At 49.1% G+C, this 967,468-nt stretch overlaps 248 protein-coding genes and 7 non-coding genes across 255 annotated transcripts; 131 read left to right on the top strand and 124 right to left on the bottom strand.

Moving 5' to 3' along the window:
- Nucleotides 1-50,925: 50,925 nt before the first annotated feature.
- F5J12DRAFT_779416 (uncharacterized protein) lies at nt 50,926-51,658 on the top strand (the record flags this gene model as incomplete). The annotated part of the gene is made up of 3 exons (XM_051742379.1): nt 50,926-51,085; nt 51,171-51,286; nt 51,347-51,658. 3 exons carry the CDS (start codon nt 50,926-50,928, stop codon nt 51,656-51,658), a joined length of 588 nt encoding a protein of 195 aa, XP_051605073.1.
- An 8,149-nt stretch (nt 51,659-59,807) lies between these two features.
- Nucleotides 59,808-62,073, bottom strand: F5J12DRAFT_887993 (uncharacterized protein; the record flags this gene model as incomplete). The annotated part of the gene is made up of 3 exons (XM_051747224.1): nt 59,808-60,126; nt 61,587-61,812; nt 61,869-62,073. 3 exons carry the CDS (start codon nt 62,071-62,073, stop codon nt 59,808-59,810), a joined length of 750 nt encoding a protein of 249 aa, XP_051605072.1.
- Nucleotides 62,074-73,533: 11,460 nt separating this feature from the next.
- Nucleotides 73,534-73,848, top strand: F5J12DRAFT_946520 (uncharacterized protein; the record flags this gene model as incomplete). Its single annotated transcript, XM_051749751.1, has 2 exons — nt 73,534-73,721; nt 73,771-73,848. The coding sequence occupies exons 1-2, from the start codon at nt 73,557-73,559 to the stop codon at nt 73,846-73,848; spliced, it is 243 nt and encodes an 80-aa protein (XP_051605071.1). The 5' UTR covers nt 73,534-73,556.
- A 257-nt stretch (nt 73,849-74,105) lies between these two features.
- Nucleotides 74,106-74,502, top strand: F5J12DRAFT_887987 (uncharacterized protein; the record flags this gene model as incomplete). Its single annotated transcript, XM_051747223.1, has 3 exons — nt 74,106-74,267; nt 74,330-74,371; nt 74,437-74,502. The coding sequence occupies 3 exons, from the start codon at nt 74,106-74,108 to the stop codon at nt 74,500-74,502; spliced, it is 270 nt and encodes an 89-aa protein (XP_051605070.1).
- A 22,073-nt stretch (nt 74,503-96,575) lies between these two features.
- On the top strand, nt 96,576-97,124 carry F5J12DRAFT_712931 (uncharacterized protein; the record flags this gene model as incomplete). Its single annotated transcript, XM_051740798.1, has 2 exons — nt 96,576-96,760; nt 96,842-97,124. Coding segments are annotated over 2 exons (468 nt in total), but the record flags the coding sequence as incomplete, so codon positions are not given.
- Nucleotides 97,125-98,177: 1,053 nt separating this feature from the next.
- F5J12DRAFT_946518 (Spo11/DNA topoisomerase VI subunit A) lies at nt 98,178-99,766 on the bottom strand. The gene is made up of 11 exons (XM_051749750.1): nt 99,699-99,766; nt 99,589-99,643; nt 99,486-99,539; nt 99,348-99,434; nt 99,209-99,292; nt 99,082-99,156; nt 98,969-99,036; nt 98,770-98,922; nt 98,648-98,702; nt 98,542-98,591; nt 98,178-98,486 (listed from the first exon to the last, which is right to left on the bottom strand). Exons 1-11 carry the CDS (start codon nt 99,746-99,748, stop codon nt 98,327-98,329), a joined length of 891 nt encoding a protein of 296 aa, XP_051605068.1. The 5' UTR covers nt 99,749-99,766; the 3' UTR covers nt 98,178-98,326.
- A 31,289-nt stretch (nt 99,767-131,055) lies between these two features.
- F5J12DRAFT_779410 (uncharacterized protein) lies at nt 131,056-132,018 on the top strand (the record flags this gene model as incomplete). The annotated part of the gene is made up of 6 exons (XM_051742378.1): nt 131,056-131,201; nt 131,242-131,416; nt 131,437-131,579; nt 131,669-131,747; nt 131,833-131,843; nt 131,883-132,018. 6 exons carry the CDS (start codon nt 131,056-131,058, stop codon nt 132,016-132,018), a joined length of 690 nt encoding a protein of 229 aa, XP_051605067.1.
- A 933-nt stretch (nt 132,019-132,951) lies between these two features.
- Nucleotides 132,952-133,814, top strand: F5J12DRAFT_712770 (uncharacterized protein; the record flags this gene model as incomplete). Its single annotated transcript, XM_051740784.1, has 2 exons — nt 132,952-133,129; nt 133,171-133,814. Coding segments are annotated over 2 exons (822 nt in total), but the record flags the coding sequence as incomplete, so codon positions are not given.
- Nucleotides 133,815-149,173: 15,359 nt separating this feature from the next.
- Nucleotides 149,174-149,434, bottom strand: F5J12DRAFT_712181 (uncharacterized protein; the record flags this gene model as incomplete). The annotated part of the gene is made up of 1 exon (XM_051740748.1): nt 149,174-149,434. A coding segment is annotated over one exon (261 nt), but the record flags the coding sequence as incomplete, so codon positions are not given.
- A 13,128-nt stretch (nt 149,435-162,562) lies between these two features.
- Nucleotides 162,563-164,756, top strand: F5J12DRAFT_196859 (uncharacterized protein). The gene is made up of 12 exons (XM_051738359.1): nt 162,563-162,642; nt 162,698-162,901; nt 162,953-162,977; nt 163,034-163,087; nt 163,137-163,327; nt 163,379-163,476; nt 163,529-163,699; nt 163,753-163,915; nt 163,973-163,986; nt 164,044-164,159; nt 164,216-164,322; nt 164,381-164,756. The coding sequence occupies exons 2-12, from the start codon at nt 162,777-162,779 to the stop codon at nt 164,472-164,474; spliced, it is 1,158 nt and encodes a 385-aa protein (XP_051605064.1). The 5' UTR covers nt 162,563-162,642; nt 162,698-162,776; the 3' UTR covers nt 164,475-164,756.
- A 1,287-nt stretch (nt 164,757-166,043) lies between these two features.
- F5J12DRAFT_779408 (uncharacterized protein) lies at nt 166,044-167,946 on the bottom strand (the record flags this gene model as incomplete). The annotated part of the gene is made up of 7 exons (XM_051742377.1): nt 166,044-166,142; nt 166,206-166,300; nt 166,365-166,504; nt 166,588-166,715; nt 167,010-167,230; nt 167,266-167,609; nt 167,879-167,946. The coding sequence occupies 7 exons, from the start codon at nt 167,944-167,946 to the stop codon at nt 166,044-166,046; spliced, it is 1,095 nt and encodes a 364-aa protein (XP_051605063.1).
- A 6,945-nt stretch (nt 167,947-174,891) lies between these two features.
- F5J12DRAFT_798517 (uncharacterized protein) lies at nt 174,892-175,394 on the bottom strand. Its single transcript, XM_051744220.1, has one exon. The coding sequence runs from the start codon at nt 175,244-175,246 to the stop codon at nt 174,962-174,964; it is 285 nt and encodes a 94-aa protein (XP_051605062.1). The 5' UTR covers nt 175,247-175,394; the 3' UTR covers nt 174,892-174,961.
- Nucleotides 175,395-183,736: 8,342 nt separating this feature from the next.
- On the bottom strand, nt 183,737-185,095 carry F5J12DRAFT_779407 (uncharacterized protein; the record flags this gene model as incomplete). Its single annotated transcript, XM_051742376.1, has 6 exons — nt 183,737-183,810; nt 183,864-184,154; nt 184,208-184,257; nt 184,419-184,600; nt 184,759-184,839; nt 185,072-185,095. The coding sequence occupies 6 exons, from the start codon at nt 185,093-185,095 to the stop codon at nt 183,737-183,739; spliced, it is 702 nt and encodes a 233-aa protein (XP_051605061.1).
- A 3,593-nt stretch (nt 185,096-188,688) lies between these two features.
- On the bottom strand, nt 188,689-188,761 carry F5J12DRAFT_t19. The gene has a single exon. It is a non-coding gene; the product is annotated as a tRNA-Phe (tRNA).
- Nucleotides 188,762-220,281: 31,520 nt separating this feature from the next.
- On the bottom strand, nt 220,282-220,354 carry F5J12DRAFT_t18. The gene has a single exon. It is a non-coding gene; the product is annotated as a tRNA-Phe (tRNA).
- A 27,594-nt stretch (nt 220,355-247,948) lies between these two features.
- On the top strand, nt 247,949-248,179 carry F5J12DRAFT_680715 (uncharacterized protein; the record flags this gene model as incomplete). The annotated part of the gene is made up of 1 exon (XM_051740243.1): nt 247,949-248,179. A coding segment is annotated over one exon (231 nt), but the record flags the coding sequence as incomplete, so codon positions are not given.
- Nucleotides 248,180-266,957: 18,778 nt separating this feature from the next.
- F5J12DRAFT_798498 (uncharacterized protein) lies at nt 266,958-269,348 on the top strand. Its single transcript, XM_051744219.1, has 13 exons — nt 266,958-267,258; nt 267,314-267,375; nt 267,429-267,517; nt 267,569-267,593; nt 267,650-267,703; nt 267,753-267,943; nt 267,995-268,092; nt 268,145-268,315; nt 268,369-268,531; nt 268,589-268,602; nt 268,660-268,775; nt 268,832-268,938; nt 268,997-269,348. The coding sequence occupies exons 3-13, from the start codon at nt 267,435-267,437 to the stop codon at nt 269,088-269,090; spliced, it is 1,116 nt and encodes a 371-aa protein (XP_051605059.1). The 5' UTR covers nt 266,958-267,258; nt 267,314-267,375; nt 267,429-267,434; the 3' UTR covers nt 269,091-269,348.
- A 1,312-nt stretch (nt 269,349-270,660) lies between these two features.
- On the bottom strand, nt 270,661-272,563 carry F5J12DRAFT_779405 (uncharacterized protein; the record flags this gene model as incomplete). Its single annotated transcript, XM_051742375.1, has 7 exons — nt 270,661-270,759; nt 270,823-270,917; nt 270,982-271,121; nt 271,205-271,332; nt 271,627-271,847; nt 271,883-272,226; nt 272,496-272,563. 7 exons carry the CDS (start codon nt 272,561-272,563, stop codon nt 270,661-270,663), a joined length of 1,095 nt encoding a protein of 364 aa, XP_051605058.1.
- Nucleotides 272,564-282,054: 9,491 nt separating this feature from the next.
- Nucleotides 282,055-283,297, top strand: F5J12DRAFT_887942 (uncharacterized protein; the record flags this gene model as incomplete). Its single annotated transcript, XM_051747222.1, has 2 exons — nt 282,055-282,320; nt 282,958-283,297. The coding sequence occupies 2 exons, from the start codon at nt 282,055-282,057 to the stop codon at nt 283,295-283,297; spliced, it is 606 nt and encodes a 201-aa protein (XP_051605057.1).
- Nucleotides 283,298-304,346: 21,049 nt separating this feature from the next.
- F5J12DRAFT_887936 (uncharacterized protein) lies at nt 304,347-305,627 on the top strand (the record flags this gene model as incomplete). Its single annotated transcript, XM_051747221.1, has 4 exons — nt 304,347-304,376; nt 304,436-304,724; nt 304,791-304,915; nt 305,325-305,627. 4 exons carry the CDS (start codon nt 304,347-304,349, stop codon nt 305,625-305,627), a joined length of 747 nt encoding a protein of 248 aa, XP_051605056.1.
- A 56,904-nt stretch (nt 305,628-362,531) lies between these two features.
- On the bottom strand, nt 362,532-362,604 carry F5J12DRAFT_t17. Its single transcript has one exon. It is a non-coding gene; the product is annotated as a tRNA-OTHER (tRNA).
- A 450-nt stretch (nt 362,605-363,054) lies between these two features.
- F5J12DRAFT_798474 (Spc98 family-domain-containing protein) lies at nt 363,055-366,619 on the bottom strand. The gene is made up of 10 exons (XM_051744218.1): nt 366,216-366,619; nt 366,053-366,162; nt 365,814-366,005; nt 365,694-365,768; nt 365,444-365,642; nt 364,147-365,395; nt 364,087-364,093; nt 363,922-364,040; nt 363,400-363,872; nt 363,055-363,348 (listed from the first exon to the last, which is right to left on the bottom strand). Exons 1-10 carry the CDS (start codon nt 366,504-366,506, stop codon nt 363,178-363,180), a joined length of 2,886 nt encoding a protein of 961 aa, XP_051605055.1. The 5' UTR covers nt 366,507-366,619; the 3' UTR covers nt 363,055-363,177.
- A 96-nt stretch (nt 366,620-366,715) lies between these two features.
- On the top strand, nt 366,716-368,733 carry F5J12DRAFT_712214 (Dfp1/Him1, central region-domain-containing protein; the record flags this gene model as incomplete). The annotated part of the gene is made up of 4 exons (XM_051740750.1): nt 366,716-367,105; nt 367,158-367,327; nt 367,371-368,421; nt 368,470-368,733. 4 exons carry the CDS (start codon nt 366,716-366,718, stop codon nt 368,731-368,733), a joined length of 1,875 nt encoding a protein of 624 aa, XP_051605054.1.
- F5J12DRAFT_798461 (uncharacterized protein) lies at nt 368,669-370,011 on the bottom strand. Its single transcript, XM_051744217.1, has 7 exons — nt 369,831-370,011; nt 369,705-369,781; nt 369,494-369,652; nt 369,378-369,428; nt 369,313-369,328; nt 368,746-369,254; nt 368,669-368,698 (listed from the first exon to the last, which is right to left on the bottom strand). The coding sequence occupies exons 1-6, from the start codon at nt 369,984-369,986 to the stop codon at nt 368,949-368,951; spliced, it is 765 nt and encodes a 254-aa protein (XP_051605053.1). The 5' UTR covers nt 369,987-370,011; the 3' UTR covers nt 368,669-368,698; nt 368,746-368,948.
- Nucleotides 370,012-370,940: 929 nt separating this feature from the next.
- F5J12DRAFT_735341 (uncharacterized protein) lies at nt 370,941-373,029 on the top strand. Its single transcript, XM_051741988.1, has 5 exons — nt 370,941-371,163; nt 371,248-371,485; nt 371,537-371,668; nt 371,716-372,753; nt 372,804-373,029. The coding sequence occupies exons 2-5, from the start codon at nt 371,303-371,305 to the stop codon at nt 372,909-372,911; spliced, it is 1,461 nt and encodes a 486-aa protein (XP_051605052.1). The 5' UTR covers nt 370,941-371,163; nt 371,248-371,302; the 3' UTR covers nt 372,912-373,029.
- Nucleotides 373,030-373,115: 86 nt separating this feature from the next.
- On the bottom strand, nt 373,116-374,590 carry F5J12DRAFT_712915 (phosphatase 2C-like domain-containing protein; the record flags this gene model as incomplete). Its single annotated transcript, XM_051740797.1, has 4 exons — nt 373,116-373,567; nt 373,627-373,785; nt 373,845-374,210; nt 374,281-374,590. 4 exons carry the CDS (start codon nt 374,588-374,590, stop codon nt 373,116-373,118), a joined length of 1,287 nt encoding a protein of 428 aa, XP_051605051.1.
- A 637-nt stretch (nt 374,591-375,227) lies between these two features.
- On the bottom strand, nt 375,228-376,532 carry F5J12DRAFT_712703 (S-adenosylmethionine decarboxylase; the record flags this gene model as incomplete). Its single annotated transcript, XM_051740778.1, has 2 exons — nt 375,228-376,233; nt 376,315-376,532. The coding sequence occupies 2 exons, from the start codon at nt 376,530-376,532 to the stop codon at nt 375,228-375,230; spliced, it is 1,224 nt and encodes a 407-aa protein (XP_051605050.1).
- Nucleotides 376,533-376,717: 185 nt separating this feature from the next.
- F5J12DRAFT_712568 (uncharacterized protein) lies at nt 376,718-377,338 on the top strand (the record flags this gene model as incomplete). Its single annotated transcript, XM_051740772.1, has 1 exon — nt 376,718-377,338. One exon carries the CDS (start codon nt 376,718-376,720, stop codon nt 377,336-377,338), a length of 621 nt encoding a protein of 206 aa, XP_051605049.1.
- A 333-nt stretch (nt 377,339-377,671) lies between these two features.
- Nucleotides 377,672-378,780, top strand: F5J12DRAFT_196288 (uncharacterized protein). Its single transcript, XM_051738357.1, has 3 exons — nt 377,672-378,257; nt 378,308-378,557; nt 378,620-378,780. The coding sequence occupies exons 1-3, from the start codon at nt 378,140-378,142 to the stop codon at nt 378,690-378,692; spliced, it is 441 nt and encodes a 146-aa protein (XP_051605048.1). The 5' UTR covers nt 377,672-378,139; the 3' UTR covers nt 378,693-378,780.
- Nucleotides 378,781-379,105: 325 nt separating this feature from the next.
- On the top strand, nt 379,106-383,568 carry F5J12DRAFT_712461 (cortical protein marker for cell polarity-domain-containing protein; the record flags this gene model as incomplete). The annotated part of the gene is made up of 7 exons (XM_051740763.1): nt 379,106-379,944; nt 379,999-382,234; nt 382,287-382,474; nt 382,523-382,584; nt 382,650-382,916; nt 382,968-383,448; nt 383,502-383,568. The coding sequence occupies 7 exons, from the start codon at nt 379,106-379,108 to the stop codon at nt 383,566-383,568; spliced, it is 4,140 nt and encodes a 1,379-aa protein (XP_051605047.1).
- Nucleotides 383,569-383,608: 40 nt separating this feature from the next.
- Nucleotides 383,609-385,147, bottom strand: F5J12DRAFT_712473 (C2H2 type zinc-finger-domain-containing protein; the record flags this gene model as incomplete). Its single annotated transcript, XM_051740765.1, has 3 exons — nt 383,609-384,794; nt 384,857-385,016; nt 385,069-385,147. The coding sequence occupies 3 exons, from the start codon at nt 385,145-385,147 to the stop codon at nt 383,609-383,611; spliced, it is 1,425 nt and encodes a 474-aa protein (XP_051605046.1).
- A 95-nt stretch (nt 385,148-385,242) lies between these two features.
- F5J12DRAFT_761701 (kinase-like protein) lies at nt 385,243-387,173 on the top strand. Its single transcript, XM_051742128.1, has 7 exons — nt 385,243-385,646; nt 385,695-385,799; nt 385,853-386,309; nt 386,366-386,426; nt 386,475-386,636; nt 386,699-387,036; nt 387,151-387,173. The coding sequence occupies exons 1-6, from the start codon at nt 385,383-385,385 to the stop codon at nt 386,988-386,990; spliced, it is 1,341 nt and encodes a 446-aa protein (XP_051605045.1). The 5' UTR covers nt 385,243-385,382; the 3' UTR covers nt 386,991-387,036; nt 387,151-387,173.
- A 313-nt stretch (nt 387,174-387,486) lies between these two features.
- F5J12DRAFT_798400 (mitochondrial carrier domain-containing protein) lies at nt 387,487-388,933 on the top strand. The gene is made up of 6 exons (XM_051744216.1): nt 387,487-387,757; nt 387,813-387,984; nt 388,040-388,121; nt 388,172-388,537; nt 388,595-388,771; nt 388,829-388,933. The coding sequence occupies exons 1-6, from the start codon at nt 387,630-387,632 to the stop codon at nt 388,900-388,902; spliced, it is 999 nt and encodes a 332-aa protein (XP_051605044.1). The 5' UTR covers nt 387,487-387,629; the 3' UTR covers nt 388,903-388,933.
- A 72-nt stretch (nt 388,934-389,005) lies between these two features.
- On the top strand, nt 389,006-393,356 carry F5J12DRAFT_909841 (uncharacterized protein). The gene is made up of 5 exons (XM_051749012.1): nt 389,006-389,161; nt 389,234-391,271; nt 391,327-391,379; nt 391,449-391,535; nt 391,588-393,356. The coding sequence occupies exons 2-5, from the start codon at nt 389,380-389,382 to the stop codon at nt 393,099-393,101; spliced, it is 3,546 nt and encodes a 1,181-aa protein (XP_051605043.1). The 5' UTR covers nt 389,006-389,161; nt 389,234-389,379; the 3' UTR covers nt 393,102-393,356.
- Nucleotides 393,357-393,406: 50 nt separating this feature from the next.
- F5J12DRAFT_798391 (Six-hairpin glycosidase-like protein) lies at nt 393,407-397,631 on the top strand. The gene is given in 18 exon segments (XM_051744215.1): nt 393,407-393,772; nt 393,843-394,265; nt 394,319-394,948; nt 394,968-395,156; nt 395,203-395,249; nt 395,301-395,486; nt 395,534-395,635; nt 395,685-395,846; nt 395,901-395,970; nt 396,025-396,304; nt 396,352-396,466; nt 396,518-396,648; nt 396,697-396,767; nt 396,816-396,992; nt 397,040-397,092; nt 397,140-397,207; nt 397,263-397,294; nt 397,348-397,631. The coding sequence occupies 18 exon segments, from the start codon at nt 393,443-393,445 to the stop codon at nt 397,459-397,461; spliced, it is 3,180 nt and encodes a 1,059-aa protein (XP_051605042.1). The 5' UTR covers nt 393,407-393,442; the 3' UTR covers nt 397,462-397,631.
- F5J12DRAFT_761692 (uncharacterized protein) lies at nt 397,632-401,443 on the bottom strand. Its single transcript, XM_051742127.1, has 7 exons — nt 400,899-401,443; nt 400,616-400,843; nt 400,396-400,569; nt 400,237-400,323; nt 400,037-400,129; nt 399,505-399,982; nt 397,632-399,455 (listed from the first exon to the last, which is right to left on the bottom strand). Exons 1-7 carry the CDS (start codon nt 401,355-401,357, stop codon nt 398,044-398,046), a joined length of 2,931 nt encoding a protein of 976 aa, XP_051605041.1. The 5' UTR covers nt 401,358-401,443; the 3' UTR covers nt 397,632-398,043.
- Nucleotides 401,444-404,482: 3,039 nt separating this feature from the next.
- On the top strand, nt 404,483-406,042 carry F5J12DRAFT_711953 (phytanoyl-CoA dioxygenase; the record flags this gene model as incomplete). The annotated part of the gene is made up of 11 exons (XM_051740736.1): nt 404,483-404,530; nt 404,591-404,604; nt 404,665-404,767; nt 404,847-405,000; nt 405,073-405,171; nt 405,246-405,293; nt 405,353-405,371; nt 405,443-405,452; nt 405,506-405,691; nt 405,731-405,779; nt 405,834-406,042. The coding sequence occupies 11 exons, from the start codon at nt 404,483-404,485 to the stop codon at nt 406,040-406,042; spliced, it is 939 nt and encodes a 312-aa protein (XP_051605040.1).
- A 66-nt stretch (nt 406,043-406,108) lies between these two features.
- Nucleotides 406,109-408,136, bottom strand: F5J12DRAFT_712979 (Hydroxyethylthiazole kinase family-domain-containing protein; the record flags this gene model as incomplete). The annotated part of the gene is made up of 9 exons (XM_051740802.1): nt 406,109-406,259; nt 406,318-406,540; nt 406,596-406,677; nt 406,740-407,072; nt 407,120-407,394; nt 407,473-407,830; nt 407,888-407,947; nt 408,004-408,027; nt 408,077-408,136. 9 exons carry the CDS (start codon nt 408,134-408,136, stop codon nt 406,109-406,111), a joined length of 1,566 nt encoding a protein of 521 aa, XP_051605039.1.
- Nucleotides 408,137-408,197: 61 nt separating this feature from the next.
- Nucleotides 408,198-409,732, bottom strand: F5J12DRAFT_195757 (uncharacterized protein). Its single transcript, XM_051738356.1, has 4 exons — nt 409,438-409,732; nt 408,938-409,378; nt 408,754-408,880; nt 408,198-408,693 (listed from the first exon to the last, which is right to left on the bottom strand). Exons 1-4 carry the CDS (start codon nt 409,617-409,619, stop codon nt 408,403-408,405), a joined length of 1,041 nt encoding a protein of 346 aa, XP_051605038.1. The 5' UTR covers nt 409,620-409,732; the 3' UTR covers nt 408,198-408,402.
- A 1,853-nt stretch (nt 409,733-411,585) lies between these two features.
- On the bottom strand, nt 411,586-412,467 carry F5J12DRAFT_195323 (uncharacterized protein). Its single transcript, XM_051738354.1, has 2 exons — nt 412,253-412,467; nt 411,586-412,195 (listed from the first exon to the last, which is right to left on the bottom strand). Exons 1-2 carry the CDS (start codon nt 412,316-412,318, stop codon nt 411,713-411,715), a joined length of 549 nt encoding a protein of 182 aa, XP_051605037.1. The 5' UTR covers nt 412,319-412,467; the 3' UTR covers nt 411,586-411,712.
- A 566-nt stretch (nt 412,468-413,033) lies between these two features.
- Nucleotides 413,034-414,498, top strand: F5J12DRAFT_195513 (uncharacterized protein). The gene is made up of 3 exons (XM_051738355.1): nt 413,034-413,368; nt 413,424-413,749; nt 413,812-414,498. Exons 1-3 carry the CDS (start codon nt 413,340-413,342, stop codon nt 414,438-414,440), a joined length of 984 nt encoding a protein of 327 aa, XP_051605036.1. The 5' UTR covers nt 413,034-413,339; the 3' UTR covers nt 414,441-414,498.
- A 57-nt stretch (nt 414,499-414,555) lies between these two features.
- On the bottom strand, nt 414,556-416,790 carry F5J12DRAFT_902746 (DUF747-domain-containing protein; the record flags this gene model as incomplete). The annotated part of the gene is made up of 9 exons (XM_051748326.1): nt 414,556-414,847; nt 414,907-415,124; nt 415,177-415,319; nt 415,383-415,558; nt 415,584-415,713; nt 415,763-415,913; nt 415,975-416,253; nt 416,305-416,598; nt 416,644-416,790. The coding sequence occupies 9 exons, from the start codon at nt 416,788-416,790 to the stop codon at nt 414,556-414,558; spliced, it is 1,830 nt and encodes a 609-aa protein (XP_051605035.1).
- Nucleotides 416,791-416,867: 77 nt separating this feature from the next.
- Nucleotides 416,868-418,231, top strand: F5J12DRAFT_887897 (uncharacterized protein; the record flags this gene model as incomplete). Its single annotated transcript, XM_051747220.1, has 5 exons — nt 416,868-417,006; nt 417,064-417,248; nt 417,312-417,346; nt 417,424-417,847; nt 417,896-418,231. 5 exons carry the CDS (start codon nt 416,868-416,870, stop codon nt 418,229-418,231), a joined length of 1,119 nt encoding a protein of 372 aa, XP_051605034.1.
- A 351-nt stretch (nt 418,232-418,582) lies between these two features.
- On the top strand, nt 418,583-420,310 carry F5J12DRAFT_887896 (S-adenosyl-L-methionine-dependent methyltransferase; the record flags this gene model as incomplete). Its single annotated transcript, XM_051747219.1, has 9 exons — nt 418,583-418,867; nt 418,932-419,004; nt 419,053-419,153; nt 419,203-419,326; nt 419,382-419,536; nt 419,585-419,785; nt 419,838-419,926; nt 419,990-420,155; nt 420,269-420,310. The coding sequence occupies 9 exons, from the start codon at nt 418,583-418,585 to the stop codon at nt 420,308-420,310; spliced, it is 1,236 nt and encodes a 411-aa protein (XP_051605033.1).
- Nucleotides 419,989-422,370, bottom strand: F5J12DRAFT_946398 (DNA glycosylase; the record flags this gene model as incomplete). Its single annotated transcript, XM_051749749.1, has 9 exons — nt 419,989-420,515; nt 420,569-420,636; nt 420,699-421,056; nt 421,124-421,301; nt 421,396-421,508; nt 421,599-421,705; nt 421,779-421,874; nt 421,933-421,953; nt 422,018-422,370. 9 exons carry the CDS (start codon nt 422,368-422,370, stop codon nt 420,478-420,480), a joined length of 1,332 nt encoding a protein of 443 aa, XP_051605032.1. The 3' UTR covers nt 419,989-420,477.
- Nucleotides 422,371-423,156: 786 nt separating this feature from the next.
- Nucleotides 423,157-424,432, bottom strand: F5J12DRAFT_798313 (uncharacterized protein). The gene is made up of 4 exons (XM_051744214.1): nt 424,318-424,432; nt 424,131-424,262; nt 423,739-424,074; nt 423,157-423,688 (listed from the first exon to the last, which is right to left on the bottom strand). Exons 1-4 carry the CDS (start codon nt 424,388-424,390, stop codon nt 423,255-423,257), a joined length of 975 nt encoding a protein of 324 aa, XP_051605031.1. The 5' UTR covers nt 424,391-424,432; the 3' UTR covers nt 423,157-423,254.
- On the bottom strand, nt 424,433-427,784 carry F5J12DRAFT_798309 (phosphatidylinositol 3 and 4-kinase-domain-containing protein). Its single transcript, XM_051744213.1, has 14 exons — nt 427,537-427,784; nt 427,360-427,486; nt 427,254-427,303; nt 427,076-427,195; nt 426,980-427,028; nt 426,853-426,926; nt 426,713-426,803; nt 426,557-426,656; nt 426,291-426,503; nt 425,633-426,123; nt 425,524-425,583; nt 425,260-425,391; nt 424,707-425,198; nt 424,433-424,655 (listed from the first exon to the last, which is right to left on the bottom strand). Exons 1-14 carry the CDS (start codon nt 427,692-427,694, stop codon nt 424,611-424,613), a joined length of 2,202 nt encoding a protein of 733 aa, XP_051605030.1. The 5' UTR covers nt 427,695-427,784; the 3' UTR covers nt 424,433-424,610.
- A 355-nt stretch (nt 427,785-428,139) lies between these two features.
- Nucleotides 428,140-429,598, bottom strand: F5J12DRAFT_195109 (voltage-dependent anion channel). The gene is made up of 3 exons (XM_051738353.1): nt 429,114-429,598; nt 428,515-429,058; nt 428,140-428,455 (listed from the first exon to the last, which is right to left on the bottom strand). Exons 1-3 carry the CDS (start codon nt 429,383-429,385, stop codon nt 428,219-428,221), a joined length of 1,053 nt encoding a protein of 350 aa, XP_051605029.1. The 5' UTR covers nt 429,386-429,598; the 3' UTR covers nt 428,140-428,218.
- A 1,091-nt stretch (nt 429,599-430,689) lies between these two features.
- Nucleotides 430,690-431,894, bottom strand: F5J12DRAFT_887892 (Mnd1 family-domain-containing protein; the record flags this gene model as incomplete). The annotated part of the gene is made up of 10 exons (XM_051747218.1): nt 430,690-430,796; nt 430,854-431,013; nt 431,076-431,183; nt 431,232-431,266; nt 431,323-431,403; nt 431,459-431,501; nt 431,558-431,572; nt 431,625-431,687; nt 431,741-431,830; nt 431,889-431,894. The coding sequence occupies 10 exons, from the start codon at nt 431,892-431,894 to the stop codon at nt 430,690-430,692; spliced, it is 708 nt and encodes a 235-aa protein (XP_051605028.1).
- F5J12DRAFT_798263 (uncharacterized protein) lies at nt 431,772-435,505 on the bottom strand. The gene is made up of 4 exons (XM_051744212.1): nt 435,374-435,505; nt 434,258-435,316; nt 433,492-434,207; nt 431,772-433,436 (listed from the first exon to the last, which is right to left on the bottom strand). The coding sequence occupies exons 2-4, from the start codon at nt 435,233-435,235 to the stop codon at nt 432,155-432,157; spliced, it is 2,976 nt and encodes a 991-aa protein (XP_051605027.1). The 5' UTR covers nt 435,236-435,316; nt 435,374-435,505; the 3' UTR covers nt 431,772-432,154.
- A 104-nt stretch (nt 435,506-435,609) lies between these two features.
- F5J12DRAFT_798256 (NADH-ubiquinone oxidoreductase 20 kDa subunit) lies at nt 435,610-436,693 on the bottom strand. The gene is made up of 6 exons (XM_051744211.1): nt 436,632-436,693; nt 436,529-436,579; nt 436,336-436,476; nt 435,955-436,287; nt 435,790-435,904; nt 435,610-435,736 (listed from the first exon to the last, which is right to left on the bottom strand). The coding sequence occupies exons 1-6, from the start codon at nt 436,657-436,659 to the stop codon at nt 435,724-435,726; spliced, it is 681 nt and encodes a 226-aa protein (XP_051605026.1). The 5' UTR covers nt 436,660-436,693; the 3' UTR covers nt 435,610-435,723.
- A 304-nt stretch (nt 436,694-436,997) lies between these two features.
- F5J12DRAFT_798252 (uncharacterized protein) lies at nt 436,998-439,448 on the top strand. The gene is given in 5 exon segments (XM_051744210.1): nt 436,998-437,811; nt 437,831-438,216; nt 438,254-438,397; nt 438,458-438,686; nt 438,738-439,448. 5 exon segments carry the CDS (start codon nt 437,237-437,239, stop codon nt 439,129-439,131), a joined length of 1,728 nt encoding a protein of 575 aa, XP_051605025.1. The 5' UTR covers nt 436,998-437,236; the 3' UTR covers nt 439,132-439,448.
- A 31-nt stretch (nt 439,449-439,479) lies between these two features.
- On the bottom strand, nt 439,480-441,058 carry F5J12DRAFT_798250 (uncharacterized protein). Its single transcript, XM_051744209.1, has 6 exons — nt 440,822-441,058; nt 440,713-440,775; nt 440,171-440,658; nt 439,895-440,119; nt 439,780-439,843; nt 439,480-439,727 (listed from the first exon to the last, which is right to left on the bottom strand). The coding sequence occupies exons 1-6, from the start codon at nt 440,996-440,998 to the stop codon at nt 439,557-439,559; spliced, it is 1,188 nt and encodes a 395-aa protein (XP_051605024.1). The 5' UTR covers nt 440,999-441,058; the 3' UTR covers nt 439,480-439,556.
- Nucleotides 441,059-441,722: 664 nt separating this feature from the next.
- On the bottom strand, nt 441,723-442,519 carry F5J12DRAFT_798247 (NUZM, NADH-ubiquinone oxidoreductase 21.3 kDa subunit). The gene is made up of 4 exons (XM_051744208.1): nt 442,408-442,519; nt 442,237-442,350; nt 442,067-442,187; nt 441,723-442,012 (listed from the first exon to the last, which is right to left on the bottom strand). Exons 1-4 carry the CDS (start codon nt 442,475-442,477, stop codon nt 441,778-441,780), a joined length of 540 nt encoding a protein of 179 aa, XP_051605023.1. The 5' UTR covers nt 442,478-442,519; the 3' UTR covers nt 441,723-441,777.
- A 349-nt stretch (nt 442,520-442,868) lies between these two features.
- F5J12DRAFT_194660 (uncharacterized protein) lies at nt 442,869-444,248 on the top strand. The gene is made up of 3 exons (XM_051738351.1): nt 442,869-443,475; nt 443,529-443,581; nt 443,635-444,248. The coding sequence occupies exons 1-3, from the start codon at nt 443,037-443,039 to the stop codon at nt 443,875-443,877; spliced, it is 735 nt and encodes a 244-aa protein (XP_051605022.1). The 5' UTR covers nt 442,869-443,036; the 3' UTR covers nt 443,878-444,248.
- Nucleotides 444,070-445,561, bottom strand: F5J12DRAFT_887885 (uncharacterized protein; the record flags this gene model as incomplete). Its single annotated transcript, XM_051747217.1, has 3 exons — nt 444,070-444,630; nt 444,696-445,196; nt 445,259-445,561. The coding sequence occupies 3 exons, from the start codon at nt 445,559-445,561 to the stop codon at nt 444,070-444,072; spliced, it is 1,365 nt and encodes a 454-aa protein (XP_051605021.1).
- A 131-nt stretch (nt 445,562-445,692) lies between these two features.
- On the top strand, nt 445,693-448,654 carry F5J12DRAFT_798236 (gamma-glutamyltranspeptidase). Its single transcript, XM_051744207.1, has 12 exons — nt 445,693-446,257; nt 446,309-446,615; nt 446,664-446,816; nt 446,870-447,125; nt 447,179-447,194; nt 447,245-447,347; nt 447,396-447,458; nt 447,514-447,630; nt 447,678-447,735; nt 447,794-448,078; nt 448,141-448,206; nt 448,269-448,654. The coding sequence occupies exons 1-12, from the start codon at nt 445,887-445,889 to the stop codon at nt 448,310-448,312; spliced, it is 1,839 nt and encodes a 612-aa protein (XP_051605020.1). The 5' UTR covers nt 445,693-445,886; the 3' UTR covers nt 448,313-448,654.
- F5J12DRAFT_194683 (signal peptide peptidase-domain-containing protein) lies at nt 448,277-450,580 on the top strand. The gene is made up of 7 exons (XM_051738352.1): nt 448,277-448,764; nt 448,829-448,945; nt 449,020-449,136; nt 449,222-449,312; nt 449,362-449,603; nt 449,677-449,966; nt 450,126-450,580. The coding sequence occupies exons 1-7, from the start codon at nt 448,669-448,671 to the stop codon at nt 450,436-450,438; spliced, it is 1,266 nt and encodes a 421-aa protein (XP_051605019.1). The 5' UTR covers nt 448,277-448,668; the 3' UTR covers nt 450,439-450,580.
- A 3,146-nt stretch (nt 450,581-453,726) lies between these two features.
- Nucleotides 453,727-461,914, top strand: F5J12DRAFT_712114 (uncharacterized protein; the record flags this gene model as incomplete). Its single annotated transcript, XM_051740742.1, has 16 exons — nt 453,727-454,433; nt 454,489-454,646; nt 454,686-456,071; nt 456,128-456,150; nt 456,205-456,260; nt 456,321-456,463; nt 457,072-457,862; nt 457,973-458,053; nt 458,114-458,606; nt 459,172-459,361; nt 459,415-459,495; nt 459,545-459,660; nt 459,713-460,159; nt 460,555-460,892; nt 460,949-461,518; nt 461,573-461,914. The coding sequence occupies 16 exons, from the start codon at nt 453,727-453,729 to the stop codon at nt 461,912-461,914; spliced, it is 5,922 nt and encodes a 1,973-aa protein (XP_051605018.1).
- A 127-nt stretch (nt 461,915-462,041) lies between these two features.
- On the bottom strand, nt 462,042-465,112 carry F5J12DRAFT_712941 (beta-lactamase-like protein; the record flags this gene model as incomplete). The annotated part of the gene is made up of 11 exons (XM_051740799.1): nt 462,042-462,317; nt 462,375-462,628; nt 462,710-462,851; nt 462,921-463,175; nt 463,231-463,380; nt 463,442-463,588; nt 463,752-463,941; nt 464,005-464,583; nt 464,636-464,727; nt 464,804-464,849; nt 464,916-465,112. The coding sequence occupies 11 exons, from the start codon at nt 465,110-465,112 to the stop codon at nt 462,042-462,044; spliced, it is 2,328 nt and encodes a 775-aa protein (XP_051605017.1).
- Nucleotides 465,113-465,912: 800 nt separating this feature from the next.
- F5J12DRAFT_887880 (uncharacterized protein) lies at nt 465,913-469,452 on the bottom strand (the record flags this gene model as incomplete). The annotated part of the gene is made up of 10 exons (XM_051747216.1): nt 465,913-466,209; nt 466,265-466,334; nt 466,381-467,510; nt 467,564-467,644; nt 467,699-468,559; nt 468,612-468,839; nt 468,903-469,037; nt 469,091-469,266; nt 469,321-469,358; nt 469,385-469,452. 10 exons carry the CDS (start codon nt 469,450-469,452, stop codon nt 465,913-465,915), a joined length of 3,084 nt encoding a protein of 1,027 aa, XP_051605016.1.
- A 219-nt stretch (nt 469,453-469,671) lies between these two features.
- F5J12DRAFT_946264 (uncharacterized protein) lies at nt 469,672-470,934 on the top strand (the record flags this gene model as incomplete). The annotated part of the gene is made up of 2 exons (XM_051749746.1): nt 469,672-470,462; nt 470,514-470,934. Coding segments are annotated over 2 exons (927 nt in total), but the record flags the coding sequence as incomplete, so codon positions are not given.
- A 1,327-nt stretch (nt 470,935-472,261) lies between these two features.
- F5J12DRAFT_712373 (TPR-like protein) lies at nt 472,262-473,980 on the top strand (the record flags this gene model as incomplete). Its single annotated transcript, XM_051740760.1, has 1 exon — nt 472,262-473,980. A coding segment is annotated over one exon (1,719 nt), but the record flags the coding sequence as incomplete, so codon positions are not given.
- Nucleotides 473,981-474,895: 915 nt separating this feature from the next.
- Nucleotides 474,896-475,576, top strand: F5J12DRAFT_698020 (uncharacterized protein; the record flags this gene model as incomplete). Its single annotated transcript, XM_051740461.1, has 1 exon — nt 474,896-475,576. A coding segment is annotated over one exon (681 nt), but the record flags the coding sequence as incomplete, so codon positions are not given.
- On the top strand, nt 475,464-476,279 carry F5J12DRAFT_798163 (uncharacterized protein). Its single transcript, XM_051744206.1, has 2 exons — nt 475,464-475,901; nt 475,924-476,279. Exons 1-2 carry the CDS (start codon nt 475,634-475,636, stop codon nt 476,184-476,186), a joined length of 531 nt encoding a protein of 176 aa, XP_051605012.1. The 5' UTR covers nt 475,464-475,633; the 3' UTR covers nt 476,187-476,279.
- On the bottom strand, nt 476,280-477,168 carry F5J12DRAFT_798162 (uncharacterized protein). The gene has a single exon (XM_051744205.1). It carries the CDS (start codon nt 476,881-476,883, stop codon nt 476,707-476,709), a length of 177 nt encoding a protein of 58 aa, XP_051605011.1. The 5' UTR covers nt 476,884-477,168; the 3' UTR covers nt 476,280-476,706.
- Nucleotides 477,169-477,203: 35 nt separating this feature from the next.
- F5J12DRAFT_194420 (uncharacterized protein) lies at nt 477,204-479,788 on the top strand. The gene is made up of 3 exons (XM_051738350.1): nt 477,204-478,025; nt 478,100-478,169; nt 478,226-479,788. The coding sequence occupies exons 1-3, from the start codon at nt 477,523-477,525 to the stop codon at nt 479,663-479,665; spliced, it is 2,013 nt and encodes a 670-aa protein (XP_051605010.1). The 5' UTR covers nt 477,204-477,522; the 3' UTR covers nt 479,666-479,788.
- Nucleotides 479,789-479,982: 194 nt separating this feature from the next.
- On the top strand, nt 479,983-480,704 carry F5J12DRAFT_699184 (P-loop containing nucleoside triphosphate hydrolase protein; the record flags this gene model as incomplete). The annotated part of the gene is made up of 2 exons (XM_051740478.1): nt 479,983-480,009; nt 480,078-480,704. Coding segments are annotated over 2 exons (654 nt in total), but the record flags the coding sequence as incomplete, so codon positions are not given.
- A 110-nt stretch (nt 480,705-480,814) lies between these two features.
- On the top strand, nt 480,815-481,482 carry F5J12DRAFT_712308 (copper transporter; the record flags this gene model as incomplete). Its single annotated transcript, XM_051740753.1, has 3 exons — nt 480,815-481,152; nt 481,213-481,312; nt 481,375-481,482. 3 exons carry the CDS (start codon nt 480,815-480,817, stop codon nt 481,480-481,482), a joined length of 546 nt encoding a protein of 181 aa, XP_051605008.1.
- A 100-nt stretch (nt 481,483-481,582) lies between these two features.
- F5J12DRAFT_194331 (N-terminal nucleophile aminohydrolase) lies at nt 481,583-482,970 on the bottom strand. Its single transcript, XM_051738349.1, has 8 exons — nt 482,893-482,970; nt 482,825-482,840; nt 482,743-482,769; nt 482,675-482,689; nt 482,450-482,624; nt 482,209-482,375; nt 481,895-482,146; nt 481,583-481,823 (listed from the first exon to the last, which is right to left on the bottom strand). Exons 1-8 carry the CDS (start codon nt 482,893-482,895, stop codon nt 481,687-481,689), a joined length of 792 nt encoding a protein of 263 aa, XP_051605007.1. The 5' UTR covers nt 482,896-482,970; the 3' UTR covers nt 481,583-481,686.
- A 26-nt stretch (nt 482,971-482,996) lies between these two features.
- Nucleotides 482,997-485,955, top strand: F5J12DRAFT_798135 (beta-lactamase-like protein). Its single transcript, XM_051744204.1, has 11 exons — nt 482,997-483,268; nt 483,322-483,367; nt 483,422-483,513; nt 483,576-484,151; nt 484,204-484,393; nt 484,526-484,672; nt 484,734-484,883; nt 484,937-485,191; nt 485,247-485,388; nt 485,444-485,640; nt 485,691-485,955. The coding sequence occupies exons 1-11, from the start codon at nt 483,075-483,077 to the stop codon at nt 485,811-485,813; spliced, it is 2,112 nt and encodes a 703-aa protein (XP_051605006.1). The 5' UTR covers nt 482,997-483,074; the 3' UTR covers nt 485,814-485,955.
- Nucleotides 485,956-486,847: 892 nt separating this feature from the next.
- F5J12DRAFT_946248 (uncharacterized protein) lies at nt 486,848-490,412 on the top strand (the record flags this gene model as incomplete). The annotated part of the gene is made up of 17 exons (XM_051749745.1): nt 486,848-487,102; nt 487,207-487,301; nt 487,356-487,386; nt 487,440-487,597; nt 487,648-487,678; nt 487,730-487,899; nt 487,948-488,011; nt 488,067-488,107; nt 488,158-488,390; nt 488,449-488,601; nt 488,650-488,695; nt 488,748-488,887; nt 488,939-489,058; nt 489,106-489,304; nt 489,357-489,521; nt 489,577-489,817; nt 489,880-490,412. The coding sequence occupies 17 exons, from the start codon at nt 486,848-486,850 to the stop codon at nt 489,988-489,990; spliced, it is 2,253 nt and encodes a 750-aa protein (XP_051605005.1). The 3' UTR covers nt 489,991-490,412.
- On the bottom strand, nt 490,190-492,039 carry F5J12DRAFT_194174 (uncharacterized protein). Its single transcript, XM_051738348.1, has 8 exons — nt 491,908-492,039; nt 491,578-491,857; nt 491,348-491,529; nt 491,020-491,297; nt 490,815-490,961; nt 490,636-490,761; nt 490,466-490,579; nt 490,190-490,406 (listed from the first exon to the last, which is right to left on the bottom strand). Exons 1-8 carry the CDS (start codon nt 492,005-492,007, stop codon nt 490,368-490,370), a joined length of 1,266 nt encoding a protein of 421 aa, XP_051605004.1. The 5' UTR covers nt 492,008-492,039; the 3' UTR covers nt 490,190-490,367.
- Nucleotides 492,040-492,395: 356 nt separating this feature from the next.
- On the top strand, nt 492,396-493,774 carry F5J12DRAFT_902721 (phosphatase 2C-like domain-containing protein; the record flags this gene model as incomplete). Its single annotated transcript, XM_051748324.1, is given in 6 exon segments — nt 492,396-492,482; nt 492,537-492,734; nt 492,814-493,123; nt 493,176-493,498; nt 493,518-493,541; nt 493,601-493,774. 6 exon segments carry the CDS (start codon nt 492,396-492,398, stop codon nt 493,772-493,774), a joined length of 1,116 nt encoding a protein of 371 aa, XP_051605003.1.
- A 1,963-nt stretch (nt 493,775-495,737) lies between these two features.
- F5J12DRAFT_194068 (uncharacterized protein) lies at nt 495,738-496,811 on the top strand. Its single transcript, XM_051738347.1, has 4 exons — nt 495,738-495,804; nt 495,863-495,953; nt 496,061-496,230; nt 496,318-496,811. Exons 1-4 carry the CDS (start codon nt 495,802-495,804, stop codon nt 496,582-496,584), a joined length of 531 nt encoding a protein of 176 aa, XP_051605002.1. The 5' UTR covers nt 495,738-495,801; the 3' UTR covers nt 496,585-496,811.
- Nucleotides 496,812-496,933: 122 nt separating this feature from the next.
- On the bottom strand, nt 496,934-501,247 carry F5J12DRAFT_946238 (uncharacterized protein; the record flags this gene model as incomplete). Its single annotated transcript, XM_051749744.1, has 19 exons — nt 501,164-501,247; nt 500,995-501,115; nt 500,784-500,938; nt 500,617-500,728; nt 500,453-500,559; nt 500,320-500,399; nt 500,090-500,261; nt 499,641-500,023; nt 499,514-499,585; nt 499,404-499,456; nt 499,342-499,351; nt 498,898-499,266; nt 498,705-498,823; nt 498,471-498,650; nt 498,312-498,415; nt 497,627-498,261; nt 497,430-497,573; nt 497,010-497,370; nt 496,934-496,943 (listed from the first exon to the last, which is right to left on the bottom strand). Exons 1-19 carry the CDS (start codon nt 501,235-501,237, stop codon nt 496,934-496,936), a joined length of 3,261 nt encoding a protein of 1,086 aa, XP_051605001.1. The 5' UTR covers nt 501,238-501,247.
- A 170-nt stretch (nt 501,248-501,417) lies between these two features.
- On the top strand, nt 501,418-503,176 carry F5J12DRAFT_946234 (uncharacterized protein; the record flags this gene model as incomplete). The annotated part of the gene is made up of 3 exons (XM_051749743.1): nt 501,418-501,691; nt 501,743-502,408; nt 502,461-503,176. 3 exons carry the CDS (start codon nt 501,418-501,420, stop codon nt 503,174-503,176), a joined length of 1,656 nt encoding a protein of 551 aa, XP_051605000.1.
- Nucleotides 503,177-506,100: 2,924 nt separating this feature from the next.
- Nucleotides 506,101-507,465, top strand: F5J12DRAFT_902718 (transcription initiation factor TFIID subunit A-domain-containing protein; the record flags this gene model as incomplete). The annotated part of the gene is made up of 6 exons (XM_051748323.1): nt 506,101-506,361; nt 506,432-506,530; nt 506,588-506,795; nt 506,872-507,038; nt 507,092-507,206; nt 507,275-507,465. The coding sequence occupies 6 exons, from the start codon at nt 506,101-506,103 to the stop codon at nt 507,463-507,465; spliced, it is 1,041 nt and encodes a 346-aa protein (XP_051604999.1).
- Nucleotides 507,466-508,300: 835 nt separating this feature from the next.
- F5J12DRAFT_798038 (hemolysin-III related-domain-containing protein) lies at nt 508,301-510,379 on the bottom strand. The gene is made up of 6 exons (XM_051744203.1): nt 509,545-510,379; nt 509,426-509,490; nt 509,161-509,377; nt 508,955-509,105; nt 508,801-508,903; nt 508,301-508,748 (listed from the first exon to the last, which is right to left on the bottom strand). The coding sequence occupies exons 1-6, from the start codon at nt 510,339-510,341 to the stop codon at nt 508,528-508,530; spliced, it is 1,554 nt and encodes a 517-aa protein (XP_051604998.1). The 5' UTR covers nt 510,342-510,379; the 3' UTR covers nt 508,301-508,527.
- Nucleotides 510,380-510,588: 209 nt separating this feature from the next.
- F5J12DRAFT_902730 (uncharacterized protein) lies at nt 510,589-513,435 on the top strand (the record flags this gene model as incomplete). The annotated part of the gene is made up of 8 exons (XM_051748325.1): nt 510,589-510,611; nt 511,533-511,632; nt 511,669-511,958; nt 512,011-512,074; nt 512,129-512,210; nt 512,256-512,848; nt 512,904-513,295; nt 513,321-513,435. The coding sequence occupies 8 exons, from the start codon at nt 510,589-510,591 to the stop codon at nt 513,433-513,435; spliced, it is 1,659 nt and encodes a 552-aa protein (XP_051604997.1).
- Nucleotides 513,436-513,760: 325 nt separating this feature from the next.
- F5J12DRAFT_698716 (uncharacterized protein) lies at nt 513,761-514,073 on the top strand (the record flags this gene model as incomplete). Its single annotated transcript, XM_051740470.1, has 2 exons — nt 513,761-513,842; nt 513,907-514,073. Coding segments are annotated over 2 exons (249 nt in total), but the record flags the coding sequence as incomplete, so codon positions are not given.
- Nucleotides 514,074-516,722: 2,649 nt separating this feature from the next.
- F5J12DRAFT_712252 (glyoxal oxidase) lies at nt 516,723-519,279 on the top strand (the record flags this gene model as incomplete). The annotated part of the gene is made up of 12 exons (XM_051740751.1): nt 516,723-516,896; nt 516,955-517,045; nt 517,099-517,160; nt 517,214-517,341; nt 517,431-517,529; nt 517,583-517,613; nt 517,663-518,018; nt 518,077-518,252; nt 518,310-518,489; nt 518,536-518,798; nt 518,850-518,970; nt 519,020-519,279. 12 exons carry the CDS (start codon nt 516,723-516,725, stop codon nt 519,277-519,279), a joined length of 1,941 nt encoding a protein of 646 aa, XP_051604995.1.
- Nucleotides 519,280-519,789: 510 nt separating this feature from the next.
- F5J12DRAFT_712354 (kinase-like domain-containing protein) lies at nt 519,790-520,977 on the top strand (the record flags this gene model as incomplete). The annotated part of the gene is made up of 2 exons (XM_051740757.1): nt 519,790-519,838; nt 519,908-520,977. 2 exons carry the CDS (start codon nt 519,790-519,792, stop codon nt 520,975-520,977), a joined length of 1,119 nt encoding a protein of 372 aa, XP_051604994.1.
- A 314-nt stretch (nt 520,978-521,291) lies between these two features.
- F5J12DRAFT_712116 (ras-induced vulval development antagonist-domain-containing protein) lies at nt 521,292-522,875 on the top strand (the record flags this gene model as incomplete). The annotated part of the gene is made up of 4 exons (XM_051740744.1): nt 521,292-521,385; nt 521,482-521,818; nt 521,876-521,947; nt 522,005-522,875. The coding sequence occupies 4 exons, from the start codon at nt 521,292-521,294 to the stop codon at nt 522,873-522,875; spliced, it is 1,374 nt and encodes a 457-aa protein (XP_051604993.1).
- An 11-nt stretch (nt 522,876-522,886) lies between these two features.
- Nucleotides 522,887-523,631, bottom strand: F5J12DRAFT_798002 (uncharacterized protein). Its single transcript, XM_051744202.1, has 5 exons — nt 523,461-523,631; nt 523,369-523,409; nt 523,281-523,312; nt 523,118-523,216; nt 522,887-523,069 (listed from the first exon to the last, which is right to left on the bottom strand). The coding sequence occupies exons 1-5, from the start codon at nt 523,611-523,613 to the stop codon at nt 522,972-522,974; spliced, it is 423 nt and encodes a 140-aa protein (XP_051604992.1). The 5' UTR covers nt 523,614-523,631; the 3' UTR covers nt 522,887-522,971.
- An 80-nt stretch (nt 523,632-523,711) lies between these two features.
- F5J12DRAFT_797999 (ribosomal L39 protein-domain-containing protein) lies at nt 523,712-524,423 on the top strand. The gene is made up of 4 exons (XM_051744201.1): nt 523,712-523,801; nt 523,868-523,907; nt 523,968-524,013; nt 524,073-524,423. The coding sequence occupies exons 1-4, from the start codon at nt 523,786-523,788 to the stop codon at nt 524,118-524,120; spliced, it is 150 nt and encodes a 49-aa protein (XP_051604991.1). The 5' UTR covers nt 523,712-523,785; the 3' UTR covers nt 524,121-524,423.
- A 58-nt stretch (nt 524,424-524,481) lies between these two features.
- F5J12DRAFT_797997 (CHD5-like protein-domain-containing protein) lies at nt 524,482-525,581 on the top strand. The gene is made up of 5 exons (XM_051744200.1): nt 524,482-524,652; nt 524,700-524,880; nt 524,979-525,161; nt 525,230-525,310; nt 525,361-525,581. Exons 1-5 carry the CDS (start codon nt 524,569-524,571, stop codon nt 525,432-525,434), a joined length of 603 nt encoding a protein of 200 aa, XP_051604990.1. The 5' UTR covers nt 524,482-524,568; the 3' UTR covers nt 525,435-525,581.
- Nucleotides 525,582-525,895: 314 nt separating this feature from the next.
- F5J12DRAFT_797994 (malate synthase) lies at nt 525,896-527,976 on the top strand. Its single transcript, XM_051744199.1, has 7 exons — nt 525,896-526,263; nt 526,314-526,449; nt 526,501-526,830; nt 526,882-527,016; nt 527,068-527,272; nt 527,322-527,820; nt 527,874-527,976. The coding sequence occupies exons 1-6, from the start codon at nt 525,918-525,920 to the stop codon at nt 527,790-527,792; spliced, it is 1,623 nt and encodes a 540-aa protein (XP_051604989.1). The 5' UTR covers nt 525,896-525,917; the 3' UTR covers nt 527,793-527,820; nt 527,874-527,976.
- F5J12DRAFT_797988 (OsmC-like protein) lies at nt 527,977-528,776 on the bottom strand. Its single transcript, XM_051744198.1, has 4 exons — nt 528,614-528,776; nt 528,404-528,560; nt 528,159-528,343; nt 527,977-528,094 (listed from the first exon to the last, which is right to left on the bottom strand). The coding sequence occupies exons 1-4, from the start codon at nt 528,734-528,736 to the stop codon at nt 528,035-528,037; spliced, it is 525 nt and encodes a 174-aa protein (XP_051604988.1). The 5' UTR covers nt 528,737-528,776; the 3' UTR covers nt 527,977-528,034.
- On the bottom strand, nt 528,766-533,248 carry F5J12DRAFT_797984 (CPSF A subunit region-domain-containing protein). The gene is made up of 12 exons (XM_051744197.1): nt 532,949-533,248; nt 532,499-532,890; nt 532,159-532,446; nt 531,929-532,107; nt 531,511-531,872; nt 531,043-531,455; nt 530,750-530,991; nt 530,478-530,690; nt 530,138-530,306; nt 529,961-530,080; nt 529,578-529,910; nt 528,766-529,531 (listed from the first exon to the last, which is right to left on the bottom strand). The coding sequence occupies exons 1-12, from the start codon at nt 533,172-533,174 to the stop codon at nt 528,827-528,829; spliced, it is 3,642 nt and encodes a 1,213-aa protein (XP_051604987.1). The 5' UTR covers nt 533,175-533,248; the 3' UTR covers nt 528,766-528,826.
- A 101-nt stretch (nt 533,249-533,349) lies between these two features.
- Nucleotides 533,350-535,986, bottom strand: F5J12DRAFT_735208 (major facilitator superfamily domain-containing protein). The gene is made up of 16 exons (XM_051741987.1): nt 535,549-535,986; nt 535,467-535,483; nt 535,326-535,405; nt 535,249-535,277; nt 535,160-535,197; nt 535,033-535,108; nt 534,840-534,970; nt 534,769-534,790; nt 534,694-534,717; nt 534,615-534,645; nt 534,540-534,558; nt 534,446-534,489; nt 534,234-534,394; nt 533,786-534,169; nt 533,653-533,733; nt 533,350-533,593 (listed from the first exon to the last, which is right to left on the bottom strand). The coding sequence occupies exons 1-16, from the start codon at nt 535,704-535,706 to the stop codon at nt 533,443-533,445; spliced, it is 1,446 nt and encodes a 481-aa protein (XP_051604986.1). The 5' UTR covers nt 535,707-535,986; the 3' UTR covers nt 533,350-533,442.
- A 1,817-nt stretch (nt 535,987-537,803) lies between these two features.
- F5J12DRAFT_193500 (prokaryotic type I DNA topoisomerase) lies at nt 537,804-540,405 on the bottom strand. The gene is made up of 10 exons (XM_051738344.1): nt 540,222-540,405; nt 539,802-540,166; nt 539,573-539,745; nt 539,271-539,523; nt 539,135-539,216; nt 538,951-539,087; nt 538,683-538,903; nt 538,414-538,605; nt 538,175-538,357; nt 537,804-538,103 (listed from the first exon to the last, which is right to left on the bottom strand). Exons 1-10 carry the CDS (start codon nt 540,300-540,302, stop codon nt 537,958-537,960), a joined length of 1,833 nt encoding a protein of 610 aa, XP_051604985.1. The 5' UTR covers nt 540,303-540,405; the 3' UTR covers nt 537,804-537,957.
- Nucleotides 540,406-540,463: 58 nt separating this feature from the next.
- Nucleotides 540,464-543,249, top strand: F5J12DRAFT_797966 (DUF1253-domain-containing protein). The gene is made up of 12 exons (XM_051744196.1): nt 540,464-540,801; nt 540,848-541,032; nt 541,082-541,136; nt 541,183-541,318; nt 541,375-541,809; nt 541,860-541,944; nt 542,006-542,091; nt 542,140-542,290; nt 542,349-542,420; nt 542,469-542,602; nt 542,659-542,757; nt 542,811-543,249. The coding sequence occupies exons 1-12, from the start codon at nt 540,537-540,539 to the stop codon at nt 543,022-543,024; spliced, it is 1,917 nt and encodes a 638-aa protein (XP_051604984.1). The 5' UTR covers nt 540,464-540,536; the 3' UTR covers nt 543,025-543,249.
- F5J12DRAFT_t16 lies at nt 543,195-543,268 on the bottom strand. The gene has a single exon. It is a non-coding gene; the product is annotated as a tRNA-Val (tRNA).
- A 1,144-nt stretch (nt 543,269-544,412) lies between these two features.
- F5J12DRAFT_902704 (RHD3/Sey1) lies at nt 544,413-547,535 on the top strand (the record flags this gene model as incomplete). The annotated part of the gene is made up of 13 exons (XM_051748322.1): nt 544,413-544,489; nt 544,603-544,700; nt 544,768-544,842; nt 544,901-545,150; nt 545,207-545,543; nt 545,612-545,810; nt 545,871-546,253; nt 546,317-546,455; nt 546,508-546,734; nt 546,788-547,128; nt 547,196-547,262; nt 547,321-547,397; nt 547,439-547,535. 13 exons carry the CDS (start codon nt 544,413-544,415, stop codon nt 547,533-547,535), a joined length of 2,367 nt encoding a protein of 788 aa, XP_051604983.1.
- Nucleotides 547,536-549,035: 1,500 nt separating this feature from the next.
- F5J12DRAFT_193290 (uncharacterized protein) lies at nt 549,036-554,407 on the bottom strand. Its single transcript, XM_051738342.1, has 12 exons — nt 554,152-554,407; nt 553,634-554,001; nt 553,423-553,577; nt 553,064-553,373; nt 552,798-553,017; nt 552,654-552,745; nt 551,513-552,604; nt 550,347-551,463; nt 549,918-550,275; nt 549,624-549,867; nt 549,388-549,569; nt 549,036-549,337 (listed from the first exon to the last, which is right to left on the bottom strand). The coding sequence occupies exons 1-12, from the start codon at nt 554,204-554,206 to the stop codon at nt 549,151-549,153; spliced, it is 4,380 nt and encodes a 1,459-aa protein (XP_051604982.1). The 5' UTR covers nt 554,207-554,407; the 3' UTR covers nt 549,036-549,150.
- On the bottom strand, nt 554,396-555,747 carry F5J12DRAFT_193324 (uncharacterized protein). Its single transcript, XM_051738343.1, has 2 exons — nt 554,674-555,747; nt 554,396-554,618 (listed from the first exon to the last, which is right to left on the bottom strand). The coding sequence occupies exons 1-2, from the start codon at nt 555,646-555,648 to the stop codon at nt 554,610-554,612; spliced, it is 984 nt and encodes a 327-aa protein (XP_051604981.1). The 5' UTR covers nt 555,649-555,747; the 3' UTR covers nt 554,396-554,609.
- Nucleotides 555,748-555,844: 97 nt separating this feature from the next.
- On the bottom strand, nt 555,845-557,632 carry F5J12DRAFT_797939 (kinase-like domain-containing protein). The gene is made up of 8 exons (XM_051744195.1): nt 557,374-557,632; nt 557,241-557,317; nt 556,916-557,185; nt 556,773-556,856; nt 556,558-556,722; nt 556,346-556,494; nt 556,136-556,290; nt 555,845-556,079 (listed from the first exon to the last, which is right to left on the bottom strand). Exons 1-8 carry the CDS (start codon nt 557,429-557,431, stop codon nt 556,000-556,002), a joined length of 1,038 nt encoding a protein of 345 aa, XP_051604980.1. The 5' UTR covers nt 557,432-557,632; the 3' UTR covers nt 555,845-555,999.
- Nucleotides 557,633-557,931: 299 nt separating this feature from the next.
- On the bottom strand, nt 557,932-563,024 carry F5J12DRAFT_887845 (uncharacterized protein; the record flags this gene model as incomplete). The annotated part of the gene is made up of 2 exons (XM_051747215.1): nt 557,932-561,443; nt 561,497-563,024. 2 exons carry the CDS (start codon nt 563,022-563,024, stop codon nt 557,932-557,934), a joined length of 5,040 nt encoding a protein of 1,679 aa, XP_051604979.1.
- A 1,698-nt stretch (nt 563,025-564,722) lies between these two features.
- F5J12DRAFT_797924 (alcohol dehydrogenase IV) lies at nt 564,723-566,467 on the top strand. The gene is made up of 8 exons (XM_051744194.1): nt 564,723-564,986; nt 565,052-565,321; nt 565,370-565,488; nt 565,550-565,587; nt 565,642-565,819; nt 565,878-565,950; nt 566,001-566,152; nt 566,207-566,467. Exons 1-8 carry the CDS (start codon nt 564,831-564,833, stop codon nt 566,355-566,357), a joined length of 1,137 nt encoding a protein of 378 aa, XP_051604978.1. The 5' UTR covers nt 564,723-564,830; the 3' UTR covers nt 566,358-566,467.
- A 157-nt stretch (nt 566,468-566,624) lies between these two features.
- Nucleotides 566,625-568,394, top strand: F5J12DRAFT_192907 (CDF-like metal transporter). Its single transcript, XM_051738340.1, has 4 exons — nt 566,625-567,060; nt 567,115-567,243; nt 567,296-567,808; nt 567,864-568,394. The coding sequence occupies exons 1-4, from the start codon at nt 566,892-566,894 to the stop codon at nt 568,232-568,234; spliced, it is 1,182 nt and encodes a 393-aa protein (XP_051604977.1). The 5' UTR covers nt 566,625-566,891; the 3' UTR covers nt 568,235-568,394.
- Nucleotides 568,225-569,913, top strand: F5J12DRAFT_192944 (sister chromatid cohesion protein Dcc1). The gene is made up of 6 exons (XM_051738341.1): nt 568,225-568,470; nt 568,525-568,777; nt 568,825-568,930; nt 568,981-569,240; nt 569,296-569,388; nt 569,443-569,913. The coding sequence occupies exons 1-6, from the start codon at nt 568,337-568,339 to the stop codon at nt 569,704-569,706; spliced, it is 1,110 nt and encodes a 369-aa protein (XP_051604976.1). The 5' UTR covers nt 568,225-568,336; the 3' UTR covers nt 569,707-569,913.
- F5J12DRAFT_192898 (uncharacterized protein) lies at nt 569,443-571,450 on the bottom strand. Its single transcript, XM_051738339.1, has 7 exons — nt 571,245-571,450; nt 571,148-571,195; nt 570,923-571,095; nt 570,855-570,861; nt 570,675-570,794; nt 570,138-570,620; nt 569,443-570,088 (listed from the first exon to the last, which is right to left on the bottom strand). Exons 1-7 carry the CDS (start codon nt 571,399-571,401, stop codon nt 569,739-569,741), a joined length of 1,338 nt encoding a protein of 445 aa, XP_051604975.1. The 5' UTR covers nt 571,402-571,450; the 3' UTR covers nt 569,443-569,738.
- A 180-nt stretch (nt 571,451-571,630) lies between these two features.
- On the bottom strand, nt 571,631-573,409 carry F5J12DRAFT_712787 (uncharacterized protein; the record flags this gene model as incomplete). The annotated part of the gene is made up of 7 exons (XM_051740787.1): nt 571,631-571,796; nt 571,828-572,067; nt 572,123-572,314; nt 572,371-572,813; nt 572,860-572,954; nt 573,019-573,151; nt 573,206-573,409. 7 exons carry the CDS (start codon nt 573,407-573,409, stop codon nt 571,631-571,633), a joined length of 1,473 nt encoding a protein of 490 aa, XP_051604974.1.
- Nucleotides 573,203-575,630, top strand: F5J12DRAFT_192656 (uncharacterized protein). The gene is made up of 2 exons (XM_051738337.1): nt 573,203-574,141; nt 574,197-575,630. The coding sequence occupies exons 1-2, from the start codon at nt 573,578-573,580 to the stop codon at nt 575,577-575,579; spliced, it is 1,947 nt and encodes a 648-aa protein (XP_051604973.1). The 5' UTR covers nt 573,203-573,577; the 3' UTR covers nt 575,580-575,630.
- A 975-nt stretch (nt 575,631-576,605) lies between these two features.
- On the top strand, nt 576,606-579,126 carry F5J12DRAFT_192855 (Cation/H+ exchanger). The gene is made up of 10 exons (XM_051738338.1): nt 576,606-576,961; nt 577,013-577,265; nt 577,320-577,421; nt 577,471-577,638; nt 577,698-577,736; nt 577,791-578,282; nt 578,338-578,342; nt 578,407-578,551; nt 578,606-578,856; nt 578,909-579,126. Exons 1-10 carry the CDS (start codon nt 576,935-576,937, stop codon nt 578,933-578,935), a joined length of 1,509 nt encoding a protein of 502 aa, XP_051604972.1. The 5' UTR covers nt 576,606-576,934; the 3' UTR covers nt 578,936-579,126.
- F5J12DRAFT_797855 (uncharacterized protein) lies at nt 579,121-580,590 on the bottom strand. Its single transcript, XM_051744193.1, has 3 exons — nt 580,103-580,590; nt 579,368-580,015; nt 579,121-579,316 (listed from the first exon to the last, which is right to left on the bottom strand). Exons 1-3 carry the CDS (start codon nt 580,388-580,390, stop codon nt 579,290-579,292), a joined length of 963 nt encoding a protein of 320 aa, XP_051604971.1. The 5' UTR covers nt 580,391-580,590; the 3' UTR covers nt 579,121-579,289.
- Nucleotides 580,591-582,094, bottom strand: F5J12DRAFT_918467 (ribonucleotide reductase small subunit). Its single transcript, XM_051749225.1, has 7 exons — nt 582,062-582,094; nt 581,814-582,009; nt 581,693-581,757; nt 581,370-581,643; nt 581,060-581,329; nt 580,766-581,012; nt 580,591-580,713 (listed from the first exon to the last, which is right to left on the bottom strand). Exons 1-7 carry the CDS (start codon nt 582,086-582,088, stop codon nt 580,692-580,694), a joined length of 1,101 nt encoding a protein of 366 aa, XP_051604970.1. The 5' UTR covers nt 582,089-582,094; the 3' UTR covers nt 580,591-580,691.
- Nucleotides 582,095-583,708, bottom strand: F5J12DRAFT_797846 (uncharacterized protein). Its single transcript, XM_051744192.1, has 7 exons — nt 583,306-583,708; nt 583,130-583,226; nt 582,978-583,073; nt 582,829-582,921; nt 582,665-582,774; nt 582,521-582,612; nt 582,095-582,464 (listed from the first exon to the last, which is right to left on the bottom strand). Exons 1-7 carry the CDS (start codon nt 583,634-583,636, stop codon nt 582,255-582,257), a joined length of 1,029 nt encoding a protein of 342 aa, XP_051604969.1. The 5' UTR covers nt 583,637-583,708; the 3' UTR covers nt 582,095-582,254.
- A 31-nt stretch (nt 583,709-583,739) lies between these two features.
- On the bottom strand, nt 583,740-585,439 carry F5J12DRAFT_797842 (Ssl1-like-domain-containing protein). The gene is made up of 7 exons (XM_051744191.1): nt 585,295-585,439; nt 585,118-585,233; nt 584,839-585,068; nt 584,686-584,791; nt 584,460-584,638; nt 584,053-584,401; nt 583,740-583,999 (listed from the first exon to the last, which is right to left on the bottom strand). The coding sequence occupies exons 1-7, from the start codon at nt 585,418-585,420 to the stop codon at nt 583,792-583,794; spliced, it is 1,314 nt and encodes a 437-aa protein (XP_051604968.1). The 5' UTR covers nt 585,421-585,439; the 3' UTR covers nt 583,740-583,791.
- F5J12DRAFT_797826 (Sodium/hydrogen exchanger family-domain-containing protein) lies at nt 585,425-588,205 on the bottom strand. Its single transcript, XM_051744190.1, has 12 exons — nt 587,934-588,205; nt 587,632-587,884; nt 587,475-587,576; nt 587,245-587,415; nt 587,152-587,190; nt 586,948-587,100; nt 586,616-586,897; nt 586,559-586,563; nt 586,361-586,505; nt 585,955-586,313; nt 585,534-585,898; nt 585,425-585,441 (listed from the first exon to the last, which is right to left on the bottom strand). The coding sequence occupies exons 1-11, from the start codon at nt 587,958-587,960 to the stop codon at nt 585,806-585,808; spliced, it is 1,629 nt and encodes a 542-aa protein (XP_051604967.1). The 5' UTR covers nt 587,961-588,205; the 3' UTR covers nt 585,425-585,441; nt 585,534-585,805.
- A 335-nt stretch (nt 588,206-588,540) lies between these two features.
- Nucleotides 588,541-590,217, top strand: F5J12DRAFT_192510 (uncharacterized protein). Its single transcript, XM_051738336.1, has 6 exons — nt 588,541-588,800; nt 588,855-589,327; nt 589,384-589,615; nt 589,670-589,723; nt 589,779-589,912; nt 589,972-590,217. The coding sequence occupies exons 1-6, from the start codon at nt 588,638-588,640 to the stop codon at nt 590,092-590,094; spliced, it is 1,179 nt and encodes a 392-aa protein (XP_051604966.1). The 5' UTR covers nt 588,541-588,637; the 3' UTR covers nt 590,095-590,217.
- Nucleotides 590,218-590,521: 304 nt separating this feature from the next.
- F5J12DRAFT_946016 (peptidase C1B bleomycin hydrolase) lies at nt 590,522-592,599 on the top strand (the record flags this gene model as incomplete). The annotated part of the gene is made up of 9 exons (XM_051749742.1): nt 590,522-590,953; nt 591,017-591,178; nt 591,243-591,596; nt 591,656-591,758; nt 591,809-591,852; nt 591,906-592,010; nt 592,064-592,266; nt 592,322-592,424; nt 592,482-592,599. The coding sequence occupies 9 exons, from the start codon at nt 590,522-590,524 to the stop codon at nt 592,494-592,496; spliced, it is 1,521 nt and encodes a 506-aa protein (XP_051604965.1). The 3' UTR covers nt 592,497-592,599.
- Nucleotides 592,600-593,144: 545 nt separating this feature from the next.
- F5J12DRAFT_797784 (t-SNARE) lies at nt 593,145-595,040 on the bottom strand. The gene is made up of 7 exons (XM_051744189.1): nt 594,643-595,040; nt 594,527-594,579; nt 594,367-594,470; nt 594,135-594,315; nt 593,950-594,059; nt 593,666-593,886; nt 593,145-593,607 (listed from the first exon to the last, which is right to left on the bottom strand). The coding sequence occupies exons 1-7, from the start codon at nt 594,849-594,851 to the stop codon at nt 593,421-593,423; spliced, it is 1,065 nt and encodes a 354-aa protein (XP_051604964.1). The 5' UTR covers nt 594,852-595,040; the 3' UTR covers nt 593,145-593,420.
- Nucleotides 595,037-596,061, top strand: F5J12DRAFT_797776 (uncharacterized protein). Its single transcript, XM_051744188.1, has 5 exons — nt 595,037-595,379; nt 595,441-595,465; nt 595,524-595,535; nt 595,594-595,686; nt 595,742-596,061. The coding sequence occupies exons 1-5, from the start codon at nt 595,363-595,365 to the stop codon at nt 595,844-595,846; spliced, it is 252 nt and encodes an 83-aa protein (XP_051604963.1). The 5' UTR covers nt 595,037-595,362; the 3' UTR covers nt 595,847-596,061.
- F5J12DRAFT_797771 (iron hydrogenase) lies at nt 596,062-598,168 on the bottom strand. The gene is made up of 5 exons (XM_051744187.1): nt 598,073-598,168; nt 597,914-598,018; nt 597,729-597,862; nt 597,184-597,672; nt 596,062-597,129 (listed from the first exon to the last, which is right to left on the bottom strand). The coding sequence occupies exons 1-5, from the start codon at nt 598,091-598,093 to the stop codon at nt 596,100-596,102; spliced, it is 1,779 nt and encodes a 592-aa protein (XP_051604962.1). The 5' UTR covers nt 598,094-598,168; the 3' UTR covers nt 596,062-596,099.
- Nucleotides 598,169-598,239: 71 nt separating this feature from the next.
- F5J12DRAFT_712339 (polysaccharide lyase family 14 protein) lies at nt 598,240-599,526 on the bottom strand (the record flags this gene model as incomplete). Its single annotated transcript, XM_051740756.1, is given in 7 exon segments — nt 598,240-598,430; nt 598,483-598,496; nt 598,549-598,632; nt 598,667-598,677; nt 598,691-598,754; nt 598,813-598,924; nt 598,980-599,526. Coding segments are annotated over 7 exon segments (1,023 nt in total), but the record flags the coding sequence as incomplete, so codon positions are not given.
- Nucleotides 599,431-602,243, top strand: F5J12DRAFT_192041 (amino acid transporter). The gene is made up of 10 exons (XM_051738333.1): nt 599,431-599,714; nt 599,770-600,086; nt 600,138-600,443; nt 600,494-600,502; nt 600,561-600,770; nt 600,826-600,852; nt 600,914-601,413; nt 601,472-601,558; nt 601,607-601,697; nt 601,755-602,243. Exons 1-10 carry the CDS (start codon nt 599,707-599,709, stop codon nt 602,003-602,005), a joined length of 1,806 nt encoding a protein of 601 aa, XP_051604960.1. The 5' UTR covers nt 599,431-599,706; the 3' UTR covers nt 602,006-602,243.
- F5J12DRAFT_797758 (ribosomal protein S5 domain 2-type protein) lies at nt 601,678-603,883 on the bottom strand. The gene is made up of 7 exons (XM_051744186.1): nt 603,627-603,883; nt 603,426-603,573; nt 603,008-603,373; nt 602,756-602,954; nt 602,490-602,704; nt 602,316-602,442; nt 601,678-602,265 (listed from the first exon to the last, which is right to left on the bottom strand). The coding sequence occupies exons 1-7, from the start codon at nt 603,875-603,877 to the stop codon at nt 602,027-602,029; spliced, it is 1,545 nt and encodes a 514-aa protein (XP_051604959.1). The 5' UTR covers nt 603,878-603,883; the 3' UTR covers nt 601,678-602,026.
- Nucleotides 603,884-605,631, bottom strand: F5J12DRAFT_797753 (ferrochelatase). Its single transcript, XM_051744185.1, has 6 exons — nt 605,614-605,631; nt 605,363-605,567; nt 605,220-605,314; nt 604,704-605,162; nt 604,279-604,647; nt 603,884-604,215 (listed from the first exon to the last, which is right to left on the bottom strand). Exons 3-6 carry the CDS (start codon nt 605,244-605,246, stop codon nt 604,009-604,011), a joined length of 1,062 nt encoding a protein of 353 aa, XP_051604958.1. The 5' UTR covers nt 605,247-605,314; nt 605,363-605,567; nt 605,614-605,631; the 3' UTR covers nt 603,884-604,008.
- On the bottom strand, nt 605,497-607,040 carry F5J12DRAFT_192196 (uncharacterized protein). Its single transcript, XM_051738335.1, has 4 exons — nt 606,434-607,040; nt 606,235-606,378; nt 605,614-606,177; nt 605,497-605,567 (listed from the first exon to the last, which is right to left on the bottom strand). Exons 1-3 carry the CDS (start codon nt 606,575-606,577, stop codon nt 605,737-605,739), a joined length of 729 nt encoding a protein of 242 aa, XP_051604957.1. The 5' UTR covers nt 606,578-607,040; the 3' UTR covers nt 605,497-605,567; nt 605,614-605,736.
- Nucleotides 607,041-607,225: 185 nt separating this feature from the next.
- On the bottom strand, nt 607,226-609,513 carry F5J12DRAFT_192092 (uncharacterized protein). The gene is made up of 7 exons (XM_051738334.1): nt 609,184-609,513; nt 608,935-609,127; nt 608,706-608,884; nt 608,475-608,657; nt 608,221-608,422; nt 607,546-608,172; nt 607,226-607,497 (listed from the first exon to the last, which is right to left on the bottom strand). The coding sequence occupies exons 1-7, from the start codon at nt 609,363-609,365 to the stop codon at nt 607,381-607,383; spliced, it is 1,683 nt and encodes a 560-aa protein (XP_051604956.1). The 5' UTR covers nt 609,366-609,513; the 3' UTR covers nt 607,226-607,380.
- A 148-nt stretch (nt 609,514-609,661) lies between these two features.
- Nucleotides 609,662-610,739, top strand: F5J12DRAFT_902681 (HAD hydrolase subfamily IA REG-2-like protein; the record flags this gene model as incomplete). Its single annotated transcript, XM_051748321.1, has 6 exons — nt 609,662-609,803; nt 609,848-609,961; nt 610,038-610,133; nt 610,210-610,272; nt 610,331-610,505; nt 610,553-610,739. The coding sequence occupies 6 exons, from the start codon at nt 609,662-609,664 to the stop codon at nt 610,737-610,739; spliced, it is 777 nt and encodes a 258-aa protein (XP_051604955.1).
- Nucleotides 610,740-610,841: 102 nt separating this feature from the next.
- F5J12DRAFT_712809 (ribosomal protein S6) lies at nt 610,842-611,365 on the bottom strand (the record flags this gene model as incomplete). The annotated part of the gene is made up of 3 exons (XM_051740788.1): nt 610,842-611,055; nt 611,118-611,257; nt 611,318-611,365. 3 exons carry the CDS (start codon nt 611,363-611,365, stop codon nt 610,842-610,844), a joined length of 402 nt encoding a protein of 133 aa, XP_051604954.1.
- Nucleotides 611,366-611,961: 596 nt separating this feature from the next.
- F5J12DRAFT_797702 (RNA recognition motif 2-domain-containing protein) lies at nt 611,962-615,718 on the top strand. Its single transcript, XM_051744184.1, has 10 exons — nt 611,962-611,984; nt 612,076-612,259; nt 612,317-612,611; nt 612,662-613,021; nt 613,073-613,291; nt 613,482-613,954; nt 614,009-614,694; nt 614,758-614,842; nt 614,926-614,976; nt 615,029-615,718. The coding sequence occupies exons 2-10, from the start codon at nt 612,177-612,179 to the stop codon at nt 615,354-615,356; spliced, it is 2,580 nt and encodes an 859-aa protein (XP_051604953.1). The 5' UTR covers nt 611,962-611,984; nt 612,076-612,176; the 3' UTR covers nt 615,357-615,718.
- A 250-nt stretch (nt 615,719-615,968) lies between these two features.
- On the bottom strand, nt 615,969-616,846 carry F5J12DRAFT_797701 (ATPase, F0 complex, subunit J). Its single transcript, XM_051744183.1, has 4 exons — nt 616,712-616,846; nt 616,597-616,656; nt 616,416-616,500; nt 615,969-616,360 (listed from the first exon to the last, which is right to left on the bottom strand). Exons 2-4 carry the CDS (start codon nt 616,630-616,632, stop codon nt 616,293-616,295), a joined length of 189 nt encoding a protein of 62 aa, XP_051604952.1. The 5' UTR covers nt 616,633-616,656; nt 616,712-616,846; the 3' UTR covers nt 615,969-616,292.
- A 187-nt stretch (nt 616,847-617,033) lies between these two features.
- F5J12DRAFT_797698 (uncharacterized protein) lies at nt 617,034-617,739 on the bottom strand. Its single transcript, XM_051744182.1, has one exon. The coding sequence runs from the start codon at nt 617,572-617,574 to the stop codon at nt 617,221-617,223; it is 354 nt and encodes a 117-aa protein (XP_051604951.1). The 5' UTR covers nt 617,575-617,739; the 3' UTR covers nt 617,034-617,220.
- Nucleotides 617,740-617,797: 58 nt separating this feature from the next.
- Nucleotides 617,798-622,517, top strand: F5J12DRAFT_797697 (ARM repeat-containing protein). The gene is made up of 19 exons (XM_051744181.1): nt 617,798-617,944; nt 617,996-618,201; nt 618,264-618,524; nt 618,572-618,844; nt 618,917-619,044; nt 619,099-619,482; nt 619,544-619,742; nt 619,797-619,907; nt 619,964-620,035; nt 620,085-620,270; nt 620,323-620,403; nt 620,450-620,891; nt 620,941-621,098; nt 621,157-621,222; nt 621,270-621,363; nt 621,412-621,524; nt 621,573-621,875; nt 621,929-622,070; nt 622,120-622,517. Exons 1-19 carry the CDS (start codon nt 617,848-617,850, stop codon nt 622,170-622,172), a joined length of 3,369 nt encoding a protein of 1,122 aa, XP_051604950.1. The 5' UTR covers nt 617,798-617,847; the 3' UTR covers nt 622,173-622,517.
- F5J12DRAFT_797692 (uncharacterized protein) lies at nt 622,518-624,371 on the top strand. Its single transcript, XM_051744180.1, has 2 exons — nt 622,518-622,679; nt 622,729-624,371. The coding sequence occupies exons 1-2, from the start codon at nt 622,596-622,598 to the stop codon at nt 624,316-624,318; spliced, it is 1,674 nt and encodes a 557-aa protein (XP_051604949.1). The 5' UTR covers nt 622,518-622,595; the 3' UTR covers nt 624,319-624,371.
- Nucleotides 624,372-626,264: 1,893 nt separating this feature from the next.
- F5J12DRAFT_761500 (uncharacterized protein) lies at nt 626,265-629,818 on the top strand. Its single transcript, XM_051742126.1, has 11 exons — nt 626,265-627,014; nt 627,080-627,226; nt 627,281-627,412; nt 627,460-628,065; nt 628,117-628,356; nt 628,409-628,677; nt 628,729-628,838; nt 628,889-629,031; nt 629,082-629,260; nt 629,311-629,522; nt 629,570-629,818. Exons 1-11 carry the CDS (start codon nt 626,424-626,426, stop codon nt 629,710-629,712), a joined length of 2,772 nt encoding a protein of 923 aa, XP_051604948.1. The 5' UTR covers nt 626,265-626,423; the 3' UTR covers nt 629,713-629,818.
- A 557-nt stretch (nt 629,819-630,375) lies between these two features.
- On the top strand, nt 630,376-633,424 carry F5J12DRAFT_761496 (uncharacterized protein; the record flags this gene model as incomplete). Its single annotated transcript, XM_051742125.1, has 5 exons — nt 630,376-631,300; nt 631,923-632,268; nt 632,317-632,651; nt 632,704-632,910; nt 632,971-633,424. The coding sequence occupies 5 exons, from the start codon at nt 630,376-630,378 to the stop codon at nt 633,168-633,170; spliced, it is 2,013 nt and encodes a 670-aa protein (XP_051604947.1). The 3' UTR covers nt 633,171-633,424.
- Nucleotides 633,425-634,464: 1,040 nt separating this feature from the next.
- On the top strand, nt 634,465-637,137 carry F5J12DRAFT_797650 (uncharacterized protein). Its single transcript, XM_051744179.1, has 8 exons — nt 634,465-634,679; nt 634,743-634,770; nt 634,853-635,645; nt 635,697-635,903; nt 635,956-636,092; nt 636,157-636,385; nt 636,459-636,730; nt 636,788-637,137. The coding sequence occupies exons 1-8, from the start codon at nt 634,627-634,629 to the stop codon at nt 637,046-637,048; spliced, it is 1,980 nt and encodes a 659-aa protein (XP_051604946.1). The 5' UTR covers nt 634,465-634,626; the 3' UTR covers nt 637,049-637,137.
- A 22-nt stretch (nt 637,138-637,159) lies between these two features.
- Nucleotides 637,160-638,998, bottom strand: F5J12DRAFT_797641 (metallo-beta-lactamase protein). Its single transcript, XM_051744178.1, has 8 exons — nt 638,809-638,998; nt 638,636-638,754; nt 638,549-638,574; nt 638,011-638,493; nt 637,897-637,961; nt 637,766-637,835; nt 637,334-637,710; nt 637,160-637,254 (listed from the first exon to the last, which is right to left on the bottom strand). Exons 1-7 carry the CDS (start codon nt 638,901-638,903, stop codon nt 637,459-637,461), a joined length of 1,110 nt encoding a protein of 369 aa, XP_051604945.1. The 5' UTR covers nt 638,904-638,998; the 3' UTR covers nt 637,160-637,254; nt 637,334-637,458.
- A 25-nt stretch (nt 638,999-639,023) lies between these two features.
- Nucleotides 639,024-640,051, bottom strand: F5J12DRAFT_797631 (uncharacterized protein). The gene is made up of 4 exons (XM_051744177.1): nt 639,743-640,051; nt 639,510-639,684; nt 639,273-639,446; nt 639,024-639,219 (listed from the first exon to the last, which is right to left on the bottom strand). The coding sequence occupies exons 1-4, from the start codon at nt 639,907-639,909 to the stop codon at nt 639,163-639,165; spliced, it is 573 nt and encodes a 190-aa protein (XP_051604944.1). The 5' UTR covers nt 639,910-640,051; the 3' UTR covers nt 639,024-639,162.
- A 14-nt stretch (nt 640,052-640,065) lies between these two features.
- On the bottom strand, nt 640,066-645,477 carry F5J12DRAFT_797627 (uncharacterized protein). Its single transcript, XM_051744176.1, has 18 exons — nt 644,422-645,477; nt 644,135-644,373; nt 643,942-644,086; nt 643,759-643,893; nt 643,641-643,707; nt 643,269-643,592; nt 643,055-643,212; nt 642,438-642,998; nt 642,218-642,377; nt 642,050-642,167; nt 641,782-641,996; nt 641,509-641,720; nt 641,177-641,457; nt 641,056-641,128; nt 640,952-641,000; nt 640,750-640,900; nt 640,529-640,692; nt 640,066-640,475 (listed from the first exon to the last, which is right to left on the bottom strand). Exons 1-18 carry the CDS (start codon nt 645,457-645,459, stop codon nt 640,189-640,191), a joined length of 4,377 nt encoding a protein of 1,458 aa, XP_051604943.1. The 5' UTR covers nt 645,460-645,477; the 3' UTR covers nt 640,066-640,188.
- A 68-nt stretch (nt 645,478-645,545) lies between these two features.
- F5J12DRAFT_797622 (snare region anchored in the vesicle membrane C-terminus-domain-containing protein) lies at nt 645,546-646,627 on the bottom strand. Its single transcript, XM_051744175.1, has 5 exons — nt 646,469-646,627; nt 646,313-646,415; nt 646,194-646,260; nt 645,764-646,143; nt 645,546-645,704 (listed from the first exon to the last, which is right to left on the bottom strand). The coding sequence occupies exons 1-5, from the start codon at nt 646,563-646,565 to the stop codon at nt 645,623-645,625; spliced, it is 729 nt and encodes a 242-aa protein (XP_051604942.1). The 5' UTR covers nt 646,566-646,627; the 3' UTR covers nt 645,546-645,622.
- Nucleotides 646,628-647,625, bottom strand: F5J12DRAFT_797621 (nucleolar protein 12-domain-containing protein). Its single transcript, XM_051744174.1, has 4 exons — nt 647,429-647,625; nt 647,274-647,379; nt 647,153-647,225; nt 646,628-647,098 (listed from the first exon to the last, which is right to left on the bottom strand). The coding sequence occupies exons 1-4, from the start codon at nt 647,542-647,544 to the stop codon at nt 646,710-646,712; spliced, it is 684 nt and encodes a 227-aa protein (XP_051604941.1). The 5' UTR covers nt 647,545-647,625; the 3' UTR covers nt 646,628-646,709.
- A 35-nt stretch (nt 647,626-647,660) lies between these two features.
- On the top strand, nt 647,661-649,374 carry F5J12DRAFT_797619 (FAM72 protein-domain-containing protein). Its single transcript, XM_051744173.1, has 3 exons — nt 647,661-648,094; nt 648,161-648,364; nt 648,416-649,374. The coding sequence occupies exons 1-3, from the start codon at nt 647,759-647,761 to the stop codon at nt 648,983-648,985; spliced, it is 1,110 nt and encodes a 369-aa protein (XP_051604940.1). The 5' UTR covers nt 647,661-647,758; the 3' UTR covers nt 648,986-649,374.
- A 54-nt stretch (nt 649,375-649,428) lies between these two features.
- On the top strand, nt 649,429-650,361 carry F5J12DRAFT_191500 (vesicle transport protein). The gene is made up of 5 exons (XM_051738332.1): nt 649,429-649,624; nt 649,679-649,770; nt 649,843-650,021; nt 650,088-650,169; nt 650,225-650,361. Exons 1-5 carry the CDS (start codon nt 649,603-649,605, stop codon nt 650,264-650,266), a joined length of 417 nt encoding a protein of 138 aa, XP_051604939.1. The 5' UTR covers nt 649,429-649,602; the 3' UTR covers nt 650,267-650,361.
- Nucleotides 650,362-650,455: 94 nt separating this feature from the next.
- Nucleotides 650,456-652,487, bottom strand: F5J12DRAFT_887809 (major facilitator superfamily domain-containing protein; the record flags this gene model as incomplete). The annotated part of the gene is made up of 14 exons (XM_051747214.1): nt 650,456-650,603; nt 650,651-650,769; nt 650,820-651,051; nt 651,121-651,243; nt 651,298-651,425; nt 651,463-651,517; nt 651,569-651,758; nt 651,815-651,923; nt 651,976-651,996; nt 652,046-652,084; nt 652,138-652,221; nt 652,268-652,284; nt 652,335-652,400; nt 652,463-652,487. 14 exons carry the CDS (start codon nt 652,485-652,487, stop codon nt 650,456-650,458), a joined length of 1,356 nt encoding a protein of 451 aa, XP_051604938.1.
- A 534-nt stretch (nt 652,488-653,021) lies between these two features.
- On the top strand, nt 653,022-653,970 carry F5J12DRAFT_712121 (uncharacterized protein; the record flags this gene model as incomplete). The annotated part of the gene is made up of 3 exons (XM_051740745.1): nt 653,022-653,126; nt 653,187-653,761; nt 653,814-653,970. Coding segments are annotated over 3 exons (837 nt in total), but the record flags the coding sequence as incomplete, so codon positions are not given.
- Nucleotides 653,971-654,110: 140 nt separating this feature from the next.
- F5J12DRAFT_902669 (WD40-repeat-containing domain protein) lies at nt 654,111-655,276 on the bottom strand (the record flags this gene model as incomplete). The annotated part of the gene is made up of 5 exons (XM_051748320.1): nt 654,111-654,264; nt 654,317-654,582; nt 654,637-654,712; nt 654,768-655,107; nt 655,168-655,276. 5 exons carry the CDS (start codon nt 655,274-655,276, stop codon nt 654,111-654,113), a joined length of 945 nt encoding a protein of 314 aa, XP_051604936.1.
- A 429-nt stretch (nt 655,277-655,705) lies between these two features.
- Nucleotides 655,706-657,587, top strand: F5J12DRAFT_797573 (nucleoside hydrolase). Its single transcript, XM_051744172.1, has 8 exons — nt 655,706-655,751; nt 655,804-655,840; nt 655,894-655,949; nt 656,003-656,027; nt 656,087-656,254; nt 656,314-656,609; nt 656,666-657,068; nt 657,116-657,587. Exons 1-8 carry the CDS (start codon nt 655,724-655,726, stop codon nt 657,402-657,404), a joined length of 1,302 nt encoding a protein of 433 aa, XP_051604935.1. The 5' UTR covers nt 655,706-655,723; the 3' UTR covers nt 657,405-657,587.
- Nucleotides 657,588-658,020: 433 nt separating this feature from the next.
- Nucleotides 658,021-659,470, bottom strand: F5J12DRAFT_797563 (TBC-domain-containing protein). Its single transcript, XM_051744171.1, has 7 exons — nt 659,278-659,470; nt 659,089-659,219; nt 658,948-659,036; nt 658,708-658,889; nt 658,553-658,643; nt 658,351-658,498; nt 658,021-658,294 (listed from the first exon to the last, which is right to left on the bottom strand). The coding sequence occupies exons 1-7, from the start codon at nt 659,428-659,430 to the stop codon at nt 658,156-658,158; spliced, it is 933 nt and encodes a 310-aa protein (XP_051604934.1). The 5' UTR covers nt 659,431-659,470; the 3' UTR covers nt 658,021-658,155.
- A 6-nt stretch (nt 659,471-659,476) lies between these two features.
- F5J12DRAFT_797538 (armadillo-type protein) lies at nt 659,477-663,224 on the top strand. The gene is made up of 16 exons (XM_051744170.1): nt 659,477-659,784; nt 659,843-659,984; nt 660,033-660,106; nt 660,165-660,286; nt 660,342-660,483; nt 660,535-660,647; nt 660,701-660,768; nt 660,814-661,088; nt 661,142-661,421; nt 661,469-661,654; nt 661,704-661,828; nt 661,875-661,952; nt 662,002-662,355; nt 662,406-662,453; nt 662,513-662,726; nt 662,779-663,224. Exons 1-16 carry the CDS (start codon nt 659,626-659,628, stop codon nt 662,928-662,930), a joined length of 2,532 nt encoding a protein of 843 aa, XP_051604933.1. The 5' UTR covers nt 659,477-659,625; the 3' UTR covers nt 662,931-663,224.
- Nucleotides 663,225-666,244: 3,020 nt separating this feature from the next.
- Nucleotides 666,245-667,513, top strand: F5J12DRAFT_712838 (ferritin-like domain-containing protein; the record flags this gene model as incomplete). The annotated part of the gene is made up of 7 exons (XM_051740790.1): nt 666,245-666,271; nt 666,324-666,498; nt 666,551-666,624; nt 666,676-666,945; nt 666,999-667,163; nt 667,219-667,358; nt 667,411-667,513. 7 exons carry the CDS (start codon nt 666,245-666,247, stop codon nt 667,511-667,513), a joined length of 954 nt encoding a protein of 317 aa, XP_051604932.1.
- A 141-nt stretch (nt 667,514-667,654) lies between these two features.
- Nucleotides 667,655-669,201, bottom strand: F5J12DRAFT_797521 (uncharacterized protein). Its single transcript, XM_051744169.1, has 2 exons — nt 669,013-669,201; nt 667,655-668,949 (listed from the first exon to the last, which is right to left on the bottom strand). Exons 1-2 carry the CDS (start codon nt 669,175-669,177, stop codon nt 667,816-667,818), a joined length of 1,299 nt encoding a protein of 432 aa, XP_051604931.1. The 5' UTR covers nt 669,178-669,201; the 3' UTR covers nt 667,655-667,815.
- Nucleotides 669,202-669,221: 20 nt separating this feature from the next.
- Nucleotides 669,222-671,933, top strand: F5J12DRAFT_797517 (U3 small nucleolar RNA-associated protein 6-domain-containing protein). The gene is made up of 9 exons (XM_051744168.1): nt 669,222-669,284; nt 669,351-669,414; nt 669,467-669,514; nt 669,576-669,720; nt 669,776-669,947; nt 670,002-670,429; nt 670,480-670,853; nt 670,902-671,243; nt 671,299-671,933. The coding sequence occupies exons 2-9, from the start codon at nt 669,385-669,387 to the stop codon at nt 671,794-671,796; spliced, it is 2,037 nt and encodes a 678-aa protein (XP_051604930.1). The 5' UTR covers nt 669,222-669,284; nt 669,351-669,384; the 3' UTR covers nt 671,797-671,933.
- On the top strand, nt 671,919-673,518 carry F5J12DRAFT_761461 (nucleophile aminohydrolase; the record flags this gene model as incomplete). Its single annotated transcript, XM_051742124.1, has 10 exons — nt 671,919-672,022; nt 672,075-672,181; nt 672,233-672,331; nt 672,388-672,469; nt 672,523-672,762; nt 672,819-672,858; nt 672,907-672,982; nt 673,034-673,162; nt 673,224-673,301; nt 673,358-673,518. The coding sequence occupies exons 1-10, from the start codon at nt 671,931-671,933 to the stop codon at nt 673,516-673,518; spliced, it is 1,104 nt and encodes a 367-aa protein (XP_051604929.1). The 5' UTR covers nt 671,919-671,930.
- Nucleotides 673,519-673,667: 149 nt separating this feature from the next.
- Nucleotides 673,668-675,032, bottom strand: F5J12DRAFT_712115 (transcription factor Tfb4; the record flags this gene model as incomplete). Its single annotated transcript, XM_051740743.1, has 8 exons — nt 673,668-673,815; nt 673,866-673,902; nt 673,949-674,084; nt 674,142-674,267; nt 674,326-674,480; nt 674,528-674,569; nt 674,620-674,765; nt 674,827-675,032. 8 exons carry the CDS (start codon nt 675,030-675,032, stop codon nt 673,668-673,670), a joined length of 996 nt encoding a protein of 331 aa, XP_051604928.1.
- A 1,321-nt stretch (nt 675,033-676,353) lies between these two features.
- F5J12DRAFT_945877 (SNF2 family N-terminal domain-containing protein) lies at nt 676,354-681,699 on the top strand (the record flags this gene model as incomplete). The annotated part of the gene is made up of 17 exons (XM_051749741.1): nt 676,354-676,587; nt 676,646-676,660; nt 676,717-676,864; nt 676,916-677,208; nt 677,265-677,852; nt 677,905-678,210; nt 678,268-678,376; nt 678,438-678,476; nt 678,528-678,727; nt 678,774-679,226; nt 679,273-679,429; nt 679,486-679,615; nt 679,666-680,149; nt 680,200-680,972; nt 681,022-681,079; nt 681,132-681,289; nt 681,345-681,699. The coding sequence occupies 17 exons, from the start codon at nt 676,354-676,356 to the stop codon at nt 681,544-681,546; spliced, it is 4,347 nt and encodes a 1,448-aa protein (XP_051604927.1). The 3' UTR covers nt 681,547-681,699.
- F5J12DRAFT_797474 (uncharacterized protein) lies at nt 681,692-682,850 on the bottom strand. The gene is made up of 2 exons (XM_051744167.1): nt 682,207-682,850; nt 681,692-682,147 (listed from the first exon to the last, which is right to left on the bottom strand). The coding sequence occupies exons 1-2, from the start codon at nt 682,802-682,804 to the stop codon at nt 681,918-681,920; spliced, it is 828 nt and encodes a 275-aa protein (XP_051604926.1). The 5' UTR covers nt 682,805-682,850; the 3' UTR covers nt 681,692-681,917.
- A 197-nt stretch (nt 682,851-683,047) lies between these two features.
- Nucleotides 683,048-685,142, bottom strand: F5J12DRAFT_797464 (Pre-mRNA splicing Prp18-interacting factor-domain-containing protein). The gene is made up of 6 exons (XM_051744166.1): nt 685,086-685,142; nt 684,911-685,033; nt 684,159-684,862; nt 683,758-684,106; nt 683,296-683,700; nt 683,048-683,242 (listed from the first exon to the last, which is right to left on the bottom strand). The coding sequence occupies exons 1-6, from the start codon at nt 685,099-685,101 to the stop codon at nt 683,169-683,171; spliced, it is 1,671 nt and encodes a 556-aa protein (XP_051604925.1). The 5' UTR covers nt 685,102-685,142; the 3' UTR covers nt 683,048-683,168.
- An 84-nt stretch (nt 685,143-685,226) lies between these two features.
- On the bottom strand, nt 685,227-685,313 carry F5J12DRAFT_t15. Its single transcript has one exon. It is a non-coding gene; the product is annotated as a tRNA-Tyr (tRNA).
- Nucleotides 685,314-685,735: 422 nt separating this feature from the next.
- F5J12DRAFT_797456 (ribonuclease H2, subunit B) lies at nt 685,736-687,313 on the top strand. The gene is made up of 8 exons (XM_051744165.1): nt 685,736-685,803; nt 685,854-685,943; nt 686,000-686,143; nt 686,193-686,266; nt 686,316-686,505; nt 686,558-686,731; nt 686,783-686,864; nt 686,919-687,313. Exons 1-8 carry the CDS (start codon nt 685,773-685,775, stop codon nt 687,151-687,153), a joined length of 1,020 nt encoding a protein of 339 aa, XP_051604924.1. The 5' UTR covers nt 685,736-685,772; the 3' UTR covers nt 687,154-687,313.
- A 669-nt stretch (nt 687,314-687,982) lies between these two features.
- F5J12DRAFT_190822 (uncharacterized protein) lies at nt 687,983-690,299 on the top strand. Its single transcript, XM_051738330.1, has 7 exons — nt 687,983-688,080; nt 688,140-688,220; nt 688,275-688,357; nt 688,409-688,740; nt 688,790-689,399; nt 689,451-690,001; nt 690,055-690,299. Exons 1-7 carry the CDS (start codon nt 688,048-688,050, stop codon nt 690,090-690,092), a joined length of 1,728 nt encoding a protein of 575 aa, XP_051604923.1. The 5' UTR covers nt 687,983-688,047; the 3' UTR covers nt 690,093-690,299.
- Nucleotides 690,300-692,465, top strand: F5J12DRAFT_190823 (2-methylcitrate dehydratase). The gene is made up of 7 exons (XM_051738331.1): nt 690,300-690,729; nt 690,783-690,893; nt 690,949-691,165; nt 691,223-691,451; nt 691,507-691,751; nt 691,815-692,153; nt 692,215-692,465. Exons 1-7 carry the CDS (start codon nt 690,507-690,509, stop codon nt 692,294-692,296), a joined length of 1,446 nt encoding a protein of 481 aa, XP_051604922.1. The 5' UTR covers nt 690,300-690,506; the 3' UTR covers nt 692,297-692,465.
- Nucleotides 692,466-692,689: 224 nt separating this feature from the next.
- Nucleotides 692,690-695,006, bottom strand: F5J12DRAFT_190801 (uncharacterized protein). Its single transcript, XM_051738328.1, has 5 exons — nt 694,385-695,006; nt 694,237-694,321; nt 693,059-694,190; nt 692,824-692,972; nt 692,690-692,757 (listed from the first exon to the last, which is right to left on the bottom strand). Exons 1-4 carry the CDS (start codon nt 694,938-694,940, stop codon nt 692,844-692,846), a joined length of 1,902 nt encoding a protein of 633 aa, XP_051604921.1. The 5' UTR covers nt 694,941-695,006; the 3' UTR covers nt 692,690-692,757; nt 692,824-692,843.
- A 41-nt stretch (nt 695,007-695,047) lies between these two features.
- Nucleotides 695,048-696,578, top strand: F5J12DRAFT_712484 (snRNA-activating protein of 50kDa MW C terminal-domain-containing protein; the record flags this gene model as incomplete). Its single annotated transcript, XM_051740767.1, has 5 exons — nt 695,048-695,238; nt 695,298-695,528; nt 695,579-696,016; nt 696,075-696,248; nt 696,317-696,578. 5 exons carry the CDS (start codon nt 695,048-695,050, stop codon nt 696,576-696,578), a joined length of 1,296 nt encoding a protein of 431 aa, XP_051604920.1.
- Nucleotides 696,568-698,849, bottom strand: F5J12DRAFT_797428 (uncharacterized protein). Its single transcript, XM_051744164.1, has 7 exons — nt 698,466-698,849; nt 698,213-698,412; nt 697,724-698,150; nt 697,567-697,664; nt 697,435-697,515; nt 696,753-697,383; nt 696,568-696,695 (listed from the first exon to the last, which is right to left on the bottom strand). Exons 1-6 carry the CDS (start codon nt 698,745-698,747, stop codon nt 696,942-696,944), a joined length of 1,530 nt encoding a protein of 509 aa, XP_051604919.1. The 5' UTR covers nt 698,748-698,849; the 3' UTR covers nt 696,568-696,695; nt 696,753-696,941.
- Nucleotides 698,850-698,978: 129 nt separating this feature from the next.
- F5J12DRAFT_797423 (uncharacterized protein) lies at nt 698,979-701,730 on the bottom strand. The gene is made up of 12 exons (XM_051744163.1): nt 701,453-701,730; nt 701,283-701,399; nt 701,148-701,231; nt 701,027-701,092; nt 700,915-700,978; nt 700,607-700,861; nt 700,494-700,558; nt 700,156-700,443; nt 699,949-700,103; nt 699,721-699,898; nt 699,278-699,669; nt 698,979-699,229 (listed from the first exon to the last, which is right to left on the bottom strand). The coding sequence occupies exons 1-11, from the start codon at nt 701,672-701,674 to the stop codon at nt 699,442-699,444; spliced, it is 1,722 nt and encodes a 573-aa protein (XP_051604918.1). The 5' UTR covers nt 701,675-701,730; the 3' UTR covers nt 698,979-699,229; nt 699,278-699,441.
- Nucleotides 701,731-701,939: 209 nt separating this feature from the next.
- F5J12DRAFT_797418 (uncharacterized protein) lies at nt 701,940-706,404 on the top strand. The gene is made up of 12 exons (XM_051744162.1): nt 701,940-702,102; nt 702,160-702,606; nt 702,657-702,714; nt 702,763-703,708; nt 703,764-704,027; nt 704,076-704,247; nt 704,300-704,479; nt 704,530-704,595; nt 704,644-705,260; nt 705,310-705,658; nt 705,710-706,214; nt 706,267-706,404. The coding sequence occupies exons 1-12, from the start codon at nt 702,073-702,075 to the stop codon at nt 706,341-706,343; spliced, it is 3,711 nt and encodes a 1,236-aa protein (XP_051604917.1). The 5' UTR covers nt 701,940-702,072; the 3' UTR covers nt 706,344-706,404.
- F5J12DRAFT_797411 (uncharacterized protein) lies at nt 706,405-709,290 on the bottom strand. Its single transcript, XM_051744161.1, has 12 exons — nt 709,184-709,290; nt 708,816-709,118; nt 708,690-708,763; nt 708,604-708,641; nt 708,523-708,552; nt 708,430-708,473; nt 708,294-708,383; nt 708,016-708,238; nt 707,557-707,963; nt 707,432-707,503; nt 707,197-707,382; nt 706,405-707,145 (listed from the first exon to the last, which is right to left on the bottom strand). Exons 1-12 carry the CDS (start codon nt 709,247-709,249, stop codon nt 706,468-706,470), a joined length of 2,211 nt encoding a protein of 736 aa, XP_051604916.1. The 5' UTR covers nt 709,250-709,290; the 3' UTR covers nt 706,405-706,467.
- F5J12DRAFT_797406 (phosphoprotein phosphatase) lies at nt 709,270-711,934 on the bottom strand. Its single transcript, XM_051744160.1, has 16 exons — nt 711,703-711,934; nt 711,518-711,652; nt 711,395-711,440; nt 711,196-711,343; nt 711,079-711,139; nt 710,783-711,028; nt 710,591-710,728; nt 710,429-710,544; nt 710,342-710,366; nt 710,092-710,283; nt 710,032-710,036; nt 709,929-709,979; nt 709,782-709,875; nt 709,678-709,715; nt 709,578-709,628; nt 709,270-709,525 (listed from the first exon to the last, which is right to left on the bottom strand). Exons 1-16 carry the CDS (start codon nt 711,845-711,847, stop codon nt 709,412-709,414), a joined length of 1,605 nt encoding a protein of 534 aa, XP_051604915.1. The 5' UTR covers nt 711,848-711,934; the 3' UTR covers nt 709,270-709,411.
- Nucleotides 711,935-712,571: 637 nt separating this feature from the next.
- F5J12DRAFT_190492 (uncharacterized protein) lies at nt 712,572-713,385 on the top strand. Its single transcript, XM_051738327.1, has 3 exons — nt 712,572-712,645; nt 712,709-712,841; nt 712,885-713,385. Exons 2-3 carry the CDS (start codon nt 712,806-712,808, stop codon nt 713,218-713,220), a joined length of 372 nt encoding a protein of 123 aa, XP_051604914.1. The 5' UTR covers nt 712,572-712,645; nt 712,709-712,805; the 3' UTR covers nt 713,221-713,385.
- Nucleotides 713,386-713,609: 224 nt separating this feature from the next.
- On the top strand, nt 713,610-715,990 carry F5J12DRAFT_797385 (uncharacterized protein). The gene is made up of 2 exons (XM_051744159.1): nt 713,610-714,263; nt 714,321-715,990. Exons 1-2 carry the CDS (start codon nt 713,996-713,998, stop codon nt 715,736-715,738), a joined length of 1,686 nt encoding a protein of 561 aa, XP_051604913.1. The 5' UTR covers nt 713,610-713,995; the 3' UTR covers nt 715,739-715,990.
- Nucleotides 715,991-717,202, bottom strand: F5J12DRAFT_797380 (uncharacterized protein). The gene is made up of 4 exons (XM_051744158.1): nt 717,142-717,202; nt 716,777-717,083; nt 716,663-716,684; nt 715,991-716,606 (listed from the first exon to the last, which is right to left on the bottom strand). The coding sequence occupies exons 1-4, from the start codon at nt 717,143-717,145 to the stop codon at nt 716,481-716,483; spliced, it is 459 nt and encodes a 152-aa protein (XP_051604912.1). The 5' UTR covers nt 717,146-717,202; the 3' UTR covers nt 715,991-716,480.
- Nucleotides 717,203-718,059: 857 nt separating this feature from the next.
- On the bottom strand, nt 718,060-719,634 carry F5J12DRAFT_797378 (uncharacterized protein). Its single transcript, XM_051744157.1, has 7 exons — nt 719,435-719,634; nt 719,208-719,376; nt 719,103-719,153; nt 718,877-719,052; nt 718,773-718,826; nt 718,434-718,719; nt 718,060-718,388 (listed from the first exon to the last, which is right to left on the bottom strand). Exons 1-7 carry the CDS (start codon nt 719,497-719,499, stop codon nt 718,320-718,322), a joined length of 870 nt encoding a protein of 289 aa, XP_051604911.1. The 5' UTR covers nt 719,500-719,634; the 3' UTR covers nt 718,060-718,319.
- Nucleotides 719,635-723,140: 3,506 nt separating this feature from the next.
- On the bottom strand, nt 723,141-724,829 carry F5J12DRAFT_711809 (kinase-like domain-containing protein; the record flags this gene model as incomplete). The annotated part of the gene is made up of 6 exons (XM_051740729.1): nt 723,141-723,189; nt 723,266-723,415; nt 723,468-723,535; nt 723,586-723,732; nt 723,786-723,959; nt 724,014-724,829. The coding sequence occupies 6 exons, from the start codon at nt 724,827-724,829 to the stop codon at nt 723,141-723,143; spliced, it is 1,404 nt and encodes a 467-aa protein (XP_051604910.1).
- A 103-nt stretch (nt 724,830-724,932) lies between these two features.
- Nucleotides 724,933-725,025, top strand: F5J12DRAFT_t27. The gene has a single exon. It is a non-coding gene; the product is annotated as a tRNA-Leu (tRNA).
- Nucleotides 725,026-725,029: 4 nt separating this feature from the next.
- F5J12DRAFT_797319 (uncharacterized protein) lies at nt 725,030-726,113 on the top strand. Its single transcript, XM_051744156.1, has 2 exons — nt 725,030-725,291; nt 725,345-726,113. Exons 1-2 carry the CDS (start codon nt 725,074-725,076, stop codon nt 725,697-725,699), a joined length of 573 nt encoding a protein of 190 aa, XP_051604909.1. The 5' UTR covers nt 725,030-725,073; the 3' UTR covers nt 725,700-726,113.
- Nucleotides 726,114-726,718: 605 nt separating this feature from the next.
- F5J12DRAFT_713177 (acyl-CoA N-acyltransferase) lies at nt 726,719-727,317 on the top strand (the record flags this gene model as incomplete). Its single annotated transcript, XM_051740814.1, has 3 exons — nt 726,719-726,884; nt 726,935-727,020; nt 727,075-727,317. 3 exons carry the CDS (start codon nt 726,719-726,721, stop codon nt 727,315-727,317), a joined length of 495 nt encoding a protein of 164 aa, XP_051604908.1.
- A 199-nt stretch (nt 727,318-727,516) lies between these two features.
- On the bottom strand, nt 727,517-728,584 carry F5J12DRAFT_190305 (uncharacterized protein). Its single transcript, XM_051738326.1, has 3 exons — nt 728,530-728,584; nt 727,696-728,469; nt 727,517-727,638 (listed from the first exon to the last, which is right to left on the bottom strand). Exons 2-3 carry the CDS (start codon nt 728,317-728,319, stop codon nt 727,603-727,605), a joined length of 660 nt encoding a protein of 219 aa, XP_051604907.1. The 5' UTR covers nt 728,320-728,469; nt 728,530-728,584; the 3' UTR covers nt 727,517-727,602.
- Nucleotides 728,585-730,875: 2,291 nt separating this feature from the next.
- On the bottom strand, nt 730,876-732,484 carry F5J12DRAFT_887782 (uncharacterized protein; the record flags this gene model as incomplete). The annotated part of the gene is made up of 3 exons (XM_051747213.1): nt 730,876-731,442; nt 731,494-732,277; nt 732,336-732,484. The coding sequence occupies 3 exons, from the start codon at nt 732,482-732,484 to the stop codon at nt 730,876-730,878; spliced, it is 1,500 nt and encodes a 499-aa protein (XP_051604906.1).
- A 479-nt stretch (nt 732,485-732,963) lies between these two features.
- Nucleotides 732,964-734,172, top strand: F5J12DRAFT_797282 (bola-like protein). The gene is made up of 5 exons (XM_051744155.1): nt 732,964-733,321; nt 733,376-733,474; nt 733,528-733,633; nt 733,706-733,746; nt 733,803-734,172. Exons 2-5 carry the CDS (start codon nt 733,418-733,420, stop codon nt 733,932-733,934), a joined length of 336 nt encoding a protein of 111 aa, XP_051604905.1. The 5' UTR covers nt 732,964-733,321; nt 733,376-733,417; the 3' UTR covers nt 733,935-734,172.
- A 25-nt stretch (nt 734,173-734,197) lies between these two features.
- On the top strand, nt 734,198-736,109 carry F5J12DRAFT_797280 (uncharacterized protein). The gene is made up of 6 exons (XM_051744154.1): nt 734,198-734,306; nt 734,369-734,762; nt 734,820-734,938; nt 734,992-735,441; nt 735,494-735,524; nt 735,585-736,109. The coding sequence occupies exons 2-6, from the start codon at nt 734,693-734,695 to the stop codon at nt 735,734-735,736; spliced, it is 822 nt and encodes a 273-aa protein (XP_051604904.1). The 5' UTR covers nt 734,198-734,306; nt 734,369-734,692; the 3' UTR covers nt 735,737-736,109.
- A 204-nt stretch (nt 736,110-736,313) lies between these two features.
- On the bottom strand, nt 736,314-740,349 carry F5J12DRAFT_918420 (kinase-like domain-containing protein). The gene is made up of 17 exons (XM_051749224.1): nt 739,678-740,349; nt 739,545-739,627; nt 738,887-739,495; nt 738,761-738,825; nt 738,549-738,704; nt 738,367-738,459; nt 738,252-738,314; nt 738,128-738,180; nt 738,034-738,065; nt 737,806-737,984; nt 737,719-737,732; nt 737,636-737,655; nt 737,498-737,585; nt 737,417-737,441; nt 737,122-737,361; nt 736,951-737,070; nt 736,314-736,893 (listed from the first exon to the last, which is right to left on the bottom strand). Exons 1-17 carry the CDS (start codon nt 740,070-740,072, stop codon nt 736,624-736,626), a joined length of 2,505 nt encoding a protein of 834 aa, XP_051604903.1. The 5' UTR covers nt 740,073-740,349; the 3' UTR covers nt 736,314-736,623.
- A 773-nt stretch (nt 740,350-741,122) lies between these two features.
- Nucleotides 741,123-743,115, top strand: F5J12DRAFT_797234 (uncharacterized protein). The gene is made up of 4 exons (XM_051744153.1): nt 741,123-741,444; nt 741,565-741,666; nt 741,725-742,367; nt 742,415-743,115. The coding sequence occupies exons 1-4, from the start codon at nt 741,339-741,341 to the stop codon at nt 742,683-742,685; spliced, it is 1,122 nt and encodes a 373-aa protein (XP_051604902.1). The 5' UTR covers nt 741,123-741,338; the 3' UTR covers nt 742,686-743,115.
- A 2,276-nt stretch (nt 743,116-745,391) lies between these two features.
- F5J12DRAFT_887778 (glycoside hydrolase family 18 protein) lies at nt 745,392-747,119 on the bottom strand (the record flags this gene model as incomplete). The annotated part of the gene is made up of 6 exons (XM_051747212.1): nt 745,392-745,963; nt 746,016-746,112; nt 746,154-746,595; nt 746,643-746,696; nt 746,750-746,761; nt 746,815-747,119. The coding sequence occupies 6 exons, from the start codon at nt 747,117-747,119 to the stop codon at nt 745,392-745,394; spliced, it is 1,482 nt and encodes a 493-aa protein (XP_051604901.1).
- Nucleotides 747,120-747,995: 876 nt separating this feature from the next.
- F5J12DRAFT_945751 (P-loop containing nucleoside triphosphate hydrolase protein) lies at nt 747,996-750,674 on the bottom strand (the record flags this gene model as incomplete). Its single annotated transcript, XM_051749739.1, has 17 exons — nt 747,996-748,083; nt 748,141-748,293; nt 748,349-748,366; nt 748,416-748,446; nt 748,492-748,528; nt 748,582-748,700; nt 748,754-748,911; nt 748,960-749,034; nt 749,083-749,134; nt 749,187-749,255; nt 749,305-749,381; nt 749,428-749,600; nt 749,654-749,789; nt 749,839-749,933; nt 749,978-750,134; nt 750,188-750,421; nt 750,477-750,674. The coding sequence occupies 17 exons, from the start codon at nt 750,672-750,674 to the stop codon at nt 748,051-748,053; spliced, it is 1,815 nt and encodes a 604-aa protein (XP_051604900.1). The 3' UTR covers nt 747,996-748,050.
- A 222-nt stretch (nt 750,675-750,896) lies between these two features.
- On the top strand, nt 750,897-753,196 carry F5J12DRAFT_189729 (uncharacterized protein). Its single transcript, XM_051738323.1, has 4 exons — nt 750,897-751,274; nt 751,339-751,859; nt 751,916-752,161; nt 752,219-753,196. The coding sequence occupies exons 1-4, from the start codon at nt 750,928-750,930 to the stop codon at nt 753,007-753,009; spliced, it is 1,905 nt and encodes a 634-aa protein (XP_051604899.1). The 5' UTR covers nt 750,897-750,927; the 3' UTR covers nt 753,010-753,196.
- Nucleotides 753,197-754,703: 1,507 nt separating this feature from the next.
- On the top strand, nt 754,704-756,528 carry F5J12DRAFT_189732 (putative formate/nitrite transporter). Its single transcript, XM_051738324.1, has 11 exons — nt 754,704-755,038; nt 755,086-755,128; nt 755,177-755,243; nt 755,297-755,350; nt 755,403-755,457; nt 755,511-755,592; nt 755,642-755,701; nt 755,764-755,791; nt 755,842-755,891; nt 755,943-755,968; nt 756,019-756,528. The coding sequence occupies exons 1-11, from the start codon at nt 754,797-754,799 to the stop codon at nt 756,185-756,187; spliced, it is 876 nt and encodes a 291-aa protein (XP_051604898.1). The 5' UTR covers nt 754,704-754,796; the 3' UTR covers nt 756,188-756,528.
- Nucleotides 756,529-756,850: 322 nt separating this feature from the next.
- On the bottom strand, nt 756,851-757,318 carry F5J12DRAFT_699971 (uncharacterized protein; the record flags this gene model as incomplete). The annotated part of the gene is made up of 3 exons (XM_051740486.1): nt 756,851-756,887; nt 756,945-757,146; nt 757,198-757,318. Coding segments are annotated over 3 exons (360 nt in total), but the record flags the coding sequence as incomplete, so codon positions are not given.
- Nucleotides 757,319-757,397: 79 nt separating this feature from the next.
- Nucleotides 757,398-760,743, top strand: F5J12DRAFT_797163 (MCM-domain-containing protein). The gene is made up of 10 exons (XM_051744152.1): nt 757,398-757,447; nt 757,495-757,730; nt 757,782-758,097; nt 758,151-758,322; nt 758,372-758,799; nt 758,852-758,986; nt 759,034-759,915; nt 759,968-760,276; nt 760,332-760,487; nt 760,537-760,743. Exons 1-10 carry the CDS (start codon nt 757,445-757,447, stop codon nt 760,645-760,647), a joined length of 2,748 nt encoding a protein of 915 aa, XP_051604896.1. The 5' UTR covers nt 757,398-757,444; the 3' UTR covers nt 760,648-760,743.
- F5J12DRAFT_797161 (uncharacterized protein) lies at nt 760,744-761,650 on the bottom strand. Its single transcript, XM_051744151.1, has 3 exons — nt 761,424-761,650; nt 760,975-761,370; nt 760,744-760,923 (listed from the first exon to the last, which is right to left on the bottom strand). Exons 1-3 carry the CDS (start codon nt 761,620-761,622, stop codon nt 760,796-760,798), a joined length of 723 nt encoding a protein of 240 aa, XP_051604895.1. The 5' UTR covers nt 761,623-761,650; the 3' UTR covers nt 760,744-760,795.
- Nucleotides 761,651-763,201: 1,551 nt separating this feature from the next.
- F5J12DRAFT_902637 (glycoside hydrolase superfamily) lies at nt 763,202-764,365 on the top strand (the record flags this gene model as incomplete). Its single annotated transcript, XM_051748319.1, has 6 exons — nt 763,202-763,295; nt 763,346-763,448; nt 763,495-763,552; nt 763,607-764,011; nt 764,068-764,145; nt 764,198-764,365. 6 exons carry the CDS (start codon nt 763,202-763,204, stop codon nt 764,363-764,365), a joined length of 906 nt encoding a protein of 301 aa, XP_051604894.1.
- Nucleotides 764,366-764,499: 134 nt separating this feature from the next.
- On the bottom strand, nt 764,500-765,988 carry F5J12DRAFT_189571 (Nse4 C-terminal-domain-containing protein). Its single transcript, XM_051738322.1, has 7 exons — nt 765,820-765,988; nt 765,692-765,769; nt 765,338-765,614; nt 765,132-765,282; nt 764,914-765,076; nt 764,772-764,860; nt 764,500-764,723 (listed from the first exon to the last, which is right to left on the bottom strand). The coding sequence occupies exons 1-7, from the start codon at nt 765,938-765,940 to the stop codon at nt 764,634-764,636; spliced, it is 969 nt and encodes a 322-aa protein (XP_051604893.1). The 5' UTR covers nt 765,941-765,988; the 3' UTR covers nt 764,500-764,633.
- Nucleotides 765,989-766,065: 77 nt separating this feature from the next.
- On the top strand, nt 766,066-771,121 carry F5J12DRAFT_902635 (SNF2 family N-terminal domain-containing protein; the record flags this gene model as incomplete). Its single annotated transcript, XM_051748318.1, has 28 exons — nt 766,066-766,086; nt 766,139-766,269; nt 766,335-766,412; nt 766,483-766,814; nt 766,848-766,905; nt 766,995-767,125; nt 767,176-767,203; nt 767,260-767,695; nt 767,752-767,856; nt 767,995-768,063; nt 768,113-768,194; nt 768,247-768,455; nt 768,559-768,669; nt 768,714-768,728; nt 768,779-768,901; nt 768,953-768,991; nt 769,045-769,086; nt 769,136-769,180; nt 769,279-769,628; nt 769,676-769,715; nt 769,760-769,969; nt 770,019-770,044; nt 770,100-770,462; nt 770,637-770,684; nt 770,736-770,799; nt 770,854-770,895; nt 770,963-771,023; nt 771,084-771,121. 28 exons carry the CDS (start codon nt 766,066-766,068, stop codon nt 771,119-771,121), a joined length of 3,297 nt encoding a protein of 1,098 aa, XP_051604892.1.
- Nucleotides 771,122-771,980: 859 nt separating this feature from the next.
- Nucleotides 771,981-774,227, bottom strand: F5J12DRAFT_189493 (uncharacterized protein). Its single transcript, XM_051738321.1, has 4 exons — nt 774,086-774,227; nt 773,987-774,023; nt 773,182-773,930; nt 771,981-773,109 (listed from the first exon to the last, which is right to left on the bottom strand). The coding sequence occupies exons 1-4, from the start codon at nt 774,151-774,153 to the stop codon at nt 772,260-772,262; spliced, it is 1,704 nt and encodes a 567-aa protein (XP_051604891.1). The 5' UTR covers nt 774,154-774,227; the 3' UTR covers nt 771,981-772,259.
- Nucleotides 774,228-775,850: 1,623 nt separating this feature from the next.
- F5J12DRAFT_797088 (Golgi transport complex subunit 5-domain-containing protein) lies at nt 775,851-779,549 on the bottom strand. The gene is made up of 15 exons (XM_051744150.1): nt 779,468-779,549; nt 779,118-779,398; nt 778,947-779,059; nt 778,592-778,887; nt 778,333-778,535; nt 778,113-778,272; nt 777,882-778,024; nt 777,748-777,825; nt 777,607-777,688; nt 777,432-777,552; nt 777,115-777,379; nt 776,890-777,057; nt 776,604-776,830; nt 776,337-776,549; nt 775,851-776,288 (listed from the first exon to the last, which is right to left on the bottom strand). The coding sequence occupies exons 1-15, from the start codon at nt 779,472-779,474 to the stop codon at nt 776,000-776,002; spliced, it is 2,646 nt and encodes an 881-aa protein (XP_051604890.1). The 5' UTR covers nt 779,475-779,549; the 3' UTR covers nt 775,851-775,999.
- Nucleotides 779,550-779,892: 343 nt separating this feature from the next.
- On the top strand, nt 779,893-781,147 carry F5J12DRAFT_189172 (uncharacterized protein). Its single transcript, XM_051738317.1, has 4 exons — nt 779,893-780,123; nt 780,174-780,494; nt 780,549-780,796; nt 780,851-781,147. The coding sequence occupies exons 1-4, from the start codon at nt 780,068-780,070 to the stop codon at nt 781,006-781,008; spliced, it is 783 nt and encodes a 260-aa protein (XP_051604889.1). The 5' UTR covers nt 779,893-780,067; the 3' UTR covers nt 781,009-781,147.
- F5J12DRAFT_189203 (uncharacterized protein) lies at nt 781,143-785,957 on the top strand. Its single transcript, XM_051738318.1, has 11 exons — nt 781,143-781,539; nt 781,612-783,206; nt 783,407-784,151; nt 784,203-784,525; nt 784,578-784,649; nt 784,705-784,794; nt 784,853-785,164; nt 785,218-785,364; nt 785,421-785,543; nt 785,595-785,654; nt 785,704-785,957. Exons 1-11 carry the CDS (start codon nt 781,287-781,289, stop codon nt 785,791-785,793), a joined length of 3,810 nt encoding a protein of 1,269 aa, XP_051604888.1. The 5' UTR covers nt 781,143-781,286; the 3' UTR covers nt 785,794-785,957.
- Nucleotides 785,958-786,224: 267 nt separating this feature from the next.
- Nucleotides 786,225-787,895, bottom strand: F5J12DRAFT_189140 (uncharacterized protein). The gene is made up of 11 exons (XM_051738315.1): nt 787,580-787,895; nt 787,496-787,527; nt 787,354-787,442; nt 787,205-787,306; nt 787,075-787,154; nt 786,928-787,028; nt 786,842-786,877; nt 786,770-786,788; nt 786,533-786,717; nt 786,449-786,481; nt 786,225-786,397 (listed from the first exon to the last, which is right to left on the bottom strand). The coding sequence occupies exons 1-11, from the start codon at nt 787,756-787,758 to the stop codon at nt 786,309-786,311; spliced, it is 945 nt and encodes a 314-aa protein (XP_051604887.1). The 5' UTR covers nt 787,759-787,895; the 3' UTR covers nt 786,225-786,308.
- Nucleotides 787,896-789,100, bottom strand: F5J12DRAFT_189133 (uncharacterized protein). The gene is made up of 2 exons (XM_051738314.1): nt 788,764-789,100; nt 787,896-788,714 (listed from the first exon to the last, which is right to left on the bottom strand). Exons 1-2 carry the CDS (start codon nt 788,806-788,808, stop codon nt 788,034-788,036), a joined length of 726 nt encoding a protein of 241 aa, XP_051604886.1. The 5' UTR covers nt 788,809-789,100; the 3' UTR covers nt 787,896-788,033.
- Nucleotides 789,094-791,353, top strand: F5J12DRAFT_189145 (chaperonin Cpn60/TCP-1 family). Its single transcript, XM_051738316.1, has 9 exons — nt 789,094-789,227; nt 789,282-789,333; nt 789,388-789,668; nt 789,724-789,886; nt 789,938-790,133; nt 790,182-790,442; nt 790,495-790,930; nt 790,981-791,099; nt 791,150-791,353. The coding sequence occupies exons 1-9, from the start codon at nt 789,162-789,164 to the stop codon at nt 791,232-791,234; spliced, it is 1,659 nt and encodes a 552-aa protein (XP_051604885.1). The 5' UTR covers nt 789,094-789,161; the 3' UTR covers nt 791,235-791,353.
- A 63-nt stretch (nt 791,354-791,416) lies between these two features.
- Nucleotides 791,417-793,494, bottom strand: F5J12DRAFT_189313 (uncharacterized protein). Its single transcript, XM_051738319.1, has 3 exons — nt 793,280-793,494; nt 791,894-793,226; nt 791,417-791,842 (listed from the first exon to the last, which is right to left on the bottom strand). Exons 2-3 carry the CDS (start codon nt 793,220-793,222, stop codon nt 791,501-791,503), a joined length of 1,671 nt encoding a protein of 556 aa, XP_051604884.1. The 5' UTR covers nt 793,223-793,226; nt 793,280-793,494; the 3' UTR covers nt 791,417-791,500.
- A 465-nt stretch (nt 793,495-793,959) lies between these two features.
- On the bottom strand, nt 793,960-795,362 carry F5J12DRAFT_189326 (uncharacterized protein). The gene is made up of 7 exons (XM_051738320.1): nt 795,210-795,362; nt 795,016-795,150; nt 794,863-794,924; nt 794,745-794,807; nt 794,391-794,691; nt 794,213-794,327; nt 793,960-794,154 (listed from the first exon to the last, which is right to left on the bottom strand). Coding segments are annotated over exons 2-7 (606 nt in total). The 5' UTR covers nt 795,079-795,150; nt 795,210-795,362; the 3' UTR covers nt 793,960-794,152.
- Nucleotides 795,363-797,286: 1,924 nt separating this feature from the next.
- On the top strand, nt 797,287-798,078 carry F5J12DRAFT_797055 (uncharacterized protein). The gene is made up of 4 exons (XM_051744149.1): nt 797,287-797,489; nt 797,547-797,643; nt 797,694-797,715; nt 797,775-798,078. The coding sequence occupies exons 1-4, from the start codon at nt 797,393-797,395 to the stop codon at nt 797,832-797,834; spliced, it is 276 nt and encodes a 91-aa protein (XP_051604882.1). The 5' UTR covers nt 797,287-797,392; the 3' UTR covers nt 797,835-798,078.
- A 293-nt stretch (nt 798,079-798,371) lies between these two features.
- On the top strand, nt 798,372-799,908 carry F5J12DRAFT_188343 (Metallo-dependent phosphatase-like protein). Its single transcript, XM_051738313.1, has 6 exons — nt 798,372-798,416; nt 798,466-798,661; nt 798,710-798,752; nt 798,813-798,905; nt 798,973-799,383; nt 799,433-799,908. Exons 2-6 carry the CDS (start codon nt 798,586-798,588, stop codon nt 799,779-799,781), a joined length of 972 nt encoding a protein of 323 aa, XP_051604881.1. The 5' UTR covers nt 798,372-798,416; nt 798,466-798,585; the 3' UTR covers nt 799,782-799,908.
- Nucleotides 799,909-800,809: 901 nt separating this feature from the next.
- On the top strand, nt 800,810-803,968 carry F5J12DRAFT_797040 (UTP-glucose-1-phosphate uridylyltransferase). Its single transcript, XM_051744148.1, has 11 exons — nt 800,810-800,866; nt 800,925-801,888; nt 801,939-802,039; nt 802,069-802,202; nt 802,253-802,652; nt 802,696-802,880; nt 802,938-802,988; nt 803,039-803,127; nt 803,181-803,511; nt 803,566-803,651; nt 803,705-803,968. Exons 2-11 carry the CDS (start codon nt 801,250-801,252, stop codon nt 803,711-803,713), a joined length of 2,025 nt encoding a protein of 674 aa, XP_051604880.1. The 5' UTR covers nt 800,810-800,866; nt 800,925-801,249; the 3' UTR covers nt 803,714-803,968.
- F5J12DRAFT_797038 (uncharacterized protein) lies at nt 803,969-808,018 on the top strand. Its single transcript, XM_051744147.1, has 13 exons — nt 803,969-804,090; nt 804,233-804,291; nt 804,383-804,474; nt 804,533-804,598; nt 804,657-805,133; nt 805,190-805,255; nt 805,305-805,377; nt 805,428-805,463; nt 805,512-805,565; nt 805,616-805,675; nt 805,726-805,773; nt 805,827-807,792; nt 807,824-808,018. Exons 1-13 carry the CDS (start codon nt 804,020-804,022, stop codon nt 807,876-807,878), a joined length of 3,123 nt encoding a protein of 1,040 aa, XP_051604879.1. The 5' UTR covers nt 803,969-804,019; the 3' UTR covers nt 807,879-808,018.
- A 1,543-nt stretch (nt 808,019-809,561) lies between these two features.
- Nucleotides 809,562-811,153, top strand: F5J12DRAFT_902624 (glycoside hydrolase family 16 protein; the record flags this gene model as incomplete). The annotated part of the gene is made up of 9 exons (XM_051748317.1): nt 809,562-809,713; nt 809,765-809,929; nt 809,982-810,027; nt 810,283-810,352; nt 810,513-810,600; nt 810,651-810,765; nt 810,816-810,903; nt 810,960-811,022; nt 811,080-811,153. The coding sequence occupies 9 exons, from the start codon at nt 809,562-809,564 to the stop codon at nt 811,151-811,153; spliced, it is 861 nt and encodes a 286-aa protein (XP_051604878.1).
- Nucleotides 811,154-811,469: 316 nt separating this feature from the next.
- Nucleotides 811,470-813,110, top strand: F5J12DRAFT_797025 (carbamoyl phosphate synthase small subunit; the record flags this gene model as incomplete). Its single annotated transcript, XM_051744146.1, is given in 5 exon segments — nt 811,470-811,835; nt 811,895-812,007; nt 812,027-812,703; nt 812,761-812,941; nt 812,991-813,110. 5 exon segments carry the CDS (start codon nt 811,655-811,657, stop codon nt 813,108-813,110), a joined length of 1,272 nt encoding a protein of 423 aa, XP_051604877.1. The 5' UTR covers nt 811,470-811,654.
- Nucleotides 813,111-813,169: 59 nt separating this feature from the next.
- F5J12DRAFT_761361 (uncharacterized protein) lies at nt 813,170-814,972 on the top strand. The gene is made up of 4 exons (XM_051742123.1): nt 813,170-813,391; nt 813,445-814,369; nt 814,423-814,521; nt 814,573-814,972. Exons 1-4 carry the CDS (start codon nt 813,248-813,250, stop codon nt 814,869-814,871), a joined length of 1,467 nt encoding a protein of 488 aa, XP_051604876.1. The 5' UTR covers nt 813,170-813,247; the 3' UTR covers nt 814,872-814,972.
- A 157-nt stretch (nt 814,973-815,129) lies between these two features.
- F5J12DRAFT_945679 (tRNA synthetases class I-domain-containing protein) lies at nt 815,130-819,149 on the top strand (the record flags this gene model as incomplete). Its single annotated transcript, XM_051749738.1, has 12 exons — nt 815,130-815,151; nt 815,208-815,389; nt 815,453-816,164; nt 816,227-816,435; nt 816,491-816,582; nt 816,642-816,740; nt 816,787-816,913; nt 816,978-817,144; nt 817,203-817,478; nt 817,528-817,960; nt 818,013-818,234; nt 818,285-819,149. 12 exons carry the CDS (start codon nt 815,130-815,132, stop codon nt 818,972-818,974), a joined length of 3,231 nt encoding a protein of 1,076 aa, XP_051604875.1. The 3' UTR covers nt 818,975-819,149.
- Nucleotides 819,111-819,879, bottom strand: F5J12DRAFT_909700 (uncharacterized protein; the record flags this gene model as incomplete). The annotated part of the gene is made up of 3 exons (XM_051749011.1): nt 819,111-819,406; nt 819,453-819,674; nt 819,729-819,879. 3 exons carry the CDS (start codon nt 819,877-819,879, stop codon nt 819,111-819,113), a joined length of 669 nt encoding a protein of 222 aa, XP_051604874.1.
- An 82-nt stretch (nt 819,880-819,961) lies between these two features.
- Nucleotides 819,962-821,913, top strand: F5J12DRAFT_796992 (EXS family-domain-containing protein). Its single transcript, XM_051744145.1, has 6 exons — nt 819,962-820,465; nt 820,517-820,717; nt 820,777-820,998; nt 821,054-821,146; nt 821,181-821,603; nt 821,662-821,913. Exons 1-6 carry the CDS (start codon nt 820,041-820,043, stop codon nt 821,756-821,758), a joined length of 1,461 nt encoding a protein of 486 aa, XP_051604873.1. The 5' UTR covers nt 819,962-820,040; the 3' UTR covers nt 821,759-821,913.
- F5J12DRAFT_796984 (uncharacterized protein) lies at nt 821,914-823,791 on the top strand. The gene is made up of 10 exons (XM_051744144.1): nt 821,914-822,097; nt 822,148-822,220; nt 822,273-822,319; nt 822,369-822,422; nt 822,474-822,536; nt 822,588-822,767; nt 822,820-822,994; nt 823,056-823,283; nt 823,333-823,569; nt 823,622-823,791. The coding sequence occupies exons 1-10, from the start codon at nt 822,092-822,094 to the stop codon at nt 823,633-823,635; spliced, it is 1,077 nt and encodes a 358-aa protein (XP_051604872.1). The 5' UTR covers nt 821,914-822,091; the 3' UTR covers nt 823,636-823,791.
- A 402-nt stretch (nt 823,792-824,193) lies between these two features.
- On the top strand, nt 824,194-824,894 carry F5J12DRAFT_796980 (uncharacterized protein). The gene has a single exon (XM_051744143.1). The coding sequence runs from the start codon at nt 824,342-824,344 to the stop codon at nt 824,639-824,641; it is 300 nt and encodes a 99-aa protein (XP_051604871.1). The 5' UTR covers nt 824,194-824,341; the 3' UTR covers nt 824,642-824,894.
- Nucleotides 824,895-825,700: 806 nt separating this feature from the next.
- On the bottom strand, nt 825,701-827,211 carry F5J12DRAFT_712871 (Bromodomain-containing protein; the record flags this gene model as incomplete). The annotated part of the gene is made up of 6 exons (XM_051740794.1): nt 825,701-825,894; nt 825,948-826,096; nt 826,152-826,185; nt 826,240-826,621; nt 826,671-826,982; nt 827,032-827,211. The coding sequence occupies 6 exons, from the start codon at nt 827,209-827,211 to the stop codon at nt 825,701-825,703; spliced, it is 1,251 nt and encodes a 416-aa protein (XP_051604870.1).
- Nucleotides 827,212-827,322: 111 nt separating this feature from the next.
- F5J12DRAFT_712821 (uncharacterized protein) lies at nt 827,323-827,972 on the bottom strand (the record flags this gene model as incomplete). Its single annotated transcript, XM_051740789.1, has 2 exons — nt 827,323-827,577; nt 827,670-827,972. Coding segments are annotated over 2 exons (558 nt in total), but the record flags the coding sequence as incomplete, so codon positions are not given.
- A 180-nt stretch (nt 827,973-828,152) lies between these two features.
- F5J12DRAFT_712384 (RlpA-like double-psi beta-barrel-protein domain-containing protein-containing protein) lies at nt 828,153-829,336 on the top strand (the record flags this gene model as incomplete). The annotated part of the gene is made up of 5 exons (XM_051740761.1): nt 828,153-828,559; nt 828,619-828,704; nt 828,757-828,764; nt 828,820-828,948; nt 829,004-829,336. The coding sequence occupies 5 exons, from the start codon at nt 828,153-828,155 to the stop codon at nt 829,334-829,336; spliced, it is 963 nt and encodes a 320-aa protein (XP_051604868.1).
- A 140-nt stretch (nt 829,337-829,476) lies between these two features.
- F5J12DRAFT_678951 (RNAse P, Rpr2/Rpp21 subunit) lies at nt 829,477-829,984 on the bottom strand (the record flags this gene model as incomplete). The annotated part of the gene is made up of 3 exons (XM_051740222.1): nt 829,477-829,553; nt 829,603-829,685; nt 829,755-829,984. Coding segments are annotated over 3 exons (390 nt in total), but the record flags the coding sequence as incomplete, so codon positions are not given.
- Nucleotides 829,985-830,104: 120 nt separating this feature from the next.
- F5J12DRAFT_t28 lies at nt 830,105-830,191 on the top strand. The gene has a single exon. It is a non-coding gene; the product is annotated as a tRNA-Tyr (tRNA).
- Nucleotides 830,192-830,194: 3 nt separating this feature from the next.
- F5J12DRAFT_188030 (uncharacterized protein) lies at nt 830,195-831,698 on the bottom strand. The gene is made up of 6 exons (XM_051738312.1): nt 831,583-831,698; nt 831,278-831,524; nt 830,865-831,229; nt 830,725-830,812; nt 830,456-830,672; nt 830,195-830,402 (listed from the first exon to the last, which is right to left on the bottom strand). The coding sequence occupies exons 1-6, from the start codon at nt 831,591-831,593 to the stop codon at nt 830,344-830,346; spliced, it is 987 nt and encodes a 328-aa protein (XP_051604866.1). The 5' UTR covers nt 831,594-831,698; the 3' UTR covers nt 830,195-830,343.
- A 2,200-nt stretch (nt 831,699-833,898) lies between these two features.
- F5J12DRAFT_796945 (uncharacterized protein) lies at nt 833,899-838,105 on the top strand. Its single transcript, XM_051744142.1, has 7 exons — nt 833,899-835,120; nt 835,173-836,535; nt 836,586-836,925; nt 836,983-837,223; nt 837,278-837,519; nt 837,576-837,626; nt 837,703-838,105. Exons 1-7 carry the CDS (start codon nt 834,050-834,052, stop codon nt 837,998-838,000), a joined length of 3,606 nt encoding a protein of 1,201 aa, XP_051604865.1. The 5' UTR covers nt 833,899-834,049; the 3' UTR covers nt 838,001-838,105.
- A 145-nt stretch (nt 838,106-838,250) lies between these two features.
- F5J12DRAFT_796937 (homeobox domain-containing protein) lies at nt 838,251-840,253 on the top strand. Its single transcript, XM_051744141.1, has 6 exons — nt 838,251-838,325; nt 838,392-838,554; nt 838,624-838,640; nt 838,689-839,261; nt 839,383-840,122; nt 840,179-840,253. Exons 1-5 carry the CDS (start codon nt 838,297-838,299, stop codon nt 839,861-839,863), a joined length of 1,263 nt encoding a protein of 420 aa, XP_051604864.1. The 5' UTR covers nt 838,251-838,296; the 3' UTR covers nt 839,864-840,122; nt 840,179-840,253.
- F5J12DRAFT_187999 (uncharacterized protein) lies at nt 839,632-840,843 on the top strand. The gene is made up of 2 exons (XM_051738311.1): nt 839,632-840,122; nt 840,179-840,843. The coding sequence occupies exons 1-2, from the start codon at nt 839,934-839,936 to the stop codon at nt 840,710-840,712; spliced, it is 723 nt and encodes a 240-aa protein (XP_051604863.1). The 5' UTR covers nt 839,632-839,933; the 3' UTR covers nt 840,713-840,843.
- Nucleotides 840,844-842,385: 1,542 nt separating this feature from the next.
- F5J12DRAFT_187921 (uncharacterized protein) lies at nt 842,386-844,599 on the bottom strand. The gene is made up of 6 exons (XM_051738310.1): nt 844,338-844,599; nt 844,270-844,286; nt 844,054-844,210; nt 843,748-843,990; nt 842,830-843,687; nt 842,386-842,703 (listed from the first exon to the last, which is right to left on the bottom strand). Exons 1-6 carry the CDS (start codon nt 844,377-844,379, stop codon nt 842,530-842,532), a joined length of 1,491 nt encoding a protein of 496 aa, XP_051604862.1. The 5' UTR covers nt 844,380-844,599; the 3' UTR covers nt 842,386-842,529.
- Nucleotides 844,476-845,436, bottom strand: F5J12DRAFT_187866 (uncharacterized protein). The gene is made up of 7 exons (XM_051738309.1): nt 845,395-845,436; nt 845,263-845,343; nt 845,167-845,204; nt 844,909-845,116; nt 844,777-844,856; nt 844,633-844,723; nt 844,476-844,583 (listed from the first exon to the last, which is right to left on the bottom strand). Exons 1-7 carry the CDS (start codon nt 845,395-845,397, stop codon nt 844,572-844,574), a joined length of 513 nt encoding a protein of 170 aa, XP_051604861.1. The 5' UTR covers nt 845,398-845,436; the 3' UTR covers nt 844,476-844,571.
- Nucleotides 845,437-845,533: 97 nt separating this feature from the next.
- Nucleotides 845,534-847,297, top strand: F5J12DRAFT_796899 (cyclophilin-like domain-containing protein). Its single transcript, XM_051744140.1, has 12 exons — nt 845,534-845,700; nt 845,753-845,775; nt 845,832-845,950; nt 845,999-846,018; nt 846,075-846,100; nt 846,160-846,194; nt 846,245-846,306; nt 846,360-846,370; nt 846,421-846,462; nt 846,513-846,561; nt 846,625-846,689; nt 846,738-847,297. The coding sequence occupies exons 1-12, from the start codon at nt 845,556-845,558 to the stop codon at nt 846,798-846,800; spliced, it is 660 nt and encodes a 219-aa protein (XP_051604860.1). The 5' UTR covers nt 845,534-845,555; the 3' UTR covers nt 846,801-847,297.
- F5J12DRAFT_796894 (Metallo-dependent phosphatase) lies at nt 847,298-849,404 on the top strand. Its single transcript, XM_051744139.1, has 5 exons — nt 847,298-847,498; nt 847,565-847,776; nt 847,841-847,930; nt 847,977-848,390; nt 848,444-849,404. Exons 1-5 carry the CDS (start codon nt 847,328-847,330, stop codon nt 849,330-849,332), a joined length of 1,776 nt encoding a protein of 591 aa, XP_051604859.1. The 5' UTR covers nt 847,298-847,327; the 3' UTR covers nt 849,333-849,404.
- F5J12DRAFT_796892 (inositol phospholipid synthesis and fat-storage-inducing TM-domain-containing protein) lies at nt 849,405-850,419 on the bottom strand. Its single transcript, XM_051744138.1, has 3 exons — nt 849,832-850,419; nt 849,620-849,722; nt 849,405-849,570 (listed from the first exon to the last, which is right to left on the bottom strand). The coding sequence occupies exons 1-3, from the start codon at nt 850,372-850,374 to the stop codon at nt 849,530-849,532; spliced, it is 687 nt and encodes a 228-aa protein (XP_051604858.1). The 5' UTR covers nt 850,375-850,419; the 3' UTR covers nt 849,405-849,529.
- A 121-nt stretch (nt 850,420-850,540) lies between these two features.
- Nucleotides 850,541-851,244, bottom strand: F5J12DRAFT_711799 (uncharacterized protein; the record flags this gene model as incomplete). The annotated part of the gene is made up of 2 exons (XM_051740728.1): nt 850,541-851,028; nt 851,079-851,244. The coding sequence occupies 2 exons, from the start codon at nt 851,242-851,244 to the stop codon at nt 850,541-850,543; spliced, it is 654 nt and encodes a 217-aa protein (XP_051604857.1).
- Nucleotides 851,245-852,865: 1,621 nt separating this feature from the next.
- Nucleotides 852,866-856,276, bottom strand: F5J12DRAFT_187687 (P-loop containing nucleoside triphosphate hydrolase protein). Its single transcript, XM_051738308.1, has 12 exons — nt 856,112-856,276; nt 855,975-856,023; nt 855,665-855,928; nt 855,369-855,607; nt 855,177-855,309; nt 854,702-855,121; nt 854,108-854,637; nt 853,962-854,051; nt 853,753-853,908; nt 853,551-853,697; nt 853,417-853,503; nt 852,866-853,359 (listed from the first exon to the last, which is right to left on the bottom strand). The coding sequence occupies exons 1-12, from the start codon at nt 856,268-856,270 to the stop codon at nt 853,246-853,248; spliced, it is 2,388 nt and encodes a 795-aa protein (XP_051604856.1). The 5' UTR covers nt 856,271-856,276; the 3' UTR covers nt 852,866-853,245.
- A 55-nt stretch (nt 856,277-856,331) lies between these two features.
- On the top strand, nt 856,332-857,644 carry F5J12DRAFT_796877 (Bicoid-interacting protein 3-domain-containing protein). The gene is made up of 5 exons (XM_051744137.1): nt 856,332-856,465; nt 856,521-856,642; nt 856,696-857,044; nt 857,096-857,361; nt 857,412-857,644. The coding sequence occupies exons 1-5, from the start codon at nt 856,419-856,421 to the stop codon at nt 857,447-857,449; spliced, it is 822 nt and encodes a 273-aa protein (XP_051604855.1). The 5' UTR covers nt 856,332-856,418; the 3' UTR covers nt 857,450-857,644.
- Nucleotides 857,645-857,703: 59 nt separating this feature from the next.
- Nucleotides 857,704-860,459, top strand: F5J12DRAFT_187541 (P-loop containing nucleoside triphosphate hydrolase protein). The gene is made up of 3 exons (XM_051738307.1): nt 857,704-857,804; nt 857,854-859,810; nt 859,860-860,459. Exons 1-3 carry the CDS (start codon nt 857,710-857,712, stop codon nt 860,280-860,282), a joined length of 2,475 nt encoding a protein of 824 aa, XP_051604854.1. The 5' UTR covers nt 857,704-857,709; the 3' UTR covers nt 860,283-860,459.
- A 795-nt stretch (nt 860,460-861,254) lies between these two features.
- Nucleotides 861,255-863,269, bottom strand: F5J12DRAFT_887741 (kinase-like protein; the record flags this gene model as incomplete). The annotated part of the gene is made up of 7 exons (XM_051747211.1): nt 861,255-861,374; nt 861,426-861,663; nt 861,717-861,832; nt 861,894-862,361; nt 862,422-862,611; nt 862,666-863,000; nt 863,054-863,269. 7 exons carry the CDS (start codon nt 863,267-863,269, stop codon nt 861,255-861,257), a joined length of 1,683 nt encoding a protein of 560 aa, XP_051604853.1.
- Nucleotides 863,270-863,460: 191 nt separating this feature from the next.
- Nucleotides 863,461-865,546, top strand: F5J12DRAFT_187500 (histone acetyltransferase, MYST superfamily). The gene is made up of 5 exons (XM_051738305.1): nt 863,461-863,688; nt 863,740-864,743; nt 864,794-864,839; nt 864,898-865,229; nt 865,284-865,546. Exons 1-5 carry the CDS (start codon nt 863,611-863,613, stop codon nt 865,456-865,458), a joined length of 1,635 nt encoding a protein of 544 aa, XP_051604852.1. The 5' UTR covers nt 863,461-863,610; the 3' UTR covers nt 865,459-865,546.
- On the bottom strand, nt 865,518-866,886 carry F5J12DRAFT_187520 (uncharacterized protein). The gene is made up of 3 exons (XM_051738306.1): nt 866,353-866,886; nt 865,611-866,144; nt 865,518-865,553 (listed from the first exon to the last, which is right to left on the bottom strand). Exons 1-2 carry the CDS (start codon nt 866,530-866,532, stop codon nt 865,635-865,637), a joined length of 690 nt encoding a protein of 229 aa, XP_051604851.1. The 5' UTR covers nt 866,533-866,886; the 3' UTR covers nt 865,518-865,553; nt 865,611-865,634.
- Nucleotides 866,887-867,535: 649 nt separating this feature from the next.
- On the bottom strand, nt 867,536-870,600 carry F5J12DRAFT_711873 (LAG1-DNAbind-domain-containing protein; the record flags this gene model as incomplete). Its single annotated transcript, XM_051740733.1, has 4 exons — nt 867,536-867,951; nt 868,008-869,033; nt 869,099-869,613; nt 869,684-870,600. 4 exons carry the CDS (start codon nt 870,598-870,600, stop codon nt 867,536-867,538), a joined length of 2,874 nt encoding a protein of 957 aa, XP_051604850.1.
- A 3,149-nt stretch (nt 870,601-873,749) lies between these two features.
- F5J12DRAFT_796834 (uncharacterized protein) lies at nt 873,750-875,842 on the top strand. The gene is given in 5 exon segments (XM_051744136.1): nt 873,750-874,326; nt 874,401-874,820; nt 874,936-874,978; nt 875,042-875,170; nt 875,190-875,842. 5 exon segments carry the CDS (start codon nt 873,989-873,991, stop codon nt 875,685-875,687), a joined length of 1,428 nt encoding a protein of 475 aa, XP_051604849.1. The 5' UTR covers nt 873,750-873,988; the 3' UTR covers nt 875,688-875,842.
- A 3,153-nt stretch (nt 875,843-878,995) lies between these two features.
- Nucleotides 878,996-879,830, bottom strand: F5J12DRAFT_187317 (uncharacterized protein). The gene has a single exon (XM_051738304.1). The coding sequence runs from the start codon at nt 879,674-879,676 to the stop codon at nt 879,179-879,181; it is 498 nt and encodes a 165-aa protein (XP_051604848.1). The 5' UTR covers nt 879,677-879,830; the 3' UTR covers nt 878,996-879,178.
- Nucleotides 879,831-880,257: 427 nt separating this feature from the next.
- F5J12DRAFT_945620 (uncharacterized protein) lies at nt 880,258-880,732 on the top strand (the record flags this gene model as incomplete). The annotated part of the gene is made up of 1 exon (XM_051749737.1): nt 880,258-880,732. A coding segment is annotated over exon 1 (381 nt), but the record flags the coding sequence as incomplete, so codon positions are not given.
- Nucleotides 880,733-894,983: 14,251 nt separating this feature from the next.
- On the top strand, nt 894,984-895,133 carry F5J12DRAFT_699555 (uncharacterized protein; the record flags this gene model as incomplete). The annotated part of the gene is made up of 1 exon (XM_051740479.1): nt 894,984-895,133. A coding segment is annotated over one exon (150 nt), but the record flags the coding sequence as incomplete, so codon positions are not given.
- A 21,365-nt stretch (nt 895,134-916,498) lies between these two features.
- Nucleotides 916,499-917,097, top strand: F5J12DRAFT_918380 (uncharacterized protein). Its single transcript, XM_051749223.1, has 3 exons — nt 916,499-916,724; nt 916,791-916,863; nt 916,921-917,097. The coding sequence occupies exons 1-3, from the start codon at nt 916,515-916,517 to the stop codon at nt 917,064-917,066; spliced, it is 429 nt and encodes a 142-aa protein (XP_051604845.1). The 5' UTR covers nt 916,499-916,514; the 3' UTR covers nt 917,067-917,097.
- Nucleotides 917,098-917,344: 247 nt separating this feature from the next.
- On the top strand, nt 917,345-918,280 carry F5J12DRAFT_710106 (uncharacterized protein; the record flags this gene model as incomplete). The annotated part of the gene is made up of 1 exon (XM_051740624.1): nt 917,345-918,280. A coding segment is annotated over one exon (936 nt), but the record flags the coding sequence as incomplete, so codon positions are not given.
- Nucleotides 918,281-918,406: 126 nt separating this feature from the next.
- F5J12DRAFT_902597 (kinase-like domain-containing protein) lies at nt 918,407-921,578 on the top strand (the record flags this gene model as incomplete). Its single annotated transcript, XM_051748316.1, has 9 exons — nt 918,407-918,541; nt 918,597-918,793; nt 918,848-919,004; nt 919,055-919,314; nt 919,389-919,617; nt 919,743-919,890; nt 920,032-920,165; nt 920,262-921,331; nt 921,398-921,578. The coding sequence occupies 9 exons, from the start codon at nt 918,407-918,409 to the stop codon at nt 921,576-921,578; spliced, it is 2,511 nt and encodes an 836-aa protein (XP_051604843.1).
- A 364-nt stretch (nt 921,579-921,942) lies between these two features.
- On the bottom strand, nt 921,943-923,079 carry F5J12DRAFT_902596 (phosphatase phospho-type; the record flags this gene model as incomplete). Its single annotated transcript, XM_051748315.1, is given in 8 exon segments — nt 921,943-922,084; nt 922,161-922,266; nt 922,322-922,387; nt 922,407-922,470; nt 922,524-922,634; nt 922,684-922,762; nt 922,866-922,973; nt 923,033-923,079. The coding sequence occupies 8 exon segments, from the start codon at nt 923,077-923,079 to the stop codon at nt 921,943-921,945; spliced, it is 723 nt and encodes a 240-aa protein (XP_051604842.1).
- F5J12DRAFT_187009 (uncharacterized protein) lies at nt 923,033-925,866 on the top strand. Its single transcript, XM_051738303.1, has 11 exons — nt 923,033-923,343; nt 923,412-923,887; nt 923,957-924,145; nt 924,203-924,344; nt 924,410-924,489; nt 924,554-924,660; nt 924,719-924,767; nt 924,838-925,050; nt 925,131-925,218; nt 925,277-925,521; nt 925,573-925,866. The coding sequence occupies exons 1-11, from the start codon at nt 923,205-923,207 to the stop codon at nt 925,663-925,665; spliced, it is 1,821 nt and encodes a 606-aa protein (XP_051604841.1). The 5' UTR covers nt 923,033-923,204; the 3' UTR covers nt 925,666-925,866.
- F5J12DRAFT_186995 (CASP C terminal-domain-containing protein) lies at nt 925,768-928,861 on the bottom strand. Its single transcript, XM_051738302.1, has 14 exons — nt 928,783-928,861; nt 928,611-928,721; nt 928,439-928,495; nt 928,266-928,387; nt 928,041-928,199; nt 927,893-927,981; nt 927,720-927,829; nt 927,538-927,632; nt 927,421-927,476; nt 927,125-927,371; nt 926,871-927,059; nt 926,457-926,813; nt 926,109-926,366; nt 925,768-926,055 (listed from the first exon to the last, which is right to left on the bottom strand). Exons 1-14 carry the CDS (start codon nt 928,829-928,831, stop codon nt 925,864-925,866), a joined length of 2,091 nt encoding a protein of 696 aa, XP_051604840.1. The 5' UTR covers nt 928,832-928,861; the 3' UTR covers nt 925,768-925,863.
- Nucleotides 928,862-928,899: 38 nt separating this feature from the next.
- Nucleotides 928,900-930,253, top strand: F5J12DRAFT_186941 (SSU ribosomal protein S9P). The gene is made up of 3 exons (XM_051738298.1): nt 928,900-930,003; nt 930,059-930,129; nt 930,192-930,253. The coding sequence occupies exons 1-3, from the start codon at nt 928,965-928,967 to the stop codon at nt 930,210-930,212; spliced, it is 1,131 nt and encodes a 376-aa protein (XP_051604839.1). The 5' UTR covers nt 928,900-928,964; the 3' UTR covers nt 930,213-930,253.
- A 427-nt stretch (nt 930,254-930,680) lies between these two features.
- F5J12DRAFT_186954 (uncharacterized protein) lies at nt 930,681-931,935 on the bottom strand. The gene is made up of 6 exons (XM_051738299.1): nt 931,760-931,935; nt 931,565-931,710; nt 931,378-931,509; nt 931,141-931,326; nt 931,013-931,079; nt 930,681-930,964 (listed from the first exon to the last, which is right to left on the bottom strand). The coding sequence occupies exons 2-6, from the start codon at nt 931,679-931,681 to the stop codon at nt 930,855-930,857; spliced, it is 612 nt and encodes a 203-aa protein (XP_051604838.1). The 5' UTR covers nt 931,682-931,710; nt 931,760-931,935; the 3' UTR covers nt 930,681-930,854.
- Nucleotides 931,884-934,076, bottom strand: F5J12DRAFT_186958 (uncharacterized protein). Its single transcript, XM_051738300.1, has 9 exons — nt 933,805-934,076; nt 933,603-933,746; nt 933,482-933,548; nt 933,269-933,429; nt 932,990-933,220; nt 932,794-932,940; nt 932,562-932,735; nt 932,191-932,516; nt 931,884-932,152 (listed from the first exon to the last, which is right to left on the bottom strand). The coding sequence occupies exons 1-9, from the start codon at nt 933,946-933,948 to the stop codon at nt 932,125-932,127; spliced, it is 1,422 nt and encodes a 473-aa protein (XP_051604837.1). The 5' UTR covers nt 933,949-934,076; the 3' UTR covers nt 931,884-932,124.
- A 23-nt stretch (nt 934,077-934,099) lies between these two features.
- On the bottom strand, nt 934,100-936,847 carry F5J12DRAFT_796752 (galactose-binding domain-like protein). The gene is made up of 12 exons (XM_051744135.1): nt 936,641-936,847; nt 936,336-936,590; nt 936,188-936,273; nt 936,048-936,136; nt 935,931-935,998; nt 935,802-935,878; nt 935,636-935,752; nt 935,427-935,580; nt 935,288-935,363; nt 934,415-935,238; nt 934,337-934,362; nt 934,100-934,276 (listed from the first exon to the last, which is right to left on the bottom strand). Exons 2-12 carry the CDS (start codon nt 936,391-936,393, stop codon nt 934,169-934,171), a joined length of 1,683 nt encoding a protein of 560 aa, XP_051604836.1. The 5' UTR covers nt 936,394-936,590; nt 936,641-936,847; the 3' UTR covers nt 934,100-934,168.
- Nucleotides 936,848-937,329: 482 nt separating this feature from the next.
- On the top strand, nt 937,330-937,873 carry F5J12DRAFT_779256 (uncharacterized protein; the record flags this gene model as incomplete). The annotated part of the gene is made up of 2 exons (XM_051742374.1): nt 937,330-937,336; nt 937,419-937,873. The coding sequence occupies 2 exons, from the start codon at nt 937,330-937,332 to the stop codon at nt 937,871-937,873; spliced, it is 462 nt and encodes a 153-aa protein (XP_051604835.1).
- Nucleotides 937,841-939,324, bottom strand: F5J12DRAFT_186862 (S-adenosyl-L-methionine-dependent methyltransferase). Its single transcript, XM_051738297.1, has 3 exons — nt 939,003-939,324; nt 938,149-938,956; nt 937,841-938,085 (listed from the first exon to the last, which is right to left on the bottom strand). The coding sequence occupies exons 1-2, from the start codon at nt 939,277-939,279 to the stop codon at nt 938,259-938,261; spliced, it is 975 nt and encodes a 324-aa protein (XP_051604834.1). The 5' UTR covers nt 939,280-939,324; the 3' UTR covers nt 937,841-938,085; nt 938,149-938,258.
- Nucleotides 939,325-939,730: 406 nt separating this feature from the next.
- F5J12DRAFT_713135 (uncharacterized protein) lies at nt 939,731-941,793 on the top strand (the record flags this gene model as incomplete). The annotated part of the gene is made up of 9 exons (XM_051740811.1): nt 939,731-939,977; nt 940,033-940,131; nt 940,190-940,252; nt 940,300-940,895; nt 940,947-941,017; nt 941,115-941,247; nt 941,310-941,456; nt 941,514-941,694; nt 941,771-941,793. The coding sequence occupies 9 exons, from the start codon at nt 939,731-939,733 to the stop codon at nt 941,791-941,793; spliced, it is 1,560 nt and encodes a 519-aa protein (XP_051604833.1).
- Nucleotides 941,794-942,654: 861 nt separating this feature from the next.
- On the bottom strand, nt 942,655-943,854 carry F5J12DRAFT_186580 (prenylated rab acceptor PRA1). Its single transcript, XM_051738294.1, has 5 exons — nt 943,627-943,854; nt 943,430-943,519; nt 943,278-943,351; nt 943,144-943,214; nt 942,655-943,080 (listed from the first exon to the last, which is right to left on the bottom strand). Exons 1-5 carry the CDS (start codon nt 943,669-943,671, stop codon nt 942,866-942,868), a joined length of 495 nt encoding a protein of 164 aa, XP_051604832.1. The 5' UTR covers nt 943,672-943,854; the 3' UTR covers nt 942,655-942,865.
- A 77-nt stretch (nt 943,855-943,931) lies between these two features.
- F5J12DRAFT_712755 (uncharacterized protein) lies at nt 943,932-944,267 on the top strand (the record flags this gene model as incomplete). Its single annotated transcript, XM_051740783.1, has 1 exon — nt 943,932-944,267. One exon carries the CDS (start codon nt 943,932-943,934, stop codon nt 944,265-944,267), a length of 336 nt encoding a protein of 111 aa, XP_051604831.1.
- A 74-nt stretch (nt 944,268-944,341) lies between these two features.
- On the bottom strand, nt 944,342-947,329 carry F5J12DRAFT_186651 (uncharacterized protein). The gene is made up of 11 exons (XM_051738296.1): nt 947,148-947,329; nt 947,046-947,078; nt 946,597-946,993; nt 946,446-946,544; nt 945,637-946,394; nt 945,137-945,559; nt 945,028-945,081; nt 944,862-944,977; nt 944,777-944,810; nt 944,518-944,716; nt 944,342-944,448 (listed from the first exon to the last, which is right to left on the bottom strand). The coding sequence occupies exons 1-11, from the start codon at nt 947,244-947,246 to the stop codon at nt 944,417-944,419; spliced, it is 2,244 nt and encodes a 747-aa protein (XP_051604830.1). The 5' UTR covers nt 947,247-947,329; the 3' UTR covers nt 944,342-944,416.
- Nucleotides 947,230-948,422, bottom strand: F5J12DRAFT_186618 (dihydrofolate reductase-like domain-containing protein). The gene is made up of 2 exons (XM_051738295.1): nt 947,862-948,422; nt 947,230-947,809 (listed from the first exon to the last, which is right to left on the bottom strand). The coding sequence occupies exons 1-2, from the start codon at nt 948,101-948,103 to the stop codon at nt 947,413-947,415; spliced, it is 639 nt and encodes a 212-aa protein (XP_051604829.1). The 5' UTR covers nt 948,104-948,422; the 3' UTR covers nt 947,230-947,412.
- Nucleotides 948,423-948,679: 257 nt separating this feature from the next.
- Nucleotides 948,680-949,653, bottom strand: F5J12DRAFT_700142 (uncharacterized protein; the record flags this gene model as incomplete). Its single annotated transcript, XM_051740491.1, has 4 exons — nt 948,680-948,723; nt 948,864-948,955; nt 949,278-949,365; nt 949,497-949,653. Coding segments are annotated over 4 exons (381 nt in total), but the record flags the coding sequence as incomplete, so codon positions are not given.
- A 730-nt stretch (nt 949,654-950,383) lies between these two features.
- On the bottom strand, nt 950,384-953,905 carry F5J12DRAFT_796681 (Alpha/Beta hydrolase protein; the record flags this gene model as incomplete). Its single annotated transcript, XM_051744134.1, has 12 exons — nt 950,384-951,377; nt 951,500-951,819; nt 951,845-952,341; nt 952,399-952,519; nt 952,590-952,863; nt 952,927-952,998; nt 953,054-953,209; nt 953,292-953,314; nt 953,382-953,468; nt 953,557-953,653; nt 953,722-953,765; nt 953,899-953,905. The coding sequence occupies 12 exons, from the start codon at nt 953,903-953,905 to the stop codon at nt 950,439-950,441; spliced, it is 2,637 nt and encodes an 878-aa protein (XP_051604827.1). The 3' UTR covers nt 950,384-950,438.
- Nucleotides 953,906-954,015: 110 nt separating this feature from the next.
- Nucleotides 954,016-956,064, top strand: F5J12DRAFT_796667 (uncharacterized protein). Its single transcript, XM_051744133.1, has 7 exons — nt 954,016-954,194; nt 954,263-954,679; nt 954,784-954,884; nt 954,984-955,084; nt 955,144-955,190; nt 955,358-955,461; nt 955,525-956,064. Exons 1-7 carry the CDS (start codon nt 954,066-954,068, stop codon nt 955,784-955,786), a joined length of 1,161 nt encoding a protein of 386 aa, XP_051604826.1. The 5' UTR covers nt 954,016-954,065; the 3' UTR covers nt 955,787-956,064.
- The last annotated feature ends 11,404 nt before the right edge of the window (nt 956,065-967,468 follow it).

Below are 967,468 nucleotides of genomic sequence, written 5' to 3'. Positions count from 1 at the left end.
CCACTCGCTTTCATTGTCTTTTGTGTTGGTTTTGGTTGGTTTTCACCACTGAACCACACTTTGACTCACACCAGTCTTCCATGTCTCACAACTGGAAGCTGCAGCAGCTAACCCTTTCCCAAACTGACAACAACCTCCACCTCCACCAGTAGATGTCAATGGCAACCTTGAGTACAAAGTGTCAGAGATACTTGACTCTAAGGTGGACCACCATTGCTGCCACTGTCAACTCTTGTATCTAGTCTGCTGGGCTGGTTATGAGAACACTGATGAGGAAACCTCTTGGTTGCTTGCAACTGAGCTGGACCACACTTCTGACATAGTCTCTGCTTTCCATGAATGCTGTCCACACAAACCTGGCCTGTATCAACCTCCACCATAGTACTCTGCCCACATAACCCTCCTCCATTGGCTGGCTCTGCCCCTTATTGAACTACCTTAAGTACTTTAGAATTTTCTCCACTTATCCATTTCACTTCTCAGAATCATGAACAAGGTCACAGGTCTATTTCATAGTAGTACAAAATATACAAAAAAGAAAAAAAAGAAAAAAAGAAGAAAAAAAAAAAGAAGTCTACTCTACTCTTCCATTGCTTGCTCTCCACCACCCTCCTGTCCTTCTCCGCCTTCTGGCTCTCTTCTGACATCTTCCTCTTCCTCATTTTCCCCCTCTGCACCTTCATCCCTGTCCTCTGGTGCCTCCAACTGAGGCCTCTTCCATCCTCCTCCTGCACACTTGAACTCGGCCATCTTGGCCTCACACATGTCCTCCCTCCTCCTCATCTCCACCCATTCTGCCCACTCACAGTACAGCCCCCACTCATTGGCTGTCCCCTCCATGGCCTCTGCCATCCGCTCTGCTGCTCTTGCCATCCTCTCAAAGGCTGTTGCAGCCTTCTTATGCACCTCCATGTACCTCTCTGCAGCCTGCAGCAGCTACTCCCACTCCCACTCTGCCCACCAGGAAGTGGCCCCTGCTCCTGAGGGTCCCTTGTGTGGTGTCTCTGGCTCCTCCTCATCCACACTGCCTACCTCCTGTTCATCATCTGCTTCCTCTGTCTCTGTTGCTCTCTCCTTCCCCTTCCCTCACGACCTCTTCTTCTCCCCTCAGGAACTTCCTGTCCCCACCCTCTTCTGTGAGGGCTCTGCCACCATGTCCTCTTTCGTCCAACTACACACCTTTTTCTTGTTTTGGCAGGGCATGCAGGCCCTGGTCTTGCCTTGTCCCAGCTCACACTGCCCTGCTGTCAGACTCACTACACAGCGAGTACAGGGGGGCTGCCTGGTCGCAGTGACCACCACAGAGGTCCCAGGGACCCTCTGGGTGGTGTTGATGTCGTACACCATGCCACATAGTCTAACAAAGGTAGAGCTGCAAGTCAGCTCCACCTGACTCATAGTGCTCTGCCACTCACCTTTGTGCAGCCTCATCCTGTCTGGCCTGGGCCCTCTCCTCAGAGGCCCTCTGCCTCTGCTTTTCTGCCTCCTTCTCTGCCTCCTTCTTCCTTCAGGCCTCCTCTTCCTCCTCCACCTTCCACCTTTTGGCCTCCTCACACTTGGCCTTGCACTCTGCCTTGTGCTCTCTCTCTCTCTCCACTCAGTCTCCTCTCATAAGCATGCCTTCTCTGTGGACTTCTCCTGCTCAGTGTCAGTGGAGTCATTGGTAAGGATGACCAGTTCATTGTCCACAACTTGGGAGTAGTCACAGACATGACTGGGGGTTGGCTGGGGGGTTTTGCTCTGGTGCTGGGAGGACATGATGATGGGGAGAAAGGACAAAGGTTTGGTACCCTAACACATGTTTTTAAGCAGTTCTTCAGACTCTGACAGAGCTCCACTGTGGCTAAAGCCATTATCCTCAAGGTGTCAAAATGGTTTCAAATGATCGACTCATGTGGATCTCATCTTGTACATGTGGCCTTCAGGGGTTCAGGCCCTAGGGGGGGGGGGGGAGGGCACTGTCATGGTCATGTGTTCATCCTATGTCCTCACTCACTCCACACCCCTTTCCACCGGTCATTCACTCACTCTGCACCAACTCCACCCAACTTCTGTCAGTTACAAGCCATCTCTGCTCCAGCTGCTGTTGGACTTGTACTGCTCTCCTACTGGACTGAATGGACTGTTCTCTGAGGAGTCATGTGACTACCTTTGGACTCCTCCCTGACAGCTCACAGTCAGGTACTCTGCAGTGCACACACCACATGGTCCAGTGCCTGGACTGTTTCCTTTTCTGGATGTTCTATGTTACCTGTTCATATGTCCTCCATCTACCCTTCATTTGTCATCTAGGAAGTTTTACTTGAAAATTGCTGGGTCTCCATATGTCAGTTCTGATTCCAGTTACTGTACCTCTGTGGTAGTATAAAAGCATGTATCATACTCCATCATTCCTCAGTACAAATATTGACTTAGTTCCTAGTCCCTCTGTCTCTGTCTTCTGCCTGTTGGAGTCACCTCCAACTGTCTGTCTGTACTCCCCCTCTGAAATATGAGGGGAGTCAAGTAGGTCAGAGATGAGTGGCAGTGGATAGTGATCTTTTTTCATGATTTTATTGAGTCCTTGATAGTCTACACAGAGGCAGAGTGAACCATCCTTCTTCTTGATGAAGAGGACAGGGGCACCATGAGTGGAGGTGGATTGCTTGATGAAACTGTAGCCAAGGTGCTCATCAATGAAGGTGCAGAGAGCTTCAAGCTCTGGCAGAGACAGAGAGTAGATCATGCCAATGGGTGGAGAAGCTCCTTCCTTGAGGTTGATCTTGAGATTGAACGAGTGGTGTGGCAGAAGTTCAGTAGCCTTGTCTTTACTAAAGATGTCAGCAAACTTGTGATACTCAGGAGGGACCAAGGAGAGGTCAGGAGGCAGAGAGGAAGCAGAGGACACACAAAGCTTTACATCATCAGCAGAGAGCTGCAAGTGGAACTGTCTAGAGCCAGGGAGAGCACAGGCTCTGACATACACAGCAGCATTGATGAGTGAGATGAGCAGAGCAGAGAGTGGCAAGTCTGTCAGAGGTGCAGACAGAACTGCAGATGGAGTGGGGGGTGTCAGATCCAGAGTGGAGGTCATGGCAGAAGGTGACAAAGGCACCTGGGGTGTTGGCATTCCCTGTAATGATGGTTTGAACAATATACTGCCCAGTACCCAGTCAATTGACAGATTGAAGTGGGTGAGCCAGTTGTGTCCTGATACCAGTGAACATGAAGAATCCAATGGAGTAACATAAAATAAAACAGAGTTGACATTGCCAGAAGGAAAGTGGAGGGAAAGATCTACTTCTTGGGAAATGACAGCATTTGTACTACCATCAAACAAGTGGAGCAGAATTGGCAGAGAGATGGAGGAAACAGGAACAGCATATTTTTTGATTATGGATGGGTCTACAAAACAATGAGAAGAGCCAGCGTCAATCAATGCAGAAACAGTATCAACAGAGTGATCAAGAAGAGTTACAGATGGAAGTAATGAATTGGGACTAGAGAGAGCGGACACATTGAGTCAGATGTCTGGTCATGCACAGTTGGGATCAATGCTTCCTCCAGGCTGTGCAAGCTCCCTGGAGGAGTGGACTAATTTTTTGGCTCTGCCTTCTCCACAGGCAGAGGAGGCGGAGTTCCATCCATAGCTGCATGGGCTTTGGCTGCATGAGAGGTAGACTTGGGACAGTCCTTAGTGGAGTGGCCAGCCTCACCACAGAAGAGGCAGAGGTTGTTCTTCATCCTACACTGGCGTTCAGTGGAGGTGAGTTTGCCATCCTTGCCCAGAAGATGGGCAATATCAGACTTGGACATGTCAGACTTGGGTGGATCTTTCTGCTTGCCCTTGCCCTTGGCATTGGACCTCGGAGCAGAGGCAGAGGATGACAATTTAGACTTGTTGTTGGAGCTGGAAGGCTGCAACTTGTCAGTGGTGGACTTGGTGGTGCATGAGATCTCTGCTTTATGCTCCCAGTAGCATGCATCAATGGTCTGAGTGAGTTTGTGGAGTTGTGCAAGGGTAGAAGGTTTTCCTATGTGAGTGATCTCATCCTTGATGTGGTCTGGAAGTCCACTATAAAAGCAGTGGCAGAGTGCACTGACACTGTAGTCCTTGACCTGTGAAGCCCAGCAATTGAACTCCATGACATATTTGGTAATTCGAGAGCCATCCTTCATAGTAAGGTTCTTGAGTTGCTGGATGGCATCCACTATGGCATCATGTGGACCAAAATTAGTTGTGAGCTCTTGTAAGAACTCATGATAGTTGTCCATCCAGAGCAGGCAGTCATAATTGTCAGGGTTTAGTAGGTCTGGCTTGAACCAAGCCAGGGCCATACCCTTAAGATAAGACTGAGCGAAGGTAACCTTTGCTCTGTCGGAGCAGAATGCATGGGGGTGGTCCTGGAAGTTCAGCTCACATTGTACAAGGAACTCATGGAGTTTCTTAGGGTCAGAGCCATCAAAAGTGTCAGGCTCACAGACTTTGGTTTTCAGAGTGGAGTCCCCAGTGCATGAACTAGACCATGCAAGTGCATGGACAGCTCTAGCAAGAGCCACAAGGGGATCCTCCAGTGGCTCAGCCAGGTCTTCAGGGATATCCCTGTCACTGCTGCCCCCACCATTGGGATCACCATCAGGGTCATCAGGGTTGGGTCCATCATCTTGGTTTTGAGGAGATGGAGTATGGAAAGTGGTTGGGTGGAGGTCGGAGCAACCAGCTTGCAAAGCACTTTCACCTTCAGTGTGAGAACAGCGTCAAGTGGAGAATGATTGGAACTGTTCAATGACAGAAGGGAGTCAATGCAGATTAGCTAGTGCAACAGTGAGGTTCTCAGCAACCTCTCTTTGGGATTGAGCTTGAGTTCTCATAATGGTGTAAGTTTTTTGGAAGACAGAAAACAAGATCATACAAGTGCAAGTACAAATATACTGTCAAGTCTGGGCCTACTCCGACCAACTCCAACACTGGATGAGGTCTGGGGAGAGGTTCAGAAGCAAGTCCAATGGAAAGAGCAGAACTCCAACTGGTGGAGCATTGGCAGGAACAAAATCTGCTGAGGTAAGGGCAGAGCAAAGTGAGGGCATCAGGTTTAGCTTGTGTGCTACCCCCTTGCACAATCTCAGCCCTCATATTTCAGAGGGGGAGTACAGATGGACAGTCAGAGGTAACTCTGACAGGCAGAAGATGGAGACAGAGGGAGTAGGAACTAAGTCAATATTTGTACTGAGGAACGATGGAGTATGATACATGCTTTTATACTACCACAGAGGTACAGTAACTGGAATCAGAACTGACATATGGAGACCCAGCAGTTTTCAAGTAAAACTTCCTAGATGACAAATGAAGGGTAGATGGAGGACATATGAATGGGTAACATAGAACATCCAGAAAAGGAAACAGTCCAGGTGCTGGACCATGTGGTGTGTGCACTGCAGAGTACCTGACTGCAAGCTGTCAGGGAGGAGTCCAAAGGTAGTCACATGACTCCTCAGAGAATGGTCTGTTCAGTCTGGTAGGAGAGCAGTACAAGTCTGATGGCAGCTGGAGTGGAGATGGCTCATAACCAACAGAAGTTGGGCAGAGTTAGTGCAGAGTGAGTGAATGACTGGTGGAAAGGGGTGTGGAGTGAGTGAGGACTTAGGATGAATGCACAACCATGACAGGACTCAACAAAATCATGAAAAAAGATTGCTATCTGCTGCTGCTCATCTCCAACCTACTTGACTCTCCAAGCTGCACTAAAGTCTACACCAAGATCAACCTCTGCCATGCCCCCTGTATCTTTGACCCTCCTCCTGATCCTGACCCCTTGGCCTCACACCCTCTTCAGTCTCCAGTCCAGCCTCAACCTGGACACCACAAACTTGACAGTATTTCAGACTTGCCACTTGTGTGGGTCTAGCATATCATGGCAGCTAAGACTCATTTCCAACCTCCTTGTGGTCATTCTGCCACCAACCCCAACTCTGCCTCAGCCAGTGGAACCCACCAAAAGACAGCACTAGCTGCCTTGGGCACCACTAGGCACTCTCCAGATCCTGTTCATCCTTTCAGGGGCTTTTCAGCCCAAACATCTAATACCCCTACCCCTCATTATCCCACTGCTCCCATCCCTGAGGATGACCCCAGCAATGATGGGCTGGGTGATGATGATGACAACAATCCTGATGACAATGACCCTGGCAACAGTCCCAGTGATGATGGGCCCAGTGATGATAATCCAGATGAAAATGATCTGGAGGATGAACCAGACTTCCCAGACCCAGTGTTACACTTCCGTCAGGGGTCTTTCCTTTTTCGACTTCTCGCAGTCATGTGCATCACGTGCCTCATTGTGTCCCTCGTAATTGTCGCTATCCTAGGGGCTTGAATGCTCCAGGGAATGTTCAGATCTCCTGCTGTCAAGGTATTTCCAATACCTGTTGAGACTGCATTGCCACTGTGATCCGGTATTCCACTGCCCTCTCTGATGGACAACTTGTTTACTTTGTGGCTTTGTGACTCATTTATGTTGCTTACATGTTGTACTATAGCTCCAGTGTCAGGCCCCTTGCTGCGCATTGATTGCACCAGCTGGTATAGCCTTTGTTGCCTCCCTACCCCCATCTTTGACACTGTATGACTCTTGTTTATTTCATTGATGAGATTGTTGACTACTGTGGATACACATCGCGACTGCTACAGTACTCATACTTAGGGGTATATAATCCTACATACCTTGTCCTGTATCTGCAGTTTTTCGATAGCTTGCAACTGAGCCACATCCCTTTGCTTTATCCTTGATTCTCTCTCCACATGAACAACCTTAGGGACTCACCAGTAGACAGAACCTCTGTCAGATCATTGCAATAACTCAGCCATAGGGGTTATGACAAGTTCGGCCTGTAGACTCCCACCTTGCATGTTTCATGCCTATTCCATTTGAAGAAGTCACCACACTTGAGCATAACAAGATCAAAAAACTCTATGCAGCTTTCAGGACTCATCAACCTCTTTGCGAAAGTCTACTCATCCCTGGTTACTGAACTTCAACAAACCACTACCCTCTACTCAAAGCGATAACAAAATTGAGAAGCATCCAATTCACCACTCTACAGGCAGCCACTAGGCTTTAATAGATTGCCTCCCTAGAGTTTCTTTCGAGAAATAAATCCTCCCTTGGCCTTCATTATCACTTCCCATTAAAGTGTCTCACCCTCAGAAATCGAGACCCCCAGTCCCTCCTCGACCAAATCCCCTTGGGCTTGGTAGAAATCCTCCTCCACTGCCCATCCTGTTAGGAAGACTAGGACCCTTGGTTACTGCCACCAATCCTTGCCTATCTTATCTATCCCAGTTCAGGGATTCGGAAGTCATGCTTAGTTCGGAAGAAGAAGACAATCAGAAGTCTGATACTTCGCTCAGATCAGTCCTCAAAGAAGAACAAGAAGCATGCAAGTCACCCAATATGTCCATGACACTTGGTCATGGAGAGTCAGCCCCTGAGATGCCTACAAGGACCATCTCTGAAGAGGAGCTGAGAACTAGGTTGGAAGAACAAAGATTCGCTATGGCAGAAGAAATTCACAAGGCGATGCATGCCCAGAATAGCAACCCATTTCCAACAGGAACGCCTATGGACTTGGCACTATGCAAATGGTATGCCAGGAACTTTGGAAAGGTAATTCCCCCAGAGGTCCCCATCAGAGGGTCCAGTAAGGGTAAGGCCCCAGCCAATCCTGATGACCAGTATGAGTACTGCCCACCCAATGGAGGTTGGGAGTTTAATGTTGGGCATCCCGGAGAATATGATGGAAGCCACAATGGCCTCCAGACCTGGATTATGCAGGTTGAAGGTTACTTGAACCTGAACAAGCATGTGTACAATTTGGAGTCGCTCAAGATTTTGTTTGCCCTCACCTACATGATGAAGGGTGCGGTTGTCTCGTTCGCCAAAAACTATCAAAATGAAAACAAGCTTCTCAACAGAACAATTTACTATACCGAGACTTTCCAGTGGTTCATCGAGCATCTCAAAGCTACATTCAAATCTGGCGATCAGACCACTCTTGCAATACTTCATCTTTCAGATATCACCCAAGGCAAATGAGAGTTAGAGGCTTACATAGCCAAATTTATGGGGCTTGACTACAACGCAGGAGTCATAGCATGCATCGATTCAGGAGCTGAAGTCTCCTTGATATCAGAAAGGATAGTTCAACAAATTGGTATTATGACATACTGAGTCAAAAACAAGTTCAAAACGACCTCATTTACTGGAAAGGATGTGGAATGGGTCACCTGCAGGGTAACCATCTGGATAATCATCAAGAACCAGGTAGTTCGGGTCAAGTGTTATGTAGGACCGTTGGTTGGGAAAGAACACATCCTTCTAGGGATGCCATTCCTGAAAGAATTCAAACCACACATGAACTGGGAAACTGGAAGAATTTCATGCTGGGATGACAGGTACATACCAATGGAAGGAACTGATGCTTACATCAAGGAAATTGTCCCTTCATACGAAGGACAGGCAACTAAGCCTCCGATAGGAGGGTTAGAAAAAGAAGTCACAGGTCAAAGGCCTGTGGAAGTTAACAAAACTACTCTCTCAATGGAACTAGAAGCAGCCCTTGTTGCGAACAAGGAAGAAGTCAAGCTCCCAGAAGTATACAAGGAGTTCGCAAGGGTATTTTCGGAAGAGGATATCCTGCTACCAGTTCATCGTCCCGGTCTAGATCACAAGATTCAACTATGTGATGACTTCAAGCCCAAGAAGGCTGTGGTGTATCCAATGTCTCCTGAAGAATTAAAGGTGCTGGACAAGTTCCTAGAAGAGAATTTAAAATGCAAGAAGATTCGACCATCAACTTCGCCTCAAGTGGCACTGGTGTTCTTCATAGCAAAGAAGGATGGAAAGAAGCAGCTTATTCAAGATTACTGCTACCTCAATTCGTTTACCATCCCAGATGCACACCCATTGCCTAATGCTCAGGCCCTGTTTGATGAACTGGTTGAGTCTCATTACTATGCCAAGTTTGACATCCATTGGGGTTTTACTAACCTCAGGGTAAGAGAAGGAGATGAATGGAAAGGGGTGTTTATCACGCTGGGAGGATTGTTCGAACCCATGGTAATGTTCTTCGGACAATGCAATTCACCTCCTTCCTTCCAGAGATATATGGACTGAGCCTTCGAATCTCAACGAGGAAAACAGGTAGGATATATGGATGATGTAGCAATCCATGGGAAGACAAAAGAAGAACTTTGGGATTGAGTGCATGAGTTCCTGGAGATCTGCAAAAAGGAAGGGTTGCACCTCAAGATCAGCAAGTGTGTTTTTGAGGCTGAAGAAATTGAGTTCCTCGGTATGATTATAGGAAAAGGGTGTATGGAGACTTCGCCGATGAAGACTGATGCCATCAGTACCTGGGAAGCCCCTGACAATCTTACAGGACTTCACCGGTTCCTTGGGTTCTGCAATTTCTACCACAAGTTTATCCCTTCTTTCTCAAGTGTTGCTTGTCCCCTCCATGACCTTACTAAGAAAGGGGTGTCCTACCAATGGACTCCAGAACGTGATGCTGCATTCGAAAAGCTCAAGTCTTTGTTATGCTCTGCTCTAGTCCTCACTACCCTGACTTTTCCAAACTGTTTGCACTCTTTACAGACACCTCGAAACTTGGGACTGGTGTGGTCCTTGCCCAGAAGGGGGCTGATGACAAATGGCACCCCTGTTCCTACCTCTCCCAGTCCCTCATTGGTGCTGAACAGTGATACCAGGTCTACAACTTGGAGATGCTTGCTGTCATTTGAGCCCTGAAGGCCTTTCAGCTGTACCTCTTGTCACCTGTCGAACCAACTGTGGTCTTCATGGATCACAAAAACTTGGAATACTATCAGGAGCCTCAACAGCTTACCCCTCACCAAGCTCACTGGGCTGCTACAGTCCAGTCCTACCCCATTCATTTTTCCTGGCAGGCCAGTCACCTCCAGGTTCCTGCCAACACTCTTTTGTGCAAGAGTGAAACTGCAGAACCCACCCTGGTGGCCATGGTCCTTCCCCTGGACCTTTGGCTTTCAGAGGGGGTGGGTTCCCAAATTTGCCTCGTTTCACCCTCCTTTTCCATTACAAAATTACAAAAACAGTTAAAGATAAACCATCTCTGCTGGATAGGATGTCTCCCAGCCTGAATTTCATGTTCCAAGACCAGATCCAAACCATATGCTCGCCTGTCTGAGGAGCAGTCAAAGGGGAAAAGGTTTCTGAAAGCTTGCCTGTCTGAGGAGCCAGTCAAAGGAGCTAAAGGGGTCTATGTGATATTGGCCAACTTGTATGAGTGCGTCAAGAATGATGTGTCAAAAAGCTCAACAGGCCCAGAACCTGGAGAGAACATCACTATTGCCGATGACAGAACAAAACGATATGGAACGACCCAGTTATATATTCCCCCTGACCACTGCCAACACTGCATGCACTCATATCACGACCATGAGTCTGCCGGACATCCTGGGCAAAAAGCCATGTTTGCAAAAATGAGAAAGGAAGTCTGGTGGGAAGGTATGGGAAAAGATATCAAGGCTTATGTTGCAGGATGCCCGGCATGCCAAACAATGAAGGTGATTACACATCCACCTACCCCTCTGGTAGTCCCACACGAAACCCCCAAAACCATGTTCCCATTTCAGCAAATCACAATGGACCTTATCATGGATCTTCCCATCTCAGGAGACCAAAAATACGACTCTATTCTCACAGTTGTCAATCAGGGTCTGACAAAGGCCGCCCTGTTTGTTCTGTGCCACAAAACTATTGACTCTGTTGGACTTGCTTGGCTCTTTCACTGGTTCATTTATTCCAGATACAGAATCCCAGAGTCAGTCATCTCAGATTGTGGACCCCAGTTTGTGTCATCATTTACAAAAGAGTTGTACAAAGCTATAGGGGTCAAAACCAAACTCTTGTTGGGTTACCATCCCCAAACTAATGGAGAAAGCGAGCAAGTCAATCAAGAAGTCAAGGGTTATCTACGACTTTATTGTTTGGAGTTCCCCAACTCATGGTCTGTCAAACTCCCAACAGCCGAGTTTGCCCATAATTCCTGGGTACACTCTGTTCATCAAATGACACCATTCTCATTACTCCTTGGATACGACCTGTCCCCCTACCCTGAAGTATGGCTCACCCCTGTCCCATCAGTGGATGAAAGATTAGAAAGATTGGCCTCAAGTCGAGATGTGGCTATACTCACACACAAGAAAGCACAGGACCTGATGTGTTCATGCTCAAAAGGGTCTTATGTTGCACCCAAGGTTGGAGATCAAGTCCTCCTGGATACTGGGCATCTTCAAATCAAAAACCAGTGCAACAAAATTGCCCGCCAATGTCTCAGACCTTTCACAGTGACTCAGGTTGTGTCACCAGTCACCTTCTGATTGGACCTTCCACCAACATGGAAGGTACATCCTGTGTTCCATGTGTCCCGGATCTTTCCCTTTGTCGAAAATGACACTTATGGAGCTGCACCTGTAGCACCATTACCCAAGTTAGTGGATGATGAAATTGAATGGGAGGTCAAGTCAGTTCTAAATCACAAGATTGATGGTTGCAGAGGTAAGTGACGGTATCTGGTTAAGTGGAGGGGTTTCCCCCATTCATCAAATACATGGGAACCCGAAGAACACATAAAGGACCACGCTTCGGAAATCCTCAACCAGTACAAGCTTGCTCATCATCTCAAAAGTTAGATGGATTCCCCTTGCTCTGTCAACACCGAGAATGACTATGCCAACCTCCCCCTCACTGCAGGATCTGTTTACAACACCTATGATGACAGAGTCATTCCCCCAGTCGCTGTCTATGCCCTGACCTCTCCTCCAACATCCCCTGCTGGCTTCTCCTCACCTGTCTCTCAACCCCATTTGCCATCACCCCCTGTCCCCAGACCTTGTGGGGCACGTCCACTCATGGGGATCTTGATCAAATGCATACCAGTCCCCAAGGCCAGAGTCCCCAGTGGTGGGGACAGTAACTGAAAGGGAAAGGATAAAGCGCACTCTGACAATGACCCCGATAGTCCAGCAGCCCCCTCCAGTAGCACCAATGCTGCCAAACTTATCAACCTTTGCTCTGCCTTCACCACCTACTCCAACAGCACTCAACATGCAGCCCTCAACCTCCTCGCAACTGCCACCACTGCCTGGCTTGACCAGCAATGATTACCAGTCTCAGCAAGTGATTACCTGGACATTGTTAGGGTGCTTGACATCTTCCACGATGGGGATGACATTGACGGGTGCTCACCAGAACAGGTTGAGTATTTTGGGCTGTTGTCTCAAATCTACAGAGTGTCAGATGTGATCAATGGACTGGTGTCCCGAATTTGTACCCAAAAGTTAAATGGGACCATGCCCCTATCAGAGGTAATCATGATTGACATGCTGGAAAGAGCTTCCTCAGATCTTACCAAGGCTGTGACTGGTGGAGCATATCACCATTTACAAAATCAACAAATTGGTGAGTTCTTAGTGCTGCATCAAACTGAAGCAAGAGGAACCATTGGCTTTGAAATTAAAAGAAGATGTCTCCCTCTGGTGGGAGATGGACTTTCCCCTCACTAGACCTTGATGAGGTCCAGAGGCTTGGTGTGGTGGCTGCCCCACTGCCTAAGAAGTGAGTTATATGGGCGAAATTCCCATCAGGTGTTCAAAGTGAAACTAGTCCACCCCCTCCATCTGAAGGATGGGTGTCAAGCTTCCCTGAGCTGACACTAAAAACAATCAGTGAAAACTTAGAGGTATGCATGGCTGGGGGTACAACCCCAGGGCACTAGAGGGAGTTGTTTGGTCTAGGCCCTGCTGCAGGAGGTTTCTGTTGGCATAGATATTCAGCTGGCCACCTTGCTTAATCCTGACACCTTCATATACAAATCAGAGGTAATCCCCCAAAGAGGGTGGCAAAGGCGCACCAGGAAGTGTGGCATACAGCTGTTTTGACCCCTCTGGATTGGCTCCCTGTGCAGTCAGCAGTCCCCTTGTCAGGGTCTGTGTTATTGACTGGGAGGTTTTTAGTCAGTCGGGCCCCTTTGATGCCTTGAGCGCAATGCTGTTTTCCTAGCATGGGTAGCCCAACCTGACATCACCGGAGTTGACAATTGGTACCCACTTATGAGTTTTCCTCCTACCTAAAAAAGAAAAAAAAAAAAGAAAAAAAAAAAAAAGAAGATGTCTCAGATCAGGAGAAGGAGAAGGCATGGCGTGCCATGGAGTTAGGGTTTGCCGACTCAAGTGAGTTGTTTAAAGAGGTTGGTGCCCAACTGGGAATGGGGACTAATAACTCCTCCTGGGAGGTTTTGCTACAGGATGCTTTGTGGGCCAGTATGCACAAACAATATCATAACACCGTCCAGTCCACCGATCCTCTCCCTTCAACTCCCTTCATCCCTGTCCCTTCTGATCAACTTTGGTTCTATCTTGGAGGCCAGTCTCCCATCCCACCTGACCATGTCCTTTATCAACATGCCTGCTACCAATGCCATTACCTGGGACATTGGTCATGCCACAACGGATGTGGCTCCCATTTTACTCCAGCCCTTGAGGAACCACCATCTCCATTGCCACTCAGATGCGCTCCTGCATCTATACTACTCACTGACCCCTATCCACCCATCCCACTAACACGACTTCTGGCCCATCCTCAAGGGTCTGAGGACCTTAGAGGGGGGGTGGTGTTATGCTTCCGTCAGGGGTCTTTCCTTTTTTGACTTCTCACGGTCACATGTGTCACATGCCTCATTGCATCCCTCATAATTGTCACTATCCTAGGGGCTTGAATGCTCCAGGGAACATTCGGATCTCCTGCTGTCAAGGTATTTCCAATACCTGTCAAGATTGCATTGCCACTGTGATCCGGTGTGAGTCAAAGTGTGGTTCAGTGGTGAAAACCAACCAAAACCAACACAAAAGACAATGAAAGTGAGTGGTGGTGTGCCTATGTGGTACCTAGATGGTAGAACCTGTTCTTTGGGAGGGTTTTTGCAAGCTACAACACTCAAAGATGAGTGCTGAGGGTTGGGGGTGCTCCTGACGAAGAGGGAGCAAGAATGTGATAGAAATGCGATAGGGTAGACTGCTGTCAGCCTACAGAAGGATGGATGGTGACTTAACTCAATGTCCTAAGCTGCACTGAGCTCAGGGAGGGCTTGGAGCAAAGTATATGGATGATAGATGATGATAAGCGAAGTAGATGATAGCTAGACCCTTAATAAAGTCTCAACTATTGAAGCTGATGAATGATTTACTGAGAGATGATAAATTGCGAGCAAGAGGGGCTCTCTGATGTCTTTTTTTTTTTGCTACCTAAGTACAGTGACTTATATACAGTACAGGGGCAGTTGCCTATGGAAAACAAGGTGCAAACACTTGGTAAGTGATTGGTAACTGATGAGTAACGAATGTAAGCGATGGGTAATTGTCTTGGAAAGCATTGGTAAGCATTGGTAAGGATAAGTAAGCCAAAAAGTGAAGAATCAGTAAGCAAAGTCAAAAGATTGGTAAGTATTGGCAATAGGTAAGTCAAAGACAGTCAGAATGTCACAGTATGAGTCAAGCAATGTCAGGAACTGGGAAAGTGCACTGGAATCACATCAGGGGGAGGCTGTGCATGTCACATCTCGAAGAGATCGCTTCTAGGCCAAAGTGGGATGACAGAGAGGCAGCGCTGATCTGATGCCGATATAGTACATCCAAAAGCAGACAGGGTGAGTCAGATGTCAACAGGGGTCAAGCTTTGGGGGTCTGTGGGGTGACAGGAGCATAGGGGATCACAACTTTCCCCCCCAAACCATCTTCTCAGTGAAGCAAATAAAAACTTCATGAATGAGGCTCTGTTGGAAGAGAGGATGAAGGGGGAGTGTCTTCTGCTGTATCTTGCAACAAGGAGGCAAGATGTGCATCATACTTGTCATGGATGTGATCAGGGAGAGTGGAGAACAGTAGATTATACTGTAGCTGTCGCAATTTTGGAAGAATGATGAACAAGACTGGTATGAAGACATTGCAAGGGGCAGGGAGGAAGGATCCATATGCTTCTTGGACCAGAGAGACTGAAACAACCACATAAGACCTTTCCAAGTGAATGACAGACCTGAGGCAACCAAAGAACGTCCTCCTAGAGGTCATACTGACAAAAAGAACATGCTGTCCAAGCAGAATGAGCTGAGAGGGGGCAGATGAGGGTGGGATGTACCAGGACACTTCAGGATGGAAGCTGGTAGGAACTCCTAGTAGATATATGTAGCCATGGTCCCTAGCAAAGGGGACAAGCAAAATGACTGATGTGGAGGCAGCCATATCAGAAGAATTAGCAAAATGAGCATCTTTTGGAGGGAGTGCTGTAGAAACATGTGGAGTGCACAAATCCTTTCCAATCCTGGAAGGTAGGATCGTGTGGCTGAGCACTACAAGCGAGTGTGGGAATGGTTTCGGTGTCTGCAGAATTGGTGGAGATATGTCAAAAACCAGAATGCCATACATGGGCACTTAAGAATTTTATTGGCACTTAACTTGCCTCCTCCTTTTTCTTTGGCATTGACAACCTGTTCTTGTGTGAGGGATGACTGCCGACATTGCTGGCTGTCCTTCTTTGCATGAGGGCTATGGTCTTCACCTCCATTTATCAGCTACATCCATGTCCACCTCACCAAACACCTTTGGTGTGTGACACCAGTATTCCACCAGCCTCTCTGATGGACGACTTGTTTACTTCGTGGCTTTGTGACTCATTTATGTTGCTTACATGTTGTACTATAGCTCTGGTGTCAGGCCCCTCACTGCACATTGATTGTGCCAGCCAGTATAGCCTTCATTGCCTCCCTACCCCCATCTTTGACACTGTATGACTCTTGTTTATTTTGTTGATGAGATTGTTGACTACTGCAGATACATGTTGCGACTGCTATGGTACTCATACTTAGGGGTATATAATCCTACATACCTCATCCTGTATCTGCAGTTTTTCGATAGCTTGCAACTGAGCTACATCCCTTTGCTTTATCCTTGATTCTCTCTCCGTGCGAACAACCTTAGGGACTTGCCAGTAGACAGAACCTCTGTTGGATCATTGCAATAACTCAGCCATAGGGGTTACAACAAGTTTGGCTCATAGACTCCCACCTCACGTGTTTCATGCCTATTCCATTTGAAGAAGTCACCATGCTCAAGCATAACACCCAGACACTGAACCTGTGGTTGCAGTCTTCAACAGTCTTGCAAAGGCCATCAAACTATTGGCTTGCAATACCCACACTAGCCCTGAGTCCTCAAGCTGGACTAAGCTGTGCAAGCCCAATATGTTTGATGGCACTGACCCCAAGAAACTTTGTGCCTTCTTCATTCAGTGCAAGCTGAATTTCCAAGACCATCCTCAGGCTTTCAGGACTGACCATGCCAAGGTCATCTTCACACAATCTTACCTCAAGGGCATGGCTCTTGAATGGTTTGAGCCAGACTTGCTTGGACTCAATGACCCCGATGGCTGACCTCTCTGGATGGACTCCTGGAGGGAGTTCATCCTAGAGTTACAAACTACCTTCAGCCCCCATGACCTGGTTGTGGATGCTGAGAGCCAGCTTGACCATTTACACATGAAGGATGGTCAGCACATCAATAAATACATAGTGGACTTCAATCAGCTTGCTTCACAAGTCCAAGGCTATGGGGATGGTGTGCTACACCATCACTTCTATTCTGGGCTCCCAGACCAGATTAAGGACAAGGTCTGTCGAGTTGGAAAACCCCAGACTCTTCACAAGCTCTGCCACCTCGCCCAAGAGATAGATGCATGCTATTGGGAGCACAAGGAAGAAGTCCAATGGGCAAGTAAGCACCAGGGCTCGTCCTCCTCCAATAACAATAAGTCCAGAGGCTCTGGCAACAACAGTCAAGCCAGGACTGGCCAAGATAGTTCCAAACCCAGTAATAACAACAACAACACCAGCCCCCCATCCAAGCCAGCTTCGTCAAAGCCAGGCAACAGCTCTAGCAACTCATCCAAGCCCAGGTCTAGCAAACTTGGTAAGGATGGGAAGTGCACCCCAGAAGAACACAAGCATTACATAGATGGAAACTTCTGCATGTTCTGCAGAGGGTCTGGTCATTTCACTGATAAATGCCCCAAGAAAGCCAGAGGAGCCAAGGCTTGTGCTGCAGCCACCACCAAAGCCACACCAGCCTCAGGCTCAGGTCCTACCCCCAAGACATAAAAAATAGGTAGCAGCTCCCAGGACTCTGCACAATCTGGGAGCTGCATTGACTCCAGTTGTGCAAACTTGGAGGCTCATCTCAATGTGTCCACTCTTTCCAGTCTGAATTCTTTAACCCCCTATGTCACATTAGAAAACCCAGAATTACCTTGGCTTTGTACTTTAGTGGACTCTGGTTCCACCCATTGTTTTATAGATAATCAATTTGTTAATCAACACTTGTTTACCCCATACTTGGTCTCCCCAATCTGACTCTGGCTCGTCAATGGAATGTCCACCTTTACTATAACCCAAGCAGTAGATGTCAATATCTGCTTCATGTCCAGTGATGTCACCCTGGTAACCCTGTTTTTAGCCCCATTGGATTCTGAGTGTAGGATGGTTCTCAGACATGACTGGCTCACCCACTACAATCCATTGATTGATTGGGTATTGGGCAGTCTAACATTCTGGACTCCTGCACAAGGAATGCCAACCCCATTGACACCCCCTGTAAGCCCAGTTTCCACTGGCCTCCCTGACTCCAGTCCTAGTGACCAACCCAGCCTTGTGCCATCTGTACCGGCCTCCAACTCCCTGGCTCACACCCCCCTGAAGGCCCTTCTTGTTTCCCTAATCAATGCAGCTGCCTTTGTGCACACCTGCAAACTTGAAGGGTCTGTCCAGATCCAACTTCAGCTCCACCCCTCAGACTCAGCTCAAGCCTGATCAGCCTCGGCTTCCTCTCCTCCAGCCTTACCCAATGTCCTGGAAGAGTACCACAACTTTGCTGATGTATTTAGCAAGGCCAAGGCCTCAACACTCCCACCTCACTGGGAGTATGACCTGAAAATAGAGCTTGAAGAAGGAACAACCCTGCCTCTCAGCACCATCTACTCACTGTCTCCAGTCAAGCTGCAAGCTCTCTGGACTTTCATCAATGAAAACCTCACCACTGGTTTCATTTGCCTGACCTCTTCCCCATATGCTGTGCCAGTCCTCTTCGTTAGGAAGAAGGATGGATCCCTTCAGCTCTGCATAGACTTCCGCAGCCTGTACAAAATCACTAAGAAAAACCAATACCCACTACCACTCATCTCCAACTTCTTAGACTCACCAAGCCAAGCCAAGATCTATACCAAGATTGATCTCTGGCATGCCTACCATCTTGTCCAGGTTGCCCCAGGCAATGAATGGAAGACCATATTCCAGACTCGGTATGGTTCCTATGAATGGTTAGTGATGCCCTTTGGCCTCACCAATGCCCTGGCCACCTTCAAATGCTTCATGAACACCATCTTTGCAGACATGTTGGATGTCTGCATAGTCGTCTACCTAGATGACATCCTAATCTACTCTGGAGATAAGGAGTCCCATAAGCAGCATGTCCAAGAGGTACTCTGCTGGCTTTGGCTTCATGGCCTTTATGTGAAGCTGGAGAAATGTGAATTCCACTTGGACTCAGTCAAGTACCTTGATTTCCACCTCTCCCCTGCCGGCCTCATGATGTCAAAGGAAGAGGTCCAGACCATCTGCAACTGGTCTGGGCCTTGCAAGGTCAAGGACATACAATCTTTCCAGCTTTGCCAACTTTTACCACCACTTTATATTCAACTACTTGGACATCATCATACCACTGACTTGGCTTACCCACAAAGGTGCTCCTTGGAACTTCTCTGAGGAGTGCCACTGGTCATTCAACAACCTCAAGGCTGCCTTTACTACTGTGCCAATCTTAACTCACTTCATCCCCAGGGTCCCCATTACCATGGAGACTGATGCATTGGACTATGCTATTGCCAGCATTCTGTCCATCACCTGCAGTGATGGCCAGATACATCCAGTCAACTTCTACTCCTGAACTCTAACTGCCTCAGAGCTGAACTATGATACCCATGATAAGGAATTGCTTGCCATCTTTGAAGCATTCTGGACCTGGTGTCACTACCTTGAGGGTTCAGCCTCACCAGTCAACATTGTCACCAACCATAAGAACCTTGAGTACTTCTCTACCTCCAAAGTACTCACCCACCACCAAGCTCGCTGGTTGGAGTTCCTCTCTCAGTTCAATATGGTCATTAGATTCAGACCTGGTAAGCTTGGGGCTAAGCCCAATGCCCTAACTAGATGATGGGACATCTACCCCAAAGAGGGGGATAGTGGCTATGCCTGAGTGAACCCACAGAACCTGAGACTGGTCTCCACCCAGGAGCAACTAGTGGTCTCCCTCCATGCTACTTATCTCAAGTACCTGGTCTTATGAGCAGTCGCACTGATGGATGTAGAGAAACTACACAATGATATCCTGACTGCACTGCCAGATGACCCAGTCTCACAAGTCCACATGTCTGACATGTCTGATCCCCAGTGGTCAGTAGATGACACTGGCTTCCTTTGGCTTGATGGAAGGATCTACATGCCAGACTCAAATGACCTCTGCCTTAGGGTCTTGCAGCTTAAGCATGACCACCCTCTGTCCAGCCACTTTGGCCAAAACCAAACTCTAGAGCTCATCCAGTGTGAGTATACCTGGCCTGGCCTCAGGACCTTTGTCAAAGACTACATCCAGTCTTGCATGGCCTGCACTCAGGCTAAGGCCCCCACCATTGGCCTTACGGCCTCCTCAAACAACTCCTGGTGCCAGAGAAGCCATGGAATTCCATCTCGATGGATTTTATTGAGCAACTCCTGGCCTCATCTGGCTTCACAGCCATCCTTGCAGTAGTTGACTGGCTTTCCAAGCAGGCCATCTTCATCCCCACCCACAACACCATCACAGCCCCAGAGCTTGCCAAACTCTTCTTACTCCATGTCTTTTCAAAGCATGGAGTACTGGCCCATGTAACCTCAGACCAAGGCTCAGAGTTTGTCTCACACTTCTTCCAGTCACTTGGCAGGGCCCTAGACATGAAGCCACACTTCACCTCAGGCTACCACCCTGAGGGTGATGGCCAGACCAAAAGGACCAACCAGACACTGGAACAGTATCTCCAAGTCTATTGTAACTATCAACAGGGCAACTGGGCCGACCTCTTACCTTTGGCCAAGTTTGCTTACAACAATGCCCCTAGCACCACTACTGGTGTCTCTCCTTTCTTCACTAATAAGGGCTACCATCCCAACATCTTGGTATACCCAGAGTGCAACCTTACCTCTGCTCAGGCTCATGATTATGCAGTTGACCTGGATTCACTGCACCAGTACCTACATGAGGAGATGACCCTTGCACAACAGCACTATCAAGGACCAGCCGATGCTAAATGCATGCTGGCACCAGACTTTAAGGTCAGTGACCAGGTGTATGTCAAAGCTAAATACTTCCAGTCAACCTGGCCTTCCAAGAAACTCTCAGAGAAGAACCTTGGGCCATACCCGCTCATAGCTCAGGCCAGTACCCACTTGTTCACCCTGCACCTGCTGGACTCAATGTGCACAGTACACCCAGTCTTCCATGTTTCCCAACTTGAGCCGGCCTTCCCTAATACCATCCCGAACTGGACTCAACCACCACCCCCACCAGTTGAAGTCGATGGTGAACTAGAGTTCAAGGTAGCAGAAATCCTCGACTCCAAGGTAGACCAGCATTGCTGGTGCTGGCTTCAGTATCTAGTCCAGTGGACCAGCTATGAGGGGACTGATGAAGAAACTACATGGGTACTCACCATGGAACTAGACCATGCCTCTGAACTCATACAAGAGTTCCACTCCTGCTACCCCAGCAAACCCAGCCCATACCAATAAGGACCAGTCTCAACCAGCCTCAACTTCTTTTTCTGTGTTTCCTATTGGTATCTAGTCTTCTCCTGATCTCTTACTTACATTGTTTTCTTCCTCTTGTTTTCTCTTACTTCACTGTATAACACCATACACTGGACACCAGACACACCACATTCGCAGAGAGGGGTAACAAAGGTGCTATGTTATGAACACTACTTGGCCATACCCTTGTCTTCCCCTTTGGCCACCTCCTCCTCATCTTCACTGTGGTGCTTCAACCAGTCAGCTTCCTCATGCAACTCATTGGAGTCAAGCTCAGATGAGCCTGAGTCCAAGGGGGAGACTGCCATGCTGAAGACATAGGACTCATCGAGTATTGACTCCAGGGTGTCAGTGATTCAGCCCAGGTTTTTGACTGTGGTCTTGTGAAGTTTGAAGAGGCTGGCCAGGTTGTTGGCAATCAGCCCTGTGGCCTCAATCAGTCGCTTGAGCTTGTCTTCCAAGCCCGAGTACCTATCTGCACCAGCCTCCCTCAGCCTGCTCCTGCCAGCCTTGGGCTCATCAATGTCCAGCACCTTGACTGGCTTCAATTTCACCCACTTCTTCTTGCTGGGCCTGGGCTTGGGCAACTCTTCATTGGCTTTCCACTTCTTCCCCTTGTTGACCTTGGTAGTGGTCTTGGGACTGACCTTGGTATCCTTCCCATCCCTGGGCCAGCAACACTTGCCCTTTGATAGATTGCATTGCACACAGGCAATGCGTTTCTTGTTACTGTCTATGACAAATTTGCAGATGACTTTGGCCTGGGCACAATGGGTACAACTAAAGCATTGTCAGGAGAGATATGCACAAGGTTTGGAAAGTACTCACCCAGGGTCCATAACCACTTTCTTGACCTTGCTGGTCTCACTACCATCAGCCCTGGCCTCACTGCCCTTCCCAGTCTCAGCCTTGCATTTTTGCTCAGCCTCCCTTTCCTCCTCAACCTTGCGTCTCTCTTCATCCTCACATGCCCTTCTCTCCTCGGCCTCCTGCTCTGCCTTCTCTGCCTTCTCCCTCTCTGCTCTCTTGGCCTCAAGCCAAGCCTGCTCCTCCCACTGGGCTTGTTCAGCCACCTTTTTTCTCTCCATCTCCTTCACCTTCACCCTCATCACCTTCTCTTCATCATTGGTGTCATACCTGATGTCATCATCAGGGACTTGGGCCCAGTTGATGATGACTCAGCCTTCATTGTTGTTGTCAGTGGTGATGATTGGTCTTGAGTCAGACATGATGGAAAGGATGTGAATGAAAGATGCAAAGAGCTTAGTGGGCCACATGTATCAACTTTTCAAACTCAGCCCACCACTCTCACAGGGGTCTCATGGGTTTGACCCCTAAGAGGGGGATACTGTCATAGCTGTGCCTTGACCCTGGCTGGACTTGGCCTTGTGTTCATTCAGTTCAGCCTTGGCTTGCCAACCCCATGTCTCCAGTTAGTCTAGCACAGTGAACACTGCTTTGCAGTGTGTGTCACTTTGGTTAAGTTCTGCCCAGTCTTGTCCCCAGTCTGCCCTGTCCCAGTCTCTGTTACCTTAGTCATACATTACTAATACTTGTCTTACCAATCATCTTAGCAATCTTTGCAAGACCAGCATTACCAGTCTCTGTACTATAGTTGTCTCTAGCATATAAACTTGTAGATACTCAGCCTGTACCCCTCAGTCTGAAATCAAATAAGTTACTCTGATAATCTTGCCTTGGCCTCAGACTCAGACTGAGACCCATGCAAGGGAATAGTGCTGTAGCCTCAGTTGCTAAGTCCAACCAGTCCACCCCCCTGTATCTTTGACCCTCCTCCTGATCCTGACCCCTTGGCCTTGTGCCCTCTTCAGTCTCCAGTCTGGACTCAACCCAGGCACCATGAACTTGACAGTATTTTAGACTTGCCACTTGTGTGGGTCTAGCACATCATGGCAATCAAGACTTGTTTCCAACCTCCCTGTGGCCACTCTGCCACCAACCCCAACTCCACCTCAGCCAGTGGAACCCATTGTGAGACAGCACTAGATACCTTAGGGACCACTAGGCACTCTCCAGATCCTGTTAGTCCTTTCAGGGGCTTTTCCACCTGAACATCCAATACTCCCACCCTATGTTGCCCCACTGCTCCCATCCCTGAGAATGACCCTGGTGATGATGGGCTGGGTGACAATGATAATAACAACCCTGATGATGATGACCCTGGCAATGGCTCCAGTGATGATGGGCCTGGTGATGATAATCCAGATGAGAATGATCCAGAGGATGAACTGGACTTCCCAGACCCGGACACTGAACCCACAGTCGCAGTCTTTCACAGCCTCACAAAGGCCATCAAGCTACTGGCCCACAACACTTGCACTAGTCCTGAGTCCTTGAGCAGGACCAAGTTGCATGAGCCCAATACCTTTGATGGCACTGACCCCAAGAAGCTTCACACCTTCTTTATCCAGTGCAAGCTTAATTTCCAAGACCAACTGCACCAAAGTCATCTTTGTGCAGTCTTACCTCAAGGGCATGGCTCTTGAGTGGTTTGAGCCAGACTTGCTTGGACTTGATGACCCCAATGGCTGACCTCTCTGGATGGACTCCTGGAGGGAGTTCATCCTAGAGTTACAAACTACCTTCAGCCCCCATGACCTGGTCACTGATGCTGAGAGCCAGCTTGACCACTTACATATGAAAGATAACCAGCACATCAACAGGTACATAGTCGACTTCAATTGGCTTGCCTCACAAGTCCAAGGCTATGGTGATGGTGCACTGCACCACCACTTCTACTCCAGGCTCCCAGACTGGATCAAGGACAAAGCCTGTCAGGTTGGCAAACCATGGACACTACATGAGCTATGCCATCTTGCCCAGGAAATAGATGTGTGCTATTGGGAGTGCAAAGAAGAAGTCCAACAGGTGAGTAAGCATCAAGGCTTGCCCACCTCCAGCAACAATAAGTCTGGAGGCTCCAGCAAAATAATCAAGCCAAGACCAGTCAAGAGAAAGCCAAGATCAGCAACAATAACAACTCTGGACCTTCCCCCAAGCTGGCTTCATCGAAGCTGGGCAACAATAATAACAGCAACTTGTCCAAGCCCAAGCCTAGCAAACTCAGGAAGGACAGGAAGCTCACCCCAGAAGAACCCAAGCATTGCATCAATGGCAACCTCTGCATGTTCTGTGGAGGCCCTGGCCACTTCACTGAGAAGTGCCCCAAGAAAGCCAGAAGAACCAAGGCTTGTGCTGTGGCCACCACTGAGGCCACACTGGCCTCAGGCTTGGGTTCTACCCCTGAGACAAAAAAATAGGTAGCAGCTCCCAGGACTCTGCACAATCTGGGAGCTGCATTGACTCTGGTTGTGCAAACTTGGAGGCTAGACTCAATGCATCTGCTCTTTCCAGTCCAAATTCATTAACCCCCTATGTCACATTAGAAAATCATGATTTACCTTGGCTTCATACTTTAGTGGACTCTGGCTCCACTCATTGTTTTATAGATGATCAATTTGCTAATCAACACTCTTTTATCCCATACTCACTGTCACACACCAAAGGTGTTTGGTGAGGTGGACATGGATACAGCTGATGAATGGAGATGAAGACCATAGCCCTCATGCAAAGAAGGACAGCCAGGAATGTTGGCAGTCATCCCTTGCACAAGAACAAGTCATCAGTGCCAGAGAAAAAGAAAGGGAGTGAGTTAAGTGCTGGCTAAAATTCTTAAGCACCCATGTACAGCATTCTGGTTTTCAGCATATCTCTGCCATTTCTGCAGATACAGAGACCATTCCCACACTCGCTTGTAGTGCTCAGCCACACAATCTTACCTTCCAAAATTGGAAAGGATTTGCACACTCCACATGTTTCTACAGCACTCCATCCAAAAGACACTCATTTCACTAAATTCTTCTGATATGACCACCTCTACATCAATCATTTTGCTTGTCCCCTTTGCTAGGGACCATGGCTATGTATATCTACCAGGAGTTCCTACCAGCTTCCATCCTGAAGCATCCTGGTACATCCCACCCTCATCTGTGCCCTCTCAGCCCATCCAGCTTGGACAGCATGTTCTTTTTGTCAGTATGACCTCTAGGAGGATGTTCTTTGGTCACCTCAGGTCTGTCATTTGCTTGGAAAGGTCTTATGTGGTCATTTCAGTCTCTCCAGTCCAAGAAGCATATGGATCCTTCCTCCCTGCTCCCTGCAATGTCTTCATACCAGTCTCATCCATCATTCTTCCAAGATTGCAACAGCTACAGTATAATCTACTGTTCTCCACTCTCCCTGATCACATCCATGATGAGTATGATGCACATCTTGTCTCCTTGTTGCAAGATACAGCAGAAGACACTCCCCCTTCATCCTCTCTTCCAACAGAGCCTCATTCATGAAGTCTTTATTTGCTTCCCTGAGAGGATGGTTTGGGGGGGAAAGTTGCAATCCCCTATGCTCCTGTCACCCCACAGACCCCCAAAGCTTGACCCCTGTTGACATCTGACTCACCCTGTCCATTTTTGGATGTACTATATTGGCATCAGATCAGCACTGCCTCTCTGTCATCCCACCTTGGCCTAGAAGCAATCTCTTCGAGATGTGACATGCACAGCCTCCCCCTAATGTGATTCCAGTGTGCTTTCCCAGTTCCTGACATTACTTGACTCATACTTTGACATTCTGACTGTCTTTGACTCACCTATTGCCAATACTTACCAATCTTTTGACTTTGCTTACTGATTCTTCACTTTTTGGCTTGCTAATCCTTACCAATGCTTACCAATGCTTTCCAAGATGATTACCCATCGCTTACATTTGTTACTCATCAGTTACCAATCACTTACCAAGCGTTTGCACCTTGTTTTCCAAGGGCAACACCCCTGTACTGTATATAAATCACTGTACTTAGATAGCAAAAAAAAAAAAAAGAAGACATCAGAGAGCCCCTCTTGCTTGCATTTTATCATCACTCAGTAAGTCATTCAGCAGCTTCAATAGTTGAGACTTTATTAAAGGTCTAACTATCGTCTACTTCACTTATCCTTGTCTATCATCAATATACTTTGCTCCAAGCCCTCCCTGAGCTCAGTGCAGCTTAGGACATTGAATTAAGTCATCATCCATCCTTCTGTAGGCTGACAGCAGTCTACCCTATCGCATTCTCTCACATTCCTGCTTCTTCTTCATCAGGAGCACCCCCAACCCTCAGCACTCATCTTTGAGTGTTGTAGCTTGCAAAAACCCTCCCAAAGAACAGGTTCTACCATCTAGGTACTGCATAGGCACACCACCACTCACTCTTTTTGTCTTTTGTGTTGGTTTTGGTTGGTTTTCACCACTGAACCACACTTTGACTCACATCACTCTCACCAATCCAACTCTGGCTCTTTGATGGAACATCCACCTTTACAATAACCCAAGCAGTAGATGTCAATATCCACTTTGCATCCAGCAATGTCACACCAGTAACCCTGTATCTAGCCCTGTTGGATTCTGAGTGTAAGATAGTCCTTGGACATGACTGGCTCACCCACTACAATCCATTGATTGATTGGGTATTGGGCAGTCTAACATTCCAGACTCCTGCACAAGGAATGCCAACCCCATCAACACCCCCTGTAAGCCCAGTTTCCACTGGCCTCCCTGACTCCAGTCCTAGTGACCAACCTGGCCTTGCACCATCTGTACTGGTCTCTGACTCCCCAGCTCACACCCCCCTGAAGACCCCTCTTGTTTCCCTAATCAATGCAGCCACCATTGTGCATGCCTGCAAACTAGAAGGGTCTGTCCAGATCCAACTTCAGCTCCACCCCTCAGACTCAGCTCAAGCCTGATCAGCCTCAGCTTCCTCTCCTCCAGCCTTACCCAATGTCCTGGAAGAGTACCACAACTTTGCTGATGTATTTAGCAAGGCCAAGGCCTTGCTGTCTCCAGTCAAGCTGCAAGCTCTCTGGACTTTCATCAATGAAAACCTCACCACTGGCTTCATTTGCCCAACCTCTTCCCCCTATGCTGTGCCAGTCCTCTTCATTAAGAAGAAGGATGGATCCCTTTGGCTCTGCATAGACTTCCACAGCCTGAACAAAATCACTAAGAAAGACCAATACCCACTACCACTCATCTCTGACCTCTTAGACTCACCAAGCTGAGCCAAGATCTATACCAAGATTGATCTCTGGCATGCCTACCATCTCGTCTGGATTGCCCTGGGCAATGAATGGAAGACTGCATTCCAGACTCAGTATGGTTCCTACAAGTGGTTAGTGATGCCCTTTGGCCTCACCAATGCCCCAGCTGCCTTCCAACACTTTGTGAATACCATTTTTGCAGACATGTTGGATGTCTGTGTAGTTGTCTACCTAGATGACATCCTGATCTACTCCAGAGATAAGGAGTCCCACAAGCAGCATGTCCAAGAAGTTCTCTGCCAGCTTTGGCTTCACAGCCTCTATGCAAAGCCAGAGAAATGTGAGTTCCACTCAGACTTGGTCAAATACCTTGGTTTCCACCTCTCCCCTGCTGGCCTCATGATGTTGAAGGAAAAAGTCCAGACCATCTGTGATTGGCCCAAGCCTTGCAAGGTCAAGGACATCCAATCCTTCCTTGGCTTCACAAACTTCTATTGCCATTTTATTTTCAACTACTCAGACATCATCATATCACTGACTTGGCTTACCCACAAGGGGGCTCCTTGGAGCTTCTCCAAGGAGTGCTGCCAGTCATTCAACAACCTCAAGGCTGCCTTTACTACTGCACTGGTCTTAACTCACTTCATCCCCAGGGTCCCCATTACCATGGAGACCAATGCATCAGACTATGCCATTTCTGGCATTCTGTCTATCACCTGTGGTGATGGCCAGATACATCCAGTCACCTTCTACTCCCGAACTCGAACTGCCCTGGAGTTGAACTATGATACCCATGATAAGGAATTGCTTGCCATCTTTGAAGCATTCTGGACCTGGCATTACTACCTTGAGGGTTTGGCCTCACTGGTCAATGTTGTCACTGACCATAAGAACCTAGAGTACTTCTCTACCTCTAAAGTGCTCACCTGCCACCAAGCTTGCTGGTCTGAATTCCTCTCTCAGTTCAATATGGTTATTAGATTCAGACCTGGTAAGCTTGGGGCTAAGCCCAATGCCCTAACTAGATGATGGAATGTCTACCCCAAAGAGAGGGATAGTGGCTATGCCCAAGTGAACCTGCAAAACTTGAGACTGGTCTTCACCCAGGAGCAACAAGTGGTCTCCCTCTGTGCAACCTATCTCAAGCACCCAGTCTTACAAGCAGTCATGCTAATGGACATTGAGAAACTACACAATGATATCCTGACTGCACTGCTGGATGACCTGGTCTCACAAATCCACCTGTCAGACATGTCTGATCCCCAGTGGTCAGTAGATGACACCAGTTTCCTTTGGCTTGATGGAAGGATCTATGTGCCAGACTCAAATGATCTCTGACTTAGGATCTTGCAGCTTAAGCATGACCACCTTTTTCACCCCAGCAGCCTTACTACTACTGGCCCCAGCTTCATCATCCTTCATGGCCTTGGCCTTGCATTTATGCTCAGCCTCTCATCTCTCTTCCTCCTCATGCACTCTTTTCTCCTTGGCCTCCTGTGCTGCCTTCTCAGCCTCAGCCTTCTCCCTCTCTGCTCTCCTGGCCTCAAGGCAAGCCTGCTCCTCCTGCCAGGCTTGCTCAGCTGCCTTGCACCACTTCCCCTCTTTGGCCTTGGCCCTCATTGCCTCCTCATCATCATCAGTGTCATACTTGATGGTGTCATCCAACACCTGGGTCCAATCAATCATGGTCCAGCCTTCACTGTTGTCATCAGTTGTGATGATTTGTCTCGAGGTGGACATGATGGTTGAGATATAAAGACAAGATGCAAAAGGCTTAGCAGGCCACAAGTATCACTTTTTCAAACTCAGCCAAGGTTCAGACTCAGCCTACCTCTTCCATAGGGGTCTCATGGGTTTGACCCCTAAGAGGGGGATACTGTCATAGTTGTGTCTCGACCCTGGCTGGACTTGGCCTCACCAATTTCTCCAGATGGCCTAGCACAAAGAACACTGCTTTTCAGTGTGTGTCACTTCAGTTAAGCTCTGCCTGGTCTTGTCCCTGGTTTTCCCTGTCCCAGTCTCTGTTACCTTAGTCATACCTTACTAATATTTGTCTTACCAATCACCTTAGCAATCTTTGCAAGACCAGCATTACTGGTCTCTGCACTATAGCTACTTCTAGTATATAAACCCATAGATATTCAGCCTGTATCCCCTCAGTCTGAAATCAAATAAGTTCTATCTGTCATCCTTGGCCTTGGACTTGGACTGAGACCCACACAAGGGAATAGTGCTGTAACCTCAGTCACTAAGTCCAACTGGTCCACCCCTCTGTACCTTTGCCTCTCCTCCTGACTCTGACTCCTTAGCCTCATGCCTGCTTTGGTCTCCAGTCTGGACTCAACCTGGGCACCACAAACTTGACAATGGTCTACTGAAGCAACTCCCCATCCCAGAGAGACCTTGGAACTCCATCTCCATGGACTTCATTGAACACCTCCCCAACTCCAATGGCTACTCTGCCATCCTCATGGTAGTGGACTGCCTCTCAAAACAAGCTGTGTTCATCCCCACCCATGACTCCATCACCTCTGCTGAACTTGCTAAGCTCTTCCTTACCCATGTCTTCTCCAAGCACAGAGTGCCAGCTAATGTCACCTCTGACAGAGGTCCTGAGTTTGTCTCACACTTCTTCCACTCTCTAGGAAAGGCCCTGGATATGCATCTTCACTTCACTTCAGGTTACCACCCAGAAGGCAATTGCCAGACCAAGCAAATGAACCAGACCCTTGAGCAGACCTTCATGTCTACTGTAACTACCAACAAGACAATTGGGCCAAGTTGTTACCTCTAGTGGAGTTCACTTTCAACAATGCACCAAGTGTGACAACTGGAGTTTCTCCCTTCTTTGCTAACAAGGGATATCATCCAAACCTGTCTGTGGTCCCTGACCAGAACTTCACCTCTCCAAGGGCTCATGACTATATTGTTGAGCTCTCCACCCTTCATGGCTTCCTCTGCTCTGAAATGTCTGCTGCTCAGCAGCACTACCAGGGTCCAGCAGATGCCAAATGCATACCTCTGCCTGAGTTCAAGGTCAGAGAACAGGCCTATGTCAAAGCCAAGTACTTCTGCTCCACTCATCCTTTGGAAAAACTCCAAAATGTACTTAGGTCCATTCACCATCTTGGCCAGGCCAGGTATGCACTCTGTCACCCTTAAGCTCCCTGACTCTATGTGCTCAGTACATCCAGTCTTCCATGTCTCACAACTGGAAGCTGCAGCAGCTAACCCTTTCCCAACTCAACAACAGCCTCTGCCTCTGCCAGTAGATGTTGATGGTGACCTTGAGTACAAAGTGTCAGAGATACTCAACTCTAAGGTGGACTGCTGTCACCACTACTGTCAACTCTTGTATCTAGTCCACTGGGCTGGTTATGAGAACACTGACAAAGAAACCTCTTAGTTGCTTGCAACTGAGCTAGATCACACTTCCAACATAGTCTCTGCTTTCCATGAACACTATCTGCCTCTGCCTCTGCCTTTCTGCCTCCTCCTCTGCTGCCTTCTTCCTTTGGGCCTCCTCTTCCTCCTCTGCTCTCTTCCCTCTGCTCTGCCTCCAACCTCTCCTCCTCTGCCTTCCACCTTTTGGCCTCCTTGCACTTGGCCTTGCACTGTAGGAAAAGAGAATTAAATGGGGAGAGTGAGGGGAAGGGTGAAATCTGATGGGAGAGAGTAGGCCAAAAGGGGCTTCTATAGCCTGGGACTGGATTCTGGTAGTCATCTGAAGGCTTCTATGGCTGTCTTGGTGCAGGGAATGACCTGCTTAGCTCATCTCTCATCTGTGGTAACTTGTCTATTGTTTCTAAAGGAAAAAACCATACACAAGTAGCACTACTCCTAATCAATGCAGCTGCCTTCATGCATGCCTGCAAACTTGAAGGGTCTGTCCAATTCCAACATCAGCTCTGCCCCTCAGACTCAGCTCAAGCCTGATTGGCCTCAGCTTCCCCTCCTCCAGCCTTACCCAATGTACTGGAAGAGTATCATGATTTTGCTGATGTGTTTAGCAAGGCCAAGGCCTCAGCACTCCTGCCTCACTGGGAGTATGACTTGAAGATAGAGCTTGAAGAAGGAACAACCCTGCCTCTAGGCACCATCTATTCACTGTCTCCAGTTGAACTTCAAGCTCTCCAGACTTTCATTGATGAAAACCTCACCACTGGATTCATTTGGCTGACTTCCTCCCCATATGCTGCACCAGTCCTCTTTGTCAAGAAGAAGGATGGCTCCCTCCAGCTTTGTGTAGATTTCTGCAGCCTAAACAAAATCACTAAGAAAGACCAATACCCACTACCACTCATCTCCATCCTCCTGGACCCACCAAGCTGAGCCAAAATATATACCAAGATTGATCTCTGGCATGCCTACCATCTTGTCCAGATTGCCCCAGGTGATGAATGGAAGACTGCCTTCTGGACTCAGTATTGGTCCTATGAGTGGTTAGTGATGCCCTTTGGCCTCACCAATGCCCCAGCCACCTTCCAATGCTTTGTGAATACCCTCTTCATGGACATGTTGGATGTTTGCATGGTTGTCTACCTAGATGACATTCTAATCTACTCCAGAGATAGGGAGTCCCATAAGCAGCATGTCCAAGAGGTGCTCTGCTGGCTTCAGCTTCATGCCCTTTATGCAAAGCTGGAGAAATGTGAGTTCCACTCAGACTCAGTCAAGTACCTCAGCTTCCACCTTTCCCCTGCCAGCCTCACAATGTTGAAGGAAAAAGTCCAGACCATCTGTGATTGGCCTGAGCATTGCAAGGTCAAGGACATACAATCCTTCCTTGGCTTTGCCAACTTTTACTGCCACTTCATCTTCAACTACTTGGACATCATTGTACTGTTAACCTGGCTTGCCTGCAAGGGTGCTCCTTGGAACTTCTCTGAGGAGTGCTGCCAGTCATTCAACAACCTCAAGGCCACCCTCACTACTGCACTAGTCTTAACTCACTTCATCCCTGGGGTCCCCATCACCATCAAGACCAAGGCATCAGACTATGCCATTGCCAGCATTCTATCTATTGCCTGCAGTGACAGCCAGATACATATGGTCACCTTCTACTCCTGGACTCTGATGGCCCTGGAGTTGAACTACAATACTCATGATAAGGAATTGCTTGCAATTTTTGAAGCATTCTGGACCTGGCACCACTACCTTGAAGGCTTGGCCTCACCAGTCGATGTTGTAACTGATCATAAAAATCTGGAGTACTTTTCTACCTCTAAGGTACTCACTTGCTGGTCTGAATTCCTCTTGCAGTTCAATATGATTATCAGGTTCAGGCCCAGTAAGCTCAGGGCTAAGCTTGACACCCTAACTAGACAATGGGATGTCTACCCCAAAGAGGGGGATAGCAGCTATGCCTGAGTGAACCCACAAAACCTGAGACCAGTCTTCACCCAGGAACAACTAGTGGTCTCCCTCTGCACTACATACCTTGAGTACCTGGTTTTATGAGCAGTCACACTAATGGACATAGAAAAACTCCATAATGATATCCTGACCGCACTGCTGGATGACCCGGTCTCACAAATCTGCCTGTCCAACATGTCTGATCCCCAGTGGTCAGTAGATGACACCAGTTTCCTTTGGCTTGATGGGAGGATCTATGTGCTGGACTCAAATGACCCCTGCCTTAGGGTCTTGCAGCTTAAGCACAATCACCCCCTGTCTGGCCACTTTGCCAAAACTGCACCTTAGAGCTCATACAGTGTGAGTATACCTGGCCTGGCCTCAGAACCTTCGTCAAGGACTACATCCAGTCTTGCATGGCCTGTGCTTGGGCCAAGGTTCCCTGCCACCAGCCTTATGGCCTCCTCAAGCAACTTCTGGTGCTGGAGAGACCATGGAATTCCATCTCTATGGGTTTCATTGAGCAACTCCCAGCCTCATCTGGCTTCACAGCTGTCCTCATCATAGTTGACCAGCTCTCCAAGCAGGCCATCTTCATCCCCACCCATGACACCATCATGGCCCCAGAACTCACCAAACTTTTCCTACTCCATGTCTTTTCAAAGCATGGAGTGCCAGCCTATGTAACCTCAGACTGAGTCTTGGAGTTCATGTCTCACTTCTTCTGGTCACTTGGTAAGGCCTTAGATATGCACTTACACTTCACCTTGGGCTACCACCCAAAGGTGATGGCCAGACTGAGAGGACCAACCAGACTCTGGAACAATACCTCTGAGTGTACTGCAACTACCAGCAGGACAATTGGGCTGACCTCTTACCTTTGGCCAAGTTTGCTTACAACAATGCCCCTAGCACTACTACTGGTGTTTCACCATTCTTTGCTAATAAGGGATACCACCCCAACATCTTGGTATACCCAGAGTCCAAGTCATATACAATGAATACTGACCAAGGGAATAATAAATATGTGATCACAGCAAGGAAATCAGTACATAGACCTTGTGCCCAATGCTCTGATCTTGAAGTTCAGCATAATTCTGAGGGTATGAAGGTATGATACCCACTATGGTACATGATGCCATATATTCAGAAGAATGCATAGATCAAGTATGTCATGACTGTGGTACCAACTTGAGTAGGTTTAGATAGACACATGGCAAGATGCACTTGACTCACAGTGCACCTTGTGGTTTGGTGCCTAGAATGTTTCCTTTTTGGTTTGTTATATGTTACCCATCATACATATGTTCTCTGTCTTCCCTTCATTTGTTGTCCAGGAAGTTTTTACTTGCAAATTTACAAGTCTCTGTATGTCAGTTCCAATTCCAGTTACTGTTCCTCTGTAGTAGTATAAAAGCATGTACAGTACTCCACTGTTCTTCAGTATGAATATCACCTAAGTTCCTACTCCTTCTCTCTCCATCTTCTGTCTGGTCTCTAACCCTGAAATATGAGGGCTGAGATCATGCAAGGGGGTAGCACATGAGTTAAACCTGATGCCCTCTCTCTGTTCCACTTCTGCCTCAGTGGACTTCATCCCTGCCAATCCTCTGCTAGTTGGAGCTCTGTTCATCTGTGTCAGACTTGCTTCTGCACCTCTCCCCAGACCTTGTCTAGCATCAGAGTTGGTCAGAGTAGGCCTGGACTTGACACTCTGTTGGTGTTTGAAAGACTGCTTAAAAGCATGTGTTAGGGTAATGAACCCTTGTACAGTCCCCCATCATCATGTCATTCCAACACCAGAGCAAAACCCCCCAGCCAACTCCAGGTCATGTCTGCAACTATTCCCCACATAAATCTATAAAGATAACTAGGTGTGGAAATAAGTACAGTAAGCGAAGGGTAAAATGCATTCATGCTCACCTCACTCATACATAGGTAGTGACAACATCTGAGGTGGCAAGTCTACAATGTGAGACTAAATACTGCTAAGTATGATAATGCCAAGACACTTGGGGGTTGAACCCAGAGTTACATGACAAGGGCAGTCTCATTGTGAGATGTGCTACAGCCTTTGTAAGTAACAAGAAAGTGCACATTGGTATGAGACAGTAGAAACACAATAAACACAAGGTCATGAAGGGTTGCCCAAGCAACAATAATGTTAGGGTGTGAAGATGAGAACAGAAGGTGGTTCTCATGGCCTGGAATGCACATGTTGAGATTGAAAGATGGACTACACATGATTTGCTAAATCTAACACTCCCCCTCAAGTTGGACATAGACTGACTTCAATGGTGAAGTGTTTCACTTTGGGCAGCAGTGAGGCTTTTATCAGGGTATTGGTAATCATATGTATCAATGTTGGGGCAATAGATTAGGCAAATCTTGCCATTTTCAACAACCCAGTGGATGAAGTGGAACTGGATATTAATGTGTTTGGTGCATGCATGATACTGATGGTCTAAGCATGATAGCTGATTGATTATCAGAGAACAGCATGGTCAGTTTGATGAGTAGCCCAAAAAGCTCTCTGATGAGCAACTGAAGCCATAAGGCTTCCTTTGCCACATGGGTGGCTGCCATTGTTAACTCCAGCTTGTCCCTGGTCACAAGCCAGTCTGGAGTCCAATTGTGGGTTGAAAGGGTCAGATTACCAGAGGGTTGAACTATTGGACTTAGCAACTGGGTGGGCAGTGCTATTCCCTTGCATGGCTGTAGTCTGGTTAGGAGACAAGGAACAGAGGGAGCTGGGTTTTGAGATGAAACTGAGGGCTAAACAGAAGTTCCTATGGCTTAAATACTGGAGGTAAACTAAGTGTAATGTAGCACTGGAGACCAGTTACACTGGTACAGCAGTGATTGGTAGACATATTGGTAAGTATGATGTTACAAGGAATATTATCAAGCAAAAAGTGAGGACAAGGATTACCAGGAACCAGGGTGAGACTAGTGGCAGGCCAGGAGGTCATGCCAGCCTGGCCCTGGGCACTGCTTTGCAGTGCCTCACAAGCTAATATGTTTTTGGGTTGAGGTGTCAAGGCTGGGACCAGGCTAGGGGCAGGAAATGAGGCCAGTCAAGACCAGGTTAGGACTAGTCTAGGGAAGTCTAGGCATGGTTGTGATGGTATCCCCCTCTTGGAGCCAAGCCCATGAGGCTCCAAGAAGGACAATGCTGGGAATGAAAATGGGTGTCTGACCTTGAAAACCAGTGAACTTAAGACCAGTCCAATTCCAGGTTGGCCCCCCACTTTGAAAACTTCTAACATGTCTATTCACTAGTCCAGAATGCCATATGACCAGGACCTCATGCCCAACCTGACCTGGGTGACAAGTGCTGAGCTGCAGGATAGCAGTGACAACAATGCACAGGCCATCCAGGGCAAGCTGGCTGAGCACAAGAGGTATAAGGCAAAGGCCAAAGAGGATTCCCAGCTCACTGAGCAAGCCTGGTTGGAGGTTGAGAGGTGGGAGCAAGCCTGGGTTGAGGAGGAGAAGGTACAACAAGAGGCCAAGGCAAGGACATCAGGAAATTAACAAAATACTATCCTGACTTATTTGGACTTTTTTGACTTATCTGACTTATCTGACTTATCTGACTTATGCACTGGCAAAGAGAAGTTTTGTCATAACCATGCCTCAACCCTGGCTGGCCTTGGCCTTGCATTCATCCAGTCCAGCCTCAGCCTTGCCAAATATCTACCCCCAGTTAGTCTAGCATGGTACTGACAGCAGGTTTTTTAAGGGACTGATGGTTCTGAGAGCATGTTATACTGATGGCACTGTGGTGGCCACCAGTATTTGATAAGAATTCCTTGAGAAAATGACCATGTGAGCTAGAGACATGATTTCATGAGTTGTGGTAAAAGAGGGAGGGTTAATGGTACAAATCCAATGTTTGTCATTGTTTACATGCTGACAAATCATCTGGAAGATCATGTGGTTTATTATGTAATCATATTTTCCCATCCTTCATGCCCTTAATCCCATCAAAAGGTCACTTTTCACTATTTCACCACTCAGGGACAAAAGCATTGCAATGCACTTTTCAGAAAGAATAGGGTGTATCTCAGCATGTAAGGCTTTGTTTGTACTGAACCTTAGTGCTCTAGAAAGCTTAGAGTCACCCCTTTCCAATGGTATAGGTATCATGATTATCTGTGCAGAATAGCCCAAGCTACATTGGCAGCAAGTCACACCTCACAAACATTGCAATGCTTTTGTCCCTCATGTATAGTACAGAGACTGGTAATGCCAGTCTTGCAAAGATTGCTAAGACAATTGGTAAGAACAGTATTAGTAATGTATGACTAAGATGACCAAAGACCAGGACAGAGATGAGGGCAGTCCAGGGACAAGGCTGGGTCAGGCTCAACTGAGATGACACTTCATACCAGCACTGCAAAGCAGTGCTAACCATGCTAGACTAACTGGGGGTAGATATTTGGCAAGGCTGAGGCTGGACTGGATGAATGCAAGGCCAAGGCCAGCCAGGGTTGAGGCATGGTTATGACAAAACTTCTCTTTGCCAGTGCATAAGTCAGATAAGTCAGATAAGTCAAATAAGTCCAAATAAGTCAGGATAGTATTTTGTTAATTTCCTGATGTCCTTGCCTTGGCCTCTTGTTGCACCTTCTCCTCCTCAAGCCAGGCTTGCTCCCACCTCTCAACCTCCAACCAGGCTTCCTCAGTGAGCTGGGAATCCTCTTGGGCCTTTGCCTTATACCTCTTGTGCTCAGCCAGCTTGCCCTGGATTTACTTCTAGTATATAAACATGTAGATACCCAGCCTGCACTTCTTCAGTCTGAAATCAAATAAGTCTACTCTGATATCCTCACCTTGGCCTTGGACTTGGACTGCAACCCATGCAAGGGAATAGTACTGCATCTCCAGTTGCTAAGTCCAATCAGTCCACCTCTGTATCCCTGTTCTCCATCTGATCCTGACCCTTCAGTCTCTGGTCCAGTCTTGAACCTGGACACCCCAGACTTGACAGTATTTCAGACTTGCCACTCATGTGGGTCTAATAGATCATGGCAACAAAGACTCATTTTCAACCTCCTTGTGGCTGTGCTGCCACCAACCTTGAACCCACCTCAGCCAGTGGGACTTGCCACAAGACAGCACTAGCTGCCTTAGGCACCATTAGGCACTCTCCCAACCCTGTTAGTCCTTTCAGGGGCATTTCAGCCCAGACTTCCAATACTCCCACCCCACATTGTCCCATTGCTCCCATCCCTGATGATGATGACCCCAACAACAGCCCAAGTGATGATGGGTCTGGTGATGACAATCTGGATGAAAACAATCTGGAGGACACACCAGACTTCCCAGACCCAGATGCCAAACCTGCAGTCACAGTCTTCAACAGTCTCACAAAGACCATCAAGCTACAGGCCCACAACACCCCCTCCAGTCCTGAGTCCTCAAGCAGGACCAAGTTGTGTGAGCCAGACACCTTTGATGGTACTGATCCTAAGAAGCTCCACACTTTCCTCATTCAGTGCAAGCTCAACTTCCAAGACTGGCCTCAGGCCTTCAAGACCAACCACACTAAGGTCATATTCACACAGTCTTACCTCAAGGGCATGGCCCTTAAATGGTTTGAGCCAGACTTGCTTGGGGTCAAGAACCCTGATGATCAGCCACTCTGGATGGACTCCTGGAGGGAGTTTGTCTTAGAGTTACAAACCACCTTCTGCCCCCACAACCTAGTCACTGATGCTGAGAGTCAGCTTGACCACTTGCACATGAAGGATAATCAATGCATCAATAAGTATGTAGTTGACTTCAACCAGCTTGCTTTGCAAGTCTGGGGCTATGGAGATGGTGTGCTGCACCATCAATTCTATACTGGACTCCCAGACCAGATCAAGGATGAAGTCTGTCAAGTTGGTAAACCCTGGACTCTCCATGAGCTCTGCCACCTCACCCAGGAGATAGATGTGTGCTACTGGGAGTGCAAGGAAGAGATCCAATGGGCAAGTAAGCACCAGGGTTCATCTTCTACCAACAACAAGTCTGCCAGTCCCAGCAACAACAGCCAGAGCAAGACCAGTCAGGAGAAGCCCAAGACCAGCAGTAACAACACTGGCTCTACCCAGTCCAAGCCAGGCAATAATAACAACAATTCACCTAAGCCTGAGCCTAGCAAACTTGGGAAGGATGGAAAGCTCACCCCAGAGGAATGCAAGTGTTGTATAGACAGAAACCTCTGCATGTTCTGTGGAGGGTCTGGTCATTTTGCTGACAAATGCCCCAAGAAAGCTGGTAAGGCCAAGGCTCATGCCATGGCCACCACCAAGGCCACACCAACCTTGGGCTCAGGTTCTACCCCTGAGACAAAAAAATAGGTAGCAGCTCCTGGGACTCTGCACAATCCAGGAGTTGTATTGACTCCAGTTGTGCAAACTTGGAGGCTCAACTCAATGCATCCACTCTTTCCAGTCCTAATTCCCTCACTCCATATATCACTATAGAAAATCATGAATTACCTTGGCTTCATACTCTAGTGGACTCTGGCTCCACTCATTGTTTCATAGATAATAAATTTGCTAATCAACATTCTTTTACCCTATACTCAGTCTCCCCAATCCAACTCCAGCTCTTTGATGGAATGTTCATGTTCACCATTACCCAAGCAATAGACATCTCAATCCACTTTGCATCCAGTAATGTCACCCCAGTAACCCTGTATCTAGCCATGTTGGATTCTGAATGTAAAGTAGTTCTTGGGCATAACTGGCTCACCCAATACAATCCATTGATTGACTGGGTATTGAGCAGTATTACTTTCCAGACTCATACACAAGGAATGCCAACCCCATCAACACCCCCCATAAGCCCAGTCTCCACTGGTCTTCCTGACCCTGGTCCTAGTGACCAACCCAGCCCTGCACCATCTGTACTTGTCTCCATCTCCCTGGATCACACTCCCCTGAAGGCCCCTTACATATCCTTAATCAATGCAGCTGCCTTTGTACATGCTTGCAGGCTTGAAGGGTCTGTTCAATTCCAACTTGAGCTCTGCCCCTCAGACTCAGCTCAAGCCTGATCAGCCTTGGCTTCCCCTCCTCTGGCCTTACCCAATGTCCCAGAGGAGTACCATGATTTTGCTGATGTTTTCAGCAAGGCCAAGGCCTCAGCACTCCTGCCACACCAGGAGTACAACCTGAAGATAGAGCTTGAAGAAGGAAACAACCCCACCACTTGGCACTATCTATTCACTGTCTCTGGTCAAGCTGCAAGCTCTCTGGACTTTCATCAATGAGAACCTCACCACCAGATTCATTCATCCAACCTCTTCCCCCTATGTTGCACCAGTCCTCTTTGTCAAAAAGAAGGATGGCTCCCTCTGGCTTTGTGTAGACTTCCAGGGCTTAAACAGGATAACTAAGAAAGACCACTATCCACTACTGCTCATCTCCAACCTCTTGGACTCACTGAGCCATGCCAAGATCTATACAAATTGATCTCCAGCATGCCTACCACCTTGTCCAGATTGCCCTGGGCAATGAATGGAAGACTGCATTCAGGACTCAGTATGGGTCCTATGAGTGGTTAGTGATGCCCTTCAGCCTCACCAACACCCTGGCCACTTTCCAGCATTTCATCAATAATATCTTCACAGATACATTAGACATATGTGTAGTAGTCTACTCGGATGGCATTCTAATCTACTCTGGAGATAAGGAGTCTCACAAGCAGCATGTCTGAGAGGTACTCTGCCAGCTTCAGCTTCACAGCCTTTATGTGAAGCTGGAGAAATGTGAGTTCCACTCAGACTCAGTAGAGTACCTTGGCTTCCATCTCTCCCCAACCAGCCTCACTATGTTGAAGGAAAAGGTCCAGACCATCTGTGATTGGCCCAAGCCTTGCAAGGTCAAGGACATACAGTCTTTCCTTGGCTTTGCTAACTTTTACCACTGGTTTATTTTCAACTACTCAGACATTGTTGTACCACTGACCTGGCTTACCTGCAAGGGTGCCCCTTGGAACTTTTCCAAGGAATGCCATTGGTCATTCAACAACCTCAAGGCTGCCTTCATGACTGCACCAGTCCTAACCCACTTCATCCCTGGGGTACCCATCACCATCAAGACTGATGCATCAGATTATGCCATCACCAGTGGCAACAGCCAGATTCATCCAGTTGCTTCCTACTCCCAGACTCTGACCACCCTGGAGTTGAATTATGATACTCATGACAAGGAATTGCTCACTATCTTCAAAGCATTTGGGACTTGGCACAACTACCTTGAGGGCTCAGCCTTGCTGGTCTATGTCATCACTGATCACAAGAACTTAGAGTACTTCTCTACCTCTAAGGTCCTTACCTGCCACCAAGCTTGCTGGTCAGAATTCCTATCCCAGTTTAATATGATCATCCATTTCAGGCCTAGTAAGCTTGGGGCTAAGCCTGATGACCTAACTAGACAATGGGATGTCTACCCCAAAGAGGGGGATAGTGGCTATGCCCAAGTGAACCTGCAAAATCTGAGACCAGTCTTCACCCAGGAGCAGCTAGTGGTCTCCCTTTGTGCCACTTATCTCAAGTACCTGATCTTATGAGCAGTAGTGCTAATGGACATAGAGAAACTCCATAATGATATCCTGACCACACTGCCAGATGACCCAGTCTCACAAGTCCATCATCTGACATGTCAGATCCCTGGTGGTCCATAGATGACACTGGCTTCCTTCACCTCAATGGAAGGATCTACATGCCAGACTCAAATGATCTCCACCTTAGGGTCTTGCTGCTTAAGCACAACCACCCCCTGTCCAGCCACTTCAGCCAAAATTGAACCCTAGAGCTCATCTGGCATGAGTATAGCTGGCCTGGCCTCAGGACATTTGTCAAGGACTATGTCCAGTCCTGCATGGCCTGTGCTTGGGCTAAGGTCCCCTGTCACCAGCCTTATGGCCTCCTCAAGCAACTTCCAGTGCCAGGGAAGCCATGGAATTCCATATCAATGGATTTCATGGAACAACTCCTGGCCTTATCAGGCTTCACAGCCATCCTCATCCCCACCCATGACACCATCATGGCCCCAGAACTTGCCCAACTATTCCTAATCTATGTTTTCTCCAAGCATGGAGTGCCAGCCCATGTAACCTCAGACTGAGGCTTGGAGTTCATCTCACACTTCTTCTGGTCACTTGGTAAGGCCCTGGATATGTGCTTACACTTCACCTCAGGCTACCACCCCAAGGGCAATGGCCAGACTGAGAGGACTAACCAAACCCTAGAACAGTATCTCTGAGTGCACTGCAACTACCAGCAGGACAACTGGGCCAACCTCTCACCCTTGGCCAAGTTTGCATACAATAATGCCCCTAGTGCTACTACTGGTGTCTCATTATTTGCTAATAAGGGCTACCACCCTAATATCTTGGTATAGCTGGAGTGCAACCTTACCTCTGCCTGGGCTTGTGACTATGCAGTCAACCTGGACTCACTGCACCAGTACCTCTGCAAGGAGATGACCCTTGCACAACAGTGCTACAAGGACTGGCTGATGCTAAATGCATGCTGGCTCCAGACTTCAAGGTCAGTGACCAGGTATACATCAAAGCCAAAGACTTCTGGTCAACCCAGCCTTCCAAGAAGCTCTTGGAGAAAAACCTTGGACTGTATCCAGTCATAGCTCAGGCCAGTACCCACTCATTCACTCTGCATCTGCTGGACTCAATGCATGCAGTTCACCTGGTCTTCCATGTCTCTCAACCTGAGCCAGCCATCCCTAATACCATCCTGAACCAGACTCAACCACCACCCCCACCAGTCAAAGTTGACAGTGAACTAGAGTTCAAGGTGGCTGAAATCCTCGACTCCAAGGTCAACTGGTGTTGCTGGTGTTGGTTGCAGTACTTGGTCTGGTGGACTGGCTACAAAGGGACTGATGAAGAGACCACCTGGGTACTTGCTACAGAACTAGACAACATGTCTGAACTTGTACAGGAGTTCCTGTCATATCCATGACTCTTGGACTCAATCCTGGTCCAGTCCAGACCCCTAGCCCCTATCTCCAGTCAAGTCCAGTCCAAGTCCAGCCTAGAAAACCTAACTCCAGCCCTAAGAAACCCAACTCCAGCCTAAATAACTCAAGTCTGGTCTTTTACCCCTATCTCTGGTCCACTCCAGCCTCCTGGCCTTGCACTGCTCCACCCTAGTCCTCCCAGGTCCATGTCTGGGTCACCCAGACATAACTCCAGTCTGTTTTCCTTTGTTTGTACCATATTTAGCTTGGTCCTCTTGTCTAACTCTGCTTACTGTACAAATCCTGTGTCTGACTCCAGTTATGCCAGTCACCCAGACTTTAACTATTAGTCTTTTCACAGCCTCTATGGCTGTCCTCTCTTGCTAATCACCTTTCTAATAGCTTATTAACAAGTCCAGCTCTACATTCATTACCCTGGACCAGCCTTGTGTATTTAACCCCTGTACATACTTTGTAGCAACCCAGTCAGAATATCAACTTAGTATTACCCTCAAGTCTACTCAATAGCTAAGGCTGAGCCTTAAGCTATCCCCAGCCCCTGTCCCAGACCTCTCCCCAGCTTGTGTCAGGGTACAGCACATAAGCTGAGACCAAGGGAGGTACAGTGGCTCAAAAAACTGTCCACATGTTTGTATGTTTTACATTATTTATGACTAAATGCAATAACCCCTAACCCTAGCCCTAAACCAGGTTAAAAGGTGTTTTGTTTGTTCATCATTTCCTGATGTGCTGGATTGACCTCCATGGCATTTCCAGCATTCTCAGTACTGATTAGTTGCAGAACATGTCAGGTATGGGTGGGGGAAACAGCACAGGGATGACTGAAAGCAGAATTTTTAAGGGTTTGATTGTGTTGGACATATACCCTGATGACATTACTGTAGTGGGCACCAATATTTATGGGGATTACTCTGAGAAAATGGCCCAGATGGACCAGGAAGATGGTTTCATGAGTTGGGGTAGAAGGGGAGCCTTGATGGTCCCAATTCATTGTTTGGCATTGTTTGTATGATGACAAATCATCAAATAGACCATGTGATATACCATGTAAGCATTAGTAAGCACCTCACAGCATTTTAAACTTTGTTAAACTCAAAACTATGTAATCAAAACTTAAAGTCATAAAACTGTCTGCATGACATGTCATTTTCAAATGGCTGCTATTCTATCAATTCCTATCCAAATCACTTGATTCATGGACCAATAGAAAGCCAAGATTAAGTACTGTATTTCATACACTCATGGGTTAGGGCTAGGGTTAGGGGTTATTGCATTTAGTCATAACTAATGTAAAACATACAAACATGTGGAGAGTTTTTTGAGCCACTGTAGATCCAACCATGGACTGGCTTCCCCCTGTGTGCATGCTCCAAGACTGGTCAGTTTCCCATGCTACTGGCCTTATTCCCACACTCCCAGCCTTAACTCTGGTCCAATCAGACTTGGCCCCTGACCTCTGGCCTTGACTCTAGTCAACCAGACTTAGCCCCTGTCACCCAGTCTTGAAGCCCAGTCACCCAAGGGTAAAGCTGTACTTCACAGTTCCACTCCCACTACCCTGGTGAACCTGGCCCTTTCCGATGAGGACTGGTTTTTGACCAGCCTCAGCTTTTTTCCCCCTGTTCTCTACTGGTATCTAGTTTCCTCTGATCTCTTACTTACCTTGTTTTTCTTCTTCTTGTTTCTCTTACTTTACTACATGAGACCAAGACTGGACACCAGATGCATGACATTTGCAGGAAAAGGCTATCAAGGCACTACACTACAATGACTACTCAGCCTCAGCCATGTTTTCATCCTCCCCCTCAGCCTCCTCTTCCTCTTCACAGTCAGCCTTCAGTGCTGAGCTTGGATGAACCTGAGTCTGAGGGGGTGAATGGCACCCCATACCTGTAGGAATTGTTGAGGATTACCTCTAAGGCATCAACAATCCAGCTGGATGTCAAGTCTGGGCCTGCTCCAACCAACTCCAATGCTGGATGAGGTCTGGGGAGAGGTTCAGAAGCAAGTCCAATGGAAAGAGCAGAACTCCAACTGGCAGAGTGTTGGCAGGAATGAAATCTGCTGAGGTAAGGGTGGAGCAAAGTGAGGGTGTCGAGTTTAGCTCATGTGCTACCCCCTTGCATGATCTCAGCCCTCATATTTTGGAGGGGGAGTACAGATGGACAGTTGGAGGTAACTCCAACAGGCAGAAGACAGAGACAGAGGGAGTAGGAACTAAGTTGATATTTGTACTGAGGAATGGCAGAGTATGATACATGCTTTTATACTACTATGGAGGTACAGTAACCGGAACCAGAACTGACATATGGAGACCCAGAAATTTTCAAGTAAAACTTGCTAGATGATGAATGAAGGGTAGATGGAGGACATACAAATGGGTAACATAGAACATCCAGAAAAGGAGACAGTCCAGGCACTGGACCATGCAGTGCATGCACTGTGGAGTACCTGACTGCAAGCTGTCAGGGAGGAGTCCAAAGGTAGTCACATGACCCCTCAGAGAATGGTCCATTTGGTCCAGTAGGAGAACAGTACAAGTCCAACAGCAGTCAGAGTGGAGATGACTTGTAAACATCAGGGGTTGGGTGGAGTTGGTGCAGAGTGAGCAAATGACCAGCAGAAAGGGGTGCAGAGTGAGTGAGGACTTAGGATGAATGCACAATCATGACACTGGAGTTGGCTATGGCAGTCTCTTGCAAGTCATAAAGACTGGCCAGATCATTGGCAATCATCCCTGCTGTCTCAATCAGCTGCCTGAGCTTTTCTTCCAGGCCCAAGTCACCTCCCATTGTAGCCTCCTTTGGTCTTCTGCCACCAGACTTGGGTTTGTTGAGGTCCAGGACCTCAATCAACCTTGCCTATTTTTGTCTTACTAGGCCCAGCCTCAGGTGCATCATTGTCAACTTTCCTCTTCTTGCCCTTGTTGACCTTCCCACTGGCTTTGGGACTGGCCTTGATGTCCTTCCCATCCCTGGGCCAGTGACACTTGCCTTTTGACTGATTGCAGCACATGCAGGCAATGCATTCTTGTTGCCATCTATGAGGAATTTGCAGATGGCCTTAGCCCAGGTGCAGTGAGTACAACTATAATAAAAAGGAAGTTAAGAGAAAAGTGCATGAGGTTTAAAGGTACCTAGGGATCCATGACCACCTTTTCCACCTCACCAGCCTCACTACCACTGGCCCCAGCCTCACCATCTTTTCCAACCTTGGTCCTGCACCTCTCCTCCTCCTCATGCACTGTGAGGAAATATATTAGTGAGTATTGAGGATGGAGTAGTAGAATCTGAAAGGGAGAGTAAGTACAAAGGGGCTCCTTTAGCCTGAGCAGAGAGTATAGGGGGATAGGAGACTGTCTAGGGCAGTCTGGGGCAGTTTTATAACTTGTTCTCATCTTTGGGGGTAACTTGTCTATTGGTAAAAAAACTCACAGTACAAACAAACTGTAAGTTAGTGCTGACTAAGCACACAAAAAGCGAACTATACTACTCAAGTATAGTACCCACAACAGTAAGTAAAGAAACAATAAAACAAATAAAATAGAAATTATTACCCAATCTCATAGTAAGGAGATCTCTCTCCTTACAGCACCTTCTTTTCCTCAGCCTCCTGCTGCACCTGCTTGGCCATATTCTCTCCCTCTCCTGTCTCTCAGCCTCCAGCTATGCCTGCTCTTCTTGCCAGGCTTGCTTGACCACCTTTCATCTCTCTCTCTCCTTCACCTTTGCCCTCATTGTCTCCTCTTCATCATTGGTGTCATATTTGATGGTGTCATCTGACACCTGGGTCCAGTTGATAGGGATCTGGCCTTCATTGCTGTCAGTCATGATTGTCAGCCTTGAGTCAGACATGATGTGATAGAATGCAGAAGAAAGATGCAGAGGGCTTAGCAAGTCACAAGTATCAAGTTTTTAAATTCAGCTGAGTTTTAAGACTCAGCCAACTGCTCTTGCAGGGGTCTCATGGGTTCAACCCCTAAGGGGGGGATACTGTCATCACCATGCCTCAACCCCAGCCAGCCTCAGCCTCACCAAATATCTACCCCCAGTTAGTCTAGCATGGTTAGCACTGCTTTGCAGTGCTGGTATGAAGTGTCATCTCAGTTGAGCCTGACCCAGCCTTGTCCCCAGACCACCCTCATCTCTGTCCTGGTCTTTGGTCATCTTAGTCATACAGTGGCTCAAAAAACTGTCTGCATGTTTGTATGTTTTACATTAGTTATGACTAAACACAATAGCCCCTAACCCTAGCCCTAAACTATGAGTGTATGAAAGCAGGTACTTACTCTTGGCTTTCTATAGGTCCATGAATCAAGTGATTTGGATAGGAATTGATAGAATAGCAGCCATTTGAAAATGACATGTCATGCAGACAGTTTTTTGACTTAAAGTTTTGATTATATATATTGACCCTGACATGCAGTTATATTGTTACATACATCCATCAAGGGTTCTATTATGTTACCTTTATGTAATGAGTATGATCCAACATATATAAACCCCACCACCCTCTGCTCATTTTCTCCTCATCACCATGAAGTCCATTTCCACCTCTCCAAGACAAAACATCATCTCTCTTGCCTCTCTTGGCCTGTCCACTAGGAAGATTGCCTCACAGACTGGTCTAGGGAAGTCTACAGTATCCCAGGTTCTTCAGGAAATCCAACCAGAGAGGTCTAGGCTTCATGGTGGTCACCCTTCCAAGCTTTCCTCTACCAACAAGAGAGCTATTGTTCAGCAAGTCCTTACTGGCAAGGCCAAAATTGCTGTTCAAGCCACTCACTTCATCAACTCTATTGCAATATTGATAGTCCTGTTTCTTCTCAGACAGTGAGAAATACCCTCAAAGAAGCCTCATTGAAGGCTGTGGTGAAGAAGAAAAAGCCATTGCTTTCTACTGGTCACATGAAGAAGAGGTTAGCCTTTGCTCTTAAGTATCAGAATTGGACTGTGGAGGACTGGAAGAGAGTTATATGGTCAGATGAACCAAAATCAACAGGATTGGGTCAGATGGACAAGAGTATGTGTGGAAAAGGAAGGGTGAAGGGCTTATTTCCAGAGAGGTCAAAGGTACAGTCAAGTTGGGAGGAGGTTCACTCATGGTTTGGGGATGTATAGGGTGGAGAATGGTGTTGGGGTCTTGAGTGAGGTTGAGGGAAGGATGGATGCTGAACAGTATGTGGCCATTTTGCAGGAAGGGTTGCTTCAAAGCATGGAGGAATCTGGAATTGCAGAAGATGACATTATCTTTCAACAAGATAATGACACCAAGCATACCTCTAGATTTAGGGCTAGGGTCAGGGGTTATTGTGTTGAGTCATAACTAGTGTAAAACATGCAAACATGTGGACAGTTTTTTGAGCCACTGTATTAGGGTGGTAGCCCTTATTAGCAAAGAATGGTGAAACACCAGTAGTTGCACTAGGGGCATTGTTATAAGTGAACTTGGCCAGAGGTAGTAAGTCAGCCCAGTTGTCCTGTTGGTAGTTGCAATAGACTTGGAGATACTGTTCCAGTGTCTGGTTAGTCCACTCAGTTTGGCCATTGCCTTTGGGGTGGTAGCCTGAGGTGAAGTGAAGGCACATATATAAGGCCTTCCTGAGTGACTGGAAGAAGTGCAAGATGAACTCCAAGCCTTGGTCTGAGGTTACATGGGCTGGCACTCCATGCTTGGAGAAGACATGGAGTAGGAATAGTTTGGCAAGTTCTGGGGCTGTGATAGTGTCATGGGTGGGGATGAAGATGGCCTGCTTGGAAAGCTGGTCAACTACAATGAGGATGGCCATGAAGCTGGAGGAGGCTGGAAGCTGCTCAATGAAGTCCATGGATATGGAGTTCCATGGCTTCTCTGGCACTGGGAGTTGTTTGAGGAGGCTGTAAGGCTGGTGGCAGGGAACCTTAGCCCAAGTGCAGGCCATGAAAGACCAGACATAGTCCTTGATGAAAGTCCTGAGGCCAGGCTAGGTATACTCATGCTGTATGAGTTCTAAGGTGTGGTTTTGGCCAAAGTGGCCAGACAGGGGATGGTCATGCTTAAGCCACAAGACCCTAAGGCAGAGATCATTTGAGCCTGGCATGTAGATTCTTCCATTGAGAAAGAGGAAGCCAGTGTCATCTACAGACCACCAGGGATCAGACATATCAGACAAACAGATTTGTGAGACCAGGTTGTCCAGCAGTGCAGTTAGGATATCATTATGGAGTTTTTCTATATCCATTAGTGTGACTGCTTGTAAGACCTGGTACTCCACTATCACAGCCCCAGAACTTGCCAAACTATTCCTACTCCATGTCTTCTCCAAGCATGGAGTGCCAGCCCATGTAACCTCAGACCAAGGCTTGGAGTTCATCTTGCACTTCTTCCAGTCACTCAGGAAGGCCTTAGATATGTGCCTACACTTCACCTCAGGCTACCACCCCAAAGGCAATGGCCAAACTGAGTGGACTAACCAGACACTGGAACAGTATCTCCAAGTCTATTGCAACTACCAACAGGACAACTGGGCTGACTTACTACCTCTGGCCAAGTTCACTTATAACAATGCCCCTAGTGCAACTACTGGTGTTTCACCATTCTTTGCTAATAAGGGCTACCACCCTAATACATATGTATGTACAGATATGAACATAGAGCCAGACTTGTTGGTAAGCTATTAGCAAGATGATTAGCAAAAGAGGACAGCCACAGAGGCTGTGCCAAGACTAATGGTCAAAGTCTGGGCAACTGGCATAACTGGAACTGGACACAGGTTTTGTACAGTAAGCAAATATCAGACAAAAGGACTAGACTAAATATAGCACAAACAAAGGGTAAAAGACCAGAGTTATGTCCAGGTGACCTGGACATGGACCTGGGAGGACTGGGGTGGAGCAGTGCAAGGCTGAGAGACCAGAGTGGACTGGAGATAGGGGTAAAATCTCGGACTTGAGTTATCTAGACCAGAGTTGGGCTACTTAGGGCTGGAGTTGAGTTTTCTAGGCTGGAGCTTGACCAGAGATAGGGGCTAGGGGGTCTGGACTGGACTGGGCTTGAGTCTGAGAGTCACATATGTGACACTGATATTCTTATGACCTGAGAAAATCTGATATCAGAAATTCCCAGAAATTCTTAGATTTTTTCAGATTGAAATAAAATCAGAGCTTTAGAATTTCAGATATCAGGTTTGTCAGAACACCAGAGTGTCAGAAGTGAAAACCAAAGCTTTAGAAATGAAATCAGAACTTCAGAAATTTTGTCAAGTTGCTGATGGATGTCTTGACACCCATAAATATGTCACTAAGTCAAGAAAATGTAGTCTGTAATCTATTAGTTCCACCTGTTTATGAATTGCTCTTCATGCTCTTGACTGTCAATGAGATCATAGAGGTCATCCCTTGAATGCTGCTGATCCCATTCTCTAGACCCAGGATACAAGTGCATGACAGCCACCATAAACTCAGGCCAGCTCAGGTGATCCTCTACAAACTCATGCCAAGCATCAGAACTTTCGCCACCTACATACCAGCAAGCCCATTTGGCCCATTCTTGATTGTTGAAGCATTCTGCAGGTTCACAAAGATTTTGGACCATTTCAAGATACCTAAAAAGGTCAGATGCATGCCCCAAGAACCATGGTGCATTAGTTGAATGCCTAGATGGCATTTCCTTGAGCCATTTCAGTGCATTTTCATGGCTTCTTCACAAAACCTTGACTATTAATTTGCCTTCAGACTTGTGTCTTGACTCATGGGGTCTTCATGAATGTCACTCACCTGTCATTTTTTGCTCAAAAAATAATTCTGAAAATTCCGAAATTCTGATTGTAGACAGCAACTAGGATTAAGACTCTGCATACTTAGCTTGTTTGAACCTAATCCAGAAAAAACAGTTCCCTTTCCCTAGAGTGCTTTGACTCTTGCTCAACTGCCTTAAACCATTCACAACAACCCCAGCTCAAGCTCCCCCACTGTATATACACCCTGAATAACCATGTACCTCCTGTAAAGTATAGTTAGCTAGTAAACAAACAAAAAAAAAAAACTGAAAACCTGTTGGTAGGGCCCCTCTCCTACAGTTGCAGACAAGCAAACTTGACTAGTTTTCATGGTTATCTTTCTGGCTTCAACAAACATTAGACAGATAATGTACATTCCAATCTTGACATCTGCACAAGCCAATTTTTCAAAACTGACAGCTGGCCCTTGATCATGTCAAAAATTTCGCACCACCCTTAAAAATGAGGCTAAAAATACAAAAAAATTGTGGAATAGACTGTATTTGTCAAGCTGGTTGTGTTTCTAGTGGCTCAGAGGTCAGAATACCAGTGGCTGTGATGAAAAAAAGTGGCACACCAGAGGTTTGAACAGTTTCTGTGACCATGGCTGGAGGCCATCCAAGAAAAGTCAAAGATTGTATTGGGTCTCTGCAATCAACACCAGCAGCAGCCCTTGAACATTAATCACCAGCCAGCTGACTTACCTAATGCAGAAGATGTCAGTGATGACTCTGAAACCAGCCACTGGCAGATGGAAGTCTATGGGATGAAACCACAAGGGTATGGAAGTGAGTTTGATGGGGATGAGTCAGACATCAGTGAGGAAGATACAGGGGAGGGTATGGATGATGAGGAGTTCTGCAGGAGATTGGCTGAGATGGCTGAGATGGCTGAGCAGGACAACAAGGACTGTGATTGGATTCCATAACAGTTGCAAGAGTGCAAAGGTAAGTGCATGTCCAAAGAATCCACTGCTTGGGATTACCACTTTGTTAGCACCAGCAGCATGGCTGAACAAATATAAGAAAGGCCCAGACGAAGCAATACAAGAAACAGTGGAGGAGCCAGACTTGCCTGGATCATTTGGCTTTGCTAATGACATGATTCTGGTTGTGTGTTGGGTTTCAGTTTTTGACTCTAAGTTCACAGTGACATTGATATTTTGCCCACAGTCTGCAATGAAAGCCAAAAGTGAATCCACATGTGTGACAGGGGAGGTACAGCCACAGTCACCAGTGAGGGTTACCATCCCAAGAGTGTGCAGTGCTTCAATTCTTTCTGCAGGGTCAAGTTCTTGGAGCACAGATCATGAGGACTATGCCTGTGTGGACATGGCACCTGTTGCTGCTGAGCCAGAAGGAGTAGTTGAACATGAGTTTGAATGCTTATCAGATGTGGAGGCCTGGGAGGAAGAACTTAAGATGACAACAAATGGTGGCAGTGATGGGATAAGGGACTGGGTGGATCTGCATAACCTGATCTGAGCTGATCTGAAGAGAAAGGGAAGAGCACAGTCATTGAATTAAATCAATCAGCTACTCATCTTATTGAATTTTGCCACTCTTTGACTGTGGGGAGTCTCACAAACAGAAGCAAGCCTCCAAATTGCCAAACAGTGGGGGGATGGAGATGCCACATACTTTGCTCATCATATCCATATACTTGCATGCTATTACAAGGTGTTTGAACAATTGCCACAGGAGAAACAAGGTGGTGCTTAGAATACATGGTTGTTGCTCAATGACAAAGCCATTCAGAGCCACTGTTGGTCATGACTCTCCAATCTACCTACTGGGAAGGTCACACCATGCACCCTGCAGCAGGCCATGCATACAGTTATCCTCCCTGAGCTTGGGATCATGCCCAAGCATCCCATTAGTGAGTGGACTGCCCATCAATGGCTCATCAGACTTGGTTTGAGATGCACAATCCTGTCTACATGGATGGTCACAAATGTGAGAATGTTTTCAAGTATTGAATGGAAGTTTTCTTGCCTGCAATGAAAAAGTTCAAGAAGCATATGGTCCAGTTTGAAGGGCCAGACCTTCACCAGGTTGAACCTAACCTGACAGCAGGCAAGTGAAAGGTTAAGGCATATTTTCATGAAAAGTGCTGCTTCCATGCAAATAACAATGCACATTCTGCATGGTAAGTCTTTGTTAGCTATTAGATGCTAAAAACTTACTTGTGGCATGCCACATGATGCCAGGCTTCACCCAAATGAGCAGATATTGTGAAAGGAAGGTCAAGGGCATCATATCTCTGAGGATGGGCAGCTGGTTCTGCAAGACAAAAGTGGCAATGTTGAAGATGCAAGGAGAATAATCTATCCTGGGGTGAATGGAGATGGTTGGTGGACACACAAAAACTTGAGGGAACAAATCAAATCAGCAATAACAATACATGAGAAGATGAATGGGCAGGAGTGTCAAGCACTCTTTCTCTTCAATAACTCATCAGCACACACATCATTGCCTCCTGATGTGTTGTGGGCATTTGACATGAGAAAAGGTGACAGTGGCAAGCAATGCAAACAGTGTGACACAATCATACCACAGTCAAATCCTGACTCCCCAAAGCATGGGCATGTCTGTCTTGGAGGAGCAGGGTTTTGACATGCATGGCTTACAGGCAAAATGTGCCTCTGTCTGCCAATTTGAAACCACTGGATGCTGCATGGCTTGGCTCCTAAGTCAACAAGATGACTTCTGCAATCAAATTTCAATGCTTGAACAGCTGACCAAAGATTCTGGCCATGAATGCATATTGCTTCCCAAATTCCACTGTGAACTTAATCCTATAGAAATGGTGTGTAATTTGTTCTGCAGTTTGTGGATCATGCTCATTGAAGTTCACTGGCACCAGTATTGGGGCTGGTGCAAATACCACTACTGGCAAGCAACAAAAGTCAACTTTGCTGCAGCAAAGGAAGCTGTACTGGCTGTTCTTGATTCATGCCCCCTAAAGGTGATCTGCTGGTTTATCAATTGCTCTTATTGGTTCATGAGTGCCTATCAGTTGGGCCTCTCAGGACATGCAGCAGAGTGGGCAGTTGTCATAGTCATGTCTCAACCCTGGCTGGACTCAGCCTCACATTCATTTAGTCTGGCCTTGGCCTCACCAACCACTTACCCCAGTTAGTCTAGCACAGTTAACACTGCTTTGCAGTGCATGTCACTTCAGTTGAACTTTGCCCAGTCTTGTCCCCAGTCTGCCCTGTCCCAATCTCCATCACCTTAGTCATACATTACTAATACTAGTCTTACCAATCACCTCAGCAATCTTTGTGAGACTGGCATTACCAGTCTCCATACTATAGTTACTTCCAGTATATAAACCCATAGATACTCAGCCTGTATCCCCTCAGTCTGAAATTGACTAAGTTACCCTGATAACCCTGCCTTGGCCTTGGACTCAGACTGAAACCCCTGCAAGGGAATAGTGCTGCCTTCCCAGTCGCTAAGTCCAACCAGTCCACCTTTGTTCCCCTGCTCCCCACCTGTTCCTGACCCTTTGGTCTCCAGTCTGGTCTCAACCTGGACATCTCAAACTTGACAGTATTTCAGACTTGCTACTTGTGTGGGTCTAACACACCATGGCAACAAAGACTTGTTTCCAACCTCCCTGTGGCTGCTCTGCCACCAACCCTGACTCTGCCTCAGCCAGTGGAACCTGCTGTGAGACAGCACTAGCTGCCTTGGGCACCACTAGGCACTCTCCAGACCCCATTAGTCCTTTCAGGGGCTTTTCAGCCCAAACATCCAATACTCCCACCACATGTTGTCCCACTGCTCCCATCCCCAAGGATAACCCTGGTGATGATGGGCTGGGTGATGATGATAACAACAATCCTGATGATGATGACCCCAGTAACAGTCCCAGTGATGATTGGCCTGGTGATGATAATCCAGATGAGAATGATCTGGAGGATGAACTGGACTTCCCAGACCCAGACACCAAACCCATGGTTGCAGTCTTTGACAGTCTCACAAAGCCCATCAAGCTACTGGCCCACAACACCCACACTAGTCCTGAGTCCTCAAGCAAGACCAAGTTGTGTGAGCCTGATACCTTCAATGGTACCAACCCTAAGAAGCTTTGTGCCTTTTTTATTCAGTGTGAGCTGAATTTCCAAGACCAGCCTTGGGCTTTCAGGACTGACCATGCAAAGGTCATCTTCATGCAGTCCTACCTTAAGGGCATGGCCCTAGAGTGGTTCAAGCTGTACTTGCTCAGGGTTGAGGACCCCAATGACTGGCCCCTCTGGATGGACCCCTGGAGGGAGTTTGTCCTAGAACTACAAACCACCTTCAGCCCTCATGACCCAGTTGCTGACACTGAAAGCCAACTTGACCACCTACACATGAAAGATAGTCAGTGCATTAACAAATATGTAGTGGACTTCAACTGGCTTGCTTTGCAAGTTGAGGGCTACAGAGATGGTGTGCTGCACCATCACTTCTTCTCTGGGCTCCCAGACTGGATCAAAGATGAAGTTTGTCAGGTTGGCAAGCCCTGGACTCTTCATGAGCTCTGCCACCTCACCCAGGAAATAGATGTGCACTATTGGGAGCACAAGGAAAAAATACAACAAGCAAGTATGCATCAAGGTTTGTCCACCTCCAACAACAATAAGTCCAGAGGCTCCAGTAAAAACAATCAGCCCAAGACCAGTCAGGAGAAAGCCAAGAATGGCAGTAACAACAATACTGGTTCTACCCAGTCCAAGCCAGCTTCATCAAAGACAGGCAACAACAATAACAGCAATTTGTCCAAGCCCAAGTCTAGCAAACTCAGCAAGGATGGAAAGCTCACCCCTGAGGAATGCAAGCATCACATGGACAGGAACCTCTGCATGTTCTGTGGAGGGTCCAGTCACTTTGCTGACAAATGCCCCAAGAAAGCCAGAAAGGCCAAGGCTTGCACTGTGGCCACCACCAAGGCTGCACCAGCCTCAGGCTCAGGTTCTACCCTGAGACAAAGAAATAGGTAGCAGCTCCTGGGACTCTGCACAAACTGGGAGCTGTGTTGACTCCAGTTGTGCAAACTTGGAGGCTCAACTCAATGCATCCACTCTCTCCAGCCTGAATTCATTAACTCTGTACATCACTATAGAAAACACAGGATTACCTTGGCTTTGTACCTTAGTGGACTCTGGTTCCATGCACTGTTTTATAGAAAATCAATTTGCTAATCAACACTCTTTTACCCCATACTTGGTCTCACTAATCTGACTCCAGCTCTTTGATGGAACATCCACCTTTACCATAACCCAAGCAGTAGATGTCAATATTCACTTCATGTCTGGCAATGTCACCCCAGTAACCCTGTATCTTGCCCTGTTGGATTCCAAGTGTAAAGTAGTTCTTGGGCATAACTGGCTCACCCAATACAATCTGTTGATTGACTGGGTATTGAGCAGTATTACTTTCCAGACTCATACACAAGGAATGCCAACCCTGTTGACACCCCCTGTAAGTCTGGTTTCCACTGGTCTTCCTGACCCTGGTCCTAGTGACCAACCTGGCCCTGTGCCATCTCTACTGGTCTCCAACTCCCTGACTCACTCTCCCCTCCTCTGGCCTTACCCAATGTCCTGGAGGAGTATCACAACTTTGCTGATGTATTCAGCAAGGCCAAGGCCTCAACACTCCTACCACACTGGGAGTATGACCTGAAGATAGAGCTTGAAGAAGGAACAACCCTGCCTCTCAGCACCATCTACTCACTGTCCCTGGTCAAGCTGCAAGCTCTCTGGACCTTCATCAATGAAAACCTCACTACTGGATTCATTTGGCCAACTTCCTCCCTGTATGCTGCACCAGTCCTTTTCATCAAGAAGAAGGACAGCTCCCTCCAGCATTGTGTAGACTTCTGCAGCCTGAACAAAATCACCAAGAAAGACTGCTACCCACTCCCACTCATCTCTGATCTCTTGGACTCACCAAGCTGAGCCAAAACCTATACCAAGATTGATCTCCAGCATGCCTACCATCTCATCCAGATTGCCCCAGGTGATGAATGGAAGACCACCTTCCAGACTCAGTTATGGGTCCTATGAGTGGTTAGTGATGCCCTTTGGCCTCACCAATGCCCCAGCCACTTTCCAGCACTTCATCAACACTATCTTTGTGGATATGCTGGACATATGCATGGTTGTCTACCTTGATGACATTTTGATCTACTCCAGAGATAAGGAGTCCCACAAGCAGCATGTCCAAGAAGTACTCTGCCAGCTTTGGCTTCACAACCTTTATGCAAAGCCAGAGAAATGTGAGTTCCACTTGGACTTAGTCAAATACCTCAGTTTCCACCTCTCCCCTGCTGGCCTCACAATGTCAAAGGAAAAAGTCCAGACCATCTGTGATTGGCCCAAGCCTTGCAAGGTCAAGGACATACAATCTTTCCTCAGCTTTGCAAATTTCTATTGCCAGTTTATCTTTAACTACTTGGACATCATCATACCATTAACCCAGCTTACTCGCAAAGGTGCCCCTTGGAACTTCTCCAAGGAGTGCTGCCAGTCATTCAACAACCTCAAGGCCACCTTCATGACCATGCCAGTCTTAACTCACTTCATCCCCAGGGTCCCCATTACTGTGGAGACTGATGCATCAGACTATGCCATCACCAGCATTCTATCTATCACCTGCAGCAACAGCCAGATACATTGGGTCACCTTCTACTCCTGGACTCTGACTGCCCTGGAGTTGAATTATGATACCCATGATAAGGAATTGCTTGCTATTTTCAAAGCATTCTGGACCTGGTGCCACTACCTTGAGGGCTCAGCCTCACTGGTCAACATTGTCACTGACCACAAGAACCTAGAGTACTTTTCTACCTCTAAGGTACTCACTTGCTGTCAAGCTCACTGGTCAGAATTCCTGTCCCAGTTCAATATGATCATTAGATTCAGGCCCAGTAAGCTCAGGGCTAAGCCCAATGCCCTAACTAGACAATGGGATGTCTACCCCAAAGAGGGGGATAGTGGCTATGCCTGAGTGAACCCACAAAACCTGAGACTGGTCTTCACCTAGGAACAACTAGTGGTCTCCCTTCACACAACCTACCTTGAGTACCCAGTCTTATGAGCAGTCACACTAATGGATATAGAGAAACTCCATAATGACATCCTGACTGCACTGCCAGATGACCTGGTCTCACAGGTCCACTTGTCTGACATGTCTGATCCCTGGTGGTCTGTAGATGACACCAGCTTCCTTCATCTTGATGGAAGGATCTACATGCCAGACTCAAATGATCTCCACCTTAGGGTCTTGTGGCTTAAGCATGACCACCCCCTGTCTGGCCACTTTGGCCAAAACTGAACCCTAGAATTCATACAGTGTGAGTATACCTGGCCCAGCCTCAGCACATTTGTCAAAGACTATGTCCAGTCCTGCATGGCCTGTGCTTGGGCTAAGGTTCCCTGCCACCAGCCTTACAGCCTCCTCAAACAACTTCTGGTGCCAGAAAAACCATGGAATTCCATATCTATGGATTTCATTGAGCAGCTCCCAGCCTCATCTGGCTTCATGGCCATCCTTGTAGTAGTTGACCAGCTCTCTAAGCAGGCCATCTTCATCCCCACTCATGACACTATCACAGCCCCAGAACTCACCAAAATCTTCCTACTCCATGTCTTTTCTAAGCATGGAGTGCTGGCCCATGTAACCTCAGACCAAGGTTTGGAGTTTGTCTTGCACTTTTCTGGTCACTCAGTAAGGCCCTGGACATGTGCTTACACTTCACCTTGGGCTATCACCCAAAAGGTGATGGCCAGACTGAGAGGACCAACCAGACTCTCAAACAGTATCTCTGAGTGTACTGCAACTACCAGCAGGACAACTGGGCCAACCTACTACCCCTGGCCAAGTTTGCATACAATAATGCCCCTAGTGCCACTACCAGTGTCTCTCCTTTCTTTGCTAATAAGGGATACCATTCTAATATCTTGGTGTACCTGGAGCACAATCTTACCTCCACTTGGGCTTGTGATTATGCAGTAGACCTGGACTCACTGCACCAGTACCTATGTGAGAAGATGACCCTTTCACAACAACATTACCAAGGCCTGGCCAATGCCAAATGCATGTTGGCCCCAGACTTCAAGGTTGGTGACCAAGTATATGTCAAAGCCGAGTACTTCCAGTCAACCTGGCCTTCCAAGAAGCTCTCAGAGAAGAACCTTGGACCATATCTGGTCATAGCTCAGGCTGGTACCCATTCGTTCACACTGCACCTGCTGGACTCAATGTGTGCAGTCCATCTGGTCTTCCATGTCTCCCAACTTGAGCTGGCCATCCCTAACACTATCCTGAACCAGACTCAGCCACCACCCCCACCAGTCAAAGTTGACAGTGAACTAGAGTTCAAGGTGGCTGAAATCCTCAACTCCAAGGTTGACTGGCATCACCAGTGTTGGCTTCAGTACCTGGTCTGGTGGACCAGTTATGAAGGGACCAATGAAGAAACCACTTGGGTACTTGCTACTGAGCTTGACAATGCCTCTGAACATGTACATGAGTTCCACTTCTGCTACCCCACTAAACCCAGCCCTTTACAATGAGGACCAGCTTCAACCAGCCTCAGCTTCTTCTTCTGTTTTCTATCAGTGCCTAGTTTCTCCTGATCTCTTACTTACCTTGTTTTCCCCTTCTTGTTTCTCTTATTTTACTGTATAACACCAGACACCAGACACTGGACACATCACATTCACAGAGAAGGATAACAAAGGCACTACACTATAAACACTACTCAGCCATACCTTCATCCTCCCCTTCAGCCTCCTCCTTCCTTGTCTTCACCATGGTTCTTCAACCAGTGGGCCTCCTTGCACAACTCATTGGAGTTGAGCTCAGATGAGCCCAAGTCCAAGGGGGAGACTGCCATGCCAAAGCCATAAGACTCATCAAGTAGTGACTAGAGCATGTTGGCAATGCAGCCCAAGCTTTCAACTGCAGTCTCACGAAGTTTGAATAGGCTGGCCAGGTTGTTGGCAATCAGCCCTGCTGTATCAATCAAGCACTCAAGCTTTTCTTCTAAGCCTGAGTAGTGCTCAGTGGCAGTCTCCCACAACCTACTCCCACCAGCCTCAGGTTCATCAAGGTCCAAGACCTTGACTGGCCTTGCACCTGTCCTTGCCCACTTTTGTTTGCTGGGCCCAGCCTCAGCATTCTCCTCATTGACCTTCCTCTTCTTCCCCTTGTCACCTTGGGACTGGCCTCAGTGTCTTTCCCATCCTCAGGCCAACAACACTTGCCTTTTGACTGGTTGCATTGCACACAGGCAATGCACTTCTTGTTACCATCTATGACAAATTCACAGACAGTTTTGGCCCAGGCACAGTGGGTACAACTAAAAGCATTGTTAAGAGGGATACACACAAGGTTGGAAAGGTACTCACCTGGGGTCCATAACCACCTTTTTGACCTCTTCTGAAGGGGTGTTTCTGAGTAGTGACAGACTAACAAGAGAAGATACTAAATAGCTTCAGTAAGATAGCTGTAACTCATAATAAAGGAACCTCACCTCAGGCTTCTATTGGGAGAAGACTGAGGTGCATGAATGAAAAACAATGTGCTGAAATGACTGTGCTTATGTAAGATATTACTGGTGTAAGAAATATAATTAATGTGCATCAACAACCTTGCCAGCCTCACTACCACTGGCCCTGGCTTCATCACCCTTCATGGCCTCAGCCTTGTGTTTATGCTTGGCCTCTTGCCTCTCTTCCTCCTTGCACACCCTTTCCTCTTCTGCCTCCTGCACTGCCTTCTTGGCCTTGGCCCTCTCCCTCTCTGCCCTCTCTGCCTTGGCCTTCTCTCTCTCCACTCTCTCAGCCTCAAGCTGAGCCTGTTCTTCCTGCCAGGCTTGCTCAGCTGCCTTCCATTGCTTTCTCTCCTTTGCCTTCACCCTCATCACCTCCTCTTCATCATTGGTGTCATATCTAATGTCATTGTCAGGGACTTGGGCCCAGTTGATGACAACTCAGCCTTCATTGTTGTTGTCAGCAGTGACAATTGGTCTTGAGTCGGACATAATGAGATGGAATGCAGAAGAGAGATGCAAGGGGCTTAGTGGGCCACAAGTATCAGTTTTTTCAAACTCAGCCTACCACTCTCACAGGGGTCTCATGGGTTTGACCCCTAAGAGGGGGATACTGTCATAGTCATGTCTCGACCCCAGCTGGACTCAGCCTCACATTCATTTAGTCTGGCCTCAGCCTTGCCAACCACTTACCCCAGTTATTCTAGTGTGGTTAACACTGCTTTGCAGTGTGTGTCACTTTGGTTGAACTCTGCCTGGTCTTGTCCCCAGTCTGCCCTGTCCCGGTCTCTGTCACCTTAGTCATACATTACTAATACTAGTCTTACCAATCACCTTAGCAATCTTTGCAAGACCAGCATTACTGGTCTCTGTACTATAGTTACTTCCAGTATATAAACCTGTAGATACTTGGCCTGTATCCCCTTAGTCTGAAATCAACTAAGTTACCCTGATAACCCCACCTTGGCCTCAGCCTCAGACTGAAACCCATGCAAGGGAATAGCACTGCCTTCCCAGTCACTAAGTCCAACCAGTCCACCTTTGTTCCCCTGCTCCCCACCTGTTCCCAACCCTTCAGCCTCATGCCCACTTCAGTTTCTGGTCCAGTCTCGACCTGGACACCTCAAACTTGACAGCAGTGCACAAACAGAAACAACACTGACAAGTTTCACAGCATGCAATGATGTCAATTGAAGCTGTGCTTGATAATTGATGTAAAATATACCAAATTGGCCACTATCTCCCCTGAAAAGGTTATTTATCTACCAAAAAAAATTGACACACCAAAAACCTTATGGGAGAAACTTCAGAGCTGTGTATTTGGACATATTTTACCTTGCTGAATCCATATCTGGAGTTAGTTTGCCCCCAAAACTCTGTGTGATGCTAGACCAAACTTGTCAAGTTTTCTTGTCCACAACTGTACACTGGACATGGACCTAGGAGGACCAGAGTGGAGCAGCACAAGGCTGAGAGGCCAGAGTGGACTGGAGATAGGAGTGAAGCATCAGACATGAGATATCTGTGCTGGAGCTGAGTTATTTAGGACTGGAGTTGAGTTAGCTGGGCTGGAGTAGGGCCATACTTGACTGGAGTTAGGGGCTATGGGTCCAGTCCAGATCAGGTTTGAGTCTGAGAGTCATGCATGTGACACCCTGTTTAATCTGCATGCATGCATCACAAGTCTTCCTGACCATTCCTTTGCAGGGAATCTTCTTCACAGTGCTCTGCATGCATGGATCATTGTGTGTAATCATTGCAGGAGAGATTTGAATCTCCTTGCTATCCAACAAGGTTTGTTGAGATCACTGTGCAAAACAGGTGTTAACAGAGCAACCTACTATGAAAATCATGACAAACCTTGCATGCTCCATGTGCAACATCCATACCACCACTGTTGAGCCAGGCTCTGTCATGGGCTCCTCCCCCATCTGGATGTCCTGTTCAGCTTTCATGGGTGCATTGGCCTCTTCTGTAGTCCATTGCTTGTACATGTCATCAGCTTTGGTCAGTACTGGTGCATCCACAGCATCAGCCCTCATAACTATGCTGAGCTCTTTCCCCAGCTCAATGATTGGCACAAGTGCTGCCTGGACAGTGACAATCAGTCCTGTGCAGCTAAGACATCAATAAAGATGGTACCTTCCATCTTCTCCTCCCACCACTGCAACCACATCAGCTTCTCCCCCCTCAGCTCCCTCTTATCATCAGGCACACTTGCCTCAGCAACAAGGGCTTCCAACACAACCATTAGTTGTTCCTTGATAGTGGCCTTCTCAACTTCAGCCAGGTCCAGGGTAACAGGGTGCACAAGTTGTGAGAGATGGGGGAGGTGATTGGCAGACATGGTAAGAGTAAAGATAAAAGTGGTGAAAGGGATGGAGGGGAAGAATCAAAAACAATATGAAGGTTTGAGCCATGCACTAGCAAATATATATGCAGTAGCCATGAGGCACTTGTGTCATCTGTCCAGACTTGTCTACATGTCATTCAACAGTGTTCTCTAATTCCTCAGCACCATGCTTCCATCACTACCATGTGGCATTATTATTTATGCCCTCTGCACCTCATGGCTGACCAGGGATAGTCAGCATCTGAGTCCCCCACAGGTGTGAGGAATCCACATTCCACAGATGCATAAGACCCTGTAATCAACCTTTCCACAACTACTATTATGTGCTGTAACTGCTTGCTGCCATTACTATCCACATGCTACATTCCTGCACCAACCACTATGCTCCCATGAACTCACTCCCTTCTGTGCACTGCTATACCCATGGCTTCTGTGTTCCAGTTGTTTTCCCTTTCCTTGGACTCTTTCATTTACCCCACAGTCTCTTTCAGCATCACTTGTATACCCTTGGCTCCTGTTCCAGCCTTTCTGGTATGTATGCACTGTTACTGTCCTTTGTTTTACTTAGGTACAGAATGATACCTTTTTGCACTTGGAAGGTCACTATGAGTTTCTTTTCACTTCATCAACTATGCCTGCCTCACAAATTGCTGCTTATGGACTACATATACTGCTCATATAGCCAATACTACAACATGGAACATGCCATGGATGCTATGAAACACTACCACTGCACAGTGCTGAGTCCTGCCTTCTAGTTTCAACAGTCCAGAATCCCTTGGGACAAGCAATTTGTTCCCTTCACTTAATTGTTGTTATTTAAACCAGCTAGTCTGTGCTACACAGCTACTTGGGTTTTCCTTACAACATGCTCTAAACCATCTGAGGGACAGACCTTGACAAGCCTGAGACCAGGTTGAGTTGATATGAGGCCAAGTCCAGACTGGGGTCAATCATGACATAAATGCACTTTTAGTGTTTCCTCCAATCCCAGGTTTTATTAACTTGCTGTTCCCATTTCACTCTGATGATGACCCCAAGGCCTGCCACTTGGGCAAATTTTCTCATTCACCTTGGATTGGAACCCAGAAAGAATAACTTTGAGGCTCTACTGAAGTCACATGAGTCACCCAGCAATTATATCATCACCTTGTTTACACAGTCACTGCACCCCAAAATTTGTCATGCATTTTTTGGCAACCATGATCCTCCCAAAAACAAAGTCTGATTCAAATCATGGTGGCAATGATGTAATTATGTAGGATTGTAGGCTTAGCCCATCGAAGCTCAATGCCAATGCACTGCCATGCTGTGTACTTGTGAATGAGCATGGGGACTCGGAGACACTGTGGAGACAGGAGTTGACAACAGAGCAGTGAGCGGTACACAATCTTTAGATGTCGAAATCTGAGACTTCACTGAAGCAAGGGATGCAGGCTATCATCTCAGTATTATCTGTACAGGTGGCAGTGAATTCTACCTGTCTGTATCATTACCTGTAATCGACCTAACTGCCTGCATCCCTCCACATGCATTATTCACCTGGGACAGACATTTCTTGCAACCTGGTCAATGTCTTACTCTCCTCATATCCGGATTTCAAGGCTTCTGTCCAGTTCTCAGCCATGATGGTTCTGTGATTCCCGACATTGCATTTGCAAGTGTCACACTCAGATTCAAATTAGGACTCTCATCGAACTATAAACCTCCTTTAGACCAAGTTAGATCTGCCTTCTGTCAATACATTCATGTCATAGAATCGGAAAGTGGCATTGCTGATGGATCTGCACAGTTGTTCAAAGAAAGGTTACAACATGAAGTAGCAGGTTGTAAGGTTTGGACTGAGGCTGTCAGCCACATGTCACTTGTTCAATATTCTTTTGGCATTTCTTCTACATATCTCATTTGTGATTGATCTAGTTCTTATTCACACCCATTCTTACTGATATTGCATGCCTGTTCTCTCTACTATAAAAAGGGCCATGTATCTTAATGTACAGGGAGAATTTTCCTACATACTGGAAATACAGACCTTGGCGTCTCGGAACTTCGAGGTAACCACAGGAAAGCTCCTCATGTAGTGTCATCACAAGTGCCTCACTTCACTGTCGCCACTACATATTTTTTTCCAGCCTATACAGTCTAACCCCAAACCCTAAACAATATCCCCACCAATACCTTCTCCACCATCTGCAGAACTGATCCCCTGCAGAGACAAAAGGGTACGTATCCAAATACTTAATAAAAAGATGGTTAACACCCAAGTGTCCATTCACTGAGCAACAAAAGCTTGAGCATCATCCTTACCTCCTAGCCCAACAACTCAGCCTGGCGCTGAAGTCATCAATAGGTCCCTGCTTCCGAAGCTGACTCCATTAGGAAGTCAGTATTCCACCCCAGTTGGTAAGCCCATTGAGGGTAGTGTCCAGAGCTACAGCAATGTGGTTAAAAATGGCTCTAGGAGCCCCAGTCTGGTGTACCATGGTGTGGCTGTAGACACTCCTGGTTCGAGCCCTAGTTTGCCAGTGTATCCCAGTGATGACATTGTCCCAGAGACCTCACAAGCTAGATCTGTTAGAGTTCAGGTACCAACTCACAGAGATAGTGATGCCTTACCCAATGATGTCCAATGCAAATCCATGTCCATATTCCCAGTGAGCGAGACAGAGGTGGAGTGCACTGAATGGATGAAAGTGGTGTGCAGATGATTGCACAATCATCATGCCCAAAGCAAAGTAAGACCAGATGTCAGAGATGCCATCAGACAGGCAGAATGACAAATGACCCCAGATGAAAGAGCACAAATCCAGAGGAGGTCTTTGTCAGTGGCAAGAAGTGGCACTGATGAGTCTACATCTGAGAGTGATCAATTGCCTGAAAACAAAGATCCTAAAGGGAAAGGCCCTGACCCTAAGAACTGGGGAGGTTTAAATTTTGATGATGCAGAAGTAGATCCTGATGCACAGCATGCAGCCCTTGCATCATGGAATATGGTGAATGTGCTCACCAAGGACAGTGGACTAGAACACCAACCTGGTGTGCTTGAGGGAAGCCACTCAAAGAATGCAGACCTGCATAATAAAGATGGAGGCCTGACCACTGATAGCAAGAATGTGGAATGTAGGTTTAAGAAAGAAAAGTCTAAGCACAAAAGGAAGACTAAAAAGAAAATGACTAAGCCTGTGAAGGTGCTCCTGAATCCTGTAAAAGATATGGTGGATAAAGCTGTGCACCCAGATCACAAATGGTGAGAACATCAAAAGATGCCTAAGGCCATGGAACCTATAAAACAGATCAACCTGAAGAGCTTCATAGGACTCACATTCAAATGGATAGAGAAGGACAAGAAATGCTCAAAGAAAAATAAGAGAAAGGTGAGATGAAAGTTGGACTCTTCCAGCAATGAGGACTCCAGTTCATCTGAGCCCAAAGACTCGTCCAGTGAGAGCTCTAGTGATGATGGCTCACCTTCTTCTAGCTTGAGTAGTGATACATTGAGTGATGATGACTTGTCCTCAATGAGCAGCGACTCCTCATCTGACATGAGTGAATCATCTACAAGCTCGCAAAGACAACAAGGAAGGTCCTGATGCTGTAAAGGGCAAGGCAAAGGACACCATAAGTCTAAGAAGCATTCCAAATCCCAAAGAAAGACCATGCTCAAGCCTATCCCACTGGACAAGTATGATGGATCTGATGACATCCACGCTTTCCAGCAATTTGTTACTGAAGGTGCAGCCTACATCACAGATGGCCAAGTCAAGCCTAAGAAGTGCACTTTTATTCTATCACACTACTTGACTGGAAAGGCACATGAGTTCTATGTGCGAGAAGTGTCTGGAGACCCTTACAAGTGGAGACTTTCAGACTTTTTCACACAACTCTTCAACTATTGCTTCCCTATCAATTTCCAAATGCGACAAAGGGAAAAGCTGCAATCCTGTTATCAGAATTCTAAAACAGTTAAGAACTACCTGTATGAGCTCAACGAGCTGTGGAATATGATTGGGGAAACAGACAAATGTACCAAAGTCCACAAGTTCTGGGCTGGCCTTCAAAAGGAACTGTGGAGAGATCTGTGGAAGGAGAAGTTGAATCTGGAGGTCTTGTTGTTAAAGAAAATCACCACATTGGCTGAGATACTTGAAATTGCACAGACAGTCACTGGTGATTATACCTGCAAATCTAGAAGACAGAGAAGTAAGCAAAGGATGCTGGAAAGCACCACTGCCTCACTAGAGAGCCCCAAATGGTGGAAATCTGGATACAAACAAAGGCGTGATTGCAAATGAAAGGCCAGGGGTGAAACCTACCAGAGGGACAACAATCCTGCAGAATCCTCTAACCAGGGAGGAAGGTGGGGAAAATGCCCAAAAAAACACAAGCATGATACTCCAAAGTTGAGTAAAGAGGAACAGGAACAGCACAAGACAGAGGGACTTTGCTTCAATTGCCACAAGTTGGGACATTTCTCCAGGAACTGCCCAAGTCAGCACACCATATCCTTGTCGAGCAAACCTCCAGGGTTATCTAGCTTTGGTGTGGATGTCAATTTTGGTGATGTGGAGAATCAATGCCAATTGTCCAAATCATCCAAGAATGAACCTGGACTGTCATTGAACTTCATACCTGTCCAGAGATACACAATCCAGGATGAGGATGATGACCTCCCTGACCTGGAGAGTGTATGGAGTGAAGACGAATATGATGGTCATGACAATGAAGTCACCACTGACTATGAGGATCCTAACACAGGGATGCAAGTGTATGTCTATAATAGTAGACAATTCTGCAGGCCTCACAAGGGGTACTATGGGATCAGACACCCTTTAGAGGATTGGGCTATGAACCTGTTATTGGGAATCTGTTATCCAGGCGATGACCCAGAATCACTCTGCACCTACATGGATTCACAGTTCCTTGTATATGACCTGGGGAACAGGAGACACATGATTGTTGAAAGTGAGTGTGATGTGCTTGGACCTGAGGATGGGATTACTGTCAAGACAGACTTGTTGAGCAACCCATCATTCCAACTCGACAGTTGGTATTGGTTCTGAAAGGGAGAGCATGCTGGGATTCTGAAGCCAGAGTTGCGATGTCAAGAAAGGGCACAGACTTGGAGATCAAAACCCATAGGGCATCCCATTGAAGACTGAGTTGCTGCCAATCTTGAGGAATATAGCCTACAGATCCTGGAAGGGGGAAACTGAGACAGGTTCATGTGTGTTAGGGAAGATAACTCAACCATACACATACTTGACCATCACATGGAGGTTTGCCTAGCTCTCCTGCTGGATAAGGTAACCATACCAGAGTTCAATGTCATACACTGGTATGCAAGGGAATTGGTTTGTGCACTTATGGAGCACTTATGGAGCGATCCCTTGGAGGATGATGACTTGGGAATTCAACTCCTGTTCGAAAGTGAGGAGATTAGTGCAAGTGATGAGAGATCAGACTCAGAAGAAAACATACTATGCGGAATGGCCCAACTGAAGAGTGCCAAAGCCCGCACCAAGGACAAAACTGTTCTACAACAAAACTCCTCAATCACAAAAGACTTCATGTGCAGGATACCCAAGCCACTGGTAGTCATTGTGCACATAAATGGCCATCCAGCACATGCACTGATCGATACTGGGTCACTGGCTGATTTCATGTCAGTAACCCTTGCAGAACAACTAAAGGTCAAGCAGATCCTGCTCGAGAAGCCACTTACCATACAGCTCGCCATTCAGGGCTCAAGATCTAAAGTGAATTTTGGCATGAAGGCCCAGCTCCAGTACCAGGGGATTGACTGTGAATGATATTTTGATGTCATGAACCTACAAAACTACAATCTTATTCTGGGAACACCATTCCTTTATCAGCACAAAGTAATGGTGGGGTTACACTCACCTAGAGTCATTGTTGGAAGCGTATTGCCCATGGAGATGAAAGGAGTGCAGGTTTCCACTCTGGAATCATGTGTGACAGAAGTTTACCATGACAATCTTGAAAAGGCAAGAATGTACTTACAAGAGCTCACCAAGCCACTGTGCTCTCAAGCTGGCACTACAGCACTGCCCCCATTCTGAGCGATCAACCATGAAATACCCCTGATCAATGAAAAGAAAGTCTATCATTGGAGACCATTGAAGTGTCCTGATGCCATGCATCACTTATGGACAGAAAAGAAGAATGCCTACCTTAAGACTGGTCATTGGGAGTTGACAGCTGCATGCAATATGTGCCCAATGATGCTGATCCCAAAGGCAGGGAACCCACCTCAGCTTCAAGTGGTGGTCAACCTGCGAGAATGAAATAAGAACACTTGTAAGCTGTCCTCACCTATGCCAGATATGGATGGAATTTTGAGATGAGTGGCCAAAAAGCCTTATTGATCAATCATCGATGGTGCCAATGCCTACAAGCAGATATGGGTGGTACCAGAGTATGTTGAATGAACAGCAGTAACAATGCCTGACAGAAACATGGTCAGTCTCGTCGTCCAGCAAGGAGATTGTAATGCACCAGCCACTTATCAAGCCCTGATGAATCACATTTTTGGGGAGTATATTGGCTCCTTCATGGACATATACCTTGACAACATTATCATCTATTTGGACACATTAGAAGAGCACATCCAACATGTCAAGACTGTGTTGGAAATACTCACCTGAGAAAAGCTATACCTGAGCAAAAAGAAGCTCAAGTTTCTGAGTGACAAGGTAAAAATCCTGGGCCATGTGGTCACCAATGATGGGATAAAGATGGATCCTGATAAAGTTGACCGCATCCTCAACTGGAAGGTTTCAACAAATCATACACTGTGTAAAGGATTCATCGGGTCAGTTGGTTACCTCACAGATGATATCTACAAAGTCCATGTACCTCTAGGGGTGCTCACCAAAGCAAGCACAGAGACTTGCCCCTTTCAATGGACGTTCACTGAGCAATGGGCCTTTGAAACTGTAAAGCAATATGTTGCCACTTGTGCACAACACTGTCATGTACCCCTCAATTATGGACCAGACTGCAATCCTGTCTGGGTAATGACTGATGCTTGTGGGAATGGCATTGGCAGTGTTGTAGCACAAGGAGTGGATTGGAAGTTGGCCAAAGTCACCGCATTCTACTCTGCAAAGATGTCTTCAGCTCAGCACAACTACCCAGTCCACAAACAGGAACTCCTCACAGGAGTGGAAACAATGTTGCAGCACTGGGACATCCTCCAAGGTGTACATTTCACTTGGGTAACCAACCACAAAAGCCTGACATATCTGTTGGATCAGAAAGACTTGTCTGGGCAACAGGCACAATGGTTGGAGAAGTTAGCTGAATTTGACTTTTGGAATCAGGTATGTACCAGGAGAGGAGAATGTTCTTCTGGATGCTCTTTCCCAAATGTACAAGTTTGATGCTCCCAGGACAATCCATGCACATAGTGAATACCTGCATCATGACCTGGACATCGAGGAGACAGTACCACCAAAGGAGAAGCAGCAGATAATAAGCTCACCTTTGTATGTAGGCATTGAGGCACTCGCAATGTCTACCAGGGCTTGTGCACAAACTGATGCCCCTGTTGGGCCTTTGCCAATGGAGCAACCATCAGCTCACCAATGGAAGCTGGTGCTAAAACCTCCAAGGAGACCTCCCACACTGGCGATCGGGAAGCAACATTCCATGCCAACAATAGACCCAAATCTGCCTGAGGATGAGGGTGGTAAGATAAAAGTTCCTGCTAAGGATCAGCCAGAGGGAACAGGAAAGGGACCCACACAGTGACACCATGCTCTTATACCCCCAGCTGAGACTGGTTGACTGGAGACCAGAATTGAGTTTGCACAATGAATGAAGGATCATTTCATTCTTCTTGGACCAGGTGAACGAAAGAAGGGGTGAAAGTGTAGTGGACCACCCCCTGAACATGCTACAGACACATTGCCAGACACACAGAGCTCATTGCCGAGTGCATGGGAACTAGATGATACAAGCGATACAAGCATGGCAGGTAATACAGAAATGAATCTTGTGCCCCTCATTGTGTACCCAGGAAATGAAGGTGTACTTAGGGAAGCACAGAACAGATATGGTGAAGACCCATTCTTTAAACAGATACTGGATGCCCTGAAGGCATTCAAGAACTTTGAAATCACACCAGATGGTTTTATTCAATTAAGATTGCAAGACCATGTTGTATTCTGTGTCCCAGACATTGCAGTAAACAATAAATGACTAAGGGAAATGGTCATTGATCAAGCTCATTCCCTACTCATGCATCTAGGTGCTAGAAAAGTGGTATCCTACATACAAGAGTTCTTATGGTGGGACTCTATGGTAAAGGACATCACCATGTACTGCACATCATGTCAGACATGCCAACAAAGCAAACTGCTGACTCATAAACCCTTCAGACTGCTGAACCCACTCACTGTACCATCCAGGCCTTGGGAAGCAATTGGAGTAGATTTCGTGGGACCACTCCCCAAATCCAAAGATTGCAATGGTGAATATGACTTGATAACAGTGATCATTGACTTGTTAACATCCATGGTACACATTGTGCCAAGTCAAATGACATACACTGCCCATGAAGTAGCAGAATTAATGTTTGCTGAAGTGTATAAACATCACAGCTTACCTCGAGCAATTGTTAGTGATCATGATGTTTTATTCACAAGTACATTCTGGAAATGCCTTAACAAACTAATTGGGATTAAGCAGAAGATGTTGAGTGCATACCATCCAGAAACAGATGGCGCTACTGAATGCACCAATCAAACCATTGCCCAGATGCTGAGATGCTGCATTGGGCCAAATCAGAAAGATTGGGTGTCATGCCTACCTGCCATTGAGTTCATGATCAATAAATGCGATGTCAGAGTCAATAGGCTATGCACCATTCTTCCTGAATACCAGATGGATGCCCTGATGGATGATATGGGACACTCCAACGAGAGATGAGTACCCAAGCATATGAGCATTTGCCAATAAAATGAAACTCACCTTGTTGGATGCTCACAATGCAATTCTGAAGGTGCAATTGAAACAGATGGTTGGCACTAATAAAAAGTGCCGAGTGTGTCCCTTTGTTACAGGTGACCTTGTATATGTCTCCATGAAGAATATTAGCTTGTCAAAGGGGACATCACAAAAACTCGTACTGAAGTTTATTGGGCCATACTGCATTTTGGATGACTTTGGGAATAATTCTTATCATGTCAAACTACCTGATAACCTGAAACAAAGAGGCATTCATGATGTGTTTCATTTGTCATTTCTATGAGTGCACATACCAAATGACAATCAAAAGTTCCCTGGGCAGAAGGATGATCAAATCCCTGAGCTTGGAGGAACAAGCTGAGAATGGGCTGTCAACCAGATAATAAGTCATCATGGCAGCCACTCAGAGGCAACATTTGAGGTGCAATGGACAGCCAGAGACCGAACATGGTTACCATTTGATGAGGTCACTCATCTAAAGGTGCTAGCTGATTATTTCGAGGCCTTGGGGATAGATGGGATAAATGAGTTGCGAGATAAGGGTGATGGGGGATCATCCGAGGATGACCCCCAGGTGTTCCTTGGACACTTGGTACCTCACCCCAGTGGAACCTATAACAACCACCTGCACAACAATAGAAATCTGTCTGCTCACCAGGTCCCCAGGTCAGTCAGACAAACCCCCAATTGAAATTGCTGTACCCATCCCCAACAATGCATGCCTCCACCTCATACTGCCTACCCTTGTCACATGCCCCAGCCTCATCATTCCTGCTCACCTCCTTGCCATCATAGTCATCAGCCACATCAACATCATCACTACTCTCCATCCACACAAGGGAGAGCCAGAGCCCACACACAGCCTAGATCACCTGCTGTCAGCTCATGTAGGAATTGAGGGTGGTTTGGTGAATGTACCAATCATAGACCTCCTTGCATGTTGCAACCAAAGTTTGCTAATCATAAACCCCCTGCACACTTGGCCAAAGCCATTGCTCACATATATTGTCCAGCATGCTCCTGTGGTAGTCATAAATCAACCTCCTACCTGAAAAGAAAGTCAAAGGGTTGCTCACCCCAGTCACTGCTTGACACTCAACCCACATGTCCACAAGACTTAGATCCTGATGCCTCAGAGACACTCCGATGCACACTAGCAGACATCATTAGCAACTTGCTCAGCCTGGACATAGACAAACCACCTACTGCTGATCACCACTCACCTGACATGACAACCCCCACCTGCTTCTTATCTGTAGAGCAAATCAGCCCAGACTTCTTTGCTGTGTGGGCTCCCACTGGTCTTGGGGAGGCAGAACAGTGCATGCTGGTCCATTATGAGCAGATGAAAGCTTACTTTACCTATGATAGGGTGTTGTGAGGAAATAATGGTGACCCACTTGATGTACCTGTGGGGTATCATCAGTTCCAAGAGGTGTACAACCAGTCCACTACCTCGAAGTCATGTTTCACTTACCATGAACCCAGCCCAAATGCCTGCACTGTGATCATGGGCCCAGCACCTGCTAGGGAAGAGGTTCTTGGAACCAACATGGATCTGCGAAGTAAAGAGGAGATTGAGGGTGGACAAGTACTTAATGGTGCAGAGGCAGTTACACTGCATAGTTTGCTATGGGAGGCTGCCGACAAGGTTGGGTGTCAACACAAATGCACCATGCATGGCTTCCTAGAGCAACAAGAGAAAAGAGGCAAGGGCTGTTTTGAAAGAGGACCTTTTGGTGGACATCCTGGCGCATCCCCCTTTGGTGATTGACACTCAGATAAAGCAAAAATGGGGAAGTCTTCCAAGCCCCTCTCTCAGTCAGCCCAGCACCATGAGCAATCTAAAGCCCATAATCACCAGGCAACACCTGCTGTGAGCATATCATCTGCTGCCACAAGCACCAATCCTTTCTTCTAAAACTTCGCCAACTTACCTGTCACAGGCCCTAGCCATCTCACCATAGATCTGCTCAATGTTGATGCCTGCGATGTCAAGGGTTTTGGTGATACTTTCGATGAGAGCATGACTCAGCCAGGTAAAGCTGTCACAGGTGCTGAGGAAGATGCTGCAGTGGCTGGCTTGGGGACTGCTGACAAAGCTGTCACTGGAAACACTGCCTGAGGACTCCTGCTACAAAGGAAGGGTACTTTGTACCCTGGAGGGGGGGTTGTAAGGTTTGGACCAATGCTGTCAGCTGCATGTCACTTGTTCAATATTCTTTTGACATTTCTTCTACATATCTCATTTGTGATTGATCTAGTTCTTATTCACACCCATTCTTACTGATATTGCATGCCTGTTCTCTCTACTATAAAAAGGGCCATGTATCTTAACATACGGGGGGAATTTTCCTACATACCAGAAATACAGACCTTGGTGTCTTGGAACTTCGAGGTAACCACAGGAAAGCTCCTTGTGTAGTGTTGTTGCAAGTGCCTCACTTTGCTGTTGCCACTACACAGGTCCAGGTGCTTTCAGGAAAATGGGCTTGAGTGATTCACTAGAGGACTTATTGGACAGGTATCTACTTTGCTTGATCTGGCTGAGGAGGAGGATCGAGTTGAGTTGGGCTGCTGCAGAAGAGTTGCTGTGGCAGTCTGAAGCTGCACTAGATGATCCCGAGAATGTTTTTTCTAGGAAAGAGGAGGTGTGCACGGTTTCTCTGGTTAACTTTTGAACGACTTGATGGGTTGTAGATGTTATCTAATGCAGACGAGGCTGAGAGGAAATTATCTGCTTCATACCAGCTGCCTGCTGATCCCATGGAGGCATAACTTACCTGATACCTTCTCAACTTTAGTCCAGCTCTGCAGCTGGAATTGTGTCATATGTCACAAATGATTCGAAAACGAGAAATACGAAATTCTGAAACCATACATGTATAGCTCGAATCTCTGCATATTCCAGTACTAGGCACTGAATTTTGGTCCTTCCTTGGAGGTATGTACATCACCTGTGCAGCGCCACTTGATGTTTCTTATCCCTTACCCTCCGTGCTCTGCAGTACGAAGTCGCCACCAACACAGAGACCATGGATTTATTGGTCTCTCTAGCATATGTTGCGGCAGCGGAGGGCGCTCTTGAGGAGCCCTTCCCGTGTGGAATGGGCCTACATGTCCCAGTTCCCCAAGGTAGCACTGTCATAGTCGATGACAACGGGTTGTGCAACTTTGATGCTCTACCTGATCAGGAGGTAAATCTTCAGCTGTTATTTTGTGGCTGGCAGTCATTGACGGTGATTGTACACTTGTACAGATGTGTAAGATGATAATAACGCTTCTGGAGAGGCTTCCTCCGGTGTGTATACTTGTTTCGTGTGTCTTGATAACGTGGGACACCGGACTGATGACTTTGGCCCCTAGATCGCTGCGATGAAGCAGTTTTTATTAAAGAACCCAACAGCGAGATCGCAGGATATGGATTCTTAGACTCCCCCAGCTGCTTGGTCCCTTTTGAAGTGGTGAGTTCATGGAGTATCTATGGCTTGCATCGAGGAAGCTCATGGCTTCGTGCAGGTGCTTCGCATCATGCACAGCCCACATCTGGGAACTGAAGAACAGAAAAGACTTGCTTGGGAACATCAGTTAGTCAGTTGCATCTTGCAATGTCTATGCCTGTATTTGTGCATTGAATGCCACTACTTGTATCCAGGTGATTCCTATCATCAGTTTCATATTGACCCCATGTAGTCCATTTAGTCACAACATATAGGTAGCCTGCATGCCAAAATGCCAACACTTATATAGACCCTGTGATGGGCCCATCTAAATAGATTAGCCATGACACATGGACAGGCCTGAGGGCCTATAGTGAGAGCAACATACATACAGGCCTGTAAATGCAATTCCACAACATATGGGAGGGCCTGTGGAGGGTAAGGATGCTGCAACATATAGATGGGCCCATGACCAAGTAAGTATGCTAAGCTACTGTAAGACATGGACGGGCCCACCTATTGTATCATGAAGAAGGTCGCAACATATGGACGGGCCTGCCTGTCATATGCTTTATAGGGTCACAACATAAAGAGGGGCCCATCTATGACAGATTACAGAGTTGGCAACATATGGAAGGGCCCATCTTTGGGATAATATACCCCTGTCACAACATATAGATGGGCCCATCCATAGCAAGATGTGCACCTGTCACAACATAAGGATGGGCCTGTCAGTAATATCATTGACAGCGTCACAACACATAGATGGGCCCATCAGTAATGTCATTTATAGCATCACAACATATGGATGGGCCCTTCTGTAATACCATTTATACCATCACAACACATGGGTGGGCCTATCCATAGTAAGATGTACCTGTCACAACATAAAGACAGGCCCTTCAATATATATCATTTACAGGGTCACAACACATGGACAGGCCCATCTAGTAAGATGCACCCACATCACAACATAAAGACAGGCCTTTCAGCAATATCAATTACATTGTCACAACAGATGGATGGGCCTGTCTAGTAAGATATGCCCCTGTTGCAACATGAGATGGGCCCATCAGTAATATCATTTACAGTGTCACAACACATAGACAGGCCCATCTAGTAAGATGCACCCCTGTCACAACATAAAGATGGGCCCATCAGTAATATCATTTATAGCATCACAACATATGGAAGGGCCCTTCAGCAGTATCATTTATGTGGTCACAACATAAGGATGGGCCCTTCAGCAGTATTATTTATATGGTCATAATGTATGGACAGGCCCTTCAGTAATATCTTTTATATCACCATAAAACAAGGACAGGTCCATCTAGTAAGATCCACCCCTGTTGCAACATAAGACAGGCCCAACACCAATAGCACATATAGCATCACAACATATTGATTGGATCACAGCAAAATATTGAGGCAAGCATCCTGACATGCCATAATTTTCCAACAAGCTGCAAGTGGCTTGCCCACTATACAACTCCAACCTCATCCACCCCAAACATGAATACTATGCAAGACACATCTAAAACCCCCCATGGATGGCAAATGGAACTAACAGACTGCATTGCATCATACATGAAAGCCAGATTTCAAGAGGAGGTATTCAGCAGACCTTGCACCCTTCCAGATATATCAATTCTGTTTCTGGTGTTATGTGAAGTGGATCACATATTGTCAGTAATCTCACAGGCCTACCATCATCCAAGTAAGTCCATCATAATGGTGTGATGGAAGTTTTCATCTTTCTGCAGTCAACATTGTGAGTAATTGGGGTGGAAAAACCTGCAATGCGGAAGCTGCTGAGAGATACACAGAAGTGACTGAGCCGTCCATTCTGGTGACTGACTCAAACACTATCTGCATTTGGTATTTGCCAGACACTCTCAGCCCAAAAAGAAGAGTAAGGGAATGCAGAATCTCATATTCTACTGACTTAATGCAATGGCAGGCCAACATATGGAACTGCCTTCATCTTCTGAGGGAACCACTGTGGGAGAGCATAAAGGCTTCCCCACAGGCATGGTGGATGGACAAGTCATATTTCTGTGATGATGCTGAGTTGAAAGGCGCCATCAACCTGTCACCTGCATGGTTTCAACAGGGTCATGGGGTGGGTGATCATTTCTTTCCTTGTGAATAAAGTGCTCATCTGTCTTGAAGCCCCAAAATGGCTTCCTGGAAGCCTCACAGCTGCTCAAATCCAGGATGGAAAACACTTCTACAAGGGAATGGGTCAACCAAATGTCTGACACCAATGCCCTGTTATCTGCGATCCTGCATGTCATCCATCCATGAATGTATGCAGATGGCAGGGAAGCATTGATCCACCTTGGCAAACAGGTGGAACAGTGGGTGGATTCAGATATGAGCTCCATACTGTCAATATGGAGCTCCACATATAGCAGCATGTCTGTGATGGTGAATCAGGCAACTTGTTACCACAGGGATATCAATGGATGGGATCCATGGTATGACATGCTGGTAACCGTGGGCAACTACCCACCCTTGGACTTTGTCATTCCAACATTGAATCTGTGGCTGTGCTACAACCCAGGGATGATCATTGCATTTTCAGGTTCAGCACTGGAGCATGGGGTGGGAGCTGTAGACAGTGACAGAGCATGCCTAGTGTACTACATGCATGCCAATGTACATCAGTTGGTGCACATTCCCATGTGTCAATCACCACAGATGGATGACCTACTACCCAGACCAGTTGCAACTGGACAACTGTTGATTTGAAGCTGCAAAATTTAATGTAAGCTTTAGTAGGCAATGCAGATCTCATATTTTATTAGGATATGCTGGCTCTTGAACTTTGGATGGGTGGTGTTGCCAAGATTTTGCAAATGGGTGGGTGCTTTGACATCATAGATTGGGCAGGTACTCAGAGCTAAAGGGTGCATCATAAACTGCAGAAAAAATAAACAAGGTATGCTGCTTATTCTCATTGCTCCAAATAGTTGATGATGGCCCAGGGCTTATGGCCATTGCCTGAGGCACCAATCACAGACTGTCTTGATGGCCATATTGAGGAGCAGGTAAACTACTGCATTGAAAATATTTGGAAATATGCCAATGTTGTCAATGGTTGGGGTTGACAAATTGACCATTTCTACACTAGGTGGTGGGCATGCCACTTCAATAGTTTACATGTTTTTGACTGTGGAGTTGGTTGAATATACATTGCTGTAAATGTTGATCATTTATAAGATCATTTATGAGATGCCACCCATTCACATGATGTCTGAACCCCTGCCCATCTGCATGATGGCCTGAGTAGGGGCCTCCTCACTGACAGGGTTTTTTGTTCTCTGCCATTTCACCACTCAGGAAGTTCCCAGTATGTACAAGGCACAGGATGCACTGAAGTGTCATGCATGAGCCATTGGTGACAATCACAGTACTAGTGGACCTGCATCAACCCACATCTTACAGTCACATGATGTACCATACCCACCAACAGGCTGCTGATTGGGATGGTGAACTTTGGTTGCAATGTTGGGGAAACAGTACTAAATCTGCCCGTTCCCCGATCAGGGATGCATGTGCATGTGTAAAATGCATCCACCCTGTTAGATTCATGTCTGTATAGTCCACAGCTTGAGAGGCAATGAGCCCACCAATAATAGTTTTACTCTTCTCAATGCAAAACTAATTTGTGTAAGTATGTACTTGTCAGACCTGTGTTTTGAAATGATCAATCTAATTACTATGCCTCCACATCATCCAAGGATGTGAATGGGTGGCATCTCATAAATGATCAACATTTACAGCAATGTATATTCAACCAACTCCACAGTCAAAAACATGTATATTATTGAAGTGGCATGCCCAACAATCCACACAATGCCCACCACCTAGTGTAGAAATGGTCAATTTGTTGACCCCAACCATTGACAACATTGGCATATTTCCAAATATTTTCAATGCAGTAGTTTACCTGCTCCTCAATATGGCCATCAAGATGGTCTGTGATTGGTGCCTCAGGCAATGGCCATAAGCCCTGGGCCATCATCAACTATTTGGAGCAACTGAGAATAAGCAGCATACCTTAAAAAAATCCCAGGCCACAGAAAACAATCCCTTGCCTTGCAATCTTTGGGAATCTGCTGCATATTCCTTGGAATGGTATAGCCACCAAGGGAATGCAAAGCCAGAATTGGGATCAGCTGTGTGTGGGTCCAATGCAGGATGATGGCACTGATATTGTCGATTATGCTAAATGTGCTAAGGGGAATTAGCTGCATTTGATCACAGAAGCTAACCTCATCATCTTGGTGTCTGAGGTATGCATGGTAGCATGCCTGGGAGGGGAGGAGTATAACTGGCATGCAACACTGTCACCAGAATCAAGCTATTAAGCTGATTCTAAAGGAATTATGTATCAGTCCCACATTGTGAAAAATTGATGTAAAACCTACCAAGTCCATGGCTAGGTTGGCAAACCAATGTGCAGGCCATCCCGCAATATTGGCAGTCTGCTTCAGATGTACAGAGGCCACCTCAATCTGGCATGCCAAGTAGAGGATACCCATCTCTACCACAGACTGGTGAGATGGGTGTGATTGGCTGGTGATGAATGGCTTGGGACAATTTTCAAAGGCAGAATGCAGATAATGAATGACTTCCATCAAATCAAGCATATTGACAAGTCAAAGGCCCTGAGAGGCTGCATCATATTGGTCCCTTGCAGCTGTGGCCAATTCTCTTGCAATGGAATTTGCAGCCTGCACAAGGTGCCTATCAAGGGTGAGATCAAATGGCATGTCACTGGGAGTGGTGTTTCTGCAATAGCAAGATACCACAGCATGTAAGGCACACAGGACTAAAATTATCAATGTCAAAGGTGTATCAGATTAAGCTCATGCCCATACCTTGATCGCATCATGGAACAGGTGCCAATCCCCATTGTTCCATTTGAAGAGATTGCTGTGCAGATGGAAGTTCACCTACATAATCGATGGATATCACTGATCACATGAATAGAACCAAATAAATGCTCACCATTGCATATTCCCTCAAACAGATCCCTCATCTCTGATTGTTCAGGCATGCCAAAAGTCAAATGGTTTGCACCATTGTCCTCATCCAATGCCAAGTCAAAAGATTCAACGGGTACATTTGAAATGAGTGGGGGAGGCATTGGTTCCCTCATATCCTGCAATTGAGCAAGCAGGTTAGTCAGAGAATCAGGTTGAGGAGATTGGTCCCTCAGATTTGATGATTTGTGGGTGATGGGCAGAGGAGATGGTTCCCACACATTCTGCAAGTCTGCCAGAAAATCAACCTGCATAGTAATGTCTTGTGCAGGTGTTGAAGACCCATCCATCCGGTTTAATTTCTCATGTGTGACTGGCAGTGCTGATGGTTCCTGCACATTCAGCAATTGCTTGAGTAGATCCATGTTCATACCATCTGCTGGGGGAGCAGTTGGTTCCTGTTCATTCAGGAACCAATTCATCAAGTTGTTGTGTGGATCTATTACTAGAAAATTAGTTTGTTTGTTAGCTTGAAGGGCAATTGTGCCAACTCACTGGCCATGATTCTGCCCTCTGCCAGAGCAGTTGGCTCCCTTTCCTGCAGGAACTGATCCACCAAGCTTTCACATGAATCTATAGCAAAAGAATGTTTGTTGTTTAGCTTGGAGAGAAATCATGTTCACTCACTGGCCATGATATCCATGTTCAACCCCACCATATCTGCCCTTCCACTTGAGACAATTGGTGGAGGGGTTGGCTCTCGCAACTCATGCAGTTGTACTAGCATCTCCTCCAGATTTTTGGACTGCTTCATGCAGGAGCTAGATTGCCTTGGCTCAATTGGTCTTACATTAGCTGTGGATGGCTTAGGTCGCTGGATCCAACAATGAAGACAACCTCACCTTGATGATGGAAATGAACTTGGTGGGACTGTTCGGTGGACATATTTGATGATGATGGGTTCACTGATAGGTCAATGATCAATCAAGATTTAAACTTGTAGGAACAATGGCGAGAATATCATTCACACCATGGGAAGCAAGGTTGGACAATGGCAGACAGAGCCAAATTTTGGGTAACAGCAATACATGGGAGATGAGCAGAAATATCTCCCTACATAGATAGCTACCAGTCACTTCCACATGGCCAATACATAGACCTGTCCCACTCAGCTCTCTGCTCAACTGTCATGCTCAACTGTCCTGCTTAACTATCCCTCTCTCTGATATCAAAGATGCCTCTCACAACCACCATGGTGTCATGAGCTACTGTACATGCCATACACTTGTATTCTAATGTGTCACACTAGGCTAAGCCCTCTATAGACCATACATGAGTTCCAAAAAAGGTTTCTGCTCTGACTGTTTGAGGGATGTGACAACTACTTCCACTTCTGATTGCTGCCTGTTTGCTTGCACAATCTCTTTGCATCAGGAGATGGAATATCTGCATCTGGCATTGCAGGGGCCTTTCTGACACAAGGTGACTTCCAGGTGCTCCCAGGGATGCCCTGTTTCACATTCATGGATGCTGCATTGGTGGTCACAGATCCATTATGGTTGGACTTGGACAAGTATTTGGCCCCAGGTTGACATCAATTCATGTCTGGCTCACTAGATTCTGACAGAGCCTGCTTAATATACAGCGCAAACTTGTTAGCCATAACAGCTGATTCAACATGACTGAACTTGCCTGGTGTGTGCACTTCAGGGTGGATTTCAGCTTTCCACCTTTTTTTCTGATTGTTGACCCCTCCTCAGTTGGGTGGTCAGTGAAAGGAATGCTCTCCAATCCATCTTCATCTGCATATTCTGAGTGGTCCTGTAGTTCAGTTGTGTACTCATTCCCTGAGTGCAGATCAGGGTTTGCTGCGAATACAAGTTACAGTGGGAAGCTCACTATTCAGGGATGTTGCCGTTTTCTTTGAATTGGATAGGGTGGGCAAATAAGTGTCTTCATCAGCTTCATCATCAGAATCATGGCCATTGCTTTCCTGCCCATTATAGTCAGTTAGTGCTTTATTTTGCAGATGATGCACCAGGGTCTTTGCATGGGCTGGAGGTGCAGAGAGCTGCTCACTATGGGAACCATCAGCTGGTGGGGGATTTGAGTGGGAACAAGAAGGGAATGGTGTCTTGGCATGGTTTTGCCTCCTGCCAGATACCTGAAGACCAGAATTGCATTAGCACTGATCTGTCATGCATGAAAATCACACATGGTGCACCTTTTTAGTGGAGGGACCATCTGTTCCAACATTGCTTGCCTCAGCCTTGCTGTGATCATCCAAACTGTCATCTATGCTGTCATCCACACTATCATCCATGCTATCATCTGCCACTCCCTCTTCCTGTGCTTTACCCTTGCCCTTGACATTTTTCCTTCTGGGATTCTTTTTGCATTTGGGGGCAGGTGTCTTTCAGTATTTGTATTTCTGCTGCCTCACAACCTGGAGGGGTGCCAAAGTTCCATCCACTGGTGGCTGCAGCTCACCAGATCGATTGATCCATTTCTGAAATCCAAACACATCATTTGGATGGGATTCCTGTTGCTTGCACCAAAAGGACAGCAGCTGGGTAGCTGTTGTCATCCACATGTGACTTGGGTCACAGTTGAAGGTAAATCCTTCAGGAAGATGGTGGGCTGCTATCATTTCTGCTTGATGATGACCAAAATTCTTGAATGGCACTGCTGATGAGGGATTTCTGCATGCTAATCCTGATAGCACTCATCAGAGATTGAGGACATAAATACTCTGGCCACTCATGGTAGTGAGCAGTCACAAATCTGCGAACCATTTTTTGTAGTTGGTCCCAGCTAAGGCCCATGATTTCTCCTATCCAAATCTCTCCATCAGCATTTTTCACCAATTTCACAGAGTCAACCTTGCTGGTCCTCATTGCTTTGGCTGCCGTCTTTTTCTGAGCATGTTTGGGACTTGACTTGCCATCATGCTCAGGTGGTGTTCCTGGTTCCTCAAATGTTTCCCCAAGGTACTCTTGCCAGCTTCCTTCCAGTGTATGGACATCATTGAAGGGGATTCCATCTGCGATTTCATTATTGAAGTCCATACTGTCATTGCATGAGTCTTACCTAGGCCTAGAGGAGAATATGGTGGACTCACGTGCATGCCTGTATAGTTCCCTCCTCATTTTTCCACCCAGCCATACACACTATGCACATTCCACAATACCTCCACATCTCCATTGCAAAGTTTTGGACATACTTGTACCCATACTTGGCTGCATTCCTGGGAACCAGGATAAATTGAAGACTGGGAAGTTGACCTCATACAACTGCACCTTGCTTTTGTCTCTGGCATGGGGCCTTCCTGCCCATTCCACCTTTCTGCTATATCTTCAGCTGCAGCCAATTGTTCCTCCATCAGGTTGTCCTGAATAAAAGCCATCAATGCATTCTGATACTGTTGGCTCTGCTTGCTTCCATGGGTATCACCTTCTTCTACTTTTATTTTTGCAAGCTTCTCCTGTATTTGCTCTTGATACAATTCGCAGACCACTGCCCACACAGAGTATTTGTAACTGGATTTAAGGGTAATGCAGGGCTTCTTTGACTGGAGGGGCTTTTTCAACCAATCTTGTATTAGCTACAAGGGTTCTTTGAATTGTGAGCATCTGAATCAGAACTTTTAGAGCATACCTTGCACTTGGTCTGGACTTTGCTCCCTCTCAACTCCTTGTTCCTGTCCAATCACTGCATCTCCTCCCATATGGATAGCAGAACTGCAGGCTTCTTCTTCTTCCCTGCTTGCCTCCATTCCTGGTGTTGGCGACCAAGGATCTCCAACTCTTCCACTTCAAACCTTTCTTCCTCCCTTTCCCCCACATCTGATGGTTCTATGTCTTGCTCACCATCAGCATCATCTCTTTCCATCTGATCCCAGGCATCTGATTCATACTGGGACTCCATGGAGTATGATGTGGTATGATGTATAATGGTGTATAATAGATGGTTGGCTACTAAGTTTTTTTGTGCCCTTGTTTGGTCTCAATGCATTTCAGTACTAGTGCAGTCATGCCAAGGAATTTGTTTGGACCTCTGTGAAGCAACTGAAATATCCAATCAGGCTGATCTCTTTGATGGGATCCTGCCCAAAGGCAGATTAGCTCCCAGTTTGCATCTGGGCTGTCAGTTGGCTCGCTGTCACACACCAAAGGTGTTTGGTGAGGTGGACATGGATGTAGCTGATGAATGGAGGTGAAGACCATAGCCCTCATGTGAAGAAGGACAGCCAGCAATGTCAGCAGTCATCCCTCACACAAGAACAGGTTGTCAATGCCAAAGAAAAAGGAGAAGGTGAGTTAAGTGCCAATAAAATTCTTAAGCGCCCGTGTACGGCATTCTGGTTTTCGACGTATCTCCACCAATTCTGCAGACACCGAAACCATTCCCACACTCGCTTGTAGTGCTCAGCCACGTGATCCTACCTTCCAAGATTGGAAAGGATTTGCATACTCCACACATTTCTACAGCACTCCCTCCAAAAGACGCTCATTTCACTAATTCTTCTGATATGGCTGCCTCCACATCAGTCATTTTGCTTGTCCCCTTTGCTAGGGACCATGGCTACATATATCTACCAGGAGTTCCTACCAGCTTCTGTCCTGAAGCATCCTGGTACATCCCACCCTCATCTGCCCCCTCTCAGCCCATCCAGCTTGGACAGCATGTTCTTTTTGTCAGTATGACCTCCAGGAGGACATTCTTTGGTCACCTCAGGTCTGTCATTCACTTGGAAAGGTCTTATGTGGTCATTTCAGTCTCTCCAGTCCAAGAAGCATATGGATCCTTCCTCCCTGCCCCCTGCAACATCTTCATACCAGTCTTGTCCATCATTCTTCCAAAATTGTGACAGCTACAGTATAATCTACTGTTCTCCACTCTCCCTGATTGCATCCATGACAAGTATGATGCACATCTTGCCTCCTTGTTGCAAGATACAGCAGAAGATGCTCCCCCTTCATCCTCTCTTCCAACAGAGCCTCATTCATGAAGTTTTTATTTGCTTCACTGAGAGGATGGTTTGGGGGGGAAAGTTGCAATCCCCTATGCTCCTGTCACCCCACAGACCCCCAAAGCTTGACCCCTGTTGACATCTGACTCACCCCGTCCACTTTTGGATGTACTATATCGGCATCAGATCAGCGCTGCCTCTCTGTCATCCCACTTTGGCCTAGAAGCGATCTCTTCAAGATGTGACATGCACAGCCTCCCCCTGATGTGATTCCAGTGCGCTTTCTTGGTTCCTGACATTGCTTGACTCATACTTTGACATTCTGACTGTCTTTGACTCACCTATTGCCAATACTTACCAATCTTTTGACTTTGCTTACTGATTCTTCGCTTTTTGGCTTACTTATCCTTACCAATGCTTACCAATGCTTTCCAAGATGATTACCCATTGCTTACATTCCTTACTCATCAGTTACCAATTGCTTACCAAGTGTTTACACCTTGTTTTCCATAGGCAATGCCCCTGTACTGTATATAAGTCACTGTACTTAGGTAGCAAAAAAAGACATCAGAGAGCCCCTCTTGCTCACAATTTATCATCTCTCAGCAAATCATTCATCAGCTTCAATAGTTGAGGCTTTATTAAGGGTCTAGCTATCATCTACTTCGCTTATCATCATCTATCATCCATATACTTCACTCCAAGCCCTCCCTGAGCTCAGTACAGCTTAGGACATCGAATTGAGTCACCATCCATCCTTCTGTAGGCTGACAGCAGTCTACCCTATCGCTTTCCATCACATTCTTGCTCCCTCTTCGTCAGGAGCACCCCCAACCCTCAGCACTCATCTTTGAGTGTTGTAGCTTGCAAAAAAACCTCCCAAAGAACAGGTTCTACCATCTAGGTACCGCATAGGGACACCACCACTCGCTTTCATTGTCTTTTGTGTTGGTTTTGGTTGGTTTTCACCACTGAACCTCACTTTGACTCACATCGCCCAATCATATCCATACTTATATTGATACCAAACATCTCATTTCACCTTCATCAGCTAATATAGCATCCAAATTCACCATCATAATCCAGGCAAAGCACCCAGGTAATGTTGCAGCAGGAAGGGAATGTGTGGGCAGGGATTGAGCAGTAATAAGAAGGCAGCACCATGCATTGTGCAAGGCCAGTGTAGTTGCATTTGTATTTATGCCCTGACATGTGTTAAGGTACCAACATCAATAGAGCTAAATGATAAAGTGACTTGCACTAGCAGTAGCATTTCTAACAACTGACCTCATACTGTGAAATCAGCAACCTCCAGATGGCCAAGGGAAGCACTCAAAAGGATATGAGAAGGATTGGTCCTACCCAAGGCCATTGGGTGAAGCAGCTGGAAGTCAAGACTCAGAGAACTGGAGGTAGATATAGATCACAATTGGTAGAAGTCACAATCAAACAGCCAGATCCAACAACCCCTGTCCATTCTCCCCAATCCTCACCATCCAAGCATTCAAGGTCTTGCTCCCACAAGTACTTTGATGCATGGGTGGATTCAGCCTTTGATGGACATTAAAGCATGAGCCCACTGGTCCAGCAACTGATGTTACTGCAGAAAAAGGTATGCAGCAGTTCACCAACCTGAAAGTGGACTTCACATGGTGTGTCAGACACAGAACAATTACATCCATGAATGGGTTCCACAGAAGGGGGAATTCTTGAAGATGCTCCTGGAGCTGGAAGCCTCCCCAGAGCCAAGGAACTGCACCTGGTGTGGCAATGATGGGGTATACAGATGTCCAGATTGCTTGCATCAGCCCCTATTCTGCACAGAATGTTGCCAGAGGAGTCATGAGAGCCTGCCTTTCCACAGGATCCAACAGTGGACAGGGGACTTCTATGAGGAATCTGCCCTCCACATGGTGAGAGATCAGTTGGTTGCCCAGAATTACATTCACATCAAGACCTGCAGACTGGTGTTCAGATGCACCTAGGACATGGCAGAGCACCCTGTCCCCATGTGATCACACAAGCCCAGCAAGCAGCAGGTGAACCTCTGCCCATGGATGATCAAGAATGGGAAGATGTGGAAGATATTGAAGAAAACCCAAAGCACCTCTGTCCTCCAGCAGGGTCAAGATATCTCACTGTTGTGGATGTCACAGGTGTTCATTTCATTGTAGTGAATTGGTGTGAATGTGAGACTGCAGAAACCCAATACATACAGTTACTCAGAGCCAAACTATCTCCCTCAACATTCAAGAAGCCAAGCACCACATTCACATTCACAGTTCTGGATGACTTCCTGAGGGACAACCTGGAATGTGGAATGTCCAGTATGAACTATTACAGCAAGTTGTGTTGGATCACATCCAGTGTATTTCCACACCTCATTCCAGTAAGATTTGGTATTTTGGTTCCAAGTGTTGGAATGTCTGAAGGGTCAGTCAGGATAGATACCATGAGCTTCTATGGGTTGCATGGAAATGGCAATACCTCAAGCTACTTAAATGGAATGGATTCTGTGGGACAACCTGGTCAGCAGAGAAAGGTGGATTGGCATTATTTTGTGCAGCATGCCCCCAGCCTGGAATAAATGTTGATACTAATGAGGATTTGGACCAGAAAGTGGCTCCAATAATGCAATCCTCATATGCTGACCTTCTCCAGCTGGTGGTTCACCTGCACAGTAGTAATGGATGGAAACTTTAAAGCAGAACACATGCATGAGCAGAAATCCAAAGATCAGGTGTGGTTGATGGATGGACTAGGTTATATGGTGACCAATCCACACTATGTGGACTATTTGAAGGCCACTCCACATATCACGGAGGTATGAATTCATTCAACCTGTGCAAAACATGATCTGAGCTCAGGCACAGAAATCCACCTGCAACAACCACAGAGCTATCAGTCAGGCAAACACAGCCTGGGGAAAGCTTCATGTGACTGGAATTGGGGAGACTGCATGTGCATGGCACAGATGCTTTTATCTGCATTGTGTTGTTGACTTCCAAAAAGGAGAAAGGTATGAGGTTGGATTGTCAATTTTGACACCTGCTGATGGCACTGCAGACAGTTGAACATGGACTACTCTTTGGCAAATGTGTTGGGATACAATATGGAAGGGATCAAACAAGTGGTTTGCTTCTATGACATTAACTGCTCCTACATGACAAATCTGTGGAAGTGTGTGGGTTGAAGTGAGATGATTGATATCCCATCATCACTTCAGATTATCCCTGGAATTGGCATATGGCATGTGCATGGGCACAAGAAGGAATGTTATGCATGGTATGCCCTGCTGTTCATCAAGGGGGCTGGATGGGTAGGTGGAGAAATCATTGAAATGTTGTGGTCCATCCTTAACATGGCATCCACATCTGCACATGGGATGACCTCACCACACTGCCAAGAACTGCTGGATTTCCAGATGAATGATTCCAACTTCATGAAGATGATTCGGATTGGTTAGTCTGAGGATCCACTTGCAGCACACTCTCTGACATCCAAGATTAAGTGGATAGCCTATCATGGAAGCTCAAAGTGGCTCAAGCAGCAGTGCCATTGGCAAGGCAGGCATATATAAAGCTAGATGAAGCCTTGACTGCAGAGCAGTGAAACAGCTGGTGAATGCAAGAGATTCATGCACTGCATGATCGTGTTGACGACCCATCTGTCATGGACATCTTTGAAGTTCAATTAAGGGCAGGTATGGCATCCACCTTTTTGGATAAATGCAAAATACTGACAAATCACAAGAAGCACCAACAGTGCATGCCATCAAACTAGCATTATTGGAGGAACCAAGACCCAGTGGAAGCCTACATGGAGCAGCTAGTTGGCTAGCACACGGTTTACACTTAGAAGAGGCCATAACCTCACTTCACATGGACAGAAAGGATGTTGGGGAATGGGCATCAGAATTGAAAAAATTGGCTATGGCACACTGTGAGTCAAAGTGTGGTTCAGTGGTGAAAACCAACCAAAACCAACACAAAAGACAAAAAGAGCAAGTGGTGGTGTGCCTATGTGGTACCTAGATGGTAAAACCTGTTCTTTGGGAGGGTTTTTGTGAGCTACAACACTCAAAGATGAGTGCTGAGGGTTGGGGGTGCTCCTGATGAAGAAGAAGCAGCAATGCAAGAGAATGCGATAGGGTAGACTGCTGAGAAGGATGGATGATGACTTAATTCAATGTCCTAAGCTGCACTGAGCTCAGGGAGGGCTTGGAGCAAAGTATATTGATGATAGACAAGGATAAGCGAAGTAGACAATAGTTAGACCCTTAATAAAGTCTCAACTATCAAAGCTGCTGAATGAATTACTGAGTGATGATAAAATGTGAGCAAGAGGGGCTCTCTGACATCTTCTTCTTTGCTATCTAAGTACAGTGATTTATATACAGTACAGGGGTGTTGCCCTTGGAAAACAAGGTGCAAACACTTGGTAAGTGATTGATAACTGATGAGTAAGGAATGTAAGTGATGGGTAATCATCTTGGAAAGCACTGGTAAGCATTGGTAAGGATTAGCAAGCCAAAAAGCAAAGAATCAGTAAGCAAAGTCAAAAGATTGGTAAGTATTAGCAACAGGTGAGCCAAAGACAGTCAGAATGTCAAAGTATGAGTCAAGTAACATCAGGAACTGGGAAAGCACACTGAAATCACATTAGGGGGAGGCCATGCATGTCACATCTCAAAGAGATCACTTCTAGGCCAAGGTGGGATGACAGAGAGGCAGCACTGATCTGATGCCGATATAGTACATCCAAAAGTGGACAGGGTGAGTCAGATGTCAACAGGGGTCAAGCTTTGGGGGTCTGTGGGGTGACAGGGAGCATAGGGGATTGCAACTTTCCCCCCCAAACCATCCTCTCAGTGAAGCAAATACAAACTTCATGAATGAGGCTCTGTTGGAAGAGAGGATGAAGGGGGAGTGTCTTCTGCTGTATCTTGCAACAAGGAGGCAAGATGTGCATCATACTCATCATGGATGCAATCAGGGAGAGTGGAGAACAGTAGATTATACTGTAGCTGTTGCAATCTTGGAAGAATGATGGATGAGACCAGTATGCAGACCTTGCAGGGAGCAGGGAGGAAGAATCCATATGCTTCTTGGACTGGAGAGACTGAAACGACCACATAAGACCTTTCCAAGCAAATGACAGACCTGAGGCGACCAAAGAACGTCCTCCTGGAGGTCATACTGACAAAAAGAACATGCTGTCCAAGCTGGATGGGCTGAGAGGGCACAGACAAGGGTGGGATGTACCAGGATGCTTCAGGACAGAAGCTGGTAGGAACTCCTGGTAGATATATGTAGCCATGGTCCCTAGCAAAGGGGACAAGTGAAATGATTGATGTAGAGGTGGCCATATCAGAAGAATTTAGCAAAATGAGTGTCTTTTTGAGGGAGTGCTGTAGAAATGTGTGGAGTGCACAAATCCTTTCCAATTTTGGAAGGTAAGATCAGCATGGCTGAGCACTACAAGCAAGTGTGAGAATGGTCTTGGTATCTGCAGAAATGGCAGGAGAAATGTTGAAAACTGGAATGCCATACATGGGCGCTTAAGAATTTTAGCCAGTGCTTAACTCACTCCCTTTCTTTTTCTCTGGCACTGATGACTTGTTCTTGTGCAAGGGATGACTGCCAACATTCCTGGCTGTCCTTCTTCACATGAGGGCTATGGTCTTCATCTCCATTCATCAGCTGTATCCATGTCCACCTCACCAAACACCTTTGGTGTGTAACAATGCCATGCTGATCACATTGCATCTGAACAATTGGGTTTTATTGCAGATGCTGTGATTTACTTGAAGCTGCACCTTGAAGCAGGCTCCAACACTTCCACCAGCAAATCTGTACAGAAGACCACATTTCTTGATGCAAATTCAGAGCAGGATTATGCTTTGGATGATGGTTGGCTGGACAATGTGGGGGATGAGTTGCCTGCTTCAGATGGAACCCTGGCAGGACTGCAGGACAAATTGCCACTTCCATCCACTCTTGGCATTGACACATGTCGAGCTCAAGGGCTTCAAAATCTTGCAGAAATGGAGCTGAAGCTTCACACAGGTCAAGCTAATGATGTGCTACATGGGCTCCATCTTACATTGGCAGACAAGGCAGCTGTCTTTTTGGGGGTGGTGCGCACAGCTAAGAGCTATTCTGTGAAAACTCAGGCCTGGGATATGATCCATGCTATTAGTGTCTCAGTAAAACAACAGGCCATGATTTATAATTGATGCAGAGATGCCATGGTTGTACTTGGTGTGGGTGCAGATATCTTAGGATGTTATCAAGAGCTTCATAAAGAAGACCTGGCTGTGCAGACAGCAGCCTTCTCCCAAAATGCACAGGAGCACCATGGAACCCATCTTCCATGGTTTTGGTTGATCAACATCCCACAGGACACAGAATCAAAGAGTTGGATGTCTGAATGTATGTTGACCTTACTGTTCAACAGTGCTTTAAGGCTGATGAACTTTCTTCAATTAGTTTATTGCATTCATTGGCTGTGAGCAAAATCTGTCAAAGATCATTGGGAAGAAGAGGAAGAGCTCATAATATCAGAATTTCAATGGGCTATAAGTTTCTTCAGATTTTGAGCAAAAGAATGGCATAAGATACAGATGGGAAGCAGCGCTATTGGAGCTCCTGGGGTGTGGTGTTATGCAGCAAGGCAGAGGATGATGTATTTGAGGTTGGCTGAGCATGCCAAATGCAAATGGCAGGCCATGAATGTGACTGATATTCAGTTTGTTCTGGAGAAAGATTTGTAGTTAAATGTTAGCTTAATGTGAACCTGCAGTTTCTGTTCCCTGCCCTTGCATTCCACCCTGTAGCTGATGGGCAGGTCAGCAGGTACTTTGCAGGAGATGTCCAGTGGCAAGCTAACCCATTCATTCACCTTTTGCATGTTTTATTTCCATTGTGGATATGTCTGGTATGACATGAGTATGTATGTCATTTGTCTTGAAAGGCTCATGCATCTGTGGGCTGAGATGAATGGCAACAAACCATTGTTGGGAAACAGAATACTCATTTCTCACTACAGAGGGTGAATTGGTCACTAGTGACTGGCTGAATGCCCTTGGTTGTATTTCCATCTGCAGAGAAATATTTATCTGCTCATTTGCCAAGCTTCTGCCTATCAAAATACATTGGCTCCTGCAATAGCAGAATGCAATGTTTTCCCTGAATTGAACCTTGTGAATTGCACAATCTGCTTGTTTGCACATGTCCCACCTGTGGGCATACCTTGGATCCTATGTTGGCACAATGAGAATATTGCTTTGCATTTGCATCTGATGACCGATTGCTCTCAGCCTTGCATCTCACACAGTCTGCTCATTTTGAAGGGTTCTGTCTATCAGGATCCATTGAATGCCATGTTAGCAGGTTGAGACAGTCCATATCAACCTTGCATATTGCACAGGCCACTCATTTGGAAGGGTTCTGTCTATCAGGATCCACAGAATGCTGTTTTTGCAGGCTGACATCTTTCTTTGCATTGTTATCCTATTATTAGCCATTATCTTGTTTTGTAACTCTCAAGTGAACACTGTAAATAGCATAGCCTGCTCATTTGCCAGGTGTCCATCTATTTGGATTCATCAGCAGCCATATTAGCAGACTGAGACCATCCTGCTATCTCATTTTTTGAGTTTCAAGTTAACTATTCTATGTCAAAAAGCCATGCATTCACTAAGCTTCCACCTATCACGATACATTAGCAGTTGTTTTAGTAGAATGAGATTATCCTTTGCAATTCTGTTGGCTGTCTAGCCATTATTGTCTTTTTCTCACTCTTAAATAAAGGTTGAATATGCAATGCAGCATGAGTGGTCAATTAAAATGGAAATACAAAATGACATTGTATGTACTGTGGAGGAGTAAAATGATAGATGGCCTCATTCACCCTGCTGTCCTATCTGCCCTTGTCTAATCTGCCAGAGGCCCTAAGAGATTGATGAGATCATCACCCAATGCTTGTCCATATACCCAAATATGCAGAGCCTCTAGTTCACAAGCCATCCTGTCCAGCATCTGCATGGTTTCATCCTGTTGTATTTGGAAATCACACATTTGATCCTTGTAGTATTGGCAGTGGGCCTCAGCATCATGGAGTTGACATTCCAAATCTTTGATTTGCTCTTCAATTATTTTGGACATTTGTGACACCTTGGTGATTGGGGCACAGATGGGTGATGGTGCACTGGGAGTTGCAGCGGTTGTGAGTTGGACAGGTGCCGCTGTTGTCAATGGGTGGGTGTCTGCTTTGAATACAAGGGTTAACTGTGATAATTAGCATAAATGTAGATTGATTAAACATACCTGCTGCCATAGATTCCTCTACCTCCTGCACAACAGATGGGCCAGCCTTGACGATTGAATCCACTCATACAGTGGCTGGGATTGGGTGGGAATCCCTGTGTTTGAATGCAGGAATATGAATCTCTAAATAAAATTTGAGTCAGCATAAATACATGAAATTGTGAACATACTGAGTGAAGATCCCTCAGGGATTGTCTCTCCCTGGTTGGAGGGCCCAACCCTGGCATTGATGGCTTTGGAAGCCATCAAAACATGTCACTTTGGGGGATGTTCCTTTGGACTTTGGGATTCTTGGGCCTCCACCATTGGGGACAGACTTCAAGCTTGCTTTTTTCCCCTGGCTCATGATGGATTCTGTTGAGTTGGAGCAGCAATCCTGCCTTTGGCATGGCTACATCAAATTTTGCAACTGTCACACAGGAAGCAGGACTTCCTGGGGTTCTTGTAGCATCAGACCTTGCATCTGCAGCACAAGTTGCAGGAATGGGGGTCAGGGGAAGGCATCCTTCTGGCAGCTATGGCAGTGCAACCATATAGTCCATCCAATGGTGGACAAGGCTTGCATTTCAATTGGCCTTGAGCAGGAATGTCTTCATCATTGTTGGTTTCTGCTGTTGCCTTCCTAGAGCAGGATCGATGTCTGGATTGATGGGACGTCATTTTCATGGCAGCTTTGTGCTTCTGCCTGCCTCACACTGGTTCTTCCTCATCGTCCTCCTTCTCTGGCACCTCATCTTCACCCTCATCATCCACCTCCATCCTGTGTGAGCTATCTGCTATCATTTGCTCCACCTCTGCCTTGGTCACTTTCCATTTTCCTTTGTTGCTCATAGGCATTTTGGTCTCTTGAGCAGGTGGTGTTGGTGTTGGCACAATGTGGGGCATAGGGAGGCCCAACCAGTGGTAGTCATATTGATGCTCGATGATGTCAAGCCACTTGTGGTTGGCGATGTCAGTTTTGGAAGGGGATAGGGCAGTCTTCCACTCAGGCCACAGGTGCTCAATTGAGCCAAGGTCTTCATGCCACTTTAAGAATGTGTTAACACTGATGAGGTCATGTACAGCATCCTGAATGCATCAGTTAGTGAAAAAAATGTGATGATGCTATGACACACTAGTTCATCGTTTATCACCTTGATGGCACCTCTCCACTTTGCAATCTTGTCTGCCTTTCCCAGCTTGCTGCTTTCCATGATATCCTTGAAGTAAATTTGAAGGATGCAGTTGGCCACAGCATTGAGCTCAGGCAATTTCTTGAAGAGCTTGTGAGACAATGACAATGACATGTTTCTGATGATGAGACGATGGAGTAGTTTGATGGTGAGTGTGGTGATGGTGATTGGAGAGTGGAAGAGTCAGAGGTTAAGATGGATGACAAGATATGTGGATGTTGCATTTTTTATCCTGCCTATGAATGATTCCCACAGCATGATGGCAATACCAGCACAAGTCAATAATCCTGAATGCATATATGAAGCAGAAGCTCAGATAAAAATATGATGTGTTGTTCTGGAATAGCATTGCTGTTTGTTTTGCCCATCTGCTCCAATGGCAGAGCCTGGCTCACAGCTACATAGACCAGCACCTGAGATTCCAACTAAATAGGCAAATTGTCCAACATGAAACACAATTTATAGTGGGAAATTCAGATACTCTATAGTGCAAGAGGTTCCACTTTCTTCATTTCTTGTCTTCCTGGGCCCATCTTATGCAGTGCCAAGGGTTTGTAATCCTGTGATGGATGGATTGGCCTGTCTTATGTTGTAACACTGGTTTTTGTTTTCCCTTATCTGCTGCCTGAGAATACCATGGATGGGCCTGTCCTTATGTAGATCCCTTTGATCTCCCTTTCTGCTGCCTGAGAATGCCTTACACAGACCATCCTTATGTAGATAGCTTGGATCTCCCTTTCTGCTGCCTAAGAATACCATACACAAACTCATCCTTATGTTGCAACAGGGGTGCATCTTGCTAGATGGGCCCATCCATTTGTTGTGATGATATACATGATACTACTGAAGGGCCTGTCCTTATGTTGTGATGCTATTAGATGATATTACTGATGGGCTCATCCATATGTTGTGACAATAGAAACAATACTACTGAAGGGCCTGTCCTTATGTTGTGATGCTATTAAACAGCATTACTGATGGGCCTGTCTTTATGTTTCGACAGGGTACATCTTACTGGGGCTGGGCCTGCCCATATGTTGTGACAATATAAATAATACTACTGAAGGGCCCATCCATATGTTGCAACTCTATTAAGTGATATTAGTGATGGGCCTGTCTTTATGTTTTGACAGGGCATGTCTTACTGAGGCCAGGCCCACCCATATGTTGCAATGATATAAATAATACTACTGAAGGGCCTGTCTCTATGTTGTGACAATATAAATAATATTACTGAAGGGCCCATCCATATGTTGCAACTCTATTAAATGATATTAGTGATGGGCCTGTCTTTATGTTTTGACAAGGTACATCTTACTGGGGCTGGGCCCACCCATATGTTGTGACAATATAAATAATACTACTGAAGGGCCTGTCCATATGTTGCAACTCTATTAAATGATATTAGTGATGGGCCCATCTTTATGTTTCGACAGAGTACATCTTACTGGGGCCAGGCCCACCCATATGTTGTGACAATATAAATAATACTACTGAAGGGCCTGCCCATATGTTGTGATGCTATACATGAGATTACTGATGGGCCTGTCTTTATGTCTCATCAGAGGCACATCTTACTGTGGACGGGCCTGTCCATATGTTGCATAATACTACCAACAGGCCTGACCTTATGTTGTGACTCTATTAAATGATACTAGTGATGGGCCTGTCTTTATGTTTCAACAGTGGTACATCTTACTGTCGACAGGCCCATCTATATGTTGTGACATTATGAAATGACATTACTGACAGGCCCATCTTTATGTTGCAACAGGAGTATGGCTTATTATGAACAGGCCTGTCTAGATGTTGTGACACCATAAATGATATTACTCCTGGGCCTGTCCATATGTTGCCAGCTTTGTATTCTAATCATAGACAGGCCTGTCCTTATGTTGTGACCCTCTCCATGTTATGATAGGCAGGCCCACCTTGATGTTGCAACAGGGGGGTAACCTACCAGGACAGGCCTGTCCATGTCTTACAGCAACTCAGTATACTTAATTGGTCATGGGCCCATCTAAATGTTTCAACATCCTTACCCACCACAGGCACTCCCATATGTTGTGGTAATGCACTTACAGGCCTGTACATATGTTGCTCTCACTTTAGTCCCTCAGACCTGTCCATGTGTACTGGCTAATCTATTTAGGCAGGCCCATCTCAGGGTCTATATGAGTGTTGGTGTTTTGGCACACAGGCTGCCCATGTGTTGTGACTAAATGTGACTACACTATGTGTCATATTATGACAGGTGCACCTGACAAAGCAGCCAAGTTCAACACTGCACTGGAACAGGAGTCTCATATTACACCATCAAGGCATCCACTATATTTGTAGGCTTCTTTCTCCCAAAATCACATGGCAATGGCTCCTCTTTTGTGCAGGCTTTCCATGGTTCTCCAATGAAGAATTGGCACTCAGTATGCATAGTTCTTCTATGAACTTGTCCTTTTCTGATTCTCTTGGTTTAAGATCATCTGTCACGGACTACATTACAAACACATTTCCAACGGACGAAGCCATGGAAATAGTTAGCCCTGACTCTTCCCTTCCCGCCGACTTCTAGACATGTTAATACTGCTACATATCCAAGGATCTACTTCGCAGCAGATGGCTCAGTGTCAGTGTCGATGTATGCCAGCCCAAATTACTCAAGATGGGGAGGCAGCAACCTCAAGCCCAATAAATGCCTTGTACTTGCAGAGATCGTGAACGTTCCGTCGAGATTCGTGTGCAGGTTTCCGTATTATGTCGTAAATAATACAGATCGGATCATGTGGTATGTCTCCATGTGCCATCCTCAACTGCCGTATGTGAGCGCATACCTGATCGCCTTCCCTTTTTCTCTGGCCTTCTTTAGTTGGTATTTGTTGGTCGACTGTGGAGATCATGAACCCACACAAGAAGTTATCCATCCCAACAGTCCAAGAGGTGTATTCCTAGAACAAGATCCACAATATGAAGCTAGGGTCCAAAATGTACCGATCGACACACCGAAACCATCGCATCACCTTGACAAGATCCTAGAAGAGTACCGTCGAGCACAATTATCAGTAGAGTATGACCAAGATGACATGTCAATCTTCGGGGCAGTGGACGAGGTGCAACAAACTGTCACGCTAGCCTTAGTTCCCCAGCTATGACTGCGGATGTGGCGGTGACAACCAATACCCCCCTCAAACGATTCCCAGACCATGAATGGACAGAGAAGAATGTTCTAGACTTGCTTCCACCCCCTATCGAGTCCTCCAAGGTAGCTACCATGGCTCTGGCCCAACATCATTGACACAATTGACCATGGGATATTGACGCAATGATCCGTCTTTCTTTCTTTTCTTACCTGCAGACCGTACACTGCCAAGGAGGCCTTGAACGGATACACTTGCGCGGCAGCTTTGCATGGGTGGAAGGTTTATTCACTTTGCTTGTGTCAATGGTTCCATTTACATGCCTCACATCTGCTCAGGTATTGAACACAGCAGAGATCAAGATGCTCGTGACCAGCCATCAAAAGGAGATTATATTGTAGAGGGTCTTTCATTTTTGCATGTATTCGACCACAACGGGCAACATAATCGTCGCTCTCTTGACACGGAGCTTAGAGTAAGATCAGTTAAATGGCACATGTACTTACACTAGTTAGGGAAGGTTTTCGCAGATGTTCTGGGACAATGGATCCTCGTATCAATATTCACTAGCATTGTTAAGTCACTCCCATTGTGACTGTTCCATCATGCCGATTCTAAGGACCTCTCGCAAGCTGTTCGCTCACACAGCGAATTTTCCACTGAATAGTACCCTGTTATATGTAGTACAATATGTCAATCTCACACTTATAGTGGAAAACTCGCTGTGTCACTTGATCGTAATACTCTGAAAACGACGAGTACCGACCACAGCAAGATCACCTGGTTTACAAGGTCAACTGCACCCCGAAATTCATCACACATTTTTTGGCAACTGTGATCCTCCTGAAAACAAAGTACGATTCAAATCATGGTGGCAATGAATTGTAGGCATGTAATTTTGTAGGATTGTAGGCTTAGCCCATCCAAGTTCAATGCCAATGCACTGCCATGCTGTGTACTTGCAAACAAAGATGGGGAGACGCTGTGGAGACAGAGTTGACAGCGGAGCAATGAACAGTATATGACCTTTAGACATTGAAATCTCGCATGTAACTTATGGGGATCTATGTCGGCATCCGTAAACAAGGTGCCTGCCGTCCCCGACGGCCCTATCTTCTGGTGTGTTTATATTTGTCAAATCAATACACCATAATAACCATTTATTGCCGACACTTGTGATGACAGTTTTCCAGGTGAGTGAAATACGGTAGGTACTTCTAGGACTCCCTAGAAATAGAGCATGAAATCTTTTTGCACAAATAATGTACCAAGGGTGGCGGATGGCGGTGCTCGTTTTCGGGTCCAATCGTCCTGACGCTCGAAAAGATCTCTATTTCGGCTTTGCGCCTCATCTTCAAAACACGCGTGAGAGCGTTCCTGTGCATTGGTCAAGATGAGTTGTGCAACTCCAAAATAGGTTGATATGAGACACCTCCACTCTGCTGGCATGTTTTCCGGGGGCCGACAAAGCATCTTGCGAGCCTACATACCGTACCAAGATTGAGGGACGATCATGAGGCATTTACGAAATTGTGAACCTTTCTTTCGTCATGCGTTGTTAAGGGAATCAGCGTGTTGAGATCGGTCCTGAATCTGGAGCAAAAAAAAAGTTCCATGTGTGACATACCAGTACATCTAGCGCAAGGAAATTTAAGCTCACTCAGGTAGCTCAGAAATTTTGATACCTAACCACTCCACACGACAAGCAGCGAGACTTTCGTTCTCGTGTCGTAAGCCGTGGCTACCGTACTTATACACCGAGAGTATGTCGAGACCATATGGGTCTGCGTCCACTAGAGCAACGATGGGGATACTGAAACATGTCAGCAGTATAAAGAAAGATCTAGGAGGCAACTGACCATTGGGGAAGGTTGTCGGAGAGCATCTTGACTAGATGACGGGTTGCGACGTCCGGATAACCCTTCCCCTACAACGGTCGGCTAGTATCAGTGAGATTAGCAAGTTCACTAACCGTTACAATTAAACCTGGACCCGGAAGGCCTGGGTACTTTGAGAAATTCAATTGGCAGAGTGTCTGAAAAATTGCCTTCGAAGGAGTGATGTTTCAGGGCGGGCAGCTTCAGATATACGATGATTACCTCCTTTTCGACGATTAGAACCCATGCCACACGACTCTCAAACTCAAATTGGCCAATGTCTTCTCCTGCGGGGATTAGTGTGCCCTATATTTCAGTGTTAGCATATATACAACCAACCTAGCCCACATATAACTTCCACCTGGTGATCATTCAAACGCAAACTCGCTCCCCCAATTAAACGTATAACCAGGCAACTTCCGCAGATCAGTCCCTTCGACGTAGCTCGCTGTAGCAATTTAAATCAGTTATTGAACCAAGCGGTCCGGTTATTGCCCACAATATTCAGATCGGCTCGGTCCCATTGTAGAGTGGCCGCTAAATCGTCGATAAACTACAAATTTATTAGGTTAAGTTCTCACACAAGAGGGGCCGGCAGATACCCGATCGACAATCTTTTGGGATTTGAAGAGGGCGACATCTTTGTAGTAAATGCCGCTGAGGTGGCCTGTATGCGCAGGTCAAGAGCAAAAAAATTAAAAAGTCATCCTACCGCTTAGTTAATGAGAAGCCTTGTTCAAGGGCTCGGTGAGCATAACTCATAATTTTTAGTAGTTGGGCTTGAGCAATTTGAGATCCTCAATACAACATCGTATTTCGTAGTACCTATATGCTTGGAGCTTGCGCAACTTCCTCGAACTGGATAACGAAGTACGCGTCGGCTCCAACAAATATACATCATTGTGTTTCGGGTACCGAAATATAATGAACGTACTTACTCATCTAGTCCTCCCTTACTGCGGTCTGAGACGGTCACCTCCAGCCTTCCGTACCTCGCAAACTTGAAAGGGGCAAGGCCGTGAGCATTGGTAGTGTACGGTGTAAGGTTGTTTGGCCTTATGATCGATGTAACCATTTGCTGGACGATATCCAGGGCAAGTCCCTCTAGGCACTCCATTACCTTGCTTGGGTTGTACCGGTGGTCAAAACTAATATTAAAGTCAGAAGTATTGTAACTTACAGACACCGATCGTCACTTCCAGCCTCTTTGTCTGACTTGTGTTGGGCACCTGTAGTTAGTATGGGGTTAGGTTTCTGCATGACTGAAAAACCTGGGTGTAACGATGAGCCAAGTACAGATAACCTGGAAGGAGGTGGTGGTAGCATGGAAAGCCAGACCATCTGCTCACGCCACATAAATTTCAAGCTCAGCCCCGTTCGCCCGACGACTTCCTATTTTAGGTTCGGCGAGACCAAGCTGCATCTGCAAAACTACCCAAGGGAATACCAGTCCACTGTTGGAAATACATAGTCACACTATAGCAATAGGCTATACTGGGTATGACTCTTTTTAGGAACATAGTGTGTGGAGTGGCTGAGCTGACATTCTTTTAAGCAGGAATGTGAGACTGGGCAAGTGTATTGTCACTTGAGGGCAATGTGATCAGCTGAGTCTTCAGGGCAACAAGCCAACATTCTCATCTCATAGGGCACCCTATGCTGTACTTTTGAAGCTTCACTCTCAACCCTGTTGAGAAATAGTGCAACTGTGATTGTGGCTGCTTGTCAAAAGCTGAGACTGAAGCTTCACATGATGTAATTATGTAGCCACACCTCTTGCAAAGTGCCACCTCCCCATGCCTGCCTGCCATAGATAACTGCATAGCCACTGACAAGTTAAAAATACCACTAACAAGTTAAAAATACCACTGGCCTGCTGCTACTCCCAATTCACATCTGCATTTGGTATATATAGAAATTTCCTGCCCTACTGCCCTGTGGTCCCCTGGGTCAGCTCTCTTGCCATACTGGGCTCTATGCTTTGCTGGCAGGCATAATATATGATCATTAACATGCAGTACAGCCTATGGGGATGCAGGATTGAGCACACTGCAAATAGTTTGGAAAGTGTCAGGAGAGGAAAGGGCTACCATTATTATATGGGTGGCCTGGACAGCACTTTCAGCTCTTCCAGAGGTCACACTAGAGCATATTCTCCTTCTGCCAGTAGAAGAAAACTGGCAAGGATGTCCCAGTTTGAGGTTTTCCTTAATCTAGCTGGAACATTTTGATGACCCTGGTCACAGTAGAGCTCCCAGACCAGGTTTAGAGGAGATTTGATGAGCAGAAAGGCCAGATTCAGAAAAAAGGTGGATATTTGCACTAGCAGAGGCAAAAATGCATTTCATGGTGAAGTAGGGTTAGCTGAGTGGGACCCAAGCCATTTTTATGGCCCAGGATTATGTACATTACATAATCAGGCAAGATTGAAGCACAACATCCTGCAGAAGTTTTCAAATTCCCATGTTATTTACTACATAACAACCAACAACATCATGCTCAAAAAAGTGTCCCAATGACATATCATTTTAAAATGGTGATATCTTGGTGCCATGACAACCAAATTACATAAGAATACCCTTGTTGTTCAGGCAATGGCTAGTGCTATTGTTAGTCATGCAGGTGTTTAAACTAATTCCTATTGGTTGTCTCATAAATCCCAAATCTTTCCAAAACCACCCAACATTGGGACACTTTTTTGAGCCACTATAGTTGAGTATATCAGTGGCCCTGAATACCTTGAAAATGCGATAGGGGTAAAAAGCAAAAAAGTGGACACTTTTTTGATACATTGGACATATCTATTTGGTTTTCATGTTTCCTTCAAGGGAATATGTATGCCTAGAACATATCCAAACTTCATAGCCCTGGGGTGCTTTACATGTGGAGACACAATCACCTCCTTCCTGTATATCACCATAGAAGGATTTTTCTGGGCCTTTTTGTGCTGGTACTGTAACATAACATGGTATGGTAGTTACACTTAGTGTATTGGTGCATAATTGAACCACACATCAGGTGTCTAAGAGGCTCTGAATAGCTAGAAAGGATTTCAGGGGTTACAGGCAAAGAAGTATTCGCAATTTTGCAACATTTGATATATGCATTTGAGAAGGACATTCCCTTGGGCCCTCTGTACCCATATATTATCACAAGCTCATTGAATGAGGTGCAGTTCCTGATGTGTTGTGCCATGGTCTTCCCCTGATGGTATATAGAGACTCCATCAACTTCCAGTCAGTATATCACTATTCTAACTATCTAGGGATCTACAGAATACTCAGTCACAGTCAAATAATCAATGCCAAGTCCACACCTGAAGGGGGGAGAGCAGGGGAAGGGAAACAATCACCCAGAGAGTGTGGGAAAATGCACAAAAAGTTGCTGAGACTTTCAAAACACATCAAAAAGATGGAATGACACATCACACACAGGGCTGTGACTGAGTATTCTGTAGATGCCTCAATAGTCAGAATATACTGCTGAAGCCCCTAAATACCAGGAGGGGAGGACCATGGCACAACACCTCAGGAACTCCACCCCATTCAATGAGCTTTTGATAACATATACAGTAGGTTGCTCTAATATACATATACTGCATGTTAATGATCATATATGATGCTTGCCAGCAGAGGATAGAGCCCAGTAGGGCAGGGGAGCTGACCAGGGGACTACAGGGCAGTAGGGTGGGAAATTTCAATATATACCAAATGCAGATGTGAATTGGGAGTAGTGGCAGGCCAGTGGTATTTTTAACTTGTCAGTGGCTATGCAATTATCTATGGCAAGTACACTGCAGGCAAAAGCATGGCAACCTCGCCACTAATCTGAGCTTCAAATTCACTTGCAACAAAAAAATTTGGGAGTGCTGAACAAGTGCCTTGAAGCACCCTGAAATTTGTTGATAGTATGTAACTTTCTAGCTTCATATCTTCTGAGATTGCTACAAGTACAAACAAATGTAAATAGGCTCTGACAGAATACATGAATTTTAAGAGTGAGTCACAAAAGTTAGCCCTCTGACGAGGCATCTTTGTTGAAGATATCAGTCTGATGTCATAGGTTCCCAAATCAGGCAACAACTCATCATCATCATCACAAAAAATGACCTCTGATGACCCCCATACTTCAAATCTGCCAATACATCACAGGCCCCCTCATAATTGTACTGCATTTGAACTGAAAATGACAATGTAAGACTCCTTTTTGAAAGACTCTGGGCAAAGTTCATGGTGAGATTCTTGCCATAAAACCTTGATTCCATACATGACATCAGGGCAAGGCATTGAGCTGCTTGACTTTTGTTGGATGGTGACAAGCTACTTTCTACTGGACTATGTCCAATGCTACCTAGTGAACCTGAAGCCAGAGCAATGCTTATGAGGCTTCTATACACCATCATCTGTTTCTCTTTGTATAGGTGCCTGTTGCCATGCTTTACTTGTGCATTTTTTGCAGCATGCCACTGATGGCTGATCTGGTTCCACTGCAGTGCCTGTAACTCCACTGCTGATTGCTGCTTGCCTGAGTGAAATCCCACTGACTGCAAGCCAGTTATGGTTTAGAGTTTGACTGTTGCCTGGCCTATTAAATCACTCATTTACCAAGTACTAGATGAAAGCCATGGTTCATAATGTTACTATTTGGACATTGTTCTGACAGTACCAGTTACAGTGAGGGACAAAAGCATTGCAATGTTTGTGAGGTGTGACTTGCTGCCAATGTAGCTTGGACTATTCTGCACAGATAATTGTGATACCTATACCATTGGAAAGGGGTGACTCTAAGCTTTCCAGAGCACTAAGGATCAGTCCAAAAAAAGCAACACATGCTGAGATACACCCTATTCTTTCCAAAAAGTGCATTGCAATGCTTTTGTCCCTGACTGGTGAAATAGTGAAAAGTGACCTTTTGATGGGATTGATGGCATGAAGGATGGGAAAATATGATTACATAATAAACCACATGGTCTTCCAGATGATTTGTCAGCATGTAAACAATGACAAACATTGGATTTGTACCATTAACCCTCCCTCTTTTACCACAATTCATGAAATCATGTCTCTAGCTCACATGGTCATTTCCTCAAGGAATTCTTATCAAATACTGGTGGCCACCACAGTGCCATCAGTATAGCATGCTCTCAGAACCATCAGTCCCTTAAAAAACCTGCTGTCAGTCATTCCCTGGACTGTTTCCCCCCCCAATGCCTAATGTGTTTTGGGACTAATCAGTACTTGGAAGGCTGAGAATGTTTTGGAGGTCAATCTGGCACTTCAGAACATGATGGACAAACTAGCCCCCTCTCAACCAATGGATTTCTGGCACAGGAACACTGGTATGGAAGTTAGGGCAAGACAAAATCCTCTTTACCCCTGGGTGTCATCAGAAGGATATGCTACTGAACTGCCATGGAGCAGAATCCTGTGCTTCCATCTGGCCCTGAACATTGCCTTTGGTCACATATGACCAAATAATCCCTCCCCAGTCATCTACAGTTCAGATCAGAGCACAAGGAGGTTGTGTCTCACCCCAACTTCCATACCAGTGTTCCTGTGCCAGAAATCCATTGGTTGAGAGGGGGCTAGTTTGTTCATCATGTTCTGAAGTGCCAGATTGACCTCCAAAACATTCTCAGCCTTCCAAGTACTGATTAGTCCCAAAACACATTAGGCATTGGGGGGGGGAAACAGTCCAGGGAATGACTGACAGCAGGTTTTTTAAGGGACTGATGGTTCTGAGAGCATGCTATACTGATGGCACTGTGGTGGCCACCAGTATTTGATAAGAATTCCTTGAGGAAATGACCATGTGAGCTAGAGACATGATTTCATGAATTGTGGTAAAAGAGGGAGGGTTAATGGTACAAATCCAATGTTTGTCATTGTTTACATGCTGACAAATCATCTGGAAGATCATGTGGTTTATTATGTAATCATATTTTCCCATCCTTCATGCCATCAATCCCATCAAAAGGTCACTTTTCACTATTTCACCAGTCAGGGACAAAAGCATTGCAATGCACTTTTTGGAAAGAATAGGGTGTATCTCAGCATGTGTTGCTTTTTTTGGACTGATCCTTAGTGCTCTGGAAAGCTTAGAGTCACCCCTTTCCAATGGTATAGGTATCACAATTATCTGTGCAGAATAGTCCAAGCTACATTGGCAGCAAGTCACACCTCACAAACATTGCAATGCTTTTGTCCCTCACTGTATAGTCTAATGTTCAATGCCTGTCACAACCATGTGTTTATCCTAAGTCCTCACTCACTCTGCACCCTTCCCCACTGGTCATTCACTCACTCTGCACCAACTATGCCCATCCTCTGTCATTTAAAAACATTCTCCACTCCAACTGCTGTTGGACTTGTATTGGTCTACCATTGGACCACACAGACCATTCTCTGAGGGGTCATGTGATCTCCCTTTGGACTTCTCCCTGACAGCATGCAGTTAGGTGCTCTGCAGCTTGTGCACCACATGGTCCAGTGACTGGACTGTCTCCTTTTTGGTTTGTTCTATGTTACCTATCATATGTTTTCCATCTTCCCTTCATTCATTCTCCAGGAAGTTTTTACTTGAAAATTTATGAGTCTCCATATGTCAGTTCCAATTCTGGTTACTGTACTGCTGTAGTAGTATAAAAGCATGTACCATACTCTGCTGTTCTTCAGTATGAATATCAACTAAGTTCCTACTCCTTCTCTCTCCATCTTCTGTCTGTTGGAGTTACCTCTGACTGTCCATCTGGTCTCTACCTCTGAAAAACAAGGGCTGAGATCATGCAAGGGGGTAGTGCATGAGCTAAACCTGATGCCCTCACTCCATTCTGCCTCTGTCTTGGCAGACTTTGTTCCTGCTGACACTCTGCTAGTCAGAGTTGCTTCCCTCTGTGTTGGACTTGCTTCCAAACCTCTCCCCAGACCTTGTCTAGCATTGGAGTTGGTTGGAGTAGGCCCAGACTGTTGAGATAACCACAAACTGAGGCCACTGGTGCCCAGTGTAAGAGACTGAAGAAAATTTCACTGGGCACAGAGCAGTAAGTGCACAAAAATGATAAACAAATGTAAACAATAAACAAATGCAAACCAAGGACACTTAGAGTGAAGCTAAGGGTCCACTACATGTCTGTAGGGTTAGATAGAAATAAAACAAAGGAAAAATGTGGTCTGAGGTGCACAGGCACCTAATATGAACACTCCCCCCTGATGCACCAAGTCCTAGCATCTTGCAGAAACTGATGACCTTGGTGCGATGTAGCGGTTTGGTGAGAAGATCTGCAGCCTGGTCAACTGTAGGGACAAAAATAGGCAAAATCAGGTTCTGCTGAACTGCATCTCTTAGCCAGTAGTAGCAGAGGTCAAGTTGCTTCATCCTCCCATGATGTTCTGGGTTCTTGGCCACAGAGATTGCAGATTGGTTGTCAATGTGAAGGGTAGAAGCATCTGGGAGAGGGAGGCCAATTTCCTGCAACAGATTTCACATCCATTTGATCTCCTTGCCTGCCTGGACTGCAAAAATATACTCTGCTTCAGTGGTGGACAAAGAGACCACTCCCTGCAGCTTGGAGGACCAGGAAACTGCACCAGTACCCATCTTGACCACATATCCACCAGTGGAGAAACCAGTGTCCTTGCAACCACCATGATCAGCATCAGAGAAGGTTGTAAATGGCTCAGAGGTCAAAGGATCAGGAGCATAAGTGATGGAATAGTCCAGAGTGCCCTTCAGATAGCACATCAGGTGCTTTACAGCTTGCCAGTGAGCCCAGCCAGGGTTAGAGTTGAATCTGGCCAGAACTCTGACAGTATAGGCTATATCTGGTCGAGTTGTGGTGGCCAAGTACATCAGAGCACCCACAGCAGATAGATAGGGCACCTGGCACATTTGTTTGACTTCCTGAGGGTTCTGAGGTGATTGCTGGTGAGATAGGTGAAGATTGGGTTCCATAGGTGTGGAAATGGGCTTACAGTCTGCCATTCCAAACCTGGTCAAGACATCCAGGCAGTATTGTTGCTGGGAGATGGATATGGAGCAATTGGGGCGGTCTCTGTCAATTTTGATCCCCAGGAGTTGAGTTGTAGGGCCCAGATCATGGATTTTGAAGTGCTGGCTCAGTTGTGAGACAAAGGAGTCGATGGCAGTCTCAGATTTTGAAGCTAGAGTCATATCATCCACAAACACAGGCAGGATGATGGTTACTCCATCCTTGGAGTAGATATAGATGCTGGCATCAGAATAAGTTTGTCTGAAGGCCATGGACTCGAGTACTGAGCACATCTTCTTGTTCCAGTGATTTCCACCCTGTTTGCTGCCATAGATCACTTTCTGGAGCAGACACACCTGGGATTTTGGGTCTCCCTCCACAAATCCTTCTGGTTGGGTCATGTAGACCTTACAGTCCATCTCCCCATTGAGATAGGCATGAGAGACATCCACAGAGTGAAGATGAAGGTCCTGGAGAGCTGCAAGAGCCAGGATGACTCTAATCAATGAAAGGCAAGCTGTTGGAGTGAAAACCTTGAGATAATCAAATCCAGGGTGCTGGTTATACCCTTTGGTGACCAATCATGCTTTGTAGCAATCTATGGAGCCATCTGCATTCCTCTTCACCTTAAATACCCATTTGGAGCCTATCACCTTGCTCCCAGCAGGTCTAGGGATGAGTTTCCAAGTCCCATTGCTCTGGTGAGCAGCTAACTCCTCCAGGGCTGCCTCTCTCCACTTATCTGCATCAGGGTGATGCATTGCCTCTGCAAGTGAGAGTGGCTCATCAGGGAGGGATGCAGACATGGCCAGTTCATCATCACTATCATCAGGGTCATCCACATCTTCTAATTGCGCAGGAGAGAGCTTCCACCAGTCTCTGGGCTTCTGTCTGTGCCTAGCAGGCAGTCTGGCACCAATTCCAATGGGACTGGCAGGTCTAGGAGGAGGTGGAGGCGAGGGAGTGCAAGGAGGAGGAGGTATGATCTCTGGAATTGTGACAGGAGGCTGTATGGGGTCTGGATCAGCTGCCACAGGCTCAATCTCTCCCCCCTGATCCAGATCATCATCAGTTTTGCTATCAGTGTCCAGATCTGTGCTTGGATGGTAGTATTGCGCTGTAGGGGGTGGAATGGAGGGTATAGGAGCTACTGGCGCATTTTGGGTAGGTTTGGAAGCAAGAGGCGCAGGTAGGGAAGGTGAGGAAGGGCAAGTGGACAAAGGGAAGTACCTTTTGTCGAAATCAGCCCTTTCTGAGATTATTGTGTGCTTTGTAGTGGGATTGTAGAATTTCCAGCCTTTGTAGCCTTCAGGGTACCCTATAAAGACACATTTTTCCATGTGGGACTCCAGGGGTCGCCTTTTGTCCTTCTGGATGTGCACATAGGCAGTACACCCCCAAACTCAAAGGTGGGAGACATCTGGCTTTCTCCCATGCCATAGTTCATAGGGGGTTGCATTTTGGACTGCTTCAGTGGGGCATCTGTTCCAAACATGGACCAAGGAGGCTAGGCACTCACCCCAGAAGGCCTTAGAAAGGCCAGACTCATCCAGCATCGCAGTAAGCTGCTCAGAGAGTAGTCTATTGGCTTGCTCTGCCACTCCATTTTGCTGTGGTCAATTTCTGACTGTGTGCTGGCACAGGATTCCACATTTGGTGGTAAAATTGATGAAGGAGTTGCTCATATACTCCCCTCCCTTGTCATCCTGCAAAATCTTGATTTTTTGTTTGCTCTGGTTCTCAACAAAGGCCTTGAAGGTCTTGAAAGCCTCAAAGACCTCAGATTTCACTTTCAGAGGCAAAACAAAGCGATAGCAAGTGAAATCATCAATGAATGTGACCCAATACTTGTAGCCTGAGAAGGTGGCATGGCCTACATGGTGTACATTGCTCTGGATGAGTTCCAGAGGCCTAGAAGCATGCCAGGAAGCAGTGGGGAAGGGGTTTGCATGCATCTTTCCAGCCAGGCATGGTTCACAGATGGGGTCAGGGGAGGATTTGCAATCTAGGGTCATCCCAGTGACCAGATTTCGCTCCAGCAGCGATTTGACACCAATCAGGTGGTGGTGAGCAAGTCTCCTGTGCCATAGGTCAAAATCCAGAGGCACAGTGCTTGCTGCAGAGGCATACTCAGTGAGGGGAACAGTCTCCCTCTCAAGGAAGGCTGAATTGTTGTCTGAAATTCGTGCAATGAAGAGGGAATGTTGGGAGTGCAGCCTAAAGGCCATCTGTGAAGAATTGATGGTCACAGTAAAGCCCTTGTTGCGACAGAGATATAACACAGATAATAGATTATTTTGAAGGTCTGGCACATGCAGGACATTGCTAAACTCCACAGGGCAACACTTTCTACCTCCCACCACAGGCTCAAATACTACAGACCCAACCCCAGCTGAGTAGATCAACTTATTGTCTGGCAGCTTGATAGGGATGTGTTTTTGGTTGTAATTTCACAGCCAATGGCAATGGGGCATCATATGAGCAGTGGCCCCTGAGTCTGCAATCCAAAGGATGTCAGCATCAAGCTGCAGAGGGCAGAGGAGGGAAAGGGGTCAGGGAAGCAAAGACTTGCATTTCCTGTGAATTCCACAGCTTGGGAAGTGCTCTGATTTTGCAAGGAGGTAGAGGGCAATGAGCCAGAGGCCTGGGGCGAAGGGGACGAAGTAGATGCTTGATTTGCAGTTTTTGAAGTCCTCTCTTCCTTCCTGTTCTTCTGAGAGCGATAGTAGGCTTTAGGTTTCGCAATGTTAGGGCATTTGTGGATGCAGTGGCCTGAATATTCACAGAACGAGCAAACTGATGAAGCTAGGCACTTGCAATCGCCAGAGAAGGTTAAAAATGCAGTCTCTGATGTACTGGCATCAGGGCGACACCTGCACTGCAATTCTTCAGCCAGGAAGGCTTCTTTAAGTTTCTCTTTGTCCAGGGAGTGGAATAGGAGTAAAGAGGATGCAAAATGAGCATATTCTTCACCTAGAGAGCAAATCATAGCCATGCAGACCAGCTCATTGTCCAAGTCCTTGATGGAGTAGGGGGTAGAGGGATCCCTGGGGTGCAATTCCTGGATTTTGGACATGGAATCTTCAATTCTAGCAATTAGGGAGGACAGGGACTCATCTGGGGTCTTCCTGATGGAAAAGAAGAAGTAATCCCAGGCATTAAAACAAGCTCCAGGGTGCTGTTGGAGGTGGATGGAAGCTAGGGTGTTCCAGATCTTTACAGGATCATCCTGCACAGCATCTACATGTGTCCTCTGCTCACTAGAAAGCGCCAGGTAGAGCTCTCCAGTTGCCCTGTCTGCTCCAAGGTCCCATTTGGCCTGAGCTTCAACTTTGGAGTCATCAGGGTGCTTTTCCAGACCACTAACAATGGTCCAGAGCCCTTTTGTGTGCAGGAAAGCCTTCATTTCACCTTTCCAGGTTGAGTAGTTGGAGGCAGTGAGTTTAGCAATGGAGGGTGATGAGTTGGCATGGTCCTCAGCCATGGTGGCGAATTTCGAGTCGAAGGGAGAAGGATGGGGTGGATGGGGTGAGTCTGGAAGCTGGGAGCTCAAAGATTGAGCTGTAGCGAGTGAGTGTGTGGTTCTTTTGGGTTGAGGTTTTGTGCAGAGGTGGATTATGTGGCAACCAATGAGTGCTGAGAATCCTAGAGCACAGGGCTCATAACCTGTTGAGATAACCACAAACTGAGGCCACTGGTGCCCAGTGTAAGAGACTGATATTGAGTAAAATCATACAGGACTGTACCTGGTGCCCAGTGTAAGAGACTGAAGAAAATTTCGCTGGGCACAGAGCAGTAAGTGTGCAAAAATGATAAACAAATGTAAACAATAAACAAATGCAAACCAAGGACACTTAGAGTGAAGCTAAGGGTCCACTACATGTCTGTAGGGTTAGATAGAAATAAAACAAAGGAAAAATGTGGTCTGAGGTGCACAGGCACCTAATATGAACACAGACTTGACAATGCCCACTGATCACTGCTAGCCCAAGCAATATCCTGCTGATTGCAAGTGAGCACTGGCAACCAACATTTAGGACTGCTTGTGAGCAAGCCCAGAAGTTGCCAATGTCACAGTGGATGAACAGATTGTTTTTCTTGTCATCAACAAATCTTACATATGTGTGCCTGTAGTACAAGGAAAATGCATGTCATAGGTAGATTATGTCTGGAATTGGCTCCTCCTCAATGAGACCACTGCCCAACCTACTAAAAAACCACATTTGCTGTCAATGTAGCACATTGTCTAGATGAAAATCTTGCTCAGTCTGCTTCAGGATCTTTCTGTTGGCTGCAGAACCTCCCTTTATAGGTTGACCTTGTTTTCTTTGTTACTCAGGCTCTGTGCCATTGGCAACAAAGAGGCAATAGTCTGGCAGCATTGGGTGATGATGGGCATCCACTACATCAGCTATCCAATGATTCCCTTCCCTCAAGCAGATCTGGACCTTTTTATTACCATAGTGGTGGATGTAGAGGTCTCTGTGCATTACACAGGGACAAGGTGAGGGGTGCTACAAGGGAAGTTAGTGGTATGTTATATATTGTCCCATCATGACTTCTGGATTACTTGCTTTTTTGGTCATAGACTCTGCTTGATGAGCCCATATAGTTGACCCATTGTTCATGAAATTTTGTGCAGCCATTGTCAAGATATGACTGTGTTTGTGCTCAGAGGACTGTGAGACAACTTTGTAAATATCTCAGGAACAGGTAAATGGATTTGCTTCATTCTTTTTGTGCTGCATTCTTTGTGTCCCTCTCTACCCTCTCCTCCTCTGGTGTCATGTTATTTTGAGGTCTCATTGTCATTTAGCAACTGCTCTTCCACCCTGTGCTGGCATCTAATGACATCTTGTGCTGTATCTCATCCATTTCATGGCTGGGGCTCTCAATTTTCAGAGATGTGGTACTACTAAATAAGAGCTTTCTAATGGTGCATTTTACATCATGGTTTCAGCTGTGGGTGCAGATATATTCACCATTTTGTCATTGGAGACTTGCATGTGGAGTACCATAGTTGCTGACTAATCAAAAATGTGAACTCTGGCACACCCACAAAAACCATGATAACTGTGACTCTGCCTCTCCACCTCTTGATCCCAAATACCACCATCACCATCATCCATTGCCTGCACCTGCATCCTTCATATATACCTCTTCCTATTGAATATTGGCAGCTATTTCCAATATCATTGCACTGTCAACACTTACCAGTGTGTTCTCATTTTCCCATGCATATATACTGTCCATGTACATCAATGCTTCATGAGTAATGAAAGGAAGGTGCACATGCTGGCACACAGATTCAGTGGGTAGGAAGTGAGAGAGAAGTGAGATGAAGGCCAAAGGGGAATGGGTGAAAACCCAAAGGGTTTTCTGGCCCAGAGGAGATGCTGGATCTGGAGTTTCATCTCCACTCCCTCTGAGTCCACTCCACCTCTGAAATATGAGGGCTGAGCTTGTGCAAGGGGGCAGCACACTAGCTGAACCCAATGCCCTCTCATCCAACCTCCAAACCCTGACTCCAAACTCTGTCTCTGAAACCTTCCTCCATATCCCTCTGCTCACTGTTCATTGAATATCTCACCACCCATTGGTCAGATTTACTTCAGACTTTGACTGTTGTACTCTGCAGCCCAACCTGCTCCTACTTCACCCTAAGAGGAAGTCAGGGGTGTTGTGTGATCTTGACACAGACCATGCAACAGGTTCCAGGCTTGCAGGCCTGCTGTGAAGTTTGCCAGTGCTGATCCAGAGTAGGAGCCTGTGCAACTTGACAAGAAGGCAAGTAGGGTATTGGCTGACATGGGGGTGCAATGTGGATCCAGGATTTTGTGTGTCACAGTATATGTGGTAAGCTAGGAGGCCTGCTCCATAGGCTTCTTTGGTTTTCTCTGCCCAAGAAGCACCAATGACCTTGAGGATGCAGTTGTTCCTCAGATATGGGGTGCACACTCCCTTGCTCTGCTTCTGCTATTACTCATGCATTTGTGGTGGATGGGAGCCACAGCCTGAGGCACTCCCTGGCTAGGCAGTGGGGTCTCAGTGGGGAGGGGAGTGGGGTTAGGCCAGGCTTGTATGGACATGGTTTTGTAGCTGAAAATTGTTGGGCATTTCCATCATTTGTGAGTAGGGCATTGAAACATTGGCATTGCTCATTGTTGGGAGGGGAAGAGTGCTTGCTGTATGAGGTAGTCTTTGTTGATAGCTGATGCATGTCTGTTCTCTGCCACTTTGAGGAGATTGCAAGCACAGTCAATGAGTTTGGCTGCAGGGGGTGGGTATGCTCCTTCTCTTCTAAGTCTGAGCTCAGTAGGGGTGGGGGGAGCTGATGTGTCCATGATGAACTGGTGCAGATGTTCTGGGATTGAGATCAGAGGGAGGATAAGGTCAGGGGGGCTGTAAAGACCTCTTGATGGGCCATCAGTAGGATTGGTTCTGCTGGGGATGTATCTGGCATGGATTTTCTCAATGCGAGGGAATTCAGTGATGATGGAATGAACTTGCTTGAATACTTCATTGACCTCTGCATTGCAGTGACAGCCGTTTTGCCAGCCTTCAATGACTCCTGAGTTGTCTCTGAAAACCACAAAAGCTGTTTCCACTGTGCTGATGCAATCAATTGTGCAGACCAAGAACTCAAATGTGATGGCTTCAGCCCAGCCAATGTCTCTTGTGCCACCCTGGGATGAGTTTCCATGCTCTCCACTTTTCTCTGATTGTGATGCCAATGCCAATGCCAGAGCTAGCATCTGAATACACACTTATGTCCATGTAGTGGCTGGGAGGAAGGATGGGGTGATGGACTTCATTGGCTTGTAACCTGTCAGTCCACCAGTCTAAGTCATTTGTGACTCTTTTGTCTGCTCGATGGGGGAGAAGTGTTATATCCATGACTCTTGGACTGAATCCCAGTCCAGTCCTGACCCCTAGCCCCTATCTCTGGTCAAGCCCAGTCCTGGTCTAGCCTAGAAAACCAAACTCCAGCCCTAGATAACCCAACTCTGGCCTGAACAACTCAAGTCTGGTGTTTTACCCTTATCTCTGGTCCATTCTGGCCTCCTGGCCTTGTGCTGCTCCACCCTGGTCCTCCCAGGTCCATGTCTGGGTCACCTGGACATAACTCCAGTCTGTTTTCCATTATTTGTACTATATTTAGTCTAGTTGTCAAGTCCAGGCCTACTCTGACCAACTCCAACACTAGACAAGGTCTGGGGAGAGGTTCAGAAGTAAGTCTGACAGGAAGAACTGAACTCCAACTGGCAGAGTGTTGGCAGGAATGAAGTCTGCCAAGACAGAGGTGGAGCAGAGTGTGTCAGGTTTAGCTCATGCACTACCCCCTTGCATGATCTCAGCCCTTGTATTTCAGAGGGAGAGTACAGATGGAAAGTCAGAGGTAACTCTGACAGACAGAAGATGGAGGCAGAGGGAGTAGGAACTAAGTCAATATTTGTACTGAAGAACAGCAGAGTATGATACATGCTTTTATACTACTATGGAGGCACAGTAATCAGAATTGGAACTGACATATGGAGACTCATAAAATTTCAAGTAAAACTTCCTAGACAATGAATGAAGGGTAGACAGAGGACATATGAATGGGTAACATAGAACATCCCAAAAAGGGAACAGTCCAGGTGCTGGACCATGTGGTGTGTGCACTGCAGAGTACCTGACTGTGTGCTGTCAGGGAGAAGTCCAAAGGGTGGTCACATGACTCCTCAGAGAACAGTCTGCACAGTCTGGTAGGAGAGCAGAACAAGTTCAACAGCAGTTGGAGTGGAGAGGGTTCATAAATGATAGAAGGTGGGCAGAGTTGGTGCAGAGTGAGTGAATGACTGGCAGAAGAGGGTGCAGTGTAGGAATAGGTAAAAGATGTTACCTAGAATTAGTAATTGTCAGTGATGGGTGAGATTTGTGCTCAACCCAAAAGGGGGGTTCTCACTGGAGAAAAGAAGTGTAGTAAAAAGGTGAAAAATACAAACTGAAAAGAATACTTAGCTCTGTTTGTCCAATGCCTCTTGCCAGTCCTCCTGGCCCTTTGGGTACTCCCCAAAGTAATAATTCTAACTTCAAAAACTTGCCAAAATGCAAGACAAAATCACCCTACTACTGAGGGCCTCTGAGATGTTTTTTTTTGTAAACTGAACTCACACAAATGCAGCATGCATGCTTAGTGAGCAATGCAGCCGCTCACTGTAGGAAAAGTCCAAGTAGCTGTATAATATGAGCTAGATGGCTTAGATAACAACAATAAAAAAAATGAAGGGAACAAATTGCTCGTCCCAAGGGATTCTGGACTGTTGAGAGTAGAAGGTGAGACCTGGTGCTTTGTAGTGGTAGTGGTTCATGACGTGTGTGGCATGGTCCATGGAATAGTACTGGCGATGCGAGTGGTGCGAGCAGTATATGTAGTTCATGCACAGTGTCACACACCAAAGGTGTTTGGTGAGGTGGACATGGATGTAGCTGATAAATGGAGGTGAAGACCATAGCCCTCATGTGAAGAAGGACAGCCAGCAATGTTGGCAGTCATCCCTCGCACAAGAACAGGTTGTCAATGCCAAAGAAAAAGGAGGAGGCAAGTTAAGTGCCAATAAAATTCTTAAGTGCCCGTGTATGGCATTCCAGTTTTCGATGTATCTCCACCAATTCTGCAGACACCGAAACCATTCCCACACTTGCTTGTAGTGCTCAGCCACGCGATCCTACCTTCCAGGATTGGAAAGGATTTGCACACTCCACACATTTCTACAGCACTCCCTCCAAAAAACACTCATTTCGCTAATTCTTCTGATATGGCTGCCTCCACATCAGTCATTTCGCTTGTCCCCTTTGCTAGGGACCATGGCTACATATATCTACCAGGAGTTCCTACCAGCTTCCGTCCTGAAGCATCCTGGTACATCCCACCCTCATCTGCCCCCTCTCAGCCCATCCAGCTTGGACAGCATGTTCTTTTTGTCAGTATGACTTCCAGGAGGACGTTCTTTGGTCACCTCAGGTCTGTCATTCACTTGGAAAGGTCTTATGTGGTCATTTCAGTCTCTCCAGTCCAAGAAGCATATGGATCCTTCCTCCCTGCCCCCTGCAACATCTTCATACCAGTCTTGTCCATCATTCTTCCAAAATTGCAACAGCTACAGTATAATCTACTGTTCTCCACTCTCCCTGATCACATCCATGATGAGTATGATGCACATCTTGCCTCCTTGTTGCAAGATACAGTGGAAGATGCTCCCCCTTCATCCTCTCTTCCAACAGAGCCTCATTCATGAAGTTTTTATTTGCTTCACTGAGAGGATGGTTTGGGGGGGAAAGTTGTGATCCCCTATGCTCCTGTCACCCCACAGACCCCCAAAGCTTGACCCCTGTTGACATCTGACTCACCCTGTCTGCTTTTGGATGTACTATATTGGCATCAGATCAGCACTGCCTCTCTGTCATCCCACTTTGGCCTAGAAGTGATCTCTTCGAGATGTGACATGCACAGCCTCCCCCTAATGTGATTCCAGTGCACTTTCCCAGTTCCTGACATTGCTTGACTCATACTGTGACATTCTGACTGTCTTTGACTCACCTATTGTCAATACTTACCAATCTTTTGACTTTGCTTACTGATTCTTCGCTTTTTAGCTTACTTATCCTTACCAATGCTTACCAATGCTTTCCAAGATGATTACCCATTGCTTACATTCCTTACTCATCAGTTACCAATCACTTACCAAGTGTTTGCACCTTGTTTTCCATAGGCAACACCCCTGGACTGTATATAAGTCACTGTACTTAGGTAGCAAAAAAAAAAAGACATCAGAGAGCCCCTCTTGCTCGCAATTTATCATCTCTCAGTAAATCATTCATCAGCTTCGATAGTTGAGACTTTATTAAGGGTCTAGCTATCATCTACTTCACTTATCATCATCTATCATCCATATACTTCGCTCCAAGCCCTCCCTGAGCTCAGTGCAGCTTAGGACATTGAGTTAAGTCACCATCCATCCTTCTGTAGGCTGACAGCAGTCTACCCTATCGCTTTCTATCACATTCTTGCTCCCTCTTTGTCAGGAGCACCCCCAACCCTCAGCACTCATCTTTGAGTGTTGTAGCTTGCAAAAACCCTCCCAAAGAACAGGTTCTACCATCTAGGTACTGCATAGGCACACCACCACTTGCTTTCATTGTCTTTTGTGTTGGTTTTGGTTGGTTTTCACCACTGAACCACACTTTGACTCACAATGGCAGAATGTGAGACATGCAGTATAGACAAAGTGTAAAGGAAACTCATGGTGACCTTCCAAGTGCCAAAAGGTATCATTCTGTACCTAAGTACAGGGCTTTATAGTCTGGACAAACCTGGAACCTAAGTAAGACAGGGTACAGTAAGGGAAAGCTGCACGACAGTGCATACACAGAAGACAGGCCAAAACAGAGGCCAAGGGTATACTACAAGCACTAAAGGAATAGAGACTGTGATAAGAGAAAGAGTCCGAGGAAAAACAACAACTGGAGCACAGCAGCCACGGGTATAGCATCGCGCAAGAGGGAGCAAGGGTGTGGGAAGGTAGTGCATGAACAACAGTGAATGCGAGAGGGGAGCAGACATAACAGTAGTCATGGAACAGTTAATGATAGGGGCTTACACATCCAGGGAATGTGGATTCCTCACATTGCCACTAAGTCCAGTGGTACAAACATGAAAACAAAAGCAAGAAATAACACACAAGTCCCCCAACCCCTATTTTCTTCTGACCAAGACAAATTCTCCTAGGGAACTTGAACTCATTCCCTACATCTGAGGGGTGGTTTAGAACTCGACCATCCTCAGTCGCTCTTCTCCTTGCACAAATGCCCTTGCTCCTCACATCTACCTCCCTTGACCTCACCCCATTTCCTCACCCTTGAACTCTTTGACTTCACCATATACCCTTTGTCCTCAAACTCCCTTGACCTCACAGAATGATCCTTTCAACCCTCAAAACTCCTTGCCCTTGAATACAGCTCCTTCCACCCAGAATCACCACCTGGCCTCTTGAACATGCATCCTGCTTCTCAAACTCCTTGTCCTCCTCACAGACAACCCCTTTGACCCTCAATCACTCCACAACCCCCAAGTTCCTCGAACTGAATGACCACAGAGGTAACCCTGAGCATGCAAACAAGTGAGTAATAAATCAAGTGCAGAATAGAGCAGTGGCTGCTCTTTGAGGCACAGTCTTCAGCCCTCTATGAAGCATCTCGAATACATATATGTACCTAAAGAGAAGACTCCTGATCAGTCATATATTTACTATCCTCATACACATGTGGCCTTGACTCCTTTTCATCCTGAGGACTAGTGTGACTCAGTTGAGCAATGTTGCTTGAAGCAAAACTCATTTTAAAGAAAACTATATATCAACATGCTCACCAGGACCTTCTCTATACTGTCCTCCTCATTCTCATACCCTCAACTCTCTGCATGTGTGTGCACTTGATATCTTGTACCTTGTCTGGTACTTCATCTGGTGGCCAAAGCCCTTGTGCTAAGTGTTGCTGAGCAACTTTGAGTCATCCATCTTCATTTGCTACCTTTTCAACCCTAGACACAAAGGATACTGACATAGTATATGTTTGAACCAAAATAAAACCTGTCACCTTCAGTCTGTAGATTCTCAAGCCTGCTTCGAAGATAGGTCTTCAACTCCAACAGGTGCTGGCACTAACTTCACTCGATCTTGGTTGTCAGCCTTTGACCTCACAGTCAGGCAGACAAAGTCTTGATGCTAAGTACTGATGAACAGCTTCAAGCCATCCATCCCCATTGATTGCCTTTTCCTTTGCACCGGGGTACCTGTTCCTCACAGTAGATAATGTTTGAATTAAAACTGGAAAGGGCACCTGTGAACATGTGCCACCTTCTTTTCCTTCAGATATCAGTGGCTGCACTTTGATTTTGTCGAGTACCTTAGTCTCAGGCTTGGTGTGTGAATCCATGTCACTTCGAACACATAGTATGCAACCTCATCAACCTGGTAGGTGATCATCCACTATGAATACTGACATTTGCTCCTTCTGTAGCTCTTCAGATAATCTAGAATAGTCTAGCTGTAAGTAGGACACTTCGAAACAAAAACAAAACCTCAGGCTGCTGAGCCCACTCAGTGCATCTCAAAAGTCACTTGCACATCTTGCTTGGCCTTGGCTCATCAAAGGTACCCACTGTAGTTCAATTCTTCTAGAATAATGGGGTTGTAAGTAAGGTAGTTCATAATAACAGAAACTTCTCGAGCCATCATGCACAGCAACCAAGATCCTATGGCCACCTCCTGGATGAGTGACCTTCCTGGCTTCGAGATGCCTTCTGTTGATGTCAAAATCCAGCACTGCCATACTTAGATCTCTCTGGTGTCATTGTGTACACTGCTTGACTACTTGAATCCCATTGTTGAATGCCTTTTCACTTTGTCCTGCTTGCTTGCCCCATTCATAATAGCACCATTGGATCACATTGTGTTGCTTTGACTCTTTGACTTGTCATTTCTCTTTGTATACTGCTGTAGCATTCCATACCACAGGTGTTCTGTACCTGGTAGCCCCACTGATACCTCCTAAAACTTCATATGCCCTAAAACAATGTCATTGTAAGTAAAATGCATCAAGGAAAGAAACAAAAGTTGGGCTGTCAAGCCCATCCAGTCTGGCCACTATATGTCTCATGCATTGTGCATCTTCTTCTACCACTAAAGACTGTTGCCATAGTTTGAATGGTGTTCATTGTACTCGCTTTACTATACATCCTCGTGTCCTTTGCTCAAAGTCAGTTGTAGAGTCTTGTATGGTAATCACTGTTCATTGTAGATAACTGTTCTTCCTATAACAATGAAGATGTGAGTATGGCATCCTAAAACTGAAATGAAAACTAGAGCCGTTGAGCCCAGTGCATGAGTCTCCTATGGTCTCCTCCATTGAATGATTTCTGTTGCCTCAAACAACCATCAACTGGTGGTGTACCATGACACCATCATTCATACTCCCATCAACTCCCATGCTCATTAGTACATACTCCATACCCCCAAACTCAATAGACCTCGCCCATACTCACCACACAGTCCTGCAATGTCCCAGAAATAAAATGCTCCTCCATCTGTGATGAAGAATGCTTGTCTGTCACTTCAAGAATGGACAATGGGGTCCACAAGCCCACATGGGTCAAATGGGGTGCTGAATGTGGATAGGATGGATTCAGTGTTGGGTGTGGGTGTGATATAGGGACTGAGTGCCCATGTGGAGCTGTGCAGCATGTGGTGATATTCAGATGTGGCACATATGGGAGGGAGAGCACAGTGTAGAGATTCATTGAGCTATGCTGTCACACCCTCAGGGTCTAGTCTAGGTTCACTCAATGTGGTAGAAGAGTAAGAGGTAGGAGGGATGAGTTTGTCCCCTGCAAGTAGGTGCATGCATGCAATGTTTCCAATGTAGGTATAATCAAACAGAAAATTGTTGTCACTGATTACTTGGCCATCTCTGGGCCCAAATGCCTCCTGGGCATCATTATATGCATCAAATGGTTTCTCCAGATAAGGTACTCATCTGTCAATAATCACAACACAAGTGCCATTAAATATGACACTTGCAGAACTCATGCAGATGAGTCTTGCCCTCAATGTTGGCCTTGATGTAGATGGAGGGGTCTTTCGTGCCTTGCTGTAGTAAGGTATTCTGTATGATATATGTAATGCCCAATCTCTTCAATATATCCAACACATTCTGTGTGTCTGTGATCCTGGCTCCACAGAACAAAACACCACCATGTCTCTGCATGGTATCCAACATGGAGACAGCATCTCCCTTCACTGACTGTTCAACAACATGTTGACCTACAAAGCAGCTTCGACCAATGACAAGGTAGGTGTTTTCAACTTGAAGGGGGACAGTCATTGGTCTTGATGCAAGCCTTCATACTGAAGGCAATTTGCTGCTCAATGGTCTGTTGATGCCTTGTGAGAACTCATGTTCCCTGAGATGACATAGCCTTAAGTAAAGTGCCTCAAAGAAACTACCAGGACCTGGGCCTTCGAGCCCACCTGGCATGTTCTTGATGCTCTCTGCCAAATGTGCTAGTCTTGCCATACATCTGTGCAACATCTGCTCATAACTTGGTGTAAATCCTTGAATTGCAATTGCTGTTTGTCATAGATAGCCAGCTTCCCTAGAACAGTGAAGATGTAAGTAAAATATCCTAGAATCAAAGCAGAACCCCAAGCATTTGAGCTCAGTGGTCTCCATTGTGCTTGGTTTCCTTTGGATGGCCATTCTTGTCTTGTGCAGCCTTCGATCTGCATTAAGTGCTGCCATCATCACCAGCAACCACTTTAGCTTTTGTATGATATCCTGTAGAATGTTGTATCCCTTAAAACATGGCAACTGTAAGTATAAAGTCACACAACCAAAATAAAAACTTGGGCCACTGCATTCAGCACCCATGCTTGTTGAACATCATATCCTCGATGATCACTGTTGTAGTTTGAACTGTAGTCATTGTACTTGTCTCGCAGCATGTCTGAGTGTCTTTCATTCACAGTCCTTCATAGATTCTCATGCCATGACTGCACTTCATTGTAGGTATCTCTCTGCCCTAGAATAATGAAGATGTAAGTATAGTGTCCTAAAACCAAAACTAAACCTTGAGCTATCAAGCTTGGCTCCTGCATCCATTGTGCTTTGTCTCTAATGAATGGCCACTGCAGCCTCAGATGGCTGTCCATCTGCATCAAGCCATATCATCATCATTGTTGCTGCTGCTTGTGTTGTTATTGCTCTTGTGGCTGTTGCAGTTGTTGCTCATTCATAGTATGCTGTAGGTTCTTGAACTGCAATTGCACAGATGTAGGTCATACTTCATCTTGTATATCCATTTTCCCTAGAGTAGGATAGCTGTAAGCATAGTGCTATGAAATCAAAGCAAAACCTTGAGCTATAGTGCTCAGTATCTGTGCTTGTTGCACCTTGTCTCCATTGAACAGCTGATCCAATATCACATGGCCTTTGATCTGTGTCAAGCATCATCATCATCATCATTCTTTGCACTGCAGCTGCCTGGATGTTGCTCACATGACATTGTATACAGTTGCTTTCCCTAGGGTAGAGTAGATGTAAGTAATGCATTCCAGAATCAAAACAGACCCTTGGGCCATCAAGCCCAACATCTGTGCTCATTGAGCCTTGTCTCCACTGAATGGCAATTCTAGCGATGCACAGCCATTGCTCCATGTAAAGCATTGTTGTCATCATCTCTTGTACTGCACTTGTCTGTATGTCACTTGCTCTTTGTGGCATAACCCAGTTTTCCCTATTCCCTAGCATAGAATAGATGTAAGTAAAATGTTCCAAAATCAAAATGAACCTTTGAGCTGTCAGGCTCATTATCTGTGCTCCTCATGCCCCAATCCTGTCAAACAGCACATCCAACCTTGCCAGGCCATTGGTCTGCACCAAGTCTGATTGTCATTGTTGTCACTATCTTGCTATTCACTGCTGTTATTACTCTTGTTGGTGTCACTGTCACTTGTAGTCATGGTAGCTTCCATATGGTACCTTGTTCACCCCATTCTTCATATCCTTCAATTGCCACAATCTTGCATAGTTGGCCTGTAATACTAGATGTGCCAGTATGAAGTACTTGAGTGTGCATGGCCATGATGTGCAGAGAGGTCATGTGACTCCACTTAGTCAACATTGCAGGACTTTCTGTGTGAGTCCCAATACCGAGTGTGCATGTTCATACTCTCAATGAATTTCTGAATAAAATATATATTGCTGGCACCATACAATTGCAGAACACTTCAAGTGTGAGGTTGTCCACCCTTGCCATGTGCTTCAACATTTCTACCTGCAAAACTTCTTCTGGTGGTTTCCTTTGTGTGACAAGCCTTGATGGCTCCTTGATCCCAATTCTTCTTGCAATAACCTTCAACTCGGTATGATTCATGCATTGTGGCACCCTGTGTGAGTCAGTGATCTCCTCATATGCCAACCTTTTTGCCTTGAGACTGCCTGTGAGTGTCTCGAGATCTTCGACTTTGACTCTTGTGGGCTTCACCTGTTCTTCGAGCCTTTCTGCATCAAATTTGAGTGGAATCTTTGATATGAATAGGTTGTTGGTTAACTGATGTGTATCTTTGCTGACTGCTGGAACTCTGAGGCCACTTCTTTTGTTGCCTTGACCTCCTAGACAGGACTCCTGTAGCAACACACCAGTAGCCATCAGAGAAACTTGATGTGAACAAGATAAAAACCTCAATGAGTGCTGTCATTTGCCTCAAATTCAATTGGGACCTTTGTTATGAGCGGTTCTTCCACCAGCACTGGTTCAACTTGCTTGAGCTTTGGCACTTCCTGTAACTTGGTAGTCAGTAGTTCACTTGTACTCGAAGAAAACTCATTCATCTCAAAACAGGCTGCTGCTGCTGCTGCTTCGACAAGCCTGCCAGGACTTCGGTGTTCATTATTTGCCTTCTCAGATGGACTGCATGGCTGTGCACAACTTGTTGAAGCTACTTTTGACACTTTCTCATGTTCTATGTATCCTGATAATTCTGTAGATCCCTGCACATTGGTTGTCAGTGAGTCATGTGTAGCTGTAGGCAGAAAACACTTTGTAGGTAGTTGTTGCTTGTCCAAACTAGACCTCTGGTTGCTTTGGGGCTCATAGTAGTCTCCCATGCTTGTTTTCACTCACTCCAAATGAAACATTTTGTGCAGTAGTCTTGTGGCTGCATATGATACCTGTTGCATGAGCCATGGATCATCTGAATGTTGTTGTTGATCGTCACATCGCATTTTCCGAATGATTTCACACTGGAATTCCTTGTCAAAGCTGTGTAAGTATAGGTCTTCAACCTTGTCAGCCTCAAGCTGTCTTGAGACCTGTAGATATGTTGCCAAGTTGAGGAAATGTAACCTGTAAATTGTTAGCTCCTCCTGTGAATGAACTTTTCTCCTTGCAAGATTGTTAATGAGATTGTAAATATCATCCCTTGAATACCATTGATCCCATTCCCTAGACCCTGGATATAAGTGTGCAATGGCCACTGCAAACTTGGGGCAACTCAGCTGATCTTCAACAAATTCATACCATGAGTCTGAGACTTTGCCACCTGCATACCAGCCAGCCCATTTTGCCCATTCTTGGTCATTGAAGCAATTCTTGTGCTCACAAAGACTTCAAACCTCTTTGAAATACCTAAAAAGGTCAGATGCATGCCCTGAGAACCATGGTGTGTCCCTCAAATGCCTTGGTGGAATTCCCTCGAGTTCTTCTGGCGCATTCTCATGGCTTCTTCGCAGAAAATTGACTATTAATTTGCCTTTGGATTTGTTTCTCAACTTGAGGGATCTTTGACTTAGATGCTTGCTCAACATTTGCTGTTTGGAAAAATAGTTCTGAAAATTTCAGAGTTCCTGAGTGTAGACTGTAACTAGAATTGAGATTCTGAGTACTTAGCTTGTCCAAATTAATCCAGCAAAAATTTTGTGCAGTGATAAAGAGGTGGCTTCTTTCCCCAAAACAAACAGAACCCCCCTCACAGTGGGCTCCAGATGTAGGAATAGGTAATAGATGTTACCTAGAATTAGTAATTGTCAGTGATGGGTGAGAATTGTGCTCAACCCAAAAGGGAGGTTCCTGCTGGAGAAAAGAAGTGTAGTAAAAAAGTGTAAAAATGCAAAAAAAAAAAAGAACAGAATACTTAGCTCTGCTTGCTGCCTGCTATACTAGACCTATTGCCAGTCCTCCTGGCACTTTGGGTACTCCCCAAAGTAATAAATCTAACCTCGAAAACTCACTGAAATGCAAGACTATATCACCCTACTACTGAGGGCCTGTGACATGAACTGCTTCCATGGTAAACTGAACTCACAAAAACACAGCACACATGCTCAGTCAGCAATGTGGCTGCTTGCCACTAAGTCCAGTGGTACAAGCACAAAAACAAAAGCAAGAAATAAAACACAAGTCCCCCAACCCCTATTTTCTTCTGACCAAGACAAATTCTCCTAGGGAACTTGAACTCATTCCCTACAGTGGAGTAAGTGAGGACCCAGGATGAATGCACAGTCATGACACTAGTCCCCTTTGCTGATCTTTGCTTACTGTACAAACCTGTGTCCAACTCCAGTTATGCTGGTCACCTGGACTTTAACTATTAGTCTTGGCACAGCCTCCATGACTGTCCACACCTTGCTAATCATCTCAGTAATAGCTTATTAACAAGTCCAGCTCTATGTTCATTACCCCAGACCAGCCTCATGTCTTTAACCCATGTACATACTTTGTGGTACCCCAGTCAGAATATCAACTAAGTATTACCCTCAACTCCATATTACCCCTTGAGTCCACTCTATAGCTAAGGCTGAGCCTTAAGCTATCCCCAGTGCCTGTCCCAGACCTCTCCCTGGCTTGCATAAGGGTACAGCACATAAGCTGAGACCAAGGGAGGTAGATCCAACCCCAGACTGGCTTCCCCCTGTGCACACTCCAAGACCAGTTGGTTTCCCATGCTATTGGCCTTGTTCCTGTGCTCCTGGTCTTAAGTCCAGTCCTCTGGACTTAGCCCCTGGCCTCTGGCCTTAACTCTGGTCCAACTGGACTTGGCCCCTGTCTCCTGGCCTTGACTTTGGTCAGCTGGACTTAGCCCTGTCACCTGGTCTTGAAGCCTGGTCACCCAAGTGTAAACCCATACTTAACAAGAAGCAGCTTTAGTGTGCCTGTTTTGAGCATAACTTCTAGACCAGTTAGGTATGCTCTGCCATGAGGTAAAACTGTGCTCACATGAAGCAACTTGCCATAGAGTTCTTTTACATCTTGTAGTACATGCACTGGGCATTTTCTCCATTTGTGGATCACTTCAAGGTACTTGATTGTCTTGCTTGGGCTGAGGGTGACTATGTAGTCTTTTAGATCCCATTGGAAGCCAATGTAGGTAGTGGAACTGCTGAATGGTTGATCCTTGGATTGCTCCCAGGGGATGCCAAGTGAGTCCAACAGTGCATCTATGTCTTTGAAGCTGTAGGAGAAAAGGGCATCATGTGCTGATCTGGGTGAGGTATGTGATAGGTCATGGAGATCTTGTGAGCAGTCTTCATTGAATTCTTCTGGTATGCCATCATTGTCAGTTTTCCCTTGGTACCAGATGCAGGCCCCTGCATGTTGGGGGTTGGTTGGAACTGCAGTGATTTCCATGCTCCAAGCCCTTGTTAACTTGTTGTATTGGGCTAGGTATTCTCTCTGTTAAGTCTGGGTCTTTACCAGTTCAAAGCCAGTCTGGAGTCTGGTCAGGGGTCAGAGGATAATACAAGATACTAAGGGGGTTGGACTGTTGGACTTAGCAACTGAAGGTGCAGCACTATTCCCTTGCATGGGCCATAGTCCAGTTGAGAGGCAGGAGACAGAGAACAGAGAACAGAGAACAGAGGGGACTGGGTTATGACAAGACTAAGTTGATTTCAGACTGAGGCTAAACAGATTATCCTATGGCTTAAATACTAGAAGTAACCTAAGTGTAATGTAGCACCAGAGACTGGTTTGTGCCAGTACAGCGATGATTGGTAAACTGATTGGTAAGTAATGTTACAAAGAATATTATCAAGCAAGACTATGAACAAAGGATTACTGGGAACCAGGGAAGGGCTTGTGGCTGGGCTGGGTATTACACTGGACTGGTACCAACTGAGTGAACAACTTGACTGGGCACTGCCTTGCAGTGCCTCATGAGCTAACATGTTTCTGGGTTGAAGGGTTAAGGCCAGGACTGGGGCAAGGGTTGGATGAGACTGGTCAGGACTGGGGTAGAGCCAGTCTAGGGTGGTCTGGGAACAGTCATGACAGTATCCCCCTCTTGGAGCCAAGCCCATGAGGCTCCAATGAGGACAATGCTGAGAATGAAAATTTTGTGTCTGACCTTGAAAACCAGTGGACTTAAGACTGGACCCCCTTAGGTTTGGTTCTTCACTTCATCATGTCTATTCACCAGTCCCAAATTCCATATGACCAAGACCTCTTGCCTGACCTGACCTGGGCAACAAGTGTCAAGCTGCAGGTAGGCAGTGACAATGACAAGCAGGCCATCCAGGGAAAACTGGCTGAATGCAAGAGGCACAAGGCAAAGGTGCAAGAGGAAGCCTGGTTGGAGGCTGAGAGGCAGGAGCAAGCCTGGCTCAAAGAGGAGAGGGCATGCACAGAGGCAGAGGCACAGAGAGTAGAGGCCACATGCAAGGCTGAAGAAGCCTGGAAAGCAGAGCAGAGCTGGCAGGCAGATGCCCTAGTGGGTAGTTTGACCAGAGCTGGTTATAACATTGGGGTGATGAACCCTCAGTAAGTCTTATTATGGTCATCACTGGTGCTCTTTGACTAACACTCTACCAGCTGCCTTTGATGTGCCCAGACCAACACGACCTGTGTGCACAGCACCAACAGCAAGAAAAAGCACATGGCTTGTAACTGGTGCAATGAACTCAAGGAGCACTGCTGGTGGCTGGTTGAGGGTGAGACCAGTCAGGGAGCCAGCCCAGGTGTTGACAAGGGTAAGAGGAAGGCTGACATGATGTCCCCTCATGCCAGTGAGAAGAAGAAGAGGTCATGGTGCCCATCTGCTAAGGTACTCAAGGGTGCAGGTGATGAAGAGGACAATGTGGAGGAGGGGCCTTCGATGAAGAAGACCAGTGCTGAGGCCAGGGCCAGTCCTGTCACCCATGACCAGATGGAGCACTGTAGGGAACAAGTTCAAATTCCCTACAAGAAGTCATCTTGGTCAGAAGAGAATAGGGGTTGGGGGACTTGTGTTTTGTTTCTTGCTTTTGTTTTCATGTTTGTACCACTGGACTTAGTGGCAAGCAGCCATTTTGCTGACTAAGCATGCATGCTGTGTTCATGCAAGTTCAGTTTACCATGGAAGCAATTCATGTCAGAGGCCCTCAGTAGTAGGGTGATGTTGTCTCACATTTCAGCAAGTTTTTGAAGTTAGAATTATTACTTTGGGGAGTACCCAAAGGGCCAGGAGGACTGTCAAGAGGTATTGGACAAACAGAGCTAAGTATTCTTTTCAGTTCGCATTTTTCACCTTTTTACTACACTTCTTTTCTCCAGTGAGACCTCCCTTTTGGGTTGAGCACAAATCTTGCCCATCTCTGACAATTACTAATTCTAGGTAACATCTATTACCTATTCCTACATCTGGAGCCCACCACAAGGGGGGTCTGTTCATTTGGAGAAAGAAGTCACCACCTTATCACCACAAGTGCTTGGAACAATTAGCTAAGTCTTTTGGAATTTTTAGTTTCACTGCAATCTGCACTCAGAATTTAGGAAATTTTCAGGTCTTCTACTTGAGCAGAAATTGACAGGTGAGCAATGTTCATGAGAGTCACATGAGTCAAGAGCAAATTCTGAAGGTAAATTGATTGTGGAAATTTTATGAAGCAGCTGCGAGAATGTGCCAAAGTGGATCGAGGGAATGCCACCAAGACATTCAAGTGATGCACCACAATTCTTGGGATGCACAACAGACCTTTTTAGGTATCTTGCAAATGTCTGAAGACTTTGCAAACATGCAGAGTGTTTTGATGATCAAGAATGGGCCAAATGGGCATGCTGGTATGCAGGCAGTGCAAGTTCTGATGCCTGGTATGAGTTTGTTGAGGAGCATTTGAGCTGGCCTGAGTTCATGGTGGCTGTTGCATGCTTATATCCAGGGTCTAGGGAATGGGATTGACAGTATTTGAGAGACAATATTTACAATCTCATTGACAGGCTTGCAAAGAGAAAAGTTCATTCACAGGAGCAGCTAACAATTTACAGGCTACATTTCCTTGACTTGGTGACATATCTATGGGTCTTGAGACAGCTTGAGGCTGATGAAGTTGAAGATCTCTATTTACACAGCTTTGACAAAGGATTCCAGCATGAAATTGTTCAGAAAATGCGATGTGATGATCAACAGCGACACTCAGATGACCCATGGCCCATGGAACAAGTAACAGCTGTGGCTGCAAAATTGCTAAAGAAAGGATTTCACTTGGAGCGACCTCAGAGAGGCACAGAACAGTACATTCAGTCACAAAGCAACCAGGAATTGAGTTCAGACAAGCAACATCTACCTATGAAGTGTTTTTCATCTACAGCCACACATGACTCACTGACAACCAATATGCAGGAAAGTACCAGAAGTAGCTTTGACAAGTCATGCACAGCCACACAGTCCATCTGAGAAGGGAAAGAGTGAAGACCGAAGTCCCAGCAGGCTTGTTGAAGCAGCAGCAGCAGCCCATTTCCAGACAAAAGAGTTTTCTTTGAGTACAAATGAACTGCTAACTACTGAGTTACAGGAAGAAGTAGAGCTCGAGCAAGTCAAACCAGCACTGGTGGAAGAACCACTCATTGTGAAGGTCCCAATCAAATCTGAGGCGAGCAAGTGCACTTGAAGGGGTTCCTTGTTTTGCTTTCACCAAAGTCCTCAATTAGCTACTGATACTGTTGGTATAAGGTATCAAAGTCTTAAAGAAGGCCCCATCTAAGCTCCTGCAGTCAGCTTGGAAGCACATCAGTTAACTGATGACATGTTTGTGTCAAAGATTCCATTCAAATTTGAAGCAGAAAGGCTTGAAGAGCACACAAAGCACACAAGAGTTGAAATTGAAGAGCTTGAAAAGCTCACAGACAGTCTTGAAGCAAAAAGGTTGGCAGATGAAGGGATCATAGACTCACACAGAATGCTGGAATGCACAAATTGTACTGAGTCAAAGGTTATTGCAAGAAGGATTGAGATCGAGAGACCATTGAAGCTGGTCACATGAAGGAAGCTGCCAGAAGAAATTCTGCAAGTCGAAGTGTTGAAGCATGCAGCAAGGGTGGATGACCTTGCACTTAAAATGTTCTGCAGCTGTGCAGTGTCAGCAATATATATTTTATTCAGGAGTTCAGTTCATCAAGAGTATTGATGTGCACACTCAGTATTAGGACTTCTGCAGAAAGTCCTGCAATGTTGACTAAGTGGAGTCATGTGACCGCTCTGTGCATCGTGGCTGTGCACACTCAAGTACTACATACTGATGCATCTAGTATTACAGGCCAACTGCACAAGATTGCAGCAATCAAAGGATATGAAGAATGGCATGGACAAGGTACTGTATGGAAGCTACCATGACTACAAGTGACAGTGACAACAACAAGAGTGACAAAGGCAGCAAGTAGCAAGATAGTGATGTAGGAACATGGGATTTAAATGAGGAGAGAGGTTTAGTAGGGATATCTGAGGGGAATATGTAGGCCAAAAGGGGCTTCTATAGCCTGGGACTGGATCCTGGTAGTTGTCTGAAGGCTTCTATGGCTGTCTTGGTGCAAGGAATGACCTGCTTGAGCTTGTCTCTCATCTTAGGGTAACTTGTCTCTTTTTTTTAAAGGAAAAAACCATACACAAGTAGCATTACTGCTGACTAAGCAACCAACAATGCGAAATCTAAGTGCAACTCATAGAAAAAAGTATCTAGGAATGAAAACCAAGTAAAACAAGGAAAATAAACCAATTCCCCTGATAGGGAAATTACATTCCCTACAGCGATGACAACAATGATGACCTTACCTAGTGCAGATAAATGACCATACAAGATAGGAAGTGCTGTGCTATGGAAACAGGGCACAACAAGCATGGATACTGAGCCTGAGGGCTCAAGGGTTTGTTTCAGTGTTAGATGATTTTACTTACATCTATTCTACACCAGGGAAAATGACTATGTACAATGAAGAGCAACTGAGATCCAGAAGATTGCAATACAAGGAATGATGATGACAGTCAGACTTAGTGCAGATCGATCACCAAGCAATGTCAGATGTGCTGTTTGATGGGATTGGGGCACAAAGAGTGCAGATATGGAGCTCTATGGCTCAACAGTTCATTTTGATTTCGAGATGCCTTACTCACATATATGTTATTCTAGGGATAGCAGTTGGTTGCGATGAAGTGCAACCAACATTCTGGTGATCACAATTCAAGATTCTAAGACAAGCTACAAACAAAGCTCACCCAGAAGTACAACAAGAGCAACCATGACAACCATGGTGACAACTATGGTGACAACAATGACAACAACATTACTTGGAGCAGATCAACAGCTGTACAAGATAGGAGATGCCATTCAGTGGAAATGGGGTGCGATGAGCATGGGTACTGGGCTCAATGGCCCAAGGGTTTTGTTTTGATTCCATGTCTTACTTACAACTACTCTATTCTAGGAAAAATGGATGTGCAAGACAATGCTCAAGCTACATCCAAGCAGCCATGATACGATGGACTGCAATGACCTATGAGGAAAGTCAGTGGACCATCAAAGAAAAACTATGCAAAGCGATCCAACAAAGCTACTATGAATGGGGCAAGCAGTCAGAGCAAGCTGAAGGCTCAAAGGTGGTATTATTCTTTTTGTCTAGTACAGAAGCTATGAGATATACAGTGCAACAACTATGGCAACCACAAAGTGCCTGAAGAGAGACATTCAAAGGGATTTTGTGGACTTACACCTGAGGACAGCTACCAAGGGTAGCATGACAGCAAGTATCAGAATTGCAGCAAGGTGCACGACATGCAAACAGTGTTGAAGCCACACTGGTTGGGCTTGATGGCCCAGAGTTTAGTCTTTTAGTTGAAGTGTTTTACTTACAGTTACCACATTTTAGGGAATACAAAGTTCTACAGGATGGAAGGTCATGCAAGGCTGGAAGAGCCATTCAATGGAGATGAGGTGTGATGAGCACAGATGTTTGGCCCAATGGCCCAAGGGTCTGTTTTGATTCTGGAATGCATTACTTACATCTACTTTATTTTAGGGAAAGCAACTGTATATGATGACATGCAAGTGACATCCAGGGGGCCACAGTGCAAAGAATGATGATGATGATGATGCTTGGCACAAACCAAAGGCTGTGCAACACAAGAATAGCCATCCCATGGACATGGAGTGTGATGGGGGCTACCAAGCTCAAACACTTGAGCAAGTATCTATGACAAACTAAGAATGAAGATCATGCAGAGGTTTGGCAAGGACAATGGCAGCGACTGGAGCAACAGCGACAGTGATGCTTGGCACAGACCAAAGACTGCATGATGCTGGAACAGCTGTTCAATGGACACAAGGTGTGACAAATGCAGATACTGAGCACTACAGCTCAAGGTTTCATTTTGATTCCAGAGCATTTTACTTACAGCATTTCTACTCTAAGGAAAATGGGTAGAGGTGACAAAGCATGACCTACATCCTAGCTATCACTATTCAAGAATCTACAAAGAACTACAAACTGAGGTCCCACAGGAGTACAGAAAGACAAGCGTGACAAATGCAGTTTGATCTACAACAGTGAATTTCGAAGTCACAGCAAGATGTGCAACATGTGAAGAGTATAGAGACCACACCAAGTGGGCTCCAAGGCCCAAGTGTTAGTTTTGCCTTTAAGCCATTTTACTTACACCTACACTATTTTAGGGAGTATGACTTTTTACAAGGTATCAATGAAGCTACAACAAACCATGAACAAAGTACAGTGAAGCAACTGTGAAGACTACAGTTTGATCTATGGCAGCAATCACTGAGGATACAAGATTCAACAGACATGGACACTGAGCATGACAGCCCAAGTTTTTATTTTAGTTGTATGGCTTTTTACTCACAGTTAGGTTATATTAGGGTGGACGATGACATCAGGGAAGGGATGTGTCTATATACAGCACAACAGTGGATTTCTGAGTTGCAACTCCACACACAACACATAAGGTGTATCAAGACCATGCTGAATGGGCTCAAAGGCCCAAGTTCTATGTTTCTCTTTCAAGTGTTTCACTTACAGCTACATTGTTTTAGGGAACACAAGTTTTTACAAAGTGTCAATGAACCTTTGAGCAACAGCATGCCTACAGTATGAAGGCCTGGAACAAGATGACCAACCAAATCTATAGGTCAACATATCATCAAACAACTAGTGATGGGAGACACCATCCCCATGTTGGATATTGTGCAGAGACATCATGATGTCCCATTTTATTCAGGGAAAATGTCAAAGACAAATGGGACATGTTGGATATATCGAAGGAATTGGGCATTGCATATGTCATATGGACAGTTTTACTGCAGTGAGGCATGAAAGACCCACCCATCTACATCAAGGCCTGAGCCATCATCAATGCAGCTGATGTCTGCGGGCTTGTCTACACAAGTTCTGCAGGTGTCATATTTATTGGCACTGACATCATGAATGTCAACAAGCAAGTACCCTTTCCAGAGAAGTCATTCAATGCACATAATGATGCCCAGGAGATGTTCAGACCTGGAGACCATCAAGTGGAGGGTGGCTCATATCGAGTGTGTTGCCACAGCCAAACCCATGTCCAGACTGGTGACAACAATAATCTGTTCAATTGTACATTCATTGAGAACATCATGCATGCACACAGACTCACAGGGAACAAGCTCATTCCTCCTCCCTCTTACTCTTCCACCACACCAAGTGAACTCAGGCTAGACCCTGAGAGCACAACAGCAAAGCTCAACAAATCTCTACACTGCACTCTCCCTCTCATATGTGCCACAACTGAATATCACTGCAGGTTGCACAGCTCCACATGCACACTCAGCCCCTATGTCACATCCATGCCCAACACTGAATCCATCCTATCCACATTCAGCACCCCATTCAACTCACATGAACTCGAGTGCCTCACTGTCCATTCTCGAGTCCAAGGACAAGTGCTCTTCATCACAAATGGAGAGCAAGTTCATTGCTGGGACTTTACAGGAGTACATGACAAGTACAAATGAATGCTATCAAGTTTAGAGGTACAAAATACATACAAGCAACTAGGAGAGGCAACAAGAGTATGAGGGATGGTGATGCAGTTCACTGGTGATTGATGGTTGTTTGAAGCAATAGAAGTCATTCAATGGAAGAGAGATGAAGGAGATTCATGCACTGAGCTTGACAGCTCATTATTTCTCTTTCATTTTGTGTCATTTCACTTACAGCACCATTACTATAGGGAAACCTGGTCTCTATGAAGGAGTACAGTGACATATGAGACTGGACAGTGGAGTGTCCATGCCAGGTTATGCAGTGTGGTACAATGGTTCTACTATGAACTGCTCAATGATGGAGGCCAGGAGGCTGCATGGTGGATACTTGCAACAACAATGAGACTTAGCATGGATCAATGGCCACAAGAGATTGAAAGTGCCAGGCAACAGAGGCAAAGCATGATGGGTGCAGAGCCTGAGCTTGACAGCTCGAGTTTTTGCCTTGGTTTTGGAATGTCTTGCTTACATTGTTGTTATTATAGGAGACACAGATGTCTACAATGAGTTGCAACCACTGTACAAGAGTTTACAATGGACTTCAAGCAAAGGACTCATGGACATACAGTTAAGCGACCACAATGAATGCAGCTTGAACTATGACAACAATCTTCAGCAGTGGAAGAAGTAGCACAACATGCAAGAGACATTGGGACCATACCAGATGAACCTGGCAGCTTGAAGTTTTGTTTTTTCTTCATAAAGTTTTACTTATGGCTAGGTTGTTCTAGGTCATGTGAAGAGCTATGGAGTATGGGCAAAGACTCCAGTGACCTTAATGCAGTGGTACCAGCCTCTGGTGTAGAGGAGTGCACATCAGTATTTGTAGTGAAAGAGTGCCTACCAGGTTGACAAGGTTGCACACTACATGTTTGAGGCAACAAGGATTCACACACCAAGCCTGAGTGCTCATTTTTGTCTTCTGTTTTTATGATGCTCTACTCATGAATCTACAGGACTAAGGTACTCACCAAAGTCGAAGTGCAGCTGCTGATATCCGAAGGAAAAGAAGATGGTGCGGGTTTGTGAGTAGAGCATGAAGAGCTAATGACAAAACTCAAGAAGGGGAAATTCAAAGCCAAGGTGCTCTTTTTGATTTTGATTCAAGCATATTCTACTGTGAAGTACAGAGTCCCTAGTGCAAAGGCAAAAAGGATCAACAGGGACAGACAGTTCAAAGCTGTTCATTGGCACTTAGTATCAAGACTCTGTCCACCCAGCTGCAAGGTGGAAGGCCGAAATTTGAGGTTGAAGCAAATTAGTGCCTATACCTGCCAGGGTCGAAGACCTATCATCAAAGAGGGTTTGAGGATCTACAGACCTAAGGTGACAGCTTTTATTATAGTTTGAACATGTGCTACTTCGAGATGTTTTGTTTCTAGCAGTGAACAAGTAGTAGATGAAGGCAGGCAACTTGAAGTCACTCTGCGACATTTAGCACGAGGGCTTCAGCCACCAGATGGGAGTTACCTCTGTGGTTGTTTGGTTCGAGGAGTTTGGGGGCTGTGGAGTGATTGAGGGTCAAAGGGGTCATCTGTGAGGAGGGTGAGGAGTTCGAGAAGCAGGGTGCATGTTTGAGAGGCCAGGTGGTGGCTCTGGGTGGAAGGAGCTGTGTTCGAAGGCAAGGAGTTTTAAGGGATGAGAAGGTTGTTCTGTGAGGTTAGGGAGCAAGGGATATGTGGTGAGGTTGAGGGGAGCAAGTGCAAGGACAAGGGTGTCTGTGCAAGGAGGAGAGTGACAAGGGACAGTTGAGTTCTAAACCACCCCTTGGATGTAGGGAACAAGTTTGAATTCCCTACCAGAAGTTGTCTTGGTCAGAAGAGAATAGGGGTTGGGGGACTTGTGTTTTGTTTCTTGCTTTTGTTTTCATGTTTGTACCACTGGACTTAGTGGCAATGTGAGTCAAAGTGTGGTTCAGTGGTGAAAACCAACCAAAACCAACACAAAAGACAAAAAGAGCGAGTGGTGGTGTGCCTATGTGGTACCTAGATGGTAGAACCTGTTCTTTGGGAGGGTTTTTGTGAGCTACAACACTCAAAGATGAGTGCTGAGGGTTGGGGGTGCTCCTGATGAAGAAGAAGCAGCAATGCAAGAGAATGTGATAGGGTAGACTGCTGTCAGCCTACAGAAGGATGGATGATGACTTAATTTGATGTCCTAAGCTGCACTGAGCTCAGGGAGGGCTTGGAGTGAAGTATATGGATGATAGACAAGGATAAGCAAAGTAGACAATAGTTAGACCCTTAATAAAGTCTCAACTATTGAAGCTGCTGAATGAATTACTGAGTGATGATAAAATGTGGGCAAGAGGGGCTCTCTCTGATGTCTTCTTTTTTTTGCTATCTAAGTACAGTAATTTATATACAGTACAGGGGTGTTGCCCTTGGAAAACAAGGTGCAAACACTTGGTAAGTGATTGGTAACTGATGAGTAAGGAATGTAAGTGATGGGTAATCGTCTTGGAAAGCATTGGTAAGCATTGGTAAGGATTAGCAAGCCAAAAAGTGAAGAATCAGTAAGCAAAGTCAAAAGATTGGTAAGTATTGGCAATAGGTGAGTCAAAGACAGTCAGAATGTCAAAGTATGAGTCAAGTAATGTCAGGAACTGGGAAAGCGCACTGGAATCGCATTAGGGGGAGGCTGTGCATGTCACATCTCAAAGAGATCGCTTCTAGGCCAAGGTGGGATGACAGGAGGCAGCACCAATCTGATGCTGATATAGTACATCCAAAAGTGGACAGGGTGAGTCAGATGTCAACAGGGGTCAAGCTTTGGGGGTTTGTGGGGTGACAGGAGCATAGGGTATCACAACCTTCCCCCCCAAACCATCCTCTCAGTGAAGCAAATATACTGTAGCTGTCGCAATCTTGGAAGAATGATGGATGAGACTGGTATGAAGACCTTGCAGGGAGCAGGGAGGAAGGATCCATATGCTTCTTGGACTGGGGAGACTGAAACGACCACATAAGACCTTTCCAAGTGAATGACAGACCTGAGGTGACCAAAGAATGTCCTCCTAGAGGTCATACTGACAAAAAGAACATGCTGTCCAAGCTGGATGGGCTGAGAGGGCACAGACGAGGGTGGGATGTACCAGGATGCTTCAGGACAGAAGCTGGTAGGAACTCCTGGTAGATATATGTAGCCACAGTCCCTAGCAAAGGGGACAAGTGAAATGATTGATGTAGAGGCAGCCATATCAGAAGAATTTAACGAAATGAGTGTCTTTTGGAGGGAGTGCTGTAGAAATGTGTGGAGTGCAGCAAATCCCTTCCAATTTTGGAAGGTAAGATCACGTGGCTGAGCACTACAAGCAAGTGTGAGAATGGTCTTGGTATCTGCAGAAATGGTGGAGATATGTTGAAAACCAGAATGCCATACACAGGTGCTTAAGAATTTTAGCCAGCGCTTAACTTGCTCCCTTTCTTTTTCTCTGGCAATGATGACTTTGACAAGCTGCCATTGTCTCCTCATGGGCAAACAGCTTGCATTGTATGGTAAGTTGGTGTTTGTGATTGGCTGAGAGAGCAGTGGCCTTCTGGTGGGTCCTCCAGTATCCATACTCAAGCTGGTGACACTTGACCTCTGACCTATCCTGCTGTGCCTGTTGAAATTGCTTAACAAAAGTTAATGAAGCACACAAGGTCCAAAGAAAGCTTGTCAGCAGGGGTTTCCCATGCACACTTACAGAATGACTTTGATGACAGCTTTGAATTGCTGTCATCTGAGAGAGCAGTGACACTGGGGGGGGAAGATGATGAGTGTCAAGTTTGAGATGTCTGGGTTGAGACTGGACCAGAGACTGAAGCAGGCATGAGGCCAAAGGGTTGGGAACAGGTGGGGAGCAGGGGAACAGAGGTGGACTGGTTGGACTTAGTGACTGGGAAGGCAGTGCTATTCCCTTGCATGGGTTTCAGTCCAAGTCTGAGGCTGAGGCAGGATTATCAGGGTAACTTCGTTGGTTTCAGACTGAGGGGATACAGGCCAAGTATCTATGGGTTTATATACTGGAAGTAACTATAGTACAGAGACTGGTAAAGCCAGTCTTGCAAAGATTGCTAAGGTGATTGGTAAGACTAGTATTAGTAATGTATGACTAAGGTGACAGAGACTGGGACAGGGTGGGCTGGGGACAAGACCGGGCAGAGTTCAACTGAAGTGACATGTACTGCAAAGCAGTGTTAACCATGCTAGACTAACTGGGGTAAGTGGTTGGTGAGGCTGAGGCTGGACTAAATGAATGTGAGGCTGAGTCTGGCCAGGGTCAAGACATGACTATGACAGGGGTTGTCATTCAAGCTGATGGAATTTGCCCTGTTAAACATAGAGGGGGGAGGAGACATGACAGCAGATGACTTGGAAAAATTGAAGGATGGTGGGGGGGCAAGTGAAAACTGCTCAGAATTAGCAGGGAGGGACAACAGCAACAACTGTTTAGAAAAAAGGGGGGGACATGATGGGTTGGCCAATGTTGACTGCCACCTGGTGGAGGATGGAGAGGGCAATGGAACAACAGTGGGCAGCAGCAGCTCTTGCTCAGGGAAGAGTGGGGAGGGGGATGGTATGGGAAATGATGGCATCTCAGCACATGACATGGGGGGGGTCATTGTCAACACTCATCAGTTCAGAATTGTCTGCAAAAAAGTTGTCAGTAGTATGAAAATTGTCACCACCCTCCTCTATTTTTCCCTCTTCCAGCTGAGATGAATTTGGCAGGCCTGCAGCAGGATCAACAGATTCTCCAGATGGTGGGTTTGGCTGCAGCTTGAAGGGTTCAACTGCATGCCCAGCAAATCCTGCCCACTGTCAGCAGCACTCCAGGTGCTGTTGTATGCAGGATTTGTGTGCTACCACCCATGCAGTTCTCCCCACCAGGAAAACTCCTTCTCAATTGTTGCTGATAACAGTCAGTAAACTAATGTGTTTAGGAATGAGGTAGCATTTTTTGTGCTGTTGCTGCTTGTGAGATCCTTGTAGGTGTGCCCAGCACCCATCTGCCCAAGTAGCACATTCTGCTTTTGGTACTTCATTTTTAAACTGTGATAGTTGAGCAGTGAATTCTTGTTTAAAAGAGATTCATGTACACATCAAGCTGACTATTGTTACACCTCACATCCTCACAACTCTCAGGTTCCAGGTCATCACCATCATCATTGTCACCATATGGGCCATGGTCTGGGTCATCCACCATCTGTGGAAGGAGTTGGTTGTGGTCTAGAACCTCTGCAGCATTGTTGCTGTGCCTTGATTGTTCTTTTGTATGTTTCCTTTGTTTTGTTCTGCATCTACCCCTGTATAGTATGTTTGATATGTCTTGTTACCACCATCTGTCCTGCCCCCTCACTGTGCTTGATTGTGCTGCTGGTTTGGGCTTCATTTCCTTCACTACAGAGTCATACCAACTCATTACTATTTTATTGCTTACTGTCCACAGTGGACTGCTACTTACAGAGATATTGTGCACCCTCCTCAGGGAGGTATATAGTTAGAAGTACAGTACTCTGTAACTCTAGTTTTTTGCTACCTTGCAAATCCCCTCAAATATATGCTTTCTTCCTGATCCTCTTGCATCAGGCACCATCCTGACAGAAGGAACCTATTGAAGTCAGGGTCAGTATTGGATCCATAGGGGTTACAACAAGTTTGGCCTGCAGTGTGTCCCTCCTTTGCTACATGTCTAGTCCATTTGACAAAGCCACCATCTTGGAGCATAACAAAAGCAAAAAAACTCTTGCAGATTTTACAGAGCTTAACAGTCTCAAGACTTTTTGCTCTCATGGTTCCTTTGCACTATCAAACACAGAACTGCACCCTTCTTATCTCAATCAAATCAATCAGTCTACAGATAGCCACTAGGCTATAAAATCCTCCCTAGACCACCCCTACACTGACAGGTTACCTTTGGGTTGTAATTCCTCCCTCAGCCTCCATTCACACTTTTTGTCAAAGTGACTTCACCCTCTCATAAACCCCCCTGTACTATCTCCTCACCCCAGAGGATTGTCTGGAAGAGGTCTCAGAGTGAGGCTGCCTCTACCCCCACACTCTACTGCAGCTTTTCTGTCCTGATATCATGAGACAGAGGTCATCCCAAGTTCCAAACAAGAAGACAACATATTGGTCTCCATGGATCTCAGATCAGCCTTAAATGACAAACAGGAACTGGAAATGTCCAGAATGGAATTAGGTCATGCAGAGTTGGCCTCTGAAATGCCAGCAGCCTCTGGTCAGACCTTTATGGAAGCAGAAGTTGCTTCTATCATCAGATCTGCACAGGAAGATGTCACAAAAAGGACTGTGGCTAGTGATCCATTTGCAGGAACTACCCCCAGTGCCAAGATGCTAACTCAGTGGTATGCCCACAAGTTTGGAAAGTCCCCAGAGCTAACCATTGGTGGGAACAGTGAGGGCAAGGGCATCAAGGGAATCAAAGGAAGCAAACATGTGCCATCCCTTCCTAACAGAGGAAGGGAGTTCAACATCAATTGCCCCCAAGAATATGATGGAAGTCATCAGACCCTGCAAAGTTGGGTTACTCAAGTGTGTGGCTATCTTGCACTTAACTCTCATGTCAACAAAACCAATCACCAAAGGATCATGTTCACCCTTACATTTATGACTAAGGGAGCTGCTGCCTCATTCACTGAAAACTACCAAAATGAAAACAATGTCAGTGGACATCTTATCTTTTTTGAAACCTTTGAACAATTTGTTGAAAGGTTAAGAGCCACCTTCAAGTCTGGCAATCAGACTGCCCTCACTATATTCAAGCTCTCATCTGTCTCTCAAGGAAAGCAAGAACTCAAGTTGTACATTGTGGAGTTCATGGGACTTGTTAACAAGGCCAGCTTATGTGAAGACTCCCATGGAGGAGTATATTTTTCAGAAAAGGGCTCACCCCTGACTATCATAACTTGATCCTCAACACTGGAAGGACCACTAGTACAGTAAAAGAATGGATAGTGGCTGTGGGAGAAGCATGTATGGCTATTGCTACATGTCAGATCTTAGAAGGAAAGGATTCTGATCATGATTGCCACCAATTCATCTCATACCATGCCCTGCATCATGACCCTGATGCTATGGATGTTGATCAACAATGAAAGACCTCCATGCATCATGCAGATATTAAGTGTTTTAATTGTAATGAAACCAGTCACATCAAGTGTGACTGCAAGAAGCCAATGAAGACTCCTGAGAACTGGACAAAGTCTAGCTTCTCAATCAAAGTGGTCTGCAAAGATGGCAAGGAAGTTAAGCCAGAAATGGAACAGTGGATCATGGAGATCATAGAAGCAGAGATGAAGAAAGGGGATTTTTGAATTGGGCTACTGAACTGCTTGCTGCAGTCAGTCTGTCATACATATTGTCTGCTAAATGTACTTCTATAGATGAGGAATCCAATATGTGAGTCATTTCTCCCCTTGGAAGAGTACAACCAGAAGACTACAATGCCATTAAGTACAGGTTTACCCTTGGGTGACTGGGCTTCAAGACTGGGTGACAGGGGCTAAGTCTGGGTGACCAAAGTCAAGGCCAGGAGACAGGGGCCAAGTCCAGCTGGACCAGAGTTAAGTCTGGGAGTGCAGGAATAAGACCAGGACCATGGGAAACCAGCTGGTCTTGGAGTGTGCACAGGGGGAAGCCAGTCTGGGTTGGATCTACCTCCCTTGGTCTCAGCTTATGTGCTGTACCCTTATGCAAGCCAGGGAGAGGTCCAGGACAGGGGCTGGGGATAGCTTGAGGCTCAGCCTTAGCTATAGAGTAGACTTGGAGAGTAGTACAGAGTTGAGGGTAATACTAAATTGATATTCTGACTGAGGTGCTATGAAGTATGTACAGGGGTTAAATACATGAGGCTGGTCTGGAGTAATGAACATGAAGCCAGACTTGTGAATAAGCTATTAGCAAGATGATTAGCAAGAGAGAACAGCCACAGAGGCTGTGCTGAGACTAATAGTCAAAGTCTGGGTGACTGGCATAACTGGAGTTGGACACAGGTTTGTACAGTAAGCAAGATCAGCAAAGGGGACTAGACTAAATATAGTACAAACAAAGGGAAACAGACTGGAGCTATGTCCAGGTGACCCAGACATGGACCTGGGAGGACTGGGGTGGAGCAGTGCAAGGCTGGGAGGCCAGAGTGGACCAGAGATAGGGGTAAAAGACTGGACTTGAGTTATTTAGGCTGGAGTTAGGTTTCTTAGGGCTGGAGTTAGGTTTTCTAGGCTGGACCAGGACTGGGCTTGACCAGAGTTAGGGGCTAGGGGTCTGGACTGGACCAGGATTGAGTCCAAGAGTCATGGATATGACAAATGCAAGCATTGTTGCCTGCATTGACTCCAATGCAGAGGTCAACCTTATATCAAAAAATGAATGGTTGACAAGCTCAAGACCATCGCTTATTGTGTTGATGAACCCTTCCCAACAATGTCCTTTACTCAGAAAGATTGGGAGATGCTTGAGTATAAATGCACACTTCACACAGTCATCAAAGGGCACCAACTCAAGATCAAGGTTTTCATCAGTCCCCTGAAAGGAAAAGAAGACATCCTACTTGGCATGCCATTCCTGAAGGAGTATAGACCCCATTGTGAGTCAATGTGTGGAAAGCTGGTGTGAACCAACCAAAAACCAACACAAAAGACAAATAAAAGTGAGTGGTGGTTTGCCTCTGCAGTACCTAGAGGGCAGAAAAATCTATAGTGGGAAAATTGCAGGTGCTCCTGGTGCAAGTCATCAACAAGTTATGCAGGAGCAGATGAACAGATGGTGACTGGATAGGGTATGCTGGATAGAACAAAGGTATTCAGCCAAAAGGACTCCTGGCACAAGCAGTTGACAAGTTATGCAGGAATGAAGGGATGACTAAGCAAATTTGCTGACTAAGTGTGGGGAGGACTGCAGATGATGAATGATGGTAGATAGACCCTTCTGAATGAGCCTCAACTACCAAGGATGATGAATGGTGACAGATAGACCCTGCCAAATGAGCCTCAACTGTCAATGATGAGTTACTTCAGAGATGAACTGAACTGACTGCTGACTTCTGATTGCTTGGATTGTAGCTAAGTACAGGGGGGGGGTTATATACTGTGGGGGGAGCACAGCCTATGACAAATGAGGCACAAATGCTTGGTAAGTAATGAGTAAGGACTGTAAGCAATGAGTAATCATGATGAGTAAGTGAGAAATGAAAAGTAAGTGAGCAAAGAGGATTGGTAAGTATTGGCAACAAATGAGTCAAGGACAGTCAAAATATCACAGTATGAGTCAAATAGTGTCAGAATCTGAGTAAGCACACTGGTATCACATTGGGGGGTTGCAATGCAAGTCAGATCTCAGTTGAGACATCACTAGATCAAAAGATTGGATGACAGATGGGCAGTGTTTCTAGATGGGGAAGTATTACAGCTGTTTGCAAAACAATGCGGAAAATCTGTTCGACAATCAGACTGTTCAGATATAGCCAGGATAGGACCCCAGAAGTACCTTAGTGGGTAGCTACTGTCTGTTACCGTAGTACACTAAGAATTGAACATACTGCCTGCATGCCCTCTTGCATGGTATCCATCGACCTCAAGTCTCGTATTCCTGTCCTTCACCAAAATGGCTATAGCATCAAGCAAATCTGTAGTATTCTAGGCATCAAGAAAACACTCATTTACAAAACTCTCAGACTTCACACCAAGTACGGTGTCATGTACAACCCAAACACTTATTCCCATACCATCAGTCGTCGTTGCATTCTCAGCCTCAAAGACATCGTGTTTATCCTTGCCATCATTCAACATCGCAGCACAATCTACCTAGACAAGCTTCGAGAGGAGCTCTGGCTCAAGTGTCAAGTTCGTATCACTCCATCTACACTTTCTCAAACTCTTCAGGGCCTCCACATCACTCAGAAGGTCATCTCCACATCTGCCTCTGAGAGGAACAAGGAGTCATGCATGCTCTACATGAATTGCATCGCAGCAGAAGTGCCAGACCCGAATATGCTCATCTTCATTGATGAAGCTTCCAAGGACAAGCATACCTCCACTTGCCTGCCCACATGGGCAAACAGTCAGAGGTCTATGTTGCCAAGTCAGGAGGTACTTCATATGTGGAATGCACTACTCTATTCTCCCTGCCATCATGCTTGATGGCATCATCACATACGATATCATCGAGGGCGCTGTTGATGGAGAGTGATTTCTGCGATTTCTGAAGGAGCATGTTGTAAGTGAATCATCTTCAAGCTGGTACATGCTAATCTATCCAACAGATGCCTTTTACCAACCCATGTCCTGGCCCCCACAGCATTATTATTATGGACAACTGCCACATTCACCATGGTGAGGAAATTCGCAAGTTAGTTGAAGATATGCATCATACATGACTATCCATCAATTGATATTTCTTTCGCTGATGTCTCACAGTCTGCAAGTTGATCTATCTCCTGCCATACTCACCAGACTACAACCCCATCGAGCAAGCATTTTCTACAATCAAGGCATACTTGCATCACCACTCGGATGACTTATTGATGATGGCAATTGTTCACGCATGTCAAAGTATTATGCCTGAAAAGGCTGAGGGTTATTTCTGCACATCTGGGTACATAGTGTAGTGACTGTATCACTGTGTCTAAGTAGATTCCCCCTTCAATTACCAGTCGATTTTGCGTGCAGGTTCAATGTAGTATGAATGTGAAAAATGGCCTCTAGGCTGACATTGCAATTGATACAATACCTATGTATGTGACATAGGCATTACATGAAGCAAGGTATGTAGGCATTATGTAGAAAAAATGTTGTCCTCTGATTCCTCCCCAGTCTCATCAACGATGAAACCCCAGGGCACAGGTAACCACTGATCTTGACTCTCACAGTGATAATAAAGGTCGTAGTCAAGCAGGGCTGGCTTGCTACCATTGTCATCTTTGTTGATTGTCATCAGAGATGCTGTGAAACAACACCCACCACCATCCTTGAATCACTTCTCATACACGATCTTCTTCGATGGCCTGGTGGGTGGGGATGAGGCTTGGCCCACTTGCTCATTGCCTGATGATGCCCCAGTGTCGCTATGCTTCCTCTTCGCATCAGGACCATTCCACCAAAGTAAACTTCCCTTCTTGAGATGAATGATGTCACCAGTGGCAATACCAGCCCTAGCAAGTGTCTGGTCATCGATATCCATGAGGATGTCAGGCCCAATCGACTGCAGTTCAAGTTCCCATTCATAGAGGGTGGCATTGCAAACACCGAGGTTCAATTCAGCATAGCAAAGAAAGTGGGAGAGATGAGATGGAGATGGGATGGGTGGTGAAATGGGAGGATCCTGTGGCATGCGTGTGGGTGTCGCAGGAGGTGGAACTGGAGAAGTGCAGGCACTAGATACACTGGGTGACAAGAGGCCGGAATTTGCAAGTGTCTGAAGAAGGAGAACACCAGTAATAGAGTTGATATCAATATTTTGTGATGCCTGGGCTTGCACTTTGTGGGCTGGATGCAAAAACGGCGCTTTGTTGCTCCAATTGAAAGACTCGAGGTTTGGGGGAACTGACAACATAGCTTGCCCTTCATCCTACAGATAGTTTAGGGATAGAATGTTCATGAGTAGTGAAAGACTTGCCAATGCATGGCACCAGTCCAGTACCATCGCAGGTGAAAGGGGGATTGGCCCTGCTGGCCTGACATAAGTCATTCCCTCATCGTTCTCATTCTTGTACCAGCTCAGGAGTTTCATGCACCACTGGGCAAGGTGCATATCAAGGTCTGAATGTTTCTGCTTTCCACTAACCTCACCAGACAAGTTGCTCTTGTCTCCAGAGCCATCGATAGTTGGAAGTTTCTCCACATGTTTCATATCAACGTAGATCTTCATTGGGCCAGGGTGAATGCTATGAATCCTCTTGACCATATCCTTGTAGTCGACTTCATTATCGACATCGATCACATTACTGATGGCTTGGCTAAGGTAAAGCATGGTTAGCACAGATTTGCAGAGTGAGAAATGACTTACCTCTGTGCTTTGGGTGGTACAAACTTGAAGGGAAAATGTTTACTGCTTGAGACCCTATATTGTCCTTGACCATGCTTGTCCAGTACATGCTGTAGAAAATTGAGGTAGTTAGTATCGTTGACAGCAAAAGTAAGCTCTTTTGTCTTCATGGTCGCTTTTGGTGCAGTCTTTCCCTTCTCCTTTTTCTTGGGTCCATGGACAGAAAGCGAAATCATGAAAGAATGTAATTTTTCTGCGATGGGAGTGGGGGATTGCAACAGCAATGACATGTTGAAAAACAAGTCTGCCATAGGGATGAAGTCTAAGTATGTGCTTACACTACACAATGTTACCATAGAGGTGGTTTTGGGGTCCTATCCCGGCTATATCCAAACAGACTAATTGTCAAACAGATTTTCTGCATCGTTTTGCAAACAGCTGTAATTCCAGAAATGGATGGCATGAGTCAGGCATCAAAGGGCTTGGGCATTGGGGGTCTGTGGGGTAATGGGAGCATAGGCAATCATGTCTCCCACCCATTTGTCCTCTCAGTGAAGTTAATAAAAGCTTCATGAACAGGGCTCTGATGGAGGAGAGGGAGAAGGGGGGACATCTTCTGCTGGGTCTTGCAGTAAAAAGGCAAGATGTGCATCATACTCATCATGGATGCAATCAGAGAAGCTGGAGAACAGTAGATTATACTGCAGCTGTTGCAATGTGGGGAGAGTGATGGATGAGATTGGAATAAAGATGGTGCAGGGAGCAGGAAGGAAGGATCCATATGCTTCATCAAGTGGGGAGACCAAAACAACCACATAAGACCTCTGTAACTGAGTGACAGACCTGAGGTGACCAAAGAACATCCTTCTGGAAGTCATTGTCATGACCATGACACTGACATAAGCCCCTAACATTTACTCTGCCCTCTTCCACACCCTGGGAACCTTTCTCCACCCTCTTCCAACATGTTCCCATGCTCCTCTGACCCTTCTGACACATCTCTGCACTTCCCTGAGGTCCCCTGTCCATATTCCAACCAACTCTGCCCACCTCCACTCTCAGGCCAGTCATGTGAAGGCCAGACCTTTGCCTGCACCTCCTCCAAGACCTTGGTCAGTTTGTCAGGATGTTGGACTTGCAGCCCTGCATCCCAGATAGGGTTCTGCCCTTGTGTCAGTTTTTTCTCCATTCTTCCACTCCTTTGGTATTTACCCTCTCTCTCTCATTGTAGTAGTTTCCTTGTCTCAGTTAAGGTCCCCATCATCCCAACCCTCTATCCCCTGTGTCAGAGGGACTGCTAACCTGTTATATGCTTATTGGTTTGCATTTTAAACTGCACTGCCCTTGACCTATGTTGTATATAAGGCCACATAGTACTCTGATGTAATCAGTATGAATATTGAATAAAGGCCCCACCTTTGACTCCCTCTCAGTTCCCTCTGGAGTTTTGTCTCCACTCCCTCTGAGTCTGCTCCACCTCTGAAATACAAGGGCTGAGCTCACACAAGGGGGCAGTGCACTAGCTGAACCCAACACCCTCTCATCCAACCTCTGACCTCTGACTCTGACCTCTGCCTCTGAAACTTTCCTCCATACCCCTCCACTCACTGATTGTTGAATATCTTGCCACCCAGTGGTCAGATTTGCTTTGGACTTTGACTGCTGTACTCTGCAGCCCAACCTGCTCCTACTCCACCCTAAGAGGAAGTCAGGGGTGTTGTGCAATTCTGACAGTCATACTGACAAGGAGAACACACTGACCAAGCTGCATGGGATGAGATGGGGCTGATGATAATGGGATGAACCAGGGGGCTTCAGGATGGAAGCTGGTGGGAACACCTGGCAGATATACATAGCCACTGTCTCTGGCAAAAGAGACAAGCAAGATGATTAATGAAGAGACAGCCATATCTGATGGACTTAGCAAAATGAGCATCTGATGGATGGAGTGCTGTAGAAATGCATAGGGTGTGAGGATCCTTTCCAAACTCAGAAGGCAGGATGGTGTGGCTGCACACTTTAAGCAAGTGTGAGAATGGAGTTGATATCTTTGGAAATGGTGTAGATACAACAAAAACCAGAATGCCATACACAGGCACTAAGAACTTTTGATGTGTGCTCAACTTGCTTCCTCTTTTTTCTTTAGCACTGATGACTCATCCTTGTGCAAAGGATGACTGCTCACATCCAGCAATCCTTCTGTGCATGAGGGCTTTAGTCTTCATCTGCATGGCATGGTGTGCAACTTGTCAACAAGGTAGGCAGAATCAGCTGTAACCATGTCCACAACACCTTTGGTGTATGACACTGTGTCAATTGGGTGACTGGTAAAGTCAACTGCCAGGATGATCAAATGGAAAGGGTTCCCCCATTCATCCAATACCTGGGAACCCAAGGGAAATGTAAAGGAGCATGTGGAAGACATGCTTGACAAGTACAAACTTGCTTGTCACCTCAAGTTTTAATGGACTCCCCTCACTCTGTCAACACCAGAAATGACTTTGTTGACAATATCAGATCCTTTTATGATGCCTCCTGTGAACATGATGTCCCCACTTTGTTCCCCTACTCCTGTAATATGGTCTGCTCAGTCTCCCCACCCTCATCACAGGCAGGGGGATGTTCCAATCACTCTGAGGTTGAGACCCCCAACTACTCTCCTGCCTTCTCCTTGTTCTCAGTCTGTTATATCCCATTGTGCAGAGTCCCCCCTGGAAGGGACAGTAACACCTTGGGAGTGTGAGAGAATAAAGGAAAGGTTAAGGATGATGCTGATAACTGAGCAGCCTCATCCTGTGTCTCCAATGAAGCCACCTCTGGCAGTAGTCAACCCCAAGGACAACCCCCTTCCCCCTTCCCCTTGCTTAACCCAGCCAATCATGCAGCCTATCAGCTACTTGCTGCTGCCACAAGCACATGGTCTCATGAGAAAGGACTATCAATCTCAGCAGGTGACTTCCTCAACATTGTTTGGTTGCTTATGAACTTTGATGAGGGGGACAAGCTTGACAGGTGGTCATCAGAACAAAATGACTATCTATGGATGCTGTCTTTGCTCTACCAATGTGGGGAGCAGGAATCTGCTACCTAGCATGAGAATGTGGGCTCCAGCCTAGGGATAGGCAACCTGAGGGGGTGATTTTAACCCAAGGGGAGTCAATCTAGCTGTAGGAGGGTGGTAGGGAGTGGACTTGACTGAGTTGCACAAGTCAATTGACCTGTAAATGAAATGCATGATGGATTAAGGGGTAGAGAAGCCTTGAGCTGGCCTAGAAACTGTCACAACTATGCCTGTGACTCAGCACTAGGCAGGGGAGAGGGAAGGGGTCATGTCAACATCATTATTTCTGCTTTCTCTCTGTGTCTCTAACTTGGGGCTTCAAAATTGTTATTTTTCCTATGGATGGGAGATGGTTGACATAATAAATGTGGCCAAGCAATCCTTGGTAGCATAGTGAAGGTACTCCATACTTCATCTGAAGTGTGCTATCAAGATCTTTGAGGTTCCTAATGGAAGGGATATGATCAATGCTGAGGACCATAAGTCCCCACAGGATAATCTGTAGTTGCATATCAGAGAATAATGAGTAGGGGAGATGCTGTAGAATGTCAAGGATGCATGTCTATCCATTCATGCATCAGTGAAGTTGACACATTTGGAAAGAACAGAAAGGTGAACCTGTTTGTTGGGCTATGGAAACCATGGTAAGTTTGGGGTGGTCTCACCACATTGGGTTGGATGTGATGCACCAGGCTGGAGAGGTTCTGTCATTGTTCATCAGTGAGAGGTAGCATAAACTGTGCTGGGGGAGTGTCAAATCCATCTTCATCAGATGAATGGAGATCATCACCATAGGCCAACCAGGTGGCCAAGCTGCTAGCAGAAGCAAAGTTGATCAGTAGGGACAGGCAGGAATGGTTTGCAAGGAAGTGGTGCAGTGGTTCTGATAGCATTAAAGTAGGCCTGGTCACAACCTACCTAGGTGGCATTGTGGAGAAAGGCCTCCCAGTCACTTTGATGATCATGGGTAGTGGTGATGCCATCAAGAAGAGACACAGTTTGTTTAAAAAGTTCACCCTTGTTGAGCCTATTGACTGGTACCTCAGGTTTCCATGCCTCTTCTTCTTCTTTTGGAAAGTCCCACATGATTGTCATGCCAGGCTTCCTCAAGCGATCATGGATCTGGAACATAGGTGAGGCTGCAAAGGCCTGGTTCTGCCAAGTCATAAACAGGTGATAGGTGGCATGAGTTATGGCACCTTGGACATCGTGAACAAGAAGACAATGAAAGCAACAGTAAATTGCATACATAACCAACAGTGCAGACCTGAAGAGCACAAGTGAGTGAGTACAGGCAACTGGACCCCTGTCACAAGTGTTGGACCTTTGTCACAATGGCCAGGGGGAGTGTTGAGAGGTGATGCAACAACAGAGGAAGTGAGTCAACAGAGGAGGACAGAGTATTGGGTGGCTATCATCAGCCCCATCTCATCCCATGCAGCTTGGTCAGTGTGTTCTCCTTGTCAGTATGACTGTCAGAATTGCACAACACCCCTGACTTCCTCTTAGGGTGGAGTAGGAGCAGGTTGGGCTGCAGAGTACAGCAGTCAAAGTCCAAAGCAAATCTGACCACTGGGTGGCAAGATATTCAACAATCAGTGAGTGGAGGGGTATGGAGGAAAGTTTCAGAGGCAGAGGTCAGAGTCAGAGGTCAGAGGTTGGATGAGAGGGTGTTGGGTTCAGCTAGTGCACTGCCCCCTTGTGTGAGCTCAGCCCTTGTATTTCAGAGGTGGAGCAGACTCAGAGGGAGTGGAGACAAAACTCCAGAGGGAACTGAGAGGGAGTCAAAGGTGGGGCCTTTATTCAATATTCATACTGATTACATCAGAGTACTATGTGGCCTTATATACAACATAGGTCAAGGGCAGTGCAGTTTAAAATGCAAACCAATAAGCATATAACAGGTTAGCAGTCCCTCTGACACAGGGGATAGAGGGTTGGGATGATGGGGACCTTAACTGAGACAAGGAAACTACTACAATGAGAGAGAGAGGGTAAATACCAAAGGAGTGGAAGAATGGAGAAAAAACTGACACAAGGGCAGAACCCTATCTGGGATGCAGGGCTGCAAGTCCAACATCCTGACAAACTGACCAAGGTCTTGGAGGAGGTGCAGGCAAAGGTCTGGCCTTCACATGACTGGCCTGAGAGTGGAGGTGGGCAGAGTTGGTTGGAATATGGACAGGGGACCTCAGGGAAGTGCAGAGATGTGTCAGAAGGGTCAGAGGAGCATGGGAACATGTTGGAAGAGGGTGGAGAAAGGTTCCCAGGGTGTGGAAGAGGGCAGAGTAAATGTTAGGGGCTTATGTCAGTGTCATGGTCATGACAATGACTTCCAGAAGGATGTTCTTTGGTCACCTCAGGTCTGTCACTCAGTTACAGAGGTCTTATGTGGTTGTTTTGGTCTCCCCACTTGATGAAGCATATGGATCCTTCCTTCCTGCTCCCTGCACCATCTTTATTCCAATCTCATCCATCACTCTCCCCACATTGCAACAGCTGCAGTATAATCTACTGTTCTCCAGCTTCTCTGATTGCATCCATGATGAGTATGATGCACATCTTGCCTTTTTACTGCAAGACCCAGCAGAAGATGTCCCCCCTTCTCCCTCTCCTCCATCAGAGCCCTGTTCATGAAGCTTTTATTAACTTCACTGAGAGGACAAATGGGTGGGAGACATGATTGCCTATGCTCCCATTACCCCACAGACCCCCAATGCCCAAGCCCTTTGATGCCTGACTCATGCCATCCATTTCTGGAATTACAGCTGTTTGCAAAACGATGCAGAAAATCTGTTTGACAATTAGTCTGTTTGGATATAGCCGGGATAGGACCCCAAAACCACCTCTATGGTAACATTGTGTAGTGTAAGCACATACTTAGACTTCATCCCTATGGCAGACTTGTTTTTCAACATGTCATTGCTGTTGCAATCCCCCACTCCCATCGCAGAAAAATTACATTCTTTCATGATTTCGCTTTCTGTCCATGGACCCAAGAAAAAGGAGAAGGGAAAGACTGCACCAAAAGCGACCATGAAGACAAAAGAGCTTACTTTTGCTGTCAACGATACTAACTACCTCAATTTTCTACAGCATGTACTGGACAAGCATGGTCAAGGACAATATAGGGTCTCAAGCAGTAAACATTTTCCCTTCAAGTTTGTACCACCCAAAGCACAGAGGTAAGTCATTTCTCACTCTGCAAATCTGTGCTAACCATGCTTTACCTTAGCCAAGCCATCAGTAATGTGATCGATGTCGATAATGAAGTCGACTACAAGGATATGGTCAAGAGGATTCATAGCATTCACCCTGGCCCAATGAAGATCTACGTTGATATGAAACATGTGGAGAAACTTCCAACTATCGATGGCTCTGGAGACAAGAGCAACTTGTCTGGTGAGGTTAGTGGAAAGCAGAAACATTCAGACCTTGATATGCACCTTGCCCAGTGGTGCATGAAACTCCTGAGCTGGTACAAGAATGAGAACGATGAGGGAATGACTTATGTCAGGCCAGCAGGGCCAATCCCCCTTTCACCTGCGATGGTACTGGACTGGTGCCATGCATTGGCAAGTCTTTCACTACTCATGAACATTCTATCCCTAAACTATCTGTAGGATGAAGGGCAAGCTATGTTGTCAGTTCCCCCAAACCTCGAGTCTTTCAATTGGAGCAACAAAGCGCCGTTTTTGCATCCAGCCCACAAAGTGCAAGCCCAGGCATCACAAAATATTGATATCAACTCTATTACTGGTGTTCTCCTTCTTCAGACACTTGCAAATTCCGGCCTCTTGTCACCCAGTGTATCTAGTGCCTGCACTTCTCCAGTTCCACCTCCTGCGACACCCACACGCATGCCACAGGATCCTCCCATTTCACCACCCATCCCATCTCCATCTCATCTCTCCCACTTTCTTTGCTATGCTGAATTGAACCTCGGTGTTTGCAATGCCACCCTCTATGAATGGGAACTTGAACTGCAGTCGATTGGGCCTGACATCCTCATGGATATCGATGACCAGACACTTGCTAGGGCTGGTATTGCCACTGGTGACATCATTCATCTCAAGAAGGGAAGTTTACTTTGGTGGAATGGTCCTGATGCGAAGAGGAAGCATAGCGACACTGGGGCATCATCAGGCAATGAGCAAGTGGGCCAAGCCTCATCCCCACCCACCAGGCCATCGAAGAAGATCGTGTATGAGAAGTGATTCAAGGATGGTGGTGGGTGTTGTTTCACAGCATCTCTGATGACAATCAACAAAGATGACAATGGTAGCAAGCCAGCCCTGCTTGACTACGACCTTTATTATCACTGTGAGAGTCAAGATCAGTGGTTACCTGTGCCCTGGGGTTTCATCGTTGATGAGACTGGGGAGGAATCAGAGGACAACATTTTTTCTACATAATGCCTACATACCTTGCTTCATGTAATGCCTATGTCACATACATAGGTATTGTATCAATTGCAATGTCAGCCTAGAGGCCATTTTTCACATTCATACTACATTGAACCTGCATGCAAAATCGACTGGTAATTGAAGGGGGAATCTACTTAGACACAGTGATACAGTCACTACACTATGTACCCAGATGTGCAGAAATAACCCTCAGCCTTTTCAGGCATAATACTTTGACATGCGTGAACAATTGCCATCATCAATAAGTCATCCGAGTGGTGATGCAAGTATGCCTTGATTGTAGAAAATGCTTGCTCGATGGGGTTGTAGTCTGGTGAGTATGGCAGGAGATAGATCAACTTGCAGACTGTGAGACATCAGCGAAAGAAATATCAATTGATGGATAGTCATGTATGATGCATATCTTCAACTAACTTGCGAATTTCCTCACCATGGTGAATGTGGCAGTTGTCCATAATAATAATGCTGTGGGGGCCAGGACATGGGTTGGTAAAAGGCATCTGTTGGATAGATTAGCATGTACCAGCTTGAAGATGATTCACTTACAACATGCTCCTTCAGAAATCGCAGAAATCACTCTCCATCAACAGCGCCCTCGATGATATCGTATGTGATGATGCCATCAAGCATGATGGCAGGGAGAATAGAGTAGTGCATTCCACATATGAAGTACCTCCTGACTTGGCAACATAGACCTCTGACTGTTTGCCCATGTGGGCAGGCAAGTGGAGGTATGCTTGTCCTTGGAAGCTTCATCAATGAAGATGAGCATATTCGGGTCTGGCACTTCTGCTGCGATGCAATTCATGTAGAGCATGCATGACTCCTTGTTCCTCTCAGAGGCAGATGTGGAGATGACCTTCTGAGTGATGTGGAGGCCCTGAAGAGTTTGAGAAAGTGTAGATGGAGTGATACGAACTTGACACTTGAGCCAGAGCTCCTCTCGAAGCTTGTCTAGGTAGATTGTGCTGCGATGTTGAATGATGGCAAGGATAAACACGATGTCTTTGAGGCTGAGAATGCAACGACGACTGATGGTATGGGAATAAGTGTTTGGGTTGTACATGACACCGTACTTGGTGTGAAGTCTGAGAGTTTTGTAAATGAGTGTTTTCTTGATGCCTAGAATACTACAGATTTGCTTGATGCTATAGCCATTTTGGTGAAGGACAGGAATACGAGACTTGAGGTCGATGGATACCATGCAAGAGGGCATGCAGGCAGTATGTTCAATTCTTAGTGTACTACGGTAACAGACAGTAGCTACCCACTAAGGTACTTCTGGGGTCCTATCCTGGCTATATCTGAACAGTCTGATTGTCGAACAGATTTTCCGCATTGTTTTGCAAACAGCTGTAATACTTCCCCATCTAGAAACACTGCCCATCTGTCATCCAATCTTTTGATCTAGTGATGTCTCAACTGAGATCTGACTTGCATTGCAACCCCCCAATGTGATACCAGTGTGCTTACTCAGATTCTGACACTATTTGACTCATACTGTGATATTTTGACTGTCCTTGACTCATTTGTTGCCAATACTTACCAATCCTCTTTGCTCACTTACTTTTCATTTCTCACTTACTCATCATGATTACTCATTGCTTACAGTCCTTACTCATTACTTACCAAGCATTTGTGCCTCATTTGTCATAGGCTGTGCTCCCCCCACAGTATATAACCCCCCCCCTGTACTTAGCTACAATCCAAGCAATCAGAAGTCAGCAGTCAGTTCAGTTCATCTCTGAAGTAACTCATCATTGACAGTTGAGGCTCATTTGGCAGGGTCTATCTGTCACCATTCATCATCCTTGGTAGTTGAGGCTCATTCAGAAGGGTCTATCTACCATCATTCATCATCTGCAGTCCTCCCCACACTTAGTCAGCAAATTTGCTTAGTCATCCCTTCATTCCTGCATAACTTGTCAACTGCTTGTGCCAGGAGTCCTTTTGGCTGAATACCTTTGTTCTATCCAGCATACCCTATCCAGTCACCATCTGTTCATCTGCTCCTGCATAACTTGTTGATGACTTGCACCAGGAGCACCTGCAATTTTCCCACTATAGATTTTTCTGCCCTCTAGGTACTGCAGAGGCAAACCACCACTCACTTTTATTTGTCTTTTGTGTTGGTTTTTGGTTGGTTCACACCAGCTTTCCACACATTGACTCACAATGGGGTCTATACTCCTTCAGGAATGGCATGCCAAGTAGGATGTCTTCTTTTCCTTTCAGGGGACTGATGAAAACCTTGATCTTGAGTTGGTGCCCTTTGATGACTGTGTGAAGTGTGCATTTATACTCAAGCATCTCCCAATCTTTCTGAGTAAAGGACATTGTTGGGAAGGGTTCATCAACACAATAAGCGATGGTCTTGAGCTTGTCAACCATTCATTTTTTGATATAAGGTTGACCTCTGCACTGGAGTCAATGCAGGCAACAATGCTTGCATTTGTCATATCCATGACTCTTGGACTCAATCCTGGTCCAGTCCAGACCCCTAGCCCCTAACTCTGGTCAAGCCCAGTCCTGGTCCAGCCTAGAAAACCTAACTCCAGCCCTAAGAAACCTAACTCCAGCCTAAATAACTCAAGTCCAGTCTTTTACCCCTATCTCTGGTCCACTCTGGCCTCCCAGCCTTGCACTGCTCCACCCCAGTCCTCCCAGGTCCATGTCTGGGTCACCTGGACATAGCTCCAGTCTGTTTCCCTTTGTTTGTACTATATTTAGTCTAGTCCCCTTTGCTGATCTTGCTTACTGTACAAACCTGTGTCCAACTCCAGTTATGCCAGTCACCCAGACTTTGACTATTAGTCTCAGCACAGCCTCTGTGGCTGTTCTCTCTTGCTAATCATCTTGCTAATAGCTTATTCACAAGTCTGGCTTCATGTTCATTACTCCAGACCAGCCTCATGTATTTAACCCCTGTACATACTTCATAGCACCTCAGTCAGAATATCAATTTAGTATTACCCTCAACTCTGTACTACTCTCCAAGTCTACTCTATAGCTAAGGCTGAGCCTCAAGCTATCCCCAGCCCCTGTCCTGGACCTCTCCCTGGCTTGCATAAGGGTACAGCACATAAGCTGAGACCAAGGGAGGTAGATCCAACCCAGACTGGCTTCCCCCTGTGCACACTCCAAGACCAGCTGGTTTCCCATGGTCCTGGTCTTATTCCTGCACTCCCAGACTTAACTCTGGTCCAGCTGGACTTGGCCCCTGTCTCCTGGCCTTGACTTTGGTCACCCAGACTTAGCCCCTGTCACCCAGTCTTGAAGCCCAGTCACCCAAGGGTAAACCTGTACTTAATGGCATTGTAGTCTTCTGGTTGTACTCTTCCAAGGGGAGAAATGACTCACATATTGGATTCCTCATCTATAGAAGTACATTTAGCAGACAATATGTATGACAGACTGACTGCAGCAAGCAGTTCAGTAGCCCAATTCAAAAATCCCCTTTCTTCATCTCTGCTTCTATGATCTCCATGATCCACTGTTCCATTTCTGGCTTAACTTCCTTGCCATCTTTGCAGACCACTTTGATTGAGAAGCTAGACTTTGTCCAGTTCTCAGGAGTCTTCATTGGCTTCTTGCAGTCACACTTGATGTGACTGGTTTCATTACAATTAAAACACTTAATATCTGCATGATGCATGGAGGTCTTTCATTGTTGATCAACATCCATAGCATCAGGGTCATGATGCAGGGCATGGTATGAGATGAATTGGTGGCAATCATGATCAGAATCCTTTCCTTCTAAGATCTGACATGTAGCAATAGCCATACATGCTTCTCCCACAGCCACTATCCATTCTTTTACTGTACTAGTGGTCCTTCCAGTGTTGAGGATCAAGTTATGATAGTCAGGGGTGAGCCCTTTTCTGAAAAATATACTCCTCCATGGGAGTCTTCACATAAGCTGGCCTTGTTAACAAGTCCCATGAACTCCACAATGTACAACTTGAGTTCTTGCTTTCCTTGAGAGACAGATGAGAGCTTGAATATAGTGAGGGCAGTCTGATTGCCAGACTTGAAGGTGGCTCTTAACCTTTCAACAAATTGTTCAAAGGTTTCAAAAAAGATAAGATGTCCACTGACATTGTTTTCATTTTGGTAGTTTTCAGTGAATGAGGCAGCAGCTCCCTTAGTCATAAATGTAAGGGTGAACATGATCCTTTGGTGATTGGTTTTGTTGACATGAGAGTTAAGTGCAAGATAGCCACACACTTGAGTAACCCAACTTTGCAGGGTCTGATGACTTCCATCATATTCTTGGGGGCAATTGATGTTGAACTCCCTTCCTCTGTTAGGAAGGGATGGCACATGTTTGCTTCCTTTGATTCCCTTGATGCCCTTGCCCTCACTGTTCCCACCAATGGTTAGCTCTGGGGACTTTCCAAACTTGTGGGCATACCACTGAGTTAGCATCTTGGCACTGGGGGTAGTTCCTGCAAATGGATCACTAGCCACAGTCCTTTTTGTGACATCTTCCTGTGCAGATCTGATGATAGAAGCAACTTCTGCTTCCATAAAGGTCTGACCAGAGGCTGCTGGCATTTCAGAGGCCAACTCTGCATGACCTAATTCCATTCTGGACATTTCCAGTTCCTGTTTGTCATTTAAGGCTGATCTGAGATCCATGGAGACCAATATGTTGTCTTCTTGTTTGGAACTTGGGATGACCTCTGTCTCATGATATCAGGACAGAAAAGCTGCAGTAGAGTGTGGGGGTAGAGGCAGCCTCACTCTGAGACCTCTTCCAGACAATCCTCTGGGGTGAGGAGATAGTACAGGGGGGTTTATGAGAGGGTGAAGTCACTTTGACAAAAAGTGTGAATGGAGGCTGAGGGAGGAATTACAACCCAAAGGTAACCTGTCAGTGTAGGGGTGGTCTAGGGAGGATTTTATAGCCTAGTGGCTATCTGTAGACTGATTGATTTGATTGAGATAAGAAGGGTGCAGTTCTGTGTTTGATAGTGCAAAGGAACCATGAGAGCAAAAAGTCTTGAGACTGTTAAGCTCTGTAAAATCTGCAAGAGTTTTTTTGCTTTTGTTATGCTCCAAGATGGTGGCTTTGTCAAATGGACTAGACATGTAGCAAAGGAGGGACACACTGCAGGCCAAACTTGTTGTAACCCCTATGGATCCAATACTGACCCTGACTTCAATAGGTTCCTTCTGTCAGGATGGTGCCTGATGCAAGAGGATCAGGAAGAAAGCATATATTTGAGGGGATTTGCAAGGTAGCAAAAAACTAGAGTTACAGAGTACTGTACTTCTAACTATATACCTCCCTGAGGAGGGTGCACAATATCTCTGTAAGTAGCAGTCCACTGTGGACAGTAAGCAATAAAATAGTAATGAGTTGGTATGACTCTGTAGTGAAGGAAATGAAGCCCAAACCAGCAGCACAATCAAGCACAGTGAGGGGGCAGGACAGATGGTGGTAACAAGACATATCAAACATACTATACAGGGGTAGATGCAGAACAAAACAAAGGAAACATACAAAAGAACAATCAAGGCACAGCAACAATGCTGCAGAGGTTCTAGACCACAACCAACTCCTTCCACAGATGGTGGATGACCCAGACCATGGCCCATATGGTGACAATGATGATGGTGATGACCTGGAACCTGAGAGTTGTGAGGATGTGAGGTGTAACAATAGTCAGCTTGATGTGTACATGAATCTCTTTTAAACAAGAATTCACTGCTCAACTATCACAGTTTAAAAATGAAGTACCAAAAGCAGAATGTGCTACTTGGGCAGATGGGTGCTGGGCACACCTACAAGGATCTCACAAGCAGCAACAGCACAAAAAATGCTACCTCATTCCTAAACACATTAGTTTACTGACTGTTATCAGCAACAATTGAGAAGGAGTTTTCCTGGTGGGGAGAACTGCATGGGTGGTAGCACACAAATCCTGCATACAACAGCACCTGGAGTGCTGCTGACAGTGGGCAGGATTTGCTGGGCATGCAGTTGAACCCTTCAAGCTGCAGCCAAACCCACCATCTGGAGAATCTGTTGATCCTGCTGCAGGCCTGCCAAATTCATCTCAGCTGGAAGAGGGAAAAATAGAGGAGGGTGGTGACAATTTTCATACTACTGACAACTTTTTTGCAGACAATTCTGAACTGATGAGTGTTGACAATGACCCCCCCCATGTCATGTGCTGAGATGCCATCATTTCCCATACCATCCCCCTCCCCACTCTTCCCTGAGCAAGAGCTGCTGCTGCCCACTGTTGTTCCATTGCCCTCTCCATCCTCCACCAGGTGGCAGTCAACATTGGCCAACCCATCATGTCCCCCCCTTTTTTCTAAACAGTTGTTGCTGTTGTCCCTCCCTGCTAATTCTGAGCAGTTTTCACTTGCCCCCCCACCATCCTTCAATTTTTCCAAGTCATCTGCTGTCATGTCTCCTCCCCCCTCTATGTTTAACAGGGCAAATTCCATCAGCTTGAATGACAACCCCTGTCATAGTCATGTCTTGACCCTGGCCAGACTCAGCCTCACATTCATTTAGTCCAGCCTCAGCCTCACCAACCACTTACCCCAGTTAGTCTAGCATGGTTAACACTGCTTTGCAGTACATGTCACTTCAGTTGAACTCTGCCCGGTCTTGTCCCCAGCCCACCCTGTCCCAGTCTCTGTCACCTTAGTCATACATTACTAATACTAGTCTTACCAATCACCTTAGCAATCTTTGCAAGACTGGCTTTACCAGTCTCTGTACTATAGTTACTTCCAGTATATAAACCCATAGATACTTGGCCTGTATCCCCTCAGTCTGAAACCAACGAAGTTACCCTGATAATCCTGCCTCAGCCTCAGACTTGGACTGAAACCCATGCAAGGGAATAGCACTGCCTTCCCAGTCACTAAGTCCAACCAGTCCACCTCTGTTCCCCTGCTCCCCACCTGTTCCCAACCCTTTGGCCTCATGCCTGCTTCAGTCTCTGGTCCAGTCTCAACCCAGACATCTCAAACTTGACACTCATCATCTTCCCCCCCCAGTGTCACTGCTCTCTCAGATGACAGCAATTCAAAGCTGTCATCAAAGTCATTCTGTAAGTGTGCATGGGAAACCCCTGCTGACAAGCTTTCTTTGGACCTTGTGTGCTTCATTAACTTTTGTTAAGCAATTTCAACAGGCACAGCAGGATAGGTCAGAGGTCAAGTGTCACCAGCTTGAGTATGGATACTGGAGGACCCACCAGAAGGCCACTGCTCTCTCAGCCAATCACAAACACCAACTTACCATACAATGCAAGCTGTTTGCCCATGAGGAGACAATGGCAGCTTGTCAAAGTCACACAACACCCCTGACTTCCTCTTAGGGTGGAGTAGGAGTGGGTTGGGCTGCAGAGTACAGTGGTCAATGTCTGAAGTGAATCCAACCACTGGGTGGTGAGATATGCAGCAAACAAGGAGTGGAGGAGCATGGAGGAAAGTTTTGGGGACAGAGGTTGGAGTCAGAGGTCAGAAGTCAGATGGGAGGGCATTGGGTTCAGCTAGTGCACTGCCCCCCTGCATGAGCTCAGCCCTCATATTTCAGAGGTAGAGTGGTCTCAGAGGAGTGGAGGCAAAACTCCAGAGGGAACTCAGAGGGAGTTGGAAGTGGGGACTTTATTGTCAATATTTGTACTGATTACATCAGAGTACTATGCAGCCTTATATACAACATAGGTCAAGGGCAGGGCAGTGTAGAATGCAAGCCAATAAACATATAACAGGTTAGCAGTACCTCTGACACAAGGGATAGAGGACAGGGACAACAGGGACCTTAACTGAGACAAGGGAACTACTACAATGAAGGAGAGAGGGTAAATACTGAAGAAGTGGAAGAATGGAAAAAAACTGACACAAGGGCAGAACCCTATCTAGAATGCAGGGTTGCAAGTCTGACATTCTGCTGAGCTGACCAAGGCCTCAGAGGAGGCACAGGTGAGCAGAGGCAGCTGGAATGTGGACTGGGGACCTCAGAGAGGTGTGGAGATGTGTTTGGAGGGTTGGAGGAGCATGGGAACACATTGGAAGAGGGTGGAGAAGCACAGGAACATGTTAGAAGAGGTGGAGAAGTGTGGGAACATGTTGGAAGAGGGCAGAGTAAGTGTTAGGGGCTTATGCTGGTGTCATGGTCATGACACAGCTCAAGAGCTGGAGAAAATGAAGCTCACCATCAAGTTGGAGGAATGGAACTTTGTGCTTGGAACCTTGCCTTGCAAAAAGGTGTAGCTGGCAGTGAGGATCAAGGCCCTTTATCTAGTAATCAAGATGTTTATCTGCTTTGATAACACTGTATGACAGAATACTCATCATCATTTAGTATGCATTCCCACTCCCCCCCTAGTTGTATTCCTGTCCTGCCCCCCTCCCCCCATATATACATCTGTGTCTGTTTTCACACTACAATAGTATGTAGTAGTATATGTGAATATGGATGTTTGTTTTGTTTGTTATCAGTTCATTTTCATTTGCTAGATCTCTCTATTGATAAGCATGCATGCTTTTTGGCAAAGTTTTAATTTTAAATCAGAGTGTTAATAGCATTATCTACACACCTACTGTTTCCGGGTCACGCGCTTCTTCTGCGGAGTTTGAATCTCCAGTCGGAGATTTAATATTCGCCCACAAACTCACAACTCAACCGCACTTGAGTTTGCTCGCGTGTTTTTTCCTGAGCGGCCCTAATTAATTATAATAGCCAAGATCCATAGGAATCAAAGAGAGGTTTTTTGAAATAGAGCTTCAATCTGAGTCCGAAATTATATATGCTCTAATGAACTTTCTTAGTTTGTGAAAGTTTTGCTCTTCAAAGCGCTGCTGCAGCAATTCCCGTTTCCGAACTGGCTGTAGACTGCTTCCTGTGACCATCTACCACCAGGCAACTTTAACCCTGTACCTATTAACCTCCAACGATGTCCGTGGCTCGGCCTCTGCGAATCTCATGTACGACGTTCAAGATTTCGATTCCCCAAGATCCTGAAGTGACTGACACCGATGAGGCAGATATTGAGCTGCAGAATGCGGAGGATAATATTGAACTTATCGAGTTAATCCTCCCCGGTCGTCGACTCAGAATTCGATCACAGAGTAAAAACTTCTTTCGGGAAGAATTCCCTCAGCCTCTGTAAGAGTGTCTGTTTGACATGCTTGCCGCTCCTGAAGTTCTTCGTACCCAAAAGTACCGTTGAGGGCGAAGCACTCTCATTTGTCGTTTATAGGAAAAAGTGGTATTCTAAAGTCATTCCGGTCGCTAAGTTCGTCCGAGTCAAAGTCGATGATGTACTGTCTAATTCGCTGGAGCAGAGTAAGTCAGAAGATGAACTAGCCCCTTCTTCTGTGTTTCATTCAAATGCTTGTAGAGTTTCAGCTAGTACACAACAATTTGGCCATCACCATTGGACTCTCACCAAGCAGCACTCAGGTCGTACGTGCAAATGGATGGAGTCCCGAAGGGTTCTGATGGAACATCTACAGAATGTAATGCCCGTTCACGATGATTCCGCGCCTCTGAACACTGGTGTCCTGCGTCCTACTACTGAAGACCTCCTGAAGGAGTGCCCTCGGTGAGTACGTCCAACCTCCCACTGCGCAAATATCTGACATTTCTATGCTAGTTTTCGGGTATTGGTAATCGGGCAGGTAGTGAGCGCTGGCCGGCATCACAGAGCTAATTTTTAACGACGATATCATTCCAGTCCGGTGTTGGGAAATCTACACTGATTAGCCAAACCTTTGGAGTCAAGCAGGCAGTTGAGTAACCGAGAACATGTCCATGTTCTTTGCTCATGAAATGCCCAGGTCGCTGAAGATGACGAGCCCGGAGAAGCTGATATTGGGAAAGAACTCATCTCGCTGCAGAACGACCGGTTTGTCTTACATGACAGCAAGGGTTTTGAACCTGCGGAACACAACAATTATAGCAGTGTGAAGACGTTCGTAGAGAATCGTAAACATCAGCCAAACATCAAAGATCAATTGCATGCAGTCTGGTAAGTCAATCCAAGATTCTCATAAGATTCTCATGAACGGTTATGCCATAGGCTGTGCTTCCGAACACCCCTCGTATCTCACGGGGAATGCCTTATGGAACGAAGCGCGGAGAGGTTCTTGCGGGAAGATATAGGTGTCATTGGGGACAGTAAGTACATCAGCACTTTTGTCGCATCTTCCAAGCTCTTGACTGCCGTTAGTTCCGACCATAGTGGTATTCACGAAATACGATAGGCTTCTGGTCAGCTTGCAACTTCAGAGAGTTTCCAACCCTGGCTCAGCTGCAGAAGAGTACTTGGAAAAGCATTGCATCAAGCCTATCCAAGAGTTCACCGGAAACCCAGGTCTAACACATCTCACAGTTAGCTGTGGTGGGTTTAATCCACTTTCACTCCGTTCCACGGTTCAACCGTTATGTTGTTAGAGGACGGCGAGCATAGACAAGGGCTTGAAAAATTGATTGAGCTCACCTATGAGAAAGTCAATGCGGCTTTTGGGTCTCAGCTGGGCATACCATCCCCAGTTTCGGTCGTGACCCAAATGGCACAGAGAGTCTCGCCAAGGTTGAAGGTCGAGGGATCGATAGCGTGAGTTGTGCTCACCCGTTTCCATATCACGACCTGAAGTGTCATTTTCTCATATAGTGTTGGCAAGCAGAGTAAGCAATCGTGTATGGCTGGCAGCTATGTGAAACATTGATACCCATGTTTTGAAGGATATTGGAGGGCATTGACTTCTGGTGCTAATTTTTGGGATCATACGATTCTTGAATGCCTCTCCGTTATTCATACTGACATCGTGTCTGTCTGGAATTTCAATGACCCATCTCAAGTGAGTGTGACTCAATTACCGCTGTAATGATCTACTAAGCGACGTCTGTCCCATAGTATCTCTATAGCACTGAATTTCGAGAACTGATGATGAACCTGGTGGGGACCATTGACTCGTCGGCGCCCCGTCTCCCTCGTACTGACGGTACCAGCAAAATATGCGAGTAAGTACTATTGTGCAGGCCGTCATTACATTACACTTATGAGGTGTCACACGACAAGGTCAGGGGCTTCCTTGCTTACTCTGCCGTTTAAAGCGGGACTGGGCCTCGTACAATGGGTTCATGAAGCATATCGGCGACTGTGGGTGACATGATTTCAGCATTTCCTGCGAGTAACTCTCCTTAGACCGGACGTGCATCGTAAGTTCATGGCTTACGTTGTCGATCTGGTGCACGTCTTGGAGATATTGCTCGCACTCACCGCAAACAACAACGAAAAGAAGCTTTCCCGTGGAGCCATTAGTTTGGCTTTCAATGCATACTATCCGTCGGCAATACAGTGCGACGCTCACCAGAAGATCAAGAGTCGAAACTATATAATCCCGGGTCGCGACGCCGTTCTCGACGAGATAGTTTCTTTAGTTTGGATGAGTGCGATTGACGACAGAGGCATTATAAAGGACCTTGCCAATATTCCACCTGTGGATCTGGAGCGAGACGATGAGTGGTTTATGGTTGCTGACAATTCGCACTCGTTCAATCTTTGAGCTATTCTTCACTGAACAAGAGGTTCTCTTCTCTATCACTGCTACCGCCGCGTTTTGTAATCGTACTACGACATACCTGCAGTACATACGATTTAGCAGATACACCCAGCCCTTTGTCCCTGACAGCAAGGTCACGAGTTGATGTTGAGTGCTCCAGACCGTATTTGGGTATGAATAAAGTACCCAATGGTCTTATCTCGGCTTCAGATCAAACGATCGACTCGCGTCTCATTGTGCAGGATGAGTATAGGCGACCCAATCAACGGACCACCCTGCGCGCTGTGGTCCAGGACCTGAACAGGGTTTCCCGTTGGTGGAAGTGCATCCGCCTCCATCATCTGCAGCATAATTGGCGTGGAGTATTGTACTTACATTTCCACTGGGACCTGGCTGCTCTGGTCGACTTCGTAAACAATATAGCACTGGCCATCGGCATCCTGGAACCAGCTAGGTCAATGGTCCCACCACCCACCACCCGGCGAGCAAGGAGTTGCGCTTGTTGTGTGTAGGGACCCACAGGGATTGTTGAAGTCGCAGGACCAACGCAGTGCCTGTTCTGCGAGGGAGACTCGGCAGCACAGTCTGCACAAAAGTATGTGGGCATCTGGTGTAACGACGGGAAATGGTGGCTGGTACATGTGACAGAGGTGCAGTTTCCTCAGTCGACAACGTCGGGCGCCCTTGAAGAACTGACAGTTGGCGACGGACCAACGTCTGGAAGCGCATCCATGCCATATAGCAGTGTTCACATCGGAGTTAGTTGCATGCGCGTATGTTATTGGGGCATAAACAGTTGCGCGTTGGTTGCTGGTTTATAGCGATTCCCGTTGCACTGCAATAGGATAATTCAAGATTTAGAACGGCATAACTCCCATCCGACACCGCGGATTGATGGAGTACTTACATGTCAGCACGTGTCCTAGCTAAATATTAGACACAGGCGTTGGAAGAATGGCTGAAAACTCAGTTGCAACTCGCAATGCTGTGTTTGGCCTACATTTGTCAAGCTGAATCCTGGAAGATAGATTGGAAGGATGTGTTCTATACCGCTTACTGTGCGCCTGCTCGATCCAACTGAGATGTTTTGTAGCGAGCCTTTGATCTTCATCAGAAGGACATGGAATGATAGAATCACGGTCACGACCAGTCGGTGACAGGTTTAAACCATTTATTCGCTTACTGATGTTGCCCTATCTCGAAGCTATGCCCAGAAACACGTTGATAGATCTCCAGCGCTCCACGAGTATCAACAGGCTCTACCGACCGCTTGCGCCACTACAGTGTTGTCCTTCAATGCTTAGCCTTCGCCTCAGTCACTGGTGTGTGTGTGTAGCGTACATGCTCGATCAGATTGGTAGAGGAAAGCCTCCTCCATATGGGCCTAGCAAACAGTGGGAAGAGACCAGTACTAGCCCATTGTATACTCCGGGCTTCTAGTATGTCGGTGTATTGGCTTGAGTACGTCCATCCATTGCTGCATGCTGGTTTAAGTGGTACCTTTGACATTTGTCGATGTAATGGCCAACACTCTGCTTCTTTGGAGAGGATCCTTCGGCACGGGATCATTGGAAAAAGAATTCCGCCTTGGTAGACAATAGCCCCTTCCGTTTCTCTGTCTCTCCGCTGGTAGTTCTATCCTGAGATATTGCGGAATAGGATAGCAGAGAAGAGGAAGAGAGATCAAATCCTTGTAGAGGCGTGGTGAAATCAGAACACTTACAAAGTGCAAGCCAAGTGCACGTCTGGTAGATACGTATAACATAGCATGGCATATTGCATCTGTGTGTGACCACGAGTGTGTTCAGCATGTAAGCTTTCATCGACCGGCACCTCAACACCGCCCCAATACTTGCAAATTCATCCGTGTCCTCATCGTCGTTTTCATCAAAGGAGAACGACGGAACTCGTCGCAACAACATCGTTCGTTCAGGGTGAGGTGGCCATATTCATCTACTTCGATCGCGATGTTCTCCGCTATTTGTCTTCATCATCCAAAGCCCCTTCCTCGGTCCTACCCAAGCCTTCGTCCAGCGGTAGGCTTGTCGTTCAATATAGATATCTCCTGTGGTGTCCGCGCAGCATGCTCTGCACATTCTAGTCGCTTTCGTATATGATAAGGATGCTCCTGCATACGATGCGTACTTCCGCTTCGACAAGTGCTGCGCAGAGAAGTTCAAGTGCGTCGAGCAGGCGCGTGAGCAGAATAAATAGGGAGGGTTGCGTTCCGGTGTGGTTATGGCATTGCCTGACGTGGGTGTGTTTGACACCTCCAAGAGGGATGGGGGCACGGAGGTGGAGAAGGGAAAGAGCCCCGCGGTCTCGTCTGGACTTGGGTGATCGTTTGCATACACCTAGACCAGTTCCTGAGCATCAACAGAGCCATCGACAGGGGGTATACCTGACAGCCCGTAAAATATATGCCAGTACTGAGGAATGGTCGTGTTTGCAGCGGTGCGAATCATCTGCTCTTTCTCTGGCGGGTAGTAGTACGATCTCCTGTTGACGTCGAGAATGCATGATATGTGGAATCCACACACGATATTCTCCAGGACGGTCGTGGTGGTTGTTCCATTAGCTGGTGTGAAGGCGGGTATACCATTTATCAGGTGGTTTCCGAGCCACAACACCCCTAGGAACTCTGGGATCCATGGAAGTGGCAGTTTTGATCCTGATGCAGCCAACGTAGCGGCGTCGATGTCTGTCAATATGCCACCGCGAATGTGCTGGTAGAATGCTAGTTCTCTAGGGAGAGTTGGTTAAGGAGTAACGAGCCGTCCTCTGTTGTTTGCACCCCTGCGTACCCACCGACCTGTGAGGAGGGCAGCGTGACAAACCAAGAAGCCTAAGAAGCCTGAAATCGAAGCTGTCAACTTCGATCCTCGTGGCCACCTGGTGAATAGCTGGACTGACGTCGAGCGTCCTCAGTGCTGGCGTTGCTGGTAATAGCGAAACGAAGTCCCTGCCCGTAGTCTCAATTTAATTCTGCTTTGCAGTCTGCCAAAGCAGCCTACACTTTGTCATTGAATCGGTGCGCAACCGAAGCAGTGGGCAAGCTCGTCAAAAAGTGGAATTCGTGCATTGTGAAATGCCTACATGAGCCAACCCTGAGCTACGCTTGGGTCCTCAAATGCTGAACTGAACTTGATCGATGATCGGCGCCTTCGTCCACAAGTTATGAAACTGGACAATCTGATTCTGCAAAGTACTGCGGCACCCACTGCATAGCAAAAGCGTTCGTAGACTTGCCATCAATGTTCTCTTCAACGCGAGCACGAAAGAGTCGAATTTCTTATCATAAGCATTCGATATGACAGACGGTCACTAGCGTGGCTGCATATGTACCTGGCCTGTGCTCCAGGCCCAGCGTGGCAGGATTACCTACATGATTGCTGGCTAATGTACTGTACACACAGAGCATGGCACCTGCAACGTGTCCACAGCATATTGGCGCTTAACTTCAAACCTGTCTGAAACTGTCTGATTTATACACCCCAACCTCGAATCCAAGCTGCAAACCCAATGGCTCATAAGCAGTCGAAGAAGCATCCCGGCTCGACCGCATCCAACCTTCCCTCGGTACGCGTTTTATACCTTGCACGCCATGGTATATATTGATCTCCGCCCAAACAGACACAAGGAACGTCTCACCCCTCTGCCGACGCCTCCTTGATCGCTGGAACATCGGCGAATGCCCTTCGAAAGTTGTTGTCTAGGATGGGACGCCTCTCCCTTCGGCCGAACCAGGTTCAATCAGAGCTTCGCTCTACAGAGGCAACCGACACCAGACTTGGCAGCCAAATCAATGTCGCACAACAGGCAATGGTCGACATTAAGCCCATGTCCCGGGTGTTGCAAACAGTAGTTGGTCTTGTTGGACAGGCCGATACCGCGATGACGAATGTTCAAAATATCGAGGAGATTCTCCAGCCTCTTAAATTGTTCAATTCCTTTGTTACCACTCTATCCAGTGTAGGCGCTTTAACCTTCCGATGTCTGCATGTTCTAATGTAAGCGCACAGGTCCACCCTTATGTCCAGTTTTCGCTGGGGATTCTCACCGCTGCTTCTCAAGTACTTCTCTCTTCCCTCTCATGGATCCCTCGCTCATAAAGTCCCCATTAGTTGCTCATTAACCAAGCAAACCTAGACAATCAAGTGGTACTCCTCCTAACTACCGTAAAGGATGTCTACAAATTTCTTATGGAAGACGATACAATTGAGAATATGGATGGCATGAAAGAGACATTACGGAAGATTTCACAGGAGATGAGTGCTGCAGCGCTGTTCATCGTAAAATATTCCAAAAAGAAGAACATCTGTAGGTCCTACGTTCGGTCCCCTGATCTGCTTTGGTATGCTAATGGGATACATTGTCAGTGGTAAGAATCGGCGACAGCCTTGTTTCCGACCTGCAGACCGTCGTCCGTGGCCACGTCAAGAATCTGGGTGACCTGATGCAACAATATCGAGACCGCACGATACGGGACATCCGGATCAACATGTACCATGTACTTGAAGACCTGAACCTCGAAGGCATGGCTTACGCAGAAGGTGCGGGCCTGGATACAACCAAGATATGCCTCGACGGTACCAGGACAGAAATTCTGAAGGATATCACCAACTGGATTACCACATGTGACGTCAATGCCCCTCGCATCTTGTGGCTCCACGGCCGGGCCGGAACAGGAAAGTCTGCCATTGCCCATACAGTTGCGTCGTGGATCGAGGATGTGGGAGCACCCGGCACCTGTTTCTGCTTTGCTCGCGACAGGCAGGCTGAACGACTGGAGGAAAAGATTCTGACTACTATCGCCCGTGATCTGGCGGATCGTGACTCGTCGTTTCGACGAGCTTTGTCGAATGTGGTGTCAAATAACCGCTCTCTCAAGACCACTTGTGATGCTCTGCAGCAGTGGAAGCGATTCATCTTGGAGCCGCTATCGGAGATTAAAGGAGAGATAGTTGGGAATGTGGTTGTGGTAATCGATGCCTTGGATGAAAGTGGGCCGGAGAGATCGAGGAAGGGTATCCTGAGTCTTCTGAAATCGTCAGAAGCTGCCCGTCTGCCAGCCAATTTCCGGATCCTTTTGACGTCCAGACCATTGCCGGATATTGAACGTGTCATGAGGGATGTTCCACATGTGAAGGCAACCTCATTGGACGACATCCATTGGGAGTTGGTGAAACGTGATATACAGCTATATGTTTCCAAGGAACTTGACTGTCTTCCCAGCATTGGAGCAACGGAAGTCCAAAATGTTGTCGACAAATCTGATGGTCTGTTCGAGTGGGCTCGTCTGGCTTGTGAGTTCATCAGGTCAGGTAGAGCTAGAGAAACTTCGAAAGAACGCTACAACGATCTGATGGCTCTCGAGTCGGACGAAGGAAGAACGCTCCTGGATACGACTTACTTGGCAATCCTAGAGGGGGGCATACCTCAATCTGGGAAAGACCTGGAACGATATCGCTCCGTGATGCAGCAAGTCCTGATGACGCTAGAACCTCTTCCTTTGGCAGCCTTGAAGTTGATGCGCGAAAAATTCCCAAACGAGTGGGACCGCTATGATATTGTTCCCATCCTCGAGTTCTTGTCTCCAGTTCTGGGTGGTATTGTGGACCGCGTCTCCCCTGTGCGGCCCCTTCATGGATCTTTCTACGACTTCCTGATGGATAAAGAACGAAGTGGTGTCTATTTCATTGACACAGTCAACACACAGCATGCACGGGACATGGCTTTTGCTGCATTGCAGATTCTTCATGATGGCCTCCAATTCAATATCTGTGCATTGGAAAGCTCATACCTGGCCAATGCTGATGTTTCTGATCTATCAGAGAGAATCAAAGAGAAAATTCCACACCATCTCTCCTACTCCAGTCAATTCTGGGCCCAGCACCTGTGGAAAACAGCATTTGACTTGGAACTTGCATTGCTGGTGAAGGATGTTGTTGGAAGTGAAAAAATTCTGTTCTGGCTGGAGATAATGAGCCTTCTTGGGGTGGTTGGAAAGGGTGTGGATGCACTTGACACTATTGCAACATGGCTAAAGGTAAGTACTCCATGTGCAGTATGTGATAACATCTGACACAATGATGAAGGGACAAGATAGCTTCAAGGATGCATTGACATTGGTAGAAGATGGAATCAAGTTGATCCAGAACTTTGGCAGTGTGATATTGCACAGCACCCCACACCTTTATGTTTCTGCATTGCCATTCATTCCTCCCAATGCATTGTTATCAACAATGCTCTTGCCAAAATTCACAGGTCTTGCTGTAGTGGCTGAAGGAGGTTTGAAAGGTTGGCCAGTTGCACAGCTTCTTCTGCATGGCCATACTTCTTTGGTCAATTCAGTGGCATTCTCACCTGATGGGAAGAAGATTGTCTCAGGTTCAAGGGACAGGACTGTGAGAGTCTGGGATGTTGAGGGAGGTGTGCAGATTGGCAACCCCCTGGAGGGTCATAAAGATGCAGTCAATTCAGTTGCATTCTCCCCTGATGGGAGGAGGATTGTCTCAGGCTCTTGGGACAAGACTGTGAGGGTCTGGGATGTTGAGGGAGGTGTGCAGATTGGCAGCCCCCTGGAGGGCCATACAGATGCAGTCAATTCAGTTGCATTCTCCCCTGATGGTAAGAAGATTGTCTCAGGATCTTGGGACAAGACTGTGAGGGTCTGGGATGTTGAGGGAGGTGTGCAGATTGGCAGCTCTCTTGAGGGCCATACATCTGTAGTCAAGTCAGTTGCATTCTCTCCTGATGGGAAGAGGATTGTCTCAGGGTCACAGGACAACATTGTGAGGGTCTGGGATGTTGAGGGAGGTATGCAGATTGGCAGCCCTCTTGAGGGCCATACAGATTGTGTCAATTCAGTGGCATTCTCCCCTGATGGGAAGTGGATTGTCTCAGGCTCACAGGACAGGACTGTGAGGGTCTGGGATGTTGAGGCTGGTGTGCAAATTGGCAGCCCTCTTGAGGGACATACTTCTGGAGTCTTTTCAGTTGCATTCTCCCCTGATGGGAAAAGGATTGTCTCAGGCTCTTGGGACAAGACTGTGAGGGTGTGGGATTTTGAGGCAGGAGTGCAGATTGGCAACCCTCTTGAGGACCATACAGATGGAGTCAATTCAGTTGCATTCTCCCCTGATGGGAAGAGGATTGTCTCAGGGTCTTGGGACAAGAGTGTGAGAGTCTGGGATGTTGAGGGAGGTATGCAGATTGGCAGTCCCCTTGGGGGCCATACAGATTTTGTCAATTCAGTAGCATTCTCCCCTGATGGGAAGAGGATTGTCTCGGGTTCACAGGACAGGACTGTGATAGTCTGGGATGTTGAAGGAGGTGTGGAGATTGGGAGCTATTTTGAGGGCCATGCAGATGCAGTCAAATCAGTTGCATTCTCCCCTGATGGGAAGTGGATTGTCTCAGGCTCACAAGACAGGACTGTGAGGGTCTGGGATGTTGAGGCTGGTGTGCAAATTGGCAGCCCTCTTGAGGGACATACTTCTGGAGTCTTTTCAGTTGCATTCTCCCCTGATGGGAAGTGGATTGCCTCAGGCTCACAAGACAAGACTGTAAGGGTCTGGGATGTTGAGAGAGGTGTGCAGGTTGGCTGCCCTCTTGAGGGACATACATCTGGAGTCTTTTCTGTTGCATTCTCTGCTGATGGGAAGAGGATTGTCTCAGGCTCTCAGGACAAGACTGTGAGAGTCTGGGATGTTAAGGCAGGTATGCAGATTGGCAGCCACTTTGAGGGCCACACTTCTGGAGTCTATTCAGTTGCATTCTCTCCTGATGGGAAGAGGATTGTCTCAAGCTCCTGGGACAAGACTATGAAGGTCTGGGATGTTGAGGGATGTGTGCAGATTGGCAGCCACTTTGAGGGTCACACTTCTGGAGTCTATTCAGTTACATTCTCCCCTGATGGGAAGAGGATTGTCTCAGGCTCTCAGGACAAGACTGTGAGAATCTGGGATGTTGAGGGAGGTGTGCAGATTGGGAGCCATTTTGATGGCCATACAGATGCAGTCAAATCAGTTGCATTCTCCCCTGATGGGAAGAGGATTGTCTCAGGCTCACAGGACAGGACTGTGAGGGTCTGGGATGTTGAGAGAGGTGTGCATATTGGTAGCCCTCTTGGGGGTCATACTTCTTCAGTCAAATCAATCATATTCTCTCCTGATGGGAAAAGGATTGTCTCAGGCTCACAGGACAACACTGTAAGGGTCTGGGATGTTGAGACAGGAGTCCAGATTGGCAGCCCTCTTGAGGGTCATACTTTGGGAGTCAACTCAGTTGCATTCTCCCCTGATGGGAAGAGGATTGTCTCAGGGTCTTGGGACAAGACTGTGAGAGTCTGGAATGTTGAGGGAGGGATGCAGATTGGCAGCCCTCTTGAGGGCCATACAAATTGTGTCAATTCAGTGGCATTCTCCCCTGATGGGAAGTGGATTGTCTCAGGCTCAGAGGACAAGACTGTGAGAGTCTGGGATGTTGAAGAAAGTGTGCAGGTTGGTAGCCCTCTTGAGGGCCATACTTCTGCAGTCAGCTCAGTTGCATTCTCCCCTGATGGGAAGAGGATTGTCTCAGGCTCACAGGATAACACTGTGAAGGTCTGGGAGGCTGATCACTATCCTGGAATGACCAGTGTCCATGAGAAGTTGACAATAGTGGTATCCAACCCCTCCAGTGTACTCCCCCCTGCAGATGGTATGTATCTCCACCCTTTATGCATTCTCATTTCACTCAACCAGAAATGCAGGTATCAAAGAAAATCCCATTTGCTTTTCATTTGACCCCTTACATGCACTGCATGACAGTACTCCACTCATTGATGAGTCCATGCAAAAGGATGCTATGCTGGGCCAACCAGTCAAGTTGAAGGATGATGGTTGGATCAGAGGTCCAAAGGAACAGCTACTCCTTTGGACCCCCCCAGCACTTAGAAGGCCATTTTATTCAATGTGGACCTCAGTAATCCTTCCTAGAGGCTGTTGCCCAGAGTTGGATTTAAGCCAGATGGCCCATGGCAAGCAATGGCAGAAATGTTTCCATGCCACACAGTGAAATGACTCAGGGTACACTGATTTAGGGTTATCCATGAAACTTGATACTTACATGCCTGTTGATGTATTGCCAGTTGACACACTATCTCCAACCATCACTATACCCTACCAATTGTATATCTGCCATCCAGTATTACATACTGCATGTTGTCACCACTTACTTTGCCTCCCACTTTGTGATATCCTGGCCAAAGTACATATATCACACATGTCATACAGTATGTACTTACATTTAGACAAAATACAATTTTGATGCCCAACATATAGAGAGTGGTAGGCTGAGTCTGAACCTCAGCTGAGTTTGAAAAATTTGATACTAGTGGCTCACTAAGCCCTTTTCTCTATCTCATTCACATTCTGTTCATCATGTCCAACTTGAGACTGATTGCCACACCTGACAACAAAAATAAAGGCTGGGTCATCATTGACTGGACCCAGGTGCCAGATGAGGCCATCAAGTATGACACCAATGACAAGGAGGAGGTGATGAAGGCCAAGTTGAAGGAAAGGAAAAGGCAGAAGGTGGTGTAGGTCAGGCAGAAAAGCAAAGTATGGGAGTTCAGGAGACTCCCAAGGGTAGATAGAAGTGGGTCCAGTTCAACCCAGAGGAGCTCCATGCTTGGAATGGTGAAGAGATGAAGTAGGAGATTGGAATTGGATAAAATGAATGGAGTGGTGAGATGAGCAAGTAATGGTGTCTGGAGGTTGAGGGCTTGTCACTATCTTTTAATTGCAGTCTTCAATACTTGCTGTCTTGCTGTATGGTTTCACTGCCTCTTTTTATTGTGTACTGTAGACCAAGAGGTGTGTGATGTTAAAGTCTTGTACACTAACTGCAGAAGTCAAGGGGGGGGCCCCACCCCCCATGACAGTCACAAAATTACTATGTTTAGGTCATCATGTGCACTTTAGAATAACAGAATTATTTTCAAATGGCAGGGACCCTGTTCACCACAATACAAGGAGAGCTACAAATGACAAGTTGGATTTTGCATCAGATGTGAACACAATGTGACAACAAAAGTACTTGAAATGATTCTAAAGCATCACATGAATGACAGTACAGTTTTTTTGAGCATCAAGTGAGTGTAATGGCAGTGGGGAAAAAAGAGAGACAAAACTATGTGTGAGCTCATTGGCCTCCAGACAAACAGCTACCCCCAGTGGTGACTGCCCTTGTGCTGCTGCCCTTCCTCTTCTGCCCAGTGGAAACTGCTGAATCCCTGTAGTTCTCCTTCTCAGCAATGAGTGTAAAAGCAGGGTGAGCAGGAACACCAGCTTTCTTCTCCTCAGTGGGTGTGATGTATAAGATGTCAAAGACATGGCAGGGTAAATGGTGACCCATCACCTTTCCAGGATGAGTGTACTCTGGATGGAAGAAACTGAGGTGCTGCTTCATGTCATAGTGCCAAACTGCATCTCTGAACTTGGTATCACACCCATGGTGGACACATAATGGACAGATGACAGGGACATTGTGGCATGGGTGGGCAGTGGATCCTCACTCCCCAAATCCATATTTGAAGGGGATTTGGTAAACACAGCATGTATTGATCTCTTTCATGCATTTGGTTGACTTCAACTTGACTGTGCAATCAGGATGACCTGAATGTCCACAGAAACCACATGGAAACAACTGACCAACAGTGGAATACAAATCAGTCTCTCCTACCCCTCGTGATGCATGAAGGATGTGTGTGCCCATATGAGAATGTAAGTCTGCAGTTGGTTTTCGACAGAGAGAACAGTTCACTTCTACACCATTCCCACTACCAGCACACAACATGACTCTTGCTTCTTTGCAAGACAACACTGGACCACCTGAAAGTATTTTAGTACAAGGTATATAGTAGTCTTGGATAATCTTACCATTCATTGAGTACAGAAAGCTTGAATTTGAGCTCTGCATCAGTGTGATACTCAAGACAGTGAGTTTTGAATCCACAATCTGCTTCCACAACATGTTAACAGCTACCACAAGGGCTGTAAACTGACCACTATGCTTAAGAGTGATGCTGCTAGAAATGCCTGTTTTGACAGGGAGGGAGCAGCTAGGGCATTCAAGAATGTGAAAGCCATTATCTGGTATTAAAACTGTGAGGGCATCATGAGTGTACAGAATGAAAAATGCCCAAGGAGTCCCCATGTTGAGGAGTTTGTCTATTTGATTGTGAGAAAGCTGTGCTTGAGATGCAGAACTTGGATGTGGAAGGTGAGAAGATGTGGAAGGAGAAGCAAGAGATGTGGTGGTTATGCGAAAAGTGGGCTCAAGCCCATTAGGTGATTTGAAAGGTGATAATGCAGCTGGTGCAGATAGGCTACAATAATCAGAATACAGTTTGGGGCCTGTGTGCGATTGGTGCCATGATAGGGTAGTATTAGTTGCTGGGTATAACCAGGTTTGAGAATTCTGGGACTTGACCAAGCTCTGAGTGGGATTATCTAGGTTTGGTATGGAATTGGGTAACATTCTAATGTGTCAGAGCAATGTCAGGGATAAATGGCAAGCACATCCATGCAATAGCAATATCCTTGGTGGAGGAATGAAGGAATGAGTTGAGAAAGAGAGCAGACAAGGAGTGAATGTATGCATTGACTGTATCAGGGGCTATTTCCATCCTGATTTGGACATATCATACAGATCATTGAATTCCTCATATCTCAATAATAACTGCAATTGAAAAGAAACTAAGTGTATAGAATGATAGAGTATATAGTATATTTGGTCCCTTTACTGAGGTGCAGAGCAGATAAATGCTAAATTGAATGTGCTAGGATGAAGTCAAGTGAAATTGCTGCAGTAGCCTCAATTTCGCCCAAAAGGGAATAAAAACAAGACCCCAGACACCAGTTAGCAGGATGCCTGAAGTGGGGTTGGTGTTCAGAATTCTCCGAATGCACACCTCTTGCTGTAGACCTACACTAGTCTGCAAAAATTGCTGACTAATCTACCAAAAATGCGCCACAAAGGTAGGTTGAGTATCACTAATGTAAATCAAAGCAAATACACAGTAGAAAAGATAAAATAATTAAAACTCCTTAGTAGGGAGGACTTGAGAACCTCACTGTCCTCAGTCAACAAAAAAGGGGGTTCAAACTGAAGGAACAGGTATCACATCGAAGACAAGTCTAGAAAACAAAAGGCATCAAGCTTTGAAACAGAAACAAGAAGACCATTAAAAAAAGCCAAAAGTCCACATGACTCACTTCACCAACTCACAAGGGACATGACCAGAATCAAGAAGTGAGCTGGCACAGGCACATTGCTGGGGAGAAGGTTCAGCCAGAGGGGAGCTACAAACTTGAATTGAAGGCAGAGGAGACAAACAAGGTTGTTTGATGTCAGTTCATTGAACTTGAAGCCAGGAGGAGGGGTTGAAGTCGAAATGACTGAGCTCTTGGGGCCCTAGGGCATGAGGAAACATGGCCAGCAGAGGTTGAGGAGTGCTCAACAAACCTCAAGCTTGAATCAGTCACTTTAACTTGGGCACCTTGACTTTGAGCTGAATTTGGGGGCTCAGCATGAACATGACAAGGGAGGGAGAGTCCTGGAGAGGACAGAGGTGAAGCAGGGGAAGGTACCTGTGAACTTGAACTACCATGACCATGAGCCAGGGCCCAGAAGTTGAGCTGCTCCCTGAGAATTTGCCTGAGAGCCTTTTGAAGGATTCCTGACCTGTAGGTAGTACAACTCAGCCATGAATGACCCTACACCTGCCTGACACTAGATATGAAGTGCACACAGTGCACTGAGCTCAAACATGACCTTCTTGGCCACAGAAGTAGCAGAAACTGAACCTCTCAAAGGCAGAAGGTTGCTTCAAGGCTCCCTGATGAGCAGGGGAGTCATTTGAGTGACAGTTGAGTCAAGGGGTACTCATCAAAGTCAAACTGAGCTGTGGGGAGGGCTTACTTGAGGCTGGATGAGAATTCAAGTCATTCAAAACCAACTCAAAGCAAAGTCAGATGTGACTCGGAGCCCCTTGAAGAGGCATGGGGACACTCAGGCTCAAAACTGGATGAAGGGGACTGTTTGAAGGCAACTCAAAGCAGGGAGGGGGTTTACTTGAAGTCAGAGGTCACTTTGAAGAGGATGCTGGCTATTTGAAGCTGAAGCAGGTTTGACTTGATGAGGGGGGTCCAAACTCCACCATTTCCCTGTGCCATCACCAACCAGCTGGTTCAACAACACATACCTATTGTGATGAACAATATCAACAAAGTGCCAGGAGAGATCTGAGGCATGCTGAGGGAACCAGAAAAGGAGGCTGGTCACCACCTTCTTTGCAAGCTGAAATGAAAGGCCTCAAATGAAGAGCCTTGACTGTGCCTTGATGTCCAAAATACCCTGCTTCACAAGCACTTCAGTCAACCCCCTTTGAAGACCTATTAGGTCTACATATTTCTACAGATGTATATACCTATTGTCATATCCATGACTCTCAGACTCAATCCCAGCCCAGTCTGGACCCCTAGCCCCTAACTCCAGTCAAGTCCAGTCCTAGTCCAGCCTAGATAACCCAACTCCAGCCACAAGAAACCCAACTCTGGCCTAAACCACTCAAGTCCAGTGTTTTACCCCTATCTCTGGTTCATCCCAGCCTCCTGGCCTTGTGCTGTCACACACCAAAGGTGTTGTGGACATGGTTACAGCTGACTCTGCCTAACTTGTTGACAAGTTGTGCACAATGCCCATGAATGCAGATGAAGACTAAAGGCCTCATGTGAAGAAAGACTGCTGGATGTGAGCAGTCATCCTTTGCACAAGAATGAGTCATCAGTGCTAAAGAGAAAAGAGGAAGCAAGTTAAGTGCACATTAAAGGTTTTTAGCACCCATGTATGGCATTCTGGTTTTCATTGTATCTCCACCATTTCCAAAGATATCAGCTCTGTTCTCACACTTGCTTAAAGTGCTCAGCCATGTGATTCTGCCTTCTGAATTTAGAGAAGATCCTTGCACCCTATGCATTTCTACAGCACTCCATCATCAGACACTCATTTCACTAAGTCCATCAATAATGGCCCCCTCTTCATTGATCATCTCACATGTCTCATTTTCCAGAGACAGTGGCTATGTATATCTGCCAGGTGTTCCCACCAGCTTCTGTCCTGAAGCCCCCTGGTTTGTTCTGTTGTTGTCAGCCCCATCTCATCCCATGCAGCTTGGTCAGCATGTTCTCCTTGTCAGTATGACTTCCAGAAGGATGTTCTTTGGTTACCTCAGGTCTGTTACTCAGTTAGAAAGGTCTTATGTGGTTGTTTCAGTCTCCCCAGTTGATGAAGCATATGGATTGTTCCTCTCTGCTCCCTGCACTGTCTTTATTCCAATCTTGTCCATCATTCTCCCCACATTGTGACAGCTGCAGCATAGTCTACTGTTCTCCAGCCTCCCTGATCACATCCATGATGAGTATGACATGCATCTTGCCTTCTTACTGCAAGATCCAGCAGAGGACATCCCCCCTTCTCCTCCTCCATCAGAGCCCTGTCCATGAAGCTTTTGTTAACTTTGCTGAGAGGATGAAAGGGTGGGAGACATGATTGCATATGCTCCTGTTGCCCAACAGACCCCCAATGCCTTAGCCCCTTTGATGCCTGACTCATGCCCTTCAATTCTGGAATTAATACTTCCCTATCTGGAAACACTGTCCATCTGTCATGCCATCTTTGGATCTAGTGATGTCTCTGCTGAGATCTGACTTGCATTGCCCCCCCCTAATGTGATATCAGTGTGCTTACTCAGTTTCTGACATTATTTGACTCATTCTGTGATATTTTGACTATCCTTGACTTGTTTATTGCCAATACTTACCAATCTTCTTTGCTTGCTTACTTTTCATTCCTCACTTACTCATCATGATTACTCAGTCCTTACTCATTACTTACCAAGCATTTGTGCCTTGTTTGTTATAAGCTGTGTTCCCCCCACAGTATATAAATCCCCATGTGCTTAGCTACAACCCAAGCAATCCAGAAGTCACTCAGCAGTCAGTTCAGTTCTTCTGAGCATAACTTGTCATCAACAGTTGAGGCTCCATGAAGGGGTCTATCTGTCATTATTTGTATACTTGGTAGTTGGGGCTCATTTAGAAGAGTCTATCTACCATCCTTCATCATCTGCAGTCCACCCCATGCTTAGTCGGCAGTTTTTGCTTAGCCATCCCACTACTCCTGTGTAACTCAACATTGACTTGTGCTAGGAGCCCTTTAGGCTGAACACCCTTGCTCCATTCAGCACCCCCTTCTCAATCAGCATTTGTTCATCTTCTCCTGCATAACTTGTCAATGACTTGCACCAGGAGCACTCTACTTGAAGTCCCCCCCCACATCAGGTTTTTCTGCCCTCCAGGTTCCATGGAGGCAAACCACCACTTGCTCTTATTTGTCTTTTGTGTTGGATTTGGTTGGTTTTCACCACCTTTCCTCACTTTGACTCACAGCACTGCTCCACCCAGTCCTCCCAGGTCCATGTCTGAGTTGCCCAGACATAACTCCAGTCTGTTTTCCTTTGTTTGTACTATATTTAGTCTAGTCCCCTTTGCTGATCTTGCTTACTGTACAAACCTGTGTCTGACTCCAGTTATGCTGGTCACCTGGACTTTGATTATTAGTCTTGGCACAGCCTCTGTGGCTGTCCTCTTGCTAATCATCTTTCTAATAGCTTATCAACAAGTCTGGCTCTATGTTCATTACCCTAGACCAGCCTCATGTATTTAACCCATGTACATACTTTGTAGCACCTCAGTCAGAATATCAACTTAGTATTACCCTCAACTCTGTACTACCCTCAGTCCTACTCTATAGCTAAGGCTGAGCCTTAAGCTATCCCTGGCCCCTGTCCTGGACCTCTCCCTGGCTTGCATAAGGGTAAAGCACATAAGCTGAGACCAAGGGAGGTAGATCCAACCCCAGACTGGCTTCCCCCTGTGCACACTCCAAGACTGGCTGGTTTCCCACAATCCCAGTCTTGTTCCCATGCTCCCAGTCTCAAGTCCAGTCCTCCAGACTTAACCCCTGACCTCTGGCCTTAACTCTGGTCCAACCAGACTTAGCCCCTGTCTCCTGGCCTTGACTCTGGCCACCTGGACTTAGCCCCTGTCACCTGGTCTCGAAGCCCAGTCAGCTGAGGGTAAACCAGTACTTAACACCTATGAGGTCTCAATGGGTCAGGTATCCCCAGCCACTGGTGGGGAAAATCATTTCTCCAGCACCATGTTTGGGGATTCTCCACACCTGCCATTTTATAGAGGTGGGAGAAAAGGATTTTGCCAAAATTAATATACATTATCCTGAATATGTCAGGGTGACTGGGGTCCAGATAGGCCTTTCTCCAGCTGAAATGGGGCCTCAATGGGACATTCTCCATGCTAAAACGTACCCAAATGAAGCTTCCCCCAGTCAAAATAGGGCCTCAATGGGACATTCTCCATGCCAAAAAAAGACCCAAATGAAGCTTTCTCCAGATGAAATTGGACCTCAATGGGACATTCTCCATGCTAAAAAGGACCCAAATGAAGCTTTCTCCAGGTGAAATAGGGCCACAGTGGGACATTCTCCATGCTAAAAAGGATGCAAATGCAACTTGCTCCAGGTGAAATGGTGCTTCAACAGGTAGCAATGATGGATTTTAGCAACCCAGTTGATATGGATTAAGTGTAGTGACTTTTTGGAGAAGAGTCCATAAATCTGACTGTGAGAGAACAATCACTCCATGGAGGTGTGAGGAATCCCCCAGGTTATTCTGGAGATATGTGAACCAGCCAAGGCCATTGCTGGTATCCATTATGGTGTAGAGAATGTTCCTACATTGGTAGTATAGGTCAGCTTGTCAGCTCCATTGGTTCCACTGCTCACCCAACTATCGTGGGGAGTGGGGAAATCCCCCAAGAATGGGTGGGGAATCTACTTTGGAGATTCTTGGATATAACTCCAAGCAGGTGTGGAGAATCTCCAAATTAGTATGGGAATCTCCAAGTGAGTATGGGGAATCTCCAAGTAAGTATGGGGAATCTCCAAATGGGTTGAGGGAATCTCCAGGTTAGTATGGGGAATCTCCGAGTGCATTGGGAGAATCTCCAAGTAGGTGTGGAGAACCTCCTAGTGGATTAAGAGATTCCCAAGTGGGTTGGGAGAATCTCCATGTGGGTGTGGAGAATCTCCCAATTTACTATGGGGAATCTCCATGTGGGTCAGGGGAATCTCCATGTGGGTGTGGAGAATCTCCAAGTCAGTCAGGGGAATCTCCAAGCATGTGTGGAGATTCTTGAAGTTAGTATGGGGAATCTCCAAGTGGGTTGGCAGAATCTTCAAGCATGTGTATAGATTCTCCATGTGAGTATGGGGGAATCTCCAAGCAGGCATGGAGAATCTCCAGGCAGGTGTGGAGAATCTCCAGGCAGGTGTGGAGAATCTCCAGGCAGGTGTGGAGAATCTCCAGGCAGGTGTGGAGAATCTCCAAATTAGTATGGGGAATCTCCAAGCAGGTGTGGATAATCTCCATGTGGGTTGGGGGAAGCTCCATGTGGGTTGGGAGAATCTCCATGTGTGTGTGGAGAATCTCCAGGTGAGCATGGGGAATCTCCAAGTGCATATGGGTCTGGAACCCCTAACATCTGAACAAGTGCATGTGTTCCATATTTGTTCCTTTAGATTCACATTGATATCACATAAATCACTGTCATTCATAGCTAAGGACAAATAGGTATCCAACAATGTGCACACAGGTAGTACCTAGTCCATAAAGCAGTCCAAGAGGATATAATACCAGTCTATAAAGTTAGCTAGTTTGTGGAAGTGAGTAATAATGGAAATGAAAGTGCCCAGTGGGTAAGTCTGATGACATCCAATCATTAATTGAGAATGACCAAATGATAGGTGACTAACATGTGGCAGGGTATAACACTGGTCCAGAAATGCAGCCAGTGATGGGGGACCACAGTGAGAAATGGCAAGGGCAAAAGATGGAGTTGCAAGGAATGCCAGAAAAATAATTGCATAGGTGGGGAATGATGGTATAAGACTATGAGGGGCAATCATCCAAACATAAGATTCACACAAGACAATGAGTGAAACATGATCTACCTGCTTAGTGTGCATACCACACCACATGGTGATCTTCATTGTTGGAATCATGGTGATGACACCTCTCATGTGGAGGCTCCTGATAGATGTACTGGACAACACTAGTAATTGTTAGTCACAAAATGCAGAACACAACAATGTGGATACCTGTGCTGGGTTCTCTGTTGCAAGTGTGGCAAATCATCATCACTTGAATTCACCTGATATTCCCTATGATGCTTGTGAGATGCCTGCTGGGAGTGGTGTCAAGGACACAGAGTCTGAGAGCAACTGTGGGAGTGCCTAGTACTATAGGATGTAGATGGGCAGGATGCTGCTTGATTGGCATGATGTGTGTGCCAACCACCTCACACAGGCAGCTGCTGTGATTCTTCATCTGGAGTTGTGGAATGGCAAAGAGAATGCCAGCCTACTGGAGAGGGACAGTGCACATGGTGTGACTCTTCATCTGGGGTTGTGGAGAAGTGAAGGGAATGCCAGCCCACTGGAGAGGGATGATGCACATGGAACACCCCCAGCACATTGGTCATGGGTGAGGAGGGGGTAGTGGAATGATCATAGTCTGCAGATGGATTCACTCCCATGCTACCATGTACAAGTGACTGCATTGAATCTTCAACAGGGGGTGATAATGGAGGAAGTGGCAAGGGTGTCCTTTCTGAGTCAGAGGGACCCATGCTTTTTGGGATTGCTTTAATGAAGGCTTGCAAATCTGAAAGAATACAAAGGGGTCAGTTGAATGTATTTACTAGCAGTGGGATTTCAAACATCTCTGGGCTAACCATCTTAACTAGCTCCTTCTGCTCTGGATTATTCAAGTCAGAGTCCATATAATTATGTAGAATTTTTTGAACTCACTGGGTGTCCACTCCCTGAGATCACATGATGCAGTGGGTACTAGCACCAAGGAATCATCACCATCATCATCTGCATGGACCTCAGAATGGAACTCAGCACCCATTTGTTCCTTCAGAAAAGGGACAGCTAAAGCATGGAGCTCATCAGCACTGAGGCCCTTGATGTTGAAATCTGGGCTGACAGTGGGGACAGCAGCAGGCCAATTAACAATGGTGTGCTGGTGCATGTAGGGAAGGTTCAGTAAAGACTTCCATGGGACATTCCTCTGTGCACTTGTGATACCCACTTCATCTGTGAGGAAGATCTGGTAGCAGCTCAGTCATGGATACGTGGCCAGCACTTACATAGTTTGTGCAAGAAGACTTGAGGCAGAACTTGGCAATTATGATCATGCCTGGATTCTTGGGATTTCAACATGAAAACTGGGTCACATGTTGTTCATGATAGAGCCCCAAAGTCAGGTAAGGCAACTGAAACACCAGGATTAAGGATTTTATATCTAGAGTAACATGAGACATGGCAAGGACAATTGTAGCCACAATAAATTGTACTTACTTCACAATTGTGGCCAGGTAATCTAGCAGCCTTATGACACTTGGCTGCCTCTTGCTTGCTTGCTCCATACATATTGGAGAGCTGGCAAAGATGCCCTGAGCCTGGCAGGCAGCTTTGTCATTGCCACCATAGATTACACATCCAAATACATGGATGTCCTTGACATTACACCACATATGTGCCTGCATAAGGATTTAATCCATGAATAAATGACAGCAACAGGGGATACTTACAGCTTGTGTGAACAAATCCCTACAGGTCATCACATGCCCTACCATTGCCTTGGAGCTCATATCCTTTGTCCCACTTATGCTCTCCTTCCATTACTTGCAAATCTCACCCCAAAGTTCCAGATATTCTTCATCATCTTTGTGAGCACCATAATGTAGCATGTGGCAGCTGAAGTAACTCTGCATGTCCTCTGTAATTAAGTTAGCATCTCACAGAAGTCAATGACAAGCAAGTCACCAACCTTCTGATGTTTTCAGATTGGTATATGCATACCATGCTTGGTACATATTCCAAACTGACTTGACCCTTGTTACCTTGGTAGTAGTGTCATGTCATGTGACTTTGCTGGCAGCACATTTGGAGCACTTGGGGTCACATGACCCTTACAGCATTGATCCTGTGACTTTTGCACTCTGACTCACACTACACTTTTCATAGTCAGTCATGGTCAAAAATGCATGCTACAAAGTGTAGCATAGCCTACACTATGCAGTACTACCAACTACTACAACTAGCACTAGTAGGTGTTAATACCCCAGCAAGTGATAATGGAGTAATGTCATCATAATGAATGTTGTAGCTCCTGATTTTGAAATCATGATGGTATGCTTATCTTATCAGAAAGTGGAAAATTGCATGAGAAAAACACAACACACCTGTGATCAGTGCCATGCCAGGAGAAATCAATGACTGCCCTGGAGCCCCCAGGCAGGGTACTGGAGAAGAAACTTTCCATGGCAGCAGCTGGGTATACCCAACCTGTTTGGACCTCATAAATATACTGTATAAACCTATAGAAATATATAGACTTAATGGGTCTCCAAAGGGGATTGACTGAAGTGCCTGCAGCCTCCAAAGATATCATGGGACTTCCCATTGGTCTCCAGAGAGGGGAGTTGGATGTCCCACAGTAGCCTCTGAAGCTATCATGGGACATCCCATCATGGCCTCTGAAGCTATCATGGGACATCCAACTGGCCTTCAGAGAGGAGGGCTGAGATGCATTTAGTATGATCTTATTAAGGAGTGCTGTTGCAGTAAAAAAAGGAACTTACATACATAGTGTCAAGTATGGGTTTACCCTCAGGCAACCAGGCTTCAAGTCTGAGTGACAGGGGCTAAGTCCAGTTGACCAGAGTCAAGGCCAGAAGTCAGGGGCCAAGTCTGGAGGTCCAGAGTCAAGGCTGGGAGTGTGGGAATAAGACCAAGACCATGGGAAACTGACTGGTCTCAGAGTGCATGCATCAGGAAGCTGGTCCAGGGTTGGATCTACCTCCCTGGTCTCAGCTTATGTGCTGCACCCATATGCAAGCTGGGGAGAGGTCCAGGACAGGGGCCAGGGATAGCTTAAGGCTCAGCCTTAGCTATGGAGTAGACTTGGAGGGTAGTACAGAGTTGAGGGTAATACTAAGTTGATATTCTGACTGAGGTGCTACAAAGTATGTACAGGGGTTAAATACATGAGGCTGGTCTGGAGTAATGAACATAGAGCCAGACTTGTTGATAAGCTATTAGAAAGATGATTAGCAAGGGGTGGACAGCCACAGAGGCTGTGCCAAGACTAACAGCCAAAGTCTGGGTGACCAGCATAACTGGAGTCAGACACAGGATTTGTACAGTAAGCAGAGATCAGGCAAGAGGATTAAAACTAAGTATAGCACAAATACCAGAAAACAGACCAGAGTTATGTCTGGGTGACCTGGACATGGACCTGGGAAGACCAGGGTGGAGCAGTGCAAGGCTGAGAGGCCAGAGTGGACCAGAGATAGGGGTAAAACATCGGACTTGAGTTATCTAGGCTGGAGTGGGGTTACTTGGAGCCAGTTCAGAAACAAAGTCCCACCAAGAATCCAACTAAAAAAGACCCAGAAAAAAGTCCCAGGCTTCATCACATAAGCATCCAATATTCAAGTGGAGCTTGAATTTGAGAGGAGATGCTTGGTGGACAGCCAAGATGCCATGCTAGGTGCAGGGGTTATGAGCCTGACATTCCACAGTCCATTGATCTTTCTTCATCCTTCCATTGTCATGTGCCCCCATAAAACAGCAAAATCACCCTCCAAGGGTAAATCACATACTTTGCAGTCCACAGAAGGCAAGCCAGTGTTGTGGTCAGATAATGATGTCAAGGCCCTTCTTAATTTCATTGCTTCCCACAAGGCAACTGCTGGTGATGGTTTAAATTTTAAGGATGCATTTTGGAATGTGGCTGCTGAAGCCCTTCCTGAGCCTGTCAAAGGGGGTATCAAGACCCCTAAAGCATGTAAACAGAAATGGAAAAGACTGTGTGGCTTATCAGTCAAATGACAGAATAACCAGCTGATATCATGCAGCTATGAACTACATATGCAGCTGTTGATCATCTCTGCTGTGTGTCTGGGTTCACATATTCCCTAAAGGCAGGGGCCAATATTGGTGTTGCAAGCAAGGATACATGGAACAACTATCTGAAGGTATGGGTATGATTCAATTAGCATGGAATTTCCTGTGCTAATGGTGACATCAACAGATCCACAAGGATGCAGGCCCTTATAAAAACAAGGGTTGGGTGCACTACAAACAGATGAGAGACCTCATGCCCTCCAAGGGCAAGCGCTTGAATCACTTTTCAGTGTTGACCATCAACAATTCTGCTGGAGGCCTGTCAAATGCTGGGTTGGGTCCTTCCAACAGTGAGAGTGAGAGCATGGGGGGAAGTACACCATCCCAGGACCATGCTCCACCAGCATTGCCATCTCTGAACCACACCACATTCTACTCACTGGTAGGTGGAAACCCAGCTCCCCCTGTACCAACAGTTTCCCAATACCCAGCACCCTCCACCATCACTTCCCCCATCTGCCCCAACTTCATTAAATGGTTCATCTATCAGCTCTGTCAAGCCATCCTCCAGCATCTCAGCTCATATGGAGTGCTCTCAAAAGTGGAAGGCAGATGATGATGATGGCCTGTCTGTTGTATCAGGTGCCCTGTCATCCACTGCAGCTTCATCCACCTCATTGGCTTGAAAGCAACATGGAGTAGATGTGACACTTGAGTGCATAGGGGAGGATTTAGGAGAATTCCACAGTTTGATGCATAACCAGATGAACACCATCACTGATGCAATCACAACAATGGCAGGCTCACCTGCACCTTATCGAACCACATCCCAGTCCAAGCCCAACTTCTTGCAAGATCCAGTTCATCTGCTGGTCCACAAGGCAACAGAGACACTTCTTGCAATAGATGTAGATAAGTTCTCACCAATCAATATTGCCTGGATCACAGACCAGTTCCAGGCAAATGCCACATATGCTAGCTTATACTTATCATTCACAAGTGATCCTGATTGTTTTGCTGCAGCTCAATGTGCTTGGCTCGAGAAGAGGCTCAATGAGATCAGGGCATGTATGCAGTGATTGTATCATATGTCATACTCATACCTTGTAGTTTTAAATCCATCTTTACATCAGCTTGCAATACATCTCTCTCTGATTTGAACACTGCACTCATCAACTTGCATTTGAAAAAATGATGTCTAAGAATTGAGGGAAAACAAATGATATATGTAGCTAGTTGGTAACTGGATCCCCCCTTTTCCCTTGTTCTGCAACATAACTAGCCCATATGCTTTGTGCAATCACACCCCACTTCTCTGTCATCTGTAGGCAGTCTGTGTCAGTTGGAACAGCATTGGCAATTGAGCCAACTGCATGTGCTGATCCATCTGGTGGCAGAGGCAATACAAAGCCTTTGATATCTTCTAATTCCAGCAGATCATACTTGTGAATGATATTGTGGATGCAGCAAAGTGCTGGTGGGATATGGGATTGAATGTTCATATCAAATTCTGGGGGTATGACAAGAATTTGGAAGTGCCACCTGATGACACTGATTATGTACTCGACCACATTGCAAAGCTGAGCATGGCGGAGGTTATAACACTCCTCAGCATTTACTGGCCTAGAAATCCATGTGAATCAGAGAAAAAGACAGTGGTGAAAATCACCTACCATAATTGCATGCAGCCCCATTCCACTAAGTGTTGCAATAAATGCGACCAGACAGGGGATTGAACCCTGGACCTCCCAGGTTTCGACCGGGTGCTCTAACCACTGAGCTATTTGGTCAAGGTATCTAGGCTTACTTGGTGTGGTTTAACCACCAAGTGCTAGTAGGGACTAGCGTTGCTGAGTGCTGGAGTACTACACCTGCAACACTAAGTGATACCACTGTCCTCAGAAGGGAATCAAATGCTATGGGCAGTTTGGGAACCCTGCATCAGCAAGGTAGTACTTGCCATCCAGAATGGCTAAATCACTCAGCTAAGCATCATGGTAGATCAATGCATCAGCCACAGATCCCTCCCACCTGCTAAGCATGTATGTGAAGCACATTTCAAAGTCACAGCAAACAAGACAGTTCTGGGATGTAAAGTCTTTGCAGTTTTGCATGGTGTCCCTTTCTTCCATGCTCAGAGTGCATGTAATGTGCATGCTGTCAATTGCACCAATTGCATCCACAAAAAATGGGTCAAACTTGGGGTTATTGAAAATTGTGGGGTGGACAGGGTCATCACTGCATGGTAATTGTACAAACTTGCTGTATATATCATGAGATGAAAATGCAAACAAAATTCTTTTGAAGTACCTACAACAGTGATCAGTATATTGGAAGGAATGTGAATCAGAAATGCACTTGGAAACTGTACTATTTGACCTCTGGAAATGCTCCCCTACATGTCTGACTGACAAGCCAGTTACAGAGGTGTAGAGGAAGATTGCAAGTTGTTCTTCAAGTGTGATGTGCTTGGAATGGGTGTAGCCATGTTCTTGAAGCAGCAGTATCAGTATCTTGAAGACATGCTTATGAACTGCAAGTTCTGTGCAAATCCTCTTGGGGTGGCCATTCAAAAGTTTGGTAACTCACCCTGCCCCAGTTAGAGCAGAAGTATGGTATGGGATTGGCTCAGCATGCTGTGTCACTTCAGTGATTGTGGCTAGAGTGTTTGTCAATAGAGCAACTGTGGAAAACAGTTGAAGTTGATAATAGAATAGAAGAAGAATGATAATTTGGCAGCATCAATGGTAGTCCTTGTTGATATCCTCGTCATTGGTTTCTTTGTCTACAGGTCAGCCCACATCAACAGAGGACGACTCATCAGCAATATCAGCCATGTGTTGTGTTGCAATATCACATATGTCACACCAAGCATACTCCTCCTGAATTCAAGCTCCACTTGAATGTTGGATGCTTACATGATGAAGCCTGGGACTTTTTTCTGGGTTTTTTTTAGTTGGATTCTTGGTGGGACTTTGTTTCTGAACTGGCTCTTAGTGTTCATATTAGGTGCCTGTGCACCTCAGGACTGCATTTATCCTCTGTGTTATTTCTATCTAACCCTACAGACATGTAGTGGACACTTAGCTTCGCTCTAAGTGTCCTTGGTTTGCTTTTGTTTATTGTTTACCTTTGTTTATCATTTTTGCGCACTTACTGTTGTGTGCCCAGTGAAATTTTCTTCAGTCTCTTACACTGGGCACAAGGTATGTCTTATGTAGTATTCCCTTGAATACAAGTCTCTTACACTGGGCACAAGTGGCCTCAGTTTGTGGTTATATCAACACTTAGGGCCAGAGTTGAGTCTTCTAGGTCAGACTAGGTCCAGAGTTGACCAGAGATAGGGGCCAGGGTCTGGACTGGACCAGGCTCAAGTCTGAGAGTCATGGATGTGACACATAGGCACTCACAGAAGAGGTCTGAATCCATTAATTTTCATTACAGTAATGCAACGCTCACCACCATTGTCATGACTGTGCATTCATCCTAGGTCTTCACTCACTCTGGTCCCCCTTCTACTGGTCATTCACCCACTCCACACCAACTCTGCCCACCCCCTGACATTTATGAGTCATCTCCACTCTGACTACTGTCAGACTTGTACTGCTCTCCTACTGGACCACATGGACTGTCCTCTGAGGAGTCATGTGACTACCCTTTGGACTTCTCCCTGACAGGCATGCAGTCAGGTACTCCACAGCACATGCACTGCATGGTCCAGCACCTAGACTGTTCCCTTTTTGGGATGTTCTATGTTACCCATTCATATGTCCTCCATCTACCCTTCATTCGTCATCTAGGAAGTTTTACTTGAAAATTTATGAGTCTCTGTATGTCAGTTCCAATTCTGGTTACTGTACCTCTGTGGTAGTATAAAAGCATGTGCTGTACTCCAATGTTCTTCAGTACAAATATCAACTTAGTTCCTACTCCCTCTGTCTCTGTCTTCTGCCTGTCAGAGTTACCTCTGACTTTCTGTCTGTACTCTCCCTCTGAAATATGAGGGCTGAGATCATGCAAGGGGGTAGCACATGAGCTAAACCCAACACCCTCACTCTGCCAGTCAGAGTTCAGTTCTTCCTGTTGGACTTGCTTCTGAACCTCTCCCCAGATTTCATCTAGCATTGGAGTTGGTTGGAGTAGGCCTGGACTTGACAACCATAAGCATTGTATGAGTCTGGAGATGACACCACACAAGAACACACTGATTGCTCAGATCTGTGTACAATAAGTTGTATTACATGGTTTTGGGATGGCAGTGACTCTCACATATTTGCCTACTTCAACAGGTATGCTCATCATCCTGGATAATTATGTAGCTATGTATGTATGTGTTTCTGATCAGAAGTGGCATTTCAATGTGAATATGAGCTGCACTTTTTTCAGCTGAGGACCCCTGACACCTAAGGCAGTCATGGGACTGCCCACAATATATTACCAAAGGGCTGGAATTATGGGACATCCCAGGTCCTGCAAACTGTAAATAGCCCTGGGACATGGCCAGATGTCCCTGGGATGACCTGGTCTGAGTGGCCTTTAGCTTGGATGATTTGGAGAAAAGCTTTGGCCTAAATGCTTATGAAAATGGGTTACCTGAAGTGCTGTTCTTCAGTATGAATATCACCCAAGTTCCTACTCCATATCTCTCTGTCTTCTGTCTGTCAGAGTTATCTCCAAACATCTGTCTGGTCTCTACCTCTGAGATATGAGGGCTGAGATTGGGGTAGCACATCAGCTAAACCTGATGCCCTCACTCTGCCCACTTCCACCTCAGTGGACTTTGTCCCTGCTGATCCTCCACTAGTCAGAGTTCCATTCATCTGTCAGATGCATTTCTGCACCTCCCCCCAGACCTTGTTAAGTGTTGGAGTTGGTCAGAGTAGGCCTGGACTTGACACCAGCCCCACAGGAGATGCCCCCATGAACTTGGCAAGGTGATGATCCCAGGGATGATGAGCTGGGTGACAATGTTCATATTAGGTGCCTGTGCACCTCAGGACTGCATTTCTCCTCTGTGTTATTTCTATCTAACCCTACAGACATGTAGTGGACACTTACCTTCGCTCTAAGTGTCCTTGGTTTGCTTTTGTTTATTGTTTACCTTTGTTTATCAGTTTTGCGCACTTACTGTTGTGTGCCCAGTGAAATTTTCTTCAGTCTCTTACACTGGGCACAAGGTATGTCTTATGTAGTATTGCCTTGAATTTAAGTCTCTTACACTGGGCACAAGTGGCCTCAGTTTGTGGTTATCTAAACAGACAATGATAACAATGACCCTGATGATGATGACCCTGGCAATGGCCCTGGTGATGATGGGGCTGGCCTGGTGACAACAATCCAGATGAGAATGATCCAGAGGATGAACCAGACTTCCCAGACCTGGACACCAAATCCATGGTTGCAGTCTTTGACAGTCTCACAAAGGCCATCAAGCTACTGCATTAACAAATATGTAGTTGATTTTAATTGGCTTGGTTTGCAAGTCTGAGGCTACAGTGACAGTGTGCTGCACCATTATTTTTACAGTGGGCTCCCAGACTGGATTAAGGACAAGGTCTGTCAGGTTGGAAAACCCTGGACCCTCCATGAACTCTGCCATCTGGCACAGGAGATAGATGCACACTATTGGGAGTGCAAGGAGGAAGTCCAGAGGGCTAGCAAACACCAGGCCTTGTCATCCAGCAACAAGTCCACCAACCCTGGTAGTGGTGGTCAGCCCAAGACTGGTCAGGACAGGTCCAAGCCCAGCAGCAGCAACAACAACTCCAGCTCCTCTTCCAAGCTGGGCAACAGCAACTTGTCCAATCCTGAGCCTAGCAAACTCAGTAAGGACAGGAAGCTGACCCCAGAAGAATGCAAGCATTGTATTGAGGGCAACCTTTGCATGTTCTGCAGAGGCCCCAGCCACTTTTCCGAGAAGTGCCCCAAGAAGACCAGAAAGGCCAAGGCTCATGCCACACCCACTACTGAGGCTGCACTGGCCCTTGGGCTCAGGTTCTACCCCCAAGACAAAAAAATAGGTAGCAGCTCCTGGGACTCTGCACAATCTGGGAGCTGCATTGACTCTGGTTGTGCAAACTTGGAGGCTTGACTCAATGTGTCTGCTCTTTCCAGTCCTAATTCCCTCACTCTGTATATCACTATAGAAAATCATGATTTACCTCAGCTTCATACTCTAGTGGACTCCAGCTCAACTCATTGTTTTATAGATAATCAATTTGCTAATCAACATTCATTTATCCCTTACTCAGTCTCACCAATCCAACTCCAGCTCTTTGATGGAATGTCTGTGTTCACCATCACCCAAGCAATAGATGTCTCAATCTGTTTTGCATCTGGAGATGTCACACTGGTAACCCTGTACCTAGCCCCATAGGATTCTGAGTGTAAAATAATTCTCAGGCATAACTGGCTCACCCAATACAATCCATTGATTGACTGGGTATTGAGCAGTATTACTTTCCAGACTCATACACAAGGAATGCCAACCCCATTGACACCCCCTGAAAGCCTGGTCTCCACTGGCCTCCCTGACCCCAGTCCTAGTGACCAACCTGGCCCTGTGCCATCTGTACCAGTCACTGACTCCCCAACTTGCACCCCCCTGAAGGCCCCTCATATCTCCCTAATCAATGCAGCTGCCTTTGTACATGCCTGCAAACTTAAAGGGTCTACCCAATTCCAACTTCAGTTCTACCCCTCAGACTCAGCTCAAGCCTGATCAGCCTCAGCCTCCCCTCCTCTGGCCTTACCCAGTGTCCCAGAGGAGTATCATGATTTTGCTGATGTGTTCAGCAAGGCCCTCCTGCCTCACTGGGAGCTTGAAGAAGGAACAACCCTGCCTCTCAGCACCATCTATTCACTGTCCCCAGTCGAGCTCCAAGCTCTCTGGACTTTCATCAATGAGAACCTGACCACCAGCTTCATTCATCCAACTTCCTCCCCCTATGCTGCACTGTTGAGATAACCACAGACTGAGGCCACTTGTGCCCAGTGTAAGAGACTAATATTCAAGGGAATACTACATAAGACATACCTTGTGCCCAGTGTAAGAGACTGAAGAAAATTTCACTGGGCACACAACAGTAAGTGCGCAAAAATGATAAACAAAGGTAAACAATAAACAAAAGCAAACCAAGGACACTTAGAGCGAAGCTAAGTGTCCACTACATGTCTGTAGGGTTAGATAGAAATAACACAGAGGATAAATGCAGTCCTGAGGTGCACAGGCACCTAATATGAACACTCCCCCCTGAATGTGCACCTCTGCACTCAACTGCTCCCCCCTGAGGCGCCAAGTCCTAGCATCTTGCAGAAACCAATGACCTTGGTGCGATGTAGCGGTTTGGTGAGAAGATCTGCAGCCTGGTCGACTGTAGGGACGAAAATAGGCGAAATCAGATTCTGCTGAACTGCATCTCTTAGCCAGTAGTAGCAGAGGTCAAGTTGCTTCATCCTCCCATGATGTTCTGGGTTCTTGGCCACAGAGATCGCAGATTGGTTGTCAATGCGAAGGGTAGAAGCATCTGGGAGAGGTAAGCCAATTTCCTGCAACAGATTTTGCATCCACTTGATCTCCTTGCCAGCCTGGACTGCAGAAATATACTCTGCTTCAGTGGTGGACAAAGCGACCACTCCCTGTAGCTTGGAGGACCAGGAAACTGCACCAGTACCCATCTTGACCACATATCCACCAGTGGAGCGACCAGAATCCTTGCAACCACCATGATCAGCATCAGAGAAGGTTGTAAATGGCTCAGAAGTCGAAGGAGCAGGAGCATAAGTGATGGAATAGTCCAGAGTGCCCTTCAGGTAGCGCATCAGGTGTTTTACAGCTTGCCAGTGAGCCCAGCCAGGGTTAGAGTTGAATCTGGCCAGTACTCCGACGGTATAGGCTATATCTGGTCGAGTTGTGGTGGCCAAGTACATCAGGGCACCCACAGCAGATAGATAGGGCACCTGGCGCATTTGTTCGACTTCCTGAGGGTTCTGAGGCGATTGCTGGCGAGATAGGCAAAGGTTGGGTTCCATAGGTGTGGAAATGGGCTTACAGTCTGCCATTCCAAACCTGCTCAAGACATCCAGGCAGTATTGTCGCTGGGAGATGGATATGGAGCGATTGGGGCGATCTCTGTCGATTTTGATCCCCAGGAGTTGAGTTGTAGGGCCCAGATCACGGATTTTGAAGTGCTGGCTCAGTTGGGAGACAAAGGAGTCGATGGCAGTCTCAGATTTCGAGGCTAGAGTCATATCATCCACAAAGACAGGCAGAATGATGGTTACTCCATCCTTGGAGTAGATATAGATGCTAGCATCAGAATAAGTCTGTCTGAAGCCAAGGGACTCGAGCACAGAGCGCATCTTCTTGTTCCAGCGATTTCCGCCCTGTTTGCTGCCATAGATCGCTTTCTGCAGCAGACACACCTGAGATTTTGGGTCTCCCTCCACAAATCCTTCTGGTTGGGTCATGTAGACCTCACAGTCCATCTCCCCATTGAGATAGGCATGAGAGACATCCACAGAGCAAAGATGAAGGTCCTGGAGAGCTGCAAGAGCCAGGATGACTCTAATTGATGAAAGGCGAGCTGTTGGAGCGAAAACCTCGAGATAATCGAATCCAGGGCGCTGGTTATACCCTTTGGCAACCAATCTCGCTTTGTAGCGATCTATGGAGCCATCTGCATTCCTCTTCACCTTGAATACCCATTTGGAGCCTATCACCTTGCTCCCAGCAGGTCTAGGGATGAGTTTCCAAGTCCCATTGCTCTGGTGAGCAGCCAACTCCTCCAGGGCTGCCTCTCTCCACTTATCTGCATCAGGGCGACGCATAGCCTCTGCAAATGTGAGTGGCTCATCAGGGATGGATGCAGACATGGCCAGTTCATCATCACTGTCATCAGGGTCATCCACATCCTCTAATTGCGCAGGAGACAGCTTCCACCAGTCCCTGGGCTTCTGTCTGCGCCTAGCAGGCAGTCTGGCACCAATTCCAATGGGACTGGCAGGTCTAGGAGGTGCTGGAGGCGAGGGAGTGCGAGGAGGAGGAGGTATGATCTCTGGAATTGCGACAGGATGCTGTATGGGGTCTGGATCAGCTGCCACAGGCTCAATCACTCCTCCCCCTTGATCCAGATCATCATCAGTGTCACTATCTGTGTCCAGATCTGTGCTTGGATGGTAGTATTGCGCTGTAGGGGGTGGAATGGAGGGCATAGGAGCTACTGGCGCATTTTGGGTAGGATTGGAAGCCAGAGGCACAGGTAGGGAAGGTGAGGAAGGGCGAGTGGACAGAGGGAAGTACCTCTCATCAAAATCAGCCCTTTCTGAGATGATTGTGCGATTTGTGGTGGGATTGTAGAATTTCCAGCCTTTGTAGCCTTCAGGGTACCCTATAAAGACACATTTCTCCATGTGGGACTCCAGGGGTCGCCTCTTGTCCTTCTGGATGTGCACATAGGCAGTACACCCCCAAACTCGAAGGTGGGAGACATCTGGCTTTCTCCCATGCCATAGTTCATAGGGGGTCGCATTTTGGACTGCTTCAGTGGGGCATCTGTTCCAAACATGGACCAAGGAGGCTAGACACTTGCCCCAGAAGGCCTTAGGAAGGCCAGACTCGTCCAGCATTGCAGTAAGCCGCTCAGAGAGCAGTCTGTTGGCTCACTCTGCCACTCCATTTTGCTGGGGTTGATTTCTGACTGTGTGCTGGTGCAGGATTCCGCATTTGGTGGTAAAATCGATGAAGGAGTTGCTCATATACTCCCCTCCCTTGTCATCTCGCAAAATCTTGATTTTTCGTTCGCTCTGGTTCTCAGCAAAGGCCTTGAAGGTCTTGAAAGCCTCAAAGACCTCTGATTTCGCTTTCACAGGCAAAACAAAGCAATAGCGAGTGAAATCATCGATGAATGTGACCCAATACTTGTAGCCTGAGAAGGAGGCATGTCCTACATGGTGTACATCGCTGTGGACGAGTTCCAGAGGCCTAGAAGCACGCCAGGAAGCAGTGGGGAAGGGGTTTGCATGCATCTTTCCAGCCAGGCATGGTTCACAGATGGGGTCAGGGGAGGATTTGGAGTCTAGGGTCATCCCAGTGACCAGATTTCGCTCCAGCAGCGATTTGACACCAATCAGGTTGTGGTGAGCAAGTCTCCTGTGCCATAGGTCGAAATCCAGAGGCAGAGTGCTTGCTGCAGAGGCATACTCAGTGAGGGGAACAGTCTCCCCCTCAAGGAAGGCCGAGTTGTTGTCTGAAATTCGTGCAACGAAGAGGGAATGTTGGGAGCGAAGCCTAAATGCCATCTGCGAAGAATTGATGGTCACAGTAATGCCCTTGTTGCGACAGAGATATAAGACAGATAATAGATTATTTCGCAGGTCTGGCACATGCAGGACATTGCTAAACTCCACAGGGCGACGCTTTCTACCTCCCACCACAGGCTCAAACACTACAGACCCAACCCCAGCTGAGTAGATCAACTTATTGTCTGCCAGCTTGATAGGAACGCGTTTTTGGCTGTAATTTCGCAGCCAATGGCGATGGGGCGTCATATGAGCAGTGGCCCCCGAGTCTGCGATCCAAAGGATGTCAGCATCGAGCTGCAGAGGGCAGAGGAGGGAAGAGGGGTCAGGGAAGCAAAGACTTGCATTTCCTGCGAATTCCACAGCTTGGGAAGCGCTCTGATTTTGCCAGGAGGTAGAGGGCGATGAGCCAGAGGCCTGGGGCGAAGGGGACGAAGCAGATGCTTGATTTGCGGATTTTGGAGTCTTCTTTTCCTTCCTGTTCTTCTGAGAGCGATAGTAGGCAGGATGATGGTTACTCCATTCTTGGAGTAGATATAGATGCTAGCATCAGAATAGGTCTGTTTGAAGCCAAGGGACTCAAGTACAGAGCGCATCTTCTTGTTCCAGCGATTTCCGCCCTGTTTGCTGCCATAGATCGCTTTCTGCAGCAGACACACCTGAGATTTTGGGTCTCCCTCCACAAATCCTTCTGGTTGGGTCATGTAGACCTCACAGTCCATCTCCCCATTGAGATAGGCATGAGAGACATCCACAGAGCAAAGATGAAGGTCCTGGAGAGCTGCAAGAGCCAGGATGACTCTAATTGATGAAAGGCGAGCTGTTGGGGCAAAAACCTCGAGATAATCAAATCCAGGGCGCTGGTTATACCCTTTAGCAACCAATCTCGCTTTGTAGCGATCTATAGAGCCATCTGCATTCCTTTTGACCTTAAATACCCATTTGGAGCCTATCACCTTGCTCCCAGCAGGTCTAGGGACAAGTTTCCAAGTCCCATTGCTCTGGTGAGCAGCCAACTCCTCCAGGGCTGCCTCTCTCCACGTATCTGCATCAGGGCGACGCATAGCCTCTGCAAATGTGAGTGGCTCATCAGGGATGGATGCAGACATGGCCAGTTCATCATCACTGTCATCAGGGTCATCCACATCCTCTAATTGCGCAGGAGACAGCTTCCACCAGTCCCTGGGCTTCTGTCTGCGCCTAGCAGGCAGTCTGGCACCAATTCCAATGGGACTGGCAGGTCTAGGAGGTGCTGGGGGCGAGGGAGTGCAAGGAGGAGGAGGTATGACCTTTGGAATTGCGACAGGAGGCTGTATGGGGTCTGGATCAGCTGCCACACGCTCATTCACTCCCCCTTGATCCAGATCATCATCAGTGTCACTATCTGTGTCCAGATCTGTGCTTGGATGGTAGTATTGCGCTGTAGGGGGTGGAATGGAGGGTATAGGAGGTACTGGCGCATTGTGGGTAGGTTTTGGAGGGAGAGGCGTAGGTAGGGAAGGTGTGGAAGGGCGAGTGGACAAAGGGAAGTACCTCTCATCAAAATCAGCCCTTTCTGAGATGATTGTGCGCTTTGTGGTGGGATTGTAGAATTTCCAGCCTTTGTAGCCTTCAGGGTACCCTATAAACACACATTTCTCCATGTGGGACTCCAGGGGTTGCCTCCTGTCCTTCTGGATGTGCACATAGGCAGTACACCCCCAAACTCGAAGGTGGGAGACATCTGGCTTTCTCCCATGCCATAGTTCATAGGGGGTCGCATTTTGGACTGCTTCAGTGGGGCATCTGTTCCAAACATGGACCAAGGAGGCTAGGCACTCGCCCCAGAAGGCCTTAGGAACGCCAGACTCATCCAGCATTGCAGTAAGCCACTCAGAGAGTAGTCTATTGGCTTGCTCTGCCACTCCATTTTGCTGTGGTTGATTTCTGACTGTGTGCTTGTTGTTGTTAGTGCCTGTGCACCTCAGACTAATTGCCAGGTTCCCCACCTTCCATATTAATGATGTGTGCACTTATTTTCTTCAGTTGTTCTTTGTTTGTTCAGTGTTCGCATTTTTACTGTGCACAGAGTATCTTGTTCTTTAGTTACTGACTCTGTGCACATAGGTGTGTAAAACTACATAGACAACAATTAAGTTACTGACTCTGTGCACATAGTGCTGAGCATTGGGATATCTTAACAGGTTATGAGCCCCGCGCCTTAGGACTCTCTGGACACGTCATTTGCCACGTCATCCACCTCTGCGCAACTTTCCATACTTCCTGGACCTATCCCTCACTCTCTAGCCCTATATTTGTCACCAGCATCCCCAGAACTCACCCATTGTGTCTATCCCTTGCCAACATGAGTGAAGACATCACCACTGCTGCCCTCTCCATTACCCAGCTCACTGCCTCCAACTATGCTGCCTGGAACAGCGAAATGAAGGCCTTCCTGCGCTCTAAAGGACTGTGGACCATTGTCAGTGGTACTGAAAAGCGCCCTCCTGTCTCTGAAAGCGATCTGTGCCTCCAATGGGACCTCAGAGCGAACCAAGCAGCTGGAGCACTGTATCTAGCCATCTCTGGTCGCTTCAGAACCCTCATTGAACCTGTTGAGGATCACCCAGACCTCATTTGGTCAACCCTGGCTACTATGCATCTCCAGGAGCCTCCCAGTGCTACAAGTCAAGCCCCCATACCTTCCAATTCGCTCCAACAGCCCATATCTATGCATAGGCAATGTATACCCAGCCAAAACTTGCCCCCAATTGCTGAGTTTGCTGGAAATGCAAGTTTTCGCTCCACAGATCCCTCCTCGCCTCTCTACCCTCTCCAACTTGATGCAGATGTCCACTGGAATGCAGATACTGGTGCCACTGCACACATGACCCCTCATCGCCACTGGCTGCGCAATTACACCCCCAAATGTGTCCCTGTGAGACTGGCAGACAACAAATTGGTATACTCTGCTGGAGTTGGGTCTGTGGTGTTTGTGCCTGTAGTCAGAGGCCAGAAGCGTCGCCCTGTGGAGATCACCAATGTCCTGCATGTCCCTGACCTGCACAACAACCTGCTCTCTGTCTTATATCTCTGTCGCAACAGGGGCTTCTCTGCCAGCATCAATTCTGCACAGATATCCTTTAGACGCCCCCCCTGGGCCTGTCCTCTTCATTGCAAGAATTACGGACAACAATAGCGCTTTCCTGGAGGGGGAGACACTCCCCATCACTGAATATGCCTCTGCTGCAACCACCTGCCCTCTAGACCTGGACCTCTGGCACAGAAGGCTTGCCCACCACCATGTGGCTGGTGTTAAATCCCTTCTAGAGCGAAATTTGGTCACTGGCATGACCCTAGACTCAAAGTCCTCCCCTGATCCCATCTGTGAACCATGTCTGGCTGGCAAGATGCATGCAAATCCCTTTCCTAGCTCAACTTGGCGTGCAACCAGGCCTCTGGAACTCGTCCACAGCGATGTGCATGATGTAGGCCATCTCTCCTTCTCAGGATATCGATATTGGGTCACTTTCATCGATGACTACTTCGCGTTTTCGCTTTATCCTGCCTCTCAAGGCCAAATCTGAAGTCTTTGATGCCTTCCAGAGGTTCAAGGCATTTGCAGAGAACCAATCTGAGCGAAAAATCAAGATTTTGCGCGATGACAAAGGAGGGGAGTATATGAGCAAGGCCTTTGAAGATTTCACATCAAAATGCGGCATTTTGCGCCAACACACTGTCAGGAATCGCCCCCAGCAGAATGGAGTTGCAGAGAGAGCAAATAGGGTGCTATCTGAGCGCATCACTGCGATGCTGGACGAGTCTGGGCTCTCCAAGACATTCTGGGGTGAGTGCCTAGCTGCCCTGGTCCATGTCTGGAACAGGTGCCCCACTGAATCTCTCCAAAATGCGACCCCATATGAGCTATGGCATGGAAGGAAGCCAGATGTCTCCCATCTTCGAGTGTGGGGCTGTACTGCCTATGTACATGTCCAGAAAGACAAGAGGCGCCCTCTGGAGTCCCACACAGAGAAATGTGTCTTTATTGGCTATCCAGAAGGGTACAAGGGCTGGAAATTCTACAATCCCACCTCCAAGCGCACCATAATCTCAGAAAGGGCTGACTTTGATGAAAGGTACTTCCCCCTGTCCAAGCACCCTTCCTTACCTTCTCTGGACGCTTCAAACCCACCCAATCAACCTCCACCTGCACCACCAGCTTCCAAGCCATCTTACTACCACCCTCACCCAGATCCTGACTCAGAAAGCGACTCTGGAGATTCCCTGGATCATGGGGGGGAGATAGAGCCTCTGGAGGCTCCAGCAGCTGATCCAGTGCCTATCCAGCCTATCCCTGCTCACCCAGCTCATGATGCGCCACCTCCTCACACTCCATCGCCTGCACCACCCCCAAGGGCACCTAGTCCTATTGGCATAGGTGCCAGACTGCCCAGAAGGCGAAGACAGAAGCCCAGAGAGTGGTGGAAGCTCTCCCCTGCTCAATTGGAGGACTCTGGTGATGAAGAAGACTCTGATGATGAGTTGGCCATGTCTGCAGCCCTGCCAGATGAACCTCTTACATTTGCAGAAGCCATGAGTCGCCCTGATGCGGAAAAATGGCGCAAAGCAGCCCTGGAGGAGTTGGCAGCTCACCAGACAAATGGGACTTGGAAACTTGTCCCTAGACCCCCTGGATGCAAAGTCATTGGCTCCAAGTGGGTATTCAAGGTCAAGAGGAATGCTGATGGCTCCATAGATCGCTACAAGGCCAGACTGGTCGCAAAAGGCTATAATCAGCGCCCTGGCTTTGATTATCTCGAGGTTTTTGCTCCTACAGTGCGCCTTGCCTCTGTCAGAGTGGTTCTAGCTCTTGCAGCGCTCCAGGACCTCCATCTGCGCTCTGTGGACATCTCCCATGCCTACCTGAATGGGGAAATGGACTGTGAAGTCTATATGGCACAACCTGAAGGATTTGTGGAAGGAAACTCGAAATCTCATGTCTGCCTGCTCCAGAAAGCCATCTATGGCAGCAAACAAGGTGGCAATCGCTGGAACAAGAAAATGCGCTCTGTATTGGAGTCCCTGCACTTCAAACAAACCTATTCAGATGCCAGCATCTATATCTACTCCAAGGATGGTGTCTCCATCATCTTGCCTGTTTTTGTGGATGATATGACTCTTGCTTCGTCTTCTGAAGCTGCCATAGACTCCTTCATCTGCCAACTCAGCCAGCACTTCAAACTGCGAGATCTAGGACCTACCACCCAACTTCTGGGCATCAAAATTGACAGAGATCGCCCCAATCGCTCCATTTCGCTCTCCCAGCGCCAATACTGCCTGGATTTACTGGAAAGGTTTGGCATGGCTGACTGCAAGCCACTATCTACACCCATGGAGCCAAATCTTCGCCTCTCTCGCTCCCAGTCTCCCCAGGATGCCTCAGAAATCGAAAGAATGCGCCAAGTACCCTATCTCTCTGCTGTAGGTGCTCTGATGTACCTTGCCACCACTACCCGCCCAGACATTGCCTATACTGTTGGAGTTCTGGCCAGATTCAACTCCAATCCTGGCTGGGTTCATTGGCAGGCTGTGAAGCACCTAATGCGCTATATCAAGGGTACTCTGGACTATTCCCTGACCTATTCTCCTGATCCTTCAACCTCTGAGCCCTTCACCACCTTCTCTGATGCAGATCATGGTGGCTGCAAGGATACTGGTCGCTCTACAGGTGGATATGTTGTCAAGATGGGTACTGGAGCAATCTCCTGGTGTTCCAAGCTTCAAAATGTCGTTGCTCTATCTACCACTGAGGCAGAATACATAGCAGCTGTCCAGGCAGGCAAGGAGATCAAGTGGCTTCGAAATTTACTCTCTGAAATCGCTTCTCCACTGTCTTCTCCCTCTGTGCTGCACATGGACAACCAATCTGCCATCTCTGTGGCCAAGAATCCTGAACACCATGGCAGAATGAAGCATCTTGATCTCTGCTTCTACTGGCTTAGAGATGCAGTCCAGGACAACCTCATTGCGCCCACTTTTGTCCCCACTGATGCCCAGGCTGCTGACCTGATGACCAAACCACTGTCCAAGGCCAAGGTGATGAACTTCTGTCAGATGCTAGGACTAGGTGCATCAAGTGGGAGTTCTTAATGTGCAGAGGTGCACAATCAGGGGGGAGTGTTGTTGTTAGTGCCTGTGCACCTCAGACTAATTCCCAGGTTCCCCACCTTCCATGTTAATGATGTGTGCACTTATTTTCTTCAGTTGTTCTTTGTTTGTTCAGTGTTCACATTTTTACTGTGCACAGAGTATCTTGTTCTTTAGTTACTGACTCTGTGCACATAGGTGTGTAAAACTACATAGACAACAATTAAGTTACTGACTCTGTGCACATAGTGCTGAGCATTGGGATATCTTAACATTCCATATCTATGGATTTCATCAAGCAACTGTTCATATTAGGTGCCTGTGCACCTCAGGACTGCATTTCTCCTCTGTGTTATTTCTACCTAACCCTACAGACATGTAGTGGACACTTAGATTCGCTCTAAGTGTCCTTGGTTTGCTTTTGTTTATTGTTTACCTTTGTTTATCATTTTTGCGCACTTACTGTTGTGTGCCCAGTGAAATTTTCTTCAGTCTCTTACACTGGGCACAAGGTATGTCTTATGTAGTATTCCCTTGAATACAGTCTCTTACACTGGGCACAAGTGGCCTCAGTTTGTGGATATCTTAACACCAATGAGGCTAGGCACTCTCCCCAGAAGGCCTTAGGAAGGCCAGACTCATCTAGCATTGCAGTGAGTCGCTCAGAGAGCAGTCTATTGGCTCGCTCTGCCACTCCATTTTGCTGTGGTCGATTTCTGACTGTGTGCTGGCGCAGAATTCCGCATTTGGTGGTGAAATCGATGAAGGCATTGCTCATATACTCCCCTCCCTTGTCATCCCGCAAAATCTTGATTTTTCGTTCGCTCTGGTTCTCAGCAAAGGCCTTGAAGGTCTTGAAGGCCTCAAAGACCTCAGATTTCGCTTTCAGAGGCAAAACAAAGCGATAGCGAGTGAAATCATCAATGAATGTGACCCAATACTTGTAGCCAGTGAAGGAGGCATGCCCTACATGGTGTACATCGCTGTGGACGAGTTCCAGAGGCCTAGAAGCACGCCAGGAAGCGGTGGGGAAGGGATTTGCATGCATCTTGCCAGCCAGGCAAGGTTCACAGATAGGATCAGGCACTGTGTTCGAGTCTAGTGTCATCCCAGTGACTAGATTTCGCTCCAGGAGGGACTTTACACCAGCCAGGTGGTGATGGGCGAGTCTCCTGTGCCATAGGTCGAAATCCAGGTGCAAAGTGGTTGCTGCAGAGGCATATTCACTGAGGGGAACAGTCTCACCCTCCAGGAATGCGGAGTTGTTGTCCAAAATTCTTGCAATGAAGAGGGTAGGGCCAGGGCGCTGCCTGAAGGACATCTGCGAAGAATCGATGCTGACAGTGGAGCCCTTGTTGCGACAGAGATATATCACAGATAGTAGATTATTTCACAGGTCAGGGACATGTAGGACATTGGTAAATTCGACAGGACGACGCTTCTGACCCCCCACTACAGGCTCAAACACTACTGACCCCACCCCAGCTGAGTAGACAACTTTGTTGTCTGCTAGGCGCACTGGAACACATTTTTGGCTGTAATTTCGCAGCCAGTGTCGATGAGGTGTCATATGAGAAGTGGCACCTGTATCTGCGTTCCAATGCACATCAGCATCGAGCTGGAGGGGGCAGAGAGGAGAGGAGGGGTCAAGGGAACGAAAACTTGCATTTCCAGCGAATTCTACCGCTTGGGAAGCGCTCTGGTTCGATGAGGAGGCTGTTGGTGCTGTCCCAGTTGCTGGGGAGGAAGCAGATGAGGTAGAGGCTTGATTTGCGGTATTGGCACCCTTCCTGTCCTTCTTATTCTTCCTAGAGCGATAATAAGCCTTTGATCTTTCCAGGTTTGGACACTTGTGGACACAGTGGCCTGAATAATCGCAGAACTCGCAAGGCGACGAAGGTGAGCACTTGCAAATTGCGGAGGAGCTCACTAGTGCGGTCGCCGATGTCCCTGCATCAGGGCGGCGCTTGCGCTGCGATTCTTCCGCCAGAAATGCTTCTTTGAGTTTGTCCTTGTCCAGAGATTGGAAGAGAAGGAGAGAAGAAGCAAAATGAGAGTAATCTTCGCCTAGAGAGCGCACCATAGCCATACAGACAAGTTCATTGTCCATATCCTTGATGGAGTATGGAGTAGTAGAGTCCTTGGGGCGCAATTCTTGAATTCTGGACATGGAATCTTCGATTCTAGCGATTAAGGATGACAGGGACTCATCTGGGGCCTTCCTGATCAAAAAGAAGTCATCCCAGGCATTAAAACGAGCTCCAGGGCGCTGCTGGAGGTGGATGGAGGCTAGAGTCGACCAGATTTGGACAGGGTCATCCTGTACAGCGTCTACATAGGTCCTCTGCTCACTAGAAAGCGCCAGATAGAGCTCTCCAGCTGCCCTGTCCGCTCTAAGGTCCCATTTGGCCTGAGCTTCGACTTTGGAGTCATCAGGGCGCTTTTCCAGACCACTAACAATGGTCCAGAGCCCTTTTGTGCGCAGGAAGGCCTTCATTTCACCTTTCCAGGTCGAGTAGTTGGAGGCAGTGAGTTTTGCGACAGCAGGCGACGAGTTGGCATGCTCCTCAGCCATGGTGGCGAATTTCGAGTCAAAAGGAGAAGGATGGGGTGGATGGGGTGAGTCTGGAAGCTGGGAGCTCGAAGAGTGAGCTGTAGCGAGCGAGTGTGTGGTTCGTTTGGGTCGAGGTTTTGCGCAGAGGTGGATTATGATACATTTACCCAGCCTTAAGGCCTTGTGCCCAGTGTCAGAGACTAATTCAACAGCTAAGTAGTGACATTACCTTGTGCCCAGTGTCAGAGACTGAAGAGAAAATACACTGGGCACATACAACTGCTAAGTGCGCAAAAATGGTAAACAAGGGAAAACAAACAGTCACAACATATCACAACACTGTATAGTGTAGGAATGCGAAGTTAGACCATATTAGTGTAGCATATAACAGTAGAATAAATGAACATGCGAACAGAGGTGCAGAGGCACCACTGTAACACTCCCCCCTGAATGTGCACCTCTGGAGAGTCAAGTACTCCCCTTTGATGCGCCAAGTCCCAGCATCTTGCAGAAATCCATGACTTTGGTGCGGTGTAGCGGTTTGGTGAGGAGATCAGCAGCCTGGTTAGTTGTAGGGACGAAAACAGGTGAGATGAGGTTGCCTTGGACTGCATCTCTGAGCCAGAAGTAGCAGAGGTCCAGCTGCTTCATCCTCCCATGATGTTCTGGGTTTTTCGCCACAGAAATCGCCGATTGGTTGTCCATGTGCAAGGTAGAAGGGTTAGGGAGCGAAAAACCGATTTCTTGAAGGAGATTTCGCATCCACTTCATCTCCTTGCCAGCCTGGACAGCTGCCATGTACTCTGCCTCAGTAGTGGACAATGCGACAACTCCCTGCAGCTTGGAGGACCAGGAAACAGCACCAGTACCCATTTTGATCACATAACCCCCTGTGGAGCGACCAGTGTCCTTGCATCCACCATGATCTGCATCAGAGAAGGTGGTGAAAGGCTCAGAACTCAAGTGATCAGGTGCATAGGTGATGGAGTAGTCCAGAGTACCCTTTAGATAGCGCATGAGGTGCTTCACAGCAAGCCAGTGAGCCCAGCCTGGGTTGGAGTTAAATCTGGCCAGAACTCCAACAGTGTAGGCAATATCTGGGCGAGTTGTGGTGGCTAGGTACATTAGAGCACCCACAGCAGAGAGATAGGGAATTGTGCGCATAGTTTCGATTTCCTCAGGTGTTTGTGGGCATTGCTGGCGAGATAGGCGCAGATTGGGCTCCATAGGAGTAGAAATGGGCTTACAGTCAGCCATTCCAAATCGCTCCAGGATATCTAGACAGTAGTGGCGCTGGGATAGCGAAATCGAGCGATTGGGGCGGTTCCTGTCAATTTTGATGCCTAGAAGCTGAGTGGTAGGTCCCAGGTCACGGATTTTGAAGTGCTGGCTCAATTGTGAGACGAAGGAGTCAATGGCTTCAGCAGAGTGCGAGGCAAGAGTCATATCATCAACAAAGACAGGTAGAATGATGGTGACATTGTCATGGGAGTAGATGTAGATGCTGGCATCAGAATAGGTCTGTTTGAAGTTCAGGGACTCAAGCACAGAGCGCATCTTCTTATTCCACCGGTTTCCACCCTGTTTGCTGCCATAAATTGCCTTTTGGAGCAGGCACACCTGGGATCTGGAGTCTCCCTCAATGAAACCTTCTGGTTGCGCCATATACACCTCGCAGTCCATCTCTCCATTCAGATATGCATGGGAAACATCAATAGAGCGAAGGTGAAGGTCCTGGAGAGCTGCCAGGGCCAGAATGACTCTGATTGAAGAAAGGCGAGCTGTAGGAGCGAATACTTCGAGGTAATCAAAGCCAGGGCGCTGGTTATATCCCTTGGCGACCAATCGAGCCTTGTAGCGCTCTATGGAGCCATCAGCATTGCGCTTCACCTTGAATACCCATTTGGATCCAATGACTTTGCTTCCAGGAGGCCTAGGGACAAGTTTCCATGTCCCATTGCTCTGGTGAGCAGCCAACTCCTCAAGGGCTGCTGCCCTCCACTTGTCAGCATCAGGGCGACGCATAGCCTCTGCAAATGTGAGTGGCTCATCAGGGAGTGATGCAGACATGGCCAATTCATCATCGCTCTCTTCCATGTCCTCCACATCATCCAGTTGTGCAGGAGAGAGTTTCCACCAGTCTCTAGGCTTTTGTCTGCGCCTCCTAGGCAGTCTAGCACCGATTCCAATAGGACTGGGAGCTCTTGGGGGTGGTACAGGTGATGGGGTGCGAGGGGGAGGTGCAGGGGGTTCTGGGAGAGGCACTGGAGGCTGAATGGGGTCTGGATCAGCACCTACAGGTTCAACATCTCCCCCTTGATCCAGTCCACCATCAGATTCACTGTCAGAGTCCAGGTCTGGAGTAGGATGGTAGTACTCATGATTAGGAGTTGATGAGGGCGATGAAAGGGGTGTTGGCAAAGGTTTGGGTGAATTTGGAAGTCCAGGAACGTTTGGAGGGGGACTAGTAGGGCGAGAGGACATGGGGAAGTACCTTTCGTCGAAATCAGCCCTTTCTGATATGACTGTGCGCTTTGTAGTGGGATTGTAGAACTTCCAGCCTTTGTAGCCCTCAGGGTAGCCAATAAATACACATTTCTCCATGTGGGGGTCTAGGGGTCGCCTCTTGTCCTTCTGGATGTGTACATAGGCAGTACAGCCCCAAACTCGAAGGTGAGACACATCTGGTTTTCTCCCATGCCAGAGCTCATAAGGGGTCGCATTCTGGACCGCTTCAGTAGGGCATCTGTTCCAAACATGGACCAGGGAGGCAAGGCACTCGCCCCAGAAGGCCTTGGGAAGGCCAGACTCATCCAACATGGCTGTGATTCGCTCTGAAAGCAGTCTGTTGGCTCGCTCTGCAACTCCATTCTGCTGGGGTCGATTTCTGACTGTGTGTTGGCGCAGGATACCGCACTGGGTGGTAAAATCATCAAATGCCTTGCTCATGTACTCCCCTCCTTTGTCATCGCGCAAAATCTTGATTTTTCGCTCTGTCTGGTTCTCAGCAAAGGCTTTGAAGGTCTTGAAGGCCTCAAAGACATCAGACTTCGCTTTTAGAGGCAAAACAAAGCGAAATCGAGAGAAATCATCGATGAAGGTGACCCAATACTTGTAGCCAGAGAAGGTTTGGTGGCCCACATGGTGTACATCGCTGTGGACAAGTTCTAGAGGCCGTGAAGCGCGCCAGGATGAGGTAGGGAAGGGATTGGCATGCATCTTGCCAGCCAGGCAAGGTTCACAGACAGGGTCAGGTGTAGACTTTGAGCCTATGGCCATTCCAGTCACCAGTTTTTGCTGTAGGAGCGATTTAACACCAGCTAGATGGTGGTGGGCAAGTCTCCTGTGCCATAGGTCAAGGTCCAGAGGTAGGGTAGTTGCTGCTGAGGCATACTCAGTGAGGGGAACAGTGTCACCCTCCAGGAGTGCAGAGTTGTTGTCCGAAATTCGTGCAATGAAGAGAGGGTGTCGAGTGCGCAGCCTAAAGGCCATCTGCGAAGAGTTGATGCTCACAGTGAAGCCCCTGGTGCGGCAGAGAAATAAAACAGATAATAGATTATTGCGAAGAGCAGGGACATGCAGAACATTGCTAAACTCGACAGCACGACGCTTTTGACCTCCCACCACAGGCTCAAATAGCACAGACCCAATCCCAGCTGAATAGACGATTTTATTGTCTGCTAGCTTGATAGGAACGCATTTTGGGCTGTAATTTCGCAGCCAATGGCGATGGGGCGTCATATGAGCAGTGGCGCCCGAGTCTGCGATCCAATGGATGTCAGCATCGAGTTGTAGAGGGCACAGAAGGGAGGAGGGGTCAGGGAAGCGAAGACTTGCATTTCCAGCGAATTCTACCCCTTGGGACGCGCTCTGGTTCGATGAGGGAGTTGTTGGTGCTGTCCCAGTTGCCTGGGAAGAAGCAGAAGGTGAGGATGCTTGATTTGCGGTGTTGGCAGGTTTCTTGTCCTTCTTATTCTTCCTAGAGCGGTAGAAAGCCTTAGATCTTTCCATCCTTTCGCACTTATGGATGCAGTGCCCTTGATAATCACAGAACGAGCAAGGGGATGAATTTGGGCACTTGCAATTAGCGGAGTAGGTGAATAACGCGTGGTCTGATCCCCCTGCATCAGGGCGCCGCTTCCTCTGCGATTCTTCGGCCAGAAAAGCTTCCTTTAGCTTATCCTTGTCCAGGGAGTGGAAGAGCAGTAGTGATGACGCAAAATGGGCATATTCCTCACCCAGAGAGCGCACCATAGCCATACACACAAGCTCATTATCCAGATCCTTGATGGAATAGGGATTAGAGCTGTCCCTAGGGCGAAGTTCTTGGATCCTGGACATAGAATCTTCGATTCTAGCGATGAGGGAGCTCAGGGACTCATCTGGCTGCTTCCTGATTGAAAGGAAGTCGTCCCAAGCATTAAAACGAGCTCCAGGACGTTGTTGAAGGTGGGTGGAAGCTAGGGTGGACCAGATTTGTACAGGATCATCCTGTACAGCGTCTACATGGGTCCTTTGTTCATTAGAAAGCGCCAGATAGAGTTCTCCAGCTGCCTTGTCTGCTCTGAGGTCCCATTTGGTCTGAGCTTCGAGTTTAGAGTCATCAGGGCGCTTCTCAGTGCCACTGACAATGGTCCAGAGGCCCTTGGTGCGAAGGAAAGCTTTCATCTCGCCCTTCCAGGTGTTATAGTTGGTGGAGGTGAGTTTTGACACAGTGGTCGATGGGTGGGGGTGTTCTTCGGCCATTAGGGCGAGTTTCGAGCAGACAGGGAGAGCAGGGAATGGATGGGGTGAGTCTCGAAGTTTGGGTGCGAGGAAAATGCAGTAGAGGCTGAGGGAGTGGGTGTAGCGGGTCGAAATTTCGCGCAGAGACTGATGACGTGTCGTATGACGTGTCCAGAAAGTCCTAGAGCGCGGGGCTCATAACCTGATACATTTACCCAGCCTTAAGGCCTTGTGCCCAGTGTCAGAGACTAATTCAACAGCTAAGTAGTGACATTACCTTGTGCCCAGTGTCAGAGACTGAAGAGAAAATACACTGGGCACATACAACTGCTAAGTGCGCAAAAATGGTAAACAAGGGAAAACAAACAGTCACAACATATCACAACACTGTATAGTGTAGGAATGCGAAGTTAGACCATATTAGTGTAGCATATAACAGTAGAATAAATGAACATGCGAACAGAGGTGCAGAGGCACCACTGTAACAGATTACATGGCGACCAAAGAGTGCTGAGAATCCTAGAGCGCGGGGCTCATAACCTGTTGAGATAACCACAGACTGAGGCCACTGGTGCCCAGTGTAAGAGACTATTATTGAGTAAAGTAATACAGGACTGTACCTGGTGCCCAGTGTAAGAGACTGAAGAAAATTTCACTGGGCACACAACAGTAAGTGCGCAAAAATGATAAACAACTGTAAATAATAAATAAACGCAAACCAAGGACACTTAGAGCGAAGCTAAGTGTCCACTACATGTCTGTAGGGTTAGACAGAGATAAAACAAAGGGCAAATGCGGTCTGAGGTGCACAGGCACCTAATATGAACACAAACATGTTGAAACCAACAAGAGGACTTACTGAGGGTTCATCACCTCAATGTTTGACCTGGCCCCAGTCAACCTACCTACCAGGGCCTCTGCCCACCAGCTCTCCTCTGCCTTTCTGGCCTCTTCAGCCCTGTGCATGGCCTCTACCCTCTGCACCTCAGCCTCTGCATGTGCCTTTTCTTCCTTGAGCCAGGCCTGTTCCTGCCACTCCACCTCCAACTGGGCCTCCTCAGTGAGCTGGGTTTCCTCTTGAGCCTTTGCCTTGTGCCTCTTGTGCTTGGCCAACTTCCCCTGGATTGCCTGGTTGTCATTATTGCTGCCCACCTGCAGCTCTTCACTTGTCACCTGGGTCAAGTCAGCCAGAAGGTCTTGATCATAGGTGGTTCTGGACTGGTGAATAGACATGTTGAAGTGGGGAACCAAAACTGAGGTGGACCAGCCTTAAGTCCACTGGTTTTCAAGGTCAGACACAAAAATTTCATTCTCAGGATTGTCTTCATTGGAGCCTTGTGGGCTTGGCTCCAAGAGGGGGATTGTTCATATTAGGTGCCTGTGCACCTCAGGACTGCATTTCTCCTCTGTGTTATTTCTATCTAACCCTACAGACATGTAGTGGACACTTAGCTTCGCTCTAAGTGTCCTTGGTTTGCTTTTGTTTATTGTTTACCTTTGTTTATCATTTTTGCGCACTTACTGTTGTGTGCCCAGTGAAATTTTCTTCAGTCTCTTACACTGGGCACAAGGTATGTCTTATGTAGTATTCCCTTGAATACAAGTCTCTTACACTGGGCACAAGTGGCCTCAGTTTGTGGTTATCTCAACAGGGATACTGTCACAACCATTTCTAGACCACCCTAGACTGGCTCTACCCCAGTCTTGACCAGTCTTGTCAATCCCTTGCCATGGTCCTGGCCTTAACCCTTTGACCTAGAAACATGTTAGCTCATGAGGCACTGCAAGGCAGTGCCCAATTGAGTTGTCCACTCAGTTGGTACTGGACTGGTGTAATACCCAGCCCAGCCACAAGTCCTGCCCCAGTTCCTGGTAAATCCTTTGTTCATAGTTTTTCTTGATAATATTCTTTGTAACATCCTACTTACCAATTGTTTACCAATCACTGCTGTATTGGTGCTATGTTACACTTACTTTACCTTTAGTATTTAAGCTGTAGGATAAACTGTTTAGCCTCAGTCTGAAATCAACTTAGTCTCATCTTAACCTAGTCCCCTCCATCCTTTGTCTTCTGCCTCTTGACCAGACTATGGCCCATGCAAGGGAATAGCACTGCACCTTCAGTCACTAAGTCCAACAGTCCAAACCTCTAGTACCTTGTCTACCCCCTGACCTTCAACTGGACTCTGGACTGGCCTTGGACTGGTGACAAACTGGACTTAACAGGTAGCCTGAGGTGAAGTGTAAGCACATATCTAAGGCCTTACTGAGTGATTGGAAGAAGTGAGACACAAACTCCAAGCCTCAGTCTGAGGTTGCATGGGCTGGCACTCTGTGCTTGGAGAAAACATGGAGTAGGAATAACTGGGCGAGCTCTGGGGCCATGATGGCATTGTGGATGGGGATGAAGATGGCCTGCTTGAAGAGCTGGTCAACTACTATGAGGATGGCCATGAAGCCAGATGAGGCTGGGAGTTGCTTGATGAAATCCATAGATATGGAATGTTAAGATATCCCAATGCTCAGCACTATGTGCACAGAGTCAGTAACTTAATTGTTGTCTATGTAGTTTTACACACCTATGTGCACAGAGTCAGTAACTAAAGAACAAGATACTCTGTGCACAGTAAAAATGCAAACACTGAACAAACAAAGAACAACTGAAGACAATAAGTGCACACATCATTAATATGGAAGGTGGGGAACCTGGGAATTAGTCTGAGGTGCACAGGCACTAATAACAACAGTGGTGGGATTGTAGAATTTCCAGCCTTTGTAGCCTTCAGGGTACCCTATAAACACACATTTCTCCATGTGGGACTCCAGAGGGCACCTCTTGTCCTTCTGGATATGCACATAGGCAGTACACCCCCAAACTCGAAGGTGGGAGACATCTGGCTTTCTCCCATGCCACAGTTGAAAGGGAGTCACATTTTGGACCGCTTCAGTAGGGCATCTGTTCGAAACATGGACCAAGGAGGCTAGGCACTCTCCCCAGAAGGCCTTAGGAAGGCCAGACTCATCTAGCATTGCAGTGAGTGGCTCAGAGAGCAGTCTATTGGCTCGCTCTGCCACTCCATTTTGCTGTGGTCGATTTCTGACTCTGTGCTGGCACAGAATTCCGCATTTGGTGGTGAAATCAATGAAGGCATTGCTCATATACTCCCCTCCCTTGTCATCCCGCAAAATCTTGATTTTTCGTTCGCTCTGGTTCTCAGCAAAGGCCTTGAAGGTCTTGAAAGCCTCAAAGACCTCAGATTTCGCTTTCAGAGGCAAAACAAAGCGAAAGCGAGAGAAATCATCGATGAAGGTGACCCAATACTTGTAGCCAGCGAAGGAGGGGTGGCCTACATAGTGCACATCGCTGTGGACGAGTTCTAGGGGCCGAGAAGCATGCCAGGAAGATCTGGGAAAGGGATTTGCATGCATCTTGCCAGCCAGGCAAGGTTCACAGATAGGATCAGGCACTGTGTTCGAGTCTAGTGTCATCCCAGTGACTAGATTTCGCTCCAGGAGGGACTTTACACCAGCCAGGTGGTGATGGGCGAGTCTCCTGTGCCATAGGTCGAAATCCAGGTGCAAAGTGGTTGCTGCAGAGGCATATTCACTGAGGGGAACAGTCTCACCCTCCAGGAATGTGGAGTTGTTGTCCAAAATTCTTGCAATGATGAGGGTAGGGCCAGGGCACTGCCTGAAGGACATCTGCGAAGAATCGATGCTGACAGTGAAGCCCTTGTTGCGACAGAGATATATCACAGATAGGAGATTATTTCGTAGGTCAGGGACATGTAGGACATTGGTAAATTCGAAAGGACGACGCTTCTGACCCCCCACTACAGGCTCAAACACTACTGACCCCACCCCAGCTGAGTAGACAATTTTGTTGTCTGCTAGGCGCACTGGAACACGTTTTTGGCTGTAATTTCGCAGCCAGTGTTGATGAGGTGTCATATGAGAAGTGGCACCTGTATCTGTGTTCCAATGCACATCAGCATCGAGCTGGATGTTCATATTAGGTGCCTGTGCACCTCAGGACTGCATTTATCCTCTGTGTTATTTCTATCTAACCCTACAGACATGTAGTGGACACTTAGCTTCGCTCTAAGTGTCCTTGGTTTGCATTTGTTTATTGTTTACCTTTGTTTATCATTTTTGCGCACTTACTGTTGTGTGCCCAGTGAAATTTTCTTCAGTCTCTTACACTGGGCACAAGGTATGTCTTATGTAGTATTCCCTTGAATATTAGTCTCTTACACTGGGCACAAGTGGCCTCAGTCTGTGGTTATCTCAACAGGTTATGAGCCCCGCGCTCTAGGATTCTCAGCACTCGTTGGTCGCCACGTAATCCACCTCTGCGCAAAACCTCGACCCAAACGAACCACACACTCGCTCGCTGCAGCTCAATCTTCGAGCTCCCAGCTTCCAGACTCACCCCATCCACCCTGTCCTTCTCCTCTCAACTCGAAATTCGCCACCATGGCTGAGGACCATGCCAACTCGTCGCCCTCCGTTGCTAAACTCACTGCCTCCAACTACTCGACCTGGAAAGGTGAAATGAAGGCTTTCCTGCGCACAAAAGGGCTCTGCACCATTGTTAGTGGTCTGGAAAAGCGCCCTGATGACTCCAAAGTCGAAGCTCAGGCCAAATGGGACCTTAGAGCGGACAGGGCAGCTGGAGAACTCTACCTGGCGCTTTCTAGTGAGCAGAGGACCCATGTAGACGCTGTGCAGGATGATCCTGTACAGATGTGGAACACCCTGGCCTCCATCCACCTCCAGCAGCGCCCTGGAGCTCGTTTTAATGCCTGGGATGACTTCTTTTTGATCAGGAAGGCCCCAGATGAGTCCCTGTCCTCCCTAATTGCTAGAATTGAAGATTCCATGTCCAAAATCCAGGAATTGCGGCCTAGGGATCCCTCTACCCCCTACTGCATCAAGTCCTTGGGGCGCAATTCTTGAATTCTGGACATGGAATCTTCGACTCTAGCGATTAAGGAAGACAGGGACTCATCTGGGGCCTTCCTGATTGAAAAGAAGTCATCCCAAGCATTAAAACGAGCTCCAGGGCGCTGCTGGAGGTGGATGGAGGCTACAGTTGACCAGATTTGGACAGGGTGATCCTGTACAGCATCTACATGGGTCCTCTGCTCACTAGAAAGCGCCAGGTAGAGTTCTCCAGCTGCCCTGTCCGCTCTAAGGTCCCATTTGGCCTGAGCTTCGACTTTGGAGTCATCAGGGCGCTTTTCCAGACCACTAACAATGGTCCAGAGCCCTTTTGTGCGCAGGAAAGCCTTCATTTTGCCTTTCCAGGTCGAGTAGTTGGAGGCAGTGAGTTTTGCGACAGAGGGCGATGAGTTGGCATGGTTCTCAGGCATGGTGGCGAATTTCGAGTCGAAAGGAGAAGGATGGGGTGGATGGGGTGAGTCTGGAAGCTGGGAGCTCAAAGAGTGAGCTGTAGCGAGCGAGTGTGTGGTTCTTTTGGGTCGAGGTTTTGCGCAGAGGTGGATTACGTGGCGACCAACGAGTGCTGAGAATCCTAGAGCGCGGGGCTCATAACCTGTTAAGATAACCACAGACTGAGGCCACTGGTGCCCAGTGTAAGAGACTGAAGAACATTTCACTGGGCACAGAGCAGTAAGTGCGCAAAAATGATAAACAACTGTAAATAATAAATAAAAGCAAACCAAGGACACTTAGAGCGAAGCTAAGTGTCCACTACATGTCTGTAGGGTTAGACAGAGATAAAATAAAGAGAAAATGCGGTCTGAGGTGCACAGGCACCTAATATGAACATAGTCTTTGACAAATGTCCTTAGGCCAGGCCAGGTGTACTCACACTGGATGAGTTCTAAGGTTCTATTATTGACTGAAGTGGCTGGACAAGGGGTGACCTCAGAGTGAACCAAGCAGCTGGAGCACTGTATCTAGCCATCTATGGTCGCTTCAGAACCCTCATTGAACCTGTTGAGGATCACGCAGATCTCATTTGGTCAACCCTGGCCACTATCCATCTCCAGGAGCCTCCCAGTGCTACATACCAAGCCCCCACACCTTCCAATTTGCTCCAACAGCCCATGACTATGCATAGGCAATGTATACCCAGCCAAAACCTGCCCCCAATTGCTGAGTTTGCTAGAAATGCAAGTTGTTACTCCACAGATCCCTCCTCACCTCTCTACCCTCTCCAACTCGATGCAGATGTCCACTGGAATGCAGATACTGGTGCCACTGCACACATGACCCCTCATCACCACTGGCTGCGCAATTACTGTTCATATTAGGTGCCTGTGCACCTCAGACCGCATTTTCCCTTTGTTTTACCTCTGTCTAACCCTACAGACATGTAGTGGACACTTAGCTTCGCTCTAAGTGTCCTTGGTTTGCTTTTGTTTATTGTTTACCTTTGTTTATTATTTTTGTGCACTTACTGTTGTGTGCCCAGTGAAATTTTCTTCAGTCTCCTACACTGGGCACAAGGTATGTCTTATGTAGTATTCCCTTGAATATTAGTCTCTTACACTGGGCACAAGTGGCCTCAGTTTGTGGTTATCTCAACACTAGGTTTCTGTCTTTGCCTTGGAGGCAATCTAGCACCAATTCCTATGGGACTGGGAAGTCTGGGAGGTGGTACAGGTGATGGAGTGTGAGGAGGTGGTGGGATGAGCTCTGGGATAGTTGCTGAAGGTTGAATGGGGTCTGGATCACCTGCTGCAAGGTTTTCATCTCCCCCCTGATCCAGGCCATCATCAGATTCGCTTTCTGAGTCCACATCTGGTTGGGAATGGTAGTAATCAGGAGCAGATGGTGACCTATTGCTGGTCAGAGGTATGGGTGAGAGTGTGGGCGAGTTGGGAGCAACTGGTGCAGGAAGGGAAGGTTTGGAAGGGTGAGCAGCTAGAGGGAAATACCTCTCATCAAAATCAGCCCTTTCTGAGATGATGGCGCGCTTGGAGGTGGGATTAAAGAATTTCCACCCTTTGTAGCCTTCAGGATATCCAATAAACACGCATTTCTCCACACGAGACTCCAGGGGGCACCTTGTGTCTTTCTGGACATGCACATAGGCAGTGCAGCCCCAGACTTGAAGGTGGGAGAGGTCTGGCTTGTGTCCATGCCATAGCTCATATGGGGTCGCATTTGGGACAGCCTCCGTGGGGCACCTGTTCCATACATGGACCAGGGAGGCAAGGCACTCACCCCAGAAGGCTTTGGGGAGCCCAGACTCATCCAGCATTGCAGTAATTTGCTCTGAAAGCACCCTATTAGCTCGTTCAGCAACTCCATTCTGCTGAGGGCGATTCCTGACAGTGTGCTGGTGCAAGATACCACACTGGGTGGTGAAGTCAATGAAGGACGTGCTCACATACTCCCCTCCTTTATCATCACGCAAAATCTTGATTTTTCATTCGCTCTGGTTCTCTGCAAAGGCCTTGAAGGTCTTAAAGGCTTCGAAGACCTCTGATTTAGCTTTGATAGGCAAAACGAAGCCATAGCGTGAATACTCATTGATGAATGTGACCCAGTATTTGAATCCAGAGAAGGAGGGATGCCCTACAGAGTGTACATCAGTGTGGATGAGTTTTAGGGGTCTGGAGGTGCAATTGGAGGAGCTGGGGAAAGGATTGGCATGCATCTTGTGTTCATATTAGGTGCCTGTGCACCTCAGGACTGCATTTCTCCTCTGTGTTATTTCTATCTAACCCTACAGACATGTAGTGGACACTTAGCTTCGCTCTAAGTGTCCTTGGTTTGCATTTGTTTATTGTTTACCTTTGTTTATCATTTTTGCGCACTTACTGTTGTGTGCCCAGTGAAGTTTTCTTCAGTCTCTTACACTGGGCACAAGGTATGTCTCATGTAGTATTCCCTTGAATACAAGTCTCTTACACTGGGCACAAGTGGCCTCAGTTTGTGGTTATCTCAACAGCTAGAGAGCGAGGGATAGGTCCAGGAAGTATGGAAAGTTGCGCAGAGATGGATGACATGGCAAATGATGTGTCCAGAGAGTCCTAAGGTGCGGGGCTCATAACCTGTTCAGATATCCCAATGCTCAGCACTCTATGTGCACAGAGTCAGTAACTAAATTGTTGTCTATGTAGTTTTACACACCTATGTGCACAGAGTCAGTAACTAAAGAACAAGATACTCTGTGCACAGTAAAAATGCAAACACTGAACAAACAAAGAACAACTGATGAAAATAAGTGCACACATCATTAATATGGAAGGTGGTCAACCTGGGAATTAGTCTGAGGTGCACAGGCACTAATAGCAACAAGTGGACACTTAGCTTTGCTCTAAGTGTCCTTGGTTTGCTTTTGTTTATTGTTTACATTTGTTTATCATTTTTGCACACTTACTGTTGTGTGCCCAGTGAAATTTTCTTCAGTCTCCTACACTGGGCACAAGGCATGTCTTATGTAGTATTCCCTTGAATATCAGTCTCTTACACTGGGCACAAGTGGCCTCAGTCTGTGGTTATCTCAACAAAATCTTGAGTTTTTGTTTGCTCTGGTTCTCTGCAAAGGCCTTAAAGGTCTGAAAGCCTTCAAACACCTCTGATTTAGCTTTGATAGGCAAAATGAAGCAATAGCACGAATAATCATTGATGAAAGTGACCCAGTATTTCAATTCAGAGAAGGAGGGATGCCCTACAGAGTGTACATCAGTGTGGATGAGTTCTAGGGCTCTGGAGGTGTGATTGGAGGAGCTGGGGAAAGGATTGGCATGCATCTTGCCAGCCAGGCATGGTACACAGATGGGATCAGGGGTAGATTTCAACTCAATGACCATCCCAGTGTTAAGATATCCACAGACTGAGGCCACTTGTGCCCAGTGTAAGAGACTAATATTCAAGGGAATACTACATAAGACATACCTTGTGCCCAGTGTAAGGGACTGAAGAAAATTTCACTGGGCACACAACAGTAAGTGCACAAAAATGATAAACAAAGGTAAACAATAAACAAAAGCAAACCAAGGACACTTAGAGCGAAGCTAAGTGTCCACTACATGTCTGTAGGGTTAGATAGAAATAACACAGAGGAGAAATGCAGTCCTGAGGTGCACAGGCACCTAATATGAACACCCAGTGGCCAGATTTCAGCTTAACAGCAATTTAATGCCTGCCAGGTGATGGTGAGTGAGCCTTCTGTGCCAGAGGTCAAGATCCAGTGGTAGAGTGGTTGCTGCAGAGGCATATTGAGTGATGGGGGTGGTCTCCCCCTCCAGGAAGGCCGGGTTTTGCTCTGAAATTCGCGCAATGAAGAACACATGGCGAGGCTGCTGCCTAAATGTGATCTGCGAAGAATTGATGCTCACAAAGCGCTTATTGTGATAGAGATATAAAACAGATAGTAGATTATTGCGCAGGTCAGGCACATGCAGGACATTTGTAAACTCAACAGGATGACACTTCTCACCCCCCACTACAGGATGGAAGACTACTGACCCAACTCCAGCTGAATAGACAATTTTATCCTCTGCTAACTTCACAGGAACACATTTTTGGTGTTAAGATAACCACAGACTGAGGCCACTGGTGCCCAGTGTAAGAGACTCATATTGAGTAAAGCAATACAGGACTGTACCTGTGTTGCAATAAATGCAACCAGACAGGGGATTGAACCCTGGACCTCCCAGGTTTTGACTGGGTGCTCTAACCACTGAGCTATTTGGTCAAGGTATCTAGGCTTACTTGGTGTGGTTTAACCACCAAGTGCTAGTAGGGAATAGCATTGCTGAGTGCTGGAGTACTACACTTGCAACATGGTCCAGAGGCCTTTAGTGCACAGGAAGGCCTTCATTTCACCTTTCCAGGTGGTGTAGTTGGAAGAGGTGAGTTTTGTGACTGAGAACGACAAGTGGGAGTGTTCTTCAGTCATGGTAGCAAATATAGGGCAAAGGGAACAATTGGGAGGTGGATGGGGTGAGTCTGGAGGGTGAGAGGGCAAAGAAAACTTGATAAAGGGTGAGAATGTGGTCTGAGGTGGTCAAGATTTTGCGCAGAGGTGGATGATGTGGCGAATGGCGCATTGGGAAAGGCCTAGAGTGCAGGGCTCATAACCTGTTCAGATAACCACAGCTTCAGGCCACTGGTGCCCAGTGTAAGAGACTGAAGGAAAACTTCACTGGGCACACAGTAGTAAGTATGCAAAAATGATAAACAAAGATAAACAATAAACAGAAACAAACCAAGGACACTTAGAGCAAAGCCAAGTGTCCAATGCTAGTTGTAGGGTTAATAGGAAACATAACAGAGTAAGAAATGCGAACTCTGAGGTGCACAGGCACCTAATGTGAACACACTGGTGCCCAGTGTAAGAGACTAATATTGAGTAAAATAATACAGGACTGTACCTGGTGACCAGTGTAAGAGACTGAAGAAAGTTTCACTGGGCACACAAGCAGTAAGTGTGCAAAAATGATAAACAATAAATAAAAGCAAACCAAGGACACTTGGAGCAAAGCTAAGTGTCCACTACATGTCTGTAGGGTTAGATAGGAATAAAGGAAAGGACAAATGTGGTCTGAGGTGCACAGGCACCTAATATGAACAGATTGTTAGTTCCTCCTCTGTGCAAATCTTTCTGCTTGCTCAGCTGTCAATGAGGCTGTAAAGATCATTTCTTGAATGCTGTTGATCCAATTTCCAGGACCCAGGATACAAATGCACAATGGCCACCATGAATTTGGGCCAATTCAGCTGATCCTCAACAAAATCATACCATGATTCAGAGACTTCACTGCCTCCATACCAGCAAGCCCATTTGGCCCACTCTTGGTCATTGAAGCATTTCTCACACTTGCAAAGACTTTGAACCTCTTCAAAATACCTAAGAAGGTCAGATGTGCACCCCAAGAACCATGGTGTATCCCTTGAATGCCTCAGTGGCATTCCCTCAAGTTCTTCTGGTGCATTCTCATGGCTTCTTCGCAAAAACTCAACTATTAATTTGCCTTCAGACCTCTTTCTTGACTCAAGGGATCTTCAGCTTAGATGCTTGCTCAACATTTGATGCTCAAAAATTAGCTCTGAAAATTTCCTAAATTCCTGAGTGTAGACTGTAACTAGAATCAAAATTCTGAATACTTAGCTTGTCCAACCTAATCTAGAAAAATTTTTTGTGCAGTGATAATGAGGTAGCTTCTTTCCCCAAAATGAACAAAACCCCCCTTGCAGTGGGCTCCAGATGTAGGAACAGGTAATAGATAATTACCTAGAATTAGTAATTGTCAGTGATGGGCAGGATTTGTGCTCAACCCAAAGGGGAGGTTCTTGCTGGAGAAAAGAAGTGTAGTAAAAAGGTGAAAAATGCGAACTGAAAAGAATACTTAGCTCTGTTTGTCCAATACCTCTTGCCAGTCCTCCTGGCCCTTTGGGTACTCCCCAAAGTAATAATTCTAACTTCAAAAACTTGCTGAAATGCAAGACGAAATCACCCTACTACTGAGGGCCTCTGAGATGAACTGCTTCTTTTTTTGGTAAACTGAACTTGGGTGAACACAGTGCATGTGCTTAGTCGGCAACACAGCTGCTCACCACTAAGTCCAGTGGTACAAACACAAGTCCCCCAACCCCTATTTTCTTCTGACCAAGATGACTTCTCATAGGGAATTTGAACTCATTCCCTACACCAGTAACCCTTTTTTTAGCCCCATTGGATTCTGAGTGTAAGATAGTCCTTGGACATGACTGGCTCACCCATTACAATCCATTGATTGACTGAGTATTGAGCAGTATTACATTCTGGACTCATACATAAGGAAGGCCAACCCAGTCAACACCCCCTGTAAGTCTGGTTTCCACTGGCCTTCCTGACCCCAGTCCTAGTGACCAACCAGGCCCTGTGCTATCTGTACTGGTCTCTGACTCCCAGGCTTGCACCCCCCCAAAGGCCCCTCTTGTCTCCCTAATCAATGCAGCCACCTTTGTGCATGCTGTCAAGTATGGGTTTACCCTTGGGTGACTGGGCTTCAAGACCAGGTGACAGGGGCTAAGTCTTGTTGGACCAGAATTAAGGCTTGGACATCATCATACCTCTAACCTGGCTTACTCACAAAGGTGCCCCTTGGAACTTCTCTGAGGAGTGCCACCAGTCATTCAATAACCTCAAGGTCACCTTCACAACTGCACTGGTCTTAACCCACTTCATTCCCAGGGTCCCCATTACTGTAGAGACCAATGCATCAGACTATGCCATCACTGGCATCCTTTCCATTACTTGCAGTGATGGCCAGATACATCCAGTTGCCTTCTACTCCCATACTCTGACAGCCCCAGAGTTAAATTATGATACTCATGATAAGGAATTGCTTGCTATTTTCGAAGCATTCTAGACCTGGTGCCATTACCTTGAGGGCTTGGCCTCACTGGTCAATCTTGTCACCAACCACAAGAACCTTGAGTACTTCTCTACCTCTAAAGTGCTCACCTGCTGCCAAGCTCACTGGTCTGAATTCCTGTCTCAATTCAATATGGTCATTAGATTCAGACCCAGTAAGCTTGGGGCTAAGCCCAACACCCTAACTAGATGATGGGACATCTACCTTAAAGAGGGGGATAGCGGCTATGCCTGAGTGAACCTGCAGAACCTGAGACTGGTCTTCACCCAGGAGCAACTAGCAGTCTCCCTTTGTGCCACTTACCTTGAGTACCTGGTCTTATGGGCAGTTGCACTAATGGATATAGAAAAGCTCCATAATGATATCCTGACCACACTACTAGACAACCTGGTCTCACAAATCCACCTGTCTGACATGTCTGATCTGCAGTGGTCAGTAGATGACACTGATTTCCTTTGTCTCAATGGAAGGATCTATGTGCCAGACTCAAATGACCTCTGCCTTAGGGTCTTGCAGCTTAAGCATGACCACCCCCTGTCCAGCCACTTTGGCCAGAACTGCACACTAGAACTCATACGGCATGAGTACACCTGGCCCAGCCTCAGGACTTTTATCAAGGACTATGTCTGGTCCTGCATGGCCTGTGCTCAGGCTAAGGTTCTGCACCATCAGCCTTATGGCCTTCTCAAACAACTTCCAGTGCTGGAGAAGCCATGGAATTCCATCTCTTGGATTTCATTGAGCAACTCCTGGCCTCATCTGGCTTCACAGCCATCCTTGTAGTAGTTGACTGGCTTTCCAAGCAGGCCATCTTCATCCCCACACATGACACCATCATGGCCCCAGAACTCACCAAACTCTTTCTACTCCATGTCTTTTCAAAGCACAGAGTGCCAGCCCATGTAACCTCAGACTGAGGCTTGGAGTTTGTGTCTCATTTCTTCTGGTCACTTAGTAAGGCCTTAGATATGTGCTTACACTTCACCTTGGGCTACCACCCCAAAGGTGATGGCCAGACCAAAAGGACCAACCAGACTCTTGAATGATACCTCCAAGTGTACTGCAACTACCAGCAGGACAATTGGGCCAACCTCTTAACTTTGGCTGAGTTTGCTTACAACAATGCCCCTGGCACTACTACCAGTGTCTCACCATTCTTTGCTAATAAGGGCTACCACGCTAACATCTCAGTATACCCAGAGCACAATCTCACCTCTGCTTGGGCTCATGATTATGCAGTTGACCTGGACTCACTGCACCAGTACCTATGTGAGGAGATGACCCTTGCACAACAGTGCTATCAAGGACTGGCTGATGCCAAATGCATGCCAACCCCAGACTTCAAGGTTGGTGACCAAGTATATGTCAAAGCCAAGTACTTCTGGTCAACCTGGCCCTCCAAGAAGCTCTCAGAGAAGAACCTTGGACCATATCCAGTCATAGCTCAGTCTGGTACCCACTCATTCACACTGTGCCTGCCAGACTCAATGTGCACAGTACATCCAGTCTTTCATGTTTCTCAACTCAAGCTGGCCACCCCTAGTACCATCCTGAACCAGACTCAACCACCACCCCCACCAGTCAAGGTTGACAGTGAATTAGAGTTTGAGGTGGTTGAAATCTTCAACTCCAAGGTTGACTGACATTGGTGGTGTTGGTTACAATACTTAGTCCAGTGGACTGGCTATGAAGGGACTGATGAAGAAACTACTTGGGTACTAGCTATGGAACTAGACAATGCTTCTGAACTTGTGCAAGAGTTCCATGCCTGCTACCCCACTAAACCCAGCCCTTTCTAGTGAGGTCCAGCTCTGACCAGCCTCAGCTTCTTTTCAGTTTTCTATCAGTACCTAGTTTCCTTGATCTCTTAATTACCTTGTTTTTTCTTCTTCTTGTTTCCTTACTGTACTACATGAAACTGAGACTGGACACCAGATGCTTGACATTCACAGGAAAAGGCTAATGAGGTACTACACTACTGTGGCTCCTTGGCCTCATCCTCCCCCTCAGTCTCCTCCTCTTCATCCTCACTGTGGGTTTTCAGCCATTTGGCCTCCTTGCACAACTCATTGAGGTTGAGCTCAGATGAGCCTGAATCCAAGGGTGAGACTGCCATACTAAAGCCATATGACTTGTTGAGCAAGGCCTTGAGTGCATTGGTGATTCAGCACAAGTTCTTGACTGTAGTCTCATGGAGTTTGAAGATGTTGTTGTTAGTGCCTGTGCACCTCAAACTAATTTCTCAGGTTCCCCACCTTCCATATTAATGATGTGTTCACTTATTTTCCTCAGTTGTTCTTTGTTTGTCCAGTGTTTGCATTTTTACTGTGCACAGAGTCTCTTGTTCTTTAGTTACTGACTCTGTGCACATAGGTGTGTAAAGCTACATAGACAACAATTAAGTTACTGACTCTGTGCACATAGAGTGCTGAGTATTGGGATATCTTAACAGAAGAGGCTGTCCAGGTTGTTGGCAATCAGCCCCACCACATCAATAAGATGCTTGAGCTTGTCTTCCAAGCCTGAGAACCCCCCTGTGACAGCCTCCCTCACCCCACTCCCACTGGCCTTGGGCTTGTCAATGTCCAGCACCTTGACTGACTTTGATTTTGCCTGCTTCTTCTTGCTGGGCCTGGCCTCAAGCACCTCCTCATCAGCCTTCCTCTTCTTCCCCTTGTTGACCTTCCCTATGGTCTTGGGACTGGCCTCAGCATCCTTCCCATCCCCAGGCCACTGGCATTTCCCCTTGGACAGGTAGTAGTGGACACAGGCAACCCATTTCTTGTTGCCATCCATGAGGAACTTGTGGACAACTTTAGCCTGGGAGCAGTGAGTACATCTAAAAAGGAGGTTAAAAAAAACATGCACCAGGTCATAAAGATACTCACCTGGGGTCCATCACCACCTGTTTCACTTCACCCCCAGTGTCACCACCACTGGCCCCAGCCTTGGCCTTGCACTTACACTACCCTCTTCTCCTCAGCCTCCTGTGCTGCCTTCTTGGCCTTGGCCCTCTCCCTCTCTGCCCTCTCAGCCTTGGCCTTCTCCCTCTCTGCTCCCTCAGCCTCAAGCCAAGCCTGCTCCTCCTGCCAGGCATGTTCAGCTGCTTTTCATCTCTTCCTTTCCTTTGCCTTTGCCCTCATCACCTCCTCTTCATCGTTGGTGTCATATCTAATGTCATCATCAGGGACTTGGGCCCAATCAATGATGACTCGGCCTTCATTGCTGTTATCAGCCATGGTGGTTGGTCTTGAGTCAGACATGATGGATAAGATGTGAGAGAAAGATGCAAAGGGCTTAGCAAGCCACAAGTACCAGCTTTTCAAACTCAGCCAGGTTTCAGACTCAGCTGGTAGTACCACTCTCACAAGGGTCTCATGGGTTTGACCCCTAAGAGGGGGATACTGTCATAACTGTGCCTTGACCCCAGCCAGACTTGGCCTCACACTAATCCAGTCCAGCCTTGGTCTCATCAAACACCTACCTCCAAATGGTCTAGCATGGTTAACACTGCTTTGCAGTGCATGTCACTTCAGTTAAGCCCTGCCTGGTCTTGTCCCCAGTCTGCCCTGTCCTGGTCTCCATCACCTTAGTCATACCTTACTAATACTTGTCTTACCAATTGTCTTAGCGATCTTTGTGAGACCAGCATTACTGGTTTCTGTACTATAGTCTGTCTCTGGTATATAAACCCATAGTTACTTGACTTGTACTCTCCAGTCTGGAATCAACTAAGTTACTGTGATAACCCCACCTTGGCCTCAGACTTGGACTGAGACCCATGCAAGGGAATAGTGCCATGTCCTCAGTTGCTAAGTCCAATCAGTCCACCCCTTTGTATCTTTGTCTTTCCTCCTGATCCCAACCCCTCAGCCTCACACCTGCTTCAGTCTCCAGTCTGGCCTTAACCTGGACAACATGAACTTGACATTTCCTGTGCATGTGTGCCTGTGAATGTTACTGCCCAGTTCTGGTTCTAAGGTATGAAAGAAAACAAATAAAAGAAAAGTAAGGGAAATAAGACATGATAGCTATGAGACAGGTGAAACAGATAAGGAGAAAAAATGTGAGACTGGTTCTTGATTATTTCCTGAAAGGACCAGGTTTGTCCAGGTACCAGTCATGGTATTCTTGGATGAGTTCTGAGGTGTTATCTAGCTCCATTGCTAGTACCCAGGTAGTCTCTTCATCAGTTGCCTCATAACTGGTCCACTGGACCAGGTACTGCAACCAACACTTCCTGCACTGGTCAACCTTCAAATTGAGTATCTCTGCTACTTCAAATTCTAATTTGCCATTGACATCTACTGGTGGGGGTGGGGGTTGAGTCTGGTTGGGTATTGTGTTTGGGATGGCCAGCTTGAGTTGGGATACATGGAAGATCAGGTGTACAGCATGCATGGAGTCTGGTAAACACAGGGTGAATGAGTGAGAACTGGCCTGGGCTATTATGGGGTATGGCCCATGGTTCTTCTCACTCAGTTTCTTTGAGGGCTGGTGTGAGTCAAAGTGTGGTTCAGTGGTGAAAACCAACCAAAACCAACACAAAAGACAATAAGAGCGAGTGGTGGTGTGCCTATGTGGTACCTAGATGGTGGAACCTTTTATTTGGGAGGGTTTTTGTGAGCTACAACACTCAAAGATGAGTGCTGAGGTTGGGGGTGCTCCTGACAAAGAGGGAGCAAGAATGCAAGAGGATTGTGAAGGGTTAGACTGCTGTCAGCCTACAGAAGGATGGATGATGGCTTAATTTGATGTCCCAAGCTAATCTGAGCCCAGGAAGGTCTGGATGCAAAGATACTTGATGATAGACATCAATAGGCAAGGTAGATGATAGTTAGACCCTTAGTAAAGTCTCAACTAATGAAGCTGATGAATGAATTTACTGAGAGACAATGAATTGTGAGCAAGAGGGGCTCTCTGATGTCTTTTTTTTTTGCTATCTAAGTACAGTGATTTATATATAGTACAGGGGTGTTGCCTATGGAAAACAAGAGGTAAACACTTGGTAAGTGATTGGTAACTGATAAGTAAGGAATGTAAGTGGTGGGTAATCATCTTAGAAAGCATTGATGAGCATTGGTAAGGATAAGTAAGCCAAAAAGTGAAGAATCAGTAAGCACAGTCAAAAGATTGGTAAGTATTGGCAATAGGTGAGTCAAGGACAGTCAGAATTTCAAAATATGAGTCAATCAATGTCAGAAACTGGGAAAGCACACTGGAATTGCATTAGGGGGAGGCTGTGCATGTCACATCTTGAAGAGATCACTTCTAGGCCAAGGTGGGATGACAGAGAGGTAGCACTGATCTGATGCCAATATAATACATCCAAAAGCAGACAGGGTGAGTCAGGTGTCAGAAAGGGGTCAAGCTTTGGGGGTCTGTGGGGTGACAGGAGCATAGGGGATCACAACTTTCCCCACCAACTGTCCTCTCAGTGAAGCAAATAAAAACTTCATGAATGAGGCTCAGTTGGAAGAGAGGATGAAGGGGGAGTGTCTTCTGCTGTATCTTGCAACAGGGAGGCAAGATGTGCATCATACTCATCATGGATGTGATCAGGGAGAGTGGAGAATGGTAGATTATACTGTAGCTGTCGCAATCTTGGAAGAATGATGGATGAGATTGGTATGAAGACATTGCAGGGAGCAGGGAGGAAGGATCCATATGCTTCTTGGAGCAGGGAGACTGAAATGACCACAACCTGAGGCAACCAAAGAACATCCTCCTAGAGGTCATACTGACAAAAAGAATGTGCTGTCCTGGCTGGATGGGCTGAGAGGGGGCAGACAAGGATGGGATGTACCAGGATGCTTCAGGATGGAAGCTAGTAGGAACTCCTGGAGATATATATAGTCATGGTCCCTAGTGAAGGGGACATGCAAAATGATTGATGTGGAGGCAGCCATATCAGAAGAATTAGTGAAATGAGTGTCTGTTGGAGGGAGTGCTGTAGAAACATGTGGAGTGTGGGAATGGTGTCAGTATCTGCAGAAATGGTGTAGATACATCAAAAACTGGAATGCCATACATGGGCACTTAAGAACTTTTATTGGCACTTAACTCACTTCCTTCTTTTTCTCTTTGGCACTGATGACTCATTCTTGTGCAAGGGATGACTGCCAATGTCCTGGCTGTCCTTCTTCACATGAGGGCTCTGGTCTTCATCTCCATTCATCAGCTATGTCCATGTCCATGTCACCAAACACCTTTGGTGTGTGACACTGGGTTGACCAGAAATACTTGGCTTTTACATAGACATTATCACCCACTTTGAAGTCTGGGGCCAGCATGCACTTAGCATCTGCTGGTCCTTGGTAGTGTTGCTGGGTGAGAGCCATTTCTTCACAAAGGTATTGGTGCAGTGAATCTAAGTCAACTGCATAATCACAAGCCCAGTTGGAAGTGAGATCAAGACTGAGATATTAGGGTGATAACCCTTGTTAGCAAAGAAGGGTGATACCCCATTCATAGCACTGGGTGCATTGTTGTAGGCAAACTCAGCTATTGGTAGTAACTCAGCCCAGTTATCCTGTTGGTAATTGCATTAGACCCAGAGATACTGTTTGAGGGTCTGGTTGGTGCACTCTGTCTGCCCATCCCCCTCTGGGTGATACCCAGAGGTGAAGTGTAGATGCATGTCTAGAGCCTTACCAAGAGACCAGAAGAAATGGGATATGAACTCTGATCCCTGGTCTGAGGTTACATGGGCCAGTACACTGTGTTTGGAGAACACATGGATCAGGAAGAGCTTAGCCAGCTCAGGGGCTGTGATGGTATTGTGAGTAGGTATGAAGATGGCTTGCTTTGAAAGCTGGTTGACCACAATGAGGATGGCAGTAAAGCCAATTGAGGCTGGGAGTTGCTCTATGAAATCCATTGAAATGGAGTTCCATGGCTTCTCTGGCATGGGAGCTACTTGAGTAGGCTGTAAGGCCAGTGGTGGGGTACCTTGGCCTGGGCACAGGCAGTACAGGACCAGACATAGTCTTTGACAAATGTCCTTAGGCTGGGCCAAGTGTATTTGTGCCAGATGAGCTCTAAGGTTCTATTTTGGCTGAAGTGGCCAGATAAGGGATGGTCATGCTTGAACCTCAAGACATGAAGATGAAGGTCATTTGAGTCTAGTACATAGACTCTTCCATTTAGGCAGAGGAAGCCAGTGTCATCAACTGACCACCAGGAATCTGATGTATCTGAGAACCAGATTTGGGTGACTGGGTCTGAGGGTAAAGCAGAGAGGATATCATTGTGTAATTTCTCCACATCCATTAGTGTGACTGCATATAGGACCAGGTACTCAAGGTAGGTGGTGTGCAGGGAAGTGGCTAGTTGTTCCTGTGTGAAGACCAGTCTGAGGTTCTGTGGGTTGACCTGGGCATAGTCACTATCCCCCTCTTTGGGGTAGATGTCCCATTGTCTAATTAGGGTGTCATGCTTAGTGCCAAGCTTACTGGGTCTGAACTGGATAATCATATTGAACTGTGATAGAAACTAAGACCAGCATGCCTGGCACTGGGTCAGTACCTTCAAGGTGGAGAAGTACTCCAGGTTGTGATTGGTGATGATGTCAACCAGTACAGCAGAGCCTTCCAAATAATGCCACCATGTCCAGAATGCCTTGAAGATTGCAAGCAATTCCTTATCACGGGTGTCATAGTTTAGCTCTGGAGTTGTCAGGGTGTGAGAGTAGAACATGACTGGCCAGATTTGACCATCACCACTGGTGATGGATAAAATACCAGCAATGGCATAGTCAGACACATCAGTCTTGACAGTTATGGGAGCATCTGGAGAAAAGTGGGTGAGGACTGGGGCAGTGGTAAAGGCCTGCTTGAGTTTATCAAAAGACCAGTGGCACTCCTCAGAGAAATTCCAGGGAGCACCTTTGTGTGTCAACTGGGTTAAAGGCACCACTATGTCCAAGTAATTAAAAATGAACCAGTAATAAAAGCTGGCAAAACCCAGGAAGTGTCATAACCATGTGTTCACTCTAGGTCCTTACTCACTCCACACCCTCTTCTGCTGGTCATTCACTCACTCTGCACCAACTCCACCCAACTTCTGTCGGTTACAAACCATCTCCGCTCTGACTGCTGTCAGACTTGTGCTGCTCTCCTACTGGACTGAACAGACTGTTCTCTGAGGAGTCATGTGACTACCTTTGGACTCCTCCCTGACAGCTCACAGTCAGGTACTCTGCAGTGCATGCACTGCATGGTCCAGCACCTGGACTGTTTCCTTTTCTGGATGTTCTATGTTACCCATTCATATGTCCTCCATCTACCCTTCATTCGTCATCTAGGAAGTTTTACTTGAAGTTTTATGAGTCTCCATATGTCAGTGCCGATTCCGATTACTGTACCTCTGTAGTAGTATAAAAGCATGTACCATACTCCACTGTTCTTCAGTATGAATATTGACTTAGTTCCTACTCCCTCTGTCTCCATCTTCTGCCTGTCAGAGTTACCTCTGACTGTCCATCTGTACTCCCCCTCTGAAATACGAGGGCTGAGATTGTGCAAGGGGGTAGCACACAAGCTAAACCTGATGCCCTCACTTTGCTCCACCCTTGCCTCAGCAGATTTCATTCCTGCCGACACTCTGCCAGTCAGAGTTCTGCTCTTTCCATCAGACTTGCTTCTGAACCTCTCCCCAGACCTCATCCAGCATCGGAGTTGGTCGGAGTAGGCCTGGACTTGACAGGAAGGACTGAATGTCCTTTACCTTCTGGGGCTCAGGCCAGTCACAGATGGCTTTGACTTTCTCTGAAGACATAGTAAGGCTGGTCAGGGACAAGTGGTAGCCCAAATATTCTGCTGAGTCTGAGTGGAACTCACACTTCTCTGGTTTGGCATATAGGCCATGCAACCAGAGCCAGTGAAGAACCTCCCAGACATGCTGCTTGTGAGAAGACTCATCTCCAGAATAGATTAAGATGTCATAAAGATAGATGACAACACAGACATCTAACATATCTGCAAAGATTGAATTGACAAACTGCTGGAAGGCAGCTGGGGCATTGGTAAGACCAAAAGGCATCACCAACCACTCATATGATGCATAGCACATTCTGAAGGCTGTTTTCCACTCATCACTGGGGGCAATCTGGGTAAGGTGGTATGCATGCCTTAGGTTAATTTCAGTGTATATCTTGGCACAACTAGGGGAGTCAAGGAGGTCTGAGATTAGTGGTAGGGGATACTGGTCTTTCTTTGTGAGCTTGTTAAAGCACCAGAAGTCAACATGCAACTGGAGTGAACTGTCCTTCTTCTTTATGAAGAGGACCAGTGCAGCATAGGGGGAAGAAGTGGGCCAGATGAAACTGGTAGTCATGTTTTCATCAATGAAGGCCTGGAGAAGTTGCAGCTTGACTGGGGATAGCAAGTAGATGGTTCCTACAGGGGATGTAGTTCCTTCTTCCAGTTCAATCTTAAGGTCATACTCCCAGTGTGGAGGGAGAGTAGATACCTTGGCTTTGCTAAAGACATCAGCAAAGTTGTGGTATTCCTTTGGTACACCAGCCAAGTCCAGTGGAGGGCCAGTAGAGGCAGACCAGGCTAGGGCTGGGTCCAGTGGGTGTAGATGAAGCTGGAACTGGGTAGATCCCTCTAGCTTACAGGTGTGTACATATGCAGCTGCATTGATCAGGGTGATAGGGGGAGCTTTCAGGGGGGTGTGAACTGGTGAGTCAACAGATGGTACAGATGGTGCAGGGCTGGAGTTGGGTTGGTCAAGTTGACTGGGATTGGGAAGACTGGTTGGGACCAGGGTTGCAGGGGTTGTTGACAGGGTTGGAATTCCTCCTGTAGATGTCCAGAAAGTTAGACTGCTCAATACCCAATCAATTGACAGATTGTAGTGGGTGAGCCAGTCATGTCCAAGGACTATCTTACATTCAGAATCCAATGGGGCTAGAAACAGGGTGACTGGAGTGACATTGCCAGTTGCAAACAGAACTGAAAGATCTACTGCTCAGGTAATAATGAAACTTGATGACCCATCAAAGAGCCAGAGTTAGATAGAGGGCATGGAGTAAGGGGCAAAAGAGTGTTGATTGGCAAATTCTTTATCTATGAAGCTATGTGTGGAACTGTATCAGTAGACCACTTTGTGAGCTGGTAGTCCTAGGGAATCTGTCCAGTGCTGGACAGCTCTGGACAGCTCTGGCCAGCAAAAGTGATTTACTGATGAGGAGTCCACTAGTGTATGGAGCTGGGGCAAATTGTGACTGACAACAGAAACATAGGGAGTTAATGAATTAGGATTGGAAAGAGTGGACACATTGAGATGAGTCTCCATGGGTGCACAGCCAGAGTCAATGCAGCTCTCAGTCTGTATGGAATCCTGAGAGCTGCTACCTATTTTTTTGCCTCAGGGGGCAGAGCCCAAGGATTGAGGCCAGTGCTGCCTCAGAGGTGGCTGCAGCATGAGCTTTGGCCTTCCCAGCTTTCTTGGGGCACTTATCTGTGAAATGCCTGGTGCCCCCACAGAACATGCAGAGGTGTTGTCTCTGTGGCACTTATGCTCCTCTAGTGTCAGCTTGTTGTCCTTGCCCAGCTTGCTCAAGTCTGGCTTGGATGAGTTAGAGCTTGTCTGACTGGTTGAGGTGGGTTTGGACTGAGTTTGGCTCCCAGAGTTTCCATTTCTGGAATTATTAACTGGACTTGGACTGAGAGTTGTGGCCAGGGTTGGGAGGTGACTTGTTACCAGCAGATGACCCCTGGTGTTTACTGGACTGCTGAACCTCTTCCTTGCATTCCCAGTAGCATGCATCAATCTCCTGGGCTAGGTGGCAAAGTTTGTGCAAGGTTCTGGGTTTGCCAACCTGGCAGACCTCATCTTTGATACAATCAGGAAGACCAGTGTAGAAAAAGTGGTGCAGAGCACCATCACTGTATCCCCAGACATGTGAGGCTAACTGGTTGAACTCATCTACATATTTGTTGACCTGGTGATTCTCTTTCATCTGGAGGTGGTCTAACTGGCTTCTCGCATCAGCTACTGGGTTGTGGAGTCCAAAGGTGGTTTGGAGCTCTGTGATGAACTCTTTCAATGAGTCTATCCGGTAGGGACAGTCCTCCAGGTCTTCAGTCCTAAGCAGGTCTGGTTTGAACCACCCAAAAGCCATCCCTTTCAGGAATGATCATGCAAAAGTGACCTTGGCTTGATCACTTCAAAAGGCCCAGGGCTGGCACCAGAAGTTGAGCTCACATTGGATAAGAAATGCACACAGCTTCTGTCCCATCAAAGGTATCTGGTTTGCACAGTTTGGTCCTAGAGGATGACTCAGAGCCAGTGTGGGCATTATGTGCAAGGAGTTCTATAGCTTTCGCAAGGTTATCAAGCATGGTTACCCCAGGCTCAACATTGTCTTCTGGGAGAGGGTCTTCTTCATCATTATCTGGGTCATCTCCTGGCCCATCATCACCAGGATCATTGTCATCTGGATAGTTGGTGGGTGCAGGAGGTCGACTAGGAGTGGGTGTGGTAGAATTGTGGGCCAAGAAGCCCCTGAAGTCATTGACTTCACCAGGAAACCTTCTGGCTGTCCCTAAGGACACCAGGGCAGCAGTGTGGTGCAAGTCAATAGCTGAGGCAGAATCTGGATTTGTGGTAGCACATTCCTGTGCTGCTTGGGTACAAGTCTAGGTAGGCATGCTGAGGGTGTATTGCTGAGGTTTAGACCAAAGGGTAGTGACCCACACAAGTGTGAGTCTGGAATACTGTTAAGTCTGGTTCATTGCTGGTCCAAAGCTGGTCTGGAGTCCAGTTGGGGGTCAGAGGGGATATGAGATACTGGAGGGTTGGACTAATTGGACTTAGCAACTGAGGAGCAGTGCTATTCCCTTGCATGGGCCATAGTCCAGTCAAGAGGCACAAGTCAGAGGGAGATTGGGTTTGATGAGACTAGATTGATTTCAGACTAAGGCTAAACAATTGTTCCTACAACTTAAATACTAAAGGTAAAATAAGTGTAATGTAGCACCAGTACAGCAGTGATTGATAAACAGATTGGCAAGTACAATGTTACAAAGAATGTTATCAAGCAGAGTAGAACAAAGGTTGACTGTCATGACCATGTCTAGACTACCCTAGACTGACTCTACCCTGGTCTTGACTGGTCTCATCCAACCCCTGCGCTGGTCCTGGCCTTGACACTTCAACCCAGAAATGTGCTAGCTTGTGAGGCACTGCAAGGCAGAGCCCAATCAAGTTGTTCACTCAGTCAAGACCAGACTGGCATAATACCTGGCCCCATCACTAGTCCTGCCCCAGTTCCCAGTAATCCTTTGTTCTACTTTGCTTGATAATATTCTTTGTAACATCTTAACTTACCAATCTGTTTACCAATCATTGCTGTACTGGTGCTATGTTACATTTAGTTTACCTCTAGTATTTAAGCCATAGGAACAATTGTTTAGCCTCAGTCTCATCTAACCTGGTCCCCTCTGTCCTCTCTCTCTTGACCCCTGGACTGTTCCCCCCCCCCCCCATGCCTGATGTGTTCTAGGACTAATCAGTACTTGGAAGGCTGAGAATGTTTTGGAGGTCAAACTGGCACTTCAGAACATGATGGACAAACTGGTCCCCTCTCAACCAATGCATTTCTGGCACAGGAACACTGGTATGGAAGTTAGGGAAAGACAAAGTCCTCTTTACCCCTGGGTGTCATCAGAAGGATATCCTACTGAACTGCCATGGAGCAGAATCCTGTGCTTCTGTCTGGCCCTGAATATTGCCTTAGGTCACATATGACCAAATAATCCTTCCTCAGTCATCTACAGTTCAGATCAGAGCAAGATCTTGTGAACCCTCTTAAGGTGCTCAGAGCACAAGGAGGTTTTGTCTTACCCTAACTTCCATACCAGTTTTCCTGTGTCAGAAATGCATTGGTTGAGAGGGGACCAGTTTGTCCATCATGTTCTGAAGTGCCAGTTTGACCTCCAAAACATTCTCAGCCTTCCAAGTACTGATTAGTCCCAGAACACATCAGGCATGGGGGGGAAACAGTCCAGGGAATGACTGACATCAGGTTTTTTAAGGGACTGATGGTTCTGAGAGCATGTTATACTGATGCACTGTGGTGGCCACCAGTATTTGATAAGAATTCCTTGAGAAAATGACCATGTGAGCTAGAGAGATGATTTCATGAGCTGTGGTAAAAGAGGGCATTGCAACACTTTTGTCCCTCACTGTACTTACCTTGTTTTCTTTTTTTTTCTCCTTCTCTTCCCTTGATTTTCTTACCTTACTACCTGAGACCCACACCAAACACTGAACACTGGACATGACATTCACAAGAAAGGCTAACAAGTCACTACACTACTATGGCTACTCAGCCTTGGCCATGGTTTCATCCTCCCCCTCAGTCTCCTCCTTGTCCTCACCATGGGCCTTCAACCATTCAGCCTCTTCATGCAACTCATCAGAGTTGAACTTGGATGAGTCCATGTCCAGGGGTGTGGCTGACATCCCATACCCATAGGACTCATCAAGCAGCAACTTGAGAGTGTTAGCAATCCAGCCCAAGTTCTTGACTGTGGTTTCATGAAGCTCAAAAAGGCTGGCCAAGTTATTGGCAATCAGCCCTGCCACATCAATAAGGCACTCAAGCTTGTCTTCCAAGCCTGAGTACCTATCTGCACTGACCTCCCTCAGCCTGTTCCCACCAGCCTTGGGCTCATCAAGGTCCAGGACCTCAGTCAGCCTCACATTCATCTTTGCCCACTTCTGTTTGCTGGGCCCAGCTTCAGCATTTTCCTCATTGGCCTTCTGCTTCTTGCCTTTATTGACCTTGGTGGTGGCCTTGGGACTGGCCTCAGTGTCCTTCCCATCTCCAGGCCACTGGCACTTGCCCTTTGACTGGTTGCACTGCATGCAGGTGACCTGCATCTTGTTACCATCCATGAGGAAATTGCAGATGGTCTTCACCTGGGTGCAGTGGATACAGCTAAAAGTGGGCTTCAGATGAAGAATGCAGGAGTAGAGAAGGTACTCACCCTGGGTCCATGACCACCTTCTTCACCTCAGCAGCCTCACTACTACTGGCCCCAGCTTCATCACCCTTCTTGGCCTCTCATCTCATCTCCTCCCCCTCACATGCCCTCCTCTCCTTGGCCTCCCTCTCTGCCCTCTCAGCCTTGGCTTTCTCCCTCACCACCCTCTTGGCCTCAACCTGCTCCTCTCTCCACTCTTTCAGCCTCCAGCCATGCCTGCTCCTCCCACTGGGCTTGCTCAGCTGCCTTACACTGCTTCCTCTCTTTAGCCTTGGCCCTCATCATCTCCTCTTTGTCATCAGTGTTGTACTTGATGGTGTCATCCAACACCTGGGTCCAGTCAATAGGGACCTGGCCTTCATCACTGTTGGTCATGATGGTCAGCTTTGAGTTGGACATGATGAGATGGAATGCAGAAGAAAGATGCAAAGGGTTTAGCAAGCCACAAGTACCACTTTCTTGAACTCAGACCTAAGTTCGGACTCAGCCTACCACTCTTGCAGGGGTCTCATGGATTTAACCCCTGAGAGGGACATACTGTCATAGTCATGCCTTGACCCTGGTCAGACTCAGTCTCACACTTGTTCAGTCTGGCCTTGGCCTCACCAATCCCTTATCCCCAGATAGTCTAGCACAGTAAACACTGCTTTGCAGTGCATGTCACTTTGGTTGAACCCTGCCTGGTCATGTCCCTGGTCTGCCCTGTCCTGGTCTCTGTTACCTTAGTCATACCTTACTAATACTTGTCTTACCAATTGTCTTAGCAATCTTTGCAAGACCAGCATTACCAGTCTCCATACTATAGTCTGTCTCTGGTATATAAACCCATAGTTACTCAACTTGTACTCTCCAGTCTGAAATCAATTAAGTTCTACCTGAAACCCCTGCCTCAGCCTCAGACTCAGACTGCAACCCACACAAGGGAATAGCACTGTGTCATCAGTCACGAAGTCTAATCAGTCCTCCCCTCTGTAACCCTGCTCCCCTTTTGACCCTGACCCCTTGCCTCACACCTGCTTTGGTCTCTGGTCCAGACTCAACCCAGACATCATGAGCTTGACAATGCCCCCATAACTGTCAAAACTGATGCATCTGACTATGCCATAGCCAGTATTTTGACCATCACCAGTGGTGATGGTCAAATCCAGCTGGTCACATTCTACTCTCATGGCCTGACTGTTGGAGTGAAACAACCCCTATCCTTACTTGGACTTAGGCACATGATTGTGTTGCTTACATAAGCTGTTAGAGCGCACCCATAGGCTAGTAAAATTTACCTAGTCCCTCAGTAGCTTGACAGACTACTGAGGGTGAGTACACTTCTACATAGATGGGATACCCTTACTAACTTGTATAGTTCCCTACAGGTACTATACTCAATATTAGTAGCTTGATAGACTACTGAGGGTGAGTACACTTCTACATAGATAGAATACCCTTACTAACTTGTATAGTTCCCTACAGGTACTATACTCAATATTAGTAGCTTGACAGACTACTGAGGTTCCCTACAGATTCCTCTCTGGGTTTCCCCTCTGCAACCCCACAAACTTCTTCACTGACAGCCCTGGAGCTAAATTATGACACACATGATAAGGAATTACTTGTGATCTTTGAGGCATTCTGGACATGGTGGCATTACCTGGAAGGATCTGCTGTACTGGTTGACATTGTTACTGATCACAAGAACCTGGAGTACTTCTCCACCTCAAAGGTATTGACCCAGTGCCAGGCACACTGGTCTGAGTTTCTATCACAGTTCAATATGATTATCCAGGCCAGACCCAGTAAACTTGGTGCTAAGCCTGATGCCCTAACTAGATGATGGGACATCTACCCCAAAGAGGGGGATAGCAACTACACCCAGGTCAACCCACAGAATCTCAGACCAGTCTTCATGCAGGAACAGCTAGCCACCCCCCTGCATGCCACCTACCATGAGCACCCAGTCCTATGTGCTGTTGCACTGATGGCTGTGGAGAAACTTCAAAATGATATCCTCTTGGCTCTACCCTCAGACCTGGTCACTCAAGTCTGGTTCTCAGATACATCAGATTCCCAGTGGTCAGTTGATGATACTAGCTTCCTCCACCTGGATGGAAGAATCTATGTACTGGACTCAAATGACCTTTGTCTTTGCATCTTGAGGTTCAAGCATCACCATCCCTTGTCTGGCCACTTCAGCCAAAATAGAACTCTAGAGCTCACCTGGCATGAATACACTTGACCCAGCCTAAGGACATTTGTCAAGGACCATGTCCAGTCCTGTACTACCTGTGCCCAGGCCAAGGTACCCTGCTGCTGGCCTTATGGCCTGCTCAAGCAGCTCCCTGTACCAGAGATGCCATGGAATTCCACTTTGATGGATTTCATAGCACAACTCCCAGCCTCAACCAGCTTTACCACCATCCTCATCATAGTCAACTGGCTTTCAAAGAAAGCCATTTTCATACCTACTCATGACACCATCACAGCCCCTGAGCTCACCAAGCTCTTCCTGATGCACATGTTCTCCAAGCATGGTGTACTGCCCCATGTAACCTCAGACTGGGGATCAGAATTCATATCCCACTTCTTCTGGTCTCTTGGTAAGGCTCTAGACATGCATCTACACTTCACCCCTGGGTATCACCCAGAGGGGGTGGTCAGGCAGGGCACACCAACCAGGCCCTCAAACAGTATCTCCAGGTCTACTGTAACTACCAACAGGATAACTGGGCCAAGCTACTACCATTAGCTGAGTTTGCCTACAACAACACACCCAGCACTATGACTGGGGTATCACCCTTCTTTGCTAATAAGGGTTACCACCCTAATATCTCAGTCTTGATCTCACTTCCAACCAGGCTCATGATTATGCAGTTGACTTAGACTCACTGCACCAATACCTTTGTGAAGAAATGGCTCTCACCCAGCAATGCTACCAAGGACCAGCAGATGCCAAGCACATGCTGGCCCTGGACTTCAAAGTGGGTGATAATGTCTATGTAAAAGCCAAGTATTTCTGGTCAACCCAGCCCTCCAAGAAATTGAGTGAGAAGAACCTCAGGCCATACCCCATAATAGCCCTGGCCAGTTCCCACTCATTCACCCTGTGTTTACCAGACTCCACATGTGCTGTACACCTGGTCTTCCACATATCCCAGGTCAAACTGGCCATCCTAAATACCATACCCAACTGGACTCAACCTCCACCGCCACCAGTAGATGTTGACAGCAACTTAGAATTCAAAGTAGCAGAGATACTCAATTTGAAGGTTGACTGGCACAGAAAGTGTTGGTAGCAGTACCTGGTCTGGTGGACCAGTTATGAGGGAACTGATGAAGAAACCACCTGGGTACTAGCAATGGAATTGGATCACACCTCAGAACTGGTCCAGGAATATCCATGACCAGTACCTGGACAAACCCAGTCCTTTCAAGAAATAACCATGAACCAGTCTCAAGTTTCTTTTCACCTTATCTGTTTCACTTGTCTCATAGTTATCATGTCTTGTTTTCCTTACTCTTCTTTTATTTGTCCTTTCACTATTTTAGAACCAGAACCAGGAAATGGCATTGGCAGGCATATGCATACAAGAAAAACACTATGCTACATGCACAACTTCAGTCTTGGGACCCCTCAGAACTGGCACTGGCCTGGTCACCTGACTCAGACTGGGACCAGCCTTCCTCCTCCTCCCTCAGCCCTTCCAGCTCCTTGTTGAGCCCCTCAGCACCCTCATCCTCCTCATTGGTGGTGTCCTGGTCTGATGGCACATCCAGCACTAGGAACTTGAATCACTCCTCAATGTAGGTCTCATACAACTGGGCAAACCAGTAGAAGTTTCAGGAGACCTCTTTTTGTGCCATCACCAGACCAGCCACATTGTCTGCAATGCACTTGACTGCCTTAATCAAGCACTCCATCTGAGTGCCAGTGACCAGACTGGTCTTGACCCCTTCACCAGTCACCTTCATCACACCAGTCTTCAACATCAACAGTCCCTCTCCTACATCATCCTCCTCATCACCTGCACCCTCAAGTACCTTTGCAGATGGACATCTTGACCTCTTTTTCTTCTCACCAGCATGGGGAGAGGTCACATCAGCCTTCCTCCTTACCCTTGTCAGCAGCCAGACCAGTCCCTTGACCAGTCTCACCCTTGACTGGCCACAAGTCTCCCAACCCCTATTTTCTTCTGACCAAGATGACTTCTCATAGGGAATTCAAACTTGTTCCCTACATCCAAGGGGTGGTTTAGAACTTGACCATCCTCAGTCACTCTCCTCCTTGCACAGATGCCCTTGTCCTTGCACTTGCCTCCCTTGACTTCGCCCCATATCCTCCTTCACTCTCTACCCTCATGCCCTTTGAACATGGCTCTTCACCCCTCTATCCTTGTGCTACTTGAACACACACCCCCTTCTTCCCCAAGATCTGCTCCTGACCTCACAGAACAACCCTCTCAACCCTCAAAACTCCTTGCCTCTGAACACAGCTCCTTCCACCCAGAACCACCACCTGGCCTCTCAAACACACACCCTGCTTCTCAAACTCCTCACCCTCCTCACAGATGACCCCTTCGACCCTCAATCACTCCACAGCCCCCAAGTTCCTTGAACTGAATGACCAGAGGTAACTCTGGGCATGTGAAGAAGTGAGTAATAAATTGAGTGCAGAATAGAGCAGCAGCTGCTCTTTGAGGTGCAGTCTTCAGCCCTCTATGAACTCCTGATCAGTTGTGTATTTACTATCCTTGTCCACACATGGCTCTGGGTACCAGTCATGATACTCTTGAACAGGTTCTGAGGCATTGTCCAGCTCTGTTGCTAGTACCCAGGTGGTTTCTTTGTCAGTTCCCTCATAACCGGTCCACCAGACCAGGTACTGCTACCAACACTTTCTGTGCCAGTCAACCTTCAAATTGAGTATCTCTGCTACTTCAAATTCTAAGTCACTGTCAACATCTACTGGTGGGGGTGGGGGTTGAGTCCAGTTGGGTATGGTATTTGGGATGGCTGGTTCAAGTTGGGATATGTGGAAGACCAGGTGAACAGTGCACATAGAGTCTGGTAAGCATGGGGTGAATGAGTGAGAACTGGCCTGGGCTATTATGGGATAGGGCCCAAGGTTCTTCTCACTCAGCTTCTTGGAGGGCTGGGTTGACTGGAAATATTTGGCTTTTACATAGATGTTGTCACCCACTTTGAAGTCTGGGGCCAGCATGCACTTAGCATCTGCCAGTCCTTGGTAGCATTGCTGGGTGAGAGCCATTTCTTCATGAAGGTATTGGTGCAGTGAGTCTAAGTCAACTGCATAATCACAAGCCCAGTTGGATGTGAGATCACACTCAGGAAAGACCAAGATATTAGGTGATACCCTGGTTGTAGTGCTGGGTGCATTGTTGTAAGCAAATTCAGCCAATGGTAGTAACTCAGCCCAGTTATCCTGTTGGTAGTTACAGTAGACCCAGAGATATTGTTTGAGGGTCTGGTTGGTGTGCTCTGTCTAACCATCCCCCTCTGGGTGATACCTGGAGGTGAAGTGTAGATGCATGTCCAGAGCTTTACCAAGAAACCAGAAGAAGTGGGATATGAACTCTGATCCCAGGTCTGAGGTTACATGGGCCAGTACACTGTGCTTGGAAAATACATGCATCAGGAAGAGCTTGGTGAGCTCAGGGGCTGTGATGGTGTCATGAGTAGGTATGAAGATGGCTTGCTTTGAAAGCCAGTTGACCATGATGAGGATGGTGGTAAAGCCAGTTGAGGCCAGGAGTTGCTCTATGAAATCCATCAAGATGGAATTCCATGGCTTCTCTGGCACTGGGAGTTGTTTGAGTAGGTCATAAGGCCAGTGACAGGGTACCTTGGCCCAGGCACAGGTAGTACAGAACCAGACATAGTCTTTGACAAATATCCTTAGGCCAGGCCAGGTGTATTCATGCTGGATGAGTTCTAGAGTTCTGTTTTGGCTGAGGTGGCCAGACAAGGGGTGGTCATGTTTGAACCTCAAGACATGAAGGTGAAGGTCATTAGAGTCCAGTACATAGATTCTTCCATCTAGGCAGAGGAAGCCAGTGTCATCAACTGACCACTGGGAATCTGATGTATCTGAGAACCAGACTTGGGTGACTGGGTCTGAGGGTAGAGCTGAGAGGATATCATTGCATAACTTCTCCATGTCCATCAGTGCAACAACACATAGGACCAGGTATTCAAGGTAGGTGGCACACAGGGAGGTGGCTAGTTGTTCCTGTGTGAAGACTGGTCTGAGATTCTGTGGGTTGACCCAGGCATAGTCGCTATCCCCCTCTTTGGGGTAGACATCCCATTGTCTAGTTAGGGTGTCAGGCTTAGCACCGAGTTTACTGGGTCTGAAGCAGATAACCATATTGAACTGTGACAAAAATTCAGACCAGCATGCCTGGCACCAGGTTAATACCTTTGAGGTGGAGAAGTACTCTGGGTTCTTGTGATTGGTGACAACATCAACTGGTACTGCAGATCCTTCTAAGTAATGCCACCACATCCAGAATGCCTCAAAGATCATGAGTAGTTCCATATCATGGGTGTCATAATTTAACTCCAGAGCTGTTAAGGTGTGAGAGTAGAATGCAACCAGCCAGATTTGACCATCACCACCAGTGATGGCCAAAATACCAGCTATGGCATAGTCAGATGTATCAATCTTGACAGTAATAGGAGCATCTGGGGAAAAATGAGTTAGGACTGGGGCAGTGGTGAAGGCCTGCTTGAGTTTGTTGAAAGACCAGCAGCACTCCTCAGAAATGTTCCAGGGAGCACCTTTGCATGTCAACCAGGTGAGAGGTACCACTAAGTCCAAGTAGTTGAAAATGAACCAGTGATAGAAATTGGTGAAGCCCAGGAGGGACTGAATGTCCTTTACCTTCTGGGGCTCAGGCCAGTTGCAGATAGCTTTGACTTTTGCTGAAGACATGGTAAGGCTGGTTGGGGACAAGTGGTAGCCCAAATATTCCACAGAGTCTGAGTGGAATTCACACTTCTCTGGTTTGGCATACAGACCATGTAACCAGAGCCAGCAAAGAACCTCCTGGATGTGCTGCTTGTGAGAAGACTCATCTCCAGAATAGATTAAGATGTCATCAAGGTAGACAATGATGCAGACTTCTAGCATATCTGCAAAGATTGAATTGATGAACCACTGGAAGGTGGCTGGGGCATTGGTAAGACCAAAAGGCATCACCAACCATTCATAAGACCCATAGCATGTTCTAAAGGCTGTTTTCCACTCATCACCAGGTGTGATCTGGACAAGGTGGTATGCATGCCTCAAGTCGATTTTAGTGTGGATTTTGGCATGACTAGGGGAGTCTAGTAGGTCAGATATTAGTGGTAGGGGGTACTGGTCTTTCTTGGTGAGTTTGTTAAGGCCCTGGAAGTCAACACATAACTGGAGTGAACCATCCTTCTTCTTTTATGAAGAGGACTGATGCAGTGTAGGGGGAAGAAGTGGGCCAGATGAAACTGGTAGTCAGGTTTTTGTCAATGAAGGCCCAGAGAGCTTGCAGCTTGACTGGGGATAGTGAGTAGATGGTTCCAACAGGTGGTGTAGTACCCTATTCCAGTTTGATCTTAAGGTCATACTCCTGGTGTGGGGGGAGAGTAGATGCCTTGGCTTTGCTAAAGACATCAGCGAAGTCATGGTAGTCCTTTGGTACACCAGCCAGGTCTGGTGGAGGACTGGTAGAAGTAGACTGGGCCAGGACTGGGTCCAGTGGGCATAGATGAAGTTGGAATTGGGTAGATCCCTCTAGCTTGCAAGCACATACATATGCAGCCACATTGATCAGGGTGATAGGGGGAGCCTTCAGGGGGGTGTGAACTGGTGAGTTGACAGATGGTACAGATGGCACAGGGCCAGGGTTGGGTTGGTCAGGTAGACTGGGTTTGGGAAGACTGGTCAAGACTGGTGTGGCAGGGGGTGTCAATGGGGTTGGCATTCCTCCTGTAGATGTCCAGAAAGTTAGACTGCTCAATACCCAATCAATCAATGGATTGTAGTGGGTGAGCCAGTCATGTCCAAGGACTATCTTACATTCAGAATTCAATGGGGCTAGAAACAGGGTTACTGGGGTGACATTGCTGGTCACAAACTGAACCAAAAGATCTACTGCTTGAGTGATAACAAAACTTGACAACCCATCAAAGAGCTGGAGTTGGATAGGGGACACAGGGTGAGGGGCAAAAGAGTGTTGATTAACAAATTCTTTATCTATGAAGCTATGTATGGAACTGGAGTCCACTAGTGTATGAAACCAGGGCAAATTGTGACTGACAATAGAAACATGGGGAGTCAATGAATTTGGATTGGACAGAGCAGTTGTGTTGAGACAAGCCTCTATGAGTGCACAGCTGGAGTCAATGCAGCTCTCAGTCTGTGTGGAGTCCTGAGAGCTGCTACCTGTTTTTTTGCCTTGGGGGCAGAGCCCAAGGTTGAGGCTGGTGTTGCCTCGGAGGTGGCCACAGCACGAGCTTTGGCTTTCCTGGCTTTCTTGGGACACTTATCTGCAAAATGTCTTGTGCCCCCACAGAACATGCAAAGGTTGTTGTCTCTGCAATGCTTGTGCTCCTCTGGTGTCAGCTTGCTGTCTTTGCCCAACTTGCTTGAGTCCAGCTTTGGTGTGTTAGAGCCAGTCTGACCAGTTGAGGCAGTCTTGGCCAAGGGCTGGCTACTGGAGTTGCTATTTCCAGAGTTATTGCCAGTCTTGGGTTTCTCTTGACCAGGCTTAGACTGGTTGTTGTGACCAGGGTTGGGAGTTGACTTGTTACCAGAGGATGACCCCTGATGCTTACTGGACCACTGAATATCCTCTTTGTGCTCCCAGTAATGCATGTCAATCTCCTGAGCTAGGTGGAAAAGCTCATGCAGGGTTCTTGGTTTGCCAACCCAGCAGACCTCATCTTTGATGCAGTCAGGAAGACTGGTGTAGAAGAAGTGGTGCAGGGAACCATCACCATATCCCTGGACCTGGGAGGCCAACTGGTTGAACCTGACCATGTACTTGTTGACCCAGTGATTGTCTTTCATCTGAAGGTGGTCTAGCTGGCTTTCAGCATTGGCCACCAGGTTGTGAGGTCCAAAGGTGGTTTGAAGTTTTATGACAAACTCTTTCCAAGAGTCCATCCAATAAGGCTGGTCCTCTGGGTCTTCAGTCCCAAGTAGGTCCAGTTCAAACCACTTGAGAGCCATCCCTTTCAGGAATGACTGCATGAAGGTGACCTTGGCTTGGTCACTTTGAAAGGCCCAGGGCCAGTCCCAGAAGTTGAGTTCACACTGGATAAGAAAAGTGCACAGCTTGTTTGGGTCTGTCCCATTGAAGGTGTCCAGTTTGCACAACTTGGTTCTAGAAGAGGACTCAGAGCTGGTGCAAGCATTGTGTGTGAGAAGCTCAATGGCTTTGGTGAGGTTGTCAAGCATGGTTACACCAGGCTCAACATCATCTTCTTGGAGGGGATCTTCATCATCATTGTCCAGTTCATCTCCCAGCCCATCATTGCCAGGGCCATCATCACCAGGGTCATCACCACTGGGATTGAAGTCATCTGGTTTGTCCAGGTCCAGTTCATCATCTGGATCATTAGTGGGTGCAGGAGGTCAATTAGAAGTGGGAGTAGTGGATTTATGGGCTGAGAAACCCCTGAAGTTGTTGACTTCACTGGGCAATGCTGTCCCTAAGGACACCAGGGCAGTGGCATGGCACAAGTCAACTGCTGATGCAGAATCTGGATTGGTGGTAGTACATGCCTGTGCTGCTTGAGTTCTGGTTTGGGTAGGCATGCTGAGGGTGTGATACTGAGGTTTGGACAGAAGGGTAGTGACCCACACAAGTGTGAGTCTGAAATACTGTTAAGTCCAGGTCTTCACCAGTCCAAAGCCAGTCCAGAGTCCAGTTGGGGGTCAGAAGGTAGATGAGGAACTAGAAGGTTGGACTGTTGGACTTAGTGACTGAAGGTGCAGTGCTATTCCCTTGCATGGGCCATAGTCCAGCTGAGAGGCAGAAGTCAGAGATCAGAGAGACCAGGTTAGAAGAGACTAGATTGATTTCAGACTGAGGCTAAAACAGATTATCCTATGGCTTAAATACTAGAGGTAACCTAAGTGTAATGTAGCACTGGAGACTGGTCTGTGCAAGTACAATGGATTGGTAAGTAATGTTACAAAGAATATTATCAAGCAAAAGTATGAACAAAGGGATTACCAGGAACTGGGGCAGGACTTGTGGCTGGGCTGGGTGTTACACCAGCCCAGTACCAACTGAGCAGACAACTTGATTGGGCACTGCCTTGCAGTGCCTCATGAGCTAACATATTTCTAGGTTGAAGGGTTAAGGCTGGGACCAGGGCAAGGGTTGGGTGAGACCAGTTGAGACCAGGGTAGGGCCTGTCTAGAGTAGTCTGGACATGGTCATGACACAGAAACATGATAGCTCATGAGGCACTGCAAGGCAGTGCCCAGTTGAGGCTGGACCAGCATGGTACCTGGCCTGTCACTAGTCCTGCCCCAGTTCCTGGTAAACCTTTGTTATTACTTTGCTTGATAATATTCTATGTAACATTGTACTTACTGTACCAATCAGCTTACCAATCACTGCTGTACTTGTGCAACCAGTCTCCAGTGCAATGTTACACTTAGTTTACCTTTAGTATTTAAGCCATAGGAAGAATTGTTTAGCCTCAGTCTGAAATCAATCTACTCTCATCTAACCTGGTCTCCCTCTGACTTCTGCCTCTTGACTGGACTACAGCCCACACAAGGGAATAGTGCTGCCCCTCAGTTGCTAAGTCCAATTAGTCCAACCACCTCATATCTTGTACCCCTCTGACCCCTGACCAGACTCCAGACCAGTGATGAACCAGACTTAACAGACAACATATATATACAATATGTTTGGAGTTAGATGGTCAGAACTGTTGCACCTGCCTTATTGGGATCCCACATGCTTCATAGTTGTCAAGGCAATGCACCACTTCTTCCTCAGAGATCTCCAACACCTCTGTCATAAAGTGTTTTGTATGAATGCTGATACACAATCTGCTGGCAAAACTCATGTCAAACCCCACACTCCTAAGGAACAATGGCAAGAACTCAAGGCCAGAATTAAAGCCATCAAGAAGCACTCCTTGACAGCACTAACAAAGTTGAGGAGGGACTATATTGTTGCCCTTGCCCAAGTGAATAATGTCCTACCAGGAGTGGGTGTCAGTGGTGACTGCTTGGTGAGACCAAAGAAAGAAGAACAGACATTTGGAAAGGCAATTTATGCCCAAGCACTTATTGGCTGGGTGAGCTTATTAGCCTGTCATGAAACCATTTGATTACCCTCTTTCTCACATATACAGCTCAGTGATCCAGAAATATGCTGCCTGCACATCTTTCCTTGCCCTGTAGTGGACCTATCCTCAGCATGGTCAAATCCCATGTCAACAACTATCCTTGATCATTTGGTGTTATCAGAAGTATGGAAAGACATGGCCAGAACTACCTTACTGTCATGGGTTGTTCATGTGCCCCACAACATTGTAATCTGGGCCAGAGAAAACTCAAGGCTGACCAGTGGCACACAGCCTGTCTAGTTAATCTGGTCATCACATTATGGGGTAGCAACAATGCAAGTGAAAGGGATCCCACACTATTGTGCAACTACCTATCACTTGTGACAGCTGTCTGCTGGGCAACTACCTGCTCAACTTCTAACCAGCATGCCAAAATTGTTGAAAAGTATCTGGTATATTATGTACACAGCACTTTGCAGATATTTGGTTCTTGAGCACTAGTCTATAATAACCATGCATCTCTCCATGTGCCTGAATGCCTTTGTGCATTCAATCTGGCCCATGGTATTCTGCAGCACTTCAACATGAATTCTAGGATTGGTGAGACTTTGTCATTTATGCTGGGGGGTCAGCACTCTCAGCTAACAGGTGAGATGGAACTCACCTTGTTGAAGGCAATTTGCTGAACAAGCAACTTGAGGGCATTACTCAGCAAGACTGATGTGTTGGACTCCCTTAATGGTCTCCAAGAAATCTTTGCACAATTTTTTGTGCCCATGTCACCAAACTTTCAGAGTGATATTGAAGGCTTTGACACACATGGGAATGATGTACTGAACATTACAGAGAGCCCCAACAGGTTGCCAATGTTTTCCAATGAAACATGTATGTCTCCTCAGCTGCCTCAATGAAAGTGTTGTCCCTGAGTACTACATGTCTTATCACAATGATCCCCAACCTAGTACCTGGGTTGTCCAGTCTTGTGCACAGGAGTGGGACTTGGTCAAGGTTCAGGGGGTAACCTTCACTCACTCCTTGAAGCACATTGGAAAGAGTTGCATGCTGTTTCACCTTGCAGGTGAATCATTCCAGTTTTCAGGGGAAATTCAATGCATTTTCATACATCCACAGCACAGACAAACACCATCAAGCAACATCATGAATAAAATATTCTTTGTTGTGCACAATTTCAAGAACTTACTAGTGAGCAAGCTGTGCATGACCCATACCAACAATTCCCACTCCTCTGTATGCATCCATGTCGTAATGAGTTTTGGGGAAGAACAGGTCACATGGTCTCACCATATCATTGGTTATATTGCTGGCTGCCCATATGAGACCAAGGAACTACCAGGGAAACTCCTCATGGTATTGTCATTGAGCAAGGTCCATCTGTTGGTTCCAGGGTCTAGCAAGGATAAATGTTTATTTTTACTTTTCCACATAGGACTGAGGCAATTCAGATTTACTTGACTCATTTCAGGAATTGGCATCACCAAAATTGCAACACAACAAGATACCAATATATACAGGGATATCCAATGTAGACAGTGATGACACTGTAGAAAAAGCATGGGTATATAGTAAAATCTATGAAAACACTCTTTTACAGCAGAATGCATGTTAACACTGCCATCAAATCTGTGACATGACCTAACAACAGGGTTTGTTGTAGGCTTGCACCAAGAACCAAAAGAGGAAGAAGAGAGAAGAGGAGAGGAGATGGCCTAGATGCAGGTGGCTTTAGATCTCATAGACCCAAATGAACTAGCTTGGAGCTAGTCTGGGGATTGAGGAATGGTACTTATACTATAGTACATGTGGCAATGGTGAGGCATACATGAGGTCTGTGACATCACAGTGGAGTGGAGCATACTAGAAGGAAGACACATGGTAGCAGTGAGGCAAGGTCTAGACCAGAGTCTGGACCAAGTCTGAGGGAACAGGATAAGAAAAGAGATTAGATAAGATGAAAAGGAAAAGAGATAAAGAAGAAAAGTGTACATATTGTAACACTATCCCCTCCTTAGAAATCAACTTCCAGGTGATTGAAGGTTGGGACAGTGTCAGTGAAGTTTTCAAGGGGGCAGAAGAGGGAGTCAAAAAGAGAGGAGTCCATCCCACACAGTTTTCAAGGGGCAGAGGGGTGATGACAGTAGAAGTCCTTGATGGCAGTGGGGGCAGACTTCAGAGCAGACTCAGGTTCCCAAGTATGGTCTTCCTCATGGTAACCATTCCAATGTACCAGGAACTCAAGCCAGTTTCTTTTGAGGTGAGCGTCAGTGACATAGTCAACCTCAAACTCCTCATTGCCTTCATGCCCCACCACTGGTCCAGGGCAAGTAATGGTCTGGCCCTCAAGTGGTCCCCTGTATGGCTTAACCCATGAAACATTCACCACTGGATGGATTTTATGGGTTTTTGGGAGTTTCAACTCAACTGCATTTGGTTTGAGTGAAATGACTTTATAGCAACCAATCCATTGTTCAGTGAGTTTCCAAGAGGAACAACCAGAGAGTGAGATTCAGGAAGTTTCCAGCCAGACCATATCTCCAACAGAGTAAGTAGGTGCCTCTGAGGCTCAATGCCCATGTGAGGAGAGTAAGAATGAGTGACTGAAAAGGGAGTTTTGCCAGTAGACTCTTGGCACTTGTTGTCGTAGGACAACTGCACCACCTTTAGCCAGGATGGCCAAGTATTCTGTCTATCATTGACAAAGAGTCTTAAGGTACTGCTGAAGGTCTTGGTTGAGTCATTCAGTCTGGCCATCAATCTGGGGGTGAAAAGTGGTAGAAAGCTTAGGTTTGACTCTGAGCATCCAGCAGAGCTCTGTAGTGAAGGTACTCACAAACTGGGGTCCATGATCAGAGATGATGGAGGAAGGGAGACCATGCTGTGTCCACACATGATCACAAAAGAGTTCTGCAGTCTGAAGGGAGGAGACCTCCTTCATGGTTGGGGCAAACACCACCTCCTTAGAGAACCTCTCAATCACCACCATGACATTGTTGAAGCCTTGCACCTCTGGTAACTCCATGAAGTCAACTGAAATATCTGACCAAGGTCATTCCAGAACAGGGTTAGGGAGATGCTTCCCTGCAGGGGGAGTCCTCAAGCTTTTTGCCATCTGGCAGCAGTGGCATGCAGCCATGTATTCTTTCACAGAAGCAGTCATTCCTGGCCAGACATAGTTGTGGGAGACAAGCTCCAAAGTCTGTTTCCAGCCAGGATGCCCTGCAACAGGGGTATCATGATGCTTTTGTTCATATTAGGTGCCTGTGCACCTCAGACTGCATTTTGCCTTTGTGTTATTTCTATCTAACCCTACAGACATGTAGTGGACACTTAGCTTCACTCTAAGTGTCCTTGGTTTGCGTTTGTTTATTGTTTACATGTGTTTGTCATTTTTGCACACTTACTGCTGTGTGCCCAGTGAAATTTTCTTCAGTCTCTTACACTGGGCAAAGGTATGTTTTATGTAGTATTCTCTTGAATATCAGTCTCTTACACTGGGCACAATTGGCCTCAGATTGTGGTTATCTTAACAGCTTTTCCATGCAATGGATATGAATGGCAGGGGGAACATAGACCTTTCCTGAACAGACATAGAGGCCTTCCTGAAGGGTGGAGTTCTCTGGCTGAGGGGTGATGGAAGAGGCAGATTTCAGGGAGAGCACTAGATCTGTGTCCTCTCCTATGATTAAGGTGGACACAACCCTTGAGGAATCAAGGGGGGTGGCTCCCTGGTTGTCAGTTTTTGCTCCTTGTTTATGATCCTCCCTGTGAGACAAGGCATTGGCCTTGGCCATGGACAAGCCAGGCTTATACACCAGCTTGTAATTGAACCTGGAGAGGTATTTGGCCCATCATGCCTGGTGGCAGTCTAAGTTCTGTGCCTTCATGAAATACTGGAGGTTGGAATGATCTGTCCAGATTTCAAACTGGTAAGGAGTGGCCTCTAGACAGTGACACTGCATCTCCAAGGCACAGATGATAGTGAGCATTCCATTGTCAAAGACCTGGTAGTTGCATTTGGGGGGTGACATGGAGTGGGAGTAGTAGGTGACCAGTCACCAGAGATTATTTTCACACTTTACAGAGAGAACAGCCCCAGTGGCAAAGTCTGAGGCATCTGTTTCCAACCTGAACTCTCTATCCTGTTTGGGGAAGGTGAGGACAGGAGCAGTTGTAAATGCAAGCTTCAAGGCATCAAAGGCCTGTTGCTCCCTGGGGGCCCAAGTCCACAACTAATCCTTCCATGTAAGGTCATTAAGGGGATGGGCCATCCAAGTGAAATCTTTGATGAAACAGAAGTAAAAGTTTGCCAAGCCTAGGAAGGCTCATACTGAATGGACCTTGGTTGGTACTGGCCATTCTGTTATGGCTTTGACCTTGCTCTCATCCATTTTGACCCCATTGGTCCCCACCACCATGCCTAAGAACTTGACCTGCTTTTGTTTGAAGAAACACTTTTCTGGTTTGACAAACAGGTCATTCTCCTCCAATCTCCTTAGAACCTCCAGCACAATTCTGTCATGCTTGGCTTTGTCATCTGTCCTGGTGAAGATCATAAGATTGTCAATGTAGATGACCAGGATGTCCTCCATATCTCCAAAGATGTTGTTCACCATGTTCTGGAACATGGAGGGAGAGTTGCAAAGACTGAAGTACATGACCAGAGAGGTTCATAGGCTCCCTTATGAGTAATGAATGCAACATTCCACTCATCTCCCTCTTTAATGCAAACATTGTTATAACCCCAGTGGAGGTCCATTTTGGTGAAGAGCTTACAGCCCCTGAGTTTGTCAATGAGCTGGGATATGAGAGGGAGCAGGTGTTAACTTCACCCAGCCTTAAGGCCTTGTGCCCAGTGTCAGAGACTATATTCAACAACTAAGTAGTGACATTACCTTGTGCCCAGTGTCAGAGACTGAAGAGAAAATACACTGGGCACACAGAACTGCTAAGTGCACAAAAATGGTAAGCAAAGGAAAACAAACAGTCACCACATACCACAACACTGTATAGTGTAGGAATGTGAAGTTAGACCATATTAGTGTACCATATAACAGTAGAATAAATGAAAATGCAAACAGAGGTGCAGAGGCACCACTGTAACAGCAGGTACACATTCTTGACTGTGTGCTCATTGAGATAACAGTAGTCCTGTACCATACATTTCTTCCCATCTTCCTTGGGGACAAAGAACACTGGAGAGGTCTGAGGGGACTTGGAGGGATGGATATAGCCCTTTTGTAACTGATCCTCAAGGAAGTCTGAGACCTCTTTCTGTACCTTGGTAGAGAGGGGAATGAGATGGCCTCATTTAGGGGTGAAGGTTTCTTTTAGATCAATAGCATGGTCCCACAGTTTCCAAAGGGGCATCCTTTCTGACTCCTCTTTGGAGAACACCTTGAGGTACTTGTGGTACTCTTTAGGGACAAGTTCCTCTGTAGTTCCAGCTCTGACCCTGGTGGAATGGAGTTTCAGGTAAAGGTACTCCATATCCTGAGCCTCCTGTTCTTCAGCCAACCTTTCCTTCCTTGTTCTTGGGGCCAGGTCATGACACTCACAAGGGCATCATGACAGCTTTACCTCCTTGGTTTCCCAGCATACCTCTGGGTTGTGCTTCTGTAGCCAAGTATATCCAAGGATGAGGGGGTGAGTGCTGAGTGTAGTGACTTGAGCCCAAACAGACTCTCAATGACCTTGGTAGTTCATGATGAGGGAGGTGACATGTGTAACATTACCAGCAACATTGGGAGTACCATTGACATTCAAGACAGAGACAGGTCATCTGAGTTTGATGAGAGGATCATCATTTTCATTGGCCCACCTTTTGTCCAAGAATGTATTGTTTGCACTGGAATCCACCAACACTTTCACCTCCCATGTCCTTTCTCTTCTATCTAGTACCACTTCTAGCTCCAACTCTGCCTTTGGATCTGCAGTCCTTATCTTTGGGGATTCTTTTGTGAACTGGGTAGGCATGACTTTGTTTTTATTGCAAGAGGAATTAAGCACTGAAAATTTTACATCCACAGCTGCACCCACTGGGGTCACCTCTTCAGATGGTACAGTAGTCTCCAAGTTAAATACATCCTGCTTGGTAGAGAAATTGTCAATGCCTAAGACAGAAAACTTATTGTAAACATAGCTGGTGGAGACCCAATCTGTTCATATTAGGTGCCTGTGCACCTCAGACTGCATTTTTCCTTTGTTTAATTTCTATCTAACCCTACAGACATGTAGTGGGCACTTAGCTTTGCTCTAAGTGTCCTTGGTTTGCTGTTGTTTATTGTTTACATTGTTTATCATTTTTGTGCACTTACTGCTGTGTGCCCAGTGAAATTTTCTTCAGTCTCTTACACTGGGCACCAGTGGCCTCAGATTGTGGGTATCTCAACACAATCCTCTACTGGCCAAACTCTTTTCCCTGGGTCTTCATTTTGTTGATCTGTTTGTCATAGAAAAAGGCCTGCATTTCTTCAAATGACATTTGACAGAGAGCAGTCTCCTGCACATCCTGTGTCACCTCCTGTATGCTAGCATGACCCTTGCCCTTGGTGCAAGGACAGTCTCACTTGTAGTGGTTGCCTTGACAATCAAAGCACTTGATGTGCACAGGGGTGGGGTGAGGAGGGAACTGAGTGACACCTATCTCCATGGGGGCACCATGGCTGGGTTGAGTTCCAGTGGGAGTGAAGCAGGGAGAGGAGGAAGGGTGGTGGTAGGGGGAGCAGGAAGTGGGATTGTCAGGGTAATGACTGTAAAGAAGCTTGAAGCAGTCTCAGGCTAGCACTGCCTCCCAGAAGGCAGCAGTCATTTGTAGATAGTTGCCCTGGGTGTATCCCCTCCTTAGGGCCTCCTTAACAATAGCAGGATGAACTGCATTCTCCAGCAAGAAACCAGCTGTTTTGTCAGTGACTCTTCCCTGCACCTTCAGGGACTCAAACTTGGCATAGAACTCCTTGTAGCAGGAGTTGCCCTGGCACATCATGCACATTTGTGCTTTAGCCCACTTGATGTCAGTCTGAGGGGCAAAGAATTGATCAATGTCTTCTATCATCTCCAGGGTGTCCAGCTGTACTCTGGTAATGATGGTGAGGGAGAACTTGGCTTGGGCAAACCTTCCAGCCACAGGTCCAGTCATGTGAGACCACATCATGGTGCACTTGTCTTGGGGAGTTGGTAGCATGGTCTGATTCTGTGCAACCCATACCTTCATCTTCACCCACCACTTGGAGAACTTTGCATGAATTCCAGCATACTGACCTGGGTCAGCCATGACCTCTATCCTTCTGTGGATCACATCTGCAGGTAGGGCATTCCATTGATTATGCTGGCCCTCAATTGTTGTGATGGTTTCTTGTGTGGCTCTTAGGCTGTCATTTAGCCTGTAGTTTTCATCTCTTAATGTGTCAAGTGCCTGCTGCAACTCAGTAATCTGGTCCTGAATTCCATCCATAGCATTCAGTGTCATGACCATACCTTGACCCTGGCCAGACTCAGCCTTGCATTCATCCAGTCCAGCCTTGGCCTTGCCAATCCCCTATCTCCAGATGGTCTAGTGTGCTTAACACTGCTTTGCAGTGCATGTCACTTTGGTTGAGCTCTGCCCTGTCACAGTCTCTGTTACCTTAGTCATACCTTACTAATATCATTCTTACCAATTGTCTTAGCAATCCTTGTGAGACTGGCATTACCAGTCTCTGTACTATAGTTTGTCTCTAGTATGTATATAAACCCATAGATACTCAGCTTGTACTCTTCAGTCTGAAATCAACTAAGTTACTCTGACAATCCCACCTCAGCCTCAGACTCAGACTGAAACCCATGCAAGGGAATAGTGCTGCATCATCAGTTGCTAAGTCCAATCAGTCCTTGCCTCTGTACCCCTGCTCCCTTCTGACCTCAAACCCTTGGCCTCATGCCTGCTTCAATCTCCAGTCTGGACTCAACCCAGACATCACAAACTTGACAATTCAGGATGTTTCAATGTTTGTTGGGGTCAGAGGTTGTAACAGGGTTGCTGGGGCTCAGCAGGGAGTGAGTAGAGGTAGATGGATTTGATAGAGAAAGGGTAAGAAGGGAGCAGGGGAAGAGGGTAGAGGGAGTGGTTGAAGAGTGGGGTGAGCAGGTGATGCTCAGGTATGAAGGGTACAAAAATATTCAGGTCGGGTTTGGAGGCTGGGGGACTTGGGGAGTACACCCACAAGCCTTCTCAGAAGAGGTGAGGAATGGTGATGAGTGGGTGTGAGGATACAATGATGAGAAGCTAGTTCAAGTGTGACAAGACCTAACAACAGGGTTTGTTGTAGGCTTGCACCAAGAACCAAAAGAGGAAGAAGAGAGAAGAGAAGAGGAGATGGCCTAGAAGCAGGCAGTTTTAGATCTTGTAGACCCAAATGAACTAGCTTGGAGCTAGTCTGGGGATTGAGGAATGGTACTTATATACTATAGTACATGTGGCAACAGTGAGGCATACATGAGGTCCATGACATCACAGTGGAGCAGAATGTACTAGAAGGAAGACACACAGTAGCAGTGAGGTGAGGTCTAGACCAGAGTCTGGACCAAGTCTGAGGGACAGGATAAGATAAGAGATTAGATAAGATGAAAAGGAAAAGGAAAAGAGAAAAAGAAGAAAAGTGTACATATCATAACGAAATTGATTGTCAAACATTCAGAATTGTTATCAATATTCACAAGTACCTACCAGCTACCACAAAGCATGACTGAATGCATCCCACTCACTAACACCCCCCCCCCCTCTCCACCAAACTGGCATCATGTCCATTGACCACACCACTCTTCAGCATCACATCTGCTGATCACACCACACACACTGGCATCATGTCTGTTGATCATCCCCCACCATCCCCTCCACATTCTCACACAACTGTCTGGCATGTTGTCTGCAAACTCACACTCCCCCCACTCTTTCCTCTATGCCCACACACATGCCAGGTCAATGAGTGTTTCTCAGCCATCACAGGCCAACCACCCCATTTAGTGAGCCACCACAGAACCCCCAGCAGACACAAGTGCCCCCTCTCCCCTTCCCACCCCAGTGCTGCACACAACCACTCAGACTACAAAAGGCAGAGATCTTTTTGCAACAGCAGTTTCCCAGACTCCCAACCCCTCCTGGCCTGTGCCATATGTCTTGACTGCCACCATCACCTCATCATCGAGTGCAGAGCCATGCACACATGGGATAAGAAGCATGAAACATATGCAGAAAGGATATACAAAGCACTTTTTGCCAAAGATCTGTGCAAAGTGGCAGTGGGAAGAAGGCTGTGCAGAGCAACATGATGCCAAGCATTTCTGCTTGGGCTGCGGAGCATCCACTCATGGAGCTCAGAAATGCCCTCACATGCAAGCACTCTCAGCTGGTAACCCCCTATAAAGCAGAGGCCTGGGTGTGAGAACTTCAACATTTTAACTTAATCCATCGCTTTAGTAGAATCCCAGAGGGCCTTCACCAGGGTTTCATTGTAGATATTCCTGTGATCAAACATACCCAGTCCCCACCAAACAGAGAATCCATTTCCATCTACAAAAGTGAGTTTAATAAGTTCATCCATAAGGAAATTAGCAGAGATTGTTATTTAGGTCCATATCCACTAGAAGTCATCAAATCCCTAATAGGCACATTCCAATCTTCGCCCCTGTCCATAATACCCAAACCTGGCCACCTGGGAAAATTTAGGCTAACCCAAAATTTTTCCTTCCCACTCACTACCAATCCAGCCACACCAAACCCATCAATCAACTTCCACATAAATGTGCATGATTTCCCAACCACATGGGGAAAATTCATTATCTTCACACTAATTGCATGCCTCCCCCCAGGATCAGAGATCACAACACACAACACAGCTGAAGCATACTGCATGATCCCCCTCAACCCCTCACAATGGCCAGTGAGTGTAATATGGGTGTCAGACATGCATGGCTGCATTGACACATGCATCACTTTCAGAGCCACCCCTTCAGCAGGCATCTACAGGTATTTAGCTGATGCAGACACAGAAATTCTAAGACATCATGACATTGGCCCTTTAGATAAATGGGTAGATGACCATTACTTTGTTCGAATCAGGAGAGTGTCATGACTGTGCCCAGACCACCCTAGACCAGCTCTACCCCAGTCCTGGCCTTAACCCTTCAACCCAGAAACATGTTAGCTTGTGAGGCACTGCATGGCAGTGCCCAGTCAAGTTGTTCACTCAGTTGGTACCAGTCCAGTGTAATACCCAGCCCAGCCACAAGCCCTGCCCTGGTTCCCAGTAATCCTTTGTTCATAGTCTTGCTTGATAATATTCTTTGTAACATTACTTACCAATCAGTTTACCAACCATTGCTGTACTGGCACAAACCAGTCTCTGGTGCTACATTACACTTAGGTTACTTCTAGTATTTAAGCCATAGGATAATCTGTTTAGCCTCAGTCTGAAATCAACTTAGTCTTGTCATAACCCAGTCCCCTCTGTTCTCTGTTCCCTGTCTCCTGCCTCTCAACCGGACTATGGCCCATGCAAGGGAATAGTGCTGTGCCTTCAGTTGCTAAGTCCAACAGTTCAACCCCCTTAGTATCTCATATTATCCTCTGACCCCCAACTGGACTCCAGACCAGCTTTGGACTGGTAAAGACCTGGACTTAACAGTATTTCAGACTCACACTTGTGTGGGTCACTACCCTTCTGTCCAAGACTCAGCAATACTTTCTCAGCATGCCTACCCAAACCAGAACTCAAGCAGCATGGGCACATGCTACCACCAATCCAGATTCTGCCTCAGCAGTTGACTTGTGCCATTCTGCTGCCCTGGTGTCCTTAGGGACAGCCAGAAGGTTGCCTGGTGAAGTCAACAACTTCAGGGGTTTCTCAGCCTGTAAATCCACTACTCCCACTTCTAATTGACCTCCTGCACCCACTAATGATCCAGATGATGAACCAGACCCAGACAAACCAGATGACTTCATTCCCAGTGGTGATGACCCTGGTGATGATGGACCTGGTGACAACAGGCCAGGAGATGACCCAGATAATGACAGTGAAGAACCCCTCCCAGAGGATGATGTTGAGCCTGGGGTAACTGTGCTGGACAACCTTGCTAAAGCCATTGAGCTTCTCACATGTAATGCTCACACTGGCTCTGAGTCCTCCTCTAGAACCAAGTTTCATGAACTGGACACCTTTGATGGGACAGACTCAAAGAAGCTGCACACTTTTCTTATCCAGTGTGAACTCAACTTCTGGGACTGTCCCTGGGCCTTTTGAAGTGACCAAGCCAAAGTCACTTTTGCACAGTCATTCCTGAAAGGGATGGCCCTCAAGTGGTTCAAACTAGACCTACTTGGGACTGAAGACCCAGAGGACTGGCCTTATTGGATGGACTCTTAGAAAGAGTGTGTCATCAAACTTCAAACCACCTTTGGACCTCATGACCCAGTGGCTGATGCTGAAAGCCAGCTAGACCACCTTCAGATGAAAGTCAATCACTGGGTCAACAAATACATGGTCAAGTTTAACTGGTTGGCCTCCCAGGTCCAGGGATATGGTGATGGTTCCCTGCACCACTTCTTCTACACCAGTCTTCCTGACTGCATCAAAGATGAGGTCTGCTGGGTTGGCAAACCAAGAACCCTGCATGAGCTTTGCCACCTAGCTCAGGAGATTGACACATGTTACTGGGAGCACAAAGAGGAGATTCAGCAATCCACATCAGAGAAACGGGGAATGACAGAATCATGGTCATGACCAGTCAGTGACAGGTTTAAACAGGTTTAAACCATTTTTTCGCTTCCTGATGCAGTTAAGCACCAGGGGTCATCCTCTGGTAACAAGTCAACTCTCAACCCTGGTCACAACAACCAGTCCAAGCCTGGTCAAGAGAAACCCAAGACTCACAATAATTCCAGAAATGGCAACTCCAGTAGCCAGCCCTCATCCAAACCTGCCTCAACCAGTCAGACTGGCTCTAACACACCAAAGCTGGACTCAAGCAAGTTGGGCAAAGATGGCAAGCTGACACCAGAGGAGCACAAGCATTGCAGAGACAACAACCTTTGCATGTTCTGTGGAGGCACCAGACATTTTGCAGATAAGTGCCCCAAGAAAGCCAGGAAAGCCAAAGCTCATGCTGTGGTCACCTCTGAGGCAACACCAGCCTCAACCTTGGGCTCTGCCCCTGAGGCAAAAAAATAGGTAGCAGCTCTCAGGACTCCACACAGACTGAGAGCTGTGTTGACTCCAGCTGTGCACTCATGGAGGCTCATCTAAATGCATCTGCTCTTTCTAATCTAAATTCATTGACTCCCCATGTTTCTATTGTCAGTCACAATTTGCCCTGGTTTTGTACATTGGTGGATTCTGGTTCCACACATAGCTTCATAGATAAATAATTTGTTAATCAACACTCTTTTGCCCCTTACCCCATGTCCCCCTATCCAACTCTGGCTCCTTGATGGGTCATCAAGTTTCATCATCACTCAAGCAGTAGATCTTTTGGTTCAGTTTGCAACTGGCAATGTCACCCTGGTAACCCTGTTTCTAGCCCTATTGGATTCTGAATGTAAGATAGTCCTTGGACATGACTGGCTCACCCACTACAATCCATTGATTGATTGGGTATTGAGCAGTCTAACTTTCTGGACATCTACAGGAGGAATGCCAACCCCATCGACACCACCTGCCACACCAGTCTTAACCAGTCTTCCCAAACCCAGTCTACCTGACCAACCCAACCCTGGCCCCATGCCATCTGTACCATCTGTTGACTCACCAGTTCACACCCTGCTGAAGGCTCACCCTATCACCCTGATCAATGCAGCTGCATATGTACATGCTTGCAAGCTAGAGGGGTCCACCCAATTCCAGCTTCACCTATGCCCACTGGACCCAGTCCTGGCCCAGTCTACCTCTACTGGCCCTCCATCAGACTTGGCCAGTGTACCAGAGGACTACCATGACTTTGCTGACATCTTTGGCAAAGCAAAAGTGTCTACTCTCCCCCCACACCAGGAGTACAACCTTAAGATCAAACTGGAATAGGGTACTACCCCACCTGTTGGAACCATCTACTCACTGTCCCCAGTCAAGCTGCAAGCTCTCCAGGCCTTCATTGACAAAAATCTGACTACCAGTTTCATCTGGCCCACTTCTTCCCCCTACACTGCACCAGTCCTCTTCATAAAGAAGAAGGACAGTTCACTCCAGTTATGTGTTGACTTCCAGGGGCTTAACAAACTCACCAAGAAAGACTGGTACCCCCTACCACTAATATCTGACCTACTAGACTCCCCTAGTCACACCAAAATCTACACTAACATTGACTTGTGGCACACATACCACCTTGTCCAGATCACACCCAGCAATGAGTGGAAAACAGCCTTTAGAATGTGCTATGGGTCCTATGAGTGGTTGGTGATGCCTTTCAGTCTTACCAATGCCCTGGCCACCTTCCAGTGGTTCATCAATTCAATCTTTGCAGATATGCTAGAAGTCTGCATCATTGTCTACCTCAACATCTTAATCTATTCTGGAGATGAGTCTTCACACAAGCAGCATGTCTGGGAGGTTCTTCACTGGCTCCAGATACATGGCCTGTATGCCAAACTGGAGTCACTTGGACTCTGTGGAATATTTGGGCTACCACTTGTCCCTGGCCAGTGTAAAGTATGGGTTTACCCTCGGGTGACTGGGCTTCAAGACTGGGTGACAGGGGCTAAGTCTGGGTGGCCAAATTCAAGGCTGGGAGACAGGGGCCAAGTCTGGTTGGACTGGAGTTGGGGCCAGAGGTCAGGGGTTAAGTCCAGGGGACCAGACTTGAGGCTGGGAGTGCAGGAATAAGACTGGTAGCATGGGAAACTGACCAGTCTTGGGGTGTGCACAGGGGGAAGCCAGTCTGGGGGGTTGGATCTACCTCCCTTGGTCTCAGCTTATGTGCTGTACCCTTATGCAAGCCAGGGAGAGGTCTGGGACAGGGGCTGGGGATAGCTTAAGGCTCAGCCTTAGCTATAGAGTAGACTTGGGGTGTAGTATGGAGTTGAGGGTAATACTAAATTGATATTCTGACTGAGGGTGCTACAAAATATGTACAGGGGTTAAATACATGAGGCCAGTCTGGGATAATGAACATAGAGCTGGACTTGTTAATAAGCTATTAGCAAGAAGATTAGCAAGAGTGTGGACAGCCATAGGGGCTGTGCTGAGGCTAATAGTCAAAGTCCAGGTGACTGGCATAACTGGGGTTGGACACAGGATTTGTACAGTAAGCAGAGTCAGATGAAAGGAGACTAGATTAAATATAGTACAAACAAAGGAAAACAGACTGGAGTTATGTCTGGGTGACCTGGCCATGGACCTGGGAGGACCAGGGTGGAGCAGTGCAAGGCCAGGAGGCTGGAATGGACTGGAGGGGTAAAAGACCAGACTTGAGTTATTCAGGCTGGAGTTGGGTTATCTAGGGCCAGAGTTGGGTTTTCTAGGCCAGACTAGGACCAGGCTTGACTGGAGATAGGAGCTAGGGGTTGAGACTGGACCAGGATTGAGTCTGAGAGTCATGGATATGACAGCCAGCCTTACCATGTCTTCAGAGAAAGTCAAAGCTATCTGTGACTGGCCTGAGCCCCAGAAGGTAAAGGACATTCAGTCCTTCCTGGGCTTCACCAATTTCTACTGCTGGTTCATTTTCAACTACTTGGATATAGTGGTACCTCTAACCTGGTTGACATGCAAAGGTGCTCCCTGGAACTTTTCTAAGGAATGCCACTGGTCTTTCAATAAACTCAAGCAGGCCTTCACTACTGCCCTGGTCCTAACTCACTTTTCCCTGGACACTCCTATTACTGTTGAGACTGATGCATCTGACTATGCCATAGCTGGTATTTTGACCATCACCAGTGGTGATGGTCAAATCTGGCTGGTCACATTCTATTCTCACACCTTAACAGCCCCAGAGCTAAATTATGACACTCATGATAAGGAATTGCTCACAATCTTCAAGGCATTCCAGACATGGCAGCACTACTTAGAAGGATCTGCAGTACCAGTTGATGTTGTCACTGATCACAAGAACCTAGAGTATTTCTCCACCTTGAAGGTATTAACCTGGTGCCAGGCATGCTGTTCTGAGTTTTTGTCACAGTTCAATATGGTTATCCAGTTCAGACCCAGTAAACTTGGTGCTAAGTGTGACACCCTAACTAGACAATGGGATGTCTACCCCAAAGAGGGGGATAGCAACTACACATGGGTCAACCCACAGAATCTCAGACTGGTCTTCATGCAGGAACAGCTAGCCACCTCCCTGCATGCCACCTACCTTGAATACCCAGTCCTACATGCTGTTGCACCAATGGATGTGGAGAAGTTACACAATGATATCCTCACAGCCCTACCCTCAGACCCAGTTGCCCAAGTCCAGTTCTCAGATACATCAGATTCCCAGTGGTCAGTTGATGACACTGGCTTCCTCTGCCTAGATGGAAGAATCTATGTACTGGACTCTAATGACCTTCACCTTCATGTCTTGAGGTTCAAACATGACCACCCCTTGTCTGGCCACCTCAGCCAAAACAGAACTCTAGAACTCATCCAGCATGAATACACCTGGCCTGGCCTAAGGATATTTGTCAAAGACTATGTCTGGTTCTGTACTACCTGTGCCTGGGCCAAGGTACCCTGTCACTGGCCTTATGACCTACTCAAACAACTCCCAGTGCCAGAGAAGCCATGGAATTCCATCTTGATGGATTTCATAGAGCAACTCCTGGCCTCAACTGGCTTTACCACCATCCTCATCATGGTCAACTGGCTTTCAAAGCAAGCCATCTTCATACCTACTCATGACACCATCACAGCCCCTGAGCTCACCAAGCTCTTCCTGATGCATGTATTTTCCAAGCACAGTGTACTGGCCCATGTAACCTTAGACCAGGGATCAGAATTCATATCCCACTTCTTCTGGTCTCTTGGTAAAGCTCTAGACATGCATCTACACTTCACCTCCAGTTATCACCCAGAGGGGGATGGTCAGACAGAGTGCACCAACCAGACCCTTGAACAATATCTCCAGGTCTACTGTAACTACCAACAGGATAACTGGGCCAAGTTACTACCATTGGCTGAGTTGGCTTACAACAATGCACCTAGCACTACAACTGGGGTATCACCCTAATATCTTGGTCTTCCCTGAGTGTGACCTCATGTCCAACCAGGCTCATGATTATGCAGTCAACTTATGTAGATTCACTGCACCAATACCTTTGTGAGGAAATGGCTCTTGCCCAGCAACATTACCATGGACCAGCAGATGCTAAGTGTATGCTGGCCCTGGACTTCAAAGTGGGTGACAGTGTCTATGTAAACACCAGGTGTTTCTGGTTGACCCAGCCCTCCAAGAAGTTGGGACCATGTTGTCAGCCACATGCTCCACCACCTTAATCAGGCACTGTAGGAATAGGTAATAGATGTTACCTAGAATTAGTAATTGTCAGAGATGGGCAAGATTTGTGCTCAACCCAAAAGGGAGGTTCTCGCTGGAGAAAAGAAGTGTAGTAAAAAGGTGAAAAATGCAAACTGAAAAGAATACTTAGCTCTGTTTGTCCAATACCTCTTGCCAGTCCTCCTGGCCCTTTGGGTACTCCCCAAAGTAATAATTCTAATGTCAAAAACTTGCTGAAATGTGAGACAAAATCACCCCACTACTGAGTGCCTCTTACATGAATTGCTTCCATGGTAAACTGAACTCATGCGAACACAGCATGCATGCTTAGTCAGCAACATGGCTGCTCACTGTCACACACCAAAGGTGTTTGGTGAGGTGGACATGGATACAGCTGATGAATGGAGATGAAGACCATAGCCCTCATGCGAAGAAGGACAGCCAGGAATGTTGGCAGCCATCCCTCGCACAAGAACAAGTCACACAACACCCCTGACTTCCTCTTAGGGTGGAGTAGGAGTGGGTTGGGCTGCAGAGTACAGTGGTCAATGTCTGAAGTGAATCCAACCACTGGGTGGTGAGATATGCAGCAAACAAGGAGTGGAGGAGCATGGAGGAAAGTTTTGGGGACAGAGGTTGGAGTCAGAGGTCAGAAGTCAGATGGGAGGGCATTGGGTTCAGCTAGTGCACTGCCCCCCTGCATGAGCTCAGCCCTCATATTTCAGAGGTAGAGTGGTCTCAGAGGAGTGGAGGCAAAACTCCAGAGGGAACTCAGAGGGAGTTGGAAGTGGGGACTTTATTGTCAATATTTGTACTGATTACATCAGAGTACTATGCAGCCTTATATACAACATAGGTCAAGGGCAGGGCAGTGTAGAATGCAAGCCAATAAACATATAACAGGTTAGCAGTACCTCTGACACAAGGGATAGAGGACAGGGACAACAGGGACCTTAACTGAGACAAGGGAACTACTACAATGAAGGAGAGAGGGTAAATACTGAAGAAGTGGAAGAATGGAAAAAAACTGACACAAGGGCAGAACCCTATCTAGAATGCAGGGTTGCAAGTCTGACATTCTGCTGAGCTGACCAAGGCCTCAGAGGAGGCACAGGTGAGCAGAGGCAGCTAGAATGTGGACTGGGGACCTCAGAGAGGTGTGGAGATGTGTTTGGAGGGTTGGAGGAGCATGGGAACACATTGGAAGAGGGTGGAGAAGCACAGGAACATGTTAGAAGAGGTGGAGAAGTGTGGGAACATGTTGGAAGAGGGCAGAGTAAGTGTTAGGGGCTTATGCTGGTGTCATGGTCATGACACAGCTCAAGAGCTGGAGAAAATGAAGCTCACCATCAAGTTGGAGGAATGGAACTTTGTGCTTGGAACCTTGCCTTGCAAAAAGGTGTAGCTGGCAGTGAGGATCAAGGCCCTTTATCTAGTAATCAAGATGTTTATCTGCTTTGATAACACTGTATGACAGAATACTCATCATCATTTAGTATGCATTCCCACTCCCCCCCTAGTTGTATTCCTGTCCTGCCCCCCTCCCCCCATATATACATCTGTGTCTGTTTTCACACTACAATAGTATGTAGTAGTATATGTGAATATGGATGTTTGTTTTGTTTGTTATCAGTTCATTTTCATTTGCTAGATCTCTCTATTGATAAGCATGCATGCTTTTTGGCAAAGTTTTAATTTTAAATCAGAGTGTTAATAGCATTATCTACACACCTACTGTTTCCGGGTCACGCGCTTCTTCTGCGGAGTTTGAATCTCCAGTCGGAGATTTAATATTCGCCCACAAACTCACAACTCAACCGCACTTGAGTTTGCTCGCGTGTTTTTTCCTGAGCGGCCCTAATTAATTATAATAGCCAAGATCCATAGGAATCAAAGAGAGGTTTTTTGAAATAGAGCTTCAATCTGAGTCCGAAATTATATATGCTCTAATGAACTTTCTTAGTTTGTGAAAGTTTTGCTCTTCAAAGCGCTGCTGCAGCAATTCCCATTTCCGAACTGGCTGTAGACTGCTTCCTGTGACCATCTACCACCAGGCAACTTTAACCCTGTACCTATTAACCTCCAACGATGTCCGTGGCTCGGCCTCTGCGAATCTCATGTACGACGTTCAAGATTTCGATTCCCCAAGATCCTGAAGTGACTGACACCGATGAGGCAGATATTGAGCTGCAGAATGCGGAGGATAATATTGAACTTATCGAGTTAATCCTCCCCGGTCGTCGACTCAGAATTCGATCACAGAGTAAAAACTTCTTTCGGGAAGAATTCCCTCAGCCTCTGTAAGAGTGTCTCTTTGACATGCTTGCCGCTCCTGAAGTTCTTCGTACCCAAAAGTACCGTTGAGGGCGAAGCACTCTCATTTGTCGTTTATAGGAAAAAGTGGTATTCTAAAGTCATTCCGGTCGCTAAGTTCGTCCGAGTCAAAGTCGATGATGTACTGTCTAATTCGCTGGAGCAGAGTAAGTCAGAAGATGAACTAGCCCCTTCTTCTGTGTTTCATTCAAATGCTTGTAGAGTTTCAGCTAGTACACAACAATTTGGCCATCACCATTGGACTCTCACCAAGCAGCACTCAGGTCGTACGTGCAAATGGATGGAGTCCCGAAGGGTTCTGATGGAACATCTACAGAATGTAATGCCCGTTCACGATGATTCCGCGCCTCTGAACACTGGTGTCCTGCGTCCTACTACTGAAGACCTCCTGAAGGAGTGCCCTCGGTGAGTACGTCCAACCTCCCACTGCGCAAATATCTGACATTTCTATGCTAGTTTTCGGGTATTGGTAATCGGGCAGGTAGTGAGCGCTGGCCGGCATCACAGAGCTAATTTTTAACGACGATATCATTCCAGTCCGGTGTTGGGAAATCTACACTGATTAGCCAAACCTTTGGAGTCAAGCAGGCAGTTGAGTAACCGAGAACATGTCCATGTTCTTTGCTCATGAAATGCCCAGGTCGCTGAAGATGACGAGCCCGGAGAAGCTGATATTGGGAAAGAACTCATCTTGCTGCAGAACGACCGGTTTGTCTTACATGACAGCAAGGGTTTTGAACCTGCGGAACACAACAATTATAGCAGTGTGAAGACGTTCGTAGAGAATCGTAAACATCAGCCAAACATCAAAGATCAATTGCATGCAGTCTGGTAAGTCAATCCAAGATTCTCATAAGATTCTCATGAACGGTTATGCCATAGGCTGTGCTTCCGAACACCCCTCGTATCTCACGGGGAATGCCTTATGGAACGAAGCGCGGAGAGGTTCTTGCGGGAAGATATAGGTGTCATTGGGGACAGTAAGTACATCAGCACTTTTGTCGCATCTTCCAAGCTCTTGACTGCCGTTAGTTCCGACCATAGTGGTATTCACGAAATACGATAGGCTTCTGGTCAGCTTGCAACTTCAGAGAGTTTCCAACCCTGGCTCAGCTGCAGAAGAGTACTTGGAAAAGCATTGCATCAAGCCTATCCAAGAGTTCACCGGAAACCCAGGTCTAACACATCTCACAGTTAGCTGTGGTGGGTTTAATCCACTTTCACTCCGTTCCACGGTTCAACCGTTATGTTGTTAGAGGACGGCGAGCATAGACAAGGGCTTGAAAAATTGATTGAGCTCACCTATGAGAAAGTCAATGCGGCTTTTGGGTCTCAGCTGGGCATACCATCCCCAGTTTCGGTCGTGACCCAAATGGCACAGAGAGTCTCGCCAAGGTTGAAGGTCGAGGGATCGATAGCGTGAGTTGTGCTCACCCGTTTCCATATCACGACCTGAAGTGTCATTTTCTCATATAGTGTTGGCAAGCAGAGTAAGCAATCGTGTATGGCTGGCAGCTATGTGAAACATTGATACCCATGTTTTGAAGGATATTGGAGGGCATTGACTTCTGGTGCTAATTTTTGGGATCATACGATTCTTGAATGCCTCTCCGTTATTCATACTGACATCGTGTCTGTCTGGAATTTCAATGACCCATCTCAAGTGAGTGTGACTCAATTACCGCTGTAATGATCTACTAAGTGACGTCTGTCCCATAGTATCTCTATAGCACTGAATTTCGAGAACTGATGATGAACCTGGTGGGGACCATTGACTCGTCGGCGCCCCGTCTCCCTCGTACTGACGGTACCAGCAAAATATGCGAGTAAGTACTATTGTGCAGGCCGTCATTACATTACACTTATGAGGTGTCACACGACAAGGTCAGGGGCTTCCTTGCTTACTCTGCCGTTTAAAGCGGGACTGGGCCTCGTACAATGGGTTCATGAAGCATATCGGCGACTGTGGGTGACATGATTTCAGCATTTCCTGCGAGTAACTCTCCTTAGACCGGACGTGCATCGTAAGTTCATGGCTTACTGTTGTCGATCTGGTGCACGTCTTGGAGATATTGCTCGCACTCACCGCAAACAACAACGAAAAGAAGCTTTCCCGTGGAGCCATTAGTTTGGCTTTCAATGCATACTATCCGTCGGCAATACAGTGCGACGCTCACCAGAAGATCAAGAGTCGAAACTATATAATCCCGGGTCGCGACGCCGTTCTCGACGAGATAGTTTCTTTAGTTTGGATGAGTGCGATTGACGACAGAGGCATTATAAAGGACCTTGCCAATATTCCACCTGTGGATCTGGAGCGAGACGATGAGTGGTTTATGGTTGCTGACAATTCGCACTCGTTCAATCTTTGAGCTATTCTTCACTGAACAAGAGGTTCTCTTCTCTATCACTGCTACCGCCGCGTTTTGTAATCGTACTACGACATACCTGCAGTACATACGATTTAGCAGATACACCCAGCCCTTTGTCCCTGACAGCAAGGTCACGAGTTGATGTTGAGTGCTCCAGACCGTATTTGGGTATGAATAAAGTACCCAATGGTCTTATCTCGGCTTCAGATCAAACGATCAACTCGCGTCTCATTGTGCAGGATGAGTATAGGCGACCCAATCAACGGACCACCCTGCGCGCTGTGGTCCAGGACCTGAACAGGGTTTCCCGTTGGTGGAAGTGCATCCGCCTCCATCATCTGCAGCATAATTGGCGTGGAGTATTGTACTTACATTTCCACTGGGACCTGGCTGCTCTGGTCGACTTCATAAACAATATAGCACTGGCCATCGGCATCCTGGAACCAGCTAGGTCAATGGTCCCACCACCCACCACCCGGCGAGCAAGGAGTTGCGCTTGTTGTGTGTAGGGACCCACAGGGATTGTTGAAGTCGCAGGACCAACGCAGTGCCTGTTCTGCGAGGGAGACTCAGCAGCACAGTCTGCACAAAAGTATGTGGGCATCTGGTGTAACGACGGGAAATGGTGGCTGGTACATGTGACAGAGGTGCAGTTTCCTCAGTCGACAACGTCGGGCGCCCTTGAAGAACTGACAGTTGGCGACGGACCAACGTCTGGAAGCGCATCCATGCCATATAGCAGTGTTCACATCGGAGTTAGTTGCATGCGCGTATGTTATTGGGGCATAAACAGTTGCGCGTTGGTTGCTGGTTTATAGCGATTCCCGTTGCACTGCAATAGGATAATTCAAGATTTAGAACGGCATAACTCCCATCCGACACCGCGGATTGATGGAGTACTTACATGTCAGCACGTGTCCTAGCTAAATATTAGACACAGGCGTTGGAAGAATGGCTGAAAACTCAGTTGCAACTCGCAATGCTGTGTTTGGCCTACATTTGTCAAGCTGAATCCTGGAAGATAGATTGGAAGGATGTGTTCTATACCGCTTACTGTGCGCCTGCTCGATCCAACTGAGATGTTTTGTAGCGAGCCTTTGATCTTCATCAGAAGGACATGGAATGATAGAATCACGGTCACGACCAGTCGGTGACAGGTTTAAACCATTTATTCGCTTACTGATGTTGCCCTATCTCGAAGCTATGCCCAGAAACACGTTGATAGATCTCCAGCGCTCCACGAGTATCAACAGGCTCTACCGACCGCTTGCGCCACTACAGTGTTGTCCTTCAATGCTTAGCCTTCGCCTCAGTCACTGGTGTGTGTGTGTAGCGTACATGCTCGATCAGATTGGTAGAGGAAAGCCTCCTCCATATGGGCCTAGCAAACAGTGGGAAGAGACCAGTACTAGCCCATTGTATACTCCGGGCTTCTAGTATGTCGGTGTATTGGCTTGAGTACGTCCATCCATTGCTGCATGCTGGTTTAAGTGGTACCTTTGACATTTGTCGATGTAATGGCCAACACTCTGCTTCTTTGGAGAGGATCCTTCGGCACGGGATCATTGGAAAAAGAATTCCGCCTTGGTAGACAATAGCCCCTTCCGTTTCTCTGTCTCTCCGCTGGTAGTTCTATCCTGAGATATTGCGGAATAGGATAGCAGAGAAGAGGAAGAGAGATCAAATCCTTGTAGAGGCGTGGTGAAATCAGAACACTTACAAAGTGCAAGCCAAGTGCACGTCTGGTAGATACGTATAACATAGCATGGCATATTGCATCTGTGTGTGACCACGAGTGTGTTCAGCATGTAAGCTTTCATCGACCGGCACCTCAACACCGCCCCAATACTTGCAAATTCATCCGTGTCCTCATCGTCGTTTTCATCAAAGGAGAACGACGGAACTCGTCGCAACAACATCGTTCGTTCAGGGTGAGGTGGCCATATTCATCTACTTCGATCGCGATGTTCTCCGCTATTTGTCTTCATCATCCAAAGCCCCTTCCTCGGTCCTACCCAAGCCTTCGTCCAGCGGTAGGCTTGTCGTTCAATATAGATATCTCCTGTGGTGTCCGCGCAGCATGCTCTGCACATTCTAGTCGCTTTCGTATATGATAAGGATGCTCCTGCATACGATGCGTACTTCCGCTTCGACAAGTGCTGCGCAGAGAAGTTCAAGTGCGTCGAGCAGGCGCGTGAGCAGAATAAATAGGGAGGGTTGCGTTCCGGTGTGGTTATGGCATTGCCTGACGTGGGTGTGTTTGACACCTCCAAGAGGGATGGGGGCACGGAGGTGGAGAAGGGAAAGAGCCCCGCGGTCTCGTCTGGACTTGGGTGATCGTTTGCATACACCTAGACCAGTTCCTGAGCATCAACAGAGCCATCGACAGGGGGTATACCTGACAGCCCGTAAAATATATGCCAGTACTGAGGAATGGTCGTGTTTGCAGCGGTGCGAATCATCTGCTCTTTCTCTGGCGGGTAGTAGTACGATCTCCTGTTGACGTCGAGAATGCATGATATGTGGAATCCACACACGATATTCTCCAGGACGGTCGTGGTGGTTGTTCCATTAGCTGGTGTGAAGGCGGGTATACCATTTATCAGGTGGTTTCCGAGCCACAACACCCCTAGGAACTCTGGGATCCATGGAAGTGGCAGTTTTGATCCTGATGCAGCCAACGTAGCGGCGTCGATGTCTGTCAATATGCCACCGCGAATGTGCTGGTAGAATGCTAGTTCTCTAGGGAGAGTTGGTTAAGGAGTAACGAGCCGTCCTCTGTTGTTTGCACCCCTGCGTACCCACCGACCTGTGAGGAGGGCAGCGTGACAAACCAAGAAGCCTAAGAAGCCTGAAATCGAAGCTGTCAACTTCGATCCTCGTGGCCACCTGGTGAATAGCTGGACTGACGTCGAGCGTCCTCAGTGCTGGCGTTGCTGGTAATAGCGAAACGAAGTCCCTGCCCGTAGTCTCAATTTAATTCTGCTTTGCAGTCTGCCAAAGCAGCCTACACTTTGTCATTGAATCGGTGCGCAACCGAAGCAGTGGGCAAGCTCGTCAAAAAGTGGAATTCGTGCATTGTGAAATGCCTACATGAGCCAACCCTGAGCTACGCTTGGGTCCTCAAATGCTGAACTGAACTTGATCGATGATCGGCGCCTTCGTCCACAAGTTATGAAACTGGACAATCTGATTCTGCAAAGTACTGCGGCACCCACTGCATAGCAAAAGCGTTCGTAGACTTGCCATCAATGTTCTCTTCAACGCGAGCACTGAAAGAGTCGAATTTCTTATCATAAGCATTCGATATGACAGACGGTCACTAGCGTGGCTGCATATGTACCTGGCCTGTGCTCCAGGCCCAGCGTGGCAGGATTACCTACATGATTGCTGGCTAATGTACTGTACACACAGAGCATGGCACCTGCAACGTGTCCACAGCATATTGGCGCTTAACTTCAAACCTGTCTGAAACTGTCTGATTTATACACCCCAACCTCGAATCCAAGCTGCAAACCCAATGGCTCATAAGCAGTCGAAGAAGCATCCCGGCTCGACCGCATCCAACCTTCCCTCGGTACGCGTTTTATACCTTGCACGCCATGGTATATATTGATCTCCGCCCAAACAGACACAAGGAACGTCTCACCCCTCTGCCGACGCCTCCTTGATCGCTGGAACATCGGCGAATGCCCTTCGAAAGTTGTTGTCTAGGATGGGACGCCTCTCCCTTCGGCCGAACCAGGTTCAATCAGAGCTTCGCTCTACAGAGGCAACCGACACCAGACTTGGCAGCCAAATCAATGTCGCACAACAGGCAATGGTCGACATTAAGCCCATGTCCCGGGTGTTGCAAACAGTAGTTGGTCTTGTTGGACAGGCCGATACCGCGATGACGAATGTTCAAAATATCGAGGAGATTCTCCAGCCTCTTAAATTGTTCAATTCCTTTGTTACCACTCTATCCAGTGTAGGCGCTTTAACCTTCCGATGTCTGCATGTTCTAATGTAAGCGCACAGGTCCACCCTTATGTCCAGTTTTCGCTGGGGATTCTCACCGCTGCTTCTCAAGTACTTCTCTCTTCCCTCTCATGGATCCCTCGCTCATAAAGTCCCCATTAGTTGCTCATTAACCAAGCAAACCTAGACAATGAAGTGGTACTCCTCCTAACTACCGTAAAGGATGTCTACAAATTTCTTATGGAAGACGATACAATTGAGAATATGGATGGCATGAAAGAGACATTACGGAAGATTTCACAGGAGATGAGTGCTGCAGCGCTGTTCATCGTAAAATATTCCAAAAAGAAGAACATCTGTAGGTCCTACGTTCGGTCCCCTGATCTGCTTTGGTATGCTAATGGGATACATTGTCAGTGGTAAGAATCGGCGACAGCCTTGTTTCCGACCTGCAGACCGTCGTCCGTGGCCACGTCAAGAATCTGGGTGACCTGATGCAACAATATCGAGACCGCACGATACGGGACATCCGGATCAACATGTACCATGTACTTGAAGACCTGAACCTCGAAGGCATGGCTTACGCAGAAGGTGCGGGCCTGGATACAACCAAGATATGCCTCGACGGTACCAGGACAGAAATTCTGAAGGATATCACCAACTGGATTACCACATGTGACGTCAATGCCCCTCGCATCTTGTGGCTCCACGGCCGGGCCGGAACAGGAAAGTCTGCCATTGCCCATACAGTTGCGTCGTGGATCGAGGATGTGGGAGCACCCGGCACCTGTTTCTGCTTTGCTCGCGACAGGCAGGCTGAACGACTGGAGGAAAAGATTCTGACTACTATCGCCCGTGATCTGGCGGATCGTGACTCGTCGTTTCGACGAGCTTTGTCGAATGTGGTGTCAAATAACCGCTCTCTCAAGACCACTTGTGATGCTCTGCAGCAGTGGAAGCGATTCATCTTGGAGCCGCTATCGGAGATTAAAGGAGAGATAGTTGGGAATGTGGTTGTGGTAATCGATGCCTTGGATGAAAGTGGGCCGGAGAGATCGAGGAAGGGTATCCTGAGTCTTCTGAAATCGTCAGAAGCTGCCCGTCTGCCAGCCAATTTCCGGATCCTTTTGACGTCCAGACCATTGCCGGATATTGAACGTGTCATGAGGGATGTTCCACATGTGAAGGCAACCTCATTGGACGACATCCATTGGGAGTTGGTGAAACGTGATATACAGCTATATGTTTCCAAGGAACTTGACTGTCTTCCCAGCATTGGAGCAACGGAAGTCCAAAATGTTGTCGACAAATCTGATGGTCTGTTCGAGTGGGCTCGTCTGGCTTGTGAGTTCATCAGGTCAGGTAGAGCTAGAGAAACTTCGAAAGAACGCTACAACGATCTGATGGCTCTCGAGTCGGACGAAGGAAGAACGCTCCTGGATACGACTTACTTGGCAATCCTAGAGGGGGGCATACCTCAATCTGGGAAAGACCTGGAACGATATCGCTCCGTGATGCAGCAAGTCCTGATGACGCTAGAACCTCTTCCTTTGGCAGCCTTGAAGTTGATGCGCGAAAAATTCCCAAACGAGTGGGACCGCTATGATATTGTTCCCATCCTCGAGTTCTTGTCTCCAGTTCTGGGTGGTATTGTGGACCGCGTCTCCCCTGTGCGGCCCCTTCATGGATCTTTCTACGACTTCCTGATGGATAAAGAACGAAGTGGTGTCTATTTCATTGACACAGTCAACACACAGCATGCACGGGACATGGCTTTTGCTGCATTGCAGATTCTTCATGATGGCCTCCAATTCAATATCTGTGCATTGGAAAGCTCATACCTGGCCAATGCTGATGTTTCTGATCTATCAGAGAGAATCAAAGAGAAAATTCCACACCATCTCTCCTACTCCAGTCAATTCTGGGCCCAGCACCTGTGGAAAACAGCATTTGACTTGGAACTTGCATTGCTGGTGAAGGATGTTGTTGGAAGTGAAAAAATTCTGTTCTGGCTGGAGATAATGAGCCTTCTTGGGGTGGTTGGAAAGGGTGTGGATGCACTTGACACTATTGCAACATGGCTAAAGGTAAGTACTCCATGTGCAGTATGTGATAACATCTGACACAATGATGAAGGGACAAGATAGCTTCAAGGATGCATTGACATTGGTAGAAGATGGAATCAAGTTGATCCAGAACTTTGGCAGTGTGATATTGCACAGCACCCCACACCTTTATGTTTCTGCATTGCCATTCATTCCTCCCAATGCATTGTTATCAACAATGCTCTTGCCAAAATTCACAGGTCTTGCTGTAGTGGCTGAAGGAGGTTTGAAAGGTTGGCCAGTTGCACAGCTTCTTCTGCATGGCCATACTTCTTTGGTCAATTCAGTGGCATTCTCACCTGATGGGAAGAAGATTGTCTCAGGTTCAAGGGACAGGACTGTGAGAGTCTGGGATGTTGAGGGAGGTGTGCAGATTGGCAACCCCCTGGAGGGTCATAAAGATGCAGTCAATTCAGTTGCATTCTCCCCTGATGGGAGGAGGATTGTCTCAGGCTCTTGGGACAAGACTGTGAGGGTCTGGGATGTTGAGGGAGGTGTGCAGATTGGCAGCCCCCTGGAGGGCCATACAGATGCAGTCAATTCAGTTGCATTCTCCCCTGATGGTAAGAAGATTGTCTCAGGATCTTGGGACAAGACTGTGAGGGTCTGGGATGTTGAGGGAGGTGTGCAGATTGGCAGCTCTCTTGAGGGCCATACATCTGTAGTCAAGTCAGTTGCATTCTCTCCTGATGGGAAGAGGATTGTCTCAGGGTCACAGGACAACATTGTGAGGGTCTGGGATGTTGAGGGAGGTATGCAGATTGGCAGCCCTCTTGAGGGCCATACAGATTGTGTCAATTCAGTGGCATTCTCCCCTGATGGGAAGTGGATTGTCTCAGGCTCACAGGACAGGACTGTGAGGGTCTGGGATGTTGAGGCTGGTGTGCAAATTGGCAGCCCTCTTGAGGGACATACTTCTGGAGTCTTTTCAGTTGCATTCTCCCCTGATGGGAAAAGGATTGTCTCAGGCTCTTGGGACAAGACTGTGAGGGTGTGGGATTTTGAGGCAGGAGTGCAGATTGGCAACCCTCTTGAGGACCATACAGATGGAGTCAATTCAGTTGCATTCTCCCCTGATGGGAAGAGGATTGTCTCAGGGTCTTGGGACAAGAGTGTGAGAGTCTGGGATGTTGAGGGAGGTATGCAGATTGGCAGTCCCCTTGGGGGCCATACAGATTTTGTCAATTCAGTAGCATTCTCCCCTGATGGGAAGAGGATTGTCTCGGGTTCACAGGACAGGACTGTGATAGTCTGGGATGTTGAAGGAGGTGTGGAGATTGGGAGCTATTTTGAGGGCCATGCAGATGCAGTCAAATCAGTTGCATTCTCCCCTGATGGGAAGTGGATTGTCTCAGGCTCACAAGACAGGACTGTGAGGGTCTGGGATGTTGAGGCTGGTGTGCAAATTGGCAGCCCTCTTGAGGGACATACTTCTGGAGTCTTTTCAGTTGCATTCTCCCCTGATGGGAAGTGGATTGCCTCAGGCTCACAAGACAAGACTGTAAGGGTCTGGGATGTTGAGAGAGGTGTGCAGGTTGGCTGCCCTCTTGAGGGACATACATCTGGAGTCTTTTCTGTTGCATTCTCTGCTGATGGGAAGAGGATTGTCTCAGGCTCTCAGGACAAGACTGTGAGAGTCTGGGATGTTAAGGCAGGTATGCAGATTGGCAGCCACTTTGAGGGCCACACTTCTGGAGTCTATTCAGTTGCATTCTCTCCTGATGGGAAGAGGATTGTCTCAAGCTCCTGGGACAAGACTATGAAGGTCTGGGATGTTGAGGGATGTGTGCAGATTGGCAGCCACTTTGAGGGTCACACTTCTGGAGTCTATTCAGTTACATTCTCCCCTGATGGGAAGAGGATTGTCTCAGGCTCTCAGGACAAGACTGTGAGAATCTGGGATGTTGAGGGAGGTGTGCAGATTGGGAGCCATTTTGATGGCCATACAGATGCAGTCAAATCAGTTGCATTCTCCCCTGATGGGAAGAGGATTGTCTCAGGCTCACAGGACAGGACTGTGAGGGTCTGGGATGTTGAGAGAGGTGTGCATATTGGTAGCCCTCTTGGGGGTCATACTTCTTCAGTCAAATCAATCATATTCTCTCCTGATGGGAAAAGGATTGTCTCAGGCTCACAGGACAACACTGTAAGGGTCTGGGATGTTGAGACAGGAGTCCAGATTGGCAGCCCTCTTGAGGGTCATACTTTGGGAGTCAACTCAGTTGCATTCTCCCCTGATGGGAAGAGGATTGTCTCAGGGTCTTGGGACAAGACTGTGAGAGTCTGGAATGTTGAGGGAGGGATGCAGATTGGCAGCCCTCTTGAGGGCCATACAAATTGTGTCAATTCAGTGGCATTCTCCCCTGATGGGAAGTGGATTGTCTCAGGCTCAGAGGACAAGACTGTGAGAGTCTGGGATGTTGAAGAAAGTGTGCAGGTTGGTAGCCCTCTTGAGGGCCATACTTCTGCAGTCAGCTCAGTTGCATTCTCCCCTGATGGGAAGAGGATTGTCTCAGGCTCACAGGATAACACTGTGAAGGTCTGGGAGGCTGATCACTATCCTGGAATGACCAGTGTCCATGAGAAGTTGACAATAGTGGTATCCAACCCCTCCAGTGTACTCCCCCCTGCAGATGGTATGTATCTCCACCCTTTATGCATTCTCATTTCACTCAACCAGAAATGCAGGTATCAAAGAAAATCCCATTTGCTTTTCATTTGACCCCTTACATGCACTGCATGACAGTACTCCACTCATTGATGAGTCCATGCAAAAGGATGCTATGCTGGGCCAACCAGTCAAGTTGAAGGATGATGGTTGGATCAGAGGTCCAAAGGAACAGCTACTCCTTTGGACCCCCCCAGCACTTAGAAGGCCATTTTATTCAATGTGGACCTCAGTAATCCTTCCTAGAGGCTGTTGCCCAGAGTTGGATTTAAGCCAGATGGCCCATGGCAAGCAATGGCAGAAATGTTTCCATGCCACACAGTGAAATGACTCAGGGTACACTGATTTAGGGTTATCCATGAAACTTGATACTTACATGCCTGTTGATGTATTGCCAGTTGACACACTATCTCCAACCATCACTATACCCTACCAATTGTATATCTGCCATCCAGTATTACATACTGCATGTTGTCACCACTTACTTTGCCTCCCACTTTGTGATATCCTGGCCAAAGTACGTATATCACACATGTCATACAGTATGTACTTACATTTAGACAAAATACAATTTTGATGCCAAACATATATCATTTTCCCATCCCCCTCTTTGGCAACTCCTCATACTATGCTGGCACCCCATACATGGCTCATTTCCTCATTTCTCTTACAATCTCTTCCTTGTCCTGTTTCCAAATGTCCTCATTTGGCCATGTCATTTCCTGTCATTGCTGGCAGATCAGAATGTGAATGTTGTAGCGGTTTGTAATGCTGAAGGCACAGGCTAAACATAACAAAACTCATAGATATCATAGATAAAATATATACACAACAAATTCTCACCCAATTTGTGATGGATCTAGTTGTCCTGGAAAAGTGAAGGAGGTGTAATATGGTTCACAAAAGGAGTTTTTGACTATGCATTTATCCTAAGGTCTGCACCCTTCTCTGCCAGTATTTCACTCACTCCACACCAACTCCACCCACCCTCTGTTGCTTATGAGCCTTTTCTGACCTGACTGCTGTTGGACTTGGGGCCAGCCACTGTCAGACTGCATGGACCATCTTCTAAGAGGTCATGTGACCCCCCTTTGGACTTCTCCTCGACAGCATGTGGTCAGGTACTCTGCAGCACATGCACTGCATGGTCCAGCACCTAGACTGTTTCCTTTTTGGTTTGCTCTTTGTTACCTGTCATATGTTCTCTGTCTTCCCTTCATTCATTGTCTAGGAAATTTTGCTTGAAAATTTATGAGTCACCATATGTCAGTTCTGATTCTGATTACTGTACTGCTGTAGTGGTATAAAAGCTTGTACCATACTCTGCTGTTCTTCAGTATGAATATCAACTTAGTTCCTACTCCTTCTGTCTCTGTCTTCTGTCTGTCAGAGTTACCTCCAACTGTCTGTCTGGTCTCTACCTCTGAAATATGAGGGCTGAGATTGTGCAAGGGGGTAGTGCACAAGCTAAACCTGATGCCCTCACTCTGCTCCATCTTTTCCTCAGTGGACTTCATTCCTGCCAACACTCTGCCAGTTGGAGTTCATTTCTTCTGTGTCAGACTTGCTTCTGAACCTCTCCCCAGACCTTGTCTAGCATCAGAGTTGGTTGGAGTAGGCCTGGACTTGACAATCATGTCACCTTGTCAAAAGAAATACAAAGGTCCTGGCAATCAGTTCCCCCATTTCCATGTCTTCCAGAAACTGACAACCTTCCCCTCAGAGTTGGAGCTGAGTGTCAAGTCCAGGTTGACTGGGGTCAAGACTGGGCTGGAGACTGGTGAGGTTGGAAGGCCAAGGGTCAGGAAACAGGGGGGAGTAGAGGTCAGAGGGTGGACTGATTGGACTTAGTGACTGGTGACACAGTGCTATTCCCTTGTGTGGGTTGCAGTCTGAGTCCAAGGCCAAGGCAGGGAATTCAGATAAGACTTAGTTGATTTCAGACTGAGGAAATACAGCCTGAGTATCTATGAGCTTATATACTAGGGGTAACTATAGTACAGAGACTAGTAATGCCAGTATCACAGGGATTGGTTGGTAACATGATTGGTAAGAATAGTATTAGTAAGGTATGACATAGGTAACCAGAGACTGGGACAGAGACAAGGGTGGACTGGGTATGAGGCCAGGGTGAGCTCAACTGAAATGATACTTCATAGTAGCACTGCAAAGCAGTGCTATCCATGCTAGACCAACTGGAGATAGAGGTTTGGCAAGGCCAAGGCCAGTGTCAAGTCTGGGCCTACTCTGACCAACTCTGGCACTAGACAAGGTTGGGGGAGAGGAGTGGATGCAAGTCCAACATTGGCAAACAGAACTCCAACTAGCAGAGGAGCAGCAGGGACAAAGTCTGCCAAGGCAGAAGTGGAAAAGAGAGAGGGTGTTGGGTTTAGTTCATGTGCTACCCCCTTGCATGATCTTAGCCCTTGTATTTCAGAGGTAGAGACCAGATGGAAGATTGGAGATAACTCTGACAGGCAGAAGGCAGAGAGATATGGAGTAGGAACTTTGGTGATATTTGTACTAAAGAACAGCAGAGTACTGTACATGCTTTTATACTAATATGGAGGTACAGTAACTGGAATCAGAAATGACATATGGAGACTCATAAATTTTTGAGTAAAAACTTCCTGGACAATGAATGGGGGGAAGATGGAGAAACATATGATGGGTAACATAGAGCAAATCAAAAAGGAAACAGTCTAGGTGCTGGACCATGAGGTGCACATGCTGTGGAGTACCTGACTGCACACTGTCAAGGAGAAGTCCAAAGGGAGGTCACATGACCTCTTAGAGGATGGTCTGCATGGTCTGATGGTGGGCTGGTACCAAGTCTGACAGTAGTCAGGTCAGAGAAGGTTTGTAGATGACAGAGGGTAGGCACAGTGTGAGTGAAATGATGGGTGGAGTAGGGTGCAGAGCAAGTGGGGACTTAGGATAAACACATGGTTGTGACAGTGCCCCCCCCTTAGGGCCTGAACCCCTGAAGGCTGCATGTATGGAATGAGATCAACATGAGTTGATCATTTGAAATTGTTTTGATGCCTCAAGGACAATAGGTTTAGCTGCACAGAGTTTGAAGAGTCCACTTAAAACACATGTTAGGGCACTGAACCTTCATATCTTTTCCCCTCATCATGTCCTCCCAGCACCAAAGTAGAACCCCCTAACCCACCCCTGGGCACTCCCACAACTACACCCAGGTCACAGATGATGAGTTGGTCATCCTTAGCAACAACTCAAATGACACCAAACACAAGAAGGCAGAAGAGAAGGCATGTTGGTGAGGGGAGGCAGAGAAGAAGGAGTGAGAGCACAAGGTGGAGTGCAAGGCCAAGCAGGAGGAGGCCAAATGACAAAAAGCAGAGGAGGCACAACTGGAGGCAGAGCAGAGGCAGAGAGAGGAGGAAGAAGCCCAAAGGAAGAAAGTGGCAGACAAAGAGGAGGCACAGAAGAAGAAGGCAGCAGCAGAGGAGGCAGAGAGACAAAGGCAGAGGGCCTTGGAGGAGAGGGCCCAGGCCAAGTGGAATGAGGCCACCCAAAGATGAGTGGCAGAGCACTATGAGTCAGGTGGAACTGACTTGTAAGTTATTTTTTTACAGGTTATGTGGTATGGTGTATGATGTCAACACCACCCAGAGGGTCCCTGGGACCTCTGTGGTAGTCACTGTGACCAGGAGGGCCTTGTGCACCTGCTGTGTAGTGGGTCAAATGGCATGGTAGTGTGAACCAGAACAAGACAAGACCAAGGCCTGCATGCCTTGTCAAAATAAACAGAAGGTATGTAGTTGGATGAAGGAGGACATGGTGGCAGGGCCATCATGAAAGAGAGCAGGCATGGGGAGCTCCCAAGGGGAGAAGAAGAAGAAGCCACAAGGGAAGGGGAAGGTGATGGAGCTGGAGGAGGCAGATGACAAGCAGGAGGTAGGAGGAGAGGAGGAGGAACTGGCAATGCTGCATGAGGGCCCCTCAGGGGCAGGGGGCCCTTTGCAGTGGGCAGAGTGGGAGCAGGAATGGCAGCTGCAGGCAGAAGTGCATGAGATGGCTGCACTAGCCTTCAAGAGGATGGCAGCAGCAGCAGAGTGGATGGCAGAGGCCACAGAGTGAACAGCCAACAAGTTTGGGCTGTACTGCTGTGGGGAGTTGGATTTCCCTACACTACTTCATGTGCAAGAAGATCAGTCATGTGGGGAAGTCACACTTACTGAACCAGATTGGGCAGTTTCACAATCCCTGAGTCATGTTCTAGAGCCACACTCACTGTGATCATTGATTCATGACCCTTCGAGCCATGCAGCTGGTTGTGCATGCTTGTCAATGTAGCTCTGTTGGGCCCAAATGGCCCTTGATTGGCTGGGCTTGCACTCTATGAGGTCCTTACCAGTACTTCCCTGTTTCACTTCATGCACATTGCTCTTACTTGGCATGCTACTCAGAACCTGGTCAGGTCTTTTCCTTCACTGCTGTCTTGTCAGGGCCTCTCCCTGTAGGTTGACACAACTTGAGACTGTCACCCTGAGTTCATTTGTTCCTACCCTGTAGACCCTTCTGCTCCCATTGTACTATATGTTTAGTTAGGAGGTACTGTACAATGAAGGGCACCTTTTTGGCAGACCCCACTTGGAATTTAATTGGAGGAATCTTTGTATACATGACAACTAAACATCTTGTGATGACTCTGACACCCATTTTCCCTTGTCTCCCATCTGCCTGTCTCTTCTCACTCTCATGCTAGTCTAGATTCCCTCAGGATGACCCTAGGCAGATTCATCAACTTGCCTACAGCCACTTGCTTCTTAGCAGGGAGAAGTTTCACTCCCCACACCATGCCTGGGCAGAGTGGGCAGAGATGAGGAGGAGGGAGGACATGCACAAGGCCAGGGTGGCCAAGTTCAACTGCACTGGAGGAGGGTGGAAGAGGTTGGAGAATGAGGACATGGAGGACATGATCAAAGTGGCAGATGAAGGTGTGGAGGGGGACAACAAGGAAGAGGAGGAAGTCAGAGGAGAGCAGGGAGGTGGTGAAGGGCAGGAGTGTGGAGAAGACAAGGAAGGCAGGGAACAGGCAATGGAGGAGTAAGGTAGTTTTCTCTCTCTCTTTTTTTTGTTGTGTCTTTTTTTTGTATTTTTGTACTAATACAAAATAAACCTTTTGCTTTCTGATTCTAAGAAGTAAGACAGACAGGCAGAGAAAATTCTAAGGTACTTAATGGAGTTCAGAAAGGGGTGGAGTTGGCCCACAGAGGAAGGTTACATGGGCAGAGTACTATGGCAGAGGTTGATAAGGGCCAGGTTTGTGCAGATAACATTCATGAAAAGCAGAGATGATGTTGGAGGCATCTAGGTCAGTTGCAAGCAACCAAGAGGTTTCTTCATCAGTGTTCTCATAACCAGCCCAGTGGACTAGGTACAAGAGTTGACAGTAGTGGCAATGGTGGTCCACCTTAGAGTTGAGTATCTCTGACACTTCATACTCAAGATCACTGTTGATGTCAACTGGTGGAGGCAGAGGTTGTTGTCAGTTTGGGAAGGGATTAGCCACTGTGGTTTCCAGTTGCAAGACATGGAAGACTGGGTGTATTGAGCACATAGAGTCAAGGAGCTTTAGGGTGTCAGAGTGCATACCTGGCCTGGCCAAGATGATAAATGGACCTAAGTACTTTTTGGAGAGTTTTGGAGCAGAAGTACTTGGCTTTGATGTAGGCCTGTTCTCCAACCTTGAACTCAGGCAGAGGTATGCATTTAGCATCTGCTGGACCCTGGTAGTGCTGCTGAGTGGTGGACATTTCAGAGTGGAGGAAGTCATGGAGGGCAGAGAGCTCAATGACATAGTCATGAGCCTGCAGAGAGGTGAAGTCTTGGTCAGGGACTGTCAAGTCTGTGATGTCTGGGTTCAAGACTGGACCAGAGACCAAAGCAGGCACAAGGCTGAAGGGTCAGGATCAGGGGGGGAAGACAGGGGTACAGAAGGTGGACTGGTTGGACTTAGTGACTGAGAGTGCAGTTCTATTCCCTTGCATGGGTTTCAGTCTGAGTCTGAGGCCAAGAGGATTTCAGATAGGACTTATTTAATTTCAGACTGAGAAGTACAAGCCAAGTATCTACAGGTTTATATACTGGAAGTAACTATAGTACAGAGACCAGTAATGCTGGTCTTGCAAAGATTGCTAAGATGATTGGTAAGAGTGGTATTAGTAAGGTATGACTAAGGTGACTGGAGACCAGGACAGAGATGAGGGTGGACCAGGGATGAGACTGGGTTGGGCTCAATTGAAATGACACACACTGCAAAGCAGTGCTAACCACACTTGACCTACTGGGGGTAGGGGTTTGGTGAGGCCAAGGCCAGACTGAATGAGAGCAAGGCCAAGTACAGCTGGGGTTGAGGCATGGCTATGACAGTATCCCCCTCTTAGGGGTCAAACCCATGAGACCCCTGCAAGAGCAGTAGGCTGAGTCTGAAACCTGGCTGAATTTGAAAAATTGATACTTGTGGCTTGCTAAGCCCTTTGCATCTTTCTTCTGCACTCTACCTCATCATGTCTGACTCAAGGCTGACCATTATGACCAACAGCAATGAAGGCTGGGTTCCTATTGACTGGACCCAGGTGTCAGATGACACCATCAAATACAACACTGATGACAAAGAGGGGACATTGAGGGCAAAGGTGAAGGAGAGAAAGAGACAAAAGGTGGTCAAGCAAGCCCAGCAAGAAGAGCAGGCACAGCTGAAGGCTGAGAGATGGGAGAGGGAGAGGATTGAGGCTGAGCAGGTGCAGCAGGAGGCTGAGGAAAAGAAGGCACATGAGGAGGAGAGGTGCAGGACTGAGGCCAGAAAAGATGGTGAGGCTGGGGCCAGTGGTAGTGAGGCTGGTGAGGTGAAAAAGGTGGTCATGGACCCTGGGTAAGTACCTTTAAACCTTGTGCATTCTCCTCTTAACTGTCATGACCATGACACCAGCATTAGCCCCTAACACTTACTCTGCCCTCTTCCAACATGTTCCCACACTTCTCCACCCTCTTCTGACATGTTCCCACACTTCTCTGCCCTCTTCCAACATGTTCCCACACTTCTCCACCCTCTTCTGACATGTTCCCACACTTCTCTGCCCTCTTCCAACATGTTCCCATGCTCCTCTGACCCTCCCAATGCATCTCCACACCCCTCTGAAGTCCCCAGTCCACATTCCAGCCACCTCCACTCACCTGTGCCTCCTCCAAGGCCTTGGTTGGCTCAGTGGAATGTCAGATTTGCAACCCTGCATTCTAGATAGGGTTCCACCCTTGTGTCAGTTTTTCTCTGTTCTTCTGCTCCTTTGGTATTTACCCTCTCTCCCTTGTCTCAGTTAAGGTCCCCATTGTCCCTATCCTCTATCCCTTGTGTCAGAGGTACTGCTAACCTGTTATACATTTATTGGCTTGCATTCTACACTGCCCTGCCCTTGACCTACATCATATAAAGGCTGCATAGTACTCCAATGTAATCAGTATGAATATCAACAATAAAGTCCCCACTTCTGACTCCCTCTGAGTTCCCTCCAGAGTTTTGTCTCCACTCCTCTGAGACTGCTCTACTTCTGAAATATGAGGGCTGAGCTTGTGCAAGGGGGCAGTGCACTAGCTAAACCCAATGCCCTCCCATCTGACCTCCAACCTCTGACTCTGACCTCTGACCCCAAAACTTTCCTCTGTGCTCCTCCACTCCTTGTTTGCTGCATATCTTGCCACCCAGTGGTCAGATTCACTTCAGACTTTAACTGCTGTACTCTGCAGCCCAACCCACTCCTACTCCACCCTAAGAGGAAGTCAGGGGTATTGTGTGACTTGTACACTATATTTGTACTCTTACTTGTACAAGCTCTCTCACTTCCCCTACCACATCTGATATGCCTCCCATGACACATCCCCAACAATGGGATGCTACCAAGGCCCTTGCTACAGCCTTGGCAAACCCCTGATGTCTCCCTTTGGTTGTTGAGCCCTTCTGGACCTTCTCCTCCAGGGGGCACTCCAACTCTGACCCCACTCCAGACAGTGCCTCATGTGCTGCACCCTCCACCTGCCAGCAGTTCACCCTCTGCTCTCTGCCACCTCCTGTCATCATTCACCCTGGCAGAGATGGACCAGGCAACCCTGATGATGACCCTGATGATCCTGACTACCATCCTGGTGATGGGCCTGATAACAAAGATGATCCCAACAACCTCACAGATCCCCTTGATGACCCAGTCCTTGCTCTGAGCCAGGCCATCCATGCCCTAGCCCACTCCAACCAGCACTCCAGAGACTCTGCTCCACAAACCAAAGTCCACAAGCCAGACACCTTTGATAGGTCCAACCCTAAAAAACTCTGTGAGTTCTTGGTCCAATGTGAGCTCAATTTCCAGGACTGCCCCTGGGCATTCCACTCTGACCAAGCCAAGGTCACATATGCACAGTCCTACCTTAAGGGCATGGCATTGGCCTGGTTCAAACCAGATCTCCTCAATCTGGATGATTACCTTAATCATCCACCATGGATGGATGACCACCACAAGTTCCTCTGTGAGCTCACTACCAATTTCAGCCCTCATGATGCTGCTGCTGATGCAGTCCAGCATCTGGAAAACCTGACCATGAAGGACTCTTTGCATATTGCAAAGTACTTAGTGGAGTTCAACTACTGGGCTTCTCAGGTGAAAGACTATGGCAAAGGTGCACTCCCACCACTTCTACTCTGGTCTCCCCAACCACATCAAGGATGAAGTGTCCCACATTGGCAAGCCTGCCACTCTTCATACACTCCATGAGTTGGCCCAGACAGTAGATGTGCATTACTGGGAGTGCAAGTCAGAAGTCTCCCACTCTGACAAGCCTCCTCCTGCTGAAAGAACTCTGCTCCACACCTCCAACTCCAAGCTGAAACCCTCTGCATCATCCTCCACCCCTAAGTCTGACTCTAAAAAGACCAAAGCACCAAAGTCCAACATCAACCATCCCCTCAGAAAAGATGGCAAGCTCACAGCAGCTGAGTGGCTCTGCTGCCTTACTAATGGGCTATGCCTCTTCTGTGGTGAACCTGGCCACTCCACCAAGGATTGCCCAAAGTCAACTTCCCACACTGCCAAGGCCCATGCTGCTAAGGCTGCAACTCCAACCACTCTGCCTGCAGAGAGGTCAGAGCCAAACTGTACATCCTGGAGGAAGCATTGATCCCATCCATGCAGAAGTCCACCTCAACACATCTGCTCTTTCCAACCCTAATTCTCTTCTTCTGATCATTTCACTTCCTATTTCTCCATAGATACTTTCCCTGCTCTGGTTGACTCAGGCTCTTTGCACTGCTTTGTCAACCCCTCTTTAGTTAAAAAATATAAAGTTACAACAAAAAATGTCTCTCTGCCTATTCCTCTCTGACTCTTTGATGGTACTAGTAATACCACCATTTCCAAAGTAGTAGATTTCTCCATCTGCTTTGCCTCTGGCAATGTCACATCTGTTTCCTGTTATGTAACTCCATTGGATTCTGCCTGTTCATTGGTCTTTGGACACAACTGGCTCACCAACTACAATCTGTTGATTGACTGGGTACTGAGCAGTATCTCATTCCAACTACTGATACAAAGAATGCCAATGCCCTTGGCACCTCTGTCACCTTCTGTCATGACTTCTACTTCAGTGCCAACACCCTCTGCTCCATCTGCTCCTCTGACATCAGCTCCACTGCCTTCTCCAATGGCTGAATTGCCATGCACTGCTCCACATATCTCTCTCATTGGAGCTGCAGCTTTTGTCCATGCCTGTGCCCTTCCTGGCTCTGCACAGTTCCACTTGCACCTCTGCCCTGAAGATATGAAACTCCAAGCCTCTTCAATGCCCTCTGCACCTCCTGATCTCTCTGTGGTACCCTCCAACTACCATGAGTTTGCTGATGTCTTTAGTAAAGCAAAGGCTACTGGACTCCCTCCACACTGCAGCTTTGATTTAAATATAGATCTCAAAGAAGGGGCTTCTCATCTCTAGGCACTGTCCACTCCCTCTCTCTGCCTGAGCTTGAGGCACTCCACACCTTCATAGACAAGCACCTCAGCTATGGTTTCATTAAACAGTCAACCTCCACCCATGGTGCTCCCATCCTCTTCATTAAGAAGAAAGATGGCTCACTCTGCCTCTGTGTGGATTACTGAGGACTCAACAAAATCACCAAGAAAGACTGCTACTCACTTCCTCTCATCTCCAACTTGCTTGATTCTCTGAGCCATGTTAAAATCTATAGTAAAATCAACCTCTGCCACACCTACCACTTAGTCCAAATCAGTGCTGGTGACAAATGGAAAACTACCTTTTGCACTCATGATGGTTCCTATGAATGGTTGGTTATGCCCTTTGGTCTTACTAATGTGCTAGCAGCTTTCCAGCACTTTGTTAACAGCATCTTCACTGACATGCTCAATGTCTGTGTTGTTGTTTACCTTGATGACATCCTCATCTATTCCCATGACAAGGAGCTGCACCACTAACATGTAAAAGAGGTCCTCTGCCAGCATAGCTTCTTTGCTAAGCCAGAAAAGTGCAAGTTCCACCAAGACTCTGTTGTGCACCTTGGCTATGTCCTCTCCCCATCCAGTCTGACCATGTCTGCTGATAAGGTCCAAGTCCATTCATGATTGGCCTGAACCATGCAAGGTTAAAGACATCCAGTCCTTTCTCAGGTTTGCAAACTTCTATCATTGGTACATTAGTAACTACTCCAACATAGTTGGTCCACTCACCCACCTCACTCAGAAGGGTGCCCCTTGGAGCTTCTCCAAAGAGTGTCAAGGTTGCACAATACCCCTGACCTCCTCTTAGGGTGGAGTAAGAGTGGGTTAGGCTGTGGAGTACAGTAGTCAAAGTCTGAAGCAAATCTGACCACTGGGTGGCAAGATATTCAATGAACAGTGAGCAGAGGGGTATAGAGGAAAGTTTCAGAGGCAGAGTTCAGAGTCAGAGGTCAGAGGTCAGAGGTCAGATGAGAGGGCATTGGGTTCAGCTAGTGTGCTGCCCCATTGTGCAAGCTCAGCCCTCATATTTCAGAGGTGGAGTGGACTCAGAGGGAGTGGGGACAAAACTCTGGAGGGAACTGAGAGGGAGTTGAAGGTGGGGACTTTATTCAATATTCATACTGATTATATCAGAGTACTATGCAGCCTTTATATGACATAGGTCAAGGGCAGTGCAGTGTAAAATGCAAACCAATAAGCATATAACAGGTCAGCAGTCCCTCCAACACAAGGGATAGAGGGTAGGGATGACAGGGACCTTAACTGAGACAAGGAAGCTACTACAATGAGGGAGAGAGGGTAAATACTGAAGGAGCAGAAGAATGGAGAAAAAACTGACATGAGGGTGGAACCCTATCTGGAATGCAGGGCCACAAGTCTGACAGCCCACTGGGCTGACCAAGGCCTTGGAGGAGACACAGACAAAGGTCTGGCCTCCATGTGACCAGCCTGAGGGCAGAATTGAGTGGGGTTGGTCAGAACATGGACAGGGGACCTTGGAGAGGTGTTGGGAGGGTCGGAGGAGCGTGGGAATGCATCGGAAGAGGGCAGAGAAGCATGGGAACATGTCAGAAGAGGGCAGAGTAGGTGTTAGGGGCTTATGTTGGTGTCATGGTCATGACAAAGAGTGCTGCTCCACTTTCCTCCACCTTAAGACTACCTTCACCTCTGCTCTGATCCTTACTCACTGGGTACCTGATGCCCCTGTCACAGTTGAGACTGACATGTCAGGCTATGCCATCACAGGTATCCTCTTGATTACCTGCTCCATTGGTGAACTCCACCCTGTTGCTTTTGACTCCCACACACTCACTGCTCTGAAGCTCAACTATGATACTCATGATAAGGAGTTGTTGGTGATTTTCAAGGCCTTCTGCCACTGGCAACATTACTTGGAAGGTTCTGCCACCCCTGCTGACATGGTGACTGACCATAAAAACTTGGAGTATTTCTCCACCTCTAAGGTCCTAACCTGCCATCAGGCTCATTGGTTGGAGTACCTCTCCCAGTTCAATCTAGCCATCCACTTCTGCCCTGGCTGCCTTGGAGCCAAGCCTGATGCACTTACCTGCTGCTGGGATGTCTACCCAAAAGAGGGGGATAAAGACTACATGCAGGTAAACCCTCATAACCTCCACCCTATGTTTACCCAGGAACAGTTCACTTTGTCCCTCTGTACTACCCACCTCTTGGCCCCTGTGCTCCAAGCTGCCATTATCTTCAATGTTGAGCAACTCCATGCTGACATCATCTCTGCACTGCCCTCTGACCCTGTCTCTGCTTCCCATCTCCTAACTCTGACAGACCTCTGCTGGTCATTAGACCACAAGGGCCTCCTGTGCCTCAATGGCCACATCTTTGTCCCTGACATTGATGGCCTCCACCTCTGAGTGCTTTGGTTTAAACATGACCATCCACTTGCAGGCCACTTTGGGCAGAGCCACACCATAGAGCTTGTTCACTGCAAGTACATATGGCCTAACCTCTGCACTGATGTAAAAAACTATGTCAGGTCCTGCACCACTTGTGGTTGCAGAAAGGTCCCACATCACCACCCCTTCAGCCTACTGAAGCAGCTCCCCATCCCCAAGAAGCCATGGAACTCCATCTCCAAGGATTTCATTGAGCATCTCCCCAACTCTGCAGGTTACTCTGCCATTCTGGTTGTCATAGACTGCCTCTCTAAACAAACTGTGTTCATTCCACCATGACTCTGTCACCTCTGCTGACCTAGCAAAACTCTTCCTCACCCATGTCTTTTCCAAGCATGGAGTACCTGCTCATGTCACCCCTGACAGGGGTCCAGAATTTGTGTTGCACTTCTTCCACTCCCTCAGAAAGGCCTTAGATATGTGCTGTGAGTCAAAGTGTGGAAAGGTGACAGAAACCAACCAAAACCAACACCAAAGACAAATAAAACAGTGAGTGGTGGTGTGCCTCTGTGGTACCTGGAGGGCAGAAAAATCTAATGTGTGGGGGATTTTTTTATAGAGGGTGCTCCTGGTGCAAGTCATTGATGAGTTACACAAGAGTAGTTGAGCAAGTGATGACTGGATGGGGGATGCTGAACAGAGTGAAGGTGTTCAGCCAAAAGTACTCTGGAGTAATGGACTTCAATAAAATGTGCTCCTGGCACAAGTCAATGATGAGTTACACAGGAGTGGATGGATGACTAAGCAAGCTTGCTGACCAAGTGTGGATGAGACTGCTGATGATGAATGAAGGTAGATAGACCCTTGATGGAGCCTCAACTACCAAGTATATGAATGATGACAGACAGACTCTTCTGAATGAGCCTCAACTGTCAACAATGAGTTATGCACTGAACTGACTGCTGAGTGACTTCTGGATTGCTTGGGTTGTAGCTAAATACATGGGGGTTTATATACTGTAGGGGGAGTGCAGCCTATGACAAACAAGGCACAAACACTTGGTACATCTGAGGCGAGTGTCATGACTGTGTGCTCATTCTAAGTCTTCACTCACTCCACACCCTCTTCTGCCAGTCATTCACTCACTCCACACCAACTCCACCCACCTCCTGTCATTTATGAACCATCTCCACTCCAACTGCTGTCAGACTTGTACTGTGCTCCTACCAGACCATGTGGACCATTCTCTGAGGGGTCATGTGACTACCCTTTGGACTTCTTCCTGACAGCATGCAGTCAGGTACTCTGCAGCATGTGCACTGCATGGTCCAGCACCTGGACTGTTCCCTTTTTGGGATGTACTATGTTACTCATTCATATGTCCTCTGTCTACCCTTCATTCATCATCTAGGAAGTTTTACCTGAAATTTTATGATTCTCCATTTGTCAGTTCTGATTCCAGTTACTATACCTCTGTAGTAGTATAAAAGCATGTATCATACTCTGCTGTTCTTCAGTATGAATATCAACTTAGTTCCTACTCCCTCTGTCTCCATCTTCTGCCTGTCAGAGTTACCTCCAACTATCTGTCTGTTCTCTCCCTCTGAAATATGAGGGCTGAGATCATGCAAGGGGGTAGTGCACAAGCTAAACCCAATGCCCTCACTCCACTCTGCCTTTGTCTCAGTGGACTTCATTCCTGCCAATACTCCACCAGTCAGAGTTCTGTCCCTTTGAGTTGGACTTGCTTCCAAACCTCTCTCCAGACCTTACCTAGTGTCAGAGTTGGTCAGAGTAGGCCTGGACTTGAGAGTATATTCGTACTCACACTTGTATGATCTCATTTTTTGTCCTCCAAAAAACTTACACCATTATGAGAACTCAAGCTCAATCCCAAAGAGAGGTTGCTGAGAACCTCACTGTAGCACTAGCTAATCCATGTTGACTCCCTTCCATCATCAAACAGTTTCAATCCTTCTCCACTCAATGCTGCTCTCACAGAAGGTGAAAGCACTTCACAAGCTGGTCACTCCAACCTCCACCCAACAACCTTTCATACTCTGTCTCCTTGTAACTGAGATGATGGACCTGACCCTGACCCTGATTATCCTGACAGTGATCCCAATGGTGGGGGCAGTGGTGATGGGGATATCCCCAAAGACCTGGCTGAGCTGCCAGAGGATCCCCTCATCACTCTTGCTAGAGCTGTCCATGTGCTTGCACAGTCTAGTTCATGCACTGGGGACTCTGCTCCAAAAACCAAAGTCTGTGAGCCCAACACCTTTGATGGCTCCAACCCAAAGAAACTCTGTGAGTTCCTTGTGCAGTGCAAGTTGAACTTCCAAGACCACCCCCATGCATTCCACTCTGACAGAGCAAAGGTAACCTTCACTCAGTCCTACTTGAAGGGAATGGCTCTGGCTTGATTTAGCCAGATCTGCTAAACCCCAAAGGCTATGACTGCCAGCTCTGGATGGATGACTACCACAAGTTCTTGCATGAACTCACAACTAATTTTGGTCTGCATGATGCCATAGCAGATGCCATCCAACAACTCAAAAACCTCACTACAAAAGACAGTTCTTGAAGTACCAAATATGTCATGGAGTTCAATCGCTGGGCTTCACAGTTCAAGGACTATGGTGTTGGTGCACTCCACCACCACTTCTACAGCAGACCCCCAGACTGCATCAAAGACAATATCGCTTGCATTGGAAAACCTTCTACCCTTGCACAACTCCATGAGCTTGCCCAAACCATCAATGCATGCTACTGGGAACATAAAGCAGAAATTTTGTGCACCACCAAGTCCACCACTGACAAGTCACAGTCTTCCAGCTCCAACAAGTCAAAATCATTGTCCTCTGCCTCCACTCCAAGGTCCAATGCCAAGGGCAAGGGCAAACAGAAAGATCTGCCCAAGTCCAATATTGCCCATCTTCTGGGCAAGGATGGCACACTCACCTCCACTGAATGCCAGCACAGGATGAAAAACAACCTCTGCCTCTTCTGTAGCAAGGCTGGCCATTCTGCTAAGGACTGCCCCAAGTCTACCTCTTGCACAGCCAAAGCCCATGCAGCTATGGCTGGAACTCTGCCTGCTCTGCCCATGGAGAAGGCAGAGCCAAAAATTAGTCTGCACCTCCAGGGAGCCCACACAGCCTGGAGGAAGTGTTGATCCCAACTGTGTGCAACCAGACATCTGACTCAATGTATCCACTCTCTCTAGTCCCAATTTTTTACTTCCATCTATAACTCTTCCTGATTATTCTGTTGATACTTTTTCTGTGTTGATCAATTCTGGCTTTTCTCATTGTTTCATAGACCTGTCCATAATCAAAAAATATGCTATTCCTGTTTCCTCTGTTTCTCTGCCAATTCTGTTCTGCATGTTTGATGGTAGTACAAATGCTGTCATTTCCCAAGAAGTAGATCTTTCCCTCTGCTTTCCCTCCAGCAATGTCAACTCTGTTTCATTTTATGTTACTCCATTGGATTCTTCATGCTTGCTGGTGTTAGGACACAACTGGCTTACCTGCTTCAATCCATTGATTGACTGGGTATTGGGCAGTATATTGTTCAAACCTCCATTTCAGGGAATGCCAACACCCCAGGTGCCTCCATCATCTTCCACTGTGACCTCCACTCTGGATCTGACACCTTCTGCTCCATCTGCAGCTCTGTCTGCAACTCTGACTGACTTGCTGCACTCTGCTTTGCTCATCTCACTCATCAATGCTGCCATGTATGTCAGAGCCTGTACTCTCCCTGGCTCTAGACAGTTCCACTTGCAGCTCTCTGCTGATGATGTGAAGCTTTGTGTGTCCTCTACTTCTTCTCTGCCTCCTGACCTCTCCTCAGTCCCTCCTGAGTATCATGAGTTTGCCAATGTCTTTAGTGAAGACAAGGCTACTGAACTTCTGCCACACTGCTTGTTCAATCTCAAGATCAACCTTGAGGAAGGAGCTTCTCTGCCCATTGGCATGATCTACTCTCTGTCTCCACCAGAGCTTGAAGCTCTCTGCACCTTCATTGATGAGCATCTTGGCTATGGATTCATCAAGCAGTCCACCTCCACCCATGGTGCCCCTGTGCTCTTCATAAAGAAGAAGGATGGTTCACTCTGCCTCTGCATAGACTGTCAAGGACTCAATAAAATCATAAAAAAAGATTGCTATCCACTGCTGCTCATCTCTGACCTACTTGACTCTCCAAGCCATGCTAAAGTCTACACTAAGATCAACCTCTGCTATGCCTATCATCTAGTCTGCATCACAGATGGAGATGAATGGAAAATGGCTTCCTGCACTCATTATGGTTCTTATGAGTGGCAGGTAATGCCATTCAGTCTGACTAATGTGCCTGTGGCTTTCCAGTGATTCATTAATAGCATCTTTGCAGATATGCTCAATGTCTGCATTGTGGTATACCTCAATGACATCCTAATCTATTTGCAGGACATGGAGTTGCACCATGAACACATAAAAGAGGTACTCCACCACCTTTGAAAGCATGGTCTCTATGCCAAGCTGTCAAGTAGAGGTTTACCCTCAGGTGACCAGGCTTCAAGACCAGGTGACAGGGGCTAAGTCCAGGTGGCCAAAGTCAAGGCCAGGAGACAGGGGCCAAGTCTGGTTGGACCAGAGTTAAGGCTGGAGGTCAGGGGCTAAGTCTGGAAGACTGGACTTAAGGCTGGGAGCATGGGAACAAGGCCAGTAGCATGGGAAACTGACTGGTCTTGGAGTGTGCACAGGGGGAAGCCAGTCTGGGGTTGGATCTACCTCCCTTGGTCTCAGCTTATGTGCTGTACCCTTATGCAAGCCAGGGAGAGGTCCAGGACAGGGGCTGGGGATAGCTTAAGGCTCAGCCTTAGCTATAGAGTAGACTTGAGGGGTGATATGGAGTTGAGGGTAATACTAAATTGATATTCTGACTGAGGTGCTACAAAGTATGTACATGGGTTAAATACATGAGGCCAGTCCAGGGTAATGAACATAGAGCTGGACTTGTTAATAAGCTACTAGTGAGATGATTAGCAAGGAGTGGACAGCCATGGAGGCTGTGCCAAGACTAATAGTTAAAGTCCAGGTGACTGGCATGACCAGAGTCAGACACAGGTTTGTACAGTAAGCAAAGATCAGCAAAGGGGACTAGACTAGATATACAGACCGGAGTTATGTCTGGGTGACCCAGACATGGACCTGGGAGGACTGGGGTGGAGCAGTGCAAGGCCAGGAGGCCAGAATGGACCAGAAATAGGGGTAAAAGACTGGACTTGAGTTATTCAGGCCAGAGTTGGGTTATCTAGGGCTGGAGGTGGGTTTTCTAGGCTGGACTAGGACCGGACCTGACCGGAGATAGGGGCTAGGGGTCTGGACTGGACTGGGATTGAGTCTGAGAGTCATGCATATGACTACAAGCCAGAGAAGTGCAAGTTCCACTCTGACTCTGTTGAGTACCTCAGTTATATTCTTTCTCCCTCTGGTCTCACCATGTTTGCTGAGAAGGTTCAGGCAGTTCATGACTGGCCTGAGCCACAGAAGGTGTGAGACATCCAGTCCTTCCTTGGCTTCGCAAACTTCTACATATGATTCATTAATAACTACTCTGACATTGTCATTCCACTCACTTGCCTCACACAAAAGGGTGCTGCTTGGAACTTTTCCAAGGAGTGCTGCTCCACTTTCCTCTACCTGAAGGATGCCTTCAGCTCTGCTCCTATTCTCACTCACTGGGTTCCTGATGCTCTGCTTACAGTTGAAACTGACACCTCTGACTATGCCATTGCTGGTCTCTGACTTACTCAATTCTCCAAGCTGTGCTAAAGTCTACACCAAGATCAACCTCCACCATGCCTATCATCTAGTCTGCATTGCAGACAGGGATGAATGGAAAATGGCTTTCTGCACTCATTATGGTTCTTACAAGTGGTAGGTAATGCCATTCAGTCTGACTAACATGCCTGCAGCTTTCCAGCAGTTTGTTAATAGCATCTTTGCAGACATGCTTGATATCTGCATCATGGTATACCTTGATGACATCCTAGTTGATTCACAGGACATGGAGTCACATTGCAAACACATAAAAGAGGTACTCTGCTGCCTTCAAAAGCATGGTCTCTATGCCAAGCCAGAGAAGTGCAAGTTTCACTCTGACTCTGTTGAGTACCTCAGTTATGTTCTTTCTCCCTCCAGTCTCACCATGTCTGCTGAGAAGGTTCAGGCAGTCCATGACTGGCCTGAGCCACAGAAGGTGTGAGACATCCAGTCTTTCCTTGGCTTCGCAAATTTCTACAGACAATTCATTAATAACTACTCCAACATCATCATTCCACTCACTCACCTCACACAAAAGGGTGCTCCTTGGAACTTTTCTGAGGAGTGCCACTCCACTTTCCTCCACCTAAAGGATGCCTTCAGCTCTACCCAAAAGGGGGGGATAGGGACTATGCACAGGTAAATCCTCACAATCTCTGCCCTATGTTTACACAGGAACAACTCATGTTGTCCCTCTGTACCACCACCCTCATGGCACCTGTGCTCCATGCCACCATGGTCTTTGATGTTGAGTGCTTGCATTCTGACATCATCTCTGCCCTACCATCTGACCCTGTCTCCACCAGCCATCTCCCAACTCCAACTAAGCCTTGGTGGTCCCTGGAATCTGATGGTCTACTCTGCCTTGATGGTCACATCTTTGTCCCTGACATTGATGACCTCCACCTTCAAGTGCTTCGGTTCAAGCATGACCATCCTCTAGCAGGCCATTTCAGGCAAAACTGCATGCTAGATCTCATCCACAGGGACTACATGTGGCCTAACCTCTGCTCCAATGTGAGAGAATACATCAGGTCCTGCTCTGCCTGTGGACAGAGCAAAACTCTGCACCACTGCCCCTATGGTCTACTGAAGCAACTCCCCATCCCAGAGAGACCTTGGAACTCCATTTCCATGGATTTCATTGAACACCTCCCCAACTCCAATGGCTACTCTGCCATCCTCATGGTAGTGGACTGCCTCTCAAAGCAAGCAGTGTTCAACCCCACTCACAACTCCATCACCTCCACTGAACTTGCTAAGCTCTTCCTTACCCATGTCTTCTACAAGCATGGAGTACCTGCTAATGTCACCTCTGACAGAGGTTCTGAGTTCATCTCACACTTCTTCCATTCTCTAGGAAAGGCCCTTGATATGCATCTTCACATCACTTCTGGTTACCACCCAGAAGGCAATGGCCAGACCAAGCAAATGAACCAGACCCTTGAGCAGTACCTTTGTGTCTACTGTAACTACCAACAAGACAACTGGGCTGAGCTGTTACCTCTAGTGGAGTTTGCTTTCAACAATGCACCAAGTGTGACTACTGGAGTTTCTCCCTTCTTCACTAACAAGAGATACCATCCAAACCTGTCTGTGGTCCCTGACCAAGACTTCACCTCTCCAAGGGCTCATGACTATGTCATCAAGCTCTCCACCCTTCATGACTTCCTCCACTCCAAGATGTCCACTGCTCAGCAGTGCTATCAGGGTCCAGCAGATGCCAAATGCATACCTCCACCTGAGTTCAAGGTTGGAGAACAGGCCTACATCAAAGCCAAGTACTTCTGCTCCACTCATCCTTCAGAGAAGCTCTCTGAAAAGTACTTAGGTCTGTTCACCATCTTGGCCAGGCCAGGTATGCACTCCATCACCCTTAAGCTCCCTGACTCTATGTGCTCAGTACATCCAGTCTTCCATGTCTCACAACTGGAAACCACAGCAGCTAACCCTTTTGCAAACTGACAACAACCTCCACCTCTGCCAGTGGATGTTGATGGTGACCTTGAGTACAAAGTGTTGAAGATACTCAACTCTAAGGTGGACTGCTGTCACTGCCACTGTCAACTCTTGTATCTGGTCTGCTGGGCTGGTTATGAGAACACTGATGAAGAAACCTCTTGGTTGCTTGCAACTGAGCTAGATCATGCTTCCAACATAGTCTCTGCTTTCCACAAATGCTATCCACACAAACCTGGCCTGTATCAACCTCTGCCATAATACTCTGCCCACATAACCTTCCTCCACAGGCCAGCTCTGCCCCTTATCAAACTACCTTAAGTACTTTAGAATTTCCTCTGCTCATCTGCCTTACTTCTCAGAAACACAAAATAAAATCACAAGTCTATTTCATAGTTGTACAAAAATATACAAACTAAAAACAAAAGAAAAAAGAAAAAAAGAAAACTACCCTACTCCTCCATCACCTGTTCTTCTCTGCCTTCTTGCTCTCCTCTGACTTCCTGCCCTCCTCCAACTTCCTCCTCTTCCTTGTTGTCCCCATCCACATGTTCATCCACTTTGTCATTCTTGTCCTCTGCTGCCTCTGACTGTGGCCTCTTCCATCCTCCTCCTGTGCACTCAAACTTGGCCTCTTGGCCTTGCACATGTCCTCCCTCCTCCTCATCTCTGCCCATTCCACCCACTCACAGTACAGCCCCCACTTGTTGGCTGTCTGCTCTGCAGCCTCCACCATCTGCTCAGCTGCCCTTGCCATCCTCTTGAAGGCTGTCACAGCCCTCTCATGTGCCTCTGTGTACCTCTCCACAGCCTGCAGCTGCCACTGCCACTGCCACTCCACCCACCAGGAGGAGACCCCTGCTCCTGAGGGTCCCTCATGCAGTGTCTCTGGCTCCTCCTCATCTTCTCTGCCTACCTCCCACTCATTGTCCACCTCTTCCATCTCTGTTACTCTCTCCTTCCCCTTCCCTCACAGCCTCTTCTTCTTCTCCCCTCAGGAGCTCCCTGTCCCTGCTCTCTTCCATGATGGTCCTGCCACCACATCCTCCCTCATCCAGCTACATACCTTTTTCTTCTTGTGGCAGGGAACACAGGCCCTGGTCTTGCCTTGTCCTGGCTTGCACTGCCCTGCCATCAGACTCACTACACAGTGAGTGCAGGGGGGCCACCTGGTCATGGTGACCACCACAGAGGTCCCAGGGACCCTCTGGGCAGTGTTGATGTCAAACACCACACTGCTTAACCTGAAATGAAAGTGAGGTAAAATAAAAAATACAAGTCAGCTCTGCCTGACTTGCAGTACTCTGTCACTCACTTTTGCACAGCCTCATCCCACCTGGCCTGGGCCCTCTCCTGAGAGACCCTCTGCCTCTGCCTCTTGGCCTCTTCCTCTGCCACCTTCTTCCTCTGTGCCTCCTCCTCCTCTCCCTGCCTCTGCTCTGCCTCCAGTTGTGCCTCTTCCACCTTTCATCACTTGGCCTCCTCTCATTTGGCCTTGCACTCTCACTCCTTCTTCTCCACCTCTTCTTGCCAATGTGCCTTCACTGCTGCCTTCTCACATTCTGTGTTTGTCAAGTTGTCTGTAAGGACAACCAGGTCATCATTGGCAACCTGGGAGTAGTCACAAGAGTGGCCAGGGGTGGGCTGGGGGGTTTTGGTCTGGTGCTGAGAGGACATGATGATGGGGGGATGGGATATGAAGGTTCAGTACCCTAACACATGTTTTTAAGTGGTTCTTCAAACTCTGACAGAGCTCCACCACAGATAAACCATTGTCCTCGAGGCATCAAAACAATTTCAAAATGATCAACTTGTGTTGATCTCATTCCTTACATGCAGCCTTCAGGGGTTCAGGCCCTAAGGGGGGGCACTGTCATGATTGTGCATTCATTCTAAGTCTTCACTCACTCCACACCCTCTTCCACCGGTCATTCACTCACTCCACACCAACTCTGCCCACCTCCTGTCATTTACAGACCATCTCCACTCCAGCTGCTGTTGGACTTGTACTGTGCTCCTACTGGACCATGTGGACCATTCTCTGAGGGGTCATGTGACTACCCTTTGGACTTCTTCCTGACAGCATGCAGTCAGGTACTCTGCAGCACATGCACTACATGGTCCAGCACCTGGACTGTTCCCTTTTTGGGATGTACTATGTTACCTGTTCATATGTCCTCCATCTACCCTTCATTCATTGTCTAGGAAGTTTTACTTGAAATTTCATGAGTCTCCATTTGTCAGTTCTGATTCCAGTTACTGTACCTCTGTAGTAGTATAAAAGCATGTATCATACTCTGCTATTCTTCAGTATGAATATCAACTTAGTTCCTACTCCCTCTGTCTCCATCTTCTGCCTGTCAGAGTTACCTCCAACTATCTGTCTATTCTCTCCCTCTGAAATATGAGGGCTGAGATTGTGCAAGGGGGTAGCACATGAGCTAAACCTGATGCCCTCACTCCACTCTGCCTTTGCCTCAGCAGACTTCATTCCTGCCAATACTCCACCAGTCAGAGTTCTGTCCCTTTGAATTGGACTTGCTTCCAAACCTCTCTCCAGACCTTATCTAGTGTCAGAGTTGGTCAGAGTAGGCCTGGACTTGACAGCCAGTAAAAGTGCTGCATGACTGTCTGAAAGACTCTGAAGACTCCATGATGACTGAGTTCCTCATGAGCATGACCAAGGATCTGGACATGGAGATGTGGATCAAAAATGACCTTGGCTGGAGGATGAGGACCTTGATGTTTAAAGAGCTGGTCTCCATGAAGGAAGAACTGAAAGGATCTGCAAATGAAGTGCTTGTGAGCAGTATTGGAAGGGAACAGGGGTAGTTCTGTAGTATGAAGGAAGGACTCAACATAAAAAGACATCTTGAGATGTATCATTGGAAAGGAATGAAGGGAGGGTAATGGCACATGGGGACCATGGTGCAAGTCATCAATGAGTTGTGTGGACCAAAGATGGATGGGTATCTGCAAAAAGAATACTCTCCAACCACTCATCAGCTTCTTCTGCATCAGCTTCACCTTCTTCATACTCTTTCTCTGTAGGTTGATGTCTGGAAAGGGCATCTGGAGCTTGGTGATGAACAGCAGGGACATGAACAAGCTTAAAGTCAAAGAGAAGTATACCCTCAATCCAGCAATTGACAGTAGCATTAGGTTGAAGATCTGGATCATTGAGCATACCTTTGATGTACTTTGCATCAACCTCTACCCATAGATGACAAACACCATAGAGATACAGATGACAGTAACAAAGTGCACTGAAGAGACCATAGAGCTCAAGCTTGGGCTAACTGTAGTGAGATTCACATTCATTGACAGGGAGTGAGCCATAGTGATGTAAGAAACTGATTTATGTTGGCCAAGAACTCCAACTCTAGAGGAGCTGGGTTCTACTCAAGTTGGGTTGACCCTAAAGGGGCTTCAGTCTGGATGCAGGGTAAGTACTTTAGACAAACCAAGAGGGAACTCACCTGGGAGGATTTTCTGGACACTCAAAGGAAAAAAACTAGGTAAAAGAGCAGAAAGGGGTGAACTTTGTTCTCCTCTCAGAAGAGCCACAGAGTAGTCAGTAACAGGTAGTACAGTATTCCTTGCCCACACTGTACTGTAGTTGTCTATGTGATGTGGTGTGCACTTGTGATGTGGTGTGCACTGTGACCATGTGCATGCTTAGTCAGCTCTCAACTTTTCGACACTAAGTCCCCTCAGCCACAACCCCTAAGTCTGAACCCTCTTCAACCCTCACCTACACTCTCCATCCCCAAACCTTCCCTTCAACACACTAGAGGAGCAACTTCTTCTTGTAGGGAAAAGGTCTGTGTTCCCTACATCCCAGGGGGGGGTTTAAATGCTGACCATCCTTGGTTTGTCCCCTCTCCCTGTGTAGATGTCCTTGGCTTCATACCCATCCTCACTGACCCCCTTCTTCATGCCCCATGCCCTCTAACTCTCATCACTTCCACCTTGCCTGCTTTGCCTTCTATTACCTTCTACCCCACACTTGATCCCCTCTTCCTCTAACAATACATCCCTTCGACCTTGAGTCCACACTGTGCTCTTCAAACCCTTCCCTCATCCTCTCCAACATGCCCAAGACTCCTTGTAGCCGATTCCCCAGTACTCTCTCCCTCACCTCATGCCCTCAACTTTCACACAGCTCTGAAGCCAACCTCTCACCCAGGTGATGATCAAGACACTCTGAACAAGCAAACAAGTGAGTGATAAATTGAGTGCAGAGCAGGGACTACTCATTGAATGCCACCAGAAACAGATGCATGACAGAGTATTCATGCAGTGCAGCAGCTGGGATAGCAGCCCTCTGCCTGTATGACCCAGTTCGAAGACTATTATATATCTGTGAACCCTCTATCAGTGACATATTCACAACTCTATGAGTGGGTGCCATGTGCTCTCAATTCTGTTTTTCATCCTTAAGACAACTTAGCAGGAATGAAACCAAAATGAGAAAAGAAAACTTGAACATGGGGAACCCTCCCTGCTCAACAACCTGTTCTTCCTATGGTACACTGGCCCCTCTTCTGACTCCTGGATTTGTGCATCATGCATAGGAATGAATTCTGTCTGGTGGTCAACCTTGCCCCACCTGACAACCACCACAGTCTGTAGTCTTCAGCTTCTGGTCTTATGGCACATAATGATACCAGAGGCCTTTGACTTGTACTTCCAGTCTTCCCCGTCTCTTCATATGTACTCTTGCTATTGTCATCAAGACATTCTGGCATGAAGAGAAAAGCAGAACAATGTCCCTTAGCATGTCAACATGCTCACCAGATCTCCCTTCTCTGTTATTGCAGCCTCTACTCCTTGCATGCACAGGTCCTTAACACCCCATGCCTCACTTGACACTGAATCTAGCAGGTGGAGTCCCTGCACCAAGTGCTGACAACCTTGCCCTGAGGCTTCCATCCTCACTTGCCACCTTCTCAATGCTGACAACAAGATATTTCAATGTAGTATATGTTCGAACCATAATAAAACACTTCACCTTGAACTTGTAGCTTCTTGAGTTTCCTTCAAAGATAGGTCTTTGACCCAGGCAAGTGCAGATATGAACCTTGCTTGATCTTGAACACTTGTCCCCTGTTGACTTGCTTTCTCCTTTATATTAGGGTACCTGGATTTCACAGTAAAACACATTTGGATCAAGACAGAGAGGGTCACCTGATAGCACAGCTCCCTTGGCTAAGCTTCTCTTCCAGTGTCACTTCTACTAGGCCTGTATTTCTTTGTGCCTGTTCCTACTTTGCATACCACTCCTGTAGCGACCCTTCCCAGTGTAGAGCACTTGTAAGCACTATATCATGATAGGAATATGAGAATGAAATGAGAGCACTCTGGCTCTGTGAGTGCATTGAGGTCATAAACCTGCTGCTGCCTCTAGTAGAGGTTCTGACTTCTGGTGATGATTGATCCAGTTTGATTGAATTCCCACCACTCTCCCATCCTTCTTATCTAAGCTGCTTTGTGCCTCCCTTCTGTTTTTCCTCACCCACCTCTCTCTTGCCCTCACCCCCATGGTGTCCAATGTTCATATTAGGTGCCTGTGCTCCTCAGGACTGCATTTCTCCTCTGTGTTATTTCTATCTAACCCTACAGACATGTAGTGGACACTTAGCTTCACTCTAAGTGTCCTTGGTTTGCATTTGTTTATTGTTTACATTTGTTTATCATTTTTGCGCACTTACTGTTGTGTGCCCAGTGAAATTTTCTTCAGTCTCTTACACTGGGCACAAGGTATGTCTTATGTAGTATTCCCTTGAATATCAGTCTCTTACACTGGGCACAAGTCGCCTCAGTTTGTGGTTATCTCAACATCCAACCCCAACAGCTTGCCCCCCAATGCTGGCATTCCAGCTGATGACCTTGCACATGCTGCCTCCATCCTCCAGCTGCTACTGGGATCATTGCAGGGTGGGACTGAGTCAAAGAACATGTTTCTAGCACAACTGGCATCCCTCATGGTGCATTCCCCTCTCCTTTTTCTTGACTGTCATTCCATTGACACTACCCATTGTCACAGGGCCCATCACTGGCTCCTACAGCTCCCAAACCTCAAGCTGTCTCCTCACCTGCACTCCCAGTTGATGACACCCCCACTGATGACATCCACAATGAGACAGTGCCTGCAGCCAATGCTGCCCCTGTTGACAACAACCCTGTGGAGCCTGCACCTGTGACCATCATTGTCCAGGATCCTGACCCCAACCCTGCTCTCAACCTCCCAACCTTCAACACACTCCCGGATGTCCCATCATCCATGTTTATGTCCACTGTTGCACTGTCCTGCACACCCTCTCCTTTGCTCACCAGTCCTCTGGACCCTCCATCCCCTCTCATGCTAACCATTTCACCTGACTGACCAACCACTGTTCCAGATGCTGCTGCACCTGCAGATCCTACCACACCCACTTGCCAGACACTTGATACCTCTGAGCCTGGCCCAGATTGTCTTCTTGCTGACTCCCCCTTGACTGGTCATGCTTCTCTCAATCAACCTTTGGTGAGCTTCTACTCCTTTCTTCCTCCCTTGTCCCCTCAGCTGACTTCTTGAGGTCCAGAACACAGACCATCTTGGGGAATCCAGTCTCCAATGGCATGTTTACTGTCCCAACTGGCACATCAACCTTATCAAGCATACTTTGAAGGACAGCAGTTTTCCTATCTACCCACCTGTCCCTTGTGACCAGTGTCACATTGCTTGAGCCATCTGTTCTGGAGCCCTAGGGCTCAGGTGCACATGCTGCTGCCAACTTTGCTATACCTGTCCTTTATACATGCATGCTTCCTCCTCTCTCTTTAACCTAAAAGCCATCTTGCTGATGTCACTCCAGAATGATTCAGCTCAGTCCTGAGCCTGGGTCCAGGTGCCTTGCATGGGCTCTACCCCTCCAGCTCTCACTCCCCCTCAGTATCCTGCCAAACCCATCATTGAAATTACCCAAAGGCCTGCTCATGCTTCAAAATGTGCTTGCATCAAGTCTCCATCTCCTAGTCTGACTCCTCCTCCCTTAACTTCTGGTGTGTCCTCCTCCAATTCAGCTCCAATTGCCTTGACCTCCAGTTCCCCTTCCTCACTGCCTTCACTCTCCAATGTCAAGATGTTGGTTGTGCTTCACAAAGCCCTTCATGCTGTGACTGAGGTGTTAGACCTGGCCTTGAAGGGCCATACCTTGTCCAAGAAGGCATTGGGTAAGAGGAAGTTGTGCAATTAAGTAGCTTGCATTATCTCATTTCTGGGCTTCAACAGCCCTGTTGTCATATCTCATGTATAGTCCTGCCCATCATAGAATTGATCAGTGCTTATTGAACATTCAAAAGCCATGACTTTTTTTTCTTTTTTGCAGAATGTACAGTGAGATGCTGGTCACACTGAATTATGCTCAAACTCAAGTTGATAATCAAAGTGCCTTGGTTGAACGAGCACACAAATATCTACAGTTGAAGGTTTCAGATACTCTCACCTGACTCACTCCCTTCAACATCCTCTTCTGGTAGGATGTCTTCAGTCTCAGGGATCAATTCATCCTCTATCAACTCCTCTTTGAGCTTGTGCAGCTCTTCCTCACTTTGGTTTGTGAGTTCCTTTATTGTTATCAAGATTCATTTCCTAGAATAATATGGGAGTAAGCAAAATGTGGCATATCAAAGTTGAGAAATCAAGCTGTCAAGCTCAGCTAATAGGTAGGAACCTCCTTTAGTTTGCCTGACTACTACCATAGGGCCTAAGTATCTTGGCTTCATCTTGCAGTCAAGTTCCTTTTCAATTCTCATATTGTGAGCTAAGACTAGTGCTCCTGGTTTGAACTTGTAGCTTTGTATTGACCCCTTTACCCTCTGCTCAAATTCCTTTGCCATCTGGCACTGTGCCTTGCATACTTGTTGATGAACCCACTGTAAGTCTTCTTGTCTTCACTGCAGCTGGTGGCACCTATGTGATATCAGTTTGTCAGTCAAGTACTTATCCTTGTCCCAATTTGTCAGAAAGGTCACTTCAGCAAAGTTGAATGGCAATCTTGGCTTGATCCCATGGACCATCTGATATGGCAAAAGCTTTGTTGACTTTTGTGTTGTCACCCTTTTGGTTCAGAACACCAATGGTGCATACAACAACCATTTGCCCACTTCACCCTCACAAGTCTTGACAAGAGCTTCTTGGGTGGTTAGATGCCTTTGCTTGACAACTCCATTGGCCTGAGAATTGTATGCTGAGATCTTTATATGCCTGATATCATACTTCTTTGCAAGATAGGCAAGGGCTTGTTTGAACATGGATCCATTGTCTGTGACAATCTCCTCCATGGAACCCCACCAACACAGGATCTGTTTGAATATGAAGCAACCTAAGGTTTGTCCTGTCTCTGCATGCAGCATCTGCCACTCAGGATATGAAGTCAGAGAACACCTAGCTTGCACAATGTACTGGAACCCATTCAACTTTGGCATCACCATTGAATCCATGTATGCCTTGTAAAACAGAGGCTTGGGCATGGCTACAACAGGTGGGATGTGCATTTTGTCCATGTGCCAAATTTGACATTCATGGCAGGTATGGAGGAACCATCATACATCTTGATCTAGCAATGGCCACCAAAAATGAATCAGTAATCTCAACTTAGTGGGGACCACTCCCTTGTGACCCAGATTGTCATGTGCTTGTTTCATCAACTCCAAGCACTTCTTGTACAAGGGTACTACTTGATGCTGTCCCCTTGGTTGTCAGTGCCATAGCTCTCCATTCTTCAAGAAGAATCTCACCATGTACTTGATGAGCAAGTTCAGATCCAAGTCTGACATTCTGGGCAGTTGCTGTTGATCATCAAGGAACTTGCAAACTACCTCCAACCATTTGTCTTGTCACTTCCATTTCTCTGTCCTAGGGATTTCTATTTCAGCAGTAGCATCTGTCCCTGACACCTGTGATAAAACTACCTGGTTCTTGGTCACTTCACTCAGCCTCTCAGATCTCTGCTCTCCAACATAGGGGATCCATCCTTGTTTCAGCTCAACAATCTTCCAACTTTGAAAAAAAGGCTTCTTCTCATTCACCTTGCTGAGGGTTGAGGAGTTTGATTGCAAATGATCCTACCTCATCAATCCAGTCTTTGTAATTGTCCTCTGGTTCCAGATCCTCATCTGCTCAAGGTCTCCTTGATAATCTGTCTGGGCCTCTATGCTTCTCTGCTGGTACATGTATCAGTTTGAACTTGAAGAGGAGTATACCAGCAATCCATTGATTGATGGTTGCATTCAGTTGCAGGTCCAGGTTATTGATCATACCCTTGATATACTTGGTGTCAACTTCCATAGCTAAGTCCTTGACTCCAAATATATGGTTTTGTATGTCCCAAAGCATGTGAAATAGACCAAACAATTCTAGCTTCACCTGGCTGTACCAACTGTCTCTTTTGTTGAATGTGATCAACCTGAACCTTGACAGATAGTACTTCAAATCTTCTCCAACCTGTAAAAGTAGATAGCCTACTGCCATGTGCGAGCTATCAACAGCCAGAATGACTCACCATCCTGACTTGTAATCTATTGGTTTCAATGCTGGTGAGTTGGTGAGCACTTCCTTTAAGTCATCCATTGCTGCCTTGTGTATTTCATTGAATCTGAAAACTACTCCCTTCTTGGTCAATTTGATCAATGGTATCACCCTTTTTGCATAGTCTCAAATGAAGATGTGACAGTAGCTGCAGAGGCCTAAGAAACCTTGCACTTCCATGACATTCTTGCAATAGGGCCAATCTTGAATTTTTTGTACTTTGGATTCATCAGGTATTTGGCCTTCATATGAAACCTTGTGCCCCACTATGGTGATAGACAGGACCACCACTGCAAATTTCTTGGCAGAGACAGTAGCTCCAACATGCTTGAGGTGCTGTAGAACTCAATTAGTATTGACAAGGTGTTCCCATATGAACCTCCTGATCCCCAAATTCCATTCAACCATTTCATATGTTCTGTCCTCTTGCATGTACCTTGATCATGGTCCTTTTACTGGTATGTCATCAATGAATGGCATGGTTACCTCCAGCATTTCCTCCCTGAGTGTAAACAACACTTCCCCATGGAACACTTGTACAGCATTCATGTAGCCCATGGGGAGTTTGGTCAACCTGAATGTGCCAATTGGCATTTGAAAGGTTGTAAGGTTGCAATAGTCTTCATGGATCACTCAGTGGTCATAACTGACCACAAGGTCATACATGCGATACACTGTGTGTCCTGTGAATTCTTTGGCAATACTGTCTACATGTGGGGGAACTCCTGAATCCTGAATTGGGACCATGTTGAGTGGCTGTAAATTGTGGACCAGCCATAGTGATTTCCCATCTTTCTTCACCATGCAAAACCATCTCAATCAATAAGACAAAGTCAACAGTTCATAAACTCCTGCTGCAATCTTCTTTTTGATTATTTGCATGATGTCCCCATAGATTGCCAGTGGAATGGGAATATTCTGATATACCCATGGCTTGTGTGGGACCATCAGAATTTTGAGAGGCAGCAACATGTCTTCTCAGAATGTCCCCCTTTCACTTGCATCCCAAGTGAAAGCTTTTTCATGGACTCATACTAACCACTTGACTAGTTTGAGTTCTTTGGGCCACAAAAATCTGCTGGGGTCCCATTCAAACTTGTCTGCTTGCTCCTGGGTAAGTCATTCCTCAGGTGTGAACTCTGGGGGATTAACAGGTATCTGGGGGAGGTTAGCCAATGGGTCCCCCACTTCTCTTCTCTTGACTCTTGCCAAGTCTGGGCCTACTCCAACCAACTCTGACACTGGACAAGGTCTGGGGAGAGGTTTGGAAGTAAGTCCAACAGAAAGAGCAGGACTCTGACTGGCAGAGTGTTGGCAAGAATGAAGTCCACCAAAGGTAAGGGCAGAGCAAAGTGAGGGTGTCAGGTTTAGCTCATGCACTACCCCCTTGCATGATCTCAGCCCTCATATTTCAGAGGGGGAGTACAGACAGACAGTTGGAGGTAACTCCGACAGGCAGAAGATGGAGACAGAGGGAGTAGGAACTAAGTCAATATTCATACTGAAGAACAGCAGAGTATGGTACATGCTTTTATACTACTACAGAGGTACAGTAATCAGAATTGGCACTGACATATGGAGACTCATAAAATTTCAAGTAAAACTTCCTAGATGACAAATGAAGGGTAGACAGAGGACATATGAATGGGTAACATAGAATATCCAGAAAAGGAAACAGTCCAGGTGCTGGACCATGCAGTGTGTGCACTGTGGAGTACCTGACTGTGAGCTGTCAGGGAGGAGTCTGAAGGTAGTCACATGACTCCTCAGAGAATAGTCCATTTGGTCCAGTAGGAGAGCAGTACAAGTCTGACAGCAGTTGGAGCAGAGATGGTTCATAACCGACAGAAGTTGGGTGGAGTTGGCATGGAGTGAGTGAATGACCAGCAGAAGAGGGTGCAGAGTGAGTAAGGACCTAGAGTGAATGCATGGTTATGACAGTGCCCCCCCCTTAGGGCCTGAACCCCTGAAGGCCACATGTATGGGACAGGATCAACACAAGTTGATCATTTGAAACCATTTTGATGCCTCAAGGATAATGGCTTTAGCCACAGTGGAGCTTTGTCAGAGTTTGAAGTACTGCTTAAAAAACATGTGTCAGGATACTGAACCTTTGTCCTTTCCTCCCATCACCATGCCTTCCCAGTGCCAGAGCAAAACCCCCCAGCCAACCCCCAGTCATGTCCACAACTACTCCCAAGTTGCAGATGATGAACTGGTTGTCCTTACTGACAACTCCACTGACACTGAGTGGGAGAAGTCCATGGAGAAGGCACACTGATGAGAGGAGACTGAGCAGAGTGTGTGTGTGTGTGAGGCAGAGCGCAAGGCCAAGCATGAGGAGGCCAAAAGGCAGAAGGTGGAGAAGGAGAGGTTGGAGGCAGAGTGGAGGAAGAGAGCAGAGGAGGAAGAGGAGGCCTGAAGGAAGAAGGCAGCAGAGGAGGAGGCAGAAAGACAGAGGCAGAGGGCCCAGGCCAGATGGGATGAGGCCACACACAGGTGAGTGGCAGTGTACCACAAGTCAGGTGGAGCTGACTCACAGCTTCATTTTTCTTAGACTATGTGGCACAGTGTACAATGTCAACACTGCCCAGAGGGTCCCTGGGACCTCTGTGGTGGTCACCATGACCAGGCAGCCCCCCTGTACTCACTGTGTAGCAAGTCTGACAGTGGGGCAGTGTGAGCCAGGACAAGGTGAGACCAGGGCCTGTGTCCCCTGCCACAAGAAAAAAAAGGTGTGTAGTTGGATAAGGGAGGATGTGGTGGTGGGACCATTGTGGAAGAGAGTGGGGACAGGAAGTTCCCAAGGAGAGAAGAAGAAGACACCATGAGGGAAGGGGAAGGAGAGAGTGACAGAGATGGAAGAGGCAGATGATGAGTGGGAGGGGGGTGGAGAGGAGGATGAACCAGTGACCCCACTTGAGGGTCCCTCAGGTGTGGGAGTCCACATGTGGTGGGTGGAGTGGGAGCAGGAGTGGCAGTTACAGGCCATGGAGAAGCAGGCCAAAGCACACAAGGCTGCTGCTCTGGCCTTTGAAAGGATGGCAGACACAGCAGAGTAGATGGCAGTGGCTGCAGAGCAGACAGCCAACCAGTGGGTGCTGCACCACACCTGGGCAGAGTGGGTGGAGATGAGGAGGAGGGAGGATGCATGAGAGGCCAGGATGGCTGAGCTCAAGCACACAGGTGGTGGTTGGAAGAGGCCTCTGTCAGAGGTGGCAGAGGAGCAGTGTGAGGAAGCAGACAAAGGTGTGGAGGGGGATAACAAGGAAGAGGAAGAAGTTGGAGGAGAGCTGGAAGGTGGAGAAGGACAGGAGGGTGGTGGAGAGCAAGTGATGGAAGAGTAGAGTAGATTTCTTTCTTTTTTTTTTTTTGTCTTTTGTTTTTTTGTTTGTATATCTTGTACTACTTCAAAATGAACTTGCAACATTGCTTGTGATTCTGAGGAGTGAAACAGATAAGCAGAGAAAATTCTAAAGTACTTAAGGTAGTTTGATAAGGGCAGAGCTGGCCCATGGAGGAAGGTTATGTGGGTGGAGTACTATGGCAGAGGTTGATACAGGCCAGGTTTGTGTGGATAGCATTCATGGAAAGCAGAGACTATGTCAGAAGTGTGACCTAGCTCAGTTGCAAGCAACCAAGAGGTTTCTTCATTGGTGTTCTCATAACCAGCCCAGCAGACCAGATACAAGAGTTGACAGTGGCAGTGACAGCAGTCCACCTTAGAGTTGAGTATCTCTGATACTTCATACTCAAGGTCACCATCAACATCCACTGGCAGAGGTGGAGGTTGTTGTCGGTTTGTGAAAGGGTTAGCTGCTGTGGCTTCCAGTTGTGAGACATGGAAGACTGAATGTACCGAGCACATAGAATCAGGGAGCTTAAGGGTGACAGAGTGCATACCTGGCCTGGCCAAGATAGTGAATGGACCTAAGTACTTTTTGGAGAGTTTTTCCAAAGGATGAGTGGAGCAGAAGTACTTGGCTTTGACATAGGCTTGTTCTCCAACCTTAAACTCAGGCAGAGGTATGCATCTGGCATCTGCTGGACCCTGGTAGTGCTGCTGAGCAGCAGACATTTCAGAGCAGAGGAAGTCATGAAGGGCAGAGAGCTCAACAACATAGTCATGAGCCCTTGGAGAGGTGAAGTCTTGGTCAGGAACCACAGACAAGTTTGGGTGGTATCCTTTGTTAGCAAAGAAGGGAGAAACTCCAGTTGTCACACTTGGTGCATTGTTGAAAGCAAACTCCACTAGAGGTAACAGCTCAGCCCAGTTGTCTTGTTGGTAGTTACAGTAGACACAAAGGTACTGCTCAAGGGTCTGGTTTGTTTGCTCAGTCTGGCCATCACCTTCTGGGTGGTAACCTGAAGTGAAGTGAAGATGCATATCAAGGGCCTTTCCTAGAGAATGGAAGAAGTGTGAGATGAACTCAGAACCTCTGTCAGAGGTGACATTAGCAGGTACTCCATGCTTGGAGAAGACATGGGTAAGGAAGAGCTTAGCAAGTTCAGTGGAGGTGATGGAGTCATGGGTGGGGATGAACACCACTTGTTTTGAGAGGCAGTCCACTACCATGAGGATGGTGGAGTAGCCATTGGAGTTGGGGAGGTGTTCAACAAAGTCCATGGAGATGGAGTTCCAAGGTCTCTCTGGGATGGGGAGTTGCTTCAGTAGACCATAAGGGTGGTGATGTGGAGTTTTGCTCTGTCCACAGGCAGTGCAGGACCTGACATATTCTTTCATGTTGGAGCAGAGGTTAGGCCACATGTAGTCCCTGCAGATGAGTTCCAGGGTGTGGTTTTGCCTGAAATGGCCTGCTAGAGGATGGTCATGCTTGAATCAAAGCACTCAAAGGCAGAGGTTATCAATGTCAGGGACAAAGATGTGACTGTCAAGGTGGAGCAGACCATCAGAGTCCAGGGACCACCAAGGCTTAGTCAGAGTTGGAAGATGGCTGGCAGAGACAGGGTCAGATGGTAGGGTGGAGATGATGTCAGAATGCAAGCACTCAACATCAAAGACCATGGCAGTGTGGAGCATGGGTGCCACAAGGGTAGTGGTATGGAGGGATGATGCAAGTTGCTCCTGTGTAAACATAGGGCAGAGATTGTGAGGATTTACCTGCATGTAGTCCCTATCCCCCCCTTGGGGTAGATGTCCCATCATTGTGTAAGTGCATTGGGTTTGGCTCCCAGGCAGCCAGGTCAGAAGCAGATGAAAAGGTTAAACTGTGAAAGGTACTCTGACCAGCAGGCCTGTTGACAAGTGAGGACCTTAGAGGTGGAGAAATACTCAAGGTTTTTGTGGTCCATCACCATGTCAACAGGTAAGGCAGAACCTTCTAGGTAATGCTGCCAATGGCAGAAGGCCTCAAAGATAGCCAACAGCTCCTTGTCGTGGGTATCATAGTTGAGTTCTGGTGCAGTCATGGTGTGGGAGTAGAAAGTGACTGGGTGGAGTTCACCATCAGAGCAGGTGATCAACAAAATGCCAGCAATGGCATAGTTGGAGGCATTGGTTTCATCTGTAAGCAGAGCATCAGGAACCCAGTGTGTGAGGACAGGAGCAGAGCTGAAAGCATCCTTCAGGCAGAGGAAGGCAGAGCAACACTCCTTGGAAAAGTTCCAAGGAGCACCCTTTTGTGTGAGGCAAGTGAGCAGAACGATGATGTCAGAGTAGTTATTAATGAATTGTCTGTAGAAGTTTGCAAAGCCAAGGAAAAATTGGATGTCTTGCACCTTCTGCGGCTCAGGCCAGTTGAGGACTGTCTGAACCTTCTCAGCAGACATGGTGAGACCAGAGGGAGAAAGAACATAACTGAGGTACTTAATGGAGTTGGAGTGAAACTCACACTTCTCTGGCTTGGCATAAAGACCATGCTTTCGAAGGCAGTGGAGTACCTCTTTTACATGTTTGCAGTGCAACTCCACATCCTGTGAATAAACTAGGATGTCATCAAGGTATACCACAATGCAGACATCAAGCATGTCTGCAAAGATGCTATTAACAAATCACTGGAAAGCTGCAGGCACATTAGTCAGACCAAATGGCATTACCCACCACTTGTAAGAACCATAACAAGTGTGGAAAGCCTGTTTTCCATTCATCTCTGTCTGCGATGCAGACTAGATGATAGGCATGGCAGAGGTTGATCTTGGTGTAGACTTTAGTGCAGCTTGGAGAATCAAGTAGGTCAGAGATGAGCAGCAGCAGATAGCAATCTTTTTTTGTGATTTTATTGAGTCCTTGATAGTCTATGCAGAGGTGGAGTGAACTGTCCTTCTTCTTTACAAAGAGGACAGGGGCACCATGAGTGGAGGTGGACTGCTTGATGAAACTGTAGCCAAGGTGCTTGTCAATGAAGGTGCAGAGAGCTTCAAGCTCTGGTGGAGACAGAGAGTAGATCATGCCAATAGGTGGAGAAGCTCCTTCCTCAAGGTCAATCTTGAGATCAAACAAGCGGTGTGGTGGAAGTTCAGTAGCCTTGTCTTTACTAAAGACATTGGCAAACTCATGATACTCAGGAGGGACTGAGGAGAGGTCAGGAGGCAGAGAAGAAGTGGAGGACACATGAAGCTTCACATCATCAGCAGAGAGCTGTAAGCAAAACTGTCTAGAGCCAGGGAGAGCACAGGCTCTGACATACACAGCAGCATTGATGAGTGAGATGAGTGGAGCAGAGTGTGGTGAGTCTGTCAGAGGTGCAGCTGGAACTGCAGACAGAGTGGGGGGTGTCAGATCTGGAGCAGAGGTCACAGCAGAGGGTGACGAAGGTGCCTGGGGTGTTGGCATTCCCTGTAACAATGGTTGGAATGATATACTGCCCAGTACCCAGTCAATTGATGGATTGAAGTGGGTGAGCCAGTTGTGTCCTAATACCAGCAAACATGAAGAATCCAATGGAGTAACATAAAATGAAACAGAGTTGACATCGCCAGAAGGAAAGTGGAGGGACAGATCTACTTCTTGGGAAATGACAGCATTTGTACTACCATCAAACAAGTGGAGCAGAACTGGCAGAGAAATGGAGGAAACAGGAACAGTGTATTTTTTGATTATGGATGGGTCTACAAAAAATGAGAAGAGCCAGAGTCGATCAATGCAGAAACAGCATCAACAGAGTAATCAAGAAGAGTTACAGACAGAAGTAGAGAATTGGGACTAGAGAGAGCAGACATGTTGAGTTGGATGTCCGGTTGCACACAGTTGGGACCAATGCTTCCTCCAGGCTGTGCAAGCTCCCTGGAGGAGCAGACTAATTTTTTGGCTCTGCCTTCTCTGCAGGTGGAGGAGGCAGAGTTCCAGCTGTAGCTGCACAGGCTTTGGCTGTGCAAGAGGTAGACTTGGGACAGTCCTTGGCAGAGTGGCCAGCCTCACCACAGAAGAGGCAGAGGTTGTTTTTCATCCTGCACTGTCATTCAGTGGAGGTGAGTTTGCCATCCCTGCCCAGAAGGTGGGCAATATCAGACTTGGATGTGTCAGACCTGGGCAGATCCTTCTGTTTGCCCTTGCCTTTGGCATTGGACTTTGGAGTGGAAGCAGAGGATGATGATTTAGACTTGTTGTTGGAGCTGGAAGGCTGTGACTTGTCAGTGGCAGGCTTGGTGGTGCATGAGATCTCTGCTTTATGCTCCCAGTAGCATGCATTGATGGTCTGAGCAAGTTCATGGAGTTGTGCAAGGGTAGAAGGTTTTCCTACATGAGTGATCTCATCCTTGATGCAGTCTGGAAGTCTGCTATAAAAGTGGTGGTGGAGTGCACTGACACCATAATCTTTGACCTGTGAAGCCCAGCGGTTGAACTCTATGACATATTTGGTAATTTGAGAACCATCTTTCATAGTGAGGTTTTCAGGTTGTTGGATGGCATCCACTATGGCATCATGTGGACCAAAATTAGTTGTGAGCTCTTGTAAGAACTTGTGATAGTTGTCCATCCAGAGTGGGTGGTCATAATTGTCAGGGTTTAGTAGGTCTGGCTTGAACCAAGCCAGAGCCATACCCTTAAGATAAGACTGAGTGAAGGTAACCTTTGCTCTGTCAGAGTGGAATGCATGGGGGTGATCTTGGAAGTTAAGCTCACAGAGCCATCAAAAGTGTCAGGCTCATGGACTTTGGTTTTCAGAGCAGAGTCCCCAATGTGTGAACCAGACTGTGCAAGTGCATGGACAGCCCTAGCAAGAGCTATGAGGGGATCCTCTGGTGGCTCAGCTGGGTCTTTGGGGATATCCCCATCACCACTGCCCCCACTGTTGGGATCACCATCAGGGTCATCAGGGTCAGGTCCATCATCTTGGTTATGGGGAGACAGAGTATGGAAAGTGGTTGGATGGAGGTCAGAGTGACCAGCTTGCGAAGCACTTTTGCCTTCAGCACAAGAGTGGTGTTGAGTGGAGAATGATTGGAACTGTTCAACGATGGAAGGGAGTCAATGCAGGTTAGCTAGTGCAACAGCGAGGTTCTCAGAAACCTCTCTCTGGGATTGAGCTCAAGTTCTCATAATGGTGTAAGTTTTTCGGAAGACAAAAAACAAGATCGTACAAGTGCAAGTATGAATATACTGTCAAGTCTGGGCCTACTCCGACCAACTCTGATGCTGGATGAGGTCTGGGGAGAGGTTCAGAAGTAAGTCTGACAGAAAGAGCAGGACTCCAACTGGCAGAGTGTTGGCAAGAATGAAGTCCACAGAAGGTAAGGGCAGAGCAAAGTGAGGGCATTGGGTTTAGCTTGTGCACTACCCCCTTGCATGATCTCAGCCCTCATATTTCAGAGGGGGAGTACAGATGGACAGTCAGAGGTAACTCTGACAGGCAGAAGATGGAGACAGAGGGAGTAGGAACTAAGTCAATATTCATACTGAAGAACAGCAGAGTACAGTACATGCTTTTATACTACTATGGAGGTACAGTAATTGGAATCAGCACTGACATACAGAGACTTGTAAAATTTCAAGTAAAACTTCCTAGATGATGAATGAAGGGTAGATGGAGGACATGCAAACAGGTAACATAGAATATCCAGAAAAGGAAACAGTCCAGGTGCCGGACCATGCAGTGTGTGCGCTGCAGAGTACCTGACTGTGAGCTGTCAGGGAGGAGTCTGAAGGTAGTCGCATGACTCCTCAGAGATGGTCTGTTCGGTCTGGTAGGAGAGCAGTACAAGTCTGACAGCAGTCGGAGTGGAGATGGTTCATAACCAACAGAAGTTGGGCAGAGTTGGCACAGAGTGAGTGAACAACTGGCGGAAGAGGGTGTGGAGTGAGTAAGGACCTAGAGTGAATGCATGGTTATGACAACTCTAAACTCTGCCAGCATCTCTGTTGTGACTGGCTGAACTGTCATAGTTGTGTCTCAACCCCAGCCAGACTCAGTGTTGCACTCATTCAGTCCAGCCTCAGCCTTGCCAATCCCTTACCCCCAGATGTCCTAGTACAGTAAACACTGCTGTGCAGTGCATGTCACTTTGGTTGAACTCTGCCTGGTCTTGTCCCTGGTCCACCCTATCCCAGTCTCCATTACCTTAGTCATACCTTACTAATACTATTCTTACCAATTGTCTTAGCAATCCTTGTGAGACTGGCATTACCAGTCTCCATACTATAGTCTGTCTCTGGTATATAGACCTGTAGTTACTTGGCTTGTACTTTCCAGTCAGAAATCAAGTAAGTTCTATCTGTAACTCTTGGCCTTGGACTTGGACTGCAACCCATGCAAGGGAATAGCACTGCATCATCAGTCACTAAGTCCAATCAGTCCACTCCTGTACCTCTGCCCTTCCCCCTGACCCTGACTCCTCAGCCGCACACCCACTTCAGTCTCTGGCCCAGACTCAACCCAAACTTTATGAACTTGACAGTATTTCAGACTTGCCACTTGTGTGGGTCTAATAGATCATGGCCACTAAAACTCCTTTCCAACCTCCCCATGGCCACTCTGCCACCAACCCTGACTCTGCCTCAACCAGTGGAACTCACCATGAGACAGCACTAGCTGCTTTGGGCACCACTAGGTGCTCTCCAGACCCTGTTAGTCCTTTCAGGGGTTTTTCAGCCCAAACATCCAATACCCCTACCCCACATTGCCCCATTGCTCCCATCCCCAGTGATGATCCTGGGGATGAAGGGCCAGATGACAATAACAACAATCCTGATGATGACCCCAGCAATGGTCCTGGTGATGATAATCCAGATGAGAATGATCCAGAGGATGAACCAGACTTCCCAGACCCAGACACCAAACCAGTGGTTGCAGTCTTTGACAGTCTCACAAAGGCCATGAAGCTACTGGCCCACAACACTCATGCTAGTCCTGAGTCCTTGAGCAGGACCAAGTTGTGTGAGCCCAATACCTTTGATGGCACTGACCCCAAGAAGCTTTGTGCCTTCTTTATTCAGTGTGAGCTGAATTTCCAAGACTGGCCTTGGGCTTTCAGGACTGACTGTGCAAAGGTCATCTTTGTGCAGTCCTACCTTAAGGGCCTGGCCCTAGAGTGGTTCAAGCCAGACTTGCTCAGGGTTGAGGACCCTGATGACTGGCCTCTCTGGATGGACTCCTGGAGGGAGTTCATCCTAGAACTACAAACCACCTTTGGCCCCCACAATCCAGCCACTGATGCTGAGAGTCAGCTTGACCATTTACACATGAAGGATAACCAGTGTCAAGTCCAGGCCTACTCTGACCAACTCCAATGCTGGACAAGGTCTGGGGAGAGGTTCAGAAGCAAGTCCAACAGAAAGAACAGAACTCTGACTGGCAGAGTGTTGGCAAGAACAAAGTCTGCCAAGGTAGGGGGCAGAGCAAAGTGAGGGTGTCGGGTTTAGCTTGTGCACTACCCCCTTGCATGATCTCAGCCCTCATATTTCAGAGGGGGAGTACAGATGGACAGTCAGAGGTAACTCTGACAGGCAGAAGACAGAGACAGAGGGAGTAGGAACTAAGTTGATATTTGTACTGAGGAATGGCAGAGTATGATACATGCTTTTATACTACTACAGAGGTACAGTAACTGGAATTGGAACTGACATATGGAGACCCAGAAATTTTCAAGTAAAACTTCCTAGATGACAAATGAAGAGTAGATGGAGGACATATGAACAGGTAACATAGAACATCCAGAAAAGGAAACAGTCCAGGTGCTGGACCATGTGGTGTGCATGCTGTGGAGTACCTGACTGCGAGCTGTCAGGGAGGAGTCTGAAGGTAGTCACATGACCCCTCAGAAAATGGTCCATTTGGTCCAGTAGGAGAGCAGTACAAGTCTGACAGCAGTTGGAGTGGAGATGACTTGTGAACATCAGGGGGCAGGTGGAGTTGGTGCAGAGTGAGCAAATGACTGGTGGAAAGGGGTGCAGAGTGAGTGAGGACTTAGGATGAATGCACAATCATGACAACCAGTGCATCAACAAGTACATAGTTGATTTTAATCAGCTTTCTTTGCAAGTCCAAGGCTACAGTGACAGTGCACTGCACCACCACTTCTACTCAAGGCTCCCAGACTGGATCAAAGATGAGGTCTGTCAGGTTGGAAAACCCTGGACTCTACATGAGCTCTGCCACCTTGCCCAGGAAATAGATGTACACTATTGGGAGTGCAAAGAAGAAATCCAACAGGCAAGTAAGCATCAGCACTCATCCTGCCTCCAACAACAATAAGTCCAGAGGCTCCAGTAACAACACAATCAGCCCAAGACCAGTCAAGAGAAAGCCAAGACTGGCAGTAACATCAATACTGGTTCTACCCAGTCCAAGCCAGCTTCATCAAAGCTGGGCAACAACAATAACAGCAATTCACCCAAGCCCAATGTGGGGAGAGCAATCTCCCTACACTAGGAGTATGTGTATAGTGTCAATGGGAGGTCTACTGAGTGTCTGTAGGCTCTGCAATAAAAGTGACACAAATGTGACTGCTCCTGAGGATCTTCTATGCCCTCTGTACTCCAGGTCACCCAATACTCCACTCTTTTTGGTCAGGTCACTTCCCCTGCTGTCATGTGACCTCTGGAGACACTCCCTGTCCATTGCAACAAGGTTCTGACACTTGCAACCACTTTTAGGGCACCTGCACTTGTGCACTTGTGCTCTTCAGGTCTGCACTGTCAGTTATGTAAGTGTGTTTCCATCACTTTCACTGTATTCTTGTTCACTTCCCCTCAGGACACTTGTGCTTCCTTGCGCTTTCCTTATTTTAGCCACTCTTTTGATTGCTGACACCATATGGGCCCTATGGCCATTATTATGTCAATCTCAGCTAATTTCCATTCTTTCCTGTCACTCTTTTGACTTTTGACATTGCTTAGTTCATAGTTACATACTCCCCATGTAGCTACACATATACCTGTCCTTGTTGACAGGAAAAATAACAATTTTGAAGCCCCCAAGTTAGAGACAGAGAGAGCAAGCAGAGTAACAATGTTGACACAACCCCTACCATTTCCCCTGCCTAGCACTGAGTCACAGGCATAATTACAACAGCTGTCCAGGCTGGCTTGAGGCTTGTGCCCCCTTTAATCTGTTGTGCTTTTGTCTACAGGTCAAACACCTCACATGACTCAGTTGCATTCACTCCTACCCCTTCCTACAGCTAGAGCAACTCCCCTTGGGTCAAACTCACCCCCTCAGATCGCCTATCCATAGGCTGGAGCCCACATCCCCATACTAGGTAGTGGATTCCTGCTCCCCACACCAAGTCTAGCAAACTTGGCAAGGATGGAAAGCTCACCCCTGAGGAATGCAAGCATTGCATGGATGGGAACCTCTGCATGTTCTGTGGAGGGTCTGGCCACTTTGCTGACAAATGCCCCAAGAAAGCTAGAAAGGCCAAGGCTCACACTGTGGCCACCACCGAGGCTGCACCAGCCTTGGACTCAGGTTCTACCCCCAAGACAAAAAAATAGGTAGCAGCTCCCAGGACTCTGCACAAACTGGGAGCTGCATTGACTCCAGTTGTGCAAACTTGGAGGCTAGACTCAATGTGCCACTCTTTCCAGTCTGAACTCTTTGACCCCATATATCACTATAGAAAACCCAGAATTACCTTGGCTTTGTACCTTAGTGGACTCCAGTTCCACTCAATGTTTTATAGATAATCAATTTGCTAATTAACACTCTTTTACCCCATACTCAGTCTCACCAATCTGACTCTGGCTCTTTGATGGAACATCCACCTTTACCCTAACCCAAGCAGTAGATGTCAATATTTGCTTTGCATCTGGCAATGTCACCCTGGTAACCCTGTATCTTGCCCCATTGGATTCTGAGTGTAAAATAGTTCTCAGGCATAACTGGCTCACCCAATACAATCCATTGATTGACTGGGTATTGAGCGGTATTACTTTCCAGACTCATACACAAGGAATGCCAACCCCATCAACACCCCCTGTAAGTCCAGTTTCCACCAGCCTTCCTGACCCTGGTCCTAGTGACCAACCTGGCCCTGTGCCATCTGTACCAGTCTTTGACTCCCCAACTCACACCCCCCTGAAGACCCCCCTTGTCTCCCTAATCAATTCAGCTGCCTTCATGCATGCCTGCAAACTTGAAGGGTCTGTCCAGTCCCAACTTCAGCTCTGCTCCTCGGACTCAGCTCAAGCCTGAGCAGCCTTGGCTTCCCCTCCCCTGGCCCTACCCAATGTACTGGAAGAGTACCACAATTTTGCTGATGTCTTCAGCAAAGCCAAGGCCCCAGCACTCCTGCCACACTGAGAGTATGACCTGAAGATAGAGCTTGAGGAATGAACAACCCCACCTCTTGGCACCATTTACTCACTGTCCCCAGTTGAGCTGCAAGCTCTCTGGACCTTCATCAATGAAAACCTCACCACTGGATTCATTTGGCCAACTTCCTCCCCCTATGCTTCACTGGTCCTCTTCATGAAGAAGAAGGGTGGCTCCCTCTGGCTTTGTGTAGATTTCCACAGCTTGAACAAAATAACCAAGGACTGCTACCCACTACCACTCATCTCCAACCTTCTGGACTTGCCAAGCTGAGCCAAAATCTATACCAAGATCAACCTACAGCATACCTACCATCTTGTCCGGATTCCCCCAGGCAATGAATGGAACCCCACATTTCAGACTTGGTATGGTTCTTATGAGTGGTTAGTAATGCCTTTTGGCCTCACCAATGCCCCAGCCACCTTCCAACACTTCATGAATACCATCTTCACTGATGTGTTGGATGTTTGCATACTTGTCTACCTAGATGACATTCTAATCTACTCTGGAGATAAGGAGTCCCACAAGCAGCATGTCTGAGAAGTACTCTGCTGGCTTCAGCATCATGGCCTTTATGTGAAGCTGGAAAGATGCAAGTTCCACTCAGACTTGGTCAAGTACCTCAGCTTCCATCTTTCCCCTGCTGGCCTCATGATGTCAAAGGAAAAAGTCCAAACCATTTGTAACTGGCCCAAGCCTTGCAAGGTTAAGGACATCCAGTCTTTCCTCGGCATTGCAAACCTTGATCACTGGTTCATCTTTAACTACTCAGACATCATCATACTGTTAACCCACCTGACCCACAAGGGTGCCCCTTGGAACTTTTCTGAAGAGTGCCACTGGTCATTCAATAACCTCAAAGCCACCTTCATGACCACACTGGCCTTAACCATTTCATCCCTGGGGCTCTGATTACCATTGAGACTGATGCTTTGGACTATGCCATCACTGGCATCCTGTCTATCACCTGCAGTGATGGCCAGATACATCTGGTAGCTTCTACTCCCAGACTCTGATGGCCCTGGAATTGAATTATTGTCAAGTCCAGGCCTACTCCAACCAACTCCAATGCTAGGCAAGGTCTGGGGAGAGGTTCAGAAGCAAGTCTGACAGGAAGAACTGAACTCTGACTGGCGGAGTGTTGGCAGGAACAAAGTCTGCTGAGATAAAGGCAGAGCAGAGTGAGGGCATTGGGTTTAGCTTGTGCACTACCCCCTTGCATGATCTCAGCCCTCATATTTCAGAGGGAGAGTACCGATGGACAGTCAGAGGTAACTCCAACAGACAGAAGATGGAGACAGAGGGAGTAGGAACTAAGTCAATATTCATACTCAAGCACAGCAGAGTATGATACATGCTTTTATACTACTACAGAGGTACAGTAATTGGAACCAGAACTGACATATGGAGACTTGTAAAAATTTCAGGTAAAACTTCCTAGATGATGAATGAAGGGTAGATGGAGGACACATGAATGGGTAACACAGAACATCCAAAAGGGGAAACAGTCCAGGCACTGGGCCATGCAGTGCACATGCTGCAGAGTACCTGATCACATGCTGTCAGGGAGAAGTTCAAAGGGTAGTCACATGACTCCTCAGGGAATGGCCTGTGCGGTCCAGTAGGAGAGCAGTACAAGTCTGACAGCAGTTGGAGTGGAGATGACTTGTAAATGTCAGGGGACAGGCAGAGTTGGTGTGGAGTGAGCAAATGACCAGTGGAAAGGGGTGTGGAACAAGTGAGGACCTAGGATGAATGAGTTTGGCAGAGGTGATGGAGTTGTGGGTGGGGATGAACACCACTTGTTTTGAGAGGTGGTCCACTACCACAAGGATGGTGGAGTAGCCATCAGAGTTGGGGAGGTGTTCAATGAAATCCATGGAGATGGAGTTCCAAGGTCTCTCTGGGATGGGGAGTTGCTTCAGTAGACCATAGGGGTGGTGCTGTGGAGTTTTGTTCCATCCACAGGTGGTGCAGGACCTGACATACTCTTTCACATCAGAGCAGAGGTTAGGCCACACATAGTCCCTACAGACAAGTTCTAGGGTGCAGTTTTTCTCAAAATGGCCTGCTAGAGGAAGATCATGCTTGAACCAAAGCACTCAAAGGCAGAGGTCATCAATGTCAGGGACAAAGATGTGACTGTCAAGGTGGAGCAGACCATCAGAGTCCAGGGACCACCAAGGCTTAGTCAGAGTTGGAAGATGGCTGGCAGAGACAGGGTCAGATGGTAAGGCAGAGATGATGTCAGAATGCAAGCACTCAACATCAAAGACCATGGTGGCATGGAGCACAGGTGCCATGAGGGTGGTGGTACAGAGGGACAACATGAGTTGTTCCTGTGTAAACATAGGGCAGAGATTGTGAGGATTTACCTGTGCATAGTCCCTATCCCCCCCTTTTGGGTAGAGCTGAAGGCATCCTTTAGGTGGAGGGAAGTGGAGTGGCACTCCTCAGAAAAGTTCCAAGGAGCACCCTTTTGTGTGAGGTGAGTGAGTGGAATGATGATGTTGGAGTAGTTATTAATGAATTGTCTGTAGAAATTTGCGAAGCCAAGGAAAGACTGGATGTCTCACACCTTCTGTGGCTCAGGTCAGTCATGGACTGCCTGAACCTTCTCAGCAGACATGGTGAGACTGGAGGGAGAAAGAACATAACTGAGGTACTCAACAGAGTCAGAGTGAAACTCACACTTCTCTGGCTTGGCATAGAGACCATGCTTTCAAAGGCAGCAGAGTACCTCTTTTATGTGTTTGCAATGTGACTCCATGTCCTGTGAATAAACTAGGATGTCATTGAGGTATACCATGATGCAGATATTGAGCATGTCTGCAAAGATGCTATTAACCAGCTGCTGGAAAGCTGCAGGCATGTTAGTCAGACTGAATGGCATTACCTGCCACTCATAAGAACCATAACAAGTGCAGAAAGCCATTTTCCATTCATCTCTGTCTGTGATGCAGACTAGATGATAGGCATGGCAGAGGTTGATCTTGGTGTAGACTTTAGTGCAGCTTGGAGAATCAAGTAGGTCAGAGATGAGCAGCAGCAGATAGCAATCTTTTTTTGTGATTTTATTGAGTCCTTGATAGTCTATGCAGAGGTGGAGTGAACTGTCCTTCTTCTTTACAAAGAGGACAGGGGCACCATGAGTGGAGGTGGACTGCTTGATGAAACTGTAGCCAAGGTGCTTGTCAATGAAGGTGCAGAGAGCTTCAAGCTCTGGTGGAGACAGAGAGTAGATCATGCCAATAGGTGGAGAAGCTCCTTCCTCAAGGTCAATCTTGAGATCAAACAAGCGGTGTGGTGGAAGTTCAGTAGCCTTGTCTTTACTAAAGATGTCAGCAAACTCATGATGCTCAGGAGGGACTGAGGAGAGGTCAGGAGGTGGAGAAGAAGTGGAGGACACATGGAGCTTCACATCATCAGTGGAGAGCTGTAGGCAGAACTGTCTAGAGCCAGGGAGAGCCAGGGAGAGCACAGGCTCTGACATATGCAGCAGCATTGATGAGTGAGGTGAGTGGAGTGGAGCATGGCAAGTCTGTCAGAGGTGCAGTCAGAGCTGCAGATGGAGCAGAGGGTGTCAGATCCAGAGTGGAGGTCACAGTGGAAGGTGACAAAGGCACCTGGGGTGTCAGCATTCCCTGTAATGATGGTTTGAACAATATACTGCCCAGTACCCAGTCAATCAACAGATTGAAGCAGGTGAGCCAGTTGTGTCCTAATACCAGCAAACATGAAGAATCCAATGGAGTAACATAAAACAAAACAGAGTTGACATTGCTGGAAGGAAAGCAGAGCAAAAAATCTACTTCTTGGGAAATGACAGCATTTGTACTAACATCAAACAAGTGGAGCAGAATTGGTGGAGAAACAGAGGAAATGGGAATAGCATATTTTTTGATCATGGATGGGTCTATGCAACAATGGGAAGAGCCAGAATCAATCAACACAGAAACAGTATCAACAGAATAATCAAGAAGAGTTACAGATGGAAGTAAAGAATTGGGACCAGAGAGAGCAGATGCATTGAGTTGGATGTCCAGTCGCACACAGTTGAGATCAATGCTTCCTCCAGGCTGTGTGAGCTCCCTGGAGGAGTGGACTAATTTTTTGGCTCTGCCTTCTCTGCAGGCAGAGGAGGCAGAGCTCCAGCTGTAGCTGCATGGGCTTTGGCTGTGCAAGAGGTAGACTTGGGGCAGTGCTTGGTGGAGTGGCCAGCCTTGCTACAGAAGAGGCAGAGGTTGTTTTTCATCCTGCACTGTTGTTCGGTGGAGGTGAGTTTGCCATCCTTGCCCAGAAGATGGGCAATATCAGACTTGGATGAGTCAGGCTTGGGTGGGTCCTTCTGTTTGCCCTTGCCCTTGGTGTCAGACCTTGGAGCAGAGGCAGAGGATGACAATTTAGGCTTGTTGTCAGAGTTGGAGGACTGTGACTTGTCGATGGCAGACTTGGTGGTGCACAAGACCTCTGCTTTATGCTCCCAGTAGCACACATCAATGGTCTGAGTGAGTTCACAGAGTTGTGTGAGGGTAGAAGGTTTTCTGATGTGAGCAATCTAATCCTTGATGTGGTCTGGAAGTCCACTATAAAAGCAGTGGCAGAGTGCACTGACACCATAGTCTTTGACCTGCAAAGCCCAGTGATTGAACTCCATGACATATTTAGTAATTCTAGAGCCATCCTTCATGGTAACATTCTCAAGTTGTTGGATGGCATCCATGATGGCATCATGCAGACCAAAATTAGTTGTGAGCTCTTGTAAGAACTTGTGATAGTTGTCCATCCAGAGCAGACAATCATAATTGTTGGGGTTTAGTAGGTCTGGCTCAAACCAAGCCAGAGCCATACCCTTAAGATAAGACTGAGCAAAGGTAACCATTGCCCTGTCAGAGCAGAATGTGTGAGGGCAGTCTTGAAAGTTTAGCACACATTGTACAAGGAACCTGCAGAGTTTTTTAGGGTTGGAGCTGTCAAAGGTGTCAGGCTCACAGACTTTGGTTTTTGGAGTGGAGTCCCTGATGCATGAACTAGACCACACAAGCACATGGACAGCTCTAGCAAGAGCTACAAGGGGATCCTCTGGCAGCTCAGCCAGGTCTTTGGGGATATCCCTGTCACCACTGCCCCTGCTGTCAGGATCACCATCAGGATAATCAGGGTCAGGGTCAGGTCCATCATCTCAGTTATGAGGAGACAGAGTATGGAAGTTTGTTGGGTGGAGGTTGGAGTGACCAGCTTGTGAAGTGCTTTTGCCTTCAGCACAAGAGCAGTGTTGAGCAGAGAAGGATTGGAATTGTTCAATGACAGAAGGGAGTCAATGTGGATTAGCTAGTGCTGCAGCAAGGTTCTCAGTGACCTTTTTCTGGGATTGAGCTCAAGTTCTCATAACAGTGTAAGTTTTTTGGGAGACAGAGAATGAGATCATACAAGTGTGAGTATGAATATACTGTCAAGTCCAGGCCTACTCCAACCAACTCCAATGCTAGGCAAGGTCTGGGGAGAGGTTCAGAATCAAGTCCAACAGGAAGAACTGAACTCTGACTGGTGGAGTGTTGGCAGGAATGAAGTCTGTCAAGATAAAGGTGGAGTGGAGTGAGGGTGTTGGGTTTAGCTCATGCACTACCCCCTTGCATGATCTCAGCCATCATATTTCAGAGGGAGAGTACAGATGGACAGTCAGAGGTAACTCCAACAGACAGAAGATGGAGACAGAGGGAGTAGGAACTAAGTTGATATTTGTACTCAAGAACAGTGGAGTACAATACATGCTTTTATACTACTACAGAGGTACAGTAATCAGAACTGGAACTGACATATGGAGACTCATAAAATTTCAAGTAAAACTTCCTAGATGATGAATGAAGGGTAGACAGAGGACATATGAATGGGTAACACAGAACATCCAAAAGGGGAAACAGTCCAGGTGCTGGGCCATGTGGTGCACATGCTGCAGAGTACCTGATCACATGCTGTCAGGGAGAAGTCCAAAGGGTAGTCACATGACTCCTCAGGGAATGGCCTGCACAGTCTGGTAGGAGAGCAGTACAAGTCCAACAGCAGTCAGAGCAGAGATGAATTGTAAATGTCAGGGGACAGGCAGAGTTGGTGCAGAGTGAGCAAATGACTGGTGGAAAGGGGTGTGGAGTGAGTGAGGACCTAGGATGAATGCATGGTCATGACAATTATGATACTCACAATAAGGAATTGCTTGCTATTGTTGAAGCATTCCAGACCTGGCACCACTACCTTGAAGGCTCAGCCTCACCAGTCAACATTGTCACTGACCACAAGAACCTAGAGTACTTCTCTACCTCTAAAGTACTCACCTGCCACCAAGCTCACTGGTCAGAATTCCTTTCTCAATTCAATATGATCATTAGATTCAGACCTGGTAAGCTTGGGGCTAAGCCCAACACCCTAACTAGATGATGGGATGTCTACCCCAAAGAGGGGGATAGTGGCTACTCCCAAGTGAACCCACAGAACCTGAGACTGGTTTTCACCCAGGAGCAACTAGTGGTCTCCCTTTGCACTACATACCTCGAGTACCTGGTCTTATGAGCAGTTACCTTAATGGATGTTGACACACTCCATAATGATATCCTGACTGCACTGCTGGACAACCCAGTCTCACAAGTCCACTTGTCTGACATGTCTGATCCCCAGTGGTCTGTAGATGACATCAGCTTCCTTTGTCTTGATGGAAGGATCTATGTGCCAGACTCAAATGATCTCTGCCTTAGGGTCTTGTGGCTCAAGCACAACCATCCCCTGTCTGCCCACTTCAGCCAAAACCACACACTAGAGCTCATCCAGTGTGAGTATACCTGGCCTGGCCTTAGGACATTTGTCAAAGACTATGTCTGGTCTTGTACAGCCTGCACTTAGGGCTAAGGTTCCCTGCCACTGGCCTTACAGCCTCCTCAAGCAACTTCTGGTTCTGGAGAAACCATGGAATTCCATATCTATGGATTTCATTGAGCAGCTCCCAGCCTCATCCAGCTTCATGGCCCTCTTCATCCCCACTCATGACACTATCATGGCCCCAGAACTTGCCAAACTCTTCCTACTCCATGTCTTTTCTAAGCATGGAGTGCCAGCCCATGTAACCTCAGACCAAGGTTTGGAGTTCATCTTGCACTTCTTCCAGTCACTCAGTAAGGCCCTGGACATGCACTTACACTTCACCTCAGGCTGTCACCCCAAAGGTGATGGCCAGACCAGAGGACCAACCAGACTCTCAAACAGTTTCTCCAAGTGCACTGCAACTACCAGCAGGACAACTGGGCTGACCTACTACCCCTGGCTGAGTTCACTTACAACAATGCCCCTAGCACCACTACTGGTGTCTCTCCTTTCTTTGCTAATAAGGGATAACATCCTAATATCTTGGTGTACCTGGAGTGCAATCTTACCTCCACTCAGGCTTGTGATTATGCAGTAGACCTGGACTCACTGAACCAGTACCTATGTGAGGAGATGACCCTCACACAACAATGTTGCCAAGGCCCAGCCAATGCCAAACACATGCTGGCCCTGGACTTCAAGGTTGGTGACCAAGTATATGTCAAAGCCAAGTACTTCTGGTCAACCTGGCCTTCCAAGAAGCTCTCAGAGAAGAACCTTGGACCACATCCAGTCATAGCTCAGAAACAGTACCCATTTGTTCACACTGTGCCTGCTGGACTCAATGTGCACAGTCCATCTGGTCTTCCATGTCTCCCAACTTGAGCCAGCCATCCCTAACACTATCCTGAACTGGACTCAGCCACCACCCCCACCAGTTGAAGTTGATGGTGAACTAGAGTTTGAGGTCACCAAAATCCTCAACTCCAAGGTCAACCAGTGTTGCCAGTGTTGGCTTCAGTACCTGGTCCAGTGGACCAGTTATGAAGGGACCAATGAAGAAACCACTTGGGTACTTGCTACCAAGCTTGACAATGCCTCTGAACTTGTACAAGAGTTCCACTTCTGCTACCCCACTAAACCCAATACTTTACAATGAGGACCAGCTTTTACTGGCCTCAGTTTCTTCTTCTGTTTTCTATTGGTGTCTAGTTTCTCCTGATCTCTTACTTACCTTGTTTTCCCCTTCTTGTTTCTCTTATTTTACCATATAACACTGGACACCAGACACCAGACATGTCACATTCACAGAGAAGGATAACAAAGGTGCTACACTATAAACACTACTTGGCCATACCTTCATCCTCCCCTTCAGCCTCCTCCTTGTCTTCACCATGGTTCTTCAACCAGTCAGCCTCCTCATGCAACTCATCAGAGTTGAGCTCAGATGAGCCTGAGTCCAAGGGGGAGACCACCATGCCAAAGCCATAAGACTTGTTGAGTAGTGACTCAAGTGTATTGGCAATGTGGCCTGAGTTTTTGACTGTGGTCTCATGAAGCTTGAACAGGCTGGCCAGGTTGTTGGCAATCAGCCCTGCTGTGTTGATCAAGTGCTCGAGCTTTTCCTCTAAGCCCAAGTAGTTCTCAGCACCAGTCTCCTGTGACCTACTCCCACTGGCCTCAGGTTCATTGAGGTCTGAGACCTCAACCAGCCTCACACTCATCTTTGCCCACTTTTGTTTGCTGGGCCCAGCCTCAGTGTTCTCCTCATTGACCTTCCTCTTCTTCCCCTTGTCCACTCTCCCAGTGGCCTTGGGACCAGCCTCAGTGTTTTTCCCATCCCCAGGCCAATGACACTTGCCTTTTGACTGGTTGCATTGCACACAGGCAATGTGCTTCTTGTTACTGTCTATGACAAATTTGCAGATGGTTTTGGCCTGGCCACAGTGGGTACAACTAAAAGCATTGTTAAGAGGGGTATGCACAAGGTTGGGAAGGTACTCACCCAGGGTCCATAACCACCTTTTTGACCTTCCCAGCCTTGCTACCACTGGCCCTGGCTTCATCACCCTTTGCAGCCTCAGCCTTGTGTTTACACTTGGCCTCTTGCCTCTCTTCCTCCTTGCACACCCTTTCCTCTTCAGCCTCCCATACTGCCTTCTTGGCCTTGGCCCTCTCCCTCTCTGCCCTCTCAGCCTCAAGCTGAGCCTGTTCTTCCTGCCAGGCTTGCTCAGCTGCCTTCTGTCACTTTCTCTCCTTTGCCTTTGCCCTCATCACTTCCTCTTTGTTGTCAGTGTCATACCTAATGTCATCATCAGGGACTTGGGCCCAGTTGATGATGACTTGGCCTTCATTGTTGTTGTTGGCAGTGATGATTGGTCTCAAGTTGGACATAATGAGATGGAATGCAGAAGAGAGATGCAAAGGGCTTAGCAGGCCACAAGTATCAGTTTTTCAAACTCAGCCAAGGTTTGGACTCAGACTACCATGCTCACAGGGGTTTCATGGGTTTGACCTCTAAGAGGGGGATACTGTCATAGTCATGTCTTGACCCCAGCCAGACTCGGCCTTGCCAATCCCTTACCCCCAGATGTCCTAGCTTTGCAGTGCATGTCACTTTGGTTGAACTCTGCCCAGTCTTGTCCTTGGTCTGCCCTGTACCAGCCTCTGTTACCTTAGTCATACCTTACTAATACTATTCTTACCAATTGTCTTAGCAATCCTTGTGGCATTACCAGTCTCCATACTATAGTCTGTCTCTGGTAGATAAACCCATAGTTACTTGGCTTGTACTCTCCTGTCTGAAATCAAATAAGTTCTATCTGTAACTCTTGGCCTCAGACTTGGACTGCAACCCATGCAAGGGAATAGTGCTGCATCATCAGTTGCTAAGTCCAATCAGTCCACTCCTGTACCTCTGCCCTTCCTCCTGACCCTGACCCCTTGGCCTCATGCCCACTTTGGTCTCTGGTCCAGACTCAACCTGGACTTTACAAACTTGACATGAACCTCCTTTGCCATGGGTTAGTACTTCATCACCTGCTTATCCCACTCTTCTTTGTCCTGTAGCTTGGTGGTCAGACTCTACTAAATAAGATTCGAAATGTAAACCCAAGGACTCAATGTTACACTTGACCGAAGTCAAGTCATAGGGAGAGCTCAAATGCAGACTATGGGTTTCTACTGAGCAATGGCTGCAGTAACCTTTGTAAATGACAAAGGATTTGGGGCAACACTGGTAAGAGTGGTCCTGGTTAGGGACACTGAGGGCAAAGTTCTGAGAAAGCACTGTGTATGATTGAGCAGCTCAAGTCTGGGTTTCCAGGACTTGAGCTGACAGACTAAATACTGTACAAGGAATGGACCATGAGGCATCCACATGTAACAAGGTAACTATGCCATTGGTTGGACAACAGCAACACACATTCTATGCATGTAATGAGAAGACAACACTAGTGGTGGAAATAGAGAGCTGTTGGATCAACGAGATGATGGCTCAGAAAGGAAAGACAGTCCAATGGATCAAACATAAGGTAAATGCAAGGAGAAAAGAGAAAATAGGGGTGAAACATAACACTCAAAGTCCTCTGTCATCATGAACATCATTTTGCAACCTTTCAGTCTTGCCCCTGGGCATTCAATCTCTATTCCTTCACTTTGATCTTCTTCTTTGATGCTTCAATCCCCTCCCCTTTCTCTGTGTCCCTTATGAAAGGGTTCCTCTCTTTGATACTGTCCTGTGTCTCTACAATAAACAATTTGTGATTTGATTTCTATACCTGCAGGAAAAGTCAGTGCATCATTCATGCTTGATCTAAAAGGAACTATGGCTGGCCACCTCTATGTCTAATGTCAATTCTTGTTTTTGGTTTTTGGTTGTATCTTGCAACTGTGAGTCAAACTCCAAGATGTATGTACTTGATTCATTCTTATATACCACTATAGACTGAGCAAGATACCCCAGCCTCACAGGGGTGGCCAATCCCATTGAAACGTCTCCTCACTGGCTATTTGAGTCCCAGACAAAGTCTAAAAATCCTCATCCTGGGGTCAACATTCCATCCTATGGGGTTTGTGCCCTATTCTCCAAACATACTCCCTCTGCAAAACAGCATCCCTAAACTGGGGGAACTGTGTGAAGGACCTTCTAGGTCACAGTGAGATTTGGATCCTCTTGTCTGTCTCTGGATCCATAAACTTGAGAGTCTGTTGCCCATTCCTAAAGTCTTGTGTCTTTGCCTGAATCACACATAAGAATGGCCTGCCCAGGAGGATATCAAAGGGAGCTGACTTGATGGCTTGAATTGACACTTGCACTTGCACTGGACTGATCCTGAGTGAAGCATCTCACACCAGGCCCAGCATTTCATCCTTTGACTGGTTTGCAGCTTCCATAATGATTTGGCTATCTCTCTCAATGGGGAGATGCAGAACTTCAGCTATTTCCTGTTGCAAAGCCACTATCTGCAAACTGCTGTTGAGGATCCCTTTGAGCATGACTTTCCCAGCCAGCTTGACCTCTACCATCATAAGTGGCATCAAATCCATCTGCATGAACCTCTCCTCTCCTATACCACACTCAAAAGCCCTCACATCATTCAACTGCACCAACCCTTCCAGCATTCCCAATGTGCCCAAGAAGGTAGCACCAAGCACTACTCACTTCATCATCGCTCAGTCCTTGCACTCCCTCTGAACATCTGGACTTATAGTGAGTAGGTCTCTTCCTGGAATCATAATGGTCTGGTCCAGGTACTGGTTCAAAACCCTTGTCACTGCTGTAGGGTCTTCAAACAGACTCACATACCTATAGTCTTTCCTTCCTGCATCCTGATCTTCTGTGCCATGCTGCTGGGTTTTTGGCATAGAGGTAGGTCCTAGCAACCTGCCAGCACCTCTGTCTGGATGCTTCCCTTTATCCTTCAAACTTGCTTCAAGAGTGTCTGTTGAGCCAGACCAACTAGGTCCTGCCTGCTCTGCTGTTGTGGTTGCTGTACATCTCTCTTTTCCAGGTACTGCTACTCCATCAAACTTCAGGACCTTTTGCTGCAGTTTGTTCTCTTCCCTTCATGCTGCTGTGAACGCTTGTTCTACTTCTGCCAGTCATGCTTCATACTCTGTTTCTGAGATGACCTCCTCAGCCATGTCCTCTCCTTCTGAAGTGAACTCTTCAATCCTAGCTCTCTTGATGTATTGGAAAGTGTTGTGCACTGCTATGAACATACAGTGAGGGACAAAAGTGTTGCAATGTTTGTGAGGTGTGACTTGTTGCTGATGTAGCTTGGGCTATTCTGCATGGATAATCATGATACCTATACCAATGGATAGGGGTGACTCTAAGCTTTCTGGAGCACTAAGGTTAAGCCAAAACAAAGCAATACATGCCAAGATACAAAAGTGCATTGCAACACTTTTGTCCCTGACTGGTAAAATAGCAAAAAGTGACCTTTTGATGGGATTGAGGGCATGAAGGATGGGAAAATATGATTACATAACAAACCATATGATCATCCAGATGATTTGTCAGCATGTAAACAATGACAAACATTGGACTTGTACCATTAATCCTCCCTCTTTTACCACAACTCATGAAATCATCTCTCTAGCTCACATGGTCATTTTTTCTCAAGGAAATCTTATCAAATACTGGTGGCCACCACAGTGCCATCAGTATAAAATGCTCTCAGAACCATCAGTCCCTTAAAAAACCTGCTGTCAGTCATTTCCTGGACTGTTTCCCCCCCATTGTTAAGTATGGGTTTACCCTCAGGTGACCAGGCTTCAAGACCAGGTGACAGGGGCTAAGTCCAGGTGGCCAAAGTCAAGGCCAGGAGACAGGGGCCAAGTCCAGTTGGACCAGAGTTAGGGCCAGAGGTCAGGGGTTAAGTCTGGGGGACCAGGCTTAAGACTGGGAGCATGGGAACAAGGCCAGTAGCATGGGAAACTGACCAGTCTTGGAGTGTGCACAGGGGGAAGCTGGTCTGGGGTTGGATCTACCTCCCTTGGTCTCAGCTTATGTGCTGTACCCTTATGCAAGCTGGGGAGAGGTTTGGGACAGGGGCTGGGGATAGCTCAAGGCTTGGCCTTAGCTATAGGGTAGACTTGGGGTGTAGTACAGAGTTGAGGGTAATACTAAATTGATATTCTGACTGGAGTGCTACAAAGTATGTACAGGGGTTAAATACATGAGACCAGTCTGGGGTAATGAACATAGAGCTGGACTTGTTAATAAGCTATTAGTGAGATGATTAGCAAGGAGTGGACAGCCATGGAGGCTGTGCCAAGACTAATAGTTAAAGTCTGGGTGACCAGCGTGACTGGAGTTGGACACAGGTTTGTACAGTAAGCAAAGATCAGCAAAGGGGACTAGACTAATATAGTACAAACAAAGGAAAACAGACCAGAGTTATGTCTGGGTGACCTGGACATGGACCTGGGAGGACCAGGGTGGAGCAGCACAAGGCCAGGAGGCTGGAATGGACTGGAGATAGGGGTAAAAGACTGGACTTGAGTTATTCAGGCCAGAGTTGGGTTCTCTAGGCTGGACTAGGGCTGGACCTGACTGGAGATAGGGGCTATTGGTCTGGACTGGACCAGGTTTGAGTCTGAGAGTCATGGATATGACACCCATGCCTGATGTGTTCTGGGACTAATCAGTACTTGGAAGGCTGAAAATGTTATGGAGGTCAATCTGGCACTTCAGAACATGACATACAAACCAGTCCCCTCTCAACCAATGCATTTCTGGCAAAGGAACACTGGTATGGAAGTTGGGGTGAGACAAAACCTCCTTGTGCTCTGAGCACCATAAGAGGGTTCACTAGATCTTGCTCTGATCTGAACTGTAGATGACTGGGGAAGGATTATTTGGTCATATGTGACCAAAGGCAATATTCAGGGCCAGATGGAAGCACAGGATTCTGCTCCATGGCAGTTCAGTAGCATATTCCTTCTGATGACACCCAGGGGTAAAGAGGATTTTGTCTTGCCCTAACTTCCATACCACTGTCCCTGTGCCAGAAATGCATTGGCTGAGAGTGGACTGGTTTGTACATCATGTTCTGAAGTGCCAGATTGACCTTCATAACATTTTCAGCCTTCCAAATACTGATTAGTCCCAGAACACATCAGGCATGGGGGGGGAACAGTCCAGGGAATGACTGACAGCAGGTTTTTTAAGGGACTGATGGTTCTGAGAGCATTTTATACTGATGGCACTGTGGTGGCCACCAGTATTTGATAAGATTTCCTTGAGAAAATGACCATGTGAGCTAGAGAGATGATTTCATGAGTTGTAGTAAAAGAGGGAGGGTTAATGGTACAAGTCCAATGTTTGTCATTGTTTAAATGCTGACAAATCATCTGGAAGATCATGTGGTTTGTTATGTAATCATATTTTCCCATCCTTCATGCCCTCAATCCCATCAAAAGGTCACTTTTTGCTATTTTACCAGTCAGGGACAAAAGTGTTGCAATGCACTTTTGTATCTTGGCATGTATTGCTTTGTTTTGGCTTAACCTTAGTGCTCCAGAAAGCTTAGAGTCACCCCTATCCATTGGTATAGGTATCATGATTATCTGTGCAGAATAGACCAAGCTACATTGGCAGTAAGTCACACCTCACAAATATTGCAATGCTTTTGTCCCTCACTGTATTTTGGAGGTTCCTCTTCATGCTTGATACAGATGATGGGAGCTTGTTGTTCTTCTCTCCTCCTGTCTCTAGCCATCCACTCATCTATCAGCTGGTACATCAGCTCATCTGTCTGAGGAATGCTGTCACACACCAAAGGTGTTGTGGACATGGTTACAGCTGACTCTGCCTAACTTGTCCATGAGTTGCATGCAATGCCCATGAATGCAGATGAAGACTAAAGGCCTCATGTGTAGAAAGACTGCTGGACATGAGCAGTCATCCTTTGCACAAGAACAAGTCATCAGTGATAAAGAGAAAAGAGAAAGTGAGTTAAGCATGCATTAAAAGTTTTTAGTGCCTGTGTATGGCATTCTGGTTTTTGTCATATCTCCACCATTTCCAAAGATATTGACTCCATTCTCACACTTGCTTAAAGTGCTCAGCCACACAATTCTGCCTTCCAAATTTGGAGAGGATCCTTGCCCCCTACACATTTCTGCAGCACTCCATCCTTCAGATGCTCATTTTGCAAAGTCCATCAGAAATGGCCACCTCTTCATTGATCATCTTGCTTGTCTCATTTGCCAGAGACAGTGGCTACATATATCTGCCAGGCATTCCCACCAGCTGCTGTCCTGAAGCCCCCTGGTTCATTCTGTCATTGTCAGCCCCATCTCATCCCATGCAACTTGGTCAGCATGTTCTCCTTGTCAGTATAACTTCCAGAAGGACATTCTTTGGTCACCTCAGGTCTGTCACTTGGTTAGAAAGCTCTTATGTGGTCATCTCTGTCTCCCCTCTTGATGAAGCATATGGATTGTTCCTCCCTGCTCCCTGCACTGTCTTTGTTTCAATCTCATCCATCATTCTTCCTGCATTGTGACAGCTGCAGCATAATCTACTGTTCTCCAGCCTCCCTGATCACATTCATGATGAGTATGACATGCATCTTGCCTTCTTACTGCAAAATCCAGCAGAAGATGTCCCCCCTTCTGCTCCTCCTCCATCAGAGCCCTGTCCATGAAGCTTTTGTTAACTTTGCTGATAGGATGAAATGGTGGGAGATGTGATTGCATATGCTCCCATTTCCCCACAGACCCCCAACACCCTAGCCCCTTTGACACCTGACTCATGCCCTTCAATTCTGTAATTAATACTTCCCAATCTGGAAACACCATCCATCTGTCATGCCATCTTTGGATCTAGAGATGTCTCTGCCAAGATCTGACTTGCATTGCCACCCCCTAATGTGATATCAGTGTGCTTACTCAGTTTCTGACTCTATTTGACTTGTTCTGTGATATGTTGACTGTCCTTGACTCATTTATTGCCAATACTTACCAATCTTCTTTGCTTGCTTACTTTTCATTTCTTGCTTACTCATTGTAGTTACTCAGTCCTTACTCACTACTTACCAAGCATTTGCACCTTGTTTGTCATAGGCTGTGCTCCCCCCACAGTATATAAACCCCCATGTACTTAGCTACAACAAGCAATCCAGAAGCCATTCATTCAGCAGTCAGTTCAGTGCATAACTCATCATCAACAGTTGAGGCTCATTCAGAAGAGTCTATCTGTCTTCATTCATATCATTGGTAGTTGAGGCTCCACAAGGGATCTATCTGCCTTCATTCTTTATCTGAAGCTTTATCCCCACTTAGTCAGCAGTCTTGCTTAGTCAACCTCCCACTCCTTTGTAACTCATCATTGACTTGTTCCAAGAGCACATTTTATCAAAGTCCATTACTCCAGAATACTTTCAGCTGAACACCTTCACTCTGTTCAGCATCCCCCATCCAGTCATCACTCACTCATCTATTCCTGCATAACTCATTGTCAACTTGCACTAGGAGCACCTCCACTTGAAGTTCCCCCCCACATTTATATTTTTCTGCACTCCAGGCTCTGTGGAGGCAAACCAGCACTTGCTCTTATTTGTCTTTGGTGTTGGATTTGTTTTGTTTCTACCACCTTTCCACACTTTGACTCACAACACATGTGCTGTCATTGAACTTTACCCTGTCATCTTCAATGACACACCTGCCAGCTGTGCAATACCTTTCCAACATGTGACAAGTCCTCATGCAGTGTCCTTGAAGGACACAAAAAAAAACAGATTACTTCTCAAGGCAGCTCACATGCTCCTTCAACACCATTTCTGGCCTGTACAGGCACTGCCCTTCACTGGGCCTGTGCTTCTGCTCAAACCTGAGGCTGCCTCTGGACTAACTTGTGCACTATCCTCCCAGCTTCCTCCCTGGGCAATAACTGAATAATGCCTCTCCTCACAGTATGGCTTCTCATTGTATGGTATACATGCCTCAACAGCTCTCATATTCCCCATATGACTTTGTTCATGGGCCAGGGGTCATCCAAGTTGTGCAAGCCATTTCTAAACTTCAAATTCTTGAGCATATCTTTCTGAAGATCCAGGTCCAAGCCCTCCCAGAAGTAGCTGTCATAATCTTCTTGGGTGAGCTTATAGCATCTGTTGAGATAGCCCATGATGGTCTCATACTGCTGAAGGTACTCTCCAAGGTCTTCTTCCATCACTATGATCTTTCTGGATTGCACTCAAATGAGATCAACCAGGTCCACTTTAACATATCTCTTCTCCCATTCTCCTGCACCAGGGTACACATTTGCTAGCACTTCCACAAACTTGTCCCATCTACCTGTCATCTCTTCCAGGAGTTGCATCCACAGGTTTGCCATATCATTGTCCAGATACCAGATAGCCCACTTTGGCCACTCACACTCATCTGTACACCCTTCCTTCTTGCACAGGTGATGAATTTCTTCCAGATAACAAACCAGGTCAGCTGTTTTCCCTGAGGACTTGGGTGCTTTGTCCAAAGACCTAGAATGCATTTTCTCGAGTGGCTTGGGTTTGTTGGATGCAAGGGCACCTTGTCTGAGAAGCCTAAGGATATGTTGCCCTTCAGATAGTTCTTCTGGCTGGGCTGTTCTCTTCCTTGGTTCCCATGCTTCTGCAGATGGAGACCTATACCTCAAGCAATGTTCCTTCTCATGCTTTTTCTCCTTGTGCCTGTAATACTTTCTTCTCCTTCCTCCTGCTTGCTCAAGTTGCTCAACAAACTGTCTGTGGAATAGGACCTCTTATGGTGTCTACTTCTCAACTTGTCTGATCTTTTATGTCCATGGCAATGGGACTTTGACCTGTGCCTCATCCTGTGACTCAACCTGGAAGTCAATCTGTACCTGGGCTCATATCTTGACCTTGATCTTGAGGATGACCTCTCCCTACATCCTGACCTATGTCTTGACTTCACCCTCATCCTTGATCTCAAGGGCAACCTGTCTCTGGTTGTTGACCTTTCTCTGGTCTGCCCTCAGTGGACTGCAACTTATGGGTCATTAACATAGATTCTGACTGGCAACTACTCTATTGCCCTTTCCTTTCCTTTGTCCCAGTAGGTTGTAAATGGTGGTAACTCTTCTTCCTTTTCCTTCTTAGGCATTGCAAACTTTGACAAGCTCATTGGTTGCCTGTCATCCCAGATTGTTTTGTACATGTCCTCTAAGCCTGTAGTGTTGACTTTTGCACCTGTAAATGTAGGAATGAAAAATGGAACATCTTTGGGCTCCTCTATGATTGCTGTGAGAGGCAATTCCATGAGCAGTGAAGGTGGTTCTTGTAGGAGTTTCACTGCTTCTTCTGTCAAACCAAGCAATGTTTCTGAGTTTGATCTGATAACCTGTACCAGTGTTCAGTATTCTGTGAAACTGGGTTCTCAGGTTGGCTTCAGGTCTTTGAGTTCCAGGGATCCTGGAAGAGGAACTTCAGTGGGGAGCTTCCCTAGAGATGACTTAGCTAAACAGAGAGGCATTGCTTTCTTCCTTGATTTGAACACTTCTTTCACTTACTTATGTCTCTCCTTGTGGGAAACCCTAGCTGCTGTTCACCTGAGGTTGTACTTTACTTCCTGGTCATTGGTTGAAGCCCCTCACAGTGGGCTCCAAGTGTAAGAAACTGATTTATGTTGGCCAAGAACTCCAACTCTAGAGGAGCTGGGTTCTGATTGAGTTGGGTCGACCCTAAAGGGGCTTTGGTCTGGATGCAGGGTAAGTACTTTAGATGAACCAAGAGGGAACTCACCTGAGAGGATTTTCTGGACACTCGAAGGAAAAAAACTAGATAAAAGAGCAGAAAGGGGTGAACTTTGTTCTCATCCAAGAAGAGCCACAGAGTAGTCAGTAACAGGTAGTACAGTATTCCTTGCCCATGCTGTACTGTAGTTGTCTATGTGACATGGAATGCACTGTGACCACTCATGTGCTTAGTCAGCTCTTGACTTTTCAACACTAAGTCCCCTCAGCCACAACCCCTAAGTCCAAACCCTCTTTGACCCTCACCTACACTCTCCATCCCCAAACCTTCCCTTTGACACACTAGAGGAGTGACTTCTCATAGGGAAAAGGTCTGCATTCCCTACAGTCACTGCAGAAACGAGATTTTAGCAGGGGGCATAACTGGATTCTCCAAATGTAGATAATCCGACCTTGATTTTTTTTGTAAGATATAGCTATTAGTCTGAGTAAAGTCTGACTCCATGATTTTTGAGTAACATATCCAAACAATCCAACATAGGCAAGATCTGAATATAGTCAATACACCAATAGCCTGACCTCTTGCACATGCATTTCCCCACTCCGACTATGCTCGACTCCATCAGCCATAGTCCAACTATAATACCATCGGAAGAGTGGCTCTTGCCACCCTTGCACCCCTCAGAAAAAATAATGGACTTTGCGAAAATTTTCCTTGGTCTCCAAGTTCACCGGTTCACCATGTACACCATGAACCAACCCAAGGTATGTGGTACTCGAGTCCTCCAGCCTATGCACTCACCTCCAAAAGTTCCATATCGATGCTAACCAGGTGGTTCCAACCTCACAAGCCGACGAAACTGAGTTTGTTGGTCCCCCAACAGTCATCAAACATAGGCCACACATCCTTTGACTTCATGTCCCAACCAGCATCCAAAACATTATGCTCTCTTTCGAGCCAAACTCCCAAGGCCCTGTGGTACGTGTGGCTAATTACCGTTCATGTGTCTTCCACTCACAGCCATACACCAGACCATAGAAATCTCCCTAATGATGATGTCACCAGAGCTTGGCAATGATACCTTTCGTGCAACTCAAGCGTGCATTGTTGACTTCAGTGCTAATGTTGGTACTGGTGGGGTTAAGTTGGAGTCTGCAGATGCCCATGTTTCAGCCATCTCAGTAAGTCATCGCATAATTCATTTCCTTGCTGATGGTATTACATAGGATCCTCTACTTGTCAACGTCGAGCCACTTCCTGCCATGCAAGGACCGTTCAGATGTATTCCAGACCATCTCCTGCCTGCTGACAAAAGCCAGACAAACCCTGAGGGTGGTACTGCCCTGCCTATTGCCCCTCACGTTCCTCTCATTGATGAGAGTGAAACTGAGCCCAAAAGTATGGAGGAGACCCCAACCACAGCTGTCAAGGTACGTTGTGACTCATGAACTGTTCTTTTCTCGATATTGACCTCTTTCTAGAAAACTACTTTGGAAATACCAGTCTCGTCTCTTCCCATGCAGGTTTCTGGCCCCTCCATTAGGCATACTTTCACCCCAGACAGTTTTGCTGGATCGGAGATGTTTGATACTGTGAGTACACAACTGTTGTGTGTAAGTAAACTTCATCATTTGTGTTGTCATATACTCATCATTACTCAGGAAAGATGGGCCCAAATTCGAGAGGGACTTATCACTGGCCAGGAAAATAATAAAAGATGTCACATGCCCATATTCTCTGAAGCTAGTACCCCCACCCCTCCCGCTAAACACTTTCGCAAGTAGTACTTGTCTTTTTTTTGGAACTAATATAATGTTCACATGATCATTAACATCATGCATGTCCTCCTGCTACCTCCTCAAGGCCTCACACTCTATTCACTAAGAACACACCTCTGATGGGGTTCTGGCAATGCAACTGCAAATCTTTCAGGTGTAATGGAGTGCTAGTGCCTGCACATACAGCTGCCACCCATACATGATATGACCTTCGTGCAAGGACGAAAGCATCCCAGATGTCACAGCTGCATGTATCAGGGCATAGGGTCATCCATTCGGTCATTAAAGATGCAGGGCCCATCTCACAATTATTTCCATACCCTATATGCATGCCTGCTCCCCCCCTCTCACCTGATGTCTCTGTTGCTGACCTGCCATGTACTTCGACCTGCGCTGTAGAACAAGAGATGCTCAACCACAGTACTCTCAGTGGCGAGGACCTTGATATTCTGACCTTTGGCAGTGCATTACCGAATCTGGGACCGAACTTCCATAGCCCCGAGGCCTTGCTTTCTGCTGTGGACTACTTCCAAGAGTACAACGCAAGGATGTCTGCTGGTGCTTGCCCTCTCACTTCATTTTGTGCCCACCATCTCCCTCCTGACCCAGAACAGCACGCTGTGGAACATCAGCTCCAACATATTGCAGAAGAACTTTGTGATGAGCAGAACAATAGTTGGAACAGCACCCCACCCCTCGATTATGATGATATGTCCTATGCTAATGGATCCTGGTCTTATGCTGATGAAACTGATCATGCCCACAATGCAGAGGTAGTAGATGGCCCCCCCCACCCCAGCATTGATGAAGATGATCCTGATCCCTTCCTTATCGATGAAGAGGTGTGATTGGATAACCTAGACCTTGCTGATATCCCAGAGCACGTCACAGTCATACATGCTCTCGTATCATGGCTCCATCTCCAGTCCCATCTCCCATACATTGCATGCAATGCACTATTGGTGATCCTCACTCTTCTACTCTTCTTTCTCAACCCAACCACTACCTCCCCATTCACAACTCTCCAGTCCGGAAATCACCTTCTCAGAGTCAATAGACCCATCCATACATTACCAGTCTGTCCGAATTGTTGCGATGTATACCCTCCAGCCTCATCACTGTGTTGTCATGATACCTGCACATCCTGCCATGTTGAACTTTTTCTTCCAGGGCAGACTCTATGTGGCAACACTCGCACGCTGAAGACTCCAGTTATTAAGTACCCTTACCTCCTGCTGTCTGAGCAAATTGTGTCAATCCACAAGATTCCTGGCATCAAGGCTACTCTCAACGAGTGGTGAGACAAACCACGAAAACCTGGCATGTATATGGACATATTTGATGGCAATATCTGCCACACAAAGCTTAAAGGTCCCGACGGCAATCTGTTCTTTTCAAACCAGACAAATGAATGTGGTGGTCCAAATGGCAAGCTTTGCTTAGGTGTGAACTTGGGTGTGGACTGGTACACTCTTCCCGCTGACTTTATGATTTGACTGAATGTACTTCACGACAGGTTTTCATACATTCGGAGCAATATTGCGCCATCCCATTCATCGGCTCCAACATTGTTCTCGATCTGTAACCTGCCACCAGAATACAGGTAAGTTTTATGATATCCTCGCATCTTTCTTCTCACACAGCTTTGTCCTTCCTTGCAGGTATCAGACAGCAAATCTAATGTGCATGAGTATCATGCCTGGTCCAAAGGAGCAATCACTGGACCAGGTACAACAATTTCTTTGGCCTATCATGTCTGATCTACTGCAGCTTTGGAAGCATGGTATCAAAGTTCCCACTGAATTGTGGCCTGAAGGTATGTCTAATATTATTTTATGCGAGTGTCTACTGACTTATCTTAGGATGGCTTGTCCGTGTTGCCCTTGTTGCAGTCATATGTGACAAGCCTGCAGCGCACAAGATTGGAGGCTTTGCATTGCACTCTCATACTTGTTTTTGTACAGAGTGCTGGATATCTGTGGTGGACAAGACAAATCCAAATGCATTTCAGCAAGGAGGTATGTCTTTCCGCCCCTCACACAGACAGTATACAATAACTTATTATCCATATCAGCTTTTCTGCCACGAACAGATGCTGAGCAGTGCCGTTTAGGCGATCAGTATCGCAACCTTGTGATGCTGAATGCACAGAAGACCTTTGTCAAAGAGTATGCAACATGATATTCGCAGCTATCCCACCTACCATGTTTCGACTTGGTCACACAAATCATCATAGATCCAATGCACAATCTCTTCCTGGGTGTGTCATAATATCTACTTCGAGTCTGTATAAAACTGACATGTCTTCTATTCTCAGGATTAGTGAAGATGCACTTTTACAATATCTGGGTTCAAAGCAAGATATTATGGCTGAATCATGAGCTCACCACACTACACAGCATGCTCACAGATGTATGTGTGTCCTATTTTTCCCTTCCGAGAGCGACTTAACATTCAAAACATTACTAGTTTATCATCCTGGGCTTGTGCAGCAAACTGCCAACTGACATTGGGACCCCTGCCGGTGGATCTCTTATGGCTGATCAGTGGTTGCTTTTGGCAACTGTATATGGCCCGATCATCATATGTTTCATCGATGCTTGACATCAAGCTCACAACTTATACAGGCATAGGTACCTCATATTTGGGACAGTTATCTACTGCGCCAGACGTCTGATGAAGCACCCTTTTGCCACATCTCCACGATTGAGCAGGCTGAAACCGAGAAACAACAGGAAGCTTCCCAGAAGGCTAACAACAAGACGTCCCTTGCAGAAGCCAAGAAACGCAGAAGGGAAGCTTTTGAAACCAAAAAGTCCTGTATCGCGCAGGAGAATATGGCCATTGCCAAGGCAAAGAAGCAGGAAAAGCTCCAACAGCTGGTAGTAAAGCAAGCCAAGAAGGCATGGCAGGCCGAAGTCAAACGAGTGAGTTTCACATACATCTTCATGTACTTCTATGTACTACATATGGGTTTCTGTCCCAGGCACTGAAGAAATGAAAGGAAGCGACCCAGATTGTCGAAGACTTGCCTGAAGGTCAGATACGTGGCCCACCTCCCCCTCCAGGCGATGCAGAGACACCCGAGGTTCCTGAAGACCGCAATGAGCAACTCCACCTTCATCCTACCGATCTGGCAAACTTTCTTAAGCTGTCCTTGGCCATCCATATTCTCATCAAGCACACAATCAATGACCACAATATTGCTGAGGCTGATTGGTTACTACGTGAATACAACATTGAGTTGATTAAGGTATGTCATCGCCCAGACTATACATTGATATTAATGACACTAATGTGCTTGAACTTAAGCTCTATGGATCGAGTGCCATAAAGCCAAATCATCACTATTCCACACATGTCGGCAACTGCGCTCACAACTTCGGACCACTGCATGACTTCTGGACATTTTTATTTGAGCACCTTAACAAGGTTCCGAAGTCCTTCAAAGCGAACAACCACACAAACGGCGAACTCGAGATGACCTTTTTTCAAGGAGTTCCATTGTGCATGCGAGAGCTCAAGAGTGGTAAGTGCAATGCGTTCGTAAATTGGAATACAAATACTATTTTACTGACTACAGAACTCTAGATCTATTCTCTGCATGCCAGTCCCATGAAATCCCTCAGCTCAGAAGCTGCACAAATCATGCAGAAGGCTATGCATGAGGAATGGGGAACTGTTGCAGGGCTTGCTGCCCTCTGCAACGATCTTGATGAGGTCAGTGCAGATGGTGAGTTACCCTTGGCGCAGAACAAATGGATGGCCATCTGACCATAGACTGCATAGCTGGGATAACTTACTCCCTAAGTCCACACTGTCATGAAAACGTCTTCTCATCAGAAACTTATTGATTACTCGCTCATACACTCAATGCGTGCTTTCCACTTTCACCAGTGCACTGCCAACACAAGTGGCCAACTACTCCTTGCAGTATTCCTCTCAATCCCAATGGCATCTTCTATGACTATGTTGTGATAAACGGAAAGCAATTTCATGCTTCAAGAGCAGTCAGCACTCACTGGTCTTCCCTAGTTCACGTCATGATACCAGGTCAGGTACCTACACACAGCTATGGAGAGATACTGGAGATCTTTCAGCTGGATCAACCCTTACATGATGGGAAGCAATGCTTATGGTTTGCGCACATGCGATGGTTCAAGCCGTACCATGGGAACCAAAGGACAATTTGGGACGACTTGTACGTCGTCCTATTTGACCTACTAACCATTGTTCGCACTAACATCATGAAGTTCTGCCTTAGATGTCTGGTTATGGGAGCTCGGGGAATACCAAATGCAAGAATCACACCTCCCTTCGCTCGTGGAATTTGACTGGATTGGTAACTTACTGGCATTAACTGTTGTTTCACTCGGAGAGGATCAACGCAAGGTGTGGGCAACAGTAGACCTTGCAAAGGTGTGTAGCGTTATCGTTTACTGATACCCAGCTTGCTACTCAATCAATACTCAGTAACTGGAGTCTAGACGTTCATGTATTACAAGGATGGATGGTAAATTAAACATGATGTTTGTTAATTTTGTAACAGAGTGTCACAAATCCTACAACATGCATTGCTCAGAACATGAACAGCAAAGCAAAGTTTCAATACTTGTTTTCGTCATCCAATGACCCATTTTCATTAGACATCTTGAGCCATTCATCCAATTCTTTGAGGTAGGTGGCATCCGCCTCAAAAAGCTCTTCATGGTTGACACAAGAATAGAAGCCTTTTAGCCAGCTGATGCCCTCGTGCACCACCATTCCTGGGTGTTCATCTAACCACCTCTTGTCTACCATTGCCCTGAAGACCATGGCCTTTGCTGGTGGCATGTCATGACTCAAATGCTTTGGGGTGACATCAAAGACCCATTTGTGCACCTTCTTCATGGTTTTGTGACATTTATGCTGTGGTTCCTGATTCATATTGCTAGTATTCACATTCAGGTCCTCAGTTACATCTTGCCGCTGCTTCGTGGCACACAAGCTGAGATTGTGCAGAAATGCAACATACTAATATGGCTGGATTTGTGAGTCACCTTTGCCGCTCAGATATGAATTTAACTTACATTGACTGAGCACCAAGCCTGACCTACAACCCAGTTTGCAGATTGCCCAACCTCTGCATCCTTCCTTTGCTGGAGTGTGTCATCGCTAACCTTGTCATCATTGCAGCTGATAATATCAGATCCGAGGTCGGTAAGGATGAGGGCTTCTGCGCCCTGATGTCCAGTTTCTGCTTCATACTGTGATGCTGCCTTGTGTCTAGCTGTTGCAACCTACCAGTATGTCAGGCACACTCAGGTGTGATATCTGTGAGAGTTCAAGTACCGTAACACGCTGAGCTCGCTGACAATTCTGTCCCAGCCTCTCCTTAGTCCTGCATGCACCTTGATCACTCGTTTCCTCTTTTACCCTTTTGTGGATCATGCAGAAGTATGTTTTCACGCAATCTTTCATTATTTGGAGGTCAAAAGACTTGTCAGGTATGGTTTTTAATTGGAGCTGTTCCCTCTGGCTCTATTGCATGTCGGGTGAGCACTTGCAATTCTCATATTATTCATGCGCTACCAGATGATACCTTTTCATTATTAAAGACATGCTCGGCGACTTCTTTAATGAACATGTCATTTGGTTTGTCGTCTACATTGCCGAGCCAGTTGGGGTGCCAAAGACATGTGCTGTCACTCGTCGATATGAAAGGTTCATCGTTCTCGAGTGGTTTGATAGCAGCAAGGGCTGCAACGCAGTTTCTTTTCATCCCTTCACACTCGATTCCACACATGTGAGAGAAGAGCAGCTGGATAATAGACTGGTGCCCGGTGAGTGCGCACTCCAATACTGAATGATAGCGTAATGTACCTTGAGAACAGAATGGTCATTTGAATTTGTTCTCGACGAAGTATGCTTCTGTTGATCCACACATTTCTCCTGCAGTTCTCTAAGCATTTGCTCAACAGTTTCAAAGTGCGAAACGAGAGATTCAGTTGCCTCCCTGACGCTGGTAAGCTGTTCTTCCATGCTGGTGTTGGCCTCACTGAGGTGTTTGACATGAGCCATGAGCTGTGCAACTGTAGCACGCAAGCTAAGCTGGTCTCCTTGGTAAGATCCAGTTTGAGAGCAGGATGCTGAATATAAAGTCTGATAGTCTTCCATTGGCATCTCACTACATCCTCTGCCATTTGACTGACTATGGGAAGGTCTTCCAGCATACGAGAAGGACATTTCGTCATGACCGTTGACACCCCCATGGTAAGGAGTGAAGCCAAGATGTTGGCTTGGTTGGTTTCCTCGGTGTGGATAGGATACCTCGACCTGTGATCCCTGCAAATCAACAGCACTGGTTGGCTCCATCATATCAAAGGAGAACTCAGGTGACAAGAGCTTGGCAGATAGGGTGAGTTGATCAACTGACAATGACAATTAGTAGTGACTGACCGATGGTCCACCATGGTCTCTTCGCTGAGCAGGGCCAGGGCCAAATGGATCATCTAGGCCTTGCACAGAAGGGAGGCGAGTGCCCTGCAGGGTGTTTGAGGGCGCCATGTTCATCTGTGGTACGTGATGTCCATGCACGATGCTATTAATATTCTGGCTCAACAACTGGGATCCAGGTATCGCTCCACCACTCGGAAGTCTTTGGCGTTGAAGGTGCAAGGAGCTGGAGGGCATCATGTGTGTCTGGGTCTGTGGTACATGACGACCACAATGAGTTCCCTCCTGGCTCATCAACTGGGACCCAGGCATCAGTGGTGGGGTGCCACCTGTGAGCCTCTGCGAATGCATCATATCCTGCTGTTCACCAAGGAGGGGAGCAAGCAAATGTGGGCGATTTTTTTGCACGGCCGGGGGTGCTGGGTAGGCATTTTGGAAGCATGCGTTGTACTAGGCACTCATCGAATATAATCTGATCTGGTTATCCTGAAAAACACGACTGAAGGCAGGAGGATCAATTGCATTTATACGATTTAACTTGGTGTACATAGCTCATAGTCACATTCGAATCTGATCTGATTATTGTCATGAAGGTAAAAATTGTCATGGTGATAGGCATGCAAATCCGACCAGATTATGCTCCGAAACGAGAACACTTCAGCACTATATTCAGACATATTATTAGGAGTAGCTACCCTTGGGATATACAATGGTTATTGTCATTGACCTGACTATCTCCAGACCTGATTAAAAACCCATTTCTGCAGTGAGTGAGCAAGATGCTTGTGACCCTCTTCATCATACTGAGAGAGAACAAACCCAATGGTGATGTTACTGGTGTCAATGGAAAGAATGACTGGCAGGTCAGATGAGTAGTCAATGGGGTGAAGGGCAGGAGCAGAAGAGACGGCAAGCTTCAAGGTGTCAAATGCATCTTGCTGGGGCTGACCCCAAATGAATGGAGCATTCTTGCAATAGAGGTCAATGAGTGGGTGAGCCAACTGGGAGTAGTTCACAATCCAGATACAAACAGTACTACAGAGACCTAGGAATGAGTGAACATCTTTGGGCATAGTGAGCATTGGCCAGTTGATGACCTTCTTCACCTTGTGGTCATCAGGAGAGTGACTATGAGGATGGCATGCTTGACCAAGAATGATAACATGAGGCTGGCAGATCTGAGATTTCATGCTAGAGAACATTCTGCCAGCATGAGCAAACTGATGCATGACTCTATGCATGTCTACAGCATGTTCCCAAATGAAGTGACATATGCTGGGATTCTCAGGTAACATTTCAGCATTGCCATTGGCATCTTCACAGTGGGTTGTAGGACCCTTGACAGGCAGATCATCAATGAAAATGTTGGCAACATGAGGGATTTTGTCCTGTAGAATGAATGCTGTACAATTCTGAAACTCTGATGGAGAGTTGGTGTAGCCTTGAGGCATGGCAGTATGGTGCAGTAAGCCAAGAGGCATCATGAAGGACATCAGATCTCAGCTATCAGGATGGAGTTGGCATGTGTCAAATCCTGAAAATAGATCAAAGACCATGTAGCATTGATGACCAGCAAATGGCTCCACAAAGTTGTCCAACATTGGCAGAACACCAGCATCTCAAATGGTCACCTTATTCAGAGGCTGTAGATCATGGACAATGCAGATCTTGCCATTCTTTTTCATAATGCAAAACCATTTGGAGCAATAGGATGACTGAGCTGGCTCATAAAGACCAGCAGCAATCTTCTCCCAAAGAAGCTGTATGACACATTCTCATATGCCAGGGGGAATTGGAATCTTATGAAACTCCCATGGTTTATGTGGCAGGACAGGAATGATGTAAGGTGAAAAGTAGTTGGAATGAAAGTTTCCTCTCTCCAATTCATCAAATGCCAAGGCATGCTCATTAAGCTTCATCATGTGCAAAAAAAAGTTTTTCCCTTTCTGGCCAGAGAAAGCCATCAGCATTAACTTTCATGGAAGTGAGGAGCTCTTGAGTAAGCTTCCTTGTGGGAATGAACACAGGAGGGTGACATGTGAAAGGTGTGAGTGATGCAAGGGGGTCTTCTGGAAACTGGTGATGGACTTGAGTGTCTTTGGATAGACTCCAGGGACTGGCTTGACTTTATGATTGACATGCCTGTATGCTCCATACACTGGCTGACCTGTTTCATTGGCCAAGTCTTCTGTATATGTAGAAAAGCTTCTTCTAAAATGTAGCAAATCAAGAAAGTCAGATAAAGAATAATAAAAGTGAAGCTGTTTTTTTGTTTTCTGAATAGGAAGTGGATCTGGCACTTCTGAAGGATTAGATAGTGAAGAAGAGAAGACATCAAGATAAAAGGAGCTTTGAAAACCTGAAACTGAAGGAGGCATAGGAAGTGGTGTTACAGGAGTATCTGAGCAAAGAAATGATGTCTGTGGGTTTAGGAGTTTAATGACTTCTTGGTCAAAGTGAGCAGACAAAGAACAAGAGAAACTAGAAGTACGAGAGGGGACATATGAATCAATCTTCAAAGAGCTTGAGAAATAAATGATGAAATATGGGAGAAAGTGGACAAACACATCTGAGAAGATCATCAGACCTTTCTTGGGTTGAACCTGAAGAAATGGAGGCAGGAAAGTGGTCTGGGTATGAAACTGCTTCAAAAGGGGGAGGATGGACTGAGGCTGAGGTGAAACCAACTGCCCTAGCAAGGATATCAAGACCAGACTCCTGGAATAAACCTGGGTCCTCTTCATCCACATCACCTGACCAGTCCTCTGCAGCTTCTTGCAAGTGAGCAATCCATCCAGTAGGAGTACAATGCATGACAACATTGCTGTATGGCTCTGGCATGGCAACTGACTCTTCACCAACAACAGCATTAGGCACAGTTTGAGGAGCTGGAGGTAGTAATGGCATGGGAAGAGTTGGACTGGATGAATGCTGATCCCTGCATAAGTTGTCATCAAGTTGTGTGGGCTGAAGCAAGGATGGGCTAGGCAGATAGAAGCGAGAGCCAACACCAGTGTTGAACATATCAGAGTTGAGTGGCAAAAGAGTTGTGGGTATATCTGGGGATAGACTGGACAAGTGGTGAGATGTGTGCAACTTGTTGCCAAGTTGTGCAGGCTGACAGCCATGACCTATATCCAAGGACAAACCAGACAACTGCACATGGCTGCACAAGTCATCATCAAGTTGTGTGGACTGATGAAGGATGGAAGGACCAGGCATATGCTGACATGTGTGCAAGTCATTGTTGAGTTGCATGGTGTGGGGAGAGGGGTCTCCCTACACTAGGAGTGTGTGTATAGTGTCAATTGGAGGTCTACTAAGTGGCTATAGGGTTTGCAACAAAAGCAATGCAAATGCGACCCTTCTCAAGCATCTTTGACACACTTTGGGCTCCAGGTTGCCTAATACTCCACACTGTTCAGTTGCACCACTTCCCCTGTTGTCACATGACCTCTAGACACTCCCCTTGGCCAATGTGATGAGGTCCTGACACTTGCAGCCACTTTCAGGGCACCTGCACTTGCTCACTCATGCTCTTTGGGCCCACACTATCAGTTATATAAGTGTGTTTCTGTCACTCTCACTGTGTTATTGTTTGCTTCCCTTCAGACCACTTGCACTTCCTTGTGCTTTCTTTATTTTAGTCACTCTTTTGATTGCTGATGCTATTATGGGCCCTATGGCCATCATTACATCAATCTCAGCTAATTTCCATTCTTTCCTGTCGCTCTTTTGACTTTTGATGTTGCTTAGTTCATAGTTACATACTCCCCATGTAGCTACACATATACCTGTCCTTGTTGACAGGGAAAATAACAACTTTGAAGCCCCAAGTCAGAGATAGAGAGAGCAAGCAGAGGAACAACATCAACATGACCCTTACCACTTCCCCTGCCTGGTGCTGAGTCACAGGCATAATTCTGACAGATTTCTAGACAGGTTCAAGGCCTGCACACTCCCTAATCCCTCATGCTTTTCATTTACAGGTCAAGCAACATGTGCAACTTGGTTGCATCCACTCCCTACCCCTTCCTACAGCTAGAGCAACTCCCCTTGGGTCAAACTCACCCCTTCAGATTGCCTATCCCTAGGCTGGAGCCCACATCCCCATACTAGGTAGCAGATACCTGCTCCCCACAGTGGACTGAAGATGGATGGAAGGAGTGGACACATGTGGATCCCTGCACAACTTGTTGACAGGTTGTACAGACTGAGAGTCATGGCAAGCATTATGGGCAGTAGAGGCAACTGAGCTGCAATATGAAGTATTGAAGATGGAGAATGTAGCCTCAGAGTCCAGAGTGAGAACATCTCTACCAAACAGAAGTGAAGCCTGGTGGGAACCTTCAGTGGGCTCTTCCTGAATGATAACTGGACCTGGGGATGGGGGAGAGGGAGTCTGAGGTGGAGCAGTAGTGCCATTAGGAAGTACATGTGAAGCAGGTAGACTTGAGTTGGATGGCAGGTCTGGAGGTGGAGATGCATTGCTCTGAGTGGGAGATGCCTGTGGGAGTAGACAAGGATAGAACCTGACATAGGCAGATCTTTCAAGCTCATGGTAATGCTCAAGTGGGGCAGGAACCTGTTGAACTAAGTGAGTATGAAGCACAAGGAAGTCCTGGAAATAAACCCCTGATTCATCAGTACCTCTTTCTCCAGCAAGTGCATGGTTTGAGTCAAGATAAAGTGAGGACAGAAGGGGAGTACAATATGAGCAAGGCTAGTAAGAAGTGAGACAAGTGACTGGCACTCCTCTCTCCTGATCTGGTGACAAATCTGCACAAGGGTAGGATTATCTCCCAATCCACTTGAGTCAGTGGACTGTAACTCCTGGGTAAGCTGATTCACAAACTCTGAAGGAAATGGACTGGTAGGAGGTGGGAATGCTTGGACAGGAATGGGATGGAATGCAGGAAAGGCTGAGGCAACATCAAACCCATATGGGGGTGATTCAGGATACAGCAGAGTAGAATCAAGCAACTGAGGGGGTGACTGTGAAGTTGATGGGAGTGGAGCAAAGACTGTAGGCAAAACATGATGAGGGGTACCAACTGCTACATCTCTCATAAGTTCATTGGCTTCTTGCTGAGGATGGACAGGCTCTAGAGTTGCCATAAGTGTATCTGCAACAGACCCAAGCTGACCTTCAGTAACACACATCTCCAGGGGGTGATCTGAATCAGCTCCAAAGACAACATAGGTTACAGACTCTCTTTCAACAATGCTAACCAAGTTTCCAAGGGCCCAAGGATGACCAAGTAGGAGATCAAAGCCTGCATTAGTGTCCAGGGCAATGAACAGATTGGTCCAAGTCTTGGCAGCACCACAGAAGAGAGGGACATCTTGTACTAGGCCTTTCAGAGTAGAGATACCTCCTTTTGCATCTCATATATTGATGGTCTGTGACATGTTCATGGGCATGCAAATGACTGACTGGGCTATGCCAGCATGAACAACATTGAGGGTAGATCCAGAGTCAATGACACCTGTTACATGTTGACCATTGCAAGCCAGATTGATAGTGATCAGGGGACTAGATGACAATGCCAAGTAGGAGGCCACAGGAGGAGCTGCTTCAACAGCTGTAACAGATTTGACTGGCTGAGCCAGTGGCTGTCTCTTGAATTGCATGAGCTTCTGAAGGTGCTGAGAAACATCCCTAGATGAACCAATGACCTCCCCAACAGATACAGTCAAGGGGGTAGACAGAATGCACTCTACAATGGCCTTAGAGTTGGCAGACTGCAAAAGTGATGAAGACAGGGAAGTGGTAGGAGGGGGCTTGGACCTCTTAGACTTGTCTGCAGAATCAGTGGCTTGTCCAGATGGCTTTGGGACAGAGGCATCTTCCATGATAGTGTCATCTCTAGTTCCATCAAAGGCAGGGGGATGAACATCAGCTGGTATGAAGGCAGGGGCAAGTGGTGTTTTCTGTGGAGCAGGGATAGATGCAGAGGATGAAGGCTTTGGCTCTTGAGTCTCTTTCTCCTTGCCATGTGAACAAGGGAGGATAAGGACACTGTCAAAGACAGCCTTTCTCTTCTCTTTAGTAATCTTCTTAGAGCAATCTACAGCAGTGACAAGAGGATCTTCTTCCAACTCATAAATCTCAGCACTAGAATCTTCTTCAGCCTCTTCATGGATAACAAAGCAAACTGCATTAGCAGGCTGAGCAGCAGCTTGAGTGTGCTCATAGGCTTGCAGGATAGTCTCTTCTCCATTGCAATAAATGTGCTGGCCATTAGGGTAGATGACTTGATGGTTTTCATCACATGCCAAGGAACCCTTCTGAATGAGATCATTAATTGCCTGACAGCTCTCAACACCATGTCCTTCAACACCACAGCCATAACAAGTGATGGTCCTCCTAGCAGGATGGGTCTGGGATGATGAAGTAGCAGGAGGGACAGTGGATGCAGGAGTAGATGTGGGAGCAGGATGAAGGGAAGGGGCACAAAGCACCTTTGCAGCATCAGGATCCATCTTGATGGCTTGATAGTAGAGGAGAGAGCAGTCTGGGTCATTGAGTGACATGTGAGAGAGGGACTTGATTAGGGACTTGACTTCATCTTGCTTGCAAGCAGTAGGACCTGCTTTCTCCAAATTTTCAAGGTTTCTTCTGGCTTCATGGGAAGGGAGCAGAGGGTGAACACTGTCATCTCTTCCATCTGAGTGATGAGAAGCACTAGGTTGGACCTGAGAAGCAGAGACAGCACAAGGGCCAAGGAAGTCAAGATCATCTGCATCAAAGTGATCATAGTGAAGGACCTCTTCAGCAGACTGGCATACATCATCATAGGGGAAGGGCTTGCTGATATCAAGGTTGGGATCTTTTGACATGAGATGGCTCTCAACCAAGCCACAAAAGACTGGGGACAAACCAGCCCAGAAGTCATGATTATATTCATCAACCAAGATCCTTCCTTTGTTCTTCAACCAACCTCCAATGCAAATGAAGCCATGGTTGTAAGCCCTAAAGTCTTGAAGTGTCATGATGGGCTGTATCCTAGCCTCCAAAGCAAAGCTCTTGAGATGCCTTTCAAAGAACCTTTCATCTGACAGATCAGCATCAAAGTACTTGAGGAGATCAGCCTTCAAGTGTGGAAAGGTGGCAGAAACCAACCAAAACCAACACCAAAGACAAATAAAAAGGCAAGTGGTGGTGTGCCACCATGGTACCTGGAGGGCAGAAAAATCTAATGTGTGGAAGAGTTTTTTATAGAGGGTGCTCCTGGTGCAAGTCATTGATGAGTTGCACAAGAGCAGTTGAGCAAGTGATCACTGGATGGGGGATGCTGAATGGAGTGAAGGTGTTCAGCCAAAAGTACTCTGGAGTAATGGACTTCAATAAATTGTGCTCCTGGCACAAGTCAATGATGAGATATGCAGGAGTGGATGGATGACTAAGCAAGCTTGCTGACCAAGCATGGATGAGACTGCTGATGATGAATGAAGGTAGATAGACCCTTGATGGAGCCTCAACTACCAAGTATATGAATGATGACAGATAGACTCTTCTGAATGAGCCTCAACTGTCAACAACAAGTTATGCACTGAACTGACTGCTGAGTGACTTCTGGATTGCTTGGGTTGTAGCTAAGTACATGGGGGTTTATATACTGTGGGGGGAGCACAGCCTATGACAAACAAGGCACAAACACTTGGGAAGTAGTGAGTAAGGACTGTAAGCAGTGAGTAATCCTGATGAGTAAGTGAGAAATGAAAAGTAAGCAAGCATAGAAGGATTGGTAAGTATTGGCAATAAACAAGTCAAGGACAGTCAAGATATCACAGTATGAGTCAAATAGAGTCAGAAACTGAGTAAGTGCACTGAATCACATTAGGGGGTGGTGATGCAAGTCAGATCTTGGCAGAGACATCACTGGACCAACAGATTGGATGACAGATGGATGGTGTTTCCAGAAGGGGAAGTATTAATTCCAGAAAAGGATGGCATGAGTCAGGTGTCAAAGGGCTAGGGCATTGGGGGTCTGTGGGGTAATGGGAGCATAGGTGATCACATCTCCCACCCATTCATCCTCTCAGCAAAGTCAATAAATACTTCATGAATGGGGCTCTGATGGAGGAGAGGGAGAAGGGGGGATGTCTTCTGCTGGACCTTGCAGTAAAAACACAAGATGCACATCATACTCATCATGGATGCAACCAGGAAGGCTGGAGGACAGTAGATTATACTGCAGCTGTCACAATGTGGGGAGAGTGACAGATGAGATTGGAATAAAGACAGTGCAGGGAGCAGGGAGGAAGGACCCATATGCTTCATCAAGTGGGGAGACTGAAATGACCACATATGACCTTTGTAGCTGAGTAACAGACCTGAGGTGACCAAAGAATGTCCTTCTGGAAGTCATACTGATGAGGAGAACATGCTGACCAAGCTGCATGGGATGGGATGGGGCTGATGATGATGGAATGAACCAGGGGGCTTCAGGATAGAAGCTGGTGGGAACACCTGGCAGATATACATAGCCATTTTCTCTGGCAAATGAGACAAGCAAGATGATCAATGAAGAGGCAGCCATATCTGATGGACTTAGCAAAATGAGCATCTGATGGTTGGAGTGCTGTAGAAATGTGTAGGGTGTGAGGATCCTTTGAGAACAGAGTTGATATCTTTGGAAATGGTGGAGATATGACAAAAACTGGAATGCCATACACAGGCACTAAATACTTTTAATGCACACTTAACTCACTTCCTCTTTTTCTCTTTAGCACTGATGGCTCATTCTTGTGTGAAGGATGACTGCTAACATCCAGCAGTCCTTCTATGCATGAGGGCTTTAGTCTTCATATGCATGGCATGGCATGCAACTTGTCAATGAGTTAGGCAGAGTCAGCTGTAACCATGTCCACAACACCTTTGGTGTTTGACAGCACCTCCACTTCACATCAGGCTACCACCCAGAAGGTGATGGCCAGACAGAGCACATGAATCAGACCCTCAAGCAGTATCTCCACACCCACTGTAACTATCAGCAAGATGATTGGTTGGAGTTACTCCCACTAGCAGAGTTTGCTTGTAATAATGTGCCAAGCACTACTACCAGAGTCTCTCCCTTTTTTGCTAATAAGGGATACCACCCAAACTTGTCAGTTTACTCCAACTGTGGCCTCACCTCTCCAAAGGCCCATAACTGTGTTGTGGAGCTTTCTGCCCTGCATGACTTCCTCCACACTGAGATGACTGCTGCTCAACTCCACTATCAAAGTCCAGCTGATGCTAGATGCATTCCACCACCAGAGTTCAACATCAGTGACCAGGCTTATGTCAAGGCCAAGTACTTCTGCTCCACCCACCCTTCAGCCAAACTTGTGGAGAAGAACTTGGGCCCCTATGCTATCATAGCTAGACCTGGTACACACTCCATCACCCTCTGCTTACCTGATGCAATGCAGGCCATCCACCCTGTCTTTCATGTGTCACAGTTAGAACATACCACTCCAAACCCCTTCCCTGATCAGCACCAACCTCCACCTCCACCTGTCAAGGTGGATGGCAACCTTGAGTATGAGATTTCAGAGATCCTTGACTCAAAAGATCCTTGACTCAAAGGTGGACCACTGCTGCTATTGTCAGCTACTGTATCTAGTCTGCTGGGCAGGCTATGAGAATACTGATGATGAAACATCTTGGGTGCTGGCAACAGAGTTAGAACATGCCTCTGAGTTATTGGCTGCTTACCATGCTTGCTATCCTCACAAACCTGGACCTTACTCACCTCCATCATAGCTTCACTATGGCCTTCAGGGGTTCAGGCCCTAAGGGGGGGATACTGTCAGGACCATGACACCAGCATAAGCCCCTAACACTTACTCTGCCCTCTTCCAACATGTTCCCACACTTCTCCATCCTCTTCTGATGTGTTCCCACACTCCTCTGACCCTCCCAACACATCTCCACACCTCTCTGAGGTCCCCAGTCCACATTCCAGCTGCCTCCACTCACCTGTGCCTCCTCTGAGGCCTTGGTCAGCTCAGCAGAATGTCAGACTTGCAACCCTGCATTCTAGATAGGGTTCTGCCCTTGTGTTGGTTTTTCTCCATTCTTCCACTCCTTCAGTATTTACCCTCTCTCCCTCATTGTAGTAGTTCCCTTGTCTCAGTTAAGGTCCCCATTGTCCCTATTCTCTATCCCTTGTGTCAGAGGTACTGCTAACCTGTTATACATTTATTGGCTTGCATTCTACACTGCCCCACCCTTGACCTACATTGTATATAGGGCCATGTAGTACTCCAATGTAATCAGTATGAATATCAAAGTCCCCACTTCTGACTCCCTCTGAGTTCCCTCTGGAGTTTCACCTCCACTCCTCTGAGACCACTTTACCTCTGAAATACAAGGGCTGAGCTCATGCAAGGGGGCAGTGCACTAGCTGAACCCAATGCCCTCCCATCTGACCTCTGACCTCCAACTCCAACCTCTGTCCCCAAAGCTTTCCCCTGTGCTCCTCTGCTCCTTGTTTGCTGCATATCTCACCACCCAGTGGTTGGATTCACTTCAAACTTTGACCACTGTACTCCACAGCCCAACCTGCTCCTACTCTGCCCTAAGAGGAAGTCAGGGGTGTTGTGCAACTTTGACAGGTACCCACATCAGCCTCTGCACACACATCATTCCTAACACAGGGTTAGGTCCTTTCCCTTTGAGATCTTCCTTGTTAAAGGGCTCATCACCTTCTGATGTAGTAATTTTGGGGTTATCCCTTATTATCAACAGTGACCTCCTTTGGATTCTTTCTTGCTCACCTGGGGTCAGTTGCCATTCAGCTTTTCAGATTACATCTCTCTGATCAGATCTCAGTGTACTATGAGTGCATTGCTCACACAACCTCTTGCACTTTACTTTCATCTAGTCACCATACTCAACATCTATCTCACTCATAGGGAAGATTGAGTCACATCAGACATCATCAGGTAGGTTCTCATTTACTTTGTGAGTTGGTACCCAGACTCTAACAGTATGAGTCTTTACAGCTTCTAGGATTTCAATGTCACTGGGATCCATCATTGAGGCAGCTCCTGAGCTGGAACACATCAGTGAGGTAGCTCTCAAGCCAAGATATCTTGGTGAGGTTACTCTTGAGCCAGGGACAGTAGCAGTAGCTCCTTTGGGTGCTGGGCTTGGATCCCTCAAGCCAGTTCTTACCACATCACTATAACTCTGGATGTTATCAGCTATGGGCCTTTTGAATGTAGTGGAGTATTGACTTCCTAGTGGAGTCCAGTCTTGGGAGCAGAGATTTATCAATGATGTCAGCACCAGGCTGGGAGGCAAAGATGACACCTGAGCCTCTGTAGCTTGGCAGGCAGTTGCACAGGTATTAACCATTTCTTCTATCAAGTGTATGATACTTACTCTTGTCTTCACAGTGGATCAGTTCTGTGAATGGTCAAGAAGGTATCTGGTATGTTTGTTATTGAACTTGAGGTAAGACCTTGTTTTTCAGGGAAAAAATATGTAATGCTGATAAGTGAAGTACTTTTAATGGCAGAATAATGAGAGGAATTCTTCACTCTACTCAAGTTTTCCAGACAAGAGTGTCTTATTTTGAGGTAGGAAAGAAGTCCCCATAATGTCAAGTCTGGGCCTACTCCAATGCTTAATAGGGTCTGGGGAGAGGTGTGGAAGTAAGTCTGACACAGACAAACAGAACTCCAACTAGCAGAGGGTCAACAGGGATGAAGTCTGCTGAGACAGAGGCAGAACAGAGTGAGAGTGTTGGGTTTAGCTCATGCACTACCCCCTTGTACAATCTCAGCCCTCATATTTCAGAGGTAGAGACCAGACAGAAGTTCAGAGATAATTCCAAAAGACAGAAGATGGAGGAGATACAGAGTAGGAACTTAGGTGATATTCATACTGAGGAACAATGGAGTACTGTACATGCTTTTATACCACCATGGAAGTACAGTAACCAGAATCAGAACTGACATACAGAGACTTGTAAATTTTCAAGTACAACTTCCTGGACAATGAATGAAGGGTAGATGGAGAAACATACAGTGAGGGACAAAAGTGTCGCAATGTTTGTGAGGTGTGACTTGCTGCCAATGTAGCTTGGTCTATTCTGCACAGATAACCATGATACCTATACCATTGGAAAGGGGTGACTCTAAGTGTTCCAGAGCACTAAGGTTTAGTCCAAACAAAGTAATACATGCCAACATACACCCTATTCTTTCCAAGAAGTGCATTGCAATGCCTTTGTCCCTGACTGGCAAAATAGTGAAAAGTGACCTCCCGACGGGATTGAGGGCACGAAGGATGGGAAAATATGATTACATAACAAATCACATGATCTTCCAGATGATTTGTCAGCATTTAAACAATGACAAACATTGGACTTGTACCATTAACCCTCCCTCTTTTACCACAACTCATGAAATCATCTCTCTAGCTCACATGGTCACTTTCTCAAGGAAATCTTATCAAATACTGGTGGCCACCACAGTGCCATCAGTATAACATGCTCTCAGAACCACCAGTCCTTTAAAAAACCTGTTGTCAGTCATTCCCTGGACTGTTCCCCCCCCCCCCATGCCTGATGTGTTCTGGGACTAATCAGTACTTGGAAGGCTGAAAATGTTATGGAGGTCAATCTGGCACTTCAGAACATGATGGAAAAACTAGCCCCCTCTCAATCAATGCATTTCTGGCACAGGAACACTGGTATGGAAGTTGGGGTGAGACAAAACCTCCTTGTGCTCTGAGCACCATAAGAGGGTTCACTAGATCTTGCGCTGATCTGAACTGTAGATGACTGGGGAAGGATTATTTGGTCATATGTGACCAAAGGCAATATTCAGGGCCAGATGGAAGCACAGGATTCTGCTCCATGGCAGTTCAGTAGCATATCCTTCTGATGACACCCAGGGGTAAAGAGGATTTTGTCTTGCCCTAACTTCCATACCACTGTCCCTGTGCCAGAAATGCACTGGTTGAGAGGGCACTAGTTTTTCCATCATGTTCTGAAGTGCCAGATTGACCTCCATAACATTTTCAGCCTTCCAAGTACTGATTAGTCCCAGAACACATCAGGCATGGGGGGGGGGGGGAACAGTCCAGGGAATGACTGACAACAGGTTTTTTAAAGGACTGGTGGTTCTGAGAGCATGTTATACTGATGGCACTGTGGTGGCCACCAGTATTTGATAAGATTTCCTTGAGAAAGTGACCATGTAAGCTAGAGAGATGATTTCATGAGTTGTGGTAAAAGAGGGAGGGTTAATGGTACAAGTCCAATGTTTGTCATTGTTTAAATGCTGACAAATCATCTGGAAGATCATGTGGTTTGTTATGTAATCATATTTTCCCATCCTTCATGCCCTCAATCCCATCAAGAGGTCACTTTTCACTATTTCGCCAGTCAGGGAAAAAGGCATTGCAATGCACTTTTTGGAAAGAATAGGGTGTATCTTGGCATGTATTGCTTTGTTTGGACTGAACCTTAGTGCTCTGGAACACTTAGAGTCACCCCTTTCAAATGGTATAGGTATCATGATTATCTGTGCAGAATAGACCAAGCTACATTGGCAGCAAGTCACACCTCACAAACATTGCAACACTTTTGTCCCTCACTGTATGGTGGGTAACATAGAGTGGACTGAAAAGGAAACAGTCCAGGTGCTGAACCATGTGGTGTGCACACTGTCAAGGAGAAGTCCAAAGGCTGGACAGCTAAGGGTCACATGACCCCTTGGAGGACAGTCCATGCAGTCTGACAGCAGTCAGAGCAGAGTAAGTTCATCAACAGTAGAGGGCAAGTGGAGTTGGTGTGGAATGGGTGAATGACTGGCAGAGTAGGGTGCAGAGTGAGTAGAGACTTAGGATGAACACACAGTTGTAACACATACAGTATGCTACATGGCCTATTTCATAGGGTAGAGACTAGGCATGATATATGTCAGAGTATCCATACAGGTTAAGTAGGATCAAAGAACAAATGAGAAGAACAGTAGATCCATCATAAAGAAACCAACATCTAGCTTGTTAAATTTGAGATCATGTGACCTCAGGGCCAACTACCCTACTGCTTGCCAAGCAGTGAACAACTAAAGGAAAATATGACCAAGCCAGGATTTGAACCCAGGACCCCTTGGCATATACCCAGGTGCTCTAACCACTGAGCTACCTGGCCTTGGGTACTCAATGGCACTTGTAGGATTAGTGCAGATTACTGCTCCAACATAGCTATATGGTCAACAGCATCAGACTGAATCCTTACATGGGTCCACCTTCCAGCCAGGTTGACCAACCCTACTTCCAGGGGCTGAGTCCATCCCTTGGCCAGGCAGGCTGACCCTGCTTCCAGGCAGTGGGTCCATCCCCCACTCATGTTGGCTGACCCCACTTCCAGGGCATCCATCCATCCCCCAGTGAGGTCAGCCAATGCCACATTTAGGCTAGTCAATCCTCCACCAAGTGACATTGGCCAATCCCACCTCCACACACCAGCCTACCCACCTTTGGGCACCATCAACTGACATCAGTTAGTACCACATTTAGGCCAAACTGTACATGTCAGATGACCCACTTTCAGGACTATTGGTGACTCAACTATGTGACTGTGCAGTATCCACTATGTGTGGTCCAGGGCATGGTTTGCCACACCTGGGCAAACACAATGATATTCTCACTAATGATTGGTTCATTGATAAGTATGCCAATATCATCCAAATATTGTAGCTCTTGTCATTAGATTTGGGGCTCTCTAGTCCAAGCTTCTCCACCAATTACTCAGATCCAATCGAGCCAAGAGGTACCGAAGCGATGCAGTCCCCCCAGGGGGAACATGGCACTCGGCTTCCATGCCAAGTGGTAGCGGATTAGTTTCTTGCAAGAACCTAGCATCCTTCTCTAGGAGCGCGTCTAACTCTTCCAGCTATACATCCATTAGAACAAGGTGGACGAGAGCTTAAGCTGGGAGACAGACCAGGGTAACAACCTTCTCGCGAAAGGCGGCATAGAGCGTACGGAGCGCGGAATCTATCTTATGTACCTCTGATTCGGCAGTATCCAAATCTGTCACGAGAACACAGAACTCCAGCACGAGTTCCATTGCCCCTCGCAGGATATCTCCTGCAGTCCTTTGAGATGACCGCAGAAGGCAAGCGCTGAGGATATCGTTGAGCACAGAAGAATGGAACTCTGAAAGGGTAAAAACATCTGGGAATTCATGGGGCTTGTTTGAGGCCATATGTTCGCGACACGCTGCGATTTGAGAAAGGAAAGCATCGAAATTGCTGCCAATAGCAACGTCGTATACGTATGTCAAAAGAGCACTGACGAAATAGTCTGCTGCAAAACGGAATTGCCAGACAAGTTTGCTGCAAAGTGGGAATTTACTGAGAGAGGGCCTGGGGAGTAGACACGTCAAACGATAAACGGAACGGATGGCAGCCTCGACTGTCGTCTGGCTTCAGATGTGACCATATATATTGTGTTCTACCCTTACCTCGCATCAAGCGCAATAGAAACGAGAAAATTCGTTGGTACTTCGACAACACTGTCTGTGGAATGAGTACTTCCATGGGGTGCGGTACTTTGTAATCAAGATAGAGAAAGTCCAAAGCCCTGAAGATTATCAGTGCTCCTGTTAGAGTGAGTACGGAATACGGACTCAATCGCTAAACATGAGCGTGGGTTAGAATTTCGACAATGAGGAAGACGGAGAGCTCACATAGAGGGTTTAGCCACCGCTCGCGGCCCGTGCCTACTGGAAGATCCCGCACTGCAAATCCCAAGCGAAACTCGGCCTCATCCAAGACATGCAGTATGCCCGCCGGACTTGATTTCGGCCGTCTATTGTGTCGACGACCGTACTCTTGCGCGTCAACGATCACAGTGCGAAGGAGAAAGCTGAGATCGGAACCACCAGGTGGCCAACTGTCCCTCGCTGTGAGGGCGGGTGCCAAACCAATGGCCAGTTTGTTGGTAGGAGGGAACGCGGATGTGTGAACAGTCTGTGGCTGTCGTCGTAAGGAGTCGAATGCTTTCGCCGCGCCACAAAGGTCTTCTCTCCCGTACGTGTCAGAAAATAAAGCTTCCGCCAGTCTTGACTTGAATGTATGTGAAGTTAACAGCAGATGTGAACGAAGCAATGTCAGGTGTGCATCGACGCAAAGGAAGGAGGATTCGTTGAGAAATACAGAAAGAAAGGCTCTGGAAAGCAGGGAAGCATGGGATTCGAGAGGGGAAAAAACCAAATCACAAAGCAGAGAGAGATTAGGTATGATAAGCGGCAGTGATTCGGGGAAAGTGGCCATGAAATCAGCTATTGCCGGATGTGAGTCGCAATGTCCAAGTTCCTCAGCACTCAGCGCCCTGGGTTCCATATCAAAAACCTTGAATTCGTCAAGAACGGAATTGTGGTTGTCAGTCACGCTAGCGGTCGGACAACCTTTCACTGGGAGAGCAGGGCTTGATTTAAGGTAGTGAGAATCACCCCAGGCTTGGTGGATCTTCACTTCCGACCACAACCACGAAATGGTTTGAAGAGCGCCGCCCTGTGAGAGAATCCAATGATCCGGCTGGACAGCCCCTAGCAATCTGAGTGACTTCCTTGCGATTGGAAGGACGTCTGCCAAGCTAGCAGGAACAAATTTTGGGAAGACATGTTCCGCATCCAAAAAATTGCGTTGCCAAGTCCCTGCCGAATCCCCTCCGTCATATGGTTCAAAGGGATCTGGCCGACTAAGTTCCTCGCTTATCCATGAGTACCTCGGACCACCTTCACGGTAAGCAACCGATTTGCAAAGACTGGTAATATACGGCGTCGAGGAAACAGTCAACATGTAAGCGATGGCCGCAATCACCTGACGCGGCGATACCACTTCTACATTTTGCTCCAGTGCTTGATATATGCGACTCAACAGATCCACTGGATTCGTAGAGAGATCGAAATAATTTTCCGGGGAAATTTCGAGGCTCTGCACCAGTCAGCGATCTCTCTGATAACAAGGAATCACATGCTATACCCTATGACACATGGTGGCAATGGAACTTATTGTCTGTTCCTCCTCCGCATAATGTAGCCATATGGCCGCAAAGTCAGCTGGGTAGAGAACATCGTCGGATCCGAACAGCGGGCCTCTGGACAGTTGATCTCTCCAAAAGCTCAGAAGGGTCGAAAGCCCATGTGCAAAAGCATGAATGGACGGGTCTGTGTGGCTCCCTCTAAAAATTAGGTTATTACGTGTTTCCAGAAAAAAGCAGGTGTCTGTATACCTGTCGCGAAGATCGTAAGCGAGTAACTCCATACGACGTATGAGACTTCCTAAGTCAAGAAATCGTTGCAAATAACTAATGGAATGTTAGTTGAAAGTGTAGAATGGGGCACTTGCTTACTCTTTAGAAATGAATCTGTTCCCGCGCCCAACCAAAATAGCCTTTGAACCAACTTTTGAAGGACTCTGGTGCACGAATAATTCCAAAGAATTATTCCACACGTACAGACGCGAGGAGCTCCCCAACACAAGTAATCTGAGGGACATCACGAGATCGTCTGGTGGCTGGCAAACCGTCGTATCTGATAGGACACTAAGAATCATGAATGTCGGAAAACTTGGCAAGAAATGGGACCTGACTGTTGTTGCACCAAGCCAAACTGCGGAAGAGGTTGCTCAGTCAAAAATGGCATCTTCAGGATGCCAGCAATTTGGGGAGGGAGAATACCATCCCACGACATTATTTGGTACTGTCAGGAGTGAATCCCGAAATACCTAAATTGACGAGACAACGTCAACTTACTGCAGAACGGGGGTGCACCAGAGCTCGGTTCCACAAAGGAATCTGACCGTCGTCCTGAATAGCATGCGATAGAAATTCATCTCGGGAAAGATAACAGGCTTCATTGTAGTGATCACGATCGGTAGCACCATTACCGGTCGTCCATTGAAAGCTTGAAGTCTGAGCAATGGGGTCTTGAGGCCTGTCGTCCAACAAGGGAATAGAGAATTGGGGCAGTATGGGAGGTAGAGCACTAAGCGGGAACACAACTTTCCTCCGCTTAGACTCACGGTCAATGCTACAAAGGGTCATTATTGGTGCAGGGAAGCGCCGAGGCGGCACCAATTTGACGGTGCGTTTATGGTTCGTGCGTATGAACTAGTCTCCCCTAGGCAAACCACAAACCTGATGGAAGATGATCGTTCCCTCGGCTCGCTAGAACTATTGGCGCGTTATTTGTTGTTATTTGACTCATAACGTCGTCTCTTTATACTTGCAAACGTCTACGTTCTCGAGACTACATGGCCAGTCATGCTCGCCGACCTCTCAGTGCCCGCCAGCAGGAACTCCCTTTTGGATTCTCGTCGCAGAAGCTACCAGGTCGTCTCCCAGCTTCAGTGAAACGACCGCGTTCTCCCGAACCCAATACGGACGTGGTTCCCACACAAGCAAACCCCAAGCGGGTGAAGGCAGTCAACGTTGACTCTTCAACGTTGGCCACCCCAGACAGCAAGGAACGCAGGGATAAGGAGCAGAGGAGGTTGCTACGTGAAGCGACTAAGAATGAATTCCGTGTCAAATACACGCGCGCATTTCCAAGTTTCGTCTTTTACTTTGACTTGGATCAGCTGGATTCGCAATCCTCGGCGTTTAGGAGCTCCCTCATGGCCAGAGTAACTTTTCTTGGTGCCGTATGTCGGATGTCTTTCTCTATCACACCATATTCCAATTTACACTGAATAGCGCGTCGATGACTTCTTCTCTAATGAGATCACTCATTTGATCACGGATGAAGTCGTTCCAGCGACAGACGATACTGCTTGTAACAAAGAAAATACTCACTCTACAAATGGACTTGCCGGACGATCAGCGCTGTGGCTCAAGAGCCCTGTCAAGCTTAAAGGCCGGTGGGTGTCAAATAAGCATCGCATTTCAATCATTCATCTAAACTTTTAGTAACGCTGATGATAGCTGTGTGCAACATTTCAGCCTTGTGGAGAAGGCGCAGGCGTTCGGAATGAAGATTTGGAATCCCGCGAAGTTGGATAGTGTGCTCGAACGCTGCGATCTGCGTGTACCAGCAACACTCAAGCAAGCTTCAAGCGCGCAATCTGTCACCCCCACTGCGAGTCAGCGGTCCCTTACACGCCTGCTCGCGTCAGAGCGCCTTCACGGAACTACAGAGCGCGATCCTACTCAGAAGCGCCACGACTTCCGATATTTTTCAAAATCCAGCTGCTTCGTCATAGTGGAGGACGTGAAGCAGGAACTGGCCACCATTCATGCTCTCGAATATCCCATCACGAAAGGGAGAGATGGCAAAGAACGAGGTGCCTGGCCTGTCCTCCACTGTCATCCCCACGCTAGGGGGCCGTTCATCGAATTCGATGAACGTGAGAGGAGACGATGGGAGAAAATTAAACGTGTGGAAGAAGCTCGAGAATACGAAAGACGACAGAAGGTTGCCAGAGAACTCCAGCGGAAGAAACGTGCAGAAGCCTGTCTGGTGTCTCGGAAAGCTGGCGACCTTCGCCGCTCAGTGTCTATGAGCAACTTAAACCGTCAAGTCACAACCGGTTGTGTGGAGGAATCCGTAGATTTGGACGTCGATATTCCCGAAACTCAAGCTTCCGCTAATGCCTCAGGTTACTTGGCATCTACGTGTACAGGTGCCTATGTAGCTGCCTCAGGCAACAGTGTAGCGATCGCATCCACAACGGGAACCACTTCGACGGTTGGCGGCGCACCTCGGACTTTGGATCTGCCAGCACACCTACGTGGACGCATCCAACGACAGATCGTAACGTCGCGCAAAGTCTCCTCTTTTAGCGCGAAAAGCACTCAGAATGGGAAGCCTGCAGTAATGGGCCCCCCTGACGTTATACCTGACCGTGCGCTTCTTAGAAAGAGCCGTAGCACCAATACGCTGCGGTTACCCAAGCGAGATGAAGGGACTAAGCCCGGTTACTGTGAGAGTTGCAGAGTCAAATTTGATGATTTTGAATATGTGAGCACCGTCATTGGGATACGTCAACTAGTCACTGACGGTCACTAGCACATAAGGGACCGCAAGCATCGCAAGTTTGCTGAAGATGACTCAAACTATCTACAGCTGGATTTTCTCCTCGACCGGGTAAAGCGCCGTACCCGGCAGCATTCCGACGAAGAAAAGCAGCGTTTCACAAAGGAGTTTCAACTCCGTCCCACCGTACAAGCTGAAGGAAGCTCTTCTTCGACAGGTTGCTCCAAGACCCTCGAGCATACTACCATGTTGGACTATGATACTGAAGCTGAGGGTGAGACTATGGACTTGAGCTAATGGAGGACGAACCGAATTCCTTGGTAACTGTAACTTACTGCGGTTTGGCTTTTCACTTGCGTTACCTCGTCAATTGTAACATATGCAAACACACTTGGTATCCCATTCGAGGTTCGTATTGCATACATGTATCACTTGTTTCCTCTACACAAGCCACCCTCAAGACCAACGTAAGAGCCATACCTTTCAATTCTACTTGCTAACAATAGCAACTGTCAACAAGGTGGTAATCCCGTCTTGCGCAATACCTGCACAGCCTTAGGCTCAAAAGAAGAACATGTCAGAAACTTCTGCCCACCGTGATTGATTCCTTCCGAACCAGGTGGGAGCAACCCAGTGATATTCTTAGCTGTCGTTATGTAAGTGACACCGTTGAAGCTGGTTATTCCAACTGCGGCTGCCACTAAGTTATTGCTGGAATCGACTTTTTGAATGGCAGTGACAAGCAAGTGATAAACTGGGAGAACCCACCGACCAACATCGTAGCCATCGGGTACAGGGTCATGATGTTCGGTTGCGGGCTGGGGATAAGATAAACTTACGGTTTGTAAGCATCGAGGGGTGGTTGTGTGGACTTACTTCTTCTTGCGACACTCTACCAAAGTGAAGTTAGCATCAGAAGCAATGAGATTGGTGGGACGTACGCGAGAAACAAGGCCCCACTATTTGCTAAACGCCCATTCTGACGGAACACTCTTTGTGGAACCGTCGATGATAATTAATACAGAATTCAACGTTCAGCAGAGGGTGCTTGTTTTACCGAAAATGATTACCACCGACGAGGCTTTCCAAGCAGGTCCCGATTCCGGCGTTGTCATAGTCCTGACGAAGCTCATATGTCTGGTTGACCCAACCATTTCCGTCTCCGAGGTTAGCGGACATGAGCCCCCCTAGGTGGATATTAAAGCATTCCTCGGAACTATGTAGCCAATTACACAATGGGTTGAAGAGAGGAACCTCACGCCACCTACAAGCCTATGGCACGCGCGTAGTTAATAATGCCATCGTTAGTAAGAACAGCCGGCGTGCTCAACCCCGAGATAATAACCTGCCGGGAGTAAGCATGAAGGGCACGTGGAAAGCGGACGGGTACACACATTCAAGGGTTCGCCAAGACTGTCACCAGCATTTTCCAACATGGATCCTCCCTCAAGGGAAGGGTTATAAAATGGAACGCTGCTTGTATCGACATTATTGGCCAGGCGATGTAAGAAGTAGGTGGAAAGGGAAAGAAGGGAGTTAAAAGACAACATGGCGAGTCAGGAGGAGGGGAACGCACGGCGTAGTGTAAGGGAGCGAGGGTATATAAAGCCTTTGGATCACGGGTCGTAACTGTCGAACGTGCCAGGACAATACCGTCCAAGATCGGGTCTGCAGGGCGCTCAACTACTTCATTTATCCTCATGAGGGTTCTTCTGACCCTGAGGCTTGAAGGCCTGAGGCTCGCAACTCCCACGACAAATCGCAAGCCTCGAAGGTGCTGTCACCCATCAACGCTCACGAACCAATTATGTAAATGCATACACGCGGAAAATGCTATGGTGACAAAGAAGCGTAAATTTCAGTACGAATCAATACGAAGACCTCGAAGCTCACAAACCATTATCGGGCATGGGTGCAGTAATTTATTCCCCAATAACCCAAGAACATAGCCATGTCCCGGGCATTTGGCAACCTCTCTTGCTTGTTATACTCACCTCAGAACGAGGACCTGCCACAGATAGTAAGGTTACGAAGCAAACGTACTTAAACCTCGCGCAACGTCTCGGGTTATATCGAACGTCATGACAGCATGGCTAAGTATCCGCAAAGCATTGAACTGGACTTCTGGGGGAGAGTGGTTGAGCCTCTGAAATCAAAGATGGCATCTTAAGTCTTACCGTAATTAGCAATTTCTCAACAGTTTTACCGTCGGATCCACGCTGTGTCGACAAGGTCTTCCCCCCAAATGGGTTATCGCACTCACTTTCCCACGAAAGATTCAGTCCAAGGGCCCGATTTCGTACGGTGCGCCGAAGTAAATTATTTCTGTTAAACATAGACGGTCAATGTTCAATGTGGCTTCGGAGGAGTGGCCGCGCCATCACTCCCCGAACCAAGCCACTATCATCGGGCGTCATTTTATGGAAGGATTACCATTTATTTAGTCTGAAGCAGTCACTTGCAGTGTGATCATCTTGCTCCTGCCTAAGAAGGTGAATTGTGACCAAACGTCACATCCGCAAGTAAGTTCAACTGGGCTGATCGCGGGACAGAAGCCTGTAGTTCCTACTAAGACTTTGAATAGTACTACGGTACTGACAAAGCAGTGCTGAATCCTTCCTACTAGAAGGATTCGTGCTATCTCTCTTTTTTTGACCATTCATTTAGCGGGCGAGAACCACAGGTTGTCATTTTATTGCACCGGCGCTATTGGAGCTGCCATCTCCTGTACGTGTGATCTGACATTGCCCTTGCTGTTTCTTTGGACTGAAACTCTCCTCTTGCTCACATGTACTCTTTTCTGTCACATAGGGCACGTCTGTCAGAAGCCTGGTGCATTTAATCTTGGATCGACTGATATTTAGAAATGGTCTCTCATCTGTCATCCAACTTGTCCAAACCCACCGATGAGGCAATTCAAAGCGTCGGTGAAGACGGCCAACTGACAATTCGAATCCCAAATCCCAGAGTATATATGGCTCGTCAATCTCAATGGAAGGGGCGCAGGGGGAAGCCACGTTGTGACCACTGTCGCGTCAACAACTTGAAGGTGAGTTATTGTCGCACGAATATCATCAGAATAGCAAAAATTGGCACACAGTGTGATAGGGTTCTCCCTACATGCAATAATTGCTCTTGGGCCAATGGCAGGCAGTGCATATACACTCCTCTGCCTACTCCCGCCCATCGTGGCATCCCTCGCTGTGATAGGTGTCGCTTTGCGAACTTAAAGGTGTGTATATCGATTTGATTCGAATCTCCATCTAATTCATTTTCGAGTGTGATCGTAATCTGCCTGTTTGCAGTCATTGTGCCGAGGGAGGAATTTCTGAATGTAATTACACTCCTAAGAAGCGACACAAAGTCCCATTGGATCACGGAACAATGGGAGAGAAGCATACAGGTCCTTATGGACCCAAGACAGCATCTTTCCTCGTTTCAGAGGCTCCTTCCAATGACGACGTATCTCCCCATGGAGATTCTGGTGACGGTCATAACTTTTATGGACAAAACGTGGCGTCATCCTCTACATCTCATGCCTCATCTTCGCAGTCCCCGCAGAACCGGATGGAAGACAGTGAATCTGCACACTCAAGCCGTCTGACACCAGAAAGCAGAGATCGGCGATGGGCTCTGCATCCCCCGCTTTCAAGTCTTGCCCCACGTCAAGCTCAAAGCGCCAACCAAGTTTCCTTTATAACGCATTCCTTCCCGTCAGAGGGGGGACTTATTGTGGCGACATCTCTGGTTCAATCATGGAAGCACCCCTTGTTTGCACCCCTTCCAGACGCCGTTGTTCACCGAATCAGCAGCGTTAACGTCGTTGAAATGCCTGATCGCACACTCTTTGAAGAAGCATTGGGGCAATTTTTGACCGACCTCCCAGTCGCCTTACGAGAGACTACTGCCTTTGGTCCAGAAATGTATGCTGCTGTTTGTCGTTCTCTGTCAGGAGATAGTGCACAAAATATCTCTGATCGCCTACGCATGTGGCTCACTTACCACCATGTCCGGTTGGGATCGGAAAAACATTATCTGCTGCTGATTCCGCGAGACGCATTTTTTCACCTTCTAGCCCCGGAGGAAGAGATTCTTCGGCGAGATTACGTAGCCTATGTCGATAACCACTCTGAGGCTTACGGAACCACCTCTGGATCACGATCTGAGAACGCCGACCACGATGTCGGAGGGTTCGAGTGGACGAAAGCTTTCGAGAGGATACCCGTGCTTAACCAGATATATGATATTCTGGTTTACGCCCACCGTGCCCACGGATCCTCATCTTCTGTGTTATTTGAGGCGCGGAGAATTGGAATGGTGAGCGCTGATCCCAACTTCGAGCCTCAAAACTTACCCAGGGTCTTAAGGCAGGCATAACCTGGCCAATGGTGGAAATGTTCATTAACCTTTGTCCGCTATGCAATTTACGCAACGAATCTAATGGTGCCCCAGGCGACGAGAGGGTGGTTAAATGAACGAGCGCGCAGATCCATAAGCAGGCATATAGGGAGGTTTCAAGTGATCACGTCTGCAGGCTTTGTTGTGTAAATACAAATTTCTTTGGCATTGAACATTTACGTATCGGCGATAAATAGCCCATCTTTACAGTAATGATTATGCATATGCCCCATGAAACAACAATATCATACGACATCGAGGGGATGAAGAAAAGTGCTATTCTATCCAATGAGACGTTGTACCAAGATCGTGACGTCATCTAGCCACTTCTCATCCATTTCTAATGTCAAATTCTGAGAGGCTAAAGCGGCGTCACTACCCCCGATCGCATCGCGCAAAAGACGGAAGGCTAAGTTCGTGTTTCCTGCGTCACCGTGCCTTGCTGACAGACCAACTATCTTGGCCCACTTATTGGCTAATACTTGCGCTGATGAATGTTCTCTCGAACTCCCATACAAATCTAGGAGCCCATCAGAGCATAGGATGAGAAAAGTATCCCGGCTGCCATCCAGCGTAAGATGATACATGTCAGGGACATTGGAAACATATGGGGGACTCAGAATACGAGTCGCATATTCAGCAAGCAAGGGAAGTGAGATGCAGTTTGGGTTGTGTTTCCCAAACGCCCGATGGGTATAGATGGAAGGCACTTTCAGCCAGGTATCCCCGACGGCTTCAAAGTGAAAGTGTCAGTAATCCAACACCGTAGGCAGTGTAAACGAGTAAGCACACCTCGGGTAGGAGCCAGATAACCAATTACTCTGTTGTCCCAAATGCATTCCCTCTCCCCTGGGTGTTCGCGCAAAATACGCTGGAATTCGGCGGGATTATCACAATTGTGTAGGGAGTTGAGGATGGCTCCTGTCCAGTCTGCTTCTTTCTGAACTATGACTGGGTAATATGCAACGCGTGAGAATGGATCACGTTCCCAAACCGTGTGCACAGCTTACCTGCCTGTGAATCACCCAAATTGGCTACCCAGAGGTTCCTTTTTTGAGGATCTGACAGTGCAAGGATAATAGTAGAGCCTTGCGTGCACTGTGCAGATATCGTCGTCCAACGGCAACTCTGTTGCTTGATAAGGCAGTGGAATTCGAAGTCACTCATACTCTCCAGCTGATCACAAGGGAGAAGATCGAAGAGGTCTGCACGAATGGAGTTATCTAGATGTTGGATTGCATGAGAAATAGTTTCCGAGACCAGCTCTGGAGCAAGCGCAGAGCTCTGAGACTTGTTGAGTAGTGCTCCAAGCGACGTCCTGATCATGTTTGGTAACTTCCCGTGAACGAAATTGACAGTATCCAGTCCGCAATGACCTAATTCCAGAAATACGCAAGAGAATACGCATGAGATGGCCCAATCATGGATGGCTGCACCTCTATTCACCGTCATATATGGCACTGAAGCGCCATATTCCACCGTGCATGTCCCATTCTTCTATACTGTAGCGGTCTTGATTCGGGGACGAGTGGGCGGCGCAAGGTTGGAAGGTGATGCTATCGACAAACCTTGACGAGTGCGCATTTGACCTTCGCCGTAATTCAGCGTCAAGTGCACTCTCTGGAAGGAGCCGGTATGTCCATCGGTCTTTTCCTCCGCGACCTAAATCAGTGGTGCGAAAATCCTTGACCTCCTCCAGCGCCTGGAGGTGCTCGGATGACGCCGCTGCATCGAGTCGTATAACGTTATATTCCATCAATTTCTGGGTTTTCAGATGAGGAAGTTTGGTGCAATGAGGACTTTCAGTGATGAAATGATAGCCTAGCTCAATAACATTCATATAGTACGGCGAACGTCTCCACACGACCCGTCATCGTGAACATAGACGGCAGGAGAGGGTGAGGACGGTTACTTTGCAATTGCCTCGCCGCGAGAAATGCATCGAAGCCTTCGGGTGTGTTGACAAAAATAATGGGGCTCTTCAAGTGGAAACAGCAAGCCTGTAAATAGACTCAAAGTTCCTCCGCGGCGAGAAAAAGGCTGCTGCCGTACCTACGTGGTGTATTCTCAGCGATCGCATCGACTGAAAACGCATATATTAGTACGAATGTCGAGGAACAAATTGTTTAAAAGGCGGCCGTAGCCCAGCCACCAAGGGCGTGGTGGACGAGAATGGAAAAAATGACAGGAGAGAAATGAGAGGTGTGATCGATGATCGCTTTACCGTAGTCGCAGGCATTTGCGTTTCTCATGTTATCCCGCAGGTAGTAATATGACAACTGCATCGACATCCTCAGGTTCGTGATATCATGACTAAGTCTAGGCATGACCACAAACCCACACGATATTACGATTGACAAGCGCAAGCCACAATCAATTGAAATAGTCAAAGATCATCGAAGTTCGAAACTCGCGAACGCTAAGTCGTATCCGCCAAATTCATAATTGATTTTATCTGTTCTTCTATAAACCCTCTGGGAGTCTGCTGGGTCCCAGCTGCCTGGCTCCAGTCCACCGGGGGACGAGGTCAAGGCGGCTTTGAAAGCTCGCTGCGCAACCTCGACAGTAGTATCAGCACCCTCCTCCTCGGTGCTATTGTTGTGCTGACTCGAAATGAAAAGTGTGAGGCTGAGTCTTGCTGGTCGAAATATGTTGACCACACGCCTGACAAGTGTCTGCAGATCGGGGATGTCTTTCTTAGAGGATGGCCGCGAGGAAAGGGGCACGTTGCATTCAAAACTAGCATAGGACCAGCCTTCCTCAGGTGTGACGTGGATAGTGTAATAGCCTTCTCCTCTGCGACGATCCGGAGCAGCGTCGCCCCAATTGAGTAGGGCATTGGAGGAGTACCCGCAAGGGGAAAAGGCATACGCGTCCAATGTGGTCAAGTGGGGCGGAAAGATCTCCGTTATCCGGAGAGCAGAAGACAAAGTCTGACCAAGAATGGACGGCAGCTGGTCTGCGGGCACATCGTCCTGTGGTGAGGGAGAAGCCGAGAAAAAGAAAGGCTCGCGAGCCTCAGGGGAAAGATCACTCATGAGGATCTCAATCGTGTAATCCTGGGTCGGAGGCACTTCGGCTATATCAGGGGGGACGGCCTTGCTCGGGCTTGTTATGTAAAGCAACCAGTGGTCGCCGTTCACCTTGCCTACTGTATACGCAGCACCCCATGGGAATATGGCATCCAAAAATGCAACTTCGTCTTTCCACTCCCGGTGTGGCCCGAGTTGACGTTCTGGGAACATGAAAGACTTGCGAGAATAAAAACACTGGTGCACAGACGGCAGGGATGCATAATCCCGCGCAATGTCAAGTATGCCTGGGAGACCCAGGAGGTTAAGAGTCGTACCACATGTTTTCAAAATGATACGATGTGCGAAAACAAACAGCGATGACTCGCTATAGAGGGACATGCCAACCAGAAGGAAAAACCCACGGCGATGAGAATTGACACCGTCTGCGAAGCAAATACCTACTGACCTCAATAAATAGGCGTCAGTTTCATCACCTTCGATGACACTGAGCACCTTGCACTTGACAACTGCAAGCATGTCCTCCCATACGATTCGAGGGACTTTTCTCAACCCGAACTTGCCATTTTTCGGCGAGTTGGCATCGGGAACGTGAGATGGGGAGGGTGCAAACCACACCTCCAGCAGCTTCTCCGGACCCTCAAAAGGAGCAGATGCAGATAACATCTTCGAAGTCTTCGAGGGCAGAGATTTGATAGATGTGGAACGCCACCATCGAAAGAGTTTTTCAGTTCGGGGATCGCCGAGGCGTGTGCCGCGATCTTTGTATTAGTAAGCTGCATGAGAGGCAAGAAATTCTTTCTTCTGCCGTCAAGACTTGTGGACGATGCTGCGGCGAATATTTCCTCGACATGGTGCTCTTCAGAGTATCAAGACCTGTCTTACCCTTGACATCTCGGGTGGGCACATTAAACCTTTCTCCCAGAGGGTCTGCCGTGGCACCGCGTGTTTTCCATATCTCTGCTCCACGTCTCACTTCCCCACCTCCATCATCTCCGAGTGATGGTAGCAGCACCTCTTTACCACCAGATGCCACACTTTCGCAAAGACTGAAGTATCTTATGAAGTCTTATGGATGGTATGCAGCTGGGGTATATCTCGTTCTGTCCACCCTTGATTTTACCGTTGCGTTCATCGGTGTCAACCTTCTCGGCGCTGAACAAGTCTCGCAAGCGGCAGCCTATATCAAAGAGACCGTGCTCGGAGTCTTGCGTACGCAATCACCAGAAGTGAGCGGAGAAGAAACGGAACGTGTATCGGGAGGGGGCCATGAGGGTCTGTACGCCATGTTGGTTTTGGCCTACACCATCCACAAAACCTTGTTCCTGCCCGTTAGAATCGGGCTGACCGCCGCCTTGACTCCACGGCTAGTTGGTTGGCTTCGTGCCAGAGGGTGGGCGGGCGGCGAGGGAACGAGGCGGGCGGCACAAGAAATGAGAGAGAGATTACGCGGCAGAAGAAATGACGACTAACTGGGTCACTTCTTAGGAACTTCGAGCGTTGGTACATCTCTTGCCTTGGTCCGTCTTTAGAATTATTACCCACTACTTCATCCGTTGCGTCACTTCCAATCCACACTCTCCCTTGTCTTCATTTTTCCACTAATACATACTCAATTAGAAGCAGATCCACCAGCCACCAGTTGTTAGGTAGGATTCGATGCCATTGAGCGAACCGCTTACCAGAACGCCTTTCGACTTGCTGGTTCGAGGGATCGTCATTGCACAGAGAGCTGCCATGAGTGTCTATTCCTTAGATAGATCTAAGCTGTCGATAAAATTGGAAGCAGTGGACCCTGCGTGCTATAAGCCCAGAAGAAAGCCTAGGTTAGGTTTGCTTAGGATCCTTCGAAGCATATTATATTTGAAAGATCAACCTTTCAGTTGAACCAGTCCACACCCTGCAGGCTTCGAACCTCGGTCCTCAGGGAATGAGGATTCCATTGTCTGGTCGGTCTACCTAGGAGGACCTTGCGAGCGCACGTCGAACGGCGATCTCTGACGTTTATGCGTGGTAAAGACATGCCTCTGACACGAGATAAGCAGTGTGAACACTCAGCTTGAACGTGAGATGGAACGGAAAGAACGAATAGTCTCTAGTAATGCCCACTCGCACATCGATATCGCGTGTGAGACGGAGGACCCGCGCTAGGAGTTATCACTTTACCTGTGAAGATACGGTAGTTTCGGTTACTATTTGTGTACTACCATAGACGTTGTTTGTGGACAGCAAGTTAGCAGCCAAACACACCCGAATTCTTGATCATACCCGTCATGGCTGTGAGCCGAGCTCTCGCTCTGGTGCGAGTGAAGCAACCTCACACTAGCAACGTCCTAAAACGAAGGTTTTCTTCGCAAACCATTCATCCTGGTGAAGAAGTTTTGCCGGAAGGTGAGTCTGCTCGCCGCAAAGGAACTACGGTATTCTGACTGGAGATGGAGTCGGATTTTTCACACCGTTTTGGCGCAATACCATACTTCTCTCATTTGTTGCCATTGCATTTTACAAGTGGGCTCCCAGACCGGGTGAAGAGGCATTCCTGACGAAGTGGCTTGCTCACTATTCGACTTCACCGGAGTTTTGGACTAGAATCAATGAGCAGCAGCTATTGCGATCACAGCATATGACTGTCAACACTGTATTGCAGACCAGTGCACAGCGACCAAGCATGGTGCGGTACAGATACCCCCAGTGAGTCTTCATTTGGTGTTATGAATTTCCACCATGATTCATCGTGCCGCTTGATTCACCAGGATGCTGGAGCAGGGCTCTCCTCACCTGAAACCTGTTGGTGCTGTTTCACCCGTCGGAAAGAAGGCTGAGTGATCTAGGCATGCTGTCGGCGTCAAGCCTTTTTTTTTTCGGTAGCCAGATGTTCCGTGTTGTACCTCGGAAATGAAAATAGTTTGGCATCATTATGCGTGTGGGTCTGATTCACTCGGTGCATGTGAGATTATAGCGTGGTCCCCGTGGACCTCCTGGTGGACCAAGCCGTTATTACATAATCCTCGTGTTACGGTCTCAACGCGTCAAGTCGTCTCGTTGCTTTCTGTCAACCACACCAAGGCCCTACGAGGGTCGCCATACCCCGACCATTGGGAATCCCTTTATGCACATAGGTTACACCAGCAATGTTGTTACCCTCCCCGTCGCTTTCGACGTGGCCTGTGGCCATGCTGTTCGCATCTTCCTTGGTTCATTCCACGCTCGCTTCACTCCCTCTCGTCGACTTTGACCGCATGGGCCAGGTCGCCCTCACTGGCGCTTTTGCAGGTCTCAGTCTTTTTGACAACTCTACCCCCTCTTCCTTTGACCCTTCTACGACGTCTTTGCTCTCTCGTACAACTCAGGGTGCCCTAGCGAACCTCGGCAACACCAACTCCGGTGGTTCAATCTCTGCCGGTTGCGCTCTCGGTGATCTTTTTTATATTGCTGGGTCGTTCTCCTCCATTGGAAACGTCTCCGCTAACTACGTCGCATCATACTCGCCGTCTCCAGGGACTTTTTCCTCAGTCGGTTCAAGTGGACCTAACGGCCCCGTCACTGCTGTATACTGTGACGTTCCCAACAACAACCTCTGGGTTGGTGGTAATTTCTCATCGCCAGGCTCATCTGTGGCCGTTTGGAATACCAAGTCGAATGCTTGGTCAGCACCGCCCTTCAAAGGGCTATCGGGTGCAAACGCCCAAGTCTTTTCAATTTCCCAAAATATCTCTTCGTCGAGTTTGTTCTTCGCCGGTTCATTTGTCACGTCTTTCGCGGGAAATACCACGTCAGTTAACAATACCAACAATCCCAATGTACCATACTCTCCTGGTGCATCGCCGTTCTCGTCGTCGCTGGTTCCTATCCCTCTGCAAAATGCCGAGATCGAAGCGGCACCCTCGTCTACAAATCCGGAGTATAGTAACATCCAGGCTATTCTTTGTCCAGCTGGTCCAGATGGGCCGGATAATACCTGGCTTGCACAAGACGGAAATAGTGCCGTCATCACTGTCCTAACATTTTCGTCCATCAGTGCGTATGGTATTCGTCTTGGAAATACATTCATGAGTGGCTACGGAACAACGGGTTTCAGGTGATGACCTCCGTTCTTGTTTGATTAACGACTGATATTTTTTTCCTTGGCCAGTGTTACCTCAATTCCCGATAACACTGTGCAGGCACTGTCATACGTGGATATATCTACGAGTCAGAATGAAACGTGTACAAATCTGTGTCCATTATCGACAGACCCCTCTGCGCTTTACCAGGATTTCTTATTCAGTTCACCTGTGACCCTGTCTGGCGTTCAAATCACACTCTCTGAATGGACTGGCGCTGCTCCTGGCTTGCACATGATGCAGTTACTGTCCTCCGGCGCTTTCGTCTCTGCGATTGCCGACGGGAATACCCAGTCCTGTTTTGCACCTAATCCGTCAAATGTCACCTTGACTGGTACCTGGACTACAAAGGACGCTAGTACTGATATCCCGGCAACTTTGCAGACTGTCCTTGTGTCGACTGTTACCGTTGGTACACCGGCGGCTCAGGCTCCTACATTTACTTGGATGCCTTATGTTTCGGCAGCCGGACAATACGACATCAATATGGTCATTCCTGGTTGCGCAGATTTCCAGGATTGTGACCTTCGCACTTCCGTTAAATTGACGGTATTCCCTGGCGGCGGCACGCAACCTTACGTCTCAACTGTATCACAGCAGATTCAGGAAGACACTACCATCCTCATATACAGCGGGCCAGTTGTTCCCAGCTCCTCTACCTTCGAGTTGACGGTTACCATGGCCCTCGCTGACAGTCCGATTGGAAGTGGTCAGAATGGAGAATATGAGTTGGTTGCAGGAAATCTAGAACTCACCTTGACTTCTGCCAATTTGACATCGAGCTCTGGTTCTGCATCATCTAGCGCAAATTCCAGTGGTAGCGCTGGGATTCTGCATGGTTTTGGATTTTTTGAATGGCCGCTGAACCCTCCCACCAGTTTCGATGCGACGGGTACTGTTCCAGCTGCGAGCGAAACGTTCCTTGACGGAGTTGGCGTGGAGTTGTACAATGCTCTTGGCGCCTCTGTTTCTGGAACGACGGAAGTGTCCGCCGTTATCCAACATTCTTCAGGAGTGTTGTTCTTAGGCGGGAACTTCGAGTCTAGTGCCGGGTTTTCCAACATCGTCACCTTCAAGGATGGACACTTGGTTGCGTTGACGGAGAATGGACTTAATGGAGCAGTTTCTTCCTTTGCTCTTGATGGCGACGACCTGTACATCGGAGGGTCCTTCTCTGATACTCAAACTCCTTCAATGCAAGGCAAGTTGCGTGGCATCGCTGTTTATCACATCGACTCCGGTTCGTGGGGCGCGCTCGGTGCCGGCCTCAATGGACCTGTCACCAGTCTCGCACTTTCTAATGGTCAACTTCAAGTTGTTGGTAATTTCACTGAGGCACTGTCTCCATCAAGCATTGCCTCTAGCGCAGGAGGACTTGCTGTTTGGGACATCGCGGGTGGGTCCTGGATTAATAGCGGTGGCTTTGTACTAGGAAACATGACATTCGTCTGTCCAAGCACTTCCGTTGGTGGGAACTCAGACTCTCAGTTCTTGGCTGGGAACGTTCAAAGCATGGCGGAGTATGGCTCTACGGGATTCGTCATGTTATCGAACGGCGCCGACGGTCCTGCCATAAGCCCTGTTAGCGTCCAACTCGATGCCAATGTCAATTCATCTGTGGTACCAGCGATGAACCGCCGCAGGGAGCATCATGCTCGGGGTCCGGTGTCATGGTTCTCTCATCACGTGAAGGCGACCCTGTATCCTCGCCAACAAAGCTCATCGCTAACGTTACCCCCTTCTCCACCCACCCCCGCCCCTGCTGTCCTTGCTGGTGCATTCTGGTCTAACACATCTTCGTCCGAGGAAGTGATGATCATCGGCGGTAACTTCACTTTTGTCTCTGCTTCCGGGACTGTGTCACAGGCTGTAGCGATCTACGATCCATCCTCGTCTACCATCAACGCACTTCCCGGCTCCCAGGTGTATGGCATCGTCCGTGCCTTGCTGGTGGATTCAGAACAGCACCTATATGTTGGGGGAGAGTTCAACTTGAGCAATGCTAATGGATTCGCGATCTATGACCTCGGTGCTGAAGAATGGTTGACGTCAACTCAAACTCTTCAAGCAGCCTCGGCAACGCCTATTGTTCGTTCCATCTCAATCTCGGCCTCCAAACCCAACGCCGTTATCGTTGCTGGCTCTTTCAGCCAAGCCGGTACAGTCACGTGTCAAGCAATCTGCCTTTTAGATACGCAGCTCGATCAATGGAGTGCTCTTGGTGGGGGCATTCAGGGTGATATTTCGTCCGTATCTTATGCTGGGGTATGCTTGTTCATATGGCGATACGCATTCTGCTCATACAAGTTAATTGCAGAGCAACCAAGAGTTTTTGATCGCCGGTGGTGTTATCACACTTCCCAACGGCACAACCACGAGCGTTGCACAGTACAGTTTTCCAAACGCCACCTGGACTGCTGTTGGGAATCCTACTGATATTCCAGGGCCTGTCACAGCTCTGGCAGTAGATGATGGCAATTCATCGAGCATATTCGCTGCTGGCCGGTGTGTTCTCTGTTTTGATGCACAACATATTATTTAGGTCAATACCAGTACCAGTGATGGATCATCACCTTTTATGGTCTTTTGGGATGGTATTTCGTGGTCTCACGTCGGTGCGTACTTGCATTCCTGTGCTCGATTCATCGGACCTTAGTGAAAACGTGCTGCGTGGCAACAGGCACGAGCTTACAGGGCAACTCAAATATCTCCCAATTGCTTATGGTGCCGCTGCAGAACACACACAGCCCAAACAGCGTTGTAGAGTCTGACAGGATGCTTATGGTGTCAGGGTCCCTATCAGACCAGTCATTCGGCTCGGCATCGTCTGTGCTTTTCGACGGAGAGACATTCATCCCTTATATTACCTCATTGTCTACCCAAGGGACGATGGGCTTTGTTTCTGCCTTATTCTACTCGATTGCCAATTTCAGTTTCGTGCAACAACGTACGTCTGCGGACAAAATGATGAAATTCTGTCTAACCATGTTGATGATAGATTTCCTCGCAACGGGAATTGTCATCTTGATATCCATTGCGATTGCTGCTGGTGTTGTTTTCTTCCTTGCACTCGTTGGTATCATCTGGACTCTCTTATCAAGAAGAGACGACGGTGCTGCCAAATACGACTCCAGCGACGAGGACAAAGATTCCATTCAGCACCGCCCGTCGTCGCTGCTTGAACATATCAATGCCGCCACGCGAACGACCATACTTGGCACCAGTGCCTTCAATGTTAGTACCGAGAAGGAGGAGATGGCACGTGAAGGTGGGTCCGCGGAGCCAGATCCATTCGGGCCAGACGGAAGCAATTATTTGCGTGCTGAGACACCATCGGATGCGGTCGTTGGCACCATGGCAGCTGCAGAGGAGTATAGCCGACCTGCACATGCGCGGTACGCATTCGATGGGACAGAGGAGGGCGAGCTCCCTTTGACCGTTGGGTTGGAAGTAGAAGTTCTTGACGATAGAGACGCTGCGTAAGTTGCATGTTTCATGATCGCAACGTTACAACATGCTAATCAGGGAATAGATGGTGGTACGTTAGGAATCCTCAGACAGGTCAAGAGGGTGTCGTTCCCGCAGCATATTTATATTGATTTTGGTTTCTCATGACGTTATTGCTATCGTTGCACACTGTTATACCCTATCTCTTTCCACATTACACTTCTTCCTGTTTAACCTCATCCCTCTGAAGTAATGAACTTTCCAATGATTACGCGCTTGAAGCATCAAAGACAAGTCACTTGTACGGTGATAATGAGCGAGGGCACGACCACTGAGGATGATTGGTTGATCCCTTACCTGCAATAGGGGGTCGCGGTAGTGTTTCTGATGGTTTTGTATGAATCCCACTTTCGTCTTGAACTCCTCTTTTCGTCTCTGATCTCTGAACTCCCTTACATGGCGGCCGGCTTCTCTCGCTTCACCTTTATTTCTTGCCTTCACTACATCCGCTCCAGCGCCAAATGCGCCAAATCCACCCTTTCGGGGTACGAGCGCGGAATTCTTGTCTTTGAGAAGGCGCCGGACTAGGGCAGCTCCACATGTGGGATCTTGTTCTTTGGAGCGGATCCCATAGAACGATTGATCATAATAACGCTTCATGGTTCTGTGTCCTACGCGAGCGCCGGAGGGGAGCACAAGCTCGTACTCGGTGTCCCCATAAGCGACACGACTAGAAATGCCGCGGTCGCCTCTGGCAGCAACCTCGCCAGCGACTTCGTCCACATCCTCGTCGTCTTCTAACTCTTCCCATTCACCTTCGCCACTCACGTTTTGTTCTCCATCATCCGGATAGGAGCTCGTGAAATCATAAAAATCAGAGATTTCGAATCGGTCCTCCTCGGTGTCATAGGCAATCTTGCAGTGGCTCTTATCCAGCATGTGCTTTCTGACCGCCTCTAGGGTGTGGAGCTCGCGACCTCTCCCGTTGCAGTATATGCACACATTTCCAATCGCAACTTTCTCCCCGAGGTAGGTAAGCAATCCAGGCAGGTCTACTAGGTATTCGGCGTCAGGAATAAAGAAGGAGTGTATTGAGGCCATGTGTGTAAGGTTGTCAGCGATCCCAGCGGAAGCCATTGGGCAAAAGAGACAGGCGTCAGGGGCGATCCCGCTGTCAGCTGCAACGATGTTATTGTCTATACTGTGTTCGATTTCTTCTGAAGGAGTGCCTTCGCCCAGGTGGGGTGGTCTTGGAGATACCGGCGTTGCAGGCGTATCGTGCGTTCTGCGAAGATGAGAATCTCCTTTAAGCTCACTCTCTTTGTGTTTTTTCGAAGCAAGGTGGGACCTATAAGCGTTTTCTGTCGTGTATGACTTTCTACTGAGGCAAAAAGAAATGAAGGGTTTAGGAAGGAACACTACACCACAAGAAGCACCGACCTGCACATCACGCAGTTTATATCTCTGGTAGTGGTCGTGGTTGCGGGATCAACCCGTTGTTCTAAGACTTTTTGATCGAATACAACCGCAGTTACGGGTGGAAGGCCTGCAACTCGGCGCTTCATGTTGTACCGATGGTAGTCGGAACGGTAGTGTATCCCTGCAGTAGCGTATGTAACATTGTATGACGAGCGTGCGGACGCAAGACATACGTTGGTCTGCGGCCGATACAAAGGCAACTGTGCACGAGAGGCATGTGAAAAGTGTCATTTCTTCAGAGTCTAAACCCATGATAAAACCTCAAAGGTTGGTGTCGACTCGGGAAATGTTCGCTGCAGAGACTGTCGAGATTGTCTGCGCGATTGGAGAGTGCAGTGATAAATTCACCTTATGTAATCATACCCTTGTAACATCGTCCCCACCAAAGACTCGAGAGAAGGCTACCGTTCCCACTTGACGAGATTCCCCGGGAGTCGGAGACCACCAAAAGTCCCGACATCAGTCTTAAGTTGTTATAACCACTTCCATGCCCGATGAATGGTCCCACACCATGCTTCAATCCGATCCGATGAGGATATACCGTACGAAACGAGATGCAGCGCACCGTGCTGTCACCTCGAAGTACACCATCCTCGGGTTCATATCATCAGGAACGTATGGGAGAGTCTACAAGGCTCAGAGCGTGGACTCCGATGGTACCATATATGCAATCAAGAAATTCAAACCCGACAAAGAAGGCGATGTAGTGACTTACACCGGCATCAGCCAAAGTGCCATTCGAGAGATGGCGGTGAGTGCCGGGTCCTAAATTGCAGGTTCCGGTTTGACACGGACCCAGCTCAACAGAGAGATATCCCATGAGAATATCGTTGCATTGAAAGAAATCATCCTAGAAGAGAAATCTATTTATATGGTCTTCGAATACGCTGAACACGATTTTCTCGTGCGTTCTTCAACGCCTGCAAAGGAAGCTGCTGAATGTTAATGCAATTCCAGCAAGTAATTCATCATTATTCCCAGACGCTTCGTATCCAGATCCAGTCCCAGGTCCTCAAATCGATGGTGTATCAATTATTGAACGGCCTTTTCTACCTTCACTCTGCACACATTCTGCATCGTGATCTTAAACCTGCCAATATACTGATTACTGCCTCAGGAGTCGTCAAAATCGGAGACCTCGGATTAGCACGTATCATATACCAACCTTTACAGCCTCTTTTCGCCGGAGACAAGGTGGTGGTTACAATATGGTACCGCGCTCCGGAGTTACTAATGGGCGCGAAACACTATCACAAAGCTATCGATTGCTGGGCGGTTGGCTGTGTGTTTGCTGAGCTAGCGAGTCTTCGGCCAATATTCAAGGGGGAAGAAGCAAAGTTGGATTCTAAGAAGAACGTGCCTTTCCAGAGGGATCAACTGCTCAAGATTTTCGAGGTGTTAGGTACACCGCAGGGTAACGTACACTATGTTATATACTTGGTACTTACGCCGAACGTCTTTTTATTCAAGAGCGAGATTGGCCCAGCGTCAGAGACATGCCAGAGTACCAGAATATGAAGAAGCTGGATCCGTGAGTGACTGCATCTGATCTTGCCGTCCAGAGCTGAAAGTCCTTTAGATATCAGAACCGTCTTGAGGAATGGTGTCAATCCCGGATTAGATCGTTGCAGGGACATGACTTACTTCGTCAACTGTTTGCCTATGATCCCGCCAAGCGCTTGACAGCGAAGGAAGCTTTGATGCACAAGTGGTTTCAAGAGGACCCACGGGCGACGTGGAAGTGGGTACTTTCATAAGCTTATATCTCTGTCAATATTGAATCTAAACTTAAACACAACAAAGTGTATTTCAGTACGTTCCTGGCCATCAGCTTCCACCTCAGCGTCGGATCCAGGATGAGGCACCTTCTATGATGGGGGTCCCTGCGCCAACACATGCACAGACTCAAACTCAAGCTCAGGCTGCACACGTCCATGGTCAGGGACAACATTTAACTCAGCAATCACAGACAAACCTTTCTCAACAATCGAAATCCGCGAGCACAGCTAGCTTCGCCAGTGTAAGTGCAGGTCCTGTCCAAAGTTATGTGGGGAATCAAGGAGGCACATCGAGAAAGAAAGCCAGGGTAGGTTGACCCTACGGACATCTCTGCTTGATTCTGCAAATAGCCAGCGACTTGTGTACGTACATCTGGGACGTGTAGATGATCGAGGTGGCTGACGATGAGGTTTTTCTCGCATGGCTATATTGCGCAATGCGACCACGGATGCTGGGTGTACACCTGCGGTGTGCAGGTAACTAACTTGTTCCCCTTTCTGCCTGAAAAAATCCTTGTCGATCATCATACACGCTGGGACGTCTGAGACAGCCTTGCTAGACGAGTATTCACTGGTGTCGCTGCTGAAGCGCTGAAGCTCTGAATGGTATTGCATCGCACGACGCCCCATTTTTCCCTGTCTTCGTTACCTTGCGTCCTCGAGGGCTGTGACGGATGCATGCTACATGATGATGCACGTTTGTGATGATTATTTGAATCACTTTAAGTTTGTACATATCCTCCTTTTTATTTTTATACTTTTATTTGTAACTATAAATATTTTACATGTGATCAGACGCTTGCTTCGTGACTACCGCAACTCTCTCTTCACGCGGCTCGGTCCATCCTCCAATACATCGAAAACATCGTCTTCGACGAACCTCGTCGTATTTTCGATGTTTTTCTGACTTCCAGGCTTCAGCAATCCCGAAGAATTTGGTGGCCCATTGACGTGCGATGGGCGCCACGGAGAAACGAGCGAGATGGTGGAACCCTGATATATTATCATATTTTGTTGCAGGAGGTATTGCGGGTGCTGCGTCTCGGACTGTCGTGAGTCCACTCGAGAGGTTGAAAATTATCCAGTGAGCGTGGTCAACCTTTGATTATATGTCTTAAGCAAGTTGTGATGCTTGTTAGGCAAGTACAGCCCATAACACGGGACGGGCAGTACAGGGGAGTGTGGCGTAGTCTTGTACGTATGTGGAAAGAAGAAGGTTTCAAGGGCTACATGAGAGGGAATGGAATCAATTGCTTGCGCATAGTGCCGTACAGCGCTGTCCAATTCACAACCTATGAACAGTTAAAAAAAGTGAGGCATTCGCCGGAGGTCCTCCCCTGTGTCTGAGTTTGACAACCCCTGGAAGTTCTTCACTTGTTACGGTGCAAAGGAGCTGGATACCCCCAAGCGACTGGCAAGCGGCGCTCTGGCAGGTGTAACATCAGTTTGTCTGCTATAATCATTGTCCCCTACGGTTTGCCGCTCAACGTTGTTTTAGGCTCCACGTACCCTCTGGACCTTGTTCGTGCACGATTGTCTATAGCAACAGCTAGCATACCCGTGCAGAGCATGTCACTTTCCAAGCTTGACACCAGCACCTACGGCATGGAGAGACGGTCACACGCAGTCTCTACGTCACGGGCCATTTACAAGGAAGCAGATTTGTCGATGGTTGGCATGACCATTAAAATCATACGTGAGGAGGGAGGCGTGCATGCCTTGTACCGTGGCTTAGTACCCACGGCACTGGGTGTTGCCCCGTACGTTGGGATTAATTTTGCTGCGTATGAAGCATTTCGCGGGATAATCACACCGCCAGGGAAAGACACTATTGGAAGGAAGTTGTTATGCGGAGCTTTAGCTGGTGAGTCCCATGACGAGGTACACATATTAAGTCATTCAGTCTTTGTATCACACGTAGGATCGATATCGCAGACCCTCACATACCCATTCGACGTGTTGAGGAGGAGGATGCAAGTTGTTGGAATGTCATCTGGAGGTCTAGGGTATAAGTACAAGGGAGCTTTGGATGCGTTGATGACCATCGCTCGCACCGAAGGCCTGCGTGGGCTGTACCGGGGTCTCTGGCCTAACCTTCGTAAGTCGTCAGAGTCGGAGACTCATGACAGTACGCTGACGAGCGCTACATGGACAGTGAAAGTTGCGCCTAGCGTAGCTACGTCGTTTTTTACTTATGAGTTTGTGAAAGAGTACCTCATTGCTTGCTGAGGAAGGCATGAATCAGAGTAGCCTGAGAATGTCATCAGACTGAGTGAGAATGGTCATGTGACGTCCCACAAATGATGCACGCCACTGCGCTGGCACGGTGACGAGTCCAGGTTGCTGCAACTGCCGCTCCTCAGTGGCTTTGCGCCAATAGCCCTGTCCCTAGATTCTGACTCCTTTGTGTGCAACCCGATGATCGTTATTTGACCTTCCAGCATATCTTTCGTTGATAGATGCTGCGGGGTTGGTTTTCCTGGTTCAGGTTCGTTCTAGCTCTGCCTTGCTTTCACCGCGTTGCAGCCCATCTCTAATCTTACGTTCCTTGACATGCTAGTGTGCAAGTTCTCCCCTGAATTTCTGTCGTTGACCGCTTTAGTGCGGTAATATTTGCCCGTTCGTAGCGTCCGTCCCGGTTTCGAAGTCCCCCTGCCTCCATCACATCCAAGATCTCCAGGTGGCCAGAACAAGCAATTGCTCTTTATGTCTTCGGTCTCGCTTTCGTCCTCGTTTTCTCCGTCTGCTGCCTCATCCATGCCGCTGCCTGCCTCCACCCCATCCACTCACTCCCACTCTCACTCAGATACCACCACTTCCGATCACCAACTTCCCTCTCCTTCCCACACATCCAACGAGAGTGTTTCCAGCACCTTTTCTTCCTCCCATAACCTTCGTTCCTCTCTGTCTGCCTCTTCAATGGGCCAGGTCGTTAGCCGACCTCCGGTAAATACTGCGTTTCCCTCTTCATCTACCCAGCCTTGTTTGGGAAGCTCGTCATCCGTCGCCGGAAGTCGATTCAAGCGCGCATTTGGGCGACGGAAGAAGTCCGATGTTATCCTTCCTTCATCCATAACTTCTCCAACCGGTGCCAATGTTAAAGCATCGTCTGCATCCAATGACTCGCTGTATGGAACCGTGAATAGCGCACCCGCTCGCCAGCTCGGCGCAAAGCAGCTCACTCTTCAACTGGCATCGCATGTCTTTAGTAGGAAGCAGTCCGGCTCCGCGCCAGCCTCGCCTGCCATGCTGCCGCCCCCACTTCCACCGAAGCACGGTGCTCCCCACCCCACCCCACAGCACTCCCCGTCGAGCGACAACGTTGATAACAGAATGTCGGTCCTTACGACATCAAATTCGAGCATTGCACCTGCTTTGGATTATATTAGGCGCACGGATACATCTACGGGACCCGAGGATGCTAAGAAAGATACCGAAAAGGTTGAACTCAAGGACATTAGGAGGAAGAGTGATTCTACGCTGAGCCATCACACAATTCGCCCTGTCTTGGGTGGCAAGACTCCTCGTCCCGTTTCATTGGCAGAATCTTTCCAATCTAACCACACCATCGTACCAGTAAATAAACGTCTCAGTGCACTCCTTACCGATGCGGAATACGCTACACCTGAAGAAGAACCCGAACGAATCGAGGGGTTCCAGGACTCGCTTGGCAGGTCAACCTCACCTGATAGCCAAGGCTCTCCTGCAGCGTCACTCAAGGCCAGAGACCGACGTTCACACTCTCTGAACCTCGGCTCGCCCTTCTCCTTGATGAGCTCGCTACCTACAGCTGCTCAGGCTTCAGTCAGCTTGGATGTGATACCGCCCAGCGTTTCAAGATCTGTCCCGGAAGAATCAATTAAGACCACAGGATCTTCACCATTTATACTGAAGCCGGTCATTCCCCTGTATGCTGAGGCATCACATACCTCCCAAAGTTCTTCGCCAGCAGCCGAACGAACATTGCCAGAAATCCCACAGACGCAGCAAAGACCGCCATTTGTACCGTCTGCCAACACCGGCTTCCCGGCCTTCCGTCAAACAGCTATTAGCATGACATCAGGGCTTGCACCAGCCGCTGGTCTTGCCCGACGTGCTGTGGAAAAAATGGGTCGAGTTTGGGGTTCTAGGAGCCCACCTCCCAACTCGCCTTTGGCACCACCTATCTCATTGTCGCCCTCATTCCCAATTGGCATTGTATATCGCACTAGTTCCGGTCATTCTGAGCCCGCAAGCCGCAGGAAGAATAGGCACACACCCCAGACCCCGTCTATCAGCTCTACAGGGTCGTCGATGTCCGACCATGAAGGGCCCCAGCTCGGCAGGTGCTTGCGGGGACCCATAAACACGTTGTCTACTGGAGCTGGCATGGGTGGTTTGGTTTTTGGACGTGACCTCAAGGCTTGCGTGAACGACACTGCTTTGGACACGATTCGCAACTCGCCTCATGGACGCGGATTAGCTACTTCCTCCAACAATAGCCTCACGCCACGCAACGGATCTTGGGTTTCGTTAGAGGAGCGTCATCTACCGGCCTTAATTGTAAGGTGCACACAACATATCTTGAGGTGGGGCGTCCAGGAGCAAGGACTCTTTCGGTAAGCAAGTTTTCATGAACTAGTGTGCAGTTTTCCTGATTAATGGAATCCATAGTGTTAGCGGTCGTTCTTCCCACATCGCCAAGCTACGCGCTGAGTTCGATACTGGTGAGTCCATCCGTTCTTGCAAACAACGACACAACGACCTAGGTTGATATCGTCCCTGTATCTTCGTAGGGGCTGACTTCAACATTATGCAATCAAGTCCAGGAGACTTGGATCCCCATGCAGTTGCATCGATCTTTAAAGCTTATCTACGAGAGCGTTAGTGTTACTATTATAATGTCGTGTCTGTGCGACTAACTTCTCATCATAGTGCCTGAGCCCATATTAACAAATGATCTCATGCCTTTTTTTGATGCTGCCATGGTATCTGAACGATCATCCGCAAAGCATGTTCCAGACGTGCTGTCAAGTGCCAGTGTTGGTATGCGCAAGCCTCCCTCCCTCTCAACGCTTGCTACGCCAAATTTTACCGGTGTCACCCCCTCGGAGTCTCTTCGAAAGGCGTTATCTTCTCTCATTGCTCGTCTTCCCCAGGAGAACCGCGATCTTCTATTGACAGTCACGGAAGTCATCAAACTCACAGCACAGAGAAGTCACGAGACTAAAATGCCTATGAGCAATCTGCTCCTTGTTTTGTGCCCCAGTCTCAACATGAACCCGACACTACTACAAGCACTCTGCGAATGTGAGGGCATTTGGGATGGGTGGGAAGCATCCGTGGGAGCTCTCGCAATCAGCTCTACAGATCAGCTACTGGCGAAAGGCAAAATTGTTGACGATGGCCCCTCCGCCACTCCCAGCGACGCTACCAACCTTGCCATCGAAAAGCAGCGTTTCTCCAGACCATTACCTAGGGTCCCCGTCGATGACACTGAGTTGCCACTCGCGCCTGCTGATCCTGCTACATCTCATCACTCAAACTACCCAATGGTGTCTATTCCAGGTTCTCTCATATATGCGGAACTACCTGAGACATCACCGTCACCTGTGATTGATGATGGCATGTCGCTAAGATCAGGAAGTGAACGCCCAACCACCCCGAACTCGGTGAACTTCAAGCTGATCAATCCTTACTCTCCCCCTTCTTTATCGTCATCTGCGGAGTCTTTGTCTGTTCCCTCGCTTTCCTCGGCCTCGCCGTCGCAGTCAGCTAAGAACCTTCAGCTAACCGATGATCTGACTACACCGCAGTCATCTACTTTGGCACACTCACCCATCATCGCCGAACCTATTCCCCTTCCCCTGACGCCATCTGAAACGGCATCGCAATCTCAGTTTCAGTTTCCTAGCGCAGGAGAAAACTTTCGAAAAAGTCCACTAATCCACAAGAAATCGTTTTCCTCCTCTATATCTGGAGATATTCGTGCAGGTTCCATGGGTTCAAGAGCCAAGCGACTGAAGAAGCCTTCGTTGCATCTTTTGTTTTCTGGGCGGTCAAGTTCTCCTGCGTCAACCAAATCTATTCACGGAAACAGCACCGGCACACCACCCGAGGTATCATTGTCATCACCTTCGGAGTCTTCCCCTGCAATATCGATGGTTACGGCCCCACAATCTTCCCGATTCAGCTATCCGCCCGTATTAAACACTGCTATAGATGAATCGTCCATATCACTTGCACTGGGCATCCAGGACGAGGAGGTTCATGCTGGCTTAACATCTCCGAAGACGTCGTCGACTCCTCAAGCAACCGACACGGAAGCCAAACTGTTGGTCACCAAGAAACATTTTCCTCAGCTTGACCTTCCTCTGTCGGACGGGGATGACTATGGCGATACATGGACGCAAAGTGTTTTGCTAGCAGCTGGTGAATCGAGATGGTGAATATGATGGAGTGTATACACGGACTATCCGCAACACATAACGGACTACGTCTAGCTGCTGGCGGTAGATTTCTTCTACCTCTTTTATGATCATACTATTCCACGTTAGCTACTTTAGGCAGCCATTTCTGACCACTCACCAGCACCCCTTGCATGATTGGTTGCAAATACCCCTTTATTGGTTTTTTCGTGCATAATTCAATAGGTACAGTTTGGCATATTACATAATTTATGTTGGGGAATGGATGATGACGTCAGTACTTATGTTCAGGGCAAGTGACTCGGAATGATGTTAAATTCGCATAGATAATCCACCTTCCCGTTTCTTGATCTCCCTCGCAAATGGGTCCCGGAGTCGTCAAAGCCCTTCAAGGGAAGATTTTCGGGAGTGGGGACGACACGCCACGCAGCGAAACTCAGGGACGCGACCCAGGGTTAACGATAGATATTCCCGGAAAACCACCTTTTGCTAAGAAGAGTGGTCACCCACGCAAGAGCTCGAGATCAGTCGTTCCGTCGGATGTCTCTACACCTGCAGGGAGTTACCGTCAGCAACTGAGCCAGCTTCTGGGAAACGCCTATCGTGGGACAGAAAAGTACCGCCTGGAGCAAGACGCAAAGCGTGAACGTCATTGGAAGAGATGGGGTCCATACCTCAGCGATAGGCAATGGGTACGTCCACTCACAGTTTTTACCCTTTTACTGTATGCTATGTGAACATACCGGTCTAAATCTACTGCAGGCAACAGTACGAGAGGATTATTCTCATGATGGGAACGCGTGGAGCCATTTTCCTCATGATCACGCCCGATCCCGGGCTTACCGTTGGGGTGAAGACGGGATAGGTGGTATTTCAGACAACCATCAACGGTTGTGTTTTTCGCTTGCCTTGTGGAACGAGAAAGATCCCATACTCAAGGAGCGTCTCTTCGGGGTTACCGGACATCAAGGGAATCACGGTGAAGATGTTAAGGAGTTGTATTACTACTTGGACTCTGCACCGACTCATTCATACATGAAGTTCCTTTACAAGTATACGCAACGCAGGTATCCGTATGAGGAGCTTGTCAAAGAAAACGTTCACCGAGATCGAGACGTGGCAGAGTATGAAATTTTGGACTCGGATGCCTTCGATGACGACCGATACTGGGATGTTTACATGGAGGTAAGGAGCTGAGTGGGACACCATTTGCTTGATTTGTTAACCCATACATCCAGTATGCGAAGGAGGCAGACGACCCAAATAGCATTTCTGTTCGCATTACAGCATATAATCGGGGTCCGGAGCCATCAACGCTTCACATCATTCCGCATCTGTGGTTCCGAAATACATGGTCGTGGCCTAAAGACAAACCACCGATGCCATTGCTTTCGAAGTCCTCAACATTAGGCGGCCTGCAGTACATCAAAGCAAAGCATCCATCTATGGAAAAGTACTACATGTATTGTTTGCCTTCCCCTCCTCCTGTGGATGAATCCGGAAACTTCGCCGGGAACGAAGATATCGGGATCCAGCCAGATTTACTTTTCACGGGAAACGACACCAACTTCGAACGCCTTTATGGTGGGCAGAATCCTACGCCTTACGTGAAAGATGCTTTCCATGATCACATCATCCCATCGCACCGGGAGTCCATTGCCGAGAAACGCTCGAATTTACGGGAAAAGGAAACTTCCGCCTCAGTAGAGTTTGTTGATCCAGATCATCGTGGCACGAAATCGGCGGCCCATTATGTCTTCCGCGACGTCCCTGGCGGCGGAGGATGCGCTGTCGTGCGCATTAGGTTGACACCGTTATCTCCATCTAACCTCCCAAATCTTGAAGACGAAGGGTTGTTTGACGAGACCGTAGACCAGCGGCGAGAAGAGAACTGATGAGTTTTATGATTCCTTTCTACTTGGACAGATCAACGACGATTTTAGACAAATCACGAGACAAGCTTTGGGCGGAATGTTATGGACGAAGCAGTACTATCACTTTATACAAAAGGATTGGATCGAGGGCGACCCAGCTCAACCTCCCCCACCTGCCGGCCGGAGACACATTCGTAACATGGTAAGGCCATTCGATAGTAGCGACTGAAACACTGACAATTTTCTAGGATTGGAAACACATGTATATAGACGATATTCTGTCCATGCCAGACAAGTGAGGCAGTCTTCCAGCCCTCATTATGTGGTTAATACTGGTGTTTGCTAGGTGGGAATACCCCTTTTTTGCTGCTTGGGACACGGCTTTCCATTGCATACCTCTCGCGGTCGTTGATCCTGCGTTCGCTAAGAAACAGCTGGATTTACTCACTCGAGAATGGTATATGAAACCAGATGGACAAATACCTGCGTATGAGTGGAACTTTTCTGACGTCAATCCTCCTGTGCACGCCTGGTGAGTCTTGTGTATCATGTGGAGTTTAATGGCTACAGCCCGCATAGGGCCACGTTTAGAGTGTTCAAAATCGAGCGCAAACTTACCGGCAAGGAAGATCTGGCTTTTCTGGAGAGAGTTTTCCAAAAGTTGTTGCTCAATTTTACCTGGTTTGTTCGAACAATCCCATTCCTAGTACCTCGTCATAATTTGCTATAGGTGGGTGAATAGGAAGGACTCAGGTGGAAACAACGTCTTTGAGGGAGGTTTTCTTGGACTTGATAACATTGGCATCTTTAATCGCTCTGAGCCCTTGCCCACTGGAGGTCGTCTACGCCAAGCTGATGGGACTGCATGGATGGCCTTCTATTGTTTGAACATGTGAGCTAACCAAAATTTTCATTGCCTTGGGAATGCTTACCACTGTATCCAAAGGCTTAACATGGCCCTCGAGCTCGCGAAGCACAATCCAGTATATGAAGACATCGCTTCTAAATTTTTCGAAGTCAGTTAAGCGGGTGATTATTCCCCCGGTCTTTACCCTGACTTTCCTCGATAGCATTTCATTTTCATCGCCGATGCAATGACATACAAGTCCGGAGAGGATACATTCAGTCTATGGAACGAAGAAGACGGCATGTACTATGATGCGATTCAGTTCGGCCCCGGTAATTCCATGCAACTGCCTGTCCGCAGTCTCGTTGGCCTTATCCCTCTCTATGCAACACTTGTCCTGGAACCAACCGTAATTAATCGTCTTCCGGGATTTAAGAAACGCGTCGAGTGGTTCATAGACAACAGACCTGAAATTTCGGCTCGAAACATGGCAAATATGAAAGGTATATTAACGATTAGCGGCAATCTTAATATTTAACCTCCAATATAGTACCCGGCAGGGGGGAGAGACGACTGCTTGCTTTAGCAAGTAGGGAACGCCTCATTCGGATCCTAGAAAAGATGCTTGATGAGAACGAGTTTCTTAGTGAATATGGCATTCGATCGTGCGTCTAGAGCTCTGATCACTCCATGTTAATTCATTCATACCTGAAAAGATTATCGAAGTTACATAAAGAGAAGCCGTGGGGGATGGATGTCCATGGTCAGCGGTATGAGGTTGGTTACTGGCCTGGAGATTCGCATTCAGGGATGTTTGGCGGGAATTCTAATTGGCGAGGTCCGATTTGTGAGTAGCCGTCTGAGCATGCAGGACACCTCACCAATCATTGTTCAGGGCTTGCCGTCAATTTCCTCCTTATTGAAAGCCTTCAACGATTTTATCAATATTATGGTGATGAGCTGCAGGTGATTGATGTCAGTGTCGAGGAGTGTAGAGTCTAACCACCAACTCAGGTGGAATGTCCTACCGGCAGTGGCGTGTTCATGAACCTTGTGGAAGTCGCTGAAGAGATTCAGCACCGGATCATTCACATCTTTGGTCGTGACATCGAAGGAAAACGTGCTACGAATGGCGGAAATCCGAAACTCGATGGAGACCCCCACTTCCGAGACTACTTGTGGTTCTACGAGGTGACTTGCTAATGCGGGCTCCTTACCTGACTCTGACCCTCCCTTAGTACTTCCACGCAGATACTGGAAAGGGGCTTGGTGCCTCTCACCAAACTGGATGGTGAGGTGTCTTCTATCAAACCATCACAGTTCTAAATCTTTTTCAAGGTCCGGACTAGTCGCCTACCACATTTTGCAAAGTGGGATTACATGCCGTCTGCCGAAGACACCTCGGAGTATGTAAAATGCATAACATATATCACGCAATGCTGATATTTATTGACAATCTAGCTCCGCGTAGCCTAGTTCATCACTACTTTGACGTGGGTTTGGAGTTGTGGTTGCCTCATGTGACATGCCTAACGGTTGTTTTTAGGAAACAATCGACTCGCACTCGGAGTATGATGATGATGATACGCGTTCGCTTCGTAGCGCTATGAGTGCAATAGAACTGAGTTCTCTTGGGGATATCTCACCGGACGCCCTGTAGAAAGAGGCTTTTGAATTATTACTTGGCTATAATATCCCGTGTTAGTGTATCATATTAAGTCAGATTTCCTGTGGTCATTTCGGAGGACCGCCACTTTAGCATTTTGCCATACAAAGCCTAGAACCCACACTTCGTAACCAAGAGACCACCCTGTAGAGAAGTCATGTGGATCCTGCTTGTTATTGCAGTTTGTACCTCACTTCATATGCCCATCAATGGCACAACAAAATATACCGTATTTTGTGTAATGGATCTCATAGCAATGATTGTAGTATTCTATGAGTTACAATGACCAATGAATGTTCCACCTTTTAAATACGAAAAACTTGTGCCACCAATGGAAGGTCAAAATGAACGGGCAGGATAACCCCCAGGAACTAAAGCTGGCAAGCTTCAGCGCAAAGGTAGGTATGCAGGAGAGAGAAACAAAGGCGAAGGTGGCGGTGATACATATGAAGGGAAATAAGAAGGCATGCCATGTAATAATAAGTCCCAAAAGCGAGAGCAGAAGTATTCATGTCGAACCAATATAGGGGAAGGCGGCAAGGGTAGTGATGCATGCAAAAAGGTGGGAATGAGACACTATGTAACGTATAGGATGACTTGGCCTCCGGGACGGAACGACTCGAAAGCCATCTGCACGTCCTCGGTAGAGCCAAGGGAAATCATGTCACCATCCTCGTCTTTGTATTTCACTCGAAGAGGGCAATCGTCCCGGCGGGGGCCACAAAGGCGTATCTTCTTCTCGACTCTGTCGACAAGGTCAAGGAATTCGGTACTTCTTGGGACATGGATGACGAAGATGTCTTCGTTGTAGTGAACCTTCACTTTGACAGGGGGTGGCGAACCAACGTGCATGCCGTTGGTCATCACGCTTTCGAACGTCTGCGAGCGAGATGGCCTAAGGACAGGTCCTCCCAGCGAAGAATCACTCGAGCCAAATGGGGTTATTGGAGATGTGTTAGGCGAGTCGTCAGACGACCCGCGAGTTGACTGGCTCGACCCACTACCTCGTTTACTTTCTGCCGTGGTGGAGCCTTGTGGACGGTGCGCCCACGTGTTAGAAGGCACAGGTGGGAGACTAGGTTTCGGTACGTAGGCACTGGGCTGACTAGCGCTACGAGATCGAGTCATCGGAAATGAGCCACTAGTTACGGAAGGGGAAGGAGTCGCGCTCCTTATGTCGCCCTGGTCGTGTGCGGGCCGGAGTTGTGAAGAACTAGGTTGTGGGTGTAGTGGCGCTCGAGGGGGTCGTGCGACAAAAACCAAGTTATTGTCTGCGCTTACGCTCGTGCCTGAGTCCATGCCTGGGAGTGTTATTGGGTATGCCGGTGAGGTAGCAGCAGCAGCACCCGGCGGTAGTGGGAGAGGTATGTTGCGTAGTTTCCATTGATTGATAGTATGTCCACCGAAATCATCTGTATGCGTTCGTGGACGGTCTTGGCTGGAACCAGACTCCCACTCAGCATGGCAGCTACGGGCATTAATCCGACGAGGTCCTAACGGTGTACCTCTGCCCGAAGACGACAATAGCGGGTATTCCTCCAGATCGTCCTCCAGATCAAACTCAAATCCATCCGGAGATACGTAACTGTGGATAACCCCGCTAGAATATGAGCCAGAAGATGAGGCAACGGAGGCCTGCTCTTCACTCGAATGGGGTGCGATACGATGACGAGCACTAGCCGGGTGAAGGGGGAGATTTCTGGCAAGAGTCGAGTGCGACATGGAGGAAGAAGCCCTATCATGGGCATGAGGAAGCGGCGAACGTTGGGGAAGTGATACAGGAACAGATATGTGGCTGTTGTGCGAAACCATCAGGGCAAGGTTGCGCTCTGAAGCCCTCCGGCTTGCCACTTCCCTAATGAGGCGATTGATTTGGGTTTCCCACTGCTTAAGTTGCTCCTCCGAGCGACATCGAAGGGTGAAATACTCCAAGTCGTCATCCCCTCTCCACCAAACAGCGAGGGAGTACGATGCCGTCAGAGCCGACGCTAGCAGAAATTTAAGGTACGGATAATAAATCTAGACGTATGCACATACCTGTGGAATATCTCGGAGACGACGAGACAGCCTTCGTCACGTTGTTCAAAAAAATACGACCTTTAAGAAGAAGGGGAGTGTCCTTTTTCTTGTTCGGTACGGCGCCAGGTGTAGGCGAATGGACAGACTGCTTTTTCAAAATCGAGTTGTTCTTGCTAGCTTTCTTACCGTTTGGAGGAGGTGGGAGAGCCTCCTTGCAGCAAAGGATTATCTTTTCGAAAAGGAAAACGTGGTACTCCCGGTCGACGTCTGATTTGGTGACTGTGAATACATCGTCAAGGAGAAGATTGCCGAAGTTGGACAAATGGTGTCCCTTCCAGTCTTTCACACGTCCTTCGAGGTTCTTGACCGTCTGAAGATTCTCTTCGCGCCGTTGAGCTTCGTTTATCTTGTCGGCGATGCGCTTAGCAGCAGCAGAGCCGGCTCGGAGCTCCTCGTAGTGCGGATACTCGTTGGGAGAAGAAGCCTTGACCAAAGACTGGCAAACAGTTAATGTTTGAAGTATTCACTGCAAATATTACGATGCGCGTACATCAAGCAAGAGCGGATATTTGCAGATTCTCTGGACAGGCTTAATGAGGAAAGCAGGCAATTCCGACTTGGCGTTAATGAGGTTGTTATGCACCTACGAGACATCAGTACTCAAGGACTTTACCAAAACGGGATGAAAGCTGGCGTTGTCAGGCCGACGAGTGATAACTGGTCGAAGCCGAAATACCGCGTGAGACGCACCTGCAGGTTTTGTTCCTCCGCTAACATAAGCTCCACTGCGTTGGTGTAGTTGGCACAATAAGGTTCGTACACCGCAAAATCGTCCTCCTGCCGTGTCGAGAGATACAAAAGGTGTAAATAATAAAACAGGATGCAAAGAAGGGAGAAAGCTGTGCGTACGTTTTCGATGAAATGGAGACCCCAGCGCTGGTCATTCCATGGCATCTCTGCAGTGCCCTCAAGGCGGATGAGGAACTTTCTCTGGAAGTTCAGGAGTTTGTTCAAGCCGGGGAAAAGAAGATGAATGGTGTCTTGATCGATGGTGTTGCTGTGGGACAGGGAAGTTGCGTATTTCTACCTGGAGTGAGAGGGTGACAGACAAGCCAACGTATTTCCTCACCTGCATGATTTCCAAGTCTTGCACATATTTACGTTCCGTTTCCACAATCTCTCTCACAATATTATTGCGGCCAGCTTCCTGTGCATTAGCAGGGATTGCAGTGTTTGGAACGTCGTTGATAAGGGAATCGATTGATTCATGTGAAGTGAGCAAAGGCGGAGAAAGTGGTATGGGTTCGAATGCTTCGGGAGGCAGCAAGTCGACGACAGTAGTGACCGTACTAACGACCTACAAAAATCGCTCACATGGATACATGGCCATCATTGGACACAGATGTGCGTACCTTGACGAGGCCATCCGTCGAGTGACGTTCCCACAGATCGGTAACAGTAAATTGTTCGCAATTCTGCACTTGTTTGACCCTCATGGCAAACAACGCGATGGCATGCTTCTTTGCGCGCTCGTTGGTGACATCGAAGGTAGCGGCACCGGTATTTATGGCAATTGGAGGGTTTGCAGCGGGCAGTAGGTTGAAGAGAAAACAGAGCGGGATGCCTAGGGAGAAGCAGTCCCAGAGTTGTGTGACGGGGTCGGTGGACTGGCGAAGAGAGCCGGTGGGGGAGGACAGGACGAAGAAGTCGGAAAAGCCGGGGATGCGCATGAGACGGGTGCGAAGGGAGGAGCATTGCTGATAAAGAGATGTTGACTGGGAGGCTGCCTTGTTGAGGATGTTGTTGGGAGTCTCGATGACAAGGCTGGGGTTGGAGGCGATTGATTTTTTGCGACCAGCGACGTTCGCCATGGCGGCGGGAGAGAGAGAAACAGCGACTGGCCCGGGGGAGGAGCAGCGTTGAGGTCGGGGTCACTGCCAGTGTTGTCAGCCTGTGCTCGTGCCAGATAATGCAAATTTGAGACCCCGACCGAGACGGCTCTGTTGATGTGCACAAACACACGCAAACCTGCGTCTGCCGAGCCAATGCCGAGGCCTTCATTCAAACCCAGACAGGCAGACCGACTCCAACCGAACCAGCATCGCTGCAATCCCTCCGGGGGGGCTGAGACCCATGGCACCAGCGCGATCTACCAGGCGCACTCACCAAGACCAGCCCAGAAATGACCCTGCCGACTCAAATGCTTCCAACAAGACAGACCTCTTCCTGGAACCCATGATGGGCACCCCCCTCACCGTCTACGTCGAGAAAGACGTCGACGAAAAGGAGTCTCTGGTCGAACTCATCACCGTGCGCACACTCACCCGTCTATCCATCACTTTCTGATCCCTCCACAGAAACATGGCGGCGCCGTCGCACCCGGCTACAGTGGCACGCCCTATATACTCGGTATGTTCTCTTGGTCCCCCGTCGCAGCCTGGCTTGCCCACCTCGCAATACCCAGTTGACCCCCACAAGGAATCTGGCCAGAATCTTTACCGCCAGTATGCAGGAAAGAAGGGGAAAATCGTACTTCACTACCGCTGGATCCACGAGTGCGTCCGCTCGGGAGCACTCCAGACATTCCAGAATAACTGGGCAGGTTGCAAAGTCACAGGCACCGAGAAGTATGCTGCACATCGCACACCGCATCAGTTCACTCATTCTCCTGTGCAGACTCAGCCTTCCAACGCCGCCGCCGCCCTCGCAGGATGACCCCGCCTGCTCCCCCCAGTCCACCCAAGTACCACCCATGCAGTCGATCCCCCCTCATCCCCAAACAGTCCCTCCGATATCTTCCCCCGATCCCCTGGTTCACCCCCCACAACAAAGCTCGTACACTTACCCTGTCTACAGTCATGCGATATCTCCACTCTCAAGAGGCATTCAGCCACCAACGGCTGCTCCCCCTCAGTCCTGGCAGGCCCCAAATGCTATCGCGCCACAGCACACCCACATCCCACCACAACCTCCCGGGATGCTTTCTCGCCCAGCACATCCATATCGAGATGGCCCGTGGGTGCCTGGTTTTGACCAGCCGCCTCCGATAGTGAGTGGTCCTGGTGCTTCTGCGTTTGACTACAGATATCGGGATGATCAACCTGGATGGGTACCCCCGCCAGGTGAGTTCCCATACGACCCCGCTCCAGTGAGTCCCCAGTCGGTATATGATCCGAGAACGACGACTAACGCATTCGGTTTACTCGAAGTATCAACAATCCTACGAACAACCAGCCTACATGCCAGAAGCTGGCCCATCCACTGCTAGCTCATCTCACGCGGAAAACTCTACTGTAGAAAAGCCTCGTGGTCGGAAGAGGGTCAGATCTCAGGTGAGGTGGTTTCTTGGTGGTTACTTTATCCTCGCGCTCACGCCATAGTAGGCAACACCAGCAGCTCCGCCGTCAACGCTCGTTCTCAATAGGAGAAATCCACCTGCTCGCTCCCCCTCGCCTCCGACTCGGGTTATTAAGAGCACATATGGCGGCAACCTCTTCACCTCAGATGATGTGCTGTACCTCAAGAAGTACATTGATTATTGTCAAGAGCAAGGTTTAGTGCTCAGGTTTGCGGTTTCAATGGTAATGCATGTGCGACTGGTGTTAACGGAAGTCATCAGCCTACGAGAAATATGTGAAAGGATTGCTGTCAAGGTTATTAGACTCGACTCATGATCGTTTTGGATGCTGATACCCTTTGCCACCTTAACCAGGCTCCCCATCATACGTGAGTTAGTCGGTAGATCTGTCCTACATTTCCTCCGAATGTTTCCAGGTTTTATTCGTGGAGAAGGTACTGCAATAAGCATCAGATCCGGCTCGGCGGATATTCCATGGACACCGGCGACCTAGGGACACCGCCAGCGGACGACGACCAGGACTCCGGTGGAACAAACGAAGTTAAAGGTGGAATGACCGGTCCAGGGGTCATTGCTGCAGCCCAGCAGAGATTACAGCAGGAGGGAACTCGAATTCGCGATCGATCTCCTACTCCTCCCCGTGCGCTCTACAGAAGTACTACTGGCAAGGGTGTGGCATTCACGGATGATGACGTGGTATTCCTGGTCCGCTTCATGGAGTTCCGAAAGTGAGAACCATGTTCAGGTAATCGTCTGACTTTTCGTTTAATTTTCCATCAACAGGTCGCAGGATCGTTTTGATATGGTGACGTTTTGGAAGGATGTCGCCTCCAAGGCAAGGCCGTTGTAATGACAACTATCCCAGGCCCCACTGACATCTTCTAAAGGCTCCTCATCACTCGCGTGCATCGTGGATGAAGTTCTGGCGTCGTCACAAACACGAGTTAAATAGGACTGAAGAAGATGATCCACTACCCCAACCACCTGAGAAGAAGATGCGATACTCCCGCTCCGACGATGTCCTTCTTGCTAAATACTTTTTCACTAAGCCCGAAGGGACGTCTGACAAAGTTTTTCAGTCATTTGGTCGCTTGGTGTGTACAACTCAGCTTTTTCGATGCGAAATTAACCGCGTTTCCTTCAGCACCCTCATCACCCTTGGAAAGGGTGGCAAGAGCATCACCGAATCCACAAAGCAAAGATCGATCATCTTATCCAAAAACTCGCTAGTGGAGAGAATATTGATGTTGACGAGAATACGAGCTCCGCGGAGTCCTGAGGTGTATGCCTCTCACCTGCGGCTTCTTTACTTTGTATCTGGGATGTTACTGGGAGCTAATGTCGTATCATGTACCACGACTTGCATAATTCGCTTCAGAATATAGCTGAATACTCTCTGCATTGCAGTTGGTCGCGATTGTCGACGGGCAATACATTTCGATACTGCACAAGTGTACAACACTACCCTACTAGAGAAGTTCAGATCCATCACACATTCTGGTTGCGTTGCACCTCGATCAGGCTGAGTGGTTGTGAGAGAGAATGTCATTGATGCCGCTGTGACATCTTGCCCAAAACAGGTACGCAGATACATGTGGTTAGTCAAGACCGTCAATCTTGATCCTGACTTCTCGAATCATGGCGCAGCAGACACTGGAATATCTATCGCAAGACCAGGTGGATTTGGTCAGTCGGGGAGTTTTGTGCTATCAACCACCGACGTAATCCATATCGATGGCCACACAGTTCTATCGAGATGGGTATGCTAGGTTTCGCTACTTCATCATGCCAATACGCCGCTAAATCAGTTACTACCTTAGTTACATCAAGATACCGGGTTTCTTGTCGAAAGACGAAGCTGACTCGTTGCTAGCACGGTCAAAGCAATTGTTGGACCAGTTTGACCCAGAGAACCACCCACTCGTGAGGACCCATTTTGCTCTAGTCCTTGGCACTGCCGCCTTAACCCCCTAACGGCTCAAAGGCTTACCCGTTCATATAGACCAAGTTCACGACGTCAGACCACGACCACGTTGGAGACGAGTATTTCCTCGAGTCTGGCGACAAGATTCGCTACTTCTTGGAGGAAGATGCCGTTGGTGCGGACGGACGACTCACGAGAGATAAGACCAAGGCAATTAACAAGATTGGGCACGGTACGTGACGCTGGCACTCGTTCGCGCGGGTGTGTACGACTATTGGGGGAGTTGGCTGCATTGCGACTCCAGGGTTGCACCTTCTAGACTCCGTTTTTCGCAAAGTTACTCTAGAAAACGAGAAATTGAGATCGGTTGTGAAAGACCTTCGTTTTCATCATGATCCTGTTGGTGCGCAGCTCTCTCTCCTCGACAATGAATGCGAGTGGTTTACCGGTGTTCTGATCCCCCATGGAATATACAAGCACTCCAATCCATGGTTATCTTTAAGCAGCCTGAAATCGGTGGTGCAGGTATGTCACCGCTGTATATCAGTCACGACCTGTGAAATGAAGGACTCGTGGACCCTTAGTCCCTGAGCATAACGATTCGTAAGTTATAGTACATGCGAGAATAAACCTTCATCCATGTTTATCTGCAACTTTCCTATCATAACCGGAAGAACGTTTTTGGTACGATCGAACCCGATCTTCTCTTGGTTTCGCTTGACAAGCATCACTTACAGTATACATCTCCCCCCACCGCCCTGGGATTTTGGATACCCTTAGAACGCTGCACTCCATCGAACGGGGCACTCTCGTTTCTGCCCGGCTCTCACCTCACTGCGCCGATAACAAAGCGTTTTGTTCGGCTTGCTCGTGGCGGAACTGGATTTGAATCAGTCCTGACTCCAGATTCACCCAAACCGGATGTCCAAGAAGCGGCGAAGCAGTCTCTGTCCATCGGGCAGACTGTTTCTGAGAGGAATTACATTTTAGAACTCTGCGAACCAGGCGAGTGTGTTATTGGGTGTCACGGTCGTTTCTCACGACGCAGTCTACGCATAATAGGAGACCTAGTCCTCATCCACGGCAGTGTCTTGCACAAGTCCGAGAGAAACACGAGCTTTCGAACTCGATACGCATACACTTTCCATATGATCGATTCGCCTCCTTACGCTAAATATGATGAGAAGAATTGGCTCCAACCAACACAGTCAATGCCCTTCCCAAAGGTACTTGACGCCCCGCTCAAAGACACGATTTCCGCAACTGCATCTTGAACTGAATGTCGTCCATCTTCGTAGTAAATCTCCAGTTTGTTTTGAATTTCTCATATTATGTTACGTCTACGAGGTCACCTGTATTCTGGCTTTCTCAAGCACAGTCTCGGGCTTCAAGTTGTAAAGTTCGTCGATGAGCGCCGGTAGAAATGTGCCAGAGCCTCTTACGTCCGATCGGTATGCGGCGGCTTCCGCCGCTATCGTGAGTGCTAAAATACTGCAACATGACGCTAGGTGAGAATACAGGGGGATTACCGTACTAGAATACTACTCACCCTCCAACGGCTCCTAAAAGCATGTCGCCTCTCACGAGCATGCCGGGACCATTTTCGGTGCTCGCTCGTGTCCATGCTGTGGCACAGAACGTTGCGATACATGTTCCGACCATGCATCCAGACCCGGTGATGTCACCGAGGAGCTCGTGCCCGTTGTCAAGCCTGACGACGGTCGTGCCGTCTGACACCCAATCTGTCTTGCCAGTTAACGCAACGACACAACCTGGAAAACACGTAAGGTGCGGGGACTGGGCATGCCAATGGATAGAGTATCGCACGTTCCCTCTGTGCAAGATCTTTCACAGCCTTTGCGGGATCTGCAAACCCGATACCCACACTGTCCACGCCTTTAGCCTGGACCTATTGGTCTTGTTAGCACTTTTTTTTTTCGTCAGTCAACTCTGAGTCGCATTAATATTGACCTCTTGTGATTCAGCCAGTGCACCGAGTTCTCCCGCATTGCCTTTGATGACACTCGCCTGCCAAGTGTTGAGTAATTGGGCTGCAGTCTTGCGTCGGAACTGTGTCGCGCCGACACCGACCGGATCGAATACAACAGGCTTCTTCTCGCGATTGGCATACTTCCCAGCGAGTACCATACCTTCCTTGTCCTTAATCGTACCAAAGTTGATGAGCAATGCACCCGATACGCGACTGAGATCTTCCATTTCTTCTGGGGCAGTAGCCATGATGGGACTTGCGCCCAAGGCTAGGGTGGCATTGGCAGATTGATTGGTCACGACAACGTTCGTAATCTGTGAAACTAAGGTTGCAAGACAGACAAACGGTGAATGAGGCTTACCTGATGAACAAGAGGGTTTGTCGTCCGGATGACATGCATCAGGTCAGCCACGCCACTTTTAACATTCTCAGTGGTGTATGCGACGGGCGGCTTGGCTTCTTGTTCCATTGTGTAAGCGTTCCAAGCTGCAAAGGTGTCTCGGAGCGTTCCAGATATTTTGTAGGGCTCGCGGGACGCGACAATCTCAGAGACGACGGCGATCCCGTCTAATTTATGGCCAGATGGAGATATACTTCCATGAAGTGTTCTTAGTAGATTGTCGGATTTGATTCCTCCTGGTTACCCAACCAGCCAAATGATCACAATTTTAGCAAGAAAAGTGATAATCAGTTCAATGCAGGGATGTGTCGTACCGATCGCAACAGCCTTTATCGCTGTTCCATCCAAAGCTGCAAGGAGTGATCCTACCCCTCGCACTCCGATCACAGGGTTTGAGAGTTGCTTAGTGCCGGTGGGCCAGACAGCACCAATGCCGACATAGTCAACGCAGTCCTTAATGGCCTGTTGCACATGTTCCAAGTTGTTGCACGAAACCCCGACGATAGTATTTGGAGGAAGGAGTGAACGCGCGGTGCGTACTGGCATGTCTGTCTGTCCGAGGTGTACTCCGTCAGCACTAACGGCGAGGGCGATATCGACTCTATCGTTTATGATAAGAGGAACTTGGTACTTGTCACAAAGTGTCTTGGATTGGCGAGCTATCTCCAGAAACTGGCATCGACAATGAGCTTTTAAAATAAGCGCACGGGGTGATTCAAGGGTACGCACTTCCAGCGTGTCCGCATGTTTCTCTCTGATCTGGACGACGGTCACTCCTCCGCGCAAAGACTATCATGCAGGTATCAACTTTTCCTAGAGCTGAGTTGGATATGAATCGAACCTACTTCTTCTAAGGATTCGAGATACGTCTTGGAGTCATATTAGATATGTGAGTTCGGGCAGTTCACGCAAACTGACCGTTCCTTCGGGAAGCAAGTCCCGCCCAGTGACGAGATACAGAGAATAATCGATTGGCATACCGTCGGAGCGAACGGTTGGACGTCAGGGATGCAAGTCCGGTTCACAATCTGTCAAGTTGTAGTGCGACCGTGATGGCGGATGAGTAGAAGTGTGTACTCCCCAGTCCGTGTCCAGGCATGTCCAATATACTTAGGGCATACATAATTACGTCAAGGCAAGCTATTGAGTTCGACAGGGTAAAGTGCAGGTGTCCGAGTCAACTGAGAGACGAGTGGTATAATACCCCCAGTGGTATCCGATGTTGGGGATAAAATCCCGCTACCTCACACTACGATTGGATCGGCTCTCCTAAAGTATGATCCTTTCTTCTTCTTTGATAGCTCGCTGCTCTCAGGGGGAGGGTCTGTCGAACGCCAGTCACCCCACATGCCAGTATTGAAAATTTCCCTGATGTTTGGCACGAGGAAAATGAAACAGGCCAGCCAATCGCTGAGCATGTGGAATATATAAAACGTGACCTTTTCTGAGACGGTATTTCCTGATCCAGGAGCGGTCGAAGTCAAAGAGGTGGTCCGGTTGTACATGAACGAAAGACGGAAGATGGCGGATGACACCTACGGCAATGCAAGTTAGCATCAACGACAAGAAGTAGGAATAGTGCGAGGCCGACATACATTGCAAGTTAATATCGCGAGCAGGAGGATGACATGTATCGGGCGAACTCTGGGAAGTCGGCGAGCCCGAACGACCAAAACAGCCAGTAGGATGATGAGAATAAGTGAGATGCCGGAGCTCATGTATCTAGAACCAATCTTGATTTACATGAAGCTACCGGACTTGTATATCGGAAGTGCTCACCTGGTTACCATAACTTCGTTTGCCGTGCCAGCACTACTCATCCCACCCTTGTAGTGAGTATTTCCCACTATTCCGAGAACGGTGGCCACCAGAAACAAGAGCCTCAGGACATCCGTCAAACGACGATAAAATGCCCTTCTACGGGGTTGATCGGACAGTAGCTCTCCATCATTTTCCGAGAAAGACCTGTTACCCCGAGAGGGGGACAGTGGAATTTGAGAAGAAGACGTAGTCCCAACAGGAGAGTCAAGGTTGTCCACATCATTAGGTATTGGTCCCTTCGTGGAGTTGACATACAAGCAGCGCAGGAGAGAGACGGTGTCCTGCGCGACAGCGATGTAGGCCAAAGCAATCGTAGCTTGCATATAGGTCGCGAGTGTGCCCGAAGTTTGCAGTCCGGGTGTTCGGCTTTGCTTTGCTCGTAGGCAGAAAATTACGACCCTACGATGTATTTGAACTATTTAAACTGAAGTTCGACGCCACACCGCAGCCGCGCATACCTCTCTATGCAAGTGAGCACCGCACTGATACCCAGAACAGCTCTTGTCTGATTGTTGGCCAGGCGAACAAAGAAAATGGGGAGCAACAAAGCATAGAGGATGGCAAGCAGAATGGAAGGGACAAGGTCCCCAGCAAGGCCTACCCCACCTACCGGAGAAGGGAAGGAGAAAGTACTCGACATGGGCGCAGCTCGCAATGGCAGTCTGAGTGAGGGCAAATTCTAGCAGTGAGGAGTGACCGAGAAAAGCTGCGGTTGTCAATAACTGTCAGAAAGTAGGATGTGAGGAGAGATACCACTTACTTGCCAGGTACTCCACAGTAAGCACACGTTGCACCCTGCCATGCTCGAACCAAGCGAAAGACACGCTGTAGAGTACCCTCACCTGTACATGCTTAATGACCCGTCGCCACTGTACTGCAACGCTTGCAGGTCCTTGCTCATGTTCATGCAGTGTCTACACACTCCAGTTGCATTGTGTAGAAAGCCGGACAATCGCACTCTCGAAGGGGCAGAGTGCGCTGCGGCTCAAGCGCATCAAGAATTCCGGACAGTCAGTACTTACCTCAGTTCCCAGGGTCAGGACCTTTCCTTTTGAGGCCTCCAGATGCCTTTCGTGATCAGACACGGTACTATCGAGTCTCATCGTCATGGTCATAGACATTCCTGGGTCTCCAGATCTTTTCTCTTTCATCTGGGGTCAATCGCCTTTTGGCACACACTATGCGTTCTCCATCTGGACGTAGTTGCTTACCAGTTGTGCGCCGTTCGTGCGACTTTTTACTCACAACGGTCCACAGCTCTTTACATCCCCACTCGCAGGTAGACACGACCAGTCATTTGGGACTTCATTCAGCAAGTCAATATTTACACTGAGTGAAGCATCTCCACTCCAACAGTAGGAGTTATAGCAACCTCTGGAGCGTCAAAGGGTCCGGGATACTACACCGGTGAGCTAGTCCTCGAACCGGGAAGTTCGTCGACGGCTGCGCTTCGGGCGCCGGACTAACGCTTGTGGCATTTGCTCTGACAACATTGTTATACTTCCGGACAACGTCAATGGCGGGTTTTTCGACGGCGGTAGTATAATGGCTCCCAAATGGAAGTCAGTTTTGATAGTAGGGTATTATTGAGAGCCTCAGCACCCGGCTGGGATCTCGGGCTGTATGGTAATGAGAGCGCTCGAGCACAAGTCGCTCGGCGTAAGTTGTAACGTGTGTTAAATGTCTCGGTGATTTTGGTCATGATACTTACTCTTCTTTACGAGGGATCAAGTCGCAAATTATCGAAGGATTGTGTGTTTGAAGATTTAGACCAGTAAGGGCAGGAAAAAAATATGTGGCGTCTATGAGAAGTTCAGGTCGTTTTTGAAGACGACATAAAAGGATCTTTCTCAATGTTACAGAGACAGTGGTTTGTTGATTCGAGGTAGGAAAAAACGAGTCCCCTTACTCTGATACATTGGCCTTTTATATTTCAGGTGATAGGTACAGAAATGTCAGCGTAGACATACGGGCTAAGTAGGATCAAAGGCAATATAGAGAGGTAGATTTTCTACCTAATTGTACGTGTACATGTCCAAGTCTTTGTCTGTCTGGCTAAGCATCATGTCGCTGTGTCCAGGCCTCCTGTCTTCAGACCAACAGCTGAATAACATTTGATCTTGGTCGCGAAAAATTTTGGACTGGCTACGGTGTACTACTCCCAAGGGCCAGATAGTGTGATGAACTTCTGTACCTCTGTTCTTCGGTGAATTGGTGACAAACTTCGGACATATTGCATGAAGAACTTGTGCACTACGGACTCGCTGGGTGACGAGCTTTTGCACTCCCACTGTCTAGTGTCTCTCTTTCATTTCAAGTACTGACCGTCCGAAATTCTTGATGTACCTTGGCGTTCCGCCGAGAGCACTTGCCCGTTCAATCGGGAGCGCGATTGTCCAGCTTTCCGTAACATATTGTGACGTCCACTGAATCCACTCAGCCCCAAATACATCTGCAGCGCGTGGCAATTGTGATAGCATTCGCTTCCTGCCAAACTAGAGTCAAGGGCTTATTAGAACACCTGTCGTACACTACTACACATACAACATTGAATTCGCTAAAGTCCAAAACCTGGCATCGGTCTCGCTGGTAGTAGCCTACAAATACTGTACACAGGAAACGAATTGGTATACATGACGGTCGCAATACCAATTACAAACTAACGGCATCAGATTTAGTAACGAACATCAAGAAAGGGCGAGGTACTTGGAACCGTCTGTATGACATGTTGCCTCAGAGACGCCTTGTGCGTCTGTAGCTCCCAAACACACCGCATGCAGCGGTGCAGAATCCAAGAAGTAAGGAGACGAGTGCCCCAAGACCCAACCAAGTGGCGTTACCCCAAGTCGCATTGACGCCACCGTCCTGAAGCCTTTCCCGCAAGACACCGAAGAGGGAAGTGCTGATGACCCACACGATAAGGGTGCATAGCAAGGCGAGAGCTGCGGTCAAACTCATGAAAACGGTACCAACACGGTGATAGCCGGCTCCACATAGGCCGAAGAGGACAGATATCCCAGAAAGACCTGCCGCAATGGGGTATAAGATAAGAGCGTATGTGAGACCATGAAGGGTGTCGCTGTCTGTGTTTGGTAGTGATGTCGGGAAGGAATAGCCAACATGTGCTTTGGAACCGGTATAACCGAACACCCCGAAGGATATATCATTCGCATTCAGGAACGAGATAGTATTCCACGTTGGCGCTGAGACGGACACCTGTAGGGATGAAATTAACACACACAATGATCGGCCTGATAAAATGGTTGAACGTACGAAAATAAGCAAAACCATTGCAGCAAAGCAGAAGAAAAGACCAGGTAGGGCACCAGAAGCAGCCATTGTAGGAGACTTGAAAGCGAACAGATGCCTATGGAAGGGTGGGTGTATACAACTTCGATGGAGTCTGCGCAGTCAGGCCCACCCCGCCCTTCCCTCTGCTTGATATATGGAACGAAAGCTATGACGTCAGGGGATTGCCTGTTCAAGCAGCCTACACTCTCGAAAGGTCCGACCCCGCAGTTCGTCAACCTATGCGCATGCTGTGTGCACAAGCCCAACACAAGCCTATTCATTACCTGGGATCTAGTGAGTTTGTGTCGACTGTATTTGTATGTTTCATCCGTGTCATCGACACCACCTATCTGGAGCGTAATGACCATATCGTGGAAGACTTGTATAGCGTCAGATCTTCGACCTAGGATGTCGATCTCCAAACTATGTCGTCTCTTCAAGTCCTGGGCTGATGGTAATTAGAGCAATCCGCAGAACTGAAGGCACCCGTCTCGTCATCTTCATAGTCAGCAGTTTTTGCTTCCCAAGGAACAGGAGGCACATATACCTATGAGTATCGACTGCTTTCGTTTCACCAAACTGAAGTCATGTTTCCAAACCTGACTCAATGAATATAATTGTTTGGACACAGGTCTGTGGGCAATAGCTAACACAGTGCTGAGATAGGTGAGTGACACCTTTCCTGGCTTCGCCTTTACCAATGACACCAATTTAGACCCATAATTACCGTCCACAGCAAGTGTATCTCCGTCGCTTTGTCCTTGGGGACAATTGTGGTGGAACGGCTGAACCCAGCTGACTACGGACTATTTTCCACTTGCTAAATTATCCGTTGACAGATTTCACCACTCATTGAGATACAGTGCTACATAGTCAAAAGCATCCGTGAATGCTACTGACGATTCCAGACATTTGGGAACAATGCCTCGATTGTCACCTCACAGAGTACACGCGTACGGAGGCTGAAGTGGTCTCTGTCGCGCAGATACGTATATATACTCTCCAGAGACCCTGCTCGTAGCACATCCATCGACTCTTCGCTCCTTACGCTCCTTACCCCCCACTCGCTATGGATCAATTCCGTAAAATATTTAAGTTGTAAGTCCAGCTCCCGAACCCGCGCCTTGTAACGTAGCGTCGTAACACATCGTAGGTCTGGACAGGACAGCCATGAAAAATTACTCAAGCACTCCAAATCGATGCCGCTTCGGAAGGCTAAGTCTCCTAAGGAGCGGGACGGAGAAGGCTCGAAGTCCGTCCGTCGCACCAAAGAGCCGTTCAAGACCAGTCGTCCGAATGATGTTGAACAGATGCCTGGTGTGCCGGTCACTCAGCATCAACATTCCTACGGCGCTGGCTTACATGGATCGTTTGGCGACCTCCTTGACAGGTTTCCCGATCCGCCGGGTCCACCTCCACGGCCGATTCGCAACCCCCTGAGGGCAACATCTCTTAACAACGCATCCCATGTGACCAATGGTCTGTCTAGTCGTTCATCTGCCGGTCGAGAGCTTCTGGTGCTCATCGTTCATCGTTCATAGCCACTCCTTCCTGTCCGACTGCAGTTAGATATCCATCATTACTAGACCAATCCCGTGGCCGCCAACACCGCAAATTTGCGATTCATCAAGTCATCCCAATTCCCGACTCGAATCATGATACAAACATAGTGGTCCCAGAAAATGTGGTCCTTGGTAGCGTTATACCACGTCGCGCGGCAAGGGACCGTGCACAAACGGAAGCACACTCTTATGGGAGCGATCCCTACCAAGCTCATCATCTGGCCTCCCATACCGGTTCCGGCAGAGGTAGCGGACTGCATTCGCGAGACGCCACTATTGCAGAACGCATGGACACTGGAGAGCGTGAACGCGCCCGTAAATGGATCGCTGAATCTCCTTTGGCCCCCCCTGCTTACGAAGACAGCCCCTACAATCTGCGTCCAGTGCGCTTCGACATGCAGAATTCTAAATGCGCCAAGGTGGGGCTTGACTGTCATGCTCAGCTGGCCACCGGGACCGGGCGCCCCCTGGATGCGCGGTACGACGGACAATATCATCGGTTATTAGGCCCGAGCCTGCCAAGGGGTCTTGTTCCGGAAGTTGGGTCTAATTGGTCGAACGACGTCCTCCCCAGGGCCGTTTGTTCTTGCGCGACTGGTCGGATCTGAGTGTCTGCATATGACTTAGCACATAGATCAAGCTTCAAGTTGGGAGTGTCATGGCAATTTAACTTATGCTGCTGTTGTCCTATGGGACAACAGCAAGTACCACGAGTATGTATATTTACCAAATACGTTTCACCATTGTAAATCGTGTGAGGTCTTCTAATGCCACGCGTTTCTTATTTGTACCTGACCCCTCGCCCATTTCACCGACCCGTGCCGCGTCGTCCCTCCAATCGTCTACCATCTTCCTGAGCTGTTTATTATACTCGCGTTCTTCCTTGCCTTCTCCGATGGGGTCACGTCCAAAGTCATTCACTACATCCGCAGCGACACGAGCTTCCATCCCCGCCCTTCTTCGGCTTGCGTAGGATATAAGGTTGACTCCTAAGAGTACTTTGAGGGCAAGGAAGCTGCACAAATAAAAAGCCTTGTTAGTATTTCAAAACTATCCTATCCCGAGCACGCATACCACAACCAAAACGCCAGAGCCATCACCAGGTACTTAACCAAATAAGTTACTTCCACAGCTAGCATTTGGTCCAGGCCCAGGGTTCGTTCAGAAGGGGCTCGATGAGAAGGTACAAAACCCAATGATTGAAAACCTATGAGAATTGCAAGAACCGCCAGAGGAATTGAGGCGAAACCAAGACGACGCGCAACTAAGGGCGACTGGTCTACGTAGCAATGCTAAAGCATTCCGTTGAATGACGTGAAGAGCTGACAAAAGCTGAGAGCAAACCTTGCGTGCTGCTAGTCTGCTTCCGCTTGCCAGATCACGACACAGAACGTCCGTGTATCGTTCGTACACTGAAGGGCGGATGTGGTTAAATTTCGTAATGAATGCATGCTTCAACCAATCAACGAGCATCTCCGACGCTATAACTGTCAATACGGGCTGGATATCATTCGTTATTAAAAGTCTTGGTGAATAAGAAAAACACATACAGTAGGATATCGTCCATATCACATTATTGCCCCGAAACCAACCAAAGCTTTGGGGCATAACAAATCCTCCCGTGAAGTCGAATTCTGACCCACTGAGTTCAATCAAATTCCGAAACGCGACGACGAGTAGCATCAGAGATAACGTGAAACGTTCCACTATAGTCCGCACAAGTGATCTGGAAAAGATTGTCCTTTTCGAACTTCTTGAAGACGCAGCCCTTGATCTCGACGAATTGGTTTGACATGAGAAGAGTGAGAAGGGCGTGATCGTAAGAATTCACGGCGACGTTCAGCGAAAGGAGCTGATACAGCATGACGAGTGTATGGCAAGCTGACAGTCGGTCAACGCATGTGAGCCGATTCAATACCGCCACACTCACCTACATATAAAGTAGCCAGAGTAAAGTAAATGAATGGGCGAAGGATATGAGGGGTCACCATTGCTTTCCGAGAAATTACTTCCAGGGTAGAACGAGAAAACATGCAGTCAAGGATGTCCTGGCCAATTGATGCACAAAGCCTGTCTGCAATCTAAGGGGTTTTCGCCTCAAAAATCAGTGATGAAATTGAGGAAACGAGGTGAGATGCGAACTTCGAGAGAGTTGAATATAACATATAACTTTATAGTATCTTGGCCGCGAATGGAGTGATAGATCTTGCTGGCATCGGTGAGGGGCAGCAGTATGGTGACCGAGACCGCGAGCAACAGGGTGCGCAAAATGTCGGCCTTCTGGGAAGGAGGAAGATGTGATCTCGAGAGAGAGAGGGTGTTGGAAAGCAGGCGGAATACCGCTAAGAGGAAGCGAATAGGGAGAATGGTAAATGTGTACAGGAAGGAGTCCAAGCATAGGATAAATCCGAATCCAACGATCTGGGCAAACTCATCAGCAGAGCATGTCAACGAAGCCAAAAAGCAGCGCACTTTTTCAATCGCGAATGGTATGCTCAGGAAATTACTGACCCTCTCCCATTTGAGTTCTTGATGCGAGTCAAAATCAGTTGCAAGAAGTTCCTCTCGAAGATAATCCCACAGCGAGAACAGAGGTTCGTTCACTTGCGGCCTTGGTGACCCCTGAAATGTGTTTCTGTCCCATGGCGGAGGAGACGAAGGCGGAGAAGGCAGAATCGGCGTAGGTGGTAGAGATGTGTATATGAGAGGTCGCACCCCTACTTCCTGTAGTACTACACGCTTCCCATGGATATCGTGATCACTGGACTCAATGGTACTATGGTCATGAGAGCGGATGTCGTGCATGGGGACGTCCGATGGACCCGCTGCGGCCGTGCGCTGTCCTGGTCCAGAGGACGACCTCCTTCGTCGGCCACGGGTTACTTGTGGGGCATTCCAAGAAGAATCGACCGACACCGACGAGAAACGGCGATGAGGTCGTCTGGGTGATGTGGGCATGGTGGTGGACCGATGGTGGAGTGGTTACCGTGCGAGACACTCGCGTAGTGTTCACCTCTGGCCAGTACTACACTACCATGGCACCGCTGGCAAGTGAAGCACCGGCTGTCGCGGAAAGCTACTCTTATGCACTCATGTACCTCGCCAACGAAGTCAGAGTAGACCCAAGCACAGCTGCCTGCGTGCTTAAATCTGCGTCTCGGTCCACGTTCCCGCGTATGTGTCCAGTGGGTTCGGCGCGTGGAAACCAAGCACTTACTCCCCCTGACATAGTTCTGCGTCTCCCACCGGAAATCATATATGAAATCATAAGCTTTCTCAGTCCATCCGAACTTGCGAGAATCCTGGCGCTAAGCAGACGCTTAAAAGCGATTGTGGAACGAGTCCTCTACAGGGATCTAGAGCCTAACACAACACGCCTCATACCGTGTCTGAAGACGATCGTAGCATATCCCAGCGTTGCTTTAGTCACACGGCGACTAACTATATAGTGACCTGACTTCCAGGTATGACATGCTTAGCGGTTACCTATCCCTCCTGGGTCGTGCTCTCCACAGTATGCCTGCACTGAGGGACCTGACCCTCCTCCTCCACTGGACCCCATGCGAAATACTTTCTCGGTTGCCCATTCAGATTGAGATCTTTGAGCACGACGCTCGCTTGGGATGATGACTTCGCTCGATGGATGGAGGAACAATCCGAACTTAGTAGCGTCATGTTCGGGGGAGCCCTGATCAAAAATGCCATCCTTCCATCCCGTGCACTTCCCGGTATTTCACAAATATCTGCGACGCCGCTTATATTGTCTTCCCTTGTTCCCGGTCGTCCTGTTCGAGGCGTAGAAATCTGCCTTTTGCAGCCGGAATATATGAATGACGATATCATGCGGATCATAACGCAAATTCTGTTATTTTCGACCAAACCAATATCTTCAATTCAGATAATCGCTCATATCGAAAGCACGACGGAGACTCTCAAGGCACTCAATACAATCCCTGAAAATATACCCAAGCTGGATTCGTTTGCACTCCATGTCGGACATGGTCCTTTCACCGATGTGTGTAACTCTCCCATTTTCTCAATTTGCAGAATTCAACCGCATCAGGAGTTCTTGCAAAACTTGGATACTTTTATGTCCGGATTCGAGTATCTGCGTTCCATTACGTTCATGTCTCGAAGCATCGAAGGGACCACTCTCAGATCATGCCGCACTCGCCAATTTGGCAACGGGATGGCACAAGTTGTGCCCCACATTGGAGTGCGTTTCCTTCCCCGGCATATCCTTGGTGCGCAATGTGCGATATGGCTGGGTGACGCTGGAAGACTTAGAGCGCATGCTCCGCGACCGGAATGCTCTTGCACGATGGATGACAAGATCCTAGTTGAAGAGGACGAACCGGATGTGATCGACATGGTAAAGGACGCTCTTGGGTTTAGATGAGTCGGTGTGGCCGAAGTGGTATTTCGACATTAACTGATAGGTGGAAACCACATGAAGACGCATGATGAGACGAGGTTATTAGATTGATATATCTAGGATGAACAACAGAAGATAACTAGGGTAAGTCAGCAAGGAACGCTTGGTCGTTGATATATACTGTTCGAGCACAAACTTGCCTATGGTAAGCAGACACACATGTACGAACATCGCAACATCAGCAGGTAGGAGAGAAGGATGGCAGCGTACTGTTCACAGTAGCTGTCAAAAGACAAAAAACCACCCGGCTACGCGTATTTTGCCACGCGTCAGTGCCATTGCTGCCGATGTTTTATGCCGTCCTGGTAGAACGCCATGTCTCTCTTGTTCATGCTCAGGCGTGGACCAGCTTCTTCAGTGAAGTGTTGCTACGGAAAGGCGCGAAACACACCTGAAGAATTCTTTCCGTCTCCCAGGAGAACCCCAACAGCCTTCACAATTCGACCTTACTCAGTCAAGGAGAGCACAGCTGACACGCCTCGATCCCGAGATGACAGTCAATCTATTGTCATTCGATCCAAAACGCGTTCAACGCAAAGGAAGCGCAAAGTGACTTACACTTCTGACAACAAGTTCCATCTACCAGCTCAAGACGACTGGGTAGCGGCTTTCCCAACAGCCGGGACTAACCTTCAGTAATCGGGTGTTTCTGCGCAACCTTCAGTCAGCAGCGCTTGTCGCTGATGCTTTTGTCCCAGCGGGATCCAAGGACAAGGTCATAATCGAGGCATTCCCGGGTACGACTTCACTCCCTTGCAATCCACTGAAGTCTGAGATTCCCTCAGGCCCCGGTGTATTGACGCGCGCATTAATGGCTCTGCCCAAGGAACGTATACGGAAAATCATCGTCCTGGAGCATTTGGAGCCGTACCTCGAATTTCTCAAAGTAGGCTACTTCTCCTCCGTCCCGTGCAGATACTACAGGGCCATTTCAGCCACTTGAAGCAGCGGACTCCCGAGTGCACGTACTCCCATTAGACGGCTATTCCTGGAATAGCTACCAGAAGCTAGAGGCGGATGGTTACCTCAACGACATCAATACATTTCCATGGGATCAGTGTATGCCATTTTCTGATGATGCGGTTGATGTACAGTCTCATTCTAATACCGCTAGCTCATCCACACTTGCACTTCATTGCACATCTTCCGACGTCCGTATACGGGGAACAACTCATCGCCCAGTTCCTTAGACTTATCCCGGATGGTGGCTGGCTCTTTCAGTACGGTCGTGTTCCAATGAGTTATGTGATGCATGACTGGCTATGGGAAGTGAGCGCTCAAACTTCGTAAGCTGGCACTCTTCACAGCCCATCCCAGCGTGTTTCAGCAAGCACCGAATCATTGAATCGTTGCAAGCTTTCTGTCATTGCTCAAGCCGTATCATCCTTTGCTCAGCCTCTCTCTCCAGAAGCTTTGTTCCCGTATGACCAACATTTCTGGCCGTCAAGCGTAGTTCCAGGGCACAGAGTCACTCCTATGACGGCGGTAACTATGGACCCCTTGAAAAGACAGGCAAGAGTTTATTTCTCCCATGACCCTACATGCTTACGCAGGATTTGGGGGATGTCAGATTATTGAGAAAGGAATGCTTGACAAATGGGACTACTGTTTACGCAAACTATTCGTCCTGAAGTCCAAGAAATTAGAACGTGCAATTGGGTGTGTCATGATCTCGAATTTGTCTGCGGAACATCCCTCACACCTTCACGTGTTGCCCACCAGGCACTTGGCGCCCGGTTCCACCGCCTTGCTTTCCTACCTTACAGACCCCACTCTCCCTACCGACCACCCTGCCCGTGCAGATGTTTTGAAGTTGATACGTAAGATGGAAACCACAGATTGGGCAGCTCTTGTGCGTGCATTCGATGCGTGGCCATTTGCACCGGAGGTGAGTGGTTCGGTATTTCAAACACCCAACCACCCTTCTCGCCGCCCAGTAGTTTTGCCTTTGTTGCATTGGCTTTCAGCAGGTAATAACTGACATAACGCTTCACGATTCAGGATCTTCTCATTACGGAATCGTTTTCTCGGGAAGGAGGATAAATGCTTATATAGGTACTACCGCTCGATGGTATTCTGAAATACTCCGTGTGCATAGACATAAGCCAGAAAAAAGCTGAGTATGCACCAGCAGTACAGTATACACACTGGGCCTGTAAATCTACGCGTGAGGAACATGCGAAGAAAGCCTCTACGATTACCGTAACGTCTCAGTCTTGGTCGGTAAGTGCCCACATGTAGTAAACCGCTGCGGAGACGCAAACATTAGCCCCGAAACGCAAAGATTGGACCCGAACACACCCAAGCTTCGGTAGGGTGCCCACTGTGTGGCTAGGGCTTCCATTTCCTGAGGGGTAAGAAGTGCTCCTCTACCAGAAATAACACACGTTAGTCATAAAAAGGAAACAGCGAAGAGCATGCCACTCCGTACTTGACTTTCTTTCCATCCAACCTACTCTTCATGCTGGTAGGGGTGAGACCATGAGGAAGAGGCATCGTCCATGGTTTCATGAACCTGTCTGTAGAATTTTCCTGTCCAACAGCTGTATCGCGAACACTACTCTTTGATGGCGTGAAAGCTTGCGATGGGGGAGGGATCAGCGAAGAAATGAGAGTGGCGGGAGGGACCGCGGGGCCCTGAGATCGCTCTGATGTAAGGGCAGTGGAAGTACTCATGGAGATTGTATGATTATCCTCTTTCGCAACGACACCATTCATGTCGAAGTCCGGGTCTGGATTTATTTCGGGATTCGACCGAGACATAGATCCGCACGCAGTTTTTCCGTCGTCTGTTCGATTCGATAGCATGGCTTACTACCATTCCGACTTCTGTGTACGTCGTTTTCGTTTGTTCACCCCTGGCATACCCTGGCTTCTCAGCAATGTTGGTATCTTCCTGCGCTGCTTTGTCCGGCCTAATTTTGAATCCGGCCCCTCCGAACCACCGTAGCATACCTCTCTGTATCCCTAGGTCCCCCACTGGTAAAATATTCGGTCGTCGAAGGGTAAAGATGGCGAACATGTCAACTGTCCACTACACCCGTCGAAGTGCCGACCACGTCAGAAAACGACAACGTCGGGAAAGAGCCCAGGCGAACAGGAGAACTCATTAAGCACCCCGAACTCACCTTTCCTATTCCCCTGACTTCCGTCAACATCTCCACCAGTTCTTCGTCGCTTGCTGTGAGAAGTTTGGCCGTTGAAAGCCGCCCATCAGCAAAACGCGTAGCGAGGTCTCTAACTTCATTTGGAATCGGTAATAACGGCCATCCCAACGAGAAGAATAACATCAAAAAAAGGACATCTAAACAGAAAAAAAAAACCTTCATACCATATTCTGCCTTTCGTGTGCTCAGGCCTGCTGATTTGAGCGTTTCGATATCAGTGTTGGCCACCTGGTGAGGGACTGGGAAGAACGACTGTGGTGACTTGACGTGTCTATTGAAGTACAGAAAGTCAGACACACACGGCGCACAAATTCCGGGTAGGTTGCATAGACGAATACACGCACGAGAAATCCGTTGGCTTCTCTGGCAATGACGGATCATAAAGGCGAAGGAATTTATGAGTGATTGACCTAGCAGCAAGCCAGGATATCTGCTGAGCTCTGACACGTCGCCAATCAGCCGAAGGTTCTCTTGTACACCTTTACAACGTAACCTCACAAGATTGATTGCACGAGCGAGCTGCAAGTTCGAACACACCAACCACTGAGACAACCGAGGACGCTGCCTGTCACTGGGTACGCACCGGAATGGATGAACTTGTTCGAGATGTTCGAACGGTTTGCATTTCAGCTGCCCGAATAATTCTGCAAAACGGGGGTCAACGTCGATAAGGTGTGCTTTGGCATCCTCGAACGAGAAGGTAAGGACTGCGTCAATAGTTGACTGATCACCGTATCCATCCAATGGTAGCAGTGGACCCGAAGCGACACTACGTTCGGTGCGGCTTTGTTTTTTCGATCTCTTCTTGCTAGGGGTAGTATCATCGTCACCGTGTCGTGGGCCGATCTTTCGTTTGGACGACAGCGTCTGAGATGGTTTCTCGCCCGTCGCTCTCGACAAGCTGCTCAAACGAGTGGCTGACCGAGTCTGGGGCATTGCTCAACTGAGGAGACCTGACGAAAACACAGACCTATTAGTATCCCACCTTGACCCCGCCTGTCTAATATCCTACAATATTTACATAATCATTGACACTTGGAGATAGGCTAATCAAGACACAGGAATATCCTAGGTTATCTCTTGAATCTACTGAAGCTGGATGGTCACCCGGCTGTCCAGTTCTGTTTTCCGTTTCATGAGATCATTGGCAACAAGACTGCGGTGGGATGACTTTACCGAAAGACGCAATGTCACCGCCGGCGATCGAAGAAGTGGACTGCAACTCCTGAAACAACTGTTGCGGTAGCTCGGCAGTGAAGCCCTGGAAGTGGAATGGTAAACAAGACAACCACATTTCCACGGTAGGGACAAGGCAAGTACCAAATCCTCGTAATCGTGAATGATCCGCCCACCTTGCCCGAGCACTTCATTCTTGTACTTGTTGTACGCTGCAATGTCTTTCAACATCATTGTTATGGCTTCCAGAAAGATCAGCCACAAGATATACGGCCCCTAACTATGGGTACGTACTCGGCATAGTTGACAGAACGCTGCAAGCGCGAGAACACTGTTGTACGAGACTGAAGTATGTTATCGGGAGCGGGTGAGGCCGGTCTAAACTCGTTTATAACCTGTCCACGGGAAACCTCGTGAATGCCGTCGTCCAAATTGGTCCTCAGTGACGAGTTTTCCGCAATCGGGAGTGGCAAATGCCCGTGCCCCGGTCACTTCGAGATCATCGCACGGGTGTCTCTGTGTCTTCAGGTTAGGGTCAGCGGATGAGTCCTTCTATACAACAATATTTTGCAATTATAAACATGTTTACGAGTTAGTCTCATCATGGCAATATACTTCATCACGTCTGTAAGGAAGGGATACTGTCAAGTCACAATAACAACTTCGCCTCTACCATCTTTCAATACCACCAGCTGACACTCAACTTTCTCACCCGTGTCCAAACAAATCACCTCAGTTGGATCAACTGTAGACAGTTTAATTTGCCTACATTCGAAGAACGAACGTCCAAGGACAACGTCAAAATGTGGCTCTTCAGAGAGGTAAACAGGGACAGAAACCGTCTTAGACTGCAGTCGTAACGGACTCTCGGTTGTTGGAGCGGAGGGTTCGGCAGAGCCCACACCATGCAAGGGGGGGCGGTCAGCGACTGTCAGAGTGATCGGCCACTTCCCTAGATTGACGAGGCCGCCGTACCCATAATGCCCCGGAGCAGCATCCGCAGGTATGAATCCGTGCTTCAGAGCGAACTTTCGTGACATATACACGTGTCGATACCCCTTCCTCAGTAACATCCTGACTTTGCAAGTCATGAATAGACAATCTTTCGCAATAGCAGCAGCTACTTACCGTTGGTGACTGGACCGATACTTCCCACAACGGTCCGCACTCCGTTTTCATTGTGAAACTTTTCAAAATCCTTTCGATGCTTTGCAACACCAGTGTTTACCGTCTTGTGATTAGTGTGCTGTTCGCTGTTCCCCTTGACACTGTGGTCTGAGCGTGGAAGAGGTGACGTAGTCCTGGAAGATTGAAAAACGTAGAACGATGGGTTTTGATACTCTGGTGGCCCTGGCAATTGGCTAGACGGATCGTTGACGTGTAGGGTGGTCTGGGTGACTACATTGCCTTCATTGGAGGCCGGTGTGGGGTTATGGCGCCGAACAAAAATGGTGTAATCGTCGGCTGCGGAGCGAGTGAATACGTAGGAAACGTATAGCAGACCGTATTAACGCTATTACCGTCGTCCAGGTTCCACACTGTGTTGTTCCAAAAGTATTTGATCCACCCTGGGCCTACGCGTTTGTTGCGAAACTCGGCGCGGCCCTTCCGAGTAAGCTTGTCGCAGAGCTGTTGTAGAGACTCGCCATTCACTGAGATTGGTATCAATACATCCTGCTGTCAAAGTTGATGCGTCGGCTAGCTCACAGGAATGAATGACAGAGAAGGACGACCTAGGTGTGTGCACATCGATCGGCGGAGATGAGTTCTGTGGTAACATTAAGCAGCGTGACCCTCGTGCTGTTGGCAATATCAAGTTCTATCTCCAGGGAACACATACTAGACTCTAAATGTTATTATGTAGTGCTCCATTCCGTCATCCTACGGTTGACTACTATATCTGGTCAGTGCCACAACGAACCAAACAGTCCAAATATTCCGATGGATCCGCTCCATGCCATCATACGTATGTACACCACGTTCCCAGGTAGCTACCTTGGTTACCAGCAGCTCAGCAGCGGTTTCGCCTGAACGTATTCGAGGCGCTAGATGGCCAGTCAGACAACCCAGTGAGCCAACATAACAGTAGCACCGACCTCAACAATGACAGTCCGTTTCGGCTGCTCATCGAAGTTCATCCAATCCAGGCTACGATCTTGTTGATGTCTCGAAGAACCTGCGTGACTCTTCCACCGCGTGTGAACGGAGAATGGTGGCTCCACATGTGATGTTGACTTCGACATAATGGCTAAGTCTTCCTCGGTGACGGAGGTAGACAAAGGGGGGTCCTCCGGCACCGAGGTCAGTCTGTCCGGACTTCCAGGTGGCGTGAACTGCTGCGACACCGACGTCTCTAGCGGTACTCGACTCGAAACCTCCGTTTGTATTGACAGAGCTGGTCGACTGGAAACGGAGAATTCACCAACGTCTACTTCATCTTCCTCTTCCATAAGGGGTTCCCCAACACCGAGTCTCTGTAGGCCAGCCTCAACGGCATCCAGGCGTTCAAGATGCTCGAGAACCGTGACGCCAGTAGTACCTGGGTGCACTTTTTGGAACTTCGCCGAGAATGGTACAGGCCTGTTGGCCTCCGACGAACGCCCCCGTGCCCGCGGCGGAAATTCACTCGAGTGGACTACGGCTACGCACGCGCTGTGGCAGAGGTACCGTATTTATAGAGGGGCGAGGTGAACTCAGCGGATCCGCACTAGGAAGACAAGGGGTTTCTTCTGGCATTTCCACCTCGTCGTCCCAAACAAGTGCTCTAGTCCTGCGTGTCAACTCGAGGGGCCCTTGAAGTCGATCAGAGATTTAATGTGGATAGAGAAAGTAGGGTGCACCTTCATCCTGAAAAAGGTGGGTAGCCCCTCGTAGTCAATCATCTACCAACGGAGGACTGAACCTGATTCTTACCGGATGCTTCAAGGACTCAACGATGTTATAAGCCTGTCCTTTGATAACCGCCAGTTGCCTCTATCAAACGTATTGAGCATGACATTCCAGACTTCCGATGGACATATACCCTAAACATCTTCGGATGAAAGTCTGGATCCACTGCGAACAACCTTCGTAATTGAAAGGTTGTCTCCTCCCACCAAGCTTTGCTCGTAAGAAGAGGCAAAAAGTGCGACCGAGTCTTCTCGCTGAACGGCTGCCCTATAAGACTCACGGGAAGGTAAAGCCAACCATACGTATACGATCTCCATCCCTGCGGATGTTCGTGAGGGAATGACAGAGAATTGTCAATAGCAGCGACATGAATATGTGGATAGCGAGTGTAGTCACTGGAGACGGGCGGTCCATGGGGCGATGAAGCCACTCCGGCGAAGGAAACCGATGCCTGGGTCGATGAATGCGACCCGAAAGGACGAAGCTCACTCATTAGCGGCATCCGGGGATTCGTAGATGCTTGTGGGGCAACTGCAACAGGAGATTTAATGTGGTCGCCTTCACAATATTTGACCATCCAATTGTCAGCTCCGCGGTCGGTATTGAGCATGAGGTAGTCTAGGTCTTGTGGTTAAGTGAAATATGCGGAGTTTAGAGCACACGGCATACCTAAAATTACGAGCCTTGCAGACAGAGATGAGCACATGATACTTGCGACCGTAGACAGGTAACTCACTTTTCAAGTTCTTCTCTAAAATTCTGTTGGAGAGCCCGTGACCAATGGAAAGTACGGTAAGTGTCATCATCCTCGGTGGCATCGAATAATGTATGTTCCTCTTCTGGATCTACATCATCATTCTCATCGTCACCAGTCTTACCACAAATGATTTTGAGAGCCGACAAGCATTTCTTTGTTGATATCCCCTTTCGGTGCGACGAGTCATCGAATGTATCTGCTATTGGGCGACCAGGCCATGGATGTTTTCTCAGAAAGTCTGACGCGTCTAAGGAATGCGATGTAAGAAAAGTGAAGCTGTCACCCAGTGTGCCTTCCCACCAGTGTAGCCGTGTAGGAAAAGCTGCATGCTGCCAATCTTTTCAGGTAGCGGTTTACCCTTCTTCGCTGCACTCCTGTCCAGCCAATCGTAAAAAAAAGCCTACAGTCGTGTGATCACTCTCTATTGATGATAAAGAATGCTTTGCGCAAACTCACTGGACTAGAAAGTGAAACGAGTTGAGTACGAGGCACGATGTTTAATGCTAGGCGTTCGTCGAGGAGCGACGCAGCCGCTTCGGAAACATAACTGAATGACATGAGGCTCTTGGAGGCTCCCGGTGATACAGATGGAATACCTCAGGTTTGGTATGAGGCAAGAGCGACCAAAGGGGATGAGCCACCTGAATTGACGGTGCAACCATTTGGTTGTCTAGATGCATGGCAACCCTCAAATATCGTTCAAAATAATGCAAGATCGCTCACTTTAGGATTCAACCGGCCATACGGCTCTTCGTCTTTTGGTTTAAAGACGCTATCCAGTGGTCAGCCAAGCTTCGCGAGATTTGACCTTCTACATACGCGACTGTCTGAACTTTTCCGTCCACTTTGGCTCGAACAAAATAAGAACCAGAAGAACCCTTTGCAATCATCTTTGGATGAATGCCTACAGAGATGGCATTACGGACGGACTGTGTGAGACTGTGGTTATGAACACCAACAGTTATGGTCACTTGGAAACGCACTGGGGCTTACTTACGTGTCGAAAGCAATCTGGTTCATGGGAGGTTTGTCATCTAGTGTCTTTACCTGTGGGTATAATTATCTGTTGACACGGAGGTTGAGTGACGACATCCCAAGCTTACCATGAGGGGGGTAAAATCGGAAAATGCAGGAAGGTATGGGTCAAACACACTCTGCCAGATATCCTTGCGCGCATAGTCCTCTGATTTTCTCTGTCGCTTTATTTTCTGGGAGATAAACTCTGTCCACCTAGGGAACCAGTTGGTAGCATCCTCGAGATTGAAGTATGACGACATCACCTCTTGAAAGCATTGTCTAGTTTGCTCAGGTCTATATGCCTGGATCTCTGCGAGCGCCGTGTTGCCTTTCCCCGCTTGGACTTGACAGCGCCGTTCTGCCCGCTGTCATCCAGTTCCTCCTCCGGCAACTGAGGTAATGCCTCGTAGCCGGCAGGCATGTTATAGAAAAGTGGGATTAAATGTGCTCGGACCGAACGACGAACGCCGAATAGTCTCGCAGTACGGTTGTCGCAACGTCGAATATGCGGGCAGGCAGGGTGCAGACTCCAGCTTCGCTTCTGCCTTACTAATCCAAATTACATAACGAAAGAACCCAGCTTGTACATAGTACCGGTTCAAAGGATGTGATTTGACTGTTTTCCAAGGCGTTGGATTTCTGTTTAGGTTTCCAAGCTGAAAGAAAAAAGAGAAGAAAAGAGCTGACAACCGACGTCACTAGCTTTTCTATATATGCCAATCGCATGCCCTGTCTCTCTGAGGGCGGTCTTAGCTTCAGCATGTTTCAAGCAACACAAGTGTCGCCGAGATGGGTTTACCCATGCAGGGTGCATGTATCTGGCAGTGCTTAAGCGTTTCACTCAGTACCGAGTATCATAGAATGTGGTTTGATTCTATTGGCTGACTACGCTGCGGGGTAGCTGAGGTACAAATCTAAGTAAATACCTCGAATAATTTGTAGCTTCTAAGGTTGGGTCTTATCCGCATCTATCGATACTGTGTTGCTCACACTTTCCTCTGCAATCTCCTTTTCGTCAGGAGAACTTTCAAAAATCCGTCCGCTCGGAAGTACTCGTACAGTTTGCACGAACACATAGAGCCACAACAAGAACGTTGCAACGGCATAGGCGGCACCGAACACGCGAAAGAAATTGGAGGAGAACGTCGAACCAAGAATGATCGTGATATTAGCGTATACGCCCTGAAAAATGCAATGAATAAATAGGGATTTTATTGGCTAGTATTTTGAAATATACGCACATTCGGAAAAATCAAGCCCCAGAAGGATAGTTGAAATGAGAATCGACCTTCATTGTTTACAGCGTGTCTCATCGCCAGCAATGCGAACACGAGCCACATAGTTTCAAATGCCCACAGTGCGAGGGCGATCATGACGCAAAAAGTTTGAACTATGATCGGTGTAGTTGCGGACTGGAACAACCCTTGTGCGTCTCCAAAGCTTTCCGGGATGATAGAACGTAAAGCCGACCCGATCAGGAGGATAGCATATGCAGACTGTCCAAAGGGTCCCAGAGGGAAAATGGATGACAAGATGAGAGATCCTTGAGGATATCCATATACCATACAGCGTAGAAGGTAGATTGTGAGCATCATCATCACCACGGGTAGTGCAACAGAGACCATGCACACACAAAAGGTTACCGTAATGAGAGCGCCACTAGGAGAGTACGCAGTAATGACAGGTGCAATGACACCTCCCGTAGAGGATACAACGATCAGTGTAACGACGGGAAGCAGCCACCTGAGTGTCATTGACTCCAGCGGGTGCTCTTGACGGCCTTTCCTGCGTTAGTTTAGTTAGCTCGACTGTAATCTTGCTTATTACATTGCAAACTCACATCATATGCAATGTGCCACAAAAACACGCAATTGATATTACAACATCGACCCACCAGAGCACCCATAGCGTGTACACGAAAGAGCGACCGAGACCAAAGGTCTCCCGGACAGCCGTTGTAGAAACAGTTAGAAGTGTCGCTGCTGCCATGGGAAACGTCCCGAGATATAAGCTTTGAACTGGATGGTGGACCATTCGATGCCAGATATCAGGGTATAGCGTGTACCTAGCCACGCTGATTGCTGTGAAGAGCAAGAAAAGTGCGAGGCCCATAAAGAGGAATGCAAGTGTTAGATAGGTCGCCACAGGAGACTGAGTACCGTATGGGAAGTTAAGGCATAGAATGGCGATAGAACCTGTGCCTGAAAGTGAAGCAATGTGAATACATGTGGTCAATCTCAAACAGATCCGCACGGAGCGCCTCTTTGATTCATTCGGTTCAACGGGGCTCTACTCGCGAACGAGGGTGGTGGATTGCTACGCACCCATTATGACAGTAAACCAAGCAGGCGTGAAATGCCTATTCGCAGTGCCATGAGCGCCTTCCCTTTGCGATGCTCATGAAACATACCTAACCACATGCTTCGACGATTTTTTGGAGGAAGCATTGAAGTTGAGATGGCTATCTGCCATGGCCAGGACGCGAGTGGAGACGTGAAGAAAAAAGTGACGTAGTGGTCTGTGGACACCCGGAAAAGCACGCAATTTACGACCTTTATTTGGAGGTCGGATATGACTCCTCCGCCCTCGGATGAACCCGTCGTCACAGAGGTCTTACAACAACTCGGATTCCAAAAGGAGGCTGAATTTTTTTAGCGAGTCTCATGACCTCTGTTTCACGTGTCGGATGTCGAAATGGTTTGTTCTGTGCGGGAAGGTAGCGCCAAGACAAGAAGACGAACCAAGGGAAGCCACACAGTGAGTTTGCAAGAAGAGAAACAATCAAACGCGATAGAAATGGTGACCTCACTGACCTCCAAAGTGTGAGGTGGATAGAGGTATGCCGTAGGACGGACATCAGCTGAGTCAGACTAGGTTCGGACGAACCACCGACCTTCGACGGGAAACACATAGACACAAATAATGTGCAAAGCAACCTAGCCTTAAAAGCTTAAAGTTAGGCTGTATACATAGACCCATCTGCAAAACTAGAAGTTGAAACTCACCCCGAGAACGCGTCAACGGCACTGAGGAATACCATCTTTCGCACTCACTAAGGGATTTGTTGGCCAATGAGAAGGTTTGCACAGGCGTAAAAGAAGTGCTAATAACTGTATCTTGGGTGCTTCTCAGATGGGCCTAACAGGGTCTAACCTCGGTCTCGGTCATCCTCAACTTTGGCTATGTACTCAAGCGGCGGCCGTACGCCGACGTGCTTGCTACACCGGTGACCTATTATTCCTTGCATGACTGTTCCCGCGGGCCCCAGGCGAAGAGTAGGGTGGTTGCGGAATTTCAGGTACGCACAGCGTTTTCGTGAACGGGGTCTGTACAACTGTGACTTCGCTAATGACGGACTAGTGATTATCTTGAAGCCACGTAGCTGCCCTGCAGATAGCAGTCACTGGCATCTTAGCTCAGTAGATATCTTCGTAATTTTCCTCGATATCTAGGAACTTGCGAATCTCCTGTTCACCCACTGCATTTTGGCGGGTGAAGTAGACAAGAAGGATGGTATAGTTATCTGACGCAATCTGGTTCAGGTGTTCCGCAAATTAGGAAACAGGTACACAGCACAGACCAGTCCATCGCACGGCAGCTTCGTGAGCGGCGACAATAGCTCGTTTCTTCGCTTCCACTTTGGTGGGATGGCACACGCCATATGCATTCAATTCCTCTTCAAGCGCTTTGATATTATCTTTTGATGCCTGCAACCTCTCCAACGCGGCCGTCCTCTTCTCCTGCGGCAACAAACAAATCAGGTCGCAAAGCAGCTAATACTCAGCAGGCACATAGAACAAACGCTTTCAGGTCGGGCGGTCTTTTCGCGTTTAAGCGACGTATCAAGTTCCTGGAGTTGACTTCTAAGGTGCGACTTCGCGTTATTCGCAGCATTCAATCGGTTGCGAATCTGAACCGATATCGTTATCATTCAGCTTAGGGAGGTTAGTCGACGTACTATGTTTCCGCGTTCCGAGGGGAAACTCCAGAAGACTAATTTCCGTTAACTCCGAGCATATGCGCATGTATGCAATGATATGTGCGCGTACAATTGGAGGACCCAATCTTATCGGTATATACCAATCGGTCGTCGACGAGTGACTGCAGAACGTCTTTCACTGTTTGCGAGACTATGTGAAGGTGCTCAGGACAAGTGACACATATTACTGAGGAGGTGCATCATACCGATCCCCTTGAGCTTTGGCCCAAGTTTCTCCAGTTCTTTTAGCTGGAAGGACGAGATGATCAAGTTTGGGTTGCTTTCGCACTGTACGGAACGTTTACTTGGAAAAAGTCCTTCTGTCGGGTGTCGTCTTTAGCGTCTGGAGCTGAGTGACCCCTGATAACTTACCGACTCATGGAATATTTCCAACAGCTTGATGCGTTTCTCTTCAGCAGATAAGCCACGGGGTGCCTGGAAATAAGTTCTGGGCGGGCAAGTATGGTGCGTGATTAGAATTTCCCTACCATTGAAGTCAACTTTGCAGGAAGAGTTGGCGCAGTCCACTGGCCTCCTAGCGGCCAATCTATTCGATCACGTGGTACCCGTTCTCTTATCTGCCAATCACGTTGTTAGTTGGTTCCCACTTTGTCTTCTCTTCGCAAATGCAACTACCGCCATTTCATATCAAAGAAAGTGTCTTAGAGCTCATGCATATACATGTCGAACGTGGAGACGAGTGCGCTTTGGACAATGTACAACACCGATTATAAAAGAAGTCGGGCAATGTCCTGAGGAAACACCAAGTAGGTACGAAGTGATTCATGAGAGAAATGGGGGCGTCTGGCGAGCGGGGGCTGAGGTACATGGAAAGAACCAAATCCATATAAACCAAAAAAAAAACTACAAGGAACTGACTGGGTGCAGTCTTCAGCAATGCGTCATCGGAGAAGGTCACCGAGCGAGTGGGTCTGTGACGGATAGCGATAGGCTACAAACTCGCGATCTTGGTCAACGAGTTCCTCGATGGCTTTGCGGGACATAATAGACATCCGGGGTCCCGCGCTTTGTCGAGAACTGGTATATGCAGAATACAAACTGTCTTCATTTCCGTCGCACATCGGTGTCGACAGACGCGGAAACTCGTGTGAAATCGAACCACTCATTTCACAAGGGTTGTTGGATTTCCTACCGAGAAGGGAAGCAAAGATAAGCTTGCTCTTGCGCTTGGGGGTGGGGGGAACGGGAGGGTTCTCTTCAATGTTGTCGAGGCGACCAAGAGACCTCTGTGAGATGCCGAATTCGTTATAAAATCCATTTGGGCTCCGCGTATAATCGTGACCGCCGGATGGCATAGTTTGAATGCCAAGTGTGGGACGTGAAGTTACGCCACTGAAAGACTGGCGCCTGGCTTCCGTGCGGAAAGGTGCATGGGGAGGTGCTAAATCATATGGATCGTGATTACCATGGCGAGGGTCATAGGTGTAGAAGCTCTGCGGGCGAGATTCACTCCCAATGTTTTGTGACCTTGGCTTCCATTCTCCTGGAAGTGGCGGTAACGACTTTTCCCGCGACAACATTGTAGATGTTGATTTTGGGAGCGTCATGTTGTTGGGCGACTGGACTTTCTGTCGGATATCCGGTTCAGATGTGACAGGATGAACTGGCCTGAGCCTAGCATCCGGCGCTACAGTTTCGTGTGCCTCTTTGTCATCGGTTAGCAGGGCAACTTTTTTCTCGATCACGTCTCCGTTTCCCCCTGACGGACGCGAAGAAGTGGGTGATGGGAGAAGACTAGAGGGAGCCGTGGGAGGTGACATACCGGGTGATGATAACCCGTTCCAAGGTGATGTCGTCGAAAGAAGAGACGGAGTCGATGCATGACGTCCGTTCCCATTGAGATGCTCTCCGGGTCCGCGTTCCACCAAATACGACAGTGGTGGGGGTGGTGTGAGGGGTGAGTCGTCGTCATGACGATCTTGAGAACGTCCTAAGTTTTCGATGCGAGTGTCGCTCTTGCCCGACGATCCTTTGACTAGACTCCAGATCTTCGCGAAACCGCGCTTTTTCTTTTTCTTGGGTTTCTGATCAGCTGCGGCAAGAGTAGATCCATCCTGGTCCTCTGCTGGGGGCCATAATTGACTCTGCATCTGCGAAGGTAACCTGCTTCTGTCCGCTGGCGGACGAACAGTTGACGCGTAATTTTCGCGCTGCAGCGCTACGCTGGGGGAAATGAAATGTATCAGGACCGCCCAAGTGAGAAGATAAAACAACATACTGCATGTCAATCATACTCCCTGACATCCCTGAAGCGGCCAAACTGTCCTGGCTTCTCCAAGCGCCGCTTAGATTTTTGAAACCGAAGAATCGTGAGCGTCTCGGTGATACAGAACCAGGGCTATGCGCATCCGAAAACGAAGCCTGCGAGTACGCTTGACTGAGGCTTGCCTGTCTGTCAACTGGGACAGTAAGCGAGCTTGCAGGTCGAGTACCAACTCCAGAAAGCCGAGGGCTTGACATCACACCAAAACCATTGTCAGTGTGAGGAACGATACTGTTTGAGGAATAGAGCGAGGTGACATCTATGGCAGAAGCACGCGAAGATTTTCGAGGGCGACTGCGCTCCTGTTTTTCTCGCCTACGACGACGTTCTCGTTCGTCCTTTTCCTCACGACGGACATCGACATGTTCCACAATGAGACCGTTTCGAAGCAACGTGATGTCACGAGATGCCCCTCGAATATGGTGTGTCCCGTTTCCATTTACAACACTAGTAGGACGCGAGGGTTTGAGCTTGAAAGCGCTGTCATCCACACCATCCAGCTCAAGCACCGATCGTCGAAGCTGTGCATAAGTGTCCTTGACTGAGTTCTCGAGCTGCTTAGACTCTTGCATTGCCCGTGCGTGTGCCAAAGCTTCGGCCTCGAGTAGAGATCGCTGAGCCTTTACATACTGGCTTAAAGTCTGCTGCCTTGCCATTGGTTCTCGGGGGTTCTGCCAACCTCCAATGAGTATATCGTCAAAAAGGTAAGGTACAAACTCGCCATCATATTCCATAGTTTGAGGTTCTGTTCGGTGAGGCGCCCACCCCTAGCCCGGGGTCGGGAAGAACACTCTGACCGCAATATACCTGCGGTTTCTTCTTCTTCTTCCCTCCTCAATAACTCTTGGTAGAGCACGTCGCTCTCACGGTCCCAAACTCCGGGGCCAGTGACGATCACATCTGCCATGTCCTGGTCGCGCATGGCACACTCAACACAAACCTCTTCCGGCGGCTGGAGCGGAGTGGGGGAAAGGATGGGATTTATTGGATCTGGAGCCGCTGCAGGTGTGATAAATGTGGGGTGTTGGGGATATGCCCGGGGGTTCGTCGATATCGGGATGGGAATGCCTAGTGTGGGGCTATAGGGCCTCGACAGAGAATTGGGAGGGAACCTGGGATGACTTGCACCCTCGGATAAGTGATAGGGGGTTTGTCGACTGTTCGCAGGGTGGAGCGATACTGGAATGTCTCGGGAAGACTGGACCTGTAGTGGTGATGAAGGAGGAGGCTGAGAGACTGTGAGAGATTCCCCAAGAGACTTAAAAGAGTCGTTAAGGAATCCCGAGTCCATCAAGCCACCATTCAATAAGGGAGGGACATTTCCGCTACTTGTGTCATCATCTAGACTGAAACGTCCGGTGGTGTGACGAGCGGAGACACCTTGAGAGGTTGGCTTGGGATGGGAAAAGTGCTGACCATTCTCCAAGACTGGATTTAGTGGGTCATGATCTCCATCATTCCGGCCCCGTTCATCGTCTGGCACGGACGTAGGAGGTTCATTTAAAGAAGCCGAGTCCTTCTGAGCTTGTGCTTGAAGGACGTTAGGGTAGGCACTGAGAACCTTGTCGGAGGGAGGCGCGTATCCATGGCCTTTGATGTCCATGTCCGGGACTGCAAGGTCGCTCTGAAAGAAGTTTAGTTGAAGGTTGCCAGGAAGAGCGTCGGCATGCACAGGTTGAAGTGCTGAGACTGTGGCCATGGCTAAGATCTGGATTGCGCCACTAAGAGGAACTTTGGGGATGCCCAGAGTCAAGACACGAGATGCTATAGAAAAGTACTCCTAGAAGGCGCCTTAGAACGCCCGATGTGCGTAGCGCGAATGTGAGAATAGACAGACAAGAGAAGGAACGAGGCAGTGAGAAAGACTTGGGTCGAAGCCGCCAGCCGAGCTCTGGACGACCACCGCGAGCACTGGCTTTGCACAGAAGGACTCAGATCCAACTGACGGGACGGTGGGGGACTGGTCCAACTGGAAATTGGGCGATGCTCATGGCAGTGCCGAGCCGGTACCTTACTTGGCATCCGTTTCGCACGGCCGGACGGGGACTAATGCCCGTTCACACAAATAAATGTCTCAGATACTGGTCGATGTCTATTGCAGTGGCTAGAAGACAAGAGTAGTCTCTATCGTTTCACACAGCCTAACTTTGATTATGCTCTCCAAGTCTCTTCAATGAGGAAGTCATGCTACTTGCGGTACCTGTCACAAATCAATCCAGCCACTGCCTTCTTGGACTATAGCCATGTACCCACCAGAGTACGCCTTTCCTGCTCCTTCTCATTTTACGCTGGAGTTGGAGCATTCCATAAAGCAACGCTTCGGCAGTTGGTGGGCACCCCGGAACGTAAATATCCACGGGGACAATCCCTGTCGAGCTGTGAGCACCGGGAACCACTCTCACCAGGTTAGAGCCTTACGATCACAACCCCTCACCACCGAATAAGAATAGTGATAATACCCGCCCCCATTCGCACACGATCCCATAGATACGACCCACCGCGGTTCGGGCATCTGATCATAAACTTTTCTAAGAGCTGGGGCCATCTTATTGGTCAGTGTGCCGGCGACAATCATGATGTCGCTTTGTCGGGGACTAGCACGGAAGACAATGCCAAGCCGATCTTGATCGTAACGTGCAGCAGCCATGTGCATCATTTCTACAGCACAACATGCAAGACCAAAAGTCATGGGCCACATAGAACCTTGGCGTGCCCAACTGGCAATTTTGTCAAGGGTTGAAAGGACATACTCTATTCAACGGTAAAGGAGCGGATACAAATAAACGAGCAGAGACATACCAGCCTTGTTCCGAGGGTGTTCCAGACTGAATTGGTTGGAACCACGCATGGCAAGGGAAGTGACAGGTTCTTGAGAGGTTGGAATGGCAGGGGTCGTCTCCGGCGACCGGACGGGTTTGGAGAGATGCAGAAAACGGGAGGCTATCATGACATCTCAATAGAGACAATACAACGTGTTCAAACTGATACTCACCACAGATTCCATTGGCAGGTGTTAGAGCTGCACGTCGACAGGCGTGCTTGACTGTGGTAATTTTCAGTGCCCTCCTGTATTCCATTTAATAGTCTGGACTCACTTGACGTTTTCAAGACCCCAAGCGCCATGGTCACTGGCCGAGAACAATGCTAATAGTCCGATAGTTGAGTACGATAGGCGTTGTGGACGAGTCCGGAGAAAAGATTCCCACGCACACGGCTGACTAAGCAACATATCCTTGGTCAAGATATTCTTGCTCGACCGACTGCAGGTGGTGTTCGGTCTAAGGCTGGACACTCTGGGAGTTCGCTGCTCACAGACAATGGAAATATGAGAATTGTTGGTCGATGTACCCGAGACTTGAACTCCAATTGGTTGATTGTTGCATTGACATCCCAGAACCATCCTCATAAGTGAATTAGCTCCTATACACGGTTTTGGCAGCTCTGCTGCGAGTGCTTCCTGTCTGATCCCCGAGGATGTCCCTCATGAAATCTTCGTGGTATGCTCACCAACATTGGACCCCAAGCAGCCTACTTTCGCCTCCTGCTGTCCACCCGCCCAAGCGAAGGCACCCGAGAACCCAAGATGGCTTTCTCACGCGAAACGTTTGCCGTCGGTACTACATAAGTACCAGCACCACTCGAACTTTTACTCCATTCCCTTCACTCTTTTTTCTTTCTTCACTCGGTAACATTGTCGGCCATGCTGGGCTTCATCAAGTCTGCCACAACGAAAGCCCTGAGGTCACCTCTCGCTGCTTCTGACCAGACTGCCGGGGTCAACGAGCCCACAGTAGTTCAAGTCAAGCAGGAGTCAAGACTGGTCAAGGTCGAGAGCGAAGCGTCCACTCTCGGGACGCTCTCTAAGTCTTTTCACTCACCGACCGCACACGCTTCTCCCAGCGAGACTAATGCACCTGACTTTATGGTCGAACGTGGTTCAACTCATTTTCCCGACTCTCCGAATCCCGCCACTTCTCTGGCACTCCCTTCACCTGTTCATGGGCAAGATGGGACGCTTTTGACCCCCAACGAACAGTCGGGGTCTTGTATTGAAGAGACCGCTAGCCACTGCGGGCAACCCACTTCAGTCAAAGAACTGGGACGCTTTTCGTTCCTCTCGCTGGCTTTCCTTCGTTCCGAATCCAAGCTATCTGCGCAGTCCGAGCATAAATCTACAACTCACTCCCAGGTCACCTTCGCACGTGCGGTTCGTGCGCCATCAGTAGCCAGAAACGCAGGGAAGAAATCCCGGGAAAGCAGGAACATTCGCAATTCGTTCCCTTCGCAAAGCAAGCACTGAGAAACGTGTCAAAGAGAGTGCCGTGCTTGTTCGTTCACTTATTGTCGGCGATTGCAATTTGTCTCCTGGTGCAAAACCACTGAAGACAAGCTCGTCCACTAAGACTGCAGTGAGACGCGTTCATTCCCACCTTTCGAAGCCAAAGTCTGCAAGCAAGGTGATCGCGCATCTGAGGTGTCTTCCACCTCAACCAACCGATGACTCCATGGACCTGCATATTCCTCTCCACGCGGTTTGTCTCGACGTCACTGACGATGAGGCACACGAACGGTACTTTTCGAAGCTTGGTTCCGTTGCTTCTGCTTCTGTAGTTGCTGTTTCTGATGCCCTCCGAGATGTTCACGTTCTTGACCTCCTCGCGGCCCCTAATATGGGTTTTGGTGCCTCGGCCACTGCGCCGGGTGTCCTTTGCCGGAGCTATCCCGACTGCGGGTACCGTTTTAGAGGGCATCCAGGAGATTACACCGCAGCTTCTCGCCCTGGGATACGCAACCGGCAAAGCGGTCATGCCAAACCACAAAGGTGTGACTGTCCCTACAGACCGGATATCCGTCCTCACTTGTAAGTAGAAGGCAGCACTTGCTCATATAGAAGTACTTACGCAATGGTCATCACACACAGATTGGTGGGGCTTTGAAGTTTGCCTCCCTCCCCCGACTTTGGCACATATACAGTCCGCCGCCGCACCAAGCTCTGCGGTACTAGACCTTCTCACTGCGATATCGGTCCTTAATGAGGGCGTGCGAGAGATACTTCCTTTCATCCGTTATTTCGCACAGTTCGTGCAAATGGAGTGGCACTCAATACGTGCAGCAGACGAGGGGAACGGCGTGGTATGTTGTGCGACATGGTATGAACTCGGGTTTTCAAGTTCGTAGAGCGCTGTTCTTATTATGCCCAGGATCATGCCTGTCGCACTTGTTCCTCGTGCATGGGACTTTGCGGACCCACCTCAACCATGTGAACAAGTACAATCGAATGACACTCATTCACCGACTGTTACTGCTGCTAACACAAGCACTCCGATCATGGCACGTCTCTCCACCACAGCTGCCACTCCAAAAGCTTCAACGGATGCAGTCCCGGGACTCGCACGTGTCTCTTCTGCCTTCTCGGAGGTGACATATGATGAGGATGAAGCTAGGCCAGTCATCTCAAGTGAACCACCAGTCCTGCCAGAGCTCGTAGTCAGTTCCCCCGCTTCAACCGAGGGTGTACCGGAACCGGTTGATGGCAGTCCATACGTGGTGTCTGATGAAGGACAGTCCCATGGAAGCGAGGCTATCGTTTTATGATGCTGTGCTTGCTCCCCATGCCAGCCTCGAAGCTTGTGGTCGCCCGCTCCTCGTCACGACCCGTTGTGATCGCCTTCAGTATTCCGATCGCCATTTTGTCCTTGATTTTTCGTCCCTGGCGGTTCTACACATATCGTAGGGCTGATTTCACTCTTGTCGGGGAACATTTTACATAGCCTACCCATGGTTTCACTCATTTCCTACATTACACTCTTTTGCACCTTTGCCCTCACTTTCAAATCATAATCTGGCCACTGCGTTCGGTTAATGTCACCCAAGAAGCGCCAGCCGAAAACAAACTTCAATTGAAAATTGAGATGACACTGAGCCAAAAGAAAATATATTGCAATTCGACGCAAGCGGAGTGCGATATGGTAGGACTTGGTAGGGGAAGATCACAGTTCACTGTCGACTTAGAAATTTTCCTACTCTTCCTCGGTCATGAGCCAATTGGCAAAGTCATCCAAGCGCTTCTTCTCAGCTTCTTCACCATCACTTTGCCAGTCGTCGTCGACACCACTACGTCTGAATCGCTGTTTACCGGCGAAGAGCGAAGCCTCGATACGTCGCCCAGCAAAATATCGACCGTTCATCTTCTGTTGACCGAGAATTAGATAGAAATCCTCTATCATACTTTTGCAGACTCACCACTACGCAAGCTTGGGCACTTAGCGGCTCCTTGTACTTTATGGTCATAACACCTTCCGGTTCTTTCTAGTATAATTTACGCCATGAGACTACAAAATGCGCGACTAGCAAAAGACTTACATCATACAAGACAACGTTTGTTACCTCTCCTAAGGAAGAACACTCTTCCCGTACGTCTTCTTTCAGATCAATCAGTAATGTAGGATCTTCGTCCAGCTCTTTCAAGGAAAACATATGCTTCAGGACAACAACTCGGCTGCTTCTATTATGACTATGAATGCGATCTTCCTCGGTTTTGGCAGGACCAAAACCGTCATCATCGTCCCATTCCTGTAGCTTCCTACTCAGTGTTAGGTCGTCACGCAAGGTCTTGGTAACAGTCTCTACGTACTTTTGCATTTTTCCTATTCGCTTAGTTGCTTTCTTCTTGTCGATGGTTCTTCGAGGGACACCGCCGTCACCGGCATCGCTGGTATGCTTATGTTTAAATTCCGCTCTCTGGACTCTCATTATCGTGGACGGATCGCCTATGCGCAATTCGGCATCATCCAGGAGGTTCATGGCAAGTGGGACGGATTCCTCCTTGAAGTAAACCACCAGTGCCTCTCCGCTGAATGACCCATCATCGCGAGCGTATAGTTTGATTTTGGGTTCTCCCTCATCATCCTCCTCGATGACACCGAATTTACTGAACAGTTCCACGACTTCCTCAATTTCAGTGTCGGGTGGGAGTCCGGTTACAAACACAGCAGTGTTCTTAGACCTCGGGGGCTTCGCCTGGTCGTTCCTTCCGCGCTTGCTGGATGGACCAGCGGTGGGGATATCTTCTAGTCCCTTCCTTTTTTTATTGGCACGCTTTAGTACGGGGGCGGCAGGGGTCTATCCAGAGGTGGTCAGTAAATCTGAGGACTATGAGGCCCAGACAACACGCACCTCTTCATCTACACCGGGTACCGAATAAGCAGCTTGTTGTTTCTTGACCAAATCTTCATCAACCTGTGGCGGTCATGCCCAGGCGAGATACTGAAAAAAGAGCACCTACTACAGGCACCCATGTCCCTTTGGCTGCGTCATACTCGAGCTCTGTGCCATCCTCCTGTTCGAGCCTCCATGTACCACTTTCTTTTGAAAAATGGATGCGGTCGTCTGCAGCAAAGGCCGCTGCTTGGGCCTCCGCAGATGCGCCTGGTGCTGTCGTAGAGGGCAAGATGTCTGGCATGCTTCTCTGAGATGCACTAGTGACGTTTGCCTCTGATTTGAAGTGGAACAGTTGTCGAACACAGTTTCCTTTTCAAGGAGTGCTTACATCGGGCGCCCATACCCTCGGATGCCACAGACGCCTAGGAGTGATACACATCTACTATACAGACACAACCAGCGATCATGAGCTCGGATATTCACGACCGTCATGCAGCAGAGAGCGCTCCTCTATTTTGTCACCTCAACGAGTCCAACTGTTCCAGCAGGAGTCGGCATGCATATCGCATTCGGAGTGGAACGCTCGTTCGTATCATTCCACTCACTTGCCGTTTGAATTTGTGGGTCATCGGGCTCGACGAGATGAGCAAGTTAAAAAGAAAAAGAAAAAGATGAGAAGGAAAGAAATAGAACACCCACACATAACGGGCGACGTGTTTTTTTGTTGTAGTTCATGGACATCAACTACGAGGCGGCAATCACATACCATAGCTAATAATTCATTCCAACACCGCTGGCATCGAGACGACGCAAGAGCGGATACTTACGTTCTCCGGTCTCCAACGCAACAGCCTACCTCTTCGATGAGTGATACGCGATGCCCTGATAATCCTACCATGATCACCTTGGAGGAGAAAGAAAATGGGTGAAGTCAGTTCTTTCGCTCCATCATCAATGAGGTTGGTTTGTGCACAAGGTTTTTTCGATCTAGAACCACTCCAGTTCGGGTCTAAAATCAGCCAAGTATCGCCGCAAGAGAATCAATTCTATGTGAGCTGGAAGTGAGACAACCAGTTAAAACTACTTGTATAACACCATTGGGAAGTACGAATCGGGATCGTGAGGTGCATCCGGGGCAAGCTCGGGTCTCCACTTCTTGAACGCCGTCGGGATACTCGGTGGCAACCTAGTTTCATTATAAACCTTGGCTTCCGAGGTGATGGTAGCGATCGCCTGCGCTAAGTCCGTGGTTTCCTGCTTTTCTGCGGGCAATTCTACTTTCTCGGTGTCGCCGGACTCGGAAGGAGCAGGAATGCTAAACATGACATGTTTCAAGGCCACAGCTCAAAACAACACCAGAAATACATACGACTTAGCTGCTGAGTGTTGAATCAACAAAGTGGCCAGATCCGTTTGTGTGACCACAGAGAGTTGAGGATAAGCACGGCGCACATCGCGCTTCCAGTACGGATTTTGAGCAGGATCGGAAGCTAGAGAAACTGAGTCACAATCACTCACGGAAAGCGATGGCATTCTGACCTTTACTTGCTGGAGTTGAGTACTTTTCCGGCCTGGAGCCAGGCGGAGGGTATCTGTTTATTCCTGCAATTGGGATGCCGGTTGAGATTTCCGGGTTCACAACCACCGCATCACCTACAGTCGAAGTATGTATTTAGCTCCGTGAAAAAGGCTGGGCACAGTCATACGTACGAAACTTCTTCCAAAAGCCTTTGGGATGAACGTGGTAGAGTGTCGACTCAGCTGCTTTCCTGGTTGTCATACTCAGCGAGACTCGGCGAAGTCAAGTGGTTGCTTCCGGTCAATGTTGCTAGTCACGTGAATACGTCGCTTGTCTTGTCTGAGACTGAATCACCGAGGATTAATCGATTACTGATAGAGGTTGCCTAGGACCCCGGTCTTTGCGAAAACCATTTCCCATTGCTGACACCTTTAAAGCTGTTTCTAAAGCTCCCCGGAGCCGTCGAACGCTCATCGATGTCATCTACGGACTATCACCGGGTGCTGCTCAATCACTCAGTCCCACCTGCCTCCGTGGCGGCTCGTTTCAGGCTTGTAATTATGGAAAGTGACTAATTAACCTAGAGGAATGGTTGTCGATTTCAATGCTACGACGCGAGATCACGCAATTCATGCCATTACGCCATAGATCTCAGCGGAGGCATACATTGTGAAGTGCGTCAGATCATTTCACTGCTTACTGAACAGAGTACTGTTCAAACCAAACTCAAGGGCAACAACCTATTTTTCTGGGCATACCTCACCTTCATCCATACCCACTGTGTTAAATCCCTGCACTTCCTCTTGGCAGTATCTGCGTCATGGCCATCCAGTTCCTGCCATTCGTGCATGATTCCCAGAAGGACCTATCCGCCGGAAGCACTCTACCCATCAATGATGGCCAAGAGAGAGATCCCCACCAACCGCCTACATTTGATTCAGAGTCTTTGAAAAATCCATCCTCTACCATCCTCTACCTTCCACCTCTGCTCTCCTCGTTACCCCCGGGTATAGAGGTACCTAACAGTCGACCAGACAGACCACCATTAGTTACGAAGACCCACTTACCTGACATTGATCCAGCATCTCTGTCTTTGCATAAAGCGCTTCATCATTTTCGTCCGCTATCCAGCGAGTACGCCCGCCTGCCATATGCAGAATCGTTCAACTGGCTAGATCTGGACCTTCCACTAGACGAAGAACGCGAGTGGTATGCTGTAGTGTTCCGAAGCAAGCGAAAGGCAGGGAGTGACAGCGATGGTTGGCATCCGTTCAACTTTCTCTTGCCTGTCACTGAATTTTCTTGCCTCCAGCTCTATACGAAGCTGATAGGAAGGCCCACGAAGAAGCTATCTCGAATGGTGGTGTATGTATTGATCAGCAGTACACCGACACAAACTGAGACATGCTTTTCCGAAGCTCATCATGTACTGGTATGGCATGCCAGATTCAGAAACTGGATTAAACCTTGCTACATGTATTTGGCAATCGCGAAGGCATGCTCTTGCTGCAAATTCACGACCGCACCACATCCGAGCGATGAAGCTCACCAGTGTCTCGTACGAAATATACGGTCTTGAGCGATACCGTTTGTCAAAAGTCAAAGGGAAACAAGGTATACGAGTGGAGGAGTTTAGTATCGGTGCCGAGGTCGGATGGTAGTAGCGCTGCCATTTGTAGTCTTCCATTCTACTTTCTCTCGCTGCGCATTAGGGGCAGGACTGATAACAGAAGTATCACCATCGCAATAGGCAAATAGAGAACAATCCGGATTTCCCACATTCTACATTCACCACTTTATGACCTTTGTTCCAAGTTGCCCCAGGAATGGGGAAATGGGGCCTCGAAGACGGGTCATACCCACGAGGCGTGGTGGTTTGAGGTGCTCGCCTTCTCCCCGGGGGGGTGAACACCTGGATCTGGCATCGTTCGTCGTTGCTTGGTAAAATGTCTTGACGGGCGGGCAGTCATGAATTCACAAGGTTCCGCCAGCACCACCGGGCGTTCGTCAGGCAAAGCTCTCTCCGAGCTAGACATCCTATGCTCCTCCTTGTCCAAAAGGTAAGGGGGTCCCTCACGCAGCAGATCTGTGGGGTCATCGGATATCGGGGGAAGACATACAGGTCGCTCATTTTGCCCGTACACTAGTGGACTGGTTGTGGTCGTGGGATTTATGTCAGTATAAATTGGACTATGAGGACCAAGGCCGTCCGAAACTAACGCTTCGCTGACAGGAGAATACGGCGACATCTGTTGCGAAGTATCGTTCTCTCGCTGATACACTGGGTGTCCGTCGCTGACCTTCGATCTGAGGAATGGTTTCCAGCTGAAATCGATAGCGTCGATGTCGAACACGAAGCTGCTGTCTGCAGTCTTACATGACAGGACGTCCTCAGTTGCAGAATCGGAGTCCAACTTGAAGCGATAGTAGGTGGGCCCTGGAGTTGACTGGGCGCCTAGGGTTACGTCTTGCAGCATACTCTCCCTTCGGGCTCACCAGGTACGTCAATGGCAACCTTGAAAACGCAAGGATGGTACCTTCCAATGGCAGTCGATCCTTCTGATTTGCAGAAGGTGGGGGAGCTAGAAGCAGCGTGTGACGACAACGGAACTCTGCGGTTGGATACAAAGCGGTCCGATACTGCATACGGAGGCCTGGTAGGCAAGTAAAAATCAGACGTTTTCACGGATGGAAGGGAGTCTGTCAATCGGTTATTCCGGATGGTGTGGTGTTTGCGATCCCGCGATAACGTTGGGGGAAGGGGACCGGGATTCGATGATTTATCTGCCGTATCCGGGTAACAAAAAGCAAAAATTTGCTCTTCCTGCGGTGAGCAGGGTACCTTACCAACATTCCTCACAGGAGTCTGTGCAACCTCCAAAGACGGAAGTAGAGCTCGTAACGGGTCGTTTGGTTCTAAAACACACAGAGTGGACGCCATCCAGTCCGGAAGTGGTGTGGTACAACTTTCCGGGCGCACCTAGAAGCAGTCGTAATGGTGACTTAGGTTTACCGATGGCAGAAGTGCGCATATAGCCGCACCACCGCTTTAACAACCCGGTAACCAGTCTGTTCGTAGAAATACCGGTGAGATCCTTTCGGATCAACACTCCAAGTTCCGTCCGTCTTTCTTGCTAAGAAATCTTGGCTGAGTTTTCCCAACTGTTGGGGTATAGAATTTTGGGCATAACAGTCGCTGGAAGAGGGCGCCACACAAGAACATGCTCGGTGCCACCGTGCACCCGCTGCTCGTCGATAGGGGTGAATGGTATTCATCGTGGCAACCATGCGATCGAAGAGTGAGTTTAAGCCATGCTTGCGACGTTTGAAGGGGAGGTTTTCCATGGTCGATAAGGAAGAAAAGGACTTTTTGTGCAAAGATCCGTGCCACGTGGTCAAGTACTTATCAGTGAGTGTCACGTGAACATACCGTGTCGACATGTCTCGGATCGGCTTAGTACCAGCCTAGTACAGTCATACAAATATGTCTTCCCCAGGGCTTTCAGCCTTCGTCTCATCGACTCACACTACCATTGGTACATGGCAGCAGCGCGCATCTTGGTTTAGAGCTGCCGTGCAAGTTACTCTGAACGCTGACCGTCTTTCAGGCTCGAGTCGGACACCCGTCAAAATCGTTGCCTGACCTGCTTTTCCGGCACTCGTGCTGCTCATGGATCCCAAGTCGTTCCTTCCCAAGGAAGCGTATGCCGCGCTCGAGAACACAGAATTTTCACGGTCCGAAGAACTTCCACTCTACACGTCGCATATTCCGCAAAGGCGCTCTGTCAGATGGAAGAAGTGCCTCTTATTTGTGATGTGCATCGTCGCTTTCGCCTTTCTACGTTGCGGGGATCAATTCCGAGGCTCCACTACACCATCGGCCCGGAATCCAGCGTTTCTCATAGTTGCTGAACATGGTGCTGTTGCATCAGAGAATAAACGCTGTTCGGATATTGGTGTCGAGGTGATGAAAGACGGAGGCAATGCTGTCGATGCTGCTATCAGTGCTGCATTTTGCACTGGTGTGGTCAACATGTTCTCGTACGTTCCGCAGACATCCATGCGATGCTTCCCCTCTGATTCGGTCTGTAGGTCTGGGATTGGTGGTGGCGGTTTTATGACCGTTCGTATACCCCCAAGTGCGCCTAACGCATCCTCAGAAGTTTACGTGATAGACTTCCGCGAGACTGCCCCGGCTCTTTCCAATACCACTATGTTCTCCGGGAACCCACTGTCTGCCAAGTACGGTGGTTTGTCTGTCGCCGTACCAGGCGAAACCCGTGGTTTTGAAGAAGCTCACAGACGATGGGGTTCTCTGCCATGGAATAGACTTATACAACCAAGCGTGGACCTTGCAAACCAATGGACCGTGGATACAGAACTAGCCAGACGCATTCAAGTCAGTACTCAGAGGATGGCATACTGCTGTTGACTAACGATCTTTCAGACGTACTCTAGACTAATGTTAGGACAGGATGAATGGAGGACAGTGTTTGCGCCCAATGGAAAGCCCCTAATCGAGGGGCAGACTATTCGAAGACCGAATTACGCTCGTACTTTGTCAGTCCTCGCATCGGATGGCCCAGATGCGTTCTACAAGGTACGCACCAAAGTATTGACATGAAATGGCCGTGAGGATAACGTATCTTGTAGGGTCCTATAGCTGATGCACTAGTCCGGAAAATTAAAGAAACTGGAGGCATCATGACACATGCAGACCTTGAAGGCTATGCTGTCAAAGTCGAACGGGCGCTGCGAGGCACGTACCGAGATAAGAAAGTCTATACGTCCAGAGCCCCCACATCAGGACCAGCCTTGCTCCACATGCTTAATCTAATTGAACGGTTTGATCTCACCAACGAAGGCCGAAGCGGATTGAATGCACATCGCATAGTAGAGGCCCAGAAATGTGAGCAGCCTCTTATCAATCCCTTGTCTACTCACTCCACATGGTGGTTGCAGTTGGTTTTGCAGCAAGGTGTTGGATTTTTGAACCGAGTATGGTATACATTACTTACGGGTTAGCAGGACCAGAATAGGGGATCCATCCTTTGCGCTCAACAATTCAGCCCTCATCGCTGAAATCTCTACCAAGGATTTCGCAGATCTTATAGCTGCCAATTTGACTGATGTGAGTTTCGGCGCATAGGACGATCTATGTTCTTTACACACTTTACAGGACCGTACTCATCCAGTGGGGTATTACAACCCAGAATTCGACATTGTGACTGATCATGGCACCGTAAGTTGTAATTTCCTTCACCAGCGGGGTCCCGTGAGTACTTGGATAATTTCAGAGCCACACATCAGCCGTAGATAGCCAGGGTATGGCTGTCGCTTTGACAACTACAGTCAACCTTGTGTTTGGCTCTCAGGTGCTTGATCCGGAGACGGGCATTCTTTTGAATGACGAGGTGAGAGTTGAGTACTACAGGAGGCAGGGAAGGGTTAACAAAAGTAGATGGACGATTTTTCTACTCCTGGATTTCCTAATGATTTTGGCCTGTGGCCATCGCCGTGTAGGTGACCTGCTCAAACCAACGCATGCGTAGCACTGATAGGGCCACCTACCACAAGACAACTACCCAGAACCGGGCAAGAGGCCTCTTTCTTCCATTGCACCCACCATCATGGAACACGGAGATGGGTCGTTTTATCTTGCCATAGGAGGATCGGGGGGATCCCGCATCTTCCCGTCATTGTTCCAGGTTATCCTGAACCTCGACTGGGGTTTAGATGTCAGTGAAGCCATAGAGTATGGTCGGATGCATGATCAACTACTTCCAATGGAGGTTGATGTGGACGACACTTTGCCGAACGACCTCGTCGATTTTCTGAGGGATCGAGGACACAACGTCACTGGTAAGGCATCTCGTGAAATCTAGGGAGGCATTGGTTATTAAACATGAGAACAACTTCGGAAGTGAAACCAATCGGCCGCGTTGCTGGCATAGTTCAGGCTGTCCTGCAAAAAGAAGGCACGATTTTTGGTGCGTGATACACCCATTAAACTCTACCCCTCTGGTCCGTATTGATTTTCCAATACCATCAGCGGCGAGCGACTCAAGGAAGAATGGTATCGCCGCCGGGTACTAAATAATTTTTCCTCAGGCGTTAGTCCACAAGCCCTACTCCTGACCAGGGGGGCTGACGAATAGGGATGAAGTAATGCAAACTAGAAGCACTCGGAATTTTTGTTGTGCTTTTAGTGGCGACGAATGACTAAATAACATGTATCGAATTTCTGGCACTGTGCTGCTATATCTGTACTTACCACCCCTTCTATCTGGTTCTACCGTATGCATCCGTTAATTTAGTCTACCTTTGCACGATGCCTGAAGCTGGGGTAAAGAACGGCAGTCATTGCGTAGTGCTGAGCCAGGAACAAATAATAGTAAACACACGTTGAGTGATGGGTATCACGGAGTCCCGGACGATGGTTGTATTCTTCCATGGACCATGTAGATTGGGGTGTCATATCTTCGTACGGTGGCCTTCTCAGTTTAGCAAGCGTATGCGTTTTTGCGGGAGCTTTCGGTTCTCTTCCGGTGTGTACTTAACGCTTCTTGTACCAAATTGTCATGGTGGCTGTATGGTTCCAACCGTTTTCAGAGCGCTCGCAAGTCAACTTCGAAACCAAGAAACGGAAATGTCCTCGAACCTGACGACGGGGAGGAAGAATCTATTTCAGAGCAATTGTCTTCGGCTGACGCGTGGACATTCCCTATCGTAAGTGCACTTCAGATGGCCAAGGGTTCAACATGACCATCATCCCATCCTGACGATTAGCGACTGCCCAACAGATCGGGTCCGTGGCTTTATTCGCCACGTATTTGTTGGTTCAGTATTTTGGCAAAGAATGGTTGAATAGACTGTTGGGTTGGTATCTCTCATTTGTGGGAGCGGGGTGCGTCTGGAGGGTAAGTTGCTCTGCGCGTACCGCGCTGCGTGTCGTTGCCGCTAAACTTCTTTCGTCTTTTCTGCCATGTTCTGCTATGTTTGCAGTGTCTCGTTCGCCTTGCGAGATTAGGGGCTGGGAAGGATTGTTGGCAGCGGTTCGACCAAACTCGTGTCTTCGTACTGAAGGGACCTCTAGGTTCGGGCAATTGTGTCACTGCCGTGTTGTTGGCTAACGTTATATGCAGAATTGTTCTCGATGTCTTTGAGAACCCCCTCATTGATACTATTGCCTGTGTCTTTGATACCTTCCGCCCTTTACGTTTCGTCCGAGACGAATCGGAAGTCTATCATCCTAACAAATATCCTCGCCCTCGCGCTTGCCCATAATGCACTGTCCATCCTGAGACTGGACTCTTTCCAGACAGGTTGTGTCTTGCTTTCAGGTCTGTTTCTGTATGACGTCTACTGGGTGTTTGGTACCAATGTGGTGAGAATTTGGTTTAGTTCACCGAGTAGAGTGGTCGAGTGGCAGTGGAGAGTGACTGACTGCATTACTCAAGATGGTTGAGGTCGCTACGTCACTCGACGTGCCCATCAAAATTCTATGGCCTAAATCCCTCTCATTCACAACGGAAAAGGGGGTCACGATGCTCGGACTCGGCGATATCGTCATACCTGGCATGTTTGTCGCCTTGGCCCTTCGTTATGACTACTCTCGATCGAAGAAGACGGACTCGTTCAGCAAGCCATACTTCTTCGTCACATTAATGTCCTACATACTGGGCCTGGTGACCACTATGACGGTCATGCACACGCTTGGTAGGGCCCAGCCTGCTTTGCTATATCTGAGGTAAGTCACTGCGGAGGGGGAAAGGTTGCCTTATTCCCATTTCTATAATCGCGGTGCAATCGTGCTGATTTGGTCGTTTGTTGGATATGCTTGTCTGTGCACCGCCGAACTTCTGGGTCATCCTTGTCAAACCCCACAACAACTTGCCACGAACGCCAGTCCGACGTGCATCTTCGCTTTCCTAGCCACCGCTTTCTTCCGTGGTGAACTTCGAGACGCATGGGTTTGGTCGGATAACCCTGAACAAATGCAACAGGAGTGTCCTCCCGTGGCAAATGCGGACGGGCCACAAGATGCGGCGCCTTCGATTATCCAAACGAAGAACTTAGATGGTCCTACACAAACGGAAAATGTAGACGCGGCGCGGCAGGTCGAATGTGGGCGGGACGGGAAAGACTCGTTGAAAACGGCTCGTGAATCCGGGGGATCAAGATTGAAAAAGAGTAACAAGGGTGGAAAAGATGCACGATAGATTTACCCCGTGCACATCGGACTGCTTAAGACTACGGACTCCAATGGATCTACCCTGCCGGCACGGTACAACGTGTGAATGATGATGAGAGGATGAACTCTTAAAGAAGTGACCAAAGTTGCTATACTGTGTGAATGAAAAGTGTGGCCCACGTTGGCTCGTATCCGAAGAGGAACGACCCTGCTGCGGTGCTTCTAAAGGTGTTTGTTGACACGAGGCATATGAGCCAATGGACTGTCCCGTACCTGACACAAGTCGTAATAATCAGCAGGGAATACTAGTCGTCAACAAATAAGTATGTATGGAGCACATACATATGGGTACGTCGAACCAAGGAAATGGCGTTGGGCGGTAATTACGAGCTTCCTGAGTATACGGTACGTCGTCTCCCATCTGGAACCAATTCCACCATGTTCCGGCAGTCGAGGGACGATGAACCCATCGATGGTGGGTCGGCAGAACTGGGCAGTGGAAGTAACGTGCAAGGGTTGAGGCGCTGAGACCTCGCTCCCGTTCGGGTAGGAGTATAGCGGATAAAGAATGACATGCGCATGTCTGTTATACTGTATGATCGATCGGACGACAGGTGGCATTTGACGTGCGGCGCACACTCGGCTCTTTCAGGCTCTTTCATTACACGCTCGCCATTTCAGCACCCGATGTCTTTCTTCACTTGATTGGAAGTTGGGCACGCGAGGGCACACGCCAGTAAAGAACAGTACTCACGTTCTATTACTGTGTTAGTGGGAAGGGGGGCTTGCAGGGGCTACTGACAGGTGTCAATTGTCATGGACTACGTGAGGACACGCTGGGCGCTCTGAAGTGACACGATGGGCCACAGGATGCCACAAAGCAGTTTAAGACTAGTATGTATGTCAGTTGGCGAGACTGCGCAAGACAGGAGGGGGACACGACTCGAGCCACCGGTCTGTGCAGCCAGCTCACAGCGTAGCTAGACTGCACCTCTTCTAATCAGTAACCCGATTCACGTCGTGTTCTCGATCTTCTGATGGCCAGGACAGCCCGAAGAAGGGTGGAGAGCAAGGGGACAGATTTGAAATAGGGGGGTATTGAATTTGTCGACTTTGCCAAACACGCCACTAATGGCTAGCTCTCGCGCACATACATGTACCTACCTAACGGATGCAGCGTGTCCATGAAGGTGCCCGAAGGTGGGATTATAATGTTGTGGATCTGCCTTGATTAAACTCAAGCTCCCCACTAGGACGGGAAAGCCTGGCGTAGGCCCTAAAGTAGGCGGTAAGCAATAAGCGGCTGGGTACTATAACAGCGGGAGATGACGGGGGATGGAAGACTCCGAGCCAGCTTCTTGGAATTGATCAATACGGGTTCATAGAGCTGATTATGACAGCTACATATGCGGGATTCATACCGTGTAACATCGTGTAACCCTGGATTGATTTTGTCACGATTGATCTACAGGCAGGGGTGGGTTCAGGAGGCGAGTCCGGGTCGAGAAATACGGAGTAAGGGTGACAGAGTGAGAACTTGGAGCCTGGCTGATTTCGTGTGGAGGGGAAGACAAGTGACAGAGCGCACTGATTGTGGTGTGACTAATCATTTTAGCGGATATGTACATAGGGAAACAGGAGAGGTCTGCGGGAGATCAAATGAGGAGAAATCTGATGGAGGGTGGAAGAACCGTGGGTATCTGGGGAGTGATGGCAGCCAGATTCGCCCTCTCTTTATAGATCGACCTCGTGTATTACTTACAGACATTGTAACCACGAACAGAGACACACACATGATGGCAAAGGGTTTGATCTGAGGATGGGGAAGGCGGAGTGGGAAATGCCGACGCCGAAGAGATGCTGGAGAGTATGCCAGGTAGAAGACAGCCGAAAGAGGAGTCGGCAGTAAGGGGCTGGTTACAAAGTTTAGTTCCCGAAAGCACACGTGTTGCAGTAGCAATGCAGTACAGTGCGAGCGGAGGAAGAACAACGACTGCACTACTAGTAGTGTGGTTGACTGAGGGACCCAGGGTCGCGGAAGGACCCCGGGCAGTGCCATAAGACATGTGAATGACTGGACACAGGAGGGAGAAGGCGAGGGGTGGTTATTGGAGTGTCTGGGGTCTGGCTCGGTCCGTAATTCCAAAGTCCTGGGCGTGCGTCTCTTTTTCATCTCCTCCTAGTGGACCATCCCACCCCCCTCGCTGTTCCTACGCTCATCCCGGTCGTATTTACATTGTGAGTGCTTGGATTTGTTCGTCGTCCTCGCCATCGGCGGAACTGGAGATCGTAGCATCTTACATAATCTCTCCTTACCAGAGTGTGGTATCTCGTGTCTCGAACACTTTGCAGCACCAGATTAACGCCTGCCCGGGTCTGTGTCACCCACATTACGTCCTCCTAAGCTTTGGTATGTCTGTCTCGCCCATCTTCCCTTCCTCCCCTCACTCGACCATACATCGCAGCATTACATGGGCCTCTTGTCGGCTACAGCGTCCTCGTATCATCAGGACCCCCTCACTACCCGTGCCCGGCCACCGGGAGAACGCCCGTCCATCGACACCTCGTTCCACCCTTCCTATTCATCTGAACCAAGCCCCAACTCTTCCTCTATCCAGTCCTCGCCAAATTGGCAGAACCTCTCCGACCCACATCACACTGTGGTCAACCCTTCCTTCGCAACCCATATGCTCCATCAGGCCCTTCCCCACCATCTTGCCTCCGATACTTCAGATCACCACCCCCCCATGCAATCCGTCCCCAACACTGACTGGCCCAATCTCTTTTCAGCTCCCTTGAATTCTGCTTTCTTCGCTAGTCTTGCTTCGCAGGGTGCCATTCCCGAGGGCCCGAACAACAATCACGACGCCCAGCATCATTTGGCCTCCCAATCAAGGCCCCAGCCCATCAAGACGCAACAGAGGAGCCAACACAACGGCCAGACCCATCCGGCTTGGTCAAACAGCACAACAACATTTCCATCACCATCCCATCATCTGCCCAGACCCTCGATCTTGAGGACTCAGGCCTCCACCGCGGGACCCTTGATCGACAAATCAACCTCATCCCCTCATGACGTCTTGGTCTCGCCCGCCCAGCCTCAACACGGTCGTCTTTCTAGACTGCCCAAGATCGCTGACGGCAGGCGCGTCATGGTGAGTTCATGTTCCAAACAGACTCCAGCCTCCTATAATCGCATCTCTATTAGACATCGGATTCGCATTTGACGAATGTCAATCAGAACCGAAGCACGAATGGGCTTGCACCCGACATGCACCCCGACCTCCTATCGATCTCCAACTATACAGGGTGTAATATGCCTATAGAACGTTCAAACGTTGGCGTACTACCATCGTTGTGGATGTCACCCCAATCCACTACACCTTCGTCACCTTGGTCCTACTCGCCTCTCACTCAACTGACTATACCTCAGAACGGAATCACTCACCAGGATTCGTCACCGCACTCTGCTCAGAAGCCCTTGCCACCTTCCGCGAAGTCCTCCCTTGCTCTGGACACCAAACAACCCATCTTTAGTGATATTTTTTCCGATGATCTGTTCATTCCAACGACCAAAGATGCTGGCCCCAGTTCCTATACATCCCCCAGATTGTCAGGCTCCCCCGATCTTCAGTCGGCGTCTCTGGAACATTCAGGAGAAAAACCAGAGGAACTTGCCAAACAAGATCCCTTGGCAGCCCAGGTCTGGAAAATGTACACTAGGACGAAGGCACATCTTCCTCATGCTCAACGAATGGAAAATATCACTTGGCGGATGATGGCTCTGGCACTGAAGAAAAAGAAAGACGAGGAAGAAGAGGCAAATCAGAATGATGTGGTGGCAGAGAGGAAGGTTAGGATAAAGGACGAAGTCACCACTCCACCCACTCCCACCTCCATGGCTGAGCCGTCTTCCTCTAACATCGGTGGGGAGGAGAGAGGTCGATCCATTGCCAAAGGTAAAGGGAAGGTGCGGGTTGTTGGATTCGATGGCACTAACCAGGATGGTACGGAGGACGACGAGTAAGTGTTCTTATTTCCATTTTGTCTTTGCCCTGGTAAAGCGGTCCATTCTCAGTGCTGTTCCCATGGACTGGCGGGCTGTGAGTAGATCTCGGTCACGGATCTCCATGGATTGGAGACCGCAAAGTCGCTCTCGTTCTCGGCCAGGATATGGATATGACCAAGGGGTCATGTCTGTCCAATTCGATGGGCAGTTCCCATTCCCCCCTATGGGTCCAGGAACCTCTACTAATTCACATGAAACTCAACAAGGATATGCCCGACGCGTTTCTGGTGACATGAAGGGCCTTGCGGGTTCTCCAAGCATACCCATTCCAAGTACTTCCGCACTACCTGCGCATCGGCACCCCTCATCGTCGTTGCATTCCGCATTATCCGCCGTGCATGAAGGTACTGTTGAGCATGTATCTGTGCCATACGGCAGTTCCTCCCGTCAGAACGCGTGTAATCATCAAATGAGTCATTCGCTCTCCGTTCTCAATACCCCCGCTTTCCAGCCTTCTTCTCTTCCTCCTTTCGGTCTCCACGGTCTTTCCAAGCTCCCGACAGAGGACCAATCAGCAAAACCTCGTGTGTTCCCAAAACACGTGCGCAAGACGAGCTTTGATCACACCGTGGAGAAGGAGGGATTTTTCATTGGGCCAAGCGGTAGGCATCAAGTGAATGGGAAACCCTTGTCCCCAGACAGCCTCTTGGGGCAGAAGCGGCCGGCTGAAGCCGTTCTCGCTGAGAGTTTGCTGCGTGCTGATCCCTCAGATATCGATGGTACTAATCCGCGGCTACCACAACCCCGGGACGCGGATCAGTACGTCAACAGTGGTTCTTTTCCCTCCACGACTTTCAATTTCAGCTATCCTCCATTCGATGGGATGTTTGACCTGTCAGCTCAAGGAAGTTCTGTGGCGCATAACGAGTTCTCGCATATGCTGCATGCTTCAGATAGCGGGCGATCGTCTGACCTACCCTTCCCTGATTCTGCATCACATTCGCTTGCCGGACCTACTTATACGTCTTCAGTAGGTTCTCCTCATGGTATAAACGAGGGACTCTCTGCGGCTGCAGCTGCCAACGCCGCCATGACGGAGCGCTATGCCCAGCCAAATTCGGCCAATTTCTCTTGTGATGAAGGCGGTCTGGAGTACCACATCCTCGGACTTCCCTTTGCGTCTCTGGATGCTAGTGTGGGTCTTGCTCAAGGACCTTACACGCACGTTGATCCCACGCAGATTCTGCCTGTGGACCACACTGGTGAAACCATCCTGCAGAGTTATCACCCAAGTCCATCGAGCGATTGGGGGAACGGTATACCCACTTCTTCCACTGCATCCCCTGAACCTTACACCGCCCCGTCACCACCGTCAGTCGATGGCGCCAACTCCCGCTCACAGAATCGCAAGATTGCGTCAATGAAGCGAATGGTGCAGGATATACAGCGGAAGAAATCAACGTCGGGCGCGACTGTTAATGCTGTTGCGGATTCTCGATCGTCAACAAGCACCCCTGATCCGACGACCGAAGGCAGTAGTAGCGCAGTGAAAGGGAGCAGCGAGGATGGGGAGCAACCGCCCACATCATGTACAAATTGTCAAACAACTAACACGCCCCTCTGGAGACGAGATCCAGAGGGACAACCGCTATGTAAGTCAATACAGTTCCCTTGTATGTTTTCTGGCGCTAAACTCTGTGTTGCGAAGGTAACGCGTGCGGATTGTTCTATGTAAGTCGTCGTATCGCGGGGGGACTTGGGTGATGGTACTAAAGATATGTTTAGAAATTGCACGGAGTCGTACGGCCGTTATCGTTGAAGACAGACGTAATAAAGAAAAGGTTTACACTTTTAAACGTCGGTGTCGCTGCCGTTAGCATCTGACCGTCTCCTTATCGCAGGAACCGTGCCTCTGGAGCACCGAATGGCAATGCCCGCAAAGGAAATGCAGGTTTACCCAAACTTGCTGCTTCGACACGCCCCCGCGCGTCTACCACAAGTACGCTTCCGAGCGGCTTGACGGCTCCACGTGGGGCGCCCAGTAGTAGTAATCGGCCAGGAGTGGCCTCGACCCCGACTGGAACCTTGGCACTAAAGAGACAGCGGCGGACGTCGACAGGTCTACCGGGACTATCGTCCACCCCGTTTGCTCGCAAGGGAACTGAACCGAATGTACAAACATGATGTATCCAGCACCTCACCGTCAGTGGCAACGTCTGTTGTTGCGCTTATTCATCTACTGACGTTGTGGGGTTCATGTATATTTTCTTGTCCATGCTCGGATCGTACGATGACGCGACTACATAGATTATTTCATTTTTGGTCTCATTTCGAGTCGGTCTGTTGGCTCACATATGTGTATGATTGCTGCGCTATAGCAGGCACCGTTGCTCCTAGTAGTCTAATGTTATTCCCTCCTGTGAGAAGAGGTTGTAAGAACAGCCAATATGTCTTTGTTTTGTTTTTGTTTTTTTTTGGGGGTGCCCAGGGCTGACACGAAAGACCCTGAGTTTGCTCGCGCCCGACGAGGCACGAAGACGGTGGGACGCCCAGGATACCCAAGTACTGGCCTGTGCAATCCCCGCACTGTATAATATTAATATCCGTGCTGGACCACCGTCAAACTGGCTTCGTTCTTTAGGAGCGTCGCAGGTCCTAATACGCCGCGTCCTCCACCCTCATTCCCCGGTCTTCAACCTGTAGCTTCCAAAGACATCCAAGTTAGCCGTCGCGTATCTCGAACGGACCTTGATTTCGAGCAGGCGTTGCGCACGGGCGGAACCGCGACGCTTAAGGAGGGTCTGGATGTAAACTCCCTCGGTGTGGAGGACAGCCCAGCACCCTCTTCGAACCCCGTTGATCAACGTTGTCAACCCCGGCACGGGTCTACCTCGCCAGCCCCCCAGAAGGAGATGTACACTTCTCGCCCTTTACCGGCACCTGCGACACCCGTCGTCGTGCCCCCGACCCCTTCTCCGGGCCCTGCTCCCACCGCTCACGCCATCGCCTCCACCAACGTACAAAGAGCCACTTCGTCCTCCTCATCTAACGAAATCTTCTACGATGCTGAGGATATTGACATGCAGCAATCTAAACGACGATCTATCTACCGCTCTCCTGGTACATCCAGCAGCCCAGATCTCGCTACTCTCTTGCGAAAAGCAAAAGGACGGGGCGGTGTCGTCCCAGCTAATCTCGTTCAGAGCCAGAAGGAAAAGCGGTCGGAACCGCCTCCCCCATTGCCCAGCGCGTCATGTTCGTTCTCGTCCACCGCCCCTACCGCCGTCTCTTCTGGTACGCTTCGTGCACCAGCGCGTTCAAGGTCGTCGACCTCTTCGGCTGCCAATAGCCCTGCACCCCCAAAATTATCCATCACCCCAGCGCCCTACAGAGCTAGCGCGAAGTCTGCCAAGGATCCTATAAGCCCCAGCGGCTCGGACTGGGTAATAGCAAGTCCACGCTCAAGGACCTCCTCAAAAGCAGACTCCGACAAGGTGCGGTGCTACCTTTCCTTCTCTGTCACTTCCTCACCCGAACATTCTGCATGTGCTAGGTGTCGAAAAACTCCGTCAGGGCCAAGACGAGTGCGTTTTTGGGTAGGATGCTGGGGCAGTCCACGACTCGCGAGCGTTCTGTACGTCAACGATCCCGTGTATAGCTTGCATTCGCTCTGATCACATTCAAATATGTTCAGCGCACCGATGCCTCGTTACCCGGGTCTGCTCACGGACGATCCACTTTTGCTGATGTCTTTGGTTCTCCTGTTCCCCCTTTACCAAGTGATGTCCCTGCCCAACGTCCGCCCACCGCAGCTTCTGTGGACATCTTTACGAGTCCTCCAACCAACCCCCGCAATCAAAAGCCTTTGCCGCCTATCCGCGTGGCACCAATCGACCGCGCGAGCAACGAATCCGAGGCAAGTTCCCTGGTCGTGATTGACCCTATTTCCCGTATGAAAGTCCGTACGCCCTCTCCTGAGGAACGTTCTGTCAACCGTCCGGGAGCCGATAAATTTATGGGCCATGGAAAGCGGCGGAGCATGAGTGTCAACGATGTTGACATACAGAAAATGGACTGCCAATCATCACCTCCACCAGCGTTACCACCGAAAGGTTATGATACCAATACTGACGATCGCGCTTGGGATTCCAACACCTCCCTCAGCGGCATCCTTAGCGATTTTAGAGGTGTCCTTTCGAAACTGGATCCAGGCCCAGTCTCTTCGCTTGACCTCCGGGACCCCTGTACGCCGGCACGGAGTACAACTTCTGCCCGCCCCAGCTCCTCAGGCACCCGCGCCCAGACCGTAACCCAGAGAGATACGAAATTACCGGTGTTACCCTCTGTCGCATCGTCAGCCCCTTTCGTTCCCCTGCCAACGGATTCATCTACAGAAGTTCCCTCGAAAGGTCGGACAGACAAAGAACGTGTCATGGCACCTCCCCGTTCTTCTTCGCTCTATACCCCAGTTCGCGGACAGTCTGGGTCAGACGCTGGCACCGCCCCCGCAGGATCACCCCGGGTTGCATTCCTACGGCACGGTCCTAGTCCCCTAAAAGTCACAGGTTACGGTAACCAGATGCAATCGTCGTACCGTGACATGTCCCGGCTACGCGTACATCATCGTTCAGCCGCCTCAAGCTCCGAACCCTCCCTGATTCCGACGGTCGATGATATTCGTTCTCGTGAGTCGTTCCAGAGATCATTTCGGACAAACGTAAATTAATCGTTTTGTTTTTTCTGTCTTCGTAGCATCTTCACATCAAGAACTCACCACGAGTGACCTTATCATCAACCGATACGCTTCGAATCCCGCTTTCTCCAAAAAAGAGGATGAAACCACAGACCCAGAAGAACGAGGAAAGGAGCTTGCAGTAAAATGCTATCAAGAAGATGAGGAATTTTTGGCCAAGGACAAAATTGCTGAATGGTTGGGTGGCAAGTGAGTATTTTGGCATCTAGCCCTTGCGAGTTGTACCTGATCTTGTAATGGAGTGGTCGAATTAACAAGATCGCTTTACACTATTACATGGGCTACTATGACTTTACAGGTCTCAGGCTGGATTCTGCCTTCAGGTGCGTGCCAGCCCCATGGGTGGAAGCATTGCTGAACATGACGCTTAAGGCGATTGTGTGCGAAGCTATATCTGAAAGCTGAAACCCAGCAGGTGGATCGTATTTTGGAGGAATTTAGCAGACGCTTCTGGGATTGCAATCCCAGTCGTGTTTATGGGAGTGCCAGTATGTCGTTGAGAATCCGTGGTCAACCATCGCATTTGACAACCATTCTCAGGTGTCCTCCATGCGGTCACGTATTCATTGTTATTACTGAACACTGATCTTCATGTGGCGGACATTGCCAACCGGATGTCCCGAAACCAGTTCGTACGCAACACTATGGCAACGATCCAAATGCAGCTTCACTCAAATCGACAAGGTTCAAGTACCGAGCTTGACCACGACGACGATAGTAGTAGCCCAGTTGGCTCGGAGGGAACTGAGACGCAGTCACTAGCGCGCTCGAAGAGGAGCGGAAGTAATGCAAGTTGGAACAGCGTATCCAAGGATACTTTTATTTCGACAGGAGGAACATCTTCCACACTTTCCGCAACTCACCCTTCGCAAAATAGCAGCACGACGTCTTTCCAACATCCCTCCGTGAATGAACCAAAGTCACCGAACGTACATGCCATTTTTGACCGCAGTTGGGAGTTGGAGATGGAAAGCTTGCTGAAGGTGAGTCAGCTCTCAGGTCCCACTTCGAATGTGCACTCGTTTAACCCTGAAAAGGATATGTATAGTGCTATCAAGAGCCATCAGATATTGCTACCACTTGGTAGTACTTTTGCACCTCGTTCTTCTATGTCTTCATTGAGTCCAAGTACAGCTCATACACTGATAAGGCGAAATCGAAGTTTCCGTGGCTCTTCGGACCGGATCACAACTCTGAAACGTGGAAGCATCAGAGGCCTACAAACGATCCTTGGTGCACCCTACAGTCCATACAGCAGCAACAGTAGCGTCGATGGCAGGGTCAGCCCGTCGCCGAGCTTCGCAACTTCAACGCATGAAGTAAGCATATCTGTCGATGGCCGAGAATAAGGTATTAACTGGGATAACAGGGTGTGGGCTCAGTGGCTGCCTTCCTCACCCCGGCTCTCGGCTTCGCTTCAAATCTGTCGCATACTATTATTCGTGAAGCGCAAGAGGATGAGGATCGTAGCTTTACCAGCATCGTGTCTGATTCGACAAATATCAGTATATCCGACGAAGAACTCGCTTTGTTAGGTGCTCCCTGGGCGAAAGAGGGCATGCTTTGTCGTAAACAGTACTGGGAGTCAGCTGGAAAACGAGCGAAGTCCAAAGGCTGGATGGATGTTTTTGCGGTCATACAACGGGGCGAACTGAACATGTTCGTTTTTGGAGCCCATGGAAGTACTTCTACTACTGTCGTCGGTGGTGGAAACTGGCTTGTACGTGCTCACATTTTATCTGCATTAACTTGAATCTCACGGACGTCGGCTCCAAGGAAAATGCCCAGTCCGTGGGAACCGTGCAGCTCGCACATTCCCTGGCACATGTGCTACCACCTCCAGGCTATAGCAAGCAACGCCCGCACTGCATGGTGTTGACCCTTGCGAATGGTGGTGTCTACTTCTTTCAAGCGGGCACGGAGGAACTAGTGAACGAGTGGGTTTCCACGTGCAACTATTGGGCAGCGAGAACTAGCAAGGAACCACTGGCCGGTGGTGTCTCCAATATGGAGTACGGTTGGAGTCGCGTGTCCGACGCATTACACCCGCGTTCCGTTTCAGAAAACGATACAACGCGCGACCTCGATCGTACCGACACACTCAGTGTACGTAGCAGTCGCAGCAACCGGAGCAAGTTCGGTTGGAATGGGATTCAGACGGTTCGTGCTCCGCATTCCCCGTGGTCGGACAGGACATACGTCAACGACTGGAAGCCCCCGATACCCCCATCTATATCCAGCATTAACGATGAAGAGACTCAGTTGGAGGCTCTCCAAAAATATGTTGGAACGCTGAAGAAAGATCTGAAACATCATAATGAGTTACGTGAACCTATGGCCGCCCTGGTACGTGGTTCTATTCTATTCCTTGTGGGAGCAATTGCATAATTCTCGTTTCAGTACCCACCACGGTCGGCGAATAGCATAAAGGCGCAAAGCAACTGGGAAAAGAAGTCCCAATATCTGTTGACCGAGATTGTCAAATATGAGTCATACATTGACTCGCTCAAGGCCGCGATGACGCTGCGGCTGAGCAAAAGAGGCGAAAAGGCGTTGGAGCGGGCACTTGTGCACGCTTCCCCTGATAATGATGCAATGGGTGCTTCCGCTGGCAAACGGAAGGACTCCACTGATCCCGATGAAGATACGGCGTCCGAGGCTGATGGACAACTACTCAACCCTATACCCGGTTCCTCCCCCCGCTTCCATCATCGAAGAGAGACTGCTGAAAGTGGGCAGTAGATACCTTACCTCTATCTAATGCTGTTTATACTGGTTGGAGGAAATGTACATTAGAAGTTAGGATATTTATCTGTGATATTTTTTGGTTTGTTTTACATACATATATCTTGGACTAGAATATAGGAAGTTATGCTATAGTGACTTCTGTTGTGTTCTCGCTCTCGCTCGGAGCTGCTACATTCTGCGGTGATGACTGAGTCTCCGACTCTACGTTTGCCATCGGCTCATCCTCAGGAAGCTGCCGAGAAGGATACTTCTGCATCGCCTTATCAACGGCCCCCTCTTCATTCACCATAGGCACGCTAGTTTTGAATAGCTCAGTAAGGGAGCTGATGGTCGAAACAGCCATATCAAGCACGGCTTCGATGCGCTTTCTGAGCGGCTCGCTAGTGCATGTTACAACCTGCCATTAATGACTAGCGTCAGAACATTGCGGCGACAACGCGAAAACCTAACTGACCAAAGTGACCAAGTTGATGTGTGCGTCAGCCTCATCCACACGAAGAATCAGCGCGGGATCGCGATTCACCGCATTGTCGTCTTGTTCGTGTCCGTGGTCATGTTGGTCGCCTTCACCAGTTGCATCTGGCATGTGCAGTTCCACTTCCCCGAAATGGTTTTCGAGGAATTCGGCAAGAATCTGTATTCGTGTATATGACGACTCGTTCTTGGAGTCTGCATGAGGATGTGCATGTGCACATGGTTGCGAGGTTACTGCATGAAGTTGACGACGACATGAGCACCGTACCATACACAATAAAAATGTTGATTACTGTCAGAGGGATATTAACTCACGTTTAACAGAAGCCGGGCTCGTATCGATACCGGTGATGAGGGTTAATGTCGAATCAGCAATCATGTCGTTGCTGGCACTTGAATCCCACTCAAGAGTCAACTCGTGTTCCGCGGTATGCTTTAGATCCACGACTCCCATCACCTGTAGAAAAATACGCAAAATTAGCCATGTCGTAGTGTAAGTCCTCGGCGGTTGTTGAATGGCCCTCACCCGCAGTGTTTGCACACCATCCTTATCGAACCCCTCTTCTACCTTTCCGAACATGCCTTCCAGGTGCCACCTCACTAAATCCCAGCCTACACCCAGAGCGATCTTCTGTCGCTGGGTGACCGTGCATGTCGAAAGCCCAGCGAAGTCGCGTAGATCCCTAGGATCGAGCAACGTATAAGAGTAGTCTTTTGAAACGAGCAATCCAGAAATTATGTCACTTTCTTGAGGTGGCTTACTTGCCAAAGTGCCGATCGCCTGGAGAAGTTCCCTGAGCCGCGGTCAAAATAACAGGGAAGAAAGAAGACCATACTTTGGCGACCCGCTCTCCGCGGAAAGATAACTCTAGTTCCTCAAGATTACGAGGTGTGTGGATCTTGACGTCCTCATCTCGATCTTTGAACCGCGCTGCCATGGCCGCACGTAAACGACCCATAGCCGTTGCTTCGCCGTGGACGAGAACCTGTCATTTTCTGCCCTCAGAATCCTATTCCTCGAGGGGAAATGATGAACGCGCTACATACGACATGTTGGGCCTTGACTTGTTCGATGAATTCCGAATTTTGTGAATAATCAACGTGAGCGCTGAAAGATATGTAGTCAACTGAAAGTTTCCGCGGTATAGTGTGCCCTTTCAGCGATACGATTTCTTCAGGTTCGTTCATGATATCCTATACGAGACCGGACTGTCATGAGCGCATCGCTCAAGTAATATGCTGACCAAAGAACTCCGATGTGCATTCCGAGTAGCGTACATAACGTATAACGACTGCACGGAATGGCAAAGAAAAAAAAAAAAGAAGAAAATCTCCAACCCAAATGCGACTCACTCACCCGAGCTAAAGTACCCTCAACAGAGTAACCTGTGACGATGAGACCGTTCCGGGGATCTGGTGCCCACAGCTCAAGAAGCTCACGGCTGGGTCCAGTCTGCAGAAAACCTGGACTTGCCAATACCACGCAGGGCGGTCCTTCTGCGATTTTTCGCTCCCAACCTCGGGGTTGGGGGAGATTTGATATGTGCCTGTGGCAGGGGAGTAAGCTAAGCTGGCCCCTTTTGGAAACGACGGGGAAAGCAGGAACTTACTTGAACACAAAGGGATTATCGCGCTTTGCAAACCTCGAGCGAATATTCGCATTCATCGTATGAATGTAGGTCTGATACACTGCCATGCACTTCCTTGCAAGGTTCGACGCGTAATAAATCGGAACATTGTGTAGATCCAGATGCTTCTTCCAATACTCGTCCAGGATGAGAAGCAACTCCTGAGCCCTACCGAGAGCAAATGCCGGCAAGAGAACATGGCCCCCACGTCGTATAATCGAGTGGACGAGACTCGTAAAGCGCAGCTCCTTCTCTTCCCTTCCTTCTAAAGTCTGCACGCCATAAGTACTCTCGACGATGAGGACGTCGGGTCGGATGGGTGGAACCTCAGCCTTGACAAGGTGGCGGTCCTCTTCACGGGAATAGTCGCCAGTATACAGAATCTTAAGTCCGGCGATGTCTATGAGATACATACAAGCTCCAAGAACATGACCCGCATGATATGGAGTGAACGACACGCCCGGACATGGCAGGATGAGTTGATGTGCCGAAACGGGAATTATGGAAGACAGTGACATGGACATCTCGAGTGGAGTGAAGAGTGCATCGGACGACGAAGAGCTGCACGGACACGTCGGCGTATGTAACGATAGAATGTGTATATATATCTCACCTCATACGGACGAAATCTTGCATCATGAATTTGTGGACGGCTTTCGTAGGATGCGTCATATATACCTTGCCTTTCCCGTCTCTGAAATTTGTCTAGAAGAAAAGAAACGCGTCCGAGTTAAGCCTCCACAGGCCAAGTAAGACGCGGTGAACACAGCACCGGACCCACCTTCTCCATAATGTAGGTCAAAGCCGCAGCATGGTCCAAGTGAAAACTGAGGTAGCGTTCACGGGGGGAAGTCAACAACAACGCAGTCATAAATAAATTCGAAAGAACGCACTGAGTAATGAGAATTGCGTCGACTGTACTCCAGTCCAATTCGTCGATGAACGGCAGCGATGCCATCCCAGTATAAGCAGGATGCACGCCGGCATCACAGACTATGGTCTTTCCTCTGTATCGTAACACACAACACGATCTCCCAACCTCTTGCCCGGCACCAAGGAGCGTAATGCTGAGTGTCGGGGAGTCGGCCATCGTAAAGAAGGCGCGCTTTGCTACGAGGTCGTTTCTGTCGAAGGATGATACTGACTGGCTGGCTAGGATGTATCTCGTAAAGGACAACGTATTACTAAGCAGCATGTTCTCGGAATCACGGACTATTAGTACTGGCTGGCTGAGATCTGAGACAACGGCGATGGGCGCTGGTCGGGCGTCTCGTAAAAAGAATCCCGGTGGAAACCGGAGGCACAGGGAACAAAAATTGGTCGCAATGGAGCATTCGGCGAAGAAGAAGCAGAAGAGGCGACGCCTACAAAGCACTCGTGAGCACCTCGATCGCGACGAACTTGTTGGCATCCTATACGAATCTGTTCGTAATGGCACTCGAGCGCTTTTCGTTATCTTCCATGATACTAACCGCTTATATGTATACATACAGGCCATGGGGGAACAGCCCAAACCACCTCTGCCACCTAGGACAACAGAAAACCATTGTATCAGTTTCGTAACGGAAAAGATACGACAGTTGGGAGCAGCATCCTGATAACACGCTCGACATGTTTAAGGTATCTATTCAATCCGAACTCACAGGCTTGACATGGTAATGATGTCATGTGCATACAAGTCAACTCTTTGAGCCGGGTCATCGTATGTCAGTACAGTAAGAAAAGAGAGGACAAAGATTCCTAAGCACAATGTTACTGTAAGTAAGTAAAGTGTTCCGGTCATACAAACATGGGGGAAAAAAAGATTAGCACTAAAACTTCCGACCAACCCGTGGTCAGAAAATCCCATCTCTCCACTATATCTTATATCTTAAACCGCAAATGTTGTTGTCACATGTCGTCGTAATGTGCCTTCGGCGAACTTATCGATAACTTGCCTTGCAACTTTCGCTGTCTCAAGTTTCTCACTTCGGTATTGATGAGGTCGCGTAGTCGTTCCAGGTCCAGACTTCGCTCTGCGCGAGATCCCATCAGCACGTTCCGCCAGATCCCAGCAGCGGCTACCGAGTTATCGATGTTCAGTTGCATAGGGCGATGTAACCGAACCATCTTTTGCATCAGGTGATCGGGGTTTGCATAGATAGCTTCCGCCCACGCGAGTCTAATAGCGAACCACCAACCCAGCGGCTGTCATATACCACTGTGGTCAGCACGAGAAACGTCGCAACATCTCAATGCTTACCCGTCCGTCGGGAAGAGTCCGTTCAGGGTAAGAGTCATATGTTGTCAATGCACCATCAGGAAGCGAGAATCTGGGAAACGTTGTCAATCTAAGCGTCATCATTTCACTCTACATACAACCATACCTGTGCACCACCCAATGATTCGCGTCTGAACGGTGCTTGGCCAGGACAACGATTAAGCGGGGTGCAGGCGTCGAAGCCGAATGGAATCCAGAGGTCTTTCAGCATCGCAGACGCGTCTCCATGCCGTCCGTTGAAAACAGCAGTACTGATGGCATCAGCTATATTGGGAGGTACGAACAACCTGTCCACTTTGCCACCAGGAACATCAGTCATGCGACTTCTCACGTAGCGCTTGTATGTTTGCGTCGACCAAATGCTCAAAGCAACCTCGTCAACTTGGTGTCCACGAGTAGTACTGCCAAGCGCTGCATCGAGTTCGCTCATGGGCCAAATGATCGCCCAGGTGAGGAGGCGTTGGTGAATACGTTGCCAGGGGGGAGGTGAAAGATCTTGGAAACCATCCCCTGCCGGATTCCAGACTTGTGAGTTGGCCCCTCGACTGCCTTCTTGAGGAAGAGGAGGCAAGGGTGGTGAGATTGGGCGTCGGTCAGTGTAATTACCCCCGTCTGGAATTTCAGGAAGACCTGACTCGGTGAACGCGCCGTGACCTTCCTCGTATTCGTCCACATCGTCTCTGGCCACTTCCCACGTTTTGTGCGTGACCCCAGATTGGCTACCGCCCGGCTTGACCCGCAGCTTATACAATTCTTCTTCCAGGAATTGCTGGCCAGGGGAATCATCACGATCAGCGTTCATGAACTCACTGACGCCCCGTGCCTCAGTGAGGGTGGTAGCCGCGAATCGCTGGGTGACCTCCTCGGTGTCGCCATACTCGTCGTCTGTAACATTGGTGTCGAAAACCAAACTGGCGCCATACCAAAGAGAGGTCGTACCTATGAGTTCCGTGCCATTCCGATACATCGACTCCGCCATAGTTCCGGTGACCTGTGTGTTGATATTCACAGTTTGAGTTCGCGGGGTCTGTCCGTACTGATCGACGCCCTCTGTGTATTCCGTACCCTCGCCTCCTACTTGCCGGCGGGAATCCGAAGACTCCGCGTATGAATGCGTACTACGGGGAGGCATTGAGGCACTGAGTGACTGAGGGCTCAAAACGTCGAGCCGTTCCTGCACTCGGATCATGCCATTAATGAGCTCTTTGGCCCACTCGGGGGGTTCTCGCTACAAAGGGTGGTCAGTTAACGAACGACCGGAGAGCATTTCAACACGCATACTGAATGGGGAGGTTCATAGTCCGCGTCGAGATGGACGTCAGGGTCATGATCGTGGAATGATTTGCGGTACTTTCTGATAGACTGCAGGACTAATTGTCAAAATCGCTTTGCAGGCTGCGTTGTGGATTAGCATACCTCGTTGTCGTATTTCATACCAAGTTTCTTGACCCTCTGTCGAACTGCTTTCCGAAGAGCTTTCTTCACTATTTCATGGGTATGTTGATCGTCCATTTGGTGAAGAAGAATACAAAGATCCATGTCGTGGAAATGGGAGTTGACGATCTCGGGCTCTAGTGTACTCGGGGCATAGGAGGTTCGATTTCCTGCGCCGCGAGCTGCTAGAGTTTGAGCGACAAGGCGTTCCTCTTCTGCATCAAGAGAGTTGGGCGAATGAGGTCGGGAAGGTGTGGGGGTAGTTGCGCCCTCCTCCTCGACGTGAGAGCGTGGTGAACGTGAGTTGGTGGGGTGTTGGGACCGATGTGACTTGTGTGATTTGTGCGATACATGTGATAGTTTGCTTCCTCCACCGTTCACCTGCGAAGCTACCTGTGAGATTGCCTGAAGTTGGGCAGCACCAGCAAATAGGTCGTCATTTGTTGGCGCGCAGCGATAGGGAGAGAATGGACGGCTCTGATGCGATGGCGATACGGGTGAGCCTGCCGCTGCACTGGTCGGGCCACGCCGCGAAGCCGCAGCCTCCGCATCGGGAGCGGCGCTGGCGGTGGACTGGGCGTGTTCCCGTTCCTTTTCCAGGCGAGCTTGCGCCTTGAAAGGTGCCTGACTGGGTGAATCCGAGGGAGATATACTGGGAGCGCGGCGATGTGAACGGGGAGAAGTGGGAAGGTGAGCGGTACGCCCTGATGGACTGAGGAAGGTGCTGGGAGGAAGGGGAGGGTATTCGGTTCCGGTGCGCGATTTGGAGCCAGCGCGGGAACGACGGGAAGGAGACATTGGGGTATCTTCTGGTGCGGTGCTGCGCGTCTTGCTGTGGGCTCTCTGTTTCTGATTTCAGAAATGATCAGAAACAGGGGATGAAGGACGGACGTACGGTTCGGACGGTGACGGTCTCACGCGACTCGCTCTCGACAGCGGAGATGACAGACTTTTGTGGCTTTGAACTGCTGACTTGGGAACGAGGAATTTTATGTTGAGATTTGGATCCGCTTGTGCTGGAAGGGGGTTCTACATTGATGGCAAGGGGAGCAGTGAGCGGGGAAGCCACTGACGTGGGGAGGGGGACTCTAGCGCCGGTCATAGGAGTGCCGTGGGTGCGTTGCTAAGGCGTAGAGGGAGAGCGTCAGAGGTAGGATCACGGAGAGGAGATCACCGGGTGGCGCACCTCCCACGATTTCTGCCAGGGAGGTTCCCCGTTATGGCTGGCGTTGTCTGGCAAGGGGCCAAAGTTGCCAAAGGAGGGACCCGAGTCGAAGGACTCGTAACGGGGACCAGGGGGATCGTGGGGTCCAGGCTCATGCTGGATGGCAGGATTCAAGGCGGGGAAGAACCGCTGTCGGAGATGAAACTCACGAGTTCTGAACGATGATCCGTGGAGAGTTCAGTTTTGCGACCGTCCTGGATGTTGGACTGCAGATCGTCGTCGATGGCACTGTGCTTTGCAAATGGGGAAGTGAGGGGCGGCAAGCCACTTGAGATAGGGGAAGCCAAAGTCTGAGATTCGCGCAGACCCTCGAGGTAGAGCAGGACTGGGATGCGAGGTTGTCAACGATATTCGAACGGGTGCATGAGCGACGGCGAACCTTTCTCGTTGGGGGCTGAAAAGAAGGTAAGGACGAGGCTAGGACAGACGACATCAACTCTGACTTGCCTGGAGTGCTGGAGCGGAGCAGGATCGGCCTGAGAGACTCCGAGGCAGCTTCGGCGACCGACATTGTTGGAGACGGAGAAAAACACGAAATTCGGAGGAGGATATGACAATTGCAACGGAACACAAACACACACAAACACGCCCTTTGTGGTCCAATTGTTTTGGTCCTTTTTTGGCGTATAAAGTGTCGACGTGTCCCCTCGACAAACAACAATGCGCTGGTAGCACTCTCTAATGTCGTCCCACTTTGTCGACCCCTCGTCCCTGTCCCTCCCCGTCTCTGCCATGTCGTCCTAGCGAGCCTCCCAGAAAACGCCCCCGCTCCACCCTGACCCCAGAGGAGCGCAAGGAGGCCCGTGCCCACCGCAACCGCATCGCCGCACAGAACTCCCGCGACCGTCGCAAAGCCCACTACACCTACCTCGAACGCAGAGTCGCTGAACTCGAGGAGGAAAACCGTCGTCTGCGCGCAGGCCTCCCAGCTACCAGCCCAGCCCCCTCCGATCCCGACGTCGAGTACGAACGGGAACTCTCACGTAGGCGCGCAGAGGAACAGCGCGAACGGGAAAATCAGGAACTTCGAGAACGTATACGCTCCCTCGAAAGGGGCTACGAAGCCGTCGTCCGTGCCCTCGCAGCCCAGGGCAAACCTCTGCCCTCCACCGACGTCCTCGACAGTTCGGCTTCTTCCGCCAACCCAGTCACGGACAGCTCCCCCGTCCACTCTACCTCCCCTCCCGAAACGTCGTCCCTCTTGTCACTACATGCTTCCCTTCCGCTTTCTCCTGCACCCACACATTCCACCATAGCAGACAGCCCAATCACCTTCGAAAGCGATTCTCTGGACCTACCCTTTAGTCTAGCATTCTCTCCCAATCCGTCTAGCCCGTCATTCCTTGGCTCTCCCAAGAGTCCTCTCAACCTTTCCTTGTCGATCGAGGCGCCCACTCGCCACCTGGCACGGGTGGCGACCACTGCTAATGTTCCAGCGGTAGCCCTGCAGCGGGTGGGCAGCCCTCGGTTAACGACAGGATGGGCGAGGACATCCAAACGTGCATCAGTAGTACGACCGAGGTACGTACCCTTTCTCACCTCCGCGATGGACCATCGTTTAACTCGAAACAGCCAGAAGACGAGGCCACCTCAGATGCCGTCATCGCGCGTCTGCTCGCGGAGATCATCGCGTCGCCGCCTTTTGCTGCTAACCCTCTACCGAGTGTTGGCACTGCGTCAGAAGAGACGCATGGCTCGCAGATGTTAAACTCCAGCGAGTGCGTCCCCTTGAGAAGCAGCCCGGGACTTGGACTTGGTAGCATTGGGATAGACGACTTCGATTGGGCGCAACAGGCCCAAGCAGACGTGGAGATGGAGAAGCTGCTAGGGATGTTACCAGCAACGCAGGACGTCGACATCAACCTTTCGTCTTAGACTCATTTAGCGATAGGCCCCCCCATGCCTCTCCATTGGACTCTATTTTTCTCGCATCATCTGTCTATCTATTCCCATACTCTATCACGTCTATTGTTGCGGAGCTCTTTTCTATGATGCCTATGGTCTGGTTTCTCCTTTTTGATCAGATACCAGGATCCCCCTTCACATCCAACATCTTGTACCACCCTTCAGGTTACCCTCACCCACCATTATCCACCACTTTCCTCGCCCACTGAACCCTTCCACCCACTAGCACGCCAGGCTCCAATGCTGTCTCCCACCACGCTTCACACGTTTGTTTCTCCCCGTATGGGTCTGACGAAATGAACGGGTTGGCTTGTGTGGTGAGCGCTTGGAACCCGTTCTTGCATTTGGTGTGGTCGGTTTCGTTGGGTCCTTCCTCTTCGTCTCTAGTGCTGGGTTTTTCTGTATAGGTGTGTATAGGCTTGGATAGTGAATACATCCTGGTCCTGCACGTCGACAGTGCTGAGCTAAGTTGGAGCAAATCATTTCAGCGCTTATGTGTGCACTCAACCAGGAACACAAGGTCAGCGAGCTGCCGCGAACTAGACGAAGTCGAAGTGTAACAAACTGAGGACCGAGGTCAGCAAATATCTCATCCGATTGCATTGCTGTTAGGTTGAAGTATCTTCACTCCGTGTCGCTTTGGTCAGCCTTTAAGTGGGCTGAAAACTTCGTTGCGCCTCAAATTTTCGAATCGAAGTGAGCTCGCACCGATGGCAACATTACTTGCCAGCAACGAAATCAAGAGAAGTCATTGAGCGGCATGGACTCTGCGTGTTCGCTGATGGGGGATCAACCCTGGGGAGCGTTACGTGAAGACCAGGAACTCCAGCCAAGCAGTCTCACGGCCGACGTCATCAAACTGGTTGTCAGTCGATAACAATACTTGGAGTCCTCGAGTCAAGGGGAGCTGATTAAGAAGTCTATCTGACATGCGAAAAAAAAAAAAAACTTGCTGTAGTGCGTGGGCGGTAATCTCATGCTCCTACAGCATCCCACTGGGCTCTATCTCTCCTACCAACGTCCACCAACCGTTGGGTTATCGGTGAGCCCCTCCACAGTTCTTCAAGTACCGTGTAGCTTAAACAACTAAATCTCTCCAGTCCCTCCAACTGCTTTGCACCTCTACCATCTCAATCGGTGGGGTCCCTATTTAGTCCATCGTTGCGTTACGTACATTGACCCGATCAATGTAGTTTCATCCACCCGTTTCTCTCCCCGTCGCGGAACTTCAAGATCGTCTGCTCTTTACACGGTGGGGTTCTTTCACGCTGTTTCCCTGACCATGCTAACATTCCAGATTGTTTGCCCCCTTTGTTTCTCGTCTCCAGGGGTAACACATGGTTATACCATTCCTGGCTTATTGCAACGCATCACCGAACCCGGCCTGAAGGCACGAACTATTGCAACGGCATTCCATGGATTTGAGAAATGAGGTTTCCCTAAAGCGAGTAGACTTGAAACGCTTTCCTCCTGGACAAGATGGTCGGTTTGATGCCCTTACCGACCTAGCGGACGCCCTTTACAACAGATTCAAACAAGAGGGAGGAATTGAGGACTTGGACGAAGCAATCACTTTACTCCGTGAGGCTTTGGAGCTCCCACCAATCGGGAATGACGTGGATAATCGGTCCTTGTCTCTCAACAATCTCGCAGTCTGTCTTTCGAATAGATATGAGAATCAGGGGGCAATCGACGACTTAGAAGAAGCCATCACGCTTGGACGTGCAGCATTAGAGCTCTGTCCACCAGGGCATCCCGATCGCTGTGTATCCCTCCACAATCTTGCTTGCGACCTCAGGACGAGGTTCGTAAAACAGACTGCAATCCACGACTTGGAAGAAGCAATTGAACTGCTCCGTGCAGCTTTGGAACTGCGTCCTTCCGGACATCCCTATCGGTCTTCATCGCTCCACCAGCTTGCTCTCTGTTTCTCGAACAACTATGACAAACAGGGGGGAGTTGCTGATTTGGAAGAAGCTGTCATCCTCGGACGTGCAGCATTAGAGCTCCGTCCATTAGGGCACCCTGACCGCATCGTTTCCCTCAACAATCTCGCTCATCTCCTGAGGAGGAGGTTCCAGAAACAATCTTCGATAAATGATTTGGATGAGGCAATTGAGCTGCTTCGTGCAGCTTTGGAACTGCATCCCTCTGGAAATCTTCACCGGGCGTTTTCATTCCACGAAATGGCACTCTGTCTTTCGAATAGATATGACACTCAGGGGGTAGTCGGGGATTTGGAAGAAGCGATTACACTTGGACTTGCAGCACTAGAGCTCCATCTACCAGAGCATCCTGATCATGGTGTATCTTTCCACAACCTCGCTTGCAACCTCAGGAGGAGATTTGTGAAACAGGCTGGGATCTGTGACTTAGAGGTAGCAATTAAGCTGCATCGTGCAACTTTGGAGCTACGTCCATCTGGACATCCTCGTCGATCTTCATCACTCCACCAACTTGCCATCTGTCTTTCGAGTAGATATGACAATCAGGGGGTGGCTGCCGACTTGGAGGAAGCCATCACTCTCGGACGTGCAGCATTGGAGCTCCGTCCGTTAGGCCATCCCGATCGCTTGATATCTCTCAACAATCTCGCCCATCTCCTGAGGAGGAGGTTTCAGAAACAAGCTTCAATGCACGATTTGGATGAGGCGGTTGAACTGCTTCGTGCAGCTTTGGAACGTCCTTCTGGAAATCTTCATCGGGCATTTTCATTCCACGAACTTGCTCTCTGTCTCTCAGCCAGATATGACAACCAGGGGGTCGCTGCCGACTTAGATGAAGCTGTCATGCTTGGACGTGTAGTACTAGAGCTCCGCCCACCAGGGCACCCCGATCGTGGCGTATCTCTCAACAATCTCGCTTGCAACCTTAGGAGGAGGTTCCAGAGACAAGCTACGAAGGACGACTTGGAGGAGGCAATTGAACTGCTCCGCGAAACATTGAAGCTATGTCCCTCCGGACATTCTTGTTGGTCTTACTCGCTTCATCAACTTGCTCTTTGTCTTTCAAATAGATATGACAACCAGGGAGTAGTTGCGGACTTGGAAGAAGCTCTCTCTCTCAGACGTGCAGCACTTGAGATCCTTCCACCAGGGCATCCCCACCGTGGCGTAGTTCTTTACAATCTCGCTTGTGTCCTCTGGAGGAAGTTCCAGAAACGAGCTGACATGCCCAGGTTACACAGAGCAAATTCTCTTCGTCGGGGGCGGTCACAAAGCCTTGCTGATGTTCCCTCCTCACTCTTCGAGCTTTCACTACACCTCTGGGATAGGTTTCAGAAGCAGGCTGCGTTGACTGACTTGGACGAGGCTATCTGTCTCACAACATATGCTTTGGAGCTTAGGCTACCAGGACACCCTGATTACGCTGTCTCCCTCAAACATCTCGCTCTTTTTATAGGAGAGCGAGTTCAGCGGCTGGCACAACGGTCAAAGTCAGGCGAACCTGTCCTCCGTAGTTGCGTGGTAGACAACCTCGGTGCTCTAGCGAATTACTTTCGGGACAGATCTCGCAATCAGCACGCCATTGTTGATTTGGAAGAGGCCGTCACATTATACCGATATGTACTGCAATTCCGCCCGACCGACCATCCCAGTCGCGCCTTGTCCCTCCATGACCTTGCACAGAGTCTAGCAGACCGGTTTCGTCAACAACCTGTAGCAGCTGATCTGGACGAGGCTATTGCACTTGAGCAAGAAGCCCTACAGCTACTCGTACCTGGGGATCCTGATTACGACGTAGCTCTGCGCTGTCTTACGGCTTGCATCCAATTGAAGATCAGCTCACAAGTTGCCACGACACCTTCCGATGACTCAGGTGTTACCCTCTTTGACATTAGGCAAGCCGTCCGCGATGTTGCATTTGAAACCCTCAAAACTATGCCGACCAGGCTGCTGCACACACATACTGGTATCCTGTGCAACAGGGATGCCCAAGTATCCCATTTCATGAGCAGTCAACAGTACAGTCAACTGCTGTCTTCGTGTGCGGCGTGCGACCCGGCTCAGCAAATGAAACTCATCCGTATTAATATCTCGAGATACTTTCAGTACGTCATGTTTTCTCACCGCTGGAGTACAGGCGAGCCATCACTGCGCGATGTCGAGGGCCACCCGATATATGGCATGTCAACAGTCGGGGGCCTTGGAAAGCTCCAAGCCTTTTGTCTTGTTGCCTGCGAGCGGGGTTACCTGTGGGCATGGAGCGACACTTGCTGCATAGACAGAGATAGTAGCGCCGAGTTGCAAGAGGCTATAGGGTCGATGTTCGCGTGGTACCGACAGTCTTCCCTGACTATCGTGTACCTCTCTGATATTCCGGATACCGGTTCATTCGCGAACAGCGAGTGGTTTCGACGTGGGTGGACCTTGCAAGAACTACTGGCTTCCCGAAACATATTATTCTATACTCAAGCCTGGTCACTTTATAAGAACGTCACGTCTTCGAACCATAAAGCTGATATCGCCGTGTTGGAAGAGCTGGAAAGAGCAACCGGAATAGAGTCCCGGTTCCTCACCAATTTTTCTCCAGGTATGGATGATGCACGTTCGAGACTCCAATGGGCCTCATTGCGTGCTACCACCCGGCCTGAAGATATTGCCTACTCACTGTTCGGGATCTTTAATCTCCACCTGCCCGTTCTGTATGGCGAATCTGCTGAGAACGCGCTTGGCCGCCTCCTCTCCGAAATCATTTCGCAGTCTGGGGATATCTCGGTTCTGGATTGGGTCGGAGAGGCGTCATCGTTTCATAGCTGTTTCCCTGCCTACATCACCTCGTATCGAATGCTACCTTTGCCTCCACCCCAACCTATCGCAGAAGAACACGCAGCGATGATACATACGGAACAACCCGAGCAGGCCGGGTCGTCATCCACAACACTACGGATGCTATTTCGTTCACTTGCCAACTCCCTACCTCCCCGATTTCTCAGTCACCGCCTTATCCTGCCATGCATCGCTTACCGTGTTACAGCAATTCAGCGGAGGGTAAATCCGTCGACCCGGAATTACACGTACAAAATCCTAGCATCTGGGCTGAGGACCACTCGAGGTCGCACTGCCAAGCAAGCTAGAAGATGTGACAATATCACAAGGTGCTTTGCTGCTTGCTCGTCCCTGGCACTCGCGGCATCTTCTTGGTCCATTCACTAACGTTCACGCCACGATTGAAGAGCAGCTACTTTTTACACTGGGAAGGCCATTTAACGTTCTTTTGTTGACCAAACTACCCCAAAACGAGTACCTCAGGATTGCGTCTTCTAACCTCATTACCGCCCACCCCATAGACTCTGCCAGTATTCTGCAAAGCAGACTTAGAATATTCGATATTGTATAGATAATCCGTCTATGGCGTTCCGATACCAGTCATAGTGACTCCGCTGGTCCTCCCCATTGTGGTTTACACTCCGACTCCAGATACGGCTGCACAATCAGCTGTTATAGGGGTGTGAATGTAAACAGGTTGACCCATCGTAACAATTTATTATGAGAAGGGAGACGAGCGTATACTAAGTCGTGCTATTTTTGCCTTGGATTCGTCAGAGCACCTCATCTCTGGCGGCGTCATACTCGGCCGCAGCCCGTTTTGCCTTATCCTTAGTATCCCAAGCACCCTCGGATCAGAAAGACCTTGGCACCATCTACATAGTTACTCGAATTTGGGGTCCCGTCCTGTACATACAAATAACACAGTTCCCGTTGCAGTGCCTGAAATACAGCTTCCAAGGACACGGGGGAAGTGGGTATTGTCACCCGTGCAGAAAGCTGTGTTGGTGACGAGTCTAGAGGGAGGGTTCAAGTACAAAGCAGAGTCCCATTCTGAAGCTTCAAAAGTTCAACAATAATTGTTCTTTCATCTACTCGTCGTCCGTGTCCTGTTCGAGATCAGTTGGTCGGAGTCCAGCCTTGGCGAGGGCCTCAGGAGATGTATAGTCGACCTTGATGCCACGTGTGCGTCGGGCCCTGATCTCACTCGGATCAATCGCGTCCATGTCCTCTTCTTCGTCTTCATCCAGCTCTTCCTCTCCTTCCATTTCTTCGTCGCTGTCCTAATGACAAAGGGGGCTTAGAAGCGACCGCGAGCGGGTATTCGTGTTGCATACCTCTTCGTCCTCGTCATCATCATCGACATCCTTTTGTTCTACATCCATGGGCGCGTCCTCTGAAGCGACGGGTTCTTGCTTCCCCTTGCCTTTGCGCGGGGAGGCACCCTTGCTGGCAGGCTTATTGCTCGTTGAACTATCGAACGAGCATCATTAAGGACCACTTTGGAGAACAATGAAACGAGCTGCTTACCCAGCTTGAGATGACATGTGTATTTTTATTTTTATGTTATTTCGCGAACGAGCAGAAGAGACGCGTAGGCGGTGTTTGGGTATATTTGATGCGGGATGGCCGGATTTGAAGCGGAGATTTGAAAACGGAGGATGTTCTCGGCGTGATTCATAATCCGGGGGGGAGTGATGACGATATACAGCTGGTCGTCGCCGTCAGCTTGTGAGGACGGGTGTGGGCGAGCACTGCGCAGAGAGAGTATAAGGGATAAGGGATACATGATGATCGTAGCAGTGACATGTGCTAAGCTGAGTTGAGCGTGGTCGTAAGCGAGACGCGCCCATCTCTGTCGCATCGAGTCTTGTTCTCTTCTCTCCACCCGACTACAACCTGACATCATGCAACCGCCGGCGTCTGTTTCGCCTCTTGAGCCCTTCATGCCCCCCCCAGTCCAGAGACTCTCTTTTCCCCCACTCCAACCCGAGTCTCTCCCCCCCGTTCCTGGGCCCTCCACAGCATCCGCGTCAACATCAAACTCATCCAGTATCTTCCCGTATCTCCATCGGCTCCAGATTACCGACCTCACCATGAACTCTCGTCACAGCAAACGACGTCCTCTCCTTCTCCTCAGTCTCTCCTCCCCCTCGTTCCTCAACGCAGTCGCTACGGACGCCAACTCCGACAAACCCCTCTACTCCGTGGAAACAGTCGCTTCCTCCACAACCATCTGGCGTTCAGATCCCTGGGACGGCTCAGCAAAGATTGCTGACATCCGCTGGCCAAGAGAACTCCCTCTCAAGGGAAAATGCAAGGACAATACCCATGGCGCTCGCATCCAGATGAGCGGAAATTCCACTTGGAAGGATACTGCCAGTTTCCTCAAATATTGTTCCCTAGTAAGGTATGTATCTGTACCCGCCAGGTCCCAGCTACCCCCGTCCTTGCAACACAGAGGATTCTGACTGTTACTCATAGCTCGCGCAAGTTTTACGTCCCGTACCATCCCCATGCCCTCAAATGGAAGCGTTCTGGAAACTCGTACCAGGTATGTTCGATACCAGGAACCAACTGCGCGTCAATAGTCTTATTGTCCCTCTAAAGTGTGTGACGGCAACTTGTAAAAGCCCTGTTGCAACGCTCGAGTCCTTTGACGATGTCACAGAACCGAGACTCAGAGTATTTGAGAACCTAGGGAATACCGACGACTCGGTTCCGCAGCTTGATCATGCGGGTATATCCCTCTCCTTCCTCGACCATCTCTTCGTTACTGCTTTGCTACTCGTCACTGAACCTGAGGATTGGATGATACTGGCTCGTCGCCCTATTTCAGATGCCACCTCCTCAACTGCATGTCTATCTTCTAGGTCCACTTCTCTCAGAGCACCCGCCTCTGAACGTCAGTGGCGGAAAATCATGTACGGCGAGCCCCTCTATCCTTCTCTCAAGCCACCCGCAGCAGACAAGCCCGATGCAGATCACGGCGAGCCTGTCAACCTTTCGACGTCTCTCCAACAGTGGCGCAAGATCGTCTACGGCGAACCACTCTATCCCTCCCTGCGCCCTCGTAGCGCCGACAGCCTCGGCCTTCCGCCACGACCGCGGACGGCCTGCGACAGTGCCAGCATCTCGTCTGACTCCGCGTACTCTCCTGCGACGCCCTCGTCGACCCCATCCACGGGATTCTATGATGCCTCGTCATTTGATGAGTCTGATCGGCTTGGTACCCGCATCATCGCCGACCGACGATGTGCCGCTTCCCCGCAATCTTTCTCGCCCACACCAGTATCACCCATACCTTCATCAGAACACGTCCCATTCTCACCCCGGTCATCATTATCTCCACGGACGAGCGCAAGGCGAGAGTTGCCGAATCCACCTTCGGCATTTCATCCACCTCCGTCGATGCAGCCGTGGCTTCACCGGTCAAGGTCGTCTCCACGGCTTTCACCTGGAACGCCGATGACTGAACGACGGCAGAAGCCGAGCGAGGACGGCATGCGAGTAAGGACAACAGCACTTTTGGACGACCCTGACACACGCTACTCTTCCGTGTCACCCTCGACAAGCGCGAGGAGACGACAGTTACCGACTGTTCCCGCCACGCCATCCTCACGTCAACATCAGACGCCTCCGACTACAGAGAGGCGGTTATCGTCGCAGCGAATGCTGCCGCCTACGCCGGATGCTGTTGCACGGTCGGCAGCCACGGTGGTTCACCGACATGTACAGTCCCAGTCTCATGTGACGCCACCTCAACCACCACCACGAATAAGGCAGACGCGGCGACCCGCTACAGCGGGCCATGGTGGTGAGGGTGAGGGAAGGCAGGTTGAGCAGCCTCCGCGGGACGAAAAGGATCCCCGCGAGCTCATTGATTGGATGCGAAATGTAAGTCGGGCGCATCACCGACGGGTGCTTGGAAACCAAGACGGCCAGCCGGGCATAGATGATGCGGCATATGAAGCTCCACCTCCAGCATACAATGCGATAGATTTTTCGACCCCTCCACAGGCTCGGTCGCCTGACCGGACCATTGGTTGACTACTGATTTCTTTCTTCTTCTCTGGCATGGATTGTCCATTTTCGACTAAATGGGTAGGACGGGTTCCTTTTCGCCAACATCGATTTACAGATATAAATCACCCTTCTGATCCACTACAGTAATATTGACATCCATTTCTCTTGTATCGAGTGTTTCCCATATACCGTCATTTTGTTGTTTGTCAGGTTCATGCCCGGATATATAGAGATACGTTGTAATAGCATTGGGGCGTGTTGTAGCACCAATGCATTCCCATCCTTTCTTGTCAACCGACATGCAGTGCGTCAGTCACACGGAGCGAGATCGAGATGCCATCAATCGTGCAATATTCCTTGTGGTGATGGTAAGTTAGTTCCATCTGTCTTGCTATCTCCCACTCAACCCATGCTCGTGATTCCGTGTCTATGACAGGGGGTATCAGGGACAGGAAAATCCACGCTCGGAGTTGCCCTCTCCAACAGGCTCAGGCTGCCATTCGTAGACGGCGATGATCTCCACCCCCCTTCAAACATCGCCAAGATGTCCCGTGGCGAGGCCCTCACAGACGGGGACCGCAGACCGTGGCTGTACCGAATTCGCCAAACCGCTGTCAAACATATCCTCGATCAGCTCGGCGCACCGGTGAGCACAGACTTTGAGCCGGGTGATCAACCTGAGACAAAAGGGGCGATGTCGGCCAAGTTTGAGGAAGAGGGTATGCCGGAAGAGTGGCGCCGACCAGGTGTCATCGTTGCTTGCTCGGCGCTCAAGAAGACGTATCGCGATGTCCTGCGTGGGCTAACTCGTTCATCTACATCAAATACATCTCCTTGCGAGGATCCATCGCCGGAGTTGGACGCAGTCACCGCAGTCCCCACGACGTTGTTTGTGTTCCTGAAAGGGAGCAAGGAAGTGCTCATGGACCGCATGCAAAAACGGGAGGGTCATTTCATGAAAGCACAGATGCTCGAGAGTCAGCTGAATACGCTGGAAAGCCCAGAGGACGAGCCTGGTGTGATAACTGTGTCTATCGAATCCTCGACGGAGGAGCAGATGCAAGCATGTTCTCAGAGCTATCCATCTGTAGATACAGTGGCACTGCCACCTGGTTGTACTGTACCAGTAGAGCTGTCTGGGTCATCTTCACTCGTCTCGATATACACAACACCATGAACCACGGCGATCACCAAATGCCTGCCAAGTGTGCAATGCACATGCTCTGGAACACCCAGATCATCAACACCTGCGTCGTCTTCCGGTCCTGGCACATCCACACCCACACCCAGTTTGTCGGCTCTGTCGTTGCTATCCTCCTCCTTGGCGTCTTGTACGAGTACCTCCGCGTCTTCCAGCGGTCTGTCAACAGACGTATCGTCTCGACACTCGGGAAGGGGAAGAGGGCAGCGAGCCCCATTAGTGCCAGTGGCAGGAGCACGCCTGAGAGGGGCGCCAGTTCGGATGAGGTGGTGGGGTTGCTGAATGGGAGGAGGATTAGGAATGCCGACCGGTAGGCAAGTCTCTCATGGACCAACAACGCTGCTCTGACATAGCCGTCTCTTTTCAACAGGGTCAGTATACCAGCACATTTGCGGGTGCTGAGAGCCGCTCTGTACGGCGCCTCCGTGTTCCTCTCGTTCTTCCTCATGTTGGTCTTCATGACGTATAACGTATGTGCGAATTGGCTGGTCGCGTATTCCGCTGTTCGTTCACACTCGCACACCCCTTGCAGGCCTACCTTATCATTGCGGTCGTCGCCGGTGCTGCGATCGGGCACTACGTTTTCGATCAATACGTCGAACTTGACAATGCCGGCGGAAAGAGCATGGCGTGTCATTAGGCTTGCAATCTAGCGCAGTGTACATGGTGTACGGACAGAGAACTTTCATGCACCATTTTCTTCTTGCATTAGTATCAACTTCATAAGGCCATCCCCTGTAGTCTGGGGTGTGATGCAATACCAACTTATGCACACTTGAGAAAATACACGCATTGAGAGATATGCAGATCAGAAAAAAACGCAAGAGATACATGAATGTCACATCTACGATTTCATTTCCGCATCGTCATCCTTCTTCGCCAGACCCTCTGCAACAAGTAAAGCATCAATCTCCGAGGGTCTGTATATCTTGGCCTTGGGCTGCTTCGCAGTCTCGTCGTACGTCAACACCGCAAATTCCACTGACACAAGAAGCGGTCAGTAACCGCTCTTACTCACAGCAAACCGCGCTGGCGCCACGTCCACGACTTACATTTTTCGCTCCCAAGTGTGGGGCTGTCCATCGTCTTGCTCATAACCCTCAATACGAGGCTGATCGCCTGTTCGACGCTAATGTCGTCTTTGTACTCTTGCTTGAGGAGGCTCTGTGCCGTTCCATTGTTCGCGCCGATGCAAGTTGCTTTCCATCCGGAATAGTTGCCCGAAGGGTCGGAGTGATAGAGCTGGAACTGATAGTGTGGATCGTAACCCGCATACAGAATGGAGACACCAAATGGTCGAAGACCTAAAGTTATGAGCAAGGAATGGGTTCCACCCGAACTTGATGAATGATTGAGTCAGACATACCACCGTATTGAGTATACCCTTGTTTGAGATCGCAGAGCCTCTGTGCAAGGACTTCGACGGGGATGTCATCGTTATACTGGAGTAGGTGCTGCTGGGCAACCGTCCGTGCATAATTCACCAGAGAGTTAGCGTCGGAGGTGATACCTGCCACGCCGCCGATCACGTTTCTGCCGTCCACGATCCATTGTCACGTCATAAAAAAAGATGTTCACACAGTCGAGAGCGAGAGTGATCAACGCACGAATTGAGCAAGAACATCTTCTCACCACTACCACCATATCCACCTCCCACTTTCGCACCGGACAGGTCGAGTAACTTACCCGTTACACGTTTCTCCGCTGCGAGCACGACACCATCCTTGGCGAGTACGCCGAGTACGGTGCCTGCATGGGAGATAGCCTCCATAGCATATTCGACTGTGGTGATATGGGTACGAGGTAATTCGGTCCATGATAGACGTACATACTCTGGTATAATCGACCTGTAGATACCACCTGAATGAATGATATGACTGAGAAGTGATATTGAATGCACCTTCAGGAGAAAATATAGTTGTACGACCTATTCGATTACAATGTCTCATCGTCAGACGCCATCATAAGACTTGAATACGCACTGTCGTATCTCCTTGCCTGCGAATTCAATCAGTTTATATCTGCCAACGACGTCGATCTCAAGACTGACCATGATTGCTTCAGACGGAGGACGGTTAAGATGGATGTACTAATTGTCAGTGACTGACGCGTCTTCGAGGCATACGCGTCGCGGCAATTGCCGCCTTATACAAAGTTGCAAACGGCTTGAGTTGACCTTGACTCTGTAGACTTGTCACATTTGGATTCACTTTGAATACTACATATTCATAAATGCAGAGAGATGCACTGCGGATTACTCTCCTTGGCGCTGGCCAAGAGGTCGGGAGATCCTGCTGTGTGCTCAGACACAGAGGCAAGACAGTCGTGTGCGACGTAGGTATTCATCCAGCCCACCAGGGCATCGCATCGCTCCCATTCATCGATGAACTCGACTGGAGTACAGTTGATGCAATTCTTGTAACACAGTACGTTCTTCCTTGAATCCCTGCATGCTGATCATGGGGCACACCCACTGCAGTTTCCACCTCGATCATGCAGGCGCCCTGACATATATCACTGAGAAGGTACGTCTGAATCCGATTTCATGAATGAACAACACCCTTCTACTGTGCCACGAGACCAACTTCAGGGAGGGAAAGGGAAAGGTCTATATGACTCACCCCACAAAGACTTTGCACAAGTTCATGATGCAAGATTATCTTCGCACCAGGTCGGACTTTGAGCCACTTGGACTACTTCATCTGACTTTTATGGTCTCGTTACCCTTACTAGTACTTCGACAGACGCTTTATTCACGCCCCGGGATGTCTCCGTATCCCTTGAATCCATCATTCCTGTCTCCGTACATGAGCGCGTCTCGCCCTGCGAGGGAGTCTCTTTCATACCCTATCACGCGGGCCATGTATTAGGTGCCTGCATGTTCTTGATCGACATCGTCGGACTCAAGATTCTGTATACGGGAGATTATTCCCGTGCGGAGGACCGCCATCTCGTCAGGGCAGAAGTTCCACCCATCCGACCTGACGTCCTGATCGTAGAAAGTACCTTCGGTGTCCAAACTCTTGAACATGGGCAGGACAAAGAACACCGGTTGACGGACCTCGTTCGCACGATCGTTAGTCGCGGCGGTCACGCACTATTACCTGTTTTCGCGCTCGGCACGGCCCAGGAACTGTTGCTCGTTCTTGATGAGTACTGGTCCGACCACCCGGAGTTGCACGACGTGCCTGTTTATTACGCCTCAAGTTTGGCTAGGAAATGTATGGCAGTTTACCAAACGCATATCCACGCCATGAACGAGAACATCCGCTCGAGGTTTGCAAGACGGGACAATCCTTTCGTGTTCAAGTGCTTTCTTGGCATGCTTTTACGTGTGGTGGGAAACTGATTTCACTTACAGGCACGTCACGAGCATTTCAAGAGAACGGGGATGGGAGCGCAAATTAGTTGAGGGTCCCCCGTGCGTTGTCCTTGCAACTCCAGGTTTCGTGCACGTTGGTGCAAGCCGAGAGTTACTTGAACTGTGGGCACCTGATCCTCGCAACGGTATTATCATCACGGGTTTTTCTGTAGAGGGTACGATGGCTAGGGTGAGTGGTCGGTACTGCGGGAAATGTTCTGTTTGCCTGTCTGTTGTGGTAATTGTAACGAAATACATCCATTCTTTCCCTCATTCCTTGATACCGCAACGGTGTGCCTCATGATCGCTTTGACTCTCATAGGACATTCAAACCGAGCCTGAGCAAATCGTCTCGCTCAAGGGGACACCTATACCGTGCAAGCTCTCTGTCGACTACGTACCCTTCAGCGCCCATGTTGACTATACTCAAAATGCAGAGTTCATTGAACTTGTCGATCCCGATCACATTGTAAGCGTTAGTCTTGCTAACACAGTCAAATCTGCTCTGTTAATGGTGGTCCTGTCGCCAGGTATTAGTGCACGGAGAAAAGAATGTCATGGATCGTCTATGCGCTGCTATGAAAGCTCGATACAAGAATAAAGGGAAGGACATTAACATCCATACACCTCAGAACCTCGTGGAGCTTCAGTTGTCGTTTTCCCAAAAACATGTGGCAAAGGTCGGGTAGCTTCCGTAGTCATTGATTCTTCCCTTCCCTCACATGCGCATCAGGCGGTCGGAACCTTGGCAGCTCAGCACCCACTGGAGGGTGACATCATCTCCGGATTGCTCGTTTCTAGGAACAACACGCACATGCTCCTTGATGCGCAGGACCTCCGTCCGTTCACCGGACTTTCGACGTGCACTGTGAAACAGCGGCAGACACTCGCGGTATCTGCCAGCTGGGACTTGGTAGGGTGGCATCTTGGGGGCATGTTCGGGACTGTTTCAGAAAGAATAGATCAAGACGGTCGGCTTACCCTGCGGGTACGTTTTCTTCACCAATTGAAGCGCAATTCCAGAACATCCCTTTTTTTTCTAGATTATGGACGTGGTCGACGTTAAGCATGCTTCCGAGAACGAGATGACCATTGAATGGGAATCAAGTGCAAGCAATGACATGGTAGCGGATTCGGCGATGGCACTAGTTGCTGGTGTCGATCGAAGCCCCGCATCTCTCCAGCGTAAGTGCAACTTTCATGATCGGTGCGCTAGTAAACTGAGATATTTTTCCTCCAGTGACTGCCCTGTCAACACGCTGCACCCATCCTCACGCAAAGACGCCTAATAATTGGATGAGACACGTTTTCTGGTTCCTCGAAGCTCATTTTGGGCAAGTGACATTAGATGTAGGTACCGACGCAGAGCAGAACGCAAGCCCCAACTTCACTATTCGTTGTGATGAGGCTACCGTTTATGTTGACGCCAACCGGGTGGTATGTATCGCCGCGGGATGAGGTGGAAGTGTACTAATATGTAGTTTTAGGCTGTTGTCTCTGTCGATGAAATGCTGAAGAGTCGCATCGAGGCAGTAATTAACATGGCCATTTCAACTACAGGTTCACTCGCAGACCTGTTTTCTACTGGCGTTCCTATGCCTGCCCTCTAGATATTCGCTACACTACACTTACCAGAATAAGGCCGCTTTGCATGGCAGGCACCTTGTTTACCGCGCTCAATACTCACCCCCACGACACCTTATAACGTACGGCTTCGTAGGTAGAAGTTCGGACAGGTAGTGGCGCATCATGCATCGTCGATAGGCATCCTTTCCCCCGCGCTCTCGCATGCACCCAGAACTCTACCCCACGACGCCTCCAAGCTAGAACTAATTGTTGTAGCTAGAAGTTTATAAAGTTAGTGGACTAATTGCGCCTCGTTGATACGTATCCTCGTTACTGTCTGTGTCAAATGAATGATGGAATTGGGGGGGAATAGGTTATGCACATCAACGATTTCCACATGGCATCGGGTGCAAGCACGAGCTCTGACATCGAGAGGATCGGAGCACGACCCTATGACAAACACCCGGACATCAAACGGTGGGTTTCATGAGTCATGATGTATGAACTACAACATATATAGGCATGTTTCTGTTATCGTAACAACGTCCAGCAAAGGCTGGAGTCGACCATTTCAGACGGATGGGAAGATTAAGTATGTTGGTCGAGTAGTTCTGGCGTAGAAGGTGTGCGTACTTTGTCTGTGCAGTATTATTATCTTAGCTCCCCTCCGTGACCTTGAGAACACTACATGTTAGTGGGAAATCGTCGGGCTGGTCATAATAAACTTGTTCGGCTTCGCTGTGCATCTGCAATTCCTTGTCTAATGCTAGCACTTACCAGCAGCGTTGCACGTACTTTGCGCCGGCCCCCTTCATTACCTAACTTGCACCGCCCCTCTCCGAGTTCATCCGTTTATTAGCCAAGAGCTATCGCTCTATTATCTTAAATATCCTAGTGAGAGTAGCACCAAGTACTAGACTATGAACAGTTTTCGTGGAAACATCGTTCTTCACACGTCGCGGACAAGACTTGGTAGCACGGCGTAGAAGTATGTATAAGTGACAGTGCAGAGAGTCGTCGCGGCCAGAAAGCTTGATGATATACACGTAGGGATATCATTCCCCAGCACTTGCTTGCTATGTCTTCGTCCTTAACCACCATGACCTCCAACCACCCAGATGTTCCCTCAAAACGGCGTCGAACAAGCAGCATTCCCAATGCAAATGGGATGACCCAACCACAGCTTGTCTCCCAGAACCCGATTCCTGTGGAGGGATCTCCACAACAAGGGCTCTCCCCAGTCTCCCCGCAGCCGTCATCTACGCACATTCCAAAACGAGGTGCACGAGCTTGCACCGCATGCAGAAAGGGTAAAAACAGATGCGAAGGCGAGGTGAGGCAGACATATTTTCAACATGTCACCCGGTGGTGCTCAATATTTCAATCATGGCCCGATGACCCGCCCGGCCCGGGGACCACTTTGTATATGACATGTAGCCCCCCTGCCGTCGATGTAGACAGAACAATACACCCTGTATATTCGAGAAGCCGGAGAAGAAAGCTATCCAGCCATTGCCCACTGCGAGCGTCGAGTATGTCCAGCCATTCCATCCATATTTCGTACAGTGCTATAGCGTGTGCAACAGGCGTTTGACCCGTCTCGAAGGGCAGTATTTGGTGCGGTATTTCGGGCTGTCTGTCCGTATGTGTCTAACGTGTTCCAACTGCAGGTTATGCAAAGCCAGATGATTGGAATGCAGTCCTCATTGGACCGCATTTTATCCGCCATTCAACAACCCAACAACCAGCAACAACACCAGGCCTATCAGCAGTCTGTCGACGCAGGACCTAGTCGCGAGGGCAACCTCAGCTACCAGCAGCGTAGCCAGTATGTGCACATGCTTTTCTGTCTCGACACAACATTTCATGCACGTGTAGGTTTCCTCCACTCCCAGGTTTTGCTCCCCCAGTGTGTTGAATTTATTCCCGGATTGTTTGAGAAGGGAATTAATGGATTTAGCCACATAAATATGCCACCTATGGCATCGTACCCAGCACCATTTCGTCATCCGATGATGAATCCGAGGGTACACTGCCACGCGCTACCATTGGTACACCTATCGAGGCTCTCCAGGGCCTTGCCAATGCTGCTGCAGAAGCAGCGGCAGCCCCGTGTGCTGCTTCACCAACGTTAGTTGTTCCACATCGAAATCAGGGTGGTACTGAATACAACTTCAGAGTGAAAAAGCGACCGCGGCCTGAGCCTATTCCCCGAAATGCTTTCCCTCATGTCGTCGAAAAAGTAAGGTTCTCATTTGTTCTGGTAGATGTTAGCCTCATTCATGTCCCTTGATTAGGGATTGGTCTCGGAAGACGAGGCAAGACAACTCTTCAGCATGTAGGTCTTGAAGACGCATCTGTTTTCGCGTTCGCACTCATCGCTTCCAGCTTTTTTACAGGTTGTCATTTGTTCATCCCATTATTCGATCCGAGTTACGATACCTTCGAAAGTCTCATGGAACGTACTCCTTGGACCTTTGATTCTATCCTCGCAATCTCGTCGAAAGTCAAGAGCGGAAATGGACCGCTGCCTCCTACTTTTTACAAGTGTTTGGAGGAAGCACAGGGTATCGCAAGGTCGTCCCTTTTCTGTCCTGTCGTTAGAAAGGAAGCCGTAATAGGTGAGCTTCCACCTTAGGCACAACTGCCCATGCGCTTTACGTCGTATTTTCATCCTAGGGATGTTGTTACTTGCTGCTTGGAGCACCAATGGCTGGCTTCCGAGCGGCCATGCGATGCGCATAGCCCTAGACCTTGGCTTACACCGTGCCCTTGACAAGCTTAACGACGATAGTGGCAAGAAAAGATCGGACGAGGAAGAGAGAGACCTTGGTATACTGCACTTTTCCTGTTTGATAATTGATACTCAATGCTACGCAGTTGTTGCGGCACGAATTTGGTTATGCCTTTATTGGTTCGATCATCAGTGCGTCTTTTTTTGTCAGGAGTGATGCTCGTGTGCTCACGAATTCAAATAGAATGAGCTTGGGGACTGGCAGGCCTATTCTCTTGCGAGACGAGAGTTCTATTAAACACTGTCGTATTCTCCTGACACATCGCATGGCGTCCCCGACGGACATCCGACTTATATCAATGGTTGAGCTTATCGGTCAAAAGAGTACGTGAACAGCGTGGTGACTTGGGGTGAATGGCTGATGTTTCTTTCTAGCTCAGATATACGAGACGCTTGCAACTCTCAATGGACATATCAATCACAACACACTTGCCTTCATCCGAAGGGCCAATGCTGCCCTTGACAAATGGTTTGCCGACTGTGACGAGCTCCACCGTACGTATTTGCATCGTTGATACTGCCGCGGCTCATGCGTCTCACAGGCCAGGCGATGGATGAGGAATCTCTGATTCGCAAGATTCTTGTGAGTGAGCTTCATTATGCCAAGTTGTGGCTCGTCTGCGTTGCGTTGCGCGGTGTGTCATGGGACAAGATGTCTTTTGAGCAGCGAGAGTTGGCTTTTCAGGCCAAAGATGCGGCTTTCAATTGCTTATCGGTCTTTTTAGATTCAGCCGAGTATAGGTGCGTGATTTTGAACTACCTTACGCCATGCGTAAATTCACTGGCCTACTAGAGCTGCTCTTCGATATGCAGTACACGACATTCTCATCATGCTCGCATTTTCTGGTCTTTTCCTGTTGAAGGTGGCCAGTCTCTTCCATTCCGAGGTGGATTTAGCCGCAATCATAGGACAAGTCGAACAGTTAGCTCAGCTATTATCTGGTGTTGCAGCAGAGCGGTTTGAGTTTGCTTTAAATATTACAGCATACAATACTCAACATCTTCCTGGCCAGTTACGCACTCCCTTTACGCATCATGCTCACGAACCTCCGCCGCAAACTGGGAATGATTCCAGCTACTCACAACATGCCTCCACCCGTCCCAGATGGCATGCCTGCTGCACCATGCGTTGATCCGCAGATTTCGCAAAGCGTTATGCCGTCGTTGACAGCAGAGGAACTGCGTCTCACGCATCAAGGGAATGATTTCGGCTCATCAAAACCTACCGCGATTCCGTTATGGTTGCAAGAACAGGTCCGTCGCTCTTCCGATTTTCCCGCTTTCCTTTTTCTTACTCCGCCCTGTGGCGCTTCAAGAGCCTTGATGACCTTGGCCTTCCGGTAAACGGATCGGACGGTATCTTTCTGACTATAAGTGACACGGACGGGTGGTTTGGGGAACTTGTTCCTGTGCCTGAAGCCTGGTGATGAAATTGTTTTCACTTCCATCTTTGCTGGTCTGTTTTGATCGTCCAGATGCCCACATGATTGGTTGCGAAAATCATGTATCTTTGTTTACTCCTTAACTGACTGTTATGTACGATCTCTTATTTTCACGTCGTTTAGTTGCCTCGCAGAAGCCCTCCTGCAGGGTGTCCGCATCTATTCTTGGGTATCGATATTATGGGTACGATGTAGCGTCATGTGAAATATACTTCCGAGGGTAGAAAACGCAAGATATCATGAATTCGTTCAGACTTCATCGGTCATCCTCAGAAGTACAATTAAATGTGCTAAAGCGGGCTGAAGAGGAAGGGAAAAGAGTCCACTACATTGCCTAAAACCACATGATTATCTGGAGCCTATCATTCCTCATCTCCACTGTCTTCCTGTTCTTGGAGGAACTGGGCCACGAAGCACATGTTGAGTGACGCTGAAAGCAGAGTGCGTAAACGGTATATACCTTGACAAGGGCTTCGGCAGCCTTCAAGAAGTGTTGTCTTCCTTGAGGCTTGGAGCCCTTCTGATGCCAGTAAATGATAGCCTGGTCTGAAACACAGTCCTTGTTGTACAGAACCTAATACGCACTCAACTGTTTCAATTCTGAGAAGATGCGAAGAATGAGTTGTTTACCTTGAGTATCGGGACGAACGCTTTCATTATCCGCGTGTCATCGTAACAGTGTACTTGCACCGCGTTGATCAACGCGACCTCAACTTTTGGACTCTTGCTGAAAGCCTCAAGGACAGGTGCAAATTTCTGCGCATCGTGAGCAAAATGTTCATTGGGTGACATCACATCATTGGGCGCACCCCAATTTCGCGGAGCGCAAGACCTTCGATCTGGTCTGAGCGGGCACTCCAGTCGACGGTAGCCATGAGACCCTGCCACAGGCATTGTATAAGCTCAGTATCTGGCAGCGGATTCTCTTCTAATTTGCTCTGCACGGAAGAGATTATCTGGTACGTGTAATCCGTGTGAGCAGTACGACGGGTACCGTAGTTGACCCATACACACGGTTTCAGCAGAATCGTCCTGTGCACAGAGGTCTTTAAGCTCCGACACGATGATCTCTTTGGCGAGGGCTTGTTGTCTCTTGGTGTACCAATCGGCTACTTGAGGAATATTCTCCTTGCGGAAGAAGTTGTCAAGAATCTTGCCGTCTCTACGATTGGGCGGGAAGAAGATGAGAAGGTCCTTGATGTTGCCACGTCTCAAAGACGTGGCAAGGTGTTCCATAGATTGGTCTGCCAGATAGGCGCGGAATATGATTGCGAGTACAGTTATAGATGTGTCTGAGTATGTTAATGGGGCGAACGTGATAAACACGAGGGGTTAAAAGTACCATTCTTGACCAGGTGGTCTTTACTCAGTGTTTGCAGACAAGTCGCACTAACAATGCCCTGAGATATGAGGAGGCCGACTGTCACGGAAAACTTGTCGCGCTGGTCAGGAGCCCATCTGTTTATGTACTGGAGCAGGGTGGGGAGTGACTGCTCTTCGAGAGGTTTCTGAAGATACTTGTATCTGAAGTCGTTGAGCAAGAATGAGCGTCGCCTGGCAAGATGGACATGCCTTCTAATGAGTTTATTGAGGACCTGAACATAATTCTTTAGGTCGTCGACTGATGCAGGGTGCTTTGCCTGTAAGATGGAGAAAGGAGACATGGGTGCACCGTCATCGACATAAGAGCCGCCTGGCTGGATGAGACCGCCAGCGAGGATGATTTCGAAGAGGGCTTCTGCATACTTCAAGTAATCGAGGGAGGGGCCTGCCTGGAGAAGTTTATTAGTGATGGCCTCGAAGTCGTGGTTGTCGACGGTTTCGAGGTGTTTATATAGTTGATCTCTGAAGACTGATAACGGGGGTAAGATAGACAAGAGATTTGAGTAGAAAGAGACGTGCCCGCTGGTTCGTGCTTTGCCTGAGCTTTGACTGCACCCTTTCTAGCTTTGATTTTGACCCCCTGGAGCGAAGGCTTTGCAGTGTTGGATTGCTGAGACATCCACCGTCTTCGAGGCTGTCGACAAACACGGGCTGGCGGGACATGCAAAATAAATAATTTACTGTAATTATGTAATTACCTAATTGGCTCACGTGACGCAGTGGATCTCCTTCCAATCGCGTCTTCGGTCCTCTGGACTTTGTTGTGGACACGCCAAGTTGGTGTATTGCTGCCCCCCCGGAATGTCGGAGTCCATCGTTCCAGACGGTGAGCACAGCTTTTCTGCTGCCGGAGCTCGTCGCTCAATCCGTGTCGATGAAATTAATAGCCACTGCGCCAGCTGAGTGGGTGCCTTCTCATCAGTCCTTGTTCCCCCACATCTGTCTAACCCCATCACCCTCCTCGTCTGCCACCCCTCCCCAGCCCTCCCCAAGACTCGGATACAACTATGCGTACTGCCCCACCGCGATTTACAGACTCCCCAAACGCACGCTCCAAGTCAATCACAACTGCAGAAGGCCGCGACACGTACGGAGTACGTCCGCTTGCACTTGCCGCTATCATCGACCCCTCACCCCCTATATATCAGATTTTAAACCAGCATTCAGTTGGTAACACCGCATTCCAAGTAGGTGTATCTGAAGATAAGGGTACGCGCAGATACATGGAGGATGCGCACTCTTTTGTCGTCGACTATGCCGGCGTCAGAGGCCAAGGCTTTTTTGCCGTCTTTGATGGGCATGCAGGCAAGCATGCAGCTGAGTGGTGCGGCCAGCATTTCCACGAGGTACGTTCTGTTCCGCAGGGTCCCTCTTCATCCCGTCACTTGCGAACACCCTTGACCCTTGCCCCTATCGAACCCGTAGTATCTTCTCAACGCACTCCGCACCTCCCGATCCACCACCATTCCAGACATTCTCAATGAGACGTTCCATACTGTGGATAGGCGTCTCTCTCACCTTTGCGAAGAATCCGATGGAAAGATCCATTCCGGTTGTACCGTAGCAACTGCTTTCCTCCGCATCGAGGATGAGTATGGTCGCCAACCCTTCCTCAAATCTCCGCCAACCACCCCTGAACACAATCGGAACCACTCCAGCGGATCTGATTCACATAGTGGAGAGTCGGGCGAGGAAACAGGTCCGTCGGGTGCCAAGAATCACAAAAAGACGAAGAGTTCGTCATCGGGCAACCGGATTGCCAGGGCATTCAAGAATCTAAGTGGAAGCGGACCTCCCACCTCACCCATCCCAGCCCGCGACCTCTCCACCGTCGTCTCCTCCGGTTATCACCCCTCCACGTTCGTGTAGACGCGTGCTTTATACTGCAAATGCGGGCGATGCGCGCGCTGTGCTTTGTCGCGCAGGCAAAGCTGTACGTCTCACATACGATCACAAGGGGTCCGACAAACAGGAAGCGAAACGCATCACGGACGCAGGCGGTTTTGTGATGAGCGGACGCGTTAATGGTGTATTGGCGGTGACGAGAAGCTTGGGTGATTCTTCGATGAAAGAGTTCGTCGTTGGGTCCCCTTATACAACGGAGACACAGGTTATGCGACGAAGATGAGTTCTTGATCCTGGCCTGCGACGGCGTAAGTCTTGTGGTCCTTCCCTGCCATATATTACACAGGACTCACCATCCTTGACACAGTTGTGGGACATTACTGGTGATCAAAGCGCAATTGACCTTGTGCGTCATATCGAGGACGCACAAGAAGCCAGCTATACACTCGTGCAGCACGCATTGTCGCGTCTGACCAATGATAACGTCACAGTTGTCGTCGTCCGCTTCAGGAAACCTGCGAAGCGTAGCAGCAGTCGATAGACCAAATTACTCACATTTCCTTGGACCCAGAGCAACAAGTGCAAACAATATCATCGTTACCGTGGTTCTTTTGTGCATTGCGTTAGCTTTACAACGTTGCAACCTTGGTGATCCTAGTCTCAGTCACCTTTGACTACTTTCCTGACTTCTCTCTGTTTGTTAACTTGTAGGATGTAGTTTTTCTCTTGGTCAAACTAAGATGTTCATTTCCTCCAGCTTTCTTATTGCGCTCCTTGTTTGTTATACTTTTAATTCTCCAGATACGCGGTTCAGTGTCTAACCCCCGTGGATCTGTAATAGGTACAGACTGACGCGTGTAGCTTGCCCAGTAACACTCGATATCGAGTTAGTTTTGTGCTTGTAAAGAAGTCCTGTACTGCTGCCCAGAGGAGAGGCGCAAAAATATCAGTGAAGTAGCAATGCTTCTGTTTCATGACATTCAAGAGATCCACGACACGTATGAGTATGTCCCAGGTCCAATCATGATACGTCGTCTGGTTCCCTCTTTTGTTTCATGCGTTTCTTTTCGCGCTTTTCCTTCCCCCTACCACGGTTCCCTCCAATTGCATCCTTCTCATTGGCACCTGCTTGGTCCTCTTTGAGTTTCCGCTTTTTGGTCCTTTTCTCGACGCGCTCCGGTCCTTTTCGCTGCCCCTCAGCTGCCTCACGCTCGAGGCGGACGAGGTCAGTGAAGGTATCTTCCCCAAATTCTTCTTCCTCCCCTTCGTCCGCAGGTGGTCCAGCATCACCTAGCACAGGCGATGAAGTGGTGGCATCTGTGACATGATGACGACGGCGCGAAGTAGGTGAAGAGGGAGCCGACGCCCTTGGAGAGCTCTGTCGGTGGAGAACATGTTCAGGTGAGAAAGGGTCAGCTTGGATGGATCCTTGTAAAGAAAGCATTTCATTAGCGACTGTCAACCTGGCTCAACGTATGTGTGATCATATGGAACAATCCCCAAAGATAGTGCATACCCAATGACAGTAAATTCGAGGTATCCGTCTGGGTCACCGAGCCTTTTTCCCGTTAGATGGTGTACCCATCGCCCACTACTTTCTGAGACTTTGTCTTTCGATTGTTTTGCCATGGCGTCAGGTAAGACATCTTGCATTTCGATTTCCCGCGTCACAGAGGTAAGTTCTTCTCCTTCGGCAGATGATGCATGTCCTTCCGAATCCCGCCCAAATCCAAACTCCGGGTCGTTTTCTGCTGGACCATATTCAAATGTCCACTGATCGCGAGGGAATATGGTGCCGAGGGATAGAGACATTGAACGTTCGGTGAACGAGGACCGAGACGTGGTCCGGTGAATATAAGTTTATCTTCCCGACTGCACATTCAATGCAAATACCAAAAGTACAACGTGAGATGAGAGACGTGGTTCACCGAAGCGCCGCGCTTGCTCACCCAGTTTCATGCCTACACGAGGGCTCCATACCGTCGCGTCAAAACCTACATTACATATTGCGAACGGGCAATCACCACGGACCGTAGCGGTACGGCTCAGAAACCGCGTATTAGAATGTGCAAGGAAGACGCCTTGCAAAGATGGGATATGGCTAATGAATGATACGTGCACCATCCATCGGGGAGTAAACGGGGCGGGCGCATTGGTCATCGAAAGGATCTGAGCGTACTAATTCCTGAGAAAAAACGTACCGCATAACCATACTGTCCAACAACTCCTCCACGCCTGCGCGGAGATTATTTGCAAATATGGGCGGCACGGACAATACGGTGGTTGCGTTGACGGTACAGAATTCGCTAACAGCACTAGGATGAAGATGAGGCGCGCTTTTTCTTCTTGACCTTTAGGCGTAATGGGAGAGCTGTCCGCGACATCGGACTGTTTCCGCTTTTTGGATTTGCGCGAGGCCGGCGATGATAACATGGCAACGAGGGATTTGGACCGGAGTACACTGGACAGGGAGAAATTTTGAGAGTGGTCACGTGACCGGGAGGAGCGTAGGTCCTCTTCGTATTTTAGAGTTATCACATCGTCGTCGGTGCCGTAGTTAATATTATCATGGTGCGTCGTCCATTCTATGACATAGGGAATGACGGGGCAGATTGAATTTGTTCCATAGTCCTCACCCAGGGTCATCGTGCAAATACTCATTACGGGTGCACAAATATTCGGAAAGGCATTTTACGAGGCAGGAAAACAAGCCGTGAAAAGTTCGTCCTTCATTAGCCCAGAACGTCTAATACGCAAAGCTGACAACACTCTATCTACTACTCACATATATCCCCCCTTGTAATGACACCTTCCGTCCATGCATCAGATGCTAAACATTCGCCGCAGGGCGGTATAGCTTCTGACATTACCGGCGTCCGCAATGCAACGTCCACGTCTGTAACGGACAAGTTGACCCGAGAACATCGTATGACACTGGACGAAGCCCATCTCATATTAAATGTCAAGCGGGGAGAGGCTATGGAGCAAATACTCAAGGTGAGTATACAACAATCATCCGTTCCGTGTTTAGTGACCAATGAATACTTGACCGGTACGTTGGTGCTGACTGACCTGCGGTCGTAGAACTATGAGCATCTCTTCAAAGCGAATTCCCCACGGCCTGCTCCAGAACCAGCAGCAGGCAGCCCACGGACGGGCAAACAACCTACGGCACCTGTATACCCCCATTATCTGCAGTCGAAAGTAGTCCGCGCGCGAGAACGAATAGAAGCAGAAGTAAAACTCACGCAGGAGGGAGCCGCTAGGTCAGCTGGTGAAAATAATCAAGCGTCTGGCACCGCGAACAGCAAGCCAAGTTCACCAGATACAGGATCAAGTTCACAAGCATAGCGTCCTCTGACGTATTCTTTCTCGTTGACCTCAGATAGAGATGCGGTTTATAAATATCCCCATTCCCTCATTTATTCATTCCATGCATATTACGACAGACAGTAGTCACTAATGAACATACAGTGCACAGGCCTCTATGGCGCAGGCAATGACTGTGCCCCCTGTCACTAAGCACAACTTGACCGCCCTGGAGGTAGACCAGACTTCTTCCAGGACTCTTTACCGTGACATTTCGTGACTCGTTTAACCAAAGGCCTGCCAGGAATCCATCTCATGTTCTCGTGAGGGTCATACGCGCCAAGTTCTGGAGGAACCCCCCTCGCAAGTGTTGTCTATCGCCGACGCGATACTATATATTGCTACAGCTGATGCAGGCAGGCGGAAACGAAACAAGAAAACATGTATTAGTACGTATGCAGGATTACTCCATAGCAAGCTCAACGCCCGACGTCTGAGGTGAGTCCGGCCAGTCTATTGGCTCTCCCTCCTCATCCTCCTCTATGGGTTGGGTCTCAACCACATTGCCGTCCTCATGAGGCTGGACCAAAGTACCGTCTTCGAACGTTAATGATTTTGATACCGATGATGCCTCTGTCATATCCACATCTGTAGTTTGTGTTTGAGATTCCCCAATACTACTGCTCCCTTGCGACTCGGTCCCAGGTATTTTGCCTGTTGTATTCTTCGACTTGCTCTCCGCTATTTGTTTAGGGGGGAGGCCAAATAGTGTGGTTTGCCGAGACAAGTCTTTCTTCTCCTTTTCTTTGCCCTTGCCGTTCGCCGGTCCTGGGTTATGGCCCGTCAGCATTCGACCAGATATCAGAGGCTACACAGGAGGAACTTACGTTTGCCTTTATCGTTGAATTCGACAGCCTCGACTTTGTTGAAGAAGCTTTCGCTCTTCTGAATTGGCTTGTCAAACTCTGGTTTTCGTGCAAAGGGATTACGTTTGGTATCGAAACCATTCTTGCGCGCGAATGGATTCTCTTCTGGATGCGCCGTCAGTTCATTCTGTACAGAGGCCGAGGGAAAAAACACTCACTCCTTGGCGAAGGAATCGGGGTCGAGGTCTCACCAACTGCACACCTCTTATTGTGCTCGCGTTCCAGATCCTTGAACCCAACCTCATCCTCCGTGTCTCTCTTCCTCTTCCCTTCTGGAGGTGGCGTCCACCCATGCTCCTGTGCCTCAACGCGCGTCCTGACCGCCCTGGCCGTTGCGTTTGACGCAGTAAATTCCGTATGCTCTACTACAGCGGCTGGCCTTGCAAGTGCTGGTCTCTCAATCTTCTTCGGAGGTTCGAAATCCTGGAATGGCTTCTTAGGGGCTTTCATATATCGATCTTCTTCCTCAAGCTCTCTCCTCTTCTCCCGTGCTCTCTCCAGAGGCGTGCCACCCTGCTCCTCACGCCACTGCTTGATTGCATCAATCTTCTCCTGAAGACCAAGGAGCCTATAGAACCCGGCAAGCTGAGATGCCGCACCGATCGAATGTGCAAAATGCAGCCGCTTAGTGAGCTCGATCGCACGCGGGGCCTTGTCGCTTTTACAAGCCGATTGGATGAGCTTGATGAGCGATTTATCGAGCTCGATTTCGCGCTTGTCAAGTTCCGGGTTCGTAAGTTCGTCTTCGAGGCCATCTCGGGCGAGGTTGATAAATATGCGTTCGCGTGCAGTGCTACGCGGTTGGGATAGCAGTGAGAATATGAACCTGAGAAAGAACGTTACCTTTCTTCGATGGGTGCGTCGACTGAGTCTTTGTTCCGGAAGGGCATACGTAACGGAACTTCCTGTATGAGTGGTCGAGGGAACCCTGGGTGTTCTTGTCTGCCCTGCGAGGTTGTCAGCCCCACCACCAGATCAACATCACATTCTTCAACCACTGACTTTGAGAATGATGCACATGAGGGTATCCTTGGATAAACCAACTGGCCAGTACGACTCGTCCCGGTTCTGCTTCCGCTCGAGCGCGTTCGCATCGAGTATCCGTGCCCAGCTCGCACGATTAGGGCGGCGGAAATTAATCATGATATGCATATGTCCGGAAGAGTCATATATCGCTGGGACCTGCCATCACGGATACATTCAACATGTAGCTTGCAATGATCATGGTCAACGCACCCCTTCATCCGTTATTCCAATCCATTTTAAAACGTGCCCTTTCGGGATCGGGAGAGGCTTTTGCTGGAGGACTTCAAATTCCCCGAAGGAAATCAATGTCGCAGTCAAACCCTGAGATCCTGTGTGCGGGTACGACCACCATCAACCAACACTCAACTAACGACTGGCACGCGTGACTTCGTTGTCCACTTACCGTCAATCGTGGTCGCCCCGGGCCGATGAACAACAATAACATACTCCTCTGCAGCGGCGATGCTCACGAATTCCCCTTCTAGCCCCAGCACAATTCTTTCCATACCGGATCCACTCAAAAAGGTAAGGTCTCCTGCGCTCGTGGCAACCACGACATTACCCTGCCCCTGAATATCCCCGCCCGACGTAGAAGGATCGCGCAGAGACTTCGTTGGTTTCTCCCCTCCAGCCGCGAGGCCGAGGACGCGCTGGCCAGGGGGAAGGGTATATTCCCAGTCACCTTGAGCTGACCAGGTTCCATAAGGTTTGTAGCGAACTTGGGCCGGGTGCTCCTGTTCTGGGGGGCATGCGAACAGAGCACCACGTTCTCCTGCACGGAGGAAGCGTCAAGCGCGAGAATTGTCAGCATAGGAAGAACAACATGCCGAGATATGCGATGTCGTACTTGAAGTGGTCTGTGAAATGGTATCCCTTCCGCGCGGAGCGGTCATGGAAATCGACGGTGACGATGTGGTGCGTGTCTTGGTCCGCTACCTCGATCACACCGACTGTATTGTACGCTATGTTAAGAGTGTCAGTCCAATCCACCTGTTAGACTCTGCAAATAAAAAGTTTACCGAGATAGCGCCGCTTGTTCTCCATTGGAGTCGAACTAGGTTGAAAAGGTGGTTGCGCCTTCGTGATACTGACTGCGCAAGGAGGTTCAGTGGATTGTCGCTCTTGCCTCACTTCCCACCAACTTACCCATTTCCTTTACAAACTTATTTCCTGCCTCCACTTGCCCAGTCTCTTCAGCTTCGTCCTCCATCCCATCGCCAAGATCATCGATAATCCAGTCATCCCCGTACTGATTCCCGTCATCATTTCCGCCAGCACCAATACCTTTATTGTCAACACCACTGTTGTCAATATCGTCGTCCGCTCCCCATAAGGTTGGGGGAACTTTGTGTTTGGTGGATCCGCCCTGTATATTTGCTGCTGTGCTCTGCTTTACGGGATCAGGGGAGCCTGCGGGAACCGGTTCCCTCCACCAGGTAAGGATGCCCTCATTATCGGTCCACGCGAGGAGGTTCTGGGAGGGGGAAAAGGCGAGTTGAGTGATGATGGCCTTCGGTGTGCCTGACTGTCTAAGTTGGATAGAAGAAAACAAAAAAATGTCGGATGACCCGGCTCAGCTGGCACGAGAGCCTTACCTCCATAATACACGCCTAGTTTGCGTACTCCATACGACGATTTCCTCCTTGCAGGCACTCGCGAGGTACAAGCCATTCACGGAGAGGGCAAGTGCCGTTATCGCACCGGTAATGCTAGAGTCTGAGAATGAAGCTAGCTTCTCCCAGTTTGGACGGGAGATGACGACGACGTCTGAACAGCGTAAAATTTAGTGCGGTTCCATTGCATTGTGAAGTGAGGTTACACATACCATGAGCCCTCGATGAAATGTACAAGTGGAGGCCGGAGGGATGCCAAACTGCGGAACAGTCGTGCATGAATTCTGGGGACCTGCCATAGGAGTGTAAGCGACATAAACTGTGAAAGGACTAAGGTCGACAGACTCGGGGTCCGAAACAGCAGGAATGACACCATCGATTGTTTTCTCGATTCTTGGCTCCGAGCCGGATATGTCCCAGACCGTTACGATTCCATCCGCGCTACTAGTTGTCTGAACATTCACGGGTCAATAGGGAAGGTGATGGCGGGACAAAAGAGGAAAGCATACGAGTAAATTTCCTGAAGGGTGCCAGGTCACCTTGCGTATGCATTTTTTATGGCCATCGAGTAGGATAACGTTGGTTATGTCATTTATATCCACAACCTTCACTGTTGTCTCACTGCCACGCAGTGAATATGTTGGTCACGTCAAAATAATGAGAACATGAGACATACTCTGTGGCAATAGCGACGCGTTTCCCGGCAGGATCGAATGCAAGATCCCGAATGGATACACCGGCAGCCTTTAAGACGAGCCCATGAAGGTCTGGTTTTCCGTGAATGTAGCTTCGGACCTCAGAGTCCTGACTTCCCGACAACCAGTAGTCGTTCTACAAACAAGGGTGTTTTCATGTTTGAACGACACGTGAGCGGGAGAGCTGCTCACGGAACTTGCGATAGAGGTTATTCCTTCGTCGGCCTCGTAAGCTACCTCTGGCTCCTGGTACTGGTCCTTCTCCATGTTCCATATCCGGACGAGGCTGTCCGAGCCCCCAGTGTACGACAGTCTACGAAGTTGAGAGGAGGACGGGTGTGTGGTGCAGTGTCCAACTTACTTTCCATCCCTAGAGAATGTAATGCAAGTGTAGCCAGGTTCGTGCGCCGAGTTTGTGAGCGTCTTGCTGGCCATGATGACCGTGTAGTCGAGGACGTGACAAGCGCGTTTGTCACGCACACGTCCTGTCACGTCATGTGACTGTGACTCCGCGATAGACCCCCCTGAGGACGAGCGAGGCCGAGGATCGACGTTTACCGAATCTGTAGTGGTGAGTGGACGACTCCCTTCGCTACGCGCATCCCGTCTCATGCCATGGCAAACGCATACAGGCTGCTGCTGTCGTCGTCGCCGTCGTCGCTGGCCATCTCCTCCGCTCTTCTGCTTATCCTCCCCCCTATTTCGCTGATCCTTCTCACTACCAAATGGCTTTCAGGACATCTCTCCGTTTCCTCGGCCCTCTTTTTTGTCCTAATTGCTCTCTTTTCCGCTGCATCTGGTGCGATGGAACTCACCCTCTCCCAGCACAGACTGCCAGCCTTGCTCTCCGACCTCACCGCAGCCTTTGAATCTGCGTTCGAATGCCTATGTGAGTGTAAAACCATCCGTCCATCCACCCATTTACGGATATTATGCACAGTATCCACGATTACCCTTGCCATCCTCTACCGGATAGCTCACTACAAGCATGTATCCTTGTCCCCCCTCCTCTGCCTCGTTGCAGTGTTGACCATATGCGGTATGTCGTCCGCCCTTTTCTGTTTTGCATACACTCTTATCGTTCTCCTCCGAGAAGCACTCGCGTTCTCAGTTGTCCCTCAGTCCCCTATCCTCTTGTCACCATTTCTTGCTGCTACCTCGCGTGTTCTCTCCTTCGCCTTGCTTTCATATATCATTCTTGCACGTCTCCCACACACCCGTAGCACCCTCCATAAACTGGATAGGTATCCCCCACGCGTGTCCTCTCCAACCATGGAAACATGGCCGTTCCCCGCTTCTCTTGCCCGTCACCAACCCAAGATGGACAGAAAAACCTCATCCATCAACCCGGCCACAGCTCCTCCGGCTGTTGCAACAACCACGAACGATCCATTGCGTATTCCTCTTGCTTTTGCTCTCTCTCAAGTGTTCGCGTTGCTGTGTGCCGCCTTAGACATCGTTCTGGAAGTAATCGTCAGCCGTATGGCAACCGATTTCAATCTCGCCAAGGCTGGCTCGGTTGTGCCGTGTAGGTTGCTGGATTTCTTTATTGCACGCGCAGCTGTTACTTGCGCATGGAGCGTCGCCCTGTTGATCGCTATACATGGTGAGTTGGATGCTGCTCTTCAGTGCTGCTCAAGACGAGGTGTTTCATCTAGTCATGCCCCCCACTCCGGCTTTGGGGCCTCCAGAGCAGGCGACAAAACATCCCATACCCAACCGTGGCATTCCTACTTCTAAATCCCCGTTTGCCAGATTTCCACATTGCGATTCCGCTTCGGACTATCTATTTGTCCCTGATCCCTTCGCGAGCATGCCTCCCCCACTGCTTCCACCTCCTGCAGCAGCCCTCGGATTGGATTTTGACGAGATTGGAACCAAGGGAATTGGTGTCCAGTATCGCTTCGCCGCTCCTCGTTCCAAAAAAGGACGACGAAGAACCGTGCCCAAGAAATCTCGCAGTACATCGCGCAAGGCGGCCCTCAATCACCAGAATTCGACAGAGCCCTTCATCCCCCGCTATCCTCTCCCCCTCAATATCGAGGAAGAGAGGGACAAGAGTTTGGGAGATGGTGTAATTCTGTCACAGCTGTTTTTGCAAAATATGAATCAAGGCATACCTATTGGCGAATTACGCGACTTCTCCATAAGCGGCGGCGCAGGGGTCGAGACCCCACAACTTGAGCATACCCCCCTGAGGTCACATTGGAGTTCCAGTTCAACGTTGAAGTCGACGAGTCACAGGTCCGGTATATCGGTCGCGGCTAGCGAAAGGCAGTTAAAGCGGGGCGGAAACATCCACATGATGTCGATGGACACCTCCGCGTCTTGCCCTTCTTCTGTTGGTGCATGCGAAAGCGAGGGTGGACCTTGATCAATCACCACAAGGGCTACCTCGACGTCTTAAATCCCTTCTGTTGAAAGGCTAATATGTAAACGTGTATCATCACTTAACCAAACGAAAGGGCTCGCGGCGCCACAAAGCATTTTGTCGACACTGACCTCTCTTCCCCGGTTCTAATCCATGTTTCTTCCATCCACGTCATCGTCGGTGCGCTTCCTGTATCGCATATGCCGTATATTGTACAACCCTTCGAACTTATCAACCATACCAGCAGCTCCGTAATCTCGACACGTCTTGCAGATTTGGCCTCGCTTTTCAGTTTTCAGTTTCGTCAAATCCCACATACCCGTTCGCCTCAGTCCGCAGCAGTTACGCTCCGTCTCGCTTCCTGACCAGTCTTCCTCTGCTTTCGTGCATGCACATCCTTTCCATCCATACCCGAATCCGACGGCTTAAATTAAGCTAACCTATACACTATTTAAATGCCACTCCAGTCGGCCTTCCACTTTCTTTCGGTTCCACTTATGTAACAGTGTAATTAGTAGTTACCGAACGTGTTTAAGATGTCGTATCAACCTCTAGAAAGCCATTTAGCGGTCGTTTAAAACACGACCTCATAGACCAACTGGAAGCTTGAACGTTGAACCCCATCCCAACTTCCTACCCGCACGGGCATAAAAACCGACTGCTCAAGATCGCCCGGGTTCCGACTCCCTCGACTGATATTCATCATTCATCAGAGGGTTTCCTGTGGTCTGGAAACAACCAACACAGAGTGTTAGTCCCGCACTGATTGGCGTTCTAGACTGGATAGGTGTGCTTCAACCACACGCTCAGGTACGAGCACGTGAGTACAGGTGACCCAGGAGAGCACAAGTAGGATACGGCTTGCCGTGGGACCAGCGGAAGCCACGGAAAACCGTACTCTAATTGCAAGCTGCCGATGGCGATGGCCCAAAGTATTGGACGGGATGCTGACATAAAGGCGACGATGCGAATGTTGGCGTGAAGCCGGGTCTCGAGGAAACGGGATGCCGTGTAGGAAGAAGAAGAAAAACCTTTTGCATGCTTGCTCAGGCTTTTATGGCGGAAACGCAGATACTCGCAAACTTTAGCGGTACGGAATTTCAGCCTTCCAGCCTGCAGCTTCCCGTCGAGAATCGGGGTCCATATGATCGGTAGCTTCGCAGAGCGAACGTAGAAGACAGGGGATTGGGGGCGGATCGTATCAAGATCTGCGAAGAGTCTTGGCATTCCGGGCCATGCTCGATTTGCTTCTTCGACCAAGCCACGAACAACCCGATTGTCTTCGATGGTGGCGAAGTTGCAAAGAGAAGCGGCATGAAACCCTGGCGTTTTAATTGGAACGCAGCGGCGACCTCTCTAGATTTACCAGTCGTCAGCGCAACCGCGACAGTGTCGAGAACGCGATTACGGTGCTTTGCTTCAAGTGCCACATCCCTGAGGATCCTAGTCCGGTGACTACTATATGTCTATGAGGCAGCCTCAATGAACTTTCCTCTCACGGATGTGTTTGGACACCAGAAGTACTTGCCGGGTACTGGAGCAACCAACCGTATCCCACCTTCTGGACGCCTCCACATCTTGCCCTTCCTCTGTTGGTGGATGGAGCGAAGGTGTGGCCGTGATAAGACTGCAGCGAGACGGCTTGTCTGCCTTCCCCCCTGCGGCAGCCAGTCGAAAATCGAGATGCATATGATTGATGGCTTCGCAGAGCAAACGCAGAGGGCGGGAATTCTGGAGAACAAGGGTGGATCGTCGCAATTTGGTCGCAATATCCACGTGGAGTCCTGCTAAGAGATTGAATAGAAGACAGAAATGAGGGTGGATCGCAAAATCCACGTATGAGAATCTTTCTGAGAGATTAACGTCCTCGGAGCTGAAGTCATTGAGCCGTTGTCATAACATGCGTCATTTGCGGAAACGGAGGTCCAATATTGCCGAAATATATATTTACTTCGTTTCCCCCTACTCTGCGGAGTTCTTAGAGGAAGAGAATATCAGTTTCTGGGGGAATGCAATAGGACCTTTCTTGACGCACGTGAGAATCTGGTCTCCCCTAGCAGTCCCCCAGGAAAACCAAAGACTATGGAACTCTCAACTATGGTGAGAATACGGCCACGCGCCACGGTCTTCATAATCTTCGCGGGACCCGCATCTCGTTATGTTCTTCCCGTAACGAGAAAACACCACATGGAAACGGTGATCACTTCGACCAAGCCATGAACGTTTTCGATGGTCCTTCATCGCCGAAAACAAGCGGTGCAGGATCACGGCATTCGTCGAACGAAGCAGCGAAGACCTCTCCAGACTTCCCGGTCGTCAGCACGACTGAGAAGAATAAAAGCAGCTGCAGCGTTGTGTCGTGACTTCGGCCCGATCATCATGTTGGCCCACACCTTGGTAAGGCGTGGATACCCAGACCGATCTGGTGGTTGGAGTTGCTCCCAAAGATGTACTGGGTCCGGGTGGTCGTACAAGATGTTCAACGGGAGAACGAACCATCCAGCCTTCATGGTTTCGCAATATGCTATTATGCGTGTGCCCAGTGCTTTGACCGTAGCATCGCAGATATCATGTGATGACACTAACCAGAACCGAGCAAACTGGAAGTATTTAGTTGCAGCCAACCAAGGAAAAGGATAGATCAAGCCCGAAGGCCTTACAGCCGTGAGCCGAGGCTCTAAATTCTTATTACATTTCCCTTTGCTTGATGTTCAGGCCGCTTCGTGTTGTGCGACGTTCGGCAAAAAAATATCTTGTGAAATTTAGGACGTACGAAATGTCCGTATGAATCCAAGCTGATCACCTGCAAAAGTCCCGGCGAGGATCGGAAGGCCTTCCACGTATGGTAACTTTCCGGACCTTTGAACGGCACAATCACTCCTCCGCTCCCCGTCACCGACCGGCCAACGAGCAAGTACTGTGTAGACATGGCCGCAAACGACCAACAAACATCCAGCGCACCGACACCGACACCGACACCTCCTTCCACTGCAGCGGCGGCAAGCACTCCAGCACCAGCACCGTCCTCCAGCCCGGCCAACATCATCACCGCACTTGGGAACGCGTTCAAGAATCAGAATGGTGAGCCGATCACAGGAGAGCGTATTGCGCAACTTCTTGCGCAGAATATGGGCCAGCTTGGGGAGCTCGCGCGCCAGGGAAAGCTGAACGCGCAACAGATTCAACAGGCAAGTGCGGATCTTGTGGCATCGACTCCTTTTTGTGCCTTAGGAGTGGTTCGACTGAACATCCATCTAGCTGAAGGAATATGCAGAGAGGTATAAGACTCCTGCTACCGGTGCGATTACTACGACAGCGGGAACATCCACAGCGTCTATAGCAACTACTTCAGCCAAGGTATGTACGTGTGCGGTGCTCGACATCACATCGACTGACGATGTATCACTTTTCTAGCCAGCGGGGATAACACCTACAGCAGTATCGACCGCCACTAGTGCGTTCAAAACCGGCTCATCTGCTCCTGTCCTTACCTCAACAACGGGGGACGGATATCCCATCAGCCAAACGCTCGCTACAACCAATCCTGGGCCCGTGTCATGGCCTGCGGCACAACAGGGAAGACCGACTTTGACTGGCGGCATGACTGCTGGAAGAATATCTGGTCAGAAATTTCCATGGCTTATACTGTGTGTCACTCTGTCTGATTATTTATTTTCTACGTGCTTTTATGGTGATAGGCACCCCGGCGCAGGTAGCTCGGTCGGGCGAGGAAACGACGTTGTCGATTGATGACAACCGCACGAGAAGGAAGAACACACCCGGGGACCAGAGCATGCGCCGCTCAATCCAGGACGTGGTATTGAGCGTCGATCCCAACGTGCGTATCGAACCCGAGGTTGAAGACGTATGTTTCGCTTTTCTTTCGTTTGTTCCATGGGACTCACGTAACCACATTAGCTGCTCTTGCAAATTGCAGATGAGTTTATAGATTCGGTCACGAATTTCGGATGCCGGCTAGCCAAGCACCGAGGGAGCGATTCCCTCGAAGTCAAGGACCTCCAGTTGCATCTGGGTAAGTATCCATGGTGTTATTCCGTTCCACTTTCATCGGGGAGCTCACAGATCATGATTCTTGCTCAGAACGCAATCATAACATCCGTATACCAGGTTTCGCTTCAGACGACACACGTATATCGCTTTCCCAATCTACTGTCGCAGCTCCTGCACCCACCACAACGGCCAAGAAGTCTGCACAAGGAAATTCAGCAACACTCAGAAGCCAGCGACTCGCACAAGTGCAGCAAGCCAAACGAGAGGGAAAGCTGCTATGAATTCTCCATTCACCGTATTCTTCGTCCTCCGTTCGCGCATGTTGTATCGATAAGCTCGGTAGTATACCGGTAAATCATGGTTTAAGGCCACAAGTAACATTCTCTTGAAATGAACTAACGCCAGTCCCAAAGGGTATGTCCTGTGGGTACTATCACAACATCTACAATTTGTGCTAGCCAGTGTTCAACGTTCAAGGATAGCACGAGTTTGATATGCGCGGCCATTCGTTAGCAGTCAGCAGTCCTGTGTTTCCATACCATCGACGGGACAATGGCAGTATTCAAGGTCCTGGGCCGATGGGGCTACCTGACAGACAGCTCGACCAGCAGCTCAGGCAGTTGACAGCGTGCGCCTTGCGTTCTAGACTTGATCACGAGTTTGAACAGTTGCTCGTGTTTCCTAGCCTCTGCTAAATGCATCCCAGTAGATATAGCTTTGTATTTGTCAAGGGTCGTTGCGGGTTTCTCATCTTCCGAGACCACTTACAAGATTTGGCCATTTGGCTGTGATACGCACTAGATATCTGAACATGTAGGGTTGTCCGTCTGAGATCGGTATCAGGGTCTTGCCGTATGATCAAGGGTGCCAAGCGTCCCCGCTTGAAAGCGGCAAAGATGGTCTCCGCTAAAGTTGTCACCGAATGATATTTCGTCACGAGGACCAGGATTCTGACAGATGTATAGCATGCATGATCGCAACCAGAGCGCTCACTGCACTCGCCAAGCCAGGGGTAGGAAGCAACAGGGATCAGGGGTATTGAATCTCGCGGCCTTGAGGGGCCAGACAGACTCAGATGCACTCCCCAAATCAGGGGCAGGTAGGCAATAGCGGTCAGCGATAGCACCTCGAGGGGCCAGACAGATGGTATATAGAACACGCAGTTCTCTAGACAAGCAAAATATGGCTAAACAGGATGGAGTCATGGTTGAACCAAGTCGACCTCTGGACATCCAGTCGTGTGGACAAAAATCGAGCATTAAGGTTAGGAATTCTGACATAAATACCCAGTTGATAGCTTCTATAGACCCTGGCGTAGTCTCCAACCCCCTCACTCTAGGGGCTCATCCCGATCCTTGGCATTGGAACCCGTCACGAAGTAAAGCAATAGCCTCCCGATGCTGTTTGATAGCAAGTACGATGAATGCATGCCATATCGCATGCGAGCCACCGCCACACCAGTCAAGATAGTGCGAAAATCGCTCGGAAAGTAGGCACTCGGGAAAGTGTGTCGCATAAAACGCAAGTCCGATAAGGTAAGAAATGATGGATGGCCAGATTGGGTCTATATGTGTGGCATGTGAAGTGGAATCGACAAACGGAGAGAAAGGACATACCGAGGAAGACCTTGACTTGCGAGGGAGAATGTAGGTACGAGAGGGCGGCAATCGGCGCCGCAGACGTGAAAGCTAGGGACACGAAAAAGAGGATGCGCAAATGCTGTTGACAAGTTTCATCAACCCGCTCCACACTCACACGAGAAAGTCTCACCCTGTATGCAGGATCGTTGAACCACTTGAAAAACGGGAACGCATTTCCCGCCACGCCGGTCAAGAGACAGCATACGAGAAACATGTTGCCAATGTTTGGGTGACATTGAAATCCATAGTACACGACGGTGCCAACAGAAGCACTGATGAGCCTACCAAAATGGCCGCCAGTTTAAATCAGCGAGGAGGTATTCGAGTTCACCTTACCATCCGATTCCTACATAATCGATTCTAGCACAGAGGTCCATTCCTTCCGGATGCGCGCAGCCAGACATGGTATGCCAGACAACGCTACTGAAGAGGCAAATGAGGGCGAACGTCAGGAACGCTGCCTCGGGTATATCTACAAATCTCGGGGTATTGAATATTGGAATGCAATTGATAAACCACAGCAAGAACGGAATAAGGTGTGTGTGAATATTTACTACGGACAGATGAGCATTGGAATCACGCGGAGTGAGGGACGACAAACGCGTTTCGTTATGGACGGCAAAGAGAGACATGATGATGAGTGGCCATTTCTCGAGGGGAATGAACCTAGAACAAGCAGTCAAACAGGCTTCAGAAAGCCATTTGCAAGCATTGACTGACCGATATCCCCTCGTGACGAAAGGGTTGTTCCTCCACTGGGGAGGCAAGTCTACGTATTGAATGAGCCGTGAACCCTGAAGAGACTGTTTCACAGCTCGGGCAACATCCAGTGCAACGTGCTCGAGCATTTCCTCTGCTTTGTTCACATCGTCCGTCAGCTCGGACACCAGTTCCGACGACATAATTGAATCGAGGATACCGGAAAAGCGGGTTCTGTTGGGCAGCGAAGGAATATCTACGGCAAGTATGTCCATGGACCGTAGGTGAGCCTGAAATGACTGGAGACGCGTAGAAATGGCCGACAGTCGGTTGTAAAAGTCTAAATCCGAGAGGCGAGAACGAACGTCGTCAATATGTACATTGATATCAGTCAGGGAAAAGGAGGCAAGGTGCGCTCGGACGTCAGTCAAGGATGGAATGTCGGGTAGTTCAGCGAAGTGGGAGGACACGTCCGAGCGAATGCCCCGTACCATCTCAAGGGCATCCTTGGCCCAGAGGCGGGCGTCCTCGATTGAGTGGTCACCTTTGATCTTGAACGTTTCCGCAATGCGGAGATCAGAGATGGGTGACTCGAGCTTGGACAGCCTGTGCTCTGCATCTTCCAGGTAAGACAACAAAAGAACTTTCAGGGTGCCCAATGCCTCCCGTGCTGAGGCTGTGGAGAGGTCGAGAGCCTCCAGCGAGTCTGGCAATCTTCTGCAGAGAGGCAGGCGAGCATAGCGCGAGGTGTCTGCAGTGGAAAACCGACGCCTGCGACGGAGAAGTGGACCGTCGGCAGCTGTGACCGTCGTCGCCATCGCAGGGGAACAAGCAACTGACGAAAACACGAGGATGCGAACTCACTAATACCTGACGCCGGAGACATGTCCACATCCGGTAATCACATGAGCCGGGCCGGCGACAACTTCACTGCAATGACCACCTGGCCTCCACGGCTACTCGTGGTGGGTTTGGGTAATCTCCCTTATCCCAACACACGTCACAGGTATGTTCTCTAGACGCATCATACTCCAGACATTCATTAACACCCTCCAAGCATCGGCCATGTCGTCGTTGATGCTCTGGCTGTACGGTTCAGTATCCACATGAACATGAATAGATCCATAGGAGGTTTCATAGGTCACTCCGACGTATTGCTCTCGGACGATACGGTGTCGTTGACGCTTTTCAAACCCAGTGCGTGTGTTGCACCCTCACTTACGTTTACTTTCTGATCGGTCTGTCTCAGAGTCATTGATGAACGTTAGCGGTCCATCCGTTGCGTGTGCTCTCCGTAACACCGTCAAACTCACCACCTCCATGGTCGTCCTTCATGACTCGCTCGATCACAAAGTAAAAGTTTTGTCCGTCAAACCCGGGGGTTCCGCCAACGGACACAACGGCGTTCGGAGTGTGATTGATGCCCTCGGTGCGAATACTGACTTCTACCGCTTCCGGGTTGGGATCGGACGGGACCGTGCTGTAGATTCTGCGGAATATGTGCTGTCTAATATGTCCGCAGACGAGCTTCTGCATTGGAATGGCGCCGGTTTGGACAGGGTCTGCAGTGAACTTGGAAAGATTGCGTCGAGAAATCGGTGTACCTGAGCCAGCTCAAGTACGACTGCACATGTTATTTAATATGCCCCTCCGGGCCCTCTCAGTCTCATTTAGTACTATTGTTAATTGGCCGAAGCAAGTACCAGCATATGAATACACTCTTGTGATGTTGAATCCAACGTCCCGTCGGAAGCAGTTCTGTAACCGACCCGAGAAGTTTCGGGCCTGATGCCTGTGCAGTGTCTCATCGTAAGTACATAGCCTACAAATATCGCATGGAGCGTTGCCGGAAATACGTCTTATCTTTCCCCCCTCACCCCTCCACCCTTGACAATGAAGACGCTCCCAGCTAACTATTGCGAGGCTATGAGCCATGGTAAGCGCCCGAACACCTCGCTGCGGCTGCATCTCTTGCGTACCAATGGCCCCGGAACCGACACGCCATGCAGTCTCGCGACCCTCCCGACAGACGTCCTTTTCGAAGTCTCCAGGTATATCGACCTCAAAGCAGACGTTCTCAACTTCGCGTTGGCGGCCAGTACCCTCCTCGTTCACCGGAAGCGTGGCTCATAAGTTTGCTTACAGGGCAAAAGCTTATTCTTCGGCTTGCTTCCAGCAGTATACGATGACGTCCGTCTCGATACTCTAGAGCAATGCAAGGCAACCCTTGCAATGCTGAATCGGGACCCAAGTATAGCGCGCCACATTCAGAAGTTAACCGTCCGTTTCCCTTCGAGCGCTTCGCATTCCGGTGGCTTCCCGATATCGGTCTTGCTGAGGACATTGGCACCTAAACTGGATGCACTGCATACGTTCATCTGGGATGCAGGGGAGATACCCCAGTGCGATGACATGTGGTTCGCGCTGCGGATTTCGTAAGGAAGCTAATTTGACGGGTACTGAATGACTGAGTAAGTTGTGTCCCAGATGTCCACGGCTGCACACTGTCGGCACATCATACGGAGCCAAGCTACCAGACAGCCATAGCACCGTACGTCTTGAGAGATGTTTTCTTGCAGCATACAGAATTCCGAACAATTTGCAGCTCTTTCAATTTAAGAACTTGCGTGGTTTCAGGTTGGCGCTGAAGCCGGCCTTTTACGACAATCATTCAGATGGTCTCCAAGGTACATTGCATCATCATCTCTGGGTTCTGGACTTATCAAACGCAGAGTTACCTTCAGAGTCCCGACTCTGGGACATGCTTATTCGCCGATGCTCAAATCTGGAAGAACTCCATATCTCCGGCGCACCCTTCCTCCCGGTTTCTGTCGTACATCCTCTCTGTTACGCGCGCTGGCCGAAACTACGATCGCTGTCCCTCGGTGATATCGTCCTGGACTGGCAACCTCGAGGGGGAGGCGTTAAGCCACCGTTCATCGCTTTCCTCGAGGCACATCCTCATTTACAAATGCTAAGGACCTCTCGCGCAGCCCTTAATCCGGGGTTTTTGTCATCCCTGGATAAGGGAGCACTGCCTAATCTCACGCGGTTTGCGGGTTCTCTGGAGCAATTACAGGGCTTGTCCCAGATTTATTCTCAGATCACTAGTGTGGCAATTGACGAGCCACTTGTGATCCGAGACATGGCTCCATTACTTGCAGCTGGCGTCCTACAAGGTCTTCACTGTTTGACTGAGCTGCGTGTGGCACTTGTATTTCAGGCAGCATACGAGGGTGGTCGCTTGGTTCGTTCCATCGTGAACGCCTGCCCCCGCCTCACCAAGCTGGAGTTAATATGTGCTCGTAGACCGTCATTCACTCTAGTACGACCTTTTTTTCTTCTGCTTGCTTTGATAACCGTTGATGAACTGCTTGTAGGACACGCTTGCCAAAATCATCGGTGCACTTCCGCGTCTGCGTCAGCTCCGTGTGACGATGGTTCGCGCCCGTTGTGAACAATCCCTTAAAGAATGCGCTGCTCTTATCGCACGTTCAAACCCACAGTTGCAGACCTTTAGTATTACGTTCATTTCCCCCACTCTCCCTCCGCCCATCCCACTCAGCGCGGATATCAGCGTAAATGGCGGCGAACCAGCTCATCCCTACCTCGAATCCGGGAACTACGTACTACAAACAGATGAATATGGTCTACCATCGTCAGTCGTGGGTACGGAACGCAGGGCGCTACGTTCGTTATCCCTCCCTCCGATTGGGATAACGATGCCACTCCCAACATTACCTCTGAACACCTGTACTACGAAGAAGTACAAGTACCGATTTGACCTCCATCCCAAGTCGAGGAAGGGGGCTGGGTGCGATTTTCGAGAAGAGCGTTGCAGGTGAGGAGATGAGAGTACTTGTCCTGATGCTGTCGCTCGGTGGGGCAGCACTCTGGGTGTTCTTCAGTTGAGGTCGCTCCTCAGCAGGACTTCCCTCGTGCGACCGAGAGCCTTGACCAGTGTAAAAGTTTTAGCGTTAGGGTATTGCCGCCCGCAAAGACTGTTGTGCTTGTTGTTTTATTGCTGTCCTTGTATTTTTTACAGTGTTTCTGTATTCTGTATGTCATTGTTAGCCGGTACCTTTGCGACAATAAGCGAAACGTGTTTGTGTGTTTTCCACTTTTCCCAAAATCCATCCCACCGTATACGCTCTGCATATTACTCGTCGTGGCCTCGGTCTACTCGTTCGCATCTTCTGTTCCGTACTCCCGGCATGCCATTTCTTCGGTGACATCCATGGAAAGTGTACTCGCAATTGGCGTCGGGCTAGGTTTGCGTATGGTCGTCGATGCTGCCACGGATGATCACAAAGTAGGAGGTGCGTTGCTCTCCAGTCACTACCGTATTTCGTGTTCCATCCTTGTTTTCTCAAAATGTTCTAGGTGTCCTCGTCGGCCTATGGGAAGGAGTAGTTTTGAATCATTTTGTTCGAAAAATGCCCCGGTCATTCGACCCCTACATCGCCTTGGCCTTCCGGGTATTCGTAGACTTCTTGTTTACCCAATCGCTCTCTCGCATGGCTCTTGTCGCCTTGTGGACAGTGGTGGGCATGCTCCTTGCGGATATCGCCCCAAGCATTTGGCGTGACTCAGGTTTGCGACGCCTCTACCGACGGGTCCGCAGAGAAGCCCGTCACGTCAAACGAGCAATCCCAGACATTAGGATAAAAAATGATATACCCCGCGTTAGACTCTTCTCTCATAGGTATAGGGAGTCATCACTTGCCTCGATACGCAGCGACAGAGCTGCCCCTGCACAATCCCCTCCTCCTGGAATGACACCCATGCCTGGGCCTCCAAGACGACCCAGTGGTAGAAATCCTCCGGGAACATTCCCGGGCTCTTCTGGCTGGTCAGAAACGGAGACAGAAGTTACCGCTCTCCGCGCCCGCGTTGTTGACCTCCCGGGGCTGTCCCCTTCCCTTATACCCACTCGAGTCGATGCTCAGCTTCAACATTTGGATGTAAGTGATGTCCCCGGGCCCGGAGCACAATCAGCGTCTTTTGTTGCAACGGAAACACAAAATCAAACCATACTATTAGAAACATGTGATACCCAAACTAATGCGGTGTCGGAGCTCATCAACCCGATCGATGACCCATCGAATTGTGATCCGCCTGCAATACCCGATGACTGGGTGGACATTACACCGCCCCTCCAACCTCAGTTGGATCAGGTTGCAGTCCCGCTCTTGACAGATCTACAGGAACTGCCATCACCTATTCCCCGACTACCGACTCCCCCTCGCCCCTCATCCATCTTCGAACCCACACCCCGTATTAGTACCGTCCCTGATATACCAGATGTCGACCCCAAAGGCGATAACACGCCTGCACCTCATCAAATACCCCTGCCTGGATCTCGAGCCGCTACCGTTATTGGTGGTGTGGAGGAACACTCGATCAGCACGAGGCATACACTTATCGCACGTATGGAGAAGGACCGGCTCTGAACTAGGAGTCGATCCTTTGCGACCCGTTGCCCCCTACCCGACAGTAGTACCGCCAAAAGTATTCAGCAAGCTCAAGCACCCCTTGACTGAGAGCACCGTCGATGGGTCATCAGAGGTGAAGTTGGCCCAGGCGGCTTCAGTGGCTGGTAGCCAGGCCAATTTTCCAAGTGCTGATCATGCGACCACGACTCCCACGCAAGTCGACCCGCCTGCTCAGGGCACTGCCTTAAATACCCCTGTGGACACACCGCCACTAGCGAAGTCAGAAATGTCAGTTCTGCCGTCCGCCACCCAAAGTACCCCTGCAGATGGTGGTGATACAGATTCTAGTCCAGGGCTTACTGGTGACGATGCAAACGTGGTCACTAGCCGAGACACCGCATACTTAGATCCCGACCCGGCCAATGATCCGCCACCGCCGTTCAGCGAGGTCGCTGGTGATGAGGGCGGCGTGCTTTCTAGTGAAGCTATTACCCAGGACGAACAAACTACCGAACTCAGTGGAGATCAAGAGGCTGCAGAAGAAAGACGTCGAAAGTTCTTGCTAAAAGAGTTAGCAAAGTACCAGTCTGAACAACACAAGTTGCAAATGGAACTGGACAACAAATCGGACAAGCAATCTAAACGTGCCTTGACTGTAAAATCGAAGTTGGATGAGTTCCAGGATAGAATGGGCCGTTTGCAAGTGAGACTATCCAAAATAGGATTGCCTGGTGAGGACGTGTCATTCATGATAGACGTCTCGCTAAATTTCCATGATAGGCACACATGCCCCTGTTGTTGTTAACGTGAAACTTAAGCCGAACGGTGACTTCATCAGCAACGTAGCCGAACACATTTTGGAGGGACTCCTGGCCAACACCAGTCCCTTCAGTGTTCAGGTACTCTTACCCAAGAAAGCGCCAGAGTCCAAGATTGACAATCTCCATACATTCATCTCCGAGTGTGTACCCTGTACCTGACCGGACTTGCAGACTGACTGATGTTCCACGTCGCAGGTTTGGCTTCCCGTCGTCCACAGAAAGAGATACCATGACTATCATTGTCTAGGGAAGTTCCTCGATGCCTTGTTGGGTTCTGCTGTCGATGCTTTCAGTGATTTATGAGTAAACGGATATGTACATAGCCATCTGTACTGGTATTTATCCCTCACTTGTTGTGTCTGTGATATCACACTTACTCGTGTTTCATGTAATAATCCCACTAGTATGTTTAATTGCCTCCTATCGATAACCTGCTTTGATACCCGCGTACCGAATGATGCAACGATCGCATGGGAAAATCGGTGCCAGCGTTGTCAATGTCATCCCTCGCATGCTAGGCTTCTGACTAGATATAGTCCTTGGCAGGTTCGCTCCCAGCAGATTTATTGGTATTTTACCTGGGCTTCAAATTCACAAGTGCCAGGTCCACTTTTTGTTTGGGGTTCTGTTTAATCAGTGGCAGGCGATGTATATACATATATGGGCCGCATGTCACGCCCATTCCTTCATCCAGCACCACCCCTGAGGGCGACGACTAGGGGGAACTCGGCTGGCATTCGTTCAAACTTCCGCTCGCGGTGTACTCTTGCCGTGACAGTGGCGATGGACAGAGTATGTAATCTGTGCCGTCTGAAGATCTGACCGGCCCCAGCCCCCAGTTTTGAGAGTTGAATATGGTGCCTCACGGTGATAGGGGCACGCCCTTGCGTTCATATAACTTTGCGGTGGTGAGTACTGCTTCTTCGTTCTATTCATTCCTGACATGTTACAAGCCTTCGTGTTCGCACCAGCATCTCTGGTCTTCCTCTGTTTTAGTCTCCTCACCTCTGGTGGGCGAGCTTGGGGGGGATACTCAAATCCCAGAGGGCAATCTCCACAGACAAGTTTTCTGAACAACTTCGAAGTCGCAGGGAACAGCTATGCAAGCGCCCAGCAGGTGTGTGCATAGACACCAATATGTTCGTGAGCCATCTGTTCCTTAGAGATTGCGTAAGGTATTCTTGGGGACGCTGGATAAGGTTTATATTGTCGACAAAACAGAAAATAATTCATGGCAGATCAATGGCCATCCTGCTTGGGCCAGCGGTACGTCGTTTCCACCCACGCATTTGACTAGGCATCTTGACGTACACCTGAAGAATGGTCGATAAGTTCGAGGCAGACGAGGGTAATGGATGTCATTACTAACAGCTTTTGCGCCGTAATTACTTTTTGCGCTCCCTATTTTCTTTCCCACGCTAACTTATTTTACAGGGAGGAACGGTGCTCGGAAATGGAACATGGCTCAATGTGGGTGGTAACCAAGCGGTGACCTATGGAGGGGTTGCTGCTCTAAGTCAGACAGGAGGACCTCCGTATGATGACCCCGACGGGAGACAGTCGTGCGTACTATCTCCTAATGATGATCCATCATTCGTGGCTTATTGCTTTGTCATAGCATTCGGTGTGTAGCCATGGCATAGATCGATAGTGCACTGAACCTCGTTAGGTTGCTGAATCCCTGTGATAACGGTAACTGTGACTGGGTCCTGGACCAACCTATGACAACGGCTCGATGGTATCCATCACTGTGGGTACTTTTAACGATGTTGTAGGAAGCCAAGCTTAACGTTTGTCTACTAGCGAGACCTTGGAAGATGGAAGTGCGATCATTGTTCGTTTCTTCTCCCGCTGTCACGTTTGATCTTGAACTTGGACATCAGATAGGTGGCTGCCGATGGGGAGGATACGTCAACGACGCATTGCAAGATAATCCTACCTACGAGTTCTTCCCAAGCCGTGGTCAACCCGTTGTCTCGTCGATCCTCCAGAACACGCTCCCTGCCAACTTGTATCCATTGACATGGTTGCTTCCGTCAGGAAAGTTGTTCATACAGTCCAACTGGAATACCGTCCTACTCGATTACAATCAAAATGCGGAGACTCCTCTGGCCGACGTGCCCGACGCGGTGCGCGTGTACCCTGCAAGTGGTGGATCCGTATTGCTGCCCATGACACCTGCGAACAATTATACGGCTACTATCATGTTCTGTGGTGGGAGTAACATCTTGCCGGCTCAGTAAGTTTTGTTTTTCGAAAGAACAAGGTCCCGCACTCATTACATGAGTTATTACTAGGTGGACTGAAGACTGGGATATACCCCATTACCCCGCGTCAACTTCGTGCGTCCAGATTTCGCCAGAAGTCTCTTCTAGCTACGAGGAGGTAGATCCTCTACCGGAGGGTAGGACAATGGGCAATCTGATTTTGCTGCCAGATGGTAGGATCCTGTGCCTCAACGGTGCAAAATTAGGTCACTTTCCATTCCATTTTGTCTGGTCACTTTGTACACTCACCATCTTCTGTAAAGGCACTGCTGGCTATGGAGTTACGGCGTACACTGTTGGACAGTCATATGCAGACCAACCTATATTAAGTCCTGTCATTTACGATCCGAGTGCTCCAGCTGGCAGCCGCTGGAGCCGGGTCGGTCTCAATTCCAGCAACATATATCGCATGTACCATTCCTCCGCGACATTGTTACCAGATGGTAAGTCGCTGTCTTCGAGGCAAAGTCCCCGTACAACGTTTGACAGGATCTGTATTCGTTGCTGGATCCAATCCGAACCCTGATGTCAATACTTCCGCACCCTATCCTACTGAGTATCGTATCGAGATCTTTTATCCTTCTTACTACAATCAACGGCGACCGGAACCCCAAGGGCTCCCTAATCGCGTGGCATACGGAGGGCCATTTTTCAACCTTTCGTTGACCGTCGCAGATTTATTTGGGAATGCCCACAATATCCAGAGTGCGAAGGTCGTAGTCTTGCGCACTGGGTTTTCCACCCATACAATGGTAAGGCGTACTGGTATATCTGCTGACCGCCAATCTGATGGATTTTTTCAGAATATGGGTATGCGATCTGTGGAACTTGACTATTCGTACCTGGGTAATTCTAATGGGTCGGGAGTACTGTACGTTAGCCAGCTGCCACCAAATCCTGCCATCATGCCGCCAGGGCCTGCACGTGAGTGTTTTGCATCAATGAAGTCAACTCGACTTTCTAAGTCATCTAGTTTTATTTGTTGTTATCAACGGTGTTCCATCTGTCGGCGTGCAAGTGATGGTGGGTTCCGGGAGCATCGGGCAACAGCCTACTAGCCCCAATGAGCCGTTGCCCCAGTCTTCTGTTATCCCACAGCAGCAGTCCGAGGGCCCCCTCAACAAAAGCCCCGGCGCAAGTGTCGTTCTGGGCCAAACCAATGGGAATTTGACGCACTGGTTGAAGATAGCAGGTGCATTGATGGTCGTTCTTATGGTACCTTCACTTCATTAGGATGCCTTATCAGCCGTCAATCTGCACTGGCCCAAGGCATCTTTTCTTATTAGGGCATATGAGTGGACTTGTTCCATTACACATATCACGGACATATTACTGGGTTGGTGACCGAATTGCATCTTACAGTATTTCAACCAAGTCAAAGGAACTCGTACGAGGAAATGCCGCTGAACTGGTATTCTGTCAGGACTACGGCGATCGGCATTTGACTTCATTATCCGACACTACATGATACTTGAGTGGCATGGGCGTATCATAGAGCGCAATTAAACACAGCGAACGTTCGTCGTCATGTAAGGAACCGGGGGCGTCGCAATATTTGATCCCGCTAGTGCTGGTATAAAACACATGTATCTTACTGCAACCGAGGGTTCACTCCACCCAACCACCATAACAACCCCGTAGCCCATCATGCCCAGGGCTGAATCCGTCATGGTCGAGCCTCTTCCTTCGCAGAACCCTGCGCCCTTCATAAAACCTATGTCACCCCTTGTGCAGGCAGCCAAGATGTATGTCAAACGAGTCTCTCTCACCTCAAAGAAGAACTGGTGGATGGGTGCGTATTGGTACTCGATCGTCAGCATCGTCACTTGCTACTGTCTGACCTACTATCCTTGGCATACAGTGGAGATCGATGAGGAGGAGTCGAGCACAAAACCGCCTCTGCTTAACTCTTCATCTGATTCTTTCTCGTCCTCGGAAGAGACCAAGGTGGCACCTGATGACGGTCACTACAAGCCAGACGCCGATGTACATGTAAAAAGCCCCTCCCCGAATCCATCGATACCGGTCTATAAACCACCTCGACACCCAACTGCCATCTTCTCTTTCCCGACCCCTACAGCATACTCCGCGCCTCCCAACCCAACAGCAAATCTCGTCCCCTGTGCACAGGGTTCTGCATCCGAACTCTTCAAATGCATTGTCAAGAGGCCCGACGTCATACAGCTCGAAATTAATGGGGAAATGCAATCTAACGCGTCAGACGTCACCACCCAGTTCCTTGCCGAGCTACGTGTGTACACGAAAGTGGCTAGACACCGTAACATTGCTGCATTCCTGGGATGTTTGGAGAATGTGGGGATGGTTCTTGAGTATGTGGACGGACGAACCTTGTACGAGGTCATCCGTCAACGACCACCCCTCACAAGAGATAAGAAGATTGATTTCCATAACCAGCTCCTTGCCGGCCTGACGCACCTCCATTCGTATGGCCTGAGCCACGGTGACCTGTCGTTATTGAACGTACAAGTCACTTGGTCCTCAGATACGATAAAGCTCCTCGATTTTGGGCGCTCTGTCTCCATCGACTCGAGACTCATACCGCCTTCCGACGAGCCTGCTGATCCATGGCAACACTTTGCACGCAAGGCGACGAGCCCAGGTTACAGAACACCCCAGCAGAGGATAGAGCAGATTCATCCAGGGACCCGGCCCTTCGCGGCGCCAGAAGTGTTACGAGAAGAGTGTGAAGATCCCCTCCTCGCGGATGCATATAGTTTTGGGATGATCCTCATATGCATCGACCGGTGTGAAATGGTAGACATGAAGCCATGGGAACAACGCAAAGATGCGGTACCTGACTATTTGTTCGCGGGGGGCGAGATTTTCGAGGAGCGGGCGAGGGAGTACCTGAGGAGATGGGACTTGAGGAGAAGACTTACCAAGGAAGATGCCTTTCCAACCGATAGCTGAGCAAGGCATACACGATCAACCCTTTGCATGGACTCGGTGGTTTTTCTCATTGTTCTAACGAGCCGCACGGATGATACCTACATACCTACCCCCTCTCAGTCGTCTTATACGTTTTTCCCTTCATGACACGAATCCGGATTACGACTTCACCACTCATTCCTTGACTCATCTGTCTTTTCTTTCTATCTTTTTTTCTGCCAGCAATTTTGATCCCTCAGCAATAGTTGTACCCATACCGTACCGTTGTATTATGTAATGACATCCACTACACTCAAATGCTCCCCACGCTACCATACACTTAGTCTGCAAACCAGATGGCCACTGTTCACCCCTCTCGCATGGGGCTAGTCCCACAGGATCGAAAAGACGCTTATGACACTGAACGACGTCACCCGCGCTCACGTTCGAGTTCACCGGGAAGTGGAGGTTTCACGACGTATGGGCGGGGTCGCAGCAGTAGGGAGGGTAGTCGACGGAAGGACGGAGAAGGGGACCAGCACACAGAGAGATACAGTGATAGAGGGAGGGAAAGAGGGAGGGAAAGACACGGAGAGGGGCCAGACGGCTATAGTAGGGGGCGCAACAAGCAAAGAAGTCGGAGCGGCGAACGACCACGCTCATTCTCCCGGCATCAGGATGGCAGGGATATGGAGCGCCAGAGCGAGAACCAGGACCGCCGAGAAACACGACGTGCCAGTCCCGAGTATTCAGACTACAAACGCCCCCCCTCACCAGGCCAAGCGGCACCCTGGAGACAGCAAGAAAACATGTACCCTCCACGTCATTATCGGGATCGGCCACCGCACGGATATGGCATACAAAGCACAGATTACTTGGAGAGGTAGTACTTCCCAGACCTTTTGGCATAGCAAAGGCTGACATGGCTTTTTTTTTGCAGTCGGCGTCTGCAAAGAGAGGCTTCCACCGTCAGTATCTGGCCACCTTCACCCAAACGGCCTGCGAGGCAATTGTGCGTCTATTTTTACATACTTCTATTCTCACTTTATCTAATTACTCTCCGAAAAAGGTCACCAGTGGGATCCTCTCGCAGGAAATCCAAACGCGACCGCCCAGAAACATCCAGCGACTTGGACACTGATTCCGAATCTGAGTATGACAGGCGGCGTCGTGAGCGTAAAGAACGCAAACGTCGAAAGCACAGGGAAAAGACAGAGAAGAAAGGACGGAAGCATGAACGGCCACGGAGCTACGAAGGCAGCGGTGACGATGTTGACCGGCGCCCCAGGAAGTCAAGGAGCAAGAGCAAGAGTCAACAACCTCGCAGTCCCAGTCCGAGCAGGACGCCGTCCACTCCGGCAGGTTCTGAGGAAGAGGAGTGGGTTGAGAAGCCCATTACTGCTTCGATTATTTCGTCGTCTCAATCGAAGAACAACATGCCACCTCCTGCAACCATCCCTACGCGCATGGGTACAGCGCCAACATCGACGTTTGTAAACCTCGATACCGGTGCTAAAGACGACGACGACGACTCTGGTGAAGAAGTTGGTCCACAGCCGTTGATCAAGGTCAACACCACGAAGAAGGTGGACGAACGTGCTTATGGTAGTGCCCTGCTACGTGGTGAGGGCAGTGCGATGGCTGCCTTCCTGCAAGACAGCACAGACACACGTATCCCTCGTCGTGGCGAGATTGGGTTAACTTCGGACGAGATCGCATCATTCGAAGCCGTCGGCTATGTTATGAGCGGTAGCAGGCACAAGCGTATGAATGCAGTGCGTATGAGAAAGGAAAACCAGGTCATTAGCGCAGAGGAGAAGAGGGGTATATTGAAGTTGCAGAGAGAAGAGCGGGCGAGGAGAGAAACCATACTTAGGGAAGAGTTCAGCGAACTCGTCCATGAGAAACTCAAAGCTCCAGAGGCGAAGCCAAGGCAGTAATTTGTGGGTATGGTACCATAACATTTTCGAGTATCAGACCGTATAACAAACGCCACCAGGGGATAATAGCTGTACCAGAAATAACACGCCTAGAGTTCACAGCTCTTCGCGTTTGCCAGGCTCTGCGCCAACGAGTTCGACATCGAAAATCAAAGCGGAATTCGGTGGGATTGCTTTGCCAGCACCGCGTGAACCTCCATAAAAGATAAGTATTGGAAAGCGTTCAAAGCAGCGAAACGTACCATACGCCAACCTTGAAGGGATGGTAAGGGTACGCTTCTCGTTCACGCACATTCCCTGCAGACCTTCGTCCCACCCTTTGATTACCTGCCCGACACCGACTACCAGTAGATAGTTTAACTTGAAAACAAAAGAGCCGCGGTGAGGGTGTTGGAGGACACTTACGTTTGAAATAAAGAGGTTCTCCACGGTCAAGACTGTAGGATAAACGTTTCATTACGTGGGCGATACAAAGAAACTTAGTAAAGTTGACCTTGAGTCGAACTTTTCACCGCTAGAAAAGAGTGTCCCCGTCTGGGATATGCCGCGTTGGTTAAGAGGGAGGGGGTCGCAGCGACAACTCACATAGTGAACCCTGACAGCGTCGCCTGATCTGACCTTCTCAGTACATTTCTCTGGTAAATAGGTGGTTTCGATGCCAAGTTCCGAGGGCTGCTCTTTGGCGAACGCAAAGACCAGCAGGGCCAACAGCGACAACCAAAGCCTGGTGACTTGCATCGCTGCCTGAAATCAAATTAGGAAGAGGCACCCGTGGGAAACTTGGCTTACACGCAATTGCCGATTTGCCGCTGAGTCAGCAACTGTACAGCGCGACTGCCTTGCTAACTTTATTTTTTGGCATCTGTCCTATCGCACCAACGACGCCAACCCCTGCCAACGACGAACGACAATGGTAAGCACTTCCGGTGATTTGGCAACGCTGTAGTGTTGTGTTGCTAACATTCTGGTCAGCCGTCCCAAAAGACGTTCAGAACTAAGCGTATCCCTCGCCAAGGCTGCCCGCCAGAACCGGTGAGTATCTAGCTTGTCCCCGGAGCTCAAAGGCAGTTACTTGATGATAAATCTCCGCAGGCCTATCCCCCAATGGTTCCGCCTAAAAACTGATACTAAAATCCAGGTGCGTGCTAATCCCTGGTCCTGCATCTACGTATCTGACATTCGTCTTGAATCAAACAGTACAATGCCAAGCGCCGGCACTGGAGGCGGACGAAACTCAACATTTAAGCACTCCCATACTATATCCTCCACTACGTTTCACATCACTCCGACTGTCATGGGAGGCGGAGTTCTGCAGGGGCAGAGACGCTTTGATGGCGTGCGCCCCAAAGCATTTGGGAAATGCAGCATGTACCCTCTTATGATGTGTATGACCATGCATCCAAATCTGCATACAGCAATGATCCATCGTTTGCATAAGTTCGTGGTATGAGAAAGATGGATATCTGTCGCTACTTTGATGGGAAGCAGCGTACAAAACGTCGTGTCTTTTTTTCCGTCTACCCGGCGGCTTTGTGAATTAGATAGGGAACGACCAAAATGTTCGAGTAGTGCGATGAGGCAGTGACTTTCGGAATTGCAAATGAAACGCGTGTTAGTCAACGTGTCCGTGACGTTGGGTGAACTCAGGTCTCATCAACAAGACCCATTACCGTGCTTCAATTCTCGGTTCGCGATGTCCCTCATCCTTACGATTTTCGCCTTGGTCTTCTTTACTGAGCTGGTGTCGTGGATTGGCCATAGTGTACTACTTGATCTGGTATGTTCCACCCACCCGACTTCCTACTTTGACTGACCTTGCCGCAGGCATGGGGTATCTGCTGCAGGATGCTTTACAGTGCTTCCATCATCAGACAGCGAGAGCTCAAAACAGAGGTGCTTGCGACGAAGAAAGAGCTTCTGCAAACGAGCGCACAGGATCAGTTTGCAAAATGGGCGAAGCTGAGACGAAGCATCGACAAGGGACTGGCAGAACTTGAAAAACTCAGTGAGTGTTGCACCATCAGACATATCTATGTGCTGGTCGGCGTGGAAGATGGCCATTCTTCTGATACTGGCGGCTGATATGTCATGCTCCTGCTTCAGACAGCGAGCTTGCATCGCAGAAGACAGCTTTCTCGGTCAAATTCAACAGCCTCGTCTGGATATTAACGACAGGACTGCAGTTTGCGGTTGGATGGTGGTATAGGAGATCCGCAGTCTTCTACCTTCCACCCGGCTGGTTTGGACCACTTACGTGGTGGCTTGCTCTACCATTCGCTCCGAAAGGCGAGTTCATGTTTAGAAAGCTATGTAGCACCAGTGATCGCTCGCGCTGACGACTTTTCCACTTGCAGGTTCGGTGAGCGTTGGCGTATGGCAATTGGCATGCCGTAGGGCAATCAAGGTAGGAGAACGAACAGTCAAAACATTCATAAGTGAGCTTCGCCCTATCCAGTCTGCCGCCAAACTAACAATGCACCGGCAGCAGTTCCCGGGGCCACTGGAGTGAAGGGTGGAACGGATGGTACATCGACCAGCGACATCGGGAAGGCATCGTAACATTGGGTACCCTCGGAGGGTCGGCCCTTAATGGTTTTTGGGTTATCACTACCATATATTTACTACAGTCAGAGGTAGTGGTTGATTTTGAGCATGCTAATGGAAACCGGCTGAAGTTTCTCGTGGCTGATCATCGTTCAAGGGTACTAGGTGCGGAGACTAAGATAAGGTTGACAGAATGATTGCGTCAATGACAGACTTGCCCAAAAAAAGTGGGAGCCTGAGAGGCCTGCATACAGAGACATTCCACCAGGGCAAGATCCCCCGACGAATGGCACGGCTGTGAATACAAATGGAACGCTAGCCGGCGAGCGTGGGCGATTCTGGGTTGACCACGCAATGGTATGCGCAAGCGACTGCTAAACAGGGGCTGTCATGTGCAAATTTTTAACACATGAAAGTGCTCTCAGAGATGCGGAACCCCGCAGGGGTACTTCAGCTTTTGTGAATGGCATACGATGCTTTAATCGTCCCCCCATCACCATGGTCCACGGTGTCAAGATACTTTCCAACGTCGTTCCGCAGGCTCAAGCTGAGATTCTCACCGAGGATGCCTTGACATTCCTCGCGGCACTCCATAGGACCTTCGAATCCACCAGACAGAACCTCCTGGTTGCGCGCGACGTGGCCCAGCGCAGGTACGACTCTGGAGTTGCATTCGATTTTCCTCCGGAGACGGCCCATGTTCGTGCTGACCCCACGTGGCACTGTGCACCACCTGCACCAGGCTTGGAGGACCGCAGAGTCGAAATCACGGGTCCAACAGAACGGAAGATGGTCGTCAACGCTCTAAACAGCGGAGCAAAGACCTTTATGGCTGACTTCGAGGGTAAGCGAGGGCACTACCTTCCTCAACCCGTCGCTGAGCTCTGCCACAAGACTCGAATTCCCCGACGTTTGCTAGCATGATTACCGGTCAAGTTAACCTTCGTGATGCCATAAGACGTCAGATCGACTTTGAAGTAGGCGGCAAGGCGTATAAACTTGTCGCGACGCCGGCGGTGCTTATAGTTCGGTACGCGTCTTCTCCTAATAGCGGCTGGACTCGAGGTTCACAATAAAACAGACCACGGGGTTGGCACCTAGATGAGACCCGAGTGGCAATTGACAATAGTCCGGTCTCTGCTTCAATCTTCGACTTTGCACTTTACTTCTTCCATAACGCCCATGAGCTCGTCAAGCGTGGTTACGGACCTTACTTCTACCTTCCGAAGATGGAGCACTACCTCGAAGCCCGTCTTTGGAATGACATCTTCTTATTTGCACAGTCGTACATCGGACTCTCTCACAACACCATCAGAGCAACGGTTCTGATCGAAACTCTTCCTGCGGCTTTCCAGATGGACGAAATTCTCTTCGAGCTGAGAAACCACTCGTCGGGACTAAACTGCGGAAGGCAAGTCCTTTTCCAATCGTGTGTGAGGCTTTCACTCACTTTTATAAGCAGATGGGACTATATTTTTAGCGCCATCAAGAAACGAAGGGCGGACAGAGGTACCGTGTTCCCAGACCGGAAGGATGTTACCATGACTGTTCCATTCGTGGACGCATATGTACGCCTGCTCATCCAAACGTGTCATAAGTACGTCTGGGTGTTTCTAGCTTGCGTTTTTTGAGTCAACGATCAATGTAGGAGGAAGGTGGCCGCCATGGGTGGCATGTCTGCCCAAATTCCAATCAAGAACGACCCCAAGGCAAACGAGATCGCTATGGAGAAAGTGAGGGCTGATAAGTTGCGTGAGGTCACCGCTGGCCATGACGGCACGTGGATTGCGCACCCCCTGATCCACAACATCGCTCGCAAGGTCTTTGACGAACACATGCTAGGGCCCAACCAGGTCAGTTCTTAGTTGCTCTCCTTGGCCTCCCAGGCTGATACAATATCAGTATCACGTACGCCGCGAGGACGTCCGAGTTGCAGCCGCTGATCTCACGAATGCCAACGTTCCGGGTAAGATCACGGAAGACGGCGTCCGTTCAAACGTCTCCGTGGCTTTGGCGTACTCCACGGCATGGTTAGAAGGAAATGGCTGCATTCCTGTCAATCACCTCATGGAAGACGCAGCGACAGCTGAAATTGCCCGTGTCCAGCTCTGGCAATGGGTCAAATATGCCGCGCGAATGAATAACGGCCAACCCATTACAGTACCGTTCGTCGATCATATAATCGATGAACTGGCTCCGACAATCAAATCTACCGTCCCGGGAATTAAGGAAGAACACCTCAGAATCACGACGAACTACTTGAAGGGTCAAATAAGGCAGCAGTGGCCAAGCGACTTCCTTACCAGTGATCTGATGCCGTTCTTGACTATGGCAGATGGAGTGGAGCTGAGGTGGCAGCCCAGTTTCTTGTAGGTTTCAGGTGGTCACTTGAACGAGTCAGGTTGGTGAATCACGTCTTCTTCGGGCATGACACGGTTGCTTAATACTTGTCAGCCATGGGTCGCAATGATACATGATCAATCGATTGTCTCGACTTCCGAGCTTGATGCACACCAGAAAAGGTTTCTTGAGTCTGAGGGGAGAACAAATTTGATTATGCATCCCAACACGCAGGTATTCTCGGTAGTCTAAAAAAATTCCATGTCAATGACCTATTAAATCTTCGAGAGATTGACTGTTGCGCCATGTGTAAGTGCACGGCTGTATGGACAAGCCTATGTGTAAAGCGGGGGAATATGGTCGATCAAGTGTAGCAAGGGTAAGTAAAGGCGGACGTACCTCGTGTGCGGCCTTGATGAGTGCCTCGTCCTCGACGCCTCCGACTTGGATGTCAACCGCGATGCCGAATCCGCCGAGCTCTTCTACCTCACCGAGGTGTACACTCGTGCGAACGACCGCACCCTTGATGGCGTCCGTCTTGCCCAGACGACTAGCTGTCGCTTGGAGGGCTCCGAGGAAGCATGCTGTTCAAGTGTCCCTGGCAGTTCGGTTGCGGGGTGTGGAAGATGAAGACGAAGACGTACATGCGTAGCCCATGGCAAAGAGTTGCTCCGGGTTCTGTCCCTCGCCGTCACCGCCCAACACTTTGGGCTTGGCAAGTCGCAGTGAGAACGGGACCTCGCCATTGGAGATAACCAAGCCGCTGCGCCCTTTTCCCGATGCGGCGGCATGTGCAGTATACTAAGATTCAAAGGCGTGAGCTGCATTATGTCGATGCGAAGCGACAGTCGGACCGTGTGGTTCTTGAGGATAATAGTGTTCTTCTTTCCGGTACTGGCTGTTGTACAGGAGCGTGCTTGTGCAGCAACAGCGCGGCGAGAGGCATTAAGACAGGTGCGAAATGGCATGGTGAGCATTGTGCTGTACTCAGGGAACTCAACAAACAATCAAGTTACTGGTTTCGTTGGCGCACATGCGTACAATACACACAAGTTCATATAGAGTATCTAGAAACCGCTTGCAGTGATCCTCAGCTGCTCCAGTTTCTTCAGCACCTCTCCCACCGTGCGATCCAATTCGCCCGCGATGGAACTTTGCTTCGAGGCAGGAAGTCGAGCATACGTTTCGCAAAGATCACCATCGACGACAGCCTTCACAGGAGCATAGTAGCCCCTCCATGCGAGGTGATCACGACCCACTAGGCTAATTTGTTCCGTCCGCATGTGTTGCTCGAGCGTGGAGATGAAATCAACATCTTCTTTCGACACGAAAGGAACAAGAACACCGATAGTACCATGAATACCGGTGTACAAGAGCACTTCTCGTCCTCCCGCAACAAGGGATACCTTGTGTATCGAGGTTACCAGGTCACCAATGTGGAAGTGACACAACATCTTGGTCTTGTGCGGGGCACCCATCAACTGCCCTTTCTCGTGCAGTATACCGGCGCCTGTTGGGTCATCGTCTACTTGGTCCGAAACTTTTTGGTCCAGGCGATTCACAAAAATGTTTCCAAAGCGATCGCTGGCTGCCACAGTGCAGTAGTCTATCATCGTGGCAGCGACAGTCCACCGCGGTTGCATGTCGTCAGCGAAGATCAGAAGTCGATTTTCAGGTGCTTTGTACACGGCATAAAATATCGAGTCTTGCATGTCACCAACCAGAATTCTCGAGCCTTGAGTGTTGAGTGTAACAATAGGCGAGGAAAATGTCTAACTCCGTGTAAGTTTTGGAGAGAGAGAAAACTGCCATAAATACCTTGTTTTCCACTTTCCGAAGCAGTTTTTTCTTCCCCATCTCGTATACACGTAGGGCCTTGCCTACACCCGCAACAAGTCGTCCTTGGAAAGCTATCATGGCGAGCGGCACGTCGTCGAGCTCTGTCTTGTGCAACAACTCTAGACCAGTCCCGTCCTGTGTGAATGTGTACGTCCGCAGAAAACCACTAGTGCATGATCGTGGCGCCAAAAGTGTATCTGACGCAGTGCCTACAACAAGGTGGAGTTCACCACCCCGAGCAGCGAACGGAACGACTGCTAGACAAAACGCAGCCTCGTTGTTATCCAGGTGTACTATCCCGACCGTCTTCGCCTACTAGTGAATGAATATATCGGTTGGACGCATGAGACAATTTCTCGCACCTCTACAGGATCGATGATCCGTATTGCTGATGCCCATGTCCCGGCCAGTGCTTTCACTCGACCGAACACCTCGGATGGAAGTTGGAGCATTTCCTCATCGACAGATTTGCCGGCTTGTCTCTGGAAGTAGGTCAGTGGGTCATGACATGTTATTCGGCTAGACACAGTATGGCCCACCAATTGCGCTAGCTGTCGGTTAATAGCATCCTCACTTAGAACACGATGGTCACCCTCGATGAGATACAAAAACCGGTTTGTGGGGTGCGAGATGAACTTGCGAGGAGTACAAGCGAGCGGAATGGCATCTTGCTTTAGTTTCATTCCAAGTTTTGGAATTTGGAATATGCTAGAGGTAGGCGTCAGTTCTCGGTTCCGAAATGAAGGTGTGGCATATTGCGTCTCAGTAGGAACGATTGGTAAAATTGAAATATGTTTTTCGGCATGTCCTCCAAAGAGGTTCTCCAAAAGAAGTGGTTGCATCCTAGGTAGGAACATAACTAGAGTAAGAAAAACTCACCGAAGCATACTTCCGGTAATTCCTATGAAGCCCTCTGGACTGAGTTCAGCAGAGAAGCTCCATGCGTAATCCAGGTTCTCAAAAATGAGAGGAGTAAAATGCATCAGGTTTTGATGAGTGTAGTTTAGCCACGACCTCGAGGAAAGTGCAAGGATTGCAGGACTTTGCTGGATTTGCACGCGCAGTAGCTTGATTGGGCGCGTACCTAGGAACCTAGACAAACACCGTAAACCAAACGGATGCCCTCATATATACAGCAAATAAAATCGCACCGTGTACGTGTATCTGTGAGCTGACCATTGATAGGGTCAAGTACAGTACGCAACAGGACCCCGTTTTGCAAACCAATATTAACGAACATCGTTGGTTGCGCTTTGTTGATACTTGCATCCAACATGTCAGTAATGCAGATGGAGGACGGCGGTGCAGTCAATGCTTGGAGACTTATGGTCTCCAAAGTACTCTCCGGGTCCAGTGAGATAATCCGAACAGTTTGATCCTCACATCCCACTGCCTATGACAGGGACTATTAACCTCGAGAGACCCTCTACATAATACGGCATACCAGATAAGGTGTGCGCTGTCGTCCTTCAGGGACTTCCGCGACGCTGAGGGCAAGTACAGTGGAACCCATGGCCTTCCGATCCTGATATTCATTAAGCTGACCGTCCAGGTCAAGTTCAAAGTAAACAAGTTCGGCAGAGCTGAGCGCTACCACCACCTGGCGTTTGTTCGTAGTCGCGGCCACTATGGTCCTTCTATCCGGTACACGCCACTCATTCACGCGCCTATCAGCGAGGACATGCCGTATACCATGAGGGTGGACTTGCAGAAGGGCATCAGCGCCTATCTGTTGAACGGCAAGCGTAGGCGCAGATGACAGGAAACCGGTATCTTGCACTTCCTCGATCGTCTCCCCTATTGACAACACAAGCGTACCATTAACAAATGAAAGAATGATGTATGAATCAAATTCATCTGCAATTGATGGTTAGTACGTGCAGAATGAACCATACAATGTGAAACCACAAACCAGACTCTCGTTGCTTGGTAGTCCACACAGCGTTCGGAATTCCTGGCAACTCGGAGCTGACAGATTCTTCGACATCTAAGCCGTGTCGAAGCATTCTGAAGGTACTTCGCGAACCGCGCCCACAAGCGGCAAATATCTGCGGGGTATCTGAATTGGGCAATACATTCATTACCTTCGAATCCATGATCGGGTCTAGCGATTCGAGCTCGTCAGCCAATGCAAGGTTTTCCAAAGCACGGGGCCGGAAATGGGCGTGGGGTAGTGGGGCTGTAGGGTTGGCCATGCCGAGCGCAGGATACGATGTCGAACTGAATTCAGGTTCTTCATCATCATCACCCAACTTTTGGAATTGATACAGGTGGCTAGGTGAAAATGTCGTCAGTGATTGGCCTTCAGTACTCACCTAAAAAGCACTCACTGATTACCGAATTCCGCGGCGACAAAAAGGAAACCAGATTTGAGAATACACAAATTGGAAGCAACAGGTACAGTGTCAAAATACTTGATTTTCAGTGCTTTCACTTCATCTTCTTCATGGTCGATCGTTACTTTAAAGAGGTCGCCGTCTTCGCTTTGGAGGAGGAAAAAAAAGGCACCCTAAATACGCGTACTGTGAAAGCTAATCTACAAAATCATTTGACGACAAACCTTCATTTTGTGCATTACAGCTGCCACTATAATGATACCACGTGAGGGGTCTTCAAGGGGGTGCCTTCTGCGTGGAATGGGCACTCGGTGCTGGGGACGGTCCATGTGGCGGTAAATTATATGATCTTCACAACAAACCAGAACGCCGGAAGGCCCATCAAAGCGGTCGGACGACGCTACTTGGCCACCTGGTACTTGTACAAGTAAGTTAGCCCTTGGGTCCGTTGGTTCACTCCATTTCCGGACGACATGGTTGAGACCGAGGTCCAGCTCATAGTAAGTTAACATCTATGATTACCTTCGTTAGTTTCAATGACGACAGGAGCGGCATGAGTCGTACTTTGTCTGCAGCGTTGAATGCTTCGCCAGTGGGATCCTGGTCGGACTCAGAGTAATCGACCTCAAGCGCCGCAAACAACGGGTTCTCAAACCCAACGTCAAGGCCCACGACGTTGTGAATAATAGCGTTGTTTTTGTGTGCTTCCAAAGGGGAGGAGATGGTCAAATTGGATGCAGCGTCGCGATTGAGGATGTACACTAGTTTCGCTTTCTCCACGGCAGCTATCATGACGCTACGCCCCTTAGGGTCTGTAGCCAAGTATTGTCCGGGCACTATCCGCCGCGCTCCAGACTTGCCAAAGGTTTCCTGGTGCAGCTTGACAAAGCTGGTGGTTTTGGGATCGTAATCCAGTATCACTATGCGGCCCGAATCCGATCCTAGGATTGCGTAGTCTGAGAACAGAGTATGAATGAGACTGAAGCAAGAGCATGATACGTACGATGGGCTCACCCTTCGTACTTCCGGTTAGCCGAAACGCCGCCAGAGAACGGATTGAGCCAAAGACATCCGTGGCAATTACTGTGGAGAGTTTCCCTGTCTGTACATCAGGTCGTAGGAGCTCAAGGCGTGTGCCATGAGAAATAATTATCTCTTGTGTCCGTGCCCCGGAGAAATTCCCGACGACTGCCTGCGTCACGGCTGTTGGAGGCTGCAGCGTCAGATTGTACAAGTGCATACCAAAAGTTGCCCGGTTGCGGGAAGGAAAATGGACACAGAACGATGAAAATGAACGCGGCCTCAGTGATCCAGTGGCGACGCGCCCAAGTCAGTCGGTCTTCGGGAGACACACCTGTTTTGTTTTGTTTGTGGCTAGACCTGTTAACAAGTCACCAAGTAGCACCAACAGGTTTCGTGGGGTGGAAACGATAACTTATTGGTCTAGGAATGTGAATGTCGAGCGTAGATAACAAGTACTCTGAATATGCCGCGCGATTTCCGGGAGTTCAAATAGCATATCTAAATAGAGGGCTTTCATCACCCATGTCCACAAATTCATCCCCCCGATCATCCGTAATCCCCTGTTCACGGCAAAGCGCATCCTTCTGCTTGTTAATCCGTTGATAGTCCCACATCGCAAAACACGATAGCAGTATCCTGACCGGACAGTCGTAATAAATGAAGAGCATCACTAACGCAGAAGAAAGTAAACCCACGAAAGACTAAGGAAGCCTATTATTGTGCCGTGACCAACGTGGAAACGAGGGGGGTCCAAATAGATGAACGAGGAGCATATCCTTCGGGCGACATAAGAATGAGACGTTTGAAGACGCAAAAAAAAGTCATTACCCTCCCAAATTCCCAAGGCCAATGACCATTGCAACAACAACACCGCGTTTGATGTCGCCGCCAGCGTTCGATGATGCCCAAGCGAGGTCAACTGCTATGGTCGGAAACACTCCTACAGCAGCCAAAACAGCGCCGGCATAGGATGCGGCGGAACCGCTTTGTGTATAAAGGACGATATAACCAACCAACGAGACAAACGCTCCGCCAATCACGTATGGTCCACGGAGTTGATGCTTGTCTGAAAGAACGCCAGCCAGAATGGTAAATATACAGCCACAAACGAATGGGGGGACCGAAAGCAGCTGTGCATTCGCAGCAGAAAAACCTAGTTCAGTAATGATTGTGGGTGTAAAAAGAGCGATAGCGTAAACCGGGATGAGTAACCTGATTGTCCAACCATAAAATATGAGAAACGCAGAAACATGGAGGACGAGATATAACCACCTACCCAATATATATACCGACTTGAACATAAGATTTGTAGTCCCTGAGGGCTTGGAGAACGAAGCGGAACTGATAATCGGTAGAGAGGTTGTTCGAGTCTTCCTTTAGCATCTCAATGACATAGTGCCTCTCGGCATCCGTCAAAAAAGACGCTGTGTCAGGGTACTGCATGACAGAATTTACTAAAGCTGCCAGCCAAGTAAGCGGAATGCCTACATCATACAAGAAGAAGAATGAGGTTAAGGCTGCTATGATCGTCGCTAAACGGGGCTAAGTTGCATTCAGGAGACTTCAAGTGCAAGAGATTTACCAATGCCTTCCAAGCAGAACTAGTGGACCAATCAGTTCTCGCCAGACTGGAGAGTGAACCAGGTTGTGTGCTTACAATCCACTGCCATCCATGGAGACCTCCGATCCTGTTTGACAGAACTGTCAGCCGAGAAGTGAAAAAAAAGTTTTCTCACCCTTCCATCTTCTCAATAGCGTAACTGCGACGGAAATCTAAGTCAGGGCTTTCGGTCGGGGAAGACCACACTTACGCCAGAATACCGCCGAAGGCACCTTCCTAGCCTTGAGTTGTGCATAACTATGCTTCAGTATGGCCACTCACCTGCAACCGTCGCTGCAGAGAAGAAGATTGCAATGCGCAATGATCGTTCAGCCTTTGGGTACCAAAGGGATATGTAATATGTGACACCAGGAAACAACCCAGCCTCTGTCAGACCGAGAAATATCCGAGCACTAGTATGTACCGAGAATGCAAGCGATGAGAGATCGACACATTCTCGAACAATGATACTCACACAACAAGGCCTTCGAAGGTATTCACAAGACACATCAGGGTCATAACTAGGCCCCATGCGACCATAATCGAGGGTACTGATATGGCAAGGTTAGAGGGCCTAAGGAGCAGTGGTAAAATAAACGCACTCCACCGTGAAGGCCTGAAGAGCTTAAGGGCGATGTTTCTGATAAATAGTTCGCCGAAGGTAGTTCTGATAGTCGTATACCTGACTTACGACGGCACCTCTGCGAAGCTATAAAGGATCTGTCATGATATTAGCAGTCCTGAACTATCAAGCAACCTATAACATACAAAGAAGACTGCAGCCGCTATGTTGTACCTATACCCAGTCAGGTCCAGATCAGTCGACATGCCAGCAACCTTGGCATTGCCTGACGCCGGTGTCCTCATACATATATGAGTGCTCAAATGATGATCAACACGAAGACGTACCGACATTTGACCGATCGCTGTCGTGTAGATGATATCAGAAGACCTCCACATGAAGGAGCGTACGACGTTTGCCTACACTCACAGAAATGAGAGCAAGTAGAGGAGCGAGACAAACGGCAGAAGATGCCAATCAATCTTCCGCAGGACCCGTGCGCGCTCTTGAGCATCAAATCCGGCGCCGACGGGGCCCTTTTCGTTGTCAGGTGCTGTGTCTGCGCTGATCCTGGGTGACGAGGACATGTCGTCTGGCACAGAGGGAGAAAGATCGACAAGAAGACGCAACTACGGCGCTCCAGCGAAAGGTTTATTTTATTTTATGCATTCGACGCCCCATAACGTGATACGTTCACATAATAATATGGATCGTGACCACTGAGGCTACTCGCTGGACCCTGGCCGGTGATGCATTGATGGCCGTTTGCTTCCGCACCAGTGCAAGGCAACCGGGTCACGGATGCAAATAGATGCCTGATAAACACACGATATAAGGGTGAACGTGGATCACTGGGTTGGTGAAATTAAAAAACCGACACACGCCGGGAAGGGGGTCATCGTTATGTATACAGGCAAGTATGGCTAATACAGTCAGAGTTTCCAGTTTCCTCTTCAGGATTAGGGTGTCTGTAATAAGCTAGGATGTGATTGGTCTAAGACTCGGGCTGCAGTGTTTCTAGCTGGACCACATTGTCTCGCGGGTATCTTGCCGGATGTTTTATATAGCTGGAACGTTGGCCATTTGTCGAAGGTTGTTTTCGTGGGACAATCAAGTGCGTCCCCGGGTCGATGAGTCGGGAACAGAATTTTAAGACTGACGCATACCACAGTCTGAACACACACTCTACAGCCATATGGCACCGCCCGTCCATTAAAAATCATCCGGAACTCCAAACATCCCATTCTTGGTCTTCAAATCGCGTTTATTGGCCCTTTTAGTACTAGTGCCTTTCGATCCACTCCGAGTGCCAGCACGAGTAGTCTTTGCTCCTTTCGTAGTCGTTGACGCGGATGTTGATTTTGCACGTTTTGACGGTCTAGGGCGACCATTTTCTGGGCAGTCTATCATGCACGTCGTATCACCCCACAATGTCGCGTGCGCTGTGATAGGCGGAAACGCACCTGCAGTCCAGTGTCCGGATTGACCGCAGCTGAAGCATTCGCCACGCGAAGGTGTTCCCGCCTTCATACCCGTTGGTCCTGAGTCGGACCGCGAAGGTCCAGCAGGACATGCTATAATAATAACCCAATCAACCATTGAGATCCCATTGCTCAGCAACGTCATGGTCGACTGGCACACTTACAATTCATGAAATGACCGGACTTGCCGCATTTAAAACACGCAGAGGCATCCCCCTTCGAGATATGAGAATTTGTACTTAACGGTTTCACAGTTGGACACGCTGCGCATGTGATGAACGTACATAGCAACCTATCATGATAGTCTTACCTGAAGCCCAATGGCCCTCTTGATCGCACTGCGGGGAACTTGTTAGCAGATGTTTCGCACACATGGCACGGCGTACCCTAAAACACCTCCCGGAAGAAGAGGGATTAGTTTGACTAGTCGAGCGTGTCACCGACGTCGATGCCCCTGTCGACCTGCTGGGTTCGTCATCCCATTCAAAGAACCCGCATCCCTCGTCTCTGCCCTTTGAGCAGCCCCAGAACATACGTCCTTTGTTTCCACCATCCTTAGAGACTGTTCGCCGACTGGCATTCTCACCACATCGGCATGTTCGGACCGCTATGCTATCTGACTCCTGAAGATATATCAGTACCAATGCATCTTGCCACAGCTTCCAGACTTAAGTACTCACGGTTTGACTCGCTCCCAAGGCTCGCTTCGCGGGCACGAGAGACGGAGATGCATCATCTGCAATATTGGCCTGACCTTCAATCCAGGCTATGAAATCGCACTTGTCTACGCTGCAAGCATAATATTCTTTGCCCTGTCGAAAAGACCTTTGTTGTGTCACTTTTCTGCGTGTAGCAGGGATGCCACAGCGACATTGCGGTATTGGTATTTGAATCGAAATCCCAGTTCGTGTCACTGAGGAGTCGAACCGAGCCTCATGAGTGCCACCTGGGCGCGTGGTGGCTACGTCTGTGCGCAAAGGAGGCGTTATCATTCTTGTAGACGCTTGAGGAGGTTCATCTAATTTTGGAGATGTTAGGCCCTCGTACACAAGTATACAGGTCAAATCAAACGTACCACGTTTTGGAGGACAAGGTGGTCCGACTGGAGCCTGAGTACGCCCTCGAGTTGAGCGCGTTTGACGTCCTGCACTTCGAGTTCGAGCCCTACCCCCATTGCTAGGTCCGCTAGTGCCGTTATCATCATCATGATCGTCTCTCCCACCTCCGCCGCCACCGCCGTTGCCCGCACCACTGTTTCCTCCGCCAGGATTATGACCACCATCCCGACGTCCGGGGTCCTCCGTCCTATTGCCTTCGATATACCTTCGCACACTCTGAAGCCATCACCCAAAGCACTCTATACGAAGACAGTAAAACTTACCGAAAGAACTTTATCAAATTCCCTTTTGGCAATTATATACATCTCTCGGTACTGTTCGATGCTCTCCAAGAGCATTTGATCCTTGGATTTAGTTCCTTCGCACACTTGAACCATGCTGCGCTCTGTCTGCCGGCACACACCGCAATAAATTAGCGTCGATATTATCCGATAAAACCGCTCGTGGAACGGAAACTTGCCTCACGTCGTAGTTGCGGCTTCGACAGACTGCGATCGAACCCAATCTCGTTGTATCCCTCCACCAACCCCATGCCAAGGGTGGAGGGCAAGAGGTGCTTTGTGGTTCCATCCATCCGCTCAATCACGTACTCACGATCAATGATAGTCTGTATGTGTTGAGCAATGGTCGCATCTGTCCCTGTAAAGCATCACCCAATTAGTCGTGCAGTATTTTCGAAAGTTAGAGACACCTACCTATGCCATTCTTGTCCATCAATGCAACTAGGTCCGCCTCAGTGAGCAAGGATGGTGGCGTCGTCTTTCCCTCTTTGATCTCACAGGATGTAGGTTCAAACTCCTCTCCATCCCTGAAGTTGGGTATCTCCTTTGCATTCCACTTATCGTACGGATAGACATCCAGGTAGTTCCGCTGTAGCACGATTAAACCTGCTCAGAAATACCGCAGTCAGCGAGGCGTGCGGATTGTGAGCGACTGTGAACTCCTGATGAATTGACCAACTGACCAGTAGCATAAAACTCTTCTCCACCATACTCGACTTCGACGGTGGTCTCAGAACCTTCAGCATCCTTGGAACAACTCGCTAGGAATCGCCGTGTGATGAAATCGTACACCTTCTTATCATCTCCAGCCAAGTTCCCGGCATGCGCGGTGGGATGGATGGGGGGATGTGCTTTGTCGTTGTTCTTTCCCTGGCGGGGAGTGTTGAACCCACCTTCCTGCAGTCTAATCACGTGGAGAGGTAGAATTAGGGTTTCAGAATATTCACTCACCCTTGTGCAAACATCCCCCACGTACGATCCACAGTCTGCTTTGCGATCAAGCTCATGAAGTCAAACTTCGGGTCATATTGATCCGTCTCTGTACGTGGATATGACAGAAAACCTTGCTGATACAGTTTCTCTGCGATCTTGCGGCGCGTCAGAATATAAACCACATGAAAAAGGAGTCTCACACATCTAGGACTTTCTTGGGGGCAAGCTTGAGTAAACGCGAACCAGCCTTCTGAAGCTCGACAGTAGTCAACGGCAAAGGTTTCCTAGCAGGTTAATGAGACAACGGGGCAATTAAAAATAAGTGGTTCCCTAAGCACCATTTCTTGACGTTCTTCTTCGTTACTTTTATCACCCGCGCTCGCGGTGATGCCACGATACCCTCATATATCTCGATGACTACGTCAGCCGCAAATAGGTGACCTCTTCTCCATGTGAAATCGACCTTCTTCACCTCGCCGCTAATCTCGCGATCCAATGAAAGGAAGATGTACCAAAAGTCTTCGGGGGTGAAAGACTTCACCTGATTATACCTGGCGACAACAAAGCCCAACGTAGGGAACTGACATGGCCCTGTTCACATCTTGAGAACACACTCTCGCTTGCATTGGCAGTTTCATACCGTACGATACTACACGTATGTCTTTGAATTGGGGCAAACGTTGCCGAAGAGTAAGGGTTTGCATGCGAGTGAAAGCTGCTCCGATGCGCAGATCAAGGATAATCCGCGCTTCTACGGCATCTGCTTGGGCTTTGTCAAGTTCCACTGAATGCTGTGCAGCACGGTGAATTTGCCTTTCATTTTCTTCCGTGAACGAGGGAAAGGGACGCGTATGACACATCAGACGTACTGTGCAATGATAGCGCTGAACCTGGCTCGTTTGACAAGGATGTTCGGTCGCGCTTTGCGACAGACGGACATGATCTCCCATCCAATGTTTTCACCCTCCCTGTCACAGTCCGTCCAAATCATTAAGGTATCTGCTGTACGCGCTTCGGTCAAAAGATTTCGTTCGATGGACTTGAAGTCGGCGGGAACCGCAACATGTAATGGAGCATCGAACAATGAAATCGGATCGCACGAATACCAACGATTGTATGCATCTGAGAAGTTGTGCTCGAGCAAATGCCCAGCGACGGCAGTCATCGTGAAGGCGGAATTCATCTGTGGATAGTCAAAGTCGAAATTCTTGATGAATTTACATTGAGTCTGCCTCTGAAAAGATTACACTCAGTTCAACATTGTCGATTACAAGTTAAAGAAGACGTGCAGTTGTTATCCTGCCACCAGACAGGATTTGGCTGATTGACCTCGCAATGGATGGTTTTTCAGCGACACACAACACGCGCATGACGACGTTACCGCTCGCCCAATGCAATCGACGTCAGGATGATGTGTGAGAAGTGTAAAGAGCCAGGAAGTAAAGTACGGGACCCTGCGACCTGCGCCCTACCGTGGATTGCATACATGTTGGCTTCGCCGCGCGACGCGTTTCGTGGCAAGGGCGAGTCACGTGGGTGGTGATTTCGAGGCCTACTACGACTCAAGCCTAGCGTATTCACTGAGTGTGTTAATAACGCATCGCATGGCTGCCGAAGACACCAATTCAGCGACGACAAAACTATTGACACTCTTGAATGTTTCTGCCCTAAAAAGCCGAAAACGAGTTCGAGCAATCGACGATTCGCACACCCAGACAAAAGAGAGCAAACGCAAGCGATTCATCTCATTCACCGAAGACGATGCTTTGGAAACCACACCTACCACCCTGCAGGAGGACGCCAACCCTGCGTCAGACGCTGTGAACGCAGATGATGGGTCAGACGACACGAAACGTGGAGATCCCGAAGGTATATTCATTTATCTCGTGTTGGCTAGACGGCTGACACTTTGCAGATGCAACTTCGCTCCATGAGCGGCACTTTGGCGCAAACCCCGAAGCGTTAACAGAAAGAAGCAGGTTGCAGGTTAACCAAAGCAATTGGAAGACTACGAGAGAGAAAGTTGGAGCCCTCACGGTCGTTGCCAGCCTACTCCCAGAGTTTACACCACTAACCAAAACGCTCGCTAAGAAGACAGCGGTATGTATGCCACCTCTCAGCCACGGACGTTCCCTGAGAACCAGGAAAGATCCTAGAACGCCTTCGGAAACCCTTTTTAGATCGTCAGGCCAAGCAGCAGCAAGGTATTGCGATCGTCTTCTTGTATCCTCACGCCCTGACCCTTTTAAGAGCGCATTCATGTACAGAACGACTTGCTTTCTATTCTTTCCGCCCATTTCGACCTCTATCATCCAGCTATCCCTCTCAATCACCACCAGTGTATCCGAGAAGCCATAACATTGCACGCTCTTGACCATGTCACCAAGTATGACGCACCTATAGCAGTTGTGTTTACTCAACCATTTGTTGACTATTACATAGAAAACGTCGCCGAATTCTCAAAAATAACGAACGTATCTTCAACGCAAAAAACGGCTCTGAGCCACCAGAGGATATCCAGGATCAGGGATTCACCCGTCCGTCCGTCCTGGTCCTCCTTCCATTCCGCTCATTTGCTGTGCAATGGATCAACGCGTTAACGTCGCATACCCCTCCTCCGTCCTTCCAGATAGAGAATCACTCTAGATTTTTGTCAGAATACGAGTTGCCTCCTGACGTTGTGGACAAGCTGGCTACGGTTGAAAAGGGGACGTACCCTGATGACCACGTAGAGATGTTTAAAGGGAACATGGACGATAATTTCAGGATCGGTGTGAAATTGACGAGGAAGAGCATAAAGCTTTTCGCAGAGTTCTATGGATGTGATATTATATTTGCCAGTCCTCTTGGCTTGAGGATGTCCATCGAGAAAGAAAAGTAAGCGTACTCCATCAATTATGCGACAGCTCCCTTGACAGGCATTGTAGAAGTGCCGACTTTTTGTCGTCTATAGAGATTCTAGTGATGGACCAAATGAACGCAATGGCCATGCAGAATTGGGATCATATTGAGGTATTATTCTAGTTTCCGCTGCGCTGCAGGCAACTAATCAGTCCTACGTGTTTTCACACAGCATGTGCTTTCTCACATGAACAAGTTTCCGAATGAATCGCATGACGCCGATTTTTCTCGAATTAAACCTTGGTATCTCGATGGATAGTAAGTAATTCCCTTAGATACAACTCTCCGATATTGAACCGTTGATAGTTCTGCTTACCTCCGTCAATCTATTCTGCTATCTCCTTTTGAAACCCCTGAAATGCGTGCATTGTATCACCGCAAACTCAAAAACATAGCAGGGAAAATACGGGTGGAGAAAGTGTGGCCTGTATTGGAAGTACCAGGATCGTTAGATCCGGTTAGGCCATCCCACCGTCATCGCATATGTACCGTACTGAAGGACTTTGCTTGGGTAGATTTTTACCTCCTTCGACTGTCTTAATCCACAGGACGAAGCTAGTAAACGCTTTGACTACTTCACCACCCAGGTTCGTCAGTTTGCTACATCTCCGTGTGGTTGTTGAACTCTTTTCAAGCTTCTACCAAAAATTCTAAAATCTGCCGTTCAAAGTTCAAACACGATTGTGTTCATACCATCGTCGTTTGACTTTATCCGGGTGCACAACTACTTCCGGAAACAAACTGGCCTTGATTTCACGACGCTTTCTGAGTTAGTCCATCCATTCCTTCGTCTCTGTTGGCAGCCTTTGTATCGGTTTCACCCAGGTACTCCTCGAACCAAGACATCTCGCGCGCACGCCAGGCATTCTTTACTGGCAAAAAGTCCTTTTTGCTCGTCAGCGAACGGTTCCATTTTTACCGACGGTGCGACGAGTGCCCTACTTGCGTGAAAGCATATCTGATGTTGGATGTTGCAGTTACAAAATTAGGGGGATCCGTAACATCATATTTTACGCTCTCCCAGAACACCCTCAGTTCTTTTCGGAATTCCTCTCTTACCCTTTCCTCGACGATGGTGTGGACTCGACTGACGTGAGCTGTCACGTAATGTATTGTAAGTATGATTGGTTCAGGTTGGAGAGGATATTGGGCACTGCAGGTGCGAAGAGTTTGATGCAAGGATACTCATAGCCTAAAACATCAACACATACTACGGTACATTTGCCTCTTGCTTTTCGCGTAGTGTTGGACATGCGTGTGCTACACCTACTATACTATAACCTGGAATGAATAGACAGGCAAAAATATTCTGGCAATGTCGTCAGACAACGATTGCCGTGACGCCAGCGAAGCAAAAGACATGACCTGACCCTGGCTCGAACAGGGGACCTTCTGTGTGTTAGACAGATGCGATAACCAACTACGCCACCAGGCCTACGTACAGGGAGGGTAAGCCAGTACTACTGAGCTAGCCTCTACCTTCAACTATCGGGGCAACTAAGAGCGAGCGAACTACATGCGACACGACACTACGCTATTCCGAGATTCAAAGTAACTTTCCAACGGTGTATGTGGCTGTACAATAACAACGGGGACATTTCAAGCGGCTTTGATGAACTGGTATCGTGGTGGTAAAAACATAGAAGGCATTCGAGGCATATCCAATCAGAAGTGGGTCTGATAACAAGTTAAACCACAGAGCTAGGCAACAAGTATAACATACGCACCTCAAAGGGTAACAGAGCCATAGTGACAGCGCAGAGACGCGCAAGAGGGGGATGCCTAAGGAATGTACCACGTCAGTCCTGTGACGAGCACTTCGAAATGGAGGAGTGATGACGAACCTATCGCTCATTGCCTTGTTTTCCCTCTGACGATGCTCTGGGCTGTTGGGAGTCTTGTGAAGGCTGGGCGTCAGGGCCTTCGCTGGAGGTGGCAGCAGCAGCAGCGGCAGCCCGTTTCTTTTCCTCCTTTGCCTGCCTCTTCGCCTTGTACTTTTTGTAGACGTATGAGATAATCATGGTGGGGCTGAGCGATACAGCAGAACTGGTGGAAGTCGTACAGGCAAGGGATGGGATCGTGTTGATGCTCCGAATGTGTATTTCATCTTTATATACCTTTCCACCACCGAATGGTGGCCGCAAAACGCCGCTTCAGGCTGCGATCACGCCAACGTGTGTGACGACTGCGAAGTGAACAGGGTCCGATAAGTACCACGATGTCCGGATGTTATGTGCATACCAGGTTTTAAAAACAGTTGCATAACGTGTTACTGTAAGGACATAGCCCATCAGTTTGCCGCGTGAGAAGCGTTGCGGGCGTGTCTCGCTGCAAGCCTCGGTTCAGCTGAGAAAACCAACGTCTCTCCTGCCAACCTCCACCACTACACGGAGGCTAAGCTGCCATCCTCCCAGGGTCCGCAGCTCACTCGATTTGTGCACTTGCCACTTCTCTACAGCCCAACAGTCCGTTGACGCCGAGTACGGTAACACCGCCCAATGTCTGAATCACTACCAATACAGCATCGCACACTACTGCACACCAACAGGCCCAATCTGTCGAAGGTCAATCCAGATGTCATGGGCGCCAAGTTAAATGGACACCACTCCGGTAACTCAGGACAGATACAAATCATTAACGAGGAGAAGAATTTCACGTGAGTAGTGTCAACTCTCCTTGCACACAAGTACTGGTAGTATGGTCGTGTGGACTAACACCAGTTGGTGTTGTCTGCCATGAATTCTCGTACTAACAAGCCCTCGTAAACAGACCACACCTGTCTGCACAAATCGAAAGATGGGGACTTCGTGATGCCGGGTTTAGCTACAATGTTGTAGCTGTTTTCGGTTCGCAGTCAACGGGAAAGAGTGAGTCCCATAACCATCTGTCTTGCATATTTCGTTTCCTGAGGACCTCCTCGCTTCACGTATGCAGGTACCCTACTGAACAGATTGTTCGGGACGACGTTCGATGTCATGGATGAAACGAAGCGACAACAAACGACGAAAGGTAGGTTTCTCTGCACCTCGAAGTTGCCACGCTTACCATCTACTCGACGTTTCTTTAGGTATTTGGATGTGTCGAGGCATGGACATGAGTGTGATGGTTATGGATGTCGAGGGTACGGACGGGCGCGAACGGGGAGAAGACCAGGACTTTGAGCGTAAATCGGCGCTTTTCTCCCTCGCCTCTTCAGAGGTTCTCATCATCAACTTGTGGGAGCACCAAGTGGGGTTGTATCAAGGTGCAAACATGGGCCTGCTGAAAACCGTGTTCGAAGTAAACCTGGGTCTATTTGGGAAGAAGGCTCAGGAGGGGTGAGTTCCGTCTCATTTTTACATACACATGTATAGGGTATTGAATGTGCTGGTAGACCTCAATCTCGCACCTTACTTCTATTCGTCATCCGTGACCACATTGGCGTGACCCCTCTAGCCAACCTTCAGGCGACCCTGACCGCAGATCTTACACGAATATGGGACTCGCTCACGAAGCCGTCTGGGCTTGCTCAGGCACAGCTCTCCGACTACTTTGATCTCTCTTTCACAGCTCTCCCTCACAAAATTCTCGAGGCCCAGAGGTTCGAAAATGAGGTAGCCCAGCTAAGGGAGAGGTTTGTAGACAAGACACTGCAAGATTACCTCTTCAAGGACGTATACCACAAACGGATACCAGCAGATGGTGTCGCAGTATACATGGAAAACATTTGGGTAGGTATGCTTCTCAAATATGTCATGCTTTACTCCTGATGGATTACCCGTTTACTTCTGCTGAATAGCAACAAGTTCAAAATAACAAGGACTTGGATCTTCCAACCCAACAAGAACTCCTTGCGCAGTTCCGATGTGACGAAATAGCCTCAACTGCACTCAATGAGTTTAATACCCAGGCGAAATCTCAGAAACGGCCGATCGAGGCTGGGAAGGTTGTTCAGGGGTTAGGCGAAATGATGAAACAATGGAGAGATCAAGCGCTTGGTACGTCCGATATTTGTGTATATGGACAGTTTTGCACGTTCTAGGACTAATTTTTGTTAGCGCGTTATGACCGTGATGCCTCGCGCTACCACAACGGCGTCTACACTCGCAAACGTCTCGATCTCCTCGCGACAATAACATCCACACTCAGTCCTCTTTTCTTCGGCCAACTCAAAAACCTTCATAAGTCGTGTTTGGCTACATTCAAAGCTAGTTTGCAGAGCTCGCTGTCACCCGGAGGAAAAGATAACGACTTTGCAAACGCTATTGGTAGAGCGAAGAGGGAATGCGAAGAAAACTTCCTTGCGGTTGCACAGGAGGCTTGCGTTGACGAGAAGGAATGGAGTTGGGAAGAGGAGCTTTCGCTGCTAAGGGAGGAGATGGGAGCGGTAGCTGAAGTCTTCCGAAAAGATGAAACGAAAAAAGTTGTCAACCTTGTCGAGGTTCGATTTTCTTCATTATGTGCTTGTGTCGGTGTGAAGACTGACCCTGCATCCCGCATGCAGAGAAGTTTCAAACAACAATTATCGGAGCCGGTGGAACTGCAGCTGAACAAGGGTTCTCGGGACATGTGGGATAACGTGTTGGGGACGTTCAAGCGACTACTGGACAACGCCGAGTCGTCGTACCTTGCCAAAACTAAGAGTGAATCATCATACCTCTCGCGCTTAATTACACGCTCATGACACTTGTTCAGCGTTCAACTGCACCGATGAGGAGAGTTCGGGTTCTCTTTCGGCCATTCGAAGGCGTGCATGGCAGGCCCTTCGCTCCAAGATTGATGAGCAAACTACTGACGCTGTTATGCTTTCCAAGCTACGCGTCCACTTTGAGGAGCGATTCCGGTATGATGAACAGGGCATTCCGAGAGTCTGGAAACCCGATGATGATATCGATGGGGCTTACAAGCAAGCCAAGGAGCAGGTTTGCTAATTGCCCTCGTACTGGTGGTTGTTATTGTTCTTACTTCGTCTCAGACGCTCGCCCTTATTCCCCTGTATGCCAAGATCGCACCCCACGATCCTGCGTTCGAGTATACACTTCCACCATCCCCTCCGTCATCACCACTGGAAGAAGAGATAGATTTCCAGTCTTCATTTACTATCTTCTCTGAGACGAAATGCCTTGATTTGTCAAACCGTTTCCGCAGAGATGCCGATGCTTACTATGTCGAGGCCAAGAGGAGCACTGTTTCTTCGATTGCGCAGGTGCCCTATTGGATGTACGGCGTGATGGTGGTGCTCGGGTGGAACGAGGCGATGCTGGTGCTTTTTAATCCGCTGTATTTTATGTTCGCCATTACTGCGACGACGCTGGCGTGAGTTCACTCCTGGACCTGTGACTTTGAACAAGGTCGCGACTCTGACACCCGTTTACTTTACCAGATATCTCATAACGAAATTTGGATTGGTGGGCCCTCTTCTCCAGGTATCGAAAACGGCTGCAGGCGAGGTGTGTTTGCGGATTGTATTCTGCTTCCTCAGATGATTTTGACTTAAAACGTTGTCAGGTTCAGCGACAAGCGACAAACCGTCTCCGTGCACACTTTTCACAGCCTGTACTTGAGACACCGGCACTCTCCTCGCCGTCGCGCAATTCATCCTCGGGACAATCTCATCTTGGATCAGACTCGAGTGCGATGGCACCCAAGCTGGGTTCTTCGTACACGAAGATCAACTTGACAACAAGAACCAACTCGAGTTCGACTTCGTCTGCTTACCGTGATGCTGACGAGGAATTTGAAATGAGACCTGTGGGAGCCTTCTAGCTGTGTTCATTGCGGAACTGATTGCAAATGATGTTGACCTTCTATTTGCTCGTTGGTTCGTTGGTCTGCTTTTATTTTGTGTGGTATAGCCAACTCCCTCGAGTACATATGATTATAGTTCTGTAATAGAGTTGTGGCCTCGGGTTGGAGGCCAGGACAGTTTTAGGCAAATCACCGTGTGGTGGTGATCGGTGGTGGTGATTAGTACGACTGGCACTGTACATACCACTGTGTCTCGACCCTCGATGCAACCATTGCCCTCCTCCATGTATGTGAACTGCTTGAATAATGCAAGGATATTATCGGAGCATCGGGTTCATTGCTTAGCTCCCTGTAGACCCACCAATACCGCTCACAACCGGTCCCAGATCTCTCAAACCCTCTACAGTTCTCATGCTCCAGGTCCTTCGAAAGAATCCCCAAATGAGAAGTAAGAATACTTATTATAAGGCGCAGTACAGCTGTCAAAACCCGATCGTCTGCTCAGATAGGAATTGGAATCACCCCCCACCAGCGAACAAGGTTCAGACTCGATACCAGTGTGCCTTCTTCCCGATGAACCAGTATACTCTCATGCCCTCTTCCTCGTCCAGCGTGCCCGCCCACCCTGGTACTTCCCTAATCTGCTCCAGGACCCCACTCGGATCGCCGATCTTCGCCTCAAGCAAGCCCTCCTGTTCAAGGAACGTTACTGCTTCTGCAACTTCTTGGCGATCGTACACAGCCTTGAGTCGCCAGCACAGTTCCGCTTGTCGGATTCCAGGTCGTAAAATGACAGTACCCACAACACTGCGCAGTACAGCTGTCCATAACTCGTCGGTCCTCGATCCGCGTACATCGAGCCATCGACGAGGTAGAACATACGTGAGCGGGTCTTCCGAAATGGTCACCGTCCACCGTGCGCAATGTTCACAAGACACGATCACCGGGGTGGTGTATCCCGTCAACACGAGGACAGGAGGTGTGAGTGACGCCATGCGTTGAACAAGTTTGAGGACCTGTCCTGGATCCACACAAAATTGCTAGGAGTACTTATCAGGGTTGCACTCGTCGTGTACGAGCAAGGAGATTACCGGAAGCATCGTTTTCGTCACTCCTGAGCCTCCTGAGAGTCTGACTCTCTCTAGGATACGCATGGCAAGTTCTGCATCCGATTGATCAAGATCAGCCACAAATGTAGAGAGGCTGATAGCGATGCAACGACTGCAGTTGACGAGACCATGTAAAGTTCTGAGTCCGCACGCAGCGATGTCCCCGTATGGTGTTCTTCCATGATCGGCGTAGTCGCTCGTAGCGACCACCATGGGCTCAGACTCTGCCAAAGGCGTTTCTGCTTGAAAACTTTCCATAATTTCACAGTCTGCAGGTATAATCGACGAAAACTTGACACGTATGCTCGTCTCGATGTCGTCATCGTCTGAAAAAGTGGAGTCTCAGTCGTCTACAAACACATGCACCACAGGACCTCTACCTGCTCTCTTGCTATTCCAGTCAATTCGTGAGCGGACAGAGCGAGGGTGAGTGGTGTCTACTTGGAGGGAAACCTGATGGACAATTCATCAGCTAGACTGTTTAGAAGCTAGTCTCGCTAGCTACCTGATCTTCGGACACTAGCTGCATCAGTGTCGCAACGTCCCCATCATGAGCCTCCAGGGACCACTCCATATCATCGACTTCTCCTTCTCCCACGATGTCTTCCAAGGCGTTTGCGTCTTGAAAAAATTCACGAGGGAAGGGTCCTCCGACAACGTTTAAATTACTAAATGAACAAGGTTAGCAGAAGTTGCAGGAAACACATTTTATGCTCACTTATCAGATACCTTCAGTGTCCTACCAGGTTTGGGTTTCTTTGGATCCCGCACAAGCTTGGATAAGACGCCTTGACTTAAGAGGTTAGTCATCGCAAGGAATACGTGCTCCTTTCCAACACTACGGAGAATGCGAGCGCCGCTGTCGGGGTCATAAATCTCGTTTGGAGTCCCGAAGACCATCTGGATCATTGATCAATCGTCCAACCGTCTGTGCACCAAAGAGTCCAACCATACCTTCAACGCTGCCTCTGCGGTAGCTAAGATATCGTCCTTTACTTCGGTAGCAACTGTTTCTAGTTCCTTGGTAAACGCACGTATCATAAACTGTTTTTCCCGTCCTTCTTCCACAGCAGAGTTCCACATGAAATCCCATGCTGGGGAGGTGACTGGATTCTCTTCGACTTCGAACAGTTCAGTAAGCTCTGCAGTGGTCCGTGGTAACATTACTGCTGCCTCCTGTTCCACAAATCCAACTCGCCTAAGGTAACATGAATACCCATAATACGAACCGAGACTCCACTGACTCACAATGCATTCTTATCGACGTGTCTTCTAAGAAATTCTAGGTGGTTCATAATGTCGAATTTCGATGGACTTTCTGGATCGTCATCTGGGAGGTGGGGCGTCCCTCTGTGCTGCGTCCACATCGCATACCATTGATCCTCCAGGCGTTTCATGTAAAGATCTTGTGCCGAATTCTCTCTGAGATGCGCGATACGCTGCCTAACAGAGTTCCGGGGCACAGCTGGGAAGACCTGGTCAAAGGCAGACAAATCTAGCTTCACACCATCTCGACAACGGGCCCGGATGATTGCAGAGGCGTCACGAGCAAGTTCGTCAAACTCGCGAGTCCAGTGGAATCTTGGTCGCCGTAGTACTTTGTTTTCTGTGTCTTCAACAAGATCATCATATCCCGATAACTATAAGCGATACCACGAAGATAGCAAGGCAAATTACCTTCTTTCTGCTTATCCTTCCCTTTACCTCCGGAACTCGTAACCTGGACAATGGGTGGCCCCTGCTCTGCAATCAAGGACGCAATCGTTTTCTCCGGGGGATTGGCCACCAACGGAGGTGGCCCTACAGGCTTGGGATAATTGACTGGCAACTGTTTTGGCCTTGCAATAGTCCCCTTCCTTGCCTGTTCGTTTTCCACGATGGCTGCCCTTATCTTGTCCTCCCAGTGCGTCAAGTCGTCGGCAAGTGTCGATTGCAGGAACTGCGCCCGAAGCGCACGTATTCGTGCTGCCAACCTTCCTTTCACTGGCTCGGCATGGACTCTGGTCAGAAGTTGTTCCCACTCTGCCACTCTCAGAAGTCTTGCCCCTTCGGTTTGCCTCAATAGAACCGGTCCCGTCTCAGCGCCTGTATTCTCCTTCAGATTAGTGTGCCGTCGTTTTCGCCCAAAAGGTGGGGAGCTTATTGAAGCCTGCAAATCCAGAGCAGAAGACCGGTCACCCGAAACTTCAGCTTTATCCCTGATGGATTCAGCTAAACCGGAAGGACGCTGTGGCCCACGGCGGCTGGCGGCTCCGAACTCGACTGGTTCACCCAGAGTTTTCATAGACAGTGAGGCAGACGTTGATGGGGTCGGTTGGCTAGTCTCCCGGAGGTAGTTGTTGATACTCTCTTGTGGAGTATCAGGAAGATATAGCAAGCAAGCGGGCTTGCTCGCGCCTGATGCGACTATAAGAGAGGTCTTCAGCATTTTAATGCGTCCCTGGCTCTCCAGGCTTCTGAGAGTGGAGTCCGCGGTACGTTTGTCCAGACGAGTCCCTGCTGGTGCGCTGGTGGGTTCTCCATCTCGAGTCATAGTGTCCAGTAAAGCAGTATGCGCCTCATAAATTTCCTTCGTATGTAGGTTGGCAATACCACCCAATTCGCTAATGACACGATAGAGCTCGTTTTCGCGACGAAGTGCGGAGAGGTTTATACCTGAACGCGCTTTGCTGCTTGAGGCCGTCCTTGGCCGTTTAGCTGGTCGACCTGACACGGCGGAAGGGGCATTTCGCTTCTTACCCGAACCTGCTGGGTCTTCTTCAGTTGCGCATGGTTGCTGAAGCACAGTGGGAACCTTGAAAGATATAAACTGATTGTCGCAAAGGTGAGGGAAGAAAGCCTACTACGGATGATGCTTGGGCCGTGGAGGATTGCACGGTGAGAATCCCCACAATAGAGACAGACTCTGTGTCGATAGAGGTAGGCGGCCGTTCATTTGTATTTATTCTCTCGCCTCCCACGACGCCTTCGTCCGTTTGAGCCCTAACGAACAAATGAGTTTCAGTTTCTCGTTCGTTCGCTACCCCTATTGGACTATGCAAAGATTGCAGGTTCCCCTCAGTCGCCATCTTTGGTTCCGCTGCGCGCTGGTGGGAACCAAATGTTAGTGCTTGAACTGCTTCAATGGTGTCCTGAGGTGCTGCGGACTGTGAAGGAACTTCTAAAGTCACACTCGGCTTCATGACTGGGGTCCGAGGAGATTTTGACGACGGCCCGTTACCGCCAGACTCCAGAGGTCGACTCTCATTAAGTACTTCAGACACCACTTCCACATCCCCTCTACGGTCCAAATCTTTCATGGGGGAGTCGGCAGCGGCGGCTCCCGCTCTAATGGGCAATTCCTCGGAACTGCTTCCCCCATCCAATTCCATTGAGACGTTCATAAGCCCATCTGGACTGCCACGGCGCTTCTTCTTCGGAGGCCGACCCCGTTTTCTCGGGCCCTGCTCTTCAGGTAGAGGATGCTTACGAGGCCTGCCCCGTTTCCTAGGCGCTTCGGACCGAGAATCATCCACCGCAGCAACTTTACGAGGACGTCCTCTCTTGGGTGTAGGGCGCGCTTCAGTTTCCTCTACGGAGACTTCATCTCCGCCATCTTCCTGCGCTTTTCTCTTCTTCAAAATGGAGGCCACGGACGAATCGAAGTCCGCGTCGCTGCCATAGAAAAGACCTGGGTCCCACTCAGCAAACTCTCCGATATGCGAAGAGTCCATCTCGTTGTGCGGGGCAGAGCCGTCTTGAAGGTTTTCTGAAGTGAGAACAGCCCTGTACGTTGCATTTGTGAAGTATCTGTGCCGGCGTTCCCTGCCGTGAGTCTCCATTACGTCTACAGTGCCCAAATCGCGGAGGTGAGAGGGCGGCGGAGCCTTAACAGCACGTGTGAGGAGTAATTCGATGGTCCGCTTGTCAAAGTTGCCTAGAGCGGTGCAAATTTCCTTGTCGGACGTAAACCAACTACCCGTGAAATAGGGATGCCATGCTCACTTGCAACGTAAGCCCGGATGAACCGGCATCTTCGAGTAGATCAGATACTTGTTTGTGAATCGTCAGATGAGTCTTCAAATCTGTATAGGTTTCTGGTTTCTGTGTTTGGTTCAGTTGCGCCTGGACTAGCTAATCGCGAGTTACCCGGCAGTCCAAATTCCACATCTTTCTCGTCTCCATCAACGTCAAGAAGCGTCCCTTCAGGGAGTTTACTATCCGGCTCTACCAAGCGGATGCACTTCACCACGCGGCCCGTCGACCTTCTAGGAGGAACTAGAACTCGTTCGATGACTCCTTGTTGGACCAACTCCCGCAACCGGGTCCGGAAAAACCGCCGGTCAGTCTTGGTTGGATTGTTGAAACCCTGAAAGGGGTGTCAGGCGGTGCATGCACGTAAATTGAAGACGTACGATCGCTACCAATAAATTATTCGAAGCGTGCATGTGGTTTATCGACGCCTTGAGTAGTCTTACGACCCTATTCTTTACCAGGTGTAAGCTAGAAAGGTGTCTGCCATCGATGGGATCGAATATAATTTGTGGCGATTCATCAGTAGGTCCAACCTCGTCAATTGCATCGGATGGCTGAATGTTTGCTCCGGAGATGACGACTTCACCTTCATCCTCTTCCCGTTGAATTTGTTGCCAAAGAGGACTTCTTTCAACAAAGTACTTGTGAATACAAGTGTAGTTCCCAACTCCGCCACGGCGTACTTTGACGCTAGTGAAATGTTAGGGAGGATATCCAAAGTACGCCAAAGGCTACTTACACCAGGTCAAGCTCAACCAGCTGCTTTATGACGTAGAAACAGGTTTTTTGATCGTACTTGGTCCTGCGACCAAGTTCTACGGTGGTGATACCTTCTTCCCGACCCCGGGTAATTAACTGCAACGCGCTATATACCATAGCACTGAGCTTTGCAGGCTAGGCAGAGCATGTTTGAGAGAGAGAACTTATACAAGATGGATGCTGGCACGTACCCTAATGTGAGAGCCAGTTATGGCAGCGAAGGACGTCTGAGGATCGACAGTGATCCGGAGATCATCTCCATGCCGCTGCTTAAGTTCTTCCAGAGTCTTTCCGCGAGCATCCCCGATCACCTGGAGAGAAGGTCTATCTTCTGCAAGTTCCTCACCTGCCGCAGCGGCCTGGCGCCTCGCCTTGATCTGTGGAGCAACGTACACTTCCGATGCCATCCCGGGAGGCACAACCCCTACGCGGACTGCCGGCTGTTGTACGACAACCGACCAAACAAATGCACAGAATGTGTCGTCAACAACTTGCTGAGGACCGCCAGAGTTGCTGTAGTAGTTGACAATGAAATCTTTCAGACGGGAGACGTTACATCCTAGAGATTTACTGTGAGCAACGAGAAGGAACAACGGAAAAAATACAAGGAAAAATCTGCAGCGAGAAGCGGCAGTTGTGGGGTTCGAACTTTCTCGTCCACCCGCAGCGGCCCAATCTATCCCGCGCGACCGATACTCGTGCAACTCACCGAGGTCGCCATCAAACGACAGCTCGCGTAAGCAGTGGTGGACGAGCACGTCCATCTAGGTCTGCTAGTCACTGGCCCCCTCCTTGACAAGTGCGAACCCGGATCCGAAGGTTCCTGGATTTTGGCCGCTCGCGGATTCCAATCAGTTTCGACGAAATCTCTATCTGAGTCCTGCAGCACAAGTTAAGGGGTAGTGACGTCGAATATATTGACGGGAAACGAGTAGTGGCAGCCTGGAGGTTGGCACTGGGTGCTCAGCTGCTTGGCGTGACGACGTATGTGACAAAGGTCGCCGTCACCACTTGTAACGAAATACATGATAGCTTACAAGTACTCCCTAGGCAAACCAAACACCCGACGGAAGACAATCATTTCCTTAGGTACTCCTACACCTATTGTAAGTACGATGGAAGTCCATAGTCTGCAGCACTGCTGCAGGACGGGCTTCGCCGATCACTTTATTTACCCTGCGAAGTCTCATGAGTCTTCCGTGGTTCTACTAGTAGAAGGTGGAAAACTTGCCTGTACATTGGCCTTACGTTCTTTCACTACCAGTAGGTCGTTGAGGCACCTGGTAACCGCACAGATACCCTCTTCAACTGCCTTACGTTCCGACTCCGGAATTCTTTGAAACAAGCGACGGAAGCGATCCGGATGCCATCGCAGCAGTGCTGAGCGTATTCTCTCTTTTCGAGATTGATGTGACGAGTGTGCAGGATGCAGAATGAACGTGGAGATCTTGTCCGCAGTGACGTCTGCCGCTTCTCGTGGAGGGACGAGAACAGGCCACGGGATTTCTTCGAAACTGAGAGCCTCGCAACTGGACATTATTGCGGTCCACCGTGATTCGTAGCTGTTCCACGCTTCTAGGGCTGCCCTGTTCAATCGTTCCTGTTCTTTCCTCCGCATCTCCATCGCCTTCTCGACAGATCTCCTCCGCTCCTCTGCAATTGCCTGCCTCTCACTATCCCGTCTCTGTCGCACCCTGGCTTCAATCTTGGAGATATCTTCTCGTATAGCCCTCTTTTTGTCGTCTGGCTCTCGTTCCTGGTCCCCTTTCTCCATTCCTGATTCGTGCTTCATCCACTTCTGCGCCTCCGTTTCATACTGGTACAACAATTCATCCCACATCCGCCGTCTTAATTGCTCCTTGTCCAACGGCTGGCTTGGCTGCCGGTCATTCGAACGATCGGTGAAGTGAATTTGTTCATTGACCCATTCCTCCGTTGAGTGCCCGCGAGGGCTGTATCCGCTTGTGCCCCGTTCCCGTCTCCACGTTTCCGACAAGTCCTTCCGGTACACTGGGTTCGGAGTGGTTGCTCTGTAGTGGTATTTTGCGTTAGACCACCGAGGAAACTGGAAGTGAAGCGTAGGATGTGGCGTTGGGTAAGTTTGCCCTGTCTTAGAGTGTGTAGCGGCTACTTTAGAGTGATAATCGTGGGGGGATGACTTCAGAGTGTGGGCCCGGTACTGGAAGCCTGCTTCCATGGTCGACATCGCTGATCAGCCTAAAGGTGATTTGAAAAGGAGATACTGGGATGGCCATCTGGAGGTAACTTATATCTTGGGCCCCTCGCCTCCATGGCACGGCCAGCATGCTGTAACAGCACTCTTTTGACTCAGTCTCACGTTTGGATACGTATGTACCTTGCCTCGTTTCAGTGCTTGCCGAATCCCACCCGACCAACACGTTCCGATGATCATGGATATCCCTGATGTGTTCCGTGAATATGACAACACTGCCAATCTTGGATATCACCCGCGTTTCACAAATACTATTACAGTACACCTGCGATCATACAGATCCCCAATGCACCTATCTCGACTCAACCGAGGACCCCCAGCCTCTTACATAGAGCAGAAGCCAGAATCACTTACATACTCCCCGAGGCCTCCCTTGTGAGATGCCCCTTCTAACCTGACCACGTCTGCAAATGATATATGAAACGTCAAGGGCCGACTGTAATTCCGGACTCCAACTTACTAAAATACGCGTGGCTTTGAGCTTCTCGCGCTGTTAACCGTTGGCGGTGATCATATCGAAGCATTTTCTCCAGTAAATCCAAGGCCTCGGTTGTAGCTAGGTCACGGTGTCGATAATCCGGGGCAGTGAAACGTGTCCATGGCTGCTTCGGATACCTTAGGGTAGATATTGCATTAGTGGAGGAAAGTAACGGCAACGCAAAACACGGACTCCTGCAGGAGAGCCTCGTGGCAAGACTTAAACGTGATATCGTACACCTTCAAATAGGAATCGAAGGAATTTGTTCCGAGGACCCTTAATATTCGTAGTAGTTGGTCGTCATTGTCTGAACCACGGAAGAAGTGCTCCCTTTTAAACAACTAGGGCGACCCCCGGTATTTAGTCCACGTTGCGCGTAGCTGCCAGGAAACGCTAACACATACCATTGATGCAAACATACATCCCACACTCCATATATCAAGACTATAGTCGTACATCTTGTATCCAACAAGCAACTCGGGGGCCTTGTAGTATCGAGATCCAACACGGATATGGTATGCAATGTCGGGATGATAGAACTCGGCCAACCCCCAGTCAATAAGCCGCAACTACAAGAGCGTCTGTATTACATGGTGTAACATCAAACTGTAAAACAAACCTTGCGGCATCGATGATCGATCATGACATTTCCTGGTTTCACGTCACGGTGCATGACACCGCGGGAATGAACAAAATCCAATGCCTTGATATAAGTTGGCCGTGAGCGGCGCACTAAAAAGTTACAGCAATGCACGCACGCACCTTCAGAAGTTGGAAGATATAATACTTAATGTCGACTTCCGTGAAGAGGATAAGGGCTGCTTTCCACTCCACATTCTCTATATATTCCATGACCAAACTGTGGTATCGGCCTGTCTGGTCTTGAACGACGTCGAGCAAGGCAATTATGTTGGGTCCCCCAGTAAGGTTCCTCAAGATCTTCACTTCACGCTTGATTTTCTTATCGACCACTGGTTTGAGAACTTTGATTACGCATATGTCCGAATTCACCATATCAATGCCCTTGAAGACCTAGGTAGGATAACTGTCACTGAGGTCCCACCATGCTGTGTATGCACACACACACCTCAGAGTACTTCCCCCCTCCTATGCGGTCAATGATTTCATAACGCTCTGGAGAGCTCCACTCAATAGTAAAATTTTCTGGTAATCGATGAATAGAAGCACGGAGGAGTGGTGGGTGTTTCGTTCGTGCTCACCATAATCGTACCATTGACGCCCCAAAGCATCATTTACGTCTGCATAAGTTCTGGCCATGTTCACTGCGAAACAGGAAACAGGAAACAGGAAACAGGAAGGTGGAAGGTGGAAGTGGGTGCGGTCAACAAATCAAGTTGTAGTGGACATTGAGGTGAGAATTGACGAAATCAAGTAGCCTCTGGAGTCGTGATCGTGCAAGGATGCAATAAGATGTACGTAACGTAACCGACTTGGCGTAAGAGACAAAAAAAAAAAAAATGAAAGCACATCGCAGTCAACTAGCAAGTGCTAGATTGCATCAAAAATTTGGACTGGGAAATTAGCACAACTAAATACATGCATGTATATAACCGTAGTAGATGTCATAGAATGCCCCATGAGCAGACAAAAGTCGAGCGTACACATGACCAATGGAATGCGTGACTAGTAAAGGGAAGCAACTAATAGATAAGGATCGAGTAATTGTTGAGAATGAAAACCTGAAGGTAAGCATGAGCGCTCTAATGATGCGTATGTCCCTTCGAAAGTAACTCACCAGTGGATGTATGTCATTGAGATTAAGTCGCAGGTTCAGCTGTCGTGGGAAGCAACAGTTCCAATACTTGGGCGATAGAGCTATTCTGTCTGCAAAACACCTCCAAATCCTTTCCTGACCATATTCGATCTCCTCGCCTTGAATGCATGGTTGATTCATCCTCATATCCTTCCCCCCAATTTGAAGGTGGCACTGGGGCCGAATTGGTACTGTCGAGTTCGAGCTTCCCCGCTCCGTGGCGATAATACGTCCTGCTGCGCGATTTCGACCGAACAAGATCCGATGATAGACCACCGGCATCTTGGTGGCCAGCAGCCACTTGAGAGCCATTACGAGAATGATTTGGAGGGGCGAGGTGTTTGAGAGCGTCCTTCAATTTTGAGGCGGAAGTCTGGACAATTACGACCTCAGGCCCAATGAGTGTTTCTTGCAGAACTTTGAAAGCAATATCGCCAACGGCCTGATTGAATCGAGCCTGAGCCGAGGGTAATGAACCCTTGACCCCAGTAGCAGGACGGGTATTGACTGCCGCCTCCATCAGTCTCTTAAGCGACGTAGCCCACTCGTGACGAACTAATGGATCGGCGAAACTAAACATGTACCGGCGTTTGGAATTAGCATGGTTCAAAAACGCGACCTGGAAGGTGTTCCGCATGAAAGCTCGCTCCACAGAGATAGAGAAGCTGGGTGGAAGGCCGGTGTACAACAATGCATTTGGGCCACAGCGTAACATGGTCATAGTCCTGAGGCCAAACGAAGTGCCAGTGATTCTGAAGGAAACCTCTGGCGACTTCGCGAACGTAAGAATGGGTGGCTCGAAGATCAGATCCTGCCCGAATAGCTCGATAGCAAAGTTCGGATCCGGCTGCGGGATACGAACAACGACGGGTTCAGACTGAACACGGTAGGTCAGTCGTGGGGGCAATGGACGTTTGAATGTGATGGAAATATCGGCTGGAGTGGAATTGGAAGGGTGGCGTGCTACGCATAGTCTCTCGCGCCGAATTGAGTCATAAACGTCACCTATCAGATCGTCCGACAGCAAGCTTCGAGGATCTTGCCTGCGGAAGGCATCCAAGAAGTCCCGTGCTGTGACGTTTCTCCTAACATAACCCGTCGGCCCAGGTTCTGAGATTATCGCACCATGCAACACTTCGTTGAGCTGAACAATTGCCCTTGTGAAACGGTATGCAAGGTCCTTGTCGTAGGCGACAAGTGATGCGTTTGCTTCGTACCATCGACTCGCAAAGGAGTCTAGCACAGTATCCAAGGCAGTAGTCCCATAGCTGGCTTGGGTGGGAATGTGGATGGTCTGCAAAAATATACGCAGGGCCTTGTCCACTCTCACGCTTGTGAACCCGAAAGCATCCAAGTAATACTTCAAGACGACACGCGATGAACGCCTGGACAAGTAATCACCAAGTTGGCCACGGTCAATTTCTGGCGTGCGGAAGAGCAGTTGTGCCAGTGCTGCAGGGTCTTCCCGCTGTCCACACTTGTTAAAGAGCGACACTATTGCTCGGTCTGGATCCCCGCCAAACTGCTCCACGAAGGGCACAACAAAAGGATTGCGAGGGATGAATTTGGACTGCGGGTCTTCCCGATCTCCACTGAAGCACAAGTTACGTAGCAGGATAACATTTTTGACAATAAACTTCCGGTCGGAAGGATTGGGCTTCGTAAGTTCGAGCAGGACATCGGGATCCTGGACTACAGGCTTGGTGATAATCAAGAGGTCGCTGAAAAGCATGAGAAAGCGATCCTTGACCGTATTCGCGTTCACAACCTGCAAGACGGGGGCAGCAAGTATGAGCTTCCGCGGAGGGTCATCAACCGTCGTCGGCCAGGCAGAACTTCTCGGCCCGCGGCTGATCATATCGTTTAGGCACTCCAAAACCACGGCACCTTTTGCCGGATAGTCAGAATATTGAGATGACGTATTCGAGGAGGACTCGGATGTAGTTGGCGGAGGATAGTCAGACAGCGAAGACCAAGGTTCTGGAGTAGCTGATGAAACTAACTCAGGTAGCGGAGACGTAAGAGGAGAGGGCAACGATGGAGGTGGGAGAGGTGCCGGAGAAGATGAAATAGTATCATTGGATTTCGCAATTTTGCTCGCTCGTGGGGTCTTCTGAGTGTCTTCATCGATAAAGCTGCCATTTGTGCTGACAGGAGAAAATTCTCCGCTAACAGGTTTCCCGAGAAAAGTTCCACCGCCAGCGCTGGTCGGGGTACGGGCCTTCTCAGAACTGATCTCTTCCCAGTCTGAAGTGATATCGTTCTCTTTTCGCCATCGTAGGAGGTCAGATAAGGACGGCTTCCTGGAGAACGCAGGGCGCCCTTGGGATGTAGATATCATAGAGGGCGTGACCAGCGACGGCGTTGACTGCCCAAATTTTGAGAGCCATTTGCGAACGCCTTCGCGGTTGGTAGGTAATTTGATGGAAACTGACGTTGCTGATTGGGGTGTCGTTGGGGTTTGCCCACCAAAGTGATCACGCGACGACGTAGATGCAGAAGTGGACAGTGGCGGTGAGCTGAGGTTCTTGAACTTAGCCAAGAGATGTGTGTCAGACGCCTGATGCGAGAGAGTGCGATCTCGTTTAAGATCCGGAGAATTGGAAGGAGTGTTGTTGGAACTCGATGGCACCGGAATGTCATTCTCGATGGTAGGAAGTGATTGGACAAAATCCGGGGCAGACGAAGACACCGATAAGCCCCGGTAGCGACGCTGTTCCTCGAGTTTCTTCATGCCAGGGAAAGGGAATAACTTGGCATCATTGTACTTCGCGAGATCGGCAGACGAAACTGGCGGGATCGGCGATACGCCACTCCTCGGCGGTGTCTGCAGCGCTAAAGATTGCATCGATGCCGATGCGGACGAGGATTGCATCACAGATTGACTCGGGGGATGCGCGGATCCGATACTCTCGTGCTTATCCACTTTAGGGCTGACGAGGCTTCCTCCACTCTCCCGGCTGATACCCGAATCCGTATTCTGTCTTTGCTCCCGAGCAGCAAGACTGTTGGTCCTGGATCTGCGTCCGCCACTGGAAGCGCTCCTCGTGAGAGCGCCCATGAACCTTCCCCACGCACCGGTAATAGAACCGTCCCGTTTTAGCGGTGTTTCTGGTGGGGCACTGACGGGGTTGTCCAAATCAAATTCAGCGTTCAAAGGGGAACGATCACTCTGTATGCGAGATGCAACAGAGAGCCGCTGAGGGTATGCCGGTTGCGAGGAGTCCGACTCATCGCTGCTGCGCAACACAGAGGTCGTATTAGGCGTCACTGCCATTGGTGATGGTGCAGGGGACGTAGAGAGAGTTGCTGGTTCGGGGAATAGTTCTTGTTCCACAACAAGATCTTTCGAATCAGAGGACTGACGAGGAGACGATGCTTCTGTCTGAGGACCGGATTCTTCACGGGGAGACTCCGGCGGCTGTTGGTCATCCTCCTCCTGCACTACATCGTGCATTTGTTGCGCCTCGTCGTCATCTTCATCCTCATCATAGACAGGTAAGGTTGATTCGGGCACTAGCTACTTCTTTAGCCAATGAAGTCGCGGCAACGTGGATAATAGGACATACCTGGATCAGCTATCCAGCTGATCTGTCTGTTAAAAGCGTCATGGTACGGCGAACGGCGCAAGTTCTCGGCCGGGTAGACGACTTCCTCCGGATTCTCCGACTCTACGTCCTCCTCTTCGTCACGAGAGGATATAGATATCTCCGTGTGAGGGGTGGCGAAGGGACTCGACGGGAAAGCGTCTTGCCTCGATGGAGTCCTCTGTGTAACCGACAAGTACACAGGTACACCAACAGCTCCAGGTGTAGAACTAGAAGATGTGCAAGATGGATCGTCCGAAGAATGAGGGATTTGAGGGGAAGCACTTGGGGAGGGATGCTTCGGTGTTACTGGTAGTCCTGGATAAGTATGATGAGGAGGGATTACGTCGTCATCTGGTTCAACTAAGACACTCCTTCGTTTCCTTTGGCTAGGCGGATCTGCGCGCACTGGAGTAGCCCCGCGACTGCCTGCGATAGTATCATTCAGGTTTATTGTGAGGGATTGGGCGGGAATTGGAGTTTCAGAAGCAGTGCGTGCAGGCTCATGGATGGTTGATTCATCTGACAGAGTGGAAGGGAGGGGCGCAGGAGGAACAGCAGGTGAACTGGTTGACGTTGGTACCCCGGATGACTCGTCCGTAATTGGAGCTCGATTGGCAGCTCCAGCCGAATGCCGGGCTGAACGGCGTCTCCGACGTTTGGGAGGCGTGTGGACCACACGTTCGCGGTCCTCCCCACCACTGGTCCCTTCCACATCGGCCTCTTTGATCCTCTCATTGAGGGTGGTGAATAACTTGAGGCGTGCAGCTGAGCGCTCGCCACCCGATACCGTGTTATTACGCCCAAGTTTGCCGAATATGGGCTGAGGGGACGCAGATGGCGAAAGGACGGTACCATCTTGGGGATCGATGTTACCAGTAAGTTTCTGCAATGCTTGCATACGAGCAGCCACACTATTCGATCGTATGAGACCTTTGTGTATCGCATCCAAAGTGGGCCACATGGGAACGGGGGACGAGGTGCCGGAATGCAACGGAGCTCCGGGAGGTAAAAAGTTTGGAGACACCACTAATCTTGAAGCAGGAGAAACGGTAATATGGGAAGGTATGGGTGCGAGAACGGATGGCGGGGGTGGTGGGGGTGATGGAGACGAATCATCTGGTGAGGAGTCATTGCTGGGAGTGACCGAAGCAGGAGTGGGGGACTGAGGTTTGAATTTTCCCTTGAAGTCCTTGGAGCCTCGAGAGCGAGAGCGAGATCTTGAACGGCGTTTTCGAGCCGTTGCCAACGGCTCGGGCGTACCTGGTTTTTGTTCGTGCTCGGAGACTGTCTCAGGCTTAGCTTCAGATGATACAGGCAGTTCTGGCTGCGGGGGTTCGGCAACTTCACCCTGGAGCTCCTCCGCTTGAAATTTCTCTCCATCACTGACAGCTTCGACACGCATCGGTGGGCGCCTGCCATCTTTCATGCGCGGTAGTGATGCAGCGCGCTTGAGTTTTGCCACGGCATTGGCTCGTTGCTCAGCAGCAGATGTAGCGTCATTCTCCATAGTCGAGAAGACGAAAGCAGCAGAACGCTGATGGTGGACGAGAAAGAAGGAGATCAGAACAAGAATTGACGTTATGATTGGGCGTGTACCTGAACAAGAGTGGTCGTCTGGGACCGTGATGATGTCTACGTCACTCGCGGGAGATCAAGGACGTGTCGGACAGTCTTTACAGCCAGATGCGGAGCTATGTAGGGTGATGAGGGACGACAAAGGGCGCACCGTAAGGAATGAAGCAGAGTTGGTATGGAAGGGAAAAAAAGGCCTGCAGCACTAGGAGACCGTTGAATTAATGTGGCGAGGCCCGTCCTCCTAACACACGTGGCGAAAAGGGCCCGCAGTATGTACTTGAAATCTTTTCGCGAGGGGGCTGAGCTCGACGTCGGCGAGGATATCCGCCATTATATGGGTCCATGTTTATCCATCCCTGGGTAGCCTATCAGCCCGACCACCGTCGTATTTTTGACCCAGCAGCACTTTCGCCTCAAGGAATCACGGCTACTACATACACACATGATGCTTCATTTCCAGCGGTGACTTTTGAAAACGCGTGCCCCTTTGTTGTGTTTGTTGCTCTCCATTACCGCCATACACATTGCGCCTTGCAAAGATCGCGCTCATCGATTAACCCCGCATTCTGGTGCTCGGAAGACCTTCCAGCTTTTGTTCGCTACCGGTAAGCTAATGTCTCTCGAGGCCCAAACAGCCGAGCCTATTGCGGTTTTCAAACAACCAGAACATCCCACACTGTGTACTGTTTCGGTTTCGCTGATCAGTGCCGATGCCCTTGTGACTTACACGAATCGTTTCAACCCTGAATTTTGTTCGCCCCGTAGGGTGACTTCCGTCCTCGTGACTCATGCTAAGCATGGTCATAGCCCGAATCTTCCGGAAAAGTGCCCGGCTGGCGGAGCTCTGCCACTCACCCTTGGCTAGATCGCGTCCTCGTTCCTCCATTCGAATGAGTATCTCGGCCTAGATAACCCGAAACCTAGACAAGATACAGCGCATTGTACAGTCCAAGCATCAGAGCGAGTATGAAACAGCTGCGCAACAGTACTCCCCTACACCCCCGTCAATCAAGATGGTAAATGGTATACAACTCAGCACACTGGTCACGCAACGTATCGTGTCGACGGCGTGCTTGATGCCATTTTTAAGCTGCTTATCCCCCATCCACTGACACCAGCTCGTGATGCCATGGACGTGGAACTGGCTGAGCTTCGCGAAGGGCTCGCTGATTGTGCTGGCCGTAAAGAACTCTGTAAATAGCATTCCGACATCCGGCCTGCTTGGGAGCAAGGGAAAAAGACACTAAGGAATGACGGGCAGGACCAAGGCAGTGATATATAACAACACTGAATTACTAGATGGGCCTCGTCCCTTGATAACAAGTCACGAAGGTGATTAGCCACCTGTCCAAGGCACTAGTTAACAGGAAGTATGTATTCCCTCTGCTCGAATGATCTAAACCTGACCTGGTAATTGATATGTGCGATCTGTAGCCAAGTGGGCCGTGGTCGTCCACCAAAGTAGTTAAACTGGACTGTTCATCGCCCAACAAGTTTTCGAAGTTCGCAGGTTACTATCTTTGAGTTTTTAACCAGCCAACTAGTAGCTTTGGAAATACTCGAAGTAAATGCCCCTAAGACGTCGGGATGAGCCTTATCTTGCAAGTGCAATCCGTCGGTAACTAACTTACTCAGCTTATCAGTCACTTGCAGAGAGAGAATATTGCCTGGGCCCCTAAGTGGAAGGTGTCGAGTCCTGACTCAGAACGTTCGTTCCACACAAGAGCTACAGCTGAACATGTCCGGGAGTCTACACGGAACGTATGCATATCATGAGACGTTGAAAGGTGTTTACTACGGCCCAGGGTGCCTTAGCACGGCACTTCCTCAGCTTCTTAGTACCTTGGGCGGTAGCAAGGCATTGATTGTCACTGGCAAGTCTCTTCGGGAAAAAGTATGTCTGGGCCATAGCAAATCGCTCTGCATAACAGCTGATCTGTGCCGCGTACGCACTGAGAGACTAATGTAGTTACCAATGTGGAGAGTATCTTGAAAGGACGGAATGCGTTCGGCGGAACGTTCTCGCAAATCGGCCAACATGCACCTGTTCAGGGTATCGTCGACGGAACCAAGGCTTTCGAAGATGTGCAGGCAGATATATTCATTTCCGTTGGGGGTGGGTCCCCCATTGATGCAACGAAGATTATGGTAAATCACCTACACGATACCCGAGGAAAGTTCTTCAGTCATATAGCCATCCCGACGACCCTCAGTGCAGCCGAGTACACGGTAAGTTTTCCTGCAATTAACCATCAACCACGGTGTTCATCACTTCAGAGTAATGCAGGGTACACAGATGAGCAGGGTAACAAAGTTGGCATCGCCAGCCCTATGATTGCTCCTTCCGGGATCATCCTTGATGCGGAACTAACGCTGGCGACGCCGGAGAAATTGTGGTAAGTATGATACATTACCACTTCGGTGTATCATTTGGGCGTTATTGAGACGGAAATGTAGGCTATCGACCGGCCTCCGTGCACTCGACCATGCTGTCGGTGAGCTATTCTCATATCCGTCCAAGGAAAACCGCCAAAGAACGCTCCCTGTAGAGTCGTTGTATCGGCCTGGAGTAGCGCCTCCTCTCAAAGTTCTCTGTTATGCCGCGATCGGTGACCTTTTCGCGTACCTTCCGCTAGCCCAGATGGACCCTAATAATTTGGACATGAGACAACGACTTCTGATCGCCGCTTGGATGAGTTTGTGGCCCATGCGGGTCGAGAAACATAGGTGAAGGCTAGTGGTGTACAAACTGTACGTGCCACTGACTTGTACGTATACCCCGCAGTGCCTTGGGTCTGTCCCATTCCCTAGGTCATAAGCTCGGAGCGACCTACGGTATCCCTCATGGCGTGACTTCCGTAAGCGAGAGCACTTAGATATTCGCTGCCTCGATCATGGTGCTATTTAGTGTTTGACCCTTGCCGCCGTTGTTGCACTGAAAGCGGGAACTGCGACCGAGGTAGACAAAGCTGCACTTGCTAAAGCGCTATTTTATCTTGGGGAGCCCAGCACCGGCACCACCGTGGGGGACGTCATGCGACTGAGCTCAATGATAAACGGGTATGCGTTGCTTCGCGGTGAGCGTTTGGATCAATGATGCTGACGGTTTCGTAGATTGGTCGAGACACTGGGCTTACGAAGTAACCTCATCACCTACGGCGTTCCGAGGGAAGATCTCCCAAAAATCGCGCGATTGGCCATAGGGAATACAGAGGATCCGTTGTATCCAAAGATCGTGGAAGTGTTGGAGAGCATTTACGAGTAGATTGACTGCCAACGGACATTCCTGTCCAACAGAGATGGCCACCTTGTACGCCAGTAACCAACATTGTAAGAAGCTACTATAGTGTCTCGACATTTCAAACATAACCGCCAGGCCTGGACGTGTGACCTCCTATGCGGCTGGTCATGGTAATGACTTCATCCATCGTCCCAGGCGCTGGCATCAGACTGCACAGGAGGGCCATAACGCGGACTCAGCACTGTCACCATACAATATGAACGTCCGCGTCAACATCGGAGCTTGGCGACGTGTCGCTCTGTACTCGGTTCGTGGTAAGCGCGGGCCTCCGACTTGGCCATCACTCCTCTCTCGCCCGACTAGCGGGACTCGTAGGTCGTCGTCTTCGGTACCCTCCACCACAGCACACGACGTGGTCCTAAGAACGGCTGTGTCTTCGGGGTGCGGTTCAGGGTCGGGGTGCGCTTCTTCACAACATAACGACCACATTTTTGAAACACAGTGACGTGTTGCAGTTATCCTCTGTATTCCACGTCAAGAGTGTTTTCCGTCCTGAGAATGTCTCAAAGGCGTTCCAAGTCCACAAAGTCATCATCGGATACCCACAAGGAGGGTACTCCGTCGCATCCTCATTCGCACAATCACTCCATTTTCCACACACATTCACACAATGACAACGACCATGGACACGACACCGAGGGATTGCTTCAGGCACTACAGGGCGCAGGTACGTTGGATCAACCTACCGGTCAAGTCCAGAAGACTAAGAACGGCGCCCTAGGCGATCGCGGTAGTCGAATAACACTCATTGGATTGTATTCCAACGTCGTATTGACTGGTGCCAAGGGCATAGCTGCCTGGCACATGAACTCCGCATCTCTACTAGCAGATGCGGGTCACTCTTTGAGTGGTGTGTGGCTCCATTCGGGCTAGTTTGCCGTTCTCTCTTACGTCCTTGTCAGATCTTTTGGGCGACTTTGTTACACTGTTCTGTTGGAAGTTGTCGCGGAAACCGCCATCATTACACTACCCCTACGGTTTTTCCAAGTTTGAAACACTAGGAACCACAACCGTCTCACTTATGCTCATCGCTGGCGCCGTCGGCATAGCATTTCACTCCTATCATCTCCTAGCACAGGCGTTGGCTACGTCAGTTTCCACTCTTCCTCCGGGTCCACTACACGATCTTCTCTCCCAGGTGACATCCGCTGCACAGCATATGCCGTCCATTGGACATGCACATGGTCACGCTGGAGGTGTGCTAGATCCGAATGCTGCCTGGTTTGCTGCCATTAGCGTTCTCTCAAAAGAATGGCTCTACCGTATTACCAAGAAAGTTGCAGACGAAGAGCACAGTCCTGTGTTATATGCCAACGCTATACACCACAGGAGTGACGCATATTCGAGTGTTGTTGCACTCGTGGCGATCCTAGGATCCTGGTTACTCCCAGCACTTCCCCTTGACCCTATCGGTGGTAAGTTGCAGCCCTACAACTAGTAAATTAATGTTAAATTCGTCTTTGACCCAAGGGATGATTGTGTCGGCTGTCATCCTGCAGCAAGGCTACGCACTGTTGAAGGGTGCGTTTGCGGAGCTTATGGACGCTGGCGTTTCAAGGAAAACTTGTGACAAGCTTTCGCGCGCTCTAGACCCCCTTTTGTCGAAAAGCGCCGAATCTAGCCATGGGGTTCCCTACGTACTAGCAATACGAGACCTGCGAGCGAAACGCATGGGGTCTGTTATATCTGTGGATGTGACTGCAGACGTTGCCAGCACATTGACGGTAATGGAGACATCTAGGTTAGAAGAACAGATTACGCATAGACTTAGGGAGGCTAAAAAGGAGATCTCTGAGGTTAGAGTTAGGTTTTGTCCTGTAGAGGTCGAGATAGACTCATAACTATGCTTGTCTCTACTGCATCGTCAAACGTTCTTTCCATGAAGTGGGCGTGTGGCAAACTTCTTTGACTTTTTCCTTTTATCCCACTCACTACCAACTACTATGAGTGATATCGACGTCAGGTTCTCCCCATCCACTGCGCAGGACGCGGGCTCATTCCGCCTGATCGAACTTCCTCCCGAGCTATGTCAGTTGATTGAATCGACGATGAACGCCCCTTCTCATGCGCAATCGACGTAGGTTCACAAAGGAGACGCGTTCGGGATGCTCACGATTTGGGAGATTTACAGACTGTGTGTAAAAGGGAGCATCGCCGAGGACGCAGTCCTGTGTACAGCAGACAAAACATACGCCCTTCGTTCGGTTCAGCTGTCTAATACTTTGCTGGTAACGACACCGTCAAGGACGGACTCGGGAAGAGCTGTGAATGTGAGGGATCGGATCCATGAAGTTTTGGAGCTGGTGCCGTCTGTCCCCAAACTACACAAGTTGCCCATGCTCCTGAAGGGTGCGCAGTACGATGAAGGTGACGAAGACCGACGCGTAAGCAATCAGAACTTCCTCATCTCCCGTCTAATCTCCTCGGGTAGGTGACACTTGTAAAGTACACTTACGACCAGGCATTGTGTGAAATCCAAGCAAGCGAAGCAGAGTTTCAGCAGGGCCTGAAGGAGAAACGTATCCTCGTCCTTGATGGTGAATCACCCAACCTTCCTCCAACAATCGTTTACACTAAAATAATACAGGTTACCTGCGTCCCATTGTTCCTACGCACCTCAGCACGATTTTGGAGCTCATCCTTAGTTACGTGGTAACTTTGTCTCTCTCATACCAAGCAGCAGGGGTAGAGGAACTCGTCTCCACGCTTGCGGACGAGCACGAGGTTCCTCGAGAAGTTTCTGGACAGATCATCTCTTGGTTCGGGCCTGTCAAGGAAGGACTGTGGGAGATGGATGTCAAAGCTGTGGTCGCTGAGATCGGCTTGGAGATTCTGAGACATTACAAGGTAGGTCATTGTGTCACAGTTATGTCTGTAGCGGCCTGAAACTGGGCATTGTTAGCACGAGCCTATCGTGGAGTCAGAATTTTTGTCGAAGTGGAAAAACAAAGTTGGCGACACCTTCGAAGCCTTCCTTGCATTGGAACTGCTTACAGTATGTTCCCACCTCTCTGACTCTCCGATTAACAACACTTACGCATTCCTGCAGGGAAACTATCTTCGGTCGCAGGATAACTCTAGCAGTGCTGCATTGACCTATTTCCCCGCCTCCGGGCTGCAGATGGATCCCGCTGCGCGCTTTACTGAGTTGTTCCTCACCAAGCAGCGATGGAAGAGCAACGACATCGAACCTTTCTTGTCAGATATCGCAGTCAATTCCAAGGAGCGGGACAAACTGCTGCTAAAATATGCACGAGCCATAACAACACCCGAGGGTACGTGGTACACCTCAAGAGTGGGATACAATAACTAGTGGTAATGTACTGTTACTCTGATTTTCTGCCACTATGCACCAGCAGGCCAGCCCCGGTCGTCGCTCTGTCTTGCCCTAGCACGTGTTCTTGTATCCTGGCCAAGACTTCTTACAGGCGACGGGTGGTAATCGTCATCGTCCTCGTCCAGTTGTTTACGCTTCTTAGAACTGGATGAACCGGCGCGGATCGAATATGGGCTATTGTCCAGAACTTTGAGCCCAGAAGGACCTGTTACACTGTCGATAAATTTCCAAAGCGCTTTTCCAACTAATCCGTTATTGCGAACGTCTCGGAATTGCTCTCGGATCCGCAACCGCATATGCAGGATCGCGTTTGCTCGATCCTCGAGGGTACGCCTGTCCAAAATGAAAAGGAGAGTACCTACACGTGGTCAGCACGATGCAAATGCACAGTTACGAGTCACCCTTACCAATGAAAACGAACTCAACTGGAGCGACTCGTTTATCAACTTGTGTGAACGCGGCGTTCAGGTTCTCTGCAGTGGCGATGTGCCAAAACGCGTCCAACGTATCGCTAATTCGCGTTTTGAAAGATTGCGTCGGCTTGTCGACACGTGCAAGCCATTTTTCTAGCTTCTGTGCTGTAGGAAGAGCGTGCTCTGGTAACGAGTCGCAGCAGTATACCATTTGAGCAATGCATTGAAAGTCCCGTCCGCGTTTGACGTCCCATTCCAGTACATCTGCTAGGGCGCCTTCAGCGTTGACATGCCTTGTATGAAGATCTGCTATCCATTCTGCCCACGAAGAAGATATAGCCTGTAGTTTTTCTATACACCGCTTAGTTGCTATTAACCTAATTGAATGTGACTCACCTGCTGCCGTCAGAGTCATTCCTAGCTGGACACGCTGGAAGATTTCTCTCTCGGTGCCAGGAGCTAAGCCATGATACTCGACTAGATAAATTAGTCCATCCCTGTCCATGCTCGCATTCAGGATGTGATACTGACCGCACGTAATTCGGGTTTCAGCAAACTGTCGTTTCCAGCCCTCTGGGATCTCCAACCGCGTAGCCTTCTGCTGTTCAGATCTTACATACCAAAAATTCTTCTTGGTCCGTGAGTCGCGATCTCCACACATTCGAAATCAATTGTCACGAAAAAGGATGAAACAGCACTCGAGAGACTTACGAGGTATCTGTTATCACTGACACTGTAAGAGGGCCTCGAATACAAGAAGGGTCGAATTGTGAACTCACCAGGCCATCCAGGAACTTCTGTATAGAAGTCAATCTCTGCTTGCCATCCACGCAAACGCGCACGACTTCTCCCTCGTCATCCTTTTGCACTGCAAAGATAATGGGAGGTATGTAGAAATTGCGGAAGATGGAGTCAATGAGACCAATTTGTTTGCTCTCGGGCCAAACAACATCTGGGTGCCTGCGGTCAATGACTGAACATGACGAAGTTGGGGGTGGACATACCTCGTTGGTAGCTCGGGTTTAAGTCGATATATCCCTCGTGAATGAGCGCTATCAGAGTCAACCGGAAGCCACGCAGTTGGGAGCCCTTGAAACTTACTATGCAATTCTTTCGCGCTGTAGCTCATGGCTGAAGGCGGAGTCAAAGGGTCCGATATTCTGAAGACGTTAGGGTCCGTTTCTCCGTCGTCTGACTGGAAGTTGTCGTCGAGTTCGTCGACTTCCTTGTCTTGCGTGCCATTCCTAGGTTCCACCATCTATGATGTGGGCGGGCCGCGTACAGACTTGATGCCTTTGAACAGGGTGTCAATCAAATGTAGCACAGCCACACGAACGCATCCAAAAAAGAATATAAAGTATTACTAATGTGATTACATATGTAGAGATTAGATAAACGGAGATATCAGATTGGTCTCCAAGTCTAATCCACGGGGCTTTGCGACGTGACAAGTGTCGCTACCGAGCGCTTTCGGGCATCTCGAACGTTCAATGTCGAAGGTCTTCTTCATCTTGCATCAACCGTGAGCTTTCCTCCCCGCCCGCAAAGTCATGCACTCGGGATACGTTCACACCCCTCGGCGCGTGTTGCCGTAGAAGACCATCATCCTCGTCATCGCTCACATCCCCCACCTGCCACAGTTCTCCCAACCCTCTCCCATCAGTCTGGCTGCGCAGAGCCTAACTCTTCGGAATTGCCATCTTCGGTCGTGTCACCGACTCGACCATCGACTTTGGTAGTGGAGCCCGCACCGTCACGTGAGAACACCGGTAAACCACCGGGAGTCTGCTTGGACCGCTCAGGTTTCTTCGACGTCAGAAGCACAACCCCGGAAATAAGGATTAAGATTGAGGTGAAGATAAGGAAAAGTGTCCACGGTTTATAGGCGTCAACTTCGTTGTTGAATATCAGCGAGTCCAGGAAACTAGATGTATTCGCGCGTGAGTCAGTGGCAATGTACTGCCATGGCAAGCACATACCCTGTAGCCGTGTAAACACCGTAGAAGACCGGGACTACTAGGGTGGAATCGTACACCTTTAAGCCCCGGTTGAGACAAATGATCTGCAAGACTGCAGTTATAGCCAACAAAACGATTGTGAATATTGGAGCCACATGGCCGAACTGGTTGCCTGGATTTTCGTGTGACAGACTGCCTGTCAACAACTTAACTCTGACAAAAAGTCAGTGAACAAGTAAGCAGGCACCACTGTTTTGGAATCTGCGTACGTGGCTTTGGCAAACACCAGGCAACCTCCAGCAAGCCCGCCACCGCAACAAGCCCACCCAATTCCAAGCACCCATGCAATTCGTTTATCGTCCTGTGGTGCCGTCCATACCTCGAGCCTTTCCCTAATCCAGGCCATCAAGAAATACCACTTATCCTTGACCTTCGCTAGAAATTTGGTGTTTGAACCATGCAATCGTAGCGACGTCGCTCCAGACAACGGCTCAGAGTTGATATCCGACCGAGCGGTGAGCACAGCATCCAGAGAATATATGAATATGAGAAGCATGATAAGAGCCACGCTCATGCATAAGAAGAACAGGAGCCATCCACCCCGCCTCCACAAAGCAGTGAGATGTTCAACATTCGTCTCCGACGATAAACCGCTGTTGATGGCTCCAAATGCAACGATACCGATCACACCCAACACTACTACTATGGTACCCTGGGGCGTTTTCAATGAGCAGAGCGCACGGAAGTGATCGACCTACATGTATATCAGTCTTGGTGACCGGAGTTCCCACCAGAAACCTGGCAAACAAGAAATTAAAAACGAGTGAAGCAGACCCTAAAGGTGCGACATATTCTGGAGGGCAGGGTATCCAGGACATCAGATGTAAAATACATTGGAAAGTGAAGTGGCAGCTTACCTGCTCTCATGTAGTCGAGTGCTAGCGTGCTCCCAATAAGTTGAGACAAGACATAGAGTACCATCCCCAACAGCCATAACGGACGCAGCCAATCCTTCCTTCTGGCAGCCTTCGGAATAGAACTCGTTCTTACCTACAGCAGCCCGAAACATGAAGGAAGACCCGTTAGATACATGGAACCACTCACGTGGTCGAGCTTGGTGAGGTTAAGTCCTGCAGCGTTGAGAACAGAGGCGATCATGATGATAGCAAAGCCTATGATGAAGGCGACGACCGGATTGGCACGCTGACTGGCGTCATAGCTGGACGTCGAAGACCCTTGCGCAGCTGGTACGGACGTTGCAGAAGCCGCTGCCGATGTGGCCGATGTGGAGGGCGTGGAAGAGTCCATCACACGTTGACCAAGTCCACCCCAGAACACCACCGAGGTTTTAGAAGAAAAAAAAGAAAAAAAGAAAAGAGACAGCGCCGATGGTGGACGAATAGAAGTGGCCCGTAGTTGGGTTGATGTCACCGTGGGTGACAGTCGTCAGGCGGCTTGGCTTGAGGTCATAATATTATGGACGACATCATCCAACGTCTCAAAGCCAAAGCCGAAGCATTCCCCAACAGCACCTTACTGGGCGACACAATATCATTGTTGGAAGACTTGCAGCGCCGTCCCGAGGACGCACGTCTGATCTCCTGGGATGCTCTCCGCCGAGACTTTGACCAGCTGCAAGAACGCGGGTTATGGGACCAGTCCGCAGAGAACAACGGTCTTCTCAATGTCCTCCGAGATTTCTTGGCCACCGCTTCGAGCAGCACTACCAAGCCAATTCGACCATCCGTCGATTCCGAAGAAGAGTCGGGGGAGAGGTTTGCAACAGTCATTTCCCCACCCCAGGGTTTCACCTCTCGGCTGGTATCCAACGATACCCTGGTTCTACCCGTAGAGCTGGTGGAAATATTGGACAGGACGTACTTCCTGCGTATCCTCGCAACCGACCCTGAACAGGTCCTCCCACCCGGAAAGTCGCTGTTATCTATCATATCCCGACCGCATGTTACCTCCGAGGGCAGTTCTAAACCGACACTACGCCGCAGGGTAGAACATATGATGCACAAAGCTTTCTGGGATGAGGTATGGGTCTCCTCAGCTCAGATCTCCCGCAAGGCCGAGCCTTACGTCCTTCCAGGCAGTGGGAAACTTGTCCAATCCAGATCCTGCCACTCAGCTCGCGCACTTGAAATTACTGTATAGTGACGTGCACGTAGCCCTTTCTTCCCTCCTTCCACCGAAACATCCTGTTCTAGTCGCGATATCTGCCCCGCTTCCTCCTACCTCGTCGCCGTTGGAGTCGACTGTGTCGTTTTTACGGGAAGTGCTCGCCAGTTTGCGAGAGCGCTGTGCTCCTGTTCGTGACCCTGAAATTGAATCAGTGCAAAGAGCCCTCGACAATCCACCGATTCGCACAGCCCGTCCGCGCGAACTTGCCAAGCTTGTCACGGATACTATCAAATTCATTCTCGAATTTTCACAGGTCATGAAAGATGACTTGTCTGGGTTCGTGCTCGGAAGTATGACTGAACAACAGCTGAGGTCCATAGTCGCTAAGCAAGCGAAGGTAACGGAAAGAGAGGTCATTCTTGACATTTGGCGGAAAGACCGTGTTCTGCAAGACTGGCGGTCATGGTTGGAATACTCACTGCCGTCTTTTACCGTGAGTGGCGATGTTGCCGACCCTCGGTTCCAGTGGATCGTTTGCCTAGTGCAATCGCTAGGCGCCTCCCCCTTGCCAGTTTCATGCCCACTCCCCACAAGAGACATGCAAATTATTCGGGCTGACCTTGATGGGCCTGAATCTCCGATGGTATCTACAGGTTCGGATCGTGACAATGCTCTACCCCCTATCTTCTTCTTCGCGATCCCAGCCCTGGTGAAATTACAGAATCACCTGCAGGCCTTTGTCATTACTGCGGCACTTCGCGCCCTTATTCGGCCGCCTCCACCTGCTGATGGTCCTTCTCCTGCTGCCTCGACAACTTTTACTGCACGTGTTTGGACAATTCTTCAAGCTGATATATCTGAAGGGTCACATACAAATAGCACTAAGCTTGTGAACCTTGCGGACGAGGTATTACGTGCACGAACTCAGTGCGGGTCGATACTTTCGAAAGAGGAAGAGGGACGGTTACGGGGAGTCGTTGACCGCACATTGAAGCCTACCGATCCGGTGTTCGTGCTGTTGCGGAATCGACTGTTGGTCGCTCTTGTGACGACGCTTGTACGCCTGCGGATGGAATCTCGTGACCGGGGATCGGTGCCGGAAACCTTGCGGTCCGGACTGGATAGAAGACGTGATGTGAAAAGGCCAAGGTTGACATTGGATCCCCATTATTTCGATGGGCAACCTTCGCCGGAGGGTAGCGTTGAGGTAACGGTAAAGGGTTTTGAGGATCCTGTGCTGAGTCGCGCAATAGCAAAGACGTTTGGAGAAGCGGTTATACAATTAGAGTGGCTGGAAAGTATATGGGGGGACGTAATTGAATCGGGTATTGAACGAAACGAAACCAATTGAGACATAATACTAATGCACGACGAGGCGACCTAGTTATAACTTACATAATTATTGAAGAGGGCCTCCTGTTCACGCCGATATTCATGTACCTATCACGAGGTCGACCAACCTCCACCCGTGCTACTCTTAGCCAGCATGGTTGACATGCAAACCTGCCACCAACATTTCACGTAGAGCTCTGCTTCTGTCCTGATATAGGGCGCACGTTTCCACAACGACCTATTGCAGGGCCAAAGGCGGACATGAATGATCTTGAACGATCCCACCACTTCTCAGGCAATCGGGCTATACGTACATGTGTACTAGTCTTCCTGCCACTGTGGGTGCCTCCTTCACGTTTTCTACTTGCATTTATCATCCGTTCTCCCAGGTTCCATCGCTAATAGTGCCAGGCTTTGAAATATGCGCTCTTAGAGCCCACCTCTGCTGCCAGCCCGTGCTACATAGAACAAGGGTGCTGATATGATTGTAGTACTACTATGATGGAGCTACAATGCCAATCAGGACGCAGCTTTACGGGACCGGTTTCGGCAGGTAGCGAACAACATACTCCTCACTTCCGTCGATCAGATCAACGAGGGACCCGCCCGGACTCCGAGTTTATTGACAACAGACTTCGACACGGTTGGAGAGCAAGCTGACGTCAGGGCCCAGGGTTTGAGCCTGTGCACGCAAATGACCGATGGAATTTTATGACGTGCTAAGTTCTCTTACTATGATACATTTGCCGCACGGAGTTAGGTGTGCAGGTTCGTCCAGCTCCACATTGTTTTGAAAACTGCATTTCGACGCGCTAGGCTCACAGCAATGTCAATTGCACCAACGACCCACCGTTTTTCAGTGTTAACGTGAAATATGTGCAGATGATTACAGGTTACATGAGGCTTTCATTTTGCAGTCGAGTAACCTTGCAGCTTCCAAAATTGCGTCATGACATGCATGACAATTCTCATCATGTGGCGCATTAGGCTCCATTCCTTATCAGCCCGCGGGGTGGACACGCGATAAATGGCTCATGCCTACATAATAAGACACGGCTCTGAAGTCCCCCTCGAAGGATCGCGGAGCTGAGTGCAAGAGCAGGATACACTTTTCCAGTCGGCACTATAAATTGTAACATGGACGTGGAAGTCGCAGTGAGTTTTCCCCGCCGTTCCGTTGGCTCCCGCAGACTCGAGCCGGTTACAGTTTACCCCACCTAGCTTGGCGTACATATGCCTGGGTGGGTTCGCGGTGGTGGTATGTCCATTTTGCATATCGATACCTTCTGATAGTCAACACTGGCAATTCAATATTCCATCATTCGCTGCCTCACACGCTTTTTGCATGGTTGCTCCCCATTTGTCCAGTTCTCTATGATATCTCTCCTGGTCAAGGAAACGGTGAATTGGATTGCTTTCGCAGTACATTTGTAATGGTTAACCCATCACAAGCTTTACATCAATGAAGTCATTCTTGGCACCGCTTTTGGCGTACTCATAGGCCCTTACGGTTTTAATGCGTTTGATCCCAGGTCCTGGGGCACTCAGCAGGATGAAATCACCCGAGAGGTGATGAGGCTAATACTCGTTTCTGGCCTGTTTGCTGCTGGCATCGAATTACCGCGTGCCTACATGAAGGAGCATGCAAAGGGTTTACTCATCATGGTCGTGCCTACCATGGCATTTGGCTGGTTCGTCGTTGCAGGTGGGTTACTCTTCACCTCTGCGATAGTATTTCCGACAATAGACGGGCATGAAGTGATACTTTGTGTTCTATTTCCCCAGCTGCACCAGAGCTCGGCACTCTGCATCGCTGCGTGCCTTACACCGACAGATCCGATTACCTGTGTTGCTATCACTCGTTTGTATCTTTTTACCAGTTAGAGCATTGCTATTAACCTATGCTGCAGGCGGAAAATTTGCCGAAAAGCACGTCCCCGAGCCCATACGTGATATTTTAACCGCAGAAGCTGCGGCGAATGACGGCCTTGCGTATCCGTTCCTCGGCATTTCCATGTATCTATTGGTCGATACAGTTGGAGTTGCGATAGGGAAGGGATTTGTCATTGGATGGCTTTGTAATCATTCTCTTTCTTCCTTCTAGATGCTTTGCTGATGCTGAACGTTTACGCTGAAGATGAAGTCTTGTTTGGCTCCTTCCTGGGATCGATCATTGGTTAGTTCTTCATTCCTCAACTTAATTAATAACTCGCCACGGATAAAATTTCAGGGCTGCTGTTTTCTAAGCTAATGAAGCTCAGCCATGGCAAAGATTTCGTTGATCGAGAGTCCTACATCGCACAATATCTTGCTCTAGCAATCCTTACCACTGGAATCACGAGTAGTCTTGGCGCAGATGATCTCCTCGCCTCCTTCGCAGCAGGTAATTTGGATGAGAAAGCCTGGCGAAGGGCTAATTCGCTGGATATTCCAGGCTGCGCAGTTGCGTGGGATGGTCACTTCAAGGAACAAACACAAACTGAAGGCGACACATTTGCATCTGTCATTGATTGTATCCTGAACTGTTGTTGTTTCATTTACATCGGTGCTTGGTTGCCATTCAGTTCCTATAACTCTGCAGAGCTTGGCATCACTCCGTGGCGCCTGGTTGTCCTCATGATAGGCATCCTTCTTTTCCGCCGCATCCCACCTTTGTTACTGCTGTACAGGTTCGTGCCTGAAATATCCTCTTGGAAAGAAGCACTATTCTCGGGACACTTTGGTAAGTTTCCTTCTGCTCGTTGGCGCTCTCCGGGTACTACGACGCTTACATGCAGGGCCGGTGGGTACTCGTGCTCTTTACCGCCTTCGTGCGTGGTTTGGATTGATCTTCTGAAATCCCGCAGATGGGCGTGAGTGCCGTGTTCGTTTCGACCATGGCTCGCACACGTCTCCCGCTCCCCGCTGGTTCCCCAGAAAATCAGCAGCAAATGTTGGCTGCGACCATCGAGCCCATCGTGTCATTTGTAGTCCTCGGTTCTATCATAGTCCGTACGTTACCCTCAATGGATCAGTTTACTCGTAACCTTACCCGATGCGTTGCAGATGGTCTCTCCATACCATTTTTTAATGTGGGCAAAGTGTTTGCAAGAAGCGTGTCTATTACTTCGCTCAGCAACCGCGGTGTTGATGACTTAGAAGCGAGCGGAAAGACTAAAGGCTCCAGCAATGGCGGATTAGTAGTGCTTGACAATAGTGGTGTTTGGCCCCCGCCTGTTACCACGAGCAGAGAACGAGCCGCTACTTGTCGGGACCCCGCAGATGGTGGAATGACCGTTTCTGTTGGACGTACGAAGGTATGACTTGTCGTTCTTCAGCCTCGTCTCCTTACTGGAGTTTTATCTCCAGGTCGACAACGTATCTAAGTTCAGCTGACAAAACTCAATGACTACTTCTGAGAACCCGGGTGACGACATCCCTTTTTGGCGCATGCATACCCGGGTCTATGTCATGGCATATGTTATCCACTTGCAGAGACCTTCCGTTCGTAGTCGAGTAATCATCCTTACGCCTTGTTTGTCCCTGACGCTAGACTGCAATCTATGTATTTATACGTTTGTCTCAATACGATACATGCGCTGTCGAAATGCTTGGGGGTGACCACTAACTCAGAATAAACGAATGTATGAAGGTACGTCAGCGGAGCCCAAAAAAACATATAGGACCGGCTCAAAGGGGTCTATTACAAAGAAAGTGCGTATGTAGGGCAGAAAAAGACACCTGTCGGGGTTACTCAAAAGGGTTTGTACGCGCAGCCTATTCGAGTGTAAGTAACAACGGACTACTTAAGGTTGACGTTGGTCGCACCTGATGATCACCACCCCGGTCAGGCCCCTCTCCACAGCCACATAGCCATTCATGCCACCACCGTACCCTCTTCTGTGGTTCCTCTTCGCGCAGCGGCGGGCCGATGACTAGAGGGGGGGTTGGTGATAGTGGTTTCTGATTTGAAATACTGGGAGGGACGTGGGGAGAAGGAACGGGGAGTGAAAGTGGTGAGCCTGTCAGCGGTCGAGGAACGGTATTCGACCGTTGTGAGTGAACGCTAGGGCCGGTCGCGGCTGGGGACTGTGGTATCGAATCTACGACGGCCGTGTTTGGTGGGGACAGTGACAGGCGTCTTTCCGATGGGTGAATAAATGGATTGGCATGATTGGTTGTAGTGCCAATATTGTTACTGTCACCAATGGATGGCGTCGGCGAATATACGACGCGCTGGGGAGACCGGTCTATGTCACCTAATGGCACAACATCGACGGAGTCGTGAGATTTCAAAGCGCGGTGGTCCCCCAGCCCATTACGCGCACTGGCACGTTGTAAAGGGCGTCGGCCAGACAAAATGAGGCTTGCTTTGCGGGTGACATCTCCGAGTACGGATGGTTCGGTAGTCATTTGCACCGATTCGCGAGCAGCCTTCCGGCGTTGCCGTTCGGCCACCTCCCATCTCTTCAGAGTCTGTTAGGGGCAAGGAATTAATGTGTATCCGGAGCGGCGCAGCAAATGAAGACGGCGTGAAAACATAGAAACACGAATGTTTAGTACCTCTTGTACTCGTCGCGTCTCGGCTGCTGCATCCCCGGACGGTGGATATACTCCCTCAATGGTGTCGTTGTCATCTTCCTCCTCCTGTCCTTCGCTTTCCTGGTGAAATAGTTGTTTTTCCTTCCCCTTGCCAGTGCACGAGCTAGACGAAGGTTGCTGGTCTCCGAAATGGCTTTCAAGCGATGCTCTCCACACGCGAGATCGATTGAAACCGTCTTCTGAGGTTGGCGAGGGTGGTAGGGAGGGTAAAGGCTCGACAACCGTGGAGCCTAGTAGTGAGGTTGACATGACCGACGACGACGGTAATAACAACGCTGCTGTGGAGTTCGTTACGCTGAATTTGATCGGTTTCGGAAGCCCCAGTGCCCAGTCGCACGCGTCGCAATTGCTCCTGAACGAAAACAATCTTGGGAGACGATTCAAGCGCGACAGCACCCGGTCGGTGCGCAGTCAACACCTGCGGCGCGGGTTTAATGAAGAATAGCCCATGCCAATGTGTAGTAAAAATTGAGTGATGCTATGTAGTTACAGTGCAAATGCTAACATATTACACGTTGCATAAATGACAGTATAAGTGATCAAAACAGGACTAAAAGTCCTCGTCTAGTGTGCTATCCAACTGCCATCAACACAAGGTGAATCTTGAATATGCACAGTACTCACAAAGTCCAGGAAGACCGGGTCTCTAGGTTTTGGCCGTGACTAACATTTGCTTTCGTATAGTCGGAGACCCGCCTCTCAAAAAAATTGGTCTTTCCTTGCAGCGAGATCATGTCCATGAAATCGAAGGGATTGGTGGCTTGGTACACCTTCTCGTTACCCAGAGAGACAAGCAAACGATCCGCAACGAACTCAATATACTGGCACATGAGTTCCGCATTCATACCAATCAGACCAACAGGCAGTGCATCTCAAAAGAGCTGAGTGCGCTTTTCGAACCTACGGAGACGCGCTCACCAGTCAAGAACTCTTGTTCGATTTTGACAGCCTCGGTGATGATCCGCTTAATAGTGTCCGGATGAGGTCGACGCCTAAGATGACTGAACAGCAAGCAAGCAAAGTCCGTGTGCATGCCTTCGTCGCGACTGATGAGCTCGTTGGAAAAAGTCAAGCCAGGCATGAGTCCACGTTTCTTGAGCCAAAAGATGGCAGCAAATGACCCTGAGAAGAAAATGCCCTCTACCGCAGCAAAGGCGACTAGTCGCTCAGCAAACGTTGACCGTTTGTCTGAGATCCATTGGAGTGCCCATTCAGCCTTGTGTTTGACACAGGGGAGAGTAGGTTTCGGAGTGGATATTTTCCATCATAATCTGAAAGCCATAAAAGCAGCGTGCTTCTGCGACTTGTACCTCGTTCGAGAAGCGCTCGACGAGATTTTCATTGACGATACCGTCTGAAGCAGCGAAAAACGCAAGTACATGGGAGATAAAATAGCGTTCGTTGTCATTCAGACGGTCATTCCAGTCGTGCATATCCTTGAGGAGGTTCATTTCCTCTGCCGTCCAAAATGAAGCTTCTGCTTTCTTGTACATTTGCCATATCTGAGCGACGTGTGAGCAGAAGTCACGAGAAAGCGATCGACCACCATACTTCGTGATATTGAATAGGGTAAAGCACAAACCGCCGCTTTGACTCCTTCAAGAGCGGCTCTTCGCCTGGCAAACACGAACGTGAATTTCGCGGCAGCGAGTGGCAATTGTAGGCAGCTTACATTCGGGAAGGTCGACATCGCCAACAAACCTCTTGCACGAAGCTTCCAGGTCGTCGTCCGGCTTTTCCCTCGAAAGATCCTCAACCCGAGCGCCCGGCGGCGGCGAAGAGGGACACTTCTTGCTGCCAACCGGGCTATCGGTGCAGCAAGGCTGCCTCGGGGAGTCTAATGAGAATGCTTCGATGGCTGCGGTAACCTGTCATTTCCTGTGAGTGGATGGACCACGGACGGGTGGCATGCTCGATTACCTTCTGGCTTGAAGTCGGTTCTGACATGACCGGAAGCCCTGAGTAATCGAGAAAAAAAAACATACGCCTCCGTCGCGTAGCGTGGGAAAGGACGCAATTAAGGATCGTGTATAAGCAGAAATTCATGATAAACAAGATACTATTACGAGTCCGTACGTCTAATAAATGTAAGTGTAGGTACTGTTAATCACCTTCAGTCTCGATCATCGACCACGTAGTTCCGTAGTCCACTGGTACCATATGGCGATTGTTGCTGTTGTAGAATAGGCGAGGACGAATCATCGGACACAGCAGATGCAGCACGCGAATACATGGTACTCCTGTTGCTACCATGCCCAGGGAGCGAGAGAATGGACGTCCGCGCTGTTTCGCGCATTTGAAGAATATTCTGCCGGAATGCATTCTGTCGCACGCGCCACATCATAAATGTGAACAAGCATCATAGCACAGACTCCTTACCTGTTCGCGCCAGTACTGTTCGCGCTTCTCGCGCTCCGCGTCACGTTGACGCCGGTGGATCAAGAACAACGAAACGAGCGTCCCAGACATCCCTGCAGAAATCGATCAGGAAGGTATTGTGCCCTTATAGGTCACTTAGCGCACCTCCCAAGATGCTCACCCCGACTAAGACATATACCCAGGCCCCAAATTGGTTGGGCATATCAGCACTCTGACCACACACACCATTGCTTTGGCAATTGAACGTGCTGCATCTACCCGCCCAGCCTGTCAGATTCGATTATTTGTGATCATGAAAGAAACCCCACTCTTTATCTCCATCACAAGTCTCGCCGACAGCCTTCATGGTCACGCAAATCAGTCGTTGAGAGTCACAGTACGATCCAACTTGACAGTTTCCTCTAAAATAGGTTGGGGTTCCGATACAGCTGGACGAAACATCCCAGATTGCACGAACCTTGATGCAACGTCGATGTACTCGCTGTTGCCTGTGTATGCGATATAGGCCGTGTTTTCTATTTCGCACGGCTGGCCCACCGTAACGTTTGCCCACCTATGCATGGTTGCGTTCAACTGAACAACCCCATATGAAAATACCACTTAACCTACATGCAGACGTTGTTGAGACAAACAGCGCCATTGACGTTACGACCATAGTGTAACGTGTCAGCAAGCTCTGCGGCATTGGGAGGAGGTTCGCATTGGTCTGAATACATCGTCGGGAGGAATTAGACTACCACTATCTCACAGAGAGAGCATAACAAGGTGATGCCAGTGATACTCACCATCGCGGTTCAGTTGACAGGGACTGCCAACGCCGAGGAGGGGTTGGCACGCATCAGCCTCATCGGGGCAAAATTGACCACTTGGACAGAGCGGTGGAAGTGTGGCATTCTGAGCATAGCCAAACGGGTACTGGTCCTTTCTGCACCCTTTAAGTTCGCAAACACCGGCGGAGGAGCAGTAGGTCTCGGAGTCGCAGTCACTGTAGAATTGATACGTCCCTATCTGGAGACGGTTATCAGCGGAGGAACAGTTTTGCCCTTTGGTTTGATAGCCAGCATTGACGAGAAGCTGGCCAGACGATAAAATGAGCGTGAGGGGCAGCCAGTACATGGTAGGAACGGCGAAAAGGGTGTGGACAGAGCCGAGCAGGCTAAATCGACAAACACACGCGGAGTCTCACCGCGCCCCTCAGCGGACCGCACGCGGGTCACGTATGAAATTTGTTGAATTGTCCCTCTACATGTAAGTACAGAGTAATAAGGTGCTCATTTGCCGCAGCCTGGACAGCAGTGAACTACATCGTGTACGAAAACATCGCATTCAGTGCAGAAGTCGTGGTGGCAATCTGGACAGCGGTATCGGCCCAGCGGGCTGATCCCCTCCGTCACAACTCCACTTGAAGGTGCTGCTGGAAACGGCCGAGCGCATGCGTGACAAGCGCTGGCCGACTGGGACGTGTCGTCGAGTGACGTCCTGGTAGAACCAACCCTCAGCCAAATCATACGGACAAGAGTACAGGTACGAACACCGCTTCGTACGGCTTGACGGGGAACAGGTGGTGGTAGCTTCGTGCCAGATGGGGTGAGCTCACAATCATAAGGCCACAGATATCGCAATCAGTCGGTACGTCGCACACTTTCGCCATACAACGTGGACACAGAAATCCCTCGCTCTTCATGTCCGAGTGGCAAACACAAAGGCTCGGAGTCGACGTGTCTGGAAGACGGGTCGGAAAGCCCATCATCATCAGATCTGCGGGTGGATTTCCACTTCCGCGGCCCGCATTACGGATCGTGGCTTGCTGAACGGGAGGAGGAACTAATTCGAACAACAAGTCCTTGAAATGGCCCTCATTCATGGCCACTCCAAATTTCCCTACGTACTTGCTAGTGAAGAAATCACGGGTTTCTTTTAAATAAATATTTTCACTTACCTCCTGTCTTGTCACTTAGTTCCCTGCAGATTTTCATCTCTGCTGCGAGGGCGATGATGGATATCCGAATTCTACTCTTGACGCAGACCTCTAAAGTCTCGTGAATGTTACCAGGGTCACAAGTAGTTAGCGAGCCATAGATGATAAGGATTTCGCGAGATGACTGTGTCGGTAGGTGACTATGGGTGTGAGCGGGTCACATGGAATGATTTGGGAAGCAAAGTACCTCATGTTGCCTCTCGCCATTTCTATCGCATTCTGCAGGCTTGGTTCTCCAGCAGGTTCCAATTTTGCCCTGTTACTCAACGACCTGAGGACATCTTGAGGGTTGCCTGCAAAATCACGTCAGATGAACACACTGAATACGATGTTACCCTACCTGACATTTCGCCGACGCGCTCCCCAAGGCCAGAACGCATGCCAACAACACCAATTTGTCCAAGTGGGTTCTGGTCAAACCACTCCGCTACAAACTCCCGAGCGTAGCGAAGCGCAAGGTCAAATCGCGTGGGGCGAAAATCACGGTCCATCATGGAATTTGAAAGGTCCAAAATCAAGACCAGATGCCGGATGATCGTGCGTCGTATGGCAGAGGCAGGTGCGAGGAGTCTATGTGCGCTCAGCCAGCGAGTCGAGCACACAAGGTACTGTAGCATACCTCCTTCGTCGGCCCCTAGCCATCAAATCCTCCACAGACCCTTGCAAGCTCCCAGTTTCGTCTTCTTGAACAGTATCCCATGAGCGCGTATATGAGGCCTCCCATGTATAAGCTTGCTATAGCCAGGTGTTCCTCAACTTCCATCCTCCGGGCGGACCCCACATAGGCGAAACTGACCTCCTTTGCCTTTCTTTTTGCTTTTCCCTTCCTCAGCCTTTCTGATGCCTTTCCCTTACCTTTACCCTTGGCACGCGGGTCTTCGTCCCCGAAAAGGGAGATGTCAGAGTCAGAGTCAACGTCCATCGTGAGTGGGCGTGAAAGGTACGATTAGATAATACAGTACAGTAACTTGCAAGTTCCTTGCAGCTCATGGAATAACATGACTGCACGACTTATTTCCTGTCGACTGGCAGGTAACTTCCAAGCAACTCGCCTCACATCAGACATGTCAAAACTCGACTGGCAGTGGTGGAGGATATTCATTGCTTTGGGTAAACTCGATGTAACGAGAGTCATGAGCTTCTAGAATGTAGGTATTGGAGATGCGAGAACAGCTCGAACCAAGAAACGTGGTGCAAACGCACACCAATATTCCTGGCTTCCAAGACACAAAATTTCGTGATAAGGCATAGGAGGCATTGACCATGACATGGACAACTTCATGTCCAATGTGGACTCCCAGTAGTTGTTATTGAGTACTCGGAAAGCGTACAGTTTTCACCTGGGAGTTGTTCGGCGAGGTCAAGTCTTCAGCTTGCATAACATCAGCTTCAGTTCCGGGCTGTGTATCCTAATTGATCAGCGACATCCTCAGTGGACGAAGGGTGAGAAGTGGACCTTAACGCGACTGTCCAAGCCTGGAATTTCGTCCTCTCTTGGTCGATGAGAACGGCTCGTTATGAGCTCCGAAACATCTGCTACCTCGTCCCTTCCCGACGTAGCTAATACCGTTTCGGAGTCATCACAGTCCAGTTCTTCGTTGCAGGGGGAAACATCAGCTACTGGCACCGCACCACGTTCAACGTCGGCCACAGCTATATTGATAGCGCTAGGCGTTGCTGTTGCACCTTCAGGGCGGCGCGCCCAAAGGACCCAATCGGGTGTGGTGCGGTTAGTCCAGGTCCAATTCAAAGATAGACTGGTAGTGCGTGAGTGCACCTCACGGCCCAAGTTGAAGAACGGAATAGAAAGTCCGTCTGTAGGCTATCAGCCGAATCCGAAGGGAGAAACAGACGAAACGCACGAATTATGATGGAACCAAGAACGACGAACGACACTATAGGTTGAATAACTGCCGCGAGCAACTGTTGCTGATCCGCTGGGGGATTTTCAGGAGTGGGAAGGCGAGTCAAAGCTAATGCAGAGACAAACACCGCGCTGACACCCATCTGCCAAGGGCATTCGGCATCAATACTACCACGACTAGAAAACAACTACACACCGGTCCTGAAACCAGATATCAATGACCTAATCGTTGTCAGGAGCTTGGTCAACTCACCGAAGTGCCCCGAAAACAATGCTTCTTTCCAGGAAGATATTTCCGGAACGAATCTATAAAGTAGCAATAAAGGGGGGATGCGACGGAGAACAAGTAATGCGATCATTAGACAACACAGGCGCCAGGGGGTAATCCCGAGATCCGAGGTATTATAGGAACTGAACGGCAGCCAAGCGCCAATATAGATGAAGCAACCGCAGTTCAAGACGTAATCTATGACAGACGCAAACGCATCACCTTCGGTTTGCGTATTGAAATGTCCATCCCATGAAATTGCTGAGCCTGCAGAAACCGTGAGCGAAATGCACTGGTGAGCTAACCACCGCACACACCTGCCGCAAATGCTGCGAGGAGGTCATCAGCGCCGAGACTGCTGGCAACGCCGGTGGTGAAGATCGCGAGAGCTAAATATTGCGCAATGTAGGATTCACGGTCAATGAGACCTCTCCGATGACTAAGCTTCATAAGCTTAGAGAATATGAGCCCTGGGTATTGTACCATGAGTAAGATTCTGCTGAGAGCACGTTCGAGCTTACCGAGAATTCCGCCGAGGGTGGTGCCAAAGATGACCTGATCTATATCACAGAAGAAGTTAGCGTTCCAGTCAACAGAAGAGAACGATATCTCACATAGCCAACCAACGAGGAACCACTTTCCAATGGCGACGCGAGTGGATGTTTCGGCAGTCAGGTATAGAGAAATACTGAGGAACGGATACGCCAACCCATCATTCGCTGCAGATTCAGCTGATAAGATTCTGCGAATCTTGAGGGGGACATGCTTTGCAGCAAATTTTCCGCCTAGGAAAAGAAGATTCTTGGCTGACCACGCCTCACCGATAGAAACTCAGATTACGTACGAGTGATGGCTGCACAGGTGACTGGATCGGTGGGAGTAAGGCAGGAAGCGATACAAAGTGCAGAGATCATATCCAACATCGGGAAAAGGGCATGAAGGATCCCTGTAGCGGCCAGATAAGATCAATTCAGACGGGAGATGGGGCCAGAGACACTCACCTGCTACAATGATCCAACCGAACGCCATGGTAGGCACCACCATAATTAACAAACCCCTGACATGTTCCCACATGTAAGCACACGGCAGCTCAACGCCCACCGCAAAGAGACCAGTTGCAAGGACGATCCTCATAACCTCAAGCGTGATTATGTTCTGCTCAGCACCCCAGGACCTGGGACTGAATACGTTGGCAACATAAGGACCCATGAGCACGCCGAACCCCGTGCCGAGCACGACTTCATTGATATATAGCTACTGAAGAGAATGAGATTGTCGAGCAGATTACAGAGCTCGAACTGACCTTCTCCTTCACAAGAAGGGAAACCATGGAGAACTAGTAGGGTAAGCATTTGAGTTTTCCCGGACACACGCCCGAACGACTAACTAGCACGACGAAGCCACCCAGACACAAGTACGCCAAACTCTGGGGAGTGACCTGAGGTACTAGTAAGTTTGCAAAACGGAAGAGACAACAAAATTGAGGTGAGACCACGGACTTCAAGGACATCTATACTCATTTTAGAGGTGAACCTGTTCCTGGTAGAACCTGCAGGGGGTAAATAGAATTACAAGACAAGCCTGTGATTACACACAAACAAACAAGTCAGTTTAGGTCAGTTGTCACCAAACTCTATTAGCAGCTGTGAATCCGTTGTCATCGACTCAGACGTTGGCCAGGCTATTAGCTGAGGCCAGCTATCGCCGTCCACGGATTTCACCGAGACTTTCTGTCTATCAAGAATATCGCTGGATGCTAATCTCTGCGATGCTTTTCCCAGCGATCGAAACCACCTTCCTTCTATCGACCTGACAGTTTTAAACAACTGCAACAACAATAAGGAAGCAGTAATGACGGGGACGTCGCGTTCTTCAGCATTCTCCATAGGTGGGTTCCGATGCTCCGATTTTGTGAGTCCAGCATTAGCGGAATGCCGCGATAAATATTAATGCCGTGTGCCTTAACCATCCGGGCTCTCTCCTCCCTCCCCCCTCTGCTTCCCCCCCATGGATCGCGCCTTCAGAAGCGTTGCCGTCCTTGTATTGGCCATCCTTGTCGCTGGGTGTGTACACCTTAAGCCGTATTTGGCAGCGATGGGTATAGGAAGGTCCGTAGAATCCATTGGAACCAGCAATTGCAGCATTGTTCCGGAGCTCCAGGCATGCGAGAGTGAATTCCTTTCTTTTTTGTTCCTGTCTCATGAAACTGACCGTGTCGACACAGAGATCATACTACATCAGCCGTCTGGCCTACTCTATTTGGCGTGCTCGACACTATATGGCCGACTCCAGTGGATGCCCGCCATTGATAGGCTCAACGCGTCTGGAATGTCCGAGGACGACCATGTCGCTGTCTACGACTATGAAACGAACTCAATCACGCGGCTCAATTTCACTGGTTTGTCCTCACGCAGTGGAATTTCCCTGCATGGGATGGATGTGGTTATTTCCGCACAGGATCCATCAACTCTTTACGTGTATCTCGTCAACCACCGGAAACCCGCGGCCGGCGACCCCTCCAGCGTTGGGGCTGATTCTGTGATTGAAGTTTTTGAAACTCGACTGGGGGACAGCGAGTTGAGGCATCTTAGGACCTTCGAAGATCCCGCCATCATTATCACTCCCAACGATGTCGTTGGATCTCCAGATGGGAGGAGTATGTACTTCACAAATGACCATTCCCAGAAGTCTGGTCTTGTATGTCATCCTTCACAACTCTTCTCATGCCATGCTAAGTTAGGGACTCTGCACAGAAACGGCATCTGGATGTGTTAATCCAACCTTATGACACGTCTGTTGGCTTTTGTCACGCTGATCATGGCTGTAAATTTGCATACCGCGGACTCCACGGGAGCAACGGGATTGTCAAGGGACTTGGTCACAACAACAATACGTACTACGTCGCAGATTCTATGCTGGGAGAAATCACAGTTCTGAAGAAAGGCACTGATCATACATTGCTATTTAGCGAGGTCATTAAGACAGGTAACACATTTGTGTTGTGTTCTGTCGGTATTTGTATAGCTCAGCCCTTTCCAGGCTTCGCAGCGGACAACCTTGCCATTGATTCCAACGGGGCGCTTTGGGTTGCAGGTTAGTCGCCACCGGTTATTCGTTGCATTCGAAAGCTCACGCGTTGGTCCGCAAGGCCTTGCAGATGTTCTTGGACTTATCTTTAGGAAGTTTGAGGACCCCTCAGCTCCAGTGTCCTCGACGGGCCTTCGAGTGACGGTCAATGGAGACCTGGGCTCCGTTCACGGGCAAAGGTACAACGTTAATAAGGTGAATCCGTCATCCTCCCTTCGTAGTCTATCATTGCTCACCTTCATCCTCACGATAAGGCATTTGAGGATTCAGGTCGATTGGCTTCGGGGATCACATCGGTGGTGTACGATGCCCAAAGGGAACGGTTGTTTATGCATGGTAATCACCCATTTTTCACTTCATTCTGTGTTGTGCGCTAACTATATTCAGGTGTCGTGTCTACGCATCTCACTGTCTGCAAGTTGTCACGTGAACCTCCAAGCGAATCGGCATAGGCTTCTTATAGTCACATGATCCGCGCTGTAATACCATGATAAGCAGTGCTACCGTACCGAGAACTGGGACTGAAGTAATAGGATAATGTAGTACTGTAGACCGTTTATTGGACTGGCACTAGCAGACAACGTTCAGTGTATAGCAAAACCGACATCTTTTGTGGGTGGACCATGTACACACTGACAGCAGCCAAGCCGCTTCGTTGTTATCGCTGTATCGCCATGTGGTGCCAGACTGTGTACTGGCGCGGCCCTATAAAAGTGTCCTTCTCAACAGCTGCCGCGCCCTCAGACTTAAGGCATGCCCCGGGACGGTTTTCGGCTCCCAAGTCTTTCATCCTTAACTTGCATCATGGGTGGAATCGTGTCTAAAGCCGCCAACCAGCAGCCAACCAAGTCGTCACTCGAGCGCGAGAGGCAGTCAACTGACGAGAAGGCCCGACGTGCCTCGGGGAGTGCTCACTACACTGACGTGTCCCTCCCTAAATCGTCCGATGGCTCCGTCTCCCTTTCTAACGTCGAGGCTTGGGAGTTGACTGCTTCAGCAGACCCCAAGATCCAACTCGCTCGTACTGTCCTCGCACATTCCAACATCAAGACAGCATTGACGTCCCGTGAAACGCAGATTGCGGTCCCTCATGTGTTTAACCATGAGGTGGAGTTCCATACCGGGCCCGTTACCAACCAGAAATCGAGTGGTCGTTGCTGGCTGTTTGCAACGACCAATGTTATTAGGTACGAGGTCATGAAGAAACTCAAGCTCAAGGACTTCCAGTGTTCACAAGTTCGTCCACCGTGACTCACGTCACTCGGATGGCATTTTCCTGATATGAAGTTTACTTTCTAGTCCTATCTGTTTTTCTGGGATAAGCTTAACAAGTCCAACTACTACCTTGAGCTGTCTATCGAAAACGCGCACCTTCCAGTGGATGACCGTCTCGTTAATTTCCTAGCAGACGACCTCATTAGTGATGGCGGTCAATGGGACATGGTAGTCAACCTCCTCGAGGTCAGTGTTGTCACACTTTCACTAGCAGCCAGGCGTTCACCTCATTCCATTCTTTGACGGTTAGACGTACGGTCTCGTGCCGCTGCCTATGTACCCGGAGTCATTTCACTCTAGTGCTTCTGGTTCATTGAACAACCTTCTTAAGTTGAAGTTGCGTGAACATGCACTTACGCTTCGTGATTTGTCTGCTACGCTCCGGGCCAACTCCTCGTTGACCTCTGAACAAGTCACTGCGATACTGCGTGCTAAGAAGGAGCAACTTATGCAGGAGGTTTACACCATTATGACCGCCACTCTCGGTGTTCCTCCTAAGCCGGACGTTTCGTTCACGTGGGAGTACTACAACGAGGACGGCAAGTACTCCAAGTGGGAAGGTACTCCACTTGAGTTCTACAAGGCGTTCGCCACCAGATATACGGTCGGTCCTCATTATCACGAACACTTACGAACTGTTTCCCCTAAATCAACCGCGTCTAGCCTTCTGAATGCTTCTCGCTCATCGATGATCCCAGGAATGAGTACAACAAGCTTTACACCGTAGATAAGCTTGGCAACGTCTGGGGTGGACGTCGGGTTCTATGTCAGTCTCAGCGGGTTACATCCGATTCATGCACTAATAGCGTGTTCCAGACGTGAACACTGGATCCACGGAGCTCAAGGCAGCTGTCGTTCGAGTACGTTAGGTTGCCGATGCCGATACTAGTTCTCTTAACATGAATGTTTTCAGTCCATCAAAGCAGGGCAGCCTGTGTTCTTTGGTTGCGATGTCAACCAGTTCTCGGATTCTTCCAAGGACGTCGGCATAATGGACCTCGACTACCATCAGTACCAGGTGAGTGCAGTGTATACTCTGCAGCCCATTACAGCTGTGTGACTCTCCAGCAGCAAGCGTTCAACATCCAGTTGAACCTAACCAAAGCTCAACGTCTGCAGACCAACGAGTCAGCGATGACACACGCCATGGTCATCTCGGGTGTCCACGTCGATGAGAAGACTGGTTGTCCTATTCGCTTCAAGGTTGAGAATTCGTGGGGTGATGAAAGTGGGCACAAAGGGTATATGGTCATGAGCGACAAGTGGTTCGACGAGTACGTGTTTTCGAGCCGCGGTGATATCCGATAAGGTCAATAACCATTGGTGCAGGTTTGTATACCAGGTTGTCGTACATAAATCGTTAGCGCCGAAAGAGCTCGTCAAGATATTTGAAGCGGGTGAGCCGTCGGTTTTGCCTGCTTGGGATCCTATGGTATGTTCTTCTCCTTAGTTTATCTGTGATTTAATTGACAGTGTATTTTGTATTTAGGGTGCACTGGCATAATTCCCCCATCCTTTGTACTTTTCCCCTCGATCATGATGCAATGATATATCTATGACTTAAGTACACTGTCCTCGGTGAGATCACGAGTAAGCTCAAAGATCCAGAAACATTGTGTACGTATCTTGTGAGAAACGAAAACATTCTTTGGAGATATTCTGGGTCAGGTGATGCAGCCAAGAGAATGAGCAATATCACTGCATTACCAAATGTTCAACCGTGCGCTGGAAGGTACAGTACCGACCCTTCTGTGTTGTATTCACTTCCGACCGGGCTGCTGGTGGTTTGATGATGCACGTTGCATTGTCTTCTCTGACCGGCCATCAACTAGGTATGTGGATTCCCTCCATTCACCCACAGGCCACAGTGCCTCTGGAGCGTTCTCTACGCCCGGAGGAATTTCAGGCAATGAGGCATTCTTGTGATGGCAACGGTGTGAATCGTTTCTTCACCTAATATCCCAGGATGGTCGCTCAAATATGACTTATTCTCGTGCCCGCCTCATGTACGCTCTGACACCAATTTGACAGACACATACCGGAAGTGGGTTTCCCCATAGCCCCATGGTCTTTAGTGCGGGGAACGTTTGCCGGCCGCTTCGCCGTTCAGTATCCGACAAAACAATTTGATGCCCTCCATCGATGAAATGTGACCCTTCAAATAGTAGGTGTGCACCGAGTTAACATCTAAGCATTCCAACACTGCACGCGACACGAGTGCAATAAGTCATAAGAATAATGTGATGGACATGTGGGGCTTGGCATGTATAGTCAAGGAAGGAGTTATCAGCACGATGCAACCTGCCAGTATTCCAGGCATGGCTGTACACTGTATCGCAAGAGTGCAATAGGCGACTAACTCGATCTTCCCTTCGGTAAGGGAATTGTTAGTGGGCCCTGAATCCATGTTGACTTGAAAGTGCGTAGGTCAGAAGCGTGTCCGTGGTCGCACGTATACTGGCATGAAACTACTCGATGGAAGTGAGGCAGATTGTGAAGTATCGCCCAAGGCGGAACGGTGGCGACGCGGTTTAAAGATCAAGACGATAATCAACCCAAAGATGATGAGCAATAAGAGGAAGATGATTTTCCGTCGCCCTGTGTTCTTCTGGTACCTATCCGGGCAAGTCGGTGTGACATGCAAATTAGCGGCCTGAAGCAAAGAAAGCGTACCTTGTTGCGATATTAAGTTCCTTGACGGCTTCGGTGACCTGCACCGAAGTCTGTTCGATGTTGTATTCGATGCTGTCGAGCAGGGTACCCTGATCTATCACCAGATTGGAGAGATCCTTGAAAAGGTCTGCTAATGATGCTATGGAGTTGGCGATTTGTGTCAACTCGCGGTCTCGAAGCCGAAGGTCATGCGTCTGATCTACTTCCATAATCTGTGCCTGCTAGAGACGGTGCGTGTGAAAATTGGCGAAATATCAAAAACTGGATGTGAAATGTATACATACAGCAGCCCGCACATCATCGTCAAGGGCGGAGAGGCCCTCTGAACCCCGGGAAGAAATGGTACCTGAAGCTATGAGAAGATCCTGGTGTTTTATCACGTGACCCTGGAGACCTGGAAGGAGGAAGAGCGTGGAAAATGAGTGACGTCAAAGAATTTATGAAGTGCCCGAACGGGGGAACCACTCACGTTCCATAAAGACACGTTGCTTCTTTCGGAATGTGGAGCTGAGTTCCTGCACTTTGGCGGCGAGTCCTCTTTGCACATTTCTGGCAGTGAGCGACTCGTGGTAGGTCCCACTTGATGGGGGGAAGGAGTGGCTTTGGTCAACCCCGATTCGTTGTATAAGGGCATGACAACGCCTGAAGTCCTGATTTGGGCTAAGCACGGGCGGGTGCGTGCACAGCGGATGGTGCATTACCTTGGTGATGTCAGTGGTCGCTGCCTCGATTTCCCGTTCCTCCGCTGTCCGGTCCGCAAATCCGGGAAGAACACGCTTCGCATGGAGTTTTTCAAGTGCACTCACTTGTAACATGATTTGAGTGATGGTCGGACCGACGAAAAAGGGCCGAAGAACGTACGTTTCGACTGGACCGCAGCGAGTATATCCTCCACCTGATCGGAGATGTCGACCCTATAGATGGTGATTAGGCCAAGAAGGGTAAGAACCGGGGCCTCGGATAGAAGGCGAACGTACCATTTCGGAGGCAACTGAAGGTCGAGGGCGAGGTGTTGTTGGGTTATGAGGTGTTGGTTCTCGTCGTCGTCGTCGTCGGCTTGATACGGATCGTCATACGATGGGCGGTGTTTTGAGGAGCTGGACGAACGTATTCTTGAATCGCGATACGAGATAAACAGAAGGGTCCTGGAGCGGGTTGTCGGCGACGGAGACGATGGGGACGACATCCAGACAATGAGTGGGCTGGGCGGGGGGTGGTGTATGTCATTGTTTGGGAGGGTGGACGCAAACAAAGAACAAACAAAGGAGGGGTTGTAGATCCGAGATGATTTTAGTGGAGGAATTCCAGTTTGACGTTTGGGTAATCGATGGACCGGTGTCTTTGAAATCGAGTGAACCGCTGAGAGAGAGACACCGACACGCGTTTTGTTATCCCCTTTGCGATTTGCTTCCACCCAGATATATATCAGCCCGATCGCTCCTGTCCGGTCCTGTGACCATCCGGTTGCTAACACCCCGCACTTGCTATATAACATCCCCCACCCTCGTCCGACTGACTAACTCACCAACCCCGCCTTCCCCCTTTTCTGTCCTACCTCGTACCTCTCCTCCAATCGTCCTATTTCTTTTTTTTTCTTTTTGACTTCTGCCGACGTGCTGCGATAGACGCGCGACCAACCTTCTTCTGTCCGGGATAGGCAACTTTGTTCTTGTCTTCTCTTTTTCGTCGCCGGCTATATGTGTAATCTCGAAACGTGCGTCTGTTTCCTATTGGTGGGCCTACTTCATCCGTGATTGATGGCTTTGTCTCTTTAGCGAAGGCACCAAGTATGGCTGCGGGGTAAGGGCATCGCTTGCTATCTGTGCACGTCTTCCCCCGTTACTAACCTCCATTACAGCACTACCAAGTGGTATGTCTTCAATCCTTACTCCGTTCCCCGGAGCAGTGTCGCTGAAGAAGTGCAAAAGACACGCAAGGTCAGAAAAATTGACTGCAACAGCCGATATTGTACCCACTCTATCCGCCACTCGCCTGACTGCGGGGATTGTCACTGTGAACGGGTGCGTCGTGCCCACCGCCTTCCGTGCGTTTTCTGTTGATCCCAATGCTACCAAGTATCTCGGCCCGGATGTCAAGGAGACAATCACTTTCACAACGCCACAGTACTGTCCTTCTTGCCAGTATTGGTTCAAAGGACCCGGCTCCCAACGTGTCCGATAGCCAAACGACTCTTCATATACCGTTCAAATCAACTGTCCGCAACCCCGTCAGCCTGCATCGATCACGCACTTAGCGTAGAGCTACTATTTTTTTTTGGCATATTTCTCTGCCCCTTCCATTTGTCATCCCTGTGCCCATCGCAACATCTCTATCTATATTCCAGATGATACACATGTAAAGATACATGCACATGTACTTAATGACAAGCACCAGCGCATCGCCTTGATCCGCTCATTCTGTTGCGTCAAGGGTCTTACCACTTCACGGTGAGACCCACTATATCACTTTCGACCGCTCGATACCGAGTTCGAAGGAGTTCTCGCCGACGACGCTCAGCCTCTGCATCCATCGGAGATGACCAATCAAACTGACTGGCAGAGTCTTGCGGTCGACATAGTTCCACCTTAACCCGAATGGCGAGTTGGTCCACCTCCGGCAGCAAGTCTGATGTCGGCGACGGCGGCGGCGTGGGTAGATCGTGCCAATATGCTTTCTCCACCTCTTTTGTCCATTCCTTGTTGCCCCACTTCGGTCCCGCAATGGTGTCCTGGGGTCCGCCGTCCTCCACCCGCACACCGCTGTCCCCCCAATTCCGAGGGTACCCTTCCTCATCCACCTGCCTCTGCGACGCTTGCGCAATGGGTCGAAGCTGACCACCTCCACCAACACACCCACCTGGACACGCCATCACCTCAACATAGTCGTACCCCTTTAATTCAGTCTCCCCACCTGCACCTATTTTCCGAGTCCGCACCCTCACAGCCCCAGCAATACGACCAGCGGCACCCCTCCCAATTTGCACCCCAGTCTCCTTTCCAACTTTCCGTACCACATTCTGTAGGTTGCGAAACCCGTAGCATTTTGCGCCCTTGAAAACAACTTCACCCGTTCGCTGGTTCCGAAGTACATACTCCTCGTAATCAGACGACCGGATCGCCCTTACGCTAGTCTCAAGAGGATCTGGCAGCATACGAGTTATCGCAGATATCAGCGTGTGGAGATAGGAGCCCGAGCTGGTCCCGGGATGTTGGATGAGCTCGGGCAAAACAGGTTCCTGCCACGAGTCTGACCCGGATAAAGTGGGATGCCGTGGAGTGGTCTCATTCTCGACGGGAACTGAGAGGTCCCAACCTTTCTCACGCATCAAAAGTTCGAGCTCCCCAGTGGTGATGACACAGTCAACGTCCCGCGTGGAGTGTACCTCGTCGTAAAAATCCTGCCGTGAGGCTTCTAGTTTTTTGTCGTAGCATGGCATCACGGCAACGTGGTATATCTGATCAGGTCTTGAGGGAAATTATGGGAACACCGCCAAACACATCAACACGACTGGTACGCACCGTTTCCCCCATATGCCACCCAACCACGTCTTTATAAGGGTACCCATGACCTGTTGTGGGCTCTTCCCTCTTGCGATAAATGGGAGCATCTCCGCATGGGTCTTCTCAGCATAACACACCCACCCTGGGCACGCACTTGCTAACATCGGCAACCTTGCTTCGCCTTCGTCGCGTTTCCGCTCCCAGAATTCTTGCGTATGCTCGAGCAACGCAATGTGACGAGCAAAGCTAGTATCATACACTCGCTCGAAACCCAACACTCCTGTACAAAACACTTGCACGCGTCGCAAGATCTGCAAGAGTGATACGGGGAAGCGAGACGTTGAGGAGACGGTAGCTGCGAGCGAGGCGAGGCTCTGTGGGGCAATAGAGATCACCGGGAACCTGTAATCGGGTGACGACGGAGGCGGGTTGGTACTTAGCACATTCAATACCTCGATATGCGACTGGAGTGTGATCAGGACGGATTCGGCCGAAGTAATGCAACCACTAGTTCAGTACGCAGTTAGACTATTTGGTGAACGGGGCTCATAGAGTTAGCTCACCTGCATGCAAGACAATCGTTGAGACTAATTTGTGCCTGTTGAAGTTTGCGCTCCGCACCCTTGGGTGACGAGGCATCCTGATTCAAGGAAGACACTTCGTAGTACGACCCGGCAGAGTCGATCTTAATCTCCGTCTACCAGGCGCGTAAAGTCGAGCAATATACAAAACAAATCGATAGACTCACGAAAGCGGAACCCGACTGTTTCTTATCCTCCGGAGGGCTCAGCACCTCGACAGGCTTGATACACGCTTGAGAGGGTGTGATGAAATCATTGAGATCAGTCAACGTCTGGGGCAATCAGTTCAAGATAGGCCGCTACGAAGGGCTCCGGCATCGTCTTACCAGTGCACCTGAGAATGTCATGGACGTCGAGTTCGCGCAAAGTTCGATGACAGGACGGAAAAGTTGATTCGGACGTGGGCGTGCATATCATAGTTGCTTAGTAATATAGATTACTTGACACATGATGACGATCGGATGGCAAATGACATCGCTTTAGGTGTACTGTACTAATAGCTGAGATGCCATGCGAAAACAACCAAGACCGTTAGGATTACAGTGGGAGTTAAACTGACAGGACACGCCACGGCACTACTAACTTTCTGCCCTGTAAGATTCGATGGCAATGAGCTACCATACAACTCGAAGTTGCGATAATAAGTGTTCACTGTTTCTGAAGTTGCCCAAGTATTGTCTGAGCCTTGGGGGAAGAATTTAACATGTCATGGGTGAAACAAAAAAATTGCTCTTACCGCCGAAAAATGTCCTAGTATCATGGAATCAAGATTCGGTCAAGCGTAGATGACTGAATGACTAACGAGAAATATAAGCCGCCGATGTTGACAGCACTTCCGCTTCTGAATTGCAAACCTTGTTGCGATATTGTTGGATATCCATCGAAGCTACATCTAACAATCAATAGATGGGGAGAAGAACAAGTAGTTCCACTTGCTAAGCGACGACGTTCCCATTGGCAACATCGGGAGGATCGTTCATTTGGACGAGCAGAGTTATACGCATCCACCTGGGAATGCAGTCTGTTAGCAGAACGGCAAGATGGCTGCCTTGGGAGTAGATCTCACTGTCCCGTCGCGAAATAAACTGATTCACGGCCAATACTTATCCCGTAGTCGTAATTACATATGATGTTGTCTTGCGAACACAGATCATTCGGTTCCAGCATGTACGCATACACTGGAACACCGTGTCAGTCATACATAAGTGCTCAGTCAAATCACAGGCCCTGTACCTTCACCCGCGCCCCATCTCCTCCACATTAATCGAGTGCTAAAGCAATCATTTCCCGTTGGTTGACTACCACCTGAGCAGCTGGTGGCGTTTGGACCGCCTCTCAATCCTGGCAGCTTCCCACCTTTCGACCAGTCGAATTCCGAGTCAAATGCGAGTTCATATGACAACAACATGCTGTTAAATGTAGACCCATCAGAAGTATTCCATTGTGTGTACCACTGCACCCCGCCAGTGCCGCCTGAGTAGCTTCCTGCCGGGTAAGTTATCTGCAGGACAGGACTCGAGCTAGTGGAGCCGGGTACGGGATTATTTGGGAAAGGGTCGCTGACGAACGCAAGGTCACTCTGTCCCCAAGAGATGTTGCCGTTGGAGAGAGACCACTGCGATGTTATAAATGACAGGGCACCTTGGGATGTCAGAGTCGCAGTAGGAAATGGAAGAGAGGTACTGGTCGTGAGGGAGTATTGCGTAGCAATGGCAGCCGGTGAGACGGTCTGAGATGCCACTGCCTGTACGCAGTATAAAGCCAAGATGTTGAAAGATGCCCAAGTACGTTTTATGGAGGCCGCGGTCGAGACAGGGAGAACGGAAGTGGCGCGGATGCGGAGTGAATATCGTTCACCTCCTCAAGATGGCCCCTAAATGGAGGGAGTCGGGCCAAACACCCTATCCCGGCGATACTGTGGTCTGAAGACCTCGCTTAGCTTGAGGATGAGGGGCATTGTATGAAGAGGCGCGTCTGGGTCACGTGTTGAAATATCACGCCTGACATGGACGGGTCATCGCAGAAACAACCACGTTTGCGAAACAGCTTATGGATTTTTGCTAATCATGTTTTCACAGAAAAAGAGACAGGAAGAACGGATCTCTGGGGTGGACGGCGACGTGAGACAGCCCTTGCTCGAAGGGAATGGCGAGGATCTTGTTATTCACCACGGAGACCGAGCACAGCTACTGTTTTCCGCGCAAGATGTTGAGGACAGCGGGGACGAGTCCAGTTCTTCTGCGCCCTATTCGAATTTTCCAAGGCCCACTGTCAGATTCGAGGAGGAAGCACAGGTTATTGGACCGCCGTTAAGGTCAACCATGCGGAGCAGAGAGGCCGGTGCGTACGTTTTCGGGCCTAGTTCAGCTCGCCTCAGGACTGCTTGCGCAGAGTTTGAGCTTGACTCAGATGACTTTGATGAGTCCACTCTGGAAGAATCGGGTTCCGATCGAGCCCGCTCGACGTCTCCACGGCCTCGACGGTCAAGGCAACGGCCCATTCCTCTCCTTACCGGCCTCATGGACCCTCAAGGAGCGCGAAGAACACCAGACACTATAATACCTATGTACGAACCTGCAGCTCGTGAAGAATCCTTGACAAGTCCTGTCGACATAGCAGAGATGGCCGCTAAACAGCACGCCGGCGGAAATATGTTCGACTCCGTGGCGAATATGGCTAATTCAATCCTCGGGGCTGGTGAGACTACTTTTTTTTTTGGGAGTGCGTGCTCTCATTACTTCTGCCAGGTATAATTGGTGTGTGTTTGTCATATTTGACTCTATGCTTAGCAAGGTATCCATACAACAACGTCAGGTTTACCATATGCAATCAGTCAAGCAGGCTTTCTCTGTGGAGTTATTTTGCTAGTCATTCTATGTGGTGTCACAGACTGGACCGTTCGTCTCGTCGTATTGAACGCGAAGTTGAGTGGAGGAAACTCGTACATCGAAATCATGCACAATTGCTTTGGTCCAAGTGGTCGCGCTGCTGTATCATTATTTCAGTTTACGTTTGCTTTTGGGGGTAAGTCAAACGGATACGTGTAGCACTGTTACGGAGACTTACCGTCGTTTCACAGGCATGTGCGCTTTTGGGATTATCATTGGTCTGTGGTAGTTATATATGAATGCCTCTTATGACCCTGGTAAATCTGATATTTCAAACAGGAGACACAATACCCCACGTCATCCGTTCAGCATTTCCGACGTTGTACAAGATACCCGTACTCTCGATATTTACAAACCGGCAAGTTATCATAACACTGTGCACTCTCTGCGTGTCGTACCCGCTATCCCTATACCGTGATATCCACAAACTGTCCCGAGCGTCGGGCCTGGCGCTTCTCAGTATGCTAGTCATAATCGCTTCCGTTCTCATCGAAGGCCCGCATGCACCCCAGGAACTAAAAGGTGACCCGTCGGCCCGGTTTACGATCCTTGGTCCCGGTGTATTTCCGGCTATTGGTGTCATCAGCTTCGCGTTCGTTTGTCACCACAATTCTCTGCTAATTTACGGTAGTCTTCGAAAACCTACCCTGGATCGCTTTGCGCAGGTCACCCATTTCTCGACAGCTATTTCGCTAGTAGCTTGTTGCACCCTCGCTATTTCTGCTTTCTGGAATTTCACGGATAAAACCCAGGGAAATGTATTGAACAACTTCCCGGCGGTGAGCCAAGACAGGGCGAATGTCATGAGGTGCATGGTACTGACAAATGAACTTCTAGAACAATACCCTGATCAACGTAGCCCGCTTTTGTTTCGGCTTAAATATGTTCACCACACTCCCTTTGGAGCTCTTTGTGTGCAGAGAGGTGGCCGCGTTCCGTGCTTCTTTTAGATAACACACTGAGCTTCCACAGGTTATCGAACAGTATTTCTTTTCACACGAATCCTTCAGTCCACAGCGTCATCTGTTCTTCACAACGACAATCATAATTTCATCCATGTTCCGTAAGTGTTTAACTCTGTTCTGACTTTTTTGTCCTCGTGAGCTGAAAGAACTCGTAGTTTCTCTCATCACCTGTGACCTCGGCGTTACTTTGGAGATCACAGGCGGTGTTTCAGCCACAGCCCTGGCTTTTATTTTTCCAGCTGCATGTTACCTGAAGCTGGCAAACCCGTCTTTACCGTGGTACTCTCGGAGTAAGCTTCCAGCCGCAACTTGCTTCGCATTTGGGCTCGTTGTTATGGTAGTCTCTCTATTCCTTGCCCTGGGAAAGGCATGGACACGGGAGGGGGAAGCCAAGATATGTGTATAATGTGTATACCCGTGTGTCGATCTAGAATAAATTGGTTGGACTCTTCCTCGCGTAATCATCCGTCGTGATAACTCTTTCGAGCCCGCGTATGCCAGCCAGCTCTTCGACACGCGCACCTATCTCCATGCTCTGCGTCGCCAAGAGCGGGCTAACTGTGCGTTGCTTGAACTTGCGCCAGACTTGCTCGACGCGATGTAGGGGGGTTTCCAACGCATCCCCTGACTCGAGCACCAGGACCCATATGGCGTCATCACCGCCAGCTGGCAGGTATTAGTCGACGGGAATAACCCCGAAGTGGAGAGACACGTACCACCCGGCACCCCACCAGCGATAACCCCTGCTTGTGCTACTGACTCGTCCAGAAGCGCGGTTTGGGTGGGGGGTTCGATGTGCACGCCTGCGTTTTCGCCCATCTTCCGCATAAGAAAACGGGTGGTCTGCAGGATTCAGCATGGACCTCGGTTTTCACAAGTACTCAGCGTACCTGGCCAGCTTGATAAACCCTATAGAAAGCTTGAGTCACCGTTCTTTGCGCCTCTGATGTTTCCGCCTCCACCCACTGGGAGGGCGGCAGGAAGGTGAGGCTCTGGACTGCTGCTTCGTATGCTCCTGTGTCTGCCGTGTACAAAGAAGAAAGCTCGCGGAGGCTATCTACCATATTCTTGTTCGAAAGATCGATGCTAGTCCACAGCCGCCTTGCTAAGCAAAGAAACTGGTGAGCAAAATCAAGAGGAGAAGCAGCGTTGGTACCATCTTCGGTGTTCTTCGAACGCCACTCATTGACTTTCTTTACCAAAGAAGGCGTGCTGCTTCCACCGGCAACATCTGCAAGTACAAGCCTCACTAATGGCGGCAGCTGGAAGGGTACCACTTTCGAGTTCCAAGTAGGTTTGTTGTGGTCAACTGCTGCGCCTGGATCTAGGACGGGCCGCAATGGTATGCGCGCGAACTATACGAGGCATCAGTTACCAATTACAAAAGAATTGGGGTTTGAAATCACACATTTGAAATGTCCTCTGTTACGTCCATCAAGGGTGCCAATACTCTGGGATCGAACCTCGTGTATACGTGACTTCCGAAAACAGCTGCAGAGACATCGAACCCGCTGCCCACCTTACCTTGCGCAAGGCAGTGGACTAACTGGGCAATGTTGTGCGCCAGTACACGGTCGCCGCTGTCGCGCCTCGCAAACCCCTCCTTGGATATTACGCCGAATTTGAGCAGAAGCGCTGATACGATGGAAGTGATGAGTGCTGCGGACGAGCCCATACCAGTCTTCTGGACGTCTGATAGCGTGACATTTAGTGGACAAAATGGGGGCATCTCAGATAGTGATGCAATTGACAGTCGTGGTTCTCCGGGGTCCCGCTGTGGGGTGATAATCAGGCCACGAAGTACATTGTGGCACAACGTTTTTCACCTTCTGTGTGTAAAAATCGTTATCGGCTATGGCAGCAATATCAAGGCCATGGGAGAGAAGTTCCGCGAATGCTCTTGGATTGCCTTCCGACGCCAATTTCAAGGTGAGTTGCAATGCGCAATGAACGAACCTATTCCGATTGGAAGAACTAGTCCTGTATTTAAATCATCTAGGGTTTTGCTAGAATCGGTCATATCGTACCTGTCCAAGGATTCGCGAACAAGGACTTCATCATTCTTGAGGGTCACAGTGTACTTCCACGTAGCATCAATAAACTGAGGCGATCGCACGCAGATCTCATTCGGACCAACGGAAGGACCCCCATCACGGATAACGGTGTAGAAGCGAGACGACACTGAGATTACCAGCCCAGAATATGCTGGATCCAACACCAGATACCCACCGGCCAGGAGGGCCTTCCCAGGAGCTGAGACGACGATGGAGGCAGACATCTAAATTCTCATGTTGTCCCATCTTCATCTTCACGATCTAAATATGCGTAAATAGCGCCCACTCATTACTCTACGACGCTTAGTCAGCAAAAGGGACCCGATTAGCATTATGTAATAGCACGCCCCTCCTCTTATCGTCCACCCCGAGCGAACCAGTGCTTTTGTTGACCGCATGTAGCAGATTTACAACCGGGGCAGCGAAGGCCCATTTGCACACTCGTCGGACCGATCTTCCCCGAGGAATAATCGCTGAGGTGTTGTGACACGATGTCGGCAAGGGCCCGGATAAAAACGGGCGACTCGTTGAGGGATTCTGAGCGGCGTATTTCCATGCCGGGCTACGTGATATGATGGAACACGAGTTAGAAGACAAACACAAATGAGAGAGAAAGCGCTCTCACTTCCTTCCCCTCCTTTGTGTACTCCATATCAAGCTCGTAAAGGGTCTCGATATGATCGCTTGTAAAGGCGATCGGCACTAAGATCACTTGCTTTTTGCCTAGACGTGCTAGCCCTTTGATGGCCTCGCCGGTTTGCATACCCAGCCAGGCAGATGGTCCTACCTGCGATTGCCAGACCAACCGGTAAGGGTTAGAGTGCCCTAATTGATCCATGACGGCGTTCACTGAAGCGGCAACCTCAAGGACGTATGGATCCCCGCGATTTACCACCGACATGGGGAGTGAGTGTGCAGAGAACAGCAGAACAACGTCGGAACGACTTGAAGGCTCAAACTTGGACAGGGCAGCTTCGACATTCTGTGTGACAGCCTGCATTCACAGAGACTCAACCACGCAGTCATGAAAAACAAGGTTCTCCATCTAACCTTGATGAACCCTGGGTGAGTTCCCCAGCGGTCAATCACACTCCATTCGACTTCCCCCATCTCCCCTGCCCTTCCTCGTCTGAACAGCTCGTTGAGGCTGCTACCAGTTGTGCTGCAGCTGTACTGGGGATACTGTGTGAAGGCTATGGCCCTTCTTATACCATCTTCCCTCATTCTTCTTGCTGTCTCCTGTGTCAGTGGGTTCGCGTACCGAAACGCCACGTAGTGTTTGTGCGGCGCAGTCTCCGGATGTAGTTCGTCCAACAATGCACACATTGCCGCGCCTTGGTAATCTGTGTACCGGAGGATCGGAGACCCTCCACCGATGTCAGTGTACTGCTTCTCAATCTGTGGTGTTCGTCGCTTTGCAATAAGTGGTGCGAGAACGCGTTGAAAGGGCAGAGGAATCAAATCCCCATCCATGAACAGATTTCGAAGGAAGTCGTAGGTCTCTGGCACCTGAAGAGGAAGAGACTGCTATTCCATGAAAGTATCTATCAAATTAGAACAACGCACTGTGGATGGGCCACCCATATTCAACATGACGACGGCTGTTAATCCATCAAATATACAACTTCAGACACAGAAACATAGGAGCCTGACCTGTAGGGCTACGGGATCACATCAGAATAGTCCGGCGTGCCGGTATACGCACTTACCTCTTCCCTGCCGTCGAGAAATTGAATAGCCTGACCACTGTGCGGCCACTGCAAGACGCAACCCGCTTTCTTGCGATAGAGGACAGCATTTAGAACTGTCTAAGGTAGGTGGGCGGAGGAGACTTGGACTTGGGATCCCTCTCGAGCCGTTCGAGTCCCACCTTCGGACCTAGTGATAACTTACAAAGACGTGGGAATTACACAGCTAACTTCGAGTGAGTAGTAGCCTGTAAAAGCCGCGCAGATCTTACATTGCGTCTCCCCTTCTAAAGTAACTCTACAGCGCGACTGTGAACATAACCTTCATAGGACTACAGGAGGACTTCTACTTTTAACCCCTTGTCTACCCATTGGGTGTGTGAATAAGTCAACTCTCAGGACGCCAGAGAATTAAGAAAGGAAATATGTGGATAACGCGATAAGGTGTCTGGCACCTCGTAACAACGAGGGCGCGCGGCGTCAAAGCGTGAATAGGGAGGGGGCGGAAAGCTGTCGTCAGTTCTGTCTCCATCCCCTAATTCGGCCCATACTGTCGGACCGCGGCCGCCACTGCGAAGTGGGTACACATCTCCTAGCGAGCCACCTGAAACATGGGAAGGTGCAGGGCATCTATTCTCGCAAGCGGCAGGGAAGTGTAAGGGATCTTCAGGGATGTAGGTAGCAAAGTTGGGTAGGACAGTGGGAACAGTCAGGAGAGAGGGGGGATAAAGAGTGTCCATGACACAACGAAGAGAGGGTAGTCTGTAATGCTGCGGAGGCCTTGGAGAGTGGTCTGTTGGAATGTAGACGGTGTGAGCACCAGTGTTTCCAGAAACCTAAGAAGTTCATTAGAAAATCGTAGTAGAGGCAAAACAGTATGAACCGATACGCACATTCACGGGTCGCAAGCGACAGAATTCACAATCACATCCCCAGATACAGACAGCCTTAGGCATCACGGATTCCCACTGATATTGCAATTGCGAAGTTCTATTCTCAACTCTGTCCTCCTGGGGCCGTGGCCCAGACGAGGCAAGCTAAGTGCTCATTGTGAATGAAATCCGCAGCCTAGAAGAAATGGTGGATGCATGCCTCAAAAGTGCCGTCATCCAGACCTCCGATTTCTCTGCTTAAAGACCGAGCTTGAACAAAAGGCTTGAGGCATATCTTCACGAAGTTGGCCAAGGCAGTAAATATGCGCGTGAAGACCGCCCTGGTCGAGGCGATGAAACTCATGGCGTTAGAGAACTGCGTGTGGAGACAAAGGGAGAAGAGGACTCCCGAGCAGTTAAGTAACCCATACTAGCGGAAGCTCGGAAGAAGGGTGGTAGTGGCGGAACGTGGCACAAGCGCTCTGCGTACGACGCCAGTGCGTGCCATCCACAACAGAGGTCCGAGAATGTTCGCATGCAAATTACCGAGCCATGAAAACTTCTCCCTCGGAAGGAGGATGTAGGCTTGTCCAATAAATAGCCCAACCAACGGTCGGACGAGCTCGTTGCATAGGATTCTGCAGCAACGCTTAAATCACAGCCGCCCGGAGCCATCGATCCGCTCGGCCTCCGCCGTGCCGCGTTAGTGATAACCAAACTCGGTGGGTCGAGACGCCTACCTATTACGTTACAATCCAACCATTTGCGGGAGGTGCCTCCTAGCGATCGAACTTTCATTTCCAGTTCTGTAAAGCACATAGTGAGGGGAATGTCGGACACTAGTTTTTGCAAGGTTGGACGCCGCAGATTTGAGCTTACGAGTCGTGGGATGTGTGCACTGCTTGTTTACTATGGCACGCTGGTACGGTTGCTCAGCTCTGGGTTTGCTTGGGGAAATGCTGCAAACTGTTGCTACCTGCTCCCATAGCTGATACAGCTTGCGGACTTCTATGTCAGACAGATATGGGCGGATGACGATTGTATGTGCGAGCGTAAAAATACATGACATGCGATGAGAGGTCCTCCAGCGCCACAAATGTCTACATTAGTATTTTGCTCTCAGCGTCGTACCTTGCAGCCTTTTTCGCGTTTCCAAAGCCAAGATGTTCAACTTCGTCTGTTTCGCTTCGCCTTCTTAGGATCCACATCATCGATCTCGACAGGGCGCTGGCAAACTGGACAACGCCCAGAGACGTCGATGAGCCACGGATCAATGCACGTTTTCTACTCAAGGGTTGATATCAGATACAAGAATAATCAGGGAATACCCACGTGGAAAACATGACCACAAGCAAGTAATCGTAGCGGTTGAGGTCCTTCACCGGCAAATTGGAGCCGAGGTATTCCATCTCGTTCTTCTTCTGTGATACGTTCAACCGGAATTTCCTCTTCCCGTCCCCGTGGTTGCACTACCGCAGCATCTGGTTGACCTTTCCTTTGTGGATCTCCGCCCCCCACTGCAGACTGCCTCCTCGGTTCTTCGAAATCCATCAAGCAAATGGCGCAAGCAGCACGGTTCCCATCCAGTCTGACAAACGGATACTGACACTGCTCCCACGTATCCTCCCACGTCTCTTCTTCCGTAGCGTCAGCAGGCCTCGGGGCTGTTGCCCTTCTATCTTCTACCCGGCTTTCAATCGCACCCTCTTTTTGGCGGCGCCTGGGAAGGAATGCAAACCTCTTTCTTCTTAGAGCAGTGGGCGGTTTCGGCGGGTAAGTGTGAACTGGTTTTGGTAGGGATATAGGTTGTGTTGCATCGTCGGGTGGAGGGGGGATGTATATCACAAGAGGAATCCGATCCACAACGGATTTGGGCAACTTTCCAATTTCAGGTTTAATGTAGTGTGGATTTTGGAGCGGATGACGCCCAAGACATAGTAGGATGACGCTGTAAAGGAGCTGCAAGAGATTAGTATGATCCCTCGACAGAAAGGAGCAGATGCGCACCATAATGAGTGGCAGAACCATAAACACGAGAAACCCAAATAGAACAACTTCCAGGACAATGAAATACATGGTACAAAGGATCGCGAATGTAAGCCACCACACCAGGGGAGCAGAAAGACGGCAAGTCTGAATGGTCGTATATTCCAAAATGTGTGCGGTAAGGAACCAAGCCAAGCTAAGCATAGATGCGAAAAGGGACAAACTGTGAACGGTAATACAGTCAATTGCACCACATGCCGGTGGAAATGACATACCGAGCGTAGATATGATTATAGGGCAGAGTAGGCTCTGTAGATTCCGAACTAGAGGGGAGAGCTGGACCTGATGAACTCCTTGATATTCCCTCTCTGTTACGTTGATTCGCGTCTTCGTTACGGGAAACCTGGCCTGTGCCAGGTCGAGCGGTCAACTCAGAATCCCCCCGACGTGTGTTGTCACTGTCGATTGCCAATCAGAGGTGGTTTCAAACGTTTCGACTAACCTACGTTGTTCGTATCCGCAGGAAATGCCAGTATGACAGTCCAGACGCCAAGATCAGTCGCACTATCCAGATGGAGTTCCAAGCGACCAATGCTCGCCCACAGACATCGATTTGGTTGACGGAGTGGTTTTGAGGACTGGAAGTAACCGAGGCCATACTCAGGACTGTTATGATTGCGACGACCTAACGATCTGGACATTAATGATATGCCGCACACGTCAGACCACACGGACCTGCAGAAACGAATAAGAAAGAGTGAGAACAAGCGACACAAGGGCCTTCCGCGTTCTAGAAGCGTTGGACCCCAACCCGAAGAAGTGCTTGATTCTTTCATAGAGAGAGAGCTCAGGAGAATTGTCGGGTTGTTGTGTGCCTGACTCTTGAGATGACGGTTGACCAGCTTGCCTGAGCCAAGGAGTGGCCGCACTGCACACACAGTAGGTCAGCAGGTGTTCACAATCTCACTATCGAACCCGAAATACTTTGGGGAAGGGGCAGTATTCGGAATGGACGAGGAAGTTGACCGAGGAACACTGCGGCCTGGGCGGTTATTCGAGGCTGATCCCCGCGCCCGGGAGGACTGGGTGGGCTCCCGCGTGGGGATGTCGCCAGTGGACTGTGTTCTCCTCAACGATTGTGCATCGATGGCGGGCGCGTCAGACATAGCGTCAGGAGAGTAATGGGAAAGGGGAGAAAACGTCGCTCAGACGTTCACCGTTGGGGCGTGTTGCCTTTGGAACGTGACCGGCTGGCACGCCGCGAGGTAATATATTGGTAGGCGCCAACTCACAGGCCCCCAACTTATAAACCCCAGAGTTCGTTCGTTGTCTAGTTCGTGTCGCTGGAAAGGGGGTAACTTTGCAGAGGCTCCTAGGGTTGTTCACTGGCCTGAGAGTGCCGGTTGCAGTAGATGACGCAGCACTTGAAACCACACTCATCAACTATTTCTAACGTTGCCTTATGGTCATCAAACTCGTCACTTTTGATGCGCTCCACACTCTACTCAAGCCCAGACGTCCCATCTACGTCCAGTACTCCGAGGTTTTTACCCCCTTTTTAGGTGTACTCGACCCAAACCGCATCAGACACTCTTTCAAGTCCAGTGAGTCACCGCCCTCGAGAAACTTCTCTCTCTCATGCGCGCAGCCCTGAAACAGATCCAAAAGGAAAAACCAGCCTACAGGGGGGAAGCAGGTGTCCTAGGTTGGTGGACGGAAGTTATCAGGGGTACAGCCATTGAGGCAGGGGCTCACCCACAAGGCAAGTACAAAGGCGTTTCAAAAATATTGTAACGATCTAGGCGAGATGCACGTTGCCCTGACAGCCAGATCTTCAGTTGTAGATGCATCTCTCGGTCAGATGGTCTCCATATTGATGAAGAGGTTTAGCTCAAGGGAGGGATATAGGCTTTTTGACGACGCCCTTCCAACGCGTATGTCAAGACTTCCCTGCTGATGTGGACTCAGGCGCAACTGATCACCGCTCATACGTTCATGCGTCATGTACAGTGTGGCAGCTACGTAAGATGAACGTCTGCACGGCCCTAGTCAGCAACGCGGATACACGCATGCGTACGTGGATACTCACACCCACGAGCGAGAATTGTCTAGACTGCGTAACTGTTGACAGGGCTTGTGCTGAATGACCTTGAAGTATCATCACTTCTGCAACCGTTGCTTCTGAGCGAGGAAGTGGGCATCGAAAAACCCGATTTAGAAATATTCAGGATGGCACGAAATGATTTTTCGCTACAAGGAGTCATCCGTGCAGACGAGAGCCTGCATGTTGGCGATGAACTAGATAAGTAATTCTTTGACCTCTGTTGAATCGCACGTTACTCACTCGTGGAAGTGATTATTGCGGTGCGCAAGCAGCAGGCATGCATGCTATGCTACTAAGGCGACCCGGCCCTGATGGTGATGGCGAACACAAGGGGGTAGGAGAGGATTTACGACACGTCAACGTGGTGCCCAGTTTATTGGCAGTGGTAGATTGGGTAAAAAGCCAGAATGGTGATAAAGGAACGTCGACTGGATAGCATTAACAGAGTTAAAACAAAGTTGACTAGCACCGATAGAGAACGCGACGAGTCTAGGAGCACCAAAGGTACCGATGCTAGTATATATTGATAAGGCGACCTTCAAATGTCAAGTTCGGACCACGAGGTGGAGCCATCCCTCGGCGGGTTGAGGTAGTCAGTGCGCGTTACAGTCTTTTCCCGTGGAAGTACCACGTCTCCAACTTTGTCCCCCTGTTTGAGCATCGTCCACCGTATCACGCGGGGATCCCGTCGAATTACGCCAGTCAATGATCTGAGTCCGTGAGGTGAAGTGTCGAAGTACATCGTCCAGTAACTGCGTACACAATCAGGGAACGGAACGCGAGACAAATGCTTCGAATTGAGGAAATTACTCACTCTCCGATGGTATATACCTGTCTATGCCTCCGCATGGGTTGCGGAAGTGTCTGAGTCCCCCAGTACTCGACATTCCGCACCACACCACCTTGGTCCATTATATGTTTTGCGGACATGGTAACGAGCTCCTTGATGTGTTTCTGCCAGCCACGGAGTGCTAAGCATTGCAACACTGACCAAGCTCTGGCAAGAGCACTCACATATTCCCGGAAGTGACTTGCTATACATAACATTTGATAGAATGGCATGTTTTTGTTCGTCGAGGTGAAGAACTGCAATTGGCTCCTTCCATAAGAAGCGAAGCGTAATCGCTTCGATTGCCAGAATAGGTACAGGTGGCCCGACGTCCCCCTCCTCCGCGCAGACGGCAGTGGGAAGGGGTAACAGGCCAGTTGGGACATTTTGGAACGCTCAGTTGATTGCTTTGACCCTTGGCAGGCACATGTCCGTTTTACTTGTCCATGCTCACGCAGAACGGTCCCGACGAGCTCTGTCGGTTCTTGATCCTACTAATTATCATCGTTTGTGCGGTCGACATGTTCTTCAAGAACGGGTTGCACTGCCGGTAGTGAAACGGCCTATTGACTGCCACTAAGATCAAACCTGTTGACTAAAGGTTCGTTTCTCTGGCTCAGCGCTTCAGCGCTCAGCTCCTCCTACGTATTGTTTCCGTATTGGACTGGTTCTTGCCGTGCACAGGTACATCGTGTCGCCCTTATCCCCCTGATCCGATCTGGCACTGCAACGAGACAGTCACTCCCTTTCTTGTAATCACCGCCAACGTTCCCGTTCCCTTGTGTTCGCGTTCGTCTTCCCCCTTCGAAGGTCCCCACGGATCCCAGGTCCCTCTTCCCGTTGTGGCAACGCGTGAGTATCCGGGATGTTTTAAACCCCTGGTTTGCCAACCCTGCTTCTCTCTACGTCGAATTGCGTGGTTATATTAATTTTCTGTGCCCAGTTAATCAATCTTGTGATCTTCCTTTTCTATCTATTTCTCGTCCTGCCATCATATAAGTATCATCCGTGAACATCACCTCATCGTCTTTTTTCCCTCCCATCATGTCCGCTTCGCAACACGCCCTCAAGGAGAAATTCCCCCGTCCTCCGCGACTGCAACCTTCCCCGTCCCTCCCTAACCTACGGTATGTGTGATATTATTCCACTTATTGCCGCATATATTCACCTCCACTGCCTTAAAGCGGGGGAAAGATCCCACCAGTTCCTTCGGCGACACACTCTCGGCCAAATCCACACAAATCTATGTCCCATCTCTCCTTCGCTTCTACTGATTCCAAACCGAAGACAATGGTCAGGGGCAACCGTCCTCGGAAACCCAGCAACACTCAGCACTACTTGACCCCGCCACTGACTCCGTCATCCTCCCTCAAGAGCCAAAGTACTAACCCAGAATCTACCAATTTAACTACATCCACTCAAGATCAATCCACTTCCGTTATGACCTTCGGAAATGTGCAACAAAGCCGAATTCTAATTGCAAGTCGACCGAAGATTACATTCTCCTTATACTAATCTTGTTTCGATAGATCGGAAATGTTCCGAGCGAATTGCCCGAAGACGTAATCACTCAATATCTCTGCGGTCTGACTGCTTCTAAGAGCGATCCCTACTCGGCTCCGCCTGCCAGCCAACAGGCACAAGCCCCTTCCACCGCAAACACGGGGATTCAAACTGTGGACTTCCGCTTCCGCGATAGACATCTTGTTGTGGTCGCGTTTTATGATGTTCGCGACGCCGATAAAGTCAATCGCTTAGCCGCTGGAAATGGATTAAGCTCTCAAGTAGAGGTCTGTGGGAAGGTGAAGGCACCGTCTGAGAACCCACTCGGAAGGTCCTGGCAAGAGGGTCTGACTTACCTGTTTGTTGACCCGAGTCATCTCCGTCTGGTATGTTTCAAAGGTTGCTGCGTCTACAGGACATAGAATTTATCTTTCAAGCTTCTTGGAGCGCCGGTTCCAGGAATTGTGACACGTACAGAGGGCACATTCTACGTGTTGGTCAGTGACGTGTTAGCCGGGCGCGAGAACGAGCCTTCAGCCTCTTTTACCAGTCAGAATCACGCTTTCTGCGAAATAAAACTCCGCGATGCTCTCTCTAGGTATGGAAATATTAGAACGTTTCGTCCTGCGGAGCAGAAATGCGAGGAAGACAGTCGGGTGAGTAAGTTGTCACGCTCTCCTGTCGTGGGGGCATGTTATAGTCTTCAGGGGCTGCAACTGCCTTACTACTGCGTAAGGAATAATGGGTGGTGTCACTCCTTTGTCGTCGCTTCGACTTCGGAGGAAGCCTGCCATCGGCGCTTCTCCATTATTACTTGCCGTGGTCTAACTTTTTGGCGTTCGTCAGCTATTTGTCGTCGAGTACTTCGACATCCGCGACGCGGAGCAGGCTTTGGAGAATATAGATGGGCAAGTAATTGACAACATGAAGCTACGACCTGTTCTCAGGAGTAGCTTACTCGGCCAAGATGGTGGAATACAAGCCATCAGAAGCGAAGAACCTTCAAGTGGTTCAGAAGTCCATTTAGCAGATGATTGCACCGCGGAGCCGAAGACGACCACAACAACTTCACCCTCATCTCCACCACAGTTGGCTGGTGCTCCCTTCGCGTTTCCCAATGATAACAGTTCTACAGATCGCGGCTGTAATCACAAGCGACCCAGTATCAACCCTTCATACAGCTTCCCACAATCAAATAAGCATTGTTCGCTGCTACCGGAGCACCTACTATCACATCGTCCGGAGAAGTACGATGATTTACGTTGCCCTGGCCCTCTACACGAGCGTGTATGTACTGTGACTGCTATTCAGCCGGACAGGTGTGTTCCGACTAGCATCGTTTTCGCCACCATACCCATCCCTGAACCATACAGGCGATTTGACGCTGCGCAACGTCGACCGCCTACAATGAGTGCCGACAGCCGTGAAGGCACACATCTTATCCCGGTCCCCATAGAACACTCGTCCCATGATGTCACTAACCTGCAAGGCACCCTACACTTGGACAGTCAGACACAATATGGACACCGCTTGCTAAGTCAGCCTGACCCACCTGCTTCGGATGCATCTATGCAGACGCCTTGGATGTCATCGCTCTCCCACAGCAACATCCACACACAGCACCCGTTAGCTCCCCACTCTGCTGGGTCCCCGATGTGCTGGAACCCTCTGACGGGCAACTGGGTTGCTTGGCCAACACATAACCTCGTCCCCGAACAATGGCCTGTGTATCCACATCCCTCCATTTTTTATCCTGGGCCTTCGCCTCCTGGGATGCACTATTCGTATATGCAACAACAATCTTCCCCAACGTCGGTTCCTTCGTATCCATCTACCATCAACCGCACATTTGTCCCTCTGTTGACAACGTCACCACGCGCTTGCCCCGAAAACAACCAACTCGATATCGAAAAGATAGAGCAAGGGGTTGACACGCGGACAACGGTCATGATCAAAAACATTCCGAACAAGATGACTGACAAAGAGTTGCTCGAATTTATTAACAATGTTTGTCCCCGGCGCGTAGATTTCCTCTATTTGCGGATGGACTTCAAAAACGGCACGTGATGTCTAGTTCTGGCGCAGCTACTTAGTACTGACCTCAACCAACGGGTAATCGCAGGGTGCAATGTTGGATACGCCTTTGTCAATTTTATAAGCGTCCAGGATCTCTTGTTGTTCGCTAAGAAGAAACTGAACGAGAGATGGTAAGGGGTGAACTTTTTTTTTAGTTGTTGAGTGCAAACTTGCAAACTACTTTGTGCCGTTGGCGCGTCTTTTTCTCTCCTAGGAACATGTACTCGAGCGAGAAGATCTTGCAGATGAGCTACGCCAACTACCAGTGAGTCCGTGCCGCTTTCCTGGAAGCAGCCGAATCAATACGCACGTGTCAGGGGGAAAGAAGCTTTGGTGGAGAAATTCAAGAATTCGTGTATTATGGATGAACGTGAAGAATGGCGTCCCAAGATATTTTACTCCGAGCCTGGAGCGAATCAAGGACTCCCGGAGGAGTTTCCCAAGCCCACACACATTCGGAGGAAGGAACGTAGCTCCTTCAACCGCGGTGCACTTTTTGTGCCCGGCATTTCCACTAACCAGAGATCATGCTTGACGGGGAACTCGGCCCAGCAGAACCAATTCCAACATCAAGGGACTGAACGTCGTTTGCGGCGCGTGCATAACGGTGGTAAAAATCACGCTGATGGGGGTAGCTCGGGGTGATGTCGTTTGCTTGTAGAGAGGGCAGTAATGGTGATTCTGACGTGCGACGGACCTTAGGCGTACTGTATTCCAGCATATACCCAGCCACCAGCTACTTTGTTTGCGGCTTTCCATCTGAGCAGGCGAATTGTGTAGTACTTATCGTAATGTTACAGCAAAGCCAGCGCAATATATTACGACCCTTTGTCGATGTGGCTCATGTGTTAATATGAAACTTGGTATGTACCGAAGCCCGTCGATGCGGTGCTAAAATGTCAAGTACATGTGCGATCTGATCAGACTTGGGGTTTTTCCCTAGCTAGATCGAAGATCCAACCCTGCAGGGTTCGCGGAGCCTTCGTGCGAGTTACTGGAAATGTTAGGTCTCTGTAATATGTAGTTTTTCCTGCACTCGGAGATGAAACATTGCTTGACTCCGACATAGACACATGGGCGGAGCGTGAAGTAATCCCGACTGGACAGTTGGCGAGCACACGATTCTAGATGCTGCAAAGGTTCACGAGAAATGGAAGATCCCTTGGACCGAAAGTGTGAGATAGGACGACGCTGGTATTGTAGAGTATGCGTCTCCGACAGGCATGCAAACGGAGTTGTCAATGAGACGTCAAGCAATCCTCCATAGCAATAATGGCAGCAAACCGTGTGTACATCTGTTGGATAAACGTGGGAAGACGGGCAGCAAGAACGTTGTCGTTGAGTGCTTTATCCACGCGTTGACCTTACTCATGCCGCACAAGCCACTCTCGCGTAGGGTACACTTGTACGATTCCCTCTAAGAGTAAACATCACGTAGACGTAGCGAGAACTAGTTGGCCATCCCTACAGTCGCGGTCTATATCTCGGTTAAAAGATGACTGACCTCCGAAAGACCGACTGAAGACATACCACCACTTCCCACACTGTCAGCTAACTTCCACAGCCCAAGGAATATAATAGCTAATGATGCGCTTCTCGGGCGATCTGGGCTGCATAAGGGTTTTTTGGATCCTTAGCATAGGTCTCCGCTGTCAAGCCAAATATGTTCATTACCGTGGATGAGCCGAAGTACTGTGCACTTACATCGAACACCGAAATCCTGCATGGTTTTCACTAGGTAGAAGGTGATACCGGAAGCAGCAATGAAGGGTGCCATGGGCCTCAGAACCTATGTTGCATCATATGCAAAAGATCGTAAGGTTCAGTCATGCAGCAAAATACATGTGTGAGAGTCATCCAGAACACGACTGAATTAGCTACGCACAGGTGTAGGCCACTTGCGCAAACCGAGGAAAGCCATTTCTTACTTGAACGAGTCAAAAGACTTCCAGGTGTAGACTGAGTACCAAAACCCTGGTTCGCGAAAGTAGACCACTTACGGGGGGAAATAAAACCTGGAGGTGGATTCTAGCTGTTTGAGATGAGCTCGACGGAAGACAACGGAAGGTTGATTATATAATCAAAAGTGAACCTATTTAATGCTCGCTACCTCGACTCCTTCCTCACGATTGCACTCGCAACGCGTGACATTAACGCCGCTTTTCATGCATGGAAAGCTATTGAGAATGAAATAACAAGAGCGGTATGCCAAGTAACCGCATAGAGCTGCTGTATGGACACGTGTAGACGCGAAGGCTTCTATTACTGAGTGTGTAAGGAGAAAATGACTCAGAACGGTCGATGACATGAGAGACTGGTATAAGGAGATGCCCTCCATCATGGCACGATGGAGATATTCACACAGAAACTTCTTGTCGGGCGTCTGGGACATCCACAGAGCGGTTGTTAATGAGGACGGTAATCGGATAGGGCACAGTTGGGTACGCGGGTGTACTGCATTGTCAAGGTATCCCTATCGGGTTCCCAAAGAAATACAGACTGCTGTACTCTAGTGTATAATGGTGAGAGCCGAGGAAATGAAACAACATGTCATGAAAAAAAGAAGCAAGACCAATGGCAGGACGCGAGTTAAGTCACCAACGTTGCATAAAACGAAGCCGGACCGATTGATTGCAATCAGGAAACAGCGAACGTCTCGTCTCCGAAGACCTTCGTGGATCACAAAATCGCCCGAGCGGGGGACGCGGATGAACTGTCGCGACACGGAGACCGGCTCTGACAACGGGTGTCTGCAAATAAGTCTCCAGTCCCGACAGTAGGAAATTGATAGTCGCCGTGCTTTGTTTGCCATAGATGGTTTGGCAAGATACACACACTGGTTGCATCGTAGCCATGCAAACATGGTCAATGCGACACCTATTAGAGTTGGCGGTGTGGTGCTTCCACGAAGTTGAACGCAGTTATACTCGCAAGGAACAGGGCCCAAGGCGTCCAGGTCCGTGCATGATGTGGCCGCCCCTGTCCCGGGCTTTGGCTTTTGGCTTGGAAGGAGTACACCGACATGAGGCTTACGTGTGGAGAGGGGCAGCCCCAGAAAGGCAGTTGTCGGGTTAGAGCGCTGGGGCGGCACCGTTTGGCACTGACCACCACTGCCTATTAGCATTCTCGACTTGCGATGGAAACAGCATCTGTGCCCAAGGTTGATGAAGAAAAGCTTCGTCACGCCAGGCGTGTCAATCTCAAGGAGTTGAACCTGCGTAGGGACACCCAGGGCAAGTCGTTTCGCGTCTTCCCATCTCCGTCGACTCATACGGGTAGTCCAGAGTCTTCAAAGCTTGATCATTCTCTCAGGCGGCATACCGCTCTTATCAAGCGCATGCGTCAATCCATCGGCGTAGATAATCATGACCAGGTGCTCAAGGACATCGATTCCCTCTCACTCGAAAAGTACACCGACGAGATCGCGGGTGCTGCCGTTGAGGGTATCACACGTTGTAAAACAGACAGGGATGTATGGGCCGCGGTCGAGGTGGGAACCTTACCTTGCGCACGCGACCACCGCACCCTAATAACATCGGCTGATCCCAACAGGTCGTATGTTCTTTACATCGGCGGTTTCCAACCTCATTTACACCAGTACTGGTAAACCTACTCTCCTCGTCTCTAGCAGCTCCGACCAAGGCGGCACTTTCGGCACTGACCCCTGATCAACGTGAGAAGGAAGATGTTGTACGAGTATCACGACAACGTCCTATCCTTCGAGTATGCTCTGAGTTGGCCCTGGTGGGGGTCATCAGAGATTCTCCGACCAGCAGTGGTGCGGAATGGATAATGAAAGTTATCAAGGAATTAGTATGTTCCTCCTCGGTGTTTTGCTCGACATCAGCTGACGGTGGTAGTTATCTAATGATCCATCGTTGTCCTCCCTCCCGCTACTCTCTACCTTCCTGAAATCATATGGAAGGTCGTATTTGGGCATTACCACTTTGCAAAGTAAACAAATGCCTGGCGACGCCGAATCTAGCAGAGCAACGGATGAGGCGAGGAACGCTGCTATTGTAGCCTCTGGTGAAGGAGAGGAACTGGTTGAGCAAGACATGAGAGACCGCTTCAAGCGAATGTGTGAAGGGTACTTTGAAAATGTTGCCAAGAAACTTGTCATCGAGCATAAGGTAAGATCGGACTGGATACGCGACTCCTTTGATATTCACTGATTTATTCACTGTTTCTTTGTCGTCGGGTAGCGCCTACAAGAGCAGGATCGCCGGAATCACGAAGCCTACATCCGCTCAGGAGAGATATTCGAGGACAGGCAACAAGCATATGAGAGGATGACCAAAGGATACGAGAAACTATTTGCAAGTTGCCAGACGTAGCTAACTATCTGCTCTCCGTTTCGCGTACATACTAACTTTCACGTTGCCAGCCTTTCTGAGTTACTCAACCTTCCAATGCCGGCGTTACCAACCGCTGCTCAGAAGTCAGACTCTATCCAAATTGGCAGCAACATAGGTTCAGGCGCTGGCGATGACACCGACATCGCTTTTACCACATCCGGAGGGAAGTGGGAAGATGAAGAAGAGCGCAAGTTCTTCGAGGATATCCAGGACCTCAAAGATTTCGTGCCCAAGAATTTCCTTGGTATTGACGCTGAAGAAAAAACAGATTCCGAAGAAAAGGAGAAAGCCGAAAAAGAGAAAGCTGAAGAGGAGGCAAAGAATGTCGCAGCAGAGCTTAAATCCCTCGAAACCAACGGAGACGTTCATGTCAGTAACGTTTCGTTGGCAGAGCCATCAGAGCCGGTAGACAGGTGACGTTTCCAGCTGTCTGAGCAGAAAGCTATTTGATTATCTCACACAACGCACCTTCAGCACCGTGACGCCCATCCCGATGTCACCGAAATTGTCTAGCCCCCCGCTATCTCCCCAGCTGGCTCCACAAGGGCCTACGCAACTTCTAACTGCCTTACTGGCTCGATTACCTGACGCGACAAATCGTACTTTAATTGACCAAGCCGCAGTTGAATTTGCCTTCCTTAATTCGAAGGCTGCCCGAAAGAGATTGATCAAGGTGATGACTTCACTGTCATTGCTGCGGGAGGCCCGAACTAACGGAACAGAAAAGTTTTTGTCTAACGTTCCGAAGAACCGCACCGATCTACTGCCACACTATTCCAGACTTGTGGCCACCTTGGATAAGTACATGCCTGATATTGGATCTGAAGTTGTTGCTTCTGTGGGTTTGATCCTGGCCGACGGCGCGAATCTTGGGCTAACTGAACCTCTTCCAAGCTTGAAGAGGAGTTTCGGTACTTGCAACGGAAGAAGAACGTAGTGAAAGAATTCTCTGAACTTCGCCTCAAGGTATCGTTTACCTTCTCTCCTTTGCCAACCGTCTGTTAATTGTACCCAGAATATTACTTTTCTATCTAACTTGACCAAATTTCGGGTTGTACCAACACATGTTATCCTACACATCCTCAAAGTCTGTCTGGACGACTTTTCTGGTACAAACGTGGAGAATGTTGCGCTTCTGCTTGAAGGATGTGGTCGATTTCTATTGAGGAGTGAAGAAACTAAAGAAAGGTTCAGTACTATGGTGCGGCATGTTTGGATTATAGATGACACAGCACCGACATGAACGCTGGCAGCTCGAACTCATGAGGCGCAAGCAAAGTATGCAACACTTCGACCAGAGGCAAATGCTATTACTTGAGAACGCCTACTATCAGGTTTGGATATCGGCTTAACTGAAATTGTAGTGCTGATTCTCTTTAGTGCAATCCTCCAGAGCGTCCGCCTCTCGTTGAGAAAGAGAGGACCCCCATCGAACTGTTCATTCGCCATCTCGTTTACGACGTACTTTCAAAGAAGACGATTGACAAGGTTCTAAAGCTCATTAGAAAGCTTGATTGGGATGATCCGACCGTTGGGCATTCGCTTCTCAAGGTCTTCACCAAGCCGTGGAAGCTCAAGTATAGTAACATCAGTCTTCTTGCGATGTTGACATATGATCTGCAGCGATACCACCCTGCTTTTGCCGTTGCTGTCGTGGATCAAGTAGTGGAAGATATTCGAGTGGGGTTGGAAGTAAACTTATATAGCGTTAACCAGCAACGGGTGGCGACCGTGAAGTATTTGGGTGAACTATACATCTACCGGGTGGTAAACTCCAGTTTGATCTTCGACACTCTGTGGTTGTTGGTCACATTTGGTCACCGTTAGTATATCCATGTCGCGCTTGGTTCCTTAACTGATGCTCCTTGCAGCGGACGGTCATCCATCACTTCGTCAACCTACACCATTGGACATGCCTGACGACTCCTTCCGCATTCGTTTGGTCTGCGTTCTACTGGACGCGGTTGGGATGTGTTTCGACCGAGGACGCCAGATGAGAAAGTTGGACAACTTCCTAGTTTTCTTTCAGGTAAATAAACTTGACCCTTGTCTCTGACTTGCGTTCCCACTCACAATTCCTTGCCTAGTACTACGCACTCTGTAAGGAAGAGCTACCAATGGAAGTAGACTTCATGTTGTCCGACTCTCTGGAAGTGAGTGCCTGTATTACACTATCAATATTTTGGTCACCGCCAAGCAGGCTGTTCGCCCGAACCTTTCAATGCCGAAGTCGATCGAGGAGGCCGCTAAGGCCGTGGATGACGTGTTCAACACTGTGATGCAAAACGCAGGCTGTAAGTTATTCGTTAACTCTTACACTAACATACTCAGACATCATCAAGTCACACAGGAAAGCGAAAGTGGTGAGGAAAGCGACGATGGTGATGACAGCGAACGGCCCCGAGAAGAAGATGATGATGACGACGACGGAAGCGCTGCTGGCCAAGGATCCGCCGTGAGTTTTACGTCTTGTCATGCGACCGAAGGGTCTTACATTCAATAGGAGGATGAACGTGCACCTTCCCCGGAACCTGTGGTCGTGTTATCCGCCCAAGAACATCTAGGTCCCTCTCAGGAAGCAGATGAAGAGTTCGCGAAAGAACTCGCCAAGATCATCACCGAATCCTCCGCTGAGTCTAGGAAGATCGACAAGAAGAGCGCATGGTGGGATACTGCCGTTCTGGGCCCTGGTGCGCGAAAGAAACGTGTAGACGAAGCAGAGCAAAATGTCGAGGGTGACGCCGACCATCCCAACGGATCAGTAATGAACTTCACTGTGATTACGCGAAGGGGCAACAAACAGCAGGTATGATTGTTCTTTGATGGATTTCACTCCGAAGCGCTGAACTTGCAACATAGACTCGAAACTTAGCTGTCCCTGCCGAAACAGCCCTTGCCGTCCACACGCGCTCGGCACAATTGCAAGATAAAGTAGAGCAACAGCACCTTAAACGGCTAGTGCTGAACTACGAACAAAGGGAGGAAGTTGAAGAACTCAAGGGTATGCCGGACAATCCTTCTTAGGACTTTTGAGGCTGATTATTTCTTAGCCCTAGAAACCCGTAGCCGAGCAGGTCAAATGAAGATACGTCTGGCTGGCTAGCACTCGCAGTGACATCCACGTTTCAGCTAAGACGAGACTCGCCTCATCGGATCACAACAGCTTATCTGCCCCTCGTCATGTCGGAGGCCAATCGGGCTTTGACCTGCGGGATACTTTGGTGTCACCGAAAGCTTTGAAGCGAACGGTAGACCAGAACTTCTCGCCCATGGCCCGAGCCTCGCCTCCATGTATCACCTATGTAAGGTGATGCTTGACGTAGTCTCAACTCGGCTTCGAATGTAGACTACAAGTACTAGACTGAGTTTGTTGGTTAGTTCTTTCGATTCAGTGCTGCCTTTTGAATGTACGTACATAGTTCATTTTCGATCCCAATAGTTGCGACCAAATATAATCCAACTTGACCTTCGAAAGACATCTCAATACTCATCACTTGATAGTCTGTCCTCTACCAAACGCCGCTACATGTCTTGGAAGGAGGCTTTTGAGAAAGGCATAGCTAGTTTCCAAGGTGGGGAGCTATCAGAAGCACTCTTGTGCATGAATCAGGTGCAGTAGCATATTATGACGTTGCACGTACGGCCTCATGTGCTTCCAGGCAATCGAACTTCAAGGCGACAACTTCAGGATTTACGACTCGCGAGCGGCGATCCACGAGAAGCTTGGGAACCTCAAAGCGGCCCTTCTCGACTCTAAAAAAGTCATAGATCTCGCTCCAACACAGTGGCAAGGCTACACTCGCGCAACTCGCATCTTTATTTCTCTCGAGAAGCATGACTCGGCTACGAAGATGGTTGACCTGGCGTTAACTCGTCTCCAAGGTGACGATTCCAAGCATAGAGGAAAGCTCCTCGAACTGCGGGAAAAATCTGTGCAAGCTCAGGTGGTTGTCGCAAAGAAACGCCAGTTACGTCTGGCGAAGGTGGCATATCATGTTGGAAAGCTCCCAATAGAAATCCTTACTGAAATATTCGCTATTCTCGTCGATGCCGATCCTTGTCAAGCCGTCCGGTTATCCCGTGTTTGTGGTCACTGGCGTCGCGTTATCGTTGGCACACCAATCTTCTGGCGTACTTTGGTGCTTTCAAACCGACATCCGGTACGCAAAATAAAGACATGGCTCGAACGCTCGGGGTCCCGCATCGCCTCTTTGTCCGTACGACGAGCGCTGTCCCCTTCGGAGTTTCCGACCATCCTTGCACACCTACGTAGTCTTTCTTGGAGTTATATCGAAGCCCTCCATGCTCATAGCTCATTCTTTTCCGAGCTTTCCCAATTACTTTCTGGAATGTCTATGACCCATCTCTTCTCGAATCTCAAACAGCTGTCACTAGAATCTTGCGGAACAGTCGACTTTACCCACCCGCCTACGCGTGAGTGGAAACTCAGAGAACTGAGTTTGGTGGGAACGACACAGTTCCCTGAGTCACACTGGCGATACTTGACTCAGCTCCGAGCGCTACACATCCGTCAGTTGCCAACGCATTTTCCCTTGTCCATTATCGAAGCCATTCCGCTAGTCGAAAGTCTCGTGCTGGACTTTTCAACTTCTTTGAAAATCCTAGGAACAATCGATAAACCCCTGCAGATGATTCAACTGAAAAGCATTGAACTTCGAAATGCTGAAAATCCCCTCGGATTATTGGAAAACATCGATGCCCCTTTTCTCACAGACCTTACCATCTTTGGCGCTGTTTCCAGAGTGGATGAGGCTTTGCTTCATGTGTTTCGTGATGAACGGGATAGCCTTGTCTCCTTGCGGTTGGGAAGTTGCTCCCTAAATTCTGGGACGCTAATTAGCATCCTCTCCTGTGTTCCATGTTTGGAGACACTCCAGATTTACTGCATTGATGGAGTCGTCAACGAGACGCTTCGATTCCTTGCTGGTAGAGACCCCTTATCACCATCACAGGCGACCGCTCAGCAGAGACTGCTGTGCCCTGCGTTGAAGCACGTGGATGTGTCTCGTTGCCCAGATCTCTTAACAAGTAGTGCATTCGCCCTTGTCAAGAGTCGTTTGCAGAACGAATTGGGGGCTGATTCAGAAGCCGAATCCTGCCCGCTCCAGTCACTACGAACAGATGGATGTCTGAAGATGGATGGTGACATCTTGCAGTGGTTCAGATTGAAGGTCCCGTATTTCAGTTGCGTTTACATGACCAAGAAAGAAGCCAGACAACGACACTGAAAATTTACTTGGTGTACTACTAGATAATATTTCACTCCATAATTGAATTGAGGACTCTTCCCCCCTGTCGCGATTTTCAAATACGCCAGAATGCACATTCGAAGAATCACTGGTTGCACACTGCTTCCCCTTCGTCAGCCTCCTATACCAGCAATGATCACGGAAAGGTGCGAGGCGTGTCGAAGGCAAATGGCGTTGACTTCCGAGCTATTGGGAGCTATGTCATACTGTCGGGCCCCGCATGTTCTCCATCATCATTCTTTCCGTCTCAAAAATGTTACACTAGGATGACGGGAGCGACTGCAAGCCTATCGCGTCATTATGCATGGCAGTCTACGCAGAGCGCAGTTTCAAGGTTTTAGGTGCTCCTCGAAGTCCAGGTTTGAGCAATGCATGGCAGCACCTAATCAGCTGATGGTTCATGCTTGACCTTAGCTCTGGGGATAAAATGCGTCAGTGCACCGATAGTTTAGTTCCTGACAGAGGGGGTGGTCAGGTGTGCTGGCATGACAGGTCGTAGCGGCAGAGGTCCAAAATTCCGTGCGCATACTGGCCGAATTCTTTCCACTAAGTGGATTGCCCCTACGTAATGGGGTTTTCGCTGTAAGCTGCGAGCAAACAATTCCATGAAGTCCACTTACTTGATCGCAGTGGACTTATCCGTCCCGGGGACTTCGTCCCTTCAACTTGCAAGGGCAAAACATGTATTTGCCTGCACGTCCACCGAAGATTATGGGGCCGTGCCTTTGCGCAGAGGTCTCCTGTGGCTTGGCGACATACCTTCTTACCAGCCCAGGCGACTCCTGCATGTTCATCTATGGCGTATTCATGTGACATGAAGGGAAAGTAGCAACACGCGGAGTCAGCCCACAGCTCGTTTAGTTCGATGACCGCCTGCGCCATTGGGTGTCTTCCCAGTAGGGCCGAGGATGAGGGGAAGCGGTTTCGAGCCTGCGAGAGCTCTCATCAGGGGGCTTGATCGCTACCCCGACCGCTGCCCTTCCAACCCTGCTAAAAGCACTTGGCTTTGAAGAAAGTAAAAGAATACTTACCAGTTCGCTGCGGAGAGTCGCCTTGAAGAATCGATGTAATCTTCAAGTCACACAGGGGTCTAAACTACAATCACACGGGAGTCCCCCCGAGTGGGGTCGTCTTGAGAGACTGAGGTAATTTCAAATCACTCGTGCCGGGGAGAAGAGAATCACACCGGTCTACACTACGGTCGCACCGGGGTCCCGTCGGGGCTGAGCCACGAAAGGATCGAGAATATCACACACAAAGGAAGCATGTACCATGGACAGTACTCCGACAGACGGGGAGTTCCGCGTTGAGGGTCCCTAGCATCCATAGTCGTGCTTGGGGCCGATCGGGGCCGTCATCGTGTTGTGCTTGCAGCTGGTCGAGGCTATTCATCAGGACGGGTTTCACTCCTCGATAGCCGGGTGGGATTATTGTCTGGAGGCTATCGTCTGTCGTAAGGGTCAGCAGATAGACGAATGTCTAGCACTCGCGTGCAACGTTTCAACTATCGAGGTCATATTTTGAGCGAAGATCACAATCTAACGCCGACTAGAATTGACTGGCGCGGCAAGCAAGAGACAGGTGCGTTATGTGGTCGGACGCCCTAGTAAACGAGAGGAAGAAGAGGTTGAGCGGGAAGCCACAGTCGGGGCGGCTGACAAGATTTGTGGTGTGTTGACAATCCCCCATCTTGCACTCGCGTTCATCACGTGATCGTGTCAGGCGACCTCTGTTGCGACGGATCTTCCTGGAGTCCCTTGCCAGTCTGGAGAAGCATAGTATAATGCCTTTGTCAGGGAACATCGCAATGAACAAATCTGGTGAAGAATACAGTGGGGGGAAATGGTTCCACATGAATGTCTACGATTACGGTGATGTACACCATAACCAAAAGCACCCATGTAAAACCATCATCTCCACTGCATCGGCTCTCTCAATGATTCAGTCCAGAAAGGAAGTGGGATATGGGCAACTTGATAGCGGTGAACAAGAAGTTGGACCGATAATGATTAGAATAGGGCCACCAAGTAATAGTTGGGCTATTACCAAGTATTGCTGGGTTTGAAATTCGGCCATTACAATTCATGCATCAGGACGAGGACGAGGATGATTATCCCGACTTCACTCTCGACGACAAAACCCTTGCCTTCCTCCTCGAAGAGGAGTCCAAGTTCTCGCGGAGTGCCAGCGTTCAGGCGGAGACCACTACCTTAGCCGTAGACACTAGTCCTCCGTCCAAACGTCAAAAGACGGCGACGCAACGGAAATCTACCCGGACAATCCAACGAAACGAATCTGCGGACGACTTGGACGATTTACCAGACATATCCATATGCGGAGATGGAACGTACGTATTACAAGACAAACCGAGGCACATGGTTGGGCAGAGTAGCCAGAAGCCGGATATCTCTGGACCATTGCATCCTGCGGGAGCGTCAACTTCATATGATCCCACAGTGTCCAGAGAACCTGCACCAGCCTTTCTCATTCAATTTACGACAACGGCACCGCGACCTCCACCTTCTACACGTCCAGCTCAGAATCACACCCCTATACCACTCTCATCACAAAGCGCGCCCTTTTCTCAGTCCGGACTCCTGCCGCGTGCAGGTGTCCCCATAAATATCAGTCCTGGTGATGCGTCACTTACCAATCTGCACCGTCAATTTGAGGAGGTTTGCTCTTTCTGCTCTGTTCCTCTCCCGTGTCGTCACCGGTGGATTCAAAATTCCCCTTACAGCTTCGTAAAAACTACGAGAAAATCCAAGCAGACAAGGAAAAGATGCAAGCCGACTTGAAAAGATTGGAGACCGATCTTGAAAATGCCCTTGACGCGAAATTTGCGAAGGACGGCGAAGTTACAATGTTGAGGAAGAGTATTGAAAAGGTGAACGTTAGCGGTCGTCTTCTTCGATAGTGATTAACATGGTCTATGGTGCAGAATGCACAGGATCACGCCGCCCAAGCCGCAAAATTCAATACTGCGAGAGAAGAGGCGGATAAAAGGTACAACTTGATGCAAAAACAGTTTGAGATAGAGATGGAGCGCATAAAAACGGAATATACGTTCAAGGTACGAATTATCGGCTTGACGTGACCCTCTACTCGTAACATGTGTAGCAACACGAGCTGGAGATTGCTCTTCGAAAGCCTCCAGGCTCCGCACAACCTAAGAGAACTAGAAAAGGGCCCCCGCCGACACCTGTACCTGTTCCTTCGCAGATACGTGCTTGGGGACAGGGCAGTGGTACTTCTGCTCCTTTCAGATCGACACCAGAAAGTCCCTACCACCCTCGGTTCGGCGATATCTCGAAACATGAACGACCAAAAAAGCCGTCGTTCCACGACAGTCGTGGCTTGCCACCCGGTTTTCAGACGTCTTCTCCAACCCGCGCGCAGTGTGGTGGGAGTAGTCAAAGGAAAGGGAAAGGGAACCCTTCCGAAGCTACTGGCACCCCCGGGACGTTGATACCAACCACTGCGTACAGTTCCCAGCTTGCGCCACATTCAACTCCTTGCAATCAACTTGTCCAACTAACGCCTATTGATCTGGGCCACCAGAATGATGAGTCTGTACAGTTGAACTATGGAGAAGGGATCCCAGATAACCCTGTTCCCACCGATATCGATAATCCTCCCGATGTGGAGATGGAAGGGACGAACATGGCTCTGACTCCAGTGACAGAGGAGATTGAGCAACAGGAGCCTTTGAACTGGAATATTGCTGTCCGTCTCCGAGCATTTCTCGCTCTGGCTGACTATGCTGACCTGATACAGATGCACCGCGCTATTCTGATGCACACCGTGGAAGGGTCAAGGATTTCGACGTTACAACTGCTAATGACTGTGTCTTTGACGGATCCTGATCATGCTAAGTCGCACGCTAATGCGCTTTCTGAAATACTGGATGTCCTTACCAGCATACCCAACCACCCCAATCGGAATTTTGGTCGGACAACTAAAGCTGTGTGTGAAGCGCTTTGTAACATGGTTGTGGGGTTGGCAATGAGTTCTGTGGTGAGTGCCGTTCTGTCACTATCCGGCTTTGACTACCGATTTCAATTCGCAGCTCTCTGCACTCGCTGCCTTGTTCGACTTGTTGACTGATCTAATATATTCCATACCGCGTTTTTATGCACCACTCTTATCGAGCACGGAATCAGGTCAAGATGACCCGCTGAGGCTGTTGACCACGTTGTGCAAAGTCATAACGAACGAGTTGCGTAACCTTACCGCGGCTAACGTGGTGCAGAATTTGTGCCTCAGTGCGCTCGGGAGGTCCACCCTCTGCCTCCTGGAAGCTTTAGCCCACAAAGCCACTGGAGACGCTGAGTCTGCGTAAGGGTCTCCTTAGTTTGAACTCACCTATACCGATTAACTTCCGGACAGTCTTGCGATTGTACCTAGAAGTTCATCTGTCCTCGCCGTACTTTTGGATCCTTGCCATCCGCAATGGTTCCTTCTCGCTAGCGTACGGTTTCTTGCGTGGGTCTCTACCAGTATGTCTATCTGTGCTTGGTAGGAACGAGTCGTTGACGAATTGATCAAGTGCGGGGCCTTTTTCGACCGTTGTTGTCGTTTCCCGAAGGAGAACATGAGAACGGAAATGGCGAACCGCGAGATTTGACCCGTCTTCCCCAAGTCGATCTTTTATGTTCCCTTCTCACAGATTCTGATAACGAGTCACTTGAGGTAAGCGGGTCCTCCATCCAGAGAGAATGTCTTCGATCGTACGGGAATAGGCGGATAAGTTAAAGGCTTGGATTGTATTGTTCTTTGGCATGCTCTCGGTCGCGCACCCGGACGCATTCGCAATCATCGTCGAATCTCAAACTTTGATACCATCTATCATCCTTAGACTGTGTCACTTGGCCGACCGTGTCTGGGAAATGGAAGAAGACGATGCACAAGCGGCTTCCAGGTAAGTATGGATTCTTTCTGGGGAGGTCTCGCCGTCAGCCCATAATGCAGAACGGTTGCGATGCTGGTCCAAACTACCAGGTTCTTACACCACCTCATCATTGGGGGAAACTTTGACCTTCGTGAGCGTTTGCATCGCGCATCGATGCGCAAGTTTAGCGGACTCGTGCATATCTTTATCGAGGCATTCGGCCGTCTCAGTTATGGTGATCGGCCGGACTGGATTGACGACGCAAACAAGCAGTTATGGGAGAAGATTGCTGGCACGTAGCATGGCTTAGTTGCTTAGTGTAAGCTGACCCAGATTTAGACATGGCCAGGACCCTGCTTGGCTTGGTCGTAGAGGGACCCGAGGCCGACCTAGTTTGGACTACATATCAAAATGAGGCAGATGAGGGTGGTGACACGGGGATGGAAACAGACGAAGATATGGAAGCTGGAATTTTAGAATAGGTGTGCCAATATGGACTGCTGGCTACATACATATATTACTGTAATTTTCTACTCTGAATATGGCCTGAATGAAACGCAGAGATTAGGTGCAACTACTTGCTCAAACCAGTGCAACGGTCTGAAGCAGATTATGTGGGAAAAAACGCTGCAAGTATGCAGCATTTATGGGCAATCTCAGATGTGGCCTTCGGGGAAACATTTCCATATATGGATGATAGCCCCTGAATCCTGTGTCGCGATCAGCCGAGAAAGGCTGGAAGCTGCGCAGAACTTGCCAAGCGCCGTTGGAGCTGCCAGCAGCACCACAAGCGTCAGATACACACTGGCCACCGTATTTAACCATCATGTTAACTGGCACCAGTGCTACACTGGTGGACCCTTCAAATCCCTGCAACGCTTCTAGCATTTCATGCCACTGACGTTTCAGTGATACGCACACGCGCAACCCACGAGTCTGCAGTCCAGATTTCATTTGCGTAGCATCGCTTTCAGACACCAGGAATAGCTTTACTACTGCGCAAAATCTAACGCGCAATAACGTCCCTAAACTTCCCTCGCCTCTTATACGGTCTTTCCCTTGCTGCGTGGTCGAATACAATTCTCCACTACGCCATGAATGATTCCAGGTTCCGCGAGCACCTCTCCTCCTATGCTGGCAGCGAAATGTCGTCGGACCACTCGTACTCCACCAAAAAGGGTGTCTCCAGAGATAGCGCTGACATCATCACGCAGATACGGGCAGCAACCTCCGCACCCTCTCCACTCACCAGCTACCTCAAGGACCCCGCCATTATCAGCGCACTTGATGGCTCAGATGCAAGTGATCGCTCGAGAAGTCACAGGCGTTCCTCCGGCTCTGGTAGTCGTCGCACGTCATCCCCTTTGGGACTTGTCCTCGCAGAAGAAGAGAAGCAGGCACACCACTTGAAGTCCATTCTGCGATCGACCGGTGACAGACTTGATCGGGAAATGCGCAGGGCAGATCAGGCTCTTGCCAGAGCTGAGCAGGCTGAAGCCCATGTGCGAGACCTCACCGCTCGCGTAGCAGCTGCAGAATCGGGCAAGCACTACGTGGAGCTGGAGGCAACCCGAGCAAAGGATGATGTCAAATACCGCCAGTTGCAGATAGAGAGGCTCGAAACAGAAGTTCGGCGCCTCCAGTCACAAGTGGGTCTGCTGGAACGACAAAGAAACGAGGCGGAGGATAGTGCTACACGCGCTCGTGAAACTGCAAGGAAACTCCAACTTGAAATACAGACTCTTGATGCCAAGGAGGCGAGTAGTGATGAGACTCGGCATTTCGGAATGCGCAAGTGGTTCAACTCGGGTCATATGGAAGGCTATGATACCGGCCATGCTGAGGGGTTCGAGAGTGGCCGGGAAGAAGGTTTTGAAGAAGGTCGCGAGTACGGTTTCAGCGAAGGGGAGCAAGCGGGGTTTGCAGAGGGGCTGAAAATGGGAAGAAAGGAGGGTTATTATGAGGGATGGGAGCAAGGTCGGAGGGCAGAACACGATCATGCTCTTCAGGCCTTTGACGAATTCTTTTCCACAGAGGTTGATTCCCGTGACCGTGAGGTCAGTAGAGGATGTTACTCTCTCGAAGACATTTTGGTTGATTGACCTTTAGCAGACAAAGAAACAAGCCAAAAGATGGACCAACTGGATGAGCCGCTCAACGTCGACGTCAACCCCATCACCGACCACGCGACCCACGCCGTTACGTCGACAGCTCTATTCCTAGTCACCAGGAGCTCGCAGATAGGTCAAACACTAAACTGTTGCATTGGGATCATTTATGGCCATTCTACTTTTATTAGCTATGGGTTCTACTACGGACAGACTTGCATCTATGTATTCGATGGCGTTTCCAGCTTTTTCCGTTTATTATTCCGAGACCGTAGGACGAATGACACTGTACTTGTCTTCTGGTGCCTTGCAGTGTTGAACAATATACAGCCGCGCTATTTATTGTGGGTCATGCGTGCAATATCCTTATCAAATAGTCGATGCCGCGTTACTCGGGGCTGAGAACCCTCCCGTGTTCATCCACTAGTTGATATACGTGTGGCACCATCGTTCCTGCTATCATGATAATGAACAGCCTTATACATCGGCGAATGTTATTAGTTGCAGAGTTAACAAGCTGGTGTCATATGGCTTGCGGACTCTGACCGGCTCAGTCATATCCTTTGTTCACAAACTGATTCCAGCAAATATCGCACGGCTCTCGTCGGATCCCACCATCATGTCATCGCCTATACCATCCCCCGGACTTGCCAGCGGTCGTCGCAAGGGTCCCAGAAACCCACCCAAGCTGCCACTATCTGCATTCAGCCCCCCCAACACGGGGACGTCTGATGCGTTTCCCTTGCCGCCCACGTGGAGTACTGTTGTGCCAGTTGGAATCATCGATGCTCATTTACGCATTTCTGCAACCGTGGATGGTGTCAACCACTACAAGGACAACATCGGACAGCTTGTCCTTGAGAAGATCAAGGGGGTCGTATTAACAATTGATAATCAGCTATCCGATGATATTGCCGACTTAGTACAAGGGTCTGTCCGCCGTGATATTGCTTTACCGAGTCTGACGAGACGTAACAGGCTACCTCAGCGCATCGATTTGCAGATATTGTCCGTCTCAGTGCCATTCCCTCTCAACGGCACACCCCCCACTGAACCTCCGTCTTGCCTCCTTGGAACAAACCCACCGATAACCCTCTCAACTACCTTCACAAGTGCCGCCCCGGAGGCGATCACCAACTTGAGATGGGCACTGGAACATAGCCGTGTAGTTGACGTAGATGTTCAGTCGGATGTTATGGCGAGCGTTGCGATTGGAGGTTCCTCTCTCTATGATACCTTCGAGGATTTGCTCACCAAGGCGACATCACCTGGCCCACATACTCCGGAAAAAAAAAGGACGCCAATCGTCCTCAGTAGGTCGCATCCCTCTAAAGAGCTTCCTACGGCTGATGAAGGTGTGCTTAGGCAACATCTTCCCTCCTCCCTTAACTCTAGTTGAACCAATTGTCAAAACCATGAAACACCCGGATTATCTACAATACCAGACGCGTATATCTTCACTTTCGCTGTTCGAGGATGTGCACTTGAAGATCACCCCACCCGTGCGGGACACGTCTGAAACAGGGCCCGCAGACGACTTGAGGATGTGGAAAGGGAAACTAAAACTATATAGTAAGTAGAGGTGCGCGGTATGATGATGGTTGGCGCAGAAACTGAACGCTCGATACGCAGTTGGACCCGTCCTCGAAGCGTTTGGCTTCGAAAGGATGATCTTTGGATCCTCCCCTTCACCCGCAGGCGAGCCATTTAATCTGCCCGTTAGCTGGTACGACCTTGTTAGGGAATCGTTTGCGGAGCTGGGCGTTGAACAAGACGCTATCGATAACGTCTTCATGAACAACGCAAAGCGTGTATACGGAAGGTCGTCCTGATATAATTAAGTTACCCAGATGTACAACCGCTCTATATTCCCCGTTTGTGTAGATGATTTTGTATGGGCCATGATGTGTGGGTCTCCACAATGCATCGCACATTACTCGCACACTGGTACGGGTAATTTCTTGATCACAATTGTTGTCGCAACACGCCTAGTCGTGCCAGAGATTTATAGGAGCTTTTACCAGTAAATATTTCATTTTTGCGCCTCTTCAGAGGTCCAAGACATAATGCACAGCCAGATGACTGCGCTCCGTGGGCTAACGTTTAACATTTAACAGCCAACAAATCAAATCTCAAATAACACAATCACGTGAATCACGTGATGAACGCGTACGCCTGATAGGGGACCGTTAACATTGATTCAACAGAATCAACACAACCAAAAACACGCTACAAATATTGTCAGCCGCCCCAGCTAGTATATAAAGAGGCATGCGCCGGCCGGTTGTTCTCTGCTCGTTACTATTATCACCCATACCTCGCCAGATGACCCTTTGGCTTCTCGCTCAGCCTATTCTTCCTCTCCTTGACCAGGGTATCCGACCGCATAACCATAACACACCCGTCTCTCGTTCGCCACGCCAGCCAGTTCTAGCCGACATTAGATCCAGAAAAATTAGGCAGTCTCCGCTCAAGTTACGATCTCGATAGTTGAAACGTTGGGCGTGAGTACTAACACTCACCTACCTGTATCAGGGTGGCTGACCTTGCGACGGACAATGACCATCGTCCATGATGGTGGCACGGCCCCGACAGACCCCAAGCACGACTATGGATGTCCAAGACCCTCAACGCGGAGCTCCCTGTGGGCCAGAAGTTCATGGTACGTGCTCCCTTTGCGTGTGATACCCTCGATCCTTTCGTGGCTCGGCCCCGACGGGACTCCGGTGTGACCATAGTGTAGACCGGTGTGCTTCTCTCCTCCCCTGCCCGCATGAGCAATTTGAAGGTTTCCTCAATTCATTAAGGCAACCCCAGCGGGCGGGATTGAATGATTGTAATCTAGACCAGTGTGATCGTAGTTTAGACCAGTGTGTGAGTTGAAGATCGCCTCAATTGCTTAAGATAACTCGCTGCAGCGAACAAGTGGTAAGTACTCATTTGAGTGCCTTTACCAGGATTGGGAAGGCAGCGGTCGGGGTAGCGATCAAGCCCCCTGATGAGAGCTCTCGCAGGCTCGAAACCGCTTGCAAAACCGCACCGGTCTGTTGCGTCGTGCCAATTACATAATGAGTTCTCAGCGGATGGACGATCTTGGTTTCCTTTTCCGGGTACATAGCACGGTCACTGCAGTCAACCATTCATCATTAATCATTGTCGACGTACCCCTGCCAGTTTGACCATAATTGCGTGGACGCAGACGCAGCAGACCGCGAGTCATTCCATCAGAAAATACCTTGTCCAGACTGGCACCATTCCGGGTCTCGCAGCACCAGCTCGGCCTCTGCAATGTCCAGCGATAACGAGGCCGTGTATGGCGTAGGAAGGCGTGCAGCATCGTCGTGAGTATATCAATGTCAACTTTTGTTGACAATCCATTCAAATCCAGTTCTGGACGAGACCAGGAGTAGCAGGGAGTCGTCTCCGACGTTGGTGAGCTTCTATCGCTATGCTCGACTCCAAGTTCCTCCCTCTCTGTTCGGAGACGCAGTCTCACACACATATATATGCCCAGAAAAGACAGCGACGCTCATTCACCCCTAATTCAGACGACGGAGACCTTGTTGTACCTGTAACGAACCAGGGTGAAAATGATACGCCGGAATCGAGTGCTCCTCTGATTCGAAAGCCTGTTGGTTTCTCATGGACCCCATCTACTGCTACTGTTATTGAGACATACGAGGCCGCGTTACCCCCCAAACCTACCACCAACTACTTTTTACCTGGCCAAGCACCCCCTCCGCCGCCAAAGCAACCAACCCGGAGGACGAAGCGGAAGAAAAAGGGTCAGGAATATTCTGCACAGACAGGACGTTTCAGAGTTTCAACACCTACGAATGGATTATCCATAGTGGCATCAAAATATGCAAACCAACCATCTGCATCGTTGTCCGTGAGCTCTATGGCCGCTGATGCCGGATCCCCCGCAGGAAATCCTATTGCTAACACGCAAAGCCAACCGCCGCATGCCCCGTCCACAACACAGCCTGCTAGCAATTTCGCATCTGGCATTCCTGTATACAGGCACACCACACCCGGTGCACGCACCACGGATCCTAGCGACACCCAGACAACGTTCCTGGGGCGTAGCAAACGACCAACGGAAGTAGATTCGCATGACTCCCGATCTTCTAACAGACCCTTCCTCCAGCCAGTAGCTTTTGAGTGTTCTACACGCGAAGTGTCGAATAATCACCAGAGTTCCACCGAATCTACGGAGAGAATTAGTAGCAGTATGCCCGTGTCTACCCGTGATACATCGTCGAGTGTATTGTCTGTCGCATCTTCAACTGGGCGCAATTGTTCAGGTGAGTAATGTTTCACCTGTGCCATCGTCTGGACCAATGACATCCCGTAAGCAACTTCTCAATGCAATGGTACAGATACTCAGCACCCGCTGAGGATGGTGACCTTGTTAATCGAAGACTATAGAAGTGGTGTTCAGGACTCGCAGTTAGCGGAAATTATGGTGCCTTTGAAAGCAGCGGAAAACCCGGAAGATGGCTTTTGGGCTGATGCTGTGGATGTTTGTGATGCCCTTCAAGCATCCCCATCACGCATCGATGGTAGGCCAATCAGCTCCTCCCTCATTTACGGAGCCTGACTTATGTACGATAGGACCTGCGAAAGTGTATACAAAGAGAGCGAAGTACCGGCAGTTCTTTATGCGAGTGGATCAGCATGACAACCACCATTCTACGCCTGCTCATCTTGGAGTTTCAATACAGAGGACACTTGATGTCTTTGTGGAAGCAGTGGGTTCTTCTCCCTAGTCCAGTCGCAGCTTGAGATGTTAAGCTATTATATCACCTTTCCTAGCCGGGGCCTCAGGGACAGTTACCTCGCCCTCCAAGGTGTCCCAAAGCAATCAACGCGGGGCATAGATCTGGTTCCGATTCGGATGTATCAATGCCTTGCACAAGGACACGCTCAAATATGCGTGTGTCCACGCGAGATGAACGAATCGAGTCCTTCGAAGTCAATTATGCAACAACCAGAGGACGGTCCTCGCGGGCCTCAGATACCGAGACACACAGGCGCAAGAGAGGCAAGTCACTCTCTTCTGGATTTCCGGCAGTATTGCTCCAGGAAATGCCGTCACTCATAGTGTATTGCCGCAGGTTGGGGGAGTACAAGTTCCATCACACCTCTCTCCACCCCTTCCCACCTCGCAGAGACGGAGGGAGGAATAGATGATGCGATAACCAAGTGGATTAAGCCACAAGTCGAGGGCCACCCAGGGTTCCTACACTACATGCAGTCGAAGGCTAAGCCGCAAAGCGTGTCGGAGGTGTTGAATCAATTCGATATTGTCGACGTCGTATCTCGGCAACTATCGGGGCTGAAGACGCCGGCGGATTGGGCTGGAGCGCCTAACTGTTCTGTGAAAAGGGTGAGGAAGATTAACCTTTGATCCACACAAACACACCTGTCAACCCATGTGTTCTAGGAGCATGTACTGCGATCCCTCTGCCTAGATTCCGAGTGGGATACGAGGTGTCAAGAAATAATGAACCTCGTCTCTTACTATGGCAAAAACGGAACTCAATACCAAGACCCCCGTGTCATCGACATGATGAATGATACTGCTGTAGCAGATCTGAAAATGATAGACAAGTTTCTGGAGCTGTTAAAGACTGTTCACCGGACCTTCACGGCAGAGAGGCCAGGGAATGCTGTATCGCAGTGTGACAGTGTTGAGGAGGAGTAATGCTCATCCTTTTATCTCGTGGGACACACTATGTGCTAGCTACTAGCAATAACTTATACTCCTCAGCAAACCCGTCTCCCGGGACCCGCATTGCATAACAGGTGTTCGACTCAAGGATGATCGATGATCCGGGGCTTCGCTGCGAGAAAATATTGATCATGACACTACTGGCCAACCAACATGTGCATTTTTTTCCAAATTCGAAGTGAGTGGGAAACCTGCGACACGTGCAATTTCCTGCTGGTTTTCACGAGTTCTGGCTTCGCAAGCTTACAGTGATACAGGGGTGTCACGTATTCGAAGGTTTTTCGACGCAAGCGCCTCTCCTCGTTCAGCGGCAGGGAAGTGCATATTGTCAATTCTAGATATTCGGAAAGCCACGAGAGAAATAATCGCAGGGATAGCATCTTCTAAGTGAAGGTAGGACAAGACAGTCTATCCTCCTGGCCCCGATCGCCGTGAACCTCTACTTTAACACCGACTCCAGCGGGGACACAGCCCTCTCCCAGGGCAGAGTCCAGAGCCACCTTACATTGAAACCCGGAACAGTGCATAGGAAGTACGTACGTTGGGGAGGGTCGCAATTGATTGGCCAAAAAATCCACAGTGGGTGCGATACGAGAAGCGAGATCTGCACTACCGAGGTGCAGCCCACCAATAATCTGGGCACTGCCGTGTCTAGCAATGTGGCACTGGTGGATGTAAGATCGAACTTACCATATAGATTGGCCTTGAGAATCTTTGAACGGTATCTTTGACGACATTCACAATACCCGCATGGGAGCATCTACCGAAGAATAGCAGCTCAGATAACAGCACAAAAAGGATCGCTCACTGAGCCAACTGACGCGCTGAAGATGATGACCCCCTTCCCAATCACGTCCACCGCAACATATCGCTCATCCATAATGTGCTAGAGGACTCGGAACGCCATGACAATGCCAAGCACCGGGACTACTCACAGGTTCCGAAGTCCAACGTCCAGGTTTACTGTCTTCCTCTACGAATCTAACCGCTCCCAGTAGACCCTGTTCAAACGTCGTGACTCTCGGTATCTCACCACTAACGTATATCGTCGCGCCAGCTACAGTATGGCCTTCGGCATGTTTCTCAACGACTCCCCCGGCACTTGTGATGAGTTCGAAAGTCGGATCTGCTGGCAATCGGCCGATGATAGTCTCGTATGTTGGAGGGATTGCAATTCCTCGTGCAGTTGGCCGATCAGGGTGAAGATCAACAACACACTTCGGGGCACCGGGGCTTCGCATTTGCAAGAATGACAACATGCCACCGGAATGGTCGCTATGCCAGTGCGAAAGGACCACCCTCTCGATCTGATCCACCGGAACTTGCATGGCCATTACATTGCGGACGATAGACTTGGAATCTGGACCCGTGTCGAACAGCGTAAGGTGCCTCTCTTCGTCGTCGCCTCTTTGAGTCTCCTGTGTAGAACATCTAGCGTTTATGATCCAACACTGCAGCGAAAATTGGTCATACAATTAAAGCAGAGAACCCATGAGCTCCTGGCAACAGAGCGGTATGAACGGTTGAACATCGAGTCATGAAAGCTGCCCTAGGACGAACCGCAACAGAAGTCTTCTAGGTTAATTATAGGAACCCCTGTCAGTGGATCTTTGACGGTTCTTGGGTCAGAGAGGTGCTGTGGCAGCTCAAGCTTAAATCCAGGGGGCAGTTTCGCAAACCTGAATGTTTTCAACTATCACCGTCGCACTTTCGGTAAGAAGCTCCGCATTTACCATTCGATACTGTTATCGACGAGAAATGTTATCGTTAATCGGTTAATTGCGACCAGCCCCACCCGAAGTTGGGAGTTGTCGGTAGGCGTGGACATGAGGGATGCTCTACGAGTACTCCTGATAGACGCCCGGAAAACTTGCCAAATTAAAGGACACCAACGCAGGTTGGGTATGAAGAACTCTTCAGAAGGTCGGCAGACTGGTTTATTCATCTTCCCGTGAGATCAATAATTCCTTTCCCAGTGAACTTGCGGGATATAAATAATATAACATGCAAGATGGTATTCAACAGCTAGATCCATGTGGATGGTGGTGGTATCAATCGAAAGCCACTGGCTACTCCCTGCTCGGTAATCATAATGAGACCTTGTTGTCGATCATCTGCTCGATCATTCTGCGCTGCTGGAACGCCTGCGATGCTTAATTTCAGTGCCTATGACTGGCTAGCACGATCACTCGCTCACCTTGCGGTACTGTACTCGCTCGTACGTGACGAAAGCGACAAAACCAAAAGTAATAGCAGTGACTCCTGCATAGATGCACAGGCCAACAGGGAGGACTTGTAAAGACCGTCCTGGCATAACGAAGGCAGCTACAACTGCCGGTGAAGAAGACGCCAGTGATTGCAAAGATGTGCCCTGTTGTACAGAGATGTTCAATCTCTTTTAGTTTAAAAACACGGCTCTCAAAACATTGCTTACTGTGGGCGCAGGGATAAGATTGACGGAGATCGAACTGGCGGATGCGGAGGGCGTGACGATTGAAGTAGCTACGTTGAAACCACCTGCGGCCATAGTACAGTTCTCAATTTCTTTGACATTCTGTCCATCGGGTACGAAGATGAGATCACAGGATTCAACGAGGGGACCATCGGCGCTGTTGAGGTGCCAGTGGTCAAAATACCTGGTCTGATGTGAAACGAAAAAAAACCCACGTTTGAATAGTATTATTGATAACGATGGAAGTGGCGGATGGGAATGGTGCAGGAATGAATATAGGAGATTCTTGACGAGGGCCAAGCTCGGTGGCGGGAGGAGAGGAAGATGCAGCGGCGACGAAACACGAAGAAAGGCAAAATACAAGCACGGTACAGGCAAACATCACGAACCACAAGGACTCTCAGAAGAAAAGAAAAAGAATGAAGAGCCAGCTCTCAGAATCCAAGTCGAGGTCGCCACTTCGAAGTGGTGGTATAAGGCGAACGGAGGGAAAATTATAATGACGGAGGAGAGGGCAACCGGGGCTGTTGTCTTATCGCTGCTTTTCGTATTATGTAATGTACATTGTAAGATCGCAACGGAACCGAAACGTAGCAACGCTACGGCCCTCATCAGACTGAATTATGCATGTGTTATGTGCTGTTGTCTAGGTTATAGCATGCTATCGCATCCCCCCTTCTACTGCCTTATATGCCTTCCCTCCTCGGTACCGCTTTCGCTCACGGTAGTATGACAGTATCATCCTAAGCAACTGCGACATCGCCTGGCCCACCCATTGCTCAAAAGCAACGGAAAGGGCAACATTGATGACCACAAACGCCGCCAACCACAGCCTTGCATCCCAAGGAAGCTGCGTCAATTCCAGAACCAGTACCAGGAATTTGGGTGGCCGGAACAGGAGCAATGCGTTGAGCAGTGATAAGCCAATGATAAATGTCATCAGCCAACCTGCAAGGCTACCGTCAACTTGCTTGATCCGCATCAACGGGAGAGAGACCTACAGTTCGTCCACATAGGTCGCCGGTAGGGAGGACCTATGCTAAACACAGCAGCGACTAGAATGTACTGGAAGCAAGATGCCAAAAACAATACGGTGTTTTCATAGTTAGTTGCACTCAGGTGTGTGTCTCCACCGTTGTGTTCTCCCACATGAGGCGGTTTGTACCTGGAATTTGATGATGTCGGTTGCCTATGGAACTCCCAGTGGTCTTATCTCACTCACCACTCTTGCCGGCGGACCCAAAAAAACGTCCAAAATTGTACCCCACTCGTGATAAGTATCTGTCCTACCAAACTAACGAGCACTTTTTTCGAGATGAGACTGGCGGTAGGACGCTTTAGGTAAATCCTCGGGTAAGGAAGTGTCCTCCCCACTGCAAAATGCGATCAAAATGCGACAAAACATCAGGGAAAAGAGTGCTTACTAGAGACAGCAATTGGAATGATGATGAACAAATCGATGTACAGAAACTGTAACAGAAGACGTTCGCTCAGTCGTAACGGTCAAGAGTCGCTTGCAACTTTCCTGGAAGTCTCCCAAAGACGAGGCAAACGAGTACAGCAATGTGATGGTCGTGAACTGAATAAGGGAATACAGCGCCCTGAAACAAGCTAAGCCTGATTGCATAGGCGGGAGAACAGGCACTCACATGTATTTGAAGCATGAGAAGCTGGTAGCCAGAGCTGCTCTGCCCTCCTTGATGACTTCGATGACACAGCTGATGTCCGGTACACTGCTTGTGAATGGCGCTGCAACAGATGCTTCAGCCTCTGAAAGCGAAATGCCAACATCAGCGGCTTTGAGAGCTGCGCAGTCATTTGCACCGTCTCCACACATGAGCACAGTGTAACCAACAGCTTGGAGGCGTTCGACAACCTCGTTCTTCTCGTCCGGGGACATACGTGCGTATACTTGAGTCTTCACCAGCATCTGTGGCGAGTCTCAGTGCATGTACTTAACCTCCAAACATCCCATACCTACCCGTTGAAGAGTTTCTAAAGGAGCATAATTAACCATCCACCGGAATACATCGCCCGTCACAACGAGAGCGTAATCCTGGTAATCGATTTCGCCATGTTCGAACGTATGGTGGAGAGGAGGCGTTTGAGGCTTAAGGTTGTAGGAATCCAGTTTCCAAGAAAAATCTTCCATGCAGGACCATTCCAGTTTAGATGAAGGGGTATCAGCGTCACCTACGGAAGTACGTACGTGAAGAGTGAGAACGTGATAAAACGGAAACCCCCTAGCGCGTACCTCGAATGAATGCCGGAGAGAACACATGTGCAGCAGGGTTTATCAAGGTGCACTCTCTGGCAACGCTTACTGCAGTCAAAGCGTTATCCCCAGTGATCATCCTACACGCCAGATGCGCTGCTCGGAGAGCTTGGATAGCTGGCGTGGTGCCGGGTTTGAGTTTATTCTCAAAAATGACTAAACCCAAGAATCGCAGATTCGACTCTGCTTGCTCCCTACATAGGTAGTTGTCAGAATGGGGTTGACAACGAAGGGGGCGTAAGAATACCGTTTCATCTTCTGGGCCTTCAGCCACGTTAAGCCTTCAATACTTTTTCCAGCGATTGCTATAACACGATACCCACGTCGGGTATAATAAGAGAGCAAGTCGTCATAATCCTGGGGGACTAAAAGTAAATGTCAGATCAACGGATACTACAGGGACACTTTAGCCCACAAGAGTCCTTTTTGCAAATCTCAGCGATCACTTCCGGCGCTCCTTTGACGTAAATTTCCATACTGGTGCTCTTGAGTCTCTTGACGAAGACACTCATCCTCCGCAAAGTAGATACAAACTCGAACGTGCGAATAACGCCTAATTCCAGGAAGTGTGCGTGCTTTGAGTATAATAATAAAAAACTCAGCTCTACATTATCATTTGAGTAGTAAACACGTACCTTCCCATTAGCCTTCAGTGCATCTTCAAGTCGGAAGCGCGCGCTTCCAGCAGGGCGCACAACCGTCTGCACGAGAGGAGTAGGTCTTTCGGTGCCACTCTTTCCCCTAATAACCCCAGTCCCAGCAACTAAACCTTCTTCCAACGTCCATCGTGTAAATCCAAACATTTTCACATCCAAGGGATCCCCAATGGCTTCACCATCCACCAGTCTCAGCGAGTGGCAAGTCGCGAGCGCATGAAGGAAATTCGCTCGGTCACGCACATTCGGGAGATCGTGCACGTTGTCAATGAGCTGGCCAAAACGGTGCTCGGTACGGTCAAGCGATCGCACGCCAAGGATATCAAGCCCATCCTCAGTGAGCGTGCCTGTTTTGTCAAAGCAGCAGACGTTGACTTTGCCCGCAACATTGACACGCGTCGGGGAAATGCAGTAAATGCCCAGTTTACGAAGGCGACCAATAGCGAAGCTTGTGCCGATGGAAAGAGTAGCAGGAAGAGCGGGAGGGACTACGATAGTGATGAGGTCTAATGCACGAAGTATAATAGTGCCCCACGGGACCTTGGGTTCCTTGTTAGTACCTTGTTCCTTACGGCACATATTTGGACGACCCTTACATTTAACCTGACGAACTGTACAGCACTGGCACAAAAACCTAGTCCTGCAATCCCCGCCATCACTCCAATGAACCGTATAGAATCACGATAGAATTTAAATCCTATCGGCTTCGGGAAGAGCATCGATCGAACCAAAGCACCCTTCGTGGTATTGAACCCTACACAAAACATCAGGGGCCTGGGGAAAAAAAACGAGCGCGAGCCTCAAATTTACCTCCTCGGACGACAAGGCCCAGTGGAGGTCTCCCGTCCGTTCCATCAACACCAAGTGCTCCACGGACCCGGATTAAACGCGTGCCGGCGTACAAGAAACTCTTCGCTAGAGGATTGCCTACGTCTTTCATCTCCCGCCAACGCCCAATATCTTCGTCTTTTACAGGAATCTTTGACACGGGTACACTTTCGCCGGTGAGCATACTTTCGTTCACTATAGCATCACCAGAGAGCAAAAGTATGTCTGCAGGAAACAACGAAGCCCGTATATCGGACAAGTTTACTATGTCTCCTGGAACGAGTTCAACCGAACTTTCTTCAGACCCTGTCGAACTCGTTACCAAGGATATTAAAGAAACGCGTAAAAACATACAGCGTCCGTCAGCATAGACGACGACGTCACATGAAAAACGAGACATGGCACGCATTCGCTTGATTGTCTAGAAGGAGTATGAATATGGTAACCCCAAGATACCGAAACTAGATGTGACCTGTTTCGTGTCGATCAGCGCACTAGCCACGCTCAATGTCGAGATCAATGCAATGCAAAATGCGTAGTAATAGTAGTCGTCCAAGGACCACAAAATGATACTTGCAACTTGAAACACGTAGAACGGATGAATGACCTCGTTACATAGTCAGAATTCCGTTTCTGGACAATCACTCATGCTCACCTCGTCCACAAGAAGCGAAAGCGTAGATTTTCCCTCAATATCTATAAGATTAGTCCCAAAAAGCGTCAACCGTTGCTTCCGGATGTGTTGGGGGAGTCCATGTTGTACTGATCGTATGTCAGTCCACGATGGGTCGCGCCAGTCCCTGGTACCTTGGCGGTTAGAGCATGGAAAACAACGATATGCGGCTCACCTCAACATGCTGAAGAGTCCAGTACAAGGATCTAAAACAAAACGAGAATAACGGTAGTCCACAATCAAAAGATCCCCAATTATATGAGATTTATCGTTGTCATCATTGTTCAGCTTGGGCTTCGGCGAGGGCCCAGCTGGCCCTTCGAGTTCCGAAGCACGGTGTGGGAAAATAGTTGAACGTTCATACGGGTATGCAAGATGCTTGACCGGAATGAGTGTAATATCTCTGTGTGCAACCTGAACCAATTACACAGTGAGCAGGAATCCGACACGAGCAACGCGCACCTCGATAGCGACAAAACCATGCCTTAGATTCTTGAAAGAGTGTTCACGCACAACCCAGCGCAACCACAAGCGCGGAAACCAGTGGCCGAGAAGTCCAAAGATCCCAAACGTAATTACACAGCACACTCGCCAGACCCACTGGCGCCATATGATAATCTCGTAGCCCACAAATAGCAGCGTGGTATCTTCATCAGCGACATAAATCTTCTGCCGACTTGGTGGCCCTGGTGGTGGTGGCTCTGAAGGTTCCAAAGGAACATCTATGTCTATGCGGACTTCATCACCGAAGATTGGATCCGTTGAGAGTAGAGGTAGATGGGTGGAATGGCCGGGGGATGGAGGAGAAGACTCGTACTCTACGTCACTGGCGACACCACTTAAAGGATGGGAAGAAAGGGAATCCGCACTATCGTCTTCCTCACCAGAGGAGTAGCCCCAACGTTCATTCTCTTCTTCTTCTTCACTCTCAAATGCGTGCTCCGAGCCTGCGTCTGATAACCTACTACGTCTCGAACGATGTGTTGACGATACGGATGAGCGTGCTGTTGAAAGCGACCGCCTACGCTCCGACGGTTCTCCGGCAGTCCTGCCAAACAAGTGAGCGATGTTCTCGAAGACCGATGACCTTGTCAGTGGTGGAGACAGAGGCCGCTTAGGACGACGACCTCGCCTGGATGACATCTCCTCGAGGTCATCTTCACATTCCTCCCTATCACCCTCACTTCTGCCACCAGATACTTGCGACCGATTGTCTGTGCTCATTCTCCGCTTCCGCTGACCATCTTCGCTTTTCCTCCTCGACCTGGATAATTCTGAGCTGCGCCTCCCCAAAAACCCCCTGTCTGTGTACGACATCCTCGACGTGCTAGTCGGTATCGCCGTGCTCCCTGGTCCGTCGAACATAGCTCCCTCGCCGTCGGCAGCCATGCTGTACTGGGAGTCCCGGCGTGCACGCGATGAGCTCGCAATAACCTCCCGGATATCCATGGGAGATGCGCCCTCCGTGTAATCGTACTGGCCTGAGTCGCCAGACGTCATGGTTGTACACTTTGTTAGTGGCCGGCAAACTCCGGCCCAAGAGCGTTTCGGCAAAGACTCAGGGGGTACGTTTTCAAATAACAAGCCCAAGTCCTGTGGATACCAAGGATGGACATAAAATAGGTAGAATAGGGTACAGAGAGAAAAAAATCACTGGCTAATCTTAACCAAGATACCTCCAAATCAAAAAGAAACAGACGAATGTGAACACCGCCCCTGCAAGAAATATGTACATGTCTTGCGTACTGAGCAAGTCGTCAATATCTTGGACCAGCAAACTCCACAAAAATTAGAGAGTCCTTACCTCCGTCTCTCGATCCAGCTGATGACCTCGCGACTTAGCCCGAGCGTATTTGCCGCATCCAGCAGTCGTCTCTGGGTGCCTTTCAGCACGTTGCGCTGGTCCACGAGATTGTCCAACACTTCCCGACCCTGCGCGATGAACTCATCCAGTTTCGTTTCCGTGCTCTGAATAAAGGAGTGTTCGTGTAGTGCATGATGTTCTCGTAACGTTTGGTTCGGCAGCGAGGTTGGCATGCGGAATGGTGATTCAGAGTGCTGAGACGATTCCCCATTACTATGCAGATAACTTGAGGTGATCCGTCGCCTTGCGTCTGACCCTGCTGGTGACTGGAGACTTGAAGGGTTGCCTTGCAACAATTCATTCCGTTGTACCGCTGCTTTCTGAGCAGTCCGTGAGCACAACGCAAAGCAATCGTAACGGGCGTACATGCCTCGCTCTTAATTTTCTCAAACTGACCCTTCAGCTCCGCATAGTCGGCACGAAACTTCTGAACACGCCTACACGCTGGATTGCAGACGGAATACAGGGACGAATAGACGAATCACTTACATCTGAGCCTTTTCCTGCTTGGCTTTGATAATTTCACGTTTGGTCATGGCGTCATAGTCCTCTATTGTCCTATGCATGGCTGCCAGCGAAGCAGATATCTGTCCTAGCGGAGTGTGTGTCAGACTTGTCTGAAAGGTGGAAACATATGAAACAGACCTAACAGAGAAGTCGAATTGTCGCCATTCTTCAACCGTTCCAGGTCGGCAGTGAGTGAATTGGTTTGACGAACACCGAGTGTGTAAAGCGAATTCATCGAGCAGCAAGCAGTGAAATGACAGGAGGTGGTTGTTGACGGTGTGTGCAAGGGCGTGGTAACGTGTCAGCCTTGCCTTTCTGATCGTATAAGTACACTAATGAATGCTAATGAATACTAGAAGGTATTAACACGTCCTTGATTTCACCATCTTTTTTTCTTCCTTGATGCTTTTCCACCTGCACGCTCAGCCTTTTCTGTGTGGCGTGATTTTTGTTTTGCTCGTTCTGCAGCACGCTCTGCCTTAGTTTGATATTTCACCTTGGACCTCTTTTTCGACTTGCTTTTGGCAGCAGAATTACGCTGTCGCTGGTTTTTTCGTGTTTGCTCCACTGCTGCGGGCAACTGAGATGTTGAAATCCGAAGAGGTGTCGCGGACTTGGGATGCTGTTCTTCGTGGAGAAGTGCAGCTGGGTCGAAATCCTCCACTACGGTGACGGTGGCCAGTTGCTCCTCTCCTTCGTACTCCTCCCCGATCTCGCTGGCATTATTATCGACACTATTCCCGTCGTGGTCGTCGTGGTCGTCTTCGTCTAAAGTATGTCAGCGTTCTGACATGGGGGATAAAACAAAGCGAACGCGCATACCTACGATAGCTCCGCAAGCCTTTTCAACTTCGGCGACATTTCGCGCAACCCGTTCGGCGAGTGCGCGTCGACGCTAGTGTGAAGCTCAGTAGGCGTCTGAAACCAAGCATGGTACACATGCCTCCCGACGCAACTCCAGCCGCTGTTGTTTCTCCCTGAGTTGTGCACGTTTCTTGGCTTCCTCCTTTTTGGCAAGCTTGCGCTTGTGGAAGCCGGTGAGAAATTCCCTGACAGCGAATGTCGTTCATGAGCGAGAAATGAAAGGGACGCCCTCACCTGCGAGCATCGTCGTCAAAGACGATTTCTTTTATCTGGCTGTTCTTTTTGCGCCGCTTTGCAGCGATTGCCTTGTGAGACTGGGTGAGGATGGCTAAGTTGCTATTAGGCTGCATGGTCTGAAACAAATGAGATGGACCAAAGATTGCCGGCGGATCGGCGATGTCCGAGTTCCGACGTCGAAGTGATGATGAGAGATGTCCCGCCAAACATTCGCTGCAACGTAGGAGGCAATGGGAATGGGAATGGGAATGGGAATGGGAATATATTATTTATTACACTCAGCCTCCCAGGGCCCTTCTCTGCCCTTCTCTCTTCCCCCTCCCTGCCATGCCTGCCATGCACGCCCCCTCCCCTCACATCCCCATACCCCGCCAGTCGTCCCCCCATGACAGCCCCGCCTTCTACCACATCTTATCACCCTCCTCCCCCTACATCGACACAGCTGGGCATCGCAGTCCCACCCACCCCCTGTTCCCCTACACGGATGGTTCAATTCCACCTCCCCCCACCTTCAGCTACGTTCCATCTCCCCCTATCTTTGCCCCATGGCCATCCCTTCTCCAGCAAAACCCCTACCCTCCCCCTTCCGCACCAATGCCGCACAAAGTATGGATTCTGGATTGCAGGGCCTGCGACACCTTCTTGACCAACCGTGGAATGAAGGTAGGTCGTCATCCCGTGCTCTCCATCTCGACAGATTTCTCTGATCCCCTGGTCGGCTGACACTAGGCCGTTTTGCTGTTGAGACCCAACGTCTCTCTTTACTCGACAGATGCACTCCCAGCAAACTGTTCCGCTTACTCAACAAACCCCGATGCCCTGCGTTCCCCACCTTGCCGTCCTTTCGCAGCCCCGCGCACCTGCGAGTGCCTGACTCAAACCCTTTGTTGCCATACCTGCGGGTCATCCATAGGCTACATGATCGTGGTCCCCGTGAGTTTCGTATCGCTAACCCGTTGGAGTACTCTAATGCGGCGTTGTCAGTGCTCTCGGTGTACCTCGGTAACCGCGAACAATCGTGCCACCAACGGCCACCGTTTTGTTTTTCATTCGAGCGAGGTAATTGCTACTGTTCGACATTACATCCCCAACGAGCCCGGCGTTATTTCCGTGGATCACCACCCGCAACCCCCGTCTTCCCCTCCTCCCCTGACACCCGCACATCCAGCGCTTTTTGGTACGTCTTTGGAATTAACTACGGACGATCGAACGAGGTCACCTTCGCTTCAATCCCCCGACGCTGATCTAGAGGCAACGATTACGCGAAATTCTCACTCCTTGGCCTCTTCCCGTTCGGATTCGCCTGAACTCTCACCCTTATCCTCTTTACCTCCAACTTCACCACCGTCCTTACTTGCGACCCCTCCATCCCAAATTCCATACCCGGGAGACGTCCGGAGCATGCCCGGCGAACCCCCTGCGCGGAAGCTTAGGGCAGGGGACGTGCTGTATTGGCACCAACTATCAAAAACCGGGGAAATACCGGGAGTGGAGGAGGATCCGCGTGCCAGAATTCCAAATTGGAGCCATATATACCGACTTCTTGACCGATGAGAGACACAGCCGGCCACTAATAAAGCAGAAGCATTTGTTTCCTTTGGGCGCGTATCTTGACGGTAGTAATTTATTCCCGATCGATTTGGTTTCACTGCTTTCCCCTATGCACCATGTTTTCATAACGACCTCGCGTAGATATGTAGATGTAGATATGTAACTGATACCCACAGTGCCGTTCCCATAGCTGTCAACCCACGCTCAGCCACAGACATATTTCAGTTTGTGATCGCGTATATCGTATGTCATTTGGTTGTTATTGGGATCTTTGTACGGATACATGCTTGCTTTACCATGATAGATCACTCGTCACCATGTCAATATTTCCTGCTCTATGCATAGATTGTGTATAATGATGTTCGGTCGATGTTTATGTGTCCAATTGGCAGCTAATGTGTAGGGGTGAGATTTGGGACTAGTTCATATTTGAGCTAATTGGTTACCTACGAGCGTCACCCTACTTGCCTACAACGCGCGCCGCTGACGTGTCACGCGGGTCGTGATACCACTTGTGACCATCCTCAACGAGAGTCTTTACCAAGCCGTCGGCCCCAACGCTCAGGCATACCAATCGTCAGAAAGCCTTCCTGGGAGATAGACAGATATATCCAGCCAAGATGTGGCTCTCCGACACGCAAAGTTGGTTATCCTCTGGACGTGTTTCTTGACTGAAATTCACGTCCCATATCGTAGAGATTGGCGTTGCATTGACGACGTTTGGATCGCTTTTTATGATGCTGGGAGTGATGCTCTTCTTTGACGGAGCACTCCTCGCGCTCGGTAACGTGCGCCCGTCATATTCCTCTCCGACCACCACTTCAACCAATGGGCTGACCGTCTCATTATATCATTCACAGCTCCTCTTCCTTTCCGGGCTCACGCTCATCATAGGCCCTCACAAGACATTTTACTTCTTTGCGCGCAAGCAAAAACTGCGGGGAACCATGTGTTTTCTTGGCGGCGTTCTGCTTGTCTTCCTGAAATATCCCTTCATTGGGATGATCGTAGAAACTTTCGGTTTCTTGAACCTCTTCGGGTAAGTATCTGTCTCCCTTGCATTTTGACCATCTGCGTGCTCTCTCGAGGCTGATCCCTTTCTCAGCGATTTCTTCCCGGTAGTATTGACGTTCCTGCGACAATTACCCTTTATCGGCACGCTCTTGTCCCTACCCTACGTTCGCCCCGTATGTATTTAGAACAGCACGATGATGGGGAACCACCTAATATGTTCTGCTGCAGGTCGTAGATCGTCTAGCGGGTTCCAGAGTATCTGCAGTGTAACAACCCATTGCCCAGCACGCGTATGAACACACTTTACCATCACTCGCATCAGGGTCTTTCACGCCGTAGCACAAACACTTCGCGACGATGGCGAATTGGATTGAACAAGGATAATATTACACGATTTACATCCCACCTACGAGGGAGATATCTAGAGCATGGCACAGTAATGTTAGGAAAATGAGCAAATTATGTCGACTTCAGCAATTCGTCGTTGGCAGTCTGTTTCTCCGTGCTGTCACGCCTGAGGACCTCCGCTGGTGAGTGAGTATCGACTTGTACGTTGCGGTTGCGGATCGTAAACCCGTCTTTTGTTGCTTGGTGAATGACAAGGCCACTGGAGGAAGTCAGAGAGAGACAGCAGTATATGTCCAAGGCACTTACACGGCATACATAGTCATGGCAATGTAACCAGACATCGGTACAAGATACGAACGTCGAGTGTCAGCCTTGTCGGCTAAGGCGCCTTGCGCAGGTGGGTACCACGCGCCGCCCCCGACACCCTGCAAGGCTCAGAAGGTTGGATTTAAGGAGGTCCCGCTCGAAAACTTACCATGACGATAAGCCCCGAACCTCGTTTGGTATGAATACCGAGGTTTTTCGTACCAAGAGTGAAGATGCAAGGGTAGCAGATTGATTCGAAGAAAAACAAGAGGAATAAACACGCAACACCTCCGTACCCGGGTAACTGCGATACTAAAATGCAGAAGAGAGTGCAGAAACCGCCATAGCACGCGAGTAAGAATGCGGGATCGATGAAGTTTAGCACCACTACACCGACAAACCTGATCATACAGTCAGCTTAAAAAAAAAAAAAAACAGAAATGGACATGGGGCCGCGAAGACAGGCTCACCTGCCTACAGTGAATGTGATCTGGCAGAATGAGAACAGATCGCTGGCCCTTGACGCGCTGATACCAACTCCCTGGTCCTCAAAGTAGTTCACAGCGAAGGCCGCAACGCCGACCTGTGCTCCCCTGGTATCGCAGAATGAGAACCAGGATATCAATCAAAAGATGCTTCAACCTTACACATAAGCTGTTTGTGCAACCCATCCGAATAGGCAGTGATATTGCTTCCAAAACGATTCGTGCTCTCCGGAAAGGTCCTCTGCGGGAGTAGCACTTATTATTTCCGGCAGCTCAGCGAAGCTAATAATCTATCCAGCGTGTTAATAACAGAAGAATGTTCAGCACCCACAAAAACAAAATGTTGAGGACAACACCGAGTCCAGAGACGGCGAGGTAAACCCTGTAATCGCGATTCAGTACTTATCTGGAGATATAGACAGTTACTACACACCATTGCACCGTGCCGAGGGAGTTCGCATTTGCACCGGTGAAGAACCAACGGGCGGCAATCAAGGGTCCTGAAAATGAGGCAACACCCTGAAAACCCTGGCTGAAGTTCAGCCGAGCTGCAGCATATTTAGGGGTTCCCAAAACCGAGATGTAAGAGTTCGCTGCGACTTCTAGGGTAGCAAGACCGCAGCCTGGTTCCCGTATTGCGTGGTCAGATATATGGGGTACATTGCAGGAAAAAGCATACCAATGACAAATGTGCTGCCGACAAAACCTCCGTACTTCTCGAATTTAGCAGATGGCCAGAAGAATACGGCACCCAATGAATACAGGCCGAGACCAATATGGATACCTTTCTGTTTGCTGGGTCAGTAAGCAAGCCAGGTGCACACGCTTTTAAAATAACACCTTGTAACCTATCCGGCTCATCTACTCCATCGTCAGTGATCCGAGTTCTACAAGAGTGGAGACTGCGCACGAATGTGCCAGCAAAAGGTGCCCACACAAAATATGCTCCCTGTGACGAGTTTAAGGAGAATAGCCGGTAAACCTCGGTAAAGCCATACGCACGAAATACGCGAGTTGAAGCAAAGTACTTTGCAACTTTGAAATCCCGAATACCGTTTGAAAATGGGCATTCAGGACATCAAGAAGCTAGGCAGGAGTGAACAACGAGAAAGACGGGTGACGAGATTCTTACACCGTACGAGAAGCCCCCTGGGTAGTATATGACTGTGTTCACCAGTAATCAATAGCGTGGCACTCACAAGTAAAGAAGAGCGACGTTACGAGAGCAAAGGCATAGATCCTCTGTCTGCGAGAGAGCTCCGTCCCTGTGGGGGATTTGTTTTAGGATACTCGGAAGGCGGGATACGTGTGTAGTACAAGTGCATACCGGTTGTTCCTGCAGGCGGCGCCATAACCGAGCGAACGTTGGGACGTGTGGAATCAAAGTCCGTTTGCTTCTCGGATTATATATGGAACCAAAAGCTGGCGAGACGGCGTACAAGGGCCGGTATCCGCGGAGTCTAATATCTCCACGATATTAGCTTGGGTTCGGCATCGGTTCTGTTAGCTACGATCAAAGTCCTCCAGTGGAGTACATAATCTCATTTAGGTTGTCGTGCGCGTCTCCGTGAACGAAAAAGGGTGGGGTCGAAAACTTTGGAGAACCGACCGACGTTCGCATCACCTGGCCCATTTTCTGTCTCAGGTGCTGTTCTGTCAGCGGGGAGAAATGCAATAAAAAGGGCTCCAACATGTATTGCGCATTTGATCTCGGAGTCTCTGGTCAACACATGTGCCGGGTTGCCATAAGAAGTACTTGGTACCGTGTGGTACCATGTGGAGTACATCGATGAAGGGGAAGAACCAGCAATTCGCCTCATTTCTGATTGTGAGTCGCCCGATACTGTAGTAGTTGGCTGTGTTCTTGATATCTTATCATATAGCAACGATTCCCTGAAGTGAAAGAGCGTCATCCGGGAGAAGGCCGTCGCAGATGGAGACTTCGAGTGGCACAACAGTTCTGGCAGCAATGCCCATACACTGCACCGATCGTATGTTCCTAATCAAGTCGCTTGTAAGGGGTTTTTTGTTTATGAGAATATTAACCACAGATACCACTGCCAGACGTGTCGTCGATGAATGGAGATCACGTTGATGACAGTGACCCTCTGGATTGCATCTCCACCGAGCGACCTGAACTTGGTCTCATCGTACGAACGGATTTTGCTAACGAGGATGCTTGGGCATCATTCTGCAGTCGTCTTGAAGAAGGGGAAAGAGAATTCGTGGAGTGCGCTACTGGAGGCCAGGCCGCGAACGATAATCTGCAACCTATGGATCAGACTCCAGACCACACGGAAGATCACACCGACGAAAGCGACGATGACGACGAGAGCCCTCCCAAGATATTTTATCTCATTAACCCACCTGGCGCAGAACAACGTGCTTCACTATTGAACATATCAAATCTTATTGCGCTGCGCCTCCTGAACGATGTCGATGTCAGACCTGCTCCGAGTCCTCCACAAGGAACGAAGCGCATCAGAGTACAAAATAGGCTCGTAGATTTCAACGGATGGCAGGAGATCTACGTTGGTAAACAAGTTTGGATCTACGACTCCAAGTCGAATCTCGACCAGTGTGCCCGTCTTGTCAGCCAGAGCGGGGACATGTACGGAACAGCCACGTGAGTCCTTGAGATATACACTGGGGATACTACAACCGACCTGTTGTCGAAGAGGAGACAGCTGGCGTGCAAGAGTCTCTCACATCTGCGAACTACAGGTCCATATCTATTCCGGTGCGATAAAAATTGATTTCGGGGGTTTGGATCGGTGGGATGGCTTTGAGCGTCAACGTAACATGGCAGAAGCAGAACAAACTCAACACATATAATATACAATACTCATCTATTCGCCGCAACCGTCGATGTTTATGCAGGAGGCGAATGCAATGCTTTTTATATGCCAGCTACGGGGGAAATGGTGCATACTACATAAGTAATCATCCTCAGTGCGTCCGCCCTACAAAGAAATTTAGGAGGTGACAGCCCAAACACGGATGAGGTTGTCCGTGAAACCTCCGAATAACGTTTGGCCATCTGCCGACCATGCAAGCGACACACATTCGGGTTCCCGTGAATTGGGTCCAACGTCGACAAATTCAGGCTTGAGCTCGTCAACGATCGATCTGTATCAAGAAGACGTAAATATAATTCAGAAAGGAAAATGTAAGTACGTACTTGCTCTCAAGGTCGAAAATTTTGATGCAGCTTGCAGTCGCAGCGCACAACCAGTATCGGTTCGGCGAGAAGACAAGTGCATTGACAATGTTACCAGCTTCGAGGGAGTAGAGATGCTTGCCCTCGTTAAGATCCCAGAGCATGGTGATACCGTCCTTGCCACCTGACGCTGCCAAGGAGCCGTCAGGGGAGACGGACACGGTATTGATGTAGCCTGTGTGACCGTAGTGGTTGGTCTTCAACTTGAACTTCGACAGTTCCCAGACCTATACAAAACATGAGCCTCATTCATTCTCACGTGCAAATGGAGCTTTCATTACCTTCACGACCTTGTCCCAGCCACAAGAGACGATAACGGGGTTCATGACATTAGGACTGAATCGCACACACGAAACCCTGCAATTGAACACAATTAAGACGTAGGAAGAGTACATTTGTACGCTGTACTTGCCACTCGCTGTGTCCGTCGTCCTTGATGTCGTACTTGCACTCTCCAAGGGTATTCCAAAGCTTGATGGTCTTGTCCCTTGAGCCTGAGACAATCTGCCTGTTATCAGCACTGAAGCTGACGGACAAGACATCAGAAGTGTGGCCGACGAATCGGCGAGTCGTCTGGCCGGTGTTCAGGTCCCAGAGACGAAGAGTGTGGTCCCAAGATGAGGAGAGCGCAAATTGGCCATCCGAGGAGATAACAATGTCGGAGACGAAGTGGTTGTGGCCATGTAAAACGCGTTTTGGGTATCCGAAGGAATCTTCATCACGGGTCAACTGCCAGACGATGATTGTTTTGTCTACGCATTGGTCGCGAGGTGAGCGGCTAGAAATTGCCAGAGAGATGATATAACACATACCGCGAGAAGCAGTTAAAATCATGTCCTGGTTTTCCGAAGAGGTTGCGATGGCGGTAACCCATCCTTTGTGGCCGGCCAGGGAGCCCAGAAAACGTAGTGATTCAGCCATCGTTCGTTGTGTCGCCAGACGTCAGGAGACGTGCAAATCACATACGGCGTGACGTTGGGGGCGCGTGACAGCCACCGTGACGCCACTGCACAGTTCCTCGGCTAACGCCGTACTTAACCACCGCATTTGCTTCATTCCGAATTCTGTGTGTACTTTGAAGTAAGTGTTCAGACCAATTCTTTCAGATGATGTTACACTTTTAATATTTGCTACTTCGGAGGGTTCGCCCTATGAGATAGTTTTTCCACCAAGATCTCTGATTACTCTCACATCCCTTCCTATGGACAGGTCCACTGACGATTTTGTACAGGGACACGCCGATGACTATGGAGGTCAACTTTCCGTGTAGTATGATGTGGCGTGTAGCTTATTCTGTAACGCTGGGGTGCGGAGTTGAACCAAGTAATCCATCTGGTGTTGTACTGCTTCTTTCATACATACCTGAAAATGGCCACGAAGAGAATCCCTGTCATCAGTGAGACACGAAACTTGATGGGTTGTCAGTGTCTGACCTAGGGCGATCGCAGTCGACACAGATCCTGGAGTGGATGATGTCCTGGCGATGTCCGTATCACTACCGACGTGTTGTTCCTTTGTCTGAGCGGTCTCCTTCCCAGCTTGCTGGTACTAGCTTCCCCAGAACTTGAGATCTTGGCATACGTGGTCTCCTTCGGTGAGTATGGTACTTATGCCTCGACGATGACAGAATATAATCGCGGGAGACAGGAAATACGGATGTTCACGCCGCATAGTTGAGTCCTCGAAGGCGTTTTCCTGTTCTCAATGCTCAGAGAGTTTGTCGAGGAACAGTGAGAACATATATAGGTTATATCAAGCCGTTGGTCGTCAAATCGCTTCGCATCCCGAAGACAAAGCACGATTTCCCAACTTTTCCCCGGAAGTACCCCCTATCCTTGTCTTGGGCCCTGATGGTCCGCTCGAGGGAGGACGTCACCATGCACAGTACTTTCATGGTAGGTGAGTCGACCTTGCGGATAATGAAAACGTCCTACCATCCCCGCTCTCACTTGGTTTAGGGATGGTCTAGGTGACGTCTCCCAAAGTCATCCGGACTTGAACGTACACTCGGAAGACAGAAGTAATGTCTTTCGTGGGAACTTTTCAGTCACGACGAAGTCTGCAGTAGAGGTCGTCCTAGACTTGCTGCAGTCCAAACCAAAACGAAGCATAACCTACATTGCCCTCGGGCCTCTCACGGGGCTTGCACTACTTCTGCGCGGACATGGGGCAGTCGTACGGGAGAATATTGGTCGAGTCGTTATCATGGGCGGTGCTTTGGATGTCCCAGGAAATTCGACCCCTGTAGCAGAATGTAGGTTGATATTCCGTTGCCATCCTCTTGTCTACTTATTGCATTAATCCCTCTAGTCAACATATATGCAGACGCGCATGCAGCTAACGAAGTGCTTAGCTTTGACACCTCAGAGCGCGGCCTCCCTCCAAACAGGGTGGTTTTACTTCCTCTGGATATCACAACCGTTCATGAACTTCGGTTCCCTTTCTACGTCAAGCATATAGATCCGACTTTTGAATCGACTCGCAAACCATCCGTTGCATCTACAAAGTCACCTCTTGTTCATTTTTCGAGCGCTTTCTTTGAACGGACTCGAGAGGTTATGATAGAATTTGGAAAGGACGCCATGGAACTACACGACATCGTTGCCATCTGGTGTGCTCTAGAAAACCCTCCAGATCCGACAGACAACGACGATGGCCTGCCGGTCATGTCCTCTAGCTGGGTAGTCGTGAAACGCAAGTTTGCTATCGAGAGGTTTGTTCCTCAGTGCACACATAATGGCAAGATTTTGATGGATTTAGAACCGGAGAGCTTACAACAGGGATGATGGTCGTTGACCGAAGGGATGACCCGACGGCATACGCTCCTGGTTCGAACCGGGCCCAAGTTCAGTCTCTGTTAGAGCGGTATCACCAGTCGCATGGCCTACTGGAGTCGATCGCACTGCCGGCGCAGGTGGAAACTGAGGATCTCATCCTTCCAAGCTCTAGGACCATTTCACGGAGTGGTATACCGTGTGTGGTGCAGACTCCAGGTGCGGATGCACTTCTATGTCTGTTAACAAAAAGAGTATGGGGAGTTGATGTCTGAGTGAGCGACAATATGGTTGTCCATACGTTGTACGTGTTCACCATGGAGCAGTGGTTTCGGAACTGGGTAGTCAGTCACACGGCAACGAGGCATATACGAGGGTGCTATACATCTTTCACGGACCATTTGAAGCAGTATGTCAGCACTGATGCATCGTGGACCCGGTTGAAAGCAAACTACCTGCGCTACAACATCAGGAATGTTTGCGTGAATAGGGATTTACCAGGGCGAAATCAAAGTCCTGCGAGTGAATTTGGCAGTGCTGTCGAGGACCTCTGTGCTTCCTCGTGTTCAAATGCTCCCCATGATATTATCACGTTTGTTCAGATGACCTGCGCAGGCTACAAAGACAGGAGCTACATGGTTCCTTCAACCTTGTGTACGAGGCTTGTGAATAAACTGACTTGATGAGCTGGACGATGATTACGAGGTCCGAAGGCGACCTCGATCGAAGGAGGGCATAGACAAGGGCGCCCGTTCCGCACACTGGAGTATATAGTAGAGCCAGTACATTTCCTGGCAAGCCCTCAGCTATTGAATCGTATCATAGGTCTCGCATTGCACAATTTTTCCGGGTCCTGCATTGGTCGGGTGCAGTAGATACGAAGAATGATTTCCGAACGACTGGTTTCATCAAAGACCGAGGTAACAACGACATGTCAGATAGACTACATATGAGGAGAAATACAGCCAAAAAACGGGGTGGATTTTACACAGCGAGTCTAGAAAGTGGAATCGTGCCGTCACAGTATTACATATCCCGGATTTCGTATGGGTGCCGCACAAGTTCGTCGTAAAGTTCTGTGGGTAGGTCTCTGACGAGGGTGACCGCGATACCCATGACAGGGGTCGCTTCTAGTGGAGGGAATGTCCTCAAGAGTTTCATCGGACTGATTCAAGGGTTAGTATTACTCTATTTATGAAAATCATGTGAGAACGGAAATACCTTGAGGAATTCATAACTTCATCCCTTATCAGCAACAGTTGGGCAATAACACATAATACGTTCAAATGCACGCCAAATGCAAGGAGGAAGTCCCATAACTGAAGAACCTGGTCCAAGGGAGGTGTGCATGCGCACAGCGTGAGGACGGCTGTGCATTATTAGCAACGATGTCCCCCGAAATCCGAAGAGAGCAGAGACAAACATGGAAAGGCATAAATCTCTGCAGATAGGTTTTTCATTCGGAGGTAATTGAAAAGGTCCGGGTCTACGATCTGCAGGCAACGGTCGAGAAGCTGTGATAACAGGAATATAATATAACTGAGTGGACGGGGACCATTATGTTCAAACAATACAAACCTTGAGGCCTCTGTGAACGCCTTCGAGGGTTGGCTGCACGTAGAGTGGACACGCCTCCTCTATGAATTTGGCGAAGCAGTAGAACGCTTCAAGTTCCGAGGGCATCGTGTACAAGAACGGGGCGGCGAGGACGTTCATCCCTTGCACGTATGTGAAGCCAAGTTGTTGGGTTTCCTGTCGGTCTGAGACGTAGGATTGGGTCAGAAATACTTACTCGAGCGCAAACTGGTTGATATTTACCGTGGTTCCGCCACACGAAAGCGTCTAGCAGACGGACGAGCATATCTTCGCGGACGCGTTCCTTGAATCCACGATCAGTGGCAAGAGTCCTGCAGAGCCATCAGGCGACGACGTATCGCGCGGGTGCTCGCACGCAGTTACCTGAATGTATCATTCCTGATTTTTTCCCTGACCTCGCAAGGTCCCCTGGAGACATACTGCAGGAAACTTTCCGCAGAAATATCCTCGACTCTCAGTAGAATCTTCCATATGCGGGGTCGGAGGGTTGGGTCCTACGAGTGCGATGGTTGAGCCGCCCTGTTGAGTCTGGAATGTAACCAAGTAACGCACGACGGTGGAGGGAATACCCTCGACTAGAATCATCCGTCTCAGCTTTTTAAGGCTATCATCGACATCCCCAGATCGTTTAGACTTGGACGACTTGGGCTGATGCAGGATCTTGTTAAAGGAGTGCGCTGCCGCCGACTGGCCTGAGGAAGACATTTTTGAGTTCCCAGTTTGGTGTTGCGTGCTTGGTCGTTCCGCCGTACAGCGCCAGAGCCCACATTCGCGACTATATCATCGTCACCCCATCATAAACCCGGTAGGGTGTACATCTCAACGACAATCTACCCAGCAGAACAGAAGGGGCGACTAGTAAGGTCGACGAGTGTAAGATTATCGACATCCAAGGTCATCATGGACGTGTCATTCGCGTCGTCTGGAGCAATGAGTCGCGCACATTACAGTCTCGTCCGCAGAGTGGAGACCGCTACGTCCGTCCAAGCTGCTGACAGGGTCATACTAGACGAGATTAATACCATTCAGAGTACTCTGGAGCAACCGCATCTATCAATTGTACGTGGTATTTCACAAGCATTTCCTCGAGGTTTTTAGAATAGTCGCGTGGACACAGAAAGTCTGCAAGGAATCCTTAATTCTGTTGTTGTATAGCGCGATGGCTCTCAGTGTAGCTTCACCTGGCGACCTCAGCTTCGCATTCCACCATGCCGTGAATCTTGCGGAACTTGGCGAGAGTATTCTGGATAAGAGAATTGGTACGTCTTCGTCCCCGGGCCTTGCAGAAACGTACGAGCCTCTTGTAGGTTATACCTTCTGTTTGCAAATGATGCCCCCGAATCACGAGTTACATCTCATGCTCGTCAATACCCTCCGCAAAGTAAGTGCATATGCATTTACGTTCCTTATGAACCCCTGGAAGCTGAATTCGTGACAAGGACCTCGAGAGCACTTCGATCGGTCGCATCTGTTTAGCTATGGATATTCTTATGCAAATTCGCAGCGAGGACGTTGCCCCAGCAGTCCAGTCGCGGCTTCGATTTTTCCTTCGCGACAAGAAGTGAGTGATGGCACTTTTCTCCCTCGTCCCCCATTCAGGTAGCATCAACCCCTAGTGACTCAGTTCGGAGGCGGGCCCACACGGTATACTATGCTTTGTTTCACCGGGATCCCGACCACGTTAAACGCTTGGAGGAGTTGCTAACACATGCCGGGGACCCTGATATTATTCCGTCCAATCTGGTGGTGGCTAGCAAAGTATGGAGTATATTCTGTGATGACCGTGTATGACGCCGACGAACTTCGTAGCTCCAGTCGGAGTCCATGGCGCGCCTTCTAAACTCTCATTTACACAATGCCTGGCTCAATCCTAAGCATTCCGTATACACTATCCTCCGAGCGCTTCGTGAAGGAAGAATGAAGTCAGTTGTCATCTCTAAGCACCGTTATCGTTTGTCACTGAGCAAGTGTTTAGTCTTGACTCCAGAAACGTTCCCCTCATCTTTGATGTCGTTAGACACGCCTCCCTCCCTCCGACACAGGGTACGCCTTGACTCCTACCGGAAGCCCGTGCTAAGTTTAACAAAGCCCTCCTCGATGCCTTCGCACTTCTGTCAACTATCCCATCGGATGTGATCACCGAGTATCAGGCCAAGTTGTCATATTCACCTGCGGCTGGCATCCGCCACCTGCTCAAATCTAGCAATGCGAACGAACAGTACATTTTTATATCGTGTTTGAGCTTCCTCGATCCGAGCTCCTGGGCTGGGGATCGACCAGGGAACCCAGCTGTATTTGATGAATGGGAAGTTCAGGAGATAATCAAACTCTTGAATTCCCATGATAATTTGATCAGGAAAGCAGTAAGATAAAATCGCCTATTGCAATGCGACGGGGTTGACGAGTGCATCACTAGACTCTGAAAGTTCTTTATTCTGTCAATCCAAGCATAGTGGCGACCTATTATTCCCAACTAACACAAAGCGTACGGCCTGAACTTTCCGTGGCGGCCAAAGGCGATTGCGTCCTACGTCTCCTCGATGTCATGGAGGTACAATGTCAGGAAGACTCGGAACAATATGCGAAGCTCTTCAAGGAACTTTTTGCGATTGTTGAAGGCGATGTACAAGGTCGGATAGAAACTCTGCCAGTGCTAGAGGGCTGCGTTGATAGGGTCCTCAATCGTGTCCGGGATGGTGTGTGTCGCAGCATCCCCAACCTACAGCCGCTAAAACTTATTCAGCCGATACGATATCTCGAATATCGCTGGTGACTGCACTGGTTATTCCTCTTATAGAACCAGAAAATCGCGTTGGACCAACGCTAATGGTAGTGATTTGTGCTCTTGTGTGTGAGCACTGCGCAAAGCTTCCGATATCTCCGGTCGAGATCCTCCGAGGAATGGCAAAAAGGCTTGTCCTCTTTTCCCGTGAGTGATGAAAAATTATAGGAGACCACTAGCACATACCTGTGGTTAGCTTCCCTGCAAGATGTCTGTTTGCTATCCATGTTGCGCCTATCGGCCGAGTGTAGTGAGGTGCCCGAGGAGGTCATTCGAGCGGTGCAGGAATTGTCACGATCTTCAGGGAGGTATATCCGAAATGTGAGTAAACGAGACGTAGCATGCTGCCACATGCTGAAACTTTTAGCGATGTGAACAACTTTTGAGCTTCGCTCGGCAGCGGCACATCCTCACCGACATAATATCACGAGAACCTTCCTCTTCTGTATGTCGACCAGAATCACTTGGTATTGAGGTTATTAACTTGGAGCAAGCTTCCAGATTTTCTTTCGTCATTGACAAAATATCAGCATAGTTCTGCCGGCAGGTCGTCTCCTCGTCAACCAAGTTCTGAGAGTCCCGGATCGTTGGAAGTTCACCATCCTCTATCAGTGGTATCTCTAAACAAGCTGCGATATGAAGCATATCCAACTCCGCAGCCAGTGTCCAGTCTCAAAAATCTTGCAGGTCAGCGTCCGGATGAAACTTCTTTGCGCAGCCCGGGGAATGTCGGAAAGGGCGTGTCTAAAGAAGGTAGTACAACCATGCCCCCCGCTGAGCTCGAAAATACGGTAACACCGGGAGAGTTAACGCTCGCAGTCGCAGAACATTGGCTTGAGTCGGACCAAGTACGACGGCTCGTTGATATCCATGCACGTCTGACTGTATTTGCAAACAGGCAGCTCAAGTGCACGAGGATTCAAAAACGGTGGCGCTAGATGATTTGGTGGGATGCATATCTCATTTGTCAGTAGTCACTGGACTTTTACTAACCCACTTTATCAGGCATCGCGCGTGGATTTAATTGCTCTGGATTCGCCGTTCATCGCAGATCATGTGAATACCCGACCAGAACCCGATTTCGAGGAAAGATGGAACTCCATGCAGAATTCGAACTTAAGGGGGTGGTGCGAGGCGTCGACAGATACAATACTAGAAGTCCTGCGAACCTTGCAACTGTACATGCGGGTCATCGCCATTGACCAGCCTCCTTTTGAAGGTTGGGTGCACCTTTCTGTTCTGCATCAGGTCACTCCTGATCTTTACCACAGGCGAGGTTAAGGTCCTGGTGCATGCAGCACCCGCTGACAAGTACGCAGCGCTCCGACTGCGAGACGGAAATGATGAAGGCTGCTTATGGAGGCTGCGATGCGACGACTTGGCATTGAGAATGACAATCAAGAGACTTCTTGAAGGAATGTGAAACCCAGTATAGTATCACTGACAGCACTTCCGGGTGCATAATGAACGGTTGGCGAGTTTCAGTTAACCGGTCTGGCATAAGGTGTTGGAATAAAGATGTATCACAGGAAAAGCTTCTGCAAAAACAGAATGCTGAGTGCATCCGCAAGCGGCAAATGGTTTGTCGTGTAAGACGAAACATGGATTGAAATGGTTGTTATAGAGCACATCTCGCTTACAGTAAACGTCGCCTCGGGACTCTTGTAGTTTGATATATCATCAAAGATGATAAATTCGAATACACCACATATTTTGGAACTGCCACGCTGTTCTTTTGTGCCACACGTTGAATCGGTAGTATATTCAGTACTGGCAATTAGTAGAGAGTGACTTCGGCAACGTGTCCACTCATATCGCAGGCCTCTGTTGATGCTGGGTACATATCCAACGCCATTCAAGCTCGTAACCCCCCTTTTCTTCGACACCAATAATCTCCGGGTATGGCACAACGACGAAAAGGTATGCAGCGACATGGCTATCTGAAACGGGGAACCTGTCAATTCCCACATACTTCACTGCGGTGTTCTGAATGAGGGTTCCATAGCTAAGTCGAGGGATATCCCCAGGAACATGGGCTCCATCGAATTGAACATCAAGGTAAAGTAGGTGAGTTTCGGGCAATGATATAGAAGGGCCGTAACTCCTCGTAATGTGAGGTGAACCGCAGGATGCTCTACACCATGGTAAAATAAATGGAATGCCTCCACATGTGGCCAAACCTCGATCACATACTCCAAGTCATTGTCTGTGAACATCAGGCTATAAGACGTCTGAAATGGAATGACCCTGAGGCGATGGCAAGCTTGGCAGGGTTCGGGCATAGGTCGCGGATAAGCAGAGAGTTGCGCCGCAGGGAAGATGCCTCAAGAAATAAAACCAGAAGAACTCTAAAAGCTTGTACTGTGATGAAATCAGGGATGACATATCGACTAGTGCTTGCAATGAGTCGACACCATCTGAGAATGCTGAACAGCAGACATTTATCTCAGTAACCTGACTAAGGGGAGTCCAGCGAAGCAGGTCTCCGCACGATGCAAGGAAGACAGCCCGGATATCGAAAGCACCAAGTTGGGGGAAGACGTTGCCGCTGGCACACTCAGGCCCAGGGCCGATAGCCATCGCAATGCCTTTGCCTGAGCAAGACTGTTCAGCAAATCGCAGGAAGTCGCATTAGACCTAACAGTCTCCAGATCGCGGAGGTCGGAGACCACCCTAGAAAACAGATACACAGCTTCGCCGGAGATTGAGATCTTTGAGGTTCCGTCCTGGTCGAACGGGGCGCTGCTATGCTCAATGTGTGCATGTTGGGGCAAAGTGCTGGTATGGGAGGGAAGTCGAGATACGCATAGAATGCACCAGGGATGTCAAACTAGAGTGCAGACAAGCGTATGTGCAAAGAGAAAAAGGAAGAAAGAAACGATGGCTTGGAAGTCTGTGTGGATATCTTCGGTATTCCTCGTATCGAGAGATATAGACACTCCAAATGATAATGTACGAAGGTTTGGGAAAAGAAAGCTTAGATCTGGCGGGACGATGTGGGAGCCAAACTATATGGGGGCGGCGTTAACGTGGTGCGGTGTGTGAAGTCTGCGAACACGGCTTGTGAGTCGCTGGACAATGTTCCAGCCACTGTCACGGAGTCGATGTTTTAGTGTCAGGCACTATGTTGGTGGTGTCTCTGCGCCCATCCAAACGATGAAACAATGGCAGGTCCTTACTGGCTTCCATCTCCTTGATGCGATTCTTGCGGAGGAGATTCCGCAAGATGGGTTCCACGGCGATTAGAGTTTCCCACATTAAATCCGTAGTTGGTGCATCAAAGGTGCAACAGATCCTGGCCAACCGGCACACAATGTCGAGCGATCATCGATCATCGATCATCGGTGTTTGGAAATACGAGTCACAAAATCTCATTCACGGAAGGACACCGAGGCATGATAGATCATAGAAAACGAACGACATCTGCTGCTCGATTGTCAAATCCAAGGGTATCGGGTTGCTTCCTACTGCACTATGGCAAGCTGCATCGTATTCACCAAGTCCAACAGGATACATGGATATAGCTCTACATAAACATATAAGCCATCACAAAGTTGAACCCAAGAAGGGCCAATGGAAAACCAAGGAATATCAAGCCATGAGCCTAGGAGTAACGCGGCGAAGTCTTCACCCCATGCTGCGGCAGTTGTTCGTTGTTCAGGAGTCGTATTATCAAGAGCAGTTCTACACTAACCACATTCAAAGCTGAGTAACAAGGGTGTCAGAGTATAGGCCCCTCGAAGCGGACTGAGGGTACTGATCACAGTGACATCCAGGGGGCGCCCTACCGGTGCTATTTCCCAGATAGTAGCCCGCGACGGCAAACCCGCCGGAGAAAGCGTAGACCGGAAGAGTTGTCTTACCAACTTCCGCAGTATCATACCATCAAAACGTCCCAGCCTGGACCAACTAGGTCGGTTTATTGTACTGCCCCGACTTACCAATCCCCAGAATTTTGCTGCAGACGCACGATTATCAACCAGAACGTCATGTATGATACACGAGCGAGGGAACATTTCCTTGTGTACGGCATATCGGCATGCGGTGTCTTGGCGGTTGGTAGTCTCGAACACGTTATGATTTGAGACTAGGCGGTTGGAGCCTTTTGATGAATCTTAAGTCATAGCTCAAGGGGGCCCTTAGATCTGATTTGTAGATGAGGTTTTGGTAATCCAATATGATATCTCCTCCGAACCCGACCTCATTCTCTAATTAGTCGTTCTTTGTCGTCGTCGTGCAGCCTCTCACGCAAGCAATTGTGCATTGTGATCAACATAAGAGAATATGGCTTCGAAATCGCACTTTGAATAACTGCTCCTGGTGGGTAATCGGTCCGCATCGTGTACTGAGGGACGTGGGACTCAGACGTTGAGGCTAGAAGTAATCTCAAGGTGATGTAACTTGGGCATCATCGTCATACTCTCGCGTAAATGATGATGGGGCGCTTCTGGCATCCCAGTACATCAGAGCCATATGAAATGAAATCTCGTGTCCTTCGATCATGGGGTTTTGTGCGGCAAGTCTTCACCGTATCTGTGAGGCATAAAAGGCCGGGTGCAAGAACCCTCCTCTCATTTGGGAGCCCCTCGCCCTGTCGAGATGCTCAGAACACTAGTCGCTGGTTTTATCGCACTCCACCACTTCTCTGATGCTGCTCCGCCTAGTCCACCCCCGCCGCCTGTGCCTTCAGGTGGTGTGGATGTCTCCCCGGATTCCCCTCCGCCTGTCTATCACACTATGAGTGACTTCGACTTCCAGTCATTCGTGAGTGGCTACACAATGTTCTCTCGGTCATTCACTTCTAACGCCCTCGTAGAATTTAGCTCTGAATCAGGAGTATATCGAACTAGACCTTTTCCACTATGGTTTAGCCAAGTTTTCTCAACAGGAATTCTTAGACGCTGGTCTTGGTCCCGAGTATCAGTTCCTCATCGAGTACATGGCCGATCAAGAAGTTGGCCATGCTGAGATGGTTAGCAACATCATCTACCGTTCGTGTCGTTATTATCTGCTGTGGTCCGCACTCCCTGATTTCTCCTATAGCCTACGGGGCAAAACCGTGCCAATATCAGTATCCCTTCGATACAGTCCGAGGCTTCTTGGACTTCTGCCAAAAGGTACGTGCTTTTCTTGATCGTCGATTGCTAGAAGTGCTCATTGTTACATAGTTGACTCGCTGGGGTGAATCCGGTGTTTACGGCTTTTTGCCGCACCTCGACAACCGTGCCCCTGCAGAGCTGTTGATCAACTCCATTACTACTGAGGCTAGGCAGCAGATGGCCTTCCGGCAGTTGGAGGGTCTGTTTCCCATGGCCGTGTGGTTCGTAGCCGGCATCCCCCAAGCCTGGGCATGGACGATGCTGTCGCCCTACCTCGTCCACTGTCCAGCGGAGAACCCATATATTAAGTGGCAAATCTTCCCCTATCTGAATGTCACTGTAGGGATTCGCTATACTTTGCTGTGTTATTTTTTCGACTCAAATCACCCCAGAATAACCCAATTGCTATCAGGAATGACAGCAAGGCCGCAGTGTCGACCAATGTCTCTGCAATTTCCTATCCTGGGTATGAGGTCAATTTCCAGTGGGACAACCCTGGCATGAACGTTAGCTACGACTTGAAGTACCAGACGACCTCGACTGCTGGACCTCCCAAAGTTCGTAATTCCCTTTGAATGTAGGGATGCGCAGACGCTTAATGCATCTACACAGTATGCTCTCTGGGTTTCGCAGTTGAATGCGACGTATACGCCGCTGTATAACATCGACACCGATAACAATTATGCCAGTGCAAAACAACCAGGTGGCATGGTATTTGGTAACAACACGGCACCTATCTTCAACGACACAATGTGAGTTTCTATAGGCTTAATATCGTTTGCTGTTCACTCGTGTTGTCGATAGGTTCGTCGCGCTGACTGATGACAACCCATACGTCACCCCTTACAACTTGTCGCTGGTTAATCCTCACATTGTCGCGGGCCCCGCCATCTACCAAGCTGGCTGATGTTGTGAAGGACAGGAATCTCATAGCTAGAAATTTGGACTTGTATTTTGTATTTTTTTTTTTGTATGTGAGCTGTATTCGAGGTCTGTAAGAATGGACAATTTGGAGCGAAGTTTGTTCGTATAAGCAAAGTTATACGTGACACTAAGTTACAAACATTTAGCTGCACACGTTCTACTGCAAACTAGTGCGGTGAAAGAGATGGAGGATAACGAGGTATATAGAAAACTTTGATAGGTACTGTGACCCAACACTGATAGTTCTGGGTATTGAGAGAATATGACGGTGCAAGAGTTATCATACTATCGTTTCTGCTGCTCCCGAACACCTACCACCCTGTCCCAAGATTCCTTCAATGAGCTGCGATGAGTGAGTACGAACATGTGAGTATTGAGATACGGAGGCGGGAGAAGTGGATGGACAGCTTCCAGATAGGCAGACAAACTGGCTGGTGGGAAGTATGCGGTGTACTGTGGTGTAGACGGCCGTGTAGTGGGGAGGTGTGCCAATGATGCAAGAGCCTGGACGGAGGTGGAAGACGTCGAGGACATAGAAGATAGAGTGCGGCTGCGGTCGTGCCCTTTTCCGGGGTGATAGCCCTGGTTAGGGAGGGTTGCCACCGAACGCACAGAAGAGACCGACGTCCTCCGGTTGTTAGCCGGCTCTGCGTACGTGGTCTTAACACTGGATGGGGAGGCAGAAAGCGTTGGTGAAGTAGATGTCTGGACAGAAGATGCCTCAGACGTAACCGTTAACGGAGCGAGAGGTTCTAGTCTTGGAGCAACTGGTCCAAGTGGCTGCCCGCGAATCAAGGGGTGTGGATGGAGAGTGGTGTCTGACCTCCCAGTAACGGTGTGCATCGAGGGAGGGCGCGTCGAAGACAAACGTGCGTACCGGGTACGGTTGACTGGTGACGATGTCTCTGAACGTGTCTGTGGGTACCGCGGTTCGGTAACAGAAAGCTGCGGGTGAGCGTTCCGCTCAGCCTGATACGCAACCTGAAAAAGAGAACACTTCAGAATTGCACAGCATGGCCGAACTATAGTGGACGACACCTGCGGCTCGGAGCCCCGGATAGTTGCTACGCGGGACAAAGACGGCGGTATATACTGAGCACGGGGAGTATCTGGCCGATTTGTTAAATCATCAATGGTTAGTCGGTTGAAGTCTGTAATTGTGCGGTGCTCGACTGGTGTCTGTGACCTGCCAGTGCCTGAACCAGGACTATTAGGCGTTGCGGCTCCGCTCTCACTCGAGACCCATTCGTCGTCGTCATCCTCTGCACTGGTGCCGGCGAAGGTGAAGTTCTTGCCCTTGGTATTTTGATGCCGTTGAATCGGGGGAGGATGCAGTGGTTGTGTATGAAGGGGTTCTTTGGAAGCTACTCGAGTACTACTACCCGTTCTCGCATGCTGCTGGGTGCTCCTCGTGTGTGGCTAAACGAGGTCAGCAAACGTCATTAGGAGTTGTGATGATGGTATGGAGGGGCCGACGGATACCTCATATACATGCCCGTTTTTCTTGTGCTTCTCCTGCTGTCTGTGGGGGACTGGGTCTTTCTGGGTCAAGAGAAGGTTGAGGGCCGTCTTAGAGGACCCGCTTGAGGAGCGCGAATGTGTGCGAGGGATGCCAGTTGGCCCAGTACGGTAGGCCTTTGGCGGCATCACTGTAACAGAGAGAGTTGGTTCTCCGCCTCCTCTCGGATCAGGTTTAGAATCAGATATTTACCACAAACCATTATCAACCTTTTTTTTCCAACCCGCAAAAACCGGTGTGTCCTAGATACTCTTCACTTTCGCATAGGCCATAATAACTCTGTCTGATCGCTGCTGCTAAGCCATTCATTCTTGTCCTAGAACCGGTTATTCAAAATGGAGAGAGTGCAGTTCCAGCAAGAGCAGGTACGCCCAACGATTCCTCATTTTCCAGGCGTTCATCCAATACAATGATCAGATGCTCGCAGAGCTCAAGGACCTCGTTCAAAGAGGCCTTTTCACTGAAGTTCGCTTGCGTCGCTTTCCTTGGTGCAATTTCCGACTGATATCATAATGTCTCTCATAAGGCCGAGGTGAAACAGATTATGAGAAAGCGAACGCAGTTTGAAAATGCACTGGTGCGCCGAGTTGCCAGAAAAGCCGACTTTTTGCGATACGCTGCATACGAGATGAATTTGGAACAGCTTCGCAGAAAGAGATTGGACCGGCTGGGTGGGTCTTACTCGATGCCTTTCCCATGTTGACCCTCCTTTACATATCCCCTCAGACCTACCTAAATCGAAAACCACCATTTCTGACTACGCGCTCGTGCGACGACAGTTTCACATATTTGAACGTGCTCTCAGGAAATTTAAGGCCGATGTTGGTTTGTGGATTCAGTATATACAGGTTGCCAAGCGCGCAGGTGCTCGTGGTCTAGTTGGGCGGGTCTCGGCGCGGTAATGTGTGTAGTTTGGACGTGATTTCATGACTGACACGGTGAACCGGCGTAGCGCGCTTCAGTTACACCCAAACGTACCTTCCCTCTATGTTATCGCTGCATCCCATGAGTTGTCGCACGCATCACCATCCGCCGCGCGTGCCCTCTTGCAGCGTGGCCTTCGGCTTAATGCACACAGTATCGACCTATGGAGAGAGTACGTTCGGATGGAATTGCACTTCATTGAGGGCATGCGAAGGCGGTGGAATATATTAGGCATTAGTATTAATGCGGAGAAGAAGCCGGCTAACATAGATGCAAGAATGGGTGTGGACGCTGGCGTGGACGATGCAGCAGACCCTATCATCGTCACCGACGACAGGGTGAAAATGCCAGACGAAATTGTTGCTGCGGAAATGGGAGGAGACGAGGGTGAGGCTGCGCGTAGGGCGATCATGGAGGGAGCCATCGTGAAGTCCGCTATGTCCAGTGCAGCCAAAGGTAAGTATTGTTACATTTTCTCTCAGCTGAGTATCTCACACTCACTGAAGCCTCACCCCGAATCGAACTCTTTTCGCAACTCGAGGAGCTTATCCGCAATTATCCTTGCGAACCGCATCTCCGTGAGATGCTGTTGGATGAACTTTATCACCTCCTTCATCAGTCAATACCTGATGATTCCGAGGCAATCAAGATGCTTGCCACTAGACGCCTCCGTGAATTGACCTTAGACCAGGCAGGCATAGGGAGTGAGTCTAACCAACTAGAGAGTGAACGGCTGGTCGACGCCCTCCGATATGCCAATGAACGCCTTGTGGATGCCGTTAGTAACCCACCAAACGACAAGATAAGAGCCGCAATTTCAACCCTTTACGCGGACTTCGTCCAGGAGTGGTGTCGACGGCCTACTTTGGATGCGGCGCTGGTAAAACACCCCTATTCCTGCGTTGAACCCCGGCTTATAGGTTTCCAGAAACAATATCTAATAGCTTCATTGCATACGTTGGCGCGAACTCCAGATGCGTTGCCGGTCCTACAAGCCACACATTTGCGTCTTCTCCTGCGTGATGGCGCGCCTTCCAAACAGATTCTGAAACTAGCGAGAAGATACTCTCGTGCCACAAACTCACCCGATGTTTGGCTGGCCCGGCTGGACGCTGAGAAGGCGGCTAACAATGGTGATATCACGACGATATGGTCATCGGCTCGCTCTGCTGTGCAAGGTTTCCCAGATAAGCGCGAAGTGGAAAAAGTTTGGCTGTGGGGGCTGGACGTCCGTGCGACTCAAGGTGAGAACCGGCTTTCATCGTTTGAGGTAAATCTGCCCCCGTACAAGTGATCCTTTTTGTAATCACTCTGCCCCGCTACAGAACTTGCTTGAGCAAAGCATGCGGGACTCGTCCACACGCAGTATTCACGAGAGCCTGCTCCTCCGATACGTTTCCGATGTGGTGTATTCTGAAGGCACGGGTGGTGCCGAACGTTGCAAGCTAATACGAAGATTACCTGCCGCCTATCTACCGACTAAAGCTGTGTGGGAGCGTCTATTTTCTTTTCAATCTACGCGAGGGGATGATGCCCAAAAAACAATGCTCAGTACCATATACCAATACTGGCAAGCCTTCGATGGTATCTCGGCGGCCATGGCGTGGGCAGGCTGGCTGGTTGATCGCGGAGATGGAAAGGAGGCTATGGAGATTATTAGTAAAGCAGCTGCGCATCTGCCCAACGAGCAGAGAGCTCAACTGCAGCAGATGTGGAATTCTCGGCTGAACGGAGGGAATGGAGAAGAGGATAAAAGGGAGGAAATGTTCAGCGCTGTGGAGGAGAATGGCGAAGGGATGCCAATTACGCTGATGGTCGAGTAAGGCTTATCACTGATGCAAAGCTCTATGTGAGATGCACAAATTGGATAGTGCGGCATTAATATGTGGGCACCACCAGGGTACCATTAGAGTATCGATACGTTACGTGATTGCAGCAATAGTATCTAGTTGCTTGAATGTCATCTTCCACGATATATGTCGCAGTGCACGCTGGTGCAGGGCACCATGACAAGATTTCAGAGAAGTCAGTGAGGCAGGCGATGAAGAGGTACCAAAACAACCCGTCGTCTTGTGCAGCTATGGTGATTGGCTTGAATTAGAGCGTGCACAGAGGCTCTTCGAGTAGCATCACTACCAGGCACAGACCTCCTGTCTGTCGTCGAACGGGCTATAGTCGAGTTGGAGGACGATGAAAACCTCAACGCTGGTACAGTGATTTTGAATCGTCCTCTTTGCGTTCGAACTGATCATTGGTGAGGAACTGGCTCTAACCTTACTCTTGACGGCACGGTCGAGTGCGACGCTGCTATCATGGACGGCAGGACTGGCGATTTTGGCAGCGTCGGTGCAGTCCCAGGTATGCAATTTATCACATGGTAGAATTATGTTTCTTTCGACTCCCCCTCCCTACAGGGGTCAAAAATCCGATCAAGTTAGCGAAGGCTATACTGTATCATTCTCGCAAATTAGACAAATTGGGGCGTATCCCTCCGGTGTAAGATCATACTAGCTCCGACTTTCCTATTTCATGGGATTCATATCATTCAGGACACTTGTGTCGAGTGGTGCGCGCTCATTTGCAGTGCAGAGTGGAGTGGAAACAGTAGACCCTGAGAGCATGATATCCAAACGAGCAAAAGTGGACTGGCAAAAGTGGATAGAAAGGTATAACGAAGTACGGGAGGAAATAATTCCAAAAGCAATAGCGTCACCGGTCGGTGCGATTCAAGATACGGTCGGCGCAGTTGCATGGGACAATTGTGGCAATGTAGCAGCAGGCGTATCCAGGTCAACTCAGTTTCTTCAAATACCTGCAATGGTATGTTGACTAACAGGCCGCTCAGCGGTGGACTTCTTCTCAAGCACTCGGGACGTGTCGGAGAGGTGAGTGAGGAATCGGGACAACCTGCAGCACACGCTGAAGAGCAGCAGGCAGCGATATTCGGTGCGGGTTGCTGGGCACAACAATCAGCCGATGGAAAAACGAGTGCAGCTTGCAGTATATCAGGTAAATGAAGATCAGAGGTTCTTTCCCATGTCTTCTCGGCTTACAACCTAGGTACTGGCGAGCATATCATCAAAGCAGGTTTGGCACGTGTAATTGGAGATACCTTCCATTTCGCCAAGAACCAGGAAGGAACAGACGTGCATGACTTGCTTGTCAACGTGTTGACGGAACGGTTTTATCGTGAGTGCCTTCTTCGAATAGTGTCTCTTCCGGAATTGCCAATGGACAAGACACATTGTAGGTCCAGCGGTTGGACATGGAATTCTTCGGCCGAATGCAGGGGTGCTTTTGCTAACAACAGAGAGCGGGAATTCTAAACGTGCGTGTAGCTGAACTCCGAACAACCACCATGCATTATGGACTGCTGCTATCCAGCACGGTTATGGTGTGCATTTACAGCAGAAGGTATGGCTATCGCCTACGCCAGTTCTGAAAGGCCGACACCAAAGGTACGAAGTAACGACCACGATACTTTCGCTCATGAACATTCCATAGGCAACGATCCTTCGACGGCCACACATTATCAACAGACCTGACTTGCCGGAAAAGCAGCCGGTCTATATTGCTGCTCTCTCCATGTAATCGGAAGGTCACCTCTACATGAGGTTAGTATATGTCAGTGCTGCACCGTTGGTATTCGGAGTGCGTTATTAAGGATACGCCGTAAGCGCATCCATGTGCGAAGTTACCGCAGTCCTGGAGTGCCGTGGTTTGTGGCCTCCGTTGCCCTCGGAACTGCATTGTTGAGGTTGGCAAGTGGTCGAGGGGTTGCAGGTGCAGGGGATGGACAGGCACTCTTGAGCCTTTGCAGAGCCTTGATGGGGAACTTCGTGCTGCGCCTCATCAGAAACTCCTGAGGCTGAGATCCAGTTCCAATGCTCACCGACAAGTCGAACAAACAGGTACGGGCTGGCAAAATACTGCAAAGTCTCAGAACCATGATAGGATCTGCGTTTACGAACTCACTTGACAAACACACCGAGCAGACGAAGCCGATGTCTACGATATTTTTGTGACAGAAACATGCTGCCCGGAAGTCGATCTTGTCTTGTCTGGGAACGGCAAGAACTTTCCGCACTGACGGAGGTGGTAGAAATGACATCTAAGATAAGGTAGTTCGTCACGGCAAGTCGATGCGCGAAGGAAGAGTAGGTCGCACAATAAGGTACTGGAGCAAAGCGTCTCGTCGCTCGAGATATATGTAAGAGCCGTTGGTCAAATGAGCAGCCTGTTGCAAGAAGACGGTGTCGGGGCCGTAAATTTTGCAGACATCGATGGTTACTTTCTAAGAGGAAACAGCAATGAAGGGAGAGCTGAAGGATGCTGTGGTAAACACGACTCACTAGCTTTTGCGCGGAGAAAATGGCATTCATGATTGGGATGTATGATGATGACAAGTCAGGAGAAACCGAGAGAATCAGGATGCGAGGATCCGGTACATTGGTCAAACCTTCAGCGACGCTGGTTGAAATGGAAGGTAGTGTGATGCGATTGATGTCTGGGTGAGATCAGGTTTACTGGCTCGCATGGGTGTTGTAGACATACAACAGAGGGCTTTCGTCAGTGCACCGACCAAAGCACAGGGTGCTGCGAAATGTTAACCCTGCCGATGTTTGTAAGACAGCCAGCAAACGTACGCTCGTCCCCAGGGTCGATGGTGTCCAGTTCGCGAAAGATTCGTTGCGTCACCGTTGTGTCTACCATCTTGAAAGGCGGGTATGAGTTCGCGTCCAGAGGTGGGGGTTCATCGACTAACGTCTCCGTGGAAGCGTAGAGCATGACGCTGGTGGGTCATCATCTTCAACATACGGGATGGGTTGAGCGACATGCCTAAAGGGACATACCTCTTGCCTGGAAATGCCCCGAAGACGGCCAGCGTGTTCTCATTCTTGGTGGCGATGTGGGCATTGAGAAAGGCCAAGATTTGCGAGAGGAACGACTCGATGGACAAGGGGTAGGGATTGGAGGCTTGGGCACTCAGATACCATTGAGTTGGGGACAAGTCTACGACTACCGCGAGATGAGAGGGTTTGTCGGCTTCGGCGTCCATATGCAAGCTTGTGGCTCCAGAATCCAGACAGCAGTTTACTTCAGCTTCAGTCACTGCCTGCAAGTCACACAAGTACAAACCCGATTTGGAGTCGACATCTGACTTAGCACATCTAACTCGTGACCTTGTGCTCGAGAGCGTAGATACGGCGCTGGAGATTAGGGCCACTATCATACAACAACAGGATTCCCAGGTGGCGTCGTTGAGTTTGGTGACGAATTTACTCCCACATGTTCCAACAGGGTTTGATGGCCTCGGGGCGGTGTGAATTCATGACAGCAGTCATCCCACGGAGGAGAGGCAGTGCAGGTTCTTCGAAGCGTCCTATTGATCATGACGTGCGCGGTATTTGCGTGTGGACTGCGAGCGGCGAGTAACTCTCATTTGTACTAGACAGCATGGAGGTAGGACGGATCGTTCGATCTATGTGACACCCAAGTGCGTAGGCTCACTGGACAGATTACAGCACACTTTATCAGACTATATCCTGGGAAGTGCTAGTTTAATATCCACATCAGGGAACGTTTTGCTGGCTGCCGTGGGAGAGGCAACGCAAGAGTGCCGGTGATCAGAAGCGTTCTTGGCTGTCATCGTGACCAGTGTGGTCGGAGATGGGCCACGAAAATATGCCATGAGGCGACTGAGACGTGACGCACGTGACACACTGACGACTCGGCGGCATCATGCTGGGTGAGGAATCTGGCAGGCACCATTGGGGTCGAACGACGCGGACGGTGTCTCCCAAGACTGCGACACGGTTGCCTATGACTGTAGATCGTTTGTTTGGAGAGAGAGCGACACTTATGAGCGTTGCGCGAAATACTGTATACGGTCGCTGATGGACGGCAGCTTCCTAGGTACGTATACACAGCAACTCGCACATGCGGAAGTGAACACTGGCTGGCTGTATTGGAGATGTCTGTTTCACATATCGAGCAGCCATCTGGATTCTGTGAGCACACACGGCTGTCTGACGGATGCTTCGACTCGGACGGCGAGCTCAAAGCTGTGGAAGGCGATTCCAGCGATGCTACAGAACCGCTGGGCGGTCTTGTTGTGGGGGATTTCAAGCTGAAAATAGGGTGTAATTGGGGAATAAATGTCCAGATAATGTGTAAAACGCTAGAGTTTCGTGCCCAAAAAATGTGGCACGGGACGACCGGAGTTCGTCACGAGTGGTGACGATGGGGCCCTGCCCGGCGTTGTCCGTAGCGATGGCCACGCGTGCGAACATTTTCGTCAACAGCATCCTTGACGACCTCTCTCTCTACCCTCAACCACTACCATCCCTCCCGTCGTCATCCGTCGCAGTGACGACGACATGGCGCTCAATCCCGACGCCCTCAATCTCAACTATGACAGCGACGACAGCATGCAGGTAGACTCTGACAACGATCACGGTGACCACAGGCCCATCCCCAACCATTTGGCGCATGTTCAGGACCCTGAGCCTGATGTCGATGCCGAGGGTGAGGTAGAGTATGTCGATGATACCACCTCCGCCGCTTTAGAGACGCCCGTCGCAGGTCCGTCATCTTATGCGCACAGACTTTCCGTAAGTTCGTTCTCCGTCCCTCCCTCCCTCCACTTGGCTGAGTCCTACGCATATAAAGGACGTAGAAGATTCGGTATGTCACGCATACATTCACCTACCGTATACCCTCATCATCCCTTTCACGTCCAGGGCTATGAAGACAACCCTGCAGATGATGAAGATGACGACGAGGACGAAGACGACGGTTCGTACGCAGACGACGAGTATGGAAAGAAGAAGGCGGCGAAGTCAAAGAAGAAGAAAGCTATTCCATCGTCTTCAGCTCCCAGGCCCAAAGGTCAGTGGATTTTCGTTATATTCTATGTCGTCCCTTCTTAACTTGTCACAGCACTCCGCCATGCATCTTCGGACTCGGATTCTGATTATGGTGCGCGATCGAAGAAGAAGAAGCCTCGTGTCTCGGGGGAGGAAATTCGTGTTTCCAGCAGAGGCAGCAAGATTCCAAACTATTATGAGGGAAATCAAGATTATGGAGTACTTTCAGAGGAAGAATCAGTCCAGAACTACTACCTGGATTCAAATGCACAGTTCAAGGAGGAGGATGAAATAGAGGCCGTCCTTGGGCACTGCAGAGACGAGAATCGTGAAGATGACATAGAGGATTTGTGGTATGATAATATCGTACGTATCTTGGAATGTCCTTAACTCAGAAAACAACCGAGCTGACATCATCTCAGCGATTCCATATCAAGTGGAAGAATTTTTCCCACCTCCACAACACCGACGAGACATACGAATTCTTGAAGCGTTTCAAGGGCTTGAAGCGTGTGGACAATTACATCAAAGCCTACAAAGCATACCAGGCCAGGCTGGGCGCACCTGGTCTCTCTACGGAGGACAGAGAGGCTCTTCTTCTGGACAAGGAGCGGGAAAAGGAAGAGCTGGAGACCTACAAGACCGTGGAGAGGATTGTGGCTCATCGAGAGAGTCAGGACGTACCCAACAACACAGAGTACCTCTGCAAATGGACTGCACTAAACTATGAACACTGCACGTGGGAGGACCAGAACGAAATACGCCAAATAGCCAAGACACAAATTGAAGCATACCGCGCTCGTGAAGCAGAAGCAAAGTTCCCCTACAAGAGTGTTCAGTATGCACGTCATCAACGACCGCCATTCCAAAAAATAGTCAAGGATCCGGACTACATTTCTGCTACAGGTGGCCAGCTGAAGGATTTCCAGCTCACTGGTCTAAATTGGCTTGCATATCTGTGGAGTAAGGGCGAGAACGGCATCTTGGCTGATGAGATGGGCCTCGGAAAGGTATTACTCCCTGTCTCAATCCAAGCGCTCGGCGTATATCTGAATTTCACAGACTGTACAAACAGTATCGCTCCTCTCTTACTTATTCCACGAGATGCATCAATACGGGCCTTTTCTTTGCATAGTGCCCCTTTCAACGATCACAGCGTGGCAGTCTCAGTTCGCTACTTGGGCTCCAGACTTGAATGTTATCACCTACATAGGCACTGCTGCCGCGCGAGAAGTCATTCGCACACACGAGTTTGGTCCATCTAACAAGCGCTTAAAGATGAACGTGCTTCTCACCACTTACGAACTCACACTTCGAGATGCAAAGGATCTGGCAGATATTAAGTGGCAAGTGCTCGCCGTTGATGAGGTACGCCTCCGCGCATGTCATCGTTCGCACGAACTTTTGGTTACTGGGCAATGTTAGGCACACCGCTTGAAGAATTCCGAGAGTCAACTGTATGAAGCACTCAAGTCATTCTCGGCATCCTCCAAGCTCCTCATCACGGGAACCCCACTGCAAAACAACGTAAAAGGTGCACTGTTTCCTTCACCTGTATCCAACGAAGCAAATAGTTCATACTTACCTTTTCCCAGAACTGCTTTCGTTGATGCATTTCTTGATGCCGGAGAAATGTGTGTCATTTTTGTTTTAATTACATTCCGCATAACTGAGTTTTCTCGTAGTTGCCTTGACCAACGAGTTCGATTTAAATGACGCTGACCACGAGAGTAAAATCAAAGAGCTGCACCAGCAACTGGAGTCTCTCATGTTACGGCGATTGAAGCGTGATGTACTTACCTCATTGCCGACGAAGAGTGAGCGCATTCTTCGTGTTGAAATGAGTGCATTACAGACGCACTTTTATAAGAATATTCTCACCAAGGTGACTATCTCCGTTATACTGATTACTTGTACTAACCTTGAGACAGAATTTCCAAGCATTGGTCAAGAGCGCAAATGGGAATAATAACATCAGTCTCCTTAACATTGCCATGGAACTCAAGAAGGCTGCTAATCATCCTTACCTTTTTGATGGGGCAGAATCACGCACTGACTCCGAGGAAGAGACGCTCAAGGGCCTCGTCATGAGCAGCGGGAAGATGGTTTTACTCGATAAATTACTTGCCAGGCTGCGGCAAGACAACCACCGTGTCCTCATTTTTAGCCAGATGGTTCGCATGCTTGACATTTTGAGCGACTATATGAGTCTTCGTGGATACCAGCATCAACGCTTGGATGGAATGGTCGCCTCTGATGCGCGGAAGAAGGCGATCGCCCATTTCAATGCGCCGGGTTCTCTGGATTTCGCATTCCTACTGTCGACGCGGGCGGGCGGTCTTGGTATTAATCTCGAAACTGCCGACACGGTCATCATCTTTGATGTGAGGATCTTATTTTTTACGTTGGGCATATCTGACAACTCTGCAGAGTGACTGGAATCCGCAGAATGATCTGCAGGCCATGGCTCGCGCCCACCGGATTGGTCAAAAGTCACATGTGAGCGTGTATCGTTTCGTGAGTAAGGACACGATGGAAGAGGACATCTTGGAGCGGGCAAAGAAGAAGATGGTCCTGGAGTATGCCAGTGAGTGTTTGTATTGGTACTTGCTTCGAGGCCTCAGCCCGCCCTGTCGTTGTCAGTCATCAACCAAGTGGACACCTCTCAAGCTCATCTTAGCTCAAAGGGCGACAGGCCAAAGGATTCCGTAAAGTCGGATCATTTGAGCAAGGACGAACTGACTGCCGTCCTCAAGTACGGTGCCCAAAAGATGTTAGTTTACCTTTGTATCTCATCTGTAGTCAGGGCTAATCGGGATATAGGTTTGACAAGGATGACTCACAGCAGAACAAGAAGCTGGACGAGATGGACCTTGATGATATTCTGAACAGGGCAGAGGATCATGAAACCATGGCCGCTGGTGGTGATGGTGGAACCTCACTCGGTGGCGAAGGGTTCCTTGCACAATTCGCTTCTGTCAGTGATGTCAAGAATGACATGAATTGGGAGGATATCATCCCTCTCGAGGAGCGACAGAAGTTCGACAAGGAAGAAGATCAACGGAAAGCGGAGGAGTTGGTTGCACAGGAGTTGCGCGACCGCAAGCGGTCGCATGCACCAGTCTCCTATGAAGGGATGGATGTTGATCATCCCGCGCCCTCTGCAGCTCCGAAGAAGCCCAAAGCTCCCGGAGCACAGCGGAAGTCTGCAAGCCAGAAAGCTATGGAGCTTAAGGAGCGTGATGTTCGCGTACTCATCCGCAGCTTACAACGTTGGGGTGACATTCGTCAGCGATATGACGTTATCGTGAGTTAGCAGCCTTGCAGGCTCCGTGCGGCACTTCACGCTTTTCTTAGGTCCGCGAATCGAAGCTTACGGATAAACACAAGGCCATGATTATCGACGTTGCTGATGAAATTATTGAACTCTGTTCCCATGCGGTGGAGGAGAACAACCAACAGAAACGATCACGCATGGCAGCTGGAGAAACATTGACTAATGCCCAGAAGAGCAAGGCCGTGTTGGTGACTTATAAAAACGTGGGCAATATCAACGCTGAGACGGTTCTCTCGAGATACCGAGACTTACGTGTCCTGAACAACATTCTGGCCGATCTCGCTCCAGGCGAGCTCTACAATTGGGCCATCCCAATTGATAACATAAGGCCAGTCTTGAACTGGTCAGGTCGCTGGGGTTCTCAGGAGGATTCCATGCTTCTCGTTGGTGCTTACCTCTACGGCTTTGGAAATTGGGAGGCAATGGCGAAGGACGAACAGTTAGGGCTAGAAGGCAAATTCTTCCTGGAAGAAGGGAAGAAGGGCGAGGACTCCTCTTCACGGCCAATCCCCAACGCCATTCATCTTGTTCGACGGGGTGATTTCCTCCTCGGGCTTCTCCGCGAGTATGACGAGAAATTCCGCTCATACGAAAGCTCGTTACGCAATAAAGGGGTCAAAGTCTCAGCTACGCCTCCACCCCTAGCGGTGGCCTCGTCCTCTACCAGTAACAGAAAGAGACGGGCCGAGAGCGAGGCTATTGCATCTGTTGATGATAGCACGACGACGACAACAAAAAGGCGCAAACGGAGACCCACACCTACGTTTACCGACTCTGAGTCGTCAGACGAATGGTAAGTGTGGCTTACGTAGTCAGACTGTGTACTGAGAGGTTGTCACTAGTCCATCCATGGATGAAATCGCAACCAAAGAGGAATTGCGGCCTGTGAAGAAACAACTGGTAGGCAATCAATTATTGGTTGGACGATAGGCGCTCCTGACACTTCAAATAGAAGCAGCTCAAGCTGTCGGGAGAGGAGATGCCGCGGGACGATAAGGTTGCGATATTGAAGGACTCCCTAGCTGCGATCGGGCGCCGGATTGAAATGGTTCTACAAGCCAAACAGGCTGCCGGAGAAGATTCCGAAAGGTGGAAGCGACACTTGTGGGCGTGAGTTGCAGCATAATGTTTCCTTACTAACGCGTCCTGAAACACTTTGTCTCAGTTTCGTCACTCTCTTCTGGCCTAAGAAAGTGAAAGCATCTAAGTTGGAGGAAATCCATGCCAAGATGGTCATGAAAGAAGCTGCACCCCGGCCACCATCTGATGCTGCAAGTGCAAGCAAGAAACCTCGTCCGACCACTAGCGGTAAGACACTGTCGCCTTCTAACGTGGCCATGAAGACCAATGGCAAGACCCATCGGTAGCACAACTTTCACGTGGATATGTGTAGCAACCTTGCTTTCCCTCCTATTCAATCGTCGTAAAGATATGGAACTCTGCGCTCTTTATGTTGTATTACGTCGATGCCGCATTAATTTGAAGCCGTCCTAATTCACATTTCGTTCTCTTCCCTGTACCCGTAGTTCGTTAATTTCAACATCAACACGGATCACACCCTTTGTTTGCTTTCTTCGTCGGATAATATCATTGTACTCAGGCCAGAGCAGCTGTCCTAGCTTCGTGAGATACTTTAGTACTTAAACAGGGAAATGTACAGGCGCATTCTGTTATGCCACTTAAGATTCCTAGACAGTCCAAATTAAAGACTGGTACAGGACTTACCTGTCGGGCGACATTATCTTGGTTGTACACGCATAGCAGATTTCAGGTTTCCGGAAGAACTTTGGCTAGGATGCCGAGGTCGCCTCACATTAACTGTACCCGTAGAGTCGCGCTCAACGATAACTTCCTGGGCAGACTGCCTCAGATGATTGGTGTGTCGCTCAAACCGACGTCCCTCAACATTCTGAATAACTGACGGAGGAATTTCATTCTGTTGTTGGCGAGCCACCTTGATTGCATTGACTATATACCGTGCGTTCCGGACGTGAGCGCAGAAAGTCCGAGACAAGAAATGACCCTACCTTCTAGCAGTCTTGCATCTGCCTCCCTGGTGAAACTCTTCGTCAAGGCAGTGTACCTCTTTACCTGCCAACTCATCTGCGCCGCTCGAGCGGTGTTTCCCTGTGATAATGCCCACTTCTTCTCTTCCTTAAAGCGCCGGCGCTCGCTGTCCGCCAGGGACGCTCGTGCACGCAACGTAGCAACTTCGCGTTCCAAAGGATCCATGACACGATCAGGATCAACTGTATCAGATGTGGAGGAGGTGATGGATGTAATGGATGATGCCGTGCGCCACTTTCGTTCGGGTTCTCGTCTGCGCGGGCGTAAAGGTTTGCTTGGAGGAGCAGAGGGATATTCGGTGGACGGATGGAATTTAACCAAACGTTTGCGTCTGATGACGGTACGAGATTCCTCGTACTCGCTGTCCCCATCGTCCCCGAAGTTAAAGAGGTACCCATCTTCTATCAGCTGGGACAGTACGTCCGTGACCAGCACGCCTAATGCAACGCCGAGTAACGTCGTCGCACACTTGCCAAGGTCCTGGATCACCATGACTTCAAAAGCCAGACGGCCCGCGATCGCGAACGCGACTACCAACGCAAAGTCGGGGAATTCCATTAGGGCATAGTACAAGCCCACGCCTTGGACGACACCCAGCAGGATGACATCTCCAAGAGATTGAGGAGCTGGGACCGTCGGAGATAGTCCCAGAAAATTTATCTAAGGCAATGCGGGTGCCCAGGCCAATGAGCAGGGCAGCCGCTGTCGAAAACATGAAGTTGGGTTAGAGACAACTTGTGTTCATCGCCCAACAATGGATTCACGCGGTCGAGAATTCAGGGTGAGAACAAGCACAAACTGGTGACCAAACACTAATGCCGCTGGAAATGGCACCTTTGAGGAGCTAATGGTACAGTACATACGTGAATGGAGCAACAAATAGTGGTAAAAATGCAAAGAAATGGCCAAGACAATCTGAAGCCTAATATGTATGCTCGTTGTCTACATAGTTTGCCATTGGGTCGTCTGCTTTGAGGCGGGTCATCCGATAAGCCTCTGCAAACCAAGTGGGTTAAGTGGGCTTGCAAGAATTCTACCATGGAACTTACCAAGCTCTTCCTCCGTCACGTCATGGGTGCCGATCTCTCCCCTCTTCCTTTTGTTGTAGCGATCCTCATCGCCTCCCCACGCCTTCCTCTTTTTCTCCTCAGCCAAGGCATGGGCTAGTCGCTCTTTGTCTATAGCAATGTCACCCTCCCCAACTCGTTTCTTCGAGTAGTTCTGTTCTGTTGGTGCTTTGAGCGTCTCCGTCTGTTCATCGGGGGCTGAAGAGCTACCCAGCCCTGATGATGATGCGAGTAAAGCTTGCGCAGTCGACGCTTGAGTGGCCTGCTTTCCAGCCTCGCCTGCACAGTACGAAATATGAGTGCTTGAATGACAGCATGCGTAGCCCCAGCTCCCGCTTGCAAGGTCGTACCACGATCCCCAAACCGCTGTGTGATTGTTGATGTAGACTGCACGCAGAATGTTTTAGACATCGAAAAAGGGGAAGTTGCACGTTGCTTTCTTACCATCTTCGGGGTACTTGGAGCGCGCTTTGGCTCGCTCTCTCCCCTTGATAACTTGACCAGTCCGAGAATACTCGACGTAATTTTCGAATTGGCCGTCCAACACCTCTCTTGGTGCGCGTTCCAAATATTGCTCTCCACCATATTTTGCAAGTACGCTGACTTTATTGATATCCCTCATCTTTTCCTTCTTCTCTTCATACTCTTCATGCAGCAGTTGACCCTGTGTCGGAGCGGCATTGAGATGGATATCATTCCCTCTCTGAGCAGCTTGCCATGCGAAGAGCTGGAGTTGCTGGACTTGGGGAGCTTCACCAGAATACCGGAAGAAGTTTTCACCGGCAAATTTAGCCTACGTGTAACAGAGTTTAGGTCACAAACTGGGTAAAGTATCATTCACATACCTCTTCTGGTGGGAGATTTTTTAAAGGAGCATCACGCATGGAACGCGTTTTGGGGTCGTAGTAGGCACTCTCTGGATCGAGGTTGATTAGGTACTTGGCGGTATCTTCTCGGATGCGCAGATTGCGAACAGTAATCCGAGTTTTTGTGTCCAGTTTCTGACCCACGGCATCAGCAGCATCAGCGTACTTGTCCTCGTCTGCGTCTTCTTCATCACTGGAACCAAAGTCAGGGTCTGCATCCTTTTTCTCCTTCCCCGCCTTCGCAACTTTTCTTGCGGCAGCAAGATCGGTTGCCGTTTGCTTGTCGATCTCCTCTTCTCTGTTTTTTGTCCGCGCTACCTCGAGTGCTTCAAACTCGTCGTAGATCCTCTTATGTTCTGCCGGGTCATACCCGTTCCATCTATCTCTTTTCGCATCGTATCCAGTGTGTACTTCTTGAATAATCTCGTCCGCCTGAATGTCTTTGTTCGTGTACTTGGCACCTTTCTTCCGTGGACGCTCAAGACAATCCTGTTTCTTGTGTGTCATTGCGCCGCAATTCTCGCAAGCTCCCTTTCGGTACTTCTTAGCAGCAGGTCCTGCCCGTGCACCACGGTCATACCAGCTGTCGATCTCGTTGGGTGGCTTGGTAGCGGCTGGCCGACGTTGATGACTAAGTGAGGGTGCCCCGGTGTCCAGATACCATGGCGCTTGCGAGATATACTCTGAAACAGAATGAGTGCGAGTTATGACAAAGGAGAACACCTACTCACGGGGAATGTGAGGATTGATGGGTTTGCCTTCCTCGTCGAGGGCTGCGGGGGCCGTACCAGCCTTTCGTGCAGCCTCCAAATCCTTCTGACGGCGAAATTCCTCCCGCGAGAGTTTCCCTATAGCTAGTGCAAGTTCAGCAATAGGCAAAGCAGTACGCGCGCCGCTTGCACTCACCAGATGCAGACGCCATGACAGTCGGGAACTGAGCACTGAACTATGATGCCGAGAGACAGTAAATTATTATTCAGACATGCCATTTATAGCAATAACCACGGGAAGAAAATATTAAAACAAAATAAAATGTAGGACCAGGAGTCCGACCTGCCTGGCTCGAACAGGCGACCTCAAGATGACAAGGTTATCCATTACAGTCTCGCGCTCTTCCAACTGAGCTAAGGTCGGTTACCAATTCGTGGCAACGTGTACAACTTGAGTCCAATCCTCCAGCACTGATGATACCACTCGTGCTTGATTTACGAATCACCATACTTTGGTTGACTTGCACTGCTGAATGTGCTAGTTGCCTTCAATGGCACTGAGAGGGGATCCAAGACTCCTGCTTTTTGTGATTTAGATATAATCGAGGATGAAAGAGTAGGAAACCGCTGGAAGAAAAGGGATCAGAAGGAAGGGTTGAGCACGGGGAGGCAGAAAGGACTAACTTGTCATAATCTCGAGAGGGCTATCGAATCAAGAGTGCGTAGAAAGTTAGCTGTTAGAGTAACAGGCTTACCAGATACAGATATGCGGGAAGGGCCCATATCAAATTATGTAAGCATAGGAAAATGACAAACAACGCGCAAACAACGCGTCTCAGTCGATCACTCACTGCCAGCGTTTAACGTTTAAGCATCAAGTAGTATGGACACGTACTTTGCTGTTCTCCCAACAGGTATTTCAGTTTGCCTGTGTAAGAACCACTACAATATGCTTCTTATATAGACGTCATAGACTCCGTTATACTGCAAATCAATCACTCCAGCCAGTCGTCGCGCCCTGCACGTTTCCTTCGCCTTCCCCATCCACGGACAGGTGTGTGCTGCTACATGTTTATTGGAGCTGGCTTTTCCTTCAACTGAGTTACTCAGGTCTTCCATCGTTATTCCTGCCTCACCAACCACAAAGAGGTGAAAGTGATGGTGGCGAGGAGCAGTCACCAATGATTCTTGAAGTCCAGACGGTTGCGCCTCCAGGCGCCCGCTCTTGGTTTATAGGAGAAGAGGTTGTCTCTGGTGAGCTGATCTCGAATACGGTAGCCAACTAAACTGGAATCTGTTCCAGATGGGAGGCTCCTAGTCATGACACCAATCGATCCACTATTCCTTCTAATACCGATACTTGGAGCAACCATTGTGGTAAATCGTAACAGTTCGTCTGGAGAACTCCACTCACTCCTAACTGGAGGAGGGAGGTGGACAGGTCAATTTCCGTCCGGCAGACGACATATTCGAAGAAGCTGCCACGAAATTTGCAGAGGCAACCCATCCGTCTGGGTCACAGGATCCATCTTTCATTGTCACACCCGACGATATTGTGACATTCGGTGCACTTGATTGCACAATGCTCGCGATGAGACGTATATGCGAGACTAAAGGTGATCGCACGCGCCGCATCAACCATTGCGCGGGCTAATTGTAGCACTCCAGAAATCACAACCGACATCACGGTTTTCAGGTATTCACAGGAAAGGCTCGTGGAACAACTGACGAAAAAAGTCGCGGCACTAGCCACACCTCGGATTACGGAGATGTCGCGCTGTTTAATCCGTGGCCTTGCAAAAAATGAGCTTATGGAAGATAAGCACGAGGATTTGCTGGCATGTGAGCGCCCAGCCCTGTGGCTATCGTCATCAGCTGATGGTTGTCTCGCAGTGGGAAGGACGCAGCTGGCTTGCGACTTAGTGTCACAATATCTTCCCGCGGACATCCGGACGGCATTAATAGCTTCTTTTGAGTATGTCCTTCAGTACGGATCTCGTCGGCAGAGCTCAGCTAGACGATTCAATAGCTTCACACCACTCGAAAGCCACGTCAGAGCCCTACAGAGGCACCATTTGAATCCGTCTCCTTCCGGTGGTGTCGCTGGCAAGAAGGACAGGAAAAGGACCTCGACGGTCTCCGAGGGAACCAGCGTAAAGCGAAAGAAGGAACCGAAAGCATCTCAAGGTGTAGAAAAGTTGAAGAAGGCGAGTGTTGATGGAATGGCTAAACTTTCGACCTTCTTTGGAAAGAAGACCGTGTAACTAGAGGTAGGACAGAGAGACAGAGAGAGATTCCTCTCTACTCCATCCATAGTCGTGACCCGCTCTGACGCATCAGCCCAACACTGCTCCCTCCATTTATAATGCACTCAGAGATGACGCACATTGCATCGGAAGCTAAAACTGGGCACTAAGTTACACAAGAGATGCCTCGCTGACAGTCGCTCAAGATCGAGTGTGGTACTCATGACGTTCTCATGTAACAGAGTAGGCAAGGATCAGGCGGGTAAGCCACCGTTTGAGGCAAGCGTTCGGATGAGCCAAAAGCGTCTGGAAGGAAAATATAATTCACCAGTTCGGACGGAAACCTTACAGCATGGCGAGGTTCGTACCCCTGACCCAGCCACGTACGAGGGACACCCACAGGGGCGAGCGGATAGCAACACCCTACCACACAGACACCTCAACTCCAACAAACTCGCTGGAAGTCGGAACCACCCCCCAACCGCGCGGAAGCGGTGAAACCTACAGCAGCCAACACCACCCGCCGCATCCGTGGGGAAGCAACAATACCCACAGCAGCCGCCTCCCCTCGTCGGACCGCCTCCCCCGATCACAGTGCATAAGCCCAGAGACAACGCACGCCCAACCACGTAGACATCACTCAGCAGACAGAAACAGTTGTGAATACATTCGTCAGATAGCTATAATATACGGGCAAAATACTAACAATAATAATGTTGGTTGTCTTGCGATCTACTATAGTTCATTTGTCACACATCGCTATTGATGACTACCGAGAAAATCCGAAGGTGACGTTGCTAACTATTGCGTGATATTGCCTAATTTGCATGTACTCTTTGCATGATAAAGCCACGATGAGGATAGTAAGACCTCTGAGCCCGGGCAAAAGATTTTCGGATTTGACAGCCAGACATGGCTAACGCACCTCATGGGGGAGTACTGAAGGCACGTCCTCGTTTGCTCGTGCGAGTCGTGTGCGCTCATCCGCGACTGACATGTCCCAGGATCTTGTCGCTCGGGACGAGCACATATCCGAGCATCTCCAGGCGGAGGCTGCTACACTCAGGGACATCACTCTCACCGAGGTACGCTTGTCATCCCGTCTATCCACCATCAGCGACTAACACTATCATACATAGCGCCAGTTATGTGACCTGGAGCTTATCCTAACTGGTGGCTTCAGTCCCCTCGAGGGTTTTATGAACGAATGTGATTATAACAGGTACTCGTTTCGTCGGGTGTCCTATTGAACTTGGATTAAATTCACCCACAGCGTTGTTGATACCCTACGGTTATCCGATGGCACCTTGTTCCCAATGCCTATTACCCTAGACGTATCATCGGATGACATCAAACAATTAGAGCTAAGCCCTGCAACTCGTATAGTACTTCGTGACCCCAGAGACGACGAAGCCCTCGCAATCCTTACTGTCGAAGACATCTACACTTACGACCGCGTGAAGGAGGCGATTCAAGTTTTCGGTGCAGATGATCCTGCCCACCCCTCTGTTGCTTACCTCCGAAACCGTGTCAAAGAATACTACGTCGGTGGCAAGGTACAAGCTATACAGACACCCGCGCATTTCGACTATGTTGCTTTCCGGTGTAGGTGCCCCTTTCCGTTCAGTTCCAGATTTCCTCTTATCCATCCCAGATACTCCCGCTGAGCTCCGTGCGCACTTTAAAAAGCTATCATGGCGAAGGGTGGTCGCTTTCCAAACCCGCAATCCCATGCACCGTGCTCACCGCGAACTCACCGTACGCGCAGCGAGACAACAACAAGCAAATATTCTTGTTCAACCCGTCGTTGGACTCACTAAACCTGGAGATGTTGACCATTATACACGTGTGCGCGTGTACCAGGCTATCATGGCGAAATACCCGAACGGAATGGCTCATCTCGCTCTTCTTCCTCTTGCTATGCGCATGGCCGGTCCTCGTGAGGCTCTTTGGCATGCCATCATCAGAAAAAATTTCGGTGCTACCCACTTCATCGTTGGCCGTGACCATGCGGGTCCAGGTAAGAACTCACAAGGCAAGGACTTTTACGGTCCTTATGACGCCCAAGAGCTCGTGGAAAGGTTCAAGGATGAGCTACAGATCGAGATGGTACCATTCCAGCAGATGACTTACGTACCCGCCACGGACGAATACGTGCCAGTAGATGAAATCCCAGACGGCACGCAGACTTTGAACATATCTGGGACAGAGTTGCGCAGGCGGCTGAAAACTGGGGCAGCCATTCCTGATTGGTTCAGTTACGAGTAAGTGGGGGTTGTGTGACTGAGTAAATGGGACTCACTTTCCGTCCTTAGGGTTGTAGTAGCAACACTGCGCGAAAGTTATCCACCTCGGAACAAACAAGGTTTCGTGCTCTTCCTTACCGGGTTGTACAATTCCGGGAAAGATGCCATCGCAAAGGCACTCCAGGTAGCTTTGAATGAACAAGGCGGACGGAGTGTTTCTCTTCTTCTCGGAGAGTCTATAGGAGATGATTCGAACCCAAAGCTGGACCTTACGTCAGAGGAGAGGCATGAGAACCTGCAGAGGATTGCGTTCGTGGCGAGCGAGTTGGCCCGTGCAGGAGCTGCGGTTATTTCTGCGCCGACGGCTCCTGCGGAACGTTCGAGGGCACTCGTGAAGGAGAAGATTGTATCAAGCAGCGGGGCGGGTGGCAACTTCTTCCTCGTCCACGTAGCAACACCACTCGTGCACTGCGAAAGGACGGACCGCCGTGGACTCTACGCGCAGGCGCGTAGTGGGGTAATCTCTGGCTTCGTTGGCGTCGATGTGGAATACGAAACGCCCAAACAGGCGGATTTGGTTGTCGACGTTAGTGTCCAGACCATACCAGCCATTGTACACAGTGCGTGCGGTTTTCCATAATGTTCGGCCATTTTTTCACCATCCCCACCCTAGGTATCATCCTCCTACTGGAGACCAGTTCACTGATATGATGCACCTGACAGTAAATGTGTCGTTGAACTTGGTTTGCTATATAAAATATGCAGCGGCGATCTTACTACGATATCTTATAATACTATGGGCCATCGCAGAAAGTAACATGTGTATAGCACAGATGCAGTTTTCCGTAAACACGAAATACCATTCAGTAGCCATGGACGAGACTGAACAGGTTTCGGGGTGGATCCTGGAACAAGTCGCGGAACAGGTCGCGCAGACGTAATCGTTGCAGAAGTCCGTTTTCAGCCGGCGGCGGGCAAGTTCATACCCAAGCATGCTGTCTGCCATTCGACGAGGACCTCTCTCTTTAAAGGCATTTGCAAAATGCCCCCGCTGTGGCTTATCGATCATCTCTACTAAGCAGCAGCCTAGCCCGTCCTGCACCGCAGACGACTGTTGCTCGAGCAATGTCTATTCACCACGGAGAATCCGCGATTCGTCCTGAACCAGACAAGGTCCTCATGGATATTGCGGACTATGTTCACAATTACCAAGTAACTTCGGAACTTGCGCTGGACACAGCGCGGTTGTGTCTTATTGACACCATTGGATGTGGCCTCGAAGCTCTGCGTTTCCCGGAGTGCACCAGATTGCTGGGCCCGGTCGTGGAAGGAACCATCGTTCCCAATGGTATGCTTTCGATTGCAACGTTTCAGAATAGGTGGTTTCACCTAGCAGCACAGGCACCAAGGTTCCTGGGACGAACTATCAACTTGACCCTATTAGGGGTGCATTCAACATTGGCACCACCATCCGATGGCTTGACTTCAATGATTGCTTCCTCGCTGCCGAGTGTAGGCTCCCTCTATTTTCCGCTCGCACGGGGCACGTACTAAGGAAGTTCGATAGGGGGTCACCCATCCGATAACCTTGGTGCTATTCTCGCGGTTGCGGATCATCTCGCCCGCCAGGGACAGCCCCTGAAGGTCCGCGACTTATTGGAGAGCATGGTCAAGGCGCACGAAATTCAAGGCGGCCTCGCCCTCCTGAACTCCTTTAACCGCGTTGGTCTTGATCACGTCGTGCTTGTCAAAGTTGCCAGCACTGCCGTTGTCTCTAAATTACTGTCAGTCTCCATTGCGCACAGTTACTTTTCGCATGCGAAGCTGACAACTCCTTTCAGGGGTTTGACTCATGCTCAGACCGTGGACGCCGTTTCTCAAGCTTGGGTGGATGGCCAGTCACTGCGAACGTACCGTCACGCACCAAATACTGGACCTCGCAAGTCCTGGGCAGCTGGCGACGCGTGTGCACGTGCTGTCAATCTTGCACTCCTCGTAAAGAAGGGGGAGATGGGCCTTCCGTCCGTTCTTACTGCGAAGCAGTGGGGTTTCTACGACGTCTTGTTCAAAGTGAGTAACGATGATAGGATACATTTGGAATATTGCATTGAGCGGGGATCTCTAGGGAAAGGAATTCCAATTCCAAATGCCATATGGTTCATACATCATGGAGAACGTTCTCTTCAAGATTTCATATCCTGCTGAGTTCCACGCACAGACCGCTGTGGAGGCAGCCCTCATCGTTCATGACAAGCTGAGGGCCATGGGCAAGAATTCAGATGACATTAAGAGCGTTCGAATCAGGACCCAAGAGGCTGCTATCCGTATCATTGACAAACAAGGCCCTCTGGACAACTTTGCTGACAGGGAGTGAGTATTCTCGTTATTTAGACCGTTCTGGAGAAATGATCGAACTGCTGCTTGCCCCTGCAGTCACGCCATCAACTACATGGTTGCGTATCCGCTCATATTTGGCGAGTTGACTTCCAATTCGTACACCGACGAGGCCGCCGCCGATCTACGCATCGACTCCCTTCGTGCCAAGATTTATTGTGTCGAGAATGAGGTGTTCTCAATGGATTATCACGATCCAGCCAAACGCTCGATTGGCAACGCTCTGTTGGTGGAGTTGAGCGACGGCACCGTCCTGGATGAGGTCGTAGTTGAGTATCCCGTCGGGCATAGGACCCGCCGCGAAGAAGGCACTCCGCTCTTGATCGAGAAGTTCAAGCGACACGTTAGTCGTCACTTTGACGAAGCCCATCAGAAGAAGTGAGTGAGCTCTGGTGATCCATCGGTGAAGACGGCTGACTTTTTTTTTTTGGGAAACTAGGATCTTGGAGACCGTATCAGACAAGGAGCACTTCCCTAACCTCCCAGTCGATCGCTTCACAGATCTCTTTGTAAAACCGTGACTTCTAGCTAGAGGTTAAAATTCCTGTTTGAAACATATACATGTGGCACTGCTCTTTTGAGGTAACATAGTTATGACAACCTTCATATTGGCTATCTCGGCCTACCTAGTATCTGGTACAGTAGCGAGTCGGGCAACAATAAAATCATTTTTCTGGCGGCTCTGCAGCAACTCACTGAATCGGATTTCTTACGTATTTACTACAACAAGCGGGAAGGGATACACGACGGTACCTCATGAATAAAACACAAACCAGTACTACAGGACAAAGCATGTCATGATGATAACAATACAGCCATTCCGACATCCTGACTCATTTCCATGATACTTGTTCTTTTCAAAGTGAACCTGTATACGGCGATCGATTTCTGCGGGTCCCCGGAAGACCCATAGCCACTTTTTAGTTATCGAGGTGAACCTTGGCCACAGAAGTGACACGATCCCCTCGAAACAGTTTACTGCCTGGGAGTTCGCTATTATCTCTTTGTTCGAAGTTAAGGAATATACGGGCCAAGGAGACATCCTCACACTTCCTTTGATCTGTCTGATTACTGTCTCGAGGACCTTGGTCGTCGAGACGTCTCTATAAGAAGGCTTCCTCTCGTTGGCTGCTCGGTGCGTCGGGTAGCGGCGAAAGGCGGCGCTGCACGAAATGAACGACGAACACCGCCATCGTACTACCATAGGGAAGGTTATGAGACAAAGCAGAATCAAGCGTTGTCGTAGACTCAGCCCATCAAGGACCTGTGAGACTGACACCTACGTCATTAGTTCCGTGTACAGCAGGATGAAACGGGGCAGGAACAGCCGAAGCAATTGGCGGGATAGGTCGATGCATGTCTGGAGGCCGAGGTTGCACCTGCATCTGCATGAAGTAATTTGCTAAGGTGTTCGGAGATGTCGTATTTCTTCGGATGGTTTCCGGAGCATTATTTGCGTTCTGTGGAAGAGAGCGGCCGCAGTGGGCACCACGCACATGTAGGTGCTTGCGGCCATCAGCGTTGCCATCGTACTCGCGTCCATGCTGATATTGCGGCTGAGACTGTGAGTATGCTTTCGTACTCAATCCACGTGTTTTCAGGTGAATGTTATCCAGACCGGCTGCAGAGACGCCAGAATCCGAAGGCAAGAGTACCGCAGATCTTTGATGTGAGGTGACATACGGAGGCCAGAGAGGTGAGGAGGAACTTGAGGGAACTGGAACTTGCTGTACTTCCCGAGTTCGTGGGCCTCGCTGGTACAAATATTGAGGAGAAAGCTGAGCAGTATCCATCGTGGAATGGTTCGGGGCTTGATAACTTGGTTCATTCAAACGTGGTTCAACAAATATGCGAGGGGTAGTTCGTAGGCATCCGTGAAGAGCAGAAGAGGCGACGAGTGAACGACTGCCTTGCGGGGTGTAGGAACGTTCCTCCAGATCGGTGCTAAAATTCTCTAGCGGTCGAGGAACATGGGCAGGCCGTAACCTCGAGAACGTCCTGTCGGTGGTTGGGGATGCTTCGTCACCGGGAGAGTAGTTACTGACAGGTTCGAAACTCTGATCGCCATAGTAGTGTTTAACCTCAATGGACGGTTGTTGGGTCGGCGCCTGCTTGGCTGGTGTTGACCGTTTGCAGCTAATATGAGGAAGCCAAGGCCGAGATTGCTTGTCAGATGGTTCTCCGCCCTTCCTCGGAGACGAGCGCAGTAACAGGTGTCGCTGCGAAGCGACAGTCGGTTTCTTTTGCGTCTGCGAAGGGCGTGAGGATGGTGGCTGCGGCATCGGTTGTTCAGCACGACCAAAACGACCTCCTTCGAGTAGCCTTCGGCGAGTGGGAAGTTGATCATCCGAACCTAGACCCCATATTATGCGAGAAACGTTGCTGGGCTCTTCAATGATGGTACCCTCGGCTCCTCTATATAATAGGATGACTTGGGTTTATCCCGATTGTGGTCACTCACGATGGACATCTAGCGTAGGGGAGAGATGGCGGCCCATGGAGAGCTGGGATCGGTCGTGGAGGAGACGACGCCCATGCCATCCAATCTGCAGAAAGAAGTTAAATCACCGCTTCAAGAGCGGCAACCAGCGTATATGCGTTGTGCCAACCTTCTGCTTCCTCCGTAAGGGGGTGAGATAAAACTATTCCACGCGTAAAATCTTCCGAAAGTCGCACACTGTTACTAACGATGAGAAACGATTCTGAGGAAGACGGGGGTGAAGGCATTTGAGGAAGGTCAGTGGGGGACCGGTGTAGTTCGAGTTGTTCTGAGTAAGGGCCAAAAGGGTCCCCGGACGTGGACCCGTGTAACTCGACAGAAAACCGAAGGTGAGGCCTGATGTAGTCTGGCATCGACACTATCCGCGCACTGGGACCATTGCTGCAGTGGGGCCCTTCCCCCTCGTTCTCTGGCATAGACACCACGCGCCTGCTAGTCAAGTCACCTGGCGGATGTCGAACGTCTAAGAATGTCTTCTTCGGCTTCGGAGATCGATGAGACACCAGCGGAAGGCATATCGCGCTTGTGGAGCTACCCGACGCCGTGACAGGGGAATATGCGCTCTCGTTGGGAAGCATACAGGGGGGTGAAGGAGAGATGCGATCGTGTAGAATTTCATCTTCGGTCTGTACTGCTTTGTCTGCGTATTCCCTGTTGGTGCCCATCGCTCGCGGCGCCGACGAGCGTGTGCGTGCCAGGGTGGTGGGATGGTGAGGGATCAGAGGGAAAGGGGGTTTGCACCTCCGCAACGCGGTCTCGTCACATGAAACACATGAACGTCGACCTCAGCCGGGCACACGACTTATTCTTTGGGCCACCCTCAGAGCCCATCGAGGTCGGCAAATTCATCGAGGAAACAGCCCGGATACACGCTGCTACTGCTGAAGATGTGCTCACACATCCTAGTTGGCAGGAACTCTCTGCAGAAAGCCGGGCCGCGATCGAAGCAGAGTGTTCAGGGAGGTACGATCAATTCTTTGGATGTCGAGACATCCCACGGACGTATTTGCTTTTCGAAACAGCATCGCTGAACTGAAGACGACCATTGAGGATGTGTGGAATAACCCGATGATTTCTGCACATCTGTACACCAAGCATGACGACGCAATATCTTCTGCTCTCGGACAGGCGGATGGCTTGGCTCAGAAAGGGCGCAAGCGAAAACGCTTGGATCTGGCTGATCAGAGTCGCGATACTCCCGAGCTCCAGGCTTTGCAAGAATATCTGCAATCCGTCCCTCTCAGATGTTGGGAGTACGTTCATCAACCATTTCTATCACGCTTGACGGCCTCAAACCAGATAGATTCGGCAAAGAATCATCCCTGTTCATGAGGACATCCAGGAACTCAGACTTCAATGCTTTCCGCTCAGTCAAGAAGACGGGGCAGGGAAACTTGTCACGACACTATCAACTCACTGATTTCTCGTACGATTTGAACCCTGAAGAGCCAACTACCCCAGATGCTTTGATCACTCTCACGGTCTACAATCGTGTTCCTTGGGTACAAAGTTACCTAGTCCGCATGTCCCAACATGCCGTACTAGCATCTCAAACCCTCGAGGACTTCATGCGGTCCATCCTCTGTGACTCCAGTGAGATGCCAGTAGAGGAAGTCGACGCGGAGGGTGATGTCACCGGATATTCCCTTGATACTCGTTCTTCAGATGGGGAGGAAGGCTGCTTGTTGTTGATAGAGGACGTTGTCTATGGTGACGGTCGGCCGGGTGTGGATTATGCAGAGTCAGATGAGCCGACCTTCATGCGCTCAGCATGGTAGCTGACCATATGCACCTAACAGAAAACTATTATCGCACGTGTCAAAGTTGCCGCAGGAGAAACGTCCTGTGATAACGAAGTCTTCTGCGGCACTCGGCCGAACCACATTCAATTCCCTCACACTACGAATCAACCAACCATATTGGATGCTTCATCAAGGCAATTGCGAACATTTTATCGTGGTTGATCAAATCAGGTATAGGCTTCATTACATTTAGGGGTGCCATACATGGCCACTGATACACTACCCATTTCCGCGCGTAGGCTTCCGCATCCATCAGATCCAGCATCGGGGTATCCACTGATGCTTCACTTGACGCCTGCGCTTTCCGAGCTCTGCAAAGCATGTTCTAAAGCTCCCGCGGTCATATCCGTCGTTGGCGACATCCGACTTGGGGAAAGCCCTTGTCTGCTTTGTGGGCCGTGCTGGCGTTCCACGGGTTCTCCGAAGGACGACGGCGAAGTCATGGTCGTGCCGTTGGTGGCTCACAACCGCTCATGGGCTGAAGGAGGTGGTCGGAGATAGCGTTGTCGACTCGCCTTAATATTATCTTATGCTTTCGCGTTAGCGCAAGTAGTCGGTTTGCAACATTGCCGCGTCGGACTGCATCATCGTCACTCGTAGTTGGGAAATAAGTCCTCGGTGCGCACTACCGTATCTATGCGTGTGAGGATAAATCCAGCCTACACTAGATGACAGTTACAACGAGTGCGATAATAGTACTTATATTACACATGAAATAAGAGCGAGCGGAATAATTCAAGCCGAAGGAGAGGCGGGAAAACGTCAAGACGTTGAAAATCAGCGGGTTTAATCAGCTGATATTGATCGGCCCTACGAAGTCCCCATTCAACCGCCAGCACTTACGAAGCCCGTGGAGTACGTCTATCAGCCCAGGAAATAGAGATTCACGTCCGCAAGGGAAGTATCAACCACGACTTCCCCCTGTTGCGATGAGCCCCAATTCTGAGGCTGGTCTCCCCACCCTATCCACCCGTCCATCCGCGCAGTGGAATTGATAGAAGTCATCATGCTCCGCTGTAGGTTCGGCTCCCACGGATCCGTCGACTGGGCGTCTCCTTGGGTGACCGAAGCTCTTGCCTGCTTGGTGGTGACCTGAAAGATACCTTGGAACTTCTCATCGAGGGTTACACTGGATGGACCAAGACCATTTTCCGCATGGATGATGATGGACGTAGGGGGGGACGAAGGATCATGTACTATGGTCGAATTCAGGGTCCCATAAAATGTGCGCATGCTGGCAATAAAATTTGGTCTCAGAGGCGGCATTTTATTGGGGGCCGAAAGTGTTAGCATGGTAGTGAGATTGCTACATGATTGTGTTAATGGCATTGCACAACAAAAAGGTATGGCAACGTGCCTATTACCCGTGTCGATGGCCAGGAAAGTGGGGTAATTCGAATCTGGATCGTTGAACAGTGTGATGTTAGCCTCGATGGGCCTGTCAGTGAGAATTATGAGAATCAGTGGTTCAATGGTATAGTGTCCTTACGCCAATACCGTGCTTAACACCAGGGAGTTCGTGACATAAAAGTCGCCAACAATCGGTTGCATGGACGTCTCTATAAACACCCTGCGCGCTGACAGAGACTGATAGAGGAGAGTGTAAGCAACACACAACAAAGGCGGCGCTGGACGGGATGACTGACGTCTATAGCGATCTTGGAGGTAGGACCCTCTAAAGAAACCATTTCGAAGCTCACGAAATCGGAAAACGAGCCAAAATGCTGGTCAAACAGAGGTAGAAAAGAGCCAAAGGTGTTGACCTGAGAAGGGACCTGAGACTGCGGGAAAAGTAGGGTAATATTGTATAGAATATTGTCAGAAGAGGTGAGATCGTTAGGAACGTAGAGAGAGAGATCGGTGGTGTTTTCGGTTAGCGAGAAGCAAGTAAAAGTCCTGTCGAAAACGCTGCTGTTCGATGTCTGCATCTTGATCGACAGGGTCGTATTTTGGACCGATTGGTCTGGATTTACGCCGACGTAGAGATCGCCAAACACAATGCCAAAATCTCTCGCGTACGAGGCATTCGAAGTGAGACTAAACTGTCCATTAGACGAAACGATGTTCTCCGTCCTGCAAGGCAATATCATCGTGGGTCGAGGCATGGAAACGAAAGGAGGGAAAGGGGCACCTACCATGCTTGCATCGTAGGCCCGCTATCGAGAACCGCGACACCAGTCCAATTGTTGCATACTGGATCCAAACCCAGTTGGGTAGGGCTAGAGATGTTATTGATATTGGGAGTATAGTACGAGCCGGAGCTTTTGTCTGGCCAAGGAGCGGCGTAGGCGAGGGAATTGTATGGGTATTTGTCACCGTTGGAGGATTTGGTCTCCTTGTAAAAGGTCAGAGTTTGAGGAGAGCAGAGATGCGCACGTTGCCACGTACCTTGAGAATGATTGGAACGCCGATGACGAGGGTGAGAAGTATGTAGACGACTAGTGCAACCAGCGTAGATCTCCAGCTTAGGAACCGACGCCTTTGAGGAGGTTTATGGAGGGTTGATAGGGAGTCGTTGAGGTTGTTGTAAGTAAGGGCCTGCGAAGTTTCGTAGTCGGGGAGGGGGCTGAAAGGACGACGACCTGCCGCGCGCTCAGGACAGCGGATGGTGGGGCAAGCAACTGGGGGGTCCTTTATCCTCTGGGCATCGTCTTCGTCCGCAAGGATCATGCCTGGGGACTATGACATCGACCACAGGCAGGCGAGCGAGTAGAGTGCTGAGTGTTGGCTGCGACGATGGCCGTGTCTCTCTTCTTTGCCGTTTCAGGAAACTCTCCCGCCAAAACCAATGCAGCTGACTAATACATGTATTTTACTACCTTCCCATTACAAAGTGCAGTGCAGGACATGCTTGCTCGGTACCCCCGTAGCAGTTCGCTCAGCCAATACCGGTGGTGGCCTCTCTGTTTGTGCTAAGAAAGATGTACCTTCCAGGCCACCCTCGTCTGTGGGCAACTATTCACTTGGCTTCATTAGGAAAGGTAGCCAGTATTCGACATCAGAGTGCGAGGCAGTGTGACATCGTGGACAGCTGGGCGTTTTTTTCTCTGAGGCATAGAAAACCGACGACTGCGATGGAATCGCATTTACGACGTGCAAAACCGCATCTATCGACGAGTGGCCGCGTAAGCCCGCAGAACTATCGATCTTCCCTGAAAACTAATTAGAAGTACTGTGCGCTTATGAGGTGTCAAACTGACGAATGCGAATTATATTGATCATTGACGATGCAAGGAACGCCATCACACGTACCACCGCCGCGATACCACTCTGATTCGTCTGATAGGCTAGTGGCGCGCCATCAAAGCATAATGATTCGATTACTAGTGAGTATATCCAAACGTCCATTCTAAAATGCTTGGTATCAGAGTTCAGTTCGTGTTTCTGGAAGGATTGCGTGATAGAAATATTGCCAGAAACCCGACAGCTGGCCGATACAATCAAGTCCATGCTGCTTGCAGCCTTGAACGAACTGAAACGAGCGTGCTTGGAGTCTCGCGACCCAGTCATCGTTAGCATCGGTGATATCGTGTAGTTGCTCCAGTTTTGGTCCGCTAGAGACTGGGGGCTTGACGCTGGGTGTTTTCCGTGGCTAGAGTGTCGTCGTTAGTTACTCGGCGGTGAATCGTGAAGGTTGGCGCACGTAGCCTTCGACAGCCTCCTCTGCTTCGTGGATAAGTCGTTCCGAATCACGTTGCCCCACGCTTTTCCACATATCTCGGAATTGTTCCACCAAATGGAGACTCTCGCTGAACCGGTGAAGTGTGTTGACCAATGCAACGACCTCTGAACGCTGTAGCAGGTTTTGATTATTGCGGGGGCTGGCGCAACAAATCAGTAAGCATGGCACGGATGAAGAAAAAAGGCTGACTCTAGAGCCTTTTCATCTATCTCGAACAGTATTTTAAGAGCTGTGGCCAAGCCAGTGGTCTGAACTTTGCCCCAAAGGCGGCACTTGTCACATCCAACACAGTCCATGATGCGCGACACATTCCGGAAATGGTCCTTGAACTCCTCCTTCAAAACCTATTGGATCTCCCGTCAGCAGATTTACCACATGACAGCAAAGTCGCTTCACATTCGCGTTCTCTCCCCGGAATAGCACGTTTTCGTCAAATTTTCCGACGCGTTTGGCTATCTGCAGTACGTTTTCAAGTCTGACTAGAGTTCTAACTTCGTCCATTAAATCTGACTCGTGTGGGTGGTCGTGGGGTATGACGGAGGATGTGGCGCAGTAGTCGTACGCAGAAAGGTATGGTGCTACGCGAGCGATCGCACGAAGGAGAAGTACTGCATCGAAGTAGATATATTGCAGCCGCTCCGGATGTGAAGCCACGCGATTGACGAAACACTGAAGGCTCGGGCCCTGCAGGGCTATGAGGGTCGCATATTATATGAAGTGTATACAAATCATACCCATTCTCCAGTTGACTGGTTGAGATACTCCGCACAAATATGGGTCGATATTGACGCGTGCAGACCTGCAGCCTTGAGCGCGTCATGATTATATGAAAATGCAAGCTACTAACCAGAAATGATCTTGTAGTAAACCCTCTTTTCCAAGCACTCCTCCGCAGTGTTGTCTCCATTAACGGGTTTTCGTAAAACGTCAGTAAGGGTATCAGGGAGAGTGACGGGTGCCGGGGATCTTCCGGCGAGGAGATTCAACTCAGAGAGGCCGAAGCAATTCTCTTCGTAAATGGCCCTCCAAACACGGTGTGCAGAGGGCCCCGAGTATCCTGTGTAGCGCTCCGGAATGGTAGCCAAGTCAAAATATTCACCCTCTACAAAAGGCGATGCTCAATAACATGGGCGTGCAGCTGATGTGTCAACTCACCCGTCAGGTCGTCTAAGAAGCAAAAGTCAGAGTCCCTATAGTAGCAGCCTGGTAGCTGTATTCGCTGTTGAGGAGTCAGACAAGAGAAACTGTCGAGAAAACTATCGTTAACCTGGTCGGGTGGTGGCAGGTCAATTTTGCTCAGTGCTGCAGCTCTCCACTTTTCCGGTATTTTACTCTAAGGCGTTGGTCAGCCTCGGGTTCAATTTATAGACGGTACACCACCAGAGGACCTCGTCTACAGTTGTGATCCCACATTCGCGGTTCATGCAGAAGCCATTCTCCTGCCAGAAGGGACACTCCCTGTAAAGGTCAACCTAGCCCAGGGTCATCATGGCAGTTTCATGGAAGAGGGCCAAAAAGCTGACCTGGAAATAGCGAAAAAAAGGAGTCTGCACAAGGTCATGAAGATTGGTATATAATTCTTCATTGACACTCTCGATGGTTTCGTAATCGCACATTGTGGTCTCTATGGGGCCTGTCATCTGGGAAGGCGGGTAAGGCTATTAAGGAGCCCAAGAGTGATATGGTCGCATACCGTGTGGTGGCAGACAGGTTCGCCCCGTACTGGCTCGTGCTCGAGCACATTCTTGACCTGGTCTTTGCGTACCAGACCTTCCTCTAGAAACGAGTTTGCATATGCTGCGGCGTAAAAACTGCATGCAAGGAGAAGCGTTCTCCTCCAGCAACTGGTGCCCATGGATGCTCCTATGATATTCCTCAGCTGTGTGTGTCCGAGTTCCACGTCAGGGCTTAGCATCGGTCACGTGCTCACAAAGCAAGTGCACGTGACACGCGCGACCGACAACGCTTCCTAGTACCTTATCGCGTGCGTGAATGCCGTACAATAGTACCATGTATAAATACACGCTGATAGCATCGTGCTACGAGGGGTGTTGGTGTCCACCGAAGGGTCGAGGGGTTTCACCTGCTCAGGCCCGGAGCTCATATTCTTCCGATTAGCACACCCGGAAAGGTACATCCCTCCCACGGTCTGTATGACGAGACGCGTGCAACCCTTCGCACAACCGAACACTTCTCATTTTTGTTCGATTTTCTTCTTTTTTTTTTTCATCGCAACGTGTGCAGTTCCGTCTCACGTCGGACTCTGCCATCAGGTATCTTCCGTCAACCGGTTTTGTGTTTTGGCTTTTCATTATGGCTCATGCGGCAGCTGATCACAACAAGGTGCAGTAGTGTCATCATGTCCTCTGGATGGAAGCAGTGACACCTCAGAACGAGTAGAGATTAGACCCACTCGAAGGGGCTCCTGATCCGTTTCCGGTCCTTGGGGCCCCAGAGGCCCCGGTTAAGGCTCGAGATGGGCGGGAAGCTTTGGACACGGACTCTCATTCGCACTTTCCATCTCTCGTGTCTAGTACCCCAGTTGCGCAGCCGCCGCCCAAGTCTGCTTGGGGCGCTGATTCCGGTCCCCGTATCAAGGCTAATGTCAGATATCAACCCGTGGTCTCAGATTGTTTCACACTGTCAACCATCGCGCTTCCAACCACCAAGGACGGCAAGCCCATGTCTCTTGGGGACGTCATGAAACAGGTTATGTCCAAGTTTAAGGTCAAGATTGAGGCTTCGGCGAATCAGAAGGCTCGTCAGACTACTTTCCACATGAAGGCTGAGACCGAGAAGGAGGTGGAGAAAGCGAAGCGACACCTACTCTCCTTGTTAAGCCCTGTGGTAAGTTAAGCATAGTTGTCATCGACCATCCGCTTTGAATTCTTGTGTAGGTGACTCTCACGGTTCTCGCTCCTGTTTCTATGATTGGTTCTATTGTCGGTTCGAAGGGCGAGTACTGCGAGTAAGCAGTTTGATTCTATGCTGATTTGCTACTAGGTGCCACCTTGAAGCAAATCCGTGATCAATTCGGTGTGAAGGTTGACGTGCCCCGCAAGGAAACTTCCACTACAAACGGCACAAGTAATGAAACCTCTTCTGGACCGGCCACCCCTTCGGTTGAGGTGGAGGACGAAGAGGAGCCTACGCTTCCCGTGACAATTACTGGTCCCCAACCTCTTGCTCTCGAAGCCCGCGACATGATCACTAGTATCATTTCTAATAGGTCACCTAGGCTCACCCGTCGCGTCAAGGATATCCCATCTCATATTTTGCCATTTATCATTGCTCTTCGTTCCCAGTTCCTTCAAGCAGCTCAAGGAGGAGATATTCAATTAACCTTGAACGCCGAGCGCGAGGTTGTTGCAAACGGTGACCGTGAGGTCGTTGTACGGGTGGTTGAAGTGATTAAAGCGACAATCCAATCATGCAAGACTGCCTTGAATCCGATGAAACTTTCCCTTCCAAAGAGGCAACACCGTCTTCTCGATGGCAAAGCCCAAGAGGATATCTTTATGAAGAGCAAGTGTTCGGTTGTCGTCCCTGATATCGAGGATCCTAGTGAAGAGGTTACTGTCTACGGCATGCCGGAAAACGTTCAATCAGGCCTTGCTATTGTCATGGAAATGGCCAATTCCCAGTATATCCATGTGTTCCCGCTCCCCGGTCCTACATCACTTTCCCGTCAATTGCTCGCTTATATCACTCGTATCAACTATCCAGAAACCCTTAATACTAAGCATCCCGGTGCTTCTGTCTTCATACCTTCGACCGCAACAGCTGCTCAGGCTTCGGTTCTTAATGTCGACATAATCGGTGAAAAATCTGTCGTCGATGCCGTTGTTAGGCAGATGTCTGAACTCCTTGGAAAATTGATTGGAGCGACAAAGGAGATTCCTATTGACTGGCTTAGCCATGAACTTATCCAGGTCAAGAATGCGCAGAAGTGAGTTACTTTGTTTCACTTTCAGCACCCTTTTAATCATCATCGTTTATTGTAGGCTGGAACAATTCCACGAGGTTGACAATGTGCAAGTTTACTTCCCTCTTGAACCCACCCAGCAATCATCGGTTCTGCTTGTTTATGACCCCTTCTCGCCTCATGCATCTCCTTCGCCTGTAGAGAAGGAAAAACATCTGGATGAGGTAGCTCAAGCTTTGCTCAAGATGGCCAAGGAAGTTGCCGACATCAAGACCGAAGTTCTCCCCGTTGAGAAACGCTGGCACAAGGCTCTGATGGGCATGGATGGAAATATCCTCGACTCGTAAGGTTGTCTGGCCAAGCGATTGATCATCTGTTTATCGTTGTATAGTATTGTCGGCGAGGATCAGGCGCTCTTGGTCAAATTTGGCGCTGAGGCCGGTGATCCCTCCACCGAAGATGTCATATGGCTCCGCGGCATCAGGTCAGATGTTGACAATGCAATCAAAAAAATCTGTCAGATGGTTGAAGACGCCAAGGAAGATGCCATTGCCAGCAGTTACGTATGTTATTTCATTTTTTTCTGTCCTCATCGACATGTTCTCATGTGTCTAGTTCACGGAGTTTGAGATTGACAAGGAATTCGTCGGGCGGATCGTCGGTGTACAGGGTGCTAATATTAATAAACTACGGGAACAACTCAACGTTCGGGTCGACTTCTCCGACGAAGTCGAGGAGAAGGAAAAAGAGTTCTCCAAGAAGAAGAAATCAGTTACCCAGAAAGCCAAGTTAAAGGCAAGACAATCTTAGGAAGCGATGGAAGCGATATTAACGAGAGATCCCAGATCACTGGACGAAAAGAAAATGCTGACGAAGCTAAGAAGCGGATCCTGGCTCAAGTTGAGAAATTGGTTAGTCGTCTGTACCGAACTGCGACCGTGGCTAATCGAGGTTCACAGGCTGACGAGACTACCGAGACTCTCAAGATCCCTGGCCAGTACCATGCATCTCTCATTGGTCAAAGTGGGAAATACGTTGTCCGCCTCGAAGACAGATATGGTGTCAAGGTTACCTTCCCTCGCCAGTTTGGGGATAATGTAGAAGGTAAACGGGAGCTCAAACCGGACGAGGTTGTCATTAGGGGCGGCAAGAAAGGTGTAGCCCAAGCTAAGCTTGAGCTATTGGAAGCTCTGGACTTTGAGAAGGAGGTGAACAATACTCTCAAATTCACTGTTCCAGGAAGGGCTATCGCCCATATTCTTGGAAAGGGTGGGGCTACCATCAACGAGATTAAAGACGAGACAGATGCCCAAATCGATATTGAAAGAGGCACTGCCGAGGACAAGTCTGCGGACGTCTGCATCACAGCTCGTGGTACCAAGGCCGCCATCAATGCTGCCAAGACTGCTATACTTGCGATCGTCGAACAAGTGCCAGAAGAAAGCAGTGAAACTATTTACGTTGAACAAAAGTACCATCGCTCCATCATTGGTCCTGGTGGCCAGGGCCTCAAGGACCTCATTGTTCGTTGTGGTGGACCTTCAGACCCCAAGCTGCAGGCTGGGTTGGTCAGATTGTATGTGTTCCCCACGTTCCATGCAGCTCGCTTATCGACCGTCGCCTAGTCCGCGTCAGGGTGGTATTTCTGATGAAGTTCGCCTTCGTGGAGAGCCTAGCGTTCTGAGTAGGATCAAGGACGAACTAGAGAATAAAGTATCTGCACTTCGTGACCAGGTTGTGGTAGCAGTCGAGATCCCCGCTGCTCAGCACCGCAACATCATCGGCAGGGGTGGCCAGCATCTGTATGACTTGCAAAACCGGTACGGCGTGTATATTCAGTTGCCAGGTTCTCGTGGGTACGGTCAGGTTGGAGAACCGTCTAATGCTACTGAGGTGGAGACTGCGGATCCTGGCGATATCGTAAAAGTTAGCGGGTCACAATCGGCGTGCGAGGCAGCAATTTCGGATATGAAGGTACGCAACCTTTTCGCAGTTAGGAAGCGCTGAAATCAAATGGGTCTTCAGAGTCACATAAAGGGACTTGTGGCTGACGGCGCAACGGCTATGGTTTCCATTCCCTTGATGTATCACGATGCTGTCCTGCAACAAGGCGCCCTGTTCCGCACATTGAGGTCATTTGGTGTTCAAGTTGAACAGTCCGTTCAACAAAATAGACCTACCTTCCCAACACAGCCTCCTCAACCAGTGAACTTCAGCACCCGCATCGACAGCGAGGACGTACCTGAGGCTGACTGGCAAGTTACTCCCAACTATCAACATGCAGAAGAAGGGAGTTCGGAGTGGACATTAAAAGCGAAAGATGCCACCAGTCTGGAGCGTGCCCGGAGCGAAATCCAGGTTTCCATTGAGCAGGCGAAGGACAAAACCCATATTGGGTTTTTGACACTTCCGGATCGTTCCGTGTTCCCTAGGCTGGTTGGCACGAAAGGTTCCAATATTGCGCGGTTACGCAACGAAACCGGAACTGATATCACGGTCGGTAGGGAAAACAACACTATCGTCATCGTTGGTACGTAGCGCCCTTAGCTATCTGTGCTTCATATCTTACACTTAGCATCCAGGTTCCGAATCGGCTTTAGAAGCCGCGAAGGAAGCAATTCTGTCACAGGTTGTGGCTTCTCGTGCAGGGCGTCGTTAGGTGGTTATGAGACCCAGGTTACACTTTACCTTAGATATGAGTACACACTATGCATCGGTTGGATTGACCCATACTACCCCAAAATACATAAAACATGCAGACATCGAAGCAGGATGAAGAGTGACTACAATGGAATGCCATCGATGTCATCCATTTCGCCATCGCTGTCAAAGATGCGATTGTTATACTCCGGTTTCTCAAGTGGTACTCCATCGACGTCTTCGTCAAGAGGCACGCCATCGACATCGTCAAGAGGTATGCCGTCGGCATCCTCTTCCAGGGGAATCCCATCCACATCCATCTCCTCGATTGGAGCACCGTCAATATCATCCCCTTTGTCCGTACCGGAATCCTTAGCAGAAGAAACCGCATCTTGCGCAGGTTGGAAAGACTTGGACTTGAATTTGGATATATATTGAGTCTCGGTTTTCGGCACCTTGTCAGTGTTGCCATCGTCCTTGCTAGGTTTTGCTTCAGCGTGAGCTGTGCCATCTAAGCGTGCTCGAAGCTCTGCAGTGAACTCCGGAGGAAAGACAATCCAGTCCTCCCAGATATCCACGACAGAAGTGATCTGTTTCTTGAAGGTCTCTGCGGTGATACGACCGGGGAACGAGTGGTAGATAGTAGAGAAATGATCAAATACGACCCCAAGCCTTGCTTGGAATTCTTGTCGGAACTTCCATGCACTGGGAACAGGAGCAGCCGAATTATGGAGTATGTCGCAGATGAGATGAAGGCGGGCAATTTTGCGAGGCACAGGGGTACTATCCACTAGAAGTGACGATATAATGAGGTCTGAAACCTGGGCGCGAGGAATTAAAGGATATCTCTAATGCAAAATAACCTGACTCACTTCGCGAGCAGCTTCGGCATGCTCAAGACTAAATGTCATACATCGAGCCAACTCGCCGCACTTCCCAGAAAGGCCACGTAACATGGCTTCAAACCGCTTACGGGCCAATCTGCCAAGCACGGTCTTCTTTGAACGTTCCCGTTCAGACTCTTCAGCAGAATCGGTTGAGTAAATTGAGTTGTAACCCTGATGACTCTTAGTCAACATAAATGCACGGGAAAACATTCGGACCAACGTTATCATCAAATTCCGGATCCATGGTGTCCTCCCGTTCGACTAATCCCCGGTAGAATGCATGCCGATGATGCTGAATTCCCTTAATATTAGTATCGCTCCCCAACCTTCCAGCTAAAACCTCACCCTCCGATCAGTCAGGAATGCATACTTCACATTCTCACGTTCCCATTGTCTGAGGTTTTCTTCATACTTCAAGCCATGACCCTTCACTTCCGCAGCAACAGCCCGAATGAAAGTATCTGTGACACCAGCTCCTTCATCTTCCTCGTGTCTCCTTGGAGACTTACCGGATTGCCATCGGGGGCTTCGACTTTTGTTCCTCCCTCGGCTATATGACCGGCGCCTTTGACGTGAATGTGACCGGCTACGACTCCAAGAACGGCTTCGAGAACGTCGACTTGATCTACGACCAGACCGGGAACGAGAGCGAGAGCGACGCTTGGGAGAATAAGACCGACTTGTACTGCGCCCACTTCCGCGACGGCCCCTACTTCTGGAGCGTGAAGAGGAGCGAGAGCGGCCAGAGGCGACTACATGTCATGTTAGCCATAATCACAGGCGACTGATATTAGAAGCACTGACTATAGAGTGGTTTATTGCTCATAGGCACGGCCTTACTCCACCCCACACGCAAAACTGAGCCTCCCCAGTCAAATCCATCGAACTCCCTGAGAGCAGCTTCCGCATGTTTGCGTTTCATAAACGATACAAATCCGCTCAAGCCGGCATTCCTATTCCGCCGTGAAGCAGTCATATCTCCACCAGGCCCACTGCCTATATCACCCCTTGGCCACATGATCTTGACCTGAAGACATACACCGATGAGGTGTTGTATGCGTTTACCAGCGGAGAGCACTCACCGAACCAACGGGTCCGTGTCGAGCGAAAAATGTGCCCAAAGATTGCTCGGTGACATTAGCCGGCAGGTTGGCCACGAACAGATTTGTTGTCTACGAGCATGAGATGTAGAACGGGTAAACGAATTCTCACACTCACCTCCGGGTCACCTCGGTCCTTGCTTCCGCTCTGACCTTCATATGCTACGATGACAGTTAGCTGCATAACTGGTACAGTACTGATCGAACCCACCTGCAAGCGCTGTAACAGATCGTCCATGCGCTAGATAAATTAGTTAGTCACTTGCATTTCGATATCAAAGACCTTGCTCACCAGAGCGAGAATATCGAGCTTCCCGCAAAGCTTGTTCCCTGGGTTCGGGTTTAGGAGTAAACGGTCGCGAAAATTGTTATGCATACCTCTTGATCTCTTCGAGGAAAGCATCCATAGCGCGCTTTCCCTTCGGTTTTGGAACAGCAGGCGCTGGCGAGGGCTAAGAACGCTTTAAGGGATCAAGAATATATAGAATAATGGATCTCACATACGTCTTCCAGTTCGGCTCGAAAGGCCCTGGGAGGTTTTGTTGACTCCGTAGTACCCTTCAGCAAGGGCTGGTAGGGCGTCTTCGTGTTCGAATCGCCGGACGCGCGCACGAAATTAGAGCTTGACTTCCGCCTGCCACCGTCCTCGCCCTCAAATGCATCGAGGAACTCCGCATAAGCCCTTGCCGCATTCTCTTCCTCCTCCTTCTTTTTCGCTTCTGCGGCTTCTTTCTCCTTCTCCCTCCGAGACTTGCGCACGGTGCCCTGTGCATATTGCGATAGTTTCATCTCGTCCACCCCCTTTTGCTAGTTCAGGAAGACAAATCGGTAAGTGTGTTCTACTCAAGAAATAGGTTCTATCCGTCGCGCACTGGAAAAGAGGAGTCTTCGTCATCGTTGTCGAAGAACGCAGCTAATTTGGACTTGGTCTTGTCCATCGCAGCAGCACGTAAGTAATTGAGTGTCGAGGATTTGAGAATTGTTGACTAACTTGGCACCCACAGCAATTACTACAAATGGGATTCTCACGATGCACAACTATCTACGCAAACCTCAGTGAAATCACTCCAGGATCTGGAATTTCCTTCCATAGTTTATCCTCACATCATCAAACTTGCCAACCCTCCCATGGCGTACGCCATAGGCTTTATTGGCGGGTGAGGTTGTGCCTCGAACTGGTGGTACCTTAAGTCTCCTGACGCGTCTATTCGGATCTGCGATGCTCTACATTAGATGACAATTCATCATGGCCACGAAAGGGCTCACATATGCCCCCTTGTTACCAACTTGATCGACGTAATTTGGAGCAGAGAAAACCTGAAAGGGGGTGAGCTCGATGAGAGGACTGCCTGAGACTGTGACCTACCGTTATGCAGAGACCGTCATGCTCGACGGCATAGCCATCTTGCAAATCGAATAGATACGCAAATAAGTAAAAAGTGGAATAATCTTCAATGGGGCTTTACAGACCTGCCCTCACTTCATGGCTCCGGATGACTCCAGTCACACCGTTGAGAGTGCACCAGGCTTTTGTAACATCCGGCCCAAAAGAAATGCCGACACCCTACATATCATAACTGAGAAAATTAATGGGAATCGACCCGAGAAGTGTCCTACCCGTTTACTTGGACCACGACCTGGTGCCTCTTGTGGATCGGTCCAAAGGAGCTGTAAATGATTTTAGGAATTGCGGACTACAGCTGGCGCTGTGGATAGATACCTCGCCTAGACAAAATGAAAAGTCAGGAAAACGAACAGCCACAATGTCAAAGAAACTGACACATCAATCCTTCTTGGCCCGGCTGCCTTCCTATTCGTGGTATCTTACGAACGTCATCCAGAGTGACGTTGTCCTTGCTAAACAAACCACCATGAACAACGAAATACCGTTTAAAACCTTCTGGTGACAAGATCATTTTGGAATTGATGTTTCCAGGCCTTTCAGTTGCGCTGACAAGTGTCGCTAGTGGCACTGAGCATGAGGACGTGGTTAAAAAAATTGCTTAGGAGTCCAGGAGACAAGTCCATACTAGTGGTGAAAACATGAGCGAATAGCTGCAGGGAAGGCCTGTCTTCAGAATCGAGGATAGTAATGAAAAATGAAAAACCGTTGCTACCTTGTATGTCTGCTCTCCATGTTTATGCTTGGCTTCGCCCTCGAAGCCATACGTCCGATTCATCTCCTTCGCTTCGTGGTTCCCTCTGTTGATAAACATCCGATTCGGGTATAACCCTAACGCATTTTAGACGCAGTACCTACATTAGGGGGGTGTACTCACATTTGTAGGCAAATGCGATCAAGATGACCTCGATAGACCAGGACCCTCTGTCAACAAGGTCTCCGTTCATCAACAGATAATGATCCGCCTTCGGAGCGCCCGTAAGGGAATATAAGTGCAGGAGATCATAAAGTTGACCTATGATAAACCCATGAGATCTTTTCATCGCCAAATCCGATTATTCAGACTTGCCATGGACATCTCCGATTACATCGCAGGTCTCTCCCTCGCCCAAATTGATTTGAACCAAACTCTCCTCCTTGCTAAACTGGGCATGTGCTCCAAGGACGATCTCCCATGCGACTCTTCGCGGAATCTTTTTCCCCTCCTTGAACCAGTCAATCATCTGGGTTACGAAGTCCTGCGTTATGGCGTATTTCCCGTCGCCCGACTTTGGCATCTCCGGGCCAACGTAGTCACGTTCTACGTCGCAGTTGCCTAAAATTGCCCAATAGTCGGTCAATATCGTATCTTTTTTACGAACGAACCTTCTCCAATAATCTCTAAGCATCGCTCTACGGCATTCTTTTCTTCTTCCATCTCAATTGCCTCGAAACAGTGGTAAGTCCCGCGAAACGAAGTCACCAAACTGCCTTCCTATTTACCTTCTCAAACTCAATCTTCCGCACAAGTTTTTGAGTGGCTGTCAACTGTGCCCGGACAGTATCATTTCGTGGTTCTAATGCGAGTACCTTCTTAAAATCTAAAACGGCCATCTGCGGCTTCGCAAGTTGGAGGTAGCATGTCGCGCGTCTGGTTGCCCAAATCTCAAAAAGTCCATGGAACTGGGTCGAGCGTTCATACCTGTAGTATGCTTTGGCATACTTCGGATCTATATCAACAGCCTTCGCTATAAAATGGTCCCACAGGCACTTCAGCTCGTGTCGCCAACGATCACCAAGAGAAGGCAACTTAGTTACAACGTACAAGCATCCGCGAGTGCGAAACCATACTCTTCTAATTTCGTTCTCGCTGCGGCGCGGTTACACCAGAAGGTTGCATCCATTGGATTCAGCTGGATCGCCTCAGAGTACAGCTTAATTGCTGCAGTAAAATTATGGCCTGTAATACTAATAAGCCCCTGCTGTTCACATTGGGAGGAAAGGTATCACCTGTAAACGCTTTATTAGCTTGTGCTTTGATTTTCCCCGCGAGCTCGCGATCCTCATCGGTGGCATCTCTAATGCTCAATGATTGGATCTCTGGAGACGATGGCGCAGGTTTCAGAGACGCCGATTCGGATGAGGAGGCGCCCATATGTCCAGAGATGGCTTTTGTCCAAGCGGTGGTATCGTATAATAGTAGGATCGGTTGTACAGATGCCCATTGCCTAACAAGGAATTGATGAAAGTCTGGCGCTCGCGCGATCACATGAGTCTGTGTCTGTCTCAAAACAAATACTTTGCTCACTCGTGCAAGGCATGGTGCACTGCGTTCAATATGTTACCTGTACAATCTTAATTGATCACTCAAACTAACCTGCAGGGGACCCTCGCAATTAATACTGCAGACTCCCAGGGGAGTGGAGAAAGACAAAACCTGAGGGCCGATGTCTAGTTCAAATACTACTAACCCATGCGTGGCCACCATCCAGGTTGGTGCTTGAAGCTTGAAGCACTTTCCCTGACGAAACTATCAGCTATCACTAAGGTGGTGGAGAACAGGTATTCCGGGAGTCCTCGTAAATGTTTGTCATTCTAAGTCGTTCTGTAGCGTTGCTAACTTGACTAACTCGCGGGTGTCAAATATGCCAAGTGCCAGCCGTCATATTTCAAGACAAAAGAAGGCCACAGTTCACGCTCAGATCTGATATCTTATATAGAAAACTTGGCACCTTAACCAACATTCCAAACCTTCACTCGTGCTGGTTGTGCAGGAGAGGCAATAGACTCGGGTATCTGAGGTTTCAACGTACCTTCTCGCCCAATAGTCACGATCCCCCGCTCATGCCACCGCAACAGTGAACCACTCTTCATATAGTGGGCAATGTCAACATCATGGCGCCACCTATCGGTCCACGCTTCATAAAGATTGGAGCAATGCGCCTTACCTTATGTGAGTTGGATGAATTGGATACATTCGCGACTCAAGACAGACCAGCATGAATTGTATCCCCAGAGTGGAAAACAGGTGGCTCACCAGGTTCCGTGTCCAACTCGCGGTTCAAAAAGTCAATGTGTCCGTTCGGCCTGCTTAGTGCAGCAACCTCGGCAACATGCCAGTGATGTCAAAACAACCGAGGGGGATCTCAGTGGGTTGCACACTACTTGCGTGGTGGTTGCTGACACCGACAGAGCGCATTTCTTTTTCCTACTTGGGGAAGTCTACTGCAAGCTGAGCAGTGTTCCGTAACCGAAACGACCCAAGCGACAAAGCAAGTGCGTTACAATGGTGATGGACGAGTGATCAAAAAACGTAAGGCGGTAGCACGCAGAATGACCACGACGATCGGCGACCTTGCGCTGATATATCGCAAGAGGACCATCGGGTGTTGGGCCTTCCGTATACTGCAAGCTGTCTCCCCATGTGTTCCCGCAGGCTGCTGTGCTGATGCGCACAACAACCAATCAGAGCTCGGCTATTTATCATCTTCTTTCATGCAGAGTCATTGCACGTGTTTGCACCACTAGTCCCCATATAAGGCTGTGTGCAGTTTGTACCAGTGAACCGATTTAGTCACGTTCGCTGGCTGTCAGCAAAGGCGGAAGATCAGAAGGTGGCCGTTATAAAACATTCGCGCAAGAGGGAGTGCTGCCACGTGTCGTAAGAGTTTCAAGACATACTAAAAGGAGGGCACTTTTCGGGTTATCTGGATGCTCCAACTTCGTTATCGAATGAGAAAGAATGATTCTACACAGCAGGCTATACCGATGCACTGAGCGCCAGATCTAGGAAGACCTCCATATTGTGGAGTGGAGGGCGGGATGGAGACCCCGGGATGAGCTGTGGTGTTCGGAGTCCCGCAAGTGCCCGGTGACTCCATCAGCTGTTATAACGCCCGAGTCAACATTGCGTCCAAGTCAGACAGCCAGTACCGCCCCCACTTTTAAACGCGCACGACAGCCCACCAAGATCCCCCCCTCAGTTCTCCGAGTAGGCCATCGAAGCGTACCCCGGTTTTCTCTGACAGCGGAGGAAGCCATCCCACCTCAAGGAGTAGTCTAGAGTCGTTCAGACTTTAGACAAGCCCTTGCCCACTCAAGCCGACGCGATGTGTCGGTTTTCAATATCCGGATCCCACTTGACGACCGCCTCCCTTCGCATTGCTCCGGCCGCCTCATTTTTTTTTGTCACCCAGATCGTTATGAACTCACTCGTGCTCGCTGTGATCTCATTCTAGGTAATTCTCCTTACCACGCCTGCTTTCTGTACTCGGCCGACTCTCTGCGACTTTCTGCACTGCTCATGGTTCCACCCACTATACATGCTTTTGCCCAAAGGGGCACCCCGTCATCTTCCCACTCTCGGGTTCGCTGGCAGCCCTACAACGCTAGTAATCAATCTTCTCAGACACACACTTCCCCCTATCTCCCCACTCCAGCATCCTCCGTCTCCTCTACCTCACCTTCCCCGCATACTATATCTGAAGACCGCCCACGACATGCCCACTCCATTCCCCGTGAATGCCAACTCCGCGATGCCCACAGATCGAAGTATGCACTAGGTTTAGTCGGTGAGCCATAGTTTCAAACTCAACGAATCGGCCGTAAAATTAAACTACGGCAAACAGATCAAGCCGTAAAGTCGTTATGCGAAATATGGCCTCCCCAGGACATACCGCATATCTTCCTCACGTCACGTCGTTCGGCGGTCGCAGCAACGTCGTCTTTAGCCAGTCATACCGTCGCCAGCTCTCAACTTAACCCTCCGCTATCGCCGTCATCAGTCTACCCTTCGCCCGTTGCCTCCCCTATGTCATCATGTCTAGCACGTGTCCCCCAGCCTTTAAACACGCAAAACTTCGGATGCGACGTCACATCTATGCGTGGTTTTGTTCAGGAGGTCCTCCGCCGTTCACGGACGTCTGGTAGTGTTCTTCAAACCGCCCTTTGCTATCTCGAAGCTGTTCGAGCAAAAGTACCAGCGCTCGTCCGCCATGAGAAGAATAGCCCCGAAACAGCAAGGGAGGCGGGATCAGCCGAAGGGCTTGCTCGTATCGAGGGTGCCTTTGTAAAAGTTGATGATACCACCTTCAACGCGAGCAATTCTTCTGGTGATGCCGCTTATTCTGACGGCCTTCTTGCAACAGTTCGGATGGACCACTTTGAGCATGAAGTTAGCAGTCTTTGTACTGGCTTGCGATCGGCCGGTGACGATGCACTCCCACACAAACAACAAGCAAATATAAAAACATTACAGCCACTACCACCGCTCCTGTCTCCCCTTTTATGTCCTCGTCGCACCTTCTTAGCCTCACTCATCCTCGCATCCAAGTTTATGCAAGACCGGTGCTACTCTAATCGTGCATGGGCCAAGTTGTCTGGTCTCTCACCCCGCGAAATCGGTCGCTGCGAACGAGCGCTTGGCGAAGCCCTCGAGTGGCGTCTATGGGTCGGAAAACTGCCTGCAGCGCAGTCCAACCTCGGGCGTTCGCTCACGAAATCCAAAAGCGAGAGCGATATCATCAACTTTGGCAAGCCATCCGGCAGCCTTGCGCAACCTCACACCAATTCAAAGTTGTCAGTGTCACAATGGTGTTCGCAATCCCCTGTGCCAAGGAAGACCTCGCAACTCAGGAGATATGCCACGTACCCCAGCTTTGAGTCCCATGGAGAGAAATTGCCACCGTTTCCTGCTCTTCAGGCGCCAGCACATCAGACAACCAAATCACCATCAATATTCGCGACCAGCCCTTCTACGCCAGGCTTGAGTTTCTCCCCGACGCTCACAGAGTCCTCTGTTGGAGATCGTACCGTGCAGATTTCGAGTTTTATGGATGTGCTGACGCCACCGCCGGGCCAGTTCGCAGCCTTTGCAGGCGCGCAGAACGGCAAGGCGTCCTTGGCGTCGAATGACCCATGCATATATTCGTTATCTCGGGATGTGTCTCTTCCACCTCACCCGTTCGAAGGACTCCCAAACAGTGGATTTCCACTACCCCCTCACCGTGCCTCGTACCAGTCGTGGTCCGTTCTGGAATTTGCCTGACTTACCTCCACGAGTTTGTGTCACGGTTCTACCTCGGAGTTGCTGTTCACCTTTTCATTACCATTTTCTGCATATAACATTTTTTCTTCACCTTGTATGTTTTCTTTCTTGTGCTGCTGTATGTCTGTGTGCAGTGTGCCGCAGTGGAGGTGGGAACAACATGCCGAGGACGTCCCTGTTTTTCTATGTAACAGTAATGCTCTCAATACCCGAATAGAACGCTTTGCTCGCTGTTATCTTCGACGTTGTCTATCCCAAGCCTGCCGCCCCTGAGGATGTGGTAGCAAAGTTGGTATGTAAATACAAACTAGTCGTGCATGGCACAACTCCGGTAGTCATTCCACGAGCGGACATGTAGGAATCCACGTGTAGACATCAAGCTGGCAGTGCGCATCTTGCAGTGGGGATCTGTACTAAGGTGAATTTCGTATTTGTTACTTTCAAGGACTTCCACAGCAGAAGAAAAGCTAAGGTCGTGCCAAGGATGATACTTCGTGTTAGCATAAATTAGAATGCTATTAACCCGTAGAACATTCTGAGGTCAAGACACATGCGAAGAAGGTTTCCCCCCGGGCGCCGCCGGAAAGGGCTAGTGGAGCTTGTGAACGTCAGGCGTCCTCGGACCCCGAGAAAAACGAGAACTTCTGTAGGCATATCATGAATGGGGAAAAATCATAATGAGGGTCCTGAGAAATGGAAGGCGGAGAAGGAGAAAATTTAAATAGGAGGTGACTCTGAACCTTCATTCGTTGAAGAATTCCAAAGGCTCGGCCTTGACCTGAATCGCGCGCCAAAGGTGTGGATGTCCATCCGCATCTCGTTTGCCCTCCATCGTAAAGATGGAGTGGAACATGACGTCCCCCTCACCCTATGAAGAAACAACGGGGGGGTTACACACTGCATGAATGAATGAATCTCGTTTACCTTGTTAGGAGGGTCATGGATCCTGCAGAGCATCGCATTGGCAACGAGTGCACAATTGGCGAATACCACCAAGATCAATACACTCACTGCGGGGGGGCATGGACGACTGCATACCTAACATGGATGAACCCCTCGCCTAGTTCATCGTTCACCGCGGGAATTCTTATCTTTCCAAATATTATGGTGCCGTAGCTAACTGCGCCAGTTCTAATCTCGACGAGGTCGTCCTCGATGGTGAATGTCGTGAGTTTTACATCAGACAACCCTGCAGCTCTGGACCACATCCTAGGCTCGTGGATATCCCAATTACGACGCAACGCTATCACGGCAAGCTTGATCTCCCGGAGGACATGGTTGAAGGCTTCAATTGCTCTCTCATGTGGAGTGTGCGGCGCAGTAAGGTTCACTTCGTCGGTAGAAGCTGGAAGGTAGGTTCCAGATGAAGAGCTGCTTGATTAATTCAAAGAGACAGTAATTACCCATCCGCCGAGTTCACAATAGTTGGTACCAAGGTGGTCGCGAAAAGAGGAACGTTCGAACTGAGTATCTAATCTCTCCAATCGCTGATTATATCATGATGACACATTTTAGCGGGTGCCGTGAGCCGCACTAGCAGCGCACCCGTCTTGGGCTTAAGCCTACAAGGTCCCAAACTAGGTTTAGTTGTTATCTGCCAAGACATTTGCGCCGCAACGAGCGACTGCACCTGCAGAGTACCGCAAGCCGCCGACCTTTATGACTTTGGCAACTTCAAGTATTTACACTGTCACTGAATAGTAAATAGGTCCCAAGCAATGCCCCACCCGATTGTTTTGAATGGCAAAGGGAAAGGGAGTTGGATGGGCTTACGAGCAACGTTGACGTGCCCCATCAAAACTAGCTGTCTGAATAGCTGTGCTTATAAGTATACCAAATCAATGATTGCCTCATATTCTCATCATATTGATAGGAGCTTTCCCTTTTTGTAGATAGTCCTTGCCACTCGTGTCCTCAGAGCATCGATCAAACTAAGACACATTTCAATGATGCGATTGCGGGTTGCTATACCAAGGTACTGGTTGTGTAGGTTTTGCGACACATAATGCTAAAAGAACTGAGCCAAGGCCTCCTGAGTTGACCCGTTGCAAATCGTCGTCTATGATGAAGACCTCAGCACAAGGTTTTGGAAATTATTTCAGGTGTAAGCAATGCATGAATGTGCTGGACTGTACGATACGGCCGTAATTTTGTACAACACAATCGGAGTACTCATGGTCCAAAACAACACGCTCAAAACCTCAGAAGAAAATCATAATGAAGCACGATTGGGAGTTGAATCACGCAGATGCCAGCCACTCACCGCGTTAAATACCCAGGCTTGGTTGTGATACGAACTGTTCTAACATACCACAGGGATTCCCCGTCTCCACTTTAACGTCACACCAAGTAATCATGGCTGCTGAGTAGTTCCTGTATTCTAAAAGCAACGGGTAATGCCTCAGTGACGACGTCAGACCCCGACTTTCTATTCGAAACGTCGAAACGAACAGCAGGTTAGCATGAAAAACGAAGATTTCAGCGGATATTAATGCTCCAGGATATATTGCAAAGTCTTTCGAGAAAACAAAAACAAAAAAAGGAAAAAGAAAATAGAAAAAGAAAATAGAAAGCATCATTATCACTGGTATCTAGGGTGTTGATCATTAGACGAATGGCCCACCAAATTCCTGTCCTGGGGTGTGTGAAACTGCACCGCAGGTAAGCTTGGATCAGTACTATGAGGACAACATACGAATGGATCCATCAGGCTCATCCCTGGAAGCATTTGCGGCTGTGGCTGCGCCCAATGGTGTTGAGGTAGCTGATGTTGCGTGGGAGTCCGCACATGGAGTGGGTAGCCTGAGGGCGCATGGGACGGACCACCAACGCGCGGCTGATGCGAATGAATTACTGCAGTGGTACCCGTGTAAGTTGTGTCATAGCGAGGTTGGTTAGGCGGGTATGTCGACATTTCGGGTATCATCGAAAGAACACTAGACTGGCTGGGATGGTGCGGTTGTGGATAGCCATGCGACGTGCTGGAATTGTATGAAGACCACGGTTTGAAATTACGAGAACGGCAATGACTCACAGCTGGCGTCGTGCTGCCTCAGGGTCGGGACCTATCGGTAGCACCATGGGTTCACTGGGAGCGCTCTTTAAACGTGAAGAAAAAAATATTCAGTAGAGACTTGCCTGTGACGGCGCGAAACGGCGGGTGGACGGGTGTACTGGGGCGGCGTGTTGTCGCGTGTGGGGGGAGTCGACGTTTCGGAGATGCCAGACGACTCTGCTGTCGAGGGCCTTCCGTCAACGCACTCTTTCTTAGGTATTGGCTTCTTCCGTGTCGGGACGCCCTCCGGCCAAGTGCACTGGCACAGGATGGTCAGATGCCAGTTTTCTATAAACGGATACAGCCTACATCCCGCTGTCCATGCGTGCATCTCATGCAAATAGGTTTCGTCTCGTCGCACTGCTCAGTCGTGTTTACAGGTCATCGGATAACTCACAGTAGACAAAAGGGCACCTTTATTTTTTTAACGCGACAAGTCAAGCAACCTGTTTTACTCCTCGTGTACTTTGGACGTTTCCGCTGGGGTTCGGTGCGAGATGGGAGTCCTCCTGCATAAACATTGCCTGTAAGCGGCGGCGGCAAGTAGTGGGTGGTTGAGTTGTAAGCGTTAGGGGTGGATTGGCTGCAAGGCAACGATGGTCAAAGGCAACAGTCGGGAGGACAGATGAGCGAGTACTGACTATGTGATACTATCAGACATTGGATTTAGGATGGGAGGAAGAGTTTCGGGCAGCTGATCCTTCATAGTGATTTTATAAGTAACAGTTGTACGACGAAAGCTGGGAGAGTGGAAAGTGGAAAATGGACGGAGGGTCCACCCATTGTCACGGACCCGGAAATAGGTCTGGATCACTAAATTCAGATCTAAGGGTCATTTGTGTTGTAACAGATGGCATTTTCTGAGGTGCCATAACAATTTTCGTTTTTGGGAAGGCGGAGAATTTTCTAATAGACTTTTCACAAAGCATGCTGGCCTGCGTTTTTGTTTCGTAAATACACTGGTAAAGTAACAAACGACGGGGAAAAAAAATTGACAACGAAGGAGGAGAGAGAACAAACCCGCTTTCATGGATAATCGGCGCGTGATCTTGCCAACTGCAGTGCCTCTCGGAGGTAGTGTGATAGACTTGCAATCTGGACATAACAGGGCTGCCCTAAAGCATTTTTCCACGAGTATTTTTTTGCGGCAAATTTGACGATCTATTCCCTAATCTGGGCTGATCTCCTGGTCAAAGGACCTACACTGGGCTTCTTGGAACCCAACGTTGCACACTATTTTGTGGCAATTTTGATTGATAGACTATCCTAATTAAGGGAGATCCGTCGGTCCGCGCAAGCGCACGGTCGATCCTCCTGCACGTTACACATGATGCAAATTGTTTGTAGCCTCCATGACGGTGCAGCCGCCAGCCACCCATATGCCTTCCAGCCAGCTACATGCTATCTTCCTCACCTTTCCGTAACATAGAATAATATGTACTTGTGAAAGTGGCCGCATCACCGTAGTCACCATGGCACAACTAGTTTCGATCCCTAACACCGTATGTAAGATTCACACCACATACAGGTCCCCGCACGACTAGCGTCGTGCCCATTCACGTACATGGATTATCTTCTTTGTCAGAGTCCCCTTCAGTCCCCACCCTGATTCTCCACTTCCCGCGGTTTTCCCCCTAACAGCTGTCCGTCCCGGGGACAGGTTGCAGCTGGGACTCTGCATCCTTATCATACTTTGACCTCATCGGTGTCACGTGGTGCGGACCATCTGCCGTCGTTCTGAACATTCGTGGCTAACAGCTTGCCCCGTGATAAAACGTTGAACAAGATTCAATCGACTTTTGCTTGTGACGCCGTCCATTTTACATGTACAATAGCAAGGTAACGGGTCCCATGAGTTTGATCATTTGACACGTGTACCAACACATGGAAGTCGGCCTCAACGCGTGTAACGGACTTATCAGAAGCCCGCTGCGAGGCATGCTACTGATACCCAATCGGAGGGCAACAAATCCTTTTGATTGTGGCTACTGCAAACGCATTTCAATGACAGTCATGGAACCGATCAGAATCACTGAATAATTTTACGTCCAGCGAAGCTTTGACGCCTTGACATCACTGCCCAGAGACACAGCAAACTCAAACTCACTCAAACAGACAGCATCTCCTGGAAGTCCAACTAGGTACCGAGCAACGGTATTAGGTGTTCTTCTGAAAAAATAATATATATTTGTATAAAATATAAAATAAAAAGGACACCCACTGATACAAGCTACTCCCCTTTCTCATCGGAGTACGTCAGGTTCACGTACAATATAAGAAGCTGTCCACACCGTTACCCACATCGTCACCCACTACAGCGGTTTGCGGACCGTAAAGCTCTATTCTCTCCCATGAGGTGCGTGCACTAACCACAAATTTAGCAATTACTGATCACCAAGTTAGTTTACATTGACAGCGTGCGGACTGAAGGACCAGCGACCCTTTTATCAGGGAGATAGTACTTGCGAAGCCATATTTTTTGATTTCCTTATCGAAAAGGGCTGTAGCTTGCGATTTGAAAGACTTCGTTTCTCTGCTGGCGGCACATCGCCAGCCTATGTCAGTCACTTTTCCATGTAGGGTGACTGACGAAGAGGTCGAAAGCAGGCTGCCCTTCAGGAATGTCCTAACACTCACACCTCAGGATGTAATCGAGGAAATGCGGCATGAGCTTTTACCCACTCGCAGGTCATAACGTCAACCATTTGCTTCATTTTTTTTTAGTCCGTTGTGGTCCCGTCCAGAAGTTCGGTGGGAGGGAGGACTCTCACGATCTGCCATCTCTCTCTGGACAGGTGGTGTTGAAACGGCAGATACGCCGTTGACGGCCTACATGGGTTGGACTCTGTTCTTCACTGAAGCAGGTAATTATCTGTGTTGTTCTTTCCTCATTCTGATTATTTTCGTTGTTGCTAAGCGCGAAACTAACATGAATTCTTCGGTTAGCATGAAATCTACGTGAGTACAGCGATTCTAAGCAGGCTTAGCCTGTGTTTACGCACTACATCTGACACTACGAACTAGAATCACTGTAGCCACTGAGCCAATGGAGGATATCAGCTTCTAGTCGTCAAATCCTGCTGACCGTGTCTAGTAGTGGAAGGAACCTCAGTTGAAATACGAGTTACTGGGCCTGTATCCCAGACTGTAGCTGTCTGTTTGAGTTACAAGAAATTCCTTTGCCTTCATCAGAGCCTAATATTATATTGTGCGTCGTCTTTGCTGTAAAGTGGCGTCGCTTGTGATGGATCACGATCTATGCAGCAATTGGAGGTTCGCGGGATCGCTTATGTTCAGTGTGCAAGTTGACCTTTCCTCTGTACCACTCTATTCCAACCGTGCGAGGCGTAGCATAGTTGTATAACCATTTATTGGTGCCCGGTCTTGCCGACTGCACCCTCGACCTTTCAGCGGTAGTACTTCACGCGGAAGCCAAGTTCAAGTGGGAAACTGGGCTCACCGGGTGATTGCACAGAGTCACGGATATTCCAATCGACTTCCCTCCTCCGCATGTCGCGCATGAGATGATGTGGAATGCAAACAGATGGTTTGTACCTTGCCATTTGATTAGGAGTCTTGAATAACAATACGGACAGTATGGTGTATCAAGAGCGAGGAATCTCTCCGTACATAGCTCCTCCGAACAAATCGATGGGTAACTGAAAAAGTACCTGCCAATGCAGTTCGACTCGACTCACAACCGCAGCGCATCGCATCAAGTTTACTCGCCCGTTATTCACGGCCATGCCCTCGAGCATTCTCGAGATCTCTGCCATCCATAACAGTAGGCCAGATTCTCACCTCTGAGCATTTCCAAGTACGCACTCGTAGTCCAAGTCTGGGAAAATCATTCGTCGTTTGAGACAGCACCGGTCCGATATTCCGGGTCAGAGCTCCGGGGAGTGGCAATGATTGGGAAGGTGACGGTGATGATCTCTCTGTGCGCGCTTGTCTTAGAAGCGTCCAGGGGTGCCCGGAGGACTTATAGTATTTCACTTATAGACCAAGGGGCCAACCTTCTGAAATGGCATGTCTTTTATTCTCCTCTCTCGAAGTCCTAATAACAGACCTCCAGATTCGTCGCAAAACCGGATGAAATTAACATTTCCGCTTCGGAATTCTCAGCGGGTAAGATCCGCTGCAAGCTAGATATGTAATTGCAGCATATACTTGTGTTTCATTTGCAAGATTGCAGGAACGTGTACTTGTCCGGAGGTAGAGAGGAAATAAGGGAGATCAAGAAGGCTAATGGAGAGCAGGTATAGCAAATGACTGTACAAACTGAGAAAGATAAGCGGTGAGCAGCAGCATCTTTCGGCTCCAGGACATCGGTCATGCATGGGGAATCTAAAGTGGTGTCGGGAAAGGTAAACCTCGACTAGAGCTTGGCCGCGAGCTGGACGTGGCCGGTCAATGCGATCGCGGGGAATGATGGTTAATAGTACGACACGCGAAATACGGACGATGCTTACGCGTCGCTTGAACTGGATCGATTCCGGTTCCATCCCCAAACTTCACTGATCCATCTAGCCATCGGTACCTCCTTTTTCATTACACTAACGATCCAAGGGTGTGCTAGCATTTCTTTAGGTGTGGGGCGTGCGGTGTGATCGACGATCAATCTAGCGATGACGATAGAGAACGATGCAGCGAGCAGAGTCATAGATCACGTACGTTTGTCTGATAAAGTCCTTCATTTCGTCACTCCATTTGACATCCGGTTCATCCATCAGCTGTGGAGGCTAACGCGGAGTTAAGTGCTAAGGGTATGTCAGAAAAGCTCCGACCTTACATCTCCCTGTGTGATGTAGACGAGTAACTCGATAGATGTCAAGTCGTCCGGGAACGGGTAATGATTCTGGACGAGCTCCAGCAGCGTGATACCAGTTGACCACACATCAGCACGGATGCTGTATTCTTTGCCACTGATACGCTCGGGCTAATTTATGGATTTCAGCCACACAACCATGTACGACGGCGGACCACGCGCACTGCCATGTAAAAACTTGTTCCAGTGAAAGTTCCGGCCAAGGACTTGACAAGTTCACCGGAAACCCCAAAATCAATAAGGCGGACGACGCCCTGCCCGGTCAGAAGGACGTTGGAGGGTTTGATGTCTCTATGGATGGTCTTGAGAGAGTGAAGATACGCCAGTCCTGAAAGAACCTAGGGGAGCTCATGAAAAAGAAGACAAACTGTGAAATATCGATAAGAAGTCACCCCCTCAGCAATACGACCGGTAACTCTCTCGCTGATGCGGGCGCCACGTTCTTTAATACGCTTACCGACAGCTTCTAAACTGCCGCCGGCACAGAACTCCATCATGACCTTGACTTCGCTAGAGGAAGGTGACATGTAAGCCCCATAGAACTGGATGATATTGATGTGTTTCGAAGTGGAAGAAATCTGCAGCTCTCTTCCGAGCTGCTTTAGAGGTGCTTCGCGTGTAGTGATCGTCTTTCTCGCCAAGATGAAGCCGTTCCGGATGTCTCTAACTTTGTGGACTGCACCACCTTGACCTTCTCCCAGTCTGCATATTTCCTCCAAAACACTATCGGACCACTTGGTAGATCCGTAGGTTGAGATCTCATCAGCTGACATGTTGGAATCGACGGATGCTTTCTCGAACACAGAAACCAATTGTTCGATGCTGTTATCGCTGGAATCATGTTGTTCCGGGGGTCGAGGTGTCTGAAGCTGCGTGTCTGATGGACGAACGGTCGCACCGCCGGGGTTTTCTCCATCTAAACCAGGGGGGATGGAGGCAGGGCCTGCGTAGTAGTCGCTGATGCTGCCTACGCCACCAGATAGAGGTAGCTGAAGCTTTGGTCGCAAGCCATTTGTTCTAGGGGATGGGGAAGTGCCGGAGATGAGAGGGCGCGATGGGGTGGGTGATGAGGAGAGCTGCAGTGCCGGCGATGGGGGACGGAGAACTGATTGATCTACCGATGCCTTGCGAATCTGCAAAGGACGAGTCTCTGCCAAGTGGGGAGACTGGGAGCGGGGAGTCCTTGGGCCAAGCGGACGAGAGTGCATTGCGACGCTGGTCAACCGGCCACTGCAGGTCGAGTTCGCGACAGCGGGCGGTGCACCCCAGGATCAAGGGCTCATTAGGATCCATTAGCTTATTGTCAGCCACGGCAGTGTAGCCAAGTGGTTACGGCGTCACGTTTAGGCCACGTGCTCAAACCGTGATGGGTTTCCCTCGCGAGTTCGAATCTCGTCACTGTCAAATCCTTTTTGAAAATTCTTTATCGTATCTGCCACCCTATTGATCACCATGGCCTCTCACCTCAGCAGCTCTCCGTCCACCACGCCCCCACCGCCTTTGTCAAGACGGCGACCGAGACCACAGGGCATTGGAATCGACCCTTCGGCGCTCGCTGGAAAGGTCTTGACCCGGATAAGTCGCTCACCCGAGCATCCATGCATGCAGCTCCATTTCGTCGACGGCACAGTCTACCAAATTTTAGTTGCCGGCTATGATCCCGTGCATCGGTACGTCTCCATACTTGTTCGCTCCGATGACGGATATTTTATCCCCCCCCTAGTGGATTACCTAAAGCGCTGGAGATGGACCCCATCCTCGACTCCCTTCTTGGTGCCGCGGACGGATCGGTAGAACTCCAGCGGACTATCGACCATTGTGTTCTTGTCACTCTGTCTGACAAGGCGTTCGAGTCCAGGCAAAGAGAGCAGCGCTGGGATCAGAACCACGTAGGGGTGGCCTTCAAATTTCGCGAAGACCAAGTGTGGCATTGCGTGTGGGCGATGCTAACTGACCATGAAAATGGCATATGCGTCTTCCGAAGCTACAGCGACGTTTACCTCGATCAACTGCAATTGCGCCACTCTCACCGTAAACGCCACTCCCGCACACCATCCTCGCCCAATAAACGTCATTGACATTGTGCAACAGTATTTCTATAAACGTCATCATGACCGCAAACTCGACGCTTGCACGTCCACACTGTACTACTGAATTATCACTATATTCTGTCCATCGATTTGCTATGTATCCGACGTGTTGTTCCCGCCTTGCTGCACGCACTCCACACCCTGTAACTGGACATAGTCGTCAGCACACTCATACTTCTTGGTACCGCATTGTACAAGTAGGTAACATGTACTACATCCTCCATTCGATATCCAGTGTACGCAGATAGATATATCACATCGAAAAGCAGAAGGGGGGGAAGTCTTACTCTCACATCCTCGGCACACGAGTATTTACTCAACGGTCTCCATCCTACATCAATGTATTTTTTTTAAAAATACATCAATTAATACTTACGATGCAGGAGGCACCTTCCTGTCGCTTCCAAAATGGGCATAGTGACTCACAAAAGGTGTTGGGGTTGGGTTCACGTTAGCTTACATTTCCAGAAGCAAGATCGTGGGCGTCTCATTCAATGGACACGATCACCAAGGCCCCTCACAGACTCCGAGGGGAGTAGTGTGTTACGAGGAAATACAAGGTCCGGTTACCTACGCATCAACAAAGATCAGGAACGGACCCACAGAAGGCTCTGCGGCCAATTCATCATTTTGAATTCATTCGATATGGTCATAGATGGGCGATGTCCCTTGTTGTCCTTCGCTGCTTGTGACGTGAGCAGCCCATAAACTTAAGGAAGGTCGTATCATTGCGTGTTGGCAGATGAAGAGAGCATTCGTGCGGAAAAGTCAACATTGTCGGACCCTGAGATAAGACAGACCTTCAGGTCTTTGAATGCTCCCGATGCTAACTGGAAGAACTGTCAAGGTGTGTAAGAAAAGCTGTCCCATTTGGTCGGGATGCCATCATGCCATGGGGCCTATCTGTTACATACTTGCCTGATACATGAACGCGCTGTCAGCCATGTCCTTGGTGTCGCCATCATTACTCCCACGGTCTCCACTACCTTCGACCGCCCCCCAGTTGAATGGCAAGCCACCCAGCCCCCCCTGTGCGCCTGTCCTTTGCGTCGTTGACCCCTCAGAATGTCGGGACCATTCGAAAACTCAACGCCGTGCTTTTTCCTGTCAGATATGGCGAGAAATATTATCAGGACATACTGCAAGCAGAAGTCGAACCTTTCTGCCAGCTCGGTCCGTCCGTTTCGTGTCACCTGTCCGTCTCTTTTCTCACTTGTGAGAAGTATACTACAATGACATCCCGATCGGCAACATTTGCTGTCGGTTCGAAGGTAGAGATTTGTATCTCATGACCATGGGGATCCTTGCTGTGAGTCAGGTCCCGCCCTTTCCGTACTAATATCACTCACTCACATCATCCCAGCCTTACCGCTCCTGCCAAATTGGCTCCCAAGCCATCGAACGCATTATCGAGGCCGCGTCCTCTCATACCAAGCCAAAAATCGGACGGATATACCTTCACGTACAGGTATCAAATGAAGACGCCAAACGATTTTATGAGCGGCATGGGTTCAAGGAAGTAGGCATCCATGAGAACTACTATAAAAAGATCATTCCTCGGGATGCTTGGATACTAGAAAGACGGTTCCAGAATGCAGACAAGTGATTTGTACAATATTGATGAGCTATAGGAGTGTTCACATCAACCGGGGGATGCGTTTTCAGCAGGTGTAAGTCAGATGGTCTCGGAAGTACTACTGCCCGTATCTTCCAATACATACTAGGGAGCTAGTCTTGAAAGTGTTGCCTGGGAGCAGTACAGGATTGTTACAATATGCTGGAGGTGATGAATAATATGTCCTCGAAATTAATCAAGTCATAGTGCCGTCGTCACTGGTTTGGCGCGAGCCTCGCATGAGCGCTATCTCCCTTCGAACGGAATAGTGATAGATTATGAGTCGTCGTCTCGTCCACATTGCTTGACAAGCTGATCAACATTGAGTTCAGTCATACACTTTCTGTTGGGTGTAATGTGCTCAGATACCTGATGTCGTTTCAAAGCGTCTTTCCGGGTGAATGTCTTGCCACAACCACCATTGCATGAGAACGGTTTCTCCCCAGAATGCGTCTCTCTGTGCCGTTTGAGATCGTGTTGGCGGTTGAAAGACAGTGCACATAGGTCACACGAATAGGGACGCGCAGGGGACGCCGGATACTGTGGCGGCGGCTGCGGCGGCGTCGGAAAATACGGAGCAGGAGCGTGACTGCTGGGTTGGGATGGAGAACCCTGGTGGTGGTAAGGATGTGAAGTTGGGTATTGTGGTGCGCTGCTTCTGATTGGAATACGATGATCAGGAGGCGGCGGATAACTTTGTCGGGGGGCGTAGGGGCTGGGGGAAGCTTGTGGGTACTGAGCCTGCGGTTGCGGAGAGCAAACTACTCCAGGATGGCCCGCTACTTGTCCGCGGGCGTGATGGTGTGTTCCGTACGGAACGGAAGGGTCTGGCTGCGCAGTCATCTGAGCGTTCAGCGGGGGGTATGAGGGATGATATGACCTGGGGTCAATATTGGTCTGAGGTGGGTATTGAGAAGGAGGCTGAGTGCCCCCCGACCATTGACCCCTTCGACGGGCGTCGGGATCGTAGTGGTATGCACGTCGATCGGACATGTCAACACTGAGTGGGAGGGTGATACTAAGTATCCTGAGCACCTGCCCTGATCGCACAGAGGTTCATATGCATTTCCGGAACCGCTCAGGCGCGCACGACCAAAACACGAAAGATCGGCCACTTTCTGTAACCGCTAAACTGGCAGAACTCTGCAGACCGCAGGAGCGCAAGGTTAAAGTGACGTCGCCCTGATTGGGGATTGTGGGTACCTGATAACGAAGGTCATGTATCTGACTAGAAAGAGTTGGCAGCGGTCTGTAACAGCAGATAACCTCGTAAGTTTGTACCATATCATCCTCTAACCAAACTTAGACATTGACTCCCATTGGCCAGTGATGCTATGCACCTAGACTTGCCATCTCCTCAAGATATGATGGATGTCATCATCACCCATCAGGTACGTTCAACCCATCTTGGTAAAGTGTCAACTTGTCAGAATCTCTGGCCAAGGCAGTGCCTGTGAGGTCTCCTGACTTTCCGGAGCAGTGTGTGTGCAGATGTGGTTGCCTCCCTTCCAACCGCTGAGCATTCTCAAGTTAGCGGTTCTGCGCCATGCACTTTGTGGCATAGGCTCTTTACAGGCCACCGCCACCCCATCGTACAGAGAGCCAATCCGTATCTTCCCAAGCAAATGACGCGCCGTCAAACTTGATCTTTTAATAAAAATGGGGAAATGGCTTGTCAGGGCACATTACGGCTGAACGTTCCAAACCATCGGTCCCCTGAAAGAATATATGGATAGCCAGGGATAGCTGTTACTATCACTGCCCTGTCTTTCTGCGGTCTCCATTTTGGATCCCATCAATCTCAGTCGAAGGCGACCAGTCCGGATGCAAACCATGTTGAGGGGGGGCGGGTACTTACCATCGTCTGGGTAGTTTGGTATTCAGGGCACCGCGGCGTACCGATATATACGATCCTGCGGCTGTTCACCATTACCGGTGCCACGAACAGCCCGCCCCCCCCCCCATTCCGTCGTGGCGCCGAAGATGCGGTCTTGGCACATTCGGCGATCTGGGTGTTGGAAGGAACTATGTATGTATATACTAATCATCGCGTGATCATACCCATATTTCCGAGCGCTGGAGGAGCATTGACGTTCTGTCAAAGATGCTTCCTCACGATAAATGCACCAGACACAAGACAACGGAGCTGCATGTGGCGATCGTACGTGTACGAGCCGGTGTAGCTGCGCTTTAACAGATTTTAACGCAAGTGAAATGGTACGTGCTCTGTTGACAATGTAGCACTTACTAAGGATTTGTCTCAGCATACCCGGATCAAGGATAAAGCGCTTAGCATGCTAAGTTAGTGTTCACTTAATACCGCAGCGGGCGTTGTGGGAACTATTGGCACTCCCATGTCCGAGAGTTCGGCCAAAACTGTGTCGCAGCCTGTCGCAGCAGATTCGGGAGTTTTGACATTTCAAAGCAAATTTATTAAGGCTTGAAAACCAGGAACTGCACCGAACTACAACCCTTTACGGCTACATACATAGTTCAAGATTCCGCGTATTCACAGGGTACGTTCACCACATACTATATACGTAGCCGCTCAGGGGCGTTTCCACCTCACGTCACTAAGACGGGCATTTGCTGATTAATGGGCGTGGCACTAACCCATTTACCGCCGCCGATTGTCCCAATGGCAAGACGCACTGCAGCCAACTACATACCAGATTCCCGAGGAGTATGGTCAAGCACACCTGGGATAAAGGTAAATGGCCTTCCATGTTGCGTCAGACATTCCATACGCGAGCGTCAAGCGAGTCCAGGGAAGGACAAACGGAGGACCTCGAAAGTGCGGACATAAATTAGCTCAAGCCCTTTCGCAAAACCCGGGAGGCAGACGCCACCCAACCCGGGACACAAAAGTACAAATAGCTTTCCTGAGCTTGTATGATGCTATGTAAGCTGGGCGTTTGGGAAATGCACTTGATTCGGGGCTTATTGGAGCGTATCATGGGAGTGGGTATAGGAAAAAACTTTGCAGGTAAGCAACACGTGTGCCCTGTGTCACGTTCAGAAGGGTGACTGGACGCGCACGTGTAGGTCATTCCGAGGCAAGGATTGCGTCACACTGGCTCACAGGTGCCCTGGTCCATGTTAATTCTTGCGCAGGAACCAGCCTTGGGGCTCGGACCATCTTTCGTACCTAGAGGAATGGGGTAGTTGGAAAATGTCCAACGACGGATGGCTTTTGCTCACGCAAGGCTCTGAAAAATTAAAGGTTAGAGAGCAATAAATTCACCAACCCGATAGTAAGTACCGTCAAGTGCCATGAGAGACCCAGTATCAATCGCGGCTGTAGTGCTCAGTGTGAAAGAGGTCAAGTCTAGCTTATGCTGAGGGACGACACTCAGTTTGCTTGACAAGAATGTAGTGGTCTAAGTTAGGAACCTCAGACCCGGAACGGATTAGTATTCAACGACAGAGCAGTTGTAGCTTCGGTTCTTTACATGTAGTATGATCGGGTGAAGTACCCTGTCAGCCTCGTGCACTCTGCTCCACCCTCTTCCATGCGAAAACCTCCCTAGTTTCCACATAGTCGTCCGCTCACGATAAGAGCCACAAGTCGCACATAGCAAGGAGGGTCGCCCTGTACTCCAACCCCTCGCCTTTTTCCGGAAAAGCATTGTTTACAGCACGCTTCAGCCTACCATTCGATTGCACATCCTTCCAGCCTGGGTCTATTTGATCAGGAGTTGTTTGCGATTGGATCAGGGCATACGCGACAAGAAGCACGTATTTCATAGTAATCGCGGGTAACTCAACAAAATCTTGAGATTCGAGTAGGGCAAGCATGTCGTTGCACGAGGCCCCGGCAAGTCCAGTGGACGTCGATACTCCACCTTCCTTCGCAGACAATGCAGATCCCGCAGTAGCATGTGAATCACGCCGGGCGCGGGCTTGAGGCTTCGGTCGTCTGACCTTTCCGCAACTCTGAGAGACCCCCGACAAGTACCGCTGGCATAGTGCAACCTGAAAGTTGAGTATCGGCATGGTTTTGGGCAGGCTGGTTATCAACCACAAAACAGCATCAGGAGAAGAATACAGTCGTGCGATCACTGCCGCTGTAAACATATTGGCATCGAAATCGGTTGTCTGAGTGAGGTTGATGAGCTATGGGACTATGTTACCGTGGCAGTTCATGATGACGAAGATCGTGGTTACCAGTGTAAAGAGGCGGGTTCCCATCAACCGTCGTAGGCTGCAATCTTGCGTTGTGCAACAGACCATGATATCAAGTGGTGCATCAACGTCTTGCCTTGGACCACACCCGCCTCTCGGAAGAAGTATTTGCGATAACAAAAGCGGGGAGAACTTCACTATCACATTCTTAGTGTCGGTTTCACAGGAGATACCAGACGCACCACGGGATTTCTTCTCTGTAAGAAATTCATCCTTTTCGAAGACACGTAGAAACCAATCCAACACCGGCCACGCGTGCTCCGCTACAACGGCTGGGACTGGATTGCATGCGTTATCCGAGTCATCGTCTGCCGAGTCGATGGCGAGCTTCCTCCGTCGTTTCCTCTTCTCTTGAGGAAGAGGAGCGCATTTTCCGCGCTGAATAAAGTCCTCCTTGACTGTTGCCCAGCAGTGCCTGGCGTCCTTGATGCACAATGCCTCTCGTGCTATGGGAGAATCTTCGTCGTAATCTTTGCTTACTGCTTCTGATCGTGGGGCACAGTCATCCGCAGTTATGATCGCGTACATAGGCAAGCCACGGAACAGAGTGTCAGGGGTGTTCGTACAAAGGAAAGAGAATAAGAGTCGCTGAGCAGCCGCTGAAGCTGCGATAGTTGGGACAAAGGGAGTCTTCTGGAGGAGCTGCTTTTGCTTCAACGGCGACCCTTTGGTAGGCGAGAGGGGGGTTTGGGGTTTCTCCTGCTCATCCTCGGCGTGGCTGGGAGGCGGATACAAGGCGATGTAAAGAAGCTGACGGATGATGTCGCTTTCGTTGTGTTAGCAAGCCGAGTCATCACGACAGAATTTGAGTCAACCACACTCACGGTGGTGGTTTGAACACCGTCGACCGGAGGAGCTCGAGCGCGGCGATACCAGATTCATATTGGCCTTCTTCAAAACAAGTATCAACGAGATTGCGTTGGTTACGCGTCATCTCCCGCTCTTCCGCGATCTCTGTGGACGTGAGGGACATCAATGGAGTTAAAACAGGACGGAAAATATATTGTATCAGGGTAAGTAGGAAGAGCAAAGATCGCTTAGGTTCTCACGTGACTGACACTTCCTCAACCTGAGGGTGGAATGGTGGAATCCCAGAAAAAGTACTAGCCAAGTACCACGATGTGCGCGTCTATCGTCTCTCTTCGTATGAGCTGTCGATGAACAGGTGCTGACGCGGTATGACGGCAGTGTCGGAGAAAGTGATGCGCCGTTTTCACGAGCCATCACCTGAAACGTGAGCGGGAACACGAGCTGTTTGAGAACATCAACGGCGGGTACTAATCTTGCGATGCCATGACTGCGTAGCCACTGGGTTGCAACCTTTCATTGATGGGCATGCTAACTTTACATGCATGTGACCTTGTCCGGGGCATGAATGTATCCCCGGACCCCGAGCTTGCAGAGCCAAGCGGCGACCAGAACCGTCTTAGTGCCGTCCCGGCGTCCGTGCAAGGCTTATAATATGCTCGCTTTGCCTGACGAGTGTGAAACAAGAGACTGGCAGTCAGTAATGACGCAGTGTGACTTCGCATTTCTCGGCCCTGTACTACAGGTCGTCCTGCTGGTTCCGGTATTCAACGAGGCCTGGCAAACAGGTACCAGTTCAGATGATCCAGCGCAGAGTGACTATTGTTATGTTACTATGTCGTCCTACGGTGTACAGTGCAGGTATTTGCTGAGACAGCCTCCGAGTGGTCTAAAATTATCTGGTTAACTGTAATCATCCTCGTCTAAGCAAACCTGCCTTTTTTTTTCGGCTGCTTCTCCACTTGCTCGTCGACCCACAGTTACATAGCCACAGTATTGCTCAGTAACCACCTTCGCTCAGGCGCTCGGTTGAAAGTTGATGTTTCGTCTGAGTCAGACACGCTGCGTTTTCCACGTACTTTGGCGAGCTCATCGAAGAATGTCCAATCAGACGCTCGGGTCGATGGGCCCCGTAGAGACTGCCATACGGGAGAAGGTGAGGAGTCCTGGCAGATCTGGGCGAAGTGTTTCTCAGCTCCGGTGCCACAGTTGACCACCCTGCTTCAACCCTTGCAACTCACCATCACGAACGAATCGCACGTCCATCGCCACCACGCTGCAATGAGGGCTCAAGGCGGTGGCAATGGAGAAACGCGTCAGAATGATTTCCTCTGCTAGCTCTTCTTACAAGTGCATGTCCTGACAACCCCTGTGAATTCGTTCGCAGATTTCGACGTGTTAATCATCTCAGCTGCCTTCAAGGGAAAGGTGAAGCGTTCTTCGAACTCACATGACCTTTGTTCACAGTCGGTTGGCAATATTAGAGCACTATACAACGTCACCGGATGATTTACGCCGCACTGTCAGATGAACTGGCACAAGGGCTTCATGCCATCTCCTTGCGTACCAAAACGCCTGAGGAGGTCGACCCTGCGTCGGCTGCTAGTTCCCGATGACGCTGTGAATGACCCTGCCTCGGAGTCACTGGTTGGTGTTTTGTGGTTCGACAATCATGAGGGAGCCGTTGTTTAATTAATGTGCCGCCCAAAGCTCCTGGCGGTGGGTTCGCCTCAGGGCTCTGCCACATATACTGCGCTCAGTTTACACTGAGGATGGTCGGATGACTACATCTATCCTGTTAGATTTTTATTTCTAATGTTAATTTGGATGGATGGAGGATGGTCATGGCTAAAACGGTCTAAGAAGCGGGTGTAAATGTGGGGACAGTTGCTCATTCGCCATCATAGTGTCTGATCCGCTACTGCCATGCCGAGTATGAGATGCCGGCTTGTACAGGGAAACTATGCAGGTCTTGCAACGTTTATGAGGTATGCACGCAGTTGATCACAGTTCCTCTGCTGTGTCTTTTGGCTTGTGCCCATGATTTTAGTCAACCTATCCAGCCAATTGACCCAGGTTGATCCTCGTCGGGCGGTGCACAGCAGACCACGGGCGACGATCAAGAGGACTGCTGTTGACTAATTATGCCGTGGATACCGTGTCCATGCATCGGCTGCTTTCACACATCGCATTCTAGTTGGTGGGCGGACGAAGGTGCTTTCCGGGCTCAGCGTTTCGGAATGAATCTCATAACCATGCAACAACCACCGTGCACTGTCCGACGGGGGTATAAGACTTCAGGCTTGGAACCCTGCATTGCACTATCAAACAACCCCTTGGCGTTCAATTGTCCACATATCCAACTTTCTTTACCATGTCTAACTTCAGCGGGCATCGAGAGGAAGGCCGTCCGACGCTGCCTCCTGTCCGTGATTTGTTCCGCGGTAAGTTGTCCAAGTAGCCTACACACATCCTTAGTTCGAATGCCTAACTTTCTTCAGAGGAACTATCCTGTTCGCCCCGACCCCCAGTGACCTCAACGCCTCCCTGGATCGTTCCTTCTACTAGCAGCGAACGCGATCCCTATCGGCGCCCTCCTCAAGCTAACTCTTGTTTTCAGGTTAGTTCACATATCAAATCGTGGTATCCGTCACTAAGCACTGTTGCATCCAGTCTTCCCCGACTACTTTATCTTCACAAGAGCGACATGACCCGCGTGTCGCGTCCCTCCCGTACAACAACCCAGTTGGTCGAGATAATTCACCGATCTCTCATTATCATCCACAACATCGTCACATACGCCAAGAATGCGCGCCGTTTGATGTATCGCAACGGAGACCGTCTCGTGATCAAGTTTGCCCCCCGTCAGGATCACATATGTATTTCGACCAAAGCCCACCGCCCTATCCTGGAAGCTCCTGCCCACCCGTGGCAGGAATGTCGGCTCGCCACGCTTCTCTGGTGCCTTATCCCGATAGCCGGACGCAGCCCCAACGTAGGGATCCACTAGTTGGTTCGAGTACATCAGAAACTTCCCATAATTCACCCACGTCATCTGTGTCTACGATGAAATACGAGTGTATGTATTGTGGAAAGGGTTTCACTCGGCCCAGTAGCCTTAAGGTCTGCCTACCATTAGGTGCTTTGACGAACTTGCGCGCTGAACGTTTTCCAGATCCATCTAAATAGTCACACAGGGGAGAGACGTAAGTGTTGGCATACGTCAGTGTTGTCTCTTCAGAATGTCACTGAAGGTCGATCCGTAGCTTTCGTTTGTACATTTGAAGGCTGTGGTCGCAGCTTCAGTGTACTCAGTAACATGCGCCGACATGCAAGGGTACACGTGGAGGCCCCCGGCCGTCAAAATGAAGCTTCAGGCGACGAGCTCAGTGACAGGCATTCACCAGCTGAGCGTTAGCGCCCTCCACCGAATGGACGCTGTCTCCGACAGCAATGCCATCTCTTTCGCAGCTGCCCAAGGAAACTCATCGTAGCTCACAATTAAACTGCTACCTATATATTTTTAAATCGCATGTCTCGCCCCTCGCCCTCATCAATACCAATATTCACTCTCGTATGTAGCACTTGTTTACTTCGTTTTGTTTCGCCGGTACGCTATTTATTCCTTTACCGCGTATATTATATACCGCCGTCCTCGGCTTTGTAGAGGCACTGCCTTGCATCGAGAAGCTGTATCGGATGGCCCTTAGTATCTTCAGTGTATAGAGAACGTGTCAGCCCTCCTTTGTAAGGAATAGTTCTAGTTTCATTAATAAAAGTCCTGTCAAGTGTAACCTTGTGCAGTGTGGTCTTTCTAAGAGCAACAGTAATTAGCTATCCTGTGGCTTCCTGGTCAAGTTCAGCAAGACACCGGTCTACTTCATACTTGCAACGTGAGCTTACGATATCCCGGAGCACGCGTCAAGCACGCAGTCAAGTGATGTCATACAAATTGTGTGCTGAGCACCTCAAGTTGGGCATGAATTTCTCCACTACGGAATTTTGGGATGCTGCATTATGTCCAGGATTGTTGCACCAAACCGGACTGTCACCCCCAGAGAAAGCCCGACGCACGCACTCGCAGGACACATGTGTTATTACAACATACATCATACAAGGAAGAAGGATCAATCGATCACAGCCCCTACAAGCGCACATTAGAAGTACATGTCCGCAAACCATGTCGTCACGACCTCCGTGTTTTGGCAAGGACGCTACTCTCTTCGTACGCCACTGCCGCAAGGGAACCGTCGAAAACGCACCTCCACGGAAAAGAATAGGGCCCCCCTACACGCCTTTCCCAGGCTACAGCGAGATAGCACGGCCCGTGCTTGAGACGCGCACATTGCGAAATCTAGAACGGCCCCTTCCATGTGGTTCTCGTCTACTGCCGTCTGCTGGCGACTCAAAAGCTCGATCTGCACGGGTATAGGTGATCGCGCGGGGGCTCTTGTGTGTAAAGCCCGCAAACGCGAGGGCCTTCCGTACATTTAAAATTTCTTCGCCATGAATTCTATCTCGCAGAAGTGGGTCTTTGGTGGCATCTGCGAGCACACCGCTTACAGGAGCTAACGGCTGACAAGAAGTAACACGTTGGCAACACCGGGCGGGTAGAGTCAGAACACACGCTACCTCGGGTGGTATTTCGGAATCAAAATGTCTAGTATCCTCTGGATCTGATAGTTCTGGACGGTAGGGGGCAGGATATTTGTGAATACTTTCCCAATCAATACCTCTGAACCAGGGATGTGCCTGCAGGAGTAGTCAGGGTAGCACAACTTCGCGACGGACAGGTTTGCGGACCTTGATGAGCTGTGCACCGTCCCCAGTATGTGAGGGAGGTGACAGGAAGCCGCTGCGGCGTGCGTGTGTTGCATGGGTATCCAGTCGAAACACGGATGCTGTACTTTGACTCCCCAAACGGTCTTCCGGTTCACAGAGCAGCTGTCGCATCAAATTGATACCCTCATGCGAAACATGAGGACGGGGGGGGAATTTGAGCGTATCCTTCCAATTGAGAATTTTTTGGCGAGTGACGTGCCGCTACAAAGCGTGTAAGTGAGCCATCAGTTGGAAAACAAAGGGAGGGGGGGCATACAGAACGACTAACGAACGGGGGGTACCTGCGCAGCACAGCGCGATGAGCCACCAAATTGAATCAACACGCGTCCAAACTCACCCATACAGGCATTCGAACATAATCACACCTAAACTCCACCAGTCACAGGAGAAAGAGTAGCCACTCCCCCTGATAACTTCGGGAGACACTGGAGCAAGGAATGGAGGGGTCCCTGCGGAACAAGGAAACGAAACTCACTATACGAATTGGTCCCACACCTTCGGAACAGAATAATGGAAGTTGTCAGGAAATGGCGCTAAGGGAAGTCGGACAGGACCTACACGGAGTACGCTAACTAGTGCATGCGGTCAACGGAAGGGTCAAAACAATCCGGGCGGAAATAGGCTAGCCCACGGCAACCAACGTACCTTCCTACGGTTCTTTTCGCGCCAAGTAAAAATACCGCCCTGGCCATCGCCGCCGTCCATAAGCAGTTTGATTTCTTTCTTGTCCATGCGCTTGGTCTTCGTTCCATCGAGCGGGCTGCTACCATCGTCAAGATCGATTCCATATGTACGCAAAAGATGCCGTCGTTGTTGCTCATAATCTGCGTTGTGACCGTCAGCTGTATTTCAGGCTCACTTGTTTTGACTGACATAAAGTATCATGTGCCCAATGAAGGTCAGTGCTGTTTGGGTTGCATTCAGTATACTATCGAGGCAGTCCCCGTGGGATACTATGGACACTGACGCAAGTCCAAAGTCGCTCAGGCGGATGTGACCTTCTGGATCAAACAAGAAGTTCTATCAGAAGGGGAAAAATTAGTTAGCGTTATCTGACAACGGGCCTAAATTTCTAAATATTGACACCTCACATCAGGTTTAATGTCACGATGAATGAAGCCGTGTCTGTGGCATGACTCGATAGCTAGGACCATCTGGACATAATGCGCTACACAGCAAGCAGGGTGCAAAAGAGGAAGGGCAAACCTCGGCCACATAGAAACGGGTGAAGTCTTCGTCGAATACGTCCCGCTCTATCAGAAGATTGAGGAGATCTCCACCTCCCATGTACTCGAGTATCTGTAACCGTATTGTATGAAATCAAAATGAGATTAGTGGCTCGTGATGAGCTCCTGTTCGGAAGGTCGCGTGGTGATAGAACTACGGACCAGATACAAGTTGTCACGGTCTTGGAAGCTGTAGTACAATTTGACGATCCACTCCGCTCCACCAGGAGAAGGAACCAAGGACGCAGATTTAAGAATATCACGCTCAGCACGGATATGACCTTCTTGCCCTTTTCGTAACATGTCCGTTTTGCGTAACTGTTCATAAGATGTGGGATAAATATTTCAAATGAAACTAAACCAAATGCAAACACCTGTTTCATCGCAAACAGCTGTCCCGTCGCACGTTCCTTGATCAAGGATACAACTCCAAAGGCACCTGTGGGATTGAGATTGAGCGAAGTGTGCTGTCTGAGATGTAATTGGAAGAAAGCAAATACCATGACCAATGGTCTTGAGTTTGATAAATGCTGTAGCATCAACCTTTCTTCGACGTTCGCGAAGGTAGTCGGTTTCGTTTTGACGCCATTTCATGCGCAGTCGTTCTTTTTCTTCCTCACTAAGATTCATGGCAATCATGTCTTTCTCCATGGCGACCCTTCTCTGTTCCCGTGAAGGAGGTTGCCTAAGGAGGGGAAAGTAGAGATTTTCGAAGTAAATCCGGGCAGATACAGCTTTTTCCAAGGTGGCCAACGATGGAGTGATTTGCCGCCTGCGATAATTGCAAGGAAACAAATTTTCAACGGTGGTAGGGTCCACACCTCCCCGTTCAACGACTTTCGAGTGTGCTTGGAATATACCACTACACAGACTGGTGGAGGTCCCAGGAATATCAAGAAGATTTTCTGTAAGACTAATGTGAACGTTTTCCACGGCAGCAGTAGTCAGTGCTGAATTTGTGCTGGTGTCATTGACTACTCGTAAAGGAGACCGTTGGTCGCCAGTGGTACTGTCGACTGAAGGCTTCAAGGCATTCACCACCTCGTTTATCGCCTTGGCCTGGTTAATCTGTCTCACACGAGCTTTAATGGGACAAGCCCACCGTGGATCTGGGGTTGATGAGGTTTAAATCGCATGACGTTGACTCTCAATACTAACCTCCCAGCTTCCCAATGCCGTCTGGACTCCATCGAGTGAGCAGGGCTTCTGCCTGATCAGCATCAGAAGCGTGAACAAGGTGCCTGAAATCGGGAACGTCGCAGTAAAGGCGGACGCCATTAAAATAGCTTACACGAAACCGGCAGGGTGAGAGACCATGTCCTTGCTGATCTTCCTCGCCTTCTTCAAAGGAGAAGGGGATGGTGGCACTTGGCTAAAACATGTGTTATTCCTTGGACTGATCTCCTCGTACCTCGGGCCAGTCACGGGCTTCGACAAATACTGAATGCTAGCCGAGCCCCAAAGCCGGCCCGACGAAGAGGGCGTTGGAATCATAGCCAACAGATCATAGAATCCCTTGTGTAGGATGGTTCCGACTGGGAGCGTTGGCATCGAAGGCGGAGGGCAGTGAGTTGGACATGGACGAGGGGAACCTGCCATTAGTGGCATTAGATCGCTATTTGTCGGATGACCGTCGTGGGCTGCGCCGGGCGGGCGAGGTAGCGGACGTGGAGATCGCGCCGCCATCACATCTACTAATGATAGCAGAGAGCCCCGAGTGTACTACCGACCGTGAGAAGAAGACGTGCGACCGCCCGACCTTTCGGGCAGACCTGTTATTCGGAAGCAAAACTTTTTGCGTTCGTTTCTTTCGTTGCTGATGGCTCAAAACCCACCAACAGCGATAGCAGATTGGATCTTCCTGATACGGAATCAGAAAGAGTACAAACTGGTCGGAAGGGCCTTCTCTTGGCCTGTGATACTATTTGAACAATTTACACTGATGGGCCTTACTTCCCAATCTAAGATTAACGATTCGTCACTCTTGTCCCCCCGGTCTAGCAGTTGTCATGTGTTGTTCATTTCCCCGATTGTGCATTCCCTCGCGATCAAACTACTGTTTCATTCTCGTCAGTTTTCCTTACGGTGATGATAAATGCCTATTTCTGGTTCCTCGAAATGTACGAGATTCTCGATCAATGTGTCCGCATCAGCGGAAAGTGTATCCACCTGACAATGTCATGGTTCTTTCGTCACCTAGTGCGTATTATGCTGTCCCTGCCCGGGTTCGCTGACCACACATAATCCCCGTATACAACAGTCCACTATTTGCCATACCCCGGCCTTGCCATGGTGGGAAGATCGTGACATTACTGATGGGGTACTGTTTCCTGTTGGTAAACGCTTTTGAAGTGACCTGCGGTGTGTCACAAGCCGGCCACGAGGCATCGTCCGACCTAGGCATCGGTGACAATGCAATTTCCGCATGTTGAGAATTGACACAGCATTCCATCCGCATTCCCTTCCTTGCGGCTCGTTCCTTCTTTGGATCACTCCAGTGGAAAAAAAAAATCCAAGGCCGCGAAGATTATTATTCCTGTTTACATACAACAAGGTTCGTCCGAAACCCCCAACTGGTCTCGGATCTGGCTAGTGCTATTTGTGGTCGAAGGTACATCCTCTTAATCCCCTCCGACACATTTATTAGAAGGTGCTTATTCCGCACTCATCAACGCCCGATCATACTCGTGTCTCCACCTACACCCTTACCCTGCTGTTCACACCACACCTCGTGTCAAGCCATTTACCGGCCTTCATGTTTTCCTCGTTCATCCAACGGCCCTGATCATTTGTCCGAAGTCATAGCCTCTGCTTCCAAAAGCCATTTCTTCTCTCACCATCGGTCGCTAGCGCGTCCAGCGCGTGTCCCTTCATACTTATAAGCCGAAATTTCTACGTTCATTGAACCATAATTTCCCTTCCTTCCTCTTTTGCCTATCTGCTTAACTTACTATGACGACCCCGAGGAACGATCGTATGTACGAGAGTGCCGGGAAAACTCGTAGAAGCCCTCCTGGAGGGGATTCGCAAAGTAGTGGTTTCTTTCAGACGGGACAGGGTGGGCGAACTGTGCTCCCTCCTCTTTCTTCAGCGTTTCCAACCTCCTCACGTTCTCCAGGTCTGTTTTCCTACATAGTGTTCATGCAATATGCTCAATTTGATGGCTTCCCGCGTATAGTGCCCAGCCACTATTCTAATCAATATTTGCAGTCGCGGTCGTCGCCTGCCAAAGCTGAACATCCAGTGTCTACTTACAGTCAGTGGCCTACATCAGCTACCCGTGCGTAGTCATACGGCTGCGCTTTATATGCATATGTACTCATCGTCCTTCAATGAAGCTGTTTCTGTAGCACAGCAACATTCATCTCCCCTTTATGAACACCACTATGATTCAAGATATCAACAAGCGCAAGGCTATCAACCATTTCCTCCGCGGACGTCGCCTCCAGTACCTCCTGATTCCCGCAAGCTCCCTCCACTTAGCGTTCCGCCAACTACGATGAGGGATGACCGATGGCAGGGGGGCACTTACGGTTCTGTAGGACCACAACTGAACTATGGTGACATACGTTCGCCTACCGCTACCTACCCTTCGGAGTATGCGCAATACCAGCACCAAAGCTCTTACTCGTACCCTCCTGTACCCGATACGCGTGGCCACCCAAGCCAGTTATCAATGCATCCCTGTCACCCAATGTCCATGGGAATGTATCCACCAGAACGCGGGCTTCCAGCGCAAGTCGAGACCCATGGAACCTCTCCTTATTCCCGAGGTCCAGTTACAAATACGCCCCTAACTCAAGAACCGGCAGCAATGCTATCCACGGAGGAACCGGCGATCAAGAAGAAGCGCAAGAGAGCTGATGCTGCGCAACTGAAGGTACTGAACGAAGTATACAGCCGTACGGCGTTTCCTTCGACCGAGGAGCGCGCCGACCTGGCGAAGAAGCTCGATATGTCGGCCCGGAGTGTTCAGATATGGTAGGCAGAAGAGCCTTTTTTTCTGTATTTCTTATCGACCAGAACAGGTTTCAAAACAAAAGACAGTCCATGCGGCAGACAACCCGCCAAGCCTCAAGTTCTGTCAACACTGCGTCGCAGCATCAATCGTTTTCCGCGCCATCTCAAGGAGGTGACGCAAGCCATGCACCTTACAGCGGCAGCACAAGTCCCACTGCCGGCCCCACACAGCCATACTTACCGCGCTCGGAGTCGCGCGCGCCTGGTAGCCTAGATGCTAGGTCGTCGATCAATACCAGACCTGAAGGTGATCCTCGCAAATGGTCGAGTCGTTATTGATCTCGATCAGATTCACGTGCGATTTCGCTATCCCCTAGATTCCCCCATATACCAGAAGTCAATTCCTACCAATCTTTGCAGATTATATTTGTTAGGACATCGATCGTTCTTTATATCTACAGGCTTTAATTGTTGTATATAAACCATCTATTGGTTGGGTGCATCTGAGATCCACATGCGTCTTTGCCTCCTTGTTCACTTTATGCACAGAGTATGTGTAGTTTGTATAATTGCGATTGAGACTTGTACCGTCCCCCTTGTTAGTGCGGGCTTGAAACTCGCGTTTCTGCGATTCCAGTATGATGTCACTCGGCATCGTACAGCTGTGACTCCATTGTCATCGAGATAGTGATAGCGCCCACTACAGATGATAGTCAACTTTATCGCCCAAGTAGGTAGGTCCGCACGAGAAGGTTCAATAAGATACACGAGGTCCACTGGCAGATTTGGCGTGCTCGGGGACGGTACCATTCTAATTGCCAAGGACATCTTATCAGTCACATGCACGGAGGGCTTTTCGGACTTGCGCCGACAATTCCAATTGAAGGGACAATCACCACTCGCTTTTGCAGTCCCAACTGAGAAATGCCGCATATCTTGGGGCTTCACTGGAGTTTGGGCGGGAAACTTTGTCTCGTTCACTACGCGGATAAAGAGGTCTTAGTTTCTCGCGTTGACATGACTACACTGCTAGCACCGAGAGAATGAACCAATAACAGCAAGTACTGCTGATTATGTTTACGATTTAAGACGGCTGAGGTCAGTGGCCAACCATTCATTAAACCCAAGCTGACCGAGGAAGCTGAGTTTAAGAGGTTTAGGTTTCGAATTCATTTACAACCATTAAAATTAAGTTTTGTGGGTGTCATTCACGATAGTTATCTCGGATGAAGTTGTGACTGGGTGTGGGTAACCCAATATATTCAGTAAAAAAAGATCAAAGAAGCAGCGTTCACTGCAAATGATTCATGAACAGAAAGAACCTCCGTAGCGATGGGCTCGCACTTTGATGGTTTCGAGTTTCCTTTTGGATCCCAGCCCAGGCGGAAGCAAATTGCTTCTTTTCAGAAAAGGTAATCTTAGATCGTGTGCCTCAAATATTATGACCTCGAACACCGCTAAATGTCATGGGCCATCTCCTGTGTTTGTTTTCTGAAGCGATTTGCGATGTTTTGGGGCTGTTATCAACAGCTCAGACATGTGTGAGAAATCTGGGAGGCCCACGTTACTGAAGAAGTTTGTGTTCAAGTGCTGATTAGCAAAAGAGGGAGAGTACAATAAATGGCGCAATATCCCAGGTTGCGAAGGCGTCAATCCATTTGACATTGAAAATACATAGAATAACTTGTGGTTCTTCACACATACGGGGTCGCGGGTTTTGAATTTTTCGTGACTCGACTTCGAGTTTGGCCTTCAAGCTACAAGATTCCTTCTGAACTTAGTCACCAAGCGGGGCGCAGAGCGCAAAAACTACCCATCAGATCATTGCTATGTTCCGCTGTTCACACAGTAACTCCATCTAGCGAGCGTCGTCTGGATCCACCAACGTAAGCTGTGTGTGCAGATATATATCCTGGCGTCAGAACGTTCTTAAGAAGGTCAGATTACTGTCGAGTTTCCATACCGGTTACTGATCGCAAAGGACCTGTACTGAGCCCGGCGGAAATGCAGAATTTGTATAATTCCAGGTCGAAGCTCCATCACCGAGTTCTATGAAAGGACTGTCATGCCAATGGCAGTTCATGAATGACAATCATCCTTGTTCGCTTGGAAACACATCCACATACCCCTTCTCGAAGCGAGCTACAGGACTAATCCAAAATTCCGAGTCGTCTACCGTGACGAGAAATTTGCAGTGGTTGCATTAATCTGACACACAGATACAGATGAATAAATACTTCGCCAGAACTCAGACGACCCCAGACGCGTTTGTCAACAGTGGAGAAGACATCCTCTCGCGCGTCATATGTGGGTGACCCTGTCTCGACATTAGGTGGAGATAACTTACTCCCTTGCTGTGGGTTCATGAAACGTTCCACTGGATAATGACGCCCGACGTAGGATGCCTACTCGTTACTCGGTGTAGAACCAACGAAGCCAACCAAGTTACGTCACACTAGTGAGTTGCTGTAGTAACCAGTCAACGAAATTAATTCCGTGTGAGTCGAGGGATATTGGTCGCCTAAATTCTCCGATGACGGCCTGGCAAAGCTGAGTGAGTCAGAATGGTAGCATGAGTGAGGAAGTCTAAAACCGACGGAGTGAAGGTGAGCCGAGCAAGTAATCTACTGCACGCGGGAGGAGCAAGTTCTTAGAAGATCTCTGATACCAGGGTACCCAAGTCTCGTGATGGCAGACCGTGCATTTTTTCGTTGATCATCAACGTCAAGGCTTGATCATTATTGCTAATACTAGATGATCATTTATGAGAGGGATGATAGGCTGTATGACCGTAGTAAGGGACGCACCTAAACTAGAAAATGAAATGTCATAATTGCTAGATACAGGACAAGTCAGCGCCCAAGTTTCAGGGATTGCTACAAGTCCCGAAGGAAGACTGTATTGGAATCTGGTATAGTACTTACGTGCGAACGACATGCAACATGTTCGACTGTTCCAAGGGTTCGCATACCGCTGTGACCAGTACCAGGTAGGTCCAATTAATATAAGCCTAATACACTCGAACTATATTGAGAGCACACCTGTTCAGATAGACCCATTCCTCAAGTTGTGGAACTGGCTCCACTCATATCTGAGCCAGTTGGGACTGTAATCCAAATCACCCATGGCGTCTTTGACGGTCCTCACGAGGCCCGCCCCTGGAATAGGATCCTTGCCATGCCCACCTTCCATCCCTTCTTTATGGGGACCCTTGTCACCGCTGAGCTCCCAGAACATGCTTCCTCCCAGCCCCTGCTCGCGAATCCATCGACCTTTCATCGCTGCGATCGCTTCGTTATCAAAGCTGATCATTTCTTTCCTTTGGTAATCGTACGACCAACTCGCCATTGTGCGGTTGTCCTGAAATACGTACGAACCAGGGGGAGGAAGGGCGCGGTAGTCGTAAACGCCTTGTTCCCAACTACCTTGCCCCAACCCAGAGAACGGAGTGCCAGGGCCAGTCGTATTCATGAAGCTCCTGCCATACAGAGGAATACCCAGTACGAGTTTATGTGGCGCAACGCCATGGGCCTTGTACCAAGACACTGCATCTGCCGAATTGATTGGTGGTCCGTAAACATTTGCTTGATGATTTGCAATGCTGTCCCAGGGCCCTGCTGTAAAAAGGTGACTACACTGGTGGAAGACATCCCGAGATAAAAGGCTCACAGTAATCATATGCCATCAAGTTCCAGAAGTCAAGGTAGGGGTCCATTCCGTTTATGTCTAGCACCTTGTAATTCTGGGGGCCACAAGGTGCTGCAATCTGGGGGTGTGGTCAGATTCAACCAGCTTGCATAAGTATACACTCGCAGTCAACAGAAACTTGTGGACGATGCCCTTGTTCCGAGAGTGCTGATCGAGAGCCATCCGGAGTTCTTTTAGAAGCTCGCGGTATCCAGCTGCTTGCTCACGACTCGATGGATATTCATAATCGATATCCAATCCATCTAAGCCATAATCCTCCAAGAGCTTAACGGCAGATTTAACGAAAGTTGCACGGGCGACAGCGTGAACGACGACGGGATGAAAAGAAGGGGAGTATGTCCAGCCTCCAATGGACAGTAGAACTTTGAGGTGACGATTCCGCTGCTTGAGCTTGTGGAGAACCTTAAAGTTGCCATAGAGGTTGTTTCCGGGTTCATCCCAGGAGTCTCCCGGGTAGTGAATATCTTTATCTGCCCACACGTCTGATAGGACAACCTCGCCAGTGTCCGCCCTCACATTAGCAAAGGCGTAGAGTATATGACTGTGATGGCTTAGAAAATTGGAGGAGAAGGCCGACACGAGACGCACGTAAGATCTTGTACTGGAATCAGTGTTGGTGGAAACTTGCGAGCATAGATTCCCCTAAAGTAGGTGGTGCTAAGCCGATTGTCCGCGCTAAAACGAACCAAACTCACCAATTAACAAAACTGTTGGCGAAGGGCATGAAATGGCTGTCAGTCGTGAGGTACGGGTTACTTACTAGCCAACGCTGTATTTGCCTGGCGCCGCCATGACCAGGGTTTCAGTCGGTGACGGAGCGGGTGGAGTCGACAACTGCGATTGCACTAGTGATGCGGAGTGCGGAATCTGATGGTCAGCACCAAGTGTCCAATGAGGGTGGTAGTGATTTTCAAAAAAAGCAAATGCGCGCTCTCCAACTATGTATGTCCCAAACGCGAATAGGCAGACGGCTATGCACACGAGGAACTTCCTACGATGCAAGTAGGGAGCGGTCGGATCAGCAATCCCATCCGAAGGTACTGCTTGATATGACGGAGAAACCATGGAAGAGCGGTGGAGGAGGAGACAAGCCACTCAGCTGGAGTCTCGGCGGGTAGCAGCATCATCACAACGTCATCCGCGTCATCGTCCTACACAGTTGGGTAGATACTCCAAGCTGCACGCGATCACAACAATTCTGTCAGGGTTGACCTCCGACTCCCGTGTTCTCCACAGACCAATGTCTGATGGTCGGCCGACGGCCTAGCCTCGTCGTGGAATTCTGGAGCTCGTCACATGAAATTACGCCCAATCAACCCCCTACGTAGCCTCCGACATTCACAATCTAATGATATAGGGGCGGCTTAGGGCTGCAAGTACTGTCCAAAACTTCCCAAAGGCGACTGCAATCCCTTTGTGTACTAATTTGATATCTCTGAAATGATTATGCCAGTGGGATCGCTTTGATGGTCGTCACATCTGAAAACGAAATGGACTCGAGTCGTAAAATGCAGACTACGGAAACAGGCGACTCGGAGACTGTCCATATTCTCTCAGAACCAACATGGAAACTTGACTGGTGACACCGGCATCATTATATTTCTCATGGTTTCAATACCCCAGTCCAGGTCGGGACAGCCTCGCCGGCGTCATACTTACAATTAATGGAATTGATTGCAGATGTCCAATACTGTTAATCTATCATACGGGCGGATAACTAGCAAGGTGCTGACAGGGGACTACACGGATGACCCAGATCTATCGTTCATGTACCAGGAGTCCAGTATGTGGTCATCCCTGCCAGTCGCCAGGTTGTAAGGCTGAGAACGCTAGCCTTTGAGACATGGTGCTCGAGTGGTTTCCATTCACGTCACGTCCAGGTGTCGAAGCCGCCCACTGGGTTACTCTAGGTTCCGCATAGTAGAACGACCCCCCAGTTCGGACTCAACTGACGCGAGCGTAGTGTAAGCCCGTACCTACGATGCGATTCTCGGCGTCATCCAAGAAGTCGGGTAATCACTCCTAAACCCTGAAGGTTATTGTCAGCGCCTCTAGAATCATAACTGCCAGTGCATACTTCACTTACCTTGGTTTTCCCTTCTCTGAATAGCAATTTCATGCCTACTTTGATGAATTCCGGGCGAGAAATGAACTCAAACTCCACGGTAGCTCTATCACCCGTCCGTAGAACCCCTTGTGGATGGTCCAATGAAACAATCCGAACAGTTTGGCGTACAGCCTGTGTATCACAGAGGTTAACAGTTGGAAAAGTGTTCCTATAGAATGATACCAACTCCGCAGTGAAGCATAGCCTGCCGAAGACAAGTCAGAATATAGCTTCGCGATAGTAATGTGTCGTACCTGATAATTTGGTTGCATAGTGGTATTATGACTGTGGGAACATCAGTCTCAAGTATCAGTAGAACAACATACATACTACAAGACGAGAACCTGTCCCTCGAATCTACGAGTTGCTTTGACATCTCTGCATCAGTGGCGAGATGCAGTGAATTCTGTATGATCTCACCTCCTGGAGGTGCATCTGATTTATGCACAATTACCATTCCCTTCCTTACAGAAACACGCTTAACTCGTTTCAGCGCCAACGAGACACACTGTCCTGCTTCAGCCGAGAACACATCTGCACTATGTAAGTACGAGTAAGTTCATTCCTCCTCGACTTGGAAGAAGTAACTCACCGTTTACGCTGCATACTACGGATAACCGTGGACTGAAAATGTCCATTCGCATCTGGTCCAAATAGGATTGCGTCTCCCGTCTTCACTCTGCCATTGTTCAAGATACCATTGACAACCGTCCCGACATAGGGTACCGACCATACTTCGGTAATGGAGTACTCGAGCAACCTCAGAATCGGCAGAAACAGTTCAAGAATCATATTTACCTCCAGCGGTTGATCAACTGCAAATGCTTCACTATCGTGTTCGCTTGGGGGGAGTAGGTTCAGAAATGTCCGAAGCTGCGGGGTGGTTAGTTGGAAGCCGCCAGGTATATACCCAGAACAGACATAATCCAATCCTTCGCCAGTGACGTTGGACAACTTGAAAATAGGACAAATCCTAGTTTGGCAATAGATGAACAAAGGATACCGTAAGGATTTAGAGAGCTGACTTGTTCTGCGCGAATACTTGGGCGAGTTCTATCACGATCTCTGTAGATTTCACCAACACTGGTGTTTTTCTAGCACCCTATGTCAGTGGACGCAGCTGTTTCAGGAAAAAGGCCCTACCTGCACCCCGGACTCTTCAGAACTTTCGTTACTTGTTTTAAGGTCTCGGAAAGCACATTGGGGGGTGTCATGTCAATCTACAGGGTATCAAGTACAAACTTGTGATATAAAAGATGTAAATACCTTCGTGACGCAAACGATGACGGGTACGTTTAGGGCGAGGGTGATGGCTAGATGCTCTTTGGACATCCCAATGAAGCCTGCGTTCCCTCCCACCATCAAAATCACACAAGATGGTGCCCCTGAGGTAAGTCCGTACAATGTTGTCTTTAAATACCTCTCATGTCCCGCCAAATCTAGGAAAGTGATGGTTCTATACTAGATGATCTGAAGAGTGCAAAAAGCGTACCACTGAAAGAAATAATCTTGGCTGACTGAGCAGCGATGTCCTCCCATCCAAGCCTATCGATTCGAACCGTGCCCGGACCTTGTCCCTCGATCCGCCCGGGTAGCACCGGAATTCCTGATACAGTAAATCCCAATATCTGACGAAAATGCTATGAAAGGTGAGTTTATCGCCGGAAAGGAACTTACCTCCATGCCGACACTAGATGTTCTTCCTGTTTCCAACTCATGCTTATGTCGGAAGAGTGCGACACGGGCTCGTCCTCTCCCATCGTCGAGAGTACCTGGCAGATATTAGGGACAAGAAGGGAAGGTTCGAACCATTTACCTCGTGTCAATACTCCGAGAGTTGTTGATTTGCCTGAGTCGACGTTGCCTACTACCGCACATCGCACTTCCGGGGTCAGAGCAATGTCAAGGGGTGGTAAGCGAAGCAGGATAGCAGCTCGAGGGTGTAAACCACCAGCACGGAACAATACAGACACCTACCAGAGACGAGTTGTGTATGTGCTTTCGTGAGGTCAAAGGCGGCTCTCACCTTGGCACCTATCTCCTCCACTACTTTCTCGACACCTAAAATAGCATTCCCAATGTGGTCCTCCGTCAGAGAGACGCCTGTCCATCCAGAAGCGTTGTCGAGGGGTTCCCCAGAAAATAGGGTGCTAGTGGGTGACCGAACTCCTATCCGGAAGATATACTCCCCTCTCTGTCGCGTCAGGAGTGATGCCAATGAATTTCTCGCCGACTCATAATCGCCACCAAGTAAGAAGTTCTGCGGAGATGCATCGTGCATATCAATGACCCCTAGATAACACTGGTGAACACACCAAGATATCATCCTCTTCAACGGAAGATGTGGCATCCACTGTTTGGCTCTGCAGACTTCCGCCAGCAGAGGTGGTTGCCCGATCGGCTGAGCGCCAGTCAACATTAGTCTCCACGGTAGCGCCTTGCGCGCGCTGTTTGGTGAGCGCGCGAGATTGCGCTTGCTGAATCTCTGCTTGAAAGTCTCGAAGGGTGGTCATGATCAAGACAGAGGTTGTCCAAGCGCCCGTTAGTGCGTTTGAACCTGTTCATTGAATGAGTCAGACACCGAGTCAGAGCGATGAATTTGCACTTCAACGTTCGGTCAATATTGTTCCTTGTGATCCTATGTAGAGTATCGTAATCACGGTCCTTATATATAATAATGATCCGGACAAGCCATCAAAAAGAGTTCTCCGCAAAAGGCAATCAGATTCAGTGTATGACGGTCTGAGCAGACGTCCACGACAGTGAATGGCTGCGGCGTCGCAGTCATCCATGCCTACGGCGCCCCCGGGTGCTCTTCGTACCATCCGTGGTACTCAGCCTGGCCTTTTGGATCCTTCACAGCCCTCCCGTCTGCTCCGCTTCCCAGATGCAAACCTCCACTTCGCGTCCTTCGATCCCAAGACTGCACTTGTCGATGGACAAGAGCCTGATATGCGCAAGCTTAATATCACGGATATACTCCCGCCACCCAAACGCGTCGTGATCGAGTCCACACCGAAAGGGGCGTCCTTCTGGCGTTTCGTGCCACGAGCGCGCCTCGAGGAAGGCGCGCAAGACGAAGGATTTTGGCCACGTCTCATTGTTTTAAATGGGTGAGCAAAGACGTATTTCGAGGTGTCTTCCGTTCATTTTGAGGATTTTACACGCCCGCCACAGGGAACAAGTGCATTGTTACCAAGAACAGTGGGAAATCTACAAGCTCGACCCTGCTTACAGGTGCACGGTCTTCGGTGGTAACAAATTGTCATCTATCACTAGGGTTAGTCTGGAAGACCCGAGCTCATCGGCACTCGATCCTTCCGGAGTAAAACGCAGCCGCAGTACTTCTCCAGACCCAGCGCCACAAAAGAGAGTGCGCTCGTGCTATGCCCAATCGAATACTTCTGATGACTCTGCCGGGATTGAGGACAGCGAGGAAGATGAAATAGAGGATATGCTGGTAGACGAGGAGGACGGCTCGGAGATGCCCAAACTCACCTCCAACCGCAAATTTGGACGGTGGGTCGATCGAGAGCTATTGAATGCTGAACGACAATGGCGTTGGCGCATGAACAGAGTGGTCCAAGACAAGTACAATCCGGTTCCACCACTACCTACGGAAGCTAGCTTCTCCATGCAGGACGATCGCAGCGACTCCAGTGTTTCCGCGCCGACGGCATGCAGCATGAAGCGGAAAGGTGTGTCATGCTATGCGACGCTGCATTTACGCTTGTCCTGATGTAGTCTTCGGGAGGTACCATCGCACCTCAGGACATCGATGGTGCAGTCGGATCAGAAGACCGCTCTGTCGATGAAAATGCTTTGTCGAAAAAACGCATGCGGGCCATTTCATCAGAAGGGACTCGTCACACGACGAGTCACGGGTATATCATGCGAGAGAGGAAAAGATTCCAGAAAATCACCAAATTCCGTCAGAGACGTCAGCCTGGCCATCATCTCCACTTTGGGGATAACTTGCACTTCGGGTTTAGTCCAAGTGGTGAGTACGTTGGTCATAAATTCCGTATTTTGAGTGGGACTGATGGATTTATCCAAGTCGACGAGAATGATTCAGAGGACACCAACGAATCAGACTGTGAACAAACAAGGGAAGGCGCTGCCGATAACACGTACGATCCGGAGGCTGCTCGACAGGCAGAAATAGCCCAATCTATTCGCAAAATGCGCGAACTTGAAAAGGATCGTCCACTATGGGAAGAACAAAAGAGGTTGCGAGAAGCTCGCGAACTTGCAGAGCAAGAGGAGCGGCGCTCAAAGGTTGAACAACAAAGACGTGCCGAGGAGCAACGAAAGCTACAGGAACAGGAGGCGATTGAGCAGGAAAGGAGACGAGCAGCCGCAGAAGCCGAACGTCGCGCACGAGACGAAGAACTACGACATCGAGAAAATCGCAAGCGAAGACAAAGGGAGCGCTGGGATTCTGGCCCTTGGACGCCCATCAGAGCCTTGGAGAGATATAAGATGCTAAGTGAGGAATTTGACGATTGGAAGTTCTCCCCGGATGAATCGATTGCCTTTCATGATATACCCTGGCCAGTTCTACACGCCCCTTCGGGCCTAACAGTGGAGGATGTCGACTGGTCTGCGGTAGAGGCATTCTTTGATGCTGTTAAATCGCACATGCGACTGCAGGATTACAAGGCCTTCGTCGAGAAGAGCCATAGGCGATTTCATCCTGACCGATGGCGAGCGCGCAATGTCTGGCTCGCAGTCAGAGATGATGTGGACCGTGGCTTCATGGAAGTTGCAGCTAATACAGTCGCGCAAGCGATTACGCCAATTTGGAGAGGCTTAAAGGCGCATGACGCCCATTCGTTTCAATCATAATGGACACGCGGCAGACTATCCAGATGACCTGGTTGTGGACCACCACAACGTGATTTTGCATGATTGCCTGCGCTGTCAGATGTGTGCAGATGCCCTTCGTGGTCATGAATGTACTGCTACTTGTATGATGCTATTATGTGTTTTGACAGTTAAAACATGCCTAGCGAGGGAGATGCTTCGCCCCTGTACTGCAAACAGCTACTTCGCTAGAGAGCAGCGTCGCAGGTGCTAGAGCTGTGCGAAGAAGTGCTACAAGTCATGCGGCTTTCGGTTCATCTCCTGTGAAGAAACAGACCACCCACCCTTTGCATGCAGAACCCAAATCCGATCCCTCAAAGGCCTCAAAGGTCGGGGTTGGTTGTCGCTCGACTTCGCTACTGTTCCCCGCCGCGGCGCAGACCCCATAGCAACATTCTATCGCTTGGGTATCGTCGACGCTGTCTGGACACTCGGGAGACAAGTTTGCAGGACCACGTCATTATGCGTACCGCCAATCCTCCACAACATTGAAGAATCTTTGGTCGTACGTCCTGCTGGGACCAAAACTGACCAAACCATCCTACATAGATAAAATTTTGTTGCGTGCTTTTTCCAACTGCGGCCAGGAGCGCCCGGAGGGCTTTGGTAGTCACCGTGGCAAATCGAAGACGAGAGTAAAGGTGAGACGACGCGCAGAAGTCTAACGACTTTGAAAGTACAAAGTATTGAGGAGGACTGTGCTTCGCGAGTACGCACAGCGGTCTCCCCATCTGGTCAGCTTGAGGGATTTTTGAAACCATCGCAACCACCAGGTTCCATCAAACCCTCGGGAGGAAGCATAAACAGAAGCAGGGTCCCTCACAGCCCTTCCGCTGCCCGGCGCATTCTGAGTGTCGGTGTATTCCGAGGTGTTTTCCGAATTTCAAACTCAATACAACTTTATTTCCCTAACCTGCTGGGAGCGAGCAGCGGAAGGGCTGTGAGGGAACCTGAAACAGAAGCACATTTGGTTTCTGACTTTTCCATTTGTGGTGAGTGTTCAGATTTAATTGTTGGAGAGGAATGGCAACTGATGGCAACCAATGGCACAGCCGAATTGAAAAGAGAATTGATAAGAGGTCGAGTGGTGAAATACGGGTTGCTTCTGCTGTACTAGCTCTGAATGGTAATTTTACGCCTATGTGCGAAATACACGACACCCAATACTTTTCTGTCCCCTGGCAGCGTCTGAGAAACAACTAGGCGACGCGGCTGTTAACAGCTCTTTCGCAGTTGAGCGAGCCCCCTCATTGGCCAACAAGTGTCTTAGTGAGCGCAAAGGAGCCTTGCGACAAATCACTTCCAAACGCAAATTGGTATGGGCTGGTACTCCCCTCGGGTAGTTTTGCCGATCGACAGTTCAGACATCTTGTAGACCGTGACAAGTAGTGTGAAGAAGATAACCGATGATAAGCCTACAGGGACCACCAGACGTGTGCCACATTGTGGGCGACACTGATTGCATGCATGTCGAAGCGGTTAATTTACTTCGCCACAAGTTTGAATCGGACATGATGGACATGATGGTAATACTTATATCCTCTGCTTCCAGAAGCAACCGATGCGTCACATGGTGCAGTTTCTTATCTTTCAGGAAACGGGATTCCAATAACTGACCAGCACGTCAACTTAGGAAACGCGATTCCCGTGTCCCCTCGCTGACCAGATGCGAGCCCCTATATAGGAACAGCTATTTCTCAGCGAGGTCCTCCGGACTGCCATCTATCCCATAACTTCATCATCTTGTCCGCTACCAAGCGTTCGAAGTGATGGACCCGCCCGCCACTCTCAATCCTGCTGAGGTCGCTGTTAACCTCATCCAGCAAGCCGTTAGCAAACATAACACTCGTCATGACAAGACGTTCTTCAAAGCAGTTCTCGCTGGCGTCATGCTTTCGTTCGGTGGTCTCTTTGACCTTATAATGACGGGCGGTTCACCTTCGTTGACCACTTCTAACCCGGGAATTGTCAAGGTCCTGGGTGGTTTCCTTTTCCCGGTTGGTCTCGTCATGTAGGTTCACTTATATGTTTTCCAACACCCGCTTAATATTCCTGCAGGATTGTCCTCCAGGGTCTTGATCTCCTGACCAGCAACATGATGGTATGTGCTCAGCAGTGAAATCCTGATCATTCCTTCATCGACCAGTAGATTTTCCCCATGGCCGTTCTGAAGGGTGCACTGCCCTGGTGGAGCATACCCGTCAATTGGATCATTGGTCTGTAAGGTTTTCCGATCCATCGAATGGTACTGCTTACTCGGTGATTTTAGTTACTTTCGGAAACCTTGTTGGAAGTCTTTTTTTTGCTGCCGTCCTTGCTAAATGTTCTTTCAAGTCTCCTCATTCGAAACTTGGAATGGCTGAGATGTATTTTAGATGACGGTCTGGTCGTTGATGATCCCTATGCTACCTACATCAGGAACTTCGCTGTGTAGGTTTTCTTTTTCTTTTTCTTTTTGTCGCTAATTTGTGATTACTCCATAGCACCAAAGCTGTGACCCCCGCGTGGTACCAGATATTCCTTAGGGGAATCGGCTGTAACTGGCTGGTTTGCATTGCTGTTTGGGTGGGCCATTCTAGGATCATGTCCATGATGATAAGTTGACTGGTCTCAGCAAGCAACAGGTGCCAGGGACACCATCTCGAAAATCATCGCCACTTGGTTCCCAATATGGGTACGCCGGCAAGCCTTTCTGTTCACATTGTAGGTTGATCATTTTCATTACCATGTCTACAGGTATTCGTTGCGTGTGGATTCGACCACGGTATACGCAAGAGCAAAATTCATTTGGGCGCAGCTAACAACATTTCGTAGTGATCGCGAATATGTTCTCCTTACCACTAGGAATCATGCTCCATGCCAATGTATGGAAATTTGTTGATATATGTATCCACTTCCTGCTGACGACTCTATAGTTGACTACAGCTTATTACATTAAAAAGTGGGTATTGGTGAATACGAAGCTACCCCCACTACTTACTTTGCTCCAAGGTCCTTGATAGCATCGTACCTCGGAAACATTGTTGGTGGCCTATTAGTGGGCCTTCCAGCAGTTTACTTCTACCTTGGTGACTACAAAGCTGGAGGATTGAGCAATGCGGAGGAGGGACAGACGGATCACAAGAATACCGGGGATTCGACATCTTCTGAAGGAAGGTAAAGAGCGGGGTCTCTGGGTCGCGCTCTCTGTACAACTCTTCAAGTTCTTGGTGAATTACTTTTTGATTCCCATTTTGTCGTCACGACTTGTCTATGATTACTCCTTAGTATAGCCCACGTTCGGCTTTGAGCGTACGATCATAACCAGTGTTCGTCTCCGGTTCCGGGACCCCCGGTGGACATCTGGGTCAACTGGCTGAGGACACGATATATCAAAAACCGCAAGGCAATTAGGATCGCCGCCGTTTGTGACACTTCAAATAGACTTGGGTGTACTATCGTTGTCGGTACTGGTACCCGGGCACTCCCTGTGGATTGTCAACTGGGAATACTACCCGCTCAGGTGTTTAAAGTACACTCGGATGTGACCGAGCCAACAGCTCATGCTGATGCACAACGCTTCTTTTCTGGTTTTTCTCGTAGATTGCACGTTTCGTCCAGCATGGGGTCTTCGGGGGTTGGCATCCAGAGAATACGCGCATTCAGAGGTGGCTATAGACAGAGTATGGTAATAAGAATGCGAGTACGATCGGACAGAAGCAGCCAGATGCCATAGATACGCGTAGAAGATCAGTGTGCAGTTCACAATTGAACAATTTGGCACGCCCAGGAACACATAGCCCTAACATATTCAGGGGATGCTATCGGTATTCCGCATCGCGTCGTCCGGGAGTGTGGGTGGCCAATTTTGCAGTGGTTCACTACCGCGCAGATCGTCAGTGAGATAGGAGGAAGGGCTACAACTGAGAGAGCCCTACGCTCGCATTTCCCAGATATTTTCGCTGCTCTTTCCCAGACGCTTGGAAGCCCATTCCTCTGCTCGACGACGGATCCAAGCGTCCCTCTTCTGTTCTGGATGCATCGACTTGAGGCTCAAGCAAAACTTGAAAGCTTCGAGTTTATCACCGCATTCCGACATACGCCCGTATCTGTACAGAGATTTGAATTGAGCGTTTAGAACTGATCACTTGTCAACCATGGGGTGGGGAAGGGAAACGAATGTCTACATACCATGACACATCAAAAAACCGTCCAGCAGACTCACACACCCAGGGTTGTGGTCCACGGTTGGGTGCAGTTCCCGCAGGCGCTGCTCCTCCTGACTGACTGCAGTTTGGAAGTCGATAGGCATCTAAAAATGATTAATTTTTATAAATAAAATATTTTCTATCTGATAAGACGCGGTTTTTCACACTCCGATCAGAATTAGACGCGTCGCGACGCGTTGCAATTCTTTCTGCAGTCATCGTTGTACATCATGGTACGCATTTTGTACAATCTCAGTGGAACAAATCTGATGTCGCACAGTCTCAAACACAAAGAGGGTCTAAACGTGCTCGCTCTCCCCCAATTCCCAGTAGTTCGCCCGCACCGCAGCCATCAGCACAACGGAGAGACTCCGAGTCTTCCCTACCTCCATCTTCACCTCCTGCGCCTTTTTCGGACACGGACGACAACCTGGAGGAGAGTGAAGTTGTGAAAGACTTAGGAGATGATGAGGAGGACGAGGATGGAGAAGATCTTTTTGGGGCAGATATGGAGGGGTGAGCTTTATGCCTTCCAAATTATCAAAGCTCTGATTTGGTTATTCGAAGCGATTATGCACCCAATGAACTCTTGGACCACTATTCCGACCAAGCCATCGATGATGCAGGGGACTACGAGGCAATGTCAGCAGCTGCACGTAGGGCTGCAGAAGCGCAGATGGATCGTAGGGATCGGTTGGAGCGCACTGGCGTGCGGGGGGCACGTGCCGCAGCCCGTAGCAGGGCTCCTCAGTTTTTGCAGAGTGACGATATAGATGATGAGGATATTTTGGATGGCGGGCTCGGAGTGGCCAGGATGAGGCGCCGCACCCGGCGACAATATGATGAACGACGAGATCTTGACGATGTTGATGGCGTGGACGACGTTTGTCTCTTTGAACTTTGGTGGCTGCAAGGTGCTAACAGTCCGAACGGCAGGAAATTCCCCTGGAGCAATTAAGCGATATCAAAGCGAAGTCAATTGCAGAGTGGATAGCAAATGACCGTGTCCGCCGCTCGATCGTCAAACACTTCCGTCAATTTTTAATGACCTACGTTGATGACAATGGTAACTCCGTGTATGGTCAACGCATTCGTAACCTGGGTGAAAGTAAGTATTGTGTTCACTGTCTCCACGTATCGCCTAACACCTCTCCTAGCCAATGCGGAATCGCTGGAAGTTTCATACCTTCACCTAGCGCTCTCTAAGCCCATCCTGGCCTATTTCCTCACCAACTCTCCTACCGCTATGCTATCAATCTTTGACGAGGTTGCATTGAACGCAATTCTCGTTTATTACCCGTCTTATGAGCGTATTCACTCGGAGGTCCATGTTCGCATCGCGGATCTTCCTCTTAGCTCATCACTGCGAGATCTTCGGCGCTCGAATTTAAACACCCTCGTTCGGGTCTCAGGTGTCGTTACACGTCGAAGTGGCGTATTCCCTCAACTGAAGTACGTTAAATTTGACTGCCGCAAATGCGGCGCGGTGCTCGGTCCCTTCTACCAAGATGCAACCAAGGAGGTTAAAATCAGTTATTGTCCCAACTGTGAAAGCAAAGGTCCTTTCCCAGTGAACTCCGAGCAAGTAAGTCAGCCGGGAGGACTGAGCAAACCGCCTGCTGAACCCTTACTCACAGACCGTATATCGTAATTATCAAAAAATGACTCTGCAGGAGTCGCCAGGGTCAGTTCCACCCGGTCGTTTACCAAGGCACCGGGAAGTCATCCTTCTTTGGGATCTTATCGACAGCGCTAAACCTGGCGAGGAAATTGTAAGTCGCCTGCATGCTACCTCAATATAAATCTCACGGTCTTGTAGGAAGTAACTGGTATATATCGGAACAATTTCGATGCATCCCTCAACTCCAAAAACGGATTCCCCGTCTTTTCTACTGTGATCGAGGCAAACCACATCAATAAAAAAGAGGATCTGTTTGCGGCATTTAGGCTGACGGAGGAGGACGAGAAGGATATCCGTGCGGCCGCCCGCGACGAGCGTATCCGCAAAAGGATCATCAAGTCGATTGCACCCTCCATTTACGGCCACGAGAACATTAAGACTGCTATAGCGTTGTCGCTCTTCGGCGGTGTCCCAAAAGACGTCAAACGAAAGCATCGCATCCGTGGCGACATCAACATTTTGTTACTGGGGGACCCTGGTACGGCAAAGTCACAGTTCTTGAAGTATGTTGAGAAAACCGCGCACCGCTCCGTCTTTGCCACTGGGCAGGGCGCATCTGCTGTCGGTTTGACCGCGAGCGTGCGCAAGGACCCTATTACTCGTGAATGGACACTCGAAGGCGGAGCACTTGTTCTAGCAGATAAGGGGACTTGCCTTATTGACGAGTTTGACAAGATGAACGACGCTGATCGCACTTCGATCCACGAAGCAATGGAGCAGCAATCGATCTCGATTTCCAAGGCTGGTATTGTGACTACTCTTCAAGCGCGGTGTGCAATTATTGCTGCTGCCAACCCTGTTAGAGGGCGGTATAACCCAACGATCCCCTTTCAACAAAACGTGGAACTCACGGAGCCCATCTTGTCACGTTTTGACGTGTTGTGTGTGGTAAAGGACACAGTTGATCCCGTTCAAGACGAGCTCCTCGCTCGTTTTGTGGTAGGAAGCCACCTCCGGAGCCACCCCAACTTTGAGCCCGGGAAGGAGGAGATGGACGTTGGAACTACTCTTGATGCAGACGTACGTGAGGTTAGCAACGTGGACTGTGCTGATGCTCATTATTATACGGCAGCTCATTCCGCAGGACTTTCTCCGAAAGTATATCATGTACGCCCGAGAGAAAATCCGCCCCAAGCTGTACGATATGGACCAAGAGAAGTTATCACGGCTGTTTGCTGATCTTCGGCGGGAGTCAATGGCAACTGGCTCGTACCCCATCACCATTCGCCACCTGGAAAGTATGATCCGCATGGCCGAGGCCAGCGCGAAGATGTCTCTTAGGGAGTATGTACGCTCGGATGATATTGATCTGGCCATCTCTGTCGCCGTGGGTAGTTTCGTAAATGCACAGAAGATGTCCATTAAGAAAACTCTTGAGAGAGTAAGCAAATGTGAAGCGTATCAAAAACACCTGCTGATAACCCTTGGACTCGCAGGGCTTTCGCAAGTACCTTACTCAGGCCCGGGACTATGAGGAACTACTGGCTTTCATTCTTGGACAACTGGTCAAGGACAAGGCTCGTTTCCATCAACTGCAAAAACATGAGCAACCCGAGCTAGTAACCATCAACGTATCTCAACTCGACGAACGCGTAAGCGGAGTATTTTTATTGATGTAGTGCCACTCACATGATTTGATAGGCCAAGGAGCACGATATCTACGATACATCGCCATTCTTGCATTCAAAGTTATTCACAGCCAATGGTTACAAATTAAAGGGCCAAGTGATCGAGAAAAGATTCCAAATTTGATGGCTGCACGTGTTTCGTCAGCGGTGTATAACACTGACATACCTTGGTTAGTACAAATTGTGCGATGTCATGCGTGTGTATAATATCAATATTTGAACGTCAATGAGTGGCGATTATATACGTATCATAAAATAAGTGCGTCTGATCTCTAGGGTGTCTGCGAGGCCGGAGCTGGCTGCTCCTTTGGTGGTGGCGAGTTAGACGAAGGAACATCACCAGGTTGTAACGAGGACTCCGAAGGTGCCTCTACATTTTCATCGTCGTCGTCCATAATTTCTGAACGGACACATTATTGAGTGTACAAAGCGGTAAGAATGACCAACTTGCCTTCCCCGTAAACGTCGGGGTGTGCACGGAAACAATCCTGCATTGCCTTAAACTTCTCTACGCAGTTGATGCCTTTCGGCTCCTTGTCTGAGTAGACGAAACAAGAGAATGCTTCTCGGAACTGGGGACCACAGGGTCCGTGAGCCATCCCGCCGAGACATGGACAGTCCCAGTTTATTTCACCGGTTTCAGGATTGAATGCACCTTGCCCACCCGAAGAGTCTTCCTGGATTTCTCCCTGGCCTTGTGCATCCGATGGTACTGCATCGGCATCAGTCTTCTCTGTAGAAGGCGTCGCTATGATTGAAGCGGTTACTTCTGGTGTCGCCGAGGCAGACGGAACATGCTCCGACAAGAGAGAAGGCTCGGGTTTCGACAGATGTCGTTTTTGGGAATCTACACGTATATCATCCATAGGTCCTATACCACTTTGTCCAGAAAGGACGCACCATGAATCGGTTCAGAATCGAGCGATACATGCCGAGGGTTCGAGTTCCACATCCAAGCTAAATAAGTTGCCATGGTGAGCGAGGCTCCCACCACATAAGCTGGGTGTCCATAGCGTTTGAACGTTTGAGAGTTGAACGACGCGCTGGCACGCGTGTGGAGACCCCTACGCAGTTGAAGACGCACGCAGTGGCGAAACATGTCTGAGCCTGGTCAAAGTTGGAGGCCGGGTCGGCGTTTCCCACTGAAATTCCTTTTGGGCTAACTTACTAAACTTATTACCCGGTTTACTAATACTGTATTTACCAATATGCCACAGCTTCGAGGCGCACTTCAATGAAGCAATGAAAGTCTTCGGCGCAAGTGACATCATTGATAATCATAATACAATTTTACAGTTGAAGAAACCGCATGCTTTGAGTGAGGTTGCAATACTGTGATATATGACGCAGTGAGTTCCCCTGCGCGGGGTAAACCGGCGTCACACGCATCGTTGACCGAGGAGACGCGAAAGGACGGGAGCCACTCCTGCCCATTCGGTTATTCTCGCAAGCCTTTGGCGGTAGTATTATTCCAAGGTTGAAATGATTGTAAAGTACACCGTCGTTTACGCGTGCGAGTGATTGTGTGGGGTTAGCATCCCATGGTAGCTGCCCAATGAGCCTATGCAAAGGCCTGGCGTGCTTCTAAGATTTCTAACGAGAGCTTAAAGCTATAATGCGAATAATCAATTCTTCACGTGAAACGAAAGTACGCACCGGAGCAGACACACTACGCGAGTTGGAAGATTTCTTGCCACTTATTAGGTTCCATTTCACTGAACAGGGGGATGCCTTTTGCGGACACAGTGATGATTGATCGTACAGTACACCTTCCTTTTGCAATTTCGCCGCATGTTGAAAGGTATAAACTGCTATTGTTCTTTGCACCTGGTAAGTATGTCCTCAGTTGAGCATACTGGCACTGCAAGGAGTTTGACAGGTACTCTCACGTAATTTCTCCCAGTTCTCTGCTTAGGCCTCAGGTACCAGCTGCCATTGTCTAGTGAAGTCTGAATGGTGTATCTTTGACACACCATTGCGTATGTTCCACTTCCGGTGCATTAATAGGTACCGATACTGCAATTATGCAAATGGTTACGCTGACCATCGATATGGAACGTGCCAGGATCTATAGTGACTGCTGAAGTTCGATCCCGGTTCAAGAAGTCTGTGGCTGACACTGGAGCCTAGATGTGCTCAGTTCGTGACGAAACTGGCAGAGGCGAAGGGGTACAAGAAATGCTTGGCCAAGGAACAAAAGCCATCGGCCTTCGTGACAAGCGTGGCATGACATAAAAAGTGGAGCGGTTCGACTTCAACTATCTGGTTGCCTGGTCTTTTGTCACTTCTGTGAACGCTCCATCCTTGATGTTAATCCTACCCTATCTTCCTTCTCGTACGCTCCTTGCAAGATGTCTGTCGCTGGTCACGCCATTCTTTATGTTCTCATTCTTTTCCTTCTTGTTTCTTCAAGTATTGCCTCTGCCAGGCCGCTTCCGAGAAGTTGCAAGGCTAAAAGTTCAAGTGTCTCATTAGGTTCGAGCTCTTCCTTGACGGCTACAGCTCCGCCTTCCAAAACTCCTACAAAGACTCCCAATCACGCGTTTCCTACGACCTCTCCGGTGATTTCGCTAAGCAAGCCTGCCTTTTCTCCAGCCACAACTTCGATCCCAGTCCCAACCCCTACGGGCGGCGTGCCAGACTCGTCTTCAGGCTGTTTCCCTGCTCTGAACTTCAAGATGCCGTCAACGACCCCTGATACCTTGGACAATTGGTGGTGTCCTATGAATTCCGAGTACGCCTTCCTCGGGTTCAGTTATGAGGTTACCGCATGTATGTTTTGACTGCAGATTTATCTAGTGCGTCCTAACGCTTGCTGGAAGGCCAAAGTTTGGATCAACTCAAGACTGAGTTTGCTGACATCCGCAACAACTTCGATGGGAGATACGTTCGCCTATATGGTGCGTGTGACAATCCAGGTTTCTAGTATGTGTTTTCCGTTCTTTCGCAAAGCCATTTCTTATATTCGCAGCGATGATGTCGTAGATGCTGCATGGGAAGCTGGCGTTGGAGTTCACGCTTTGATTTGGGTACATACCATTTTGCTTAGAGCGCTCTTTTCTTGCTAACAATGCTGCCCACAGTTTGGCTTCGATGGTGGAGACGAATGGCAGACCCGTCGCGACTCCCTTATTTCCACCTTGACTAGCAACCCAAAGGCCAAATTTGTCACACGTGGCGTTCAGTTTGGATCGGAGCCCCTATTTGATAATGTTCTCCCCCATGAAGAGCTTGCCTCTCAGGTGCTGTTGGTCAAGACACAGCTTAGTGGGGTTAGCGTGCCTGTCACTGTCAGTGAGCTGGCTTTCGGCTACCAGGAACGCGGCGGCGCTCAAGATGTGCTGGATGCAATTGACTTCATCAATATTCACATGTTGCCATTTTTCTCTACGGAAGCAACAAGTGGTGCTGCTGCGTGGTCACAAGTACGGACGGACATGAATTGGTTCATTCAGCATGGCAATGGCAAAAAGATGTACTTTGACGAGGCGAGTTTATCACACTTCTCCGCTCTCGTGTTATAAATGACTTCTCTCTGGATTAGAACGGGTGGCCTTCAGTCACTTCTCCGGGCGTTCAAGCCAACAGTGCCCTTGCCGTAGCAAGCATTCCTAGCGAGTCGGTATGCAGACTTTGGGGTTGCGTCCATCTTCTCGAATTCATGTTGTCTTCAGGCCTACTATACCATGCTCGACAGCCACTGTGAGGACCTTAAAAATGCCCCCGGTGGTGGCATCGGATGGTTTGCACACATTTACTCTGAAAGCCAAGAGCCGGGATACGGGATTTATGCCAATAACGGTCAACTCAAGTTTGATTTCAAGCCGCGTACGTCTTGCTAGTGGATCTATGGCGCTTTTATATTTCAGAACCGCGGTGCTTGGCTTGATGCCATTTCAAGGTTCGCCTTATAGCGGCGCCGCTAGTTGCTGTGTCCAAGGAACGCTTGCGTTCCCTACATCTTCCTTCGCTTTATGCAGAGCATACCAATGGCGCAGTTTTTTTGATTGTACATATATTACGCAATCTGAACTTGAGGTGCAGATGCTACACAGTACTACGTTACAATCAATCTGGTCTAGAGTTTATGTTTGCAGCTAAATTCATGACTTATCCATACCACTTTCCACCGGGTTGATTTTTTACAGGAGGACGCTGGGGTATGGTAGACGATGTGATATTCCAGACTTGGATGGCGCGCTGAAAGACTGTCGGAATGGAGACATTGATACAGGAGCAATGAGTTACCTGCCATGTTGCCATGTCAAATTCCATAACGATCTGTTGTCGTTGTACGCCTTGAAGTCGATCCTCCATTGTTGGCTGCTCACAGAGCACTAGTTTCGCACGCAATTTAGCATTCAAGGCAGATAGAAAAGGTAAAGCTCACTAATCATAGGATCACCTTCCTCTGTGATCTCGAATGCACACTCGCCATCGCGGATGAGGAAGGATACATAAAAGAGGTTCTCTACAGACTGCGCAAAGTCATTCGGGTTGACGATGAATTTGAATATGTTGACGGGTCCCGTGGATTCGAGGATGTCTTTGATCTTCACGAATGAGATGAGAACACGTTTAGCATCGGAAAGATCGAATGTAACGCACAACGAGTACGTTCTTAGTTGTTTCATTATCAGACCGTTTGATGTCTTCTTCTTTGATTTCCTGTGGTCTACGTTCTTCCTCTTGAATCCTTTCCTCTTTCTGTCGCTTGACCTGAGCGCGCTTCTTTTGTTCTATCGAAAGAGGACCAAGCCTACGGGTGGGTTTAGCGACCGATTTGGCCCAGGCTTGGGTGAACTGGAGCATACATGAAATGAGTGACAGGAACTCTCCGGCTCTTAGCAAGTGCCTTCCTGCCGATCTTGTCCCAATCTAAACCGCCTTCTTCTTCTGCCTCAATTTCTGAACCACCTTCATTTTCCTCGAAGCATTGTCTGCCGCCCATGAAGCTAATGAGCTTGGTTACGAAATCGTCCATATCGAACGCTGCCGATCCGAGTTTCATTGCACGAGCTTTCTGAGCACTGATGCTTGAAACATTTCGCAAAATTGTCGAATCGAGAGTTGCTTCAGTGGGATTTTTGACTGCATGAGGTGTAGAAGGACGGCCGGAGGATCATCAACTACCATTCTGGGGTCACACGAAAGGGGTTGAAACCCACCCTTAGAGAATAGTTCATCAGCCTGGGCGACTTGGCCTACGAGAGCCTCAGCGTCAAGGTCCTGTGGTCTCAGATGCTCTGTACAGTTCAGGAGCTGAGTGGGCCGCACGCGTCGTGTCGCGGCTCACCTCCTGTTAGTTTTTCGAGTTGACGATATTTCTTGCGGATGTCGCGTTTCTCTTGGACATCTTGTTCTGGGTCGTACGGTAGACCGTCTATATAGGTAGGCTTCGGGTTGAATGACACCATCCTTGTCGTCGGTCGGGGTCTGTCGAGGAGTGAATCGCGTTGCAAACTCGACCAAACAAAGCTCTGGGACGCGACTCAGGCTTGGAGTGTGGGATCGCGTCTTGCCAGTCAGGAATAGCGGTGGTATGCCTGGACACGTTATAGACGTGAGTGTCATGGCACTGTCGGTTTTCCCGAGACCCTTAGGCATTTTTGTAGTACAGCAAGAGTTCACTGTCGGTCTGCAAAGGCCCCTCTCCATGCACAGGCTCGTCCATTGCAGTAGGCAGCTTGAGGTACGGCACGCTTGTCCCGAGCGAGTTCGGAGAGATAGTGATTTGGCGCCATTGGTACGTCTTTTTTTCTCATGGCCCCTGGCTGGGGTGCTGGGGTGCTGAGGATAGTTGGGAAAAAGGGGCTGCGTCACACCTGATATTCTGCGCATCCTTGCGACTGTGGACCTCAATTCCGTAACAGGCTTTAATACTCTGCGGTAAGTACTGTGCATCTCAATTGATTATTCTGTTCTCCTAGACGCTGACCTACACCCGAATTTTGGAAAGTCCCGAGGATCAGGGAAAAGTCCGCCGCGCTATAGCAGGCAGACGTGTAGATCCTGTTGACATACCTACATCTGCCAAAGCCATTGCAGCCCCAATGAGCCAACCTTTACAACCTCTCATGCCTCTACTGACTGCACCGGAACCCACATCCGCCAATCAGAGACAACGGAAACGGAAACAGCTGTCTGAAAGCTCTGAGCCTTCTGTTCCAAGCGTCTCTGGGGTCTCTACCAGCTCCCGCCCTCGTACTAACGACGAAGACGAGGAAGTTCTACTTATCGAGCCTGAACCAATCGATGAACTCTATTGCATCTTCAAGACACGTGTCGTCGGTGTGCAATATTATAAGGGTGCGTTCTCTCAAGCATTGACCTTGCTGCCATGTCGACGGGGTGTGCAGGTCTGGTGGGAGCCGGCGAACAGGTTACACTACAGAGAGAACCCAGAAATCCATATGACAAATAGGCGTCCTGCAGTCACTGACTGTCCGCTTGAATAATTCTTTTCAATAGGAATGCTATCAAGGTCGTAAACATCGGTGGCATGCAAGTAGGTCACATTCCGAAGGAGATCGCCGCCCGAGCAGCTCCACTCCTTGATAAGGGGTTAGTGAATTTGGAGGGTACCATGCTTTCCGGAAATCGTAAGTTGTTCTCGTCAACAACACTTGATGCAGTTCTCACAGGATTGTAGTCGGCGCATTTAGTTACTCCCTAGAGCTGTAAGTTGGATTACCCTCACACCTTTTTTTCCAGTTCTGATAAGGACATTTGTTAGGGAGCTGAGAATTTACGGAATGTCGGACAAACGTGACATCCTGGAGCCTCAACTCGCTTGGGCAACTCGCCAGTGGGGTTGGGGTGGACCGGGTGGACAAGTTCCCGGAGCGCTGTCTGCACCCTCTTATGCTGGTGCTGCAACGTCAGCTGCTCAAATACACCAGTCTCAGCCCGTTTCCCGCCGGAGACGTGCAACGAGCGTCGCCCTAAGTCAGTCACAAGACGAAGCTACTAAAAAGCAGCAGCAAGCACTCGCCAAGGCGAAGGAACTTGCACAAGTTCTCGGCACCCTTGAAAAAGTGGATGACGACTCCCGGCGTACATCGTTATTGGATACTCTTTGCACTGCAGACGATATCTTGAATTTGCCAGTACACCCAAACCCTCCAGGTGTTGCCAGTGGGGATCTTGTTGTAGATCTTTTGAAGCATCAGGTTAGCGATCTCCTTTTTTTTTTTTTTGGCTTGCTCGCACTGACGGGCTTTCTTAGAGTCAAGCTCTGCAGTGGTGCATCGAGCGTGAGCATCCTACCCTACCAACTACAGAGTCGGACAGGCCAGTGCAATTTTGGCAGTATCGCAAGGCAGGAAATAAGGTAAGCTGTCATCCTCCACTTTATTCACCAATTTATGTGACACATTTTAGCCCTATTACTTCAATCGTAAGTACCAGTGATTCTCCGCTTCCCGTGGAGTTTTTCTTAAATATTTTGGTCCTTCCAGTTGCTACCAAGACCCCGCAGGAGATCACCACACCACCAGTTCTTGGTCGTGGAGCACTGGTTGCTGATAGCATGGGTCTGGTAAGTAATTCGGCGTTCTCCGACATTCCTGGATTCTGAATCTTTACAGGGTAAAACGTTGACCATGCTTTCGCTTATCCTTGCCACGAAGAAGGATGTTCCGTCGGACCACTCTCAGGCTACTCTAATTGGTATTTTCATTCGTGACTGTGCAGCGTCGTCGTTCATCCGATATTTGGACAGTGGTTCCTCTTTCTGTGATGTCTAACTGGGAACAGCAAGTCGAAGAGCACTGTACAAGGGGTGCTCTTAATACCTATGTTTACTATGGGGCATCCCGTAGCATGGCAGCTGATGGACTAACCAAGTATGATGTCGTCATTACGACCTATCAGACAGTAGTTGTGGAGGCAGAGCCTAGCGTTTTCACGGACAGTCGTCTAGGTGGGCATGTAAAGAAAAAAAAGAAGACCGAGACGGGGCTGTTCGACGTGAAGTGGAAGGTTGGTTTAAAGAAGTCATCGCCCGAATGAATTGGCCCACTGTTTGTCGCAGAGAGTTATCCTGGATGAAGGTCATAATATTAGAAACGCAAAAACGAAGATGGCGAGGGCCGTCTGCAGGCTTACTGCTCAAAGGAGATGGGTCCTATCTGGCACACCTATCGTAAGTAGAATTGTTCTTGATTGTCAATCTACATTCCTCTCCAGATCAACTCGCCTAGGGTATGTCATTCCCACTTGAATCTGGTAACCTTTACAATACGCGGGGTTAGGATTTGGGTTCTATCCTCACGTTCCTTCAAATATGTCGACCCCTGGACGACGAAGATTTCTTCAAGAGGCTGCTCTTACGCCCCCTCAAACAAGGCGATCCAGCTGGCGTGGAATTACTCCGTGTGCGTCCGTTCAACATTACTTTCCGTGTTGTCCCTTAACTGAATTCTCAGGCGCTCATGACCCAAGTTTGTATCCGGAGAACCAAGGAGGTGAAATATTGTGTTATGTGACTTTTTTTTCTCTGACGACCTCTGCCACATAGATGAGAGATTCCCAGGGAAAGCCCCTAGTTTCCTTGCCCCCGGTGATGAAGTTCGGTGCTCAGAAATGATCGGCTGCTCATTACCATACAGGTAGATGTTACACTTATTCCAGTCACGCTTCACGAAGGGGCACGAGTAAGGACGCCACTTCATGGTTCCATCCATTGTTCTTACCGAGTGACGTAGGAGTTGTATGACGCTGTCGAAGCAGTATCTCACCAACGAGTGGAGAGCTTGATCAATCAAGCCGGCGGGATGAACACCATTGTAAGCACATTTTGGAGTCCCCTCACATTGCCTCACTTGCTCTGCAGGTCACCTCCAATGTACTTAGTATGCTCACCCGCCTGCGCCAAATTGCGCTCCACCCTGGACTGATTCCTGTCAACTACCTTGAGCAGCTACAGGCCACCGATGAGCTGCCTACACAACCTTCGGTGGGCCATATCACACCGGAACTGAAAGAACGTTTGCAGGCCCAACTATCTAAGCTGATCGAAGACAGCGAAGAGTGTCCGATCTGCTTTAGCGTATTGACGGATCCCAGGATCACACCATGCGCGCATGCATTTTGCCTTCGTTGGTTAGCTTGCCACTTTTTGGGACTTCTCTGGGCTCACAACGATAAAGTATTTCAGAAGTCATTGCAAGGGACCCGAAATGCCCTATGGTATATCATTATAATCTCACCTTCAATTTTCTAACCCATCTCAGGACCGTCGCCGCATCAACGCCGGAGAACTAATCGAATCTCCGCCGCCAGTAGAATTCACCCAATTACCAGCGAGGCACGATGACCAAGGCTGCAATGAATTGCGAATGGGATCATCGGCAAAGATCGACCAGCTAGTTGACTTACTGAAATTGCTTCCCAGCGATGAAAAGAGTTTGGTATTCTCTCAATTCACGTCCTTCTTGGACAAGGCAAGTTTTTTCGAGATCGCACGCGCGTGTACTAAGAGTTTGTGAACAGATCGGCGAAACTTTGAGTGAGCACGGGTGAGTTCGTACGGCGACCTCACAGTCATACGTTCCCAATTACTGAAACTGTCAGGATACCCTACGTGCGTTTCGATGGGCAGTTATCTGCCAGGAGACGGCAAGAAATTCTGGAGCGCTTCTCAATTCCGCTCGAAACCGAATCGTGCATTGATATCTCTACCGGAGTCACTGATACCGATGTTTATGACCTTACTGACGATGGTACTACTGAAGATGATGATCTTCACCAGGGAATATCTTCCCTAGTGGAGAAGAGCAAAGAGAAGGCTTCGGAAAGCATAATATTATCCAATGCTAATTCAAAGTCGTTGCTTAACGGTTCCATGCTCCAAGGCAAAAATCCGAAAGTCATGTTGATTTCCCTCAAAGCGGGTGCACTTGGACTGAACTTGACTGTTGCGAACAACGTATTTCTGTAAGTTCCGTGTTGCTTGATGGTGGTAACAGAGTTTAAGTGCTCTCCTGCAGGATGGACCCGTGAGTGTCATTCTGTTGGTATATCTTGAATCTGACGGGGACGTGTACGCGCCTACGTAGTTGGTGGCAGGTATAGTGCCCAGAATCTTGCCTTTTCTATATCTATACTTAGATACATCCAGGAAGGAATTGAAAGCCAGGCTATCGACCGGTGCAACCGGTGTGTTATGTGTCGCCTCTGGGGAATACCTCACAGTTGACGTCGTTACAGGATTGGACAGAAGAGACCTGTCCATGTCTATCAACTCATTGCCGAAAACACAGTAGAATCAAAGGTATACTCTGAATTACAAGGTACCTTTATCATGCAGTTTCTCATGATACTCAAGGTCATCGAAATCCAAGAGAGGAAAAAGAAACTCATTCAACATGTGCATACCTTTCCATCCATCTCATTGGCTCTATCGTAACCAAACTGGGGGCTGCTTTCATATATAGGCATTTTCGGGTGCGAAGCAAACTGAAACACAACGTGAAAGGCGGGAAGCCAGGCTGCAAGGTTTGTGTAGTGATGTGGTTGTCATCTTGCATGTATTTCTCTAAGTACGTTTTGGACCAGATCTCATCCAGTTGTTGGGCATCCAGCAACGTGGTTAAAATACGGTTGTCTAAGGAGACGTGTTGTGCGTGTTACATTTTGACGAAGGTGAGTAAGTTGAATGTGCGTACCTTTCGGTTTGGCTGATAATCTCTGTGATGACAGGTTTCGGTATGCGCCGTCTGCTATGTTAGGGTTGGTCTATTTCATATTTACATTGCACATCGAGGTTTCCAGAACTAGATTTTGTGGCTAAATTGGTAATAAAAGAGCTATGGGAATGTCATTGCTGTGCAAGCTACCGTTTCATCCAGTGTAGTGACTTCCGGAAAAGGAAAACCAGTAAGTCAGGTTGGAAACAGAGGTGCTTGAGGGCAACGATTCATGCATGTGCTGGTGAAAAACTGCCCATCTATACACACCCTCTACAGACGGATCCAATACAGTTCACCATGTAAGACGAAGATATCCAACAGACAAGTCACAATCCAACTAAGTAGTATGAGAACCGCGTTGAAACCTGTATCTACAAACCTCTGCCCTAACGTTCCCGTATTCCGTAGGGAGATAGGTACGAAGAAACAGGCCCAAGTAGTACGGCTAAATGCACATTTGCTCCATGATCATCCAGGGTATTGACCGCGGACAGGTGAGGTACTGTGGTAGCAGGGAGAAAAATAAACTGGGATAAATAAGAAGAAAAATAAGCTAGAAGACACGTAGCACAGTTAACGCCGATCCCCTCAAGAACAGGAGAACAGGAGTGGAAGCTCGGGAGTGAAACGTCCCCTTCTCGGTACGTCGAGTATAGTGGACGTAACGGGCTGGAATAGATCTTGTGGACGCGAAAGCCGTTTCTGCACAATGATCGTTGCACTACACTGTGCGGTGGTGGGAAATCGACCAGTTAGGGTGTCATCCCCGCAGGATGACGAAGTGTCAAACCCAAGTAGCTTCTCCCTGGTGCGAGAAGAGAATACTAAAACAATGAATTGATCGTCGAGATGTGGAGGGCAACAGACGATTACAGCGAATTCGGTCTTGCCGCCGAGAATTTCCGAGTGTCATATGGCGTGTGACACGGTGTGGTGGATGCATCGCGCCATGGTGTGTATGAATACCGACGAGCGCGAGGCGAGAAACGGTAAAGGAATACCCCAAAGGCTGAAGTACAACTCTTGGAATTTGATAAGTAGCTCATCGTTGAGCAGACACCTGCCTCGAGGAATCTGGGGGTAGCGGTGATGCTCCAGCAGGCGCCGCCTCCGGCTTCCGAACCACACCATGAAGACCTACATACCCAATATCTCTCCCTAGCTCCTTGACCATAGCCTTTCCCATGAGGCACACCCACCCTAGGCCTTCACCAGTGACTGATTGGGTGGGCCAGAGTAACTCCCCTTCTTCGTCCTCGATGTCTGGTTCATGCTCCTCATGTGCAGCTAGGCTCGAACCCATCATTCGTGCGAAAGTGATCGGGTAGTGCCGAGCCATAATGGGGAGCGTTAAGTACCGTTGCGCATGGTCCATGGAAGAGGACGCCGACAACACCGCACCCGACTGTTCCTTCAGCTGGTAAACCATTGCTGGCCCAAGGGAGACGGTGGCTTTAGCAGCGGCGGCAACCATGGCTGGCGTAGGACTGGGTCCATCCGATCTATTACTGACGTGTGGAAGCAGGTGGCGTGACAACGGCAGGGTTGCAGGGTTGGTGGCGTGTGAGACCCGTGCAGAAGATAATGTCTGCGCCACGAGAGAATTGCTTGTGCTCGGAGTGCCCCCCGCGCTGCCTGTGATGGGCGTTGAACTGGCACTACTATCAGGAGCAATACTTGCGGGAGAAGGAAGCATCGGTGGAGTCTTTTGGGGGCCGCTGACATGTTGCCCAGTGGTACTCGCCGATCCCATCTCCGTCCTTTCCGCCTCCCGGCTGAGGGCAGCCATCTCCGACTTCATCTTGGCCCACGCACGATCCAACTCAGGGTCAACGCTCGTTTTGGCCGTATAATAGAGAATGCGCGAGTGGACGAAAGCTTCGATCATCCAACTGCGGGGGGAGATGGGGGGGGGACAACCAACGCGTCAGCGGAACGGCGGAGACAACGTCAAGAATGCTCACATCAAGCCCAACAGGGCCTTTTCGCGGTCCCCGAGCACGTCCTCGGACTGCCACTTGATCTTGCACCAGTCAAGAAAGGCTTCAATTGTGCCCCAAGTTTCACGATGGCACGTTCGCCTAATGTATTCTCGGCACCATATCGAGTACGTGAAGCATACCAAAGCATCAACTAGTTCCAGGCGTGCAATCAAGCCACCGTGTTTGTGATACGGAGAATTGGGTGGAGGCGGGTCGTTCAGTGGACGATACTCCTTGTGAGTGGGAGGATAAGTGGACCAGAATCTTGCATCGCCTGAATACTTAAGCATCCTGCCATATCTATGATATCTGTCGTGCAAATCTTCAAATGTAGCAAGTGCGACCTTGCCTCTCCGGGGCCTCCGGACAGGTACTGCTGTTGAGAGAACAGGAAGCGCCGAAGGACGGGAAGTAAGAGAAACAGAGTCCTCTCTGAGTTCACCATCTTCAGATGGCTCAGAGCGAAGGCTGTAATTAGGTACTTGATTAGAGGACCTATGGAGTGGGGCTAGTAACGGTGGCTGGGGTTGCTGATAGTGGTGGTAGTGGGGGTGATGGAGTTGAGAGGACCTCTCTGAGGAGCTGCTGATGCGAGGCCGCTTTACAAGTTCATGATCTTGAGAAGGTGCATGCTTTCTCTTGGTGAAGGACGGAACAGGGGAGTTTGACCGGGAGCAGGGAGGAGAAGGTGGCAACTCTGGGGGCAGCGGTGCCGACAGAGAGCCCAATATCTGCAGCGGCGTCAGGAACAAGCGTCAAGATGTCAGAAAGTGAGTGGCACGATGACCTCGAGACTCTTGAGCAGCTGTTCGCGCGTCCATTTGCTGAAGGAGGTGGGATAACGAGGGTGAGAAGAGATGGGGGTGGGGGAGATGAGAGAGGTTACCGTTTCCTGAACTTAACGCTGGAAGATGCCACGGAGGACGATGAGGACGACGCCGCCTGACTGGACATTTTCAGAAGGATGACTGTAGAGGGAAGAGAAAGCAATGGCCAGCGCAACAATGATGGCTGGAGGATGTCACTCAGGATTGGATCCGCTACCAGTGGAAGAAACGCGAATTACTTATTTATTTATTTATTTATGTATGTATTAAGTTGACTGTAATATCTGAGTGTTCCATGCCAGCCGTCACAGTATTAGGTCTGTCCTCGCCACTGCCCGGGCCTTCGACAATGCCGCCAGAGACCCCGTCCCTTGGGGACCAAGTGCGACGATCCCATGGAGGACGATGATGGTCTTTGCAGTGTCCAGTGGCCACACGTTCTTGGCCATGGCATGACGTGACGGGCTATCACCCTCAGATTCAACGTTCAACGACCAGCACACGTTGCCCTTCTCGATCGGCCGCACGACCCTCCTTCCATGCCTCTTCAAGAAACGACTACCCCCAGTGAGCATGTTAGCGACATTTCCCATTCACATTCGCAGGGAAGCCCTTGCCAAAACCAGATAGCACACCCGGAATGTATAGCCTTTCATGAATTTCATATCGGGCCTGCGTGCCCTTGTCTGGTTTTGGTCTTCGACGTAATTCACCGATGCGGCTTGGATTCGTTTCAGAATCGTGTAGGCGCATATGGGTCCCACCCCAAGCATCATGAGCTCGCCTCACCCCTTCGACTGCTAAACCCCAGCCGTTTTCTCCACCGAGTCCCCCCGACTCACTCCTGCGCGAAGCCAGCTATCCCTGGAATTCTCCTACATACAGGACCACTCCCAATAGGACCCAGTGTGTCCCCCAGGAACCTCTTCCTATAAGACCCTGACCCGTATATAGTCTTTACGCCACACACGCACCATACGTGTACGCTCCGTAACGTGCCCAATTCGACTCATCTCCCCCTCAGTTGGCGACTGTGTATACTCTTAACGCCGTCTTCATCTTCTTCATACCTACGATACATTCTGGGCCTCAACGTCGATTGACAGATGTACTGATTAACGGTAGGGAAAGGACCATGCCAACTTCCCCTTGTCCGGATTTTGCAGGCAGCGATCACGTTCCCTTTTCCAAAGATCCGATCTCGCCGAAATTAGATACTGATTACTCTTAAGGCTCTGTCGCTCAAATGGTCGTGCATCCGTACCGACTTGAAAGCCATCCCCCACAGTGAAGTCGATTCGACACATTTCCCCACTCTTTGGTTTCAGTTTTCTCGTTGAATGCCGTTCATAAAATGACTCATCGGGGGCCCTGCTTTCGTTGGCTAAAATATTAGAATATGTGCCTAGAATACACCTAGTGTTTGACATCACTGAGTTCTTCCCGCGGCAGCACGGGTAATCTAGGAACCGGTCGGCAACTTGGCCGGAAAACCTGCGACACTCAGTTACGAAACTTGTTAAGGCAATGAACTCGCCCGGTGACCGGCTTTTATTGCAACCCTTCGTAGAAGCTTCCTCTAAAGTTCTGGTTCTGCTCGCCCTCCACTCGCATTTGCTGCTCTGATAAGAAAATCGTCGACTTATCTGCGTTTTATGAGCCTATCAGATAATGATTCAATCTGTCACATGTCGCATGTCCAGATGTGCTAATTCATTCTTCTCTAGTTTACAAACATGCAGTCACAGTGGTATCTGTTTGTGCACTCTAACAACACCATTTCATTCTGAGACGAAGGATGTTTCTTACTCTCAAGAGCACAGTATATCCTACATTGTTGTCTTTGAGCAAAGGGTGTGGTGAACATTGTAAACAGCCCGAGTAGGTCACAAGGCTCAGCCAACTCTGTACATTGAAACTCCACAAATGAACCCCTGGCAGGCACCAGTCAAGCGTCCCACAGCCATTCACAATCACGACCCGCCCTTGGCATGCTGTAAGACTGCCCATACAAGTTGGGTATACTCTTCCGCACCACTCTTGTTCTCCCACTGAATCAGCGAGCTCTCAACGAGAGAATATGCTTCTTGTGGAGAATGATCTTCGATCCACCGCACGTACTCTGTCTCTTGCCAGCCATGCAAAGTATGTGGAAGCGGTATTGGAGAGCGAACAAGAATGTGGTGGAGTACGACAATCGGTGGGAGACCCGCCGTACGCTCAGAAGATGCCAAATGCGAGTTCTCGAGGAACAGCAATGGTCTATAACTCTACGTCAGATATGGGAATGTTACTGAAGACGGAACTCACCGCATAGCTCTCAGTATCTTATATTCTTCACCTATACTTTCGAGGTTTCCACCACGCTTACTCTGCAGGTTGTCGACCAAGAAAGCACTGAGGGCGAACTCAAGTTCAGTCATATCTGTTGTGAGCTGTAGCTTCCCGATCTCGGTGAGGGGATTGGCGATCGAGGCGTGCAACACAAATGTCCTAATAACGTACTTGACGATGTCAGGAATCCTGGGATCATCAGGCAATCAGCATCACTCGAAAGAATGAGAGAGAGGTCCTAACCATGGTCGCGCAATTTCCGCAGCGAAATTACTAAGAACGTTGGCCTTGACAAATTCTAGCTTGTCAACGAGGTCTTTCATATACAGGCTAGGCGCAGCCATTCCAGCCATAGAGTCCACTGACTTCTGCAGGTCTACTCTGTGAATTCGAGATATGATTGCTGCGATTTCTTTGCGTATGGCGGTAAGCAGCGGGTCGACGACGGAGTCATATTGCATATGGATTTTCTGCGACCAAGGGTTAACCGAACATGATCATCTTTACGGATGCCCAATAGGGAGCCTACATTGATACTAGGTTGAATTAGCGCAGAAATCGTTTCCGGATGGTCTTCCATGAATGTGCTTAGTTTCGTGTAGGAGTAGTATAGGCAACTAGCAACTTGACCGTTCAGAATCTGTTGCGGCGTAGCCAGTGGACCCAGTAGTGAAACCGCTGAACGCTCTGTGGAGATCTAAAGCATACTATTCATTTCTGGTCGGCGACTCACTGCGGCGACAAGATTACTCACCAGGGCACCTGCCTTCGTGGCTACATTGTCCAGGGTCGTCGCCACGTTTTTGGCAACAGCACGCACCAGTAAGGGGTCAAAGCGAGCAGAATCCAGTTCATTGGTGATCAGACGCGCGATAGCTATACCGTCACTGGCACTCGGGGGAGCTCTTGTGCCTGCTGAGAAGGCTTGCGAAACCGCCTCATTGAGTCTTGTTAACGAACGTGAGAGGTAGATCCCCTCGAATGTAGACAGCGCGCGTAACACAAGCACGGTCTCCGGTCTAACGAAATAGTCAGACAATAGCACCCAATCTATGCTAGTTCTTCACTGACGATTGATGAGATTCGGTGTATATGGTATCAGTATGCACGGCTATGCTGGCGAAGAACTCATGGAATAGCCGCAGAAGCCTCAAATATCCAGAACTGAGGGCTTGCTGAAGAAAGGTCGAGCCTGCACTTGTGAACTCATCTTTGTCTGCGGAAGAAACCAAGGATGCATACTTACTCTTTGAGGCGTCCCGACAGCATTTCTCTAGCGTCATTCCTAGGGATGCCCAGAAAGTCGAGCTTGGTTTGTTCTCCAGCGACTGAAATAGTTTTACAATCTGTAAAACACATCTCCCGTCGGACTCACTACAACACGTGCCTTCATTGATACGTCTAGGAATGATACTCCCGTCGCGGGATCCTTTTTTAGGTTCAGTACCTTCTCCAACGTATAGACCTAAATAACCACGACGAGTCAATATATGTGGGTCTCTCAAAGGACGGTCCCTTTACTTTAACACAACAGCCTGACATTTGCTCTATCAGCGACTCGAGCCTTGCCCATAACGCAGCCGTGAACTGGGGTGCGGTGACACTCGTCGGCTCGGTTCGCACACGGGATTTGTACAGCAGACTTTGGGAAACCTGATGGGGGTCTACGATGATTCAAGAAATTGCAAGAGTAAAAATAAAATAAAAGGGTCAGTGGACATCACCACAGGGACGGACAGAAAGGTGACATACCCTTGGCAATAATCTCCTTGGACAAACTCAAGAGGTCAAACGCATTCCGGATGCGACGCTCGACAGCATCGGACAAATCTTTCACGAGGCTCGCGACGAGTCGTGGTAGCATTCGGAGATTGTGCGCTGCTTGTAATGACGAAGCTAATAGCGATTGATCCTTGAACATCATGATCAGTTTCATGATCTACTCGACCGAGGATCATAACGGGAGACTTGCTAGTGCAGTAAGCCCTTGTATGACCATGGCCTCAACCTCTTTGGTGACCTTTGTGCGCGTGTCTGATATGAAGGGTATATGCGCGGCTACAATATTGACGGAGCGAAGAGGGACGTAATTGGAGTTCCCTACTGACGTGGCTCCAAATTGGGAGGCGTCTTGCTGATCGCCTTCAATATCGGGTTCCTCATCGAGTAGTGCACCTGGCCCAAGATCAGCTGTGACCTCGATCGAGGACTCCACAATAGATGAGAAGTACCTAGTTCTGTGATACTTAGGGCGGCCTTCGCGACCACCCTCCCCTTCTCTTCACGGCATTCTGCAGACAACCCCTTCCCGTCGACTGCACCAACATCTATGGGTGCATCCCGTTCGCCCATCCCACTAGCACCCAGTTCATACCGAACCAACTCCTCCGCCAGTGCTTCGAGCCTCTTCTCCAGCAAGAAAAACCTCCCGACGCGTCTAAGTGCATTATTCGCGTGATGGATTCGCTGTAGGCGAGTAACCTGCACCTGGAGAGATTCGTATGGCAGACGGATTTTCCGTCGCAGCCTGGGTAGAACCCGTCGATATACAAACTAGAAAGGTCGTAAAAACTCAGACTAACTCACTGGTCAATGGATAGCTCCACATCATTCAATCCCCGTCGTACGGAAGCCAACAGCCCCGACAAGTGCCTCGTATTTGAGGAGTACAGCAACAAGTCCTCGTGATGAGCGGTGACCTACGGGTTTGTACACCATCAATGCCTACAATATGATAATGGTTGCAACTGCACACACCAATGCCTTAATCTGCTTGCTCACATCCTCGATGCCAAGGTCAAGTTTCGAAATCGCAAGTGATATGTCTTCCTTCGCAGGTTCTAGTATCGACAAGGTGCCCAACATAGACCGTGGTCTACTCCCCCGAATCTGAAGTTGTCCAAGTACATGTGTCTCTGTGGCCGAACCCGCGGTGGGAGAAGGTATGGCAGTAGATGGAGATGGGTAAGGCTCGCCTGATAGTACCGCGTTTGCGTATTCGCCTGCATCAAATTCTGGTATGGCGAAAATACTATGGTCTGTTTAAAAAAGTTGTCTCAGGTCAATCAATTGCATTCATGAACAAGCCAGAGAGTGGAAAGAGAGACCTGCCATGCTCCACCCTTGTTGCTACCGTCGACTCCTGTAAAAACAACAGCTCTCCCACGTGACCAGCGCGTACTACCTACAGACAGCAGTACCATCACTTGACCAGTGTTGCAAGACGCTAACCACAGCACACCACGTCTCAACTGTACCTGTGGACGAGGGGAAATCAATATACGGAAACATCTGCAACTCTGTATCATTTTGTGTTCAAAAACCGGCATCGCTCTGGCATCTTCTACACCACACATCCTTCTACGTGCCCATGTATTTTTTTATTATAAGTACTGATGCGATTGTGTAGTTCTAAAGCTGTGTTTTTTGATGTTGCAACACCACTCAAGTGATAGTAAAGAAAGAAAGTTCGGACAGCCTTGTGCAGGCAGCACTATTACGTGGCAGTGGATCGGCAGTCACTGGGCCAATACAATAATGGTATTACGCGCCCGTTGGAGTGCGTTCTCGTGATAGAGGCACCCGCAGCTGTGGCGCCTGCGCAGCCACAGCCTTTGGCAACGTTGCAGCAAGTATAAAATGCCACAACCACATGTGACTGCGGACGCATTAAAAGCCCACTTTCTACTTCATACTATTCGACCACCATGCTTTCAAAATCTGTTTTCCTCCTCGCCGGCGCAGGTTTCGCCGTTGCACAATCGTAAGCTGACTCTCATCCAGTTTGAGCGTGGACCATGACGTTTCTTCTAGTATTTCTTCCCAGTGCTCATCGACGTTGGTAACCATTGCCGGTTCCCCCGACTCCGCGTGTCTCAACCCCAGTGGAATTGTCCAAATTGCACTCACTAACTCGAACTCATCTATCATCCCTGCCGTTGATTCCTGGTTGACTGGACTTTGTGCTCTCGGTCCATGTAGTAACTCGTCCCTTCAAGCGGTCGCCACGAACCTCACTGGTGGTTGTTCTTCCGAGCTCGCGAGTCTTGGTTTGACACCCAACGGCTCGACGAACCTGACAGTCTATTTGGAAGAAGCTTACCCTACTCTTCGCCAGGTCTTATGCTTGAAAGAGTAAGTTCACCGTCCTCGCTTCAGGCATGCTGCTGACAGCATGCCCCCACCCAGTACCTCCGCGAACGAGCTTTGTGCTACAGAAGAGCTTACTGGGGTCCAAAATTCTACGGGCACATTGACGATCAACAATTTCATCAGTGTGGTTGGCCAGATTGTCTCCGGTAGTGGCTCTATTCCGCAGAGCGTGACCTGCAGCAACTGCAGTAAGGCAGGATATACTATTGCTGACCAGAATTTCCCTGCGCTGGTTTCAAACACTACGAGCACGGTGCAACAGACTTGTGGTTCTTCCTTCACAGGTTTGTGAACGCTATGCGCTTTTCCTTCTGTTTCTCAATCAGTTTCCGTAACAGATGGCCAAGTTCCTTCTGGCATCGAAGAGACCGCATCCAACAGCTCCAGCTCCAGCGGAGGTAGTACAGGTGGAGCAGTCTCTCTCTCCGTGAACAGCTTGAGTATGGGGGTCACAATGCTTGTCGTGGTATCATCCGTCTTTGCCATCTTTGCTTGAATGCGTTGGTTGCAATGGTTCCATGGACACTGCTATGTCTTTTTGAGTCTTTTGAACTTTCACCTTATGTACAGTAATGGACTTGATTACATAAATCTACGGACCTTCAAAGATAACTCGATAATACAAAATCTTGACGACTTTCATCTCCTTTGTCTCGTGGCAGTCACGCCAAGTTTTGCGGGCTTTACTGACGTTCTTTGCATTACTACGTACCCAAGTTCACTTTAACGAAACGGGAGGTTCATATCAATATAGCAGATCCCATCGCGGCACCTATGTCAGCTGCCTCCGCACTATCCGATCCCCCCTCCTCTCCATCGGCCCCAACAGACGGTGCCACAAGTGACTCGGGCCTCGCAGAATGGGCGAGTAGGATCAAGGAGATGCAGCGCCAAGTTGATGCAGATGAGGACACTGAACAGCGCCGTCTGGAAGAGGAAATCGTAAGAACAAGGCTTGCGAGACAGAGAAGGCTCAGGACAGGACAGAGCGGTGATTTTGGCATCGGAATGAAGGGAATTGATTTGAGTAAGTCATTTGCTCAGAGAAAATCATGTTTCTGCTGCTTGTTATGGGTAGTCTGACTTGAGCCTCGAGAAGAGTCTCCCACAGGTGCAGTCCGCCCCACGGAATCAGATGAACCGATCAATTCCACTCGCGAGAAACCGACTCCCCCAGTAACATTCCCCAAGCCTATAGCCAAAGTTACAACAGCATCTAGCGTGAAACGTGCTCCGATATCTCTTGCGGAATTCATGGGTGGCTCGGCATCTGGGCCCCGCCTGAAGCGGCATGAACCCCAGATAGATGCCAGCCGTGCATACGATGGTCGTATGGATCACGGTCCTGTTCATCCAATATTTGGACGAGGCGGCGTCGCAATGCCAGGCATGGTAGGGCAGAGGGGTGAGAGTGCATCGGCCAGAACCACAGCCACCATTGCAACTGCGCCATCGCCTACTGACTCACCGGTACTGTCTAATGGACCTCTGGCGACCAATCAGCCCCGCCCTCGAACAACTAGTACTCTGGCCGCTGCCCTCCGATACGTTGAGAAGCTCAACGAGCAGGCACCACCGCGGGCACAGACTCCTAGGCTTTCTGGCCTCGGAATCCGGGAACGTCGTATGAGCACACCTGGGTGCAGCTCATCGTCGGAAAATCAAGTTAACGCTTCCGCGACGACATTTAGCCCACGATCTGAGAATTTCACCGAGAAAACTATAATACCTGATATCATGGCAAACCCCCCAGCCACCCACTCTGCGACAGACCCTCCTAAAGTGTTTGTATCACAAGCTACAGAACCAAGTTCAAAGACGTTCATCAGCGATGTCCGAAGCAGACAGCCCATTTCTGAGGCCCGCAATAAAGCACTCCCTGACGGTGCTCGGGCGGGCGCCCTGATGCAAAGTGTTCCAGGTACATCTATAAATCCTCCTCCCTCGACTCCATCTACTTCTCCGCGTGTCCTTCCTGGGCCCTTCGCATCTTCGGACCGGATGACCCCTGACTCACAGTCTGAGCGTGGAAGCGCGTCCGCGTTCCTTCGTCCACGTACCAATTCTGCAAAGGATCCGACACCCTCTATCAGTCGACTTCAGGGCCGCGGTTTCGTGCAGAGTGTTGTGCGGGCTAGCGAGGCCGGATCCCAGGCCAGACCGGTCAGCGTGAAAAATGTATTGTCTTCTCCCTCCCAATTTTCGGTGGAGGGTGACTTACGGGAGAAATTCACCCGGCGGGCGTCTGTTCTGGACCGATGGCAACCTGGGATGAACACTGCCCCACCTTCGCCTTCACACAGAATGTCTTCCCCAACACGGTCTCAGATTGGCGACCTGAGACAGGGTCAGGATAACTCGAAAATTGTAACGCACGATACTGGCAGGTCTATAAGAAGCGCGGTGTCTATGTCTGCCATTCCAATGATGGCCGTCAACAAGTCAGATGCAATGTCGGAGCAGGGTGTGGACAAGAAACTCGGTTCTGCAAGCACGAAGATCACGCTCATCAAGCCTGCCCGTACGGGCGACAGCCCTCCGGTCCCGGTTGTCAACGAGCTGGGGATTAAAAAGGGAGGCTTGACTATGACGGAAGTTGTTACAAAAGACATCAAGGAGAGAGACAGAACTATTCCATCGATACCAAGGTTAGGGATGTCGGGATCGCCATCTTCCGGGAAGCCATTGAGTCATGTGCGTCCTCTTCGGTGACACTGAGTGGAATCGATGGTTAATGGATTTTACTTTTTGATCGATTTTAATCCTTTCTTTCATCTTGGTTCCTCATGCTTTATGCCACAATCGCCATGCTACCCGTCACGTTATTTAAATGGTGTCATGCTACGGTTTTTTTTAATAATTGCACGGTTTCTTGCGGTATTGGTGTCGCTCAGCCAACCAAAGACAGGGCAAAGAAACCGCGGAAGATGGCGAGGTTTGAAGAAATCAAAGCTTCAGAACCTGGGAGATGTGAAGTCTCACCAGCGGGTTCCTCAGCGCTGGGCGTACATTCTACCAAGTCCAGCTCCCTCTCTGCAACTGAGACTCGGTTCCCTACCTCAGATACCCAGCATCGCAGAAACCCGGTCGGGCCTGCCGTTGCCTCACACCCTGAGTTTGCACTTGAAGCCAAAGTCTCCCCTCCAAACGCCTCAGGACGTATCGCAGGGCTCACGCCTACCATGCTCCTTCAAGGCGGGCAAGGCGACAGCTCAGGAACTACGACTAAAGATAAGGAGGGACATACTGTGCCCACGACGCCTGTTCGAAAACCGCGCATCCCATCCACAGGAAATCGTGCACGCGTTATGGACGTTGCCCAGGTTATGAATGGTGCCCGCCAAAGCTCGCTGCCGATATGTCTTCGTCAAGGGCCCCCCACAAGTCTAAGTTCAGATTCGGGCTTGGATTCTATCCTGGCTCCGTCAGTGGAGAGGCGGAAATCGAACTATGAATCGCGTCCAGAGCTTGCGACGCCGGCAGTGAAAGACGAAACAGCACTACTTTCCACGCCGATTGATACGTTATCGAGAACAGCTGAGATAAACGATGACGTCAAAGAAGGCCTCACAGAACTCGTCACTAAACCTCTCGAAAGGGCTACTGCAACTACGGGGGAGTCTGAGGTAGTGCGCATTGGTGGGTGTAACTGTGCTTCGAAGCCAATGGTGAGAACTAACGGAAGATTAGACCATGTGGATGAACCCCTACCGAGGATGGACGTCAAGGCTCTTCTCGAGGCAAACACTTCGTTGCCCTTTGTCCCGAGCCCTGATCTGACCACCATCTCGGTTGAGGTTATGAGCGTTCTTCACGAGAATGCCACACTCGTTCCATGTGATACGAGTATCCTATACGACACAGAACTTCTCGTAATCGTTTACCGTGCGAGGTCACACAAAAGTGGGCTTGCAACCACCAAGGTGTGGTGCTGGCAGGGGCGAAAGAGCCACTGTGGTATACGGGAAGAGGGGAAAGTTGGGGAACTCGCACGCAGATACGGAACGTCGCCTGTATGTCATTATATTCATTTGCATCCCCTGGTTACCACTCGTTTCGGTGCAGGAGTACGTCCATCAGCAAAGTGAACCGCCTGAATTAATCCATGCGCTGGGTGGAAGACTTGCAATACGACAGGTATGTTCCACAAGCGAACTCCCTATCGCACCAGTGGCTAACCCTTACGTGGCAGGGAAGCAGGGCCCACTGGTCATCAGAGAACACTACAATGCATGTCATCAGATCGAACAGCAACCAAATACTGATTGACGAATTGGACCTTGTACGTTTAATTACTATTATCCATCTGTCCATCTCCTTTCACTCACACCCACTTATAGAGAATAAGGAATCTCTGTTCCGGGTACAGCTATTGCATTACCATCATGGACAACGTCTATGTATGGTATGGTATCGGCTCGGTATCTGCGGAACGCTCAGCAGCATTAGAATACGCGAAATCCTTAGCGACCAGGGCCACCACCATCATCGAGCTCACCGAGGGGGTGAACGATGGAGATGACGACATGTTCTGGATGATCATGGGCGATCCCGAGTCCTATGCCAGAGCTGATTACTGGAGGTGGAGGCAGAACTCGACTCCTTCTGAACCGCGCTGCTGGCTGGTTGAGCTCAGCAACGCGGATGCACCGGTATGCGTCGTGTTGGCGCTGGTATTTACAGTAACTCTGAGCCCATTCCGCAGGTCCGTCCGGTCTCAGTCTTGTCCGCAGGGATCATCTTACAAGAGTCGGTGTACGTGATCGACTGTTGCTGGGAGTTCTTCGTTTTAGTGGGTAAACGCGCACGAGGGAAGCGAGCTGATATCACACTGGCTGTAAACACGGCAATGGTATCAGTTGTTTCATCCTTGCCGATGCGATATCTAGGACTCAGAAACGATCACAGGTCATGTCGAAACTCGACACAGAATCCAAGCCGTTCTTGCCGACCGTGCATGTTCTTATTTTACCGACACAACTTCCCTTGGACATGCGGCTCGCGTTCCGGAATCTGGATGAACTAGTACTAGTTAGTCCGCTATTTTGTTAATGATTCACTGATTTGAATCAATTTCGTCAGAATGACGGCCTCATACCGGACCATATGAATATCCTCTCTGTCAAAGAAGCAGTAGAGCACGTGAGTAGAACTTGATAGATATGGACGGCTTCACTGACGGCGACACCAGCTTCAGACGCTGGAATGGGAGAAATCGGCTCTGAGAGACCGTACAATGCTCCCCCTAGGTCTTGATACTTCTGATATTCCTCTGTCATGACCTTGTATGCTTGATATACACACGGAAGGATACCCCTAGCCACATCTCGTTGTTGAGGCCGTTTTCGAGTCTTTTCTTATATACAGAGGTCTGTTGTCAGCTCCTAAGTAACCTCAGAAACAGTTACAAATGTAACTCTGACCTTGCTGGTTTTCGCTGTGTTGTTGCCCGACTCGTGGGAGTTAAGCACGACTGGAGTATGAAATATCTCTACGGTATTGGCTGTGGTCAGTGATATCGGCCGTTGTGGTGGCACTATCGACTCTGATACTCGACGAAAGGGACGCCACGCAGTTCCACCGTGGCTGCATTATTACGTGCCGAACATTGACGAACCCCAAGCTCATTGCACGACGTCGAGTGGGTCTTCCGCGCCATCGACTATCAATTGTACCTGCTCACGTCTCAACATGAACCCACGAACGCTGATCTCTGCTATCGATACGCAACTCGTACATGAACGGAGGTAGTAATTCACCAATATGAGAACACATAATATCGCGGGAATGCGACGGTCAAGCCCAATGTCCGGGAATAACAGGAAGGGAGGCAGACAGGCCACCGTCGATCGCGATATTCTGTCCATTGACATAACTGCTCTCGTCTTCAAGGCAAAGATCAGGAGAATGCGAACGCTTAGGAACACGCGACTTACCAGATGCCAAGAACAGGGCCGTTTGAGCGATTTCTGAAGTCTTATGGTTAGCACGTGTCGGTTGCTTACGCCACGAGATCGTACCCTGTGGAACGCCGTACCGACCAAGTGGATTTAGTTGCCCCAGCTTGCCGCCAGTGCCTCGCTGACGAGCAAAGTCGAACATGTCTTTCGTCATGTTTGTTTCGATCAGGCCAGGGCAGATCGAATTAACGCGAATGTCGGTCCTTTGTAGTTGATATGCGCCGGTCTTCGCGATCGAATTTACCCTTTGTGACAGAGTAAGACAAACCAACGCGATGTGAAGAAAGGCCTGCTCACGCAGCTTTGCTTGCGCTATCTGTCATGGGGTTTAACACTCGGACGAATAAGAGGATAATAATGCTATCTCACAGTCAATCGTACCAGCACCCGAGCGTAAACCAGCCACTTGGGCGCTCCATCAGTGCGGCCTGACAACAAGGAATGCCTGGACAAACCGGAAGCCGTCAATATGATACTGCCTCCACTTAGAGCCTTTCCCTTGGAGGGATCAACATGCATCATTGCCCGTGATCCATGCTTCACCGCTAGGAAGCATCTAGGGGGAATAAGATGGTGCAAGGAGAAGTACGAAGGCCACTCACGACAACGAATTCACGCGAATTGACTCCATGAAAGCATCTGCCGTCAAGTCTTGAAGTGCTTTATTGTTGAGAATCCCAGCCTAAGATACCACTTGGTCATAACTAACAGAGACACGAAACTGCTACTGACGTTGGCGAAGAACACATCCAATCTACCCTCTTCTTTGATTGCTCGGTCGCAGACAGCAGATATAGCAGTGTCATCAGCGGCGTCCGCCTGGATGACGGTAACCTATTGACGCCATTGAGTAGGTTACTGGGCAAAAACGTTTGACTGACTTTGACGTCTGGATACAAGCCCCTGATTGTCGACTCCAGCTCCGGCAAATTCTCTGCGGAAAAGTCTAAAAGGTAGAGGTGACGGGCACCTAGTAGTGTCTGTCGTTGGTGTAAGCCCGGCGAGAACTCTTCAAACCCCTACCTTCGCGCGCAAATAGCAGGGCAGATGCGCGTCTGGCCAGATTGTCAAAATGGAGTGGCACACGAACAGGAATTGCAACATTACCCTATACCATGTAACGAACCGACTCCCGTTATGATACAAGTCTTATCCCTGAGCCGCTGTGCGCGGGGCAGGCTGTTCAGATGAGATTGTATTTGAGCGATACGGCTGACCGTCCGCTGGTAATGCTCATCAGCGGTAGGCAAAGGTCTGGCAACAGCGTGGGGGTTGCGCGCGGACATGTCGGGATGTGTGAACCAGTAAAGCCGCTGCTGCTTATATTTTCACCACTCGTCCTACGTGGTGAAACGTCGGATAAACCCAGTTACCAGCAGTGTCCTAGCGCCTAACAAAGCGCATATTGTAATCTGGAACAGCAGCTGCGGTATGATACACAGCAATGAATGGAAAACACATGTTATGCATTATATAGTTGAATGATGAAAGTACGGCTAGAACGGTGGTCCCTTCAAATCCGCGCCTATAGATCTCTAGGTCTACAGGCTGTAATACCAAATCAGCGGGAAGGGGGTGGCCGATAGCTGGTTGTATACGAAGGGACTGCGTTAGGAGCGACCCCGCCGTAGTTGGTATCAGGATAAGAAATCGGGTAATTCACGACTCCAACATTGCCATAAAGGTGGTACTGCTCATCGCCCTGCACAGCAGGGCTGTATGAATGTGAATGATAGAAATCTTCGCTTGTGGGTGAGATTTGGAAATTGGCTATCTCATAACCGGAGCCCTCGGGGAAGTTGGTCGGGGACCGATCAGACGTAGTGGGTGAGGACGATGAGGTGTAGGATAGTGGCGAGTCGTACTCGAGAGATGGTGGGTTCATTTCATGATTAGGCGGTGCTTGGCAGGCAACGGAGGGGTCGAAAGCGCGAGGTCGTGTATGAGACAGCGGATCATACGGTTCGGGGGTGAATGGCAACTCGTTGGTTGCACTGTGTGGTGTGTGCTCGGCCCGCTCCTCGAACGAACCGCCGTTCGAGGTGTCAGGAGAGTAACGAGCCGTCGGAAGGGACGGATCTTGGCGGCCTGAGCGGATACGGTTCTGAAAGGGATGAAATGTGAGAGCCGGCGTGGTAGGAGGGGGGCGGGTGCGTTTGATCTTTGTCTGGGTCTGCAAGCGCCGCTTCCTCTCCGTTGGAAGGGCATCCGTCGTGAAAAGGGGCTTAATTTCCTTTGTTTTCTGTGGAAAGGTGAGTGACGCGAAAAAGGAGAGCTGATATGATACGTACCGTATGTGACTCCCTGCGGTTGCGGACGCCGTCGGTGTTGTTCATCGCGAAAAGTTCTAGTGTATACTGGTGAAGAACGACCGGTGCCCACGGCTGCTCTCGAAGGCGAGGGGCCTTCAGATCTCTCTGGCTTGGGGAGCATTTTAGACTGTCAGGGATATATATCGGACTGACCGGCGGGGATGACGTTGGAGTAGCCGCACGTTTCAACAGGCTGAAACGCGACCTCCTGCAGCTGGCAGCGATGGAATGACAGCATGATTTGGCCAGGTATGAAAGGTGTTGGATGTGCGTAGTCGACGGTGGGTTTGTCGAATCTCCCAAGTGGATGTTTTTGGCACTCCGCCACCGGAATCTGTGCTAGCCTACACGACCAGTGCTTCTAATAATCTCCCAACATGTCGTCCAGCATAGAATTGATCAATCCGAAAGCTGAGAGCGTCCGTCGCGCTGCGGCACTGCAGGTAATTTCATCAGATCTCGCGTCTCTCTACGCTCCGACGCATGGCTTGTATTAGGTGAACACGAATGGCGCCATGGGCCTCGCTAGTGTTGTGAAGGGTAATCTCGGTAGGTGTTTCGCCTGCATCCCGCCATTCCTATCCGTGATCGAGCATGTATCAGGTCCCAGAGGTACCCTCAAGATGTTGGTGGACGGCGCAGGTCAAATCAAGATGACCAAGGACGGCAAGGTTCTGCTGTCCGAAATGCAGATTCAGAATCCCACTGCTGCCATGATTGCTCGTACTGCGGTCGCACAAGACGATCAAGTCGGAGACGGCACCACATGTGTCGTCCTTCTTGTTGGAGAATTGCTGAAGCAGGCAGATCGCTACATCTCTGAAGGTGTGCACCCTACCGTCGTAGCGGAAGGCTTTGATCTCGCGAAGAAAGAGGCTTTAACCGTATGTTCCCGAACATGCGAGATTTCTGCCAAGATCCTCACACGAGTTTGCCTAGTTTCTGGATACGTTCAAGCGGCCATCGAAGATGGATCGGTCTACCCTGATTGATGTCGCACTCACCTCGCTTGCCACAAAGCTGCATGCCTTATTAGCGAAGAAACTCGCGGCTGACGTCGTAGACGCCGTGCTAACCATCAGGCCCCCGCCGCCCCTGAAAGGCACGCATTTCATTTAATTGGACAGCATTCATACTAAAAAAACTACCTCAGACGCTAAGGACCAATGGCAGGAACCCATTGATCTTCACATGATAGAGATCATGAAAATGCAACACCGTACTGCGTCAGAGACTCAGCTTGTGCGTGGTTTGGTACTGGATCACGGTGCGAGACATCCGGATATGCCAAAACGCGTCGAAAACGCGTTCATTCTGACGTTGAATGTCAGCCTGGAGTATGAAAAAACGTAGGTCCTCTTTCATTACGTTCAATATCAGTAATTCAAAAAGCTTAGGGAGGTTAATTCCGGTTTCTTCTATTCCTCCACCGAGCAACGTGAAAAACTTGTCGAATCAGAGCGACGTTTTGTGGATACAAAAGTCAAGAAAATTATCGAACTGAAAAATCTCGTGTGTGATCAAGCAGTTGGAGTCAAAGAGAAACAGAAAAATTTCGTCGTTATCAATCAGAAGGGTATTGACCCTCTCAGTCTTGATATTCTGGCAAAAAATGGCATCCTAGCATTGCGACGCGCGAAACGCCGCAATATGGAACGGTACTTAGTCCGCTATACACATGATTTAATGCCTCCAGCTGACCTAGCCTAGGCTACAGCTCATCTGTGGAGGCGTGGCACAAAATTCCATCGACGACCTCACTCCAAACGTCCTCGGTTGGGCCGGCCTTGTCTATGAGCACACCTTGGGGGAGGAAAAGTTTACGTTCGTGGAAGACGTGAAGGAACCAAAGAGTGTAACCCTTTTGATTAAAGGCCCGAATCCACACACGACACAACAAATCCAGGATGCTCTTCGCGATGGTCTCCGAGCCGTCAAGAATGCCATAGAAGACGAGTGTTTGATTCCAGGAGCGGGAGCCTTTGAGGTTGCGTGTGCCGCCCACTTGAGTGGTCCGGTTAAAAAGTCCGCAAAAGGACGTGTGAAGATGGGCGTACAAGCATTCGCAGATGCACTCCTTGTAATCCCGAAGACCCTGGCGCAAAACGGTGGTTTTGATGTTCAGGATGTGGTTGTTTCCCTGCAGGTTGGTATCCTAACATGTCTCAATCGTTTGTCATGTAATATCCCCCTTAGGATGAGCAATCTGAAGGCAAGGTGGTTGGACTGGACCTCCAGTCGGGAGAACCCTTTGACCCTACTGTAGAGGGTATCTGGGACAACTACAGGGTGAAGAAGCAGATGCTGCACTCGTGGTAAGTGGCATGTCCGATGATATCGAGTTGCCTTCTTCAGCCTCCCGCAGTTCTGTAATTGCAACAAATCTATTGTCTACGGATGAAATCCTCCGTGCCGGAAGAAGCTCACTCAAACCGGAAGGCCAGTCATAGATAGGAGCAAGCAGCGTTCCGCTACTGTCATCGCCTACTAATTCGCATCGTGCTGTCGGGCTGAGATATTGGTCCATGAAAAATCTTATAAACGGCATTAACGATATTCGTACGGCTATAAAGATTGACTACAAAGAAGTGAAAACGATTGAACTTGAGAAAGCACTGTCAGGCATAAGTTAATATGAGAGATGCACGTTGGCTACCGAAGGCCATTAGCAACCTGGAATAAATTAGCCTACAAGGGTACTCGAAAAGCGGGATTGTTAGTCGGAAAGGACGTCCGATACAGAATCATCCCATCCTGCATGGACAAGATGCGTCGGCGATGAGCAATCGTCGCCAAGAAAAGATGCAGATTTCTTAAGGTAATGGGACATAGGCGTCGCCTGAACATTTTTCCATGGCACGACAGCTGGGAGTTCCGTCGTGTACGTGACACGAAGATGAGACAAGACGTCCTCACTTTCAGGCGGTGTATGGGTTGCTGAGGCTTCTGGGAGAAGCCCACCAACAGCAGGGTTACCTTCGGAACTTGTTGGCAGTAATGATTTGTCGCCATTCAACCCTGTACCATGCCTCGCGGCAGAGATCGAGAAGTCACCTGGCTGTGGATACGTTCAATTAGGGATATGAGAGTACCTGCGCAACACACGTACGTCTGCTTCTGGGGCTGCGGGAGGCTCACCGCCAGATTTCGGGTTTTTTCCCGGAGAGACCGATCGGGAAGCAAGTGTTGTCCGTGTGCTCGACAAGCCCATTGGTTGTGATTGTACGTCGTCTTCCGCACAAGATGTTCTTGGCCTCAGCCTCTGGCTGCGGCGCGTCCCAGACCCCGCTTCTAGTGGCGACTTAGCAGCCGAGTGCCATCGACGCCTCGCAAAATTAACCGGAGACGGTTTGTAAATCAATACGCTAGTAATGCTTTCTGCATGGGCACCTCGGGTGGAACGACGCGGGGAGGCATTCGGTGGCTCAATTAGATGGGTTTCTGCGCAGGGTATTGGACCAAGAATGGGCAGTGGGGTACGGTCCTCGGGAGTGACAGGGCCGTTACTATCGCTTTCTGAAGTGCGCAGAGAGCTCTTTACATCGTCATCTTCATGGACCGAGCCTTCACCAGAAAGATCTGGTACCCACTTCCTCCGAGCAAAGTTGGTTGGATTGGGACGACGAAGCAAGCTCCCATTTACTCCACTAAAACGAAAGGACATGGAACCCGAAACACCGACTGGGATAGGATCATCGGCGCCGTCCACTGTGCGTGCGCGGGCGCTTCGCAACCGTTTGGTCGGACGAGGTGAAGTATCAACTTCAGCAGGTATGCCTCGCTTGCCATTCGTCTGGACCGCCGTTTCGACGTCATGGTCACGATTATCTTCTAGCCACTGTTTGACCTTACTCCTCTCCAGCATCCTCTGGGCTCTGGCCAAGTTGCTCGGTAACGGAGAAGTTGGTTTTCGCATGAACCGACTGTTCGTCGCGGCTTTCTTGCCAAAACGACCGTTAAAATCTCGTGGTTGTTTCAGCGCCGAGGACATCAGACCATGATGACTGGATCCGGACGAGCTCGAGCGATCACTCTTCGAACGTACGCTTGTCGGAGAAGAGGGGCGAGATCCTAGAGCTGCGGATTTCGCAGGAGCTGTGGAGCGTGATCGACGTGGTGAATAAATGCGAGGTCTGCCTCGTTTGCGTTTCGGAGGTTCCTCTTCAGGTGGCGGGTGCTTGCGAGGCCTGCCCCTTTTTCTCTTTTGGGGCATCAGCATCTCCTTCGCTTTCGAGGACATTTCCACTATAGCTGTTTGGTCGACTTTGCTTTTCTTCTGCGGCCGTTCTTCTCCTGCAGGTCGTTTCCGTTCGGTAACGGACGAGGCCTTCTGTCCTGACCGCTTAAATGTTTCCGTATCATCACGTCCGGGATGGCCGACAACTTGGTTAGGCAAGCGAGCAGGCCATGCTTGGTCATAGATGGCAAAATGACGCATACATCTGCCAAAAGTTTCAGCCTGAAATGCAGCTTAATCCTGAGGTAATCAACCAACCGGGGGCACTCTTGCGGCTCCTTGCGCTTCCTGCCTCTGCGTGGCGATGTATCAACACTGAGGCCCCAAACCACTTTGTTGTTGACAGGAAATCACAGGCAAGATATTGGAACATGTCACGCAAATTGGCAGCGGGTGACCGTCTGACCCAAGTGGCACTGTAACCTTGCCGGCGCTGAGAGATCCATTCTTTTCGGCATGTAACGAGGGTCGTGTCCGCAGTACACGTGCATCAGGCTCTTCCTTGATAGGGACCTTGTCTTTCTCCTTTCCTCTACCACCGATAGGAGTCGATAGCCTGGTAGCACCTTCGTGGCTGCCTCTGGACGCGTGAGGGACCGAGGGTAACGGCGTCAAAGATTTCACAGAGAGCGTTGGTGTGGCGGTGGCAGATGCGGAGAGCTTCTGGCTTCGCGTAAAAATTTGGGATTTGCATGATTCCGTTATACTGTCGCGAACTTCCGATGTGCGACTTGGGGGCACCGAACTATCCGGGACACGTCAAGAATCAGAGAAGACAATCTACACGAAAAACGAACCTTGACACAGACCTGCGAATCGACGAGGAAGGAAGGCCGCCCAACTCCAAATCAACGTCACCAATATCAGGAACATTGGCTAGTGGTCGGTTTGTCTCCTTTTCCTCATCCTCGCTTTCGTCCGAATCATCGTCTTGTTCTTGAATGATAGCATAAACACCCCTACGAGTCCTTCGCTCGTTCACGTTGCCTACCGCAGCAGGTGTGGGTTCAGAGTCACTGAAATCATCTTCTGACCCCCCAACGTCTGAGTTACTGCCACCGTTGTTATTTTCTGGAGTATAACCACCTCGTCCGTTCTTCTCGCACGTCTCGCACAGGCAATACCGATTTCTTCTACCAACTTGACAGACACTCAAAAACCCAGGTGTCAAGAGGAGCTATGACCACGTACAATAACCGTCACCATAGTGAGCTGTGATCTCCTCGCCAATAGCAACGGGCCGAACGACACGGAAGGTTATGTACTTGCCCTCCCGGAAAAGTTCGCAGTTATTCTCGCAATCGTGCTACAGAACATAACGCATGGCATTAGCATCCCAGCAGGGAGAGTTGAATGTTTCCTTGCTTACGTTCACAAACCGAGCGGGTCCCAAAAAGAGATGATTCTTCTTCATCTGTCGGGAGTGAATCACACTAAAATCCCGTCTAATATCACTATTTCTCAAATCTGTCCGTTTCAGTTCTCTATCCTCCTCTTTCGACAGGTGAGCCATCGAACCCTTAAGCTCGGCAATGACCATGCCGGGAGTCAGGGGTCGTGTGGCGAGTATACACAACTCCGACTTTCCAGTCATGTGTGAGTAGCGAGATGTATGCGCAATTTCTATGGAGCCATGGGGATTATAGAGTTCAAAATAACGAGAGGCATGCCTGTAAAGGAGACAGGTTAGGACAAGGTTTTCAGTGACACGGGTCTCACACACGTGGCAAAGGCATTAATTTGTTTTTGGGTGTAAGGCCGTAGGTAGTAGCGAACAGGCGGGAGGCTAAGGCACGCATGATGAGGAGTCAAGTTGAGACCGAAGTAGGTGAAGGACAGACGCTAGTAGTGCATCCACCGCTTGGCGGACAGCAATTTGAGGTCCAGACTTACTTTCAACTAACTGTATGGTAGTAAGCAATGACGCAAGATTCGAGCACGCGAGGAGCAAAACGTGAGCGGGACAGAACAAAGTGAGAGGAACAGCTACGCACGCGTCTAACAATTTCCATAAGATCACCTGCGTCAACCTTAGGGAGTCTGTGCGAGGGGTCCATCTTGTGAACATAAAGAGGGACGACACCGGTTCCAAGTTTTTCGACAAGAAGATGACTTAAAAAATCGTCGTCCTTGGACAGGTCGCGCACATTCATGATTTTGGTGGGGCGCCATGTCAGAGGGGCCTTACCCAGAGTTGACGAGTGACTACCCGTCACCGACGCTGGTGGCATCGGATTTGACGGTGAGCACACGCGCTGAAATAATTCCCGAAGCAAAGAAAAAAGAAGGACCTAAACCAAAGGAGCAAACACGAAGAAATGACACGAAAGTAAAAGCCAAGTGGACGAGGCTGATGCTGCACTGGTCCGGTTACGGCATTTCCTCCAATGTCGTATTATTACATAATAAACCGATACAATTGTTACTAAAAAATTGTTTTTCAAGACAAACAAATTTCACTGCCTTGCCTTCATGTACACCAGCCACTGGCATCCTGCAGGAACTGACCGTTGACAGTGCGCACTCGCCCCATTGCCGCAGCGAAGAGTAACGACATCGCAGCGAGTTCTGAGCCGCACCTACGTAAGAGGCGTGTCTTCTAAGAACATCAATGCCACTATGCGTGGCTGTCACATCGTGGACTTGTTCGTCCTATTTTGACAGCGTTCTCCTCGGGAGCTTGAGTTCGTTGTGCCCGTCCCCTCAATTTTGCACAGGAAGACGGCTTAGTTCCGAAGGATCCATTCATCAAACCCACTGCTGCCCATTGATGTGCATGGAATCCCTCCTTGGTGTTAACGTTGATCCAAGTACCCTCACCACACGTTCATGTACCATAATGACATCGGCCCTCGGGAGCGTACGGCCACACCTCTGGCGCGTGGAGCTACAAAGAAAACCGACGTTTTCCTCTCTCTAATGCCTCATGCATCCCACCCTGCAGCCAGCCATCTCTTGATGCCATGGCCGATGCTGACATATCGCACGTATGTCAGGGTACCCATTTTGGTTATGCAAGTGTTTATCCTTTGGAAGAGGAGTCTTTGGAGAGTTGTACCAAATCTCAAGGGGTGTGCTCGGCAGTTAGAGAGTTGTGTCTATCATCTAATTGACCCTCCTCTCAGCGATCCTGCCATAATGAGTAGCACTTCGAGGCTTGGCGATGATGGAGAAATGTAAAACACACCGGGACAACACAAATTTGGCAGTACAGTGGTACAGGTTTTACATTCCTCCGAACCCACTCCGAGACCGGCTCTTTCCAACCCCGGCCCTTCTTCGTACCCATCAACGGTGATTCCGCAGAGTTGAAAATACATCGGACAACTGATCCGGGATTCATGCTGTTTCTCCTATTACAGAAAAAAGAATGGAGAAACCATGTGTGGTACTTCACTGTGGTCATAACAAGCATGGCCGCAGTAATAATGCCTTCATTCTATTTTTGACTATGTTTATGTCGCGGACAGCCTTGTCTTGCATTTCAATAACCGGCGAACAGATATTGCCACTGTGGATGTATCATCGTTTGCCCGTTCAAGGAAAGGGCGTGTCGTCCTAAAAGCAGAGCTAGTGGATCAAAAGACGCGATCGAAATCGAGCTCGGTGCCGCAGCTGACTTCCGAATGGAGATATGCATGAATCATGCCAGAGGCCAGCTCGAAGTAAACTCGCTGGTTATCGTACACTCGATCATCTCCACACGGAGAAACCACCATGCTGGCCTAGTCTGTTGCTCCGAGCCTGATCATCGATCATATTAGATACGGGCACGTTGACGTCGTCACAACCATTTACCGAACCTGCAGTTGTGCTCGTCTTAGCATCCACGCATATGGGGCAACACAAAAGTTTGTTTTGGGTGACAGGTAAAGTACATACTCCTTCACTGGTCGCCGAGTTACCGACACAAGGTTCCTAAGGAATCGTGGCTCGATCCTCCAATTATCCGAGAGTATCGGAGATTGGTTAACACTGAGTCCATGCTCAAAGGGCGTCGACGATAATTGCTGCTATGCCTGCCATACTATTGGTGGACTTTCTCACAACATACCCACAACACAAAGGCTTCATCAGCATCCGTGTCGTATCTCGCTGCTCCGTCGAGTTCTCTGAGACTCAATCTGACTTTGCTTGGATCGTGTTTATTAACAAGGCTACATCCTGTAAATACCTGTGTGAAATGACAGGTACTGTGCTATTGATAAGTTGTACAGCCTTCTTCGATTCTGATCCTTGAAGCGGTGGAGTAATACATGTTCAGATTGATTGTGCGATGTACATGTGCTACACATGTCTGATCCAAGCTTCTATGGGTCATGGACATAAGCAGGGAGGAAAAATATATCCGTCCTACAGGACTGGGGATGCATGGTTAACACGGCAAAAGCTGCAGTACTTGAGATAAACAAAATCAAACAACGGTCCACCTTTTCCAAGTCCCTCACCATGGCAAGTGGAAGTCATCGTGAGCTACACACTGTTCTTCTGCGAGAATGGCAACGTTGACATTTTGCAATGCCAGCGTCCGGCTTTAATCCTCATCTACCTGGCTTCCGATACCAGGTTCTCTCAAAACTTCTTGGAGCGTCTATGTGGTTCTTCATCTTGTACAGAGCACGGTATGTCCTAATACATTCATCCCTGTCTACGTTAGCTCACTCTTTCCCAGCGAGGATGGTCCTAAGCTACTGGTAAGACATTACTGCTTATTGCTTTTCGTGCATGCATCTGTATTGGTCGGATGCTGTAGGGTTTGCGTCATCCGTGGGAGGGTCACGGTCATCACGACGAACACTCTGAAAGCCATTGATTTCGAGTCTTTACAGAGGACAAATGTATATCCCATTTCTCGTTCAGAGGTGCATTGACCTGCCCATTGCGTCCAACTACAAGAATGTGCCAATTCTGAGAAATCCAAATTCTTGTGTCCGAACATTGTAGAAAACTGTTGGTTTCGTCAGCGTTGAATACGCGGTTAATAATGCGTTGCTTTTTGCTGGCCGAGATAGTTCAAGCTTCGGTGAACGTTGTCCTCGTGGTGCTGGATGTGAATGAGTACTGAGTACTCGAGTCGCGGGTGCGGGTCCTGCCGGTATTAGTGACATGCAGCAGCATTTCAGCCACCATTGCTTCAGAGTTCGCCGCGTCATTTGAAGCTGAATTTTACATGTCTTCCCTCTGAAGAGTCGGATACTAACCGATTCAAGGTACTATAACAGTTGTTGCCCTTCGCATGAAATGCTAAAGGTCCAGACTGAGCAATTCGCGGCTACCATCACGCTCTTGTATCGTGAGTGGTTTACGGATCCTATGGGTACTCGTGGTACTCTGGCACGAACTCGCTGTCTTCGATTGGACTCTGAGGACTTGTCACTGGCCAGATTCGCAACAGGTAGTGAGCACACTCGGAAACATCTTCATGCTCACTCACTGCCCTGCAGCCTCAGGCCCAGTCACTGAACTCGCGCGTTGCCAGAATACTCGTCATTGCAGATACCCAGGTCCTCGATAAGCATTCATACCCGGAGCGAAATCTTTTCTCCTCCTTCCTGAGCCAAGTAATGGTTGACCTGAACCTGCGCAAGAGCTGGCACGCTGCCTTCCACCGTCTTCGACCAGATGCAGTTGTGGTTCTCGGTGTGCCTGCTACTTTATAACAGTGTACACATCTAAACATACCCGCAGGCGACATGATGGACAACGGTCGCAGTTTGATGTCTAACAGCGAGTTAGTATTTCCAAAATATGTGTATTGCGGCGATGAACATTTTGCTACTCTCCTAACCAGATATAAAACTTATCACGAGCGGTACCGTGACATCTTCAAGACGTATAAATGCTCTGTGCCTACATACTATCTTCCGGGAAATCATGACGTGGGGTATGTCACTCTTGATTGCACGCGTGCAAGATCGTATCATAACATTGAAAATGTCCCTACCTTACAGGCTGGGCGCGGCTGCCTCGTTTTCTCTCGAGGCAGATTCTCGTTATACATCTCACTTTGGTCCTCGGAATCACTACGTCTCTGTTGGAAACCATACCCTGGTATTCATCGATGCAACTGCACTTGCAGAGGAAGATGTTTTGCGTGCTGGAAGGGGGCATAGCTTTGATAATTGGCCTGCTGTGCGACATGGGCCAATCGAGTTCGTAAAACGGATAGCGGAAAGCCACTCCGGGGGCTCTATTGTGCTATTTACTCATATCCCCCTGGCCCGCCCCCAGGATGCAAGTTGTGGCCCACTCCGGGAACGGGGCACGATACGGCAGGGATTCGGTTTCGGATATCAGAATACTCTTATGGATGGGGCCACGGTTTTTTTGCTCGATCGTCTTAAACCGTCATTAATTTTAAGGTCTGTGCCTATCGTCGGCTTAGTTGTGTGGTATCTGAAGAGATTACAGCGGCGATGACCACGATTATTGTGATTATCAGCATACCATACCGTCAACTAATACTAGCGTCCGAGAAGTGACGGTCAAGTCATTTTCCATTGCTATGGGCGTCCGTCGCCCTGGATTTCAGCTACTGTCCTTGATTTCGACGGTACCTTTGCAAGATTCGCTCAATCAAGTGCCCGTACTTTCCTCCACTCGATACACCGTGCTTCTTGCCCAACCAGATTGGCATATATTTGCAAGTTTATTTTCCATTGTTTATTCTTTCGTTGGTTATCCTGCTTCTTTGCAACATATCGTGGCCCACGCAACGAACTTGGAGTGCAAAACGCGCTCGCTGCGAAGCTCGAATTGACAGTTATGAGTTTTCCCGCGGCATAGGTCGGCCTATAGTCTCCGCTCACGCAGCGCTGACGCCCGTTACGAAACGAACCATCCCCTATCCCTTCCACTTCCTGTATCGAAACCCCTGGACATCGACTTCGGTTTTACCTGGTGGAAAGGTCGATGGTGGACGTCCGTGTTCCATAGGTTTAAACTCAGAACTCAAAGGCATCGCATCCCGTCCCTTCTGCGTAGGAGTTCCTATCGACATGAGGCTGGCGTTCTTCACGCTTTTACCAAAGATGTTCTGAACGTCGCGTGGCCTGCTGTTAGTGCCTTCGTGGTTGCTGCATGGTGGGTCATGCAGCGATAAGGACATTTAAATGCCCAATGGGGCGGCATGTGTGGGTCACGTCGCCTGGCAATAATATCTATTGATGTCGCTCTAGCTGCGGAGAAGTTAGATAGCTGTACGTATCTACACAAGTAAACATTTCGGGCACAACAGGCGATTCCAACACTTTCCATTCTACCACATTCGTTCCGCCGTCCGGGCGTATCCACCGTGTTATCTACTTCTGCTTCGTAGTCGTGTAGTATGCCAATATTCCCTCCCGAAATTAAAGCGCTCCACAAGGGATGGTTGAAGTGCGACTGCATATCCAAAGTGACTTCGCGGGTTGCTTGGCGTGTGCGGAGATCTAGGGGGCTGCACTCACGGTTGTCCACATACCAGTGCTTTGATTTTATAGCTTCCATGACCCTTGCCCTTGCTATCGGGCGTCAGGTGGGCATGAGGTACTAAGGGTGTATCGTAGGCACAGGGCAACGTCATACGCTCGAGTCGGGTATGAAGCGTACGTAAGGAAGCAATGTACCTACACACTGCTATTACGTGATTCCAAAGGCACGGGGAGTGTGGAGAAGACCAGTGGTTCCATTACTACTTCACGTAGCCAACGCGTGTTCGGTGGCGGGGGACTCTTACAATCAACAACACAAGAACTGGTAGTCATTCCCGCACCTTGATGGCCGTTGGTAGATGGGGATGGATGTCACCCGTGCCTTTGGAGCAGACGAAGCTTCCTCTCTGGAGACGGCGAAGCAAAGCCGGGACTACCATGAGTTGGTAGCGCCACGCCTTCCGAATTCCCAGAACCGAGGTGGAGCTTACCTGTTATGAAGGTTTTGCACCCTGCAGCTAGACTACTATGCGGAGTATAACAGAGACAATACTCGGGCGGGTTCGGCGGGGTCACTGTGTAGTGCGGGATAGCTAATAAACACAAGGAACGCGTTGGGAGGACTGGCAAGTGATCCGAGCGACACCCGTGGCTGGTCTAGACTGGGGACGTGTCGTGTACCGATATGTAAAGAATGCCAGGAAGTTGAGTGATAAGGGTTATAAAAGCAAGCTGGGTCCCTCTTAGCCGGGAGAAAACGCCATCCAGCACGCCCCTGGCCTCTTTTATCGATTTAACCTTTTTTTGGGCTATCTTATGCAAACACGTTCGTCTTGCCACCGAACAGTCGGTGGCAGTCAGGATAACAATCATCGTCGCCGGCCCAGCCCGATTCAACTTGGAGTCAACCAGCGAACACATCATACAACTAGAACGGTGTTGCCAGGGCCCTCGTCGCCTCTTGCACGGTACTCGTTGACAGCAGTAGTCGACGAACGTGTGAGCCGAGAATTGGACATAGTAGGGCGACGAGTTATCCAACGTAAATCTGTTTGCGGGCTCATACCGGAAGAATTGGGGGGTCTGAGCTCGGATTTGTCCGCGACTCTCCACAACCATATCGATCTCAGCTCCGAGTTTCTTAAGCGACACCACAAGCCAAGATCGCCCCCCACAAGGACGTTTTCTGACCCTCTGATCCTTTCCACCAACACCACCCAACCGATACACATTCCAAAGTACTTATATACCTCGTCCCACTGCCGTCGTCCGCCACTGACATCTATATCCAGTACCATGGCTACCCTTGCACCTCGTGCAGACTCCTTCAACGCTCGTGTCCGTGGCAGTAGCCACATCGACTTCAAGACAGCCACCACTGGCGTTGCTGCCAAGGCCATGCGCAACGAGATTGCTCGTCTCGTCAACACGGTCGAAGATCCTGCCACGAAGAGGGTCAGCCTTCGCAGCTCCACACCTCATCCTACCTAATCCATCCCCTTCAGGCTTTCGATACCGAGATGCAGTCTTTCTTTTATCTTTTCACCCGGTATCTCTCAGAACGCGCAAAGAGCGTGGACATGCACGTCGTTTCATCACATTTACCGTACATGGTTATTTACTGACTTTAACCAGTGACTGGGATCGTATAAAGTCCCCCGCCGGCGACCAGATCGTTCCCTACGATTCCCTTTCGCAACCGCGGGACAACAGTAACTTCAACAAACTTGCTGTTCTCAAAGTAAACGGAGGTCTCGGTACCTCTATGGGTAAGGCTCTCCGATCCCATCCGAACAAAGTCTGAGTTACATACCTCCAGGTATGACCGGGGCCAAGAGTGCTCTCGAAGTCAAGGATGACATGACCTTTCTCGATCTGACCGTCCGTCAGATTGAACATCTCAATATGACTAACGGTGTTAATGTTCCGCTTATCCTCATGACGTCGTTTAATACCCACGAGGACACCCTCCGTATTATCAAAAAGTACGCCAACCAACAGGTCCAGATCACCACTTTCAACCAGTCGCGGTACCCCCGTATTTACAAGGAGACTCTTCTCCCGTGCCCGAAGCGTGCCGATGACGACAAGAAACATTGGTACCCTCCCGGTCATGGTGACTTGTACAATGCTATACACCAGTCTGGGGTCTTGGATCAGCTCATCGCGGAAGGTAAAGAGTACCTGTTTGTATCCAACTCTGATAACCTGGGTGCTGTGTAAGTTGTCCTTGTCCTTGAGAAACCGCTTTCCCTCATTCAGCATGTCAGTGTGGACTGAGAAGATCTTGCAACATATGATCGACTCGCAGGCAGAGTTCTTGATGGAGGTCACCGACAAGACCAAGGCTGATATCAAGGGTGGAACGCTTATTGATTACGAGGGCTCCGTTCGTTTGCTTGAGATTGCCCAAGTCCCTTCAGAACACGTTGAGGATTTCAAATCTGGTGAGTAGGATTGCAGTTCTCGTGAAGGGTGTACTGATGGGATACTATGTGTACTAGTCCGCAAATTCAAGATCTTCAACACTAATAACTTGTGGGTCAACCTCAGGGGTCCGTCTACGTCCAGCCGTTTATCATGTGTGATTTTGACACATCCTCAGCATTGAAGCGCGTAATGGAGAATGAGGGTATGGAGCTCGAGATTATCGTTAATCCCAAGGCAACCGACGACGGCCACCCCGTCATCCAGGTACTTATTTTCGATCGTTCCGAGTAGACAACCTTCTTCATATACTGTCTCAGCTGGAAACTGCGGCAGGTGCCGCGATCAAGCACTTCAAAAATGGTCACGGTGTAAACGTTCCCCGTTCCCGCTTCCTTCCTGTCAAGTCTTGCTCCGATCTCTTACTTATCAAGAGTGATATCTATTCTCTGCGCCACGGGCAGCTCATCCTCAACGAGAGCAGGATGTTCGAGACTATCCCCGTGATCAAGCTTGGTGATCACTTCAAGAAGATCCAGCAGTTCCAGAAACGGTTCAAAAAGATCCCGAAAATCATTGAGCTTGACCATCTTACCGTCACTGGCGACGTGTACTTTGGTAGGAACGTGACTCTCAGGGGAACTGTTATCGGTAGGTGGCAACTTGTGCACAGGTTATTCGGGATTGATTTATTTATTTATGAAGTCGTTGCCAACGAGGGGCAGCGTATTGACATTCCTGATGGCTGCATCCTTGAAAACCGTCTGTTGTCTGGAAACCTTAATATGATCGTAAGCCCAACAGTTTTGCTATTTTTGCTTTATTCAGGGGTTGCACTTTTCAGGAATTGTAGGGAGTGTAGTGTCTCCTTGATCAGGCGCGGTATATTAGCATTTGCGAACGCTGCTACGTTTGTCGTTTACCCGACTGTGGAAAATATACGTATGAAGGATGGACTTTACTGGTTATTAGACTCGGAAATTGATACAAAAAATTCGATGCAAGCTGTAGTTGTATATTCTTGCGATGCGATTCTGTCCCGTAGCAACACGTGACAAGCAATGCTAGCTTGTCACGTGGTGACTATGTACAACTTGGTGAACGTTCTCTCGGAACTATTGCTCTGTGCGCTGGAAACCGTTCTGTCGGATTAGCCACCATGAGCAACAAAAGAAAGCGTGACGATTCAGGTGAACCTCCAACGCATGCACGGATTACCTACCACGCCTGGTCCGCGTGCATTTGAACGGTTGTTCAAAGGTGAGGAAATTAGCCATAGTAGTAAGGACTTGCCCAGTTGACCAACCCATTTATAGAGCGCTCCCTACAGGAACTGAGAGACGTCGTGCAAGCGCAAGTTGGACCTCGGAAGTGGGATGGTCGTGAAATTGAAACAAATGAGATCAAACGCGCTCCTGGACCTCGACGACGGTGAGTTCTCCACATTCACACTTGTGGACAAGGCTGACTGGCTTTCGCGTCAACCCGCATGGTCGTACGGTCTATGCTTTTGATCCGACAGACGACGATTTTGAAGCATTGCGTGTGCAGGCATTACGGGATGCACATTCCACTATCGACATCAAGGTAACCGTAGAGGAGGATCAATCCAAGGTATGGTCAAGACGTGTAATATATGCATTATATCTCGTGTACTTTTTATGTTTTCTAGGTTTCTACCGTTCCAGTTGATAGACCTCAACAGTCCGTTCCTGCACCCTCGCATGACGCCGAGCCAGTCGCGAAGAAGCGGAAGGCGGCCTTCGGAGATGATGCCACAACAATCCATACCCAAGGTTGCCGTGCATCGCACTGCAAGGGATAAGGAACCTAGTGAGGAGCCCAAGAGCAAAGCTAAAGGCAAGAAGGGAAACCCTCCACCCAAAGACGTCCAATTGGCAGCATCATCGACTCAAGAAATTCCAGCGCAACCTGAGACGGAGGCAAATAGAGTTTCCGTTGTGATTAAGTCAAGCGTCAAGGGTAAACACGCAAATGAGCCACCCAAGAAAAAACACAAACATACGAAGGAGAACGTTGTTTTTGCAAGTAGTGAACCTGCTACAGCGGGGGAATCCTCGAAATCCATCGAAGGCTTGAAAGACAACGAGGCATCAATGTCTGGTGAAGCACCCCCATCCACAGACAATATACGAGAGCAAGTGAGCGTGGCAGAAGGACCTTCCGACGACCATTCGACCGAGGCAGTTCCATCTACTGACACAAAGAAATCGAAGCAGCCGAGAAAGAGCAAGAGTCGGCTCAGCCTAAAGGTGGTGCTGTCAATTTCTGACTCGCTGTTTGATCAGAAGCTGACGAGGTCTGATAGTCACGGGATGCAGACGGTGGTGAAGAGGGACCTCCCAAGTCTATCAAGCCTAAAGGCAGCCAACAGGTAAAACTATAGCGCTTGACTTACATTCTGGCGCTGAGCTTGACGGCAGTTGACTGACAAAGGTGCGAAGTCAAAAGTAACAAAGAAATGTGGGGTTTACGAAGTATCAGAGCCTTCTCTGGGTGAGTGCGTAACAGATGCAGGTGATTCAATGTTCACTTTGCCTTCACAGCGGAAGGTAGACAATCTGCTGCCCCGGCCACAGGTTGTATGTTAATAACATTGTTGCTCGCATCGTGAGCTTATGATGCTTCAGCGCCCGAGAATGACCCAAGCAAATCTGATCACGATGGCACCGCACCTTATTCAGGTAAATGCCAGTTGCAATAGAGGTATAGCCACTTTCTGAATATCATCTAGCCTCTAAGAAGGCTTTGAAGAAAACATCAGGTGGAGGACCGAGAGTTGATACGCCCGAAAGTGGGTACATTTTCGTAACTTGTCCAGTCATGAACTAACGCACGGAATAGAAAGGGGCAACGGTGGCGGCAGCACTGCGGTTGATGAGAGCCGTGTCAGTACGTGGTCTTACCTGGTCAAGTATTGGAAGCCACATTCATAATCAGTCTAGGCAACACCTCGCTGTCTAATCCTTCGCTCCTAGACGCAGAGGCATGGAGTGAACTTCTTCAGAAGCTTAAAGATGATGTTGCGGAGCTTCAAAATCAAGAGGGGAGTATTTCTGCGTCATGTGAAACTAAGAAGAAAGTAGCAGCCAAGAAATCGAGGAGATCCATCGCTTCCCTTTCCACCAATTCATCCTCAAAACATACACCCACGCCACCCACTGATCTCAGTTTAACCGAAGCCCCTTTCCTTGCTACTCACCATGATAGCATCTCCGCTGCGCACGCGCCCTGTAAAAGTCTTTCCAGTGGCTCGCATTGTCTTGTTTGTCTTCAAAAGCCTTTTCACGCCATCCACCACTGTCCAATCCTCCTCAAAGGACCCCATGTTATTCAGCAACGTTTGGATGAGCTTAAGCAGTCTGACCTAAGAGATAGCCAGAATCTCATCGGGGAACTTGAAGCTCTCGTTCGGCGGCACAAAGGCGGTGATACGGTAACAACTGCACACAGTTCACTTCCAGACGAGGCTACTTGCGGAACGGATGCACATTCCCCCCCTGCAGCATCCTCTTCATCGCAATCTCTTGCTCTCAATGCTATACCTGGTGGCCCGCATCTCGTTGATGCGGTCGGGAGTAGCAATGAGGAATCCACTGCGGAAAGTTCGGAAGAAGATGGGGAAAGGGTCGCACGGACAACATATCCGCTAAAACCCCCTCTGACAAGGCCATCCGCATCTTATGGTGATGACATGCTCGAAGCCGTCGTACGTGGGCCGGCCCCCCGTCGCGTCCTATCGAATATCTTGAAAGAGCTGCAAGAAGAAGAGACGCAACAGGTACATTTAATAGAGGAGTGTGGTCGGCGAGCTAATCGACGGTTCCAGCAGGGATCGGTGCCTTCTTCTACCGATGAGGATGAGGAGCCCCCGGGGTCATCCCCTGCTATTTCGAATAGGGGCAGGAGTTCTCACAGCGTCACTTCTCGCTTGGGACCCACCACTCGAACTCTACGTGGAAAACCGAGCCTCGAGAGTAAGGACACGCAAGCGGTGCCAAGAACCGATCCCAACTGGGACAAAACTGGAGCGGCGTCTGGGAATCATACAGAACTCCACGATGACACAAAGTCATCCAACTCTGGACCGGAACTCCCGTATCCGTCGGATACGTACTTCCCCGGGATCCACCCTACCGAGCCTGACGCGCCCTGTCCCCAGACGGTGGATGGCTTTGACATTGTGAGTCAATCAACACCTAAGTTTTCCATGAAACGGGACAAGCCTTCCATGGTGGCTGGACTCTCTACCAGTCAGAAGGCCGCGGGTAAGCCAAAGGTGCTGAATCTAGAACCGTTACCATCTGCCTTCGCGCCAAAGGTGACAAATCCTCGAGGAAATAAGGAGAGTAAGAGGTCTACGAAGATTGTGGAGAAGACTCCAGTCACAAAACCGTCTGCTAAAGGCACTACGAGTGGCGTTACGACGAACGGCCATTCGGCACCGACGCCCTCTTTGGTGACGTGGGAGACGATGCGCGAGCCAACGCCGTCTGTGCAATGTGATGAGTTGGTATCCAGTAGTCCTCAGGTCGAAGAACATATTAGCCTAGCCACCAAGACTGATCGCTTGAACGGTGGCCGGAAGGAGCGGTTGTTTGACCTCACGCCAAGTCAAATCCCGTTCCCGTATTCCCAGTACACCCCACCACAAGTTTCGGCGCCTCAGTCGTCAGAGATAGATCAGAATAGTGTCAAGGAGCCGCCGCCCAAGCGTCCTCCGCAAAAAAATAGGTTCTATCGGTCTTTGACGGCACTCGCTTCGGAAGCCTCTTCGCTCTTTCCATCAAGCCTGCCGACTCCAAGGGTTGCAACTGCGGATGGCAAGGCGCCGAGGGAGGGCACCGAAGACGATACCTCCAATGATGATGATGACGACGACTCGTCTAGTTCTGAGACGGACGATCCCATGTCAACTGACTCATATTCCGATTGGGCGGAGGGCCAGCTCCATATTACCAAATAAAAAGAAGAGGGGACTTTTGCATGGCCTTTGACCTACTCCAGTTCAGTGCAATCATGTTTCTCGATCCTTGCGGACTAGCATCCTCGTTATATCTACAGTAATGCTACTACGACATATTAATTGTCGGTGATGATCAGATTTACTATATCACGACGATGCACTACGCGACCCGAAGTCTCTGAGAAGTGTAATCCTTCGACGCGCATATCTTCCCAGGCTTTTGCGTTCCGCTTGACTAGTCGGCCCTTGGTGCGACCTGATTGACTCTCTTAGGCTGACACTGCAGCACCATCGATGACAACATCACATCGCGGAAGGATGTGTGTGTCAGGCCCGGTAACTATAGTTACTTGCATAAGAAGAGGTTAGACAGGTGCCGTTCCTGCAGTGATGGGTCCCTGGACCTGGAGAGAAACGTCCGCGATACTTAAACCGGAATCAAAAGATACTTATGGGCAGGGACTCGGAGTTTCCTGCAGGCCATCCGACTTGGTTGTGAATACCATAGCTCTTCCCGCCAGCTTCCCTTTCTCTGTACTTGGTTGGGATAGGTGCATGGAGCTAACACCGTAGGTACACGTCAACAACCAAATCGGTGCGTGCTACTGTCACTACAACCCTGCCCAACGAGACAAGCTTGGTGATGGCTCCATGACGTTCCCTTCATCGTCTGTTCTTAGCGCAGCCTTATTGCTCTTTACAGAGTAATCGTAGCCTTGATCGTATACCAGTCGCCTCTCCTGGGCCAAATATCTCCACGTGGTAAGTTTGCAGCCTTAGTTTCGATGGTACATTCCCCTGATCTCCTAGACTTCGCCGGCGACAGGTCACGCGGTCGCCCCATTCCTGACAAACTGGAAGGCGTGGAGAAACTAATGATAGACTGCTCGGGTCAGATGGCATGCCATTATCGCAATACTTCCGGTTCGTACTCCATACCCTTCAGCTGTCAGAATCATTATCCTGGTCAAACAACCCATTTCTTAGGGGCCTTTTACTAGTCTACCAAGTGCACGCGGGCGAGTAACGGAAGGCCAACCTATAATCGCTCTCGGTTGTGCGCCACTGGATGCGACAGCTGTTGCGGTATCAACATCTTCTAGGGTTAATCACTAGTCACTATCCGCTCCGGATGTCACCACAGCTATTTTCACGGAATGGTGCATTTTTTTTCGGCATCAAGTAGCGGGGTTCCCTATTGTTCTACGCGAATGCCAGCATACCTCCTGCCTTATTCTCACAGTATACACCTCTCGTTATACTCGTCCCCCCGCTCCTCACTGTGGACCTGTACAGACGCGTTCGCTGTGGTCCTTGTGTATGGGACTTTTTCCGTAGGTTCCCTTGCGGGCAATCGACTTGACTACCATCACACTCCAGCCTAAGAATTTCGTTTGCACAGGGTTTCTCAGTCCCGGGCCTCCGTGATTACGAAGTGATGGTGTTAGTTCTTATGAATCAGCGGATTCTATTTTTGAGCCTTGGTGTTTGCTGCTGCAAGTGCGGGTCAGCCTTAATTTCTCCTGCGGCATTTACTTTTACCTGGGTGCTTATAATTCAGTCTAGGTTGATACCATTTCATTCGACCTATGCTTGCCTCACAGGCCTAAAAGCGGTGGGGATGCTTTGTGGCTGATATAAAGGGGCTTTCCTATATGACCCAGTGTCGGAGTCAACAGTCCATTCTACCCCTCTGCACCGTTCGATACGCAGAATGTTGATGCGCCTAGTGACTTCTATGGTGCTTGTGGGCCTTGCAAAAACTACCTCTGCCGCAACGTACTCATTGACGAGCAACCTCATTGGACAAGGATTTCTGAATGCCTTTAGCTGGCAAGCCGTGGCAGATCCTACCAACGGGCGGGTGTATGTTCTTCTGATTAACGAAATGACTAGCAATGACCCTTACAATCACAGTAACTACGTTACAGAATCGACCGCACAGGCGGACGGGTTGGTATCCGTGTCGGGGAACCAAGTGACGTTGCGGGCGGACAGCATTACCGTTTTGTCTTCTTCGGACCCCGGACGGAACTCTTTCAGGCTTCAGTCTAATGCACAGTATACCACACATGTAGCCGTGTAGGTTCCGTCAGTCTTGGTGTCGGCTCGGACTCTTATTTCCCTGGTGCAGCTTTGACATTGCCCATATGCCTCAGGGATGCGGAACGTGGCCTGCTGTCTGTACGTGATCCCCTCCCCTGGTACCTGTGTGATCTGACCGGCAGTAGGGTTTGTTCATCTTCCATTCTTTAGATACAGTGAACACTTATTTTGAGTTCACTGCATTTAACTTTTCAGGGTAAGTCTGGTCACAGGAAGGTTATATGGATAATGATGTTTGTATAGGAAGTTGGTGCGGACTGGCCCAATGAGGTTTGTATTAATCGTTGACTGCATACGAGTTTGAAGTTGATAGGCAGCCTCGGCAGTAGGGTGAGGTGGATATCGTGGAAGGTGTTAATAACCAGAGTCCTAACTTATCATCATTGCACACGAGTGCTAGTACGTCATACCAGTCCAGCCCGCATTCCTTTACTGATGGATGGGAAGATTGTACGATGCCAGATTCCAGGAGCATGACTGGGTGAGTTGCGAGTGGAAATCAGCAGATCTCTGACAACATCCTTCGTAACAGTACGAGCACGGGAACAAACTGCGACAGTTTATGAGACGGGCAATTCGGGGTGTGGTGTACAGACCAATGATATTAACAGCTTCGGTCTAAATTTTAACGGAATTGGCGGTGGATGGTGTCGATCTTTTTCTCTGTACTGAGGCATAGTATTGAATTTCATGTCAGGTATGCTATCGAGCGCGCGTCTACCTTCATCAGAATATACTTTTGGGAGAGAGGGAGTTCCTCCGTTCCAGACGATGTCCAGTATCCGGGGACATCTGTGAATACCGACAGTTGGGTATGTCTTCATATCGTTTCCCTGAGCCCTTTGTTCAAGTTTATTTTCAGGGAACCCCTGCTGCGTACTTTCCCGACACAGACTGCGATTTCTCCACGCACTTCGGTCCCCATAATATCATCATTAATTTGACTTTCTGTGAATGTCGGAGTTCGTTGCATGCACTACATTGCTGACCAGTTCTATATATGCAGGTGGGGATTGGGCTGGCAACAGCGCTGTCTACAGTAATTCGGGGTGTCCATCGGACTGTGTTGGTAAGTTCCGATGCCTCGATGCCTCGCACATCTGAGACGCTTAACCCGAATTGTAAGATTATGTGAATCAGAATCCTTCCGCATTTGTCGACGCATACTTCACGTTCAATTCTCTTAATATTTACCAGTGAAGGCCCTGACAATGTGTACGTGGATAAATCGTTGTGCCAGGGGTATGTACTGAGAACGTTGGACGCGTTAATTATTTGCTGGCTGTGCAAGAACTTAACGGTGAAAGCGATACCGACAATTGCGTGCGACAGAGGCGGCAGTAATAACTAACATTCCCGTCAGCACATAACAGGAGTGGTTGAGAACAAGTTGGGTAGCAGTGAGCGTGAGCAAGGACAGCTGGCAACTTGTAGGCCAGTTGTGTGTGAACAATCAGCGATCACGTAATCATTGACACTATCGCTACAAATTTCCGGGCACGAGTCGTTGTTTTGCTTTTTTTTTGCTGAGCGACAGACCAAGAGCTTCTCTTAAGCTCGTACATGATCTTCACCCAGAGTACACGCGACGAGTAAGCTCGCTGTCTAGGCCTTCACTCTTCTACCTTTCATTGACTGGATCCAAAGTTATCTTAGTGACTTGGTGTTCTCGCTCCTCAGCCTCTGACCTCTCTGTCCAATATGATTTCTTGCATTATTCGCAGCCCAGCCCTCTATCGTGGCTTTGTTACTCATGCAGGTCCACGTGTCACCTTACCTGCTGTGTTGCATCTCAAGACTGGCCAATCTTTCTTCGGGCGATCATTTGGTGCCCCCGAAAGCATTTTTGGAGAAACTGTGTTTTCTACGTCGATCACGTCCTGTTCGTTGTCGAGATTTTCATGCCTGAACAAAGCTAACATTTTTTTTCCTTCTCGATAGATACCGAGTCTATGACTGATCCGTCTTACCGCGGTCAAATCCTGGTCTTCACAACTCCACTGATTGGAAACTATGGTGTTCCCCGTAACACAGCTCCAATCGACTCCCAAGATGTTCGGTGTTGTCCTGGAGTCTCAAGATATCCAGTGCAGCGCAATCGTCGTTGCAGACGTCGCTGAGAAATTTTCACACCACTCAGCCGTTGAGTCCCTTGCTTCATGGTGCCGTCGGTCTGGGGTGCCAGGAATCACTGGAGTCGATACCCGCGCAATTACCCGTTTACTGCGTGACCAAGGTACTACACTTGGTCGGATCGCGGTTGGTGCGGATACATCAGCTTCTCGTCCAACCCCCGAACAATATTGGGACCCTACGACCGAGAACTTGGTTGACCAGGTATCTACCAAAGTGCCTTACGAGTTAAATCCGGGGGGCGATGTCAAAATAGCTGTCCTCGACTTTGGCGCCAAAGCAAACATTCTACGCTCCCTCGTTCGTCGGAACGCCGCAGTTACTGTTCTCCCGTGGAATTTCGACTTCGATTCCGTTCGTGATCAATACGATGGTCTTTTTCTCTCCAATGGACCTGGTGACCCGGCCCATTGTATCAGTGCAGCCATGAAGTTGCGCCGCACGCTCCAGGAATGGAGCAAGCCAGTTTTCGGTATCTGTATGGGTCATCAGATCATTGGGATGGCTGCTGGCCTAGAAGCATATCGCATGACTTTTGGAAACCGCGGACATAATCAGCCCGTACTTGCGTTAGCGTCATCTGGGTCCATCAAGGCGGGCAGAGTCTATGTAACAAGGTAAGAAATGAGATGGATTTGGGCAGGCGACATAGTGATTTTTTTTTTTTTTTGCAGTCAAAACCATCAATATGCACTCAAACTGTCTGATCCTTTCCCGCAAGGCTGGGAACCCTTCTTTATCAACTGCAATGACTCATCTGTGGAAGGTATCAAGTCGACTGCGGAATCAGGTAAGAAAATATGGGGAGTGCAATTCCATCCCGAAAGTGCTGGTGGGCCATTGGATACGATAGGGGTCAGTTATTTATCAGTCCACAGGCGTGCATATTGACAAGTAATTTCAGATGTTCACAGACTTTGTAAATGAGTGTCGGGCCATGAAGCAGCGGAGCGTGAGAAGCATGCCTGCAGATGTTACCGGCACGGTTGGACAGAACCAGGATGAACTAGTAGCTTCTGCGTAGGAACACTTGTACGACATGATAAAATGAATAGAAACTGCCTTTGGCAGGTTACACGTCGTATTTAGACTGTCTAGTCTATCTAGTCTGGGTTTCCACCCTTTCACACAATTTCCGACCTTGGTTTCCTGACCAACGCCATGAACTTCCTTGATGCATACGGTATTGCCGGCACTGGGACCAGCACTCCGCCCGCCGGCGATCGCCCAGAGCAAAGCCTAAACGAAGAGGTGTCGCAAGTTATTGGCACCCTCGGTCATTTCTGGGGAGGGTTTAAGAAGCAGGTGAGCCGCCACGGAACTTGCTAGGCAATCACTGTGTCGGCTGACATCATTAGGGTGGGGTAGTGTTCGCAAATGCACGACGAGATCTCAGCCAAGTTGTCACCCAGGCTCAGCGAGAGATTGGGAAATTCACGACGGCCAGGCCGACCGGTGACCCCGCTGAGAATGAATCCTCTTCAAGAGACGAGCGTGAAGTGGAAGCCGAAGGGCATCAAGAAGGGAACGAATCGAACGATACAGGGCCCAGTACACCAACTGCAGAAGAGACGGATCGCACTCACGAACCCACTACGGTATCATCGACATCCTCGGCCTCAACACCACAGTCGTTCTTCACGCGCATACGTTCATCTCTTCCACCAAACGTAGTTTCCACCGTACAGGCACATCTACCAGAAAGTCTCAAGAACGCCGAAAGCATAGACCTTTCTCAGCTGCGCAATACCCTCTCGGCGGAGTTCCAGCGAGTTCAAGGAGTCACACGCGCGCAAGCAGAGGAGTATGTACACAAGAGTGAAGTCATTCTTCGAGAGGCAATGAGGGAAGCGAGCGAAGTCCTTCGAGATGCGGTGAAAGTCATCCCACCAGAGGAGGCGGGTTCCGAGCCCGGTGCCGGTGTCGTGTGGGATGGCGCAGATGTGTGGATGCTCCCCGGTTTGGCTGCTGGTGCAGAGGGGAGCAGGAGCAATTCTAAGGGGAAGGCAAAAGAGTCTGACAGCTCTGCCCGTCTGTCAGAGGACGCGCGGCGTGCGGTGGCGACACGCGCAGAATCATTGTTGAAGCAACTCAGAAGTAACCCCGAAATAACAAAGGTCGACCCCGCCGTAGATTCCTCAAAGGAATCATATCTAGCATGGGTAAATGATCTTGAGGCAAGCGGTGCAGGGTTTGGCACTGAGGCGTGGTCGGGTCGAATTGCTGACGCGCTGTCGGACCTCCACGATGGTCTTTCATTACAAGATACTTTGGATAGTCTTGGTAAGTCACTTCCTGTAGTTTCATGGTAGTCGTCACAAACCCTCTCATGACAGTACCATCATACATGCCCGAAGAAGTATTCTGGGTCAGATACTTCTTCCGGGTACATCAAATCGAACGAGAAGAAAATAGGCGTAAGGCCCTGCTCCAAGGTTGCTACTTTATTTCATTTCTAAGCGTCCACTTCTAATCTGAGGTTTCAGCTACCGCTGAGAAGGATGAAGATTTTAGCTGGGAGGATGAGGAAGAGGAACCTGAATCCGCTAGACCCTCTCATGCATCCGTGAAATCTTTAGAATCTCAGCGCACCCTAGCTCCCCGCAGAATGGCAGCCACCAGTGGTGGACACTCGACTTCCCTCAGCCCGGCTCTGAGCCCCAGACTCAGCAGTGAGGACAGTTATGACTTGGTATCTGCAACTGTTAGCAACGCAGAGGATGTACGGGAAGGGCCAGAAAAGGCGAGCACAAAAGACGACTCGGAGGATAGCGATTGGGAGTGATGGCGTGCTAGTTTAGTGCAAATATGGTGGGGGTTGTCATACTTTTTCCTCGTCATGTACTCTTGATCAGTGACCTTGTAATCTAATCATTAATGGTTGTGGCTGTGAGGCTGATGGGCGAGTCAAGAGGAATCAGATCCTTCTAACCTAATTCACTAAGATAAAAAGAAAAAGGCCAGTGTCTTCGCTTCCAAAACTAAGACGATCACATCAATCGTGGCAACACCAACACTTGCTTGGCAGCCGCAGGTTAGAACAATGTCGTTCCCTAGACACGATAGTATGTCCATCTTCTTCCCTGCTGTACACCCCGCTGATCGTATCCGATTACTGCAGTATCACAATCGTTCAACTTCCCGAAGGAGGAGGAAAAAGTTATTGAGTACTGGCGCCAGATCGACGCGTTCCGGACCAGTTTGGAGTTATCTGAAGGGAAGCCTGAGTACGTATTCTTTGACGGGCCACCGTTTGCAACTGGATTGCCCCACTACGGTCATCTGTTGGCGGGTACCATCAAGGTATGCAAACACCAGCATCAATGGAGCCCTCTCTGACCTCTCTCTCTTTTTATTTGCCTCTAGGACATCGTCACTCGATATGCTCACGTCTCCGGTTATCATGTCACCCGTCGCTTTGGCTGGGACACTCATGGTCTTCCGGTAGAGCATGAGATAGACAAGAAGCTTGGAATCACTGGAAAAGAAGACGTGATGCGTATGGGCATCGACAAATACAACTCGGAATGTCGCTCGATCGTCATGAAGTACGCATCCGAATGGCGCACGACGGTAGAACGCATGGGGCGCTGGATTGATTTCGATAACGATTACAAAACTCTCAACACCACCTTCATGGAAAGTATTTGGTGGGCCTTCAACGAGCTTTGGAAGAAGGACCTGGTCTATCGTGGCACTCGTGTGATGCCTTATTCTACCGGTTGCACCACCCCACTGTCGAACTTCGAGGCTGGATTGGATTATAGGGATGTCAATGATCCTGCCATTACTGTTTCTTTCCCTCTCGTAGAAGATCCCACGACATCGCTCGTAGCATGGACGACCACCCCATGGACATTGCCCTCAAATCTCGGGTTGTGTGTACACCCGGATTTTACTTACATAAAAATCCACGACGAAGATAAAGGTGTCAATTATATCCTTTGTGAAAAGCTCCTGGGGACGCTTTACAAGGATCCAAAGAAGGCGAAATTCAAGAAAATTACCACCTTTAAAGGCTCGGATATGAAAGGCTGGAAATATGTACCGTTGTTCGAGTACTTCACTGAGCAGGGAAGTCCTACCTATCTGTCACAGACGATACTCAGAATAACTGTGCATACCCATTACAGTTTGGAGCCCGAGCTTTCAAGGTAGTCACTGACTCTTATGTGACGGATGAAGACGGTACGGGCATCGTTCATCAAGCACCGGCCTTCGGCGAGGACGACCACCGCATTGCCATTGCAAACGGGATTGTAGCGCCTGAAGAGTTGCCACCATGTCCGCTAGACGACGTTGGTAGGTTCACTAATCCTGTCACTGATTATTTGGGCCTGTACGTCAAGGTTAGTATCGTTCCACAGACGGTTCTTTGGAGCTTGCTGATGACCCCTACACTAGGATGCGGATAAGGAAATTCAGAAGCATTTGAAGGCAAAGGGACGACTTTTAGTGCAATCAAATACTAAACACTCTTATCCGTTTTGTTGGAGGTATGTACCGCAGGTGCTGGCGTAAGCGACTCCGCCATTACTTACCAACATCCTGATAGATCTGGAACACCTTTGATTTACCGCGCTATACCATCCTGGTTCGTAAGGGTACAGCCTATCAGGGACCAACTTGTTGCAAATAACAGGGAGACTTTATGGTTAGAATCCAGTTCCTTCATACGAGATTTTTACATATTATCGCAGGGTACCCCAGACAGTGGGAGATAATCGTTTTGGCAACTGGTTAGCCAGTGCGCGTGACTGGAACATATCCAGAAATCGGTACTGGGGAACACCGTTACCCCTCTGGGTCAGTGAAGACTACGAAGAGGTTGGTTTGCACACTTTTTTCCTACCACCGAGTAGAAGGCTGATGCAATCACGATATTTTAAAGATCGTCTCAGTTGGATCCATTGCAGAGTTAGAGGCATTGTCCGGCGTGACCGGAATAACGGACCTACATCGAGACAAGATCGATCACCTTACAATACCCTCGAAGAAAGGCAAAGGCATGTTGAGACGAGTGGAAGAGATATTCGATTGCTGGTTTGAGTCTGGAAGGTACGCTTTTTCTTGCATCCGAATGGTACATTTCTTACATGTGCCTTTATCTCCGAAGTATGCCGTACGCGCAGGTTCATTATCCATTCGAAAATAAAGAGTTCTTCGAGAATAATTTTCCCGGTGATTTCGTTTCCGAGGGTATTGACCAAACGCGAGGGTGGTTCTACACGCTCCTGGTGTTGTCAACCCACCTCTTTGGAAAAGCACCCTGGAAGAACTTGATCGTTACCGGTCTTGTCCTTGCGGCTGATGGCAAGAAAATGAGCAAGAGCTTGCGAAACTATCCTGATCCTAAGCTTATGTTCGATGTCTACGGAGCGGACGCTGTGAGGTTCGAACGATTGCCCTTGCCTATGATTTTGTACCTGACTGACCCTCAGGATGTTCCTTGTCAATTCTCCTATCGTCCGGGGTGACAATCTTCGGTTCCGAGAGGAAGGGGTCCGGGAAGTGGTTTCGCGTGTTATGCTTCCGTGGGTGAACGCATGCCGTTTCTTCCTTGGACAAGCCAATTTGTTGCATAAGACTGCTGGCATAGAGTTCAAGTATAATCCCCAAGTGCCGCTTTCAAATAATGTCATGGACCGCTGGATTCTCGCCCGCTGTCAATCGTTGATTCTTTTGTTCCGAACGGAGATGGCGGCGTACAGACTTTATACCATCCTCCCCCGTCTGCTAGATCTTGTAGATGAACTGACAAACTGGTACATCCGATTCAACAGACGCAGGTTGAAAGGTGAAGATGGTTCGGAGGATGCCGTTACTGCGCTTAACACCTTATTCGAAACTCTCTTCACCCTGTGTCGCACTATGGTAAGTGCCTGAAATAAGGTTGTTTGTTGTATCGTTCACGTGAAATTTCCAGTCTTCATACACTCCGTTCTTGACAGAGAACCTTTATCAGGCTCTTCGCCCTTACTTGCCGGAAGATCCGTCGGTCCCAGACCCCCGGTCCATCCACTTCCTCAGTTTCCCCGAAGTGAAGCAAGAGTACTTCGATGTTGAGATTGAGAGACAAGTTCAGCGGATGCAGGCTGTCATCGATCTTGCACGGAACATTCGTGAACGACATAATCTATCGCTGAAGGTTGTGTTAGGTCTTATTAAGATGATCAGTGTGCTTACACATTATCTTAGACCCCCCTGAAGGCACTATTGGTCTTTCATCCCGATGCGCAATACATAACGGACGTATTATCTCTCCAGCGGTACATCCAATCTGAACTCAACGTCCGCGACATTGTTTTCACATCTGACGAAACAATGTCTGGTGTACGCTATCGCGCAGTAGCAGACTGGGGTGTCCTTGGCCGTAGACTTCGCAAGGATCTTGGACGTGTCAAAAACGCGCTTCCTAGTGTGTCAAGCGACGCCGTGAAAGCATACATCGACACGGGAAAAATTACTGTTGACGGAATCGAGCTCATCACCGGTGATTTGACCGTTCAGCGATACCTCGAACTGCCACCCGCCTCCGAGGGCCAGTACGCTACACACACAGACAATGACGTGGTTATTCGACTGGACGTTCAAGTGCATCCCGAGCTCATGAGTGAATGGCTTGCGAGGGAGTTCATCAACAGAGTGCAAAAGCTGAGGAAGAAGGCCGGCTTGCAGGCAACAGACGACGTAGAAGTATATTACAGGTTCGAAGACGATTCAGGTGTAGAGCTGTTGAAGGCACTTGAGGAACACGCAGAGAACATCCAAAGGACCATCAGGAGCACCCCGAGAAGTGCAGGAGAACGTAATGGAGGTGACTTGATTGCAGAAGAAGAGCAGGAGGTGGCAGATGTTAAATTCCGGCTAACGCTAGTAAATCTGTGAGGAAATTCTGGTTAGATGAGTGCTGGATACCCGTTGTGCGACTAGAATACACTGATTGTAAGGAGTAAACGTTAATATGCGCCGGAAGGAGGGTCCAACATGACAGGGGAAGAACTGGTGAAGAGACAGGGTTAGTTCACTTCTTGGAAGACCCGAACCCCCCAAAGCCCATAAGTCTTGTCATTTCATCGTCCACCTCCGCCTCCGCGACGAGTGCGATGCGAGCCTGCTCCTTTTGGACCTTCTTCTGAGCCTTTTGTTCCATGCGTCTGGCAGCTTCTTTGGCCTTCACTTCTGCTAATCGTTTGTCGAAGTCAAATGCCTTCGTGTTGGAAGCTTCCTTTGTCTTTTCACGAAGATAGGCAATCCGTGCGCGGACTTGCGCCAACGTCGAGCGCTCTATGCGAGTTGTCTGTCCCAACTTTCTCAAGTCTGTGCTTCGTTAGCCTAATGTAAATTGAACAAGAGACGGCATTACGAGCTCTTCCGTTAATGTGGTCTAAATAGGCGGAGGTATCCTTGTACGTGCGATTGCACATCTCGCAATAAAAGCCGGGCTGCCCAGGACCACGACCTCCGGGATTCTGGACGACCATTGTTTTGTTGAGATTCTTTTCCAGCTCGAGCGAGCCCTCCCGACGTTTCATGAGTTCCGTTGGTTTAGGTAAATCCTCCTTTCGTGCTTTACGTGGAGCCTTTCCTGAGCAAATATCATCGTCAGAAATGCCACGCAAGAGAGGCCATCGGGACGCACCCTTTTTCATACGCTCCTCGTTCTCCTTCATCCTTTCCCTCTCCTCCTCGTCCTTCTTCCTCGCTCGCTCCGCGTATTCCTCCTTGTCCCATTTCTTCCTAAAATCTGTATCTGCAGCTTTGGTTCCATAGGCGCTGGATTTATCTGTCATGGTGAAACGTCGAGCAAGAGCGGATGGCTTACCCAACTAGGAAAGCCCGCAAAGCGAGTCAGTCACGTGGCACCTTCATGCCGGGCGCAGTCATTACTCTCGAGACTACCGTCATTTGAACACACGGTTAATGTCAAGGTCGTGCACACGCAGGGGCCGAAATGGACGCTCAGGTTGAAAAGCCTCTCGCTGCAATGTTCCCGTTACCTTTCCGTGTTCTATTTTTGGTTGGCCTGGGTATCCTTGGTTGGGCAACGAACCTTCACGGCCTGGAACGGTTGGGTGTCGACGGACCAAGCGTTCTGGAACTACAGGACCGCAGTTGTCTACCCCTGCAGTCAAGTCCCCCGTCTCGCAAGAAACAGCTTCCAACACGCGTCTTTTATGCACCTCTTTATCGGCTTTTCGTCATTTATTCGTTGTGGTGCTTCGGTGCATGGCTGCTGTACAGAGTGCAAACGTGTTCAAACGTCGCTGTCGTGGATGTCTTTGCATACATCCCTGGAGTATGCATCCTCAGCGTACTGACCGTTCTCCTGTGTACAACGGACATCGTTCATAAACGCGAAAGGGACTCCTTCTTGCTGTAGGTTCCTTTGGCTCCACAGCGTGCGACTATCCATTACTATTCCTCTAGTGCTGCAGGAAGATGCTGTTTCCCTGCGTCTGACAGTCAAATATACTTCTCGGACGTTATTTTTGCCGACATCCTCACTTCCTATGCCAAAGTATTGGGGGATCTCTGGCTGTCATTTTGGATGCTGCTCCCTGGAGGGAGCTTGTTGTCCGTTCCAACACATGAGGGGTGGGTTCAATGGGTATTACCATGTTTAATGAGGTATTGCCTTTACGCTCTAGCAGGTCTTGGAGGGTGGACTTTTTGACCAAATGTTCCAGTTTACCATATGCTATCCGTCTACGCCAGTGCCTCATCGAGTACTGGTCCCTCTCCAATACCAGCCGCCGTCCACTCCTCAACGCGATTAAATACGCCTCCTCGTTTCCAGTAATATTTTTATCCGCAGCTCAGCGACTAGTCGAGTCTGAGCTAGTAAAAATTGGTGGAGAACCAGCCAGCCACAAAGCGTGGCATGGAGAGCACCCCCTCTTTCGGCTTTGGTGAGTAAGCACGATCTATACGTGGAATAGTTATTATTACACGGCGGTATCGCAGGCTCGTTGCCGTTGTCATCAATTCCCTGTATTCATTCTGGTGGGATTTGACTAATGACTGGGGCCTTGATGTCCTAAAGTTCCGCCGCACCGAGTCGCAGGATCGTCCTCTCTTACGCGGTCGACAGGTTCCCTTTACACCAGGACGGACTCCAATCGTCTCGCGCACTGTCCTTCCACCGCACAACTCGACACGGCTCTGCCTATCCTTATGGACTTCGCCCCGTTCTGCTATACCCTCTCCCTGTGTACTCCTTGGTCGTGTTTCTCAACCTGGTGCTGCGGATGACATGGTCCGTCAAATTGTCGAGCCATCTCCATCTACAGTCCGAGGGCAGTGTTGCAATCTTTTGTCTCGAGGTAGCGGAAGTGCTACGAAGATGGATGTGGGTATTCCTACGCATTGAGTGGGAGGTTGTGAGGAGAGGAAAAGACAGAGAGAGGGCTGCAGATGGACTGGAACTATTTGACGCACACAAGGACCTGTTGTTGAATGATGCCATCAACATAGGTCATCATCGTGATCCAATCATAGACAATTATGGTGGCGAGTACTTCTCGGGTGATATGTATATATACACTTGTCTGACTTTCTTTTTTGCTTCTCAGCACGCTAGATAAGTTATACAGAGCACCTTCTCGCTTTAATTCAATGCTGTGGAGGACAGAAGTTCTTCACGATGCCGGCTGCCACAATCTTCACTGAGTGTGTTTCAAGGACAACCCGGTATTCGATAAGGAAATTGAGTAATGAAGTAATCGCGGTGCTCCGCAAAGGGGCCAGATTCCTCTTTACATAATACCGCAAACCTCAAATTCATGTGACCGTGCTGACACGATCCGCCAAAATTAACTGGTCGAGTCTCCGTAGTATGTGGTTGTACGACAGCTAAATTCGTCCAGGCGTAAGGGGATTCTGATGGGAATTTATATCGAACACAAGATAGTGTCTGCATATAAAAACGACCAGGACCCTGCCTTATCCCAGCTACTCATACTTCCTCTCTCACAGCTACTTCCTTCGCGCGTCTAACCAAGAATGAAGGTCAATTCGCCTTCCTCCATGTGAGAACTCGACCTAACAGCCTGAAGTAGATTCTTGCAATTCTGTACAAAGGTGGTGATGCTGCCAAGGCCGAGTCTCGTCTGCTTGGCACTGTTGAGAATCCAGGCAAGCATAACAAACTGTAATGCACTGGTTCTTGTTTTGACGCCTGTGTAGCTTGGACTTCGCGAGTACCTTGAATCGCTAGGCCACGAATATGTTGTGTGTACTGATGACTTCGGGGTGTTCAAGTCAACTCACTGCGTTTTAGGTTTCCGACTCCAAGGAAGGCCCTGATAGCGACTTCCAAAAACACATTGTCGACGTGTGTTAATTCCTATAATAAGTTTTAGCAAATTTGGTCTCACTTGTCCAGGCCGAGATCCTGATCACTACACCCTTCCACCCGGGATACCTCACCGCCGATTTATTCGAGAAGGTGGGCACTCCGATCAGCATTAGGCCCAGGGATAACAAATCTGCTTCACAGGCCCAGAACCTGAAGCTATGTGTTACCGCTGGAGTCGGGTCCGACCATATCGACCTCAATGCTGCAGTGAAGAATAAAGTCCAAGTTTTGGAAGTCTCAGGATCGAATGTTGTGTCAGTTGCGGAGCACGTTCTCATGTCCATCCTGCTCCTCGTGAGGAATTTTGTTCCCGCTCACGAGGTATGTAATGTCGGCTTAAAAACACCGAATCCTATCCTGACGCACGCCGTAGATGATCGAACGTGGTGACTGGGAGGTTTCTCAAATTGCACGCAATGCATTCGATTTGGAGGGAAAAGTCGTCGGTACCATCGGTGCTGGCCGCATTGGCTATCGCGTTCTTCAGCGGCTGGTACCGTTTGACTGCAAGGAACTCCTTTATTATGATTATGCTCCTCTTCCAGAAGGTGGGACTACTTCGATTTGGTCTCATCCCGCTGACACCCCTTCTAACCCGACATGCTACAGCCGCTGCCAAGGCAGTCAAAGCCCGCCGAGTCGAAGATCTCAATGAGTTCGTCTCTCAATGTGATGTTATCACAGTGAATTGCCCACTTCACGAGGGCACACGTGGTTTGGTCAACGAAGAGCTCCTGAAGCATTTCAAGAAGGGGGCATACCTCGTCAACACCGCCCGTGGAGCCATTTGCGACAAGGATGCCGTGGCCGGTGCTCTTCAGTCTGGGCATTTGAGTGGTCAGTGTGGGTGTTCCCTGACCCAAACAGTCCTGACACTGTCTCGCAGGATATGCTGGTGACGTCTGGAACGTTCAACCGGCTCCCAAGGACCACATTTGGCGAACGGCGAAGAACCCGCTAGGTGGCGGCAACGGCATGGTGCCACACTACTCGGGTACTACACTCGATGCACAAAAACGCTATGCCGAAGGCGTAAAGAGTATCCTTGAAAACTACCTTACCGATAAGCCTCAAGAGCCCCAGAATGTCATTGTCGGCATTGGCAAATACGAAACCAAGGCTTGTGAGTATGCTCTCTGCAGTGTCCTATGGGGTGCTGACGTGAAAGCACCTAGATGGACAGCGTTGAAATGTATAGTGTTTTACGCGTTTCCATACATACCATATCAGATGCCTCCGGATCAACTTGAATGTACGATAATAGCAATGCAAAACCCCTTTCTTGACCAATATGTCGTAAATGACCGAACCTATAAGAACCCCCGCCCAAGATTTAGCCCGAAGCAACACAACTTAGATACTGCAGAACGCTGGATTCCCATGCTTCGTGGTGCGATTTTTTTTTTTCGAGACTAATCGACTGGGTGCAACTAGACTACGAGGCCGTAGCCCCTCGGGCCGCCTGCGGCCGAAAGTTACGGCCACCGGGCTTGTCATACCGCCTGTCCTTGAGCTTGAGGCTCTGTCCCCTGTAAGCGGAGTTCTACTCACAGTTTTAGTGAGGTAACGGTCACAGGGGTTGGCTTCGTCCCTCCTGACCTGTTTCCAGCTTTGCCCGCTTGAACATCTCCTAAAGGAACATTCAATTGCCTTTGGGATAGCCCTTCACCGCAGCGTTCACCCTCCACGTCACCTACGTGTCCCACTACGTCAAGCCTAGATCCGTCGGTGCTCACCTATCAGGGATCGTAAATTAGCTGAAACCTTCTTACCCTGTGGCCCCACAAATTAGGCAGTCTCCCATTGTTGCTTACACACTTGAAGGCTGTCTTCGCCGTTTCTCGTTGCCCATTAAACAAAAATAACCCCTTGTTCGGGAGCATCTCCAGCATGTCATGAACCACATGCCCTCACCCATCTCTTATGATGACCTGCTTTTCCCTGCGTTGCTTGAAACGGGCTTGTCTGGTTTGAACCGCCTCGGGGAGTTGGTTTGGCCTGATAAGGTCGATGACCAGGAATCGTCCAAGCTCCCCTGGCGACATGTCGTCGTCATCCTTCCGAATTGTTATCAGTTTCTACTTCCCCATGACGAGCAAGGCGCCTGTTTTGATGGAAACAAAGTCGACGTCCAGCTCCAGGCCTTCATTTTTCACGGGCACCCCAAACATGACCCGCCCTTTGCCTCTATCTAGCGTCGTACGCCCGCCTCCCAATTTCCTTTTGTCCTTCTTTCTTTCGAAAAGTCTTTTAAAAAAATGTTATATACTTTTTAAGCAATTTCCTCCCTTTGGGTACACGTTTTACAGCGCTCATCTCACGTATTCATGTATCTTTGCATCTCTGTAGGCTTGCTCATGCCTGTGTTTCGTGCTCCAAAATTATCTGGGCTGCGAATACTGCAGCCCGTTTTGGCTACCCTGGCTTCCATCGTGTCTTGTCGAGCGCTCAAGGTTTGATTAGACAGCGTGAATAAACATTTTTGAACTTTGTTTGTTTCGAACATAACATTCATCAGCGAAACCAAACCGCCACCAGGATCTGGTGCTTGGAAAAGGTTTCCCTTCTAAAATATTGGTTACAGCTGTCCCTGCCTCTCGGTTCACCCGCAGCTGCATTCCCCAGGTTTGCAGTTACAGCTGGATTGAACAGGAGATGAATAACCCATCAGCCCTATAACGCGAACCCTTACTTCGGCCTGCAAGTACACTTAGGGTTGCCGCAGCTTGGGACGGTAGTCGGCTCTGTAGTGCCAGTGGACTACAGAAATCATAATTCAACAGAAGAGCTCATCGAAAGCGGGCAGGACAAAGACGTACCGGTGATGACATAGTGTTTACAAACGGTGCTACACAAGTACAAGGGCGAGCGCGGCCAAATTTATAGCGCATCGACGAAGGGACCCCAAGCGCCGTTCCACAGATTTGAAATCCAGTTGGCGCGCCCAAAGATCTGAGACCCCACAAATACTGCACGGCAACGACGTCACTGGTCCTGCGCCGATCGTCATGGATCATGTCCAGAAGTTGACAATCGCAGAAATCCGGAGGGGGTACTGCGGACGCTGTCAGGATAACGCGCAACACCCAGATACGCAGAAGTTAGGATTTTGGATATTACCATTTCCCCATGATCCTGATATAATGATTTTCTTGGGCGTGAACTGCGATTACTTTCGTGCCAGGACTTTGGGTAAGGATACAAGTTCCTCAAGCTAAACGTACATAAAGTAGAACGAGGAGACCGGAAAAGGCTCATGCCAACCTCCTGGCATGATCATTGAGTTGCTCTTTCATAAACTTTTCGAGCTTTGCTGCGTGCTTCACGTAAACGGAACCTTCTGGGTTGTAAAGTCGGCAGTTGTCGAATATCAACTGGGTGTCGTCGATAAATGCCTTTATGTTCGAATATTGATTCGTATTGAGTTTATGCTCCATCGTGCTGAAATCTATAAAGAGGTCGGAACAAGCCGAAGGGATCCTAACGATGCAGCTCACTAACCCATAGGTCTCTTGATGACGTCGTAATAATCGACGACCTCCTCTCCATTAACAGGATTCAAGAATGCCCATGCGCTCGGATGAGCTTTTAGGTCTCCGAGAAGTCGGTGTATAAAGTTCTGTTCGGCGCTTCTTGGTGTTGAGGACAGGCTGAGTCAAAAATGGGGTGATTAACAGGCATATCACCATTCAGTTGAAAACGCACTATGAAGCCATGCCAGGGGTCCATCCACTCTCTCCTACGGTAGATGTAGTCAGGGTTCAAACAGCTGGGCGCAACGGAGAATACTCACGAAGCCCTGGAACGTCCTTAGGATCTACGGTTACACCTTCCGGTGCACCCTCCTGAAATTGCGGCAAGCCCTGGTATATGACATGCGACTTCGACTTCTCGCGAATCTTCGCGACGACCGCACCACGCTGTTTCGCAATGATGTTCGCCTTGTCCAGGTAGTTGACCTTGCGCAGCATAGTGCATTGCATGATAGTACCCCCTTCGTAGTCTTTTATGTACCCAGCCCATACCGATCGATCCAAAGTAATATCCTTCGAAAAGCCCTGCTTTTTGAAAAAAATGACGGCAAAATTGTCTGCATAGGTAAGGAAGTGCATGATGTTGGGATAGGTGTTCCGGATGTGAGCCTTGAAATGATCCATGAGCATGCCTCCGTACCCCTGGAATTGGTAAGTGCGCAGGCGAAGAGATAAGTGACACTAGGTATACCTTGACTTGGTCTACTGACGCCGTCGCGAAAAAGACTATCTCCGCGAAACCTCGATGAGGGAACGGACGGTAGCAAATGCCACCGACCACCTTGTACCCCCGTTTTATTATTGCTAGCGCCTTGGAGTTCCTGTCGTACACCAGACGAGCTATATATTCTCGAGGCATCATTGGTAGTTGCGTGCGGAAAAGAGTCTTTAAACCAGTCAAAATGACCAGTGAACGAGGGGATCCATCATTCTCCACCGCGGTTATTTGGATTATGCCCTTGCGCAACTCGACAAAGGCAGCCTTCTCTGTCTTCGTTGGGGGCTTCATGCCAATTCAGCCAGATGCAAATCAACAAAAGTGGGTTACTTACCGCAGCAGATGCTGAAGGCCCAGCATCGACAGTTACGCCAGTCGCCAGCCGAGTCAGCTGAGACTCGTCCATCTTCTCCTCTACTTTGACCTTTGCGCCTGAAACGTGGCCATTCACGCAGGCACCATCAGGCTTGACGTCATCCGTAGCAGAGGGAGCTGTCTGCGACTTGGACTTCATGCTCGATGTCTTCTTTCCAGCTTCTCTGGGTAGTTCGTACAGGTGTATCAGACGCCAACCCCACTTGGGCTGCCAGTGGTTTATCGTCCTCTTCATCCTCGTCCGCGTCACTCAGTGGGGAGAGAGAAAGGCGACGCCTCTTAACGGGAGGTTCTTCAGCCGAAATTGAGGGTGTAGAAGACGGAGCTCGTGTGGAACGATCTGTACGATGGTAGTAAGACATGAAGGTAGCTGGAAAGGGGTTGCACCCGCCTTACCTAGGGAAGTAGGGGACATGGTAATCAAGGATACTGGTAATTTTATTTGCTGCCTCAATGAGAGCATGTTGCCGTCAGTGTATTCAAAATCCAACAGCCTGTCCACGTCCTGCGATTGCGAACCACGATGTCCAAATGAACGCCAGCGCGAGGCCGTGAGCTATTGAGGTTCTAAATATCTGAACACGGGGAGGTGCATACCTGTAGCATTTCATCCAGACGGGTAGCCAGACGACCTCGGCGGGAGAACTCCTCCCTACCCAATGTCGCCTCGTCGGCTCCGTGCTCGCGAACGCCATGTCCACAGAGGCACGTTTCAAGATATGAAGGCTCGTCCTCGTCCGACCCGTACTGATTCAGGTCACCAAGTGACGAGCTATGACAAGAATGGTCGCCTAAGACCAGTGCGACGCCGGACGGAGGTCGTAGGCCTTGACAGGAATTACATGTGGAGCAAGGCGTATGACGGGCAATCCTGAGCGCCAGCACTGCGTCATTGTACTGGCGCGTCGTTTGGCGACGGGTATGACAACTTCATTGTTGTTGGAGCAACTGCACTCTATTACCATCGACGCATGAGTTGTCCCTTGACAATGAGCTGTGCGGTACAGCGCTGCCAGGAAGACTAATACTTGGCCCGGGACCCCTTACACCTCTGAGATCTGGCGCTGCCCTCGTCCTAAAATGTTTTTATATCGCAGTACACCACTGCCTGGCCACCGCTCGTTTGTTCTGTCAGCCCTACTGTCTTTGCTCTCGTTCGCTTTAGCCTCGGACTGGATACAATACCCATCCAACGGATATGCCACCATGACCCACTACACCCTTCCCGAGGGTTTCATCGCAGCGTGTGGGTGCGCGATCAACAGCACGCTGTACCCAACTGCTGCCATGAACCAGATGGCATACGGAAGTAGCACATCGTATGGCCCTGCCTGTGGGCAATGCTTCAACCTGACCTTGTTAGACGCGTTCACAGCCAGTCCCCCATTTCACCCAAACACCACAAATTCTGTGGTCGTGAAAATCACTGATTTGTGCCCATACGCGGAACAGGGGTGGTGCAATGCGACTACTTCTAGGCCAAATGCGTAAGTACGATAACCATGCTGTCATACCCCACGGCGCGGCATGATGAGTTCTCTTGCAGTGGTGGCGAATACCTCAACTTTGATTTATCGTGGCCGTCTGCATCGATACCAAGTACATTCTTTCCGTCGGACGCTTCATACTATGGTAAGTCACTCGCATGACTCGGCGCACGATTGCATTGTTGACAGAGACCCAGGTTACTCAGTGAGTCACTTTAAATATTGTCTAGGGTGACATTTCACAACGATTCCCCAAACAGGACTTTGGTGTATGGAACATAAGCTATCAGAGCGTTTCATGTGAATATTGGGAAGGCTGGAATAATTCAGCTGCACTCGGAAGTGTAGCCAATCTGGGCTATGTCTCATGTTGTCCCGATAATCCAATGGTGCGTGGATTGGGGAAGCCACTGTAATTCCGAAGAGTTGACCTAGTATCCTTAGCTCAACTCGAACGATACTTGTCCATCCTACTCTGACCAAGCAGGAATATCGTTCGTGCCCTCTCATCGTGCGGAGGGCAAATCGCTGACCACGAAATGGCCATTATTAGGCCATACTTCCATGCTGGATCCGCGGTTACAACCGTGCCTATGCTTCTGTCACCAATATTACCCATACTGCTGTCCGTATGCATGTTGTAATTCTCTCGAGTCCTACTTTAGACATCATGTACTAGTGTCAGTGGGCGCCGTACGGTTCTTCTCACCGATACCCGCGTCATTGCATACCGGATCTACTCCAGAGATAATCTGGTTTCCACGAAATACAACGTGACCAATATCACGAGCGAAGTGGGGAGGCGGACGGGGAACTGGTCCCTTGTGCCGTCGACGGCCTCGATGAGATTTAGCTGCCGCGATTCCCGCTGCGGGCTGGTTTGTGCATGAGACTCCCGTGTCGTTGTCAGGTAGAACAGGCGGAGCCGGTATGCGACGTTCCGACTGGCAAACATGACATACATAGGAAACGAGGTGGCCGTGTGAAGCCGAATCTGCTGACACCCAGTGAGCAGGATGCAGTACTGGATACAAGTCACCCACTTTTGACCCGGACCGTAGCGGAAATGCCCGGCACAAGTACCGAGCTGCAGCTTTTGCACAAACTGCGCTTGACGGAGGGGTCTCTTAAAAAAAGAGATCACAATGAGATGTGTGCAGACGTTGGATGGGAATGTGAGATGGAAAACACAAACATCTTCGTGTTAGTTTTCTGCCCGACGATCTTCATTGTATCTATATAGCTCCTTGAGAGTTCAGAAGTTGTGACAACTCTGTTGCGCTTTGGCTGATGTCGTGCGTCTGGGCTGCATGTCACCGATGTGTGCGCAGGGGAAGGATGCGATATGGTGCCGAGCAGGGTGCTGGCTTGGTACAAAAAGTTGAGACGTTGGATGATATCCTTGTTGCTGATATGGTTGGGATTTGGGACATCGTCGCGCTTGCCCTTGTTCTTGACCATCGTTGATAGTCCAGCCCTGTCCAACCTTCCCGGGACCACATCGTTAGCAGCTGTCATTTAATTAAAAGGGGCCACGTATCTCAACCGACCTTAGCTCAGTTGGAAGAGCGCGAGACTGTAATGGATAAACTTGCCATCTTGAGGTCGCCTGTTCGAGCCAGGCAGGTCGGACTGTCTTTTTGTCTGAGGCAACACAATATATATGAGCGGGGATACACTGCAGTACTATTCGATATTACATCTAGCAATACATCTCTACAACACAACACCCAATTCCCATGTAGTGGATGGCGCCCACGGGCTGTGCTCGATCCGGGGTGTGTTCATGCTGAGAGCCAGTCCAAGAATTCCGGAGTGAAGTAAGAAAGTATGATGCCAGCACCTTAGGATGGAATACTCAGCAATGGAAATGATCGCGAGGGCAGTGAATCTTACCAGCCCTGACCATACTCTCCGCGGCTTCGAAGGCCATGGTTTTTAATTCATAGACGCCAGCTTTCGCACCTGCATGGATCATAGCAAATTCGCCGCTGACCTGGTAACATGCGATAGGGTGGTCTGGTGCAAGCTCTGCAGCATCTCCAATGACATCGAGGTACGGAAGTGCCGGTTTGACCATGATGATATCAGCACCCTCTGTCGCGTCACGCAGCTGTAGGCGTTTCCTTAAGCACTGTTCTCCACACAAATCCTATTTGCCTTACTATAGCGCGCTTCGCCAATCCTTTTGCTGCGGGAGGAAGTTGGTAGCATTTGCGGTCACCAAACGCAGGAGCACTCCCGGCTGCATCTCTAAACGCTCTGTTGGAAACCTTGAAACACGGGAATGACTGGGGTGACTGACCTAAATGGTCCATACAGAGAACTGGCGAACTTGGCTGAGTAACTCATGAGAGTGCATTTGTTCCCAAGCCCAGCATCGATCAGCTTGCGCTTGATAGCCGTGACACGCCCATCCATCATATCACTCGGCGCAACGCAGTGCGCGCCAGCAAGGGCGTAGTTCAATGCAACCTCTGCGAGGCGCTCGACAGAAGGTTCGGTGTTGATAGTTCCATCCTGGTGAAGCAATCCGCAATGTCCGTGGGAGGTGTACTCGCACAAGCAAACGTCGCACGCAATATAAAGCAAGGGAAATAGCGTCTTAAGTCTTTTGATGGCTTGTATGACTGGTCCAGAGGGGTCGTCTGCAGGAGTACCTCTACCATCCTGGTAACAGTGAGGCAGCCGAACACGGGCCTGTAAAACCGCACACACCTTCTCGCACTTGAACGGAACCCCAAACAATATAACGCTTGCAAGACCCTTCTGCACTAGAGGACCAAGGAATTCCTCGAGGCGGTTCACCCCCCAACGTCGCTGGCCGGGCAGAGTCGGTATCTCGACGCTAGCGTTGGGATCGTCCGTAATAAATATGGGGTACATGAACATGGATTTAGTGAGTTGACGGCGGCCCTGCCATGCCCGGGAGAGCGGGTGTTGGTAACCGCCCTGGAGAATAGAACTATGGGAGGTGTGTTAGGCAACTTGGTGGACACCTGGGAATAGGTTAGTCTGCTCACGATATTTCCATGGTTTAAGAAGTGTTCGAAGAGGCGAGCAGGGGACTCGTCGGAATTTATAATCCGGGGCTGTTACTAGCTGGGCGGCGCTACGTAGTAGGTTGATGCATCAGTGGCGCGTTTCGTTTCTTCGGGTCGTTGGCCAGGGTGCCATCAATGAGATATGTAATCCCTTTGAGAAGCCCATGTCTTGCGAATAGACGAAGTTCTTTACTAAGGGCTCGTTCGCTCTTAAACTGTGCACTCTAGGACTTCACCTCGTCTGTTCTACAGCTTTATGGTCCTTGGAGGGCTGGTTTCTCAGGTGTGTACGTCTTCCTCTCACTCTTCTTCGATGTATCGACGTGGCAGATATAGTGACCATACTCTCGGGTCCGGAGACCCTTGCGTTTTTACCCGTCTCACTTGACTTCAAAGGTATGGCATTGCACCAGTGCAAGTGACATCCTCGGAAACCACTGGTTTGAAATCACTGCCAGCTGAAAGGTCCTCACATTTTCTGCTAGGACCTCTTGCGAATGCAATCGAGGGCCATCTGTAATCGTATTAACGGTGTCGGCTGTGGAAGGATTGACTCGCGACTTTCAGCACACAGTTTCTGGCACGGATGTGCGATCAAGAAGGCTAGACGCGCGCACTCGCGTCAACGGTTTTTAGGTCGTTTAGTTGTGGTTGTCATGCCAGGTTGGTCTGGTCTAGGTAATCTTGGACGACTGTGTGGTGTTTCTCTACGTTGTGGTTGTCCACGTTGGCTTTGTATCACGAAAATTACCCAGTCCGTGTTTGCCACCTGCTCCCGATACTTCCCAAAGAAGTGCATGATTTCACTGGTATGTATCTTCCGTCCGCGTCGCTCTTCGGTTATATGATTTCGATATAACCGAGCCACAGACATTTCTGGCTGAGTTTGCTCAGTAAGGGGACGCCGTTGTGCGACAATAGGATACATTTGAGGCGGTCCCGTGGACCATCGCTGTGTTCTCTGGCGGGGACTTTTCAAAGGCCACATGGCTCGTGTCCTTTGTAAAGACAAGAACATTCGTGCATCCATTCCCCTGTTTCACATCTGTTGTCAGGACATTTGACTCTCATTAAAAATGTGCGTCAACGGCACAGGCTTTGGGTCTCCATGAATTCCGGAACTGCGAGTGTCAGGGTTAATCACAAGTGTAGGTGAGTCCCTTGATGTGATGGCCATTCGTGAACTTCGTCGGAAGATCAGCGTGCGGTGGCTGTGTCAATAGTCTACCGCGAGGAGGAACAGCAACCATGAAGATGATGCGACTTCTCCCCGTAGTTGACCCCAGTTGTGCATTCGGATCGTCTCACAGTTCCCCTCTGCTTCGTATTGTGCGGAATCTTGTTGAATGCGGACCAGATACTCGTTCGGTGTTGTCCGCCTTTGCCTACGGAACCACGCTCTTCCAATACTACTCCCAACTGTTTGTGTCCTAAACCATATGCGAGACTCATCTCTGTTCTTCGTTGTTACGTAGAGTTATGGGGGAGAACTCTTGCGTTTGCAACTTGTTCTAGTTCGTGATCGTCCGCGCAGGTCCCCCTCGGTACCTTCCGGAGACATGCACGGTATTGTAGTTGCTGCAGGTATGGCTTGTGTTCACGGGTCAATTGGTATCATGCTTCTTCCATGACCTCCCTTGCCGTCTTACTATATGTCACGTACGGCACAGGGGCTTGGGCCTCTGTGGATTACGGAACTGCTATATTATGGGTGTCAACAGTATACAGGGTCAATCACGGATACTTACAGATGACTCCCTCAGGGTGACTCTGGACCTTTCAATGGTTGACCACTCGCTTGGAAGTACTATTTTTATTCGAAATCAATGCCTACGGTGTTCGTGATGCGCGTAAGAGAGTGGCGCGGTGCGCGATGGGAGTGGCATGTAGCTTTTCGCGCATTGATTGGTTATTGTGGGATATACAAGTACTGGTCGAGATGGCATGGCAACTATTAGGACGCCGTGAGTCCAAACGCAACAACGCAAGTAAGTGATCATTGTTCGACATGTCGGGGAGGTCACGGCAATCCGCAGGCGTCGTCGCAATGACAGCTGAGACGGCATCAACGACTGGACCGTTGCAGGGTTTGGTAATCACGTACTGTCGAGTTGACAGAAGAGCCAGCGGTGGTCCGCCGCTGGTCAAAGCATGGATTTTTTTATTTTTATTTTTAATTTTGGGACGCAAGTCATTGTCGGTAAAAATAAAAGCATCCGAGGATGGCGCGGTCACGTGATCGTTGTTGAGTGAATGTCCCACGGGTGTTGGTTAAACAGAGCTTAACTTGGCCGCCGCTAATTTTACCCGCCCTGCCCGCTTGCAAGTTGCCCGTGCTCACGACAACAACAACGAACGACGACGACGAGAACGAAGATAATAAACTGGCACACAGCCAGCGAGAAGGCCCATCCATACGCTCCATATCTATCTCTCTGGACAGGCCATGTGTGTTTCTACCGAGCACATATCTGTAAGAGGAAACAACACACGCGACTGCAACATGTCCCCGATATCCCCCAGCAGCTGCCGTGCAGTTGTTTATCACACACCCACCCCTCCCCGTCTATCTACTGCTACTAGCTCTGCTGATCCATCCTCCTCACCCATGTTGACTTCCTCACTTCCCCCACTCTTCAAAGCATCCCACGACAACGACAACATCTTCCTTCAATCGCCTTTCAGGTCTCCTCACCCAGCACATACTCTATACCCACATCATCGTACTCATAAACAACCATCCCTGCCCATCGGCGTAGATGACGACGACGAGGGCAGCATATTTCTTTCCTCGTCATCCGCAGCTCCCTCTCCGTTCTTCCCCGCTCCGTCCTCTCACTCTCTTCGCACACCCGTCAGAGACGCCCCTGCCATCTCTCGTTCCATCCTCAAGACAAGGGCTCTCAACGCCCAACCTGCTGCATCCACATCGCAACCCTCTGCCCTCCGAGCCGGTCTTGGTACGAAACGGAAATCCTCAGGCCAGCTTGGAGGGTTCTCGACTCCTCCACGGCAACCTGTCTCAACACCGTTGTCCATATCTGCAGCAAAGGCTGATCCCGCATCCGGCATTGCCTTCCATCGCCTCGCCCCGCTCGCCGCTCCCCGTTTCGGTATCCGCACGCCGCAGTCCAAAGCAGAGACGGATGCTTACGTCAAGAACCAGGCAGAGACGATGAAACGTCTCCGCATCCGGGACATGGACAACTCAGACGAAGACTGGGGCGTCATCGAATCCGGTGACTCGGACTCCGGGTGTGACGATCCAGGTACACGGAAAAATCTGTTTTCAAACAGACTTCGGACACTGGCACAGAGAACAAAATCCCAGTCGACGAGCCCTAAAAAGCAGCTGCTCGTCGACGCAGTCCCTCAAAAAGGCAACGCAAGGGACGAGGTGACTGAGGCAATATCGCCCGGTGGCCACATCATCAAGCGTCGTGCCCGCTCACGACCTGTGTCGCAAGAACTCTTAGAGAGTGTGCACCACTCTTCGTCTCCGCCCACTTCAGCTCAGGTATGTCACCTCACCTCTGTAGTAACCCTTGCGCTCTTAATCATGACGTTAGCCTGTCAAGTTGCGCTCTACTCCACCCAAGCCACCACCCGTTGCCTTTCCTTCCGTCGGGAGAAACAGACTCTCCACTGCTATTTCTCCAACATGCGGCTCTCCACGGGCACGGCGACGTGTCACTGGAAGCAGTGGACCAAGCTCCCTCCATAAACCAAGGGCTTCGGACACGCTAACCTCACGTGTCCCCGCCAGTCGACTGACGAGTGGCAGTTCAGCTTCCCTTTTTTTTGGTCCTTCTATTCCCCAGACCAAGACTCGCACGCGTACGAGTACGACCGCAACAAATTCAGCCAGCGCAGCTGCCGACGCACGACTCCGAGTACAGCACGTCCAGCCCTCTATGTCCAACAGACACAGCTATGCTGGTCCAGGAAGTACAACAATGACTCCCCTTCCCTGGAAGCTGCGATCCACTCGTCATGATCCTTCTCCCGAATCTTCGCCATTACCGCTTCCGAAAAGTCCCCCTCGTGCTGTGGAAGACGACGATGACGATATGTTCTTCGAGCCATGCGGACCCCCAGAATCCTCTTTCGTCTTTAGCGTCACAGAGGACACGCCTTCACCTAGGTCTAAAAAGGGTAGGGAGATGCTTCCATCGAAGTACAAACCGCGTGACTCGGGCGTCGCATTGAGTGACGACGAGGGCTTGTCTCATTCTGGAAACGCCTTTCTTTCTGCAATGCCCCGTCCTTCAACGTCTGCTTCTTCACTTTACTCAGACGCTGGCGACGACCTCATCACTCCTATCATGCCGAATTCCAGTTCAGGTTGGCCAAATGCGGTCGTCATTGGTGGGCTCGAGGACAACGATCACAACTACGATGGTCTCGATGTGGATGCTTTCATTATGCGAACTCTTGCTGCTGGTCACAAGCCATCCACTGAGGAACCAAAGCGCCCCCCAGGAACCCCCGTCAAGAAGGCAAAAACCAGTTATTTTGGGGGTAATCGACCGTGGCAGAGCGCCGTAGCCAACAAGGTCGGTTTCAACTTTGAATTTGAGACAGACCCAAGCGGCCACTCGACTAGAGGTGGTGGCGGTTGTAAGTCAAAGAACAAGCCCAGGAAGAGTCTCCCGGCTGCGTTTCCGCATCTCGGTGACAGTGGTCTTGTAGGGATAGAAGGCAAGGTGGTGCTGAACGTATCGGATTCAGAGGACGACGAAGACAATAATAGCCCGAGTTCGCGGAAGGAACACCAGTACGGCGGTCTTGGGTTGGGTCGACCGCCTGCGGCTGACCAGGGCCCTTTTGGCGCTGTCTCGCGGACACGATGGCTCATGCGGAGAAGTAGTAGTGGGGCATTCTCGAGCGGTAGTGAGACATCTGTCGGCACGCCCACACGACGTACTAAGGGTGAGTTTATTCACAGTTGTCTCACGACATGCATGTCTAATTCTGTCTAGACTGGCCACTGCCTCCGCGGCCTACTCTGCAAGGTCACCTTCCAGTTCCATCAGGCAAGATTGAGTCGAGACCGTCGTCGAATAGCGCTTCAACTTCCCCGACGCATTCGCGATGCAGGACACAGTCACTCGCGAAGCGAGTCGTGTCGCCACTTGTTAAGACTGCCGACGATAGTGTGGGGACGGGCAAGACGGGTCGTTTTGAGTGGGATTTTGTGGAGCTGGATGAGATCGGCAGTGGTGAATTTGGCAAGGTCATGAAGGTTCGTGCCAAGAACGGACCTGAGAACCAGGTATGGGCGGTTAAGAAATCTAAGCCATTTGAGGGGCCACGACACCGGTAAGGCTAGTTTGTGCAGGATGGCTATCGTTACGTTGACATGGTTATCTACACTAGGTTGCGATTACGTGAAGAAGTGGATATCTTGCAGCATCTCTCACAGGCAGCGGCGACTGACCCTCAGAGTTACGCTAACGTGTTGGCGTATATTGATAGCTGGGAAGAGGATGACATCCTGTTTATACAGACAGAACTATGCGAGCTGGGAAATTTTGCTCGCTTCCTGTGGGAGTACGGAAGGGCATTTCAGCGTCTGGACGAGGCCAGAGTGTGGAAGATATTTGCGGATCTAAGCAATGTGAGTGATTCTGAGGGAAAAAGTTTTTTCGCCGTGCTTATCGATATGGTCTAGGGTCTTCGTTTTATTCACAACGCGGGTGTAATTCATCTTGATATCAAGCCAGCCAATGTTTTTCTGACAGGGGAGGGACGGTTCAAGATTGGAGATTTTGGGATGGCATCGTTATGGCCACGACGGACAGGGGGAAGCCCCTTGGGAGTTGGCGTTGGGGGATTTGAAAGGGAAGGAGATAAAGTGTATTTGGCACGGGAGGTGTTGCAGGGGACATATGGCAAAGCTGCTGATATATTCAGGTGGGTACTTTTCTTGTTGATTGAAATGGAAGGGGTGAGAGCTGAACAATGGACAGCTTTGGGATGATGATGCTCGAGACGGCGACAAACATTGTCGTGCCTGATCAGTGAGTGGAGAAGTGTTTTCGAAGGCTTGGATTGTGCCTGACGTTGAGTTACCGTACCACGAATACAAATTTGCAGGGGCGAAGGGTGGCATCGACTTCGACAAGAAGATTTCAGTCAGGTTGACCTGAGCGGTTTGAGTGCGGAGTTGATAGGGTTGATCAAGAGCATGATGCGAATGGATCCCGGGAAGCGAGTAGACGTGGAGATGGTGTACGATCATCCCGTTGTTGCGCGGGCGCGGACGGCGATGGCACGAGGACACGCAGAGGCGCTGGCGAGGGGGGAGTCGACCTTTGTTGCCTCACCCTTGGCTGGTGCCAGGGAAGGTTTCTTGGAGGAGATCTTGCTGGGCGAGGCGATGGACATGTCATAAATTGTTCTTTGCTTTTCTTTTCTTTTTTCTTTTTTCTGTTTTTCTGTAGGGATTTTTGCTTGGTATATTTTTAAATGATTATTTTTTTGGATAGGCTGTCCGCGGGGATGACTGCTACCAATTCGGGCCCTGTGGCCGGGGAAGAGGCGGTGATGACAGGCCGGAGAAATTGGCGCCGGGGTCACGGACATAGCCGGGGGGTGATATATAAATAATAATATTTAGAGTAAATAAAATAAATGAAGAGATATGCCACTGCTCTGACCGGAGAGACAGTCCCGACAACACCAGCGACGATGGATGCGAGCTCGTCCTCGTCTTCAAGGTATCGACACACTTGTATTCCTTCTGTCGTGCCACCCGGAGTCGACCCCACCTCTGTCGATTTCAGGACTTTCTTCCCCTACATACCCAACGAAGTCAAGCACAGAAAGAGGACGTCCAGATCGCAGCTCAAGGTGCTCGAGGAAGTCTACAGGAAAGACACAAAGCCAAATGCCGCCATTCGAAAGAAGCTCGCTGCCGAGCTCGACATGCTCCCCCGTGCAGTGCAGGTCCGTCGCTCGCCTTTCTCTTCGTTTTGTTGCCCCTTCGTCTCGCTCAAATGACGCGCCGCGTCCCAGGTCTGGTTCCAGAACAGGTACCGTGTCCCTCTGTCTCTCGTGCCCCCCTCTCACCCCCGTTCCAGGCGTGCAAAGGACAAACAGCTGCGAAAACGAGCAGCCGCCCAGCATCTCCAGTCAGACGAACAGAACACCACCACTTCACAGGAAGAACCCCAGCGAGACCCATCCTCTGACTTAAGAGAAAAACTATCCGAACAAACTCAAGAGCGTGTCTCTCCTCATCCATCGTCCACTGACTCCCCTCCCTTTGCTCCAGATCCGTCCATCTCCCCAGTGGGACTGCACCAAAGCCAAAGTCCTCCTGCCACTCCAGTCGACGCCTGGCAGCACCCGCTCGATCCGGATATCTACAACGCTCGGCGCGGCTCGCTGCCCGCCGTCATGCCCGTCCAGGACTCCTCCCTTCTCCCACCTCCCCATTTCAATGTTGATAGGCGTAAATCCCTAGATGTCAATTGCTACAGGCTCGTGCAGCATCCGTACGCCGGTGTCGTCAGAGAAAAAAATGAAGCCCTCCTGGCAAAGTCGCCCCTCTCACCTCCCGGCTCCACCCAGGCCCTCACCCGCCCTCCATCCACCATGGGCCCCATTCGCTCCGCCTCATTGCTGTCCCCATACGCACATCCTCCCCGCTCGTACCGCGCATCCGAACCACACGTATTCACTCCTCTCCGTGGTGCGCCCTTTCTTGGCGTTCCATGATTCTAATTCTGTGTGTGCCACCTCGTCCGTCCCTCCCCACTTTGTCCCCCGCAGATCCTACGAAAATCGACCTTTTGCCTTCGCTTCGCGTGCCGCCCCTCCGCCCATCCCTGGGCCGCTCCCACGTCCAGACTTCCAGTTTGGCGAGTCCTCATCAACTCCCCCTTCTCAAAATGCCTCTCCCGAGGGCGACACGCCGCCAGGTTCTTCATCGGGCTCTTCCGCTCAAGCCTCTTCTCCCGACATATCGATATCCATGCTTCATCGCTGGTCGTTCCCACGGGGCAGCACAACAAGTATCACGAGTGCCACGAGCCCTAATGGCATTCCACCCCATTGTAGTCTTCGTGAAGGCGATGGGGATGCCGAGGATGCCATCTCGACCACTCCAAGTAGCAGCATAGGTTGTCTGTCGCGGTTCGGCAGCGTCGCGAGCATTACTGGCAGCGAATCAAGCGTCATGTTTTCGGATGTAAGCAGTTGCGTTGCGGTCGATATGGGAGGCGACTCCAGTGTGAGAAGGGGATCCTGGTGAGATTCATTCACGTCTCGCTTTCTTCGTTGGTATCTGAGTTTTGCAAAGCGGCTCCGGACAGCTGCTTGAGATGCGCATGTCTGGGTTGAACGTAAACAGCCACCAAAACCCCGGCGATTTCAGCGCCCGCCCTCTACCTCCCGGTTATGCCTCCTCTTCGTCGACGATGTCCCCCGGCGACCGCCAGCAGACCAAAGAAAGCAGTCCTGCGTCCTGTCCTCCATTGTCACGCAGCGGATCTATGTATGAGTTCAGTGGTGTACGTTTTTCATTCTGTCTTTGTCACGCGCATCGCATTCATGCCATGCTGTCAAGGTACCTCCCAATGAAATCCCTTTGGTAAGAAGGGGAAGTATGCCACCTGCTGTCCACGCTCCCCCCGTCACGATCCCAGAACAGCACATCCACTCCCATCCGCATGGCCACAGTATGTATATGCAGAATACGGGCACCGAGTCCAAGTACTCGATTCAGTGGGCTTCAGGTTCAGGGGATTATGTCACCCAGCCTCATCAACACTTCCCGCCGCAAGATACTCATTCTTTCGGGTCTGATACCCCTACCACAGGCACCACAAACGGAGCATACCCCCAGTCACTTCATCATCAGCAACCCGCTTCGCATCAGCCCCGGCATCACACACAGGCGCCAACGGACCTGACCTACTCGTCCACTTACCACCTTCGAGAGTCCGTCGCCTCGGACCCTAGTACCATGGGCGGCACACATAGCATGGCTACCAGCAACGGATTCGTCATTGGTATGTCTGTGCCGTCACACCCGGGCCCTTTGTTGGGAAACTTCGCGGGTAATGGCGTGTATCATGGGCAGGAGGCATGGGGACTTTAAGCGGACTCTCCCGATTCGGGTTGGAGCCCAGAACTTGTATCCCTCTTTTTCCATCCAGCCACCTGCCGCATCACTCGCACCCTATTTGATATTTCCCGCCCGGTGAGATCCTGCGAAGCGAGGGTGTGCTTGCCACTGGGTTTCTGCTCCCATTCAATGACCCGCGGTCGTTACCTCCCAATGTGCCATTTTTTTGGTCGCCACGGCGAACGTTCCGTTCTTATTGCACCGTCGTTCCTTTCGTTGCTTTGCTTTATTTGATATGTCATGGCCCCCGCATAGTGTTTATATAACTCGCGTTCTTATCGCATCCTCCTCGGTTCTCTCCTTTCCTAATAATTTTGTTTATTTCATAACTTTCCCTGTCGTATCTTGTGCATTTCTTTCTTCGTGTGTAATTTTCCCGCTCATTTCTTGCTAGCTGTCAGTCCCATCTCTGTACATCATGATCGGACGTTGTGCCCCTCGTCTCGTTCCGTTTGTTTCGAACACACTTCCCGTCTTTTACATCCGTCCGTACGTATGTAGGAGCTCGGTGTCAGTGTTTTTCCGTCACCCTCATTGTCCTGTCGAGAATTAACCTATAGTAATTCCATTTCTAGTCCTGTTTGCCATACACTCTGAACCATCACCGATAGTCGACCCGGCGCCCCACACCGATGACGTGCTGTGCACCGCGCTGGGTGATCAGTGCGTCGTCGAGGTTTCAGATGGGATCCGGATGTCGATCACGGACTAGACAACACGCTAAATTAGACGACCCCTAATCACAAGTACTGCTGCATAGCCCATTCCCATTTTCGCTTGTTGCACACGCACATATGTCACAACTACGTTCATGTATCACTGTTCGATATCAAGAACGTTCCCGGAGATTATCACATGCTGGATGTACCGAGGATCACAGAACGAGGTCAGTCGATGTGATATCACGGTAGTTTTTGGTGGGGTGGTTAGGTTGGACAGATTGCGCCCATTCGACGTCCGGGAAGTTCGTGATGGGAGTGAGTCGAAAGACAGGTGTGATACGATATGATCGAGGTTGCAGCCTCGCCTTGGATACCTGATGGTTACCTGACTCGACCAGGCCCGGGCCCGGGGGCTCCGTCCATGATTGCGGTGCACAGGCCTTGTCATGTATGTGTTCTCGGCGCCAGTCCATTGCAGAATCTGGTTTTTCCAATACATGGTAGGCTACACATTTGGTATCTGTACGATTTGGACCGGCAAATAGAGTGCATATGAACAAGCAGAGCCAACGTTGAGCAAGTACAGTATAGGGCGCTGCGAAGCCCGTACTTACATAAGGTAGAAGGGCACTGATTACGGAACGATGAAATAATATTTCTGCCAACCAGCGCCCACAAAATAGAGATATCCAAAGGGTTACAAATTATGTAATACCCTCCTTTTTTTGGCGACGCAAAACCCTCCCAAATTCTCATGCTCTTTGCAGGAAGTGGTAAACCCATGTTCCGAGGTACGTACAAGAGGGACCATCATCCCTCCGCACCTTGGGGCACTGCACACAACCCAGTCACTAACTAGCCTTAACGGGCTAGCGCTCGACAGTGATCCAGACAGAGACAACAACCCCATGACCCACCTGTATAGTACGCACATATGGCCAAGTTGTATTGTTGTGGCAGTACATATGTACCAGCAACAGGGGGATCTTTGAAATTGGCAATCTGGGAGAATTCAAGACGAGGCGGTCTCGGTTAATGACCGTATTTAGACACCACAAAAACTCCGCAGTGGATATCCGTGACTGTCGGCAATGTCAAATCTGAGTCGAGCCTGAGCACAACAAATGCCTATAACCTGGTCCCTGGCGCTCCAGGGAAGGATGGCGGCATCATTGGAGGGTGGACAGACTGGGAAGGTAGGCTAGGTCCAATGGGCGTGATGCCAACCGCAGGAAAGGAAGGCGCCGAATCACCGGGCAGTCTAGACAGCTGGCCATTTCTGTCCATCATAAGACGGTGCAACTGTCCGTAACATGACGGTGCCGTGAAAATCACCGCACGAGAAAAGTGGGTGAAGAAGCTTATCAGCACAGTTGGCAGGGCGATAACCGGCACAGCAAGAATACAAGCTCCGAGTCCAGAACTCACCTGTAGCCGTATGCCGTGAATAGCATACCTCAATGAACCAAGCTCCTCGTTAATCCGCATGCTCTCGGTCGTATGCACAATATCATTTCGGCGAGCCATGGACTCGACAGAAGCAGATATCGCCGCTACAGAGTCCCTCAATCCAGATAACGTTCCTTCCAAAGATGTGCTCAGGTTCAGGGGGGCGATAGGAACCAGAAGCGACCGTTGATGTACTTGCGTATGGCCGTCGGACAGGTTACCGAATGGACGGCGTGTAGCCGCCGTATGGTGGTGAGCGTCTACGAATCCTGCTTCTCGGGCGACGGAAAAATATGCTGCAGCATCATCTACGTCAGCCGGGTGAACGGGCGGAGGTGCCATGTCGGAAGGCGACATAGGACGAAGTTCCACACGGCCTGTGATATCGCGGGAAGCCAGTATCTCGATCATGCTTTGGTTGCCATCACTTCCTGCGGGAACCTGAGTCGCCAACTCCCGATTCCATTGTTGCGTCTCAAACTGATACCAGGGTCGCAGGATGTTCTTCATACGTTGCATGTCACGTTGCATGGTTTGCACGACGCCTTCCAAAGCCTGGACCCTCTTCTTCAGGGTAACGTTTTCCGTCATGAACATGGATGTCTTGGCGGCGTGGATAGTAAAGAAGCCTTTGATGGCCTCATAGGGACACATTGGGACATGGATAGTCAATAGCTCGCAGCGGGGTCCGTTCCAAGGACACCCATTGTCGACATGTACACATGGCACTTCGACAGTTGGACAGCAGGCGGTGTGTAGCTGTGTCTCTGATCTTGGAAACTCAGCAGCGCAAAGAGAGCATGTAGCCATTTTCGATGAGCATTCGGAGTAGTGATCCTAAAAGAATTGACGCCGTCTAAGCTCTGCTGGTTGATCCAACCAATAAGCGTGACTCACGTTGAGGTCACCATACTTCACTGAGACACCACAACCCTGACATTGAGTAGAGCGATGGATACATACATCGGCATGCTTTCCGAGGTCTTTCCTGAAGATTGATAGATCACAGTCATCTTCGGGACACGGCACTGTGACATATAGACATGCGTTCTGGAGATGAGACGCTAGCAATTGACGCTGACAAGCGTACGTGCACCCTGCAATCCGTTGTGGGCACTCAACCAGGAGTTCTTCGACGAGCTATATAAATCCAGCTCAAACTGAGATGGGGGCAGCGTGACCATTGGAATCGGGACAACTGACGTGTTTCACGATCGGGTTCGCAGGTGAAAGATCGTCTACCGAGAGCGGCAAGCGGTCGATGGGACACTGTGGTGAGTGGCTGACAGCTTCTACGATGCAATCACGGCAGAAGGTGTGCATGCATGTCCTCGTGGTCGTTGGGTCCGTGAAAGGAGTGCTGGACGGATGATTATAAGTCAGGGTCACATAGAGGGCTCCCCTCCTAACTATACGCACTGGCATATGCAACACACCTGAGACAACAAGGATAAGACAGATCCACACGAGCTGGTCAGGTAGCTTACCAAGTTGTTGTTGGGAGGTTCAACGTAGTTCAGCAAGGTCATCGTTCAGTCAACGGACTCAACTAAGAGTGAACGATGGTCTGGATTCTTAATACTCAGTGCGCCATTCCGACCCTAAACTAGGTAGCTAATTCGTTCTGCTGCGCAGCTCGTTATTTACAGTGAAATATTGTGAAATACAACTGTCTCCTGTAGCGGATGAGCTCGGTTGTGCCGGTAGACGACTGCACTACTTCACGAGTCAAACTGAAACGGTGGATTAAATCACAGCACTCCCTACACACAAGACACGCACCGCCATCAAGTAGGACTCCGCAACTGTACGTGCTCGAGCATTTAGAGTAAGCTTCATCTCGCTGATTTCTTTATCCACTTCTTCCATAAATCTAAAAAGTGAAAGTTACTTGCACGCAGTCTCGCAGGAAACTCCAGGTCTCACTGGATGATAAAATCGACGATTTTGTGCTTGAGCATCGTTTCACTATGGACATTGGTAATTAGAAAAGAGATATCGTATCCCTTCGAGTAGATGGTGAACTTGTCAACCGATGAAAGTTGGAAATTGACTTACTGGGACTGGTTTCCGGCGGAGGACGATGAAATTCTCTGCTCTTTGCATCATGAAGCGAGTGAACTTGTGGCATAAGATGTTCTCGATTTCATCGGCTTGCTTGATCTTGATGCTCATGCGTATCGAGTTTATGGATGGCTCGATCAAGACGCGCTCGCTCTCGTTACGCGAGATCGTCAATGAATTGAGGAGGACTTCCTTGGAACCCCTATATAAGTCGTTAGGACAGCGTCACATCTTCACAAATACCGTTGGAACCTTGCTTCCACCTCTGGTTTGTTGTGCCGCTCGACGACCTGCATAGTATCGTGGTGATTACCATGAGCTGACCCTTCAATTACACTGGTGATTTACTTGTGACGAGAAATTCTGCAGCGTAAGTGCCGCCGTTAGCGTCGATCTGACAGCTGAAAGATACGGTCTCAAGGAATTTGACTGTATTGATCACTGGTTCAGCGACAGAAACATGTACTGAAGTGCACTGACCATCGTGATTTTCGGTTGAGACCCACCGCCAGGCTTCAAGTCAAGCGCATCAGCACCAGCATCCGTCAAAAAAGGGAATGAGTTCCCACGTCCATTCCACGTTCTCAAAAAGCAACCACACTAAGTGTTAGGACTTTCCTTACTACTACTTATTGCACGGCATGTTTGGGAGGATATCCCTGGCGTTCATCATCGTCACTATTGCAGCGTTCCTCTGCGCGCAATCCGTAGACGCTGCAAAGGGACCAAAAATTACTCACAAAGTTTACTTTGACATCAAGCATGGCGACAAGGATTTGGGCAGAGGTGAGCGTACCATTCAAGGTCGGGCCCGATAACTCTGACAAGAATGCTGCAGTTGTCATGGGTCTCTATGGCGGAGTAAGTCTAGTTGCCAGTGCGCGAGGGCGGGCCAGTTAACACCCGTCGAATTATAGACCGTTCCCAAGACCGTCGAGAATTTCCGCGCCTTGGCCACCGGCAAAGATAAGGACGGCAATGACCTCGGTTATGGTTACAAGGGTTCGAAGTTCCACCGTGTCATCAAAAATTTCATGTGAGCATTCCCCCCTGGTGCATTCCACCGCTTCCTGACCTTTCCCAGGATTCAGGGTGGTGACTTCAGTGCGTCGAAAATGTTACACTGCGAACGGGTGGCTCATGGTTGTATTGTTGTGTAGCCAAGGGTGACGGTACTGGTGGCAAGGTCCGTATACCGCCCCTTCTGCTTGATACGCAGCGGGTGAATTATATCATGCCTTGCAGTCTATCTATGGTGACAGGTTTCCGGACGAAAACTTGTAGGTTTCGTTGATGTTGAATGAAATACACGGCTGAAATCTTTCGTTAGCAAACTCAAGCATACTGGTCCCGGTACACTTTCGATGGCGAATGCTGGGAAAGATACCAACGGTATTTCTCGTCTGCCCCAGCGTCTTTGTTATCGCTGACATGATTCTCTCCAGGCTCACAATTCGTATGTCATTTCCTTTGCAACCGATCTTTTCTCCTGAATTGCTTTTCAAGTTTATTTGTACCGTCGTGACGAACTGGCTGGATCGTAAACATGTGAGTGCAATGAAGTGTTCGGGGGATGACGTTGTAATCCTGCCATTCAGGTTGTGTTCGGCCAAGTTCTCGAAGGAATGGACATTGTTTATGCTATTGGTATGTTCAATTAAGGGCCAAGTATATAAATGATATACTCTCTGACTCTGTTTTTTGTCACAGAGGACGTTCCCAAGGGTAGTAACAATAAACCACTAGAAGATGTCGTCATTTCCGACTCTGGAGAGGTGACTCATATTATTCCCGTTTTGAATTTGGCTCACGTTCCACCACAGTTGCCTATCGAGCCGGTTTACGATACGGATGGAAAAGAGGTACCACTCCGTGCTGAGCTCTAGTCCAGTACTCATGTTTTGAGCAATTTTGTCAATAAAACACGTCATATTTAACAGGACTTCAATATTGAACCCACTTCGATTTCTGGACTCGCCCCTGCTTCCCTCAGCAATCCCGAGAGCACAGGTTTACCAGCGCTCAGCGAGAAGATGGACATTACCTCGGTGTTCTCGTTGCTTTGGCGGGAGCATTATATCGGTATATTATTCGTTCTATCGGCTGGTACCTTCGCTTGGTGCATGTGGTGTGGGGGACTCCGCATTATGCGCCGTACGCTACGTCGTTCCCGTGGCACCAGCTATAGTCGTGTCCGTGACGAAGACCTCGAGAAATGAGTTAGCGATATCACTCCTATATCACTCCTTTGACTTTTCACTCCTTGAATTCGTGTTTTCAACTGGGACCTCTGAATGCTTTATTCTTTATATCTCTAATGTCTGAGTCGGAGGGTAGTAGATACGTAAACCTATGTTTGGTTGATCAGTATGGAAATGCGAGTCTTCCGACTTTCCTTCCAGTTGGTGACCGCATGGGTCTTCTACACGACCGACGCTCACATGCGCCGCGTCTCAGATCGCGGCGCATTGCGATCTTCGCCCTTCGCTTGTTCTGGGTCATTTCAACCATTTGGTGTGAATTTGGAGTATTCTTCTACAGTTTAGTGCACTGCAGGTGGCCGGACAAGGTACTACAGTTGCAGGTAAGTGTGTACGCTCCATGATTTTGACTTCTGGTTCGTTTTACGTGGATTGTTGTCCATTTCAAGTTGACCAGCGCAACGAAACCTACCCGGGTGTTGCTGATTGCGGATGCTCAAGTGCCCAATCCCGCCGTAGCTGGGAGTTCCTGGTTGGGAGAAGACACTGTTACATCGTACTTGCGCAAGAGTTGGAGCGTCGCCTATCGTCTTCATCCTGACATAGTCATTTTCCTTGGAGACACGCTTTCTGCCGGACGTTATGTTAGGAGTAAAGAAGAGTATGTTCGCCTTTTGGTTTTTCCGTTTGCCTTACGACGAATCGCTGGTTTCCTGTGTGTGTAGGTATGATTCCTACTACCGCAGGTTCGAATCAATATTCCGACATGGCAGCGAAACGACCTTCTACTTCATCCCTGGAAATACTGATATTGGGTAAGATTTTCATATTTTCAGGTTTGACATCCTCGACCCTCCACAGTTTAGGGCAATCACCGTCGTTCTCCAAGGATGCTTCGCAGTTCTTCGCCGAGTATTTTGGGCCGCTGAACCAAGCTATAACTATTGCTGGACACAAATTTGTTCTCATCGATGCTCCCAAGCTCGTAGAAGAAGATTATCAACGACATGCCCATGGCCAAACATTTGAAGAATGGACCCCGCTCAGTGGGGGACCTATCGCTTTCTTGAGATCTACCGCGAAGACGTTGGCCAACGTCGAGTCTGTCATTCTGTTGAGTCATATTCCACTGTCGCGTCCTGCGAGCAAGTCCTGTGGTCCTTTTCGGGAGAAGGGCTCGATAAGTGCTGGAGCTGGCCATGGCTATCAGAATATGCTGGGAAAGCAGACGACGGAGTTTATGCTGAAGACTCTTCAGCCGTCGGCCATATTCAGGCAAGTCAGACTCCCTGATGTTCAACAATATTGGTGTTCATCGTCTGGGCTAGCGGCGATAACCGCGACTATTGTGAGGTATTGCACACGATCCCTGGTCTTGACGGCCCAGATGTAAAGGCTGAAGTCCGGGAGGTCACTGTCAAGTCCTTCTCGCCCTCACGGCACATCAGATGGCCCGGGTTTCAGCTGATCTCCCTGATTCCCCCAATCCCGGGGTCTTCGTCTGGTCCTACCATAGCAGACACGTCGTGCCACCTACCCGACACTGTGGGCATCTACAAACGTATATATCTCCCATCTTTGGTGCTCACAGCGATCGTTCTACTGTATATAAATATGCCACTCCGGAGTTACCACCGGCGTCTATCGCCTGTCTCGGGTCGACGGCCGCCTGGTCCAGAGTCCGCAATATGGTCCACATGGTCCCCTCATCTGCAAAGGTTCCTGAAGAGCCCGACTGATCCTCTTCCAATGAACCCAAGCACAACGGACCATGCCACTTCTCGATCAGGAACACCTCGGACATCACCGCTTCTCAGTCCCATTGCACTGTTTTCGCCTCAGGACGAGATAGAGGATTTAATGAGTCCAACGCACAACACCCGTAATGACCACGAGGATAATCGAGGCAGTTCCTGGGTAACAAAGGATGAAGGGGAGTACTTGGACAACGTTCCTGTGTTCCTGCCACAACCGCGTTATTCCCGACTTCGTCGAAATGGGTGGTGGTCCTGGAGGGCGCCCTTTGGCTCGAGGGGTCGACGGCGGTACATCACTATTCGTATTCCTCAATGGGGTAATCGTCTCACTCCTGGCGGTCAGTCGCTTTTATTTGGGACACCGGAGCTACTGTGGGGATTTGTCTGTGATGTTGCTAGTATCGCATTGCCTGCTTTGATATCCCGACTCATTTTCGGATGGATGTTTTCCTCGGTATGACATACTGCTAAGCGATCTTTTTCTGCCTACTCACAGTTCTACATTCACTTGTTTTTCTTGTATGGCCGGACAGCTTTTGGTTAATTCTTCGATTTGGATTTTAGGGATGTATTTAAGACGCAGCACAATCGCTATCGATGTCCTTGGACAATCATTAAGTTAATGGTGTGAATTGGGCAATGCATGGGACCTCCAACTCAAATTATCCGTGTCAACACATGTCCTGTAATACCCAACACTAAGCAAATGGTCAGAGGTGGCAAGTTGCAAACGTAACGAGCACGTACGATATCCGGTAAGCTTCTCTAGTGGTGTGTGGAAGTACAAGGTAGTAGTATAAGTGGCGAATAGCCAAATAGCGATGATGCCGAAGGTGTACATGACCGCATACTTAGTGCGTGGGCGTCCAGGGCGAATTCGAGCGAGAGAGGAGAGACAGCGTAAGCTGATCGGCGAGAAACAGGGTGGACAAGGTAAGAAGAAATATATGCCCAGAGACGTCATGACCTCTTCTCATCCTCGGAACAATTGTCCAGTGTCCCTCGGGAAGGAGAAGCGGTGACGCAAAAAGGCTTGGATGTGTGAGCGGTGACACCGTTGACTTGGTAAAGCAGAACTCGTTTGGGATGGAAAGGGCTGCGCCAGAAGGTAGCGAGATCGTACACTCGCCTCCAGATGCTGCGATGAATCGTTCCAACAAAGCAGGGCCGAAAAACCAGCTCGTGAAGACCAGCCAAACTGCCGTTCCGAGTGCCCACCTGGAGAGCCTCCGGAGGGACCGTTGTTGACGTGGGCTGGTTATCCAGAGGAACAAGAAAGCACTGGAAGTCCATGCCCACGCACGTTTGATGAACAGAACATTGAGGAAATTGGCTTTCGTAGCAAAGTAATGTGTCTCGTGGAGATGATGCGGAAGGTGTGTGAGGAAGGGATCCGAGGTATCGAGATATGTATTGTTTTTCACAGAATAGATGGTCCCCAGGAAGATGATGAGCGTCAGGATTGTGAAGGTTGCTTGCAGCACGTCTACCTTGAATGGCATGGCTTTCAGCGTCGCCGGCGACAACTCGTGCTGAGTGGTGGGGAGGGAGTTTGGCTCTGTCATTGCGCACGTGACACTGTCCCTAATCATGAACCTAGATGACACTCTGTAGCTAGTATATCCGTGAAATCTATGACATGCTATCGACAATTGGGTATTGGTATGCTCATCTCGACGCCCAAGCATTGTCGAGACGATCCAGAACACTCTGAACTTCGCGCACCGCAGCCTTGCGCTGCTGTCTAGCATCAGGCCAGTCAGCACCAGGCAGGTGGAGAGCATCGAGGCGCAAGAGGGATTGTAGGAGCAGCTCTGACAGACGGCTATGGTCAAGGGACGTCGGCACCTGCGATGGCACGCTATCAGAGAATGCCGGTAATCTTCCAGGCGTAGGCGTTTGTACGGGAGCGACGAATGTGCTTGGGTGAGGCGCAGTGGCCAGTGAACCCAAACAGGCGAGAACAAATGCATCCACATCTGGAACTAGCGTTGAGCGTACACGGTCCAACTCAGCACGTATGGTACTGATCGTGCCCTGCTCCGTCGGTGGCTCGTTAGATCTGGACGGCCGTGCATGTGGAGCGGGGGTTTGTGCTGATGTGTGACCCCCGATCAGCGCGATCGTAGAATTTTCGCGGATGTTGTACGCGGACACTGGCAGAAGCTTCAGCTAAAACGCACAAGAGAAAACATAGGTGGCATACGAGGGGCATGGTCGTCATTCATGACTGCGCCAGCGTGAACCAGCTTGAATGATGATGGAGGAAGGTGTGTATACTCCGCGATATCAGCTCTGAGCTTGCCCAGCGTTGTGCTAAGAGGTGGCACTAGGAAATGTAGTACGTCTCTGCCCCACTTGACATGAACCATGGTATTGAAGGACTGGCGGGACGCAGCGCGAAATGGGGTGAGCAACAGTGCAACAACTGCACGAAAAAGCAGCACTAGGCTGACCGCAACTGGTTAGACGGTGGTAAGTGACACAGTGGAGACGGTGGCGCGTGTGGGACATACCTGCGTGCAATGGAGACAGTTTGGAGAAAGATGCTAAGTGAATGGACGAGGCCTGTTTAGTCAACTCAGAAACACAGTCAATTGCATCCAGTACTTGACTGAGCCAATACGATTTACTCAACTCACACCTCAGTTCACTACTCGTTATCACTCTCAACTCCTCAAGAGTATCAATCGGTTTCCACCTACTGTCTAGTTCGGACTCGCTTGACTGCGCAGCCAATCCAGAGTTTCAGTGAGACGCTTCTCGACTCCCCGCAGGACAGCTCTATCAACAATAATCCTCCCACCCTCCATACGAGCAACCAGGGAGAGCCCAAGTACATTGCGTATCGAATGTTGTGTTGTACACTTCAGTCCGCAACTCGCAGCACAAGCAAGTCCGTTTGCTGCATCCAGTACGATGCGATGAAGCCGGTCTCAAGGAAATGGCTGTTGCACCACCTTTCCTCCACATCTGGGAACCTCTCTTGCGGCATGGCTACAGCCTCTTCCGAGAGGGAATTGCCAAAGCCACGAAATGTGGCCTCCAAGTAGCTGTCGAACACAACTGTTATCTCACCGGTGCCAGTAATAGCGTCGACCCAATGGTGGTTAATGCCGTGTGGAAAATAACGCCTCCCAAGCTCGATCAAGCTGTTAATGCTCGATAATACTGGTACACCTTAGCAAGACGCCGGTCCAACCTTTCCGCCTGAGGCTTCTGGTCGAGGCCCATACTATTCGTAACTTCGCAAAGCGAACGTAGAAGACGGGATTTTTGGAGAACAGGGACGATCACTGCAGGCCCCACATAGCGTGCCAGAGAGATCGAAATCTCGGGTTATTCTCACAGCATCCCTCAAGAGATCACGCATCATTTTCGGAAACGGAGGTTCACTTCTAGAATACTTCCCTTTGTGATACGATGCAGACTTAGGGAACTCTTCCTTGGCGGAGGCCGAGAGCTCATGGCCCACTAGGGTATCCTCCAGGTGGCGCGAGAATGCGGCCACGGCTTCATCCATCTTCGTCATCTGCTTCTCGATGTTCTTTCCACAACGAAAAAACAGGAGAGGTAAGATATCACATGCATCTTCAATTGTGGAAGCCACCATCACGTTGAACAAATCGTGAACAGCCCGATCGTCTTTGATGGTGACGATGACATTTTTTGCTAGGACAAGTGTGAGACACTGACATGTGTCGAATGCAGCGAGGTTGTTGTCTTAGCCGACGCCTTGGTAAGACGTCCGGGGTCCTGAGTAGCCGAACTGATTGGACAGCCGAGGTTGCTCTGGATTGGTAGTTCAGGATGTCGGGGTGGTTGGTTGCCATGTTGACGGCTTGAAGCGTCAAACAATTTCAACACCAAGCAAGTAGGTGCGGCGTAATATGAGCTCTTACTTCGGTTATTCAACAGTAATGCTTCTCCGGGTTAGCCTCTCTTTTACTCGTGCAATTAACGGACAATATGTTGCAGTTCCTTCCTCCAGAAATGTTGTAATCTACTGACCTATATCTACACATGTATTAGAATAACACTGACGAATGGCCTACACCGTGCAGACCAGTGTCTGGGACTCGTCTTCGCGGCTTCACTGGGGATACAGCCCAACAAAGTCATTTGTTACGAGACCAATGGTTAATCTTCCCAGGGAATGAGGCTACACAATGGAGGTGGATAGTATGCCTCCATAGAGCCAATTGACTGGGATCGTAACATATATGGCTGTGGGAACTGCCAGTGAGGTGGTACTCACGTTTAGCAACGAAACCACTGAAACTGTTAAAACTAGAATCACGACAACGGGATGTCAAGCTGTGTCTCAAACCCAGATTTGTGGGGAGTTACATTGTACACTCGGCCTCGCATTACTATGCGTTTCTCAAGCCAGCCTTTTCGCTCCAGTCGTGGTACTTTTGAATGATCTCTGGTGTGAGTTGTCTGCGTATAGCTCTTGCAGCTGCCTCGAACGCACCCTGTGGCACCTGCCAATGACTCGGGTCAATGCGATGTTAATGTTTAAGGCTAGGACTCAGCCCTACAAATGGTGCGTTGATGTCCTTTTGCATCGTCAGCAACGCTGCTTCCTGGCAAAGTCCAACGATTTCCGCTCCGCTACATCCCTCGGTCTTCAAAGAGTCAGATATGTCCCGGCGTACTTGTGTTAAACACAAACCATGGAAGCGATGACGCCTATGTTGAGGCCTTCCTCGACGCTCATCCTTCTAGTTCTGATACGCAAAATTTCTTCCCTCCCCGCCTGGTCTGGGGGCCCAATATACAAGATGCGGTCCAAACGGCCTGGGCGCATCAGAGCGGAATCCTAAGCAGTTCGTCAGAGGAGTATGTTGTGCCAGGAAGCAAGCAAGCAAGCTCACAATAGCATCAGGCCTATTCGTTGCTGCTACGATTGTCACGCCAATTAACTCCTGCACGCCATCCATTTCGTTGAGCAGGGTTGTTAAGACACCCTCATGAGATGGTGCAGAATCTAATTCTCCGGAACGCGATGTCCCTAACGCATCTATTTCGTCCTATGAGGATAATGATAATTAATTAATTAAAGACGAAATCCTGTGTAACGCACAAAGAAAATGATAGACGGAGATGCAGCACGGGCTCTACTGAAGATTTCTCGCACCGCCCGCTCTGATTCACCAACGTACTTGTTGAGAAGCTAAGTAATAAAAGTTTCAGAAACCTGTCTGACAAAACACTGGAGTGTGAGCGTACCTCGGGGCCCCTTACTGCAACAAAGTTGATACCACTCTCGGTCGCGCACGCACGTGCCAGAATAGTTTTACTGCACCCAGGTGGGCCGTACAAAAGAAGGCCTTTTGGTGCCCGGACCCCGAGCCTTTTGAAAGCCTCGGGATGAAGTAGGGGCCACTCGACCATTTCACGGAGTTTCTGGGTGGCAGTAACTTGTCCTCCGATATCCGAGTACCTTACTGGGGCGGTTTCGAGGAAGACCGATCTCAAAGCTGACGGTCTGACAGCAGGCAATGCGTCGGCGAGATCTTCCGATATCAACATCAGATCTGTAGGTGAACCTGGTTCTTCTGATGCCAGCGAAGTTTGGTGTTTCATCCACCGTTTGATTGCAATGGTCCCAGCTTCCCGAACAACAGCATTCAGGTCTGCGCCCACATACCCATGAGCCCGGCTTGCTATGGATTGAAGATCCCCATCAGATATAGAGTGAGGCGCCTTAGCAAGTAGCACCTGTAAAATTGCGAGCCGTGCCTCAGCGTCCGGCACACCTAGATAGAAGTGGAAACAATCAGAATGCACTACAATATGGACACAAAGTATATGAGCACCCACCTATTTCAAACTCCCTGTCAAACCTCCCAGGTCTTCGCAGTGCTGGATCAATGGAATTCGGTCGGTTGGTCGTACCAATGACGACCACACGCCCCTGGCTCCCATTATCTTCCATTCCATCGAGAATTGTGAGTAAGGTTGAAACGACTCTTTTCTCCACTTCTCCTCCTGGGCCATCTTCTCGTCTGGGCACTAGCGCATCAACTTCGTCCAAGACGACAATGCAAGGACTCCGATTCCAAGCCTCCTTGAACACGTCGCGAAGTCGTGCCTCCGTCTCCCCGTGATAGGCTGACGACAACTCTGGTCCATTGATGACCAAAACTGATGATTTCGTGGACGTGGCTATGGCACGAGCTAGATGAGTCTTGCCCGTCCCAGGCGGCCCGTGGAGTAGTATCCCACGTGGTGGTTTCAAACCTGATGCAGAACGTGAAGCAGAAATGAGATAGCACTAGAACGGAAAATCACTCACCGAAATGCTCGAAGAGATGCGGTCTTGTTAATGGTATCTCGATAAGGTCCTTGATTTGCTGGATGGTTTCGTCCAGACCGCCCACCGTAGCGTACGCGTCGGGTGCTGGGTTGTTATGGAGGGACTCCGCGAGCTGCATGTAAATGTGTAGATATTTGTGATTAACCGATAGTCGGTTTTAGTGGAGCATACCTGGCGGGTACGAGGAGCCGCGTCAATTTTTTCTGCATCCAATATGTGGACAGTGGTGTCCCACCCCGTCAGCCAGAGCAGTTTTGGACCGACAGTTAAGCGTTCGACGTCATTCGATAGCGCGCAAATGATGCCGCCGGCGCTTGGTTTTTCCGAGACTGTTTCGACACGGAACCTTCGAAAATTTCCCTCATATAAAACTTCTACCACTTGAGTGGTCAACAAGAATTTCAATCCGACTTTTTGCAGCGTGATTTAAAAACCCTGCACAAGAATTTGAGAAGTATGTACGTTACCAAGATGTTCGCGTAAGAATAATGCGAGCCAGTCTCGACGCTTTTTGTCTCCTCGACTTTCAAGCAGAACTGGACAAGATTGGCCTTCCGCATTTTCTGCCGGAATTTCCCTCAAGCGAACGAATTTGGCCTCACGGACATTCTGCAGTGAAGGTAGCCAGTTAGTAGTACCACCGGTAGGCTTCCCTGACAGGGGGAATATCTGGATCCGGCTACCCTCTGTTACATGCGCCGTAAGAAGAAGGGATCGAGATATGAGGATGCCTATCTACAGGTTAGTGACAGTCGCCTCGTCCAGAAGAATGCCTACTATTTTGAGGTATGTCCAGAGACTGCCACAAAACTCCAACCGCAATGTGCTGTTTAACCTTAAGTCAGCACTAAAAACAAAAGCGACGCCAACCCACCAAAACTCGTGATGAGTTTGCTTCGTTAGTTTCCTCTCACCTTGTTTGCAGTGTTGTCGACTTGACATAGAGCAACAACATCACCGGAACACAACTTAGAGACCTTTAAGACATCTGCATGAATGATAACGCGCTTAGCAGCACGGTGTTTGGAATCCCCAGCATCGGCGAGTCCAACAGTGAATTTTAAAGAGGTCATCGTTCGCGATCATCTATTCAGGGCACGATCAAGTATAAAAAATATATTAGTCAGCAAATAACTCTTACGCTTCGGTACAGCTGCGACGACAGCTTGTGTTCCGCCCTTCGCTATGTAAATCGCGTACAAGAAATATCGGTAGCCAGCGATGTCCATGGCATCAAGCATTGCTCCGGTGTATGGGAATTATCATGGGTGGGTTCATTAAATAACGGGTATCACTGCTTTCGATCCGAACGTCATTCTGCAGCTACTACTCCAAGCGGCCGTTCGTACGCGATCCTCGTCTGTCGCTCTTACCACCGTCATTTTTTACGGGAAAGGCTGTTCTCGATATCGGCTGCAACGAAGGCTGGGTGACATGCGAAATCGGTAGGGATTAGCCGTCTGCACTTTTGTCCCTCTAAGTATCTATTGCGTGGTAGGTCAAATTTGGGGTGCAGCACGGGTCATCGGCGTTGATATCGACGAGACTCTCATTCGTGGTGCGTGGAAAAGACGGCGTAGCCTCTGGAGTCAGCAGTCACCTGGGCGGGATGTAATGGAGCGGAACGAAAACGACAATTCGTCTGGAGTATTTAAACGATCCAAACTAGACCGCGTTACCGACAGCCATTCCCACTACTATTTCCCCGCGTCTTGCGAGCATAGTCATGAATCTCTCCCGATTCCAACTGACACCATAAAAGAGGGCCATTTCCCCACCAATGTCATCTTCCGCACAGCAGACTTCTTGGCTGAACCTGTCAGCGAAAGATATGACATCGTGATTGCGTAAGGGTGTCGTTCTGCAGGAAATTCGTCGCATACTGAGGTACCTTACAGTCTTTCGATCACGAAGTGGATCCATCTCAACTACGGTGACGATGGCATTAAACAATTCTTCCGGAAAGTGCACGAGAGTCTGAATGCTGGAGGAACTTTGGTCTTGGAGCCTCAGACCTGGGAAACATACGCTAAAGCCAAGCGATTGGATGAAAAATTGAAAGAGAACGCGAAGCACCTGAAATTGCATCCAGGCAACTTCCCGACAATATTACAAAACATCGGATTTGGCCCACCACGACACTTAGGATCAGTGGGAGAAGGAGGTGTGTATGCAGCCTCCGCGCGTCCTAGCCGACCACTAACATCTGTATAGGCTTTCATCGTCCTGTTGATCTCTATATTAAACTCTGACTGGCAATGATGCGTTGGTTGTGTGATTCGTTCTGGTGAATGCATTGGTTGCACGTTATGGTGCACATCACTTTTTGCATTTCCGTTGACCATCGAAGACTAACTACACTTACGTGTACATATAAGCTTCGAAAACAAGTATATAGTCGAATGTGGTAGCCCCTAATTTTGAAGAGTAAATATGTGGACTGTGGGAACTCTTTCCCTTTTTCTCGCATGCCTGTATCCTTGGATGAGGACGCGGGCGGGGAACACACACCATGGACGATGGGCTGGTGCTGAATCTCACTGCGGACACGACCACGTCACTCAGGTTACCAGTGTCAAAAGAAAAATCGCGGCGCTGGACGGACAGGTGATTACCTTCACAACTTACAACAAGCTGACCTCATCCTTGCACATAGGGTAAAGGCTAAGAGGGTGCTTAAGCGCAAACTTAGGACACCCAAAGCTGCTGAATCTGCTGTTCAAAGTCATGAGGATGAGGAGTCCCACTTCGAGGACGAAGCCGTGTCTCCTCGCCCACTGAAGCGGTTGCATTTGGATAAACAACCCCATCCCGTCGTCAATCCTGCTGACGGCCGGTCAAAACCATCAACGCAGATCATATCCTCGCTGTTCTCTCACAACCCAAAAATCGATATTCCGCCGTCCACGGCTGGTCCAAAGGCAATTTACAAGCCAAGTAATGCACCTTTAACGAACGCCTCAGGTTTTGCTGAGCTCGGCCTTCACCCACTTCTCGTTGCTCACTTGGAGGACAAAATGGGGGTTTTGAAGCCAACTTCTATTCAACGCGCTGCCATTCCCGCATTCACTCGTTCCCCAGACTTGGCTGACAGAGATTTATTTATCCAATCACAGACAGGTTCAGGCAAGACCCTCTCGTTCCTCCTGCCCATCATTCATGATCTTTTACCGCTGAGCACACATTCCTACATCGATCGTTCCATTGGCACACTTGCAGTCATCATTGCACCTACTAGAGAACTTGCGAAACAGATATCAAATGTCCTCGAATCACTCCTCAAACTCAAACTTCGCCCAGAAACAGAGTTAGAGGAGGCAGAAGATTCCGTGCGGTACACGCGCTGGCTTGTGTCCGGGTTACTATCAGGGGGTGCTACTAAAACACACGAAAAAGCGCGTCTGAGAAAAGGTATCCCGATACTCGTGGCGACACCCGGACGACTGCTTGATCACCTGCAGAATACATCATCGTTTAACGTGGGAAAATGCAGATGGCTAGTACTTGATGAAGCTGATCTCCTGATGGAGCTTGGATTTGAAAAGACCATCCAGGGAATTATTCAGGGTTTGGATGGTCGGCGCAGGCTGGCCGTACAAGCTATGAAGGAGGGCAAGAGTTTGGAAGTCGGTAGTTGGGATTGGGAACAGCGCAGGCGGACGATCCTTTGCTCGGCAACTATACGAGATGACGTCCAGAAGCTCGCGGGGACGGCTTTAATGAATCCGACTATGATCACCGCCTTTGATGATAAGCAACGATCCGAGGAGAATGTGTCTGCCGGCGGCGGACTGCCTGCGGGGTCGACCAAATTTACTCCCCCATCCCAGTTGGCTCAGAAATACGTTGTGGCACCTCTCAAGCTGCGGCTTGTCACTCTCGTCGCCCTCCTCCGTTCGGTTCTTGCGCAGAATCAGGCAAAAGAGGGGTGTAAGGTTATTGTATTTCTGAGCTGTACCGATTCCGTAGATTTCCACTGGCAACTGCTGGGAGGAACGTCGATGGGAGGGGATGATGCCAACGGTGATGATTCCGACTCGGAGGGCGGCAATTCGGGCGGGGAGGAGAAAGTCGCAGGATCTGATTTAGCAGGCGAAGAGGTCGCAATGAGGTCACCGCTCCTACCAGATACACTTATATTCCGGTTGCATGGATCTCTGCCTACTCCGATGCGACTCGAGTCTCTGCGCGGATTTTCGTCGACGAAAGGGAAATGTCACGCGAGATCATCTGTACTACTCTGCACCTCCGTCGCCTCGCGCGGCCTCGATCTTCCTCTCGTTCGAGCGGTCATACAATATGACCTTCCCACCGAAGGTGGCGTCACGGAATATGTGCATCGTGTTGGTCGGACAGCCCGGGCAGGGAAAGGAGGAGAATCATGGAGTTTAGTTGCGCCTAGCGAATCCGAGTGGGTCGAGTGGGTTCAGGAGAAGATGCGGCATAATCTTCAGGATTCATCGTCAGATACCCAGGGCACGAAAGTTACCTTGGAGGGCACCAGTGTGGAAGACCTTCTTGCCAAAGGACTCGGTGGCAAAGGTTCGGAGTATGAGTCGCGTGCTACCGACGTTCAGCTTGCTTTTGAAAGATGGGTGCTGCGACGAAAGGAGGTATGTGTCGTCATTTCTACGTATGTTTACGATGTGATCCCGTTTGCAGCATACGGAACTCGCACGGAAGGCCTTCCTATCACACATGAGGGCGTATGCGACACACCCTGCGAACGAGAAGCACATCTTCCATGTCCGGAATTTGCATATTGGACATCTTGCGAAGTCGTTTGCGCTGCGGGAGGCCCCAAAGAGCATTACGGGGAGCGATAGGAAGGCCAAGTCAAGAGCCCAGGCTACTGATAAAGTTCAATCTAAAACTGACAGGGCAGCAAACGCGATACGCGCGACATCCAGCAGCCTCCACCTTTCTCAGCGGGCTGGTAACGCGGAAGCACGGATGAAGGAGGTTGTCCGAACACAAGGAAGGATGTCGAAGAAAGGTGGTAAGATGATGAGCAGTGGCATCGACGAGTTTCAGATTGCTTCTGGGGCCACACTGGAAAAACTCGTACAAGGACATGTATCATGATGACATCTAGCTACGCTACACTGTAATTACCTCGATCGGACATCTCGTAGGCAAAGCGCGTGCAGCGGAAATATCGCGGGTTGCGAGGCCTCGAGCTCTATTTCTCGTCGTGCCCTGGCTAGGACGTGCGTCGATTCGTACCACGACTGGCAATATTCCGCATTCCGTGAGAACAGGAACGATAACTTATATAAAAAAGACTGCTTGTGGATCTTTCAGTTGGATGTATACTATGATCCGGAGGCTTGCCATGAAGATATTCCAGACTAGGTGACATTCAGTTGTATGACTAGCTTCGAACTTGTCAGAAACCACGCAGGGACTTGATGACGGAACGATCGAGTACCCACATAAATGGAATACATCACTTGGCCACCACGGCGACTTTTCAACACCACAGACTATGTATCATCGAGAACTGAACTACCAAATCACATCGCGGCTGCTGATTATGAACATTTCCGAGGGGGGGGGACTACGGTATATGGGGGGTCGTGTGCGAGTAAGGGTATCAAACGTCCAGCGCTGATGAGTCGTAGTGAAGGAAGTGTACAGGTTGAGTGAGAAATAGAAGTACGACTTGTTCGTGGGTAGGGTCGAAGTGGTAATTCGTGTGTATGTTCGAGTCACGAGTGGACGAATTGGTAAGTAGGGGTGGAGAACGCCGTGAAAGAAGCGCGATTCCAGGTTAGTGAGACGAAGTAAACAGGCTCATAAGAAATTCGCCATAACCAATCACCGCAACGCGCGTTCCAGGGCTGAGACATGGGAGCACGCGGCCGAGTGGACGAGTATTAGCGCGCAGTACTTGAAGCACGCGGAATACTGCGCGTAGTGTGCCACGAATGCTCAGCACGGCAAAATGCCCGACCACACGGCGAGGTAAGTACGCGTGGCTCTGCTAATGGCACTTCGGACTAGCAGGGTTTCCGTGTTCCTGGGATAAAGACAACCTTTCGTTGTGTTTCAGGTTTAGTCATATCGTGGATAGCCATTGCTGCGCCGCCCTCGATCTCGCCACTCGACGGCACGTGCTACCCAACCAGCCATATCGACATCCCGCTCTGAGTCCATTTGCATCCACGGATGAGCCTACGAAATGTTCAGGTCAATTCGAGTCGTCTCATCTGGGTGTACACTCACAAGAAGCTCAGCGTATGTGGCTCGTTCGTCTGCGTTCTTCACCAAGCACCTACTTACCCAATGACGGGCCTCGGAAGACCAACACCTTCCGCTACGTTTACCGTCGACGGCGAGTATACCATCCGTGCCCTCTTCAGGGCCTTCTTCATCGTCGTCAGGGAGTCCGGGGGCCTCGCCGTCGACAATAGCGCTGAGCTGCGCAAACACGTTCTCATATGTCTCAGGAGGATAGGGGTATCTATGACGGAGCGATGAGTAATGTGCGCAGTGATGAACGCCCAAGTTACCCACTTTCCCCTCGCAATCTCCACGATAGAGAGACCAAGTGACCAAACATCAGCACTAACAGAATACGAAGTAAATGATTCGTCAACGTTGCTGTGAGAAGAACCCTTTATCCGTTCGGGCTAGAACGATGTCACAATGCTGAGTGAGCAGGACTCAATGGCAACATGTCAGAGCGCTCACAGCCATGTAGCTCTGACAACCAACGTTGGTACGTGCAATGCTTTTCTCAAGTTGGCCACTGACGCCAAAGTCACATAGCTTGACTTGACCTTTTCGGTTCACGAGAACATTCGTCGGTTTCACGTCGCGATGCATAACGCCGAGTTTGTCCTTCAGAAAGGCCAGGCCGCGCGTCATTGATGATGCTATGCGTGCCAGGTGCTCGTCGTTGATTGGAGCGGGGCTTGATGTCCACGCAGAGCCAGGGCTGGACGACAGACTAGGTGGGAGGGAGACATTCCCGTTCGGGAAGCAGCACAGGGAGGCCAGGGAGCCGCCATCCATGTACTCCATACAGTAGTACACGCAGGATTCGACGAAGAACGCGCCGTAGAACTCAACTATACATGGGCTTATCGCGCGGTGAAGGATGTCAAGTTCCATAAGGATTCCGTTGAGCCTAGTCGAGTCCAATTCCAACCGTATCTCCTGTGACCGGCAAAAACAGAACTGTGACCACGAGTGCAAGATCTGTTACAAATGACGTACCTTCATAGCCATTTCAACATTCGTTGGCTTGTGAAGGACCATTTTCACGGTTCCGTAGTTTCCCCGGCCGAGTTCTTGCTTGAGGACGAGCTGGCCCATGTTAATGGCAAAGGACGGGCCGTTGGAGAAGTCCACGCCGGAAGCGTGCAGAACTGCTTTTCCGGAAAAATTGAGGCGGCCAGATGGGTCACTGAGGGGCCATGAGCGACTAGATTGGATCGATACAGCAAGCAAATAGACGTACACGATCTTGTTAAAATTGGCGAAAGGGGTATCAAAAGTCGAGGAAGGTCTCCGGGGGGATTCAGCCAGTGAAGGCCTTCCTGCTCCCAGGCCGGCGCCGATGGCACCTCCTCCTACGTCACCATGAATGTCTGATAGCGTAAAACCGGGTTTGTTCCGTTTTGGTGGGGCAGGACTACGGCCACGAGGCGAGGAGGATGACGGAGGAAATGACTGAGGTTGGTGCACAAGAGGGTGGGCGGCTTCGCCAATGTGGGTTCGTTGCAGTGCCTGAGCGGCGGAGTCGATTGAGAAAGAGGCGGCGCCGGTTGTCGGGGGAGGCCGGCGGTTGAGCATCTGGGGAAAGCGTTGAACATGAAGTAAAAAGTGACACTGCATAAAGTGCTCACCTCTATCATCTTTGCCTCCAGAGAACGCGGCATGGGCGGATTTCCTGGTTTGTTGGCAAGCATGCTGCTGAGCGTGTTTCTTGGGAATGAACCATGGCCCGCAGCCTGTCGAGGGGACAGTTTTTGTGAGACGAGGGGTATAGTAGGACCTGGTGTTTGTGTAGAAACGGTGTCTTGCTGGATGTTTTGCTGGTCGGGCGAGGACGAGGACTGCATTTCAAAAGGGCGGCAGCTGCGAGGAGGCGAGCGACGAGGCGACGAGGCGACGAGACGATAATCGAGATTTCCTTATATATACATGCCAGCTCCTGTCGTGTCACGCGTCACGCCAGCCTCGCTCGACAACGCTGGAAACGCGTGTTCTTCATTTCTGGGCAGAGTTCTCATCTGCTGTGCACTCCACTGGCGAACGATCGTGCAGAATGCTATCATCATCGTATGTATATGTAGCACTGTGGATGCAATATGGGCGACGATCAGATGCCGGTGTGGCAGTGAGTGCTTAGTCAGCACACCCTCTGACTCAGCGCTGGACTTGCGCTGGACCACCTTCGCCCATGGTCTCCACTCATCCTAGCCACGAAGGCTCCCAAGAACCAGCCCCAATCACTCCAGGAGGGTCGTATTCCATCCAGGTTTGCGGCTTTTTCTCACATGCCACTGCTGGCTCATCATCTCTCCATCAGACCGTCTCCGTGGGGTGCAAACTATACGTCCGGAGACCAACCCCAGATGGCGGTGAGGAAGAACGGCTGGCAGAAATCCTATCTATCCGTGACAAACATGCGAACTCCTTTTCGCGTGCATCCACGGCAGGAAACCTCAAAGAGGAGGACCAAGAGCCACCCAAACCAGAGGACAGATGGGAGTACTTCGTACATTGGGATCAATTCAACAAACGTTTGGACGAGTGGGTCGTCGGCTCAAGACTAGTCCTGAGCAAAGACTTGGAATGGCCCCGTCCTAAACCACTACCAGGAAAGAAGACCGGACTTAGCGCACAGAAAGCGCCAGGCAAAGCACCCAGGTCACAGTCGCTACTGAAGAAAGCAACGGCAAACGCCGCCGCCGCCGCCTCTCCAACGCCATTCTCTACCCCAGGACCAGCTGTTGGAATGGCTGGGTATCGCTCGCCGTCCCCTGCCTCGTCGTTGAAGCGTAAGAGCCTCCAAGAAGAACAGGAGGAAGAGGAAGAAGAGGAACCCGAAGAGGAGGATTTAGATGCAGAAGGCGAGATGGACGTGGATGCCGAAGGTGAATTGGAGGGGGAGACGTTCGACCTAGTTGCTTCCCCCACCGAACCTCCTCCGTCTGTCACTGCCTTCAGCAAGGAGCAGGAGATCGAGAAACTTCGAACGTCGGGCTCCATGACCCAATCCATCTCCGAAGTCGCACGTGTAAAAAACCTCAACCGCCTCCAAATTGGCAAGCACGAGTTGGATGCGTGGTACTTCAGCCCTTATCCGAGGGAATACGCGTATCTCCCGGTTTTGTACATCTGCGAGTTCTGTCTGTCCTACTTCTCCTCGTCGTTCATGCTTGGCCGGCACCGGTATAGGTGCACCTTACTCCATCCGCCCGGTAACGAGATTTATCGACACGAGGACATCTCCTTTTTTGAGCTCGACGGCAAGCGCCAGCTAACGTGGTGCAGAAACCTCAGCTTGTTATCAAAGTGTTTTCTCGATCAGTAGGTGTCATCTCACAGCTCATCGACATACTCTCATCTAACGCTCTTAGTAAAACACTATACTACGATGTCACCCCTTTCATGTATTACGTGATGGTAAGTCTTTGGAACTGAGTTATCTCCCCTTTAGCTCCTCATGCCCTATTCCCGTTAGACCCAGCGTGATTCCAGCGGCTGCCATATCATCGGTTACTTCTCAAAGGAAAAGGAGTCCGCGGAAAATTATAATGTTGCCTGTATATTGACGTTACCACAGTATCAACGGCATGGTTTCGGCAAGGTCCTCATCGAGTTTTCTTATGAACTCAGCAAGAAGGAATCGAAACTTGGCAGTCCCGAGAAACCGCTCAGTGATCTTGGCCTGCTCAGCTACAGAGCGTACTGGGCTGAAATTATTGTAGAAGTGCTACTTAACACGACGGAAGACATCAGTATCGACGACATCGCCCAGAAGACCGCAATCACACACGCCGATATCATGAACACGTTAGTGACACCCCATTTTCTTTCTGAACCGACTAAGCATCACAAACTTGACAGATGTACGACCCTGCAACTGTTCAAACACTACAAGGGTCAGCATATCATCTGCCTGTCTGACGCTGTCCTAGAGAAGCACGAGAAAACTCGGAGCAAACGCAGAAGACGGATACACCCGGAATATCTAATCTGGAAGCCTCCCGTGTTCACTCGGGACCAACTCCGTTTTTACTGACCCCTTTATTGGGCCCCCAACGCTCGTTTGTTTTCTCTCTCCTGTAGCTTTAGTGCATATGCATACTCCCCGACGAGGTTCGTTTTGCAGCTGTCCTTATGCATATATGTTTGTCAGTTTGAAATAAAATAGGTTGTAACCATAGTCTCAACTCTTACGGTGATTAGTCATTGCGTTCAATTCCCTCCGCCACCCTCCTGTTCTCGAGGCCTCCTCCTAATGGAGGAACCCGGCTGTCCCTCTGTCACTTTGACAATACCACCTTCCGACGTATTCAGTTTCATTCGCGGAAGTTCAGGGGAAGATGGCTGGGATGCCGCGGGGGAGAACACGCCCACACCCGCTAATTGCAAATCTTCTTCCCCGACAAAGAAAGCTTGGGATCTTAATTCTCCCTCGGGGCGGTTAGACCGATCGTGCACCTCGTGGTCACCATGCTCGTCCAGTCGGTCCACATCACCGACATTACGAACACAGCCGCGACTTGCTTCTGAGTGTCGCTGCCCCTCGGAATCACTCGCACCACGTGGATGATACTCTCCGGCTTCATCAGGAACAGGCGAGTTCTGCACGAGGATATTGGGGGCAGATGGAGACATCGTGGCATCCTCAGCAGCATCGCTTGTGGACGCTTTCACATCGTCAAGAATGCCAAGTGTACGTGCGACTATGTAGGATGTAACATCCTTTGAGGGGCCAGGTCAGCTGACATCCAGAAATCAGGGGAAAGCACATGACGAAGAGAAGCACTCTTGTTCAAGAAGCTTTGTGGTTTCTCCACGAAAATCAGTGGAAAGTCAATAAAGAATGATTAGTGAGGTTGACAGCAGAACGTTGACGGATAAAGGAACAAGTAACCCGGATCAGAAGGCAGCCAGCGAAATCAATACGTACCAATAGGGTTAATATGACAACCGGAAGAATAACGACAACCGCAAGGACTCGGAATGTTGAGGCAATTCTTCCGACCCACGATTCAGGCTGATAATTCCATAGGCACTCGATATAGGCGTCCCAAGTAAGCCGTGGAATGTCGGACCAAGAGAATGGAATGTCAGGGACGTGTGAGAACATGGCCGCATGTGCCGTGCCGCTGATTGGCGTCAGTAATCCGCTTTGTTAAACTCGGAAAAGTAATTGTACGACCTTTTACCAAATTTAAGCCGGATCACCGTCGTCTTCAGGGAACTGTTCGGCTGCTTGGGGCTCTGGAAAATAGGAGCGGCGCGTCCAAGTATTCTTTGGTCCACTATAACAAGCGCAGCGGACGCCAGAAAGCGGGAGAAGCACCACCATAGTAATATGGTCAGGTGGCACGGAGCAATTGATGCATGATCGATATCCGTAAGACCGTCAGTGAGCGACAACAAAATGAATAATATGAAGGAAGCGGTAAAGTGCAAAGAATTAAGCTTTAAGGGGCGAAATGGACATCTAGAATAGAAAGGCGCTTACACTTTAATAATTCCCACTGTTAGGCTGGTCTGTCAAACAATCAAGATAGGCACAGTATTCGAAGCTCTCCGGCGGTGAAGACAGCGAAAGGGCCTGCCAGGTCAGCTCGTTGCCCCTGTTGGCGGGTTATCTGGCGAATTTACCCACGATCCTAGTGACGTCGCCCCTGTCCGTTCTGGCCTGATGACCAGACACGTCTGCGGCCCTTGAAGTGTATCAACGGTCAAACCCCACAAACGACGTCCATGCAGTGAAAAAAGAAAAACATTCCATTCAGTCAAGGTAACAGTGTATGAAATGGAAGATAATACAAGGATACGAGCTACACATAATCGCAGAAGATCACAATCACCACATCAGCAACGACGAAGGGTCCGCAAAGGGGGAGAAATGTATACACGATAGCAAACCGACAGGATATGGAAACAAGTGCACACTTGATTGACCATACCACCAGAGGCAGGACCAGGCTGCCAAGCGCCGTGCCGGTGATAATACCACCCGACCAGCGAGGTATGAAGGGGTATGAGGTATGAGCTGGGCAGATGATATGTAAGGCCGATGCCGATACCAGGCGACAACAGTTGGGATGGGGAGGGGGGCCAGTGTTGAAAAGGGGTAGCTATGGGTACATAATATTTGAGGGGAACACAACCCCATCCGAGCGAACCATGACAATCGGTCGACGCTTCGCAATCTGATTTTCGGGCGGTAAACACCCTAAAACCTCAGTGCACCTCACCTCTACAAACGGTGAGGGCTCCGAGCCAAAAAAGATGTGAATGGGATCCCCCTTGTGGAAGTTCTCGCCGTACACTGTCAGCATCTTGGACAGATGTGGATTAGGCTTCGATAAAACTCCTCGGGATTGCGAACAATTTGTTTTGGGTGCTTCAGCGGCACGGTCGGGCGGAAGGTATTTTACCACAACTGGGAAAGGTGTCACGGGTTTCGAGGGAATCGGGAATGATCCTGTTTGTGGCGCGTTCTGGTTGTCGAATAGCACAGGCGGGACGTAGAAGTTGTACCGCACTTGATCTACGCAGTGTTTCTGATCAGAAGCGATCCATAAACTTTGAAACCAAACAACATACCAGTGCCGACGATCGTCCACACACTAGTCTCACCAATGTCAACCTGCCATAGCGCACCCGAGGACGCCCCCATATCACTAGATGACCCGCGCCGGCCTGAGGCCGAACCCGCTGAAGTCGGGCGCCGTCGCCCTTTCGAACCGGGGTTCTTTGTGATCCCCCCAGCACTTGACGTGGAGCGTTTCCCTCTTTTCACCTTACCACCATCATTCGAAAAATCGTTCGACGACGATGGTGATGCGGGTTCGCTCGCAGTAGCCCCGCTGCCTGGCCCAAAATAATCCCCGCTCCCTGATATGGACACAGGAGTTGACACCATCGGGGAACCCGGAAGCACCGGTGAAGTAGATCCGCCTGGTGGAGATACATTCCATTGTCGTCCTTCGAGAGGTCTATAGGTATTGACTTTCTCGCCCATGCATGACAGGAAAGCACCGGTTACGCCTGGTGTCCCCAGCTCTGGCCCCCCCTTGGTAGCATCATACACCTCAAAAGCAACTTTGTGCAATTGCGAAACGGGATCCCCACAGACTTCTCCGGGTGCGCAGTAGTGGTCTGCGACACCCTTTGCACCCTCCTGCAAACCGCCACCGACCACGGTCGTCTGGTGGTCCACCTTGCGGATAATAAGCACAGGTGACACAACACCAGACACAAGGCACTGCAAAACGACCGTCTGGTTGTAATAAACAGGGATGGGTGAGCCGTTGTTGGTGAAGGGTATCGCATTTGGAGGTGGAGATGGGTAGTCAGGTTGTGGTGGTGGTGGTGGCGGCGGCGGAATGTCCATTCCTCCTGTAGGTTTATTGACATCGACGATGTACATGATGAACGGATCCCAGCTAGCAGTACGAGCGATGAATGAAGGTGTGCTCGACCGTGAACGGTTGTCGATTCCGAGCAGGGGAGCTCCGTCTGAACCCTTGAATGACGAACCAGAGCCAGATACACAAAGGTACTTGGTCGACACCGTCTGCGACCGCAGGCGGTGGAAAAGTGAGACAGTCGAACCATGGTTTATACACACTAGGCGAGAAGGCAGTACATGATGATTAGCGATGTTGAATCATCGACAAAATCAAACAACGTACGTTCTAGGTTTTTTGCACTCTGCCTCTTTTTGCTCGGTTTGGAAATAACCTTTATGGGACGTGAGGGGAATGTACCGATGATACGTTCTAGCTCGTCATCGGATGAGGGAGCAGTGATTTTAGCGAGAGCCTCGACCTTTTTCTTTTTCTCATCCACGTCTGATATGAAAAGTTGCTTGCCGACACACCGGCCAATGTAAGTTGTGCCAGTGGGTGCGTCGTTGACGTCAAAAGTTTTGCCAGAGGCGGATGTCCACTCAATAGTGCCCTCCTGCGGTGCGGGCTCGCCAGAAATTGAAATAGTGACACGTGGCGGACACAGCTTCGGCTCCTCCCCGCGGCGGACGACATCCGTCCACCACGAGTTGCCGATCATGATCGCGGTAGGCGGGGGACACAAGAATCGCTTCTCAGTCCCGTACGACTTCTGGGCGACCTTGCTTGACATGACGATGACTGTCCGTTCACCAAACGCAAGACGGTTCGAGGCGCGAACGTACTGGTCGAGATACGGACTGCGGTCGCATCGGTGCCAAGGCTCAACAAAACATGCGAAGGTCCATCATACAGGAAGAAGTTACTTACCGAACAAACGATTGCAAATCGTTGGAAGAGCCCAGGCCCGGTCTAATTCCAGGGAAACCACTTCCGATATTTGGCATCAATGTCGCATGGGGATTCGGACCAAAATATTGAGAAATCTCGTCGTAATTTGAAAGGCCAGTGTCAGGGCGGAAGGAATGGGTGGCCTGTGGCGCCACGCCTGTACGGTAGACGTCTGGGCTGTGAGAAACATGAGGGGGGATAGAACTCGGAGGGAGAGAAGAGTGCGAAAAACGGGTGTCTGGCTGGAAGCGTGGCAGGCGGTCCTGGAAGGGTTGCAGGGTGGAGAAGTTGTTGTTGTTGCTCATCCCGTAATCGTCGGGAAAATCGGAATTGTAGCTGGACCCATTGACGCTGGATATCCGGCGCTCCGTCAAGAGATCTGAGTAGTGTCCATTGGAGAAGTCTTTCTGGTGTCCACTAATGGGGAAGACCGAAGAATGCTGAATGCCAGCCATGGGGTCACTTGGAGTGAGTGGGGAGACTTTGCCTGAACTGCCACTATACGAGGAGGGCACACTAGTCATCATGTCATATGAGTTGTTGTTGGATTGCGCGAAATGGGGAACTGAGTCAGGAAACGTGGGAGGGTAGATGGAATCAGTCTGCATGTTGTAGGAGGGTGGTAGGGAGGACGAGGACGAGGAATTGGTGCGGTACCGGGACGAGGCAAACAAACTGCCATTGGGGGAGAAGATATCGTATGACGGGTGGTCAGGAACGTCCATTGGGTCAGTATGATCAAAACTCTGGGTAGGGATCGACTGGGAGATATGATGATGGGAATTGGAAGCAGAATCGGCAGAATGGAGCGCGGTCAAAGTATGATCGAGATCCGCCAACGGGTACGGCGACGAATGCGATGACTGGTGTGCCAAGGCTGCGGGGGCAAAATCCATGGGCTAGTTGGTAGGACGCAAACTAGCCACGGGTATGTGGGAAACCCGAGAGATGGTTGAGGGGGGGGAAAGGAAGGAATGAAATAGCCGCTTGGTGTCTTGACCTGGTTATGTCTGACGAGCATGCAAACTAAACTCTGATCGGTGTGGTTCGTCGCCTTGCGGAACTTGCCGCTGTCACATCCCAAACGGGTTCCATGAGCTCTGATGGTCGAAAAACAGTTGCAACGGGTCCGCAAACGACTTACAAGGCAAAATGTTACCGCCAGACAAGCACGATTACTGTGCCGTAAACTGCTGAACGTGCGATTGTCAGTCATGTCAGGTCCATGTCGAATGTCATGTACTTGCCGCTGCAGTCGTTTATAAATGTCTATGCAGCAGATTGAGAAGGGGGGGATGGAGGAGGGGACGCGTTTTACTGGGAGATGTGATGCGAGGCTTTAAGCGGTCTAAGAGGCTGCGGAGAATAAGCTGTTCGATGTGTACGTTGTATGCTTGTCCCCTGCAGGGAAGTGCGTGCCACACACAACTTATGGAGGGTCGGACAAGCTTGAATCTACCACCAGAAATCTGCTGTGGTTAAGAACTCGCTCTCCTTTATACCCTCGTGGATTGACACATCCATCCAACTCTATTTACGGCCAACACCACGGCGGGCGAGCGCTCATTTCATGATTGGAAAAGCTTCCGCGTGCTATCACTGTCCCTCTGGTTGTTCTGAGCCTATCTACCGTATGAATTCTAGGCCTCCCTTTGCGACCCGACATTTAGCTTTTCTCTCACCAGCCTATCAGAATTGCCATAATCTTGAACCTGACTGGACCCGTTCCAAAACTTGTTTTCCCGATTGGGTATCCCAGACTGACCTTGTGGCTTTGGGTGAGTTTACTTTTCTGCATTGTCATTTTGGCTTGTAGATCTCTACCAATGCCATCCCCTTAGTCACCCACTGAGGTTTTCCCGTGTCTGTGACTCTGGTCCACTGTCCCGAAAATCGCACGTTTTCGTGTCGAGGGAAAAAAAAACTGCATCACGACAGGGGAATATAATATTTTGCGAAAGGTAGCGAATTTCCCCCGTCGCAATATTTCATTGATATTCTCCTAGACCTCTAATATGCAGGATCATAATTCCCGCTTGCAGATTTTATGTTCGACATCGATAAGTCGTCATTGGTGAGTTTTCGGGATGACGAACATGCGATTCTGGTACCTTCTTAACATGCAGAGCTGATCGCAACCACACCAGTAAGCAGTGGAGCCATATTTAATATTTTGTGCCTAACCAAGCTTGCCGTTGTAAGGGACGCCGGAAGCAAATAAGCCACAATAAATGTCAAATCTGATCTTGATAGTGACCGGCAGGCATCAAGTTGTCCACTGCGGGCCCCATGTCCATTACGATAACCTGTCCCCCTCTTCATCGTTATCACAGCCCACTGTTATCGCTGGTTCATTCACACGCTTCGTTTGATTCCTCTAGTGCAGATCTAAGTACAAACGTCCTCGGAAGAATTTTTTTTTTCTTCGTGTCGATCAACCCTACATTTAATATCGCAGAGTCTCTGGGTAGCGTGCCATTCACGAGTAAGATATGTACGGAGGAGGCCAATTGCTAACCCCTACGAAAGGCCAGCCATCATCCGCGAGATGCATCAATTGTACAATGGAATAAATCAGGCCAGTATCTAGTAGCGACAACCTCCATGCCACTGGTGGCACAAGAACGATCGCAGATTTGGTGGTCCAAGTGGGAATGCGTTACGTCTTGTTCTCGCGTTCTTCGGCCCTGGATGACAAAGTGCCCTTCTTGTTATGGGACAGCAAACGAGGCTAAGTTGCATGCGTGTACGCCTACCTCTCTTAAAAGAAAAGAAGGCCGCATTAGCTACTTGTCGAAATGACTACTTCACCTTGTCTGCTAATTGCCTTGAATACCAGCGGCGCCCTCCGCGATCAACGCGAAGTTAACCACACTGACCGCATCAGCAAGTTGCACAGCCCCTATTTACGATATCAGCCTTTTACTAACGGACGAAACTCTATTAAGAAGGATGAGACCGCAGGAGGGCTCTCCCTCGGATTCCGCGCTGCACAGGACATGGATTGCGTGCTGCTAACTGATCAGTGACTGCGGCAATTGTTTGTGTAATGACAACGTCAGGTGCGATCCACCTACTTTCACCCACTTGTGCCGCGGCGCCGGGATCTTCTCTTGAAAGCCCTCATCTTCCATTTCTTCACGGGCCACTCCAAACTGACGCGAACATGATGTCCTCTATTGATGATGTAGTCTAAAGTTAACCGACCGCAAGGGGGAGGGCTGGATTGCTGTACAGAGGCTGTGCATTGCTTTCGGTCGAAGGGACCGATGGCAATGGCAAGGAAGGCTCGAGACGTCAGAGTACATTGCGTTACGTAGAGAAGGTAAAACTAGACGGTAGGAATCGGAGATCCTTGCGAACACGAGTATCGCATCTCTCTAATCAACCGTCCATTTTTTGGAGCTGTGTGGCTGGCTTCACCGAGAACAAATGAGATGAATGACACGAGCAAGGCGCACCGGGCCGTAAGTCGCTTCGTCACGGTAAGCCAAATTAATGATCATCTTCGAGATGGTAATGTAGAGACACGCGGGAAAGGTGCGCTCACATAGCCACGAAGCTGCTGCTGTGGTGCTAGTACTCCTAGGACAGCCAACGGCCTGCGCAGGGTCATCAGTATTCAATGCTCCAAAACGGACCGTGGCTTGGTCAGGTGAGTGTTGGTGACATGCAGGAGTATGATATGATGCATAAGCATTCACGTGAGAGGGGCCAACTAAGCAGGAACGCCGAGTAACAGAAAGGGAGTCCGCAGCCTGGGCGTCCATCCGATGTCTAGTCGGAGAGTATTTAAGACGCACGTTTCCTCCGGTAGACAAGGTGGTGAGGGCGGGAGAGTAAGCCTGATATCTGACTCTAAGTTAGTAGCACATTCCCCTCCATTGTCACCCAGTGCTCGACCACGAAAGGGACCTTTCGTTGTGTGTACGTAGACGGGCCGGCACGTCCACAGATCCTATATTATTGCCAAGTATGTTGGCGGGATTGTTACCAAATATGGTAGTGCACATTTGCCTGGTGGCAGGCGGTCGTTGCAACGCAGTAAGGCTCCTCGTCAGACCATCCCACGACCACAATCTCAGTTGGCTCACTTGGACGTCCTGGAACTCCTCGTCGCCAGCTGTGTTCTCTCACAGCAATTCTGGGAACATTTGGCAGCCCTCCCGCGGACGTCGTCCCCCCACTCTCAGTGCCCCAATTGTTTTATCCTTCTGTCTTACCCCTCTGAACCAAAACTAACCCCCCCCTTAGCCACCGCGTTCGAGCAGAATTTAGAAAATCATGTCAGGATCTGTTTACCGGTTAGAAACCCCACGGGCACGTCCGCCGCCGCCGCCATTGCGCTTGCTCAAAGCTTCCTCGGTACCCAGCTCCAATGGAAATTCACAAACGCTCCTTTATGACCTTCCCTCATCCGTCACATCGCCACCCAATAGCCCAAAAGCGAAATCTGACTTCACGTCACCCACATCACCGACATTCTCCGCTGGTAGATCCAGAGGACGTCGGAGCGGTCGCCCGGGACCAACGCCTCCACCGTCCGCTCGAAATCGATCGAGCACTCCACTTGGCGTATCTCGCAGCGACCTAGAGCAGTTTGCTGAATATTGTCGTGCATGGTAGACATCACTCATACTCTTTCGATTTGTTCTTTGAACGCTGTTAATTCTTTGTGTGGTTTTGTGCGTGACAGGTACTTTGACCAGGATGAGGCGTCAGGGCGTCAGATGACCCAAGTTCTTACAAACCTTAAACCTGCGCAACGTGCTCCATACTCGCGACTGCAAGCCTCCGTGCGCTCAGCGTACCATGCAAGCGTGAACGCACGGCGACATGCTGAGTTTCAGGCACATCTCACTGCAACGCAACCAGGTGGTTCTTTGATGCCCCATTCGCGAGCGAATCCGACCGGCCCCGAGGCAAAGAAGGAGCGCTTTGATAGATTGGATAGGTTTATGAGGACGTGGTGTACCATGGGCATGCCAGGCACAAAGCCTTTCTTTGAGTCCCTGTGGGCAATCATGCGATTGCAGGTACTTCCTGAAGATCTTGGGGGTGCAGGGCCGTATCGCATTCGATGGGAGTTTGATGATGCCGTGTTCAAAGAGGCAGCGTGCGTGTTCCCATCTATGGCTCTGGTCATTTCTACTGTTGGCCGAGGGGGCCCCTCTTTTTCCGTCTACTCTTCGAGAACGTTACGCCTGATGTCAACCTTCTTTCTCACGCAGTGGCAAAGATTTCATGCTCGATGCTATCGATGTACTCAAAGGGGTAGGTGTTTTCACCTTACGAAATTCCTGGTGTGTTTGAGTTTGAGTATTTTTCGCGTAACAGGTGCTTGCATTTGAGGATTCCCCTTCTGCAAACAGCAGGAGCGGCTCTGGGTATCAGTCACCAACCGGCCATGCTTTTCTGTCCCAATTTTTACCCTTGGGCACCAATACGCAGGTAACACCCACCACTGTGAGCGCCCAAAGCAAAGCGCACACGAGCACCGAGCGATCCATTTCTGGACATGCCCGCTCTGTCACATTCCGCGTCGACCCAGTCATCTAGCACGACTGCTCCCCATCTTCCTTCAGGATATGAGGAGCGAGCCTCACCGGTTGTCTTGAATGAACAAGTGGAGGAAGATGGGGAAGTCCCGATACCACTGCCACCTTTGCGATCCGAGTTGGAGATGGGAGAGTCCGAGGTACACATGCGCACCTGGACAGCACCTGACCTATCTAACCCGGAGTACCTGTCCTTACTAACCGTCTTCCCATCCTTTATCACTCGACGACCGTTGCCACGTTTCCCTGTATCGAAGAATCCTCGCGCCACTGACATCGAAGAAGGAGAGGACGGGAGAGGAGAGGGTAAGGAAATACGCTTCGGTACAGGTACAATGTGGATTAGCTCCAAGCGTCGAAGCGAGGGGTACAGAGGGCATTGGTGGACGAGGTTCGTCCTATGGTGGCGCGGATTATTCTGTTGATACCTGACAATTGGCTTGACGCCGCTTCTTGGAATTGCTCCATTGATCAACTACTTCTAAATATTTTCCTGCCCTGAAGCAACCTTTGCGCTACACTCCTCTTCCATATGTAACACTCCCTTGTTTATACACTTGCAATCATCCGCACATTCACACACATACCTCTTTGTAGATATGTAGATGTCGGTTGGACAGGTCACTTCTACCGCTCTGATCGTGAGCATCCTATCACCATCATGCATCATGCCTATCAGACATGCTATATTTAATGCTATCTGCGTGGTAGCACTCCGAGGTGGGTACTTGCTGTTGAGCAATGTGCCATCGTCTGAGCGAGTCACACGGCCGCGCACACATCAAGTTCGCAGCCCGGGCCATTGCCAGTATTATACCGATTACCCACACGACATCGCCACAGGGGTTGTAGTACACAGAACACGGCGGCCACTGGTGCACGTGGACGTTCGGATTGGAGCTTCTGATGGGGTGAGTCCTCACTGCATCCGCCTAACTTGAAACGGGCATTGAGCGTGCCGCGAGCCGCTCACTGGCGTCTCATGCAGTGCTAGTTCGGAAATCGAGACTTTCTGATTGGCACATGGCAAGATCCCTACTGAAACCATACACCGGGAACGGAGGCCGTCCGTGGAGTAGTGTCGAGCAATATGAAACAGGCTGTTTTGAGTTTAACATCTGCTGAAGTTGGTCCGCAATTTCCCTACAAATGTCATCCTAGACTGCAGTGTAAGTTGTTCCCAGATTCAAGGCGGCCAATGTCCAGGACTCCAGGAACGAGTCTCCACCCGTTTCCGCGCCGTCGCGTTCACCAGTCAATCGCGTTGGTGCCTACACATCTGACATCCACAGGTGAGGGTTCGAGAAGGTGCCACATGCCCCCCGACAGCAGGGGGGTGTAGGTACTCGATCTGCAAGCGGATATCGTGTTGCGGAAAAGTTTGCGACTGCATGATATGTTGGCGATTCACTCACACCAGCTGACGAATACTTCCTTTTGCCTTGCATAAAGTAATCCCACCTCCACTACAGCCCTCCCTAGAAGCTGTCGAATGCTGTAGCAGAAATACTTCGCTGCAGTCTGTGCATATCGCAAGCCTCACAGATTTTGCCAGTGGGACCATACACCCTGCGTTGACCAACGTGTAATTCATAATGCCACTGCCACTCCCCACGCAAAGAACGCTCGTCGTCCCGATATAAAGCCTCGAGGCAGGCAATCTTCGTTATCGCCAAAAATAAGATGAGCAAATCTGAACCTCTTTTTTGAGCCGGGTGACGACCTAATCCTTTTGCCACGTTGTGTACATGATAAGCATGGATTCAGCTGTGATAATCCTGGATCCGCGACTCGTGGCACTCCATGCAGCTATTGTCCGGGTTTTTCCTTTCGTGACCCTTCAGCCATCCCCCCTAGTTGATCAGTTCTGTGTAGGTCACACCGGGTGGAAGCATTTCCTCCGTTCCATGGCAGCCTACACATGATTCCCAACTAGGCTCCCGGACCTCGCGGCGACCGTACAGGTACGAGTTGGATGTTAATCAGATATTTCACCCACTCTCTAAGTGTCAGGAATGCACAGCGGTGAAGTCATGGCAGAAGCGTGACCCGCTGGTGATCAGTTTTTGTATAAATCTTAGCCTGACTTGTCATGTTGTGCAATCAACCCAGATTGATCCCCCCAGAACTTGGCGGTCCGGATGCGGTTCGTTTAGCTTGATTGACTCCTGTTAACGTTTTTACGCTGATGGCCCGATGTCGAGGATTTCAGTGGGAATATTCATCTTTCCCATACAAGGTCCGAGACAGCGTCGCCACGAAATATTCGAGGACGCGGAGATGAAGAAAATATTCGAAAAGTAATAATAATAATTCGCATTTTTGAGGTTGCTTCAAGGCTCGGAACGTCAGCGCGTGGCACTGCCATGAGTAACCCATCCTTGATATTTTTCGATTTAACCTCAGGGAATGGAAGCTGCAGTGACACAGCTCCGTGTTCTCCGACGCGGCGGCTTGTACTCCCAACGCCAAGCGCAGGTTCTTCACTTTTTTTTCTCGTTGCGCACGATTGCTCTGAGGGATCTAGGATTGAGACCGCGACATGATGTAAAATCACAACTGGCGAGATGCTGCCAAAAACCCACAGTAACCGAAGTTCCCTCCCAGTCCTCCCAGAATGAAGAGGGGTCAAACCGAAATTGCCTTTCCTCTCCACTGACCTTGGTGATACCAATAATCAGGGTTCCCAAAGACAGTCGTGTGTAAAGACGCAGGGGTGTCCAATTGACCATAGCTGGGTAGGTCTGGTAAGGTTCAGCCTTTTTTGTACGATTCTTCGCCCTTGCCATTGGTAGTCTCCATGTCCGCGAGCGAGGCAGCATGACCCTGATCTTAAAATACACCTATGTACTCGGCCTCCTCAACTCATCCGACGACGGTTCCAACGGGGCTTTAGAGTAGCTGCCGCATTCCTACCGTTTTAATGTACATGGCATGCGCTTGTTGTCCAGCCACCCTAGTCGCACATTCGTCGACGCAGCGAATAATATGTGCAAGCTCATCAATCCAACGGGCTGGTTCCCCTTTACAACGTCAACAGGTTCTTGGACAGATTCGTACCGAACGTAGGAGCTATGGTGACTATGTCCGCCGATCGCAGACTAGACCAGCCCTTGAAGGAGATAGCTATGTGTGTCACTTCAAGCGAGGCGGCTTGGTCCGCAGCCAGAGATCGCCAAAAAGACTACACGCACTGTACTATACGGATGTGTATACGTACCTGTAGGACGTACGTGGAGTCCGTGAATCCAACGGGTCAGGCATTAGAGACGAGACACGTTTATACCCAAATACGGCGGGCGCGAGGCAATGCTAATACGAGTACACTAAGAGAGGTGACAAGTGCCAAGACCAGGGCCTCAAGACACAAAAACACAGTACGGACAGACCTGGACGATCGAAAACGTAGGGCATGAGGATGGAAAAACGGGGCCCAGAACCAAACCATTCAAATTTATAGCCCTAAAAAGCATACTACACCAAGCCAAGAAGGTGTGGTGGTGACAGGCATATGTATGACGAATGAAGTATTCAGACTCCAGCAGCGAATCTATTTGCTGGTGTTCGTCGTGGTTGTCTTTCATTAACCTGCAGCCAAGAGAACACAAGGACAGGGAGTTATTGATTTACTCACAACGGAGATCAAATCGACGATCAGGTCAACCTAAACTGTACGCCGTTATTAACTAGCCTCATTTTCGACGGAACCACCCACGTTACTGACGACGGCATGCCCGTCGCCTTTGTTCACCGTTGGGCTTGCAAGTGCTCTAACGTCGACAAAAAAACAATCCACTGGTTGAGCGGTGCAGTCTTGAGTGGGGTTAGGAACATAGAGTTTCCGACAACTGACGACCGGTTTCGACTAGGAGAACTAGCTGGCACAGCCGCGACCTCTGCTGGGGCCACGGCGGCACTATCCAAGCCGAGGGGGCCGTGACGGGGCATAAGTTATTGTGGAGAAGGTAGAAGTTCTCGCTCCATTATAGAGGGACTTGAACCTGTTAAGGATAGGTTGAAGCTCGCGCTGCAGGTGATTCCTCATCAGCTGTAGATGGAAGTGAGCGGAAAAGGTACGTTGATCGAGTTTCACTGCCACGACGCCATCAGAAAAGGGGTAAAGACCTAGCGCCTTTCCATAAGCCACCGCTGAGACAACTTTTCCGGTCCTGAATGCCCACGTCCGCAGTCGTTCTTCGTTATGCCCCTCCAGTGTCATCGCCACGAAGCCTCTACCGGGAAAGTCCAGCATAAGATCCGTACAGTTATGTATATAGCTGAAGCACCAATGCCACAAAGTATGTGTGCACCGTGACTGAACGTGAACGATCGTACTGTGATGACGATGATAGCATAAAATGCGATGTTTGGAGCACTCGAAAGAACGCGGAGCTTCAAGCTTCAAAGGCTTCATTTAGCACAAGTTCGTTATGCATTCGAGACCCGTAAGGTGGACGTGCTGGTCAAGATGTCGCTGTTGTCCATCGTGGACAGGACCAGTCAACTCGGGTTAAGTGTGACTCTGCGACGCGGGGAGGCACGAGCGAGTCACGGAGGTTAGTCTTTGGACCAGCGTTAGGTAAGCGGCACGTTTTCTCTTTCTTCCGTGCCACCACCTTGCTAGCTGCCCCTCGTCGTTGCAGCCTCACCAACCACACTCATTTCGTCCAACTCGTAGTCACTCCTTTCTCACCACTTTCCCTTTTTCACAGGCACAACCAATCATGGCAGATCCCAACCTCGAGGAGTGCCTGAATTTTGAGTCAGCTGCTTTTCACAAGATCCATTCAAGAAGTGATGATGGCTACTCTTGACCTCAACTTGGAACAAGCTGTAGCTTGCCTCTGCACAGTGTGGGACAATGATCATCAACACAGAGTTGACAAATGGAATGCCTGGTGCTGAGCTGAGGAGGAAGAAGCACAACAAAGGGAAAACCAGTGTGGGCAAGACCCAGACCCAGTGCCCAGACCAGACAAAGAGGGCCAGAACAATGAATGCCATGACACAGAACACAAGAAACCACAAATGGCCAACTTCACTGTTGGATGACCACCCCCTAGTGTCCTAGTTAACAAGCCCTCCCAATATGCCACCTAACAAGCTTGCATCCTGTGACTACATTGAACTCTGGTATTTCTCCCCAGAAGGTTGTAATGATGTGGCAAAACATGCAAGGTTGAATGCCAATGACACCTTTGGAATCTCTAGTACCAATGACCTACTCACCCTCAGGCCAGTAGCCTCAGTCAAGGCATCACAAAATGCTTGCACAGACCACAACCTGAACTTCAGCAAATTCCTACAAGCTAGGGTATCCTTCCTGCACCACATAAAAATGGTCCCTTGGCCCAAGAAGCACATTAATGCCCTTGCCATGTTTTTCTGGAATCTCAATAGCCACCCCCAGCATTCCACCACAAATGGTGATGCTATAGTCCTATGCTACACTTCCCAGGTCTGCCATCAGTGGCACAACAAACTAAAAGCAAACAATGGCCATGTATTTGACATTTCCATCATCAGCATAGCATTTGAAGTAAACATTGCAGCCCAGAAGTGGCTAGCTTGAAGGTCAGTCATCTCGATGATCACATACAGCACACAAAGCTGACTACCTTATCACCCTCCCACTCTACCCAACATTGCACCACCTCCCAACCCCCCCCCCATTCCCCCTGTCCACCAACAACACCACAACCCCTCTCCCTTTCCTCCTGATGGTGTGGCCATGCCCCATTGATGTTTCATCCTACCTGTGACCTTCATCACCTCTTCGACACCACACTCACCCTACCCTGCTCCCCTCACCACAGGGTTGAAGCTTTCTTCAAGTTGAACCCAGCTTCACCCCCACAGTCCAGACAATCATGATGCTACTACCAGCAGCAAGCAGAGCCTCAGACATCATGGAGTCATGACTTGTGCTCCCAATCCCCCAGACCCTGATTTTGCCAACAACCCCAATCCCCACCATTCAAAACATTGAATGCCTCACCCCCTTCCCACAAACAGTCCCCAGGACCCCCACCCCAACCGAAATCAGCATGCCCCATATGCCTTGGGCACCACCCCCACCAGATCCATGAATGCAACAACCCCAGCCCATGGGATGGCTCTCCTGTGCATGCTAGGTGCACCATGGAAGGCTGTGTCATCAATGGCAAAGGGCATGTCCTATGCAGCAATTGGCAAAAACCCAATGGCTGTGGTCTCTCACACAAATCTGTCAAACACAAGTGCTTGGGGTGCAGGAGTTGCAAACATGGAGCTCAGCAATGTCATTGCATGCAGAAGCACACAAGCACTAACCCCCTACAAACCTGAGGCATGGCACACAACCCTTGCATCCTGCAGCTTATTAAATCACTATACAAACATTGTCCAAGGCATGCATCATGGCTTCTCCACCAAAATACCCTCCCTCCCATGTACATACACCCTGCCAAACAGCCACACCACCCTAGAGCACCAAGCAGCATTCAGCAAAGCTGTACATAAAGAGTTCACCAAAGGTAGATACCTCAGTCCATACACCATGTCAGAGATCCAGAGCAACCTTGGCCACTTCCAATCATCCCCTATCTCCATCATACCCAAACCAGGCAGACCAGGTCACTACCATCTCATCCAGAACCTATCCTTCCTGCACCCTCCCTCTTCATCCCCTCCCTCCATTAATTTGTACATCAACACCAATCTATACCCAACATTATACAGTATATTTCCCATAGTAGCAGTGCTCATTTTGCACCTACCTCCAGGATCCCAGGGTGCAGTCAGGGATGTTTCTGAAGCACACTGTACAGTTCCCATCCATCCTTCACAGTGGCACATGCTAGTAGTCCAAATTTCAGAGTCTTTTCACTGTAGATACATCCCTGTGCTTTGGTTTTGCTGTGTCTGGTGGCATTTATGGCAACATTGGTTCTGCAGGCACCAATATCATGAGATCCCATGGCATAGGCCCAATACTAAGTGGGTAGATGATCACTTTTTCCTTTGCATACTGAGACATGCACTCCAAATGTTTAACCTAGAGTGTAGCAAGATTGCTTCAGCCATTGCCTCTGGTGAAGGTAGGGTAGTCAAAGGAGGTCAGCACTGGTTCACTGGTGCTCCCCTCCCAGACAGCCAATCTGAAGAGCATGATGAAGACTATACTCAACCCATCAAAGACTTGGTGCACTCATCCCCAAGATTGGCTGAAGACTACCAATTCACCTACAACATTGAGGACATTGACCACATATCCCAGCAACTGGGCATCCCATGGGAGGCATCCAAGGATGTCCCCTTCTCCACAAGACCCACTTTCATAGGCTTCACCTGGGACCTGGTCAACCACACCATTCAACTAACCAAATTGAAGTGCCTCAAATACATCCTCACAATTGACACATGGAATGCCAAGTGCACACACAACCTCAAAGAATGTGCCCCCTGCCACATATACTCTACAATCACATCCACACCCTTGCTTCAACCATATCACACACCCCACCACTATCCATTACCCACAACTCCTCTCCCACTGGTGTCACACACCAAGGGTGTTGTGGACATGGTTACAGCTGACTCTGCCTAACTTGTCGACAAGTTGCATGCAATGCCCATGCCATGCAGATGAAGACTAAAGGCCTCATGTGTAGAAAGACTGCTGGATGTTAACAGTCATCCTTCACACAAGAATGAGTTGTCAGTGCTAAAGAGAAAAAAGGAAGTGAGTTAAGCATGCATTAAAGGTTTTTAGTGCCTGTGTATGGCATTCCAGTTTTCATTGTATCTCCACCATTTCTGAAGATATTGACTCCATTCTCACACTTGCTTAAAGTGCTCAGCCATGCAGTTCTGCCTTCCAAATTTGGAGAGGATCCTCACACCCTGCATGTTTCTACAGCACTCCATCCATCAGATGCTCATTTCACTAAGTCCATCAATCATGGCCACCTCTTCATTGATCATCTTGCTTGTCTCATTTGCCAGAGACAGTGGCTACATATATCTGCCAGGCATTCCCACCAGCTTCTGTCCTGAAGCCCCCTGGTTCATCCCATTGTTGTCAGCCCCATCTCATCCCATGCAGCTTGGTCAGCATGTTCTCCTTGTCAGTATGACTTCCAGAAGGATGTTCTTTGATTGCCTCAGGTCTGTCACTTGGTTAGAAAGGTCTTATGTGGTTGTTTTGGTCTCCCCTCTTGATGAAGCATATGGATCATTCCTCCCTGCTCCCTGCACTGTCTTTATTCCAATCTTGTCCATCATTCTTCCAGCAGAAGATGTCCCCCCTTCTCCTCCTCCTCTGTCAGAGCCCCATTCATGAAGCTTTTGTCAACTTCACTGAGAGGATGAAAGGGTGGGAGACATGATCACTTATGCTCCCATTGCCCCACAGACCCCCAATGCCCTAGCCCCTTTGACACCTGACTCATGCCCTTCAATTCTGGAATTAATACTTCCCTATCTGGAAACACTGTCCATCTGTCATGCCATCTTTGGGTCTAGAGATGTCTCTGCTGAGATCTGACTTGCATCACCACCCCCTAATGTGATATCAGTGTGCTTACTCAGTTTCTGACTCCATTTGACTCATTCTGTGATATTTTGACTGTCCTTGACTCATTTATTGCCAATACTTACCAATCTTCTTTGCTTGCTTACTTTTCATTTCTTGCTTACTCATCATGATTACTCAGTCCTTACTCATTACTTACCAAGTGTTTGTGCCTTGTTTGTCACAAGCTGCACTCCCCCCACAGTATATAAACCCCCATGTACTTAGCTACACCTCCAGTGAACCAGAAGCCATTCACTCAGCAGTCAGTTCAGCTCAGCTCAGCATAACTCATTGTCAACAGTTGAGGCTCATTTGGAAGAGTCTATCTGTCTATCATATCATTGGTAGTTGAGGCTCTACAAAGGGGTCTATCTACCTCCATCATTATCTGAAGCTTCATCCACACTTAGTCAGCAAGTCTGCTTAGTCATCCATCCACTCCTGCATAACTCATCATCGACTTGTGCCAGGAGCATATTCTATCAAAGGCCATTACTCCCAAATACTTTTGGCTGAACACCTTCACTCTGTTCAGCATCCCCTTCTCAATCAGCATTCATTCATCTTCTCCTGCATAACTTGTTGTTGACTTGCACTAGGAGCACCTCCCATTGAAATTTCCCCCACTTTAGGCTTCTCTGCCCTCCAGGTTCTGTGGAGGTAAACCACCACTCACTCATATTTGTCTTTGGTGTTGGTTTTGGTTGGTTTTCACCACCTTTCCACACTTTGACTCACACCAGTGGAGTTCAGCAAACATGTTCCCACATCCACCCCCCATGCAACTCTCACCATCCCAGCACCAAAAACCTACAAGACAGATCCTAAACAAATGGACAGAGGAGAACATGTTTCCCATCACACCAGCTGACCTAATGGCTGCCAGTTCAGTGTAGATAGAAACTAAATGACTAGCCAATGACTGTAGCCATCCCTACTCCAAGATGGAGTGTCTAAAATGGCCAGTGGGAATGGCAGACTGCTGGGGGGTTGATGACCCTGCCAGCAGGGCATTCACTCATTTGTAGGGAAAGGTGGGCCACAGGGGGCCCTACTTAGTCATTAAGCCTTGTTAGAATAGTGCAGCATAGGACAAATGCATCCTCAAGCACTTTAATACAGAATTAATAAAAAATTAAAAAAACCTCAAAGAAGTCCAGAAGCTCCATGGCAAACTCATACATGCAACCCTAGTTTATCCCAAAGGATGGCCCTACATAATAAACCTTGAGGCAATGCTGGGTATCTTCAGAGATGAACCTTTCAAGCCCAGAACACCACCCAGTGGCACTGCAGACAACCTAAAATGGTGGCATGCAAAGCTAAGTCCTCCAATCATTCCCTCCCCCCTCCCCATCCCACAACCCATCGTGGATCTCCTCACCTTCTCTGATGTGAGCTCATCAACAGGGATCAGAATCATGCTACAAGGTCATTGGAGAGCATGGACCCTCAGACCCAATTGGAAGTCTGATGGGCAAGATATTGGCTGGGCAGAAGCCATCAGCCTTGAGTTGCTCACACTCACAATCCTTAACACCAGAACCTCCAACATTCATTTCCAAGTTCACAGAGACAACCAGGGAGTCATTGAAGGCTGGAAGTGAGGCAGGAGCTGTAACCACCCCACAAACAAAGCCTTCAAATGCATCCACCATGCCCTGGGCCTCACAAAGTGCACCCTACATACCCAATACCTTCCAAGTGATCACAACCCAGCTGACCCTATTTTGCATGGAGTATATTCCTCCCTTTGTCTTCTCCTCCCCCCAATCCCAATTCCCCCACCCATCTGGCACCTCATCAGCAACATCAACCAACACTCAGCACCCTAACCCTCCCAGCAATCCCCCCTGTCCCATACAACTGTCCTCCCTCATCCAAAGCACCCAACCTCCAATTATACCTCTCCCTATCACCCCCCTCCCACCCCCAGCCCCCATGTCCTCCCACTTGCACCTAGACCCTCCCCACATCCCACCCCTGCACCCTTGTCCCCAATGTCCTGCCAAGGAATGCTTGATGGCATGGAAACCCCTCAACCATTGATCCCTAGCCCTCCCTTTCTCAGCAACAGATACACAGTGCATGTATGATGTCATCACTCATGCCTGGTCTGACTCCACCAGAGAAACATATGGCTCAGGTCTCCTTGCTTTCCATATGTTCTGCAATGCTAAGGGCATTCCTGAAGACTAGCATGCTCTGGCATCCTCAGACCTAATAGCATTCTTCATATCAACCATGGCTGGTCTTTACACAAACACAACCATAGTCAACTACCTCAATGGCATGTGTGCCTGGCACATCATCCACAGAATACCCTGGGCTCTCAATGAAATCGAGACCAATGCCTTGCTCAAAGCCTCCAAATACCTATCCCCTCCTGCATCCAAATGACCCCTGCATGAACCATACACAGTCAAGGTCATCACAAAAATCCATGCCAACTTAGACCTGAACATTCCCCTCAATGCTGCCATTTTTGCTTGTCTGACAACCATCTTCTTTGCTACTGCATGCACTGGCAAGTTCACCATACCCAACCTCAAAGCTTTCAACCCATCCCTACACATAACCCACCAGAATGTCAGTGTTCAATGTGACAGACAAGGCCTAGAAGTAACCAACTTTCATATCCCCCATACCAAGACCACACCTGCAGGCAAGGACATCAATTGGGCCAAGCAAGTCAGCCCAACCAACCCACAGACAGCCCTAGAGAGGCACTTCGAGATCAACGATCCTCCCCAATTGGGCCACCTGTTATGCCTGAGTGCAGTGACTTCTTCAAATGGAATGGGCATGAAGCATGTGAGGGGGAGTCTACAGGCTGAACATGTCATAACCCCTATGGCTCAGTTATTGCTGAGGTCCAATGGCTGGTTCACTCCTTCTGATGAGTTCTTCTGAGATCACATGGAGGAGAGAACAAGGATGAAAGTGAAGGAAGTTAGCTGAGTTGCAAGCTATTGACAAACTGAGGATACAAGGTAAAGTACATAGGTTTATATACCCCTAAGTATGAGTACCATACTGGTCATGACAAGACTGCATCATGATGTGTATCTGCAGTAATCAACAACACAATCAGTCAAATAAATAAATGGGGAGGAGTCATTCAGTGTCATATGATGGAGGGAGACAGGGGAACGAAAGGCTATACTGGCTGCACAATCAATGCGCAGCAAGGAGCCAGACACCAGGGCTATAGTACAACATATAAGCAATATAAACTGAGTCAGAGACTGAGTCACTGGAACAAGAAGTAAACAAGTCATCCATCAGAGAGGGCAGTGGAATACTGGATCAAGCTGGAGGTGTGGTCTTGACAGGTATTGGAAATACCTTGACAGTGGGAGATCCAAAGGAGCCTCACAGCATACAAGCCCCTAGGACAGTGATGATTATGAAGGATGTGACAAGGCATGTGATGCACATGATTGCAAGGAACTGAAAAAGGAAAGACCCCTGACACAGGTGTAACATTACCGCCCCTCTAAGGTCCTCAGACCCTTGAGGATGAGCCAGGTGCATTAGCAGGATGAGAGGAAAGGGGTTGATGAGTAGTGTACACATGGGAGCATGTTTGGTTGGTGATGGGTGATGGTGGCAATGGAGACAACGGTTCCTCGAAGGCCAGAGTAAAGCAGGAGCCACATCCATTGCATCATGACCAATGTCCCAGGTAACAACACTGGAAGCCATGTGTTGATAAAGTACATGGTCGGCAGGGATGGGTGACTGCCCTCTGAGGTAAAAATGAAGTTGGTCGAGAAAGATGGGGACAAAGGGAGCTGGAGGGAGAGGGTCAGTGGCGTGGACAGCATTATGATAGTGTTTGTGAATTCCAGCCCATGACGCATCCTGCAGAAGCACCTCCCAAGCAGAGTTGTGAGTCCCTGTTCCCAGACAAGCACCAACCTCTTTATACAAGTCTCCTGAATTGACAAACAGCAGCTCCATCACCTTCCACTCATCAATCTTCCTTTGTTCCACTTCCTTGGCTTCTTTCTGTTTTCAGGAAACTGATGGTTCCTCTTGTTTCGGGCAAATCTGATCAAGAAGTCAAGAAGCTGGCAGGGCAAGAAACTTGCTGATCTGTTGATGAAGAAGGTGGTGATAAGCACCACCAGTAATGGCTTCCAAAAGTCCTGAAGAGCTCCGTTCCAGCATGTTGATCATTATTACCTCCAACAGGGGCATGGTTCCAGCAAGCTTTCAGGTGCATATCTTAGAGACAGCAGAATTGATCATGTCTGTTGCTCTGTAGATTTCAGACAGCAACCCAATATACTTAACCTGTTCTGGTGAGCACCCATCAATGTTGTCCCTGTCATGGAAGATGTCAAGCGCCCTAACAACATCCAGGTAATCACCTGCTGCAATTGGTAATCACTGCTCATCATCCCTGGAAAGGGCTGCTGAGGTGAGGAGATCAAGGGCTGTGCATTGGGTTCCATTGGAATAAGTGGTGAAGGCGGTGTGAAGGTTGGAAGGTTTGGGAGCATTGGCAGGAGTGGGGCTGGCTGACTTGTTATCAGAGTCATCATCAACACATGCTCTACCCTTTCCCTTTCCCTGCTGGTTACCATCCCCTTGGAGGGGGACTCTGGCCTTGGGTATGGGGACCCTCTTGACCGAGAAACCCACGTGTGGGTGCAGTTGTGAAGGTCGGGTGAGAGGGGGTGATGTAGCATGCAACTGTGAGACAGGGGACAAGGGGTAGGAGTCAGAAAAGCTGGCAGAGGTCATTAGGGGTGAGGCTGGGGCATAGACAGTGATGGGAGGGATGAGGAGGTCATCCCAGTCAGCTGTGGGGTCATAAATGGATTCTGCAAGGGGGAGGTTGGCATAGTCATTTTCCATGTTAACAGAGTGAGGGGAGTCCATTTAGTTATGAAGGTGGTGGGCAAGCTTGTACTGGGAGAGGGCTTCTGAGGTGTGATCTTTTATATGTTCCTCAGGTTCCCAGGTGTTGGATGAATGAGGGAATCCTTTCCATTTAATCAGATACTGCCTCTTACCTCTGTGCCCATCAATTTTGTGATTTATTACTGACTCAACCTCCCACTCAATTTCATCATCCACAAGCTCTGGTAGTGGTGCTGCAGGTGCAGCACCATAAATATCATTTTCAGTAAAGGGAAAGATCTGGGAGGCATGGAACACCAGATGGACCTTCCAGGTTGGTGGGAGTTCCAACTGAAACATGACTGGGGAGACCATCTGAGTCACCTTGAATGGCCTGAGATGTCTGGGTGCAATCTTATCACACTGGTTTTTGATGCAAAGATGTCTGGTATCTAGGAGGACTTGATCTCAGACCTTGGGTGGCACATAAGACCCTTTTGAGCACAAATGCATCAGGTCCTGTGCTTTCTTGTGCACCAGAATGGTGACATCTCTGTTCAAGGCCAGCCTTTCCAATCTTTCATCTACTGAGGGAACCATGGTCAGCCAAACCTCAGGATAGGGGGATGGGTCATAACCCAGGAGTAGTGAAAATGGGGTCATTCAATGTACAGAGTGGATTCGGGAATTGTGGGTGAACTTGGCAGACAGGAGTTTAGCAGCCCACGAGTTTGGCACTTCGGCACAGTACAACTGAAGATATCCCTCCACTTCTTGGTTAATGCGTTCACTTTCCCCATTGGTCTGAGGGTGGTAACCTGTCAAAAGTTTAGGAGTCACTCCTATTGCCTTGTAGAGTTCCTTTGTGAAGGAGGAAGCGAACTGCGGTCTGCAATCAGAGATCACCAATTCAGGGACACCATATCAGGAGTAAATGAACTGATGGAAGAGTCAGGCAATCCCAATGGAGTCAATTGTTTTATGGCATGGAACAAACAGGGCAGCCTTGGACAGCCCTTGATTGACAATCATGAGAATAGAGTCATATTTTTGTCCTCCTGGTACTGGGAGATTGGTGATGAGATCCATAGATATTTGTTGGAACAGAAATGCAGTTTTGGGCATATCATGGGGGACCATGGGCAGTGTTGGCAGGTGAGTTATGACCTTGGTAGTCTGACACAAAGGGCAACCTCCCATGTAAGCTCATATATCCTTTCCCATACCTTCCCACCAGACTTCCTTTCACATCTTTGCAAACATTGCCTTCTGTCTGGGGTGTCCTGCTGACTCATGATCATGATATGAGTACATACAATGGTGATGATCTTCTGGGGGAATGTATAGCCTAGTTGTCCTGAACCATTTTGTTCCATCTTCTGTGATAGTGACATTATCCTTGGGTTCTGGGCTGGTAGAGTCCTTTGGCATATCGTTCTTGACACACTCATACAGATCCACAGAAATAGCATAAACTCCCTGCACTCCTTTTATGGGTTTCCTCAAGGGGTGAGCATCAGGCAGCCTATTCTCCTTTGGTTTTTCTTCAGATGGGTGAGAATATGGCTTCAAGTTGCTCTTGGAACATTGAACCTGGGTGGGTAAACGTCCTATTTGTGTGAGATGGTTAATTTTTAGCTGTTTTTGTATTTTCATTATGGAAACAGAGGGTGAAACAAGGTGAATTTGGGAGTCCACCCCCTCTGAAAGCCAAAGGTCCAGGGGAAGGACTGTGGCCACCAGGGTGGGTTCCTCCATGGCACCTTTATGAGAGAGAGTGTCAGCCAGGACCTGGAGGTGACCAGCCTGCCAGGAGAACTGGATAGGGTAAGACTGAATAGTAGTGGCCCAGTGGGCCTGGTGAGGGGTGAGCTGTTGAGGCTCACAGTAGTACTCCAAGTTCTTGTGGTTGGTAAAGACCACAGTAGGTTCGACAGGGGAGAGCAAGTAAGGTCAGGAAAGCCTTGAGAAGTGCGAATTATGGCAAGTATCTTGAGGTCATAGACCTGATAGTGCTGTTCAGCCCTGACAAAGGACTGTGAGAGGTAGGAACATGGATGCCACTCATTGTCAGCTCCATTCTGGGCAAGGACAGCCCCTGTACCAAGCTTTGAAGCATCTGTAAAGAGGGTGAAGGGACTTCGAAGAAGTCAGGGATAGTGAGGACTGGAGAGGAGCATAACAAAGATTTTAACTTCTCAAACATGGCATCGCATTCAGGAGTCCACTGATACAAAACCCCTTTCTTAGTAAGGTCAGTGGAGGGGTCTTGCAACATGCTTGAGAAGGAAGGGATGAACTTGCAGTAGAAATTACAGAATCTGAGAAATCTGCAAAGCCTGGTCAGATTGTCAGGGGCCTCCCAAGTACTGATGGCATCGGTCTTCATTGGTGAAGTTTCCATATGCCCTTTTCCTATAATCATTCCAAGGAATTCTATTTCTTCGGCCTCAAAGACACACTTGCTGATCTTGAGGTGAAGTCCTTCCTTTTTGCAAATCTTTAAGAACTTGCAAACCCAAGTTCAAAGTTCTTCCTTCGTCTTGGCATGGATAGCAATGTCATCCATATATCCTACTTGCTTTCCTCATTGAGATTTGAAGGTTTATCCATGTACCTCTGGAACGAAGTGGGTGAGTTGCATTGTCCAAAGAAAATTGCCATGGGCTTCAAAAAGCCCTCTTGGTGTGATAAATGCTCCTTTCCACTCATTGCCTTCTTTGACCCAGAGGTTAGTAAAACCCCAATGAATATCAAACTTGGCATAATACTTTGATTTGACAAGTTTGTCAAACAAGTCCTGCACATTTGGCAATGGGTGTGCATCCAGGATAGTAAACTGAATTGAGGTAGTGGTAATCTTGAATTAACCACTTCTTCCCATCTTTCTTTGCCACGAAAAACACTGGTGCTGCTTGGGGTGAAGTCAATGGTCAAATCTTCTTACATCTGAGATTCTCGTTCAAGAACTCATCTAAAACTTTAAGTTTGTCAGGAGACATCAGATATACTGTTGCTTCCTTCAGTTTGAAGTCTTCACAAAGTCTGATTTTGTGATCTAACCCTGGCCAATGTGTCAGGAGCAGGATATCATCTTCTGCAAACACCTTGGCAAATTCCTTGTAAATTTCAGGAAGCTTGACTTCCTCCTTTCTGTCTGCTAAGGCAGCCTCAAGTTCTGTGGACAGAGTTGTTTTGTTAACTTTTACATTGGGGGTTTCACCTGAAACCTGTTTTACCACTTCCAGGGATAGGCCAGAAGATTTCTTTGTACTGTCCATGTCTGAAGACACTACCTGTTTGACAAAATAGTCAGATCCTTCGGGATACACATACCCATCATCCCAGCATGTAATTTTTCTGGTTTCCCAGTTCATTCTTGGTTTGAACTCCTTGAGGAATGGCATCCCAAGAAGGACATGTTCTTTTCCAACAAGAGGCCCTATGTAACACTTGACCCAGATAACTCACTCCTTGATCTCCATCTTCAGGGTTACCTTGCAGGTTACCCATTCTTCATCTTTTCCGGTAAATGAGGTCGTCTTGAACTTCTTTTCCACCTGATATGTCAGGATCCTAAGTTTCTGGACCATCTTTTCCGAGATGAGGGAGACTTCAGTGCCTGAGTCAATACAGGCCCATATTCCTGCATTGTAGTCCAGTAGAATGACCAAACTGAGAGGAGAATGAATTTGCATATTTGATTCACCACCTATAGAAGTACATTTAGCAGACAAAACTGACACAGGACTGACTGATGCAGGAGATTCATCAGTCCTCTTTAAAAACCCAACAACTTCCACTCCTCCACATTTGCTTCATGATCTCTGACATAGGCAGTCTTCATTCTGTCCTCTGAGAGGACAATGTGGACATTGGACAGTTGAGTCTTGACTTTGACTTTACAGTCACATTTGATGTGACCATCAGCTCCACAGTTGAAGCATTTAATTTCCAAGCTGGAATGTCTAATGTTTCATTTGCATTTGTCAACATCCATTGCATCAGGATCTTGGGAACCTCCACAGTAATGAATGAATTTGCATTCATACCAAGATTCCTTCCCTTCTGGGATATGCTTCGTAGTGATCGCAGTTCTGGCTTCTCCCACACACTGTATCCACTCTATGACCATGGAAGGGGCATGTCCAGAATTAAGAACCCAGTCGTGATATTCTTTATTCAAGCCTTTCCTGAAGAAGATCCCTGCTTCACATGATTCTTCTTTAAGTTGAGCCTTGTTAACAAGCCCCATAAATTCAGCGATGTATGCCTCAAGTTCTCATTTGCCTTGTTGGATGTCTGAGAGACATAAGATAGCAAGGGTGGTCTGGTCACCCACTCGAAAGTTGCCTTTAGCCTTTCAACAAACCTTTGAAAGGTGTCAGTGTAATAGATTGTACCATCAAGCATCTTGTTTTCATTTTGATAGTTCTTGGCAAACAACACAGCAGCACCCTTGGTCATGTACATGAGCATGAACGAAATCTTGAGAGACTCTGAATTATAGATGTGCTTGTTCAGGTTCAAGTAACCTTTGACCTGTGTAACCCAGGTCTGAAGCCCATTGTGGCTTCTGTCATATTCTCCAGGATGCCCAACATTAAACTCCTGACCTCCATTGGGTGGGCGGCTCAAGCCATAGTAATCGTCATCATTGGCTTTGGCTTTCCCCTTACTGCTATCACCAGTGGACAGCTCTGGGGGTATGGCCTCTTGGAAGTTCCTGTGATACCATTCTCATAAAGCCAAGTCAGTAGGTGTACCTGTTGGGAATGGGTCGCTTGTAGTTGCATGCATAGCCTGGCAGAGCTCCTCTGCCATAGTGACTCTTTGTTCTTCCAACCTCTGTCTCAGTTCCTCTTCCAAAATGGTCCTCAGGGGCATTTCAGGAACTGAATCTCCATGACTGATTGTCATGGACATTTCTTCTGTATTGCAAGCTTCTTGTTCTTCTTTGAGGACTGATCTGAAAGAAGTCTCAGACTTCTGATCATCTTCTTCTTCTGAACTAAGCACAACTTCCAAATCCCTAAACTAGGACAGATAAGATAACTGGGGATTTGTTGCAGTAACCAAAGGACCAAGTCATCTTAAAGGGATGGGTGGTAAAGGTGGACTCTGTCCAAGTCCAAGGGGGTTAGGTCAAGGGGGGACTGGTGGTCTTGATTTCTGTGGGTTAGACACTTTTATGGATAGTGACAACAAAGGCTGAGGGAGGATTTATTTCTTGAAAGAAACCTGTCAGTGTAGAGAAGTATGAAGGTGCACAAGTGGCTTTACACATAGGGAGACATGAGCGCTGGCCCTAGGGAGGCAATCTATTAAAGCCTAATGGCTGCCTGTAGAGCAGTGAATTTGATTAAGGGTAGAGGGGTGCTTTTCAATCTTGTTCGAGAAGCAGGACAGAGGCAAGTCAGTCTTTACACATAGGGAGAGCGATGAGCCTAGTGCAATTTAGATGAGAGTTGGTTTATTGAAGTTCAGTAACCAGGGATGAGTAGACTTTCATGAAGAGGTTGATAAGTCCTGAAAGCTGCATTGAGTTTTTCAATTTTGTTATGCCTGAGCACAGTGACTTCTTCAAATGGAATAGGCATGAAGCGCATGAGGGGGAGTCTACAGGCCAAATGTGTCATAACCCCTATGGCTCAGTTATTGCTGAGGTCCAATGGCAGTTCGCTCCTTCTGGTGAGTTCTTCTGAGATCACATGGAGGAGGGAATGAGGACAAAAGTGAAGGAAGTTAGTTAAGTTGCAAGCTATCAAAAAACTGAGGATACAAGGTAAAGTACATAGGTTTATATACCCCTAAGTACAAGTACCATACCAGTCGTGACAAGACATGTCATGACACATATCTGCAGTAATCAACACCACAATCAGTCAAATAAATAAATGGGGAGGAGTCATTTGGTGTCATATGATGGAGGGAGATGGGGGAATGAAGGCTATACTGGCTGCACAATCAATGCACAGCAAGGAGCCAGACACTGGGGCTATAGTACAACATATAAGCAATATAAACGAGTCAGAGATGAGTCACCGGAACAAGAAGTAAACAAGTCGTCCATCAGAGAGGGCAGTGGAATACCAGATCAAGCCAGAGGTGCAGTCTTGACAGGTATTGGAAATACCTTGACAGCAGGAGATCCAAAGGAGCCTCACAGCATATGAGCCCCTAGGACAGTGACAATTACGAAGGACATGATGAGGCATGTGACACACATGATCACAAGGAACCGAAAAAGGAAAGACCCCTGACACAGGCATAACACCACCTCTTTGTGTATCGCACCAAGAACAGTCATCATCCCCTCACCAGACACACCTTCTTGAAAACACTTGAATTGGCTCTCAAGAAAGTAGGTCTGCCCCCCCTCAAAGGGCATGGTATACACATAGGTTTGACCCTAGAGTACCTCCTCAGGAATGTACCTTTTGACATCATCAAGGTGAAGGGACAATTGTTATGCTGTGCTCACATAGTTCCCTTTTTCAGACTCTCTACATAACACTCACACCTCATCACACTTTTGAGTGACAATGTTCTGCCATCTGCAAGCCCACTGTCCCTACAGCCAGACTTGTGTTCTGTATGTTTCCTTTTATATCCTTCACCCTGTTTACCCTGCATTGTACCATAGCCAGACATTATGTCCATTTGCCCTTCCTTCCATGATCCACTGGTGGCCCTGATCCACACAGTCATGTGACACATGTACCCCTGGTACCTGTTTACCCCTGTATGTCATATATATGTGGTTACTCCCCCCTTGTCATATGTTCACCCCCAGTCTTGCCCACTGTGCAGATGTGGTTATACATGTAGTCCTGCTGTGCAGTGACTCACTATGACTCATCATTGCCAGGTTTGGGATGCAGGTGTGCATTTAGATGTTTTTGAATGTTTGTACTGCAGTACTTTACATATGTATATAAACCCACATGTATCATACTTGCTCTCCATTTGAAATTCTACTTTGCAACCACCCTTAGCTCTGCTTGCTATACCCACAAGGACTTGACAGTATGACTTTGGTTGGCCAAGACTAGTATTCTGCTGCTAGTGAAAGTTAAATAACATGTCACCTCTCATGCAGTCACATGCTTGTGTTACACTGCACTCAATTTGTGATGCAATATGAGTCATTGGCATAATAGAAGATTTTGAATCACCCAGCCACATCAAAAACCAGACTATCCTTCAGATACCTGTGCTCTAGAATCCTTGCTAGGCAAAATAGCCTGCAAAACAAGCACCTCCTGCCACTACTAGAGGAACCACTGGTGATAATCATCAGTGAGCTAGCCCCTAACTTTTGGCATTAACCTTCCTCTTCATCAATGTGTCTTCATGCCAAGAAGAAGGAAGTAAGAGGCCTCCATCAGCAGCCTCTTTGTTCAAACCTCCTGTACCTTCTCATAAAGGAAAAGAAGTCCTCCAAGTGAGGCCACTTATTTGTCACCCTTTGGTGCAAACTCCAAACCCTTGTATAGGTCTTGAAGACCTGCCAGTAAGGCCCCAACTCAGGCAAGTGGCAGAATCAACCTCACCTATTGACTTTACTACTTACTGGAATCCAAAGCCCATCAGCTCAGACATTGAAACACAACCACAAGGGACAACTGGACCAGTGGACCCCTCATTGTCTTCATCCACTGACATATACCTTCCAACTTCTACCAACCCAATGGCAGAAGAACTTGCCCACCATACCTCTGGACTAAATCTCCAGGACCCCTTTGCTGGACAGAGTAGGGTAACCTCTGAAATGGCCACTGAATTTTACAAATCCATCTTTGGCAGAGATGTGGTTAGGCCTAAAGGCCACTCCTGAGGTTCTGAGGAGAAAGAAAAGGAACACAACTCTAAGGGAGGAGGACTGAAAGAAATCAGCCTTAACAAACCCTTCTCATATGATGGAGCCCACCAGGACTTCTCCACCTGGCTAAGCAAAGTCAAACTCTACCTTGCCACTAATGACCATATCTACTATGAGGACCAATCCAAGATTGTGTTTGCCCTCTCTTACATGGGGAGCAGCTTGGCTTGTGCCTTCGCAGAAGCCTATGTCAATGTAAACACTACTACTCTTGGGGATCTCAAAATTTTCAATGGCTGGGACAAGTTTGTCATGAAACTCAAGGAAACCTTCCAAGTAGGAGATGCTAGGTCTACTGCACTAATCTACCTCTCCACTATCCATCAAGGAGATCATTCTCTCGATGAGTACATTGCCAACTTCCACAACTGCCTCAACAAGGCCCAGATATCTACCAAAGACTTGACTGCAGCAGTCTTCTTCAGAAAAGGCCTTAATGAAGAAATCAATAAGTGGATCCTCATGGCTGGCCTCAAGCCAGACACCATCAAAGACTGGATCTGCCAAGCAATGGCAGCCCATGCCACAATGGTGACTCTCAAGGTCTTCTCCAGAAAAGTGACCTACCAAGACCACTCCTATCTCTGGAAGCAGGAACAAACTTCTCACAGATCAAAGTCTCATTCATCTCTGAAAATGCTGTACCAAGACCCTTATGCCATGGATGTTGATCAGAAGTCTAAGGTCTGATCACAGAGCAAAGCTCCTACCTGTTGTCAAGTTCATGAAGTCCAGGTTGAGTCCAGACTGGAGACCAAAGTGGGCACATGGCCAGGGGGTCAGGATCAGGAGGAAAGATGAAGAGACAGAGTGGTGGACTGATTGGACTTAGCAACTGAGGCTACAGTGCTATTCCCTTGTGTGGGTCACAGTCCAAGTCTGAGGCCAAGGATTACAGATAGAACTTATTTTATTTCAGACTGAGGGCATACAGGCCAAGTATCTACAGGCTTATATACTAGAAGTAGCTATAGTATGGAGACCTGCAATGCTGGTCTTGCAAAAGATTGCTAAGGTGATTGGTAAGACAAATATTAGTAAGGTATGACTAAGGTAATGGAGACCAGGACAGGACAGGCCAGGGACAAAATTGAGGCAGGGTCAACTGAGATGGCACTTAGTAACAACACTGCAAAGCAGTGCTAACCATGCTAGGCCAACTGAGGGTAGAGTTTGGCAAGGCCAAGGCCAGACTGGGCAAGTGTGAGGCTGAGTCTGGCCAGGGTCAAGGCACAGCTATGACAGTATCCCCCTCTTAGGGGTTGAACCCATGAGACCTCTGTGAGAGTGGTAGGCTGAGTCCAAATCTTGGCTGAGTTTGAAAAAACTGATACTTGTGACTTGCTAAGCCCTTTGTGTCTTTCTTTTGCAATCTGCTCATCATGTCCAAATCAAGGCCAATCACTGCAACTGACAATGATGAAGGCTGGGTCCTCATCAACTGGACCCAGGTGTCAGATGATGCCATAAAATATGACACCAATGATGAAGAGGAGACAATGAAGGCGAAGGTGAAGGAGAGGAAGAGATGAAAGGTGGCTGAGCAAGCCTGGCAAGAAGAGCAGGTGCAGCTGGAGGCTGAGAGACAGGAGAGGGAATTAGTCAAGGCTGAAAGAGCTGAGTGGGAGGATGAGGAGAAGAGGGCACATGAGGAGGAGGAGAAGTGCAGGGCTGAGGCCAAGAAGGGTGATGAGGCCAGGGATAAGGCTGGTGGTAGTGAGACCAGCACAGTGAGGAAAGTGGTAATGGATCCTGGGTAAGTGCTCCTTAACAGCCTTGTGTGTGCCCCCTTATCTTTTTATCTGTACTTGCTGTACCTGGGCCAAAGTCATCTGTGAGTTCCCTGTAGATGGTAACAAGAAATGGGTTGCCTGCATCCACTGCAACCTGTTGAAGGGGAAGTGCCAGTGGCCTGGGGATGGGAAGGACACCAAGGCCAGTTCCAAGGCCACTGGGAGGGTTGACAAGGGGAAGAAGAGGAAGGCCAATGAGGAGACACCTGAGCCTGGGCCAAGCAAGAAGAAGAGGGCAAAGGCAAGTGTGAAGCCGGTCAAGGTGCTAGACCTCAGTGAACCTGAGGCTGACAGGAGTGGACTGAGGGAGGCCAAGATGGGGAGGTACTTGGGCTTGGAGAACAAACTTGAGCACCTGATCAAGGCCACGGGGTTGATTGCTAACAACCTGGCAAGTCTTTACAACTTGCAGGAGGCCACAAACAAAAACTCAGGCCAGCCCTTGAGGCCCTCCTTGATGAGTCCTATGGGTATGGGGTGTTGGCCACTCCATCAGACTCAGGCTCATCCAAGCTCAACTCCAACAAGTTGTGCAAGGAGGCCAAATGGCTAAGGGCCAGTGACAAGGGTGGGGAAGAGGAGGACAAGGGGGAGGACAAGGCTGATTAGACCATAGCATAGCACCTTCTCTTTTTTCCCTGCCAAATGTCAAGCACCCAGTCTTGGCTTTGTAAAGTAAAGTGAGAGAAACAAGAGAAAAAGTACAAGGTAAGCAAGAGATCAGGGAGGGACTAGATACCAAGAGAAAATAGAAAAGAGAACTGAGGCCAGTTGAGGCTGGTTCTCATTGGAAAGGGCTGGGTTTATCAGGGTAGCAGGCATGGAACTCTTGTATAAGTTCAGAAGCATGTTCTAGTTCTGTGGTGAGCACCCAAGTTGTTTCTTCATCAGTCCCTTCATAGCCAGTCCACTGGACTAAGTACTGAAGCCAACACTGGTGACACCAGTCAACCTTGACTGGTGGGGGTGGTGGTTGAGTCTGGTTTGGGATGGTGTTAGGGATGGCTGGCTCAAGTTGGGAGACATGGAAGACTGGTGTAGGGAGCCATATACTCCCTGAGGCTGGAACAGGAATCTGTCACTAAATTCCACAGGCCTCTATGACAAACCTGTTTTGGAATTTTTCCTGCTTGTGTCCTCATGTTTCCTCCCAACCCCTGTCACCTTCAGAGTTTCTACTGACCTTCAGCATGTCACTCAGTCATCAAAATGCTGATCAGGAAATTCTGCATTTGTGCAGAGTCACCTGGAATTCAACAGCCATGCCACTGCTCAGCCACATCACCAGTCATCTGTGCCACTTACCTCAAAAAAAAACTCTGGTTTCCCCTGTTGCCCTAAATTCCACAAACTGGACTTCATGCCAGTACACTACACTCTGCCCTCCTGTGCTGCTCAGCTCCACCTCCCACTGGTACACATACTCTCATTCTGTTGGAAGATACCCCTTACTATTGTCCCATTCTTACTCTTGTCTACTACCCACTGGACTATTTCATGTGCATCTGTATTTTGCTGATGTCTGATGTCCATTCCTTTATTTTCTGGTTTTTAGTTTTTCTGCCCCACCTTACTCTGACTCATACCTACTTCCCTTGTACTATATAACTCCACCATGATGTCAGAAATAGACCACCCATCTTTTGGAATCACTATCCAAGTCATTCATGTGTCTAAGTGTTCAAAGTGTCTGCTTCATACTCTGTGTCTACTGTGTCTTCTGCATTTCTGTGTCTCACCTCTGTGTCTCACGAGTCTTGGAAATACTTCTTCATGCCAAGGATGTCACTTGGAATTTCATAAACAAGTCTACTCATACCCAATTCGCCTACATCTCTGTGGAATTAAATTCTGTGTCCCACATTCAACTCCTCAATCAACTCTACCATTGTATTCTACATCTCCTTCCTACTCAGCACCCCTTGGGTCAAGCCTAGGGATTGCCCTGCAGCTTCCCCCCCTAATCACATGCTACCCAGAGGTAGTGTCCCACACCAGATGGACTGCATGCATTGAGTCCAGCAGGTGCAGTGTGAACAAGTGGGTACCAGCCTGAGCTATGACTGGATATGGTCCAAGGTTCTTCTCTGAGAGTTTCTTGGAAGGCTGGGTTGACCAGAAGTATTTGGCTTTGACATACACCTGGTCACTGACCTTAAAGTCTGGGACCAGCATGCATTTAGCATCAGCTGGTCCTTGATAGTGCTGTTGTGTGAGGGTCATCTCCTCATGTAGGTACTGGTGCAGTGAATCCAGGTTGACTGCATAATCATGAGCCCAAGCAGAGGTGAGGTCACACTCTGGGTACACTTAAATGTTGGGGTGATAGCCCTTATTAGCAAAGAAGGGTGATACACCAGTAGTAGCACTAGGGGCATTGTTATATGTGAACTTGGCCAAAGGTAGTAGGTCAGCCCAGTTGTCCTGCTGATAGTTACAATAGACCCAGAGGTACTGTTCTAGAGTCTGGTTAGTCCTCTTGGTTTGGCCATCACCCTTGGGGTGGTAGCCCAAGGTGAAGTGTAAGCACATGTCTAAGGCTTTGCCAAGTGACCAGAAGAAGTGGGACACAAACTCTGAGCCTTGGTCTGAGGTTACATGGGTCAGTACTCCATGCTTGGAGAAGACATGGAGTAGGAACAATTTGGTGAGTTCCAGGGCCATGATAGTGTCATGGGTTGGGATGAATATGGCCTGCTTGGAAAGCTGGTCAACTACCATGAGGATGGCCATGAAGCCAGATGAGGCTGGGAGTTGCTCAATGAAATCCATAGATAGAATTCCATGGCTTTTCTGGCACTGGGAGTTGTTTGAGAAGGCTGTAAGGCCAATGGCAGGGAACCTTAGCCTGAGCACAGGCTGTGCAAGACCAGACATAGTCTTTGATGAAGGTCCTAAGGCCAGGCCAGGTGTACTCATGCCAGATGAGTTCTAAAGTGTGATTTTGGCCAAAGTGGCCAGACAGGGAATGGTCATGCTTAAGCCACAAGACCCTAAGGTGGAGATCATTTGAGTCCAGCATGTAGATCCAGGCAAAGGAACCCAGTGTCATCTACAGACCACTGGGTATTGGACATGTTGGACAAGTGGATTTGTGAGACCAGGTCATCTGGCAGGGTGGTCAGGATATCATTATGGAGTTCTTCAACATCCATTAAGGTGACTGCTCGTAAGACCAGGTACTCAAGGTAGGTTGCACAGAGGGAGACTGTTAGTTGCTCCTGGGTGAAGACCAGTCTCAGATTCTGTGGGTTCACTCGGGCATAGCCACTATCCCCCTCTTTGGGGTAGACATCCCATCATCTACTTAGGGTGTTGGGCTTAGCCCCAAGCTTACTGGGCCTGAATTGAATGATCGTATTGAACTGGGAGAGGAATTCAGACCAGCAAGCTTGGTGGTGTGTGAGTACCTTAGAGGTAGAAAAGTACTCTAGGTTCTTATGGTCAGTGACAATGTTGACCAGTGAGGCTGAACCCTCAAGGTAGTGGTGCCAGGTCTGGAAAGCTTCAAAGATTGCAAGCAATTCCTTATCATGAGTATCATAGTTCAACTCCAGGGCCATCAGTGTCTGGGAGTAGAAAGCAACTGGATGTATCTGGCTGTCACCACAAGTAATGGAAAGGATGCTGGTGATGGCATAGTCTGATGCATTGGTCTCAATGGTGATGGGAAACCTGGGGATGGAGTGGGTTAAGACCAGTGTGGTCATGAAGGCAGCCTTGAGGTTGTTGAGTGACTGGCAGCACTCCTTAGAGAAGTTCCAAGGAGTGCCCTTGCAGGTGAGCCAAGTCAGCAATATGACGATGTCTGAATAGTTAAAGATAAACTGGCAATAGAAGTTTGTGAAGCTGAGGAAAGATTGTATGTCCTTGACCTTGCGAGGCTTGGGCCAATTGCAGATAGTCTGGACTTTTTCCTTGGACATTGTGAGGCCAGCAGGGGAGAGGTGGAAACCAAGGTACTTGACCAAGTCTGAGTGGAACTCACATTTCTCCAGCTTCACATGAAGGCTGTGAAGCTGAAGCTGGTGGAGTACCTCTCAGACATGCTGCTTGTGGGACTCCTTATCTCCAGAGTAGATTAGAATGTCATCTAGGTAGACAACTATGCAGACATCCAACATGTCTGCAAAAATGGTATTCACAAAGTGTTGGAAGGTGGCCAGGGCATTGGTGAGGCTGAAGGGCACCACTAACCACTTGTAGGAACCATACCAAGTCTGGAAGGTGGTCTTCCATTCATCACCTGGAGCAATCTGGGTGAGATGGTAAGCATACTGAAGATCAATCTTTGTATAGATTTTGGCTTGGCTTGGTGAGTCCAAGAGGTCATAGATGAGTGGTAGCAGGTATCAGTCTTTCTTAGTGATTTTGTTGAGGCCATGGAAGTCTACACAGAGCCAGAGGGAGCTGTCCTTCTTCTTAATGAAGAGGACCAGTGCAGCATAGGGGGAGGAGGTCAGATGAATGAAACTGGTGGTGAGGTTTTCATCAATGAAAGTCCAGAGAGCTTGGAGCTCAACTGGGGACAGCAAGTAGATAGTGCTGAGAGGCAGGGTTTTTCCTTCTTCGAGCTCTATTTTCAGGTCATACTCCCAGTGAGGTGGGAGTGTTGAGGCCTTGGCCTTGCTGAATACATCAGCGAAGTCATGGTACTCCTCTGGGACATTGGGTAAGTCCAGAGGGGATGAGGCCAAGGCTGATTGAGCCTGAGTTGAGTCTGAGGGGTGGAGCTGAAGTTGGAACTGGGTGGACCCTTCAAGTTTGCAGGTGAGTACAAAGGCAGCTGTGTTAACTAGGGATATGTGAGGGGCCTTCAGGGGGGTGTGCAAGCTGGGGAGTCAGTGACTGGTACAGATGGCACAAGGTTGGGTTGGTCACTAGGACCAGGGTTAGGAAGATCAGTGGGGGCCAGGCTTACAGGGGGTGTCAACAGGGTTGGCATTCCTTGTATAGGAGTCCAGAAAGTTAGACTACCCAGTACCCAATCAATCAATGGATTGTAGTGGGTGAGCCAGTCATGTCCAAGGACTATCTTACACTTGGAATCCAATGTGGCTAAAAACAGGGTTACTGTGGTGACATCACTGGATGCAAAGCAGATATTGACATCTACTGCTTGGGTAATGGTGAAGATGGATGTTCCATCAAAGAGTCAGAGTCAGATTGGGGAGACCAAGTACAGGGTAAATGAGTGTTGATTAACAAATTGGTTATCTGTAAAACAATGAGTGGAACCAGAGTCCACTAAAGTACAAAGCTGAGGTAAATCATGATTTTCTATAGTGATGTATGGAGTCAATGAATTTGGGCTGGAAAGAGCAGATGTGTTGAGTCTAGCCTCCAAGTTTGTACAACTGGAGTCAACACAGCTCCCAGATTGTGTGGAGTCCTGGGAGCTGCTACCTATTTTTTTGTCTCAGGGGTAGAACCTGAGCCCAAGGCTGGTGTGGCTTCAGTGGTAGCTGCAGCACAAGCCTTGGCCTTAATGGTTTTCTTGAGGCACTTTTCAGCAAAGTGGCCAGGGCCTTTGCAGAACATACAGAGGTTCCCATCCATGACACTTGCATTCCTCTGGGGTGAGCTTCCCATCCTTACCAAGTTTGCTAGACTCAGGCTTGGATGAATTGCTGTTATTATTGTTGCCTGGCTTCAATGAAGCCAGCTTGGACTGTGTAGAACTGGTATTGTTGCTACTGCCAGTCTTGGCTTTCTCTTGGCTGGACTTGGACTGGTTGTTGCTGGTGGAACTGCTGGACTTGCTATTGTTGTTGTTAGAGGAGCCCTGGTGCTTACTTGCCTGTTGGACTTCTTCCTTGCACTTCCAATAGCATGCATCTATTTCCTGGGCAAGATGACATAACTTGTGTAGAGTCTGTGGTTTTCCAACCCAACATACTTCATCTTTGATGTGGTCTGGGAGCCCAGAGTAGAAATGATGATGTAGTGTGCCATCTCCATAGCCCCAGACTTGTGAAGCAAGTCAGTTGAAGTCTACTACATATTTGTTTATGTGCTGAGTATCCTTCATATGTAAATAGGTCAAGCTGACTTCTGGTGTCAGCAACTGGATTGTGGGGGCTGAAGGTGATTTGTAGTTCTAGGACAAACTCCCTCCAGGAGTCCATCCAGAAAGGCCAGTCATCAGGGTCCTCAACCCCAAGTAAGTCCAGCTCAAACCATTCTAAGGCCATGCCTTTGAGGTAGGACTGTGTGAAGATGACTTTTGCACAGTCAGTCCTAAAAGCCCAAGGCTGGTCTTGGAAGTTCAGCTCACAATGAATAAAGAAAGCATGAAGCTTCTTGGGGTTGGTGCCATCAAAGGTATCAGGCTCATGCAACTTGGTCCTGCTCGAGGACTCAGGACTAGTGCAAGTGTTGCAGGCCAGTAGCTTGATGGCCTTTGCAAGACTGTTGAAGACTGCAACCATGGGTTTGGTGTCCAGGTCTGGGAAGTCTGGTTTGTCCTCCAGATCATCCTCATCCAGATTATCACCACCAGGCCCATCATCACCAGGAACATTGCTGGGGTTATCATCATCAGGGTTGTTATTGTCATCATTGTCTGGCCCTTCATCCCCAGGATCACCACTGGGGATGGGGGCAATGGGGCAACATGGAGTAGGAGTGTTGGATGTTTGGGCAGAAAAGCCCCTGAAAGGGCTAACAGGATCTGGAGAGTGCCTAGTGGTGCCCAGGGCAGCTAGCACTGTCTCACAGCAAGTTCCACTGGCTGAGGCAGAGTCAGGGTTGGTGGCAGAATGGTCCATGGGGGGGGGGTTGGAAACAAGTCTTGGTTGCCATGGTATGTTAGACCCACACAAGTGGCAAGTCTGAAATACTGTCAAGTTCATGAAGTCTGGGTTGAGTCTGGACTGGAGACCAAAGCAGGTGCATGGCTGGGGGGTCAGGATCAGAGGAAAGATGAAGATACAGAGTGGTGGACTGATTGGACTTAGTGACTGAGGCTACAGCACTATTCTTGCATGGGTCACAGTCCAAGTCCAAGGCCAAGGATTATAGATAGAACTTATTTTATTTCAGACTGAGGGCATACAGGCCAAGTATCTATGGGCTTATATACTAGAAGTAGCTATAGTATGGAGACCAGTAATGCCAGTCTTGCAGAAGATTGCTAAGGTGATTGGTAAGACAAATATTAGTAAGGTATGACTAAGGTAATGGAGACCAGGACAGGGTGGGCTGGGGACAAAATCAAGGCAGGCTCAACTGAGATGATGCTTAGTAACAACACTGCAAAGCAGTGCTAACTGTGCTAGGCCAACTGGGGGTAGAGTTTGGTGAGGCCAAGGCTGGACTGGGAAAGTGCAAGGCTGAGTCTGGCTGGGGTTGAGGCATGGCTATGACACCTGTTATGGATGTGGTAAGACAGGGCACATGAAGTCCAAATGCCCCTCATCCACAACAAACAGTAAGTCTTCCTCAGCCCAGAAGTTCTGCACTCACATCCTGGCAATGCTCAAGGAGTTCAACAAAGCCTTGGAAGATGAAGAAGATCAAGAACTGGAAGGCAAGTACTGTGGGGAGAATGACAAACCCACAGAAGATGGGGGACCCAGATTTTTGAAAGGCTCCCCTGGTGTAGCATCAGGAAGAGAGCCCATAGTATCTTGAAAAATAGAGGTAAAGATAGGAACTGAGAAAGTGTATGATTACAAGCAAGATATGTCAATCACTTCTATCACTGGGTTCACTTACCTTGTCAATTGAGAAAACACTACTGTCCAAACTATCCTTGACTTGGGTGCCAAAACAAATATCATCAACCTGGCAGTAGTCCAAAGGTATGACATCCAAACATGCAAAATCACAAAACCCTGGGAGTCAAGAAGCTACAAAGGCAAAACCATAGATTGGGTAACCCATATTGCCTCCTTCAGAGCCAAGATCTGGGGAAAAACTATGTGCATCTGCATGTATGTTCTCAAGCTCAGAAATTGGGAATCCCTCCTTCTCAGAATGCCATGGCTCAAAGAGCATAACCCCATAATCAGCTGGACCTCTCAAAAGCTGATCAGCTGGGGGGAACTCAACCATGGTCTCAACAAGAAAAATCACATTCACAGGACAGACTTTGCCTGGACCATCAAAATCAACCACACTTCTATTTCTATGAAACTTGAAGCTTCACACATACAGGCAGAAGTTGAGTTACCACCAGAATATTGGGAGTTCTCAGTAGTCTTCTCCAAAGAAGTCCCTCTTCTGCCTCACCAGGGGTTCCTTGATCATGAAATCTGCCTGAAGCCTAGCTTCCAGATGAAGAAAGGAGCAATCTATCCCCTCTCTCTCAATGAACTCAAAGGTCTCAATGAGTTCATCAATGAAAACCTCAAATGCAGGAAGATTCGCCCCTCGAAGTCTTCACAAGCTGCCCCAGTATTTTTCATAGGAAAGAAGGATGGGAAAAGAAGGCTCATCCAGGACTATCACTACCTGAATTTGCACACCATCATCAACTTGTACCCTCTATGAGATGTCAAGAGTCTCCTCAATGAACTTGCCAACTTGAGGTATTTTGTGAAGTTCAATGTTCACTGGGGTTTCACCAACATCAGGGTGAAGGAGGGTGATGAGTGGAAAGGGGCTTTCATAACCCCTCAAGGTCTCTTTGAACTGACAGTAATGTTCTTTGGGCAGTGCAACTCACTGCCTACCTTCCAAAGGTACATGGACCACACATTCAGAGAACTCAAGAGTGAACAAAGAGCAGTCATCTTTATGGATGACATTACCATACACTCAAAGACCAAGGAAGGCCTGCATGCTGCAGTCTGACAGTTCCTGCACATCACTGCAAGGAACACCTTTGCCTGAAGCTCAAGAAATGTACTTTTGAAGCTGAAGAAATAGAGTTTCTAGGGTTCATGATCCATCAGGGTCAATACAAACTGTTGGAAATTAAGATCAAAGCCATCAAAACTTGGCCCACACTGATGACCCTTAAGGAACTCCATTCCTTCCTCAGCTTCTGCAACTTCCACTGACAGTTCATTTCTGGCTTCTCACAAACAGCATGCCCCCTCCATGATCTCTTGAAGAAAAACAATAAATGGACCTGGGGACCCAAACAGGCCTCCACTTTTTTGGCCTTGAAGCAGGCCCTGTCATCAAAACCCACTCTTTGTCTGCTGGACCTCTGAAAACTGTTCATGCTCCACACCAATGCCTCAAAATTCAGCACTGGTGCCATCCTGTCACAAGCCAACAACTCAGGAATGCTTCACCCCTGTGCCTATATGTCACAGTTGCTTACCGGAGCAGAACAAAATTACCAAGTCTATGACTTGGAGATGTTAGCAGTCATGTGCACCCTCAAGCAGTGGTGCCCTTACCTGCTTTCACCACTGGAACCAACTTGCATTTATACAGATCATTGAAATATCACCTACTATGCACAGCCCCAGAAGCTTACCACTTGCCAGGCCTGCTGGCAGGCTACCCTCCAGGAGTACCCACTTGAATTTGTCCATATCACAGGTACCAAAAATTCTGCCACTGACACTCTCTCCTGCCACTCAGACTTCAGTGCCAAGCCTGCCACAGTCTCTACCCTACTTCTGAAAGCCATGTGGCTTGAGGGGGGGGTGAGACCCCCTGTCATTTCCCTTTTCAAGATCAACTGGACTGCATTTGAGGCCCCTGCCCCTGCCCAGAAGGTCTCCTTCAAGGACCCCAAAACCCCTGAACACCCATCTGAGGATAAACCAAAGGTTCAGAAGGGTAAATGACATGTTTTCCAGCTGAATGCCAACCTGTACCAGGAGGTAAAGAAAGCTTCCACATCCCTCTCAGTCCCTGAAACAACAGAAGGGTCTGATGGAGTCAGGAGAAAAGGAAGAAGGATCTTCATCCTGGAACCTGTCTGCCAAGATGTCCTTTGGCAGTACCATGACACACCCATGTTTGGACACCCTGGAGTAAAAGCTATGATGAAGAAAATGAACAAATATGTCTGGTGGCCTGGAATGTACCAGTCCATCCATGGTTATTGCAAAGGATGCCCTTCATGCCAAGCCAACAAGGTCAATACACATCCAAAAATGCCCCCTATCACCCTGCATGATGTAGCCAAGAACCCCTTTCCCTTCAAGCAAGTCTTGATGGACCTCATCACTGACTTGCCCCTGTCTGGAGGAAGATACAATTCCATCCTCACTATCATTGACCAAGGACTTACTAAAGGTGTGTTCTTCCTACTGACTACTAAAACAGTAGACAGTGTAGGTGTGGTGGACCTCTACCATGCCTATGTCTACCTGCATTGGGGTGTCCCAGAGGCTGTCATCTCAGATCAAGGACCTCAGTTCATCTCCACCTTCACTCAGGACCTCTACCACTCCCTCAGAATTGAATTGAAGGCCTCCACCACATATCACCTGCAGACCAATGGTGAGGCCAAACATGTAAACCAGGAGGTCAGCACTTACCTTCACATGTATGCAGATATGGACCTGCACAACTGGAACACCAAACTCCCAGATGCCCAAATGGCACATAACTTACACATACACTTGTCCCACAACCAAACACCATATTCACTCATGTACAGCTTTGATCCCACCCCCTATCCAACCAGGCAACCCCTGGTGGAATCACTGGCAGGGGATTGACTTGAGCAACTGGCTGCCAATCAGGATGCCATGATTATCATGCATAAAGAAGCACAGGAGATGATGAAGCAGTGATTGAAAGGAACCTATATGGAGTTCTCCATGGGGGATAAGGTTTGGTTGGATGCCTCTGATCTAAAAAGGGATGTTCCATCAAAGAAGCTTGTGCCCCAATGCCATGGCCCATTTGTAATTTCTGAATGGGTCAGCCTGGTCACCTACAAACTCCAGCTTCCCCCCAACTGGCAAATACACCCTGTGTTCCACATGTCCAAACTTGCCCCCTTCATCAAAACAAAGGAATATGGCCTGGCACAACCCCTGCCTCCACCAGAACTGGTAGGAGATGAGAATGAATGGGAGGTTGAGGCTATACTTAAGCACAAACATGTGCAGAAGGTCAAGTCATCCTCTAAAGAGCCCAGTGCAACCCCACAGCAAAAATACCTCTACCTTGTCAAGTGGCTTGGTTACCCACATTCCCAGAACAGTTGGGAAAGCAAGGATAACCTTATAAATACCCCAGAGGTTCTTGGGGAGTACAAACATGTTCATGACCTCTGAACTACAATGTCCTACACCCCCAACACTGAAAACCCTGGCTCTGATTACTTTGATAATGACTTCCATGCTGACATCAATGAACCCTATGATCCCTCCCATCCATACTTCAATTGCTATGCCAGCATCCCTCCTCACCTCTCAGAACTGCCAGTATGCTCCCCCAGAGCACTACACTCCATATCCCCCTTGTTATCCCCCAACCCCTCACACAGTGGTGCCTACCAACTGCTTCACAACTCTGTCACATCTGCCATGTGCCCATACCCATACCTGGTCATCCACTCACCCCCTGCCACTCAATGAGCCTGCAAGGGGAAGGCCAAGGCTTGAGAGGGACTGCTGGAACCTCACTATGATGCCTCTTTCTGATCCTGTAACACCCCCCCACTCTCCCAAGCCACCTATAGATCACCAACCCCAGCCTCTTGTCCTGGCTCATCTGCTCCAGAGCCTTGTGTTGCACCAGCCACACTCCAGGCCCCCACAGTTGCCCCCCCTGCTCCTGCCACCACAACAAGCAGGTTGGCTCCTGAGGTGAGCCTCTTCCTCAGTTATGTGCAGCTGCTTAATGACTTTGAGCACTGGGAGTCACACAGCTGGAGAGCAGGAGAACACCACAAGCATTTACAGATGCTGTCTATGGTCTTCCAAAGCTCAGAAGTAATCAGGAAGCACATCTATGACCAGGTTGGGATGGCAGATGGAAGTTTCAAGGCCCACACATATGAGAACCTTGATTGCACCAACTCTTCCATCCTCCAGGAAGCTCTGAAGACTCAGGAGGCCATCATCAGGGTTGTCCACAAAGACTTTGGCCCCTCACTCATATCCTCCTTTCATTCCTTTCTTGACCAACTCCCCCTCAACATCATGGTCTGTGGGCTCTTCTCTCTGGCAAGTCAAGCAGCACCTGGAAGATTGGGCCTTCCTTCAGACCCTGACCAAAAAGAAACACAGATGCTTGCAGGAGAAGAAGCTGGTCACCAAAGGAGTGCACAACATTGATGAGGAGGAGTACCAGAGGCTGGAGGAAATGTTGAACAGAGGTGTCATGATTGCTGGGAGAAGATTATACCAGGCCAGGGCAGAGAGCATTTCCAAGCCATTGCAGATGTCCCTTTCAATGGAACCCCTTGCAATTGGCTCAACTTTTTCACTCAGGCCCACAGAGATTTGGCAGGATGGGCCATTTTCTACACTACTAAGACAACCCAACCTTTGCTGTCTTGTCCCTTCATTCCAGTATCCATTGATTCCCTCAGCAAATGTGAACTTGGTGGGCTCATACCCCTCAGTTGGCAGCATCCCCTGCATCAATTCACCTGTTACCAATGTTCATGCCTTGGACATTGGTTGTCTGACTGCCCAGCTCACAGTGGCAACTAACAGTGAAATCTGCTCCTGGGTGGTCCAAGGCCTCTATCCACCTTCAGAGGACCTCAGGCCTTTGGGGGGGGTGGTGTCATGCTGTGCTCACATAGTTCCCTTTTTCAGACTCTCCATGTAATGCTCACACCTCATCATGCTTTCAAGTGACAATGTTCTGCCATCTGCAAGCCTGCTGTCCCTACAGCCAGACATGCATTCTGTATGTTTCCTTTTATATCCTTCCCCCTGTTTACCCTGCATTGTACCATAGCCAGACATTATGTCCATTTGCCCTTCCTTCCATGATCCACTGGTGGCCCTGATCCATGTGGTCATGTGACATGTGTACCCCCAGTACCCATTTACCCCTGTATGTCATATATACATGGTTACTCCCCCTTCATCATATGTTCACCCCTGGTCTTGCCTGCTGCACAGATGTGGTTATACATGTAGTCCTGCTGTGCAGTGACTCACTATGACTCATTGTTGCCAGGTTTGGGATGCAGGTGTGCATTTAGACATTTTCAAATGTTTGTACTGCAGTACTTTACATATGTATATAAACCCACATGTATTGTACTTGCTCTCCATTCAAAATCTACTTTGCAACCACCCTTAGCTCTGCTTGCTGTACCCACAAGGACTCAACAGTATGACTTTGGTTGGCCAAGACTAGTATTCCACTGCTAGTGAAAGTTAAATAATGCATCACCTCTTGCACAGTCACATGCTTGTGCTACACTGCACTCAATTCATGACACAATAAAGTCATCAGCATAACAATGATGGGCTAGCAATGCTTTCCTCATATATCTCTGCTGACATGCTCAAATCCTAGCCCCCTATCTACAATCCAAACCCAACCTGCACAACAACTTCCTCTGGTACACATTGCCTCCAGTGCAATGACCACTTAGTGAGCATCACCCCTCCTCCTAAATCATGGGTAATGGCACTTGCTGCATGTGTCATCAGTCCTGCCACTCCTATATCATGGGGATTTGCAGCTCACACCCACCAGCAGGTCACCACTGCTGTTTGGGGCCAGAAAGCACTTCACACTTCCCCCAGTCACTCTAGCCACCCCACACCACATCTCTCATTAGATCTACCTGTACACATCTCCCCTGTACCTACTTGCATAATTACATAACCTTTGCATCTCTGCTGCACAACCTGAGCAATGTCCAAAGACAGTCCTCTCTGGTCAATCATGTCCCAAAATAGATTAGACATTTTCTCCCAGGTCATGCAGAACATCTTCATGGCTGGCATAGCCCTAAATCTGCAAAGCTTATTTTTGGCCAAACCATTGAGATGGACCTCATCCTCCTTCAATGGATTTTGCATGGTTCCCTAAGTGGGAATTTACCACAGCATTGAATGAGCAGTTCCCCTCTTCTCAACTCCTCCTCCCCCCTAATAGGGCTGCTCAAAGTTAGATGTGGAAGAAACACATGAGCAAACTCAAGTGCAGTTGAGTTGTGAGTTTGTGGGTGAATATTAAAGCTCCAACTGGAGATTCAAACTCCACAGAAAAAGCATGTGACCCAGAAATGGTAGATGTGGATGTGCAGATAATGCTATTGACACTCTGATTTAAAATTCAAATTCCACTGTAAAGCATGCATGCTTATCAATAGAGAGATCTAGCAAGTGATAACCACCTACCAACACCATGCCTACAATTACTGAGTGCCAGGAACTCCTAGCCATCCTTCAACAAGCCAGGGAACACTTTGGTCTGCTACAGTACTTAGATATACTATATGTAGCACTGCAGGAGGCTGAAGCTACTGACTCTGATGACTCAAGTGAAGGCCTACCCCAATCTGACAACACCATGACAACCCAATCTTCTGGTGCTGCAACCTTCAGGATCCATCACAATGTCGACTTCTGCACCAGCAGTGGCAGATAGGTCATCAACATGTGCTGTCCCCCAGCCTTATCACATTAAGGACTGTCACTCAGTCCAGCTTGTCCTGCAGTGAATCCTTGCCACGTACCGCTGCCCCAGCTGCGCCTTCACTCATATCCTTATTTCCTCGGTACTCAACTCGGGTGCAAATTCACAGACGCTCCTTTACGACCCTCCCTCAATATCATCCATCACATTGCAGTCTGAGCATATCGTAAGCCTCACGGATGTTACCAGTACACTCCGCGTTGACCAGCGTGTAATTCATATAAGCCGCTTCCCACGCAAGGACTCACTCGTTGTCCGAAATAAAGCCTCGAGGCGGGCAATCTTTGTTATCGCCAGGAGTAAGGTGAGCAAATATGGACCTCACTGTAAACTGGATGCCGACCTAATTTTGCCTACCACATGGTGTAGCATGATAAGCATAGGTTCAGATATGATGACCCTGGATTTTGGATCCGCGACTCGTGGCACTTCATACAGCTATTGACTGGATTTTGCCGTTCTCCCCCCCCCCCTTCTAAGACGGCTAGGTTAGTAGGGTTTCTCTCTCGTGATCCCTCAGCGATCTTCCCCAGTTCCGTGTAGGTCGCGCTGGCCTGAGATAGATTGTTTCTTGGCCAAATTTACTGGACCAGTCGATTGCCGGCTGGCGGAAGCATTTCCTCCCTGCCCTGGCAGTCTACACAATTCCAAACCAGCTCCCGTACCCCGCAGCGACCGTATTGGTACGAGTCGAATGTTGTGATGAGATATCCCCTCCTGCGCCGTGATGGCCTGCTTGGCCCCTAATTGTCATGCTGTGCGATCCACCCAGATCGATCCCCTCCCCATCTACCTGACAGTATTCAAGGGCGGGAGGGGGAATGGGAAGAATACTCAATAATAATAAGTTCCCATTCCTGCCACCACAATCGGAGGATAGCCTATCCTTAATCTCATTTGGCTGAACCCCGTGGAATGGAAGCTGCCGTGACACAGCTCGGTGTTCTCCGACGCGGCGGCCTGTGCTCCCTACGCCGAGCGAAGGTTATTAACTTTTTTTTCTTGTTGTGCACGTTTGCTCTGAGAGATCTAGGATCAGGACTGCGACACGGTGTAAAGTCATGACTGGCGAGATGCTGCCAAAACCCATAGTAACCGAAATTCCCTCTCGGTCCTCCCAAGCAGAACTAAAGAGGTCAAACCGAAATCGCCTTGCATCAGCACTAACCTTGGTGGTGCCAACAATCAGGGCTTTCAATGACAGTCGTGTGCAAAAATGCAGGGGTGCAATTGACCGTAACTGGGTAGGTCTGGTAAGATTCAGCCTTTTTTGTAGGACTTACTAACAATGCTTCGCCCTTGCCGTTGGTAGTCTCCATGTCCATGAGCGGCAGCATGACGTCCTGGTCCCGAAATACCCTATGTACTCGGCCTCCTCAGCTCGCCAGACATCGGTTCCAATGGGGCTCCAAAGGAGCTGCCGCATTCCTACCGTTCTAACGTGCATAGCATGCAGCATGCACCAGTTGTCCAGCCTCTCTAATCGCACGTTCGTCGACACAGAGAATGTCATCCAACACCTCGACCATCGGTGCCTAAGTGCGAACCTATCAATCCAATGGTTTGACCCATTGCTCAACAAAGTCTTGGACAACTTCATATCGAACGTAGGAACGGTGACGACTATGTCCGCCGATCGTAGGCAGGCTAGATCTGCCAAAGAAGTTCCGACCACTCGAGCTATAGCTATGTGTGTCCCTTCAAGCAAGGCGACTTAGTGCTCGGCAGGGCGGATGGTCGGCTGCACGATAAATTGACCACAGGTACAGTACTGTATGAGATGTGTACACGTGCTTGTAGATCGTACATAGAGCCCATGAATACGATGGCTCGCTGCAGGGCACCCGGACATAAAACGTTTCTATAAGCTAAGTAATACGGCGCGCACGAGGCAGCGCTAAAATGCAATTGGAGACGTGACATGACAAGCATTAAAACCAGAGCTTCAACGTATAAAAATACAGTATGCACTCGAAATTAGAGGGCGCGAGGAGGGAAAAATGGGGTCCCACAACCAGCATACAAATTTATAACCTAAAAAGTAAACTACACCAAGCTATTAAGAGGATACAATATTACAATCGTGGCCAGCCTACATCAGTAAGCGAATAGATGGTTCAAACTTGTCACTGACTGATCGTGACCGTGATTGCGCCGTTCCCTGTCCCCCTGATGTATGATGGATGAAGTGTTCGCAGACTACCAGCCATTCAGCAACGAATCTATTTGCTGGTCTTTCTCATGGTTGCTTTTTTTTAACCTGCGGCCCAAAGAACACAAGGACATGGTATTATTGGCTGTCCGCAAGATCTAAACACATTGATTGACTCACTCTTGGACTTCTCTCTTCAAGGCATTCACTTCAGCCGTTAGTTCTGCAATGCGATCGGCCTTGGCATCGTTACCGATTCTGAAGGAATTCTTCTGTCTTTCAGTCTTTAGAAGATAATCCACGGCTCCCAACTCTTGCAATTGCATTATATTCGTGTGTAGGTCTTCTTCAGCTAGTTTCACTCGATTGAACACGGTCATGATCTGTTCGCCGCGGGAGGGGCTGCCGGAACTGGAGGCCGGCAGGAATTTTAGCAGGTTTGGAAGTAGAGTCAGCCCGAAGAGCGACATTGAACGCAGGTGGTCTCTCAAGAAAAGGGTTTTCCTGAGTCCGATTGTAATATAACGGAGACCATATCGAGGATCAGGTCAATCTAGATTGTACACCGTTATTAAGAGAGTGACCACTAACTTCGTTTTCGACGGAACCACCCATGCTATTGACGACGGCACGTCCTTTGCCTTTGTTCAGCGTTGGACTGGCCGGCTCTTCGGCGTCAACAGAAACGAATCCATTGGCCGAGCGGGGGACAGTCGTGGGTGGTGTTAGGAGCATAGAACTTCCACCACCTGAAGACTGATTTTGACTGGGAGGACTAGCTGGTACAGCTGCGAACTCTGCCGGGGCCATGACGGGACTATCCAAGCCGAGGAGGCTGCGACGCGGCACGGGTTGTTGTGAAGAAGATGGAAGTTCTCGTTCCTGGATTATAGAGGAGCTTGGACCTGTTAAGAATAGGGGTGGAGCTTGCGGTACAAGATGATTCCTCAGTCAGTTGAAGAGGACTCATGATCAACAGTGTCAATGCGGTTTCCAGGCCTTTCTTGCAATCCTTTTTGAATGTCCAGGAAACGTTTGGCGTTCGGACTCTGAGAAGGATGCTGTATGGTTGATGGGGTACTACTTGGGGCAACCTGAGGCCTCATCTGCCCACACTATGAAAACATGCGTCAACTATAGCCAATGGCGTGATAGACCAAACTTACCGAAGTAATCGCACCTCTCTGTGCGATCTCGGGGAAGACTGCAACACCAGAAGTCGCTATGGACAAAGGGCGCTTCAGATGCAGTTCGTGATGTCATGGGACAGCATACCGATTTGGATTTCGCACTGTGTGACTGGTTCTTTTGACTGCACCGTGTACACAGGTTGGAGCACGCCGTCCGGGACTTGTCTGCATTGCCTATGGCTGCTGGATGATGCTAGGAGGTGCTGTTAGGAGGTTCGAAATTCGAACCCCCCTGCGTCATTTATGTTATTATGTAAGGAAGTAGTTACTTGTCCCAGACAGCATGCCTCCGTCCATTAATACAAGAGCAGTGTACATTCCACCAGCAGAGCGCGGGCTGCCGGCCCTGGCTCTTCACGTCATAGGCATGGTGGACTCGTACATGCTCTGGTTGGGTGTCACCGAGGAATTGCCCGACACCGTCCAGAATGCACCGTGTTCAGGATCATTGTGTAAAGACTGGGCGTGTGCAATGCCTCCGTCTGGATGCCAAGTACGTATTCTACGCCGTCGCAGCCGACTGCTGACAGAGCCGTGTGGTGTGACGGACGCGCATCAGATGTTGGGGCCAGTATCGCCGTTGTTTCGCACGTCTGGGTCGGACATTGCGTTGTCGATGGCACAGCGGCTTGGTATGTTGTGTACTGCTTTCACAGCCAACCAGAGGTGTAATGGAGGATACTATGTAGCGCAGAAGTTCCGCAAACAAATATTCTTGTCCGTGGATATACCATCGGTCTATCTTGCGGCCCCTTATGGGTCTCGCCTGCTGCTTGACGCAGAAAAAAGGATTGTCGAGGACACTAGATTACAATGTTGCATTGTGATTTGTTAGTAGTAGTGATTTTTATTTTCCTGCCCTTATTATCGATTGCCGACCCTTAACCCCTTCAAAATGTCTTCGCTGTTGGGTCCATTCATGTAGTGCACAGACCACTCGGCTCCCTTTATTTGAGTGTTTTTGTCGACGACCAACTGTGAACTTGGGCGTGGTAATAAAGCTAGAAGTTGCTGCGACGTAGCTATCCACCCCATCCCCATCCCATCCCCATCCCCGTCCTCCAGCTCCATCCTCCATCTGCTGGGAGCATGTCGGAACCCGAACTCGCCTACATGACCAACTCAAACGACGACTTCGACCTTCCTCGCTGGCAGACTCAGGCCCACATCGAGCCCTTGTCTTCCTCAGCGCAGGCCGCGCAGGCTGCCGCCAGGGCTTCGTACCTCTACCCAGGCGCCCCGCCGCCACCGCAGTCTCAGTCCCAGTCCCAGTCCCTTGCTACAGCCACTCATTCCCAGCGATTGCATGCTCTTCACCACTCTCCCAGCTCGTCAAGACAGCCGCGTGTCACCCACGCTCTCGATCAAGATCACCAACAGTCCGTATCGACAACCTCATATCTCTCGGGTGCGCTCAACCAGCTGTCCAGAAGCGCGTCTCTTGGTGCAGGCGCTTCGATCGGGGGCGCAGCAAGGACCCGTCGACACCATCAACCAGCTGACGATTTGGAGGGCGCATTCAACGTTGACGCCCAGCCTTCCAACTCAAGGCCCATGGGTGCACCGCAGCCTCCGTCCGCTTACTCCCTCTATCCCTCCAGCACAAGCCTCCATCAATCTCATTCTTTGCAATCCTCCTCCGCGCCGGGCACCAATACCTCCCCCGCCACAGCCTCCGAACCCTACTCGGAAATGTTCTACAGCGGTTTGGGTGGGAATGTCCCCAAGCGGACTCACACGCAGCTTGATCTTGCCTCCCACTCTGGCCGATCGCCAATGCGGGCAGCAAACTCCCTATTAGATCCGTACCAACAACAGGCGCAGTACTCCCCGACGACCACGCCAACGTATCTATATGGCCCGTCTTCGTCTGACACCCAACGCAGCAATTCGTCTGCTACCTACCAGTCCCACTCCCGCAACCATTCGCAGGCCAAGGGAGACACATCGACGCCGCCAGTCTCTACACCTTTTTCGCCACAGAGCGCAGCCCAAGCAGCCTATGCCGGGTACGCCATGGAGTCATCGAGCCCCCAACCCGCGTCGCATCAAAACCAGTCTCATCTTTCTGCCGCTCAAGTCCCTATCAAAAGCCCTACTTCGACTCCGAACACTCCCCTTTCCTTTGCTCATTCACAAACCCCCGCCAGCCAGTATTATCCACAGGATCAGGCCATGGTCGTCGATGCTCCACAGCATCGTCGCCGTGCTTCTGGTTTCAGAAGGGTCCGGGATAGCCGTGATCTCCGACCTTATGTAAATAACCAACAGTCAGGTAGAAGGGTGGATGCCAATGGCGTCGTGTTATCGGTGTGTGCACCCCCACCGGGTCCCCATTCAACTGCTGATTCACAACACACGTTAGCCGCTGCGCCAGCTTACGACGCACGTCGTCGACACATTTCACGTTTGTAACCCTCAGTTCCGATATGAATCGGCTCACAATCCTCGTCGAGTCCTCACCAAACCTAGCAAACCCGTACACAATGATGGCTACGACAATGAGGATTATGACTACATCCTCTACGTCAACGATTGGTTGGGAAGCGAGGATGGCCACAAGTAAGTCTAGACTATCAACACGATGCAAGATGTTTTTTGAGGAGTTCAAATTAGCCGTTACCTCATTCTGGATATACTTGGCCAAGGCACATTTGGTCAGGTGGTCAAGTGTCAGAACATGAAGACCAATGAAATTGTTGCAGTCAAGGTCGTCAAGAATAAGCCTGCTTACTTCAACCAGAGCATGATGGAGGTAACCATACTGGAGCTAGTGCGTGAATTCACGTAGTCTCCTTGATCTATTATCTGATAGTCATCCAGCTGAATAACCAATGCGACCCCCAGGATGAGCATCACATCTTGAGACTCCTTGACTCATTCATCCATCGGAATCACCTCTGCCTCGTCTTCGAGCTTCTCTCTTCCAATCTTTATGAGCTCATCAAACAAAACCAATTCCAGGGCCTGAGCACTCAGCTCGTGAAAGTGTTCACAGCCCAGCTGTTGGACGCCTTGACGGTACTGAAGGAGGCACGGTTGATTCATTGCGACCTCAAACCGGAAAACATACTTCTCAAATCGTAAGGTTCCTAAACAGCCTGTCCCGATCTAGGTTTGCTGACTGCTTTCGACTGCCGTTCTCAACCCCTCTTAGACTGCAGTCTCCGCAAATCAAGGTGATCGACTTCGGGTCGGCGTGTCATGAACGACAAACGGTGTACACCTACATTCAGTCACGTTTCTATCGCTCTCCCGAAGTTATCCTTGGAATTCCGTATACAACATCAATTGACATGTGGTCGCTTGGGTGCATTGCTGTTGAGCTGTTCCTAGGGTTACCGTTGTTCCCTGGAACCAGCGAGTATAACCAAATTACACGGATCGTGGAGATGCTAGGGTGAGCATTGTTCAACCGTACTGATGCAGAGTCCCCTGCGCTGGGCAATAACTGATATGACCTTGCGCACACGCAGGAATGCCTCCGTCTTACATGCTGGACATGGGAAAGCAAACCAAACAGTTTTTTGACTCCTACATAGATGCATATGGGCAGAAGAAGTACCGGCTGAAGAGCCTCGAACAATATTCGCGTGAGCACAACACTGAACGAGCAGCCGGGAAAGCAGTACTTCAAAGCGTCAACACTTCCAGAGATCGTCAATACAGCGCCTATGCCAAATTTCAAGTCACGCCAGGGGCATGAAGTGGAAAAAGGTAAGCGGTCGTCAGCACGTTCATCGCCGTACCTATGTCCTTGAATTGATCATCGATGCTGATATCTGAATTTTCTCATGCAGAACTGAACAATCGGGCGTCCTTTATCGATTTCTGCCAGGGTTTGCTAAACCTGAACCCAATTGAACGGTGGTCTCCTCAACAGGCCAGGATGCATCCCTTCATAACTGGTGAAAAGTTCACCAAGCCGTGGTCGGTGAGTCTGTTGTTCTCATTATCTTCTCGTAGCGTGATACCTCTTCTCCGTATTTGTGCTTCTAACATGTTCCTGCAAACTCACATTATATCACAGCCGAGTGGACATATGTCCTCGTCTGCTTCAGGAACCGTCAGTGATCCAAAGAGGCCTTACGGTGGTTTGGTGCCTTCACAGCCCAAGGGCACGAGGGCATTCCAGGACGCGGCATCGTACAATCAGCAACTTGCGCAGCACCAGGCGTATACAGCACAGGCTCAGGCGGCTAGTAACGTCTACCGCAATCCATACGTTGCTCCACAACAAGGTGTACAGCAGGCGAATGCGGGAGGGGCAACGCAGGCCGCATATGCAACTGGACAGGACAGTACGAGTGGAACAACATACGGGCCACAGCCTCCCCCCACTCAACAGCAACAACAGCAACCAGCGGCTCATGGGCATCATCAGCACCAGTATTCGGCCTCGCAGCCATCTAATACGCAGCTTGGATTGACGTCTGCATCTGGATACACGCCGGGTGGCCTAGGTGTTCCCGGGATGTTACATCCGAACGCACCACCCTCTTCATACTTCCCTGGCGCCCACGCTCGTGCACGCGCAAACACTATCAATCACGATGCCATCCCTCCCGCACTTGCCCGTCTCCAGCATATGAACCAGGATGTTCTTGTGGGTGGACGGAATGCACTCACACCCGTGCTCAACCGGGATGATGCAATGCGCGAGTGGGAGCGCCGCCAGGCAGGGAAGCCACCTGCGCAAGCACCCTATCCACAATTGGAGTATTTGCAGCAACAAGCAGAATTGGCAGCTGCAGGGGGTGGTTGGCACGGTGGCGCTGGTGCACGGTACGGTGCGGCGCAGCCGTCCAAGTTGTCACAGTCGTACCAACCACAACCAACGATTGTCGTGGACGACGATGGTAGACGTGATGCCATTATGTCGAACGTACGATCAGCTGCGCGAGTCGAGACGACTGCAGGAACAGTGGCGGGTTCCGGGTCATATAATCCGGCGGCCATGGTTACTAGCCCGACACAAGCATTCTCTGGCGCCACGACGGTCGGTGGGGGTCGGTATCAGGCTCCGTCCTATGATGGGCTCGGTGGTCGAACTGACATCGGGACTTTGTATGTACCGATGCAACCCGAGCAGTACCAGTCGTACGCAGGGGGGAGTGTAGGAGCGGCCACGGGGAGTAACGCATCGAGACAACCACCACAAACAAGCCATCAGCCACCCTCGTTCTACGGAACGGCGGTTGCAAGCGCTGTACAGAGCTCAGCCGCTGCACAGCAAGTGCAGCAGCGGAATCCGTTCTCGAATGCAAATGATGGAGGACCTCCGCAAGGACAGATGAGTGGGAAGGACGCGAGAAGATTGAGTGGGATGGACATCTGGTCACGATGATGAACCTGTATGCCACCCGCCATTTATTTATGTACCGTCTACCACTTACGTTTTACCCGTGTGCCCAAGTGTTGCACACCTTTGCCCCCACAAGTTCATTGTCTGTTGGCCTGTCAAATGTCAGAGGGTTTCCTCCTTTTTGTTCACCCCCGCAATTCAACTCATTTTACACGACATTTTTACGGCCCTACGTGTTTTAACACTACTGTCGCAATTCAACCACTCTTCAACATACATGCGTCCAGCTCTATGGTATGTTCGGATGCTATACATATCTACAGGTAGGAGAAGTCAAGGTCTAAGGTCTTGGCTCCTGTGCCTGCTGATTCTCCGTCACCCCGGTTGAGCAGGGCAAGGGTCCAACTCAGTTGGATAGTTCCCCGAAAATCTCTTCCACCTCCCAGGCACCCGCCCAGAATCGCACTTGACACTTGAGACCTTCCTTCTCTCCTTCCTGGGCTATCCGACGTTCCAAGCCACGGAAGCGACGACAGAGGACCACTATCCTGGCTGTAATGAGAAAGGTCAGCAGCAAGCATTGAATGCATGAAGGAGTTGGAAAGAAGGGTCGAAAACACGGACCTTCGCATACGAAGGATTGGACAAAAATCGTTTGCGCCATCCCCGATGTAAATGATACGGTCGTACGCCGGCTGATGACGAGCAAGGAATGCCTCTAGTTCTTCCCCTGGACCGAGAAGCTCTCAGAGTCGACTGCACGAGTGCGCCATGCCTGCACAAACCTTTACACATGTTGGGACTGCATCCAACTTTGCATAGATGTTGTGGACCGGTAGGGTCAACTTCGCCTGCGAAGCTTAAGCAGACCAGAAGGCTCGAAGGAAGCGGGGTTGGTAATGATCTCCTCGAATACGTTTAAAAGGCCCTTGGACTGATACTCTCGAATGAGTATCGGGTTTATCGGGAATGTGCTTCAGAGTTTACCTCGAGAATGGTGGATATGAACACGGAATTTGCATTTGACAGGCAAAAGAACGTAGTGGTGGGACTGAATGCGTTCTTGAGATTAGAGATGGCCCTAACCATGGCCGGATGCTGCGAACTCGTTAGATCAGCCCGGGTATCACAGAGTGCTGAAACACACGAAAGGCATTATTCTAAGGGCATACTCGATGTCTTCTTTCGTCTTCCCACGTTGGTGAAGCTCTTCCAAGGATTGGGCTCTTTACGGAGCAACGGAAAGTTTTCAGAATACCAGCGACATGGAGAGATAGATAGATCTGCAATGCAGAGCAGAGCAATAGGTAGACGACGACTCACACTCACACTAAGTCTGTCCATTGGATTTCGTCCTTGAGTGATTTCATTTTCCTACGGATATCAGGAGCGAGGACTTCAAAGACCCAACGATCCGTATCCTGATCTGCCATGGACCTATCCGGGCCCAATGATTAGTGACACGGTGGCATCAGACAATGTTCATCATGAATTACCAGTCGAAATCAAACACGACCAGCTGCCGCTGGATATCTGAGACCATGGGGTATATTGTAGGCCGATGTCAAAAGTGAGCGAGCGGTAAAAGTCGTTGCCGCCACAAGCGCCAACTGGGTAACTTTGAAATTGCGTTGGGTGGACCGGTGACAGTCTGCTCCCGAGACTCGGATGCCAGCCATCGTCTGCACTGCTAAGGCCTCGTACAAGAAGCAACTTGGCACCCTAGAATTCACCGACACGCACCTTCAATGGACGCAAGATGGAAAGAAAGCACCCTCCGTGAAAATTCCTCTGCAGGACGCTTCGTGTTAGTGACCGATGCGTGTCTCGTTGGCATCCGTGCCTTTGGGAACTGACTCAATCTTTCGCGAGCAGCCCTCTTTTGTAGCAAGGAAGGCGCAGCGCAGGTTCGCCTCAAGCTCGGTCTCGTCAATGATGATGCGGGACACAACTTCACTTTCTCATCCGAGCCCCAGACAGTGGCGCTGGCAGAAAGAGAGACTTTCAAGTCCGAGCTTACGAACGTCATAAGTCGTAATCGCAGTGGGACCGGTGCCGCCCCGCCCCCGCCTGGTGCAGTAACCCCAAAACCTCCGGTGACCGCCAATACCTCTCTCGCATCTTCTAAGCCAAGCACGCCCCTGACAGTACCAGTGTCCAGAGCCTCTGCCTCGAGAGCGACCTCTGTGGCGAGCGATGGACGGTCACCCTTGATACCAGGCGCAGACGCCGCCAGCGACTTCAGACTAAGAAAGAAAGTGCTCATGTCGAATCCAGAACTGTTGGCTTTGCACAAAGACCTTGTAATGACAGGTCAAATTACAGAGAGCGAGTTCTGGGAGGGTAGAGAGGTACGTCATTCTCTTCATTCTTAACCGTGGATGTATCTCGTTTACATGCACAACATGAACCATTTAAAGCACCTCCTGCTTGCACAGGCAGCCGTCGAGGCGCAGAAGCGAGGGCGACCGGGACAACTTGTCGACCCGCGACCCCAAACTGTCGAGGGTGGGGAAGTAAAGATCGTGATTACTCCGCAACTGGTGCACGATATATTCGAAGAGTATCCCGTCGTCGCCAAAGCATACAGTGAAAATGTTCCTAGCAAGGTTCGTACCTTCATCTATTGTTACTCTGTTAATATCGAATACATGCGTTGAGTTTAGCTATCTGAAGCAGAATTCTGGAAACGTTATTTCCAATCAAAACTTTTCAATGCGCACCGAGCTTCGATAAGGTCTTCAGCAACACAGCACGTCGTAAAGGACGATCCCATTTTCGACAAGTACCTTGAGAAAGACGATGATGGTCAGTTGATGCTATTTCTTTTTTGACGTTTTGCCCGTGTTCATTGCCCCTATTTTGCCTAACAGGATTGGAACCAAAACGGCCTCGCGAAGAAGTAGCGGACTTGTACATCAGCCTTGGAGCTACCCTTGAAGACCATGCGGAGGTATGTACGTCTACATGTAGCGCTTCTGTACTCGTACTCTAACTTCTGGGTTTGCACAATGCAGACAGGAAACGAAAGGGATATCACGATGCGGGCAGGTCGCCAGCGTGGTGTTCTTCCCCTCATCCGTAAATTTAATGATCATTCCGAGCGGTTACTTAACTCCACGCTGTAAGTTTTTTACCATTTCCCAACCATTCTTCGAGACCACTGTTTTGTGTAATCACAGAGGAGACAGCCCCCCACTCAAGCGGCAGCGGGCTGAGGGTGATAGCCAGGTTAGTCTCCGCACCCTTATATGCTCCGTGCATATCTTTTCTGCCTCACTGAAAATTTCTTCACGTATAGGACAGCTTTTCTCAGATAGAGTTGGAAGACCTCCGAGACCCCGAGTCATCCATCGGGATCCTTCTTGAAATGCAGGATCGCCAGCGCTACTTCGAAGGGCAACTCATGCGTGGCGTAGCAGCAGAGCAGGCACCGTCGCAGCCTGTGGATGTTTCTGCAGTATATGCTAACTTGAGACGAGACCTGGAGGGTTGGGATGTGCGCTTCAACCAGGTATGTACCCGACTGTGTGCTGTGGAATGTACGGAAATTTCCTGCTGACGCGCGCGACTGAATCTTTCATCCCGGTTCAGTTACGCCTCGAGCGGAAGGCTGCTGACACTGCTCTATTGTCTATGACACAAAATGTGACGGCACGCCTCGACACGAAAACGAAGAAGAGTACATACTTCCCTTTAACCTACTCACACTTACTAATTCTTAACATAATCCAATCTAGACAGCTTACCTCCAGCTCTTTTCCGCCAGCTTACAACATGTCAGACTGCTGCGAACGAGTTCCTACGCCAGTTCTGGGGCGCGACGTGTCCTCCACCCACAGATACTCCCTTCGCACCCTCTCCTGCCCAGCGTTCAGCCAAAGCAGCGAAAATGGCGAGTTACCTTGCTGGGACTCGTGAAAAGGTCGATGCCCTCGTCCGCGTCGCACAGGCTGAAGGTGTGGATGGCACTGCCGTTGAGGTGGTACGTATCTTTCTTAGTTTTATGCATAACCCAATCCAAAGGGCCCGCCAGGCGATGAAACCTGTCCTTGATGCAGTTGAGCATGCGCTTGCGTTCTACCGCACGAAGAACCCTCCGAGGGCAACACAACACAAGCTCGCTTAAGACCATGTTCCAAACGAGGCAATGTATTCAACCACGGGACAAATCGAACAGTCTCACGTTGCCTTAACTCGCACGACTTATCATCATTCCGTACCAAGCATGCATCAGTTCATAACAACCTCATCATCATTATCCTATCGTAGTCTAATAGATCGTAGGTGCAGTACGGGCAAGTCTTGCCCACTGCGTAAACTACCATTAGTACGGCGGCCTTTGCTGTGGCCTCGGCGATGTCGTGCACTCGTACACCGTGAACATGACCACTAAATGCAATGCTGTAGCGTAGCATATGAAAGCGGTCCTGGCACGGCGATTACTTAGTATTGCACGGGTGAGAATCAATACACCTCGCTCGACCACGTTAAGGGCTTCGTACGCTCTTGTAGCCTCCTAAAACCACATCAGTGCTGTTGTTGCAGGATGGAAATAGTCAAAACACCCACGCGCCCACGAAAAGCCTCGAACGGGTTCATAGCTTCCTCATAACGTGTGCTCCATTTGTTAAGCTCGTCGCCGAGTCGAGTGCTGCCGCCAGATACATCCGCAGATGTCCCAGGTAATGGGTCAAGCTGCGAAACGGAAACCTGTTCGCGGTAACTCTGCATATAACGGACCTTTTCGTAAAGCTTCAAGTTGTCAGATTGGAGGGACTTAATTTCGGTCCGGAGTTCGGAGATAGTGTGGAATTGCTTGCGGAGTTCCTATGAGGGGAGGTTAATGACTGTCTAGAGAAGTGGGTTGTGCAAGGACGCAGACTGTCCAAAGTAAATAATTGCATGAAGTATGCCCACCTCTTCAAGCTCAGCATTTCTCTGTCTGAATCTATCTCTCTGACTTGTCACAATAGGCAAGATACTCGTATCTGCAGAGGAAGTGAACGGAATCGGGGTTGTGTGTATAGTAGAAGACTCTCCGGTTATTGCGGAGCTGCTTTCATCTTTGCCGATGTCACGCATCAAATCAGCAAGTGGATCATCAGGGGCTGCGCGGCCAGCTCCAGTGCCCGAAGGAACGGGACGCTTGTCGACTGCGAGAAGGTCCGTTTCCAATTGTTCATTAAGTTCCTTTTGTTTGGATAGTTCCAAACGCGCGGTCTCTAGCTCCGTCTGGGTGGCTTTGAGGGATCGTTCCAGGGAACCATGGAGAATCTACAGAGATCACGCAGGTAAACACATCGCAACATACATATCCAAGGTGACCCGTACCCTGAAGCGCGTTAATTCTTCCAGGATCCGTTTATTCTTGGCCGCAAGGAGGACTTCAAGGCTCTTTCCCTGTCGCGCATTTGCCTTGTCGGCGTTTGGGTCAGGAAGGTGCACCCCACTCTCGGATTCATGTGACGACCAGTCATCTGCATCTGCGTCGTCATCGTCGAGACCGCCAAATTCAACGTACTAGAGAACGTAGGAATATAGGTACTGCCGCAGCTGGTAAGAGGCATACCGGCAACAGTACGCACCTTCATAATCTCGAGCTCGCGTTTAATCTCATCATAGTCAGCATATGCTACGAGCTTCTGACGCAACCCTGCTGTCTCCTCGGCGAGTTCCTCTCGTTCGCGCTGTGCCCGGCGTACCGACTCTGCGTCGCGTTGAGTAAGTTGTGCATAAGCCGTAGTAAGTTGAGATTGAGCTGTAGCGAGACGGGCAGTAAGGTCGGCATTGGCAGATTCGAGCACAGATACCCGGTCTTGGAGGGACGAAACGCTGGGTTTATGGTAAATACGCATACCCAGATGCAAGTGTGACCACGAACATTGTACTGCTTTCGCCCTCTGCACGCAGTGCCTCGATCTCGGCTCGCAGTGTTTCCTGAACCGACGAGCGGGAAGTCAGCTGTTCTAATTTATTCATGCAAGCGGGGTAAACGCACATTGCGACCCTCGACGACTGCTACCCTGTCGTTGGCGCGTTCCAAGTCAACGAGAACCATATCAGCCTCGGCAAGTCGGGAGACGAGGTCCTGGTCTGATATAATTAGTTAGTGAACAAGAAAGGAGTCATTTCTAGTGTGTCATCTATCTGAAGGGAGTAAATACACTGAAGATCACCCACCAGCCTTGGAGCTAACGTCTAACAGCTTGGCCTGGTTAGTCTCGTTTGACAGCCGCAGATCTCGCAATTGCGTTTTATAGAGGGAAACTTGGCGAACGAGATCCTGCTCGCTGTAGATGGATGGACTCATTGACAAGGGGAATTGTACCTGAGTTACCAACGTGCACACCCACCGTTCCTCATAGTTCCTCATCCTTTCATCGTATGTCGCATTAAGTTCATTCTCCTTCTGAGATACCTTCTCGGCAATAAGGTCATCCATCTATGCAACGACCGTGCACAAAGTTAGTGCTGTCCTTCGCTGGAACAACAGTATCACACCTTTGTTTCGAATACTTCCAACTTTCGCTTCGTTGCCTCTAGTGTGCTGCTTTCTCGGCGAAGATCCCCATTTTCTGACCTAAGACGAGACAACTCAGATTTGAGAGAAGCGACTTCTGCACTCAGTGAAGCGTTTTCGGTACTGGCGATGGCTTGTTCCTGTAGAAGTATGGAGACACGCGAATATTAAGTCAGGTTGACCGACACGACTCCACTGCAACATACCACAGCAGCCTCTAGCAGGGGGTAGGGGTCTGGAGCTTCTGCAAGAACCTTGTATACATTGAGAAACGCAGACTCGGCTACCTTTGAGCGTCTTGTGAGCCCGTCAATTTCTTGCTGGTATGCTGGATAGACATGTCAACATCGAAGGGATGAAGGGCACGCCTTGAACGTACCCTTGAGTAACCCTTTGAAAGAATTGAGCTTCTCATCGTCGGGGATCTTCTTGAATTCTGCGAGCAGCGTGCGTAAGTGGTGACCACTGGGAAGCATATGGCAGGTGCAACAGTGGACGTCCACATCGGCGAGAGGCCAGATGCCTGCGGAAGAAAGAGCACGACTACACACCTTTCGTGCGTTCTGCAAGCCCCTTCCTGCTCAGGACATTCTCCTTCTGGTTCTCTACGATCTCGATGCCTTGCGCGTCGAGTGTTTTCTGGAGTTCATGGAGGTTGACAGCTAGATAGAAAAAGGGCCGTCTCAGCAGTTGAGTAGGCTCTTCGGTAGGACGAGGACGTACATTTCCAAGTGGCGAGCGCACCCGAGAAGTTGTGTTCGGTCGAGCTCATCGTTGTTCACCAGCGAGAGGCCAGTAAGCGAGACCCGTAGTGTAATTGATTTCCGGCGCTTGTCACCACCCAAACACGTCGATTCAATTTTGCTCGCGTCGGACGACGACGTACGATAAGGTCGCTCAGAAACATGGCCACTGTCGGTCTGAGGGCGTTCGAGATGTTTGCCAGCAGGCTCTCATGCAGGCTACCCCGTATTCACGCCTTCACCCTGCGTTCGCTGACTACCGGGACGGCGGCGACACCGCCGCCTCTCAATTCTCGGTTTGTACCCCCTGCATCTCTCGAAACCATGGACGAAGTAGAACTGGAGGGAGACCAGGTCGACTTCGACGTCAGCAGCCCGCCACACCGACCGCGCCCCGAGAACAGGCGTCCAGTACCACCGTCACCTGCCTTCTACACCGCCCGGTCGCTGTACTACGATACCCTCGTCCAACTACAGGCCGCCCTCTCGCTGTCCCGTCGAGCACTCCGAGCACAACATCTTCTCCCCCTCCCTCCGTTTGCTTTGCGAGCTCTCCCACCGGCCCAACCCGCTTGGGCCAACAAGGCCGAAATGAGTCTCATCCTCCAAGCACCCCTTACTGCTCGCATGTATAAGCGCGTCGTCACCCTTCTGAAGGAGCTCGAGCAGTGCGAGCGCATAGCCCGCATTGCCGATTCCACCGAGCTGGAGGATGCTATCACGGACATTACAAAGGGATTCGAAAGTAAAAAGGGTATCCAGGCACGCGACACTCGCATACGAGCACGAGAGGCGAAGGAGAAAGGTCCTCTTGACAAGTACGGCCGAAGCTACACCGTCGGTCGTAGAAAAACGAGCACTGCGCGTGTCTGGATGATCGAGGTGCAAAAACCCAAAGACGACGCATCCGTGCCCGCTGCGAACACCAAATCGATTTTATCTTCGTCCAGTGCAACCACCCCCCCACCTCCTACCTCAATTGTTCTCATCAACTCGGTTCCCATCTCAGACTACTTCCCTCTCCCAGCTGACCGCGAGCACGTTGTGCGCCCTCTCAAACTCGCTGGTCTCCTTGGCGCGTTCAATGTTTTTGCTCTCGTTCGCGGCGGAGGTACCTCCGGTCAGAGTGGAGCCATTGCTCTCGCTGTAGCTAAGGGCTGTGTTGCACATGTACCGGAGGTGGAACCAATTCTTAAGAAAGGCGAGTGGAGTGCCAATCCCGCATTACATTCAACCCTGACGGTCTTCTTCAATAGCCAAGTTGTTGAGGAGAGATCCCCGCATGGTCGAACGGAAAAAGACTGGCCTGGCCAAGGCAAGGAAGCGAGTAAGTGGCCCCCTTCAGTGTGACCGTAATCGTTTTGTTCTTACTCGCGGCGTGCGCGATAGTACACTTGGGTCAAGCGTTAGTCTGCCAGCCAGAAACTGCATCCCAACACCCACAGCTGCTCCCTATCACTACCTACTTACAACTACAGCATGTACTAAGCATTTACAATGCTCTACCTCGCCGGAGCAGCCTCTTATTCTGCTCTCGAGTACAAATCCATCTCATTTCCGGTGCCCACGAGTGTATATGTTTCAGCGGAGAAACAATACGCCGTCCCCAAATCCAGTGAACATATTCATCTGCCGTACTCATTCCGTTATATATAGCGTATCGAAGGCAAGTCACTCTCAGTATGAGATCCTGGTTTTTTGGTGATACATAGGGCAAGACCAATGTCGTAGACACGACCATCGGACTAGCAATGCCTAAATGTTCAACTCAACTTTCATGGATTCAGATAGAATAAACAAGTATAAAATGATATATAAGAATACAAAAAACCTGTAATGATATCGTTCACTAAGAGTAGAGTCCATCCACTCCTCTAAACCCAATCACCACCTTAAACCCAAAGACACGAGAGACGAAATTATGACCTGAGACCGAGCCAGGTCGTAGAGTTGTAGGCTATGGGATGCACAGCACGATTAACGCTCGTGAGGTGTATCGTATTGGGGAGTAGGGGGGAGTGAACAGCAGGTAAACTTTCAGAATGTACCTATTTATTGAAAATACACCGTCTGGGCATCACTTTGGGCGAAGGCAAGGTTACAATGTGGACACCGACGTTGACGGGTGCTGATGCGAGTGTCGACACAGTTCTTGCAGAAAGCTGGAAAGCATGTTACCGACCAAACAAGAAGACATAAATGGCACGCACTATGCATGCACTTGGTAAGTACGACTTCTCGCATGCCTTGTTTGCATGTACTGCACTTCATAAGTTTCTGTTGACATGCAGGATGAGCACTCTATCGGAACAGATGGATCAGTTTGCATCAAACCCACCCAAAGCCCTTCTATCTCCTGGCTCAAGGCCTCCTCACGTACACCCACAGGGGCCGCTGCAGCACTCAATTTCTTAACTTTCTTCTCTGTCTCCCTCTTCACCCTTGCCATCTCTTCGTCAGCAGCCCTCACCTGAGACTCGAGCCTACGTTGGAGTTGAGTACTCTCAGATACATAATTGCGGGCCTACATGTCGCGAGTCAAGAAGTGGCAGCTCACGTGCAACGAAACACGTACCTGCGTGAAGCGCTTCTTGTCAGCCTCGGATATGGATTGCAGTTTCTGAACCTCAAATTCCAGCATCCTTATCTTCTTGTCAGATTCTTCGATCGTTCTCCGGCTTATGGCACCCATTTTCTCAAGGTCGCCCTGGATTGCAACACGGTTTACCATTCATACCACCTCGAAGGTCGAAAAGACATACCACTTGTGCACTGAGATTCTTCTCAACTTCTAACGCACGTTCCACGGCCTTGCCTTGTTTCTCGAGCTGGCGCACCATAGCCTTCCTTTCGGATTCTCCCATCTCCTTTTCTCGCATGGTGGCAAAGTACTTATTCTCTGCTTTTGCTTTCTGCCCTAACATCAGCGCCTATCACAATCAGTCACTGGTACGTACCTCATGCATCGTTTTTTGCAGTTTTTCCTCAAAAACAGAAAGATCAAACACTTTCTTCTTTACTTGTTGGTCGAGGTTTTCCCAGGAAGAAGAAAGCCTATCAACCTCGGCGCATAGCGATGACTCGCCCCGCGATTGTTGCTCTACAAGCAAGCGCAATTTCTGTAACTCGGCTTCCTTGTCCCGCAACTGACGTGCTAATGCCGATGCATCCGACGCCTCTCCAAGCATAGAACGATAACGTGTGAGTTCTTTAGACGCCTTCTCAAGTTCCTCGCGAGCAGATGCCTCCGCTGCGACGTGCCGAGAGACATCTGGACATTCACGTTGCAATGTAGATAGCGATTGCTCGAAAGCAACCAACTTCATTTCCGTTTTCCTGAAGAATGCAATCTATTAAGGTATATTCATGCATGATATCTTGAACGTACTCGAGTGTTCGCTTCAAGTTACGGACGTACTCGATGTCATCGACCTTGCCCTCGAAGAAGTATTTCATGAGGTCCTCATCACTGGATTGCGCAGCGATTTTCGCCTTATGCCGTGCGATTTCTGACTGTAACTGTGCTATTCGTTCTGAACGTGACTCTGCCAGATCCTTGAGTTCCTGCAAGGACTGCAGTTTCACAGAATCTTTTGCCTTGCGCTCCGCCAGTTCAGCGCCATACTGATCCCGCGTCTCCCTTAGTCGGAGATTGTCGGCATCACGTTTACTCAAGAGCGTTTTCAGTTCTTGTTGCGCTTGTTGTGAGGCAACCTATGTAACGTGAGAACAGACGAACTGAAGACTTGAACCACGCACAATAGTATCGTCCTCGAACTCTTTCCGAGAAGACCGAAGCTTATCGATCGTCTCATTAAGCTGAGAGACCTCTTGCGTGTATTCGCCAACCGTGTGTTCCAGTTGAGAAGCATGATCCATTAATAACTTATAATGGGCCGTCTCCGCAATGGTCTCAACGGTTGGTGCCTCAATCTAAGGCAAAAGGGCTGTTAGAATGAGCAGATGCATGCGGGCCATAGTTGCCACAAACCTCGACCTTGAGTTTAAATACTTCCTCCACTAACCGAGCATTGTCGTTCTCCAATGAAGTTATACGGGCCTCCCTGTGTTTTAACTTCTCACAGAGCTCCTCTAAATCTCCCGCTGGAGTGTGATCGTGTCCATTCAGTTCGGGAGGCTAGCGTGGCATTAGCGTTGCGGTGTGTGCACTTCCAATAGCTACTTGCCGGTGGTGAGCCTGAAGGATCTGGACTGGGACCCTCAGTTGGTCGGGAATCTTCTTCCATAGCATCTTCCTTCGGAGACGACTTCGTTTGTATAGCAGCAACTGCATTACTCCGTAGACGATCTATCCGTATCTCTGCAGCGGCAAGATGTTCACGGTATTTGCGCACGTCAACGTCGGCTTCCTCAAGCCTCTTCCGCACGACAACCAATTCCGAACGTAGAGCTGTACACTGAGGATACTTAGCCGAACACGTCCAGGTCAAGCACAAACAGCATACCTCAGTTTCCGTCTTCTGAAATCTCTCGTATGCATCGTTAACTGCTGCCGGGCCTGACTTCAAGAAAGCCGTGACGAGCCTCCGAGTCGCATGCATGTTCTGTTCGAGAGCGGCCTTCAAACCAAAGTCGGAGGTGACATGCTGAGAGAGGTCGAAAAGATCTAAGAAAAAGGTCTTAAATTGAAGGGCAGTTTCTACAAACTGAAATCAAACCTTTAGTATCCACGTCCACTGCAGGCAAGTCGTCCTGGGAGGTAAGTGTCCGAATAGTTTCTACCAGCTATTGAAGGGGTGTCATGGTCGAACATAGCACTTACGGCGCCGATCTGCCTACCTGCTGCCAACATGCTGCAATAGCAACCAAACCCGCCTCACACGAGTTTTTCCTCTGTTCTAGCTGTGCAATGCGCGCCTGGCTCTTCTCGTTTTCCCTTGAGTAGTGTCTCATCCTCCGGAAGATGGCATCCTTGCGAAAGAGCTGAAACCATGACGGTGTGACTACCCACATACCAACCACAATGACTGTTCTCTCCCACCTCAAGCTGATCGTTCTCTGTGGGCTCTGCTGAATCTGCTCTCACACCATTGAGCTCCGGACTGCCGCTGAAACCGGTGAAGACACGTTTTTTGACCTGGGAGGCATCACCGTCGTCTGAGTAGGGTCTCTTCCTTGACTCCATTATAATAAATGGATGGCAGAGACTTAGAAAGCAATTAACGACAGGAGTGCAAAGCAAACGGTCCCCTTCAAGGATTTGTCGGCAAGCGGTCGATATTTGAACTCCGACGGCACCCAAGTGGCTAAGCGCGCCTCCGTGTTTACGCCTGACTCACAAGTATGGCAGACGCCAGCTCATCGCGAGATTGAAGGATGAGGGCGCAATCGTTCTTGGATATCTATCAGACCTCGGGTAACTTCATGTACAGAGTTTCGTCTAGATCAACTATCTCGCAGTCCGCCTTGCCGCCATCTCCGATCTGTGTTTCTACGCAGGAGAAATCCATGGCCTAGGGCAGAAGGATGTAAGTCAGCCCCAGCTCGTGAAAAGGGCTTAGAAATACTCATACCCTTTCGAGTACCGTCATCGGCTGGTCTGAGTTGAACGTCAGATGTGTGCGTGGTCCTCGATGGCTTTCGATACTCACGCCATACTGCAGTGTTATACATTATTCCCTGTGCTGCGGTAGCAATGAATGCTCGCAACGTGGACAGTTCGGGCTTGTCGTCATCACCATTGAGTGCGACGACGACCAGGTATTTGTTCCCTGGTTCTCGCAAAGTTTCACCCCCAGAAAAACCACATGCGCCCATCGGGATGAAAGCCTGGTTCGTGTATTTATGTCGTTCAAGCACATTCAGTTCAACCATGCCATCCGTAACTTTTACCGGGTTGCAGCGGTAAACCGAAATCCCAGAAGTGGCACTATGGCCTTCTGGGTACGACGATTTGATCAAAGCGAGCTTGTGAAACTTCCTGGCCGTCCCTCCATTTGCTGGTGTAATCTTCGTCCCGGGAGGGGCTGCCGCGTGATTATCATACGCCTGAATAACCTGGCCGAAGGCGGCGAAGGCTTCGAGCGTCAGAGGAAGTGCTGGTATGACCTTTCCAATAGTGGCCTTCCGCCTAATTGGTGTTGCAATGCTTGCACACTCCGTAACGGTTTCCGGGACTGCATACTCTTTGTATGTGCCTCTTGTCCCGATGATTCTCAGTCGTTTAACACCTCCGTCAGGATAAATCGTTAGTTTCACGTGTGTGAACAGGCTTTCTTGATCAGCTTCCAACTGGAAAAAATGTCGGCGATGTGGGCCAAGCTTCACCTGTGACAGGATTGTAACCCAGTCGGTGCTATCGCTGTCTGGGATATCGCTCGTAGCGTTGATCGCATGGAGCTCGCAGCTCTCTGGAAAGTTTCCGATGAAGTTAGCAGTGTCTATCTCGGCGGTCTGCAATCGTCCTGGAGCACCACTGAAAGGCGTGCAGTCAAGACCCGCGAGGCATCAGGACATGTGCTTACAGCCTCACGATAACCCAGTCTTTGTGACCTTTCTGTCTACTGCGTTTAGTTTCCCAGCCGTCACTCATGTCTTTACCTGCGTTGTCAACATTTTTTTTCGGTGAGATCCAAATTTCTGGGTGGCAGTTTCAAAGATTACCTCGTCCCGGAAGAATCAAATTCGACCCAGAACCATAGTGTTGATCGGAGGTAAATACGACACGTCCCCCCGCAAAAATGTGAGCGAGATCGAATAGTTCGGAATCGTCCGCTGGTTGAACCACAGAAATATGCCCGTACACTCGAAACCTGGCCTGCGCGCAGTATCAAACCTGGATCACCGTCCATGAGTAGTGGTATGTCACTCACAATACCACCATCTGGATACATGTTCAACTTGACACAACTGTAGGGAGAACTCTCGGGGATGGTGAAAAGATGCCTCGCTGATGGCCCAAGGGGTACCCGCGGAAGGATCTCCGTCCACTTGTAGGAAATTAACAAGCATGGCAGAGCAGAAGCGTGCCGATCGTACTTGCGCATCATGCAGTCCGTTCTCATTTTCTTCGGTCGAGAGAAGGGCATCGACGGATACTTCGGGTGCTTCGTTGCCTAATCTGATTGCTTGAAACAATTACAAAGGACGGAAGACAGGCCAACCGACCATTGAAGTGGGAGGTATCGATGTCGAAGCCGACGATAGTGCCAGTAGTACCCAACTTGATTATACACCTTATGACCAGTGACTTTCGGGCATACTGCGATAGGGAGCTAGACGCACCAGTCATAAGCAGGATTGTGTCTCCGGGTCTCCCAGCCACTATACAAGGCACCATTTGGTCCATACTGTCCTTTGAGACTGGGTGCTGGCTACCCGGCGTGCGATAAGCCAATCGGGACGCAATGAAGATGTGTACTGACTTCGACTAGGAGGAGATGATATGCCTCCGCGAAGAACTCGTCGGAGACTTGGATTATCTCTCCCCCCAATGCCACACTTGACAATTCTGTCTCCAAGGGATGTCATTAGTCAGAGGGGTCCGGTGTCAGAGACATGCCAGATTCTCACCGGTGCTCGGGCCAAAGATGACGGGAAAAAGCTCCAAAGGAACTCTCTGATAAGTCATGGTCAGCGAATTGTTCAGGTCCAAGTAACGTAGACTGAGGACAGCAAGCACTAGTTCGAAGCGGTACTTAACACGATACGCCTCACGACACGAAAGCAATTCGGAATCGACGGTACTCGGGCCGTTGGAGCATTCACGACCGCCCGTTCATTGGTTGATAGGCTCTACTGCACGGGGCCACGAAAACAATTTAGAATCTACGGTGAGAGCGTTTACTCTCGTCATGTAAGTCGAGAAACCCATTCACCGCATAAACGAACCAACCCATATGGGCCGGACGAGGGGAACCAGCTTATCGCACATGGTGCTAGTGAGACAGCGACAGGGTCAACTATCTTCTCTTGATCTTGAGCCTGCCAATAATATTGTACTGTTGCACGCGGCGGAGGCTAATAACTTCTTTTCATTCTCCTGGTCGGCACTCGAGAAGTCCATGTATTTCACTCATCCTGCAGTGCGTGTTGGCTCCCCACAAGACCTGGTCAGCCTGACAATTGCGCGGTGAGCAGTGTCGTGCACATTCTGCGAACCTCGCATCCAAACATGTCGCTGTATTGACCCTTTTACCCTCTCTGGGACACCCCACCATGGACATGCGGCAAACAAATGCAACAGTGGACAAAAGGACTGAAGCAAAAATTAATTCCAACAAGCGCACATTCGCCACGTGGAAGACAGAATAGGTTCGTTCACACCCGTCCACCGAATATTTCTCTGGAAATCCGGTGAGTGCGATGGAGATACTCTTGCCCAGGTGAGTAGCCGAAAGAAGCTGGTCGCAGCCCAGTCCACATCGCAGTCGATTGTCCTTCGACCCCCGAGTAAACGGGGGCGCATCTGGTTAGGTATATAAGGTCTTCGACAAACGGCAGACAGTATCGGTTTCCCCTTCTTCGCTCGGTGTCCTACGACTTTCCCGAGTTATATCTGTGAAAAATGTCCTGTAAGTACTATCATTCCTGGAGGATCCTTTTTCTTGTTGACACCGTGGGTCCTCTGCTTAGCTCCTGTACCTTACGCCACAGCTCTCACTCCAGTGCAAGTTCCCCTTGGGCATTTCCCGATCGAAGTCGTCCAATTCTGGCGGGGTGAAAGAGCCCCTGGACAGCCTTTCCCCCCACATTGGGCCATCTTCGTGCGGACAGCAGGTTCTCTCGGCAACTACTATCACGTCCTTGGGAACGTCGACACTTTTAGGGTGGCCATCGAACGCAATTTTCAGCAAACAAACGGTGGAGCGTGGAGAGGTAGCCACACCGTTGGATATGTTGCGCCCCACCACTTGGCCGCTTTAGAGTCCGCTCTTTATCATGTGCCAGTCGTTCGATATGACCCTTCCTGGAACACCCAGAGATGGGTTCATGAGGCAATTCGGACACTCCGTAGCCTTAATTTTTTTATCCACCCGGAGGTAACAACGGCGAGGTTGCAAACCCAGATGGCATGTCTACTTGAGGCTTGGGAAAATGGGGAGATCTAGGTAAAGTTCGGGCTTTAGAAAACGGACCGCGAAGGTCCACGGAGAGGGAGATGGACACTAAAGACGGTTACGACTTCACAAAAACAAATTTTTCTTAGATCTCTCGGGCATTGTAACACTAGCAGGGGCCATCATGGGGTGTATAACAGTTCCTTATCGTTTTCATTGTGTGCCAACAGAACAAACCACGCTGCAATCACGGACGAGAACATCTTTATTTTCAAGGATCAGCGGAGTTTCAACCATCCAACAGCACGTGGCATGCTAAAGCTTACCAGAACCAAGGTAGATGTGAGAAAGAGTCAGGCCGTCTGAAGCCATTGTCTATTAAACCACCGAAGATATTGGCGAGATGAAGTATAAGTAAGTCTGCGATCAAATGAAGTTATACGCGTGCCAAGACCACCCGCTGCTTTCCCCATGGGTCCGTCCATATCTCTGTGTGTCTAAGGCCAGCGGAGCAGTGTAAGATGTTCTCGACGGCTTCTGCTTGTCTATCTCCAACTTCCAAGGCGACCGTAGCTCCGTTTCGGAGTATGCCTTTCTCTGCCAGGAAACGGGCAATTAGATGGTAAAAAGACAAGCCATTCTGAATTGGTGATTCAGGCAAATCGCCGAGCAGAGCACGTGGGTCCTCGTAATCCTTGACGGAAGGGGAGAGTTGGTCATACTCTTGCTCCGGTATGTAGGGCGGATTAGCTGTCACGACATCAAAGGGAGCTCCCAACTTCTTAAGGAACTTAGTATCACGGAAGTCGCCAAGCACGGGGACGAATACGTTGCAGAGGCTGTCAGCGCCTGAATGAGCGGGGATATTGCACCGTGCTGCATTATCGGTCGCTAACTTGATTGCTTGCTTTGAAATGTCCACGCCGAAAGCGCGAGTGCTGCCTGGTGGCCAGAGATGACATAAAAGGAGAGGTATGCAGCCTGAACCAGTGCAGAGATCCAGTACCGAGAGTGGGCGACTACTCTTCGGAGAGATGGTATTAGCGAGACGAAGGGTCCAGTCTTCGGTCTCTGGCCGGGGTATGAGGGTGGGTGGCCGGCAGAGGAGGCTTAGCGGTCCAAATGGTGTGGTGCCTGGAAAAATCTGAGGTCTGGGCAAGCTGTCAGACTGGACTCCTACCCAAGATGTATTGGAGCGGTTCTCCTTGCAGCCTTCGTTCCACCATCTTCTGGAGTGTGGACGGGTGGTCCGAAGGCCTGAGGGACTCTTTCATCCATTTCAATTCAAGCCTGGCACTTTCGCACCCGAGGAGGGACGCGAGCTTTTTGGGAAGCTGGCTCAGCACATTGCCGCTGGGACTCCGCATGAGATCCAGTAAATCCGCGCCCCCACGACGTCGACGTCGGCCTACCAGGGTACTGCCTATCAGGGCAATCACAGCTAATGTTTTGTGCATGTCCGACCAAAATACATAGATGATATTATTTCACGTAAATACGGGCTTGATATTATCATGTCATACGTGGCGAGGGACGCACAAACCTATGAGACATAAGTGCCTCTGGTGGTCACCATCATGAATTGCCCGAGCGAAATCTATTAGAGAAGGGTACAATGAAACATAAATATAATATAAATATTCAAGATTGCGATATTACATAATAAGCGGTCGCGATCTCCCATGATGTAAATGGAATGCAATCAGGTGGTCCGTCATCGGTTTGCGGCCGAATGTCTTGTCGCGGAGGGAACTAGCAGCGTTTCGCCAACGAAACACCTCCTCGTCTTCCACGTATTCCCTTGCGGCTTCCCTCGTGGCCAGCAAACGCCTGTAGCTTTTTGTATATGTACCTATGACACTTTCAATCACCAATCCCGCACTCGCCGACACCCAACAAGCTTCGACAATGCCATCCACGACCGTCAGTACTGCCTATATTAACCCCGCACACATGGCCCAAGACCAGCAAGCTGAGCCCACGCCATCAAGGCGCAGGACTTCTACTACTGGGAAACGAAGGCGCGCACCCACTCCAGACGAAAGCGCGGACTCCTCCTCACAAACTCCTCGAAAGAACAGAGACGGCCCAAAGAAAAAGAAAGCCAATCGCGCTTGTGCACATTGTCAAAAAGCGCATCTCACTTGCGACGACTGTGGGTACATCTGCCTGCGCGGCATGTTTGATGTCTCACTAAGCACCTGGGCTAGCACGACCTTGTCAGCGCTGCATTAAGCGCGGAATGGCTCACTGCTGCATTGAAGGTTATCGCAAGAAAGCCAAGTATCTCCTTGACGATGACGAACTTGGTATGTCCTCCCTGCTGGCATCTATCTGTCCCCGTTTCCGATCACGTGCACAAAACAGAACAGCTCAAGAAAAAGCAGCCAACCCCTAAGGAGAAACAAGAGCCCGTCGTTGCCCCACCCCGTAATTTCTCGCTTCTTCTCACCTGTACTCTTTCGTACTGACTGCAGTAGCGGAACCGTTCCCAACAACCGATCCTCTCTTCAACCTGAGTTTCGACCCTCAATTTCCATTTGGCTCAGAAGCCGCGAACTTGGAATATTCCATTCTATCTGCGATACTAGGCAATCCCAGCCCACCGTCTGATTCCACCAGCCCACCGTCGCCCTCTCAACCCCCGATGCCTTCAGGTCTCCAGAGTTCAACTTGGTCGCCTGAACCACTGCACGCACAGCCTCAGTTCTGCCAAAACACTACAGTAAATCCATATGGACCAGGATTTGCAGATCAAGTACAACTTTCTATGCCCTCATCGGACGTGATGCTTGCTGCCCCTCCGTCTTCAACATTTGTGTCTTGCTCTCCCACCCAGGAATCTCCAGAACTGCATTACTCCCCCTCGTATAACCACATACAAGCATCACAAGCTGTAGGGTCAGCGCGACCCGTTCCTTCGCGGTATACTCGTGACATGCTTGCCTCCGCACCTGCGGTTATGGTGCGGGCACCTTCAAAAGAGACTGGTTCTCAATCTCTCGTGTCATCGCGACACACATCGCCGTCTCCTGAAACTTCCACGCATTCTTGCGGTGCTGATAACCATTCTGTTAGTACATTTACTCGTTCGTTCACTTGGACGTAGGTTAAATCGCTGCAGCCTCTGAACGTAACAGCTCCGTACGACTATACGGAAGGCTATCACTTCTTGATGAAGCATCTTCCGACACGGTGCGTGCATTTTCGCGTTGAGGCATCACGCGTGAGTGGCCCCTGTGGTCAAATCCTGATGTTATGCCTTGGGTCTCTTGGGCCGTGGATGACACAGTTTTGAGAAAAATGACATCTTGCGTATTGTGCGGGCGCTTGCCATTTTTCGCCCTTCACTCATTGCACTACAAATGCCGCTGACGGAAGAAGATGAAGTATTCGTAGAGAGGTGTTTCCAGAGGTCTTTGCTGGTGAGAAATATGCCATAACGTTTTACCTTCGAGTACTCGAGTACTCAATGGTTTTCATTCAGGAACTGGAGAAACTTATCTCATACAGCGGGACCCCAACCGTAGTCTGGCGACGAACTGGGGAGATTTGCCTAGTAGCGCCCGAGTTCTGCATGTTGACCGAATGGCCTATTAATGAATTGGTCGGGAGGCGGAAATACGTTTACGAGGTAAAGAAGTGCTTCTCGACCTGTCTCGACTTGGCGCAACTTACCTTCTACATCCAGCTCTTCGAGAACCAATCAGTTGTTGAGTATTGGGAAAACTTTGCAACCCATGCGTTCGAGAACACGACGAAATCCGTCTACTCGCATTGTGTCCTGCTAAAACCGTCGGGTGCACCAATTCCGGCTACGTTTTGCTTCTCGATACGGCGTGATATTTTTGATCTGCCCAGCATTGTCATAGGTGCGCTCCACCAGGTCCCGTCCCTTACTCCGGATCGACTAATTAGCTTGTGCTTGGCGGCGCGCATGGCGTAAAGGTCAGTGGCTGCCACTGCTATAGCCCTCGCGGTGACACCGGTTCTCGTCTTATCTGCTGTCTTTTCTTTTCTTTTCTTTTCTTTTCTTTTCTTTTTCTTTTCCATTTTTGTCTTGCCTTTGTTGAATTCTATGTATCCATGCCCTTTTTTTTCCTCCCACAGAGGGAGCGTGTCCTATACATCCATGAGCTAGCCTCTGTTACGGCATACTGTGCACCCTTTCCTTCTCTTATTTGTCCTCATTTCTCCTACTATCGCATCCCAGGGACGCTGCAGTATCCTGTCTAATAGCAAAAGCCGTTCTGGCAAGGGATGCAAAATAACCACACATACTAGATCCCAAGATCCCTTCCGGGCCTGCATCTACATGCCCGGCCGCACTATTATTACACGTACCCTTGCTAGTCGGTGACTCACTGTTCGTGCTAGATTTTCTCTTTATTCTGTATAGAGTTTCTATTATCACTGTCGATGCAGTTCGGCATTTTTCTCTCGGTGCCTTGGTAGGTCCCCCGATGCGCCCCCGCCTTTACCAGGACTAGTGCTGACCGCGGCATGGAAGAATGAACTACTAGATAGGGCGATGGCAATGGTCCAAGGACTATAGTCGAGAGCAGCCGAGAGTTATTTATTACTGCTGTGTGGTTTGGAAAATAGATTTTGTAAGTAGACATTTCGTAGATTCGCCACTTGCGGAGTGCAGTATGCGTAGCGACACCATCATGACCTTGTTAGCTTTATCCACTGATCAGGTATCCAGAGAAACAACCGTTGAAATAGAGACGGACGTCGAATATTACAAGTAATGAAGAGATACGAGGACACGGCAAGAACCTTTTACGAGTCCGCGGGTTATATGGCAAAGAAAATCGATAACGCTCATGGCAACGGCGTCATTCAAAAAGAAAAGAAAATCCTTATCATACTAAAGGTAGAATTCCCAGAAAGTATCATGGGAAGACACCGATCACAATCCGTTCCGTATCGCGGAGGCCGATCAACGCCTGCGCCACAAGTATGGATTGTGTCCGAGTATTAACAGCAACGCGGGACAGATGTGACGACGTGGTTCGGGAAAGCTATCGGGAAATTGTATTACACGGCGTCCTGGATAGTTGAATACTCGCTCTCGATACCCGGCTCAATCAAGCACGCATGTCCAAGAATAAGACAGGATGATGCACCGACGAGCCAGAAGAAAGTCATGAAAGGAGATGAGAGCCACAACAAGGGGATGCCAATCACGAAGAGAGCTGTGTACAGGGACTTTTGGGTGATGACGTGGTCACCCACTTGAACCGGGTCAGGGGCTAGTAGGGTAAAGATATTCCAGTCAATTCATACTGTTTCACGTGGGACTAAGAAAACCTTACCAAACTTGTTGATCGCTGCGAAGCCGCCAGTAAGGAAGGCGAGCGAAAAGAGGAGGAGGGGGCTGGTAAGGCTGAAAAGGATATCGTCGGTATCTATCCGATCATACCAGAAGGATAGGAAAGGCAGTACTAACAGAGCATAGACTCCCAGGAGGGCTATGATGAACATATAGTTCGCGGAGAAGTACCGGGTGTTGTATGATATTCTCTACAAAAAAAAATCCCGTCAATGATTCACCCGAACGATCGAGCCGCACGCGGGCCCTCGCCAACGCAAAAGACTCACAGAAACAGCCTGGTTTACATCCTCAGGTCTCGAGATCCGGTGAAAATCGAAAAATTCCGTTGGAGGGCGAAGGGCGTTGAGGCGGGTTTCCTGTGAGGCGGAGACCGTTCGAAAATGAAAAGGGAGATTTTCGTTAGTCAGTCATGCCTGTTCAAATATACGCGCTGACGCAGCGGGATGGTCCCCGTCTTGCTTACTTTGAGCCTTTTAACAACATCGGTGACGCGCATAAGAGCTTCCATGGCTGGTGGGTTGACTGAAGTTGGTAGCTAATGATAAGGATGGAAGGGTTCGAAGGGTGGTCGTTAGCGTTTAGAGAATCTCCGGGAACTGCGCGAGTGGTTATTTAAGAACGACGGATTCAAGTGCTGCGCGACACTGGTCGAGTGAGTGACAAGCTTTGGTCGATCCAAATCCGTCCAAGCAGCTGCCCGACACCGCCCCCCTCAGGCTGTGGCAGCCACTGGAACACCGTCCTGCTGACAGTACCCCCTCACCAACAATGCTTCGCCGTCCGCCAACGATGATTCCAATGAGCGATTCTGACGTTCAGGAAATCCGCGAGCTCGTCGCGGAGCAAAAGACTCTGTACGAACAAAAACAAAAGACCCTCCTGCAGATGAAGAAGGTCGCCGAACGTCCGTTCACCATTGACGATCCTCAGGCAGTCGCTTTCCTGAGAATGATGTCTGAGCGGGAGAAAACAAGGGAACGAGAAAAGGATGAGAGGAATAAGAGGCTAGGAATTCCACCGGGTCAGAGTCAGGCTGGAGGACAGGACTCCTCGTCTTGTGTGTATCTTTACTTCTTCCCCTCCCCCCTGTTTCCAAGAGACTAATAAATATTTTCTAGCATGATGTAGGTGTGCGAGATGGAATGTGTGAATTAAGCAAAAACTAGAGATGAAGCCCATGAAGCTGCTCAAAAACACTGTACTACAGTTGGCACCAACTCTAATCCACGAAATTTTCAACCACCTCTGGGCATTCATAGATCTCCTTGAAAGGCACTCCTGAATCCTGCATGTGAGACACCATGTGTGGGTATTTCTCGTCAGACGCACAACCCACAGTGCAGGAGATGCTCACCATCCAAATCCCGATGGTCACACATCGATGCGAGGTCTACCCTCTGCAAATGCAAACAAGTGGTTTTCAGACTGTCCCACAACGCTGAGGATGTTACACCACGTCTACTCGCGGCACCTCCCGTCTCCACGGTATCACCTCCCTCGCGGTCTTGCAGGACCAGAGCGTCGAGGATGTGTGTGGCTGCTTCTTCGTGGCGCTGCGCAGACCGTGGATTAGTCCGGTAGGTTTACGGGTCGGAAACCGCGTTGGTACGTACACGGAGGTTGATAGAAGATATGCCTAGGTTGTATCTGAAAATCCAACGTTAACCTTTCCGCTCAGTAAGGTGTGGGAGGACACACCGCGCACGGATATACCCCGGGTTTAACTCAAGAGCGCGGTAGTAATACTGAAGTGCCTCATCGGCGCGTCCGCTGTTCGCCATCGTCGCACCTACCCTGTTGTACAACAGCCAGTCCTACGACAGTTAGCAAACAGAGAGCCCATACTAGCACGTAGCACACATACATCAGGGCGAACAGCCAGTGCTGTGAGGAAGCAGTCCAGCGCTCGCGAATAGTCCTGTTAGCGTGGCAATTAGTATCTGGCGGCGCATAGAAGGAAAGATCGATGCCACCTCCATTGTATTCAACAACACAGCCAACGCGATCTGCACGTCCGCATCCACTTCTTGCGTTCCACCGCCAGATATTCTTGCCATGTCAATCAGCAAGTCCACCAGCCTATAGAAATTGACCGATCCGTTCCCCGACAACTCGTCTCTCCATGCTTTAACAGCCTCACTATATCTGGGATCAGGATTCCTTGACACCCACTCCAGCACGGCGTTGTACGTTCCCATTCGGTTGTTCTCATTTGTATATGAAACGGCGAGCGCCAGCCACGCTGGGAGGTACGATGGGTCTAGCTCTAGAGAGCGACGCAGAGCCTGCACGGCTTTGGCCTCTCGCTCATTAGACTGCTGCCGTACTCCAAGTTCGTACCATGCGCGCCCATTGTATGGGTCCCGTTGGACAGCCGCCTCGACCTCGAGCACATTCTGTTAAGCACGATGTTCGAAAATTGATGACCGTCAGTGATTCTGCTTTCACTTCGTAATACTAAGGCGGAACGCACCTCGTACATCCTTTCTACCCCACCAACGTGCATGGCATGGTGTCTTGTCCTTCCCGCTTCCAGCTTCTCTCCCATATAAGGGTTCTCTTTCTGGAATTTATACTCCACCACCGGCTGTATCCCCGTCGTCGTTGCTTCAAATTGCTCCCAGGCATCTTGCAGTTCAAACCACTGTCTAGCCTCTCCTTGCTTCTGCAACACTGCCGGCGAGGTTAACGTAGCAGCAGTGGATGACTCAGCTGTAGAATTCGAGGGCCCCGCATAGTGAGCTTCCCACCACGCGCGGAAATCCTCGTTCTCCTGCTGAAAATATGCTTCGTGTGCATCGCCCTGTTGCGCAGGAATGGAAGTGTGCGATTCTGTCTTCGGCTCGGTGCCAAGCACATCTACCGCTCGCGCTTTTCCTTTTCCTTTCATGCTACCGGTGGCTGTGGCAGCCGCCGACGTGGAAGTGGAAGCCAAATCGCTTGGCACGAATCCTTCCTGATCAACAACGACCTCCCCATCCCGCAGCTGCCGCATCAAGCTCATGAACGAGCTCTTTGTGAATTTGGGGTTTTCCTCGTGCTTCACTGAATCGATAACTTGTGCGGCGAGTCGGGCCATCTCGTCTGTTGGGCGTGACTCCGCTGACGTCGACGGCTGCTGTGTTTGTTGATCGAAACCTTCCTTTTGCTTTACATCGGAGACGGTGGATGAGGTTGATGTAAGACTAAGAAGAGATTCCTGAGATTGGAATTCCTTGTCCCATAGCATCCCTAAGATGCATCACATGTGCAGTTCTCGATACATATCAGGGAGCAACTCACGATCGGTTAACCCCTGTGCTTGAGTCTGTCCATGTATTGGTAGCGTCATGCCTCCTATGTTCATCGGACCCATCCGATATCCTGTATACATTTCCCATGCTATTCGCACCGTCATATTTGGAGTAAGTAGGACTGGAGCATGAGTGCGTACCTTGTGGACCTGCTGAAACAAAGGGTAGTGCGGGCTCCTGGATATCCCTGTTTAGTGTGGTAGACGAGGCCACTGTCCCCTGCGTCTGCCCGTGTCCTCCCACACTTTGCGGTTGCCGATGGTGAGTCTGCAAGAAATCACCCGCCCACCCGGCATCCGCGAACGCTCCACGCGGAGGTTGTGCGGTAGTAGTATTAGGACCAGACGGGGAAGCCAGCTGGGGCAGCGATTCCTGTAAATGCAACATGTCGAACGGTTGTTGTTGAAATCGTTGCTGCTGTTGGAACTGGGCAGTATGCATCACCGGCCTCTGTATGTCGGATGTAGGTGGGGAGAAGAACTGCGCTACATCTCTTTGGAGTTCAGAAGACGTGGATGACTGGGGGGTGCGGAATGTCTTTTCGAGATCAACATACGCAATTCACACTGCAATGATGGAATGAACATACCTCCTTGGCTGGTCCTGCTCTCGCTAACAAGTCCTAGATAAAATGATACGTCCGTTAGTTTGATTTTGAACACGACAAAGCTTCAGGAATAGCGATCTGAACCTGTTGTGGTCCGCGATCTTGATCGAACCTGTTAGTGAGTCCTTGCAGGGGGTTCGTTGGGCCACACTCGGAACCTCCAACGAGCATCGACAGCGACATTGTTCACCACGTTCCGTTGTGAGTAGATCGATGATGTTGAGGTGGTTAGGCTGACATGTAATGTCGGTGTCATGTGTTTTTCGTATGTAGTAGTAGTGGGTATAGTGACACACAATATACGTATGCATACCACGTAGCAGTGACTACACACAGAATTGAATCTGCCTCATAGTTTAAGCCACATTTGAAACTCGAACTTGACGCCGTTTTCCTCCTGAACACCCTCCGGGATGTCAAAATCCACTAAACTCGCCCACGCGACGAGCTCGTCATGGGAGGCCCTCTTCCATGAGGATCCACCACTACCACTGCGCTCGGCAACATCCAAGAAATCAGGCAAAAATACATCGCATTCTGGAAAATCTGGTTCGTGGATGCGAGTCAGGAGGACGCGGTCTGCTTGCAGAGATGATGGCAGGGAAGCAGTGGTGGTGCCAAAGCCGAGGGTCTCCCGATACAGCGTCGAGCCACCGATGATAAACAGGCGATGTAGGTCCGGACGCGATCTGAGTCGATCTATGGCTGTTTGTAGGTCAGGAAACAGGCTAGCGTGGGGTGGCGGCCTGTGATGGCGTTAGACCACGAGCGCAGAAAAGGGTGGTACGACCAGCGTACACTGGGTATTCGCTGTTGCGACTAAGAACGGCGTTCAACCGATTTCTGAGAGGTCGAAACTTGGAGGGGATACTCTCCCAAGTGGCTCTGCCCATGACCACAGCATTGATCTTCCCGGGTGGTGCACGGGCGGTGACGCGGCTAAAAAACGCCAGATCCTTTGGGATATGCCAGGGCATCTTGCCATTGTGGCCGATACCGTTGCTCCTCGTTGCTGCGACGATGATCGTCAGGCCCGACATGGTTGTCGTGTGTACTATGATCCCGGGTTGTAACAGCAATGCATAGGGTAATATGACCCATCTTCGTAGACATTATAAAAGAACATACAGAAAAGAAAAACAGTATGCTACTGCGTGAAGAAAACAAGACAACCCTCGTAACAAGCCTACTCCTGTGTACAGTGCGTCCTTGTCCATCCATCCATTGATGATACATCTCTCGATGCGCATCCCGTGTGCATGCGTTATTCATTAGTCCCAACCGAAATTCGACGGGGTGGTGGTGCACGACTCTAAACGCCATCAACTCGTGGAAGACACTTCCGACTTCACTGCTGTCGTACTACTGGCCCCGGCATGTGCGGCATCCATGCTATGCGATGGTGGTGCCTGTGGGGGAGGTGGTGGTGGCACTTGTGCAAGTGCTGGCTGTTGCTGAGGCTTGTGAGATTCAACCGAGGACGGAGGGGGTGGTGCTAATTGTTGCACCTGGCCTGCCTGTGCCTGTGCTTGAGCAGCCTGAGCAACCTGCACGACCTGCTGTGCAACCTGTACAGCCTGCGCATGCACCTGCTGTTGCGCATGTGCCTGCTGCATGGCTTCGACGGCTTGTCGACAGTCAGCGCCGCCCTCTGATCGGACTATGAGAATGACGATTATCAATACCCATCAGGCCGGGTCATCGTAGAACGGGACTTACGGTGCCGCTGTGGAGACGAAACGACATCAGTACCCCCGATCCATCTACCCCGTGCAGGGAACCACAAGGCAAAAGGGGGACTTACGTTGAGAGCATCTAGGCGACTAAACGTTTTCCTGCACCCCTGGCATACGTTCGCTTGGGTCCTGTTTGCGTGAAGTGCTTGGTGGCGCCTGTACGTACGCCATCGTGTGAGTAGGTGAATGGGCAAGTGGGTACGAGAGGCAGGGAATGACACGCAAGACAGTGACGTTGGAAGCATGCGAACGAGGCAAAAGACAAACAAGTCTGCCACAAGCGGAGACAGAGAATGGGGAGGGAAGAGGAGCATGTGTCGCCATCACCCACACGGGGATTGGCAGAATGAATGAATGAAAAGAACGCGGAAGGAAGGTCATATGAATGAAAGTCGAACGAGACCAGTGAACCGGAAGTGGCAGTGGGCCATAGCACAGCACTCGGTGATATAATTAGGGGTGAAGGGTAACAACTCACTTGCAATCGTGCTGTCTTGCGAATCCTTTCTTGCAATCTGGATATTCACAGACGTATGGTCGTTCTTCCGTGTGAGATCGAAGGTGACCTGGATCATGGAAGATGGGTAAGCGGCTGATGATATGAAGACGGAGACATGGGAGAAGACGGCGAAGTGGGAGTAGTGGGGAACGGAAGAGCGACGGAGAGAGAGGGGGGGAGAGGGAGAGAAACACGGACCTCTGAGGTTGAATCGACGGGTGAAGGTGCTTCCACAGCCTGGGACAGGACATATGAAGTGGGCCTCGTTTCTTCTCCTGGAGGCGCTGGCTGCTTGTGTTGCCGATGTGGTGACCTGCTTCTTTTCTACCTGGAGGATGGGAGGGAGACGAGGGACGCCATTAGCAAAGTGGCCCTGTGGGTCGGAGAGGGCAGCGGAGGACGCGATTGCTTGTGAGTAGAGTTCTGCGGCGCTGGGGGCATAGTAGGGTGCTTCCTGTTTTAGGTCGAGCGGGGGTGGTTGGGCTGGCTGGCCGGCGGTGGCAGATGAAAGGGGCCGGAGCTGGGGCTGAGTGGCGGTTGCCGGGACCGGGTACGGGGACGGGTGGGAGGTATGGCGGAAGGGGGAATTGCTGTGGCTTCTTCTGTAGGCGTGACCGGGTGGATAGTGAGCGTGCTGCTCGGTTGGATCGTTTGGGCCCGAGCCTGGGGGGAAGGAGGACTGCTGGGCCATGTCGGGTGGATGGAAGGGGGGGTCGTTCTGGTTGGCAGGCTGTTGCCAGTCGAGGAGATTGCCTTGGAGGACCATGGAGGAACTTGATGGCGCCCTTTTTATCGATTAAGCGAGGGAAAAAAAACAAGCAAATGGCTTCGTTTCGATCTGTGAAATGGCCACCGCCGTGTCCTGCACTCACAAGCACTCACACACGCTGTGCCCACACACGATCCCAGCGAGCAGCACACGCACACACGCACACACTACACTTTATACCCTCCAGGTTGTCTCATCCCTCAGATCCCCTCAGCGCCGCAGCACCGCCTCCATTTGTCATCCATTCCATCTAAATTGCTGTGTCACATGCACAGCCATCGGCTCCTGTGTTGCCGTTCCGTGTCCGTCATCCGCTCCGGGTTTCCATTCCATTCCATTCCCCAAGTATACACACTAATGATATGTATGTACTACGGTCCCAGCAGCCGCCTCCGTCTCATCAGCTCCACCTCTGTAATCCGCTCCCCTCCATTCACACCCACCTCCTTCGCCCGCTCTCCCGGTTCACTCATCGGCGTCCGGGGGCGGCGGTCAAACGAGCCCCTCCTCCCACCACCACCGCTGCTGCCGCTTCCACCGCTGCCCAGCCGTTTGCGCGCCACAAACGTGATGCCCGAGTCATCTGTCTCCCCCTCCGACGTGAACGGGTTGGGGTTCAAGCGCGCACTTCCATTCTTGCCGTGCCCCGAGTCGGAACAGCTCATACCCGTGCTGCTCGCAGCCCGTGGCGTGTCCACATCAGCCGCAGTCGCACGTTTCGTGGGCGAGCGCGAGCTGCTCGGGATCTCCGATACACCCAAACCACTCTTCTCCTGCTGCCCCACCATATCACCAGTTCGAACGCCCACAGAAGACGTGGCAGATGCACCCCTATCTTTCCTGGCAAACCTAACGAACGCATCCTCTATCCAGTCCGCCAGGTCCTCCACGACAGCTCTCGCCTCCTTCATCAACGTCATCATCTGCAGGTATCCGTGACTCCAGTCCTTGAATAACACCATCTGCACCCAGTCGTCCTCCGTCTCGCGTGCTAGTCGATCCCGCTCTGCCTGCAGACTCTTTACCTCGTCACCCCCGCGCGCGTGACTCATTTGCGAGCCCGCGCCAACACCACCGCCACCGCTAAGCATCCAGTCCAGCTCCCTCTTCCTCGCCCTCTTCGCTTCCCTCACTCGCCCAGCAAATATGACAGTGTCATCCACGAATGGATCCTTCTCCCCACACTGCATAAGCAGTGGTGGAAACTGTGCGAGGAGCGCCACAGGCGTCAGGATCGGCGAAAGAAAGTAATCTGTAGCAAAATCAGGGTTTCGGTGCGGTCCGATGTAAAGGATCGCCATCGCCCGCATCTATCAAAAGCATTGTGCATCACACAAGGTTACGATACCAAGTCCGAGATCGGAACGGAAATCCGGCATCGCAAGATGATCAGGAAACGATATAACGAGTGAAACGGGGACAATAAACCCACCATACTCGGAGAAATGATCCTGTCCTGGAAATACCCAACCCGACTTGTCATCGTCAACCGGGTTCCAATTGGCTCGAGCTCCTTTCCTTTCCCTTTGCCCTGGTCATTCCCCTCAGTAACGAGTGTGATAGCGTTGATATTCGCCTTCTGGACCGCTTCGGAGAGCTCCTCCTGCTGGTTCTCCAAGCAGATGTGCAGATGCTGTTGCGGACACGTCTTCTTCATCGTATCCATTTCTTGCTGAGAACACTCTTTGTACACATACCGCACACGCTCCTCAAGAGGTCGATCTTCCTCTTTCACAGGAATCACTCTCGTCGCTCTCTTCGTCAGCCCAGAATTCACTTTCATCAGCAGTTCGCACCTCGAACGACCTGACGCTCGACTTGCGTTTCATTGCTACCGCTGTAGCATGCCCATCCTTTTCGGCCGATTCCGAGGCACTCCACAAGGGTTCTGACATCCCCTCCGTCGAACTTGCATTCCCTGCAAGGTCCATTAATGCATCTCTCCAGCTCTTTCCACGCTTCAGACCCCGCCGTTTCGCCAGAGATCCACTATCACGCTTTCCCCCAACCATACTGAGCGGGCTCACATGTCGCAGGTGATTCTTCTGCGATGCAAGTTCACGCAAACCAGGTAGGTTACCCGTAGACTGTTCCGAACGCAGCACCCGCAGGTTGTCAGGTGACATCCACGATGTGAAATTAAAGTCAAGCGCTGCATAGCTGAGAACGAGCGCCGCTGGCAGTTCGAGTCTGGCTGACGAAGGAGAGGTGGCCGGCAGTGATTGATTAAACTGGAGAATCTTGACCATGACGCCCACGACGAGTGCAGCTCCCCTGCAAACCCACGTGCATCAGTGGCGCAGATGTTATGTGTGCATGTAGTACACTCACGCCGAATCACCCGATAAGATAACGTTAAATTCGTTGCCCGACATGCCGATGCACCGCCCGCGTGTCTCTGCTAGAAGCCTATATAGATCAAAGCACTCGTCCATTGCGAAAGGGTACGGATCTGAAAGTGCGCGAAAAAGGAATGTCGTTTGAGTTTCATAACCCCATCAGAAAAAGCGGAAAGCAATCACATTCTGGCGCCTTTCCGTAGTCCACCGCTAAGACAACTTTTCCGGTCCTGAGTGCCCACGTCCGCAGCCGTTCTTCGTGATGCTCCGGTGTCATCGCCACGAAACCTCCACCGGGAAAGTCCAGTACGAGATCCGTACACTTATGTAGCTGAAGCACCGGTGCCGAAAAGTATACATGCACCGTGATTGGACGATCGTACTGTGATGATGGCGGCCTGGGTAGGAGTATCCTTCTACAAAATGCTACGTTTGGAGCACTCGAAAGGATACGGAGCTTCGAAGAATTTCATTAGCTCGCAATTTCTCCGGTCAGTCATGTCACAAACAGCCTACATACATATGGGTTAGCCGTTTTCTCCCACGTCGTGCGGAACATCTCCACGGTTGGCACAGCCCTAAATCTGCGAAGCTTATTTTTTTGGGGGAACATTGAACCCTCGAAGATGGCGGTGGATTCTACTCACCTTCTCGTCCCCCTCATTAGCGTAGATGATATAGTATGATGAAAACAGAATGGAACATATGTCTCTTAGCCATTTCGGTCTCACGGACATGGCCGTTGCGAACCCAGCGTCTAGGCCAGTAGCAATCCACGTCGCACGATAGTACGAAGGCGAGTACTACATAGTCATCTATTAGTTCCCGAGAAACAGAGGGGGGATGGGGCCAGGAGATACAGTTTCAAAATGGTAGGGCACTTACGAGATGAGCAAGTGGCTCTGGAGCTAGTAGACACATGGTATCAGCACCACATCCACACCCCAGAAATCCAAAAAGAGAGTCCAGACTCACATCCGAGCCCAACGATCTTGTCCAAGTTTCTTACGGCGTACACAGCAGTCAGTGTACTAACGATGATTTTCCATGGGGAAAAACGTTCTGTTTGGAATCAAATAATAATAATAATGCTTGTGGTCAGATCGAAACTAGTTAACCGTCACAGGTGTTAGACAAATAGAGAACGCACGGAGCCGCTTGTTCAGTTTCCGGATCCAGAGTACACGTGGACCCCCAGGATTTCCAGCGACAAGCCTCCATATCCAGAAGAGTATCACTAGGAACACCTGTGTACAAGTACCAACACATCACACCGAGTGAGTTGAGTAGGGCAGGCAGGTTCATGGCGACGTACATGTGTACGTTTCCAGGACGTGCTCGGACGGCCCAGCAAATGATCTATCATGAAGATTACACACTGTAAGTCCTAGCTTGAAGGCAAGTAAGTCGTGCTGTGGGCAGTGTGTCCAATTGGACCATCGAGTTATAGCACCAGGGGTGTGCATGCATGTGATTTTGCGAATTACAGAACCTGCCATTTTGGGCCCAACGCGGTGTTGTAACGAACGTGTGACAGATTCTCTACTTGTCACATGTCACACTTTGATAACCACGTGGTTATCTAAGCAACTCGATCGTGATGAGCTGGCGACTCTCCAGTCCTAACCCTACGACTGTGACAACAAGGTGGCGGCCAATATGCTAACCTCTATCAGAACTGAGGGCGAAAAGATTGAGATCGTGAACCAGTTATTGCTTCCTCATACGACAGAGTATTTGGAGATCAATACCATCGAGGAAGCGCACGAGGCCATCAAGTCTATGAAAGTCAGGCCTACTTGTACCCAACAACAATCCCTTTGCAAACGTTCTGATGGACACATATATTATTGCAGATCCGAGGCGCCCCTGCCATCGCGTCGCTCGCAGCACTCGCCTTCGCTGCTAGTCTGTCAAAGGCCCTCGCTTCACTCGACCGCCCCTCGTTCCTTTCTTCCCCGGAAGCTCTTGAGAAACACGTCACACCCATTCTAGATTATCTCTATACAGCACGGCCCACCGCAGTCAACCTTGGAGCGGCAACACGGCGCATTTCACGCACATTGCAATCATCGAAAGATGCAGGCAAAGATGCCGTTACTATCGCGCGGGACCTCGTCGCGGTGGCCCGGCTCGTCTCCGACGAAGATTATGCTCGCAATAAGAAGATGTCTGAGAACGGCAGTTTGTGGCTTTCTGCATTTCACAATTTGCAAGCTGGTGAACATCTCAATGTCCTCACGGTTTGCAATACGGGCTCTCTTGCAACATCGGTACGTGGATAATCACCTTGTGGTTTCCATTCTGTGCTTCGTGATTTCCCACAACCCCTCTCTACACGCACAGAATTTTGATGACCCTTTGGCTTTCTATGTAGGGTTATGGAACCGCGCTTGGTGTCATCACGTACCTTCACGAGACCCAAAGGCTTGGGCGTGCTTACTTCACTCAGACTGCACCCTACCACCAAGGATCTCGGTGAATAACATGACCCCTCATCTTCCCGATATTTTGCTAATTCGGCCCTTTGCGACATTATTTAACCTGTCCTCGTGTTTCGTGTTCCCGGTGTGATAGGTTGACTGCATTGGAACTTCAGACGCTTCAGATCCCCTCAACGATGATCTGCGACACCATGGTCGGATCTCTTTTCCAACACCGTACAATCCATGCCGTTGGTGCGTTGCCTTTCCATTTTGGTCATTCCAGCCCGAGACTTTGTCTGATTTTTTCCCAGCTGTTGGAGCCGACAGAATTGCGCAGAATGGAGACACCGCCAACAAGGTATTGTGCACGTTTCATGTTTGTGCATCATGTTCCGAATGTTCCGATTACACCGCTTTCTCTCTGTTATGGCATGATTCTCAATTTGGTTTTTTTCTTTTCTTTTCTTTGAAGTTTACCCGGATTGTGCACAACACTGATTCATATTGGATTTATGCACAAACCAGATTGGGACGTACAACACCGCTGTACTAGCAGCACGACACAACATCCCGTTCATCGTCGTTGCTCCGATCAGTACCGTTGACCTCGACATTAAAGACGGGTCCCAGTGAGTTCCTCTACAATCCTCCCTCGTGTCCATTGATCTCATAATGTCATCTACACAATACAGAATTCCAATCGAACACCGTCCCTCCACTGAAGCATGCATTGTCCGGGGTGCCCTTTACCCGCCCAGATTCGATTCTGATTGGCGGCGTGAGCTCGCACAGGTTATGTTTACCCCTCCAGGCCTAGACTCCGACGAAGAGAACGTGTATAACCCCAGTTTCGATGTCACACCTGCAGAACTCATCACTGCTATCGTTACTGAAAAAGGTGTCGCCGTGCGAAGGGAGGGAGAAAACGTTTTCGATTTGTGTGGGGTCGTTTAGATGCCAAGTAGCCTGGATTCGGATAGTAGGCAAGTTAGCGCAGGATGTCTGTCGCATCACTATACCTTCCTGGTGGTAAATTACTTGATGTCCAATGGGTCTCGAGCGCGATAACGAATCCTATCTGCAGGTGTAAAGTTGAAAGTAGCTCAGATACAATAACACAAAGATATGTGGTCTGCTGCAAAGTTCTAGTGTCAGTGTGGTTTCAAAAGTCTAAATTAGACTTATTTACTGCTTATCTAAACTTTTCATGCCTGTAACAGCTCATGGCAGCCTGTCAGAAAATTAGTACTTTACTATTTTGACTTTTATGTGACTATTGTGACTTTGTTGGAAGGAATCTAGTATCTATGCTTTTTTTTTGATCATATACAGCATTGAAGAATGAAAATAGGATAGAATCTATTAAGACAACTCAGGAATACTAAGTGGATGATATATCTAAGCCAAGAAGACTAGAAAATGTTTCAAAATTCAGAGATATTGAGCCATTGGTGTGATACACACTGTCTGAGAGAAAAATCACAATATCTCTGAAACCTCCATCAATTTGAATGTATGTGGTGGTATCTACTGAAAGGAGCCTGTGCACCTGGTTAGGCCATATGAGATGGTTGGAGAAGGCTGACAATTGGCCATTGCTGACAGGCCAGTGGAGGCCTGGCCTATGTATGGCTTGTGCTCCTGTGTTACATGAGAGCCATGAACTTATTGTCACCTTGTAGTATGGGAGAGCCCAACTGATGAGTGTCACCATGAAGTACAGCTGAGCCTGAGAGTAAATGTTGTGGTGGGGAATGGTGTGGCTGTGGTTTGGATTGTCATTGTCAGTTACGAAGCAGGCTGGGGAGTGAATGTCATCATGGACTATGGGAGAGCCCAATAAATGAATGTCACCATAGCATACAGCTGAGCCCAAGAGTAGGAGTTACCATGGAGAATGGTTGAGCTGAGGTTAGAATTGTCATTGTGGGGTACAAGCCAGCTGTGGAATTACTGTCACTGTTGTTGGAGATGGTGCATTCTGTGCATTACTCTTCATGGAGATTTGTTCCCACAGTAGTGGTCTAACCCCCCAAGCTACTGACACTTGGTACCCCAGACTACTAGTGTAGCTTAACAATCTAATTTAGCCCCTGTGGCCTACCATTCCTTATCAGTGAGTGAATGCCCTGATGGCAGGGCCATTGGCTCCCCATCAGTCTGCCATTTCTGCTGGCCATTTTAGACACTCTGCCTTTGTGATGAAGGTGGTTTAGTATTTCTGCTGACTGTTTTAACTCTATCTACATTAGCCCAGCAGTTGATAGACTGGCCAGTTTCTGGGGCATAATGAGTTCTTCTTTGTCCAGAGGTGTGGGTCTGTCTTGGTTGTTTAAATAGCATGTGAGGGTGTGGTTGCTATGGGACATGGGAACTGGTTGTGCAAGTATGCTGGGGGGTGTGTGGTTTATAAGTACAGTATGATCTGATCTTGGTGTGAGTGAGTTGGGTGAGTGGGGGGAGTTTGGACATGATTGTTGGTTTAAGCTCAGTGGTGGGGGATGTGTAGGTAGCTCTGCTAGCTTGGTTGATGGACACCTGTGGTCCTGAGGTGTCTACTGGTATGTTTGCTGTCTTTGTTTGTTTTCTTATCTGTGCATAGTGTTATTCTTTGTTATGTTTGTTTGTGGATCTCACCAAATGTGTTTTGCAACCATTTGGTGGTTGATATGTATTTGAGGAGGTGTGATTGTACTTTTGGGTTAGTGAGAAGGTATGCCATGGAAGTGGCATCCCTCCCTAGCATCCCTTGCAGTATGTGTTGCTCTCTGATGTATCTAGCACATTGGAATAGATAGTGATGTATGTCTTCTTGGCTAGTTTTGCTGCACTGCAGACACATAGGAGTGTCACTGTGTCCTATGCAGTGAAGATGTTTGTTCAGGGGGATATGTCCCATGCATAGTTGGATGTATAGGCTAGTTTGCTTCTTGGGGAGGGAGGTGGTGAGTTTTGTGAATGAGGCATTTAGTAGTTGGGGATCTATGGCAGATATTCTGTTGTACCAGGGGGAATTCTTCCAGGTTCTGGCCCATAGGGTCTTGAGTTTTGCATTGTGGGTCTGTTTAAGGGCAGATATACTGAGGGGTAGCTGTTTTCTTAGTAATGGGGGTAGGTCCTCTGGTGGGCTAGCTGATTCTGCCCCTGTTGCCACTATCTTTGCCTCCCTGTCTGCCAGTTTATTGCCTTCAACTTCCATATGTCCTGCTATCCATCATATTGTAATGTTTTTTCTTGATAGTGATTCTTTGCTTAGGGCTTTGATGGTTGTGGACCTGGAATGTGTCAGTAGATAATGGCCTGGTCTTGATGATGGCTGCTCACTTGATCTTATTACTGCTTGGTTGTTGACTAATATGGTTGTCAGATACATGACCTCCATCCTGCTGTCAAGGAGGTGAGCCACCAGCAATAGAGCCACTGCCTTGGCTTCAAAGACCATATGTTGCAATGCATTTCCAAGGTGGTATCTCAGTGTAGTGATGTGTTGATAGTCCATGTAGAGGACTGCAGCCACTGTCACACACCTTGTTGATGAGTTGTGCACAATGCCCATGCCATGCAGATGAAGACTAAAGGCCTCATGTGTAGAAAGACTGCTGGACATGAGCAGTCATCCTTTGCACAAGAACAAGTTGTCAGTGCTAAGAGAAAAGAGGAAGCAAGTTAAGTGCACATTAAAAGTTTTTAGTGCCCATGTATGGCATTCCAGTTTTTGTTGTATCTCCACCATTTCCAAAGATATCAACTCTGTTCTCACACTCACTGAAAGTGCTCAGCCATGTGATTCTGCCTTCCAAATTTGGAGAGGATCCTCACACCCTACACATTTCTACAGCTGTCATAACCATGCCTTGACCCCAGCCAGACTTGGCCTCACATTCATCCAGTCCAGCCTCAGCCTCACCAATCCCATATCCCCAGATGTTCTAGTGCAGTAAACACTGCTTTGCAGTGCACATCACTTTGGCTGAGTTCTGCCCAGTCATGTCCCCAGTCCACCCTGTCCCAGTCTCCATTACCTTAGTCATACATTACTAATACTAGTCTTACCAATCACCTTAGCAATCTTTGCAAGACTGGCATTACTGGTCTCCATACTATAGTTACTTCCAGTAGATAAACCTGTAGATACCTGACCTGTACCCCCTCAGTCTGAAATCAAATAAGTTCTATCTGTAATTCTCAGCCTTGGACTCAGACTGTGACCCATGCAAGGGAATAGTGCTGCATCATCAGTCACTAAGTCCAATCAGTCCACCCCTTTGTATCTTTGTCTTTCCTCCTGATCCTGATCCCTCAGCCTTGTGCCCACTTCAGTCTCCAGTCTGGCCTCAACCTGGACAATGTTATGCCCAAGCCAAGTGACTTTGTCAAATGGACTAGTCACAAGTGGTGCAAGGGGGAGTCTACAGGCCAAACTTGTTGTTACCCCTATGGCTCAGTTATTGTGAAGGTCTGACAGAGGTTTGCTTCCACTGGTGAGTTCTTCTGAGATCATGGTGGGGAAGGAAACAAGGACAAAAGTGAAGATATAAGCTGAGTTGCAAGCTATTGAAAAACTGAGGATATGAGGTATGGTACAGCTGTATAAATACCTCAGGGCAAGAGTACCATACTGGTCATGCTGTCAAGGTGGTAAGTATCCACAGTTGTAAACAACGAAACAGAAAGGAGTCATACAGTGTCAAAGATGGGGGTAGACAAGGAAATGATGGCTATACCAGCTGCACCATCAATGTGCAGGAAGGAGCCTGACACTGGAGCAAGAAGTAAACAATCAAACAATACACATGAGTCAAAGACAAGGCATGAAATTAACTGTTCATCAGAGATGGGGGGGCTTGGTAACAGACTGCCCTGGGTGCACAGCATCAGTGGCTATTGGAAATACCACAACTGCTGGGGATCTGAAGGTTCCCTTGAGCATGGACACCCCCAGAATGATGATGGTGATTAGGGATGTGGTGAGGCATGTGACACACACAACTGTGAGAAGTCAAAAAAGGAAAGACCCCTGATGCAGGCATAACATCACCCCCCCTCTAAGGTCCTCAGACCCTTGAGGATGATGCAAGGGCATTAGCTGGGTGGGCAGATAGGGGTTGGTGAGTAGTATATGTGCAGGAGCAAGTTCAGGCAGTGACAAGTGATGGAGGTGATGGAGTTGGTGGTTCCTTGAGGGACAGTGTATATTTGGAACTGCATCTGTTGTGGCATGACCAATGTCCCAAGTAATGACACTGGAAACAGGCATGAGGGTGAAGAGGGTGTCTGTCCAGAACAGGAGACTGTCCTCCAAGGTAGAATTGAAGTTGATCCACAGGGACAGGGACAAAGGGAGTTGCAGGGAGAGGGTTGGTGGCATGGACAGTGTTAAAGTAGTATTTGTGCATTCCTGCCCACAATGCATCTTGTAACAGGACCTCCCAGGCTGAACTGTGAGTTCCAGTCCCAACATGATCACCAACCTCTTTATACAGCAACCCACTATCAACAAACTTGAGCTTGAGATTGTGCCATTCCTTTTCCTTCTCCTGTTCTGCAACTTCAGGCTTCCTTTGTTCTGTCATAACTGATGGTTCCTCTTGTTTAGGACATATGTGATCAAGAAGTTGAGAAGCAGGGGGTGTGAGGAAGTCTCCAACCTGTCAATCAAGAAGGTGATGATAGGCACCACTGGTAACAGCTTCTAAAACATCCAAGTAGCCATGTTCCAGCATACTGATCATAATCGCCTTGGACAATGGGGTGGTTCCACTAAGCTTTCAGGTGCATATCTTGCTGATGCATCAACTGATTATGTCTGATGCTCTGTAGACTTCAGACAGCAGCCCAAAATACTTAACCTGTTCTGGTGAGCACCCATCAATGCTGTCCCCTTTGGGGAAGATGTCAGGTGCCCTAACAATGTCCAGGTAGTCACTTGCTGTGACTGGTAGTTGCAGCTCATCATCCCTGGCAGTGGTGACAGTTGCAAGGAGATTGAGGGCTGTATGATGTGCACCATTGGAATAGGCTGTGAAGGTGGTGTGAATGTTGGGAGTCCTGGTAGCATTGGCAGCTGAGGTTGCAGCCCCTCTCTGACTGGCATCATGGTCAATGCTTTCCTTACCCTTTCCCTTTCCCTCAGGCTTACTGACCCCACATGGGGGTGGGGACATGGCAGACTGAGAAGCCCTGGTGTGGATGTGGTTGGAGAGGGCAGGTGACAGGGGGTGATGGCACACATAGCTGCAACACTGGGGATGAGGTGTCTGAGTCAGGAATGCCAGTGTAGGATGATGGGGGAGGGGATGATGTATAGATGACAATGGGGGGCATGAGTAACTTGGGCCAGTTGCTTGCAGAGTCATAAAAGGATTTGCAGGGGAGGTCAGCATAGTTGTTTTCTGTGTTAACAGAGTGGGGGAAGTCCATTTAACTTCTCAGGTGGCAAGCAAGCTTGTACTGGTTGAGTGCTTCTGAAGCATGGTCCTTTATATGTTCTTTGGGTTCCCAGGTATTTGATAAATGAGGGAATCCTTTCCACTTGACCAGGTACTTGTGCTGTCCTCAATGACCATCAGTTTTATGATTTATTATTGACTCCACCTCCCATTCAATTTCATCATCCACTAATTCAGGCAATGGTGCTACAGGTGCAGCTCCATAAGTATCATTTTTGGTAAACAGGAATATGCAAGAGGCATGAAACACTGGGTGGACCTTCCATGTTGATGGCAACTCCAACCAGAAGGCAACAGGTGACATGACCTGAGTCACTCTGAAAGGTCTGAGACATCAGGGCACAATCTTGTCACACTGGTTCTTGGTCCTAGGATGGCCAACTTCTAGGAGAACCTGATCTCTGACCTTCAGCAGTTCATAGGAACCTTTACTGCACAAATGCATTAAATCCTGTGCTTTCTTGTGCACAAGGATGGCAACATCTTGATTTGAGGCCAACCTTTCCAATCTTTCATCAACTGAAGGGACAGGAGTGAGATGCTTTTTGGGGTAAGGGGAAGAGTTGTAACTGAGCAGAAGTGAGAATGATGTCATCTTGTGCATGGAGTGGATCTGGGAGTTGTGAGCAAACTTGGCTGAAGGCAGCTTAGTGGACCAAGAATTTGGAGCCTCCACACAATACCACCACAAGTACCCTTCAACCTCCTGATTGACCCATTCACTTTCTCCATTGGTTTGCAGATGATACCCAGTAGAGAGCTTGGGGGTAACCCCTATTGCCTTGTATAACTCCTTCATGAAGGATGACACAAACTGGGGTCCTCAATCTGAGATTACCAACTCTGGGATACCATATCAGGAATAAATGAACTGATGGAAGAGATGGGCAATGCCAATGGAGTCAATTATTTTGTGACATGGAACAAACAAGGTGGCTTTAGTAAGGCCCTGATCAACAACCATGAGAATAGAATCATATTTTTGTTCTCCTAAGACAGGGAGATCCATAATAAGATCCATAGATATTTGTTGGAATGGGAACATGGTTTTGGGGGTTGTATGGGGAATGACAGGCAGAGTGGGGGGATGTGTGACAACCTTCATAGTTTGGCACAAAGGGCATCCTGCAACATAAGTTTTGATGTCTTTTCCCATACCTTCCCACCAGACTGTTATGCCTGAGCACAGTGACTTCTTCAAATGGAATAGGCACAAAGCACATGAGGGGGAGTCTATGGGCCAAACATGTTGTAACCCCTATGGCTCAGTTACTGCTGAGGTCTGGCAAAGGTTCACTCCTTCTGGCAAGTTCTTCTGAGATTGCACAGAGGAGGGGACAAGGATGATAGCAGAGGAAGTTAGCTGAGTTGCAAGCTATCAAAAAACTGAGGATACAAGGTAAAGTATGAGAACTTATATACCCCTAAGTATAAGTACCATACCAGTCACAACATGACACATCATGACACATATCTGCAGTAATCAACAGAACAATCAGACAAATACATAAGTCAGGATGAGTCATACAGTGTCATATGATGGGGGTAGGCAGGGTAATGATGGCTATACTGGCTGCACAATCAATGTGCAGCAAGGAGCCAGACACTGGAGCTATAGTACAACATCAGAGCAACATATACAAGTCATTGGAACAAGAAAGAGACAAGTCATCCATCAGAGAGGGTGGTGGAATACCAGATCAAAGGGGAGGCATGGTCTTGACAGGTATTGGAAATACCTTGACAGCTGGAGATCCAAACAAGCCTTGCAGCATATGGGGCATAGACAGTGATGGGGGGGGGATGAAGAGGTCATCCTGGTCAGCTGCAGGGTCGTAAATGGATTCTGCAAGGGGGAGATTGGTGTAATCATTTTCGGTGTTGACAGAGCAAGGGGAGTCCATTAGTTTCAAAGATGGCAGGCAAGTTTGTACTGAGAGAGGGCTTCTGTGGTGTCACACACCAAAGGTGTTTGGTGAGGTGGACATGGATACAGCTGATGAATGGAGATGAAGACCATAGCCCTCATGTGAAGAAGGACAGCCAGAAATGTTGGCAGTCATCCCTTGCACAAGAACAAGTCATCAGTGCCAGAGAAAAAGAAAGGGAGTGAGTTAAGCACTGGCTAAAATTCTTAAGTGCCCACTGTACAGCATTCTGGTTTTTGACATATCTCCACTGTTTCTGCAGATACAGAGACCATTCCCACACTCACTTGTAGTGCTCAGCCACATGATCTTACCTTCCAAAATTGGAAAGGATTTGCACACTCTGCACATTTCTACAGCACTCCCTCCAAAAGATGCTCATTTTGCTTGTCCCCTTTGCTAGGGACCATGGCTACATATATCTACCAGGAGTTCCTACCAGCTTCCATCCTGAAGCATCCTGGTACATCCCACCCTTGTCTGTGCCCTCTCAGCCCATCCAGCTTGGACAGCATGTTCTTTTTGTCAGTATGACCTCTAGAAGGATGTTCTTTGGTCACCTCAGGTCTGTCATTTGCTTGGAAAGGTCTTATGTGGTTGTTTCAGTCTCTCCAGTCCAAGAAGCATATGGATCCTTCCTCCCTGCTCCCTGCAATGTTTTCATACCAGTCTCATCCATCATTCTTCCAAGATTGTGACAGCTACAGTATAATCTACTGTTCCCCACTCTCCCTGATCACATCCATGATGAGTATGATGCACATCTTGCCTCCTTGTTGCAAGATACAGCAGAAGACACTCCCCCTTCATCCTCTCTTCCAACAGAGCCTCATTCATGAAGTTTTTATTTGCTTCACTGAGAGGATGGTTTGGGGGGGAAAGTTGCAATCCCCTATGCTCCTGTCACCCCACAGACCCCCAAAGCTTGACCCCTGTTGACATCTGACTCACCCTGTCCACTTTTGGATGTACTATATTGGCATCAGATCAGTGCTGCCTCTCTGTCATCCCACCTTGGCCTAGAAGTGATCTCTTTGAGATGTGACATGCACAGCCTCCCCCTAATGTGATTCCAGTGCGCTTTCCCAGTTCCTGACATCACTTGACTCATACTTTGACATTCTGACTGTCTTTGACTCACCTATTGCCAATACTTACCAATCTTTTGACTTTGCTTACTGATTCTTTGCTTTTTGGCTTGCTAATCCTTACCAATGCTTACCAATGCTTTCCAAGACAATTACCCATCGCTTACATTCCTTACTCATCAGTTACCAATCACTTACCAAGTGTTTGCACCTTGTTTTCCAAGGGCAACACCCCTGTACTGTATATAAATCACTGTACTTAGATAGCAAAAAAAAAAAGGATGTCAGAGAGCCCCTCTTGCTGGCATTTTATCATCACTCAGTAATTCATTCAGCAGCTTCAATAGTTGAGACTTTATTAAGGGTCTAACTATCATCTACTTTGCTTATCCTTGTCTATCATCAATATACTTTGCTCCAAGCCCTCCCTGAGCTCAGTGCAGCTTAGGACATTGAATTAAGTTGTCATCCATCCTTCTGTAGGCTGACAGCAGTCTACCCTATCGCATTCTCTTGCATTCCTGCTTCTTCTTCATGAGGAGCACCCCCAACCCTCAGCACTTGTCTTTGAGTGTTGTAGCTTGCAAAAACCCTCCCAAAGAACAGGTTCTACCATCTAGGTACTGCATAGGCACACCACCACTCACTCTTTTTGTCTTTTGTGTTGGTTTTGGTTGGTTTTCACCACTGAACCACACTTTGACTCACACCAGGCACTCAAGGCCTTCTGACCCTACCTCCTCTCCCCTGTTGAACTGACTGTGGTCTTTACCAACCACAAGAACTTGGAATATTACTGCAAGCCTCAACAGCTCACCCCTCAGCAGGCCTGCTGGGCCACTACTATCCAGTCCTATCCTATCTGGTTCTCCTGGCAGGCTGGCCACCTACAGGTGCTGGCCAACACTCTTTCTCACAAAGGCACCCTTGAGGAGCCTGCCCCCATTGCCATGGTCCTCCCCCCAGCCCTTTGGCTTTCAGAGGGGGTGGATTCCCAAATTTTCCTTGTTTCACCCTCTTTTTCCATAACAAAAATACAAAAACAATTGAAAATCAACTGTCTTGCCTGCATAGGACATCTACCTGCTTGGATACAATGCTCTAAGTCTAACTCAAAGCTGTATTCTTGCCTGTCTGAGGAAAAATCAAAGGAGAATAGGCTGCCTGACACTCGCCCTTTGAGGAAACCTGTAAAAGGAGCATGGGGAGTTTACACTATATCTGTGGACCTGTATGAGCATGTCAAAAACGATATGCCAAGGGACTCTACAGGCCCAGAACCCAAGGATAATGTCACTATCATGGAAGATGGAACAAAACAGTTCAGAACTACATGACTCTACAATCCCCCCGAAGATTGCTGCCATTGCATGCACTCGTATCATGATCATGAGTCTGCAGGCCACCCTGGACAAAAAGTGGTGTTTGCAAAGATGTGAAAGGAAGTATGGTGGGAAGGTATGGGAAAGGATATACAAGCTTACATGGCGGGGTGCCCAACATGCCAGACTACCAAGGTAGTGACTCATCCACCAACACTGCCCATCATCCCTCATGATATGCCCAAAACCACATTTCCATTCCAGCAAATATCTATGGATCTCATCATGGATCTCCCAGTTTCAGGAGAACAAAAATATGACTCTATTTTCACAGTCATCGATCAGGGGCTGTCTAAAGCCACCCTGTTTGTTCCATGTCACAAAACTGTTGACTCCATCGGGATTGCCCAGCTGTTTCATCAATTCATCTATTCCTGTTTCGGTGTCCCTGAATCAGTAATCTCAGATCACAGACTGCAGTTCACTTCTTCATTCATGAAGGAGCTCTATAAGGCGATAGGGGTAAAAACCAAACTTTTGACAGGTTACCACCCACAAACTAATGGAGAAAGCAAACACATCAACCAGGAAGTGGAGGGATACCTTTGGCTGTACTGCACCAAATCACCAAACTTGTGGGCTGCCAAGTTACCATCTGCAGAGTTTGCCCATAACTCCCATGTCCACTCCATCCATCAAATGACACCATTTTCATTGCTCTTGGGTTATGACCTGTCCCCCTATCCAGAAGTTCAGCTAACCATGGTACCCTTTGTGGATGAAAGGTTAGAAAGGCTGGCCTTGAATCGAGATGTCACCATTCTCATGCACAAGAAAGCACAGGATCTGATGCATTTGCACTCAAAAGGGTCCTATGTGTTGCCCAAAGTTGGAGATCTGGTGCTCCTTGATACTGGGCATCTTTGCATCAAAAACCAGTGTGACAAGATTGCGCCCAGAAGGCTCAGACCTTTCAAGGTGACTCAAGCCGTTTCACCAGTTGTGTTCCAACTGGACCTACCCCCAACTTGGAAGGTTCACCCTGTGTTCCATGCCTCTTGAATCTACCCTTATACAGAAAATGACACCTACAGGAAAGCTCTGCCTGCACCACTACCAGAGCTTGTGGATGATGAAATTGAGTGGGAGGTCAAGTCAATAATCAATCACAAGGTTGATGGGCACAGAGGTAAGAGGCAGTACCTGGGCAAGTGGAAAGGGTTTCCCCATTTGTCAAACACCTGGGAACCTGAAGAACATATAAAAGACCATGCCACTGTGAGTCAAAGTGTGGTTCAGTGGTGAAAACCAACCAAAACCAACACAAAAGACAAAAAGAGTGAGTGGTGGTGTGCCTATGCAGTACCTAGATGGTAGAACCTGTTCTTTGGGAGGGTTTTTGCAAGCTACAACACTCAAAGACAAGTGCTGAGGGTTGGGGGTGCTCCTGATGAAGAAGAAGCAGGAATGCAAGAGAATGCGATAGGGTAGACTGCTGTCAGCCTACAGAAGGATGGATGACAACTTAATTCAATGTCCTAAGCTGCACTGAGCTCAGGGAGGGCTTGGAGCAAAGTATATTGATGATAGACAAGGATAAGCAAAGTAGATGATAGTTAGACCCTTAATAAAGTCTCAACTATTGAAGCTGCTGAATGAATTACTGAGTGATGATAAAATGCCAGCAAGAGGGGCTCTCTGACATCCTTTTTTTTTTTGCTATCTAAGTACAGTGATTTATATACAGTACAGGGGTGTTGCCCTTGGAAAACAAGGTGCAAACACTTGGTAAGTGATTGGTAACTGATGAGTAAGGAATGTAAGCAATGGGTAATTGTCTTGGAAAGCA

Source organism: Pisolithus orientalis, assembly GCF_024613125.1.
Source record: "Pisolithus orientalis strain OTSU chromosome Unknown F5J12scaffold_2, whole genome shotgun sequence".
Taxonomy (NCBI): domain Eukaryota; kingdom Fungi; phylum Basidiomycota; class Agaricomycetes; order Boletales; family Pisolithaceae; genus Pisolithus; species Pisolithus orientalis.
The sequence above is the reverse complement of the archived record's forward strand: the minus strand, read 5'-3'. Positions and strand labels throughout refer to the sequence as shown.

What these genes read in the sequence shown, in the direction of transcription:
- F5J12DRAFT_194660 (XM_051738351.1), top strand. Translation starts at nt 443,037, where the DNA reads ATGGCCATCCAGTTCCTGCCATTCGTGCATGATTCCCAGAAGGACCTA. An exon ending in GGCAGGGAGTGACAGCGATG is followed by an intron (nt 443,476 to 443,528) that starts GTTGGCATCCGT and finishes TCTTGCCTCCAG; the next exon opens with CTCTATACGAAGCTGATAGG. An exon ending in AAGCTATCTCGAATGGTGGT is followed by an intron (nt 443,582 to 443,634) that starts GTATGTATTGAT and finishes GCTTTTCCGAAG; the next exon opens with CTCATCATGTACTGGTATGG.
- F5J12DRAFT_798135 (XM_051744204.1), top strand. Translation starts at nt 483,075, where the DNA reads ATGCAGAGAGATGCACTGCGGATTACTCTCCTTGGCGCTGGCCAAGAG. An exon ending in TTGTCGATCCCGATCACATT is followed by an intron (nt 484,673 to 484,733) that starts GTAAGCGTTAGT and finishes TCCTGTCGCCAG; the next exon opens with GTATTAGTGCACGGAGAAAA. An exon ending in AAGCCCCGCATCTCTCCAGC is followed by an intron (nt 485,389 to 485,443) that starts GTAAGTGCAACT and finishes TTTTTCCTCCAG; the next exon opens with TGACTGCCCTGTCAACACGC.
- F5J12DRAFT_796899 (XM_051744140.1), top strand. Translation starts at nt 845,556, where the DNA reads ATGTTTGGGAGGATATCCCTGGCGTTCATCATCGTCACTATTGCAGCG. An exon ending in CGACAAGGATTTGGGCAGAG is followed by an intron (nt 845,701 to 845,752) that starts GTGAGCGTACCA and finishes AGAATGCTGCAG; the next exon opens with TTGTCATGGGTCTCTATGGC. An exon ending in CGTGTCATCAAAAATTTCAT is followed by an intron (nt 845,951 to 845,998) that starts GTGAGCATTCCC and finishes GACCTTTCCCAG; the next exon opens with GATTCAGGGTGGTGACTTCA.
- F5J12DRAFT_191500 (XM_051738332.1), top strand. Translation starts at nt 649,603, where the DNA reads ATGTGGCTCTCCGACACGCAAA. An exon ending in GTGGCTCTCCGACACGCAAA is followed by an intron (nt 649,625 to 649,678) that starts GTTGGTTATCCT and finishes CCCATATCGTAG; the next exon opens with AGATTGGCGTTGCATTGACG. An exon ending in CCCTACCCTACGTTCGCCCC is followed by an intron (nt 650,170 to 650,224) that starts GTATGTATTTAG and finishes GTTCTGCTGCAG; the next exon opens with GTCGTAGATCGTCTAGCGGG.
- F5J12DRAFT_796980 (XM_051744143.1), top strand. Translation starts at nt 824,342, where the DNA reads ATGAACCACATGCCCTCACCCATCTCTTATGATGACCTGCTTTTCCCT.
- F5J12DRAFT_797464 (XM_051744166.1), bottom strand. An exon ending in CATCAATCCTCACATTCCCC is followed by an intron (nt 684,863 to 684,910) that starts GTGAGTAGGTGT and finishes ATTCTGTTTCAG; the next exon opens with AGTATATCTCGCAAGCGCCA. An exon ending in AAAATCTCCCACCAGAAGAG is followed by an intron (nt 684,107 to 684,158) that starts GTATGTGAATGA and finishes TGTTACACGTAG; the next exon opens with GCTAAATTTGCCGGTGAAAA.
- F5J12DRAFT_735208 (XM_051741987.1), bottom strand. Translation starts at nt 535,706, where the DNA reads ATGTCCTCGTCACCCAGGATCAGCGCAGACACAGCACCTGACAACGAA. An exon ending in ACCTTCGAAGGCCTTGTTGT is followed by an intron (nt 534,971 to 535,032) that starts GTGAGTATCATT and finishes GGTACATACTAG; the next exon opens with TGCTCGGATATTTCTCGGTC. An exon ending in GCCTTCGGCGGTATTCTGGC is followed by an intron (nt 534,718 to 534,768) that starts GTAAGTGTGGTC and finishes TTTCCGTCGCAG; the next exon opens with TTACGCTATTGAGAAGATGG.
- F5J12DRAFT_192907 (XM_051738340.1), top strand. Translation starts at nt 566,892, where the DNA reads ATGTCTCAAAGGCGTTCCAAGTCCACAAAGTCATCATCGGATACCCAC. An exon ending in TCAGGCACTACAGGGCGCAG is followed by an intron (nt 567,061 to 567,114) that starts GTACGTTGGATC and finishes ACGGCGCCCTAG; the next exon opens with GCGATCGCGGTAGTCGAATA. An exon ending in TGCGGGTCACTCTTTGAGTG is followed by an intron (nt 567,244 to 567,295) that starts GTGTGTGGCTCC and finishes CGTCCTTGTCAG; the next exon opens with ATCTTTTGGGCGACTTTGTT.
- F5J12DRAFT_797234 (XM_051744153.1), top strand. Translation starts at nt 741,339, where the DNA reads ATGACGACCCCGAGGAACGATCGTATGTACGAGAGTGCCGGGAAAACT. An exon ending in GTGGCCTACATCAGCTACCC is followed by an intron (nt 741,667 to 741,724) that starts GTGCGTAGTCAT and finishes CCTTCAATGAAG; the next exon opens with CTGTTTCTGTAGCACAGCAA. An exon ending in GCCCGGAGTGTTCAGATATG is followed by an intron (nt 742,368 to 742,414) that starts GTAGGCAGAAGA and finishes CGACCAGAACAG; the next exon opens with GTTTCAAAACAAAAGACAGT.
- F5J12DRAFT_797619 (XM_051744173.1), top strand. Translation starts at nt 647,759, where the DNA reads ATGCCTGCCATGCACGCCCCCTCCCCTCACATCCCCATACCCCGCCAG. An exon ending in TGACCAACCGTGGAATGAAG is followed by an intron (nt 648,095 to 648,160) that starts GTAGGTCGTCAT and finishes GGCTGACACTAG; the next exon opens with GCCGTTTTGCTGTTGAGACC. An exon ending in GCTACATGATCGTGGTCCCC is followed by an intron (nt 648,365 to 648,415) that starts GTGAGTTTCGTA and finishes CGGCGTTGTCAG; the next exon opens with TGCTCTCGGTGTACCTCGGT.
- F5J12DRAFT_797282 (XM_051744155.1), top strand. Translation starts at nt 733,418, where the DNA reads ATGTCCAATCAGACGCTCGGGTCGATGGGCCCCGTAGAGACTGCCATA. An exon ending in AGACTGCCATACGGGAGAAG is followed by an intron (nt 733,475 to 733,527) that starts GTGAGGAGTCCT and finishes CCGGTGCCACAG; the next exon opens with TTGACCACCCTGCTTCAACC. An exon ending in CGGTGGCAATGGAGAAACGC is followed by an intron (nt 733,634 to 733,705) that starts GTCAGAATGATT and finishes ATTCGTTCGCAG; the next exon opens with ATTTCGACGTGTTAATCATC.
- F5J12DRAFT_192196 (XM_051738335.1), bottom strand. Translation starts at nt 606,577, where the DNA reads ATGAGTTTCATCGCCTCGACCAGGGCGGTCTTCACGCGCATATTTACT. An exon ending in TGGATGACGGCACTTTTGAG is followed by an intron (nt 606,379 to 606,433) that starts GCATGCATCCAC and finishes ATGAGCACTTAG; the next exon opens with CTTGCCTCGTCTGGGCCACG. An exon ending in GTCGCTTGCGACCCGTGAAT is followed by an intron (nt 606,178 to 606,234) that starts GTGCGTATCGGT and finishes TGAACTTCTTAG; the next exon opens with GTTTCTGGAAACACTGGTGC.
- F5J12DRAFT_798002 (XM_051744202.1), bottom strand. Translation starts at nt 523,613, where the DNA reads ATGCAAGTCACCAGGCTTTGGTTGTCGCTGTTGGCCCTGCTGGTCTTT. An exon ending in ACGCTGTCAGGGTTCACTAT is followed by an intron (nt 523,410 to 523,460) that starts GTGAGTTGTCGC and finishes GGCATATCCCAG; the next exon opens with ACGGGGACACTCTTTTCTAG. An exon ending in AGAACCTCTTTATTTCAAAC is followed by an intron (nt 523,217 to 523,280) that starts GTAAGTGTCCTC and finishes ATCTACTGGTAG; the next exon opens with TCGGTGTCGGGCAGGTAATC.
- F5J12DRAFT_797378 (XM_051744157.1), bottom strand. Translation starts at nt 719,499, where the DNA reads ATGAAGGATCAGCTGCCCGAAACTCTTCCTCCCATCCTAAATCCAATG. An exon ending in GCACGCATGGACAGCGGGAT is followed by an intron (nt 719,053 to 719,102) that starts GTAGGCTGTATC and finishes ATCCTGTGCCAG; the next exon opens with TGCACTTGGCCGGAGGGCGT. An exon ending in TGAGCCTGATGGATCCATTC is followed by an intron (nt 718,389 to 718,433) that starts GTATGTTGTCCT and finishes CCTGCGGTGCAG; the next exon opens with TTTCACACACCCCAGGACAG.
- F5J12DRAFT_797474 (XM_051744167.1), bottom strand. Translation starts at nt 682,804, where the DNA reads ATGGAATTCCCCGACTTTGCGTTGGTAGTCGCGTTCGCGATCGCGGGC. An exon ending in AGATGCAAGACTGCTAGAAG is followed by an intron (nt 682,148 to 682,206) that starts GTAGGGTCATTT and finishes CACGGTATATAG; the next exon opens with TCAATGCAATCAAGGTGGCT.
- F5J12DRAFT_797758 (XM_051744186.1), bottom strand. Translation starts at nt 603,877, where the DNA reads ATGTCTGCCTCCATCGTCGTCTCAGCTCCTGGGAAGGCCCTCCTGGCC. An exon ending in GTTCGCGAATCCTTGGACAG is followed by an intron (nt 603,574 to 603,626) that starts GTACGATATGAC and finishes ATACAGGACTAG; the next exon opens with TTCTTCCAATCGGAATAGGT. An exon ending in GGGTTTATCAAGCTGGCCAG is followed by an intron (nt 602,443 to 602,489) that starts GTACGCTGAGTA and finishes TGAATCCTGCAG; the next exon opens with ACCACCCGTTTTCTTATGCG.
- F5J12DRAFT_797385 (XM_051744159.1), top strand. Translation starts at nt 713,996, where the DNA reads ATGGTTCCACCCACTATACATGCTTTTGCCCAAAGGGGCACCCCGTCA. An exon ending in GTATGCACTAGGTTTAGTCG is followed by an intron (nt 714,264 to 714,320) that starts GTGAGCCATAGT and finishes TACGGCAAACAG; the next exon opens with ATCAAGCCGTAAAGTCGTTA.
- F5J12DRAFT_797040 (XM_051744148.1), top strand. Translation starts at nt 801,250, where the DNA reads ATGCAAACACGTTCGTCTTGCCACCGAACAGTCGGTGGCAGTCAGGAT. An exon ending in TCTGATAACCTGGGTGCTGT is followed by an intron (nt 802,653 to 802,695) that starts GTAAGTTGTCCT and finishes TCCCTCATTCAG; the next exon opens with CATGTCAGTGTGGACTGAGA. An exon ending in ACGGCCACCCCGTCATCCAG is followed by an intron (nt 803,128 to 803,180) that starts GTACTTATTTTC and finishes ATACTGTCTCAG; the next exon opens with CTGGAAACTGCGGCAGGTGC.
- F5J12DRAFT_761692 (XM_051742127.1), bottom strand. Translation starts at nt 401,357, where the DNA reads ATGGCGAACGTCGCTGGTCGCAAAAAATCAATCGCCTCCAACCCCAGC. An exon ending in AAGACTTGGAAATCATGCAG is followed by an intron (nt 400,570 to 400,615) that starts GTGAGGAAATAC and finishes CACTCCAGGTAG; the next exon opens with AAATACGCAACTTCCCTGTC. An exon ending in GTCTCCGAGATATTCCACAG is followed by an intron (nt 399,456 to 399,504) that starts GTATGTGCATAC and finishes AATTTCTGCTAG; the next exon opens with CGTCGGCTCTGACGGCATCG.
- F5J12DRAFT_189172 (XM_051738317.1), top strand. Translation starts at nt 780,068, where the DNA reads ATGCTTTCAAAATCTGTTTTCCTCCTCGCCGGCGCAGGTTTCGCCGTT. An exon ending in GGTTTCGCCGTTGCACAATC is followed by an intron (nt 780,124 to 780,173) that starts GTAAGCTGACTC and finishes CGTTTCTTCTAG; the next exon opens with TATTTCTTCCCAGTGCTCAT. An exon ending in CAGGTCTTATGCTTGAAAGA is followed by an intron (nt 780,495 to 780,548) that starts GTAAGTTCACCG and finishes GCCCCCACCCAG; the next exon opens with TACCTCCGCGAACGAGCTTT.
- F5J12DRAFT_797846 (XM_051744192.1), bottom strand. Translation starts at nt 583,636, where the DNA reads ATGTACTGGCTGCCCCTCACGCTCATTTTATCGTCTGGCCAGCTTCTC. An exon ending in ACTTGTGATGGAGATAAAGA is followed by an intron (nt 582,775 to 582,828) that starts GTGGGGTTTCTT and finishes CTGGGCGGGTAG; the next exon opens with ATGCAGCACGTTCAATTGCC. An exon ending in CGGGGTGAGCATCTTGGGAG is followed by an intron (nt 582,613 to 582,664) that starts GTGCGCTAAGTG and finishes CGATTTCTGCAG; the next exon opens with GGATGTCTGGGACGCTCGTT.
- F5J12DRAFT_797380 (XM_051744158.1), bottom strand. An exon ending in GAGGGGTTCATCCATGTTAG is followed by an intron (nt 716,685 to 716,776) that starts GTATGCAGTCGT and finishes GATGCTCTGCAG; the next exon opens with GATCCATGACCCTCCTAACA. An exon ending in TCCATGACCCTCCTAACAAG is followed by an intron (nt 716,607 to 716,662) that starts GTAAACGAGATT and finishes GTTTCTTCATAG; the next exon opens with GGTGAGGGGGACGTCATGTT.
- F5J12DRAFT_189732 (XM_051738324.1), top strand. Translation starts at nt 754,797, where the DNA reads ATGGACCCGCCCGCCACTCTCAATCCTGCTGAGGTCGCTGTTAACCTC. An exon ending in TTCCCGGTTGGTCTCGTCAT is followed by an intron (nt 755,039 to 755,085) that starts GTAGGTTCACTT and finishes ATATTCCTGCAG; the next exon opens with GATTGTCCTCCAGGGTCTTG. An exon ending in GAATCATGCTCCATGCCAAT is followed by an intron (nt 755,892 to 755,942) that starts GTATGGAAATTT and finishes ACGACTCTATAG; the next exon opens with TTGACTACAGCTTATTACAT.
- F5J12DRAFT_190492 (XM_051738327.1), top strand. Translation starts at nt 712,806, where the DNA reads ATGCCAGTGATGTCAAAACAACCGAGGGGGATCTCA. An exon ending in AACAACCGAGGGGGATCTCA is followed by an intron (nt 712,842 to 712,884) that starts GTGGGTTGCACA and finishes TGACACCGACAG; the next exon opens with AGCGCATTTCTTTTTCCTAC.
- F5J12DRAFT_190801 (XM_051738328.1), bottom strand. Translation starts at nt 694,940, where the DNA reads ATGGGCACCAACAGGGAATACGCAGACAAAGCAGTACAGACCGAAGAT. An exon ending in CCTTACGGAGGAAGCAGAAG is followed by an intron (nt 694,322 to 694,384) that starts GTTGGCACAACG and finishes TTCTTTCTGCAG; the next exon opens with ATTGGATGGCATGGGCGTCG. An exon ending in CCCTACGCTAGATGTCCATC is followed by an intron (nt 694,191 to 694,236) that starts GTGAGTGACCAC and finishes CCTATTATATAG; the next exon opens with AGGAGCCGAGGGTACCATCA.
- F5J12DRAFT_761500 (XM_051742126.1), top strand. Translation starts at nt 626,424, where the DNA reads ATGCATCAGGACGAGGACGAGGATGATTATCCCGACTTCACTCTCGAC. An exon ending in GGTTGGCAATGAGTTCTGTG is followed by an intron (nt 628,357 to 628,408) that starts GTGAGTGCCGTT and finishes TTCAATTCGCAG; the next exon opens with CTCTCTGCACTCGCTGCCTT. An exon ending in ACTGGAGACGCTGAGTCTGC is followed by an intron (nt 628,678 to 628,728) that starts GTAAGGGTCTCC and finishes ACTTCCGGACAG; the next exon opens with TCTTGCGATTGTACCTAGAA.
- F5J12DRAFT_192092 (XM_051738334.1), bottom strand. Translation starts at nt 609,365, where the DNA reads ATGTCTGACGCGCCCGCCATCGATGCACAATCGTTGAGGAGAACACAG. An exon ending in AATACTGCCCCTTCCCCAAA is followed by an intron (nt 609,128 to 609,183) that starts GTATTTCGGGTT and finishes CTGTGTGTGCAG; the next exon opens with TGCGGCCACTCCTTGGCTCA. An exon ending in CTTGTGGTCATGTTTTCCAC is followed by an intron (nt 607,498 to 607,545) that starts GTGGGTATTCCC and finishes ACCCTTGAGTAG; the next exon opens with AAAACGTGCATTGATCCGTG.
- F5J12DRAFT_797055 (XM_051744149.1), top strand. Translation starts at nt 797,393, where the DNA reads ATGGTTAACACGGCAAAAGCTGCAGTACTTGAGATAAACAAAATCAAA. An exon ending in CATGGCAAGTGGAAGTCATC is followed by an intron (nt 797,490 to 797,546) that starts GTGAGCTACACA and finishes TTGCAATGCCAG; the next exon opens with CGTCCGGCTTTAATCCTCAT. An exon ending in AGGATGGTCCTAAGCTACTG is followed by an intron (nt 797,716 to 797,774) that starts GTAAGACATTAC and finishes CGGATGCTGTAG; the next exon opens with GGTTTGCGTCATCCGTGGGA.
- F5J12DRAFT_918420 (XM_051749224.1), bottom strand. Translation starts at nt 740,072, where the DNA reads ATGGCGGCGCGATCTCCACGTCCGCTACCTCGCCCGCCCGGCGCAGCC. An exon ending in CTGAGCGACTTTGGACTTGC is followed by an intron (nt 738,066 to 738,127) that starts GTCAGTGTCCAT and finishes CAACCCAAACAG; the next exon opens with CACTGACCTTCATTGGGCAC. An exon ending in ATTCCGAAATACCACCCGAG is followed by an intron (nt 736,894 to 736,950) that starts GTAGCGTGTGTT and finishes ACTTCTTGTCAG; the next exon opens with CCGTTAGCTCCTGTAAGCGG.
- F5J12DRAFT_796937 (XM_051744141.1), top strand. Translation starts at nt 838,297, where the DNA reads ATGGATGCGAGCTCGTCCTCGTCTTCAAG. An exon ending in AGCTCGTCCTCGTCTTCAAG is followed by an intron (nt 838,326 to 838,391) that starts GTATCGACACAC and finishes TGTCGATTTCAG; the next exon opens with GACTTTCTTCCCCTACATAC. An exon ending in TACGCACATCCTCCCCGCTC is followed by an intron (nt 839,262 to 839,382) that starts GTACCGCGCATC and finishes TGTCCCCCGCAG; the next exon opens with ATCCTACGAAAATCGACCTT.
- F5J12DRAFT_798263 (XM_051744212.1), bottom strand. Translation starts at nt 435,235, where the DNA reads ATGGCCACAGTCTCAGCACTTCAACCTGTGCATGCCGACGCTCTTCCT. An exon ending in TCAAACTATGGAATATGATG is followed by an intron (nt 434,208 to 434,257) that starts GCGAGTTTGTAC and finishes GGAGGTTGGCAG; the next exon opens with AACCCCCGAGAACCAATGGC. An exon ending in GGGAGTATGATTGACATGCA is followed by an intron (nt 433,437 to 433,491) that starts GTATGTTGTTTT and finishes CATTTCCCCCAG; the next exon opens with CGTAGCGCTGCAGCGCGAAA.
- F5J12DRAFT_797650 (XM_051744179.1), top strand. Translation starts at nt 634,627, where the DNA reads ATGTCCAGCGATAACGAGGCCGTGTATGGCGTAGGAAGGCGTGCAGCA. An exon ending in TTGATGTCTTTGTGGAAGCA is followed by an intron (nt 636,093 to 636,156) that starts GTGGGTTCTTCT and finishes CACCTTTCCTAG; the next exon opens with CCGGGGCCTCAGGGACAGTT. An exon ending in GACACACAGGCGCAAGAGAG is followed by an intron (nt 636,386 to 636,458) that starts GCAAGTCACTCT and finishes GTATTGCCGCAG; the next exon opens with GTTGGGGGAGTACAAGTTCC.
- F5J12DRAFT_194331 (XM_051738349.1), bottom strand. An exon ending in AAGATGTTCTTGCTCAATTC is followed by an intron (nt 482,376 to 482,449) that starts GTGCGTTGATCA and finishes CGTGGACGGCAG; the next exon opens with AAACGTGATCGGCGGCGTGG. An exon ending in AGGGTATACTCAATACGGTG is followed by an intron (nt 482,147 to 482,208) that starts GTATGTCTGACT and finishes TCATAACTTTAG; the next exon opens with GTCTTCGACCATTTGGTGTC.
- F5J12DRAFT_797627 (XM_051744176.1), bottom strand. Translation starts at nt 645,459, where the DNA reads ATGACGTCTGGCGACTCAGGCCAGTACGATTACACGGAGGGCGCATCT. An exon ending in CGCTGATCGACACGAAACAG is followed by an intron (nt 643,708 to 643,758) that starts GTCACATCTAGT and finishes TACTCCTTCTAG; the next exon opens with ACAATCAAGCGAATGCGTGC. An exon ending in CCTCGTCTTTGGGAGACTTC is followed by an intron (nt 641,001 to 641,055) that starts CAGGAAAGTTGC and finishes CGTCTTCTGTTA; the next exon opens with CAGTTTCTGTACATCGATTT.
- F5J12DRAFT_735341 (XM_051741988.1), top strand. Translation starts at nt 371,303, where the DNA reads ATGGTCTCTCATCTGTCATCCAACTTGTCCAAACCCACCGATGAGGCA. An exon ending in GTCGCTTTGCGAACTTAAAG is followed by an intron (nt 371,669 to 371,715) that starts GTGTGTATATCG and finishes TTCATTTTCGAG; the next exon opens with TGTGATCGTAATCTGCCTGT. An exon ending in AGGCGCGGAGAATTGGAATG is followed by an intron (nt 372,754 to 372,803) that starts GTGAGCGCTGAT and finishes CAGGGTCTTAAG; the next exon opens with GCAGGCATAACCTGGCCAAT.
- F5J12DRAFT_798400 (XM_051744216.1), top strand. Translation starts at nt 387,630, where the DNA reads ATGGGCGCCACGGAGAAACGAGCGAGATGGTGGAACCCTGATATATTA. An exon ending in GTTATGCGGAGCTTTAGCTG is followed by an intron (nt 388,538 to 388,594) that starts GTGAGTCCCATG and finishes TATCACACGTAG; the next exon opens with GATCGATATCGCAGACCCTC. An exon ending in GGGTCTCTGGCCTAACCTTC is followed by an intron (nt 388,772 to 388,828) that starts GTAAGTCGTCAG and finishes CTACATGGACAG; the next exon opens with TGAAAGTTGCGCCTAGCGTA.
- F5J12DRAFT_798162 (XM_051744205.1), bottom strand. Translation starts at nt 476,883, where the DNA reads ATGGAAGGAGAGGAAGAGCTGGATGAAGACGAAGAAGAGGACATGGAC.
- F5J12DRAFT_192656 (XM_051738337.1), top strand. Translation starts at nt 573,578, where the DNA reads ATGGACGACATCATCCAACGTCTCAAAGCCAAAGCCGAAGCATTCCCC. An exon ending in ACAAAGCTTTCTGGGATGAG is followed by an intron (nt 574,142 to 574,196) that starts GTATGGGTCTCC and finishes ACGTCCTTCCAG; the next exon opens with GCAGTGGGAAACTTGTCCAA.
- F5J12DRAFT_796892 (XM_051744138.1), bottom strand. Translation starts at nt 850,374, where the DNA reads ATGCCATTCAAGGTAGACGTGCTGCAAGCAACCTTCACAATCCTGACG. An exon ending in GGATGAGAAGAGGTCATGAC is followed by an intron (nt 849,723 to 849,831) that starts GTCTCTGGGCAT and finishes CCACGCACTAAG; the next exon opens with TATGCGGTCATGTACACCTT. An exon ending in AGAGAAGCTTACCGGATATC is followed by an intron (nt 849,571 to 849,619) that starts GTACGTGCTCGT and finishes CCATTTGCTTAG; the next exon opens with TGTTGGGTATTACAGGACAT.
- F5J12DRAFT_195323 (XM_051738354.1), bottom strand. Translation starts at nt 412,318, where the DNA reads ATGGCTGCTTCTGGTGCCCTACCTGGTCTTTTCTTCTGCTTTGCTGCA. An exon ending in CAATGGTTTTGCTTATTTTC is followed by an intron (nt 412,196 to 412,252) that starts GTACGTTCAACC and finishes TCATCCCTACAG; the next exon opens with GTGTCCGTCTCAGCGCCAAC.
- F5J12DRAFT_187687 (XM_051738308.1), bottom strand. Translation starts at nt 856,270, where the DNA reads ATGACCTCTTTAAAATTCACTGTTGGACTCGCCGATGCTGGGGATTCC. An exon ending in TCTGGACATACCTCAAAATA is followed by an intron (nt 855,929 to 855,974) that starts GTAGGCATTCTT and finishes ACCTGTAGATAG; the next exon opens with GCATCCTCATATCTCGATCC. An exon ending in CGAATAGGCCTGATGCTATT is followed by an intron (nt 853,698 to 853,752) that starts GTGAGCTTGCTT and finishes CGAACTGCTTAG; the next exon opens with GATTCCGCTCTGATGCGCCC.
- F5J12DRAFT_797517 (XM_051744168.1), top strand. Translation starts at nt 669,385, where the DNA reads ATGGAGAGAGTGCAGTTCCAGCAAGAGCAG. An exon ending in AAAGAGATTGGACCGGCTGG is followed by an intron (nt 669,721 to 669,775) that starts GTGGGTCTTACT and finishes ATATCCCCTCAG; the next exon opens with ACCTACCTAAATCGAAAACC. An exon ending in ACCGGCTTTCATCGTTTGAG is followed by an intron (nt 671,244 to 671,298) that starts GTAAATCTGCCC and finishes GCCCCGCTACAG; the next exon opens with AACTTGCTTGAGCAAAGCAT.
- F5J12DRAFT_797999 (XM_051744201.1), top strand. An exon ending in AAGGCTGCCCGCCAGAACCG is followed by an intron (nt 523,908 to 523,967) that starts GTGAGTATCTAG and finishes AAATCTCCGCAG; the next exon opens with GCCTATCCCCCAATGGTTCC. An exon ending in AAACTGATACTAAAATCCAG is followed by an intron (nt 524,014 to 524,072) that starts GTGCGTGCTAAT and finishes TGAATCAAACAG; the next exon opens with TACAATGCCAAGCGCCGGCA.
- F5J12DRAFT_196288 (XM_051738357.1), top strand. Translation starts at nt 378,140, where the DNA reads ATGGCTGTGAGCCGAGCTCTCGCTCTGGTGCGAGTGAAGCAACCTCAC. An exon ending in TGAAGAAGTTTTGCCGGAAG is followed by an intron (nt 378,258 to 378,307) that starts GTGAGTCTGCTC and finishes CTGGAGATGGAG; the next exon opens with TCGGATTTTTCACACCGTTT. An exon ending in GTGCGGTACAGATACCCCCA is followed by an intron (nt 378,558 to 378,619) that starts GTGAGTCTTCAT and finishes TTGATTCACCAG; the next exon opens with GATGCTGGAGCAGGGCTCTC.
- F5J12DRAFT_186862 (XM_051738297.1), bottom strand. Translation starts at nt 939,279, where the DNA reads ATGCACAAAACATTAGCTGTGATTGCCCTGATAGGCAGTACCCTGGTA. An exon ending in ACCGCTCCAATACATCTTGG is followed by an intron (nt 938,957 to 939,002) that starts GTAGGAGTCCAG and finishes AGATTTTTCCAG; the next exon opens with GCACCACACCATTTGGACCG.
- F5J12DRAFT_798247 (XM_051744208.1), bottom strand. Translation starts at nt 442,477, where the DNA reads ATGACAACCAGGAAAGCAGCTGAGTCGACACTCTACCACGTTCATCCC. An exon ending in CTCAACTCCAGCAAGTAAAG is followed by an intron (nt 442,188 to 442,236) that starts GTCAGAATGCCA and finishes CAGTTTCTCTAG; the next exon opens with CTTCCGATCCTGCTCAAAAT. An exon ending in CAACACTCAGCAGCTAAGTC is followed by an intron (nt 442,013 to 442,066) that starts GTATGTATTTCT and finishes TGTCATGTTTAG; the next exon opens with CATTCCTGCTCCTTCCGAGT.
- F5J12DRAFT_186651 (XM_051738296.1), bottom strand. Translation starts at nt 947,246, where the DNA reads ATGTCGCTGTCGATGCTCGTTGGAGGTTCCGAGTGTGGCCCAACGAAC. An exon ending in TGTTTCAGCAGGTCCACAAG is followed by an intron (nt 946,545 to 946,596) that starts GTACGCACTCAT and finishes CGGTGCGAATAG; the next exon opens with CATGGGAAATGTATACAGGA. An exon ending in AGCACAGGGGTTAACCGATC is followed by an intron (nt 946,395 to 946,445) that starts GTGAGTTGCTCC and finishes GATGCATCTTAG; the next exon opens with GGATGCTATGGGACAAGGAA.
- F5J12DRAFT_196859 (XM_051738359.1), top strand. Translation starts at nt 162,777, where the DNA reads ATGGAGTCCCGAAGGGTTCTGATGGAACATCTACAGAATGTAATGCCC. An exon ending in GGGTATTGGTAATCGGGCAG is followed by an intron (nt 162,978 to 163,033) that starts GTAGTGAGCGCT and finishes ATATCATTCCAG; the next exon opens with TCCGGTGTTGGGAAATCTAC. An exon ending in ACATCTCACAGTTAGCTGTG is followed by an intron (nt 163,700 to 163,752) that starts GTGGGTTTAATC and finishes TTATGTTGTTAG; the next exon opens with AGGACGGCGAGCATAGACAA.
- F5J12DRAFT_797088 (XM_051744150.1), bottom strand. An exon ending in CTGTCGGGACGCCTCAAAGA is followed by an intron (nt 777,553 to 777,606) that starts GTAAGTATGCAT and finishes TCACAAGTGCAG; the next exon opens with GCTCGACCTTTCTTCAGCAA. An exon ending in TAATTCAACCTAGTATCAAT is followed by an intron (nt 776,831 to 776,889) that starts GTAGGCTCCCTA and finishes CCTTGGTCGCAG; the next exon opens with AAAATCCATATGCAATATGA.
- F5J12DRAFT_797319 (XM_051744156.1), top strand. Translation starts at nt 725,074, where the DNA reads ATGGCCTCTCACCTCAGCAGCTCTCCGTCCACCACGCCCCCACCGCCT. An exon ending in GGCTATGATCCCGTGCATCG is followed by an intron (nt 725,292 to 725,344) that starts GTACGTCTCCAT and finishes TCCCCCCCCTAG; the next exon opens with TGGATTACCTAAAGCGCTGG.
- F5J12DRAFT_798517 (XM_051744220.1), bottom strand. Translation starts at nt 175,246, where the DNA reads ATGTCTTTGACATCTTATACATCACACCCACTGAGGAGAAGAAAGCTG.
- F5J12DRAFT_797621 (XM_051744174.1), bottom strand. Translation starts at nt 647,544, where the DNA reads ATGCAGCCTAATAGCAACTTAGCCATCCTCACCCAGTCTCACAAGGCA. An exon ending in TTTGACGACGATGCTCGCAG is followed by an intron (nt 647,380 to 647,428) that starts GTGAGGGCGTCC and finishes ATTCGCTGTCAG; the next exon opens with GGAATTTCTCACCGGCTTCC. An exon ending in GGCTGGAGTTGCGTCGGGAG is followed by an intron (nt 647,226 to 647,273) that starts GCATGTGTACCA and finishes GCTTCACACTAG; the next exon opens with CGTCGACGCGCACTCGCCGA.
- F5J12DRAFT_187921 (XM_051738310.1), bottom strand. Translation starts at nt 844,379, where the DNA reads ATGACCTTGCTGAACTACGTTGAACCTCCCAACAACAACTTG. An exon ending in CGAACCCGATCGTGAAACAC is followed by an intron (nt 843,991 to 844,053) that starts GTCAGTTGTCCC and finishes GGATTTATATAG; the next exon opens with CTCGTCGAAGAACTCCTGGT. An exon ending in TGAAGTATGGTGACCTCAAC is followed by an intron (nt 843,688 to 843,747) that starts GTGAGTCACGCT and finishes CAATTCTTTTAG; the next exon opens with GATCACTACTCCGAATGCTC.
- F5J12DRAFT_796834 (XM_051744136.1), top strand. Translation starts at nt 873,989, where the DNA reads ATGTCAGGATCTGTTTACCGGTTAGAAACCCCACGGGCACGTCCGCCG. An exon ending in GCTGAATATTGTCGTGCATG is followed by an intron (nt 874,327 to 874,400) that starts GTAGACATCACT and finishes TGTGCGTGACAG; the next exon opens with GTACTTTGACCAGGATGAGG. An exon ending in GCCGTGTTCAAAGAGGCAGC is followed by an intron (nt 874,821 to 874,935) that starts GTGCGTGTTCCC and finishes TTTCTCACGCAG; the next exon opens with TGGCAAAGATTTCATGCTCG.
- F5J12DRAFT_796992 (XM_051744145.1), top strand. Translation starts at nt 820,041, where the DNA reads ATGGACGCTCAGGTTGAAAAGCCTCTCGCTGCAATGTTCCCGTTACCT. An exon ending in GAAAGGGACTCCTTCTTGCT is followed by an intron (nt 820,466 to 820,516) that starts GTAGGTTCCTTT and finishes CTATTCCTCTAG; the next exon opens with TGCTGCAGGAAGATGCTGTT. An exon ending in CTAAAGTTCCGCCGCACCGA is followed by an intron (nt 821,147 to 821,180) that starts GTCGCAGGATCG and finishes CGCGGTCGACAG; the next exon opens with GTTCCCTTTACACCAGGACG.
- F5J12DRAFT_797701 (XM_051744183.1), bottom strand. Translation starts at nt 616,632, where the DNA reads ATGGCTTTCCTCGGTTTGCGCAAGTGGCCTACACCT. An exon ending in TGCGCAAGTGGCCTACACCT is followed by an intron (nt 616,501 to 616,596) that starts GTGCGTAGCTAA and finishes GATGCAACATAG; the next exon opens with GTTCTGAGGCCCATGGCACC. An exon ending in GCAGGATTTCGGTGTTCGAT is followed by an intron (nt 616,361 to 616,415) that starts GTAAGTGCACAG and finishes TTGGCTTGACAG; the next exon opens with CGGAGACCTATGCTAAGGAT.
- F5J12DRAFT_797924 (XM_051744194.1), top strand. Translation starts at nt 564,831, where the DNA reads ATGTCCGGGAGTCTACACGGAACGTATGCATATCATGAGACGTTGAAA. An exon ending in ATGCGGGTCGAGAAACATAG is followed by an intron (nt 565,820 to 565,877) that starts GTGAAGGCTAGT and finishes TATACCCCGCAG; the next exon opens with TGCCTTGGGTCTGTCCCATT. An exon ending in CTGAGCTCAATGATAAACGG is followed by an intron (nt 566,153 to 566,206) that starts GTATGCGTTGCT and finishes ACGGTTTCGTAG; the next exon opens with ATTGGTCGAGACACTGGGCT.
- F5J12DRAFT_189203 (XM_051738318.1), top strand. Translation starts at nt 781,287, where the DNA reads ATGTCAGCTGCCTCCGCACTATCCGATCCCCCCTCCTCTCCATCGGCC. An exon ending in AATGAAGGGAATTGATTTGA is followed by an intron (nt 781,540 to 781,611) that starts GTAAGTCATTTG and finishes AGCCTCGAGAAG; the next exon opens with AGTCTCCCACAGGTGCAGTC. An exon ending in TGGCTGTAAACACGGCAATG is followed by an intron (nt 785,365 to 785,420) that starts GTATCAGTTGTT and finishes AAACGATCACAG; the next exon opens with GTCATGTCGAAACTCGACAC.
- F5J12DRAFT_796667 (XM_051744133.1), top strand. Translation starts at nt 954,066, where the DNA reads ATGCTAACCTCTATCAGAACTGAGGGCGAAAAGATTGAGATCGTGAAC. An exon ending in CCCTACCACCAAGGATCTCG is followed by an intron (nt 954,885 to 954,983) that starts GTGAATAACATG and finishes CCGGTGTGATAG; the next exon opens with GTTGACTGCATTGGAACTTC. An exon ending in CCGTACAATCCATGCCGTTG is followed by an intron (nt 955,085 to 955,143) that starts GTGCGTTGCCTT and finishes ATTTTTTCCCAG; the next exon opens with CTGTTGGAGCCGACAGAATT.
- F5J12DRAFT_798474 (XM_051744218.1), bottom strand. Translation starts at nt 366,506, where the DNA reads ATGACCCTTTGTAGCATTGACCGTGAGTCTAAGCGGAGGAAAGTTGTG. An exon ending in TGGTGCACCCCCGTTCTGCA is followed by an intron (nt 366,163 to 366,215) that starts GTAAGTTGACGT and finishes CACTCCTGACAG; the next exon opens with TACCAAATAATGTCGTGGGA. An exon ending in GCGAGAAGGTTGTTACCCTG is followed by an intron (nt 363,349 to 363,399) that starts GTCTGTCTCCCA and finishes ATGGATGTATAG; the next exon opens with CTGGAAGAGTTAGACGCGCT.
- F5J12DRAFT_189571 (XM_051738322.1), bottom strand. Translation starts at nt 765,940, where the DNA reads ATGGTGTCATTCAACCCGAAGCCTACCTATATAGACGGTCTACCGTAC. An exon ending in ACTCGAAAAACTAACAGGAG is followed by an intron (nt 765,770 to 765,819) that starts GTGAGCCGCGAC and finishes TGAACTGTACAG; the next exon opens with AGCATCTGAGACCACAGGAC. An exon ending in GGAAGGTGATCCTATGATTA is followed by an intron (nt 764,861 to 764,913) that starts GTGAGCTTTACC and finishes GTGCGAAACTAG; the next exon opens with TGCTCTGTGAGCAGCCAACA.
- F5J12DRAFT_797771 (XM_051744187.1), bottom strand. Translation starts at nt 598,093, where the DNA reads ATGACATTCTCAGGTGCACTG. An exon ending in TGACATTCTCAGGTGCACTG is followed by an intron (nt 598,019 to 598,072) that starts GTAAGACGATGC and finishes TGATTGCCCCAG; the next exon opens with ACGTTGACTGATCTCAATGA. An exon ending in AACAGTCGGGTTCCGCTTTC is followed by an intron (nt 597,863 to 597,913) that starts GTGAGTCTATCG and finishes CGCGCCTGGTAG; the next exon opens with ACGGAGATTAAGATCGACTC.
- F5J12DRAFT_797573 (XM_051744172.1), top strand. Translation starts at nt 655,724, where the DNA reads ATGGCCACGAAGAGAATCCCTGTCATCA. An exon ending in ACGGATGTTCACGCCGCATA is followed by an intron (nt 656,028 to 656,086) that starts GTTGAGTCCTCG and finishes GTCGAGGAACAG; the next exon opens with TGAGAACATATATAGGTTAT. An exon ending in TTCGACCCCTGTAGCAGAAT is followed by an intron (nt 656,610 to 656,665) that starts GTAGGTTGATAT and finishes TAATCCCTCTAG; the next exon opens with TCAACATATATGCAGACGCG.
- F5J12DRAFT_186618 (XM_051738295.1), bottom strand. Translation starts at nt 948,103, where the DNA reads ATGTCGGGCCTGACGATCATCGTCGCAGCAACGAGGAGCAACGGTATC. An exon ending in CGCAACAGCGAATACCCAGT is followed by an intron (nt 947,810 to 947,861) that starts GTACGCTGGTCG and finishes ACGCCATCACAG; the next exon opens with GCCGCCACCCCACGCTAGCC.
- F5J12DRAFT_193500 (XM_051738344.1), bottom strand. Translation starts at nt 540,302, where the DNA reads ATGCGCGTGTTGTGTGTCGCTGAAAAACCATCCATTGCGAGGTCAATC. An exon ending in AAGAAGAACGTCAAGAAATG is followed by an intron (nt 539,217 to 539,270) that starts GTGCTTAGGGAA and finishes TTAACCTGCTAG; the next exon opens with GAAACCTTTGCCGTTGACTA. An exon ending in TGGGGGATGTTTGCACAAGG is followed by an intron (nt 538,904 to 538,950) that starts GTGAGTGAATAT and finishes CCACGTGATTAG; the next exon opens with ACTGCAGGAAGGTGGGTTCA.
- F5J12DRAFT_194174 (XM_051738348.1), bottom strand. Translation starts at nt 492,007, where the DNA reads ATGTCTCAGCAATCCAACACTGCAAAGCCTTCGCTCCAGGGGGTCAAA. An exon ending in CTCAATAAACTCATTAGAAG is followed by an intron (nt 491,530 to 491,577) that starts GCATGTCCATCT and finishes CAACGACTTCAG; the next exon opens with ATACAAGTATCTTCAGAAAC. An exon ending in TTGCGCTCCGCGAAATTGGG is followed by an intron (nt 490,762 to 490,814) that starts GTGCGCCCAATG and finishes CACGATGCGCAG; the next exon opens with AAATTTGCACCTGTCCTTGA.
- F5J12DRAFT_797988 (XM_051744198.1), bottom strand. Translation starts at nt 528,736, where the DNA reads ATGCTCACCATGCCATTTCGCACCTGTCTTAATGCCTCTCGCCGCGCT. An exon ending in TTATCCTCAAGAACCACACG is followed by an intron (nt 528,561 to 528,613) that starts GTCCGACTGTCG and finishes TTTGAATCTTAG; the next exon opens with TATACTGCACATGCCGCCGC. An exon ending in TCATCAAGGCCGCACACGAG is followed by an intron (nt 528,095 to 528,158) that starts GTACGTCCGCCT and finishes CTTTACACATAG; the next exon opens with GCTTGTCCATACAGCCGTGC.
- F5J12DRAFT_190305 (XM_051738326.1), bottom strand. Translation starts at nt 728,319, where the DNA reads ATGTCCGATCGACGTGCATACCACTACGATCCCGACGCCCGTCGAAGG. An exon ending in ACGCTTTGAAACGACATCAG is followed by an intron (nt 727,639 to 727,695) that starts GTATCTGAGCAC and finishes AATGTTGATCAG; the next exon opens with CTTGTCAAGCAATGTGGACG.
- F5J12DRAFT_761361 (XM_051742123.1), top strand. Translation starts at nt 813,248, where the DNA reads ATGAACTTCCTTGATGCATACGGTATTGCCGGCACTGGGACCAGCACT. An exon ending in GGGGAGGGTTTAAGAAGCAG is followed by an intron (nt 813,392 to 813,444) that starts GTGAGCCGCCAC and finishes TGACATCATTAG; the next exon opens with GGTGGGGTAGTGTTCGCAAA. An exon ending in GCGTAAGGCCCTGCTCCAAG is followed by an intron (nt 814,522 to 814,572) that starts GTTGCTACTTTA and finishes CTGAGGTTTCAG; the next exon opens with CTACCGCTGAGAAGGATGAA.
- F5J12DRAFT_797753 (XM_051744185.1), bottom strand. Translation starts at nt 605,246, where the DNA reads ATGTTGAATATGGGTGGCCCATCCACA. An exon ending in ATATGGGTGGCCCATCCACA is followed by an intron (nt 605,163 to 605,219) that starts GTGCGTTGTTCT and finishes CTTCCTCTTCAG; the next exon opens with GTGCCAGAGACCTACGACTT. An exon ending in ACACAAAGGAGGGGAAGGAA is followed by an intron (nt 604,216 to 604,278) that starts GTGAGAGCGCTT and finishes CATATCACGTAG; the next exon opens with CCCGGCATGGAAATACGCCG.
- F5J12DRAFT_797697 (XM_051744181.1), top strand. Translation starts at nt 617,848, where the DNA reads ATGGAAACAGCATCTGTGCCCAAGGTTGATGAAGAAAAGCTTCGTCAC. An exon ending in AAGAAAGGTTCAGTACTATG is followed by an intron (nt 620,271 to 620,322) that starts GTGCGGCATGTT and finishes GAACGCTGGCAG; the next exon opens with CTCGAACTCATGAGGCGCAA. An exon ending in TGTGATGCAAAACGCAGGCT is followed by an intron (nt 621,364 to 621,411) that starts GTAAGTTATTCG and finishes GACATCATCAAG; the next exon opens with TCACACAGGAAAGCGAAAGT.
- F5J12DRAFT_194068 (XM_051738347.1), top strand. An exon ending in AGGAAAACAAGCCGTGAAAA is followed by an intron (nt 495,954 to 496,060) that starts GTTCGTCCTTCA and finishes TCCATGCATCAG; the next exon opens with ATGCTAAACATTCGCCGCAG. An exon ending in CTATGGAGCAAATACTCAAG is followed by an intron (nt 496,231 to 496,317) that starts GTGAGTATACAA and finishes CTGCGGTCGTAG; the next exon opens with AACTATGAGCATCTCTTCAA.
- F5J12DRAFT_918380 (XM_051749223.1), top strand. Translation starts at nt 916,515, where the DNA reads ATGCCTCCGTCCATTAATACAAGAGCAGTGTACATTCCACCAGCAGAG. An exon ending in TGCCTCCGTCTGGATGCCAA is followed by an intron (nt 916,725 to 916,790) that starts GTACGTATTCTA and finishes GACGCGCATCAG; the next exon opens with ATGTTGGGGCCAGTATCGCC. An exon ending in GTCGATGGCACAGCGGCTTG is followed by an intron (nt 916,864 to 916,920) that starts GTATGTTGTGTA and finishes GATACTATGTAG; the next exon opens with CGCAGAAGTTCCGCAAACAA.
- F5J12DRAFT_188030 (XM_051738312.1), bottom strand. An exon ending in GATTGGCGAAGCGCGCTATA is followed by an intron (nt 830,673 to 830,724) that starts GTAAGGCAAATA and finishes AAACGCCTACAG; the next exon opens with CTGCGTGACGCGACAGAGGG. An exon ending in GGAGAGTATGGTCAGGGCTG is followed by an intron (nt 830,403 to 830,455) that starts GTAAGATTCACT and finishes TTCCATCCTAAG; the next exon opens with GTGCTGGCATCATACTTTCT.
- F5J12DRAFT_909841 (XM_051749012.1), top strand. Translation starts at nt 389,380, where the DNA reads ATGTCTTCGGTCTCGCTTTCGTCCTCGTTTTCTCCGTCTGCTGCCTCA. An exon ending in CAGGAGCAAGGACTCTTTCG is followed by an intron (nt 391,272 to 391,326) that starts GTAAGCAAGTTT and finishes TGGAATCCATAG; the next exon opens with TGTTAGCGGTCGTTCTTCCC. An exon ending in TAAAGCTTATCTACGAGAGC is followed by an intron (nt 391,536 to 391,587) that starts GTTAGTGTTACT and finishes TTCTCATCATAG; the next exon opens with TGCCTGAGCCCATATTAACA.
- F5J12DRAFT_761701 (XM_051742128.1), top strand. Translation starts at nt 385,383, where the DNA reads ATGCCCGATGAATGGTCCCACACCATGCTTCAATCCGATCCGATGAGG. An exon ending in ACGCTGAACACGATTTTCTC is followed by an intron (nt 385,800 to 385,852) that starts GTGCGTTCTTCA and finishes ATGCAATTCCAG; the next exon opens with CAAGTAATTCATCATTATTC. An exon ending in GACCCACGGGCGACGTGGAA is followed by an intron (nt 386,637 to 386,698) that starts GTGGGTACTTTC and finishes AACACAACAAAG; the next exon opens with TGTATTTCAGTACGTTCCTG.
- F5J12DRAFT_192898 (XM_051738339.1), bottom strand. Translation starts at nt 571,401, where the DNA reads ATGGTGGAACCTAGGAATGGCACGCAAGACAAGGAAGTCGACGAACTC. An exon ending in TGAAACCCGAATTACGTGCG is followed by an intron (nt 570,621 to 570,674) that starts GTCAGTATCACA and finishes TAATTTATCTAG; the next exon opens with TCGAGTATCATGGCTTAGCT. An exon ending in AGTTGAGTTCGTTTTCATTG is followed by an intron (nt 570,089 to 570,137) that starts GTAAGGGTGACT and finishes GACCACGTGTAG; the next exon opens with GTACTCTCCTTTTCATTTTG.
- F5J12DRAFT_796877 (XM_051744137.1), top strand. Translation starts at nt 856,419, where the DNA reads ATGTCCATGGCATCAAGCATTGCTCCGGTGTATGGGAATTATCATGG. An exon ending in GTGTATGGGAATTATCATGG is followed by an intron (nt 856,466 to 856,520) that starts GTGGGTTCATTA and finishes GTCATTCTGCAG; the next exon opens with CTACTACTCCAAGCGGCCGT. An exon ending in CTGGGTGACATGCGAAATCG is followed by an intron (nt 856,643 to 856,695) that starts GTAGGGATTAGC and finishes ATTGCGTGGTAG; the next exon opens with GTCAAATTTGGGGTGCAGCA.
- F5J12DRAFT_796984 (XM_051744144.1), top strand. An exon ending in TCCAAAAACACATTGTCGAC is followed by an intron (nt 822,423 to 822,473) that starts GTGTGTTAATTC and finishes TCACTTGTCCAG; the next exon opens with GCCGAGATCCTGATCACTAC. An exon ending in ATTTTGTTCCCGCTCACGAG is followed by an intron (nt 822,768 to 822,819) that starts GTATGTAATGTC and finishes CGCACGCCGTAG; the next exon opens with ATGATCGAACGTGGTGACTG.
- F5J12DRAFT_195513 (XM_051738355.1), top strand. Translation starts at nt 413,340, where the DNA reads ATGGATCAATTCCGTAAAATATTTAAGTT. An exon ending in TTCCGTAAAATATTTAAGTT is followed by an intron (nt 413,369 to 413,423) that starts GTAAGTCCAGCT and finishes AACACATCGTAG; the next exon opens with GTCTGGACAGGACAGCCATG. An exon ending in CGCATCCCATGTGACCAATG is followed by an intron (nt 413,750 to 413,811) that starts GTCTGTCTAGTC and finishes CATCGTTCATAG; the next exon opens with CCACTCCTTCCTGTCCGACT.
- F5J12DRAFT_189133 (XM_051738314.1), bottom strand. Translation starts at nt 788,808, where the DNA reads ATGAACAACACCGACGGCGTCCGCAACCGCAGGGAGTCACATACG. An exon ending in ACCGCAGGGAGTCACATACG is followed by an intron (nt 788,715 to 788,763) that starts GTACGTATCATA and finishes ACCTTTCCACAG; the next exon opens with AAAACAAAGGAAATTAAGCC.
- F5J12DRAFT_188343 (XM_051738313.1), top strand. Translation starts at nt 798,586, where the DNA reads ATGGTTGACCTGAACCTGCGCAAGAGCTGGCACGCTGCCTTCCACCGT. An exon ending in AGTTTGATGTCTAACAGCGA is followed by an intron (nt 798,753 to 798,812) that starts GTTAGTATTTCC and finishes TCTCCTAACCAG; the next exon opens with ATATAAAACTTATCACGAGC. An exon ending in CCGGGAAATCATGACGTGGG is followed by an intron (nt 798,906 to 798,972) that starts GTATGTCACTCT and finishes CCTACCTTACAG; the next exon opens with GCTGGGCGCGGCTGCCTCGT.
- F5J12DRAFT_798498 (XM_051744219.1), top strand. Translation starts at nt 267,435, where the DNA reads ATGCCCGTTCACGATGATTCCGCGCCTCTGAACACTGGTGTCCTGCGT. An exon ending in TATAGGTGTCATTGGGGACA is followed by an intron (nt 268,093 to 268,144) that starts GTAAGTACATCA and finishes GACTGCCGTTAG; the next exon opens with TTCCGACCATAGTGGTATTC. An exon ending in GGTACCAGCAAAATATGCGA is followed by an intron (nt 268,939 to 268,996) that starts GTAAGTACTATT and finishes TCACACGACAAG; the next exon opens with GTCAGGGGCTTCCTTGCTTA.
- F5J12DRAFT_798391 (XM_051744215.1), top strand. Translation starts at nt 393,443, where the DNA reads ATGGGTCCCGGAGTCGTCAAAGCCCTTCAAGGGAAGATTTTCGGGAGT. An exon ending in GGAGACACATTCGTAACATG is followed by an intron (nt 395,157 to 395,202) that starts GTAAGGCCATTC and finishes ACAATTTTCTAG; the next exon opens with GATTGGAAACACATGTATAT. An exon ending in TCTGCCGAAGACACCTCGGA is followed by an intron (nt 397,208 to 397,262) that starts GTATGTAAAATG and finishes TTGACAATCTAG; the next exon opens with CTCCGCGTAGCCTAGTTCAT.
- F5J12DRAFT_189313 (XM_051738319.1), bottom strand. Translation starts at nt 793,222, where the DNA reads ATGCGTCATTTTGCCATCTATGACCAAGCATGGCCTGCTCGCTTGCCT. An exon ending in CCGCAGCCCCAGAAGCAGAC is followed by an intron (nt 791,843 to 791,893) that starts GTACGTGTGTTG and finishes ACGTATCCACAG; the next exon opens with CCAGGTGACTTCTCGATCTC.
- F5J12DRAFT_186580 (XM_051738294.1), bottom strand. Translation starts at nt 943,671, where the DNA reads ATGGAAGCTCTTATGCGCGTCACCGATGTTGTTAAAAGGCTCAAA. An exon ending in ATGTTGTTAAAAGGCTCAAA is followed by an intron (nt 943,520 to 943,626) that starts GTAAGCAAGACG and finishes TCCGCCTCACAG; the next exon opens with GAAACCCGCCTCAACGCCCT. An exon ending in CGCAGCGATCAACAAGTTTG is followed by an intron (nt 943,081 to 943,143) that starts GTAAGGTTTTCT and finishes TTACCCTACTAG; the next exon opens with CCCCTGACCCGGTTCAAGTG.
- F5J12DRAFT_797418 (XM_051744162.1), top strand. Translation starts at nt 702,073, where the DNA reads ATGGCTCATGCGGCAGCTGATCACAACAAG. An exon ending in CAGGTCAAGAATGCGCAGAA is followed by an intron (nt 703,709 to 703,763) that starts GTGAGTTACTTT and finishes CGTTTATTGTAG; the next exon opens with GCTGGAACAATTCCACGAGG. An exon ending in CAACACTATCGTCATCGTTG is followed by an intron (nt 706,215 to 706,266) that starts GTACGTAGCGCC and finishes CTTAGCATCCAG; the next exon opens with GTTCCGAATCGGCTTTAGAA.
- F5J12DRAFT_798236 (XM_051744207.1), top strand. Translation starts at nt 445,887, where the DNA reads ATGGATCCCAAGTCGTTCCTTCCCAAGGAAGCGTATGCCGCGCTCGAG. An exon ending in TCGAGGACACAACGTCACTG is followed by an intron (nt 448,079 to 448,140) that starts GTAAGGCATCTC and finishes CAACTTCGGAAG; the next exon opens with TGAAACCAATCGGCCGCGTT. An exon ending in AAAAGAAGGCACGATTTTTG is followed by an intron (nt 448,207 to 448,268) that starts GTGCGTGATACA and finishes CAATACCATCAG; the next exon opens with CGGCGAGCGACTCAAGGAAG.
- F5J12DRAFT_189145 (XM_051738316.1), top strand. Translation starts at nt 789,162, where the DNA reads ATGTCGTCCAGCATAGAATTGATCAATCCGAAAGCTGAGAGCGTCCGT. An exon ending in TGTTGTGAAGGGTAATCTCG is followed by an intron (nt 789,334 to 789,387) that starts GTAGGTGTTTCG and finishes AGCATGTATCAG; the next exon opens with GTCCCAGAGGTACCCTCAAG. An exon ending in AAACGCCGCAATATGGAACG is followed by an intron (nt 790,443 to 790,494) that starts GTACTTAGTCCG and finishes GACCTAGCCTAG; the next exon opens with GCTACAGCTCATCTGTGGAG.
- F5J12DRAFT_797939 (XM_051744195.1), bottom strand. Translation starts at nt 557,431, where the DNA reads ATGGCCAGAACTTATGCAGACGTAAATGATGCTTTGGGGCGTCAATGG. An exon ending in GCGTCAATGGTACGATTATG is followed by an intron (nt 557,318 to 557,373) that starts GTGAGCACGAAC and finishes ATCGATTACCAG; the next exon opens with AAAATTTTACTATTGAGTGG. An exon ending in GAGGGGGGAAGTACTCTGAG is followed by an intron (nt 557,186 to 557,240) that starts GTGTGTGTGTGC and finishes TATCCTACCTAG; the next exon opens with GTCTTCAAGGGCATTGATAT.
- F5J12DRAFT_194683 (XM_051738352.1), top strand. Translation starts at nt 448,669, where the DNA reads ATGGACCATGTAGATTGGGGTGTCATATCTTCGTACGGTGGCCTTCTC. An exon ending in GAGCGGGGTGCGTCTGGAGG is followed by an intron (nt 449,137 to 449,221) that starts GTAAGTTGCTCT and finishes CTATGTTTGCAG; the next exon opens with TGTCTCGTTCGCCTTGCGAG. An exon ending in GGGTGTTTGGTACCAATGTG is followed by an intron (nt 449,604 to 449,676) that starts GTGAGAATTTGG and finishes GCATTACTCAAG; the next exon opens with ATGGTTGAGGTCGCTACGTC.
- F5J12DRAFT_797163 (XM_051744152.1), top strand. An exon ending in TTTGGGGCAGATATGGAGGG is followed by an intron (nt 757,731 to 757,781) that starts GTGAGCTTTATG and finishes GGTTATTCGAAG; the next exon opens with CGATTATGCACCCAATGAAC. An exon ending in TTAAGAAAACTCTTGAGAGA is followed by an intron (nt 760,277 to 760,331) that starts GTAAGCAAATGT and finishes TTGGACTCGCAG; the next exon opens with GGCTTTCGCAAGTACCTTAC.
- F5J12DRAFT_797521 (XM_051744169.1), bottom strand. Translation starts at nt 669,177, where the DNA reads ATGCCGCCAAAGGCCTACCGTACTGGGCCAACTGGCATCCCTCGCACA. An exon ending in AAAACGGGCATGTATATGAG is followed by an intron (nt 668,950 to 669,012) that starts GTATCCGTCGGC and finishes GACCTCGTTTAG; the next exon opens with CCACACACGAGGAGCACCCA.
- F5J12DRAFT_186954 (XM_051738299.1), bottom strand. Translation starts at nt 931,681, where the DNA reads ATGCGAGAAAAGGAGATGGGAGAATCCGAAAGGAAGGCTATGGTGCGC. An exon ending in ACAAGAAGCGCTTCACGCAG is followed by an intron (nt 931,327 to 931,377) that starts GTACGTGTTTCG and finishes CGCGACATGTAG; the next exon opens with GCCCGCAATTATGTATCTGA. An exon ending in ACTTACCAAGTGCATGCATA is followed by an intron (nt 930,965 to 931,012) that starts GTGCGTGCCATT and finishes CATGCTTTCCAG; the next exon opens with CTTTCTGCAAGAACTGTGTC.
- F5J12DRAFT_798309 (XM_051744213.1), bottom strand. Translation starts at nt 427,694, where the DNA reads ATGCCTGCCGGCTACGAGGCATTACCTCAGTTGCCGGAGGAGGAACTG. An exon ending in CCGATTTTACCCCCCTCATG is followed by an intron (nt 427,304 to 427,359) that starts GTAAGCTTGGGA and finishes TTATACCCACAG; the next exon opens with GTAAAGACACTAGATGACAA. An exon ending in ATGGCCGGTTGAATCCTAAA is followed by an intron (nt 426,927 to 426,979) that starts GTGAGCGATCTT and finishes CCATGCATCTAG; the next exon opens with ACAACCAAATGGTTGCACCG.
- F5J12DRAFT_187317 (XM_051738304.1), bottom strand. Translation starts at nt 879,676, where the DNA reads ATGAAGCCTTTGAAGCTTGAAGCTCCGCGTTCTTTCGAGTGCTCCAAA.
- F5J12DRAFT_797641 (XM_051744178.1), bottom strand. Translation starts at nt 638,903, where the DNA reads ATGTCCACGCCTACCGACAACTCCCAACTTCGGGTGGGGCTGGTCGCA. An exon ending in GTCGATAACAGTATCGAATG is followed by an intron (nt 638,755 to 638,808) that starts GTAAATGCGGAG and finishes GAAAACATTCAG; the next exon opens with GTTTGCGAAACTGCCCCCTG. An exon ending in GGGGTCATCATCTTCAGCGC is followed by an intron (nt 637,836 to 637,896) that starts GTCAGTTGGCTC and finishes ATTCTTCGGTAG; the next exon opens with ATGCTCCCATGCGGGTATTG.
- F5J12DRAFT_797966 (XM_051744196.1), top strand. Translation starts at nt 540,537, where the DNA reads ATGGCTGCCGAAGACACCAATTCAGCGACGACAAAACTATTGACACTC. An exon ending in CGCTCGCTAAGAAGACAGCG is followed by an intron (nt 541,033 to 541,081) that starts GTATGTATGCCA and finishes GAACCAGGAAAG; the next exon opens with ATCCTAGAACGCCTTCGGAA. An exon ending in CCTTGGTATCTCGATGGATA is followed by an intron (nt 542,092 to 542,139) that starts GTAAGTAATTCC and finishes AACCGTTGATAG; the next exon opens with TTCTGCTTACCTCCGTCAAT.
- F5J12DRAFT_192510 (XM_051738336.1), top strand. Translation starts at nt 588,638, where the DNA reads ATGGATCGCGCCTTCAGAAGCGTTGCCGTCCTTGTATTGGCCATCCTT. An exon ending in ATTCCCAGAAGTCTGGTCTT is followed by an intron (nt 589,328 to 589,383) that starts GTATGTCATCCT and finishes GACTCTGCACAG; the next exon opens with AAACGGCATCTGGATGTGTT. An exon ending in AAAGGTACAACGTTAATAAG is followed by an intron (nt 589,913 to 589,971) that starts GTGAATCCGTCA and finishes CCTCACGATAAG; the next exon opens with GCATTTGAGGATTCAGGTCG.
- F5J12DRAFT_797631 (XM_051744177.1), bottom strand. Translation starts at nt 639,909, where the DNA reads ATGTTTGCCTGTACCGTGCTTGTATTTTGCCTTTCTTCGTGTTTCGTC. An exon ending in ATCAATAATACTATTCAAAC is followed by an intron (nt 639,685 to 639,742) that starts GTGGGTTTTTTT and finishes GCACCTCAACAG; the next exon opens with CGCCGATGGTCCCCTCGTTG. An exon ending in AGCGAGTACAGTACCGCAAG is followed by an intron (nt 639,220 to 639,272) that starts GTGAGCGAGTGA and finishes TAAGCATCGCAG; the next exon opens with GCGTTCCAGCAGCGCAGAAT.
- F5J12DRAFT_192944 (XM_051738341.1), top strand. Translation starts at nt 568,337, where the DNA reads ATGAGTGATATCGACGTCAGGTTCTCCCCATCCACTGCGCAGGACGCG. An exon ending in CCTTCTCATGCGCAATCGAC is followed by an intron (nt 568,471 to 568,524) that starts GTAGGTTCACAA and finishes GGAGATTTACAG; the next exon opens with ACTGTGTGTAAAAGGGAGCA. An exon ending in AGATTCTGAGACATTACAAG is followed by an intron (nt 569,241 to 569,295) that starts GTAGGTCATTGT and finishes GGGCATTGTTAG; the next exon opens with CACGAGCCTATCGTGGAGTC.
- F5J12DRAFT_797784 (XM_051744189.1), bottom strand. Translation starts at nt 594,851, where the DNA reads ATGTCGTCCCCATCGTCTCCGTCGCCGACAACCCGCTCCAGGACCCTT. An exon ending in CTTCAGTTGCCTCCGAAATG is followed by an intron (nt 594,580 to 594,642) that starts GTACGTTCGCCT and finishes CACCATCTATAG; the next exon opens with GGTCGACATCTCCGATCAGG. An exon ending in GCAACGTGTCTTTATGGAAC is followed by an intron (nt 594,060 to 594,134) that starts GTGAGTGGTTCC and finishes TCCTCCTTCCAG; the next exon opens with GTCTCCAGGGTCACGTGATA.
- F5J12DRAFT_797280 (XM_051744154.1), top strand. Translation starts at nt 734,693, where the DNA reads ATGTCTAACTTCAGCGGGCATCGAGAGGAAGGCCGTCCGACGCTGCCT. An exon ending in TGTCCGTGATTTGTTCCGCG is followed by an intron (nt 734,763 to 734,819) that starts GTAAGTTGTCCA and finishes AACTTTCTTCAG; the next exon opens with AGGAACTATCCTGTTCGCCC. An exon ending in TAGTCACACAGGGGAGAGAC is followed by an intron (nt 735,525 to 735,584) that starts GTAAGTGTTGGC and finishes GTCGATCCGTAG; the next exon opens with CTTTCGTTTGTACATTTGAA.
- F5J12DRAFT_797428 (XM_051744164.1), bottom strand. Translation starts at nt 698,747, where the DNA reads ATGATCCTTGCGGACGAAGACGATGCCCAGAGGATAAAGGACCCCCCA. An exon ending in GCGTTCCAATCATTCTCAAG is followed by an intron (nt 698,413 to 698,465) that starts GTACGTGGCAAC and finishes ACCTTTTACAAG; the next exon opens with GAGACCAAATCCTCCAACGG. An exon ending in GGGCCTACGATGCAAGCATG is followed by an intron (nt 698,151 to 698,212) that starts GTAGGTGCCCCT and finishes ATTGCCTTGCAG; the next exon opens with GACGGAGAACATCGTTTCGT.
- F5J12DRAFT_186941 (XM_051738298.1), top strand. Translation starts at nt 928,965, where the DNA reads ATGGCCACTGTCGGTCTGAGGGCGTTCGAGATGTTTGCCAGCAGGCTC. An exon ending in GGAACCAATTCTTAAGAAAG is followed by an intron (nt 930,004 to 930,058) that starts GCGAGTGGAGTG and finishes CTTCTTCAATAG; the next exon opens with CCAAGTTGTTGAGGAGAGAT. An exon ending in TGGCCAAGGCAAGGAAGCGA is followed by an intron (nt 930,130 to 930,191) that starts GTAAGTGGCCCC and finishes CGTGCGCGATAG; the next exon opens with TACACTTGGGTCAAGCGTTA.
- F5J12DRAFT_193290 (XM_051738342.1), bottom strand. Translation starts at nt 554,206, where the DNA reads ATGGACGTGCTCGTCCACCACTGCTTACGCGAGCTGTCGTTTGATGGC. An exon ending in CACGTCGATAAGAATGCATT is followed by an intron (nt 549,868 to 549,917) that starts GTGAGTCAGTGG and finishes ATGTTACCTTAG; the next exon opens with GCGAGTTGGATTTGTGGAAC. An exon ending in ACACTGAAGGTATCTGATAA is followed by an intron (nt 549,338 to 549,387) that starts GTGAGCATAAAA and finishes TTGTTCATTTAG; the next exon opens with TAATTTAAACGTTGTCGGAG.
- F5J12DRAFT_189729 (XM_051738323.1), top strand. Translation starts at nt 750,928, where the DNA reads ATGGCTGCGGCGTCGCAGTCATCCATGCCTACGGCGCCCCCGGGTGCT. An exon ending in CGTCTCATTGTTTTAAATGG is followed by an intron (nt 751,275 to 751,338) that starts GTGAGCAAAGAC and finishes CGCCCGCCACAG; the next exon opens with GGAACAAGTGCATTGTTACC. An exon ending in ATGCAGCATGAAGCGGAAAG is followed by an intron (nt 751,860 to 751,915) that starts GTGTGTCATGCT and finishes AGTCTTCGGGAG; the next exon opens with GTACCATCGCACCTCAGGAC.
- F5J12DRAFT_187009 (XM_051738303.1), top strand. Translation starts at nt 923,205, where the DNA reads ATGCCAGCCATCGTCTGCACTGCTAAGGCCTCGTACAAGAAGCAACTT. An exon ending in GTGAAAATGTTCCTAGCAAG is followed by an intron (nt 924,146 to 924,202) that starts GTTCGTACCTTC and finishes CGTTGAGTTTAG; the next exon opens with CTATCTGAAGCAGAATTCTG. An exon ending in GGGATGTGCGCTTCAACCAG is followed by an intron (nt 925,051 to 925,130) that starts GTATGTACCCGA and finishes ATCCCGGTTCAG; the next exon opens with TTACGCCTCGAGCGGAAGGC.
- F5J12DRAFT_192855 (XM_051738338.1), top strand. Translation starts at nt 576,935, where the DNA reads ATGATATCTCTCCTGGTCAAGGAAACG. An exon ending in CTCTCCTGGTCAAGGAAACG is followed by an intron (nt 576,962 to 577,012) that starts GTGAATTGGATT and finishes ACCCATCACAAG; the next exon opens with CTTTACATCAATGAAGTCAT. An exon ending in TTTCTGTTGGACGTACGAAG is followed by an intron (nt 578,857 to 578,908) that starts GTATGACTTGTC and finishes TTTTATCTCCAG; the next exon opens with GTCGACAACGTATCTAAGTT.
- F5J12DRAFT_797038 (XM_051744147.1), top strand. Translation starts at nt 804,020, where the DNA reads ATGAGCAACAAAAGAAAGCGTGACGATTCAGGTGAACCTCCAACGCAT. An exon ending in CGGATTACCTACCACGCCTG is followed by an intron (nt 804,091 to 804,232) that starts GTCCGCGTGCAT and finishes GGACCTCGGAAG; the next exon opens with TGGGATGGTCGTGAAATTGA. An exon ending in GCTCCTGGACCTCGACGACG is followed by an intron (nt 804,292 to 804,382) that starts GTGAGTTCTCCA and finishes TTGATCCGACAG; the next exon opens with ACGACGATTTTGAAGCATTG.
- F5J12DRAFT_797456 (XM_051744165.1), top strand. Translation starts at nt 685,773, where the DNA reads ATGGACACGTACTTTGCTGTTCTCCCAACAG. An exon ending in CTTTGCTGTTCTCCCAACAG is followed by an intron (nt 685,804 to 685,853) that starts GTATTTCAGTTT and finishes CTTCTTATATAG; the next exon opens with ACGTCATAGACTCCGTTATA. An exon ending in TACTTGGAGCAACCATTGTG is followed by an intron (nt 686,267 to 686,315) that starts GTAAATCGTAAC and finishes TCCTAACTGGAG; the next exon opens with GAGGGAGGTGGACAGGTCAA.
- F5J12DRAFT_946518 (XM_051749750.1), bottom strand. Translation starts at nt 99,748, where the DNA reads ATGAGTTATGCTCACCGAGCCCTTGAACAAGGCTTCTCATTAACTAAG. An exon ending in ACCGAGCCGATCTGAATATT is followed by an intron (nt 99,435 to 99,485) that starts GTGGGCAATAAC and finishes AAATTGCTACAG; the next exon opens with CGAGCTACGTCGAAGGGACT. An exon ending in TGCGTTTGAATGATCACCAG is followed by an intron (nt 99,293 to 99,347) that starts GTGGAAGTTATA and finishes ACTGAAATATAG; the next exon opens with GGCACACTAATCCCCGCAGG.
- F5J12DRAFT_186995 (XM_051738302.1), bottom strand. Translation starts at nt 928,831, where the DNA reads ATGAGCTCGACCGAACACAACTTCTCGGGTGCGCTCGCCACTTGGAAA. An exon ending in CAGTCGTCGAGGGTCGCAAT is followed by an intron (nt 927,477 to 927,537) that starts GTGCGTTTACCC and finishes TCGTCGGTTCAG; the next exon opens with GAAACACTGCGAGCCGAGAT. An exon ending in AAGAATTAACGCGCTTCAGG is followed by an intron (nt 926,814 to 926,870) that starts GTACGGGTCACC and finishes TGATCTCTGTAG; the next exon opens with ATTCTCCATGGTTCCCTGGA.
- F5J12DRAFT_797538 (XM_051744170.1), top strand. Translation starts at nt 659,626, where the DNA reads ATGGACGTGTCATTCGCGTCGTCTGGAGCAATGAGTCGCGCACATTAC. An exon ending in CCTCAATCGTGTCCGGGATG is followed by an intron (nt 661,422 to 661,468) that starts GTGTGTGTCGCA and finishes AAACTTATTCAG; the next exon opens with CCGATACGATATCTCGAATA. An exon ending in AAGGCTTGTCCTCTTTTCCC is followed by an intron (nt 661,655 to 661,703) that starts GTGAGTGATGAA and finishes ACCTGTGGTTAG; the next exon opens with CTTCCCTGCAAGATGTCTGT.
- F5J12DRAFT_798256 (XM_051744211.1), bottom strand. Translation starts at nt 436,659, where the DNA reads ATGGCGCTTGGGGTCTTGAAAACGTCAA. An exon ending in ACCTGCCAATGGAATCTGTG is followed by an intron (nt 436,477 to 436,528) that starts GTGAGTATCAGT and finishes ATGTCATGATAG; the next exon opens with CCTCCCGTTTTCTGCATCTC. An exon ending in GGTGGTGAGGGGTTGTGATC is followed by an intron (nt 435,905 to 435,954) that starts GTAAGGCTCTAA and finishes ACAGCTCGACAG; the next exon opens with GGATTGTCCCCGTGGATATT.
- F5J12DRAFT_798252 (XM_051744210.1), top strand. Translation starts at nt 437,237, where the DNA reads ATGCTGGGCTTCATCAAGTCTGCCACAACGAAAGCCCTGAGGTCACCT. An exon ending in GGCCCCTAATATGGGTTTTG is followed by an intron (nt 438,217 to 438,253) that starts GTGCCTCGGCCA and finishes CCTTTGCCGGAG; the next exon opens with CTATCCCGACTGCGGGTACC. An exon ending in GTGGTATGTTGTGCGACATG is followed by an intron (nt 438,687 to 438,737) that starts GTATGAACTCGG and finishes TATTATGCCCAG; the next exon opens with GATCATGCCTGTCGCACTTG.
- F5J12DRAFT_798250 (XM_051744209.1), bottom strand. Translation starts at nt 440,998, where the DNA reads ATGCCAGACATCTTGCCCTCTACGACAGCACCAGGCGCATCTGCGGAG. An exon ending in GTTGTCTTGTATGATGTAAG is followed by an intron (nt 439,844 to 439,894) that starts TCTTTTGCTAGT and finishes ATTATACTAGAA; the next exon opens with AGAACCGGAAGGTGTTATGA. An exon ending in GTGCCCAAGCTTGCGTAGTG is followed by an intron (nt 439,728 to 439,779) that starts GTGAGTCTGCAA and finishes CTCGGTCAACAG; the next exon opens with AAGATGAACGGTCGATATTT.
- F5J12DRAFT_797698 (XM_051744182.1), bottom strand. Translation starts at nt 617,574, where the DNA reads ATGTTTGCATGGCTACGATGCAACCAGTGTGTGTATCTTGCCAAACCA.
- F5J12DRAFT_189493 (XM_051738321.1), bottom strand. Translation starts at nt 774,153, where the DNA reads ATGTCCAGTCAGGCGGCGTCGTCCTCATCGTCCTCCGTGGCATCTTCC. An exon ending in AGCGTTAAGTTCAGGAAACG is followed by an intron (nt 774,024 to 774,085) that starts GTAACCTCTCTC and finishes CACCTCCTTCAG; the next exon opens with CAAATGGACGCGCGAACAGC. An exon ending in AAGGCCCTGTTGGGCTTGAT is followed by an intron (nt 773,110 to 773,181) that starts GTGAGCATTCTT and finishes CTCCCCCCGCAG; the next exon opens with TTGGATGATCGAAGCTTTCG.
- F5J12DRAFT_797842 (XM_051744191.1), bottom strand. Translation starts at nt 585,420, where the DNA reads ATGGACGTTGACTCTGACTCTGACATCTCCCTTTTCGGGGACGAAGAC. An exon ending in GCTAGGGGCCGACGAAGGAG is followed by an intron (nt 585,069 to 585,117) that starts GTATGCTACAGT and finishes GAGCGCACATAG; the next exon opens with ACTCCTCGCACCTGCCTCTG. An exon ending in GTCAAGCCGTACGAAGCGGT is followed by an intron (nt 584,000 to 584,052) that starts GTTCGTACCTGT and finishes TGGTTCTACCAG; the next exon opens with GACGTCACTCGACGACACGT.
- F5J12DRAFT_797984 (XM_051744197.1), bottom strand. Translation starts at nt 533,174, where the DNA reads ATGCACTTGTACAATCTGACGCTGCAGCCTCCAACAGCCGTGACGCAG. An exon ending in CTGTAATGCACAAAATGAAG is followed by an intron (nt 532,108 to 532,158) that starts GTTTGTCGTCAA and finishes ACGCGTATTTAG; the next exon opens with GGTGCCTTTTTTTTCCTCCT. An exon ending in GGATCATCGATCCTGTAGAG is followed by an intron (nt 529,911 to 529,960) that starts GTGCGAGAAATT and finishes ATTCACTAGTAG; the next exon opens with GCGAAGACGGTCGGGATAGT.
- F5J12DRAFT_187520 (XM_051738306.1), bottom strand. Translation starts at nt 866,532, where the DNA reads ATGTTCTCACACGTCCCTGACATTCCATTCTCTTGGTCCGACATTCCA. An exon ending in TTGTCATATTAACCCTATTG is followed by an intron (nt 866,145 to 866,352) that starts GTACGTATTGAT and finishes GGCCCCTCAAAG; the next exon opens with GATGTTACATCCTACATAGT.
- F5J12DRAFT_797994 (XM_051744199.1), top strand. Translation starts at nt 525,918, where the DNA reads ATGGTCCACGGTGTCAAGATACTTTCCAACGTCGTTCCGCAGGCTCAA. An exon ending in CCGGCGGTGCTTATAGTTCG is followed by an intron (nt 526,450 to 526,500) that starts GTACGCGTCTTC and finishes ACAATAAAACAG; the next exon opens with ACCACGGGGTTGGCACCTAG. An exon ending in CTCATCCAAACGTGTCATAA is followed by an intron (nt 527,017 to 527,067) that starts GTACGTCTGGGT and finishes CGATCAATGTAG; the next exon opens with GAGGAAGGTGGCCGCCATGG.
- F5J12DRAFT_187500 (XM_051738305.1), top strand. Translation starts at nt 863,611, where the DNA reads ATGGTCTCCACTCATCCTAGCCACGAAGGCTCCCAAGAACCAGCCCCA. An exon ending in TCAAAGTGTTTTCTCGATCA is followed by an intron (nt 864,744 to 864,793) that starts GTAGGTGTCATC and finishes TAACGCTCTTAG; the next exon opens with TAAAACACTATACTACGATG. An exon ending in CACGCCGATATCATGAACAC is followed by an intron (nt 865,230 to 865,283) that starts GTTAGTGACACC and finishes CAAACTTGACAG; the next exon opens with ATGTACGACCCTGCAACTGT.
- F5J12DRAFT_195109 (XM_051738353.1), bottom strand. Translation starts at nt 429,385, where the DNA reads ATGGGCCTCGCACTTTTCTTGCTCTTCACAGCAATCAGCGTGGCTAGG. An exon ending in TGTGGCACATTGCATATGAT is followed by an intron (nt 429,059 to 429,113) that starts GTGAGTTTGCAA and finishes AAACTAACGCAG; the next exon opens with GAAAGGCCGTCAAGAGCACC. An exon ending in GGGGCTTGATTTTTCCGAAT is followed by an intron (nt 428,456 to 428,514) that starts GTGCGTATATTT and finishes TGCATTTTTCAG; the next exon opens with GGCGTATACGCTAATATCAC.
- F5J12DRAFT_190823 (XM_051738331.1), top strand. Translation starts at nt 690,507, where the DNA reads ATGTCTATTCACCACGGAGAATCCGCGATTCGTCCTGAACCAGACAAG. An exon ending in AGGAACCATCGTTCCCAATG is followed by an intron (nt 690,730 to 690,782) that starts GTATGCTTTCGA and finishes CTAGCAGCACAG; the next exon opens with GCACCAAGGTTCCTGGGACG. An exon ending in TCTACGACGTCTTGTTCAAA is followed by an intron (nt 691,452 to 691,506) that starts GTGAGTAACGAT and finishes GGGGATCTCTAG; the next exon opens with GGAAAGGAATTCCAATTCCA.
- F5J12DRAFT_798313 (XM_051744214.1), bottom strand. Translation starts at nt 424,390, where the DNA reads ATGTTACCACAGAACTCATCTCCGCCGATCGATGTGCACACACCTAGG. An exon ending in AGTGTGGAACCTGGACGACG is followed by an intron (nt 424,075 to 424,130) that starts GTAATAGCGTTA and finishes CTCGCTCCGCAG; the next exon opens with CCGACGATTACACCATTTTT. An exon ending in TATCGGTCCAGTCACCAACG is followed by an intron (nt 423,689 to 423,738) that starts GTAAGTAGCTGC and finishes TGACTTGCAAAG; the next exon opens with TCAGGATGTTACTGAGGAAG.
- F5J12DRAFT_186958 (XM_051738300.1), bottom strand. Translation starts at nt 933,948, where the DNA reads ATGGAGTCAAGGAAGAGACCCTACTCAGACGACGGTGATGCCTCCCAG. An exon ending in CAGAGAACGATCAGCTTGAG is followed by an intron (nt 933,747 to 933,804) that starts GTGGGAGAGAAC and finishes TCATGGTTTCAG; the next exon opens with CTCTTTCGCAAGGATGCCAT. An exon ending in ATCCTTCAGGCTCACCACCG is followed by an intron (nt 932,941 to 932,989) that starts GCAAGTAGCTAT and finishes ATGCCACGCTAG; the next exon opens with CCTCCCGAACTGAATGGACA.
- F5J12DRAFT_797702 (XM_051744184.1), top strand. Translation starts at nt 612,177, where the DNA reads ATGTCCGCTTCGCAACACGCCCTCAAGGAGAAATTCCCCCGTCCTCCG. An exon ending in ACTGCTATTCAGCCGGACAG is followed by an intron (nt 613,955 to 614,008) that starts GTGTGTTCCGAC and finishes TGAACCATACAG; the next exon opens with GCGATTTGACGCTGCGCAAC. An exon ending in ATGAGCTACGCCAACTACCA is followed by an intron (nt 614,977 to 615,028) that starts GTGAGTCCGTGC and finishes CGCACGTGTCAG; the next exon opens with GGGGAAAGAAGCTTTGGTGG.
- F5J12DRAFT_187999 (XM_051738311.1), top strand. Translation starts at nt 839,934, where the DNA reads ATGCGCATGTCTGGGTTGAACGTAAACAGCCACCAAAACCCCGGCGAT. An exon ending in CTATGTATGAGTTCAGTGGT is followed by an intron (nt 840,123 to 840,178) that starts GTACGTTTTTCA and finishes CATGCTGTCAAG; the next exon opens with GTACCTCCCAATGAAATCCC.
- F5J12DRAFT_797411 (XM_051744161.1), bottom strand. Translation starts at nt 709,249, where the DNA reads ATGGACAAGACCAAGTCCAAATTAGCTGCGTTCTTCGACAACGATGAC. An exon ending in AGGACCGAGGTGACCCGGAG is followed by an intron (nt 708,384 to 708,429) that starts GTGAGTGTGAGA and finishes TCATGCTCGTAG; the next exon opens with ACAACAAATCTGTTCGTGGC. An exon ending in GACACGGACCCGTTGGTTCG is followed by an intron (nt 708,239 to 708,293) that starts GTGAGTGCTCTC and finishes GTATGTCTTCAG; the next exon opens with GTCAAGATCATGTGGCCAAG.
- F5J12DRAFT_797406 (XM_051744160.1), bottom strand. Translation starts at nt 711,847, where the DNA reads ATGGGCGCCTCCTCATCCGAATCGGCGTCTCTGAAACCTGCGCCATCG. An exon ending in AGCTAATAAAGCGTTTACAG is followed by an intron (nt 711,653 to 711,702) that starts GTGATACCTTTC and finishes TTAGTATTACAG; the next exon opens with GCCATAATTTTACTGCAGCA. An exon ending in GAGCCATGAAGTGAGGGCAG is followed by an intron (nt 709,716 to 709,781) that starts GTCTGTAAAGCC and finishes TCGATTTGCAAG; the next exon opens with ATGGCTATGCCGTCGAGCAT.
- F5J12DRAFT_797423 (XM_051744163.1), bottom strand. Translation starts at nt 701,674, where the DNA reads ATGCTAAGCCCTGACGTGGAACTCGGACACACACAGCTGAGGAATATC. An exon ending in GGATCACAACTGTAGACGAG is followed by an intron (nt 701,093 to 701,147) that starts GTCCTCTGGTGG and finishes CCAACGCCTTAG; the next exon opens with AGTAAAATACCGGAAAAGTG. An exon ending in ACCTGCCACCACCCGACCAG is followed by an intron (nt 700,979 to 701,026) that starts GTTAACGATAGT and finishes ACTCCTCAACAG; the next exon opens with CGAATACAGCTACCAGGCTG.
- F5J12DRAFT_796945 (XM_051744142.1), top strand. Translation starts at nt 834,050, where the DNA reads ATGTGTGTTTCTACCGAGCACATATCTGTAAGAGGAAACAACACACGC. An exon ending in TATTTGCGGATCTAAGCAAT is followed by an intron (nt 837,224 to 837,277) that starts GTGAGTGATTCT and finishes GATATGGTCTAG; the next exon opens with GGTCTTCGTTTTATTCACAA. An exon ending in AACATTGTCGTGCCTGATCA is followed by an intron (nt 837,627 to 837,702) that starts GTGAGTGGAGAA and finishes ACAAATTTGCAG; the next exon opens with GGGCGAAGGGTGGCATCGAC.
- F5J12DRAFT_195757 (XM_051738356.1), bottom strand. Translation starts at nt 409,619, where the DNA reads ATGTCGAGTACTTTCTCCTTCCCTTCTCCGGTAGGTGGGGTAGGCCTT. An exon ending in GTGCTCACTTGCATAGAGAG is followed by an intron (nt 409,379 to 409,437) that starts GTATGCGCGGCT and finishes AATACATCGTAG; the next exon opens with GGTCGTAATTTTCTGCCTAC. An exon ending in TCGCGATATTAACTTGCAAT is followed by an intron (nt 408,694 to 408,753) that starts GTATGTCGGCCT and finishes GCATTGCCGTAG; the next exon opens with GTGTCATCCGCCATCTTCCG.
- F5J12DRAFT_798163 (XM_051744206.1), top strand. Translation starts at nt 475,634, where the DNA reads ATGCTACCTTTGCCTCCACCCCAACCTATCGCAGAAGAACACGCAGCG.
- F5J12DRAFT_193324 (XM_051738343.1), bottom strand. Translation starts at nt 555,648, where the DNA reads ATGTCGACCATGGAAGCAGGCTTCCAGTACCGGGCCCACACTCTGAAG.
- F5J12DRAFT_187866 (XM_051738309.1), bottom strand. An exon ending in TGCAGAATTTCTCGTCACAA is followed by an intron (nt 845,205 to 845,262) that starts GTAAATCACCAG and finishes GATACTATGCAG; the next exon opens with GTCGTCGAGCGGCACAACAA. An exon ending in AAACCAGAGGTGGAAGCAAG is followed by an intron (nt 845,117 to 845,166) that starts GTTCCAACGGTA and finishes CGACTTATATAG; the next exon opens with GGGTTCCAAGGAAGTCCTCC.
- F5J12DRAFT_192041 (XM_051738333.1), top strand. An exon ending in CGCTTTTGGGATTATCATTG is followed by an intron (nt 600,853 to 600,913) that starts GTCTGTGGTAGT and finishes TATTTCAAACAG; the next exon opens with GAGACACAATACCCCACGTC. An exon ending in CATAATTTCATCCATGTTCC is followed by an intron (nt 601,698 to 601,754) that starts GTAAGTGTTTAA and finishes AAGAACTCGTAG; the next exon opens with TTTCTCTCATCACCTGTGAC.
- F5J12DRAFT_797776 (XM_051744188.1), top strand. An exon ending in GGGATTGTCACTGTGAACGG is followed by an intron (nt 595,687 to 595,741) that starts GTGCGTCGTGCC and finishes AATGCTACCAAG; the next exon opens with TATCTCGGCCCGGATGTCAA.
- F5J12DRAFT_797826 (XM_051744190.1), bottom strand. Translation starts at nt 587,960, where the DNA reads ATGGTTTCCCTTCTTGTGAAGGAGAAG. An exon ending in CGGTTGGATCATTGTAGCAG is followed by an intron (nt 587,577 to 587,631) that starts GTGAGTGTCTCT and finishes TGGCCGCTACAG; the next exon opens with GGATCCTTCATGCCCTTTTC. An exon ending in GTTCCTCGTTGGTTGGCTAT is followed by an intron (nt 587,191 to 587,244) that starts GTGAGATATCGT and finishes TCTGTGATATAG; the next exon opens with ATCAGGTCATCTTTGGCACC.
- F5J12DRAFT_797622 (XM_051744175.1), bottom strand. Translation starts at nt 646,565, where the DNA reads ATGAATTCGCTTTACACACTCGGTGTTCGTCAAACCAATTCACTCACT. An exon ending in AAGCAGGAAAAGGCTCAGAT is followed by an intron (nt 646,261 to 646,312) that starts GTAAGTGATTCG and finishes TCCAGCGTGTAG; the next exon opens with GCGTGTTCAGAAGTTTCGTG. An exon ending in TTGAGAAAATTAAGAGCGAG is followed by an intron (nt 646,144 to 646,193) that starts GCATGTACGCCC and finishes CGGACTGCTCAG; the next exon opens with AAAGCAGCGGTACAACGGAA.
- F5J12DRAFT_796752 (XM_051744135.1), bottom strand. Translation starts at nt 936,393, where the DNA reads ATGACTTATCAGAGAGTTCCTTTGGAGCTTTTTCCCGTCATCTTTGGC. An exon ending in ACGGACTGCATGATGCGCAA is followed by an intron (nt 935,753 to 935,801) that starts GTACGATCGGCA and finishes ATTTCCTACAAG; the next exon opens with TGGACGGAGATCCTTCCGCG. An exon ending in TGTATCCAGATGGTGGTATT is followed by an intron (nt 935,581 to 935,635) that starts GTGAGTGACATA and finishes TACTGCGCGCAG; the next exon opens with GCCAGGTTTCGAGTGTACGG.
- F5J12DRAFT_194420 (XM_051738350.1), top strand. Translation starts at nt 477,523, where the DNA reads ATGCAACCGCCGGCGTCTGTTTCGCCTCTTGAGCCCTTCATGCCCCCC. An exon ending in AAATATTGTTCCCTAGTAAG is followed by an intron (nt 478,026 to 478,099) that starts GTATGTATCTGT and finishes TGTTACTCATAG; the next exon opens with CTCGCGCAAGTTTTACGTCC. An exon ending in GTTCTGGAAACTCGTACCAG is followed by an intron (nt 478,170 to 478,225) that starts GTATGTTCGATA and finishes GTCCCTCTAAAG; the next exon opens with TGTGTGACGGCAACTTGTAA.
- F5J12DRAFT_189326 (XM_051738320.1), bottom strand. Translation starts at nt 795,078, where the DNA reads ATGGACCCCTCGCACAGACTCCCTAAGGTTGACGCAGGTGATCTTATG. An exon ending in GCGGTGGATGCACTACTAGC is followed by an intron (nt 794,808 to 794,862) that starts GTCTGTCCTTCA and finishes TGCGTGCCTTAG; the next exon opens with CCTCCCGCCTGTTCGCTACT. An exon ending in GACCCGCTCGGTTTGTGAAC is followed by an intron (nt 794,328 to 794,390) that starts GTAAGCAAGGAA and finishes TATGTTCTGTAG; the next exon opens with CACGATTGCGAGAATAACTG.
- F5J12DRAFT_798038 (XM_051744203.1), bottom strand. Translation starts at nt 510,341, where the DNA reads ATGGCGACGACGGTCACAGCTGCCGACGGTCCACTTCTCCGTCGCAGG. An exon ending in TCAACGATCCTGCATACAGG is followed by an intron (nt 508,904 to 508,954) that starts GTGAGACTTTCT and finishes ACTTGTCAACAG; the next exon opens with CATTTGCGCATCCTCTTTTT. An exon ending in GCAAGTCAAGGTCTTCCTCG is followed by an intron (nt 508,749 to 508,800) that starts GTATGTCCTTTC and finishes CCACACATATAG; the next exon opens with ACCCAATCTGGCCATCCATC.
- F5J12DRAFT_797692 (XM_051744180.1), top strand. Translation starts at nt 622,596, where the DNA reads ATGTCTTGGAAGGAGGCTTTTGAGAAAGGCATAGCTAGTTTCCAAGGT. An exon ending in CACTCTTGTGCATGAATCAG is followed by an intron (nt 622,680 to 622,728) that starts GTGCAGTAGCAT and finishes ATGTGCTTCCAG; the next exon opens with GCAATCGAACTTCAAGGCGA.
- F5J12DRAFT_797563 (XM_051744171.1), bottom strand. Translation starts at nt 659,430, where the DNA reads ATGTCTTCCTCAGGCCAGTCGGCGGCAGCGCACTCCTTTAACAAGATC. An exon ending in TTTCGTGTGGCGGAACCACG is followed by an intron (nt 658,890 to 658,947) that starts GTAAATATCAAC and finishes CCTACGTCTCAG; the next exon opens with ACCGACAGGAAACCCAACAA. An exon ending in GAAGTTATGAATTCCTCAAG is followed by an intron (nt 658,295 to 658,350) that starts GTATTTCCGTTC and finishes CCCTTGAATCAG; the next exon opens with TCCGATGAAACTCTTGAGGA.
- F5J12DRAFT_187541 (XM_051738307.1), top strand. Translation starts at nt 857,710, where the DNA reads ATGGACGATGGGCTGGTGCTGAATCTCACTGCGGACACGACCACGTCA. An exon ending in TCGCGGCGCTGGACGGACAG is followed by an intron (nt 857,805 to 857,853) that starts GTGATTACCTTC and finishes CCTTGCACATAG; the next exon opens with GGTAAAGGCTAAGAGGGTGC. An exon ending in GGGTGCTGCGACGAAAGGAG is followed by an intron (nt 859,811 to 859,859) that starts GTATGTGTCGTC and finishes TCCCGTTTGCAG; the next exon opens with CATACGGAACTCGCACGGAA.
- F5J12DRAFT_797855 (XM_051744193.1), bottom strand. Translation starts at nt 580,390, where the DNA reads ATGTCAACCTCACTACTAGGCTCCACGGTTGTCGAGCCTTTACCCTCC. An exon ending in AGACGCGACGAGTACAAGAG is followed by an intron (nt 580,016 to 580,102) that starts GTACTAAACATT and finishes TGCCCCTAACAG; the next exon opens with ACTCTGAAGAGATGGGAGGT. An exon ending in ACCGGGGTGGTGATCATCAG is followed by an intron (nt 579,317 to 579,367) that starts GTGCGACCAACG and finishes ACACTCGAATAG; the next exon opens with GCTGCGCGTACAAACCCTTT.
- F5J12DRAFT_797161 (XM_051744151.1), bottom strand. Translation starts at nt 761,622, where the DNA reads ATGTTTCGCCACTGCGTGCGTCTTCAACTGCGTAGGGGTCTCCACACG. An exon ending in CGATTCTGAACCGATTCATG is followed by an intron (nt 761,371 to 761,423) that starts GTGCGTCCTTTC and finishes ATATACGTGTAG; the next exon opens with ATTCCCAAAAACGACATCTG. An exon ending in CCCCGACGTTTACGGGGAAG is followed by an intron (nt 760,924 to 760,974) that starts GCAAGTTGGTCA and finishes GTGTCCGTTCAG; the next exon opens with AAATTATGGACGACGACGAT.
- F5J12DRAFT_189140 (XM_051738315.1), bottom strand. Translation starts at nt 787,758, where the DNA reads ATGTCCGCGCGCAACCCCCACGCTGTTGCCAGACCTTTGCCTACCGCT. An exon ending in GGTTCGTTACATGGTATAGG is followed by an intron (nt 787,528 to 787,579) that starts GTAATGTTGCAA and finishes CAATCTGGCCAG; the next exon opens with ACGCGCATCTGCCCTGCTAT. An exon ending in TATCATATTGACGGCTTCCG is followed by an intron (nt 786,878 to 786,927) that starts GTTTGTCCAGGC and finishes GGAGCGCCCAAG; the next exon opens with TGGCTGGTTTACGCTCGGGT.
- F5J12DRAFT_190822 (XM_051738330.1), top strand. Translation starts at nt 688,048, where the DNA reads ATGGCTAACGCACCTCATGGGGGAGTACTGAAG. An exon ending in GGGACATCACTCTCACCGAG is followed by an intron (nt 688,221 to 688,274) that starts GTACGCTTGTCA and finishes TATCATACATAG; the next exon opens with CGCCAGTTATGTGACCTGGA. An exon ending in CATACCAGCCATTGTACACA is followed by an intron (nt 690,002 to 690,054) that starts GTGCGTGCGGTT and finishes TCCCCACCCTAG; the next exon opens with GTATCATCCTCCTACTGGAG.
- F5J12DRAFT_797997 (XM_051744200.1), top strand. Translation starts at nt 524,569, where the DNA reads ATGTCCCTCATCCTTACGATTTTCGCCTTGGTCTTCTTTACTGAGCTG. An exon ending in GGCAGAACTTGAAAAACTCA is followed by an intron (nt 524,881 to 524,978) that starts GTGAGTGTTGCA and finishes CTCCTGCTTCAG; the next exon opens with ACAGCGAGCTTGCATCGCAG. An exon ending in TCTACCATTCGCTCCGAAAG is followed by an intron (nt 525,162 to 525,229) that starts GCGAGTTCATGT and finishes TTCCACTTGCAG; the next exon opens with GTTCGGTGAGCGTTGGCGTA.
- F5J12DRAFT_796894 (XM_051744139.1), top strand. Translation starts at nt 847,328, where the DNA reads ATGGGTCTTCTACACGACCGACGCTCACATGCGCCGCGTCTCAGATCG. An exon ending in ACAAGGTACTACAGTTGCAG is followed by an intron (nt 847,499 to 847,564) that starts GTAAGTGTGTAC and finishes GTCCATTTCAAG; the next exon opens with TTGACCAGCGCAACGAAACC. An exon ending in TATGTTAGGAGTAAAGAAGA is followed by an intron (nt 847,777 to 847,840) that starts GTATGTTCGCCT and finishes CTGTGTGTGTAG; the next exon opens with GTATGATTCCTACTACCGCA.
- F5J12DRAFT_918467 (XM_051749225.1), bottom strand. Translation starts at nt 582,088, where the DNA reads ATGTCAGAACCGACTTCAAGCCAGAAG. An exon ending in CGATGTCGACCTTCCCGAAT is followed by an intron (nt 581,758 to 581,813) that starts GTAAGCTGCCTA and finishes CGTGTTTGCCAG; the next exon opens with GCGAAGAGCCGCTCTTGAAG. An exon ending in ACCCGGTCTTCCTGGACTTT is followed by an intron (nt 580,714 to 580,765) that starts GTGAGTACTGTG and finishes GCAGTTGGATAG; the next exon opens with CACACTAGACGAGGACTTTT.
- F5J12DRAFT_798461 (XM_051744217.1), bottom strand. Translation starts at nt 369,986, where the DNA reads ATGTTGTCTTTTAACTCCCTTCTTTCCCTTTCCACCTACTTCTTACAT. An exon ending in TACGCGCGTGCCATAGGCTT is followed by an intron (nt 369,653 to 369,704) that starts GTAGGTGGCGTG and finishes TTGGCTACATAG; the next exon opens with TTCCGAGGAATGCTTTAATA. An exon ending in GTCGGTGGTAATCATTTTCG is followed by an intron (nt 369,429 to 369,493) that starts GTAAAACAAGCA and finishes GGTTCCACAAAG; the next exon opens with AGTGTTCCGTCAGAATGGGC.